The 1153433-nt window shown below is 43.0% G+C and overlaps 9 protein-coding genes and 1 long non-coding RNA gene across 54 annotated transcripts; 3 read left to right on the forward strand and 7 right to left on the reverse strand.

Annotated features, from left to right (window-relative positions):
* Positions 1-391: 391 nt before the first annotated feature.
* On the reverse strand, positions 392-3901 carry ARL4A (ADP ribosylation factor like GTPase 4A). Its single transcript, XM_053262128.1, has 2 exons — positions 3749-3901; positions 392-2942 (listed from the first exon to the last, which is right to left on the reverse strand). The coding sequence occupies exon 2, from the start codon at positions 2850-2852 to the stop codon at positions 2250-2252; it is 603 nt and encodes a 200-aa protein (XP_053118103.1). The 5' UTR covers positions 2853-2942; positions 3749-3901; the 3' UTR covers positions 392-2249.
* A 2254-nt stretch (positions 3902-6155) lies between these two features.
* Positions 6156-113149, reverse strand: SCIN (scinderin). 3 transcript variants are annotated; one of them, XM_053262126.1, is made up of 16 exons: positions 112682-113149; positions 103860-104014; positions 102466-102627; positions 85306-85455; positions 54544-54636; positions 50607-50739; positions 49966-50054; positions 48881-49096; positions 46271-46392; positions 45352-45442; positions 37991-38161; positions 35326-35503; positions 34914-35035; positions 30366-30443; positions 23311-23371; positions 6156-6240 (listed from the first exon to the last, which is right to left on the reverse strand). In XM_053262126.1, the coding sequence occupies exons 1-16, from the start codon at positions 112881-112883 to the stop codon at positions 6164-6166; spliced, it is 2100 nt and encodes a 699-aa protein (XP_053118101.1). In that variant the 5' UTR covers positions 112884-113149; the 3' UTR covers positions 6156-6163. The 3 variants fall into 3 exon arrangements, with proteins under 3 accessions (XP_053118101.1, XP_053118100.1, XP_053118102.1); XM_053262125.1 differs by lacking the exon at positions 6156-6240 and adding an exon at positions 18847-21630 and having other exon boundaries at positions 112682-113148; XM_053262127.1 differs by lacking the exons at positions 6156-6240; positions 85306-85455; positions 102466-102627; positions 103860-104014; positions 112682-113149 and adding exons at positions 18847-21630; positions 57787-57865.
* Positions 113150-129160: 16011 nt separating this feature from the next.
* Positions 129161-164143, reverse strand: LOC128331957 (uncharacterized). 3 transcript variants are annotated; one of them, XM_053266071.1, is made up of 8 exons: positions 164022-164062; positions 161039-161128; positions 153045-153118; positions 149613-150080; positions 143643-143727; positions 139448-139587; positions 136407-136487; positions 129161-133029 (listed from the first exon to the last, which is right to left on the reverse strand). In XM_053266071.1, the coding sequence occupies exons 4-8, from the start codon at positions 150057-150059 to the stop codon at positions 132751-132753; spliced, it is 1032 nt and encodes a 343-aa protein (XP_053122046.1). In that variant the 5' UTR covers positions 150060-150080; positions 153045-153118; positions 161039-161128; positions 164022-164062; the 3' UTR covers positions 129161-132750. The 3 variants fall into 3 exon arrangements, with proteins under 3 accessions (XP_053122046.1, XP_053122045.1, XP_053122047.1); XM_053266070.1 differs by lacking the exon at positions 161039-161128 and having other exon boundaries at positions 164022-164143; XM_053266072.1 differs by lacking the exons at positions 153045-153118; positions 161039-161128 and having other exon boundaries at positions 164022-164127.
* Positions 164144-164229: 86 nt separating this feature from the next.
* On the forward strand, positions 164230-264339 carry VWDE (von Willebrand factor D and EGF domains). 7 transcript variants are annotated; one of them, XM_053265568.1, is made up of 33 exons: positions 164230-164318; positions 168284-168366; positions 202000-202421; positions 206925-207109; positions 207788-208019; positions 212778-212843; positions 214379-214638; positions 216679-216768; positions 218281-218425; positions 220241-220455; positions 222065-222138; positions 225928-226201; positions 227829-228037; positions 232454-233454; positions 235904-236040; positions 239883-240038; positions 241508-241612; positions 242775-242889; positions 244861-245111; positions 245600-245819; positions 246247-246384; positions 248455-248601; positions 250330-251001; positions 251557-251652; positions 251737-251832; positions 253023-253118; positions 255620-255715; positions 256211-256306; positions 258075-258170; positions 258259-258354; positions 260964-261059; positions 262795-262898; positions 262999-264339. In XM_053265568.1, the coding sequence occupies exons 2-33, from the start codon at positions 168344-168346 to the stop codon at positions 263014-263016; spliced, it is 6027 nt and encodes a 2008-aa protein (XP_053121543.1). In that variant the 5' UTR covers positions 164230-164318; positions 168284-168343; the 3' UTR covers positions 263017-264339. The 7 variants fall into 7 exon arrangements, with proteins under 7 accessions (XP_053121543.1, XP_053121544.1, XP_053121545.1 ...); XM_053265569.1 differs by having other exon boundaries at positions 248503-248601; XM_053265570.1 differs by having other exon boundaries at positions 248506-248601.
* On the reverse strand, positions 201422-202377 carry LOC128331756 (uncharacterized). The gene is made up of 2 exons (XR_008310424.1): positions 202194-202377; positions 201422-201868 (listed from the first exon to the last, which is right to left on the reverse strand). It is a non-coding gene; the product is annotated as an uncharacterized LOC128331756 (long non-coding RNA).
* Positions 264340-271229: 6890 nt separating the features above from the next.
* Positions 271230-285800, reverse strand: LOC128328918 (wnt inhibitory factor 1-like). Of its 2 annotated transcripts, XM_053259160.1 has the most exons (5): positions 285393-285800; positions 279089-279184; positions 278274-278378; positions 275770-275865; positions 271230-271631 (listed from the first exon to the last, which is right to left on the reverse strand). In XM_053259160.1, exons 1-5 carry the CDS (start codon positions 285637-285639, stop codon positions 271522-271524), a joined length of 654 nt encoding a protein of 217 aa, XP_053115135.1. In that variant the 5' UTR covers positions 285640-285800; the 3' UTR covers positions 271230-271521. The 2 variants fall into 2 exon arrangements, with proteins under 2 accessions (XP_053115135.1, XP_053115136.1); XM_053259161.1 differs by lacking the exon at positions 279089-279184.
* A 35442-nt stretch (positions 285801-321242) lies between these two features.
* Positions 321243-406760, reverse strand: TMEM106B (transmembrane protein 106B). Of its 3 annotated transcripts, XM_053259808.1 has the most exons (9): positions 406622-406760; positions 404412-404578; positions 337259-337468; positions 332125-332188; positions 330756-330915; positions 330505-330645; positions 330356-330405; positions 329733-329786; positions 321243-327085 (listed from the first exon to the last, which is right to left on the reverse strand). In XM_053259808.1, exons 3-9 carry the CDS (start codon positions 337464-337466, stop codon positions 326947-326949), a joined length of 816 nt encoding a protein of 271 aa, XP_053115783.1. In that variant the 5' UTR covers positions 337467-337468; positions 404412-404578; positions 406622-406760; the 3' UTR covers positions 321243-326946. The 3 variants fall into 3 exon arrangements, with proteins under 3 accessions (XP_053115783.1, XP_053115781.1, XP_053115782.1); XM_053259806.1 differs by lacking the exons at positions 404412-404578; positions 406622-406760 and adding an exon at positions 350433-350587; XM_053259807.1 differs by lacking the exons at positions 404412-404578; positions 406622-406760 and adding an exon at positions 343374-343509.
* Positions 406761-406814: 54 nt separating this feature from the next.
* THSD7A (thrombospondin type 1 domain containing 7A) lies at positions 406815-831604 on the forward strand. Of its 11 annotated transcripts, none has more exons than XM_053259799.1 (30): positions 515512-515959; positions 516768-517311; positions 649781-650618; positions 678396-678644; positions 681303-681484; positions 683686-683754; positions 686731-686886; positions 690595-690798; positions 714586-714777; positions 723352-723586; positions 724775-724890; positions 729752-729884; positions 738823-738926; positions 749868-750062; positions 753264-753527; positions 773108-773286; positions 783646-783779; positions 789472-789625; positions 790581-790722; positions 794416-794531; positions 800003-800120; positions 804540-804685; positions 806238-806412; positions 810597-810770; positions 813178-813273; positions 817633-817715; positions 818743-818953; positions 819778-819865; positions 821259-821369; positions 826573-826695. In XM_053259799.1, exons 2-29 carry the CDS (start codon positions 517152-517154, stop codon positions 821338-821340), a joined length of 4995 nt encoding a protein of 1664 aa, XP_053115774.1. In that variant the 5' UTR covers positions 515512-515959; positions 516768-517151; the 3' UTR covers positions 821341-821369; positions 826573-826695. The 11 variants fall into 11 exon arrangements, with proteins under 11 accessions (XP_053115771.1, XP_053115770.1, XP_053115772.1 ...); XM_053259798.1 differs by lacking the exon at positions 821259-821369 and having other exon boundaries at positions 515514-515959; positions 516768-516970; positions 517119-517311; positions 826573-831604; XM_053259796.1 differs by lacking the exons at positions 515512-515959; positions 821259-821369 and adding an exon at positions 406815-406963 and having other exon boundaries at positions 826573-831604.
* An 80323-nt stretch (positions 831605-911927) lies between these two features.
* PHF14 (PHD finger protein 14) lies at positions 911928-1121686 on the reverse strand. 22 transcript variants are annotated; one of them, XM_053259903.1, is made up of 22 exons: positions 1121404-1121637; positions 1120819-1120929; positions 1113779-1113908; positions 1104483-1105162; positions 1093310-1093454; positions 1077640-1077799; positions 1074217-1074328; positions 1072746-1072883; positions 1071161-1071307; positions 1070066-1070336; positions 1069243-1069349; positions 1067659-1067754; positions 1065079-1065182; positions 1062623-1062754; positions 1056777-1056945; positions 1038779-1038829; positions 1038535-1038656; positions 998073-998190; positions 989305-989337; positions 968549-968662; positions 953853-953899; positions 911928-913092 (listed from the first exon to the last, which is right to left on the reverse strand). In XM_053259903.1, the coding sequence occupies exons 2-22, from the start codon at positions 1120861-1120863 to the stop codon at positions 912915-912917; spliced, it is 3099 nt and encodes a 1032-aa protein (XP_053115878.1). In that variant the 5' UTR covers positions 1120864-1120929; positions 1121404-1121637; the 3' UTR covers positions 911928-912914. The 22 variants fall into 22 exon arrangements, 20 of the variants coding, with proteins under 20 accessions (XP_053115878.1, XP_053115877.1, XP_053115882.1 ...); XM_053259902.1 differs by having other exon boundaries at positions 1121400-1121637; XM_053259909.1 differs by lacking the exon at positions 953853-953899 and adding an exon at positions 961694-961766 and having other exon boundaries at positions 912913-913092; positions 1121400-1121636.
* Positions 1121687-1136250: 14564 nt separating this feature from the next.
* On the forward strand, positions 1136251-1142154 carry NDUFA4 (NDUFA4 mitochondrial complex associated). Its single transcript, XM_053262753.1, has 4 exons — positions 1136251-1136504; positions 1138203-1138291; positions 1138962-1139022; positions 1141917-1142154. Exons 1-4 carry the CDS (start codon positions 1136463-1136465, stop codon positions 1141971-1141973), a joined length of 249 nt encoding a protein of 82 aa, XP_053118728.1. The 5' UTR covers positions 1136251-1136462; the 3' UTR covers positions 1141974-1142154.
* Positions 1142155-1153433: the final 11279 nt, after the last annotated feature.

Consider the following 1153433-nt stretch of genomic DNA (forward strand, 5'->3'; position numbering starts at 1 on the left):
AGTTCTAGGCATTACTTCTCAGAATTAAGTCCCACCAGGTTCAAGGATACTCACTGACAAATTGATGTGCATAAGATTGTAGCCTTATTTATTGTTCTTGAAATGTTTATGCTGCCAGTAAAAGGACTACCACTGGTGGAAGTTTCCTTCACAATATGTATGTGTAGACTGGGCCTTAGACTGCAAGAGTGGTAACAAGAAATGTCACTGAACTGCAGCCATCAAGATATTTTAAGTCTGGCAAGCATTTGACAGTAGTGGATGAAACATTCTGCAACTTGAGAGGTATTTATACCAAAGAAAAATTAACGGCCATCATATCACAAAAAGGTAAACACACATGGCTGTTTTGCTAAGCAGATTGTTATGAACATATAGAACATAATACAAATTGCCATTAAAGTCTTTAATGAGATACCTGTGATTTTTAACATTGTCACATTTACAAATCTCACATGAATAAGAGTTCAGTTTCATGCAGACAGTTCTGATAAAAAGCAAGATCTGCACATAGTAAAGTGTTCTGTCAACTTCTGTCTCTGATGACTCATTTGGAGTTGGATCTATTGAGGTTTAAGAAGTTATCCATGTTTCTATAAATATAGACATTAAGTGACTTTCAAATGTCACTAGTGCAGGTACACATAACCAACATATAAAAGCTCCATTGGAAGCTACTTCAATTCTTTCAAAAAGGACCAGGATTTCATTTTTTTTTCTTTAAAAAAAGGCTGTCACTTTCAGCATTGGAAAACACTAAAGTGCATTTCTAGTTACCTTCCAAGCAGTTTCTGGCTATAAAATTTGATTTTATACAAAGTATCCATAAGTTATGTTTACTGACATCCAGGACTTTTGTTCCTCCCCATATCTCACAAGCAAGCAAAAGAACACATTAACTTTGCTGTGTCAAGAGGAGGAGAAGCCTTGTTGTTCCTTTTAAGCCATTCTCTCTCATTTTACAGTGGAATTATTCTAGTAACATTTCACAGCACCAGTAGAGTAACACAGGCTTTACTTTTTAGCCCTTTAACCTGCTACCCAAATTGTCTAAAGAATTCTTTTAAAAAAACTGTACCAGTAAGAAAAAAGCCTCTCTACCCATCATATGCTGTTCCACCCAGTTAACACTGTTTCCATGACTGTAAACAAGGAAAGCTTAAAGCATAATTAGAGCAGACACAGGCTATCTTTAACCTCTTGTTTTTCCACAGTGTCAAAATGTTTCAAGTGTATAAAGCTTCAATACATTCTAAGAGTACTGCAAGAACAGTAAGACATCTGGCAGCACATCTTTTAACAGCACTGGGCACATAGAACATGCATTTGTTCTGCTGTGTCTACATTTAGTTTTGATCAAATTTTATTGCCGTCAAATTCATTTAAAGGTAATATTGCACTGTAAGAATCCTGAAACCCAAGTCCCTTACGGTAGTAATTTTAGTCTCTAATTGTTCAGGGTTTTCTTGGAGAGCAAACTTTTTAGGACATGTCTCCCTAGGACAAACAAGTATGGTCCAAACCTGATTAGCACTGTATAATGATGCACAGCTATTTCTAAAAAAACCTCTACACACCAAGACATGCTACATTATCAGGAAACTCATCCATGCTCTTACATATTCTGAACCTTTTCCTCTATCAAGCTTCAGATAACATGAACAGTATTTGTCTTCCATGTCACCTGAGCTCAGTGATGTTTCATGAGAACCAGTTAGAAGCACATCATACAGCCAACCTTTCATTAAAAAACCCTCCACATTCACAGCCTCCTTAAATAATGGTTTACTAGCTCCATATATGTTAAAGGATACTATTTTAAAGCTGTATATCTTCATCTAAACACACCACTTATACAAGCAGTAGTTGAAAAACACTGAATGCCTTAACTGCAGTTTTCTTGCAAAGGCACTCTCAAACATATGACTACACCACCAAGCAGAACACTCTTCATTGTTTTATTTGGCTATTTAGATATCCAGGTCACATTTACCCGCCCATCTGTTTCCTGATCATTTTGTACTATGCAACAAGGGAGTTTTTTTGTTTTGTTTATTTTTTTAAAAAGACACCAGAAGTAGTGCCAAAGGACTTGTGGGGAAACCATGGAAAGAGTCTGTGTCTGCAAAGCTTCCCACCAGGATGAGTGTTTGTTAATTAGGCTGTACAGGATCCAAACAAGCAGGCCAGGAGCTGGAAACTGTTTTGAGTCAAATGCCAGGTGTTGCTACCCTTATGGCCATAGCAGCTCATCTCTTCTTTTTTTGCTGCCTCAGCATTTTCCTTCGCTTAATTATCATATCATGCAGTTTCTCAAGTCCCTCTTTGAGCCCATCTCCTATGATAGCACAGGTGGGCTGCAGGTGCCAGGGAGTGGAAGAGCTCAGCTCGCTGGTGGCCAACATCTTTTCCATATCCGACAGCGACAACGAATGTCTCAAGTCCTGCTTGTTGGCCACGATAAGCACAGGCACTCCTTGGTTCTCCGAGATCCGCGTGATTTTGTGCAGTTCCGTTTTGGCTTCCTCCATCCTTTCGATGTCCACGGAATCCACCACGAAGACGATGCCGTCCGTGCAGCGGGTGTAGGACTTCCAGAGGGGCCGCAGCTTCTCCTGGCCCCCGACGTCCCAGAAGTGGAAAGTGACGGTCTTGTGGTTACCCAGCGTCACTTTGATCTTCTCGGTGTTGAAGCCTTTGGTGGGGACGGTGTTGACGAACTCGTTGAACTGCAGCCGGTAGAGCACGGTGGTCTTGCCGGCGCAATCCAGCCCCAGGATCACGATGTGGAAGCACTGGAAGGCAGGCAGGCTCGACAGGATCGGCGTCTGCTCCGACAGCCCATTCCCCATCGCAGGGGAGGGGCTGGAGGCGAGCAGGGGGCACCAGTCGCCCGCCGCCGCTCCTGTTGCGGGTCTCAGGCTCCTGGTCACGCTCCCTTCCTGACAACCAGACAAGCACAAGCTCAGAGCCAGGGGACGGTGGAGCAAAGAAGCAGTAGGCGAAGGGGAAGCCCTGCTGAAGGGCACCCGGAGCCCTCTTGGCGCAGCCTCTCCGCTTCCCCACCACCTCGGCCCGCTCCTCCACTACGATGCAGCAAGGACGCGCTAGCGACTCTGGCCCGGCCGCGCCTCCACCCTCTCCGCCTAACCCCGCGCTCTTCCCGCCCCCTCGCAGCTAGCGCCTCTGATTGGGCGGCGGCAGCTGCGGTGGGAAGGCGCAAGGCGGAGAAAGAGAAATTGGCTCCAAGCCTTCCCTCTGCCTTTATTGGTCCGGGAGCCTGTCCCTCCAGGCGTGAGCTGCTCGGTTCCCCCACCGCATTGGCTACTATGAAGCTGCGGGAAGGCGGGAAGAAGCGAATCTCGCCTCCCTGTGGCCAGTTCGAGGCTGCTCCGCCTCTGCCCAAAGCCGCCATTCATAGCGGCTGGCAACTGAACCTACTGCAGCGCCCGGCCCCTTTAAGCCCCTGGCGGAGGAGAAGGGAGTCGCTTCCCCGCATGGGGAGACACTCGCTACATTTGAGAGAAAAAAATCCCCCGTTTTTTTCCTGGGTTCCCCACCCCTTTTCTGACAGGACACAAAACCTACGTCTGTCTCTGCCGAAGAATCTCAGGGCACAGAGCGACGATCGCCTCTTTTCCTCAGCTCTATCAACACGCCGCCCCTCCCACCTGTAGCCACCGTTAAGGACGGCGTCTGGGAACGCGTCCTTCACGAACCGATGGGAGGGAGAGAGGGGAAAACTCACCGTGTTCGCTCTACCTCGCCAACTGGGGGAAGCCGGCTGGAGTCGTAACGCACCAGCCGTCGGCTCTCGCGCTTGGCGCACGGGTGTGGAATGTCACAATCACTGAAGCGCCAGCGCCTCCCCATTGGCCCCCCGCGCGCACGCGTCTCCTAGCAACGCTGTTCAAATGACGCCCACGAGCACACTCCGTCTCGCACGCCGGCGCGGAACCAACTCCAGCCGGTTCTTTAACGACCAATGAAAGCCGCGCACACACAAGTCCCGCCCCTCGGGACTTGTGAGACGACGCGTCCTGCCCGAATAGCCACGCCTCCCACAAGCGGCCCATGCGCTTGCCGCATGCTCAGCCTTCTCTCGGCCGAGCCCTTCGACCAACGTCCCAAGTCACGCGAGCCGTCAGGCTGCTTGCCGCGTGGCCAATCCCGCCGAAACCGACGCCTTGGCCACGCCTCTTTTAGCGCGGCAGCCTGCCCTTTTAGCATAGCAGCTGCGCTCCGTGGTCCTAGTGCCTGCCGCGCAACTCATCCAGGTTCTTTTTCATCTCTTGTCGCCCTCTTGCGCTTTAGTGGTTGTCATCTTCCCGGTTCAGGACTGCTTCTTGAAGCAGACACAGCTGACCGAGGCGATGGTCATTGCCAGTCGGTCATTTGAGGTGGTCATCCTTCCCCAGCATTTAACCGGGGAAGTTTCTCGTGCCGAGTAAAGACGCACCGGTTGAATTTCTGCCTGTTCGCTGTAGAAAGCACGTGAATCCAGCGAGAAAAGAGTGGCAATGCTAACTCTAGAAAATCGCACTTGGGTCACCGTCCATTGCATTGCAGCCTAAATTTCAGCTTTTGAACAGTCTTTCCAAACAGAAGAAGATTCCATTTAGCCTACTTGCCTGCGTTTGTCTTGCTCTGTCTCCACTACAATATTTGTTTCTATTGAATATTCATTCCTCACAGAAGTGACCTAAATGGCTGAAAGCTTAAGCAATTAAAGGGTCTTTGATGCTTATTTGAGAGGTGTTTTTAAAATGTATATCCCCATCTTTCTTCCACCATAGAACTCAGTATCCTGGCATTGGCCAGACTAAGACCTGTTTCGCTTCAGCAAGATGGTTGCATTGTACACTCAGACCATGACTGGGGACTAATTCTGTATGGCGTCCTGCTCCCCAGCTGTGTAAATGAGAGAGCAACACTTCCTTGGCTCATAGGGGTTGCAATAGGTATGTGTATGCATGCTATGAACACTGGGACTTTGAACTTAACCTGTGGTATAGTTGCCTTAAAAGACGGGCCACTTTTGTTCTAAATATTGGGAACAATTTCTGAAATATGAGACCCTATTTACTGTTAATGTAAAAATCTGATTCAATACGCTGTTTATAGGAATTCTTGCTGTTTACAGCAAAAGATACCACTTGTATGTATCCCAAGGTTCAGATGCAGGAATTCAGGGCTTCACTCTCAACTTCTCATGCCCCGTTTGGGCATTATGGATTCATGCACAGGGCTAACATGGGCACACCAGTTAAATCAATGCCAGCATGTTCCATAGGCACAACCCCTTGGTCTCCCTGAGTACAGTTTGTCTGCGCTTGCAAACACTGTCACTGAGTTGTTTCTCCCCATCAGAGATGCACCTAGGTAATTTTGCACTCTGGACCTAAAGGCCTTTGGAGGGACCCTACCCCCATGGCGATTTAAGCATCATTTCCCTACACACACACACCGTGACACACTATTTTAACACATGAGTTCTTGGCACAAACAGCAATTGAACTTGCAAGAATGTAAGAATATAAACCAGGGATGTTTATGCAACTAGGCATTGGCAGAAACATTTCAACTTGCAACTTAACCCATCCCACATATTTCTTTCCCCACTCCCCGCTCTCTCTAAAGCAGAGCCAGCGTGGTGTAGTGGTTAGAGTGCTGGACAAGGTCCGGGGAGACCCAAGTTCAAATCCCCATTCAGCAGCCTTGCTGGGTGACTCTGGGCCAGTCACTTCTCTCTCAGCCTAACCTACTTCACAGAGTTGTTGTGAGGAGAAACTGAAGTATGTAGTACACCGCTCTGGGCTCCTCAGAGGAAGAGCGGGATATAAAATCTAACAAATAAGAGGTCATGCTCAGCCACCCAGTACAAGTCACAGTCACACTCAGCTGCCTGAAGCAGTGGGTGTGGAGGCCCTGGACCTCTGCCCGGAAGACCAGGAATAAGAGCGCCTCTGCTCCCCATGATCTGGAATGCTGAGTGTCCATATATAATGCTCATACATAATGTCTGAACAGGGCTCATGTCTCTTTTAATACCATACTCTCATTTATTTGGGTATTCAACAACCTTGTGGTCACAATATGACTTGCCCAGAACTACCTATTAAGCTTCTTGTCTTTACAGGAATTTGTTGTTCTGTGTTCCAATTCACATGCTCTTCACTGCATTGCACAGACTTCTAAAGATACTTGGCATAAGTAAGGTATTAGGCCTGCATTTGCACCCTGTGATGGGAAAGGAAAAATGAATGAAGAAGGATACCCATGAAGACGGGGGAGCTTCTTAAGTAGCTCAGAAATCCTGCTGTCTCAAGGATGTCATATGTTACTAGTTTTTATCAGCCTATCTAATTATCTTCATTTAATGTTCGTTGTTCGTAATAGCTTCTCCAGCTTTGGCTATTCTTTATATTGATATAACCGTGAAGGCCAGTTCTTGTCTGGGTGGTACACGACGCCAAAAAATATACACACACAGAGGGAAAAGCTTATGGGATTTTACTGCTAGCAAGTAAGGCTTTTGGGGTTCACCCAAATCGAGAGCGAAGACCCCCAGTTACAGGTAAGTATTTATACACAGAGGGTAGCTTAGTCATCTATCATGGTGTAACAAAAGTCTTAGAAGGAATGCAAAGTCAAAGTCAGTGCAGATCCACCTTTGTTTACATCAGAATGAAACAACTGACCATCCCTTAACTTGTATCAGTTTCCCAACATCCGCCCTTTATAGCCTATTCTATTTCCCCTGCCCCTTCCCTTATCTTCCTAGAGGTGTTAGCGAGTTATATGGGCCCTTGTCAGCAAGTTATATGGGCCCTTTGTCTATGTTTCTCTCAACAGCTGCAGCAGATTTACTCCTTAAGAGGTAAAGGCTACCTCCCTGGGCAGAGAGGGCTGGGGGAATTAACCCCTTAGTTTCCAGTGTGGAAGAGGCATAGAGAGTTATGACTTCATATTAAGATGGCTGTGCTGTGGTTCCCTAGGCCTTAGTTTTAGGTTAGACTGCCCTCCCAACGTGGATGGTTTGCATAGGTATATCACTATCCATTGTATATTAGTCTTTTACAAAAGTGGTGTTAAAAATCATTATTATGGCAGGACTCAACACTTCCTGGCACAGAGGGGAAATGCTGGACTAACAAGCAGAAGGTTGCCGGTTCAAATCCTCACTGGTACTATATCGGGCAGCAGCAATATAAGTAGATGCTGAAAGGCATCATCTCATACTGCGCAGGAGGAGGCAATGGTAAACCCCTCCTGTATTCTACCAAAAGAAAACCACAGGGCTCTGTGGGCACCAGGACTCAAAATTGACTTGATGGCACACTTTACCTTTTACAACACTTCCCAGATGCCAGCATGCTATGGTGCCTGGAAATTTAAGTGTGGCAACTGAGCCAGGCAACAGATGGATATGAGCAGAAGGTGATAAATGGGACCCCATGGAGGGTATTTCTGGGGCAAGTCTGGCCTCTCATGGAGCAGAGAGCAGTCTGGCTTCTAAATGTTTAGCTTGGCTTCTAAAGCCAAAGAAAACTTGTCAGTTGGCTCAGTAGAGACTACTTGCAGTATTGGGTTACCTCAATTATTTTGGAGATGGTTATTTACTGCTTCAACTAGGAATTATACAGTCATATAACCAGGTCTTGTCCTCAAGAGTTCCTATCTAAGGTTGTCTCTGGAAATTGGGGAGAGGGAAGGGCACATAAAAAGGAAGTGGAGGATGGAAAAGTCTTAGAACTAGGGGTGTGCATTTTGGAATTTTCTTGTTTCGATTTGTATCCGAATCGAAACATCCCCGTTTTGTTTTGTACCCAAATTTTCTGAATCCGAATCAGCCCTGTTTTGTTTTGTAGCCAAATTTTCCAAATCCGAATCCGAATCGATTTGGATTTTTAAAAAGGGTCCCAGGGCAAAAAGAGTGGGTGGTGGTGGTAGTGTCCAATGGGTGGAAGCTACCACGCAAATGTCAAAGGAATTAGGCAAAGGGCTGAAATTTTTTGTGATTTTTTTTAAAGTTTACACATCTTTAAGAATTTTCCCATAGGGAATAATGGGGATTCCAGCAAATGTAACACTTCAAATCAAGAGCAAAGGGATGACCCAGAGCATAGTGTGGTGGGTGGTAGTGCCCAATGGGGGCAAGGAAACTTCCAGAATTATTTCAAAGGAATTGGGCAAAGGGCTGATCTTTTGTGGTTTGTTGAAGTTTACGTGTCTTTAAGATTTCTCCCACAGGGAATAATTGAGGTTTCAGCAGCCCCATAATTCCACTTGGGGGGGCGAGGGGTTGTGTAGTGCACATAGGGTGCTAACCACCCCCATACCCACAAGCCTGTGGGGTACTGGGTTTTGTTGTTTCCGAGGTGTTCATTGTAGATTCTCTGGTAGCATATGAGATTTTCAGTGAAAAACAAGAATCCACTCTCATATGCTACCAGAGAATCTACACTCAGAACACCACAGAAACAGCAGAACCCAGCACCCCATGGGTTAGCAACCCTCCCCCTGTCCAATGTGGGGTCAAGTAAAGAGTGGGAAGAAGCAAAAGAGCCAATGGGGAACTAGGAGGGAATTGTCAGCAGGTCAGCCCATGATTTAGGTCACTAATCAGAAGGCTGGAAGGGTGGGAAATTCAAAGAGATGTCAAACACAAAATGGAGACTGACTCAGAGATCACCACAAAATGGAGGTCCGAAACAACAAAACGTTTTGTAGGGGCGTTTTGTTTTGTATACAAAACTTTTGGATCTGGAAAATGGGTGTTTTGTTTTGTCTACAAAACACCCGAAATAGGCTGTTTTGGGTACAAAACTTTTTGTATCCGAAACGTTTTGCACATCCCTAATTAGAACAACATAAGCATTCTGAGGAGCAGCCTTTTCCTGCCACTTTCCTTCAAACCGAATCAGTGTTTCCCAGCCACTGAAAGATCTTAGACCAGATACTGCCATCTTTGTCGTTTATGGAAAAATTCCAATGACTTCAGAGGCCAGACTGAAAATGCTGACTGGATAAGCATGATTTATCATTCCAAGCTCCAATGCTTTTCTTACGTTGCAAAATCGAATCTATAGATATAATTACAATAAGTTTATCTGTTGCATTTATAACTAGTGTTAGCAGACAGCCTGCTTCCCCCCATCGCCGGTCTTTTTCCTCTTCTCTTGGTCACTGCAGGAAACAAAGGCTTGCCATAGGAGCAGGGCCAACAGTGAGACTTGGCGTTTAACAACTGAGAAATCTAATCTCACAATAGGAGTAGAAGTTTAACCAGTGCAAAATCCACCTAGGAAAGGGAGGCTCCCCATTGCTGTGAGTTCCCATGGGACAAAATAAAATGTTAATCCCCTAAATGCATTCAAGTCCACAAGGGCCTCCCTCTATTCAGAATACTTCAAAATGCAATCAGCCTGATGAACTTCTTTTGATTATCCATACAGGAAACAATAGTGCCCTGTTGTTTGGGGTCATCAACTGAATGGGTACCAAAGTACCTACAGTACCTTTTCTAACCCCTGCCACCTGGAATTGTCCCTTTTGTTAAGTAGGGTCCACCCTGGTTGCATCTGAATGGGAGACTATGGTGTACGACAATTGTGAGATATTCCCCTTAGGGGATGGAGTAGAACATCTGCATACTTGCATGCAAAAGGTTAAAAATTCCCTCCCAGGCATCTCCAAGATAGGACTGAGAGAGATTCCTGTCTGCCTGCAACCTTGGAGAAGCTACTGCCAGTCTGTGTAGACAATACTGAGCTAGATGAACCAATGGTCTGACTCAGTATATGGCAGCTTCCTATGTTCCTATGACAGGACAGAACATCACCTTCTCAAGTTTTCTTCATCCTTGGATTTACCTCCAGTCCTAAAGGTAAAGTGTTCTGTCAAGTAGATTTTGACTCCTGGCACCCACAGAGCCCTGTGGTTGTCTTTGGTAGAATACAGGAGAGGGTTTCCCATTACCTCCTCCTGTGCAGTATGAGATGATGCCTTTCAGCATCTTCCTATATCACTGCTGCCCAATATAGGTGTTTCCATAGTAGTTAGAGTGCTGGACTAGGACTGGAGAGGCCCGAGTTCAAATCCCCATTCAGCCATGATTCTAGCTGGGTGATTCTGGGCCAGTCACGTCTCTCTCAGCTTAGCCTACTTCGCAGGGTTGTTGTGAAAGAGAAACTTAAGTATGTAGTACACCGCTCTGGGCTCCTTGGAGAAAGAGCGGGATATAAATGTAATAAATAATAAATAAATAATAATAATAATAATAATAATATATAATATAAAAGGTACTGTTGCCCCTTTGTTGCTGAGCTGAACAGTTGGCTGGTCATTTGGAACTCTGATAAAGCTGCCTGTGGGATACCATTCTCTAAGCCTGCTTCCCTTAGGGGATCAGCGGTGCCTACTGCTTACTACTGCATCAGAACTCCAGCCAGCTACCCCACCCACTCCCACTAGAGCTGAAATCACTGAATTACTAGATTAGATGAGATTTTTTAAAAATGCATGCACACAATTTACAGACACATTGCATTTACAATAGGGGTGTGCAATTCGAGGTTTAATTGATTCAAGTCTAATCAGGGGCAATTCCAGATTCAACCTCAAATCAGATCACCCTCAAAATAGAGGGCCCAATTTGAGGTCAAAGAGAATCACCCCTGATTTCACCTGAATCAATTTGGGTAACTTGAACACCATTTTGAGGCCTGTTTTGCTGGGAAAATGGGCCTCAAAATTGTGCTTTTTTTCTGGGGAGAGCTGGTCTATCACTTGGGGTTGGTGGGTAAACCAGGCCTCCACTCCAGACTTAGCGCATTTTCCCACTTCAGAGGACTGGTCTACTGAGTAGACCAGTTCTATGAGGAGGGCAGACATGTGGCTGCTCTACCCACTGATCCCAATTCGTAGACCAGCTCTCCTGATTTTCCAGGGAGAGCTGGTCTACTCGCCAACCCCAGTCCTCTGAGGCAGGCTGACGCATCAGGTCCAAAGCAGAGGGCTGGTCTACCCACCACCCCAAATTGATAGACCATCTCTCCCTCAAAATGGTGTTTGAATCACCTGAATCGATTTGGGTGATTTGAGGGTGATTCATTGAGACAACTGGCCAAGGCAGATGTTCTTGATGAATCAATTTGTTGTTTCTGAAATTCAATTTTACCTCAAAGCACCTAATTTGATTTGTGCACACCTCAGATTTACCATACAGAGAAATGATAGATAAGAACTCAGGTTTAAACAAGTAACTAGGCTAGTTACTGCCAAAAAGTAACTAGGCTAGTTCACATGACCATTTGGGAATGAGTTGGAGGGCTCCTACCTCATTAGCATGAGAAGAACTTCTGGGTTAGCAAACCTGGGAAACACAATGAAGCTATTCATACGATTGCTCAAAACCGAGCTGGGCTCCCTTAGCCCGGTTTCGCGTAATTGTGAGAACCATCAGGGGAGCCCGGTGGTTCTCTGGTGGCTAGCCCGCCTAACTGCCCCTCACCCTAAATGAGTGCTCCGTTAACCTTGTTTATTTGATCGTGTGTCCGCCATGGCTGTTTGCCAGGGGATTCTGTGTCTGTGCAGGGACCATGTGGTAGCCATGCCACAGCTTGTTGAGATGTTCAAGCCCCGCCCCCATGCCAACAGCGTGCTATTTAAAGGTGGGCTGGATGCCATGCTCCTCAGTTCTTGGATGACCGCTGTGGAGGATGACCATCCAGGTGCAAAGGTGAGTTTATCAATGTTGATGGAAAGAGCAACGGTCTGCAAACAAGTACGTACATAGCAGAGCACTACTGCAGATGGGTGGTTCGGGAGGTTCTTAAGGATGTCAACAGATCTCTTCCAGATCATCAGTTACAGGTGAGCAACCTGTTTATCTGGACTGAGATCCATAAGTATGGATGTTTAGCAAGCTTCCAATGGAGGAGAGCACAGTAGTGATTATTGTAATACCTGTTTAAGAACACTTCTCCCGAAGTTAGCATCGGCAGCAGAGCACACATCTATGGCATAGTGCTTAATAAAGGGTAACTCTTTGGACCATGTAGCTGCTTTGCAGATGTCCGTAAAAGATACCCCTGAGAGGTGTACAACCAACTAAGCGTATGCCCGAGTGGAATGGGCCTTGATAGCTTCTGGAGGGGTGTTGCCTTGCAACTTGTATGTGAACAAGATGAGCTCGACCAACTAGTTCGATAATCTTTGTCTTGAAATGCAGGAGCCCTTGGCCGCACCCTTGTAGGCTATGAAGAGGCGGTTGGAAGACCTGAGGTCCTTAGTCCACTCCAGATAGAATAGGAGCGCTCTGAGCACATCCAGAGAGCACATGGCGTGTTCTAAAGAGGTCATGGGATCTCTGCAGAATGTTCGCAGGACAATGTCCTGATTCAGGTGGAAGTTGGAGACTACTTCAGATCTGTCAAGATCCATAAGTATCGGGACTAGGTTTGGACTTAGGTTTGTAGTGTCCATTGTTGAAATTGGGAGTTACAAACCCCTCCATGGATGGAAAGTCCTCCGAGGCCTTGCATCCCTTTCCAGCATACTCTGTGCTGCCAGCAGATTGGAAAAGCCTCATGACATCAGCAGCTGCCCTCTCCTTGGCCATGAAGGAGGAGGAAGTGGACCCAGCCCTGTTAAAGCTGTTCCAGCTACAAGTTCATAAAGTGTGCTTTACAGAGTGGCACATGTGTGGATAGCAGTCCCGTACCCACAGCTCTCTATTATTTCCATGTGAGGGAGGGCCTTCTGAGTCCTGGTGGTTGGGTAGCAGAGGTGAGTGAGTTCACCCAACCAGAAAATCAAAGTAGGAGAGCTCTCCTCTCTTCTAACAGGAGGTTAACAGGGCAGTCGGTAGGAAAGCTGGGTCACCCTTCCTTGAGCAACTGGGGATAAAGGGATATTTATGAGTTCACACAGTCACGCAAATGTGGTTAGCCTGCCTCCTACCCTGAATTTGATGACTGCATGAACCAGACCATTGTGGCTTAAAATGGCAGAAAACCTTTAGATTACTTAAAATATCTGAGATGATTCATATAACTGGATGGGCAGGCTCACACACACATACACCCGGCCCATGAGCACTGGTCTGTTGCTCCCAGAATATCCGTGCTGCATGCCACAGTGCAGCGCTCCGGAGGCCAGGATGATGTGCGATGCATTGGGGGATTCCCCCAGGAAATGGGCACTCTAGGCGCCAGTTTCTGTGTCCGCTGGGGCTGAACATAGTCCCAGTGAACACACAACACCCGGAGCCTGGATTAAGGGCTCACTCAAGTCCTTAACCCTGGCTAAGGTTTAAAAACTGGTTTAAAAGTGGGGCTTCAAAGCAGGGCTAGGTGGTGCTGCCCTACCAGGATCGGGCCCAGTCTTGCTAGTCTTCACACACAGTCTAACCTGGGCTGGCCTTCCCTAGCCTGGATTAGGCAACGTGTGAGAATGGCCTCTCTACGTGCAAGAGAAGGTATGAGTTAGGGGTGTGTGGTTTGGCTGGCTTGGCTTCAGGCCTGGCCTGGTTCGGCCATTGAAGTGGGCCAAGCAGGTTCATAGGCCTGCTCGGGTATACTTGGAAAGGGTATCCCTAATCATCCTAATCCTCTATATGCATAGAGGCCCGAACGGGACTGCAGCTGGCCCAGACTGTCATACGGGAGGCCGGCAGGGGGCTTGGAGGAGCCCACTCCACCATCCCGCCGCCTCTCCCTTTACAAGTATACCTGAGTTGGCCCGCGAACTGGTTCTTTGAACCAAAGGCCGGGCCAGTTCGAACTCAGACTGGCTCTCCACTTTGGGAAGCCAGTCCAGTTTGAATTCGAACTGCCCGAACTGGGCCGGCTCAGTGTTGAGCCCGGCTTGAAGCAAGCTGGCTCACACATTTCTTGTATGAATCACATTTTAAAGTCAAAGTATATCATTCAGCATTCTCATCCAAAGAGTTATTCAATGTTAATTGAATTTTATCAGCTTGAGTAATGCTTGTGTTGTTTTCATGATACACGTGATGTACAATTTAATGATATTTGCTTATCATATTTTGTCATAACACTGTAATTAATGTTGAACCCAGGCAATTTCAACATTTTAGACTTTCTAATAAAGTGATTCATTAAGGAGAATTATGCTTACAGGATGTGATAAATTGTGGCAAAGCGGTATTTAGCATCAGATTAGAAAAGTGTATATAGTTTCCCTTGGTGACAGAGAAGTATTACATTAATACACATAGACTGCAGATAAATACTACCAGGACATTTCAACAAGGAACCGATGTTAGCAATTCTTAAGTATCAGCTACTGTTGATGTCAGATTCAGTAAATGCAGAGAACAATATTTGTTGCTTATTGATGGTGAGGGGAGGCAGACCTATCACAGTGCATTTGCTTTGTATTTTGCTGACTGTACTATATAAATAAATGGTTAATCAGACAATTTATTCTTATGTTAGAGCAAATAGTAATAAGCATTCTTGCTTTGACCTCCAACATACAATCTGTGCAAGTCCATTATGAGGAAATGAGATGCAGATGCACAAATCTGTGTGTGTTTTGCATATCTGGGGACAAGCGTAAAAAGCAACAGAACCAGAAGGCTTGAAGAGATCTGTGAGCACTGGGTATCTCTTTCCACATGAGGTGTGGTGGCCACAGTGTTAATTCATGGCCACCACATTCTATTCTTCAGAGTTTGAATCTCATGTGGTCTTTCAATCAACCTAGCTGTAATAACTAGGAGAGGGAAGGGAAGTCAAAGGCAGTCAGACTTGAAGCAGCCATGTATTACTTCCATGAGTACTCTCTCTCTAGACCATAAAATATGTGTACAATATCGGGAAGAGGGGCATGATGTAGAACTTTCAATTATCCCCCTATTGAGGGCATGGATTTTAGTAAACATGAAGAATTACTGTCAGGAACAGGGGAATGCCTACATCCTTCTTAAATTCAGTTCTAATCCCAGGGTCAAAACTACATGCAACTTTAAGCATGTGGTAGCCACCTAATGGTGCAGTGGGGAAATGGCTTGCCTAGCAGGCAAGAGGTTGCTGGTTCAAATCCCCACCAGTATGTTTCAATCAGAAAGCAGTGATATAGGAAGGTGCTGAAAGGCATCATCTCACACTACACGGGAGGAGGCAATGGTAAACCCCTCCTGTATTCTATTAAAAAAAAAACCAACCCACATGGCTCTGTGGTTGCCAGGAGTCGACACCGACTCAAGGGCACAACTTTACCTTTACCTTTATTCAGCTGCATGCTTGTTTCTTCTGTGTGCCATAACATGCTCACACCCTAGTCCCCACCATGGTCCCAGGCCAGGCCAGCGGGCGAAGGGGAACACATGCTGTCTGATCTAGGGAGAAAAGTTCTTACTGGTGCTGTGCTGCCTCCACAGCAGCACAGGTTTAGTATGCTTGCAAATAGCAAGCCGTGTTAATATTGTTAGTCTTCCTGTTGGTTTGTGTAACTCCAGGGGGATTGATAAGTCTATGGGGCCATTCACATGACCTACCAGCCAGGCGGACGGGGGAAGGCTTCCCAAACCTTACCATGCCCTGAGACAATTGGTTCCTTGGTGGGAGCATGGAGTGTGTTCCCACACGATCAGCCCTACTCTGTGCAGCGTGGAGCAGGGTGGATTGATCTGAGGCTGGGACTCATCCCAGCCTCCATGAATCCCAGAATGCACTGTGCGACACACGTGATGTATTAGGGGATTCCCCCAGGAGATGGGCGCTCTAGGCACCCCATCTCTGTGTACACTTGGGCTAAACATAACCCCAGTGAACAAAAGAGCAGTTAGCTTGGGTTAAGGGAGCATTTGTCCCTTTAACCTCAGTCAGGTTTGAAAGTGGGGCTAGGCAGCATCGGGCCCGATCCCGGAGGTTCTTACACGCAACCTGACCCAGCCCTAGCCTGGGTTAGGCTACGCATGAGATCAACCTCTTTGTGTCATAGACTGGTCCAGAAGCTACTCTGATCATATAAGCAGCAGATGACTAGTAAGGCCTGCTTAGAATCAACATATAGGGAATAGTTTAGACAGGTCTGTCTTGGTCTGAAAGCCAATGAAAATGCTAGCACTTCTTTTGCCTTTGTATTCACCTTCCCCTGCTTGCCCTACTGGTAGTGGGAAATATGCCCTCTCCAAGAGAATGAGAGCGTGCTTTAATCTCTAGCTAAGCTGAACGATGGTTCTTTTACCTAATGTGTACAACCTCAACTTCTTGTTCTGTCGTCTCGTCGGTGTTGACTCCTGGCGACCACAGAGCCCTGTGGTTGTCTTTGGTAGAAAACAGGAGGGGTTTACCATTGCCTCCTCCCACACAGTATGACTGTGGGCCTTTTTAATTAACTGCCCTCTCTCCAGATAAATTAGCCAATTAAAAACCTACTGTTGGCTCAGATTTTATTTTAAATGAAGAATATTTAGTTGCATGAACTGGTGCACCTATTTGTGCATTTGTGTCAAAGGAAAACAGTTTGCTTCCATTTTTGACAGTGCACATCCTGCTAAGGATCACTGAGAACACTAAACAAAAATCATTAAAAATAGCATTCCACATGCTTTTATAATTTGTACATGAAACATCAGATCTTAGAACATTCAGCTTGCATTAGAAGATAAAAACCAACACTTCTAAATTTAGTCACTTTCTAGAATTAGGTCAGTGGCTGACATCCTGACTAAATGTACTTGAGGCAGTTCCACTGAAATTAAAAGGACTAGTTAGCCATGCCTAACTTGATTTTTTAATTACAAAATGACAAGTTAGTCATGCCTAACTTGTCCTCTTAATTTCAATAGTACTTCCTCAAGTAAATTTAATCAGGATGTCAAACATCTTTTTGCTTATTTTAAAAATATTCTTAGAATTGACACTTGCTGTTTTAAAAAACTATATTCTGAAGCATCCCATATTTCTTATATTTTAAGTTATCCTTTCCCCGACTTTTGTTCCATAATAACAGTTTTTAAAGTAAAGCTGTTTTTCCTTCTTTGATTTAACCATCTCTAAATCCATGTTTGAGTGTGTATGGGATGGGGGGACCTTTATATTCCTTTCAGTCTTCAGGTAAAATTTGATACAAACATTTATTTAATTGTCTTTCTTAGTAGGGATGTGCACAATTGGATTTTTTAAAATTCAATTTGTGGCCGAATCGAATCATCCCTGATCTGTTTTGTGTCTGAGTCTGTCCCCCCAAATCACCCCAGATTCGATTTGGATTTGATTTGATTCAGATTTGGATCAATTCAGACCACTTATTATTATTATTTTACATTTTATATCCCGCTCTTCCTCCAAGGAGCCCAGAGCAGTGCACTGCATACTTAAGTTTCTCCTCACAACAACCCTGTGAAGTAGGTTAGGCTGAGAGAGAAGTGACTGGCCCAGAATCATCCAGCAGGTATCATGGCTGAATGGGGATTTGAACTCGGGTCTCCCCGGTCCTGGTCCAGCACTCTAGCCACACCACCACGCTGGCCGTCTTATAAAGGTCCTAGGGGCACCAAATTTGGGCAGTGGGTGGGTCCCCATGGATCCACCCAAATTTCAAGGCAGTGGGGAACTTGGTTGATTTGTAATGATTTCTTTTTTAGTTTTTACTGATTTTGTATATTTCCTCCATTATAGGAAATAATGAGGATTCAAAGTTCTGCTATCCTAACCCTAACATAGATCCCCAGCTTTAATTAAAAATAAAAACCACAACAACTATGCTCTAGCCCTTGTAGAAGTGGAGTTATGGAGCAAAATGTGCAGTCACTATTTTTCAAGTGTTTGAATTCTTTGGTGTATAATAACTTTGCCTCATAATGAATCTCTGTGAGGATTCATTGCACACCTTCATTTCTTCTGTTCATTTTGTCAGTCATTGGACAGTGACAACTGTCACCCGGCATGTGTCACCTACAGTGCCCCCACCACCACCACACACACATACTGGGACACTCAGTTAATTTTTTAAAGGAATTTTTGAACTGTTTAGATTCTTTGGTGTGTAATCCTTTGCTGATTCTTTGGTGTGTAATCTCATATCTTAAAATATTTTGCCGTGTTTCTTTCATGAAATCAAAAAAGTAAAGAGCTATATAGTTGTCCCTCGCCAACCATGGGTTTGCCAATTGCAGATCTGAGTATTCACGACTGGCAAACTGTTGCCCCCTCGCCAACTGCGACCTGAGTATTCATTGTTGGTGCAATTTTTAAAAGATTTTTGATCTTTTTTTGGCCAATTTCTGGGGTTGCGGGGTTAATCTAAGGATAAGGGAGTCATTTACTGGAGTCTGGGGGGTTGGGGTGATTTTTGTGGGTTTGGGGGAGTCATTTCCAGGGTCATGGGGTCATTTCCGTGGATCGGGGGGAATGTTTACCTTTTTTGTGGATTTTAAGCACTTCGGCATTCACGATTCCCCTAACCCCTGTTTATAATGTAATCTAATGCCTTGCCAACCACAGATTCGCCAACCACGAGGGTTTCCAGGAATGGAACCCTTGCTGTTGGCGAGGGACAACTACATAATTCATTGAGAACAGAAGATGCACAAATTCACATTTCAAAATATGGGGCCCTCTATGGAAACACAGGAATATCCTTATGTACTAATTTAAGAGAGAACTGTTTCGAGTTGGTGACAAAAATAGTATACCAAAATAGTATTGTTCATTATCGTGAGCCGATTTTATGCATGTTTTCTTCAGCCAAATAAGTGAAATACTGGAGAGTATCATCTCTATAGTAAATGAATGGGAAACCCCTATGAAATGTCATCATGTCAAAACTAATTAAAGGATAAAAGAAGAAATGCAACACTGTAATATGTTCAGATTTGAAAAGCATTTATTAATTATTAGCAGAATAAGGTTCATCCATCTACAAATGTGACTCACATTTTTAATTAATAATAATAATAAATCCATTAAGTCATTGTGGGTACTTCACATTCATTGTGATCCATTTTCAATTTTGTGTGTGTGTGGTGGGGTCATGTTTATTATTTATACCCCCCTCTCAAATAATAAAAATTATATATAAAAATTCAAATTAGCACATATTTGGCCATGTCCAGCAGGCTTCTACATTTGGTTTCCTTGCTGGTCCAGGAACCACACATATATATGTAGAATGTGGATATTCACCTGGATACAAATCCAGACTTGTATCCAAATAGTAATGCATATCTGTTGACATACTGAAGGATGTGGAATGTCTGTGCCCATCCATTCCCCCAAGCCACTTGATACCGTGGCTTCACACTACTTTAGAAACGAATTCCTACATTCTCAAGAACAAAATAGACACCCAAATTGCCTAGTAATTGCTATTTGCTGGGGTAGAGAGAAATCAGAGAGGAAGTGAGTCAAGCTCTACCATGCTTGTTTCAGCAATGGCTGTTCACTGCTGCTTAAAGAAGACTAGTTTGAGACCCTTGAGAGATTTACTCACTTTCCATGTGATATGTCTTTGCATGTGATATGACATTGTCTGGGTAATCTACAAATAACCATTTTGGAGGAGAGCTGGTCTTGTGGTAGCAAGCATGACTTGTCCCCTTAGCTAAGCAGGGTCTGCCCTGGTTGCATATGAATGGGAGACTAGCAGTGTGAGCACTGTAAGATATTCCTTAGGGGATGGAGCCACTCTGGGAAGAGCATCTAGGATCCAAGTTTCCTCCCTAGCATCTCCAAGGTAGGGCTGAGAGAGATTCCTGCCTTCAACCTTGGAGAAGCCACTGCCAGTCTGTGTAGACAATACTGAGCTAGATGAACCAATGGTCTGACTCAGTATATGGCTGCTTCCTATGTTCCTAATTTTGCAGGCACTTTTTTCATTTTTCCATGTTACAATTATGCGGATTGATCTGGAGAGTGGGTTGAGGAGTCTGCTCAAGTGTGGATGGTGCCACCTTTGACAGGGCACTGACTTTAATATGGTCCTTTCAAACTCTCTGATCTAATGAAAAGAGTGGAACACCCAAAGTGGTAGCTTGGTGCAATTAGGCTTTGTTGAAATGTGCGTAAAGACCACAGGTTTTGGCACAGATAGGAAAGATACATAGGGCAGCTTCCCACGTGGCGAAGAACCTGAGGTATTCCCCAGCCTGAGATATGGAGAACCTGAAGCTGGTGCTGCGGATGATCACATATCTTGGTTTGTTGGAAGTAGCTGAGTTGAGCCAGAGGTACATCCCCTGGCTGGACCTCCCAGTGAGTCCCGTGATGCTGACCTAGTCTGCCTTGGACCGGCAAGCCTTCCCTACTTCACTGCCTCACAGCCATTGGTCCTGATGGCAAAGGGGGTGGGTTGCCTGGAATGGACCAAAGGATTATGAAGAGTGTGGGTTCAGACATAACACACACTTCAGGGCAAGCAGCCCTTGGTTTGGCAAACCAACTTCAAATCTTGGCTACACATCTCAGTGTGAGGCCTTGAGTGAACCCCAGATTCTTGCTTTGGCGTGGGTTCAGTCACAGACAAGTTGGTTACTGACTATGCAAGTAGGTTTGTGTTATGTCTGAACGCACCTGTACTTTCAGCAACAGATGCACAGTGCTTCATTCTGAATAGTGGTGAAAAAGTTAGAATGCTTCTCTCTTGGGCAAGCTTCTTCACATAAGCTAGGGTTTACAGAGAGTATATAAACAGATTCTGTTCAAGCTTCTGCTTATTCGGGTCAGGAAAGTTTCCCCATCTTGGTCAGACAAGTTCAGGGACTGCACAGCTCTCAAGGCTTGGGAGTCTCCTGAGCTATGTCTTTTCTTAGTAGCTCAGTGACAGTTCCCTGAAGCCTTAAAAAATAGCCTGTGGACACTATTGGAGGCTGTGATTAGTGTCCAGAAGTAGGATGAAAAACAGATCAATTCAGAGGCAGCTGGAAGTGACTGAAATATAGGTGCTTTTCAACAACAACAAAGCAGAACGTAGAAAGACACTGCCAACATTGTGAGGCAGTAGAGATAGAGAACTCTTGGGGAAAGACCAGCTTTTTGTCAACACTCACTGAGAAAGCTCATTATTACTGATCTAATTCCAAATGGAGTTGAGTGGAGTTTGCCCATCATTATTCACAATAGAGTCCAGCACTAAAATAGCATAACTAGCGGCAGGTGAAAGAGAACGTTAAGATTGTGGGAGTTCTGTTGGTCTTTGTCAAACTTGGACTAACTCTGTATTTGAGAGAGATGGGATTTTAAATGGTAGCCAGGAAGACTGCACAGAGGCATAGGATTTACCCCTTCACAACAATCCTTACATTTGGGGAAGAGCTATTTTCAGTAGCATCCAGCAACAGACATGCTTATAAAACGCAAGCTCTAATTTCTAATGTTTCTCTCTCCCTCTCTGTGCTTTATATTATAAACACACAACTGGAACACAGATCACAACTGATTTTCAAGCACTTGCTTAAAGCTGCCGGAGAATGGTTGTGCTCCAATTTCTATTCTTCTGTGGTTGAAATCCTTGTGCCAGTTCAGTTTTTCCATTTGTTGTAATCCCAGCCCAAGAACCAGCCTGTGAATGTTGGGGGTTCATACCCTTGATTCACAATAACAAGCGGAGTCCCTTTATCTCGCCCAGAAGGATCGGTCTCAATGTAGCGTTTGGCTAAAACACAATCACATGCAAGGTGTTAATCTACTGTCAAAGGAAACCCCTAGCTGTAGCTCAGTTGTAAATCACTGCCCTGGAGCCCAAGCTCTCTGTTCCATTCACCACAGTGGAGAGGGCTACAGTCCCAGTGCACGCCTTGTCATGTGTGTCTATTGTATTTACCTGAATTCAAGACCAGTTTTCCCCCAAGTTCCTTGATAGGGGTCATCTTAAATTTCATAGTCTTCTTCCTTTCAGGTAAATACAGTATAAAGTGTGCCATCGAGTCGGTGTCGACTCCTGGTGATCACAAAGCCCTGTGGTTGTCTTTGGTAGAAAACAGGAGGGGTTTACCATTGCCTCCTCCTGTGCAGTATGAGATGATGCCTTTCAGCACCTTCCTATATCACTGCTGCCCAATATAGGTATCAGCGGGGATTCGAACCAGCAACCTCTGGCTTGCTAGTCAAGTCATGTCCCTGCTGCGTTTAACCTGTATTTTTAAAGGGGGTTCATTGTAAATTCAGAGTCATCTTCTATCCGAGTAAACACTGTACATGTTGAATCAGTGCACTTGATTACTAAAATCCATGTCTGGCTGGTCTTGATCCCCTGGTGATCTAGTGGAACACTGCCATATTGGGGGATCGCAGCTCCAGCCACACTGGTGCTGAGAAGGGTGCCACTGTTTGGAGGCATTATGGGGAATGGCAGGTCCAGCTGCAGTGGTGCTGAGAGGAGCTCTGCCACTGCCACATGCCACTGCCTGATCAACCCAACAGGTCCTACTCACGTGGAGGGGCCACCAATATAGGATGGGACCTACTGGAAGTCCAAGGGCCCCATCAGACCTAGAGCTGGCCATGTGATTAGATTATACACTTCAGGCTGGTCCGTCCGTCTGTCTGTCTGTCTGTCTGTCTGTCTATCTATCTATCTATCTATCTCTAGAATAATTTAGGTGGATTATAAGTTAGGTGCATTATAATAGCCTAGAACATTTTAGGTGCATTACACCACCACCACGTATGCATTAAGACAGCATTCTTCTTTGTCAGGCCCAGGGGCCAGTGGTGGCCTCCATCAACTCGAAGTGCAGCCCCCTGATTAATTGTTTATTAGGCTGGTGTGAAGCTTCAGCCAAAGCTGAATACTCTGCACAGTCCCCCTGGCACCATGCAGAGACCACCATCCCCATCATGCAGTGCTGTGCCCTGCCCAGCTCCAGAGGAGGGTTCCTCTGAGGGAAACAGAGCCCTCCTGAGCCCCTGCACCATCTTGGAAGGCGTGCACAGAGTGCTGGGAAGTGTAGCCCTTCCCAGCGCTTTTCTCCTAAAACTCTTACCAGATTCTTAAAGGGCCCTCCCAGCATTGAGAAAAGCACAGTACTGTGTGGAAGTCAGCACAGTCGGAAATGGCTCTCACATTCAGGGATTCTTCTTCTACTTTTTTTTTTTTTAAGCCAAAGTGGCCCCTGCTTGAACAATAGTGAAGATCTCTACATTAAGGCATCCCACATGGACAGAGGCGATCACTGTGCCACAAAAGTAATGTGAGAACAGGCCCAGAGCCAGCAAGTTAACCTACTCTCTCCTCTGTACAGCACAGCTAGTTCTGGGCAACCCCTTCAAAGTTTCTCCTTCATTTTGGGCATCAATTATAATCCGAGCTTAAATAAATTATTTGGTTCCTTACCTGATTTAACAGATTCGGTGCGTTCCATTTCATTAGCATCTTTACCGATCCAGACAAACACCTGATGAAAAGACACAGACTATTGTACTGGTGTTGGTATACCTCTGAAGCAACTCCATGGATGGTAAAAAGATGAGCAGTGGTCCCAAATGAAATACCAGTGCCCTGCTGCCAAAGATTTGGCTTCTAAGTCAATATTTAAAATTCAGCTCTATGAATTTCTCCCCACCCTGTGAGTTCCCTGCTCTGCAGCCTTCAAAATTTACCACCTGTCTCAACCCTATTCCACCACAGGACGTGTTTCTAGGCTGTGTGATACCTTTCCTTCTCCCCCACCCCATGTTCTTACAGGCCACTAACTTAATCCAGTGTCCCGCTTTCCTTTTAAGGTATACCAAAAAGCTAATCTGATAAGGGCCTGGTCAAAACAAAGTTCACAAATTCCCCAAGATCAGGACCAAAATGTGTGCAAAAATATGCTGTATTTACAAAATGTTCATTGAAATCAATGTTTAAATCAATGCAGAGACATATGTTATAGGCGGTATATAAGTATTTTAAATGAATTAAATAATAAACACATGTAAGTACAATCAAACTAAAACATCCTCCAAATTCCACAGATTATTTAAAAATATCCAAAATTATATACAATGAATATTGAAATCACAGATGAGTTTGTAAATCACCTTGAATTATAACAAATGGACGGTATATAAATGTACTAAATAAATAAAATGAGAGCTTGAATTTGCACAATAAGTACAAAATGGTAAATTTTACATTATACATATCAGGGGCATAACGAGGCTGGAGTGGGCCCAGAGACAAAATTTTAAAATGGGCCCCTCGCTGATACACACACACTCACTTCACATGTTACTTGCCTCTAGGGGGCCCCACGAGGCGTGGGGGCCCCCAGGCAGCTGCCTCTCCTTGCCTAATGGTAGTTATGCCCCTGATACACATTTCAGCCTATTTTAGGTCTTCAGTGCCCTAATATATCAGCTCAATACTGTGGAGTGTGGAGGAATATTTTAATTTGACTATATTTGAATTTTTAAACCTTCATCTGAATAAACATTTTGCAAATATATCATATTCTTCAATACGTTTTGGTCCTGGTCTTGGAGGGTTTGTCCACTTTCCTTCAAGCTACATGCTGCTCTTAGACCTTTCCCTCTCAGGAGCAAGGGATTCTGTGATGATATATTGCGGGCAGGGTGGTGATCCTTGGAGAGCCATTGCCAAAATAAGGGAGATCCTTATAGAGACCAGGGGGTGAGGAGTATGCAATTCCTTGATGAATGAGGGCTTGCTTAAAGTAAGGAAGCCTGGAGGTAGTGAAATCGTGCCCCAAGCCCCAGAATGACTGCTGATCATTGCAGGTGGAGAAGTACATCTGGCTGTGTCGCCTAATAAGCATTGCCAGTGTCACAGATTCTCATGTCATGCGTCATACATGATGACCTGCATATGATCCCACCCACCACCCCGCCATATTTCCATGTAGGAAAAAGGTCACATCCAGTTTCTCATCACAGATGAGAACATTAGTAAAACCTGCCATACAAAGATTGCAAAGCACCTGGCAATGGGTTTTGAATTCAGAATTAATTGTAAGTGTGTCTGTATGAATCAAGGAGGGAGAAAAGACAGAACTATGAATATTTATATACTTCTCTTCAACCAAAGTTCTCAAAGCAATTTATATAGAAAAATAAATAATACATAAACAAGATGGTCCCTTGTCGCCAAAGGGCTCACACTCTAAAAAGAAACGTAAGACGAGCAACAACCACTGGAGGGATGCTGTGCTGGGTTGGATAGGGCCAGTTGCTCTCCCCCTGCTAAATAGAAGAGAATTGCCACTTTAAAAGGTGTCTCTTTGCTCAGTTAACAGGGATAAGCCATACACAAGCCATTTATTTCCATGCACACATTCATTTCATGTATGCAGAAAACAAAAACAATAACAAAAAAACCCTGTTCCAAGTCATAGAGAACATGCTGCCCTGGTCAAGGGATTTCCATATACTAGACCTCACCGTGGTTCAACCCTGGAATCTGTTTTCAAGACTAGGACTGACTTCAAGAGCATGCGTACAAAGGTGCTTCTGAGTATGTGCATATAGTTTATCCACTTAGAATTAGGGATACAAGGCACACAGCATGACTTCTGCACAGGCCTGAGCGGCAACATTGCCCCCAGTTCCTTGGCTAGCATAATGTGCAATCAGAGAACCCAGTCCTTGTCCACAAAAGTTTACTCCTGATTTCCCCCATTCCCAGTCCTCCCTGGAGATGCCAGGGGCTGAAGCTGGGACGTGTGTGTGTGTGTGTGTGTGTGTGTGTGTGTGTGTGTGTGTGGTGATTAACACATTACATAATGTATGTGTGTACAAATGAAGTCAACTAAAGGAGTAACGAAACAAACAATATTTTATGGGAGCAAAGAAGTGTTTGTGATCCTCGCCAGAGCTTACAGAAGTGGAAGCTGAAAAGCAGTTAAAGTTGGACTCATTCCTGAGGGGAAGAGATTTGGATTCCATCACTGCTGCTATCCCGACATTTAATAAGTTTTCCATCTTGGACGACGCTCCACCAGAACCCTGGAAATTAAACCCAACCCCCACTCCCCAACCCACCCAGTTTTAAATTATGTGGGAATTACTGCTCCCACCCCCAGTAAAGCCTCCTAAAAGTGGATTTTCCTTCTTCCACAACTGTATTGCTCCACTATAAGCAGCTCTCATTCTTGATCCCCACTTAGGACTACATTTAGACCAGGCTTCCCCAACCTGTGGCCCTCCAGATGTTGCTAAACTATAACTCCCAGCATCCCTAGCCTCAGTTTATTGTGGCTGGGTATGTTGGGGAGTTGTAGTTCAGCACATCTGGAGGGCCACAGGTTGGGGAAGCCTGATTAAGACCAATGCCCAGTCTAGGAATCAGTGTCCAGCACCAGGATTGAATACAGAGAAATACACTTTCTCTCCACCACACAAGCACCCCCCTCCCCACCCCGCACACACCCTCTGGGCTTCTGGCCCACTGCCCATCCCCATCTCCCTATTTTTAAATTGCAATGGCAGCGAAGTGCTCCTAAAACAGATTTCTAAAGAATGGTGGTAGCTGCTTGCTAAGACATTTGGTCATCTGTTTTGTTCTCTCTTGATGGCTGAGTGAGGGAGGGTTGGCAACCGCCCTCAGTTTGTAGGCCAGGGCGGGAAAACAGCTCTGCTGAAGTTAGGAAGCTAGTAAAAGACCAGCAAGTGAGCCGCTAAGGGGTATTTTTTTAAAAGGTGCCCTCTCTGCCTTGCCTAGCACACGCATGCACAGACGCATGCACCCCCCCTCCTTTTCCTCTTCACTTAGTCAACCAATTCATGGGCCGCAAGGGAGCTGCAGCCAGGGATCCACAAATCTGGGATTACCTCACTCGCCAGCCATTATTTGTGGTCGCCACCACTCCACTCTCTTCCTTTTCTGGTAAACAGGCAGAGGGCTCAGGCAAGAAGAAGGTCTTCTGTCATTTGCACTGGGAGGCAGAGATGCTAAGAAACAGGGAAAGCACTCTCCTACTGCTCAGAAAGGATTCCTGCTGTTTCTTACCTTCTCAGAAATCGCAGAGGAAATGAGACCTCTGGGGAAGACATCTGTCTGGTGCTGGATGCTCTGCTCGCCAGCGGGTTGGGGCAACCGTCACTGGTGAGCTGGCAAGCGAATTTCTAGTTGCCTGGCTGCAGCATTGATCTTTCTCCCATCTTTCATAATATGTGTGCTGTTTGTGATGGGGCTTCGCCAACATAAACAGGATACAATGCAAGACAGCCAATTTTTTTGCACGTAGAAAGTTCTCAAAGTCATATCTGAGAAAGTGATGTCAATGACCCATTCAAACAAAGTGTTTCTTGTGGTAGCAAGCATGACTTGTCCCCTTAGCTAAGCAGGGTCCACCCTGGTTGCATATGAATGGGAGACTAGAAGTGTGAGCACTGTAAGATATTCCCCTCGGGATGGAGCCGCTCTGGGAAGAGCAGAAGGTTTCAAGTTCCTGCCCTGGCAGCATCTCCAAGATGGGGCTGAGAGAGATTCCTGCCTGCAACCTTGGAGAAGCTGCAGTCTGAAGAGAATACTGAGCTAGATGGACCAATGGTCTGACTCAGTATATGGCAGCTTCCTATGTTCCTATATGGATGCACCTATGGAAATTGTTCAAGTACCCATGCTAGGGATATGACATGTTATACAGAAGTGAACAAAAGAAAATTAAACATCTGGAGTGTTTCTCTGGCAAAAATACCATGATATCCCATATCAAATGCGTATACAGAAAGCAAATTTCAACATATTTGAAACATATGGCAATTGTTTATAAATATCAAGGGCTCCTTTCCCTGATATTTCCTCTTTGATTGCCATGTTATGTCTTCATTTATTTCTTTTAGAGTGCATTCCAACATATTCATCTTTTGAAACTGTTAACTCCACCACAGCAATTTAATTAAGCTGGGTCTACACATGCATCAGAATGAGGTGGCCGAATGGCCTTCAGACCGCAGGGAAGGCAGTGGTGGTGGCTTTCAGCTGAGTCTGGGAAGGAGGACATTTTGTGGGCTGAGACCCATACCCATGCTGGGCCCTATAGGAAGAAAGGCATACGTCTTCTGCCTGTGTGTTCATACCCTGCCATGTCACCCGCTTGCCAAACACTTCTTGGAATCACAAACTGTCCCTTGGGGTACGTGGACCAAAGAAGGAGGCAGGGTTCGCTTCTCTTAGCCTGCGCGAGCCCAGAGCGGTGTGCTACATACTTAGGTTTCTCCTCACAACAATCCTGTGAAGTAGGCTAGGCTGAGAGAGAAGTGACTGGCCCAAAGTCACCCAGCAAGTCTCATGGCTGAATGGGAATTTGAACTCAGGTCTCCCCAGTCCTAGTCCAGCACTCTAACCACTATACCACACTGGCTCTCATTTTGGGTAAATGCAGAACCCCCAAACAGCCATTCATCTTCCCCCGTCATGTGCAGCTGTGCACACACACACACACACCATGTTCAGAGAGGCTTAAGACACACACACACACGCACATCATGCACTCCAGACAAATTAGCCACGCTGACCTCTTCCTGACAGCCAATGCCCTTATACTAACAATCAGACTGTGTCCATTTCCTTGGGGGCATGAGCAAATTGCCAATTTTAGCTGATGCTTGAGGGGGTTTGAACTAGCAATCCAAGATTTAAATTTCTTTCTTAATACCCACTGAGTTCTTCAAAAGATACTGGATAACTTAGAGGTGAGCTTGGCTCACTCTCTGTCACTCAAACACAAGTTTCTGGGACTCTTTTCTTGGGGAATTCGCATACCATACTGTATGTGCCCAATGGGAAACGTTACACAGCTAAGTTAGGCAACGCAACTTTTGACTGTGGCTGAGAAGGCAGCTTTAAGAGTCATCAGGGAAGGGAAAATGATGAAAGCAAAGTGTACAGAAAAGCAAGATCAAATAATTTTTTTTAAAAAAACCCTCAACACACAGAACCAGGATATGGAGTAAGCCTCCTTGAGCTCAGTTGGGCTTTCGTCTAAGTAAGTATGCTGAGGCTTGCAAGTGCCATATTTACTCAGAGGTAAGCCCCATTAAAGCCAATGGGGCTACTCCTACATAAGTGTGCACAGGCTTTCAGCCTGTGTGGCCACAAAAAAACTGGGCATATGTCAAGTAGGGAAGCGCCTGCTCTTGCTTTTGGGGACAGAGGGGGACTTTCATCCTCTTGGATTGCCACCACGAGGGATCAGGAGTCCTCAGTACTCGCAGATTGAATCACCCTCCCCAAGAGATCAAAAAGGAAGACAGGGCAATGCTGCTCCACAGGTGGTGGTGTTGAACTTTCCAAAGTGCAGCTGCACCCCACCCACCCACGCTCACCTTCTGCCCCTGGATTCTCCTTCCCCGAGTGTACTTTGCACTCACAGGATCCCTGCAAACGGGAGGCTGCCTTACTGGGGAGGAAGGAGAGCACTGGAGGAAACCCAAAGCTGTAATGCTACACAAAGCCAAATGAGAGGTGCATCATCAGGAAAGAAATTCCCCTCAAAATAAATCGCCTTTCCTCCCCTGTTGATTATGCAGCTTCGATCATCTCCTCCCAAAGCAAAATGGAAGTGCTTGCCAAACCACATGGGGCTCTTCTTACGTGTCCAGACAGCCCCCCCCCATCATTTTAATAACCAGTAGCTTCGGTATTTCTCAGCATATTTCTCAGGGAGGAGGGAGTGGATTGCTTCACTGCCTCGTTTCAACAGGCACTACCCACCCCTTCGTTTGCTCTTTCCCCACCTGGGACTCACCTCCTCCCAAACACCGCCACCTCACCACCACATCTACTCAGGATTTGAGTATGACTGACTGATCAGTGACAATGACACCCTCATTCATAAAATACATATATATAAACACATGCACTCTGACTACCTCTGGAGGGTAAAAAAAATATGAACTGGGCAGGCACAAAGCAGTCCAGATGAGGGTGGTAAAGACACCGAACACCCTGGGAGGAGAAAAATCAAATCAATAAGGAGCCAGAGCTCTGCATAGGAAAAGTGGGTGTGTCCTCTCTGTCAGAAGGGCGAGGGGGAGAGAAAGTGCAAGAAAATTGGGGGGGGGAGGAGAAGTGTGTGATTTCTTTGGTGGGGGCTGTGTGTTTGGAGGGAAATGCTGGGAGAAACTAGAGGTTGGGCAGGGCCACTGCTGAGGCAGGGTATACCACTTTTGAATGTCCACCCCTAGTAAAATACTCCTCACAAACAGAAGGCAGAGAGAGAGGTTATAGCCCAGCCTTTTGCCTCCTGTGCTGATTTTCTGTTTGCAGAGAATTTTGACATGGGTGGGGGTTAAAAAGTATGGGATCCTCCACTGCAGTCCAAAATGGTGCAGTCCTTTCTACCGCCTCTGCATTCTGCCATTGCCTTTTGCTGCATGAATGTATAGATAAGGTTATATATTATGTTGCCCCACAACAGTCCTTTAACAAAATATATGCCTTACCTGATCCCAAGCATCTAACAACATGACGTCGTCTTCAGCCAAATCGTCCTGAGTGAATTCTCCAGGAACCTCTTCAATCTATAACATATGATGGAAATATTTACTGTATGGTACATGCCCCTAAAGAGAGGAGCACAGAGGAGTCTAAAATGCTCCCCGATTTACGAGTGAGCTAGTTTAATGCCAAGATACTGAGGAGGAGTGTCAGGTTATGCTACAATTGACAGAAGCCATATAAGTGTTGGTGAGGATGGAATCAGAACAATAAGTATAAATAGGTTAGATTGCAGAAGGCTGAAAGAAATGTCATAACCATGAAAGCAACTGGAGACTGAGTGAGAGCAAAACAAAGTATTCGGAGGTTCAGGTCAAAGTGAAGCTGGAGGGGTAAAGTGAAGCAAAAGGAGAGCTGGTCTTGCAGTAGCAAGTCTGACTTGTCCCCTTTGCTAAGCATGGTCCACCTTGCTTTGCATTTGGATGAGTGACTACATGTGAGCACCAAAAGATAGGGATGGGGCTCATAGCTGAATGGAAGAGTATCTGCATGCTTGCATGCAGAAGATCCCAAGTTCATTCCCTAGCATCTCCAGGTAGGGCTGGGAGAGAATCTGCTGCCTGAAATCTTGGAGAGCTGCTGTCAGTCAGTGTAGACAATACTGAGCTTGATGGACCAATGGTCTGACTCAGTATGTGGCAGCTTCCTAAGTTCCTATGTTTATATGAGCACACACACAAAAAAATCAAGAACAAGAAAGTGAACAAAGAATAGTTTGCAGATATGGAGGTACTGTACAAACTTTGGTTACGAAATATAGGGCTGATTCAGACATCAAATGGAACTTCAGTTAAAACTGGGCTCTGCATGATCTCTCTGCGTCTTATGAGTGCCCCCCCCATGCCTGTGAAAGTGCCCACTTGGACTCTATATTAAAATAATCTGAGATCAGTTGAGACACCTGAACCCATCAAGCTTGGCCAAGATCTGTAACTTACTTCAAACCTTGGGTACAGAGTGACGTCTGAACCCCCTGATCTCTGCTTATTCTATTCTACTTACTTCAAATAAGCAGAGACCAGTGAGTTCAGACATCACAAGAAGTCTTGGTTTATTTTAGCATAGATGGGAAGAGGACACTTGTGCAGGGGAGGGAGGAACACGTGCTCTTGAGGCTCAGAGATGTCGTGTGGAGCCAAGCTGTAAGTGAGCTGTAAGTCTGGGGGCAATGACTGAGAAGGCCCTGTACCACATGCACACAGAGCAGAGCCCCCTCTGATGCACCAAGCGGGCAGAAACCTTTGGGAGCAGGCAGTCCCTCAGATATCCAAGGCCCCAACCGTTAAGGGCTTTAAAGGTCAAAACCAGCATCTTGATTTGGACCAGAAAACAAATTGGCACCCAATGTAGCTCTTTCAAAATGGGTGTAATGTGATCCCAGTGGGCAGCTCCAGATAAAATCCTAGCTGCCGTATTTTGCATTAGCTGCAGTTTTCAAATATTCTTCAAAGGCAGCCCCACGTAGTGCATTACAGTAATCCAGCCATGACATGACTCAAGCGTGGGTAACTGTGGCCAGATCTGCCTTCTTGAGAAAGGGATGCAGCTGGAGCACTAGCCGAAACTCTGCAAAGGCACCCCTGGCTACTGCCTCCACCTGAGCTTCCAAAAGCAGAGCCAAGTTCAGCAATACCTCCAAGCTGAGGACCTGCTCTTTCAAGGGGAGTGCAACACCATCCAGAACAACAGCACCTCCGTCTTGTCTGGATTCAATCTCAATGTATTAGCCCACATCCAACCATCACTGCCTCTAGCCCCCAACTCAGGATATCCCCTGCCTCCCTAGGATCAGATGATAAGAAGAGACAGAGCTGAGTGTCATCTGCATATTGCTGACAACTCAGTCCAAGTTGCCGGATACCCTCTCCCAGCGGTTTCATGTAGATGCTAAAATGGGTGGACAAAACCAAACCCTGGCGGGACCACACAGGCCAATGGCCAAGGAGCTGAGCAGAAGTCCCCCAGCACCACCTTCTTGACCCTCCCCCCTGGGAAAGGACCGAAGTCACTCCAAAACTGTACCTTCAATCCGTATATTCGAGGCAGTCCAGAAGGATACCATGGTCAATGGTCTTGAATGCTGCTGAGAGGTCCAGCAGAACCAACAGGGATGCATTCGCTCTGTCAAGCTCCCAGCATAGGTCATCCACTAGGGCGTCCAAGGCAGTTTCAGTCCCATACCCAGAACGGAAGCCAGATTGAAAGGCCTTCTGTAGATCCGGCCTGCAGGGACTTTTTTTTTTTTTTTTTGCTGGCCCCCAGGTAGGAATATCCTCCAGCAATAGCAGGAGCTATGAAGAGCTCTTGGCCTGTCCTGCTGGTGAGCAGCAGTGGCTCCTTGCAGTCGGCCACTTGAGACCAGATGTCCCCCACCCCTGAGCCGAAGACCCCTGACTTCATCCCTCTTTCCCCTCATCTTCCCCCGATTCCAACCCTCTGCTACCTCACTTTCATCAATCTTTTAAATAATTGATTTTAATGTAATAATGTGCTGAATATTACGTGGGGCTGCCCTCTACATGGGGGCATATCCAGAAACTGCAGCTAGTGCAAAATGCGGCAGCTATGGTTCTATCTGGAGCTGCCCGGTGTAATCTTATCACACCTATTTTGAAAGAGCTGCACTGGTTACCAGTGTGTTTCCAGGTCCAATTCAAGGTGCTGGTTTTGACCTTTAAAGCCCTTAATGGTTTGGGCCCGGAATACCTGAGGGACCACCTGCTCCCAAGGTTGCTGCCCACTTGACGAGATCATCTGAGGGGGCTCTGCTCCGAGTGCCGACAATGAGGGAGGCTTGGTTGTTGTGCATGCAAGACAGGGCCTTCTCTGTTGTTGCCCCGGACTCTGGAATGCTCTCCCAGTGGCCATTCGCTCCTCAGACTCCATCACAGTTTTTAGAAAGCTTGTTAAATCTTATCTTTTTATCCAGGCCTTTACATTATTGTTTCTGTTGCTGCTTCTGTGTCTTTTACCCATGTAGAGTTTTTTATGTATGTATGTTATGTATTTTAAATCAGACTTGCTTCATATGTTTAGCTTAATATTTTAGGCAGTATATAAATTTAACAATCAATCAATCAGTCAGTCAGTCAGTCAATCAATCAAATTAACCTCAGCCCCTGCACACCACGTCATGATTGTTTCTGGCCCACCAGGGCATTTCAGTTGTACACCCTTGCTGTAAATCATTTGACTGGAATCCTGGCCAAACAGCCTTGCTAGGACACTGCCTGTAATTTCTGTGATTCTTGCACATTTCCACACACCAAGCAATGGGGAGCACATTCTGCTTGGCTAATCAGAATCTAAGATTAGCCACAAACGTCTTAGGTGGCATATACCTGCTGATCCACCGCATTAAACATACATTGTGATTCAGCTTTCAGGGAACTCAATCAGACCATGAATGTGAGCCTGGTGATGGTTTAAAAAAAAAAAAAAATAAAATGAACAGTGTACAATATACAAACTGTACATTCACTGCAGAACCAGGTTCAGGAAAAGATTTATTCAAAGAATTAAATGCAGCAAATCTGTTAGATTAACTAGACACCCAGTTACATCAGAAAAATCCTAATTAGCAGATTTTGTTCATGAGAAACAATTCTGGTATAGAACACTGTGTTTTTGAAAATCAGGGCAGATGTGTGTGGGAATTAGCATTGCACCTGCTAGTTGACTAATGAATAAGCTGCCACCATTTGATGAGATACAAAGCTACTAAACTGAGGAAATGGGATAGCCACTGGGAGGAAGTTTATCTCCCTTTCCCTTTAGATCATTTGCATAATATGTTTCAGGAAGCAATAGGACTGCTGCAGAATGATACAACGGAACAGGAGACTTCAGCCCTTCCCATCAACTTTATACAAAATTTAAGCCTCTTGCATATTCCTAACACACTGTAGAAATTAAATACTTCCATCTTCTAATTAATAAAGTCTGCCAGAATTTTCCTTTGTGTTTTTTTTACCAATGTGGCAATTTACTTGGCACTGCTACATTAAGGCTTATTCTGTTAGATTCTTTGCTTATTCTGTTAGATGACTCTGAATTCTCAAATCAATTACACAGGCTGATAGTCCCATTGAATTAAAAGGGCAGGTTAGTCATAACTAATTTGTCCTATTAATTTCAGTGGGATTTCTGTTGAGCAATTTAGTTAAGATGTCAGCCATTGTTCTTAACTGTTCTCAAATTCCCAAAGACCTTTGCTATCTGACATGAAATGTACAGAACTCTAATCAGAAGGAACTATATCCAGCTTGCATGCCGAACTCTGGCATGCTTTGGAACTTGGCACAGCGAGGTACTCAGAATTGCCTGGGTCACACCACTTTGACCAAAGTATACGATGAATAAACACCTATTGCCCGTTTGCTCAATGGGATGGAGAGAAAGAACACTGACCAGAAGAGAAGCAAAGAGACATGACAATGGCAGGGTTGCCAGTAGATGGCAGCAAGAGTAGAAAGTATCCATCTTATACTTACAATAAACCTGCCAGTCTTATTAGAACAGCCATAGAGGCGAGGAGGATGGTCTTCTGATTCAGTCAATAACTGCGCAGATGTCTGGTATTTTTTCTTTCCACCAAGGGTACTCCAAAATTGCTCTGGAAAATGCAACACAACATTTTGATGGTGAAATGTTATTCAAATAAGTGTTCAGGGAACAGTCACCCATTTTTTTGCCATTTGTCTTTGACTCATCTTCTATTCTTCCTTCAAATGATCATCTTTGCATGCGAACACACCCTCAATCCAGCTATAGCAGAGAGAGCAAGAGAGAGAGAGAGAGAGAGAGAGAGAGATTGCACAATGCCAGCTATATCCCATTCCCTCCAAATATTAGGTGGCTGCTTTCCTGATTGCTAAGGACTGTCCAGGTTTCATGTGCACTAACCTGGTTCCTGACCTTCTTCAACCCTTGAGGTTTGGCATTTCAGGACACTGGCTACATACTGAGCCCCTTTTTCTTCTTCTCGACTTGCTCCTTTACCAACCCAGGTATATCCAGAGCTATTTGGCAGTTTCAAAACAAAGACATCGTTGGAATTGAGCGAAGTTGCATCAACATCAACCTGAGACAAGGGTGAGATTGCTTCAGTCTTCTGATTTTTCAACCTCTTATTTTAGCACAGTTTTAGTGTGCAGAATTAATTTAATCCTAGAACAACCACCATTGACTTAAGCGGTGCTACTCTGGAAGTATGCTCAACTTAGAATTTAGAGGCTGCAAGAATTGTCTTCTCCTGCAGAAATCTGAGTATTAAGGTCTTCCTCAGAGGCCACTGCCCATGTCCCCCCAGAACATGCTGGGTGGCGAGAGGAGATGGCACTCTGTCTTTGGAATGCTCTCACCATGAAAGTTTGCCTGGCACCGCATCCAATGCCTTTTCAGTGCTAGGAAAAGAGATTTGTATTTGTCTTTTAACTTTTTGTTCTCTTAGTGTTTTCAGTCTTTTGCTCGGTTTTATACTGAGTCTGCAGCTTTGCTGATTTTAACTAATTTGATTATTCTTAAGTATGTTGATTTGACTGTGATGGTTTTTAAATGTAGCAAGCCACTCTGGGAGCCTTTGAGTTAAAAAGCCGATTATTAAATATCTGTAATCAATCAGTCCAGAGATGTGGTGCTGATTATAATGTTCAAAATAAAGTAGTCATGAAAGAAAGATTTTACTGCATTTTCCCTCCACATTTCTTTGTGTTTGGCAGACCTCCAATTTACTCATAAAAGTCAGATTTAGATAGCACTGGAACGGCACATGAGCTTGAATATAATGCAGTTTCAGTAGGGCAAAAACATAAGCAGCAAATAACCATTAAAGGAAATCTGAAATCCACATACACTTCCCTAATATGATATGCTATGGAGGTTGGTTTGTATGGATGTATGTTTGGGATGTGCACAAACTGGTTCGTGCATTCCTGGGAGGTGTGTGTGTGTATGGGGGGGGTGCCATGCTCCCACTCGAGGACATTGGAGAGCAGTGGGAGGCAGGCGACTTACTAGAAAGTGGGGAGGCGCCTGAGGAGGAGCAAGCCAGTGATGTGGGAGGTAATGGGGAGGTAACTGAGACAGGCCAGGGCGAGTGTTTGGCGCAGGAAGGGCCAGCAGGGCCAGGTGATCTTTGGAGAGAAGGGTCAGGATCTGAGCCAGAGTTTGAACGGCCACTATCTCCTCGAGAATGCAGACGGGGAAAACGTCAGCAGCAGGTGAAGGAATTATGGAGGAGTAGTCGGCTGGTGAGAAGACAGGAGCCGGAGTGAATCTATTGCAGCTGGCGGGGGTGGAGTGTTGATTAAGTACACATGGCTGCCGACTATAAATCGGGCAGCCTGTGCCTTGAACAAACCACTGGAAACAACACCTCAAATCTGCTTGGAGCTTTTGTCGGAGAGATTGTGACTTTGGAATTTGGGCTGCTCACTCCTCACTTCTGTATTCTTGGTGAGACTGTTAAACCTGACTAGCAGTAAAACTGAAACTTGAGCTACTGGCTATTTTGTCATATATTTCTGGCCAGCGTCTTCTGTCAAGTGAGCTCGTGACGGGGGGGGGGTGCTTTAAGAAGCAAGGAGGGTACTCTTACCTGCCCTGCAGCTTCCCCGCCCCCCCCCCCCCCCGCCAGCGATCTCCCCAAAACCAATGGCGCAGGGCTGCAGCATACCTCCTTACAGCCCCGGTCCGCGTCACAGCATGCACATTGGCCACTTTGCAAGGAGGTACACTGCAGCCTCGCACCAGTGGTTTTGGGGAGAACGCTGTTGGGGGGGAAGCAGCGGGGCAGGTAAGAGCACCCTCCCTGCCCCTTAAAGCCTCCCCCCACCTCCGAACCAGCTCGAATGCCAGACTTCCAAACCGGTTCATCGGTCCATAAAAGGACCACCGAACCAGTTCGTGCACATCCCTAGTGGGCTTCAGAAAGAAGAGGAGGTTGACAAAAATGGCCCCAAGTGTTTAGCATGCAGTCAGCGTTGCTACACCAGCACTTTGTTAGTCTGGATGTCAGCTCCTGAACTAGATTAGGATGGGTCTCCTATGCCCACGAAAATGAGCCTTACATCTATCACCTTACGACTCCTCAGTCTCTCTGAGTGTTGAGGTTTTATTCAAAATGGCACACGGTCCATTTTGGACCCATGGTGCTACTGAATAAAACAAGATGGGAATAGTAAAATATATCCAGGATGGTAATAATAAAATATTCATTTTCAACTAGAGTTTCTCAGGTTCAGCCCAGAAGCAAGGTGACAGTACTATATACTTAGACTGACACAGATGTAGAAATAAGTGGTGGGAGCCTGGGTTTAACATCACAAGGGGTCTGCAGATGAGGAATGCAGAATTGCCTCAGCATGGAGAGAGAAACTGCAACTAGGCAAGCAGCAGGTCAGGCAGGGTTCTGCACCCCTTTTGCTGTTAAAAATGGATACCCCAGTTTTTAACACCCAGTTTCTCAATGTGAGTGGGGCAAACCCATAGTTGAAACATATAGCCCTCAGACTGGCACTTGAAGCAATCATGTCTTGTTACTTAGATAAGATGAATATGAATTGGTTACCTCTACAATTCGGGTGGTGATTGCCAGATTTCTACGGATTTGGAACAAACGTGTCGGAGGAGCGGGCACCTGCCCACCTTTCTTGGATGTCCCATCCTTGTAAACAATGAGCGGCTTCTCTTTGAACAAACTCAGCAAGTGTGAGGGTTCCTTGCCTTGAGTGACTCGGATCTGCAGCGGTGTCGAGATGCAACAGCACAAAAGCAAAATGTTAACAGGTCTTGTGGACAGTCAAAGGCTGCCCTGGTCTGATGCTGACAACAGGAGAAGATGCTTTGTAGGGTAAAGGGGTTGGCAAGAACGAAGAGTGACAAGTTGTCTTGAATAATTTAAGCTTCCGTGACTTTAATTATGTCACACAGTAGTGGCACTCTAAAGCTGCTCAACCTCTCACGCTAGCATCAATGGAACATGCTCATTCCTATCGGAAATGCTCCTAATGCAACATTGTGCTCTCCCTCTCTCTCTGTGTTTTTTTCTTTTCAGAGAGATTTACATTTAAATGCAGCAGAAAGCATGATCTCATCATATCTGTTTTCACCCAGCTTGTATAACTGCCTGAAGATGGAAGAAAGCAAGGAGCACGAAGCCATCTGGGAATAGAAATTTACAAACTATGCCAATTCCAAAAAAAGCAGGCAATTAGGAACGAAGTGAGATGAGCTCTTGTGTTAACTTGTACTGGCAGAACCTCAGGGACTTCAGGAGTGAGTTCTGGCCTCATCCAGCCCAGCCCACTCTGTGGCTTCTTTTCCAACAATCTCCACTGGCAACTGGTGCTGCTGCTGGAGAAGGAGCAGTAGCATTCCAGCGAACATCTACCTCCCTCTTGGGCAGAGCTCTAGAGATGCTACCATCACCACCACTACCATACTTGAGACTGAGCCATTTCTTCTTCTTTTAAATGGATTTTCTGTTTACAATACTGCTTTGAGTTCATCTGGCCTCTTTTATTTCTTTTTTTTAAAAAAAAGATTTTAAGCCCTTTAAGAGGCGGAATCATTAACTTTTTGAAAAACAACACTGCTAAGTCACTCAGTGCCCATGGGACAGAGCGGGTTATAATAACCAAATAAATATATAAGGAAATTTCTCTTCCAGCAAAAAGCGCAACTGATCTGTGGAACTTATTGTCACAAGAATGGGGGACAGCCAGCAAATGTCTGGCTTTCAAAATAAAACAAATTCATGGAGAATAGGAATAAAATACCCATCAGGCAACACACCTGGGGCACGAATCCTCAAATTAAAGGTATCCTGATACTCTGGATAATCCAGTGCTATAACAGGGAACTGTAGAACGATTGTTGCCTGCACTAGTGCATGCTTCTGAAGCATGTGCGCTGCTGAGAGTCAGGGTCAAATTACATGTTCTGCAGAAGTCCGTGACAAGAATTTTGTAAAGTTTTCCTTCCAAAAGTGGCTGCAGGTTGGGAGACATTCAGAGTGGGGTTGCAGGGTGAGGGAAGAGGGCCTAACTCATTGACCTCACGCAAATTCCCAGACTTAAATTCTATGCGCATGCACACACACACTTATACTCAAAGCTGCTATGTAGCTTGAGTACCCACAAATTTTCCTGTCAGAGTCATCAGCAGCTTGGTGGGGGGAGGAGGGTGCAGTTCATGTTGGGGAATTAGCATGGATTAAAAGATTTAAAAAACCTTTCCCCATGCCCCATTGCCTTGCCTCATGGTTGGTACTGAAGGGGGAAAAACCTTGTGGAGTTCCAGTAATGGAAGGCTGCATCATATGAAGTTTGGCCCTCAGAGACCTGGCACTAGATTAGAGAGGCCACAACTGAGGGCCAGAAAGGCTCTTCCAATACTAAGTTCTGAGCACACACAGAATCCTCTGGGGCAAGTGAAAATTGGTAATCGCGCAAGGCTGAATGTAGGCCAGAGGATGTTCCTTTTCCTCCTCTGTTACATAACAGTAATGTACTTCAGGTATATTTTTCATCTGGAGGGTGATGAAGGGCAGAAGTAATGGGAGGGAAGGGAGGAAGAAATGTTATGCCATGGTAGAAAGGTCAGATATAAATGCAATAAAAAAGAAGCTAGCTTTTAAAAATGGCCATCCTGTTATACAAAAGGTTGAGACAAGAGGGAAAGATCAGGTGCAATGGAGGAGAACAAGGCAACCTTGAACACATGTGCTTTGAGAATGCTGACATCAAATGATGCATCTTAGAGCCCAACTACATGAGCCATTTAAAATGTTGTTATTACAGGACTTGGGTTTTCTTTCAGGCTCTCTGTGGATCAGAAGCATAGCAGAGAGATTAAGGGGCTTTAGCCTCGGTTCTGATCTGCAGAGGGCCTAATCCAGCTGCTTTTTACTACAGCGGGGGCAGGAACTCCCATTGGTGCCAATATGAGTTAATAGCTGGAGTAAACGGTAACCTGACCAAGGGCTCACTATGGTCAGTGTCAGGACCCATCTGAGCTTGGACCTCAAGGAAGTCCTCTTGAAGGAGAAGGCCCAAGTCACAAGCAAGACCTCCGGCTCTGATGAAAGCCCCCAACTCAGACCCCCGGAGCCTGCGCATCCAAAGGTCCTTGCCAATGGAACCCAGATACACCAAAGACCCCAGTGAAAGCTTGGGCCTATTGCTGGGAACCATCAGCCCTGGAACTTCAGGAACAGAGATGATGCAGGGCCAGGGCAGAATTCCAGAGCAGAGATAGGGATTCCACTTAGTGACACCTCTCTCCCAACAGGCTTAGCAATTCAAGCATTTGCTTTGGATTGGGGCCATTCTGAAGCTCCAGGAAGGGAAGGGAAGAGGCTCCTGGCTCAGACATCATAAGCCTCTCAGTTGAAACCTCCCATTTGCTAACTGCTCTTTGGGATGGGGCTGTGGCTCAGTGCTAGAGCATCTGCTTTTCAGGCAGAAGGCCCCAGGCTCAAACCCTGGCATCTCCAAGTAGGCCTGGGAAAGACTCTTGCCTGAAACACCTTGGAGAGCTGATGCCAGTCAGTGTAGACAGCAGAAACCGGGCGAAGGGAGCCAAGCCTGCTTCCTGCTGCTCATGTGCACCAACCACCTTGTGATTGTTTTTAATGAGAGGCGGTATATCAATTTAACAATAAATAAATAAATAAAAACACGAGCCACGCAGCTCCTGGCGGAGGCTCAGCAACAGGCCCACTTACAGAACCTGCCACTTAACCTGGGTTTTGGGTGCGAGTGTGCCCAGAAAATGGGTTTCCTGATCGTGTGTCTGCCACAGTGCTTGCCACTGTGGCGAGCACACTCAGGGAGGGGGGATCCAAGAACTGCAGCGTGCACTCACGCAGTGCATTACCAGGGCTCTGGGGGGCAGGGTGCTGCGTGGTGGCACTTCCCTTCGCCCGGCCCCCAGAGCTGCAAGGTGAGGCACAGGCAGACAGCAGGAGAGCCGCTGCTCATCTGCGCCTCTGATCCGCCCACCCAGAGCCCTGGCTGTGATCGTCTGTGGGGAGGTAAGCGCTTTCGGGCTCCCTCCCTGCAAAACCGGGTAGCCTTCTTACACAATAGTGAGAATAGCTTCATTGACTAGATGGAACAAGGGTCTGGATTCAGTGCAAGGCAGCTTCCGATGTTCCTAGTTCAAAATTTTCTATGTTCAAGTTCAAAACTCCCTTCTTGACCTCTTCTTGGCTCTGCCTTGGCACTGCATCACCTCTGCTCCAAAAGCTTGCCTGTCTATTCTGTTGCCTGGTTGTCCTTTTCCCTAGTCCAGTCTCCCTTGCACAGCCAATCGGGGCTATGGCAGGGGATAGGCTTAAAGCCCCCTAGTTCCAAGTCCTGATCCTCAGGGGCCTCAGTCTGACTGCTAGAAAAGCCAAGTCCATCAGGGCCAAGTAACACTTAAAGCATCACATGTCATTTGACTCTTACACACATGTCCAAATGAATCAATCTGTTCCTTCTGTACTTTGCATAAGATGTTTATCTCTCTAATGCAGACGTGCTCAAATTATGACCCACCAACTGATCACAGCTTGCCAACCACATTTTAGAGCCAGCATGGTGTAGTGCTTAGAGGACCGGGGAGACCTGAATTCCAATCCCCATTCAGCCATTAAATTCCCTGTGTGACCCTCTCTAATCTCTCATCCAAACCTACCTCACAGGATTGTTGTGAGGATAAACATAATTATGTATACTTCTCTAGTCTCCCTGGAGGAAAAGTGGGATCTAAACGTATACATAAAAAATAAAATAAAATAAGAGTAGCTTCTTGGGGTTTTGAGAAACTCTCAATAGGGATGTGCGAGAGATGCTGCCTCCGTGGAGTGCTGCCACAACCACGGGGGGTATCCAGCAGAGCCTCCTCCTCCTACCGGCCTCCCCCTGGTCTTCTACAGGTCGGTTCGGGCCATTTGGGGGCCATTTCAGTCCTCTCTGTGGTGTAGTGGACATTTTGGAGGCCGCCATGCATGGACAGGGCGCATGGACAGTTGCATGGACAGGGCGCATGTGTGGCAGATTCCAAAATGGCCTCCGTGACCACAGAGAGGGCCAAAATGGCTCAAAAATGGGCTGAACTGGCCCATAGAAGACCCAGGGGAGGGGGAACCACTGGAGACATGAACACTGCCAATGTCTCGGCAGCACCCCCTGGAGGCCACGGGACGGCGGAGGGGGGGGTAATTTCTTTTAAAAATTATTTCCTTACTTATGTATTTATTTATTTCACTTTTAGAACCCCAAACCAGCTCAAATTCGAGCCAAGGCAGGGTTCTAGTTTTGGGGCACAAAGCCAAACATGCCCGATCTGGCTTGAGTCTGGTTCGGACTCAATCCGATTTTGGCACACCCCCTAACTCTCAATTTTTGCTGTCTGCCTAGGACTGCAAAAATGGAAGGGCAAAGTAGTTAGTGTCAGCGAGCCAATTAACTCATCATCTCATTTCCCAATTCAATGCCACTTATTCAAAGTTGGAGTGCAGTATGACCCCTCAGTGCAATGTGGTGATTTTTCAAAGGAAGCAAAACATTCAAATTTTGGTAGGTGCAGAGAGTCTGATTGTTTTTTTTTTCCTAGACAGTACTGAAAAGAGTCCTCCCCTTCCCCCCCACTTTACTGTACTGTAGGTTACTGTAATGAAAGCTGGATGTGTAGGTGTGCTCAGGTAAGAAGAGGGCCAAATGAAACCAACTTCACACACCATGAATCGTGTGTGCAAGAAAGGCCAGCAATTATTTGCAGGTGCAGCCAGCCCTTTCAAAGATTCCCAAGGAAACAAGGTGTTTCCTTTACAAAGAGGTCAATACAGTATGTTAAAATAACATCTCAGTCTCCTTTTTATGGTAATGTAGGCTGCAGTGCCATCTAGTGACTGGAAAAGTGGTAACACCTGAAATACATTGTGATCCAGGTGAACCTCGATATTTGCGGGGGTTCCGTTCCACGCTACAACCGCGGATACAGAAACCATGAATATTAAGTCATTGGGCAATGGGGAATTAGGGGTTAGGTTCCCGGTGACCGGATAAACCTCGCTAAAATGTCTAATTTCAGGAGGGGATGCCGAGGGATGCTGCCTACTGTCTTTGCTGCTACCCATGAGTTGTGCTGTGCCCCCAAATGCAACGAAAGCAGCCAAAAATCGCAGCCCCCCCTTTTAAAAAACAGAGCCATTTTTAAGCTCTGAAAGACAAAATGGTGGCCGGAAATGAGCTCTGCAGTCATTTCCAGCCACCCCCAACCTGCGGATACGTGAGGTCAATGTGTGTCCCCCCGCCCCACGCATGCTGAGGCTGGGTGTCTATTACCCGACCGCAGAAATGTGAATCCGCAGATGTAGAGTCCACAGATATCAAGGTCCTCCTGTACTGTATAGGGCCTTGGCTTGGACTATCCAAAGCCAAATAATGTGCATAACCCCTATGGAACTGCATGGAGGTAGCGACTCCTTGTGCACCTGTCTCCACACAGTATTGTGCACCTTCAGTGTGGAAACAGAGACAGGTGCGCTGGGCATGGCTGTCTCCACATGGTTCCAAAGGGGATGTATTTATTATTCGGCTTCCGATCCAAAACATAGCCGTACCACGTATGCAGATTGCTCTGTATCAAGGAGTCTCAAATCCTGAGAGCAAGTACTACCATATTTACAGTAAAGAAACAGTCCGGGGCTTCTTCAGGTGTAACAAAGCTCTAAAACAAACTGGCATTGCTTACTCCTGTTCTTCGTCAAGGGAGAAGCAAGTCTAAAGAAAAGGCATTACAAGAGGCCAACATGGGATAAAAACATAGTACTAAGGCCCCTGGAAATTGTATTGGGAAAATACAGTAGCAAAAACACAGAGGAAATCAGCTGATAGTTGCTGGAAACAAATTTTCATTTTGTTTAGTTATTTACTTGACTAGTTATTGGCCAAATTTTTGCTTCCTTCCATTCACACTTTCCTTGGTCCATCATTTTTGGCAATCAACTTCCTTCTACTACTGTTCAGCCTTTTTTTTAGTAAAATAAGTGAGCTCCCCATCGGCACGTGAACTGGCTCAAAAATAAGCCAATTTTTAAAAAATCTGGGAAAACAGCTTGGCTTTTTCTAAGTCAATCTAAATTTGCCTCTCAACCCCTTCCCCAGACAGTCCGAAAACTTCCTCCAGCACCCAATCCTGAAACCTGGTCCCTCCTTCTCTTTCAACAGTGCTAAGGCAGCTTGGCCTGAGCAGCAGTGGCAGCAGGGAGAAGGAAGGTGAGAAGCAGCCTTGCTCTCCCTACTTCTTTGGTTTGGGGTATATACTACATCAAGCTATACGGGAAATACAGCAAAAAGGGTTGTCTGTGTGAATCTAGGGTCAAGTTAGAACAAACTTGTGTTAGTAAGAGGTGTGCTTCTTAACAGAAGTACCTTTGTTTCCCCCCCCCAAAAAAATATGTCTGGGGAAGGGGAGAGAATCTGATCAGGACCATGGCATATGAGGGTGAGGACAGTCCTTTCTTACTTCACCATATTTCTGCTGAAAATCACAGCTGAAGCTGCTCTATGCCTTTTTCAGCAGGAAAATGGCACAATGGGAAAGGGCTAACTTTCCCCTCTGTGGACCAATTTGTTCTGATGAAATCACTTCCTCGATGTGTGGTGGGGGGGGAGAGGGAGGGAGGGATAGAGAGAGAGAGAAAGAGAGGGAGGGAGGGAGGGAGGGAGGGGAGCGCAATTCCCATGTATAATTACAAATTCAAATCGGTGTAATTCTATGTTTGGCTCTAAATCATGTTTCGGATTTCCTCCATATCTTGATGTAGTATATACCATGGCCCTTACAGACCATGTAGAAAGTGCAGATCTCAGATTGCTAACATGGTCTCTTGTTTGCCCCATCAATATTTTTTATGTTCATATGGAAGGCACTAACCTGGACAGCCCGTCCCTTGAGTGACCTATCAAGTTGAACAGTCAAGAATGCTGAAGTCGTCAGTTCATCTCTAGTTGCATGAGCCCCTTGCCTGTGGATGAAGAAGACACAAGCAACCCTGAAGCCTTGCTTGAAACATCATTGCATCAGCGTTTCCCAAAGTAGAGCTCCTGGCTATATGGGGCAAACTATGTGAAACAATGGTGGGGGAACCAATTGGGAAAAACTGCAAACTGTGTTGTTTTTATTAGTAGCCAAGCTCATTCCAAAGGCCTGGAGAGACCATCAACTTTAGAAGTATAAGGATGGGACAGGCAATAATAAATATGGGAGATCATGGATAGCTGAGGAGAGTGCATTGCAGCCCCCCCCTCCGCCCCAATCTAAGAACTATCAACTATCCTATCATGTCACTTTCCTCCAAGACTCCATCACAGGATTTGGAAGTGGGTTTCACTCCAGAGACAGAGATAAGGAAGAAAAGTTCCATAGAGGCCCAAGTTCTCAACCCAAAACAGGATTTGGGCATTCTTCTTGTAGATTTTGCTACTTAAAAGACAACAGACAGTCTGATCCTGAAGGCCTGTCTTAATTCTTTTAGAGGAGCTACATTTATCACAGCCACCTAATGGCGCAGTGGGGAAATGACTTGATTAGAAAGCCAGAGGCTGCTGGTTCGAATCCCCACTGGTACCTATATCGGGCAGCAGTGATATAGGAAGATGCTGAAAAGCATCGTCTCATACTGCGTGGGAGATGGCAATGGTAAACCCCTCCTGTATTCTCCCAAAGACAACCACAGGGCTCTGTGGTCACCAAGAGTCAACACCGACTTGACAACACACTTTACTTTACATTTATCACATCAAGGATGCAACAACAATAAACTGAAAGGCAACACAGCTTCAAGTAAACACACCATGTATAGATTATCTGTCCTTTGGGATAGGTGTACAGTATGATGTAGCAATCGCCACCATAAAACTGCCCGTAGCTTTGAGGCTCTATAGGGATTCTGCCATTGCTTTCAACACGCCAGATCTAGGAAAAGAAAGATGGAAACATATAAGAATTCGTGGAATCTCAATCTAGACCTTTTGATAAGGCAACTCATTGCAGAGGGGTATATCCATCTCTTGCAGCAAAAACAGAGACTCTTAAGACACCTTAAAGACTAACAGATTTATTATAATTTAAATGTTCATGAACTATATGCATCACTAGATGCACAGAGTGTTATCCTTAGCTGGCAAAAACATATGAGCATGTGATATTAAAAAAAATTGTAAACAGTGGGGCCAATAGGCTGTTCTCATGACCAAACTGGGGTGGGTTGGAGAGAAGGCAGGATCCTAACTTCCTGCTCCCAGATGACCAGAGATTCCATTCGACTCTGCAGCTCACGGGCCCACATGAATGCTGCAGCAGCATTCTCTAGAGCTGAAATTGAGAGCTGCGACCTCCAGCTATACCACAATCCTTTACTTGAACAGCAAAGAGACCCTTAGTACAGAAACAGCTCCTCTCTGCCTGGCCTTGCAAACTACAGGACTCTATGGTTAACATGGCTGCCTGTTCCCCAGGAACAGTTAAAACTGTGCCAGCGGCACAGACAACCAAAAGGGAAAGGTAGCACAGATCTGTTCTTGTCCTACTTCACTTTTAACCTGGGCAGCGGATCTGGGCTACATAGGTTTGGAGCTGCTGGGTCAGGAGGACTTCTGCTACCCTGGATGACTACCTGGGTTAACCCTCTCCTACCCAAGAATCTGTGGTCATGAGAACAGGCTCCATGAACTGCATTCATGGCTTTTTGGCATTGATTTAACAGTAAATGTGTTTGTCTTAAATGTGTCACAAGGCTGTTGTTTTTGATAAGCTGATGGTTTTAATTGGACCAGTTGCGATAGCAAGTATGTCTTAAGATTTTAGGCTCTCCAGAGCTCTTCCTCAGTAGAAGGGACATTTGGATGCTGTCAGACTTGCACAAGAAAACTGATCCTACTTGAACTACATGAGGAATTGACACCTAGAAATTCAACCATGGTGCCTAGCTAGGATATTCAGAATTAGAGTTATTTAATAACATCTTTAGTTGTGTTTGTTTCCCTTTTTCTGTTCTAAGCATGATAATTGTAAAGGGGATAAAGAGAAGTCCATTTACTCTCCTCCTTCACAATGTCCATCACTAAGTCCAGGAATTTTGTCAAGTGTCCATTGGCTGGCTCCTAAATTTTGGGTCTGGCTCTTAGATCCAAAGAAAAATAGTCAAGGCCTGAACAACATTGAGACTATTCCCACAACCAGCCAAAACTGGGCTAAAGGAGCCCAGCCCTGTTTTGACTGGTCATGTGACACCACAGGAGCTGTGTGGCTCCTGGTCCCCCCTTAAACGAGTTTAGCGGAATGAGCGCTCCACTAACCACGTTTTTGTAACCATGAATCTCCACGGCACAGCTCTGCACTGCAGCGACTCACAAGGAGACCCCCAACCGGGAGGCTAAAACAAGCCTTCCAGTGTTGGAGGGCTCCCCAAAATGCCCTGCACACTCGGGACTTCTGTGGCCCGGATGGCCCCCGATCCCTGCCACTGGAACCAGCTCCGTGACAGAGCAAGCTCCCTGCTCATGTGCGGGGAGAGTGGGTCAAGCCCACTTTCCCCACACAAGCCCTCATGGCACTAAGGCGCTTCACACTGCTTGTGTGAAGCGCCTCACCGTCTCCCATTTTTTGATATACACAAAGAATCCAAGATGTGTTCCAAATGTGATGGAGGTAGGTAAGACAGTTTTCATTAGGAAAGCTATCTTATATTTTCTAACACAAAATTGGCCTTGGATTATTCTATTTCTGTGGCAAGCATTTAGATAATCTAACTGTCAATTGTGTAAGTTCAGACAAAATGAAAAGCATATGTTTGTGTTCATATTCTGCTGTCAACACTCACTGAATTACTTATGTTCATTCATACGGTTTACATGTTATGCATCTCAGAAGACTGATGAGACAAAAGGGAAACCAACACAGAGTCCTGTTGAATCTTAAGGACTAATTTAATGGTTCTTTATAAACCTTTGGCTCATGGAGGCTAGAGATGAACATTCCATCTTCTCCTTCATGGAGGACAGCCGTGGTAACAATGGCTTTTGCGCTAGGACTTCCTAGGCGCAGGTCTAATGCACCACTAACCTCATCTACATACATTGGTGTACAAGGGCTCAGTGTTGAGACTGAAGGGGAAAGTCATGACAGAACCCTTTCCAGACCTTCAGCAGATTCTGGACTCTGAGGAGCCCTCCTCCAATTCATGAACAATGCAGCCCAGAATTCACTGCCAGATTCCAGGCATTTCTGGAATTTAATGGTAACTTGCAAATATGATCTGAGATAATTTCATAGCATTATATGCTGAACTGATTTGTATGTGGTCAGGAGCAGAATAAGACTGAAATGTTGCAAGAATAATTCATCTAAATAATAATAATTCAGGTAGATAAATAGCAATAAGAGAACAAGAGAGCATAAACACCTCCACTTTCCCAGACCCATCATCCACCATGTTGTGCTGGGCTGCCATCTGTGGAGACTCGTGTAACTTGGTAGCATCAAATTCAATCTGCTCTATTCTTGCCACCCTCTCTGTAACATACACTTTTCCAAAGCCATCACTTTGATCTTTATCCTTCCAGTCTCTAAAGAACTGTTTGAAGATTGGCGTTTCACCTCCTTCTGGAAGAACTTGAATCTGAAATCAAACAAGACAAACAGGTGAGAGCTGGGAAACCTCAAACTGACAACTTTACTCCTTTCCTAGAGCACCACTGGGTGCTGATATTGACACGTATATAACAATTTGTGACAACTGCTACATATAACATATAAAACAATACATAAAACTGATGATATGTTTGGAATTCTGGGTGGTGGTTTTTTTTTAAAAGCCCATAAAGGAATATTGTGTGGTCAAGCTAAACTCTCAATACACTCTGTCATACCATGTTTGTCTACTCTGTGTGTGTGCGTGCTCGCACACAGACACACGTGCTTATTTTTGGTCAATGAACACACCATTTAGCTTCCTTCAATATTCACTTTTCTGTTACCAATCTGATTACAATTTTCTACTCTTTGCTAATGCTATTCCTCCCCACCCCCCGCCCCCAGCTCTAAACCCTGGGAAGGAATAAAGAAGTTTGGCTGGAACAAAGTGATGGTGCTTTCAGATTGGCCCTGCCATTCTACACATTAGGAACTCAAGAACACAGAAAGCTGCCTTGTACTGAGTCAGACAATTGGTCCATCTAGCTCAGTATTGCCTTCACTGACTGGCAGTGACTCTCCAAGATTTCAGGCAGGAGTCTTTCCAAGTCCTCCCTGGAGATGCCAGGGATTGAAACTGGGACCTTCTGCATGTCAATCAGATGCTCAACCACTAAGCATCCCCATTACTTATGCCTTCTTCTCCCTCAACCACTAGTCTATACCAGCTGTCCCATCAGGAATTGGCTGAGAGGGGGCATTAAGGTGGCTTTATATCACCTGTCTACAGTCACCATATATTTAAGGGTTACCTGGACTAAAAGAGAATTCTAATTGTCTGTTTCATAGGCATACCTGGGTGTTGGCGGGATAATTCATTTGCTGTATGAATTCTTCAGCTGATTTCATGGCTGCTTTTCTCTCACTTGGATTAGCATCCTTACCTGGTTAAAATAAAGTAGTAGTAAAGGTTATAGTAGTAAAGTAGTTGTGTAGTAGTAAAGGATGAGGAAGCAAATTCCCAGAAACTGTAGAAGAAACTGGCTTGGCAGACACAGAGCTCAGTGTGGCATCCCTGAACACAGCTCATTTCGAACTGCATGATGTAAATGCTTCATGGCACTGTTTAAAAATTCATTTCTTTTAAAACTGTGGAAATCTGCACTTCCGCAGATTTTCACAATGGACAATGTTTGCTTTTGACAAATGTTATGTGCAATTAACCTATGAGTTAAAAGAACCCAGTGCTGACAGCTTGCTACATTTCTGCCCATTCTTACTGACCACTCATTGCCACAGAGTGCACCCCACTTATAGGGAGACACTCACAGAGCACATTCTCTTGAGCGGCTAAATAGCCTGAATGGACTTCCACCTTTGAAGTGAGCATATATACAGCCGCTTCACATGAGACTCTGCGTGCCATCTACCCGTAAAAGATGCTATGGCATTATTAATGTTAATACTAAAAAGAAGCAAAGAGACTTGCCACATACCTTTCCATACAAATATCTTTCTAGCGGCACCATGATCTAGTATAAAACACTCTTCAGACAACAGCATTGCCCTTGAGAAGGGATTTTCTTCTGCCACAACGGACACCTTCATAGATCCACTTGCGTCTGATACCTGATAACACAGGACATTCATGTTCAGTTCAATTCAGAATCCAGATCAACCATTTAAGTGAGCACTTTTGAGCACACTATGCTGCTGTTATTTTAGAAATAGCAGTTAACCTTTGATATAAGTCACATTTTTACAGAAACTGTTGTTCAAGAGCCACTAAATTAACAAGTGTGGAACTCTGAACAATCCATGTTCTGTTGGCTTTTGGACCAACCCTATAGGACTGGAGATTGTAGAAGGGCAGAGATGTGATGGTTTCACTTGATATTTGTGGAAGTAAATGGTACCATTTTAAAGTAATATTTGTTAGTTTTCATTATCAAAATGCCACTTAAAATATGTGCCACCTTCATTTTTTTATTTTTAAAGAGTTTGTTTCTTAAGGAGTCAGATCTCTTGTTTAGAAAGGAGAGGGGTCAGGGCCTGCACCATCAGGCACCAGCTGAAGCCCATGCCTGGCAAGGGGTCTGATATCAACCCCCTGGGCCCCTTTTATTCTCTTTGCTGTCATGTTCACTTGTCCTCTTCGAGCAAGTGAGCAGTGGCAGAAGCAGAAGCAAGGAAAAGGAGCAGCAGTCTCCACTCTCACTTTGCTCTCTCCCCCTGGGTGGTTGTGTGAACTGGACACAGAAGGAGAGGGCAAATACATGAACAGTGGAACAATGGTGAGGAGGGGAGCTCACTCAGGGAAGGATACCCATTGCAGGCACCCTGTCCAAGGGTCCCCAGAGCTGGAGACAATCCAGAGAGGGGGCTGGGTGAGATACCGCTGTATACTATATAGGGATGCAGTTTCCTATTCATGGCAGCTATGAATGGAGCTTCCTTGAAGGAAAATGGGAAGGGAATGGGAGCAGGAATGCGAGTAAGAATGGGAAGGGAGAAAAGCAGGAAGAGGCGGGGAGCTCTGTGGAAGGAGTGTGAGAAAAGCTCAATTGATAGTATTAATCAACTGGAAGGAATTAATTACAGATTGTACTTCAGCCATTAGACAATTCAAAAGCGCCAAAAAAACTGTGTTGCAAAATACCTGTTTAAAAAACCCCAGAAACATGCCTTTTACCTTGAGTAGGACCACAATGTTGGGATGTCTTCCCCAAATGAATTGCACTCTACTGTTTTAGTAATTAAATTTCAGTCTGTATATCTTAATGTGATCAACAAGGACATTTTGTCCACTTAATGTCAGACTGCCTAACAGACTTCTTGCAATGCAATCTCAGTACTCAGAAATATGGCTGCTGTGTTCCAGGGGGCTTACTCCCAGGTACGTGTGCTTGGGATTATAGCCTCAAACTTTGTTGCCTTTTAACTTTGTTGTTCCTTTTTGCAATCTTCACTTAACAGGAAAACAGGTGAATCTACGCTTCATTCCACTTTGTGTCCAAAAGAGGGGGCTGTACTATAATGCTTCATGAATTTGATAGTTCCTGTAGTCATGAGGCACCTATGTAAAATACTGGTTTTCTCCTCTCTATCTCACTATAGGGAGTATAAATGGGGTTTATAATAAAAATAAAGATATGACAATGTCAAAAACAAAGAACTGAAGGAGTTTTTTGGACAGATTGTCCCTTCAGAAGCATATGAGAAACTTTCCTAAGCCGAATAGCCTCTGGACCCGCATTTGGGTGGGGAAATGTATGGGGCACAAAGCAGTAAAGCTGAGGTCTGTCCATTAAAAGCAGATGCAGCTACATCCGAAGACTGCCTGTGATGTAGAGCTGAGGAGTTTGTTTGTTTGACACTACAGATTTTTTAATTAATAATTTTTCAGATAGGATAAACAATTTTAACAAACATATATTCAGATAAAGAAACATAACTGATAAAAATTACATATTTCAGCATAGTATATTTCTCTTTCCTAGCTTTATATAATATATAAATACTCATCCCATTTCTCAAAACCCTCCCCCTTTTAGATGAGCAGAGCAGAACAGAATTCTAATAACAGAATCACTCTGAGCACCAATTTCTACCAAAGTATCTTTCACAATGCATACAGTTCCAAGAACAGATTCCAGATTTCCTGGAATTTGTCAGGAGCTTCTCTCTTATAACAAGCCATATTTTTTCATAAGCACCCAAAAGAAGTAAATCATAAATTCACTGTTCTGTCTCAGTAGTGTCCTTTGCTTTCTATTTCTGTTTTCGCTACAGTCCTGCAATAACCATAGTTTAGGGCAGAGTTTACCGACTGTGTTCTGCTTAGAACTGAGCCAAAAATTCTCAATAAAGCTCCAATTTCAAAGAAGAGGTGGTGAACTTGGGGCTGAAACCTCCCTCTCCATTTATTTTTTTTACTGCCATCACCTATTTTGCAATAGCAGAATGCCTCCCAGCAGCCACAAGATGGAGACTGTCATTTTCCCCAGAAGCCTCCAGGAACAATCTATGTGATGACATAGTGTTGTTCTGACAGGGAATGGGGGGGCACCCCATAGTCACCAAAGGACCATAGTCACCAAAGGAGACTGTTGTTGTCCCAATCCCCATAAAACTACTAAAATGCATCACAGGGCCATGCTAGTGGGGAGAATGGATCAGGCTTCTCTCTTCCTCCCTCATCACATCAACCTGCTAGATATGGACATGGGCCTGGGGAGCAGTATCAGCACAGCAGTGGATTGTTTCTTCTTTGTTTCCTGGGAAAGATCCTGTGCTTTTAACAGCTGTACAACAGCCAAAAACTCAACTGGTGAAACTTGTTCTGGAATGCAGCTGCAGTAATGGGAAAAGCCGTTAGCAGTTGGATTCCTGCCTGCAATGCAGCTATTAAAGGCACAGCAGCCTTGCCAAATCAAAAGATGGAAGCCTTACATTACCGTGAGACACCAGTGTTAGAGCTGAGTCCTTGAACGAACATAAGACGACAGGTTGTCCTTTATGCTACATGGCTTTTACGCACAGCAGGTTTTACCATGAGTTTATGGGGAGGCTTTAAGGATCTTTTTTTTAAAACCCAAGATATAAATCGAGTTACACTCTAATGCACAGTGAAAAACTCGAATTCTGTGTGAACTGCTCCCCGATAACTCGCAGGGACTTCGGGATAAATCTAGCCGATATGTGACCGCACCCCCTCCATTCCGGAGGAGACGCGAGTTAAAGGGCTTCAAAAGCCTCGAGTGAAAAGCTTCCAGGTCTCAAGAGCTGCTGTTTCTGATCAGATTTGGACATCATCTTTCTTTCAACAAGGTTTTCTTTTCAAATGGAGAGCACTCCATCTCAACCCATGTATGCATCACAGCCAAGAACAACGGAAGAACTCCTTCTGAACTATGTTATTGACTAGAGGAGCCAAAAGAGTCCATGGATCAACCAAAAGGTTGCTTCTGCAGGTTTACCATCAGCCAGCCCATGTCCTCCTTCTGCTCTCTCCCTCTGGAAGCAAGAGCTTGGGACATGGACTATATCATTGGCTGCCATCGGCCAAAAGAGACTTCCACCACACACCTAATCCCTAATATTTTATATTATGCCTTTGTGACAGTTGATCAGTCTTGCAAACCACTTCAGAAGCTGATCTCATCTGAAAAGCGGGGGTTTGGGGGACAAGGAGCCTATCTATCTATCTATCTATCTATTTATTTATTTTCTATGTAAACTGCTTTGGGAACTCTTGTTGAAAAGCAGTATATAAATATTTGTCTGACTTCCTGGTTCATGATTCTGTCTCTTAGTCACGGTACTTAAAAAGGTTTTTTTTTAAGCATAAATCCCAGTTGCAGATGATGATACACAGCTTAAATATGTTACATACAAAATAGCCCCCCAGAGAGTCAAGGACCTTATTCTTACCATGTACAGTTTTGCAATTCTCCTGTTGGTAACATCAGCAGCCTCGTCATCATTGTCATTGCCCTCAGAAAGTTCCGGTTTGCGCCCTAGAACCTTCATACAAGACCACAAAAAGAGATGCACAGTCCATAAGAGTTAACTGAATTTCAAAAGTTGATTCAAAAGAAGAATTGCAGCACAAGTTAGGGCCAAACTTGATGGGATACAGAAGGTCTGTGATTGAGTCTCCCCATCTCTAGCTCTCCCGGACATCTCAGCGTTCCCAATCATGGAAAGGATCTTTCCCCAAGAACAACATTTGTCTCCTTAAATAAATGTACTCACGTGCAGCATGGCGGGGGGACCCTACAGAGCTCATCAGTGTAGGAATAGGGTTTGCTGACCCACTCCTGTGGACACTGGGCCTAGATACAGAGTCCACACTTTCTATAAGGCCTGATTAGGGTTTTCTGTAACACCCGAATCATCCCAGTTTTGAAAAGAGAATTCAGGAAAATTTAGCAAGTCACCATTTGGATGCACTCTGACACAGCTTAGCATGCAGCAGAACAAGTAAAATCACTGAAAAAGTCAATACATATTGATTTCGACAAGAAGAAAGCTTTGTGGCAAAGCATTAGCCCTTTGGTTCTCTTTTTCTGCTGCTTGATGCTGGTTACCTACATCTTCAGCTTTTTCAGTCCACTTGCAGAATTGCCCAACTAATGAGCAGCACAACTAAGTTGAGGTACTAGATGAATTCATACCAATGGCTGGTCTGGGCAAGTCACCGTGGGCGGTGCAATCTCACTACTTGTCTGTGATGTCAGAGCACTCACAGAAATGGGTCCTACATCAAACACATCACTCATCAGGGTGTCACTGCTTAAACTGTTCTCCTGCATACACCTACTAACACTGGATGAAAACTGGCATACTAGATATTTGGTAGGCTCATTCACATGACCACCAGCAAAGTAGGAGAAGAGCCCAGCCTAGGTAGGAAAGCCAGGCATGCTCCCCAATTTTTAGTCATGTGCTTGCAAAAATCTAGGTAGGAAGAGGGGAGCATGATCGCGTGCGAGGCGACAGCTGGGTAGGGTGGCTTTTCCTCCTATCTTGGTAAAATGCTGGGGACAGAATCTAGGTAGGGCACACTAATCCTACCCAGATGCCATCTCGCACATGATCATGCTCCCCTCCTCCTACCTAGGTTTCTGCAAGCACATGACCGAAAATGAAAAGCACGTCCGGCTCTCCTATCCAGGCCGGGAATTTCTCCTACCCTGCTGGCAGTTGTGTGAATGAGCATAGTTTCGGGAGATAAAAGGCAGCTTTCACACAAGTCACAACGACCCTGTTGTGCAACAACATCAGGCTGCTTCCACGTTCTGCAGCAGGCTGGGGGGGGGGGCGGTCTGTGACACTGGTGTTCTGCTATGCAGAATTCTGGCCAGAGCTACCATGATTAGGTCCCTTATGGGCAAGCAAATGGGGCTGAGGCAGAGAGGTCTGGATTTTGTTCATATGTACCATTTACTAGAGATTTTAAAGACAACTTATATAGCAAAGCAGAACATAAGATATATATATGCAATAAATATTGTACTATAATGCTGAAATCTGGTCAAGTATGTTTTAAATGATTTTAATTGTAAACCACCCAGAGACGCAGGTTTTGGGCAGTATAGAAACATTTCATATAAATAAATAAATAAATAACTACCGCAATAAGGATATTCATTCATTCATACAATAATAAACAGAAGGAAAGCATTACTATTTCAAAGACTGCAGTGATACTTCTCAGATTTCAGTAGAAACATAAAGAAAATCATTAAATTCATGTCAACACATTTCTAATTCCTGTGTTTTAAAAAAAGCATAACACTTAACACGCTGTGGAAAAATGAAGATTTTATTATTTAGTATGCACAAATCAGGACTGGCAAAACAAACAAACAAACACCAGTTCAGGTGTTTTCCAAGTGGTTATCCTGAGAGCTGACCAAATGACATCAATCCAAGATTTTGGATGACTTCCCTGTGCACTAAGCACAAAATCCTTTTAATGGTCCAAAGTGAAGAATGTTTTTTTGAGTTCTGAACTTTGCAATATCCCTTGGTCAACCTGAGGACTTGACAACTTCTTAATAATAACTCCCAGGGTGTTATCCTTCTCCCTGTGGTGATGGATGTGGGTTAGACAGTACTTAGGGTCAAACTACATAGTATGGGAACCATGTGCTTAGAGTGAACATACTTTCTCTTTAAGAAATCATAAATAGCAGCTGTGGGATCCAGATCAGGGCTGCAGTATGGGCGAGAGGAGAGATCCAGTCTGATTCAACTGGGGGTCTCCACAGCAATTTGCCCTGGAAAGAAAACTCTCATTAGTACCAATGGGGGATTTCTTTCTGAGGCAAATAACAGTCATGGGTGTGCCTGATCTTGTGTGCAGGGCAAAGGATTAAATCCACCCTTCTCCCATGTTGATACTGTCCTGATTTGGGTCTCCATCGAGAATGTGCCCATTGGGATGTTCCAAAACTCTCCTGGAACTTCCCTTTTAATGCAGGTATATATTTATTATTTTACACATTTATATACAGCCCAAAGTTAGTGCACACAATAAAATACCACACAAAAGTTAACACAATTAAAACATTTAAACTCATTTTAAAAAAATACACTAAAAGCTTGATAGAAAATATGCATCAAGTAGCTTTTTAAAGGAAGGATTTATATACAGCCAAGAGGCTGTATATTATATACACAATAAAATGCAACACAAAAGTTAAAACCAAACATTTAAACCCATTAAAAATGTTTTAACTAAAAGCTGGATTGGAAAAGAGGCATTAAGTAATTTTTTTAAACAAAGGTCAAAAAGATGTGCCTTAAATGTCATTATAATGTGGGAGGGCTGTTCATCCAAATGGCCCCTGTACACACTATTTTTATGGGAGGATGTCTCAACAACTGCAGTCTTGATACAGTATGTCCCCTTCATAACTACAAGTGCTTGAGGCTGCATCATCCAAACTGGCCCAATGTTCACACAGCTCAAGTTGGGCTATGCAAAGTTACTGGAGCTCAGCCTCAAGAATAGTGCAAAATGGTCATTAAATATAGCGTTATGCTACATCAATATGGCATAGCTCACTGACTTCACTCCTTATTTACCAAACAAGGGCTAGCTTAATTTGACTTAATATCTAACTAGAAAAGTATTTAAATAAGATAAGCGCAATATAATATCACCTGTGCAGTGTAGATATTCATAGAGCATGGGGTCCCACGTTGACAGTGCAAATATTTGATAAGGCAGAAATATTTGATGAGGCATCTTTGCCTTGGCAGATGGAGGACACCTTTCAAACAGCCAGCAAGCTGCATGGTTTTTTTTGGCTCAGCAAGAGGGTTTCCACCCTATGCTCTTTAACCCTGCTAAGGCATTGCTGACCCGCAATCCACAGGAAGCGTAATTAGAGTGGTGATGCTACATATTTACATAATATAGTTTTATTTTCTCTGGTAAAATCTGCAGTCTCTGACCACACAGAAAAGGGTGGAAATGCGTACTTTCAAAAGGGGAGGGAGAGACCAGTTCCTATGTTGTTTTAAATTTTAATCTTTAGAAGCACAATCCTGTCTAGTGCACCACAAACTCATAGAGGGAGTGGGGCAGAGGGAGGAGAGGGCAAGAGGGAGTGGGGCATGGGAGGGTAGGGTAGGAGGGAGTGGGGCAGGGGGAGGAGAGGGCAAGAGGGAGTGGGGCAGGGGGAGGAGAGGGCAGGAAGGAGTGGGGCAGGGGGAGGAGAGGGCAAGAGGGAGTGGGGCAGGGGGAGGAGAGGGCAAGAGGGAGTGGGGCAGGGGGAGGAGAGGGCAAGAGGGAGTGGGGCAGGGGGAGGAGAGGGCAAGAGGGAGTGGGGCAGGGGGCGGGGAGGGCAAGAGGGAGTGGGGCAGAGGGGATGCAAGAGGGAGTGGGGCAGGGGGAGGGCAGGAGAGAGGAGCAGGGAGGAGGGGAGGGAGGGCAGGAGAGACTGGGGCAGGAGGGTGAGAGGGAGGAGAGGGTGAGAGATCGGGGTTGGAGGGGAGGGAGGGCAAGAGAGTGGGGCGGAAGGGAGGGGGAGGAAGGGAAGAGAGAGTGTGGTGGGAGGGAGGGGAAGAGAGGCAAGAGTGTGGGGCAGAAGGGAGGGAGGAAGAGTGGGGCAGGAGGGAGAAGGGAACAGCCAGCCCCAAAGAGCGCACAGATGCTCTGTGTGGGTTGGCTAGTCACTTTATAATCCTGTTAATAACCTAAACATTGTTGACAAAAAACTTTGCTTATAAAACACTGGTAAGTATCAAACCACACATCACTAACTCTAAAAAGGGTTTCCACCATAATCAATAAAATACAGGAGAACCCATTATTTGCAGGGGTTCCGTTCCATGGGGGCCCCTGCAGACAGCGAATCTGTGAACAATGGGGCATTAGGTTTATGGGAATTGGGGGGGTAGGTTTCCAGACTGCTCAAAATGGCCAAAAATCATGGGTTTTGCCTCCACACACACCCAAAAGTGCCCTACCAGGCTGCAGAGTGGTCCAGGACATCCAGGGGGCAGAAAATCAGTTGAAAATCAACTGAAAATCGCCATTTATGCCCCATTTTTTTTCAACTAAATGAGCCATTAAATGGCTCCCAAACACAAAATGGTGGCCGGAAATCTGGAAATGACCTCTGAAGAAATTTCTGGCCACCCCTGACCTGTGGATATGCGGGCTTAACTTTTTCCTCCCTGACCCCCCCCCCCACATATACCAAGGTCGGATGCATATACCGAGGTTGGGTACTAAGACTGTGGATACATAAAACCACAAGTGCTGGACCCACGATTAATGAGGTCCTCCTGTATATTATGTTCTTATAATGCACTCCTAGTTGAAGGAGTAAGAAAAGCCGACCGATGTAAGCATGGGCAAGATAAAACAAACCAACTGTAGAAGCAGATTATTAGTGGAATTTCCACAGGTATTCGATCTTAAATCTTTGCTTCTAACAGAAGGCTTCCCACTGAAATTAAAGCATCAAGACAAAGGGCATCGGAAAAGTAGAGACTGTTTTTATGCTCCAGCACTTTGGATTTTACTTTTTCTTTCAGGCAAGCAAATCTGCCAAATAGGTTTTATTGAACCAGGGTGCTCAGCCCAAAGTGTTTCTATTTAGGATGGCGCAAAAAAAAAAAAAAAAAAAGAAAAGAAATTTAAATCACCAGGTAACATTTCTTAGGCTATCTCCATTTTCAGCTCCATAAATATTCCCACAATGTACCAGTCTCAGTTTTCTATAGCATGGGGGAATTCACTTTGGCATCAGTCCACTTTGTAAAAAATAAAGAAATTGCTGCTTCCAAACATGCTGTAAAAAACTATTTCAGTGAAATAGTCTTCATGACACTGCTAAACTCCAACTGTAACCCTTGTCTAAAAAATAACTGTATTTGGTTTTGCAAAGAGATGATGAACAAAAGCCACATTTCTGGACCTTTATCAATCAAGATATTTAGCTCTCTTCATTTCAGGGTCCATTCTCATTAACTAATCTGCCACAGTTCTGAGAGCTGAGCTGGTTATATGAAAGCTAATGGCACATCTAGAATTCAGTATAGTCTGGCTGTCTGTGAACTACTGTGGGTGTGGGAAGAGGTACACTTGTGGCAATGTGCAAAAGTCCAGATTAGTATAATCAGTATTTATACAACTGTATCAGCATATGATATCTGACTGGAAATCAACAAAAGGGCTGGTTTGGACAATATTGTCCCAGTTCACACAATTAGGAAATGGATATGTCAAGAACGTGCCCATCTGGATGTCCTCTATGGACATCCCAACACTCTCTCGGCACATTCCTTTATTGCAGGGGCTGGGCAGTCATCCATTTAAACAAGTACTTGGAGCACATGTAGAGGGGCCATTCAGATGAACGGCCTCTACCCATGTGATAATGGGATGTACTGGAAGAGCATTAGGACATTTATTTTTATTTATTTATTTTTGCATTTTTGACATCCATGTTCTCAGTACATTCCCTCCCCAATTGCATGGTTATTGGCAGTATCGTCTAACTTTCAGGCAAAGATTAGCTTGAAACTGCACCTACCACTCACAGAAAGGATCATGAGAAAAATCTTGTGAACAAACCACCACAATGATTCCTCTCACTGCTATGCCAGTGCAGTTTCCCCCCAGATGAACATTAGGCCTTGACAATGAGATTTTTAAAAAGTTATTCTTCCCTAACTAGCCATTTGATCAAAACAAATATTTATGGAAAGCATACTGGACACCACAAGACAATAGACTTCGTATGTGAGTCTGGATATTGACTGTAATAGATAATGGAAAGTGATCATGAGAGGATTAGTTTAAAGTTCTTTGGAATTATTTGCATAACACACACGGAAACAGACAACTGTTTACATTAAGGAAGAGAGCTGTACATTCTAGATGAAGCAGCTATAATAAGGACTGTGAATTGCTTGTGTTACTTAGCACGTCCATGAGGTTTGAGAGATTTCGCGCTAAACAGGAAGCCAGAGACCAGACCTATTCCATTCTGTGGTGTAGAGTGACAAAAATAGTAAAGGACCAGCACTGTGGTATTACCTTCATGAATGCATAAGCTTAATCTACTGCACTTTTTATCCCTTATCAAAAGTTCTCTGTGAATATAGCATCTAAAGACAAAAGATACACCCTTGAATATTCCCGCATCAGATGTACCATCTTCTGCTATATGCCTGTGTGTATTCCAGGATTGTTGTGAGGGAAACGATTGTAAAATACTTTGTGCATTTGAAATGCTATCTAAAATGCTTGCTAAAGAATTTGTTTTGTTTTTTTAAAAAAAAATTACCTTTGCCCAAATGCATAAGAACATCCCCCTGCTAACTGAAGAAAACTGAGAAAATAGTTACTTTTAAAAGAAGTGATTCTCTTATATTTAGCAGGAAGAAAGCAACTGCCCCTATCCAACCCCAGCACAGCATCCTTCCAGTGGTTGTTTCTGGTGTCTAACTTACATTTCTTTTTTTTAAAAAAAAACAAACATTTTTGGAGCTCTTTTGAGACACGGAACTATCTTATTTGGAGTCCCCCTGCCTGATATAAACCACTTTGGGAACTTTTGTTGAAAAGCGGTATATAAATATTCATCATCATTGTCGTCATAGTAGTCGTAAAGGGCATACTACAGCCTCTGTATATCAAGGCCCTTTTGAAGCCTTATGAGAGTTTTAGGCTCTTAAGTCCATGGCTAGCCTGGTAATGGGGGAAGTTGACTGTCTGCAAACAATAAGCTGATTTGAACAATATGTCCAACCAGCCCTGCTCACTATGAGGGACATCAGTAGGCATGTCCTGCTCCCTATATGCCTCCCAGCTTGACTATTGCAATGCGCTCTATGTGGGGCTGCCTTTGTATGTAGTCTGGAAACTTCAGGTAGTTCAGAATGCAGCAGCCAGACTGGTCTCTGCGGCAACCCGGACAGACCATTTTATGACTGTTTTGAAACAGTTACACTGGCTGCCAATGTTTCCGGGCAAAATACAAAGTGCTGGTTATTACTTTTAAAGTCCTGAACGACTTGGGTCCGAGTTATCTTAGAGAGCACCTTCTTCTACATGATCCCCACCACACATTAAGGTCATCTGAGGAGGTCTGTCTCCAGTTACCACAAGTTCGTTTGGTGGTGACTCAGAGGTGGGCCTTCTCTGTAGCTGCTCCTGGGCTGTGGAATGCACTCCCAGCAGAAATCCGCAATCTTAATTCTTTATTGACCTTCAAGAGAGCCCTTAAAACCTATCTGTTTGTCCTGACCTTCCAGGGTTTTTAATTAGTTGTAATTGTTTTAATGCTGTAACCTGGTTTTCAGGGTTTTAATTGTTCTGATTGTTTAATTGTTTTTTATGATGTTTTAATTGTTAATTGATGTTTATATTTATATTTCTGTTTTAACTGTTATTGGTTTTAATGGTTTTGGTTTTAACTGTAAACTGCCCTGAGCCATTTCGGAGGGGTGGTATAAAAATCAAATAAGTAAATAAATAAACAAACAAATAAAGTTTCATCTGAACAGCTGGTGGCACTCCTCTCACTACATCACTAAAAATATTACACAGTTTGACACAGAAGATAATTTGGGACTTCATGGGGGTAAACAAGTGCAATTTGTTGTAAACCACCCTGAGCCATTTTCAGAAGGGCAGTATATAAATCAAATCAACCAATCAATCAACTCAAGGGATTCTAATATTGAAATCTGACAATATATGTACTGAGGACTCGCCAGAGGTGTAAAGAAGCCTTAACACAGACAGGCATGACAAAGTAAGATGACATACTATACCTCACTTCATATTATGCCCACAGTCTTATGATTGTGTGGGAATCTAGTAGGGCAGACACTATTTTTGGTTGGTGCCAAAAATAAAGGCAGTGATAGATGGTTCTAAGGAGGATCAACTACTCCACAGTATGGCAGCCAAGAACCCAATTGTTTCCCATGCAGGCAGTGTGGTGTAATGGTTAGAGTGTTGGGCTAGGACTGAGGAGGGGAGACCCAAGTTCAAATCCCCACTCAGCCATGGAACTCACTGGGTAACTCTGGGCCAGCCCCTTATTTCTCAGCCTAACCTACCTCACAGGCTTGTTGTGGGGCTAAACAAAATTGCATACTCCACTCTGGGCTCCTTGGAGGAAGAATGGGATAGAAATGCAAGTATGCATGTATGTATGTATGTATGTATTTACCGCCCCAAACTTCCATCTCTGAGCAGTTTACAGCAACATTAAGAAAAAGAAGACGAAACCGATATTTGAGGAAAAGAAGATGGAACCGATAACATCATCTGTTTTGCTCCCCTCGAGTGAATTACAACAGCTTGATAATAGCCTGGTGTGTAAAAGAAAGCATTTACTGTTTTGATAATTGTAAGGCAGGGTCTTGAAAGTAATTTATAACTGTCTGAAACTCTAACCTCGTAAGCAGTAAGGATGCCAAGCCGAAGACCACACAGCATGGATGAGTGGGTAGCATGCACGTTTCATACGCTATAATTTAATTGTAAGCACTTCCAAAAAACCTCATAATTACTTTAGAAAGCAATTTAAACACCTAATAAAAGGATGTCTCAGCTTGCCTAAGAAATTAAAGGGCACTTGCAACCTATCATTTTAGAGCCTCTTCCAAACTATAAGATTAATGTCATGCCTTGGAATAATTGTCACTTGAGGAAACATTAAACAAGTCACTTGAATTCATATTTAGGTTCCTGAATAAGTGTGATAGTCTTGTATATCGGGCCCCCCACTTAGAAAATAGCAACCTGAATGCAGTTACACACAAATTAGGTCATAATGGAAGACAACCTCTCCCTTTCATCATTTAGTGCTGTTGTACCAAAGAAAACTACATGGCTCTGTAGTCACCAGGAGTCGACACCAACTTGACGGCACAACTTTTACTTAGCTGCAAGTTCAGAAGTTATCTCAGCTTATAATGAGCTCCTTTTAATATTTCAACAAAGATTCAAGCTTGCCAGCTGGAACTTTAAGGACTTCTCTACATTCAAAATAAGATACACTTTGTAACATCAAAGGCTGTCTAGAAATCACAAAATTATCTCCAAAGAGATTGGCATGATCCACTAATTTAACAGGTTAATTGCTTAATCATCTCCTTTACCGTTGTTCTTGCTGTACATCTGATCTGTAAAGTCTGTTTATTTGTTATTTGGCCCCTGGGACTCTGGCTTGGGATTGTGCAACTTCTCTGCTCTGTTCACTGTAGGTGGAAGTTACCAACTTAATCGGGGAGAGTCGGCATACACAAGGTCTTATGGTGCACTTATCTTCTGCCCATGAGAAAGGAGAGAGAAGCAGAGTGGAGTATGAAGCCTCAAATTCACCCCCTGTCTCATCATGAACAGATGAGCCTGAACAAGGAAGGGAACTGGAAGGGTCATTTTATGTTGAAGTACAGCAGTTAGGTCACCTGATCTGACTCAATCTGTGGTACACAGCAAAGGGGGCTCTGCCTTTCCTCCAGTTTTTGTGAAGAAAATCCCTCATGTCTCAATTTGCTCCTGAAGTAGCTAAACACCAATTCTGTCCTACCCCACAGTTATTGAACTGAGGGCCAAACTAGACAAGACACATGAGATCCATAATCACAAAGCCTTTTCTCTCCCAGCCCCAGTTCAGAGCAGCCAGAAAATCGAGGAAACTGAGTCGAGGAAGTAGTACTTGGGGTGGGTGTTTAAAAAGATGTCAGGGGACCTTTTATCTCATAGTTTGATCTGCTGTCTCATGTAGCTTATATATGTGTATGTTTTAAAATGTTGTTTGCTAAAACTATAATACAGTTATATATTAACTGGGGTGGGGGGAAATCTGCTGGAGAATTTGCATCTCAGATCTCCCATGGCATATTTAGTAAAGCATTAAAAGCCAAACAACACCTTCCATAAAGCATGTGCTTGGTGACTGCAGGGTTTTTTTCAACACAAATAGCAACAGTGGGATGACTGATCCAGATTGGGACCATGCTGTAGAGGTGGGGCATTCTAAAAAATTGCCCATGCTACATGATCAAGATCACCTGCTCCACCCAATATTAGTCCCATTGTCTCACCCAATATTAGTCCCATTAGCCCCAATATTAGTTAAGCACAGAATAGTCAAGCACATGCTTTATGCCTCTGAGTGACATTGTACTGCTTTGGACAACATATCCAGTTGGCCACACCCACCACACAATGAAGGACATCTTGCTCTTCCTCCTGGAAAGCCATTCTGCTTTTCATAACTGCAAAGGATGGTTTGTCTGAATCGTTCCCTCCCATGTGTGGTGTTTTGGGTTAATCCATTCCTTGATCCAGGCCAGCTTTTGAATGGGGCTTGAGTTGCTTGTATTCCAGTCCTGGAGTAGAGGCTGGGCTAACAAAACAGCCAGCAGCAAGAGCAAAAAGAAGCTGTCTGCACTTGCCTCTCTGTACAGAATATCTATTTCATTAAACTATTAATATTCCTGATTCCACTCCTCTGCTTTATCCTTGCAACTCTTTCCTCTGGATTCTACACCATGGATTTAAATCCACTTCTCTTAGGCGTTTGGAGGGTGTATTTCAGACATATTGTTCAAACCAGCCCATTATTTCTTAAAGGTATATACAGGAGAATTGCTTGCTAATCCAATTTAATTTTTGGAGGAGAGCTGGTCTTGTGGTAGCAAACATGACTTGTCTCCTTTGCTAAGCAGGGCCACCCTGGTTGTACATGAATGAGATACTACTTGTGAGCAGGATAAGATAGTCCCCTTAGGGGATGGAGCCACTCTGGGAAGAACACCTGCATGCTTCCATTCAGAAGGTTCCAGGTTCCCTCCCTAGCATTTCCAAGATAGGGCTGAGAGATAACCCTGCCTGCAACCTTGGAGAAGCAACTGCCAGTCTGGGTGGACTGTACTGAGCTAGATGGACCAATGGTCTGACTTGGTAGAAGGCAGCTTCCTATATTCCTATGTTCCTAAACATTACATAGAGGCTATTCACACAATGGGACGAAATCGGGCTAGCCTCCGCTACCCCGATTTCGTCCCACCATGGGAACCATCGGGCTCGGCTGCAAGCCCGGTGGTTCCTGAGCGGGTAACCTGCTCAAGCAGCCCCCCACTTAAACCGGATTTGCGGAGCGAGCGCTCCGCAAACCTGGTTTTTTTAGATCGTGAGTAGCCGTGGCACAGCTCTGTGCCACAGCTACTCATGAGTAGACCCCCAGCGGGAGGCTGAAAAGCAGCCTCCTGGCTTGGGGGTCTCTCCAGTATGCCCTGCATGCTCATGCAGGGCATACTGAACTCCCCAGCCCCTGCTGGCTCCGACATGGAGCCGGCAGTCATGTGGGTGGCTGATCTGCCCGATCATCTGCGGGAAGAGCAGGACCACTCTCCCTGCAAACCCGGACAAAGCGTGTCTCACTGATCATGAGACTCGCCTCACAGAGTTTTTGAGTAGCTCCAAAATGCAGGTCCATATCCAGAAAGACAGGCATTGGTGAATCCTGGCTAACTGGTATTGGCTGTTCAAATCTTCTGTTTACTTACCAGAGACAGCAAACAGAAACCTACAATGGATGTGAGCATAAAGTAAAGGGGTAAATGTTTACAGCTGATTAGCTCAATTGTTATCATATTGAAAAGACTCCAACAAATTAAGAAAATGCCAACAGCCCATTGTGCCAGGCAGGGTGTAATCACCAAGTGTGAGAGGCAAGTCCAAAGTAGCTCTGGCACTGTTAGGAGAAAAGGCCGATTATCCTTGTCAGCTTATTAGCTTTAGGATTTGGACTGGAGACTTACATTAAAAAACTTCTTGATTTCCTTTTGTCTAGTGATCTTGTGCCTCTGAATCAGAGAACACTCCCTCCCCCCCCTCCCCCCAGCCAATATTTGAGGGTTTTTCAAGAAAGAAAATAACCCCAGTTTGGAGAACATTCAGCATACTCTTTCAGATATTTATTCACAGAAGGAAGTTGAAAATTGTCCCCCATGTGAGGTTCAGTGAATCCTTTCTAAAGAATAACAATATTGTGAAATTTGGGGGAGGGAGAGGAGAGCTGGTCTTGTGGTAGCAAGCATGACTTGTCCCTGTTGCTAAGCAGGATCCATCCTAGTTGCATATGATGGGAGACTACATGTGTGAGCACTGTAAGATATTCCCCTTAGGGGACGGGGATGCTCTGGCAAGAGCAGAAGCTTCCAAGTTCCCTCCCTGGCATCTCCAAGATAGGGCTGGGAGAGATTCCTGCCTGCAACCTCAGAGAAGCTGCTGCCAGTCTGTGTAGACAATACTGAGCTAGATGGACCAATGGTCTGATTCTGTATAAGGCAGCTTCCTATGTTCCTATGATTATGTGCCCCTTCCTCAGCATTATAAACTGGGTTGGGAGGTAGATGTTTTTCCCATGATTAATTGTAGAAAACTATCCATGCATCCTATTTCATCTTCCAAGATTGCCTAGAACAAGGGCTCTCAAATTTGGGTCCACAGGTGTTGGACTACAACTCCCATCATCCCTGTGACATAGGGTGAAAGGGTCAAACCCCTGTCCTCCTTGGCATCATGGTCCCAATTCAGTCCAGACGCACTCCAGCTGCTAAAAACAAACACAACGCCTAAAAGACAATCATGTGTTGAATGCCACATCTAGTTTAACTCTATATGTTCTTCTGCCCAGGGTCCCTGGGAGATCAGCAGGTGGAAATGGAGCTGCTGCAGCTCACAAAAATGAGTCCTGAGCACAGCAAACCAAACTGTTCTGACGGCAGGCAATGGCAGAAGGTCAAGCCAGGCCAGTAGCCAGCCTCAAAATTTGTATGTGCGTGGGGGGGGGGCGTTGCAGAAGTCAGGGGAGGCAGGTTATAAAATTATAGCAAGCCTGCCCAATGCAAACATGTCATACTGCCTGCCAGTCACAGGGGACAATATTATATACCCCTTCCATGCCTCAGATAAGTCAAGGTCATTTTCTTGGTTAGGTCCCAGCCTCAGGTTATGAGGTTCCCAGTTCAAGCCCTGGAGTCCATGACACTGTAGCAATTCTTTCGATATCACTTTCTGGATTTCCTGCTATGACTGCCTCATTCTCACATCACACTGTGTTTGTGTGACAGCAGGAGCCATCTTAACCTATTTGTGTACAAACATCTCTCAATGAGGCAGTGATGAATCACTTCTGTTTCTGCATTCAGTTATCACTTTCTAAGGATATATATATATATACTGGCAGTTTTATTATCACAGGAATGCAATCAGAAGAGGCCAAAGTACCCGTTGTTTCAGTTTCAGGTACACCTTGCCAGAATACTCTATCCCTGCGCTTGTGGCTGTACTGCACACTTGTACAATTCTGCTTCATATTTTCTGAACTTTCTGGCCAGTCTCCTTTGGAGAAGGGACCTATATTTCTGCAATGCAAGGAGAAACCAGGGCCAGTGGAGTGTGAGAGAGAGAGTGTGTGTGTGTATTACTAAAACAGAGCAGGGGAAAATCTAAACACATAACATCTAAACACTAAACATCAAAACACATAACTTTTTAAAAAGTCTTTAAAGACACATCTGTTCACCCAGGCTTTTAACCAACACTGTTTTGATTGTTTTTAATGTTGTTTTAGAATATTGTTTTTAAAATATTAAATTGTTGTGTTTTAAATTTCTTGGTTTTGTTTTTAACGAATGTTTTAATGTTGTTTTTATCTTCTTGTAAACCATTCAGTGACGTACATTTTGGGCGGTATACAAATGTATAAAATAAATACATAAAATAAATAACTCCAGCTGCTCTGATCAGCTGGAAGCTCCCCACCGCTCCTGTGCAGCACTTTTTTCTCTCCTTCAAATTAAAGAAAATGCTGGGCAATCGAATCACAGACCTCCTGCATAGTTTGTAGTTTGGCTTTCAGTGCAGGACTAGCATGGGCAGGAGGTCACAGTTCCTAGGACGACCAGCAACCTCCAAACAAGAGCCTGAGAGGGAAAATGTGCTGGAGGGTGGGGTTTGCTCTGCTGTTATTGCCCCAGCAGGGATGACTCTAAGGGACAGAAGTTGCACCCCACAAAATATGTCCCATTCCCCCTTTCACTCCTCCACCCACCAGACTGGAACTTTATAGCAAAGTTTCAGGCAATACGGCCACATTATATTATGGTCCTAAAGCGTGAATTACCGTATTTTACAGACTATAAGACGCACCTTAATTTTAATCCAGTTTTTCAGAGTTTTAACATATTAAACTGTTAAAACATATAAGACGCACCTGAATTTTGGCGGATATTTTTTGAGGAAAAAAGTGAGTCTTATAGTCCATAAAATACGGTATGTTATTTTAAAAGGCCTCTCTGTTGCTGTGCTGCAGTGCAGGACCCCTGTAAGTGTTGGGGGGGGCGGGTTTCCTGGGCGGCTGCCCCTTGTTGTATTCTGTCTAGCAGTCCTTTATGTTTTGTTAATTAAAAGTTTGTCCCAGTGGGGATCCTGTAGAAAGTGTGGGGGGTGGAGTCAGAAAGGAAAGGGAGGGAAAGAATTAGGGGGGAAATGGAGTTGTTTTTGAATAAAGCTTAGTTAAACACAGGATTGTTTTGTATTTAGGAGGGAAACAGCTATAAAACACACTCTAGCCCTGTATAGAAGTGTTACCTTGTCTTGCCCAGTTTGCAGGGATAACCTGACCTCTCTCTTTACAGCCACTGGGAAGACAGCCGTGCTGTGACCTAGAAGACTAACTTGTTCCCTGCTGCACTACAGTTTTGTTATGCTATTCTAAATGCTACCAAAAAATACGTAATTTGCACAGGGAAGGGGGTAATGGCATCGTAACAGCCACTCTAATTGCTCTACAATATCATAGCCCGAAAGGGGGTGTATATTCAGAAATCTCATCTGTTCTGAATAATTTATGCAGAACTGATTATGAAAAAGCATTTAGTTAAGAATGTTGCTAGTGACAAGTTCTGATGTTGAGAAGCGTGTAGATGGTAGATTCCACCTGTCAGGATGCCGTGTTACCTGGTTGCCCTATGGAGTCCGGCAGAGAGCACAGCGTCCCTCCTTTGGGGCTTCTGTCTTCCCCCTTTGAATGAGATGGTTCCAGGCTACTCAGGTCACGGTAGGGTTGAGCAGGTGAGGCAGGGAGAGTGGCAGGGAACAGCTCCAGCACAGCCACCATACTGGGCCTGGCAGGAGGCAGGAAGTGAGTCCAGGGAGGGGGCAGAGCTTGGAGTAGGCTTTAAGCCTTGTCAGCTCTGGACTTGGGAATTTAAAGCCAAGGCAGCCGATGAGGAGAGCTGCTCTTGAGCATAGGAGCTGGAGTTCGCTGGAGAGGGAACCGGCTGGATGCAGCAAGCCAGGAGGAGGACTAAGGTGATGAAGTAACCTCCTCTCCTGGCTTACTCTGAGGCTGACCTTGGCTGTTCCCACCCTGAGATTCTGGAGTCAAAAGAGGCCAGGAACACACCTCCTCCCCCTTGGAGGTGACACAGCCATTAACATATTTTTTTTTAATAAGACACCCTCTGAAATGTATATCAAGATTCAAGAAGACACATGATTCCTGGGGGCCCCCAAAGCAAAACATTGATAGAATATGTTTTAAATTATACTTTTTTCAATCAAGCTCATGGAAATAACTGGGGAAGTCTTACCTATCAGTTAATAATGTACTGTATATATAATTTTCACACATTTCTAAATATGTGTATTTCTAATAAAAAGGTACTTGTTCTGTTTGTTATAAAGAGGTACAGATTAGGTGCATGAACAGGCGCTTGGCCAGTGTGGCGGTGGGGGGAGGTTACCTTTATGGAGCAGGGAGGTTGCTCATCCCCACCCACTGTGTTTCCCCTGCTGGTATTGTCTCCAAAACCAGTGGTGCGAGGCAACAACATACCTCCTTGCAGCCCCAGTCACAGTCGGACTGCCACAGATAACCGCCCCCCCCCGCTGCCGAACCGGCCCGAACTCTAGACCTCCGAACCGGTTCGTGCACATCCCTAGTGCAGATGGACTAAGAAGCCTTAAAAGCAACCTACTTCTTATCTCAGTGCAGAACTGAAATTATAGCATTTTGCAAACGCTGTTGATTTAGAAAAGAAATATTTATTAAAACTTGATATGTGCCTTTTAAAACTCAGTGCCAATCTACACGGATGACCTGTCATCTTATCAGCAAATTAACAAGGGAATGTGCAGATTGATATTTACAGGTCAATGGAGTCTATAAGGAAGTTCCCTCTGACTTTGAAAGCAGGCCAGCATGTATTTTCACAAAGTTGTTTGTTTAAAAGATAAGGATCTGTTTCCAAAGAATAAATGGCAAAGAAAATATCCCACAGGTTAATTAAAAGTGGGCATACATGTGGGCTGCCCACAATGCTTAAAATCCGGCAAAGGATTAAAGGCAGCGGGGTGGGGGGAATACTACAGATTTTGCCCCACTTTGGGGATTCTACTTCTTAGGAAATGACTCAAAGGGGGATAATGCTCTTGTTCAATTATATTCCTACTTGCTACACTGCGGCTGTGAACTGGAGTGTACCTACTGGTGGATTTCTGCCAATATAAAATAGCAAAGTAAAGGGCTTGGAGATCCCTCGTGACAGCATGAATCTTCTTTTAATAGATGAGAATTTTAGAGTTGGGAGGAACTTGAGTGGAATTCTAGAGGGCTTCCAGTCCAATCCCTTGTTCACTGCAGGAACTGCTACAGCATCCCTGGCAGATGGTCTCCAGCCTCTATTTGAAAACCTCTGCTGAGCCTATCACTGCATAAGGCAGACTGTTCTGCTGCTGAACAGCTCTTACAATTCGTACATTCATCTAAATGCCTAGCTAAATTAGGAGTGTGCACTAACTGTTCCGGGTGCTTCAGTTCAAGTCTGAACAGGACTCGAACCGGACCGATTGGTTCACATGCCAGTTCTGCTGAACCAGCCAGTGGTTCAGTTCATCTCTAGAGCTAGGGTTGAACCAGGTCAACCCCGGTTCTATTGCTTGTAAAGGGAAATCTTTTTAAAGGGTGAGCAGGGGGACATGGGGGAGGTTACCTTACCCGCCACCACGGCATGACTTCTCAGAGGCATGGTTCAGATCAAACCGATTTGGCCCAGTTCAACCAGTTCTAGTGCTTGTAAAGGGGAGTCCGGTAAGGATTCCCCTTTACAAGCACCTGGGAGAACCCTATGGGGTTTTAAAAGGGCTATGGGGTTTTAAGATGCCAATGCGGTACAGCTTCTCAGGGCACTAGTTCAAACTGAACCGGTTTAGCCCGTTTCAATTGGCTTTAGTGATTGTAAAAGGGGATTCGGTAAGAATTCCCTTTACATGCACCTGGGAGAACCCTATGGAGTTTTTAAAAGGGTGGGGTGGGTGGGAGGTTATCTTACCCACCGCAGCAGCGGCATGGCTCCTTGGAGGCAGTGGCAGACAAGTGGCAGGTCCCCTGGGCACCACCAGTGCTCTCCCATCATCATTGAGGTTTAGAGTCTTAGCGGCTATACCTCTCTGCAAGGGTGGTGGGCTTATAAAAATGGCCCTCCCCTGGAGGCTGATGGTCTCCGATGGATTCCTGAGAGCTCTGGGGGATTTTCCAGCTGGTACAGCAGTCACTCCTGTTGAAGCTCTAGTTGCTCTCTGGAATGGAGAGGTGGCTCGGGCAGTTGACAAGATCGCTCCCAAGTGCCCTCTCCCGCAAAGCAGAGCCCGTGTAGCACTTTGGTACACACCTGAGCTGAGAGTGATAAAGCAAGCTGGGAAAAGACTGGAACGTAAGTGGAGGAAAACTCGGGGTGAGTCAGAGCGAACACAGGTTAGGGCTCACTATCAAGACTACTCTGTGGCAGTGATAGAACAGAAGAAACACTTTTTTTCATCCACCATTGAATCCTCTCAATTTTGTCCAGCGGGGCTCTTCCAAGTGGTGCAGGGCCTTTTGAAATCTGGCCCTGGGCAGGATGCATTAGAACCCTCGGTAGTACACTGTGACGCATATGCACAGCACTTTGAGGGTAAAGTCTCACATTTGCCATGAGTTGGACACTATGGCTGATGCAGGATCATTGGGATAGGTGCCCACAGTAAAACCTGGTCTAGCTTTCCTGGAGGAGTTTCAATTATTGGTGCCCAAGGATGTGGACAATGTGTTCAGTCGAGTTCAGCCAACAACATGCATCCTTGACCCTAGCCCTTCATGGCTTATTAAATCGAGTAAGGAGGGAATTTGTAGCCGGGTCCAGCAGGTTCTAAATGCCTCATTGAAAGAGGGAGCAGTCCCAGCTTCATTGAAGCAACCTATTATTCAACTGCTCCTAAAGAAATCCAGTCTGGACCCAGAGGATGTAAACAACTATAGGCCTGTGGCCAATATTCCCTTCCTCGGCAAGGTGATTGAGCATGTAGTGGCTGACCAGCTCTAGACACTCTTAGAGGAAATGGACTATCTAGATCCATTTCAATCAGGCTTCAGGCCTGGCTTTGGAACAGAAACTGCTTTGGTCGCCCTGTGGGATAACCTATGCAGAGAAAGAGACAGTGGGAGTGCAACCTTGTTAATTCTCATGGATCTCTCAGCAGCTTTCAATACCATTGACCACAATATTCTTTTGGATAGGCTAGCCAAGTTGGGGGTTGGAGGCACTGTTTGGGGGTGGTTCCACTCCTACCTTGAGGCCCGTTCCCAAAAGGTGGTGCTGGGGGACTACTGCTCAATCCCTTGTGCTATGGGGTTCCCAAGGTTCCATTCTTTCCCCTATGATATTTAACATCTACATGAAACTGCTGGGAGAGGTCATCAAGTGATTTGGCTTGTGGTATCAATATGCAGATGACACTCGGTTGTATCTCTCCTTTTCATCAGATGCAGGTCAAAAGCAGTGACTGTCCTGAATCGGTGCTTGGATGCAGTAATGGACTGTATGAGGGTGAATAAGCTGAAACTCAATCCAGACAAGACAGAAATTCTGTTGGTTGGTGGTTCCTCTGCCCAGGTGAATGATGTTCAGCCTAATCTAGATGGGGTTGCACTCCCCCTGAAGGACCAGGTTTGCAGTTTGGGGGTGCTCATTCATCCAGCACTGCCGCTAGAGGCTCAAGTGGCCTCTGTGGCTCGGAGCACCTTTTATCAGCTTCAGCTGATACACCAACTGCGACCTTACCTGGACAAAGACAGCTTGGCCACAGTTACTTATGCTCTGGTAACCTCTTGCTTATATTACTGCAATGTGTTGTACATGGGGCTGCCTTTGAAAACGGACCAGAAACCGCAGCTAGTACAAAATAGGGCTGCGAGATTATTAATTGGGACTGGACATTTTGATCATATCGCACCAGTGCTTCGTCAGCTGCACTGGCTCCCAGTCCATTTCTGGGCCCAATTCAAAGTGCTGGTTTTAACCTTTAAACGGCTTGGGACTGGGTTACCTGAGAGAGCGCCTTGCCCCATATGTCCCTACCAGATCCTTAAGATCTTCTTCGGAGGCCCTCCTTTGTGTGCCTCTGCCACACGAGGTGAGGCAGGTAGCTACCAGGGAGAGGGCCTTTTCAGTGATTGCTCCCTGTTTATGGAATAGCCTCCCCAGTGAGATTCACCTGGCTTTAACATTTTGTTCTTTTAGATGCCACGTAAAGGCTTTTGTTCACCCAGGCCTTTGAAATTCTGGTTTTCAGATCTGATCTGATTTTTACCTAATTTTAAAATGAGTTTTTAAGCTGCTTTTTATTGTGTTTTGTATTTTCTTTTCTTCTTTTTTGTCTGTTATGATTTAATGTGTTATGTGTTTTTATTGTATGTTTTAATCCTCTGTTGTGAGCCACCCAGAGAACAATTTGTTATGGGGCAGCTAACAAACAACAATACTGTAATAAATTTATTTATTATCATTATCATTATTATTATTATTCACGCAGGCAGTGGCCCGGTTCGTGTCACCACCCCCGCCAGCCCAAGTTGATGTGGGGTATGTCAGCAGAGCTTAGGGGAGCTGCCGCAGGTCCTCAACTGCCCCCGAGGACCCACACCAATGCCGCGGTAGGTAAAGTAGCCTCCCGCCCACCCTTTTAAAACTCCATGAGGGTTCCCCCAGGGATTCCCCCTTACAAACACTAGAACCGGTAAAACTGGGCCAAACTGGTTTGAGCTGAACCGGGCCCAGTCCGGCTTGAGGTTGGACCCCCACCCCCACCACCGTTTTGGAGGGCCACTCTGGTTTGAGCTCAAAACGGTCAAGCCTAAATCTGCTTCCTTTCCACTCATCGGTTCTAGTCCTGCCCTCAGGAGCAACAGAGAACATGTCCAGTGTTCACTCTAACAAAGATTCCCAGATTTTGTTGACTACAACTCCCATAATACCCAAGCAAAAGCCATTACAGCTGGGGATTCTGGGAGTTGTAGTCAACATCTGGAAATCCTTGTTAGAGGGAACACTGAACAAGCCCACCTCTTCCTTCAGATATTTGAAGAAACTAAGGTATCATATCCCACCCACTCTGCCCACTTAGTCTCTTCTTCTCCAAGCTAAACATATCCAGCTCCTTCAACCGCCCCTCATGGGATTTGGTTTCCCAGAGCCTTCACCAGCTTTGTTGCCCTCTTCTGGACCCATTCCAGTTCTCAATGTCCTTCTAATATTAATAAACTGGAACTTTGGCAGACTATTAAAAGCAACAGAGACTTGCACAATATTCAGCTTTCTCTCTACTGTTCCTCCCATGACCCTTGCCTTAAAGGAACTCCTCTTTGTATGGAAAGCTATCCAGACGCCATACTTTAGGATAGCTCTCTAGTTCTTCATGCAGCCACGTATGAACATCCTGGATGCTGAACCTACTGGCTTCCTGCTGTTTCTGTTAGGAACAAAATATAGACCAATGCAGCCATTGCAAGGCTACATTACATAGTTGTTGTATGGAGGAGAGGCCAGTACGGGTGCCTCAGAGCGGGGCGGTGAGAGGCACCTTTAAGCACAAATCAATAGCTCCACTCCGGAAGTAAGTGAAAAGTACCCCAAGCAGCAGCACGCTGCCCGACACTCCCTGCAGCAGTGGAAGTTACTTCAGATGTTATTGCCATTCTTGTGAGCAGCAGGGGGAAGCCCTGCCCCTGCCGTATCACTCATCCCCCACAGGTCCGCCCACCATCACGGAGAGGGCTTTTCCCGCTTCAGGCAAGCCCTGCCCAATCCGTGAGCAGTGGGACGCAGGGATGACGCGGCAGGGGTGTGATTGCCTCCCACTTCACCCCTCTGCTCATGGGTCCAGCAATAACATCTGGAAAGGAAAGGAAAGATTGTGCCGTTGAGTTGGTGTCGACTCCTGGCGACCACAGAACCATGTGGTTCCCTTTGGTAGAATACAGGAGGAGCTTACCATTGCCTCCTCCCGCACAGTATGATATGATGCCTTTTCATTACCTTCCTATATTGCTGCTGCCCGATATAGGAGTTTCCCATATTCTGGGAAACATACCAGCAGGGATTCAAACCAACAGCCTCCTGCTCTCTAGGCAGGTTGCTTCCCCGCTGCAACATCCGAAGGAGCCTCTTTAAATTTCAGCAACGTGGCCAATTACAGACACACACACACACACACACACGTCAGCACAGGTGGATTCAGAATCCATTTCCTTCTGTGGCCTGAAGCAAAGGATAGCAGGTTTTAAAAGAAAAAAGTGTGCTTCATGTGAAGCATCTAGCCCATTACAGAAAATGCTAGCAAGCATTGCCCATATGCTAGACATACTGAAAGGGAATGCTTGCTAGCAAGTACTACCCATCTCCTTGGCATAATGAAACTGGCACATCTGATCAGAACATGAAAATACTGCCTGCTCAGCAGGTAAATTCCAGAAGCGCTCTTGTTCCCATCAGAAAGAGACACGGTCAACCGATGCAGCTTGCTAAAGACAGGCTTGCTTGCTTTGCTTGACAAGGTTGGGGGCCAAATAAGGAGCTTTATGTAACAAAATTGGTAACACAAACAGTATAAACCAAACTCTTAGTCAGCAGGTGAGCATGTAAAGGTGGAGGGCTCATAAAAAGAACTACCCTACTCGGGTAAATGCCAAACCAGAGCCAGGATATCACTAGTTAAAGCGGCATGCGGGCTTTAAAAAAAAAATCCTTTGAATTTTGTCCCTCTTTGAACTCTGCATCCCCAGAGGGTTATGCTGTGCAGAAGTCCCTCCAAATGCTACTTGGCGAACCAGTCTTGGCGGTTATTGGTGTTTCCCTTGGGTTTCTTTTTAGACTGTGAGCCCCTTTTAGGACAGGGAACCATCTTCTCATTCCTTTTGCTGTACAGGATAAACCACTTTGAAAACCTTTTTGTTGAAAAGCATCATCTATATAATTAATTATCTTAGCCGCCATGCATGTCTAGGATTTGGCAGCGGAACTCTCGCGGCACGCTGCAAGAGTTCCGGTGAGAGGCCGGCGGAGTGAGGAGGAGAGGGGGAAGAAAGTGCCGGTGCTGGCCGGCCAGCGGGCAAGCAGGTTGGGGGGGGGGGGAGAAAAAAGCAGCAGTGGCAAGCGGGCCAGCAAGAAAAGCGGCAGCGATGGTGGTGGGCGGGCCAGCGGGCGGGAGAGAAAGACAGCGGCGGGCGGGAGAGAAAAGTGGTGGTGGCGGCGGGCGAGCAAGAGAAAAGCGGCGGCGGGCGGAATGAAAAGCAGCAGCGGCGGGAGGGCGAGGGGAGAAAAAAGCCGCCCGACCGGTGAAGCTCTGTGTGGGGAGAGGAACGGGAGGGGAGGAGGGCTAGAGAGCACGGGGCTGGAGGGAAGGGGAAGAGAGGAGAGATCATGGCAGGAGGAAGAGGGAGGGGAAAACTGCCATCCCCAAAGCGCTGCACAGATGCTCTGTGTGGGGTCAGCTAGTACAAATATATTCTGAATACTGGAATAATATACTGGACAAAGTAAGTGTCTTAGAAAGGCTCTGTTTGTTTGCTCTTTTACCTCCATTATAAAGCATATGTTGGGTTAACTGCATCAACCTCAGTTTCATGTAGATTTAACTTAAAGTAAAGTTCGCCGTCAAGTCGATTTTGACTCCTGGCGCCCACAGAGCCCTGTGGTTTTCTTTTGGTAGAATACAGGAGTGGTTTACCATTGCATCCTCCCGCACAGAATGAGATGATGCCTTTCAGCATCTTCCTATAGCGCTGCTGCCCAATATAGTACCAGCAGGGATTCAAACCAGCAACCTTCTGCTTGTTAGTCAAGCATTTCCCCGCTGTGCCACTTAAGGTGACTACCATTAAATAAATCAGGAGCCCTAAGCATTCAACCAGAAATGCCCCAAGACGGATTGTACATGCCAACTAAGGAAGGGCATCATAGTGGGGCTTTGTCATTAGATAGTGAATGGGGGTGTATTTATTATTTATTTAACATTTGCAGGAGGGAAGGGATCAGAATGACATCAATGTCAATGGGTGAGCCACAGTTGAGCAACTGCATTATACCAAGTCAGATCATTGGTCCATCTAGCTCAGCATTGTCTATACTGACTGGCAGCAGCTCTCCAAGGTTTCAGGCAAGAGTATTTCCCAGCTCTACCCTGGAGATGTCAGGGACTGAACCTGGGACCCGGCATGCAAGCAGGTGTGCTACTGCTGAACTATGGCCTCATCCCCTAAGGAATCTTACAGCAGACAATGTTCACATGTAGTCACCCATCCAAAAGCAATCCAAACATGTTGGAAGTGAAGGGCTTTGTGCTGTCTCATGTCTCAGTGACAGAGGTGGACAGACTAGTGAATTAGAGGGCTAGAGAGGTCAAGACATTGGTCATCCCTTCTCTACTGCTTTGACACTATCCCTTTGGTATGTAGATTGCTATTCTTAGGGACTTCCTGCCTGCCTGCCTGGCCACTTCCTCTTCCTTTCTCTTTCCTTTCTTCTCCCTTGCAATATGCAAGCTCCTCTCTCCTTGCACCATGTGTGCAGAGATGCATCCGTCTGCATCCAGATAGCTAGATAGATTAGAGATCCTATCTCTCCACTTTACTATCTAGAATGGAGTTCACTAATAAATACTCATTATATTGATTTGAAACTATGAACTGGCTCCAAGTTACTGGCTCCAAGTCTGCCTGGGCAGACTCCGCTGTGTTGTGCCTCTGTGCACTCTGCTATATTAGAAGGGTATCTCTTACCAGAGAGAATTCCCAATAAACACATGTACACACTCACACATGTTCTTGTGTAAATGACTGTACCTGTGTTCATTTTAAAAGTGAATGGTACACGGTACAGATAGGAAGGGAGGAGCTGTACCCGTGTTCAGCATAAAGTGTGAATAACTGTACCTGTGTACAGATCTGTACCTGTGAACACTGGACACTTGTTGTACAAATGTCCAATATAATGCCTGAATAGGGCTCTAGATGCTCTTTATTGTGATTTATGGGAACAGCAGTGGGTTCTGGGAGACTGGGAAGACTTCTTTTCAAATAAGAATGGGAGTCATAGATCTGCCCTTATTGTGGACTCTCCTAAGCCATCCCATGAAAAAGAGAGCCCCCTGCCTTGGAAGCAGAACTGCATATAGTGGCACTCTACCAACCGAACCTCTCTAGAAAAGCCCAGAGCTTCTTAATCAGAATCCATAAGACCCTGTGTAGAAGGGGGTGCTCAAATGCTTTAGGTGTGCAGGTGCATAACATTCCCCATTCTAGAATTGGGGACCATGACTAATTAAAACAAGGATCTACTACAAGTGAAGCCAGAAGAATTTTTAAGCCTGCATTCACACAGTCGTTACTATCTGAGCCCTGCAAAAATGATTGTGGGAACTCAGAATTTCCGGGCATTTCCGGGTGGGATCAGATTCTTGTTATCTATTCTGGTTAAATGCAGGATAACCACAGCAGTTTTACCAGGCTTGTCTGGAATTTCTGGGTTCTCACAATCAGCTCTGCCGAACTCAGTTATCTCGGTTAACTCTTTCACCAGGATCACTGTGACTGTGTGAACACAACCTAAGATGTCTAAGCTCTGGATCATACATTCAGGCAGGGGCAGCACTTTTCCACGTTGGAGGGAAAGTGCATGTCCCTCCCCTCCACTTTGTAGATCACCTACAGTGCACACCAAGCCTTGTGCATGAATGACCAATCACACGGAGGCCTGCTTTGCATGATTCTTCATGTGGAAGGCTCAGTTCACACTAGATTAACTGGGTGGTGGGACCTGTGCTGCTCCTCCATTATGCTATGCTAATGCTGCCCGCAGCTGGATGAACAAACCAGGGCTAAAAGAAATGAACTAATTAAGATACCAGCCGCTTCTAAATCCGCAAAAGGGGCTTCCTTTATTCTGCTAAAAGGAGATGCCCTGCTCAGCTGTGGCACCCTCCTTTCCTCCCCCACAGCTCAGGCATCAATGAATCATGTATGACTAGCATGCCCAAAGGCACAACATCTGTCACACTTTGTTGCTTAAGCAATTATGAGGCACAATCGGCATGACAAAAGCAGAGGTGCAAATGTCAATAATAATGCTCTCATGCACACTCCATTAGCACCTTATCATGCAGATAATGTGAAGGAAACCTCTCCATACCAACATTCATATTCCAAGCAGCTGTGAAGCCAACTAACTCCATTTACTTATTCAAAAGTCTTACCATGCATATTTAGTTGCGTGTGTACTTAATTTTCCATTAGAAAGAGAGGGAAAATGCAATCTGAAAACATATGGGAGGGCTGACTATTTGTTTAGAATTTGTGTCAGTTCAGAATGTGACCTGCATCCAGATCACAAGTGGTGGTTATTTATTTATTTATTCATTCATTCTGCAGTGGTAAAAAGGCAGATCAAAACATACTGAACTACTATATGCAACATATCCTTCGCAATCAGTTCCCAAACACTTAGGCAGCTGGCTGAAACCAGCAATATTCCTAAAGTTACTAAAATAGTTCAAAGTCATCCACAATTCCTCATCACTATTTCTGCAGGAATAGTTTTGCAGGAATGTCATGGTATCTATGAAGGTATCTCTTAGATGAATACCTGCATTCACTCAATTATTAGGAAAAATACAGGGGCTGTTGTCAAATTGCTGCATTCTAGTGTTTTCTGTGTTACCTTCCCATTTCCACCCCCACCCCAGACGAGGGTTGTCATATTCTGGCTTTCCAAATCTGGGTGCCTAATTTGCATATTATTTAAATTTGCTTTAAAATATTTTTTGAGCAGAACAGTGATTGCATGTTTTGCTCCATAGCTCTGCTTCTACAAGGGCTAGAGCTCAGCTTTTTTTTTTTTTTTTTTTTTTTTAATGAAAGCTGAAATCCAGGTGAATCTGTGTGGGCTAAGCAAGAACCATGTTGTTGATTTTTTTTTTTTTAAAGCAAACAATGAGATTACAGTTTCTGTTCAGGGAAGGACCAGCATAACACTAGAACCAGGGGTCTATTGATTTTGCCAGGAAATTTAGGACCAGCAAACGGAAGTACTTTTTCACACAACGCATAATCAACTGGTGGAATTCTCTGCCACAAGATGTGGTGACAGCCAACAACCTGGATGGCTTTAAGAGGGGTTTGGATAACTTCATGGAGGAGAGGCCTATTAACAGCTACTCGTAGGAGGGCTATAGGCCACCTCCAGCCTTAAAGGCAGGATGCCTCTGAGTACCAGTTGCAGGGGAGTAACAGCAGGAGAGAGGGCATGTCCTCAACTCCTGCCTGTAGGCTTCCAGTGGCATCTGGGGCACCACTGTGTGAAGCAGGATGCTGGACTAGATAGGCCTTCTTGGGCCTGATCCAGCAGGGCTGTTCAATCTGGGTGGGATGCTTAAAAACCCAGAATTCCTGGGGACATGGCAACTCTACCCCAGACCTGATTTGTAGCAATTCTTATTTGGCACTACAGTTGTAGTATTGGCCTAATTCGAATGGAAAGACACAATTGAAATACCTCATACGATGAGTGCTCGGTGACACAGATTTTTATGCTCTGCCATTACATATCTCCATAATGTGATCCGTTCCATATTGCTTGTAAGTAGATAGATAGATAGATAGATAGATAGATAGATAGATAGATAGATAGATAGATAGATACTAAAGCAGAATGTTGTTTTATATTGTGCTTTTCAACTAAGAATGATCTAAGTGGTTTATATAGCAAACAGAATGGGGGTGGTGGTAGATTCCTGTCCCAAAGGACACATTTTAAAAAAGAAACACAAGAAACACCAGCAACAGCCAGTGGAAATATCCTGTGCTGGGCTGGACAGGGACAGTTGCTCCCCCGCTGCTAAATACTGTTATTTACCTGAATCCAAGACTAGTTTTCCCCCAAGTTTTTTTAATATTAGAAATCAAAAGATCATCTTAAATTCAGAGTTCTGTTCCTTCCGAGTAAAGGCAGGTACAGTATAACCTGTATTTACCCTCTACTTTTTAAGGGAATCATCTTAAATTTAGAGTCATCTTCTATTCGAGTAAATACATTATAAGAGAAGCACCACTTTAGAAGCTGTTTTTTAAATCTGTTGGCAAATTGACTTTTGTTACCCTTCTCATTTTTTAAATTCTCATTTAAGGCAGAAGTACAATAATTTTTTTTTTAAAAGTCCTTAATTTTCATTTTCCCTACGGTCACAAAAGTAGAGCTGATGATCAATTGTTTCTCTGCCTCAGGAGAAAACAGGAAGGCGTGGGCAGCTGGCAATGACCCATGCCTGTCTTCTGCCCATCAACTTTGTCATTTGTGTGTTTGTTGGAAAGTAATAGCCTCATGCAGTGCCCCTCAACTTCCTCATTTCCATTTGGTTTTAAAGTGCAAGAGCATGAATAAGATCTATTTGTGGTTTTTTTTAAGCAAACTATGAGATTACAGTTTCTGTTCAGGGAAGGAATAATTAAAACTGCAACCCTATGCACATTTATGTGGGAGGAAGCCCTACTGAATGCAGTGGGACTTGCTACCAGGTAAAGATGCATGGAAAAATACCAGATCTCTTGCTCAGCTTGAGGCTCCAGAGAAGACTAGCAGGGTGAATCTGAGCCATGCTGAGGTTCAGTCAGGAGTTTAGTCTAGAAGCTGGTAGTAGGAGAGGCTGTGAGCTGAAAGAGCTGAAGGGACAGGAAACCAGTCATTGTGCAAGGACCAATCAGAGATTGCTGACTCTTATCAGGAGATTATCCAGTGCTTTCTAAGATGGAAAGTAACACGCTTACTCAAAGTGTGATTATTTCCTATTGTGAGAAATGTGTATGGCTACCTATTATCCTAAATTACCCCTGCTAACTTGGCAAAGAGGCACCATTTAACGTGATGATTCTCTTTATTTAGCAGGGGGCGAGTAACTGGCCCTATCCACCCCCAGCACAGTACCTCCAGTGACTGTTGCTGGTGTCTATCTTGTGTTTCTCTTTAGATTGTGAGCCCTTTGGGGACAGGGATCCCCCTTATTTATTTATTATTTCTCTGTGTAAACCACTCTGAGCCATTTTTGGAAGGGTGGTATAGAATTTGAATGAATGAATGAAATTATGATATGATGATGTAGTGCTCAGGGCAGAGCCACCACTAAGCGCTAGGGTTCAAAGAACCCAGGCCACCAATGAAAATGGCTACCAGAGCTCTGATTGCATGTGATGTCACGTGCAGAGGGGGCATAGTCCAATTGCCAGAGGGCCCGCCCCAGCCCTCCAATCGCATTTCCAGCCAGTGTTTGCTAGCTGGGTGCATTTATTTCCCTTTCTCTCCTTTGCTAGAGGGAGAGGGAGAGAAATAGACACAGCCAGCCAACAAGCTCTGGCTGGAAATGATCTCTGGAGAGCTTGCATGGGCTCTCTGGAGCCCAAGCCATGGCCCCTTTGCATGTGACGCCATGTGCACAGGCAGTGGAGGTGCCAGCAGGGTGGAACACAGGCCATTTTGCCACTGGCGACATCACGGGCAGTGCTGTTCCCAGGGAACATAGGGGAAATGGAAATGACGACTCTCAGCTGCCCAGAGCAATGCCATAAGTACCTCCGTCTTATCTGGATTCAGTCTCAGATTATCCCACATCCAACCCATCACTGCCTCCAGGCAGGCATTTAGGAAGGTTATGCCTTCTCCTGATGATGCTGACACAGAGACATAGATTTGGGTGTAGCATACTGATAACACCTAGCACCAAATCTCCTGACGATCTCTCCCAGCATTTTCATGTAGATATTAACAATGCACTGGAGACTATATGGAGCCCTGGGGGACACCATATAAAAGTTCAGATTTTGAAGAGCAGCAGTCTCCAAGGGACAACATCTGCAATCTGCCCAAAAGGTAGGAGCGGAACCACTGCAAAGCAGTACTTTCCACCCCCAACCCCTTCAGACGCTCCAGAATGATACTATGGTCGGTAGTATCAAAAGCCACAAAGAGATCCAAAAGGACCAACAGAGTTACAATCCCACCATCAATTCCCAATTGGTGATCATCCATCAGGCTGACCAAGGCAATCTCCACCCCATAGCCCACCCGAAAACCAGTTTGAAATGGGTCTAGATAATAATAATAATTCAATTTCTATACCGCCCTTCCAAAAATGGATCAGGGCGGTTTACACAGAGAAATAACAAACAAATAAGATGGAACCCTGTCCCCAAAGGGCTCACATTCTAAAAAGAAACATAGGACACACACCAGCAACAGTCACTGGAAGTACTGTGCTAGGGGTGGATAGGGCCAGTTACTCTCCCCCTGCTAAATAAAGAGAATCACCACGGTAAAAGGTGCCTCTTTGACCAGTTAGCAGGGGCATGTAATGCAAAGACTATATGCAAACACCCATCTCCCAAACTGGGCTCAAATTCAAGCTGAACCGGGCCCAGTTCAGGTGTGCAAAAACTGAACTGGACCCAATTTGACTCGATTCTGGTTCTACTCTAATCAAACCAGGTTTTCCGGTTTTGTGCACATCCCTAGTGGTGATCCTACACAAGATATTCTATTTTTTAAAAAAAATCTTACAATCAGAAAGCTATATTTATGACAATGTAATATAGACACGTCCCAAGAGTTTATAATTCCTCGGAGCTCTAACAATTCCTGTTTATGCAACAGACAGATCCCATTCTGTCACCTTCAGGCAATTCGGAGCAACAGTTTGAGGCAAGATTACTGTCAGATTAGCTGGATCATCAGTGCAGGTAACAGTTGTGTCAACAGCAAATGAATAAACAATACCTTTAGGAGTTCTCTCGGCTCACTTCCTTCTTCCACAACAATCAGCTGGGCTCTTCCATTCCGTTCATTGTCCCGAATACCAATAGCAACCTGAGTAGCTTTCAGGCGCTCATATTTGTTGCATGTGGAGCCACACCACTGGTAGATCTCCTAGCATGAAACAGAGATATCTCCAGTCAGTTGGATTAATACAGCACAGTTTTGTGGACACAGGAAGGAACATAGGAAACCTGTCTAATGGTCCGAGTCAGACCATTGGTCCATCTAGTTCAGTACTTGTCTATATTGATTGGCAGCAGCTCTCCAAGGTTTCAGGCAGGAGTCTTTCCCAGCCCAACCTGAAGATGCCAGGGACTGAACCTGGAACCTTCTGGATGCTAAGCAGATGGGAACACTTCTCAGAATACCATGTGGAGAACACTTTTGACCTCAGTTGAAACAGAACTTAATAAAACAAATGCAGATGCTAAATTTTGAAATCGTGTGGACTTTTTCTATTGTTTTTACTTTGACATGCCTTACTAAAGTCAGATGACTATATGCAAAGAAAATCTTAGCTACCTATCTAAAAACAAATACAGAAAGAAGTATTTTTCCTTTGGTCTCTTTTGACACAGAAGTAGCTCCCCAGAAAACAATACAGGAGAACCTCAGTGTTTGCGGGGATTCCGTTCTCTGCAATTGCCACAGATATGGAAATGGTGAATACTGAGTCATTGGGGCAATGGGATTGGGGGATAAGGTTCCCAGAGGCCCGAAAATTGCCCCCAAACAGGGGGGGAAACAGGGGGAGATAAAGTGCCCTACTGTGCTCTTTGGGCTTCCAGCGATCCAGCAACGCTCCCCAGAAGTCAGAAAAAGTTCTTTTTTAATCTCATATACTACTTTAATGAAAGTAACATTGATTATTCTATCCCTTATTAACAGCATTCCAAAAATAGTATGTTCTTTGAATACCAAATGTATCCCTTCCTTTCCACACTGGTTTTTAAGCCTAACAAGTCTGAAACTAAAACTTTGAATACAAGTTTTGAAACACAAAGGTATGAAAACAAGATAATAGTGTTCATAGAGAAATGTTACATACTGTGAATCAGATACAATATATATAATTTAAGGGGAGGGAGCACTGACAGTTTTTCCCCAGCTAATTGGAGGGCGAACAGTAAGAAGTTATAAGAAGAATTTAAAAAAAAGAAATTTGTTTTTTACTGTATACATGTAAAAGAGGCAGAAAATAAAAAGAACAATGAACAAGAAAGGGGAGGGAAAGAGACTTTGATAATATTTTTTTTTATAAAAAAGAAGTGTGGCAATTAGGGATCTGCAAACCGGTTCGACATCGAGCCAGCTCAGTGTTGAACCAGCGAGGTTGACGGGGTTCAGGTCGAACCGAACCGGGTTTGGCTTGAACAGGCTTGGAGCATACTGGTAAAGGGGAATCTGGTAAAGATTCCTCTTTACCAGTAAATGAGGGGACCAGGGGGCTTAATTAAAAAGAGTTGGGGCAGGAGGAAATCTGCCACTTTGAGGAAAATTTTTACTTTCCTGCAGAGGTTGTGGGGGTGGTTGGGGTAGCAGCGGGATCTCAATTTTTTTCCCCCTCAGCAGAAGCACGAACTGCTCCCACCCACTGCAGGGAGCCCCTGCTGCTATCCCTTACCATCCCCGCAACCGCCACAGCCCCTGCCACTGGCAGCAACTTTGCCGGACTCCCCTTTACCAGTACTGCCTCAAACACCCATCTCCCAAACTGGGCTCAAATTCAAGCTGAACCGGCCCCAGTTCAGGTGTGCAAAAACTGAACTGGACCCAATTTGACTCGATTCTGGTTCTACTCTAATCAAACCAGGTTTTACGGTTTTGTGCACATCTCTAGTGGTGATCCTACACAAGATATTCTATTTTTTTTAAAAAAATCTTACAATCAGAAAGCTATATTTATGACATGCTCAAGAGGTGTTTACCACACCCCTAGTGCAGTGTTGTGGCTAGACTGTTTGGGCTAGAATCAGGCTCAAACCCTACTGAGCCACAAAGTATACTGGGTGTCCTTGGGTCAGTCACCACCTCTCAACCTAATCTACCTCACAGGGTTGTTATGGAGATAAAAATGGGAAGGGTGATGTGTGCCACCCTGAATTCCTTGAAGGAAGGGTGGGATTCAATTGTAGTAATACATTGAATTGTGCATTATACATATTGGCTATAAAAACTGCACAGTCTTCATTCACAACAATTTTATTATAAGGACAGGGCGAGCAAGTGAGCAAGTGGTGGGGAGGGGGTGAGTGAGAGTGGGGGGGCGAGCGAGTGGCATGCAGAGGGTGAGTGAGTGACAGGGGGTGAATGAGAAAGTGAGCAGGGAGTGAGAGAGCGGCAGGAATGCGGCGAGTGAGTGAGCAGAGGTAGCAGAGCAGAAGAACCATGATGATTGGGCAGTGGGCATTCCATATGCAGATAAGGAAAAGGAGCGAGTAGGGTCGAGTGAGTGGGTGAGCAGCAGGGAGGAGGTGAGCGAGCGGTGGCGAAGGGACGGCTGACACCGAGCAATAGAACAGGGGCTGTGGCGGGGGACAAGGAGAGCAACAAAGTCCTAGCGCACAGATGCTCTGTGTGGGTTCAGCTAGTTTTAATTATATTGTACAGCGCTTTGAGATTATTTTAATGAAATGCAGTACAGAAATTGAATAAAATAAAATAATAATAAATAATGCTGCACATGCTTCATTTGGCTCACTTTGGAATATTTCAGATTGTTTTTTTGAGCAAAATAAATATCTTTCTACAGCTCATGGGAATCCTACGTGGAAATCATAACTGTTGTTAGTAAACAATGCCAGGATCCGCTCATGCTGGAAACTAAGATATACTTTACGATTTATAAAAAGATTAGTAAAGCATATCCTAGATTGTGCCCCATTCCGGCACACAATTACCCAGTAACAACTTATTTAGGCATGAGACTTGTTCTCTTTCGAAATAAGAAAAACAGTTCTCTGTACAAAGAAAACTTTGTCTTCAACTGGTGCCTTCTCCGGCCTAAAACCAGACTTTCCATAAGGTTTTTTCGGTTTAAAAAAAGGAAAGAAGCTCCAATGAATAAACCATAGTCGACTTTTTCATGATCAAAGACATTATGTAGAGATGATAGTTCGCCACTTACTGAAGCTCTGTCCATGGAATATGGACAGACCTGGACCTATCCTGAGGATTCGACCTATAATAGGTTGAGCTGCTACACATACAGAGCCTACAACAGCTCAATTCCAGAAATTCCTTCAAATAAAGTTTCTCGTAGTCTGAAGCTAGAATTAAAAGCAAGCTATGGATTATTTGACAGGGCACCTCATGAAATGAACCTATTCAGGGAATGTGAAAAGCAGAAAGGTGGAACATATAACTCTGAAAGAGCCACAGTTCCTAGTGATGTTCTTTCCCTAAATATATCCTCATTACCAAATGTCATATTCTTCGACTCACAGCCTTCTCAGCAATCAATGCATCCTGAGCATACACCCAAATTAGGTACATGTGGTATTTCTTGCTTGAAACAGAAGAGAGTGCAGATAAGAGTTAGCTGCTGCCCCCGCCCCCCGCTGCCTCTGATGTCTCTGTCGCCACCTCCGCTAAAGGTATGGAAGCTCCTTTCTCTCGCCGCCTGCCACCCTCCACCAAGCACCTTTAAGATAGGGGTTTTGGATGCCCCTTTTACTTGTAAAGGAGAGTCCTCCAGGATTCTCCTTTACAAGTATCTCTGAACTGGCCCACAAACTGGTTCAGCCAAGCCTGAAGCCAGACTGCGCCAGGTCGGTTCGAATCCGATCCAGATTCAAACCTAACTGGCCAGATAGTTGGTTCACACATTCCTAAAGCTAAGTGCCTGAAAAACTATAAAGCCTCAACTCTATTTGGGGGTGGGGGAGGGGAAATCTTAACTTTCAGAGAAGCATGATGAAATAAAATCCCAGGCAAAATAATCAGTTCTTGTTTTGCAATCCTGCAGAGCAATCTCAAATACGTGGCTCTAATATGTGTCTAAAAAGTTAACACAAAACAAAACCAGGAAAATCACAGAAAGAATCTTCATACTGAAAAGTTTCTAAATGCATATAGTTTTAAAACCAGTTTTGAGGGCAAAACTATTAGGGTTGTCACCTTGAGATGCTATAACTTCCTTACAAACTCCAAAATAAAGTACGATACCTATCAAACTTAAATCTATGCATAGATGTTTAAAATAAATATTCCTCTTTGGCGCTCAACACACCTGAGCACTTCAGAACTGGAAGTGAAAGTCATTAGAATGAAAGGAGTAGTTTTCTGTCCAAATGTGACAGCAATATAGAACTGCTAAATATAGAACTGCTAAATATAGAATTGCTAAACAATTTTGCAATTTTCTTTGTCATGAGCCAAATCTGCATATGATCAACGGGTTCTGACTTCCTGGCTAGATTGTGTTGAAACATTCAACTGCAGTGAACAGTTTTACTATTGAGCCTAAGGTCTTCCCACTCGATAGATCTAGAAATACTCATGGGCATTTAATTCCTTAATTGTGATGTAGTTCAATCCCATGTAGGTTTATCAGTAACTCAGTAGGCTCATTCATATGACTCTAAATAGGGTCAAAGGAGCGTTCAACCGGGGTAGGTTGACCAGGGAATTCAACCAATCTGCAGTTGTGAAAAGTCAAAAAGCAAGGTAGGATGACTAGACAGGATCAGTGTTCCCTCGAACTAGAATTCCCAGATGTTGTTGACTACAACTCCCAGAATCCCCAGCTGCAATAGCTTTTGCTTGGGGATTATGGGAGTTGTAGTCAGCAACATCTGGGAATCCCTCTTAGAGGGAACAATAGACAGGAGAGGAATCATGTGGGAGGCAGGAGCTGGGTAGGCTGGCTTTCTGTCTACTCTTAGTAAAATACTGGAGACAGAATGTGGGTAGGGCATGTCCATCTTCCCCAGATCCCACCTTCCACACGATCATTCTCCCATCCCCCTACCTTCCTTTTTGAGTCCACATAACCCTGGATTGGGAGCACAGAGCTCTCCTACCCTGGCTGGGCACTCCTCTGACCCAGTTTAGGGTTGTATGAACACGTTGTGTGAATTTACTGAGTTCAATGCAGCTCACTTCCAAGTATGTATATAAAGAATTAATCAGATTTCTGATAAATCAGATTTCACTTTCCACTTGTTTCCGAATATTAATGAGCTAATAATTAACTAGAAATCTAGCAACTGCTTTTGATTGGCTCGGAACCACAAGGGACAGAACATCTCAGTAGACTAAAATACTCTCTCTTAATAAAGAAATTGTTCTGATTGTTTTGAAGTTTTCAGCTGGGTTGTGCTAAATTATTATTACAGTACACTGGCCACAAACTATGAGGTCATTCACACAATCAAACACTGTGTTCTACCCAGGTTTGGGAGCTATGTGTGCTCCCAATTTTCAGTTGTGTGGAAGCAAGTTAGGAAGAAAACCTGGGTAGCTTTTCCTCCTACCTTGCTTTCTCTGGGGAGCTTTTCCTCCTACCATGCTTCCACACAACTGAAAATTGGGAGCACACACAGCTCCCAAACCTGAGTAGAATACAGTTTTTAATTGTGTAAAAGACTTCTGCGAAGCTATTCTCACAACCACTGGAAAGCAGGCTAAGGGAGCCCAGCCCGCTTTCCAGCGGTCGTGAGAACCACCAGGCTTAACTCCCCCTCCCCTAAAACAAGGTTAGCGGAGCAAATGCTCCCATTAACCCCATTTTCCTGATCGTGAGTCGCCGCAGCGCAGCTCTGTGGCGACTCACGAGGAAACCCCCAACGGGGAGGCAACAACAAGCCTCCCCGCATTGGGGGTCTCCCAAGAATGCCCCACGATCTTGCCCCAGATCCCCACAGCCCTTACCAGCTCTGTGATGGAGCTGATAATTGATGGGGGGGGCAATCCAGCTGCCCAGGGAGGGCAGAGTGTTCGTGTGCGGGGAGAACAGGCCAAGCCTGCTCTCCCTGCCAAACCCTCCTCAGCTCTCCACACTGCTCATGTGGAGAGCCTCTATGAGTGTTTCTACACCCTATCCAGTCTTGGTAATAGAAAAACCAAATTCCTGTCTAAGAAATCATTTGAGGCAAAAAAATATTGTTACTTTCATGATTTAGGTTCTGTTCTTTAACATTCAACATCTACTCTGGGGTATGTGTTAGCTGAAATGTTAATTGATGGCTCTTATTTTGCTATAGGCGTGAATTTATATTCTGGTTTTTTTCCCCAATACATCTTGTTTTGCTCCTGTTTTATTCTGAAGATCTTGCATATTACTTCTCATATTGTAAATTGATAAATCATGCAGTTAGAAAGCCACCTAAATTAATTTTAAAAGGTGTGGACAGACCTTATCAATTTTATTCAACTACCACATGGCAGTGTCTGGGAATAAAGAATAAAATGAGAGGATGGCAATAACTGGATGGTACCAGTGAGAAATCTGATGTCATCATTCATAGGAACACAAAACTATGGGAAGCTGCCTTATTATACCAAGTCACATTACCGGCCCATCTACTCTGATGGGCGGTGGCTCTCAAGATTACAGGCAAGGATCTTTCCCAGTCTTACTTGGAGATGCCAGGGATTGAACCTGGGACTTTCTGCACGCAAGGCAGATGCTCTGCCACTGAGCTAACCCCTGCTAACTGAGCAAGAGGCACCTTTTAAAGTGGTGATTATCTTATGTTTAGCAGAGGGGAAGCAACCTCTACCCTCCGGTACACTAATGATCAGGGCAGTTCAGCTAGTCAGTAAAACTAATGCACTATAAAAACAATATAAAACTGATAACACAGATATCAGTTTTTCTATCTAACCCCAGCAGAGCATCCCTCCAGTGCTCTGTGTTTAAGAACCTAAGAACAGCCCTGCTGGATCAGGCACAAGGCCCATCCAGTCCAGCATCCTGTTTCACACAGTGGCCCACCAGATGCCTCTGGGGAGCCCACAGGCAAGAGGTATGTGCAGGCCCCCTCTCCTGCTGTTGCTCCCCTGCAACTGGTATTGAGAGGCATCGTGCCTCTGAGGCTGGAGATGGCCCACAGCCACCAGACTAGTAGCCATTGATAGACCTCTTCACCACGAATCTGTCTAAGCCCCTTTTAAAGCCACGCAAGCTGGTGGCCATCATCACATCCAATCCCATAGATTAATTATGCTTCTTTTTTTTTAGACTGAGAGCTGTTTGGGGACAGGGAGGCATATTTATTTATTAAGCCCTTTCTCACGATCAGTGAGAAGGGCTTGAGGGCAGGCAGTGGGGAAGGCTGCTTAAATTTACCTTCCCTGCAGACGACCACTCCTCCATTGCGGGTCACTCTCCCCATGTGCCCAGATGATGCTACGCTGGTCCAGGAAGCTCAGAGGGTTAGAGGCCGGGATGCATCATCCTAGCCTCCGGAAATCCCATAATGCACCACACAAGTGCTCGGTGCATTGGGGTCACACACACACACACACACCAGCGCTGGCTGGGAGGCTGCTCCTGTGTCGAGTCTGCACGGATTTGCTACCGCACCACCGCCAGAAGCTGCACAGCTGCCAGCGATTCCCATGCACAGCCAAGACCTGGCTGTGGCCTTGGCTGTGCGTGAGAACAGCCTCATTGGGCTTTCCCCCCTAAAGTAAACCACTTTGAAAACTTGGTTGAGAAGCCGTATATAAATACTCATGGTAGTAGTAGCAGCAGCAGCAGCAGCTAGGGCCCCATTTGTAAGTGTTATAGACAACCCAGAGCAATTTTGAAAAAGATGCACATGTGGGCCAAGAGAACAACCTTTAGATTCATGACCAAGAAGTTAAAAAAAGGAAAGAAGCATTAAGAAGGAACAGGGATCTGGATATTTAAATTGTCTCATTACACAACGTTAAAGGCATTAATTGCACTCCAGAGAAATGCTTTCATTTTTATTGCAGCTGATGTCACTCCTTCCGTAATTTTACAATATGTTCTGCATTCTCATAGCATATTTGTATGTTATTTATTGGTGAGTAGTACAAACAGTTACAGTAAGGAAGCAGAATATTCTCATTTAGCAATACTAGTGTGCATTTGCCAAGGAAGGCTTGCCAGATTAATAACATCGATTGTTTCATAAAGCTTCTGAACTTCCACTGCTTGCTTTTTTGTATAAATTCAAAACAGATTGAATAAACGCAAAATCATATTATGATATGATTAAATCTTGGCATCTCTTGGCTTAGACAAAATACAGTAAGCTATTGACACAGAAATACACTGCAAACCACACAGCAAAATTAAAACGTGCATGTACAAGCACCATTGTTTCATAGGAGGTCTATCTGAAACTCACAGACTTGAGCTGACCACAAAAATGAATCAACAAGATATGAGAGATGCTGGGTATTCCTCTATCACACCTCCAAAATATGTCTACCATTCTCTTAACAATTTGCACCACTACAATCCCTAAATTCCTCAGCATAACACAGAAGACATGAAAGAATTAAATAATTTTTCAGCACAAAGAGCAGCACAGTCTCAATAACGCAAAGAACAAAAACAGTCTGAATAAACAATTAGTTACCACCATCCAAAAGGCTTACACCCATTTTGTTTTCTAAAAAGCAACCAGCCTAAAGAAAAGGGTCAAGGCATTCAAAAACTGGCCAGGTAGAAACGCCAACCTGTCATTGCCAAGTGCAAATCTCTGTCTGCTGCCAAACGTATTAAGCATGACTTTAGATTGCAGATGGGCACCCATCATGGTTAGATTTGGTAATCCTGAAGTTATTCTCTGGCCAGAATCCAGAGACCCATATGAATAACACTACAAGGTCAAGTGGGGCTATTGTCTAGATTCTCCCCAAATAACAGCCCCTCTCACGATACACCAATCTGTTTCTGAAGACAAGGAAATTTCCAAAGCTGTCAGTGCTATAGCATGGGAAGGCAGGGCAGGGAAAGTACTATTCAAAGCACAAACGTCCCACTGGGTGCTGTGGTATTTTGGGTTAATCCATTCCTTGATCCTGGCCAGCTCTTGAATGGTGTTTTAGTTACTTTTAGTCCAGTCCTGGACTAGAGGCGGGGCTAACAAACAACCAGCAGAAAGAACATAGGAAGCAGTCTGCAGTTGCCTATCTGTAAATAATGAGCCCATTCACATGAATGGGCGGCCGGGTAGGCAAGCAGGTGCTGGGTGCGGGGGGAGGCTTCACTCCTCTTACCTTTGCCCAAGACGATCAAGAAGTTGTTGCTGGCAGAGCCATCTACACTCGCACACAATCCATTCCCGGAGAGCAAACACAGCTCGGCCTCTGCGTATCCCATAGTGCACTGGGGGATGAAACATGATGCCGGGAGCTGGGCTAAGGGCACGTTGCACCCTTAACCTCATCTAAGAGCTGGGCTTTGGTGCTGGGTTTGGCACCGCAGCAACGGCCAGGATCCACACAGATCCCAGCAGTTCTCATAAGCAGCCAAAATCAGGCTGCCTACGTTTGGTCTTGGCTGCTCATGAGCACAGCCCCAATATCTATTTCCTTAAACTATTAATATTCCTGATTCTGATCTATTGCCTGGTCCTTGTGCCACAACTCTTTCCTCTGGATTCTACAGGTGCATGCACACACTTCAGCTTACGTGAAGAAGCCTATTCAGATATTATGCCACGTGACTGTACAGACTCTGTACACTCGTACATGTTTTTGTGTGAATGACTGTACCTGCATTCATGTTAAAACAACCTGGATACAGGCCCCTCAAATGCAGGGTACATATATGAAGTGTACTACTATACCTGCATTCAACATAATATGTGAATAACTGTACCAGAGTACAGATCTGTACCTGTGTACACCATACACACTCATACAAGTCTTGAAGGTAATATGTGGATAGGACTAAAGTTCTCTTTGCATTTGCCTGTCTTAAAGACAATAGTAAGACCTAGTTTGCTTTGCTTGAAAGCTCATGCCAGTTTGATTTCTTCAGATCAGTTCCAAAAGATAGAAATCAAATAAATAAATTAATTAATAAATAAATAGAGTGTGTGTGTGTGTGTGTGTGTGTGTGTGTGTGTGTGTGTGTGTATAGGATTCTGTTTTGATCCCTGTCTGAAGCCAGCGTGGTGTAGTGGGAGCCAGCATGGTGTAGTGGTTAGAGTGCTGGACTAGGACCGGGGAGACCCGAGTTCAAATCCCCATTCAGCCATGAAACTAGCTGGGTGACTCTGGGCCAGTCACTTCTCTCTCAGCCTAACCTACTTCACAGGGTTGTTGTGAAAGAGAAATTCAAGTATGTAGTACCCCGCTCTGGGCTCCTTGGAGGAAGAGCGGGATATAAATGTAATAATAATAATAATAATAATAACAACAAAGTTTAGTGCATCTGAGAATGGTAAATTCTGGTCACAACTCTTACAGTTTTTTGCTTTGCTGGTCTAAGACCGTAAATAAAACTTACTTGCTTACTGACCTCATCACAACTCAAAACTAATCCTGTTGGTGAACACAGAGACCCTTTCAGATGTATGATTTGCTAATTCTAGTTCAATGCCCAGCTAACTGATTGGTTATGCTCATATTATCCAATACAGGTGCTCAAAACACAACTTTTCAAGTTTAAAATCCTAAAGAACAAAAGACAATTAGTAATTCCCTCAGTTTTGCTTGTATAAAATAAAACTTCCTTACGTCGCAGAAAATAAGAATGAGACCCTGAAAATACTTTTTCAAATAAGAAGTAAAAATTATATCTGCACTTCTAAGAAAGCAGATAACTGAAAGATTTCTATTAACAATGCCTACAGTATTTTCCAGTATGCAGAACTCTGGAGAAACATTCTGTTCAGCTTGAAATGTTCCACTTAAGTTGTTGAGATACCCATCCCATGCAAGTCTGAACCAGAATCTTTTGAAATACAACTCATATGATCTTGATGAGGGGTTTTTTCCCTTCTATACAAATCAAACCTTCAAAGTAGCCAGAGTACACTCTGAGGAAAGGAAGGAACTTCCTTCCTTTGCTGGCAGACAAAGAGGGAGAAGGATGCAGCCCCTGTCAACTGCACCACAACAACAACTGCACTAGGTGACATCGAGCAGGTCTATCAATGGCTACTTAATTGTAAACCACCCAGAGACGCAAGTTTTGGGTGGTACAGAAATATTTTAAATAAATAAATAAAATACTAGCCTGGTGACTATAGGCCACTTCAAGCCTCAGAGGCAAGATGCCTCTAAATACCAGTTGCGGGAGAGAAACAGCAAGAGAAAGAACATGACCTCACCTCTTGCCTGCGGGCTTCCCAGAGGCATCTGGTGGGCCACTCAGGATGTTGGACTAGATAGGCCTTGGGCCTGATCCAGCAGCCCTGTTCTTATGTTCTCCCCGCCACCCACATTCACCACACACTATGGCATGTGTGGTGACAGCCAACTCCTCTTGGCCTTGCTGATGGCAGCTACTTGGGTATAGGCTCTTTGAAAATACTGCATCCAAACAGCAGGACCTATAACAGATGCTAGGGAACTATCATCATCATCATCATCAAATTATTGCTGAACCAGAAGTTCTCTTCAGAGCTTTTCTGGTTCAAAAGTGGAGTTTGGAGAAGAAGAGACTGAAATCTTTCATGAAACCACCCCACTCACCCTCCCTACTCCCTTCCCCATCACTATTGCTTGTTTTGTGGTCCTGTCTGTAGCAGTAATCAATACTCCCAGCTGCTGGTGGCCACCATTTTTTTTTAACCCACAAAGCTTCAAAGTAAGGGCAAGAAGCACCTCACTCCATCTGGTTTCATGATGATGCTATGCTTCCTGCCCACATCAAGAGCCTTGTAGAGGAAAAATAAATTGTGTTCATCAACAGTCAGTGCTTCAGCTGCCACTTTAGTATGTTTTCCTCCTTTGCATTGTCATCATTGCCAAAACATCCCATAGAAACATAGAAAGCTGCCTTATACTGGATTAAACCATTGGTCCATCTAGTTCAGTATTGAGGCTGTTCCTATGCGCAGCCAAGACCAGGCTAAGGAAGCCAAGTCTGGGCTTGGCTGCGTATGAGAACCGCTGGGATTGTGCCAGATCCCAGTGGCAAACCTGGCTAGGGAGACCGCCTCCTAAACGAGGTTAAGAGAGTAAGTGCTTTCTTACCCCGTTTTCCTGATCATGTGTAGTGCTAGCTGCTTTCAGCTGACACTGCAACACTGATGGGCGCCCACCCATCTCTGGGGGTACCACCACAATGCATCATGCACGCAGTGCATTGTGTGAGTTCCGGGGGCTGGGATGACGCATCCCAACCCCCGCACTGACGGGGGAAGCAGTGGACCGTCTGGGCATGTGGGATTGCACACCCTGATCCTCTCAGACCTGGCAACTGGATCATCTGTGGGGAAGGCGGGCTTCTGCTGCCTTCCCTGTCACCAAGCCCAAAGACCTGTCACACAACCGTGAAAAAGGGCTCATTGTCTACACTGCCTGGCAGTGGCTCTCCAAGGTTTCAGGCAAGAGTCTCTTCTAGCCCTACCTGGAGATACCAGAGAGTCAACCTGGAACCTTCTACATGCAAGTATGCAAATGTTTATCCACTGAGCTACGGCCCCATCACCTAAGGGGAATATCTTACAATGTTCACATCCATGTAGTCTCCTATCCAAACGCAAACCAAGGTGGACCTTGCATGGCATGTGGTAGTGATCAATTCATGATCACTACCACAAGATGAGCTCTCCTCCCAACTATGCTCTCCCCGCAACTATGCATCCTGCCAACATATGATGAACTGAGGAGAGGAGCAATTTCGCTTAGTACTAATAGCCTCTGTGGTTGTATAAACTTACCCTGAACATCTCGTTAGCATCTTACTAGAATCTTAAATGAAGTTAATAATCTAAAACAATAACATCTCCAATTTATCTTGCCATCAAAGAAACAGACTATGCAGTATTAATATTTTTTCCCATGCCCTTTTCTGGGAGGCCATCAAATATGTGAGATGAAACAATGGTTACTCCTAAACCAAAAAATGGATTTACAACTCCAGAAATCACTCCCATTGAACTTCTTACTTCGTGCTCAGTTACTGCAGTATCTTTCATCTGTACCTTCACCAGATCAACAGAAGGAGCATAATTAAACAAGTTAATCATGAGTAGAAGTGGATAATTGTGCAGCTACCCAGGGTTCCCTTCAGTTTATTGTTTTCTCAGAATTCTGTATACATTCGTTTAACCCAAAGTTACATCTTCTGTTTTGAGCTCTACAGGCCCACAGTGAGTTATATGGATGATTTAGGCCCAGCAGTGGGGAAACTTACGAAGCACAGAGGACGATTCTGGAAATGCTTTATGAGCCTAGAAGGGTGCAGCTATTCCAAACATTTTACTTGCGTGTTAACATAATTAGCTAATTATTTTCCTCAACATGGGGATGTACAACTTTAATCATGGACATGCTGTGCTTATTCTACAATTTTCAGAAAAACAGAAATTGTGTACATCCTTGGCATATCTAGATATAGCAACACATGAACACAAAGCTCATGAGAGCTTTATGAAAAGGGGCCAGTGGAAGTAAAGAGTCCTGGGTTCAGTCCCTGGTATCTCCAGAAAGACACCCATCTATCTAGAGAGCTGTTAGCAATCCGTGCGCTAGATGGACCAACACTGGCTAGATGGACCAATGGTCCACCTCAGGATAACGCAGCTTCATATGCTTAGAGAAGTAAAACAATTCTGGAATTTTCTTCCTTGCTTCCTTGTTTATAATGCCATTAATACTACTGCATGTATATAGTACCTTTTCCAAAGCACTCAAAGCATTTCACATACACTGCGCTTGTTCAAATGTCTTGTGTCACCAGGGTAAAATTTTGGTTATATGCAACATCAGGAGTTCTCCATTTCCCTACCCACGTGAGCTTTTGTGGAATTCTACTTCCAACTGCAATTAGAAACAAATCAGAATTGCTCATTACATCCAAACCACCCAATCTTGGTTTATTTTAACCAAACTTAATTAAATAAACATAGATTCAAAACCAAGGCTTGAAGTGGGTTTCAGATCTAGGTTTATTTCATGGAAGTTAGTTAGACTGAACCAAAATCAGTGTGTTTGGATATCACAACTATCTTGGTTTACTTTTAACCTCAATCTGAAGCACAATTATGCTGAGGCTCACACAGGCAGGAGAGGGAGAATGCATGCTCCTTAGGTATAGGGATGTCATGTGAATTTACCCATGGTTGCATGTGATGTCTGAATTGGTCCATAGACTTAGTAATCTCTACAACAGGGTTGCACAACTTGGGCCCTCCAACTGTTGTTGGACGGACTACAACTCCCTTCATCTCCAGCCACAGTGGCCAATAGTCAAGGATTATGGGAGTTGTTGTCAAGCTTATGTAGGAGGGCTGAAGTGCAGCCCTGATCTACAACAAGCCTCGGCAGCAGGGCAGCATTAGGGTGAAACTGCACATGATGCAAGAGCTCCATGATCAGATTTCCCAATATCTTTTTCATATCCTTAAAAGCAGCTGTGGTTTGTGAATGATCTGGATTGGAGAAATGACATGGGGGGTGTATATTTCTTTTTGCCCACACTCATCCTTCAAAGCAAATTCTCCCACTCTGAAATTGTTATTAGTCATAGAGGACGGAAATACAGATAATCATGTAAAAGGGGGGAGTGCTTAGATGGAGAACTGGAAAATTGGCTCACCGGCATTTGAACCTGCATCTTATAACGCATGCAGCAAGTCCCTACACTACGCTGGATAGACCTTTAAACTTGTGCCCTCGAGTTTCATATCTTCCCTTTTTAGCCATTTGGATAATATTTTTTTAAACCAACACCGAAAACTATAATGACCCTATAAGTGCCTAAGAGTCTACACATGTTTCACTGGTGCCATTTTGTCTACCTCAGATATGAAGCTCTTCCAAATGTTAATTTTCCCCCAACATGAAGTTGAATTTCAATCACACAGCCTTGTAACATGGATAGCCGGTACAAATAACATAGTTTTGGCTGCATCTCCACAGACCACAGAACTGACAACTCCCAATCTGCATATCAAAAGCAATCTATACAGATACTTCCATTCCCATGAATAAGTCGCAAAATATTGCTTTCCCACAATATGGAGATTAGTGGAATATTGAAAGAAACCATGAAGGTGAGCTTAAAGTTGTACATTCTATTTCAAACATGAAGCATGTATCCAATATATAACCTACCCTCCATGCTTCTCTTGGGTCAGGGGTGTAACTACCATAAGGCAAGGGGAGGCGGCTTCCTGGGGGCCCCCACACCTCGAGGGCCCCCCCCCAAGGCAAGTCACATGACTCCCCAACACCCGCAGAGCTTTGGTGCTGTGGAAAAGCCAACCCCAAGTTCGGAGCAAAGGCGGCATGCATGCAGCAAAGTCCTTGTCTGCAGAAGCAACTCTGAGCCGGGAGCGCTCTTCCCCATGGGAGGGTGGAGGGACGGGGTTAAAGTGAGGGAGTGGAGTTTTCTAGAGAAGCTGGCATAATGGGAATGTGAGTGTAAGTGCACTATATATTGTGAAGTGTGTGTGTGTGTGTGTGTGTGTGTGTGTGTGTGTGTGTGTATCAGCGAGGGGCCCATTTTAAAATTTTGTCTCTGGGCCCACTCCAGCTTTGTTACGCCCCTGTCTTGGGTCCCTATCAGACAACCAGAAATCTACCCCCCACATTTTTGCCATTGGTAGTCTATACTTCATTAGCCATGTTCAGGCATTAAGCAGAAGGCCAATGGACACACCTACAGAGCTGCAGGATGGTCAGAAGTCCCACTCCCAGCCCATCACTCACCCTCCTAACCCCACTCTCAACCCCAGCCTCCGGATCATGGATCTCTTCAGACGAATGCTGTGCTAAGCAGGAAGAGCAGGGTTGGAAGGGTGAGTGATGGACTGGGGGTGGGATTTCTGACCCACTTGCAGCGGAGTTCTACCGGAGAGAACCGTTTTTCCTGTTTGTCTTTGTTTGCATGCAATAGGAATGAGTGGAAGTCCCCTTGAATGACATGAGTTGCCAACTTCCCATAGGTACTGATGATTCATTCTCACCCTGTGCCTTTTGAATGTGGCTGCACACAGATTCTTGCCTTGGGCAGTGTGTTTGCTTTTGCAGTGGACTACTTGTTCCCTAATAATTCAACAGTTCCATCGTATGCATGTTTATTCCAAATCAGGCCTGCTCAACGTAACCCCCCCCCCCCGCGTTTTTGAACTACAATTTCCCAGCCACAGTGGCCAATAGCTGGAGATTATGGGAGCTGTAGGCCATTTTAAAGTGGGGATTCTCTTTACCGAGCAGAGGGAGAGCAACTGGCCCTATCCATCCCCAGCACAGCATCCCTCCAGTGGCTGTTGCTGGTGTCTGTCTTATGTTTCTTTTTTTAGATTGTATGAGCTCTTTGGGGACATGGAGCTATCTTTCTTTCTCTCTTTCTTTCTATGTAAACCACTTTGGGGACGTTTGTTGAAAAGTGGTATATAAATATTCATCGTATTCGTATTCTTACATAATGGTTTCTGATTTCTAGCCAGAAAGGAATCAACATGGCACCAGTTCAGACAATACAGGTCCCAACAGCCCTCAGCACATGTGAAGGAATATACAGAGGATACACCCACTTTGACATCACTGAAGGATGCCCCCGACAGTGCATCAACATGTCCTTCAGTGATGTCAGGGCGGATGCACTCTTGGTGTGTTTCCACCCTCTTCACATCATGTAGTGTGGGCTGTTGAGGATGGTATAATCTGAACTAGCTCACTGAGATAAAAGCATTCTCTACTTCTTACATAACAATTTTAAAAAATAAAATCTAGCTGATGTTGCAGTCATTTTAGATGTGACTTTTAGTAGTTGTGACAAATATGATTTACCATGGGTCTTTTTAACTCGGTGCATTACTAAGGGGAAGTGGCTAGTAGCAAACCACAAATGCTTGTGGAATACTGAGGTCACCAGGACTCTGTGAGTCTATACAGGAGGAAGGTTAATGTGTAGAAGACTGTTTGGGGGTTTGGACATCATAACCGTTTGATGTTTGTGGGATTTTTTTTTAAAAAAAAATCAGAAAACTTAATTCTGTGGCAACTTACTGTTCCAAGATCAACAATGAAGCAATCTCCTTTGTTGAAGCTGTCCCAGTTAAGAGGAACTTCTGTGGCTCTCACCACTCTCCGGCCTTTGATATGTAGGAGTCTCCGTGCGCTTAAGTCATTTGTGATCACATGTTTAAAACCTGAGGCAACTCCACCTGCCTAAGAGAAGTAAAAGAAAGTTTCTTAGTTGGCTTCTTGGGTGTTGTCCAGTCAAATTTCATCTGGTCAAGCAGGTAAGAATCCAGCTATATATACAAGAACCTCAGTTCAGACATCACAGCAAATCATAACTTGTACTAACCACAGTTTAGAACTCAAATCATGGTTGAGCTTCCAAATGTACAACTATACAAATGTACAACAGGAAAACCATAGTTTATCACTGCTTGCCCACTTTCATTTTCACCCTCAGCATTCAGGTTCCCCCCCCCCGCCCCCTCTCAGAAGGGTTCTCCCCACCATCAACAGCTTATTACGATGTTTCATTATCAATAACAATAGAAATGAAGAAGAATTAGAACAAAAATTAAACTGCTTTGAGAACTTTCTTGTTGAAAAGCAGTATATAAGCATTCTAAATAACAACATTAGAAGACATTTAAAAGTTTTGGAAAACAGATATAGTGCACATCTTTTTTATACTTCAACCTTGTTGCCTCCTGGTCTCACATCCAGGGGATTGATCAGGCCCACATCTGCTTAGCTTAAGTAATATTGCAATCTCAGATTGTCCAAGACCTAGACCATTCAAAGGGCCTTATACTGTATATCTAAAAATAACATACGTTAGTGAGTTCACTCCTGTCTCCATGGTTTAGGGGCCTCCAAAGGGAGAGCGAGAGCTGTAAGTATGAGTCATCATGCCAAACCCTAGTTAGCACAAATCGTCACTTGCAAACCCACTTCAATCATGTTTTCTGATTACAGTTTTCCAGTAATGAACCATGAGTTGTCAATTCCAACACAGGCGCAATCCAGACATCACATGCAACCATGGTTTAAAAACAGCGGTTTGTTGAACTCTCTGCATGAGGCTGCTGTGTATGGTTAGAGCCAGTCACAAACCCTCCTCCTTTTCACTAGTGCCTGGAACAATTTTACAAAAGAGATCACAAACTTGAGGAAGCCAGAGAGATATTTCAAGTTCCCAGTTAAATATGATTACATGCAGGACAAGAGTATTAGGAAGAATATTTACTCTAAATCATAGTCATATTCAGCTGGGAACCAAATGTATAATTACAGCTTCACTGAGTCTGTGACCCCTAATTTACTCAGTTACTTTCATCTGTTATGTAGTTGCAAAACCAAGCTCACTTGTGTGTAGCGGGGGTGAAGAAACTCCTGTTCACAGCTTCAGTGTAACATCACGTATCCTGACTATTGCATACCTTATATTTAATGCCACCTTTGAAATACCCAACAAACTGTGTGGACTCATATCCTTGGATTTCTCGGTGCTGGACAGGTTTTCCTCCAAGGAAATCATCCATCTGAACTGTAAAGATTGCTGCCGCAGTGCTTTCATCCTGAGAGCATTCGTTTCCTGAAATAATATGGAAGGATTCTCTTTAGAGTAGTGAAATATCAAAGCAGGAGACCTACTGAGAATTAATGGCATGCCGACCCAACACAATTAACAGCACAATGTTCTGCAGTGTCACTGAAAAATAAGGCCTGCTATGTTTGGCAGCGCTTACTCTCAAGAAAGTGTGCACAGGATTGCAGATGGGGTCAGTTTCCTCAAAAGGAACTCTGGAATCTTCAGTTTGGTGATGGGGCATGAGAATGATGGGGCATGGTGATAGGGCATAACCTATGCTGTCATCCAGGACTTAGGAGAAGCCCTAGTCAGCAACTTGTTTTTCTGGAAGACAGTTCATTTTATTTTATATACTTACATCTCTACCTCGCTCTTCCTCCCAGGAGCCCAGAGCAGTACACATAGCTATGCGATTCCTCACAACAACCCCGTGAGGTAGATGAGTCACTCAGTGAGTTTCATGGCTGAGGGCAGATCTGAACTTGGGTCTCCCCAGTCCCAGTCCAACACCCTAACCACTACACCATGCTGGCTCTCTTTTGAGATGAGAATTAGGGGTTACATAGGAACAACGGAAATTGCCTTATACGGAGTCATAACCCTGGTTCATCTAGCTCAGTATTGTCTACACCAGGCCTGCTCAACTTATGCCCCCCAGCTGTTTTTGGACTACAACTCCCATAATCCCCAGCCACAGTGGCCACTCCCAGGGATTGTGGAAGGAAGTTGTAGGCCAATATCTGTAGAAGGGCCAAAGTTGAGCAGCCTTGGCCTACACTATTCTCCAAGGTTTCAGGCGGAAGTCCTTCCCAGCTCTACCAGGAGACAGCAGGTATTGAACCTGGGAAATTCTGCATGCAAAGCAGATGCTCTACCACTAAGCTACAAGCCCATTCCTCTGGTTCTTGGCCAAAGTGGCCTGCCAACAAGTTCTTTACCACAGATGCTACCTTCTTCTACTTCTTTCACTTCAAGCTTGGAGAGTAGGGACCCAAGCAGAATCTCTTGGGGGCCTGGATTGGCACAATGGTTTCTAGTTGCTGACCCCTGCTTTCCACATCGGCCAGTCTCTTCAATAATCCTGCTTTGGAAAGTATTTGTGGTACTGACCAGTCTTAAAACACCACAACAAATAGGAACAATGGCACAAGGAACGAGCAAACCAACCAACCACCACCTCTTCCCTCTGTCCACTGAGGGAGCTTTGTGCAAGACCCATGGCAAATGTTTATTTATTTATTTATAAATAGGGAGGCAGAAAATAGGTGCACACTGGTATGCACAATATTTTTAATAGCATGGGTAACACAGTAAGAGAGAGGAAGGACAGAACAGCCTATTCCACATGTGCAACATAATGCATACTGATCAGCATTGATGGTACTGATCTCCTGTTACGATCTTCTGGAGAGGTAGTTATGGTTGCCACTGGCTCGTTTTGTGGCGACTCAGGACTGAGCCTTCTCTGTGGCTGCCCTGAGGCTTTGGAATGCGCTCCATGTTGAAATAAGGGCATCTCCTTCTCTGTTTGCTTTTAGGAAGACCCTCAAGACACACCTGTTTTCACAGGCTTTTAACTGAAATTAATTTTAAACAGTTTAATTTGTTATTTTATCAGACTGTATTAATTGTCTTTTGTGAAATTTTAACTGGTTTTACTCTGTTTTATATTGTGTTTTAAAATTTGTACACCACCTAGGACTTTTACACACAGCAGGCTTTACCACGAGTTGAAGGTAAAGTGTGCCATCAAGTCAATTTTGATTCCTGGTGCCCACAGTGCCCTGTGGTTTTCTTTGGTAGAATACAGGAGGGGTTTACCATTGCCTCCTCGGGCACAATATGAGATGATAACTTTCAGCATCTTCCTATACCGCTGCTGCTCGATATATGTACGAGCGGGGATTCGAACCAGCATCCTTCTGCTTGTTGGTCAAGCATTTCCCTGCTGCGCCACTTAAGGTGACACCGCAAGTTTACTGGTAGGGGAGGCTTTACTGTGAAATAGAAGTTGTCCCAAAAAGCCAACGCAAATAGTGGATTTTTAAAATCCCAGATATGAATCAGGCTACACTCTCACAAGCAGTGAAAAACCCGTATTGTGTGAACTACTCCCTGATATCTCGCAAGGACTTTGGGGTAAATCTGGCCAATATGTGAACACACCCCCTCTATTCCAGAGGAGATGTGAGTTAAAGGGCTTTAAAAGCCCCATGTGAAAAACTTCCTAGTACATATCAGGTGGTATAAAATATGAAAAATAAAATAAAAAATGTCTGAATAGGGCTACTGTGGCGGCCACATTCTATTTTCTTGCACTGTTTTTATCTTCAAAAAAGTTCAAGGTGAACAATACCAACTTTACTTGGGTTACTACTGAACTGACTTCCGTTAACACTCTTCATGTCCGCTTTCCCATGTGAATGGAAAATTATTCACCCTAATCTAGTTCATGGCATCATTAGATGCTTTATTTACGGTCAGGGTACTGATAACAGATCATTTTAATATAATCTTTAATCGCAATGTTAGTATCATTTTCCGCCAGATGAGGCCAAAGCCATGATTTGTAGTGCCTGTGGTGTGCTTCCCTTGTAGAAGAGAAGCTGCATCAAGAGCTTCTGGAAAAAGATGCATGAAATACATTCTTTATTTCAGAAATTAAAAACTGGGTCCAACCACAGTTGGAAATGATAACAGTCAGCAAATATTCAAAGGGGCAGTTTTTCTAAAATTCATGGATATGTGAGTAAGCAAAAAACATAGGAAGCTGCCATATACTGAGTCTATCCAGCTCAGGATTCATTGTCTTTACAGACTGGCAGCAGCTTAAGAACATAACAACAGTCGCGCTGGATCAGGCCCAAGGGCCATCTAGTCCAGCATCCTGTTTCGCACAGTGGCCCATCAGATGCCACTGGAAGCCTACAGGCAGGAGTTGAGGGCATGCCCTCTCTCCTGCTGTTACTCCCCTGCAACTGGCTTCTCCAAGGTTGCAGGCCGGAATCTCTCTCAGCCCTATCTTGGAGAAGCCAGAGAGGGAACCCGAAGCCTTCTGCTCTTCCCAGAGCGGCTCCATCCCCTAAGGGGAATATCTTACAGTGCTCACACATCAAGTCTCCCATCCATATGCAACCAAGCTTGTGCAGTGTCCCAGTGCTCTGTGTGGAGGAGTCCCGCGTGCTTCCCCCTTGCAGCTCAGCAAAGCCGCCACTGCCCCTCCATACACTGGACCCCCTTCCCCGACTGATTGCTTTCAGATTTAAACAACAACAAGAGAGGGGGCTCCCAGCTGCATCCTGCTCCTGTCCCCACCAGTCAAGATCAGCTCCTGTCTTTGGGAGACTGAGCCCCCTTCCATACTTCTTATTTAAACCCCCCTCACCCTGATTCCTTTGGACGCTGCTTCCCCATGGGAATATCTGCTGCTGCTGCCCCCGCTGCCTGTCCAACATCCCTGGTCGGCTTCTTGTAGCCCACGAACATCTGACTCCCTCCAGCAGCCACTGCCTGGCCCCTTGCCACCCTCGGTAGGGATGACCTCCTAGCGGCCTCCTGCTCTTGCTGCTCCAGCGGCTGGCAGCATCGGCCGGGCGGGGGGGGGGGGGGGGCTGAGAAGCCATCGTCAGCCTGCCTGTTGGACCAGCATGCGCTTGCTACTGGAGGGCGGGGGGAGAAGAATGGTGGCTGAGTGGAGCGTGGTTGGGCCTGGCTGCAGGGCCTAGGAGCGTGTGGGGCTGGGGAAGGTTGCCCCACTCATCCCACCTGAATGACAGGCCTGGTCTGCTGATATGATAACCCTCTGGGCAGATTTGTTTCCTGTGTCCTGGAGTCAACTTCTGTCAATTCATTTCTTTCTTTTCTTAATTTTAAAAATTCTTCCTTCCTGAAAAGCTGAACTTATTTTTAGATAGATAGATAGATAGATAGATAGATAGATAGATAGATAGATAGATAGATAGATAGATAGATATTTGCCACGGGTCTTGCACAAGGCTGCCACAAGACTCTGTAAGGTTATTTAAATAACAAGGTTATTTAACACAGAGGTCAATGGAAAATTTTGTACATTGGGAAGGGCTGGCTATGGAGTTCTGAAACCAGGCACAGTTGTAGCACAGGATAGCAACAATGGATGAACAATCCCTGCTTGGGGAAAAAACCCTAAGGAACCGTAGCCAAACTTCACAAGTAAAGGAATATTAGCTGGGCCAGGTGCAGAGCATATGTGCCTCTACTTTTCCCCACTCGCCCCTGCTGATTTCTTTCCCAGCCCATCTGCTGCCATTTTCTCTTCCCGTCCATTTCTGCCCCCTCATTTTCTCCCCCCACCTGTCCCACCGCTGTTTTCTCCTGCCTGCCCCCTCCACCGCCATTTTGTCGTATGTCCCCCCCCACCCCCCGGTCACTGCTGTTTTATTTCCCGCCTCGCCTCTGGCACCGCCACTTTCCTCTTCCCCTCTCAGCAGCTTGCTCGTGAACTCTTGCGAGAGCTGCCGTGCATGGGATTAGCGATGGGTACGCCTGAGAGAAATAGATAGATAGAAAACAGATAGATGAACAGCTTTACTGCAGCCCCAGCTTTCCTCTGAATTATGTCTGAAAACATTTACCTCCATTTATTTCCGCTTTGACTGTAACTAAGTCGTCTGACATTAGACCACTTCCTCCTGCACTAAAGCTGGCAGTCTAGAAAGATTGATGAAGATCCTAAACAAACTGAAGGTCAATGGCCTACTTCAGATAACATATGTGTGCTTTTAAACAGACCATGTACTTAGTCTTAGAAAGCTGTCAAGTGAGTTGGGATCAGTGTCTACTTTCTAAAGAGAGAGCTGCTGGCATTGAGGCCTGTGTAGGAGCTTGACCTCTGCCTTCGAAGAAAGGCTTGTTCCTTAATTTTAAGTATGCGAAGACAAGCTGCATTTGCTCAGTGGTGCACTCTGTACATACTTAGAAAGACTTCTCATTATTACTTTATCATTGTTTCTTTAAAGAAGGAGAATGGCCAAAGATGGGAGGGGGTGTTGCTAAAGGGATGCAATTCAAGGAGAGCTGGTCTTGTGGTAGCAAGCATGACTTGTCCCCTTAGCTAAGCAGGGTCTGCCCTGGTAGCATATGAATGGGAGACTAGAAGTGTGAGCACTGTAAGATATTTTCCTCAGGGGATGGAGCCCCTCTGGGAAGAGCAGAAGGTTTCAAGTTCCCTCCCTGGCATCTCCAAGATAGGGTGAGAGAGATTCCTGCCTGCAACCTTGGAGAAGCTGCAGTCTGAAGACAATACTGAGCAAGATGGACCAATGGTCTGACTCAGTATATGGCAGCTTCCTATGTTCTTAGGGGTGGTACAAGGCAGAGCCAATGAGCTCCAGGGAGGCAACACACATTACAGCAAGTACCCACACAAGCATAAGATGTAACAGGTCTATTGCATCACAATCAGTCTTTAAGGTGCCAACAGTACACATTCAACTTCTAGCTTAAATGTGTAGTCTGGGCTTGCCACATGTTTCCCCTTTTCAGGGGATTCACACGATGTCATCATCCATTCACTGCCAATCTGTACTTTCCCTGTGCTTAAACAGAGAAAATCTGACTTTTTCCAGAACCGCAGCATAGCTGTACAATGGCTCCCCATCATGTGCGTTAGTGCCCTCATTTTTGAGACGTGCATGCCCAGATATAACAGATCATAACGGAATCAGGTAGCGTAAAAGCGGCAGGATGCGCCCCTGTTATGTGCAATATCTATTGCAGTATGAAAGTAGCCATGCAATGCCACTTGCAACTCACCATGGAAAAGCAGCAGTGATGGTGCTACAAGGAGCATATCTGAAAGTGCTTCTTGTTCATGTCTGCTCATGTTCATGTCTGAGGACAAGGGTTCTCAATCTTGGGTCTCCAGATGTTGTTAGACTACAACTTCCATCGATGGGAGCTGAAGTCCGACATCATCTGGTGTCCCAGATGAGTAGACTAACATGGCTCCAAATTTCTGGAATCTATCACTTTGGTGTAACATTGGGAGACACTGAATGAAGCCACATGAAGTGGGAATGTTACAATAAACCTGTTAGTCTTTAAAACTTTGCAAGATTCTTTTTTGTGCTTCCAGCAAGTTCTTCTGCTTACAAAACAGAGAAGGTGGAGAGTTCTGTTTAGTAGGGACATGCACGGACCAGTTGGCATGGTTTGGTCCAAATTTGAACCCAATTCAGACCCAACCATGGGTATTCGAACCGGTTCAGTCAAACTGAATGGCTGTGCCGGCCTGTTTTATGAACCAGCTTGAACCGGTTCACGATTGAACCACTCGAATCAGCCCAATTAGTGGTGGTCTGGTTTGTGATCAAAATGGTCTGTGCAAATCCCTACTAATCCTCTAGGATTAGTAACTCTAATGCTTTGGGACCAATGCAGCAACTTATGCCTGAGCCAAGGTAAGGAGCCCCCTCCACTGCAAATGCCACAGTCTTTGAGCCGCCCCTTTTGTGGAATGCAAGAGGCAGTAGGTGCACCTCAGGTGTTGCAGCCTTGCCTCCTAAGAAAGGTGCTCTAGGCCCCTGATCATCTTGGTTGCCCTCTTCTGCACCTTTTCCAGTTCTACAATGTCCTTCTTTAGATGTGGTGACCAGAGTTGAACGCAGTACCCCAGGTGTGGCCGCATCATGGTTTTCTATAATGGCATTCTAATATTAGCAGTTTTATTTTCACTCCCCTTCCTAATGATCCCTAGCATGGAATTGGCCTTTTTCACAGCTGCCGCACCTTGAGTCATCACTTTCAGACACTTTCAACGGGCTGTCCACCACGACTCCAAGATCCCTCTCCTGATCAGTCACTGACAGCTCAGATCCCTTCAACGTATACTTGAAGTTGCTGTTTTTCATCCCAATGAGCATCACTTTACAATTGCCAACACTGAACCGCATTTGACATTTTGTCGCCCACTCACCCAGTTTGGAGAGATCCTTTTGGAGCGCCTCATAATCTTTTTTGGATTTCAGTACCCTAACTATCATCTGCAAATTTGGCCACCTCGCTGCTTACCCCAACTTCTAGATCATTTATGAATAAATTTAAAAGCCCCCACCCAAGTACAGATCCCTGGGGGACCCCACTTCTTACTTCCCTCCATTGTGAACACTCTCAATTTATCCCTACCCTGTGTTTCCTGTCCTTCAACCAGTTAGCAATCCACACATGTACTTGTCCTCTTATCCCATGACTAAGTGTTTTCAAGAGTCTTTGATGAGGAACTTTGTTGAAAGCTTTTTAGAAACCCAGGAATACTGAAGGGCTGAGGTCTTCCTGACCCAGCTTTGTAACTGGCAGGTCAGACCAGAGGTTAAAAGCACCCGGACCCTGCCATCCAGCTATCTGCACGAACAAAGGCTGTTCTCAAATGCTGCTAATTCAGGGGTGTAGCTATAATTGAGCAGATGGGTTCAAAGAACCTGGGCCCCCAAGCTCCTGAGGGTCCCCTAGCTCCAACTCTCCCTATTTTCTTCATTATCTCTCTCACTCTGAGGGGCCACCAGAGAGAGGGTTGAACATGGGGGCCCCTTTCCCTAGCTACGCCCTGTGCTAATTGTAATATAGTTGTGCCTGGGCGTCTGCCTTGCACCTAATTCCCAATACTTCTGTGTGTTGCCTCTCCTTCCTATCAGCACAAATGAAGACAGACAGACACATATATCACCCTGCCGTTACTGCTTGGTAGCAGCAACATTAAAAAAAAATAAAAATGGGGGTGTGAGGGACAGAAGGGGCAAAGTGCATTTCTGCAAGGTGACAGCTTTGTCCCGCATGTTAGATTTCCAAAGGAGAAACATATTATTAATGGTCCGTCCCATCCTAAATAAGGCAACCTTGCTCTTTATCTATATTGATGCTCTTTATGTATATTGATTGGTGATAAGGAAGAAAAGTACTGCATGTATGTGAAAAGTGCCTTTTCATCAAGTAACCTCCGGGATCCAGCATGGAGGGCGGAGGTAGAGCGAGCTATTTGTTTCTGGCGCCGTCTAGGTTGCTGCTGTATCTTTGAAATCCCGATGTTGCAGAAACCGATTTGCATTTTGCATTGCACCTATTGAGTAAGTACGGTCAGCAGGGGTGCGGGCAGAAGGAAAGCCTGAGAAACAGCTCTTCACTGGGAGGGGCGGGGAGTGGAGGAAAAATGTTTTGGAGAATTGTAGATATGGTTTATTAGTTCTGACCGGGGGGCCGTAAAAAGGGGAAACTCCTCAGATGTTTTAGGGAGTAGCTGCATCCCTGACTGGCAAAACTTTTATTGGCCACAAACTCACATGTGTTTAGCGCTAGTGGAGGGGGGGATCCTTTTTGAATTGCACCGCTCCCAATAAGAGAAAGCTGCACATATTCTTAAGATCGGCGGCTGCCTCTTAAGACGACAGGCTCCTTCCAGCTCCGTCTGGGCGCCCTCTCCCCTAAAGATTCCCCCCGCCCCCCACCGCCGATCAAATCACTTGATCCGGAACAGCCCGCAACTGAACCAGTTCCCGGGACTTTTGCCACACCTCGAGCGTGTCTAGACCGAGCCGAGAAGCTCTGCTCCTCAGCCCCTCCAAGCAAGTGCCCGCTGCGCCGCCGCCCCTAAATCCGCCTGCCCAGCCACCAGCCAGCCGGCCGCGCGGCGCCCCCTACCTAGCCAGTAGTGGAGGTTGTAGAAGGTGGCGTTGCTCCGTTTGAAAGTGTGCAGCACCAGATAGGCGTCCCCCACGTAGAAATTGCCATGCAAGGGCTCCGGCACGGGCACCAGTTCCAGCTTCTCTACCCTCCAGATCTGCAGCCCAGCCTTCTGGCCCGCGTTGGCAAACTCTTTGTGGGACAGCTCCGGCGGGGCCATCGCAAGCCACAGAGAGGGCAAAGAGATCAAGCAGAAAGGGACGCCCGGCCGGGATTCTCACTCCTCACAATACTGAGCCACAGCTGCAAAGAGCAAAACAAACACCTCAGCCCTGGCTTTTATTGATGCAGTGAACTGTGTGTGTTAGCGTAGCGCCACATCGAAGGGGCGAGGCCTCCCTGTCCCAAGAGGGCGGATCTTGCTCAATTGCCCCCGGCTGAGATCTGCGCTCCTCCCAGGACTACACCTAGAGCGGAGGGGCCCTTGCAAAGCTGCTCGTTCGTGCGCTGGGGCGGCGGCGACGCGGCTGGGCGTCCCTGGGAGCTGCTCAAAGGCTCTTCTGTGAGGGAACAGGGGAGACTTTTAGTGGCCTGCCAAGCAGGAAACCTCGGCGCACCCTGCGAAAGTCTCCTCTCAATCCCAGCCTTGTTTTCTTCCCTTTGGATGCGGCTCATTGGCAAGAACTCCTAGGCAACGCCTTCCTTCGAGTCAAAAAGGCACTATTGTGTGATTGCAATATTTGCAGTGGCAGAGGTCACACTTTGGCTTTGTTGAGAAAAAGAGGGTTTCTGAGAAGGTGAAAAGTGCTCTCTGCCCCCTTGGGCTCTTCTGAAATTCTTGGGATTTCTAAGTCGGTTTAAAACTGGGCTATGCTTAAAAAATTTTTTTTTAAAGAAAGAAATTAGCCATTGGGTCAGGGCCAGCTTTATTGTATTTATTATTAATGTGTTAAAATGAATAGCCACCTTTTCTGGTGCTGCATGAGGCAGTTTACAGCAAGAAGTATTTGACCGTTGCCAACATGACAAATACTTATATTCTGCTTTTCAACAACTGTTCCCAAAGCGATTTAAAGGTAAAGTGTGCCATCAAGTCGGTGTCGACTCCAGGCGACCACAGAGCCCCGTGGTTCTCTTTGGTAGAATACAGGAGGGGTTTACCATTGCTTCCTTCCACGCAGTGTGAGATGATGCCTTTCAGCATCTTCCTGTATCACTGCTGCCCTATAGAAGTGTTTCCCATAGTCTGGGAAACCTACCAGCAGGGATTCAAACCAGCAACCTCTGGCTTGCTAGTCAAGTCATTTGCCCACTGTGCCATTAGGTGGCTGCTAAAGTGATTTAGTACATTTGTAGTATGTTGCTACAACAGCAATGAATGCACCATTGAGAGACCTTAAAGGCCACGTTGAAGACAGATCATCCTGGAGAGAATCTATCTATGTAGTTTCAAGAGTCGCCACTAACTTGATGGCACTTAATCAATCAATCAAAATGATTTATATAGCTATAAATAAATAAATCCCTGTCCCCAAAGGGCTCACAATCTAAAAAAGAAACATAAGATAGACACCAGCAACAGTCACTGGAGAGATGCTGTGCTGGGGTTGGATAGGCGAGTATTAACAGAGAATCCAAATGTCATGTATTGATATTTTAATGACATCTTAATAAAACTGTACAATTACATGCATTATAATAATACTGAAATAAAAATAGATCTGTATCTTTCAGTAAAATTTGTATCAAATGGTCATTAAAAATAGTCTCTATATACCATTTAAAATATTGGATCCAATGGTTCATGCTGAAGATGTATTGCTGGTGAAGTGGGAGAAGTAAAGGTGTGTGATTTGTGATAGCAATAGCAATAGCACTTACATTTATATACCGCTCTATAGCTAGAAGCTCTCTAAGCGGTTTACAATGATTTAGCATATTGCCCCCCAACATTCTGGGTACTGATGTGTCCTGTATTATTGCCAAGCACGTTTTAAGTCTTCTTCAGTGGTAGTTTTTTGGGAAATCTCTTTCTACTCGTGGTCTCTACCCACCATGAGGATTGAGCTGTTCACTTCTCCCTTCAGCTCTATCCTCAGCTCATTCTAACAGCTCAGTCCTCATGGAAGGTAGAGACGAGAAAGTAGAGACAACATGAGATGCAACAATAAGTCTGCATGCCTTTAAGGCAGGGCTGGGCAGGGTTCTGCTTTGTCTTTCTCTAGAATCCTTCACCAACCAGCACCAGGTGCAAATTAGTGCAGTGGTTGGTGGCAGAGTCAGATGCAAACTGGTGGCACTGGGGAAAGCTGCTGCTTCTAAAAGGGTTTTGGTGAATCATGCTGCTTTGGCTTTTTGAGTGGATGAAACTTGAGTGTTATGATTCCACAGGCAAAAGTAATTATCCTTACTGTTTCATGTTCTTAGAATACTTTGGAGGGCTTTCTCTACAGAGTTGTGTAAGGAATTGTCTTACCCAATTGCACATTGCATGAGGTCCTAATTAAGAACCTAGGAAGCTGCCTGATTCCGAATCAGACCATGAGTCTATCTAGCTCCATGTTGTCTGCATGGACTGGCAGCGGCTCTCCAGAATTTCAAGGGCCCTATCCCAGCCCTATCTGACGATGCCATGGATTGAACATGGGTCCTTCTGCATGCAAAACATGTGTTCTTTTACTGAATGATAGCCCCATCTCTAACAGACAAACATACCACAGTTACTACAGATTAGGGGTTCTGACATAAAACTCAAAACACTGGAACTCAGAACTGTACAAACACCTGGTCAAAGGGAACCAAATATATCTTGCTGATGATGAACACCAAGGCTGAAAGATAAGTGATCAGCAGAAGGCCAGTCATGGCAGAGATTTTTAATTTTTTTTAACTCACTCTTGTTAAATTATTGGGAATCATCAACTTTCTGTTACCAATCTACCCAGTGTCTGCTTCTTCTTTAATATGCCGCAGGCTCTTATTCTGTTCCTTCTTGTAACACAGCTGCCCCTCTGAAGTTACAAGAAAGAGGAACCTGCGCTATTTTGGGCATCTCGCCCCCACCATGCAAATATGCTTTTCTCAGCAGTTGAATTGGAGACCCTCATCTCCTGGTTCCAACATTAAGAAACGGATGCAGCATTTTCAGCTTGCTAGGAAAGATCTTGGATGCTTTTTGCTGACAAGAGGTCAAACAAGATGCCTTTTTAGCAGTATTAGCTAACAATATTGGTGCAAACCAAGATGCTTCATCAGCTTTCATCAACTTGCAGTAGAATGTTAAGGGGGAGAGCTAATATTCCATAAACAGAACTGTCCAGTTACGATAATGTTGGGCATGGGGCAGGACATCCACAGTTCCAAAGGGGCCAGTGCCAAGGGTCAGCATAATTGGGAGCTGCCAGGGGCCCAAGACAGAAGGGTCCACGGCTAATCCCCCGAGACACCCTGTGTGTCTTTAGCCTTCTTCATGTGCTGGCCACAGAGCAACTATCTGGGGGTCTACCTGGAGGCAAGCAATGAGCAGTTTGCCAAGGGCACTAGAAACCTGGGGCCACTCTCAAGTTCAGAAGACGCCTCATCTTTAAAAAAGTTGAACTCCGCCTATCTTTGAAATATGCACCATGAAGGCCAGAAACAAGGTTATGTTGGACAGATGTTCTCGGAGCCCCTAAAATGGGCCTCACTATCCTGACAGGAGCTTTGGTGGTGCCCAAGATTCATAGCTCAGTCTGCTCTTCTGGGTTTGATAACTAAGTGAACGGGGGAGGAGAGCTGGTCTTGTGGTAACAAGCATCAGTTGTCTCCTTTGCTAAGCAGGACCCACCTTGGTTTGCACTGGATGGGAGCCTACATGTGAGTGCAGTAAGATTAGGGGGTGGGGCCATAGCTCAGTGGAAGAGCATCTAAGTCCCAAGTTCACTCCCTGGCATCTCCAGGGAGGGTTGGGGGAAAGTGAGGTAGATGGACCAATGGTCTGAATTTTGTGATGTTTTTCATTAATCCATTCCTTGATCCAGGCCAGCTTTTGAATGGGGCTTTTGTTACTTGTATTCCAGTAGTCCTGGAGTAGAGGTGGGGCTAATAAACAGCCAGCAGCAAGAGCACTGGAAAGCAGTGTGCACTTGCCTTTCTGTGCATAATATCTATTTCATTAAACTATTGATATTCCTGATTCCACTCCACTGCCTTGACCTTGCATACTACAACTCTTTCCCTTGGATTCTACAAGTATAAGGCAGCTTCCTATGTTCCTATAATGCCTACTACTCTTCCCCACCCTGCAAAAGGAAGGCCAGGGCCAGCAGCAAACTCTTCTAAATGTTGACTGCTCTGTTCTAACACTGCTTCTGATTGGCTCCTGCAGTTCTCACAAACTCCTAAAACATCTGGACACCCCATCTCCAGTTCTGTGATGACTCTGTGATTATACAACAGTTCCTGTGCAACAGAACTATACAGTGCAATACACAGGGAAGAGAGCAGATTTATCAAGCATTGATATGTAGAAATGTTTTAATTCGGCTTGGGAGTTTCGTATGTCCAAATTCTCATATGAGAAAATGCAGAATTGGAGATTAATTTAATATATTCACCGGATTGTCAAAGCCCATGTACTTAAAAAAAAAAACAACTGATAAGGAAGAGATGTGCGGAAAGAGGATATAACTGGTGTGCACTGTGATCCTATTAATCATAGGTCTTATCAGGCCTTTTCTGTTTGCTCATATGATCAAACCAGAAGTACTGGTTATGTAGGCAACTTCTTATCCTCATTCATTGTGTTATTACAGCAGTCTTTTGCTAGGGGACACCCTTTTTTGAAGATGTCTACCTATGTTCCTGAAGGCAAACTATAACTTCCACCCAAACCCCTATAGTCTCTGAACAGTTGGGAAATCCCTTTCCTGAACTACATTTGACCTCTCAGAGCCTACCTAAAAGCTAAAGAATAACATTCTGTCTATAATAGCTCCTTTCTGGGCAAGGGTGGTACTAGGTACTTAAATGTTCCAGAACCCACAATGTCTGGCTCAGGGCCACAGCCTCCCTCACCCCACACACAGACACAATTTTTAATAATTAAGCCTTCTCATGCTGTAAGGAATCCAAAACTCTCTTCCAGTTCTAAAAGCCATTAATCACAAGGAGGCTTTACAGACTGGGCTCCTACCCCGAATCTCCTGCAGACGAGAGTGTGTGCATTCACACACCAGCCAAACTTACCCCAAAGTCCCTTCGAGATCCTTGGGCCCATTCCACACACAATTGTCTTGCAAATTCTAGCTTATCTCGAGTTATTTCCAGCTTTTAAAAATGCTGGTTTAAGCTACTTTTTCTGAAAACACCTGCACAAGAACAATCATTAGCATGATAAGAGGGTAAACTCTCTTTAGAAATGCAGATGTAGCTCTTTAGTAATCTCTCCCTTCGCCCATTGGCTAGAAGGAAAACATGGAAGCATGCCATGTGAACTTGCATCAAAACAAAACCTGAGAGCAGAGGGGAGGGGCTGCTTCCCTCAATGCCGTGAGTGTGATTCGAAGTGGCTTCACTCAACATTTACCCCGCAACATGAAGCCATGTGCAATTAACTCCCTGTACATCCTTGTTGTATCTGGTGTGTTTTGACCAGCCCTGTCTTGGAGATGCCAAGGAGGGAACTTGGGAACTTCTGCATGCAGGCACGCAGATGCTCTTCCCAGAGTGGCCCCATCCCCTGAGGGGAATATCTTACAGTGCTCACACATGTAGTCTCCCATTCAAATGCAAACCAAGATAGACCCTATTTAGCAAATCGGACAATTGATGCTTGTTGCTACAAGACCAGCACTTCTCCTTATATTGCTGGTTCCCTGGTCAACAGCATTTGCTTTCTTTACAAATTGCCCTTCCCTTTGCGATCACTTCTTGGGTGATTGCAAAGAGAAATTGAGTGGGTTTACATTACTCTCTCACCCCTCAAGCTTTGGTGTTGTGGCAGTTTTGCCACCACACAATTCTTTAAAACATACCTTTTTTGAGGTGGGACTTGGGGGGGGGGGGAATTTCCCACCTACTCTTGGGTAATTGCCACTACTTCTTCCATTGAGTCCAGTAGCTGAGTTGCTGCTGGGCACGAGGCCCCCCTGTTGCCCCCTCCACTGAGCCCAGCCACGCAGCCAAGGATGCCATGTGCTGAAAGAGCTGCTCTCAGCACAGAGAAAAGCAGGGAGGGGGAGGTGCTTGGCTCTGTCCTTCCCCCTTGCCATTCCAAGTGTATGTCAGGCTCGCTCACATGCACGTCCCGACCATTCACACGCGCAGCGGCAACTTCCAGTCTAAGGGCTGCCGCCCCACCGGTCCGTTTGAAAAGGTAGCACCGGTGGGAGGAATGTGGCAGGAGGGATAAGAGCACCCTCCCCCACCCTTAAAGAGATTCCCCCCCCCTTCGAACCGGCTGAACTGTCTGCCGGTCTTTCGAACTGGCTCGGAGGCCCATAAAGGGCCTCCAAACCAGTTCCGTGCACATCCCTATCAGGTGTTGCACGAAGCACATTGTGGGAGAAGGCAAGGTGGCGTCAGACAAGCAGGAGGTCAGGAGCCAGAGATCAGTGTCCATTAGGAGCCAGCAGGGTGTTTTTGAAGTGCAGAAGCATTGAGCAAGAGCAGAACACATCCACAACAAAGTTGCTTCAGCAAGTGGTGGAGGCAAACCGAAGCCTTCAATACAGAGCTTACACTGCAGCCGCACCTGAGCCTGGATTATTATAGGGTGGGCAGAACCTAAGGGGTATACTCGTGGGTCAAATGGACCGTAAGCCAGAATTTGGCTTTAAAAAAGCCAAATCTGGCCACCTAGGCCTGGAATGTCTTAAAGGGTCTGCACTCTATTTCTTAAGTGCTGGCTGCGGCATAGCTGGTTAGCTGGTGAGGATTGGGGTTCTTTGGGTTCATCCTTCGACTCAGAGGACACAGGCAAGGGTTTGTTGAAGGGGACAGCTGGTACTGGCATTTCCATTGGTGGGGGTGAGGAAACTTGCCTCACCCTGTGAGTCCTCTTGGTCAGTGTCAGGTTCAGGGGTCCAACCACTTAACTTTGAGAGCCCCAAGTGTCCAGCTCAGGGGTCATGGCCCCTTGATCCTGCGACTCTTCTGTGTCAGACTCGGGGTTCATGGTAGAGGGCAGCTCCCTTTCAAAACCACCCTTGCAAGCTTTGAAAGGAGATGGGGAACAGGAAGGAGAGAAGGTTGCTTTCAGCCTCCTCTTCTCTCCATGTGCGTCTTGCAAGCTTTGTAAGGAGTGTGAGGAGAGGCACTCCTTGTCAAGTCTGTAAGGGTCAGATTGGTCCCAAAGAGCTGATCTGATGGTGATGGTAGGGGACATTTTGCTACCCTGTTGGTGTTGGAGATGGAGTTCCAGTGCATTGACCTTTTGCACCAACTATCCTAATGACCACTAGGGGCATTGGGAACAGAGATAGCTAGTGAGGGTCTCCTTACCTGTCCCTGCTTGCCTCTACTCAATGACCCCTGCCTTGACTCCTCAGGTACTTCCTGTAGTGAGTCAGTCCTCTTCCTTTGCTCCTAGAGAGAAGATAGAAACCTCTCTCTCTTTCCCCCACCTATTCATTATATAGAGGATAGATAGGATAGGTCTTTCCTGTCTCAGATTTCTTCACCAATAAATCAGTTTTGTTAAGACTCTACAGCGATCGCCATGCGAGTTACTTAAATAGCTGCAACAACTGGACTCTGCACTCTGTAGCTGGCGTAGCAGCTTCCTTGGTGCTTTGCTAAATAATCACAAACCCCAACTGTTGGCACCCTAATAATCTGCCACCTGAGACAACTGCCTCACCTTATCTCATGAGAGGGCTGCCCTGGTTTTGGGCAACATAAAATGCTTCTTCCTATGCCGCATAATTAATGTATGGAATTCACTGCTTTGCAATGTGGTAATGACTTAGGTGGCTTAAAAGGGGGTTCGACAAATCCATGGAGTCTAGGTCAATTGATGGCTATCAGTCATGATGGCTAACCTGAAACCCTTATTTTCAGAGGCAGTATACCTCTGAATACCAGTTGCTAGTGGGAGAAGTCTATTGCCCTGCTTATGAGTTCCCCAGAGACATCTGGCTGGGTACTTTGGGAAGCAGGAAGTGGGACTACATGGACCTTGTGTCTGATTCAGCTGGACTCCTTTTATGTTTTTACACTGCCACAGGTTTACTGGTACTTGGCGGTTGCTTGCACATTTCACCTTGCATTGCAAGCTAAGACATATTTACACACCATGTCCAGCACTTGTAGCACAGTCTCCACAGGTAAGGATCTGTCCGCTGGTGCAGTTAATCTCATGTTATGCTGATCACAGATACATCGTTACACTTCCTATCTGTATCCTGCATTTTAGGGAGCCTGTACACAGGTTCACTTTTAAAATAAATGCAGGTACAGTCATTCACACAAATACATGTACGTGTATATAGACATCTCAATGCAGGCACAACATAGTGAGGCTGTTTTCATGAGCAGCCAAGCCTGGGCTTGGCTGCCCGCGAGAACTGTTGCAATCCGTGGATCAACTGCTGGGATCCGCAGATCCCAGCAGTGCCTCAACGCCAAACCCTGTGCCAAAGCCCGGCTCTTAGCTGAGGTTAAGGGCTCAAACGCACCCTTAATCTGGCTGCCGGGATCATGTGCTTGCAGCTCTCACTGTCACTGAGACGGGTGCCTAGAGCGCCTGTCCCCTGGGGTAATCCCCCAGTGGACTGCCTTCGGCACACAGTGTACTATGGGATACCTTCGGAGCAATCTGCACGGCTCCACGCTGCACGGAGCAGCAGGATCGAGTGGGAGCATGCTCCGTGCTCCCACCAGGGAAACAATGATCATCTGGGGGGAAGGCAAGGGTTAGGAAGCTTTCTCCCCGCCCAGTAGGTCATGTGAATGGCCCCGTTGTCTGACCAGGGCTCTAGCTGCATGGTGAACTGATCATCCCATGATTCCTTTAGCATGTGGCAGCAGGGATGCTGTCAGTCCACTTGCTCACCACATCAATGTGGCCATGTTTGTTGGCCCTCTGTTCCATTTGTAACCCCAATGTATCTACTAGGATTACGACAACATATTATGTTTCTTTCTATTTCTCACTTGCATTGCAGAGAGAGCCCCGGGCTAAAAGTCATCCCTGAGCATTAGGCTTAAGACATGTTTGCTCTGAGTTTCTGCTTGGCTTTTACTGCGGCGTTAAACCGGGAAATGCTTTTAAATCTTCACTTAAGGGGCGGGAGTGGGGAGGAATCCCAGGTTCATTGCTTCTCTCTTCTGTATGCATTCTTCTAAGTGCTTTATAATCTAAACACAGGCCAAATACTGCTCACTTTATCCTTTGGAAACATCATAACAGGCTTTGAATCGTCTGAGACACTTTAGACAGATCATTAGTACCCACTGTTTGTATACAGTGGAAAATATTCAAGTCATCGACTAAAGGTAGATTGACCCATTAAAAATCATTTTTCAGGAGTTAATCCTGGCATGCATCTGCACATGTATATCTCCTTCTAGGCTTCCTGCTCTTAATGGGGCAGGGGAAAATATAATTTACTGGTGCAGAAAGTTGGCCTATATACGAGTGGCACAAAGAAAAACTTGCATACTAACAAGCAGACAAGTGGGATTGCAACTTTTTGTCCACTTGTAAAAGAAGGAAGGACAGGAAAAACCTTTGAGGCAATTTCTCACAGGGTTCCCCAAGCGCCTAAAGATAAATCTTTTCTTTCCTACATTACCTGGAACTATATAAAGCCATAGGGAGATGATTCTTAATCTCATTTCTTCTTGCCATTGGGCCGCCATGAAACCCATCTGTGTGGATTAGAATGTGATGACTGGGGACACTTGGCTTTTTTGCTCCGTGAACATTTTTTGGGAAGTTGTGTTTGGCCATGACTCCTCAAACCATGACTATTACATTTACTGGACGAAACCCCATCTGTGTTCTACACATTGCAATCCGCATACAATTGTTGCATGAATTCCTTTTGTGTGCCTTTGATGTAGGTATTTTGTAAACCGTAAAGTGAGGAGAGCTGCTCTTGTGGTAGCAAGCATGAATTGTCCCCTCTGCTAGGCAAAGTCTACCTTTGTTTGCATTTGGATGGGAGACTATATGTGAGCACTTTAAGATCTCCTCCTCAGGGGATGGGGCCATAGCTCAGTGGAAGAGCATCTACTTGCTTGCATGCAGAAGGTCCCCGAGTCACTCCACTCCCCGGCATCTCCAGTTAAGGCTGGGAGAGACTCCTGCCTGAAACCTTAGACAGCAGCTGCCAGTCAGTGTACTGAGCTAGATGGATCAATTGTCTGACTTGGTATAATGCAGCTTCCTAGGTTCATATGTTTCTGTGACAAAAGGTAAAACTAAACATTACTCTAAGCACACGACTGGAGCAAGCATGCTTCTCTTGTATGCACTAAATGGCAGCTGGATTGTGCCCTCTGTGGAACAGAACTGTGGCAAGGGGCAGTTAGCCCTCTGCTCCTGCCATGGCTCCAATCCCTCTCTTTAGCTATTTTATTTAACACATTTTAAGACATTTCTATACCTCCCAAACTTTGCATCTCTGGGCGGTTTACAATTAAAATCATTTAAAACAGTAAATCAATTAAACAATTAAAAACATTTAAACACGAAAATCAATGACATTAAAATCGTTTAAAACCAACATTAAAAATTAAAACCATAAATCTAATTTTAAAATGATGTCACAGCACACAGTTGTTTGTATTGGGCATTGCAAGGAGGAACAGAAAGTAGAAGGCATGGAGTGGTGTTAGCTCTGTGTCTCTTACAATGTTTCGTTTGCCATTAGCAGTAGCATCAGCCAAGGGTCCTATAACTTGCATAAAATGCCACTTGAATTTGAACATGGATACTAAATGAACATGGATTGCAAATATACGGTAGATGAACAAATGAAAGCAGATTGCTAAAAAGACAGCTAGGCTACATCTTCCTCCTAGATGCTAACCACTTGTCCCTGAATCACCAAAAACATATTGAGGCGATTCTCACGAATGCTCCGCTAACCTGGGCTATTGGATAGTGTGTTGCCGTGGTGCGACTCTGCGCCGCAGCAACTCATGAGTAGACCCCCAACCGGGAGGCTAAAAAGCAGCCTCCCAGCTTGGGGGCCTCTCCAGCATGCCCTGCGCACTCACACAGGGCATGCTGGAACTTCCAGTGGCCGTGCGGCCCCCGATCCCCGCAGCCCCCACCGGCTACGTGACAGAGCTGGCAGTCATGTGGGCAGCCAATCCGGCCGCCCAGGGCTCTGTGGACGCTCGTCTGCGGGGAGAGCGGGCTAAGCCCGCTCTCCCCTCTTAAACCCGTCTGGCGGTTTCCACTGAACGTGGGAACCGCCTCATCACATCACTTACCAAAACTTGACACAGTTTGATCATTTCTTAAGACAGTTGTAAAAACCCTAAGAACTCCAGTCCAGTACTACTCTACTAGCCTGAAGCCATATATTAATCCTCATTGGATTAATCCATTTTGTCTCCAATGTTGGGAGAGATCATCAGGAAATCGCTGGGAGAGATCATCAGGGGATTTGGTGCAGGGTGTTATCAGTACGCTGATGACACCCAAATCTACACCTCTAATTCAACATCATCAGGTAATAGCAATTATAGCATAACTTCCCTAGATGCCTGCCTGGAGGCAGTAATGGGCTGGATGATGGATAACAAACTGAGGCTGAATCCAAATTTGCCCTGTGGGGGAAATATCCCATTGGTGGCAATAGAAATCTTTTCCTCCTGATCCTAATTAATCCCTTAAAACGTATTTGTTTGGCCTGGCTTTTCAGGGTTTTTAAATTTTTAAATTTTAACTTGATTTAGGGGTTTTAATTACTTAACTCCCCCCCCCCCGGCCTTGTGCAGAGGGGAGGGAGTTTGTCCCAGCCTTCTCTGAATGAGGCCCAAGAAGGGTTCCGATTGGCACTTTTGGTCAAGGGGCGGGGTTTCGGCCAGGATCGGCCGATCCCCGCCCCATTCTCTTTTCAGTTGGGGCCAGGCAGTCACGGGAGAAGGAGCTCTTTCCTCCCTCCCTCCCTCCCCGGTACAGAGCAGGTCTAGCGACTGGTCGCCTGAAGGGGCCGAGTAGGAATTTTTTGCTCCCAACACATTGGCCACTGTTGCGGTTTTTTTCACCTACTCCGTTCTGTGTTCTGGGTGCGTAGTTAGAGTTAGGTTGGCCACAATGGCAGTAACAGTGCAGGCGGGGTGGTAATTTGAGGGTTAGAATATCGGTGAGCACCCTTGAATATGTAAAAGGGTGATTGGTTAATCGCTCCTTTGTGGCCTGTGCGGCACGGGGAAAATGATTGCCATGAAACCTGCTTCAGGACTTCTCCAACCTTTGGGCTGCACGGTCCGGGGTGGATGAATGCCTAGAAGTATCCAGATCCTCTCTTACAGAAGGGGGGGTTGGCTTTGAAGGAATTGAGTGGGGCGTACCTGCCCATTCCCGAGCCAGGGTGTGCCGCCCAGTAGGGTGATGGCTAGGACTTCAGAGTTCTGACCTGCTTCTATTGGCCCGCACTGTTCTCTAAGGGTGATTAATCACCTGGTGTTCCAGTCTGCCATGCCTGTGTAATAGTTAATAAAGTTGTGGCCCTTTTCATCCATATTAAGTCTGCGTGTCTTCTTGAGCTGGGGTCTGGGGACAATGTTTAATTCTTGTTTTAAAATGTTTTTAAATTGTTAATTGTTGTGTTATTGTTTTTAATTTGTTTTAGGTTTTCATTGTTTTACAACTTTGTTTTAATTGTAAACCGCCCTGAGCCATTTTTGGAAGGGCGGTATATAAATAAAATAAAATAAAATAAAATAAAATAAATAAATAAAATGGATCAGGACCATGCTGAGAAGAGAGGATTAAAGTCTCCATGCCATAGTTTCTGTCTGTGGTTAGGTCCCATCAGGAAGCTATTTCCCAAATAAAACAAGTTCTAGTAATCAGCCTATTCCCTTTCACTGCCTCTACAACTAGACTAAATTTGGTTCAAATCAAGGTACACAAGTTAGATATCTTGCACCTCGAATGTTCATGCATCTGCCATCTTGGATCAGGGTGGCTGACATCATTGCAAAGTACACCATTGAGGTGTCCCTGTGTGTCACTCAATACAAGTGTACCAAATTTGGTTCAAATCGGTTAGACAGTCCTCAAGTTAGTGCACCTGCACCTCAAAAGCTCACACATCCACCATTTTGGGTTGGGGTATATGACATCATTACAAACTAAACCATTGGGGCATCCCTATGTGTCCCTACAGCTGCAGCAAATTTGGTTCAAATCGGTTAAGTGGTTCACAAGTTAGCTCACTTGCGCCTCAAAGGTTTATGGTTCCACCATCTTGAATCAAGGTGGATGACATCATCACAAACACTACAACTGTACCTAATCTGGTTCAAATCAGTTATACAGTCTACAAGCAGGGGTGTAGCTATAATTGAACGAAAGGGTTCAAAGAACATGGGCCCCCAGCTCCAGAGGACCCTCCAGCTGCATCCCTCCCTATTTTCTTCATTATCTCCCTCAGTCTGGGGGGCCGCCAGAAAGAGGGATGAACACGGGCCCCCTCTCCCCTAGCTACGCCCCTGTCTACAAGTTAGCCCTCTTATGCCTCAACCATTCACGTGACTGCCATCTTGGATTGGGGTAAATGACATCATCACAAACTACACCATTGAGGTGTCCCAATGGTGTAGGGACATGTGTTCCTACAGCTGCAGCACATTTGGTTCAAATCAGCTAAGCGGTTCACAAGTTAACCCACTTATGCCTCAAAAATTTATGCATCCGCCATCTTGAATCGAGGTGGATGACATCACCACAAACTACACTGTTGAGGCATCCCTGTATGTCACTCACTGCAACTGTCCCCAATTTGGTTCACATGGGTTTGACAGACCACAAATTAACCCGCTTGCACCTCAGACATTCATGCTTCTGCCTTCTTGGATTGGGGTGGATGACATCATCACAAACTACGCCGTTGAGGTGTTTCTATGTGTCCCTACAGCTGTTGCAGTTTTGGTTCAATTTGGTTAGGCGGTTCACAAGTTAGCCCACTTGTGCCTCAGAAGTTTATGCATCTGCCATCTTGGACTGGGGTGGATGATATCATCACAAACTATGCTATTGAGGTATCCCTGTGTGTCACTCACTGCAACTGTACCCAATTTGGTATAAATGGGTTAGATAGTCCACAAATCAGTTAGGCGGTTCACAAGTTGGCCCACTTGTGCCTCAAAAGTTTACGTGTGCACCATCTTGGATCGGGGAGGATGACATCATCACAAACTATGCCACTGAGGTGTCCCTGTGTATCACTCACTGTAACTGCCCCCAATTAGGTTCAATTTTTTTATAAAAAACTCATATCCTGCTTTTCCTCCGAGGAACTCAGAGTGGTGTACATGCTTATTTTTATCCTCACAACAACCCTGTGAGGTAGGTTAGTCTGAGAGATACATGACTGGCCCAGAGTCACCCAGTGAGTTTCATGTTTGAATGAGGATTCGAACTCGGGTCTTCCCAGTCCTAGTCCAACACTCTAACCACTACACTATGCTGGCTCTCTAATGGGTTAGACAGTCCACAAATTAGCCCACTTGTGCCCCAGATGTTCACGCAGCCTCCACCTTGGAGTGGATGAAATCATCACACCCCATGCCATTAGGGCATCCCTATGTGTCCCTACAGTTGTAGCAATTTATGGTTCAAATCAGTTAGGCGGTTCACAAGTTAGCCCACTTGCACCTCAAAGGTGTATGCGTCCGCCATCTTGGATCTGTGTAGATGACATAATCACAAACTACGCTGTTGAGGCATCTCTTTGTGTCACTCACTGCAACTATGCCTAATTTGGTTTAAATGGGTTAGGCAGTCCACAAATTAGCCTGCTTGCACCTCAAATGTTCACGCGGCTGCCATCTTGAATTGGAGTGGATGGCATCATCACACACCACACCATTTGGACATCCCCATGTGTCCCTACAGCCATAGCAAATGTAGTTCAAATCGATTAGGCAGTTCACAAGTTAGCTCACTTGTCCCTCAGAAGTTTATGTGTCCACCATCTTGGATCAGGATGAATGGCATCATCACAAACTATGCTATTAAGGTGTCCATACAAGTGTACCCAATTTGGTTCATATTGGTCCAGGCATTGCGAAGTTGATGGTGGGGGGGGGGGCGCATACAGACGCACACATGGACACACACAAAGAATGTCGGATGATCTCATAAGCCTACTGGAAATTAAGCTAAAAATGAGCTTGTTGGTTCTAATCACATGCTTAAAGTAATGTCTGGTTTACTCCAATGTGGATCCAAAGTTAACTGAGGTCAGTTTTGCATATTCACAGAATATATAGCAACACATCACTCGGATAGCACTCTCACTGCAGAAATTAATGCCACAAAAAACCTGAGTGGTTTTAAGATGTAATTGACCAGAACATTCTTCTGCAGTGCACAACCCTTAGTGGAGCAAATTGAAGTTGCGTAGAATTCTAGGTTTTGAAGAGCTTTGCTTTACTAAACCTCATCTTCTCTTTGAAACATCTCCCACAGCCTACTTTACCCACATCTTTCTCGCCAAGTACACTAATCTTTATCTTACCATATTTTGTTGATGCCACATGGTTTGCCTTTCACTGAGCAAATATGTGTGAAAGGTGTGTCTTTACTAGCTATAAATAAACACAGGGAGCTTTCTCCTATCCTTTTACCTATTGCCTGAAGGAAACCACACAGGCATGTAGAGCTACTTATGGTGGTAACTGTGGGAAAAAAATTGTCTGTATAAACAAATCAAGGAACCCAATTATCTTCAGTACAACTCCTCATAACTGTAGTGTAATCTGAGGAGAGGGTTATTAGTAGTAGTGTGAATATTTATATACCACTTTTCAACAAAAAAGTTCTCAAAGTGCTTTACATAGAAAAAGAAATAATAAACAACTAAGATGGTTTCCTGTCCCCAAAGGGCTCAGAATCTAAACACAGGCCAGGTTTGAATATACAGGGAAACCGGAGTCTCTTCACCTCCGGTTTCCCACATACGAATTTGGGGAAATGGAGTTTGCAGGAGAAAGGGACCTGCAGTTTCTTTCCCCAAGCTCCCCTCTGAACCTTTGGTCAAAGTGGAGTTTCGCCGCTGCAAACTCCCATTCTGCATTCGAATGCTGGCACCACAATTTGGGCCTGTCGGAGTTGAGGGGGGATCCTCCCTCACTCCAGCCCGATTGGCTGTGCGGGTTGTCCTTCAGTCAAGAAAGAAGCCTGCACACCAAGAGGCAGTTCTCCCCAATGTGGACGGGAAAGCAGGGTTCTGGACCTGCTGTGTTACATATGAACCGGGCCACTAGAAAGATTCCAGCAACAGCCACTGGAAAAAGGCTGCACTGAGGTTGGATAGGGATAATTAATAACAATAATAAACCTTTTATTTGTTAGCTCAACCATAACAAATTATCTGGATGGCTCACCACACATTAAATACTGTAACATTAAAACACACACATACATAAAATATGACAAACAAATCACAACACAAAACAAAAAATACAAAATACAAGACAAAATATTTTTAAAACTTTTTAAAAAATCAATTTTTAAAAGCTTGAGTGAACAAAAAGGTCTTCATCTGGCCTCCAAATGAACAAAGTGATAGCACCAGGCAAACCTCACTGTGGAGCTAGGTGGCCAGATTTGGCTTTTAAAAAGCCAAATTCTGGCTTACGGCCCATTTGACCCACGAGTATACCCCTTAGGTTCTGGTAATGGGAGGCGATTCCATAAATGGAGTGCTAGGACTGCAAAGGCCCTCTTCCTAGTAGCCACCCACCTCACCTTGTATGGCAGGGGTACTTGGAGCAGCCAGGGCTTCCAAAGAAGATCTTGAGGTCCCAGTCGAGACAAATGTGGCAAGGCGTTCTCTCAGGTAACCTGGTCCCAAGCTGTTAAGGGCTTTAAAGGTTAAAACCAGGACTTTGAATTAGGCCCAGGAATGGACAGGGAGCCAGTGAGGTTGTTCTCCCTCTGCTAAATATAAGAACACCACCACTTTCAAAGGTGAAATGATTTCTATGTATACATTCATTAGCAAAAACATTATCAGGAATTGAGACAATTCTCAAAGAACTGGCTTCAGAATACTTCCACTTATTTGTGGTCACATTTCATGTTCTGAATCTGAAGTAATAATCAGCATGAGCGAAGTGGCCAGGAAGAAAATCATGTTTAATATTCTACCACTGGAAACTGGAATAGCTAGAACTGAGTAAATTGCAATTGTGCCAGCTCCACCTAATTTATTCCAATCCTTGTTGTGTAACGTCTTTTCCCCAAAGGATATTTTATGTAATGAATGTTAACAGCCTGTTTAGGCAGGCAAGCACAAAGTGCTTAAACCGTCTTAAGAGAGAACTTCTTGGTAAGAAAGCACCACACACGTTGGATTACTGTTTCCATTTGAAGTGAAGTCCAACATGAGTTTGATTATATAGCTACATCTTGAAAACAAAAGGGCAGATTTACAGTCCATGAAACTCAATGCTAGGTCTTTCTGTTGATTTTTACTGGATCAGGGCCTCATGCAGTCAATCAACACTTAGATAAGAGAGGAACAGTTCTATTTCCAATTGGCTCAAGTGATATTTTCAGGGAATTTGCCTCTGCTCTCTTAGGAATGAGGAGGAATTCAGAGTTTCCTTCCTAACCCAAAACAGTCTAGAGGTGCTGAGAGCAGCTTCAGAAGCAAGTCTTGTTTGGTAGGAAGCAGCCCAAGCAAAATTACTTAAAACGTTATGCAGTGCTGAGGAAGGTCCGTTTTGCATCAAAGCTTTACCCTGATTCCTGTTTCCAGATATTAATAAGCACATTTACTGGAAAATACAATCAAATCTCTATTCCTTTTCTGATTGTGGTTGACTCCAGGGACCAAGCGGAAATGGCCTTGGAAGTTACAAAACTGCTGTTAAAACGGTTGGCTGATTTCATGTTAGGAAAACTGCTGTTAATGAAGTCCACACATATCTAAAGGTCAAACAAGCAGTCCAGTCAAAAATGTAGTGGATGAATTATTGATACAAACAACTGCTTTAGACTTTTTAAATTATTATTTACATTTTATATCCCTCTCTTCCTCCAAGGAGCCCAGAGCAGTCTACGACATACTTACGTTTCTCCTCACAACAACCCTGTGAGGTAGGTCAGGCTGAGAGAGAAGTGACTGGCCCAGAGTCACCCAGCTAGTTTCATGGCTGAATGGAGATTTGAACTCAGGTCTCCCCAGTCCTAGTCCAGCACTCTAACCACTAGGCCACACTGGCTCTGTAATTCTAAACTCTGTAATTCCAAACTGACTTTGTAATTCCAAATGGTAATGGTCAGTAATTGACTTGCTGTTAATGTTCTTGTCTGTATTTTTAAATCCATGCTGATTTAAAACTTGGTCCTAGAGGTGACAAACTATATCAAGTGCTTTGAAAGGGGCAAAAAGAGCACACCATCAGAACCTGTGATGTGCCACTGTCACTAGCTGACAGGACATTTTGTTTATTTGTTTGTTTATTTATTTAACATATTTTTATACTGCTTATACTGTCTCTGGGTGGTTTACAATTAAAAATTCCCCATGCAAAGTTGGAGCAGACCGGTTAAATGCATACAAATGTATAGAAACAATCTCTCTTGTATCATCCCAACAATCCTGACTCATTATGTGCCTATACAGACTCAGCAACACAATTTACTTATTATGTCTGTCTCCACAGCCAACGTGAAAACATTAAAAGGGGATTAAGAAACCGAAAATGGACAATTAGCAGAATATAGGAAAAGCATGCTAGTTGGTCTCAGAGAAGGAAAACTATTTGGGGTGGGGCTGTAATGTTTAAAGTTCACTGAAACTTCTACATGATGAACATCTTCATGGGTGACCCACATTAAGCACTGTGCTGTGAATGGCTGCAGGGAATTCCAGGGCTTAGACACAAACAGCAGTTGCTGACACAGCCTTTCACACGGGTGAGTGCTTTAGGAGCATGTGACTTAGTTTTCCAGGGGAATCACCTCAGATTCACCAATGGGTGCCCTTTATTCAGGAAGCTGTGAGAACTTTTTCATTCTCTGGTGAATGCTATGCATACACAGGTGATCCTGTATCCAAAGGGCAGATACATTAACTGCAGCAGTCTCTCTTTCCTATAAGCACATATCATACAGTTTGGGTGTATGGTGTGCCAGAGTCACCTGACCCAAGCCCAAGTTGTTATATTACACTGTATGTTTATCAGACCCCCTAATGAGCAACACAATCTTCATTGACTGAGATAGCTTGGATGAATAATGCCCATTTTGTTCCAAAAGCCATTAACGACAATTGCAATCATATTGTTCAGAAACCTGCGTGAGAATATTTTGTGAGATTCATTTGCAAATTTACTTTTGCCTCTTTCTAGCTTGCTCCTCCAGTTCATCACACTATATGCTTTTCTTTGTTCACTTTGCTTTATTCAAAGTCTGTAATCTGTCCTAACGATTTCAGGTATGATTTAGCACGTCATGCAGGGCCTTTCCAGATTTTTATTTTCCACACAGTAATTTCAGTTGTTTCTGTGCAGGATTCAGGTGTCTTCTCTCAAGGTAGTGCCTCAATGGTAAGAAAATCCTATTTTCCCCAGTACAGAAAATGCAATTAAAAAAAAACAAAAAACCATCTAGCTACATTTCCACTTTTGAACTTGGTTTGATTTATTTTATTGTATTATTTCAAGCAAATCATTCTGAGTGCCATCTGGTGTTGGACAGTGTTATATAAATAAAGTGATCATTTAATGTACTTGAGTAGGTTCGTAATATTTTTACAGTGGTTATGTTCTCTGAGCCAGTGGGTTAGAAATTAATGCTCCTGCAGTGCTCTGCATGCTGTTGGCCCCAAATGTTTATTCAGGAAGAATAGCAATGGTCACATGATACCTCCAAGGTCTCCTGCATTTTGCAGAATGGTCCTTCGTTACTTATACCTCAGCTCCGCAACACTCTGGGCTATGCCGCTTGGCAGCAGGAAGCCCAATGGCTCTGGCTTGAGATGCAGTCCGAGCTTGGTCTGTTCTGTAACCCCCCATCCAAGCGCTCCACTGGATGCTGACTGAGGAAGCGGTGCCTTCTGCAGACTTTTCCCTTGCTGCCTCCTGGCCTCCTCCATCTCATAGCCCCTCTCGCCTGGAACACCTGGGCTTTTCTGCCTTGTACCACCTGGTTTTCTTCTGCTTCTCGCCTGCCTCTGGTTTGCCTGGAGAGAGAAATGGTACAAACCGTAACATTCCGAGGGAATCCTAATCTCTGGAAAGTCTGTCCAACCACTCAAAGTGAGGGCCAGTGGTGGCCAGTACCAATGAGCTCAGGGGTGGTGGTGGAGAATTAGCAGGAGCCTTATCTCCCGATCTCCCTTCCCTCCCAGCCCTGGTTGGCTAGCTGGTCGTTCACCTGGTTGTGTCCAAAACAAACTGCTAAAGTTTCCTTGAGAGAAGGGAACTTTGGCTGTTTGGTTTGGATGCAACCAGGCGAATGACCAGCCCGTGTGGTTCAGGAAAGGGTTAGCAGCATGCGTGAGAGAGGCAGCCAGGAAGGAAGGAAAAGATATCAGGAAATACAGCTGCTGCTCACTCCCTAACCCTACCCAGCCCATCAGTACCGTTTGCCACCAGTGTTCCCTGTAACAAGGATCTCCAGAAGTTGTTGACTACAACTCCCATAGTCCTCAGCCAAAGACCATTGCAGGTGGGAATCATGGGAGCTGTAGTCAACTGCATCTGGGAATCCCTGTCACAGGGAATACTGGTTGCTACTGGTGAGGATTCATTCACATGATTCATGTGAATCATGAATCATTTGTTCAGGGAAGGGGCTGTAGTTTTGCACACATAAGGTCCCAGATTCAGTCTTTGGAATCTGCAAGTAGGGCATCGAAAGACCCTAACACTATGGAGAGCCACTGTTAGTCAGTGTAAGCAGTACTGAGCTAGTGGGACCTATGGTCTGACTCAATATTATTTATTATTATTATTAACAAATGTGTATATAATGCTTTTCAGCCAAAAAAAAAAGTTCTCAAAGCAGTTTATCACAGCAAAATAAATCAGAAGATGCTTCCTGTCCCTAACAGGCTCACAGGAGAATTACAGCAGCAAACCATTAATGAGAGACACCAGCAAAGCTGCTGAAGAGACACTATTCTGGGTTGAACAGGGTCAGTTGCTCTCCCCCTGCTATATAAAAGGAAACCACCCCTTTAAAAGGTGCTTCTTTGCCAGTTAGCAGGGGTATGTCAATTCATATGCAAACAGTCTCATGCACTAGGCTCATTCACACAACCCTAAATAGGGTTGGAGGAGTGTCCAGCCAGGGTTAGAGAGCTGTACATGCTCCCGATACAAGGTTGTGTAAACTCCAAAATCAAGGTAGGAGGAGTGGAGAGTCATCATGCGAGAGACAAGAGCTGGGTCAGGCAGTTTTTCATCCACCCTTGGCAAAATGCTGGGGACAGAATGTGGGTAGGACATGCCTGTCCTATTTAGCTCCTGCCCCTCACACAAACAATATCTCCTCCTCCTAACTTGGTTTTTGAGTTCACACGACTATGGATCATGAGAACATGATCATGAAGCTTTTGAGTTCACACAACTGTTTAGGATCACGAGAATGAGCCTACTGTCTTCCCGGCCACTTCCAGATCTCATCTGTACGTACCTTCAAAATGTCATATGGCATTGCCCTCCATATCTCCGCCCATGACCTTCACTCCTCCTGCTCTACAATACACAGGGAATCTCCAAAGTTTGCAGGGGCCCCAGGACAAGAATAGTTCACCATTCCCAGTCCTCCTGCTCCCTGAAATGACTTCACTCTTTCTTCCTTCCAGCCCCTTAAGCCTAGCACTAGCTTCCAGAACACATTTATGATGCCACCTCTCTTTCCTCCTTCAAAACCCATCTTTTCTAGAAAGCCTTTGGCATGAACAATAGGCCTCATGATTTACTGATACTGGCCAATATGATGGGCAGCCCTCTGTTGACCTTAGGTTTGCTGGGCGGCTGTGCAACTTTTGAAAGGAAGACCTGATGGTGTAGTATGATGGGGCTACTGCAGAATGACTTGAAATAGCTCCCAGACAGCTGCACGGTGCTTCTTCCTTTGTTTCCAATTGCAAGGAGCTTGCAGACGTGTGAATCAGACCGGGGCGTTGCAGGGAATCAGAGGTGAGGTTTTAAAGAGCTTTGGGTTCTGGGCAACAGCACAATCCAGTTCTGTTCCAAGGAAAGTGAGATTCTCTGCTCAGAATATGCCCAAATTGACTTTGATATGAACGGAGAAGGCAACCCATTAGTGGGAGTGGTGAAGGACGTGAACTAATACACTGGCGCAGCATCTAGGGGCATAACTATAATGGGGAAAGGGGAGAGAGTTGTCTGGGGGCCCACTGCCCTGGGAAACCCCCCAGAAGCAAGTCACATGACTGATTCCCCCAGCTGCGCACCCGCCCGGGCTTCCTTCAGTTGTATTCATCCTCCTAAATTGATGTGAGTGTTAAGACCTGGAGCTACCAGAAGAGCATGTCTCTCTCTAGTACCATTAAATGACTTGCATCGTCCACAGTTTACAAAACCACTATTCAGCCTCATTTAAGATTTCTTTACTTCATGAGCTGAGCTTCGGGGGGGGGCACTTTAAAATCCTGTCTCTGGGCCCACTCCAACCTTGCTACGCCCCTGCATATGGCTTCCCTCCCCCGTGCAGGGATTCCTTTGCATACTTCCTATCAATTCACCCGCAGGGAAAATAACACAACGGCCTACATGAGGGGTCAGCAACCGATGGCTCGGGTTCCAAAAGTGGCACGTGAAATGATTTTGAGTGGCACAGATATGGCTAGTCCAGTTAATGGCAGCAGCACTCAGCTCTGAGGGTGGCTTTGAGGGGGCTGCATGCTGAAACCTGGGGGCAAGAGGAAGAAGGGCAACCCCGTGTGAGGAATCTTCTGACCCTTGTGAGTCCCTGTGGGGCATTGCCTTACTCCCCACTGCCCCTGACTTTCAGCATGCAGACCCTGAAAGCCACCTCCAGAGCCAAGAGAGAATTTTTTCTCTGACTTGGCTACAGCTTTTAATTAGATTTATAGTTTTTAAAAAAATTAATACTGGGTTTTAAATTCTTTAAATGATTTTAATTGTTAATTGATTTGATGTTCTAAATGATTTTAACTGTAAACCGCCCAGAGACGCATGTTTTGGGTGGCATAGAAATATTTTAAGTAATTAATTAAATACATACATACATACATTCCCTGCTACAGGGATGGTTTAAAGGGGCTGCATGCTGGAAATCAGAGGCAAAGGAGAACAAGGCTACTCCTATGTGGGGCCCTTTGTCCCTATGTGGAGGGGGGTTTAGAATCTAAACGTTATATACTTCTGGTATGTGAAAGCTTAAATTAGCGCGAATAAATGAAGATTTGTTACACGACGTCTGAAAGGTTGCCGATCCCTGGCCTACACACTCTCTGTATATACCTGATTCAGGGATGATCCCTAGGAGGACATCAAACCAACTTAGAGCTGCTATTGTTTGCATCAGTGTACTCAATGGAGAGAACGATAGATTATCACCTACCTCTTCCTGCCACAGCTTGCTTAATGTGTCCTCCACACGTTCTATAAAGGCGCTGTGTGCACCTCGCGGACCTCTGTGCCTCTGAGGATGAGATTGTTCAAATTATATGAGAAAACTACTGACATCTGCTGCCTGAGGCTGTGAGGCCGGCACTGTTTTGTCTAAATGGGGATCCACAGCTATCAAAAAATGAAACAAAAGAGTCTTGCTCTGCAGCTAGCCTTTGTAACATCTTCTGAAATCAGAGCCTAAAGGGAAGAGAGACAACTTGCCAGCTTCCACTAAAGGTACTGAGAAGATCATCCATTCCAGGTATCATATATCTGTACCAATATACAAGGGACCATATGTAATAAACCTGTTTTGTAAAGTGAATGCCCAGCTCCGATTTTGGTTGTCTTTAAAATAATGCCAGATTATTCGAGTCTCATTTGGAAAGTCTAGGATTTTAAACAGAAAGCTCCAGAGCAGTTTTTGATCTGATTCCTGGAATGTTCTTTTTGACCTGTAGTATATAGACATTGTGAAATATACAAGGAAACTCTCCACACAAACAGTATGGAAAGCCTGCAGGGCTTGTGCGGCAAGAGAGGACTTGACCTGATTGACTGATTTAACACATTTGTATACTGCCCAAAACGCAAGTCTCTGGGCGGTTTACAACAAAACAATAAAAACAACCGATAAAAAGATTAAAACATTTCAACAATTAAAATTTAAAAAGTTAAAACGATTAAAAACACAATTAAAACAATATCTAATTAAAAGCCTGGGTGAACAAATACGTCTTGTCTGCCTTTTTAAAAGTTGTAAGAGATGGAGAGGCTCTTATTTCAGCAGGAAGTGTCTTCCAAAGTCTCAGGGCAGCAATGGAGAAAGCCCGTCCCCGAGTAGCCACCGGACGACCCCGTGGCAACTGCAGACAGACCTCTCCAGATAATCTCAATGGGTGGTATGGTTCATAGCAAAGAAGATGTTCTCTGAAATACCCAGGGCCCAAGCTGTTTAGGGCTGTATAGGTTATAACCAAAACCTTGTACTTTGCCCAGAAACTTATTGGCAGCCAGTGTAGATAGGAGTGATATGGTCTCTCCGAGATGGCCCAGAGACCAGCCTGGCTGCTGCATTCTGGACTAACTGCAGTTTCCAGACTATGTCCAAAGGCAGCCCCACATAGAGCGCGTTGCTGTAGTCAAGTCTGGAGGTTACCGGCAGATGTGCTACTGTTCTGAGGTCATTTATCTCAAGAAATTGATGCAGCTGGCGTATCAGCCAAAGCTGATAAAAGGCACCTCTGGCCACTGCTTCAACCTGGGACAATAGGGAGAGTTTTGTGTCCAGAAACACCCCCAGACAGTGTACCTGTTCTTCTGGAGAAATGTGACCCCATCCAGAACTGGCAGTTCAAAATCATCTCCTGAGTTCTGACCCTGCACAATAAGTACTTCTGTCTTATCTGGATTCAGCCTCAGCCTGTTACCTCTCATCCAGCCCACCACTGCCTCCAGGCAGGCATTTAGGGAGGTTATGCCTTCTCCTGATGATGTTGACATGAAGAAAAAGATGTGGGTGTCATCAGCATACTGATGACATCAGTATCCCCACACAATTACTGGAGCAGCCACCCACACAATTGCTGGCTCTGTCACGGAGCCAGTAGGGATGGTGGAGATCGGAGGCCATTCAGCCCCTGGAAGTCCCAGCGTGCCCTGCGCTGGGAGGCTTCGTGCAGTCTCCTGCTCAGGGGTCTACTCGTGAGTTGTCGCAGCATTTCAAGATTTAAAAAATGGGGTTAGCGAAACTCTCGCTCCGCTAACTTAGTTTTAGAGGAGGGCTACTTTGGCAATCTAGCCACCATTGAACCACCCAGTGGTTCTCACGATGGGGGGAAACTGGGCTCCCTTAGCCCGGTTTTCCCCCAATGTGAGAGTAGCCTCTCTGTCTTATGGCAGGGGTTCTCAAAATTGGGCCCCCAGATGTTGCTGGACTACAACTCCCATCACCATAGTGGCTGGGGATGATGGGAGTTGTAGTCCAACAACATCTAGGGACCTAAGGTTAGGAACCCCTGGTCTAAGATATCCGTAGATTTGATGATACAAAGCAACACACCATTATGCATTGCACATGCAAGAGAAACCATTACATTGTTCAAACCAGACCCTGGAAGTGTCATTCCTGCTAATGTCCACTTCTATCCGTGAAGATCTCTTCTTTGAAAAATACATTTGATTTTTATTGTAAACTGCCCAGAGATGCAAGTTTTGGGCAATATAGAAATGTTTCAAACAAACAAACAAACAAACAAACAAACAAACAAACAAAAATATGTGAAAACATTGGGGCTATTTTCACAAGCAGCAAAAATCGGGCTAGGAGAGCCTAGCCCGATTTTTGCTGCTCGTGTAAACCACCAGGCTCACAGGCGAGCCCGGTGGCTTACAAGCGGCTAGCCCGCTTTTGTAGCCCACCCCTAAAACCAGGTTTGCGGAGCGAGTGCTCCGCAAACCTGTTTTTACAGATCCTGAGTAGCCACGGCGTGTCTCTGCGCTGCGGTTACTCATAAGTAGACCCCTGGAAAGGAGGCAAAAAGCTGCCTCCCAGCTCCGGGGGGTCTCCCCAATATGCCCTGTGCGCTCGCACAGGGCATACTGGAGCTTCCGGGGGCCACGTGGCCCCCAAGCTCCCCAGCCCCCACCAGCTCCATCACAGAGCCAGCAATCGTGTGGGCGGCCGATCTGGCCGCCCAGGGCTCCCTCCCTGCTTGTGTGCAGGGAGAGTGGGCTTAGCCCGCTCTCCCCGCGCACCCTCAGAAACCAGGTCTCACTGATCGTGAGACCCGGCTCATCCTCTTCTAATTACATCACCTTGGATTAAAATCTGGCAAGTCACCAATTTTGCTGAGGCTCCCCGGTATTCTAGCAAACAGATGCCCTCATTAAGGGCATTCATTCAAAGAGCAACAGGTTGTTTTTAAAAGACAAACTCAGTGTCAGCAAGGACATAAACAGAAACAGCAAGAGACTGTGGGCCACACTAACCGTAAAGGAACCAGGTTTAGCAGGCCAAGGTTCCTTTGGTAGAATCAACCTTGAATCCCATTTGAGTTCTCGAGGCTTGTAGGTAATGAATTTTCCCGTGGGTTCCCTTTTTTCTTCTGTCAGAGGATGAAGTCCATGGACTAAAGAGGGCAGGCGAACATAAGAGTCTGTGCTCAGTATTATAGGGTTATGATTAGTCAACCAGTTAAGTTGACAAACTCTTTTGTTAGACAGTGGCAAAGGAGGCCAGACTATATTTGGCCCCAGGAGCTTTCCCAGACAGCAGTCTTTACCGCGGATTTACTGCGAAGCTTTACCGTGAGTTTGAATTTGCCCAAAAACCTCAGCACAAAAAATGGAATTTTTTACCTTGGACATATATCAAGCTAAGCTCCGATACGCAGGGGGAAACCTGAATCATGTATGGAGCGCTGTCTGATCTATCACATGGACTTCGGGGTAAATCTGGCCACTATGTGAATGCACACCCACCCTCCCAAAGTAAAGTCACCATCTGGGAAAGCTCCAGGAGGCTGAATTCTTCCTACTAGGAATATATTTAACTCAGTGAGACTTATTGGGGTGACCATTAAAAAACAGGGAGTTCATCCTTTTTATTTCCCTTGTCCAAAAAAAGGGGATTAGACAAGTTCATGGAGGATAGGGCTCTCAAAGGCTACGAGCCTAGATAGCTGTATGTTTCCATCAGGGTCAGAGGGGGCCTGCCCCTGAATACCAGGTGCGGGGAAACACCACTGGGAAGGGGAGGTTGCCCTCTTTCCCCCACTTCCAGACTTCCCTGATGTACCTGTTTGGCCACTGCATGAAGCAGGATGCTGGACTAGATGGGCCTTTTTGACCTCATTCAGCAGGGTTTTTCTTATGTTCTTTATGAATAGGTCAGCCCCGATTTGACAGATCCAGCCCCTTTCAAGCCAGACCTGACTCAAAATTGGGCTCATACCACACCTCCACTGCTACTGTGTCCTCTCCCCTGACAAGTACCCTGCCACACTAAGCAAGATAAAGTCCTACCTTGGGGAACGGGGAAGGGTAATAGGTGGCGGAGGGCTCCCGTGGACACAGGAAGGGCCCAATGAGAGCCCTCTGTCACCTGTGACACTCCTCCTTCCCCTAAAGCGAAAGCTTGTGTGGCTTAGGGAAGAGGGGGTGGAGGTTAAACTAGGCTTTTCGAGTGTTCATACTGAATGCTCAAGCGACCCCGCAAGGGCTTTTTAAGCATTCAACTGGAACACTAAAAATGCCTCAGCACAACCCTCCATCCATCCATCCATCCATCCATCCATTCATTTATTTATACATTTATATCCTCTTCCTCTGAGAAGCCCAAAGTGGTGTACATGGTTTTATGTTTATCCTCACAATAACCCTGTGAGGTAGATTAGGCTGAGAGAGAAGTGACTGGAGACTCTCCAGAGTTTCATGGCTGAACGGGGATTTGAACTCGGGTCTCCTTGTTCCTAGTCCAACACCCTAACCACTACACCACGCTGGTTCTTTTGGAGGTGAGTGGAAGGGGTTCACACATCTCTTGTTACTTTGAAGTGAACATTCATAGGACTGGACTGCAAAGCACAGAGAAGTTTGGGAGATGTGACCCAGGAAGATGTATATGCAAAATGTATGCAGTGAGAATACAGTCATCCCTTGCCAACTACGTTTTTACCAACTGCGGTTTTGAGTACAGTATATGCAAACAGGAAATCGTGACAGGTCTTGCCAATCGTGACCTGTTTATCTGTGGTTGGTGAGGTTTTTTTAGTGATTTGGGGAAGGTTTCAGTAATTTGGGCCGGGGGGGAGGTTAAGAGGTTCGACCTGTTCATTCCTCTTGGTGACTCTTGCCAATTTAAAATGCGTTTAAGTGGCTTTTTGTTGGGGGGCGGGGGTCAAAGAATTTCCAGAGGTTCAATCTGCTCATTCTTCTTGGTGATTCTTGGCGATATTACAGGATTTTTTGTGATTTTTAAGCAATTTTTTTGTATTTTTCCTTTATTTTTACTGGCGTGGTTCCCCTAACCTCCTGTTTCCCATAGACCTTAATGCCTTGCCAACTGCAAATTTGCCAATGGTGAGGTTTTGCCAGAACAGAACCCTAGCAATTGGCAAGGGATCACCGTACCATGTGGTGGTGATGATGATGATGTGTCATGTGCTTGTTTTACAGATAGGGCTAATCAGCTGTGTTTATCTGTCATGGGCATTCAGTTATTGTGCTACTAGCTAGTATCCCATGATTACTGTAGCTGGATGCTCAAACTACAAGCACAGTATTTGAACATCAACATAATATACTATAGGCAGGGTCTCTCTTTATTGAAAAAGACACCTAGAGGTCATTCACACAATCAAAAACTGTGTTCTACCCAGGTTTGCGAGCTGTGTGTACTCCCAATTTTTGATTGTGTGGAAGCAAGGTTAGAGGAAAACCTGGGCAGAAGTGCTTGTGTGGAAGCAAGGTTAGAGGAAAACCTGGGTAGCTTTTTTTCCTACCTTGCTTCCACACAATCACTTCTACCCAGGTTTTCCTCTAACATTGCTTCCACACAATCAAAACCGTGAGTACACACAGTTCCCAAACCCAGGTAGAACACAGTTTTCGATTGTGTGAATGACCTCCTAATATATTCAAATGCATGCAGACAATAATTTCTCGGGTGTAGTGATGCCATTTCATTCTCATTTTAGGAAATCACCTGTACCGGCTGTACTCGACAGAAATTGTTCCCAAGCAGATATACCGGTGCTTATTAAACCTTGCAAGAAACGGACAGGTTTCAGTTTGGGCATAAATTGCAGAGGTATGCTTGACTAACAGCCAGAAGGTTGCTGGTTCAAATCCCCACTGTTATGTTTCCCAGTCTATGGAAAACACCTATATTGGGCGGCAGCAATATAGGAAGATGCTGAAAGGCATCATCTCATACTGCACTGGAGGAGGCAATGATAAATCCCTCTTGTATTCTACCAAAAGAAAACCACAGGGCTCTGTGGGCACCTGGAGTCAAAATCGACTTGAAGGCACACTTTACTTTACTATGACAAGTATGTGCATTTGTCTGCTGAGCTTGTATTTTCCTGGATTAGGATCAGCAATAGCAAATTAAGTCCTGAGCACATCCATCAGAGCACCTAGATGCTATACAGCACCTAGCACACTGCAGCATAATCAAATCTGGCTTCTGAAATTCAGTGAGCTGAAGCTTTGCAATCACCTCTGATTGCATTGTAACAGATGTATTGAGGCAGTCACCCCTTTGTAATGAATGTGGAATGTCTATCATAATTCCCTTCAACATTAATTATCAGTCCTACCTCTAAACTGCAAATCATATATTTTAACAATATTTTTGTTCTTATCAAGAGTTAACCTTTACTGCATTTGTTGCCCAAAGAAAGTAATGATGAAGTAATGAATACTTGCAGGGCAGTGAATTTGGGATGCTTAGTTGGTTTGGTTGGCAAACTCTTCTGTTAGGCGATTCACTGGTTGATGGATCAGAGGATGTTGAAAGCTTTGCTCTCACCTTTGAAGTGAGGTGCCATTATGGGTCTTGTAAGATTCACCTCTCACCTGAAGGGACTAAAGGTGACATCATGCTGTCTACTTTCCCTAAGAGGTGTGTTAAGTCATTGTGAACAAACAGCAAGCAAGCCATCCATTCAGAGTGAGTGAGTAGAGATTTTAGGGATTGGAATGAATCCGTCAGGCAGGAGCCACAGCCTGAAGTGCAGGGTCTGGGGGTTTTTTGGAAATGATGTAGCCTATTGATGTTCACACAGAGTAGTGTTGTTGATATCTTTACCCATGCCATGACCCTTGTTACTACTACAAATATTTATATACTGCTCTTCAACCAAATGCAATAAATAATACATAAATAAGATGGTCCCCTGTCCCCAAAGGGCTCACAATCTAAAAAGAAACATAAGGCAGATACCAGCAACAGACACTGGAGGGATGCTGTGCTGGGGTTGGAGAAGGCCAGTTGCTCTCCCCCTGCTAAATATAAGGGAATCACCACTTTAAAAGATGTCTCTTTGCTCAGTTAGCAGGGCTTTAACTTCTTGCCTTCCCTTATTTATTGCCATTAATGTGTGATGCCCAAACTATAATGCTTCAGTTTAAAAACACATAAGAGCTTCCACATGAGAGGTAGAGGTTACACACCTACCTTTGCTTAAACACTGTAATTTGAATTTTATATTCAAAGGGTCTCGCACATAGCTTGTCACAAAGTTTGGTATATCAGATTCATACTGCACAGGGAAAAAAAACATCATAATTTTACGTGGTTATCACATGGGAAACACAAAACTGAAAATAACGTTGCAAACAAAAAAACCGGCAGCCAGCGAGCCAGTAGAAGGTATATGGAGAATTGCTAATGGTCACATTTTAAATATATTATTTCAAACCTGAATCAAAGTAATAGACCATTAGTCTAACCATGTCAGATTTGCAGCCTGATTTACAATCCAGTTAAACTGACAAATGCAGATTTAAGCTGACTGACTAAAATTGCCCCCTGCCAGAGCTATTAGAAGGGAAGCCTTCCATTTGCATCAAGGCTACTAGTATCAAAGGCTACTAGCAGTTTGTGGCAGGACATATTTTCATCAGAAACATGACACAAGGGGAACATTTAAATATGCCCACTTATATCCCACTCTTCCTACAAGGAGCCCAGAGTAGTCTACATGGCTATGTTTAGGCCCATAACAACCTTGTGAAGTAGGTTAGGCCGGGAGATAAGCAACTGGCCCAGAGTCACTCAATGAGGCACTTCACACGATCCGTGTGAAGCCAGGGGCATAGCTAGGGGGAGAAGGGGCCTGTGTTCACCCCTCTCTCTGGCCAGGGGTGTAGCAAGGTTGGAGTGGGCCCAGAGACAAGATTTTAAAATGCCCCCCACCCCACTGAAGCTCAGCTCATGAAGTAAAGAAATCTTAAATGAGTCTGAATAGTGGTAACAAAAAGCATAGTAAAATTGTACACACACACACACACATATATATATACACACACTGTACATATTTTGTGTGTGTGTGTATATATATATATATATATATATATACACGCACACACACACACACATACATATTGTACACACACACACATATATACACACATATTGTACATAAAATTGTACAAAATTGTACATATATATATCCTGTGTGCCACATCATCCTAAATTATTTTTTAAAAGGTTTTGTAAATTGTGGACGACGCAAGTCATTTAATGGTACTAGAGAAAGGCATGCTGTTCTGGTAGCTCCAGGTCTTAACACTCACATCAGTTTCGGAGGATGAATACAACTGAAGGAAGCCCGGGCGGGTGTGCAGCTGGGGGAGCCAGTCATGAGACTTGCCTCGGGGGGGGCAAGGCAGTGGGCCCCCAGACAACTGTCTCCCCTTGCCCTATTATAGTTACGCCCCTGTCTCTGGCGGTCCCTTGGAGTGAGGGAAATAATGAAGAAGATAGGGAGGGGTGGAGCTGGGGGCCCACCTCAGGAGCTTGGGGGCTTGAGGTCTTTGAACCGATCTGCTCAATTACAGCTACAATCCTGTGTGAAGTGCCAGATGGGGTTCGGTGGGGAGAGCGGGCTTAGCCCATCATTGCTGGGTGGCTGGATTGGCCACCGAGATGAGTGGCTGCTCTGGCCAGGCACTCTCATTCCCAGCTACAGCTCCATCAGGAGCTCCAGGGGTCAGGGAAAGGGGAGTGCCGCCATGTGGCCACCAGGCACCCCGAACCTCAGGAAGGCACTGTGAAAGTGTACGGTACCTTCTTGGGGTCCCCTCTCCCCCCACACCCCAAGTGTGCAGCCGCGGCTGACATACGATCCTAAAAACGAGGTTAACGGAGCACTTGCTCCGTTAACCTCATTTAAGGGTGGTCTAGCCGTTAGGTGGGCTAGCAGCCAGAGAACCACCGGGCTCGCCCGCGAGCCCAGTTGTTCCCACAGTTGATCAAAACCGGGTTGGGCTCCATTAGCCCAGTTTCGAACAATTGTGAGAATAGCTTAAGTGAGTTTCATGGCCAAATGGGGATTTGAACTTAAGTCTCCTCAGTCCTAGTCCAATACTTTAACTACTATACCATGCTGACTCTCTCTCACGTTGCAGTTCCAATCCTGAGCCAATATTAAAATATTGGGGGGGGGGCGGTTAATGCAAGGCCAAATCATGCCCTTTTTTGTAGACAGATATAGAACTGGATTTGTAGATTTGAGGAGAAACTGCAGAAGCAAAGAAATGGGTACTGCAGTCCCCCTTCCCAATAAGGAGCCTACAATTAATGTATTGTGAAGGGGGGAGAACATTTGGGGAGGGAGGTGGGAGTGGCACCTGCATTTGCTGGCAAGTGACTTTGTGGGGACGGTTTGGCCATTACTTTCCTGACTTCCTATTCACAGTGGTCTACCAGTAAAACTAGTTGCCAGCCATTAACCTTCATGGCACCAAGCAACCCTGCAAATGGGTAGAGTTTCTTGCCATAACCAGCTGTTGCTAAATTGCTTCGCTAGCAATGTAAACCGTATTTATAAACTTCCATGGTCGGCAAAAGTTACAAAACAAAGGCACTTTCAGATTTCAGGCAGACATAAGTGACCCAATAAATCCAATATCTCTATAGGAACTATCTTTCAAAGCACCAAAGTTCAGCATCTCCGTATAGTTTAGATATAGTATATTTCTTAATTGGCTCTACTTAAGTGATCATAAAGGACAGAAGGAAGAAGCTTCTGCCCTTTGACCATAAGATAAGGCTCATACCTAACTACATAATTAGGGCTGTCCTCCAGTTAAAGACATCTAGTGGCATCTGGTGGGCCACTGTGTGAAACAGGGTGCTAGATTAGATAGGCCTTGGGCCTGATCCAGCAGGGCTGTTCTTATGCATGTTCTTATCTTAGTCAATTAATTGCATGAGCTTTAGCTGATGAATCGACTAGATTTGCATAAAGTTGTGTATGAGTAAAAACAATAGTTCCAGTTAAATTGTAGCATATTTTCTTTGTTTTGAGATTATGCGCATGTAATTTGTAGCAAGCATCATTTTAGAACTGCATTCCCTCTTGATGGTGTGCCTGCCATTTACTGTTTCTAAAAGTGCCTGTCTTTAAAATACTAGCTGACATCCTCCACAACCCTCTCCTGATGGGAGAAGAGGTGTGATTCCACAAGGAGCCTTCAAAGACCCTGAGCTGAAACCTTCCTGAACAGCAGACCAGGCACAGAGGAGGAGGGGAGGGGGGAGCAATTTTTGCATCTCTCCTCTTGCTTCAAAAGCCCTTTCCAGTTGTATAATTTGTTCCCGAGGGCTGCATGACTCTTACGAACATACTTATAGAAGTGGAGGGAGGGGAGTCAGGGGCGTAACTATAATAGGGCAAGGGGAGACAGTTGTCTGGGGGGCCCACTGCCTTGGGGGTCCCCCCAGAGGCAAGTCACATGACTGACTCCCCCAGCCACGCACCCACCTAGGCTTCCTTCAGTTGTATTCATCCTCCAAAACTGATGCGACTGTTAAGACCTGGAGCTACCAGAAGAGCATGGCTTTCTCTAGCACCATTAAATGACTTGCATCATCCACAATTTACAAAATCTTTGAAAAAATAATTTATGATGATGTTCTATTGTGGCACATAGGTTTTATACACACACACACAAACACATAAATTTTACTATGCTTTTTGTTACCACTATTCAGACTCATTTAAGATTTCTTTACTTCATGAGTTGAGCTTCAGGGAGGGGGGGGCATTTTTCTCTGGGCCCACTACAACCTTGCTACGCCCCTGTGGGGAGTGACACAAAGAATAGCTATCCCCACCCCTCATGCCAAGTCCACTGTACAAGAAGGCTTGTGCTTGCTCCAAGAAGCTCAGAGTGGTGTACATAGTTACATTTATCTTCCCAACAGCCCTATAAGGAAGTTTATGCTGAGAGAAAAGTGACTGTCCCAGAGTCACCCAGCGAATTTCATGGCTGCATGGACCCAGTGAACTTACATGGCTGAATGAACTTGGATTTCCCCAGTCTAGTCCAGCACACTAACCACTGTACCACTCTGGCTCAGAGTTTTTTCTTTCTTGTTGTTATTTATTAGTAGCAGTATTCATTTTTGAAATAATCAGGTTGAGCTGCTCCACAGAAGCAGCCTTTTGTAGCTCGTCTGTGCTTTACTTGTGGCTGTACAATTCTTTTTCTGAGTGTGCACGCCTGTGTTTTGATCCTGCCATGTGAGATACAAATCTAACAGATACTACTGTAGTCCTGTTAGACATGATAAAGCAACTGTCCTCCATATTTCTCTGTATCTCTGCTGATGAGCAATTGAGATTTGTTTGCTTGTGTGTGTGTTTGTGCTTGGATCCCACTCGTTAGCTACAAATCTACACTTTGCCAGTTATTGCTAAGACTCCTGCCGCTGCCTAGAATTGGCTCCACCTCTCACTACCTGTGGCTCCACCCACCACCTGCCTTACCTATCCCCCCCTCCCCACCACCAGCCACTTTTCTCAGCCAATCCCGAGTAAACAGCTCTTGCCTTTGTTCTTAATTCAGACTCCCAGGGCTGCCACCATGGGACAGCAGCTCTTTACCATGGGTCCTTGTAGTTAGAGAAAGTAACTTAGGCTTTTATACTTAGAAAAAGCCCACATGTCTTTTCACCTAGCAATCATCTTTCCACAATTAATCCACTTCAAGAATTCATCTCCTGGATTTTGATCTCCATTTGAACTGCAAAAACCCTACAAGCTGACGAATCTATGAGATATGAATTAACTTGCATACTTGGAAGACAAATAAAACCATTATAAACCAGTGGGAATTTGGTTGTTTGAGTGACACTAGTTGGGTCAGAAGACACACTATGAGCCTGCCAAGCTCCTTGAGGGACAAGGATGTAGCATTTTCCCCTATAGGAGTGCTTTTGGCATTAGCCTTGTGGAGAAATGCACATGACAAATGCTACAGAATACAGACAGTCTAATGCTTTCCATGTGTATCCCTCACTGGGAGCCATTTCAAGAACACTCCCATAGAGGAAAGCATGACATTAAAAGAGGCGATTGTCCCAGCTGTGACCTCAACAGTTCACAGCAATAATAGTAATACTATGAATAAAAATGCCACAAGGAGGCCTAATCAGTTAAATCTTGCTGTGACTAAAAGGAAAAAAAAACAATATCATGAAAGAGGAATGGATGAATATAGACATGAACTAGAATGTTTAATAGAATTTGAGACTGGGGCGGGGGGGTGGGGTAGTCAAGGCTCTCCTGTCCCCAATAGAGCATCCGTGACCGAAGACGAATATTCCAATAGCCAAGAACTTTCTGAGAACCCCCGAGGCCTCAAAAACATTTTTCAAAGGCTAATCCAAGCCACATCACCCAGCTGCACTGTAAGGAAAAGTTAAAATACAGCCTGCAGCTCTGAGAATTAATTCAGGCAAAGCTTTTGTTGCAAGAGTGCCACCTAATGGAGAAAGTTAATTCTCTTGAATATTATGTTTTCAATTGACACCAGACTAGTGATCTTCACTATTTTTCAAGTGGGGGCCCACTATGGCATGGCCCTACACCCCGGGCCTTGAATGAATTTGACTACAGTCAATGACCAGCAATCAGTAATTTTCTTTTTAAGTAAATAAAATCAAAACAACAGGACTGGGTAATAGAGCATCAGAACATATACACAGAGGTCTCAATTACAATTAATCAACTGCTCTCATCTCAGTTTACATGCTGTGGCATAGAATCTTGCTACCCCAGCTGTATTTGTTCTATCCCGGTCTGCCGGAAGGAAGTGTAATACTCTTCCTATTGACCTAGAAAGTGGTTCAATCCAGGCAACGCGAACGTCCCTATAATAGAAAAAGTATAAAATAACATGTGAGATGGCCTCGATGCTGCCTGAACCACATGGACATAGCCGGTTTCTGAGCAGTATTCTGTTAAATCTGCCATCCAAAATGGCAGAAGGAATGGCATTAAACCGCGCCGGTGAGAGATCTCTCCTCTGATTTAGAGTGGTCAGATTTGTGAGTGCCCCCGGGCCCTACAATGAAGAACACTGCACCAGAGAGTATATTTCCATTATCTGTGTCCCAGTTCACCCTTGTCTTTACCTGTCTATAGTCATATGGTTTGGGATCTTGGTATTTGCCGCTTTTAAACTTGCCATTCTTCACAAACAATAGTTGGGCTTCATAGGGGCCCACACGAGGAAAACGTGTGATGATCTCACGTGGTGCCTCCTGTTCCATGACTTGGAGAAACAATCTGGACCTGATTCTGTGCAACTCTTCGCACAGTGTACCTGTGGTTGTCTTCTTCTTTTTCTTCAGCTCTTTTGACTTTCCAAGTGGCTTCCTGAGCCGGCTGGGAGAAATATAGAGCCTATAGCTAAAATCAGGAGGCTGCCTTATCCAGCATTCTCTTTCAGGAGGGCTTCGGGGTTGCTGGGATGCATGGACTTGATTTCGTGCTAAGGCTAAATCCAGATTTGTGGTGAACTGTCCCTTTGAGTCAAAAGTACACCTGCATTGGTTGCCAGCATGGATACTAGGAAACATCCTGTGCTTGATCTTCTACGCCTATGCAAAAGAAAAACAAAATGCATGTGTCTGTTACCGGAAATTATTAAGGTGTTTTATTATTATGTTTTTATCTTTTCTACACTTCCTCCAAGAGCTCAAAGCAGTGTATGGCCAGGCCAAACAACCCTGTGAGACAGGTGAGGCTAACTGAGAGGTGGTGATGGCCTTAAGGACAAATCACCACAATGCTGGCCATCATGGTAATTTGACCCTAAGATTTGACCCTAACATGACCATTATTTGTGCTAAAGTAGCCACAGGAGATCTGTGTTGTGTGAGTGTGTGTTGTGTGTTGGGGGTCACCAGGACTGCAACTGCAGTACATGGCATGTGATATTTAACAGCTTCAGAATAGCTGGAAGAATCCAAAACTATGAAGAACTATTTAAGTTAGGCCTGCTCAACTTTGCCCCCCCCACCTGTTTTTGGACTACAACTCCCATAATCCCCAGCCACAGTGGACAGTAGCCGGGAATTATGAGAGTTGTAGTAGGCCAACATCTGCAGGAGGGCTAAAATTGAACAGCCCTGATTTAAGGTTTCTCTGCTTGGTAGCTCAGTGTGTTGCAAAACTTTTGAAATAGCTGCAGAATAGATTTCAAACCAGTAAGTTATCTGCGGCCAAAGCAGCAGTCCTCTCAATTTGTCATCTGCTTCATATACAAAAGAGGCATATGCATGGATGCAACACACACGTGGATGTCCCATTATATGCTGTTTAGCCCTCTGGCACTGCACGTACATGTCCCTGCTAAATGAGCAAAGGGGTATAAGAGAGGCATCACTTTCAAAAGTGGTGATTCTCTTATGTTTAGCAGAGGGAGCGCAGCTGTCTCTAGCCAACTGTCCCTGTCCCTCCATTGCTACAGGTGGTTGCTAGTGTCTACCTTATGTTTCTTTTTAGATTGTGAGTCCTTTTCTCACAGGGAACCAGTTTCTTTCTTTTCTGCCTTAACCATTTTGAGAACTTTTTTTCCCCATTGAAAAGCAGTATATAAATATTCCTGACAACAATAGTGTTCATGGATGTATTTGTTTAATTAAAATATGTATACCCCACCCCTGCAATACACTACCGCTCGAGGCGGCTCACAACATTAATAAAATAGATACAATATACAGCAATAAAAAGTTAATGAAATCAAACAAGTTAAAAGAAAAAGTTAAAACCACATTTAGAAGTTACCAGTTGCAAAAGTTTCAAATTAAAAATTATAAGTTGTAAAAGTTTCAAATTAAAAATTATAAGTAAAAAGCTTAAAATATTAACAAAAAAACCCTACCAGATATAAGCAGTGGATAAAACATTTAAAATCCTCTCTAAAAAGTTGTGTCTTTAATTTTTTTTTTAAAATGGGGGGGGGAGCATGGAGAAGCTCTTCTGGGAGGGCTTTCCAAACCTGAGGGGCCACAACCAACAAGGCCCTGTCTCTAGTACCCGCCAATCAGATTATAGTAATAATAATAATAACGTCCGAAGCCCCTCCTTAGATGGCAAACAGTAATCATCTGTGGAGGCCCACTATGTGGAGTTGCATCCTAGCAATTTCACAATTACCAGTAGATGCATTCAGGTTATCAAGCTATCACTGAATGAATGAATGAGCTATAAGCTAGATAATACTCAGGTGGTGACTTTCTATGCTCTTGGTCATGCACATTACAACAGTTTATTGCTGCGGCACAAAGGGAAAAATCTGGGGGAAAGCAAGCACCTTTTCTCCTAGGTCACCGTGCACAGTGAGTGAGTGAAGACAGCCCAGTGGACAAAACAGACTGGAACACTCCTGCAGCAGCCTGACCAGTCAGATACGAGTGAGTTTTGAAATATGGAATAAGTGGGGATGGAGAGCTGGTCTTGCAGTTGTGAGCATGAAGTCCCCTTTGCTAAGCAGTGTTTGCCATGGTTTTCATTTGGATCAGGGGCCTGGAGCACCTTCCTTACAAGGCAAAGATATGGCATCTGGGGCTTTTTAGTTTGGAAGAGAGGCGACTACGGGGAGACATGATAGAGGTATATACAATTATGCATGGAGATACATTTTTGTACACATGTCAGAGATAAATTTTTCTCCCTCTCTCACAATGCTAGAACCACCCCATGAAATTGAAGACCAGGAAATTTAGCACCAACAAAAGGAAGTAATTTTCCACACAGCACATAACTAATCTATGGAATTCTCTGCCACGGGGTGTGGTGACGGCCACTAGCTTGGATGGCTTTAAAAGGGGCTGGAGGACGGGTCTATCAATGGCTACTAGTCTGGTGATTCAGAGACAAGTTACCTCTAAATACCAGTTGCAGAGCAACAGCAAGAGAGGGAGCATGCCCTCACCTCTTGCTGTGGCTTCTCCGAGGCATCTTTGGGGCCACTATGTGAAACAGGGTGCTGGACTAGATAGGCCTTGGGCCTGATCCAGCAGGGCTGTTCTTATCTTATGTTCTATGTTCTTATGGATGGGTGACTAACTGGGAGCACTGTCTGCTGTAAGATATTCCCTTTAGAGGATTGGTCATTGGTAGAGCATCTGCATGCATGCAGAAGTCCCAAATACAATTCCTGGCATCGCCAGACAGGGCTGGGAAAAACACCTGCCTGGAACCGTGCAGAAGTGCTGCCGGTCAGTGTAGACAAAACTGAGCTATATGGACTAATGGTCTGACTCAGTATAAGGCAGCTTCCTATGTTCCTAGACTGTACGCCCACAAACATATATTACAGGCCAATAAAACTGTATACTAATAAAACTGTGAGGTTTAAAATGCAAATGCCTCTTCAGTGGTTGTGGATGAAACGGTAAAGAAACCTCTAGCGGCATGATTCCCCACCACCACACAGACACACCCTTTGTGAACACTCTTTTTTTCTCTCTTTCTGAAGTTTGGCCATAATTTTTAATAATAGAACTGCAACACTTACAAATAGAAATGTGGCTGAAATGCTAAGAGATTCTACTCACCCTCTTTCAAGTCAAGTCTTTCCCCAAACTTTGTCTGCTGGATTGCAGAGAGCGCTTGTCTTTTCTTCACTTTGCTAGAGGAAAGCAAGCAAAGAGAAGAACTCACAGTGGTGTTTGTTCGGGGAGATGCATGTGCTTTTTATTGTACAAAGAAGCTTGAATGTATAATTGCATTCAGCCCATCTGGGTTGCTAAGAAACAAGGCCAATTCGCCTCAGGACTTCTTTAAAAAATTAAAAAAAGAAGAAAGAAAATAGTGCCTCTGTTGGTTGTATAAAATTAGGTGGAAACCCAGCAACAGGGCCACAAGTTCAAGGCTGTTATTTTAAATGCTGGGAAACAGAAAGGTACGAGAAGGGAAATATTATCTAGGGGAAAGGAACAAGTTCAAAAGAGCCACTGAAAGAGATCGAGATCCAAAGTATTTATTACAGTTATTATTATTTCACATAAACTTTTTTTGCATTTGAACTTCAGTAGTTCTCATATTAAGACCGCCTCATCCACATGAACACATCTCATGTCCAAAATCACCACATAGCATGAGAGAATGCATACTACTGCCTATAAGGATGAGATAAATATGGCAAACACTTGGCCTTTGTCCCTGTTCTCCGCCCCCGCCCCCCTCCATGTCTTGACTAAACCTTGAGCTAGCCTTTTGCATGATGTTCTAGCTTTCCATGTGTAGGAAATTTTTACATGGGGGCAAGCGTTCAAACATGCTATTTTCCCCATCAGCAGTTGGTACAGTCCAGCAAGGACCATTTAACACCAACTGTCTTGTGAAGGAGAAGAAAGAGAAAGAGGCAGGCAGGCAAAGACAACAGATACTTGGACTGTTTGCTCCCTCTGGCACAGGGCCATCTTACACCAATCCCCTCTGAAGAAGAAGAATTGCATTAATTGTGTTTTATTACTGTATCTTTACTTTTATCTGGCTGTATGCCGTCTTGTGAAACCATGGGTTTGAAGGCCAGGATAAAAAAATAAAATATAATAATACATGCATATTTCTATATGTTTCAGTGAACCTTGATTTCATCACCATGAGAAGCTGGCCATTTTTCAAGCCACTGCCAAACCACAGTGGTGGTACACAATCCTAACGGCTTCTAATGTTTGCATATTAATCTGATTCTGATGAACCACAAGTCAGAATTAACGATCTGCCTTGAGCTGAAGAGACAAAGCAGCCCAGAAGTCCAGCAGTTGTATGAATTACACTTAAATATTGTAAATATGTGGTGCTTAGAAAAATAACCCCTTTATAGCAGCTTCCTCCCAAAGTGGTCCTATGAAAAACATATGGATCACTTCCACAGACCGTTTCTGCAAGTTCTGAGTGTATATGGTAGCTCTATTCACATGTTAAGTTCAGTGCATGTACATACTATGTACAGTGCATGCATGTATGCAGGTACAGTTCTGCACATATCATGTTGAATGCATGTACAGTAGTACACTTCCTATATGTACTTTGTGTTTGAGAGGGATTGTGCCCAAGTTCACTTTTTAAATGAAAACATGTACAATCAGTCACACAAACACACATGTGCAGGCATTGTGCATATGCCAGAGATGTAAAATGGTAAATTTCCCCATACTTCATTTTTCTGTGGGAGTATTTTCCATTTCTAAACATGCATTGGCCAACATCCAGACTAGCCTGGGACACATGAAGCAGTGCAATTTCTAGATTACTGGTGTGCTGTCACTTGAGCAAGGGAAGGGGCAGTTTTCTTCAATCTCCCCTTTTCTCTGAAGCCCACTGTGTGTCACCAAAATATGTCCCTGAGGGTAACCCTCAGGAACATATTTTGGTGACACACAGTGGGCTTCAAAGAAAAAAAGAGATTGAAGAAAATCGCCTCTTCTCCTGCTCAAGTGTCAGCCCAGTGATAGTCTGAAATTCACACTGTTGTGTGTGTCGTGCTAGTCTGGATATCGGCAATTGTTTCACAAAATTCATTAGCAACAATGAATGAACATTGTCATGTGATATTAGGCAATCTTGGCAATTTCAAATGTATAATTGTTTGTCAGGTGATTTATTCATAGGAAGTGTGTGAGAAAGTACATATATGTTTTATTGATTGAGTATTCTAATAAAAATTAGGCCCGTATGTGTCTGAATCACCAACTCTGACAGAAATCCACAGTCTCCTTGGTGTTATGCGGAGGCAGGTGTTCCTGGCAAAGTACTTGCTATTTCTTGCTATTTCGGTGGGTGGGGGCTTTTCACCAGAATGGGAGGCTGCAAAGGGAACGCTGGGATGGTGCGAATGGGATACCAGGAGACACAAAGGAAATCACAGGGAGTGTGGGAGTGCAAATGGGATGACAGGAAAAAATGTGGGGACACCTGGGAACAGTAGTTCCTCTCAATACTTTGCCCTTGGGAAAACAGGAGAACAAAGAAATAGAAGGAGAGCTGGTCCTGTGGTAGCAAGCATGAATCCTTTTGCTAAGCAGGGTCCACCCTGGTTTGCATTTTAATAGGAGACTACATGTGTGCACTGTAAGATATTCCCTTCAGAGGATGGGGCCGCCCTGGGAAGAGCATCTGCATGTCTGCAAGCAGAACATTAGAATAAATACAAATCACTGAGCCCTTTCTCATGACTGAGAGAGAAAGCTTGAGGGCAGAAGCTTGCCTTCCTGGCAGACAATCCACATGGAGTTGCTGGGCATGCAAATCGCACACCCAGATGGTCCACGCAGGGGCGTAGCAAGGTTGGAGGGGGCCCAGAGACAAGATTTTAAAATGGGCCCCTCGCGGATACACACACACAAACACACTGCACAATAGATCGTGCACTCACACTCGCATCCCCATTATGAATACGGTGAATATCTAGTTCACATTGAATCTAGTTTTTTTACTCTTTGCTTCTGCCGATCTCCAAGAGACTCAACATAATTCATAGGGGGTGCAACACGGGCGGGTGGGGAGTCATGTGATGTGCCTCTGGGGGGGGCCTCAAGGCAGTGGGGCCCCAAGACGACTGCCTCCCCTTGCCTAATGGTAGTTACGCCCCTGGGTCCACGGCTGCCATGGGCAGCACAGAGGTGTGGGGGAGGGTTCAGGAAGCACCATCCCAGCCCCTGAAAATCCCACAATGCACCAGTGTCTTGTCGTGATGCCCCCAGCAATGGGTGGGCTCCTGTCAGTGTTTCAGCACCGGCAGAAAGCAGCCGGCGCTGACACACAGTCAATTAAATGGGGTTAAGGGAGCCCTTGCTCCCTTAACCTCATTTAAGGGCTTGGCTTCTTAACTGGGTTTGCTGCCAAGGCAATGCCAAAGAGCCACACACAGCTCCCGGTGGTTCCTACAGGCAGACCAGTCCAGGCTTAGCTGCCCTAGACCCCTCTTGGCAGCTTAAAAAAAATTACACAGATCTAACCCAAGAACAAGTAGCACCATCAGAAAAATATTATTTTAAATTTTTATATACCAATATACCTAACTGATAGACCATGGATATGGATCTATATGAGTGACCGTGTGCTATATTAAAACCCAACAAAAAAGACTGCTTTCTGTGTATTAAATATGAAGAGAGTTCATATATCAGGAGTAAAATTGGGATTTCTTTGCCACTAGATGGCAGAGTATTACTTGCTATAGAAATTTTAAAAGAAGGTAGAAAGGCTGATTGATATTTTTTGATATTTTTCTAACCTAAGGCATAATTTATTTACATCTAAATGAGAGTAGATGCCTTGTGAATTTTTTTTAATCAAAAGGCAATAGTATCTAGAAAGATGAAAAAAGGAAAGAGGAAACCAACAAGGGAACCCTAGGAGCACCAGGTGGTTTTTAAGTACTTTTTAAAAGTTGGGGGGGGGGAGGCTAAAGACAAATGATGGAATCAAGTACCAAAATGAGCGCCCCATCACAGATAGAGCTGCCATATCGAAAAGAGGACAGGTGTCCTGTACCTTCCATAGGAGCACAGAAGAGGGAATTTCAGCAGGTACAGCTTTTCTTTCCCCTACAAGACAAATTGTACCTGTTGAAATTTCCTCTTCTGTGCATCTCTTTAAAAATCCCAGAAAACCTATCTTCCTTTCTGTATTTACTTTTACATTTATATCCTACTCTTCCTCCTAGGAGCCCAGAGTTGTGCACACACGGTTATGTTTAGCCTCACAACCACCCTGTGAGGTAGGCTAGGCTGAGAGAAAAGTAACTGGCCTAGAATCACTCAGTGAGTGGCTGAATGGGGATTTGCACTCAGGTCTCCCTGGTCCTAGTCCACACTCTAACCACTACACCACATTGGCTCTCCTAGCACACATGATTATGAAGGGAACTTATCCCAACTGTGACATCCTCCAAGGATGTCCTGTTGTCCTCCTGGTGCATCCCTTTATCGTGGGGATGGCCTGTATACATGCACTCTAAGTACTTAGTTAAGCAAGTACTTGAAGCATATGCATGGGGCCGTATGGATGAAAGGCTTCCCCACTCCAAACATGATAAAGGGATACACTGAGAGGGTGTCAGGTCATCCGTAGAGGATGCCCTGACAGGTACACCCTCGGAACATCCCTTTCCTAATAGTGTGTGCCAAGGGTCTGTCCAAACTGGCCCATGGCTTGTACCACAGGAACACAGGAACATAGGAAGCTGCCATATACTGAGTCAGACCATTGGTCTATCTAGCTCACTATTGTCTTCACAGACTGGCAGCGGCTTCTCCAAGGTTGCAGGCAGGAATCTCTCTCAGCCCTATCTTGGAGAAGCCAGGGAGGGAACTTGAAACCTTCTGCTCTTCCCAGAGCGGTTCCATCCCCTGAGGGGAATATCTTACAGTGCTCACACTTCTAATCTCCCATTCATATGCAACCAGGGCAGACCCTCCTTAGCTAAGGGGACAAGTCATGCTTGCTACCACAAGACCCGATGAATACGAATTGTCTTACAAATTTATATGAATCGTCTTACAAATTAATAGCACAATCCAAACTTCAGGCTGATTTCACATGTGCTACTTTAAGTAATGTCTTTATTAAGATCCACCAAAAAATAGCAAAGTACCGAACAGCCAACTTTCAAATCCTGCAGACCTCTTCATCAGGCTAGATCAGCAGTGTCAAATTGCAGCTTCCTGCAGATGTTGGCCTACAACTCCCATCATCCCCAGCTACTGACCACTACGGCTGTGGATAATTGAGTTGTAGTTCAAAAAACTGCCACAGTTTGATACCCCTAGGCTAGATGGCAAGTAAAAGAGAAAGGGCAGGGAGGGGGGATATTGGAGGTGCTCCAACAGTCTGCAGTTCTTAAATTCCAGTAAATTCCAGTAAGAATTCCAGTAAATCCCATTAAGAATTCCAGTTCTTAAATGCCAGTAAACTATAATTTAGAGAATTTTATGCAGATTTGGATCAGCTTCTGAAAGGTGTGAAATGGTTCCAATACATACACACAGGGATATTTGCTTGGATAAAGAAAGCAATAAAAATGGCTGTGTCCCCATATTTGGAATTATTATTATTATTATTATTATTATTATTATTATTATTATTTTACATTTATATCCCACTCTTCCTCCAAGGAGCCCAGAGCGCTGTACTACATACTTGAGTTTCTCTTTCACAACAACCCTGTGAAGTAGGTTAGGCTGAGAGAGAAGTGACTGGCCCAGAGTCACCCAGCTAGTTTCATGGCTGAATGGGTAATACAGGCACTCCTCAACTTACAACCTCCCAATTTACAAACACCTCATACTTACTAACAAAGCTCCATAACACATTAAATTAATGAATTTAAACTTGTAATCCCAAGTTTACAAACACCAACTCTCACATACAAACAGATCATCCCTCATAGGAACTATATGTGTAATGAATTATGAACATCCAACTTACAAATGAACTTTTGGAACACAGCCCGTCTGTAAGTTGGGGACTTCCTGTATAATGTCTTTGGTTACTCCTAATAAAAGCATTACCTACATCTGATTGTGGGGACGGGGTTGTAGCTCAGTAGTAGGGCATCTGCTTTGATGAAGAAGGTCCCAGGTTCAATACCCGGCATCTCCAGGTAGGGCTGGGAAAACCCTCTGACTGAAACCTTGGAGAGACACTGCCAGTCAGTGTAGCCAGTACTGAGCCTGATGGACCAGTGGTCTGACACAGTATAAGGCAGTTCCTATGTTCTTCTGATTGACCAATGTGGTCGTCTATGATTTTGTGGTTTACAAGGACATTTCAAACTTCTATTGGTTTTTGTGTTATCCTCTCTAATAAAAGCCTTGGTGTCCGTCCGTGGACGGACACCAAGGCGTGTGTTCATGCCTCCCTGGGCTGTTCTGGGCATGCGCGAAGTGCATGCCCAGAACAGACCAAGGAAGACACAACCGCCGACACCAGGCGGCCATGTTGGGCGGCCAGAAGCAGCTGCCCAGAAGAAGCCGGGAAGAGGCGGCGGGGGAAGCTGGCCGAGGTGGTGGCGGAGCCGCCGCCGAGGCCTGGTGTCGCCACTAAAGCCGGGCGGGGGGGAAACTTTGGGGCCCTTGCCCGGCCGGGGAGACCGGCCGCGGCATGGGGAGACCGGCCGCGGCTGAGGGCGGCGGGAGGGGGAATGGCGGCGGGGGCCCGGAGCACTTACTAGCGCCCGTTATTTAACGGGCCTGAAAACACTAGTTTGCAAATAGATGCATTATGTCTGAACTGCTTGTTTAAATCTTCCGCCCTCCATTTCCTTGCATAGAATCAACTGAACACATTTTGGAATGGCTTTTTTTCACATTTTAACTTCTCTCTGGACAGAAGAAGCGAAACCCTCGTGAAGCGAGTGTCACTTATGCAGATTTATTTCCTTGTGCTCATCTCTGGTAATGCTGACAAGGCTGGTCTTGTCACTATAACCATTATTGGAAAAACATTATCATTCAGTTCCAAAGACAGGAGCGGGGTGGGGGGTCGCATTTTTCCCTCTTCAGAAGTGCGTGCATGTACACAGGTATGCTTTATTTAAAAAAGGAAACTGACAACACAGTGGTGAAACCGACAAGGTTGCTGCTATGAAAAATCCATGGGCAGAAGAGGACATACAAGGGCAGAAGAGGACATACAAGAGGACATACCAAACTGTAGTAAGCTGCCCACAAAAAGCAAGCAGGGCAACAATTTTTGTCACAATGGGGAAGCACCATGAAGTTGAAGAAGAGTGCACATGGCAAATAAATTGCAACAACGGAATCTTTAAAATTTGGTACTCACTATACAATGGAATTGGGATTCAAAAGGGCAATTTGTGTAAAAGAGGACATTGCTATTGAATGGTACACCTTCTTACAATTAAAGCCCTTACAGGATACAATCGCCATACAATGATTAGAAATGACTTCCAATTGTTGTTAATACTGTATAAAATTACTTGCCATTACCTACCATTAAATCAATTACACTCTCTTTCCTAAGCTCTGAATATAATAGATTTGGATGTTCATAGGCTGTAGGTTAATTGGAACCTGCAGTGTATAAAGGGCAGAGCACAGCTTTCCGGATATATTTACTGCATTATCATCTTGTGTGTAAATAATTCAGTCCGTTTCCTGTAGGCCCTCATAACTTCATCATCCCACCCCTTATTTTTCCTGCTATTTCTCCCCCTGCTGATTTATACAACCTTCTATATTCAATTTCACATACACAGAATGCTTGACTAAACAGACTTCCTCCCATTTCAACAGCCATATATTTATCTGTTATTTGATGACTGTTAGTCTCCTGAGGCTGTAGGATTGGGAGATTGCGTTACAGATAATTAAACAGGATGTTTGTGTCATTTCCAGCCCCAAATTCTGCATTAATCTCTACAGTCTAAGATTCTTCTGCTTTACTCAGGTGTGAGTAACATCTTCCATGTTAGATTATTTCACAGATGCACAAGTGTCATTGTATTCAATGGGGGGAAAACATACATTAAAGACTAAAAAACAAGGATATGCAAAACAGCAATTTTTGCCCTCAATACCTGGCATCTCTATGTGCAGCAACAAGAGGTAATCAAAGTAGTGATGCTTGCAAAAACGCTTCATTTCTTGAACATCACATTTAGGTTTAGCTAGAATTAAATGCAATCATAGATGAACACTGTACAAGTCTGAAACAGCAGCATTCCAGCATTACCCGGGGAAAGTACCCTGGGACATGTAGTTATTGGGGACACTTGAGTACTCAGTCGGACTGCTAAGCATTCAGTTGAGTTCTAGGCACCTGGAAGATTACCTTCTCTAAAGTGGTTCAACCCACCTTACAAGATCCTCTGGTGGGGAGGATTCTGCTCAGTGTGATGATGACTTTAGAGATGCAGTTGTTTTGCACATGGGAAAGAGCCTTACTGCTTATTGCCCCTCAGAATGAACATAGGAAACTGCCATACACTGAGTCAGACCATTGGACCATCTCGCTCAGTATTGTCTTCACAGACTGGCAGCAGCTTCTCCAAGGTTGCAGGCAGGAACCTCTCTCAGTCCTATCTTGGAGATGCCAGGGAAGGAACTTGGAACCTAGATGCTCTTCCCAGAGTGGCTCCATCCCCTGAGGGGAATATCTTACAGCGCTCACACTTCTAGTCTCCCTTTCATATGCAACCAGGCTGGACCCTGCTTAGCTAAGGGGACAAGTCATGCTTGCTACCATAAGACCAGCTCTCTTCTCTAATGGAATGACTAGCCTAAGCCACATTCATTTCAGAATGACTTAGTCATGACTAGCTTAATCTTGGATGCTGCCCAGTGTTATTACTGATGCTGTAAAATGACTTGAGGACTGCAGACAAGAAGCAACAAGACTGTTCTCACGAGCAGCCTAGCCCAGTGGAGCTAGTGTGGAATGCTAGTGCTCATGTGGCGTGCCAGAATCCATGTGGATCCTGATGCTCCTGCCCAGCCTAACCCTGCTCCTCAGCCTGGCTCTTAGCCAAGGTTAAGGGAGCAAGTACTGGTGCTCATTTGTCTCCTTGCAGGCCTGTAGCCAGCCTCAAAAAGAATTTTTTTTGGGGGGGGGATTGCAGAAGTCAGGGGAGGCAGGTTATAAAATGTTCAGTGAAAACAGTCAGTGAGGCTGGGGAAGAAAGAGAATTTTTTGGTGTGGCAGGTACACACCATGCCACCAGCTGGCTACTGGCCTGTCTCCTTGGGCTCCACAGAGCCCGAGGAGAAGGGCGCCTAGAATGCCTGTCTGACGGGGGAATTCCCCAAGGCACCATGCTCATCATGTGGTGCCTTGTGGGGTATCTGGAGCCTGGGAAAATGAGTCCTGGCCGCTGTGGATCTGTGCTTCTGGGAGCTGTTAAGCTTGTGTGGGCACACGACTCACACACCAAAGAGCCAAAGATCAACCATCTGGGAGAACATAGGTTGAAACCTACCTTCCCCCCACGCAGTCATGTGAATAGCCCCAATATATAAATACAATAAATAAAATAAAGAGGTTGTGCACATTTCCTCGCTAGGGAAGGAGGGAGGGCTGTGGGCAAGGCAGATGAGTGGCCGCCGTTCTCCCCTCCGCCACATCGCGCACACACATGAGTGGCAGTGCAGTGAAGGGAAATGCTGGGAGCAAGAGGACTTCCCTCTCCCACATCCCAGGGTGCCCCTGGGCACGGCAGCTGCTCATTAGTGTAGCCACCACACTCACCGCGGCCACTCCTTCTCCCCCGGCTCACTGCCAGAAATGGTGGTGGGCCAGGGGGAAGCCGCTTAACCCAGGGGCAATCGCCCAGATGATAATTGGCCGAGGTTAAGTGAACCACAGGTTATGCCGGGTTGAAAAGTGGGACTTGGTGTGGGGGCAGCACCGGGAGCAACCTTGATTCTGGCACTTCACACGTACAGCCTAACCCAGGCTGGACTGCCCTAGCCTGGGTTCGGCTGCACGTGTGAATACCCTTAAAGTGTCCCATGTGACAGTAGCCTTTAGAGGTAGTTTCCAGTGTGTCTGATATACCACTCATGCTCCTTGGAAAATTACTTGTCCCAGGGTTCCTTGCTGATCTATGCATACTCAAAAGCTCAGTTTACATTCCAAGCTAGAGAAGGACTTCCTGCAAAATATTTTTTATGCCACCTTAGCTTCTGTTTTAAGAAGGTTACAAGAAGAACAATAATTCCGCTAAAACAGGGGAGTCAAGGGGTAGGGCTTAGGGGTTTTGTTAAGGTCCTTTCTAGCTTTCCCCCCATCATTCAAACACTGGCAATGTGTAGCTACAGACATGTATGCTTTCTCAGACACATCAGTCTCACTGACTGCAAAATGTAACTAGATGCAGGACTAAAACCTGTATTTAGGACAGATCTTTGTATTCCATTCCAAGTTTTACACACACACACACACACACACACACACACACACACACACACACACACACACCCCAAATCAACACATCCATTGTCTATGGACTATGCGGGGTGGGGGGGGGGAGGAATACTGCCTGCATTTTGAATGTGGTATAACACAATGCAAGCAAGCTCATATACATTAAGAAAACATATGGACCTAAAGTTTCAGGAAATATCTGTGACTGAGACATTCGGCTAACCAAACGATCCTCTGCATAATACCTTTTCATGGAATTGGAAGGGAAATTGAGACCATTGGGACGCTGTTGGTCAGAGTTAACCTCCTGTATTAAGTTTATATGGTCTTGCAATCCAGGACACATTGTTTTGGCCACTAGGGAAACTGCTAAGATGAACAAATCTATTTACAACTTACAGTAATCAGTCCTGCACAGACATGCTGCCTGTATTAACAATTAAGGTTGAATATAAGCTATCAGAATTTGGCAATATCTCCTTATGTGTCCTTAACGAGACTGGAATATTCTCTACTATTCCACATTTGAATTCAGGAAATACTAAGAAAGCTTGAAAAGGAAGACCACCACTGGAACCATTTTCTTGGTACCCTCCCCCTGCCTGCTTTCTCCCCATGCACACAAACACCATCTCTACCTTAGTAGACCTCCTATGTAGAGAAAAGAAAGAAATTGTTGTAATTCTCATTCAATGAGGCAGGATGACTCATTCAAACACAGTGCTCATTTCATGGTTCTATTAGATGCTGTAGGATTCCATCCATTGGTGATGCTACAAAGGAACATTCATGACAAGCAGTTCTAAAGAACACTCATGTGAGGCAGCAGTGAGCTCAGAAAGGCCAGTTACATGAAAGCAACATCAGGCATAATATCGGGCTGTGTATGGCATATGAAGATGCCTTATCTTGTGCCAGACCATTGGTCCATCTAGGTCAGTATTGTTTACACTGGTTGACAGTGGCCTGGTTCACACAGTTGCTCAAATCTAAGTCTCCCCCACCCCCATTAACAGTTTTATTCAAAAAAATAAATAAATCCATTATAACAGAGTAATCACAACATAAAAGTGGGGAAATGAGGGGAGGAGGACCAGAAACAGAAAACGGGGGAGGGAAGGGGAGGATGAATGCGTTAACACAGTTATTGATTTGTACTAAACACAGGAAATTGTGCAAAAAACTTTAATAGCCCTTCCAAATCGTGGCACGGGAGTCCTCTTTCATCATATGATGGTAAGTTGTCAGTTCAAAAGCTGCTAGATTATTTATTGATTTGATTTATATACCACCCTTCCAAAACTGGCTCAGGGCGGTTTAAATCAAAATAAAAGCAATTAAAATCAATTAACAATTAAAATCAACACTAAATCAATTAAACAATTAAAATAATTTAAATGTTAAAATCATTAACATTAACATCATTCAAAACCAACATTAAAAATTTAAAACCTAATTAAGGCCCATTCCTGAGTAGCCACTAAACAAGTTGGTGGCAACCGCAGATGAAACTCTCCAGATGATCTTAACAGGTGGTGGGGCTCATGGTGAAGATGACGCTCTTTTAAATACCCAGGGCCCAAGCTGTTTAGGGCTTTAAAGGTAATAACCAGCACCTTGTATTTTGCCCGGAAACATATCAGCAGCCAGTGTAGTTCTTTCAACACAGGAGTAATATGGTCTCTCCTAGATGACCCAGAGACCAACCTGGCCGCCACATTCTGGACCAACTGTAGTTTCCAGACTATGTACAAAGGTAGCCCCACATAGAGCACATTGCAGTAATCCAGTCTAGTGATTACCAGCATACGTACCACCATGTTGAGGTCATTCATCTCAAGAAATGGACGCAGCTGGCATATCAGCTGAAGCTGATAAAAAGCACCTCTGGCCACCACCTCAACCTGGGACACCAGGGAGAGGTTCGGATCCAGAAGCACCCCTAGACGGTGTACCTATTCCTTCTGGGGGAGCGTTACCGCATCCAGAACCAGCAGATAAAAATGTCTCCAACACAATAATTACCTCCGTCTTATCTGGATTCAGCCTCAGTTTGTTATCCCTCATCAAGCCCATTACTGCCGCCAGGCAGGCATTTAGGGAGGTTATGCCTTCCCCTGATGACACTGACATGGAGAAATAGATTTGGGTGTCATCGTATTGATAACACCCTGCACCAAATCTCCTCATAGTCTCTCCCAGCGGTTTCAAACAACATCAGAGACAATATGGATTCCTGAGGGACACCATAGAAAAGTTCCGATTTGGAAGAACCACAGTTTCCAAGGAACACCATCTGCAATCTGCCCATGTGCTAGGAGTGGAACCACTGCAAAGCAATGCCTCCCACCCCCAATCCCCTCAGACGTTCCAGAAGGATACTATGGTCAACAGTATTGAAAGCCGCCAAGAGATCCAAAAGGGCCAACAGAGTCACACTCCCTCTGTCAGTTCCCAGTTGGAGATAATCCATCAGGCTGACCAAGGCAGTGTCTACTCCACAGCCTGCCCAAAAGCCAGTTTGAAATGGGTCTCCAGATAATCAGTTTCCTCCAAGACCACCTGGAACTGGGAGGCCACCACCTTCTCAATCACCTTGCCCAGCCATGGAAGGTTGAAGACAGACCTGTGGTTGCTTAACTCAGGGATCCAAGGCAGGCTTCTTCAGAAGTGGTCTAATGATTGCCTCCTTAAAACAAGGAACATCCTGCCCTCCCTCAGATTAGAGAGGTCTTTCATCCATTGATAAACTGAGAGGCTGAAAAGATCTTTCGAACACTGTAATACACTTGGCAACAATTAGTGCATGGGAGATGCATAATCTGATGTCACAGGAGAGGTTCCAGATAAATAACCACATTGTTTGAAGGATGTTCTGTCACAAAATTTAGAATTGTAATTCAACGCTAGATTGATGTGGTCAATCACTTTTTGAAAAGGGAGCTATTACATTGCAACTCCACATCATATGAATTAGGGAGTCCTTAGCAACACCACAGCACCTACATAAGAGAGAAACAGTGATATGATTATGGAATAAGTGTTTAGGTGTCCAATAGGTAAGGAATATCAATTTTTGCTGGATAAGCCTCAATTTAAAATCTAGGGTAGAAGATTTTATGCTTTCTAGAGCACTGGTCCTCTGGGATGGAAGGATCAGGGTTTCAAATTCCTCATTCCACTTAGCACATAGGAGCAATAAGTCATATTTATTGTAGGACGTGTACCAGCAGTATCAGGATGCGTTGTGTTTAGACAGATCAGCAGTGCAAATGATATGTTCTAAAACACCAGGTACTTCAGAAGCACTTAGAGCAGACAGCCCGAATTTGGAACTTATAGCATGTTTCAGTTACAGATATTGCAATCCACTGAGCTGTCTGGGGTAAAAATACTGTATGTGCAACTGTTCAAAAGGCAGGAAATTATGGTTGGTGTCTAAAATTTGGTCAAGACTTAAAAAATTGGTCTTATCTCTGGCCCAATTATTCCACATAAACACATTGCCAGATATTTTGATTTCAGAGTTGTACCAAAGAGTCATTTTGTCGTGGGTGTAAGTATCAGAACTATTGTGACGGCACAAAGCACACCATGCTTCTCTCGAAGCCTTGATGGTAGGAAGAGAGAGGTACCTCCAGTCTGTGAAAATGTAGAACCTAACATAGGCCAGTACAAGAGTGGTTTTACAAAAGAAGGCTCAAGAGTGGACCATGCTGGAGGGTTGGGAAGAGAGGGTTTTAATTTAAAGACCTGACTAAGCAAGTATGTTCTTGATGTTGTAGGATATCTGGAAAATTATCCCTCACGCCGCCACCCCCACACAGACAGGATTGGTAATTCTTATGAATAAAACTTGATATTGATATAAAATAAATATCAAATATTTATAAATATCATTATATTTTATTTTATCAAATAAAACCTGATATTGATCCCCATTGATAGATGGATCTCCTTACCTAACAGCATTTGGGGTAAAATAAACACAATTAAAGTGAATCTCCAACTCTGTTTAATCTATGTATCTATATCAAAAGGTGCCCCCTTATTCATTCCTAAAAACACCTTTAGGAGTTTCTCAAACTTTGCTTTCTCAGACTTTGCTGCCAGTTTATCTGACATAAAGACAATCCCAGATTTTCCCTTCATAAGTTACAATTACACACCTGTTCAACTACGCATTTGGTTGATTTTAATGGCTTTAATGGTTTAATTGTTTTAGCTGTTGCTGCTGTTTTAATTGTTTTTAGCTGTTTAATTTGTTTTTGCAGTTTATTGTTTTATTATTATCTGTAAACCACCATGAGAGTTCATGAGTGGTGGGACAGAAACATAATAAACAAACAAATAAAGGAAATTAAAGGAGGCAGTAACCAGTTCCTTTCAGTGTGCTTAGTTTAAATCAGTACTTTTTCCATTGCTCATTTCTCTGAAATCTAAAAGAACATTTACATTCAGCTATAACCCCCCCCCCCAAAAAAAAGTCAATGGTACTTCTTGGATTCCAGAAGAACCTTCCCCAGTGGTATTTGTGCTAAGTACCCCATAGGGGAAGAATTTGGATAATGAGGCTAGTAATGTGACATTATTTGTCTTCAAAGTTCTTTGCAAAGGACTTACAAAGTTCCTGTGCACAGGAAGGTTCTTAGAGAATGCTTGAATTTTAAATTGCTTTTTGCATCAAGAACTAAATGGATGGTTAAGCTGCCCATCACTACACTGCACACTGAACTCCAGAAGTTTTTGTATGGGGCGATGTTTGGAATATCTGCCAAATTAAAATCAGTCAAGACAGCAAAACATATCATTGCTTTAAGAGTATTTGTATGAGATTCTGTGTTTGGGTTCCAAAAGTCGAAGGAGCTCATCTTTATGCATTTGGTATCTATCTCTGCAGAGAGATACATCTAAAAGCGTTGCATACATTATAAATGTGATAAATGAGACCACTATTCCCATGACATTGTTCCAAAGGAGAAAGTAAGTATTCATTCCTTTTCCTTCTGTCATATTGCCATGAAAACTGGAAGTTCTAATTTACTGTGGAAATATAGCAGGCATGTGGGCATGTGCTGGGCAGGGAAGAAATCAAACACAAAAGAGCATCAGTCAAGATTTTGAATTCCACCCACAAAAAGATGTTGCATAAAATTAGCAATTTTAGCAAAACAGAAAATGCAGAGGCTTCTAGCAAACAAGAGGATGGGGAGCAAAACAATTCCAGTAATGCTTGTCCAAATGAATCCATACAAATATCCTTTAGACTACATGTGCGCTGCATTAAAATATATGACATGATGACCCAGATTAACGGTAAAGGTAAAGTTGTGCCGTAGAGTCGGTGTTGACTCCTGACGTCCACAGAGCCATGTGGCTTTCTTTGGTAGAATACAGGAGGGGGTTACTTTTGCCATTTCCCACAAAGTATGAGATGATGCCTTTCAGCATCTTCATATACATATAGATAGATAGATAGATAGATAGATAGATAGATAGATAGATAGATAGATAGATAGATAGATAGATAGATAGCTGCCTGATATAAGTGCTTCCCATAGTCTGGGAAACATACCAGTGGGGATTCGAACCAGCAACATCTTGTTCCCTATGCAAGTTACTTCCCCACTGTGCCATTAGGTGACTATGACCCAGATTACACAGGATGAAATACAGGACTTCATTTTTCTATTCTTGATCCAGTCCAGCTGATGACGACAAGAAATCCATTTTTCACAAACCCTTTGATCAGTTCAACTCTCAGAATGCTATTACAGACAATACCAATTAGAAACACCAGTTGACATCCAGAATAAGGTATTCAGTAACTTTAGTAGAGAATGCTTTCCCTGCCAAAAGGCTGAGAATACTACTCAGCAGTTAATCCAAAGCACTACTCAATTTCAATAGGACTTCCTCTAGTCAATTTAGTCAGGATGTCAGCCTCCATATTTGATCATTAGGAGTTCAGTTCTTCAATGCTCTCTTTATGTGCTCCCCTAAAACACCTGGCTCAGAAGATTTTGTCTCATATGGTCACAGTTCTACATAAGATAGTTCTTTCCTGGTCCTTGACTGGTGTTGCTTTTTAATTCCAGGAAGGGTAGCAGGGGAGGAAGTTTTCCCCATTGACTGGTCATGGAAAGGTGAGCTATGTCAATGGGCAGGCAAATTGAAGAGAGATTCAGTTACCAGTTCATCTTCCTACAATTCACGCTTGGGAAAATACAAGCCATGCTAATCAGTGGCAACAAAAGCACAAAGTCCTATGGCACCTGAAAGACTAATATATGAAATAAGGCATAATCGTTCATGGTCTTCATAGGCCCTAGTCTGGAATTCTGTGCCTTGTGACACAAGCTGGTGCAGAGTGGAGGAAGGAATCATTGCAGAACAGGTCAAACATAAAGACTGACAGCACAATATGTTTAAAGTTATGAAATTATAGTAAATAAAATTGTGTGGTGTGTGTATGTGTACGTATGCATGTCAGAGCACAAGAAAGCAGAACTGGTCAATTTTTTTGTGAACAATTAGAATATATTGCTCACATGTTTTTTCTTACATCTGACTTTTTAACAGTGAAAGTTAAACATTTATAGAGGATACCAGAAATATCCATGAAAGGTCCATGCCCCCACAGACCACTGTCTGTGGCAATGTCTAATTTGTCCTTTTAATTTTAATGGGACTACTTTGGGTAGCATTCCTCAGTTTGTCAGCAGTGCTGTGGGAAACCTCTTTTTAACTCTTTGATTGATTGATTGATTGATTGATTAAGTGCCGTCAAGTCGGTGTCGACTCTTAGCGACCACATGGATAGATTCTCTCCAGGATTATCTGTCTTCAACTGGCCTTTAAGGTCTTGCAGTGGTGCATTCATTGCTGTCGTAACCAAGTCCATCCACCTTGCTGCTGGTCATCTTCTTCTCTTTCCTTCAACTTTCCCCAGCATGATGGACTTCTCAAAGGAGCTGAATCTTCGCATAATGTGTCCTAAGTATGATAGTTTGAGCCTGGTCATTTGTCCCTGGAGTGAAAATTCTGGATTTTAACTCTGCTCACAGCTACAGTATATCTTGGAATCTTCACACACAGAAAAACATGTACAATTGTAGAGATATCTGCATGCATGTCCTGCATAATGGCTGAACAGGGGCTAGACTCTCGGGCTTATCAAATCAAATAAATCCTTTCCTGCTTCAGCACATAAGGGTTGCTGAATTGGGTCAATATGTATAATTCCAACAAAAAATATTGCTTTATTATGTTGTCAGATTTGGAACTTCTTGCCAGGAATGCGTGTCCTTTAATCAAGGAAATCAATAGAAATTTCTTGAAAATCTACAAATAGATTTGTGTTATTAATGTGAGAAAATGAGCTCTGGGTTCAATGAGATTTTCTCATTGAAAATTAGCTCTGGGTTCTTATAATATGATATTTTCTCACATGTTGTTTTTTGAGAAGTACTAAAAATGGGAGGGCAAATTGTGAAAACTCAAGGGAATCTAAGAGCTACAAATCCTACGCTGAGAGTACCCAGCAGTGGTGTGCAAGGAACTGTTCTCAGCAGGTTGGTTCAAATTTGAACCGAACTGCCAGTCCACGAGCCAGTTTGTTACAATGGCCAGTGGCTCAGTTCATGCAGTCAAACTGTGTCAAACTGGTTTGGCCCAGTCTGAGGGGCTATGCTTGTAAAGGGGAATACTTTACAAGCAAAGGGGATTCCTACCTCTAAAGCGGTTCAAAGGGCGGGTGGGGGGGGGGAGAGGGCACCTTACTGGTGGAAGCGCAGTGGTTGCTCCTTGGTGGCAGCCTCTCTAAGCCCCACTGGCACTCCCCTGCAGCAGTTTGGGCTGGCAGCAGCCTGGTTCTGGCGTCCGTGAGGTGGCCTCCCCAGATTCCCCTTTACAAGCATAGCCCCTCGGACCAGATCAAACTGGGCCGAACTGGTTCTATCCAAACTGGGCCCAGTTCAATTGAAATTTGGACTGGACCCCTTTTGGGGAGCCAGTCCAGTTTAAGCTTGAACCAGTCTGGTTCAAATTGAACCTGGTTTGATTCGAGCTGGTTCTGCACACCCTAGTGCCCAGCAAGACGGACAATGTGCAATAAGAGCATTTTTAAAATCACTGATCTCCTTCTCCTGGGGTGGCAAAACTGGCACGTTATAGAGGAACAATAATGCTAACTATTGGCTTGATGGATGACAAGAACCACCAGTGACAAGATTCAGTCAACATACCAGATGACAACTGGCTAGAGACAGACAGTTTATCTCCAAGAGAATAAGAATAACCAGACAACTTGAAAGTAATTGAGAAGGATGAACATCAAAGAATTCTAGTGTTCTTGTACAACCTGAAATCACTTTTCAATATTATGATATTATAGTCATCATTTTCTAATCCATAACAATCCCATTTAAATAAGTGAGCATCAACACAAGTTTAAGCCTCCTGACTAAAGCAGATTATACAATTCACCCCAAGCATCCCATAGCTTGAAATAATTTAATCTTTTCTGTGCTCAAGACTTTTAATTAACTTGCATAAGAAAGATATGGTAACCGTGCACTGTATGAAAACAAACTTCAAAGAAAATAAAAACAGAATGGAAAATAATAGGTTCCAATGCAACAATAAGATGGAAATGTAAGTTAGTTCACATGAATATAAAACACAATATAAAACACCAATAAATATAAACACAAATAAATATAAAACAAAATTTACAGGTGATCACTGGTTTCTTTTTGTTATTTTCCAGCCGGACACTTTTGTTCTGAGTGCAGTGTTTTTGGAAGACATATGATGTCTTCTGTGTTTTTATAATCCATCTGTTTTGGGTTTTGCAGCCTGTCATTTGTGTTAGGCAATTTTAAGTTTGTATCTATTGAAATACATTAGCTAATGCAAAGGAGCATCATCAGGCTTTGGTTTTTCTGTGGGAAAGAAAGGTATCAGCCTTTCCAATATCTTAACAGGGGTGTTAAGAACTATTAACACTAAACAAAAAATGCTACATAAGTGCAAGTAAATGAAAGAAATGCATATTCTTCCTCTGTTTACTCCTGCCTCTTTCTTCTCCCCTTCCTCTGTGTCAAATTTTAGACTATAAACTTGAAAGCAATATACATGGGGGTGGGGGGGACCTAAAATGAAGCTGCCATTCTAGCTGGCCTGATCCCAAATCCTTTCCAAGTCTCTGATCCCAAATCCTTTCCTATAATTCTATATTTAGCATAGTGGGCTATGGCAACACAGTGGTAACTTAAGAATGCATTCTGCACATCCCCAGAGGAAACACTGTGTGATTACATATTTAAGAGCCCTAGCATTCAAATCAATCTTTGGAGCTGAGTCCGGCTCAGATTAAACCAACAGGACACATATCGGTAACAGCAGTGTATAGCATCTTGGAACTTGCTCCTCTATACTGTTTTTATCTACCTGCATTGTTTAATCGGCTTGAGACTGAAGATGAAATTCTGAAATGCAGAGAATTAACTTAAGACTAGGATCAGACTTAATGATCAAGCTCAATTCCGGTGGAAGCACGTGGGGAAATTCAGGGTCTCTTTCAATAATGGATCATACCTATCCATCCTGTCCTCAACACTAAGCTTAGTGGGAGATTGGCCTGTCTGGCCCAACTGTCATTAACATCTCTGCTACCCCCACACAGCAACTGGCTGTTGTTGTAGGGCATTTTCAGAGAGCAATTTATTCTAACACGAACACAAATTGTGACAAGATTTTCCAGAGCGTGCAGTTAGCAGGACGTTGCATTATTTCTTAGCGCCATCTGCTGGTCATTTGCTGACAATCCGTTTTTTAAAAAGTCCTGGAAAAATCCATCTCTTTTGAAATAGGATTTTCAAGGGACAGTTCTTTCATGGAGTGACAGGAAATGATCAGCAGATAGTGCTGAGAAATAGCACGCCATCTGGAAATGTCCAAAAGGGGAAGGGTCAGATGGCAGCTGAGACAAGCAAGCTTGTGGGAGAGGTTCTCAGTCTCTCTTTCACACCTTCTGCTAAGCTGCAGAATGGCTGACGACTGATGGAGTGGTCCTAAGAGAGAAGTCCTAATCAGATGTTATTGAAAGGATGCTGTACAAGAGTACAAGCGTCAAAAGTAGATCGGGAAGTCCCGCCCCGGCCCATCAATCATCTCCCCCCTCGCACTACTCATGGTTGCAGCAGCATTTGTCTGAAGAGGCGAATGCTATAACCGTGATGGCAGGTGTGTCCATGGATCAGGAGGCTGGGACCTGCCATCAAGCTTACAGCATTGGCCTCTTCAAACGAACTTCTGCCATAACCATAAGCAGCACAGGGTGGAAGAAGGCAACTGATGGGCCGAGGCAGGACTTCTGGACCCATTTTCTATGCTTGTCGATTGCTGAAAGAGTTCCAGAAGTCCCGGTCATTTGTACTTGTTTATTTTATTTTTTATTTTTAAATTTACATTTATATCCCACTCTTCCTCCAAGGAGCCCAGAGCGGTGTACACCATACTTAAGTTCCTCCTCACAACAACCCTGTGAGGTAGGTTAGGCTGAGAGAGAAGTGACTGGCCCAGAGTCACCCAGCAAGTCTCATGGCTGAATGGGGATTTGAACTCGGGTCTCCCCAGTCCTAGTCCAGCACTCTAACCACTACACCACGCTGGCTGACCAGGTGCCACTCAGTCCCTTTTCTCCTGGTTTCCAACAGCAGCAACCACTCTGCATGAGGAAAAGACCCTTCCATGTTTCAACCTATTTGTACTGTATGTATGTGTGTGCGTGTGTGTGTGTATATATATATATATCTCCTGCACTGAACTTTTCTGTTGAAAAGGAAAAAGAGGATATACATAGAATAAAGAAATAGCTTGATCAAGCCCCTTACTTTTGTTTATTTGTTTTTAAACTTCACCTTATTTTTTGGTTAGATTCTTTTTTTGTCATTCAAAGGATGTTTAAATGCTTTAGAGCCTGTGGGGATCTCTGCTGCATTCTTCCACAGAAGCAGTCAGATGGGCAATAGCAGGAAATGGAAAGAAGCACACACTGAAGTATTGAGGACTGTTATGTGATTCTGAGAGCTTTTGGTATGATTCAATAGGCACTTCCATTGATGCAGACCCATTAGAGGAGTCACTGAAGTGCTCCCTAGTGCGAGATTTGCCAGCTAGTTGCTTTGGATGCTGTGCAGAATATTCAGCATTCAGCATTTTGGCTGGTGGTACACTATGTGTACAGGTTGTCTGGCCACTTTGCTGCTGATGGAAAAGACAACACTCTGATCCCGTAATTTATCTCAGCTCTCAGCAAAAAAAGAGATTTATTTTTAATTTTTTTGCAACTTGTGATTTATAACTTTGCAACATTTAGATTCAAACATGGTCTTTCCTTTCAATCTCATAATTCAAATGCAAAGCCTGCAAGCATTTCTCAATGGTCTCATTTTAAAAAGACAAAAATCCTACTGATGTATCTTAAAGGCTAAACGTTTCCATGAACAGGAAGCATGATCAAAGTTCAGCTTTTCTGAACCACTACCTGGTGTCAACAGATTTCATTCGTTAGTTAATAGCCTCCAACACTGAGAAATAGGAAATTGGGAACAGAATAACTTTTTCAATAGACCAGGACATTTTCTACTTCACCTAGATTTATACTTTTTTTGGAAATTTTTTTTAAAAAAACACCAATGTGATATTTTAACCTTCTTACACTTCTTTAAAATATGAAAGATGAAACTTCCTCACTAAAAAGATGGTAAATATTCTACCCATACCAAGGAACTTAAAATCTATCAACTCTGATCTAAGAGTGCATCTGGGCGAGCTTAAAACAAAACACAACACAAAAAACACAACAATTTGCTAATAATCATGCAATAAAAGTGACAGAGCCCACACTGCATTTTTGTGATTTTTTGCTATAACAAATTTCCATGTGTCCCTCTACCACATGAGAAAATTTGTACCTCACTGAAGAGCAAAAGCTTTCAATCATTAAAGATTTACTGCCAGTACAAGGTTGGCTGAAACACTTAAATCATCCACCAGAATTTTTCTTTTCTTAATCAAATAACTATAGAATGTTTTAGTTCAGACTTCTATGAACCAGATATCCTATCTGACATTTCTAAAAAGTTCCTGGTTTTCAGCTTTAACAAAGCATGTGCTGTGCTCACAGCCCGGAATGTTAAAAAAAAAATCTGAGAATTATGATTGAAAAGTGAACCCTCTGAAATCCCATCACTACAGGAGGTAGAGTGGAAGGAAGCATAATTTTATCAAATATAAATAGAGGCAAAGCCACACAAAAAGGAGGTCTTATTGTATCCCAGAAGTTCACTTAGGATTAGAAAATATGTCAAAGCCTACTTCCACGCAGCTCTTTTAAAGATTCTGATTTCCATGAGCAGCATTTTACTTTGATTATAGTCAACTGGCCTTCTTTCTTACACACTTCATCTAAGTTACATAACTGGTTTTACTCCACACAAACTCTATTCTTCTGTATCAATCCTAGTGTCAGGAGCATAGCAAGGTTGGAGTGGGCCCAGAGACAAGATTTTAAAATGGGCCCCTCACTGATATACACACACATACACACTTCACAATATATAGTGCACTCACACTCACATCCCAATTATGAATAGGGTGATTATCTAGTTCACAGGAGTGGATCCAGCAGGAAATTACAGGGGGTGCAACAAGAATTCCCCCCCATAAATATTGGGGCTTGGATTTTCTCTCTTGCAAATGCAGTATGCCGGGGGTGTCAAACTAAAATTTGGTGGTGGGCCAGATTAGATTCTGATACACTTCTGGTGAGCCACACATAGCCTTGTGCCCATATCACACCACCTATCTTCCTCCTCCTCTCTGCTCTTTCTCTCATTCCTTTTCCTTTACTCCTCCCCCCACCACTTAAATTAGCTGAATTCACTACTTTTTACACTAAAATACACTCAGGGAAAGATTGGGTTTAAAAAAAAAATTTAGAAGAAATTCAGAACATAGCTGCTAATACCAGCTTTTTGCATGGGAAATCCTATCACTCTTCCTCTCTGTTACAAAGGTGTTTCTAGGTACTTAAAAGATCCAGGGGGTCCAACGTGGGCAGGCGGGCAGTCATGTGACATGCCTCGGGGGGGCCCTTGAGGCAGTGGGGCCCCGAGACAACTGTCTCCCCTTGCCTAGTAGTAGTTACGCCCCTGCCTAGTGTATAGATCCAAAGGAATAGTGGCTGAGGCATCCTGACTAAATTTACTTGAGGAAATCCCTTTGAAATTAAAAGGACAAGCTTGGCATTCCTAACTTGTCCTTTCAATGGGACTTCCTCGAGTAAATTTAGTCAGGATGTCAGCCAGTATCTCCAGCAATAAATGCAGCTCCAAGTGCCATTATGGCTAGAAGATGAGCTAGATGGAAAATGGATCAAGTTTGCAAAGATCTCTCCACAAGTTACTTACACATTTTGAGAACTTTAGCTGCATCATTACACATTTTGAGAACTTTAGCTGCATCAGGACATAAGTCCTTAGTATCCTAATCTTAAACATTTGGGCAGCTTTATATTCCCCTGTTGTTGCTTTGATGACAAGCCACTGTAATTACTACACCAAATATTTAAGTACCGATTTTCTACAAAAAATCTCAAAGCAGTGCACACAGAAAATATTAAATAAGATTCTTCCCTGTCCCAAAATGGCTCACAATGTGTGAGAGCTGTCCATCTAACTGGCCCCTAAACACATGCACCAAACCCCTATTTTAACAAGTTTAGGGGCCATTCGGATGAACAGCCCACACACTCAGTTGAAGGACACCCCAACAGTGTGTTGGGATGTACTGCAATGACATCAAGGTGGGTGTACTCTCAGCATGTCCTCCTTGCGGCTCTTCCCATGTTCGGGCTATGTTCATGCGAACTGGCCCAGTGTCAGAACAGACTGGCCCAGTCTCCAGTTTTAAAATGCCATTTGCAAGGATAATCCTAGGTGTCACACACAAAGGTCACTTGTAGTTTTTACTACAAAGGTTTTATATGGAAAACCTTCTTTACATTTCAGATGGATGCAGTCACTCAGACATTCTGCTGACAAAACCAGGTGAGCAGTGCCCAGAATGGAGATTGCCCCACTGAACTTGCATTTTGCAAGTGATTCAGGACTAACAGGATCAGCATGGGAGCCACCCGCAGGCCAAAAGAGCAATGATAACTCTGAACTGCCCACAAGGAGAAACATTTCATGTAGTGCCAGCTAATGTTGTTCACTACACAGGGCTCAGTTTGTGCCAGGGCTTGCCAAGGCTCCATCTTGGCATTTGTTTTCAGTGCCAATGTGCAAACAGGTGTTTAAAAAGGGACCTCTGATCAAGCACAGAGTGCCTTTCTCTCTCCACCGAGTATCTACAGAGTCCCCACATAACAGGAACTAGGAAGACAGGATTCCAGATCAGAGGATGGCCTTTGCAGACAGACTTGCATGCCTTTTGGCACGGTCACCATCACAATGTGTGGAAATGTCCTGTCTTAACACTTCCTAATTTGAGGGCTAAAGTGGCAAAATATGAGCTCCCAATTCATGATTTTTACATCTGAATTCAGACATAAAGCACACCTCTCTCTCTCTCTCTCTCTCTCTCTCTCTCTCTCTCTCTCTCTCTCTCTCTCACACACACACACACACACACGATCCACTTAAATAAGCTTGCTTTGCTATGAATCCTTATTTAAGTGGATCGTGTGTGGGGGGAGGGATGTTTTATGTCTGAATTCAGATGTAAATATCATGCATTGAGAGCTCATGTTTTGCCAGTTTAGCCCTCAAATGGAAGTGTAAGATCGGAAGTTTCCATTTGGTGACTGCACCAAAAGACATGGTAAGGTTCAACAAATCTGTGACAGAAATCAGGAGGTATTAAAGGATCCAGGCTGGGTTTGGGCTATTTGCATAAACCCATCCCTTCACTACTACAGTCTTTCTTTGGTACAAGAAACAAAAATTGCAGAATTGAGCTTTTAAGTTTCCGCTGTGCATTTATAAAATTGCTTTCAGAAGCTACTTCATGGAGGTTTTTGATTTTTCAAAGCTGCTGCCTGCTGTTCCCATCCTTAAACACTAAGGGCTTTAAAGGCATAATTTGTTTTCAAGCTGCTAAGAATTAGACATGCCTGACATAAATTTACCTAGCTGTGTCAAGTTTGTTTAGGCATTGCCAGAGTGACTTGTTCGGAATTCTAACAAGTTCTTCTGGTAAGAACTAATCTGCCTACTTTCGTTTCACTACAATCTTAATTGATAATTGCCACCTTCACAAGTTAGCCAGGGGCGTAGCTAGGGGACAGGGGGCCCGTGTTCATCCCTCTCTCTGGCACCCCCCAGAGTGAAGGAGATAATGAAGAAAATAGGGAGAGATGGATCTGGAGGGCCCTCAGGAGCTGGGGGCCCGTGTTCTTTGAACCCTTTAGCTCAATTATAGCTACGCCCCTGAAGTTAGCCCACTTTAGCCTTAAATGTTCACATGTCTGGCGTCTTGAATTGGGATGGATGATATCATCACAAACAACACTAGTCAAGTCAAGTTTTATTTACAGTCCTAGACCAAACAATCCATAGATGCAAAAGGCAAAACAAATTTATAAAAACTCTATAGGTTCTCATTATACATCTTAAGAGCAATGTAACAAAATTTGGCTACGGAGTTAAAAACATCCTCATCAGAGAGTAAAAATTTAACAAGTTGTTCAGCAGATTGGTCCGGCTGTTTACAAACCAGAGGTAAAATTAAGTGCTCCCTCGATTGCCTATGTATTTTACAGGATAATAGAATATGCTCAATAGATTCTATTTCCCCACTGCCGCATCTACAGTAGTGTTCTTCCAGGGGAACACCATTGTATCTCCCGGCTAGTAATGCAGAGGGAAAAGAATTTGTTCTTGCCCTTGTAAATGCCCACCGGAATTTGCTGAGTGTAATATGGGATTAATAGTTTGCTGGTGAAAGATCCCATCTAGTTCTTACTCCTTTATAGAATTCTGTCAAAGAGGCCCAGTTATTTTGCAATTCAGTATCTGTCAAATGCTGTTTTACTATTCTTTTACCATTTGCCAAGTCTAACTCCAGCAATTGTTCAGGGTCTATTCCTAGAGCAACAAGCTTTTTACTAACTACAGTGGACCACTGCGGTTGTGGAATTAATGATAAAAACTGAGGAATTAGGCCCACTGGACATAGGTGGACTCTCAACCAAAAATAAATGATTAAAAGTCAGGCACGAGATTCGATCTTTATGAGGCCGGCCTCCATGCGCAGTATTACATTTGAGGTGCAACTTGTAGTCCCAAAGATAGCTCTCAAAAAGCCGGATTGAATTCTTTCTAGCGTGTCAAAGTTCGCATAAGGTCCCAGTTGGATCCCGTATAGGAGCTGAGGGATAACCTTTGCTGAATACAGTTTTAAAGCCGCAGGAATGAAACCTGCTCCCTGCGTTCTGAAAAATCTGTTAATTGCCACCACACTGTGTTTTGCTGAGTCAGCTACCATTCTCGTGTGCCATTTTCCCAGCGTTTTGTTGAAAAACCACCCCAAGATATTTTATTTGATTGACCTGTTCTAATTATGTCCATCCAAGGTCCATGTAAATTTCCTTGGTTTATTTTTAAAGCACATAATTTTAGATTTGTTATGGTTGATCTTCAAGTGTTCCTCTTGGCAATATGATGATAGAACATCTAAAGCTCTTTTGAGCCCGACCCTGGTTTGGGATAAAATGATCGCGTCATCCATGTACATCAGGATCGGGATCTTTTTGTTGGCTAATTTAGGTGCGTGGATATCAACATTTTGCAGCCGTTTAATCAGGTTGTTGATATAAAGATTAAATAAGTAAGGGGCCAACACACACCCTTGCCGCACACCTTTCTCAGTTGGAATTGGATTGGTGCAATTGCCAGCAGTGTCTAAATGTACTCTTAAAGAGGAGTTCTCATGGAGCTTAATGAGCAATAATAGAAGCCTTTGATCTATAGATGTACTAGCCAGTTTGGTCCATAGTAAACTCCTTGAGATTGAGTCAAAGGCCATTTTAAGGTCCACAGAAGCGGCAAACAGGGGTCTTTTATGGACCCTAACTTGTTTATCCACAAGTTGTTGTAGAATTAAGCAATGATCCATAACCGATCTATGAGGTCTAAAACCTGCTTGCTCATTGTGGATTATATGCTCCTACTCCATCCAAGAGCAAAGTTTTACACACAGATGTTTGGCGTACAATTTACTTATTATATTCAAGAGGCTAATTGGCCTGTAGTTAAAGGGATCCTCCCTATTGCCTCTTTTATAGATCGGGACCACCATGGCTGAGCTCCACTCCTGAGGGAGTTGTGCAGTTTGATCTATATAGGTGAACAAGATAGCCAATTCTGGAGCCCACCAGTCTATATGTGTCTTTATTAGTTCTGGAGGGATGTAATCGTTCCCGGGTGCTTTTCCACCCTTTAGCTGCATAATTAGTTGTTCCACCTCATAGGTGGAGACTGTAGGCTAGGAAGGTAAACTATCTATATGTAGGTCAATCTGGGGTTTGAATGTGTGGTTGCTGTAAAGTTCCTGAAAGTGTGACTCCCATAATTCAGGGGTAATTGGACAGACCTGTTCAGAGTATACCTTGTTTTGGGATAAAGAAATCAGCCTCCAAAAATTTGTTGAATCATTTTTCCTAGCTGCTTCTATCAGGGATAGCCAATCCTTTTAGGTAGCAATTGTTTTCTTGGTTCTAAGAAGAGCTTTATACTCCTTTTTCTTTTTAGACAGTTCTGAATTTATGTGTGTAGACTGGTAAAGGATAGCATATTTTGAAAGCATGACAAGGTGCTTTTTTTCCTTATGCATTCCTGGTCAAACCACTTTCTGGAGTGGCCAGTTTTCTTTTTAGGTTTGGCATGATGATCTTTAATTAGTAGAGATTTAATTGATCTTGTGAGAACCTCATACTTCTCAAGAATATGGGCGTTTTGGTCTCTTTTGGTCAATGCATCCAAAAGCCCTTCCTTAAGCGATTCTCCATTCTTCGAGTTAAACCATTCGGAGAAAACTTGATTAATTCGGGGATTCCAATCCATTTGATTCTGGGAGTCCCATCAATAGCCTTCAAACGACACTAATGAAGTGTCCCTATGTGTCAGCTAAGAAAGGCCCACTGTGATTATGTTGCCCTCACCACTCAGAGGAGCTCCACTGCCATTCTAAAATGCCTATGGACTAGAGGGGGCCTTTACATACCCGCAGTGCTCAAATTATTTGAGGTCAAGACATTGGTGCAACTCCTCTATGGTGCCCAATCGCCCCTGCCCCTGCCCCCAATCTTGCCACCTTGAAACAGGTGCAGCCCAAATTTCTAAGAGCAGCTCTCCAAGTGCCTCGCTGTGCCTCCAATGCCACACTACTATGCTTGGAAACGCGCATGATAAAGGTTGAGGCCAGAGTCTGGTTATCCATACATAAGAACAGCCCTGCTGGATCAGGCATAAGGCCCATTTAGTCTAGCATCCTATTTCACACAGTGGCCCACCAGATGCCTCTGGGGAGCCCACAGGCAAGAGCATGCCCTCTCTCCTGCTGTTGCTCCCCTGCAGCTGGTATTGAGAGGCATCATGCCTCTGAGGCTGGAGATGACCCACAGCCACCAGACTAGTAGCCATTGATAGACCTGTCCAACATGAAGTTGTCTATGCCCCTTTTAAAGCCATCCAACCTGGTGGCCATCACCACATCCCATGGCAAGGAATTCCATAGATTAATTATGCGCTGTGTGAAAAAGTACTTCTGCTTGTCGGTCCTAAATTTCGTGGTTGTCAGTTAGGTGGGATGAATTCCTGGTCCTAGTGTTGTGAGAGAGGGAGAAAAATTTCTCTCTGTCTACCCTCTCCACTCCATGCATAATTTTATACACTCAGTCATGTCTCCCCTTAGTTGCCTCTTTTCCAAGGTAAAGAGCCCCAGATGCTGTTGCCTAGCCTCATTCTTAACCTCTGGCTTAAATTATCCCTCAACACTCAGAGTTTGGCCCCTCCAACCCTATGGCAATGGTAAACCCCTCCTGTATTCTACCAAAGAAAAACCACAGGGCTCTGTGGTTGCCAGGAGTTGACACTGACTCGACAGCACACTTTACCTTATACTATTAGAGTAGTAATTTTAAAGAAATATAGTTTTATGGTTCCATAATTTGTTTTTATTATTCTATTATTTTGAATCATACTCTACTGTTCTATCTTATGCTGGTCTTGGACTGTAATAAAGATGATTGATTGATTATGTCAGCCACTATAACTGAAACAAATTTGGTTCAAATCACTTAGGCAGTCAACAAGTTAGACCACTTGTGCCTCAACCATTCATGCATCCACCAAATTGAATCAGGGTGGAAAACATCATTACAGACTATGCGCTTGAGCTGTTCCTATGTGTCCCTACACCTGTTGCAAATTTGGTTCAAATTGGTTAGGCAGTTCACACTTGCCCACTTTAGTTAGCTCACTTGCACTTCAAACGTCCACAAGATGCACCCCATCTTCTATTGGGATAGATGACATCACCACAAACTATGTGTTTGAGGTCTTCCTATGTGCCCCTAAAACAGTAGCAATTTTGGTCCAAATTTGTTCCCCGCTGCAACTCAAAACGTTCATGCGTCCACCATATTGAATTGGGGTGGATGACATCATTACAAACTATGCTGTTGAGGTGTCCCTATCAGGGTTCCCTCTAAGGCATGTGCATGTGTGTACGCACGGACACATTTTTAAATGTCTGCTCAGTTTTAGATTCCACTCAGGCTGAATCAGGAAGGCCCCACTCTGAATGCACATGCACACACACTGACTTGATGCTGCTGCCCAGAACAAAACTCATTCCGTGCACAGATGAAAAAAGTTAGAGGGAACACTGGTCCCTATGTGTCCATACAGCTTTACCAAATTTGGTTCAAACTGGTTAGAGGGCCCACAAATTAGCCCACTTGTGCACTTGTGCTCTACACGTCCACCATCTTGAATTGGGGTGGATGACACCAAAAACGACACCATTGAGGTGCCCCTATGTGTCCCTACAACTGTATCCAATTTCTTTCATATTGGTACAACAACAACACATATTTATACACCGATTTTCAACAAAAGTGTCCAAAGCGGTTTACATAGAGAAATAATAAATAAATAAGATGGCTCCCTGTCCCCAAAGGGCTCACAATCTAAAAAGAAACATCAGCAACAGTCACTGGAGGTACTGTGCTGGAGGGGGATAGGGCCAGTTACTCTCCCCCTGCTAAATAAAGATAATCACCATGTTAAAAAGGTGCCTCTGTCAAGTTAGCATTGCAAAGTTGATACGGGGCGGGCAGTGGGGGGACACATACCTGGACACACGGACAGACACATACAACACACACATACTGCCAGATGATCTCATAAGCTTACTTTCCTTAAGGAACGTAGACTAAAAATGGCAGAAGCAAAGTAAGGCTAGGACAAATAGAATGTGGATAGAAGAATGTTTCACATATAATAGGCTTCATTCAACTTTTGGTTAAACGTTAATAGCTTTCCAAATAGATGGAGAAATTGTGCTCTTTGCAGCTGTTATAGATGACAGCACTGCAATTAGAAGGGACATTAACAAAGATTAGGTGGTAATACCTGTGCCCTGTGATGCTAAATCATATAGGTGATCATATAGGGTAATGTCTGAGTCCTGAGTGGTTGAATCATATAGTCAGTTTTTGGAAGCTTATAGGAAAACCATTTTATGCTTCTATAAGGATTTTTTTTTACAATTCCAACAAACACCACATTGGTGTTTCATTTCTAAACAGCTGGGTTTGTTATGGCTGTTTCTTAAAATAAAATGTATGGAGTTGTTTTGTTTTGTTCTTTAAATATCCTTTCTCAGTATTCCCAATAACACAATTATTAATGGATGTTTTGAATATGAAACAGAGGCTTATAGCTTTGCTAATGTTTTTCATTAAAGGGAAAAAAAGATAAACATGCAAATTAAATTGTCTGTCGTTTATTATACAATGTTATGTCTGCAACCACAGAATCTATTGTGCATGAGAGAGATGGGAGGCACATCTTTGGAGATTTATCAGAGTGGTGTCCAATCTGAGTAGGTTTCTTTTCTTTTCTTTTTTTAAGGACTAACATGAAAAGTAATCCTCTATTGAAATATAGACAACATAGAGAAACTGGCTGATTCAGCAGTGGAGCTTAACTGACAGCTGCTGTTTCGGCACGTGTGCATCTACCACTGTCTCTATGGAATGAAACAGAAGGAACATAGGAAGAGCTTTGCTGGCTCAGACCAGGGAGCCATCTAATCCAGCATCCTGTTTCCATAGGAGCTAGTCAGATGCTTCAAGTTCTGGGAAGCTTTAAAACAGGAAATATGCCTAAGAGACTTGTGGCATCTGCAGGCTTTTTTCTAGTGTGTGTGGGTGGGGGGATATACACACACAAAGCATGTAAATAGAAATCAAAACACAAGTAGCAAGGCAATATTGGCTCAGTCTGTGACCCCACCCCCTCCCCACCGCTCTGGATGCTCATGAAAAGAATATGACAAGAAATACATTAGAGTCATTCCACACTACCATGACAGGTGGGGAGGACGCGGGGGAAGCAGAGTCAAACCTACCTTCCCCCCATATGAGCAAGGAGCTCCCCTTTGATGCACCGCCACAAGCCCACACGATCTGCACTGCTATTGCCAGCGCGGATTGCTGGAGGCTGGGAAAACGAGTCCCAACCTCTCGTAATCCCATAATGTACCGCACAGCGAGCGCAGTGCATTGACAGATTCCCCCATGAGCCGGGCGCTCGAGCCACATGCAATTTCAAACCTGGGGTTGATCGCGCACTTGCGCCCTCTAACCCTGGTTAAGGGCCAGGGTTAAAAGCTGGGCTAGCCGGAGCGGAAGCGTCGGGATCGGGAGTGATCCCGGCGCCCCACATGAGAAGCCCAACCAAGGCTGGGCTGTCCTAGCCTGGGCTGGGCTGCTCGTGTGAATAACCTTATTGTTTTGTATTGCATCCTGGTAATGGGCAATTTGGGGCTCCCCAAAGGAATCTGGCTGGCCGCTATGGGCAGCAGGATACCAGTCTAGTTGGATGTGTGATTGGAGCTTTTTACCTTCTGATGGTTGCTCACATGTCATTATTTATTTATTTGTGACCTTATGCAGTATTAATTATGTCTGGGTTGTGAATGCTGGCATCAAACTGAAACACTGGATCACATACCATCTTGCAAAAAATAACTTGTCCATCTGCATCCTGGGTCTCACTCAGGGGGGGTAACTGTCTAGCAATGTCAACTGGGAAATTAGAGTGTAACTGGAGACGAGGATGGCCAATATGGTGTTAGGATTGGATCTGACAGACCTGATTTATATTCTTGGTCAAATCACGATCTCTCGACAAAACGTGATGAGGCCAGTCTCACGATCAGTGAGACTCACCAGAAGGGGTTTGCGGGGAGAGCGAGCTTAGCCCGCTCCCCCCGCAGACGAGCAGGAAAGCAGCCCTGGGTGACCGGATCAGCCAACCACACGACTGCCAGCTCCATGATGGAGCCGGCGGGGGCTGCGGGGATTGGGGGCCATGCGGCCCCCGGAAGTTCCAGGATGCCCCGCGCAAGGGCTAGGCTCCCTTAGCCCGCTTTTGCCGGATCGTGAGAATCCCCTCGATGTTCCTTTAGAGGGTAATTGTAAAGATACTGCTCCATCTCCTTGAAGGCAATGTGAGCGGGACATCAATATAACAAATAAATATATTTATTTCACCTATAGTAATGCACATGACACATTAAAGAAAAACCAGTATGGAGCTTGTTGTATTCTATCTAGTAATCCTTTGTGTTTTGTTGTTTGGAGGTTTGTCCCAGTGGGGATCCTGTAGAGAGTGTGGGGGGTGTAGTTAGGAAGAAAAGGGAGGGAAAGGAGGAGAAAATGGAGTAACATAGATTGCTTCGTGTTTACAAGGGAAGCAGTTATAAAACAGACCTGCAACAAAATGTTGCAGTAAATCCCTGGTGTGCATGTGTTACCTGTGCTTGAGCGCGCTGCCCCTCAGAAACAGAAAGGGTTGTGACTTTCTTGAGAATGTATTCTTTAAGCTGAGAAATTTCTCACTCTTTTTGTTCAAGCCTGCTCCTCACCATTGAGTTCCAACCTGGTTGTCTTTTGACTTCCCCTGAGTCCATTAACATTCCGTGTCATTGAGTTATACCCATCTCTAAAGTTGTGCCATCACGTCGGTGTCAACTCCTGGCGACCACAGAGCCATGTGGCTTTCTTTGGTAGAATACAGGAGGGGTTTACCATTGCCATCTCCCGTGCAGTATGAGATGTTGCCTTTCAGCATCTTCCTAGGAAATATACCAGCAGGGATTTGAACCAGCAACCTCTTGCTCCCTAGGCAAGTTACTTCCCTGCTGTGCCATTAGGTGGCTAGCAGGTTTTAAAAGAGCACTCATGACACATTTATTTCACCAAGCTTTTGACTAGCTGTAAGGTAGTTTTTATCGTTCTGCTGTTTAAAATGGTTTAAAATTTTTTATAACTGTTTTAATTTGGTTTTTTTCTGGTTTCATTGCTAATTTTGTAAGCCACCACAAGACGGTGGTGTATAGAAATGTAATTAAAATAAATAAATCAATTCAATACTGGTCCAGTTTTGAAGTTTTTTCTTCAGATTTTTGTGAAATTGATGTGCCTGCAGCTTCCCCCCGTCTGCTGATACATCCCTCTTGCCCGCAGATTATGCATCCATAAGAATAACAGCATATTTAGCACTTTTGGAAATAGATATAAAATAATGCTATGAGAATAATAATGGGAACAGAAGGTTAAATGAACCTGGAATGTTTAAAGGCGGTTGGGAGTGGAGGAGGAAACAGCCAATGAACCGTGAAAATGTTGACTAGGGCAAGTTAGCGTCTTGAGTGGGCAAAAGATACATTTTGTTGGGATTAAATTGTTTTAATTCTGTTTTGTGGAAAGGATGGGCTTAGTTATTATTATGGAGAGATGGGGTGAATTGGGCAAGATATATTCTACATATTGTATCAAAGACAAAGTCAAACTAAGTCAAAATTGCAAGCAGTCACACTTCAGTCCGAATAATAAAATTTCACCAATGAAATGAGATTCTGCTGAGATTCCTTTTGTTTAATTCAGATCATCAGATCCCCATCTACAAAACCCTTTATTGCAATCCTTCATCAACTTGTTTTTCATTACTACCGGGAACAGAAGCTGCCACTCAGCAAACCTCTCTGTGTGGCAGAACAAGATGACCGAAGAAAGCAGGTCCCCTGAAGCAAAATTCAGCTTTTGTCTTGGTCTGAAGAACACAGTCCCTTCAAAGACTTCACCATTATCCTCTGAAGGCAATCATTATGGTTGTTCTAAATAAATAGCATCCTCCTCTACAAGAAGCAACACACTCTTTAAAAAAAACAAACTTCACCTTCTGAATAATTCCTCACTAGGACTTAGGAGCACTTTTAAAGTGTATCTGAAAAGCTGCTACCAAAGAAAGCATATGGACTAAAGTTAAGGTGGCTGTAAAAATATCCAAGAAAACCTGAATTTTTACAAATAAATTCTTACATCCCTTTGGAAACAGGAAACCTATAGGGTTTTTGTTTACTTTGATCATGGCTCCAACCTTACAAATAAACAATGCAACATAAATGCATACTGTACATATTAAAATGGTTTTAAAATACAGTAATTCAAAGCCAGCTACCAGCTGGCTTCAAGCAAGCCACTCTCTCTCAGCTTTAGCCCTCCATCTGCAATGAGATTATTATTATTATTACATTTATATCCCGCTCTTCCTCCAAGGAGCCCAGAGCGGCGTACTACATACTTGAGTTTCTCTTTCACAACAACCCTGTGAAGTAGGTTAGGCTGAGAGAGAAGTGACTGGCCCAGAGTCACCCAGCTAGTTTCATGGCTAAATGGGGATTTGAACTTGGGTCTCCTCGGTCCTAGTCCAGCACTCTAACCACTATACCACATTGGCTCTGATTATGACAGTGATTATGACAGTGACTCACCTTACAGTGAGTGAGGTGCTTTGAACACTCTCCAGATGCTATATACATGCTAAATATGGTTCCCAAGGAACAGTATAATACTGTATCTGCCAAAGCTAGCCCTCACATTGTATTTCTTTCCCTACAATCACCTGCTACCTTTTCGACAGCTTTTCATATCTTTGCAGCTCATCAGTAGAGGACATCTTTGTACGCATATGGCATGAGGCTCAGTGCCTTGCACAACCCCAGCTAAAGAATATGTACCTGATATCTGAGAGAGCTGCTGAAGATAGTGACTGACATTTGCAGAGCAATGTTATCCGCCCATCCAAGAGGGAGATGTGATCTGTTGTGCCAGCATGGGTGTGTAGCAGGTTGGAGGTGGCACGCTGCTGGGGCAAGGCTTGAGGATGGACCCCAACCACCAGGGGCATAGCAAGGTTGGAGTGGGCCCAGAGACAAGATTTTAAAATGCCCCCCCCCCCCCACTGAAGCTCAGCTCATGAAGTAAAGAAATCTTAAATGACACTGAACAGTGGTAACAAAAAGCATAGTAAAATTTTATCTATATCTATATCTATATCTATATCTATATCTATATCTATATCTCCTGTGTGCCACAATAGCACATCATCCTAAATTATTTTTTAAAAGGTTTTGTAAATTGTGGACGATGCAAGTCATTTAATGGTACTAGAGAAAGGCATGCTGTTCTGGTAGCTCCAGGTCTTGACACTCACATCCATTTCGGAGGATGAATACAACTGAAGGAAGCCCGGGCAGGTGCATGGGTGGGGGAACCAGTCATGTGACTTGCCTCTGAGGGGCCCCCCAAGGCAGTGGGCCCCCGGACAACTGTCTCCCCTGGCCCTATTATAGTTACGCCCCTGCCAACCACCCATCTTTGCAGCCCACTGCCACCAACCAACTGCCTTCACAGCCTGCTGCCATCTCCCACCCACCTGCCTGCCTGCCCCTGCGGCCTTTGTGGGCAGTGCCTACCTGTTGGCCCCACCTCTGTGCTGGCTGCACCACCTGATGGCGTCACAAAGCTGGCATGGCCGCACTGCCCCATGCCAGCAAGAACAGGCCTACCTTAAAGGGAACACCTCTCTTGATGGGATCAGAGCAGCTCTGTGCCGGCTTGATGACTTGTAGAGCAATGGTGCTGCAACAAATATTTATGTAGAAATTGAAATAATAATAATAATATACCACGTTGCCTGAGTGCCCAGCGGTTCTCTTCTGTAGCCCGAAACATCTTTTTTCTCTTTTGTGAAAGAACCAGAAGAGTCTTTTGCTTTTAAAAGAAATAAATGCATTACAACACACCAGAGAGTTAATAATAAGACTGTGGAATACCAACAGGAAACTGCATTTTCATATTATTGGTATGTACCTGTGGAATTTGTGGCTGAACAGGTCCTTTCTTGGCAGTAAAGTTATATTATATTTTTAAAGTCACCTTCTTCTAACCTACATTTATTGGCCTCATCTGCTTTTGCCCATCTCTGAAAGTTTTTTTTTTTTAAATAGGCTCTAACATTTATAGTGAGATTTTTATGCAAGTCTTGTTCTTGGACATTCTCTCGAAACTACCATAGAGATAAACCTTGGCTCAAACTATGGGTGGCCTTGCAGAGTTAGATTAACAGTACAGAAATTCTTCGCAGTGTTCATAGCAACAGATACTAGAAAAAGTATGTTTTTTACAGAGTTGAGGCTGGCAGTATATTTTTTAGTGCTAAACCACTCACAAAAGATGAGGGTCAAACAAGCAATAAAGGCTGTTTTGAGCCATTCCTGGTAGCTAACCTAAAACCCTAAGGGCTACAATTTAGAAGTTAGTGGCTGACATACAGAGCAAGGATGAACCTATGCAGCAAGAGAGCACCCTAACATGCAGTTTCCCAAATGCACTGGGACAGTGGGGAAGGGGCAGTTTTTTACACCTCCCCTTTCCCCAGGAAGCCCACTGTGCCACCTGAAAATATGTCCCTGAGTGTTGCACAGCTCTCAGGGACATATTTTCTGGTGGCACAGGGTACTTCTGGGGGAAGGTGGAATCAGCTAAATTTGCTCCTCCATAAGAGTGCAGAAAGCTGCGGTAGTCAGAAAACCTTGCGTAGCAGTCATTTCTTCCTGCAGCATGCATGCAGTCTTAGTCAGGATGGCTGGCCACTGTTATTACTATTGCTATTTCTACCTTCTTACTAGTATTAAATTCTTATAAGGTACTCATGCAGCCTGATCCCATGCATGTTTACTTCAAAGAAAGTCTCAGGGAGTTTGAAAATGCAATTTTGTTTAAAAGTCCAATTGAGTTCAATGGTGCTTACTCCCCAGATGAGTAATTGCTTAGTACTGCAGCCTTAAAATATCTCCAACAATGGCCACAATGGAACATAGGTGTAACAGTTCATCATCCTTTGATCAAAGCTAATTTTTAATGTTTATAGTTTGGATTTTTTGGTTTAAAATCAACAACTTGGCCACTTAAATCGTTCCAACTAAGAAACAGAAAAGAAAGCAGAGCATCACTGACGATGGCAGACTCCTGTTATCTACGAAGTTGCCAAGTAATTGGACAGCTTATAGGCTCTTGCTTGCAAAGCTTTTTAGACAAAGCATGAGGGACAGTTAACTGCTCGGGGGAAATTGCCCTGGCCAAAGAGGTAACAAGGCCAGATTGACAGAATAATTACTTTAAGTTGTCCAGGAGACTAATATGCATGAATCAGCTCCCCCGAAGCCTGCTGTTCAGATTATACCTTTGGAAGCAGAGATATTGTTGTCGGGTGATTAATGTTGCTCAACTGGTGCCCTGGCCCTGTAATCAACATGCCAGATTTCTCAGAAAGAGACATTCCAACATTTACACAAAGTCTGGTTCTCTCTTTAGAGGGGTATCTTGCTTTGCTACTTTGGTTTAAAAAGAAAAGCAAACAAACATCACCTGCAGCAGTGCTGGATTGAGAATTGGTTTTATTTAGCACAGAGGCAGATGCCATGAAGTCAGCAAGAACAGAGAGAAAAGGGATGCTTCTGAGTGGGAAATAAGGACAGAATAGAAGGGGAAAGACATAGCAACAGAACTGAAGTTGGGTAGACCAAAGTTGGTAAAATTGCCCTGGGGCATTGTGATAATTGCATTTATAACTCATCTAAGGACCTCGGGATGCTATATAAGGTCCTTCTAGCTCAATGGTAGAGCATCTGCTTTGCATGCAGAAGATCCTAGGTTCAATCCTGGCATCTCCAGGTAGGGCTGGGCAAGACTCCTGCCTGAAACCTTGGAGAGTCACTGATGGCAGACGTAGCCTTCATCAGTATCCCCCAGTCTACTGGTCTGTGCCTGCCCCATTCAAGCCAATTGGCAGACCTGCCTCCATCTGACTCTAAGGCAGCTTTTGATGCCCTGCCCCCATCCCCACAAAACCCAATGAGGTAGGCTAGGCTAGGCTGAGAAAGAGTGACTGGCCTATAGGCACCCAGTGAGCTTCTTGACTGAATGGAATTTGACTCTGCATGTCCCCAGTCTTAGTCCAACCACTACATCACACCAGCTAACAGTCAGGTCATTTTCATGACTGCACAGGCAGTGGAGAATGCTTGGTAAACTTACCTTCATCCCCAGACAATGGGGTTCTCCTGTTGGGAGCGCAAAACAAGCTCCCAGATGAACAGCGCTGCATGCCGGCAGCGTGGAGGTCGGAACTACTATGATGACGACAAATATTTATATACCATTCTTCAACCAAAGTTTTCAAAGTAGTTTACATAGAAAAATAAACAAGATGGACGCTGGAAATCCCACAATGCAGCGCATGAGTACGCAATGCATTGTGGTGATCTCCCCAGCGACGGGCAGGCACCTGTCAGTGTCTCAGCAATAGCTGAAAGTAGCTGGTGCTGACACACGGTCAAGGAAACACAGCTAAGGGAGCACTCGCTGCCTTAACCTCGTTTAAGAGGCGAGCTTCCTAGGCCGGTTGGCTCCTGTGGGTTCCCATGGGCAGCCAAGCCCAGGCTTAGCTGCCCTAGCCTGGTCTTGGCTGTTTGTGAGAACAGCCCCAGTGTGTAATCTTCTTGCAGGACAGGTTTGCCATAACAGAGGTGGGGTCATGTCCATTCCATGCTGGGTGATAAAGGAGGAGATTTAGGAGGAGATGTTGAGGTGTAGTTGTAAATTCAGGCTCCACAGGTATTAGTAACTTAAACGATTCATTTACAAGGTTATGCACAGCTCCCTGGCAGGGGTACCTGCAGGCCTAAATAGGGTTCCTTCTGGTCTAAGGAATGAGAGGGAGGAGTAAGCTGGGAGACTGAGCTGCACGTACACAGTTAAATCACAGTTAATCCAGTATAAGTTGAATGGATCCAGACCCAGTCCCTAATGCAGGGAGGGAGCTTGAAGGTACTGTCAGCTGCATAAATCATTACCAAGGGGGTAAAGGTACCACCTACTATCCTGAGAGGCTGTCATTTCATTTTTCATTTTTATGTTGCTAATTCCCAGAAGAACTCCAGATTCCCTAGATTTAGTACTGCAAAGACATGCATGATGAAACACAATCCCACAAAATATTTTATACCACCTTTTTATGATAGGATGTGGAAACAATTGTTGAGCAGTACACTGCATCTTGAAAACCAGGAAATTCATGGGGCAGGTGGGATGATGCCATGATGACACTTCATCCTTGTGAAACTCCAGACACTTGATTGCTCAAGTGTTGGCTCCAGAAAGCAACGTGTTTTCTGGGCTGGACTTCAGGTCAAAGCTGCATCTTGGTGTGGCTCATCTGAGATGGTTTCACAGGCTAGGAAAACCTCTGCGAAAAATGAATGCTCTTTGAAGACAGGAAATGAGGAAAAGAATAAATGGTCCATTCCCAACATTTGTCCTCAAGATCAATCCTCTCCAGCCACCTCAAACGTTACGTACATAAGTACTGTTTTTAGAAAGCTGGTTAAATCCTGGCTTTTTAGCCAGGCCTTTACATGATTGTTTTCTTGCTGCTTCTGTGTGTTTTTATCCATGTTTTTTTGTTTTTTGTATATTATATATTTTAATATCGGATTATTTTTATATTTTTAGCTAAATACTTTTAATTCATTTTTATGTGTTTTAACTTTTGTAAACCGCCTTGGGGTTATTTTTAGCGAAAGGTGGTATATAAATCTAACAATCAATCAATAAATAAAATAAGATCGTACTCCTATCTCAAGTGGTCTAACGAATCCAGAAAAACACCCAGGAACATCCCAGTAGTCTCTATTGTTAGGGATCTACTTCCAGTGTTAGATACTTTGTGAGAAAGAAAGTGCCTCATTTAATTGCGTCCTCCAATTTTGTTTTCCATTTTAGTTTTAGTTCTTCAGTCTTGTTTTGTTTCCCTTGAGAGCCAGCAAGATGTTGCAGTAGTGTTGGACTAGTAATGAGATGTGGGTTCAAATTCCCCTTTAGCTATGAAGCTCACTCAGTGACCCTGGGCCAGTCACTCTCTCCCAGCCTAACCCACCTCACAGGGTTGTTGTAAGGATAAGAGGTTGGGAGATGAACCATGTACACTGCCCTGAATTCTGTTAAATAAATACACTCCAGCGTTCCAGTACTGCTTTCTTTATACAAAAGTAACAAGAGAACTTGGGTCTTCTTTGTCATTTTGACTTTCATTTCTATCACTTCAATTGCAGTTTCTAGAGTTGGGGTTTTGCTCTTGCAACTTTTTTATGGGCAATTCAGTCCTTTGCAGCTTCATGCATCCTGCCCAGCATATTTTACGCTGATTTGAACAGACGGGTTTGACAACGAATTGCTCAAAGCATTCCCTCAATCTATGGGTGGGCTCAGAATTGTTGCTGTACAACGTGTCAAGAGGAATTAAGGGCTATAAAGCAGGAGAAGGAGGGTGAGATGCAGTCTTCCCCACTTTTCTAGAGTGTTGGCAAAGGAACTGGCAACACTGAGTTTGCCAGACACTGAACAAATTATTAATTTGTTCAGCGTCCTCTGTCTGGAATGAGTCTCATAATATTAGAACCTGAGGTCATAGATGGAAGCTAAATGCAGAGAGATTCAGGACAGACCAAAGGAAGCACTTCTTTACACGACATGTAGTTAGACCAGGCCTGCTCAACTTTGGCCCCCCAGCTGTGTTTGCTCCCATAATCCCTTGCCAGAGTGGCCAATAGCCAGGGATTGTGGAAGTTGTAGGCAAACATCTGCAGGGGGCGCAAAGTTGAACAGCCCTGAGTTAAACCATGGAATTTGCTACCATTGGATATGGTGATGGCCACCAATCTAGATTGTTTTAGAAAATGATTATTTATTTGTTTGTTTGTTTAAATTTTCTTGTATACTGCCTCCTCCAAAGACTCTAGGCGGTGAACAACAATGATAACAATAACAATTAATTTATTATTTATTTATTTATTTATTTACACAGTCAGACAGGTGTTATTGACTGGTTTGTTTTATCCAGACATCGAGTCTTTCCCAAGGACCTGGGATGGCTGAATTTTATTATCAATGTTGTTGCTGTTATTATAGATCTAGTCGCAGAATATAGGCTGTTCCCAGTAAAGTTGCTTTCGCTGATGGTGATTGGCTGATGGTGATTTCTGTGGCCCCTATGGTGTTGAGGTGCTCTTCAAGTTGTTTTGGGATTGCACCTAGGGCACCAATTACCATTGGGATTATTTTGGTCTTTTTCTGCCACAGCCTTTCAATTTCCATTTGTAGATCTTTGTATTTGGTGATTTTTTCTATTCCTTTTTCTTCTATTCTGCTATCCCCTGGTATTGCTATGTTGATTATTTTAACTTGTTTTTCTTTCTTCTTGACTACAGATATATCTGGTGTATTGTGTGGCAGATGTTTGTCTGTTTGTAGTTGGAAGTCCCATAATATTTTTGCATCTTCATTTTCTACCACTTTTTCAATTTTATGGTCCCACCAATCTTTGGCTACAGGTAGCTTGTATATTTTGCAGCTGTCCCAGTGTACCATCCCTGCTACCTTGTCATGCCTTTGTTTGTAGTCAGCCTGTGCGATCTTTTTACTACAGCTGATTAGGTGGTCCATGGTTTCATCTGCTTCTTTACAAAGGCGGCACTTGCTGTTTGTTGTTGATTTTTTGACTTTTGCTCTTATTGCATTTGTTCTTAGTGCCTGTTCTTGTGCAGCCAGTATTAAATCCTCAGTTTCTTTCTTCAAGTTGCTATTCTTAAGCCATTGCCAGGTCTTGGTGATGTCTGATGATGATGATGATGATGATTAAAGGGCAAACACCTGGCAAAACTGGTGGGTCTTAAAAAGGGCCTGGATAACTCTGTATTTCTATCAGGATCAGAGGGGGCATGCCCCTGAATGCCAAGTGCTAAAGAACCCCAGTGGGAGGAGGTGGTTGCCCTCTTCTCCCCACTTGCGGGCTTCCCTAATGTACCTGGCTGGTCACTGTGTGAAGCAGGATGCTGGACTAGATGGGCCTTTGGCCTGACCCAGCAGGGCTTTTCTTACGTTCTTGTGAGTATTATTTGTCAGTTACAGAACCAATCCGGCATCTTGTTACAGCTTATCACCCAAGCTTATCACTGGCCTCCCTTTTCCATGTTGCCTGAAAATTCCAGGCTCATTCAGACAGCAGCTTCCTTCCCTTTCCCTGCCTGCTCTCCTCCCCCTCTTGCCCCTTTTTAAAAGTTAGTGGCAGGAGAGTGTTTTGCTGCCTTGCTGGCACCCCAATAGTCTCCTGCCTGAGACAACCACCTCACCTTGCCTCATGGAAGGGCCATCCCTGGTCTGTTATAGCAAAAACAACAGAGTCTTACGTTAGATGACAAATGTATTGTAGAGTGTGGTACAGATGCATGTGACAAAATGGACTGCAGGCCCTGAAAGTTCATGCTACAACAAATGTGTTAGTCCTTAAGGTGCCACAAGACTCTTTTGCTTTTAAGCACTGTGTGGGGGTGGGGGTATGCAAGATCTCAGAGCACAATTCCTGCTATATGGATTGAGTGGGCAAAACTAGGCCCCCAAGAGCCACACAGGCACTGTAGAAGGGCAGGGGACCTGTGTAAGATGAAGTTGCAGGGACATCCTACCCCCTTCAAACTGGCCATGGGATTGCACCCCCTTAAACAAACAGAGCAGTTAAATTGCAAGGAGCATGAGCGATTTCTGAGGGTCTCTGTGATGGCCAAAAGATTAATACTACAAAAAGGAACGTAAAACACCCTATAGAAATACAACAGTGGGTCTACTAGACCACACATCCAAAGAAAACGTTGGAATAGAATGTTTAAGTCTATTTGGGATCTACCAGTTGGTGGGTCTGCCAGGGTAACACTCATCAGCTCAGCAACCGCAAGCCCCCCCCCCCGCTTTCTTTCTCTCTCCCTTCTCATTTTCTCTGAGCTAGTACTATTCTGTGATGGCAATGGGAGTTGAGGGTAGGTGGAAGTGGCACAGATCAGAGCAAAGGGGCCAAGGGTACGGGAAACGTTGGGGTCAACATTGGCGGGGAGGAAGGAAACAAATGGGGGAAAGGTTCTAGAACTGTATGATCAAATTGTGAATATTTTCAATTTGTTCTTTTTTCTTGTGTGTGTTAAAAAACAAATTCCAATGAAAACTGTACATATGATTATTATTATTTTTTTAAAGGAGGGGAATGAGACTCCACCTACTACAATATATTGGGGTTGCTGGAGCTTTTATTGTACCATTAGTTAGAGGGAAGTAGGCTCACCATCTCAGGAAGGATCTATCGCTGACCCACAGATGATTATAAGCAAATTACTAAAGCATATAACGTATTTTCCCCCTCCCAAATGACTTAGTACAACAGAATTCTCCCAGCCTGTTCCCTTTATAGATAACGCCAGCATTTTGCATTCTGAGCACACTTCAGCTGCTATATTTCCGATTTTATGGATTGTTAGCCACATAGGATGCCCTCTCTCAAGCCAGAATGGCAAGGTGTAATTTTTTTAAAATAAATACTGATAAACAATTTTACTAGCTTAGAAGAAACAAGGCTGCAATCTATGCACACTTATCTGGGTTAAGCACAACTGTCACCCAGTTAAAGAAAGCCTATCAGTTAGTCAAATGCCATAATTGATTTACGTATTAAATCTGCAAACACTTTGCTGTGAATAAAAAATCATTTTGAAGAAAACCTATATTGTATTCTTTCCTTTAAAATGGTGTATGTTCCAGATATCTAGCACCTGCACAGCATTCCTTCAGTGGTTGTGGCTGGTGTCTACCTTGTGTTTCTTTAGAATGTGAGCCCTTTGGGGACAGAGAAGCACATCTATCTATCTATCTACTTACTGTGCAGATCACTTTGAGAACTTTGTTTGAAAAACGGTATCTAAATATTCATAGTAGTAGTAGTTTCTGGCAGTTGCTGTATTAGAAGAGGCATTCTCTCCTGTGTGAGAGTGAAGGGAGAATGCCTCTCCTAAGACGTCTGCCATGGAATACAGGAAGCTGCCTTATACTTTAAGAAGTCTTTACAGGTTTCCCCTCAAGCTTTTCAACTAGAGTTGTGGTTTTAAATCGTTTTAAGGTTTTTATATCTGTTTTAATTTGTTTTATGTTTTTGTAAACCGCCCAGAGACAGAAGGTTGGGGCGGTGCACAAATAAAATAAAATAAAATAAAATAAAATAAAATAAAATAAAATAAAATATATAAAAACACTGAGTCAGACCATTGGTCATAGGAACATAGGAAACTGCCATATACTGAGTCAGACCATTGGTCTATCTAGCTCAGTATTGTCTTCACAGACTGGCAGCGGCTTCTCCAAGGTTGCAGGCAGGAATCTCTCTCAGCCCTATCTTGGTAACCTTGTGGGTTTCCAAATCCTTGTGTGTAAATCTTTGTAGAAATATCATGTACAAACAACCACTTTGTATATAATTGTGCTTTGGCAACGTACTGTATGCTTTGGTAGTTTGTTGGTTCAATAAAAAAATCTTGTCCTATAAAAAAATCTTGGGAACTTGAAACCTTCTGCTCTTCCCAGAGGCATAACTAGGGAAAACGGCGCCCGGGGCAAGCATTGAAATGGTGCCCCCCCCACACACCCCCACGCCCCCCCAACATACATTATACTTAGGTTTTTCCTCACAAGCGCCCGCCGCCGCCAAGCCAGGCCACTGACTGGCCGCCAGGCGCCAGCAAAGCAATGGGGGGGGCGCGGGCGGCGTGGAAGGGACCGCTTATGGGGAAGGGGGCGCCAACGCGCTCCCTTGACTGCTGCAGCGCTGCTGCACTGAGCAGGAAACATTTGTATTAACAAAAAATTTTAAAAAAATTGTCATGGCGGCACCCCCCACGTGACCAGAAAAGATGGCGCCCGGGGCACGTGCCCCCCCTGCCCCCCTATGGTTACACCTCTGGCTCTTCCCAGAGTGGCTTCATCCCCTGTGGGGAATATCTTGCAGTGCTCACACATCAAGTCTCCCATTCAGATGCAACCAGAGCAGACCCTGCTTAGCTATGGGGACAAGTCATGCTTGCTAGCACAAGACCAGCTCTCCTCTCCTATAGCTCCTATATCCTATCCTCTCCTATAGGTCCCTCCAGCTCAGTACTGTCAACACTGACTGGCAGCAATTCTTTAAGCTTTCAAGCAGGAGTCTTTCCCAGCCCTACCTGGAAATGCCAGGGACTGAACCTAGGACCTTCTGCGTGCAAAGCAGATGCTCAGATACCACTAAGCTATGACCCCATCATCTGCAGTTTTTTTTTTTAAGTACTTATATTACAAGAATAACCGTTTAAAAATATGTTGCTTAATTAATTGGGCGTGTCGTTTTAGTCCAATAAAAAGAATTTTAATCAATCCATTCAACCAGTTAATCCATCAAAGGTTGCAGAGCAAGCAAACATCACGGAACTCTATCAGACTTTCTTCCAAGTAAAGACGCAACGGATCTGGCTGCACGTGTGTTGCTTATATTTTCCCACAAAACAGAATGTGACACAGCTGTGGAGATTATTTTATTAGGCTAAACATGCCAGACCAAAATGTGCTGAATATGACATTTGTATGCAAACAAAAGTGTATTGATTTTAATATAATCCTTTCTGTCCTTCATTTCCCCCCTTTGGGTAAGAATAATGGTTTTTAATCATTAGGGATTCTGAATATATAAGCTGAAGCCAAGAAGGTTAGCTAAACAAGAAAAGCAGAGTATTCTTCAGTGCTTACTGATGACTTTGTCCAAGACAGCAATGCATCTTGTATTTAGCCAAGAAAAGTGCTGTCTGTACACACAAGTCTTCCTTCAAGTTCAAGTCAATCCAAGAACAATAAATAACTGTATTCTGCCTACAGTACAAACATGACATTCCACCCCCCAGCATTTTCTTGTGTTGTGCAAAGATATCTGCACTCAACGGAGACACACTCAAGTGCCATTAAAACAAAAATGAAAAAAATGACTCTTCCCAATTTGTTCTCCTTCTCTGCTTTATACAGTACGGTATATGCTCATTTCTTGGTTATCTCGTTTCTGTTTGGCAATATTTGGACCACACCCTTTTGTTAATGTTCTACATTAATGTTAAGAAAAGTATTCATTAACAGAACATATCTGTTCATTGTACATAGGGACATAGGAAGCTAGTACCTTCTACTGAGTCAGACCATTGGACTATCTAGCTCGTCTGCACAGACGGGCAGCGGCTTCTCCGACATTGCAGGCAGGAGTCTCTCTCAGCCCTATCTTGGAGATGCCAAGGGAGGGAAATTGGCCCTCCTCTACATTAAACATTGGGAAGTTTTGAGTAGGGAGAATCTTTGGCTATTATATTCTTACGGATGAGGAGGATCTGGTCAATTCTTTCCCTATGGTACAGATAGGTTGTTAAAGGCAGTCCTGCTAATTTGACATGTATTCTCACAGTGGACAGCTATACAAATTCTGGTTATTCTAGAGCAGGCCTGCACAACTTTGGCCCTCCAGCTGTTTTTGGACTCCAACTCCCATAATCCCCAGCCACAGTGGCCAATAGCCAGGGATTATGGGAGTTGTAGGCCAACATCTGCAGGAGGGCCAAAGTTGAGCAGCCCTGTTCTAGAGTATAGAATTATTCTAGAGCAATCGGAGCCATACTTTTGGCACATACTTGGCAGGAGGGGAAGAAGGGCATGGTTGGTTCCTGGTGAAGCCCTGCATTAAGTTACTGTTCTTTTGAATCAGCTGCTGTCGGACAAGAATGATCCCAAGAATGATCCCTAGGGGTGGAGGGGACATAGCTCCATGGTAGAGTACATGAGTTGTATGCAAAAGGTCCCATGTTCAATCCCAGCCATCTCCAGGTAGGATTGGAGAAAGTCTCTGTCTGAAAGCCAAGAGACTGGGAATAAATCCATCTGAAATTCAGAAGAGCTACTGCCAATCCGTGTATATAATAATGAATGAATCCAATGAAATGGACTATGCCAGGGGTTCTCAAACTTTATCCCCAGATGTTGTTGGACTACAACTCCCATCATCCCTAACCGCAATGGCCTGGGATAAAGTTTGAGAACCCCTGGACTATGCCACTTTTAAAGCTCTGTGTTCAAATAAACAAACCTCTCTCCTAGAAAGAGAGGTAGGTCAGCCATTTGTTTGTGTTCATTTTCTGTTTGCAAGGCAGTGTCTGTGTATTTAATGTAGAAAAGCATTTATAAATGTGATCCCCCCACCTGCATTCCCTTCAGAGGCTCTATTGATTCTACCCCTTCTGCTGCACGTGTAGACGAAGCCACAATAGACTGTCCATAAGTTTACTTTATAAGAGTTTTCATAAGAGTTCACAAGAGTTTTCCTTTTTTAATAGAATGTTTTGTCTCATACTAGGTCTTATTGTTCTTATCCTAGAACAGTTGCAATAGTTCAATAACTCTTCGTTCCACGCTTTATTTAGGTCGACCTTTTAAAAAGATAAGATATTTTTCAGCAATGTCTGCATAATTATGGTAACATTGTACTACTATTTCAAGCATTTCTTTCCCCCAAGGGAAGTCGCTTCTGTATAATGGGCACAAACCAGCGTACGTTGGTCTCGATTTTTGTAGGGCTGTGCCCAATGTATCTGGAATCAGGCCATTAAGCATTAATCGCCAAATCCGAGGAGTTGCTGCAATGACCTGACTCTCGTGATTCCTGCGGTTTCCCATTATTCTGCTGCCAGCTTCACTCCTACAAACCGTGTGTGTTGCGGTGTGGGGCTGTTTTGCAAAGGGAGAACCCGACTTCCTGGCCTTCCAGCCCATTGCCCGTGTTAGGGATCTTCCAAATTGTGGGGTTCCTGTCGCAGATCAACGCCAAGCTGGAGGGAACAGCTGTACCTGAAAAACATTTTTGTGCGCGGAAGGACGACGAGATCGGGTCACTGACACACCCAGGAGGGCTAAATTCCGGCCGCACGTGTGCGTTCCGTTCCCGCCCTAGATTCTTCCCTATCCCTTCGCACTCGCAGGACCCGTGGATCTGGACGGAGCCAGCGGCCCAGAGGCTCAGGTTGCTGCTCCCTCCCAGCTCTCCTTCTCCTGCTACAAGGAGCCCGGCCTGCAGGGAGCGGGCGCGCCAGACGGTCCCGGGACCTGCTGGGAAACTACAGCAGGAGCAAGCGCAAAAACTTTGCCGCCGAGCGAGCTCTGCGCGGAGCCCAACCTCGCTCCAAGTGCCGCTTCCAGAGGAGAAACCTGCCGACCGGAGCACAGAGCAAACGAGCCGGCCTGAAGTTGCCTTGCTTTCGGGAGTCGTCGGGGGCGCCACAACCCCGCATCCGGCACCCCCTCCAGGAAAGGGTCGCTATGCGCCTTCTGATGCCGCCGGGGAGCCTCCTCTCCCTTTGGGCGGCCCTGCTGGTGTACCTCAAGGCAGCGCGCTGCCAGCAAGGTAAGGAGAGCGGAGGCGGCTCTTTGCGGGGCTGGGGGCTTGGCGCGTCCTTCGGTTTGCAATAATGGAAAGGGGTGTGTGTTCACCACTCTGTTATTCTTGCTTCATCAAAATGTACAATTCTAATATTCTTTCCCCAGTTTCCCGGTTTTTTAAATGCTTTTTAAAAAAATAATTGATGAACTAAAATCAATGCACACGTTTTAGACTGTTTGTATGCGCTTTAGAGTGCTCTGAGTAGAGCGCTGAAGATACTGGTTTAAATAATAAAAATGCTAGCTCTACCACAACTGATCAGAAGAATAACAATGCTACCCTTTCACACACTTGGACCACTTGGTTGCATTTAAGGAGGGTTAAAAAAAACCCCAAAAAAACCCTTCCCCCACCCCCTTGCTGTATGTGTGAACATTCTAATGTGCATTAATGATGGTAAGTACTTTATTATTTTAGTGTGTTTCGCTGGAGATGTTTTGATGCTCCTTGATCATGTTTGTACTTTTGACTGGCTGATATCCAGACTAATGTTGTGGACCCTGGAAAAAGTTCCGAATGTGCAATAAGGGATGGGCCGTTTTTGCTGCTCTCCCCTTCATTTTGCAGCCACCTGTGCTTCCCCGGAAATATATCCCTGAGGATCCTGAGGGATATATTTTCAGGATATATAGGTGGATGCAAGTGGAAGGGGGGAGCAGCAGAAATGGCCCCTCCCTCCCTCGCACATGCACAACATTCATCTGGATGTCAGCCATAGTTTTTATAGTTGGATTTAATTGTGTATTTTATTGCTTTTTTGGGATGCCACCTTGAACCTTTGGGGGAAACAGGCTAATATTTTTGAAAGTACAGAACCAGGAGGTGATAGTGGCTCTGGATGGATGAACAGGGGATATAAAGATGTAATCATCTGAGGTACAGAAGCAGAACTATGTAAAGAAAGAGGTGCTGCAAAGGGGGATAACGAAAGCATCCTCTTATACTGTCAGATTTTAGAAATGTAACCTGTTGGTCACAGCTCAAGAGACCCCATTCCCACTAAAGTTAGGAATGACTAAGGGTGAAACCGGACCTGACATGATGAGCCTTTTTCAGCAATTCAAAAGCACTTCAAAAGAATGCACCCAGAGGGTGGATCAGGCCTGTAGCCAGCCTCAAAATTTGAGGTGGGGGGGATTGCAGAAGTCAGGGGAAGCAAGTTATAAAATGTTCAGCTAAGAAGCACTGAAAACAGTCATTGAGGCTGGAGAGGAAAGAGAATTTTTTGGTGTGGCACGTACATGCCATACCACCAGCTGTCTACAGGACTGGGGTGGATTCTGCCCTGACCTACATGCATTCATTGGAGTGTCTTCAGAGAGACTCCATGGTCTGTCACCCTTCCCCACACATTCACTGAATGTACATTGGAACAGCTGTAGAAGAACAGTGACTATGGTCTCCTATGGTTTGAAAAAAATATTAATCGCAGATGAGATGGGAGGGGGCTATTTGAATCAGGACCACTGCACCTTTTGGCCATTGCTGTTTCCCTGATCTGAATTTCCCCTTCCCAAGAAACTATTGTTTGTTCCATAAGGGAAAACACAGGTACTTACAATCACCTGTAAGTTTTTCTCTCTGGGGCAAATAGCAGCTTGAGGTGGGTGGGCAATTCAGATTGGGAAAACAATCAGTTTTGGGCATGGGGGGAGCGTTCGCTGAGTACATGTTTCCTTCAGTAGACAAATGCTGTATGTACTTGTGGAGAGACATGACTATGGAGCATGTTGGCATGGTGGGGAGTGTTGTAATTTGTAATTGTTTAGCAAAGCACCAAGAGGAAGCTGCCCACTCCAGTTACGAAGTAGTGCAGAGCCTTATTGTTGCAGTTAGTCAAGAACAAGCATGGAGATTTTAGTGCAGTATAAAGTCAATAAGATTTATTAGGTTAAGTACATTTGAGATAGGAAAGACCTATCCTAACTATTAGCTACATAGTGAATAGGAGCGGGGAGAGAGAGAGATGCTCCCATCTGCTCTCCAAGGAGAAAGGAAGTAGAACTGACTCGCTACAGGAAGTACCTGAGGAGTCAAGGGAGGGGTCATAGAGTAGAGGCAAAGCAGGGACAGGTAAGGGGACCCTCACTAACGACCTCTACTCCCAATGCCCCTAGTGGTCATTAGGATAGTTGGTGGAAAAGATCGGTGGAACTCCATCTCCAACAGGGAGCAGGGTTAGCAGGCTCTCTCACTTGGGAACAATGACTTGGAACAGAGCTTTAGTCTCTCTCCGTTATGAAGCATTCATATTCAATGCCCCTTTCAGCCCCAAGAGTAAGTGATGGGCATACACATGGTTAGAAATTCCATGGGGCTCAGGGCTTATTTTATTTTTATTTTTGTGTTCAGTCTGTGGTAATTGGCAGATCTTGAAGCTGCTGTTGGCCATTCTGGATCAAGGAAGTCACATTAATGAAAAGTTAGACATGCACCTTTGAGCCCACCCATCTTTTTGCTCGTTTGGTGTTCACACTGAAAGCAGGATGGAGTGTGTATACTCCAGTGCCTCAGAGTGACTTTTGGTGTGACTAGGTATTAGTGCTGCTGTGGTTATGATGGGAAACTGAACTGGTTGTAGTTGGGGTTAGCCAGCAAGACACAGAAAATCCAAACAATATAAGTGAGCCAGGCCTTAATATGCTTTGTATAGATGGACTTGGCAACGATAAACCAATTTTAATGTGATAATATTTTTAATATGAAGTAACAGTAGTGACAGTAGTGGCGAAAGTATTTTTTTTAATACAGTCATTAATTTTAGTGGGTACGATGTAAATATGATATGACAGTTTTCAAAAGTTAGACATATTGTACAAACTTGAAAGATTGCACAGTTGCAATCATGCTTTGATCTAATCTCCTCATACTAACCAAGACTGTCTCATTAAGGTATCTTGTGCTTCCTTGTCTCTTTGTTACTTAATTAGTTGTCTCCTTTCAAGGGCATAGGGAGCTTGGCTGTGGCGGGAGGACAAAGTCCTCTGGTGCCTCCCCCCCCCCCCGCCGCCGCTTCCTAAATGCACACTTCACCTGCATGCCCCAAACCACGCCCTCTGCACCTGCCACCAGATGCAAAGAGGTGGGGCCAATGCTGAGGATGGGGCCTGCCAGCCCTGTCAGAGCTTCTCCAGTCAGTGGTTTGTGGAATCACTGGCTGGGAACTCCTTTCCCTGTTTTCTCAAGAAGTCAGGGAAAGGAGCTCCCAGTCAACAATTCCATGAACTGTTGACTGGGGAAGCTCTGCCAGGGGTTATGGGCTTGGTGCTCAACATTGGTCCTACCCCCGGTGTCTGATGTCAGATGCAGGGGCGGGGCCAATGCCTGGGAGAGGGTCCATTTGGTGCTCCCATCCCGCGAGTGCTTCATTCACTGGCTGGGTGCGGGAGGGGGCAAGGCATGCCCTGGCCAAGGGGGTGCCTTGGCAGCTTCCTCAGACCCTGGCGGCCAGAAGATGGTCACCCCCCCCCCCTTCTCCATGATCTCTATACCCCAGCCTCATTGTTTTATACTGCATTTCAGGTTCTAGAGCAGGGCTGCTCAACTTTGGCCCTCCAGTTGTTTTTTGGACTACAACTCCCATAATCCCCAGCCACAGCAGCCAGTAGCCAGGGATTATGGGAACTGTAGGCCAACATCTGCAGGAGGGCCAAAGTTGAGCAGCCCTGTTCTAGAGCCTTGGACAGTTCCAGCCATGGCGTGCTTAATAACGGTTTCAGAGGAAGAAGAAACCAAATATATAATAAATTGACATCTTGATAAGATTATGTTGTGAATCTAGAACAATATTATTCACCATTGCATATGCATTGGTATCTATGGCTGGGTTCAGAGATAATGGTTAACCATGGTTTAGCACTATGCCAGTGAACCTCTGTGAGCTGCCCCTTAAATGCCTCAAATTTAAATAACAGTGGGAGAGGATAGTTGCTTTCAGTTCCTGCTTGTGGACTTCCCAAGCATCTGCTTGGTCACAGAACCAAGATATTGAGCTAGATGGACCATTGGGCTGATTCTTCAAGGCTATTATCATCTTATGAATGGAAGACATTTCCTGCCTCTCTCCTTTTCTGTATTTCTCGGCTTACTTGATTGTAAGCCTCGGGCATGGCTTGTATTTTTCACTTTGTGTACAAGATCTAGTTTATAAAGGCACTAGAGATAAATAACTGCTTTTCCTCCAGCATGTTTACCGAACATGTTGTGAGCACATGTGGATGACCTTGGACACTTGCAGACAAAGCTTTCTAATAAAATACAGGAAGAGAGGAATTTGTAGCAAGGTCCAACTTTTATCAAATGCAATAGAAAGCAATTCTTTAACAGAAGAAATTTAATGGAAATATTTCTATCAAAAGCAAAAATTGTGTTCTGTTTGTACTAATGGTATTGTGGTTTCATGCAGTAAAGTATTTAAAACCAGTGTGGATGGATATTTTAAAAATGTTAATGTCTCTGTTTCTGCAGCTCTAGAATGTCATCCTGATGGTCATCAGATCCTCCATAGTCCATACCGCAGTGTTGATTTTGATTCATCACAGCTTCAGCAATCAGCTATTCAGGACTTAATATGTGACCATTCACTGACATCAGGATGGTACCGATTCCTGATTTTCAATAAACGGGCAGAAATGCCAACCAAGTGCGTGGAGGTATTGGTGCACCCTATTAAATCTACATGAAGTGATATATTTTTATACATCATCAAATTGTATAATGAGACAGACACCTTTAAACAAATTGCTTCTGGATTAGACATTGTCTATCCATGCATATCCTCACCATCAGACCTGTCTTTACATAGAAGGTGGCCTTTTGGGTGCTAAAGCATATTCTTGGTTTGGAACTGTGGTGAACAATTTGGGGTGGGAAAGGCTGCTGCAGAGGGGCAAAGATCTCATTGCAGTGCTGATGTGCATTAAAAAGCATCCATCTCTGTCATGGTCACACACAATCTTTCATTCATTCACTCACTCTTGCACTCATATTTCAGAACACGTTTTCCTTCCTTCCCTCGTCTTTGTAAGAAGCTGTGCAGAGGTAGCTGCTACTATAGGCCTATTCGACTCGTGCACAAGCCAGAATTGCCCACCAGCCATGTATTCTGGCCTACCAGATGCTTGTGCACTCTCCTGTTATTGCACTGCTAGGTAGTGGGCAAAATAAGAGATTTATTGATGGGTTGTGTTCAGCTTTATGTGTCACAGATTGTGCAGGCCTGGAAATATAAGCCCAACATGCTCCTTGCTTCTCATGCTGTGTTGACCTCCATTGTGTGCGTTTTCTGGAAATTGACTCTCTTCTCATGTTTTGTTTTTTGGTACCAAAAGATGAATCACTGTGGAACACAGGCTCCAGTGTGGTTGTCCCTGAGGGAGTCAGAATCCATGCCTCAGCCTGGAGAGCTCAAACACTTAACAGCCTGCGCAACCTGGCAGTTCTTCTTCAGCACTGCAAAAGACTGCTGCCTTTTCCGAATTCCTGTCAGTGTGAGAAATTGTGGCGATTTCTTTGTATACTTACTCCAACCCACACAGGGGTGCATGGGATATTGTGCAGAAGGTAAGAAAGTACCCACTGCTGCATCACTAAATATCACAGCCAACATGCCATGCAGTGAATATGCCAGCATTTGGGCTGTGCCGGGGCTGTTGCACATGTGGAAGGCAGCCCCGGCATTGTGCAACTACTTAAAACAGCTCTGCACAACTGCACACATGCTGTTTTACGTAGTTGCGCACTCTTGTACAGTACCACCAAGGCTGTCTTTCACATGCGCAGCAGCCCTGGAGGGTCCCAATTGCCGGCATTTCACTGTGTGTCATGTTGGCCAGTAGGCCCAGTCATATGATCCTCACTTGGGTAGAAGAGTTGGGTGTGCTCCTAACTCAAAAAGCAAGGCAGGAGTAGGAGAGACTGATGCTGTGGGACATGCAGACAGAACAGTTTTTCATCCACCCTCTAATACTGGGGAGAGAATCTGGGTAGGGCACATCTGTCTAACCCAGCTCCATCCTTAGACACAGTTATCACCCCTCCTCCTAGCTTTTTGAGTTTATGTGACTGTGAATCGGGTTTGTGCCCGGCTCTTCTACCCTGGTTCGTGCTCCTTCTACCCAGCTAAGGATTGTGTGAATAAGCCTTGTGTGACCCAACCCCTGCGCATGTGTGCCTTGAACCATTTGTCCTTTTCTTTTGTTCTGTTTTTTAAAGTCCTTCTACATCTGTGTAAAATTATTGAGGCCTAGTCTACACATCCATTACGATGTGCTGGTAGAATCTTGAGTGGACTTTAGAATGGGGGAGTACCATTTAAAATAGTAATAATATTTTCTCTGGTGAAAGCATCCTGATTGCCAAGAAACTGATTGCCAAGAAATGTAGGACTGACAAAAGGAAGTACTTTTCACACAACATATATTCAGCCCATGGAATTCTCTGCCACAAGATGTGGTCACAGCTAAGAGTCTGGGTGCCTTTAAAAGGTGCTTAGACAAATTCACGGAGGACAGGTCTATCAGTGGCTCCTGATCTGAGGGCTATAGGCCAACCTCAGAGGCAAGATGCCTCTAAATACCAGTTGCAGGGGAACAGCAGCAGGAGAGAGGGCAGCTCAGCTCTTGCCTGTGGGCTTCCCAGAGCATCTGGTGGGCCACTTTGTGAAACAGGATGCTGCAGTAGATCGGCCCTGTGCCTGATCCAGCAGGGCTTTTCTTATGTTGTTAAAGCATCCCTCCAAGTTAAAAAAAAACAAAAAAAACACACCACCTGGCATATGAGGGAGAAAGGTTCTGAATCAGCCTGCTTAGAAGGTTGGGGGCGGGGAGGGAAAATTTGGAATTATAATTTTGCATCTGCAGTCCAAAGTGGTGCAATCTGCCATCTCCTTATGACTCTTCCTTCTCATCCTCCCCACCCCCCCATCCCAATTTGCTGCATGTGTAGGTCTTAATGTGTTATCAAGATGGTCACTCCAGCACAGAAGTCTGTGAACTGTCATCTTTCTTGGTAGCTCTAGCAAGCTACTATAACCAGATTGTTGCATCCAGTAGCGTGTCTTATTCGCAAAATCACATTTTCTATATTGCCCTGTTGAAAATGATCCAAGCAGCAATAACTGAAAAAAGGATTGACAATCAGCATGCCAAACTCCCGTGAGGTTTAAAACAAAAAACTGCTGCCCCATCTACAAGAATCAATTATTTTAGTGAATATATAAGCAGTTGATATGCTAAATTGTATTTTTCCCCCCAAGACCTTGATGAGTACATTAGTAAAATTACATTTGCATCGGATAACTAGACTGAGAAGAAAGAATTGCATAGTAAAGCAGGTTTTAAATGACTGCTGTCTGGTGTTTTAATTAAAAGAATTGAAATAAACTTTTTATCAGCAGGAAGAGGTATTTGTTATTTACCCTGAGCAGTCTGGCATAATTTTTTTTATTACTTTTAAATGTTGGAAGAAATTATAATTATTCCATAGATTTATTTATTCTACCAGAGAAAATAGGCTGAACGATATAAACACTCTTCATGATTCCATGTAACTTATTTACTCAGATGCTAACTGGCTATAGTGTAATACACCATTTGTTTTTATGGTAGAAAGCAATTTAAATATAGAAAACATTTTAATTACTATGTTAAATGAAAAGTTAGTTTGCTTTCTTGAAGCTTAATGCAGTTTAGTGACATTACAGCATACCTAAACAGTTCATGAAGCTTGGTTAGTTTATAAGAAGAACTAAACTTTTAATTATGAGCTTTTTCAGGCATCTACTTGGGGTGAATTTAGATTTTTCACACATAAGACCAAAGACTGAACCAAGTGGGCAAGCTTTCTTAACTCTCCTGGGTGGTCTTTTAACATTTGAAGAAGTAATAAACAGACCAGAGTTGCATACAGATACAATATACAGGAGAGCCTTGTTAATCGTGGCTTTAGCACCTATGGTTTTGCGTATCTGCGGTCGGGTAATGGACACCCAAGCTTGGTATATGCAGGAGGAATGGTTAAACATGTGTATCCACAGGTTGGGAGTGGACAGAAATGACCTTGGAGGTTATTTCTGGCTGCCATTTTGTGTTCGGGAGAAATCGGGAACCATTTTATGGCTCATTTTGTTTAAAATGCCCCCAAAACATGATTTCTAGCCAGTTTTTTGCTCTTGGGGGGCATTGCTAGACAGCTGGGGACCTGTGGAGCATGGTAGGCCACTCCCCCCCCCATTTCTAGGGCCATTTTACCCATTTTTCATACATTTTTCTGACTTCTGGGTATCTAACCCGCAGATTTACATTGCTCCAATTACTCAGTATTCACAGTTTCCGCATCCGCAGTAGTAGCTGAGAATGGAACCCCTACAAATACTGAGGTTCTTCTGTACCTTCAAACAGAATGTGGTATTGGTTTTTCTTATACGGAATGAGCCCTGCTTCCCCCACCCTCACCTTTGCGCCTATAATGATAAATCTCTGAATCCAACACCACACTTACAAACATAGTCCACTTTGGGGCAGTTTCAAGTTCCTGGCACATTTATTTGGCACTGTATTTTTTAAAAAACTTTTTTAACACTGCTTCAAAAAGGTAGGGCAAATACTTCTTGATTGACACAAGGGCCATCAAATCAATGCTGAGCACTGTTATCCTAGTAGAAAGTGGGTGGTGGTGGTGGGGTAATCTTATTATTGACTGGGAAGCCTATTACTGTTATACAAATCCAGCTTCTTCAAACCAGAACAGGTATCCCCTATGTATGTTCTAAGATAAAAAGGATGTATTTTTATCTCAAATGTGAGCGTGCCTCTACAGTGGGCTCACTAGTGCAATTAAATACAACTGTAGGTGCCAATTAACAGAGTCCAAACGGACAACTGAAATTCACTGGGATGGAATCTCTCAACATAGGGTAGCCTGGCAAATGGTAAGGAAGATTTTACCACATATCACATGCAGATATGTAGTAAAATGACTTGGGGCTTAATCCAGCATTTGCTGCTGCCATTTTGATACATATTTATAATCAGCCTGTCTGGACTTGACATGAAATCTGTTTGTCCTCGATTTTTCCTTTCCAGTTTTCCTGTCTCTCTTTTCAAAGTCTAACAGCATGCACTGTACGGTCCAAACAGCATAGTGCAGGCACAAGCAGACTTCAGGGCGCTGAGATCTACTTTGGTTTTTACTATAGTGCTGAAGCCCACCAGTTGGCTCTTGGGGCAAATAGTGGCCTGTAGGTGACACAAGTGATTCTGCCAATTCCCTCCCCCCCCCCCGAGGTGGGACAAGTCCCACCTGAATTTTGTCAACACCTCTCTTGAATTCCTATGATATTTTGGGGCTGCAGGGTAGGGCCTCAGAGCCTCAGCTACTGCCCAACAGACTGCCAAATCACCCCGAAGTTGACTGACCCTGTCTGCCCCACCTGCTCCTGCTGTGACTGCCGATCTTGCTGTATCCCATCCTTCTCTTCTCTGTGTATCCCTCATATTTCAGGCAGTGAGTCATTCAGCAGCCCAGATCCTTCTCCTCTCCAGCCTTTCTGCCTCCTGTGCCTGCTGGCCTGGTGGACAGACACACAATTCCCAGGTGCTGCAGTCAGGAGCTCTGACTGGCTCAGCTTCCAGCTGTCACCTGTTCGTCATCCTCCTTGCTGATCTAAGCCCTCCCTCAGCAAAGCCAGTTACCTCTTGCACCAGTGAGCCATGCGATGGCATAACCTGCATATGCAAGTACAAATCTACACCTGAGTCGCTACAGATTAAGGATTCTAACCATTTAATTTAGAAAAGCATAAGAACATAAAAACAGCCCTTCTGGATTAGACCCAAGGCCTATCTAGTCCAGCACCCTGTTTCAAACAGTAGTCCGCCAGATGCTTTGGGAAGCCACACAGCCAGGAGATGAAGGCATGCCCCCTCTCCTGTCGCTGCTCATGTGCAGCTGATATTTGGTGGTATCCTGCTTCCCAACCTGGAGGTAGCCTATAGCCATCAAGACATTGATAGGCCTGTCCTCCATGAATTTGTCTAAGCCCTGCTTAAAGCTATCCAAGTTGGTGGCCATCACCACATCCCATGGCAGAGAATGCGATAGATTAATTATTTTATAATTATATAATATGCTACCCACAAGACTGTTGCTTTTGCTGTAACATGGCTACTGCCTCTGGAATGTTTCCAGGGCATTTACTAATAAGTCTAAATTGCTGATTCTTTAATTAACGACCACTAACTAGCTCAAAGCGACATGTTAGAGATTCCTGTTGAATGGTCACCTGAGATAGTTCTACTAATGCAAGGTGTATATCTCTAGTTATTTCAGATGCAAAATCACACGTCTGCCAACCTGGGGATACTCAGACTGAAACTGCCTGTAGCAGTAAGTGTTTTGTCCTGATTGTCAATGTGTATGGTGATGATCCAGTGATTTAAGTATGTTTCATATCTTAATCTGATTTTAAGCTTGCTCAAATAAATTAGCTCATCATTCTGCCTGAAAGACATTAAAACAGCCCTCCTTTTATCCAGGTAAGAAAATATGTAAACTGCTAAATAGTAGATTGTCAAAGGAAAAAAGCTGTATTTCTGTTGCATAATTCAACCTTAATTCATGTGCATTGATGGTGTGGGATTTGCACATATTCATCATATGACTAGAATTCCCCAAGTCACTAAATGAGTCACCTGGAGCCCCTGGTGGCACAGTGGTAAAAACTGCCGCCCTGTAACTAGAAGGTTACAAGTTCGATCCTGACCAGGGGCTCAAGGTTGACTCAGCCTTCCATCCTTCTGAGGTCAGTAAAATGAGTACCCAGAATGTTGGGGGCAATATGCTAAAATCATTGTAAACTGCTTAGAGAGCTCCGGCTATAGAGCGGTATATAAATGTAAGTGCTATTGCTAAATAATTCTGAAAATGAATGAAATGAAGCGAGGAATTAGAAGGGAAATGTGTGGAAAAGACGTAAGATGTGAATCAAGCTGTTGAAACTGCAGCTACTTGCCCTTCTTGCAGTACTGCAACCTGGCTGAGAATATCTCGACTGACATGCTGCACCAAGTTCTATATGCATTTTAATGGATCATGCATACAGTTGTGCAAGATCGTTCTTGCACAAGATCGCTCTTGCACAAATGCACAGAATTGTGCAACCAGAGCTGTGTGGTGGATGGCCATTAGAAAGAATGCGTGTCCATCACACAACTCAGTTTGCCCAATTCTGTGCATTTGTATGAGTTGTGAAATGGACGCCAGTTATTTCCAATGGGTGTCTATTGCAAAACTCCCTTTGCACAATTCCTGCACAAGAGCTCACTGGAGCAACTGCATGCATGTTCCATTAAAACTCCCACAGAACTCTGCCCTGTATGCCAGCCATTAATTGGACAAGCAGTGCCAAAACATGGGAGACAAATACTTAAGCAAAATATGATTGGGTGGATAGAATCCTACTAATGCTCTACAGGTAAAGTAAAAGGTAAAGTGTGCCATCAAGCCGATTTCGACTCCTGGTGCCCACAGAGCCCTGTGGTTTTCTTTAGAATACAGGAGGGGTTTACCATTGCCTCCTCCTGTGCAGTATGAGATGATGTCTTTCAGCATCTTCCTATATCGCTGCTGCCCGATATAGTAGCAGCGGAGATTTGAACAGGCAACCTTCTACTTGTTAGTCAAGCATTTCCCCACTTCGCCATTAGGTGGCTCGCTGTACAGGTAGATTTCCATTATCTGGAGTAGATCACTTTCTGCTGGTTTTTATTTTTTGCAGTTCTGGTGCAGACCCCTATGCTGATCAGTGTGCATTCTGATATACAGATGGATCTCTTGTGTGCCTAGGGCTGGCCCCCTTTAAATTGAGGGAGCCAATTTCTTAAATGGCAGTAACTTGGTTTTCCACCTGCTTTTATCGGTAGGTAAATTGCCTCCTTCACCACTGCCACTTCCTTTACCGCCCCATCCAAGCACACCTGAAATTATGGCAGAGTTACTTGAAGGCAGCATTTTCTTAAGGTGCACCTTTGATGTTCGTACCACAAACATTTCAGTGGGCTTTATTGTGGCTTGGTCCAGACTGTCTCCTGAAGGAATCAAAGAAGAACTGAGACAAGAGACAACTGTTCAGGCATTCTCTCTTTTGGAACTGGATGGTATAAACCTCAGACTCGGAGATAGGGTATGTTTAAGTACCATATTACTGTTTTATGTTTCCGCAAACTGATGATGTTCCTCTATGGTTTTCTAACTAAGAGTCCAAAAAGTTAATCCCTATTCAGCAGAGAGTCTTAATCAAATGATAAATAGCTGGCTGCAAACATCTTTGCATGTAATTCTCTTTACATAAGCATCATCATTATCACCCAAGTTTGTATCTATGATTTTAGAATCCAACAAACTAAGCTCTTGTGATGATAGTGTTGAGGTGGGAGTGATTATATTTTTATCTGTCTTGAGTGCAAGGTGTATTTGTTCAAGCTATTGTCTCTGTCTTGGTTATTGGCCCAAGCAATATTTTACCACATCCAGAGCAAATTCATAATCTGGATCTCAGTGCAATTCCCTGAAAGCTGCCCTAGAGTATTTTGCTGTTCCTGCTCTCAAGGATCTGGAGGGTGAGAGTGGAAGTTGATTATAACTGCGTTTGATTTCCCCCCACCTCATAATTTAAAGAATATTTATATACGACTCTTCAGCAAAAGAGTTCACAAAGTGGTTTATATAGCAAAAAAAGAATAACAAGGTGGTTCCTGTCCCAAAGGGTCTCGCAATCCAAAAAGATGCAAGCGAGACACCAGCAATACTGAATAGGGACAGCTACTCTTGCCGTAAATAGAAGAGAGCTGACACTTTAAAATGTGCCTCTTTGCCCCAGTTAGCAGGGGCTGTGCAAGGTGGAAGATAGCATGCTTTCCTTGCAGAAAGAGACAAATTCCATCTCTGGCATCTCTCCAGGAAGGACCTGGGATAGATCCTGTCTGGAACCCTGGAGAACTGCTGCCAATCATTGTAGACAATAATGACCTAGATGGGTCAGTGGACCAACTCGGTATAAGGCAGTTTCTATATCCACCTTTTGAGCCATGATAAAATGGTGGTGGTTTCATCTCTGCTTGGACTCAGCAAGTTCATATCCTAAGTCAGGCCTATACAATTTGTGGCTTATCAAGCTAAATACACTCACCTGTTGTGTATAGTGCCTTAGTAGAAGCTTGATAAGTGTCCTTTTTTACTGCCAGAACTTAAAGAGGAGGGTTGTCAAACACCTTGCAGGCCAAAGCTGGTGGGCTGTGTTAAGCTTGTGGAGGCCTGCCATAAGTGAAGCTTCTTGTATAGTACAGACATGGGATCAGTATCAGGTCAAAATTGCAAATTGATTTTGTTTTCCATTTTTATTCCCTTTGAAATGGCAGCTTGCAAATGAGTCACTCAAATGATGGCATCTTGCATTTTAAGTATTAAGCCATTTTTGGAAGGGTATAGAAATCGGTATAGAAAAGCGGTATAGAAATCAATCAATCAATCAAATAAATAAAATAAAATAAAACAAATAAATTGTGTGGAAGCAAGGTAGGAGGAAAAGCTACCCAGCTCACCAAGCCCAAATTTTTAACCCAGTGTTCAGCCGAGGTTAAGTGAACCTATGGTTTGCTTAAGCTCTGCTGGTGATCATCTGGGTGATCGCTGCCAGGTTAAATGGCTTCCCCTGGCCTACCGCCCTTTTTGGCAGTGAGCCGGGGTTGGGGGGCTAGGAGCGGCTGCGCTGGGTGTGGTGGCTGCTCTAAAGAGAGGAACCATCATACTCATGCCCTGGGGCACCTTGGAATGTGGCTGGAGGGGGGACGTCCTCCTGCTCCCACCATCTCCCATCACTGCGCTGCTGCTTGTGTGGGTGCGAAGTGCAGCAGAGGGGAGGATGGCGGCTGCTCATCTGTCGAGGAAGGCCGGACAGCTCCTGCCTCCCTGCAGCCAGCCCTCCCACCCTCCCCAGCAAGGTCATGTGCACAACCTCATAGCCTTTTGTCCTGTCTTTATTGGATGTGATACCATGGTTTCAAGCTGGCTTGGGTGCAGGGAAAATTAAACCCATGCTTGGAAAAAAGAATATCACCTCTTTTTGCAAGATACGGCTTATTTTCGGTTATTGTCTTGACCCACAAACAATCGCTATATTATTTCATATGGCCTTTAATGCAGTTTTATCTGACTCCTTTCACAGATTTACTGTAGCAGTTCTGCCTTTTTGTTAGAGAAACCAGAAATTCAAAGCTTACTCGTCGAGAGCGTGGAATTTTTTGCAGGAATTAAGGTATGCTGAAAAGAAAACAAGACATTCTGCAATTACGGTACATTGTTTTTCTCCTTATTCTTGTTTATTGCTTATTGCAATAGTGCAAGAATTCTAAAAGGCAGGGTTTTTTGCAATTTTTGCATGTAGTCATATGCTACATGCAAACTAAAACACCCTTTAGCATTTCATGTGCAATCAGATGCCAGGATTGCCTAGGCTCTCAACCTTGCGGTCTCCCTCATCTCCTCCCTACATGCAAGGGGAGGGTGCTGAAAGTTTCCACTGCAGTTCCACAACAGAAAAATCAAGTTTCCACTGCAGAATAAACTGCAGTTTTCCAATATCTTTGAATTTAGGAAACTGGTTTATTCTAACCACAGTTTAAAAACCCGGATCTGAAATTCAAAGTGAGAAAGCGCTTTATTCATGCACATAATACTAATCCATGGTTTTGCATTTGTATTTATTTATTATATTTATAAACCACTTGATATAGACATCTCTGGGTGGTTTACATACAACTTCAAAACAACCAACAATAAAAACCATTAAAAAATAAATAACAATATTTTAAAAATAACTAACAGCCTGAAAAAACAGGTGTGTCTTAAGAGCTTTCTTGAAGGCAGCCAGGAATCCTGTCTGCATTCAGCCTTAGTGAGGTAATTTATATACTGTGTCACGTGAACCTCCCTAAGGGGCTTACAAAAAAGCATTGAAAGGGTAAACACCCTTAAAAACTCTCTAGGCCTTGTTTCTTCGCTTTCCCCCTTAGATCTTAGAAAGCTCTGTGGTGGTAGTTGTGTGGCGGGAGGGGCCACCTCAGCCAGAACATGGGGAGCTGAATGGGAGCTCATGTATCAATCAGGAGCCAGCATGGTGTAGTGGTTAGAGTGCTGGACTAGGACTGGGGAGACCTGAGTTCAAATCCCCATTCAGCCATAATACTTGCTGGGTGACTCTGGGCCAGTCACTTCTCTCTCAGCCTAACCTACCTCACAGGGTTGTTGTGAGGAGAAACGTAAGTATGTAGTACACTGCTCTGGGCTCCTTGGAGGAAGAGCGGGATATAAATGTAATAATAATAGTAATAATAATAATAATTAATAATAATAGACAGTAAAATAAAGACAATGACACAATTACAATCAATGGAGGGCACATGGAAGACTTTTAATTCTTTCTGTAATCTTTCTCCTAATAATTTTGCGTGCATGCAAAAAATCAGATCACATCTGGCCCTTATTTAGGGACTCTGTGTTTCTTCATAAAAGCAAAATGCTTTCTATTCCTTTTCTGTAGATAAATCTGTTTTACAAGGTTTCAGAAATGAATTGCAGGGGAATGTTTGTCCCCATTAGGGCATGTTTTCAGTGGGGGCATTTTATTTGGTGGTCCGTCTATCACTTTTTACAGCTACAATAACAGTTTTCAATCCTAGGTCTTTATGCATTTTTCAGGAAATGTTGTGTAGTGAACTAATTCCATGTAGCTGTCTTGCATTCTTAGCATGCTCTTTTTTGTATGCAGCTGCATCCTGAGGCATTTACTATATCAGAAGATGGAAAGGAATACAGACTGACAATAGAGAGCAAAATTCCCATTCCTTGTCCTCAAGCTAGTCAACTGGAAAATGATTGCAAAATCTCATTAACATTAAACACGATAGAGGAAGGTAATTTCTGCTATGATTTTTAAAAAATATTGGCTTGTACCTTTTTAAATCTGTACTTTTAATCATGGAGGTGGCAAGACTTCATTTAAGAATCATTTAATTATGGAGGTGGCAAGACTTTAGATTTTTATGCTGGTGGTAAAACTTTACATTATTATTTTTGGAAAATTTTATAGATCTGACATACTCTCGAATACATTGGTGCAGTAAGTGAGCAGTTGAGATCATTCTGGTGAGCACAAAAGCATCCGCATAGGAAAACAGAAATAGCGTGGGTTTGTACGGTTGCCTCCAAGTGGCTCAGTGGTAGAGCATCAGCTTTGCATGCAGAAGGTCCCAGGTTCAATCCCTGGCATCTCCAGGTAGGGCTGGGGAAAACTCCTGCCTGAAACCTTGGAGAGCTGTTACCAATCAGCGTAGACAGTACTGAGCTAGATGGATCTCTGGTCTGACTCCATATAAGGCAGCTTCATATTATTATTATTTATTTATTCGATTTCTATACCGCTCTTCCAAAAATGGCTCAGGGCGGTTTACAAAGAGAAATAAAGCAAATAAGATGGCTCCCTGTCCCCAAAGGGCTCACATTCTAAAAAGAAACATAAGACACACACCAGCAACAGTCACTGGAAGTACTGTGCTGGGGATGGATAGGGCCAGTTACTCTCCCCCTGCTAAATAAAGAGAATCACCACGGTAAAAGGTGCCTCTTTGCCCAGTTACCAGGTGCGTAACTATGTTCCCAAGTAAGGAAGCTGGGAAAATGTCAATAACATTTAAGGGGCTCAAAGGCCTCAGTAGCAGCTACAGGTAGTGAAATATCCAGAACTTGATATAAACTATCCAGAAATTTCCATAAATGCACAGAGGCCAACTGAGCAGCGGGGGCAGGGCATCCCACAGGATGCTGTGTCGGGTGCCTCCACCTTGCAGAGCATTCTGGGTACTGGCGACGAGTAGGTTTGTTGGTTATAGTGATATGTTCCCGTCCCTACTGAATCAGTGTACACTGACATATATGAACCAATGACCCAGCTTGGTATAAGGCAGCATTCTTGGAGCTCTTGGCACTGTGTTATTGTTCCTTGCCTACAGACAGTAGTGGTGTTGTGATACTTTTCCCACAGTTGCTTCCTGCTTGTGTGTAATCTGGATAGTCGATTAATCTGTGCATGCTCCTGGGGTTGCCATCAAGGCAAGATAGAAGAAAGTAATATATGGAAAGATCCTTGGCGGGGGGCGTCTTACCCCTGCTAACTTGGCAAAGGAGCACCTTTTTAACATGATGATTATCTTTATTTAGCAGGGGGAGAGTAACTGGCCCTATCCACCCCCAGCACAGTACCTCCAGTGACTGTTGCTGATGTCTATCATATGGTTTATTTTGGCTGATGTATTTTCTTATAGTTCATGTGAGCCCTTTGGGGACAGGGATCCATCCTTCTTTCTTTCTTTCTTTCTTTCTTTCTTTCTTTCTTTCTTTCTTTCTTTCTTTCTTTCTTTCTCATTTCTCTATGTAAACCACTTTGGAAACGTTTGTTGAAAAGCGGTATATAAATAGTTGTTATTGGGGGTAGAACCTGTTACCTTTCTGGTCTCTTGCAAATTTGAGCATTCGATTTTGAACATTCTGGTTTCTTGCAGATTTGAGCATTGAACTCCCTCCCTGCCGCCCGCCTGCAAAAAGCAAAAACAAAACCTGACTTAGTTTTGGCATTCAGTAATAATAAAAACATAAGTCTGATTTTCTTCTTCTTCTTCTTCTTCTTCTTCTTAGAGAGAACCCTTATTAATGGCTTGTTTCCACCGGAACAGGTAAAGATCAGCAGAGTTTAAACTTGGCCCTTTCTTCTTGTCATGTGGACCTTCTTCAGCATCCCTGCCATAATGGAACCTGTGGCCAGGCCACTGTTCGTTTTACTGCTGTGGCCGATTTCACTGACGACGGAGACCAAGTAGTCAAGATTGTAGCAGAACCAATCATTAGCAACAGCTTCCTGTGGGACACTTATATGCCGGAAAGCATTCAGGTGAAAATCCACCCTATTCAGTCTTGATAAATAATTTTTTAAAAATGCAGAGAGATAGCTGCTGTAAACTGGTTGTTCTTCTTCTGGGGAATGAGGCTGTAGCTCAGTGGCAAAGCATTTGCTTTGCATGCAGAAGGTCCCAGGTTCAATCCTTGGCATTAGTGTTCCCTCTAAGGCGTGCACATGTGCGTGTGTGCAAGAGCTTTTTGATGTCCGCTCAGTTAATTTTAGATCCTGCTCAGATTGAATCAGGAAGACCCCATTCTGACTGCATGTGTGTGCACACTGCCTTGATACTGCTGCCCAGAGCACAGATGAAAAAAATTAGAGGGGACATTGCTTGGCATCTCCAGGTAGAGCTGAAAAAGATTCCTACCTGAAACCTGCCTGTTGGTGTAAACCAGGCCTGCTCAACTTAGGCCCCCCAACTATTTTTGGACTACAACTCCCATAATCCCCAGCCACAGTGGCCAATAGCCAAGGATTGTGGGAACTGTAGGCCAACATCTGCAGGACGGCTGAAGCTGAGCAGCCCTGGTGTAAGCAGTGTTGAGCTAGATGACCCATTAGTTCGACTCAGTAGAAGGCAGCTACTTTTTTCCATAGGTTTTTAACAAATCCTTGTACTCGCCATTTGTAGAACACTTCTAATTCACACAGAATACTAGTAACTTGCACAGTGCCTCGCTATTTCTACTATGAGAACACTACAAGAGAAATCACTGTGGTTCTAACTGGAGAACTTAGACTTTGAAAAAGTGACTTGTCCTCAGGTCTCATGATAAGGGACATTTCAGACATTACCAAATATCTATAAAGAACTAGGAAATGTGTATCTTTTATACTCATCTCACTTCAGACAATCATACATGAATATATCCATCTGTCCATCCATTTAAAATCGGTATACCCCACCTACTAGCCAACAGTTCTTGAGGTGACACACAACGTATATAAAATTGGTTCAATAAAAATGCAAACAACTAAATTAAAGAAAGAAGCAGTCCAACTCTTAACCTTAGGAAGCAGTTGTTTTCCCTCAGCTCCTCCAGGTATGTTTGAGAATAGGACTGTGGTTGAATGGTAGAGTATCTGCTTTGCTTGTTGATGTACTGGGTTCAATTCCTGGCATCCCCAGGTATGGATGGGTAAGATCCTTGTCTGAAATCCTAGAGAACTGCTGCCAGTTAGAGTAGACAGTAGTGGTCCAATGGCCTGACTCTGTTTAAGGCAACTCTCTCTATAAAACCTTTTATGGTCTCACCAGCTCATCTGCTGAGAAATATTAATGATGGCTTGATGTGTATTCTTTGATCTAAAGACATCTGTCTTTCATTCTTTTCATATTGGACAGCCCTGTGATCTAACATACCGGCTTTAGATTCAATTTTATTTGCACAAACTTCTAATTTTTAGAATCAGGAGCTTTTAATCAATTGATAATATTTAAGGTTCATTAAAAACATGGTTGATAAATATCTTGAAAGACAGATGGATAATACAGTAACTTCTAAGTTGAGAATCATAATGAGAGAGTGAATATTTGAAGGAATCCTTATCAGTGGATTAAGCATAACGACTTACTGTGAATGTGTCCCTTTTTTCAAAGGTTACTGTGAAGGATCTCCCCTCTGCTTATTGCTACTCTTTTACCGACCCACATATCATTACATTTGATGGCAGGTAATTAAGAGATTTCCTACTGTGTTTTTCAAAGAAGATTTATAGCCACTTGCCAGTACTATTAACCGCACACTATTGCTTGTTTTCCTCTGTTACCTTTCAACTGAATGGCAAACGAGAGAAAGATGCTTTCCTGGCAATATTTGTTCCCACTTAATGATGCTGGTGGTTGCATTTCCGAAGGAAAGCTGTTCTCCTTCTCTGTGTGGCAATGCAGCACAGCCTATGAAGATTCACTCTTTTGAACAGTCCTGTAGAATGTGCCCCTTGCGGAGAGTAATGGCTACACAGAAAGCTCCCTACCCACAATGCGTAGCCAGACACAGCGTGTGCTTATTCAGACCCATATTAGGTGAGCATTGTCTAGGCAAGGGAACAGTGGTGGATTTTATTCAGCACAGTCTTCTAGCAAATACCTGAGACGCACGCAGCTTAGTACAACCTGGCTTAAGTGCATCTGTGCAGCTGTTTTCCCTCCCTTTCTCATACCATCACATCACCTTTGGATTTTTATTATTTTTTTAAATAACTCTGTGGTTGAATTGTCAGTTTTGTAGCCATTATGTTATGCTTGCAACTTGTTTAGGGAGTAGGGGGAGCATCAGCACATCAGTTTGTCTGGGGGGAAGTTATTGGTCGAACAACATCCCTCTTGGTCCTCTTCAGCAGAACAAGAAGGTTAGGATAAATATTGTTTCTACAAGAAGCAAATTCACCTCCGTGTATGCCTTGACTCGTGGGTTTGGTATGGAAGCAGATCCCCTCCTCTGTCTGCAGAAAAAGGGGATACCAGGTTAGGGGAAGTGCCATAGCTCAGTGGAGCAAGTCCCAGATTCACTCCCCGGCATCGCCATTTAAAAGAATGTCAGGTAGCAGGTGCTGGGAAAAGCACCTGCTTGAAACCCTGGAGAGCCACTGCCAGTCAAAGTAGACAACACCAGACCAAGTAGACACAGGGACATAGGAAGCTGCCATATACTGAGTCAGACCCTTGGTCGGTCTAGCTCAGTATTGTCTTCACAGACTGGCGGCAGCTTCTCCAAGGCTACAGACAGGAATCTCTCTCAGCCCTATCTTGGAGATGCCAAGGAGGGAACTTGGAACCTGGAAGTTCTTCCTAGAGCAACTCCATCCCCTCAGGAGAATATCTTACAGTGCTCACACATCAAGTCTTATTTATTTATTTTATTTTACATTTTATATCCTGCTCTTCCTCCAAGGAGCCCAGAGCGTTGCACTACATACTTAGGTTTCTCCTCACAACAACCCTATGAAGTAGGTTAGGCTGAGAGAGAAGTGACTGGCCCAGAGTCACCCAGCTAGTTTCATGGCTGAATCGGGCTTTGAACTCAGGTCTCCCCGGTCCTAGTCCAGCACGCTAACCACTACATCACGCTGGCTCCTCAATATACTGGTTGCATATTATTATTATTATTACATTTATATCCCACTCTTCTTCCAAGGAGCCCAGAGTGGTGTACTACATACTTGAGTTTCTCCTCACAACTACCCTGTTAAGTAGGTTGGGCTGAGAGAGAAGTGACTGGCCCAGAGTCACCCAGCTAGTATCATGGTAGCACTGTGTGGGGATCTCCTGAGGGCCCTTTCCTTGGTGCTTTTGAGCACATGTTAAAGACTGCCTAATTTTGACAAATGTTTTATGCCAGACTTTGAACTCATATTTGAAGGCAGGGTTTCCCAGCCACAGTTTATTGTGGATGGGGATTATACAAGTTGTAGTTCAGCAACATCTGGAGTACCACAGATTGGGAAAACTGTTTTCTGCAAATAATGATCAAGTGTTTAGATTGCTTGCTTATTTTTGTAGGGGCTTTGTATTTTTGCAGGTTTGTTTTTTTTTAAAGCAAAATGTATTTAAAATGAAGCAATATCTGCAGATATTTTAAGCACTACAAAAATGGTACCGTATTTTATGGACTATAAGACTCACTTTTTTCCTCGAAAAATATCCGCCAAAATTCAGGAGCGTCTTATATGTTTTAACAGTTTAATATGTTAAAACTCTGAAAAACTGGATTAAAATTAAGGTGCGTCTTATAGTCCGTAGCGTCTTATAGTCCGTAAAATACGGTACTGAACAAGATAAATGAGTGAACACACTGAGCAACAACGGTTCTGTCATGCTGTCAGTAAATATCCATTTATTGGGCGGGGTGGGGGACGAATCGTTCTCTAGCCCAGGGATCCTCAACATTGGGCCCCCAGATGTTATTGGACTTCAACTCCCATAATCCCCAACCAAAGGCCACTGGGGCTTGGGATTATGGGAGTTGAAGTCCACTAACATCTGGGGGCCCAACGTTGAGGATCCCTGCTTAGCCTATGAAACTCAGGGGCAGAAAAGTTCCAGAAACATCTTCTGATGAAGGCAAAACTACAGCTGATGCTCTGCAGCTGCAGTTTGTTTTTAAAATGGCCAGAGGAGGCAGGGGCGAGAGATCTTATGCAAGGGGTTGTAGCTTGGTGGGGTTGTAGCTTGGTGGTAGAGCATCTGCTTTGCATGCAGAAGGTCCCAGGTTCAATCCATGGCATCTCCAGGTTGGGCAGGCAGACTCCTGCTTAAAACTTGGAAAGCCACTGCCTGTCAGCATGGACAATAATGAGCTAGATGGACCAATGGTCTGAGGAAGCATCCTATGTAATTTGGCTGAGGTATTTTATGGGGGAAGGCTGCAGTCCTGTTCTTACTAACATTGAAGTAGTACTCATTAGGGATGCGCAAACAGGCTTGATGTCTAACGGGTTTGATGTTGAACTGGTTTGGTTCGACAGTAAACTGAACCACCCCCGTTTGGTCCAACCCTGGACCACCACCACCCCCCTGGCCATTTGCGGGGTTCATGAGTCAATTTTTTAAAAAAACTTTTTTATTACTTCCCCCCAGCGGGGCTTCTCCAAGTGTGTGTCTGCGGAGGTCCCCCCCCCCCAGCCTTCCAGGTAGCAAAAATCGCCCAGTTTGGGCATTCTTTGGCCCTTTCCGGGCCTTTCCCCCATCGCAGTGGTCATTTGGAGGTGGCTGCATGTGCACAATGGGCCCCTACGTGGGTTTCATGACCCATGCCATGCAGAAGCCCATTGTGCATGCGCAGCGGCCTCCAAAATGGCTGCCGTGAGGGGGGAAGGCCTGGAAAGGGCCAAAGAATGCCCAAACCGGGTGATCTTTGCAACCTGGAAGGCCGGTGTGGGGCGGGGGGAACCTCCACAGAGACACATACACTCCACTGCCTTGGAGAAGCCCCCTGGAGGGGGTAAGTACTAAAAAAAAATTGACTCATTAACCCCCCTGAACAAAACCGGGGGGGGGTCGATGGGGGGCAAAACCAAACTGGCCTGGCCCTGTTCAGGTTCGGTTCAGACTTGAACCAAACTGGGCCGGCTGGTTTTGTGCACACCTCTAGTACCCATTAAACTCAGTAGAACCTACCCCTGAATAAATATGCATAGGATCAGTTTGTAAAAAAAGAGGCAGGGGCGTAGCAAGGTTGGACCCTGGGACAAAAAGTGAAGATAGGCTCCTGCCCCCACCCCTCCTTTCTTCAGAGAGGTATGAGAGCTGTTATCCAGCTGGTGCCCCCTACTTCCCTCCTTGGGGGCCCAGGGACATCCCACCCTACTGGTACAGTTATGCTTCTGATTACAGGATAGCAAATAAGTTCAAATACTGCAATTATCTGAAACATTAGCATTGTGTTACAACAGTGCCTTTCACAAATACCATGATGGCTTTAAAACAGAAATAATTTCCTATGCTCTTCCTCTTGTTTCTAGGATGTATGACAATTTTAAAACAGGAACATTTGTGCTGTATAGAAGTACTTCCCGTGATTTTGAAGTGCATGTGCGCCAGTGGGACTGTGGAAGCCTTTATTATCCAGCATCATGTAACTGTGGTTTTGTTGCCAGAGAAGGCATGGATATAATAGCATTTGACATGTGCAGTGGCCAGCTACGTGACTCACAGCCGCACTTATCTGTAAAGAGCAGAGACTCCGCAGACAGCCGTGTCAGGATCACTGAATCTTACTTAGGAAGAAAAGTCACAGTGAGTTATCAGTTTTATTTCTGTTGTAGGGTTATTCAATTCAGGAGAGGTGTTCATGGGTTTTTTTTAAACCAATCTATATACATTCTTAGCTTTAAATCTTTATTGCTTTCTATAACAAGAAAAGAAATTCCCCTTTTATCATTTTACAACTTGAAAAATGCTTCAAACAGGACAGTTTGAAACAGGAACTTGGGACAAAAAGGCAGATCACAGTGATAAGGTACTAGTTCTCTTTTGACTGAAAATAGAATAAGGAGCTGCACACTTTACACCTCATCCCATTTCCTGCTATCAGTTTCCCTCCTTAGCATTCCACTTGCTTTTTAGTTTTAACTTGAAACTTGAAGGGACACTAACCACCTCCAATTAGTTTGAGCAGATATTTCATAATGCTCCTCTTCCTGGTCATTATTCCACCAGGTCTCCTTCATGATCGGAGCTGTTTTGTAGAAGTTCATTTTACGCATATCGACTCCTCAGTAGACACCTTGTCAACTTTTTCTGCTAATTTCTTTTGGGAAAGATGCGGGTATTCCTGATGGTTCATCATTCTGAGAGCTTCACAGCCTCATGGGCACACTTGCTACACACGTCACATCAATGTTGTTTGTGTGCACAGTAGGGCACAGGTGTGTTGGGGCTGGGAGGCCAAAAAACAAGCTGCAGGTGTGACTCATGCTCACTCTTTTGCAGGTTTGACTGTGTATATTCAGTAACACTGGGGCAAGAATCGCAGAATGTGGGGCATCATAGGACAACCTCATGTGGTATTGGGTGGTTGTAAAACTTCATCTGTGGGTGCTTTTACTACAGGGAGCTATATCAAACAATGTGATCTGAGCTGAACATTACTGCATTCCGGTAACTACCTAGCTATCTGATTATTGAATACATGGTAATGGCATGCTCCTTCATACTGTTGATGAAGGGTTGATACAGGATCTTTTGTATCAGTCAGGCAGAAGCTTAGAAGGATGGAAAAGGTCATTGGGCTGATGGTTCATGTCTGATAAAGCTGGTTCACAGCTTTGTGCCTGTATCAGATGCTCTCATGTGGACTCCCAGGTCAAATGCTGACAGGAGTTTGTGGGCAATCTCTGGATAAAAGGTTCTTAACATTAATAGAATTTTTTTTTGCATATACTTAAATATACTAAATTGACAATTTACTTATACTAAACTGACAGAGTATACTAAATTGACAATTTTCACTAGCAGTTACAGATAACTTTTATTATTTGTTTGGCCACGTTTATTTGATCCGGGGCTGCAAAACCTGGGTCCTCCAGTTGTTGGACTACAACTCCCATAATTCCCAGCCACAGTAGCCAATAGTGAGGGATGATGGGAGCTGTAATCTAACATCTGCAGGACAGCCAAAGTTGTGCAGCCCTGAACGGATCCCGTGTCCCCTGAGAATATGGTAGTCAACAACAAATTGAGTGGTTGAATAGAGTTGATACCCTTAGAAAGGGTATAAGCACAATGCTAAAAGAAAAAAAGAAAGGTGGGGAATGAAATAGGTCAGGATGCTAATTTCTCTCCTCTCTGGAACAGTCCATAAAATGGAAGTTGTATTCCAAAAATGTTATCTTGTTGGCTGTGTGATGCCATTTGTTTTTAGATCTTATTTTCTTCTGGAGCTTTCATTCGAGCCGATGTGAGTGAATGGGGAATGAGTTTGACGCTCAGAGCCCCCAGTTCAGATTATAAACACACATTGGGACTTTGTGGAACATTTGATGGCAATGCAGAGAATGATTTCCATGATGTGGATGGAACTGAAATTGCCAGGGGAGCTGATGCATATCTGTCTTTCATTAGTGAATGGAGGTAATACATTTACCAGTTCTACCAAAGACCTATTTTTTAAAATCATGTTTTTATTACTTACTGACAAAAGTTGGTGTTAATGCAAGAGAGAGAGTGCTGGGATTGGATTTCGAAGGCATAGGTTTCTCCATTGAATCAAAAAAGTTACCTGGGTAACCCTGGACAATTCAGAGCCTATCTTGCCCAACAGGTCTTGTAAAAATAAATAAGATTCATAAAATAGTTTGCAGAGTGGAATATGCTATAGAAACTATTAATCATACATTGTCAGTTTCGTATCCAAGCAAATTCTACTTCGGAAACAGTTCAGTTTATGCTTGCTTCAGAGTTCAAAATCTTATTTTAAAAAACAAACAAACTGACTGACTTTCACTGAAAGTGAATTATGAGAATAACAACTATTGGGGATGTAACTTGTTTATGAAGAATCCAATTCTTCAGTAAAATTAAAATTCTGCTACATTGCACACATTAACATATATATCCTTGTTATTTCTATTTCCCTTGTCATTGTGAATGAATGTTGTTTTGTAGCTTAAATAGGAGTATCTGAACTTTTTTTGTGGACTAACATGATCCATCAAAACAGCTCTGCTGGATCAGGCCCAAGGCCTATCTAGTCCAGCATTCTGTTTCACACAGTGGCCCACCAGTTGCCTCTGGGAAGCCCACAGGCAAGAGATGAAGGTATGCCCTCTCTCCTGCTGTTGCTCCCCTGCAAATGATATTTAGAGACATCTTGCTTCCTAGGCTGGAGGTGGCCTATTAGCCATTGATAGACGTGTCCTCCGTGAATTTATCTAAACTCTTCTTAAAGCCTTCCAGGCCATTGGTGGTCACCACATCTTGTGGCAGAGAATTCCATAAGTTAATTATGCATTGTGTGAAAAAGTTTAGGACCTTCCATTTGTCGGTGCTAACTTTCAGTTTCATGGGATGACCCCTAGTTCTAGTGTTATGAGATAGAGAGAGAGAGAGAAATTTCTCTTTATCAACTTCCTCCACACCATGCATGATTTTATAGACCTCTATCATGTCTCCCCTCAGTTGTCTTTTTTCTCTCTCTAAACTAAAAAGCCCCAGGTGTTGTAGCCTTGCCTCTTAAGGAAAGTTCTGTAGCCCCCTGATCATCTTGGTTGCCCTCTTCTGCACCTTTTCCAGTTCTACAATGTCCTTTCTGAGGTATGATGACCAGAACTGTACACAGTACTCCAAAGGTGGCCACACCGTAGTTTTGTATAAGGGCATTATAATATTAGCAGTTTTATTTTTAATCCCCTTCCTAATTATTCCAAGCATGAAACTGGCCTTTTACACAGCTGCCACACACTGAGTCGACACTTTGAACCAGCTGTCTACTACAACCGAAAGATCCTTCTCCTGGCAATCATGAACCCCATCAGTGTATATGTGAAGTGGGATTTTTTGCCCCAATATGCATCGCTTTGCTTACATTGAACTGCCATTTTGTTGCCCACTCCCCCAGTTTGGAGAGATCCTTTTGGAGTTCCTCACAATTCATTGTGGATTCCACTACCCTAAATAGTTTGGTGTCATGTGCAAATTTAGCCACCTTGCTGCTTACCCCAACTTCTAAATCATTTGTGAATAAATTAAAAATTACTGGTCCTAGTACAGATCCCTGGGAGATCCAACTTCTTACTTCCCTCCATTTAGAGAACTGCCCATTTATACCTACCTTCTGTTTCTTGTCGTTCAACCAGTTACCAATCCACACATGAACCTGTCCCCTTATCCCTTTACTGCTAAGTTTTCTCAAGACCTTTTTGGTGGGGAACTTTGTCAAAAGCCTTTTGGAAGTCCAAGTATACTATGTCAACTGGATCACCTTTATCTACTCACCTGTTGACACTCTCAAAGAACTCCAAAAGGTTGGTGAGGCAACATTTACCTTTCCAGAAGCCATGCTGGTTCTCCTTCAGCAGGGCAAGTTATTCTACTTAGGTCCTCAGGTGTTATTGGACTTCAACTCCCATAATCCCCAACCAAAGGCCACTGAGGCTGGGGATTATGGGAGTTGAAGTCCAATAACACCTGAGGACCCAAGTTTGAGAATCACTGTTCTACATGCTTAACAATTCTATCGTTGAGAATGCTTTCCATCAATTTGCATGCAACAGACATTAAGGTAACCAGCCTGTAATTTTCTGGGATCCCTCCTGGATCCCTTTTTGAAAATTGGTGTTACATTGGCTACTTCCCAGTTTTCCAGTACAGAGCCTGATTGTAGGGATAAGTTATATATCTTTGCAATGAGGTTGGCAATTTCACATTTGAGTTCTTTAAGGACTTGTGGATGGATGCCAACTGGCCCTGGAGATTTGCTAGTTTTTCCAGACAGTTTAGAAGGTCATCTTTTGTCACCTCTATCTGACTCAGTTCTTTAGCCTCTGTCCTTGAGAAGCTCGGTTTAGCTCTGCTGTCTCCATATCCTCCTTAATAATCCCCTTCACTCCCTCATCATCTAATGGCCCAACCATCTCCCTGGCATCTTCAGATGTATTTAGTATAATAATAATTTAAAGAAATTTTTGTTATTCTCCTTGATGCTTTTGCTAAATGTTCCTCAAACTCTCTTTTCATTTCCCTTATTGTCTCCTTACTTTTTTTTTTTTGCACCAGAGTTTGTGTTCCTTTCTATGCTTTTCATTTAGACAGGCCTTCCAATTTCTGAAGGAAGTCTTTCCCCCCTACAGCAAAAACTGCTTTTCTTCCTTGCCTGATCCACTCTGGAAAGAAGTCTTCAGTGCAAGGATACTGAAGGATTCTTACAGCCCTGCTGTATCAGGCACAAGGCCATTCTAGTCCATCATCCTGTTTCACACAGTGGCCTACCAGATGCCTCTGGGGAGCCCACAGGCAAGAGGTATATGCATGTCCTGCTGTTGCTCCCCTGCAACTGCTATTGAGAGGCATCGTGCCTCTGAGGCTGGAGATGGCCCACAGCCACCAGACTAGTAGCCATTGATAGATCTGTCCTCCATGAGGTTGATAACCATTGATAGATCTGTCTAAGCCCCTTTTAAAGCCATCCAAGCTGGTGGCCATCACCACATTCCATGGCAAGGAATTCCATAGATTAATTATGTGCTGTGTGAAAAAGTACTTCCTCTTATCGGTCCTAAATTTCCCAAACTTTAGTTTCATGGGGTGACCCTCGTTCTAGTGTTGTGAAAGAGGGAGAAAAATTTCTCTCTGTCTACCATCTCCACTCCATGCATAATTTTATACACTATCATGTCTCCCCTTAGTCACCTCTTTTCCAAGGTAAAGAGCCCCAGATGCTGTAGCCTAGCCTCATAAGGAAGGTGCTCCAGGCCCCTGATCATATTGGTTGGCCTCTTCTGCACCTTTTCCAGTTCTACAATATCCTTCTTAAGATATGGTGACCAACGCTGTACGCAGTACTCCAGATGTGGCCTCACCATAGATTTGTATATGGGCATTATAATATTAGCATTTTTATTTTCAATCCCCCTCCTAATGATTCCTAGCATGGAATTAACTTTTTTTCCACAGCTGCCGCACACTGAGACAGCACTTTCAATGAGCTGTCCACCACGACCCCAAGATCTGTCTCCTGGTCAGTCACCAACAGCTCAGATCCCATCAACGTATATGTTGGTGTTGTGGCCCCATTGCTGTATGAGACAGTGTAGACTCTTTTGTGAGTGGTTGTGGTATCCAGAGGTGCGTGTTTGTGCTCTGATTCTATGTTCCGAAGAATCCACCTTTTTGTAAAGTAACATTTGGAAAGATGAAGTTATATATGTATATGAGGAAAAGCCATTAAGAGACAGAACGGTGGAGTAGTTGGCCTGAGGAGACCCAAATTCAATCCCCGCTCTGCTGTGAAACTCCTTGGGTGGCTCTGGCTTGGTCATGGTCTCTCAGCTTTACCCACCTGACAGGACAGTTCTGAGAACAAAATGGGATAATCCCATGTGGGTCACACAAAAATGATCCCTCATAAAATAACCAATAGAGAAAGACCACAATAAGATAGAAGATGAAAATGTCCATAAATCAGTTGTTCTCAAACTTGGGCCCCCAGATATTGTGGAGTACAGTTCCCATCATCCCCAGCCACAATGGGCGAAGTCCAAAGGCCATTGTGGCTGGGGATGATGGGAGTTGTAGTCCAACAACATCTGGGAACCCAAGTTTGAGAACCCCTAAAATAAATAAAGAAACCACATGCCAAGCCAGAGGCTTGTTTGGTGTGTTTACCATAGCAGTTCCTGTTCCCAAATAGACAAGTCATCTTTGTGTTGCAAAGAAGCAAGAAGCTGCAGCTCCAGCTGTGTGAGCAGTTCCCTCCTTCCCCCTGTGTGTGCGTATTATCCCCTTGGATGGCAGCCATACTGAGTATTTTCTCTTATTTTTCTTTGGCAGGATTTCTCCAGGAGAAAGCCTCTTTGACAAAACACCAGCTCCTTCAACTTCAGCCAAGAAAATACTTTTCTGTAGTTGCAATGCTGGTGATGTGGGAGCAGATCAGCCTATGAATAAACTGAACTCTCTTTCAGAGGCACAATCCTCTTTGACTTGCAAAAGAAGTGAACCACATGCTTGGCTTCCTTCTTTGATCCCTGGGCTGGATGTTACTGCTGAGTATATTAGCTCAGTTGATCATATCAGGGGCCTAAGCAAGCGTGCCTCTGTACTTGAAGAGGATTCTTTTGCTCTTCTCTCTGGAGAGAGACACTCTGTGAATCAAACAGCTCTTCAAACAATATCCCCAGGACAGATGGCTATCTTTCCAAACTCAAAAGCAAGCACTACAAGAGATAAACAAGCTGTTGGGATCTTGGGAGCCGACAGTTATGATGATGTGTATGGCAGTCAGCAGCGTCCCAGAAGACATTCTGTCAGAAAGCGTCAAAAGCGCCAACATTATTATGAGTACCTTCCTGTGTATCCATCCCAGGGTCTGAGCCAATTGGATCTGGATGGATTTAGCTATTTTTTCCCAGAAGATCACACAGCTGACCCACACCAGGAGCCTCTATCCTCGTGGCCCACGCCTTCTGGCCTCACTGAGTCCTATGCGTTGGATCTGTGCCAGGAGACAGTAGCAAATTCCAGCATCGGGAGAGCTTGTAAGGACCTCCTTGGCCAACGGGTGGAGGACGCAATACATATGTGTGTGAAAGACCTGCAACTGAAGGACGATGTTGGCTGGGCAAAGGCAGGTTTGGCCTTGTTGGAAAACGAGTGTGAAAAGAGAGTTTCAGAAGAGATTCATGGCAACACTGAAGAAAATGAGGGCTTAATTGAGGACTTGCTCCTAGCATTGAGGTGTCCCAACCTCTGCAGCAGGAAAGGTCAATGTGTGGAATGGGGCTGTGCTTGTTTTCAAGGCTTCAGCTCTTACGACTGCAGTTTGTCATCCGGTGAGTTAGCTGCACTGTTATTAGCATTCTCTCTGTGCTGCTTTTGGCAAAGGGGTCCCACAGTGAGCATTCTCATTAGCCAACAGCCTTGTTCTAATTTAAAACAGTTGTGCTATCTGTTCTGCATCTATCCTGTTTCCTCTAGGTAAGTCGTATGTTGAGTTCCTGACGCATCAGATGTAACCATCGCCCGCCGGATCTGTAGGCTCAACTTCTCTAGCCCTGGAGAATAATACAATTTCACATTGATGGCCTTTCTAATGGGATGCAACCAGATGCCTTATTTCCTTATTTCTGAATTGAATAGAAAACACTTGACTCTTAAAAGAAAGTAGCACAGTTCCCCCCACCCCCTTGGAAGTTGCTCCTTTTTTCTTTGTTTAAAAGAAACATTTCATTTGACACCCTGATCCTAAAAATCTGTGCTGGTATGCAACAGCGTGGCATGGCCAGCAGGCCATGATATTTTTGTGACATAGCACTGATGTCATTATTGTTACACCCTATCCAAAATGCTTATGTGATGGTGTAGCAATTATGGGGTTGATAGTGAGGTACCTGTCTCTTTTTAAAAAAATGCAGGGTATCAGCAGGGCTGTGTCTGTTCTTTGCCAAAAGAGGTTAAAGCTTTTTATGCTCAACATGGTTTAACTCAAACTAACTGACCCAGCGCAGAGCATCTGCGCCCCTAGTTCTTTCTGTCTCTCCCTGCCACTGCAACCGATCTGGCTTCCTGTCCCGTCGTCATTTCATCTCCATCCCTTCAGCCCTGGTTTCACTGCTCGTCCTGCCGCCTGCTTGGCAGTCCTCGTGAGGAGGCAAGTGGTTGGAGCCGACATGCACTCTTCCGCCCGGCTTGCAGTGGCACCGCCGCCTCCTTGGCCTCCCTCCCTCCTCTATAGGCTGGCTCGGAGAGAGGCTCCCCCTGCTGTGCTCTGCTCTGTTTTGCTCTGCCAGGAAATGTTGCGAGGTGTGCCATGTACTACAGGATTTGCTACATGCATCCTAAGGCTTTTAAATATAAAGAAGATGTTTGAGTTTGATTTAAATATCTGAATATTGACAGAATTTCTGATCCGCTGGTGGATCATTTGTTAATGGGAACCATTTCTGAATACACCCTCTTGTGGTGAGAGTTGATATTTTAACATGGCAGAGTGAATCAGAAAAGCTTATCTCTCAGCACACAGTGGCATTTTCAGATAACCTATTTGTTACACAAATTGACATCGTGGCCCATGCTGACTCTTCCATATCAAGGAGAAACCACCATATGGACCCAAAAGTTTCCGACACCGGAAGCCAGTCCCATCCCACAGCACAGAGCCCACCAGATCTGGTGGCTGATGAGGCAAGGCGGAACGTAGACAGAACCATGCGATGTGTTCGCCCAAAACCAGCCGGAGACAGACTGAGCTCTTAAAAACTTCTGAGCTTAGTCTGCCCCCACTGGGCTCCTCCTCCCTGCCTGGAGAACAGCAGCCTTAAAGAGGCAGCCTGCACTCTGGCACTCCTCCTGTCCTTCCACTGATCCTGCCTTGCCTGTTGCTGCACAGGCACCAGGAGCCCCCTTCAGGCATTCAGAAATCCAGCCAGTAAACACATGCAGCAGGTCTGGAAATCTCACCCACCCCAACACGTTAATCATCCTCCCACCCTAGCTCTTCACACTTAAGACATTCTTCTGAAGAGACGAACACCCTAAGCATGATTGCAGGCATTTCCGTGATCAGCAGACTGAGGCCTCCCGAACTTAGGGAATTCGCTCCTTCAGGCAAATGTCTTAAGCATGAAGAGCTAGGGTGGGCAGATGATTGACGTGTCAGGTGGCTTTCCAGACCTGCTTCGGGCTGGCTGTGCATCCTCACTGCCTGTACTTTTTGACTTCCAGACTAGGGAGGGTGGTAGGAAGAACTGGATACCCTGGGGGCTCAGGTTTTGAGGTGGTCACTTTGCGGGGACTCAGGCTCTAGGGCAATGTCTCAAGAGGCTCCGTCTCTGGAGCTCTCTCAGGCTGTGGTCCAGTGTTGGGGCACAGAGCTGGATCTGGGCCTGGCCCTGCCTCTTTAGAGGGTCACACTCTGGAGCTTTCTCAGGCTCCGGTGTGGTGTGATCAGAGCCTGGGGCTGGTCCTGCCGCTTCAGGATCAGACTCTGAGTCGCTGGTGGGAGCTAGGCTCATGACACCCTTGGACTATAAACAACAAGTTATATATTTATTGTTTTTCTCTAGGAACTGCTTTGAGCACTTTTGTTGAAAAGTAGTGTATAAACATTTGTAGTAGTCGTTAGTGTGAAAGAATCTCAGTGTAAATGAGAATAACACAAGAACTTCTTAGGTTGAGTTGTCTAATTCTCATATATTGCAGATTAGGATGTACACTTGACTGTTTTTGGTCCATACAGTTTATTGACTCAATGTGTTACACTTTCTGATTTTTGCTTCAAAGATCAGGTTCCAGAAATTATAGAGCTCGATAATGGAGGATTGTGTGATGTCCGACAGTATGACTGCACAACTGTACGAGCTTTTGGCCACGGATTCAGGGAATTGCCAGATCTCAGATGTGTAATTAACAAATTGCAGGTGACTTCTTTTACCTAATAAAACGTAACACAAAGCTCTGCTCATCGTGGTCAGGTTTCCACCACTTGATGTCTTTCTATACCACATTGAATCCATTTGGCTTCATAGTAAACTGAAGGAATTGCCAGGTCAGAACAGGTGGCAGAGGCTGTGAGATGTACAGATCTGTGGAATTATGTTCAGCGTGGTGCTGTTTTTCTTTGTTGGTGCACTCGACTCTCTTGATTCTGTGCAAATGTGAATACCTAGGACCCCCCATGCTGGCTAGAAATGTACAGAAGAAGTGTACTCTTCTGTCTGGAAGAGTTCTGCTAAGCTGACTTACTCATCCAGATTCCATATACTTCAACATGCAAGATCCATGGGCATTCTGAATGCCTGTTCTGGGCTCTGAAACAGAACCAGGAATGGCCCCCAAAGCTTGCCATGCATACATAGAGCCTTTTCTCACGATCCATGGGAAGGGCTCAAACGGGCGAGGGGAGGAAGCCACGAAAAGCTTACCTCCCATGCAGATGAACCTTTTCTTGTTGCTGGGCAGCCAGATTGACTGCCCAGATGATTGCCGGCTTTTGCTGGTAGCTCCGAGGGCTGTGGTGCCAGGACACGTCTGCCCACCCTATGGAACTCTCATAATGCACTGTGCGAGTATATGGTGCATTATGGAGATCCCCACTCCCCAAAGCCAGCCAGGAGCCCCACAGTCTGCCAGCCCCAGCCAGGGCTGGCAGATGATCAGTAAAATGGGGGTAGGAGAGCAGTCACTCTCCTAACCCTGTTTAAGAGGGTTGCTCTGAAGGCAGACTTGCTGCCGAGGCGCTGCCGGTATTGGACATGATCCCACTGGTACACATGCACAGAAAAAGACGGGCTGGACTTCCTTAGCCCGGTTTTGCCTGCTCATGTGAATAGCTTCATAGAGGCTTCATAGAGCATGTTGTATGGATAGCCATTAAGTCATGTCAGTGATCAACATCTCCATGTCATATGATAGAGGTGTGTATGGATATGAGGGAAGCCCTGGCATGGCCTAGGGATGTCATCGCTCATTGCAACTCATGTTGTGCAGTAAAGGCACCTGCATATGTGTGATGAAGTGTCTGATGAACCTGGTGATACTTTAGAACCTGTCAGATCCATTGACGGAGTGTGGTACACATCACAGGTCTGATTCTATCGTTGTTCCACTATCAGTTCAATTACAACCAGAGTTTGGTTGCAGTTGCATCTTCTTGATCATTTGTACCTCTGAACTAGGGACAGTGTGGCACAGCACTACTTCAGACCCTCTGTGGTACCATTCTGGGCCTTGGAGAGTTATTGCAGGAATCCACATAATTTACCTGTACCACGGTTGTGTGGTGTTTCACAGTTGTGTGGTGTTGTGTGGTGTTTCACAGTTGATTTCAACTGACCCTGAGCACTTTTTCAGATCTTATGAGCAGGCTGGACGTCTCCATACAGCTAATGTTAAGTTGGCTGTAATTAAGTAAGCTAATGTTAGGCCTTTGCCTGATCCAGCAGGGCTGTTCTTATGTTCTTATGTTCTTAAGTCAATCCACAGTCCACCCCAGTCCACATTGAGGTGGTTCAGATGACGCAACAAACCATAGTTTACTGGGGCTTGAACGCAACCCAAAGCCTCCTGAAGGCACATGCTTCCCCCTTCTCCCCCACTTTCTATGCCCAGGAAATCCTAATTTAAACCATATTTTTCCAAACCCAGGAGCTGAGGTTTAACTATGTTGTACAAACCAGGATATGTAACTGGGATTGAATCCCAGCTTTATATCCCATTCTGTAAACTGTAGATAAGCCACAGCTTCCGATGACATGCAGAATGGTGGTCTAAACAAACCAGGATATATGCATCACAGCTCCATGCCAAAGCTGAGGGGGGCGGGAAGGAATGTGCAGTCTTGGTAGTCTTCAGATTGCATTTGCAACCCAGCAAACCATGGCTTAATTCATCTGAAGTGGCCACTATGCACTTTATCCTATTTACAGCATTACCAGTTTTATAGGAAGACTGCAAATGAAATTTACAGGATTTTTGTTGCCAGTAAAGCAATTATTTAAGCTGGAGTTTATCCAATACACTTGATTAATTCTCCAGTATTGGAAAGCCGATGCTCAAATTAGCGTTTGGCCTCTGTCTTTGAAAAAGAACGGTTAATACGACATTTCAGCCCATATGTATAAGAAATTCCATGTCTATTCACTACAGAATATCTTCTTTTTCCAGTAACTCTTTTTACTTGGCTAATTCCAGTAGATGCTAAGGTTATTTTGGTGGGTTCCATTACAAGGCAGGCTATGGATTTTTCCTTGAGCGCAACATGGATCCTCTCATCTGCAAGCCAGTCTGTAATGAGAAAGTCAACAGCACATTTACACTCCATTAAGTTAAAAGCCCTCCCGATCAAACTCCTAGAGAGACAATTATTGTGAGTTCACTTATCACAGTTTGAAACGTCTCACACTTCACTCATTGATAGTTGGTTTTTTTGTTGTTGTCCTTGTTACAACTCTCTCAGCAATAGTAGTCTCAACCCCAAGATTCCAAAAAACAAGTTACTGTAGTTTCAACTAAATTTTATAGAATTTAAAATTTATAGACAAAATTACATGTTATTCAGTCTAAATAATTGCTAGGTTTAATATTTTCCAAGGGAAGCTTCCAGGGACACTAGTGGAAACTTCTGTCTCTCAGGTCAAATAGCAGCCACTGATGGCCCGATCCAAATTGGGGCCGCAGCAGGAGCAAAAAGTTAAAGTCCCCCTAGACTGAAGCCCCAATCCTGATTCTCACCCACCCCATGGCTACAATTTAAGTTGTAAAAATCAAGCACATTGGCCCCAACTGTGGGCTTAATGTAGTTTGGCACTTGGGCATGGCAACCAAAGATAATTTCTCCTTAATCACTCCTTAATCAGGTATGGAACAAAACATGTAAGACCATCCTCCTCTCTCTAACTAGATGTGGCATCCGGAGCTCTGTGATTGGTTGTTGCCCTTTTCTCCAGTGCTGGTTTCCTGACCCAAATTGTACTTTCACTCTAAACTGATCGCTGTATGTTTTGCCCTGCAGATCAAATAGCAGCCAAAAGGTGGTTTGTAGGCCTATGCAAATATTTGGCTTCGAAAGTTCCAAAAAGAATCATGTACATATCACCTCTGGCCCCACACAGAGACAGCCACACCCGCTGCTTATCTCCATACAGAGCAGTCCTGTGCACAGTACCAGGGAGAGCCCTTAAAGAGCAGCAGAGCTGCAGGAAGCCCTAGTAACGTTCTTGGAAGGCGCTCGTAGAATGCTGGGAAATGTAGTCTTTCCCAGAGCTTTCTCTATAGAGTACTATGGGGCAGCTTTGGAAAGGTCTACATTTCACAGCACTCCCTGTGAATCTTCTAAGATGCCATTGGGGCTTCCCACAGCTCTGCTTCCCTTTTCAAGCCCGCCCCCCCCCGCCCCGCCACCACTATGCACAGGACCACTCTGCATGGAGGTAAGCAATGGGAGCAGCCATCTCTCCATGGAGCCATGGACAATGCCTCATGATTCGGCTTTGACTCTTCAAAGCTGAATCTTTGCACAGGCCTAGCAATTAGTATCCGGCGCCTGGGATGAGGGGAAAGGTTCCATTCCCACGTTTCCGCAGCAGTATGGTCCTGATCCAAATTAGCACCCTTCCAACTAGATCCAGAGAGATCCAAGCAATCTGAACGATCCCAGAGTTCAGTCTAGTCAATAAACATTTCCCCGTTTTGTAAATATTGTACTGTGTGGTCTCCTTGTTTGTTATTTAATTAAGCTGGGCTTTTCTGTGCTTTAATTCAGTACAATGATAACAAATGGGTTCTTGGGGAATCTGTATTCATCCATGCTGCCTTCCACAACAGCAAGACTGTTGATTGCCAGCTTCCTACTGAAGGATCCCCGTCAGATGCTATGGATGAGATAGATGACAAACCCATTTCAAGGTGGCAGATCAAGGTAATCTCTACAGGTTTGTTTTATGTACGAGTCCAAAATGGATACATGTATTTGTTTTTAACAAATAAAAATACAGTGAACAGTGAAGCATAAAACCATTTAAAAATGGAAACATAGGCAATCTGAAAAAATTCATATGACCCAATAAAAAGATACACATTTTGGTATGATTATGATAAATTGATACTTAAAAGTTTTCTTTTAAAAAGAAGAATTTTGCAGTCCCTTCTGAAGAAATATAATGTAGGGCTCAATTTGTCCTCTTTTGAGAGATAATCCATGGAATAGGGGCCTCTACAGTAGACTCTCTGTTTTGTTAATACTATTGCTATTCTATGGGGCCTTTCACACGATTGTGCGGCAGGGTTAAGCCTACCTTCCCCACAGATGATCGCGGACTGGCCCCAGCCATGCCATGCTGCCACGCCCACAATGGGTGGCGTTCTGGAGGCCAGAGAAATCCCACAATGCACTGCATGACAAGCCAATGCATTGGGGGATTCCCCTAGTGGATGGGCACTCAAGGCACCTGTCTCTGCGTCAGTGCAAGGAACCCGCACTGACACACAATCCAGGAGCCTGGGTTAATGAAGCACTCGCTCCATTAACCCCGGCTAAAAGCCAGGCTTAAAAGCTGGGGCTTGCACCATGGCAGCACTGGGATCCATGTGGATCCCAGCAGTTCTCACAAGCTCTCACAAGCCTGGGCTTGGCTGCCTGTGAGAACAGCCTCTATGACTCATTTACAATGGAGTTAAATGATGGTACATGAAGTAAGGCCTTATTTGAAGACCTTCATGCAGGGGTCTCAGATTGCAGCTCTCCAGCTGTTGTTGGACACCCATCACCTCCTACCACAATGGCCAGTAGCCAGGGTTGATGGTAGCTGTAAGCCAACATCTGCAGAAGACTACAGCTGAACAACAACAACAATAATAATAATTAATAATGGATCATCAATAATATTTGTTAGCTGCCTCATAGAGAGAACAGGTTCTCTGCCTTAATGGCTGAGGGGACTCAGTAAACGGTGCCTCAAAGAAAGTGCCATAGTTCTCTACCACTGGGTAGAACACATTTTTTCACATGCAGAAGATCTCAGATTCACTCTATAAACTCTCCAGTTGGGATCTTGGAGTGTCAGGTTATGTAAATAATATTGGGCTAGATCAGGGCTGCTCAACTTTGGGCCCCCCAGAGATGTTGGCCTACAGTTCCCATAATCCCTGGCTATTAGCCACCATGGCTGGGGATTATGGGAGCTGTAGTTCAAAAGCAGTGGTGGGGGTGGGGCTAAGTTTAGCAGGCCTGGGCTAGATGAACCATTGGTTTGATGACAGCAGCATTCTATGTTTTAGGATATGCAAGGTCCTGACCCTTATGTGCTAATTTGCATGTAGCCAAATGCTCAATAATCCTGTTTTGGATGCTTGTCTCATTCATGGAACTTTTGCTGTGTATCTAAACAGATTTCTAATGATGGACTGACTTATAGCAACCCTAAAACAGTGACTTTGTTTGATGGAGCTTGTCAGATATGTGATCCACAGTTGGATGGATTATGCAGGTTAAAGGCAAGTGCTTCCTTCCTATTTTTTTTCTTTTGAACATTTGCAGCCTCATAGGTGCCAGAAAATAAATATAGTAGAGTTGTCACTGATTAAAGAAATATTAGCTGATTAATTGTAAACATTTTCACAGAGTAATCAATATATTAGTTGATTAAATCTATATACATTTGCATGTGGGTAATCAATAGTTTTGAAGAAAAACTACGCTTGATGTTGAATGTGTCAGTATGTCCTTAGAGGCTTGACTCATGAGGGGCAGCTGCATAAGGTCAGAGTTCAAATTGGAACTGCAGTGCAGAGGTAGGAGGCATTCAACGATCATACTGCATTCTAACCCAAAATCACTCACCACCCAGCTATTTAGATCCCAAAGTACCATTGTAGCTGCTGCAGGAAGGTGATATTTGGTGGAGCATTTTCAGACATCGGGCTTTACCATGAGTTCACTGCAAGGCTTTACTGTGAGTTTGAAGTTGCCCCAAAAAACCTGATGCCAAAAGTGGATTTTTTTTACCCCGGATAATAATCGGGCTACTTTCTAACACGCAATGAAAAACCCGGATCGTGTGTGGAGTGCTCCCCAATAGCTTTCAGGGACTTGGGGTAGATCTGGCACACCCTCCATTGTGGAGGAGATGCTAGCTAAAAGCCCTGTGTGAAAACGCTCGTGGGAAAACATGGAGGTAAAGTGTTAAATGCTTCTTACCTCAGTGAGTAGTCCCAGTCCGAATCATTGCCTTTTATTGCTGCTGCTACTTGTGAGTAAAGTCAAGCCTGTATCTGCACACTGACACATTTAATGTCAAATGTGGTATGCCCTTACTTTCTTGCTAGATGAGCCATGTACTATCACGGAAGAGGCTTCACTAGTATGGGAGAAAAGAAGGAATGTATACAGGAGAACCCCATTATTTGTGGTGGTTAAATTTCATGGGGGGGCCGCGGAGAGCTTTAGGTCATTTTAATGACTGCTGTCCAGGAAGTTTTTCTGTTGTGCTAACTGATGCTGTGCATTCTCTCTGAAGCATGCGTTCATCAGACAGAAAAAAACAATCATAACTAGCATTTCTTGTTATGATACTTCAGGATACATACATAAATATGTCTTGGGGAATATTTTAAAAAGCACTCTAAAGTCATAATGGATGTTGTTGTTTATGCTAAGGAGAAAACGTGCACCATAGATGGTCTGTGTTACGGCGAAGGCGACACAAATCCTAACAGTCCCTGCTTACTCTGCAGACCTGAGATATCAAAGCTAACTTGGTCAATTGCTCAAAGTAAGTTCTCATTAGATATGAAGCTCATCTGTTCAAATACTCTAAACTGATTAGTTTTTCAGAATGTACAGAGCACACACACTTTCCATATGTACACCAGTGTTTGCAGTCCAAGACTGCAGTCCTAAACACACTTTAGTAAGTGACTCAGTAGACTGAGTTTAGTCTTGGCCTGTTTTTAGAAGGTATTGTGTTGCCCCTGAAAGATCGGTTTCACAGTCTAGGGATGCTCCTAGATCCAGCTCTGTGGATGGAGGCCCAGGTGGTACCAATGGCACAGAGTGCCACTCACCAGCTTAGCCTGGTGTGACCTATCCTGGACAGAGACAGCCTGTCCATGGTTATCCACAGTGGGAACCTTACATATAGACTACTTCAAGGCAGCCTAGAGAAAGAACAAAGAGATGAAACCCTCAGATAATAGCCCTGCTGGCCCATCTAATCCAGCATCCTGTTTCACACAGCGGCCCACCAGATGCCGCTGGAAGCCTACAGGCAGGATTTGAGGGCATGCCCGCTCTCCTGCTGTTACTCCCCTGCAACTGGTACTCGGCGGCATCCTGCCTTTGAGGCTGGAGGTGGCCTATAGTCCTCCAACTAGTAGCCATTGATAGACCTCTCCTCCATGAATTCCATGCCTCATGGAATTCTTTACTGAGCCTGACACATTGCAGTTGATACATCCCTTTTCAAGGAGATTTACACATCCCACAGCGTAATATAGGCAGTGCCAGAGCCGCCCACACCGCTGTGAGACTCTGACATGTGACAGAACTGCTGCGCAAACTTCAGCAACTAGCTGACTCTTGTATGTTCTCAGGTCACAGGTTATTTCCATGGGAATAATGGAAGTAGGGCATGATGGGTGACTGCCCAAGCATCAGCAATGGTAGAACCATTGCAGAATTGCTGATTGTGCAAGCATCAGCAGTCCCAGCATTGTTCTCTTGCAGAGCAGCATTGCTACATGTGTTAGAGCCGCACAGGCAGGTCTGGCACCGCCTGTGTAATGTTGTGAGTATGTAAAATCAGTACATTTTTAAAAGACCCTGAAATGCTTTCCCAACCTGTGGTACTGCAAATGTTGTTGAACTACAGATGTTGCTGAACTCCTATCCTCTCCAGCTGTAACTTATCGTGGCTGAGGTTTATGGGCATTGTAGTTCAACAGCATCTGGAGTACCACAGATTGGGAACCCCTGCCTTAAAACCAAAAAGCTCACCACAGTTCAGCTACTGTTTGGGATACGTGTGACAGTAAGGGAGAGGAGTACCATGTACATTGCCTTGAACTCCTTGGATGAAGAATGAGATAAAAATGTAATAATAATAGTAACCTTCCCCTCAAATGAGGTCCTTCTCACCAGAGTCGGGTTGAGAGGTCAGTTTTGTCTCCCACCCTAATAGTGTCTCTGAGAGCAGGTGAAAAGAACATCATAAGAGCCCTGGTGGATCAGTCTGTCTAGTCCAGCATCTTGTTTCCCACAGTGGCCCGCCAGTTGCCTCTGGGGAGCCCACAGGCAATTGGTGAGGGCATGCCCTCTCTCCTGCTGTTGCTCCCCTGCAACTGGTATTCAGAGGCATCTTGCATCTGAGGTAGCCCATAGCCACCAGACTAGTAGCCATTGATAGGCCTGCCCTCTATGGATTTGTCTAGGTAGCCATATGTGTTCATGTTTTTACAAGTGGGGGCCACTTTGGCAAAAAATCTTCAGCGTGAGATCCTAGGAGACCATTAGTCAGGGAGCCGCCTTAGGTTCATTAGGAACTGCCATTGGCTCCCTGGCCTTGCAATGAAGAACACTGCCACGTGGGATTAAGTCAAGCACTGCAGTCGGAGCCACCTTATGGAGCTGGGCCCCTAATGGTGTCTGAGGCAAACTGAATGAGTGGGAAGGAGCAGCTCAGCAATGTGTTTGATTGCAGGCCTTTTTTCCTGTTCTTTAAGCACAATGCAACTCTTTGTTTCAGACAACCAGCCTCCTATCTTTCCAAACTTGCAAGAAAGGCTGCAAACATTTTACGGGGAGAATTTTGTGTATCAGTTCACAGCAGCAGATCCAGAAGGTTCTGCCATTGCCTTTTCACTGAGTGCTGGTCCCCCTGGTGCCAGCCTCTCTCCTGCTGGACTCCTGATATGGAAGGCAGTGTCCCCAAATACCCAGAAATTTACCTTTTCTGTGATGGATGACTGCAATGCTGAAGTCAAAGTTGTAATAGAGGTAATAACCGTTGTGCTCAAATATCCACACTAAAACCCTGCTAACTTGGCAAAGAGGCACCTTTTTAAAATGGTGATTCTCTTTATTTAACAGGGGGAGAGTAACTGGCCCTATTCACCCCCAGCACAGTACCTCCAGTGACTGTTGCTGGTGTCTATCTTACGTTTCTTTTAGATTGTGAGCCCTTTGGGGTCAGGGATCCATCTTATTTATTTGTTGTTTCTCTGTGTAAACCGCCCTGTACTATTTTTGGAAGGGTGGTATAGAAATTGGATTAATATATAGTATAATATAGTATAGTATAATATAATTGCTGTGATATAGTCAGAAATCCTTATTTTATTTTATTTTATTTTTATTTATTATTTAAAATATTTATACCCTTCCCCTGCAGTACACTACTGCTCGGGTTGGCTCACAATCCTTTACAAATGACATTTCTTGTGTTTGCAAGGAATAACCTGCTGTTCACTGGGTGTGTTTTGTAGGTCAGTGTGAAACCATGTGACTGTTTAAATGGCGGTTCTTGTGTGACAGATATCAATTTCCCACCTGGAAGTGGGAAATACCTCTGTGTCTGCTTGCTAGGATTTGAAGGTGACCTTTGTCAAGTGAACATTGATGACTGCGCATCCAACCCCTGTGGCCTCGGCAGATGCTTTGATGGAATAAGTAGCTTCTACTGTGAATGCACACCTGGGCTGCAGGGTGAATTGTCCCTTATTCCGATTTACATAGCAATAATTCAATTACATGCATGATTTCCGGAGTCAGTTACTGTGAAATGTACTTAAGCAGAACAAATATTTTCTAAGAATTTCTTACTGAGTTTTATCTTCACATACCCCTACCCAAGCCTGTTCAAACCAAAGGGCAAAATTTGGCCTTAAGCAGGTGGCATTTCTACTGGAAGCCAAAGTAAGAAATAAAAACAATGTACCTATAACAGGCCACAAGAAACCCAGATTTTGTTTGCTCCTAGCAAACCCAGGGTTCCACTCTGGGCAGCCATGTCTCTGTTTTCATAGTGTTAAAAAGATATTGGGGGCATGTTTTTCCTCTAAGCTTGTGTGGGGTAAAAATCAAAAATCAGAAAAGGCCTTCAGTGGGCCTGAATGTCTGTGTTTCTGTTTAGGTAGATATTGCCAAGAAGATATTGGTGAATGTAAATCCAGCCCCTGCTTCCCTGGAGTGGTCTGCTTCAATACTGTTGATTCCTATTATTGTGGTCCTTGTCCAGAAGGCTTATATGGAGATGGGAAAATGTGCTATGGTAAAAACTATTTCTTCTCCCCCCTGCCCCCACTTTTTATAAAAATGTAATCATTAATTCAAAGTGCTAATATTTTGTTTGTTGTACTAGGCATGCCCAAGTCCTTGTGCTTAATGTAGCTTTTTGGATACCAACCAGTGACCTAGCATAGCTAAGTCCCAGATGGGAACTTCCCAGCAACAGTTTTATTTTATTTTATTTTATTTATTTAAAAGATTTATTTGCTGCTTTCCCCAAAAGTATCCAAAGCGGCTTAAAACACTTCATTCAGACAATAAAACAATGGCACAACAATTTAGCAGTCACTAAAATGGAAGCTAAAGAGACTCAAGAGAGCGCATAAACACTAACCAAAGAGAGTCCACAAAAACGACTTGAAAAAGACAAGTCTTCCTTTTTTGGTGAGTGAAAAAGAGGAATAGTGAAGAGAAGGCACCACATGATATGGCTACCACATTTCTAGGGCCACTTCAAAGTGCAGGTGCTGACGTTGAGGGCCTTTAAACCCTGTGGAACTAGTATACCTTAAGGACGCCTTCTTTTAGTGCATTGCAATCAACAACAGAAGTCTGATTATCTGTCTCCCATCAGCTGGGAACACAAGATGGAGCTTTTTTGGTTGTGGCACTTAAACTGTGGAATATCCTCTCCAAATAAGCTGATCTAGCCTCTTGTTTACCTTTCTGTAAGCAGCAAGAGACACAGCTTTTTTTTTTTTTTTTACCCCAGGCATTTGGACTGGGGTGACTCATTCAGTTGCTGCTACTACTACTACGAATGTTTATATCCTGCTCTTCAACCAGAGTTCCCAAAGTGGTTTACATAGGACAATATTTAATACATAAATAAGATGGTCCCTCTGTCCCCAAAGGGTTCACAAAAGAAACATAGGGTGATGCTGTGCTGGGGTTGGGTAAGGCAACTGGTATTGTTGACTGCACTTTGTTTTACTCTGCAGTTGATTGTGTGTTTACTCATATTGTTTTTGTTTTATGTGGTTAGCTTAAGCTTCCTTGAGGGTTCCCACTCTGAAATAAACATGATTAAACAAATAAGAGGCACTAAGTAGCACTGGAGCTGAGTGCTACTGTCCTTCGCCTTATTCACGCATTATGGAAGTAGGGGCGCCACATGTAATTCCTGCATCCCTGAGAGCACACCAGCAAGCCCTGCTCATGATGTATGCTAACATCCACATCCTGCTCTCCATCCTTACTGCATTTGTTTGAAGACCCTGAGCTTGATATATCTCAGGGAGGATCTCTTGAGTGCAATGTTTGTCTCTTCAGACAAAATGCTGTAAACATAGGGGACAAGTGAAATTTCAGAGTGCATCATTGCATGTCGGAAGTGGGGTTCCAAAGTCTCAGGGCATGCTTTACTCTGGAACAATGGCTATGAGTAGAGAAATGCCTTAGCAGGGCTCCTGTTTTTGTGTGTGATTAACGCGGTGCCCCTTGCACTGATCCAGCCCAGCAATCAGCACATGGGTTGACACACAGATGACATCAAGCAGACAAAAGGGGTGGTGGCCTAAAGAAATAAGGCCTGTTTTCAGATGTACTGCTTTGTTGTTGGTGACTCCATCAGAGCACAGGTTACCTATGATATATCTAATTGTAGTCCTCACAGTACTACTCCCATGCCAGTTGCAGCCATAACAGCGGCATGGACAGCACAGCCACCACTGCGGTGGTAGCTCTATGTTGCTGCAGTAAGGAATGCCTCTTCATTGGAGACCCCCATGTTGTGATTCCTGGATTGTCGCCAGGAATGATATTTAGATGTTCCCTCAGAGTTAGAGGTATGCCATTGGACAATGTCTGTCTGAAATTGTTTTCTGTTAGGAGCAAATTCTAATTGCAGCCTCGTTTGTGTGGTTCATTCTTTTGCACACTTAGGACAGCAGAAGAATCTTTATGGCAGAAATTGGGATGACATACTGTCTGTAGTCTCTGGAAGGTTGAGCACTATAAAAAAATAAATAGATCCTGGTGGTTTGTATTGAGCACTTCAGTTATCTTTTGCTTGTTAGCCATTTAGCTGGGAGTCCTTTTATTTATGTTACAGCTGAAATGCAATCCACAAGCAAGCGCCCTTATCATCCTTTGTTTCCAGAAGATGACCATGAAGAAAATGGAACAAAAATTGGTGGAATCTTTAATATTGATCAAGGATACAGAATTTCTGATGCCCATACTGATCAAAATGTTTCTGGCAAGTAAAGATCTCAGGTTTATGTCCATATGCCTTTTTTTAGATGAAAGAGCAAAACAATAAATCATTATTATTGGGTTCCTTCCGATTTCTGACCTTCAAAATTCATCGAGTGGGGTCAGGCCTTCTCAGTTGTCACCCCTAGGTTGTGGAATGTGCTCCCCATCAATATAAAAGGCTTATCAAGCCTGGTCATCTTAAACACCCCAGCTGTTTTTGGACTACAAGTCCCACAATCTCCAGCCACAGTGGCCAGTAGCCAGAGATTATGAGAGTTTTGTAGGCCATCTGCAGAAGGGCTGAAGTTTAGCAGCCCTGGGTTTATTATCTTTGGAGGCTTTCAGGAGAGCCATAAAGCTTCATCTTTTTCAGCCTGGCTATTAATAATATTTAAGTGGTTTTAATGGTTTTTAAATGAGTTTTATGTTAATATTTTAACTAGGGTGTGTGTGTGTGTGATCAGCCCTGAACTGTTTTAGGATGGACAGTATACAAATGAAACAAACTAACAGATAAAATACCATAGAGCCCATTCAAAGAAATCTAGGGATGTCACTAGTTGATTAATTATATGATTTTAGTCAGTTAATAAATTTAGTCCTGGTTTGAACACTACATGATTGCAAACAAGGGCATGCATGTCCTACCTCCCATGGGGATGAGCCATAGCTCAGTGGTAGAGCATCTGCTTTGCATGCAGAAGGTCCCCGGTTCACTCCCTGAAATCTCCAGGTAGGGCTGGGAAAGGCTTCTGCCTCAAACCCTGGAGAATCTATGCCAGTCAAAATAGACAGTACTAAGCTAGAAGGACCAATGGTCTCATTTGATATGACAGCTTCCTATGCTCTTGTGTGTACCTGATGCAACATTCTGTGCTGTATACTCATGCAGAGGGGGTAGACCATTCAACTCCCCTTATGTAAAATTAGAACCAAGTTGTTAGGGGCAATTCAAACTTTGTCCTCACCCCCAATCCCCATAAGTATGCAGATTGCAGAACAGGTGGGTGGCATTTACATCTTTGTTCATAACTGTAGCGGGCAGGACCAACAGATGGTATAATCTGAACTGTCCCTCTATAATCTGAACAATCGTTCTATTTTTAAAAGCATGTTTTTGTTGTCTTTAGCTATTGGATGCATGTGTCTCAGTTTTACAATATGAAATCATTGCAAATAATATTTATATGACTGCTAAGGCAATCCTTTCTTGATGCCCATTCCATTGCTGAGGAATAACCAATATCTGTGCTTTGAACATCAAAAACTTCTTCAGACTGCAGTGCATTTAATTGTTGCAACACAAAAATGTATCCTTAATTTAACTGAAATCATCTGACCTAGATCCTTGCTCCTTTCTCAGCCTCTTTGCACCTTCCTTTGTTGCTAAGAGGCCAGAAATATCCCTTAACATAGCAGCTATCGTCCTTTGCCCTCATGCTAGAAATGACTAAATGCATAGTGTCAGAAGTGGAAATGATGTTCGAAATGTTAAGGGAAATTTGAGCATGCGAAAGGAAAATGTTCCTTCCCAACTCTGTTATTGAAATATGTTTGGGAGCTGTTGGCCAGATTTAACTTTAAGCAGTGTATTAGTAGCAGTAATTATGATTTCTGATCAAGAAAGAAGGCAATGGTTTTTACTTAGACTGTTTTTACTTACTTAGAAATAGCCCCTTCACAATGTAAATCTCATCCTAATGTTTTTGCTGGTTTTGTTGTTTGGTAGGTTTCCTACAGCGTTCAACTGCTAAAGTTTCAGACACCACAAGCTTTCCTTCTAGTCCTATAGATGGTCCCAAAGGTGTTATTCATGCAGAAATAGCCAACAGCACTCCATCAACGTCTCCAGCCAAAACAACTGTATCTTCAAAGCTACTCATCTCACAGAGAACAGCTTTTAGAAAACCTATTAGTAGTGGATACCCTGATTACGCATTTGGTGTCAATACTGTAAACATCCATTCTGGTGAGGCAAGGAAGAGCTCTGCAATAAATTCCACACTGGACACATCATTTAAGAATAACACAATATCTCCTGGGAAGACAACTACGATGCATTACCAGACCTATTCTCCCCTAGAGGCCAACATAACACTAAGCAGTAAAACAAACAGAATCAATAGGACACTACTAACAAACGAAGGAAGGGGTGATGGAAAATTTCAGAGCCAATTTGACAAGCGTAAAGATAATGCTTTACAATCTACCTTTGAGAGATTATCTGTGCCAACCAAAGAATTCGGAAAAGATCAAAAATCAGACATAGCAGTCCCACGGCTAGTAACCTGTGCCAATTCACCCTGTTTTTCTGGGGTTCCTTGTGAACCAAATGAAGAGGGAAGCTTCAGGTGCGGTCGTTGTCCTTTTGGTTATTATGGAGATGGTATCATTTGTCGAGGTATGGATACCTACAATAACACATGTCTTAAAATGAACAATTTTGATTAACACGTTTGCCTAACTTTTATGATACAGTACAGAGATGCAGCTTGCAAACTTCATGCAGCTCCTAAAGAAAATTTATGCATCTCTCTGATTCACATAATAACCTTGAGATTTTATTTTTATGAAAACGCAATCCCAAAAATGTTATGGCATTGTGGAGCCCCCTTAAGGTCTGTTATCTGTTGAATGTCTACTGAGGTTCATCTAGCTCAGTATTGTCTACACTGACTGACAACAGCTCTCCAAGGTTTCAGGCAAGGCTTCATGCAAATAAGATACTACTGGGTCCCCCTCCCCGCCCCCGGTTATGTTTAACTAGCTGTACGGCACTGATCAAGTAATTTACTAGAATCCTTATTCTGTGTGCCTTCAAACAATCTTGTGAAATAGGGTTACTGTTGTTTACAACTGGAATGCTGAGAGCAACTGCACAATCTGTTGATTCTGTGCACTTTGTACTGCATATAGACTGGCTGCTGATTTTGGTTTCCCCCTGAGTTTCTTACAGCGATATGCAGGCATACATGTGGTAAAACCATGGAATGTGTGGCACCCAATACCTGTAGATGTAAGCCTGGGTACTCTGGACGGAGCTGTCAGGCTGGTAAGTACCATAAGCTATATCCACCCTCTGCAACTGATCATCCTAAATCATACATCTTAAGAATTTTACGTTGGATTTATACAGCTGTGTGTCGACCAGATTGCAAAAACCATGGGAAATGCATCAGACCTAATGTATGTGAATGTCTCCCAGGATTCAGTGGTTCTATCTGCGATCAAGGTAACTGAACTGCCTCCTTAATATTGAGGAAGACTCCTCCAAATGTGTATTGAATTGCTGTGGATATCTGTCTTCAGGTGTCTGTTCCAGTTTCACATTTCACATGATTCCCATGGAGCGTGTTGTATGAACTCAAATGTTCTTGCCAATCCCAGATCCACACCACAAACACCTGACATTTAACTGGGATTGACAAAATGAGTTCAGAACAAAGATGAATGATCCCAGTAAAATGTCAGCTGCTTGCTGCATGGATCTGAAATAGACAAAAATCCTCCGTTCACACGACAGACTCCATGGGAGCACACGTAGCTCAGAGATCTCAGATTTTCCAGTAAGTGGACATAGTTTTGGTCATAGGAACTGGCCCTCTGTACATTTCTTAGCATGTTCACCCTTGTTTTTGGAGCCGTTGAAAAGTATATAAAAGACGAACATCGTTGATGGGTATTTTCCTCTATTTCTTTCTTGCCTTTGTTCTGCCATGGAACTTAAAGCAGTGTACAGTCCCACACCCAGGAACTGATCAGACACAGACTTGCTTAGTTTCTGCAAGGCTGCTGCATCATGTTACTGAAGGGCACAATATTCAATGGAACATGCTCCCCACCAGTGTTCCCTCTAACAGGGAATCCCAGATGTTTTTGACTACAGCTCCCAGCATCCCCAGCTGTGATGGCCTTTGGCTGGGAATTATGGGAGTTGTAGTCAACAACATCTGGGATTCCCTGTTAGAGGGAATGCTGCTCCCCCATCTCCCCGCTGCACTTTAATTTTGAAGAGCATAAATCGTAAATCTTCCAGCGAACACATTTACTGCCAAGATACTTAAGACATGACCTAAGTTAGTCAGTTTCTAAATTGAACTGAATTTTGTTCTCTGATATAGATCTGTGACTTCAGTGGAAAACCATGGCCTGAGTTCAGTGCTAACATTTTTCGGTGTTGTCACTGTTGCTTTCATCACAGACATGCCCCCACATAACCATGTTTCTGTTTGTTCCATGCTAAGATATAGAATGGAACTTGGTCTTTTCTCTTCTCATTTTTCCAAGGAACAGCTGCCATTATTTTGTTTAAAAGACAGCTGTTTCAAATTGTTTGTGTAGAATAGGCTCTAGAAGCCTTACTTGTTTAAAGCTCTGATTTGAATGGATGTTTGGAGCTCATCTCTAATTTTGCCCCTGCAGTACATTGTGATCCACCTTGCCAACATGGGGGGACGTGTTTGACTAGAAACCTTTGCACTTGTCCATATGGTTTTGTGGGTCCACGGTGTGAAACAAGTAAGTAATTTCAGATGTGAACATTAGATGAAGCATCCCTGTTGTACCAAAATGCACACAGGTAAGTGGTATTCTGCATTTCTGATGTCCGATATCAACTGCTGCAGAAGTTGCCATGTTGTTGTTTTTATTGATGAGCTGAACCTTTTGATGAATCTGCTACAAATAAATGCTAGCAACAAATGACTAGCTTTAGTATTGTTTCTTCTGTGATCAGGCAAAACTAAATTTAGCTGACTAATCTAACTGGCAGTTAGCTTAGTTGTGTTGGTCTTAGATACTTCAAGTATACCCAAGAACTTGAGATTCCTGCTGAAAAGTCCTTTAGTTAAGCTGAGCTATACAACTGGAATATGCTCCATTTCCTTTTCTCTAATGTTCTATCTCTCCTCGTTGCCTTTGGGATTCTTAAGGTACTTTAAACATATGTATATTTATATCTAGCCCCATTTCAGTATTTGTGGCTCATGTGAACCAGTTATCTTCATGACACCGACTGACATACTGTGCAGCAAAATGAACATAAGAAGAGCCTTGCTGCCTCAGACTGAAGGTCTATCTAGTCCAGCACCCTCTTTCACACAGTGGCCCACCAGATGCCTTTGGGAAGCCACACGACCAGGAGCTGAAGGCATGCTCCTTCTTCTGCCACTGCCCCTCTGCAACTGGTATTTAGAGGCACCCTGCCTGTGAACTTGGAGGTAGCCTATAGCCGATTTTCTCCCATCGTGAGAACCACTGGGCTCGGCTGCGAGCCCGGTGGTTCTTTGGGTCACCCGCTTAAGTAGCCCTGCCCTTAACCCAGAAGGATACTATGGTCGATAGTATTGAAAGCTGCTGAGAGATTCAAAAGGACCAACAGTTACACTTCCTCCATTGAGTCCTAATTGGAGACCATCCATCAGGCTGACCAAGGCAGTCTCCACCCTGTAGCCCACTCCAAAACCAGTTTGAAATGGGTCTAGATAATCAGTTTCTTCCAAGACCGCCAGGAGCTGGGAGGCCACCACCTTCTCAATCACCTTAACCAACCATGGGAGGTTGGAGATAGGCCTGTAGTTATTAAACTCTGAGGGATCCAAGATAGGCTTCTTAAGAATATGTCTAATAATTGTCTCTTTTAAGCAAGGGGGTATCCTGCCCTCTCTCAGAGAGGCATTAATATTTGCCACCAGGCCCTCCACAACAACCTCCCTGCCAGATAGTGTAAGCCACGTCGGGGTGATTGTTTCCACTGCTGCTGCTTGTATTTTGTACTGTTTTTATGTGTGTGTGTTAATTTTTTTTTAAATCAGATTTGTTTTTATATTTTTTATCTCAATATTTTAATGTGTCTTTTTTATAATCTTGTTTTTAATTTAATTGTGAGCCGCCTTGGGATTTTCTTAATGAAAGGTGGGGTATAAATTTAACAATAAATAAATAAATAGAGGGAAAATGATGTCCCAGAATAGAATGGTTCACAAATCTTTTCAGACTCCATATAAAAAGCCGATTACTTGTGATGGTGGTAAAGAAATAGCACCAATAGCATATTTCTTTATTGCCTATGTGTGTGGTGTAGTGGTTAGAGTGCTGGACTAGGACTGGGGAGACCCGAGTTCAAATTCCCATTCAGCCATGAAAACTAGCTGGGTGACCTTGGGCCAGTCACTTCTCTCTCAGCCTAACCTACTTCACAGGGTTGTTGTGAAAGAGAAACTCAAGTATGTAGTACACCGCTCTGGGCTCCTTGGAGGAAGAGCAGGATATAAATGTAAAAATAATAAAATAAAATAATAATAAATCACAATTATAAAGGAAGATACTGGCTTAGGATACCATCCAGCATATCAATTGATAAGAAAGGTATTATGCCACCATCACAGTGACTGGTGATGTATATGCCACTCTTCCATCAACACCAGCAGGAAGTAAACATATTTTTGTCATGGCATGTGCTGCAGTAGCTTAACTATTAAACTATCATATGGCTTGGTCATATATGTAAGCCGGGCAGACGTTAACAACACAAAACTACTGCCAGAAACCCATATGTGTCTCAGACCTGCCCACAGTAGTATATGAAATGAGCTTCTCCTGTCCCTAAATTACAGCAGAATTTTGAGAAATGTAAAGGTGGGAAATAAAATTCAGGAATCTTTCAGTCTGGAAGGGACTGTTGTTAGCATGTGATGATTATTTAGCACGATGCGATAATCTGTGTGTCCTTTTTAAAAACTTTCCCTGCTGTAGGAAAGTACCTGAAATGTCGTTCATTTTTTTGAGATAATCTGTTTCCAGGCTCTTTCTTTTAGCACTGAAATCGAATTCATCTTGCATACATGTTGATAACTTGTGAACTAATTCTTGTTTTGGAAATTCATAGGATAAGAGCATACTTGGACAAAAGCTGTGAAATTATTTAGTTGCATTCCATCTGTAAAACATGGCAGCCTCTTTTCTATACTGGCTTTTAAGTGTGTGTGGTTTCCCCCCCCCTCTCTCTCCCCTTTACACAGTGGTTTGCAACAGGCACTGTGAAAATGGCGGTGAATGTCTTACCCCAGATGTTTGCCAGTGCAGAGCTGGCTGGTATGGACCCACATGTAGTACAGGTAAAAAACATCCCCGAGAGGAAATTGCTTTGCAATCGAACCATGTGCACATTGTCACAAAAACAACTTGGGGAAAAATGAAATCAGCAATGGTGAAATTATAATGTCAAGCTTTGACATTCTGAGAAAAAAATGGGAATATTAAGCTTATCAAGAAATTCAGAAATCCTCTGATGGATTTTCTGATCAATAAAGTCTTTCATAAAGTGCTTTACCTTACTGCTAGACTTTGAAGTACCAGAAATCTGATATTAACACAGAGGGTGGGTGGGGTGGAAGGGGCTGACTTCTGTAGGAACTTCATTGGTAGAGCTCTGCTCAGAATTGCTGTGTGAAATACCAGTCATTGGATTTATTGCTTTCAAGGTCACATTTATTGTCTGCTCCTATAACTATATACAAGTGGTTAATTATACTTATGGTACAGTGTAATACATTTTGTTGAATAGTCTTGATGGGTACAAATAGTAATAATATCTTCCTCTTTGTTTTCAGCGGTCTGTGACCCAGTCTGCCTGAATGGTGGATTCTGTATTAAGCCAAATATTTGCCTTTGTCCGAATGGATTTTTTGGTGCTAAATGTCAGAATGGTAAATATTTTAGACTCAGTCTTTAGAAACAAAAACATAGTCACGAAGCGGGTGAGATTCCTTCTATGTTAAGTGGAAAAACATTGATGCTTAGATCATAGAGTGGTTAAGATATAACCCCTATTCAAGCATTATGCTGTATGAGTGTATGGAGGTCTGTACATAGGAACATAGGAATCTGCCATATACTGAGTCAGACCATTGGTCTATCTAGCTCAGAATTGTCTTCACAGACTTGCAGCGGCTTCTCCAAGGTTGCAGGCAGGAATCTCTCTCAGCCCTATCTTGGAGAAGCCAGGGAGGGAACTTGAAACCTTCTGCTCTTCCCAGAGCGGCTTCATCCCCTGAGGGGAATATCTTGCAGTGCTCACACATCAAGTCTCCCATTCATATGCAACCAGGGCAGACCCTGCTTAGCTATGGGGACAAGTCATGCTTGCTACCACAAGACCAGCTCTCCTCTCCTGTATACTTGTCTGTGTGAAGGACAGTACCTGTGTTCATGTTAAAAGTGAATCTGGGTACAGCCTCCCAAATGCATGGTAAAGAGAGGAAGTATACTGCTGTACCCATGTTCAGCATCACATGTGATGACTATACAGTTTTGTATCTGTGTACACTATACACATATACGAGTATTGAATATAGCATGAATAGGGCTTTCATTGTTTAAAGATGCTTTGTCTCTTCTACTCCATCTCAAATTTTTAAAAAAGACAGTGGATACAGTGAGAACTGTGCTTGTTGTAAACAAACTGAGAATCTTGGAATGAAGGACTTGCCAAAGTCCTTTCTAGAAGCTGATAGAAAGTGATTTGGTGCCACTGCTGACTGAACACTTTTCTGCTCTGGCCTGATGGTTGGGGTTGGGTTAGAAGATCTCCCTGCAATGTTGGCACAACCAAACAAGTTGAAGGATCAGTTTGCTAGCCAATGCACCATCACGAGCAGAAAGGACATTTTTCCTAGTGCACCCCAATAAAGGCCAGTCACGGCAGAGTGGATTCCCAGGGCAGGGCCGAATCTGTAAATGGCTTGCATCTATGTTGCTCTCTATTACACATTGGTCTCTTTATGCAGTATGGCTGCCAGCTCCAAGCTACTGTTCTCTTGGCTGTAGCTTAGTGGTATAGCACACACTTTCCAGGTAGAGTGCTCCAGGTTGATCCCTGGCATCTTCAGACCCCTGTCTGGAACTCTGGAGAGCTGCTGCCAGTCAGTGCCGACAGTGCTGAGCTAGATGGACCAATGCTCTGACTCGATATAAGGCAGCTTCCTATGTAAGTTTGTGCTGGAAAGATGGGCATTACATTGCACTTCTAAGACAAGTATCTCTGAAGGTCCTTATGGCAAAATTCACCTGTTTTTGTAGTCTGTGAAGTAAATTTGTGCATGAATATGCCGTACGTGTTATGTATGAATGGAATGCATGTGCCCATGCATATATGTGCATGGACTAACAAGATGAGACACACCACCTCCAAGCCCATTAATTTAAAAAAAGACATTGTGCTGCTATTTCTCTACACATAGATTTTCATTCCCTTGCTGATGGGGGGTTACTATGCTTAAATATCGACAGCCGGTTGTGGAGATTGGAAAGCAGTAGCTCTTCTCAGTAGGAACCTGGACTGAATTGATTAGTCCCGACCCTCAAACTCATCCTTGCATAAAGAACAAATGCTGTTAAAAGGGAAGCAAAACATGATCCACTCCTGTACCGTGTCATGCTTGAGCCTGTACATTATTTCTCTCTCTTTATCTTTAGCCATCTGCAGCCCTCCCTGTAAGAATGGTGGTCACTGTATGAGAAATAATGTTTGTACCTGTCCAGAGGGCTACATCGGCAGAAGATGTGAAAAAAGTAAGGCTTCTTTCAAGATGCTGGCTTAGGAAACCGTGTCTGCTTTATGACACACACTGAGTCATGTCTTAATGCTCACTGCTTTCAGGTATCTGTGACCCAGTGTGCATGAACGGAGGCAGATGCGTGGGCCCAAACGTTTGCTCTTGCTCATCGGGATGGAGAGGGAAAAGATGCAACACTCGTGCGTATTTCTCTCAGCACCTCAAAACATAAAAACGGAAGCCTGTGGCTAAATTGGGTATATAAAAAGCGCTTTGTCGAAGCTACAGCAATAAGCAGCATTTAATTTACATTCAGCTGTAATTAGAGGGCATCTTTCCTGAGCTGCTTAATGTGTGACCCTCAGGGCTTTCCTGTCTAAATGATGGAAGCAGGTCATACCTCCTGTTTCGAAATAGCATTTGTAGAGTTCCTCTTTCATCGCAGTGCTTAAGCATGCAAGCTTTGGACGCTCTGCTCAGTATCTCTCTGGCACAGCAGGCTTCCTTGAGAGCCTTTCTGAACAGCCTGCACAGTTCCGAGACCAGTTTTCATCTTCCATACAAAGAACGTCAGGCTTTATTACACGAATATAAATGAGATCAAAATCAGGCTGTACTGATTTCATAGATAAAGGCCAGCATGCATCTTTTCCAGGGTGGAGGGTAGGGTTGGTAAAAAAATCCCCACAGAAAAATAACAGAGCAACCTTCCTCATCCCTATGCTAGCATGAGCTGAGGAATATCCCTGCCAGCAGAGTGTCTCATTTTATTGACTACATTTATGCCCTGCTCTTCCTCCAAGGAGCCCAGAATGGTGTACATGGTTATATTTATCCTCAGAGCCTAACCTACTGTGAGGTAGGTTAGGCTGAGAGATAAGTGACTGGCCCAGAGTCACCCAGTGAGTTTCATGGCCAAGTAGGGATTTGAACTCGGATCTCTCCAGTCCTAGTCCAGCTTTCTAACCACTACAACACACTGGCTCTCTTGTCCTGGTTGCCGGCAAGGCGAGGCATAGCCTGTCCTCCCAACATTGGAGAGGTCCAAGAGAGCAAGCTGAGTTGCCCCCATTCAGAGGTAGAGTGAGCCCTTAAGTACCCCTGAGCTCAGACTACTGCTCATGGAGAGGCCTCTCTGCCTGGAGAGTGCAAGCCTGAAAGGGGCAGCCTTCTGGATTGGTCCTGGCGCACCCAGGAGAATTGCCCGGCCGCGGCGGGCCCGGCTGTGCCCGCGGGCCAGCTAGAGGCACAGATGCTGTGCCCGGGCCCACTAGTTGTTGTTGTTTGTTAAAAAATTTATACCGCCCTTCCAAAATGCTCAGGGTGGTTTACATTAAAATACCATTAAAATCAGTTAACAAAACAAAAATTATAAACTACATAAAATAATAATTAACAATTAAAACATCATAAAACACCAATTAAATAGCCAAAACCATTTAAAAACAAGTTTTAAAAAGCTGAGAAAGCTTGGTTAAAGAGATGCATTTTCAGTAGTTTCTTAAAAATTGCCAGAGATGGGGAGGATCATATCTCAGCAGGGAGCACATTCCACAATCTCGGGGCAGAAGCTGAGAAGGCCCGTCTCTGTGTAGCCACCAAATGAGTTGGCGGCAACTGGAGACGGACTTCCTCAGATGACCTCAATGGGCGGTGGGGCTTGTACTGAAGAAGACGTTCTCTTAAATACCTAGGGCCTAAGTCGTTTAGGGCTTTGTAAGTTATGACTAGCACTTTGTATTTTGCCCGGAAACCTATTGGCAGCCAGTGTAGCTCCATCAACAGAGGAGTAACGTGGTCTCTCCAAGATGACCCAGAGACCAACCTGGCTGCCGCATTCTGAACCAACTGAAGTTTCCGGACTACGTACAAAGGCAGCCCCACATAGAGCGCATTACAGAAGTCCAGTCTGGAGGTTACCAACAAATGTACCACTGTTTTGAGGTCATTGATCTCAAGAAACAGGTGCAGCTAGCGTTATCAGCCGAAGCTGATAGAAAGCACCCCTGGCCACTGCCTCAACTTGAGAAACCAGGGAGAGGTATTAATCCAGAAGTACTCCAAGACTGCAAACCTGTTCCTTTTGGGGAAGTGTGACCCCATCTAGAACAGGCAGATCAAAATCGTCTCTAGAGTTCTGACCCCGCACAATAAGTACCTCCATCTTATCTGGATTCAGCTTCAGTTTATTCTCCTTCATCCAGCCCATTACTGCTTCCAGGCAGGCATTTAGGGAGGATATGCCAACTCCTGAAGAGGTTGACATGGAGAAATAGATCTGGGTGTCATCAGCATACTGGTAACACCCAGCTCCAAATCCCCTGATGATCTGTCCCAGCGGTTTCATGTAGATGTTAAAAAGCATTGGAGAAAGTTTGGAGCCTTGAGGGACACCATACTTAAGCTCAGATTTTGAAGAACAACAATCTCCAATCGACACCATCTGAAATCTGTCTGAGAGGTAGGAGCGGAACCACTGTAAAACAGTGCCTCCCACCCCAACATTCTCAGACGTTGCAGAAGGATACTATGGTCGATAGTATCGAAAGCTCCCGAGAGATCCAAAAGGACCAACAGAGTCACACTTCCTCTGTCAATTCCCAATGGGAGATTATCCATCAGGCCGACCAAGGCAGTCTCCACCCCATAGCCCGCCCAAAAACCAGTTTGAAATGGGTCTAGATAATCAGTTTCATCCAAGACCGACTGGAGCTGAGAGGCCACCACCCTCTCAATTATCTTGCCCAACCATGGGAGATTGGAAAGTGGGGCATTCATCATTTCCTGAATGTGTGTTTGTCTCACACAGCTATATGCCTTCAGAAGTGCAAGAACGGAGGAGAATGTATTGGACCAAGTACTTGCCATTGTCCTCCAGGGTGGGAAGGAGTCCAGTGTCAAACACGTGAGTCGGACATTATTTATTTATTGTTAAATTTGTATACTGCCTTTCATTAAAACCATCCCAAGGCGGTTTACACAAAAATTAAAACAAGACTATAAAAAAATGACACAATTAAAATATTAAGCTAAAATATAAAACAAATCTGACAAAAGTTTTAAAATACAAGCATAAAAACTGTATAAAATACAAAGAAGCAGAAGTAGATACAATCATATAAAAGCCTGGGTAAAAATCCAAGATTTAACACCCTTTCTAAAAACTGTGATGGAGACTGAGGAGCGAATAGCCACTGGGAAAGCATTCCAGACTCTGGAGGCAGCAACAGAGAAGGCCCTGTCCCGCGTGCATGACAACCAAGCCTCCTTTATTGTCAGCACCTGGAGCAGAGCCCCCTCAGATGCCCCCTCAAGCGGGCAGCAACCCTTGGGAGCAGGTGGTCCCTCAGGTATCCCGGGCCCAAACTGTTAAGGGCTTTAAAGGTCAAAACCAGCACCTTGAATTGGACCCGGAAACAAACTGGTAACCAGTGCAGCTCTTTCAAAATGGGTCTAATGTGATCCCAACAGGCAGCTCCAGATAAAACCCTAGCTGCTACATTTAACAGTTTTAAAAGTTGTATTCATTCAGCATGCGCTGATCAGTGCTGGAGATGTGATAATGTATGATTGGAAAAACTGATGTTTCTGCTAGAGCTTTCATTCCGTCATATCCAGAGACATACATGAAGTGGTCTCTCCTGATAAATGGGCATCCACAAATTCAGGCCTAGTTCACTAGCCAGCCATTCCTTGTGGTTGCCGCCAGTCCCTTCTCTTCCCTCAGATCATTTTCTGCCACAAAGGCAGAGAGAGGACTTAGGAGAGAAACAGGTCTTTTGTCATTTGACACTGGAATGTGAAGAAGATAAGAAACAGGGAGAAGTCTCTCCTACTGCTCAGAAGGGATTCCTGCTGTTTCTTACCTGTCAAAAATGGCATTGGAAATGAGACTTCTGGTGAGAAGATCTGTGTGGTGTCCTGCTCGCCAGAGGGCTGAGTGTACTCGCCACTGGTGAGCTGTCAAGTGGATTTGTAGATGCTAGTTAACATTGAAAAACATTACTGAAGAAGGTTGGGGGGAAATCAAAAGTTGATTTCATACCTATCAGATATGATGCTCTTTTACTCACCTTCCATTCATCCTTGGATAACCAACTATATATGCAAACGTAGCCATGGTGGTTATCTGTTTTAGGCAAAGTTCTCAGTTCCATAAAGAAATCCAGTGACCTATGAATGTCCAAGAAAGTCAGCATAGGGTTTGGCTGAAATACCCAGGAATTGCTTTCCTGTTTAGACAGGACTTTAAAAAAAAAAAATTAGAATAGAGTAACACTTCTTGAATCTTGATGGTTAAACTGGTTTTGATACAGCACTTAAACAACTGAAGTGGAGTGGCCCAGTTTGTGGTGTGTTCTGCGCAGCCACATCACCTTGAAGCTTTTGCTTTATTGCCGTGTAGATGTATCTGTCTTAGGGACCATCTACACAGTTGAAGCAATGCTTTCTGACCTCAAATAATCAGATAGTTCCTTGCACTACTAGGTATATTCCCATGTGGCTTTCTGGGTTGTGGTATGTAAGCATGCACCTGTGCACTTGGAGATTATTACAGAATAATTAGAGCCTCTTTTCTTTAAAGGGAGAGATGTGTTGTTTGTTTGTAAGTCCAACACCTGCACGTTTGTGTGTTTCAGCTCTGTGCAGCCAAAAATGTCTCTATGGAGGTACATGTATACGGCCTAATGTGTGCGCCTGTCGTCCTGGCTACACTGGAGTCATTTGTGGGGGGAAAGTGCAGGTAATGATAGTACAGATGCTCAATGCTTTCAGAAGGTGAGAGAGAGTGGGAAGAATTAGATTGTGTTCTAATCCTCCTGGCTTTCTGCTTTTGTTTCAAGGTACGACGTCGTGCTTGAAGCGCAAATATCTGGACCACATAATTATGCTGCCTGGACTACAAGGTTCTTGGATGTAGAGGGGTTCTCTGAAGGCACCATTACTTAAAGGGCACAATTCCATCCCTTCCGAGTGCAGAGTACAGAGATGCTCCACATAGGCACATATTGCAGTTCTTCCCTTCCCTACCATGCTGGCCGGATATAGGGCACAACCCAGGCATTCTTCAGCCTGCCCAACCATTGACATTAAGCAGAACCTCTCCTGAAGCTCACTTATAAGCATCCAGTGGCTTGTTCCTCCCTAGATTCACGCTACACTGACTCTTTGCAACAGGAGCAGTGTAGCATCACATGCAAGAGTCCAGGGAAACTGAGCTGTTGAATGCTTCTAGGTGAGGTGCAGGTGGGCCTTTAGCTTATTATGAATGGCTGAGTGGGTTGCAGAGTGTACAAGGTCTGACGGGTGGGGAATAGAAGGTCCACAGCAAGTTCTTTTGCAAGGCCTACCACACCCTCACCTCCCCCCAACTCTGGGCCAGCAGAAGGGGGTGGATCACTTCCAGAGTTTGTTACTGTATTTACCCAAATAGAAGTTGACCCAGAATTTAAGATGACACACACACACACCTTTAAAATGGAGGTTAAATACAGGTTATACCTGTATTTACCCAAAAGGAACAGCCCTCTGAATTTTAAGACAACTCCCCAGTTTCCAATATCAAAGAACCAGGAGAAAAACTAGTCTTGGGTTCAGGTAAATACAGTAAAACAAAGGAACCAATAACATCCCAGTGTTATTTAAAAACCAAGGAGATTAATTTTTGCAGAACTGTGGTAGCTGAAATACTAACAACCAAAGCCAAGTACATCACAATATGTCTTTGATTTATTTTTCTTGCTACCTCAGAGCTAGAAACCAAAGCTTTTTAATTTTTAATTTTTATATTGAACTTTCGAGACAGAGGATTCATATTCCTGATCTATATTTAGATGGTGATAAGGGAAGATTTAGAAAAGAAGCCAGCACATGATATGGTTTGGGATCCTTTCTTGTAAGTCGTCAGGTGTCTCTCATAGTTGAAGCATGGAATGTGATACCTGTATGGCTTGCAAATGATGCATTGTTGCCTCTTAACCAATCTGTTTATTATAACAGTTGGGGAAAGCGTTGGATCCTACCCCTCAGTCCAAAAGTCATCTGAATTTCAAACTCTGAAGCAGTTAGGCGTTTACTTATGTATAACATGCCCACATCATAAATCTGCACTGTGAGCAAGTAGAATTCCATAAATGTAAGCAATGGACTTTTTTTGCTGAGGCTGGAAATTAAAGATGAAACAAACCAAACCTGGGTCTCCTGAAGCCTATGTAAATGCTCAAAATTCTGTGGGGCCTTGTGTGCCGTATGAACTGTGACCATTGCAAACTCACATGAGCAAGTTTTGGGGCCTTCCTGGCAAGCTGGGAGGTGCTGGCTGGCTCCCATTAAATTTTTTTGCAGGGATGGCCCTGAGGCAACCAGCCATGATGGAAGGTGAGGTGACTGCCTCAAGCAGCACGTGAGCCATGGGGCAGCAAGTGTGGGCATCCTGCCCCACCCCACATGGTTGTCATCTCACCTGCCTACCACTGCGGCCACCACTTCCTGGCTCCTCACTGCTCCACCAACCTCCCTTCCTGTCCGCCCCCTCTTATGCCCCAGCCTTTGCTCCTACAGTGGAGCAAACAAAGCGCACAAACCTGTTGATGGAAGATGTGGGGAGAAGAGAGAAAGTGATCAAGCTAGTGAAGCAGTGGTAGCAAGAAGGAGCCACCACTCCACACTAGCTCTGTCCTTGTTTCCTCCTCTGCTGCTGACTTGTAGTTTAAAACCCTGGCATGCCCAGAAAGCAAGGCAGCTGGGAGATGAGGAAGGGCAGTGTGAGTGTGGGAGACGTGACCAGCCCTCTCTTAGCCTCACCTCGCATGGCACAAGCCCTCAAACCGGCACTGATCCTTGAGATTTGTACTTTGTGCTTCAGCTGCAGTGGAAGAAGTCTCTGTGCTGCTGCATCTTTTGCAAATTAGGCTGCAAGCAAGTAAATAACTATTGCGGCTTCTTACTATTCCATAACAATTCATCTCCTGCACAAGCAAACCTTTTGTTACATATTTCATATACTGTACATAACTCCAGTGGGTAGCATGGTATTTCTGACTCTTATTACTCCATTTTCCAGACAACCCAGTCAGGTTCTCAAGGGATTTGCTCTTTAGAAAACCTCTAGAAGTATTTCAGTAGCCCTTCTGGATATACGTGTTTCTGTCTTGATTTGCAATCCAGACTCCTCGATTTTTGCGTCTCAAAGCAGGTGCTGACCAGTCCAGACCACCTTACAAAGGAGGAAATTTGAGGTTGGGAGTTAAAAATGTTTTTGTTAGATACTTATTTTAGGACAGCCAGTCTGAGTTCTTGAGTGGAGAATGTGGCACTTTTGCATCTGCTGTGCTATTAACTCATCATCTAGAAAAGCTTCTTACTCTTCAGTAAGATTTAATGCCGTCTCTTTCACATTTTGGCAGCTGTTGTAACCTGTGCCCCAGGAGCTACATCAACCATCTTTTAAGATTGTTTTACGCAATAATAATTTTTAAAAACCCAGTATTAATGTGGCGTTAAAAACCTGTATAACATACCTTTTTCAAGTATTTAATTAGAAGCAGATTTACAGCCTTTAATTACAGTAAGGCTTTGCTAATAAGGGGGGGGGGGCGTACTTCAGCAGTTACAGTGGGTTTGAGGTTACTTTTGACAGCTGAAACTCCCATGCATCTTACTTGAGAACAGCCACAACCACACAATCCACCGCCAAGTTAGGCTTAGCCATGTATAGCTTGGTGCCAGATTGTGGTAACATCTTTGTAAAGTATATTTCAGAGACAATGATCATTGCTTCATTTTCATGAATCCCTCTGCTACCCTGCATTTGCAGAGGCTGCTCATAGTTGCTTGTGCAGTAGGAGATCTGACACTGTGCTTCAAAATCTGCAAGCACACTGGTCAGTCACATGCAGAAGGGCACGTAATCAATCCCCCTAGCATCACCAGGTACAACTGAGAAAGACTCCTGTCTGAAACTTGAGAGGCACTGCTGGTCAGTGGAGACAGTGCTGAGTTAGATAGTTTTGATTCAATATAAAGCAGTTTCATATCGCTTTATTTTATTTATTATTTATTTATTTGTACACCGCCCCAAACTTTCATCTCTGGGCAGCTAACAATAGCATAAAACAAGTCAAAATATATACAAAATATGTGTTTCATGTTATTTATATTACCATGATAACAGCTCTGCTAGATCAGGCCCATCCAGTCTGGCATCCTGTTTCACACACCAGGTACTTCTGAGAAGCCCACAGGCAAGAGGTGAGGGCATGCCCTCTATCCTTCTTCTGTTGCTCCCCTGCAACTGGTATTCAGAGGCATCTTGCCTCTGAGGCTGGAGGTGGCCTATAAGCCATCAGACTACTAGCCATTGATAGACCTGTCCTCTGTGAATTTGTCTAAGCCCCTTTTAAAGCCATCCACATCATATGGCAGAGAATTCCATAGATTAATTATGCACTGTGTGGAAAAATTACTTTCTTTTGCTGGTCCTAAAATTCCTGGCCTTCAGTTTCATGGGATGACCCCTGGTGCTAGTGTTGTGAGCGAGGGACAAAAATGTCTTTCTGTCCACTCTCTCTACTCCATGCATAAATTTATACACCACAGTCATGTCTCCCTATAGTCACCTCTTTTCCACACTAAAAAGTTGCAGATGCTGTAGCCTTGCCTCATAGGGAAGGTGCTCCAATGCAGTGTAAGGAAGGGAGCCTATTTAAACAAAGACTTCCAAAATTATATGGTTATTTAAAAATTTCCTCAAGATCGCAGACGTGCTGTCTTCACATGTCTTCTGCATGCTGTGACTTCCCTGGGAGAGGGGTGCCATCCATCCACCCAAACAATGGTGTTGCAAACCTGGCCACAAGAAGGCCTGAGCAAGCCTTCTGGCAGCAGAATGTCCAAGGATTCCAACCTGCCCAGCACTCCAATGGAGAGCACAAAGTTTCCAATAGACCCATCACTGGAGTCAACAGACATGAGTATGCCTGAGTCTGTATGAGTATGCCATCCCTCACCGCTAGACATAGCTGAGTAATATGCTAAGCCAGGGCTGCTGAACTTTGGCCCTCTTGCAGATGTTTGCCTACGACTCCCATCATTCCTGACTATTGGCCACAGTGGTTGTAGTCCCCAAACAGCTGGAGAACTAGAGGTGAGCAGCCCTGTGCTAAACCCAAGTTCCTTTTAGAAGTGAGAATTCTAAAGCTTTGCTCTTGGCATTGCAGTAAATTTTTCTGGCCGCTAGAGACATAATGAGATGTTCAGGGGCGTAACGAGGCTGGAGTGGGCCCAGAGACAAAATTTTAAAATGGGCCCCTCACTGATACACACAAACACACACACACACTCCACATGTGACTTGCCTCTGGGGGGGCCCTCGAGGCGTGGGGGCCCCCAGGCAGCCGCCTCCCCTTGCCTAATGGTAGTTGCGCCCCTGGAGATGTTAATAGGTCTGTCCTGTACAGCTAAAAGCCAGAATTCTTGAAGCAGTGGCAGAGCCAGGGAATGGAGGCCTGTGTTCTACCCCATTTCCAGCGGCCGCACCATATGCGTGCCAGTGATACCCTTGGCACATAACGTCATGTGGGTTCACCATTTGCTGGCTGGATGCATTTATTTTCATTTTCCTTGCTGGAGGGAGAGAAAGGGAAATAAATGCACCCAGCCAGCAAATGCTGGCTGGGAATGAGCTCTGGAGGGCTTGCATGGCCCTTCCGTGGCTTGCGGCTGGGTTCTTTGAACCCATCCGCTCAGTGGTGGCTCCACCTGTGTTGAAGGCTAGTGCCTGTTTGGGTATGTTCGTTCTCTCTCTCTCTCTCTCTCTCTCTCAGTATGTGATGTTTAGTTTCTTAATAAATCTTTGTTTTCTTTTTTTGAACTCTGCCTGCTGTCTCCAGAATCTCTTGGGCTAAGCATCTTTACTACCAGAGCACACTCTGCTCTGTGAGGACTTTGTTTCTCCTCATACCCCTCAACAGTTCCTGAGGAGGATAAATGCCACAGAGGGCTGGAGCTCAGCTCTAGTAGGCCTAGCAAAACTGGAAGAGTCTGAGTGGAGAGAAGCAGATTACTGCCAGAGGAGCACAGACATTGCCACAAGTGTAAGCAACACAAGTGATGATCTAGGAACAGAAGCTGCCCATGGGACCACTCAAATACAACATAGTGGTCATGTACCAGAGATTAGTCAAAGTCCGACATCAGAGTCCCCCTTTTGGCCATTCTTTTATGGTAGAGATCTGTAGCAGAGGGAAGGGGACCTTGATGAAAATTGCTCCCCACACAAATACCCATGCTTTCTTTAGTCTAGAATGCAGCCTACGTTGTTAGGATTTCAGCCATTTTGTTTTTCAGACCCAAATGGTTATTTACACAGATTATGTTCTTTTATAGACTCATTATTAACTTGATGTCATTTTCAAGCCAAGAATAAATAGGTGGTTGTTTTAACTTGAAAATCTCAGAAGAGCAAGCTTGATGCAAATTTGACATTCTACACACTCCAAAACAGAAAGCCAGGGGCTGTGTTGCCATAAACTGAATATAAAGGTACTTACAGATGTGCAAAAATGCCATGCCTGCAGGATGTCAAAAATAGAGAGTTCCAGATTTTGATACAAAGGTTGGAATGTTGAATTTCTCTTCAATCTTAAAAGGCTAATCCCCTGAGCCACTACTTTTAGATCACAGCTCACAGGATTAGATAGCATCAGTGCTATCCGGGGACATGATGTATTCACACACCTCACTATTGCCTTAGCAGTGCTGTTCTGTTTCTTCTGTACTGCACAAGGGTCTTATGGAAGATGACAGTATAAGCTTTATTTGCCCCAAAACAAAAGAGTGTCACTCTCTGTAGCTTTTTTACAAGAAATGAGGCAGAAGAGGATGACACTTGCAACAGAGAACAACACACACTACAATTTGCACCACAGCAGCCAAAGCCAATTCATATAATTAAGCCTCATTCTTATCTATGCCTTTAAATCAATGTAATTATACCTTAATCTACAACACACACATTTAGATTTCCATGCTGCAGCCAGCCAATTCTGAAAGCAAACTCATCCACCAAGGCAAAAACTTTAATGCAAGAATGCAGTCTAATGTGCAATTTTCTCCACTCCATGCTGACAGTAGTAGTTTGGGTTTGCTGAATTCTAAAAAAATAAAAAGAGAAAGTTACCTACCTGTGTTGTTTACAGCATGATTTAAACTTGGTTATGGCACTAAATGAGGTCATTCACACAATCAAAAACTGTGTTCTACCCGGGTTTGGGACTTGTGTGTGCTCCCAACTTTAGGTTGTGTGGAAACAAGGTAGGAGGAGAACCTGGGCAGAAGTGATTGTGTGGAAGTAAGGTAGGAGGAAAAGCTATCCAGGTTTTCCTAGCACCTTGCTTCCACACAATCACTTTTACCCAGGTTTTCCTCTAATCTAGCTTCCACACAGCCAAACCTGGGAAGAACACAGTTTTTGATCATGTGAATGACCTCCGTGTCTGTTCCAAATGTGAATCCTACTGTGACATAGATGCTGTGTCAAAACTGACACACAGCAGCAAACGCATTCATGGCTTGATCCTGTCAGCTACTGGTTTGGCACAGAAGTAGGCTTCAGTGCTCAAAATGAGTAGTGTAGTAGCAAAGACCTGAGCTTTGAATCAAAACTTCCCCCATTTGCCTCTCATCTCTGCTATGAATTCTAGGGGCCTATTCTTACGGCCACTGACAACCAAGCTGGGCATGCTCCTGCAGAGTGTGATATGAAACCCCAGGCTGTACTGGGAATTGTAGTCCCACCGCCGCAGTTAACTACAGTCAACCACTACAATTTGATCATAGTTCCCAATCTATATATATATATAATCCTCCTGGGTGTGCCTTTAGAATGTGTGTCCCGGCACCCAGCTGATGGGCTGGGTGGCGGAGGCGCCCGATAGGCTGAGGCTGCGAGAGTTTGAGACTGAGGGAAACGTCTGTGGGGGCGGCTAGCAAGGGCAACGAGAGACGAGGAGATGGTGGGTGGCTGAGCTGTGCTGTCAAAGAGGAGCCCAGCTGGGTGGGCGGGCAGCGGTGGTGGGCTCCCGAAAATGGCACAGCAACTCAGGCTGTTGTGGTGGGCATGGATGCTGGGGGCGGGAGCAGTGGACAGCGGGTGAGAAAGAGGCAGCAGCCAGGGGGCAAAAATGACGGGGAATGGACTGGAGCAGAAGGGAGGGGGAAGCGGCGAGGTGAGACTAGCGGCACAGATGCTGTGCGCTGGTTCAACTAGTTGTACTTTTAATTCTAACTAGTGGGCCCAGGCACAGAGCATCTGTTCCGCGGCCGGGCCCGCCGCCTTGCCTCCGCGGCCTCCCAGCCAGGCAATTCTCCTGGGTGCGCCAGGACCAATCAGGCGCCCCCGCAGCCCAGCCAATCAGCTGGGCTGCCGGGACACATTTTTTCCTGGGCACACCCAGGAGAAATATATATATAGATTAGCTGTGGTGGAAAGACTATGGTTGCCAAAAAGGCTTATTGCCAGTAAGCTCATGTCACGCTCTGCAGGAATGTGCCTGCCTGATGAGCAGAGTTGACCCTTTAACTACGATTGTGCCGGTCGTTATAACAGGCCCAAGCTGGCTTTCAGCAAGCTGCTTCCTCTCAGCCCCAACTGTGATATATTGTTGGGATCACAGCAGGTTAATTCTTGTGAAGTGCATACACTGCTTCAAATTCTACACATGTACTATGCAGTATATTAAGAGAACCAATTTATCATGAAGGTCAGTCAAGAAAAAAGGTAAAACCCTTAACAGCCAGCAGATGGTGCTGCATTCAAACAACATTTTTTAAACTGGTGCTAACAGAAATATAGTATACTGACCTATCAAAAATCCAACGTTCAGCTGCGTTTGCAAAGCAACTATGCTTTTAATTAGAGAATTCTCAATTAATATTTGTTCTAGCATGGTGGCAACTTTAGAATTAGATTTCTTACAATTTGAACATTCTGATAACCACCTATTCCTTTTTATATTCATTAATCAGGATAACCATTTCTATTCATGGAAATAATGAGAGATAAGACAGAACCCAATATTTTTTGGGAAATGCTTTATTCAAATAAAATACTTAATATTAAATGTGCTAAAATGAGACCTAAAGTACACACATGCAATCAAATTATCCACATATACTTGGAAAACACTTCTGTTTTAATATCGTTTGGAATATGTAAAACTATATTTGCCCTTTAATATAGGAGTGCTTTCTTTTCTATCATGTTAGATTTTTTTTTTAACTAGTTTAGAATCACACTGGAATTCTCCCTTCCCCAGCATTTATTTATTAAAATAATTGAGTTAATTTTAAGAGAAGGCAATTTCACTTCATTGCTTAATCCTCTTTGTACACTGTAGGCCAGAATATGGTGAACGGCATTTGCACACATCTGGAGCAACACATTTGCCTCCATGACGACAAGGTAGTTTACACAGCGCTGAAAAACAAACAAAAACCAGTTACATGTGCAGCTTCCATATTATTAAACTACTAGCTTAACCTGTGCAGAGTATCTGCGCGCTAGTACTTGATTGCTCCCCTCACCACCTGCCACAGCCACCCTCACCTCAGAGATCTCTCCACCTCATCTGAGCCACACTCCTGCTCCTCAGCCTCCATCTGGTTGCTTCCATCCCCCTCACCCATCTTGGTCACTCCTCCATCCCTTTACTCCATTCCCCTCACTCCTCTTGGTCGCGTCTGCCGCGTTGCGGGCACCTATTGGCCAAGCTGCAGCCCCCTACCCCGCCATAGGAGCAGCAGCAGCAGTTGACAGGGCCCTTCCTTGCTGCTGCCACCATGGCCACTCGTTCCCCTCAGGCTGCTGACAGGCCCGGGCCCATCTCTTGCCTGCCCACCTCCCTACGCTAATGGCCTCAGTAGCCCCAAACAGCAGCAGTGTTTGACTGGGCCCTTCCTTGCTGCCGCTGCCACCATATCCGCACTCGTTCCTCTCAGGCTGCTGACAGGCTTAGGTCCATCCCTCACCCTTTCTTCTTTCTCTCTCCTCTACTTGCTCTTCCCCGTCAGAGACGAGCGCGCGTGCTGAGAGGAGGGTGCATGCGCGCCGCTAGCGCTCGTCTCTTTTCAGCCTTTACAAAGTTTAAAGCCTTTACAAAGTTTTTACAAAGCTCGTCTCTTTGAAGCCTAATACAAATGACGACGGGGGGCAGGGGGGCAGGGAGGAACTCTGCCGCCCCAAGAAGATTTTTCAACGGACCAGCGCCGGAGGGGGAAGAGCGGCGGGGGGGGGTAAATACTACCACCACCACCCGCTTAAAGAAACAGTCCCCTGTCCATCTGGACCGCGGCGGTCTGTTCTATTGTGCCGGACCAAACCGTGCACACTCCTAACCAGAAGTCTCATTTCCACTGCCATTTTTGAGCAGGTAAGAAACAGTATGAAGTTTTTCACATCCAGCTTTTCATTCGCATCTCCCCGACAATGGAGGCTGTGTGTTCACATATCAGCCAAATTTACCCCAAAGCCCCTGCGAGCTATCAGGAAGCACTTCACACACAATTCGGGTTTTTCATTTTGCCCGATTTATATCTGGGGTAAAAATAAAATCAACTTTTTGTGTTGGGTTTTTTGGGCAACTTTGAACTTGCAAGTAAAGCCTTGCAGAAAGCCTACAGTAAAGCCTGCTGTCTGGGAAAGCTCCCGGAATCCTTCTGAGCAATAGGAGAGGGATCCCACTGTTTCATACCATCTCCATATCCCAGTGGAAATGATAGAAGACCTGATTCTCTCCTAAACCCTTTGCCTGTTTACCAGAAAAGGATCTGAGGAAAGAGAAGCAATTGGTGGCAACCAAAACCACTAGCTGGCTGGCTAGTGAGCTAAGCCCAATATCTTCCTAAAAGCAGGGAATGACATTGAGCAGGATGATCTGATTGTAGGAACAGGGTTATATTCATGAGTCTACCTCACCAGGACCATATCCTCAGCAATCAGGATCCTGGTGTACATGTGTGGTGCTTCTCCAATTGCTATACCAGTGGATGTTTGTGCATGTCATAATTTCTTGTCAAGATGCATTCTAAATGTGAAGATGAAAGAAAGCAGTTGCTTTCCCCCCTAAATAATCACTCTGGAGATACTGCAATTCTGCTCAAAACAACATGTAAAGAGTTTGTGCCTTTCTCTCCTCCCTTTTGCAAGAAATTTTAAATATCAAAAGGTTAGGCACAAAGACTTGGGCAGTTGTCCATACAAACTCCATGTGTGCCACTGAACTTTGTAGCAACTTCCTTGTTTCCATCTTTGCTGATCAGAGATCCCAAGACAAGCTATCTGGCCAGGGATGTGATCTGCGGGAATTCTTGCTACAAGGAACTAGATTCTGTTCAGCAATCTTACCGGCCTGAGTGTTTCTGCAGTGCTCTGAATCTATACGACTGGCATTTCAAAACAGTCCTTTCCACTGCTTATTCATTTCAAAAGGGTTGACACAGAGTATTAATCCAGAGACTCAAAGGGAAATAGCTAAGTACTACTTCACAGAGACTTGGTTCAAGGGGAAGCTCTAGAAAGCAAGTCTCTCCCTCTTAAGAGCAGGAGAAGTGGCCATTGATGATTCTGCTGTTCTTTGAGTGGCATCATATCAAAAGAGAATTATGTTGCAGCTGGATTACAATCCTTAAATCTGCTACCCCTACTGTACATATGGTTAACATCCTGAATTGTTTATTACAAGTACAGTTACCATGCTGATCTTAAAGAAAGGTAGAAGGTAGCCAAACTCAATTCAAATGATTTTCTGCCGATGTAACTTGGAAACTTACCTCCCTCTGTACACACACGGTGGGCCACCTCTAAAGTCCAACCCTTGATACAATCAGATGGGGATGGGGTTGTAGCTCAGTGGCAGAACATCTGCTTTGCATGGAGAAGGTCCCATGCAAATTCAATCCCTGGCATCTCCAGGTAGGGCTAGGACAGACTCCTGCCTGAAGCTTTGGAAAGCCGCTGCCAGTCAGCGTGGACAACACTGAGTTGGATGGACCAATGCTCTGACTCGGTATAAAGCAGCTTTCTATATTCCAGATGTAGCTCCAGGCAGAGACATCGTTGACATTCACCTATCTGCTTTTAACTGAAAGCGTTCAGACCCTGTTCTCTAACCCACTTGTGCTTCCTTGTATCCAATACTTACTACTCAGCCTGGTAACTCATCTGCTTGACTCTTATCATCTCTGGAGGACTCTACTCCACCATTTACAAACCACTCCATTAAGAGGTTTGTTTGACTCTGCTTGTATGATTGATTAAGAGGCTTCTGGGTCAGCAGTAGCTATGGAGCTTCTGGCTATCCCCAAGAAAAAACTCTACTTTTTTTGTTGCCCTGAAAAATCCTAAAGATTACTATCTGTCAAAACTCTTGTCTGTAGCAGTAGTAAGATCATTGCTTCCACCCATCATGCCCTTACTTCCTCCAAACCAGCAACTGGGTGGTAATGGACATTAAGGTCCAAGAGCAACGTCCACAGAGAATAGCCTTAATTAGATGCAGGGTGCATTCTACTACAGGCTACTGCCATGTAACCTCCATGCATTTCAGTGGGGTTTCCATGAGGATACAGACAGGCAATCAATCCTGCATAATGGACTCTTCAGTCATCTCCCACTTGACGAGGTCATCTGAGGGGGCTCTGCTCCGAGTGCCTACAATGAGGGAGGCTCAGCTGTCATTCACCTGGGACAGGGCCTTCTCTGTTGCTGCCCCCAGACTTTGGAATGCTCTCCCAGTGGCTATTTGCTCCTCTGTCTCCATCACAGTTTTTAGAATGCGTGTTAAATCTTGGCTTTTTATCCAGGCTTTTATATGATTGTATCTACTGCTGCTGATTTGTATTTTGTACAGGTCTTATGCTTGTATTTTAAATATTTTAAGTCAGATTTGTTTTATATTTTAGCTCAATATTTTAATTGTGTCATTTTTATAGTATTTTTTATTTTTTGTGTGAACCACCTTGGGATTGTCTTGATGAAAGGCAGTATAAAATTTAATAATGATGATGATGTCAATTGATTTTGCTTAGCATACAAGAGCCATTGAGTGGAGGGAGGCAGGTTCCTGATGGCAGCTACCCACCAAAATCACTTGGGAGTATCCATATCCCGCTGCTGCTGCTGCTGCTACTATGAATATTTATATACCGCTTTTCAACAAAAGTTCTCAAAGTAGTCATATAGGAAAATAAATAAATAATAAATAAGACGGTTCCCTGTCAAAAAAGGGCTCAGGATCTAAAAGGAAATAAAAGGTAGGCAGCAGCAACAACCACAGGAGGGATGCAGTGCTGGGATTTTATAGGGTTGCTCTCCCCTTGCTAAATGTAAGAAAAACATCACTTGAAAAGGCACCTCTTTGCTTAGTTAGCAGGATAAATAATAGAATGTGCTCTATCTGTATAAGGTATCCCCCTATTTATCATATCTACATACATGAGAAATGAGAGGAAAAGGTAGATGCAGTTTGTACAGCTACAAGCACCGCAGCTTTGGCAAGTGTTGGTGATTATGTCAATCAAAAGGCCTCAGACTTCCTCCAAAAGTAAATGCAGCTCACCTAAATGACAGGCCCCGCCAACCCATCCAGTTGCACAGCTGCAGATTCCAGGAGCCCAACAAATTCCTCCATTCCAACATCCTTGAGGACAAATTGCTGAAGCAAAAGATCAAACAAAGTTATCTGCCTAGCTTTCTACAGATTATACTGATACTGTGAAGCATTACAAAACTTTCAATGAAAATATTAAGTGTTCCCCTCGGAGACTCTACCATAATTAAAGGCAGCCAAGACATAAAACTGTCAGGTGGGAAGCTGCAGTTTAGCTGTCAGCCCAAAATGCAGTTACTCTTGTTGCTATTGTTGGAGGTTCTGGCCTTACACAGTTCAAAAAAGGACTATCTGGCTCTTGCTCCTCAGATAATGAGGCGATTCTCACGATCACCAGGGTGGGGAAGGCAGGGTAAACCTGACCTTCCCCACATCAAGGGGGAGGTAGTGGGAGCGCTCTTGCACACAGGCTGCCCAGCTCCGTGAAGCATAGAGCAGGGCAGACGGATCCAGGGCCAGAACCTGTTGTTCCGGCCTCCAGGCATCCCACAATGCAATGCTCAGCACACATTGCATTGGGGATTCCTCTGTCAAGACAGGCACTCTATGCGCCTGTCTCTGTGTCTCATCAGTCTGAACTCAGCCTGAGCAGACACACAATACCTGGCAGCTAAGGATGCGAGCGCACCCTAAACATTGTCTAGCAGCCGGGTCTGTTTAGAGGGTTAGGCACGCGGGGAGCGGAGGGATCTGTGAGGATTGCACCACTTCTCACAACTAGCTTAACCCAGGTTGGGTTAGGCTGGTCATGAGAACAGCCTCAATATATTTTGTCATGTGAATTAGCCCTATAAGACACTGACTCACCAACAACCCTAAGAAATCCATTTGGGGGAATTTTTTTTTTTTTAAGAGTAGTTTATATGTGTTATAAATAAACTGAAATCTAGAGATCTCTTGGAGAATCAGCTGTGTGTATTAGAGGCAGGCACAAAACATTTTTCGTTGTAAGTCCCAGAAATAAAATGAGGATCGCTGGCCTTGTGGTAGCAAGAATGAATTATCCTCTTTGCTAAACAGGGTCCACCCTGGTTTGCATGTGCATGGGAGACTGTTTGTGCACACTGTAAGATATTCCCCTTAGGGGATAGAGCTGCTCTGGGAAGAGCACCTGCATGCTTGCATGCAGAAGGTTCCAAGTTCCCTCCCTAGCATTTCCAGACAGGTTAAGAGGGACTCCTGCCTGCAACCTTGGAGAAGCCGCTGCCAGTCTGAGTAGACAATACTGAACTAGATGGACTAATGGTCTGACTCAGTACAAAGCAGCTTCCTATGTTCCTGTTCCAAATGATGTGCACTGCCATGAACTAAGATGTTCTATTGCAATAGGAAGCTACATAAGCACAGACAGAGCTGTTCTTGAGCATCCCCTAACCGCCAAAGAGATAAAAAGCTGTATCACAACACAACAACACAAGAGGTACCACTCGGTGCAATAATCATATAAAAAGAGTTGTCCCTGAAGAAGGGTTCACACCCCAAACACACTGGCAGACATGATGTACAGCATTTCAGTGCTGGCACACGCAGCAGTGGGGCTGCTGCCAACTCGTAGGGCAGCCCCGACACCGTTGAGAAGGAGAAGATGCGCAATCAATGCTATTGCAGAAGTTGTTACTCTAGTAACAACTCTGCATCGGACAAAGTGGGCCGTCACCCACAAAAGCTTATGCTCTATATCAGGGATTCTCAACGTTGGGTCCCCAGATGTTTCTGGACTTCAACTCCCATAATCCCCAGCCGTCTGGGGATTATGGGAGTTGAAGTCCAAAAACATCTGGGGACCCAGTGTTGAGAACCCCTGCTCTATATAATCCTTTTATAATCCTTTCATCTCTGAGTGTCTCCTGTTTCTTTTCAAATGCTACTGCAGTTATTCCCATTACAGCGAATAGCTCTAATAGCGCTGCTTGTACCACCGCTCCATCTCAACAGCGTTGGGGCTGCCTTACAAGTCTGCAGCAGTCCTGCCCAGAGTGTCCCTGTGCCAAAATGCTGCACATCATGTTGGCCACCTGTTTTATAAACTTTCCTAGCACACCTGAGGTACCCTCTTCTCCCTTGATTTTCAGCCACGAGAGCCAGGGTGCCATAGTGGATCAAGGGTTGGATTGGGAAGAGAAGATTGCATTCAAACTATCACTCAGCCATAAGGCTTCACGGGTGACTTTGGACCAGTCATATGCTGTCACTTAATCTACTGCGCAGGCTTGCCGCAACAATAAAATGGAAAAACTCTGTGCATGTCACTCTAAACAAGGGCTGCACAACTTCAGCCCTCCTGCAGTTGTTGGACTACAGCTCCCATCATCCCTGACAGTTAACCAGTGTGGCTGTGGATGATGGGAGTTGTAGTTCAAAAACAGTGGGGGAACTGAAGTTGTGCACCTCTGCCCTAAGCTCCTGGGAGGAAGGTAGGATTCGAATGTAGCAACTGATTAAAGAACCCTTACCTTCTTGGCATCTTGTTCCTGTCCAGCCTGAAGCACAAAGGCATTTCACTACCCCATTGACAGAGATGCATTCTCCACCATTCTGGCATCCTCCTTCGCAGCTAACTGGAGGGAAATCGCAAAGACAAAACATGCCAGGATCAGCCCTCAAGCCAACTGCTTCATTCCAAATATTTTTGCCCCTCCTAAATAGCCATTCCATGATGGAGCTAAGTCATCTAGACAAAAAATATAAGCTTTTTCTACATAGCATGAATCTTGTAACTCAGCATTTCCCAAGTTGTAGCTCCCAGAAGATCCCCAGAACAATTCACAACGAATGATGGGAATGTGAGAAAATGCAATCAAGAGGAGAAACTTTGAGGCCAAGGAATTTAACTAGCTCAGGGCCTTGGAGCTAAGCTATGTATTACACTGGTTACATGATAGCTCTCTCTGACTACACAAAGCAGACTGAATCTCAGTTTCAGATTCATATTGGTTTATATGGGAACTCAGGTTAGATAAGCTAGTATCGCTCAGTTCACACATAGCAAGCAATTCTGGCTTGTTCATAACAGAATCAGAATTGTTCTAACTCTTACACAGACAGAGGAAGGGGAACTCATGTTCCTATAACTTCAGGATGTTGCACAAAGTCCAGACTAAATTCTGGCTTTGCAGAGCATTCAAACGGACCCAATCCAAGCCACAGTGTGCCCCAAAGAAGGCACAGAGAGTAGCAATGAGAAGCCATATGCTAAAGGCTCACAAACACCAGTTAGTTCTTTATTTTATTCTTTCTTTTCGCTGAAAATTGCCGAGAATTAACACACTTTTATGACAATATCTTCCTCCATAACCAGGTTGGCATCTGCATTTTCCAGGTCTGAGACACTTCCCACCATTTTTACATTTGGGATAACAAGTTGCTATGAAACAAAAAAGGAACAGAGAAAGTAGGATGAAATGTTTCTGTTAAGAAAAGGAAGAATAGTCTCTGGTTCTTCAGAAACTGTATCAGTGAATTCATACATTTACCCGAACACTGTAGACTAGCCAACAATTAATATTTTAGGCTTCACATTCAGAAATGGCAAATATAAACAGTTAATTTGATTTATAGAAATAATGAAGATAAACTTTCTCATCATGTGAATGCAATACATATAGTGGTAGGAGGAAGGTGTATAATGTAAAAACTACTATAATCCCTGACTGTATGAATAAGCTATTACTCTCAAATTTAAAAAATGAGAGAACATTCATATATGATAGGATCATAATTAGCAAGGGGAAGCTGCTGAGAGGTGGTGTCAAGTCTTAAGCTGTTAATAGAGATGCAAAAGGTAGGAGCCCTTTGGGGACAGGGATCCATCTTATTTATTTATTATTTCTCTGTGTAAACCACCCTGAGCCATTTCCGGAAGGGTGGTATAGAAATTGAATAAATAATAACTGTATGAAAATAATCTGCAACGACATTCTGTACACACCTTTGCTCACTGGCATCTTTGTAAGCAGCTATTGTCAGGATTATTTTGTCTAGGTGCAAAACATGATGTGATGAAATCCCACCTTATCTTTTGCCCTCACAAAGCAGCCTTGATTTGTAGCCAAAGTGCTCAGGAAGTACTGAACCCTTTCGCCCTGCACCAAGAGCACTGGAGACAGTATAGAGCCCTGGGGGATGCCATATAAGTGTTCACGTTTTGAAGAACAGTCTCCAAGTGACACCATCTGGAATCTGCCTGAGAGGTCGGAGCGGAACCACTGCAAAGCAGTGCTTCTCACTCAACTCACCCACTCAGATGCTCCAGAAGGATACTATGGTCAATAGTATCAAAAAAAGCTGCCAAGAGATCCCAAAGGACTAACAAGAGTCACACTCTCTGTCAATTCCTAATTAGAGATTATCCATCTGGCCAAACAAGGCTTGTCTCCGCCCCATATCCTGCCCGGAAAAGAAACCAGTTTGAAATGGGTCTAGATCAGAGCTGCACAACTTTGGCCCTCCAGCAGGTTTTGGACTCCATCATCCCCAGCCACAGTGACTAGTAGTCAGGAATGATGGGAGTTGTAGTCCAACATCTGCAGGAGGATCAAAGTTGTGCGGCCCTGGTTTAGATAATCAATTTCCTCCAGAAATGCCTGGAGCTGGGAAGCCACCGCCCTCTCAATTGCCTTGCCCAATCATGGAAGATTGGAGATAGGTCTATCATTGTTTAACTCTGAGGGATCCAATGCAGGCTTCTTCAGAAGAGGTCTAGTGATTGCCTCCTTAAGACAGGAAGGCATCCTGCCCTCCCTCAGAGAAGCATTTATAATACTGTATCTACCAGGCCTTCTACAATAACCCCCTTGCCAGATAGCATAAACCATGTTGGACAAGGGTCAAAAGAACAGGTGGTAGGCCACACCGTTCCAAGCAGCTTGTCTACATCATCAGGAGTCACAAACTGAAACTGATCCAACCTAACCACATAAGAGGAGTTGCTGGACACTTCCACATTAGACTCTGCAATCATTGTGGTGTCTTGAGTCTAAGTCAGCCAGAATTACACAAGAGTTGTGTGATGGAGTTCTTTTATCCACAAATAACCCATTAAAAACACAGCGGGTAACTGATGGTTGCAAATTGTGATTAAAGGGAGGAGGGGCATGTACTAGCCCTCTCACAACCCTAGAAAACTCTGCTGGGCAGAAAAGAATCGCTTCTTTGCTGCACATATTGCCTGAGCATAGGTCTTCAAATGCTCTCTATGTTGTAATCTGTTGGATTCGAGTACAGTCTTTCTCCACTTGCGCTCCAGTCATCTACCTTGCTGCTTCAGCTCCCGTAGTTCTTCCGTACACCAAGGAGCCAATTCTGAAGTGGGCCAGAGAGGACACTTAGGAGCGATAATATCTACTACCTTGGTGAGTTTGTTGTTGTTCCAGTTCTCCACCATGGCATCAACAGGATTACCGGCAGAGCCAACACTAAATTTTTCCAAAGATTCTTGGAATTCTATTGGATCGAATAACCAACAAGGGCAGACCATCCTAACAGGTCCCTCACCCCTGTGGAGGTGAGATGTGATTGTGAGTCCAACCTTAACCAGATGGTGGGCTATCCATGACAATGGGGAAATCACAGGAGTCATCACCCATGGGACACCACCTTGATCAGAGTAGAAAAACAGATCAAGCATGTGACACTAATATGCTGTCTGATTCATAGGAAGCCGCCTTATACTGTAAGATCATTAGTCCATCTAACTCTGTATTGTCTGCACTGACCGGCAGCAGCCCTCCAATTTCAGATGGGGTTCTTTCCCAGCTCTACCTGGAGATGCTGAGTTTTAAACCTAGGGACTTCTGCATGCAAAGCATGTCTGTCACTGAGCTACAGAGCCTCTCCTCTGAAGGCCCTATCCAACAAAAGAGCAAGCCCTGTCTCATTCTCCAATTCAAGCTTGCGTACTTCCTTGACTCCGTTTAAATCTATTATTATAGTTTGGAGAATATTATTATTATTATTTTCCTTGTTTACACAGTCAGACAGGTGTTATTGACTGGTTTGTTTTATACAGACATCGAGTCCTTCCCAAGGACCTGGGATGGCTGAATTTTATCATCAATACTGTTGGTTATTATAGATATCGTCGCAAAATATAGGCTGTTCCCAGTAAAGCTGCTTTTTTTAATTGGCTGATGGTGATTTCTGTGGCCCCTATGGTGTTGAGGTGCTCTTCAAGGTATTTTGGGACTGTACCCAGGGTGCCAATTACCACTGGGATTATTTTGGTCTTTTTCTGCCACAGCCTTTCAATTTCCATTTGTAGATCTTTGTATTTGGTGATTTTTTCTATTTCTTTTTCTTCTATACTGCTATCCCCTGGTATTGCTATGTCGATTATTTTGACTTGTATTATTATTATTATTATTATTATTATTATTAATTCGATTTCTATACCGCCCTTCCAAAAATGGCTCAGGGCGGTTTACAAAGAGAGATAACAAACAAATAATATAATGTAATATAATGTATATATATAATATAATTTTATATATAATATAAAATATAATATATAATATAATAATATAATGTATATATATAATGTATTTTCCAAAATGCTTCTGGTTAGCATGCGTTTTCTGTAATAAATCTCATCTTATTAGAGAAGCAAAACAGTCTTATAAAAGGCAGCTTTATTCATTGTTACCTCTGCACTGTTTTGTGGAAGATAAGATTAGCAGGCCTGAAGGGAAATGGGGGGGGGGGCACAAGGTGGACCAGAGGCCTTCATGATGCTAGTAAGCCACTGGGAATAACCCCCGGTTTCTAGGCTACTTGGTTGCAAAGAACAGTTCTGGTGGCAGAGGGCTGCTTTGGAGCGGAGCCGCAGCTCAGTGGTAAAGCACATGTTTTGCATGCCAAAGTCCCAGCTTCAATCTCTAGGCAGGGTTAGAAAAGACTCCGGTCTGTGGCGCAGCGGGGAAATGCTTGACTAACAAGCAGGCGGTTGCCGGTTCCAATCCCCACTGGTAAACACCTACATTGGGCAGCAGCGATTTTGGCAAGATGCTGAAAGGCACCATCTCATACTGCGCAGGAGGAGACAATTGTAAACCCCACCTGTATTCTACCAAACAGGGGCATAACTATAATAGGGCAAGGGGAGACAGTTGTCTGGGCAAGTCACATGACTGACTCCCCCAGCCATGCACTAGCCCAGGCTTCCTTCAGTTGTAGTCATCCTCTGAAACTGATGTGAGTGTTAAGACCTGGAGCTACCAGAACAGCATGTCCTTCTCTGGTACCATTAAATGACTTGCATTGTTCACAATTTACAAAACCTTTTAAAAATTAATTTAGGATGATGTTCTATTGTGGCACATAGTTTATATATATATTTTAAAAACTATGTTTTTTTGTTACCACTATTCAGCCTCATTTAAGTTTTCTTTACTTCATGTGCTGAGCTTCAGTGAGGGGGGGGGGCCCATTTTAAAATCTTGTCTCTGGGCCCACTCCAACCTTGCTACGCCCCTGCTACCAAAAGAAAACCACAGGGCTCTGTGGTCGCCAGGAGTCAAAATCGAAGTCTGAAACTCTAGAGTGCTGCTGCCAGTCATTGTAGACAATAATGACAAGATGACCAATGGTCTGACCAAGAAGAACACATGGCTTTATGGCAACAATGAACCTCCATCAAATCTTTAGCTGGAGACCTTGGGATGGCTTCAATTTAGGGCTGGAAGTCATGTGGAATCACACAACACAGCTGAAAATCCTACTACAGTTAAAACTGATTATGTTCTCAAATGGCATTTCCCCCTCATTTTCCCCCTTTCACTAGCTTCTCCCAGAGATAAATCTGCGTCAGTCTTCTCTCTGTTTTCTCAACAAATAACTTTCCTATAGGCCAAATCACACTTTCTTAGTATTCCTCCATGCCAGATATGGCTCACAATGAAAACTTGCTGAGAAGGCAGAATTCTTCATGGATTCTGAGGGATGCTTTGTGACTAACAGCTAAAAGATGTGCCTGCATAAGGGACAAATAAATAGCTGGAAATTACACAATTTGTAGTACAGCTTTTGCAATGATTTCGTGCAAACAAATTATCTGACAAAGTTGAGCTGCTTCTTGGCTCATAAATCATTCATGAGCCAATCCTGATTTCTATGTATTTGCTATCTGCAAACAATTGTCAATAGGATGTTGGCAAGTTTTCCTCTGGACTTTCATTATGGATTACACTGAGATTCAGGTGGATGTAGCAGCAGCACTCTACAAAAGGTAGAAGTGGTTCTGCTTTTTGAATGCATGAATGAATAAATAAATGGAAAGTTTAAAATGGAGAGAACAGGAACCAATGCATAAACAGACCCATAAGGCAAATTGGGGGAAAGGGCTTAGAAAATCAGTTTCATGGCAAACTCCACACGCCCTGGAGTCTGGGGACTACATAATCTCTGCATTTTATGTAGGATTTTTTAAAAAAAATTAAGTGCCATGGAGGGCAGATACCAAGAGGATGAACGATATGCCTGCAGTTTGAAACAGGTTTAAAAGACAAACTAATATGTTTGAAAAGCTAAGGAACACTATGTAAAGGACGCTACACAGTTTTATTAAGAAGCAAGACCAAAATGCATGTTGTGGAGTTGTTTGTCCATACAGGAAGAGTTGTTTCCAGACTTTCAAGAGGGCAGAAAAGTTGTGCCAAACAAAGCAGAGATTATATTTGCCCCTTCTGTACACTCCCACATAATACTGCGTGCTGTGTTTCCTAGTGCTGCCACTGGACAAGTGGCAGGCTCCATAGCAGAACACCATTGTCCACTGTCCTCAACAGATGAATATCTGGGCTGGGCTCCCCCACAGTCAGATCACAATCACAAAAGCATTCCTGATGTCCCTATGATAACGGAGAAGGAATGCGATGTCAGCTGGGCAAGGTCTTGATTGCAGAGCAGGCTATGAGGCTTCCTGTTAGGAATCCTATGGACACTGCCTTGGGAGGAGGAAGTGCCACCAGTGAAATGAATGGCGACCCATTCCAGAGAGGCAGCTCAGCAAGCACAAAAAACGCGTTTTGTGGTACTTCAAAGACTCATAGCTTCACCATGGCATCGGAAGAAGCGGGCTGTAGCCATCAAAAGCTTATGCCACAATTAGTCTTTAAGCTACTACAAGGCTCTCTCTTTTCTAACAGGACGTCCGAGTAAAGGATGGCCAAGACCGGCTAAGTGAAACCCCACTTTTCCCTTACGCATGCTCATACTCGGTAACAAACTCCACTGTGTTCAATTAGGGTTGCGCCCCCAGGAAAGCATGCATAGGATTGCAGCTCTCCTCCTTACAACCAAAGTTCCCGAAACTGAGTTCGAGTTTTCTTGGAAGTTAAAACACCATCGCAACTTTGCAATGGAGACAAACTATGCAACGTCGCCTGGAGACAGCAGGAGGGGTAACCCCGGTGGAGGGGGCAGAGGGCAGCTCCACGTATCAGCAGGGAAGCCGTGCAGAAAGGACACGGGGCAGGGAAGCGGGTGGGGTTAGCGAGCAACCGCGCTGATTAAGAGGAACGGCAGCCCCTCCCCCTCCCCGCCCGCCCGCCGCGGCGGGGCGTTCTATCGATACCAACCATACTGGCAGAGCTCCCCCTCGTAGCCCTTGGAGCAGAAGCAAGTGCCGTTCCTGATGCACAGGCCCCCGTGCTGGCAAGGCGGGCTGCAGACGGCGCGCGGGTCGAAGACAAAGGGGACCGCGATGCCTCGCGACGTCTTGGAACCAGGCAGCGCGCGCGCCAGCAGCGGCCCCCCTGCCGAGGCTAAGAAGAGCAGCCACAGCGTTGGCGCGCGGCTGCTGCGCTCTGCGACGCGCCACCCCATCGCCTTGGCGCGGCACGCGGTGTCGCCGCTCTTCCTGTCCCAGCAGCAGCCGCAGCTGTGAACTTGGCTTGCCCCCTCGCCCTCTCTGAGCCACGGACTCTGCCTCCGTCTCCCTCAGAGCTCTGCTGCTGTTGCTGCTTCCTCCCACACTCTCCTGTTCCCCTTCTTGCTTTTTTTCTTCCTCCCTCCCTCCTTCCCCTCCTCTTCCATATTTCATTTTCTCCGTTTTCTGCTCCCTTTTTCATTCCACTGTCATATTTTTTTTTGCTAGTAATAATCCCATTTTTTTTTCAATCTCAAGGAACCTAACACCCCTCCACCCGCACCCAGTGTTCCTGATAAGGTGTGCACCCACACGATTTTGTATGTCTGCTCAGTTAATTTTAGATTCAGCTCAGGTTGAATCAGGAAGGCCCCATTCTAAATGCATGTGCACATACACTGTCTTGATACTGCCACCCAGAACAAAATTCGTTCTGCACACAGATGAAAAAAAATTAGAGGTGATGTGGATGGGGCTCGTTCCTGGGTCTGCTTAACCAATCAGTCAGACACAAGGACTGGGAATTATTCATTGAGGCTTTATTGCTCTGCAGATAGCAATAGGTAATCGGTAGGCTCATGCTCTCAAACAGGTGCACGTTACATTTATACAAACAATCTAAATGGTGCTGACACCCTAGACACAGTATGGTGGTCCAAGTATCTAGTACGCATGCAAATGATTCATTGTTCGTCTGGTGATTACTCCGTATTTGGTTAGATCCTGTTTTCTTAACTGTGTCAGCGAGAAACAGTAAGAACCTTGGCTATGTGAACAAGTTTCATAGATACAATTTTGCTGCAGTGAAGTAAATTATGTCCCTGAGCTGGGCTGGGGTTAGAAATGGGGTTTCTAAGTAAAATTGAGTTGCTTTGGTTTTCTAAACACGTCAGAGGGAACACTGCCCCCACCCCAATTCCCATTGCCTCATGGTCTTGTCATCTGTGGTTGTAGGCGAGAATGAAACCCCGCAAAAACAAGGGCCACCTGTACTGTATCCAGCATGCTGAAAGGAAAAATATATGGACATCAGTAACCATAGAAGTGAACAGCTAATGGCCTCTGTAGTGACCCAAGCTCCCCTCCCTCTAAAGAGTTAACCGGAAGTGAACCCCTTCATGGTGAACTCCAGGGCTCAGCTAATCAGCACACCAGGTGAGTGGGACCTAGAAAGCTGTTGCCAGGAGGAGGGAGTTCTTTGTTGGGAGGAAGCTAGGCTGGAGGTGCAGAGCAGGACATGTGCCATAGAGGTTGGCTGCCTGAAGATGACTGAAGCCTGGGAAGACAGGATTACAGGGGGCTTGAAGTCCCATCAGGAGTTTGGTGAGTTCAAGGAAAAGAGAAGTTTAGTCTAGGGGAAAGTTTGTTTAGTCAGACTTTGTGTTAGGGATGTTATATTTCTTTGGTATGTGTGCTCTGCATATTCTGGATACTGTTCTATTATAGTTTACCTGCAATGTAATTTAAATAAGAAACACTAGCCTACCCTCAATAACCTAGGGCATTGTAAGAGCTTCTATAAACATTTACGCATGCACTAAGACAACCTATTTTTGTAATCCTAAGTATTCTTAAAGGTTGTGCTCTCAAGTCAGTGTCGACTCCTGGCAACCACAGAGCCCTGTGGTTTTCTTGCTTAGCTGTATCTAAAAGCTGAGAAAGCCTTAGACGGAAGCAGTCTGTAGTAATTGAATAAAACCTTTTTTAGTTATTTTCTTTTTACAAGTCTCTCCAAGTTGGTTTTTTAACTCAGGACAAGCGGGGGCCGAAGGGGTTGGGTTTTTCTGGTGCAAACATGTCCTCAAATGGTCAGAAGCTATCAGTTTTCTTACCACGTGTAGGCTTGCACATGGAAGATTTTTGTACTTGTCCAAGAGCCAAATTAAGAGAGTTTTTAATGGGTTATCCCACCCCAAGCCCAGTGAGTTTCTGTAGACAAAGGGTGGGGTAGCAGCATTTTGAACCTACCGATAATATAGTATAGTATTGGGAGAAGCCTAGCCAGGCAGCTCAGCAGGGATGATTCAGCATTTCTTTCCCTCATGTGAGCTTGCTCTGAGACAAAGGCTTTAATCCGCTACAGCCTCTTTCTAAGAACTGGTCTGACACCATCAGTATCAGGCTATCATTATGTAGCATGGAAAAGATCTGAAATATCTCCCCTGTGGCAGCATCTAAAACATAATCATGTGACTCAACTCTCCATCTTAACTCTTTTAAAATATTTTTAATGTTTTTGAATAAATAAAATATCTCTCTGTTTACTATATAATAAACCATTGGTCACCATGATGTCCCAGAGATCATATTGAAACTCTCCATACAAGGTAAGATCCATGTGGTGAGTTGTTTATGGTTAAGCCTGGTGCCAACAACAACAACAAAATATTTACATACTGCTTTTCAACAAAAGTTTCCAAAGCGGTTTTACAGAGAGAATTAATTAATTAATTAACAAATAAGATGGCTCCCTGTCCCCAAAGGGCTCACAATCTAGAAAGAAACATAAAATAGACACCACCAGCAACAGCCACTGAAAGTACTATGCTGCGGGTAGATAGGGCCAGTTACTCTCCCCCTGTTCAATAAATAGAATCACCACATTTAAAAGGTGCCTCTTTTGCCCGGTTAGCAGGGGTGTAAAGAAATGACCATACAATTTTTTTGTGGCTTTCATGTGAAAGAGATAAAATATAATTACTAGCTCAGAGGTAATTATATTGTTTTAGCATGTAGTAAATGTAATTTGCAGGATATCATCTTTCTATAACAATGCTTACCCACCTTTTCTTAGAAACATCCAAGAAGTTTAGAAAATCTGCATTTTATTTCATTTGAAATTCTCTTATGGATAGTTTGTTTTTCTTAATCTTTAATCATCTCCCATTCTTTATGTAGCCTAAATCCATCACATCTTGTAATTCAATGGATAAAAGTGAACAGTTTATTATTCTTTTTCATATGTTTTTCTCTAGGCTATATATCCATTCATTAGGTTTACTCTCATATGGCTGTTCTTTTGTCTAGATCTTCTGTCTTCCTCAGATTCTCATGATTCTTACCTTTGCAGTCCTAAGAAGCAAAAGATTATTCATGCATCCAAAACATTATTGAGTGACATGGTGCAAATTTACCTGAGCACTTAATCCTAAATTTTTAGATTTGAGGAAACTGAAATTGATGCCACTAAAGTCAGAGCAAGAATCCTGTATTGATTCTTAAATGTGATAAAACATACACATAAAATATGTCAATATCTTGTGCAGTGGTCAATTTTTAAAAAAATAGAAGCCTAAGATACCATCAGGACTGCTAGCAACCAACCTGTATTGATTATCACCACCCTGTTATAGACTCATATTCAATTCCTTCTCTTTTGTTTTGTCTATCTTGAAACCCAGATTTATTAGGGTGTGATGCAAATCCTAATAATACCAGCAAAGAAGCAGTTTAGACAGAGTGGAACTAGGATCCAATAGGGTGAGTTAGTGCTATTGTACAATCTCTAGATAAAGCATCATATACAGTTGTGATATAGTACAGAACTGGGTTGGATGAGGGATAGCTCACCTGTGTGCTGTCCCCAAGGCATTTCTGTCCCTTTGGAGATGGCTATGCTAATGCAGCCATATATACCTACCTACTGTGTAGCAGTAACCTTTTATAATGTTATATTGCACTTAACAGGCGGGCTATAGATAGCAGGATGGATTTGCATCACACCCGGGTGCAATTATAGCTACATTTGTGCAAGCCACTGTACCACTACAGCTGCATGCATTCAGATTCCCCTCTTTAACTGCTTTTAAGAAAGCTACAAATGAGTTGTTCCTTAAAGCTTTTAATTGATCTGATTTTAATTGGTCCCATGTCTGTTTTCTATCTTGCTTTTGTATCTCTGTTTAAAACTCTTGTATGGTATTTCACTATTGTATTTTTATCTGGTTATAAACTGCCTTGTGAAACTATGGGTATGAAAGGTGGGCTATATATATTTAAATAATAAATAACAGAGCAGACCCTCTGGCAGTATTGTACTGCTGTTATGTATATAAACCCAGCATACTAGTTCTGGTAAGTGATAGAAGTAGAAAAACCACCAAATTTGCCGGGGGGCGGCGGCGCGTTGGTTGGTATAGAAAACATCTGTTTCCCTCAGCTGAATGGTGGCATGTTAATTACATGGGAGTCCTTTTGAACTCTTTCTAAAGAGACGTTAATATTTCTGAAATTTTTTTGGGGGGGAAATGCTTTTTCTTTTGCTCTTGCTTTGGACTTTCATAAACAAAAGGCAATGAATTTAGATTGCAGTTTAGGAATGACAATATTCTGAAACATTTCTTCCAGTCAATATATGTTCTATCTATTCTATTCTTGTTATTATTGTTATTTTATGTATTCTTTTTATCCGTACTTTTCTGTAAAGTTTTAAATTGTATTGCTGATCTTTGATCGATGATAGTAATAAACTAAACTAAACTATGTTAGCTTACTGTAAGACAGTTCCTCCAATCCAGTTAATATGATTCTGTGCATCATAGAAATGGGTGTCTACCGATGTATCTGCTCTGTTGGGGGCACTACAGGCTGCTGTATGTATGGAGCTGGAAGTTCCTGAATCCAAAAAGGTACAGCAGTTGCTAAAGTACAGTCTTGGTGCCCACTCCCATTTCACATCAGCAATGTGAGGAGCTTTTGAATGAAACCTCATGCAACACTAATAGCCTGTTGAGCAGGAAGAGAGCAGGGTTACTTGGGTTAAGCACAAGTGCCCTTTCCCCCTCTGTCAGATCCAAAGGAAGTAATAGGTGCAAGAATATATTGATTAAATCCAACGTGTTTTGAACTAGATGCACTCTTCATATGGATAATTCAGAGAAGGCTTCTTTCCTGGAACATTACTGCACAGCTTTTCCATAAAGACTATCTGCATCTATACTGATTTCCTTTGTGTCCTTCTGGACTGGTTAAGAGCTACCTCTTACTGTGCTACTTTCCCCCTGATGTGATAGGTAACTAGCCCTACTGTGAGAAGCTTCATTCATAAGTCCGATATAGAACCAATCTTATATCTGAGTCTAAACACCATTTCCCCTCTACGTCTGTCCCTTTCGAGTGGAACTGAGAGAAGCTTCTGCTCTGTAGTTCTGATTGCTGTTTGGAACCATGGGGAGAGCTTTCTGCAGCATTTGCAGTTCTTTAGACTGGGCTTTTCTACCACATCTTCCTCTGCAGTTTTCTCCATTTAAAATACTAGGAAGCACCAGTTTTTACTAATAGAAATCTCAGTTTTTATGATTGGTTATAGCTGCTGAACAACTTAATATTAACATGATGTTCTTTCTTGGAACACAGGACATTTACATATTTATTTATTCATGCACAGAGCCCAGATTTTAATATGAGAAGGGATGGAGTATTGGCAGCACTCCATAATGCTCCAGAAGAGGATTTCCAGAGGTCCAGGTTAATAAGCTTTTTTTCTGTGTTCATCTGCACTTCCTTTGAGGGTCTTAAAAGGATTACTATGAAATAAAGTGGGGGGAGGGGTGAAACCTTAGCATGAAATATAGTAACTGTCCCCTTCAATAGAGCTAATTAGATGCAAGGGTGAATTAAATAAGCTTGTCCAGGTGTCTCATTGAATTAAATACATTTGTTTAAACATTATCTCTCCAATATTAGGGATTAGGTTTAGCCTCTATCTTTGTGCACCTAAATTCATCTAAGGGTTTATCATTTTGGTAATCTGCATTTTTAAAGAGCCTGAGTCATGCAGATTGTGCTTCATTTAAAATAGAAGTGTTTGTGTACTCCATAGGCATATATTTTTTCTTTTCAAATCATGGTATTACTTAAAATAGAAATGGACAGATGCCGGGCATGTGGGTTCATGGCTGTGGAGCCACACATCCAAATAAAATATACACATTCAAGAACTAGGACAGCAGCCAGAGGCAGAAGAAACACCAGGGAGTTGAGGAGAGGCTTTAAGCACCATTCATGGGAACATAGGAAGCTGCCTTCTACCAAGTCAGGCCATTGGTCCATCTAGCTCAGTACTGTCTATAGTGAGCAGCAGCTTCTCCAAAGTTTCAGGCAGGACTGCCTCCCAGCCCTACCTGGAGATGTTGCCAGAGGCTGAACCTGGCACCTTCTGCATGTAAGTATGCAGATGCTCCTCCACTGAGCTATGACCCATCCTCTAAGGCAGGCCTGCTCAACTTTGCCCCCATCCCCAGCGGTTTTTGGACTGCAACTCCCATAATCCCTAGCCAGAGTGGCCAATAGCCAGGGATTGTGGGAGTTGTAGGCCTACCTCTGCAGGAAGGCCAAAGCTGAGCAGCCCTGCTCTAAGAGGAATATCTTGGAGTGTTCACAGGTAGTCACCCATCCAAATGCAAACCAGGTCATGCCCTGCTTAGCAGATGGGACAAACCATGCTCACTGTTGCAAGACCTGCTCCCCTTTCCCCCCACACCCATCCCACCTATGTCTAGTGTAGCTGGAGAAGACAAGCCAGGACCAGCATTCCGTCTTGGCCTATGTAAATAGGAGCCCCCAACCCAGTTACATCATCTGGTGCTGCTTAGCAGCATACTCCTCGAGGGGGCTCCTTTTGGGGCTTGCCACGAAAGCAGCTACAGTATCTCTTTTAACTGTCCTAGCAGCATGGTTTTTATTATATTGTATAATTTACTGTAAGCCGCCCTGGGGATCTTTTTGATTTCAAAGGTGGTACATAAATCTTTACAATAAATAAATAAATATTTGCATGTTTTAAAATAAAACAAAATGTACTAACAGTCGAATGGGTTAAACTGCACCAAGTCCTACCTGCGTTTACCAGTAGCAATGCTGGAACTAGAGGGCAATTTGACCTAACCCCAGCCCAAATGCTGTTGAATTTCCTCTGTGCAATGCAGCTATGTCAATCACAGGACTTAAATGGGAAGGGGAGGTGATGGAGGCAGAAGCCTCTTTCATTTTTTATTCTAAGTGATGGGAGTGGTGTTCTGTAGTTTCCACCCAAATCATTTCAGCCCATACTCTAAAACAAAAATGTTTTTTTTTTAATTACATTTCAGAGATGTGTTAGATTCATGCTACAAAAATGGAGAAGTCGCAAAATAACCATATGCAATCCTAGTATTATAAAATGAGCATTTTTATTTGCAGACATTAAAGCACTGAGGATCTCTTTAACGGCACAGTATAATATCAGATCTATAGAAGAGCTAGCTGCACATGGTCATCATTTTATCTATGATTTATTACCAGTCAGTGAAAAATTGCATCGCAGATTAGCAACATTGATCAAGGCGTTTTTTCCTAGTTGAAAAATACATCTCAGATTTCAGATAATGGCAGTTTTGGGTGACACTAGTGTTTAATTCAGTTGGGACAACTGATCTGTCATTTAATCCATCTCAGCAGAGTGGTTTGAAAAATATTGAGAAAACGCTACTGTAATTCTATCATGAAAGAAAATGAGATGAATGAGGACAGAGTGAGGCACAGTACATTTATTGCAGCACAGGCTCAATTTGCCACTGACCTGCTGACGTAGAATAAGTGACAATTGCTCTGGGTGAGCAGCTGAATTTCTGCCTCATCACCTACCTATGCACCCCTCCTCTGACTGCTCCCACTGTTAACACAATCCCTGGCAATTTCACCAGCTAGTTATTCACTATACTAACCCTGCTCTCTGCAGAGGTCAGGTCAGAACAGCAAATTGTCTCTCATCTATAACGTTTACAAGAATGGATCTGTTTAGTTCTGGCAGCTGAATTGCATCAAATTCCTTTACACAATTCTTTTAGCATAAAAGGAAAGATGCATGTGGCAAAGTCATGTATAGGTGCAATTGTTCACATCTATATTCCTTAAGTAATCTTGGTTTTGTTTAAAGTCTGTTTCCAGGTACAATTCAAGGTGCTGATTATAATCTTTAAAGCCCTGGATGAGTTACTTGGACCCCTGCTCCTGGCTGAATCTACTGTACCCACTTGACTAGGTTGGCTAGGAGTGTTGGAGTTAGAGTTCCAGTGCATCGATTTTTGCACTGACTATCCCGATGACCACTAGGGGCATTGGGAGTAGAGATAGTTAGTGAGGGTCTCCCTAGCTGTTCCTAGCTGTCCCTACTCTATGACCCCTGATATGACTCCTCAGGCATTTCCTGTGGTGAGTCAGAATCCCTTCTTTTCCTCTTGGAGAGCAGATGGAAACATATCTCTCTCTCCCTATCTATTCATTATGTAGCCTATAGATAGGATTAGGTCTTTCCTATCCAAAATGTAACGGTAAAGTGTGCCGTCAAGGCAATGTTGACTCCTGGTGACCACAGAGCCCTGTGGTTGTCTTTGATAGAATACAGGAGGGGTTTACCATTGCCATCTTCTGCACAGTATGAGATGATGCCTTTCGGCATCTTCCTATATTGCTACTGCCCGATATAGGTGTTTCCCATAGTCTCGGGAACACACCAGCAGGGATTCAAACCGGCAATCTCTGGCTTGCTGATCAGGTCATTTCCCCACTGCATACTTCACCAATAAATCTCCTTAGTATTTAGCTTTTTACAAGAATATCCATGTGTCTTCTATAAATAGCTGCAACAATTAAGCTCTGCATTCTACTCTGTAACTGGAGTGGGTAGCTTCTTTAGTGCTCTGCTAATTAATCACAAAACCTATCACGGGTAAACTCATCCTCCAACACAGAGGGCTCTGCTCCACTTGCCAACGCCCTCTGAAGCTTGCTTCTTGAGTGTATGTGACAGGGCCTTCTTGGTAATAGCCCCCAGCTTGTGGAACTCACTCTTGGGAAAGATCTGCATGGTTCACTCGCTCCCAGTCTTCCAGAGACAATTAAAGATTACTTTTTCACTCAGGCCTTTGTCCAGAGAGTGGTTGTCCTCTGACTTCCTTTTAGTTTGATTTTTAGCTGTGCTTGTTGGTTTTTAGTGCTTGTGGTTGCTTATGTTTATTAATTTGTTGTTTACCACCATGGGGTGCCAAAACAAAGGGTGGTAAACAAATGTAAATATAAATAATGCATATGTTGCATGAATAGATAGGTGCCAATGTTTGTTTTTTAAAGACGTTTTGGAGGAGACTAAAATGATTGATTTATCTTAGCTTGTCTATAATGGTTTGATAACAGATTCGAATCCCAGAATCCCATCATCCTGCTTAATATGAGACACAGTCTTAAGCATCCATCATGCAGGGAGGATTGAAGAACATGGTGCTACTATTGTTCTTTTGTACTAGAAATATGGGGGTGCCCAGCTGAGCCTAATGGATTATATGATTTTTCTTTGTACACAAGAAATAGACGCAACATTACCAGGAGCTAGATTAGTAATTAAAACTTATATAAATTATGAAGCATTATAGGAAACTCAGAGAAAATAGTTTGGTATCTTGTCATGCTGTTTTGCTTTTAAAAGCTGGGTGGGGGGGAACAACCATGAACATACAGAACCAGACTACAATTGCTTTGATTCATCCATTTGCTTTGATTGTGAAAAGATTAGTGCAAACATTAACTGCAGTAAATAGAAGACAAGCAGTAATTCAGCCATCATGCTGTAATCTTTATTAGGCTCTTATCTTTCTGAAACATTTGGTAACAGCCAAGCGAAGAGCCTTTCAGAATTAGCCAATAGCTGCTCTTCCATTTTTACATGTGGGGGGAAAATGCCCCCCCAGTTCATCCAGAGAGGCTGGATGAAATCCTCTTACTAATGAATTCACAAAGGATGATCATTGATTGCTAAAAATAAAGGGGGAGGGGAGTAGCATCACATGAAGGTCATTGAGGTGAGCAGACACATTTTCCAGTGACAGTTGAATGTAGATCAGTCTAGATTTTCAGTTCCAGAATTTCAACTCTGCTTGGGAAAAGATGGCTATGTTTGCACCAGTTCTGGATGTTCCCTGCAGAATATGTTCCAGAACATACTGTAGAAATTTGCCACAGTGCACTGCATGATAAGCCATGTTCCTCATTAGTGATCCACTTCCAGGGTCCCCTTTCCCCATCCCCACCACAAAAAGGTAATATCCCATCAAAACTTGCTTTTTCACTATGGAGAGGGTCAGTATCCACGTTCTTTCAAGCATCACATTGCTTGAAATAATTGACTACTTGTGAGCAAATTTACTCATAAGTAGCTGCAACAAGCCATTTAGGTTCATAAGAAGCCACATTACTGTACAGTGGTCCCTCGACTTATGAAGAACTCGACATCCGAAGATTTCGACATACGAACGACAAAAAATACCGGAAGTCGTTGCCGGTTTAGATGCGGCTTCCTCGACCTACGAATCTTTAGATGCGGTTTCCTCGACTTACGAGTGTTCCGGACCTCCGTGGATGGGCTTTTCGACTTACGAAAATTCCGACCTACGAACGTGCATTCGGATCGGATTATCTTCGTAAGTCGAGGGACCACTGTATACTGAGTCGGGCCATCTAGCTTAGGATTTTCAGCACTGAGTGTTCCAGACAGGTGTCTTTCCTAACTATACCTTGAGATGAAAAACATTTAACCTGGAACTTTCTATATGCAAAGTGAGTGCTACCATTGAGCTATGCCCCCTTGATTCAGCTATAGCCTCATTTCAAGTGGCAATGTGCTATCATAATCAAGATAATCATTGCAAGCAACCATAGCTAACGTGCTTTTCCAAGCACTAATTTCCTGCATCTGCTTGTAGTTTAACTGAAATACTATCAGTCCACTTTCCTTGTTAAAAATATTTTTAAGACTCAGTGGGCAGCATCCAAACTAATTAGTCATGACTGACTTAAATCCCATTAATTTCAATGTGGCAGTCACCACTAATTCAGTCTGGACGTTGCCCTTTATGTAAATCATTGTCTATATGTTCAATCTTAATTCTTGTTTTGTTTTTAAACAAAATCCTGCTCCTAGTCTTTGTACATATGTAACATATGTGGATGTGTAACAAAATACTTATAGGGCACATAAGGACAGGCCAAAATGATAAGAAATATAAGAAATATTCTGGTATGGCAGAGAGCTGTTGAGCAGGTAAAACCATTCCACGTACTGCAGCCCTGTTACGGGAGAAATCACTCTTATGGAAGCTGTGCTACCTTAAGAATTTTTACAGAGCAGGAACCCTGTTAAGCATGGAATGTTACAAAGTTACCCAACATTCTTTGGAATGTTACCCAAATTCTCTTTTAGAAGCTAAACAAATGGGGCCTGAAACAAAATGTTGCAGCGTATCCTCAGCTCTTAAGAAGAGTACCCTAATTATCAGGGCCCCAGCCTACCTGGAACAGGAGCTTTGTTCAGGAACAGCTTCAGGACTGGGAAGGTGAAATTGACATATTTTTTCTTTCTCACTGTGCTAGAAGTTCAGGTTTGGGACTAGCTACCGGCCAGGAACTTGATAATTTTATTGCTGTATAATGTGTGTTGGGGTTGTCTTCAGAGTACCTAAGGCAAAGGTTTTCTTTTTGCTTTAATTTGTTCCAAATTATCCTGCAGAGTGCATGGAAGAGTGTTTTGTCATCTCACAGAATGTATCCCCCCACAAACCTAACTCTCGCTCTAAGATATTAGGCTTGAGCAAAGCAGTCCTGTGTTGCTTCGGAGGCCACTTTAGAACTCCTGAAGGGTCCTCTATTCACTTCAACCCCCTTTGGCCCCACTTATCACTTTTCTTCAAGTTGAACCCTCCAGTCACTCAAAGCTTTGTACTCCTACTTTAAGCCCAGGGCCGGCCCACCCACTAGGTGAACTAGGTAGTTGCTTAGGGTGCCAAGCGGGGAAAGGCACCGACAGCCTGGGCCACCGGTTGCCCCCACAGGTGGGAGTGAGGCTGCAAGCAAGTAGGTGCTCCCCATCCCCGTTGCCGGCTTGCTCTCCTCACTGCAGCAGGACACCACTCCTGCTGCTGGCCCACCACAGCACATTATAATCATGTCACCATGGCAACATTAAAATATGACGTGGCAGGCCGGAGGTCGGGGCGGCAAGGAGAACAGGCAGGCAACAGGGTCTACTCACTCGTTTTCCTCCCGTTGCAGGCTGCTGTTCCTCCTGGCAGCCTGCCAAGACACATTATAATCACATCACTGTGTCATGCATACACTGCATCATGCATACATCATCCATTTAGAGATTGGGAGAATGAGTGTAACTTACCATGGCATTAAAATCTAATAGGATATAAGTATCTCTGGGGAGAGTATTGCACAACCACCCATGGTTCATTGAGCCCAAGTGACAGAGTTCACATTGGTTAATGAAATATGGAGGGGAGGGGAGATTTGGGAGCCTTCGTATTGGATAATCATATTCTGTGCACAATATACAAAAGAATAGTAATGCTCAGCAGAAGTGCTGCCAGTCCAAAATATCATGACACTGTTTAGCAGCTTAGTTGAGGGAAGGAATTAGAAACAATTTAAATATGGAAGACTATAGTTAGCTGTGATGGAATTCATACAAGATCACAGTGCTGAGACCATTTTTAGGTTCCCCCCACAAAATCAGATTTTTTTTTAATGATTAGAAATAATTTCAACTTCATGACCTGAAACTGACTCCTTAACCTTTACTTTTTGTAATTGGGGGAGCAGGGGGTGGTGGGAGGACAAACTTCTAAATTTGGTTCTGAATCACAGCTTATTTGAATATATACAGCCTGCAACCCACAAGCTATCCTACTTCTAGACTAGAGAACACAGATCTTTTGGGAACATCTCCTATGGAAGACCTACTTACTATAATGAATGGGAGTTGCACAAGTCACAGCTGCAGATGTACGTAGAAGAGCTCTAAGAAGCTATAACAAGAATGGCAATGATGGAAACATCATTGGTAAATATGGTATTAATAAAGGTAAGGTAAAGTGTGCTGTCAAGTCGATTTTGACTCTTGGCGCCCACAGAGCCCTGTGGTTTTCTTTTGGTATAAAACAGGAGGGGTTTACCATTGCCTTACCATTACTTCTCCCTCTCAATATGAGTTGATGCCTTTCAGCATTTTCCTATATCGCTGCTTCCCAATATAGTACCAGCAGGGATTCGAACCGGCCCCCTTCTGCTTGTTAGAAAAGCATTTCCCCACTACGTCACTTAAGGTGACATGGTATTAATACTAATATTAAATATGGTATTAATACTGCATTGCTACAAACGTTACTACTAAAGTAAAACTCACAAATCTGAGAGATCACAACCACCTCCAAATAATGAATTATAAAATATAATCATGTGCATGATCAAAAAGGAGTCAATGCCATATCCAGCCTTAGGGATTTCAACTGACCCTTCTACAGTAGCTTATAAGATCAATGCTTTAAAAATCTAAAACCTTATACACCCATATCTGGTACAATCATTATTTGATTTGTAGTCACAAATCTTATCTAAAAGCCTGTGAATCCTGAGTTATATTAATGAGGGGTAAAAGAAGAATCTCCAAGAAATATGGGAAAGGTCGGGTTTTACTGATAAAATACTTGCAGCAGTGATATTCAGCCTCAATGGTGAGCATAGTTTGAAGTTGCCTGTTATATTTCACATACAATTTCAAACTTTTGCTTCTAACTTTTAACGCCCTCTGCTTTGAATGTACTGACCCTCCTATTCTTTCCTTTGTGCTCTTCATTCTTCCCACAGTCATCTCCTTGTAAGGCCTCTGCTTTTTGTTCTGCTATGCATATCCATCCTTTCCATTTTCTCTCCTCATGCTTGGAATCCTCTTCTTGTTAACATGATACCTGGATTGCTTCCCCACTTTCTTACAATCCAGGAAACACCCTATATCCTGTGTCTCATCACAAAAACGAGAGGCATCATTTTTCACTTCTTGCTTTTAGTGCAAAAAGCCTGCAGTCCTATGCACATGTACTTAGATGTAAGTAACACTGAATTTAGTGGTTCTTTCCAAATAACTATGCATAGAATTGGGATTGATGGCTGGCACCATAAGCATTGCTTACATATGTATCACACATAGGTGTGATCAACAAGGCTTCTGTTTTCCCCCAGACTATGGGAAACTCATATATCAGGCAGCAGCAATATAGGAAGATGCTGAAAGGCATAATCTCATACTGTTAGGGAGATGGCAATGGTAAACCCCTCCTGTATTCTACCAAAGACAAGCACATGGCTTTGTGGTTGCCAGGAGTCGACACTGACTTGACGGCACCTTTACTTTACATTTATTTTTTTAATCATATTTTTATACCTCCTGATATGTACATCTCTGGGAAGTTGTACACAGTTAAAACACAACAAATGTAAAAGAATAAAAACAGTTAAAATGTCATAAGATAAATAAAAACAATCTCATAAGATAAAACAATTTAAATAGTTAAAATTTTTAAGTTAAAAGCCTGAGAAAAGAGGTGCGTCTTGAGGGTCTTCCTAAAAGCAAACAGAGAAGGAGATGTTCTTATTTCAGCATGGAGCATATTCCAAAGTTACATCTATTTTACTAGTTGGCTTTGTATTTTTGGTGAGAATTGACAGATCAGGTGAACATATGCTGTTTCTAGGAACAATTACGAAAAACAAAACAAAATTTTTTTTTACATACAATCAGTGGCTGACATCCAGACTAACACTGCACTTGCATAACAATATTGTACTAGTGCAAGAAAGTTTTAGTTGCACAAAGTAACAGGGGTATTTGAACTTGCGCTCTTTGCAAAAATTCCCTGCAAAAACATGGAGAGGTTTCACAGCAGGAAGCACACCACCTTGTTGCACAATCACAAACATGTACGCACTAGCACAACACTAGCTCGGAATGCAAGCTCGACAGCACATCTGGCTAGCACAACATGATTGCAGAAGCACAAATGTAGTCTGGATGTTGCCCGCTATCTATAGGCTGAGTCCATGTCATCCATGATTCTACATGGCCGAGAAACAGGTTTATTGCAGAGCCTTCTTATGCTCTTAGGTAACGGGAAATTACCCCAAAGGAATACAGTAGATTCTGAGGGGGCAAGCTCTGTGTCACATATTAAACCATTCCAAACATAACTGTCTCCAGCCAGCAACCAAAATAAACAACATGACAGAGAACTGCATTCTGTAATGTGGGGGGAGAGGAAAGGCAGTTAAATCCACTATGACACCACCTTTGCCCTTGTATGTGCAGATGCTTTGATGCCACATGGGTTTCCTATGAGTACAAGGGCTTCTCCAATCCCTGCAACATCAGGGAGAGATCTGTGACAGCCCACATCATGAGGGTGCACACATGGAGATGTCCCTGACACCACACTGAAAGGGGAGCCTGTGGATAGCAAGCACCCACCAAGCTCTGGATAGGGGACTCAGTGCTTGATAGTGTGTATATATATGATTTATTTTCAAAACGACAGGTTATGTAGGAAAACCAAAAGGTCTCATAATGCTAGTTTTGTGGATATAAAAGTCAATAGATTGTGATACCTTAACACCTTTGTGATGAGTGCATTGTAAATGCCTAGCTACAACTTAAGTTTTATAAGATAGCCAGTATTTGGTTTAGGAAGCCATATCAGTTGCAGACAGGCTTGGGAGCAGAGCTGTTGCCCAGAAGTGTATTCCTGGGTTGGTACAAATAACATCATTTATCAAACCTTTCTTCTTTCTCCATTAATTCCTAGCAAATTTATCATTTATATATACTCATACATTTTTCTTTGAAGCTGTTGAAGTAGGTTATATTTTCTCTTCAAAAATTTTATTTCCTGGCTTGAAGTGTTCCACTTCAAGACAATACACAGGAGAACTGTTACAGCGGACTATGTTCAAAGCACATTTTTCTTTATTATCATGACAAGTTTGAAAAGCACCTTCTGATTTGACATCATTTGGGAAGGGGAGAAAGTGCACTTGCCAGTCAGAGGATCCTAGCTTTATGGTCTGAGCAATGAATCTGCTAATAAAAGCCAACTAGATGGCCTTGTTGAAGTAGTCATATCTTTCTCTTTGGCTCCCTGTATATATGTGCATGTGCACATGCATGCACACAGCAGATGCATAGTCTCAAAGATCAATGTTATGTTCTACAGAAGACTTGCAATATTGTAAGCAGGTTAAAAAGCTATTAATCATTTCACATTTAATTGTGTAAGGTGAATCATCAAGAAGTGGCAGCAATCATTAAAGAAATGTTCATTTTCTGTTCCAAATAACATACACCATAGAATGAATTAAAGGGAAAACAACCTTCTTATGGTACATATTAGACCATAGTTGACACAGCAGTTGACTGAAAATGAAAACCATAGACCATAGATGGCTAAAAACTCAGGCACTGATGTACAAGAAATTTTGTTGTTATTGCTCATTTAACTCAGTTATGCTCAGTTCCAGAAGATAGATACCCCAAATGCTATACCAGATGGTGAGTTTTGTAGAAGTTACCTCTTCCTCTCAATAATGCCCCACAATTAAGGAACATTGGCTGACATCCTAGCCAAGACAGCAGCACACTGGGAAGACTTGCCCGCACTGTGGAAGGCTTCCAATGCTCTGCAGCAAGAGTACAGGAGGTGTGGATTTTCACTTATCCTTGCTTCCCCCAGAAGTGCTCTGTACCTTTCAAAAATATGTCCCTGAGGGCTGCACAACCCACAGGGATGTATTTTTGGAGGGTGCAGGGCATTTCCAGTAAAAGCAGAGATGGGCGAAAATGGCTTACCTGCCCATCAGTTGCACTCTGCAGTATGGAGCTTAGAAAATTCCCTGCAGCATGGGCTTGTCTTATTAATTAGTAATATTTATTATCATTCATATCATAATCCTTTTGGATCTTTTATGTATTGTAGATAGTGGTACTGCAAATAAGGATTACAGTGTCCGTTCCATTAGTAGGAGCAGTCAGTGCAGCATTTTCCACTATGCATTCCTCATACAAAGGAATCCCCCCCCCGCCACCTTGCCCTCTTGCTAAAGCTGTGTTGTTTGCAGTAGAACAGCAAGGAATTTTGAACTGCAGCCAGTGCAGAAACACATTTGTTTCATTGAGAGACCTACCAAAGCAAGCTTGGCCTGATTAGTGCTTGGCACCCGACTGATGTAAGACAGGATTTCATCCCATTAGCTGTGCAGGAAAACAGAGGCAAAAAAAGCCATTCCCTTGCACATTTCAGGATGTGATATCTCTGAATTTAAACCTAAAATATGATGCCATGAAAAATGCACATGTCCCATAGCATTTTATAGCTTTTCCATCACTTGGTGAACACCAGGACATCAGAAACATTCTCGATCCATTTACACCTTTGTGGTTTGTTAATGACATTGGCGGGGGCGGAAGGGGGGAGATGGTATAGTTAAGGCTAGAAGCCAGTCATTAGTCTTTTTGTCAGCAGCAGTATCTCTGAACTTTATAAGTAATTCATTTCATCCCTTCGCTCTTACCCCTCAGCATAAAGGGACTATCCATTAATACTATGATTCCGTATGGAGCTTTACCGAGAGCCAGTGGATGACCAATATGGGACAAAAGAGGCTTGTAAGTCTATGATAAATTGAAAAGCTGTTAAATTTTCCAATTAAACTTGAACTGAGGGACAGTGCCATCCTGAAATAAAAAGAGAACATTTAATTCTTGTTTCGAAGACTAATAAATCACTGTTGCTATATACAGATATTCATATAAATGGACATTATGTTCCTAAAGAAACCTTTGCTGAATTCAGCAATTTGTTACACATACATTTCCTTCAATGAACATGGAGAATTTATTTGTATTAAATTGATGCCGACAACAGGTGGTGGCTAGTTTAGTTCCCTTTTAGCATAATAGCTGTCAGCCTGGTATGATCTGTGAATAGGCCTCAGTGAAGGGGATTCCAAGGTGATGCTAAACAGTACAGGAAGCCTTTTGGAGTTTTGGTTCAGAATAATTGTTTTTAACGTGTATGCAAGGAAGACTTGCAAATATAAAACTTTCTGATTTAGAGAAATCCATAGTGGCATACACATTCAGATGGGAAACTATTATACTCTGCATTTCTTATCAATATTTATTATCCTCCCTTTTCATCAAAATGCAGCTCACAAGCTATTTGTGATCAACAATACAAACAAAATAAAACTCTTTTTTAAAATGCAGAAATCAAAACAGCAGAAACAGAATATAATAGATAAATAATGGAGCAGCAGGAATGGTGAACGCAGATCCCCATAGACATTAACAGGTCATCAGATGGCCCAGAGGTATCTGAAAAAATAATAACCTTTTCCCATAACCTAAAGGTTAACACAGAAGAGAAAGCAAGAAGAAACCCCTCACTCCCAGGAGAGAGTTTCAAAGCTTTGGTGCCACTGCCAAAAAAAAGCCCCATCTTGGGTAGCTCTTCAGATGGTGGAGGAACTGAGAGCCAGGCATCTGGTAAGTTAATTTGGAAAAGATGGTACTTAAAGAATCTTGGACCAGAAGCATGAAAGGCTTTAGAAATAGGAAACTTTCCATGGGGCCCAGAAACTAACTGGAAACTAGTGCTGTTATCTCAAAATATACAGCAAGTCTAGGGCAAGACACTGAGTTGTGTGTTCTCAGTTATTAAAGGAGGAGGAGAAAGAGTGCAAGAAAGGTCTTTTAACACAGAAGGGGATAAAAAGAGCAAAAACTGCTGGTTCTTCCATCAAAATCCCCAGCAACCCGTGTGCAATACATCAACCTAAAACAGTAAGGTCCGCTGGAGTGCATTCAAGTGGAAAGTTAGCAAGGCAATTCACTTTATCATCTGCTGCAATATTGCAGTGGTGTTCTGTCAAACATGCCAGCAGAAATGGGTAGAAAAATGTCAATAAATGTGTTTCCACATGGCACCGTTTCCCTGGAACTGTTGCAGAGTGACTTTGCAGCTGTCCCAGGGAAGCCAGACACCATTCCAGCTTGAATGTCATGCAACAGTAGGGAGCCAGATGGCAGTCCAATAGGACACCTACCTGGATAGCACAGTTAATGTTTGCATTGAGCAGGAAATGGTATTGGCACAGGAATTCATCTTGGCCAAATTTGAGAAACAAAGGCTGTTCTACTTCCTGCCAAGTTAGTGGCATTCTAGTTAAGAACAGAAGAACAGTCCTGCTGGATCAGGCCCATGGCCCATCTAGTCCAGCATCCTGTTTCACACAGTGGCCCACCAGATGCCGCTGAGAGCCTACAGGCAGGAGTTGAGGGCATGTCCTCTCTTTTGCTGTTACTCCCCTGTAACTGGTATTTAGAGGCATCCTGCCTCTGAGGCTGGAAGTGGCCTATAGCCCTCCGACTAGTAGCCATTGATAGACCTCTCCTCCATGAAGTTATCCAAACCTCTCTTAAAGCCATCCAGGTTGTTGGCTGTACACCATAGTTTTATACTTCATAGCATGCAGCTTTGTACATCATAGCAGTCTGGGACTCCTGATTTAGGACAAATTTATGAAAGTATCATATCCCATCTTGATAAAGTTGTACACAGCAATTTCCTATAGAAATTTAGGGAATTCTTGTTCCCATTTTGGGTTATTTGGCAAATCTTGGGTCTTCGGACAAGAATAAATCACTTGAGTACAGTTGGGCATTGGGTCTTCTCCCATGGATAATAAAATCACAGAATGTTAAAGCTAGAAGGGACCTTGTCTGGCCCCCTGCGCAATGGAGGAAACTGTTAGGGCATCCCTGCCATATGTCTGCCCAGCCTCTGTTTGAAAATCTCCAGTGAAGGAGAGCCCACCACTGCATAAGGCAGTCTGTTCCACTGTCAAAGAGCTCTTATAGTTAGGAAATTTGTCTTCGTGTCTAGCCTAAACCTCTTTTCTTGTAATTTCAACCCATTGGTTCTAGCCTTGCCTTCAAGAGGAAAAGAGGCGGCTGGGACAGTTGGTACCATTTGTGGAGATGAATGACCATTGTGATCACCCCTACAGATGGAAAATAGGTGATAACATTGCAATACTTTCAGCTTGCAGTGTGCTGTTATGCTTTTTTGTTCTGACCATTCAGACCCCAAATTTGTAATTCTTTTTTTTTTTAAGCTTTAAGGATACTGTTAAATTTTATCGATGTTGTCAGAGGACTGGAAATGGCAATTGGAAGGAATGTCCTCCAGAGATTACTCCTGGAGACAGTACAACAATTGGTTCATTGTTACCCTAACCCTTTCCTCTGTGCAAAAATGACCGTGATATTTGTTTGCCGTAAAATGACCATAATCGTTTGTCAAACATTTCCCTAATTGTTTGGGGATAGAGATAAAGAGGGGGCAAAAGTGCACCGTAAGCTGTAAGTGCAACAATGCTATCACCTATTTCCCATCTTTAGGTGATAGACCTTGCCAGAGATCACTATGAGCATTCGTCCCCAGAGATGGTAACAATGGCGAAAATTTGAGGGCTGCCATGGCTCATGAACTAACAAGTCAATTCCTCCTTTTATGTGACAGCTCTTGAATACAGCTGTCATGTCTCCCCTTAGTATTCCCTTTTCCAGGCTAAACATACATAGCTCCTTCAGCCATTCTTCATGCAAGGCCCCACATTTTAAGAAGAACGTGGTTTCCAGACCTCTTGCCATCTTTGTTGCCCTCCTCTGAACCCATCCCAGTTTATCAATGTCCTTAAAATGCAGGGCCTAGCATTGGACACAGTATTCCAAATGAGGTCCCTCAGCACAGAACCGATTAGTCAAGTCAAGTCAAGTAAGCTTTATTACGGTCAGAGACCAGCATAAAATTACACATTAAATGAAGGTAATACTAGAGAAAAGTTACATGTTGATAGAGGTGATTGCAAATATGATGATAGATATTGTGAAAAGGCTAGAATTAAGAATAAAAAGAAACAAGCTGCAATACTAAGAAACTAAAACCGCTAAGAGTACTATTTCCATAATAAAATGCACAGAAAAGATAAAAAGGGGAATTTAAAATAGTAATATAGCTGAAAGTGATTACATATGTGGTAAAAAGCTAGAATTAAAATTAAGAATAGTTAAAGCTTAAATGGTTACCATAAATTGGAGTATTACTAAAAATGGTAAAGTTATACTACATTAATCTAATAAAATATTATGCACTGCCATAGTGCAATTAGTATAATACATAGAGTATGGAGGTGAGTGTTATCAAGAATAAGATTAGGGAAGCCTATCAGCTATCATCCTTCGCTGGATGCCAAGCACAGCCGCACAGAACTTGGCAACGATCTTTGGGGGGGGGGGGTTAGAGTCAGATAGCAGCAATTGAATATAGAAGTGACTTGTATGACCCAGAAGCTTGTTCAGCAGTGGGGAAATAAGGCCGGCACGAATGTCTCTGTAGAACAGGCAGTATAGAAGGACATGCTCAGTGGTTTCAATTTGTTCTGAGCCGCAGGGGCATAATCGTTCTGCGTACGGGATCTTTCTGTACTGATCCTCTATTACTGCTGAGGGGAGACTATGGCAGCGGGCCAGAGTGAATGCCCTTCTGTGGTTTGGGGCCTCCAGGTGTGTTGCAGGAGAGGCCATATATCTAAGCTCCTCACTTATACAAAATTTTGGGACACTGCTGAGATCCACTTGGCGCTCAATGTCCGTGATGTGCTGTTTGATGATAGCTTTTGCCTGATCATAGCCCGTGTTGATCAGGGACAGAAGGGCGAGGCCCAGGGTAGCTAATTTCATCTCAATTACCTGAGCCATATAGAATGGTAATTGTCATGAAGGGTTAGAGGGGCAAGACCAATTGGACTGAGGGATAGTTTAAGCCAATAGGAGAGAGTGGCCACCCACACCCTAGCCTCAATCTTGATCAGGCCTGTCTCCAGGTGTAATGTAGCATTGGAGACACATCTTGGTACACGCAGCGCTGCCCTGAGGAACTTGGGTTGTACCTGTTCCAAAGTCACAATATTGGGGAAAGGGCCCACTTGAGCACCATAGTGTAGTTGAGCTAATGACTTGGCTTGGAACAGCTCAAGAGCTGCAGGGACATAGTGGCCTCCTCTTGTGCGCATAAATTGAAGAATAGCAGAGGGGCTTCTCTGATCATTTAAGGCCACATGATCTCTGTGGGGTTTTCTGGAGCCACCTGAATGAAAAACTACGCCCAGGTATTTAAAATGAGTCACTTGTTCAATTTTATGTGCCTTGATCCTCCAGGAATGAATCTTGGGTCTCCTAGCAAAGGCCATTATTTTAGTTTTGTTATAGTTGATTTCCAGACCATCTTCCTTGCAGTGCAGCATCAGAGCCCGCAACATTCTTCTAAGGCCAATGGGAGTTCTTGAGAAGATGACCGCGTCATCTGTGTATAGTAGAGTGGCAAGGTGTCTCCCAGCGAGCTTAGGAGGACGGAAGTCAATGTTCCTGAGCTGGTCCACCATTGAGTCGATGTAAAAATTAAATAGGAGTGGGGCCAGAATGCAACCTTGCTTGATGCCCTTCTGCATTAGAACAGCACTTGTATGATGACCTTGTGGGCTACACCACACTTTGAATGAGGTGTTAAGATGCAGGGTTTGAACGAGATGTAGCAGGCGCCGATCAATAGTGGAAGCCGCCAGCTTCTCCCATAATTTTACACATGAGATGGAGTCAAAAGCTGCCTTAAGATCAATGAAGGCAGCATAGAGGGAGGTCGTCCCTCAGGAGGAGGAGTTCCCGATGAAGTGCTGTAGGACTAGGCATTGATCAATAGTGGAACGCCCCTCTGAATACTGCTTGTTCCTCAGCAAGAAGCTTTTCCTGCTCCAGCCATTCCCTATGTTTCCCATGTAGGTGTCTTGCGTAAAGTTTACTGATGGTATTAAGTAGACTGATAGATCTGTAGTTGGCAGGGTCATCCTTCTTGCCCTTTTTGAAGATGGAGACAATAACTGCTACACCCCAGTCCTTGGAGATTTGGCCATTCACGTCAATGAAGGTAAAGAGTGATGCCAAGATGAGGGCCCACCAGTCCAGATTGTTTTTGATAGCCTCCGGGGGAATAAGGTCCTCACCTGGAGCCTACTGATTATTCACTTGAGTTCAGTTGTACTCACATGCAGAACTTCATAGCATGTGTGTGGAATTTCTAAGATAATGTGTCAAACTACATGTTACATTCAATGCATTAATGTGGTTTGCCTGCTTGTTTCATCCCCCACCCTCACACCCAAATAGCAGCCATGGGAGAGATGATGTGAATTGGGACTATGGTAGAGAGAAAGCACTTAATCCCCTCTCCCCCACATTGTAGTTCCAGTCCGGATCCCTCGCTTAGGTGGGGGAAAGCATGCAAGAGCCAATAATGTAAGTAACATAAGATCTTTGGTCCAGTATAAACCAAGCTTTGTTGTATCAGGAATAGACCCATTTGGAGAACAGACTTGCAAGCTAAACCACTATGCCTTCCCTTTTTTATATGTTAGTAGTAATGCATGAACCATAAGTACAGATGCATCTATATAATGTTGAGAGAAGGAGACACACAATACACAGCAGCTGCATTAAGGGTTAGAGTTAGGCTAGCACTTAACCTCTGTTAACAGCTGGGTTGTTTAGGTTAGGCGGGCAGGAAGCGTCAGGATCTATTGGGATCCCACTGCTTCTCACAACCAGCCTAATCCAGGCCGGGCTGCCCCAGACTGGGTTACGTTGGTTGCAAGAACAGTCTCCAAGTATCAGAAATCTCATGGTTGCTTATCCATATACTTTCCAAAACAGCAATAATAATCTGATTCAGTGGGAGAGAGTGCCAAGACTGAAGATTTGACTGCAGAAAGGTGATTAAAACAAGGCAAAAATGGCTCACTTACCAACTCTGCAAGTAAAACCACAGCTTCTAATATGATGAGACAAAAAAAGAAAAGAAAAAACACAACAACATGTAGAGGTCCGTTAAATTCAAGCATATGGCTCTGTAGAAGCATCAGCGGGGATTAGATGTAAAGTGGTAGAATCATTACAGTGCTGAAGAGTGTGCAGGAGAAATGTATTTTGTGAAGACAAACAAAACTGTCTAGACAGCTTTCCTTCTGGAATAAATCTGAAGACGTACATGGAACTTGTTGATGATTAATACCAACACAGGGAACAATTCCATCTAGAATATACCACAGTTACAGAGACCTGTTTGAGCTGCTGCTTCTGAAATGCTCACTTCCTAAGGCCCGATTCTCACCAAGGTAGTAATGCTGTGCCTGGGCAGATGACTAGGGGAGCCTCATGGGACAGAATGCTCTCTCTCTCACACACACAGCAGTGGGAAGTGTAAACAACAGATCTTACAAACCTGAGTGCTTTCTAGACTAGCTGCGCAACAGCAGCAAAATGCCTCCATTCAAGCAAATCACGTTTGAAACATAAACAGCAGGGGGAGCAATCTCGCAGAAAATAACAACCCAAAAAACCAGCAACTTCTTTACGTCGGATATAAGACATCCTAGCTCTATATTGCAACGATTAAATTTGAAAGAAGGCATTGGAAATGTGAATGGCACCCTGCTGTCCACGTAGGGACTGCGGCGTCACAACGCAGGAAGTGTGGAAGCACATTTCCGAGATATGATATTACCCCGTTGCAGAGTCTCATCTGGAAAGCACCCTGGAGGTGTAAGACAGATCTTGCACACCTACTATGGAGGTGCCAACTAATAATGCCCTTCTGGAAAGAAGTTGTGAGGCAGATCGACATGGTTTTAGATGTATCTCTTCAAATAAGGGACACCAGTGGTATAGCAAGGTTGGAGTGGGCCCTCAGGGCCGTAACTACCATTGTGTAAGAGGGGACAAATGTCCCTGGGCCTCTGAGGAAGGCCCCCCTCATCAGCTGGGTGTCCTGGCATGTTGGCAAAAGCCTCCACACGGCCAGGAGCACTCACTCGTGGTTTACCGGTGGGGGTGGGGGTGTGCCGGTGAGGTCACAATGTTGAGGCTGCTGGGGTAGGTCAGGGCAGAGTGAAGGCTTGAGCAGGACTACTGATGAAGGCAGATACCAGGGAGGTGCAGAGTCTGGAGCCTGCTAGTAGGTGGAAACAGGAGCAAGGCTGTAGGAGATGACAGGAAGCACAAGCTAATGCTTGAAGGTTTGTGCTACTGGCTGGGTTCAAAAACAAGGGAGGCTGGGGACAACAAGCAAGAGCTGTTCCAGCAGCGAGCAGGCTAGACTGAGTGGCTTATGGAGTGGACGCTTGGAGAGCTGAGCCTAGAGAGTCATTGGTCGCAGCTGGAGCTGCCTGCCTGCTGGCTTTCAAGGAGGACTGCTCACAAGGAGACCCTTTTCCTTGCTCGTGAGTAGTCAGGGTAGTGCTGGGCTACAGTACCAGTGGTCTGACTCGGTATAAGGCAACTTCCTATGTAAGTGGTGCATCCCAGACATTTTTAAAGTGCTGTGAGGCTCAAGCTAGATGTTACATGGAGTTTTGTCTGTCTTTCCTCTTTAAGAAAACAAAACAAAAACAACAACCCAAAGGAAACCTTAGCAGGTTGCTAATCTGAGCAGAGGAAAGGCAGGCTGCTTTACTCTTTCCCCTTTGAAAAATAATCATTTTTCAACTAATCTGACTACATGGACCTACATGTAAAAGTGGTTTATCTAAATAGGCTATAGATCACATTGCCTTTCTATATTTGATCAATTATTATGATACATGTGTTTGTGAGATTTATTTATTTACTTATTTATTAGTTTGTGACAAAGATGATTGGATACACCAGTGACCACCCCCACCCCAGTAACCAAGTAAATTAAAATAAAATAAGCATAGCAGCCACTATGGAACATAAACTGATTTTTCCTGGCAGCAAGACAAGAAGTATCAAGAAGAACTGGCACACATTTCAGGTGAAAAAGAAGTTACAAAAACAATTCATTTTTATCCTGGGACTATTTTGCTGGAGAACCCTATAGCAATGAGATGTTCCAAGAGGAAACTAGTATTAGGATAACATATTTTTCAAATGTCATTTCCTTTTCTTCGGCTGTAAATGGATTTTTCAGACATTGACCGTTTGCTCAAAGGTTTGGGAAAGTTTTCTAACAGAACAGTCCAGTCCAGTGGGCAAGTTTTGGTCCCCTTGTTCCTCTTTCCATATACAACCCATTCATTTGAGTATGAATGGGCTGAATGCCTAACTAGCTGCCCTCCTACAGCTAGAACATAAGAACAGCCCTGCTGGATCAGGCCCAAGGCCCATCTAGTCCAGCATCCTGTTTCGCACAGTGGCCCTTAATCTAGCCTGGCCCTTAACTGCCATTCTGTAGAATAAGAACTCTAGAGTCCTTCTTCACAGCATTGCTGCATAGTGAATACGTCCCTGGAAAGAACCAGTGTGGTGTAGTGACTGGACTACACTACTAAGACCTGGGAGACCTGGATTCAATCCCCACTCAAGCCCTAGTCAAACATTATGTTGAACACTTGTATGAGTGTACTGTACAGTATACACAGGTACAGTTATTCACACATTATGCTGGGCACAGGTACAGCAGTTATCTTCCTACTTGTACCAAGCATTTAAGGAGCCTGTATCCAAGTTCACTTTCAAAATGAACACAGGTACACCCATTCACACAAAAACATGCATGAGTGTGCGGACATCTGAACGCGTGTACAACATAATATCTGAATAGGACTACTGTTATAAAACTCACTGGGTGATCTTGGGCCAGTCGCCTACTCTCAGCCTAACTTATTTCACAAGATTATTGTTAAGCTGGGAAACCTTGTATGCTACCCTGAGTTCCTTGGAGGAAAGGCAAGAGAATGCTAAAAATGTAATAAGTAAGTTAAGCACTTATGGCAAGCAGTCATGCTGTATTAATACCTGTAGCCAGCCTCTGCTGACTGCATGAGAATTCAAAGAAATGTTTTCAGAATAAAGATGCATGGGATTGTCATATTGCTGGCAGACCAAAGAAGCAACACAGAACGGTCTGCACAATGCCACTGTATAAAACAACTAGAGCTGTTGTCCGACAAAGACATCTTGATGTAGTACTGAAATCAAATTAGTTTTGATCAATCCATTTATTAATTTCACATAATTTTGAATGTGATTAATGTGATGATTCTCTTATATTTAGTAGAGGGAGAGTTACTGCCCCAGTAAAGTGTACCTCCAGTGGCTGAGGCTGTTATTGAGGTGTGTGTATCTGTCTTTTTCAGTTTTTATTATTCTTTTTCAGTTTTTAGTTTCTTGTGCATGATTAGTTACTTGTTTAAGGATTTGTTTGTTGGCTTGATGATCCTACTGAGTTGTAATCCAAGACAGATGCTTACCTTTGGGAATTTCCCCCCAGAATGATGCAACTAAATATAATCCATGTGTGAATGTGATTGTTGGCCGCTTCTCTGCACATACTGCCAATTACTGTAAATTATTAACAGGCTAATTGTGAAGTTTTCTACAAGCATTTTAGGAAGGGGCAAACCAACAGCTGTGTTAATGCAGTATCATGCTGGCCTTATAAACAAACACACTGGTGCAAATGTTTAGAATGCTGGCTAGAAACAAATTCCATTAAAATCAAATAGCAATGGTCCAGCAGTGGTTCTGCTGGGTGTTTTCATTCCAGAAACCTCTTACCTACCTGTCTGGAATACATGTTACTATAGAAAAAAAGTTCTCTGTGCTTGAAATACAAACGTGTGGTACAGGAGGAACTGCACTACCCTTGTATTGTATGCCATTCAAAAGTCAATTGCTGGAATCCTAATGCTGCGCTTACACAAGGACATTGCATTAGTGCAAGGATGTTGGCTAAGTCTGGAGCTTGCATTCCAGACTAGGGTCGCACTAGCTCAGACAGGTTTGTGTTTGTTCAAGGTGTGCAACATGTGACACACCTTGTATGTTTTGCAGGGAACTTTTGTGCAGTAGCACAAGAGCACAGTTTTGAGCATCCCCATATCTTTCTGAATCTATGCAATCTTCTTGCAATAGCACAATTTTTTAAAAAACAAAAACATTTTATATCCCGCTCTTCCTCCAAGGAGCCCAGAGCTGTGTACTACATACTTAGGTTTTTCCTCAAAACAACCCTGTGAAGTAGGTTAACAACCCTGTGAAGTAGCACATTTTTGTTACACAAGTGCAGCATTACTCAGGATGTTGGCCACTATGCCTTCCATAACCCATTTTATGATACAGAAGTAGATCTTCTAGCAAAAATGCAAACTTTTCTGAATTTTGTAGAACTGATTCTCAACGAGATAAATAAGTTACTTAACATAACCAGAATCCACCACAGACCTGTACACCGGATGCATTTTAATTTATAGAAATTGAATGAATGAATGAATGAATGAATGAATGAGCAAGTAAGCTCTATATTGAGGATGCTTGCTGTTCTTTAGAACGGTATCTTCTCTTGGACCCAGTCCTGATGCTGATTCTGAACTTTTGGCATAGACCTAACCACAGTCTGCTACATATGTGGACTGGATTTCATACATCAGGCTGCACCCAAACAAGAATTCACTGTTTCAAGTATATGGGTATGCCAGGCTTAATAGTACAAATTTAGGGCATGCTCCAGGCAAAATAAGTGCATAGCCTCTTTTAAATGTTACAAAATGTAGGCTGTACTCTAGCAGGTCTGTCACGCTCCCCTGCTGGGCAGGTCTGTCACACTTACAGCCTTAGTCTGAAGAGGCAAAGTCTGTAAGTGTGATGGAGGGCGCTTCTGTGAGTGGGAGGCTCGCGTGAGTGTGGGGGCTCCTGCTCACAGAAGCGCCCTCTGTAACAATATGTTGCATTAGAAGCAGCAATAGGGAAGTGGAGTTTAGAGGAGGAACAGGAAGTGAAGAGGCGGAGTGAATAGTTCAGAAGGCTTAGCGAAAGAGCATGCAGTAGCTGTATTAGCTACAGAAGCATTCTATCGATAAAGAGAAAGAATTTAATCTTCAGTAGTTTCTTTCAGTCTGAACTATGGATAGTGCTGCATGAAGCACTCTCCATCACACCATCAAAGGCTGTAAGTGTGATGGACCCACCTGGCACAGAAGAGTGATTGATGCGCCGGGTGGGACTTTTGCCTTTTTTCAGAGGCTGTACTCGAGTTCAGCCTCCAATTTGTAACGTCTGAATGAGGCTCATATGTCCCACTGATTTCAAAACTCAAGCAAGTGGTTATTCTCTGTCATCACTAGGACTGAAAAAGGCCCAACTTCCTCTAGATTGTGCTCTTACTCTTTTAAAGAGGCTTCTATAGTTGGCAGCAGAGGTACGGGACACTGCCAAGACTGCATGAGACATCTGCCAGAATTGCACATACATTTGATGGAATGGACTTTTTTTTTTTAAGGGAAAGGCTAGGAATGAAGTGTTAATATTTCATAGACTATTGCTGAAAAATCTGAGGACTACAAGTGATTTCACTCACCTATTCCATTGCTTCTGGGGAAATGAGCGTGTGAGCAGTTTGTAGACCAGCTGATGCGATTTAAGAGCTGTTTAATGGCTTTCTTTCCTAGTAACAAAATTGGCCATCTCTAGTTTCAGGGTATTGCCCACAGCAGTACATTTCTTCCCTGCCTAAAAGGCAGTACTTTCCAGGGCTGCAGGGATAATTCAGGGCCTGGGGCAAAACACAGTTTTGATGCCTTTCTGCTGTACCTTCCCCCAAAATGCTGCCAGTAGACAACAATAGTAATAGTATGTTGGGGGCCCTCAGCCTTGTGGGGCCCTGGGACAGTTTGTCCTTAGCCCTTCCCACGCCCAGCAGTTCTTCTGACATCTGCCGAACGTGTTGACTAGTCAATGAGGGTAACATACAACACACACACACAGAGACACAATTGTCTATTAAGGCATAGGAACACAAAAAAGAGATCCTGAGAGAGTTGAAATACTTCTCCCAGTAGCTGGCAGAATTTGCCAGTCATGTGGCTCATAGTTGTCAAGGCCACTTGACACATTTCCTGGGTTTCCAGATGGCATTTTCATGTGAGTTTCCATAGGCTTTCAGAATGAACTGCATGGGCAGTCATAACTGGGTGCTATATCCAGCAGCAGAGCCATAGCTAGGGAAGAGGGGGGTCCGTGTTTGCCCTTCACCCCTCTTCCTGGTGGCCCCTCAGAGTGAGAGAGATAATGAAGAAAATAGGGAGGGGTGGATCTGGGGGAGCAGTTTCTTTGAACCCATCCACTCAATTATAGCTACATCTCTGACTAGCAATTCTTTAATGAAGTCTTCCCACTACTTTCTGTCTGTACCAGAGGCAGAGGAATGTGGGACATTGTAGGCTGGAGTCACCTCCCAGTGAAGGTTTTGTGTGTGGGGTTGTTGTTTTTTTAAATTAAATGATGTTGCACACTTCTGGCTTAGTACAATTCTGGCTTAATGAACTTTTGCAGCATTCCCTCCAACCCCACCACACATACTCCTGCCAAGACTCCCGTGAAGCTTGGTTTGGACAAAACCACGTTTGACTGCAGTTTTCAGTTTGAAGCCCTATTCATACGTTTGAAATGAAACTGTGGTACACAATTTCAATTCTGAAAATAGGTCCGAAAGTCCCATCCTTGTGAATCACTCATGCCCTCTACCACACCGCTCATAGTTACTGCAGTATTTGAAGAGGCAAACACCGTAACTGTGCTGGTGGGCACTTCAGTGATCGGCAGCCTGGGGTGATCCAGGCTGCCAATCAAGGAAGTGCCCACCATCACATTTATGGTGTTTGCCTCAAACAAACACCACTGTAACCATGAGCAGGGCTGTGGATCGGGGTGAGTGATGCACCGGAACAGGACTTCCAGATCTGCTTTTGGCACTGAAATCGTGCACAGCAGTTTCATTTCACATCTGAATAGGGTGCTTATTACCCTAATAAATCATTTCCTGAACTCATGCTGAATTGTTCCCCTTTCCTCCTGCACAACGGTCAGAAATGATTTGCTGCAATCCTGTGCACACTTTTTTCGGAAGTAAGTCTTATTTAATGGAATGGGACTTACTTCCAAGTCAACATGTATCTATTCTGCTGTTGAGACAATTTCATCTTTTTGTTGTTGTTGTTGTTGTTGTTGTTGTTTAATGTTAAATTGCTGCTCTTGTGGACTGTTCTGCAGCAAGACAATGATTTATTTGGAGTCAACGAACTAAAGTAGCAGCATAGAACTGAACTGATCTTCCCAAACTTCTAGGAGGAAGTTCTAGAATAAACTCTTATAGAATAAGTTGTCAGTTAACTTATGGTTTAGGAATGTTGGTTGCTGCATATCATTTGTGCAGTGCAAAATATATTTTGAGTGCATTGCTGGTGTAAGAATCTGTTTTAAAAGTTCAGTAATGTTAAATTCTCATGTGTGCACTATAACCTTAGTGGTATGGACAATATAGAAGTACTGTATCTTCAACATTAGGATGTGTAAAGCAGAAACATCATTCGAAGAGGCTAAGTAAGCAACACATGTATGAAAACTTCCACTCATGCGCAGCACAGAATAATCTTATCTTCTATTATGTGTTTTGCATTCTCTCTTTTCAAGGAATGCCTCACTTTTAATCACAGTTTTAACAGCCAAGCTGCCAAATGCCTGAGTATGTATTTTATAACTTGTTCTTGTTTTCTGCAGTGTATTTTATGCAATGCATCATTGCTACAAAATACATTATTTCTTCAATGGTGTTTAACAATGAATAAATATCCAGAATAATACCGTTCCATAGGCTTACAATGCAAGAATGTTCACATCATTATTATGAATGCAGAGTATATGGCACCATCTGTTGAGAGAAATCAACAATACATGCTATTGTCGCAAAGTCTTATACATTATAAAGTTGGAGTCTCAGAGCTGGACACAGTTTCTGAAAGCAGATTGAACAAAAATATAGTTCTAACTGCATAAAAACTGGATCAAAGCAAATTGCACTATTATGCTACAGTACTGATCCCCCACCCCCAACTATTTTCATTGCTTTTTAAAAACCATACACATTAAATTATTGGCCTCAATATGAGTGAAAAAGATGTTACAAATATATTGTTAGGGCCCTGAAAGGGAAAAAAGGTTTTAGACAGGAAAAGGTTCCAAAATATTGCCCTTTATATGGTCGTACAGAGCCCATCCTAGGAAAATATCTAGGAAAATAGCAAAAAGGTGCTGCAGCTTTTCTTTTGGAAAATGCTCTTGCTGCAGTTTCAACTTGACAACTCTTTTTCAAGGGTGCTATAAAGTATGCAATGCACACATTGAGATAGAATAACTGCTCTCATGATCATTTTATACGATAAACACTAGATAATTGGACATCTCTCTACTCACTCTGTTATGAAGAGTCCAGAGAGGTTCAGGCTTCAGGTTTTTTGTGGGGTTTTTTAATTAATGCTACATATATTTGTCAATTTTATAAAACTGATATACAATCTAGAACCATTAATATCAAATGGAAATACCAATCAACATCTGGCTTTTTTTCTTTTCTTTTTTAAATATAAAGGGAATGGAAAATGGACACATTTTTCATATTTATTATTTGTATGTATCAGGAGCTGCCTGGTTTGCGGCTGAACCATAGAATCTGCGAGAAACTGCTGAACTGCAATAAAGCCTTACCATATCCTTCCAGAACAAGGGCTTCTTGGTCCTGGTTTGTATATTTGGTGTCACTTCGACTCTGGCATTTTGCTTGCTTCCTGATCCTGGTTTGTCTGCTGTGCAGGTCCCCAGATGTTACTGGACTTCAACAACCATAATCCCCAGCCCCAGTGGCCTGTGGTTGAGGATTATGGGAGTTGAAGTCCAATAACATCTGGAGACCCAACGTTGAGAATCCCTGCTGTAGACAACCACTTTGAGCCTGCAAGTCACACAGCCACACGACCGGTGCTGCCAGGAGCAGCACTAATCAAGTGCACTAAGCACTTTGATTAGATGACTAATCAAAATGAAGGTTGGAGGCAGCAAACCTAGCTATTACTGCTTATGAAAACTCATGGAAATCCCACCAATGAAGGCCACTTAAATGTGGGTAGCCCAGCTTTTGTACCTGGTTCTTTACTGAGGTAGGACAAAGAGAACATAACAACCTATCTCGTCCAGCAACCTGTTTCCCACAGTGCACCCCAGATGCCTGAGAGGAGCCATCCCCCTCGGTGTTTGCTCATTTGTCGACATTTCTCCTTTTTTAGCCGCTCTCAGCAGCTGGGCAACATGTGTGTGATGGAGAGCTACTCTGCACAGCACTATGGTCTGTTCTTCAAAATGGGTTGCATAGGGCTGGGCCCTCCTCCTGGCCTCATGGCAAATCAGAGGGCAGCACCGACATCATGAGGTTTTCCCTTCTCCTGTCTGAAAAGTTCTCCTATGTGTCAGGCTCACAGCTACCATCCTTGCTGGGCTTGCAAAGACAAATGGGGGCTCTGCTCATCTATCAGGACAAAGGTAGGAGCTCTTTCCCCCTGCAAGCCACCCCCAGCTGCTTGTGTGAAAGGGATCAGTATCTTCTAAGAGGAATCAGATCCATTTTCTCAAAAAAATCTGAAAGTGTTGACAGCTTTATTAAGGTTAAAAAAACACAAAACACTACCTCACCTCTAAGTTATTTAATGGATAGCACAATTCTTTCTACCCCCAACAACATTCTGCCACCCCTTCACTCTCCCAAACTAATTGTTCTAGAGTTGCCCCCTGGAATGTCAGCATCCACGTTCAAGACAATAAAGAAACCTGCAGCATAAACATAAGGAGGCCAGAAACAAATGTGATATCTAAAGCAGTGTCGCTCTCTACCATGAGAGCATCCCACAGGTTCTGCAGTGTTAGTCCAGTGTTTCCAAGCTGCTGCAGACCTCTAAGGAAGCACTAGCGATATTGCAAAAGTGCACAGCTACTTCAAGTGGCACACCCTTGCTTAGGGAGCACAACTTAACATTGTTTCCAAGGCAAGTTGTGTTCATGAAATGTAGGCGTGCAACTTGAGGTACTTGTGCAAGACTGCCAGCACTTCCTTAGATACCTGCAGCAACATGGGCTGATGGAAAGTGCTGCCATGACTGTGTGGAACACATGGGCCAGTGTAAGAACATAAGAACAGCCCTGCTGGATCAGGCCCAAGGCCCATCTAGTCCAGCATCCTGTTTCACACAGTGGCCCACCAAATGCCACTGGAAGCCTACAGGCAGGAGTTGAGGGCATGTCCTCTCTCCTGCTGTTACTCCCCTGCAACTGGTACTCAGAAGCATCCTGCCTTTGAAGCTGGAGGTGGCCTGTAGCCCTCCGATTAGTAGCCAATGATAGACCTCTCCTCCATGAAGTTATCCAAACCCCTCTTAAAGCCACCCAGGTTGTTGGCTGTTACCACATCTCATGGCAGAAAATTCCACAAGTTGATTATGTGTTGTGTGAAAAAGTACTTCTGTTTGTTGGTCCTAGATTTCCTGGCAATCAATTTCATGGGATGACCCCTGGATGAGTTCACACAATGGGACCAAAGACCAAAAACTCATGAAAATACAGCAGTGGGAAAGTCACATTTCTAAAGAAAGCAGAAATCATTCTATAGTTAGCATTTGACTTTTCTCGTGAAATTTTGGTTGCACTAGGTAAGACTGCTCTTCCTTTTACAGCTCTGTACATAGACATCCGCCAGATTACAATGGTGGCATTTAATTGATGCAACAAACGTGTCTGAACACAACCCTAAAAAACTTAGTCATGGCTTAGCACCACTGAAATCAGTAAGTTAGTCCTGACTAAAATGTCCCATTGATTTCAATAGAACTTAAAAACTAACTTGCTTTGGGTACCAGGGATCCACAAACTTTGCTTACAAGCCAGCCTATCTGTGGTTACTATCAATCCGCTTTCCCCCCTTTTCTGGCACACAAGGAAAGAAGCGGGTCTTCTGTCATTTGCACTGGGATATGGAGATTGTAAAAAACAATAGGAGTGCTATCCTACTGCTCAGAATGGGTTCCTGCTCAGTTGTTTACCTGCTCAAAAATGGCAGTGGAAATAAGACCTCTAAGTGAAGAGATCTGTATGGTGCTTGGTGTCCACTCGCCTCTGCTGAGCTGGCAAGTGGATTTGCAGATGCCAGGGTACAACCTGTTCTATACATGTTTTCTTGGAAGTTTCTTGGTCTCACTGTGTTCAATGGAACTTGCTCCCTGGAAAAATGTACAAAGGCCAAGTGTCAGGACTGTGCTTTGGTTAAGACTGAACACAGCTTTAGGAACATAGGGAGCTGCTATATACTGAGTCAGACCATTGGTCTGGCTAGCTCAGTTTTGTCTACACAGACTGGCAGCAGCTTCGCCAAGGGTACAGGCAGGAATCTCTCTCAGCCATATCTTGGAGATGCTATGGAGGGAACTTGGAGCCTTCTGCTCTTCCCAGAGCGGCTCCATCCCCTAAGGGGAATATCTTACAGAGCTCACATTTGTAGAGTTTTCTTCTTCTGGAAGCTAATTAACATGCTTCTCATGAGATCCAAGAACTCCATTTCTAGGAATGCAAATGAATCCTCCATATCAAGTCAGCTTCTGCTGGAATATTTAGCTAGGATTTTTTTTAAAAAAAACTAAATATTACTTTAGTAATTACTTTAGCCATCACAGAATCTCTTAAAGGCATGTCCAGACAGACAACAGCATACAGAAGTTTTATTTATCATGCTTCAAACACTGCACACAGTTTGCCACACACAGTTACAGGAACAATTACAATTCTGAAGTTACAAAAATAGTTATCACCTTTTTAGCATCTCTATACATAAATTATATGCATTTTATACAATGAGAACTAGTAGTGGTTGGTTAGTGGATTTTTTTTATTTTTTAAAAAAACCCCATTGAACAGTAAGTAGGTCATTAAGTTACTTTGTGCTTTATGTAGAAGTTTTGAGGATCCAATAAAATGGTAGGGCCTGCCCTACTTTTGCCAGCTAACAATATGGCAGTAGTGTTATTAGAGGTGCCACAACCTATCCTACACTGGTCAAAGAAGCCAAGCACAAATTCAGGAATATTGACACATACCTATTATTCAAATATGGTTCACTGTATTTCATCCCAAATTGAAGCTGGCTGTCTACATACTGGCACCTGTATTCTATAAGTACAACTTGATTCCATACTCAAAATGTTTATGTCCATTCTTGTGACAGGAATGTTTGAAGCCTACCTAGAGACCACCATTCCCAGAAAAAAAGATGTTCAAGACACACAAGATGGCATGAATAGTGATACTTTGATTCTGCCTCCCCTCACTCCAAATCTAATATACTAGAAATCTTTGCACTATTTTCATAAGTCCTTTTGCTGTTACCCTAAACTAAAGACACCTTTCCAGTCACTCAGCTTGCATATACAAGATTCATAGCAGTAGAATCTGGCATTGTGAGTGTTCCATGTTTTATATAGCACAAAGCTTCGTAATGTGTAGTTTACACAAACCACATCAGAACAGGAGTGCTGGAAGTTACCAAAATAGTTATAAACTGTTGTATAGAAATGTGTATGCTGTAGAGACATCAGAAATGCATGAAAAACTCTCAAAATATAGAATACAAAATTTCATTGTTTTAACAAGCGAGATGGTATACAAGAACAGTGTCGAAAATTACATCTTCCAGAATTAATGCCAGAATGCTGGTGTGCAGGGGTATAAAGCCATCATGACTATGTTTTGATCAAAAGTGAATTCCGCTTCTGTCCTAGTTTGAAAATATTAACTTGGCACTTTTTACACCTTATACTTCTTAGCAGTGGCGGAGGACGCCAGCCAGCCGCCCGTGTTCCTCCCGCCCTGCCCCCAGCGCCTGACATCAGATGCAAGGGGCACGGCTTCACTTGCAAACGGGGCCGTGTTCCCCATTTGAGAGCAAATATCAGCCAGCACTGTGTTCGCAGCATGGCAGGGAGCTCCTCTCCCTGCCTTTAAAGGGAGAGCAGGCCACGTATGCAAGCGAAGCCATGCCCCCTGTATCTGACATCAGATGCAAGGGGTGTGCCTGGGGCACCAGGTGCGGCCCCTAGTTAGCAGCAGCTCGGGTTCTTTGAACCCGTTTGCTCAATGGTGGCTCCGCCCCACTTCTTAGATTTTTCATTTTCTTATTCAGTACACATTTTAAACGGTAACCATGACGGTCTTTGGACTGCCACATTTTATCCAACCGCCTTCCATGTAAAGTGCAATGCGTCTGCTACAGAACGCAAGACTACAACAATTCAAGTAACAAACTGATGAGAGCTTTTTTCCTTTCAGCAATACAAATAGCAGCTCACTAAAGCAAAAAGATCTATTGTGAACATCTCACAAAATATTTTGTTAGCTTAAAAATGGAATTTCTTGAGGACATTCCAGAGCATTTTCTCCAGTACCAACAGCAGGACACAAGCGTTAAATGCAATATGTTATTTCCAAGTAATTTTATAGCAATTCAGATTGAATTTATGATTAATCTTGGAGATATTCAAAAGAGAAAAGGTGTTTATGCACAGACCACGTCCAGTCAAGCAAGTTCATTGTAGATCTTACATGCTGCTTTGTCTCCTGCTGGTTAGGTCCCCCCACCACTCAAAAGAGGCTGACCTTGTCAATAGTCTCTATCCATTGCTACTTCCTGTGTCAAACCCTTAACTTAACCCTTTCTCCTTTGAAATGCTATTCATTTATGAACTTTAAATTATTTCTCTTTTCAGTAAAGATTTCCCTAAAGAGCTTCAACAACATATATAAAAGATACTTGAATAATATGTAGAAACCTGTAGTTAATATAGAAAAGCTATATGTGCCAGCCTTGGCTCATGCATCTTACACTTTTATTCATGTTATTAGCAAACGTCACTGCCTATACAAATCTGAAAATCAAGAAGAGTTCAATATGCTGAAAAATATTTACTCCCCATTGGTATGTTTTCCTTCGCATACAGAATCCGACAAAATTTGTTGTGCTCATTTCAGGAGACAAAAATGAGTATTTTCCCCAAAGTTATTATTGCTGCTATTATTTTTTCAGGTTTCATAGTTTTTCTAAACTATGGAAAAAACCTCCTAGCTTTTATTTGTCACGCCCCCCTCCCTTTTTTTAAGCCTTCTGGCCAAAAATCTGACACATCATCTTTATATTTATTTCTCCAAGGCGTGCCCGTCGCTAATCCCATGCATGGCAGCTCTCACGAGAGTTCATGAGCAGCTAATAGCGTCTGGGACGGGAGAAAATGGCGGTGGTGGCCGGCTGGCGGGCAGGGAGGAAAAGCACAGGCCAGGCAGCGAGGGAGAGTGCTGCCAGCGGGTAGGGAAGGAAAGCGCTGTCCAAACTGGCCAGCGAAGGAAAGCACCACCGGCGGAAGGGGAGAGAAAGTGCTGGCCAGGCTGGCCAGCGAGGGAAAGTGGACTGGGAAGGGGAGAATGGACTGGAGCTGAAGGTGGGGGGAGAAGAGACAGGGAGAACTAGGAGCACAGATGCTCTGCACCAGATCAGCTGGTTTTTGTATTAATACATATTGCTGTTGTTTCTGTATACTAAATAAAACCCTCTTTTAAGTCCTCATTCAGGATTCTACTATGGCCCATTTATTTTATACTGGACTGGGGTGGTCTCATAATTTCAGTATTGCTCTTTATGTAGGATCTGTGGTAAATAGTAGTAATGTTAAAAATTAGTATAGATATTTTCCAATACATTTTGTAAAATCGATTGTGAAACATGTTGCACAACAAAATGCTAACAGATTTTGCTGCATGCCAATCTGACAATGCAGTCCTCTGCACTGCAGAAATCTCAGTAACCAAACTAAAATCTGTAAAGGATTTTTTTGCATCGTGAATGTTGTAAAAAGAGAGCTGTTGGAGAGGAGAGCTGGTCTTGTGGTAGCAAGCATGATTTGTCCACTTAGCTAAGAAGGGTCCACCCTGGTTGCATATGAATGGGAGACTATGTGTGAGCACTGTAAGATATTCTTCTCAGGGGATGGAGCCGCTCTGGGAAGAGCATCTAGGTTTCAAGTTCCCTCCCTGGCTTCTCCAAGATAGGGCTGAGAGAGATTCCTGCCTGCAACCTTGGAGAAGCCGCTGCCAGTCTGTGTAGACAATACTGAGCTAGATGGACCTATGATCTGACTCAGTTTATGGCAGCTCCCTATGTTCCTAGTGTTCATACCAATAACTATTCCCAAGCAAAGCTCAATGTTGGTGTTAAACGTTGATAGTAAACTCTCTGAATTTACAAGCATAGCTGCCCAAATCTCTGCAATATCAAGAGCTGCATATTTATAAAATGATAAACATATAATATGTAAACAAAAGTGGGCATGATCCAGGGGGAAAAAATTAACACACTCTGAAGACCCATTGATTTTTCCCATATATGTGAAAAGTCAAGCTTAATTTTTCATGCTTAATTTTTTAATTAAGTCATGCTTAATTTTTTTAAACAATGCTTAATTTAGTTAAATAAGCACTTTATATTCAATTAAGAGGATAACTACTATGACTAAGGGTGCTTTAATATTTCTTAACTAGTAAAGCAGAACCTATATCACTGAAAGATAGAGAACTGAAAATGTTAAAAATGGCATCTACATAACAAAGAATGCATAGCCTTCTACCAACTGTCTAAGCTGAATGCAACTTCGATCTTATGCATACATAATATGAACAGCACAAAATCTGCTGCAACGCAGTCATTTCCCAGCCGTTCCAATGTCCTTAAAAGAGAAGCAAGCTAGACTGGCCAGTTAATGATGTTCTTTACCACGCCAGAGTTGCTGATGTAAGAACCAATTGCTGCCTATCATCAGAGTTTCCCTTCCAAGACTCCTAGAAGAGCATGGGAGGCAGCAAACAAGAATAATCACCCTTCAGCTCTCACTGATCTTTAGCCAGGGTGGTATACTGGGTTACAGTGTTAGAATACATCTGGGGAGACCCAAGTTCAATTCCTCATTCAGCCATGAAGCTCACTGGGTGATTCTGGGCCAGTCACTTGTCTCTTAGTCTAACCTACCTCACAACATTTTTGTGAGAAGAAACATAACCATGCACACAGCTCTGGGCTCCTCAGAGAAAGAGTGAGCTTCTAAAAAATAAATTAAATAACTGTACGTACATGCGCTCGTTTGGGAAAAGAATGGCTCTCTTCTTGAAGAGCAACTTTCAAGTCTGAGAAGTCAAATCTGAGGGCTGATTTAGACAATAATCTGTCTGTCCAGGCCCACCACACCGTGAATGAGCATGTCCCCCCTCCCCCTCCCAAATGTGGGGCAGAAAATGTGCAGTCATGGCACATGCACATCCTCATCGCATGTGGTTAGCTGGGTGGACAATGTTCATACTGAGCAACAGGTTATTTTAACCAGCACTGAAGTATGAATTAGGCTTTTATATTTTTTATTTGCATTAGGCTGCCCCAAGTCTATAATTTTGTATTGCTTAAATGACAATAAAGTGTCTTTAAACCTAACGCACAAGATACACTTAGAATTCTTACTTATCTGGAGTTATGAATGAAGCATGCAACAGTTTTCCACCAATCAACAAATATGGAAAATATAAGAAGCGTGTGTTTCAGTTTAAGAGAAACTGAAGTTTTAAGTGAGTGTGCCATTTTGGATTTTTTCCTTCTTAAAAAATGCATTACACTTTACGTTTCATTCTGTATATACCACTCTCTAAATATGCAATAAAGCATAAGCCGTACCCTCAACCCACTCACATTTAAGTAAATGAATATATGTTAGGCAAAGGCAGCAGTAACAGGCACTTTACCGTAACAGAACGTTATAAGAACAAAATTCTAATACAGTGAAAATATGAAATGACAGAGGGTTATTAATGCAAATGTACATCCTCTATTGCTGTAGCACAGCCAATTAAGTTTCAATAAAAAATGTGCAAACCTTCATCTGAATGAAGTCATTCGAACTTAAACTAACATTTTGTTATTACCTTATTCTCCACTACATATTTGTTAGTGGCAAGTCATATATATAGCTGGATGGTTGCACACCAACTTTTTAAAGTCAGGTACCCACATTTTCATTTAGGGAAAATACAAGTTCATTGATTTAAGAGTCCACCCTTCCCCCACTCCGCACTACCAAGTAACAGTATGACAGAATACTTACACATTAAAAGGTAGAAAAGAAGAAGTTATCAACTGTGAACATATACAGTTTGCCCCTTTTCTGCTCATGCCTCAAAGCAGAGAAGTCTTCAGGACTGCTCAATTATATACATCCATCCCTAGTACTAGATATGATCAAAAGTTCAATGTAGGTGAAAGAAACCAACAAGCATCTTCTTTCCTCATACAGGCATAATATTCCCCCGTCCCCACCGCCACTGCCTACTGAGGCGGTTGAAGTACATTTAGGTATTCGGACTGTCCCAGCTGGTAAGTCGTATTTCCACCACAGTCTACATACTGGTATCTTTCTTGAGATATTTGTTCTGAGTGGCCAAAGTAAGAGGTGGTCACAGTCACCCTTAGAAGAAGGGAAAAAAGATACATATTTTATAAACCATATAGAAGTGTATAAGAAAGGTCTTCTATACTTCCAAGTTAATATTCATAACATGCTAATTTCAAATGGTTGCTATTGAAAGTACTAGCTATGAAAACTCAAATTACAGATAACAGGTTACACAGAATAAAGCAATGATATGCATTGTTTTGTAACGCAGAGCAAGACTAATCAAAATAGAAACGTGTACCTATTTATCAGGAAGATTTGGAAGGGTGGTGAGAGGCAGGACACACTGCCATGTTTTCCCTGAAACTCTGGCTGAACTGCATGCTACAGGAATGCTGGCAGACCATGGTGGCTCCAGGGGGGAAATGAGGGAGGGGCACAGAAGGAGCAAAGGGTGGGCAAGTTATCTTTCACACTAGATTTCTGAAACAGAAATCGGGGGGGGGGGGCTGGTGGGGCAACTACTTTTCCAAGGGCCACTTGCCCTCCTTGCTCAACCCCCCAAGCCACCCTTCCAGTCAGATGGAGAAATTGAAGCACAGGGCAATACTCATCACTCCGATTCCCAAAAGTCAATAACATTGACACTAGCTCTGGTGCAGGGAAAGGGCTATGAGGGGAAGTAATGGACACCAAGAGAGCTTTTCAGTGTGTGTGTGTGTGGTGGTGGGAGGGGGGGTCCCTTCCTATATGGAAGGGGAGTAAAGAAACACAATTCTACAGCCCCTTCTATATATTTTCCAGAGTTTCAGCTAGATACAACTCTGCCCGAACTCTAGGCTAAGGAGTAGGTTCATCTTTCCATTTTTCCTCCTCCTGCTCCAATATCAGATGAGAAGTTATCAGAGGATTTCACATTGTATCCTGTTTCACCCTGCCTCTTTTCAAGTCTTCTCCAGTGCATATTTGAAATTAAGGAGCTCAAAAGAAGCACACAACTCTGTTTCTGTGTTCCATGACACAAGCAGGGAACGAAAATGGCAGCATGACTTCTCAGGGTGTGCACTGATGGGAGGGAAAAAAGGAGCCAGGCCAAATTTATCCAGCAAGATGACCCTCAGTTTCCCTCTACTCTTCAAGTGACAAATTTGTGTCATTTGTGCAGCCCCTTTCCCCCACGCTTCTGGTGGACGGCACAACTTTTGTGTAAGTGCTGTTTGTGCAGTCAGATGGTGTCTTTATGATCTCTAGTATAAAAATCCAGTCGTTTGCTTTTAAGTTGGAAAACTGCTCTGGTGGAGGAGGGATGATCCGTGATGTCACAGCCAGCCAGGGCTCTGTACAGTTCCTTCCGCTTCTAGTCGGCAAAATTTGTTGAAGAGACTGTTGCAGGCACCATGGCGAGTACACTTTGCAGTGGAGAGTGGCTTCTCTTTTTATGTGCAGGGTTCGCCCATTTGTCAAAGTTCATGGTTATGGACCCACACCAAATATAAGACACACCCTTACGAGCACACTTTCCCTAGCAATACAAAGTCACTGGGCTACACGATGCACAGCCCTCCAAGGATGCTCCGGGGCTACAGTACAACTTCAAAGGTAGCCCTGAGTGTGTGGCACCAGGGCTGCTGTACCATGACTCTGAAGCACTTCCAGAAAGCAGCAAAGTGCTCCTTTTCCCATTGTAGGGCTCGACATCATGCAATCTCCTATTTTCTCAGGGGGAAATAGGGATGATGGTTGATCTAGTGCAGGGCTTCTCATCTTCGGCCCTCCTGCAGATGTTGGCCTATAACTCCCATAACCCCGATTACTGGCCACTATCCAGAGTTCCCTCTAAAGCATGCGCGTGTGCACGCACTCACACATTTTAAAATTTCCACTCAGTTAATTTTAGGGGGGAAATGACTTGATTAGCAAGCCAGAAGTTGCTGGTTTGAATCCCCACGGGTATGTTTCCCAGAGACCTATATCAGGTGTCTGAAAGGCATCTGATGTGGCATTGGGTGTCTGATGATGCTGAAAGGCATCATCTCATACTGCGTGAGAGGAGGCAATGGTAAACCCCTCCTGTATTCTACCAAAGAAAACCACAGGGCTCTGTGGGTGCCAGGAGCCGACACTGACTCGACGGCACACTTTATCTTTACCAGGTTTAATCAGGAAAGCCCCACTCTGAATGCATGTGTGCGCACACTGCCTTGATACTGCCACTCAGAAGAAAACCCATTCTGCACACAGAAGAAGGAAAAATTAGAGAGAACATTGCCACTGTCCCTAAGGATTATGGGAGGAGCTGTAGTCCAAAAACAGCTGGGAGGCCAAAGTTGAGCTATATATATATATCTGGCTAGATAAATAATAAGCTCTTCCATTCCATTTGGCACATTCATCCTACTCCTGACCTTATCAGATATATTTGGTAAATGTTTCTTATATAATTACAGAGTTTTATGAGCTCATTTTTTAAACGTATTTATTACTAGTTCACCAAAGCTATGTAAACAGTTCTTTTTATTTTTTATTTCCTCTCCCAACTCCAGCTCTACACCCAGTGCCAGTATCAATAAAAAGCAGGATAAACAGGACAAGAAAGGATAGAGCCTCAAAGGGTACTACTTTCAGCCTAAAAGATGACACACATATGGTAAATACAGGCAATGTTTAATCACCTGCAAAGTTAATTTTCTGCACAAGTGAAAATATAGTCCATACTTACTGCATCATGACTACAATGTTGTGCACTTTGATAGAGGGTAAGGTACAAAAATCACTGCAAGGAGAAAAAAAGTGAGCATTCCTTATAATGAAAAAGAAACATGCTAAAATGAACACATCCAATTCTGGTTTCTAACTAGTGATGGGAGAACTCTCATCACTTGGATTCAGAATAGACTTATCTAAAATGAGCTATAAGAAACACTGAAGCCCCCACCACCACCATGCTTGTATTCTGAAGTTCAGCTTCCATCACATTCCCAAAGACATCAGCCCTTAAAGGCACATGACATCCACACTAAAGACATAAGGTACCCTAGAGAACAACCTTTCCCAGGGTTCTGGGTGCCTGGGATGCTGTCATTCCAGCATTCAAGGTGGTAGGGAAGAAGCGAGGCTTCTCTGTTGCTGCTGCCAGGTAAGGGGTTGGGAAGGAAGGAGGCAGCTGCAGAAGCTTCTGATGGACGAACGAAACTGAGCTAGGCCTGAACTTCACGGGAGTTTAGATTTGGCTCTCAATTCAGGAAGAAAGAAAACTCTTCCATTTTCCATTACAAACCCTCCCCCATTCCAAGTTTTGGTATTATCACTATTACATATATTCTAATAAATTCAATGACTTACTACATGTAACTCAGTTCCTCTTGTATAACTGTGGGGACCATATAATCAATCTGAAACACACAAGAACATCCAGAATAAGAATCTGACCCAGGGATCACTGCCACAAGAAGGCAGCCACATGTCATGTCATAAAAGTTAGCAACGTTTACCTGTTTCATATCCAGTGGGCCAATTTGGGTACTGTTGTTCAACCGTGCTTTCCCGATAACTGTTTTTGAGAACTGTACCTGGGCTGTAATGTTTTGAACTTCAACAGAATAGTAGTTGTTGTTTGTTATATTCAGTGTATTCTGCAGAAGAGATAGTTTAGAATTCTAGATTAAATAAAGTCATCTTTAAAATCCACATTAAATGCCAAACATGGAAGAAAATAAAGATTTAATTTAGGTAGTGATCTTACCGTGATATTTAAATAGATCATGCGCTTTTGTGCCTCATAATTTACATATACCGACTTTACTCCAATGTATTCCACATCAATAGTTCGAGGAAATAAGAAAAATACTGCCAGCCCAGAAAGTAGTAGGCATGCAGTTACAGAAACAGTTACATAAAGCTTTCTGCAGGAGAGAAACAGAAAAAGAGGTACGTTACCAATAAATACTCCTTCATAATAATCATGCAAATGTGTAGGTCTACAATTTTTCCTCACATTTAGCATTTTTAATCTACTCAACAGCTTCTTGTGAAACTCCATCCAACCACATACTCCTTTTATCCACCCACTGTAAGGCAAGTCACAATTCTGAAGAGAGCATACACATATGTGCAAGTGACTCCACTCCCTCTGAAACTCTGCAAGTATGGTGTTGGGGGGCGGGGGGGGGGGAGGAACAAAGGAATCTAGCATAAGTAAGAAACAAAAGCCCCTTTCAGGCATTCTGTTGCACAAGTGCACAGATACATCCATTTTTGTGAATTACTCTGCCTATTCATTTGAAAGGTGGACCTGGGCACAGGCCTCTTGAGAGCATGTTACAGATAGGAGGTACACTGCTTTACCTGTGTTCAACATAATGGGTGAATAACTCTGTTTACACTCCTCGTCCAAGTGTTAAACAAAATAACAGAATAGGGCTGAAGTCTTCAGAGGCCACAACACCTGAGGCCAGGGACAAGGAAGTGGGCATAGCCTGCTCTTACCCAGTTAGGGCAAAGCACTGGAGTCTATCTGAGCTGTCCCTGAGCGTCAAACAGCTGGACAGGGAAAAGCAGCCAGGTAGAAAGAAGAAAAGTGGGGAAGGATCCAGGGGCACACCTTAAGTGTCAACCTGCCTCAGGTATATCTGTAATATATACATCTTTTCACCCAAGCTTTCTCAGCTTTTTTAAATTGTCTGTTTTAATTTTATGGTTGATTTTAAACTGTTGATTTCTTTTAACTTTTATATGTGTTTTAATTGTTTTATGTTAACAGCCCAAAGATGAAAGTTTGGGCGGTATATAAGTTTGATGAATCATCATCATCATCATCATCTACCTGATGTCACAATATCCTCAGCCATAATATTGCCCTATGCATAGATGCAACAAGTAAGTAAGAGTATCCCTAGCAAAGCAGCCCAGCCCACATCCTGTGCTGATATTTCAGCAAAACATTTTATGCAGATAAGATAAATGGTTCCATGGGAGTAACTCCAAAAGCATTATTGCTAAATCACAAACTATTGCATCAGATTTAAACCTTTTGATACTAGATTTGATTAGGCAAGAATCCAATTCAAAAGAATTCACTGATACCACACATTCAAAATGTTACTGCAGCTTACGTTCTCCTTGGCCGCAGTCTCTGATCACTGTATGGAATTAGGGCGACAAGCTGGTTTTCCTGCCCTGAAAACAGAAGGTAACTATTCAAGATCTTGATTTTATTTTACTGGTTTTTCAGCACTACTGAACAGTTGTAGCAATATCCTATGCAGATAAAACTGCAATATTGGTAGGGTTCCCTCTCTATAAAATTGCTTCTAACTATAGATTTAAATCTAGCATAGACTAGGTGTTAGAAACACTTCCCTCAAGGACATCCAAATGATCAAGAGGCAATTTCTTCAAGAAAGTGACAAGAAAGAAGCCATTTCTTCTGCAACCTCTTTGGTCTGTATTGCTCAAATTTCAAGTAATATTCCAAAAGGGCAAGGGCCCATTCAACCCAGAACAATACCAATACAGGGCAAACGGACTAGACCATCTGCCATTAATACTCTTCAGCTCCCCTGTCACAGACTCAGTCAAGGCAACAAAATTATTCTCTTATCATCCTTTTCAATTAGGGTTCCTGGCTTCTCTCTCTCTCAACAGCACTTGTGTTTTGAACTGCAACGTGATAATCCAACCAGTGCCACTTTTTTTAGCTGTAGCTCCATGACAAGACATTTGTAGTTTGAATCATGCAAGAGAGACAGCAACCTTCTTATTGAAGACAATTGGCTGAGATGCAAAGAAAGGGGAAGTTGTGAAAAATTCCCCTTTCCCCATTATATCAGTGCAGTTAGCTGGGAAGTGCTGTTGTTGGCCTGTCCCTCTCACTGCATCAGTGCTTCCTTACTCTGTATGTCAGTCACCCAACTGAAGTGGGGATTCCAGCTGTGTCAGCAATTGCTATTACAAAACCCAGTTATTCTTGATTAGACTGAGCCACAATGCCTGAAACTGTGTCACGCAGGAAGCTAAGTACTTCCTCTAGGGCACCACATCTGTCTTTGTTGGGGCCGCATAACTAGAAGGAAACACACAGAACAAATAACTATGAAAATAATTTAAACTGGATACTAGCCCTTTCTTGATTTATTTACATGTGAAATACAATGAAAAATGGATAGTGGTATATTTCAGGAACACTGGTGAGACGAAGACAGTATCAGTTGGTTTGGATGTGATGTCACAAGCAATCGTGGCTTGTTTTAAAGGAAAATTAGTAGCAGAATACTAACGAGGCTCGTATGCAGAGGGGAAAGGATGCACTCTCGAGGCTATGAGACAGCATGCAATCCCAAATTTAATCTTGGCTCTGTGTGACATCTGAGCCAGCCAAGTGGATCTTTGCTAATGTGCGCTGAATATTGATTCAGAGTAGCCAGTCAAATCATTGGTGACAGACCTTTAACAGTCTAACATTTTGTTAACTTTGCTAACAAAGCTTTTGGCCAAATATCAAGAAAATAGTCTGTATGATTACACAACTGGAAAGAGAGCCAGGGTGATGCAGAGAGAGAATATTAGATAGGTGGGCTACAAGTAATTGGAGCCTAGAGTTGGGCATGAAAGCAGAATCTTGTCTCTATCCTTGCACCGCATTTTGGAGGTGCAACACAAGGAACAAGGGAGGTGCAGGGTTCCAAGAACCACACATTTCTAGTTGGCCACCATCAAGCCAAGATTTTTTTGACATGTGGTTTTGTTCGGCACCTTGAGCATGCTACTGGAAAGGGAGGATACAAAATAAAAACACATTTTCATCTAACTGCTATACTGGTTAGGACAGAATTAGCTAATCTTTGGCCCCAGGATCACTCCCAATCACATTGTTCCTCCCCTGGGTAGCCCTGATTGGCTACCCAGGTTTAAAGCAAGGTAGAACAAGTACATGCTTCCTACCTTGCTCTCTAGGGCTCTGGGCTGCCAGCAGCCATCTTTAGAATATAGTCGGCAGGAAGGAGCATGCCTGGCAGACCCAGCTTGCTCCCCACTCCTGATCACTGCTGGGCTCACCACCACACCACTCATGTGGGTGGCAGAGCCCTAATGGGCAAATGGATGTCTGGGGTAGGGATCTGCACGAACCAGTTCGGAGGCCCTTTAATGGGCCTCCCAACAGTTTCAAACACTGGCCAGCTCAAAGTTTTGGCGGGGGTGTGTGTGTCTGCCTTTAAGGGCGGGGGAGGATGCACTTACCCCCCACCCCACTTCCCTCGCCAGCACTTGATTTCCTAGAAGTCAGTTGGGGTGTTAGCGTACCTCCCTGCCAGCAGCCCATTGCCCCCTTTACTGGATGTAACCGGAAGTACTTGACACGCTTGTGCATGCGATGTGCATGTGCGCGCCCCCAATATATGCAGGCACGTCCCTGACAGACTTTTAGAAAATTGAGCGTTTGCGGGGAAAATGCGGTGGTGGGGTGGGGGTAAGTGCATCCTCCCCCGCCCTTAAAGGCAGATACCCCCCCCCCGCCATTGACCTGGCCCCTGCCGGTTCCATGCATATCCCTAGTCCGAGGGAAGGCAGGTTGGCTCCAGCCTCCCTCTCCCACCACTGAGCCCACTCCCTTGTGGATGACCTCAAAATTTGGAAAATCAGTTGTGCCCGAGTCAATCTGTCAGGCATGAGCCATTAAAATGCAAAATAATCAACAAGCATCTTTGACGATCTAGTTTTCTCTCTCTTTCTCTCATAATGACCCCCCCAGAAGAGAAGAGTAACGTTCCTATTCTTGGACAGCCAAACTGGGAAACATCACAGTTTCCCAGTTGGGATGTCACAGAAACCATGGCTTAACAAACCAGGAAGCTTTTTATTTAGCAGAGAGCTGGAGGAGAAGGAGGAGTGCACAGACTTGCTCCTTCCTTGCTCATTCACAATCCCACAGACCATCGTTTCTTGGCTCTGACCTGGACCAATGTCTTCTTTTTGTCACTTAGAACTCTAGCTTTCAACAAACATTAAGAACAGACCTATTTTGTTTGGTATATTTGTTATTTTTCTTTACCTTGTTGTAGCAGGAGGGAGATTTAACCCCTGATATTCTTAATTACTGCATAGGTTGCAAAACATTCAAACAAAAGATAGACAGATAGATAGACAGATAGAACGAACAGAATATACTGTTACCTGCTTTCTTGTCAAAAGCCTGTAGTAATTTAAAAGGACTGTGCAGCTATGACTCCAAATAGTCAAAGCTGAGGAATCACCCACACAGCTCCACTGGCACCACAGAGGCAGCCGTTCCCATTGCTCACGTGGAGCCCCACCAAACCAGGCAACATCTAGGAAGGAGTGGTGGGACGTGGGGCCCTTGGCTCTACGAGAGAAGTGCTCGGAAGACCGTGGGGCTTGGCAGGGCTCCACTTGTACAGACACAGCCTAGCCCAGCATGCAGGCAAGCAGTGGGAATGGTCACCGCCACACGCTGCCAGCAGGGCTGCGTGCATTATCCAGCTTCTACTCTTTGGAGACGATTCTTTGGCTTGTGCAAATATTACCTCGCCTCGCTGGCCGAGCGGACACCACCCAGTCAGCGGCCGGGTCTTGCGGAAGTCAAAGCCAAAATATTATCGGCACAAGCCTACAAGTTAGCCTTCTTAATAGCAGAAGAGCTCTCCACCTCAACAACAAGGGGTTCTAAACCTCTATCCAAAGCACCTTTTGCAGGAGGCTTGACATTTAACTTTTTACATTAACACACTTGCATATTTCAAAATACAGAACGACTAGCAGATAGGCAATGTATACTCATGGCAATAAACTGACTCATGCTGCTTCCGAGCCCCTTTAGACCCTACAGCGAAGGCAGGGAGGCTCTGTGGCTACTAAGGAATGCGTCCTTGCACTCTCCCTGTGACTACCATTATTCCCAATGGGAACAGCAGCAGGAGTGTGAGGATTCACTCTTTAGTACACACAGAGCCTCCCGCACCTTCACCAGCCATGCCAGCAGGGCTTAAAGGGCCTCAGAAACAGCAAGCTCTCCTGTCGCTCAGACAGGCAGCTTGCAGCACAGCAGGGTGGATTTGATTTAAATCAAACTGATTTAAATCACGATTTAAATCATGATTTAAATCACTAGCAGGGTGGATAAAAATAAAAAAAATCCAATTTAAATCAAAAAAATCCAATTTAAATCAAAAAAATTGGATTTTTTAAATTTAAATCAGATTTTTTTGATTTAAATCGGGTTTTTTTATTTTTATCCACCCTGCTAGTGATTTAAATCAGTTTGATTTAAATCAAATCCACCCTGCAGCACAGTATGGGAGCCAGGGATCTATTAAGCCATATTTGTTATCCGAGGGGATTCCCAAGGTGCAGTTTTCAGTCTCACAATTATACTTCCTAGCTGAAAGCCAAAGCGAAGCACAGGTCTGCAAAAGCGTCCACAAGTTATGTGGAGTGCAGCGTGATGTTAAATAAAGTTCCAAAATTAATCTTTTTAAAGATTTAAAAACTAGTTTAAAATAAAGGAACATATACAATACCCTGTAGTAGTTAAAATACTGGCTTATAGGTAGTTTTGGTGAGTTAATGTTGGGATCACCCAAATTGGCTCCACTTGCAACAAGAAATGCTGCTATGAAATCCTCCAGAGTACTCACATTAGAATTATCAAAAGCTGCATGCAATCTCTCTACAAATACTGTATCTGGGAAGTAATGCATAAAAATAGAAAACACAAATCCAAGCAGGTTGTGCTAGAAGACTGTCACTATTTTCAGACACAAAAACCAGCACAAAGAAATATCAGTAAGCTCCAATATACATTTTCTACAGTACAACAAATATGCATTCGTCTCTCATTTGAAAACAAAAGGCTCACACCATCATTAATTGGGTAGGACAAGCTTCTTACCCTAGTTTGGGAGTGGTGCGCTCCCGAACATTTTGTTATCACGTGTAAGTAAAAAGCAAGGCGGTGGGGAAGGATGGATTGTGAGGCTCCTGCTGGGTAGGAGGGCTTTCCTCCTACCACCTTGCTGGGTAGGATGGAGCCCTCCTATCCAGCGCAAGCCTTGCACACAATCACTTCCCCCACCTTGCTTTTTACTCTCGCATGATCACAAAACAGAAGTGGGCACAGCTCCCGAACGTGTGTAGGATGCTTGCCCTACGCAATTAATGATCATGAACTAGCCGAAAGACTTAAAGAGTAAACATATTTATCAGCCAGATTATTTTTGCATTTAGACATACCACGAGGGATTCTCCCTGTTCCCTGGCATGTTGGACATGTGACGCTATCTCTTCCTGTAAATTCAACATAGGGAAACTGTGACACATCTCCACTTCTTCCATCTTCACTGTGGGATTCTGACTGAATTAATCTATTTCTTGAGTTGTCAGATGCTGGGATTCCATCTTCTTTAGATGCATGTAAAGGCATGGAAAGAGTTTTCCCCATGTCTAATGACAGAAAAGATTAGAGTAGACTTTAGAACCTCAGACATATTTGATGCAGACTTTGTTTGGACAGCTGTTAACATGGTTTTTGTAGTTCTATCAAAGACAAACTTTCCTCTAAAAGACAATTAAGGGGGCTTAACAGACATTTGTGAAATGGCAATCAGACTCCCAACCATTTCACTGAACAGAAAGGCTACAGAAACCCTGTTTGGAAATGTGCTGGTAGGCATGAGCTGAATTCCAAATCTAGATAGCCCACGAAAGATTCAGAATGTTTAGGATTTCCCTTTTTCACTGAATTGCAGGCCCTCGTTATCCGTGGTTCCAGCAACTGCAGTTTCTCATATCCACTGTGGGGTCCTCCTAGAGACCTGGTTTCCATATCCGTGAGTGCAAAAATAGGCAATTTTTGCCTATCCAGTTTCAGAGCCACTGGAAATGACTTTTGGAGTAATTGCCGGTGTCATTTCCAGTCTGGAGGCAGCGAGGAGCCATTTTGGAATGGTTTTTCTTCTTCTAATTTCCCATGATTTTTTTCTTCTACATTTGGAAGAATTGGGGGTTTGGAGAGGCATTGCTGGAGATCTGGAGAGCAATGTAGAGTACTTTATCTAATATGCCCCTGCTGCCCATTTTTAGCCTGGTGTGTGTGCATGTAGGAACTTAACCCTTAAGATTCCCATAGGGGTAAGTTTTTTTTATTCATAGTTTCCATATCTATGCCTATAGGCGAGAACAGAACCCTCATGAATAACAAGGGCCACCTGTAGTCCAGAATTACTATAACCACAAATCTTTGACCCAAATTTCATTTTAAAAGTGTGAATGTATCTTCCATAAAGAAGCCAAACAATGCAACATGGCCTTCTATCAGACCAAGTTATTCTTTCTTTAGACCAATGAATAAGGAACAAGTGTTTTCCAACCAAACATTTGGCAAGAACATTTCTAAGAAAGTTTTCTAGAACAGTTGGAGAAGAGAGAAAATGAAAAGCAAGTTGCAGAACAAACGCAGACTATTGTACATCAAAACCTAAGCATATTTATCAGGAATTCGCTGAAGCAAGTTCAGCATGACCATACTAAACATGGCCCAGGACAGACATAATGCTTAGCTATAGGCTTTTTTCCTTTCTTCTTTTGGCCTTAAACCTTGTTAGGATTGCAAATACACACGGGCTGACATCCAGAGCAGTCCAGCACAGGCACTTCTAGCATTCCTGTGCTGCTGCATGCCCTCTGCAAAGCTTGGGAAGTATCATGCTCTTGCAGAAGTTGCACAAATAGTTGCTGGAGCTTGCTCACACTCTGGAAGCACTCTTTTTCACCAGAAACACATCGCTAGCAATCAAGCAACGTGTTTCCAGTCTAAAAGAGCACTTATGGAGCACAGGTGAGCTTGGAAACTATCTGCACGCTTGCATAAGAGCACAATACTGCCCCAGCTTCATGGAGAGCATGCAGCAGCATGGGAATGCTAGAAGCATCCACTTTTAGCACTAAAGCCATGCTTCCACTTGCTGACCTAAGCCGTGGCCATGAGGGCATGCATAGAACCACACCGCTGAGCTCTACTTGTATACTTGCTAGCAGAGGGGCTGGAAAGGCAGGGAAACTGCCTATACTACAATTTGATGTACATGAAGATCTAATTCTTAAGTCATTGTTTGTATCAACTCTGGTTAAGAACCCACCACAAACAATGGCTTCACATGCTGGTTTGCAGACAATTTTCAACCACAGTTTACATATTCAAAGGCATCACTTAATCATAGCACACCTACATGTGTTTAAAATCAGTGCCTTGGTTTTGGAAAATAAATTACATTAATTCATTAATTCCTTTCACAAGAACAATATAAAATTTTACCCTGATGTGCAGGATCTTTCGTTTTGGAAAATAAGTTATTCATAGTGCCTGCACCTCTTGATAATCCTTCAGTACTGTCAGTGCTACACAAAGCGGCCCAGTTCTTTTTAAGTTTTGAGAAAGGATAGCCTATGTGCTCACTGTGCAAAACCACATATCTGGACCATACAGTATGCACTAGTTCCACACTTGTCCCACATATTATTCATTTGATTGCACATATCGCATGTGCAATCAGGAACCAAAACAAGCTGAAGTAACCCACTAATCTGGAACTCAGGGTTGAAAACACTCAAACAGTACTGCTCTGCCATCAGCACCCTAAATGTCAGGGCCAGTTCCAGGTTTGCAGAAGCCCTAGGCAAGGTATCCTCTAGCAGGTTCCCTTCTACCTCAATGTGCTCTTGGTCCTGACCACACCCAGTGGTGGAAACATGGGATGCTTTTTCCTGCTGCCACCTCCAGCAATGGCAGACCAGTAGAAGCACTGGTGAACTAGTCAGTGACTGCCAGCTGCCATGTCTCCCACACCCCCAGCATGAAGTACTATGCTCTTTGGGGCACTGCAGGAAAAAACATGGGAAGGAGAGCTGGTCTTGTGGTAGCAAGCATGAATGGTCCCCTTTTCTACGTAGGGTCCACTCTGGTTTGCATGTGAATGGGAGACTTGATGTGTGAAGACTGTAAGACCTTCCCCTTAGGGAACGGGGCCACTCTAGGAAGAGCATCTGCATGCTTGCATGCAGAAGGTTCCAAGTTCCCTCCCTGGAATAATCAGATAGGGCTGAGACTCCTGCCTGCAACCTTGAAGAAGCCGCTGCCAGTCTGTATAGACAATACTGAGCTAGATGGACAAAGGGCCTGATTCAGTATAAGGCAGCTTCCTATGTTCCTAAACAAACATGGCAGCCAGCAGCCAGTGACAACCAGCTAGAGCACTTTTGTTGTAGCTGGGTTTTTGCTGACCACCACGTCACCCACATACCACATCCACCACAACACCCACTGCCAAGAGAAGGCCCATCCAGCTGCCAAACATTGGTTGGGACTGGGACCAATTTACTGAAGGCTCATTGTCCCCACCCCTATTGCCTGGATCTCAACAGCTGCCCAAAGGTGTCATTTGCTGATGCTGAGCCTAAGAAGTGCCATAGGTGTGTAGAATGTCCAACATTTTTTTTGTCAGGGATCACACTCCTTTCAGAGCTATGACAGGCAAATCCAGCAGGTGAACTTTCCCCCACCACTGCATCTTCATGCTAGAAAAACTTCACTGCTGTATTTCTGATGTTAATGCCCTGCTGGGGGTGGGGGGTGGGGGAGGGTAATAATCCTATCACTTTGACAGTTCAAAGATCTGGATGAAAGAATGCCTTAGCTGAATGAGACATCCTCGCATTACTTTTCTCATACTTGCAGAACCTTTGGCTAAGTTTCCTGGGCTTAAGAAATGCACACTAGATCCAAATTTGAAAAGCATGGATTTAAAGACTATGCAAACTACCATCACAGTGGACATCTGGACACTGTGCCAGCCATAAGGGCTCCAGTCAGCACCCTTTCTTATCTTCAAAAACAAATTTACATCCAGGTATCGCTGTTAGATGAATTGAGAAACTAAACAGTTCAAGGGGTGATTTTTTTTTTTTAAGTAGCAGTGAGAGGTTTTAATTTGCTGGGTCATGGCCTGCCATTGGAAATGCCCCCCTGTAGACAATCTATTACTAAATCTATCCTTGCTTGAGTTTTGTTTTTTACCTTTTCTGCACTGGGGTATTGATGTGAGACCAAGTGTGAAACCAAACAGAGATGAACACAAGAGAACAAGTTAAAATCTAAAGCTGTTCTTTTGGCCTGTGCCAGATTTTTAAATATATATTAAAACTAAGCCAAAGCCAGCTATGAACTACAAAATGGTTTGATTTTATGAGACAATTAAGGCTGCATTTCTAGGCACACTTATCTGTAAGGACTCATTTTCCATTCTCAGATTCCAGAATAAACCATTTCAGTGATTTTCACTATTTTTCAAACAGGCAGCCACTTTGGCAAAGAACTTTTAGTGTGAAAACCTTTTCCCACTGTGCTAACCTTTGTAACTGCTGTGCTTTCCCCAGTGCCAGAGGGGGAGTGGTAACAGTAAGGCAAGGAGCTTTAAAAGAAATACAGTGGTCCCTTGACTTACGAACTACTCGACATAAGTATTTTTCGAGTTACAAACGGCAGTTTTAGATCCGGTTTTAGATGCGGTTTTTTCGACTTACAAATTTTTAGATGGGGTTTCCTCGACTTACAAATTTTACATGCGGTTTCCTTGACTTGCCTGCTTGTTTACTGCCTGTTTATTCTTGAAAAGAAATGTTCCTGTGCAGTTTGCAAGCCTTACTGGGGGTCTGGGTCTTTTTTCTAGGCTCCGGAACGCATTAATCCGTTCCCAATGCATTCCTATGGGAAAACGCTTTTCGACTTACGAACTTTTCGACTTACAAATGTGCATTCGGAACGGATTAATTTCGTAAGTAGAGGGACCACTGTACAGCCAAGTCAAGCTCCAATGCCATCTTAGAAGATGGCACAGACTGCTTGGAAGTCCAGTCTTTCCCAGTACCTTCCCCATACAGCAATGTGGGGGACATGCTGGGAAGGACTACGTTTCTCAGTGCTCCATGTGGCTGCCCACCTTCCAAGAAGGTTCAATTTCCTTTAAAGGAGTCTCAGTAGTGCTGGGAAAAGTGGGTATGGTCACCTCTGCACAGCCACAAGACAAATAGCATAAAGGATCTGAAATAAGGAATACAAAACACAATCAAGCAGATCCAATAAACATAACAAAATAAGGAACAAAGAATGAACCTAACAATTGTCATTTTCCTTATTTTGTTATGTTTATTGGATCTGCTCGATTGTGTTTTGTACACCTCTGCATGGTGCCAGAGGAGCTGTGCAAAGTATTTCACTTTGGCTGAAGCTTTGCACAGGCCTAACAATCAGGGGGTCATATTTAGGGTCAATAGGAGCTGCCACTGGTTCCTAAGCCTTGCAGTGAAGAACACTGAATACCAATTGCTATGCAGGAATAAAGGGAGCATTAAATACCCAGTTTTTAGGCACCTGGGATTTTTTGAACTCTTTTTGTGAAGATTATTCCCGATTTGCAAGCAAAAGGGAAGTAACTAGATGTTTTTAAAAAAACTCACCAAGAGGGAAAAGAAGGGGGGGGGGAGAAATATCTACAACACCAAAATTAGAACAGCCATTCTGTCGCACTTCCCTGAACTATCTAATGGCAAGATTAGGAGTACAGATTCTTCTCCAATAAAGATGGAATCATAATCTTAGTGCAAATGTAAAACTTTACCTTGTTTGACGCAAACCCAATTTATCATTCTCTAGTCTGCTGTTAAATTGTGTCTAAGGATAAGCAACATAGATGCTAATCTTCAGGAATCATTTAATAAAACCTAGACTGTCGACATTATCGGTCCTACTCCTGTTCCTCAAAACGACTCCACCTCTTTGAGGCCCCGAACCTAATCCTAATAGAGTAAACGCGAAACGGGCAAAGGTTAGCAAGCAGTCGCCACCCCAAACGCTCAGAAATCTAACTCAAGAAACAATTACGTAGGAAAGAAACTCGGGCGGAAAGGGGACTAAAGCACAAGCAAGGATAGATTTAGTAACCAGTCGCCAACAGGAGGACATTTCCAAAGCCAGATCGCTGACTCGCAAGTTAAACCCCTGCACTGCCACTGAGACTCTTCCATTTCTCAACCCCCACCAAGATCCCCTCTGCGCCCCCGACCCCCACTTTCCATCTCCCTGCCCTGGTCTTCGATTCAGCGACTCCACAAACCAGACCGGCCTAGGCCACACCAGACTCCCTCCTCCCACCAGGGCTAGATCCCCTTGTCCCAAGACTCAGCCCTTCTTCCCACCAACAAGGCCCAGCCACGAGCCCCCTCCTCCAGCAGCCAAGGAAGAAGAAGCGGGCGGTGGTGGGCCGCATATTTGCCCTTGCTCAGCAGCATCCCTCACCTGTGCGCGCCGCCGGCCTCACTCCTGCAAGCCACACCCTCCCGAAGATCCAGGCGCGTCACCTGAAGAACAAGGGCAATAAAACGCGAGAGACGCGAGCGCAGGAGAGACGATGCAAAGCGGCGAGGCCCAGCGGCTCCAGCAAAGCAAGCACCGCGGCCGAATTCCTCGCTCGCCCCCGAGATGCGTTCTTCTGCTCCGTGCGCGTGCGCGGAGGTGGAGCAGAATGCGGGGAGCAAAGAGGGGTCTTGTCCCCTTCCCCGGCACAAATGCTACCAACACACATACGCGCACGCGCTCTAATGCTATTCCTAGCCTCGCTGCATGCCTACCGACGGGAACGTTAAAGTGCTCTCCACTAATAAGAGGCGGCTCTTCGCAGTTTACTCCCTCCCTCCCTCTCCGAACAGCTGGAAGGTAAGTTTCCTATGGGAGAGGACTGCTCCTTGCAAAACGGATGGCTTCATGGGAGTTATAGTAGTAGTAGAGAATGCGGAGAGAGCGCGTGAGAGAAGAAAAGAGGAAGGCTACGTTTCCTGTTCTCTAGACACTACAAACAAAGCAGCACTTCCACATGGGTGGCCGTGTTAGTCGGTTGCAGCAAAAACTAGAAAGAGTATCCTAGCACCTTAAAGACTAACACACTATTTCAGCATCAGCTTTCGTGGACTACAACACCCAGAATGCTTTTTGCTCTTCCCGCCCCTTCTCCCACTTCTTCACATCCTGCACTGAGGATGAAAGCACCACCTTTCTCCACCCCCTGCCCCGTCCTTATACAAACCCTTTGCTATTCTAAGTGAATCATAGCACCAGTTAAGATCCCTATTTGCTGAGGTTTGGGCATATTTTCTCTCATGCACAATAATTTTCTGTGCAGCTGGCTGTTGGGGTAGTAAGGTGGTCGTGTATACATATGTTAATATTTAGGGAAAATATTGTATAGGCTCTCAAGAGTTCCACATATGTTACCCTAATCTCTACAGTCCCCCTGCAAAGATGATCAGTATTATCCCTGTATTGTAGAAAGTGGGGACTAAGGTTGAAAGACTTCTGATTCCCTAAGGCTACCTAGTAATGTTTGTGGCTGTTGGAATTTCAGCATCTCAGCACATAGTTTATAGTCCTAGCTAATTGTAAAATCCTCCTGTATTCTACCAAAGACAACCACAGGGCTCTGGGGTTGCCAGGAGTGGACACCAACTCGACGGGCACACTTTACCTTTACTACTGTACCTCAGCAATCTAAATTAGAGAGAGAGAGAGAGAGAGAGAGAGAGAGAGAGAGAGAGAGAGAGAGAGAGAGAGAACCAGTGTGTGGGACCTTTGTAAAATTAGTTATCTGAGAGACACAACAGCTCTGTGGCACAGTGAAGGCAGCCTATATCTGTATGGTGGAAGGGTCTTCAGTGTACCCTTAATTCACTGCTAGTGCACCTGCTTCAGCACTGAGAGGGGAGCCCCTCAGTATGCTCAGAGAGCCTTACCACCACAAAGCGGTTATGGGCTCAAGGATGGGCAGACTTAAGGCTTCCAGGAGCAGTTACTATCTTTTCAGAGGTCTGGGAGCAACCAACGCAAAAATAGTGGCTTAAAGAGGTGGAGCTAAAACATTATCAACGGCTACTAGTCGGAGGGCTGTGGGCCACCTCCAGCCTCAAAGGCAGGATGCCTCTGAGTACCAGTTGCAGGGGAGTAATGGCATAAGAGAGGGCATGCCCTCAACTCCTGACTGTAGGCTCCCAATGGCATCTGGTGGGCCACTGTGCGAAACAGGATGCTGGACTAGATGGGCCTTGGGCCTGATCCAACAGGGGTGTTCTTATGTTTTTAACACCTTAGGGAGGCAGCACCAGGTGCAAAATGACAGCTTGTACCAAAATTTAAGTTGACAGAATAAGGGATTTTAATAACCAAACTCCTGAATTTCAGGAGAATTTTGCTGCAAGACAGGAAGGGAGCAAGCCAGGCTGCCTTGTGGGAAAAGAAACTGGAGATATTAATGGGAGAGAAAGTAAAAGCAACTAGGATCACTAGAAGAGAGAGAAATTTTTTTAAAAATTAAAAGTTAAGAATATTAATTGATTTAAGATAAAGCAAACTGATGTCAGACTGAGGATTTGGACCCAGTGTCAGTTATGGCCAAGCACTGCAGTAGCCCTTATCCTGAAAGATAAGCATTCCATTCGGATTCTGCTATGAGACTTAATGAACTGTCAACCTTGTAGCACTTTAAAGACAAACAACAAATATTTTATATACTGCTTTTTAACCAAAGTGTCCAAAGCAGCTTATATAGAGAAATAATAAATAACAATGTTATTGTTGCTTGAATTGTGAAACTAAGTGATGGTTACAAAGCAAGTCCGTACGCAAAGCTGTTTACTTGTCATGGGCCAAAATATTTTCTTCCTCCTTTTTCCTATACTGTACTGTAGGTATTTGAAACTACATCCAAGTCAGCTACTAATATGCTTTGGTTTCACAAAACGCTTAAGGTTGCAATCCAATGTTTGTTTACCTAGGAATGAGCCCCACTGAACACAGAATGGTTTACTTCAGAGTAAGCATGCATAGGATTGGGCTGAGTATGTATTACTCTAGCCATCCATTCTAAAAACAGAACTCTGCCTATCAGTTTGGCAGCTAATGGGCCCAATCAAGTAGTGGCTTTTGCATATTCAGGGGACTCAAGATTGCAGAAATATTAGTTTGTAGAGCAAAGGAAAACAAACTCCAGAGCAGCCTGATGAGGACTGAGCAGGCTTGGGGGCCTCCACAAGCTACTGAGAACACTGAGGGTGTCAGGTGAGCAAGGAGGAACTGGCCTGCTTGAGACAGCTTATAATATTCTGGAGATGGTAGTGAGGATCAGGGAAGGCACACAGTAGGAGATCTAAAAACTCCTGTCCTTGCACTCTGTTGGCAAGTCTCGGGAGGAAGGAAAGTCATAGCTGTCCCTGAACGTGAGCCTTTTAGCATTGTATAGCACTGTTCAAAATGGGGAAGGTTTCAGGCAATGTTGGAGAAAAGGTGTCCTTTTTGCCCCTCCTGAACAGTGCTACAAGACTCTGTTTGACTGACTGGAACCCTGAACAGTAGGATTCTTATTAGGGCCTGGGGATACATGCAATATTTTCTTGTGGATCTCCACTTGAAATTGGAGATTTCTAATTATGAACTTGGCAGTCCCATACCTATCAGCATAGCATTGAAACAGGACCATTCAAAGACAAGGCAGGGGGTTCTGCATATGAGAGTCCAGGGGAAGGAAATGTATTGGGCTCCAGAGAAAAATGCTTAATCTCATCCTAATTGGTTCCCACCACATCACCTTGGACTCTTTCAACTGTGCAGGGACCAGAGCATCAAACTTGCTTAAAATATCCCAGAATGAGGTGGGGTTAAAATAGAGCCAGGAGTTTCATGGCATGAGACATCCATCCCTCAACTTCATTCCCCTCCAAGTCTTCAATACAGGATGAGATACAGGATGAGAGCAGGTTACAGGATGAGCAATGCAGGATGAGAGAAGGTTAAAAAATACCTCCACACCCTACTGTACTGCTCAGGTTCAGAACTAAATGAGCACCTTCCAGCTTGCCATGAAGAACTGAGGATGATTATGAAATCCTCCCCCAACCCCCGCACTGCCAAGTGCAATAGCAAGTAGCTGCTAAGCTTCTAGATGAGCCAGCTACCTGAACTTCATCAGTCAGTGCTATAGGACAATTACAACCACACTGTAGGGCTAGATCAGGCCTGCTCAACTTAGGCCCCCCAGCTGTTTTTGGACTGCAGCTCCCATAATCCCCAGCCACAGTGGCCAATAGCCAGGGATTATGGGAGTTGTAGGCCAACATCTGCAGGAGGGCCTAAGTTGAGCAGCCCTGGGCTAGATGGTCAGGAAACTACCCATAGCAGTCATCTACTATTGTATAATGGCAGCAGGGTGTGGGGTAGATTTCATAGTCCTTAGTTTTTCATGGGCCCTCTTCTCATTTGCTAAAGAAGTTGGGACATGGCTTATGCTGATCTACAGAATCTGTCCAAACTATATAGCAGATTAGGTGGGGGGCACAAATATGCAATTACTTGATGGTTAATTACAATTTTAGTATATCTAACATTTAAGAACAATCCTGCTGGATTAGGCCCAAGGCCTATCTAGTCCAGCAGCCTGTTTCCCCACTGCGACTGGTATTTAGAGTCATCTTGCTTCTGAGGCCAGATGTGGTCTATAGCCACCAACTAGAAACCATTGAAAGGCTTGTCCTCCATGAATTTGTCCACGCCCCTTTTAAAGCCATCCAAGCTAGTGGCCATCACCATGTCCCGTGGCAGAGAATCACATAGATTAATTATGGATGAGCCCCTGGTGGCGCAGTGGTAAAACTGCCGCCCTGTAACCAGAAGGTTACAAGTTCGATCCTGACCAGAGGCTCAAGGTTGACTCAGCCTTCCATCCTTCCGAGGTCAGTAAAATGAGTACCCAGAATGTTGGGGGCAATATGCTAAATCATTGTAAACCGCTTAGAGAGCTCCGGCTATAAAGCGGTATATAAATGTAAGTGCTATTGCTATTGCTATGTGCTGTGTGAAAAAGTACTTCCTCTTGTCAGTCCTAAATTTCTTGGCTGTCAGTTTCAGGAGATGATCTCTGGTTTTTTATTGTGAGAGAAGGAGGAAAAAAAATTCTGTCCATTCTTTCTACTCCATGCATAATTTTATACACCTCCATCATGTCTCCCCATAGTCACTTTTCCAAACTAAAAAGCCTCAGATGCTGTAGCCTTGCCTCATAAAAAAGGTGCTCCTGGCCCCTGATCATCTTGGTTGCCCTCTTCTGCACCTTTTCCAGTTCTATAATGTCCTCCTTAAGATATGGTGAATAGAACTGTATGCAGTTCTCTAAATGTGGCTGCACCATAGATTTGTATAAGGGCATTATAATATTAGCAGTTTTATTTCAGTCTTCTTCCTAAGAGCTCTCCTTCCTGAGAGGAGAGCTGGTCTTGTGGTAGCAAGCATGACTTGTCCCCTTAGCTAAGCAGGGTCTGCCTTGGTTGCATATGAATGGGAGACGATGTGTGAGCACTGTAAGATATTCTCCTCAGGGGATGGAGCTGCTCTGAGAAGAGCAGAAGGTTTAAAGTTCCCTCCCTGGCATCTCCAAGATAGAGCTGATAGAGATTCCTGACTGCAACCTTGGAGAAGCCACTGCCAGTCTGTGAAGACAATACTGAGCTAGATAAACCAATGGTCTGACTCAGTATATGGCAGCTTCCTATGTTCCTAATAATGCCTAGCATGGAATTTTCCTTTTTCACAGCTGTTGTGCACTGAGTCAACACTATTATCGAGCTGTCCACCACGACCCCAAGATCCCTGTACTGGTCAGTTACTGACAGCTCAGACCCCATCAGTGTATATGTGGAGTTTTTTTGCCCCAGTATGGATCACTTTACACTTGCTTACATTGAACCTCATTTACCCTTTTGTCGCCCACTCACCCAGTTTGGAGAGATCCTTTTGAAACTCCTCATAATCTGTTTTGGATTTCACTACCCTAAACAGTTTAGTGCCACCTGCAAATTTGGCCACTTGGCTGCTTAACTCAACTTCCAGATCATTTATGAATAAGTTAAAGAGCATTGGTCCCAGTACAGAACCTTGGGGGTCCCCAATTCTTACTTCCCTTCATTGTGACAACTTTCCATTTATTCCTACCCTCATTTACAAGCTGCCTTTCGATAACAACCCTCCAAGGTGGCTCAGATATAAAAACAATACAAAGTCGGAACAACATCTAAAAACCAATAACATCTAGACACAAACCCAGAAATAAGCAACATAAATAATCTCCCAAAGGTCTTAGACTCAGTGTAATTGTACTGTGAGCAAGGCATGAAAACTGTTTCCAGTTCCCGGGTGGCAGAATTAAATATTAAGTGGGAGGGGTGGAAGCATCAAGCACTCAATTTTTGAGCTTGACCTGGAGTCCTTTGAGTTCTGTTTAATTCCTGACTTGGAGGCTTCCCTGTTGCTTATCTAAACTAAAGGCATCATTTATCACTGATGTGGTGATGGGGAAATCCTATGTTTTCTCTGGAAACAAAATTAACATGCTACTGTAAAGAAAGAAAAGAGTGTTGGGGGCCGTGTTCCCTTTAACAGAGATTCCTAGATGTTGTTGACTACAACTCCCATAATCCCCTGGAAAAGCCATTTCAGCTGGGGATGCTGGGAGTTGTAGTCAACAACATCTGGGAATCCTTGTTAGAGGAAACACTGGTGGTGGGGAGGGCAGTAATTATCCACAATGCCCACATTAATACAGCTGATCTGTTGCACTTCCATGCACAGTCTAATAGCTATGGAGTAATTATTAGGGTTACAAATTTTCCCCGCAGAGAAGAAGTAGAGATAAGTCATAACTTGGCATTCTCTAGTCTGCTGGACATGGCCTGCCATGTGTTTAATGGCATACAACGTGAATACTAATCTTACAAAGCCTCAGATTTCAGACGCCCCCTGTGTGTATGAAAGATGCTTCTAGAGATCTTTAAAGGTACAAAACCTGTGACAGCAGTTGATGATAATATACGAATTGGACAACGGTAAATAAACATTAGACACCGGAACGCTCGGCGAGCTCACGAAATAGTTGTGGTGGAGGACAGGAAGGAAAGGAAAGGAGAATAAGATGCAGCCGAGGCAGGCTTTGTCGTATGTTTGTAATAAGGGGACATAAAATGGCAGAGAGCAGCGCCTTCGTTTCTCGCCCCATCATCCCAAAACACCCTCTGCATGGTTTCCATTGCCATCTCCGAAGCCACGTTTGGGGTTCCCAGCCCTGGTGCCCTGCAAGCAGATGATTCACGGAGGCCAAGTCTCCGCAGACAACTACAAGGCACCACCTCCTTATCACCCTTTTTGCGAGGTGCTTGTCCCGATATACAAGTCTTTCCACAAACAACCCCAAGCAAGCGCGCCCGCGCCCACACAGAAACCAGGAGGCCAGCGGCATGAGCCCGCAAACCCACCCCTCGAACTCACCAGGGGCGTGATGGGGCAAACGCTTCCAGGCACAGGGAGGAATGGTGGCTGTTTTCCCTTGCCGTGCTTGCCCAGTTTAGCAACAAAAACACTTGCCCGTCAAATGGTAATGCCGGATGTTACTGAGCATGCTCAGTAGTACATCTCGAAGCCCTCTGCCCTTCTCTGGCCCTCACGTGGAATCGGAGCGGGGGAATATGGTGGGGGGGGGTTGTCACATGATATTTCACACCTAAACAAGCCGCAAACATGTAGAAGTCGCAACGTCGTTGTGATAAAGCTGCCGTGGTGCCGCAGAACTGCTGCCCGTGGTGGCAAGCGTGGAGCATGCAGTCTCTCCCACACTGTCTTCACACTGCCCTTACTGACTGACAAAAATAATTACGTGCAGCCAAACAACAGATGAGCCCGAGTTCACTGATCCCAGTGAGGTAATCATAAGCACTTAAGATGCAACAGCATACAAGGAAAGTGACTGTAATTTCAATTATCTTCCTAAAGAATTTGTTTTTCTTCTTTTTATACGTTTCCACCTTACTGCATGATAGGCACAGAGATCTGAGTCATTACCTAGAACGATAGAATATTATAGCTGAAAGGGCCTTAAATATTTTATTTATTTATTTATTTTACATTTTATATCCTGCTCTTCCTCCAAGGAGCCCAGAGTACTACATACTTGAGTTTCTCCTCACAACGACCCTGTGAAGTAGGTTAGACTGAGAGAGAAGTGACTGGCCCAGAATCACCCAACAAGTATGGCTGAATGGGGATTTGAACTCGGCTCTTCCCAGTCCTAGTCCAGCACTCTAACCACTACACCACGCTGGCTCCATGAGATAGTCCAGCTCTTTGCTCAGTGCAGGAAATGGCTCCAGCATCCCTGACATTCGCTTTATGAAGTTTGTATTCACTTTTTAAAAGAAAAATCATATTTTAATTTCATTTTCAAAAGGAAAAATAAAAAATAGAAACCAACTGTATCACCAAAAACTAACAAATTGTAAGTATCAAAATGCAGAACATTAATCAAACACCTCAGCTCAATAGAGAATACCCTTTGCTTTGCCATGAACTATATTGATTCCAGTTCATAAGAAATCTGTTCAGCTTCCTCCTTCCCTTGTCTACTAATGCTTTAATTTTGTCACTGCAGCTCATTCATATAGCGTAGCTTTCTCTTCCTTCACCGCTGGGGAAAAAGTTGCTTTCCAGGGTTTTGCTTCACACACAGTGTATGTTAACATATAATGAAATAAGATGTTTTCGTTCTGAAACATTGACACGTGACACACTTCATATAATTCAATAAAAATAACTGTTGTAAATTTAATTGTTCTGGGTCATTCCTCTGTCTTCTCTTTTATTCACCTCTAAACACACTCTAGTATGGTCACTGTAGGGAGCCATTCCACTCTGAGACATGCTAATGAGGGGGTGGGGTCTATTCCCAAAACTAGAGAGATTAATAACTTTGTGGACCAAATGAGCTATTTTACAGGGCATGTTTCTTGGCTTGTAGCCTGGGAATGGTAGCTCTCAGGTCAAGTTTAATTTCGGGATTGGAGGAGAACCTCCCTGTGCTTGCCCCTTGATTGCTTTCAGGTGGGGAATGCCAGAGTAGATGTGATTGAATCAAATGCTGCTCTTTCAAAGATTAGCCAAGTATTCTCCCTATGTTGGCACAGCGGATCAGGTTAAGATATCACCTCCTCAGGAAGGAGTGATAAGAAGGTAGCAGGTCATCTCCTCTACTAATGAGCATGTTAATGATTGGCTCAGGGCACAGGAAGCTAACTTGTTAACATTTTTAATTATTCCCAAGTATTCTAAAAAGACCTTAGATAAACCCTGATGCACCCATTGCGTTTTGCCCTACATGGGTCTTTTAGACCTATTCAGCCTCTTTACTGAAAAGAAGCACACCCAACACATTTCATTAGGACGATAGGTCCTGGGTCTTGTCCCTTTTGTCTACCTTTGAAAGGTGCGATCAGCATAATGCCCTCGGGCAAGATTTTTGCTATAAGTAATCAAGACACAATCAATCCATGTGTTTCTGCCTTGGATTCACCAGCTGCCTTTCGCTACGTCTTGGCAGTGGCACCTCCACCTTGCCTTGCCTTGACTCACGCTCCTGTCTTGTTTGTCACCTCCAGACCAGTCCTTTTCCCAAACCCAGTCTGCCCAGCCCTCTTGGCTATGAGATCCTGGTCTCCCAAGATCAGATCCTCCTTGGATTTGTCTTGGTTCACGGACCCCTGCCTGGTCCCTGGGTTTCCGCTCCTGCCCTCATGCCTGCCCCAGGGAGGAGAGGTCCCTCGTATTGACTGAGCTACAAGGGTCCTGACACCCCACTGGATGGATCTAGGTAGTAGCTAACCCCTTTTCTCAAACCTCTCACTCCCATTTTTGTTGCTTCTTCTAAAATCCAAATCTGTTCTCTCCAAAGACCGTTTCTCTGGTCAGCCTTGAGTGAACCTAATTCAGAATTCAAGCCAAATTGCCTCTTTGTGAGCTGTAACATAGTCTTATTGATCTGTTGGTTTTGTTAGTTTTGCTAGTAAATATTATATTGCCTGTTAATCATATTTCTTTTCTGTACCCCTAAACCCTAAAATAAACCTCATTCTATTTTTGAACTTCAACCTCTCTGTTCAGTTCTTCCTGTGACATGTTGGTAGGTATGTTAATGCTGTGGAAGGAAAAGTACTAATGTTCTTGTGACATTTGTCTGCAATGTCACCATTGTGACAAATTTGCAATGGTGCGGCAGAGCCAGCATGGATAGAGCATGCTCACTCTTTCCCATTGTAGCCACTACCCTGTGCTAAAACTGAGCTCCTGGGGCTCAAATTTCCATAGAAGGCTGACCTAAGAGCACTCTGCCCCCTAATCCCAGATCTGTAGGAGTGACTGTGGTTTCTTATATCAGTAATGCAAAGGATGCTTCTGTACAAAGTATGAAGAACTCTCTTTACTATTACTTCACACTTCCCTGCTGGCACTATAAACAAATTCTGCAGCTGCTTCTACTTGCTCAAATAATTTTGTAGAGGGGAGTTTCTGAGAGCATCAGTGCTGACCAATCTAGACAGCTCTTGATTATTATTATTATTATTATTATTACATTTATATCTCACTCTTCCTCCAAGGAGCCCAGAGTGGTTACTACATACTTAAGTTTCTCTTTCACAACAACCCTGTGAAGTAGGCTAGGCTTAGAGAGAAGTGACTGGCCCAGAGTTACCCAGCTAGTATTATGGCTGAATGGGGATTTGAACTCGGGTCTCCCCGGTCCTAGTCCAGCACTCTAACCACTACACCACGCTGGCTCTCATATGATTGAGATGTGTTTATTAGAAAGTAAATCCTGCTTGAATCGTGCATTTTTCCAAATGACTGGAATGTACTTTTATAATGAAGTAGTTTATAATGGAGTTTGGGTGGGGTTTTTTTGGAGGGGGGGATCATTACATTGTTGGTTTTTATTGTACTGCACTTTCTTATTTGTGAGGGCAGGGGCATTCATAGGACCAAAATGTGACCTATAAATGCTGAAGATGGTGTGTGTGTGTGTGTGTATTCATTCATTCCATTCATATATTATTATTATTATTTCGATCTCTATACCGCCCTTCCAAAAATGGCTCAGGGTGGTTTACACAGAGAATAAATAAATAAGATGGCTCCCTGTCCCCAAAGGGCTCACATTCTAAAACAAAACATAAGATATAAGATAGACACCAGCAACAGTCACTGGAAGTACTGTGCTGCGGGTGGATAGGGCCAGTTACTCTCCCCCTGCTAAATAAAGAGATTCACCACGGTAAAAGGTGCCTCTTTGCCCAGTTAGCAGGTATATACAGTGCCAAGAATGTACATTATGCCTGATAAAATGTTATAGGCAAAAATATAGGCCCCTGTTCCCAAGAGCTTAGCATTTAAGTCAGACAATGGGAAAACAACAGTGGGTGGGCGGCGGGAGGAGAAGAGACAAGGACAGAGGGGATGATTGTGGACAAGTGCAGATATGTGTTTTGTAAAAGTATAGGATGCAATTTAAAATGCAAGAATGGGCCATCAGTCTGCGAAAACAGCACACCACCCCATGTTTCTAATCCTTTTGTCAGCGATAATGATAAACCCAGCCGAGGAGCCTAGCAAGTGGCAATTTCCATCAAACAAGTTGTGCAGCCCCAAACAGGCTTTCTGTCAGTTTGCAAACTCTATGCAAGAGAATGAAGTGAGGGGAGGAATATTATGATATGACAAGTAGCCATTTCTTGGTCAGCACATAGCTTTACAACTTTTTAAAAATTGGACTGAAGAAGGTGACTGTATTCCTTGGGAAATCCAAGAGAGAGAGAGAGAGAGAGAGAGAGAGAGAGAGAGAGAGAGAGAGAGAGAGAGAGAGAGAGAGAGAGAGAGAGGTAATCTGAAAAGCAAAAGAAATCCACAGACGTCTTTATCTAGTTTTTCTATGCAATATTGATAGAAGGAGATAATTTTCCAGGCAGATAATTAGTTTGAAAACACACTGTTTCCCCACACGACTATCAAATGGGATGGGAAATCTGGTGTATCACCTGTTTTGCCTAATTATCAAAGAGATCAAGCCCTTGGATTGGCCCACTGAGCAAGGAACCTCTCTGTGTCAGGTTCTGACAGGCTGCCATTGGGAGAAATATACTCCCAACCATAAACATGGTTCCCCGCTGCCCATCCCACTCCTTAAATATCTACAAGTTACATACTCCCACTGAGGGTCACTTCGGGCAAGATGAATTTAGTTCCTCCACTTCTTTGCAGGAAATTGCATCCAATTCATGTGTTAACCACGTTCATCTCTCACACACTGCATATACATATAGTGGGCAGCTAGTTGGTGGTGGTGTACTCCTAATGAGGATTCATGGTGGGACAAAATGGAGCTCTCACTTTTGTACTGGGATGAACAGATACATTGGTAAGAAAAGCTGTATCTATCAGAACCCCACCTGTTGTTCTGTTGTCTGCTGCATGTATGGCCTGCCCTTCGTCCAAGATTCTCAGAGAGGTGTACAGGAAAACCTCGTTAATCGTGGGTCTAGCATTTGTGGTTTTGTGTATCCATGGTTGGGTAATGGATATCTAAACTCGGGATTCACTGGGGGTGGGGGTGGGGAATCCAGCACAAAAAGGGTTAAACCTGTGTATGCCGGAAATGCCAGCGTGGTGTAGTGGTTAGGAGAGCCAGCATGGTGTAGGTTAGAGTGCTGGACTAGGACCGAGGAGACCCGAGTTCAAATCCCCATTCAGCCATAAAACTAGCTGGGTGACTCTGGGCCAATCACTTCTCTCTCAGCCTAACCTACTTCACAGGGTTGTTGTGAAAGAGAAACTCAAGTATGTAGTACACTGCTCTGGGCTCCTTGGAAGAAGAGCGGGATATAAATGTAATAATAATAATAAATAAATAAATAATAAAATGACCGAGGAGGTCATTTCTGGCTGCCATTTTGACTTGGGGAACCATTTTATGGCTCACTTTCACCCATTTTTTTTACTCTTGGGGGCATCTTTGGATTCCTTGTGAGCAGTGGAGCATGGTAGGGCACTTTATTTGACCCCTTTTGTCCATTTTGGGGAGGCAATTTGGGGTGGTGCTGGAACCTAACCCCCCCCCCGATTTACCTTCACTTTAATGCCCTATTAGTCACAGATTCGCTATTTGCCACCACCACCACCCCCGCAGAATGGAACCCCCGTGAATAATGGGGTTCTCCTGTACGTGGTTCTTCCTCCACCTTTATCCACACAACAGTCCAGTGAAGTAGGTTAGGCTGAGAGAAGATAGCAGACTTTGGGTGATCCAGCAAGCTTGATGGTTGAGTGGGCTTTCATTCAACTTCCTCTAAAGAAGTGTGATACATTTCATGTGTTAAGGGTGGTTGTTTCTACTGCATGTTGCTGCACTTGAGTTCATGTATACTTTTTCCCATGGGGTAGGGAACACAGAACTGCTTTGGGAGGGCAGTTCTGAGCTGTAAAATGACCAGAGAGGAAAGAGTTAAGCAGCCTTTCTCTGCCTGTCCTTTGCAGCCGAACATGGATAGGTTTGGGCAGTAATGCAAGTAGTGGTTACAGAACCTGGCCCCAAAGTGGAGTACATCTTGTCTATCAGGTTGCAGAAATAACTAAGACCCTTAGTCTCAAAGTCTGAAGAATTTTTAGAGAATTGATTTTTAAAGAATGATTTTTTGTAGTCGATGATGAACACACCAATCTATTACACAGATGGATTTCTTGGTAGAAAGTCTCATCTCTGTGTGTTCCATGATGATGATATCTGTGCACTAAGCTATTCTTCATGAATAAAGCATACACGTCTTTTGTATTGAATGTAAATTTGATCTGTCATACTGCTATTGACAACTGCCATTGTGTGCTCCTATCTGTGGTCTGAAACGTGCCTATTTCTTTTCAGGAACTGTGGATTGGCTGACAAATGAGTGAGATGATTAAAATCTGTAATAATGAGAGGGGGAGAGAGAAGGATAAAGGGCATAATTTATGCCACTTGCTGTGTGGTACTCTTATTACATATGAGTTATGGCTCACATATAACATGCATTATAGTTTGTGGAAAGGAAAATGCTTCGTTTCTCCATGCTACCCTAATTCTACCTCCTGTGTGCAAAGCCGTATCGCTGCTTACTGGTGAGACGCCCCTCCGCCCCAAAGAGTATACAGTATATCATATATAAAACAATGTTGCAATGTTTCTATTTCTGGACAGCCCAAGATAAAACTATAAGCTGGAAGCATTTAACCACAGCAATTCTAGCTTTCCCAATCACAGAAAAGAAAGTATAGATGGTCATGCTGAGGTCTGATTCATTTTCAAATCAGCCTCATGATGGTTGCTCCATGCAACGAACTGTTCACATGCATCTGCTTGCCACACAAACCTCTGACCTTGAATGCAATGTGGAAATTCCCAGGATGAGGAGCTGCTTCTCATATATATATTGTGTCCAAAGATTAAAGTTATCAGTTGATCACTTTAGATATCCAGGCATTCCATGAGGTTTCTTTCCACAGATGGATCTGTAAACAGAATCCTAAATTTCAGATGTTCTTCCTTACAAAGGTCAATCTGCATCTAGAACACACTGTGCTAACCCAGAAAGGACCAACCTGAGGCTCTCCAGCTGTTGTTGGACCACAATGGTCTGTGCCGCTGGGGATGATGGGAGTTGTTGTCCAACAACAGCAGGAAGGCCCCAGGCTTGCCACCCTTGTGGTAAACAATGAGGTCATTCTCATGACTAGGTCTGTCTGGGCTAGCACAGCTCTACCCAGATAGACCTGGTCATGAGAAGCACTGGGGTTGGTGAAAAGCCTGGGACTGGCACTTCTCAGCTAGGTTTCCTGGATTTGGAACCTGGGCTAAAAATGAGGGAGGAGGGTGCACATGTGCATCCTCCTCCCTCACTGCCGGGTCATGTGGATGCTTGAGCTGCTGGCAGCCCAAACGTCCATAGAGCCAGATGGAAGGAGTGCTTGGCAGAGGGGGAATTCCCCCAGTGCACTGTACTCCTTGTATGGTGCATTGTGGGATGCAGGAGGACCCAGCCTGCCTTTCCCCCTCACTCTTGCCACTTCCAGAGCGTTTGCATGCAGGTTGTGTGAACATCAGAGGCGGATTAACCTCTTTGCCACCCATAGGCAAAGAGGATTTTTGCCGCCATGGGGAGGGCGGGGGCGCAAGGGGCCACACCCCCTTTGTGTGATGATGCAATGTGATGACACAAAGGGGGTATGGCCAGGGCTCTAGAGAGCCTTTGGAGCAAGCTCTCCCCCTCATTTCAGGCAGCTGTTTGCTGCCTGAACGCCGTTTATTTCTCCTTCTCGAGGGAGGGAAAGTGAAATAAACAGTGTTCAGGCAGCCAATGGCTGCCTGAAATTAGTGGAAGAGCTCGCTCACTGGCCACTTGCTCACCCCTCCTTGGGACGGGATGGTTGGATGTTACTGGAGGGGCGGTGAGGGGCTGCTGTGCCGCCACCAGAAAAAATTATGGGCAGAACTTTAAGAAGTAAAGGGGAGTACTCTTCTCTCCTCGCCCTCCTCCATCCTCCCTGCAGTTAGCCGACAGCACACTCCATCCTGCCATTACAGCAGCAATTTTTAGAGACAAAAGGGGGGGGGTCCCCTCGTGCCCCCCCTCTCCATAGCTACTGCAGCCCCCAGAAGTGCCCAGCAACATTTGAGGAGTGCTGCTCCTTAAATTTTGCTGCCATAGGCAGACGCCGCCTCCTGCCTATGCCTTAATCTGCCTATGGTGAGCATGTAGTGCTGCAGAGCCAGGAAGCTGTAGCAGTTGTTTGGGGTAGGCAGGAAGGTTCCTGCCTTCTCCCCAGCCCTTCCTAGCCCCAGGGATTTTGGTCATGTTAACAACTTTAATGGCTAGCAAATGCAATGGTTCAGACTAACACCAACATGGGGGGGGGACCCGATGAAAAGCATTCTAATAGATAAATTGGACATTATGCTGAGTATCCTGGGGTCCTTTTCATGAGAGTTTGCGGATTCGTTTTCTTGATCTTGTTGCCATTCTCTTTGCTTCTACTGGCCTTTTCCACCCTATTATTCTTTTCTTTCTAGCAATTTGAATCTCTCTTTCAACGACGGACATAAATGCTACTGTAGTTGAAAGACACATATCCAAGCTTCCTACCTGAATCATATTGCTGATTGTGCAAATTGTACTAGCCAACCACATATAGAATTTACAAATTTTAGGGGTAGATTTGGGGATAATAGAATATTTATTATGATTAACAGTGTCTTTTCTTTCTCTTTCTTTTTGCCTTAAAATATTTTTTAAACAAACAAATTTCCCTTTCAGAAAGTCTTCAGAAAATCTCATTTTTGGAACATAGAACTATGCAAGAATAAGCAACGTTGCTGCTAATGTAAAATGATTTAGCTTCTCTGTATCAAAGAACCTGGTTCCCATCCAACTCATGATGGGACATAACATGTATCATCATTACCTTGGAGCAAGCTCCAATGTTGCTGACATCATCGCCATTTTTATTCATGAAGTGCATTCTCCTGGCACTTCATTTCTAATAACTGACACCTCAAAGCTGATGTATGACTCCATGTTCTTAAGAAGCCTGGGATCAGTCCTAAGGAGTTAGTTTTAACCTCTGAAATCTACAGTATGCTTTTCTGGCACAAAAATGTGAAAGCTCTTGGGCAAGCAAAAGTGCTGAAGTAAATAAAGACAAATATCCCTTGAGTTTTGATTTAAAGTGTTCAGATTATGTTTACTGTACATCTTTGAATCTATTTCCTCTGAATCTATTCAGTAATAACATAAAGAGGCTTGTTTGGTTAATAATTTAAAGGTAGAAAACCCACAGTTTCATGTGATCGCTCAGACTTATATTATATCCTACAATACAAGTTCTGTATCCTATGTTCTGTTGTGCAGCCAGAGCACATATAATTATGTTTTAGGGATACACTGTTGTCAGAATGCAGGTTATACTGTGCCCACTGCTAGATCTCACCTACTATACTTTTGAGGACCCCACCCTGACACAAACCAGTGGAATGAAGTTAGCAATGGCTACACTCCCTAGTCTCTTGTGGCTCATTGGCTTCCAACCAATGCATTCATTTGCTGGCCATTTCTTGATACTTCCTCCATAGAGCCTGGATGATAAGGTCAGTGTAGCTCCAACAGAGAGTTATTTTCAGCTGCAGGTAATTACTCAGCTGCCATGAACATGGTTGACCTTATTGATAAGCAATAGCAAGTCATCAATAACTGGTAAATAATTAATTGTAAATTCATTGGTTTATTAATGAGTTTGCAAATAACTGTTCCAAAAGAAAAAGAATTACTGGCAGGCAAGAAAGATCATGATGAAAAACGACTCCATATACATTTGCCGTATGCTTCAATGGCTTAAAGAGGATGTTTCAGAATATAGCTAAGCAGTACAACTACACATGATTACTCTCTCTCCCTTTGTGCAGTAGGGTCAGATGAAGATGTAGGTCAGTGGTAGACCTTTGCATTACATGCAAAGGTCCCAGGTTCCATTCCTGGCACTTCTACGTAGAGCTGCAAAAGATCCAAGTCTGAAACCCTGCAAAGTCACAGCTAACCAGTACTGAACTAAATGGACCAGTGGTCTGAGTCAGTTTAAATCTGTTTCATATATTTTATTTTATTTTATTTTATTTTATTATTTATTTAAAATATTTATATACCTCCCAAAACTTGCATCTTTGGGCGGTTTACAATTAAAATCATTTAAAACATTAAATCAATTAACAAAATCATTTAAAAGATTAAAAGCATTTAAAACCCAGTATATTTATATATGTAATGTCATCTACAACAGTGTGTGCCTCATGTTCCACGTTGTTGTTTGCTGCTAGCGGGGATGGGGCAATGCACCATGTTTCTGCTAGCTTAGGTCCACCCATAACATCTAGTTTTTAGGGGCTGGTTTTTCTCTCTGAAAAGGTACAGCAATTTGTGTGCCTCTCAGAGGTAATTGATTCCCCTTAACTTAATTTGAGCTATGGATTACTGTAGTGTCATGCAGATTTTCTGGGCACTGACATGTCCCTAACGTACCCCTTTGATGAATTACGTTTGGCTGCTTGACAGACTATGGCCCCATTTGGACATAATGGCAAATCAGATGTAAACACGCCAGAGTTGGAGTTTGTGATTGTCAGAATGTGTGAAGCCACGGTTTTGTCACCCAACCATGACTCTATTTTCACTTCCAAACCTGAATTTGAACCCTCAGTTGTTTCGCTGCTGAAACTTGAGGTTCCAAGGTACGACGGTGTCATCTGCTGCCACTATAACCTGGATTTTGTATGCAAGCTCCTCCTCCAACCATAGAGAAGTCAGCTAAGAGAAGCCCAGAAATTTGTCTAGGGCAGCTGCGCCATCCTTTGCCATCTCCTTACTCCTGCTGCTTGGCAACAGGGTTGCTGCATCCCTGGAGTTCGTGCATTTAAAAGGACAGAATCACATTGGAGAAAGCCAGCTTTCCCTTGCATGTTTAGGACCTCGCGTGTTCCTCAGCAAAAAAAGGATGGGAGGACAAGATGGAGACAGCAGGAGAAGTCTCAACGATCCATCACTGTAGTGCTTTGTGCACACAAAGCCCTAGTAACACAAAGAACTGAACGTATTTCTGGCCACACACATCTCAATTGCCCCCAGTGCCCCCATCTTTCCATCATAAGAAAGAGGGCTTGTGTGCAGCTTTGTTTTCATGAGGGAGGTTTCCGTCCACATCTATGTCCCAGCTGTATTCCACTTCACTTATGTTACACACTGCAGGACTTTTTGGTTTGAGAGACTTCACCAAAGTGTGCCAATGTACTAGTGTACTATCGAACCACAATCCAAGGGATCTCTCTGATGTGCCAATGCACCCTTGGAATATCAAAATCAGGGAGGGTTTGGCCAGTGGGTGTGTGAGGAGACACAAGGAATCAGAGCAGGGATGTCTTTTGTAGGTTTACTTGAGAAAATAGGATTAAAGAATTACAATGAATGTTGGCTCCTAGCAAGCAAAGACAAATCCTTCTAACCTATCTACAAAGCAAGTCAAACAACTGTTGCTTTCCTTTCCAGGCCCTTTTAGCCATCAAGTCTTTTATTAATACTTTGAAGTGGGGATTTAGTAGGGTAAGGCGAGAGAGGCAAGTTCACAACTAAGGTGTTTTCCCACATAAGACACATATGCCAGGCCTTTTGGAGGAGTGATACAACAGCACATATCAGAAATAACAGTGTTACATATTTGTACTCTTTCTTCCCAAAGCAGAGGCTCTAGTACATACGGGAGAGGCAGAGGCAGTAGTGCCAGGCAGGCACCTGCAGCAAGCCAGCCAGTAAGTGCCTCCTTTGCTTGCCACTGTGTACACACACCCAGACCAACCAGGGAACTACCACCAGACCAGTCCAGTCCAGAGAACAGCAACAGGTAACTGAGTGACTGTTCTTCATCCAGAACAACTGGATTCCAGTAACTGAGATCTCATGCTGTGGGTTGGGGTCCTGGAATGGATGCTGGGGGCGGGGGGCGGGGGGGAGAGAGTTATGTTACAGCTACTTCCCTCATAAACACAAAGTAATCTGATGTAGATTTAAAAGGTAAGGTAAAGTAAAGTGTGCCACCGAGTCAATTTCTACGCCAGGCACCCACAGAGCCCTGTGGTATTCTTTGGTAGAATACAGGAAGGGTTTAGCATTTCCTTCTCCTGCGCAGTATGAGATGATGCCTTTCAGCATCTTCCTATATAAAAACTGAATAAATAAAATAAAAAAATATATCACTGCTGCCCAATATAGTACCAGCAGGGATTCAAACTGGCAACCTTCTGCTTGTTAGTCAAGCATTTCCCCACTGCAGCACTTAAGGTGGCATGTAGATTTAACTAACTTTGAGGCGGTTCCCACGATTAGTGGGAGCCACCTGGGGAGGGTTAGCGGGGAGAGCGGGCTTAGCTCCAGCATGCCCTGCATGAGCGTGCAGGGCATGCTGGAGAGACCCCCGAGCTGGGAGGCTGCTTTTCAGCCTCCCGGTCGTGGGAGTCTACTCTTGAGTTGCCACAGCACGGCTACACACGATTTTAAAAACTGGGTTTACGGAGTACTCACTCCGCACAGCTGGTTTAAAGGCAGGGGTAGTTTACCCGCTTAGTAGTTTACCAGGGGTAGGTTACCCGCTTAGGAACCACCGGGCTCACAGCTGAGCTTGGTGGTTCTCACGATGGGAGAAAATCGGGCTAGCCTCCGCTAGCCCGATTTTCTCCCATTGCGTGAATAGCCTCTAAGACTTTATTCAGAAACAACTCCATTTTCTTCTCCTTTTCCTCCCTTTTCCTTTCTGACTCCACCCCCCACCCACCACTCTCTACAGGATCCCCACTGGGACAGACTTCTAAACAACAAAACATAAAAGACTACTAGATGGAATACAACTAGAGTAGATCTGGTGCTGCCTAAAGTCACAATGAAGAGCTGGGGAGCATGTGTGTGTGTGCCTCTTTCTTACTCTTGAGTGGGGAGTCTTCAGGCAGCAGCTAGAGGAAGGTGCTGGCTGCCCTTGGGGCCACTCACTGTATAGAGAAACTTCTTTAGCCCTGCTGGCAGGCAAGAAAATTGGACTGATGGAGTGCTCCAGCTAAAATAGGGTTTAAGCCAAATAGTCTTTTGTGCAGCCTTTGCACAATAATGTTTCCATTTTTGCCCTCTAACTTCAGAGACTTGATTAGCTACACAGACAGCTCAGCAAGCAACCATGGAGGACAAGTTGTGAAAATGAGCAAGGTGATTTTTACTTGTTGCAATGCAAGCCAGCCAAATTTATTTCATTGGGAGGGAACAACATGAGTGTCTATGTATTATCTATGCATATGCTTTTAATGTTATCAATAAAGCAGCATTGTTAATGCAAGATGTAGTATCTGGTGGTGATGCTGATGTCCCTTTTAATATACCTTTAGTGGGATCAATAGTTGTTGTTTTTTAAATGACTTGGAATAGTTTGCAACTGTTTGAACAAATTCTGCTCAGAAAAGGAGAAGGTGCCCATTTCATCACAAGGGAAGTGCATCTGTGTTTAACACAGCTATTTAAACATTGCCTCTGTTTTCTCTGTAAATCCATAAGAATCCTCTTCCTCCTCTGAGACCTTGCTTGCTACACTTTGTTTATTTTGCAGATGTTTTCATAATGTCTAAGGTTTCAAATCAAAGTGGTGTGTGTGCGCGCATAGGGAGACAATGCTTATCATGCAAGGGATACGGTTGTAATGTCAATAGGTCCACGTTCCAAAATTACCTAGCTTCACCTCTGAGAAGAGTACCATCTACAGCAAGAAGAAATACCTGGTGAGTGCACCTGTTTGCCTAAGCTGAACAAGTTGCAGAGAGAACAGCTCTTATGTCCAAGCATGACTTGTCCCCTTAGCTAAGCAGGGTCTGCCCTGGTTGCATATGTATGGGAGACTAGAAGTGTGATCACTGTAAGATATTCCCCTCAGGAGATGGAGCTGCTCTGGGAAGAGCATCTAGGTTCCAAGTTTCCTCCCTGGCACTGCCAAGATAGGGCTGAGAGAGATTCCTGCCTGCAACCTTGGAGAAGCTGCTGCCAGTCTGTGAAGACAATACTGAGCTAGATAGACCAATGGTCTGACTCAGTATATGGCAGCTTCCTATGTTCCAAGCTGAGACAGCTATGTCCAAACAGTAATCCTAACAGAATACAATGTACAATTAGCAAACCATCCATCTTGGTCACAAACTACTCTGGCATTCATTGCTACAATTAAGAACAGGTACAATTATGTGTGAATTGTAGCTCTTGATACTACCCTGGGACAGGCCTGGGTGCCATTGGCCCAGCAGTAGTAGTTTAAACACAGCTCCCTTCAGCCCTGGCCACAGGTTTTTGAACTTGGGGATGAGGGTAGTTGTGTGCCAGCAACGTTGATAGAGCCCAGTTCTTTCAGGCCTCCCCTTAATGTGCAGGGAACAACTTTTAGAGCAGGGATCTTGAGTTTCAGAGTGATGATTAATGTAAACAACATTTGAAAAACGATTCCAGCTTCCGCTTCAACAAATGGCACCTTTAGGCCATATATGGTTCACAGGACCATGTGAGGCAGAAAGAGGGAGCAGATTTTTTGCAGCTCCTAGAGATTCTTATCTATCTCTTGGGAGTAATCAGGCAGTCTATGGAGTCATCCCTCCAAACATGCTTAGTATGCTGCTTCCAAAGCACTTAAAAACCCTTTCAAGCTATAGCACTTAACAGTCTTCTACTCCTTGTTCATAATTCTCCCTCCAGGTTCTCCAGGTTGTGACTCTCCAGTGCAGAGCGTGCAGCACAACTGAGGAGCAGGAGGCATGTGGATTGCTTGCAACCTGCAAGGGAACTTGTGGCCCAGAATGTGGAGAGTTCACAGGCTACATGTGCCTTCTTCCAAGAAGTAGACCACAACGAAGACCAGAGGTGGGCAGAAGGGAGTAGGATCTTCCAGGTGGTCTCAGAGTATGCAGTGCAAGAAGTGGTCAGGGCCATGGAGTGCTCTGATGTTGCAGCAGAGAGGTGACTTGAACATTACACGGCCTTCCTCAAGAGGATGGCTGAATCAATTACATGACTGGCCGAGGTGGCACCAACTCATCCTCCCCACCAGCATCAACTGTAGCAGCCACAGATGCTCATGCAGGCAATTTACATGCTGGCATATCTGGGGCCTGGCCAAGACACCCCAGCCTTTGGATCCCTGTAGCCACCATTCATGCATCTACAGGCAGGGCAAGGGCCCTCTGGGGTCACACATCAGCAGGCAACCCAGCATGCCCCCCCACCCGGTTCCAGTGCTGCAACAACTGCCACCCCAAACCCAGAGCACAACAGCAAAAGGGACACGCATGTGGCATGCAAAGCATCCTGTCTCCACCTGCACATCCCCCAGGAAGAAACCCACTCTTCAGGGTGTGCAAGGGTTCACACCCACACTCCTGCCTAGATTGCAGGAAGCGGAAAGGACAAAGTTGGCGTGATGATGGTGGCAAGCATCCTCCTGACTCTTCCTCAACATCCGAAGAGGACAAAGGCACACATGCAGAGGATCCGTTTCTGGGGAAATGCTTCCTCAAAGTTATTTGCACCATGACTCTAAGTTTGTTTTTCCCCCCTGCACTAATCCTCTTCTGTTCTCTAACCCACCATTTGTGTGTGGTGATAGAATGGTGGTTATTTATTTGTTTGTTTGTTTATTTTCTATACCTGAATATAGAAATCTCTAGGTTTCACACAAACCTTCAATGGATTTCATAATGTGCATTTTCATTTTCTTTCAGAAATTGCTGGTTTTTTTAGGCACTCCTGTGGCAGAGAGTTCTGCAGCAGGCATGGGGTGTGGGCGGGGGGAGAAGTTGCTTGAACTCCTTTCTGTCAGTAAATGCAACTCTGAAACAGTGCACTGCCTCTGGTTTTCATTACAGAAGGCAGGGGCGGGGCGTGGTGCTGATGTTTTGTCACATGCAAGAAGTGACATATCCTGCTGCACTCTGTAACCCACAGGCTGGCAACGCAAGCAGAAGGGAGCTTGCTGAGAGGCAGCCTGGGCAGACTAGAAAGGAGGAGGGGTTCCTCTGTACACAAGCTGGAGGATGCCAAACCACAGTTGATCAATCGTCTGCAGCATGATTCTCAGATTCACAGATTAACCACCACTTCATCTACCTGAGGTTTCACGCTACGTCTGAATGGGGCCGTCAATCTGAACCATTTGTCATCAGTAACTGAAGCAGCAAAGTGGAGAAGTTGAAAACAATTCAAATACAGATTTGATACAAAATACCATTTTCATGAGGTTCTAGAGGAGGATTAGCAGTAGTGGGAACTTGAAAATAAGCTTCTCGCTTCCTTAAAAATTGATTTAAATACAAAATGCTGACAAACTGCCGGTCATACGGCTCTGTCCTTGGAGCCTGCTCTTTGAGCTAGCTTGCACAGTCAAATTAATGGAGGTGGATGCACAGCCATGTTGAAAAGGCTAACGGGAATGGAGCTGTATGCATGAAGAGCCAATAGCTTCATCCATAACCATCTCTAGACTTGTTATAGCAGTTGCTAATTTAAAAATGACTTTTGGCTTTCCACATATATAGCAGTTTTACTAGCCTCTGCAACAATTCTGTAGGGTTCAGACAGACACTACAGACATCAAGAAGAGGATCAAACCCACTCTGAGCTCACCTTTAGATGTACCTGTGCTTATAGCATTCTGATATATCAAACACTGGTAGGCTACTGGTTTTTGGCTGGCTGTTCCGTTTCTCTTCCTCTTGTGGAAACCAAGCATCCTAGGGCTAATTGTACATGTATGTGTGTATTGTATTGTATTGTATTGTATTTATATCCTGCTTTTCCTCCAAGGAGCCCAGAGCAGGATACATGTTTATGTTTATCCTCACAACAACCCTGTGAGGTAGGTTAAGCGGAGAGATAAGTGACTGGCCCAGAGTAACCCAATGAGTTTGAATGGGGATTTGGTCTTGCCAGTCCTAGTCCAACATTCTAACCACCACAGCAGAGAGATTCTCACATAGAGAGCCCTTCCTACATAGGAAGCTTCCGTCTCCTGAAGATGGACCATTGGTCCATCTAGCTCAGCACTGAGGCTGTTCACATAATGAAAAACTGAGTAGGACATCCTATCCAGGTTTGGGAACTGTGCATGCTCTCAATTTACAGTTCTATGGGAGCAATCAACTAGGTAGGAGGAGGGAGAAGTGATTGTGTGAAAGACAGGAGATGGGTAGGACAGTGCCATCCTACCCAGCCTTCATACCCAGCATTTAACCAAGGCAGCAGAAGAAGCTGCTCTACCTAGCTCCTGTCTCCCACACAATCACTTCTCCCTCCTCCCACATAGCTTTCTTGCACACAAGTAAAAACTGGGAGCACGTACAGCTCCCAAACCTGAGTAGGTGGTAGCAAGCATGACTTGTCCCACAAACTAAGCAGGGTCCACCCTGGTTGCATTTGAATGGGAGACCACATGTGAGCACTCTAAGATATTCCCCTCAGGAGACAGAGCTGCTCTGGGAAGGGCAGAAGGCTTCAAGTTCCCTCCTTGGCATCTCCAAGATAGGGCTGAGAGAGATTCCTGCCTGGAACTGCCTGGAGAAACCGCTGCCAGTCTGTGTAGACTACTGTTTCTCAACCGCTGGTCCGCAGACCGGTGCCGGTCCATGAGGGTACCGGTCCATCACACATAAAGGGGTGGGGCCTGGGATCCATGGAGCCTGGGCGAACTCTAAGGAGCTCATTTCTAGGCAGGCAGCCCTCGCTGCTGGATAACGTTCATTTAGCTTCCTCGAATGAATATTATCCAGCAACGAGGGCTACCTGGAAATGAGCTCCAGAGAGTTCCTGGTGGTGGCCCCTACCGGCCCAAAATTGCTTTGGGGGGCCTGAGGGGGTGACCCCTTTACTAACTGCTTCTCTGAGAAACTGCACATTAAGAATGTACTGGTCCATGACTCCAAAAACTTTCAGAAACACTGGTGTAGACAATACTGAGCTAGATAGACCAATGGTCTGACTCAGTATATGGCAGCTCCCTATGTTCCTTCTACCCAGTTTTTGGCTGTGTGAACAGCCTCATTGTCTACTCTGATTGGCAAAGGCTCTCGAGGGTTTCAGGAAGGAATCTTTCCAAGCCCTTCCTAGAGATGCCGGGGATTGAACCTGGGACTTTATGCAGGATTGAACCTGAGATCTTTTGCTTGCTCAGCAGATGCTCTATCACTGAACAATGGCCCCATCCCTGCTGCTGCTCGGAAAGAAAGCATCCCACAGCCACAATCTTCTCCCAGCTCAGGCAAGCAGCTGCAGGGCATTTCTGGGTAGGGCCTCAAAAGATCTTTGTCTGAAACCCTTTTCCTGATTCCCCAGGAAAAGGAGATGGTCGTGATGCAGCAGCCAGCTGAGTGACTGTAGCATAGTAGCTTTCAATTTGCTTCTATGCTACAGAAAGATGTACATCAACAAGGGAGCTCAAAGTGCATCCAAAGGCCTTTAGCCTCTTTTTGATGTACATCTGTCTTGGCCCTTAGACTCTCTTCCATTTATGCTTGTTACATTATTTATTCCTATGGCGGTCTAGTTCATTTACTCCTCTCTCCGCAAAAGCTCTAGCCACTAAGCTATCCTTTATGACCTACCTCAGGATAGTAGTTTGTTAGCTTACCTGCATAGCTGTATCTTGGGATGTGATTTTGGAGGCAGTGGCAATTGAAAATCAATATATGCCAATTATGTGTGTGTTTTGCCTGCCAGTTGAAATGCACTCAGTATTTATTTATTTATTTTGAGGTTAGCTGCTACCATTTATTTTCACCTTTTATCGGTTTGTGGCAGCCTGTGGTTAACACAATGAAAGGTTATGCAAATACATTGTGCTATTGACTGGCTTGCAGGATTTTACTCCTTGAGAAGGAGAGATAGAATGCATATATATGCAGGGGGGTGGGAAAGACAACAAAGTGATTGCCCAACAATGAACTAACATGGATTGAAGCTTCAGCTTGTAAAGAAGAAATCTTATTAGATAGGCCTCATGAGTATATATATACACACACTGTAGAAATAATATTTCAGTAGTAAAGCTTCTTCTCTGTGGAATAATAAAATGTGAAATAGTATATTGAGTTCCTTGTGAATCTTAGCGATGTAGCTAAACGGTAGCTGCTAATGACAGAAAATTCCAGCACTCAAGTGTATAGTATAAACTGCAGGCAAGTGGGGTTGTATTTGGAGCTCACTATTATTATAATTGATTCGATACCATTCACTCAACTTATTCACTCAACTGCGCCAGCGTGGTGTAGTGGTTAGAGTGCTGGACTAGGACCGGGGAGACCCGAGTTCAAATCCCCATTCAGCCATGATACTTGCTGGGTGACTCTGGGCCAGTCACTTCTCTCTCAGCCTAACCTGCTTCACAGGGTTGTTGTGAGGAGAAACTTAAGTATGGAGTACACCGCTCTGGGCTCCTTGGAGGAAGAGCGGGATCTAAACTGTAAATAATAAAAAATAATAATCTCTAGACCAGGGGTTCCAAACCCGTGGTATTCCAAATGTTGCTGAACTACAGCTCCCATCATGCCCAGCCACAACAGACTGTAGTTGGGATGGCTTCCATAAAATATAAAGCAAGAAAGAAGTCAAAATGCAACCAGAGAAAATTTTAAAAAAGAAACAGAAAACCAGCAATGAAACTCATTGACGGCAGTGGTGCCCTTTGGACTGGACTTCTGGGCAGAAGTCTGGTCCCCTGCAGGCTGGGGGAGGGCAAATGTGGAGCCCGGCTGCCCAAGATAGCTTGCTGCACCATGCTGGGAGGTTGAGTGTGCCTCATGCGAGCGATGGCCAGGCAGGCAGTGAAGGCTGCTGTACCGCCTGCTTGATCCAGCCAGGCTCAGCGCGTGAGGTGATGGTGGGACTAGGCCAGGTGTGAAGGCTGCTGAGCGAGCAGACACTCGAACCGCTTCTGCCCAACCATTCAACCGAGTCTGCACACTGCATGCACACTCACACATGTGACATAGTCTTTGCTGTGTCAGCAAGCTGTGAGCGAGGCAGCGGTAACAACCACCAGCTGCCTTCGAAGAATTGAAGAAAGCAGGGACGGTGGCAGCAGTGGCGGTGGATGGGGGTGGGGAGAAGAAAGGTGGCAGTGTGGGGGGCAGGGACGGAAGAGGGGAGAAGAAACGTGGCGGTGACAGCACCAGCCAGCAGGAGCAGAAAAGCTGCAGTTGCTGCACTAGGGCTGCAGACAGCCTGAGCTGGGATGTGGAAGAAACCAAAATAACCAGAACTGGGAACCTAACAGATCTCTTGGTGCAGGGAATTCTGCATCCCAGGGGCCCCCAAGGAGAAGACCCTCTCATATATCATCACTAACCACACCACTGAAGGTGGTGGGATGTGCAGAAGAACCTCTCTGGTTGATCTTAGCAAGTGGACTACTTCATATATGCAAATAAATGCTCCCTCAGGTTGCCCAGCTTTCCTTTTTTTGGTCTGGTGGAACTGGATTGGTCAGTCAGGTCAGCTGATTTAGTACTTAGTTGGTAGTGGGGCTTGTGTAGTATATACAGCTGATGGTGGCACAGCCACAGGATGTAAGATGCTGGAATTCCTGGTTTCCAAACACACCCACACCTTACAGTAAATGATACAGGGATGGCTTTAATTCTATCATCTTTGCAGGACACAGGGGACCTGAGTGAGATGAAAATGAATCCTCCTGCTGACCTTTTCTCCTTGCTGCGATGCTGGTAATCTTTTTTCACTTATTTCATTTCACCATCTGCCACTTTCTGCTTAATTTGTCTCTTAGGAGGCAGAAGGAATGTTGGGCATGCTATGAATACATCCAGGGCCAACAGTGTTTGGGAAGCCAAGATCAAGTGGCAAATTGCAGAGGTTTTGAACAAAGCATATTGCTTTGCAAATCTCTATCACCAGAGCTAAACAAATTGCTTTCAGCCTCATCAGCTTCACACAGAAAGCTGGCAACTTTGAGGTTGTAGTATATGATTCCCTATTAAACTCAAAAGGGCTTAAAAAATAAATAAGGTCCATCAGTATGGTAGAAGTTGGGTGACTTGAATGCAGTGAAGAAGAGGCTCCTTCATTATCGGTGTAGAAGAGGAAATTTGAGCCCATGTTGCTTTTTTTTTTTTAAACCCTCGTCAAAAGCACCTGCTGAAGCACCTGCTTCTTTTTCCTTACTGTCATGGGGGGGGGGGGGGGGGCAAAAACAGGCTTTCGAGTCTACTAGAAGTTTGATGGATACATCAATAACTTGTACTCATATACGATATCTTGATATTCTTGATTGTATTTAGATTTAAGAAAATCCAATGAGAAGGTATGTTTTGCAAGTCTTCTGTTCTTCTGCCATGTGATTATAACATGGATGATTGCAAACCAATGAATTATGGAGTGGCTAGAATATTACTTTCCCAGATGAAAGTCACTGATAAAGACCTCAAAGTCAAATACATTTGGTGACTGATGACATGAACCTCCTTCTACTGTCTCCACACCTAAGAGCAGGGTTGGACAAACTTGGACCTTCAGCTGTTGTTGAACTACAACTCCCATTATCCCCAGCCACAGGCTGGGAATGATGGGAGTTGTAGTTCAACAACAGTTGGAGGGCCAAGTTTGCCCACCCATGTCAGGCTGTTTGTCATATACTTGGAAATTTGTTTTAGATACACATTATGGATGTTGTTGGTATTTAATTGTACCGTATTTACCTGAATCCAAGGCTAGGTTTTCCCCAAGCTCTTCAATTTTAGAGAACAGGGGATCATTTTAAATTCAGAGTTGACTTCCTTTCAAGTGAATACAGATATAACGTGTATTTAATCTCTCTTCCCCTCGACCCCCAGGGGTTGTCTTAAATTGAGAGTCCTATCTGGGTAAATACGGCATTCATATTTTATTAGTACTTGGTTTTAATAAATTGTGTATTTATGGGACATGAAAATATTTTTCACATTCTTCACCCAGGCCTCCATTTTGTTTGTTTGTTTGTTTGTTTGTTTGTTTGTTTAACATATTTTTATACCGCCCAAAACTTACATCTCTGGGCAGTTTATAACAAAAACAAAAAAGTTAAAACATTACTTAAAACAGATAAATGACAACAAAGAAATTAAAACATTGGTTAAAATAAATGACAGCAAAAAGTTAAAACATTACAACAATTTAAAACCTTAAAACAATATTTTAAAACAATGCTCAAACTATTAAAAAGGTATTTAATTAAAAGTCTGGGTGAACAAATGTCTTTTATTTATTACTGAATAATTTATTAATATTTTATTTATTTAATGTGTCTTTTGTGCCTGATTTGGAGACAAATGCAAAAGGAAGTCTGTCTCATTACATCTAATGCAGGCAGGAGGGAGCTGGCATAATTACAGGTCCTTGAAGGGTCTAAAATCCCAGGCCTTGGCTTGTTGTCCGTGTCACCAATACTTCTTCCAGTATCTCCTCTTCATCTGCCTTAAAACACGGCTGCACAACTTTGGCCCTCCTGCTGTTGCGGGATTACAACCCACAATTACAATCCTCAATCCTCCAGCTGTTGCTCAATTACAATCCAGCCACAGTAGGCAGTAGTGAGGCTTGATGGAGCAGTGTTCCCTGTAACACGGATTCCCAGATGTTGACTACAATTCCCATGATCCCCAGCCAAAGGGCATTGCAGCTGAGGATCATGGGAGTAGTAGTCAACAACATTTGGGGATCCCTATTAGAAGAAATACTGGGTGGGGGTTGGGGTTGGTCCACTAGTGGTGTGCACGGAACCGCGGAGGTGGGGTTCGATGCTGGTGGGGGTGCCTCTTTAAGGGTGGGGGAGAGTGCACTTACCCCTCCTACTGCTTTTCCTCCACCGGCGCTCCATTTTTAGGGAAATCCATGGTGCGGCAGCGTACCTCCCTGCCTCCTCTTCCCTCATTCTTGGCTGGAAGTGGCCGGAAGTATCGCCATTGTGTGCACGCGCACCACACACATCATGCATGTGATGGGTGCCTGCGTGTGCGTGGCATGCACAGGCGATACTTCCGGCCAAGAACGGGGGAAGGGGCAACAGGGAGGTATGCTGCTGCCCCATGGATTTCCCTAAAAATGGAGCGCCGGCAGGGGGAAAGCAGCGAGAGGGGTAAGTGCACCCTCCCCTGCCCTTAAAGAGCCAACCTCCCAGTGTCGAATGTTTGAGCCGGTGCCACCTTCAAACCAGTTCGGAGGGCTTTAGAATGGCCTCCGGACCGGTTCGTGCCCATCCCTATGGTCCACCATCTGCTGAAGTACTTGCGAGAATGGTCTGCATTCTCTATATAGATCTGAAGACCTGTCACATATTTCTCTGTGTGGGCCATGACTTAAATGCTGTTCTGTGAACTCTTGTGCCAATGCTAGCTGAAGAATTGTTGCACTGCAGAAATATTTCTGTATACTCATGCACACAACTTTTAATATTAACTACTCATGGCTAGAGATGTGAAGGCCTGGAAAACCCCAAGAGAAAACAGTTTTTTCCTTCCCCCCCCGAAACCCCCAGGTGGGGGGTTGTTCTGGGGGGAAAGCGGGGGCAAACAGGGTTCTCCCCCCCCGGGTTTTTACTCCAGGCTTTCACATCTCTAGTCAGGATTAAGCTCTGCTGTATTCCACAGAACTGATTACAACATTAATTTATATAAAATTTCCCTTTTCTCTAAATAGGAAAAAAAATCTAATTTAATTAAGGTTGAACTTATCAATATGTTTATAAAACACTGTGTGACAAATATCGTATAGCAATCCAGCAATCTGTCAGCTAGCCAGACAAATATTGGCCAGAACATAGTAGTTCCTGCTAAGAATTCATTCATTTATTTATCAAAATTAAATGTGAAAGATTATAAGAAACAGTTTCTTCCTCAAGTGCCCCCTGGTGTACAAAAGTTAAATAGCTGCAGTTGCAACCCTTGAAAATATGACTATAATATTTCAGGGCTCCATTACAAATAGTAATAATTCTAACTAGCTGGCCCAGGCATAGAGCATCTGTGCCTCTAGTTTGCCCCTTGTTCTCAGCCCCCTCCCTCGGCTCTTCCCCTCATTCTCGGCCCATTTCAGGCTGCCTGCCTGCCTGCTGCTTCCCCCGCCCCGCCACCACTTCCCCCCATTTCTTCCCCTCTGCCACCTCTTTTTCTCACCCATCCATCCACATTTGGCCCCAGTGCATGCCTTCTTTACATTTGGCCAGCAGGCAGGGTGGAGAGGGAGGCTGCTCTGTCTCTTGGCCGTTCGCCTGGGCAGCAGTTTCTTTTCCCCCACCCATCCGTCTCTGCCATGGTCCGCCTGTCCCCACCACTATCCAGCAGTTGCTTGTGAACTCACGTGAGAGCTGCCACGCATAGGATTAGTGACGGGTACATCTTAGATATAGATAGATAGATAGATATAGATATAAACCTTTACGTCGGATATTAATTTCAGAGCAGTTTTCTTCTTAACTTCAGTGGGGTCATCATTTCCCCTCTGACTTAAAGCAATAACTACTATTTATTTGGGTGTGTGTGTGTGTGTATGTACACACACACACACACACACACACACACACACACTACTTGGGCCTGACTCACTAACATGAAACTCCCAGACCAAACCACAAAAGAAAGAAATTTGTTCACAGGCAGGTTCCAGAACTTGCCCAGACTACCCAAAACAAAACAAAAACCTCAAACCCCGGGGGGAAAAGAATCATTATTTGAATCTGAGGAAATTCTCCCATTGGAAGGCATGGGGAATGATACTTTACAGAAATAGTAAAAGACTAGAGTCAGAGAACTAAGACATTCATATGCTTGAAAACTGTAAGCCCTCACTGACTCACTCAGTGACTGTCATGAAACTCCCAGACCAATCCATGAAAGGTAGAAACATACCATTTTTGCAGATAGGTTCCAGACTTCACCCAAACTACCAAAAAATCCCAACTCCCGGAAGAATTCATTAATGTCCCAGAAAATGCGGAAAAACTCTCCCATTGAAATGCATGGGGAATGAGATCTAATAGAGCTAGAAAAAGATAAGAGTCATAGCAAGATGAGACATTCATATGCTTGCAAACTGCAGACTTTCACAGACTCACACTGCCTGCCAGCTATGAAATTCCCAGACCAAACCATGAGAGCTAGAAACATGCCATTTTCACAGGTAGGGCTCAGACCTTGCCCACACTACTACAAAAATTCAAAACCCTACAAAAACATTAATGTCCTGGAAAATGTGGGAAAATTCTCCCCCTGGAAAGCATGTGGTATGATACCTCAAAGTCAGAGGAAACAATTGAATAAGACGTACATATGCTTGCAAATTACAAGCGTGTGTGTCTGTGTGTGTATAAGTATAATATGAGAGTGAGAGAGCTATTTTAAGCCTGTTATTCAACCTATAGACGGATCAGCTGAAAATATTGGCATAATTGTATGCTGTCCAATTACATCAAGGCAAATTCATTAGGTGTAAATTAAGTAAATGTGACTGGGTGTTTGCTTTTGGGGGCACAAGCCTCATCTAGGGGTGCTAGACCATTAATTGATGAGTGGTGCAGACCCTACAAGATGGTTAGGAACACAGAGTTGTTCCTCATTGAAGATAGTGGCATAGTCTGTTTTGATGGCTGCATTGGTCATAGGTTTGGATCCAAGAAAACCCATGATCAGAAGGAAGACATGACTTAGCACTCTTCTGTGAACTCTTGTGCAAATGCTAGCTGCACAAATATAACAACTCCTGAATTTGAGATTCTTTTTCTCAGGCAGAGCTCTTCTGTGTGTTAGAAGTGAAAATTCTAAAACATTGCTCTTAGCACCACAGTACCCTCTTTTGGCCACTAGAGGCATGGTGAGTTATGTTAATAGGTCTCTCTTGGTCAGTTAAGAGTCAATGAGAATTGTTTAGTTGTTGAAGGCTAGTGCCTGTTTGTGTATGTTGTTCAATGACTCTCTCTCAGTATGTGATGCTTTAGTTTTCTAATAAATTTTTATTTGCCTTTTAAAATTCAACCTAGTGTCTCCATATAATCTCTTGAGCTGAACTTCTTTACCATCAGAGCACACTCTGCTGTGTGAGAGTTTTAATATTTCTTCTCACATCCCTCAGCACTGCCAATTCTAATATAAGCTCTTCTTCTGTGAGCAGAAAAGGCTTTTTTTCTAGAGGAAGACCAGCATTGGCCAAAGTTCTCAGTTACCATGGTGGTTATGGAATAGCAGGAGCCTGCACCAACTGCAAGGAAGGTTCAGAAGTGGTAAGGAGAACCCAAACACCATTGACAGTTAGGCCCTAGCAAGGGACAGGAAGCCAAAAGTAGAGTAAAGCTTTCAGAATCAGGCATGCCTTGTCTCAACAATGCAGAATAACTACGCTAGTAATGAAGACATACCCCTTTCTTTCTACCTGCTGTCAACTTTTGGAGGGCTTAGACATATTGGCCTGTTGTCCATGGCAAATTTGCTTCATGCATATCTAATGAATGGTTCTATACCATACTTCAAGGAAGCCTGACCATCTGTGGGCAGTAGCAAATAGGACAAGGGGTCACTTACTTACCCAGGGGCATAATTATAATAGAACAAAAGGGACACTTGTCCCAGGGCCTCCAATGGAGAGAGGCCACTCTTCAATCTTCATGTCTCCACCTCACTGGCACACACTGATGGCTCCTGATCAGAAGACTCAAGATGAGTACTCTCCAGGAGAGGAAGGGGAAGAGTGTCAGGCAGCATCCCCCCTCCTTCTCTTCTTGTGATTAGCTAGGTGCTCAGACTCAGCCCACCCCTCCTTCAGATTGATTGACAGGCTCAGCAGCCAGGAAGGGCTGGTTGATGCCAAGCGACAGCATTGCCTTGACTTCTGAGCCTGTCAGTTAATCTGAAGGAGGGGAGGGCTGAGCCTGGGCACCTAGCCAGCCAGTCACAAGGAGAAGAGGAGGAAGGGGCGTGACCAGGCCAGGGGTGTGCTGTGGAGCATTGGCCATGAGGCTCCAGTGGGCAGGATACCACCAGGGGGCTTGCAACATCTATTCCAATTGCGCAGGCACGCTGGAGTGCCTCGCAGTTCTCAAGGGCCTCTGGCCTGGATGGACAGGCCCAGTGACCACTCCGCCCACCACTACCATGGGGGGGGGTAGCCTGCTCAGTTCAACCCCCACCCCCAGCCGTGCACATGGCAGCTAAAATTAGGCACAGTGGGGTGGGTGTGGGGTGGTGGCAGGAGGCCTCCCTGGACATTTGGAGCCCCTCCTGGACCTTGGAGGCCATGGACTGGGGCCCCAAGCTCCGAGGGTAAGAGCGCCTCTGGATACCACAGTGTACAGTTGGGGGAGTTTGGGCTGATTTCAGGGCAGATTAACTTGGCATGTTTTTTCTTGCCAGCAACTTGGGAAAGATTTACTGATAGATGTCACAGTTCTCAGTTGCTGCATATTAAAGACATGGGAGTTAAAGTAAGAGAGGGAAATGGGGGCATCTTCACTTCTCGTCCCAGGGGCCAGGCCAATCCCAGCCTTGCTGCAGCCATGTTCTTACCCCTGCCCATTTATTGTTCATGAAGGCAGGAGCTCAGATGCATACATGACATTCCGCAGCTTGCAAAAGCTTTCCTATTCATTTAAATAGAGGGACCTGATGTTCACACCCAAAGGAATGCATTGAACCCCTTGCTTAAAGCAACCAGAGCACATCTTAGTGCAGGCGGATCTTGATTAGGGCAAAGGATGCCACTTACAGAAGCATGTTGTGTGCCTTCAAAACGACCATCTTTGTACTCTTGGCATGCATTTTAGCCCTATGCACTTGGATACTAAGTTCTCAAATGCAGCCAAATCAAGAGAAAGATTTCCCCCCCTATTTTAATTGAAACAAAATTGGCAGGCTCTGTTTCCTCCTCTTCGCTTCTAATGGATCTTGAGGATAATCCCAATTCTAGCTTCTTTTAGATACTTGCAAAATAGGACTTAATTTCAGGTGTAGGGAAATAATTGATGTACCCCCTTCCTCTTCCACTCCCATTGTGGTTGTTTTCTTTCTTAACTGTGGATGGATTGCCAGTTCCAGAGCCCTGCCTGTAATAGATTCTGGGCAATTGGTCATATGACTGTGTAGCAGCTGTGGAAGCACAAAGGCTCGCTTGTCGAAACGGCTTGGTTCTTTCAGTGTGGATACCCTTTTTCCATGGCAGCCATTTCTCAGTGCAGCGGTTGGCAGCCTCTTAGAGAAATTTGTTTGCTCAACAAATTTGTGAGGGAGTTGCAGAAATAATGAGCAGTAAGTGGTATAACAAGCAATTTACTGAACCAAAATACCGAAGCAAATTTATGCATTCATCCGTGGGATTTCCCTTATTTTCTTAGCATGTTGTGCCAGTGGACACAGTAAAATAAGCGCCAAGTAGTCAAATTATGTAGGAAGAGTCCAAGACAAAGACTGCACCTACATTGGCAAATACCTGTGGTCTAAAGTTACAGTGAAAAATAAATTGCCCAAGATCCAAATAAAACAAAATGGAACTGAAATTCTAAGGGGGGTAATTTATGAGATTAGTGCACTTTACAAAGCTTGGCTTCTGATATACCCAGCATCCCCAAATTTTATTTTTTATTCTAGTGAGCATGTGAAGGTCTAAAATAGACTGGCCAACATACTGCGCAGCATTGCGTGGGCATTATATACACCATAGGAACTGCTGCGTGCTCATAAAACCTCACTGATGCAGTATAGCAAGAGTGCTCTTGAACAAACATACTAAATGGTTTAATTGAGTTGCTGATGGACAGCCAATGGAAATAATGGCTGTCTGTTGTGCAATTTTGTGTGTTTGTGCAAGAGCACTTGTATGCAACTGCGCCAATGCAGTTTCACAAGCATGCATCAGTCCTTCTTGTGCTCACAGTGCCTGCAGGATGCTGCACACTGTGCTGGCCACTATCAGAGGATGCTCAAAGTATCACACACACACATCATTATACAAATTGCATTATTTTCACCCTGCTGGAAGGCCAGAACAAATGTTAGGCCTCTTCTAGGAGCAGTCTGCTCTCTGGAACAGAGTCATGGCATTACACGCTAAATAAGCCCAGCCTGTGTGTGCAGCTAGATATGATGGTGGCACAACCTCACCCAGCCAGGATCTGTGCAGAATCCTTGCCACCAGATTCTGTGATGACCCAATCCTGACAAATGAGTCTGCTGCAATAAGATCTGTTTTGACTCTTACTCTGGCAAGTGAGAAATTTCTGGCTTTCCAATATATTACTTAGCTTCCAGCTCTGGAAATTAAGTTCGTATTATATAAAAATCGTCTTTGTGTGATTTGTTTCATTCACTTTGACACAAGAAAAAGAGTCGGAGTTCCAGAACATAGAGAAGAAGAAATAAGAGAGAAAACAAGAAAACAACACTGAAGGTAAGGGAATGTGAAAGAAGGATATATAAAGCAACAGCCATTATTTGATCAATGCAGTAAAATTTTACTATCTCTTCTACTGGCTGTGTAGATGCTAGTTTTCATGATTAGCTTTCTGCATTTAGAATTTGTCAGGAACCTCTCTTCCCTTGTTACTGTTAAGATAACTATGCAAATTAAGATGTTTTAAAAATGCTGCTTAACAGATAAGGCTTACTCTGCATGTTAATAAAATCTCCTAAGATATGTTTATTTCTATTAGATGCTAAGCCTTTATTGAAATCATTTGCCATGTGAACATCTTATTGGAGGCAATTTCTTCCCTGATCTCTGGGACTTTAATGGCCCTTATGCAGTGCTTTGTTTGTCTTTTTGTCTTATACATGTTTATGCTTCCCTTCAACAAATATTTCCCGGCTACTTTGCTAGACAAAAACAAGAAGATCATAAAAATGCAACAGTAATAAACAGAACAGCAGGATAAAACAGCAGAAGCAGGAGTCTAATATTAAAAGATCACCAGATATTAAAAATAACCACCTAATGGCACAGCGGGGAAGTAACTTGCCTAGTAAGCAAGAGGTTGCTGGTTTGAATCCCCGCTGGTATGTTTCCCAGACTATGGGAAACACCTATATCGGGCAGCAGCTATATAGGAAGATGCTGAAAGGCATCATCTCATATTGCGCAGGAGGATGCAATGGTAAAGCCCTCCTGTATTCTACTAAAGAAAACCACTGGATTTTCACTGACTCTGACTCGATGGCACAAGTAGATATTAAACGCCTGGGGAAATGACAGGGTCTATGCCAGTTGAGCCTTCCTAGGAAGAAAATTCTATATATCGGGGGGCTAAAACTGAAGAGGCCCTGTCTGCAGTTGCCACTGGGCTTGCCTCAGATAGAGGAGGTCCTTGTAGAAAGGCCTCCAAGAATGATCTGAATGCACAGGCAAGTTGATAAGAGTACATTGCCTAAACATAATTCCTTTGGGAAAGATCACATGGCATTGTTGCAGCTCTATGGACACTTTCAAACAGCTTTCAGAACAGTCAAGTGGGGACCTGTCAGATGAAACCGTATAAATACAGCACTGCAACTCTTACTCCATAAGTGAATGGTAACAAATAAAAACAAATGTATACAATAGTACATTTGAGTTGAGCTGTGGAGCTAGGTGGCCAGATTTGGCTTTAAAAAAGCCAAATTCTGGCTTACGGCCCATTTGACCCATGAGTATACCCCTTAGGTTCTGGCAACCTTGCTGTGGAGGGGAGTTGAGCTGAGTAGAATACTATATTTTATGTTGGTTTTTAACCAGCAAAAGTATAATAGTTAGCACTGTTGTTCAAATGAATCTCCTTTCCTCTCTCCATTCATATCAACAAGGTTTCAGTTTGGTTTGGTATAATCCACATTACAAAGAATAGAAGATGTTATGCAACCTATTTTGTTGGATTCAGTAATACTCCTTCCTGGGAGTTATTCGCACTTGGCTTCAAGCTTCAAGGGTAAATGTTGAGCGAAGCCACTTCAAACTACATTCATGGCATTGAGGGAAGCAGCCCCGCCCCTCTGCTCTAGGTTTTCTTTTGGAACAAGTCCACATGCAGGCATCAATTTTCCTTCTAGCCAATGGGAGGGGGCAGGGAGAGAGCTCCCTACAGAGATAGATCTGCATTTGTAAAGAGAGCATGCCTCTTATCATGCTAATGATTCTACGTCAGTGCCTCTGCCTGTTTGCTCTGGCGTTTTCAGAAATAGTAGCTTAAAACCAGCATTTTAAAAATCCAGAATTACCTCGAGATAAGCTAGAATTCGCAAGACAAAGCTCAACTTGTGTGTGAGTGGGTCCAAGAATCTCGACGGCACTTAGGGGTAAGTTTGGCTTGTGTGTGAATGCACACTCTCTCTCCCAAAGGAGATTAGGAGCAGAAGCCTTGTGTGTAAAACCTCCTGCTAGTTTTTCTTCCTAACAGCCCACTGTTCCTGCATCTCCCATTGTCTCAGCAAGGAGGAGATCAGGGCCACACATTGGTCTAGAAATGTTGAGTTTGGTCCCTCTGTGGTCTATGAAGTATCCACTAACTGCATTTAACATTGCCACAGGGAGAGAACAATTCTAGCATTTTTAGAAACACTGGTGGTAACTTGCTGGTAAAGATGCGGTGGTGACCCAATAGGAAGGAGAAACTGATGGTGAAAGTTCCAAATTGGTGAACATTGTTGAAAGCAAACACTTTCTGTGTGTACAAAGGTATCCTCGTATGTGCACCATGGGAGGGTGAAGACAGCCAAGGCTGATCTACACATGGGCCCTCTTGACTTCTGCCTAAACACTCCCCTTCCCAACACAGGGCATAATGTGTGACATGTGTTCCTATCAGTAGCGGCTCATCCTAAGGCGCCAGAAGGGCCCCAAAGGAGATGCAGCTTGCCGCCCTCTAGTTCCCAGCAGCAGCTCGGGTTGTCCCACTCTCTCTCCCACCTGGCCCAAGAGTCACGCAGGCTAGCCGTTCATCAGGTAGAGCTGTGCGGTTACCATAGAGCTCTACCCGATGAATGGCTAGCCTGCAGGCAGTGCAGGAGAGAGAATGAAGCAACCTGAGCTACTGCTGGGAACTAGAGGCAACAGTGCTTCCTTTGCTGCCCCCCTGACTCTTTGAGACATGCCGCCCCTGGCTCCTCTGTGCATCGTCCCTGTCATGCATCTGATCACTTGGCAAGGCCAACATTTGTGAGCTCCACATCAGGGGCATGGCTAGGTACTTAAGTGGTCAGTGACCTTTATCCACAGTCCTCTCCCATGCCCCCCAGGAATAAATGTTTATTAAGCATCTTGAAATTCTCATTTTTTAAAAAAAAATTATTCAGTAATAAATAATAATGAGCATGGGTTATTATTCCCCTCCATATCTTAACCCCATAGGAGGTGGTGGCAGTGGTGCTGGAGGGGACACTGAAGCTTGTCCCTTCTACCTTGTGGGTATTGATCTCCCCTTCTCTTGCCACCCAATATACCTGGAGCTCCCTCCCTGAACAAGTATAGGTGTCTCTCCCTTGCTTTGGATTTATCCCCCTTAGAAGATATTTCTGTGACATCTTTGATCACATCATTCATTGTGCTCTGTGTCGTGGTAGTGGTGGTATTAGCAGTTATAACAGGGGCACAGCAGGGTTGGAGTGGACCCTGGGACAAGATGGACCTCTGCCCCCTCCCAGCTGCTTTGCAGGGATATAAAGGGGAGAGAGCAAAGAGCAAACCTTCACCAGATAGCAGGAGGCGTGGCGGCGGGGGGTGGGGGTGGCGGGTTCTCATGGCCAGGGATATTTCCCCCACCTTGATAAATTGTAGCTACACCCCTGGGTCATAAGCTGGGCTTTTCTTTTCCACTTCACCACACTTTGGGTTATGATGCTAATGCCATGTGTGAACTGGTTCTCCACCTAGTTATGGAATATATGGTTGTGCTGCAGCATTGTGTGTGTGTGCGTGTTTGTCTGTTTAAAGAGAAATGGAGCCAATGTGACAGCTCACAGCTAGATCCAATTAGTGTGTGAAGAGACAAATCCAATGAAACCCACTGGAAGTCACAGGACTGAAGCTGGATCTACTTCTTGGGTTCATTTATTGCTTTATTCAACACCGATGTGCAGGTGTAAAGAAGATATTCTAAATTAATATTTACAAGCAAATATGAGCCAATAACATCAACTTTACCTGAACAGTTGCCCTCATACCATAGGTTTCATTGCAAATTGCCACCAAAAAGTCCTTATGCTGCAAAAGCAATTGGCAAAAAGTCCGTATATTGCATTTTGACAGCAGCAAGACACCGATTTACATAGAAAAACCTTGTACTAGCAAAAAAAAGAAAGGAAAAAGGAAAGTCTAGTCTCCTTCCGCCCTCCCCTTACAGGAAATGCAATGCATTACATTTCAATTATTATGACCAGAATCTGAAAGCACTGGGTCATTTTATGCGTGAGCAAGCAGTTTCAGCCTTTGTCCAGACCTTGTCAAAAACATTTCTTGGTCAAACACATAATATAACTTGATGGGTATGTGGTTTTGGAAGAAAACAGAGCCATTAAATAGTTTACCATTGCAAAATAAGAACTCAGTTGTGTATCATTGCATTCACTGGGACAGTAAAGATACAACTTCTGGAAGCGCAAACTGGAAGAAGGCTTCCTTTCTCTTCCTCTGTACAAGACTCTGCCCTTGCTGCTCACCCTCCTCCCCTGAACTCAGAAATGGTCTGCATTTCAGTACTTGCTACAGACTGTAGAGAAGGAGAGCAGGAGGGGCATGGCAAACAGGATGATGTTGTACGCAGCTGAGATTTCAGAAGACCAGCTTCTCAGAAGAAATGTTTTCAGTATCACTCTATTTTTTTCTAGTAACAAATGGCATTCACAATTGTCTTTGAGCTTGGAGGAATCTATGTAGGCATTCAAAAACTTGTTGTCAGACTTATGGAAATATCCATATGCTAATGTACTCATATGATGCTCCACAAATCATGGGCTTCTGGAGGATATGCCCTGAATGTTTTGATGGGTGCCCCAGAACTCTGTCTACTCCAGAAAGTGACTTGGAAAGAGGAGGTGGGGTTGGTAGGGTTGTCGGCTTTCTTGAGGCAGCACCCTGGTGGTCCTGTGACACTTTGGGGGCTTTCTCCTGGGATGGTGGCCCTGGCCCCAGTGACCTGTGGATGCTTGTGGTGAGTCTGGAAGAAGGATGCAGAGCTGTTGGGGCTGTGCTCTCTTTGGTGCTCTGGTGGGCCTGCAGTTTGTGTCTACCATGTTTCCCCGAAAATAAGACAGTGTCTTATATTAATTTTAGCCCCCCCAAATGCACTAGGGCAATTAGCGATACATCAGAAATTACTGCTAGGTCTTTTGGGGTAGGTCTTACTTTTGGGGAAACAGGGTAGCAGCAACACATGAGACCGGTTCATACATAACACAAAACCGGAGGTCGGCAAACCTGCAGTTTCAATTCAGAAATGTAAATCACGCTGTAAACATTTGGCCCCCCAAATATACAACTATGGCCAACCAAACTCCAGTTCCAGGAGAGGGTAGCCCCTCCCTGCTGCCAAGGGTTGGCTGTCAAGGCCAGTCGTAGCAAGCTCCACAGTTAGACTGTGGGCAAAGTGTCAGCAGATCAGTGGAGTGGCCGTGATTGGCCATGATCTTGAAGGGGGTGTGCCGAGCACAATCATGCATTTTTGGAGTGCACCACCCACCCTTGGCAGGGAAAGGGCAATTAAATCCCTTTAAATGCCATGCCATGGCAGAGCTTCTTTGTTTTTGTATTTGTGGTGGGTCTGTGGGTCCAGGGGCATATTCCCCTGTTACTCGGGGAGGAGAGGGGAACATTGAGACTTCCTAGGAGGGGATATGTTGATGAGGGACGGCAAAGGATGCTTGGGGGGGGGGGTCTGTCCCACTGTGACCTAGGATGATGTTGCAAGGGGGTCCGCCCACCAAAGCAGTCCATCCAGACCCAATTAACACCCTGCTCCACCAGCAGCTTGCTGCCAGCAGGCTTGCCCTCTCATGGGAGGGCCAGTCTTCTGGGGAGACTAATGCGACTGGAAGGGCATTGGACACCGGACCAGGCCCTTGAATTCTGAATGGGTTTTAAGGTCCATCCCAGTGTCTCCTCCATCCACACATGCAGCCAGGCTATGGCACATGGAGCATCTAGATCTCCTTTGGGTGCATGCAAGTCTTCACAGGGAATGAGGGTGGGGAAGTTGCAGAGATTCTATTCTATCTTTTACCATGGAGAGAAGGGGGGCCCACACGTGGGGGCCCCCATGGGTGGGTGGGGTGGCTCAGCTCGTGAGCTCACAGTCCATGGGTTGTCAGCACAATTGCCTGTGTGTTTCTCAGAGGCACCAGGTGGGTGTCTCCAACAGGATGCTGGACTGGATGGGCCTTGGGTCTGATCTAGAAAGACTGTTCTTATGTTAGGTGGGGAGAAAAGGAGTTCAGGTGTTGTTGGACTACAACTCTCATCATCCCTATTGGCCACTGTGTCTGGTGATGATGCAGGTTGTAGTGCAGCACCAAATGAAGTTGTGCAGCCCTACACTTGTTAGTACGTCAGGATATCCAGCTACAATTTAATCCTAGTTTGACATCCTGCTCTGTTCTAACTCCAATTAGTTAAAAAGTTGCAGTTTCTTAAATGTGTATGTAATGTGGAACTGAGGTTTGCCCTTAAAGTGAAAGCACAAGCTTTCACTCTTCTCTTGCACAAGAACAAAATGGATAAGGTTAAGGCTCATTCATGTATTATTATTAATAATACTAATACTAATAATAATAAGAAGAAGAACAAGTCAAGAACCGAGCAGAAAAATGGAAAAATAAGCCACTGCATGGTCAATATTCGCACAATATAAGTGGAAAATCAGACATCACCAAGACCTGGCAATGGCTTAAGAATGGCAACTTGAAGAAAGAAACAGAGGGTTTAATACTGGCTGCGCAAGAACAGGCACTAAGAACAAATGCAATAAGAGCAAAAGTCGAAAAATCCACCACAAATAGCAAGTGCCGCCTTTGTAAAGAAGCAGATGAAACCATGGACCACCTAATCAGCTGTTGTAAAAAGATCGCACAGACTGACTACAAACAAAGGCATGAAAAGTAGCAGGGATGATACATGGGAACATCTACAAAAAATACAAGTTACCTGTAGCCAAAAACTGGTGGGACCATAAAATTGAAAAAGTTGAAGAAAATGAAGATGTAAAAATATTATGGGACTTCCGACTACAAACAGACAAACATCTGCCACACAATACACCAGATATATCTGTAGTCAAGAAGAAAGAAAAACAAGTGAAAATAATCGACATAGCAATACCAGGGGATAGCAGAATAGAAGAAAAAGAAATAGAAAAAATCACCAAATACAAAGATCTACAAATGGAAATTGAAAGGCTGTGGCAGAAAAAGACCCAAATAATCCCAGTGGTAACTGGCGCTCTGGGTGCAGTTCCGAAAGACCTTGAAGAGCACCTCAACACCATAGGGGCCACAGAAATCACCATCAGCCAATTACAAAAAGCAGCTTTACTGGGAACAGCCTATATTCTGCGATGATATCTGTAACAATTGACAATAAAATTCAGCCATCCCAGGTCCTTGGGAAGGACTCGATATCTGGATTAAACAAACCAGTCAATAACACCTGTCTGACTGTGTAAACAAGAAATAATATAATACATTTATATCCCACTCTTCCTCCAAGGAGCAGTGTACCTCCAGAGCAGTGCACTACATACTTCCTCCAGAGCAGTGTACTACATACTTAAGTTTCTCCTCACAACAACTCTGTGATGTAGGTTAGGCTGAGAGAGAAGTGACTGTAGCAATAAACCATGGCTTAGAGCAGGGGTAGGTAACTGTAGCTTTCCAGCTGTTGTTGAACTACAACTTCCATGATCCCCAGCTACAATAAATTATGACTAGAGATGATGGCAGTTGTGGTTCCAAGGTTGTCTACCCCTAGCTTAGAATTGTGTATGAACCAGAACCAGATCAATGTCTATAATGTTTTTCAGTCTGGCTGAGAAATTGAACCTTATATTCCAGAATCTGGTTTTAGTCCTCAGGGAATTTCATGATTGCAGTTTGGTGCATGTTTACTTATAATAAGAATTTATTAGGTGTGTAGAGCCAAAACCATTTTAATGAAATGAATGTAATATTTTAAAAGGTAAAGTTGTATGTTGGGGATTCAAACCAGCCACCTCTTGCTCCCTAGGCAAGTTACTTCCCCTGCACCACTAAAGTAAAGTGTGCTGTCAAGTCAATTCCGACTCCTGGCGCCCACAGAGCCCTGTAGTTTTCTTTGGTAGAATACAGGAGGGTTTTACCATTGCCTCCTCCCGCATAGTGTGAGATGATGCTTTTCAGCATCTTCCTATATCACTGCTGCCTGATATAGTGCCAGCAGGGATTCAAACCGGCAACCTTCTGCTTGTTAGTCAAGCATTTCTCTGCTGCACAGCTTAAGGTGACTGGCTTAATAATATGTTTACTTACTGCTTAATATACATTTTAAACCTATCTGCCTCAATGCAGTGCAGAATTGGGTCTGGTGCATTTTGGTATTTTTTAGGATTTTTTAAAAATCCACAATGGAGGAGATGAATCTCTGTTTAATGCAAGAGACTATCCAATTGTTATGAATCAACTAACAAAAGTCTGCATGTGTTTGTCAGAATAAGAGGATGAGAAAGAGGTGTTAAGTGAAAGCTTGCCAAGTTCATTAGTGCCTTTTATAACTGCACATTTGGATTCATTAGTACATAAGGAGAAGTACAACTAGCATAATGACAGACATACAATTTCATCTCAAGCATGATAAACTGAAACAAAAGAGCAAAGGGATCAGTGAGGGCAAGAAATCAAGAAAGCATATGTGCCAGTACATCAATTACATGGATATTTTAGATTCCAATTTTAAGATGCCTTTTACATTAAGAATATGGAATGTTGGCTCTTTCAGCTGTGTTTATGGAGAGGGACTACAAAATCACAATTTCTAAAATAAAGCATTTGATTATGAGAGATTATATTCTAGATTACATGTCTAGAACTCTTATACCTTCCTTAAATTTACACACCACTAGAAAGTAGTGTTTATTTATTTATTTGATTTATATATAAATTATATAATGTTATATAACATTATGTCACCTTAAGTGGTGCAGCGGGGAAATGCTTGATTAACAAGCAGAAGGTTGCCAGTTCAAATCCCCACTACTACTATATTGGGCAGCAGCGATATAGGAAGATGCTGAAAGGCATCATCTCATATTGCGCGGGAGGAGGCAATGGTAAACTCCTCCTGTATTCTACCAAAGGGCTCTGTGGGCGCCAGGAGTCGAAATCGACTTGAGGGCACACTTTACTTTATATAACATTAAATATAATGTTAATTATAACACTAGAAGTATGGGGAGTCCATTTTGTACACTGTAAACAGTGTTCCTATTTTATTTTTACATTTCTATCTCACTCTTTCTTCAAGGAGCCTAGCTTATGGTTTATGTTTATCCTCACAACAACCCTGCCAGGTAGGTTAGGCTGAGAGATAAGTGACTGGCTCAGAGTCTCACCCAGTGAGTTTCATGGCTGAACAGGGATTTGAATTCAGGTCTCCCTAGCTACTCTAATCACTACATCACATTAGCTCTTCTATTAGAATCTTGAAGAAAAGTAAGATTCTCCAGGGCTTAGCAGGAGGATGGTTACTGCACAAGTGTGAAGAGAAGGTAAGCATATGTGCGCACACAAAATGTCAGGCCCAGCTAATATTGGAATGCATATACAGGCAAATCTCATTACTCGCGGGGGTTCTGTTCCTCATCTACTACCACAAGTAATGAAATTCGAGTAATGAGGCATTATGTCTATGAGGAAAGCGGGGTTAGGTTCCAGAATAGACCCAAAAGGTGGAAAAATGTTGGGAGACAGTGAAAAAACATGAAAATAATCAAAACAGTTTGCTGTACCATGCTCCCATGTGCTCGGAAGTGCCCCCCCATCTGTAAAATGCCTCAAAATGCCCCCCAAACCATTAAAAATCATGGTGTTTTTTTAAAAAAAGAAATGAGCCACAAAATGGCTCCTCCTAACGCCTTCAGTCAAAATGGCGGACGGAAGTGACCTCTGCAGTCACTTCCCGCCCTCTAGGAACCACAGATATGTGGGTTTTAACCCTTTCATCTCTGTGGATAATGAACCCAGGTGTCAATTAGACACCCGCATAGACATGAAACTGCAAATATAGAGTCTGCAAGTCATGAGGTTTGCCTGTATATAATATTTATAAACAATTTTGTGCCACTTCATGTATAAACAAAAAGTGTAAACAGAGTACAACTTCAGCATAGCAAGAAATAAACAACCAATGATAAACAACAACAACAAAACCCAGTCAAAACAATCAGCAAGGAAATCACCAGATGTAAACATATCAAATATTTAACAGTTGTGTATTAAATATTAAATGTTGAGTCCATCTGCCATAATTCATTGTAGAATTCTAGCAATCGGACTCAAAAGTGGGTCCTGGTCTTTTTGGTTACTATAGTCAAGGAAAAGCTTCCTCATACATTCATTCACAAACTTTCCTGCTGTCTGCACCCCTGCTGGTCCTGGCACAACTTTCTCTCTTGGTGAGATGTCAGGGACAGACTGTACTTGCCTCTCTGTACATAAGATCTATTTCATCAAACCGTTCATATTCCTGATTCAACTGCTCTGCTTTGTCCTTACATACCACATCTGGATTCTACATGGTCTTCACAGGGAATGGTTGGTACCAGGCCCAGAGAAATTACACTTGGGCGCTGCCCCTGACATCTCACCAAGAGAGAAAGTTTTGCCAGGACCAGCAGGGGTGCAGACAGCAGGAAAGTTTGAGGAGCGAGCAACTCCTCACTTAAATTTGGATGAGGAAAGTCACTTTTGGAGGCAGGAGATATGGGTTATTAGGATTGGCAGGGGAGATTTAGTAAATTGAGGAGAGAGCTCCTCAAATACTTAGGGATGAGATCTCCACCCCTGAAAACCAACACTGCCATCTTTCCTGCTTCACTTTGATTTGGCTACCTCAGAGGCCTGGGAGCAGCCTCTAAGTATTGTATTTACCTGAATCCAAGGCTAGATCCCCCACCCCCATGTTCTTCACTGTTAGAAATTGGGGCTAGGTGGTGGTGGGGCAATAGTCTTAAATTCAGACAACCCTGTATTTAACCTCTCTCTCTTTTTTAAAGGCAATTGTCTTACAGAGAAGTCTTCTATTGGGTAAATGAGATTTAAGTTGTTGGATTCAGCGGACTTATGTCAAATGTATTGAATCTGACAAATGAATGTTAAATTTTATAAGCCACAACAACAAATTATTATTTTTGGTAGATTACATATTTATCTTGGTCTGAAAGCAGAAAGCAAACCTTAACCAAATCTGAGCAGTCAAAATAGACCTCTAACAACTCAGTCTGACTGAGCTCATCACGTGTGTTATTTAGAGAAGCAGTTAGAAAATCTTTAACGACAGGAGTGACTAATGGGAGTCATATTGTGTATTGGAAACTTAATTTGAGAAGCAAGCACTATGGAAAACAGTGTTTCAGTAACTCTCTCTATAAGATAATCAAATTTTCTGAATTTTCTGCCAATTCATACTTTATGAGCATGGAAATAATAAGAGATTCATATTATATAGTGAACTCTCATAGACCAATTTTGAGACTGCTTACAGTTATTTAAGACTCGTGCTCCAGAGCAATCTGTTTAAGTTGAATGGGCTGAACAAAAAACAGCTGTTTTCAGTATTGTGCTCAAACCTCTAAATAGGTGTGCATTTCATACTAATGTCATATTCATTCATATTGCACTAACCCTGCTCAGACCAATCTTTCTCCAGCCCTCCAGGTGGTGTTAATAATATGGGGGGGGGGAGGATCAACGGAATGCAGGCACATAAAGATGCATTATTGAACATGGTATTGAGTAGACGGTCTGTTCCCTGTGGCACTATATCTGCAGCTTGGAAAATAAGAACTTATGAGGGATGTCAGCTTCAGCCTCTTTTGTGGGAGAATCTGTGGAATAAAATGGGGCCATTGCTTCATAACTCAGAGACAAACTAGATGCCACACAATACTCACATGCACAACTCCTCTGATTTCCATTTTTAAGGGAAAGCAGCTGTGGGATGAAGTTTTGTTGTGGGGAGAGCCCCTTTTGGTCATTTCCCCCCTCAGTCCTCTCCAGCTGACCCCCCCATGTGGAGTGGGCGGTGGAATATGTGCCTATTTTCCTCGAGGGGCAAAGATATAGGAACAATTTTGAGTAGAAAAAATGGCCTGAGGAAAGTGTTAAGCAGACCCCCTTCTGTCAGTAGGCTGGCAGAAGACTATAGTCTCCTGTTCCAGTGTGTTTGCTTAATAAGAGAAAATGTGGCAGGGAAAGTGGCACCCATAACATGATATTTGGCCCTCTTACATCTATGGAGACCAACACAGGGGTTCCCAACCTGTGGTACTCCAGATATTGCCGAACTACAACTCCCATCACCCCCAGCTACAATTTATTGTGGCTGGGTATGATGGGAGTTGTAGTTTAGCAATAGAGATGTGCACGAAACTGATTTTGTGGTTTGTTTCAAGCTCGAAACAAAATGCAGATGGCCTGGTAGACAAGTCCTCCAAGCTGATGCACTAAGTCTGGAGTGGAGGTGTGGTCTACCCACCTCATGCAGCAGACTGACCAGTCAGAGGCCTGGTCTACCCGCATCATGTGGCAGGTAGCTCAGTCCTCCGAGGTGGGCCAAAGTGCCAAGTCCAAAGAGGAGGCCTGGTCAACCTGCTGACCCCCAATTTGTAGACCAACTCTCTCCGGAAAAACAGGCCTCCAAAATGGCCCTTGAAAAACTCATAACATTTAGTCTAGAAATAGGGTTGTTGTGTTTCTAGCTTGAAACAGACCCTTAATTTTAAGGGTGTTTTGTTTTGAGCCCAGAACACTCGAAATAGCCATTTTGAGCTCATTTTGCATATCCCTAACATCTGTACACATCTACAATGTGATGTCTGAATAGGGCTAATTTATGATGCCCTTCTGTATTTACAGGTGGCAAACATAGGAATGCAATGTGAGAACAAGGTGCACTGGAGTCCAGTAGGACTGAATTGCTTGGTTTTCCCAAGCCTTTCAATGATTTAATTAATGCTATTTCCAGCTTGCTGTCATACATGTTGCCATACTGACATCAAATTATCCAGCTCCTTTAGAACAGAGTTACAATAAAAATATATAAAGGCAGTAGACAATGTAAGAAGATAAATAATTGAAACAGGTTAGTGCAAGCATGAGGTATAAGCATAATGAGCCTTTATTTTCGTAACCACAGGGATCCAAAAGATAGAAGCTCTTTCTGTATACCTCAGTTATTCTCAACTTTCCTAATAGTGTTCTTGCTAATGGATCTGACTCATCTGATGACGAACATGTTTCCAATCATTTATGATATGTAACTGTTTAATTTTCACCAAAAAATTCTTTTTGCATCTATTTTATTAATTTTAACAAAAAACAAAACAAAAACCCCTTCCCTGGATCACCTTGACCTCACCTTTTCTGCATTTACTGCTTCCAGGTAGGACCAAACTATTGATGGCATTAGATTTATGTATGTTAGAATTGGTCTGTCACTTAATCTCTATGGGGAGTTGGGCAATTTAAAGTGTCATAGGGGTGGGAGAAGAAGGCTTAAACCGTTTCCCATCCATGCTATTTATTGATTAATGGATGAGCCTTCTCCATTGCTGCCCCAAGGCTTTGGAACATGCTCCCGGCTGAAATAAGAGCCTCCCCATCTCTTACAACTTTCAAAAAGGCAGTCAAGACACATTTGTTCACCCAGGCTTTTAATTAGATACTGAGGTGGGTCTCACAATCAGTGAGATCTGCTCTTGCTGCTATTGCGGGGAGAGCGAGCTAAGCCCGTTCTCCCTGCAGATGATCAGCCGCCCACACAATTGCTGGCTCCATGATGGAGCCGGCAGGGGCTGGGGAGTTCGGGGGCCACACAGCCCCCGGAAGCTCCAGTATGCCCTGCGCAAGCGCACAGGGCATACTGGGGAGACCCCTGGAGCTGGGAGGCGAATTTTTGCCTCCCCTCCCGGGGTCCACTCGTGAGTAGCCGCAGCACAGAGCCACACCACGGCTACTCATGATCAGATAGCCCGGGTTTGTGGAGCGCTCGCTCCGCAAACCCGGGCTAAGGGAAGGACTACAGAAGTGGGTGACCAGCTTGTAAACCACTGGGCTCGCCTGCAAGCCAGGAGGTTTACACGATGGGCAAAAATCAGGCTAGGCTCTCCTAGCCCGATGTTTACTGATCGTGAGAATAGCCCCACTGTTTTAATAGTTTGATGATGTTTTAATCGTTTTAACATTTTAAATTGTTGTAATGTGTTAACCTTTTTATTTGTTTTGTTTTTTATTGTTTTGTAAACTGCCCAGAGACTTGCATTTTGGGCAGTATACAAATATGTTAAATAATAAATAAATAAATAAATAAATAAATAAATAAATAAATAACTTACTAACTATATACTGCCTTTCTGCCAATGCACTCAAAGCAGTTCATTAAAAATAATGGCTAACAATTTAATACACAGTATAAAAGGGACAGGAAAGGAAGAGGAAAATAGGCAGGCACCTCTCGTTGGAAGGGCGAGTCGTCCCCATTGCCTGCCCAGCTGCCCACTTGTAGCTGGCAGCAGTGGGCAGGCAACAGGGATGGGAACATAGGAAGCTGCCATATACTGAGTCAGACCATTGGTTTATCTAGCTCCGTATTGTCTTCACAGACTGGCAGCGGCTTCTCCAAGGTTGCAGGCAGGAATCTCTCTCAGCCCTATCTTGGAGAAGCCAGGGAGGGAACTTGGAACCTTCTGCTCTTCCCAGAGCGGCTCCACTCCCTGAGGGGAATATCTTACAGTGCTCACACTTCAAGTCTCCCCCATTCATATGCAACCAGGACAGATCCTGCTTAGCTAAGGGGACAAGTTATGCTTGCTACCACAAGATCAGCTTTCCTGCCCCGTGCAGGTGGCACATGACTGAGGCCATCGACATCCCTGCCCGCTTGGTACCCTTAGGTGACCACCTAGTTTGTCTAGTGGATGGGCAGGTCCTGACTGCCTGAGGGGACCACCTCACTTTGCCTTGTGGAAGGACTACCCTTGGCAGTAAGCCACTGAATACCAGCTGCTGGGGAGCAACAGCAGGAGAAGGCTTTTGCTTGTGGGCTTCCCAAAGGCATGTGGTTCATCACGATATGAAGCAGGGTACTGGACTAGATGGACTTTGTGTCAATAGGGCTCTTCTAGTGCTTTTATAAGTTGCAGGTAGGCATGTGAAATGGTTTGTGGGCTAGTAAAGTCTGTGTACCTATCACTGTTGGAGACTGAAAATTACTAAATTGTTAAATAGTAGTAATCTTTGCAGTAAAGTCTACATCTCAGTTTAGCAAAATAAATCATCCAGAGCCCAGCGTGCCTCATACATTTCCCCTCCGCTTCATTGCACACCACATTAAATGACAGGAGCAGGGAAAAAACACATAAACGACCCTTCACTTAGAATAAATGGTGCCTGTTGTAGTGAAGTGAGGAGATAAGCAATGAGTGGTGGCCATCTGTTCTAATCTTTACAATAGCTGAACAGCAGTAAATCAATAGTATGTGCCAACCAGTAAAAGAAGCCGTGCATTTTGTGGACTTGTTCAGATTAGAAAAGAAAGTGGGATATGAAGGTATGAACTGCCTGAGTAAGGAGGAGGGAAACTTGCCTAAGGAAAGGGAAAACCAAGTTTTTGCCCTGCATTTAGCCTTGTGTTCTAAGTGGGATGGTTTTGCCAACTTGGAGATGATGCCATAAACTCCTCCTTCATAGAGGGGAAGTGATCTATGGCCATAAGACTAGAAGCCAGTCATGCATCATCATCATCATCATCATCATCATCATCATCATCAAAACAATAAAATTATATACAGATTTTAACTAAAAAAGTTCACAAGGCAGTTTATATACATACATTACATACAATGGCTGACATTCTGACTTACAAAGCATATATGTAAGGAGTCTCTGTGGGATGCACGCTGGGAGCCCTTGTACAACTCCCCAATGTCCTCTTGCATGCACACTTTTGTGCCACAGGGGATTTTGTGCTAACAGGGGATGGGGCTATAGATCAGTGGAAGAGCATCTCCTTTGTATGCAGAAGGCCTGCAGGTTCAGTCCCTGGCATCTCCAGGTAGGCCTGAGAAAGACTCCTGCCCAAAATAATGGAGAGCTGCTGCTAGTTGTTGTGGACAATATGGAGCTAGATGGATCAATGGTCTGACTCGGTATGAGGCAGCTTCCTGTGTCCCACTTCCAAACACTACTCTTGCCCTGGGAGCACTGAGAGTCCATGACGTGTTTCTGAGCTTGCACAGAACTTCCAGGGTGTGAGCAGCACACAGAAATGTTAGCCCTGTGGCATAATAGTGTGCATGCAAATGGTCTGGGGGAAATTGCATGAGGGCTTCTGGTGCATTCCCACAGAGCATCCTAACAGGTAGGGATGTGCAAACAGGTTTGATGTTGATCAGCAGTTCGGGGGTCAAACCAAACCACCCTGTTCAGTCCAATCCTGGACCAAATTCGCGTGGCTGTTCAGGGGGTTCGCAAACCAATTTTTTGTTGTTTTTTAGTACTTACCCCCTCCGGGGGGCTTCTCCAAGGCCACTGGGTGTGTGTCTGTGGAGGTTCCCCCTCCCCCTGCCGGCCTTCCTCATGCCAAAAATTGCCTGGTTCAGGTGTGTTTTGGCCCTTTCTGGGCCTTTCCCCGATCACCGTGGCCATTTTGGAGGCCACCACACATGTGTAATGGGCCCCTGCCTGGCCAGATCATGACTCAGGCCAAGCAGAGGCCCATTGAGCATGCACGGCAGCCTCCAAAATGGCCACCATGAGGGGGAAAGTCCCAGAAAGGACAGAACAACACCCAACCGGGTGATTTTTTTTGCATGAGGAAGGCTAGCGGTGGGAGGGGGAACCTCCGCAGACACGCACCCAGTGGCCTTGGAGAAGCCCCCCCTGGAGGGGGTAAGTACTAAACAAACAAACAAACAAACAAACAAACGACTCATGAACCTGGCTGAACCAAATCAAACCGGGGGGGGCGTTTTGATGAGGGGCAAAACCAATCTGGCCTGGTCAAATTTGGGTCTGGTTAGGACTCGAACCAAACCGGTCCAACCGGTTTTGTGCACATCCCTACTTTCAGGCGTGCTTCGTTGGTCAAGATGTCAGCCAATGTATTTCTATATATATTCACATTCAGAAATATCCCTTGAAGGACTGAAGTTAACCAGTATAGATGCTTAACAAAGTTAAGCATACGTATAATTTCTGGAAGGTTTAAAAAAAAAAATTATGGGTGGGTTCAGATGTAGCACGGAACCTTGGCTGAAGCCGAGCTCCGCACATCCCTCAGCCCCAGGAGCATGTGCTCCTCCCTCCCATCCCTACAGGAGGAGCCTCGGTTTCCTTAGTAGGTTAGGATATGCTGAGATGGTTGTGATCACACGTCGCAACCAATCTCTGCATATCCTAATCTATTTGCTTCAAAGAACCTGAGATCTGAAGCTTCAACTTTCATGTTCACATCTTGGGTTCTTTGAGACAAAAGGGTTATCATATCCTGGGATTGCCTGTCGGCCTATCTCGGCCTGTCCTAACCTACAAAGGATGTAGAGGCTTGCATGGGGATGGGAGTGGGGAGTGTACATTCCTGCGGCTGTGGGAAGTCACGAGGAGCTGCAGTTTTGTACTCACAGACAGTATGATATTTATATTCTGCTTCCAATTGGCTCCCATCAGTCTTGCATCCAAGTTTCCAGTCAGGTCCACACCTGCTCAGCTTCAGTAATGGTGCAGCCTTGGGTGCTTCCAGACAATTCAGTGAGATCCCTGTTTCCAGATACTGTATTGTTATCCTTAGAATGGACAATGCAAATGTTCTAACAATTTCCTTGTACCCTCAGAGCAGCAAGATCACAGGGAATGGAAGATTTAGTCTTGACAGCATCTCAGCAATACAAATGTGGCTTAAAACAACAATTTGTCAAATAAAAATGTTAGGAACAAAAATCTTGATGCCAATCCTTTCATTTCATTCCATCTTAAAAATACCTACAGTATTATACTAGTTGGGCTCCAAAGATGTCTGTGCAAGATGCAAAGAACTTCAGTGCATGCACAGTTTGGGCTTTGTTGATATGCTGATTTTTCCTCCTAGCAACAGCTCCTCGTGGGGGTTGCTTCAAAGTATGGGGGAAATGGGTACTCTAGATTTCATTAGTTTAATTTAAGCAACAATTTTAATTTTTCCACCCAATGTCACTATTTGAGATCTGTAGACGTATATCTGACACTGCAGTAAATAGTGCACTAAAAACATTGCAGTTTTGGGGTAACAATTTGTGAACTATTTGGTTGATTTGTTTGGTATTTCTCACCTTGTAATATTAGTATTTACTAGGAAGATTTCTACTTATGATCAGAATGTATGTGGAAACATGGCCCAAAAGATGAATGATAGCTGAGTGGGTGGGAATGTGTCACCCCAACTTCCCCTCCTTTCCCTGGATCCCAGGTGGCTTTGTACATGAGATACTATCGCTAAGTCCAGAGCGAGGGTATCTGAACAGGACCGGACTGGGGGCACTGAGAGGGCGGTGGAATGTATGTGGGGAGGGCGCCAGGTTTTGAGCAGAATAGGTAATTAAAGGTGGGAGTTGGGGCGCAAGGGCACTGCGCGGGTAAGGGCGCACTGGGAATATGCTCTGTTGCCCTGTGGGCCAGTCTGAGCCTGTATCTGAATAGCTTGAGATTATTCCCTCATATGCCTCACAAACTGCCCCCCTTGAATGCTTCTTTTCTTCTCACATGTCAAGCAGGCTTTATTGGTTGCTAGGCCTCTTGATGCAGCAGCACTGTAATGCTTGTCAGGTAGTGATGCAGGATAGAATGATGCAAATGGATGCGAGAAGAGGAACTGATTGGTGTACTGGGTGGCAGTGTCACAGTAGCACTCGATGCTCCCTTCTTGGGCTGATCTGAAGTGGCCTTCCCTTATGCAGTTCCTAGGGGAAAATCTGAGGTGCTGCCTCCCAGGTGAAAGGTCACAGATCCTTCAGACACAGTCTGTTACTTTCTCCTCTCTCTCAGCTTTCAAAAAAAAAAAAATACCTTTCCCACCTCTACCAGCAAAACATTCCAGAAGAGGGAAATGGACAGATTTGCTCATCTGCTCCCAGGTGTGAAGAGCATTATTACAGAAAATTACATCTTCATCCATCACATTAGTAGAAAAGAGAATCCCTGACTCTTTGGCATCTGTACTGTTCATTGCGCTGAAGATCAAGTAATATGAGAAAGGTACATTCACTAAAGCAATGGCAGTGGTTCTGTAGAAAATAGACTTATTTGACCATCTGCTCCTGGAGAAACAAGATTAGAATCGATCTAGAATGAGAATGCATTATATTCGTAATGCAAGAGAGACATCATTAGTGCCTGAAGTTGTAGGAAGCACTCTGTCTGCTCCTCGCTAATTAACAGAGCATCTGTGTTCCTACCTGTTTTGACACAATGGTACTTTTAAGGAGCTTGCATTTCTTGTCAGCAGATTTGCATAATGTATATATAACTTTTAAGAAAAGAATGGTCAACATAACAGATGTTTCCTGCTTACATTCTAAGTGGAATGTAAATCCATAATAATGAGAGAAGGGATCTAGTAGCCAAAAAGCTTTAATTCAAGTTGAAGCAACACTGTGTTTTGAGAAGGGATAATTTTACAGAGCCAGCTGTTTTGATACTGCCTTAAGAAATATTTCCAAGGTATTCAAACGCCACCACTGCAAAAATATTGTGTTTCATGAATTTAGCTGCATTGCTCTCTTGGCATCTTATAGTTCAATGAGCTGTATTGCAAGTTGTTTTCTATCAGTAATAAAGAGATGCTGAAACCCCTTCACATCCAGATAAGTTCACTACTCTTGCACTTTCTTTGTTCTTACTGTCAAATGGCAACCCCTTTGGTTCTGAATATGTTTATGGAGAGAGAAGTCTCTTGCTCATGTGTATCTTCCATGAACTTCTAACAACCTGAGCTTTTTACTTGCTGGTAGTGGAGCTCCCATATCAAATTGGACAGCTGTAACCTTCTAATTTGTGATATTAGAATTAGACAAGACTAGAGTGCTTGCTTATCACATCCAATTAGTGCCCTGTATCAAGTCTGGTCTCAAATTTCAGGAGCATCTCAGCAAACTGCCCTTCATGAGGCTCCCTCTTAGCTGGGCGAGCCCCCAAGAGTCACTCTGTCACCATCATATGGAGGCTGTGAGCACAGAGGTGGTTTCAATGCTGATCTTTGACACCAGCCTTGCTATACATCCATAGCCTTTGTGAAAGGAAAAACCATATGCAAAGGATAATGGTGGTTGTAGTAAAAGGATTAACCTCCTGTCTAGCTGGATGATGGTCTCAGGAAGAGACAACTTTGTGAGTCAGTTATAATAAAAACACTTGGAATAGCCTGATCTTCCACAGCTCTGCTACAGATTCAGTAGTTGGTGCCATAAATTACTTTTACAATGCTAAAGTTGGCAGATTTCTTGTTTATTTTAATTGCAATGTGCATTAAGTAATTGAGTTCTGCAGACCTATAAAGTACATGCCAAATACTTGGTACAAGACTGAATGAAAGACAGCTTTCATATCAGTTCCTCCAGAAAACTGTGATAAAGCCCCATACTTTCAGTACTCTAAATAGGAAAGTTTTAATAGATTTTAGTATGAATTCTAATTTATTGTGTCCTGTCTGCATATAAAATTGAATGGACACATCTCAGCTAAAGAGGTTAAGTGATAGATAAAAGTTCTGTTAACAGTGATCTCATTCAACCACTTCAGTATCTCTCCCCTCTCATTTCCGTGCAATCTCTACACATTTCTCAGTCTTTCTGGTTCAGCCTCAGTATTACACTGGAAGCTCTTTGGCTCAATTGGTTTAGGTGGAGATGAACTGTTAGCTGTGCAGCCGAATTCTATGTATGTTTACTTGGAAGTAAGGCACTATGTGCCTTAGCACAGCATACCACACTACCGATTTAAACTGTCAATGGGCCAGTTAAGATTATATATCCAAGTTGGCCATACCCACCATCCATGGGCATCTGCAGGACTTTTTCTGGTGCAGTGTGTGCGCAGTGGCTACAATCCTATGCCCACATATCTGAGAATAAGCCCCATTTAATTCAATGGGATGGGCTCAATCCGGGTTGTATGAGTAAGCTCCCCATCTTGCCCAGGCCCTCCGGATTCCCATGGATGTGCACAAGATTGTCCTGTTCCTCCTCCATGCATGTCTTTCTCCTTCCCTTAAGCGTGTGTGTGTGTGTGTGTGCGTGTGTGTGTGTGAACTGCATCTTTTCACACTAATTATAGTCTAATAATGGGAATCATAACATCCTCATACACATCTGTAGCAAATTACAGCCTTTGTCTCAGAGCAGCTCATGTGAGGGGGGAAAATGCTGCATTATCCCTGGTGAGCTGCCTGGCTGGGCTTCTCCTAAAACTATTCTGTATTACCAGTAGTTTCAAAATGCTGCCACCAGGCAGCAGAGAACTGGACCAGTGCATTGGGTGCTGTAATCCAAGGTCCCTCTGTAACTGGGTATTGGGCAAATTTTTACACACTTCCATGTGTAAGCTTACATAGTATGAGAAAGCTGATAACTGCTGAGTACTTAAGGATGCTTTTGCACCAGAGAAATCCCCCTTCCACGCCGCCCTTTCCCTAGTTAAAAACCAACTCCGAAAGGCTTATAAAAAGAAAAGAACAACCTCCCCAGTTTTATTCAATTACTACAGGCTGCTTCTGTCTGAGGCTTCTAGCTTTCTTAGATACACTCAAAAATACTTAGTAGGTTACAAAAACAGGTTGTCATAGGCACGCTTAAATGTTTATAGAGTCTTTTACAATGACCTAGGTAGGGCTAATGTTTCTTATTTTAATTATGTTACAGGTAAACAATAATAGAACAGTATCAGGAATATGCAAAAGCACACACAAAGAAATAGAAGTTCCTAACACAGAGAAATATAAGTTCCTAATGCACAGTCTGACTAAACAAACTGTTCCCTATGCTGAATCCCCTTTTACTTGAATTGGGTCCTGATAAGAATCAAGCTTCATGCAATCCTTTCTTTTAAGGATCTACAGAGTTATTCCATGAGAGAAACCTCCATGCTGGTTTTGACCACGAGGGAGCAAAACTCCATTGCCCCTCACTAAGCCTTTCCACACGTGCTTATCTCCAACAAAGACCATCCTTCTTGTTCCCAGAATTACCAACAACTGCTCTCTAGGTCCCACCTACCTGGAGTACTGTTTGGCTGCCATGGAGTTTACCAGCCTGTCAGTAGAGACAAGAGTTCAATCCTTGTTAACTCTTTAGAGGGGAGACTAATCTCTACAAGATCTCTAACTGTGTGGTGGGCAGGGCCATCTCAGACATATAATCCAAAATGGCCCATTGCTCTTTCCAGAAAGTCTCTTAACAGAATACTCAGTACCTCATTAAACTACAGTTCCCACAATTATTGGCACAAGACCAATATGAACTTATTTAAAATATCAATAATCCAACTTTCAGTTTAAAAACTTTCCAGGCAGCTAACAAAAAGACATGGAAAATCAATTGATAGCAATAAAATCAATATTTGGTAATAGAAAAGCATTAATTTGCATTAATACTGGTGATGTGCCATATCAGTCAAAGTTTCAAAGTAGTCTTCAAAGGCAGCCCCACATATGATGCACTGCAGTAATCTAAACTGGGCGTTAGCAGGGCATTAATAACTGTGGCTAGGCTATGTCTATCCAGGAGGTGCTGCAGCTGGAACACCAATTTAAGCTGCTGAAAGCTGACATGGCTTCTTGCCACAGTTGTCACATGGACATTTAAGGTAAAAGATGTAATAGCATCCTCAGGGTGTGAACTAGACCCTTAAGGACGAGCACCTCTTCTCCAATCAGCAGAATCATGCCACAAAAGTATCTTCAGGATTTTTGGACTGATCTTCAGATAGCCCTCATCTAGTCTGCAATGTAGAGGAAGCCTCACAGATACTTGATCTACAGCAATAATATTGTCTTCAGAAAGAAATTTCAAAAAAGGATTTATTAAAGACCTTCAGATGCTGCTTTGCTGCTGACTAAATAGGTTATGCTGATGTTGAAAATAAAATCCTTGCTGGAATTATCTTCTTTATATATATTTAGCTAAGGCATACCCGTGGCTAATCTCGTGCGTGGCAGCTCTCATGAGAGTTTGTGAGCAGAAGCACCTGATTGGGCAATGGGGATTCCATATGCAGATAGGGAGGAGGAGCCTGTGATAGTGAAAGTCAGTTGGAATGTTAGTGGGCAGGGATTTGCGAAGAGAGGGGTTGTGAGGGAGGAAAGAGCCCCTTCAGGAGAAGGAGGCTGCCACTGTGCAAATTAGATGAAGAAACAAGATGAACAAGACCTGTTAAATCAGGAAGGGAGAGGGAAAGAAAGAGAGAAGGGAAGAGCAAGTGGAGGAGAGAGAAAAAGAAAAGAGAGGAAGAGTTAAAGAAGGATGAGTGAGGGATGGGCCCGGGCCTGTCAGAAATGAGCAGCCATGGCGGTGGCAGTGAGGAAGGGCCTGGTCAGCCACTGCTGCTGCAGGGAAGAGCAGGAGCGGGGTGAGGGTGGGGAGGTCTCTGGAGTTAGGGAGCTGCGGCTTGGCCAATCAGCACTGGCAATGCCGCAGCTGTGACCAATATATAAAAAGAAGATCTGCATTTTTTTGTTCAGTCTTAAATATGAGTTTCCCCTCCCCACAAAAGACCAAGTTTCAAGGTGAGACAGCTTAATAAAGCAAATTCTAAGAACTTTCTCAGTTTTTATTTGTGACTGAGGGCTACTCTCTTTCTCAGCCATCCTACTTGGCTTCTCAAGCTTCAACATAGCTTCCTTCCTTCCTTCCTTCAGTTGCAGCTCCTTGCAGTCATGTGCCATCCTTTCATCCCCATTGATTTGCACAACAGAGGCCCAAACTATGGTCCTGATCTGGATTGAACCCCACTCATGTGGTTCCAATGGAAATTTTCTTCCAGGGAAAGAATGGAAGAGCCAAGGGAAGTTTTCTTCCAGGGCAGAAAGCATGCAGGGGGACCCCTGTATGATCCGTATCAGCACTATCACATAGAAGAGGGAGCAGAATTGTTCTCTGTTGCTCCCAAGGGCGGGACTATAACCAATGGTTTGAAATTACAAAGAGGCAGATTAAGATTTGAGATTAAGAAGAATTTCCTAACTGTATGAGTTATTTGACAGTGGAACAGTCTGCCTTATACATGCAGGCTCTCTGTCAGGAGGCTTTCAAATAGTTGACAGGAATGCTGTAGCAGTTTCCTCCTGCAGGGAGCAGGGGATTAGACTAGAGGACCTTCCAAGGTCCCTTCCAAGTCTATGATTCTAGGAATGTGTACTATTTGCAGGAGTTGGGGTGGAGAGAAAGAGCAAGAGCCCATGACGTGATTACAGTTGGAACTAGTTTTGCTCTTGAGAGCTAGTTTTCTCCTGCTAGACTTACTGGCTTTACCACCCATCTATGTTCCCAGTTAACCTTCTCTTATAAACTGCTGTTCACCCATTCACACTTCCCATTTACCTTGAATTTACTGTGCTCCTTCCTTTTTGGTTACTGTGTGGGAAACAGGATGCTAGGCAGATGGACTTTGGTTTGATCCAGCAGGACTCTCTTTATATTTATCCCTTAAAATGTGGAAAGTGAAGTTTTCCCCAAATGGTTAAAGTACTTCGAGATTTGTCCAAAAGCTGGAGTGTGATACACAAAAAAGTCAAAACATACTGATTAATAGGATTGTAATAACTGGACATTTTTACACTTGATGATCAAAACCAGTAATTTCCCCAGAATTTAAAAATGTGTGTATGGTGTGTGTGTGTATTTCAATTTCCAGGATGTGTTAAGTGAGATCTGAGGGGTAAGGCACTGAAAGCACCATAATCAAAAGTAGTTGGAAGTGAAGGACTATACACTGTCTCTTGTCTCAATGACATAGGAGGACAGACTAGTGAGTCAGAGGGTCAAGACATTGGTCATCTATTCTCTACTACTCTGACACTATCCCTTTAATATGTAGATTGCTAATCTCAGGGACTTACTTCCTTCCTCTTCCCTTCCTTCTACCTTGCAACATGCAAACTCCTCTCTCCCTGCACCATGTGTGCAGAGATGCAGAATCCATCTGCATCCTGCTAGCTAGCTAGATTAGAGATCCTATCTCTTCACTTTACCATCTAGAATGGAGTTCTATAATAAATACTCCTAAACTGATTTGAAACTATGAACTGGCTCCAAATTATTTTACTCTCAGCATACACGCATGCCTAACTAAATTCTGCTGTGTTGTGCCTCTGTGCACTCTGCTATAATGAAAAAGGGTTTCTCTTACCAGAGAAAATTCCCAACAAAAGTAAGATTGTTTCATTACTCTTTCAGTTGACTTGCATGCACACACACAAATTAAGTTTGCACACATTAATTTAATGTTTTAAATTAATTACCCCTCCCCCCTGCTCCCCACACACTAGTCTCAGGTTCAACCCTTGGCATCTCTCCATCACACCTAGATGTAAACTCACAACTGCAGTACAGTTGTACAGTCCAAGGCAAGCAGCAGGTGAAATGGAAAGCTGGAATACAGGACTTCCTCTACCTCTGCACACTTGATTTAGGCAGGCTTGTGGGAGATGTAGGGGGGAGTTTCCAGTAAGGGCCAGGTTGTTTTTTCTTTTTTCTTCTTTAATGTTTGCAAAATGCAAGTTTTATTTACCAGTAATAATTATTTACTAGGAACTGGCTTAAATGCCAAAACATGACTCTTTGATGTGTTAAAGAAAGAACAGAGTGTCGGGGCACGTGACGACCCCTTCACCGCAACTAGTGTACGTAGTGACATTACCGCCCGCATCCCATCTGGGATCGCAGGATGGACAGAAGCACAAACGAGTGTCGAGTTTTAAGGCCAAGCGGTGTGCAAAATTAAGCACTGGGGTTCTGTAGAAATGGCAGATGTCGCTGTCCAGAAAATACAGCGTTCCTTAGGAAGGGAAGCCCAACTTCCTAGAATTCAGAGCAGCTTCCCAGATTCACTACCACATCCTGGAACCGACTAGTTTCCTCGAAGCGTAGTTCGGGAAAAAGTTCACTCCGCATTTGGAAGCCCACTGCGCAAGCGCATGAGGTCTGCGCTCCGGAGAGGGCGCAGAGAAGTTGGCTCGGACTGTGGGCGGCACAAGCTCGTAAACAAGCTGTCAGTGAAGGGCAGGAGTGCTCCGAAAGGAGGGAATAAAGAGCCATTTCAGGAAGAGGCAGGGGGCTGCAAGACATATAGCCAAGTAGTAGGGCAACCAGTCCCTCCTTCTCCCTCGCCATCTGAAGAGCAGCTCCCCCCACCAGTGACGGCCGGGCTGGGCGCGCAACATTCTCAGCCTTGGCGACCCCTTGTTCCCCTGCCGACTCCGGCCGGGTCAGGGTGTGTGGGGGTTGCTGCTGGAAAGGGAGGCGTCAAGCACGCAGCGCCGGGCAGGCAGGTTGCCGCCTGCGGAGCAAGCCCCCGAGCCTCCCCGTGCCCGGGACCTGCTGCGGGAAGGTGGGAAGCGGACGCAGCTGCATTGCGGCTGGAGAGCGCGAGCGCGCGCGGCTCTGGAGAGAAGCGAAGCTAGGAGAACGGGGAGGAAAGTGGGCGCGCGGCTGGCGTGGGAATTGCTGGCGACACGACGCCAGGTTGGCGGCTCGAAGCGCCTGAGAAGGAGCGAGCGAGCATTGCGAGGCAGCGAGCAAGCAACGCTCACCCAGCTGCGGAGGTCGCTGGAGCCAAGTCGTGTTCAGCCCGCCCCGCAAAGAAAGAGAGACCCCGTGAGGACCGTCCGCCGCCGCACTCACGGAAGGCTGAGCCAGGCTGAAGAAGCGGACTAGGAGGAGGAAGCAGCCGTTCGGGGGCCTGTGCCGCGACGTCGGGAGAGGGAGGCGTGGCTTCAACCCGCCCCTTGTCCTTGGGCAAGTCTCTTAAAACCGGGCAACCTGGTGTTTGTTTTCGTTTTGGCAGTGCCTTGAAGAGCACGTGCGTGGTAGCGCCTTCTCTTGGTTTGCTCGTGCCTGCAATGAAGAGAACTTTAATTTCTAAAAGGAGAGAGGTAAGGCACGGTCCCAGACTGTCTGCGAATTCGTGCACTGCTCACTGCTTTAGGCTCTTAGTCTATGACGGACAGGCACTCTTATTCTGAAGGCTTTTGCTTTTCCCTGTTGTGGTTCACCAGGTAGGCAGCGCGAGAGATTTTTTATATAATATTGGTTTAGAAAAGTGTACCGTCGATTCGATGTCGACCCCTGGCAACCACAGAGCTCCCTGTGGCTGTCTTTGGTAGAATACAGGAGGGGTTTATCATTGCCATCTCTTGCACAATATGAGATGATGCCTTTCAGCATCTTCCTATATCGCTGCTTCCCAGTATAGGTACCAGCGGGAATTTGAACTGGCAACCTCTGGCTTGCTAATCACGTCATTTCCTCACTGTGCCATTAGGTGGCTTGATTTAGTAGTAGGTCCCAATGGTTCAGTGGTGCTTATTCCTAAGTAAATGTGAGTAGCATCGGAGTCCTGCACATTCATCTTTCCTCGGATGTAAATACCATTGCATATGTGTGTACATGATTGTCGCCGGATCTGGTCTTGTGGTAGCAAGCATGAATTGTCCCCTTTGCTAAACAGGGTCAACTCTGGTTCGCATTTGAATGGGAGACTACATACGAGCACTGTAAGATATTCCCCTTGGGGGATGGGGCTGCCCTTGAAAGAGCATCTTCATGCTTGCATGCAAAAGCTTCCAAGTTCCCTCTCTGGCATCTCTAAGGAGAGCTGAGAGAGAGACTCCTGCCTGTAACCTTGGAGAAACCGCTGCCAGTTTGTGTAGACAACACTGAGCTAGATGGACCAGTGGTCTAACTCAGTATATGATAGATTCCTATGTTTCTATAATAATGAAAAATTATTAGTACATAAACAAAAATGCAGAGGCTAATACACAGTATTTGACAAATCCCAGGTACCAGGGAGCCGTGACATTTAGAAATTTAGCCATGGTACCTAGACGAGGATATTTATTTGTCTCAGGCAGGCCTGTTTCTGTACTAATTATGTTACTTTTAAAGAGGATAAAAAGATGATCATTTATTCTCCCTCGCTACAATGTCAGTCACTAAGTCCAGCAACTTTGTCAAGTGTTCATTGTCTGGCTTCTAAACTTTTTGGCTGCTTCCTAGATCCAAAGAAAGATTGTCAGATTCTGTAATAACAGCATACTGGCCAAAAGAGCTATGCCAACATATCAGAAAGACTTGTTTCATTGTGTACAAATGCATACATGGACCACTGCATTCCGTGTGCACATAGAGTTAACATAATATGTAGGGTGATTCCTATTCATATAAGAGGGATTCCATAGGAACATAGGAAACTGCCATATACTGAGTCAGACCATTGGTCTATCTAGCTCAGTATTGTCTTCACAGACTGGCAGCGGCTTCTCCAAGGTTGCAGGCAGGGATCTCTCTCAGCCCTATCTTGGAGAAGCCAGGGAGGGAACTTGAAACCTTCTGCTCTTCCCAGAGCGGCTTCATCCCCTGATGGGAATATCTTGCAGTGCTCACACATCAAGTCTTCCATTCATATGCAACCAGGGCAGACCCTGCTTAGCTATGGGGACGAGTCATGCTTGCTACCACAAGACCAGCTCTCCTCTTGCTTCCACAAGACCAGCTCTCCTCTTGCTACCACAAGACCAGCTCCATCCATGCACACATTCCTTTGTACAAGCACTCCCCAAGTTACAAACATCTGACTTACAAAAAGTTCCATAACATAGTACATTACGGAAGTCTTCAACTTACATATGCCAATCTGTGCATACAGACAAGTAATTTCCTCTTGGGAATTGTTTGTGTTCCAAGTTGTGAATATCCAGCTTATAAACAAACTTTTGGAAACCAACCCATTTGTAAGTTGGGGACTTCCTGTATGTACAGATCAGGTCCAGGAAAGCTCTTGCTTGCAGGGAACACAATGGCCAGGTAATAGCTTTAGGTGTGCCCAAGGGTTTGGGCATGTCCTCTGTGCATGCCTTTTCCTCATTTGAACTACAAGGCCCCAAACAACATCACAGCCTACACTTAAAAATTCTTTTACTTTCAAAAGTGGTTTGCCATGGGGGCTTGCTGTTTGACAAGTGTAAGCCCAAAGTCCCCTTGGGCATGCTGAACTGATTGTGTTTGGATTGTGGCCACAAGAGCTGCCTCTCTTTTTTCTGGCAGTGGCCAAGTATTCTTGATAGCTGTCTGACAAGATGCACAAGAAGCTTTCTCCTTCTTCAGATGCAGTGATGGAGAACTTCAGCTGTTGGACTTCTGCCTTCACACAGCTATTAAAGATGTAGGAGTCCTGGTATTAAAAAATATTGCAATGTTATAGCTACAGAAATTAGGAGGAAAACACAAAGAATATTTGCACTGCAACCCTAGGTATGTTTACTCAAAAATCCCACTGAATCTGAGGAGTTCTACTACCTAGAAAATACACTTAGAACTGGAGCCTTATAAATGTTTGCTGGGACATGGTCCCCTTTCCAAAATCTAGATGTGGGGAAACCAGAAGCATGCCCTAGATTTGAATTCTAAACCTTACTTAAGACGTTTTTCAAATAAATAGTTTTCATTTCTCTGAGAATATTTGTTTGCCACATTTATCTACTATATAAATACTATATAAACTCTCAGGGCAGTTTACAATCCAAACAACCACCAAAACCTAAAACTCAGATTAAAATTACCATAAATAAAACTTGAAAACATCATAAATTAAAAGTCTGAAAAAACAGGCATATTTTCAAAAGTCATTGAAAAAGAACCAGATTGGGAGATTAAGATTTCATTTGGGAGTTGTTCCAGCGCTCTGGGACAACCCTCGAGAAGGCTTAGTTTTGGGTTGCCACCAAACAAGCCGGCGGCAACTGCAACTGGACCCCTCTGATTATCTTAATAGGCAGCAGGGTTCATGAAGAAGGAGGCACTCTTTTAAATACCCAGGGCCCAAGCCATTCAGGGCTTTATAGGTAATACCAGTGCTTTGTATTTTGTCTGGAAACTAATTGGCAGCCAGTGTAGTTGTTTTAAGATAGGACTAATGTGGTCTCTATGGGTAGTCCTGGATACCAACCTGGCTGCCACATTCTGGACCAGTTGAAGTTTATGAACTATGTACTAAGACAGCCCAATGAAGAGCGTATTGCAGTAATGAAGCCTGCATGTTCCTAGCATATGCACCCAGTGTGTTCTCTAATTTTTTTCATCTGTGTGTGGGATGGTTTTTTTTTCTGGGCAGCAGTATCAAAGCAGTGTGTGTGCACTTGCATTCAGAGTGGGACCTTCCTGATTCAGCCTGAGTGGGATCTAAAAAACTGAATGGACATTTAAAAACGTGAGCATGCACATTTGTGCACGCCTTAGAGGGGACATTGTATGCACCACTGTTTTAAGGACATTTGTCTTGAGAAATTGAAGTAGCTGGTGTATCAGTCGAAGCTGATAAAAAGCACTCAACTTGAAATATCAGGGAGAGGTTGGGGTCCAGAAGTACTCCCATACTATGTACCTGATATTGCAGGGATTGGAATGTAACCTCATCCAGAACAGGCAGATCTAAACCACTTCTTAAGTTCTGGCCTCTTTCTTGTTTGGATTCAACTTCAGTTTGTTCTCCCTCATCCAGCCCATTACCGATTTCAAGCAAGCATTTAGATAAATTAAGCCATCTCTGATGAAGTTGATTCATCACTGATGAAGCTGATATGGAGAAATAGATCTGGGGTCATCAGCATATTGATAGCACCCTGCACCAAATCTCCTGATGATCTCTCGCAGCGGTTTCATGTAGATGTTAAAAAGCATTAGAGATAGAATGAAGTCTTATGGAACTCCATACAATAGCTCTCATTTTGAAGAGCAACAATCTTCAAGTGACACCATCTGGAATCTACCTGAGAGATATGAGTGGAACCACTGCAAAGCAGTGCCTCCACCCCCTCAGGCGGTTCAGAAGGATACCATGCTCATTGTCAATGGGGCCTGCAAATCTATGCTTAGTCATGCAAGGTGTTGTATTACTTTTGCTGTCAGTAGAACGTACCATTGACCATAAGGTATTTTTTGTCCTTGGCTTGTTAGTTTGTCATTGATCCAGGACAAATCCCAGAAGTTAGTGACCAGTAACAGTTTAAAATTCTAGACAATAACTTGAAAGGAGTGTCCCCCCCCCCGCCACTTGTCACCCTTATGTACTCTGCTGAATAATAGGTTGCTGTACATATCCTAAAAACCAAGCGTGTTCCTTTGCATGTGGAATGCTTGTGTAAGGCTTACATTTTGGTTGGTATTATTTGCTTTTGTATTTGGCTGACTGAATGAGTTTTATTGGTGTTGCTAAATCAGAGGAGCATAATTGCTATGAAAAAAATTATTTGTTCTTATGGATTATGCTGCAGGTGATAATTTAGTAGAGGCCATAATCACACCCCCACCCACCCCCCAGTTTTTCTACCGTCTCTAAATAAATGAAATGAGATTTCTTTACTTCAGGAAGATGTGATAAAGTTCCTTCTTCCATTATGTGATAGAGTATTCATCTGTTAATGACTTTCAGATTATTTTTCACATTTGTTGTAATTGCTTAATAAAAGGAGGCATTGACATAATAATTCCAAGTATGGAAATAATAATAATTTTGGCTGAACAAAGAAACTAAGGCTTTCTTTGGGACTTTTAGAGAGGTGAAAAACTGTCCCTAGCATCCTGATCCTATATATCTACCCAGAAGTAAATACTACTGAGTCCATAGTGCTTGCTCACAAGTATATGTGCAGTTTGATTGCAGCTGGGTAGCACAATCCTATGCATGCTTATTTGGAAATAAGTTCCACTTTTCATGGGCTTACCCTTTCACCCTAATACATCCCTAGTAAGTCCTATTGAATTTAGTCAAGATGCCTAAGATTGGTCTGTTGTCATAGCAGTACAAGACTGGTGTATTATCATTAAGGTGCAGAATGAGATCATGTTGTCCATGTCAGGTTTGTGATTTTTAGTTTTAGATATCTGTCCTGTGAGGTATCTGGCAAGACTTGAGGCTGTCTTTCTCTCAGGAAGCTTATACAATAATGTTAATTACATAGTATAAGTAGCTCAAGGATAGCACAACAATAAGTAATCAGTTTGTCTTGGTAATGTGGAGTATAGAAAGAGGTTCTCAGACATGGTCAGATAATTGTCCCTGTGTCAGACTGCAAATGGCCTGAACCTTCTTAATGGTCACTGAGATAAAACTACGATAATGTAGTCGGAAGAAATCCTTGTTGCCTTATATGAGGTGGCGGGTAGATCAGTGGGACAGGGATGGTGTCATGGGAGTGTTAAGGGTCTGTTTCATGGGCATGGATACACAACACAGTTAGATGTTGGCATGTTTATTTAGGGGGGGTGGCCATTTTGAAAGCTGTTCACAGTACTTTTCTAAATTGATGGGATGCAAAGTGGCAGCTGCAACAGATATAGGTAACGGAGATGGCAGAGGAAAATGGCGCACTGCCTCCAAATGGATCCTACCTATTCTGGTAGGTTCAAGACTCAAAAGTGACCAGATTTGGACTCCTTTGGGTCTTACCTTTTGTCATGTGTGCAACCTTAGAACAGAGGTTGTCTTGCAGTCGTGCTTAGTGAATAACTCCATTGGGAGGTGCATTGGTATTTGCAGGCTTGATACATCCTTATACATAATCTTTAAATTGTTTCTTTACTAAGGAGAATGGACACTTAAAAAAAAAAGAGCTTTAGGGAGCCAAAATTGGACCTTAATAGCTTGATTGAAATATAATGTGCTATTTTTCTGGCTAGATAGATGTAATGTGGCAGAAAACACATCTGCTTTAAAATAATAGAGGTGGGGTCAAGAGTATTTTGAAAAATCTTTATAGAGATAGTGCAATTATGGGAATTAGATTTAGCTTTGGAGATAATAAATGGCCATTTTACATCTAATTGTTAGGGGGGGAAACCCAAACATTTATTTGTCTCTAATTAAATATATGCTGTGGTGTTTTACTCATATGTATGCAGTGACTTTTGCTGAGGTCAACGTTAGGACTAATTTATCACACAGATTAGTATTGATCAAGGTAAATCTAAGATCAATACTAAATTTTGAGGGTCAGTAAATTTGTAAATGGGATGATATATTGAAGGCAATGTATCCATCAGGTCTAATGTTTAAAACAATGATAGTAAAGGGAAAAGGGGTTAGTTTAAAGATGTAATGCTATTAATTAAAAGCATACTTAACCGAACATTTAAATAGCTCAGTGAAGCTAAACATAACTGCCATGCTGCTGTGTCAGAATTGATGGGAGAAAGTGTTCCATCTGGTCTGTGTAAAGTGTGTCTCCTGGGTGATTTCCAAATGTCCATAGGTATACAATTTCCACCTGCAGTCTGCAGCTGGTAGTGAAATGTTTTTGCACTAAGCTCCTGCCGTAGTCTAGCAATGGGGATGCAGTGGGGTGAATGGGGATATGTGTTGATGCAACCAGCACGCTCTGATCTCCCGCAACCACATAAAGCATATTGTGCAGAAGGGCTCTTTAGATCATCTGTCAAGCTGTGACATTCAAATAAGGTTATTGTCTGGTCCCTATTCCCTTGGATGAAAATGCAAATTGGAACATTTTGCTCTATTAGATAAGGCCTAATTTCTCAAGAAATAGGTTGTTAAAAATATTTGGTACTCTATGCAGAGTGGAAACCTAATTTTCAGTTATGTATGAGTTTGGTTTCTTTGGAAAAAGGTTGTCTGGTTTGAAACACAAACCTCCTTTTCCCCAAAATTCTGGAATTTTTGACAATATCAATTTAGTTGTTGCTTTTTTGCCATCATGCATGGAAAGTGGTAGTTAAAATAACTAAATGTCAGATGTTTTCTCAGTCATAAAACTGATAGAAGGAAACAATGGCAGCACCACAAAAAGTATTGGGGATCAAGAACGGGCAAAGTGCATTTATTGGGGAGCAGGAAGCTTTGTCACATGTGTTAGATTTCTGAAAGAGGAATAATGGTATTTTTCACATTAATGCCCACATCCTAAACATTTTCTCTGAAGTAAGGCCTATTGGTTTTGATGGTAGAACATTCAGGTAGGCATTTTAGGATTGCACTCTTAACAAAAATAATTATTTTTCAGTTGATAATTCAGTTTATAAATTTTCAGTTTATAATAGGCAGATTCCAGATGGTGGAGCTTTGTAACAGTTCCTCTTCAAAACTGGAGCTATTATATGGAGTTCCTCAGGGCTCCATTCTGTCACCAATGCTTTTTAACACTTACATGACACTGCTGGGTGAGGTCATCAGGAGATTTGGTGCAGGGTGTTATCAGTATGCTGATGGCACCCACATCTATATCTCCCTATCCTCCTCCTCCTCCTCCTCCTCCTCCTCCTCTTCCTCCTCCTCCGGAAATGGCATTCACTCTCTAAATGTCTGCCTGTAGCACTAATGGGCTGAATGAGTGATAACAAATTAAAGCTGAATCCAAGCAAGATGGTGGTGCTCATTGTGTGGGATTTGAATTTGAGGGGTGAGTTAGATCCTCCTGTGCTGGATGGGTTTACACTCCTCCAGAAGGAACAGGTATGCATCTTGGGAGTGTGCTTGGATCCAGGCCTCACCCTGGTATCTCAGGTGGAGGCTATGGCCAGGAGTGCTTTCTATCAACTTTGGCTGATTTGACAGCTGCATCCATTCCTTGAAGAGAACGATCTCAAAACAGTGGTGCATCTGCTGGTAACCTCCAGGCTCAGTTATTGCAATATGCTCTACGTGGGGCTGCCTTTGTATGTTGTTTGGAAACTTCAGTTAGTTCAAAATGCGGCAGCCAGACTGGTGTCTGGGGTAACCCTTAGAGACCATATTATGCCTGTTTTAAAACAGTTGCACTGGCTGCCGATATGTTTCCAGGCAAAATACAAAGTGCTGGTTAAAACCTTTAAAGCTCTGAATGGTGCCTTCTGTATGATCTCCATCACATGTTGAGGTCATCTGGAGAGGTCCATCTCCAGTTATCACCAGTGCGTCTGGTGGCAACTTGGAACTGGGCCTTTTCTGTAGCTGCTCCTGGCGTATAGAATGCACTCCTGGCAGATTATCCGCAGTTTAGGCTCGCTGTCAACCTTTAAGAAAGCCCTAAAAACTTACTTGTTTGGCCTGGCCTTCCAAGGTTTTTAAATGGTTTTAAAAGTATTTTAATTGGTTTTAAATGTTTTTTAAATTGTTTTGTTTTTAGCACTGTGTCTTAAATGGTGTGTGTTTTTATGTTTTTTAAATTTGTTGTGCACTGCCCAGAGCCTCTGGATGGGGTGGTTTATAAATGTGATAAATAATAAAATAATAATAATATTAATTCGGCAACGGGAGGAGTGCTCTCCACCCCGGCATCACATATTAAAGGAAATGGCTTGGATTTAGAATATTTTGAATTAGGGGTTATCTCACAGTGCACATTATTAAGGATCGAAGTAGATGTAACATTAACAACAACGGAAATTTATATACCGCTTTTCAACAACAGTTCCCAAAGTGGTTTACAAAGAGAAATAAAAATAAAAATTAAGTGGTTCATGATCTTCTCTTTTTCTCGAGAAGAAATCTCTGAGTATGTGTAAGGCCCACAAAGCTGCTTTGTGCTGCAGGAGAGAAGCCGCTATGTTCAACCATAGATGCTTACCTTCCAGGGCAAAAAACAGTCCTCCATCTAATCTGGGGCTGTGGAATGGGGAGACTGAGGGAAAGACGAATGCCCCTAAATTATATGCATTGGAAGGCCCTGTTGCTGCTATCAAAGAAGTTTTAAAAGTGGAGACTAACATTTCACATCACGTCTAATTGCATGCCTAAAAACGTAAGACTTAAGTCTTAAGCACTTTTACTTATGCTTTTACTAAACACGAATGAGACTTACTCTCATTGAACTTGGTGACTGACATCCTGACTAACAAAGTGTGCATGCTTTGAGGGGCTCAGGGGGTGTGACAGGAACCTTTGTGCATCTCCCCCACCCCATGCATGCTGTTATAAAAGAGCCCTTAGATCTCTGAGCATTGCTTGCACTCCAAAGTGGCTCAGCAAGAATAGAAATATGCTGCTCAGTGTCAGCACCATGTTTCCGATTTCTCAGAGCCCTTCTGAAGCAGAAGCAGTGCTCAGAAATCTAAGGGCTCTTATGCAACAGTGTGCACTCAGGGGAAAAGGAAGAGATGCCCAAGAGTGCTTGTCATGCCCTTGCAGCCTCTCGAAGTGTGTACAGTTTGTTAGGCTGTTAGCCAGTGGCACTAACTTCTGAGTAAACATTTATTGGTTTGGGATGCAAGGCTCTGATTTGTGCAAGGGAAACTCTTGGACTGTAGCTCAGTGGTAGAATGCATGCTTTGCATGTAGAAGATGCCAGGATCAATCCTTGGCATCTCCCGGAGGCTTTACACACATGATTTTTGGTTCCAATCTCCTTCGGGATGGAGAGTGTGAGTCCACATATCAGCTGCCTTTACTTTGAAGTCCCTTTGGGCTATCAGGGACCAGTACAGACAGAACTCTATTTCCCCCCAAATCAAGGCTACGCATTCTGGCTTAGCCCGAAATTATGTCCGCCTTAAAATAATCTTCTATTTCCAGCGGGTTTTGAAAAAAGTCTGTTATGCCCCTCCGCTTTCCCTTGATGTGTGGAGCGGCGTTTTTAAAAACTCGGCGTTTTAAAAAACTCAATGGAGGGGAGTTTGACAGCTGTTGGGTATGGTATGCTCTGAGTATTTGCAATTGCAAGCACTGGGGGTTGGGGGGGGGAGGGTTTTTAGCAGATTGGTGAAATTCTGTGGAGAGAGTCCAGGGGAGGGGGAGGGAGAAATTCCTGAGTTAAATGCAAGCACAAACTGCAAAATGTGGGACGTAACATAGTCTTTAGATATTCAGAATGGAGACTACAGCCTGCTGTAACCTGAGCCCCCCCACTTTTGAGCTGATTTGCCTGCATTTTTCTTCATGACAGAGAATGCAATGATTTCTACTTTAAACTTCCCTGCCTCTGGGCTGTTGGGCAGGGGGACATGAGGTGATGAAGGCATTCACTCACGAAGGCAAGTTCATTCTAAAAATCAGCAAAGATTTGGGTTAGATTTGGCAGGCTTGGGTTAAGCGTTCTGCTGTGTGATCCCTTGGCAACCCATCATGCTGTTCTTCTGCAAGGCTGTCAAACTAACAAAACAAAACAAAAGGTCTCTCACCTCCTCGTCTGCGAGGATTGGTTGGAGGAAAAACCTGGAACCAGCGGGTGCTAATGCACAGGAAAAAGATCTGCCAGGGATTGCGGAGAGGAGCCAACACTATATGAACCGTCCGTTTAATGCCCCGAATTAAACATCTTGCAAATATGCTGCGAAGCAGATTCGCTCTTCAGATACCCTGAGGCATAAAGCCATGTGTGAATAACCTCCAGGTAGGACTGGAGAATAACCCCCATCTGAAACTCTGGAGAGCTGCTGCCAGTAAGTGTACACAATTCTGAACTGGGTGGATCAATGGTCTGACTCAGTGGAAGGCAGCTTCGTATGTTTGCAAAATGGAATACAAGACTCAAAACTGAGTACAGTATGAGACTTTAATAGTATGTCAAGCTTGCTGCTTAAGGCTGCCACCAATCCCTTAGGAAAGAGAAAGGGTCACATTATATTTGCACTTAAATTAAGTGTATGCATGCGAATTACATATTACTCATGGACCATTGATATTGCAAGTGTTCTAGGGAAAAAAAAGTCCCAGCCAAGTTATAGAGAAGTCAGAGTAGGACAGGTTTAAATCAGCCAGGTAACACTTTCCTTTCTGCTACTGTATATACACACGTGGACAAATGTGTTGGTACCCCTCCACGAAAGAAAAAGTACCCACAATTGACTCTGAAATAACTTGAAACAGACAAACATAATTGGCACCCACCATTGTTTATTCTGCTTTTGACAAAAATCAGACTTTGCTTTAGAGTTTTGATGCAACAGAAATTTTAAAATAATAACACACATGAAAATGGCATGGACAAAAATGATGGGACCCTTAACCTAATATTTTGTTGCACAACCTTTAGAGGCAATCACTACAAACAAGCAATTCCTGTAGCACTCAATAAGACTTCTGTACCTGTCAACAGGTAGTTTGGCCCACTCTTCCTGAGCAAACTGCTCCAGCTATGTCAGGTTTGAAGGGTGCCTTCTCCAGACTGCATGTTTCAGTTCTTTCCATAGATGTTCAATAGGATTCAAATCAGGGCTCATAGAAGGCCGCTTCAGATTAGTCCAATGTTTTGTCCTTAGCCATTCTTGGGTGCTTTTAGCTGTGTGTTTTGGGTCATTATCCATGACCTGCGACTGAGACAGAGCTTTCTGACACTGGGCAGTACGTTTTGCTCCAGAGAATGTCTTGATAGTCTTGAGATTTCATCGTCCCCTTCACAGACTCAAGGCACCCTGTGCCAGACACAGCAAAGCAGCCCCAAAACATCACCAAGCCTCCTCCATGTTTCACAGTAGGTATGGTGTGCTTTTCTTTGAAAGCTTCATTTTTCCGTCTGTGGACATAGAGCTGATGTGACTTTCAGAAGCATTTGTGGGTTCTTCTCTTTTCGTGGAGGGGTACCAACACATTCGTCCATGTGTGTACATTGTTAGTCACTCCTTTCAGTGCCTAATTTTTCATTTTAAAGATCAAAAAACAGAAACTCATAATAGAGTTCAAATTCAGGTCAGGTAATTCACAGTCAAAGATGAAATGAGGGATAGTCATAAAGCTTTTTGTAGATAATGGGAGTAATTTTCCAAGAGTCAAGCATCAAAACTTGACCCTTGTCAACATTTGTCTGACTAATGAGAGTCTCCTGTATTCAGAAAACAACTAAATACAGGAGACTCTCATTATCTGCGGTTTCAACAACTGTGATTTCATATATCCGCAGACGGGTCTTAGAGACTTGGTTTCTTTATCTGCATTATAAAAACAGGCAAAATTGACCTATTAATGGTTCCTGAGTGGACAGAAATGACTTCCGGTGTCATTTCTGGCCACTGTTTTGCAGCGTGGAGCCATTTTGTGGCTCTTCTTTTTTCAAAATTTGTCCAATTTAGAGGCTTGGGGGGGAATTCCTGGAGGACCTGAAGAGCAAGTGCTTTTCTCATCTTATTTCAACCCCCACCTTTAGGAACATAGGAATTGGGTTTAAATTTCTAATCATTCTTAAATTTAGGAACATAGAAAGCTGCCAGATACTGAGTCAGACCATTGGTCTATCTAGCTCAATATTGTCTTTACAGACTGGCAGCGGCTTCTCCAAGGCTGCAGGCAGGATTCTCTCTCAGTCCTATCTTGGAGATGCCAGGGAGGGAACTTGGAGCCTTCTGCTCTTCTCAGAGCGGCTCCATCCCTTGAGGGGAATCTCTTACAGTCCTCACACTTCTAGCCTCTCATTCGTATGCAATGAGGGTGGACCCTGCTTAGCCAAGGGGACAAGTCATCAGAGGCGTATTTAGGGAAAATAGCTCCTAGGGCAAGCACTGAAATTGCAACGCCCCCCCCCCCCCGTCCAAATATCTGACATTTTTGTGATATCTATTATATTTACAAATATAAGCATGGAGTAGAAGCCAGACACTCAGGCAGGCAGTGATGGTCTTTCAAGCAGCATAAAACCCCTTTCTATTCCAAACCCAGCAGTGCGTATTAACAACTCCCCCCACCCCCGCCAGCTGCTATCTGCAAGCAAGCAGTAACATTCACACTTTTAAAAATTTATCTGTTTATTTTATTTTATTTTATATTTTTAATATCCCACTCTTCCTCCTCCTCCAAGGAGCCCAGAGCGGTGTACTGCACACTTAAGTTTCTCCTAACAACAACCCTGTGAAGTAGGTTAGGCTGAGAGAGAAGTGACTGGCCCAGAGTCACCCAGCAAGTATTATGGCTGAATGGGGATTTGAACTCGGGTCTTCCCGGGCCTAGTCCAGCACTGCTTCACATTACATGGGATATATACAATCATTCTGGTATGTTTGCCAGGAAATCTAGATTGGACCCTGCTCCCCCCCTGTGCTTACTGCTGTGTAAAGCCAGAAGCTGCCCTCTGCCATGGTTTCCTTATCTGATTGATAATAACGATCTTTTCTTTTTTTTTTTTTTTGATAAAGCTATTACTGTAGAGGTACCTTGTATATGAGAAGCAAGTTGCTTAAATTCACATGGATAAGTAACTACTTCAGAAGAAACAAGCCGGTCCTGTAGCACCTTGGAGACTAACATGGCAATTGTAGCCTAACCTTTTTGTGGACTTGAGCTCACTTCATCTAGTCCATGAAAGCCTGTACTACAACAGATGAGCTAATCTTTAAAGTGCCACAAGACTTCTTGTGTTCTTACTGCATCAGACAGCATGGCCCCTCTGGAAATTGTTACTATAGAAGAGCAGCAGCCCAACTTTTTAAAGTGTGATCATCTTGATTGCAAACACAAAATCAATTAAATTGTTAAGTCAAGATAAGAGACTTCTTAATCTTGACTGCAATCAAGATGATCACACCTGTCTCTTCCCCATAGAAGAGAGTTGATGATTCTATAATATTCTGTAACTCAAAAATACAAAAAACAAAGACTTAAAAAAAAAAGGTTCAGTTTTATTTTTAGATAAGTCTACAGATAATTGAAAGAGAACATGTCTGGAAATTTAAAATACCTCTCTCATCCACTCACTTTTAAGAAGAGCTTGTCTTTTGCCTATCAGCTAACCCTTGTATCCCTAGGGTTTAAGTAATTAATATTCTGATGACCACATCTTTACAGTTCACACACAGAGATCTGTTTCATATTTTGTCTAATAGAAATATAGGTGGAATTATGTTTTGCCAAGATTAATTTCTCCTTTTGCTGTTCTGCATCGTGTAAATTCATGCTCCCCTCTCCCTTTCACCTTAACCTTATGCAAAATTTACAGTTTTGAAAGCACTCAGCTATGAAGGTGTAACTCAAGCTCCTGTGCACGTTTCAGATGTGAAAACACACTGTTTTTGACAACCCTGTAGAGATTTATTTGAATGTATTTACTGAAGTCTCAGCATTTTTAAGAAGCCCCGCTGTAGAAATGTGCTGTGTGGTTCTGTTGAAGGAGAGATCTCTACAGCTGCTCAGCCCAATGAAGAATGCTGTGTAACATGCAAACTTACATACCTTACTACTTTCATCTACATAAGAAATTGCTCATTTTCTGGGACCAACTTGGGAATCACTGTTGGGAGTATACAAATAAAGGTTAGCCAGATCTCCTTTAGGCTATTGTGTTCATATGGGGGCAGGGTGTTTTTTGTTTTTGATGAAACTTCAAACAGTAAGAATAACTTCCTAGTACCACATGTCCCAATCCTCATTTAAATCATGCATCATTTATATGTCACTTCTTGTATCTTCTCCTAAGACTCCTATCATTTCATTGATTAATAAAATGCAAAAAAGACGTTAGCGTATTTGGGGACAAAGGTTCTTTTTTTAGCATCACCACTTTTATCTTTATAGAAGCTGAACATTCAAATATTTGCTCTCCTCTCCCAATAAGATCCAGCCACATACACCTAGCATTTGATTCTAGAAGGAGCCCCTTCTTTCTGGTGGACCCAGATCTGTGCACCCTCACCACTTTTTTCCCAATGGCAATTGAAAAAATGTTTAGAGGCAAATGTTTGTCTCTAAAAAAACAAATCTTCAGCTCATTCTGTTTTAAGTCAATGCTGTGTTTGTATGGTACACGTCCCTTATTTTCCTCTCACCCTCATGAAGTTAATACATCCTCCCCACACTTTCCTCCTCATGTCAGACCTTGGAGCTACTTCTTACAAGTTATTACTCTGCTAAGCCTGCAAGTAGAGGGAAGAGAAAGGGAAACCCTCAGCAGCCCCGTGGGTCTCCAAAAGTCCAGCAATGACCTCCCCACTCCCAAATCCAATGGGTGTTTTTGCAAAAAATCATGGTTAAACTTTCTTTTAACCAAATGAGCCACAAAATGGCTCCTTTTCAGAACATGGCTGCCGAAAATGACCTCGCAAGTCATTTCCATCCACCCTGAACCCACAGATAAACAGAATTAATCCTTTGTGAACCTCCTCCCCTTATGCCGAGGTTGGGTGTCAATTACCCAACCACGGATACCTGAAACTGAGGATGTTGGATCCACGAATGGAGAGGCTTGCCTGTATATATTTTATTGATTTTTCTTAGCACTTTGAAATAGTGAAATGCTCTAAAGAAATATTTCTATTAAAATGTAATGCTTTTAATTATCCGTTCATTATCACTGGGCTAAAAGAGTATAATTTAAATTGTTGCACCTCAGCAATAAAGTTTCTACTGTGCTTAATTTTAGGAAGTGCCAACAACTCCCAAGTCCTTATAGGCTTTCATTTGCCTGTCTGAGAACTTCTAGTACTGTTTGAAGGTTTCCAGATAATGAGCTGCAGAAAAACTATAGATTCTAGCTGGGCCGGGCGCAGAGCATCTGCGCCTCTAGTTACCTCTGCCTTCCTGCCTCCCGCCCACTGCCACCGCCTTCTTCCCCCTCCCACTCGCTGTTGCTGTTTTCTTCCACCTGCCATTTTTTCCCCTGCTGCCATTTTGTTTCCTGCCTCATTTCTGGAGCTGGCACTTTCCTCTTCCCCTGCTGGAAACTTGCTTGCGAAATCTTGTGAGAGCTGCCATGCATGGGATTAGCCACGGGTATGCCAGAGAGAGAGAGAGAGAGAGAGAGAGAGAGATTCTATCCTCATTAGCTTATTTTGAAATAAAGGTAAAGTGTGCCATCGAGTCGGTGTCAACTCCTGGCAACCACAGAGCCTTGTGATTGTCTTTGGTAGAATACAGGAGTGGTTTACCATTGCCTCCTCCTGCTTAGTATGAGATGATGCCTTTCAGCATCTTCCTATATTGCTGCTGCCTGATATAGGTATCAGCGGGGATTTGAACCGGCAACCTCTGGCTTGGTAATCAAGCCATTTTCCTGCTGCGCCATCAGGTATTAGCATTCTTTTGAAATAGGTAGCATTTAACCTTAATGTGTTACAGTGTGGCAACCAAGAACTATTGATCCTCCCTGCCCCCCGCAGTGGAATTTAATGAAGAGCAGCAAGTACTGTATTGAGGGTTGCTGTCCCACAGTAACTTATTGCAGCCATCTCTGCCAGACCATCTTTTGCTCTCACCCTATGGACATAACCTGAATGTGTTTGCATGTGTGGTACTGAGATTGTTCCCACTGTCCCTATTTCTGATCTCCACATTTTCAGCAGATCTTATTTACAAAGCATATGTGTGGGTAGAATTTACACTTGAAGATACTTTCCTCATGGAATCTAGAAGTCTCCAAAATGCAGGGCTGGATCATGTGAGGAGGGCTTATGAGTATTGCATTATGCAGAAGTTTGACTGAACGTAGAGAGATTGAGGACAATGGACCCAATCCCCCTTCAATAAAAAGCTACTGAATTTTATCTTGAAACGGCCAAGGCATCCTGCAGCAAGCACCATTGTCCTGTGATATCAGGGGTGAGTCATGGGTTTATGACTATGATTGGTTTATTGGGATCTAGGCCTAACAGATAGGCTTAGAGAGGTTGAACAAGAATATGGAACCCTGACAGAGAACTCTAGAGAACTGGGATGCTGCTCAGTGTAACTGGGATGGCTCAATAGAATTGTTCTTGTTAGTTAGGACCCTGGGGTGAGCCAGGATAGGGCTCAAGGCAGTCAGTCAGGGTGTGATGACTGTTTCTTACTTTTAAAGTGCATTTTACATCTGCTTATTTATAAGCAAATAATAAAGTTATAATTATAGTGATAACATGAGTTATAATTATCACATGAGTTTATCACAATTGTATATACAGCTGAATAAAAAAGCAAATCTAAGAAGTAGTAATTGATCAAAGTGAAAATTACAGAATACTTATGGAATCCGGTTAGGGAACACTTTTAAGTGCAGCCTGTGTACACTTACCTGGGAGTAAGCCCCACGGAACTTAGTGGTATTTTATTTCTGAGCAAATGTGCATAGAATTGAGCAGTTGGATTATATGCCTACTCAATTTCAAGAGGGGAGAGCAGGTTGTAAATTAGTTCAATATTAAGTATTTAAATTTCATCCATCCATAAAACTGGAATAATTGTGACTAACTTCTAGGGCCTGCTGTATAGGGGGCTAGAACCCCTTCTAGGATTGGCTAGCTGGGCGATGTCCTTCCAGGGACGATCAAGAAAGACTGCTGTTGTAGGCAAGGCTGACTGATAAAGCAAAAGGAGAGGGGCGACAGCCCATTAACCTAGCAGCCAATTACAGAACATTGGTTACTCTATCTTGGAAACAATTTTACTTGTGGAGGGAGGAGCAGAGCTGAAAAGAGCTAATGCATGGGGGAGAGAGTTAGTTGAGGTTCGAAGTGGAGACACTAACTCCTGAACAGTGAGCTTTTACCACTTCCACATCCAGTCGTATTAATAAACCGTGTATTTTCAGCTGGATCTCATTTAAATTCAATATTGAACTAATTTACAACCTGCTTGCCCCTCTTGAAATTGAGCAGGCATATAATCCAACTGCTCAATTCTATGCACGTTTGCTCAGAAATAAATCCTACTAAGTGGCTTTTGTGGCTGACTCCTGGCCAGATCCCTACATGCTATGCTATAGATGACACTGGCTCAATTTTGATTCAATAATCAGAAAATGATTTTGCCCGGAGTAGACATTTGTGGCCCCGTTTTGACTGTAGAGTCGCACAAGATGATGCTAGTGACAAGCGTAGGGAATGGCGAACAGTCTAAGCCTAACAAAGACCTTTTTCAACCATTGCAACTGAAAACTTGCAGAATGTTCTTGAACAACTAGAATTGATTCTATGACCGATAACACAATGTTCTTGATCTTCTTAAATCCACTCCCAATAAAAGATGTTCTTTTGCTGATTGGTGAATAGACCTTGATTCATTTTGTTTTTAGTGTGTACAGGGGTATTCTTTGGCCAGTTTAATTCTTGTTTTTAGAAGGTCTTATTCTTACACTTCTGCTTAAAAATGTCTTTGTGATTAATCTTATATGACTAGGCAGTTTTGTAAACAGGAGAAGAACCAATTAGGTCCTTAATCTCTTACAAACTTTCTGCTAGTTTTTGGGGATGGGGCTTTAGCTCAGTGGTGGAGCATCTGCTTTGCATGCAGAAGGTCGCAGGTTCAATACCTGGTATCTTCTGGTAGACTGGGAAAGACCCCGGAATGAAACCTTGGAGAGTCTCTGCCAGTGAGAACAGACAAAACTGAGCTAGACAGAACAACAGTCTGACTCGATATAAGACAACTTCCTATGTTTGCTTTCTATTAACGAACTGTGTGGGCTGATCCTGTGCATGTTTATATGGAAGTAAGACCAATTAACTTCAGTGGCAACCTTACAGCATGAGCCTGTGTACATTTTCTCAGAAGTAGGTGTCATTATATTCAGTAGGATTATAAGTATGCATAGGATTGCAGCTTTAGAGCAGGAAGTTGCTTAAATAAATAGCCATGACAGGGTTAGTTCAGATGGAGGGTTTTTTTCCCCCCTGTGCTTGAGTTCTGCTCATGCTAACCCTGACTCTATAATGGATTTTGGTTTTCTGAATAGACCTGTAATTTAAATTTTGTTTGTTCAGAAAGCTGCTTCCATTGGTAAATTATATTTGGAATGGAAGTGGGAGTTGAGACAGTATTCTACTCCTGAAGTGATACAGAAGCTACTCTGAGAACCCACTTTAAGTTGATGGATGAAGCAGACAGTTTGTTCTGTAGAAAATAACATTATTGCAAGGAGTGGCTTACGTTGCCAAGAAACATCACTGCAATGCAAATGTCCCCTTTATGAAGAGGATTAGCACTCTTTAAGGTTACCAATGGCAATTAGAAGAGGGGGCCGGGAAAACGATGAAATGTTAGAAGACTCTTGTGTTCTTTGGTATCAAAAATGGTGTTGAAACAAATGCAGTCATCTTTTCATAAGAGGAGAAATATGTGGAAATTAAAATTAGTGCACTGTTCTGTTTTTTATGAACACAGTCAAGCACTGCATACAGAAGTGTAAGAAGTACAATTTATTGCATAATTATGTTCATTTTGCTGTGCAACATGCTGACTTCAGGACTGCTCTTTTATGGCTGTTCCCATTATCTGGACTAGTAAGTTATATATACTATAAATTATTAAAATGTGAATGTCGTCCTGCTGGAACATATTATATTCGATATGGTACTCAATCAATCCTTGTAATAAGTCTTTTTTATTGCTATCTCTGTTATATGTCTATTAGATTCTGCCCTTCGGCTGAAATCCTGCTTACTTTCCTTTCACAAATATTCCCTTGAAATATGACATCATTAGTTATGTAATTAACAAGATACTATCAGATAATAATTTTTTTATGATTGAAAGAGTTCTACTTTGGTGATAGTTCATCTTTTTAAACACTCAGATTTTTCCAGCCCTTTAGGAGACAAAAGATAAATTATACTATGTTCACTTAAAAAATTCAGTTAATTGTAATTAATCATTAAAAAAAAACTAGACTCCAACCCTATGTACACTTGCTTGGGAGTAATTCCCATTCAGCTTTGTGGGAGATGTGTCACAGTAAACATGTATAGGATCAGACTGGACGAAGTAGGATTTTAGTTAAATCTAAATAGCAGATTTGCTGAATTTGTCAACCATTGGTTAGTGCTATGTAGTAAAACAACACACAGCCATAGGACTGTGGGCACATGTATAGATGCAAATGTTCAAAGCATGAGTACCTATTACAGGGATACTGCATCTCTTCATTATATTTAATATAAGAAAACCTTTTTTTGATATTCTTTCTTTTAAACTCTAGATGTCTTCTTTCTCAGACTCTGTTCTTAAAGTTCACGTGATATTAATCGACAGTCTACTAATAAACCACATGACTCACTTAGAGAGTGATACCAATGTAAGTAAGTTAGTGAAAACACCTCTTAGTGCTGTTGCAGTCACCTGAGCTGTGGCCAAGGGAATCTTGGCAATGATGATGGACTGTATCATGAGCAGCAGGGATGTAGTCGAGGGGGGACGTGCCGGGATGGTACTTCACGGCTTCTCTGGCTGTTGGGGTGGGCATGGCCGTGTGGGCTGTCATGGAGAGTGCCTGCACTTCTGAATTTGCAACTACATCACTGGTGAGGAGAGGGTACAGAATCCAGAAACTGGGTGAAGGACACTCACTAGTGGAGCTCTACCTGGTTTCTGGACTCTCCCCCTTCCCTTGCGGTCATTTGAGAACACAGCCTATGTTGGGTTGTGGGCTGTTGCAGTGCTGAGAGTTTCTTGTGGTAACTCGTACATGGGTGATGTGTTTAGTAGGAGCCATTCACTTTCCATTACAGAGACAAACTATTGCAACAAAACAGTGAAGCTTAAGCTGGATAATTTCATTCCTCCATCTTGGTTCTAAGTACTCTTACATAGAAATTTAAATTTGTTGGCTAAGATTAAAAGAGCTACTTTATATCCACCTATTGTTTACACATACCCATTTTTGACCTTTTGTCTTTGACTCCTCAGCCCACTCTGACTTGGGAAGAGCTGCTGATCTTTTAAAATTATGTTACCCAGTATGTGGTTTTAAGAGGGGTTAAAAGTGTCCTGCTCTAATGCCAGTGCTAGTGTTCCATATCTCACATCCTTGTATGCAGCAGCAAGCAGGGGCGTAGCAAGGTTGGAGTGGGCCTGGGGATGAGATTTTAAAATGGGCCCCTTGCTACAGATTAACAAAGGAGATTTTGTATGTTTGCCTATGTATGTTTTCTCAGAAATCCTGAAAAATTCAGTAAAGCTTGCTTCCAGGAAGTTTTCCACATGGGGCTTTAAAAACCCTTTAACATATATAACCTCTAGAATGGAGGGGGTGCGTTCACATATCAGCCAGATTTACCCCAAAGTCCCTGCAAGATATCGGGGAGCAGTTCACACACACTATGGGTTTTTCACTGCTCGTTATAGAGTGTTGTCCGATTTATATCTGGGGTAAAAAAATCCACTATTTGTGTTGGTTTTTGGGTTTTTTTATAACTTCGATTTTGCAGTAAAGCTGCCCAGTAAACTCACAGTAAAGTCTGCTGTGTGTGAAAGTCCCAGGTAAGTGTGTGTGTGTGTGTGTGTGTGTGTGTGTGTGTGTGTGAAGAACTGCAGCCTCAGGTAGCAAATCTAACCACATTTAGCTGGAAGTACATTTAACTGAAACCTAAAGGACTCACTAAGCAGGGGCGTAATTAAGGGGGGGGCAGGCAGGGCATGTGCCCTGGGCGCCATTGCAGGGGGGCACCCAAAGTGCCTGCCATGCCCCGCCCCTCGCCCCAACCACCATTATTTTTTATCCCCCCGCCGCCCCCCCAATTCAATCCCACCACTGCTGCAAGGGTGGCTGGCTTGCCCGCACCCCCACCCTTCGCACAGGCGCCACTCAAGTCCGGGCACCGGCGGAAGGGTGGGCGCACTCTCATGGGCGGCAGTCCTTCTGGGAGTGCCGCGCCCCTCCTCCACTGGGAGCCCTCCGAGCACTTGCCATTTATTTCAAGCAGCGTTTGCTGCCTGAAAGCGTCTATTCCCCTTTCTCTCCCTCCAGAGGAAGAATAGATGCTTTCAGGCAGCAAGCCTGCCTGAAATGAGAGACTGAAGCACTCGCTCCAGCTCTTTGGAGCTCGAAGCCACGCCCCCTTTGTGCAGATGTCACATGTAAAGGGGACGTGGCCTCAAGCTCCAGTGACCCGGAGTGAGGTCTTCCGCGTCAGGCAGTGGTGGTGCTTTGGAGGGCTGAAGCTGAGCTGAGGAGGACACAGCCAGGACTGGTGAGAGACATGGAGGAGTCCTCAGTCTGAAGTAATCCCATCCTGGTGCCTCCTTCTGCACTCCCCCACCCACCCTTTGCTGGGAAGCCCCACCACAGCCAGCCCTGCTGGAATAGTCAGTGCCTCCCCCCACCAGCTGCCCCTTGATGCCTTCCCCATACACTCCCTTCTCAGAACAGAACAGTTCAAGTTCCTCTTGAACTTAGGCAAAGCCCCAACGTTCGCTCCTCCCTCCCTTTTTCTTCTGCCTTCCTTCTGCTGCTCAGGGATGGGCAGGTGGGTTTCTTTTGTGTTTCTTCGGTGGCGAGATAAGCAAGCATGAAGTGGTGACTTGCCTAGGAGCTAAACTGCTGCTGCTGACTATTGTGCTTTTGGAGAAGAGCCTTGCTGGGGAGGGGGACAATAGTTGTTTGTTTGCATGAATGAAGCTGAGGAATTCTCAAAGTTGTGACTTGATTAGGAGCTAAACTTTGCTGCTATTTGCTTTTGGTTGCTGCCAGCTGTTTGCAAACGTCCCCACTCTGCTTTTTGGTACTGTATGCTTGCCACTTTTAAAATCAGCTCTGCTCCTGCACCTTTAATAGCAGCCCAACTCCCAGTAATGAAGCAGGTGACACTTCCACCCCCTGCATTTTCATTCTAGGAAAGGCTTCAGTTGCTAACTTTCTGTTTCTCACAGACTGCTGTTCAAGGCACAGGAACACTGGTAAAAGAAAGGTGGCAAACCTATAGACCAGGGATGAGGAACCCTGGCACTCCTGCAGATGTTGGCCTACAATTCCCATAATCCCTAGCTATTGGCCTCTGTGGCTGGGGATTATGGAGTTGTAGTCCAAAAACAGCTGGAGTGCCAAGGTTCCCCACCTGTGCTATAGACTGTCGTGTGTATTGTTCTCCATTTCTCTGCTTCTGGAATCAGAGTCAGGATTCTTCAAATAGAAGGGTAGGCTGCTTCTAGGTTGCACTTATTTGTGAAATGGGAAAGAAAATGCCTTGTGTTCTGGCCTCCTGCTATATACATTAATTACTGTGTGGGTTTACCAACCATCTAAGAAATAATGGTCTGCTCTGACAGATGTTTGGACAGGGGCACAATTTCAGTGCTTGCCCTAGGCGCTGTTTTCCCTAGATACGCCTCTGACTCACTAGCAAGGAAAGCATGTCTACTTAAAAATAAACTCCATTGCATTCAACTGTCTGAGATCCTTCCCTGGAAAGTGCATATAGGATTGCACATGCTCAGGGATGTAAATCAAACCAAACTAATTTGTGCTTCTATCATATTTTGCTCCCTTTAGGAGACCAGTAAGTCCCACTGAAGCAAGGTGGGGGTGAAAAGAGCAAGAATTAGCACGGTTCTTCAGGAGAAAAGGAGAGGGGGAGAATGAGGAATCTGCCTCTTCTTGGTAAAATTTTAAGATAGATTAAACATGCCGGGCTCAAGGAGCTCCCAAAGTTATGCCCTCTGTCCTAAAAGCCATTCTTCCTGATTCCTGACGTGGAAGGAGGGCTGGATGTGGTTTCTCACAGTACTGAGATAAAAACCACTCTCTGCAGGTGCTCAGAAGCAGGGCCGTCCCTAGCGGGGTGCGGGGCTGGGGGTTAATCAGCATGTAGAGGGCCTCCTTAACATTTCATATCATTACAGAATCATACTATTGATGACATACAGTGTAAATAGTGTGAGTGAGGTTTTTGGACATGTCCAACCAGCTTGGACATATAGTACATTTCTAAAGAAAAAATAAAATAAAAGCATAACACATGCTTCACAATTCCCACTCAGACCTTCTGGGTTGAAAACCAAGTTGAACATAGTGCATTCATAAATATATATAATATTGATTGATTGATCCAGAAGTTCTTGTAATTTTCTGCCATGAAACAAGTCACTTATAGGACTTTTTTGCTGCTTAACATTTTTTAAAAAAAATAAAAACCAATAATTTGTCCAATGCACTTCAATTTAAATATACATATTCCTCCCACCCTGTCCTACATCTATGCTCAATACCAAAGCCCTATGTCAAGTCATTCCAGGTGATCAATGGCTGGGGCAGAAAGGGAGGTGTTTAACCCTTTTTTAAAATGAGAGCAAAGGACAGATTCTTCCATATGGGGGTGGAATGATGGTCTAAGGTGTGTGTGGGGGGAGAGGCTTAGTTCCAGATGTTTTTGTAATGTTCTGTCATGAAACAAGCCACTTATAGGACTTTTTTGAACGTTTTTTAAATTAAAAATTTTTTAAACCCAGCAAATTCCCTAATCTGTTTTAAATTAAATATTCAGGGTCTTCTCAATCTGCTCTACCCCCCACAATATCAAAGCCTTATGGCAAGTCGATCCCTAAATATCGGGGGAGAATGACCAGTGTGGTGTAGTGGTTAGAGTGCTGGACTAGGACTGGGGATACCCGAGTTCAAATCCCCATTCAGCCATGAAACTAGCTGGGTGACTCTGGGCCAGTCACTTCTCTCTCAGCCTAACCTACTTCACAGGGTTGTTGTGAAAGAGAAACTCAAGTATGTAGTACACCGCTCTGGGCTCCTTGGAGGAAGAGCGGGATATAAATGTTAATAATAATAATAATAATTAATAAAAAGGAAATCACATTCTACCTACATTAGCAGGCAAAGGCTGAGTTGGTCAGAGGGCCTGCAGAGAGTTGTGGTGGACAAGGGCAGCCAGCGCTGGCCACTCTGCCTCCTTCCTTCCTTGCTGCCTGGAGAGCTTCAGGCTTCAGAGATGCCTACTCAGAGACCTCTGTGGAAGTCCCTGAACAGCTGAGAGGAGGAGAGGGAAGTTGCTGTAGCAGCTTGAAGGCTGCTTCGCTTGCCCAGCCATCAAGCAGAAGGATGAGCAGGGCAAGGGGGTTTGGTCGAGGGGCCCCCCTTGTCCAATGGACCCTATGCCCCTAGCAGCAAGCTCTGGATACGTAGAACTGTATGAAAGGATATCTGCTTGTTCAGCTGTAGAACAATTGGTCACTACTGGGTCAGAGAACTAACTTTAGAAAAGGAGCCCAAGTTAAAAAACTTTAAGGAACACTACATTAATAGTTAATTATATTGGCTTTGATTCAAAGATGCTCTTCTGTGAGTGGAAGATGGTTTCTGATTGTGGAAGGGCTGTTTCCAGAGAATGCTGCAAGAGAAAATTGACAACAAATCTAGAGGAGTTATTGGATTTGTACAAATCGTTGCTCAAGTCTTTATATAAACAAGATACTTTTATGACCACTAGACTTTGTGTGCTACAGCCTGTATGTTATTCATTATTTTTCTCATACCGCAACACAACCTGTTACCCATGTGGCACCAAAGAGTCTTAGCACTTTCACAAGGATTCACAGAACAGAACTAATACACTCTCCTTCCACTTACAGGTCCGTATTCAGTGAATGACTAAGCCCCATTGAAATTAATGGGGACCTAAGCTATTTATTTTCATTTATTTATTTGATTTCTATACCGCCCTTCCAAAAATGGCTCAGGGCAGTTTACACAGAGAAATAATAAATAAATAAGATGGAACCCTGTCCCCAAAGGGTTCACAATCTAAAAAGAAACATAAGCCTCTGCCTTATGAGGCTTTAGCTGTTGTATAAATGAGCCCCTGGTGGCGCAGTGGTAAACTGCCACCCTGTAACCAGAAGGTTGCAAGTTCAATCCCGACCAAGGGCTCAAGGTTGACTCAGCCTTCCATCCTTCCGAGGTCAGTAAAATGAGTGCCCAGAATGTTGGGGGGCAATATGCTAAATCATTGTTAACCGCTTAGAGAGCTTCCAGCTATAGAGCAGTATATAAATGTAAGTGCTATTGCTATTATGACGTTGTGATTCTCTTGATTTAGCAGGGGGAGAGTAACTGGCCCTCCAGTGACTGTTGCTAGTGTCTATTGCATGTTTCTTTTTAGATTGTGAGCCCTTTGGGGACAGGGATCCATCTTATTTATTTGTTATTTCTCTGTGTAAACCACCCTGAGCTATTTTTGGAAAGGCAGTGTAGAAATCAAATCAAATAAATAAATAAATAAATAAGATAAGATAGACACCAGCAACAGTCACTGGAGGTACTGTGCTGGAGGTGGATAAGGCCAGTTACTCTCCCCCTGCTAAATCAAGAGAATTACCATGTTAAAAGATGCCTCTTTGCCAAGTTAGCAGCTAGTCAAAACTAACTTAGGCTGGATCTTGCTTGTGTTTGCTTTTTAATACTGGTTTATTGTAAATGTTTGCTGGTCAATGACTGAATAAACTTATCTCTAATCCAAGCCATTGCACATGATTGAAATGCAACTAAGAATTTTAGTTCAGTTTCTTCTTTGCTCTCAGAATTGGAGTCCAAAATGCACCCGCAGTGCTGAGACTCAGAGCAAAATGTTTTAAACTGGGGGCTCTCAAACTTGAGTTCCCAGCTGTTGTTGGATGATATCTCCTATCATCATCAGCAACAATGGCCGAAGGCCATTGCTGTAGTGGGAGTTCTAGTCCAGCAACATCTGGGGACCCAAGTTTGAGAACCCCTGTTTTAAACAGAAGGGGAATGGGAAAAACCTTTATAGTCTTTATGGCACTACTTCTAATAAAACAATTCTACACATTACTTTGGAATAAAAGCTTTCCAAAATATCTCTGTGTTGAAAAACTTACTTTTGAAAGGGAAATTATGGCACCAACCTTTCTGGAAGGATTCCATATAGGACAGCTTTTTAGAGAGACTTGTTTACTTGGCATTGTAAAAGGGGGGGGAAAGGATGATGGAGTAATGTTTTGGCATAAAATTAGTGTTTCTTTTGCCAACATGGACATTTGTCAGATCTCCCTTCACCCCCAAGAACAGCTTAAACATGCTGACTTTACTTTTTTCCATTAAAAAAATTAGACCATCATTTATTTTAATTGTGGTGCATAGCAATGATAGCTTCCAAAAGAAAGCTGTAGAAATGTATGATTTACATCTTAGAAATCATACTATTTTTCTTTATGAAAAAGCTTTTAAAGATATAACTGCTTAGTGTAAATCTCTTACTGACTCTAAAAAAGTACACTTGCTTAACTAGATTAACTTCACTCCATTGACTTCCTGAAGGGTTTTGGATTTGGAAGAACTCACAAGACATTTCAAATATGTCTGGATGTGGCAGTATTGTGCTTATAATTTAATACCATTTTATCTGTCAAAATGTAGATTTTAAAGATACTATTCTTGAGTGTTATTAACAGTCCACTCAAAAGTAACTTGATATTCATGAGTTGTGAGGTATGTTTGGACTGTTGGGAAAAGAAATGATCCTGGGGAGCAGATTGTGAGTCTGTGGATATGGATGTGGAATAGGCAGCTGTTGTCTAAATCCATAACTAAGGTCTCATCATAACAGCCCCCAGTTCTAGTCCTTACCACATAGTGTAGAAGACAATATAAACAGGGCTTCTGAAAAAGTCTAGTCTGGGGGGGGGGCAGGTTCACGAGCTTCATTTTGTAAAAAAAAACCCCAACCTTTTACTCCCCTCAGGGGAGTTCCTGGAGGTGGTGGTGGTGGGGTTGTGTGTTCCATGGAGGTTCCCCCTCCCCCCGCCGGCCTTCCTCAACACACACCCCTCAGCCGGTTTGGCCACTCTTCGTCCTTCCCCACCTACCTTAAGGCCCCTTCAACTCCAGACACCTACCTACAAATGGTTCATACCAGTTGATGTCCCTGCCATTTTGTGTATGAGTCCAATGAAGGAAAAAAAGGTTATTTGTTCCCTTGGGTTGCTGCATGCGCATAAATATATTTTTGCTAAATGTTGAACATAGTGACAGTACAAAAACATGTAAACGAAGAAATTTCTAGCTATGAATGCCATCCAGGATTTTGTATAGAAATCAAATGAATGAATGAATATTAGGATATAGCTTGTTGATTCTGAAAGTGTCCACAGTGTCTTACAAAACTGTGGTTGTGACTGCTGCTGCACTCTAGTGAATAATTTGGGATTATTCATGTGGAAATTCCTGACAAAAACTGGCTTTTTGGACTGACCTATAAATGTATCTTTAATCATAACATTGTACTGTTCTCTTTGAAAGCAACTATATCATAAGGAAAAAATAACAATTCAAGGATTTCAAAGGGAGCATCGTGAAAGGAATACAAAACATAGGCTAGGTAATGTAGATGTACATAAAATACATTATAGAATAAAAAAAGTGATTATCTGGTGGAATGCTGATTAAACTTGTAAAGGAACAACAACAAAGATTAAATTTCTTGTCAATTGTAAGATGTATTTTCCCCTACAAAAGCCATGATTGATGTCATGTTTGATTCCCCCCACCCGCCTCGGTGGATCTTAACTCAGCAGGGAATGAGAAAAACAACTATGTAGAATGTTTTAATCATAATGACCTTCACTACTGACTTTCTCTAGTTTGTACAGCATGCACTTAAGTGTAAAAAAAAGAGGCTAACAAGTTTTCGGTACAATGGAGCATGAAAACCAAAATGTTTGATGTACATTGAATTACTCTTGAAAAGTAGTAATAGTGGAACAAAGAAGATTTTAACATATTCTCCCAACTAAAAACAAGTTCTGGTAAGAACTAATCTGCCTACCTTCCTTTTACTATAATCTTAATTGATAATTACCATCCACAAGTTAGCCCACTTCAGCCTTAAACATTCACACAACCACCATCTTTAATTGGGGGTGGATGACATCATCACAAACAATGCTGTTGAGTTCTTCCTATGTGTCACTCACTACAACTGTACCAAACTTAGTTCAAGTCTGTTAGGCAGTCCACAAGTTAGCCCACTTGTGCCTCAATCATTGATGTGGCTGCCATCTTGAATCAGGGTAGATGACAGCATTAGAAACTACGTCATTGAGGTACCCCATGTGTCACTACAGCTGGAGCCAATTTGGTTCAAATCAGTTAAGCGGTTCACAAGTTAGCCCACTTGAGGCTCAAACCAGCCTTTTGAATTCGCTTGGATGACTGAACTGACAGAGTCGGTTCTACCCAGCAAAAGACCATTGCATTTCAAGGAGTGGAAAGTTCTAATGTCTGTCTCAGAATTTTTTCTTTTATTAAAATACCATCTATTTCATCTTCCAGCTGTGTGTGTGTTTCTCTGTCTTGGCATCAGTGTGCTCCTGGCACAACAATGACATCAACAGAAACTACACCATTGAGGTGTCCCTACAAATGTTCCAAATGTGATTCAAATCAGTTAGGTGGTTCATGTTAGCCCACTTGCACCTCAAATGTTCATACATCCGCCAGCTTAAATCAGAGTAGATGACATCATAACACTATGCCATTGAGGCATCCCTATGTGTCCCTACAGCTGTAGCAAATATTCCACTAACATGGTTATCGTAGCACAAGTTAAGTTTGTCCATCCCTGGGTGTTGCACCTGCTGCTGCTAATTCTACTGCCATCTGTGGGAAGAAAAGAAAATGACCCCAAAAGAAAACAATTAGTGTTATTACACAGTAGTTGACCCCCACTACAGTTTTTACACCCAAGAGCTCTGGATAGTTGCTAACAATTATCCAGCAACCATCTCATTTTTTCATGTTACCTGAAACAGGGCTTTAAAAAAATGCATGTAAGCATTCTGCAAGAATGAATACTTTTTCCTTTATGTGAAGAGATAAAGGAGCTCTACAACCCCACATTCTGTCTTGTGGGGTTGCAGCTTGATTTGAGCCCAGAGGCGTAACTAGGGAAAACGGCGCCCGGGGCAAGCACTGAAATTGCGCCCTCCCTGCTGCCACCCCCGCCACCCCCCCCCATACATCTGACTGACACACATGTTTCAGAAAACTTTTATTTTAAAAATTAAAAAAATTACCAAAATTACCAAAAATTTCAAAATGTACTACATACTTAGGTTTTTCCTCACAACAACCCTGTGAAGTTGGCTTGTATCTCAAACATCAGAATTATGATGCAATGATGATTATTATGATTATGATGCCCCCTCCCTCACGCCCTGGTTCTGTTCCTGACTTTCCCTTGTGAGTGACTGTATTTTAACAAAACGAAAACCAAGGACTCCAAAGTAATTCGAGGGACTAGGGTGATAGTGCTAAAGACTCTTTATTCTCCCGCTGTTAAAGAAAGACTCCCCTTTCCCAAAACCGCGCACTATTTACACCAGAAAAGGTTTCAAATGGAGGGGGAAGCATTTATGCATTTATGCTTTGTTTTATGTTACGATTTCAAAGTTAGAAAAACTATAAAAGGGCCATTTTAGAGAAGATATGCACTGCCTTAGTTGCAAATCCTGCTTTTTTGAGATTCCCTGCAATTGAATAAAGCGATAATATACACCTTTGCTATTTAAATTGGTTGGAGAGTATTTATGACAATAAAAAATGAAATGGCATTTCAGATGCAACATTGGTTGCCTAAGACCACTCAGATTTAACTAATCTTCATCACATTGACAAAAAGAGCAATTAAAATTAAAATCCATGACTAAAACCAAACCACTTTGGGGTTGTTTTTAATGAAAGGTGGTATATAAATTTAACAATAAATGTTTAGAAGTATATACTTTTACCCCCTGCCCAACCTACAATTAATTCCAGCTTATTTTCAAAGGGCTTCTAGTTTTATTTACAAATTGCTTGGCATCACCAATGTTTAAGTAATCGCTAATTGCTCCTAATGATAGTTTTACTTATTGTTAAATTTATATAGCACCTTTCATTAAAACATTCTCTGTTCATCTGATTTTCAGTCTGGTTAATTAAATCGGTGGAGGTTTAGACTTTCCTGATGGGCTGAAACAGCTAATCCATTTTGATGATGACATATAATTAAATTAGCTTGCATTACATAGTGAAAAAGTCCAGGAAGGGAGAGATGGGGGGATGTGGAACCCAAGGTTCCACATCCCTCCATCTCCCCCTCCCTGAACCTTTTCAGTTAAAACGTGGTTAGATTATAGGGGAGGAAGGACTTGAATGAGCAAAAAGGGGAACTGGTTCGGGCGTTCAGGAAGTTGTTCAGAAGAGGGAGTTGTTCAGGAAGTTTGCTCTGGTGCGTGTCCTCCTCTTGACGCATGCGCGACTGGTGGCGGGGCGCGCCGGGGAGTGAGAGTCAGAGACTTGGACTACGAAGACGCCGCGGCACCCAGTGCTGGATGAGCAATGCCAATGGGGGGGGTGCCGGGACCGGGGGGGGGGACTGCTCTGCAAAAAAAAAAAATCCCCAAAAAATCCCCCCCCCCAAATTTTTTTCCTGGAAAATCGGCGGGGGCACTTTTTGGCGCCCCCTGCCAAGTGGCGCCCGGGGCACATGCCCCCCTGCCCCCCCTATAGTTACGCCTATGTTTGAGCCCTCTTGTATTCCAGTCACTTGTAGATTGACTGCGAGTGTGCACTGCCCTTGCTCCTGATCTCCATATGTTCGGTCAAAAGAGAGGTCAAGCTCTTTGTGTATATAGTTGTACTTGTAGGTGGGAATCCTGGACACACCTGGGTTCCCAACTGATGTACAGGTTTTGCATGCATGAAGTGATATGATGCAGAGTGTACTCTCTCCTTCCACCAAAGTTGTGGAGGTTGAGGGCAACACCAGCAAGTTCACAAAGGTTCAGTGCAAACCCAGCTGCTGCAATATTCTCTGCATTCATATGGTGGATGGATTGTCCAATTAATTTCATTTATTACAGTCTCCAACCAGCCAACTCTCTCTCTCTCTCTCTCTCTCTCTCTCTCTCTCCACCATAACGTATAACTGCCCAGAGACTGAAGTTTGAGATGGTCTACAAATTTGATAAATAGACAAGACACTCATAAAATATAGTTGTTAACTAATACTATACAATAACCCCAAACTCTTACTATAGCTTCTGCATGCAGTTAATAAAAGAGTTGAACTATGGCACAGAAATTTGCTACCTTAGGAACATAGGAAGCTGCCTTATACTGAGTCAAAGCCTTGGTCCATCTAGTTCAGTACTGACTACCCAGATTGGCAACAGCTTCTCCAAGAGTCTGTCTCAGCCCTATCTTGGAGATGCCAGGGAGGGAACTTGGAACCTTCTGCATGCATGCGGTCTTCCCAGAGTGGCCCCATCCCCTATGGGGAAAATCTTACAGTGCTTGCATGTAGTCTCCCATTCAGAAGCAAACCAGGGTGGACTCTGCTTAGCTAAGGGGACAACTCATGCTTGCTACCACAAGACCAGAGTTAATGTAAAAAAGGAGGTTGTGTATATAAAAATCATCTGTCCTATCTGGTAAATCAAGGAGTATAAGCAGGGAGCATACATGTTTATTAAATAAACAATACATCAGCTCATGTTCAACCGATTCCACCATACCTGAATGGCAGGGGCACAAACATGGAGAGTAAGGTATACCCAAATATCTCCCTTCCAACAAAGCAGAGGGCAACTTGTTAAGGCATGCTAAAGTAAATGCTTTTCGAAGTTTTGGGGATGTCAGATTATAGAGGTATTTAGCTGGGGCAAAGGTTTTATTAAAATTTCCTACAACAGGGCTGCTCATGCTTCATGCTCTACCCTCTTGTAAAGCCACATCCCAAATGCATTGTCTAATGAATTCCCTTGCCTTTTAAAACACTTAGGAAGATCAGCACTGATGGAAGCAAACCATACTTCCTAAGTTCTTCCTAAGACCTCATGAAGGGGGCCAGTCTGATAGGATTACAGTTTATTTTCAACCCATAAATAATTATGAGTATTCAGACATGGGACTCAATTGGGACTAGCCCTACTTCCCTTCTGAGTGTTGCATTAGAGGTATATCTAGGTACCCTGAGGATTTTTCTAACAAACTGGGATTGTGAGAACAGGGCTTTTGTCTATGCTGGATTGTTGAGCTCTGTTACAAAGTAAACATCATGCACTGTTTTAATCACTGGATGCCAGAATCTCAATTTTTAAATCCTTCTAACATGAGAATAGGAAGCTTCCACATCTCTCCATTGCCTGACATGCATAGCTTGTCTCACTTTCAGACTTGCATTCCTCTTGGTTGATACTTCAAATCTTTCCTCCCTCAGTATAAAACTGATTCAGGTATGTCAAGGAGAAACAGAACTCCTACAGCCTAATACCCTATTTTGTATCGCTTGCTCTGTGCTGGAGTGCTCGCCTCAGTTATGAGATAAAACTAATGCCCTGAGTTTTGAACATTAGGCATAAAGCTGCCTTGTTTTCAGGTTGTTCACAACTACACAGGGTGTCAGAGAGAGGCCGCATTCCAGCTTTCAAGCTACTGGGGAATTGTGCCAAGTTTTGGAGTTCCCTGGTGTTAGTCTTCAGTTTGCCAGAATGGTTGCTCGTTACACTGCAGGCAATAAATGGCAGTATTTTATGGCAAATGTATTTTTAGATTAATTTGGTTGTGAGTATGTCATACTGTTGTCTTAAGTACTATTGAAAGAGCTCATCTTGACCTTTTGCTGTGGAATGTTATTAAGCAGTTATAAATCTCTCATTGTCTTTTGAAAATGTTATGAAATAAGTCATGACATTCCTAGTAGACTTTATTAGCTTATTTGTGTTGAATGGTAGTCCTAAAAGCAGAAGGAGAAGGGGTTTTAAATGTCATTAGAATTAATTACCATATATTTGTTAAAAATATATTGTAGTCTGGGTCCTCAGTGAATTTCAAATAGCAGTGTAATGACTGGCATTTTGTCAAAGACAAATCCAGGGGTATTTTCCATCCCTGATTTGTTCAGATTCCCCCCAGGACAGTATGGAATAAAGAGCTAGTAGCTGAATTCCCTCTGGAGTTTTTATTGCTCTTTCCTGGAGCTGCTCATTAAATGGCATCAAAATGAGACACAAAACAGGCTGGATGACAATCTGTGAACTGCACTGGTGTCAGGAAATGAAAAGGTATCAAAATTTAAATATTTTTCATGACATTCAAGCATATGCAGAGCTTAAGAAAATATATTAGTATAAGGTTCCATATAAAAGTTGAACCAATATTAGGACTGTCACCGCCTTCTTTAATTGTAACTGTATAAATTTTAATACCAGTGTTGTCAGTCATGACATTTCTGTCTGCCCACAGTAAACAGATCCCAGACTTGAGGATGTTTAAACCATTCCAATGTGAGAATGGGAAACCCCCACATCTCTCCATTCTATGTCATGTATAGCTTGTCTCATTTTCGTGTTCTGTATTTCAAAAAAGCTTTAATTTTCTTCATATACTAACCCTGTACATTTGGTCACATTTCTGACTTTACACATTTTTACTAAAGACATTGGCTGACATAAACAGCATGACCAGAGGGAGAAGAGAGTTAACACAAGCAACTCTCAGTGCTGCTGAAGCCTCCTGAACCTGCCCCAAAAAACCACCCAAACACAAAATTGATGGGGTTATAAGGAGCTGCCTTATACCAAGTCGGACCATTGGTCCATCTAGCTTAGTATTGTCTAATCTTGATAGGCAGTGGCTCTGCAGAGTTTCAGATGGGTATCTCTCAGCCTTACATGAAAGTATCGGCATCTGAACCTGGGACCTTCTGCAAAGCAGGTGCGCTTACATTGAATATGACCTTTCCCTGAGGGCCAAAGCATTCTCGAAAACAATGTAGGCTGCAGGGGTAGGGGAAGAGCCTAACCAGGTGGAGCTTTGCTGATGGGAAGGTGTTCTCGATCTGGTTTTTGAGCTCTTCTCCGCAGCCTGTCCACAAGGTGGCCAACATCATTGCTGAGCGTCCCTCAGCAGGGCCTTTTCAGCAGGCTTAGGAGGTTGTAGTGCAGGGCTGCACAGCTTCCCCCCTCCTGCAGATGCTGATCTACACCTCTCATAATCCTTGGTTATTGGCCACTGTGCCTGGGGATGCTGGGAGCTGTAGTTAAAAACCAGCTGGAAGGCCCAAGTTGTGCAGCCTGGCAGTAGTGGCTCTGTAGGTCTGCTACCATTGGCCTTCTCATAATAAATTAAATTGGGATTTGAGGAAGTTCTGTGATTTTTTTTAACCCATTTGTGCAAATTGAGGCACATGCTTAATTCATTTAACCATGTGGAGTTTTTCCATTCCATGCTTTTTCACATCTAAACCTACAAAAGGATTTGGGATCAGTGTAAGGGCAGACTTGCAGATATTGAGAATAAAACTAATCAATGTATATTACCAAGCAATACGTCCATGCAAATCTGTCTTGCAAAATAGGATTAAGTGCCAGGAATTAAGGAATGAGTCCATGATTTGACTTCCTGCTTGGAATTCAGTTTAATCCTATTAAGAATTTTATATATATTTTTGAAGCTCATTAGAGATATCTTCACATATTAAGTTGTTCTTTTGTATTAATACAGATGGATTAACATTGCTTTCTTCATTATCTAGCATATTCCACAGATTAGTTTTATAAATTACTGCTCATACTGATTTCATTTTCTTCTAATCGGCATGTTTCAGAGCACAGCCTGAACTTCAGTTTACATCAAGGATAAGTAAATTCTAAGGCTTGAAGGCTGCAGTCAAAATGTACCAGACAGCAAGTCGCATTGTAGTCAGTTCAACTAATTCAGCTATGCTGCTGGCTCAGTAGTGGGGGCAAATTTCAACTGCCTCCTCTTCCCCAGGAAGTACTGTGTGCCACCCCAAAATATGTCTCTGAAGTTTGCACAGCCTGCAGTGACATATTTTCATGAGACATTGTGGGCTTCTGGAGGGAAGGGGAGATTGTTGAAACTCTCCACATACACACTAGCAGTGGTGCAGCATTAGTCTGGTACTCTTCAGAAGCTCTGGGGCAAAACTGGTGCTTCTCCCATTGGACTGGTGCTTGGTTAATCAGGCTTCCAGCCAGTGGTACTTACTTCTGAATCAACATGTTCAGGATCATGCTGCATACATATTATGACAGATCTTGTATGAATACAGTGCTAAGTTTACTCTTAACAAATTCTAAATTCCTTTAAAATGTTACTTTTCAGTTGATTGACTGAGAGCTCCTATGATTTGCAGTCCTGTCTTTGTGCTTGGGTCATGCAGCTACCCACAATGCATGTCATGGGAAATTTGACACGAAGGTTGATAGCAGGGAGCATCATTTAGTACAGGGCAAAATGCTGAATTCTGCAACCCAGAAAGGCAATTCTGCAAGTGTGCCATGCACATGCTAAGGTGCACACTTGTTGCTTGATTATTTGATAAAATAAATGATTTATTAGACACAGCTTGATACTGTTCAGCATCAGCAGAAGTGATAAAAACTGATCCAAGACAATGCTACACATAATAGATTGCTTTAATGGCATAATAGCCCCGTACTGGCCGGAATAGTAAAGGAGGATAATGTGATGTAAATGGACTATAGGCTGAAGTGGGTCTGGGTCTTGGTTACCTAGGAAGTGTCAGTGAGCTGTTACAAGTAAAATAGTTTCTAATCCTAGTTAGTTGAAGTTTTATAGAATTTATATGGTAGCCTGGCTTAAGAGCTGGCTGTCTTTTACTTTTGAAATTGACATTTATGTCCGTTTCATTTATTTTATATCACAAAATGTTCAGGAATAGTTTAACTGTTGAGTAGGAAATGTGAGTCATGGAATGGTGATCATCAGTCTTGCTGTTGCCAGGAAAGTACGTTTCATTTTGCTGGCAGAAAAGAGCAAACTGGGCCTATAGAATGAAGGGGTTAGTGCTGGGGTGTGTGTGTGTGTGTGTGTGTGTGTGTGTGTGAGAGAGAGAGAGAGAGAGAGAGAGAGAGAGAGAGAGAGAGAGATGTGTTTGTGTACAGAGGTGCACCTCGGTAATGTTGGAGCCTGGACCTAAAGGCCTTTATACACACACACACACACACACACACACACACACACACACACACACACACACAGTTTTTTAACAAATGGGTTCCTGAGGGCAAAAATAGCAACTGAACTCACAAGAATGCAAGAATATAAAACAGATATATTTATGCAAATATGCATTAGCAGAAACATTTCAACACATAACTTAACATATTCCCATCCCACTCCCTCCTCTGTCTCTAAAACAACTGGCACAGATCGTAATCATACTCGGTTGCCCGGTGCAGTGCAGGCCAAAGGCGAACAAACCACCCAGGACAGCCTAAAGAGGGTATGGGGCCCAGGGGGTATGGAGGCCCTGGACCTCTGCCCAGAAGTCCAGGGGTAAGAGTGCCACTGAGTAAGTAGATAAATAACACTGGGGCCAGGAACCTGAGAACGCATAACCATGGATGCAGGGCAGAAGCTGAATTTAGCTAATTGGTTAAAACAATAACTTAACCTTTGGCTGGACATCCTTGTTATCTATTTTGTTATATTATTATTTGAAATGCTTAACATACCTATGCTTTTCTGTTTCACACATCAGTGTTTAGTCATAATAAATTCATGCTCCACAATAACAGGGGAAACCTGGGTTGTTGCTTCAGGATACCTTTTGGCACTGGTATGACAAAATTGGAGGCTGAACACTGGACACCATTTTATAGATTGTTTCTGCATCATCAGGAGTGTATGGAATATAAAATAGAGTGTTTGGATATCTATTGATTTTCAGAGTGCTATTTATCTCCATCTAATAAGTGGCTCAACGTATGAGGAGTCTAATTTTTAATGCCTTGACATGATGGCAATTTATTATAAGTTTTCACTCTTCATGGCATATGTATGTAAGTTGTATAACTTTCTTCAGGTTGCACCTGGGCATGTGCAGTGTTATTTATAACACTGTGCAGTGTTACTTAATATAAGTTTGCTTCCTCAAAATGTCTTTAAACTGAGTGCAAACAAAAATTATAATTTCTCATTTTGTCAACTTTTAAATACCAGTTTATTTACAATATACCTTTCTTTTGTATTTATTTACTAGAATGAGTGATATAATAATGTACCAAATCTGGATGCTATACTGAAAAAGTGGTCTGTGAAAGAATTGCAGGCTAGCTATTGTATAGTTTTACTGAGCTCTGTAATATTTAGGGATTGTTTTGAAATTGTAATGATCTGTCAAACTAGTACTGTCAGTTGTCATAACAAAAGGAAGAGTCTAGAAGCAACAGGGCCATGATCCAGTAAACTATGTGATTAATTCTTTGCACCAGAAATACCTTGGAGAAGGGAAGGGACAAAAGGAGGGAAGGAGTGCTTAATTTTTCTGTGTACCACTTTTAGGAACATACACTGAACCTTACACTGAACCAGATTCATCTAGCTCTGTATTGTCTACACCAAGGCTACTCAATTGCAGCCCTCCAGCTGTTTTTGAATGACAGCTCCCAGCATCCCCAGGGACAGTAGCCAATAGTCAGAGATGATGGGAATTGTAGGTCAACATCTGTAGGAAGGCCAAAGTTGAGTAGCCTCAGTATACCCTCAGTGGCAGAGGCTCTCCAAGGTTTCAGGCAAGAGGATCTCCCAGCCCTGCCAGGAGATGCCAGGGAGTGAGCCCAGAGTCTTGTGCATGCAAGCATACAAATGCTCTTCCATTGAGCCTTGGCCCCAACCCCATACGGGAAATTTGTTACAGCACTCTGTCATGGCTCAGACTTCTGACTCAGAAGAATCAGAGCAGGAACAGGAGGATTCGCCTGCTAGTGAGGGCTCAGAGGCACAACAACAGGATTTGGCAGGGAGGCCAGACTCTGGAGCTGAGGATTCGGAACAGCTGCCAGACATGATTCCTGATGAGGAGGAGGCTGGGATTTCACTTGTCTTGAGAAGACGTCTCAAGAGGAAAGCTCAGTGGGAGTCATGCAGGTGCAGGAGATCACAAGAGAGGAAGCAAAAGTGCTGACTCAGGGAAGCCTGATTGGCTGCTGGTTCTCTTGAGCCATATATATTTAGCAATCTGTCAATTGCTCAGATGGTGTTAGCAACTTTCGCTGACTGCAGACCGTGTGCTATTTTGAATTCCAAACTTTTCTGAGTTCCAGTTTGCCCTTGTTTGTGCTTTCCTGCTTTGCTCCATTAATTCCTTCTTCTGGTGTTGTCCATTCTTTTCCCATTCCTTGCTCTGTGTTTTCTTTTCAGTTATTACTCAGTTATTGTTAGAAGGGGGTACCTAATTCAGTTCAGGGGACTTAATTTATTTACTATTTTCTTTGTGAGCCTTTTATTTTCCTTCGTGTTGCTTCGCTGCTACTTTCTGTTAACTCACAGGGGGAGTACTGAAGGGGGTTGTAAATCTTGTTGGGTTAGCCGAGCTAACAGATTTATGACACACTCACACATAGAGGTCATTCTCACAACCAGCCCTACCTGGGTAGGGCAACACTAGCCCGGGTAGAGCTGGTTCTGAGAACTGCTGGGGTTCGGTACCCATTCTGGTGGTCCTCCACCAGGTAGCCCAGGTTTTCTAAAAGTGAGGTAGGAGGGCACACATATGCCGTTCTATCTCATTGCCTGGTTGTGTGGATGCTTGGGATGCCAGAAGCCCAAGCATCTATAGAGCTGGGTGGAAGGAGTACCTGGTAACGTGGAACTCACTCAATTCACTGCACTCCTCTCACAGTGCATTGCGGGATACTAGAAGACTTTCTCCTCCAGATCCCAGCTTTGCCACCATGTTGCTCATGTGGGTATGCAATTGGCAGAGCAGAGTTTTGTTTTAGAATGTGGGCCCTTTAGGGACAGGGAGCCATCTTATTTATTTATTCTCTGTGTAAACCGCCCTGAGCCATTTTTGAAAGGGCGGTATAGAAATTGAATTAATAATAATAATAATAGCAAGGAAAAGTCACCGGTCATCTGGAAGGAGGCAGGTGGGAGCCTGCCTCCCGCCAGCCTACCAGTTTGGTTGTGTGAATGACCTTGTAGTATCCCATCCAAATGCAAACCAAAGCAGACCCTGCTTAGCAAAAGGGACAGTTCATACTATCTACCACAAGACCAGCTCTCCTCCACAGTTCCAGCCTAGTGGCTTTTTCCTGCTTAAGTAGAAAACTTACTTTCAGAACCAGATTGGGAGTACAGTAGCCATGTTAGTGAGGTCGGTTTGCAGAGGAAATACACCAGGCAAGAGGAACAAGAGCAAGAGAAATGGTATGCCCTCACCTCTTGCCTGTGGGCTTCTCAGAGGCATCTGGTGGGCCACTGTGTGAAACAAATGCTGGACTGGATGGGTCTTGGGCCTGATCCAGCAGGGCTGTTCTTATGAGGTCAACTTAGCATTCTTTCCCATCTGTTACTTTCCCCCTGCAGATGCTCTGTCCCTGCTTTGCACATCATGGGTAAGCATGGGGCTGGGAATCTCGTGTCTACTGTTGAGATCATCTAGCCAGAGTGAATACTCAGAATGTCAAACTACTTTCCCCCACCCTCATTGATCTAGGAGTGGACAAACTCTAATTTTAGAAAGTTTTAGAAACTTTGAGGACAGTAATATCACACTTAGGCATAGTCTCATTGCATTAGCTCCATATTGGCATGGGTTTATGCTACTATTGATGAACTCCTGTTACTCCAAATTTACATTTAGGAAGGAACTTGCAAAAGACTGTTACAAGTTCTTGGGTTTTTAAAATTAAGAAGAAGTATTTTGAACTAGGCTATTTATAAATCAGAGAAAGGCAGACTTTTTTTTTTTTTTTTTAAGAACAAGGACAGACCAAACTGTGAAAGCAGTTTAAGTATGTGTGTTGAAAAAAATAAGAGGTCAGATGAGGACATGAGCTAGAGATGTCAACTTAAATTAGAACTTTTGGGCAAATATAGATAACGTGCTCAGATGGCGTAAGTGAAAATGAAAGGAAAAAAGCAGGTTTAAGGCAGATGTCCAGAGGTGTGTGTGGGTGTTTCTACACAAACTATGAAAAATGTGTGGCATGTCCTTGTGGGCATGATTATTCTGAGCAAGCTCAGCTATGAGGTCATTCAGGAAAAATCAGATAGTCTGCCTAGATACTTAAAGGAAAGAAAAATGGACTATAGACAGGGATCAGAAGATTTAGCCTCTTGGCTTTTAAAATGTGCTTATGCACATATGTCCTTAGATATAGTGGAAATGTCAATGTTAAAGGGTGATGTGCTATAGAACTGTGTATAATTTAACACAAATCTCCAGTAGTTGTATGTCCAATGCATTATTAAGTGGTCAAGAACAATTGTTTCATACATTACAGATTAAAAGAGTGTATCACACGTACCCATGGTGTTGTACATCATGACCGAATCAGCTACAGACTGTCATCGTTGTTAATATTATTATTTATTACATTGATGTCCTTGGATATCAATCCAAGGAATTCAGGGTGGCGTGCAGGGGCATAACTATAATAGGGCAAGTGGAGACAGTTGTCTGGGGGCCCACTACCTTGGGGGCCCCCCCAGAGGCAAGCCACATGACTGGCTCCCCCAGCCACGCACCTGCCTGGGCTTCATTCAGTTGTATCCATCCTCCGAAATTGATGTGAGTGTTAAGACCTGGAGCTTCCAGAATGGCATGACTTTCTCTAGTACCATTAAATGACTTGAATCGTCCACAATTTACAAAACACACACACACACACACACTGCTTTTTGCACTATTCAGCCTCATTTAAGATTTCTTTACTTCATGAGCTGAGCTTCAGTCGGGGGGGGGCACTTTAAAATCTTGTCTCTGGGCCCACTCCAACCTTGCTATGCCCCTGGTGGCGTGCATGATTCTCCTCCACCATCTGACCCTTGCAACAACATTGTGGGGTTAGTTAAATTGAGAAATAGCAACTGGCCCAAAGTCACCCAGCAGGGCCAATGCTAGATATTGGGAGGCAATAGGGACAAAGCCCAGTGGTTGGCTCCCCATGGTGCACTGGGCCTCTGCATCTCCCCAAACCTACTGGTGGATGGTGGAGAGAGACATCACCCACCCTCCCCATTTGATGAAAAGGGGGAATTTTCAACAGCTAATTCTCCTCAGTAGGAGAAAGAAGAGCCTTCTGTGGCCTATCCCCATTTGTTAATAGGAGCAGGTGAGTTGAAGAGGAACTGCCACCTTCTCAAAGTCCCTCAGTAGCAGTGACAATTCCTGCTTCTCCCATCCTTCCCATTGGCCAGTGGCCTTTGCAACTACATCCCCATCTCTTTCACTGCACACTGTGGAATCAAGGCCATGCATGGCTCCTAGCCATGCGGTGGTATGGAACCCTGTAAACATTTCAGATGTGATGATGTACACTTTCAGTCTGTAATGCTGAAGCAACTCCAACGTTTTCACATAGTTTATCATTATAGTTGTACTTAATATCCAGATGACTACTGAGATGCGCCGAAATCAAGGTTTCAGTGATGCCGTGAAATAAAGGTTATGTGGGCCTCATATATACCACATCTCATTACTCAATCACTTTATCATATTATTTTAATCATATCACATAAGGGGCTTCTATGCTTTTAATCAAGAAAGACTTTGGTTCAAGTCTGGTCCCCATAGGAACATAGGAACATAGGAAACTGCCATATACTGAGTCAGACCATTGGTCTATCTAGCTCAGTATTGTCTTCACAGACTGGCAGCGGCTCCTCCAAGGTTGCAGGCAGGAATCTCTCTCAGCCCTATCTTGGAGAAGCCAGGGAGGGAACTTGAAACCTTCTGCTCTTCCCAGAGCGGCTCCATCCCCTGAGGGGAATATCTTCCAGTGCTCACACATCAAGTCTCCCATTCATATGCAACCAAGGCAGACCCTGCTTAGCTATGGGGACAAGTCATGCTTGCTACCACAAGACCAGCTCTCCTCTCCTCCCCATCCTCCCCCCTTCGCCCCCAAGAGTCTGCTCTTCTGACTTGGTGAGGTCACCTAATTCACATTTTTTTGCAAATGATGCAACAGTCAGCAATTCACCATTTTTGCAAGCAAGGTAATCATAATCAATTTTTAATTATATTCTGAAATGTCATCTGTCTGATTAAGATGGGTAGTATCTTCTAATTATAAATAGCCTATCAAAACTTAACAAGCACCCCAAAACCATCCCCTTGGGAGGCTAGGACCTTCCCCTGAGACAAGGGATTATAAAAGCTTAGGTAATGGATTTGAACTTTTTGAACTTTCACCCTCTTTTTGAACTATCCCCCTAGCTTTGGGCTTCAAGCTCTAGCTATAGGTTTTGAGATTTTGATTTTGATTTTTCATCTGGTCTCCTGTTTTGAGGTTCTTTCCTTTGTGTTTCTGAGACTGATTTGCAGACTCATTCAGCAGGAGTGGTGAAATGCCTACTGAATTCTTTAATATGGTTAGACTTTTTAATATTAACTATTCTAACCTATCCTAAATGTAACCCAAATAAAATGTTAACTTGATTTCTGGAGAATGTGCTTAATTTTCTGGGCAGTGGGCAAGTAGCTGGTCAGGACCCAATAACCCCTTAGCTAAAATATGGCTACTGGAGAATATTGGTAATCAATAATTCTAACAATGGGAGACTTGTCTGAAAATCATTCTAAATGAAAAGATGTGATGAACTATTTTATGCTTGGATGCTTTCAGGTTAAAAATAGTAAATAAATCCATCTCAGGAGAGATTCCTGTTTTTTAGATACCCATGAGAACCTAGCAAGTAAATGTGTACAAGAACATAAAGCCCACATTTTGTTTCCATTAATTATAAACTAAATTAAGGTGGGGAGAAACTACTGAGGATTTAATTCCTGATGTAACTGAAGTAGGGCAACAAGCATGCTTTTAAGGACTCAGTATCCTGTTCTGGGCTGAACTGCACTGGGATCTTTCCTGAGGATGGGGTTCAGGAGCACCGAGAGTAAGAATTTCTGTTTGCAATGAGTGGGATCACAGGAGCTGGGTAGGGCAAGTTCTCATAGCAGACTGCAAGCTTTACAGGCTGCTGCCAAGGCAGAATGTCTTTGATTTATTTTGTTAGATTTCTATACCGCTTTCCATAAAATTATCCTAAGCTGGTTTACAAAAGTTAATACAATAAAATTCCATAAAATCACGTGATGCTATTCACCAAGAACAGCTATAAAAACAAAACAGAGCAGTTGGAAAGGAGAGACTGGCAACCCCTCAGGGGTAAAAGCTTGTACAAATTAAAGCATTTTCAGTTGTTTTTTCAAAGTAGCCATAGACACCAGAGAATGAACATTCACTGGGAGAGCATTCCAGAGCCTGGGGAAAACAACAAAGAAGGCCCTGTTCCACGTATACAACAGTTGAGCTTCCCTCAATGTCAGCACATGGAGCAGAGCCCCCCCCCCCGATGACCTTGTTGGGCGGACAGAAACCCTTGGGAGCAGGTGGTCTTCCAGATATCTAGGGCCCAAACAATTAAGGGCTTTAAAGGTAATAATAACTAGCACCTTGAATTGGATTAGGAAACAAATTGGCAGCCAGTGCAACTCTTTCAAAATAGTTGTAATATGTTCCAAATGAAGAGTTCCAGATAGAACCCTAGCCACTGCATTCTGCTCCAAAGTTTCCAAATATTCTTCAGTGGTAGTCCCACGTAAAGCTCATTGCTGTAATCCAGCCATGACATGACTAAGACATGGGTAACTGTGGCCAGATCTGCCTTCTCGAGAAAGGGATGCAGCTGGCACATTAGCCGAAGCTGTGCAAAGGTACCCCTGGCTGCTGCCTCCACTTGAGCATCCACAAGCAGTCTTAGCTCTGGAGAGAAGCAGATATTCTCTCTCTCTCTCTCTCTCTCTCTCCTGACTTCATAGTATTCAGGTTCCCTTTGGTATTTAACATTGCAATGGGTTACAGACTGTAAGCTTTCAAGCAACTTGGATACTAGCTATTCTGTATTCTATCCTATTTTGTGAGGTCATTGGTTTTTTCTGTTTCAGATCTAGGCAGCTTCTTCAGACATGTGTGATGACTGTTTCCTTTGTTTTTATTAGTAGTTTTAAAATAAATGTATTACCAGAAAAATAAATGCATTCTCATTTTTAAAATCACATTTTTCTAAGGCAATGCTAAGATATGAGATATTTCATGTTTTATTGCCCTTCGTCATATTTTTTTAAACGAGTATCCTAAACAATAACAATGCAATTATAGTTGTATGGCAGTTATTGACAATGTAACAACATAACATTACTTTATCATGAGAAAAAGAGAACGATCGTTCCTTTTTGATTGATTCATTTTATAAAATAATTGGTTCATTATAATTATATTCCTATTTAAAACAGCAAGGTCTATTAGCATAAGAGGCATGTCAACAAACAAGTGCTATTTAATATATCAGTTGAAAAAATAAGAGCTTTTGCTGTATTTTATGGTAAAGAAAATAACGGCTTAAAAGAGAGGTGAATATCAAGCCCGAAGAGCCATTCGCTTCCCATTTTGTTCTATAGAGTTCTATTCCCCCCCCCCAAGACTAAAGGAGTGGCTCACATGGTACACCTTCCATAGAGATGATAAAAATAGACCTAGAACAGCCTTCCCATAGTAAATACCCTGTACATAGTATTTAGAACTGCTTTCCTCACCATTCAGTGTTACAATGAGTTTCTACCTACTGTTGCTGCTGATGGGAGTCATGGAAACTCTCAATCTAGTGACTGCCATCTACATTAAATAGTTCTAAATGTTGCAGCTAGGAAGGGGATCAATTGTTGTCATAAGGAGGTTGTTTTCAATGGCATACCTGTTGTGAGTGTAATGTATAGATCAACTCTGACAACCATTTGTGATTTTGTTGGTGGGGAAAGAGAGGCTGATTCCTGCCCCCAGAACTATTACAAGTATCATGTAATATATTGTTGAGTTGTAACACAGAGATGCAGTAATTATCAGTAGGGACAATTATCTGCGCGTTACAAGGTTGTCTCTGTCAGGCACTCAGACCTGAGTGCAGGGGACTACATTGAGTGGCAAGCTGCTAGTCGGGTGGAGTAGGGGAAGAATCTAGTGGCCTTCCTCAGTGAAAGGTTGCCCAGGTTGAGGGAAGGCAGCAGATCTGAGAGTCCTTACATCAACTAGTGGCAGAGCAGTGGCCCTCTGTCACCTTACTTCCCAGATGATTTGGGGCTGCTGTGTAAATATGTCAGTTAGAACTGGGTGACATTTCCTATTGAGGAACAGTAGTTCTGGTGGTGTAGAATGCAGGGGCTGATCCATAGGGCTCATGGTCTGAGTACAGCATTTCCTTTCCATAGGTGATTTTTTTTTTTTTGGCCTTAGCTCTACTTTCTCTTTATTTCCTCCCTTGCCTCAGCTCTGAATTTCCACCACACTTTTTCTCATGACCCCTTGTCAGCCCACTCTGCCTCACTTCCTTTAGCCACTCTGTCTCTTGGTCAGCTTCCCTCCACATGAACAGCATGCAGGCCATTCTGACCTTAAGAGTTATGAGGTGATCATATCAAGCTTCTTATATTGAATTAAACCATTGGTTTACCTAGCTCAGTATTGTCTGCTCTGATTGGCTGAGGCTTTCTAGGGTGCCAGGCAAAGGTCTCTTACAGGCCACCTACTTGAGATCCTTTTAAATTGAGATGACAGGGATTGAACCGGGGACTTATTGAAAGCAAAGCATATGCTCCGAGCTGTTGTCTTCCTCACAACTCATATGACCATATGTCTTCACGCTCCCGGTTCCTTAGTTATTGCATCTCTTCTTGGGATCACTTCATAGTCCTCAATCTGCCTGCAAAAGCTACTCCTATTCCTAGAATCTGTGCAGCGTTTAAATCCCAGCCAAACAACGTTTTCTTGATTCACATAAACTGAACTGCAAATATTCTGAAGCTTTCCCTTGTTCAGCATGGAAAGTTCACGAACAATTTGTGCCTTCAAACAAGCTCAGCCCATCCCAGGCACAGGCTTCATGACCAAAACCACAAAATAATATAACCTTAGCTTCTGTTGCATGTGGCATTGTGTGAAGCCATACTCCAGAACGGTAATGCCTGTTTTCTAAAATAATGCCCTTATTAAATTAAAACTTAAATTCTAAATTCCAAGCTATAATAATTACCTATGCCCAATATTCTCTAGGCATTGGGACTGCCTCAGTTTCTCATATAAAATTAAATCAGCCAATTATTGGTAGTATCTAGCAAGATGCTGGACTGATTCAGATTATACTGTCTGCTGACCCTGCTCACTACATAAGGGGCGTGAGCAGGGTGCATGTCTGGTCTGCCAATCCACTCCACATAATTGGGGTAGAATGTCTGGCCCATTCCTCATTGTGCAATTTAGGTATTACTTTAAATTACTATTTAAATTGTGCAATGGAGTGATTTGGATGTTCTGTCCCCCAGTGTGATTATGTGGCAGCAGTAGAGCATGCCAGGTGGGACATGCATGCTCTTGCCTCTCATTGCATAATTTGATGGGGCTGGTGTACATTGTTGTCCAAACTGGCCCAATGTGTTTAAGAATTGGCTATGTTGAGAGGCTGGTACAGTAAATAACAAGTAGTTCTAGTAAGAAATAATCAGCCTACTTTCCTTTCACTGTCTCCACAACTGGGCTATAACTGGTTCAAATTGAGGTCCACAAGTTAGACCTCACATGTTCATGCGTCTGCCATCTTGGATCGTGGTGGATGACATCATTAAAACCTACACCATTGAGGTCTCCCTGTGTATCACTCAGTATAACTGTACCAAATTTGGTTCAGATCGGTTAGACAATCCTCAAGTTAGTGCACTTGGACCTCAAACATTCAGACACCCACCATCTTGGATCGGGATGGATGACATAATCACAAACAACACCATTGGGGCATCCCTATGTGTCCATACAACTGTATCAAATTTGGTTCATTGGTTAAGCAGTTCACAAGTTAGTGCACTTGCACCTCAAAAGTTTACATGTCCACCATCTTGAACTGGGGTAGATGACATCATCACAACCTACGCTTTTGAGGTGTCCCTATGTGTCCCTACAGCCGTAGCAAATTTGGTTCAGATCGATTAAGTGGTTCACAAGCTAGCCCACTTGTGCCTCAAAAGTTTACTCATCCACCACCTTGAATCAGTGAGGATGACATAATCACAAACTATGCCACTTAGGTGTCTCTGTGTGCCACTCACTGCAACTGTACCCAATTTGGTTCAAATGGGTTAGACTGTCAATTAAATGGTTCACAAATTAGCCAGCTTGTGCCTCAGATGTTCACATGACCACCATCTTGGATTGGGGTGGATGACATCTTCACAAACTACACCATTGAGATGTCCCTGAGTGTCACTCACTGCCACTGTACCTAATTTATTTCAAATTGGTTACAGTCCACAAATTAGCTCATTTGCACCTCAGATGTTCACACAGCCACCATCTTGAATTGGAGTGGTTGTTACCATCACACACCACACCATTTGGGCATCCCTATGTGTCCCTATAGCTGTAGTAAATTTGGTTCAAATCTATTAGGCAGTTCACAAGTTAGCCCACTTGTGCCTCAAAAGTTTACATGTCTTCCATCTTGGATTGTGGTGGATGACATCATCACAAACTATGCCATTGAGATGTCCCTACAACTGTACCTGATTTAGTTCATAATCGTCCAGGCATTGCAAAGTTGATAGTGGGGGTTGGGGACACACATACGAACACATGGACAGACACACACAAACAATGTCAGGTGATCTCATAAGCATACTGGAAAGTAGCTAAAATGATTTATTATGAGAAAAACTAGATCACTTGGAATGACATCATCAAAAACTACACCATTGAGGTGTCCCTATGTGTTCCTACAATTGTACCCGATTTGGTTCATATTGGTCCAGGCATTGTAAAGTCGATAGTGGGGGACACACGGACACATTAACAGAATGCTGGGCGACCTCATAAGCCTAGCTTACCACCACCACCACCAAGTAAGCATTTTACCCTATGGCAGCAAACTACAACTGAAACTGGATTGTAATCTAAAATCTGTATCTCCCAGGAACTATAGTTCTAATCTTTGAGGGAAAACCTCAGGATTGAGCAAAAGGGAATCTGCTGGAGATGTGCAGCAATAGTTCTGGAGCCTCTAATTCGAGGCACCTCTAATTCGAATTCCTGCAAGGCAAAAGTAAGTATTAAGCAGTGCATTAGACACTGAGCGCCAAACGGACCTCAGTAGTGTCTCAAAATTTTATATAGCAATAGCAATAGCACTTACATTTATATACCGCTCTATAGCCGGAGCTCTCTAAGCGGTTTCCAATGATTTAGCATATTGCCCCCCAACATTCTGGGTACTCAGTGAGGAACTTAGATATCAGTGAGGAGCTTAGATATACTGCCTCTCCTGCAGCATATCTTACTCATTTGGAGGTCCCAAACCACAGAACGGCGTTCACTTTGGCTCGCTGCCATGGTCTCCCTTCAGCATTGCTAGAGGGCCATTACAGAAAGATCCCACTTGCAGAACGATTATGTCCCTGTGGCTCAGAACAGATCGAAACTATTGAGCATGTCCTTCTATACTGCCTGTTTTATAGAGACATTGTGTCACCCTTATTCTCCCATTGCTAAGCAAGTTCCTGGGATGTTGAAGACAATTCTACAGTTTTCTGTTGCTTTCTGACTCTGACCCTGCCATTACACATAGCGTTGCCAAGTTCTGTGCGGCTGCAATCGGCATCTGAAGGATGATAGGCTGTGAGCCCCCTTAATACGATTCTTGATGACTCTGGATTGACCTTGCATTTGCCCATGCCTCCATACCTACTGTTTTATTGCATTGTACTGCATTTTATTGCATTTTGTTACATTTCATTTTTTCCTCCCCCCTCCCCTTTTATTACTTTTTATAATTTTAAATCCGGAATTTGACAATTTTATACTCCCCTTTTTATTTTTTCTGGGCATTTCTACAATAGAAACGGTATCATTATATTATCATTTTCTTATCTCTTTTAGCTTTAGTAATTGTAGGTTTTTAGCTTATTTATTTTTAACGAGTATATTCTGTCTGTTTTACTTTTTATACTGCAATCATTCTTAGTTTTAACCTTTTGATATATGTACCAATATGTATTTTAACTTGCCTTTTGAAATTGCAATCATCCTTAGTTTTAGATTTGTCAAGTTATGTACCATCAAATCATCATAACAACATCACATAACATGTAATTTTTAACCTGTATCAATTTTATGCTGGTCTCTGACCATAATAAAGGATTGATTGATTGATTGATTGAGCTGATTGCAGCTTTCAGTGGAGGGGCCGCTTTAATGGGAGGGAGGCAGGTCTTACCTGCCACTCCGTTGCTGTTGCATTGCCCGAGCATGACACTGTCTCTGTTAAGCAGCTGTGGGCTGTCTGTTCTTACAAGCTACACCACATTGGGGGCTTCCTGCTTGGGAACAGTAAGTTCCCTGTTTCCAGCATCCCTTGGCCATTGTTGTCATGTAAATGGCATCTGCACAGGCACCATCTTGAATGGTCAGCAACGCTGCATGTGTGCCAGTATGGTGTCCGTGTTTGTCACGATGCCCATGGGATGCTGGGAACAGGGAACTTTCTGTTCCCAAGCAAGCAACCCCCATGCAGTGTGGCTTGTAAGAACAGAAAGCCCGCAGTTGCTTAATAGAGACAATGCCATGCTGGGGCAGTGGGGGCCAGCGGTGCAGCAATGGAGGGGTAAGTAAGACCTGCCTCCTTCCAATTAAAGTGATGGCTGTCGGCCCTCCCAGATGTGCACAAAGTGCTTCGTGCACATCTCTAGTATCTGCCCCACCTATGGGAAAGAAAGGTAAAGTGTGCCGTCAAGTTGATTTCCACTCCTGATGCCCACAGTGCCCTGTGGTTTTCTTTGGTAGGATAAAGGAGGGGTTTACCATTGCCTCCTCCCACGCAGTGTGAGATGATGTCTTTCTGCATCTTCCTATATCGCTGCTGCCTGATATAGTACCAGCGGGGATTCGAACCGGCAACCTTCTGCTTGTTAGGCAAACATTCCCCTGCTGTGCCACTATACAAAATTGTACTTGAAGGCATGAAAAGCCAATCAGAAAAGGTTATGCTTATAAAAGTTGTCCATTCTTCATAGTAATGAAGTACTGAGTTGGATAGTTAGTTTCTGCCTAGTATCAAACCAATTAGCATTTATATGGAGAACCATCAGGGCAGCAGGCAGGTGGACAGTATGCAAACACTTCCTGGAAGCCCTGATCAGAGAAAAGGGTCCTTCACTGTGTGTGACAGACAGGGAAACAAAGGAAATGAAATCTTTGCTCATTTGTGAGCATTGCTGATTGCCCAAAATGGAACACTGTTCTTTTCAAAATGGAAGCTAGTCATGTCAAGATGACCAGCAAAAGCCCAGATCATCACATCATGTTTGAATAGTTGTGAATTAGGTAGCACCTGTGTGTTTGCAGAATATACATCTCATGCTGTTAAGGTCTATTAACTGAAGAGGTATGGATCGTACTAAATGTTCCCCTCTCATTACGTGTGGAAGAACATTTGTTTCAAATGTCAGATTGTTTCAGAGAAAATGCATTTAGTGTTACAAACACCTGACAAGCATGTCCAATTTTTAATAGTCCATGAGCTTCTCTCCAGTATGGATTCTGATGCAGTAAATAATCCAGCAAAAAATTAGGTAGCATTGCTCAACCCAAAGTAAAACAAAACAACCTCCCACTTTTCTCAGCTGTAATTTATTTTTGTACGAAGTTAATATGTTTGGTGACAAAGACAGCTTGTTCTCTGTCCTCTAGGCAAACAATACCAATATTGTTTTTACCATTCAATATTCCTATAATGTATAGAACAGAATACAGAAAATCTGTGATCGAAGCCTGTGATTGAGAAGTCGGGGCCCTGGTGATGGATTGTATTGCAGTTGATTTGAACAAGTTTTGGTGTACATGTTATACTTTCAGTTGCTTTGTTGGTTTGGAGAAAATCGCTCCAACTGTATGATGAACTACTATACAGGGACAGTTTTTGTGATGATAGTATTTAAAAAGCCCTGCTAGATTGGACCAAAAGTCCACCTAGTCAACAACCTGTTTCCAGGGGTGGTCACTTTTGGGAAGCCTGCATTATGGGGTGAAGACAAAAGTGCTCATCTCTCTTCCTCTCCAGTGCCACCCCACAGCAACTGGTATTCATAGAAGCGCCAACTCTGAACCTGGGACAAATGCCCGATTGACTCATTTAGACTTGCACTTGTTAGTTGTAATGAATGAACCTTATGCAAGATTGTATGGTCTTCATTATCGTCTGTCCTCAAAATAATATGCTTTAATAAGGTTTCATTTTTTTAAAAAGGAGCTGGTTACATGTGTTAATCCTCCCCCCTTCTTCATTCATTTGCCCTGCAGCTTTGAAGCAGCTGCTTTTTGCATAAGTTCAAAATCCCAACTCACTTAACAGATCAATTCAAGAAGATGGGGGACAAATAGAGAAATGTATGGAAGAAATTTATTACCAACTGTAGAATAACTTAAAGCTCTGCCAGATAGCTCCCTTAAGCTGCACAATTACCTCCCAGGGATGAATATTCTTCTCCAAATAATCTTTGGAATATATTTTTTTTAACTCACTGGTTGCCTGCTTGGTATCTTAAAATATTCATGTAAGGAAGAGACTAGAAAATTATCATGGTGTTTCAGTTTCATAATGTGACATGAGTGTGAGACATTGGCTGGGTTCAGACATAACTCAAAATTATGGTTTGTGTTAACCATAGCACAGTCAATGCAGCTTCATTCCCCCAGGGCCAACAGAAGCTTTGGGGAGGAGAGGATATTTTTGTCAGGACCCCTTCTTTTGTTTCCCAATCCAGTCCTTCCCTGGCTGGTTTTTTTTTTAAGTGTTTACCGTCACCTCTAGTTTGATCTTAAAGACAGGCACAGAAAAATAAAATATGTCAATAGCAAAAGCTTGACTTTCAGCCCCGACGTTACATTTGAAAAAGAGAACTACCTAAGAGGAATTAATCGGTGGAGGAACCTTTCGGGGCAGGAGTGGACATTCATTTATTGGTCCTTTCTTACTCTGTGATTCTAGAGCAGGGGTGGGGAACATTGGCCCTCCAGCTGTTTTTGAACTACAACTCCCATCATCCCCAGCCACAATTATTGTTCAAAAGCAGCTGGAGGGCCAGGCCAAGGTTCCCCACCCCTGTTCTAGAGCATCATTCAGATGCTATAAAATCGCCTTATTGTAGCTGTGTACAGCAGTGTGAAGGGAGAGGAAATCCCACCCCCACTGTGTCAATCACCAGTGTGCCCCACAGCTCACGCTTTCAGCTGGGGTTGTCTGAAGAGCTGAAAGCATGGGTGGGATTTCTATGATTGTGAGACTGGATCCAGTCCTGCAATCACGGAAGTGCCCACCATCATGCTTTCTGCTCTTTCATCTATAGACAAAACCCACTGTAAGCATGAGCAGTGGGGTATGCTGCTGATTGATGCTGTGGGGCAGGACTCCTTCTCCCCGCTGTACATGGCTACAGGAGGGTGGTTTTGTAACATCATTCAGATGTTACATTTGGCTTAGGACTTATAACATGATTTAGACCATCTTTTACTCAGAACTAATTTCAATGGGGCATGCTTTTACATAAGTATGTTTGGATATTTTTTATACCAAGATTTATTATGGAAAGTGAAAGAAAAGAGTCTTTGAGTGTCAATATTACAAATGGTCTTCTTTTCAAACCAAAACCACAATGTTATAAACTTAAAGGATGCATTAGGATGTTCAAGAGGAAACTTGGCATTAATTTGCATTAGGTGGTTTTTAATAACTATTTCCTTCCTTTTTCATTTCTGTCCATTTGGTAAAATGTTTTTGATAGTCATGAATCATCAATGCATTATGGGCTGTCCATCTTAAATTCCCAGCAATATGTTTCTGACCTTAGGAAATTAGTATTGATTGATGGGATTAAAAGGAGAGGTCTAGCTGAGATGAGTGTGTGAGACAGTGAAGATTTTGTGTTAAAATGAGCCAAAGTGACAGCACATGATTGGGCTAAGCATGATACTAAAGCAAGCTTTGATTCCTTCTAATCCAATAAACTAACTGTAGTGCCTGTGGTAAAAATTGAACCAATCTTTACATAGTATCACAGCTACCAGTGTTTATCTTGTTCTGCTTGAATCTGGGGCCTCTGCCAAGGCAGGGAAGGACACACATCTTGGTCAGTTCCAGAGAAAAAGGGGGCCACCTGGGCCAGGACCTCAGATAGCACCGATTAAGTGATAAAAGAGCTGGATACAACTGGTATGAGACTTAAGTTGTTCCAGCAGATGCTTAGAGTTGACTGCTGGTTTTTTCAGTTGCAGCCCTGGTAGAATAGATTGACTCCACCCCTTCTCAGGGAAAAGCTCTGTCCTTTAAAAGGCCCCTGCCTGATTTCCTAAGCATTGGCTGTGGTAATGCTGGAGCTCTGCCTGGGCCGGCAGGTCCTTGAGAAACTGCTCTGTCAGAGGATTGGGTCATGCTGGGGGTATTGCCCTAGTTCTCCTTCTCTCTCTCTCTCTCTCTCTCTCTCTCTCTCTCTCTCTCTCTCTCTCTCTCTCTATATGAGCCCCAATGATGTAGGGCCATTTAGGGTCTGTGTCATAGGGTCTTTCCATCCTGATTCATTCCCTGAACTGTCTGCTCCAAGACTGTAGAAAGTGTCAGATATGTGCTAATGATATTATTTTAATAATATCATGTGTATAAATACTCGTCGTATTCGTATTTGTCATATGGTCTTATTTTAAACATGTGACATGCATTGCCAGATATGTTTTGGGATGCATGCCAGGGAGCTAAATCCAATTATGGCTCTCTGGTTTATGTCCCTAAGTGTTTGAGGTCTCCCCTTTGCACTTTACCATAATTATCAAGCTCTGGTGTCACTGAGGTGTCATGTACCATTGCTCATAAACTGATATGAAACTTGGTTCTCGGGGCAGATTAAAATGCAAATTAGCATGATTAATATTTTATAATTTGAGTATTGTGAATCTCTGTTTCTCAGAATTAATCAGGCAGCCCAGAATCCCAGTTTTGTGCAAAATGGACTCCAAGGACTAATCTGTTAGGTACTTTGAGGGGAAAGGGGATGATTAGAGGGTCTCATGTTCCTTAAACTTTCTGAAGATTTTTGTCTCGGTTTTAAAACTTTGTGAGCCTTCTTGATCGGTTTTGCAAGGCAAAATAGATGGTATTCCTTGCTCCTTGGATAAGGCTCAAGGCTGAGAGATAGTGGGTGGGTTCACATGAGCCAGCAAATTGTGGTTTGATGGACACCAGTGCAAGGAGCTCTGAGGGCATGCACTCCTCAGGGGTGTAGCAAGATTGGAGTGGGCCCCCTGGGATAAAAAGTAAAGATGGGTTCCTGCCACCACACCTCCCTGCCTTCTTCGTTGGAGAGAGGGGAGAGCAAAAAGCAAGCTGTTAATCACCTGGCAGGCCTTGCATGTCGGGGACCAAGGGACATTTCCCCCCACTCTTGTTCAATTATAGCTATACCTTTCCTCCTCTCAAACAGTGCTCTCTAATATTTTTCATCTGTGTACGGAATGAGTTTTGTTCTGGGTGGCAGTATCAAGGCAGTGTTTGTGTGCATGATTGTGCATTCAGAGTGGGGCCTTCCTGATTCAATCTGAGCGGGTTCTAGAATTAACTGAATGGACATCAAAAGCGTGTGAGTGGACATCAAACATGTGAGTGGACATCGAAAACATAGAGGGAACACTGCTCCCATAGCTTTTTCTTCAGCTCCAGCATGGGGCACAATACAACCATTCTCATTTATTAAACTATATTAATTAAACTGTAACTCCACATGTTGCCTGTACTTGGGTGCTGTGGCTTAACTATGGTTTACAAACCAGGTTATGAAACTCTAATCCCAATTTCATGCCCTAGTTTGCAAACCATAGTTAAGGATTTGAAAGAGGAAGTTTGGGATTTCTGTTTAGCTGTGCAAACATGGAGAAGTGCTTTCATTAGATAGTGAGTGCAGACATGCGAGAAAGCACAGACTTGCTTACTGGTACAAGTTGTCCCCCCTTCTGGTTAATTAGGCTTAACGAATGAAGGGCAGAAGTGTACATTTGACTTTTGTTCCTTCTTGTTCTTTGTCCTCTGACAGCAGTGACATGATTAGCACTGTGAGTTTCAAGAAATTGTCAACAATAATCAAGTTGGCAATTATAATTCTTAATCTTCCTGAATTATGATGATGTACATGACAGATCAAAGAAACAACTGACATTTATGATCAGCTAATGAAGATTCCATTTTGGTAATGCTTTGTGATAGTTGTAGTCTCAGATAATATATGTATTTAGACCTGTCTGCATAACTTATGGAGCAGGAGTCAATCCCTCAAGCTCAGCATTTGTGTTGAGACGCATGTTGGTGTGTGTGTGTGTGTGGTGGGGGGGCAGTCAGGCTGGCTGGCTGGCCTCATTGCTATAGAGGTCACGGGGTGATGGTGGCAGAAAAACGAGTGGGCTGATCTGCAGTAACCCTGGCAACCAAGATAGCCAGATGTCATTTAATTCTGGTTGCATTGGTTGCTGTGGCCACTGCAACCTCGCTTTCCTCCCTCCCTCATCATCCTGTAGACTCAAGGACATAATTATATTCTCCTTGACTCTCATTGATTTCTAGTGTCTATATGGGTCTGTATGGAGCCATTCACTCTCCCCTATACTTGTTGAAAGCAGAATTGTGTCCTTAGTTATTTTCTGTATAATACAGGGCAGCACAGTTTTGTCCCTTCAGCTACTGTTGAACTACAGCTCCTGTCGTCCTTCATCACAGTGTTCAGTGGACAGGGGTGATGGGAGTTGTAGTCCAACATCTGCAGGAGGGCCAAAGTTGGACAGCCCTGCTGTAATGTGTTATAGCAAATGAAGCCTTTTATTTTCCTTTACACCTGTAGTTCTTTACATCAGGGGCTCTCAGACTTGGGTCCCCAGATGTTGTTGGGCTACAACTCCCAGAATCTCCAGACATGGCCTTTGTGGCTGGGGATTCTGGGAGTTGTAGTCCAACAACATCTGGTGGCCCAAGGTTAAGCAACCCTGGGCTACAGCATCCCTAGGCACAATTGCCAATTTTATTATAGTTCAGTGGAAATCTGATCATACATCTGCATTTAGGAACTGATCCTGTTTGCAGGGAAATGACTTGATTAGCAAGCCAAAGGTTGCTGGTTCGAATCCCCACTGGTATGTTTCCCAGACTATGGGAAACACCTATACTGGGCAACAGCGATATAGGAAGATGCTGAAAGGCATAATCTCGTACTGCGCAGGAGATGGCAATGGTAAACCCCTCCTGTATTCTACCAAAGACAACCACAGGGCTCTGTGGTCGCCAGGAGTCAACACCGACTCAATGGCACACTTTACCTTTTACTGTTTGTACCTCTTTACAAGGACCCTTAAATGAATTGTTTTGAAGCCAGGTAGGTTTAAGTATTATTAGTTTGGTTCTAAATTAGGAGATAGAAAATTATATGATTAGAGTTGATATTTCCTCCTTAGTCTGTGCTGCTGGGCCTTCTCTGCTAATTCTAGTTTTCTTGCCACAAGTCTCATAATCTCCCAAGTGTCATAACAATGTTGCAGTGTTCACAGTGGGTAGCAAAACAGCTAATTATCTAAAAGCCTGTTTGGAGCCCACAAGCCATATTTCCCAACCCTGCTCCAATCTAGTCAAGAATTCCTTTCTTCTGAAGGGTGGTTTTTTCCCTTCTTTTTCTTCTTTTTCTTTTTTGACATGTTATGCACTGTTGAGCAATTATGAGTAAGGCTATGAATCTGCCTACTAACAATCATGACTTCTGTGAACCTATAGAGACTTCACTCATTCAGAATGACAGTTTTTAATAAACACTGAGTGGCTTAAAGAACAGTCAGTGTATTCCTCTGTGGTCATGCTTTCAGCAATTTAAATACTTGCAGTTTGCCCCACATCCAATGACTATGGAGTCAATTTTTCTGTGTATCCCTTCTAAGAACTTTGTTACAATGGATTCTCACCCTGCAGAGACTGGGGAAACTTGCTTCATTATGGAGGGGGAGGGAATTCCAAAACAATATGGACAGCTTTATTTTCTGAAGAGGTGGCAGTAGAGAAGAGTTTCTGTTTGCTTTGGAGAGCATGAAGACTATGGACATATATGTGAAAGTACCATAAGTGTAGGTTGCCTATGAAAGAGATGTGCATATGTAAACAAAGTGGGAATGAGTGAATGAAGCAACATTATTTAGGAGCCATATTATTTTGCCCTGTATTTTATGCAAGAACCCACAGCATTTCACAGAAGGCAAGGTGGGGCAAGACAAGGCTGTCAGAGGTTCAGAACCCTGGAGAGTTCAGAGTTATCAACTTGTTCCAGCAAAGGTAAGAGGTTTTTTAAAATAATAAACCTCCAGGTCACCTTAAGTAGTGCAGCAGGGAAATGCTTGACTAACAAGCATAAGGTTGCTGGTTCGAATCCCCATTGGCACTATATTGGGAAGCAGCGATATAGGAAGATGCTGAAAGGTATCATCCCATACTGTGCGGGAGGAGGCAATGGTAAACCCCTCCTGTATTCTACCAAAGAGAACCACAGGGCTCTGTGGGCGCCAGGAGTTGAAATTGACTTGACGGCACAAATTACTTTTTACCTACAGGCTGGGTAATGATATGGCACAGCGGGGAAATGACTTGAGAGGTTGCCGGTTGCCAGAGGTTGCCAGAGGTTGCCGGTTTGAATCCCCGCTGGTATGTTTCTCAGAATGGGAAACACCTATATCAGGCAGCAGCAATATAGGAAGAGGCTGAAAGGCATCATCTCATACTGTGTGGGAGATGGCAATGGTAAATCCCTCCTACCAATGACAACCACAGAGCTCTGTGGTCACCAGGAGTCAACACCGACTCGACGGCACACTTTACTTTTACCTCCAGGCCAGATTGCCTATCCTAGGCTCTACCTCGGCCTGGAGAGCAGAGCAATATGAAGGGATAGCTCTCTGGCCTACAGTCTTGCACTCTGTCTTTGCTCCATCACATCCCTCCTCACCCATTGTTGGCACACTGTGCAGGCTTGGAGAAATGTGAAGTATTTGGGGTGGAAGGGGCCACTATGTCAGGCACTTGCATTCGGTGCTGAGTCCAAGGTCTCCAATTCTGGGGTTTCTGGCTCTGGAGTCAGGGACTGGGTTCAACTCTGACTCTTCTAGCCTGATGGCTACCCCTCCTCAGAGTCGGGCTCTGAGCTACTTCTGAGGGTAATGGCACTTGTAGATTTCAAGCTGTGGGCCTAGGAAGAGTAAAATGTTAAACTGCAGATTGTAAACATTGTGCCAGTATCAAGCTCAAGTTTGCTTTTATGGCATCCTCTCTCAGTTATAAAATAAATGTCTCAGAAAAGAGTTCTGTAAAAAGTGGCTGACTTCCGGACTTACTCAATAGTACTAGGCAGCAGTTACTCTAAAGGACTACTTAATTTCAACAGGAGTTCTGTCAAGTAATGTAGTCAGGATGTCAGCCAGCATATATTAGTTGTACATTTTAATTAATGAAAAACATAACTAGGGTTATTTTTTTATGAAAAAACAAAAACCTGTCCATTTAAACATTTGTAAATTCATTGCACACATTTCAGGAGAAGAGTTAGTGTTATCTTTTTTGCACAATTTCAAAAGAAGCCTGTGTTGTATGGTAGAGGCTACAGGTTGATTTCCTTAATAACCTTTTCAAGTTTCTAGTTTTCCATTCTATTATAACAACTTAAACTTAATAATAAATGCCACGTTAAAGTGTTTTGCTATCTTTGTATTTTCAGCCCCTATATCAGTCCTATAACCTTCCCCACCCTCATTTCCCATCTTTTAAAAATATTACTGATGAATACTATTTTAGTATTTCACACTCAGACACTGACAGACACACTTTCATATATCATGAAAGCTGAGCTATGTAAATAACAGCCTGCAAATAACTGGGGACTGGTGGTTCTGTTCTCACACTTGTTTGGCTCTGTCTTTTTTTACATATGTTCACCTAGTTGCATGTCTGGGACTGGGTCATCTAAATTGATTCTGGGTGATCAGTCTTAAAGAAGGAGAATTTCTTGGATGCCAGAAGTAGCGATGTGCCCAGACTGGTTCGATGTCTCCTTAGGGAAGTGACGAACCAGTTACGCAAGGCAGAGATTAGTTCCTTTAATAACCAGGTAAGCAGGTCCTTACCTTCTTCTCCACTGCCCCACTGCTTTTCTGGGTGCAGTGTTCACTTTTTAAAAGGCCGCGCACGACTGCAGCACTGCTCCCAGCAGCATGTACACAGCTGTGGCTGCTGGGAGCAGTGCCGCAGCTGCACACATCCTTTTGTAAAGCAAGCGCTGCACCTGGAAAAGCGGTGCAGTGGTGCAGCAGAAGGTAAGGTCCTGCTTACATGGTTTTTAAAGGACCCGATCCCTGCTCCACCCCACCCGCAGCTGCCCAAGCCTGTTTGGGCACATTGCTAGCTAGAGGAACTGTTTGCAGCGTGCGTGTGACGTAGGCGGCGCGTGCGCGCACGGTGGCGACAGGCACGCGCGTGCCACCACGCGCGCGTGCTTCTACTACAAAGGCTTCCAGGTGACGACGGGGGCAGGGGCGGCAGTGAGGAACGCTGCCGCCCCAAAAACTTCGCTATAAACTACAGCACCGGAGGGGGAAGAGCGGCGGGAGGGGTAAGTTCTACCCCCCCCACCCTTAAAGGTAGACCCCCCCTCGGTGCCGGTCTGGACCGGTCCAGACCATGCACATCCCTAGAACCAACAGGGATGCACTCCCCCTGTCCAGTTCCCAGCATAGGTCATCCACTAGAGCGACCAAGGCAGTCTTAGTCCCATATCCGGGACGGAAGCCAGATTGAAAAGGGTCCAGATAATCCGTATCATCCAAGACCCTCTGCAGCTGGGACGCCACCACACGCTCTATCACCTTGTCCAAAAAGGGAAGGTCTATACAGGTCTATAGTTGTCCAGGTTGGAGGGTTCAAGGGAGGGCTTTTTTAATAGTGGTCTTACCACCGCCTCCTTGAGGCACGATGGCATTATGCCCTCCCTCAATGAAGCATTAATGATCACCTCCAACCATCTGCCTTTACCCTCCCTGGCAGCTTTTATTAGCCATGAAGGGCAAGGTCAAAAGCGCATGATGTTGCTCGCACACTGCACAGGATCTTGTCCACATCCTCAGGCTGCACCAACTGAAAAGAATCCAACACAACAGGACCAGATGGTACCAAAGGCAAGTCTGCCAGAACTGCCAAAACTCTGGAGTCCAGGTCAGCACGGATGCAAGTGACTTTATCAGCAAAGTGGCAGGCAAACTGATCACAGTGAGCTGTAGATTATTCCTCCCCCATTACCTGGGGGGGATGTGTGGAGCAATGTTTTTACCACATGAAACAGCTCTGTTTGTCTGCACTGAGCAGATGCAGCGGAGGCGAAGAAAAAGCATTTCTTTGCCGTCCCCACTGCCATGGAGTAGTCCCTAAAATGGGCTGTAGCCCGTGTTCGGTCAGATTCGTCACGACTCTTCCTCCAGCGTCGTTCCAGCTGTCACCCGAGTTGCTTCATTGCCCTAAGCTCTGAGAAGAACCAAGGAGTAGATCAGGCTCCACCAAGCTGGAGAGGGCGTTTAGGAGCAACCGTGTCAACAGCCCGGGCCGTCTCTCCATACCAGAGATCGACCAGGGCCTCGACAGGGTCACCAGCTCTGGAAACTGGAAACTTCCCGAGGGCCGTCTGGAATCCAAGCGGATCCCTAAGCCTCCGGAGGCGGACCATCCTAATCAGTCCACCACCCCTGCAGAGGGCAGATGGAGCAGTCAAACTAAACCCCACCAGATGATGATCTGTTCATGACAAGGGAGTCATCTCAAATTCCCCCACCTCCAGACCATTTATTTCCCGGTCGGCAAAAGCCAGACCCAGAGTATGTCCCGCCATGTGGGTAGGGCCCGATACCAACTCAGATAGGCCCATGGTTGCAATGGAGGCCATGAAATCCTGAGCCGCACTCACTAGGGGGGCCTCAGTGTGGACATTGAAATCCCCCCAAACAATAAGCTTGGGGGAACCCAAGGCCACCTCCGAGACCACCCCCTCCAGCTCAGGTAGGAAGACTGAAGTGCAGCAGGGTGGTTGGTACACCAGCAGAATCCCCAGCCTATTTCGGAGGCCCACCCTCAAGGACAAACACTCAAAATTCTGAGAATGCCTGACGGGGCACCTGGAAACATCTCTCGAAAGATGACTGCAACGCCCCCTCCCCAACCCTCAGGGTGGGGCTGTTGCACGATCTGGAAACCTGGAGGACAGAGCTGAGAGAGAACAACCCCGCCCAGCTCATCCAACCAGGTCTCCGTCACACATACCAGGTCTGCATGCTCATCCACAATCAAATCATAGTTGAGAGAGGTTTTTGCATTAACTGACCTGGCATTCAGCAGCAGCACCCTAATCCTCAAGGGAGTGCTCTCAGAGCTCCCTGGGTTCAGATGGTTGGGAGAAGAGCTGGAAAAAGGAGAGGGCCAATACACCAAAGAGTGAAATGTTGGAGTGAAAGGGCAGCTGGAATATAATGAAAAGGAATAGCTGGCAAGGATTATTGCCAGAGGGATTGGCAGGTTAAGGAGATAGTGCAGAATTTAGCAAGCCAACCAGAAAGTCCATACACTAAGAACAAGGGATGAGACTTGTTGGTGGAATGTAGGAAACTGCCTTATATCAAGTCAGCTTATTGGTTCATTTAATTCAGTGATTGGAGCTACACTGCCTGGGAGTGGCTCTTCAAGGTTTCAGGCAGGAATCTCTCTTAGTCTTTCCTGGAGATGCCGGGGATTGAACCTGGACCTTCACATTAGGGATGTGCAAATCGATTTGAATTCAAATAGATTTAACTCCAATCTGCATTATTCAGGTGATTCAAATTAGAATCAAATCATCCCTTAAATGGGTGATTCGATTCACAATGAATTTTCAAAATTTTATTTGAATTTGATTTGAGTGCTGTTTGGAACCTTTAAAAAAACCATCCAGGCCCCTTGATTGATTACAAAAGACACCAAAACAGTGTTGAATTGATGCAAATTTGATTCAAAATCAAATTGAATTTTTAGACTGAATTCAAATCCAATTCTAATTGAAACAAATTTTCAGAATTTGATTTGAATTAAAAACAAATAGAAAAATTAGTTTCATGCGCATCTCTACTTCATATGCAAACAGATGCTTTACCCCTGAGTTACAGCCCCATCACCTGAGGGGAATACCTTACAGCAGATGTTGCTCACATGTATTCACCCATCCAAATTTAAACCAAGGAGGACCCTGTTTAGCAAAGATGATAATTCATGCTCACTACTGCAAGACCAGCGCTCCTCAACACTTTCCACAGTTGGTGGAAGGATGAAGTAGTAGTAGAGCCTGAACTGGGAATAAATAGGGTACCGAATCATGGCTGAGATCATGCTTGGTCACTAAGGAGAAAGTGTGTGGTTAGACAGGGTTATAGTGTAGTAGACCTGAAGACAATTTTGCCAAATTCCTGCTTGAAAGATTATTTCCAGATCATCACAGCATCCTAATATATGTACATGCTCTAATATATGTGGGCTGGTCTCATATAGTTTTTAACATATGTCTAGTAGGCGTGTGCATTTTGATTCGGGTACAAAACGTTTTGTGCATGAAAATGGCAATTTTGGAGGTTTTGTAACCAAAACAAAATCAAGAATTAAAAAACAGATTTTTGTTTCCAAATCGAAATGACTGTATTTCGGACAGAATGCTTTGTTCTTTGGAAAAACATTGCAATTCAAATTGACTTCTCTGATTCTCTCCACTCCAGCTGAGGCACTGGGTGATTAGTAGAAGATAAGATATGCAAAAAGCTGTTGAATGGTTTAGTTAAGTATGTATTGTATTCAGTGTGATTGAAATGCAAACTGACCTTGGGAAGGGATTTGGAAGACAGCATTTTGAGACAGAAGTACCCAAATATCTTTGGGAGCTCAATGCGATTCCAAAGCTCTTGCTAAAAGCCATGGTATAAATTGTGTGGAGAAGCTTTTCAAGAAGCTGGTTAGGAAAGTTCTGAAATTACACAGATTTTTCTTTCCAAAGGTTTAGAAAGACTCTCTTGACTTGTTCAGGGCTCTTTTGAAGAGCTATTTTGTTTTTCTTCTGATTTTTATGAGTTATAGTTGTTGCCCAAGTTGAGCAGTCTAATGTAATTTAGGCCACAATGTAATTTGGTGGGACATGATGTCTAAGCCAGTGGTTCACAACTTTTGCCATTGCAGGGACAGGTCATCCACATGGGACTACAGAAGACAAGAGTGGGGTGGGGAATACCCCTGTCAATCTATTGACATCCCCAGGAATCTTAGTTGCTTCTCTCTTTCTTGTAACCATGATCCATGGTTTTGCATTTTCTTAAAATGATAAATCTCAACAATTCTGAACAGTAGGCTGATTTGTTTGGGCTATGGCTCACTCCAGTTAAAAACATTTGAAGCTGTTCCATAGTACCAAAGCAGTTCATTGGTCTATCTTGCTATCTCAAGTGACCTGTGGTCACTGTTCCATGGGAAGGGAGTGTTTTTATTGAAAGATTGCTTGAATCCACAAATGGGTTTTGCTGCTGTGCTAGTGCCACATGGACAGGCTCCCGCCTGCTGCAAAATTCTCAAGTAACTGTGCAGGAAAATTAAGTGTCGTTGTTGTTCATCATTCTCTTCACTCTTTCAACTTGTTTATGTGGGGCTTCAGGAGCAAAACAGTGGGTTGGGTGGCAGTGCCCCAAGGGTGGTGCACCCAGGTTCCAAATAGAGCAAAGGGCTGGTTTCTTAGGAATTTTTGAGGTTTACGCGTCTTTAAGATTTTTTCCCCTTAGGGAATAATGGAGGTTTCAGCAGCCCCATAACTCCACCTGGGGGGCACTGGGATGGCCCAAAGTGAGTGGTGGTGTAGTGCACAGAGGGTGCCAACCAACCCCCTGGATTGCTTACCCATTGGGGTAATGGGCTTTGTTGTTTCTGAGGTGTTGAGTTTAGATTCTCTGATAGCAAATGAGATTTTTAACGAAAAACCATGAATCCTCTCTCATATGGTACTAGAGAATCTACTCTCAGAACACCTCTAGAACAACAAAACCCTGTACTTCATGGGTTGGCAACCCATGTGGGTGGTTGGCACCCTATGTGCACTACACCGTCACTTGCTCTGGGCCACTCCAGTGCCACTCAAGTGGAGTTATGGGACTGCAGAAACCTCCATTATACCCTATGAGGAAAATCTGAAAGACGCATAACTTCATTAATTCTTTAAAAATCAGCCCTTTGCCAAATTCCTCTGAAAAAAATGTGGTAGCTTCCTTGTACCAACTGGGCACTACCACCAACCACACTCCACTCTGGACCACCCCTCCTCCCCCCCACTGCATGAAGCTATACTCTTCCTGAAATCTCCATCACACCCTATGGGGAAAATCTGAAAGACGTGCAAACTTCAATAATTCACCAAAAATCAGCAGTTTGCCCAATTCCTTTGAAATTTTTGTGGTAGCTTCCACTCAATGGGCACTACTATAACCCCCACCCACTCTTTTGACCATGTGACCCATTTTTAAATCTGGATTATTTTGGATTCGGATACAAAACAAAACTGGGGTGATTCGGAAGGCTTAATTTCGGACAAAATACAAAATGGGGTTGATTTGAATTTGGTACAAATTGAAACAGAAAAAATACAAAACGCGTAACCCTAATGTCTAGCACTTGAATTCCTACACAGACTTTAAAGATATCTGACAGCTGGCAAGATCCTTATGTTAAGTAATTGCCTTTCAATCCATTTTGGATTCCATCTTCATTATCCCAGGCAGTTTCCCCACCAACATCACAATATTATATGGGGAATTCTGTCATTGTTAAAAAATTAAAAGCAGGAGCTGAAGCTAGTGACTTGCTTGCATAATCGGGCATACCTCAAGATTGTTTCAGAAGTTTACAGATCATTGCTTAAAGTTATGATTCTAAATCAACAAGCCTTGTTTACACAAGTAGAGATTTCTGTAGTGGTATGCTATAACACCAGTCATCAGAACTTTGATGAGCTAAACTTAAAAATATGTTTAACATCTTCTTTCAGAGTTTTTCCTGAAGACTTTGCCTTTCAAGGAAATATATATCATAACGGCATATACAACTGTCTGTGTTCAGTCCTTTCATAACGCTACTAAACAAAAAATGTAATTAAAAGTAGAATAATAGATGTATTGAGTTGGAAGGCACTTCATGGGTCATCAAGTCCAACCCCCTGCCAGAAGTGTAAAATCTCAAGGAAAGAAATTGACAGAATGTGATGGTTTATTCATCACATTAAAAGACATAGCATGAACAACCTGCTTGTTGCCATGGAATGCTAAGCAATAAACTGGGATTCCACTGATGGGAACTGTTTTTAATGCATCCTTTCCAGGCAACACTGTGGGCAGTAGTTCTGTTGATTCATTTCCTGAGATTCTGATGCTACTTAGTGATATTTCTGATGCTACTTAGTGATATTTCTCTTAATCATGGCTCATGTCCTTCATTCATCCTAATCTCATCCCTATTTCATGCTCTGCTTCCTTTTTTGGCATGTGCTTATTTTTAATGTGGTCTTCAGTTACAAAAATTACTCTTATTCACAAACTTGCTATTTATTTATTAATTAACTTTCTGTCCAGCTTGTACTGAAACATGGATTCCCGCTTATGACAATGTTACTCCTGTCACTCTTTCTTTTGTCCTGTTTTCTCCCAGCATGGCAGTATTTACCTTTTTTTTTTTTTTTTGCCTGTAATGACCAGCTTTCTTTCTATTCTTCTTCCTTTTTCTCTTTTTACAGCAGATTGGTAAAACCTCTACTGGAAGGGTGTTACCAGTTGGAGTAGACAATACTGGGATAGATTGACCAATACTATGATCTGGTTTAAACAACTTCATATATCTTATATCTGGATCGTATATCTGGATTCCATTCTGTTTTAATCTTTGTCTCACAGTTAATTACTGCTTAACTGGTCATAGTTCCTTTTTTATCAATTTGTAACAAGTAATACAACAATACAACAGTAATAAAACATAAATAAATTACTCCTTCATAAGATAAGACAGAAGTACCAATCTACAACTATAACAAACAACTATAATAAATAATATTACAAGAATGTCAAGTTTAGTATTACCAAAGAAGTTCACAACAGATACACTTCTAAATCATCTAAATTATTATGTATCATTAAATACTGGATATAAGGGTCCCATATTGATTAATAATTTTATTTTTGTGAATTATTTTTTCCAAGTTCTAGTTCTTTCTTAGTGTAAATTTGAATCCTTGCTATCTCTTCTTCCCCGTTGCTATTATGTATACTTTACATATTCGTTCCTCTTAACTGTTCTGAAAGCAATTTCCCTCTCCTTTCATGTCTTTTGTTCTTTTGCTCCGTCCTCCTCTTGCTCACTGCAGTGGTCACACTTCTCCTTCTTTTGTTGATCTTTTTGTTTCCTTTTCTCTTCAATTGACTATCAACCTCTTCCTTTAATCATTCCAACCTCTCCTTTTCTTTCTGACCTAGTTTAGGCAGCATTTTTTTGTGAGCCAGATAACAGTTTGTTATGGGGTGGCTAACAAATAAAGTTTATTATGATCATTATTATTATTTTCCCTATGTGCAGTAGGGAAGTGGGATTGCACTTTCCTGTCTCCCTGACACTGCCTATGTCTGCCCTACCTCCAGCACTGCTGGCTATCCGCATGTGGATGTTGCATTTTAATAGGATGTAAGTGGGTAAAATCTAGAATGTGTATGTCCTGTTAATCAGTTGATTCCCTCTCCCCACCCCTTGTTCTAAGAATTGACTGTGCAGTTTGGGCTTGTATGTATTGGGTTTTGTGCATGTGTACTCTGTTCAAACATTATACCTATATGTGGATGTTTATGGATGTCAGGGAAAGAACTGGTGTGTCTGCCCAACTGGCGGGGTAATGTCCTGTCCCACAATGAGGAATAATAATAATAATAATAAATTCAATTTCTATACCGCCCTTCCAAAAATGGCTCAGGGCGGTTTACACAGAGAAATAATAAATAAATAAGATGGATCTCTGTCCCCAAAGGGCTCACATTCTAAAAACAAAAAACAAGATAGACACCAGCAACAGTCACTGGAGGTACTGTGCAGGGGGTGGATAGGGCCAGTTACTCTCCCCCTACTAAATAAATGAGACAAAGTAAGGTGAGGCAAGGCAAGGCAAGGCAATCAGGATTACAGAACCCTGGACAGCTCCAAGTGAGCAACTTGTGAACAACAGCTGGAGGTAGAATAAAGATTTAAATGCCTCCATGCTGAGATTACCCTCTCAGGCCGTCTCTCTGAATGGAGAGTAGAGCAATTTAAAGGGGCTGTCCTAGAGTTTAGCACTTGTCTGCTCCATCAAGTCCCTCCCAGCCCATTACTAGCACTAGTGTGCAAGCTTAGGGGAGCATGAGGTACTTGACGTGAAAGAGTACAGTTTATTGGGGGGCTCGGATTTGGGCTCGGATTCAGGCTCAATGAATGCTGGTTCTGAATTTCCTGGTTCTCAGGTTTCCAGTTGGCAGGCTTAGGTTCCACCCTGATGTCAGGGTTTGGGGCTGGGAGTGGATCTTCTGGCCTAGCTGTTCCCTCCTCTTCAAGGTGGGACTCTGTCCTATTACTACTGGGCCATAAAAGGTAGGAATTTATGCTCTCATTTCCCTACTGCATGTAGGGAGATGTTTGGTGGGACTATTATCTGAGCCAGTTTTCTTTTTTTGTCCTCTTGTGCATTGCATGCTCACTTGACTACATGTGTCCCTATACCAGTGCTGCTCAACTTCCATCCTCCTGCAGATGTTGGCCTACAACTCCCCTAATCCCTGGCTATTGGTTACTGTAACTGGGGATTATGGGCATTGTGGTCCAAAAACAGCTGGTGGGGGGGGCTAGGTTGAGCAGGCCTGCCCTATACTTAAATAATGACTACAGATGTAATTCTTCAATCAAGCCTTTTCTTCATGATCATCTCCTCCATTCACCTCTTCTTTTTAGATCATGTTTCCCTCTCCCCATCTTTTGTCTGTCTCTCTATTTATTTAAGATTATGAGCCTGTGACTAAGGCATATTCTTCATTTAACCTTATACAAAATATTTGGGGGGTTTTGGTCAGTGCTTTAACAACAACAACAAGAAGAAGAAGTTGTTGTTGTTGTTGTTGTTGTTGTTGTTGTTATTATTATTATTATTGCAACACAAATGGTAAAATAGATAATTCCTGGTTTCTTTAAAAGTGCAAAGATACTACTTACAATGTTTTTTTTCTGTTCATTTTCAGACCAGAATAAAATAATTTAGTCCCAATTGGTTTGGTACTAATTGAATTAGTTTACTTGTGAAGTACTTCTTAGAGTATAAAGTGGGCTTGTTGTGTTATGAATTTCAATAATTGGGTTGAGGTTGGAAATGTAGCTTTATGTTGGATGGAAGCAAGTATTTTTATAACACCCCGTTGTGCTATGAATTTTGCACAAGCAGTCCCTGTGGATTCAGTAGAAAGCTTTGCTTTAAAACTCAGGGCAGACTCTCAGTGATATTCATTAGCTTAATTTATGCTTGATAGAAATTGAATACATATTTTACAAGAATACAGGGATTATTTTTGCTTATCTCAAGACTATATTTTGTTAACATAATGGTTCATTTATTATAACAATTGTTTTAAGTTTATGGGTTTAAAAACCAGCCATTTGCTCCTAATTTTGAAGAGAACATGATTTCTTGACCTACTCACATGTAAGCCTCACTGATACAGAAGAAGAAAGAAACCCGCTCTGGAACAATGCCTCATGGATTGCAACCCAGAAATCCTGGACATAGGGATCTCTCCATTGAATGGATGGTTGGTTCTGTCAGCGGTGCAGAGGAGAGTGAAAAGGGAATCATCCACTCAGAGGAGGTACTGGGGTAAATGTGTAAGTCTTTTGCATATATGGGATTTGATCCAGAAGGGTGTGTGTCTAGGGATACACATATACATTGAGAGCTAAAGTGCTGCTTATGTTCATGCACTCATCCCATGGAATTTTGTACTTTTTGCTTTGAACAACGGAACTTCTTAAAAGCAGAATACTCTGCTTTTAAAATTCCCCTCAGTTTCAAAAGAGATTTGCCATGTGTTGCCATATTGTTGTTTGGGAAAAAGTCTAATGCTTATTTGGGCTAACAGAACTAGTTTTATGGCTCTTTGTATTCAGGCCATAATCAATATAAAACACTGAATTGTACATAGCAAATATTTATATGCTAAAACCTGTACGGGTTTCACAAACACCACATTTCATATGTCATAGCCATTGGCCATAACAAAAGGCGCAGACAAATACAAAACACCACAGGTAAAATCAAATATCATTGATCCAATATGTCAGTGAAGCAATCAATCACATTTGTTTTTATGTACTCTTGCTTTTAACTTGGCAGTTTGAAAGGCAAAATGAACTTACATCATGTGTGTGATTCATCTTCCCTTTCCACTAAGGAGACATTAGTTGGCAAGGCAGGAAGGAATCCTGTATTAAACAAGTGGAGCATTCGGGACACACAGAAGTTACTGGTGCATGTCATTAAACCCTGATTTCTAAATATCACACAAAAATACAAAGGCATTCTGAATTAACTGCCCTTTCCCAAACTTCTAGCAACCTTTTACATTCTGGTATGGTCATGAGAACAAATATAAACATATCAAAGCTCTGACTAGAGTGGTTTATTACAAGGTTGACTATTGATTTTGTGAGTTCAGCTGACAGTTTACTAACCATGACAGAATACTACAGATTAATTAAGAGGTGTTCTGGCAGATGGATTCCAGACAAGTCCATGCAAAGCACTTTTTTCATGACAAGCTGCATTTTGCATGAAAAGCCAAATGGCATAGTGTACTACTTTGGAAGTACTTCAGAAGGGAATAATTAAGATAAGTATATCTTTTCCGCTGTTAATCAGAGCCCATCCTTTACCATAGGGTTGTGTACCCACCATGCCTCAGGAACAGACAGGAAGTTATCACAGCAGAACTTTTGGTTGGCAGTAGGTGGAGCCTCAAAGCCTCAGTTCCTTTCCTGTCTTGCTTCAGAGAACAGCATGCAGAGAGCTCTTCAAATTGAATGCCCATTTCAGGCCTGTTTACTTCTATCAAATTCTAAACACCCTTTTCGTTCCTAATTTGACCTTTGGATATTCTATTTGTGTTCTTTCCTTAATTTTATTTGGGCATCACTCTTTAGTTTTTATGGATCCTATGCAAATGACAGAAGCTCTCACAGGCTCATTATCAGAAGGGCCCCGCTATCATCTCTTCGCTTTTCATACTTTATGTTCAGTAAAAGCAATATATAGCCCTGTCTTCCTTTGTAAGGGCAATGAGGGACAGTGAAGCCATGGTTTTTGTATCGCAGAACTCTCACTGACTGTTTTCCCCCCATGATTCCTAGCATGCCTGCATGTCCACATGTTAATTCATACTCAGGCAACCTCTGTCTACCACAGAAAGTATGACTGACCTTCTATGGCTGTGGCTACCCATACAGAAAGTATTAGTGTGAAGAGGAGGAGAGCTGGTCTTGTGATAGCAAGCATGACTGGTCCCCTTAGCTAAGCAGGTTCTGCCCTGGTTGCATATGAAAGGGAGACTAGAAGTGTGAGCACTGTAAGATATTCCCCTCAGAGGATGGAGCCACTCTGGGAAGAGCAGAAGGTTTCAAGTTCCCTCCCTGGCTCCTCCAAGATAGGGCTGAGAGAGATTCCTGCCTGCAACCTTGGAGAAGCTGCTGCCAGTCTGTGAAGACAATATTGAGCTAGATAGACCAGTGGTCTGACTCAATATATGGCAGCTTCCTATGTTCCTAAGTCAGATGTAATATAAAAAGAAAACTAATATTGGGTTATTCTCTCACATTCTGAGCCCAGCTTCCTCCCAGCATTGCAATTTTGTATGACTGACAGACAGACATACCATCTAACTGAATTCAGAAATCAGTTTTGTCCTCCGTCTTAGAGGCAGGATTCTCTACCAAGCAGCCAGTCTCCCTCCCTCTCTCCCAAAGGGCTTACATTCCATTCAAAGCAAAACCTCTCAAATGTGTAATTATTTATTTTATGTGTTTGTATGCTTGTTGATTTGACCCAAGTTCAGATCGTATGTTGCTGTTCAGGTTATAGCTCCCATCAAGTCTTGCAACCAAACCCTCAATCTAGTCCAGTGGTCTTTAAAGATCCTCCTCTTCTCACAGGCTGTGAGGATCCTGAACTTGCTCACCATCCAGTGGGATCAGTCACCCCATGTGGCCACTCTTTCTGCTGCTCTGTCGCCTTGGGCCTCTGCATTGCATTGGCACATGATGGTCAGGAGATTGATCAGCTGTAGCACTCAATCTGGGGCATGCCAGCATAGTTTTTCATGTAGCTGTGTACAGGCTGCTGTGCCCTCTCTAGACTTGTGGTGTTGCTGCGGTCTGTCCAGAGTGTGAATAGGGCATGACTCAGGAGTCACCCTGTACACTGCTGCCTCTCAGCTGGAAGCTAAATTCTCCCAGGTTTGTCCACTTGGCCCTGGTGCCAATTCTGGCCAGTTTAGCATTCTGGCTATAGTGCGTCTGGTCCTCACAGCCCCGGGGCATTCCATGAGGAAATGTTGTACTGTCTCCTCTGGTGTTTTGGTGTTTGCCCATGCCTCATCCTGGCACACCGAGAGCTGGTCTTGTGGTAGGAAGCATGACTTGTCCTCTTAGCTAAGTATGGTCCACCCTGGTTGCATATAAAGGGGAGACTTGATGTGTGAGCACCATAAGACATTCCTTTTAAGGGAAGGAGCCACTCTGGGAAGAGCAGAAGGTTCCAAGTTCCCTCCCTGGCATCTCCAAGATAGGGATGAGAGAGATTCCTGCCTGCAACCTTGGAGAAGCCACTGCCAGTCTGTGTAGACAATACTGAGCAAGATGGACCTGTGGTCTGACTCAGTATATGGCAGCTTCCTATGTTCCACCTCTTGGGGGGAGGCCTGTGCTGCCTGTGGGAGCCACAGCTTCTTCCCATTGATACATGGCACTCGGTGGTAGAATCACCGCCACAGCTCCCACAAGCGAAAGGGCACGGCTGTCTAGGTCGTCTTAGGTTGTGTGAATGCTGCCTGGGTGCTTTCCAGATAGCGAGCTTTACACCAGCAGAAAGTGGTGTAAGCTGCGACAACTTGTGGTGCCGTATTTAAACCACAGTGAAAATCATGTTAATGGTCCGTGGTAAGCTGGCAGCCATTCATGTATTGCCAGCCATTGCAATGTGTTTTCTCAGGAGGGACTGTTCATATATTCCATTTAAAACATGTTATCTGCTCCCTTCTCCTGCCCTGTTTTGGCAAATGGGATCGTAGAGGGGGATGACATGATGAGGTTAAATGATGATGATGATGATGAGAAGAAAAACAAACCTAAGTGTTGCATGGATTGACTACAAGACGGCCTTCGGCTCACTGCCTCACATATGAATACTAAAATGTTTAGAAACAACTGGTGTCAGCAAAAACATTCAGATATTTATTTAAAAAGCAATGAGCATGTGGAGTACACAGTTAACAATCAGTGGTGAGACACTTGAACAGGTTAGCATTAGAAGAGTATTTTCCAAGGGGACTCACTATCCCCTCTGTTGTTTGTAATCGCTATGACTCCACCTTCACAAATACTAAACAGAACAAGCCTCAGATACCAAACATCTAAAACATCAAGTCAAATCAACCGTCAGCTGTACATGGACGTTCTGAAGTTGTATGGAAAGTCTCAGTCAGAAATCAAATCACTTCTAAACACTGTCTGTATATTCAGTAGCGATATAGCAATGGAGTTTGGACTAGACAAGTGTGCTGCATTAATAATGAACAGAGGAAAGTCCAAACTCAATGGCGGGAACACCATACAAGCCATAAACACCTGGGCTGTACCTATTATCAGATACAGTGCAGGAATAATAGACTGGACCCAGGCAGAGCTAGAGACGCTAGATTGTAAGACCAGGAAAATCATGACCATCAATCATGCTCTGCACCCCCGCAGTGATGTAGATAGGCTATACCTCCCTCGCAGCTCAGGTGGAAGAGGAATACTGCAAGTCCATCAAACAGTAGAGGAGGAGAAAAGAGGCCTTGAAGAATATATCAAGGACAGTGAAGAAGATGCACTTCAGATGGTCAATAACGAGAAACTATTCAACACCAATTAAACAAAGCAGACCTACAAGAAAGAACAAGTCAAGAACTGAGCACAAAAATCAGACATCACCAAGACCTGGCAGTGGCTTAAGAATGGCAACTTGAAGAAAGAAACAGAGGGTTTAATACTGGCTGCACAAGAACAGGCACTAAGAACAAATGCAATAAGAGCAAAAGTCAAAAAATCAACCACAAACAGCAAGTGCCGCCTTTGTAAAGAAGCAGATGAAACCGTGGACCACCTAATCAGCTGTTGTAAAAAGATCGCACAGACTGACTACAAACAAAGGCATGACAAGGTAGCAGGGATGATACACTGGAACATCTGCAAAAAATACAAGCTACCCGTAGCCAAGAATTGGTGGGACCATAAAATTGAAAAAGTTGTCGAAAATGAAGATGCAAAAATATTATGGGACTTCCGACTACAAACAAACATCTGCCACACAATACACCAGATATAACTGTAGTTGAGAAGAAAGAAAAACAAGTCAAAATAATCGACATAGCAATACCAGGGGATAGCAGAATAGAAGAAAAAGAAATAGAAAAAATCACCAAATACAAAGATCTACAAATTGAAATTGAAAGCTGTGGCAGAAAAAGACCAAAATAATCCCAGTGGTAATTGGCACCCTGGGTGCAGTTCCAAAAGACCTTGAAGAGCACCTCAACACCATAGGGGCCACAGAAATCACCATCAGCCAATTACAAAAAACAGCTTTACTGGGAACAGCCTATATTCTGCGACCATATCTATAACAACAGCAACAACAGTGACAATAAAATTCTGGCATCCCAGGTCCTTGGGAAGGACTCGATGTCTGGATAAAACAAACCAGTCAATAACACCTGTCTGACTGTGTAATATAATAATAATAATTATTATTATTATTCTCTAGGCAGTTTTGTGCAAAACTGCCACTAGGGGGAGCACCATGGCACAAATTGCAATTCCTTGATAGCTTCTCTATATTTAGGAAATAGAAAGGGGATTGTGCCATTGCACAAGAACCCGAGCAAAAATTTAAAAAAAAATCATATACGGAGAGGGGCTTTAGATATCAACAAACCCTCGAGCTGCGGAATGAGCCCTCCACATCACATCGCATTGAGAACTGTTTGCAGGCTTACTGGTAAATGATTCAGTTCACTGGGCTCCTTGCAGTAAACAAGAGGTGGAGGAGTCCATTGCCTTGCAGTAAACAAATGGCATTGCACAGAAATAAATGATTCAGTTCAATGGGCTTCCTCTTCAGTGAAAGAGAAAGGGTGAAGGTCTCTCTGCCATTGCTTGAATTGGTTGTCTTGTGTCCTTTAAGGTTGCTATTGTTGTTGTACTTGCTCTGTCCATGGCTATATCACAGTCTGGGCTTACTGCTAGTGGGGGTGCTGTTCCTGTTGCTACTCTTGGTGTTGCTCTTGTTGCTGCTGTTGGGGGGTGTTGTTTTTAGGGCTGCTGCTGCTGTTTGAGATGCTATTTTTGTTGGGGGTGCTACTGTTAAGGGTGGTAGTCCTTCTGCACCTTGGTTACTGTGCTTGCTGTGCCCTGTTTGAGGTTGAGTTCCTTTCAGGACCAGGAAGAAGGCAGGGCTTATGCCCCACTGCTGTAGTGCCTGTATGAGTGCTGAAAAGTAATATAGTTGCACTCAGAGTGCCGTGGAGACCCATGCACCAGCCGGGTTGCCTTCTTCCCACCATACCTTTCCCCATAGTGTCTGACGCCATGATTCCCCCAAAGAGCTCGTCCACCAGTCTGTTTGCACTGTAGCAAACTACCATTTCCTATGCTCTGGTGGTGGCATTGTTGTCACTTCGGTTACTGCTGGTGGTGGCGGTGGCAGCGACGTTGTTGTTGGTGGTGGTGGCATTTCTGTCACACTCCCATGCCCATGCTCCCAGGTTGTTGGCTATGAAGTTGGCCATATAGATGATGTGCAGTCCTGGGAGGCCCAGGCTGCCCTACGTGAATGGTAAGTATGCCATTGCTCTTGGCAGGGGGAACTGCTGCATGCCCCAAAGGAACTGGAACACTTGGGCCTCCACGCTGGCTAGGATGTCCTGTGGAGGGGATACTAAGCTGTTGGCTGCCAGCTGGATATAGGACTTTACAAAGAAAGCTCATTGGCATACGTTCAAGTGCCATTCTCCCCAGCATGCAAGTTACCCTGTGGTTTTCTCTCACCAGTGGGTGCTGGCCCAAAGTCCATGCACAGGATGTACACTGTGGGTTCTGCTGGCTCCGTGTCAGCTGCCACCATTGCTGTTTCACTCTCCATTGTCTCCACTGCTTTCTGCCTTGCAATGACTTTCTCTACATCAGGTATTATGTGATGACTCGTCTTGAGGTTGACTTGCGAGCTGAATACGGCACCGAATTCCTTGAAGAGGTTGATGGTTAACTGCAGCTCATGCTCTGAGATCAGGAGTCGCGTGACATCATCAGCGTGGGCCAGACAGCATACTTGCTGGATTTGTGTGCTGGTATAGATGTAAATGGGTCATGGTGCTGTTGCTGCCATTGCTTGCAGGCTGATCTTGGGTCATTGCTGTTGTTGCCATGTGGCAGCAGTGGCAGCACTGCTCACACTATTGGTGTGTCTGTCTTCATTTTCATGGCTGAGGGTGAGGGCGAGGATGGGGATGATTGCTCTACTGAAAGGTCTGCAGTTGTTGTTGAGTCTGGTTATGGTTGCCATTGTTGCTGCTGCTGTGGTGGTGGTGATGTTGCTGTCTGTCTGAAGTGCTTTCAATCGAGACTGATGTAGACTGGGAAGCCTTGTAGTTGTGGTTCCCTCTGGACCTTCCGGAGGACAGAGTCTAGCATAAGTATGTACAACAGGGGGCTGAGTGGGCACGCCTGCTGCATGCCAGTGTGCACTGGTATTTCGCATCCCAGTTGCCCATTCACCATGGGGATGACACGGGCATCATGGTACAATGTCATTAGCCAGTGGACAAAAACCTTTGGCACTCCTCGCTCGTGTAGCATTGTCCACAATTACTTGTGGTGCACTCTATCGAATGTGCATGTTGGTTGAGGACGAGGAATTCTCCTGTCCAGTCTCATCTGCCCTAGTGCCTCAAATATGCCATGCAGCAGCACTACTGAGTCCATCAGGCAGCAGCCCAAGACAATGGTGGGCTGTAGCACAAAGACCAGTTGAGGGGTGACCTGCACTGCCAAGCGTTGGTTGAGCTCATTGGCCAGGATTCTGTAATCAGTGTTCATCAGCATGATGAGAATGTCCTGGCCCATCATTTGATTTGGCGCTTGGTGGCCTCCCACCAGCGTGGTGTGAGGTTGACTTGGGTGTTGCTGTTGTTGGTAGTATCCATGCTCAGTGTTACTGTTTCTGCCTGTTCCTCCTCGCCCTTGTCTCTGTTGTCCCTTGTCCCCTCATCGACTTCTATTTGGGCTGCTTTGAGGAGGCCGAAGTTCTTGCTTGAGCCATTAGCAGAAGACTTTATACTGCAGCCACCTTGGTTTCAAGGGCTAACACAAGGAGTACTCAAGGGCCAGCTTGGCCATGGTGCCCAGCGACAGGAGGGCATTGTTGGGCCAGGGGGTCAGGACCAATCAACACCAGAATGCTCCCAACTGGGAGGGGGGTGCCAAGTTCCAGGTGATCCTGCCCATTCTGATCGACAAAAAGTGTGTGTGAACTTTTCCTCTTGGGCGTCTGGCACTACACCTCCTCCTCCTGCTGCACTCCACCTGAAGATTTTCCTGAAGAGTGCTGCACTTTTAACTGGTGGACCTCCACCTCATTGTAGATCTTTAGGGTCTTATCTTCAAGCTGCAGCCTTGTAGTTAAGAGGTATTGGAGCTCTCTCTCCTCTACGGTGAGCTGACATGGGGGATCCTGTGGCTCAGTGGTTGGTATGGGTCTCGCCGCTGCCACATCTTGTCCTTGGTGGTGTTGCTGTTGCCAGGGCCTAGGTGCAATTATGTAGTGATCTTCTGGTCATGCTTGGATATTGAAGTCACCTAGGAGGACTAGGCTGTAGAGCGGTATCAATTTATGATCTTTGAGTCATGCTCATAGGATTCTCCTTGCGGCTGCTTCATGTGGGGTAAGATGGCTCAGATGTATAGCCTTTTGTCTTGGACTGTTGTCATGACTTTTCTGCTGCTTGTTAATCTCCTTCTCCTCTCGCTCCTCCTTCTCTTGCCGCTATAACCACCAGGGGTCTTGTCTGGCTGCCGCTGCCACTGATACTGCGAGTTCTAGTGTTGCTGCTGTTGTGACTGCTTTTAGTGTCAAGTCGATAATCAAGAGATGCCCAGGCTCGGCTTAGGGTATGCCATCAATCTCCAGTCCTGGACAGGCACACAGGAGCATGGCGATTCTGGCCCTGCCCGCATTGGTCTCAGGACCAATAGGAGGGGCTGTGTGTGGACCAGGCCTGTCTGGTTGCATTGACCTGCTGCTGCTCGTTAAAATGTGTCTCTTATACAATGACATTGTACAGGAGGGTCACAAGGAAGGGCAAGATCTCCCGGTGCCTCTTGATGCTGTGGAGGCCTCCCATGTTCCACAAGGTACTGTTCAGCGGTAGGCTTGTGTGTTCTCTTGGATGGTGTGCAGCTGCTGCTGTTGAGTTGGACTTGCTCATTTTTAATGTTGTTATGGTCTCTCCGTTATCGTTCTCTTCTGCTTCCATTAGTTTTGCTCTATCAGTTCCATCACTGCCATCAACTATGATGGTGTCACTTATCTGGTTGGATTTCTCATTGGTTCTGGTTGTTGGCCTTTAGCTTTTTACTGATAACTTTTATTTTCAGTTTTAAAACTTAATTTAATTGTTGTTTTAGCTTGGTCTTTGAACTTTTTAACCTTTAAAAAAAATCCTATATTGCATATATTATATTAATGTTGTAAGCTGTCCTGAGCAGTAGTGCACTGAAGGGGCAGGATATTTAGTCTGGATGTAAACCAATGTGAATATCATTTTTCATGCACACATGCAGCCAATTTAGTATACAAAACAACACCTCAAGCATAAGAATAGAGATCAAGGTCTCTTTGTAACCAGTTCACACAAAACATGTTGTCCTGTAATGCAAACTCTCCTCTGTGTCCTTGAAAGTGTGCACAAGTGCGATCGGCAAATGATCTGAGCACTTGGAGATACAGTGGGCAGTAGATTCCATAACCAGCTGAATTATGATCACCTGGTTCATGTGTTATACGAATGTGTACCCGAAGACAGTGGGGACTAATGTTCATATGTACAGGAAAACATATGTGTGAACCTAGCTCTCTAATAATCAGCTGATTATTAGACTGAATGAATACTGAGGCTTAAAATGGGAGTACCGAAAATGTGCATCACAAACAGTTTGTGAAATGTACATCCTAAAAGCATTTGTTTTCAAAAATTCAGTGGCAAACATGGACTGTCTTTTGAAACAAAGCACAAGACATTGTTTCTATGAATGTAGTTACTTGACTATAGCTACTGAGAAACTGATTTTTCCTGATGATTTATTTTGACGATGCTATAGACCCCAGAATGTGTACTTGCCATTGTGCTCTGCGGGTGAATTACTGGAGCTTGCAGACAACATGCTATTCCATAGATGATTCCACACAAAACCCTGGCTTCTCTTTTCCCCCATGATGCATCACAGATGGAGTAAATGGGGCTTTAACTCTCAGGGGTTTTTAAAAATTCACTGTCTTGGCTCAGAAAATGTGGCTGCATCATTGCCTCACTACTAGAACCATCTGATTTTGTCTGACATTCTGGATGTAAAGCCTTGCTAGATTAAACTGATAGCTTTGCTTAAAATCTCTTTATGGATTGTTAATCACCAAAGCAGAGATTATAATGTATTGCAAATATTTACTAGGCAAGAGGTTCCTTTTGTACAGCTGTGACTGGATAATCTGATCAAGATTTGAAAGGCAATTTCTTGAGCAAAGCTTTGCTGCATTAAAATAAGATTAAAAAACACCATCAAGAAATATAATAATTTTTTATTTAACATTATTTAATAAATCCCCGTATCCTGAATCTTTTTAAAATGTGCATCTCATTTTTGTCAGCTTTCCCCACTTTTCAAAAACCTAAAACATTTATTTTTGATGTGGTGAGAAGCAATGTCGTCTGCCTCCATATGAATGTTCATTGAGTAATTCCCATGGGACAACATTAGTGTGACAATTTTTAAATGAAGTGAATGAAACCTTCACCTCGAGGTGTCACATTGCAGTTGACAATACTGTCTTTTATTAATGTACAGAACATGTTTTCAGAGTATACATACAATTTGATTTGGATCACATTAACATAAACATACTGATTGAACCAGCTGTCCCCCTGAGCCTGCTTGCTCTTCTTTTACAGACTGAAACAGCCGGCTGTATGTAGTCTTTGGAAAGAGAATATGTTTTAAAACATTATATATACTGATTAAATTACTCAGCGGAACCTCCGTTGAAATTAAGTAACTCTTTCATAATCTTTATTTCAATCTCTGACCAGCTTCACAATCTTACACACGTGAACACCATAAATTACAAATACAGTAAAAAGCATACAGTCTTTGTCCAATAAAATTATTATCTTTCCTTAATTAACTCACATCGTCATTTGCATACTGCAGCACAGAATTCTGAAGCATTATATTAGACTCCTGGAGTAACCGATTCAAGTAGTAGTAGTGTTCTTAGTCTGGATCGATTTCTCTCTCTCTGTCTCTCTGTCTCTCTGTCACACACACACACACACACACACACACACACACACACACACACACACTCTTTCAACAAAAGTTCTCAAAGCAGTTGACATAACAAAAAAAAAAAAAAGAATAAAAAGATGGTCCCCTGTACCAAAAGGGCTGACAATCTAAAAGGTAGAAACCAGAAATAGTAACTCGAGAAATTCTGGGCTGGAGTTGGATAGGGATGGTGGCCCTCCCACTGTAAAAAGTGCTTGTTTAAGAGTGTTCTTTTAAAATAAATAAATGTAGTGACCCCTGCTAACTTGGCAAAGAGGCACCTTTTAATGTGGCGATTCTCTTTATTTAGCAGGGGGAGAGTAACTGGCCATATCCACCCCCAGCACAGTACCTCCAGTGTCTGTTGCTGGTGTCTTATCGTATGTTTCTTTTTAGATTGTGAGCCCTTTGGGGACAGGGATCCATCTTATTTATTTATTATTTCTCTGTGTAATCCGCCCTGAGCCATTTTTGGAAGGGTGGTATAGAAACTGAATTAATCATCATCATCATCATCATCATCATCATCATCATCATCATCATAATGATCGCACAGACTGACTACAAACAAAGGCATGACAAGGTAGCAGGGATGATACACTGGAACATCTGCAAAAAATACAAGCTACCCGTAGCCAAGAATTGGTGGGACCATAAAATTGAAAAAGTTGAAGAAAATGAAGATGTAAAAATATTATGGGACTTCCGACTACAAACAGACAAACATCTGCCACACAATACACCAGATATAACTGTAGTTGAGAAGAAAGAAAAACAAGTCAAAATAATCGACATAGCAATACCAGGGGATAGCAGAATAGAAGAAAAAGAAATAGAAAAAATCACCAAATACAAAGATCTACAAATTGAAATTGAAAGGCTGTGGCAGAAAAAGACCAAAATAATCCCAGTGGTAATTGGCGCCCTGGGTGCAGTTCCAAAAGACCTTGAAGAGCACCCCAACACCATAGGGGCCACAGAAATCGCCATCAGCCAATTACAAAAAGCAGCTTTACTGGGAACAGCCTATATTTTGCGATGATATCTATAATAACCAACAGTATTGATGATAAAATTCAGCCATCCCAGGTCCTTGGGAAGGACTCGATGTCTGGATAAAACAAACCAGTCAATAACACCTGTCTGACTGTGTAAACAAGAAATAATAATAATAAAATAAATAAATTAAAGCTTGGGAGTTCAATAACATTCAAATAACCTATGTTTTAATATTGGTGTGCACTAAAGGTTTGTTTAGCTCTCCAACTTGCTTCCAAATGGATTTCAGTCTAAGTTCTACTCTATTCAGTTGGGCTTCCTCCCTGATAAGTGGGTATAGGATTGTAGCCTAAGACATGTGAGCATTTATTCTCAAGGTAACATCATCATCATCATCATCATCATCATTATTATTATTATTATTATTATTTAAAGGAACAAAGCTATATTCCAGGAGAAGCATGTATGAATATGGTGTGGGCCAGCCTATTATACAGAGGCTCTTCTCACGATTAATGAGAAGAACCTCTAGGGGGTTTGTAGGGAGAGTGGGCTTGGCCTGCTCTCCCTGCAGACGATCAGAAGTCTGCTTTGGGTGGCCACAGTGGCTGCCCACACAACTACTGGCTCCGTCACGGAGCCGGCCGGGGCTGGGGAGTTCGGGGGCCACACAGCCCCCAGAAGCTCCAGCATGCCCTGCTGCTTTTCAGCCTCCTGGGTGGTTGTCTACTCGTGAGTAGCCATGGCCCGGAGCCACACCACAGCAACTCATGAGCAAAAAACCTGGGTTTGTGGAGCGCTCACTCTGCAAACCCGGTTTAAGGGGAGGGTTACTTTGGCGGGTTAACCGCCTGGAGGCCACCGGGCTCACCTGCGAGCCCAGTGGTTCACACGGTCAGGCGAAATCAGGCTAGGCTCTCCTAGCCCGATTTTGCCTGATCGTCAGAATAGCCTCACTGTATTGCTGTTGTTGCTGACATATGCTTTTCTTTGATGGTGTTGGCCATACTATACTGTTTGACTGAATCAGTGTTTTGAGATTTTGTAGTAGAAACCCCAGGCTACAGATAGGCACCCATTTACAAGTATCATTGAAATTGATGTAGTATTTTAGTCCTCCTTACTTAGGAACATAGGAAGCTACTTACTTTATGCTGAATCAGACATTGGTCCATTCAGATCAGTATTGTTTTTACACTGTCTGCTTCAGGGTCTGTATATGACTTCAGAATTTCTGACAGGGGGCGAATTTCAGTCCCCAACCCTACCTGGAGATGCCAGGGATTTAACTTGAGTCCTTCTTCATGTAAATCATGCGCTCTTCTACTGAGCTAAGAGACATTTTACTCTCTCACCATACATGAGAACTGTTTATAGAGACAGAGTCCTTTTATAAGTTTTAATGGATTATGAAACATTGTCATCTCTAAAGCCTTAAATAATGGGGTTCTGCCTCTCTGAAGAACCACCTTTGCCTGAATGAGCCCTGCTAAACATTGAATGTGTTGGAGAAGCTCTTCTCCAGATTTCCAAAGCACAAGAGGTATCATCTGTAGAAGCTGGGAGCCGGGTGAAGCCTACAGATGTCAAGTCATACAAAATTTTAGAAAAGTGGACAATGACTGACATCCGGAAAATTACTCAAAGAAATCCTATTGAAATTAAAAGTAGGCCTTGCCTAAGTTGCCTTTTAATTTCAATGGGACTGGTTTGAGTAATTTTCCTCTTCATGTCAGCCGTTCTTATTTTAGAAAGCCTTAAATAGTGCATACATTCCTCACTGCATCTTTAGTGTGCTATTTTAACCGATGCTCTGATGCACAAAACCTCCATTGCTGTAGACCCCCAGTCACAACACTTCCTAGGCATGTCTAGGATTTGGATACAACACAGCCCACTTGAGCTGTGAAAAAGCCCTAAGACTGCTGTGATGGTGAACTGTGTGGTATCCGGACCCCAGATATGCCCTGGGTTTTGTTTTTGTCCACTGCCTGTACAGCTGCTGAATAGTGTGTTATCTTCATAGCACAGCAGGCTTGTGGGTTGCACCCTTAAATAGTAATGTTATATTGAGCAAAATCTAGCTGCCAGTTGTGGTATAAAACAAACTATCTGTTTTTGAAACTTTAAAATTTGTAACCTACTGTGAGTTTATTTTGAAGAAAAGTGTCTTAAATTTACATAAGAAATTAAATATTGATTAGATTGTATTGGTGTATTTATTAGCAATAAAAATGGTCGGTTGTATTAAATGTAGGAGCATTTTCCTGTACTAATATTTGAGTAGGTCCTTACAATGCTGTTAATTTTTTAAAATATTGGAGTACATCTCATTTATTCCTTATTAGAGTATATTAGTATGTTTCCCAGTATTTTGCCAATATTGGTTTCTCAGATTTGTGTGGAATTTTGTAGTAGAATGGTTTTAGTCTAGCACAATGTGGTCAATTTAGGAAGAATTTTTTTTTAAAAGATACATTATTGCAGAGATCCTTGTTTGCGTTTGAAAGTGTGAGTGCCAACTTCTGAAACTTTATACTGATAGCACAATCCAGTCCAAGAATAACAGGGATAAATGAGAAGTACCTTTGGGAGGAATAGTACAATGTACGTCTAAGGAATTTGGTTATTTATCCCTGTTATTCTTGGACTGGATTTTGCTGTCAGTAGTGTCAGCAATCTGGTCACCCAGAAGGGAAGCCCAGGAAGATAGTCCACAATACAAACTGGGCTGCAAAAACGAAACAAGGCTCGGAATAGTTCTTTATATCAGGCTCGGGCTGAAATCTGTCGACATGAGGCTTGATAAATGTTGTCTTCCAGCAACTAACAGAAAGCTGCTGATGTGCTTTATAGTTCAAGCTGATAACTCTCAGCTGGCAGGGATTCAAGGCTTATCAGCCCTCTGCAAGAGGCGTTTACTCCTCCTGATAGTTTCCAGCTGTGCTCTCCACCTTATGACATGCCGTTGCTGTGGAGTCAGTGGGGGTTGTCTGCACAGCTCATCTTCTAGTCTGTCCGTCGCTGTCTCTGCTGCCTCAGACTGCTGTGCCTGCTCTGACTGCTGTGCCTTATCTGAAACATCAGCCGGACCTTCCTCAGCCATCTCTTGGGAACTGACAGCTGGGCTCTGCCCCTCAGGCACCCCTGCATTGGCTGAAAGGCTGTCAGCTTCCCCTTCCTCCTTGCTATCTGAGATGGAGGGTGTGACAAGTAGAAAGTTTCAGAAGTTGGCCCTAAGGATAATAAACTTATCCGTAGCTAAATTTCCATAAGAGGTGCATCAAAACCCGTGAGGTTTTTGTATCAATCTCAAGAGAAAAAAGAAAGAGTTTTGGAGAATTCTCGATTCAAATTTAGTCTCCTTGAGATTCTCCCCCCCCCCCAGTCTTCAAACGCTACACAGTGTTGATCCAGATCACTTAAGTTGCTCTGATTTCTCCCAATGGTTTTGGGATCTTCTTTTTTACAAAGTCATCTAATGAATTCCTGTTTTGGATATTATTTGTTTCTGTATGCAAAACCAAATAATTGTATTCTGTATTTCTTAACTTTGGTCACACTTCAGTGTTCTAATGCAGTACCTCTGGGGAACAGGCTGTTGCTAAGTAATACATTGCCAGCAATACTGCCTTCATCAGCTGAGATTTTTTTCCATTTTCTTCAATGTAATATTAATGCATTTTGATATACATGACATTTGTACGTTTTTGCTGTTAAAAGATATACAGCTTGATGGAGGTGATGTGCTGCTTGGCCAGACAAGAGCTCGGGGGCAGATATAGAAGCTTGGGTACACAAGGGCTTCCATATTCACTGCAGTGTCAAGGACAGCTCTGCATGTATATTACTCTTGAGTGGGTAAAACTCCTTACATTGTGGGGAAACCCATGCTCAACACTGATTTTCATGTATGAACTTGAGCACTCACAGAACTCCTGACTGGGGTTATACCTTGACTCTAATTGTTCATTGACTCTTAAGGCCAATTTGAAAATTAAAAGCATGATTCATAATGAGCTCAGGTGTCTCCTAACAGAAGTGAACAGATGAGCAGCACTCTTGAAGATAATCTGAAGTTTTACTTTGTAATATAAATATGGTGAACTGACATCCAGCACAGAATGTCATCTAGCACAGAAGGTGGTACTGTTCCACCTGTGCTGTTGTGGCTTGTAGTCAAGTGTCAGCACTTTTGTGCAAAAATGCAAAGGCTTCAAGTAGCACATCTACACTCTGCAAGCACTAGTTAGATCGGAAAGATTTTGCTGATGGTCAGATGGCATCTTTCTGATCCAACTAGCGCTTCTGGATTGTTGCTGTGCTGCTTGATGCCAAAGTGCGAGACCGCCAGCACTTTGCAGTGAGCCTGCAGCTGTGTGGATGAATCAGCAGTGCCTGTGTTAGGCTGTGCTGTATGTTGGCCATTTTCGCCAGCATAATAGCAAAAATACTGTATTTAAGGAATGCAGAATTGGAACGTACATTGAAATTTATCTGATTTCCCTTTTTTGTATAGTTCCAAGAACTTATATTTCTGAATTACAAAGTGATAAAAGGTTAGTGTAATCCTACGGTCCTGCAATACTGATGGACCACTAATGTAAGTGTTTTATCATTGTAGATGTAGTAGAACTATAGCATAGATCCACACAGCTCTCATATTTTCAGACTCCACTGGTGCTAGTAACAGAACAATAGAATCATAGAGTTGAATTCTGTTCAACCCCCAGGACACGTTTTTCCACTGGCACAGAGGGCTTCTTGGGGAAGGAGAGGGCACCAAAAATTTCTGCTTTCCCTGCAGTTAGTTAGGAGGTTCTGGTAGGCTGCTCTCTTACTGCACTGGTGCTTCCTTGCTCTGAAGGTCAGCTTCTGTCCCGTTCTGGACACTGTGTTTTAAGGATATTGATAAACTGAACCCTTTCTGGGTTCAGAGAAGGGCAACAAAGAAAGCAAGGGGGCCTGAAAGCCAAGTCTTATGAGGAATGGCTTGAGAAGCTGGATATATGATTCTGGAAAGGGGAAGACTAAGGGGAGATGTGATAGCTGTCTTTATATATCTGAAGGAGCAGATCTTTCACATAAAAGGAGAAGACTTCTTCTCTTCGCTCCTGAGGAAAGGACTAGAACCAGTAGATTGAAATTACAAGGAAACAGATTTAGACTAGACATTTGAAAGATTTTCCTAACTAAGAGCTGTTTGATAGTGGAACAGCTTGCGTAGTGTAGTGGTGGGTTCTACTTCTCTGGAGATTTTCAGACAGAGATAATGTAGTGTCAGAGATACTGTAGCAGTTTCAGTTTCCTGCATTGATCAAGGGGTTGAACTAGAACAGTGGTTCTTGACCAGTGATACGTCTACCACAGGTGGGATGCAGAAGTAGTCTCAGTGGATGCAGGGTTTTCATAAGAATTACTAAAGCCTCCTTCAGATGCTATAAAATGGAGGTTGCACTTGAATACAGCCTCCAAAACTGAGGTGGAAGTCCTGCCCGGCTGTCAATCACTCTCTCCTTCCAGGTGGTTGCTTCTCATACTTGCAGCCTTCATTTGATGAAGCTGAGCCCAAGCCTCCTGCTCAAGGAAACACCCTCCAACATGCTTACAGCCTTCACATCTTCAGATGAAGACTGTCAGTATGAGGTGACTGCCTGGCAGGGGAGAGTGATTGACAGCCAAGCGGGACTTCTGCCTCTTTTTCGGCGACTGTACTCAAACACAGCCTCTGTTTTGTAACATATGAAGGAGGGTATTGTAACATCTGTGGAATTCACTGCTATGGGACGAAATGATAACCACTAGCTTAGATGGCCTTAAAAGAGGATTAGACAAATTCATGGAGGATAAGTCAATCAATGGCAGTTACCCATTATGGCTATATGGGATTTAAAGTACCAGATTTAGAGTACCCGTTGCTAGGAAATAACAGCAGAAGCGGAGAATGCTTCATCTCCTGCTTGTGGACTTTCCAGAAGCATTTGATTTTGCATTGGGAGGAACAACATGCTGGACTAGATAGGCCTGTGGAATGATCCAGCATTGTTCCTCTTGTGTTCTTAAAGCTAGTGTAGTGCAATGGCTAGAATTTTAGACCAGCAAGAGCCACATTCAAATCTTGCTTAGCCACCAAGTGTATGTCCAGTCCCTATTTTTCAGCCTGCCATATAAATTTTGTGAGAGGTTAAAGAGGAGGCAACATGTGCTCTACCCTGAGATTATTTGGACAAAAGAGCACTGTGAATATGTAAGAGATAAATAAAATACTAATGCTCTGGGCTCAGAGCATCCGCGCCTCCCTCTGTTTCGCCATCATTGCTCCCCTGCCTGCTGCTTCCCTTGCACGCCACCGCCATTATATTCTTCTCACCCAGCCTCCACCTCCTTCCTCCCGCCTTCCTCCGTCGCCCCCCCTCCATTTTCTCTGCCCACCCACTTGCCGACCTACTGGCCAGCTTGCCCTCTGCCATCATTTGCCATCACCTTCCCCCCACTGCCATTTTCTTCCCTTCTTCCCATCCCTGTCACTGTCCAGCAGCTGCTCACGAAGTCTCGTGAGAGCATGGGATTAGTGATGGGTACGCCTAAGAGAAATATGTATATATATAGATAATATGTTTAGAAATGGGCTCATTTAAATTTATAAGGCCCTGAACCTGCAAAATGGAATGATGCAATTGGTTTACTACACCTAAAGAATTCTTGGTTCTAAGGTACAATTTGCTCCTTTCATAGAGTATTTTGAAAATCATACTTCAGAATCTTCTAATTGTCTGAGGACAGAGTTCCCAGTAAATCTGTCTTCTATAAGTTATCTTACACTTCATATGCAATTTCTTTCAGAGAAAGTAGGTATTGTACCAATTCACTGATCCCATGATCATATATTAGTTAACCAGTTGTGAGTGCTTAGACTTATAATTTTCTTTTTAAATAGTAAGCTACAGTTCTTATATATTTTTCTTCGTAGCTTTTTAAAGTAATCAATTAATGGTTTTTCATGGGGGAAAGAGAAAGAGAGGGAGAAGTATGAAGTTGCAAGTGAACAATAGTTAGGATCAAACCTGGTGAGTGTGAAGATGAACAATGGAGGCATGTTTTCATTAGATTAGAAATATTATTCCTTAGAACTCAAGGTGCAAATTATGCTGTGCCATAATGTTTCTTTCAAGCACATAAGATAAAATTTGCATATCTAAATTGGATCAGCCTGAATGGGTTTCCATACTGTCTCATCCTCTCAGCTGCAGTCAGGCTGAAAAGGCCTGCAGGTGGATCCAAATAGTGATTTCAAGTCCATTTTCAAGAGTCTTACTCCAATAAATAATTAGAGTAGCTTTATATTGATTTCTTGGTGTGAACGTCAGCAAAAATGTTTCCCCATATGCCACATCCCAAGCTAATTTGAATGATAATTGGAAATTTAAACAGTTTTCATGGATTTTGTTCTTTGGAAGACTATTTCAACTACCTTAATGCTTTTTTTAAAGCACATTACAGTGGTTACAAAATAGTGGTTACAAAATAATAGGCTTCTGATCACACATTGAAAATGCATCTCCAGGACCTCCCTGTTTATCTAATATTAAATGTTTATCTAATATTAAAACAGAAGTATTCTAATAAATGTTCACTTCTTATCTCATTTGAAAACTCAGTGAATCTCTAGAGAAACATCTCATGGAGTTGTGTTGAAACACATTAGAATTAGCCACTGGGTGTTGGTGATCAACATCAAAGTGTGGATATCACCATCAACCCCTGCAGATATCACTTTGGCATGTCTGGATGCTCCACCAATGAATGGTGAGGATTTTTAGCTCTGTTTAGGCATTATCAAAACAGCCCTGTCCATATGCTGATGTGCTCTGAAGCTCTGCTGTCTCACTGTCCATGGTTAGAGCATTTGTCTGCAGAGGGAAACCCTGTACTCATGACCACATTCTTTCTGTGATCAGAATCCTCAGGCATCCTGGTGTTTAAGTCACAGGAAGAATTTTTCCCTGAGTACAGTGTTTGTCTCAGGTTCAGTGCACATCAGTGTGGGACAGGGCTTGCAAGCACACTCTTGGGCATGCTGTAATATGAGTACAGTGCCCCCAGTTTTGATAATGCCCAGGTAGGTTTCTTGTCCATAGCTCATCAGGGTGTTGGCATTTTCAGGATGAGAGTCCAAAGTATAGCTGGATCTTCCCCCTTCCCCCTGTTTTCTTATAACTAAAAGCTCAAGTAGGGTACTTCCTTTCTTAGGACCAACTAACCTGTTATAAAGTTGATAGCAAGCTTTCAGTTTTTCCAGAAACTCTTCTTCAGGCTGGAGTACTCAAAAGCTTGCTAGCAATGTTGTTGTGATATTTTCATTGGTCCTAAGAAAGTTGTTATCCTACTTCGGCTTTTGGATTTTTTGTCTAATGGTTCAGCACAACGAGCTGTGATTTTACTATAATTGATCCACTCAACATAGTACAGCATGAAGCTTCTAGGAGTTGGGCAAACTGAGTGTGTGTTTTGGACAAAGTGAGAGGCAATGGAAGGAAGGAAAGTGTAACACTGTATATATAAATTGGGCATTGAGGAACCTATAGATGTTTAAACTTTTAAAAAGCTGGATTTGTGATATAATATGCCAAGTTGTTTGCTGCCTGCCTAAGTGTCTGATTCTCTGTCACCTTTCTTCCATTGTACTCAAGGCACTGTCCATAGACTGGTTTCCAGTTTTTCATCCAGGCACTAATTAGACCTTGACCTGCTTAGCTACAGCATGGTTGCTACATCATGTGCCTTCAGGCCATGCATAAAGAAGAAGAGGGAGTTACTATGGCTCAGGGGCTCACTGGAATTCCAGGCAAATGAGACATTATAGCAAGCAGAAATGCAAGGAAGATGGATGCAAGAAACAAGGTGTAGAGATTTCAGAGGAGGGCCAAGGGCAAGGGAGATGAGGTTTAGCAGTAGATCTGGAATGCTCAACACACTGGGAGGCATCAGGAGCAGAGCGGGGAGTGGCATTGTGATGTTTTGGTGTTCATTTGCTCTACACTGCCATAGAATGTGCTACCAAAGAAAATACAACATTCCTCTTGTGTTTCTCTGTGCAATCCAAGTGCTTACTTGAGGAAACTAATAGCTTTCTTTTTACAAAAATAGCTCCCCAGGGCTTTAGAGATGGTAATACCTGAAGCATCAGGAGATGTAAAGTATGCTATACTTCTGAAACTTACAAAGCTCTGAAAAGTAATGAGATATTAGAATTATAGTAACAATGGTGGTTTAGCTGTTTTTAATGATGCATACTCGTGCAGTTAAACTATCAGTTTAACTGCACAAGTATGCAGTTAAACCATCCATGTTATTTAAACATAACAAAGTATACCTAGAGTTAAGTTACAAAACTGTCACTCACAGTGAAAATACACTGTCCATGGTGCTGATTCCAGAATACTAACAAAGAACAGAGCTTTGTATTTCTCTAGGGCAAGGTTTTAAAAACACATTATCATAACCTACTGAGCCTACCTAATCCAAGAAAAAGAGTTCAAGTGATCACAAGTGGAATTAAATCAAATCAAAGCCATACATGGCAGGTGTCAGAAATTCAAAGGTACTATGGAAGTAAGTGTGTGTGTGTGTGTGTGTGTGTGCGCGCGCACACACACACACACACACACACACACACACAGGAAAGAGAGATTTGGCAGAATTACAATATATCATTACTCAATGTCTAGAGTATTTTTTGATTGGGGGGAGATAATATCTGGTTAACTTTTATAAAATCAGATTTATTGTACATACTTGTATTAGCAGAAATTCACTCTAATTCAAAGGCTCAGATACAAATTTTGGACTCCCATTTTCAGAGAGTTCCACATGACAAATGCCTTTGTGTTCCCTTCACTATTGGGAAGGCTTTACTTATACAGCACATGGAACATTTGCATAATTCAGTATAAATGGAAAGCCTCTGCTCATACAAACCATCTTCACATGGGAATCTTGTGAAGTTTTGGATCACAGCAACAATGTGTATGATGTTAATGGAACTGCCCCAGGGTGATTGGTGAACACCCCAAAATTGTGTTTGGGTTTTGTGTGGGGAAATTAGTTCAGAGTGGAGCAGTTCCACATCACAATACATTTTAATGCAAAGTGTTGGTTACAGGAAAATGACAGGCTGAGAGAGAGATGTTCAAAATCAGAGAAGGATTTATTTGAAGGTAAGGGCTACAATGCAGTAAGAGAGTTACTAAATCAATATTATTACTAAAAATATGTTACAAGATTAACCATACAACTGCTAAGAAGAAATTTAGCTTAGTGTCCAAATTAGAGTAGCTTCCTAGGCTGGCCAGAGAATGGAGGTTTTGAGAAACAGGCTCTTGGATTTAAGAGGGAAGAGATAAGGATAGAGGAAGCCCAGATTGGATTACAGTGGTTATAATCCAACTTTGTTTCTTCCTTTAGTAGCTGGTGGATCCTCGTAACTCAGGAGCAACCAAAGGACCTCTTTCCTTGGGGATGGACTGGGGATCAGCAAGCAGCAGCAAAGAATCAAGGAAGAATCAAGGGGGTTAAGAGGCAGGGATAGATCCAAAGGGTGTATGTTCTCATGAAGCCAGCTCCATTTGGTAGAAAGGAAGGCTGTGCAGATCAGATCCAGCAAGAGAGCCGATCTAGGACCTGGAAGCAAGGGTTGCTCACAGAGCAAAACACAGCCAAGTGGTATGGCAAGTGTCCACTGTAGCGTCCAAGTAATGGGTGATTCCAAAATGTGGAAACCAAGTGAGGAGCACTGGAGACCAAGGGGAGCACAATGGCTCAAGAAACCAGGGGGATTTATTTATTTATTTATTTATTGATCAATCGGTTGATTGAATCTATATGCCACCTAATATCAACATCTCTAGGTGGTTTACAGAATTAAAACATAATATACAAAATAAAACATTTAAAATACATAAAAAGATAAAATAGATAAAAACACATTAAAATTTAAAAATTTGGTATCAGTTGAAGGCCTGAGAATATTATTAGTTAAAGCCCAAATTGTCCTGAGGGGACATTTCAGTTGCTCTTCTTTCCTGAATAGGGCAGTTCTGGGGAATCTCAAAATATCCCATTGTTTGTCTGTTGTGCCGTGCTGCAACACAATAGGTCAATGCAAATGGAGTGATTGGAGGTGCAAACACAATTTTTTTCTACATTGGAAACGCCTAGTAAACTAATCAGTGTTTTAATGGGTACATCTCTGGGTTCCTATTGTCCACTTTAGCCTTCTTTTGATAAGTCAGAGCCTTATCTGACTTCCCTGTTGAGGTAATTGGTTTTTAGCTTATTTGAGGCATCTGTGGAGGGGAGGTAACCCAAAGGAGGGTCAATCATGCAGAAAGACCTTGAATGGAGAATTTACTTTTGTGAGTTAACTTCGGGAGTCTTTTTGGTATCCCAGCATGGGGAAAGCATGAGGTTAATTTCCTTGCAATTTGGCTTTGGCAGGTGCTAAATCTGGGGGTCACTGTCCCACTGCCTACTAAATGATTGTTCCCCAATATGCCAGCAAATGGAGGACTCACGATGCTGTGAGACTGCAGAAAAGCAGTGCTAGCAACAATGGTGATGTTTGTAACTTTTTAGAATAGGCTGGAGAAGTCCAGGTCATTGACAGTGATGTATTGGGATACAACAGCAGAGAGATTAGGAAGGCAAGGTTATGGAAGATGCGGGTGGTCAGTTCACTAGTCAGCTGATGATATTTACACAGTCAATTTACTGATGTGCCAACCCTAGCAATTAACAATCAAGGAAAGATCTCTAAAAGTGGCCTGTTGTATTTACCCGAATCCAAGATGATCTCTCCCCCACCACCATTCTTTCCTGTTAAGTATATTTTGGGGGTTATCTTGAATTCAGAGTCCTCTTTCTTCTGGGAAAATACAGATATAACCTGTATTTATGCTATACAAGTATAACCTGTATTTAACCTCTGTCTTTTAAGGCAGTGTCTTAAATTCAGAGTTGTCTTCTATTCTGGTAAATGCAGTATTTGTCAACAACAATAAAATGGGTTGGATTTTCTTAATAAAACAGATAATATATGCCTTTTCCAACACAAAATGTTTTTATCTGTTAAAAAGAATTTCATTATCAGATAGTACTTAGGTCATTATGGTAATTAAGTTAATCAGTATACAAAAAGTTCATTAAAATGGAAATAATTGCTTCAGTATGAAACATGAAATGTTTTGGAAGTTGTATAATTACCTTTGTGAAAAAGGAATGTGTATATGTATGCATGCTTAGAGAAATCATTTGTTGTGTTCTAGCAGTGCTAATTATTCTCAGCATGCACTGGCTCTGTCAAATTGAAAAAGCCTAACAGAAATAGCTGCATGTTTCAATAATTAAAATACAGTCAGCTGAAAAATGAAGTACGTATGATGAACATAATCGTGTTTTTTAATGTGGTAAAGTGAAAAACACTTAAAGGAATGCTACAAAACCCATAGTTTAGCAGGAGGGAAAACAACACATAATATATTTCATATTTTACTCTTATTTGCAGCTTGCATGTATACAATTGAGATTACTAAACATTTGTATTCAACCTCTTCTCTCTTAAGGGTTTAGAAAAAAGTAGGTAATGATCCATTCTCAACTAAATGAAAATTTTAGCCTATGTTGAAAGTAGCAGAACTAGTCTCCATTAGTTCCACTCAGAACTTATTTCATGTAAGGCCAAGAAAGAATCCCAGTTTAAGTCAATAACATAAAAATCTGTGTATGGGAAGGGCTGAGGAAGACAAGAAGGAAGTTGCAAAATTAATTTTGAAAGACTGTGCCCTCCAGCGCTAGTGTTTGTCCTTCTAGTACAGGTTGCTCAACCCATTCCAGGATCACCTCTTAGGTAGCCAAGGAGTCTGAATTGTCTCCTGTCTCTTGCTTTCATTCCAGGCCTGGGCAACAATCTTTCCTCCTTTTTCACTGACCCAAAAAGCTATTGCTCTTTCTCTGTCTTACAGTCTTGACAAGATTTTAAAGGCATCTTGTAATGTGTAAGTAAAAACAAATAAAACCAAGGGCTTAGAACTCGAGCAAACACGTTTCAGTGCTAAAACATCATTACCCATGCTCTACCTTAAACAGCTATACAATCTTCTCAAGAGTAAGGGAGAGTGTGTATATCATCACCATTATACTGTCTGTCTTATAGTCAAGAGAATCCACCCTCTTTAGGTACATTATCAATTTCTAAGAAGAAAGCATTGCTAGAGGAGATTCACATGAGCAAAGTGAAGTGCCTCAAGATGATTTCTGGGGAGAGCGGGCTTAGCCCACTCTCTCCGTGCATGAGCAGGGAGCCAACCCTTGGTGGCCAGATCAGCCACCCACATGATTACTGGTTCTGTCACAGAGCCGGTAGGGGTGGTGGGGATTGGGGGCTGCCTGCCCCCTGCAAGTTCCAGGATGCCCCACAATAGTGCGCAGGGCATCCTGGGGAGACCCCCTAAGGTCGGGAGACTTGTTGGAACCTTCTGGTCGGAGGTCTCCTCATGAGTCGCTGTGGTGTCTCACAATCAGATGAACGGGGTTAGCAGAGCGCTCACTCCGCTAACCTCGTTTAACGGCAGGGGTATTTTTGAAGGTTTGCTGCCGGGAGCTGCACGGCTTCCATTGCAGCACACAACAGTGTGGAACCGGGCTGGCCTCCCTTAGCCTGGTTTTGTGCGGTTGTGAGAATAGCTTCCTAGTGTTTAAATGTGTAAATTACTTAGGCTTATGGTAGAATCATTAGAAAGCCTGAAGAGGTAAATGTTGGATGTACTATAGCAAACATAACTTTGCATTTTCACATAGTCTTTAAAAGTTAATTTTAAAAAGAGTTGTTGTTGTTGTTGTTATTTTTACATTTATATCCCGCTCTTCCTCCAAGGAAGAGTTAAAATATCCAGAAGCACACATAACCAAAGTGGGACAAATAACATCTAAGTTGTAACCTATTTCATTGCATTTATCAAGAAGATTTTTCAAAAGTGCAGAATGCAGGGGTGGCCCATGTTCTAAGATGCAGTCAGCATTAGTTAGCTTTGATTGATATTTATACCACGGTATAAATATAATGTTTTCTCTAGTATTTTATACTTTATATTCATATATCAGTACTGATGACAAGTTATCTACTTACCCGTTCATATTTATGTTCCTTTCCTTCGCCATTCATTTTCTTAGCTAGATAGTGATGATAGGTTTGTGGCCAGCATATTCTGCTGTTGCTACTCAGCAAATTCTAGCATTACACGAGCAGTGCAGCAATCATAATGAACATTCATCACCCTTTTACTCATATCATCGCTATGTAGTGAAGAAGGCATCTTGCTTCACTGACTGCCTCAGCAAAGGAAAGAATTTATGGTCTCCAGAAAATGTTCAGAAGCAACTGTGACATGATGTTTCGACCCAGGTTATCTTCTGTATCTCATGGAATGAACTGTCTGCATTAGCAAAGCTGCCACTAGCAATTCATTAGTAAATTTCCCTCACTTTTTGCCGTAAGAGAAGTATAACAGTGCTGTGTTAAAATCTTTTATGATGGCTAAGACACTATGCAAGTATTGTGCTATGATTGCACTAATAGTATTAAGTTGCAGAACTGTCACATCTTAAGGTGAATTAGATCTAAGATGGGGTATTGTCATTTAATATTGCGATACTCTGCTCAAGATATTTATTAGAGTATACAGATTTCCGTATTCAGTGACTTACATTCTATGCAGCACCCCACCTTTCCAAGAACAGGGTGCACATGCTGGTCCCGTGCAACCCAGCAGCCATCATTGCTGCAAATGAAGGTGGAGAGGTTCTGTGGCTACTAAGGATTGCGACATTACTGTAGTGGCCCTTCTTCCATTGGGAATGATGGCAGAATCATCACCACAGCAAGGATGCAATACTTAGTAGCCGCAAAGCCTCCCCGCCTTTGCTAGCTAGCGGTGAGGACAGATTGTTGTGCACAGAACTAGTGTACATGCCCTGTTCTTGGATTGGCAGGGCACTGTGCAGAAGGAAAGCCAGCATATAATAGTGATATTATAAACATATCCTAACATTATATTAGTTAATAGCATCCCACAGAGGTTTGTGCGTGGTTCTTGTAGTTCTTGCTGCTGTATTGCGGATTTAAAAAAGGAAACCTGACAGCCAGGCAGTGCTCTGATGGTACGAGGAGAGATGAAGAATATAGTCTCTAGATACAACTCAAGATGCTATGTTGGAATAAGGGATAAAAACAAAAATGATATTTTTTTTCTTGCTCACAGAATTGCTTTTGAGGAGTTAAAACATGGAAAGTGAAGGCTGTAAACCACTGAAAGCAAAACAAATAAAGCTGAACATCTCCTTTCATAATTTTAAAAAAGAAATAACCTGGCCAGTTTCCTCCAGCTTTTCCCCACTGAAGTTTGATCATCTTGTAATGATGCAGGGTACAGAGTGAGGAGCAAAAGAAAGGCAAACCATTGAGGAGCTTGGGCAAGGAAGTGTGTGAAGCAGAGAAATCAGGTAGAGGTTGGAAGGAGAAGTTGGATGGGATTTAGAAGGGTAAATCAGAACTGAGACAGGGATGAGTGAGGGTGGGGGGAAGAAGGATCTCTGTGACAGGAATGATCAAACTGTGGTGCCTGATAATGCAATTACTAGCAGCGGCAAGCATCATTTGTCTGATTCCTCCTCCTCTGCCCAGCTTCAATATAAATTCTTAATTCCAGAAGTCCCAGTACTTAATTGGATGCCATCCCTTAGAGAGTTAGCACAGAGGACTCTCTGCAGTTTCTCAGCAGAAACAAATGAAGAGGACAACAGCATGACCTCCAAAATGTTCAATTAGCAGACAAGAAACACAGCAAAAAGGGGACTCAGGAGCTGTAGCCAACCCAGACTGGTGACCTCTTATTATGACACATTATAGACATACAAAGATAGTTATTTGAACCATAATTGTGCTGACACTGAATTGTCCTATCTGTTGGAATCTACAGTTTTCTGAAATTTCTGCATTCATATCCTGCTCTTCCTCCAAGGAGCTCAGAGCGGTGTACATGGTTATTTTTATCCTCACAAGAGATATCCTGTTTGTGTGGACTACATATGAATAGTTAACTGTCCTGGTGAATATTTTATAATCTCTGGTTTGGTCTGGTCTCTGATCAAGGGAATCCAAGACCAAAACAACAACAGTCCACTGTCTACTTCTACTTTATTAGTGTGGGCAGAATTTATTTATGAATATTCTATTAATGCAGGAGGGATTTATCTCCTGGACTACCAGAGTATAGGAAATTCAAAGTGCTTCACATCTTCATGGAATAATGTTCATGTGAGGAAAAATAATAATAAAAGGTTTCATTGAATGATATGTACTGGCCTATAAATGTGGTCAAGTATGACACCTAGAGGCCACATGCACTGTATATTTAAAAGTGTTCCTTCTGTCATTTTTGGCAAAAGTCCATTTATTAAGCCCCTTTTACTGGACAATTTAATCTGTATAGCATTCTAACTTTGATTATAAAAAACCCCTGATAAGATTATTTTCAGGTTTAAAGTGCAATGACAATATTGCATTCCAAAATATATATTTATTCTCCTTTACCTTTCCTTTTCTGTTGAATAGTATTGATATTAAATATGTAAAATGCATACCCTAGCATCTCTTGGAAATAATAATGCTCAGAATTCTGAGTCTTCCTTAGTGAACCTACAGGCTGTGAAATTAAGCAAGCAATCATAAATATACTTGGAAGTAAATCAGTGGGGAAAGTGGATCTTCTTAGTAAACATGCTTGGGATCAGACTGTAAATCTTCAGTGTCTCACAGACTGATCCTGTGTATGTTCACACAAAAGTAAGTTCCACTGAGTTAAACAGGATTTACTCCAAGTAGGTGTACATAGATTGCCACCTTAACTATTCAGTGACAGAAAAAAATATATTGGGGAATCAGGGAACTATGCTGTGTTGGTAAATTAAGGCAGGACGTTAATTAAGTCAGGAAAAGAATGGCAATGACAGGACCACAGAAAATTCTCCTGTTTCAATATTTTGTTTGAAAATAATGCTTTCGGAGAGGCATAATTCCAGAAAAATGCTTTAATAATGGAAACATTTGGTATTTCCCCCCCAGTTCTTTTTGATGCCATTGTTCCTCCTCTCTGTAGCTGATTCAGCATCTTTCCTTCTTTTTCTCTGGATTAGTCACAGAAGTCGTCTCAGCCAGCTGAGGATCATGTAGTACAAAGTCACTTGAGCTAGTGTTGGCTCTTCAGCCTCAGCACAGTACAAAGCAAATCTTCTCACAAAGCAAATTGTGAGGATGAGGCTGCTCATTGTCTAGTGAGGTTAAAAGATATTTGTGATGTCATAGTGGGATGTTGGGAACAGGTCAGTTCAAGGTTCTATCACTCCTCTTAGTCTGAGAGAAAAGATATAATGATTTGTCTTGCCTAGTATTTCTTTGTCCTAATTTATGTCTGCAATCTATTTTGTGGACATTTCCAAAGAAGGCATATTGGCTCATTAGTCAAGCTGGAAGCAACAGGGAGATATGAATGCATAGCTTTGCATATATGCCTGAATATATGCGACTGAGAGGGGATTGAAAGTGTAAGTGTTTACCCCCCCACACACCCTTTTTTCTTATGACACTGTTGTAAATACTAGGCATGTGTGAAGCCTCCTGAAGCGGTTTATTTTTCCATCTCCTAAACTTAAGCCATGTGTTTATGCGGCCTAATAGTTTTGAGTGTTGGCACATTTATGTTATGCAGCAATTCATTCAATATAATCAATTCCTTGTGTTAAACACATGCACCAGGCATCTTTATGTAGATTAGTGTTACACAGCATCATATAGTGTATAGTATTATGAATGTCTAAGCTCTGACCTGATTCAGATAGTGCAGAAATGTATTATTTATTTATTTATTTATTTTATTATTAAAACTTTTATACCGCCCTTCCAAAAGGCTCAGGGTGGTTTACATTAAAATACCATTAAAATCAGTTAATAAGTAAAACAAAAATGATAAAGCATAAAAACAATGATTAACAATTAAAAACATCATAAAACACCAATTAAATAATCAGAACAATTTAAAAACAAGTTTTTAAAAGCTGAGAAAGCCTGGTTGAAGAGATGTGTTTTCAGGTGTTTTTTGAAAATTGCCAGAGATGGGGAGGATCGTATCTCAGCAGGGAGCGCATTCCACAATCTCGGGGCAGCAGCCGAGAAGGCCCATCTCTGTGTAGCCACCAAACGAGTTGGCGGCAACTGGAGACGGACTTCCTCAAGTGATTGGTTATGTAACCATGACTTGGAAGCCAGTTGGTCGGGGGGCGGGGAATGATTTGGTAATGGCTGCTAGAACTTCATGTTAAAATTTTCAGTATTTAAACCAAACTGAATGTAATGTTCTCTAGTTTCAATAACACGTCTAGTTAAAATTAACTACAGAATATGATGTTTCTTAATCGGAGGATAGTGGTATGTAATTTGGCTCTCTCTCTCTTTCCCCCCCAAGAACACTAGAAAAAGGCACTCATTTACCATAATAGGCCCAAACATGTTTGGCACTTCCAAGATACTTTCCCAAATAGCAGTTATAAGCTCTGTGACTTGGAAGCCTGCTTTCCCTTACCTAGTTCTGTCATGATGAGTAGGAAAAGCCAACAACTTCTCCATGGATTACTTCTAGCAACTGGTACCCAAAGAGCAACATTCCAAGATGGAACTTATAGAGAAAGATGAAAAGAAAGATGTGGAATTATGATCCTGTGCATGTTTACTTGGAATACTTGCTTCCAGCTCCACATTTCAGGTGGATTGTGTTTACAATTCTCTATAAGTTCCAAAAGGACCTTTTTATTGCTACCACCATCATTTTTACTACTTTTGTGGCCTAATCTGAGGCTCCTTTGAGTTTGGTTGTGCCACTGAGTTTGTTCTGTATTTTGCTTTTATTTAATGAATGTTGTTTTTATTGTGTTTTATTAATTTGACTTTATTGTGGCTGTATACTTTTATTTTATCTTTATTGTGTACTATCTTGGATGCTATGCAGAAAGGGGGGCATGTAAGCTGGTTAATAAATAATTGCATCCTATGGAGTGCAGTAGGGTTTACTTCTAAGTGCACATATGATTGCAGATGTAGGGGAGCAAGACCATGGTGGCATTTGAAAGTAAGTGCAAAAAACTTAAAATAGAAGGAGAAAGCCAGTGAATAAAGTCAATGGTATCCTCCTTGGAGTGGAATAATTTGATGTGAAATTTGAAGAAAAATAACAAGTGGTGGTAGCATTTAAGATGAACACTTCTACCCATTAAAATTAGTTCTACCCATTAAAATTGGAGCTCACATTGGATGCAACCTTTTTGCTTTATTCCAAAGAAAGCAACAATATACACAATAATAACTCTTACTGAACTAACTACTGTTCATGGGTGTGCATGCATTCAGTTACTAGAGGTTGGTACATAACTAGATTTGTACCTATTCTCAGATGTTCACTCAGCTATAGATTCAGTGATAGTTTGTTTTCTCTCAGCCAAAGTCCCCATTAAATAAAAAAGAATCACATTATGTCTAGTTAACAGATAGTGAGAAACCAAAAAAGATCAAGATTTTAAGCCACATGTAAATATAAAATGCAAAGCCACATGCAAAGGCACATGCTGTATAAATTGATAATATGAGAGCTTTTTCTGATATTACCATTGTAGTGTGAAATCCACTGCAGTATGTACAGTATGTATGTATGTAGGTATGTAAAATAGTCCTATTCCTGTCTTTTTGAGGAAGAAACACAAGGCGGTTCACAGAATAGCACAAAAGAACAAAATCCAATAGTATTTCTGCGCTGGTCTGTGACTGTAATAAAATGTATCTATCAATAATATTCAAGCTATTGTCCAAGGCAAATGAGAGACAGCAGCGGCAATATACACAAGATATCTCCTGGGACAGTATAACCTGGGCACTGTTGGGGAGAAGGCCCTCTCATGTGTGACTATCAAGCTACCCACTGACAAAGGGGGATGATGCATAATGACCTCCCCAGATGACTTCAGAGCATGGTCATGTTCGTATGGGGGAGGGAAGTATTCCTTCCTGTGGCGTTTTGGGAATGTCAGAGCTCTGAGGTAATATGGATGGGCCAACAGTAGGGAAAGTAGGGCTTTCTCCTATACATCATCATGAGAATGTGAGAACAGCCCTGCTGGATCAGGCCCAAGGCCTGATCTAGTCCAGCATCCTGTTTCACACAGTGGCCCACCAGATGACTCTGAGAAGCCCACAGGCAAGAGGTGAGGGCATACCCTCTCTCTTGCTGTTGCTCACCTCCAACTGGTATTGAGAGACATACTGCCTCTGAGGCTGGAAGGTTGTGGGCTTCCTTGTTTGTGGGCTTTCCTGATGTATCCAGTTGGCCACTGTGTGAAGCAGGATCCTGGGCTAGATGAGTCCTCGGCCTGATCCAACAGAGCTTTTCTTAAGTTCTTATAATTCTTCAGAGAAATAGAGGGAATTATGCTGTGGCAAGGAGCCACAATGTGACCCCCCCCTTGCAGTTCTTTTGACATTACATAAGAACAGCCCTGATGGATCAGGCGAGAGGCCTATCTAGTCCAGCATCCTGTTTCCCATAGTGACCCCCACACATGCCTCTGAGAAACCCACAGGCAAGAGATGAGGGTATGCCCTCCTGCTGTTGCTCCCCTGCATCTAGTGTTCAGAGATATCTTGCCTCTGAGGCTGGAGGTAGACTCTAGCCACCAAGATTAGTCGCCATTGATGAACCTGTTCTCCATGAATTGGTATAAGTCCCCTTTAAAGCCATTCAAGCTGGTGGCAATCACCACTAGGGATGTGTGAACCGGTTCGAATTTGAACTGGTTTGAATTTGAACCACGGTGGTTTGAAGGTTCGAATTCGAACTGAACCAGCCATTAGGTTCGAGCTGCAGATTCAAATTTGAACCGAACCAGGGGGTGGTTCGATTCGAACCAGTTTGAAAATGTTTGATCTGGTTTGGACATCCAAAAAATGGTAGGTTGGTAGCTGGCACCCAGGGGTACCTGCCACCCAAACCCCAAAGCAATCGGACACTTGTACGATTTTTAATGAATTTTTTGAAATTATTTTTATTTTTTTCTCATAGGGTATAATGGGACTCGAACCAGGCCATTATACCTTATTGTGGAGCATCCATGGGTGCCAACAACCAACCAAACCCTGAAGGAATTGGACAGTACTATGATTTTTTATGAATATTTGAAATATTTTTGATTATTTTTCTCATAGAGTATAATGGGACAAGAACTAGTCCATATCCCCTATTGTGGAGCACCTAGGGGCACAAAAGCAGGGTGGGTGGTAGACAGACAGGGGTGCCTACCACCCACAAAACCCCAAGGCAATTGGACACTCCTCTGATTATTGCTGAATTGTTAAAGTATTTTTGAATTCCTCATAGGGAATAATTAGGATTGCAGCAAATGTATAGCTTCACGTCAGAGGGAAAGGGGTGTCGTAGAGTGGAGTGTGGTGGGTGGTAGTTCCTAGGGTGGGCAAGGAAGCTATCAGAATTATTTGAAAGGAATTGGGCAACGGGCTGATTTTTAAGTGATTTTTGAAGTTTATGTGTCTTTAAGGTTAGCAATGAGAGTGGATTCATGGTTTGTCATTGAAAATCTTATATGCTACCAAATAATCTACACTCAGAACACTTCAGAAACAACAAAGCCCAGTACCCCATGGGTTAGCAACCCATAGGGGTGGTTGGCACCCTCTTTGCACTAGACCACCACTCACTCTGGGCCACCCCAGCACTCCACACGTGGCTTTAAGGTTTTTCTCCATAGGGAAGAATGGAGGTTTCAGCAGCCCCATAACTGCACTTGGGGGGTGCTGGGGTGGCCCAGAGCGAGGGTGCCAACCACCTCCATGGGTTGCTAACCCATGGGGTACTGGGTTTTGTTGTTTCTGAAGTGTTCTGAGTGTACATTCTTTGGTAGCATATAGGATTTTCAATGACAAACCATGAATCCACTCTCATTGCTAACCTTAAAGACACATAAACTTCAAAAATCACTTAAAAATCAGCCCGTTGCCCAATTCCTTTCAAATAATTCTGATAGCTTCCTTGCCCACCCTAGGAACTACCACCCACCACACTCCACTCTACGACACCCCTTTCCCTCTGACGTGAAGCTATACATTTGCTGCAATCCTAATTATTCCCTATGAGGAATTCAAAAATACTTTAACAATTCAGCAATAATCAGAGGAGTGTCCAATTGCCTTGGGGTTTTGTGGGTGGTAGGCACCCCTGTCTGTCTACCACCCACCCTGCTTTTGTGCCCCTAGGTGCTCCACAATAGGGGATATGGACTGGTTCTGGTCTCATTATGCTCTATGAGAAAAATAATTGAAAATATTTCAAATATTCATAAAAAATCATAGTACTGTCTGATTGCTTCAGGGTTTGGGTGGTTGTTGGCACCCATGGGTGCTCCACAATAAGGTATAATGGCCTGGTTCGAGTCCCATTATACCCTATGAGAAAAAAATAAAAATAATTTCCAAAAATTCATAAAAAATCGTACAAGTGTCCGATTGCTTTGGGGTTTGGGTGGCAGGTACCCCTGGGTGCCAGCTACCATCCTACCAATTTTTGGGTGTCTTAACCAGTTCAAACCAGTTTGAATCGGTTCAAACTGGTTCGAATTCGAACCAAACCAGGGGGAGGTTCGAGCAAAACCAAAACCGAACCACCCCCTCCTGGTTCGAACCTGGTTCAAATTTGAACCAAACCGGGCAAACCGGTTTTGTCCACATCCCTAATCACCATACCCCCTGGCAAAGAACTGTTTGAAAAAGTACTTCCTTTTGTTGGTCCTAAATTTCCTGGCAATCAGTTTCATGGGATAACCCCTGGTTCTAGTGTTGTGGGAGAAGAGGAGAAATGTCACTCTCTCCACTCTCTCTACTTCATGCATCATTTTATAAACTTCTACCATGTCTCCCTGTAGTCGCCTCTTCTCCAAACTAAAAAGCCCCAGATGCTGTAGCCTTGCTTATAAAGAAGGTACTCTAGGCCCCTGATCATCTTGGTTGCCCTCTTCTGCACTTCCGTGGATTTGTAGCTGACACACAGAGGTGCTATTCGCACGATCTGCAAAAATCAGGCTAGGAGAGCCTAGCCCGATTTTTGCAGATCATAAGAACCACCGGGCTCGGCTGCAAGGCCGGTGGTTCTAGAGCAGGTAACCCGCTCAAGAACCCCTGCCGTAAAACCTGGTTTTGTAGATCGTGAGTAGCCATGGCGCAGCTTCGCACCATGCCTACTCATGAGGAGACCCCCAGAGGGGAGGTGAAAAGCTGCCTCCTGGCTCTGGGGGTCTCGCCAGCATGCCCTGCATGCTCAGTCAGGGCATGCTGGAGCGTATGGGAGCCAATCAGCCCCCGCTCTGTTTGAGTATTGCTTGTTTACTTTTTTGGTTTCATACAATATCATCATAGGTATTTTATTCATAAGGGAAAACAGTTCTAAAGTCACCTACATCAGCTTTGTAGCCAGCGTATCAACCAGTTGATTTAGACTAGGTTTCTATATATGTGCTCATATGAATATGTAGTATATGCACTTTTTTCTTTCTTTTAATTTACAATTTTTATTGGCATTATGTGGTTCCCCCTCCCATCCCCATTGTGCTTATTTTTCAAGTTGAGGTAATAATACACTCTGGAAGAGTCCCTTAGTTGATGGCATTGTCTTTACATGATCCTTAGCATGATGCTTTTCCAAACAAACCAGGTAGAATCCAATTTAGTAATTCAGATAGAATTTACTGAGGGCCAGGCTAACTCACCTGGTGCGCTCCTGATTTTCACTCATCTGTGAGCAGAAATCCTGGTTAAATCCTCTGAAAAAGGTTGTGTGTTGTGCAGAAGGTAGGCCAGATCTGAGCCTAGACTAGAAATCATAGTTTAGCCCGCATCAATCACCACAGCACACAGTAGTTTTTGGAGAATTTAACTGGGATTTCCACTCACAGACAAGTGAAAAATGGGAGCATGTCATATGAGTTATCCTGGATAAGCAGCTAGTTAGCCCAGTTCTTGGTCATGTGAATCAGTCCTGAAATGGCTAAAACAAATGCTTCTGTAGGCTCCTTTTAAAAGTAAAGATGCCTGTTTGGATGCCTTTTTTTTAAAAAAATGGAGTATTTTCTAGTTGTGGAACTCATCTACAGTTCTTTCAATCAAGTACATGAAATGTATATAGCATCTGTAGAAGTATCAATTCATGTGTTTTTTACAGTTGTTATTTTTTTTAAATTCTGCCTCTCCACCCCCTGTAACTCTCAAAACTCCTTGAACATTAACAACTGGTTCCTTGTTCAGAAATCCTGCTGAGACATTTCCTTGCTTTTAAGTTCGAAAGCTCACTCTGACTCAAAACAGTGTTAGAGGCACAACACAAAGTCAGAATTAATTGTCGCAGCAAACTTCAGCTTCCCCTGTTTAGGTATACAGGTGTTTTATTGAAGGGACTGGGCATTCAAATTGAGCTGTGAATTCAAAATAGAGTTGTTGTTTTTTTAATCTGAGCTCAGAATATTTTAAAAGTTCAAAATTGCCTTTTGAATGTAGTGGGTTTTATTCATTCAGATGGTACAAAGGCACTGATAGCTCCAAGGGATAGTGGGTGCTTCTTCCCAAAATATTTCCCACTCCCCCATCTACCGGAATAGAACTTCACAGCAAATTGTCAGACAATATAGTCATAGATATATTATGGCCCGATAGCTTGAATTTTAATTACTTTAAAAGGTCTCAGTTGTTTAAAGAAGCCTCATTCACTCTACCCTAGAACAAGCAGCAGAAGGCAGGGCTGCCAGGTAGGTAAGAGACTCCTCCAGCCTCTCAGGAGCCAGGCCAATCCCTTAACTTCCTTCCTTGCCAGGATTTGGGCTGGGTGAGACTACATGACTATTCCCACGATCAACTAATTCGGGAGCCATGTGCACTTCCAATTGGCCATTGTGAGAATTCTACAAGCAAGGTATGAAGAGGGGGAAATGCCCGTTTGAAAGCTGGGCTCAGTTAGGGAGGTGCAGGGAGTGCTTTCTCTCCACCTTTACTCTAGAGTTGGGTACAAATTCTGGGTTCACTGCTCCCACCTGCCTCTATACCCCACTCACCTCATCAATACTGATTGATCATGAGAACAGTCCTTGTGTGCACGGTCATCTCCCCAGCAGATTTCAGTTACTCTGTTACTGGTCCCTCGCACCCACTCTAGTCTTTCTTCCTGCATGGCCTTGAAGAGAAAATTAGCCTAGAAAGTAGACTGGAAGGTTTGACTAATCGAAAAAGACAGTGGGTCTGTTCACATGAGCAGCCCTACCTGGGCCTGCACAGCCCTACTCAGGGCACGAGTGTGCTATTCTACTATTCTACCTCAGTCCCTGGTCATGGGTCTGCTTGGACTGCCAGCAGCCCAAGCAGCCACAGATCCAGATGGCTAGAGTGCCCACCCCATTGGTGCATTGTGAGATGCGGGAGGCCACAGCCTGCTTTTCTCCACCCCCTCACTACTCAATGATCACTTATACCCAAGTCATGTGGGCATGTGATGTGAGTGATCACAGAGCACTGCAGATCATGGGGGGGAAGGAAGGTTATGTCCTGCGTCTCCCGCCCTCCCCAATCCTACCTGGCATGGTTGTGAGAATGACTTTAGTATTTAGTTGAGGAATCTGGCTCATTTCTGAAGAAACTTGAAAATGTTAAGCAAGCTTCATTAATAAGTTAAACATTTGTCTGGTCAATGACCAAAATAGAGACTCCATTCCAATAAGTTAAACTAGTGGTGAGAGTGTTGGGCTAGGACTGGGAAGACCCAAGTTCGACTACCCATTCAACCATGAAACTCACTGGGTGACTCTGGGCCAGTCATGTATCTCTCAGCCTAACCTACCTTACAGGGTTGTTGTGAGGATAAAGATAAGCATGTACTCCTTGAAGGAAGAGCAGGATATAAATGTAAAACATAATAAATAAAATTAATAATATAAGCACTGAACATATAGCAAAATCCTTTCTCTCCAATAATGTTCTTTGCCACTTTTTGTGCTCCCTGAAACGAGTGGTCTAGAGTTGCCCCTGTACAGATGGCTACCTTTTCAGCCAAATAAGTGTTTGCATTCAGTTTCTGAATTTTTCAAGTTCTGTTCAGGATGCTGCGTTTTACTAGCTGTGAAATCAACAGAGCACTAGATGAAAGAACAAAATGTTTGAAGTGCCCCTACTTTGTTCTGTACCTTAGCTGGTGTTATGAGTCCTCAGTGAGGATGCTATAAATTTGTTAGGCTCATGGCTTTCCATGTATCCCTTATCAACCTATAATCTCCTGATTGTTGCCTCTTTTTCAACAGCTGAGGAACAGTAATCCACACTTGCTTATCTCTCTTAATCACAGCCTCACAGTGCTAGGGCTTCCTGAGCCTTTAATTCCCTCTTAGAGGCATAACAGAGTGGAAAGTAAACAAAGACAAATTTGCAACCTTCAACATTGCTAATTTGCTCTGATGTCAGAATATTTAAACAGATGAGGGCTTGGGAATTATTTGATCAAGGCTGCTTTTAAACCCAGAGCATGGGGAAGAGGCTGAGTCTGGGAAGGTTGTGCAAAATGACAGCTTTCCCAAGAGAGGCTTGCTGAAGGTTTTCTCTTTCAACAACAGTAGCTTCATCATTTAAAACTCTCTCCAGTTGCTGTGCTGCTAAAGTGCATTTTTTATTGGATTTTTAAAAAAACTATCTTAAAACAGCACTTCTGAGAACACTTCTTTTCTGCCTTTGCATTTCTGGATACATTGAAACATATACTAGCATTGCCTTTTGTTCCAGTTAATTGGGGTGACGTTAAAATAACACTTTTGACACTTTTTGCTCTCTCTTTTTGGTGCTTTTTTTTTTTTTTTTGGCCTTGTACAGCTTGTTAACACATGGAGAAAAAAGCTATTCAGTTCGTCCTTGTTTCATGTTTACAAACACACTCAGTGGTAATTGTACCTCAAAATCTCTTTGAATTGACTTTCAGTTTTTATTTTGTGAACATGTAAATTATTCAGGCTGGCTGTATAGGTGGGAATGCTGGCTGTATTCATAGATGATCGGTGCCATGAAAACAATTTTGATAGTGGAAATTTTAGAACTCCTGCCTGTATTAGATATGCAATTACAGAATTAATTAACTTGCGTGTAATTTTTTGTGATGATATACTTTCCCCCTTTCATTCCTTCTCTGCACCCACTTACAAGAGCAACGGGTAAATAAGAATCTAAAATCACTGGGTAGTTTTTTAAAAGCCATGTTGCTATATTTCTCCCATTACTCGGCTACTTAGAGGAGATTTAATCAAATGTATATCTGCGGGCCCCCCATTAATGTTTACTGTGTGTTCAGTTTATGCATCAGCATTTGGATTGTCCATAAATAGGCTTAATTCACCATGTTTGCTGTTGTTAAAGTCAGGATTCTCTTCAGTAATACATTTTGGACTGCATCAGTGTCAGCTCAAGTAAGTGGGAATTACGTGCTGGCAACTTGCTTTAAAAGAAAAGGGAAATAATTGGTCTTGAATGGTTGCAACATGCCTGTCTGAAACATGCACAAAGATGACAAAGAACGGTGGTTTTTTAAAATAGTGAATATGTATGCCTTTTGCACATTCTTGGTAGAGATGTGCAGAAAGTAGCGTTTTGCACTTGGTTGTATGCATGTGATGACAGCATTTGATTATTTGTGTTTCTTCTCACTCCACCTCTCCTCTCTCCTCCCCTTTCTCTCTCTCTCTCCTCTCTCTCCAGCTGGTGTAAATGACTGCTGCTGCCTCCCAGACCAAGATAACCTGCTCAGTCAGCTGGAGCCCCCTGTGGACAGCTGTCTCTCTTTCAGCTGATGGAAACTGCTACTAACCACTGAATGGGGGAGAGTGGAGTATCACCCACAGTACCAGCAGCCGCCGAAACAGCAACGGCTGCAGCAGCAGCAGCAGTGACGGCAGCAAGCAGTAAGGGCTCTATTGTTCCCTGGTGTTAAACAGTTTTTCCTTTTCAACTACACAATAGCTGGAAAGCCATTTCCATCCTGCCCTCCCTGTGAAGAAATTCTGAAGGGGAGAAAAATTACTCACGCAAGGGTTATCCATTGTGCTGCAGATTTTGACACGGAAGCAGGCTTCTCTGGAAGGCATGGGGCTGGGAGAGAAGAGCACAGCTTCAGTCGGTGGTCCAGGGGCTCCTGTTCTTTCACTCAAATGTATTGGAGTGCTGATGGTTCTTCTGCTTGGAATCTGGGAAGCTAAGACGCAAAGTGAATTTGAAACTTCATCTGTGTATTTATGGAAGACTGGTAAGTGAAAGCGAGAGGCATATTACTGTATTGCCTTTGAGTTGAATCTTGAACATTGGCTATTGATGCTCCTCTCTCATACATGTCCCCTGGATTATTTTATTGGAGAATTTCAATCTGTGCCATTTAATGACAGATGGCTTTCTAGGCTCTACTTTGATTATTTAACCTTTCTGTTGTTTTCTAATCACTCAATAACCTATGTTTACAAAGTGCATGCTAAGTTATTAGAAGGGGCAAACAAAAAAATAATAATAGCAGTGCTTGCTAATGTGCTAAAATGTTAAGAAATTCACAAAGAAAAGATGAGATCCTGTGTATGTTTCCTTTTACACTGGCATAAAATGCATTCAGAGCAATAAGGTATGGGGAGTTGGGCTGTTAAAATTTAGGTTTGTTGTATGGTGTATGTGGGACACGCAAAAGCTAATGATGGATTAGGAGAAATAATCCAAGGGTTGTTAGATCTCATAGCCAAAGAGCCCATGGCAAATGGACTGTATGGAATCAGCATCATACCAGACAGATTATTTCCCTGACTCTGGTACTAAGGAGTAATGTGTCTGATTTCAAAGACTGTACTGTCACTGCTGCATTCATTCCTAACTTTTCCAGTAAAAAACAGTGCTTTATCTATGTGAATTTACTGCATTGATCTCTAGCTTTTAATGATAATTAGTGACACTGGTATATTTCTTCAAACACCTACTTTCTGTTTCAAAGAAACTCCAGTCTTTTTGAGAGCAAAACCTTATATTTAAACGATCAGTTGACTTGCAGTGTTTCAGAAAGAAGTATTGCCAGTAGAAGTGTTAGGAATAAATCAGTAAGATAAGTGTTATTATTTGAGAATGTTACTTATTGATGGAGACTTAGGGGGGGAAAGTCTATTAAGTGTTACATACTGGGGTGGGGGAAGCAGGTCTGGGTCTCATTGCTGGCTGAAGGACACTCTTGGCCTTTTTCCAAAGAGACAGATCAATTTACAATTACCCTGATATCCTGAATTTTTAAAGACTGCATCCATCCAGCAGCTCAAGAAGGAGATTAAAGAGGAATTCAATGCAACTAGAAGGCAGGCTCTCCTAATAATACTAGAAGAAGAGATATTTGAAAGGGGGAGGAGAACCCTCTACATCATTGCCTTGATTCTGAAAGATCAATGATATAGTGAGAGTGGTACAGACTGACCCTGTGTTGTTTCCTTTCATTGAACTATAGGAAAATTTATGACATTGTCTCCTATCCAATTGACACCAATGGACAGTTTAGAATTGCAGAAAATGCATAAAGCAAGTGATTCAACTTCAAGGTTTCTTGCTCTTGTTAGAAAGCCATATTATTAAACTTAAGTGTGTTAACAGAGTGGTGACTCTTAAACTAACCCAAAAGCAATCTATAGAATAGTTCAACACCTTTTCACTCTTCCCGCCATTTACTGAGTATTTATTTATTTATTTATTTATTGCATTTATAAACCTCCCCATCCAAAGGCTCTAATAGCCTTTAATAGCTGGTATATAATACTTTAAACAAAACACAAATAACTTTGTAGTCTTGAGTTGGTAATGAATGCATTTAAGAATTTAGTGATGAGATTGTGTAATCCAGAAGGGCAGCCAAGTGCAATAAATCCAGTATATTCCATACCTATGCATAATGCTGTCTCATAGAGATAGTTGAGAGTCATTTTGGGGAAGGGAAGGATAAATATTCAGCACGTGGCTGTAAATGGTATCATTTGTCCTGTGTGACACCTGCCACTTTGTGATTTGCACTTTATGTAGACTCAATTTTTTTCATAGTGGATCTTTTGATACCTTTCCTTTTTGTGCTTAGCTAATAGGATAGTGGCAGGTTGCCAATTCTGAACCACATGTACTTCTCCCATTGACTCTAATGTTCCTTGGATTTTTGATAACATTCACTCTTGGAAGTGTAGTTTCTCAGCAAGGACTGACCGTCTTGAGGTCAGACAACTAAAGAAACCATTGAATCTCCTTGGAAAAGACATTGATGTCCTGCATGTGCTCATTATGAGATTAGCAGGGAAAAGCTAAGCAAAAAACAAAACATTTCCCCACTTTCCAAGCTGGTCAAGCTATCTGGGGCCATCACCCAGGGTTAAAGCTCTTTTCCTCTAGCAGCCATCAAGTCCAAGACAGACCTTTATTTTCACCTGCCCTACAGAGGCATATCTAGGGAAAATAGAGCCTAGGGCAAGCACTGAAATTGCTCCCCCTGTCCAAACATCTGACACCCATCTTTCAGATAACTTTACCATAATATCAGCTGAAAAATACAAGTCAAGCTTGTTAAATAGTTTTTGAAAGATTAAAAGATTAGCAGTGGATGTAGCCAGACCAAAAAATGCTGGGAAACTACAAATTTCAGTATGCTGGGGCTCATGCAATACCCAAATACTATGTGGAGGTGTACTTGGAAAACTAAACAGAAGTGCCTGTCTAATTCTCTACTATGCATTGTAGCATCACTATTACATAAGTTTTAAAAATAAATGGAGAATTTGACTTTTCCCAGATACTCTGAAAATAATTCAAGGATATGCAGAGTAAACTGTGTCACTGCTTGGAATATATTCTAGTCTTTCAGAAAGACAGTTAAAATGAGAGAAAGAGAGCAAGAAATTCCCAGTGGGCCTTAATCCTAAGGATTTCACACTGATTCAAAGACAAACTCACCATTAATAGCCATATTATTAAGACATCACATTTAACTCATTTATCACAAGAAGCAAAATAAGAGCAAATGAATACAATCCTAGCTCATAAGCTTCAGCTCAGTATTCACAAACCTAGATTTTCTGTACATAGTGCCAGTCTGAATATGTGCACAGTGACTTATATTTTTTTTAAAAATTTTTTTTAACCTGTAGCCCCTTTGGGGGGCTTCCTAAGGGCTGTGAGGAGTCTGCAAAGGTTCCCCCTCCCCCCCCTCTAGGGCCTCACAGCGACCATTTGAGCATGTGCGGTGGCCATTTTTAAAAATGACTTTTAAAAAATGGCTGCTGAAAACAAGATGGCCGCCACACATGCTCAAATGGCCTCTGTGAATCCTGGCATGGCCTAGGGCCTCACAGAGGCCATTTGAGCATGCGTGGTGGCCATTTTGTTTTTGGTGGCCGTTTTTAAAATCTTTTTAAAAAATTTTAATTTTCAAAAATGGCGCCCCCCTTCAAGTGGCGCCCGGGGCACGTGCCCTGCCTGCCCTACCCTAGATACGCCCCTGCTGCCCTAACAGGTGAAAATTAGAAAATATTTAAGATTGAACATTGTACATTTACTTTCATCTGCCCTAACAGATCTATCATCCATTAGCTTACTGTGAAGGACAATGCATACTCAATTCTTTGGAAGGCGAAAGCATACTCAGTAAAACCTCAGTGCTACCAGGCTTCCAAAATATTGTACTGCTTTGCAAACCACCAGTCCTCTGTAGGCAGTGTTGGCAAGGAACATTAGGGATATGCTAAAATCCTCAGTATTGTAGACATGTTTTTGTATTTTCAAAAGGTTGAAGATGTAGTTTACAGCTTCTCATTTGGTGGAGATCATGTTTGGTGTAGAACAAATTTTGGATGCATTGTTGATCCCCCTGCCCTGTCCACTGTGTACTGGTTTATGTGTTTAGTGTCCTCTGAGTGCAAGTACTGCCCTGGACCAGACCTGTGTTGGGCTTTTTGCTAACCCAGAAGTTGTTTGAGCAATAATTTGTCAGTAATGACTTAATATTTCAGTGATTAAAAACAGATAACTGCATCAAACACAAAACTAATAGAAAAGAGAAGTTGTGTTAGACTAATAGTTCTTATAAAATGTCTCTCTAAAGAGAAATAAGTTATATTTTTTGCTTTGTTTTGTTATGCAGTTGTAGTAAATTCACTCACAGTTTTGATATCATTCTGCTCTACAATACAACTATAATATTTGTTGGCATGGGGGAAGCATTGGATGAAATATGTTAACGCCTAACTAAAAGACATTCAGCAGCTCCATAGCTTGTATGGAGAGCTCTGCACACTTAGGGATTTCCCTGGTCTCACCTATGAGAGTAAGGGAATGCTTTGTGTAAGTAATCCTCTTACATATGTGGAACCTTTTGCTTTATGCACAGACTAAAAGGTGTTTCCTGGAAAGTAATGGGCAGTGGTGGTTGGAGAAGCAGCTTCCTCGTGGGAGCTCTCTGCTGTTGGTGGGCAATTGAGAGATAACAGAATTTCCACCCTTATGAAATAGTGGAAGCAGCTTGTGCTGACTTCCTAGCAGTACCTGATACAGGTGCAGGTTAGGGATACAGTATGTGAACCAGTTCTGGTTCGAAGTGAGTTCTACTCGAATCAAGGTGGTCCAAGTGGTCCAAAAGCGGGTGCCGGTCTGAGTTTGAATTGGACCAGCCCCGGTTGGAGCCAAACCAGTTCAGGGTTCTGCTTGTAAAGGGGAATCTGGTAAGGATTCCCCTTTATGAACAAAGGGACAGGGGGCTTCCCTAAGGTTAAAATAAAGAAATAGGGGAGTCAAGACCTTACCCCAAGCAGGTGATGGCGGTGGCAGCTCCCCTCAACTCCCTTCTGGCCTCCTCTAGGACAGTTTGGGCCGTCTGCAGCCCAGTTTGGGCCGTCTGCAGCCCAGTTTGGGCCGTCTGCAGCCCAGTTTGGGCCGTCTGCAGCCCAGTTTGGGCCGTCTGCAGCCCAGTTTGGGCCGTCTGCAGCCCAGTTTGGGCCGTCTGCAGCCCAGTTTGGGCCGTCTGCAGCCCAGTTTGGGCCGTCTGCAGCCCAGTTTGGGCCGTCTGCAGCCCAGTTTGGGCCGTCTGCAGCCCAGTTTGGGCCGTCTGCAGCCCAGTTTGGGCCGTCTGCAGCCCAGTTTGGGCCGTCTGCAGCCCAGTTTGGGCCGTCTGCAGCCCAGTTTGGGCCGTCTGCAGCCCAGTTTGGGCCGTCTGCAGCCCAGTTTGGGCCGTCTGCAGCCCAGTTTGGGCCGTCTGCAGCCCAGTTTGGGCCGTCTGCAGCCCAGTTTGGGCCGTCTGCAGCCCAGTTTGGGCCGTCTGCAGCCCAGTTTGGGCCGTCTGCAGCCCAGTTTGGGCCGTCTGCAGCCCAGTTTGGGCCGTCTGCAGCCCAGTTTGGGCCGTCTGCAGCCCAGTTTGGGCCGTCTGCAGCCCAGTTTGGGCCGTCTGCAGCCCAGTTTGGGCCGTCTGCAGCCCAGTTTGGGCCGTCTGCAGCCCAGTTTGGGCCGTCTGCAGCCCAGTTTGGGCCGTCTGCAGCCCAGTTTGGGCCGTCTGCAGCCCAGTTTGGGCCGTCTGCAGCCCAGTTTGGGCCGTCTGCAGCCCAGTTTGGGCCGTCTGCAGCCCAGTTTGGGCCGTCTGCAGCCCAGTTTGGGCCGTCTGCAGCCCAGTTTGGGCCGTCTGCAGCCCAGTTTGGGCCGTCTGCAGCCCAGTTTGGGCCGTCTGCAGCCCAGTTTGGGCCGTCTGCAGCCCAGTTTGGGCCGTCTGCAGCCCAGTTTGGGCCGTCTGCAGCCCAGTTTGGGCCGTCTGCAGCCCAGTTTGGGCCGTCTGCAGCCCAGTTTGGGCCGTCTGCAGCCCAGTTTGGGCCGTCTGCAGCCCAGTTTGGGCCGTCTGCAGCCCAGTTTGGGCCGTCTGCAGCCCAGTTTGGGCCGTCTGCAGCCCAGTTTGGGCCGTCTGCAGCCCAGTTTGGGCCGTCTGCAGCCCAGTTTGGGCCGTCTGCAGCCCAGTTCGGGCCGTCTGCAGCCCAGTTCGGGCCGTCTGCAGCCCAGTTCGGGCCGTCTGCAGCCCAGTTCGGGCCCGGGTGCATGTGTGGAGACCCAAACCAGGCTGCAGCCAGCTTGGTTTGTTGCAGGGAAGGTCAGCGGAGGTTGAGGGGAGCCACTGCCATCTACTCTGCTGCCACTTGCTCAGGGTAAGGTCCCCTGACTCCCCTATCTCTTCGTTTTAACCTTAGGGAAGCCCCCTGCCACTTTGCTCATAAAGGAGAATCCTTACCAGATTCCCCTTTACAAGCAGAACCCTGAACCAGTCCGATGGTCAAACTGGGCCTGATTTAGCAGGACTGAGTCGGGTTGGAATTGACCTGGTCGGTTCTGTGCACATCCCTAGTGCTGGCTGCTGACATCTGTGAGGGTGGTTAACCAGACAAAAACCAACTTCCACAGTTCAGAGACACTCCCTGGACCCATCATGAGTTAAGCTCAGTCATCCTCTGAAGATTAGATCCAGCTCTTAATAGGCTCCCCAACCAGTGTTCCCCCTAACAGGGATTCCCAAATGTTGACTACAACTCCCAGAATCCCCATCTGCAATAGCTTTTGCTTGAGGATTCTGGGAGTTGTTGTCAACAACAGCTGGGAATCCCTGTTAGAGGGAACACTGTTCCCAACACAGCTGATTTCTTTCTTTTCTTATCTAAACTTCCAAGGTGGCTACAGTTGGGTCTCTGGTAGACCTTCAGCACTGCTACAGCAGCATTGTGGACACAAGGATCCCTGGAAAATTTGGCTTCCTTGGATCATGACATCCAATTAGGGGCATCAAGAGCGATGAGAACTACATCACACATGGATTATTGTGCTTAGGACATCATTGCTGTGCTTACCACAGTCTCTTAGCTGTAGGGATACATGATGTCAGGAGCTATAGGAATGGCATTTTCATGGATCAATGTGAATGGAATACTGCTGAAGACATGAAGTTCTAAGGGAGGTCCTGCAATGAGACTGTCTAATTAGGAGGCCTCACTACTGCCAGATAAGTTAAGTTTTTTTCTGTTCTGTAGGTCTGGCTACCTCCATGAACCAGGCCCACAAATTTTGGCCATCAGTACCATATCAGGGGATGAATGCTCATAGTGATTTTTGGCAATATCTACCTACCTAGAGATGGGAAATAGGTGATAGTGCCACAGTGCTTACAGCTTTCTATGTATTATGACCCCTTCTTTATTCCTACCCCCAAACAATTAGAGTAAAATTGCAGAGGGAAGGGATAGGGTAGAATCAGGGTAACAATGAACAAATCCTTATACTCTCCATGGAGTAAGCTTTGGAGGACATTCCTGCCACTTTTCATTTCTATCCCTCTCACAACATTGATGAAATTTTACAGTAGTTCTTGTGTTTTTACATTTTTAAAACATATCATTGCAAATTTGACTGCTGCAGGCCCAATGGTCAGGACACTGAAAGCATGATACCACACTGAAAGTATTTATTTATTTATTTAGCATATTTTTATACCACCCAAAACTTACGTCTCTGGATGGTTTACAACAAAATAAAAACAGAAAAAGTACAACATCAGTTAAAACAAAAACAAAAAGTTTAAAACATTACAACAATTTAAAAATTTTAAAACAATATTTTAAAACAGCATTAAAACCATTAAAGCAATATTAATTAAAAGCCTGGGTGAACAGATGGGTCTTTAAAGACTTTTTAAAAGCTGTCAGAGATGGGGAGGCTCTTATTTAACTAGGGAGTGCATTCCAAAGCCTTGGGGCAGCAGCAGAGAAGCAGACGAGCCGGTGGCAACTGCAGACGGACCTCTCCTGATGATCTCAATGGGGGGCAGGGTTCATGACGAAGAAGACGCTCTCTTAAATACCCAGGGTCCAAGCTGTTTAGGGCCTTATAGGTTATATATAACCAACACCTTGTATTTTGCCCGGACATATATCGGCAACCTGTGTAGCTCCTTCAATACGAGAGTAATATGGTCTCTCCAAAATGACCCAGAGACCAACCTGGGTCATCTTGGTCTGCATTCTGGACCAACTGTAGTTTCTGGACTACATACAAGGGCAGCCCCACATAGAGTGCATTGCAACAATCCAGTCTGGAGGTTACCAGCAGTTGTACCACTGTTTTGAGGTCGTTTATCTCAAGAAACAGATGCAGTTGGCGTCTCAGCCGAAGCTGATAGAAGGCACTTCTGGCCACCGCCTCAACCTGGGACACCAGGAGGAGACTTGGATCCAGAAGCACCCCTAGACTGCATACCTGTTCCTTCTGGGGAAGTGTGACCCCATCCAGAACAGGCAGATCAAAATTGTGTCTCAAGTTTCAACCACGCACAATGAGTACCTCTGTCTTATCTGGATTCAGTCTCAGTTTGTTATCCCTCATCCAGCCCATCACCGACTCCGGGAAGGCATTTAGGGAGGTTATTCTCTCTCCTGATGTTGCTGACATAAAGAAATAGATTTGAGTATCATCAGCATACTGATTGTACCCTGCACCAAATCTCCTGATGATCTCTCTCAGCGGTTTCATGTAGATGTTAAACAACATCGGAGACAATATGGAGCCCTGAGGCATACAAAACCATACAAAAGTTTAGATTTTGAAGAACAACAATCTCCAAGGGACACCCTCTGGAAACTGCCCTAGAGGTAGGAGCGGAACCACCTCAAAGCAGTCCCTCCCATTCCCAACCTCCTCAGATGCTCCAGAAGGATCCTGTGGTCAATAGTATCGAAAGTATTGTCAATAGTATTGCAGGTTGATAGTATTGCAGTTCTATCACTGCTTTTTCATCTCTAGCGGTGTAGACCTTGTCAAAAAACACAATGACCATTTGTTGCCCCAGAGGGCTCATGTACTAAAAGGAAGTAGTGGGGGAAAGGTTGAGAGTGGGGAGACGTCCAGGCCACATTGTGCTCCTGATTGTATTAGGAACATAGGAAACTGCCATATACTGAGCCAGGTCTATCTAGCTCTAGGGATGTGCATGGTCTGGACCGGCACCGAGGGGGGGGTCTACCTTTAAGGGCGGGGGGGTAGAACTTACCCCTCCCGCCGCTCTTCCCCCTCCGGCACAGTAGTTTAAAGCGAAGTTTTTGGGGCGGCAGCGTTCCTCGCTGCCGCCCTGCCCCTGTTGTCGCTTGTTAATCTCCGTAATAGTAGCACGCATGCGTGCGTGCCGCCACTCATGCAAGCGTGCTGCTATTACGGAGACTAACAAGCAACGTCAGGGGCAGGGGCGGCAGCGAGGAACGCTGCCGCCCCAAAAACTTCGCTTTAAACTACAGCGCCGGAGGGGGAAGAGCGGCAGAAGGGGTAAGTTCTACCCCCCCGCCCTTAAAGGTAGACCCCCCCTCGGTGCCGGACCGCCGGAACGGTCTGGCTCCGAACCGGTTCAGAGGCCTCCAACATGGCCTCTGGACTGGTTCGTGCACACCCCTATCTAGCTCAGTATTATCTTCACAGACTGGCAGCGGTTTCTCCAAGGTTGTAGGCAGGAATCTCTCTCAGCCCTATCTTGGAGGAGCCAGGGAGGGAACTTGGGAACTTTCTGCTCTTCCCAGAGCGGCTCCTTCTCCTGAGGGGAGATCTTCCGGTGCTCACACTTCTAGTCTCCCTTTCAGATGCAACCAGGGCAGACCCTGCTTAGCTAAAGGGACAAGTCATGCTTGCTACCACAAGACCAGCTCTCCTCTCCTTTGCCTTGGCTCTGAATAGCACCATGCTTCAATGAGCTTAACTGAGGTCTGAATTAGTTATGTTCATGGAACCAGTGGAGGGGGGCATGCCTTTAAGTGCGGGGGAGGGTGGCCTTACCCCTTCTCCTCCCCACTCCCGCTGCGTTTTCCCCACTGGGATTCCATTTTTAAAATTGTCTGAGGTGGCAGTGTATCTCCCTGCTGCCCCGTGTCCTCTTTGGCCAGAAGTAACAGGAAGTACCCGGCGTGCAACGCACACACGGCATGCACACATGCCGGGTACTTCCTGTTACTTCCAGCCAAAGAGGACACGGGGCGGCAGGGAGGTGCCCTGACAGACACTTTTAAAATGGAGTGCCAGTGGGGGAAACGTGACTGGAGGGGTAAGGGCACCCTCCCCCGCCATTAAAGGTATGCCGCCCCGCCTTCAAACTGGCTGAACAGCCGGTTGTTTGAACTGTTTCGGAGGCCCTTAAAAGGGCCTCTAACAGGTTTGTGCACATCCTTAGTCTGAATCACATTGAGCCCTGAATTAACTTGTTTGAGTAGAGCCTATTCTGAACTGAGTCTGGGGGTACTCCTCCAGCCCTTTGCCTGTGATGCTCAAACTGCATGGGAAGTTGGCAGGCTATGTGTGTACAAACTCTTCAGACTTTACAAGGATATTTAAGATGGGAAAGTGCATTTTTCTCCATTTACAAATTGCATTAACTGGTGTTTCAAGCAGCCCTAAGTACATCTAGAAAAGTATTCATAGTAGGCCAACAAATAATTCAGTAGTAAAACCTGTGACTTGATCTTGTAATTGATCGAGGTGGATTTTGGAACCAGAATTTAGGGATTATGGACTGAAACCCGCAATACTTCTGCATGCTCTTGGGGCACTCTGAGCTGTATTTCCAATTCTGGATGGATGTTAGGTAGGAACCAGACGCAGAGTCTGAATTTCAAAATTGAATTGCAATAAAAATTGTAGAAACAGTTCTCCTGGGATTGGTGATAATTACAGCACTAGCATTTGTATCAGCTGCTCCCTAAGCAACAAGGAAAGGAAGACAGGAAGGATTTCAGGCAAGCTGGGACCCTTGGATGTAAGTGAATGAGGGTTTAACTCCAGGAGCACAGGACAATCAGAACAAAGAATGAAGCACGTGGGTGGCATTGTTTTGGCAAGAGGGGCAAAGCCCAGCTGTGAGATTGTTGAAAGCAGCAGCTGTTCCTGTACTCCTCAGCCAGGCCATATTACACTCCTCTGTGTATTACCTCTCTGGAGAAATATCTGATATTGTGGCTCTCTAGAGTCCCCTTCACACATCCAGGAGTGTGGGAACTATTTCAAAGTGGTTGATCACTTGGCATACATATGCCACCAGGAGGGAGGGTGCTGATTGGGTGGGAAAGAGCTATTCAGTTGGCCCTGCACATTTGGTTACAATGTTCATATATGCTCTCCAGGTTATGGGACTGGCTATACTAGAAGGAAGTGGTCACCATGAACTTGTAAGGAGACCACATACATGCAAGAATGGGAGGAAGTTTAGGCTTCAGCTGCATGATCAACTACCACCCATGTTATTTTTTTATTCCTTCTTTTCTAATCATCATCCAAAGCAGAAATGAGGACAATAATGACTCTGACTATAGTATGTTTATCACCAATGATAGTAGAAGAAACTGGTTTTGGATAGGGTCCCTTAGGGTCTCCAGAGTTAACTCTGGAGGCGGTGGTCCAACAGTAGAACCAATAAGGTGTAGTAGTTAGAGTGCTGAACTAGGAACAGGGAACACCAGATTCAAATGTATTATTTATTTACTTAAAATACTTATATTGGACCCCTGCAGTGCAATGCTGCTTGGGGCAGCTCAGAGAAGTAATAAATCACAACAAAACAACATGGAAATGAGAACAGGCAGGCAGCAGAGCTGTTTAATGTTTATAAAAACACTAAAATCTGGAACCAAGTTAAAACAAATGAGAAAACCCCACTGGATAAAAATAGCAGTTAAAAACATAAACATTCTCTCTGAAGAGGAGGGTTTTCACAAGAGGAAGTTCTTTTAAAAACTTAGAGAGGGAATGCAACAAAGCTCCTCTGAGGGGGCATTTCTAAGATGAGAGGCTACAACCCAAAAGGCCCTGTTCCTCTTCCCTGCCAACCAAATATCAGTCAGTGGTGGGACCATAAGCAGGACTTGTGATGCAGAATGGAGGGCCCTGGCAGATTAATATGGGTGAATGTGGTCTGACAGAAATCCCTGAGCTCCAAGCTATGTAGGGCTTTAAATATCAAAACCAGCACTTTTGGCAACCAGTGAAACTGCTGCAGGATGGATGTAATGCTCGTGAAGCGCTTAGCACCCACAGGCATCCTTGTGGTCACATTGTGGACCAGCTATAGCTCCTAAGCTGTCTTCAAGGGCAGCCCATGAAGAGTGCATTGCAGTAATTCAGTTTAGATGTCACCAGTGCATGACTGACTGATGTCACATCCAACTTTTCCAGGTAAGGTTGCAGCTGATATACCAACTGTCACTAGTAAAAGATATTCTTGGACACTGTTGCCACGTGTGTCTCCAAGGACAGTGTTGGGTCCAGGAGAACCCCCAAGTTGTGAAGGAGTAACACGACCTCATCAAAGACCAGATTTACCTCATTGCTTGAAAAATAAGTTTTACTTACCCTGAGCACTTCTGTCTTATTAGATTAAGTTTCAGCTTGTTTGCCCCCATCCAGCCCAGAACAGAAATCCCCACTCACAGGATGATCTTAGGCTGAGAGTACATGATTGGCCCAATTGATCAATCAAAATTTTATTGATTTTGACCACCAACTCATCAGCCTAATCCTCCTCACAGGATTGTTATGAGGATAAACCAGTGGGAGAATAAGCTGTCCTAAGTTCTTTGGAGAAGGAGTGGAATAGAAATGTCAAAAATAATAAAAACTTGTAAATAATTGGTTGCATATTTGAGGCTGTTCCTTTTGGCATTAAGAGTTTAATGCTCAACCATGGGTCATAGCTGCTAGTAATTACTATTTTGATGGTAAGCTCTTTGAGGTAGGGAACTGTCTCTCTCTTTTACTTTACCAGCATGGTGTAGTGGTTGGAGTGTTGGACTAGGTTTGGGGAAACCCAAGTTCAATTCCCCATTCAGCCACGAAACTAATTGGGTGACATTGAACCAGTCACTTACTGAGGCTATTCACATGATGGGAGGAAATAGGGCTAGCAGAGGCTAGCCCGATTTCCTCCCATCGTGAGAACCACCGGGCTCGGCTGTGAACCCGGTGGTTCTTAAGCAGGTCACTCGCTTAAGTAGCCTGGCAGTTAAACCGGGTTTGCAGAGCGAGCACTCCACAAACCTGGTTTTTCTGATCATGAGTTGCTGCGGCATGGCTCTGCGCCACGGCTACTCACGCAGAGACCCCTGAATGAGAGGCTGAAAAGCCGCCTCCCGGCTCAGGGGTCTCTCCAGCATGCCCTGCGTGCCCGCCACACAGCCCCCGAACTCTCCAGCCCCCGCTGGCTCCATGATGGAGTGGCCACTGTGGCCACCCAGAGCAGACTGACTGCTCGTCTGTGGGGAGAGTGGGCTTAGCCTGCTCTCCTCGCAAACCCCCTCATGACTCTTCTCACCAATCATAAGAAGAGCCTCATCGTATTGCTCAGCCTAACCCACCTCACAGGTTTGTTGTGAGGATACATACAACCATGTACTCTGCCCTGGACTCCATGGAGGAAGAGTGGGCTATAAATGTAAATAAATAATAAGTAGATATCCTTCACTCCTGCAACTCTGCTGTCTTCAGCCACTGAATGCCCTAAAATATTTAATGCACTCTCTTGTGCTTTCCTTTATACTTAGAACTCCCTCCATGGAGAGAGAGGGGGAACCTTCCTGGCCTTTACCTTAACACCTTATTCCACTGTTTTTCCTTGCAAGACCTGGAAGCCAGTGACGGCTCCCATCAACCCTACCTGTGGCTCCCTGACTAATTCTTTATTAGTTTCTGTGTGAAACTTTGACCAAAGTTCAGTTCTCCACACAAAAATCCTCCCTCTGCACTACATGGAGACAACTGTTTCTACCTCACAGTGCTGTCCTTTGCCCAGTGCCAGTGGGGCTACTTTAAGGGAAATGGAGCCATCTAGGAAGACAATATAGTCTTCTTCCAGGGCTTTTTCCCCACAGGGTTTTACGGGGAAAGCACGTGGAAAGACTACAGATCTTGCTGCTCCATGTGCACCTTCCAAAATGTGCTGGAGCTTGACAAGGCTTTCTCTGAAACAGAAAAGCACAGCACTGTATGGAGGTCCTTGTGGTGGGAAATGGGTCTCCTATTGAAAGTTTGTTTTTCCATAGTTGGCCTCCACTTGAAAAATGGTCATGATCCCTGCCTTACTAATCACTGTACTTAATGATAACCAATCTTAAATACTGGCCTTGTCACATATTAAAAATGATGCAGAATGAACACACAGAGGGTAGGAACAGCAATTCTTCTGTTTCCTCCATGCAATCATTCTGTTTGGTTCTTGAGTTATTGTGAAGGGCTATGCGTGTACTGTATATTTGGTCGTATTTATTTATTGCTCTCCACGTACATGATCCATGCTGTCTGTGTATAGGATGAGGCTGTAACTCAGAGTCAGAACATCTGCTTTGCATGTTGAAAGTCCCATGTTCAATTCCTGGCATCTCCAGGTAGGGATGGGAAAGAATCCTGACTGAAACCTTGGAGAAACCACTGCTGGTCACTGTAGGCAGTACTGGGCTAGATAGACCAATGGTCTGACTCGGTATAAGGCAACTTCCTATATTACTGTTTCTTGCCGTCCTCTGTCTTACCTTACAGTTCTCTACTATGAGGTTCCTAAGCACAGAGATCTGCTTTTTGGGGGTTTTGAAACTATGTCAAGTGCCCTGTCCAGAGATGATTCTGTATTTGTGTGTTAGTGAACAATAACATGCCATATATAATGGGAAGCTCCTATATCAGGCAATTTAGGAAGGTGCTGAAAGGCATCTTCTCAGACTTCGCTGCAGAAGGCAATGGTAAACTCCTCCTGTATTATACAGAAAAAATCCTCTGTGGTCGCCAGGAGTCAACATCAACTTGAGGGCACAACCAAAGCATTGATAGTATTATGTAGATAAAAGTAATAATTGTGGTGGTTTGTTGTCTTGCACTCTAGTTAGACATTAACACCACCAGTGTGTTAATTATGGTTGCATATGGAGTGATAGATAGCCTTGGTGAACGTGTGGTGATCTCTCCACTTTCACCAACTGTTAAATTCTGCTAAGTGGCAGCTTCATTGACCATGCTGCTTGAGTTTTCTTGCACTGAAGGGATATTATCCTTTCATGATGTTCAAGAAGTGTTTTTAATGGATGCAATTTAGTTCCTCCTCTAGGCATGTCTCTGGATGTCATGTTGTGGAGAAGTGACATATCAAAATAGTTGCCCCTTCATTATCCCTTGTGAATCGTCTTTTATTGCAGCAATATTTCCATTACACAGCAGCTACATGGGGCTAGGCTTAAGCAGCTGAGTAGTAGATAGAGATGTAAGCCATATGGGGAAATCCAGGGTGCTTGTGAAACTGAATGCAAATTTGCAAAAAGATTCAAAACGGTGGTGGTATTTCAAAATGATTTAAAATTGTTGGAATGAAAAGGATTGTCAGCACTGGGAAACTGGCCAATATCAAAGTGATTAGTTTACAAAACCAAAAGCTGCCATATGTAAACGCACTGGTCTGCAGCATAGCCATTGTTGCCAAACATGGACTGTGTTTGCTGCAGGGCTGGGTTGTATGTGAAAACAGCAGACTTGCTACCACTTGGAAATTCCAAATCTGTACCCCTTCACCAGTCCTTGATATTGAGGTCCCCACCTTCTTACCTTGATTCAAGATTCTTGCATATTTGCATGCACTCAGGAAACACTGCTAAAGATATACTAGAATCAAAATCGTTTGTTTACAACTTAGTCTAATTATTTGGAGCTGGTGGATGTAGTGGCTGTTTTTCCTCAGTGCTTTGGTTCTCTTCTCTCTCTAGCGGAACCCTTGCAAAGCATATGTTGCTTGGCTTGGTTATATTAGGAACATAGGAATGTAGGAAACTGCCATATACTGAGTCAGACCATTGGTCTATCTAGCTCAGTATTGTCTTCACAGATTGTCAGTGGCTTCTCCAAGATTGCAGGCAGGAATCTCTCTCAGCCCTACCTTGGAGAAGCCAGGGAGGGAACTTGAAACCCTATATTCCTAAGGCAGTCAGGTTGTTGGAATGAGAGGAGTCATGACCTCTGGGAGAAGGAGTGTATTTCTCCACTAAATAGTCCAAAAGCACAACAAAGAGGGGACTAGTATCCAGTCTCCTTTCGTGGCGCAGAGCCCAGGACAGCTGGCAGCTGACGCAGCACATTTTGGGATAGTACCATGGACAGGGGCATGGGACATATTGACCCAACAGTCAGAGGCACACTTAACTCTTAATTGCCTCTGAGTTCCTGCTGGACTCTTCCTCCTGCCTGGAGAACAACAGTCTTAAAGGGGCAGCCCTCTGGCCTGGAGTCTGACACCCCTTCTCTGCTGCTGATCCTGCCTCACCTGATGCTGGTAGTAACATGCAGATATAGGGGACTGTGTGGAAGAGGAGGAGCTGACTTGGCTTGGGTTTTGAGAATGCCACTTTGGGAGTTTCAGGTTCTACGGATGTTGTTTTGAGGGGTTCCATCTCTGGTGTTTCCCCACCTCAGATGAGGTCTGGTGAGGGAACCTAGTTGCCGTTTAAATGATTCCTTCAGAAAATCTAAAATCTGCCCTCCAACTTTGGATCTTGCAGTTTCATCGCCTGCTTGGAAGCTTCTATAAATATAAATATAAATCTCCTCATTACCAGTAGTGGTGTTTATGAAACACAAAGGTTGGAAAAATTGCTTTATTTCCCCCCTCATATTCTGTACAACTTCCACTGAAAAAAATGGTAGATAGCTGAAAGTTAATCAGCCATAGTGCCAGTGACTCAGTTCAGATGATCCTTCAACCCATGATTTGGGAGACTGGAAATGAACTGGAGGGTATGTACACTCTTTCTTCCCCTCTCCTGTGCAGCTCGCAGTCTAGCATGATATCCAGACTGGCAAAACATGGTTTGTACTTGCTCTTCAAACCAGAATCAAAAGCCACGGTTTGATGTGGATTCTGTTTGGAGTGCAAGCCTGCTGATTTAGATGTTGTAGTAGTATGGTCAGTGCTAAACAGGAAACTAGAAGTGAAGTCAAATGCAAGAGAAAAAAATGAGACCATTGGTGGCCTATATCTCTTCCCCATCTTCTAGGGGTCTGCTGTCCACAACACTGTCAGATCCGACCTAGGATTTTAATTCTGTTGAAATCAATGATTAGTTGCACACCTGTAACCAAATACAGGTGTTGAGGAAAACGCTGTCCTGAGGTAATTAGCATTCCTTGAAGGAAGTGCTAGTATTTGGGTCACTTCACACAACATACATGGGAAGTACAGCTGCAGTGAACCACTAGTTATCAGTAAGTGTGCTGTCCTAGTGTTAGCCACAAGTTCTGGTATCAGTGTGTCGTGTCAGGTTGCTGAGCTACACTTTCCTCTGTCACCCAACATCTGTCATCAAAATTTGAAGTTGAGTGGCTCCGGAACCCAACATTGGTGGTTCACCCAAAATGCTGGGGCCAGAACTGGCAGCTCTTGCCAGATGTGTATACTTACTGGGAACCAGCAGTTTGCAGCAGCTATACTTGTCATGTGAAGCCACCCATTGAAAGTAGCCAGAGCAGTGAATCATACAGTAGGCAGCCTCTTCTATGGCTGGGCACTTTGGGTTCACAGGAGACCAATGACCAAATTACATGAGATGTGTTAAAGGAGTACTTCTTCTAAACAGCTACAGTGTGTGTGGCGGGTGTGTGTGTGTGTTCCAATTCGGGACCCCAGTGGGGAAGACTGTAATTTTCCCCCCTCTTGAGCTGTAATCCTGACCAAAAAAAATCATCCTATGCAAAGGCTACTATTTGCTCTAGGTGGGAAGCAGCTATTCTTTGGAAGCAAGCAGGAGGTTTGAAGGGATTTATGTTGGGACTGTGGTGCAGGAGGAATACTGTGGTCCCAGTTCAGACTGGATTCCTATGAAGGTGTTTTTTTTTAAAGCAGAAGCTCTATGATGCTTTTAGCATCACATGTCATTTGGCCCTTAAATGTTGAAATTAATCACTTTCTTACAACACACTAGAATTACCCTTGTGCACATTGTTTAGAAATTATTGGGCTAAGCAAAGGCATGCAGTGTCTCAACATAAAATGAAGTACGTGAAGACAAAATGCTTCGTTGTAGCATGAAGTCATCCACAGTAAAGAAAAGGAGCCCATTGTGTTTGTTTTTTCATATGCTGTGGAGTGATCTAAATGTGAAAATTGTTGGCTTCCAAGGAGAGAGAGAGCTACACATAGTTATCACCAATTTCAATGCAGCATAGAAAATTGTCTGGGTCTGTCGATGTTTTCTCTTGCTCAAAACTGTCATTTCATAACAATGCACTCCTACGTGCCACGTTCATGTGCAGCTGATTGAGCCAGAGGCATTCCCTGCCAGGAGCAGAATTCTGCTTTACTCCTCCTCACCTTTTGCTTCATTAGGTTTTGTTAGCCAGCTGACATGGTGAACTGGGATGAGCTGTCAGTAATGGGTCTGATGGCTGCTTGGGAGTTACTAGTATAATTATGGCAGCAAAGCTTCATGAATAGTGACATCCCAACATACTTGGAGAGGGCAAACCAGGTGCCTCAAATGGGAGAATTATAGAATTGTCCTCTGAAGCTAGAAGCTTAGAAACTGGTAGTTATTTCCATTTTCTTTATAGTCTGTACAGGCAGCCAATTCAGACGATAGGGTGCAGCATGCCCATGTGTGCATATTATTTTACTATTTATTTTTGAAACTTGTATGCTACTTTTTGATTCATGTACCCCCAAAACTTAGTTTCTCAATAACAATTATCAGGAACTCATAAAAGAGCAGCACATCACAAATGTGTCAGTCAACACCAGCGGGAACGAAATAAGGTCAGATATACAGGGCTCAATCATTAGTCCAAAAAGAATGGCCATCTAGAGAGAATGGTCTTGAGTAACCTACAAAAGGTCAGGGAGGGAGAAGTTAGGTAATCTCCCAGGGGAGGGGGATTTCAAACTCCAGGTGCCATGACTGAGAAGGCCCTGTCCTACATGCTTGCCAACCAGATGGATGGGACATGGAACAGGACCTCCACAGCTGATCTCAGAGGGCAAGAAGGATCATGTGGAGTCATGTGCATTGTATTTTCAAATATACGAATGCTCTACAAGTATATCTCAATAGAAAGGTGAGAGCAAATTAGGTTATATGAGCTCTCGAATACAATAACTGATTGCATGTCAGAAATGTGAGAGGTTTAACTACTGGAGGTTGAATATTCACTATTACTGCTATGAATAGTCTCCCTGGGACTGTTGTTAGAGCAAAGGACTTCAGTGTGATGGGTTCAAGACATTTAAAAAGATTTTGATTGTGATCCTTTGGCTCAGCCTACTGCTGCCTCCCCCACTGATTTTTTTATTTCATAGCAGAAAAGCTGAGTCCTTGGCTTGTTAGTAAGTTGGCGGTGGTGGCAGAGACAAGTACCTTGCGAGCACCTTTGAACCTTTGCAGGCATTTTAATCAAATGCCCAGAAAGGTTTGAAATCTTGCAGGCATTTGACATTAATGTGAGCAAAGGTTCAATACTTTTTCATGAAGAATTTGCTCTGGGAAATAGTACAAGGGGAATGGAGACATAACAGCTTACCTGAGTGAGTAGAGTGAAGGTACTAGTGGTGTGAACACAGTTTCACATATGTATGTATTTATTTCTTAAAATACTTATATACTGTTAGTCATGCATTCAAGGTGGCTCACGGTTTAAAGCCATGAAAACTTGCTTGACATGTCCTGAAAGAAAAAAGGTTTTCTCATCAATAATAATTGGGAAGTAAGTTTTGAGAGAGCAATTTTTATGAAATACAATATAAATAGAATAGTTAAGTGTTCATGTGTACTCATCTGTATGTAAAAAGGAGTGCCAGAATAGCTATTTTTGGAAGTGATAATTCTTCTCTCTCTTTTTGCTTCATCGAATCAATAAGAAATAGGATGTACTTAATTTGTGAATTCATTCTAGAAAGACTTACAAGATATTTAGTATAAAAAAAGAAATGCATATACTGAATTCAGAGTTTGATAAAAATGTGTTTCAGTGCAATGAAGGTGGTATTTTGCATAAATTAGAAGGAAAAGAAGGAAAAAAAACCCAAACTTCCTACCAGTGTCTCTCAAAAAAGAAAAATCTGATGAAGTGAAGCCCATAGCTAGACTATATGCCACTTGTGCTCTGTTAGAGCTTTGCTTTGTTTAAGGGCCATATTTCATCTATGTACTGCTAGAGAAAGGCTTCAGTCCAGCAAATGAATGATGAAAGTACAGGTAAGACATCGCCCAGCTAAGGACCCATTAGAACATGCTGTTTACCTTGGACTGGCGCTGTATGCTTTGAGCCAAAGCTCTGTGTGGGAGCTGATGTGCATATGGAGGGCTCTGCTCACTACAGACAGCTCTGAGTGATTGGCAGGAATACCTGCGTGAGGCTGTCCCCAAAATTGAGGAGAACGGGAGCTCTGCATGTGCACCTGTGCTTGATTTTTCAATGAAAGCTGGATGAGAACCGAAAGAAAATGGTCCATCTCCCAATGGTGTCAGTGCAAAATTCTGAATTCATTGGAACTGGAATTTAATGAATTGACTTTGTTCCAAAACTATAGTGTGACTAAAACCGCTAAAGCAGGGGTAGGCGATCTGTGGCTCTTCAGATGTTGCTGAACGAGAACTCCCATAATCCCCAGCTGTAATAAATTGTGGGTTGGGGTGAGGGCGTTGTCATTCATCAATATCTGGAAAGCCACACAATGCCTACCCCTGCCCTAAAGTGTCCTGATGTTCACTGACCTAATTCAGTGTGGTTCATATGTATTCTTAGAGGCTATTCTCACATGCAGTGAAAACTGGGCTAGTGTTTTTGCTGCATGTGTGAACTTCTTGGAGCCATGTGGCTCCCTGCAGTGGCGCGGCGGTGAGCCCTTTTAAGTAGCTAATCAGTTAGCATGCACACACCAAAAAACTGGGCTAATTGATTTGTGTTGGTGCTGTGTGGCTTCATGTGGCACCGACACACATGCAGCCTCCCTACCAGCATCGGGAGGCTCCCCATAATGCACCGCGCACTCGCGTAGTGCATTATGAGACTTTGGGTACTGGGAGGCCCCCAAACCCCACCGCTCCTTACCGGCTCCATGATGGAGCCAGCAGTTGTCTGGGCAGCCAATCTGGACAGAGCTATGGGATCATTTGCAAGGAGAGCGGGTCAAACCCGCTTTGGGAGCTTCACAGTGTTCGTGTGAAGCACCTCCTAGATATGCTTTTCAAACTGCCTTTGATAAAAGTTGTTTTAACTCCTGCTAACTCTGCAAAAGGCAGCTTTTAACATGGTGTCTTGGGGAGAGCCACTGTCCCTATTCATTGCAGTGGAGCCTCCCTGCCATTGGCTGACATCCAGAGCAATGAACCACATGAAGAACAAGTAAAGTTGTGCTTGTGCAAGAGGGTGGCTTAGTTGTACTAAAAAGGGGTATTTGCTGATTGCCCTATAGAACTCTTGTACAAAGGTTCCCATTAAAACAAATGGTCTGCCACAGTTGTGCAGAAAATTACAGGGAGGGTTGTGGTTGCGCAACACGAGGCTGGAATGCATAGCATAAGAGCTTTGCACTCATACATCATCCTCCGGTATGCACTTTGTTGCTTTGGATATCATCAGTAGCTCAATTAAGACATTATGCTGTACAAGTATACAGAGGTCCCTGTGCTCGTTTTAAAAATGGACCTGTATACAGGCCCTTCAAATGCATGGTACAGTTAAGAAGTGTACTTTTGTATCTGTGCTCAACGTACCTTGTGAATGACAGTATACAGATCTTTACCTATGTACATTTATATTCATTGTATGAGTATTGAACATAATGTGCGAATGGGCCTAGTGTCGTGTGTGTGTGTGTGTGTGTGTGTGTGTGTGTGTGTGTGTGTGTGTAGATGTAAGCACATTTGGGATGGGGAACTAGATTATTCCTTTGCTATGTAAACTTCTTGGAGAACTTTTTTTTTCTGTTGAAAAGTGGTACGCAAATATGCTAGATAACAAATTCACATAATGCCTTAGATGGAATTGTCATTTTCTGTTCTCGTATTCCATCATTAAAGGGCATGATAGTAATTAAATTCTCTGTTTTTGGAGCTGGTCTACATTGCATATTCACACTAACCATGGACATTCCTGTGGCTGTATTTTTCACTTACCTCCAGTATAAAGATGGAGTTGTGTTGTCGAGTCGGTGTCGACTCCTAGCGATCAGAGTCATGTGATTTTCTTTTGGTAGAATACAGGAGGGGTTTACTATTATAGCATCTACTATATAAACTAGAGCTCTAATGTAGTAAGTTGGGGTAGGATAATGTGTGATAGCTCTTACTCATGCATTCATTTCTATGAGACAACATAATTAAGAAGTAGAAAATTCATTACACATATGTCAATCCTCATATTGGGTGTAATGTCTGACGCTCTTTAAATCACAGTTTTGAAATGTTTATTATCAAGAGGGAAAAATAAGCAATAATAAAACTTGTTCTTTAACTCTACAATTTCTGAACATGTTTCGGATTTCCACCATCCCCCAAAATGGGACTGAACCGGGGTGGGGGGTATAACTTGGGATAGATCAGACACTGACATTAATGTCAAAAAGATGTTCAGATCTTTGCATTTCTTGCATCATACAAGAGCAAATCAGTTCTTGAGAGTCCTTCAGATCATGATGAAATTCAGTAGAATGTAATGTTCCCTCAGGGTGCATTTTCCATATTAAAGCTAAAAATGGTAAGGTCACATTTTACACGAGCATTTTAGAATATATTTGATTAGCATGGCATATGTAATAGTGTCTTTTGACAGATATTATATTGTAGCTATAGGTTCATTGCTTGTAGGTCAGTACTAGAGCTTAAAATAAAGGAATTCCTTGGCTTCTTCCAGAGGGCTGTGTTTGGCCTTTTCTTTGAAATAAGAGATGGTGCATGCATTACATATACAAATGGTATTATTCTGAATAGCTTTTGAAAACAAAAGCTGCCTGCCATTTTTCTAATATTTATATCTCTTAGATTTGCAACTGCTGCTTCTCTGTTATGAGGGTAACACTTTTCAAGGTGTCTTATTGTCACAAATAATAATAGAAGACTACATTGCATTTCTGTAATATGTGAAGAATGTATTTAGTCTTCAGGTAGTTCTTGGGAGGACGGACCCTAAAAAGCCTTCATTTGGTAAATTCACACTCCATATCTACATACCAAACCCCTTCTCCAGCTCTCACTAAGCCTCCTAACCATCCAGTATTGCTCCTCCCTTGAGTATCTGAGTGAGGCAATTCATACATCTTGTCAATTGTTGTAGACCAGCCCAGGTGCCACGCAAATATAGAACAAGAACTTAAATGACAAAACTCTTAGGAGAGTGATTGGTAAAATCTGGAGTCAAAGTGCTTGTGTCATTCAGGACATGGCTACTGAGATTCCCAAGTCTCTTGATTTGTTGCTCTACATAAAGTCGGCTCATGAGCTGTGGTGGAAAAGCCAGCTGCTCAATCAGAGTTGCCCTCACTAAACCTCCTAAAAAGTTGATATCTGGCTCTAGAAGTTTCGCCAGCTGTTGAATGCCTTCGGTTACTCTTTCATGTCAAAAATATAGCAGATTTGCTTACTTGCCCAGACTGTTTGGTTCAGGAACAAAGGATACAGCATTTGGCTTTCCAGCACTACAGTAAGAAGCTGGCCAGGAACTGCAGCTTGTCCTGGTACAGTGCCAAGTTGATGCAGCAGTTAGTGGCTGACGACACCATCCGCTGTCCAGACAGTCCCCCCCGCCCCCAAATGTATAGTTTGACACCATCAATGCAAGAATGCCACAATCCAGGCTCGAAGGAAGTATAAAGGAATGATTGAACTGACTTGCTGAACTGATTAAACCAGCTGAACCGTAACTGAAATGAATGAACTTCAGTGTTATGCATTTGACAAATCAACATTTGATCTCCTCTCTACCGCAGGCAATCCTGTGTTTTTTCCCCCTCAGTGCATGTAAATGAAATGTCAGGGTTACCTGAGAACTTACTCCAATACCTTTGTACTGACTGAATGATCTTCTCTAAACCTGAGTCATAGATGCCAAGCAAAAATAGGCATGGCTTAATCCCATGTACTTTGAAATGGGTGCTTTATAGACTCAATAACATGTATAGTAAGAATAATCTGAAGTTTAACTGGTTTCTTTTGTCTCTGCAGGCATAGCTTTTAGTGACTACATATGAAATTTATTCATGCATTATCTTACCAGAATTATCTTTAATTCTCTTAAATGTACCCGTCGCTAATCCCATGCGTGGCAGCTCTTGCGAGAGTTTGGAAAGCTGCCAGATAGCAATGGGGACAGGTGGGAGAGAAAATGGCGGCAGCCAGCTGGCGGGCCCAGGAGTTAACACACCGGCCAGCCAGGAAAACGACGGCATTGGCGGACGGAGAAGGCAGGAGCGCGGGTGGCTGGCTGGAAAGCGGAAAGCCCAGGCAGCAGCGGGGGTGGGGGGAGAAGAAGCGTGGCCTGCCAACAAGAAAGCACTGGGGGGGGGGAGTGGGGGGGCAATGAAGAAGCGGGCCAGCTGGAAAGTGGGGTGGGGGCGGGGGAGAAGAAGCCGGCCAGCCTGAAAGCCACCAGGGGCGGGGGTAGAGGCAGTGTCAGGTGGGTGGGTGGGCCGGCCGGAGGCGCAGATGGTCTGCGCCCGGACCAGCTAGTTTCTATATACTATATATATAAAAATATGCATACTTGGCTAGCAACTGTATGAGCTCAGCACTTCAGCTGAGGACATGTGTTTTCAAAACATTGCTGCAATGACAAAACACAAACCTAGAAGCATGATGCTTGAAATTTGAATGCAGTAGAGCAGAAGTTCCCAACAGGGGGTACTGTGGATTTGTTTCCCATCTGAAGACTGCTGACTTGAAGCCAGTGTGTCCTCAGTATCTACACTGCAGGTGGGAGGAGAGTGGAGACCACTCTCTTCTGCTTCTGAATGATTGGTTTATGTGCTGACAGCATACCCCCCCCCCCAGCCTTCAAAAAAATTAGCATTGAGTACTCCCATTGAAATTTAATGGGACAAATGTACTTGTCCCATTAATTTCCGTAAGACTGCTTATGATTAACTTAGTATGGATGTTAGCCAGTGGTTGTAGTAGCCTATCTGCCTAATTGTAATACTGAAATTTTATATAGGAATATATATATATATAATTTATTATAAATAATAAATACTATTTGTGCTTTTATAGAGTGAAATGGTTTGCAGTTTGCAAGCCTGTTTAATGTCTTAGCTCACTGTGACTCTAGTCTTTTCATAGCTCTATGAGGTCTCATTCCCCATGCTTTCCAATGGGAGAGTTTTTCTGGACATTAATGATCCCCACCCCCTCCGGGGTTTGGATGTTTTTGGTTGGCAAAGTCTGGAAACTATCTTTAAAAATGACATGTTGCCATCTTTTGTGATTTGGTTTGTGAGTTTCATGTCAATCAGTGAGTGAGGCCCAAGCAGCTTTATATTATAGATGCGTATAGAGTTGGCCCTCGTTATTTGTGTAGGTTCCATTCTCAGCTTTTAGGCATGAATATGGAAACAGTGGATAATGAAACCTTGAGTCAATGGGAATGGAGTGTGTGTGTTTTAGGTTCCTAACCCCCCCCCCCCAAAGCAAATAAAGCAAGAGGGGGCAGAAATAAAAGTACTCAAGTAATCTCCCCAAGCCCCCCCAAATGGTCAAATATTCTCCAAAAATAAAATTTTTTATATCCACCAAATGGCTCCCTGCAGGACATTTCTGGGCACACAAAAACATGGATAGGTGAATTGCACCTATTTTTATACCCACGAATAATGAAGCTGGATCTCTAAGACTCAGTCGTGGATATGTTAAACCATGGATATGGAGTCTGCGAATAACGGGGGCCACCTATATATACAGACATACAAATTAAGATGTAACTGTTGTGAGACAGACTACTCCAGTCACTGGCTTACATCCATATTGAAATACTCATAAGTAGGATTACTGAAATTAATGGGATGTTTACTTGTCACTGGGACTACTCATGAGGAACTTGGGATATAAGCCAGTGACAGGAATAGCCTGACTCACAACTGTAACTTGTGTGTACACTTCTCCCCCCCCCCTCCTGGGGTACTTGATCTGAAAGTTTGTGACAGAAGGAATACACTTATTAAAATAGGTTGTGAATCCCTGCAATATAATTGCAGAAGGTAAATAATAACATTATTATGACGATACACTGGTACTCTGAATGCACTGAAGCATGTAAGAAGCCCTTTCATTTTGCAACATCCATGGCCTTTAATCAAGCTCAAACTGCATAAGCCCCAACAGTTTAGGTGGCACAATATTTTGCTAGCCATGGGGGAGCAATTGCCCCTGTATAGAATAATTGGTTGTGGTCTGGAATCCAAAGAGCAGCTAACACTCTTAAAAGGAGCTTCTTTTGTTTTATGACACAATGATCAGCTGCTCTGTCACAAACTGTTTTTAAAATTCCTCTCTGTTTTCAAAAGCAATTTGCCATGGCCCAGAGGGAAAACAAGAGTGCATAGTGTGAAGCTCTATTGGGCTCAAAGAACTAGTTTCACAGTTCTTTGGATCATTATGGCCATAAAGCTGTGGCTGACATACTGGAAAAAGCAAGGGCTGCATTGATGTCCAGCACCTTTTCAGTTCAGGCATTACTCTTCTTTCTGTGCTGCGGTTCATGCAGTTTACTGACAGACCAAGGTCACCCACTGACAGCCCAAGCTCATCCAGTAAGCTAGATCTTCTCAATCCAAGTCGGCACTTTAACTACTACACCAGCTCTGTTGCAATAAAATTTAGAAATGTGCACCAAGCAAATTATCAGTAGTGGTTCAGATCCAATACCAATTAATTTGCATCATGTTGTGTGGACAGGATCTTGCACAGCAAATCAAGCCAATATATTGGATCAGTTCTATGCATCAGATTGCTGGTAGGGGGCTTACCTGAATCCAAGAAGCAGGCTTCCTTCTATCTTCTAATTGGAAATTGGCTACTTTCTGGGCAGCTGTGGCAGTGGCACTTTAAAATGCCCCCCCCCCCACCAATTGCCCCACAATGTCCCAGGGAAGGAAGCAGTTTCATGACATTGTGCCCTTTCCCTGGGAGAATGGTTCCCTCTGTCCCAAAAGGATGCACAGTCTAGATATATTTCTCACTCAGCAGGGATAACCAGAAGAAATGTTTGCTAGCTTCCACCAACCTCTCCATATTGAGATCAGGAGGATCAAGGCTCTCATTCCTGACTCTGATATGTCTGGAGGAGATTTTTTTTTTTTTTAAACAAAACAAGTGGTGGAGGACAAGCCCTGAGGAAATCATTCTCATTATCCTGCCCTCTCCTGGGAGCCAATGCTTAGCTGAGACAAAGCAGGAAACTCTCAGGACTCTAAGCCTGTTTTCAGTGTTCTCGTGCTGTCAGTCTGGCAGTGCTGACCTGGGTCTTGGAGCCGCAAGGCCTTAATAGTCTATGAGGTCATTCACACAATCAAAAACTGTGTTCTACCCAGGTTTGGAAGCTGCATGTGCTCCCAATCTTTGGTTGTATGGAAGCAAGGTAGGATGAAAACCTGGGTAGCTCTTCCTCCTACCTTGCTTCTACACAATCACTTCTACCCAGGGTTTCCTCCTGCCTTGCTTCCACACAATCACTTCTACCCAGGTTTTCCTTTTACCTTGTCCCCACACAACATATAATTGGGAGCGCACGCAGCGCTCTACCTGGGTAGAATACAATTTTTGATTGTGTGAATGACCTCTATGACCACTAAATTCTTGCTATTAAATCATAGCTGCACCTACATTTGGTATAAGTTTAGGATTCCCTGAACTAAATGTTTGTGCCAGTGCTTGTACCTGCCATGTCATGTCCTGACCTCATCATTTTGTCCTGTAGTGTGTTGATCTGTTGTGGTAACAGGAGACTCCCTCCTGTTGTTGAAAAGTGGTACGTAAACATTTTACATCATTGTATTATTGGCGGGGGCTGCTGGTTTTTCCTTGGAAAGCAGCCATGTTTAAAGTTCTAATCCCAGCTCCACTTGCTCAAACTCTTCTTGTCTTCAACATCATCCAACATTCTTTTAATCTTTATATACATACATCATTTGTACCTGTACCCTTTTCTATAGGTGTTTGAGCTGTTGACTCTGGTCTGTGGATTCAGTCAACTGTAATTAGGGAATCTCTTTTTGTTGATATTCCCTAGTAGCTGTGACAAGAAGAAGTGCTACTGTCTATATTGTGGTTGTCTGACTTGATTCATGCAAGTAAGTAGAGTAATCCCTCACCAGCTGTGGGTTTACCAACCACGGTTTGAAGTATCCACAAATGGGAACCTGCCAACCTCGACCCAAGTAAGCATGGTTGGCGAGATGTTTTAGTGTTTTTAGTGTCAATCTGCTGATTCCTCTTGGTGACCCTTGCGGATTTAAAGTGCATTTGTGTGATTTGGGGGCGGGTTCAAAAATTTTCCAGAGGTTCAATCTACTTATTACTCTTGGTGACTCTTGGCGATATTAAGGGATTTTTTGGTGATTTTTGCTGATTTTAAAAAGCATTTCCCCCTTTATTTTTAGGTGTTTTTACAATCACAGTTCCCCATACCCCTTGTTTCCATTCATTTCAATGCCTCACCAACCACGTATTTGCCAACTGAGGGGTTTTGCCAAAACGGAACTGTTGCGGTTGGTGAAGGACTACTTGGTGGTACTTGGAACTGTTTGCATAAACAGAAAAAATGTATTGCCTGAAGTAGTGCTAAGGCACCAGGTACAGTGCAAGATGGGTCTTTGAGGGAGAGCAATGCATCCTATACAGGATACGTTGCAAGAAGAGGGGATACTTTTCTGTACTCCTAAAATGTCCCTCCATCTCCTGTGGATAAAAAATGCAGAAGCAAACAGATTTTTTTTTTAAAAAAAAATACTGCAACCTTTTTGAATGCAAGGTACAATTCTGAGGGTAAATGAAATACCAGAAATATATACATAGTTGCCCACCTCGGCACTGGTTTGTTTCCCATCCTAAATGCATGGACAATGTTCTTTCATAGACAGAGTCAGCAGGTACACAGGTGCCCAGTATCTCATTGCTTAATCCATAAATAATAGATCCATGACTTAAACTCATTGACGGCATGTTTATTGATCTGTGATAGAGATAAACGCAAGGATGTTTCAGAAAGCAGTGGCAGTTTTCAACGTACAAAATGGTTTCTTTTACAAAATAGCAATGTTGAGAGGCTGCCGCTTGCTCTCCCACTGTAGCCTTTGATAATATCCCAAAGGTTGAAGAGAGGAAATTATGGTCAGCTGGATCCCACATATGGTTATTCATGGAGATTCATTAGCAACCACTCCAGACAGAATAATTGATTACAAGCCAGGAGAATCTTCAGATTTTGATCTGCAGCTGTATCATTCTTTAAATACATTGTGTATTTCTTTGTTGTTGTTGTTGTTGTTGTTTTGTAAAGTATACAGTGAAGGAGAAGGTTGTAAGCCAATTACAAGCCAAACTATTCTAAATGAAATGCATCTCAGTGAGCAAATGCTTTTCTCCTCTTGCCTCCAATGTAGCATCCATATTCACTGTTATGAGTGACAGTCTTCCAGCTCCTTGTTCCCCAGAAGAGCTGTTAACTTTGAGGATAGCTAGTTGTTAAAACGCTCATTTGATAAGCTACTCCATGTGAGCTCTGAAGGACAACTTTTTAAATATATTTATTCAGGTTGATAGCCTGCCTTTTCTCATCAGTGGGATCTGTGGTATAGGTTCTACCATTTCCTTATGTTTAAATATTTTCATAATTATGTATATATTTCACCAAGATAAAAGTCTTCTGTAGGTGAAATCTCTTGCTGAAATGAAGATTCACGATTTACACACATTGCAGTGAAAATAAAGGCAGCTATAATGAGCTTCACGGTGATTCGGGGGGAAAATTCTTTTGATTGGGATATAAGCATTTAGAAAAGGAATAAGTTACCAGCTAAAGTTTTTCAACCCTCAGTAGACCTTCTGATGTAGTTTGACCTAGATAGATATGTTTGTTTGTTCAAACCACTTTTCCGAAGAAGAATGCTATACACACAATTTTGCACTTTATTTATTTATTTAAATTATTTATACCCCCCGCCACTCTAGTACACTACTGCTTGGGGCAGCTCACAACATTGATAAAATAGATACAATGTAAAATAAAAGATTAATACAGTTAAACAAATTAAAAGACCAGCCTGGAACCACTTTTACAGTTACCATTTTACAATTAAAAAGTTTCAAATTAACAGTTATTAATAAAAAAGCTTAAAAAAAACCCTGAGAACTATAAAAACTAAGGAATCGACTATATATATATGTGTGTGTGTGTGTGTGTGTGTAAAACACCGTCCCGAACTTTTATCTCTGGACGGTTAACAATAGCATAAAACAAGTTAAAGTATATACAAAAACTTAAAACAATTTAACAATTTAAAAATCACCTACAAATTAAAACCTTAAAATTTTAAAGAACTGAAAAAGCTTGGGTGAAGAGGTGGGTTTTCAAATGCTTTTTTAAAATTATCAGAGATGGGGAGGATTTTATCTCAGTAGGGAACACATTCCACAGTCTCAGGGCAGCAACCGAGAAAGCCCGTCCTGGTATGGCCACCAGCCGAGCTGGAGGCAACTGGAGATGGATCTCTCTGGACAACCTCAATGGACGGTGGGGCTCATAATGAAGAAGACGTTTTCTTAGATACCCAGGGTCTAAGCCATTTAGGGCTTTATAAGTTATAAGCACTTTGTATTTTGCCCGGAAACCTACTGGTAGCCAGTGTAACTCTATCAACAAAGGAGTGATGTGGTCTCTCCAAGATGACCCAGAGACCAACCTGGCCGCCACATTTTGTACCAACTGAAGCTTCTGGACTACGTACAAAAGCAGCCCCACATAGAGCGCATTGCAGAAGTCAAGTCTGGAGGTTACCAACATATGTACCACTGTTCTGACGTCGTTCATCTCAAGAAACAGACGCAGCTGGCGTATCAGCCGAAGCTGATAGAAAGCCCCTCTAGCCACCGCCTCAACCTGAGATACCAAGGAGAGGTGTGGATCCAGAAGTACTCCCAGACTGCAAACCTGTTCCTTTTGGGGAAGTGTGACCCCATCTAGAACAGGCAGATCAAAATCGTCTCTAGAGTTCTGACCCCGCACAATAAGTATCTCCATCTTATCTGGATTCAGTCTCAGTTTATTCTCCCTCATCCAGCCCATTACTGCTTCCAGGAAAGCATTTAGGGAAGTTATGCCATCTCCTGAAGAGGTTGACATGGAGAAATAGATCTGGGTGTCATCAGCATACTGATAACACCCCGCTCCAAATCCCCTGATGACCTCTCCCAGCGTTTTCATGTAGATGTTAAAGAGCACTGGAGAAAGTATGGAGCCTTGGGGGACACCATACTTAAGCTCAGATTTTGAAGAGCAACAATCTCCAATCGACACCATCTGGAATCTGTCCAAGAGGTAGGAGCGGACCCACTGTAAAACAGTGCTTCCCACCCCCACAACACTCTCAGGCGTTCCAGAAGGATGCTATGGTAGATAGTATCAAAAGCTGCCGAGAGATCCAAAAGGACCAACAGAGTCACACTTCCTCTGTCAATTCCCAATGGGAGATCATCCATCAGGCCAACCAAGGCAGTCTCCACCCCATAGCCCACCTGAAAGCCAGTTTGAAATGGGTCTGGATAATCAGTTTCCTCCAAGACTGCCTGGAGCTAAGAGGCCACCACTCTCTCAATTACCTTGCCCAGCCATGGGAGGTTGGAAAAAGGCCTATAGTTGCTCAACTCTGAGGGATCTAATGCAGGCTTCTTAAGAAGAGGTCTGATAACTGCCTCCTTAGGACAAGGAGGCATCCTGTCTTCCCTCAGAGAAGCATTTATGATTTCTACCAGGCCTCCTATAACAACCTCCCTGCTAGATAGAACAAGCCATGTGGGGCAAGGGTCAAGAGGGCAGGTGGTAGGCCTCACCATTCCGAGCAGCTTGTCCACATCCTCAGGAGTCACAAAATGAAACTGATCCAGTCGAACCACAAAAGAGGTGTTGCTGGACACCTCCAGTTCAAACATAGAATTAATTGTGGAGTCTAAGTCAGCCTGAATCCGAGAGATTTTATCTGCAAAAAATTATTTAAGTACATCACAGCAGGTAACTGATGGCTCCAAATTCTGATTCAAGGAAGTGGGGAACTAACCCCCACACAACCCTGAACAACTCCGCTGGATGTGAACTCACAGATGCAATATGGGCAGAAAAGAACCACTTCTTTGCTGCCCGTATTGCCTGAGCATAAATCTTTAAATGTGCTCTATGTCTTAATCTGTCGGATTCGAGTCAAGTCTTTCTCCACTTGCGCTCCAGTCACCTACTTTGCCGCTTCAGCCCCCGTAGATCTTCCATATACCAAGGGGCCAGTTTTGAAGCGGGTTGGAGGGGACACTTTGGAGCAATCATGTCTACTGCCCTGGTGAGCATGTTATTCCAATTTTGCACTAGGGCGTTAACGGGATCACCGGCAAAGCCAACATTAAATTCCTCCAAGGCTTCTTGGAATCCTGTTGGAACCAATAACCTCTTCGGGCGGACCATTCTAATAAGCCTCTCGCCCCTGCAAAGATGGAAAGTGGTTGTAAGCCTAACCTTAACCAGATGATTGTCTGTCCATGACAATGGGGAAATCACAGGCATCCCCACCCATGGAACACCACCCTGATTAGAGTAAAAGACCAAATCAAGAGTGTGACCTGCAATGTGCGTTGGACCGGAGACAACTTGGGATAGGCCCATAGTTGTCATGGCTGCTATGAACTCCTGAGCTGCCCTGGACAAATGGTTCTCGAAATGAACATTGAAGTACCCCAGCACCAAAAGTCTGGGAGACTCCAACATGAGTCCGTGAGCTCAGTAAGGGATTTGGTTAGGCAGCAGGACGATTGGTATACCAACAGAAGTCCCAATCTATCCCTGGTCCCCAAACTTAGGTACACACATTCAGTATGGTCAGATACCTCGACAGGGACCCTGGTAAGGGAGATGTCATCCTTATAGACCACAGCCACTCCGCCTCCCCACCCACATCCCCTCACCTGCTCCTCTACAGAATATCCTGGAGGAAGAAGCTGGGACCAGACTGGGACACCAGCCTCCCGCAACCAAGTCTCGGTGATACACACCAGGTCAGCACCTTCATCCATGATCAAATCATGGATGAGCTCAGGTTTATTTTGGACTGACCTGGCATTGCAGAGGAACAAGGTAAGGCTATGTGGGTTGTTGGCAGTGCTCCCCGAGGTCACAGACCTGGCAGGACAGCTGGAAGGGGAGACAACTATTAAATTTCTGACTACCCTTCCCCTGGAACGGCCTGCTGACCTGCCAATGCTGCTTCTTCTATTCCCCACCACCACCGGAATAGCTGCCCCACATTCAACAAAGGCGTCCCCTGTCTCCCCACCTCTAGACGAACCCAGACACATTACAACTACTTTGACCCAATCTCACCAACAGTGAAGTGAGCAAGAATCTTCTCTAGCCGTTCAATTTAGTATGCCGGCCCCAGTCCTCAGTCCCACCTCCAAAGGCTGACCCCATTTGGCGGCTGCCTGCTGGTGGCCTGCACCTGTGGCTGTGCCTCTGGCTGCAGCCCACTCTAATAAAGGCCAAGATCTCAGAAGCCCGTTGGGTGTGTCTCACACCCACACCAATCAGAGAGTTTGGCCAGGTGCAGAATATATCAAACACAGTTAGAGTGAATTCAGCCCCTGATAACAAACAGACTACAGCAAGGAGGACAAGAGCAAAGAAAAAGCCTTGGCTAGACTCTTACCCACCCAGAGGAGAGTGGAACGTAGAAGGCAGAGAAGAACTCCTTACTTCCACTGCCGTCAGCAGGACCCATTTACTGTAACAGTCAAAAGACATGAGAAATTAGATCGGAGGCAAGGTGTGCCTGGCTGTGTGGAAGCCATGGACCCCAACCCATCTTCCAGTTACCCAGTCACCCTTTATAAACAGCCAATAAAACATTAAAAAGCTTATTTTAAAAGATGTGTTTTCAGTTGTTTTTTTAAAACACAGAGTGGGGGGATGGAGCACGGGGAGCATGGCAAAGCTCTTCTGGGAGGGTGTTCCAAAGCCAAGGGGCCACAACCGAAAAGGCCCTGTCTCTAGTCCCTGCCAACCAGATCTCTGTTAGTGGTGGGGCTATGAGCTCGATAAGACTACTGGAAACTAATGAGAGTGTTTCTGTTAAATGGGTAACCTTGTGTATCTGACACTGAGTTAAATTATGCTTTACTTTATTATACTTGGCTGTGTGCTTTGAATTTAGCAATTGGACAGGCCTTGTAGTTATGAATTTTTAAGAACAAGATGGACAAGGCTGTCTGAAGATAAGAAAATGAGTTCATTAAGGAAGCTTTTTGGAGAGTGCTTTCTGTTAATTTTATTTCATTTTGTATGCCATGAAAATCAACTGCTGCTTTTAATGAAATAATAATGCAATTCGTTAATCCAAAAGAACTTCTGGAAGTAGCTATGTATCCCACAGTATTCTGGGAATTAGTCTGAGCCTAATTGGTTGGATGTCAGTAATAAAATGCATACTAATGAAAAAAAGAAATATTCAGACCATGGTACTCTCCTTTTCATGATATACAGTTTAATAAAGCTGCATAATTTACTTTATGTCTTGCCTTCTGTTCTGCATATAGGGTCTGGCTTTAGTATTGAGCATTAGTATTTCCATACAGGGCCATTTTCTGAGAAAGGGTTTATCCCTGACTACAGATTTCTTTTTCAGAAAGGTTTGTATTAATTTGTATTTGTTAATTTCTCTCTTGCATGCACACAAATATATTATTGTTTTTATTCTCATGTTATTTTCATCTAGCCCTCCCCTTCACCTTCCCCATCATGTTCTAACACCCCTAATTTTTTGGTAGTTTTTTCAGTGGGCGGTCACCAGTTTCCATTGAGTCCTTTAAAAGCATTAAATCAATTGTATGATAATGAGAATCCACACAAAATAAACCCAAACAGATCATGCAGAATAATCATATCAATTACAGTGAGGCACTGTAAGCTAAGTACTTGGACAACCTTTCCCCTTTACTTTCTTTAAAAAGTGAACTTTGTTTTTCACTGACAGCAGTTCACAGGTCAAATGTGATTTCTGAGTTGAGAACTTTCCTCTCATACTGTAGATTCATGGACCAATTCAAAATACTGTTTTGACTCTTTTTCAAAAAACATTGTGTATTGCTTTCAGTGAGCGAATCAGAAGAACCTATTGTAAATATGTCTGGTTTACTTTTCAGAGACTAAGTGAGCCGCAGCCAATGGGGTTTTCTTCCACAGTTGAATTTGTTTTTTATTTTATGACAGCTGGCTCTTATTCCTTGTTTCATTTTAAAACACTGCCAATGCATCCCTTCCTTTCCTCTCTCGGGAGATTCTTACTGCCTATGACTCACTCTTCTGTCCTCTCCCGGGACTGGAGAGCTTCAACAGTACAAAGGGCCCACCAAATTAGAATAGTTTGGACCAGAGCCTTCTGCAGTTAGGAAATTGGGTCTTTACGCTTTCCTTTCTTTCTAATTACACTGACACATTTGCTTGTGGTTCTTTTTCTTAAATCATAGTGTCATGGTGAAATTGTTGCCTTTAGCAGCAAAATATTGTGTGTGGCACACAGACTATTAAAAGGGACTAAATCAGTGCAGCTTGTTATGAAAATAATTCATTCTAAGGAAATCATGCCTCCTTATCATTTTAGGCTAGTATAATTTCAGTGTTAAGATTGGATTGTTCCTCACTTAAAACTTGTTAAGGGTGACGATGCCTGCCACTGCATTCTGAGCAGAGCTGGTGGACTTATCTATATCATCCCTCCTCAAGGGGCAATGTACAAGGCTCTTTGTCTTTATTTTATCCTCCAAGCAACCCTGTGAGGAGACCTAGGCTGAGACAGAGAGCGCAGAGGGTCCAAGGTCACTCGGCATGGGCTTATTTGTAATTGGGTGAGCCTGTTCTGAGGACATGAGCTGCCCCCAGCCCCCTGCCATCTCCAAGGCAGTCCTACTAAGCCCACAGTCCCCACACAGTGCACAGCCCAGCCTGCTAAGGCTTTGCTGGCCATGGTATTGTATAATGATGTCACAGCCTGGTGAGAGGTGCTGGGCCATGATGTCATTGTACCGCGCTGTGGCTGGAAAAGCTTAGCAAGCTGTGTGGGGACTGTGGGCTGAGTGAGGCAACTGCAAAGGCCAGCCCAGGTGGCAAGTGGGCAGCCGGAGGAGGCTGCAGATGAGGGGGGAGTGACAGGTGATCAGGGGGCTTGGTGAGAACAAAGCCCGACATCCAGACTAACATGCAGGGCCTACATGAGAAACACTGGTGCTGCTGATGGGTTTGACTTAATGCAACTCTGGCGCTCAAGCGGAGTGTGAGTGTGAGAATTTCATTGACCTTCCCTTCCCACAGAAGTGCTCTTTGCCACCTGAAAATATGTCCCTGAAGGTCATGAAGTCTTCCAGAATATGTTTTCAGGTTGTACAGATTGCTTCCATGGGAAGGGAAGGTCATCAAAAACTCTCATGCAAGCCTTGGTGCTGCTTTGGTCTGGGACTCAGCAGGAGCATCAGTGCTTCATTACTCTGGAAGTCAGGTAAAGTCCGTAACAATCTTATCTGTGTGTTTTTATGTAAATATCATAGCTGGAAATGTAAAGGAGGCTGCATTTAATCACTTCCAGCAGCTAGGTACCAGGGAAGGAAGCGAATAACTGGAAAATGCATAAACAGTTTATCTGTTTTATCTGTTCAAAATGGTTTTCGGATGGGTTATGAGGTGGAGACTGCCTTAGTCGTCCTGTTGGATGATCTTCAATTGGGAATTGATGGAGGGAGTGGGTGACCCTTTGGATCTCTTGGTGACTTTCAATATCATCAACCATGGTATGCTTCTGGATCATCTGAGGGATTTGAGAGTGGGAGGCAGTGCTTTGCAGTGGTCTTCGCCTACCTCTTGGGCAGATTCCAGATGGTGTCTCTTGGAGATTGTTGTTCTTCAAAACAAGAGCTTTTGTATGGAGTCTCTCAGGGCTCCATACTGTCTGCAATGCTTTTTAATATCTACATGAACCCACTGGGAAAGATCATTGGGAGATTTGGTGCTAGGTGATATCCGCATACCGATGACACCCAGATCTATTTCTTCATGTCGGCTTCATCAGGAAAAGGCATAATCTCCCTAAATGCTAGCCTGGATGGGTTAATGGACTGGATGAGAGATAAATTGAAGCTGAAGCCAAATATTTTTGGTATCTTTTGGGTGGGGTTGGAACTCCAGAGACAATTTTGATCTGCCTGTTCTGGATGGAGTTACACGCCCCCAGAAGGAACAGGTGTACAGTCTGGGAGTATTTCTGGATTTAAACCTCTCTCTGGTGTCTCAGGTTGAGGCAGTGGCCTGGAGTGGTTTCAATCAACTTTGGCTGATATGCCAGTTGCATCCATTTCTGTAGGTAAGTGACTTTAAAACAGTCTTGCAAATGCTGGAAACCTCTAGACTCAACTATTGCATTGTGATTTATGTGGGGCTGGGTTTGTACGTAGTCCAGAAACTGAAACTGGTGCAAAATGAGGCCACCAGGTTAGTCTCTGGGTTATCTCAAATAGACCATATTACACCAGCTACCCGTAAGTTTCTGGGCAAAATACAAAGTTCTGGTTATAACTTATAAAGCCATTAACAGTTTAGGTCTAGGATATGTAAGAGAGCATCTTCTTTATTAACTCCGCTGCCTATTGAGATAATCTGGGGGGTGGGGTCCGCCTACAGTTGCCAACAGCTTGTGTGGAGGCTGCTTGGGGCTGGGCCTTCTCTGTTGCCATCCAGAGGTTTTGGAATGAGCTCCCTGTTCCCATATCTGGCAGTTTTTAAGAAGTTGCTTATTTACCTAAGCTTTTAATGTGATTCACCCAAGCTTCCCCACCCCCCTTTTTAAAATATCCCCCTCTTCCTCCAAGGAGCCCAGAGCGGTGTACTACATACTTAAGTTTCTCCTCACAACAACCCTGTGAAGTAGGTTAGGCTGAGAGAGAAGTGACTGGCCCAGAGCCAACCAGCAAGTATCATGGCTGAATGGGGATTTGAACTCGGGTCTCCCCAGTCCTAGTCCAGCACTCTAACCACTACACCACACTAGCTCCATTATTTAATGTAAACTGCCCAGAGATTCAAGTTTGGGGTGGTACAGAAATACATTATGTAAAATAAACAGAAAACTCCTGGAATTTATCGCGAGGAAGATTTTTTGAGCTTTTTATTAGACTTTCTGTGCGGGTGGGGGTGTTGTGGTACCTATTGTCTTAAGCAATAATACTCAGACCTACTTAAAACAAAGTGCAAGCCCTAATCTTGGCATGAGCTCCTTCTGGGTAATGTAATTTCTTAGCTAATAGATCAGCTAAGTTGAAGAATTACTTTTAACCTCTTGAACCCAAGGAGACTCTTAAGAATATGGTGAGGTTAACAAAACCAGGTCATGCTGTTCTCTGTTGCTTGCATTGCTGCACACTTTAAGAAGCCTGCTTGGTATCATTCTCTGGCACTGCGGTTCAAATGAGTACAAATACATTCCTTATCCTAATCACATCTAGGTTTTTGTAAGTGAGCTGCTTGAGGTACAGTCAGATCTTGAAAACAGCAGATACCTCAGCAGCTGCAACTTAATTTTGGATATCTTATTTATTTTTTAATACTGCTTCCAAATTTACAATTTGAATAAGTTAAATGTGGACACATTTTCTGGAAAAGGTTACATTTCAGCTCAGGCTATTATTTATTCAGAACTGTATCTACTAAAGTTAAATAGGGCCAAAAGAAAGGAGGATGTGAAATCCCAACAAATAACATGACAATAAGTTGAGTTAGGTATGTAGAAAGCTACCACATACTGAATTGGAACACTGGTCTTTCTAGCTCAGATTGCCTACGCTGATCTGCAGCAGTTTCAGACATGGCATTTTCTTCTCCGTACTTGGAGATGCTTGAGATTGAACTTGGAAGCTTATCCATGTAAAAGCATGTGCTGCACTACTGAGCTATGGCACTCTGTGTTTAATAATATATTAAATCTAAATATTCTCAAAATTTTCCATAGACTTCTCCCTGTTTTTAATTTCACACTGTAGCACATTGGTGCCAATGATGATTTTCTGTAGCAGTTGTGTGACACTTATTGAGCCTCTTCTCACGACCAGCGAGAAGGGCTGGAGGGCAGGCTATGGGGAAGGCTGGTTAAACCTACCTTCCCTGCAGATGAGCAGTCCTTCTGTGAGTGGGCGGATCACCCACCCAGATGAGCATCGGCAGCCGCAGGTAGCTCCAAGGGTTGGGGTGCCAGGATGCATCGGCCCACATCGCCCCGCCCCTCAGAGCTCCAATAATGCACTTTGTGAGTGCGTGGCACATTATTTGGCTCCCCCTCCCCCTGTCTGCCAGCCATAGTTGCAAGTAGCCACGGTTGACACACGACGGGCCAAATGGGCTTAGGAGAGCACTCACTCTCCTAACCCAATTTTGAGGGCAGGCTCCACAAGCAGGTTTGCCACCGGGATCGAACACGATCCCGGTGGTTCACACATGCGTGCAAAACTGGACTGGGCTCCCTTAGCCCGATTGTGCATGTGCATGTTAATAGCCTCATTATTAGGATAGGAACCAGTAGCTTCATTGATGGAAAGATTGTCTTCCTCAAATTTGGATAGATGGCTCACTTTTAACATTCAAACGATCCCTTGTTTTGTACATCTTCCTTGGGAGTAAGTAATGGAGGAAGGTCTTCCTCTGGAGGAAGGTAGCCTTTGGATACAAGCCAGTGCCTCTAATACCAGTTCCGTACTGTGTCTTCAGACTGCTGGTGAAAAGTGAAGGTGATTACATATAGGGCAAACTGAGAGGGTGCTGCTTCCCTACAGGCACTATGGAGATAAATGGAAGAGTGTTGGTCTTATCATGGATTGCTTGATGGAGTTATTGACATCATGGAAGTAGGATTTATGCTTTTAAAACTGGGACTCAGGTGCTACAAGAACATGTTTGAGTTTTGCTTATATTGTTCTGCTTATTAAACTAAGTTGCTATCATTTAAATACTGATTTTCAGCAAAAAAAAATTGTCAAAGTGTATATAGCAAAAGATGTGAGAAAATGGTTCCATGTTCCCAATAATAATAATAATTTTAAAACTATATCAGAAAAATAGAGGAAATAGATAGAAATATGACTTCAAAATCCTGATTCCTTGATTCCAGCTGAGGCCCTTCATAGGCTGCCTTAGATGCCACAATATACAAATGTAAAATTGGATGTAAAAAGGGAATGCCAGTGTTTAATTTCCTGTCCACTATACTAGGGACAGCCAACCTGTGGCTCTCTAGCTGTGTTTGGACTACAGTGCCCATCATCCCCAGCAGCAGTTTATTGCAGCTGGGTATTATGGGAGATGTAGTCCAACGTAGCCAGTGTGGTATAGTGGTTAGAGTGTTGGAATAAGACAGGGAGACCTGAGTTAAAATTTCTATTCAGCCATGAAACTCACTGGGTGACTCTGGGCCAGTCATGTATCTCTCAGTCTAACCTACTTCACAGGGTTTTTCTGGGCTCCTTGGAGGAAGAGCGGGATAGAAAATGTAATTAATTAATTAATTAATTAATAGATAAACAATAAATAAATAAATAAATAAATAAAATAATCATGTATACTGTTCTGGGCTCCCTAGAGGAAGAGCGGGATATACATGCAAATAATAATAATAATTAATAACTGCACTAAACCATATTAAATGTATTGAAAATACTTTGCTTATCCAGTTATCCCCACTTTTCCATCTGTTAGGAAGATTGTACTTGGTTCCCCTGATCCAAAGGAGCGTGATGATCAGCTGTTTGCCTCAGGAGTGGGGAGGAGAGAAAGGAGACTGAATCTGACTTCTCCTTTGTGAAAGTTAAACCATTTAATTTTAGCAGTGTTCCATATACTTCAGTTAGTTGTTGGATCTGTAAGGGCATTACAGACAATACTTGGTCATACATAGAAACATGCACAAAACCTTATTTTGTGTGCTCCAAGTTACATTGATAGAACAGTGCCTAATCTAATCAAATGGTGGCCCTCCAAATGTTGTTGGCCTACAACTCCCATCATCCCCAGTCATAGTGGCCAGTAGCCAGGGTTGATGGGAGTTGTAGGCCGCAGCTGGAGGGCCACATTTGACACCCCTGGCCTAATCAGTCAGACAGTGAAGCCCATAATAAATCCCATTTCCAAATGTTTCACATATCCCACCTTCCTTTAACAGAACTCAAGTTGACTTCCGTAGTCCCCTATGCAGGCACTGACCAGGGCGATTTCCAGATTGCATGGTAATGCAGCTGTAGTTTACTTCGACTTGGCAGAATCATATTGAAACCGTAAATAAAGGATGTTGCGCAAAGCCACCAGCAGGGAATCAGCCTTTTCTAGTTTGTGGGAATCATCCTACAATGGAAAAATACAGCTATTCTTTTACAACATTGTAGGACTGTAATGCAGCAATAAAACCCGAAAAAAGACATTGGAAATGTGAAGGCACCTTGCGGACAGCATAGGGACTACGATGTCAATACATAGGCAATATGGAAGCACACTTAACAGACACGTAGTGACACTTGTAGTGTCCAATCTGGAAAGTGTCCAGGCCTAGAACTGCTTACCTTCAGAGTGCTTGTTTCATCATGTCCTTTCATATCATTGTCCCAATTCCACTGAAGAGGCAAAACTTTGAGAATAGCTGTCATCAGGCTCGATTGTTGGATAGACTATTCTAAAGCACCCTGAAATACAGGTGGTATGAAAATTTAAGAAAATCAAATATTCCATACTGGGTGACCTAATCTAGTAATTATTAAAACATCAAAGTGTTGAGTTCTGATAAAAATGGTTACTCCAGGCAGCATAAATGCACCACCCATTCTAATCTAAAAGGCTAAGAAAATGATTAATTTCTAGCAATTTTCATTAGGCTTCTCTCCAGCCTGTTGCCAGCTCTAAGCTGAAATATCAGGTTTGTATTTCCATTTCCATTTAGCATTTTGTTCATATTTAAGGAGCTCAAAGTTATTTTCACCAGCTACTGAGATGGAGGACCATATCAATTTGCAGACAAATGTCTGACCTTTCAGCATTATCTATGGCTTGCATTTAGAAAGCTTCACAGATAACGAATACAATATCACTTAGCTAATTTCTTACAAATGTGCGCACAGACAAATGAGTCAAAGCAGAGCCATTGTATGCATTTATAATAATGTATGCATGTATAATAATACATTTATGATGTATAGGCCACCAGTTAGTTTAATGGAAAATCCTGTTTTTTAAAACCTTGCCATAATGTCTTCATTATCTTCCATAGCATAATGAAACCATACATTTCAAAGGTTAGAATAGTGGTGTTACATCTTACTGTTTTTCAGTAATGTGCTATAGTCTCTTGGAAAGAACCAAGTCAGCTGTCATGACAGTAAAGAATTATTTTATACCAGTTTAATAATTGAAAGATCTCTGCTGTCCATTTCTTTCCCCATCTTGCTAATTACACATGACAGTTTGACAGATTATTGGTTGCTCAGCAGATGGACAGACCGTCAATAATCAAATGCGCTGGCTTCTTGCTTTGTTTTGTTTTTGGTCTCTTTTGTTTTTAGGTACTGCACTGAAGTAGGACAGATGGATTTACTCCTACTGACAAAATGGCGTTTATTGCTCCATCCTCATCTTTTGGTGCCATAAAAGCTGCTATACATATGGATAATCAGCAAGCTAGTGTAGGAGTATAGGAGTAAATGAAAACTAACAGGACGGGGGGGAAGTTGTATATATTAACTTCTGGTATTCCTCAACCTCCATCTACAGTCAGGCTTGTTTATGCAAAAACTGAGAGGCTTTCCATGAAGAAAGGAAGGAGAAGATTTCCTCCCCCCCTCCAATAAATAGATGGGCCACAGTGTTCCCTATAAGTGGGAATCCCAGATGATGTTGACTACAGCTCCCAGAATCCCTAGCTGCAGTGGGCTTTGGCTGAGGTTGCTGGGAGTTGTAGTCAATATCATCTGGGATTTTCTGTTAGAGGGAACACTGATGGGCCATGATTCAAAATGTTTAGCATTTAAAATGGCATAGTGGAGCTGATTTTTTAAAATACAATCCATAGTACTTTCCAAGTGTACTTCCAAATGGCAATAAACCTCTGCAGTTCAAAGTGCCATCTTAGTGACCATACACATACTCCTGTGGGCTTTTGCACTCCTTTCTATTGGGATCTTACTGTATGGCCACACGCTGATAAGAGAACCTTGCATGATTTTCACAGCTCCACCTGCCTGCTAGTGTTTGCATCTTGAGAAGAACCAGCAGATGCCACAAAAGTAGTATTGAAAAGACTTTTGTCAGAATGCAAGCTCTGGCCAGCAGGTGGTACTGCGAAAATTGCTCATGGTCTCTGATCTGTGTGTGGCCAGAGAGTAAGATTGTGCTAATAGGAAGGAGTGCAGAATAGGAAGGAGTGCAGAAATCTACAGGAGCTTGTGTATGGTCAGTAAGACAGTGCTTTGAACTTGGCACAGAAGCTTTCAGCATCATGCAATTTATTGCTATCTGGAAGGACCCCAAATCACTTTCTCAGCACATTGTACCTATATAAATCTGAGAAGATTTCTGCTATCAGCTACTTCACAGTATTAGATGATGTAGTCTTGTCATTGCATCCCCCAGAGAAGGATATATGATAGTGCACTCAGTTTCTAATAAAAAGCTTTCTACATTGTTGTCAGATCAGTTTGTTTCTCTACTCTAAGACTGTTGTCCTTTTAGTTTGCTTTCAGACAAGTTATTTTATCTTCTCTGCATCGTGCAGTTGAAACATATTGACTGATTTTGTCTTGGAATTCCTGTAAGAGAGCAATAACCATGTTTTTCTTATGTTTGAATATCCGTTAGTGTCATGGCAACCAGTTGTAGAGTAAGGATCTAAAGACATTGTAGAGTATAGCTGTGATCCTGTCACCGCTCTAGGTTTATGTCATGAATATGCTGTTACAAATGAAGTGAGGCTGTTGAAAATCAGGGACACCTGGGTGGCCCCATAATGAGGCTTTGTGAGGCAGTCACCTCAGGCAGAGAATTATTGGTGTCGGCAGCTGCCACCCCATACCCCTTGCCCTGGCTGCCTCACCACAATTGCCCTCAGGAGTCTGCTCATTACCTGCCTTACCTCCCTTGCACTGCCTGAGTGACCCTTTCCTCATCTACATTGAAGCAAGCCTCTTGGACTCCATCCTTCCTCCTCATTGTATGTATCATATTGATAGAATGGAAATGCAAAGGACGGGAGAGTATTGATCTCTGGGGAGTGGCTCACTGCCAAGGAGCAGAGGGGACAGGCATGTGCACAGCACAAGGGAGTCAAGACTGCTCAGGAAGAGAAGGTCAGCAGGGTGAGAGTGGTGAGGAAGCTGGCAATTTGTGATCAGATCTCCCAACTGTGGTGTTTAGGGCTCACCCATTCCTTGATCCAGGCCAGCTTTTGAATAGGGCTTTAGTTACTTGTATTCCAGAGTAGAGGTGAGGCTAACAAACAGCCAGCAGCAAGAGCATTGAAGGCAGACTGCACTTGCCTCTATGTACATAATATTTATTTCATTGGACTATTAATATTCTTGATTCTGCTCCACTGCCTTGTGCTTGCATACCACAACTCTTTCCCTTGGATTCTATACCAACATCTTTCAAAAAAATTAAAAACAGTTTAAGGAAAGTGATGGGATTTATTTGACATAGCATCAGTGGGGGAAGTGTTTAATTCTTTTTCTTTGCCATTTTCCAAATTGCGATTGCCCTCAAACCTACTTAGAAGAAAGACAGATACTTGTATTGTACCCCTCCGCCTCCTCTTCCTAGGGGCAACTTTTATTGGAAAGAACAGGGAGTGGAGTCCAGTAAATTGGCCTAATGTCAATCTGGACTCCTAGAAGCTACTTTTGGACATCTAAACACAGATCTCCTATGCTGTGATTTTTAGGCTCTGTTCCTAAAATCGCAATTGTTCTCAAGCTTCTGTAATTTTAAAAAATGCTTTTAGTCTTTCTATAAGTGTCCTTCACACTTAGACTATCTCAGCTAATTTCCACTCTTATCACCGTGTTTCTGCCATGCCTTCTGTCTGCTTTTTATGTCCGTGCACATTATCTGTGTAAGAGTTATTCAGAAGAAGAATCAGACTGAGTCAATTTGTCATTGCATAGGGAGTAAGAAGCTGCCAGCATACACATCACCATAGGTTATCAAATCATCTGGTCTGGTTGCAAAATAGAGCCTGAAAAGTTTGCCTTAAATTTTCTACATATTTTGAGATTGCAGGTTTTTAAAAAAAGAGAAGAGAAATTCTAGGTTTCAGTTCTGCTCACATTACAATGTGCAATAAAATGTTATGTTGATAACTGTAGGCAAAATTCCAGCTCTGATATATTAACAAGTGACAGATGTGTATAGTTGCCAATAGAGGAATATATTTTTTTCCTTTCAGGGCATAAAGTGAACAACCAACTTTTCTTTTCAGGCATTTCAATCACAGGAGCACAATATGTGCAATTATTGAGTGTGATTGCTCCTGTGCAGGTTCATTCCCATGGGTCACGTTTCATTTGGGAGATCTGTTTCAGTTTCTCCTAACAATATGTCAAATGGCCTGGAGGAGGAAACTGAAACTTACCCCTTGGGTTTCATCCTTCTGTTCCTTTAAAACATCCTTTTAGAAAGGAAAGCTCCACAGAGAACCAATTCACTTTCCCCTCTCTGTCTGTATTAGATCTCCTGGTTTTACATAAAACTAGCCTAGAATCACTGTCGAATAACAGAACAAATGTGATTTCAAGCACAAAGATAAAATCAAACCCACACGCTCTCTGTAAATCCAATCTGGAGCTCAATTTCCATTAACATTTGCATGCAGATTTCTTGTAGCTAATCTATGTACACAAAGATGTACAAAGATGTGTATGGCTTATCGCTTTCCATTGAAATGAATGCCGATGCTCTTGTCTTGGAGAAGAAACTATAATTCTGCTTTTAAATCTTCATTCATCATTGATTTTTAGCAGAATTTACTTGAAAATGGTAAAAACAGAAATGATATAATCCTTCCTGTGAGATGTTGTATTGGCAGTGACTTGACCAGTCTGTTTTTCAAGAAATTGGGTTTGGCTCAGTTATGCAGTTATACTTGTAAAGGCAGTACTTTGTGATAGCTGTAAAAGGTCAGATCACTGAAGATATCTCATACCAACAAATAATCCAATAATGTTATCCCAAGCATTATTTCCAGGTCATGGCATGAGCTAAATAACTATGTGAAACAGGTATGGTAGCCGTTTACTTTAGCCACTTTCAGGAGCAAGGAATAGAAAAACTCTATAGCTGCTGGTGAACAAGTTTACCCAGGGATAGATTTGCATGCAAAATGAAACTGTCTGTGTGGACCCTTGATGCATGGCCAAAGTTGTCGGTGCATAAAGAGCACCTGGACTGAGCTAAAGATCTTTAAACATTGGCACTAAAAAACAAAAACAGACAGATCTAGAAGTAGCTAGGTCAGTGCTGATGTGCTCAGAAGTCACACATGCAAAAAGAAAAAAGAAACAGTTGACATCTCGCTTTAAAGATTAACATCTGTGTGTGTTTTTTCTTACTTGCAGTTTGACTAGATGGCCAGTTTTTATGGTCCAGCACCCCAGTCACTAAATTAAAATCATCAAGAATTGTTTTGATGGAATGGTCAGCGCTATATATTTATCAATTTTTGCTAAGCCTTTTCTCATTAGATTCAAATTATTGCCGCGAGCCCCCTATTAATTCAGAATGGTGACGCTTTGCAACATGAAATCTGTAATATTCTCATGAAAGGCCCTGGCATTCTCATCCACATGTTAATGGTCAGTTTTAAAGCAGAGATATAATGCCAACATGTAATGCTGCTTGCCAAGGCAAATATATTGTGATGATATTCCAGTAGAATATCAGTCTTGAGGAAAATGTCCCTCTGCCCTTTCCACATGTAACCAATAGGGACTTGTCTGGCTATGCAAAGTTTTGCCTATGTTTCATTTAAAACAGAAAGCTTCAGATGCAAAACATAGCTCAAGGATGACATTTATGTGCAGAAGACTATAAAACAATCTAAGCTATAAACCAATGAATAGACTACATAATCTATGAATATGTTTGTTCCATCTGTGACAGGGATAATATTGACAATATTCATTTGATTTTATTGGTCCAGGGCTGCTCCAGATCATCTAGCACAGATGGAACTGGAAGGATGGGGCATGGGGGTTAGTATCATTTGGTGCATCTCCATAGGAAGCCAAAAGCTTGTCACCTGTTAGCTGTTAGGCTGTCAAGGCACTGCCAATTTGTGATCTTAGAAACTGTACTGACATGTCTGTGCACATGAATTAAATGCATCTTAGCATGCAAATGTTGAATAAGGAGCTTTGACTTTGTTACAGTGTATATATTTCATCAAGTGATCTCAATGAATCAACAGCGTATAAACAAAAGCATTTTCAGGTGCTATCACTCATGAATCCATGCCCATTGTGTGCAGGTGGAGAAGTGATCCTCTCCCACTCATATATCCTAGTAAACCAGTGACAAATCTTGCATCCCCACATTGGACTATGATAGGTATAATATTTGTTCATAGTTGAATACAATTTTAAAAGATATAGCACCACACTTTTCAAGGTGTGAAACGGGCTTATCTCAGGAGGTGCAGAAGCAATTGCCAAAAGAGATGTGGATTTCTTTAGTTGGTGCATGTTTCCACTGTTCCACTGAATGCCACCTTATTGCATTATTTGCTAAAGTGCAGATTTATATCTTTATGAATGAATGCAAAACTGGTAACTGTTGTAACTTGCAATAATTCAGCTCTCTTGTGAGATTCCAGGATCATTGTATGTTTTTCAGGTAGGTTTCAGAATAAATTTTCCATTTCCATAAGAACTGGGATTCATAGTGTGGAGATGTGGGCTGATTGTCTGGGTGGAGAAACTCTTTTTTGGCCTTAGGGGTTTGGCCTCAATGATGCAGGAGGGGGTTGTCAGAACACCTTTCCTCCTCCTGCCCAAACGTATTCCTCACTGTGGCTGGCTTCTCTCTATGAGCACCAACCACTCTCTGGCAACACTCTGCCTCATCCTCAGCACCACCCTCTTCTAAGGCATCCAGCCTTGCCCCCACCCATGGGCACCTTTATTAATCCACACCCATTTAATTCCCCTTCTCTCCCGGTCATGCCTGTCCACTCCCTGGAGCTCCATTATCCCTCCCAGCTCCTCCCCCACCCATCTGGCCCTTTCCTTTCCTATCAGTCAGCTTGCAGGCACCAGCTGATCAATGTCATCAGTTGCTGATGCTGGCGTCCAGGAGTTCCCATGCTGGGGCTTCCTAGTGCAGCTGGTCGCTGCCTCCATGTCTGCTTCTGGAGGAGCCCAGCCCCATGCGTCTGCTGGAAGACTTTGTCATGGCTCCGCTGGCATTTTCCCGACTCCTCCAGCTGCTATGGTGGGTGGTGAGGTGGCAGCAGACAGACATATAGCCTTGTGTCTAAAGAATGCAAGTGACCTGAAGAAGCTTCTTTTACTGACTGAGAGTAGGCCTGCACTACACCTGGACCATATTCATACAGTAGCCATCTATTATGACTCCCAGAGTCCTTGATAAACTACCAGGTCCCTGAGAAACAATTATTGTACTATCAGGTGGGCCTGTAGGCTGTGAGTTGTGCAGACCTTAGGCTACAACATTTGCCAGATACATCAGAAGCTTGTTCTTCTCAAGCCTGATGACAGTAACACTAATGTGCTACAGAGTTGTATGAATTCAATTGATGCTCGATGTATCTGTAGGATAGTTAGTTTTTGGAATTTGAAGCCATTCTAGTTGGATGGATTATTGATGAAATTACTGTTCAGATTTGATGACAGTTTAATACAGTACGTGGTAACTGGACTGGATGACCTTTGCTACAATTGATGTTGGCCTTTCTCAGTGTTAAGTGACCACTCAATTTATCTAACTTATAGGAAATATTGTGATTGCTAAATGAACTGTCCAAGGCAAAAGTATCTACCATTCATCATGAAAAGGTTCAGTGGACACAAGTAATAAAGAAAGGTCGAAGAGCATGACTTTGTGGACTTTGGGGCGGGAGGATCTAGTGCATTTTCAAAATTAAAAGTGAATTTGAAACTGCAGTTTAAATGGTGCATTGGCAGTTTGATATATATAACTGTGAAAATGTTCATAAAGCACAAGTCACTGGTAAGTTTCAATTTAATATCAGTAAAACAAATTTCCTCTCCTACTTTCTTTTTTAGCTTTTAAATCAAATGCAAACCTGCTGAGTATGATTATGAAGTTGTGCCACATATAAACCAACACAAGTTAAATCTTCCTATATAAAAAGGACTGTGTACTTATGGAACTTTTTTGACAGTCTTATACAAAATTAAATATACCTTTATTTAGATATTGATATGCTTTTGCTGATTAAAAAAAATCTGTTATCAAAATAGTATCACAGACAGGCATATGGTTAAAGAGCAAGGCCTCATTCTCACAGATGAACAGGTACACCTGTTTCAGGGCTGTGCCACTTCTGTCTGCAGGTGAGGGCTCATGTAATTGAATGCTGCCTCATATTAAAAAAAAAAATTAATGCTAGGAAGAAGGGTGTAAATCCTTCTCCCTAACAACTGGTTTTCTGTGAACTTTTGTGTGTGAAGTAACATGCAGTCATTTGTGATCCCAACAGTAGTCTGAAGTGATACCACCAAGAAGCAGGTTTAACACCTTATCTGCTCTTTCAGAAAACTAGGCCTTTAAATTATTGGATAAAACTGTCCCATGTTGATTCTTGAAGGAGATACTTGATTAATTTGTGTGATTAGTTGTTATAAGTGAATTTTCAGGTCAATGGACTGGTATTTTTATCCTTTGCAGATGGATACTTTTTAGATAATAAACTTAATCACATCTTTTCATTTAGGGCAGATGGTCCTTAAATAATAAGATACGAAATGTCACAGGGCTTTTTCTGACATTTAATTGTATATTAGTAATCTACAAAGTTGTGCTAGAATGTTTAAAGCCCAGGATAACAATTTTCTAATTAGGAATTCTCTGGTAGAATTCTCTTTGATAGAAAATGTGCTCAGATTATCATACCAAAATTTGGTAGGTGTTGGGCCTAATCAGCATTATCCTCCATGTGTGAAAGAGGCCCTTTTTAAATTTCACCTTGAGCCTTAATGATCAATTTGAGCCTTAATTATACAGCCCTCCTGCCATCTTTCATTGAAATCAATTCCCTTCCTTTTGTTTTGTTGATTCAGCAAAAATAAAATCTGACATTGTGTAACTAAAGGACTGATCCATCTTGGCCCTCTGGGAGAGAGCTGCTGATGGACAGAGTGTCACACATGGAAGAAAGGATGGAGTGAGAGACTAAATCAGCTCCTAAGTAAACTAGAAGCCTTGGTTTTGATATAAGCACACAAAACAGGCCAGATGGATAATGTTCAAAGAAAAGCTATATGTGTGATTTGTGAGGTTATCTTTAAAACAGCAGTTAGGCCCCAGACCTGAACACACTGTTCCTCCTAATTTTTTTCATCTGTGTGTGGAACAAGTTTTGTTCTGGGCAGCAGTATCAAGGCAGTGTTTGTGTGAATGTGCATTCAGAGTGGGGCCTTCCTGATTCAACCTGAGCGGGATCTAAAATTAAGATATCAAAAAATGTGTGAGCACATGCTCACACACCTTAGAGGGAACACGCTGACTCTGACCTTGAAATAGACCCACAGTTTTAGTGGAACACTTCAAGGTGTGTGGTACTTGTATTTTGGGCCACTAAGCTGCTTCACAATAGTACTAAAAATTGCATTTACAACTTGACATTGGTAAATATGTGTAGGCATAATTATTTACTAATATCTTTGAAAACAGGTATGATCCTGCATACATCTAGCTGTACGCTGACCTCGGATTCAATGATAGGGCAGCATACCACTATCGGTGCAAAAACATTCTAGTTGCCTTTCTTTTGCCCAATTTTTTAATAAATATATTTAACACAAGTAATTTGCACCTCATTTTAAATAATTTAAAAAATGTGTTGCATTGTCCACAGGTTACATTCCTATATTTACAAAGCTAGAGCAATAACCTGAATTATTGTTTTCCCACACACACACATTGTAGTTTGATTGAAATTTCATTATGGGCTTGTTAACACTGTCAAGTGAAAGGGATAGGGGACATTGTCTGGTTGTTAATTAGGTCCCATAGCAAAATTATTAGCACAGTAGGCCAGAATTACTCCTGCAAAATGAAAGGAGTAATAATCAGTACTGTATGTAGGTCAAACAGAAGAGCAGGCCGATTATGAGGGCCTGGAGGGTGCAATGCTCACCATGAAGCTGGAGATTTGGAAGAGTTCCTGAATCCTTTTTATAACACTCAAATTGGAATTCAGCATTATCTGCAGTTTAACACCATCAGAAGCTGCTAATGTCCAAACTGTGATCAAGGACAATTCAACATTTTGCAGAATTCTTTTTGAATTGTTAAAAAAAATAAAAAAGAGAGAGGGGGTGGAGAGAATGTGTGCCCTTGTTTGGAAAATATGGAACATAAAAAATGATTGTTTGCAATATTTACATTGCAATGTAGAGTAGACTGATTCTGAGGTTTACAGCTTGATTCATGAAGGCAGCTGGATAACTGATCTAGAACTTCATATTGCAAAACTGCAATGTGAAGAAACAGGTGTTCAGGTTGTTAATATTTGCGTTATAAAACCATGTTCATTTATAGTGTAGGTGGAGTGAGGCATTTTATTGCTCAATATACATTGCATCACAATGAATTCTTGAAACGCTGGGTAACTAATAGTTGGAGACTGTACTGCAGGCAAAATATTAGAATGCTTTTATTTATTTTATTTCATCCTGTCTATCTATCTATCAAATTTCTACACCGCCCAAAACTTTCATCTCTCTGGCACATTTTTAAGATGAGCAAGACTTGAGGTTATTATTTTTTCTCTGAAGCATCATCATAAAATTTTCCTGGTCTTCATTACACATGAAACATTATAGTCTTGTGTTTTGACAATCTGATTTATACTGAGCTTAATTTTGATAATGAGGTTTTCTGGCCTCTTCTGTACCTAGATGCTACTCACCCCATTCACACAACCAGTGGGTATACTGTATATATTGAGGGTAGTCTCTGTTCTGAAGAGAGAAGGGACATGTGGAGGTTGGAGCAAGACCTACATCACAATCTTGCGCTTTTGCAAGTTCAACATAATCACATGAACAGGCTGCTGTGTCTGTGAATCCAAGTCTGTTTGCCCACATAGGACAAAAAATGCACCTATGAAAAGACAGACGATGCTACTACCTCAGAACTCTACCTCTGCTGAAAGTCCAGCCATCAGTGTTGTTAGATCCAAATCACCTTGAACATAGATCAACCCTTTGGCATGCGATCTACTCTAATGTTTAAGTTGTTACAAACTTGATAGGTTGCTGTAGATTTAACCCTGGGAGATATGTTCAAAAAGTCCCTGATGCTCAGACTTAATCATCTGAATCTTTTCTTCATGACCATCCAGAACTGATTTGGGTCTAACGGATTCTCAGCAGTACTGGTAGAAGACATGGGCTTTACCCACACACCTCTTCATAGCCCCAGCAACCCTTCTCTCTCTAGCTCCAGTTTGTTCTTTTGGACTTTTGAAACCTTATTACTTCACCCCAGTGGATGCAGGCACCCTTCATCATGATGGGTCTGTCCAAAACATTCCTTTTAAAATCCAGGAGTTTTATGATCCTAAAAGGTGAAGGGGATGATAGAGATGCCACCCAGGATTGGCTCATGAGTATCCCAGCTCCAAAAGCTTAACTTTTTAGCTTGTTTTGAATTGGAGCAACTTTCATACTGCTACTTATTTTCCCTCTGCAAAGGCTTCCCTTGCTGCTGTATTCTTCCTAGTTCTTTTCTTTCATGCTTTATTCTGGCCTGTGCAAAATTTCTGTTTTCAGGCTACAATTATAAATGTGTATCTATACCAACAGAACTGTGCACAATGTAGCTTTGTTGTTCTGTATTCTAAATCTCTGTTCTTCTGTGCAGTACCTCCTTATATCATTCCAATTAACTCTGTGTTCTTGCTTTTTGCTTCCATCCCTTTTCTTTTCCTGACTTTCTTATGATATTTGCAGCCTAAACATTTCATTAGAGCAGATTTTTGCATTTAATTGCTTATTTGTGGCACTGGGTGTGAGGATAAAGAAGGGGCTCCTGAATTATTCATAGGCTCTCTTCACACTAGAAGTGTTAGCTAATGCTGAACTAGAGTTAGAAGACTGAGTGTAAAAGGGGGAAATAACATTATTTTATTTTCTATATGATTGCAGGATGGCAAATCTAGCTCTTAAAATTAAGCTTCAAAGACATTATTGCAGTGTGTGTGTGATATGTATATATCTACACATATATACATAAGCGCACACACACGTGCACGGTTACTCCAATATATCAAAAGATATAAATCAAAATACAAACATCCAATAAATATATAGTCAGATAGATTAGAAATAACTTGGGGCATGAATCAGGCACCCATACTTGTGGGAGAAGATCAGCATAGAGTTAGTAGGCAAAGCTCTGTTGGGTCAATTGTTGCATTATATGTTTTGTATTAGTGAAGTGATTTTGAACTAATTGGCATTGCACCAATTATATCTAAGCAGTTTGTCCCACACATCTTTGAAGTTAAACATTTCAGCAATTAATGCAAAGTCATTGACTGTAATACATTAAGAGGCAGTAAACCGCTTCTCATGGTTGAGTGTGAGGGCTTAAGTGTGGCTGGTGGGGAAGGCAGCAGAAGCTCACCTTCCCCACAGACGGTCCTCCTGTTGTTGCCGGGTCCGCAAATCTGCTGTTGCCCAAGGGGGTCGGGATGCGTCGAGTGCACAGTGCATTGTAGGGATCAACGGCCGGGGGCCGGTGCCCTTAGCAATAGCAATAGCAATAGCACTTACATTTATATACCACTTTATAGCCGGAGCTCTCTAAGCGGTTTACAATGATTTAGCATATTGCCCCCAACATTCTGGGTACTCATTTTACCGACCTCGGAAGGATGGAAGGCTGAGTCAACCTTGAGCCCCTGTTCAGGATCGAACTTGTAACCTTCTGGTTACAGGGCGGCAGTTTTACCACTGCGCCACCAGGGGCTCATTTAACCTTAACCTTGGCTAACTGATGGGCCCCCTAGGCAGGTTTGCTGATGAGGCACGGCTGGGATCCATTCAGCTCCTGGTGGTTCTCATGGGCAACCAAGCCCGGGCTTGGCTGTCTTCGCCCGATCTTGGCTGCTGGTGAGAACAGCCTCAGTGAGTGACAAACACTCTTCAAAGATAAATATATGTTTGAAATATCAAATAGAAACTGCCAGCCGCTGTTCTTTTAGAGAAACTCCCAGATAGAGATTTAATGAGCCTGAATACTGAAATAATCTACTGCTTTCAATACAAGCTGTTATAGAGGAAATTTCAGTTACTTGATGGGAACATGGAAGTGTCCTTGTTCTTTCCTATAATGTAGATAATTAGTTTTATTTTCAGTGACACTTTTGACAGCATTATGTTTGCCTTCAGTGGTCTGTGTAGTATTTTATTGGTAACTCCCCAGTGTGTGCGATTTCATTCTTTATGGAAATGCTGCCAGTATAAAAAAAGAAATAAAGGGAATAGAACAGAAAATGGGTCATATGTAAGTAATTCAGTCCCTCAATGACTTTCCAGTGTAGTTTAATAAAACATGTAAGAAAAGTTGGCAAAAGTAGGCCTTGTGTCTCTAACTCTTCTGCCTCTTTTCCCCTGTTTCATAACTTTGGTACAATAAAGTGGGATCTCATGCTAGGCAGCTAGGACAAATCCATACACCTCTGCCCTGCTGCCCCATTTGTGAGAGCTGCGAGGCTCCGATTCTTTCTTTCAACCAGGCAGGGGAGCTGTCCAGCAGGGCAAGGAGCCTGATTCAAGGCAAGACTATAAAATGAGCAGTGGAGCTGTCCAGCCAGGTAGCTAGAGTTGGAGTATAGAGACAGGGTCAGGGTGCTAGTAGGAAACTGCTGCATCATCATCATCCAGGCAATCAGTGAAAAGCTTTGTGGCCCCGGCTACCCCACCCATTCATGCAGCATTAGTGCAGCTCTGATGCTGAGGCGACTAGAATCTGTGATTCCTTCTGCTGCATAGGGCCATAGGATGGAAGGCCTTGTATTGCCATTTGTGCACGGCATGTTCTGCTCTGGGTTTCACCTGAGACTCATCACCATCTCTACTCCTGGGGTCCTGAAGGTGATTGGAGCAGGAGACCAGGAGCTAATGTGGGTGACAATTGTGCGCACAGATCTCTATGATCACCTGTTGCCACCAATAGGCCTCAGTCCTTCTCTTATGCCCCCCACTTATTGGGCCTGAGACTCGGAAAAGAGAAGGAAAAGTTGAAGACCTACCCTGTTCGTTCTCTCCCGTTCCCTTGGATGGTTTAATTGGTTCACCATGTTCAGTGTAAGGTCCACCAGTCATCCTCTGCCTCCTCTTTGGCCTACCTATGAATTCTCTCAAATAATTGTTGTCAGCACTGGCATCTGCATGCCTGCACAAGTGATGTCGCCATTTCTGGGTTGAGTTTTTGCAAGACCACGAACTGCATCTCCAGTGGCCTTGCCCTGGTAATAGCTCTCACCCATCCCGACCCATGCCATAAACAATGGTGGTTTTGCTGACTCTGCTCTATGTTCCCTGACCTAGGTCCCATGGAGTTGGGGACCCCAAATATCTCTCAGCTGTGCACACTCCCTTGCGACATGTCTCCTAGGGCTGTTATCCTAGGGAGAGGATGGCAGATGCCTCATGGAAGGGATGCCCGCGCATGAGATCATAAGGTGGTGATAGCCTTGAGTCTTGGGATCTGGCAGGGCCACCCAGACATGTTACTCACTACACAGCTGGGACTGTCCCATCCTGCAAAGAAGAACCCACAAGGTTGGCAAGGCTATTTGGGTTGCAGTACCATGAATATCTCCAAGTGACAAGTTGCTCTGATACCAGTCAGAAGTAGATAGAACTATCTCTGAGGTCAGGCTACCCCTCTAGGCTCAATCTCCTTGCCTGGATACTTAAAGCCTTAACCTTCTGGTCTGTAATCTGGCACTTCTCCTCCTTATCCAACCTTGCCTAACCTATTGTGGATACTAACATGAATATACTGGGAGTACAAAGGTGCATGCAGAGTTCCTCTTTGGAAGCTTTGGGCTCTGAGGATGCTGTTTCTGGGGGCTCCAGTTTCAGGATTCCTTGGGGTTCTGGCCCAGTAGTAGGATCTGGGACTGGATTTCTGGTCCTGCCTCAGAGCGGGGATCATGATAGGGATAGCTTATTGAGTGGAGGGACTGACTGACCTGAGCCTTGTTGAGCCTAGCTGACCTGAACCACAGCATACCCTTGACAATGCCAGTTCAGCCAGCCCACCCCAGAAGAACCAGGTAACCTGGGAGTCAGTAGGGCCCTTGCTGGTGCTATATAATAACTCTCCTAGCCTTGGCTTTCCAATCTGGGTAACTCATTTGTGGAATAAGGTGTTAAACCAAGTTGCCCCACCCTGCCCCCTTGTCTCCCTGCTCTGGAACCTGACCACCAGCCTGTCTTCAACCACAGACATGCCTTTGACCTTTACATCCTTGCTGGCCCACTCCTGAACCTGACTGCCAGCTTGAAAGAGATCTGCATCTGACCCTCTGGATTCTGCTCTCCCTGCACTGTAGTCTCACAATTTTTCAATCACATTTTTCAGTGCTTCTTTATGGCTAAGTCTCCTTGATTGCAAGCAAAAGGGGAGCAGGTGAGGAAAGTACCTTTCTTTCTGTTTGCTTTTTTAATTTGCAAGGAGCAATTATATGGGAGAGCATTCAGAAATAACACCACACCTGCAGTTTTGAAGTGGCACAGTCTGCTCTACTACCTCAAGATTATTCCACTTTCTGCATGGGTGCAGGCCTTTGTCTGAGAAGTCCGAAGTTCAAATCCCTGCTTACCCACAAGCTCACTGAGTTATCTTGGGCCAATTGCTCTATTTCAGACTAAATTTTCTCACAGGGTTGTTGTGAGAATAAAATGTGAGGTGAACCATGTACGTCACCTTGATCTCCTTGGAAGAAGGGCAGAATTTTAAAAAGTTTAAAATAAACTAGAGTGTTGGAATTTGATTTTTATAGTCTGACAGCTGAGTTGATTTTTATAGCTTTGCATTGCATATGGTGCTAAATAATTTTCTGATAAACTCATGCTCTATGGCTTATGCAAATGAGTGGCAGTGATAAAGATTTTAATACAGACCAATTTTTAAATGTTGCTTGATTAAATATGCTCGATTTTTTGCTCCATGTAATAGTGAAAACATTTTTCATGGGTCTTTTTTGAGCTCTTTAAAAAAATAATGACTTGGTTGTGGTCACCTATATATAGCTATTTTCCATTAAAACATCAGCTGCACATATGTGAAAAATGACCTTATTCTGCAAGTAGCATTTGTAAATAATAAACAAACCTGGCATATGTGACAAATACAGCTATTAAAACTGAGTGGGATTTCCTTATATCCCCTTTTAGAAGAATGATGTAGCATGTAAACTATTGTCCCCCACAGATGATGAGGGGGGAAATCACACTTGGCTGGGCATTGACCTCAATATAACATGAAGAAATGCTGTAATAAATCTGCTAATCTGAAAGGGAAGTGTGAGGGTTTAGCATTTGCCAGCAAAGACTGCTAATAAAGTCCTGATCTTCTTAATTGTTATGTATATCAAATATGATCTTATTCATCTGAAAAACTATATACAGTGTTTCTTATAACTGTAGGGTGCTAATAGGTGATCCACTCCCAACCCAGTTGCAGATTTCAATAAGGAATCTGTTTTTTCTATGAACTACTTTCTCCACAGTGAAAGTGCAGGCAAAGGTTCTTCCATTCCTTCCCCCTAGTGTGAGAAGCAACAGGCATTCTGGCAGAATGCTTCTGTTATCACATCTAAACTGCTCACTCCCAGGCCCAAGTGAAGACAAGGCAATGCCAAATGCAAGTGGGCAACAGGGTCAAACTACGCATGGAAGTTTTTCACACCCAGCTTTTTAGTTCCCATCTCCTCCAGAATGGAGATCTGCATTCACATATTGGTCAGATTTACCTTGCGAGCTATTGGGGAACACTACACACACAATTTGGGTTTTTCATTGCATATTAGAGAATAGCTCAATTTATATCTGGGATAAAATAATTCCACTTTTTAGCTCATGGTGTTAAATGTGACAGTGTAGGTCTGTTTTTCTTCTTAAAAAAATAGCTTGGGGGTAGAGAGGAATCTGAATCAGGGCCATGATGCAAAGAGGACGAATTCCATGCCATTTCCCCGGGTGGGGGGGGAAGCCTCCCTCAGAATGAAAAACTTGTATTGGTATTCACAGGGGTGGATTAAGCTATTTGCCGCCCATAGAACTGTTCCCTCTAAGGCATGTGCATGTGTGTACTTACAAGTTTTTGGATGTCTATTCAGTTCGTTTTAGATCCCGCTCAGGCTGAATCAAGAAGGCCCCATGCTGAATGCAGGTGTGCACACACTGCCTTGATACTGCTGCCCAGAACAAAACTCATTCCTCACAGAGATGAAAAAAATTAGACGGACCACTGGCCCATAGGTGACCAGAAATTTGCCGCTCCAGCAAGGATTCCTCTTTACAAACAAAAGGTTTGCGGGGTACAGAGGCCCAAAAATCCAACCTGTCATTTGGGAGGCTGTCTCTGCCACCATCCCACCACATGCACCTGCAGGGCGCCCCTGCAGCAGTGAATACTCCCTCCCTTAAGTACTCATTCTGCGCAAAACCCGGTGCCTTCCCCACATACATTCCACCACCCTCTCAGTGCCCCCAGTCCGGCCCTGCTTTGGAGGTGCCTCTCACCCAAACACACAGTATTTTAAACACATTTTTAAATGCAACCACATCACCTGGGACAGACTAAAAAGGAATTGGAGGCCCCTAGGGGGTGTGGAGACCCTGGACTTCAGCCTGGAAGTCCAGGGGTAAGAGCGCCTCTGAGCAGTCGTGTCACACTGGAAGTGTGCCTAGCCTGTGGACCATTCCCTGTGTGTTTCACAGGGTTGTAAGGGCTTCTTAAAAAAAAAATTAGTGTGTAAGTTTTCATACTTCTACAAACCTCAGATCTAACACTATTGGGATTCCATACTGAGGATGTCTTCCTTAACGAGTCAAAATGTGTTGGTTTACATGATGTGCAGCATTATGGTGATGTAATGCTGTGCCCTGGGGCTGCTGCAGACTTGGAAGGTAACCTCGATGCTGTTCAGAAGCCACAGTTGCGCAAGCAATGCTGCCACCCTCTTCCCCATTGTGGTAAATGGAGATAACTGCTGTAGCACTGCTGGCACAGCTGCTAGTTCTGAACAGTGTGGAGGCTGCTGGAGGAGTCTGCAGCAGCCCTCAGGTGAAGCATTTGGTCTCCATAATGCTGTGCATCGTGTAAGTCAGTTTTCCTAGTTTCAGGAATACATATACACATTTTTGCTGGCCAGAGGCCCTACTTAACATATACACGTTCCTTCGCTTTAATTTTGCAGCATCTAAATGGGGAAAGAAATAATGGGAAGTTTGTTCATTTTATATTGTTTTTTTTCTTCCTTTGGGCCAGAATATTGGAAACTGCTGTTAAGGCTCTTGAACAGTTTTATTATTTATAAGGCTCTTGAACAGTTTTAACAGAGAGGAGAGCTGGTCTTGTGGTAGCAAGCATGACTTGTCCCCATAGCTAAGCAGGGTCTGCCCCGGTTGCATATGAATGGGAGACTTTGATGTGTGAGCACTGCAAGATATTTCCCTCAGGGGATGAAGCCGCTCTGGGAAGAGCAGAAGGTTTCAAGTTCCCTCCCTGGCTTCTCCAAGATAGGGCTGAGAGAGATTCCTGCCTGCAGCCTTGGAGAAGCCGCTGCCAGTCTGTGAAGGCAATACTGAGCTAGATAGACCAATGGTCTGACTCAGTATATGGCAGCTTCCTATGTTCCTATGTTTGTTCCTATTGATCTTTTGGTGGACTCCAGTGAATGAATGGAGGAGGAGGAGGAGGAGGAGGAGGAGGAGGAGGATAAATAAACTGTGTTTGTTAGCTGCCCCATAAGAAATTGTTCTCTGTGAGATTCACAACAGAGGATTAAAACATACAATAAAAAGACATAACACATTAAATCATAACAGGCAAAAAAAAAAAGGAATGAAGATTGGAAGACTCCAAAAAGCTTCAATGGCCTTGTACAACTATTCCCGTCTCACCCCTCAAAACTCTTAAAAGCACTGCTGATCATACTACAAGAGATGTACCTGAAACAGTTGGTTCATCTCTTAAACACTGTAGTCTTTGCTAACAAGCAGCAGGGGTACAATGCATAGCTTTATGTCTGCATCTCTTTTCCTGCTGATGCCATGCTATTAATAGTGGAGAGTATTTTAGTAAAGAATCCCTGAAATTGGCAGCAACTGTATAGCTTTGTCAAGCCATATTATGAAGATATGTGCTTTTGAATTCTAGTCTTTTTTTGACAATCAGACTAATGCTGCACTAGTACAAATATTGCTCATTAGTGCAAGGATGTTGCACTAGCTAGTTCTTCGAAGTTGGGAACTTGCATTCCAGACTTGTGTTGTATCAGAGCAACAGAGTGTACTTGTGCAGCCTGTGACATTCCTTCTGCTGTGAACCTCTTCCTCAGTCCATATATGTTGCAGGGAATGAGACAAAACTATTCACTATCCTTGTTGTGCAAGTGCAAAACTTGTGCAAGCAGATCAGGAGCTCAAGAGATTGAGCCGCTTTGAGCATCCACTCAGCTCCATGACCTTGGGTGGGTGCATTGTTGCACCAGTGCAGGGTTAGTTTGGATGTCAACCTCTGTTTTTGATCTCTTGGGGCTGCTTAAGGAATTTCTGTTTACAGAAAAATAATAATGTGAATACTGTATGTGAATACTGAACCATCTAATGGCATGTTACTTGAAGTGATTTGCATATCTCTTGTTTTAAACTGTTTAATTGTATATCCTTTGAAACATGAAATTGCCAATACATTTTTGAATGAACACATTAAAAAGCTTAATTTTACAAGGAGGTTTGGACACACACACACACATGGACCACATTATCTGTGGGGGGTTCTGTTATGCCCAGATTACTGCAGGTAACAAAACTGTGGATAATAAGTAATGGAGACTATGGGAATGCGGGAGTTAGGTACCCAGACTAAAAAACAACCCCAATTCCCCCCAAATTGCAAAAATGAGCCAAATAAAGTGCCATACCATGCTCTGCGGTTCTCCTGGCATCCAGCAATGCCTCCCAAATGGTCCAAAAACCCATGGATTTTTTCTAAAAATATTTTGGCCAAAGTGAGCCACGAAATGGCTCCCATGGACAAAATGGTGGTCGGAAATGGCTTGTTAATAGCCCAGGGTGATTGGCTGATGTTTCCAGCAGTGGGAGCTAATAATAGAAGATGTTCACCTAACCACTGGGATTCTCTCTTCATGAGTTTGGGAAGGTAACACCATCCAGATAGTATGAGGGAGCAGAGAAACAGTTTGGAGCCAATTTGCACTTTAGAGACAGGAAAAAATGAAGAGATGTTAGTGGGCTGAAAGACCATGAGCGGGGAAGGGACATTGTCTCTGGGAAATGGATGCAGGGTTATCAAATGCTGCAGAAGTGTCTGTAGTCTGCTTAGAGCCCCTGGTGGCGCAGTGGTAAAACTGCCGCCCTGTAACCAAAAGGTTACAAGTTCGATCCTGACCAGGGGCTCAAGGTTGACTCAGCCTTCCATCCTTCCGAGGTCGGTAAAATGAGTACCCAGAATGTTGGGGGCAATATGCTAAATCATTGTAAACGGCTTAGAGAGCTTCGGCTATAGAGCGGTATATAAATGTAAGTGCTATTGCTATTGCTATATATTTGTAAATAAAGTAAATATTGCAAAGACACCATAAGTCATCAGTGTTATGTTTAACTCCATAGAATTGTCCTTGGCACTTCTTGCTGTTCAGAGGAAAACTTGACAATTTTGTTTCTAGTATATACTGCCATTTTTGATTGTATGTTTGATAAAGAATGGGTGCTCGGAAGACATAGAGGTTGATCTTAAAGTTGGAGAATAAATATCTTTGTTTCTACAGCTTTCTCCTTTGTTGTCTTCACTTTATGCAGTAATGGTGGGTGTGGGATGAAAACTCATGCTTTTGTTGGCAAAATTTGTATTGTTGTATGCCTTCCTAATCTTTGTATCTCATACTTGGTGATGGCTAAGACATAATTTAACTTGGCGCAGCTTTCCCAGAGTTCATTTGCTTTGCTATGGGTCTTGTGTGTCCTTGAGCTCCAGCAAGCAACCCAGCTCAAATAAAACCTGAGGCATTAGCCTTCAGACCACAAGCAGCCAGTTTTCCACATTTCCTAACTTGCTCATGATTCTGTGTTAATTAAACCTCCATTAGGAAACTGGGTGCAGATGCAGCCTTAGAGGGATTCAGAAAAAGATGGAATACTTCCATTACATTACACTAAAAAAAACATATAAAACTGGGCTCAATCCATCCAAAGCTAATCCAATTTCAAAATCCTGTTGGTTTTAATGGGAGAATGAAGCACATGCTCCATTAACTTCCATTGAAATAAATGGAATTAACTTCTCTGGATTGTGCCCCTTTGGTAGGATTCAAGGCATTGCAGGCAGGGTTCTACTTGCTCACAGGAGCTTTTCAGATCCCTCTTCCTGCAGTAGACTCTTTCACCCCCAAAAGTGCCCCAATATCAGGGGGCTCTTTGGAGCAACTCTCCATTAGGTATAAAAATCCATTCCCCATGAGCACACAAAAGCTCCCTCCATTTACTTACATGGTGGTGGGGGGTGATCTAGCCACTGCCTTTCTTTATTCACAACACAATTTTTCTCCCTGTGCATTTTGCAAAATTGATTAATGTCACAGAGAAAAAATATCATAGAATTGGACGTGCAGATTTGTACTTCTGTGAACTTGCCATTGTTTGGGACATCCAGAATCATCTTCATTTTTCACATTTGAAAATGTATTATTTTTGCAAATGAACTCTTGAAATTGCCTTTTGAGTATCTCAGTTATTCACATCATAGCTGCTTTGTACAAAGTCCAGATAGCACCATGTCATAATAAATCAAATGTGAAAAATATGAGATTTCTTAACAGCCCTGGGGGAAAAAAGATTCTGCCATATCTCTTTTGAATCTAGGATTGAAATAACCTATTTGTAGGTGTACTCTAAAAAGTGAAAGTCCATAATCCTTCACAATGGCATAAGGTTAGTTGTGGAATTCCAATTTCGAGTCCTAGTGGGGTCAGCAATGGGGAGAAGGACTGTGATTGCTAAATTGATATATATATTAGATCAAATTGTCATAACACTATACAAATTTTGCTTGAAAGCAGCAGTTTTTATTGTGTACCTGAATGAACAAGATCATAAACACCACTATGGTTTATCATTAATTAGGTATGAATTACTATTTTTTTCCTAAGTGTCGTCCATGGAAGGAGAAATGCCATCTTGAATGAATAATTTCCTCTCTCCAATCTGACCTCCTCCCATTTAGATGGGAAAGTGATAAATCATTGACTGAAGCAACAGCAGGGATTCTTATTAATAATAGCAACCTTCAATTCTCCCTGCAGTCACTCCAAGCGCAAATGACGCTACAGAAAGATTTTATTTCCCTTCCTCCCTCCATGGAAAAAGATGAGATTTTTCTGCTGGTTGTTCTTGGCAATTTCAGATGTAGAATTTTATAAACCTTTCTGTGAAACCTCATTTATCGTTCATTTCAGAGACTCTCCATGCTCTTTTGTATAGAGATGGCCAAGGTTGTGTAGTAACTGAGGCTAAGTTGTAATCTTGCAAATAAAGAACAGTTCATAGATTTTGGCTGCAAACTTGCACATGGTTAAGTTGCTTATACTGACATCCTAACAAGGTGCAGGATTGTAGCCTTTGTAACTTATGGGGAGAATTAGTGCATGCATGCTTAGTACATTTTATAAAGGAAAGCTTAGTTAAAGTCTCAGCATGGTGCCTATTGTAAGGCCTACTTTAACTACTTGGATACTTTGCCCATAGATGGACACACATCACCAAGATCTTCAAGATGCTCGCTCCAAAGGATATGGTAGAACCGTGTTTCATGTTGTTCTAATGCATAGGTGCACCTATCTGTTACTCACCCTCTACAGAGAAGAAGAGTTTTGTGTGTTTTTAAAATACAAATATTCATTTTTGAGAAAAATCTGCCTCTTGCTTCTCACAGGGTCTTAGAAATTATTATTACACCTCTCACATTTTGCCCTTTCTCTGTATTACTGGTGAATGTCAAGACTGATTTCATACACTGGGTTACCTTTTAATATATTTCTAGATTGTAGTCTAGATTTACTTTCCTCCCATAATCTTCATCGGTGTTGATGTTTGGTCTCAGCTCAGATGCTTGATTGTGATGTCAGTTCTGAAAGCAGCACTTGCCAGAGAACTGGATGCTTGTTTGTTCTCTGAGCTGCATTCTCCTTGCTGTTGACCTCTGCAGTAAACAGGAGTTTGACATTTCAAGGTATCAACATTGCTGATCTTTAATGCATCTTTAATGGCTTAAAGTTGCCTAGAACAAAAAAAAACCCCACCCTGAACTTGTACAATAGGAACTGAAGATCTTGGGAGGTTTCTTCACAGGAGAATGTGAGTAACTCTAGGGTCTTGTAAACACTTCATATTTCTATTGCCGGGAGATTTTCCCCATATGAGAAGAACATCCTTCATATTCTATTCTGTCTGCATTAATTTGGCAGGTGTTTCATTTTTGGGTGTGGCCAAAGAAATCCAATCACTTGCATAGTGCAATTCCCTTCTTGCTTCTAACCCTCCTCATCACCATGTGTCATCCATACCTATTGTACTGGCCTTCAGTACAGCAAGAATTAGCACATGCTGATGTGAGCTAATGTATCACTTAGTAATGCTTATGCAGATTAGAGAATCTAGCGGCTAGTGCAATGGGGTGACATTTCTTTCTTTCTCATATTTATATACCACCTTGGCTCTGTGTGTGTGTGTGTGTGTGTGTGTGTGTGTGTGTGTGTGTGTTTCCAGGCGGTCTACATACAAATTTAAAACTATTTAAAATTTAACTAAAAACCTGATTAAACAGGTGTGTCTTAAGGGTTTTTTTTTTTTAAGGTAGCCAAAGATGGGGAAACTCTTATTCTGACAGGGAACACATTCCAGAGTTCTGGGACAGCTATAGAGAAGATTCAATTCCGAGTTATCACCAAACGAGTTGGTGGCAACTTTAAATGGATCTCTCCTGATGATCTCATTAGGCGGTGGGGTTCATGACAAAGGTGCTCTCTTACATGGCATGCAGGTGCTATTTATTTATTTATTTATTTATTTATTCATATGTAAACTGCTTTGAGAAGTTTTGTTAAAAGGCTGTATATAAATATCTGTCGTATTTGTATTGAGAGAATGTCTGCTTCGCCATGAGCCCCATCGCCAGCTGAGATCTTCTGGAGAGGTACGTCTACAGTTGCCACCAGCTCGTCTGGTGGCTGCTCGGGGATGGGCCTTCTCCGTTGCTGCCCCTGGGCTTTGGAATTCATTCCCTGTTCGGATAAGACCCTCTTCGATCTCTGGAAACTTTTAAAAAGATACATCTATTCACCCAGGCTTTTAATCAGGCTTTTAATTAGATTTATAGTTTTAATACTTTTAATGTTGGGTTTTAAATTATTTTAATGTTTATATGATTTTAATTGTAAACTGCCCAGAGACGCAAGTTTGGGGTGGTATAGAAATATGTTAAATAAATAAAATAAACTGCTGTGCTGAAACATACCAGTGGCCTTGAAAATGGCATTGTTCTTTTGTAAGCCCCTATTGGAACTACTATTTCCAATGATAATGTCATCTGTAAACGTTTTGAAAGGATGGATTGAACATTAACTGTTTGCTTGTGGTTTAGTTTTCTACAACCCTGAAGTCCCCACATGGGACTACAACATGCCTTGACAAACATTGAGGCTCTTCCCACGATCTGTGAGAAGAGCCTCTAGGGGCTTTGCGGGGAGAGCAGTCTTAGCCCGCTCCACTCTCCCTGCAGACAAGGAGCAGTCTGCTCTGGGTGGCCACAGTGGCTGCCCAAACGACTGCCGGCTCCGTCATGGAGCTGGCCAGGGCTGGGGAGTTCGGGGGCCACACGGGGTTTGTGGTGGACTTATTTGGTGTTTCAGTAGGCTTGTAAAAGGGAATCTGATGAGGGTAAAGGAGAACATACTTCCTCATGAAATTAGAGAGTCCCCTGCTCTGAATGTTTTTAAGGAGGACCTAAAAACATACCTGTTTAGTCAGGCTTTTAGTTTATAGTTTTAAGCTTTGGTTTTTAGAGTTTTATTGTATTTAAATTGTTTTAATTATGTTAATATTTTAATGGTTTTATATTGTGAACCACCAAGGACTTTTTGTATGGGGCAGTATACAAATGTACTAAATAAATCTTGATAACCACTGTCCAGTCTGTCCAGAAGAGATTTAATCAAACCGTTTCCCCAAATATGACTCGTTCTTAATTTCATTTAAAAGATGTAGAATGATCATGTGTAAGGAGGGATAGCAACCCGGATCTACCATTCATCTTGCCTCTTTGTTAACATCATCTGAAGTGATCCTACATGCCTACCTGATATAGTGTATAATTTACTGTATAATTGGAGCCTCTTTTACACTCTTCCAGCACACTGAATATTGCATGCGGAAGTAAAAATGCTGTCTGTCTCTTTTCACTGAAAGATTCTGAAATAACTCAAAACTACCTGCACTAACAAGATGTCAACTGAAAGACTGTGGTATGGAGGAAACTGCTGAGTAGTTTAAGAAAAGTTGCCCATGAATTTTACATGTCTAGCCCCAGGCTGCCCAACAGCCTTGTGATTCAGAGCAGCTAAGCCAATGGGAGCCAGAGGGGCTGTGACATCTCTGCCCTCCATTGCCAGCTGTGACATCAGAGGAGGTCTTGCAGTTGCATCAGAGAGGCAAGGCAGGCAGAGAGGTTGCTTGGAAGTTGAGGGGAGAAGTATAAAAGTGTCAGGGTTACCCTTGGGCTGTGAAGATGCTAGTTCTTAAAGATTCATCCAGGGTGGTGATCATTAATGTCATGCCATAGGCATGTAGAAATATTTTATATTCAAAATCTCTCAGTTTAATTCTTTACAATACCTTCATTTTATCTGAAAACCACTATTAGGGCCTTGAGATCTGTAGCAGATAGTAAAAAAAATTACAGCTTCTAAAAGGTTTGTAGAGTGAGGAGGGCTCCCCGCCCCCGTTTTGTGCGAGTGCCTAAGAGGCGTTATGCTTTATGCATGATGACTCCAGGCACTTCTGCCTAAACAGTTTAACTTGTCTCCTTTCCCCTCTGTGCCTCACTTGCACATCACACATGATTTAGTTTAAATCCTCTACAATTAAATTATGTATATGCATGGGGGGGGCAGAGTTATGATATACTAGTTGGATTCACACACCATTTGTCCAGTTACACAGGCAACACAATGTATTTTTGTTTGTTCTCACTTTGGTCTCTGATCAAATGCATTATCTGGATCATGTGCAATGAAATCAAGCTATGAAAAGCCCTGCGAACTGGGCAAAGAAACACTCTATTAAAGTGGTGACTCTGTAATACTTAGCAGGCGGATAGCAACTGCCCTTGTTCAACCCCGACATAATGTCCATCGTAGTAGCTGCTGCCACTGTGTTCCCCTTGTGTTCCTTTTTTAGATTGTGAGCTCTTTTGGGACAGGGAATCATCTTCTACATCTTCTAGCTAGTGGCGGCTGGTGGCTCCTGAAACTTGGAGGGCACTAGGCAGGGCAGGCGATGGGAAGGGCCAGTGAGAAGTGGAGCCAGTTGTGAACTTCTCTCTCTTCACCAAGCCTTGCCATGCCCCCCCTTTTATCTTGTTCTCTGTCTCTCTCACAGAACTCCTCTCTCTCACCAGTCCCCACTCTTCAACCAAGCTTGTCTTTCTGTCTGAGCATTTGACTGACACCCCCACACACCGACACTTCAAGTGCACCATCACCAAACCCCTCTTCTCTCTCTCTCTCACACACACACACACACACACACACACACACACACACACACACACACACCAAGCCCCCTCTCTCTCAACACTATCCCCCACCACCAAGCCTCTTCTCGCTCTCACCAAGCCTTGCCATCAACCCCCCCCCCCACTTCTCTCTTTCTCTCTCTCACCCCACCCCAAACAAACACAGGAAGATCAGACTTGCAACAGCCAGTGAACTCTCCTGAGCAGAGAAGTTCCTTCAACTCTCCCCCCCCGCCCCCTGCCAACTTTCTGTTCTGCTTCAGCCAGTCTGATTGCTAGGGGGTGCTGGCCTGGCCCCACCCCCCAATACAGTAAAAATGGGTGAAAAAATACAGTTGCTTTAGGGGCTGTATTTTCAATCCAATTTTTACTTCCTGGAGTGGGCGATGCCAAGAGCCGCCCACTGGGGAGCAGAAGCTGGAGCGGCATGATTTGCAGCCGTTGAAGCCTGGAAGCCACTGGGCGGAGGGGTTGGAGAAAGCTCACGGCTTGAGACAGTTTTCTGGCTGCTGCTAAGTCTGATATTCTGCTGGATCCTCTGTTGGACTTTTGTTTGTGGCGTCATAGCTCCTCCTCCTCACCCTTACTGGCCGGCCAGCCTTGCTTCTTGCTCCTTTTGCTATTAAATTGTTTGAGAAACTTTTGTTGTTGTTGTTGAACAGAGGAATTTAAATTTATTTTTAAATCATGGGCCAACATTCTGCACAGCCCTCTGTTGGCATTACTGGCAGGCCAGGACTCCTGCTCAAGTTGAAAGCAGGCTTGATGGTGTAGCGTAATGGGCTGCTGCAGGATGCCGTAAAACTGCTTCCAGGCAGCTGCACAGCCTTCCTTCCATGTTTCCAATGGATGGAGCACTGGGCAAAAACAGTTTTATGTCATGCTGCAGCAGACCGCCACGCTGCACTATCAGATATGAACATCTGTACATCTGTACATGTTTTTGTGTAAATTACTGCATCTGCATTCATTTAAAAACTGAACCTGAGTACAGGGCCCTCAAATGCCTGGTACAGACGTATAGAAGAGCCAGCGTGGTGTAGTAGTTAGAGTGCTGGACTAGGACTGGGGAGACCTGAGTTCAAATTCCCATTCAGCCATGATACTAGCTGGGTGACTCTGGGCCAGTCACTTCTCTCTCAGCCTAACCTACTTCACAGGGTTGTTGTGAGGAGAAACTCAAGTATGTAGTACACCGCTCTGGGCTCCTTGGAGGAAGAGCGGGATATAAATGTTAAAAAATAAATAAATACAGACAGGACATGTTCTGCTGCACCTGTGTCCAACATAACATGTGAATAACTAGCACTATTATTTACTGCTTTTCAATAGAAGTTCTCAAAGCAGTTTACATAGAAAAATTAAGTATATAAATCAGATGTCCCTAAAAGGCTCACAGTCTAAAAAGAAACCTAAGATAACCACCAGCAACAACACTGGAGGGATGCTGGGTGGTGGTTAGATGGGGCCAGTTGTCCCCCTACTGTCCCACTACTGCTTTGCAAGGCACCTCTTTGTCCAGTTAGCAGGGAAAACCTGTGTGCCTGTGAATTGATCTGTACCTGTGTAAACTCATTTGAGTTTTCACCATAATATCTGAATAGGGCTTATTTCTCCCCTAGAACACGAGAATCCAGCCATTTGAATTGCTAACATACATCTGGATTATGCTTATTTTAAACTATTTGCCCAGAGAATAAATTTTCACGTCTTCTGTTAGAGGTGTTGAATCTAGTCACAATAAGAAATAGCTTCTTAACAGACAAAGTGTGTAAATAGCACGGAGACTTAGATGCTTCTGTGAAGCAGAAGCACCAAAGAAATGGGGCTTGTTTCTAGCTACCAGCCCTGTATGCTGTGTTTTGAAAACACCGCGTCGTCAGTCACTGTTAAAGTACATTGCATGCGCCATAGGGAAGAAAGGAGAGGCTCAGAAAGAAAGTGCTGATGGCAAGAGGAAGGGGGAAAGAAATATTTGTAGTAATAGAAAATGTGAGAGGAATTGACAGACAGATTAAAATAAATGAGCAATATTGTAATCCAGAAATTATTAGGTTTTACAGATTATACCCCATTGTGAGGTAGGTATGTGTGTGTGTCTGTGTGTGTGTGTTTTGCGGGCAGCATTGGTAGTAGAGGAAGCAAAGCGAATTCATTAGTCGCATTTAATTGACACTTTTATGTATATTGCCTGGGGATGTGGACAGTATTATAAATTCTACTGTGGGCAAAAATGATCTCGCCTAAGAGAGTCTTCTAAATTTATAAAAAAGATAACACCACTCTTGCCAGGTGCAAAGTTGAAAATTGCCTCTTTGCCTCTGAGAGATGGAGTCCAAATGGAAAAATGGTTCTGTTTATTTTGTTTCAAAATGGGTTTTTTTGAGTGAAAGGTTTATTATGACTAGAGTGATTCCTTTCATGAGATATGGGGCATGAAGCAAACAGAAAACATAATTGCCAACCAACTCTTGCTGTCAAATGCTTTTTGTATAGATCAATTTATGTCATTATTTCCTTATAGTGTGGAATGATTTGTCATTGAGGAACTTGCAGTCTTATTCTTTCTTATTCCCATTAGATCACGTAAACATAATGCTCTTGCCTTCTGTATAGATCTTTTATTTCTCAGGATGTCTTTTAAATGTTTTTGTGGCCTACATTTTGATCATTGCAGCTAATTACCTTAGATTGTAGAAGATCATACTGAGTACCATTGATCACATTAGGCTTATTAAACCTTAAAGGGACTTTTTATTTTATTTTTAAATTTATTTAAAAATGTAGATACCACTTTTTTCCCTGAAGGGAATTCAAAGTAGCTATCAATATATAGGTTCAAAACAATCATGCATTAATTTAAATAAAATGGCTGACATCCAAAATAATGTAACATTGTGCACATGCTATTTTGGGGTCGGAGCAATTTTTGTTCTCCCTTTCCCTCTGAAGCTTGCTGTGACTGCTTCAGTGAAATATGTCACTGAGGGTTGTGCAGCCCTCAGGGACATTTTTTTCAGGAGCCATGGTGGGCTTTAGAAGGAAGGGGAGATCTAAAATCATTCCTCCTTCTAGAGCGGAGGTGTACAACTTTGGCCCTCAAGTTGCTTTTGAACTACAACTCCCATCATCCCCAGCCTCATGGTCAATAGTCAGGGATGATGGAAGTTGTAGGCCAATATCTCCTGGAGGGCCAAAGTTGTGCAGCCCTGCCCTAGGGCCAGTGCAGTTTGAGCAGCACGAATGCAGTGTTAGTCTGGATGTCAGCCACTAGGAGTAAAAGCAGAATAGCAGAATAACCTCAAACAGAATAAGAAGATACCAATAGAGAGAAAATGCAACATGCTATCAGTACAACTAAATACGCAGTTGAAGTGATCAGGGAATATTTGAAAGAGTTTGTTTAAACGTAAGTGTCCAGTCTGCACTTAAAAATAGTCAGAGAGGGTGCCAAACACATCTCAGGGATGGGGGATTCCACAAGGTAGGGACACAAAGAGGCTCCTGCATCATCATCACCAACCCCATCTCTGAAGGCAGAAAGTGTCTTCTTAAAATATCTTATGGCTGGGCAAACTCATGTGTGATGAGACTGACCTTCAGCTATCTTGATCCTAAACTGTTCTGGGGCTTTAAAGGTAACAACCAGCACCTTGAATTTATTTATTTATTTATTTATTTTACACATATACCGCTCCATATGCAAATCTCTGGGTGGTGTACAGTCTAAAACACAATTAAAAACAATTTAAAATATAAATAAAAACTCTAAAACATAAAACTATGAATTAAAATTCTGATTAAACAGCTTTGTTTTCAGATTTTTAAAAAGACATCCAGAAAAGGGAAGGCTCTAATTTGATTAGGAAGTACATTCTAAAGACCTGGGGCAACCCTAGAAAAGGCTCGGTTTTGAGTTGCCACCAACCGAGTTGGTGGCAACCACAACCGGACCTCCCCAATTATCTTAATAGTGGCAAGGTTCATGAAAAAGAAGGTGTTCTCTTAAGTACCTTGGACCCAAGCCATTCAGGGCTTTATAGATAATAACCAGCACTTTGTATTTCTCCTGGAACCTTATTGGCAGCCAGTGTAACTCTTTCAAAATGGGTGTAATATGATCTCTTTGGGAATCTTGCCCAGAAACCTACTGAGAACCAGTGCAGTTGATACAGCAGAGGTGTTACATGCGCCATGTGTTTATTACTACTATGATGAATAATAATAATTTTTATATACTGCCCTTCAACCAAATTTCTCAAAGCAATTGCTCTTCAACCAAAGTTCTCAAAGCAGTTTACATAGAAAAATAAATAATACATAAATAAGATGGCCCCCTGTCCCCAAAGGGCTCACAGTCTAAACATAAACATAAGGCAGATACCAGCAACAGCCACTGGAGGGATGCTGTGCTGGGGTTGGATAGGGCCAGTTGCTCTCCCCCTGCTAAATATAAGAGAATCACCACTTTAAAAGGTGTCACTTTGCTCAGTTAGCAAGTTTACTGCTGATCAAAGCACTTGCAGCTGCATTTTCTACCAGTTGTAGTCTTCAGGCAACTCACAACTCACTCTCTGCCTTTACCTGTCTTAAAACTGCAAATAAGTGATATTTCTTCAATCTCTCTTTTACTGGTATGCACAGACACACACCTCTGTCACCTCCCCTTAGCTGGAGGGGGAGGGTGTTAGCTTCCCACACTGATGGCTATTTTCATGGCTATTGCCTTCAAAACATTAGAGAGAGCTCTCCAGGTATCAGGAGTCTCTCTTTTAGCAATTAGCCAGGGCCTGCCTCAGCTTTCAGGTGCCTGAGACAGTGTGGTATGCCCTTGCCCACCACTCTCATGCTGTGCAGAACATCACCCAGCTTCCCCCAATCCAATCTCTCCAGCCCTCGCCCAGTCTTGCCCCCTACATCTTCTTTTATCTGTCTACCACTTCTCCAGGCTCTGCCTTTTCCAAGGGCACAGGGTGAGGAATAGAGTGGAAAGAAGTGTGGAGCTCCATTCCCCAACCTCTGCCTTTTGAAAAAGCAGACCATGGAATGAGGAGGAGGAGAGGCAGTGGTGCTACTGCCACCAAGTACAGTAAGGGTGAGATGGCAAGCAAATGGAGTGGTGAGCTGGCCAACGGAGGCAGACATGGATGCCCCCACCACCACCTCCAACATCCATTGCACCTCATTACTGGGCTGGTCTTACAATTAGTTATCCTAGAGATACCTTCACTGATCATTCTGGACCAATAACCAGCCATCTCTCTAACAAAGGCAAAAGCAGTATATTTCCTGCAGAATTCACATCAAGGGAACTGCTAAAAGCAAAATCCCCAGGATTCATTCTGGATCGCTCCAGTGCAACACACTCTAATTCCGAAAATCTAAAAATAGTACAAGTAGCTTTGTAAATGGTCTGTGTCTGCCTTTACTGTTTTTTGGTTTTCTGGAGGGGTCAAAGTTTAGGGCCGTCTGCACTGGACAGATGAAAGCCTCTTGGCAAGCAGTAAGCTGAATTCAATTTGGCAGCCAGCTCTATATACTGTCAACGTTTCTGACTGGTTTAACTATTCTTCTTTAGCTCACAGAACAGAATAACACCTTTAAATGGAAGAGGCGGGGGTATTGGTGCTTGGTCTCCTTGTTTAGTGTTTTTTGTCACACAGCTTTTTCTCCTTCCCAGCTTCTTGTGCTATATAATGGCTTTTGGCATTTTGTTCATTAGTCTGTAATGGTAAACTGACAACACTTGCCTCAGAAAGCTCTGGAGAACTCCTCTTGGTTTGTAACATGGCGCATTTCTCATACTGGAGACAGTAAAACTGTGTTTTTACTAGTGGCCTTGAAGGTACATGGACATAACATGTACATATCCTCGGAGAAGAAGTACGCTTTCATACTTTAGTATTCAAAGTAGATTTCTTGCAGACCAATATATTTGACTCGATGTACAATGAAGTATTATGCGGTCTTTACACCATAATTTTTTTTTTGTCTACAGTTAATCAATAAGGGATAGTTTGAAATACATTCATGAGCAGAAATCTGTCAACTCGAGGAAACTTTCATTAAGCAGTTGTTGATTTTATTATGAAACTGCATTGTGAATTCACCCCCCCCCCCATTAAACATATAAACCATAAACCTTCTTTTTTGGTTCTGAAGCTTACATAGGAACAGAATTGGCTGTATACTTTCATACGGAATAAATAAACATGTCCTAAATCTAATAGACAGTTTTACAGTTTTGTATCCCTGTTGGCAATGAGCTTTATTAGGCTACTAATTTTTGAGGAATGGGGAAGGAGACGTGAGCTACCACACCCTGCCTCTGAACTGGCCTGCTAGCAGTTCCCATTACCTTCTCTTTCTCTAACAATGGGCCGGTTCACACATCGCATGGAACCAACTTTCAATCTCAGTTACCCAGTTGCCTGCAATCATGTGATCCCACCCTATAGCAGGAAGCACATGTTCCCTTGAGGAGAAAACCTAGATGTGTAACCAGATATTGTATTTTGAAATTGGCTTGTCATGCCTAGTAATGCTTCACCTTAGACTTGTGCTGCATCTGAACCCATGCTCTTCATGAACCTCTGGTTCACTGCAGGCAAGCCAGCCCCCTTTGCAATTGGGACCAATGGCTGTGAAGTGAATGATGTAGGGAAGGCTTGCCAGTTGAAGGGAAGTACATGGCAGGCTGACATAGCATCCAGGGCTTTGCTGGGAGATGCAGACAGGGGACATACCTCTGACTCAACTGCACAGCAACTCAACTACTTGACCTTTGGAGTTGTTGTTGATATTATTATTTAAAGCATGTATATCCTGCACTTTGTCTCCAGTTCATAAAACCTAGACCACAGCCACCAAAATCCTAACAGCAAGAGGAAATAAAAATTAAGAACAGACTAAATACTTGGAGGAACACAGGGGAAATATCTCAGTGGTAGAGCATCTGCCTTGTGTGCAAAAGGTCCCAGGTTTAATCCCTGACATTTCTAGGTAGGGCTGGGAAACACACATTTCTGAAACCCTGGAAAACCACTGCCAGTCAATGTAGACAACACTGAGCTCCCAAGGAAGGGAGTTCCACAGTCTGGGTGCTGTGACAGTAAAGGCCATATTGCATGTTCTAGCCAAATGGACCTCTGATGGCAATAGGATGCAAAGGAGGCTTCCAGTGATGAGCACCTATAGTCATTAAGTTCTTCAGCTCAATTCTGCCTTCCACCCTTAAGATGCTTTGGTGCTAGTAGAGGCATGAGTTGCAATAGCTAAAGCAGCAACCCATCACTTGCAAGTGGGACAGTCATATAGTCATACACACATCAGCCATGTGGTGCAATAAATTATCTTGCCAGTGTGATGAGCCTACTGCAATACAGTACAACAGACTGCTGGTGGGCAGCCCTCCCTCCCTGTTTTGAAAAATGCTTTTTCACATAATAGCTTTGCTATAGGAGGCAGCTTCCTTCAATTACTAGTACAAGGTGGTTAGTTGCTTGATCACCTATATGCCACACCTCCCTGTAAGGACCTTGAGGTTCCCCTTCAAGGACCTGATATTTGCTGCCAACCAAAGACCATGGTAAAATGTGACCTACCTTTAATACCTGAAATGCTAAGTTCCATTTTGTATGCCATGAAGCTTGTTCAGCCTTTGGAAATTCCCAGGACTCATTCTTGTGATGTGTAAAGCTAACAAATGTGTAATCGGGAAGATGGGTGTGTTTTCCTCAAAAGAACCCAGTGTTGCTCTGATAGTAGCCCAGTACATGATGTCTGCCTGTTCTATCACTCTTTTGTGGATAAAGGTGTGTATAAGCAAGCATTTGAAAACATTCCTAGATATTAGTAAGTAAATTTAATTAGTTTGGCTATAAGCAATAAAAACAATACTAGCATATATCTATCCTAAAATAGTTTTTGTTTAGGCACATCTTATTGATGTTGCTTTACATACAGTGCATTGCCTTGCTGACCCAAGATCAAGGGATCCATGCTAGTTCTATCCATCTGAAAACTGCCGGCATGCTGCTGGAGATCCTCAATGGCTCCTAAGAATAGCATCAGCGCTTAGCAAAGTTCCCCCTATTATTCCTAATGGAAAGGTGTTGCTGAGCGCTGACACGATTCCCAGGAGCCTTGGAACCTCTCCGGCTGCATGCCTTTGGTTTTCAAATGGATGGAACTAGCACGGGCATCTCACTCTTGGGTCACCACACTGTATATAGGTCATTTGTTTAAACCCGAGGTCATGATGGAAACCATAACCTGACTGTGTTGTCTATTGAATCTTGGCTATAGAGTTCAGGCTCCACTCGTATGCTGGTAACTTAATTGGTTTATTAGAAGGGTTTATAAAGCTCCCTGGCATGGCTCTCCACACAGACCTGCAGGAGGGTTTTTAACTAGGCCTAGTAAAAGGATGGAGGGATTCTAAGGCTGGGTTGTTTTGAAGAGGGCAGCACACAGTTAAATCACTGTGTTTGATACAATACACCAGCTATTTGGGCAGCAACATTTCTTGCATTTAAATTTCAAAGAAAGTGAGTGTAATGCATTTAATGAAGTTATAAAATATTATAGTAGCAGCTTCTTGAACTTTTAGCACTAGAACCTGTTTTCCAGAGATTGATGTTTCACTGTTGCTGACGGTTGAGGGACCCTAATGGGACTTAGTAAACAAAACATAAAGAAGTGTTTTGCAACGTACAAGGAGAATGACTAATGAAGCACAGAGGAATAAATTAATACTTTAGTAACTCAAGCAAGTCATACAAGCTGAAATGTACATGAATTGTGTGATTACTCATATAAGTCGGTTCTTTAGGTTCTATTCTGATCCACATCATTTAGCTCAGCTGTGCAATCATCTTGCACCAGCACAACTTTCTTTGTTGCTCTTGAGCAGCGTTAATCCCTTCCAACTCTAAAATAAAATTTTAGAGTTGGGAGGGACCTTGGGAGTTCTTCTAGTCCAACCCCTGGCTCAGTGCAAGAAACCTATACAGCATCTCTGACGGATGGCCATTGAAACTCTTTGAAAAAAGAGAAGGAGATCCCACAACAGGACGAAGCAGACTGTTCTGCTGTCAAAGAGCTCTTAAAATCTTCTGCGTGATCCCACCGCATGTTAAGCTCATCTGAGGAGGGCTGTCTCTAGTTACCACTGGTACATCTGGTGGCAACTCAGAGGCAGGCCTTCTCTGTAGCTGCTCCTGGGCTGTGGAATGCACTTCTGGCAGAAATCCATAATCTGAGTTCATTATTGGCTTCAGGAGAGCCCTCTGTTTGGCCCTGGCCTTCCAGGGTTTTTAAACTGTGTTGAATGTTTTCATTGTTAATTGTTTTATGGTATTTTATAGTCTCTGTTTTTGACTGTTCCTTGATTTTAATATCGGACCTCCGAAAAGTATACAGTGTAAGTACACAGTGTACTGTGCTTGATTGGCCAGCAAACTCGCCTGACCTGACCCCATAGAGAATCTATGGGGCATTGCCAAGAGAAAGATGAGAGACATGAGACCAAACAATGCAGAATTGCTGAAGGCCGCTAATGAAGCATCCTGGTCTTCCATAATACCTCATCAGTGCCACAGGCTGATAGCATCCATGCCACGCCGCATTGAGGCAGTAATTGCTGCAAAAGGGGCCCAAACCAAGTACTGAATACATATGCATGCTTATACTTTTCAGAGGTCCGATATTGTTCTATTCTTCAATCCTAGTCTTCTTGGTTCCATGTAATATTCTAATTTTCTGAGATTGTGGATTTGGGGTTTTCATGAGCTGTATGCCATGATCATCACAATTATAACAAATTAAGGTTTGACTTATCTCGCTTTGCATGTAATGCATCTGTCTCATATATCAGTTTCACCTTTTAATTTGCATTACTGAAATTAATGGACTTTTGCACGATATTCTAATTTTCCGAGTTTCACCTGTATGTGGAGGAGGTTAATGGAGCAAGCGCTCCAGCAACCTCGTTTTTTTGCTTGTGTGCCACTGTGGTGTGCGGCAACACACGAGTAGACCCCTGACTGGGAGGCTGCAATCAGCCTCCTGACCTTGGGGTTCTCTCCAGAATGCTCCATGCTCTAGTGCGGGGCATCCTGGAACTTCCAGGGCCATGCGTCCCCCAATCCCTGCAGCCCCCACCAGCTCCGTGATTGAGCTGGTAGTTGTGTGGGTGGCCGATTTGGCCACCCAGGGCTGAAGGCATGATAGTCTCTGGAGAGAGAGGGCTTAGCCTGCTCTTGCCTCAGAGCCCGGTAAGGCGCTTCACGTGAATCGTGTTAATTGCCTCACCTCCTACATAGGACCTGGTTTCCAGAGGGCACAGTGCTTTCCCATGACCAACATTTGCTCAGATCTGCTCTACAAATGTCTGTTACTTTGATATCCACATAACAGGCATGATTTTCCCTCCTTCCCCCACAAAAAAAAATTATGGGAAGAGGGTGCTGATAATTCTCAGTTAGCCTTGTTGTGCTTGGAGAAGTTGTGAACAGCAAGGGAAAATTAAAGCTGTCCCATGACCACAACTGATATTTAGTGGCTAATAGCAGGTTCAAGTGGTACATTTTGGATTAGACCCCAGCATCATGGTAGTAAGCTAAATTGCTCCCCATGACTCCTTCTTAAAAGGAGTTCCAGTGACAGAACTTCTGATTTGGCCTCTGTTTGTCCATCATGTATGCCTTCTTATTAAATTTAATGCCATTTTCTGTGTAAGTTGTTGAGGCGCTACACATGATCCGTGTGTAGAGCCTAACCGGGCTCTGCAAGGAGAGAGGGCTTAGTCGCTCTCTCCACAGATGAGCAGGGAGCTCTCCCTGGGTGGCCCGATAAGCTACATACATAATTATCGGCTCCGTCATGGAGGCAGTAGGGACAGCGAGGATCGGGGGGGGCAGCCTTGCCCCTGGAAGTCCCAGGATGCCTCATGCAAGTGCACAGGCATTCTGGGCAGAACCCCCGAGGCTGGGTGGCTTACTTCAGCCTCCCGATCGGAGGTCTCTTTGCGAGTCGCCGCGATGCAGAGTGACTCACAATCAGAAGATTGAGAGTTGCTCTGCAGGACGACTCACAACCAGAAGGCAACTCACAATCAGGAGCACTTGCTCTGCTAACCTCATTTAAAGGGAAGGGTACTTTGGGGGTTTGCTGCTGGGAGCCACGCAGCTCCAATTGCAGCACAAGGGCTCCCTAAAGTGGGCTGGGCTCCCTTAGCCCGCTTTTGGGAGGTCGTGAGAATAGCCTCATTGTTGTTAAAGAGAATGGGTATGGGTCCATAGCTCAGTGGTAGATCTTTCCATGCAGAAGATCCCAGGTTCAGTCCATGACATTTCCTGTCTGAAACTTTGGAAAGCCACTCACTTGGTATAAGGCAGCTTCCTGTGTTTTTATGAGGTTTTCTCTAAAGCTAGTTTTTGTAAGGGCAAACATGCATTTGAAATGCCTCAGGATGGAAAAGCAACAGAACCTTTTGATTTGGAGTTGAAAAACATGGAACAAAGAACTAAGTATCCCACTATTTCCCAACTGTTAGGATACCACTTTAGTAAAAGGTATAGTTTAGATCTGAAAAAGGTTTGAGAGAGAAAAATTCAAGGGCATTTCTATATTATGGATTTACCAATTGAAGGTGATTTAATTAGCAGGTTACATGCAACTAAGAATCTTTTAGGACAGGGTGTGTTCCATTCGAAGGTGTGTTTAAGAAGTCAAATCACCCTCTTCTCAGACAGAAGTTAATAGCCCTATTGTGACAAGTTACAAGAATGCATTCAGACCAGTGTCCTCTCTAATTTTTTTAATCTGTGTGCGGAATAAATTTTGTTCTGAGTGGCAGTATCAAGGCAGTGTGTGTGCACATGCATTCAGAGTGGGGCCTTCCTGATTCAACGTGAGTGGGATCTAAAACTGACTGAGCAGACATGAAAAAATGTGTGAGCGTGTGCACCCATGCACGTCTTAGAAGGAACACTGATTCAGACCATGGACGTAGTGAGTGGAGAGTGGGTCTGTGTTCACATAATGAACACCCACCTAGCTTTCACTGCCACTAGCCGCTGCTGCTTCTGCCTCCTGCCACCCAGATCCTATGCCTGCTCTCCTTCCATTGGCCCATCGAGAGTACATGTGTTCTCTCCTTCCATCAGCAAGGATGGAAGGAGCTCAGCTGATGGAAGGAGGATAGGCCTGGAAACTGGGCAAGAGGCCAAAAAAGGTGGCTGGTGGTGGCAGCAAGTGGATGATGGTGGTAGCGGAGGGAACCCTGGGCAGAGGGAGTGAGACCGTTTCCTCCTGGACGCTCAGCAGCTCCTGGACACAGGGAACGATGGGTTATTTAAACTCATCAGTTCTACTATAGCTCCGCCCTGATTTAGACAGACAGGTGCTTCATACATGGTCATGATCGGTGCCATGTATTAGTATATATGGTCTCTGTGATCTCCTTACTGCCTTTGTTGATGTCACCAAGAGGATTAATTTTATGAGTAACAGACACACACGTTTCTATCATTTTATTTGTTTGTTTGTTTGTTTGTTTGTTTGTTTGTTTGTTGAATTTATATACTGCCTTTCATTAAAATAATCCCAAGGCAGTTTACACAGAATTAAAAGCAAAATTATAAAAATGACACAATTAAAATATTACACTAAAAATATAAAACAAATCTGATTTAAAAATTTAAAACACAAGCATAAAAACAGTACAAAATACAAAGAAGCAGCAGCAGAGACAATCATATAAAAGCCTGGGTAAAAAGCCAAGATTTAATATCTTGTTGCAGGAAGAAATTTCTTGGGAGTTGCAGGAAGAAATCAGAGAGGCAGGGTCAAGGAGAGGCAGGGCTGTAATTATGGGTGACTTCAATTACCCACACATAGACTGGGTAAATTCACAGTCAGGTCAGGACAAAGAGGTCAGATTTCTAGATACACTAAATGACTGTGCCCTAGAACAGTTAGTCATGGAACCAACCAGAGAGAAGGTGACCTTGGACTTAATCCTGAGTGACACCCAGGACCTGGTGCGTGACATCAGTGTCATCGACCCTTTAGGGAATAGTGACCACAGTGCCATCAAATTCAACATACATGCGGGGAGAGAATCACCAAGGATGTCTAACACGGACATTTTGAATTTCAGAAGAGGAAACTTCTCCAAAATGAGGAGTATGGTGAAAAGAAAGCTGAAAGGGAAATCCAGGAGAGTCACTTCGCTCCAGAGTGCATGGAGTTTACTCAAAACCACTATACTAGAAGCTCAGTTAGATTGTATACCCAAAAGGAGGAAAGATACCACTATGTCCAGGAGGATGCCAGCATGGCTCACGGGTGCTGTCAAAGAAGCCATAAAAGGGAAGAAGACTTCCTTCCGAAATTGGAAGAGAAGTTCCAGAGAAGTTCATCTCTGTCCAAATGAAGAGAACAGAATGGAACACAAACTCTGGCAAAAGAAATTCAAGGTGACAATAAGGGAGGCAAAAAGAGAGTTTGAGAAACATTTAGTATCAAGGGGAATAACAAAAACTTCAAGTACATCAGAAGCAGGAAACCTGCCAGGGAGGCGGTTGGGCCATTAGACAATGCGGGAGTGAAAGGGATTATTAAGGAGGATATGGAGATTGCAGAGACGTTAAATGAGTTCTTTGCATCTGTCTTCACGGCAGAGGATACTGAGCATATACCTGTTCCTGAACCGGGCTTTTTAGGGATGGAGGCTAGAGAGCTGAGTCAGATAGTAGTGACAAGAGATGATGTACTAAACTGTCTGGAAAAACGGAAAGCTAACAAATCACCAGGGCCAGATGGCATCCATCCAAGAGTCCTCAAAGAACTCAAACGTGAAATTGCCGACCTCCTTGCTAAAATTTTCAGCTTATCCCTGAAATCGGGCTATGTACCAGAGGACTGGAGAGTTGAAAATGTCACACCGATTTTCAAAAAGGGACCCAGGGGTGATCCAGGAAATTACAGGCCAGTTAGCCTATTGTCCGTTCCAGGCAAATTGATGGAAAGCATCCTCAAGGATAAAATTGTAAAGCACCTAGAAGAACAGGCCCTGCTGGGAGTGAGCCAGCATGGCTTCCGCAAAGGTAAATCTTGCCTCACCAACCTTTTGGACTTCTTTGAGGGTGTCAACGAGTGTGTGGATCATGGTGATCCAGTTGACATAGTATACTTGGACTTCCAAAAAGCTTTTGACAAAGTTCCTCATCAAAGACTCCCGAGGAAACTTAGCTGTCATGGGATAAGGAGACAGGTACATGTGTGGATTGCTAACTGGTTGAAAGACAGAAAACAGAGGGTAGGTATAAATGGAGAGTTTTCACAATGGAGGGAAGTAAGAAGTGGGGTCCCCCAGGGATCTGTACTGGGACTGGTGCTTTTTAATTTATTCATAAATGATCTAGAAGCAGGGGTAAGTAGCGAGGTGGCCATATTTGCAGATGATACCAAACTCTTCCGGGTAGTGAAATCCAAAACGGATTGTGAGCAGCTCCAAAAAGATAAGAACATAAGAACTGCCCTGCTGGATCAGGCCCAAGGCCCATCTAGTCCAGCATCCAGTTTCGCACAGTGGCCCACCAGATACCGCTGGAAGCCACAGACAGGAGTTGAGGGCGTGCCCTCTCTCCTGCCATTACTCCCCTGCAACTGGTACTCAGAGGCACCCTGCCCTTGATGCTGGAGGTGGCCCACAGCCCTCCAGCTAGTAGCCATTGATAGACCTCTCCTCCATGAAGTCATCCAAACCCCTCTTAAAGCCATCCAGGTTGTTGGCTGTCATCACGTCTCCAAACTGGGGGAGTGGGTAACAAAATGGCAAATGCAGTTCAATGTTAGCAAGTGTAAAGTGATGCACATTGGGACAAAAAACCCCAACCAAGTATATGCTGATGGGATCCGAGCTGTCGGTGACTGCCCAGAAGAGGGATCTTGGGGCCGTGGTGGACAGCTCTTTGAAAGTGTCGACTCACTTTCAACTGTGGCAGCTGTGAAAAAGGCAATTTCAATGCTAGGGATCATTAGAAGGGGGATTGAAAATAAAACGGCTAATATTATAATGCCCTTATACAAAACTATGGTGCGACCACACTTGGAGTACTGCATACAATTCTGGTCACCACATCTTAAAAAGGACATTGTTGAACTGGAAAAGGTGCAGAAGAGGGCAACCAAGATGATCAGGGGCCTAGAGCACCTTTCTTATGAGGTAAGACTACAACACCTGGGGCTTTTTAGCTTAGAAAAAAGACAACTGCGGGGAGACCTGATAGAGGTCTACAAAATCATGCATGGTTTGGAAAATTTGGAGAGAGAGAAATTCTTTTCCCTCTAACACAACACTAGAACCAGGGGTCACTCCATGAAATTGATTGCCAGGAGTTATAGGACCAACAAATGGAAGTACGTTTTCACACAACGTGTGATCCACTTGTGGAACTCTCTGCCACAGGACGTAGTGACAGCCAACAATCTGGATGGCTTTAAGAGGAGTTTGGATAACTTCATGGAGGAGAGGTCCATCAATGGTTACTAGTCGGAGGGCTGTGGGCCATCTCCAGTCTCAAAAGGCAGGATGGCTCTGAGAACCAGTTGCAGGGGAGAAATGGCAGGAGAGAGGGCACTCCCTCAATTCCTGCTTGTGGCTTCCAGCAGCATCTGGTGGGTCACTGTGAGAAACAGAATGCTGGACTAGATGGGCCTTGGGCCTGATCCAGCAGGGCTGTTCTTATGTTCTTAACATGCTTTTAAAAAAACTGTAATGGAGACGGAGGAGCGGATAGCCACTGGGAGAGCATTTCAGAGTCTGGTGACAGCAACAGAGAATGCCCTGTCTTGCGTGTACGACAACCAAGCCTCCCTCATTGTCATCAGAGCCCCCTCAGATAACCTGCTCAAGCGGGCAGCAACCCATGGAAGCAGGTGGTCCCTCAGGTATCCCGGGCCCAAACCATTAAGGGCTTTAAAGGTCAAAACCAGCACCTTGAATTGGACTCTGAAACAAATTGGTAGCCAGTGCAGCTCTTTCAAAATGGGTGTGATGTGCTCCCACCAGGCAGATCTAGATAAAACCCTAGTTGCCGCATTTTTCACTAGCTGCGGTTTCCGGATATTATTCAAGGGCAGCCCCACGTAGAGTGCGTTACAGGAATCCAGCCGTGACGTGACTAAGGCATAGGTAACTGTGGCCTTTTTAGTTTCCTTCTCTTTTCATTTAATGTTTTATGCAGTTATAATCACACTTTTTCTTTTAAAAAGGTCTTTTGAAGTTTACTTAGAGAAATCAAAACTTTGGGGAATTGCATATGACATTCTTAAACATTTTTAGCCTATTTCCCAATAGGCTTATGAAATCACCCGGCATTCCATGTGTGTCTGTATGTGTGTCTGTCTCCCTGCCCCACTGCCCCCACCGCACTATCAACTTTGCGATGCCTGTACCAATATGAACCAAATTGGATACAATTGTAGGGAAACCTTGATGGCATAGTTTGTGATGACGGCAGTTTGTGACCCCAATTCAAGCTGGCAGTCACATGAACATTTGAGGCATATGTGGGCTAACTTATGAACTGCGTAACCAATTTGAACAAAATTTGCTACAGATTTAGGACACATAGGCACACCTCAATGGTGTAGTTTGTGATGATGTAATCCACCCTGTTCAAGATGATGTCATCCACCCTGTTCAAGATGGTGGACGTGTAAATGTTTGAGGTGCAAGTGGGTTAACTTGTGGACCGTCTAACCGATTTGAACCAAATTTGGTACAGTAGTAGTGAGTGACACATAGGGACACCTCAATGGCATGTTTTGTGATGATGTCATCCACCCCTATTCAAGATGGCAGGCACGTGAACATTTGAGGCACCTAACTTGTGAACTGCCTAACCAGTTTCAATCAGATTTGCTACAGGTGCAGGGAAACATAGGGCGTAGTTTGTAATGATGTCATCCACCCAAATTCAAGATGGAGGATACATGAACATTTGAGGTGCAAGTGGCAACCGATTTGGACCAAATTTTGTACCGTTGCAGGGACACATAAGAACACCTCAAACACATAGTTTGTGATGATGTCACCCACCCCAATTCAAGATGGTGGATGCATGAATGTTTGAGGCATAAATGGGCTAACTTGTGAACCGCATAACCAATCTGGACCAAATTTAGTCCAGTTGTAGGGATAGTGAAAGGAAAGTAGGTAGATTAGTTCTTACTAGAACAACTTGCTGTTTCTGAGTTTCATACTTCAGTTTACCAACCCTATGTGTGTTTAGACTGAGCAATATTTGACTAGGACCCTTGTGGCGTAATCTCCCACTCATGATTCCTACCATGCTGTACTGGTTGCAAATTTGTTTTAGAGCTCAAACAGCAGAAACCAAACTCAATGTTCTTTCATTTTCTATTGTTAGAGAATAATTTAAAATTGAGCTTCACTGGACCTGAGTGTATATGTGTGAAGTTCTTTCAAGCAGATTCCTTAATGCAAAATAAATTATGGATTATTGGATAATATATTCAAGAATATCTAGAATTTGGGGGTTTGTTGCATATCTTTTGGCAAATGAAGTAATCCCACTGGCTAGAAAGGTTGGCTTTGATTACACTGCTTAACAGATTCACGGCAAGTTCTTTGTCATCTTTGATATGAGTTGTTTTCCCTGCTATAATAAAACAAAGTATCTCCGATCATATCACCACAGGAGGTATATTTTTGTTCACTACCTCATTGGATAATGCATTTTTCTGTCCATCATTCAAAACTTTTCTGATTTCAAATGTCCTTTAAAGTGAGATCTGAAGCCTTCATTGCTTTGTCTGACAGAAATATTTAAAGCCACAGTTCTGTGAAGCTGAGTATATGAAGCTCACTGAAACAGACTTCATAATATGTTATAAATGATATATTCCTGCTACATTTATTCCAGATAGTCTGCCACAGAGCGAACAAACATAATAATGTGGCAGTGAAAGAAAGAAGATGAGGGAAAGAACAGCTGCTTCTCCCCTGCTAACTAAGCAACGAAGCACCTTTTAAAAGTGGTGATTCTCTTCATTGAGCAGGGGGAGAGCAACTGGCCCTATCCACCCCTATTGCAGCATCCCTCCAGTGGCTGTTGCTGGTGTCTATCTTATTTTTCTTTTTTAGATTGTGAGCCCTTTGGGGAGAGGGAGCCTCCCCCCCCACTCAACCGCTTTGGGAACTTTGGTTGAAAAGCAGTATATAAATATTCATCGCTGCTGCTTCTGAAAGCACATATATGTTGAAATGTTCCAGGAACAGGGCTGGATAAAGAAACACTAAAAGGTCTTCTACCACCACGCATTACCTTGGATTATCCCATGTTACCAGGAGTGCTTAAAGAAATGCTTTTGGAGATCTGAACTGGCCTAACCTGTGAGTTCCATCCTGCTGGATTTCAGGACTGGGCCAGACCATACCAAACCAGGGCAGCATGATCTGAGACTTGGGGCCCCTGAGATTAATAGCTTGAGCTCGTCGCAGTGGTACTTTCTGCTTCCTTTATATCAGGGTAGAGCAACCCAGTGGCCACACTCCCCAGCCAAAGCAGTCCCCTTGCGTCTAAACTTTGAAGATAAAATAATTTCTTTTGGTCCACTTCTGTATTAAACATGTCGTCTAAAGATGCATTTAATGCCATGCATAGTTTGGCCCTTGGATAATAAAACTGTAGCTAATTCCCAGTTTCCCATTGGAGGAAATGTCTGACCCCCCAGTTTTCTATTGGAGAAAACAGCCATATCCCACTGTTTTGGAGAAGAAAATGAGTCCTTTTCATGTCCCCCTATGAGAGAGGTATTGTCTCCATCGCCTGTCTAATGCAGGGATACTTGCTCTTCAGCAGAGTCCGGGTGTTATGACATACCTTATCAGAATTTTATTTGGGATAAAAAGTATAGCTGCTAAACAGTGTAGTCGAACGCTGATCACACTTGTGGGAGAAAATAAATTCCTAAGACACATTAAATTGCACCCTGAGCTGTACTTTAAGCAAAAGCGCTGCTGTTGTGCAAGCTGCTAAAGCGAGGAGGCTAGAATCATAAGGATGTAATGGCCTTCAGTCATGCTTACTTTAAATTAGTTTTTAAAATCTCATGGCTGAGGAAAGCATTTAATTCTGCATTAAATCCAGGCATTCCTAGATATGCAGTTAAAGGACTGAAGGATTGGAGTCTGGAGAATAATTCTCTCCAGAGTGGGAAGAGAAAATGAATGCAAAACTCTAGAGGGAAAATAAAATCACCAGAGAGGAGGCTGGATTTGCTTGGCTAGAAAACACCTCCATGGGTGGCTGATCTATATTTGAGAGCAAAGAGGTTCATAGCTCACAGTTTTACAATTTGCATACTTGAAAAATAATTATTGACAGGGCCAGATGTTTGGGGCAGACATAACACCAGCTCACTGCAGCGGTCTCTAAATCAGAAGCCAGAGTCAGGAACACCTCCCTCCTGTGCTCTTAGAATCAGATTCCCCCTTCCTTCCCTTGTTTTTGATAGCCACCATTTACCATTAAACAAGCACAGATCCTAACCAGGTTTTCTATTAACCCAGAGGTTCTCAGTCTTGGGGCTGCAGATTTCTTGAGCGACAATTCCCATCATCTCCACCGCAGTGGCTGAACATCTGGGGACCTAGGATTGACAACCTCTGTCTTAACATTTCCCTTTTGATTAAGAGGGAAATCATAGCTGGCATCACTGTACAAGCAACACTCAAGTATAATTCAAGCAAAGGAAGGAAGACAGGATTGTGCTCAGGGTGGGGGGGCATGTGCTTCTGAGGCTGGCTCTAGATATTAAACTCGTGGTTTGCATGGAGCTAGTAATGCTTTTATACTGGATGAGTGCAATGCAGTTTAGTCACAGGAGATCCATTGGGCTAGATGGCCCAAGGATCTACCTCAGGTGACTGGTTTGTATCTTAATATCTGTAGGCTTAATAAGAACACTATGAGGCTGTCATCACACACAGCCGAGACCCGGCAAAGGCAGCCAAGTCCGGGTGTGGCTTCGCATGAGAACTGCCAGCAGCTGGGCAGCTCCCGCCGGCTGCTCAGCAGCAAACCTGCCAAAGAGGCCCACCTGTTAGCTGAAGTTTAGGGTAGGGATGTGTACGGAACTGGTTGGCCCGGTTTGGTTCGAGTCCAGACCGGACTCAAACCTGACCGGGCCGGTTCGGTCTGACACTGTGAATTTTTTTTTAATTTTTAAATTTAATTTTTTTTTTAATTTTTAAAGTGTTTTTTTTGCTGTATCCCCTTCAGGGGAGTTCCTTGAGGTGGCAGGTGTATGTGTCCGTGTCCACGGAGGTTCCCTCTCCCCCCACTGGACTCCATTATCACTACCAGCAGCCCGTTGGGCCAGTTTTTTGGCCTTCAAACTTTGGCCTGGTGACCATTTTGGACGCCACCACGCCTGTGCAATTGGCCTCTGAGAGGCCTGGTGCGCTGCCCAGCACAGACTCAATGATCATTTGTGGGGGAGGTAAATTCCAGTAGCTCTTCTCACTGATCGTGGGGAAGGGCCCTTTGTTTTTGAGCCTCTTTTAAAGGGGTATGTAGGCAAGGGATTTGGTATTCCAGAGAAGGGATTTGGTATTCCAGCAGACACATGTTTTTGGTTTGTGTGTGAATTCATATGCATGTCTCTTAAAAAACTGTTTTGGCTAACAGTATGACAAAATATTTTATAGCATGGGCTAGTTTTCTTCATCCTGTATGACAGTGAGCAATGGCTTGTACGTGAACAAGGAAAGATGCCAACAGTCATTGCAAATATATATGTATCAGGAATCAAAAAAAAACTACTGCTGGAATCAGGGTGATCTGTTTGCTGATACATCTTCAGTATTTGGGTCATAACAGAGTCCTGATGAAAGCCAAATAGTAAGGTGGCAGTGAGAAGTCCAATCACTTCTCTAAATACAATTGGAAATAAGGCTTAGATGCAAGCTACTGGTGTTACAGTTCTCTAGTTAAATGCATGGCGCTCATTTTTTAATTTATTATCCTAGGCTTAATCTGTTAATGGTCTTCTCAGCAGGTGATTACTTTTTAGCTTGGTAGAGATTTGATTGGACTCATGTAACAACTGCACTGGGTGAATCAAATTGCAGAAGCTGGTGGCGGGCGGGGGGAGAATACCAGTAGTATCCCCCCTCCCTTCCTTTCCTTTTTAAAAAAATAAATAAAGGCAGGCAAATGACCCAACATCAAGAGTTACATTAGAAATGCATCTATAAATGACTACTGTATGTATGAACATATATTTGAGGTGGAGTGATGGTTCCTGTGATTAAAATCAAATGAAAAGCTCCAGGTGTGCATACTTTGTCACAGTATGCAAATATGCAAATGTGCTGGTTTAAGTTATTTGTGGAATATGTTTCAGGCTACAACGCAGTGGGACTTGCTTCCAGGTAAACATGCTCAGAGTGAAGCTGTAAGCATCCTAATTCCAGCAGGAAAACTGATCTTCCCTCCAGTCTTCTGTAGGCTTCCCTAAATCAATGGAACAGCCTCATGCAGTTTGGAGCATGTATTACAAATCCACCATCACTTAAAGCAATTGCACAGGGTGGTATAAGGAAGCAGAAACAGCACCTGCAATATGCTCAAGCATACACTAACACTTTTCTGTTGGATCAATTTTATCTACATATTTTCTTTAAATAATTTCATTCACTCACATAGTTTCAGCTACCAGCTTTCACCTGGGAACTCACAAAGATCTGAACTTTTATTTGATCTTTTATCTCCACATCTAATTCAGTATTTGACTGAGTCTTCATTTCCTGCATGTTTCATCATTAACTTGCTATTATCATCCCAAGTCCTTTCTTTGGTTTCCTGTTTCTTATTTCCCTTTTCTAGTAATGGTAAATGCAAAAGCATGCACCTCAGGACTCAACCTTCAAGTGACATAAGAACAGGTGAAATTACTTCTGAATAGGTGTAGAGTTCATTTCCTTCACCCCTGAATACCTAGAAAATCACCATTCAACAGAGATTATGGGGGGAAAGCCTCTAGATTAAAGGTGTTTCCAGGGAGATTAACCCCAGCATCTCTTCTAGGAATTAATCCTCCTCTGTTTGAGGTTTGCAGTGTAGTTGTTGCACCTTACGTGAAGATTACCTTCCACAGCCCTTACAGCTAAAATAGACGTGGTGTGGGAGTTTGTGTTTGTAGCTTGATATGGAAGATTCGTGTCTTTCTTTTAAAGAGTAGCTGTTCGGGGACCTGATTGGGCTGTGGCACGGGGTGGTGGGGTTTCACCCATTCTCCTTGTACTATTCCCTCTTTTACATGGCTTCCTTCAAGCTGCTATTAACCATGGAGGGGGAACTTATGGGTACAATTTTTGTGCCCAAAGGTTTCCCCTCCACAACTAATAGCATATGGGTGGGATTTGGATAGCGGGGAAGGATTAACCCTCTATGCCTTGCTGCACAACTTTGGCCTTCCTGCAGATGTTTAACCACAACTCCCATCATCCCTGACTGTTAGCCACTGTGACTGGGGATGATGGGAGTTATAGTCGAAAAAGAGCTGGAAGGCTGAAGTTATACAGCTCTGCTCTATACTCTATGTGATGACCCAGTCAAAACTGGGCCCCTCTGCAGCGGCCTTCTGAAGTGGAAAAAATAAACCAGGAGCTCCAGATATGGCACACTTGCATGGCATCTTATTTGGCCTTTACTGCACTGCAGTTGCTATACCAGCTTTCAGTGTTTCCATACATCCATATTCAACATACATAACACATCCCTCTATAATTCCTTTACTACATAGGGTTGAGTCAAGTGTGGCTTCCTGAAGAAGTCCATGACCATATTCTGTCCCCTTTAGCCTCTTTTCCTACCCCATTCCCGAGGTAAAAGATAACTGGGCTGTTCACATGACTGTGAACTCGGGCAGGTGGGGGGAGAAGGCAGGGTTCAGCCTACCTTCCCCCAGATGACCACTCACAGCCTGGGCAGCATGCAAGCCACACACCCACATGGCCAGCACTGCCAAGAGTATTATTTATTTTATTTATTTATTCGATTTCTATACCACCCTTCCAAAAATGGCTCAGGGCAGATTACACAGAGAAATAATAAATAAATAAGGTGGATCCCTGTCCCCAAAGGGCTCACAATCTAAAAAGAAACACAAGATAGACACCAGCAACAGTCACTGGAGGTACTGTGCTGGGGGTGGATAGGACCAGTTACTCCCCCCCTGCTAAATAAAGAGAATCACCACATTAAAAGGTGCCTCTTTGCCCAGTTAGCAGATTGGTAACACATTGGATGCAGCTCGTGGAATGAGTTTGGTAATTCAGCCTTAAAAATGTAAGGAGAAATTCAGATTAGAACTTCATAAGAATCCCTTATTTGCTTAACATAAACAAATGTCCTGCTTGCTAGTACATATCTCTTCTGATACATTAATTGAATAATGGTAGTGGCTGATGGTAGTGAGTAAGAGACCTTTTGTCAGAGCATCAGTTTTCTGTTTGCAAAATTTCTGTTACAAGTCTGAATGAGGCAAGAGTCTCCTTGAAAAGAAAAGTACATAATCATGTAATTGAAACAGTGATTGAGGCGATTCTCACGATCGCCAAAAAGCGGGCTAAGGGAGCCTAGCCCGCTTTTTGGCGATTGTGTGCTGCCACGGAAGCCGTGCAAACGCCAAAAGTAAACCGCCAAAACTACCCCTTCACTTAGCTGAGGTTAATGAAGCGAGTGCTCCGTTAACCTCAGTGTTCTGCTCACGTGTCACCGCGGAGGGTGGCGACACGCAAGTAGACCCCTGACCGGGAGGCTGCAAGCAGCCTCCCAGGCTCGGGGGTCTCTCCAGGATGCCCCGCGCACTTACGCAGGGCATCCTGGAGCTTCTGGCGGCCATGTGGCCCCTACAGCCCCCGCAAGCTCCGTGACGGAGCTGCAGTCAGGTAGGCGGCTGATCTGGCCACCCAGGGCTGCAGGCTTGCTTGACTGCGGGGAGAGTGGGCTAAGCCTGCTCTCTCCACCTAACCCCATCTGGCGAGTCTCACTGATCATGAGACTTGCCTCATTGTCTAACTGAGAGCTTGTGATGGAGTAAGCACATTTTTGGAGCAGGACATTGTAAAACCCAATTTCATTAAGATGACCCCCTGATTTCTAACATCAAAGAACTTTGGAAAATCCTAGTCTTGGGTTCAGGTAATTTCAGTACTCTGAGCTCCTTGGAGAAGGGGTGGGATACAAATATGTCACATAAATAACTGAGGACCATCTTGTTACACACACACACACACACACACACACACACACACAACCTGAAACAACTTTAATTTGGTCCAAAGAGCTTATCCACTGCAAAACCAGCTGACTAGCAACACTAGAGACATGGGATCGGCCCAAATCCCACCCCAAAGTCTTGCGAGAGTCTCTGATACTCTCTTTATCCCTGGTCTCCCGTGTGATTGCGCCACTGTGGCCATCACATGCCTGGCCAGGGCCAAAGGGGCCGACAGGAGAGACCCACGTACTTTTGGTAGAGCTCACCCAGCCTTGGGAGGGGGGTAAGTGCCTCCTGATTCGCCTCACACCCGCCCGTTGTGCATTACACTGTGCGCAAACTGTGCATTACACAGTTTGTACTGCCAGATTAAATTGAGAAAGTGCTTTATGGTTCAGAGTTGTGCCCTGACATCTAATCATCTAAGAAATTGTAGTAGATAACATTCACTGAAGAAGAGCTATTTGCTCTAAACATGTTGAGAGTCATACTACTTGGATTAATAAACCTTATCTTGCACCTGAATATCTGTTTCTGCTTCATGGTGTTCTCCTTTTGCCATAATCCAAATATTATAGTCTAGATTGGGTCTAAAGAAACGTGGCTACTGCAGTCATGAGTTTGAGCAATGTTGTAATATTAGAAATAGCTTCTTTGTCTTTTGTCCTTGGTATGTGGGAGTTATATTGAGTTTAACTACTGGTTTCTCTGTAGTCCACTTGTGCTGGTCACTGTAGAAAAACACAGTAGGTTTGGCTAGGGGTTCCCAATCTGTGGTCCTCCAGTTGTTGCTGAACCACATGGAAGCTGTAGTCAAGCGACATCTGGAGGGCCACCGTTGGGGGAAACCCTGGATTAGACTGTTTTGTCAAGCCATGCAAATAACCAAGCAACAAAAGCGCAACCCCTATCTGAAAAACAACTTGATATCTGAAAGGTTTAAGACTACTAACACACTTAATTAGGAAATTACTGTTCAGGGTGTTTAATAGCAAAAGTACTGAAAGCATTAGGGAATCATTACGGTTAAAAAGAAAAAAAGTTTCACAGCCCAGCCTAGAATAAGAACCAGTTCAATTGTTACAAAATGATAGGTGGCTTATTATACCTGACCTGCCCTCTATTTGGGTGCCAGCAAAGATAACTTTTTGCGACATTTCTTTTAGTAGCATTTTGTCATTCAGTTCTTCTCTCAGTTCAGTAGCATTTTAGTTTCAATTTCATTTCCATTCATATGTGTACTGTTTTGGTGCATTATAAATCAAGTTGTGTAACTGTGGGGGGAAAATGCTATTCCATTCGCCTCTCTATACAACTCCTGTCATTTTCAAATCATACGCCAATCTCATGAAAGGTTTTGTGGACAAAGGTCTTGTTTTGTATAAGCAGGCTTAAGGAGTTTACAGGGAAACAGGAGCTTCTACAAACCCTGTGCATTACACAATTTGTACTGCCAGATTAAATGGTGGAAGTGCTTTATGGTTCAGAGTTACTAATTAAGTGAGAAGGGGCATACTCTGCATTGTCTCTCCCTGTCTTCACTGTTGCCAATTATAGTCCGATTCGTTTTTTGTTTCCTCTGTCATAAGCTCTTCTAGGTTTGTTCATTTTTTCCTTCAAAAGGGCAGAAATGACATATTCAAGGGGGTTGTTTCTAACCTTCCAGAGACAAAGCAGTGTTAGCTTATCTCTTGTTTTTCATTCAAGCATTGTTACTTGCCTTTATCTGCCTGGTACCTGCAAGTCTGTCTAAGTTGGCTTTGAATTCCTAACCTAAAGAGAAAAAATAAAGATATATTTAGGCCACAGTGATGTAATTCCTGCTTTTAATAGATTGTTAACCACTTAGTGAAGTGTGATGCAAACTAGTGTGGATGTGTGTCTGTTGAAATGGTGGCATTAGGGCCCCGGCAAATTTAGCAGGACAAATGAGTGTAGTTGGAATGATGAGGACATTCTAAGGAAGTAGCATTTGGTGCTGCAAATCGTGCATTGTATTTTATCAGAGTGCCACCACAGTTTGTTTATGTATACTCCATAGGAGTGGAGAGCTGGCTTTGAAGTAGCAAGCATTAATTGTCCCCTTTGCTAAGCAGAGTCTGCCTTGGTTTGCATTTGGCCAGGTAAAACTACATGCGAGAACTGTCTGCTGTAAGATAACCCCTCATGGGGCCATAGCTCTGTGGTAGATCATCTGCTTGCATGCAGAAGGTCCCAAGTTAAATCCTTGGCATCTCCAGGCAGGGCTGGGAAAAGCTCCTGCCTGCAATCTTGGAGAGCTGGTCAGTGTAGACAATAGTGAGCTAGATGGGCCAATGATCTGACGCTGTATAAGGCAGCTTCCGACCTTCCTAAACCAAAGCACTTGGTAATTAAAAGTACTTTCATATGCAGAACTCATATGGTGGCTAACATTTGATAACCTCCTGTTCCTTGGATGGGTGAATGACTTTTGCCCAAAATACACCACATCTGGCATTAGCTTCATTAGCAGAGAATAATATTGCACTAAGGACAGCAGTTCTAGCAAGACTGTCTGCAGTGCATGCATCATCTGGCACCATCTTAGAAGTATTTCTGTACCATTGGAAGAAGCCGAACAGGTGTGCAAAGGAAGTTGAATGGCAAGGCAGGTTCTTAGCTTTTTTGTAAAGGGAAAGGGAAAGTGTGCCGTCAAGTCGATTCTGACTCCTGGCGCCCACAGAGCCCTGTGGCTTTCTTTGGTAGAATACAGGAGGGGTTTACCATTCCCTCCTCCCATGCAGTATGAGATGATGCCTTTCAGCATCCTCCTATATCGCTGCTGCTCGATATAGTACTAGCAGGGATTTGAACCAGCAACCTTCTGCTTCTAAGTCAAGCATTTCCCATTGCACCACTACATTTTTGCAGCTGGTGACAAAACAAAAAGTCTACGGTCTGCACTGTGCTGACCTTTCCTTTTCTGATACTGATTTTTTTATTGTAAATCTACCCAAATTTGATGTGGTATGTGATTGCAGTTCTGCTTTTTTTTATTACTGCTCCCAGCAATCAGTTCAGAAAATCAATGTATAAATGTACATGACTCATAAAGAATGCAGCCTTGGAAGAGCAGCCTGTGCTATTCCATTTCACAATTCCCTCAGAATATTGGTCGCAGCTGCACCATAAGTGCCTTTCATAACTGTTGTCTGTTATGGAATCTTTATGGAATTCAGGATCCACACAAGTGTTGGTATATTTAGCTCTTCGGCAGTGCTTTTAATACAGATCTCCAAGAGGGATTCTTCTAGGCCCGGGGAAGAGAGGGAGGGTGAGGGAGTTGGTTGGGTTGTGCTTAAAGGGACAGTAGGGAGTTTATTCACGGCTTCTTGGTTTTATTTGCAGTTGGAAGAATTGAAGGGTAGTGCAGTTCTCTAACTTGATTTGGGAGTGGCTTGGAGACAGCCTTTCCTTGTTTCTGTGATTGTTGCCTGATAGAATTTAAACTTGGATACCCCTCTCAGTTTCAGACTTGGCGCATAACGACTTAGCCTTGACAGAAAAATTAGGCATTTTTCCTATATCCTCCATGCTGAATGAGAAATGCAATGCAGTTGTACAATTACTACGTTTGCATACATACAACTATATTTGTATACATGCAGATTCCATGGCAATCAGCAGCTCAAGTGGCATGTAAGGTAAAGTGTGCTGTCGAGTCAGGGTCAAGTCCTAGCAACCACAGAGCCCTGTGGTTGTCTTTGGTAGAATACAGGAGGGGTTTACCATTGCCTCCTCCCATGCAGTATGAGATGATGCCTTTCAGCATCTTCCTATATTGCTGCTGCCCGATATAGTACCAGTGGGGATTCGAACCAGCAACCTTCTGCTTGTTAGTCAAGCATTTCCCCACTGTGCTACTTGATTGTAACCTCTGCCCTTGCAATAAATGCAGCTAGGAATTAAAATAGGGCTGCAGTGGTCTGAGACGGTTTCCTATCCCTCTTTCCTATCACACTCTTCAATTGTATTGTACTTTATTGTATTGAATATAATTGTAGTTACTCTTCGCCCAGGAGAAATATCAGATAAGATTCGTGAAGCACTTTGAACACTACACAGAGGTGTTGTACAAATACTGTTTTTATTTGTCATCTGAGAAGCATATCATAGGTGCAAAGTGAGATAGGGAGGGGGAGAGGCATATCTTTGACTAATGCCAAATTAACTGAGATCTTCTTGGTGGTCTTAAGATAAAACTGTATGGAGATGTGAATATAATGTTGATGAGATCATAAAAGTTCAGATGCTGTTAGAGTCTTCTGAGTAAAGCAATATTATATAGAGGGGAGTAAATGCTTCAGCATAATCCCCTTAAACAATCCTTCAAATTACTCTAATCCTCAAAGTAACTTTTTGAATCTGTACAAGAATGAGAAAAACTAGGGCAAAAAGTTATTAAGTTAAATGCTTCCATGATGAAATAATATTGGCTAAAGCACTGTAAATCAGCTTAAATAATCCAGTCTTGATTTGCAAGCCTATCTTTAGAAATATGTGTATAAATTATACAAAATAAGATTTTGCCAAATAAATACTTGTGCAAACCATAATCAACTCTTTCTGTCATTTAGCTTGTATAATTAAATGGAGAAGTGAGCATGAGTATGCAAAGAGAAAAAGGTCTCACCAATAGGGCCTAAGAGTATCCAAAACTGCCTACAATTTTGATATGAATGGCCTTCAACCATTTTGGCTGGGGATGGTGGGAGTTGTAGTCCAACAGCATCTGGAGCCACAGGGTTGGGAACCTTTGCTCTGGGCCACAATGATCTTGGGAAGACTCAGCTAAACTTTCCTGTTACTAAATGCCCCTTTTCATCATCATAAAATTGACTGTGTGCTCCAGTGTAGCAATGTTAAGATTACATTCAGGTAGTCCTACAAGTGAAAATAATCCTATTGTCTTGCTCTTTTCCTTCTCTCATAATACAGTCGTCCCTTGCCAACGGTGGGTTTCCCAATCATGGATTTGAGTATCCACGGCTGGGAAATTGTGGCAGGTCTTGCCAACTGTTACCCGAGTATTTGAGGTTTTGTGTGATTTTTTTAAAAAAAATTGGGGGCTTGGGGGGAATTTTGTGAGTCAGGAGGTAATTTCTGGGCTTTGGGGATGATTTCTGAGGGTCAGAGGGTCATTTCCAGAGGTCAGAGGGTGATTTTGGGGGGTCAGGGCAGGAGGCGATTTTTTCTATTTTTAGCTGTGTGTTTTTTCCGGTCTTTTTGCAACTGCAATTCCTTTAGCCCCCTGTTTTCAATGCTTTCCAATTGTTTACCAACTGTGAATTCGCCAACCTTGAAGTTTTCCAGGAACGGAACCCTTGTTGTTGGTGAGGGACGACTGTACTAACAGACATTCTTTGTGCAGGCATGTGTGGGAGAGGTTGTGACATCATAGCAGCAGCAGCCTTCTCCTGAACTCTGTACAGTCTTATTAGAACATATGTGGAGATTTGCATACAGCTGTATACAGGGAGGACTCTCCATAGAACTCCTAATTATCAAGAGGAGGTCAGGGGCTGAGCCTGCCCTCATGATGTTGCACTTCATATGAACATTTATTTAGTGCACAAAGAACATATGTAAAGGGCTCGTGCCATTATACTTCCCCTACATGCCTCCATACAGTGGTGCACATGTGATTATAATAATGGGGGAAAGGAGGGGTGAGTTCTTGGTTCAGAGTGAGTTCAGAGGGGACCTAATGTTCACTTCATCCCTCACTTCAACACCTGTTCATTTGCTTGTGTGTGGGGACAGTCCTCTTTAGAAGGTTGCTTCACACAGGGAAGAATACCCAAACTCTAGGTTATTATTAACCCCATTGCAAGTTAACTTGTTTTAAGTTAATATGTGTTTTATTAGTGGCCCTATTTTAATCCATTCGTGTGAGTCTTGTCTTATTTGGGGTTTTGGATGCAATGTGGCACGAATGTTCTAATGACAATGGATTGGAATCACTTTTAAGCACAGAATAGTTCCATAAATAGTAACAGTAACTGGGAACTGACTTATGTGATAATCTTGCTATCACATGCAATGCCAAGCATGAAATGAAAGGCTTGGACATTTGTGCCACCAGACTGGTTCCCTTTTTCTTTTCTGTAAAATTAAGCGGCATGTTTTTCTCAAAGGTAAAAATAATGTGGAGTTTCTTTTAAGAAGAAAATGGTATTAATAGATCTATTAGAGTTCTTATCAGGTGCTCTAGAAATCTTACTTTAGTTTAATCTTTTTTAACCAAACATATTTATTAAAAAACATAGTAAATTCGAAGGGTTTAGGCTTCAAGTCAAACTTCAGCAGTTATACAATGTAAGACTGAAAGCTAACTTCCTTGTAACCAGTAAAATCTTTAAAGGAGTCATCCTGACAAATATCTCCCAGGACAGAGACTAAAGGCCTAACTCCTGGATTCATGCAAAAGTGTGGAACAGAGTCCTGATCTAATTTTTTAAGAACAAACCAAGAAAAATGCTTTGGTAAAAGGAAATTTAGAGCAGATATGGAGCTGGCGGTGGGGTGTGTGAGAGAGATGAGATGGTACTTACCCCTTTCCCTGCCCACTATTTCTTCACTCCAACTTGCTCTTCTTGCAACTCCCCCACTGCAGAGTAACAGTTCCGCTTGGTGGGTGGGGTAAAACATTCCCTTCCCTCTCTTCCTCCGGCTGCTGCATTCTAAATTTCCCTCTCCTGAAGCGGCTTTTCTTTTTAGATAACATCATGACTCTGTTACATGCTTATAATGTATACCTAACCCTTAATATATGAATGAATTCCCAAATCATGGGATTGTTTTATTCCTCTTTGTTATCCATAAAATATTAAAGGTAGATCTACAAGCCTATGAGCAGCTTTAGACATCACATAGAATCTCTGTTAAAGCCAAACTCCACACACTCTCCCTCAGCCTCAGGGGCATGCACTCCCCTCTCCCACCCATGCACGAGCGTCTACTTCCTTTCTAGGTTAGGGAAAGTCAAGATAGGTTGTGATGTTTGAATCTACAGGCCTTAGCTTGTTCTAACCTATTTGCTTCAGAAAACCCGAGCTCTGAGCTCAAGGTTGCAATGAGTTTCAGAGATCAGGTTTTCTGAAGCAAGTAGGTTAGAATAAGCTGAGATCAGTGGGTGTGGACATTGTGACCAATCTCGACTTTTTCTAACCTAGAAAGAAAGTGGCTACTTGTGGTGATGGAGGGAGTATGCGTTACCGAGGCTTAGGGATGGATGGAGCTCAGTGTTCACAGAAGTTCTGTGTGACGTCTGAAGCCGCCCATAGTCAACACAGTCATGTCTACTTTGCCCCATTTGATTGTCTGGATTTAATACACGTAATTGTGCATTGTTTTGTGACCATGTTCTTATCTTCATGAACCACAGACACTGCAATTGCCTTTACTTATTTATATCCAAATCCCAGAGTCCCCTCCTAAACTAATTATACCAATTTGGCTTTCACACCTTTGGGTCCCTTTTTGTAGACATTTTTGAGAAATATAAGCTTCTCTTGCTGTTTACTTGCTCATTATCCTTTGAAAGTATTTCACTGGAAGCATTATTTTATTTATAAGCTGTTACAGAACTACCAAAGAGGTGCCAGGAGATAAAATTAAGGAGCAGAGAGAATTGCAAAGGAACATGGGATGGAAAGAGAGCAATAAAGACAAGCAAAAGAGTTCATTTCCTGGCAGACCTAATTTTTTAAATAAATCATTTATTTTTGAAAAGATATACGTACATACATTATACATATAACAAACAGACAAACAATAAGAACAAAAAAACCCAGGCAGGCCTAACCTGCTGGAAAGAGGGCAACTGATTTGCATTATTTATTTCTGTTATTTAATTTCTTCCTAATGGAATTACTAACTTTTTCATTCTGATTCCTCCTTTTTTATTTTTTTCTTGCTTTATATATATATTTATTTTCGCATTGTTTTCTGTTTTGTTACAGTCCTGGCGAATGGCGGAATGCTAGCTGATCTGGGCTAAACCATTTAATTAATACTGAAGCACCTAGAGTTGCGTTTTCCCCAGAGAAACTACGTTCATTTCTGACATCATCCCCAATAAGAGAGTCCTTTAGCACAGCTGGGTTGGCAAGTGAAACCAAGGTCTTGAAGACATCAGGAGAATAATGAAATCACTACCCAAGCTATACTCCCACAAGGTCTTAGTTGTTGCTCCTTTCATTACTGTGAAAATGGAAGGCAAGCAACCCTCTCCTCTGTTTTCAAATGGAACACTAATTCGTGTAAATGATCCTGCATTCACTTAAATGTTAATTTCCCCCACCCCCATGCTGCGAAGAATCACATGCATTCAGCTTTGATTATAACCAGAGACTATGCTTTAACACCATTAAACTCTTTATTGGTGAGAAACCATTATTCTGGGACAACTTTGCTTATGAACACAGAACAACAAAAAGTGATGTTGAACCATTTCATCTTTTTGTGGATGGAGATCTTATTGTATGATGGTTTCCTTTTGATTATGGGCTAAACATTTAGCCTCTCCTGGTAGCAGCATAATAATGGTTGTCTTCTATTAATAGGCCAGGTGCACAGAAAACCTGCAGCCTGGTATATGGTTATATACCAATTATGCAGGATCTGCTTTTCAGTGGTATTGCTTGCATCTTGAAAACAACTGAGCATGTACAAGTGCATACTCTGCCTTATAAAAGTGTGTATATAATGACACAGTTGAGATGACAGTCAGTTTATCCTTTAATTTGACTGTTTGAATCTAAGATGTGAATGCAGATTGTTATATCTAGCACTTTTCACAGCCAACTTTGTAATGTGACACATAATTGCTTTCTTAACAGATATTGGCATGGAGGATTTGCTAATATTTTGAAACATGTTTTCTTTGCTGAGAGCAACATCATCTTGCAATGCGCACAGAAAATCTGGCAGCTAGCATTCAGTCGCTTTTATTCCTGCAAGACCTCCTGCTCTGGCACAGTGTTCTAGGCTTTTAAAATTGGACTTTAAAGGGCAAATTCTGAGATGTATTGCTTAGGCTAAAAACCAGTGGTGTATATATAATGAATTTGTGGACATTTCTGAGATTACATTTGATTGGATTATTGTAAAAATTCCACTTTACCTGATCTTCTGAAAGGGGGCGGGTGTCAAGCAAACTCTAGGCAGCTCACAGAAATACTAATTATAACAAAATGTAGTTTGAAATGTGACATATGCTAAACTATGCAAGGCACATACATTTGTGAAATCATACATTGTCAGAGCTCCGCTCTTATCTATCAGCTGAAACCCCATCTGAACAACAACAGAAGGCTTTCAAGGTGGGGTTTGGGTGGGTTTTACATGGTAGTTGGTTGCTTCCTTGCAGTAGGGTCAACATGGAAAAGAGCTTGCTTTCTTCCCACCGGTTTCGACTTCCAGATCCAAAACCACAGGAACGGGTGGGCTTTTATGGGAAAGGCATTTCTCAGGCATGCTGAATTCAAGCGGTTGTATATTTTATTTTCGCATTGTGTTTATTTACTTGCTGAGCCACAAGTTTTTTCTGGAGCATCACTTTGAGAATCAATAGCAATATAGCAATAGCACTTACATTTATATACCGCTCTATAGCTGGCAGCTCTCTAAGCGGTTTACAATGATTTTAGCATATTGCCCCCAACATTCTGGGTACTCATTTTACCGACCTCGGAAGGATGGAAGGCTGAGTCAACCTTGAGCCCCTTGGTCAGGATCAAACTTGTAACCTTCTGGTTCCAGGGCGGCAGTTTTACCACTGCGCCACCAGGGGCTCAATAAAGAAAGATAGAGGTGCAGCTAGGCCATTTTGGACCCTGGAACTAACAAAGGAGCTCTTCTCACGATCAATGAGAAGAGCTCCGTGGAGATCTGTGGGGGGAACAGGTTTGACTCACCGTCCCTGCAGACGATCTCATGCGTGGTGCATTATTGGGATCCCCCTTCCCCTGAGTGTGCCAGCCATGGCTGTTGACACACGATCGAAAAAATGAGTTCAAGGGAGCACTCCCTCCCTTAACCTCATTTAAGAGGGAGGCTTCACACAGGCAGGTTTGCCGCCGTGTAGTTGACGGGATCGGGCCCAATCCTAGTGGTTCACACCAGCGTGCAAAACTGAGCTGGGCTCCCTTAGCCCCGTTTTGCACACTCGTGTGAATAGCCTCAAAGTGTAGCAAGCAAGGTCTCAGAGGACATTTGTTTCCTGCGTTCCCACCTGCTACATAGTCTTTTGAGCACCTTATAATAACTCATTAAATAAGCAGATAACAATAGAAATCAATGATGTATGTAGCCATGCTAGCTGGGGATCAGCAAGAATGTTTTATTCCCTTCTGTCTTTAGCCCCTTTTTACGCTGTTATCCAAACTTAATTGTGGCCTTGGAACTTATACAATATCATCCCATTGTATCGTTGTATGATACCATTATATCATACCACAGGCACCATGAAAATTGCAATCCTCAGGTTTTTGTGAAAACAGAAGCATTTACCATCATTGTTTTTGCCAGCATTTAAACAGCAGTGACAAGCAGATATTCAATCCTGCCTACTTTTTACACCAGAACATGCTTAGGGAAAGGGTGAGGGGGTGGGGTTTTTTTTGGGGGGGGGTGATTTTCAGAAGAAATTCTGAATAAGATACTTCCCACTGATCTGCAGATACAGGAGAACCTCAGTATTCTTGGGGGTTCTGTTCTCCACAATTACCATGGATAAGGAAACTGTGCATACTGACTAATTGTGTCTATGAGATCAGGGGGGTTAGGTTCCTAGAGGTCAAAAATAGGTAAAATTATCATGGGGCAAAGTGCTGTCCCCAGCACTGTCCTCAACTGTCCAGCAATGCCCCCAAATGCTTCAATTTGCATGTTTTTATTATCTGTAATGGGCATTTTATGCATCTTTAATGGGCAAAGGGGAAGAAACGTGGCCATGGGGGAAACCAGTGAATCTCCTCCCATCTCCCTCAGCAGCCTTTCTGCTGCAGCCTTTGCATTTCTTTTCCACCTGCCTTGCATTTCCACCCACCTGAATGCAGTGGCATTCCTCCCTCACTCCCTCACCCCATGTTTTTACCCCTACCCCACTGCCCATGCCTGCTGATGGGGGAAAGAAATGTGGTGGCAACTGGAAGCAGCTCCAGTGTGATTGGAATTGCCACCGCTTCAGTGTGCAGCCAGGGAGAGAAACGTGGCAGCGGTAGCAGGACGTCCAGATGACTGCAGCCCCAGCATGCCTACAAACATCTCTATGCATCCCTGCCTTGCTATCCCCACATTTCTTCCCCTGCCACCAGCACCCACCGAAGCAGCAGCATGGGAGAGAGGTTGAGTGTGCTTGGCCACCAGCGGAAGGGCGGAGGGGGAATCCTTCCAGGCAGGCACAGTGGCAGCTGGGAGACAGTCTGGGAAGCATTTCTGGGGGGGCCCCAGAGACAATGGAGGCTGCAGGAGCCTAGACTTCTGCTCTGCAGTCTGGTCATAATGATGCCTCTGGAGCAAGTTGTGTTGCTGTGAAGAGCTGTTGGGGTTAGAACCAGGGGTCCATGGATCTTCAGTCTGCCCTGTTTGTTGAACCATCAGGACTACTGGTTGGAATGTTTCCTGGGAAGTAAAAGCTAGATTCCTAGGCTCTAGAGTGATTCTACCAACCCAGGCTTTCAATTGTTTCTGGATCAGACTGAGGTGTTTGTTACCTGAGCAACAGCAGTATCTGGTGTGCTGACTGTGTCCATATGTGGGTCTAGCAAGACAAGCTTAAAAAAAGGAGCTGTTGAACCAGGAAAGGTTGGCTTCAAGTTGAGGGTCCCACCTACTTCCTGGAAATCATGCTGGTCCTTATCCAAGGCATATACTTGAGGCTCCCCCATCCTCCCGAGTAGGCCTATTGGAAGGGAAGCCCTGAGTAGCCAGGTGAGCGCTTTACCTCCAGTGTGGAGTTCAACTCTGGAACAGCATTGTTTCTGCTCCTGGGGTCCCAAAGCAATGGAGGGGGTTCCAGGGACAGACAGGACTGGATCTTCAGAGCTCCAGGCTGCTCTCAAGGGCTAACAAGCTCCAGCTGCTCAGTGTCTGTTGGATCTAGGGGGCTTATATTAGGGCTGGGGGTTTCTGTTGGGGTATGCTCATCTTCCGCTGAGAGATCTCCTTTGGGTCGGAGTCAGGGCACAGGGTCCTGGCGGCCTGGCTCCCAAGCTCGTGATTCTTGGCTCCAAGCAATTACTCTGCTACCTGCAGTCTACAGTTCCCAAAACGTTACTTTCCCAATGCCTCTTTTGCCTTTAGGTTAGCCGTCAAAGTGGGGAGGCAATCAGCATCCCTCAGGGTGGGGGTCAGTTTTGGCTTAGGTTCATTCAAATGCTGACCCATATTTTAGAGCCTTCCTTATTTCTAAGGCAACAGCTGAGTATCTCTAAGCAGGCAGGCTTCTAAGTAATGAAGTAACAGCTCTGCTCTATTCTTCTCTAAATAGAAATGTCTTTGCACCTACTAAGGAACAAATATCACTGCATGTTTCCTCCCTGCTGATGTCAGACTATTTTCATGTTTATTTTTAAATGTCTAGAATTTTTTTTTTCCAGTACACCTTCTCCATCCCACAGAGGAGTGCTTTGAAACAAGGTGACCTTTCCGGTTTTTTTGTAGGCTTTCTTGTTAAGATGAAGGTTTTCACTACAATTCAAGCTGATATGAATCTTAAGTTCACCCCTTTGGCAAGAGGTCCTGTGTTTCTTTGTCCCAAGCTAACCTTCCCTCTCTACTCATTATCCACGGTGAGGGCTGTTTTAATTGAACTTGTTTCTTCTGAAACTTATCTTTAACCCAATTCATTATTGATTTTGGAGGACTTGACCTCTTATAGTTTTTCCTGGTAATGAGTTAACCTTCTTGCCTGTAGGAGAATTGAAATACAGAGTGACATTTCTAATACCTCAGAAGTATTCAAAGAAAGAGCCTCTAAATGGTCATTGGACTAGCTTTTGTCTTTTGTTAAAGGGCAGCCTTCTAGTTGTTGAGAGCAAAATCCCACCTTTTGCCCTACATTGGGGAATGAGGAGTGAAGGCTCTTCTCTCATTTTATAGTTGGCTTTCTAAATTCTTTCCTCAAGTGTATGGGATATGGTAGTCAAGATGACATACTTAGATTTGTTTCTCATTGATCTAGTTGTTCTGTGAAGTTAAAATTGTATCCAAACTAGATAAATTAGTGGCCATGAAGTATTTCTAGTGCTGTATTCCTTGAGAAGCTATTTTAGCCAGCCAGAGTTGTTTGACTTGGTATCGCATTTGTCACATCCACCTCTTGATCCTAATTGAGTGCAGACAGGTCATATTAATCACAGGACTGTACCCTGCCCTTTTTTTCTGCGGTGTCAATGGTAATCAATGATTATATTTCCTGTTCAATGGCTCTATATTTCTGCTAGCAGACATTTCTCACTTTGAAATTAAGAGTGCATAAAATAACCATGCCCAATGGATTTAGCAAACCAGTATGACATGTATAAAAAAAAAATTACAGAAAGCTTCTGCTTTCTTTTAGGATTTTGAGTACATCCCCTTTGCCTGATTTTTAGACTATGATAGACTAGCTCTTCAGATAAAATGAAACTTGATAGTCACATGACAGGATTAAAAAAGAAGTCTTACAAAGCTAATTTATCATGATAATTTATCAGTTGCCCTAATGGTAGTCATTGGTTTGAACGATGTTTTATGGAAATCAAACCTCTGATTAACATATGATATCTGCTGAAGTGGATTTAATCACCAATATGTTGCTTTATGATATGTTAAATAATGCAACAGAAACAAACAAACCAGAAACTTGATAAGCAGCCCTGTGCTGGACATGACCCTTTGGAAGTAAATCCCATTTGTTCATTGATACTTATTTCCTGGCAAATATGTGTAGGATTAATGTCCTAGAACAGGGGTAGGCAACCTTGGTTCTTCTCCAGCTGCTGTTGAACTACAGCTTCCATCATGCCCAGCCACAATTTATTGTGACTGGGGATGACAGGAGTTGTAGTTCAACAACAGCTGGAGAGCCAAGGTTGCCTGCCCTTACCCTAGAGATTTAATTTAAGAAATATCAAAATTAATTTTTTGGAGTTAGGAATCTCAGCTATCAAACAGAAAAGACTCTGATGAATTTAAATTGCTGTCTCCCCCCCCCCCAGTGCAATTCTTGATTTTGGGCAGAACAGTCTTATTTCTCCATCTTCTTTTATTCCAAACTAGTAAAAGGCCCATCATCAGAAAAGCCTGCTTTTCTGAACTTTCCCTGTTCAGAAGAGCAACTGTCACCAAGCACCGCCATCTGAAATCTACCCAAGATGTAGGAGAGGAACCACTGTAAAACAGTGCCTCCTATCCCCAAATCCCACAGGTGATCCAGAAGAATACCGTGGTTGATGATACCAAAAGCAGCTGAGAGATCCAAAAGAATCAGCAGGGTCACGCTCCCTCTGTCAGTTTCCTGGCAAAGATGACCATCGGGCTGACCAAGGGCACCTCAACCCCATAGCCCACAGTAAAGCCAGTTTGAAATGGGTCTAGATAATCAGTTTCCTCCAAGACCACTTGGAGCTGGTCAGCCACCACTCTCTCAGTCACCTTACCTCAGTCATGAGAGCTTGGAGACTGGCCTATAATTATCTATCACCAGAGGATCCAGAGTGGGCTTCTTAAGAAGGGGTCTAACCACTGCCTTCTTTAAACAAGATGGCATCCTGCCCTCCCTCAGTGAGGTATTAATGATATCAATTAGGCCAGCTCCAACAACCTCCCTCCAAGATGATATCAGCCATGTTGGGCAAGGATCCCAAGAACAGGTGTTAGGCTGTGCTGTTCCAAGCAGCTTGAACACATCCCCAGGAGTCACAAACTGAAACTTATCCAATCTAATCTTGCAAGAGGGATTGCTGGACACCTCCCTAACTGGCCCTGCAGAAATATTGGAATCCAAATCAGTCAAAATATTGGAGTCCAGATCAGCCTGATATAATGAAAAATTGGGAAAATTGGATGTCAATGAAGAATTTCCTCCAAAAAATCTAAGATCTAGTCTAGCTCATCAAGTGGGCAAGCTGTTCCTGTACTCTACACTTGGATGGCACAATATTTGGATACCTACCAACATGTACAATACCTACCTATAGAAAACTAGTGTGTGAGGGAGAGCTATTATCCTTTTCACTGACATCTAATTTTCTCTGCATAGAATTTTTAATATGGGGAGCATTCTGTCACAAAATCACTCACATACAATTTTAAGTGATACATTCCCGGCACAGTTTTAGCATGGGGTTTTCCAATAGTGTGGACCAGTTCTAGGAGCCAAAGAGATTAGCAGAAGCTCTGTGTAAAGTATCTGTGGCTGGTCCGTAGCATTTCAAATGGCAGGCAGTGGATTTGTATACTCCCATACATAAAATACTGTCTTGACATACAAAGCTTGCATGTTAGGGCAGAATACCTCTAACTGTGTGCATACGTATCATGGATTGTAGAAAAAACAGATTATCTCCCATAACATATTCTTCCACTGGATTTAAATGAATTTTCATGCTTGTTAACGAGGGCTGGACAAAGTAACACTTATGCTTGCTGAGTCTGATTATGAATATTACAATAATCTTGGCTGTTCATGAGAAGGGGAAAAAGGCGGTGTGATTCAAATTTTATTGAGCTAATTTCTTATCTTGTTATTTATGGATTAGAATAAAGCCCCACATGAAGCTCTTAGAAATCAAGGCATATTTTCCATGCCAATAAAATGAAATATTTTTTTCTGTTGTGGCAGTGAGCTCATGTCATTAATGCAAATCTGTTCTCTCTTGTGCTGTGATGCCCCTCCCCTCTAAGAATATCTTTAGCATGGCCATACAGTGAAAAAAATAATATTGGAATGGCAGTGTCTGCCTGCAGGCTCACAGAAGGAGGGAGAATCACAATTCCCAAGCTGAAAGTGTATTGGTTGAAATTTAGTGCTGAAGGTAAATAAGGAGAGTAGGTGAAGTTTACAACAAGGGGCAGTGGACTAGCGAAGTTTATAGTTCTGCATCATTTATGTGCTTTGAATATTGCAGCACGTTCTACTGACATGTGCTTCACTTGTACTTTGTGTGCTAGCTATACCTTTGCTGTTGCCTGCTTTTCATTCTGCCACATGACTTGTTCAGCTACTAGAGGCTGCAGGGTATCCTTTGAACTGGATCTTTTCACACTTCCAAAAAACTTTCTGATCTGTAGATCTGTGGCCGCCTTTCATCTCCATGAGATATGTTTGTGCAGCACAGAAACTGGAGCCACCAACTATTTTTAATCCCAGATTCTTTGTCCTCTTCCCCCCCCCCAGGTCACTCTAAACTTGAGGACAATATGATCTTCATAATCTGCCTTCCAGTGGATCATCAAATACAGTTCTCTCTCTGAATGTTGAGCATTTAGTCATTTTAAAGCTCGTGGCTGTGTTGCTCAGTTTAAATCATGCCCTCTGATATTTCTCTTCTATAAAATGAAATGGATAAAAAGCATTCCTAGCTCCAGCTGTCAGCTGCAATTCCAGAAACAAGGCAGACTCCAGGAGCACCTTCATATGACAAACCTACTATTTTTAGGTTAGAATTACACATTGGATAGGTTCAGCCATAATTTGAAAACATGGTTCGTGCTAACCATAGCTAAGAATCAAAAACATAGTTTGAGCTTCCAGATGTGCACAGACAAACTATGGTTTAGAGCTGCTTGTTGTTCCCATTTGCTGAGGATTCAGCTTCATCAGTTCACTCCATCTTCATGGAATGGCACCTTCTGGTGGCAGAGATCTTAGCTTATTTAATCTAAAGGGGGGAGTGGACACTTACATGGGGATGGGATGGGGGACTGCAAGCTCCCAAGACTCAGAGATGTTACAGGAAGCCTGGCTTTAATCAAGGTTCTGCATGATGTCTAAACCAATCCTATGTACATAGACATTAAGCTTGGGATCAGACACAATATGAAGCCCTGGAGGCTATTCTCACGGGCAGCAGGAACTGGACTAAATGCCTCCTCCCTCCATGAGGTTAGCAGAGCGCTAACCCCATTTACCTGATCATGAGTTGCCACAGCGCGGCCCCGCACCATGGTGACTCACAATAAGCCTCCTGGAATGGGGATCTTCCCCAGAATGCCCTGTGCAGTTGCGTGGGGCATGGTGGGACTTCTGGGGTCGGGTGGCCCCCGATTCCCTCCTCCCCTATTGGCTCTCTGATGGAGCCAGTAATTGTGTGGGTGGCTGATCCGGCTGCCCAGGGCAGGCTAGTCACCTGGGTTCAGAGAGAACAGGCTTGTCCCTGCCAAGCCCCTTACGGCTCGTGTGGAGAGCCTCCTGGTCTAGTTAAACAAATCATGGTTTTCTGAGTTACATCTAAGCCCAGCCATTATATGTTTTTTTTTTTAAAAAATTGACTTAGAGGCTGTTCTCATGTGCAGCCAAAACCAGATAAAGGCAGCCAAGCCCGGTCTTGGATGCACACGAGAAGTAGCGAGAGGTGAGTGGTTGCCGACAGTGCCATGATGGCAAACCCTCCTGCAGAGCCTGCCTCTTAAATGGGGTTAAGGGAGTGAGCGCTCCCTTAGCCCCATGTTTGTGATCATATCTGTCAGCACTAGCTGCTTGCAGCTGGCACTGTGGGGCCAGGGGCAGGCAGCCAGCTATCGTCCGGGTAGGCGATTCGCCCGCCCAAGAAGGATGGAGGAATCATCTACGGGGAAGGTAAGTTTGAGTAGCCTTCCCCACCTCCTGCTGCCAAGCCCTTCTCACTGATTGTGAGAAAGTGCTCATAGTATTTATGTTCCTGACCTATTGATTTTTATTGTTTTTGTAAATTTACTTTGGGACATTTTTACCTGAAAGACATGGTAAAAATGTTATAAATTTTAAAAAGGTGGTCACTTCATGCACTAAAACCCTGACACAAAGTTCGTCTGTCTGGAACACCAGGTGGAAGAAGGCTTGCAGAGGGAGAGTGGTGGATAGGTAAGGGTTAACCCTTCACTGCCCACAGCCACTCCTCTTCCTCCTCATAAGAACAGCCCTGCTGGATCAGGCCCAAGGACCATCTAGTCCAGCATCCTGTTTTGCACAGTGGCCCACCAGATGCCGCTGGAAGCCACAGGCAGGAGTTGAGGACATGCCCTCTCTCCTGCTGTTACTCCCCTGCAGCTGGTACTCAGAGGCATCCTGCCTTTGAGGCTGGAGGTGGCCTATAGCCCTCTGACTAGTAGCTGTTGATAGACCTCTCCTCCATGAAGATATCCAGACTCCTCTTAAAGCCATCCAGGTTGTTGGCTGTCACCACATCTTGTGGCAGAAAATTCCACAAGTTGATCATGTGTTGTGTGAAAAAGTACTTCAATTTGTTGGTCCTGAATTTCCTGGCAATCAATTTCATGGGATGATCCCTGGTTCTAACGTTATGTGAGAGGGAGAAGAATTTCTCTCTATCCACTTTCTCCACACCATGCATGATTTTATAGACCTCTATCATGTCTCCCCACAGTCGTCTTTTTTTCTAAACTAAAACGCCCCAGGTGTTGTAGCCTTGTCTCATAAGTAAGGTGCTCAAGGCCCCTGATCATCTTAGCTGCCCTCTTCTGCACCTTTTCCAGTTCTACATTGTCCTTTTTTAGATGTGGTGACCAGAATTGTATGCAGTACTCCAGGTGTGGCCGCACCATAGTTGTGTATAAGGGCATTATAATATAATATTTTCAGTCCCCTTCCTAATGATCCCTAGAACTGAATTGGCCTTTTTCAAAGCTGCTGCACATTGAGTCGACACTTTCAACGAGCTGTACACCACAACCCCAAGATCCCTCTCTTGGTCAGTCACCAACAGCTGAGATCCCATCAGCGTATACTTGAATTTGGGGGTTTTCATCCCAGTGTGCATCACTTTACACTTGCCAACACTGAACTGCATTTGCCACTTTGTTGCCCACTCACCCAATTTGGAGAGATCCTTTTGGAGCTCCTCACAATCTGTTTTGGATTTCACTATCCAAAAGAGTTTGGTGTAATCTGGAAATCTGGCCACCTCACTGCTTACCCCTACTTCTAGATCATTTGTGAATAAATTAAAAGGCACCAGTCCCAGTACAGATCCCTCCATTGTGAAAACTCTCCATTTATACCTACCCTCTGTCTTTCAACCAGTTAGCAATCCTCACATGGACTTGTCCCCTTATCCCATGACCACTAAGTTTCCTCAGGAGTCTTTGATGAGGAACTTTGTCAAAGGCTGCTGCTGCTGCTCCTCCTCCTCCTCTCAAATCATTACTGCCACTAAGCAGAGGAGAAGCAGCCATTGGGCTTTTAGTACATGAGGTAGCTGTGTAAAGTGTGGTTCTTCCAGTACTAGGAAGAAGGTGATCCCATCAAGAACAGGCAATCCCCACCCCAAAACAGACCATCTACAACTATAAGGATTTAAAAAAACAACCCCAAAACACTTATTATTATTTGTTGCTCAACATATTCAGAATTTTTGCCATTGTGTGATATTATCTTTTTGTATTATCTTTTCTGCCTATGTCAACAGGAAAAAGTTCTTTAGCCTTTGTAACACTCTAAACTTAAACCTGTTACTTGGTATTGAGCCCTGTTGCTTTCAATGGAACTTCTTTCCAGTTAAATACTAGCCTCACAACCTAAAGTATCAGTGGTATTAACCTCTTGTTTAAAATAACATCCCCTCATATAATATTGCACTGTTTGCAGCTTATATCGTAGTTAACATATCTTTATTTTAATAATTTGAATTTTCTTTGTAATCATAATAAATATTCTTTGGAAATGAACAAATTGTTAGTTATATGGGAGAAAAGCTGGTCTTGTGGTAGCAAGCATGAATTGTCCTCAGGGTCTGCCCTGGTTTGCATTTGAATGGGAGACTACATTTAAGCACTGTGAAATATTCCCTTGGGGATGAGGCTGCTCTGGAAAGAGCTAGGGATGTGCATGGAACCAGCTTGGGGGCCCTTTATGGACCTCCAAACCATTTGCAGGTGGTGGGGGTGCCCCTTTAAGAGTGGGGGAGGGTGCACTTACCCCTCCTTCTGCTTTCCCCCTGCCGGCATCTGTTTCTCTAACATCATGGGTGCACATGCGTTGTCTGTGTGTGCACCCATGTCAGCAAGAGCATCTGGAACTTCTGGCCATATCTGGCCAATGGAGGCAATGGGGCGGCAGGGAGGTATGCTGCTGCCCCAATTAGCTGTTAGGGAAATGGACGCCGGCAGGGGGGAAAGCAGCAGGAGGGTAAGTGCACCCTCCCCATCTCTTAAAGCGGCATCCCCACCTCCTTCGAGCCTCCCTGCTGTGGTTCCGTGCACATCCCTAGAAAGAGCACCTGCATGCTCACATGATGAAGGCTCCAAGTTTCCTCCCTGGTATCTCCAGGATAGGGCTGAGAGAGAACTCTGCCTTCAACCTTGAAGAAGCTGCAGCCAGTCTGTGTAGACAATAATGAGCTAGATGGACAAATGATCTGATTTCGTATAAGGCAGCTTCCTACGTTCCTATTAGCCATCTTAAAACCAGGGGGAAAGCATGCATTACTAAATTCTTCTTTCAACCCTCCTGACTGCCTCTGCTAGATTTCCAATCTAGAATTGTTTGCTGAATAAATGATGCGGACTTCTTGGTGCTTGAAAATTGTGGGTTTAAAAAAAGGGTTTATGGTTTTCTTCAACAAATGCATCTGTGTTTGACTTACAATGAAGCTTTTTTCCACAATACAAGAGTTGCATTCTTCAGTGTTTTGCACATGCCACCCTCATAATCTTGATTGGTATCAGTGTGTTCACAGTGTCTGCATAATTGTGTGTTATGACAGAGGAGGTCAGGATACACAGCCTTTGTGGGAGACTACTTCTGATGGAACAACATTGGTAATGCCCAATATCCCAGGAGAAATTGACACAGGTTTGGGCAGGAGCCACAGTGCAAGATCCTCTCATGTGACCCAGAGGTTCTCATGTCAACTTTGTAGTGTGGGTAGGACATGCTAGAATTCCAAACTGAATACCAACTCATGGAGATCATTCCATTTTCAGCCAACTCTCTGAAGGGAAGAAGGATTACGGGATCACCATATCTGTGTGTCTCCTTGTGTATACATGTTTCCCTCTAATAACGTCTGCATTATGGAGTCTGCTAAAAACCAAATTCACAGTACATGGACGGGGGTTTGAGAGAACCCCACTGGAGAAGGGTTTTTGGGGTTTTTTTGGCCAATCTGCCATGTTGATTCAAGTTGATGACCACTCAAAAGTATAGAAAACACCCCTTTGTAACCCATGTGCTGACAGTTGGATACGAACCAAAGTCACAGCACATGTTAGGAGGTCCTAGATAACAGTCACTATCTTAAAAGAAGCAGAATGTATCTCTATTGATTCTACAAAGGGCACCTTCTCACAGGGACCTGGGCTGGCAGGAAAGTGAAAACCCTAGATCCAAGCCTCATGCATATTCCTGATTTTGTGTTGTGAGAACTCAGAAATGTGAGGCTTGCAATCACACTCAGCCCACATCAACCCCAGAGCAGCTACCTCAGATCAAATCCTAGATCACCTAGTCTGGGGTCAATGTGGGCTTGGGGGAAAAGCGGGGAAAAACTCCCTAAGGTGCTGATGAATTTCAGTAGTTTTATTCAGTATACATTTTTGTTGGTATGTTTTCAGTTGGTTTATTCAGCATTGCCTTATGCGTTTCGAGCCAGAAATGATCTTCCTCAGAGGCAGTTCTTGGGTAAATGAGTCTCATGTTTGTTTCTCTGGTGTGGGCTGCAGGGCTGGTCTGTCCACTGGGTAGTTGTGTTGGAGATGGAGTTCCAGTGCATTGACCTTTTGCACCAAGTATCCTTTTTTAAAAAAAAGAAAAGAATTTTTGCTTTTATTAATAATAGGAATAGAACAGGTACATCTCTGAGATGCACCAAGTATCCTAATGACCACTAGGGGCATTGGGAGCAGAGGTAATTAGCAAGGGTCTCTTTACCCATCCCTGCTTTACCTCTACTCTATGGCCCCTGCCTTGACTCCTCAAGTATTTCCTGTGGGGAGTCAGTCCACTTCCTTTCCTCTTGGAGAGTTAGATGGAAACATTGCTCTCTCCCTCTCCCTTTCCCTTTCCCTCTCCCTCTCCCTCTCTAGGGCTAGGTCTTTGCTATGCAGAATGTACATCACCAATAAATTTATTTAGTTTAGATTGTATTACATGCGAGTTCTTTAGATGACTGCAGCAACAAAAACTTACACTCTGCTCTGTAACTGGAGTGGGTAGCTTCCTTTGTTGGCACTTTGAAAAATAATTACAAACCCTACCAGCTTGCACCAAGCGGGGAAGGGTGCCAATAGCCTGGGTCACATGCCACCCGTCTGGGCACCCCACACCCCTACAGATGGACAGGCACACCTCCCATCATTGGCATGGGCGGGCAACCAAGCAGGCGCTCCCCATCCCTGTCACCCACAGGGCCACTCACTTGCTCTCCTTGCTGCTTCCACCCACTGCTGCTGGCAGTCAGCAGCATTATAGTCATGTTGCTGCATCACTTGATGATATCATTATGTGCTGCGGCAGGAGCAGCGGTGGCAAGGAGAGCAAGTGAGTGGCTGGGCAAGTGATGGGGACCATCCACTCAGCTGACGGGAGGTGCCTGCCTCCCATCAATCCATTGGCCAGCACGGGTGGGCTGGGTGAGATTGTAAGACCTACATTTTTGGGTTCTTATGACACAAAATCAGGAACGTGTGCACTGTTTGGATTGAAGATGCCTGCTTTTCTGCCAGCCTGGGTCATTGTGAGAACTACTTGTTTTATTTGATGTTAATGGATTGCGTCCAAAACACGCACAAGGGGGGCTCCAAATTCTGTTGATGCCTCCCCATGCTGCATCATACACCATTCTAGTGGATCCCCCAACCCCCCAGAAGCAGCTTTTCAATGGTTGCAAAGGGAAGGAAGGGAAAGTGGATGGAAGTTCAAACATTGTGCAGATGGAAGTTGAACAAAGTTCAACCATTGTTCTTAGTATTCATGCCAAAGACTGAAGAGCTAATGTTATGTTTATGGACACTTTCATTATCTGCATTATTTTATTACACTTCTTCATCTGCTTTTAAGCAACTGTTTTCCTTTGTTCTCGTCAAACTTTATTTTTAATTTGCAGAGTTATATTTGTCCTCAGAGCTATAGTGCAGTGTAATTTTACTGGCAGCCATTTAACATTTCACTTAGAAGTTATGGATTCGTTTCTCAAGAGGTCCAACGACAATGTGTAAACTGGAATGATTGCATACAGTTTATATATAAAATCAGTGATTTTTTTAACCCTCTTCTGCTTGTTATATTTGGTATTTATTTATTGTCTGTTTTATAGTATGCCACAGTGAGAGCTGCAGTTGAAAAGCAGCAGATAAATGTTATAAATAAATAAATAAATAGTCAATTACAGGAGGATCGCATTACTTGCGGATTACTGGCTGCCATGTTGTGCTTGGAAGCCATTTTGTGGCTTCTTTCCCAAAGAAAAAGGGGGAAACAGTGATTTTTAAGCAAACAACAACACAACCGTGGAATTGAGTCTCTTGCAGGGGGCATTGGTGGACCTGTGGAGCATGGTAGGACACTTTCCCTGCCTTTATTTTGTGTTTTTGGCTGTTTTTTGCTCCTTCAGAACCTAACTCCTGGTTTTGCATTGCTCCAGTGCCTTGGTATTAGTGGTTTCGGTATTCTCAGCAGTAGCTGAGAACAGAACCCCTGAAAATACAGAGGTTTTCCTGTACATACAAATAATTATGTCCTGACAGAGATCAAACTGCCTTGGGTTTTGGGATTTGTAGCTGACGTAATCTCCACGGCCACACTAACCCTTAGCTAAACACAGTTTTTGTAAATTTTATCCATCTGTACTAGTATTAAGTGAGTTTCCCAGTTTGGACTGTGATTTGCATGAAGTCTGATCCTGTGGGTGTCAGCCCAGAAATACATCTCACTGAGTTCAAATACATTCTTCCCCTCCCATTTCTGTCCCTAGTGATGACATCTAGACTGTCAGCCCCATAGGGCAGGGACCCATTCTCTCATTCTTTGTAAAGCACCGTGTACCATACATACAGCCCCTGGTGGCGCAGTGGATGAGCCCCTGGTGGCGCAGTGGTAAAACTGCCGCCCTGTAACCAGAAGGTTACAAGTTCGATCCTGACCAAGGGCTCAAGGTTGACTCAGCCTTCCATCCTTCCAAGGTCGGTAAAATGAGTACCCAGAATGTTGGGGGCAATATGCTAAATCATTGTAAACCGCTTAGAGAGCTTCCAGCTATAGAGCGGTATATAAATGTAAGTGCTATTGCTTTTGCTATATAAATAATGAGGATGGGACCATAGCTGGAACCCATGCTTTGCGGGTACATGACCTCTGGTTCTGTCCCAGGAAGGACTAGGAAAGACCCCTGTCTGAAACCCTGGAAACTTTCTGCCAACACTGGAGATGATACCAAGCTAGATGGATCAATGGTCTGAGCAGTGGCATAGCATGGATGGGGGGCGGCCTGGGGGCAAAATCCAAAGTGCAGCCCCTCACTTGCCACTTGACTTCTTTTTTCACTGCTGCCTGCCTGCCCACCAAGTCATGTTCACCCCAATTGCCAGAAAGAACATGGCTGTTTAAAGAGGCCACCTGTTCTTGCTGGGGTTGAGACCCCACTGGTGCAGAGTTGGGGTGTGTGTAGCCTATTGGTGGCACATTAGCTGCAGGGGCAATGAAGTCGGGGGCAAGTACCATAGAGGGGAGGGTGTGGGGGGGGCAGAAAGTGTGATATCTTATGGGCACCCACAGCCACACACAGTCCAAGTGAATTGCACACCCTGGTGCAATGGTGGCTATGCCACTGGGTGTGGATCAATATAAGACAGCTTTGTCTGTTCATGTATATTTCCCGGTAAGCAGACCACAGGATCTTCCTTTACTCTGTAGTCATTCTTCAGAGCTTTAAGCTTTAAATCAGTTGCATACAGTATGCATCACTATTTCCTTTGCTTGTGATTAAAATAAAAAGCTTTTCATAAGTAATATTTTTGAGTTATTCTGCATCTGAGGTTAATTCATAATCTGTGCCAAATCCTCTTTATCTCCTGCTCCCATGTAAAACGCATTATGTATCAACAGAGCTTGCTGGTCCATCATGTGGCAAAATGCTATCACTTCTACATTAGTTTGCTTATCTTCATATTCAGAAGGATAAGGAAAAATAAATGAAAAAGAGGTTTCAAACTAACACAGTTTTCCTGTGTATTTTCTTATAAAGCCAATAGATACTTTTAATTATATTTAGACACATGTCATTTTTTTATCTGCCAAAAAACCTTATGTCCTCCTTTACAAAAGAAGGTTGTTTTGGAATTGATTAATAGTCCAGTTATTAAGAGGCTCCTTTAGAAATACAGAAAATCCCAGCTCATCAAACACAGTAAATCTATTCCAGAAATCTACTACTAAAGACGGTAACTGTGGAACTGCATGATTCAGTGAGGCTCTTCACACATGTGTGCAAAACGGGGCTAAGGGAGCCCAGCCCGGTTTTGAACACACGTGTGAACCGCTGGTATCATGCCCCGATCCCGGCGGCACCACTGCGGCAAACCCACCTACGGAGCCTCCCTTGAAAATGAAGTTAATGGAGTGAACTCTACCTTAACCCTGTTTTCTGGATCGTCTGTCAGCCGTGGCTCAAAGCAGTGCATTACTGGAGCTTGGTGGAGGCGGGGGGCATGGTGACACAGGGCAGCATGTCCTGGCCCCCTGACCCTTGGAGCTGCCAGCAGGAGCCAGTGCTTGTCTGGGTGGGTGATCCACCCACTCAGGGACATTGCGAGGATCGTCAATGGGGAGGTAAGTGCTTTCGAGCTTCCTCCCCACAAAAACAGGTAGCCCTTTCTCACTGCATCTGAGAAAGGGCTTAGTGGGTCCCCATAATAAACATGTCCTGCGTTTAGAAAACTGGATATCGTAGAGAAGGGTTCTAGCCCAGGGATTCTCAGCTTTGGGTCCCCAGATGTTATTGGACTTCGGCTCCCATCATTCCCAGCCCCAGTGGCCTTTGGTTGGGGATTATCGGAGTTGAAGTCTATTAACATCTGGGGACCCCACGCTGAGAATCCCTGTAATCTAGCCTAGATAGAGAAGGGTTCTTTTCAGTGTGCAGGATTTTGTGCATGTGGTGAGGGGTACATTTAGTTGTGGGGAAGGATCATAGCTCATCTGCTTTGCTTGCTGTGCCTAGCGTCTTCAGGTAGAACTGGTAGATATCTGTTTGAGATCTGCTGCCAGTCAGAATAGACAGTATTGAGCAAAATGGACAATGGTCTTATTCAGCAGCTTCTTATGTAACCTGTGTGCAAACCCCTCCCTGCAGCTAGAAGTGGTACTATGCACTTCTACAGTATCACCTAATGAGCCATTTCTCTAAGGAGGCCAGATCTCTTTGTCATCCTCATAGGCAGCCGTCCAAGCAGCTGTAACATGCACAATCCTTCACTTTGGAGAAAGGCTGGCATATATGTTTAGGGCAGCAGATTCCCAAGGAGAAGGTCATTGCAGCTCCTTGCTATGGTAACTTGCTCTGCTACACAGAATGCTTACCTTCATCTCTTTTTGTGACGGGTAACCATGTGTTACTGGTGTACTCCTTCCATGCTCTGTCTTCATGAATGCAAAGCGGGGATACTGCCAGCCCAAACACTGAGGCGGTCTGGAGGTCAAGGAGAGATCCCTGGCTGTTCATGCAGTGTCACCACGGGGAAATGTATGTAAGACCTAATGCTTCATCTTCAAAGCCAGAACATTTCATAGCTAAAATTTTCTCTCTGGTTATCCCAAGAGCAGTAGGCTTGCTAACAAAGCATACATCATACGGTCTATTACCATGCAATGCATGTAAATCTGTAGCCGGGCTGTCAGGTGGGTAACGTCTGTTCTTTCTGCAGCTGTGTTTACTGCCTCCAAGGTTCCTAAAAAAAAAACCCTCCCATCTTTTTGCAGCCTACATAAAACTAGGTATTTGTGGCACCCTTTGTGGAGCACAGTAGTGGCAGATGTGTGAAATGTGGCCTGAAGGATATGGCTTACTTTAGAAGAATCTACAGAGTTTCTTGTGTGCATGTATTCATTGAAGTTGCCCCCCAAAACCAGTGCAAGAAGTGGATTTTTTTTACCCTGGATATAAATCGGGCTACACTTTTAACACACAGTTAAAAACCTGAATGGTGTGTGAAGTGCTTCCCAATAGCTCGCAGGGACTTTGGGGGTAAATTTGGCTGATAGGTGAACACACACCCTCCATTCTGAAGGAGATGTGAACTAAAAGCCAGGTGTGGAAAACTTCTAGTGGAATTTATCCTACAAAATCCAGCACAAAGAATCAAGCTACTCATTTTATGGAGCTGCCCCTTTCTGGGGCAGGTTTCATCTGAGCAGGAGGAGGGCATAAAAAGAGATGCTGTGTAAAACTTCCCCCTCCAGTTGTGTTTCAGCTCAAAGACATCCTCCCCAAGCTGCTTTTTCACCCATGGCTGACCTTCCTCCATTCAAACTTGCACCTGACTCCAGGCTAAACAATTGCATAGGAAGAATCACAAAAAACCACTGAATTTATAATCTGAGGTCCAGTTTGTTTGTTTGATGTAATGACAGAACTATTGGTCGCACATGTGAAATAGCCATCACACAGAGAGAGCCTTCATATCACCTGACATCACTTCAAGCACAAGCTTTTAATTAGAGAAAGCTTACACATACAGATGTGAGTCATGGAGTGGTAGGTCACTGAGTAATGTCCATTCATATGTGAATCAACCATAAGGCCTTGGGCTCTCCAGAGCTAGCATTGTGCTATAGAAGAATTGTTATAGAAGAATTGTAATATACTGTCCTCAGAATAACTTTTGCCTCTGATTTACTTTCATTTGATTATATTGCACTACTTAGAAGAGGAGAGCTGGTCTTGTGGTAGCAAGCATGACTTGTCCCCTTAGCTAAGCAGGGTCAGCCCTGGTTACAAATGAAAGGGAGAGCACTGTAAGATATTCCCCTTAAGGGGTGGAGCTGCTCTGGGAAGAGCAACTAAGTTCCAAGTTCCCTCCCTGGCATCTCCAAGAGAGAGATTCCTGCCTGCAACCCTGGAGAAGCCACTGCCAGTCTGTGTAGACAATATTGAGCTAGATGGACCTATGGTCTGACTCAGTATATGGCAGCTTCCTATGTTCCTAGAATAAGTGCTGAAGCACTGGTCACAGTGAAGTTTACTTGAACCTCTATTTTTCAGATAAGACTATAGGAAACTGCTTTATATCCGGTCAGGTCATTGGTCCATCTAGCTCAGTATTGTGTGCACTGACTAGCAGCAGCACTCCAAGGTTTCAGATGGGTCTTTTCCTGCCTTACCTGGAGATTCCAGGGATTATCTTGGGACCTTCTGCATGCAAAGCAGATGCTCTTCCACTGAGCAATGGCCCTGTACTTGCTTTTAAAAGAAATTTCAAGATCAGTTGCTTCCTTTAAGCCATGTCAAGTTACTGCTCTTTGGTGCAGAGTTTTTCCAGAGCATTTGCTTTTCTTTTTGTTTGGGACAGTTGTTGCTTTCAGAACTAGAGTCTCATCCAGTGTTTGCATCAGGTGGGGTTTTTACTGGGGAGTCTTTGACAACTGAAGGATGGGTGTAGGTCTGAGATTTCTTTGGCAAGAATTGCACAGTTTTGCCTTTTGCATGCTGCAAAAAACTGCAAAAATATATCGTGAATTAGGCAGGTGGGTTGGGAAAATGATGGTGGGACAGAAGTGTTCAAAGCTTGGTGAGATCACATTTGTGAACTGAAAAAGTTTTCAGAATATAGCCTAAGAGAGCAGGACTTTGGCAAAAGAGTGAGTTGGCGATACAGGGACTCAATTTGCAACTCCCAAAATAATTTGGGTTAGCCTTTGAACACTTCCTGCTAGCACCTCTTCACCCCACCCCACCCCCAGCTAATCTCTTCCTGTTTTATATTTTTAAACTCTTCATTTGAGTAATTTTTTAGGCTGGCAGATCTTCAGACTAGGGATGTGCACAAAATGGATTTTGTGATTCGTTTCGAGATTGAAATGAATTGCAAAATCCTTGAATAAATTTATTTAAACAGTGGTCAAAGCTGGCTGTTTTGATGAATCAACCTCAAAACATTGTGATTGCCATATTTATTTGTTTGTTTATTTGATTTCTATACTGCCCTTCCTAATGTGGCTCAGGGCGGTTTTTGATGCCTGTTTTTCCAAGGAGAGCTGGTCTGCCAGTTGGGGTGAGCAGGTAGACCAGTCCTCCAAGGCGGGCTGATGAGCTGTCTGGGGTGGAGGGCTGGTCTACCCACTGACCCCAATCAATGGTAGACCAGGAGCCGGGTCTCATGATCAGTGAGACCCGGTTTGTGAAGCTAAGCTGGGAGAGCAGGCTAAGCCCACTCTCCTCGCAGACGATCAGGGCAGGAGCCCTGGGCGGCCGGATCGGCTGCCCACACAATTGCTGGCTCCATGATGGAGCCGGTGGAGGCTGGGGAGTTCAGGGGCCACGCGGCCCCCAGAAGCCCCAGTATGCCCTGCATGAGCACGCAGGGCATACCGGAAAGACCCCCGGAGCTGGGAGGCAGCTTTTTGCCTCCCCTCCGGAGGCCTACTCATGAGTAGCCATGGCGCAGCGCTGCGCCACGGCTACTCATGATCGGGAAGCCCGGGTTAGCAGAGCACTTGCTCCGCTAACCTGGGCTTAGGGGAGGGCTACAAAAGCGGGTGACTCGCTTTGACTGAACCGGGCTCGGCTGCGAGCCCAGTGAGTCTTACGATCGGTGGAAAGCAGGCTAAGCACCCTTAGCCTGCTTCCCACTGATCGCCAGAACAGCTCCCAGCTCTCCCCAGAAAAACATAGTGGTTGGGTTTTCCCCCCCCCGAATCAGGGTTTTCCAGGTGTAGTGGGCAGCCAGACAGCAATTATGGGGTTAATGCACCCTAGGTCATGACCCAATGGGTTAACAAGTTGGGTGGTACTAAAGGGCTCTTGAGGGTCTTCTGGGGAAAAGAAGGGTGTGCCCAGGTGAGGGGAGAGCAATGGAGTCTTGTCAACTTTTCTAAGGGTGAGAGAAGTTGCAAGTCCCTGGGGATCAGGGGTTGCAGGGTTGGTCTCACCTAAGTTCTGGTGAGGTCCAAGGGAAGGAAGCCAAGGCATGTGGCTTCAGGAGGGTAGACTCAGAAACAGTATTTTAGTAAGAGTTGCGTTAGAAGTTATTTTCTTTTGTGTATGTGTCCTTGCAAATACCCTCTATCTACTTTAAATGTACCTCACTGCCACAACAGCCTAGTGACAATTAAGTCAAATACCGCCTATAGACATCTGGTGATAGAAAAAAACTATTGTAATCACTGAGAAGCTAATCTTGTTTGCAACAGCTATAACTGAACTCCTGAACCAGCATGTTGTTGTTGTTGTTGTTGTTGTTGTTGTTGTTGTTGTTGTTGTTCTTCTTCTTCTTCTTCTTCTTCTTCTTCTTCTTCTTCTTCTTCTGTAGTAAATCAATAAATTGTTTACAAGCCCTCTCAGAGTGTTTGACTGACTCTGGGAGAACAGGAAAAGCCTCTAGTTCACATGGCCCCCAAAAGAAGTGCAAAGCCTGCTCTTTCCCCATTTAAACATACATAAGGGGAACCACGTGTTATATTTGCCTGCTAGCAGTAAAGAGGGACTGGAAGTTTTATCGCTCTCTTCCTGTCAGGGAAAACTCTGCTAACTAAGGAGTGGTTGGTGGCAGCGATACAATCTTCCAGTCTTGAGATTCTTTTTAATTAATTTAAACCCAGTCAGGCCATGAGGCTCAGAGAGGGGCGTGACTAAGCTGCAGCCTTCTCTCAGGTGGGCTAGGCTGGATTTGGGTTTGTTACACTGGGGAAAGGTGGTCTAATGATTGTGGTCAGTGGATAGACCAGCCCTCTACTCCAGACTTAGCATGTCAGCACTGCTCAGAGGACTCGTCTACCCGCCAACCCCAAATGGTAGGCCAGCTCTTCCTAGAAAACCAGCCTTCAAAATGGCTCTCCAAACACTCAAAATGTTTCAACTTGAAATGGGGCAGTTTCATTTTGAGCTCAAAACAGGCCCTTTATTTTAAGGGTGTTTTGTTTTGAGCTTGAAACACTCAAAATGACCCATTTTGTGCTCTAATCAATTCAAGCTCGAATTGATTTGCATGTCTCTACTCCAAACATACTCATGACTTGCTTTGTTGATTCCCATATACTTGGTGCAGATAAATGAAATCTTGGAAATGTTCATTTGAAAAAGGAAGCTATTTGTGCGAAACATCCTGTTTCACCCCCACCCTCCCATTATTTTGCTGTGTTTGCATGCTGTGTTTCAGACAGAACTATCCCCAGAAAGCTGGTCACCACTTTCCAGCCTTTCCTTTCCTTTCCTTTTTTGTACACCACCAGCCATTTTTTCTGGTAAAACCCTCACAGTTTACCATGCAAAGGGAACAGAAGGCTCTGTCAAAATTGGCACAGCGCATGTATCACATCACGGGAGGGGAAAACATTGGTACAGTAGCAACAAACTCAGCCAGCTGCACCAGGGCTGGGGTGGAGAGTCCTCAAATAACCATGGTGTGTGGCCCTTTAAATTGCAGAAGGAAGGAATACGTGAGCACTATAAGTGTTTGGTGGGTTTTTCATTGTTTGGAGGGCTTTCTTGCTTCCTTTTGCTTTGCAGCGGTTACTGATAGACTTCCATGCCTGGCTTGGAAGGACTGTTTGAAGACCTGCTTGTTTATTTATTTAAAACCCAGAACTGCTTGGCTCTGAGTTTCTCTTCGACATTCTACTCTCCCCGCCCCCTTGCTATTGCCTTGAGGAGAAGGAACAGTCTTTTCACATTTCCCATGCTGAGAATGTGGAGAGAGACAATATCAATCCTAACGCCAGTTGCAAGGATGCTACTATTATTGGAGCACATCCCAGATGAACACTGCACCAGTTGAACTAAGTCAGAAGCTTGGCTTGCATAACCTGTGACATGCCTCCTGCTGTGAAATCTCTTCCTCGACCCATATATATGTTGCAGGGAATAATGTAAAGCTATCCACTATTCTCAGGGCCTTTCATAAAGAGACAATTGCCCCAGGCCCCACAGATGGGGGGAGGGGCATCCAAAGTATTGGGGGCTATTACATTGTCACAGTATGCAGTGGCTTACATACTGTGCATGTTGCACAAATGCAAAAGTTGTACAAATGAAAGTCCACAATAGTGCATGTGCTCATATCTATCTATCTATATCTATCTATCTATCTATCTATGGCTGCACTGTTGTGAAACTCAGCTTGCACAATTTTTGTGCTTGTGCAACAGTGCGCTTGCACAGCTGTGCAGGCTTTATGTTCCATGTGCATAATGTTGCACAATATGTCAGCTAGAAAGTAGGGGGCAGCGGGAGGGTACTTAATGGAATCTTGTGTCCCTAGGACTCTCAGAGACTTAAAAAGGCCCTGGCTATCCTTGCTGTGCAAGCGGTCTAAAACCTCGAGTTACTGTATGACTTTGAGCATCTGCTCAGCTATACAAGCTGCTTACATCTGTGTATCCTCGTTCACTCTACTAGTGTAGCATCAGTCTGGATGTCAGCCACTATTTCTAAATGTTTAATTCAAGAATAGTTCAGCAGTGAAACCTTTTGGAATTTGCCAGAGATATTCTATTTTGTATTTCTGTTTTATGTACCTGCAAAGCAAAGCTTTACAACTTTTACTTCTGCAGATATTGTACTACAATTCCCATCATCCCTAACTATTGGGCACTGTGGCTGAGGACGATGGGGGTTGTAGTCCAACAACAATTGAAGAGCCAGATTGTGTAGCCCTGCTGTAAAGAGATCTTGAGATCATGAGAGTCTTATTAATTAACTATTGGTAATACTATCAAGGTATGCCTCAGTATTAGTCCCTGTAGCTTGGATCCTGGCAGAAAGAAAAATAAGGTTACACTCACATTAGCATCAGTTGTTGAGTTTCCTCATGCTGCTTCTGAGTTTCTGCAACATCTACTACTACTATGGATATTTATATACTGCTTTCCAACAAAATTTCCCAAAGTGGTTTACATAGAAAAATAAATAATAAATAAGTTGGTTCCTTGACCTCAAAGGGCTCGCAGTCTAATAGAGAAACATAAGGTAGACACCAACAACACAGGAGGGATGCTGTGCTGGGGTTGGATAGGGCCAGTTGCTTTCTTCCTGCTAAATAAAGAGAATCGCCTTTAAAAAAAATGCTTCTGCTCTGTTAACAGGGGTTAGTCTGGATCTGATGGACTTCAGCAACTCAAGATTGGGATGTGAAATGCTTAATGAAAAAAATATCCTCGCTTAGACTTCAGTGCCATCAGAGCAAATAAGATACAGCTAAACTGTGCTGTCATTTATCATCGTTTCCCAGTTCAACACTTGGAAAGCATTTTTCTCATTTGAATTGCTTCAGGGTCTCACATCATTCTGTAATAATGTACGTTTATTTGCTTAGCATTTGCAGTTGCAGGAATAGATTGGTTTTGGACTGACAAGTTTTAGGCCATCAACAGTGTTTGATACGAGGCACTCTGCTTTGAATGCTGGCCTGCTTCAGGACTCTGGAGCATGAAAGTGGCAGCCCTTCATCTAGAGTAGACTAGCAACACTTCTCCGATCTGTTAAAGGAGGTCTGGTTAATTGGACACAGACAGAATATGCAAGGTGTGGTGATGTGATAAGACAGAGCCTTGCAGGATTGTAGGTGAAGGCGTTTGCTTTGTGTTTGGCTGTGATTATGTTGCATTACATGGTGACTTTGTGCATTTTTATTTCTTCTCTAAATTTGGGAAGGACTCTGTGCAGTTTCTCCCCAGCCACCCTGCCAGCGCAGTTCCTTTGCAATCTCTCTGTACATAATATAAAATATACTTGGGGTTAAAAAAAAAAACCACAGCAATGATCATGTCATTTGTGGAAGGCTGGTTAGAGATAAACTAGGGTAATCTTGCTGAAATGTATTTGTGCTTAAAACATACATTTATGTTGCTGGCTATCTAGCTAAACCTTGGAAACCCTAATTCAAACTTAATCTACCAAAAACAGCGCTGGAGTTTTTATGTGCTGAATCTATCTCTGCCAGCTGGCATTGCTATCAAGGATGTAGTGCTTAAAGTTTTAGAATCTGTGAGCAAAATGCTTGACTACAGTCTTCCTTCTGTAGCACACTCTGATGAAGTGTTTTGCTTCAAAGCTACTACATACAAGCCCGAGCCTGTGTGTCTACAATCTTGACTCCAGATTTGCATTAAAATCTGTGTCAGTCCACTTCCCACATTCAGTTATTGAAGACCAGTGAATGCTTTTAAGAAAACAAGAGCTAGCAGTTGGATAAGACTCCCTATCAGAACTGGAGGCCCATGTACTCTATAGGCTTGGCAGGAAAGTGACACGTCAATCCTCTAAACAATCTAAATAGTGGTTATTTTTTTAAAAATGGAGAAAGGTGCACCATTCAATTATCAGCACTACCACTTTAAGTGTCGCAGCGGGGAAATGCTTGACTAACAAGCAGAAAGTTGTCGGTTCGAATCCCTGCTGCTATGTTTCCCAGACTGTGGGGAACACCTATACTGAGCAGCAGTGGTATAGGAAGATGCTGAAAGGCATCATCTCACAGTGTGCAGGAGGAGGCAATGGTAAACCCCTCCTGTATTCGTCCAAAGACAACCACAGGGCTCTGTGGTCACTAGGAGCTGACACTGACTCGATGATACACCTTACCTTTACCTTTAAAGCAGCACTAGAACAGTGATTTGATTCATTCTATAGCTGTTTAGACAATAATGCATAGAATTATCAACTTGCTCTGTTTTTATTGTTCTTTGAAGGACAGGAGAGTAATGGGCTAGTATATAGTGGCAGGCATGGTGTGCAATGCAACACCAGTGTTGTTCATCCGCTGGAGCTGCTGAGCACATGCTGGGCCTTCCCAACAGTGTTGCGCAAACAGGCAGTTAGAAACATAGGTAACTTTTCTACTGAGTCAAACCCTTGGTCCATCTAGCTCAGTACTGTCTGCATTGACTGCCATCGGCTCTCCAAGCTTTCGGGCAGGAGATGCTAGGGACTGAGCCTGCAACCTTCTGCATGCAAAGCTGATGCTCTATCACTGAGCTACAGCCCCATCCCCAAACTGTTGTCGGCATTTTCCAGTGGAAATAGTGCTACACAACTGTGGGTGTGCACTGCAGTTTTAAGTAGTGGCTCAGCTACCCACTTGCACAACACTGCCAGGGTTGCCTGGCATGTGGACAGCAGTGCCAGCTGATGAGCAACCTCAGTGTTGTGTTGCATAGCATGTTGATGATTGTTCTTTATTGTTATTATTATTATTATTATTATTATTTATTCAGAAGTTGGAAAAATTGTTCTCTTATATTGCCTTTATCTTAATGTTGTAGGTTGCCCTTAAAGCATTATGTGCTGAAGGGCGGGATGTACCATTAAATAAATAAATAGAAGTGAATGAGTGGAGACAAGGAGGGAGCTCATGCCTTTTGTCCCCTGAAGGGCCTGCAGCTTTCAAGTTGCTGCCTGAGTGTGCCTGCCTTATTTCAGATATTCAGGTCTGAGAACAGACACATGATTATGCTAGAGTTTTCTAAAATGGACTAACACTTTATAAGGAGCCCTTTCTTACGATCTGTGAGAAGGGCTCGGTGGGCAGGCGGGGAGGAAGATTTTGTCACCTTATCTTCTTCCCCGCAGATGATCCACAGAGGGCGCTGGGTGCATAGATCATGCACCCAGAAGATCCTCCACTACTTCCAGCAGCACAGAGGGTCTGAGGCAGACTCAGGTTTGTTGTGGTCAAGAAATGGTTAATAGGGTCTGCAAGCTGCTCTAACTGCAAACTTGCAAACAGCACAATAACTCTTGTTCACTGTGGAATGCAGGCTGGGGCCCCTCTGATATCTCTAGATAACAGGGCGCTAGCTAACAACACCTTCAAGGCCACATCTGGAAAGGGGAGTGAAATAGTTTTAACTGTGTGCAGAGAAAAGAAGGAGGAGAAATGCTTAATTATAGTTAGCAGAGAGAATGTTTGATTGGTATAACTGTAAAATGATGCTGCTTATTAATGAGGATTGTATCTACAATATGTAAATTGCTATGTATACAAAAGGCGAAGTCACGATGTAAACGGGACTCAGCCTTTGGAATTTATTCCTCTGAGTCTTAAATTGCTAGCAATGAATTCTGCTTTCTCTCAAACTGCTGGTGACAATCTCTGTCTCGAGAACCCGGGGGGAATTTCTGCTACAGGTCGGGGGCTTGAATGTGTTTCCCCCCCACTCCCAGGAACTCCCATAATGCACTGTGCAAGTGCACGATACATTGTGGGTATCCCCTGGGGGGAGACAGCCCCGACAAGCAGCCAGGGCTGGCAGATGATCAAAGAAACATGGCTAAGGTACCTCTTGCTCCCTGAACCACGTTTAAGCTGTGGGTTCTGCAGGCGGGTTTGCTGTGGTGGCAGCCGCTCACCTCCTGCTGCTTCCGACAAGCAACCAAGAGCAGGCTTGGCTGCCTTAGCTCGTTCTTGGCTGCTCATGAGAACAGCTTCAAGGTGTGGCAGAGTATGGATGTAAAAGTGTGTGTGTGTGCCTGCCTGCCTGCCTGTATGTATGTATTTATGTATGTGTATGTAGGAGATATCAAAGTCCCATTTGGATGTATTGTACCTTTGAGAGCTTCTCACAACATGATTGAAGCATAGAGAAGAAAGAGATGGCAGCAAAACAAATAAGAAGCAGGAAACGTTAGTGAGAAGCAGGGAACCTTACCTTTGAACGGGTAGGCAGAGTTTCTTGTACAATGTGATGGTGAGTTTCCATCTGTTCAGTAAAACCTAGAGCAGATAAAGGCAGGAATACTGAATCAAGGCTTGAACAAAGAGCATTTTGGAACCTCAGTGTTATCTTGTAAGGATTGCTTGCTTTATCTGGTGGTTTTAGAAGTATCTTGACTGTGGAGTTAGAAATCTATGCATACCTTAGAAGGTACTTCCTTCCTACATGGGTGGGTAGTGCCTTACTAGTAATAAATGGTATGTTCAAGACAACTGAAGCATTCCTTGTTAATGGAAATTGCTTTCTGCCAATGACCATAGCCATCTTGAGCCAGAGTTTCGGTAGAAGCATCCCAACTAGCTTTAATTTTTTAAAAATGCAAGAATCATATTGTCTTCTTTACACATAGCCTGCAACAGGATCTGCAGTGGCATTGCTTCAATGACTAGCAATCTCTTGAAGCATTCTTTGGAAGCACATCAAGGCCTTTGCAAATTCTGATTCGTTATTCATCCATGCTATCCTATTTAAAGATATCCTATTATGTGACTGTTTTCATACATTCAAGATGCACAGAAAATCCACACATTTGGGCATGCCACACACTGCATTAAGTATGTTTTGGATGGTCATGCAGGTCGGTGTTTCTCAGATTAGTTATTTTTGAAGCCTTATGTGGTGTGTGTGTGTGTGTGTGTTTTTTTTTCATGGCTGGCTGCACAGACAGAAGTACCACCAAAGCCTTGCTCCCACCCTCGAGCACCACAAAACACCCTGCTATTCTAGCTTAGTGTGATTAGTTTGCATTCTCTGTTGTGCCAGAAGCAAAGACATTGCCTGAGCATTCACTAGAAGGTTTTCATCTTGCCGGGTCCAAGAATAGTTCCTAGTCCGAGAGCTGGTCTTGTGGTAGCAAGCATGACTTGTCGCCTTAGCTAAGCAGGGTCTGCCCTTGTTGCATATGAAAGGGAGACTAGAAGTGTGAGCACTGTAAGATAATTCCCCTCAGGGGATGGAGCTGCTCTGGGAAGAGCAGAAGGTTTCAAGTTCCCTCCCTGGTATCTCCAAGATAGGACAAGATTTTTTTTAAAAAAAAATAGGACAAGATTTTTTTTATTGAACCAACAAACTACCAAAGTATACAGTACGTTACCAAAGCACAATTATATACAAAGTGGTTGTTTGTACATCATATATCTACAAAGATTTACAAACAAGGATTTGGTAACCCACAGCTGAGAGAGATTCCTGCCAGCAAGCTTGGAGAAGCTGCTGCCAGTCTGTGAAGACAATACTGAGCTAGATAGACCAATGGTCTGACTCAGTATATGGCAGCTTCCTATGTTCCTATGTTCTCCACAAGGACACAAACTTGGGGCCAGCCTTTTTCACACACAGAGGAAGGCTTCAAGGCTTCCATTTGCCCCTCAAGCACTGAAGAGCCAGCACTAGATATGGTGAACCAGAGATTCAGCACCACTCCCAAATACAGACCCTCCAGGCAGTTAGACATTTGTAGCACACAACCAAGTGAGCCATGTGCTTTCCTTTCACCTGTTTCTTTCTATTGCACTTGATGTCCTGTTCTCCTGTAGTATTCCTTAGGACTTTAGTTTCCATACTGTGTCCATATATTCCCTTCCCTTCCCTTCCTTCCTACTGTATGTGAATATTCTTGTACAGCCCTGAAGCCCAGTCTATCTGTTGGCTTCTTCATTCCTATTTCTTCTTGCTTAATCTCTGCTGCATTCATTCTCAACCAAATTTCCATCTTTGCTTTCTTCCTTTCTATCAGAAATTTTAATGGAAAATTATTCTTATTAATTGCATTTGTAGACTACCCTTCCACCAAGATGCTCAGGGTGTTGAACATAGTTCTTCCAATTTTATCCTCACAACCACCCTGCAAGGTAGGCAAGATCGAAAGGAAGCATTATTGGCTCAAGGTCATGCCATGAGCTTCGTGGGTGAGTGAGGACAGACCTTGTCCCAAACTCTTAACTATTCACCCCAGGCTTTGGTTCTGTGTTTCTGTACTCCCTTATACACACCCATGTGCACACACAAACACACAGCATTATTGCTTAAACCATAGGCAATAGAATACAGTAGTGATTGTCTTGTAGTATATTATAAAACATATCTCTTCTCCAGCTTCAGTATATGCAGGCTTGTGATCTCTGTATAATCAGCTACACTGACTGTATTCCTTTTGTCCTATCTAATTCTTGTCTTAATGCTCCTTCTTCTGCTATATCATTTGGCCAACAGCAGAAGAATCACAAAGGGAGGGACAACATGATAGGGAATTTATGCAAAATCCCACCTACAGATGGGAAACTTGAAAGCTGAAATCACTAATGCCCTCTTAGAAACTTTCTGCCTTCAGAAAATATTTTAATTCCGACAACATGACCAATCCCAGATGATTGCCAGGAGTGCAAATGTTTTATTTATCCAACATAAAAGGAAGCCAAAATCAAATATATCCTTAATCCACGGAAAGATGAGAAAACAGATGGACAGAGCTATGGTTGCATGCTATTACGTAGTCTGTGTGTGGAATGAAGAGAGTACAAAGTTACATCAAGAACTTTTCACCATTAATATTAATCATGTAGAGATTCTGGGAAATATTCAGCTCCGTTTCATCTTTCTGCCCATGTCTTAATGAGGAAACTGTAATTACTGGGATGTCAGAAGTTTCAGTCTTCATGTTTTTCTCTCGTGTTTCTAGGTCCATGGGGCAGATGTATGGGAGATGAATGTGGCCCAGGAGGCATCCAGACGCGGGCAATCTGGTGCGCCCATGTGGAAGGCTGGACCACGCTGCTCACAAACTGCAAGCAGGCAGAGAGGCCTGACAACCAGCAAAACTGCTTCAGGGTTTGTGACTGGCACAAGGAACTGTATGACTGGCAACTGGGCAACTGGAATCAGTGCCAGCCAGTCCTTTCAAAGAGCATTGAAAAACCAGCGGAGTGCGTCAGAGGGGAGGAAGGGATTCAGACGCGGGATGTAATGTGTGTCCAGAAATCCAATGGGGTTGTAGCCGAGGACACTATATGTGAGTACTTTGAGCCGAAGCCTCAGCTGGAACAGGGGTGCCTCATCCCCTGCCGGCAGGATTGCATTGTGGCCGAGTTCTCGGCCTGGTCTGAGTGCTCCAAGAGCTGTGGGAAAGGGCTGAAGCATCGTTCTCGCCACATTGTTGCCCCACCTCAGTATGGGGGCTCTGCCTGTCCTAACCTGACTGAATTTCAGGTGTGCAGCTCTTCGCCATGTACCACTGAAGAAAGCCTGTATAGTTTGAATGTGGGGCCATGGAGTGCGTGTTCAGTACCCCACTCACGGCACATAAGGCAGGCGAGGAAACGTGGGAAGAACAAAGAGAAAGACAAGGACAAGGACAAAGAGAAAACAATAAGGGATCCAGAGGCCCGTGAGCTTATCAAGAAAAAGAGGAATCGCAACAGACAGAACAGGCAAGAGAACAAATATTGGGACATACAAATTGGATACCAGACGAGGCAGGTGATGTGCACTCACAGGAACGGGAAAACTGTGGCCTTAAGGTAATGCGGTTTTTTCTCAATTTAAGCATCTGTTTATCTCTTTCTAATCCATTGGGTCTTGAAGAAAATCAGGCACAAATCCCCAGCATTATACTGTCATGTGGTTCTGTTGTGTAGCATGGCTCAGTTTCTTTCTTTCTATTTGTCTCTGTCAAGCTCAAGGTTTGCACACAGTATTTGAACATGACCACGGCTGATCATACTAAATAGGTCTTAGCTGTGTCTTGCTAAACAAGCTGAACGCCATAGATCTTGTTTGTGTAAATACTATCTTAGGAAGCAAAACATTATTCATCAAAACACATACTCTCTTCCTGGAGGATTCTGGCATGTTGATATCTTCTGTACCAAGCAAAGTACATGGAAGAAAGCAAGGGATAAGCTGAAATGTGTGTTTATATATCTCACTGTTTAGAGAGAGAGTATATAAATTAGGTGGATGGATGGATAGATGGATAGATAGGCGGTATATACATATGATAGGTAGCATTGCCCTCACTCATTGGTTCATGAGAGAACCATGTGGTGTTGTCATGAAATCCAATCAGATTGATGGCATGCTTCCTGCCGTCAACCTGAAGCCTTGTGGGTGAAAATCAAATCTGTGCCCACCAGCAGCAGACTCCCAGGAGGCCAGTCACCATCACCACTACAACCCAGAACACAATTAGGTGGTGGCAATGAAAAAAGTGAGAGGGACAGCACCATGAAACCTTTTACTACTCCGCTGACTATGACTGCAAATATTTACATTTGTAGTGGTAGTAGTATGAAACCTTTTACCTACCTGCATCCCCTACTCGTGAGTGGAAAAATCCTGCAAAGATCTTTGAGCTCAGCTCCAGAAAAGTTGTTGCTGTCCACTGTTTTTAAAGTGCAGTGAGAATGGCTGCACTTTGGGGGTGATGCACTCTGTGCTGGTTTTAAGGCCCCATTTAATATCCTACCTTGCCATCTTCTGAAGCTGGCCCTACAAGTACATGAATAACTCTTATCTTTCCCTATTCTGATATTTTCCTTCATGGCTACTGCTGTTGCAGGCTGCTACTATGTTCCTGTCATTATGATTGCGGACTTCAGACTCCATGATCAACCCCTTGTTCATATCTATGATGTGTGCATGAGAATGGAGTTATCTTGTCCATTCTCACAATAAAACTGAGCATTATTAATGCTCGGAATTATTATTCTCACAATGATGCAAATAATTTCACAGAAGAGGAACTGGAGCTAACCGGTAGGTAGTTTCCAAAACCACACAAACTCTCTGGGCCAAACCAGATGTAACATTACATTTGTGGTCATTTGTCCATTTGTGTGAGAGAGTTTTAAAACAGCAGCAACAGGTTAGCACTTTCTTCTTGCATTGTTGTCCCAGTCCTGCCTCCCCCATCCTGAAAGCTGATATTTGCTCTGGGAGGGAAGCAACATGTGGGTGAGGGAACATAGGAAGCTGCCATATACTGAGTCAGACCATTGGTCTGTCTAGCTCGGTATTGTTTACACTGACTGGCAGCGGCTTCTGCAAGGTTGCAGGCAGGAATCTCTCTGAGCCCTATCTTGGAGATGCCAGGAAGGGAACTTGGAACCTTCTGCTCTTCCCAGAGCTGTCCAATCCCCTAAAGCAAATATCTTACAGTGCTCACACATCAAGGAGGAGAGTTGGTCTTGTGGTAGCAAGCATGACTTGTCCCCTTAGCTAAGCAGGGTCCTCCCTGATTGCAGTTGAATGGGAGACCACATATGAGCACTGTAAGATATTCCCCTTGGACTGGCTCCCCTCGATTCAGTTTGAGGATGGGACTTCGAGCTGAGCTAGCTCGCATATCTCTAGTCCTAGAGAGAATTGCTAAAGCAGAATGGAGATATGTTTCTCTGCTAGCTTGGTGTGAGTGTGTGGTGGGGGAGTGGTGGTGTTGAAAATCCAGGTAGTTTAAATGGCTTACTATGGTGTTTATGTAGAAGTTAAACAGGAGTGGGGCACATGTGCAACCTTGTTTGATAGGGATGTGCTCGAAATGCGATTCAGTGTCAGAATCGCAGCACAATCCCTTTAAAACCAAGGGCTTGCACAGTCCCTTTAACACGTGGGAGAGCAGATCCACATCCTCTGCTTGACTCCTCTTCTGTAATCACAGTGCTCTCCCCAGCTATGATTGTGCGCCAGAGGGGTGTCTCCCAGCGGTCCCTGCACAATGCTGGAAATGCATGGTCTTGGTCAACATAGTTGCTGACCATGCAAATGGCCACCACGCATGTATATAGGCCATGTGTGTGCCAGCATTGCGTAGGGGCATCTGGGAGAAACCCCGCCAGTGTACAGTCATAGCTGAGGGGAGCGCTACAATTACAGAAATGGCAGTGAGTGGAGGAGGAGCAGGTACGAACCTGCTCTCCTCTGTGTTAAAAGGGCTGAGTAAGTCCCTGGTTTTCAAGGGATTGTGCTGCAATTCGGACACAGAATCATGTTTCAAGCACATACCTGTTGTCTTATGCCCTTACAGGTTTGAATGGTGCAGGGTAAGTGACCTTGAGGACTGCATCTGACTTTCAGGGACGTGTCATCATTCAGGGTACAAATGAGAAATAGCAAGCGCCGATTGATAAAGGAGGCACCCAGTTTCCCATACAATATGACTCGAGAGATGGGGTAAAACGCAGGCTTGAGGTCTATGCAGGCTGTATACAGGGAGACTGTAGTGCGTTTGGAGTATTTCTCAATTAGATGCTGAAGAACTAGGCACTGTTCAATGGTTGATCATCCCTCTGTGAAGCCTGTCTGTTCCTCCGCTAGGAGGTTTTCTTGTTCCAGCCAGTTTCCAACACAGATGTCTCGCTTAGAGCTTGCTAACTGTGCGGAGCAAGCTGATGGGTCTATCGTTGACTGGGACATCCCCCCCTGCCTTTTTTAAAAAATGGGAACAATAACTGCTAGCTCCTAGTCCCTAGGGATACAACTGTGCTTATCAATAAATGTAAACAATGAAGGCAAGATGGGAGTCCACTATGCTGAATTTTTTTTTTAGCTCAAGGAGGATTACCAGGCTCAGGGAGGCTCATCACCAGGAGCCTTTCCAGGTCTTAGTTGAGAGAACAGGTCCATGACCTCTGTAGCTGTCACTGGCAGCCAGGCAGGCTGGTCCTCTACATCATGGTGAGGGCATCCATGGTCAATTACTTCATCTTTGTACAGTTCGCTGAAGTACCTTTCCCATACCTCTGGTGGGATACAGCTGTCAAAATGCATCAAGCTGTAACTGGGATACAGGGCCAAGTCATTGGCTCTGACTGCTTGGATGAGACATGACCAGGTGTCTTTCATAGCATTTCTTTTCTTGTATTTGAGTAGTTATGTGTATTGCCTCTTCTGCTTCAGGAGGTCCTTCAGAGTTGTTGGTTTTATGTTACCTTTATGGCCATTGTAGTTAGCAATGAGCATTTTCTTCTTCTTCAACACATTCAGAGTCAAACCATAGTTTGGAATGGTGGGGTTGCTGTTTGGGGCAAGCAGTATTTCCATGGGTTGGATGCCTTTGCAATTCCTGCACTAGGTTGCTGTAGCTCTCTAGGATTGAGTTGGAGGAATCTGCTGTGAGCAGGGAGAGGCAGATGCATTGGAAGTGGAGTCTGAGCTCATTTCCTTAGGAACGTTATCTACAAGATCATTTTCAGAAGGAAGAGTTTTGCTCCTAACTCTCTACTAATAATGGCCAAATTGTGCAATCCTTGAACACTCTGATAGTTCTTATATTGACATTATGGAAAAGATGCCCCCCATCCGAATGAGCATAAGATGAAAAGTGGCATGATTAAAGGTGAACAAAATCCTCTTAGTCTCTAGGTGACTAAATCTGGACAGAAATTGGATCAAGTCCAGGTCTATCAACCGGCAATTTAAAAATAGGCTCAGAGAGTTTATTATTGGCTATTTCTGTATATTATTGTGGTTCATTGCAATTTGGAGCAGTACCTGAGAGGTTTGAAGTATATGTGGTGAATTAGCTGGGTGGGTTGTTTTTGGCAGCCCTATGTGTGTCTTGTGTGGAGTTTTGGCAGAGGTCCCATCTGGAGCTGAGAAAGGAGCTGCCTGGATATTGCTGGGAGCTATTTTTTGGGTTTTAGTTGGGCTTTTCTCTCCTCTGTTACCATGTGTTACGAACACATCAAAGGCATGCCTGAGCTTATCTACTTTTGCTCTTATGGTATTTAAACGTTCCAAAATTTGGATGATGGTTTCTATGGTTAATAAGTATGTGTTGCCTAGGTATTCCGATAGGAGTTTGCAGGTGGCAGGGGACATGTCTGGCTCTCTTAGGTCTCATAGATCTCCTGTCTCTCTGTCCCAGGGGTTTCTCAGGCCAGAATTCTTAAATAGTGAAGGAGATACCTAGTGTAATGCAGTCTCCCTTGTAGCAGACTCCTTAGGGGGTGAGGGAGGGTTCTCCATGCCTAGGGCCATAAATCTGTTCTCAGGAGGGAGAACTCATGGCTCTGCATTTAAACCAAACTACAATTTTCGGTATGTGCATGCCTGTAGTCATTTGGGCTGTTCCTGTTTCTTTTCTTGCTTTTGTTTGTCATGGTTGAGATTTGTGTTGCGAATTGTGGTCACCATCTGGGCCATTGCAGGTGGAAAGCTGATAAGTGTAATGTCTAGTTTGGCCTTTGGAACTAGTAATTTGTGAATGCTCAGATGTGTATATGAAACATTTCTGAACACAGACATCCCCATTCATGGACATAGAAATGAGCAGAATTGAATGTGCAGAGGAATGCACATCTGAATCTGTTTCCTGGATTTGAACTGAATGAAGAAGCATTCACAGTCTGTGGAAAATCTGGGGGTGTGTTGGTTGTCATGTAAGACTTCATGAGATCAGGACAAAGGAGCCCCAAAGGAAGGACAGATTTAAACATAGGCCTCCTGTGGCCCACATATACTCATTTTCTATTTGCAAAGTATCCCATACATTTAACCCATATTTGAAATTTCATGTCCTCCTTCAGTTACTTTCATTTGCTCCTTCAGTTCTGTTAGCTATGAATTTAGCGCTCCTTTCTTCCTCAAGTACTGCAGTAACTAAATCATTTTACTCCCTGCTGCTCGCTGAATGAGCCTTCTGGCAGAGTTCTCTTTTTGCCCAGCTGGCTTTGGGTTAATTTTTGTTGTTCATTTTCTTGGATTGTGACTTTTGTCATATAACTTCTTACTCAGTTGGGGTTGGAGAAATTGTGTTAATGCTCTTTTAATTAAACATGGCACATGATTCTGTGAAAAAGCTGCCTGTGCAGCAATCAAGGCAAGGCAGCTGAAACCCAATAGCTGAAGCATACGATAAGGTAGAAATTCTCAGACTTGGGTCTCCATATGTTGATGGACTTCAACTCCTGCCCATCAATGGTCAAAGGCAATGGCGTTTGACCATTGTAACTTGGTAGGTTTGCAAACATAATCCAACACATCTGGAGAACCCCTGATATAAGGGGATAGCATGGGTTGTATGCATATGTCTCATGGAATTGAGTAGTCAGTTTTTCTGACCTTCAGCTCTTCCTCAATTAAAAAAAGTGCATAGTAAAACTATGAGGTGGTCTCATGGGAGTGAGTCAGTGGGTAAAGCCAGTGTTGCTAACCCAGGGTTTAGCAAGGCTGTAGTTGGCCCAGAGACAAGATTTTTAAATGCCTCCCCCCTCACTGAAGCTCAGCTCATGAAGTAAAGAAATCTTAAATGAGGCTGAATACTGGTAACAAAAAGCATATGTGTGTGTATGTATGTCTGTATGTATATATATATGTGTGTGTGTGTGTGTGTGTATAAATAACATCATCCTAAATTATTTTTAAAAAGGTTTTGTAAATTGTGAACGATGCAAGTCATTTAATGATACTAAAGAAAGAGATGCTGTTCTGGTAGCTCCAGGTCTTAACACTCACATCAATTTCGGAGGATGAATACAACTGAAGGAAGCCCGGGCGGGTGCGCAGCTGGGGGAGTCAGTCATGTGACTTGCCTCTGGAGGCCCCCCCAAGACAGTGGCCCCCAGACAACTGTCTCCCCTTGCCCTATTATAGTTATGCCCCTGCCTCAACCCTTTCTTAATTTAAAATGTGGCTCCAATTATTTATTGTCCAGGGTTTAGAAGGATTAACAGGTCAGTGATGGCAGAGTTATTTTTTAAATTTGTTTCCAGTATTTGTATGGTATTTGTCAAATACCAAAGGTTGCAAACAGAAATACAAAAATTAAAATAATATATCCAAAGAGATCACATTCACTTCTAAGCTGAAGCTGCAATTAAAAGATCAGAATCAATATAAAAGAAAGAGCAGCAGTCTAAAACCCATGACAATATTTTTAAATGCTACTAGAAAAGACAGGCTGACACATAGTTAGGGGAGAGGGGGCTCCCTCGGAGCTTATGAAGAATGAAGAAGGCAGGAAGGGGCAAGGGGTGAACCAAGCAGCTCTCCGGAGTTGGGCAGCTCAGGTTCTTTGAAGCCATCTGCCCAATCATAGCTCCTCCCCAGGTCTTCGGTGTCTGCTAAAAGGCAAGCAGGGAAGGGTACGAGTGAACTTCTTTCAGGAAATGTTCCTCTCTCTCAGTTCTGCTGTGGAGAAGGTCCTGTACCTTGTCTGTGCTTCAGATGTTGGCAGCAGCCTGGAATGGGACCTCACTAAACTATCTCAAGGATCAGACAGATTCATAAGAACAGCCCTGCTGGATCAGGCCCATGGCCTATCTAGTCCAGCATCCTGTTTCCCACAGTGGCCCACCAGATGTCTTTGGGAAGCCCCCAAGCAGGAGATGATGGAACATAGGAAACTGCCTTATACTGAGTCAGACTGTTGGTCCATCTAGCTCAATGTTTTAAACACAGACTAGCAGCAGCCTCTTCAAAGTTGTAGGCACTCTCAGCCTTATCTTCGAAATGCCAGGGAGGGAACTTGGAATCTTCTGCATGCAAGCATGCAGGTGCTTTTCCCAGAGCAGCCCTATCCCCTAAGGGGAATATCTTACAGTGCTCACATGTAGTCTCCCATTCAAATGTAAAGCAGGGCAGACCCAGCTTAGCAAAGGGGACAATTCATGCTTGCTGCCACTCAGCTATCCTCCCATTATTTCTTGTTTACACAGTCAGACAGGTGTTATTGACTGGTTTGTTTTATCCAGATATTGAGTCCTTCTCAAGGACCTGGGATGGCTGAATTTTATTATCAATGTTGTTGCTGTTATTATAGATATTGTCGCAGAATATAGGCTGTTCCCAGTAAAGTTGCTTTTTGTAATTGGCTGATGGTGATTTCTGTGGCCCCTATGGTGTTGAGGTGCTCTTCAAGTTGTTTTGGAATTGCACCTAGGGTGCACCTAGGAATTGCACCTAGGGTGCAAATTACCACTGGGATTACGTTGGTCTTTTTCTGCCACAGCTTTTCAATTTCAATTTTTAGATCTTTGTATTTGGTGATTTTTTCTATTTGTTTTTCTTCTATTCTGCTATCCCCTGGTATTGCTATGTCGATTATTTTAACTTGTTTTTCTTTCTTCTCGACTACAGTGATATCTGGTGTATTGTGTGGCAGATGTTTGTCTGTTTGTAGTCAGAAGTCCCATAATATTTTTGCATCTTCGTTTTCTTCAACTTTTTCAGTTTTATGGTCCCACCAATGTTTGGCTACAGGTAGCTTGTATATTTTGCAGATGTCCCAGTGTATCATCCCTGCTACTTGTCTGTAGTCTGTGCGATCTTTTTACAACAGCTGATTAGGTGGTCCACGGTTTCATCTGCTTCTTTACAAAGGCGGCACTTGCTGTTTGTTGTTGGTTTTTCGACTTTTGCTCTTATTGCATTTGTTCTTAGTGCCTGTTCTTGTGCAGCCAGTATTAAACCCTCTGTTTCTTTCTTCAAGTTGCCATTCTTAAGCCATTGCCAGGTCTTGGTGATGTCTGATTTTCCACTTATATTGTGCAAATATTGACCATGCAGGGGCTTCTTTTTCCATTTTTCTGCTCGGTTCTTGACTTGTTCTTTCTTGTAGGCCTGCTTTGTTTCATTAGTGTTGAATAGTTTCTCATTATTGACCATTTTAAGTGCATCTTCTTTACTGTCCTTGATATATTCTTCAAGGCCTCTTTTCTTCTCCTCTACTGTTTGATGGACTTGCAGCATTCCTCTTCCACCTGAGCTGCGAGGGAGGTATAACTTATCTACATCACTGCGGGGGTGCAGAGCATGATTGATGGTCATTATTAAGCTGGTCTTACGATCTAGCGTCTCTAGCTCTGCCTGGGTCCAGTCTGTTATTCCTGCAGTGTATAGCCCAGGTGTTTATGGCTTGTATGGTGTTCCCGCCATTGAGTTTGGACTTTCCTCTGTTCATTATTAATGCAGCACACTTGTCTAGTACAAACTCCATTGCTATATCACTACTGAATATACGGACAGTGTTTAGCAGTGATTCGATTTCTGACTGGGACTTTCCATACAACTTCAGATCGTCCATGTACAGCAGATGGTTTATTTTACTTGATGTTTTAGATGTTTGGTATCTGAGGCCTGTTTTGTTTAGTATTTGTGAAAGTGGGGTCATGGCGATTACAAACAAGAGAGGGGATAGTGAGTCCCCTTGGAAAATACCTCTTCTAATGCTAAGCTGTCCAAATGTCTCACCATTGATTGTTAACTGTGTACTCCACATGCTCATTGCTTTTTAAAATAAATATCTGAATGTTTTTGCTGACACCAGTTGTTTCTAAACATTTTAGTATCCATGTGTGAGGCAATGAGTCGAAGGCTTTCTTGCAGTCAATCCATGCAACACTTAGATTTGTTTTTCTTCTCTTGCAATTTTCTAAAATCATGTTGTCAATTAGCAGCTGGTCTTTTGTGCCTCTGGTGTTTGGGCAATTTCCTTTCTGTTCCACTGGAAGCTGTTTGTTAGTTAATAAGTGCTGCATTACTTCATCTGCTATTATTCCAGTTAATAATTTGAACATGGTTGGCAGGCAGGTTATCGGTCTATAATTACTTGGAACTGCACCTTTTGCTGGGTCTTTCATTATGAGATGAATTTTCCCAGTTGTTAGCCATTGTTCAATATCACCTCCTTGCAAAATGTGATTGAACTGCTTTGATAGTTGTTTATGAAGGCTTGTTAGGTTTAAGCCAAAATCCATTCAGTTGATCGTTGCCTGGTGCAGTCCAATTTTTAATTTTCATTGGTCTTTCACTTATTAATTCTGGTGTTATTATTAAATCTTGCATTTGTTGGTTACATTTTTCGTCCTCTTTCACCCAGCCTGCTTTTTTATTATAATCTATTGGATTGTCCCATAATTTCCCCCAGAATCGCACTGTTTCTTCTTTATTTGGTGTTTTTAGGTTTCTTGCAGTTTCTCCTTCTTTGCTATTATTATTATTATTATTATTATTATTATTATTATTATTATTATTATTATTATTTCTTGTTTACACAGTCAGACAGGTGTTATTGACTGGTTTGTTTTATCTAGACATCGAGTCCTTCCCAAGGACCTGGGATGGTTAAATTTTATCATCAATACTGTTGGTTATTATAGATCTCGTCGCAAAATATAGGCTGTTCCCAGTAAAGTTGCTTTTCGTAATTGGCTGATGGTGATTTCTGTGGCCCCTATGGTGTTGGGGTGCTCTTCAAGTTGTTTTGGAATTGCACCTAGGGCGCCAATTACCACTGGGATTATTTTGGTCTTTTTCTGCCACAGCCTTTCAGTTTCAGTTTGTAGATCTTTGTATTTTGTGATTTTTTCTGTTTGTTTTTCTTCTATTCTGCTATCCCCTGGTATTGCTATGTTGATTATTTTAACTTGTTTTTCTTTCTTCTTGACTACAGTTATATCTGGTGTATTGTGTGGCAGATGTTTGTCTGTTTGTAGTCGAATAATAATAATAATAATAATAATAATAATAATTAACAACATTTATATACCACTCTTCTTCCAAGGAGCCCAGAGCGGTGTACTACATACGTAAGTTTCTCTTTCACAACAACCCTGTGCAGTAGGCTAGGCTGAGAGAGAAGTGACTGGCCCAGAGTCACCCAGCTAGTATTATGGCTGAATGGGGATTTGAACTCGGGTCTCCCCAGTCCTAGTCTAACTCTAACCACTACACCACGCTGGCTCTCTCTCCTATTGTTGTTATAATGCCCTCTCTCCTATTGTTGTTCCCCTGTAATGGGTATACAGAAACATCCTCCCTCTGGCCCTGTAGGTAGCCTATAGTATCAGGACTAGTAGCCATTGATAGACCTGTCCTCCATGAATCTATCTAAGCCCCTTTTAAAGCCATCCAACTTGGTGACCATCATCACATATACACATTTATGTGTGTAGAGGTGATTATTAAGATACTTGGGCTTAAAACCAGCTCTTGGTTCTGATCTTAAAAGTCCTAAGGATGGGAACTAGAGTATCTTAAGAATTGTCTCACAGACAATCGGCCTGTAGACAAATGAGTAGCCAGTACAGCTCAGTACAGCACAGTATACATGACATCAGAGTTATATGTTTTGTACTGTACTGATGTGTACTGATTACCCATTTGTTTCTGGGCCCAATGTGTGTGAAGTGATTCTTAAGATAAATTCTATACTGTCTGTAAAGGCAGAATGCAGTATTGTAATCCAATGTGGAATAGTCTGTGAGCTGCTAAATAAAAATCCACAAAAGGTATACCTGGCAACATATACAGAAGAGTTTACAGGTGTTTGTTCTTTTAATATATAGAAAAATGAGCTAATTGTGCCTATAGAGGAAAGCAATATTTTGAAATATAATTAAAAAACTGATACAAACTCAAAATTTAAAAGGAGAAAATATTCTTGAAGGCCATCAGCAAAACTCCACATGACTCTATTATCTGGACAAATTGCACACCAATGCACAGTAAAGAGATTGTAGAACACGTAAATCAAAGTGTCCCTTATGCCTTTATTACGGAATGAATAGAATCCCCTGTGAAAGCTGAAACATTGGACTTGGTAATGTTCACTATGCAATAAAGTGTACAGGTTACACACACACACACACACACCAGTTTTTGGTGTGTGTGAGAGAGAGTATTTGGAAGAGTCAGGTGACCTAGAGTCAGCTGCACCTAGACTTGTTGAAAATTGACACTTCAGAAAATCTAATGTTCTGATTCTGAAATTATATTTTCTTACTGTCCTTGGTTTTATTACTGTTACTGTACTTGGTTTCTTACTGTATTTGGTTTTATATGCTGTTAACTTTTTCAGGATTTTTTTTAAAATTAATTTGAGTAAAACAATTAATAACTAGCTTAACCTGTGCAGAGCATCTGCGTATTAGTACTTGATTGCTCCAACCAGTAACAGTTGCATTCCAACTGACCTTAACCATCACAGGCCCCTCCTCCCTATCTGCATATGGAATCCCCACTACCCAATCACCATGGTGCATCTGCTCTCACAGGCTCCTCCTCCCTGTCTCCATATGGAATCCCCACTGGCCAATCACCACGGTGCTTCTGCTTGCGCACTCTTGTGAGAGCTGCCATGCACAGGATTAGCCACGGGTACGATATAGAGAATGATAGATAGATAGATAGATAGATAGATAGATAGATAGATAGATAGATAATTTAAAATGGAAGCATGGTTAATCTTCCATTATACATGAAAATACTGAGTTCCTGTGATAGCAAGAAGTCAGTTATCCAGGGAAAACATTTTACATGCCAGTTTGAGTTGGCATTTTCATTCAAATGACTGCCCCGTTAATTTGTTTTGGGGATTTGTATTGAGGATTTGCCTATGTACATGCCCTGTTTTCTCTTTCTGTAATGCTTATCTCTAAATCTTAAGCACATTTTCTTAGAAGTAACTCCAGCATTCAGGCAAACATTTAAATAAGAGTTTAGGATCACAGCTTTAAGTCTTTGCACAGTATGAGGCACACCTAGGTAATTTTGGAGCCCGGACCTGAAGGGCTTTGGATCCCCCGCCCCACACTTGAAGGCTGGGGGGTGGGGGTCAGGGACCAGTTAAATTTTTTTCTTACTTTTTCCAACCACCGCTGCGCATGAGCAAAAACCCCTGGAATGGGCCAGAAATGGCCCGACTTCTCATTTGGGAGCCAGGTGGGCTCAAGGAAGGAACTCTTGCTGCCACCATCTCCCCCACCTTGGTCTCTCCTTGAACGGGTGCCCACACACCCCACTGGCTGTCCCTATTCTCACCACCCAGTGGCAGCTGAAAAGGTTTTTTAAAAAAAGACTTAACTTGCGTGGTGGCGCAGGACAGTGGCGGCCCTCTTGGGAGGCCCCCCAGAACATTTGGAGCCCCCCCCCCCCCAAGGCAGGAGGCCACAGTCCAAATCCCCAAGGTCTGTGGCTAAGTCCACCTCTGCACTGTTACGCATGTTAAAATATTTCTTTCCCATCCTCTGTTACTTCTACTTGGTATTTCTCTAGATTAATTTAGCTTGCATCTAGTGTCAGTGGAAGGCATTTTTAAAAAGTGGTTATTCAGTCTGTTCTTGAATTGTGAATGAATAACAGTGTTTTTTCTGCTATGCTGTTCTGCGAAAACAACCCATTATACTCTAGAGTTGCTTAATAACAATGTACAATATGAATGATGGCAAACAGTCCAAATAAATTACTCATGTTCATCTCTTTGTGAGTACTGTGACACTTGTTATTGAGGGAATACAAATAGGCTTTCACAATCCTCCCTCAATACAATGCATATATGACATCATAGAGCTTAAAGGAACATACAGAGCCCTTTCCACCATCACTTTTAAAAGCAGAATTATTCACCCATAGAGGGCTGAATTGGAAATTACAAGAAACATGGAATTGCCCCTGCGCTGTGTATCTGTTCCTCTCTTCTTTGTAATCCCTAGGTAAACACAAAACATAATGTGTCCAGTGTTCCCTCTAACAGGGGTTCCTAGATGTTGGTGACTACAACTCCCAGCATACCCAGCTGCAATGGCCTTTGGCTGGGGATTCTGGGAGCCATAGTCAACAACATCTGGGAATCCCTGTTAGAGGGAACACTGTATGTGACTTCATTGCCCTGTGCATTACTTCTCTCCTCTCTCATATCATTGGCTGTCGGTCGGGTAGGTGAGCAGTGCACAGTACTGCGGTCACATTATGAGTTGTGCTTCTTAGATATTATAGGAAGAGGAAAGAAAGAGACCTGGAATGTCCACACCTCCTTAAGCTTCATAAGATCTAGTCAAACCTAGCCCTCGATGCAGACTAACTTGCATTATCTGGAAGATAATGAACCAGAAGAAGACTATAGACTGATACAGAAAAAGCCCAGTGCTCTGAAAGGTGCATGTGCTGGAGCGGTGGGAAGGCACAGCTATGCTTCTTGCTTGTGCACACTAATGCTGAATCCTAAAATGACCAGGCTACTGCTCCCAAACATAGAGCAGATCGGTTTGTATTTTTTAAATCAATAGCAAAATATTCCTAACTGAACGATAAGACTTAGAATAAGACTTGCCCTTTGTTGACTATACACAACAAGATAAAAAATAGTAGATAGAAAACAAAATAATGTTTATAAGTGCTCAGGTTTAATGGGACACTATATAGAGGACAATTAGGCAGAAAGCCTCTCAGCAGTAAGTGACTACACTGCCTTGAATAGTTTCTCAGACAGTTGCAAAATACAAAGCCCCAAAAGCCTCTGAAATGTGGAACCCCTCCCTGCTTCATGTAGAGTTAATGGTCTATAGCTGAACATGCTTAGATTGTTAGGGTACCAGGCTTTCTTATTGATTTAATCCAGAATTATTGTGCTCTTACTATGTAGGAGGCTTTCTTTCTTTCTTTCCCCCCCAATTTAAAGCTGGAAATAACATCTCGGCATTCAATTGTTTTTATTTCTGACATGTACCCAGAGATTATGTTGGCAGCCTTCTCCCTGCTGAATTGAGTCACGTTATTCATTCCAGAACAATGGAAGAGTCAGTATGTAATCAAAAGGGAAATCAAGTTGGGAAAAATAAATGTTAACAGTTCTAGTGCACTGGGAATAAAAACTGGGAGAAATGAGGGAAATGCCATAAAAGGTAAAATATTGACAAGGAACTTGAGCATAAAAAAGCAGTGACGGAAAAGAACAGAAAAAAGGACGCATGGCAAGGGAGCACTACACAAAATGAAAGGCTGATTAAAGACCAGTACTCACGTTGCCCTTGTAGGGAAGGGAAGGGAAGAGCAGCAGCATCGCTTCATGTGAAAAGGTGGCTGTACTTTCGCTCCTCAATAAACCACTGCTAATGAATGATCAGGAAACCACGGGTTAACGCTGATGCAGAAAAGATCATAGCATGGGCTTCTCATGTTACCTAGCATTGTTGCAGAGTAATTTAAGAACCCCCACATTAGACTGGCACGATATCAAGATATATTGCATATCATGGGTACAGCAATTTTCAGTTTTGATTCTAAATGTCTTCTCAATGACAGAACTAAGCGATGCGGTAACTGGACAGAGAAGCACCTTTTAAAGTCGTGTCTCTCCGATATTTATCCGTGCCCCTGTTCAGCCCAGCATAATGTTTGACTGTCGGTTGTTGCTGGTGTCCCTCTCAGGGGACGGGATGCGTCCTTCCAGCCCTTGGAACTCCCATAATTCACCATGCGAGTGCGTAGTGCATTATGGGTATCCCAACAACGATGGGTGGGCGCCTGTTGCTGCCGCAGCACTGGCTAAAAGCAGCCAGTGTGACACAGGAGCAGGGGAATGGGGTGAAGGGAGTGAGTGATCCCTTAACCTCATTTAAGAGGGTGGCTGTGGAGGTGGGTTCGGCACCGAGGTGCCACCAGCAGCCATTTGGCTGGCACGGCTTCACACCAAGTGCAGGCTTGGCTGCCTTCGCCCGCTCTTGGCTGCACCTGTGAACAGTCTCATAATGTTGAATAATAATTTGTGAACCAACCTATAATAGTGCTGGTGGCCTTTTTTTTTTGGTGCCGCTATAGATTCAGAATTACTTACACAGGGACCTATTGATTTTTATTGGTGTTCATAAAACTGCTGGATTATTTATTTTCCCTATTGATCTGCTTGCATATTGTACTTAATTTGCACTTTAAAATGTTACAAAGTGATTTTTCCTTGGTGAACAAAGGAAAACATAGTGGTGTGTTATTTTGCCATGAAGTCTTGATTTCTTCCCAAGAGCTCTTCATCAAACCAAGCAATGTGATCTAGTGGCTACAGGGTTGGATCTGCGCCGGGCCAGGAGAACCTAGTCAATTCCCCACTTAACCATAGAGTTCATTAGGCCAGGGCTTCTCACTTGGGTCCCCAGATGTCATTGGACTATATCTCCCATAATACCTTCAGCCAGTGTGGTTGGGAATGATGGGAGTTGTAGCCCAACAACATCTGGTGACCCAGGTTTGGGAACCCCTACATTAGGCAATTTTGGGCCAGTTGCTATTAGGGATGTGCATGAATGGATTTTTTTCAATTTAATTTGTGCCCAAATTAAATCACCCCTGATTTGTTTTGTGTCCAAATCTGTCCCCCAGAATCACCTCAGATTCAATTTGAATTTGTTTCAATTTAATTTGGATCACTTATTAAGGTTCTTGGGGCACCAAATTTGGGTGGCAGGTAGGGCCCCATGGGTGCCACCTATCATCCAAATTTCAAGTTAGTGGGGCACTTGGTTGATTTTTAATGATTTTTTTAGGTTTTTAATTATGTTCTATTTTTCCACCATAGGAAATAATGGGGATTCTAATCGCCCTATCCTAACCCTAACATGGATCCCCAGCTTTCTTTAAAAAATATTTTTAAAAAGCTAAGCTCTAGTCCTTGAAGAAGTGCACTTATGGAGCAAAATGTGTGGTCACCATTTTTCAAGTGTTTGGATTCTTTAGTGTATAATAACTTTTCCTCATAATGAATCCCTCTGAGGATTAATTGCACACTTTCATTTCTTATGTTCATTTTTACTGTCATTGGACAGTGCCAACTGTCAGCTGCCATGTGCCAACTACATCCCACTGCAAGGCAGTGGGGTACTCAGTTTATTATTTTTTTTTTAGGAATATTGAAGTATTTCGATTCTTTGGTGTCTAATAACTTTTCCTCATAATGAATCCCTATGAGGATTCATTATACACCTTCATTTCTTCTGTTCGTTTTGACTGTCATTGGACAGTGCCAACTGTCAGCTGCCATGTGAACCACACACACACACACACACACACACGTACTCAGTTTATTTTTTAGGAATTTTTAAAGTGTTTAGATTCTTTGGTGTCTTCATTACATACCTTCATTTCTTCTGTTCATTTTGACCCCACTGCTTTGCAGGTGGGGGTGGGGAATTAGTGGCATCCCATATGCCAACTAACACCCAACCCGCAAGCCACTGGGTATATAATTTAGGAATTTTTGAGGTGTTTGGAGTATAATGGATCCTCATAGGGATTCATTAAGGAAAAGTTATTACACACTAAAGAATCCAAACACTTTAAAAATAGTAACCACACATTTTTCTTCATAACTCCACTTCTAGAAAGGCTGGAGCTTAGCTTTTTTTTAAAAAAAATGAAAGCTGGGAATGTGGGAGAATTAATAGGAGAAATCTGAATCTAAATTCAATTCAAATCAAATCAGGCATGATTCGATTTGGACCCATATCTAGCCAATTGACCCCATGGGCAATTTGTTCTATCTCCAAATCACCCAAATCAGTTAGATTCGGGTACAAATTGATTTGTACCCAAATTGATTCACGCATCTCTTGTTGCTATCTCTCAGGTCACCCTGCTCCATGAGTCATCTACTCAGATCATTCCACATTTACTTAATGGGGGAAAGAGAATAGGATAGTGCCTACTGGCCTGCTCACTGACATTTCTTGTGGGCATGGACCCAGTAGCTGGCAATCAAAAAGTGTTAGGAAGGGGAAAAACCTCCCCAGTTCTCACAGGCGTTCTGTATATGGCAACTTCTCCTTGCTCATGAATGCCATGTTCATGGTTCCTGAGGATGTGGCTAGTGGTAACACTGGCAGTAGGGTGTGGGGCCAGCACAGATGGTCTCAGTCCCCTCATTCAGTGAACATGGAGATAACTTTCTTGTGAAGAGTGTTACTGTTGATTGAGAGGGTAACTGTTGGAGATCCTGCTCCAGATGGCATCAACCTTTTGCACCAGTAACCCTTATGACTACTAGGGGCATTGGGAGCAGAGATAGTCGGTTAGGGTCTCCCTCTCTTTCCTGTTTATTTCTGCCTCTATGACCTCTCAATTGATAGTGTTCTCAGGAGCTTCTTGGGAGTGACTTCCTTCTTCTTCTACCCAGAATGCTTCTAGCTCTCTCTTTGAGCACCATGCTTCTATAGGTCTCTCTCTGACCACCATGTAGCAAGCAGTTAGATTTAGTTCTTTCCTGTCATCATGTACTACTGAATAAAGTAGATGAGTTTAACCTTACATGAATCACCATGCTTATCATTTACAAGCTGTTGCCCCTGAGAACCTGTTAACTTCTTCTGTAATTGGACTGAGTTAGCTCCTGAAATACTCTGCTATACAGTGATCTCTTGCCAACCGCTAGAGTTATGTTCCTGCAAAACCCCGTGGTTGGCAACTTCATGGTTGGCAAGACATAGGAGTGAACAGAAAATGGGGTTAGGGGAACTGTGATTGCAAAAACACCTCAAAATAAGGGGGGAAATGCTCAAAAAGCACTAAAAAGCACCCAAAACTCTCTTAATATCTACAAGAGGAATGAGCAGATTGAACCTATGGACATTGTTTGAACCCCCAAGCATCACTCAAATGCACTTTAAATCACTAAGAGTCACCTGGAGTCAGCAAGGGTCACCAAATGGAAAGAGCAGATTGAAACTCTGAACCTCCCCTCCCCATCAATAAAATGCTCCCCCCCATTACTAACTTTGCCAACCGTGGATACTCGGATCATGTTTAGCAAGACCAGTCACAATATCTCATTTGTGGATACTTAAAACTGTGGTTGGTGATTACACCCAACAGTAACGTGTGAAAGTCACATTCTAACACTTTCGAAGGAAGGGTTGGATACTAATGTGATTTCATAAAAACAAAGCTTGCTAATTTTATATTTGTTTGTTTGTTTGATTGATTGATCAATACATTTATTGTATATACTTCCCACTACAGAAGTCTCAAAGTGGTTCACAAACAAATAAGAACAGTCAGGAATTTAAAACAAACATTAAAACCTCTTTGACCTTGGAGAGCAGTGCCAATTACCCACAGAACCTCATCTTATTACTCTGTAATGCCAGGTCGGTCCAAAATAAGCCTGCGATAATCCATGACTTGATTATGGGTGAAGGAGCTGAGTTGGTATGCATTACAGTGACCTGGTTGGGAGAGGCTAGTGCTCCAGTTTGGTACCAGCTTCTTCTGGTGGGTTATTCCATAGTGGAGCAGGTGAGAGGATGTTGGCAGGGAGATGGGGTGGCTGTGGTCTATAGCAGGGTTTCTTAACCTTGGGCCCCCAGATGATGTTGGACTACAACTCCCATCATCCTCAGACATGGCCTTTGTGGCTGAGGATGATGGGAGTTGTAGTCCTAAAACATCTGAGGGCCCAAGGTTAAGAAACCCTGGTCTATAAGAATATCATCTCCTTTATCAGGATCCCTGTTAGGGAATTGGCCTATACTGAACATGTGTACCACCTTAAGTGGCACAGCGGGGAAATGCTTGACTAACAAGCAGAAGGTTGCCAGTTTGAATCTCCGCTGCAACTATATCGGGCAACAGCGATATAGGAAGATGCTGAAAGGCATCATCTCATACCGCACGGGAGGAGGCGATGGGAAACCGCTCCTGTACTCTACCAAAGAAAACCACAGGACTCTCTGGGCGCCAGGAATCGAAATCGACTTGATGGCACAGTTTACCTTTACCTATCACTAGGTACTATGGGACTTCTGTTAGTGTCCCGATTATGGGATTTCTGTTGATGTACTGATCACCCTGCTGCCCAACAGAGTCCCTAATGGAGTTAGCATTGTCCAGGCTGTTGTGGTTGGTGGACTTCAATGTTCATTTCAGGACTGGGTTGTCAGGAGTGGTTCAGGAGTTCATAGCAGCCATGAAGACTATGGGCCTATCCCAATTGGTCTCTGGACTGATGCATGATGCTGGTCACATGCTTGATTTGGTCTTTTGCTCCGATCAGGGTGGTGTTCTGTGAGCAAGGACTCCTGTCTTCTCCCCTTTGTCATGGGTGGATCACCATCTGGTTAAGGTAGAACTTACTTCCACAGCCCACCTCTGTAGGGGTGAAGGACCTATTAGGTTGATCCACCTGAGAAGATTACTGGATCCAGTAGAATTCCATGAAGCCTTGGAAGGGTTTAGGGTTGGCTCTGCTAGTGAATCTGTCGATGTTCTGGTGCAAAAATGGAATAATGAACTCACTAGAGCAGTAGACACAATCGCTCCTAAGCATCCTCTCCAACCTGCTTTAAAGACAGCCCCATGGTATTCGAATGAACTACAGGAGCTGAAGCAGGGAGGTAGACTACTAGAGCGCAAGTGAAGGGAGACTTGGCATGCATCTGAACATAGAGTACATTTGAGGATCTATGCTCTGGCAGTGTGGGCGGCAAAGAAGCAGTTATTTTCTGCCTGTGTTGCTTGCACGAATTCACATCCAGCTGAGTTGTCCAGGGTTGTGAGGGGGCTGGTATGTACCCCCTCCCCCTTGAATTTAAACTTGGAACCATCAGGCACCCACTGTGACGTTTTTAATGACTTTTTGTGGATAAAATCTCTCATATCTGGGCTGAGCTGGATTCCACAGTTACTACAGAGTTTACTGTGGAAGTGTCTAGCAACTCCTCTTATGAGATTAGATTGGATCATTTTCAGTTTGTGACTCCTAAGGAAGTGGACAAACTGCTTCGGATTGTGAGTCCTACAACCTATTCTCTTGACCCTTGCACTCTTCTCTTGACCCTTGCCTTATCTCATCTGGTAATCATTATCAGAGAGGGTCTGGTAAATAGTATTAGTACTTGTTGTATACTAGTAGTATTATAATAATATTATAAATGCTTCTCTGAGGGAGGACAGGATGCCTCCTTGTCTTAAGGAGGCTATTATTAGATCTTATTTTAAGAAACCTGCATTGGATCTCTTGAAGTTAGCTAATTAAAGACCTGCTTCTAATTTTCCATGGTTGGGCAGAGTGATTGAGTGGGTGGTGGCCTTTCAGCTCCAGGAAGTTTTGAATGATGCAGATTATCTAGACCCATTTCAAACTGGTTTTCGTGTAGGCTATGGGGTTGAATCAGCCTGATGGATGATCTCCAGTTGGCTATCGACAGAGAGAGTGTGACTCTGCTGATCCTTCTGGATCTCTCTGTGGCTTTCGATTCCATCAACCATGGTATCCTTCTGGGCGCCTGAGGGAGGTGGGGTTGGGTGGCACTGTTTTACAGTGGTTCCATTCCTAGCTCTCTGGTAGATTCCAGATGGTGTTGCTTGGAGACTGTAGTTCTGGAAAGCAAGAACTAAAGTATGGAGTTCCACGAGGCTCCATACTGTGTCCTATGCTCTTTAACATCTACATGAAACCATTGGGAGAGATCATCAGGAGGTTTGGGGTAGGGTGCTATCAATATGCTGATAACACCCAGATCTATTTCTCCATGTCAACCTCATCAAGAAATGGCATATCTTCCCTTAATTCCTGCCTGTAGACAGTAATTTATTTATTTATCTATCATATTTTATACTGCTTGATATGTACATCTCTAGGTGGTAATGGGCTGGATGTGGGATAACAAACTGAAGTTGAATCAAAATTAGACGGAGGTACTGACGGGGGGGGGAATCGGGACCCGAGAGATGGTTTAGATCTTCCTGTCCTGGATGGGGTTACACTCCCCCTGAAAGATCAGGTACGTAGCTTGGGAGTGCTCCTGGACCCAAAGCTCTCCCTGGTTTCTCAGGTTGAGCAGTGGCCAGGAGCACTTTTTATCAGCTTTGGCTGATACGTCAGCTATGTCCATTTCTGGAGATAAATGACCTTAAATCAGTGGTACATATGCTGGTAATCTCCAGGCTTGACTACTGTAGTACACTCAGTGTAGGGCTGCCTTTGTATGTAGTCCAGAAACTATAATTAGTATAGAATGTGGCCAGATTGGTCTCTGGGACAACATGAAGGGACCATATAACACCTATTTAAAAAAGAACTGCACTGGCTGCCGATATGTTTCTGGGCAAAATATAAAGTGCTGGTTATTACCTATAAAGCCCTTAACGGCTTGGGCCCAGGGTTTTTAAGAGAGTGCCTTCTTTGTCACGAACCCTGTTACAATCTTCTGGAGAGGTCTGATTATGATTGCCACCAGCTTGTCTGGTGGTGACCTGGGACTGGGTTTTCTCTGTAGCTGACCCGAGGCTTTGGAATATGCTACCCACTGAAATAAGAGCATCTCCTCTGTTTTATATTTGTTGTGTTAAATTGTGTACACTGCCTAGAGATACACATATTAGGCAATATATAAATATGATAAATAAACGAACATATACCAAATTAAGTTTAAAACAAGATCAGTAAAACTGATCTCCAAAAATGAGATCAAGAACAAGGCATAGTAGTCAGAGTTGATCTATACATACAGGAAAAAAGTGGTATTATATTTCCTGGATTGCACCACTCCAGCCTATTAGTGGGTGGTGGCATATCTGCACATTGTATTGCAAAAATAAGTCTTGGCTAGAACCCTTATCATTGGCTAGCTTTCTATGGGCAAAGTGATTTTAAAATGGGGGTACATACATTCATTCCTGAAACTTCAATTTACTTTCTTAAGTGAGGCAGTTTTGGGAACACTATTTTTTTCTGAAGGTGTATATTGGTCTCCCTCTCAGCTACATTAATTTCTGAAGCAGGCTTGATATAATACTCTCCTTCTCTACAGGGTAACAATATTTAACTATTACCCTATCCAGAAGGGAGCTATCTTTTGCATGCTGGCTTGGTGTTCACCAACAAAGGTGTCTCTCTTCCCCCATAGTCTCCCCTTGTGCCCTCCATTGACTCCTATGGAAGTGCATTAACTTATAACAGCTATAATTTTACACTGACTGGGGACCTAGCCTTGGGGGACGATATGAAAAGCTGACCTGTCCTCCGCACACATTCTGTGCTCTGCTCCTCCTCCCCTTGAGCAATTATACTTAAAACATTGTAGCATTCTGCTGATGAAAGGTTATGACAGCATATCAACACCGTTCTGCTGTTCTGCCTTTTGCCGAGGGAGAGGCTCATTACATTCATCGGAGGGAATTCCTGGGCACAGCCATCAAGCGGCAGGCACAGATTTTAAAACCCTCCTTTTTTGACTGGGATTGGAAAGAGTGCTTGACACTCCTGGCGGCAGCTTTGCATTTTTGGAGTTTGGTGGCTGTTTTGCATTCTCCCCTTTGTGCAGAAGTGAGTGAGGAGCGTTTCATCTCAATAAACTCTCAGTAACTCTAGAGATGATCCAGAATGGAGGGGAAGCAGTTTTCTGAGCCATATAGAGAGAGCCAGACTCGTCAGTCAGAAGCACTGGTTCCAGAGAAAGGATAAGAATATGGGGCTCTTCAACACTGACACCATGTAGTTAAAATGCCTTCTCTACAGAGAAGCACCCGAAAAATGGGTAAAAATTGTTAAAACCATCTCCCCCCTCAAATTCCTGGACATTTTGTATCTAGGATTACACTTTCCCCACATTCAGCACAGGATGTCTGATTCCTGGCCTGTCCAGCCAATCTTGGACGTGTGGCAACCCTAGGGGATTTAGTTACAGTCATTGCCTTGTCCAGCCACTGTAACCGGAGTGCAGGATTGCACCATTAGTCTTGTTCAAAGAACTGTACAACATCACACATTTCTTTAGGCAGCTCCATTAGCTCCTGCTTGGATTGTGATCCCATTCTACGGTGCCTTGGTCTTGAAAATCCTGTCTTTTGCTGAATGGAAGCAAATTCTTTGTAATGACCGCTTGCAATTAGCTCCAATAGCCCATATAATTTGCTTTAAATTAAAGCAAATGATGGAACAAGACACAGCCATTATTGTGCTTTAGGCTTCCTTAATTCTAATTACTACATGTTTGGGTGCTTTACAAAAGGAAAAGGTTAAAACATGTTTTTGTTAGCGATTTGTGATCCTCCCAGATATATGTCTGCATATAGACAGTGTGGAATGCTGGCATGTAAACAGTAGAAAGTAAGCTTACTTCTGTCCCTTCTATTTCAATAACAGCAACCTTTGCAAATGTGACAGTGCTTTCCATCGGTGTATGCTTCAAATAAAATGGGAGCGTATTCTTGTTAGAATATATCATGGTTTCTAGACTGCTTGCATAATTATTCTCTTGCAAATTAGTCTCAGCAATTTTTTTCACCTCTTTCTGTCCTCAGAATCATAAATACTACAGCAGCACAGCTTCATTTTACTTGGAGTTAGTCATGTTTTATTCCTGTTTTCATTTTCACCTTGTTTACCTGTTTTGTTGTCCGTTGTTCATCTCTATCGGTGTGTGTGTGTGTGTATATACGCAACACCTTACCAGTCCACTTTGTGGATCTGTGAAAGCAAGCTGTTGGCTATGCAAGCAAGCTCATGAATGATCCACAATCCAGATAGTCTCTAAGGCACCACAGTATATTTCTATAAATATCTATAGGTTCTGGCTCCTATATCATTTTGTATGAGATTATATGCTTATCAGAAGTGATTCCTCTAGTCCTAAGTGCACGAGGAAGCTGTCACTGCAGTTCTTGGTAACCTGAACTATGGAATATGTTTGCTTATGTGTGATAAAGGCAAATCCATCTCTCTCTCATATGATGGAGACTGTACTATATGTGGATATGTGTCTCTTACTACAACCTCTATCATAGTTACTTCTGAACAGAATAATTTCCCATCTCATATGAAGTGAATAGATTTTAACAGCTAATGTTTTGTGCCATTCTAGTGATAGGCTGGAACATCAGCTACACACATAACAATGAAGTGTAATTGGGCTGGCAGCAGAGAATTGAGGGCAAGAGGGAGGGATGAGCTGGGATGAAGCATGCAGAAAATGAGCATTGCAAGAAATTTATTTCATTTTTTTCATGTCTATCCCATCCTCTTTCTGGCATGAAAACTCATGTTGTTTATAGGGATTCTCTGGCCATGTCCAGACCAAGCAGTGGCGAGACCAGACCTGCTTAGCCTCATCAAGATTGCTTGATCATGTGCCCTCAGCTCATGCCCTGGGACCACAGCTTATCTCTGGGCTGCACAACTTTGACCTCCTGCAGATGCTGGATTACAACTCCCATCATCCCCTAACTATTGGCCACTGTGGCTGAAGATGATGGGAGTTGTGGTCCAAAAACTGCTGGAGGGCCGATGTTGTGCAGCCCTGGGTTGTCTGTCTGTCTGGGTAGTTCACAATCAAATTATGCCACAATAGTACATAGACCCATCTGGAGTTATGCAGTTTCTGTGTGGTTTGCCGTACAGTGGGCAGGGGCATTGTGATGATGCAGGGGTTGCAACAGCTCAAACTGTTGACAGGGAAAACATAGTTAGCCTGTGTTAAGGGACATGTCCCCTTTTGAGGTGGATTTGGTAGGCGTTTGCTCTCAGTTGACTAAAAGGTGAACTTGAGAGGAGCTATTTTCTGCAGGCTTTGTGTGAGTCCCTATTTTTGCTGAGAGCAGCACCAGTTGTTTTACCTTTGTCCATGGCCTTCACTTCTTTCCTCCCAGTCAAAACAATTGGATCACTGGCATGTGACTTGCTGTTTTGAATTGGGAGGAGGGCTTGAGGGAACGAAACCCTTTCACTGAGGCCTGAAACAGTGTGTCAGGGCAGAAGGGAGAGATCTAGGGTGGACAATGAAGCAGTTTGGAGACATCTAGGATGGAAAAGTCAACTGTGCATGTTTTTCTTTAGCAAGATCTCAGAGAGAAAGAGCAACAGCTTCATAATTTTTACCTTGCTTCTTTTGCATCCTGCTGTAGTTACTGCTGTGAAACTGAAAACCTCTAATGAAGGTTTGTACCTTGACATCATATGAGTGTTTGAGCTTTGACATCATAAGTGTTTGAGCTTTGATTTTTGATAACTGGCAATAAAGAGACATTAGAGGGGTGACAAATTGCACTTCTTTTTAAATTTGTCTGAATAATCCCTGGGTTAGCATAGCCTAATACCACAGGCATTCATTTTGCTGGAGAGGAAAAGCCTAAGTTGAGATAAAATATACGTTCTTGGCAGACACGTATATCTTCTTATCAAAAGCATCATTTCTGTGATGCCTGCCTGCTGGATAACTTAAGGAAGATGAGAGACCTAAGACAGCAAATGGCATGAGCCACTTGCTGCCCATAGCCACCATCCTAACAGTGTGGCTGGAAGCCAGTCCCTCTGACTGACTGGCCTTTGTGCCCAATGCACAGACCCCCAGTGGATTTTTTTGCAGAATGTCCACCCCTGCATACCTCCCTGAGCTGTGGCCTTTCCTCAATGCCCAGGTGCTAAAGGTGGCATTAAGAAAGGAACAGCCACAGTTACCTGAAGCCACCGGCCCATGTAGAGATAAGAAGGATCATGTTAAGAAGAAGGCAAACATTTGCCAATCAGGAGATTTTTATGCTCTGTCAACTGGCAGCCGAATGATGTCTCCAGGAAGGGAAAGATAGTAATGTCTTCTGGAGGTGATGAACCTTTAAATGGGCAAATAAGCAAATAAATAAATAAATAAATAAATACACACACATTCTGTGTGTTGTCTGGATTGCACCCCCTTATTAAACTTCAAGCACAAGCCCTATTCAGATATTATGCTATATGAATGTACAGATGTCTGTAGATTTGCACCTGTTTTTGTGTGAATGACTGTACCAACATTAATGTTGAAAGTGAACCTGGGTACAGGTCCTTCAAATTCATGGTAGAGATAGGAAATGCACTGTTGTAACTGGGTTCAACATAACATGTGAGTAACTGTATCTCGGTACAGATCTACACCTGTGTACACCATACACTCATTATACAAGTCTTCAACATAATGTCTGAATAGGGCTACAGACTGCAGCAGAATAGTCTCCACTCCAGTCTGTCCTAATAATCCATCTCCCCCACCAGTGCTGAGCTAGTTGGCCAGAGGATGGGTCTGGTGCCACTTTTTTTTAGTGGGTGATTTAGCTAGCATCAAGCTGCTACATCAGAATCCTCAAGGCCAGACAACCCACCATTATCCTCTTCTTCCCCTTCCATCTTGGGCACAAATAGATTCCACTGCTGTAGAATGGAGAACACATGCTTATGCATCTACTTACTTAAGTGGGATGGGCTGGATATATCAGAATATTACCACTTGCTGTCCTCAGTATTTTATACCAGTAGTGAACGTGTTAACTAGATTTTTAAGAACATTATTAAATCAGAGCTGGGCCAGATGCAAGGACAAGGCTAATGGAATTTACACCCTCTGTATACATTAGGTAGTGCACTAGGATGTTTTCCCCAATTGTAAATTATTTGCCCAAAATAGCTAATTAAAACATATTGGTGTAGTTAAATATATACTCTGCCTATTCCCTATAGTGGAATGCTATACTGAACTGTTTGAATTGGTTAATTTTTCAAATCCATAATTAACAATCCTCTGGCTGACAGCCTTGATTGTATAAATGAGTACACTCAGGTTTGCCATTTAACTAAGCGTGTGTTGGAGACAACCTTCCCTACTGGAGCCAAACTTTGTAATCCAAAGTATCAGCAAATTTGCTGTTGCCAAGAATCCAATGATCCAGAAACAGCCATTTCCTATTTTCATCGAGAAGATCATTACAGATATGTGCTCCTCCTTGTGCATGAAATTTGCAGATGTTACTACTGCAGAATGTCTAGTTGCTGAGAGAGCCAGCTGGTGTCTGGGAGCCCAATCTACTCTAGAAGCAGCCCATTGACTTGAATGAGATGTCACTGTTCCGTATGTTAATGTTATGCTATGTTTGGTCATATACATTGTTGTATCCACTATACAAAGAATATATTGCAACAAAAGCTATGCTGCTCAGGGGTGTAATAAGGTTGAAGTGGCCCTGGGACGTACAGCAAAGATGGGTTCCTCCCCCACCTGCTGCCTTCTCCCCTGCTGTTTGCTGCAGAAGAACGGTATGGCTGTAGCGAAAAACAAAACATTCTCGGCAAGCTCTTTCTCTCAGTCCTATGCAAATAATAATGACACACTCTCCAGCAAGCAGACATTTCCACACCCTGGCTCAGAAACATTTTTTTAACTTATATACCTACTATAGTAACCTCATATATTCATACATCAACAGTGAAGAATGAAGAGTGAGCTGTCACTAATCAGCAGCCCCCTGTCCCGCTCAGGAGCCCAGGGACATTTGTCCTTCCACCCCCCTTCTTCAATTTTAGCTACGCCTCTGATGCTGTACATTACCAGTTTCATAAAGCAGCCTCTTCTTACTATGGATACGTGAACAAATTCGTATTATCTGACTTTGAGTGTAGATTGGACCAGAATAAAGTGTGGAAATGTCAGCTTAACAAAGTAATCTCCAGTTCCCAGAAGATATAGGTAGTTACTAGGCATGCAAGTTTTATGGTGCAATGGATATAATACACTCATAGGAATTCATAAGTGAATGCAGTTTCTGAGAATCTTAATGCTCTCTTACAGCTTTTGCCAACAAGAGAAATTGCCAATTACCTTCCAGTCGTGTGTGATCACTAAGGAATGCCAGGTGTCAGAATGGTCTGAATGGAGCCCGTGTTCCAAAACATGTTTTGATATGACATCCCCCAAAGGCAATCGAACAAGAGCACGGACCATTAAGCAATTTCCTATTGGCAATGAAAATGAGTGCCCAGAACTAGAAGAAATGGAGCAGTGTGTGTCTCAAGGTGATGGTGTGGCTCCATGTATCACGTAAGTATGAACACATCCATGCATTTCCAGCATCTTAAACACCCCAAACCCGCATTGTCTGGGCAGTATAGGCGCTGCTGTGTTGACATTGTTTCTTCCCATATCATTAGGGCAATATGAGATGCCCAGGGCCACATGGGAAGAATCCTCCACTGTGGCTGCTCCCCATGCCAGTGCCCTTGGAAAACTGGGTTAACATTGGCATGCACAATCAACAGTAAAGCAAATGAAAGTAGAATAATTGATTACAGCTTAAGCACACTTAAAACATATATCTAGGCAAATAAGAAAAGCCTTCAGTTAGCATAAAAAGATACTAAGGCAGTGGCAGCTGGTACTGCTGGTGCTTGAAATAGTTTCGAGCTCAAAACACTCGAAACAGTGTGTTTCGAGTCAAAACATTGGAGTGGACGGGCAGGCAGAGGGCAGGGCAGGTGGGTATGGAATGGGCTACAGATTTGGCTCACTCTCCACCCACCCTGCTCTGGCTGCCTCTCTTTCTCTCTGCTCTGGCTCCGTCCCAGTGTTAACTTGAGCTGCATGGGCTGGTCATTCGTCGGGTTGAGCCATGTGGGCTGGTCATTCACTAAGGATCCCAGTGTGGTAAATTTCCAGCCAGTGTGGCTCAAACCAATGAATGTCCAGCCCGAGCATCTCAAGTTAAAGCTGGGGTGAGACAAGAGAGACAGAGGCAGCTAGGGTGGGAACAAAACAACCCCATTTTGATTTGAAACATTTTGAGCACCATTTTGGAAGCCTGTTTTCCCCTGGCTGGTTGGTTTTCTGGCACTGGCTTGTGATCCTGTGGGGGTTTGGGGGAAAGGTTAAACATTTGTTAAAAATCACCTGCTTTCACATTTCTTTTGTAGGTTAGGTGCCAAGTAGCACCCATCGTGCCCTACTACCTAACCCACTTTGGTGTCCTTAGGAGCTACCCATGGGGAACAATGGGGTGTTTCAAGTTTCCCCATTGCTCCCTATGGCCAAAACACTCGAAACGTTTTGAGTTTTATTCTGTCAAAACAGCTGGATTGACTGCTGTTTCGCTGAAACGTTTCAGTTGTCTGTATTTTGTTTTGAGCTCAAAACAAAACGCAAAATCCATTTCATGCTCATCCCTAGGCAACATGAAAATTCATAGGCTGAACAAAAGAATGATGTCCATACTCTGACATTACAACAGCTCAATTGGTGGCAAGCAGGGGCTCCCAGGTATCAAGTCACATCTAGTATTATTAGGAAATAAGTATAACAGGAGTGAGATCCGACTTAAAATATGAGAGAGAGAGAGAGAGAGAGAGAGAGAGAGAGAGAGAGAGAGAGAGCTCTCTGATTTTCAGCGTTTTGCAAGCTGGTATTCAGGCCAAAAAAATGGTGTCTAGTTCCATTGTGAGAACACACCAATACAATTATTAGATGAGGGCAGTATTTTCCACAGAACATTTCACAACAGAATCTCAGTCTTTGAAGTACTCCACACACACAGGGATAAAAGAGCTGATCTGTGTGCAAGGCTGATAAATATTCCTTAAGCATCCTGATGTCTTCAGAAACTGGTCAGTGGGGGAAGTATCTAAAAGTTGCAGTAAATAAATTAGTTCAGCTTAGAGTGTAGAAAATATGGCTGTAAGTAGTTTAGATTCAAGTGATGGCTTTCATCTGTAGCCTCTAATTGAGATTAATATTAACACAAAAATTCAAGAAACTGTCTGGGTGTTGTTGTTTTTAACCTTTTTATTGCCCTCAAAGGAAATGTGTATTATAGAAGTGGGTTTTTTATGTCTTGTCATTTTGCTACTCTGTCTTTGATTGTGGGACATTGTCATTTTTCTTGAAAGAAAAGAAATATCATTCCCCCTCTCCTGTGGCCTGTGGAAATTGTTCCCTTGATATTTGCTTAAAGCACTCGTTGAGTAGAGCATCCTGTGACATTTCTTTTACTTCATAAGGCTGATTGAGATTTTAACTTGGTATCGCAGATCTTCTTTTTTCGTGCACTAGCTGATTGGAAAGCTCACAGCTTCTCATCATTCATCATGGCTCAGCAGGGAGGCCAGAGCGGTGCTCAGAGGAACCACCATCATCTTGACAGTTAAAAGGAACTCAGATATATTTTATTGAAGGAAGGAGGGGTACATAGGGAATAAAACTAATTTTTGCACTGATGTGCAAAGATAAACTTTCATGTTTCTGGTTCTGAAATAGGAAAATTCAATTCTCCCCCCCTCCCCGAAACTTGTAACATTTTCAATGCACACATACCTTAGATTTCTTTGTGTTTTCGATATATGGTTTTAGTTGTGTTTCAATTTACAGCTAAGGATTAGGGAACCTAGAGTTCATTTATTTAGATAGAAAACTTTGATTTCTTCTAGGCATCATTGTTCCTGATGTTTCCAACCCCCCCACCCAAACCTTTATTCTTGGGAAATAATTATCTCTCATTTAGTGTATTAACACTTTCCCAAAAAATGGAAGAACTGGTTTTTCTTTTAAAATTGTTGAGTTGTATCCCAGCTAATAATTAACACAGACATATTGCTTTTGATTTTTTTTTTTTTTTGCTTAAGAATTTTGCTTATGAAGTTAATTGTGTAAATATGGCTTTACTGTGTGTTTAAATTTCTAAGTTGTCGCTTGACAATTTCTTTGGTTCAGGTATGGGTGGAGAACCACAGAGTGGACAGAATGCCACATTGACCCTTTACTTAGCCAGCAGGATAAACGACGAGGAAACCAAACCGCTCTCTGTGGAGGTGGGATTCAGACTCGGGAGATATATTGTGTGCAAGCTAATGAAAATCTCCTCTCCTATTTAAATACGCTAAAGGAAAAAGAAGGTATGTCTAAATCACTAATGAGTTAGCATGAAAGTTGAACATATAATATTTTTAACTCTTCTTCTAAAATTATGTTTAATTTATAAAATACAAGGTGATTCTGAATTGTGGCATTCATGGATCCATGTTAATCTTGAAGTGAGGAAGGTGAACCCTAGTTTCTTAACTTGAGAAATAATCCCTAATTCCCCTCTGCTTCATGTATTCAGTGTGTTAAGATATGTGCTCAGTGCTCCTAGGGTCTTGGGCAGAGATTTTCACAGCATCTGATACCGGAAATCTTTTTACTGGCACTGAATGATGGTCTCCGCCCTTGTTCATTTGGCCTCAAGCCACTTAAGCAAGAATAAAGGGTCTTGGTATTGCTCTTGTAGACTTGTGTCAGAACACAGTGTCAATTTGGAGGATTCAGGCACAACCTGGAATAATCTGCAGTGTATTTATACCACTGTCACCTATATGGGAACCAAAATGATGCTAGCTCCTTGAGATGTCTAAGAGCAGCCAGATGATCATTTGCAGCAGGAAGAAAACCAGTTTTCTATTTCAAGAGAGTCATGAGAAATGTTTCAGTAGCTCAGTTTGTGTTACAACAAAACAAGCATTCCCTTATTGTACTACCTGGAAATCTCTCTTCTCCAACCAGAGGAAGCTCTACCTCTTTTCTTCCCAGTAATCTATGGGCAGTCATCCTACTTAACCATGTGTGATTACCACATGCTTCTTTGCCTCCTGCACCTTCAGGTTACAAACACATTTGATCAAATCAGACAACAGGGCAATGGTAAGGGCAGAGATGTTACATCCATGGCGATTGCCAAGGAAGAAGCATCTACAGGCCATTCTGTTATTAAACCAATATATTTAAGTTAATCTCTCTAAACACATTTCAAATGAAGAGAGACTTCCTTCTTTGTACATAGCCCATTGAAATGGAAACTGTACAAGAGCAAAGATTTTGACAATTTGCTTTTGTACAATGCCCGTTAATTTCAATGTGGATTGTACAGGAGAATTTCTAAGTGGATTGGAAATCCACAGTGTAACACTAGCAGTTCCAAGCTGCCCTTGCTGCTGTGGACTCCTAAGAAACTGCTGGCGCTATTGCACTTTTGTGCAAGAGCGCAAATATTTAGCATGGCTTGGAACCACCTGCATTATGCTGCAGAACTTGTGGGCCACTGAAATGGCTAAATATGAAGCAATCATATGGCATATCAGAACTGACGTTTTTCTATAAAACTTTAAAATGATTAATAAACAGCAAATAAACTTTAATAAATTTATCCAGCCTACAGTGTGCAATGACCTCAACCCCTCCCCACAATGTACTTCAGAATTAGACTGTGCATATAGACCTCTTCCAAAGAAATACAGCATGTACTCCAGGAAAAGAGGGGTCTTAGACTTGTTTCACCTTAAAATGAATGTACCTCAGACACCTACAGTGCAGCATTTGCACATGTTAATTTTTATACATGGAACTGTAACTTGTGAAGACTATGTAGCTAAGTGCCAGTTCCAAGATAGTTACTTAGATCCAAACAATGTACTACTTTCAAAGGGTGCACATTTCTACCCAATAAGGATGGAGTTTTGATAATAAACTACTTTAGATCCCATTTTTTCTTGGCCAGTCACCTCAGTGAATGAAACAGAAATGCTCCTGCCATTGAGATGGTGACAGTTAGCTCTTGCCTAAAAGTGGTAATACAGATATTTATGCTTGTTTTCAGCCTAATGAAGCCAGTAACAGCCCCGTATTTCCACTGAGCACTCAGGATTTTGATAGTTTTTACTTGGTATAAATTAGTATGGAATCTGTCTCGAAATGTGATAGGATAGGATACAGAATCATAAACACAAAAACATTTTATTTCCCAAGACCACTGACTAGAAATTGAGATTGAACTGGAGTGTACAATGTCTTTGGAGACAGTAGGCCATCACAGCAGAGAACGATAGTGGAATTTCTGTGCATTAATGGAAGAAACATGAATCTACAGATTGTGATTAAACCTAGGAAGTGACACAAAGATGAAAAGGGAGCATCTACCACTGTAGCAACAGGGAATCCTAGGTTGTTGTTGTTTTCCGCCCAGCAGCATATGCTGTATATTCATAACAGCTAATTTTGTCAGGCTGTGGTAGAATCCCCTGCTCTCTGGTATTTATGGCAGTCTTTATCCCTGTTATTTCAGAAAGTCAGTCACAGAGCACATCGAAGGCTAGTGCTGCGCCACTTCTATCAATCACTTTTGAAATAACAGGTATGTAATGAAGGCCTCCAACATAAAGTCTCAGTGCACTGTGTCTAAGGACCCCTTCCTCATTTGAGAGAACTATGTTGGCCGTAGAGAGTAAATAGCTCTATAAAATAGCTTCTGTGCTTCTGACCCTGTGGGCTCTTAAAGAATAAAGATATTAAAATAAGATTTTAAAAAGAATAATAAAAGAGCATAATATTTACACATCGACATGGATCACTTGACACAGATAAACTAGGAACTTAGCTGTATCAATATAGATAAATTAGGAATTCCTTACCCATATTCCACTGCATGTTTTACAGGTAGACTTGGGTCACCTAGTTGTGAGGAATACTTTGTGAAGTACATTAGGGAAATGGTTGTGCCTTGCTTGTTCTACAACTTCAAAAAGCTTTCTAGGCATTCAAGTTATACAAGTTGTATCAAAGAATATCTGTGGGAAATGGAAGAGATGCTAGCGAAGCTTCCTGGGCCCTGGCTTAAGTATAAAGGGACTCATCATGCTTACATTGGAAAAAGGGAAAGCGTTATGAGGTCCCTTGATTTACCTCCAGCTTGGTTTAAAATCTGGAGAAGAATTTCCAGTTTACCCAGCTAGCCAGCTCCCAAACCACCTCCTGCCCAGTGAGAAACCAGTGCACCAGAGATGGGAGAGAATGGGGACATCCAATAAATTCCTCTTTCTGCAGGCAAAGTCCTGTTGCCGCTACTCTAACAAGATGAATGATGCTTAAAAAGCAAGGCAGCTTGTGGGTCTGAGATAGCTGGGTGGGCGATTCCCAAAGTGGGATTGGCTTAGAAAATGAGCCAAGCTACTTCCACTTTTTTTTAAGTAGCTCCGCACTTTCCCCCCAAGCCCATCTGAATTAGCCAAGGGGAAGTCGCCATCAGTATGAAACGGTCTTCTTCCAGGAGGCCAGGAAATGCTTTCATTTGAATGGATGAAAATTCTGGTTATGCAATTTCTTTGCCATCTTGGTTCCTAAAGTGGTTTTCTTAGCAGCCTGCCCTCTTCAGGTAAATCTTCCTCTTTCTCCATAAATGTGATTTGAGGGAAGTATGACAGTGCAAGAAGCTTTTTGCTGGTTTCGGACTAGAAACAATGTGAACCTGATTCAGTGTTCAGAAGCAGTATACCTCTGATTTTACCAAATAATGAAGACAAACAACAGTGGGATATTAATGTTATGTGCTATTTATGAGTTTCCCAAGGGCATATGGCGAACCATCGGGGGGGACAGATTATTAGACTACATGGTTGAATGGAATGATCCAGCCAGGGGATTCTTATGTTCTTAAATGTCTCTGGTCTGGTGTATGTAATGGGCTTCCTTCGTTCAGGAGTCTAAAGAAGACACTCTCTCCACTCCCACACCTGGGACCATATTGTGTATGTATCGAGAAGGGGATTCTCATATGCCATCTGCTGCCGCCACTGTCTCTCAGTTCAATTGCGTATGACACTAATTAAGTTTCCGTACTTTTAGGAAAGGTGGAGCTGCAGAAATTGTGCAGCATCAAAGGATCCATTAAAGTCCTCTCTACTTTAGGTGGTCTGAACTAGGCTTTTGTAAGTTGTATCACCCTTTATGTGATGACCTGGACATTTGTCTTTTCTTGGTTGAAATTCAGGTAACATTGATTGATCTGCTATGCAGAGGACAGTGCGAAGAGCTAGAAATATGTGCAAAAATATAATCCAGTGTGTAGAAATATAATCCATTCATAAGAGCAAATGAAATAACTGGATTCTAGAAAATACTACAATATTTGCAGATAATTTTTAATTCCCTGTATTCTGGTTTTAATTTGATATATTTCTGGAGATACAGAATTTACTAACTTTCCCCCTCCTGTTCCAAGACAATTTCTTTACTTCCACTTCATCAGGTTAAAGAGATGAGAAGGCACTTTCTGATGTGTTGTAGTGAAAGGGTTAAAAACATATTATAGGACAAAGATGACTTTGAGAGCTGGTCACATAATGGCCGTGCTTCTGCCCTTTAGGTTAAAGATGACATAGAAATATTTGCAACTAGCATTAAAACTGCAAAACTAGAAAAATAGGCTGGCAATATGAATGTTGAGACTATAAGTTAAGAACATAAGAACAGCCCTGCTGGACCAGACCCAAGGCCTATCTAGTCCAGCATCCTGTTTCAGCCCACCAGATGAGAAGCCCACAGGCAAGAGGTGAGGGCATACCCTCTCTCCTGCTATTGCTTCCCTGCAACTGGTATTTAGAGAGAGCTTGCCTCTGAGGCTGGCCTATAGCCACCAGACTAGTTCCCATTGATAGACCTGTCCTCCATGAATTTGTCTAAGCCCCTTTTAAAGCCATCCAAGTTAGTGGCCATCACCACATCCCGTGGTAGAGAATTCCATATATTAATTTGTACTGTGTGAAAAAGTACTTCCTTTTGTTGGTCCTAAATTTCCTGGCCATCAGTTTCATGGGATGACCCCTGGTTCTAGTGTTGTGAGAGAGGGAGAAAATTTTCTCTCTGTCCACTCTTTCTACTCCATGCATAATTTTATACACTCCTATCATGTCTCCCCATAGTTGCCTCTTTTCCAAACTAAAAAAAGCCCCAGATGCTGTAGCCTTGCCTCATAAGGAAGGTTCTCCAGACCCCTGATCATCTTAGCTGTCCTCTTCTGCACCTTGTCCAGTTCTAGCATGTCCTCTTTAAGATATGGTGACCAGAACTGTCACCTGGAAAACTGTGAGTTTCATTCAAGATAGGGAACTGGTGGCCATGTACTCTGTTAAATTGTGACATTTTACTTATTTGGCTTTACTGAACAAATCTAAAGATAAAGCTTTATGAGTTCATTTGACTCACTGAACATTTAGGTTGACATTCTTCCCGAATTTAAAGAAAAGTGGATTTTGTTTCAGCCTTACTGACTTGCAGCAGACAGTGAGCTTTATTCACATGTAAGAAGAATATGCTGTCTTTTTCCTCCCTACAGCATCCAAACCTGTGGATTGGAAGCTGTGCACAGGCCCTACACCTAGCACTACTCAGTTGTGCAATATCCCATGTCCCATCGAATGTGAGGTATCAGTCTGGTCAGCGTGGGGACCATGTACATTTGAAAGCTGTGATGACCAACAAGCCAAAAAGGGTATGTACATTTTCTGAATGCAGTTTGCTTCTTTTGTTATATATATGCACACACACACACACACCTCGCTTTTCTTCTCCCCTGCAAAAAGAGATGTTCAAGGTGTAAATAGTACACATAAATAGTAGTAGTAGTAGTAGTAGTAGTAGTAGTAGTAGTAGTAGTAGTAGTAAGGCCATTCCAAGAAGGGTGGCTAATATCTGGAATAATGTTGTGCTGACAGGAGAATGTTTGCGCAAACAGGAGAGTGTGCAAATTTTCAGCGATCTTCCCATTCCCTTGAAGCTGGCCGTGCCTCCCAAAAGTATCCTAAAGAGTAGTCGGAACTTCAGGGACATATTTCTGGAGTCACAGGCTGCTGGGAGGAGGGGAAGGATGAGCTGAAAAATCTCCCCTCTGCCCTTGTGGAATGAAGAATACTTTTCCATCAGTGCATGCTTGTCTGGATGACAGCCAGTATGTGCAGCCACAAAGGAATATCATGCCAACCTGGGAGAGATGCTGCCAGTCAATACTGAACTCAATGGATCAATCGTTTGATTCACTCTAAGACAGCATGCTATGTACCTATGTGATTGATTGATTGATTGATTGATTGAAGTGCCGTCAAGTCGTTGTCGACTCTTAGTGACCACATAGATAGATTCTCTCCAGGATGATCTGTCTTCAGTTTGGCCTTTAAGGTCTCTCAGTCCATCCACCTTGCTGCTGGTCATCCTCTTCTTCTCTTTCCTTCAACGTTTCCCAGCATTATGGACTTCTCAAGGAAGCTGGGTTTTCGTATAATGTGTCCGAAGTATGATAGTTTGAGCCTGGTCATTTGTGCCTTGATGCAAAATTCTGGATTGATTTGTTCTGTGAGCCATTTGTTTGTTTTCCTGGCTATTCATGGTATCCTCAAACGTTTTCTCCAGCACCAAAGTTCAAAAGCATCAATACCTTTTCTGTCTTGCTTCTTCAAAGTCCAGCTTTCGCATCCATAGCATGTTATGGGGGAAAACTTTGTCCGAACAAGTCTAACTTTTGTAGGTATAGACATGTCATAGCATCTAGATATTAGGGATGTGTAAAATGATTCGGGTACAAAATGATTTGTACCTGAATCTGGCTGATTCAGGTGATCTGTAGACAAAATAAATCACCCCTGTCCTCTACTGCCCAGATTCGGGTACAAAACAAATCATCCCAGATATGGACCAAAAAAATTGGCATTTCAGGCCTCCATTTTGTGGCCAAAGTAGGTTTGGTGGTAGTGTCCAATGGGTGGAAGCTACCACCCAAATTTAAAAGAAATTGGTTAAAGGGGTGATTTTTAAAGAATTTTTGAAGTTGGTGTGTCTTTAAGCTTTTCCCCATAGGGAATAATGGGGATTTCAGCAGCCTTATAGCTCCAAGTGGGGAGCACCAGGGTGGCTCAGAGTGAGTTGTGATGGGTGGTGGTGCCCAATGGGTTCAAAGAAGCTACCACCAGCTTTCAAATTAATTGGGCAAAGGAGTGATTTTTAAGTGATTTTTGAAGTTGGCATGTCTTTTAGGCAGATTCGGTTAAGAAAGGGGATTTCGGGGGCAGAAGAGTGGGTCAGGTGGTAGTGCCCAATGGATGCCTGCTACCATTGAGATTTCAAAGACATTGGTGAAACGGGTGATTTTTAAAGAATTTCTGAACTTTGCGTGTCTTTAAGCTTTTCCCCCATGGGGAATAATGAGGCATTTCAGCAACCCCATAACTCCACTTGGGGGGGGGCACCAGGGTGGCCCAGAGCAGGGTGTGGTGTAGTACACATAGGGTGCCAACCAACCCCCAAACAACAAGCCCATGGGGCACTGGGTTTTGTTGTTTCTGAGGTGTTCTTCTGAGAGTAGATTCTCTGGTAGGAAATGAGAATAGATTCAATGATAAACATGCCAAACTTCAAAAATCATTTAAAAATCATCCCTTTGCCAAATTAATTTGAAAACCGGCTCTGGGCCACCCTGGTGCTTCCCACGTAGAGCTATAAGGCTGCTCAAATGCACATTATTCCCTATGGAAAATAGCTTAAAGATACACCAACTTCAAAAATTCTTTAAAAATCACCCCTTTGCCCAATTTCTTTGAAATTTGGTTGGTCGCTTCCACCCATTGGGCACTACCACCTACCCCACTCCCCCCTGGGATCCCTATTTTGCCCCAAATTTATTCAGGTTTGGAAAATTCTGGTACAAATAGAATCTGGGGTGATTTGGGGGGGGGCAGATTTGGACCCAATACAAATCGAGGGTGATTCAATTTGGGTACAAATCAAAACAAAAAAAATTGATTTGTGCACACCCCTACTAAATATCTTTTCTAAGGCCTTCATTGCAGCCCTACCAAGTGCTATTCTGCGGCGTATTTCTTAACTGCTGGATCCTTCACTGTTGATGATCGATCCTAAAAGACAGAAGCTACCCACCACTTCAGTGTCTTCATTATAAATTCTGAGGCTGGTTGCTGTACCTGTTGTCATTAGTTTAATATTCTTTACATTTAGCCGTAGTCCCATTTTTTTCACTGTGCTCCTTGACTTTCACCTATGTAATAAAGGTAAAGTGTGCCATTGAGTCAATTTTGACTCCTGACACCCACAGAGCCCTGTGGTAGGATACAGGAGAGGTTTACCGTTGCCTCCTCCCGCGCAGTATGAGATGATGCCTTTCAGCATCTTTCTCTATTGCTGCTGTCCGATATAGGTGTCTGGGAAATATCCCAGTGGGGATTCGAACTGGCAACCTTCTGCTTGTTAGTCAAGCATTTCCCCGCTACGCCACTTAGATGCTAAATTACATTATGCTATTCTGTGCCTATGTGTACAAAGAAACATTGAATGTTTAAAATATGCTTCTAGTTGATAATTCTTCTCATCAGACATTTAAGTTGTACCATTCTTGGGTTATTTCGCTCTTTTTGTACACCAGAAGCAGACTCCTGTATGTGCCCAAATGATTTCGGCGCCTCCATAGAGAGGCAGCAAAATGATTTGGGCTGCCGCAGCCAAAACATTTCGGTGGGGGGCGAGTGGCGGCTTTAAAAGGAGGCACACAGGTCCCTATCCACAGCCCTATCCACACTGTTCGAAACATAAAAAATCGTGGCTAGCACCCAGACTAAGTTAGTCATGACTAAGTCTCATTGAAATTAATGGTAATTGTTACAATGACTGATGTCTCATTGGTTTCAGTGCTGCTTAGTCATGATTAACTTAAGCCCTATTCAGATATTATGTTGTACAAGTGTACAGATCTCTGTACACTCAAACATATTTTTGTGTCAATACAACAAATATGTATATATCGCTTTTTAAAAAAGTTCCCCAAACAGCCACTGGAGGGATGCTATGCTGGAGCTGGATAGGGCCAGTTGCTCTCCCCTTGCTAAATAAAGAGAATCACCACTTTTAAAAAGTGCCTCTTTGCTCAGTTAGCAGGGGAATGACTGTACCCGCAGTTTTTTAAAAAGCTAACCTGGGTACAGGCCCTCAAATGTACAGTAGAGATAGGAAGTGGATGGCTGTACCTAATGTGCAAATAACTGTTTCTATGTACAGATCTGTACCTGTACTCAATGTACACTTGTTGTACAGACATTCAACATGATGTCTGAATAAGCCTTAGTCAAGATGCTCTCCAGTTATTTGATCTCATATATGGAAATCGCTGTGGGTTTTTTTCTGGTTTCTCAAACTTCAGGTTTTAAACTAAGAAAACGGCGCATCACAAATGAGCCCACAGGAGGTACTGGCAACTGCCCTCATCTGCTTGAAGCCATCCCGTGTGAAGAGCCTTCCTGCTATGACTGGAGAATAGTAAGACTGGAAGAATGCATTCCTGACAACGAGAAGGAGTGTGGCCCTGGTACCCAGGTTCCACAGGTGGTCTGCATCAACAGTGATGGTAGGTTGATCTGCCAAGTTTCTATAGCTTGGTATCTGTTTTATCTGTGGAGCAGGAAATATCCAGGAAAATGGAGGATTGGCCCTAATCCATTGAGTTTCTGCCACATGCACTAGGGGCTGATTGTCCACTGTTATTTCATTTTGTTTTTATTTGACTCCAGTGATCCTCTGTTCTTCAACAGAATGAACAAAAGCTATGTTTTGAATTACCTGATGTTTAAATACAATTCATGTTGGACCAAAGAAGAGAGAATACATTTTAGGAAAAGTTAAAACTAAAGCTAGCAGCTATACAAATGGACCTGTGGATCATGGCCATTGTATCATTCAGACTACACAGTACTTCAAACGATGGCAGTAGATTAAAAACGTATTGTACATTCACAATGTAGAATCTACAGCCAGATAAGTCATGGTCAACCTGTGGCTGACTAATATGGTTTTATGTACAGCAAACATGACAATGTTGTGTTGATGGTGATGTGGTGATAGAGCTGGGCAAGGTGGGTGGAGAGACATGAGTTTGGCAGGATGGTTGGGAGTTCTCAGAAATACGGCATGAACCTCCGTGAACATTTGCAGTCCGATTTGCCCTCGTCTGTGTGCATTTTGTCATTCTGATGGGGAAGGGGTTTGAAAAGAAGCTGGGACTGAGTACCAACCATGACCCACCACCACCATCACCACAAAAGCACCCAGAAAACAGACAATAACTGTTGAAGAACTAGATCCCTCTTGGAGTCCCAGCACACACACACACACACACACACTCCCACTCCCACTCCCTCTCTCACTCCGTCACCCCCCCCACTCCCTTGCCCACTCCCAGACCCAACCCACAGCATACCATGAGAACTCAGTACTGCTGCCTGCAATTCACTCTGACCCAGTGCACACAGCACTCACTTTACCTGTTGTTGTTCTCACTTACATTGGTGGTGTGCGTGCGTGCGTGTCACAAGCGGGCAATGCACCAAGGGAGGCATGTGCTTGCTGGGTGGCTCACTGCAGGCATGCCTGCTCAGCTGCCGGCACTGCTGCCTCTCCTCTCACTCCACATGCAGCTTCCTTCCCTGTGATCACTGCTGCGTGGTGCACTTGGCCTGGGCTGGGAGCTCTGGAACCTCCGAGTGGGATAGTCAGTGGCTGCCTGCCTCTTGCCTGCTCTGGGGACCCCCGGCCTCACTGTAGCTCTGGCGCACACAGCTATGGCTGGGCGGAAGTGGCTCAGCAGGCTGCTCACTTGGCCAGTCCCTTCCCCACTGCTACAGCCACACATGGGACTGGAGAAGGTTGGGTGGGCTGGCCACACTCAGCCCTCGGCCCCTGGCTGCCCCTGGGAGGAGATCAGGTGGGCCACAGGCTGGCAGCACTCAGCCCTCACAGCCCAGTCATGCTCATTTGCCTGGCATGGTATGGGCCAGTTGCAGGACATAATTCAGAAGTTTTGGGGGCGCCAGGAGCTGTGGGGGACCAAATGTCCACGTGGAAGTCTGGGAGGAAAGCGCTGCTTCCTAACATTTTCTGTAAAGCTGGTTTGACAGACTATGATCTGTCAAATATTGTTGTTTCCGGTGCCACCATTGACTCTTATCCAGAAGTTCCTCCAAAGGAATAGAAAAAAGAGGATGGGTAGAGAGGAGAAATGACGTTCATAAATCTAGGCTCAGAGTAAATACAATTAGATATATACTTAGTATTGCTTAGTTATTTTCATGCATGCATCAACCTTGTTTTTAACTCAATAGGGAGAATTTCTGTTAGCATTACTGTAGTGCGCTCAGAACTGTCTTTAAAATGAAAATGACAGGGCAAGTTGGACAGCAGAGCTAGGAGTCTTGTAAATGCCTCAGACAGATTGAAGCAAGAGGTCACCTGGTATGCATTTAGCCATTGCACCAAATGTTGTTTTGTAATTAAATTGGGCAGGGGGAATTGGAGTTGATTACTTGTGCACACAGAGCTGTATCTAGTTTTGCACTGTGGCTCCAGATTTTGCTTTATAATTGACTTGGAGCTCAACTGGGAAAACTAAGAATTAGAGTGTAAGCTTTATTTTCATGTAGCTAGCTAAGCGCATCATATATCCTTTCCTTAACAGTACTTACTCCCCAAGGTGAGTTTTGCCATGCAAGATGATACAGTCATTCAGATCATATCCATTCCTTATGCAGAAGTGGCGACATACCAGCTCTGCATTCCTTTTTCTATCTCGTATTAAAACGAGTCATTTGAAGGAACAAAAATGTTAATCTTTGGAAGCATGACTGGGAATGCACCAAACATTTTGGAATCTTCAGTGCAAAACTTTTAGACTTTTTGTTATGCCTTAGAAATTACAGATTCTCATTGTGCTGAATTAAATGGTCACCTGACATCAACTTGCTTAGAAAACTGTACCTGTCTTTTGAAAAATCAGCGAATACAGCATGGAACAGCCAGTGAGAGGTCTCTCTTTTTACAGGTCACCTGAAAAACATCCATTTTCTCTGTATCCAAATGAACTTGTGTTGTCATGTGTGCAGTTTATTTGAGCTCGCGAAATGCTGATGACACCATGCAAACGCAAAAAATATTAGGCAGTATGCAACACTAAGGCAGTATGCAAAAGATCATTGCCTTAGTGGTATTATATGTAAATGGGAATTGGAACCACTGGTTGGGAGGATAACATGGCTTCATTCTCCACAATGAGTTGTCATGTGGTGCTCCCCGCAAATGCAATTTCCATGCTTTTAAGAGTGTGTGTGAAAATTGTGAGTGCCTTAACTCATCTTAAACCAAATGGTTTTTGAGAATATAATGTAATACAATACAGACTGGCCTGAAAATTCTCCTTTAAAAATGTTTTTGTTTGTTCATTTAGTATATTTGTATACTGCCCCAAATTTGTATCTCTGGGTGGACAAATATGACATAAATACAACATTAAATTATGTAAATTTATTTACGACATAAATTAATTCATTAAAACTGTTTAAAACAAATGCAGATTTCTAAACTAGATTTTAAAATAAAGTTAAGATTTTGAGTGAGCAAGTGTGTTTTAAGCGTCATCTTAAAAACTGCCAGAGATAGGGAGGCTCTTACTTCAGCAGAGTGCATTCCATAGTCTTGGGACAGCAATGGAGAAGGGCCAACCCTGAGTAGCCACCAGATGAGTCAGTGGCAACTGTACTTAAGAACATAAAACAGCCCTGCTGGATCGGGCCCAAGGCCCATCTAGTCCAGCATCCTGCTTCACACAGTGGCCCACCAGATGCCACTGGAAGCCTACAGGCAGGAGTTGAGGGCATGCCCTCCCTCCTGCTGTTACTCCCTTGCAACTGGTACTCAGAGGCATCCTGCCTTTGAAGCTGGAGGTGGCCCACAGCCCTCCAACTAGTACCTTTCCTCCATGAAGTTATCCAAACTCCTCTTAAAGCCATCCAGGTTGTTGGCTGTCACCACATCTTGTTGGAGAGAATTCCACAAGTTGATTATGCATTGTGTGAAAAAGTAATTCCATTTGTTGGACCTGAATTTCTTGGCAGTCAAATTCATAGGTTGATCCTTGGTTCGAGTGTTATGTGAGAGGGAGAAAATTTTCTCTCTATCCTCTTTCTCCACACTATGCATTATTTTATAGACCTCTATCATCTCTCCCCATAGTCTTCTTTTTTCTAAACTAAAAAGCCCCAGGTGTTGTAGCCTTGCCTCATAAAGAAGGTGCTCTAGGCCCCTGATCATCTTGGTTGTCCTCTTCTGCACCTTTTCCAGTTCTACAATGTCCTTTTTTAGATGTGGTGACCAGGATTGTACTCAGTACTCTTAAGTGTGGCCGCACCATAGTTTTTTATAAGGGCAATATAATATTAGCAGTTTTATTTTCAGTCCCATTCCTAATGATGCCTAGCATGGAATTGGCCTTTTTCACAGCTGTCACACATTGAGTCGACACTTTCAAGGAGCTGTCCACCACAACCCCAAGATCCCTCTCCTGGTCAGTCACTGACAGCTCAGATCCCATCAATCACTGACAAGGATTAACATAGACTTCTTGCAGGATGAAATGGAGCTCAGCTCCTCACCACAGTCATTATCTGATAGTAAGAAAATTTTTAGCATTTGGATAGCCCCAGCCTGGCCTTTGTGTTTCTTTTGAGTACCCATTTCACAATACAATGCTAGATTGCCTCTTCCTTCACAGAGCAGTTAGCAGAGGCAGTCATGAGACCTGGGTGTCAGTTCACCTTGAGTTCAGGCATTAATTGATTCCTTAGTAAAATGGAATCAGACACATGCCTGAATTCCATATAATTCTGGGTTGGTACCTCTGGGTTTAATGTTGGGGTCAGGGTGTCCCCAACAGTCCAAACAACAGCTGGAGGGCCAAAGTTCTGCAGCCCTGCTCTAGATGTTTCTGAGTAGTAATTTTTCAGAAACAGTGGTCTGAGCAGACGTCAGAGTCACAATGTATTGTACTCTGATTAGTGTCTAAATTTGGCAGGAGTGGAGATAGTTACTTAATTGTGCAGCCACATAACTGCACTATGAGGTGGTGACCAGAACTGTCAAGTATTGTGTATCTTGAAGAACACTCATAGGCATGCCAACCCTTTAAGTCATATCTTGTCTTGCAATTCCCTGGGCTTTCTTAATGGTGATGCTCAAAACAAATTACACAGTCTCTAGCTTTCATTATTAAAGAGGGCATTTTTAGCCCTTGAGGTTTCCAAGGGAAGGGCACAGCAGCTGATGAAGACGGCTGCTAAAGCATTGCCCTTTTGCATATGAGTCCTGTTCATATAAGAGAGTTAACAGCCCTTCTCTTTCCCACCAACTTGCATGTACAACCTTCCCTGACCTCTACTGCTGTGGAAAACCCTGCATTTCTGAGCATGGGTGGCCACAGGTACAGTATCAAAGAAGAGCAGGATAGATATTTTGGGACACTGGAACTTGGTGAAAGGAAAGATGGTGGCGCAAAAGTTACCTCTTTTGCTTCTTTCACTGTGTGTATGTGTGGTTTGTGTTTTCCTCCTCTTTCAATAATCTGGAGGATCAGATTGCTTACAGAGCAAAGAGACACCTCGTAAAGTGGTGACTCTCTCATATTTAGCAGGGGGAGAGCAACTGGCCCTATCCAGCCCCAGCACAGCATCCCTCCAGTGGTTGTTGCTGGTATCTGCCTTATGTTTCTTTTTAGAATGTGAGCCCTTTGGGAACAGGAACCCATCTTATTTGTGTATTATTTATTTTTCTGTGTAAACCGTTTTGAGAACTTTTGTTGTAAAGTGGTATATAAATATTCATAGTAGTAGCAGTCGGAGGAGGATCACTGAAGAAGCCCAGCTGGTGTGGCCATCATCAGAGGAAGAGGGAAGGTGGGGCAGTTGCATATCCCTCCCCTGCCCCATGCTGCCCCCAGCACTTCAGCACTGTTTACAACTTCCCATCTGCTGTAATAATCTCTAGTGGCTTCAGGTGACAGGCAATATGAAGCCTGTGACTATTTGCAAATGATCTGCTTAGATGTTCATTAAAGTTTGCATAATTGTCCCATGCCAAGCTGCACAGAACATGGCAGCCGTGAATGATATCGTAAAGGGAGACAGGTACAAGATACACGCTCAAGCACTGAGTTTGCATAAAGCAAAGGATCTTTGCTTAAGACTTCTTTATCTCAAGTGATTCCTGTTCAGCTGTCCATATCCGCAGCCTGTACTGTCTGTGACTTAACTCAGATTAAACAGCCAGAGTTTAAAACCAAAACCTCAAATAACACATGATCAAAGAGGCATAAGCACTTTAAGTGTCAATGTATGTCTTGGCTTCTTTTTGTGCCCTGGGGTTCTTCACTGCATGTGGAAAGAATCTAGCATTTTAAATCTCAGGATGGGTGCTGCTGTATGGTCGCTTCATTGTTTTACCACAAACTAAGCCTATAAAACAGATCAGTATCTCCTTTCTCCTGCTCCCTGCATCATTTAATGTGTTTGGAATATAATTAGCTGGGATATTATGTTTAAACCTGAGGTCTCTTATTTTACAATTAGGCTCAAATAGCAGTGTCTGTGGGGGGTGTTGTGTATAATTAGGGATGAGCATGTCTATTCAATTTGTCGTAGAGATAGGAGCCATTACAGCCATTCAGACAATACTGAGATAATAGATTTATTCTCCAGAGTTACTGCTGGAGGCCTTTCCACAGTACATGACGGTAATCAGAATTTTAATTCAGGCTGGGGTTGGCAGGGAGAAGCCCTTGACAGTTGGTATCCTAAGTTGTCATCGTAAGGATTATAATATACTTTCATGCATGTTATTACTGTTAAAAATGGGACTTCACCCTTCTTTGGTGACAAGGAACAGTTCAGACAATTTTAACTTCTCAGCCTTGGTATTCAGAGCTGCTTCTGTTAAAAAAACAACAACAAACTGTTGTTTTTTCTTGGCAAAGGCTGAAAAAAAAGGCTGCAAAAGCTGATCATAATTCCTATCTCATGGATTAGTATGCTAAAGTTCTCAGGTGATGGGCAAATAATTTCCCATGCTATAGATCAGGGATTCTCAACATTGGGTCCCCAGATGTTATTGGACTTCAACTCCCATAATCCCTAGCCCCAGTGGCCTTTGGTTGGGGATTATGGGAGTTGAAGTCCAAAAACAGCTGGGGACCCAACGCTGAGAATCTCTGCTATAGATCAACCTTTGTGAGGAGGGAACATACAGTGAATGTGAAATGTGCATGCAAAGCTTAAATGGCATTATTATGGGGATCCTTTTTGCCCTGAAATATTTTAGGTATTTCATTTTGAGAGGATTTATTGGCAGGGAAAGAAGCTGGTTTGACTGCTGTAATAAGTGAAATCTGTGTGTCTGTGTATCTGTGTGTCCTGTTCAGAAACTTTACCAAGAGAGCAACTTTCCCCATAGGTGCCTTGCTGCTTGACTGTTATCTGCAGACTAGAATGGTTGTGCAAATGCTTTTTGTGTCAACCATCCGGTATGCAAACATGATTCGCATATAAAGCATAAAATCAGGGGAATTAGCACAATATTATTTTAAACAGAAAGGACAGAGGGAAAGGAGGAGTAAGCAATTCAAGACCATCAGAAGAGATATTTGATGATACCCATGGCTCACTTTTTATGATGGACCTTTTGCTAACACAGGAGATATAAATATTATTGTACCTAGAAACAATGTTGTTTCTGTGCTGATAGATGGAAGAAATAACAAAACCACTTCATTAACCTGGTGGGAACCCCCACCCCCTGCAGGCTGGTCATGTTATTTTCTTCCATTCTTTTTTGCTGATGGTATGACATTTCTTTCTTCAGGATCACAATTTTTGTTGAGTTCTGATTAGTGTGAAATCATTCTTTATCTGCCATGAAACAAGAGAACATCAGTAACAGCAAGAATAAAGGCCCTGATATGTCATTTCGTTATAATGTTCTTGTAGCTCCAGCTGATGGACAGTGCAAGATCTGAGGACCTTAGAGTCTGAGGCATAGTTCCGCATGCTAATTTTCCAAACCATGGAAAAAACCGGGACGAGAAGCTGTAGATGAGCTATTTTATAAATTCGTGTAAACAGGACAGGGGTTACAGGAAATCTGCTCAATAATTTGTACAAACTGTTTTCAGATGAGCAGTTTGTGAAACATAGCCCCGTAATTGGTTCTTTTCGCCATAATGAAAAGAGGGGAAAGGGGTGGAACATCTAGATCAGGAACCAGGTAGAGAAGGGAGCTTCTCCTTTGTGTAGCTCTCAGAAGGGTAGAAGGAGCAGTATTGGATCCAGTGTTCAGGCACAGTACAGTTCCAGTGTCGATCAGATCCAAACAAATATCTGGCTATCTGGCTATGCACATTTTTGTGAATTGGTAAGACTGCTTTAAACTCAGTAACACTCTTCTACAGCTTCTTAAGTCTGCCATCCAAATGATTTGGGAGATTTAGGACATAACTGCAGAAAAAGAAAATATATGAAATGTTTCACCTGGGCAATAGCTTCAGTGCAAAGACATTCAGAAGCTTTGATTGTGCGAACATCTGCTCTGATTTCTGGCTCTTCATGGCTTTAAAATCTGGGCAAATACCCAGTTTTGTAAATATATATATATGGCTGTCACATCCGCAGTACATTAAAAGGGGGAAAAATTAGTCTCACTTTTTTATTTTCCCCGCTTTATCATCTTTCCTCTTCCTTGCTGTTCCTTTAACAAGTTATCAGCCCCAGAATGCTGGAATAGGTACCCAGTACCAAATTATGGTGTACAATTACAGAACATATATACACTTGACAGTAGGAAGTCAAAGGTGCATTGACACTAGAGAGTGCAATGCAAAGATGTATCAGCACATACAGATAATCAATGTGGTGTAGTGGCTAGCATATTGGAATATTGACGAGGGAGATTGGGGTTCAGATCTCTACTTTGCCTTAAAGCTCACTAGGTAACCTTGTACCCGTCATGGTCTCTCAATATAATCTAACTTCCAGGGTTGTTGTGAGGATAAAAGAGGGGAAATAATGTGTTCCATCATTAGCTCCTTGATAGAAGGGCAGAATCAAAATGTAATAAATACATTAAAATGCATAGGGAGAATATACAGTTCTAGGATTAGATTCCTCAGTAGTAGTGCAAATAATTGTTCTTTGAGACACTGGGCCAGTTTGTATGAGATGCCTGCTGGTACACATGATAAAGAAGATGTTTCACCAAGAAAGTGCCCATCATAGTGTCAGCAGAGGGTGCACCTGATGTGCTCTTGGAGCATCCTTTTATTGCGTGAGGGGGGTGTTCATCCGAATGGCTTCTCTACATGTGTTCCGAATGTTTGCACTTTCAGCACAATCCCTTCTTTATCACTTGTGCCAGTGGCTGTTTCTTCGAACTGGCCGTTTTTGTGTTCTTCTCTTAGAGGGAAGTTCAAGATACATTAGCAACTGGCTAACATACAGAGCAAGGATGCACCAGTGCAGTGAGAGAACAGCCTAACAGAAGTTCCCAGCTAACTGCACTGATGCAGCAGGGAAGTGGCTTTTAAAAAATGCCTTCCCCTTCCCCAGGAAGCCATATGTGCCGCCCAGAAATATGTCGCTGAAGGCTGCACAACCCTAAGGCACATTTTTTCAAGTGGCACAGAGGGCTTCCTAGGGAAGGGGAGGGCATTAAAAAAATGCTGCTTCCCTGCTGTACTGGTGCAGGTAGTTGGGAAGTTCTGTTAAGCTGCTCTTTCACTGCACCGATGTATCAGTGCTCAGTATCTCAGCCAGTGATTTAGATGGACTCTTGGTCTGTCATGGTATAATTCTATCTATCTGTCTGTCTATCTATCTATCTATCTATCTATCTATCTATCTATCTATCTATCTATCAATTTATACCTCGCCCAAACTTACGTCTCTGGGCGGCCAACAACAATTAAAACACATATAAAAGTTAAAACAGTTATATAAAAGTTAAAACAATACAATAATTTAAAAACCATAAAATTAAACTAACAGTAATTTTTTAATTAAAAACCTGAGAAAGCTTGGGTAAAAAAGATGGTTTTCAAATGTTTTTTAAAATTATAGCAGCAGTTTAAATAAAAATAATGCAGCAGTTTGTCCTCAACGTTAATATATTTAGCATATCTCATTTTGTGTAGGTAAATAACCATGATAAGTGATACTGTAACAAATCTTTGGTCAGTAATAGAGATTATATGGATACACGTTGATTAGTGTATGCTACCCTGCCCACTCCCACACAGTGCAGCTAGAAGCACACTAATGTACGTGCAATGTAATCTTCTAGATTAGCACTATCAGCATTTTTACGTTCCCCTCGCTCTGTTCTGTTTAAATGTGGCCTATTGGTCTGATAGATTGATCTGTTTTGGTCCCATGACTCGGATTGATTTTCTTCCCCATAGAGCCCATGCCTGTCTTCAAACTTACTTTCTCTCCCCCCACTTCATTTTTATCGAAATGACACTTGATTGACTCAGACAAAGGGAGTAGCATGCTGTGCTTGGTTATGATCAATACGCTGGTGTTCACTGGTCCTTATCATTCTCAGTATGGCTGCATTAACCAATGAACCCTTAAAATGTTTCAAGTAGTCACCAAACCATATAAGAGAAGCCTACTGATATTGGACACAATGGTGTGCTGTTTCAGTACATGCCAGCTATATCAGAAACCACTGACCATTGACATAAACATCATGCTGTTTATGTGAATTAAGATTTAGGCTATGCTGATAAGTAGCAGCAGTTTCTCTAGAACAGCTTTGGCTTCTAGGAAACTCAGTGATGCTAGATTTTTGCTGCTCAGAAAATGCTTCCTATAAACACAAAGCTCCTCTCGGGTAAGGACTGCCCCATTCAGTTAAGTGTTGGGGGTACAGCACATGCATTCTTCCTGATGGTTAGATGAAAAGTCCTGAAGAACTCAAAAGCTGGACGTTCACAACTTTGTGTCATTCCAGTTGGTCCTAAAGAAGATATTAAGAGAAAGGAAAGACTGTGCTGTCGAGTCGTTGTCAACTGCTAGCGATCACATTCCATGTGATTTTCTTGGTAGAATGCAGGAGTGGTTTACCGGTGCCTCCTCCCACACAATTAGCCACCTAATGGAGCAGTGGGGAAGCAAACTTGCCTAGAGAGCAGGAAGCTGTTGGTTTGAATCCCTATTGGTGTGTTTCCCAGAATATGGGAAACGCCTATATTGAGCAGCAGCAATATAGGAAGGTGCTGAAAGGCATCAGACTGTGTGGGAGAAGGCAATGGTAAACCACTCCTGTTTTCTACCAAGAAAACCACATGGCTCTGTGGTTGCCAGGAGTTGACACTGACTCAGCAGCTCAACGTTTCCTTTTCTTCCCACACAGTATGAGATGATACCTTTTCCAGCACCTCCCTATATAACTGCTGCCCAACATAGGTGGCTACAAATGTATTGACTAGGCGCAGTCTAGGTGGGAAGCACACCAGTGGGGATTTGAACTAACAGCCTCTTTCACTCTTGGCATACTGCTTCCCTGCTGCGCCACCACAGCTGATATTACCAGACTAATAAAGTTAACTGTGTTCAGTGGTGGCTCAACCCCTCTGTGTGCCCAAGGCAGGGCACCATATACTCTCCTTGAATGCAACCTCCTCCCCCTCTATCCCTTTGTTCTTTAGTGTGTGTATGTGGGAGCCGGGGGCAGAATGGCATCTTGCTGCATCCATAGGCATAACTATAGGGGGGGCAGGGGGGGCATGTGCCCCGGGCACCACTTGGCAGGGGGCGCCAAAAAGTGCCCCCGCCGATTTGCCGGGGAAAATTTTTTTTTTAAATTTTTTTTAAATTATTTTTTGCAGAGCAGTCCCCCCCCGGTCCCGGCACCCCCCCCATTGGCATTGCTCATCCAGCACTGGGCGCTGCGGCGTCTTCGTAGTCCAAGTCTCTTACTCTCACTCCCCAGCACGCCCCGCCACCAGTCGCGCATGCATTGAGAGGAGGACACGCACCAGAGCAAACTTCCTGAACAACTCCCTCTTCTGAACAACTTCCTGAATGCCCGAACCAGTTCCCCTTTTTGTTCATTCAAGTCCTTCCTCCCCTATAATCTAACTACGTTTTAACTGAAATGGTTCAGGGAGGGGGAGATGGAGGGATGTGGAACCTTGGGTTCCACATCCCCCCATCTCTCCCTTCCTGGACTTTTTCACTATGTAATGCAAGCTAATTTAATTATATGTCATCATCAAAATGGATTAGCTGTTTCAGCCCATCAGGAAAGTCTAAACCTCCACCGATTTAATTAACCAGACTGAAAATCAGATGAACAGAGAATGTTTTAATGAAAGGTGGTATATAAATTTAACAATAAGTAAAACTATCATTAGGAGCAATTAGCGATTACTTAAACATTGGTGCTGCCAAGCAATTTGTAAATAAAACTAGAAGCCCTTTGAAAATAAGCTGGAATTAATTGTAGGTTGGGCAGGGGGTGAAAGTATATACTTCTAAACATTTATTGTTAAATTTATATACCACCTTTCATTAAAAACAACCCCAAAGTGGTTTTGTTTTAGTCATGGATTTTAATTTTAATTGCTCTTTTTGTCAGTGTGATGAAGATTAGTTAAATCTGAGTGGTCTTAGGCAACCAATGTTGCATCTGAAATGCCATTTCATTTTTTATTGTCATAAATACTCTCCAACCAATTTAAATAGCAAAGGTGTATATTATCGCTTTATTCAATTGCAGGGAATCTCAAAAAAGCAGGATTTGCAACTAAGGCAGTGCATATCTTCTCTAAAATGGCCCTTTTATGGTTTTTCTAACTTTGAAATCGTAACATAAAACAAAGCATAAATGCATAAATGCTTTCCCCTCCTTTTGAAACCTTTTCTGGTGTAAATAGCGCGTGGTTTTGGAAAAGGTGTGTCTTTCTTTAACAGCGGGAGAATAAGGAGTCTTTAGCACTATCACCCTAGTCCCTCGAATTACTTTGGAGTCCTTGGTTTTCGTTTTGTTAAAATACAGTCACTCACAAGGGAAAGTCAAGAACAGAACCAGGGCGCGAGGGAGGGGCATCATAATCATAATCATCATCACTGCATCATAATTCTGATGTTTGAGATACAAGACAACTTCACAGGGTTGTTGTGAGGAAAAACCTAAGTATGTAGTGCATTTTGAAATTTTTGGTAATTTTGGTAATTTTTAAAATAAAAGTTTTCTGAAACATGTGTGTCAGTCAGATGTAGGGGGGGGCGGCAGGGGGGGCGCAATTTCAGTGCTTGCCCCGGGCGCCGTTTTCCCTAGTTACGCCTCTGGCTGCATCACAGATGCCCCAGTAATGTGCTCCCTGAGGTGACTGCTTCGCCTCACCTCATATAAGGGCCATCCTTAACTATGTGGATTCTGGGTGCTAGTAGGGGTGTGCATGGAACCGTCTGGCTCAGTTCGGTTTGAGTCCGGACCGGCATCGAACGGAACTGGGCCAGTTCGGTCCGGCCCCTCATTGAACCCCCAATCCTGGCCCGGTCCGTGAAATTTTTGTTTTTGTTTTTAAAATTAAATTACATCTTAATTACCTTTAGCCCCTTCGGGGGGCTTGCTGAAGCTATGGGTGTGTGTGTGTCCGCGCGGTTTCCCTCTCCCCCCACCGGCCTTCTTCATCATCTCCGTGGCCCGCCATGATGCCTCTGAGTGCCAGTTGCAGGGGAGAAATGGCAGGTGAGAGGGCACGCCCTCAACTCCTGTCTGTGGCTTCCAGCAGCATCTGGTGGGCCACTGTGCGAAACAGGATGCTGGACTAGATGGGCCTTGGGCCTGATCCATCAGGGCTGTTCTTATGTTCAGGTAAAACTGAACATTTTTGGCCCTTTCGGGCCTCTGTACGAGCGTGTGGCCACCATTTTGGCAGCCACCGTGCGTGGGCCAATGCTCTCTGCGAGGCCGTGGCATGCGCGTCAGCTGCATGCTCGACGTGCATGCGCATCAGCTGCATACTCGAACGGAGGCCCGAAAGGGCCAAAAATGTTCAGTTTTACCCGGCCGCGGCGGGCCGCGGCAGTGATGAAGAAGGCCAGCGGGGGGAGAGGGAACCCACATGGGAACCCCTCCCCCATGGCTTCAGCAAGCCCCCCAAAGGGGCTAAAGGTAATTAAAATGTAATTTAATTTTTTAAAAAAACAAAAAAATTGCGGACCAGCCGGACTAGACCCGGCGGTTTGGTTCCAGTCTGACAGAACCGGGGGGATGGTTTGGTTCAACCCCGAACCCCCGGACCAGACTGCTGGACTGTTCCGCACATCCCTAGCTGCTCGACCTCTTCATCCTCTTTCTTGGGACTACAGTACTAACAGGGGTGATGGAGCTGTTTTGTAAACAACAATTAAAAGCACCACATATCTCTCATGTCATATTGTGCTAAAGACAGCCAAATTGACTGTAGTTGCAGTATTTCTCAAAAAGAAAGGCAGTTACTTTTTCTCCCACTCTATTGTTCTTTTTTCCTGCACTTCCCCTGCAGAACTTTCAGATAGAACACATTATGAAGGCAGGAAAAAATGGGTTATCCCAGCTTGAATGCTGGAGGATATTACATTTTAAAATATATTTTCCGAGGTAACACGGTTATGGAAAGTATTTGTTTCATTCACTTGCTTAATATATCCTGCTTCTATGTCTGGCAGATGGTGCAGTATTTTACAACTAAAAATAATTTTTTTTTAGACTGAGAAACACTATTCCATTCCCTGCTTTTACAAAAAATCTGTTTGTCAAATTTAGACTGTGTCTACATAATCATAATCCTGATGGATGATGGTAATATAAAGGGAGATACATATGCTTTCCCATTAAGATACCTGACAGTGGGATTTGAGAAGATATTAATATATGGAATCCAAAATATGTATCCATTATCTTTGCTAGGATTATATTGTGTTTGTATAAGCTCAATCACATGAATTGATTTTATGGGAAAATACAGCTTTACATTTTAATTTTTATTACATTATTCTTTTTAATAAACCAAACCTATTATGTATTAAAAACTAAAAATGCAAACAATTATATTGAGTGTTGTTGATGCACCACATATGAGGAAACAAAACTCTACCAAATATGCACTTGTTCCATTAATTGTATATATTGGTGGGGAGAAGAGTCCTGATGTTGCTGGAAGACTTTCCATTTCTGGTGACAAAGGAGGCAGAAAGCAAGACTTGAACCAGTAGTACAATAGTAGTAATACAGTAGAGGCACCATGGCTGACATTCTTACTAAAGTACGTCTTATTGAAATTTAGTAATCCTTCAGTAACTCATTCAGAGTAAGTCATGAATAGTTTAGTCACTGGATGTGAGCCAGTGTCTAGACTAGAGCATGGCTAAAAGTAGTCAGTGGGGATGGAGACCAATAATGTTATTAGCCGACACTGGGCTGTGTTATTTACTCTTTAGGTGTTCCTGCCCTGCTTCTGCCAATGCAAAGAGATGCCCCCTAATAACAGCAGGCTCCCATCACTTCAACCACCAAATCAGTTCTGCTTTTAGCAGTCCTTGCCTTTACTCCTGGCCACACAGACACTGCCACTGTCCATGAATGTCCAGCACTCTGTGGAAATACCCATACATGAATTCCTCACACTCCTTGAATATCCTATTCTCTGCAAGAAGTGTGGTACACAATCTGCAAAAGAACAAATATAATCTTGTCCACTGGTACTTAACATGCAGCCAGCTAATCCCTGCATCCGTTGTGTACAGGGCTGGGAAAATCTGTGTTGACTCTTGGTCCTCATTACCAGTGAAAACATACTTTCCCTTCCAAAGTCATTTTTGCCTATATATGGCTTGTGTATAGGAGCAGAACGTGTGTGGTTTTTTTCAATTTTGATAGCCAGGAACAGTATTTCTTCGAGCAATAGATCTCTTTCGAGTTGAATGTATATCTCACAATTGCTAGTAATTATCCTTCTCCCCTGTATTCTATTCTCCTAGGTGAAATATTTAAAGTAGTAGGGGACTTTTATACAGTTAATTATGCTTAGTACTGTATGTGAAGTTATCCTGATTCTGCACATTAACTGAAGTCTATAATTGCATGAATGTGGGCCAATTTGCAGCATTCTTAATGATGGGTTCTAAACTGTAACGTCGACATGTGATGGACATGCATGAGGAATCTATGGCCATTTATATCTCTGTCATGTGCCCATTATATCTTTTTTGGGACACTCCCCCCCTCCTCATATTTTATGGTGCTCATTGGGAGGAGGTACCAGTATACATGCAGCCGAAACACTGCTATGTAAAGTGTGACTTTGCCTTCTGTGTTTTAGAGTAGCAGTCTTTGAAATTTACAGTTGCACTGATTGTGCTCAGAAGTGAAGTTGGAACAAAATCTGGTTATGTCGTTGTGATTTTCTGCATTAAGTTATTCTTAAATCTATAGAGTTAATTTTTTCCTTGCACAGAAATACAATTTTATTCTATTGCAATTACTTAATGCTATTGAAAACAGTAGTGCTTTGAAAACTAACTGATCAGTGTCCTGAAAATAGCTTAGATTCTCATCTGAAATCATTCAGCACAAGGGTACACAAATAAAATGTAATATGTGGTTGATTTTAAAACAGATGCATTTATTGTATTTAACCTTCTAGAGGAACATTTTTAGACATCACCAGCAGATGTAAAACACCCTTGATTTCTTAATTGAAATCAATGCCATTTTTACTTAGTCTTCGTAACAGGAAATGACTTAAGAATATTAACTATCAACTAATTAAGACACTTAATTAAATGCAGATGCTACTTAACAAGTAATTGAGTGGAAGAATATGAATAGGGAATCAGCAATTCATTAAACACATACAACTAACAGAGATGCTTAGCTTGGAATGCATCCTTTTTTCAAAAATGCCTTAGCTAGTAAAAAAGAAAGAAAAAGTGTTTACACTCCACACATTTGTTGAGAAAACATCCTGTAAGGGCTAGTTCACATTTTAAATGTCTTAGATCAATATTTCAAGTGTATACCTAACAGTCTTTGAATGGGACAACCCTACTTTGAAGAAAATATTTTTTTTCATTTTGACAAGTTTTTATCTTTACTGCTGTGCTGAAAACTTTGCAATATTTTGGCTTGTTTTACTTAATCATTTTTGAACTGTCTGAAATCTTCCCTATGTCGTCATTTTTAGAGTTGCCTAATAAAATATTCATCAGCAGAATGCTTATGCCATTATAAGCATTTCCATTTCCAAATGCTTCAGTATTCCTGAGACTCCCATCTTTTAGGATAGAAAAGTATCAGTTCTTTTCTGTCCAGCAGCAAAGTTGGAACAAAATCATTTAATACATCTTATGAGATTTAAAAACATCTTGCCATTCCCAGCAAAGGGCAGCCAATTCTCAAATCAGCATCTAAACCTGTCCTTGGCCTGCAGATATGGAGGGCTTCCAGAGTCTCAGGTATGGTGGCTTTCACCAGCAGTAATATCTGGTGAATCTATTTTGCATTTAGAATAGGCTGTTACTATTACAGTGCATGCAAATGAGATGCAAATATGCAGTAATTTCATGGAAATTGGCATAATGTTTTACATTGAGTTACATAAACATTGGCAGCTATGACCCTCAACTCAAGAGGCCTTCTGGGAGCCAGTATACTTGGAGTTTGCTACACTCCATCAATCACTTACTGCTACTCTATTGGCCGTGGAGCATAGCTTGAAGGTATCTATAAACTAAAATAGCTTTATGGGTTTCCTAGAAAACATAGGAGGAGGATGTCCCACCCATAATTTGGTACTCTGCTAATTGCATCCCCAGTCCCAATGAAGACACGCTTAGTTGTAATAAAATAGGGCTACTTTATTAATGTACAGTGGAATAAGACTTGCAACAAGACACCTTACTAACCAGAGTGCGGGTACTCCTCCCAAGTGGGACCGCCTCTTAGGGAGGGCTGTCCCAGACCAGGGCGAAGGGCGGGGTACTGATTTGATCAGGCGCCAGGTCGTGACTTCCTCTCACCATGATGCTTTACCCCACTGATGGGGCGGGGGGAGCAAGCTAACTCACCCCCAACTCAAGCCACCACACTCTGAGCTGGTGAGTCAAGCCATCCCCCGAGTGGATTGGGGGCCCTTCCCAGCCCTCTAGGCCTCAAAAACCCTGAAGGGCTGGTCCTTGCCCCCCCTCACCCCAAATGGCCCTCCAGCCGATCACCTTTAATCAATCTACCTACCCAACACCCGCACTCTCCTGCCACAAAAGTGGGACAAATCTGCCTCATCCCGTGCCTGCTTCATGTGACAGGGGCATAACCCTGCCCTCTGCCTCATTGTGCTGGTGCGGCAGTAGGAACCGGCAATACACGAGTTAACCGTATCCAAAGTTCAGAGGTTTTATATAGTGGCTCAGCTCAACTTTGCAGCTTGAAATGTATGCAATTAATATAAGTAGAAAAAAAATAATGTTTTAAAAGTTAGGATATTACATTTCTGTTTGGGTAGGTTCAAAAGCTGCTTATGGCTTGTAAATTTCTGCTCCCACATTTTTATCCCAGCCCTGCCCCCTTTTGGGCTGCTTTGATGTCATTTCATAATGTATAAATAAATCAGTATGTCATATGGTCATATTTTTGTTTAGAAAGGATTTTAAGACTTTGCATTAAAAAACCAATCTTCTTTTGTCCACTAAATAAAATATTATTGTCTCCTGGAGAAGCAAATTCTAGGTTGTATTAAAAATGTAAGAGAACAATAGAGCTTGGCATAGAGCCACCTACCCATCTTTTCACCAAAAAACCCAAACATGCTAATTTCTCCTCAAACTATTTCTACTGGACCAGCTTAAGGGCCAAACTAGAGGTGCCATGAATCACATTGTTTGTCCTTGCACTTTCATTGTCATATTTTTCTTTGTTCACTCCATTTCTAAATGCTTCAGTAATGCTGAGGCACCCATCTTTTAGAATAGACAAGTATCAGCTCTTCTCTGCCCAGCAGCAAAGTTGCTAGGATCAGGAACATCAGGATCAGCTCAGCTTGGGAGTACTCCTGGACCCAGGCCTCACCCTGGTATCTCAGGTGGAGGCCATGGCCAGGAGTGCTTTCTATCAGCTTCGGCTGATTCGACAGCTGTGCCCATTCCTCGAAGAGGATGACCTCAAAACAGTGGTGCATCAGCAGGTAACCTCCCGGCTTGACTATTGCAACGCGCTCTACGTGGGGCTGCCTTTGTACGTAGTCCGGAAACTTCAGTTAGTTCAGAATGCGGCAGCCAGATTGGTCTCTGGGGCAACCCGGAGAGACCATATGATGCCTGTTTTGAAACAGTTACACTGGCTGCCAATATGTTTCCGGGCAAAATACAAAGTGCTGGTTATTACCTTTAAAGCCCTGAACGGCTTGGGTCCAAGATATCTTAGAGAGCGCCTTCTTTTACATGATCCCCACCGCACATTAAGGTCATCTGGGGAGGTCCGTCTCCAGTTGTAACCGGTTCGTTTGGTGACGACTCAGAGGCGGGCCTTCTCTGTCTCCTGGACTGTGGAATGCACTCCCAGCAAAAATTCGTAATCTTGATTCTTTACTGTCCTTCAGGAGAGCCCTTAAAACCTATATGTTTGGCCTGGCCCTTCAGGGTTTTTAATCAGTTTTTAATTGTTTTAATGTTAACCTGGTTTCCAGGGTTTTAATTGTTTTGATAGTTTAATTGTTTTTTAAGTTGTTTTAAATTGGTATTTATATTTGTATCTCTGTTTTAATTGTTTTTAATGTTTTCTGTTTTAATTGTAAACCGCCCTGAGCCATTTTGGAATGGCGGTATAAAAATCAAACTCAAATAAATAAATAAATAGATAGATAGATAGATAGATAGATAGAGAAGGCTTCAGCCTTTTCCCATCCTGTAGTACCAATCTGGATTGAGAGGCTCATGGCTGTCCCAGGAGGGAAGCTTCCATTGGCATCGACGGCAGCTTCCCACACAGGGCAAATAGCTTCCATGCTAGCTCTGCTGTAGTCTATAGCAAAGCGGGAGGCGGGGAGGAGGAAGGAGCTAAGCTCGCCACTGTGAGCGGTGGGCTTTTAAAGGTAAAAGGGGCTGCCACCGCGCCCCATCCTGCCACCAGCAGTGGCAGCCTTTTAGGGGACAAAAGGGAGAACTTTCCCCTCACCTAGTCACTCCCCCTCCCTGCGGCAGCTACTGCCACCACAAAAAAAGGAGGGGGGCTTTCCTCTCTCCCCCTTGCCCACAGCTATTGCTGCTGCTGCGGCCTAAAAAAAAAAATGAAGTAAAGGAGGCAGGAGAGGAACTTTCCTCTTGCCCCCTGCCGCTTCCAACAGAGGCAGAGACATGGCAAAATTTGAGGAGCTGCTGCTCCTCAAATTTTGCCAACGTAGGCAGATGCCTCCTCTGCCTCCTCTGCCACTGAAGTCATGTCTATGAGAAAGGAAAGTTATACAAATTTAAAGCTTAATGAACTTGTTAGCTGCCTGAGTACCATTAATGGGAGAAAGGCAGCATGCTAATGTTGCAAGAAATAAAACAATGTATCTTATTTCTATCCCATTATTCCTTTCAAGAATTCAGGGCAGTGTACACAATCCATCTCTTCATACTCGCAACAATCCTGTGAGTCCGGTTAGGCTGAGAGAGTGTGACTGGTCCAAAGTCTCTGATGATCTTAATGACTGAGTGGGAATTTGAACACGGGTCCCTCCTGTGTTCTACCAAAGTCAACCACAGGGTGCTGTGGTTACCAGGAGTCGATGTTGGCACGCTTTACCTTTACCTCCTTGTTCAAAGTCCAACACTCTAATCACTGTATCAGACACTAGCTTGAGAGTACACCTCTGGATGCACTCCAGAGACATAAGTTTGGGGTGGTATATAAATGTGCTAAATAAATAAATAATAAACAAATAAACTGTTCTTACCAATGGGATTTTTCTTGAAACAGGGATAGGGCTTTTAGCAGGAAAATGATGTTGATTTCTCGGGGTACTGCATAATAGTTATTTGCCACAGCAGAAACTTAGCTGCCATATACAGACGCATTACGCATGGCACCCCTAATTAGTCAAATGAGCATAAATATACATAAGCTCAGTTTTCAGCATGATACATCACCAACAACTGCGTTTATTCCATTTACACTGGTACCATCCTTGTGCCTTGAGCTCCTCCCATCCCCTTCCTATTTATCAAATAGCTATATCTTGTGCCACATCTCCCACCCCATGAGCAGTTCACCTTCAACTAAAAATGGATGGCATATCTCTCCGCTGGAGGTAAGCGGCAAGTGGCAGAAGTCAGCAGTCTTTTAAAAAGGCAATAAAGACGATTAAATTCAATATTATAGCAGCAGACATGATTCCAAAGGGGAAGTAGGATTGGGGGATATTTGGTTGACATTTTAACATGTGTGCACAGTGTTGTTGTGCCTTTTATGTTTAACCATATTATAATAACACTATTGGAAGTGGCTGGCTTATGCTGGGATTCCTGCCAAAGGGTGTGATCTTTGTGCTGGAATTACTTTCCCAGCACATAGTTGATTGGTTCCTGGTAGCATTTTACATTATGAGATAAAGTATGGGGCCCACAAAGGTCAAGTTGTTCATAAAATCATTAGCAAAATATTAGAAACAATTCAATCTAAACAGCATTTACCCCCCAAGAGATGAAGTTACTGTTATAAATTATTGCCTTGTTCCGTTCTGTTGCCTGCAGTCAGATAAGACTTATGTATGGGTAATCTGGATTTTAATATATCACTTCAGTATGCAGTCAGTGACAGTATTTCATTGCCTTTAGGCAGTTTTTTGTTTTTAAAGAAGCTATGATTACAAACCACTGTATTTTCCATATGCCAATCAAACGCCTATCCTAGGAGAAAAGATTTGGGAGATTCTATAAGCTCTGGTGTGAGTCTTGATACCGAAGCAGTCTATCTGTCTGTTTCTATCAAACCCAGTCTCTAAGATTTCATCACATTCTAGTGTGACAAAGAAATAAAATACCTTCCCACAAACACACTCCTACACATGTTTGTTCAGATGACATTTGTATTTTCAAAGGAATGACAGGAAGGCCAGATGTTTTATAGAAAGCAAATATTACATTTAGCTCACTTGGTTTGTTGGATTTCCTGTGCTCCACAACTTATTGACTAAACCTCTGGCAAATAAGCAGTTATTTATCAGTATTGACTCCTGCTTGAATGTGTTAGTTGCAAACTGTATTTTGTTTTACAAAATCAATTTTTTATTGTATCATGGCCTTATATTTTATTGAACATTTCAGTGTCAAATGATTTCTCTGACATTAGCTATTATGATAGAATGATTGACTTGATGGACCACATCACAATGTAATAAACTGTCTCTTTCAGTTCCTGTTGTTTGTATTGAGACTCTATGAGTTGGAAAAAAGACTCAAAGAATAGTAAGCCATACATAATGCTATCAAAATTTTCCGCCACCCATATAAGCCAACTACATGTTGAAACCGAAACTTAACAGGAACAATTAATTTTCTCAGCATTTGTAAGTGGGTTTATAGCTGCTTGCTGATGAAACTTGACTGAAATCTTTTTTTATTTGAGTTTTAAAATGTAACAAAGTGACTTTTGCTATCCTCACAGAAGGTCAACTCCTAAGAGCTTGTGGGAAATGTACTTTGCCAGTGACTCCCCTGAGGTCCAATATTTCTCTTGAGAGGTTTGCTTTAGGATCTTCAGTCAGATGCAATAAGTTACACATCTTCTGGCTTCAGCTTGGTTAACATTACTTCTTGGTCGTCTTTATCAGTATGTTGAGTTTTTCCTTAGGGCAGACCTGTATGTTTGCTCCTTTCTCACAGTTATATCCAGAGCTCGTCAACAGAGTTTCAGATATTGATAGAAGAACAGAATGGCCTAACCCTCATCTTTGAAAATGTGTTTGGTGTTATACATGGAGAGCTAGTTGTCCTACAAGATGGATATCCTGAGCCTAGACAAATTCTGGGGAAGAACATCCCATTGATTTTGGTGGAACTTACATGTTATGCAAACCTCACTTTTGTGCAATGTACAGTTTGTGAAGTGCCTACACATTTCACAGACCTCAGTGATCCTACTAAAAATGCTCAGATTCCTCACCTATTTTGTGACTGCTATTGGTGGGGGCAGGGAAGCTTAAAATCATCATGGCATGGGTTAAATGTTCCTACACATTACTCAACATAAAGTGCAGGCCTTGGTGACATGCTCCTGGCATGCTTAATGTGAAGCTCCAGACTTGTTTCCACAAAAGCTAGGATCAGGCTGCCAATGAAACAAAACAGAGTAGTTTATTTTTAGGTTTTAATATACAAAAACTTAAACTACTTACACAAAGTCAACTGCTTGTGCATAATTAATCTGTGGACTTCTCTCATGGGATGGGGTGAAGGCCACCTGCTTGGATGTCTTTAAGTGGGACTTAGACAAATTCACAGAGGACAGGTCTATCATTGGCTGCTAGTCTTGATGGCTATAGGCTACCTCCAGGCTCAGAAGTAGGATACTTCTAAATACCAGTTGCAGAGGAACAGCAACCAGAGAAAGGACATGCTTTGATCTCTTGTTTGTGGGTTTCCTAGAGAAATCTAGTGCACCACTGTGGGAAGCACGTTGCTGGACTAAATAGGCCTTGGGCCTGATTCAGCAGGCCTGTTCTTATGTTTTTACTGCAAACCATTAAGTTTGCAATCTAGGAGGCAGGTTCTTGTAGCTAGTGAAATCCAAATTAATATGTAAAGTCAGTGAAACCTTCCAATTAAGGACTTCACAAGATGTTCCAGTGACTTTCATGTAAGATGCAGTTTGAGGGACCTCGTTTTGTTGAAGAATTTCACTAAACAAAGCTGTCTTTGTTTTTAATAGCTCAAAGATTTTTACAGTGAAATAATTCCCATGGGGACATTTAGCACTTTTAAAAATAGGTTCATGTCTTCTGTTGGTTTAATCCAAACTTTCTTTGCTAATTCTTGGACTAATATTTTTAAAGGATAAGTATGACTCTGTCCTACATTCCCACTTCAGCACAACTTTAAATGCATGAGCGCCTCCAAGTACTGTAACATGTACTTCTAGCATCAAGCCCTGAAAGCCACAATCACTTTGATAACTAATCGGTTTACTTGTTTTTACAAAACAACAGAATCAAATTTATTTGTGTCCCCATCTGGGCTAAGACTGTTCAGTTTAAGTTAAATTAGCAATGATAGACTGCTGCTGGTCTTTTCTTTCCCAGGAGAAGAGGTTGATAGACAGCTGTGTAGAGATGCTATCTATCCTGTTCCCATCGTCTGCGAAGTTCCATGCCCAAAGGATTGTGTTCTCAGCACATGGTCTGGATGGTCCTCCTGCTCCCACACCTGCTCAGGCAAAAACACTGAAGGAAAACAGATGCGTGCCCGCTCTGTCTTGGCATATGCCGGTGAAGGTAAGGGCATCTCCTTCAGCAGTCTTGATATATGATTATGAATATTTTATTTTCTCTTTTGAACATTAGCGGGAATAGAGGAAAACAATTGCCTTAATATTACCTTCTTATATGCCACTGTACTGTTTCTGGTTTCTAAAAAATATTCAACTATTGCTGCTAATAATATTTCATGAGTAATCCCTTCTTATTGCATGATTATTTTGAAATTGACGTGAAAGTTGTGGCTGCTGGGGGGCACTGCCAGAATGTGGCTGCCAAAAGGGGCTACTACAGGGGCACTGCCAGAAATTACCTTGAATGTGGGGAGGATTTCATGAGAAGAGACCTTTTGTATCCTGAGGTTGTAGATGGCTCCCACCTTAGGCCATTTCAGTTGCAATTCATATGCTTAACTTTTCATGGATTAGGCTTACTGAACATGCAACCAGACATGGTAATAGGGACATTGTTTAGAAGTACATCCAGAGCCTGACCCCAAGTAAAGAGAAGCTAAGGAAAGGAATCTTATTAGATTATCTCTGGCGGAAAAAGATAGGAAAGAATTGGAAGCACGTCTAAATGGGGCTTACAGTGCTTTTGTAGTTCTGAATTCTTCCTGGGGACTGATTTTATACTTGCCTGCCTTGGTTGTGGTAATGGTAAAATGGGAAGCGCTGCGACTTCTAGCATGCATGTAGCGATTTATGAAAACAAAGGTTCAGAGCACTTGGGGAGAAGTGGTGCTTTAGATTTTGGGTTTCAAGGGACAACTTTGCTCATGCGCCTGAGCCCAGAAAATGATCTGGGAGCACTAGGAGTTAAGCAGGTTTGAATATGATCTGTAACCTGGATGGAAGGCTAGTGGGAGCGCCAGGTAAGAGCAGGCTATACATATAATAGATAAATAAAAGCAGTTACACATACTTTTACTAAACTTGGGCCTTAGAGACTGCAGGGCATTTATGAATAAAAGATTGCCTTCCAGAACTGTAATATCATTTTGAAGTAGCTGACATATCACTTTAGCCTCTTAGATTACATTCTGAAATCAAACCATATCAGTTTGGATTATAACATTGGCTTCACTTCAATCAAATTTGTTGTCGTCTTTGTGCCAGTAAATCCATTATGCAGTTTTGTCATGTTCTGTCTGACAAATAATGGTGTCTCTTCACCTTCAGCAGTGCATGGCAATGTTTTAGCCATTCTAGCAGGACGTATCATGTCATTGTTCCTACAGGCAGCAATCTACTGGAGGTCATTACCAGACTTTGATTCACATTACAGGTTATTGCTCTTCCTATCCACACCCTGGTTAGCAAAAATATGTGTCAGTACAAACTCTTCACTTTGAAGGGCCTTTATGGGGCGGGGTGGGGAATTTCTACAGAGGTTTGAAAGACAATAGCCCTATTCACATGTGCATGTGTTCAATTCACATATTGAACCCTTTTTCACAATCAGTGAGAAGGACTTGGTAGAGGAAGGTGGTGAAGGCTGCTCAAACTTTCCTTTCCTGCGGATGATCCCTCGTTGCTCCCTGGGTGGGCAGATTGCCCACCCAGACGATTGCCAACAGCCACCCAGCAGCATGGAGGGTCAGGGGACAGGCTGTGTCCTCCTGGCCCTTGGAACTCCCACAATGCACTGTGAGAGTGTGTGGTGCATTATGGGTACCCCAGCAGCGTCAGCTAAAAGCAGCCGTCGCTGCCCATGAACAGGGAAAAGGGGTTAAGGGAGCAAATACATTTAAGAGGGTGTCTGTGCAGGCAGGTTTGCCTCTTGGCAGCTGCAGCTTCATGCGCTTGGCTGCCTTAGCCTGCTCGTGTGTGCATGCCCTCACATGGTTTTTTAATGTCCTCCGTTAATTTTAGATCCTGCTCAGGCTGAATCAGGAAGGCTCCAGTCTGAATGCATATGTGCACACACTGCCTTGATACTGCCGCCCAGAACAGAATTCGTTCCACACACAGTTGAAAAAAATTAGAAAGAACACTAGTGAACAGCCCCATTGTATGTGTTCAATGCACATACAATCTGTGTGCAGTGTACTCATGCACAGATCTGTATTCACATACAATTATTCACCTGTTATGTTGAACACACATACAGCAGTATACTATCTGTTCCTGTGTTTGAAAAGGTCTGTACCCAGGTTACTACTGCTGCTGCTGCTACTACTTAGTAGAACAAAAATTTCTCAAAGCAGTTTACATAGAAAGTGAATAATAAGAAAAAGATTCTCTGTCCCCAAAGGGCTCACCGTTCAAAAACACAAAGGTAGTCATCAGCAGCGGCCATCGGAGGGATGCTGTGCTGGGGTTTAATCGGGCCAGTTGCTCTCCCCCTGCTAAATGTAATGGAAATCACCACTTTGAAAGGTGCCTGAATGCACACACAATGTAATGTCTGAATAGGGCTAGTGTTGAAGGGGAGAGGAGAAGGAATGATGAACAGAGTCAAGACTGAGATCCTGTTCCAGATGGACTGTGTCTGCCCTGATTCCGCCTGCAGTCGTTTGAGCATGCATACTTCCCCCTCTCTAGTTTACAGTCTACATTAGGTGGAGAACACACGGACAGCAGGAGAAGGCAAACAAAATTTGTGAGTAGTAGGAATGGGGTAGTCAGTGGTTGAAGGAAGCAGGCACACAGGGGAGAGTGGGGTCATGTTCGCCCCTTTCCCTAGCGGCCCCTTCTGCACATCAGCCATGCCCCCTGTGTGTGATGTCACATGCAGGAGGTGTGGCCAGCAGCTGGAAGGGCCTGTGCAACCCTCCAGAACTAATTTCCCAGCCAGCTTCAGTGACAGCTGAGTGTTTTCTTCATTCTCTCCCCCACTGAGGGCGAGCGCGGAGAAAACGCTCAACCAACATTCAAGTCAGCAGTGAATGAGGCCAGAGCTTGCGGAAGGGGCAAGCCAGGCCACTCCCAGTAGTTCTTTGAATCTGTCCGCCCAATTATAGCTCTGCCCCAGAAAGAACAAGGAAGTCAAGTTAAAAGGTAGTTCAAGGGGTGTTTGATTAAACAGAGGTAATTGAAGTAGATGAATGCTGGAAAGGGAGGTAAGCAAAGACCACATTCACTCTCTTTACTCTTCCTGCCATCTTCTTCTATGCATATTTAGCAGGAACTATTGTTCTCCATATATGAATTTCTTTGCTGATGTCACTGTTTTCAGTTCTATTTTGTCTCTGTCCCCTTCTTCTCCATTTATCAGGTCTTTCTAAAAGCCTAGTGAGAGACATGGGCCCACTTCTGTACTTCAAAACGTCTGTTATCCAGTCCTTGGATAAAACTCCACCTTCAAGCCCTTGGCGTCTGACAGAACATTCATTTTTAAAAAGCTTTTTGGAACAGAAAGTGGGAGTCTGTTCCAGGCATAGGTTCAGTGCCTCTGATTTACGAAGCACAAATGAGTCTGAGATGTTCTGTTCTAGTTGCTTAATTTTACATGATGTTAAGGGCTTGGGAGACATACACAAGCTTTATAAAAAGTAAAGTTGGGCATTAAAATCTTTTCATGTTATAATTAGGGCTCTGGACATACATTGCATGCCTTTTTTGTCCCAATTTGGAACCCTTGAGGTGTCAAAAAATATTGCTGATTCTGGAGTTCAGCAGCAAAAGGGCAAATTTAAATTAGAAAAGCTTTTGGGAGATATTTTAAAAACGGGAGAGGCTAAGGGGTAACAGATTTTTTTTGAGTCAGTGGAATCATGCCAGAATATAGTGACTGCTATGAGAGGAAACACAAATCCCTCATCCCTATCTTTTAGACAATTAGAAACCCTTTTAGACAATTGGAATCAATTCCATTTTGAATGTGTGAGCCACTCTGGCTGTGTAAAGTGGTAGTCAGGTTATGTTTCAATCTAATAAGTGGAAAAAAGATGATCATCCTTTCCTAAGGCCAAAGGTTTATGCGTAGTTTGGCTAGAATTCTCAAGGCAGAATAATTTGGTGGTTCAGTAGCATACTTGCATCTTTTCTGTGCTCAATCTCTTTGCTTGTTTTGAAGAATGTAAATAATTTATTACAAATGCTTTTTGTGAGTATCTGAGCTCCTCACAAGTGTCACTGTCAAGCTAATTTATGTCACACAATAAGATAATAATTGCCTGAAAACCTAAAAAGACAGCAAACAGTAGTAATCTTATTACTGTTGAGCACAGCAGATATCAAATATGTACAAGCCTGCCCACTAAAACATGCATATACTCTGGCATTTGGTCATCCATTAAGAATGTTCAGACTGTTTTCCCCCACCCCACTTTTGACTACTTCATTGGCCATATTCCCTATATCAGTCACGTTTTAAGGCTTCTTTGCATGCGCACCTTTGTTGCAAGCTAAAAATTCTTTTTCCACATATGCTGACCAATCAATTATCTGTGTATTTTTGTGTACTATCAGTTCCTTTCCCCCTTTCTTTCTTTGATTGTAATGTGTATGACCCTTGCCAATTATCTTACTGTCTGTACTGAATGTAATTCAGTGGGTTTATACCACCAGTTTTGGCGAACTGTTCCTTTAGAGCTTGTAGGTTTGAAAGGATAGTGCTTTCCTTTCATACCTTAGGAGTTCATACCAGGAGTTCCATGACTGAACTCTTTATGGTTTTTCTAAACACAGCTATAGCATAAGCGATCAGAGAAGTGACATGGAGGCACCCTTTCATCCTACAATATTTTCTCAATCTAAATTGTTCTTTTCAAGCCACTATTAGGCTAGGGCAGGCATCCTCAAACTACGGCCCTCCAGATGTTGCTGAACTACAACTCCCAGCATCCCTAGACACAATTTTTTGTGGCTGGGTATGGTGGAAGTTGTAGTTCAGCAACATCTGGAGGGCTGCAGTTTGGGGATGCCTGGGCTAGGGGATACAGGCCCGTATATCATGCCTATTTCGCCACTCTCCACTTGCAATGGAGCATAAGGTGCCTGCGGGTGTGATTTGGATTAGGAAACGTGATCTGCAGGAGTGCCCAAGACATTTTGCTGCCTGAGGCAAAGGAGAATATGAACCTCCCCACATCTGTGGATGCATGCTCAGCAGGCCATGCTGCTGAAATAGCGGCAATTATGCCACCAAGACAAGCAGTGGTGACAGGGGCAGTCCTCGCTCAAGTTGGTGGGGTGAGAAGAGGTACGCCCCAGTAGAGTGAGGAGGGGGAAAATGAACAGTGTGCCTGAGCGGAGAGAGGAAGGTTGGCAGCAGTGGAGAGGAAGGTGGTGTACATGGTGCTGGAAGCCTGGCACCTTGTGCCCTTGAGCCCTTCCCCATGCTTGCACCCAAGGTGACTGCCTCACTCTGCCTCATTAAAGAGCCACTCCTGGCCAACCTCAGTCAATCTCAGATTTCTCAGTCAAATTAGCACCTCCTCTCCCCATTATTCCATTTGGTTTTAAAAACAAAACAAAAAGGTCAACCACTGATTTCCCCATGTAACATGCAGTTTGGCCATATCAGTTTACCTTTGTTATTGGAATCCAGTTGTACTGCAGACCAGAAACAGAATTGGGCTCACCAATCTGATGTTATATTTTGTGTTTATATTTCCATCTTAAATCCCATTTTTGGCATGCTTATTTGTACACCATAAAGTCTCTCTATTGTCTTGCCTGTGCCTGCCTGGAACATGCATTTTGTGAAGAAAGCTTTTCTATAGCCTTATCACCAAACCAATTTTAGGCCTGAAAGCGTTTAGCTGATTAACCACTTTAATGAATCAATTCATGCTTTGATAGCAGATTAGCTACATAGTTCCAATTAATATTCTGGACTCTTGTATGGGTGTGTGCCTTCAGCTGTTAAAGGGTGTTAAAATTGATTAATTTTAATTAATTAAATACAAAACTAACTGATTGAGATCCCCTAGATGGAAAACTCTGCTATCTACTGGGATAGTTGAATATAAGACATTAAATTCCCTGGCTTACATCTCTAGAGACCTTTTGACTAGGCAGCTTCTGACCTAGGTTGCAGTTCTAAACAGTTTGGCCCAGTTCAGATGATCCAATCACTTGTTTGTTGGGCTATGAATGTGAGCCTCAAGAGCTCTGAAGCTCATTCACCCCGACCCTTTCCTCCTCCCCTCATGAACCCAGCTGTGAAGGAGGAATCCTTGTGAGTCAAATCACAGTTCTGTGTGTCATCGGAACCAGAGAGCTGTGGTTTAACTATGGGTGGCTTCATACATAACACAGCAGCTGTGGTTGCAGCCAGCCACCATAGCCCTGAGAGAATGCTGGAGCCCTGTGTCCTGTCTTGGCCCCAATCTCTGCATATTCTGCCCTACTTACAGGATAGGAACTGACACCTGCACCTTACAGATTTGGCTTCTGTACCATACACTACAGATTTGAAGTACAGGACAGATGTTGGAAACAGGGGAGATGTTGCAAACAGAGAAGGATATGACATGACTGATGTGTTCATATTATTATTATTTTATTATTTTACATTTTATATCCCAATCCCGCTCTTCCTCCAAGGAGCTCAGAGCGGTGTACTCCATACTTAGGTTTCTCCTCACAACAGCCCTGTGAAGTAGGTTAGGCTGAGAGAGAAGTGACTGGCCCAGAGTCACCCAGCTAGTTTCATGGCTGAATGGGGATTTGAACTTGGGTCTCCCCGGTCCTAGTCCAGCACTCTAACCACTACACCACGCTGGTGTATGATGTGCCCAATCTCACATGTCATTGCAAGAAAGTATGGCTCCTGCATATTTTCAAGGTTGCAGTAGTTCACTGCACCCTTGGCTGCTGTGTTTCGTGTGAAACCGTCCTATGATTTATGAGCCAGGATATTAAACTGGGATCAGATGAAGACTGCTCAGAATTAGTTCTCTGCCATTAATTCAAAATACAGTCCCTAGGCTGCTAACTGGAAATGGTTGTTGAGAACCTATCTGTCTCTGCAGTGCTGAAAGAGCTCCACTGGCTCCAATTCCCTTTCCAAGTACAGATAGTGCGTTCAAGATTAGCCGCTCAACAGCGGCAAAATGCTTCCGTTCAGGCAAATCGCATTCAAAACGCAAATAGCAAAGCACCCAGCAGGTGGAGTAGTCTCACGAAAACTAACAACCCAAAAAAACAGCAACTTCTTTACGCTGGATATATGACATCATAGCACTATATACCCTAGCAGTGATTAAATTCAAAACAAGGCATTGGAAATATGAACGGCACCCTGCTGTCAGTGTAGGGACTGCGGTGTCACAATACAGGAAGTGTGGAAGCACACTTCAGAGATTCGTTGTAATCTGTTGCAGGGTCTAATTTGGAGAGCACCCAGGTGAACTTAAATCTTTTTAGCACCAGGCAAAGGCCATCTTGATTTTTCCAGGCCTTTTAATGTGTGTTATGTTTTTATGCTGCTTTTAACTTTCACTTGCTCTGATTTTTTTTATGCTACTGATGTGGTTTTTAACATTATTTTGATTTTTATTTAATTTTAAGTTTTGCAAGCCTCTTTGCAAATACATGCATTGAAGGACAGGAAAGATAAGTATATGAATGAATGAATGAATGAATGTACTGACTAAAATCAGGTATAATGTATGCCTCCCATTATTGCTAATTAGCTCACTGCACATTGCTTTTGACTTCTGACATGCTCTGATATACTTTAACTTAAAGATTATTACTATTCAGAATTATTTGAACATTCAATATGGTCAAGAGTTTAAGGCCCTCTATCTATGTAAGACCTCTATCTGTATAAAATACCTTCATATCCATGAGCATAAAAACACATCATTTATGCTACCTGTAGCTTTGGCTTCCACAAAAGTATGATTTAATGCTTTGTTTTTATTGTAGCTAACTATACTTCTGCATCAATTTGTGGCTTCTTCTAGATAAAATAAAAAAATCCAATGTGAAATGTGACATATTCAATGTTTTTCTTAAGTACTCCAGTGGTCTGGGCTGTCCTTCATGCAGGTGAAGGACTGATATGATTTAATTAAAAAAAAATTCTGCAGAGAAAACAAAATGTCTGGGTTAAGACCATAACAGACCCCTTCTCCCTGATGTCTAGCTCTTTATACCCATATTCTCACAACCTGCGTGATTGTAGTTGAAGGGTTAGCTACAGTCGGCAAGCTGCCACAGAGTTAACTAGGATTAAGGTATGATCTGATTGTAGTTGCTGATTATAGCTTAATTCTTGTTTACTGTGGTGGCGGGACTACAATCAGTGCTAAAGCGCGGTTTCTTACATCACGCTCTGAAGGAAAGCAGGTGGCTCACTGATTGTAGTCGGCCCTTTTCACTATGACTGTGCGGGTTGTGAGAACATAGACTATGCGAAGGAATCTTTTAAAACTGGAAAACATTCAGTCATGTCAGCCCCCACCTGTAGCCCAAAGTGGTATAGCCCGGACCATACATTTACCTCAGTGAGAGCTAGGTTAAGTGCTCTAAATACTTTATTTCACTTGTTTTGAAAGTCCATGTTTTAGGAGCACACAATGGAATACCCAGCTTATTCATTTAGCCTGATTTTTCTCTGACTACAGCTGCAATACTTCTGTGTGTCTGTGTGTGTGTCACCATGTCCTTCTGCACTGGTTGATTCTTCTAGGAGGACTTCAGTGCCCCAATAGCAGCATGTTGCAAGAAACGAGAAACTGCAATGAACATCCTTGCACAGTGTACCACTGGCAGACAGGATCTTGGGGCCAGTGTATAGAGGATGTCTCTGTGTCAGCATTCAACTCTTCTGCTGGCTGGAATGGGGAGGCCACCTGTGCCGTTGGGATGCAGACAAGGAAAGTCATCTGTGTGAGGGTCAACGTGGGACAAGTGGGACCCAAAAAGTAAATATAATAGTTGTTCTGTTACCCAAAGCTTGGTTGTCCAAAACACTTAATTCTTTGCATTTGTCTTTTCTCTCCATTTAGTTTATTACAATGTAGCTCTATCGAAGTCTACACTTATAGGAATCCAAGTTATATTATTGTGGCGAATGAAATTCCAGAATCTCTTAATTTGCTCTTTCCTTCCATATTTACCTAGATGGTCATTGTTTGCTTTTTGGATTATAATGTTTTGCTTTTTGATTAGTGCAGATAGTAAGCTAAGGACAATGTGAAGAGATACAGTTTATGAAACAATAATAGAAAGATGTTGGTTCGTCTCTTGACGTTAATGTCACTTAATACATTTTTAAAGAGTAGAAGATGTACATTAATGTAAATGAGAACCATGTTTTAAACTACCCTTAATAGAAAGGATTTCGGGGATATGACAAAATCAATATTATTGGCCTTATTTTCCAAGTAACAGAATTCAGGTTATATTACTTCAGTTTAATTTGACCTTGAAATAAGGTTGGAGGCAAAAAAAGAAAAGAAAAGGCAATAACTTGGTGTAAAACACAGCAACAGTATAACCAATTGGTGGAATTTGGTGCAGACCAGCTGCATTCTGGGTGGAGAGCTGGTCTCGCAGTAGCAAGCATAAATTCTCCCCTTTGCTAAGCAAAGTCCACCTTGGTTTGCATTTTGATGAGTGACTACATGCAAGCACTGTCTGCTGTAAGATATTCCTCTTAGGGGACGGGTCCATAGCTCAGTGGGAGAGCATCTGCTTGCAGGTAGATGATGTTGGGTTAACTCCTTGGCATCTCCAGATATTTTAATTGATTGATTAATTGATTGATTGATTAAACATATTTGTATATTGCCCTCTACCGAAGTCTCTACGTGGTTTACAGGTAGGACTGGGAGAGACTCCTGCCTGAAACCTTGGAGAGCCACTGCCTGTCAGTGTAGATGGTCCTAAGCTAGATGGACCAATGATCTGACTCAGTGTAAGGCAGTTTCCTATATTCCTCTGTTACTGAAGGATCACAGAAAGATGGGTTCAGATGAACAACTGAGGTAGTGAGTAAGATGGGAGGCCCATCACCTGGTGACAATTTTGTCGGACTGTTTTGGTATGTCAGTGACCTATCATTTAAATTTCATTCTGTGTTTTTGTGTGTGGTTATTGCTTGGTTTTAGGTGTCCTGAAAGCCTTCGTCCTGAGACAGTTAGACCTTGCTTGCTTCCCTGTAGAAAAGATTGCATTGTGACTCCTTACAGTGATTGGACATCATGCCCTTCATCTTGTCAAGAAGGTACTCTTGAGTGTTTATTGGTAGTTGGAATTTTTCCATGTCCACACCATGACTGTTGTCACAAATCTTCAAAATCTCCGTTTGGAGATTCAGTGGGATTTAATCATACTTAATTAATGCTGCAGTAAACTGCCCAGAGGCAGAGGTTTGTGGCAGTGTACAAATAAGAATACAATATAATGATATAATTAACATAATATCTATATATATTTCTCTTAAATGTACCCGTCGCTAATCCCATGCATGGCAGCTCTCATAAGAATCTGTGTGCGAGCTGCCCGGGTGCGGGGGGAGCAAATGGGCAGAAATGGATGGATGGGCAAGAGAGCAGCACCAAGGAAAGCGGGAAGGTGGCGACGGGGTGAAGAAGGTGGTGGGTTGTATGTGAAGAAAGCAGCACTAGGGAAAGTGATGGAGTGTATGTGAAAAAAGTCATGGCTGGTGGGTGAAGAAAGTACTGGCAGCTGGCAGGGGAAGAAAACGGGTGGGGGGAGGGGGCTAGGGCCAGAAAAAGCTGTTGGCCAGGCAGCCGGCCAGAGAAAAAAAACATTGGAGGGGAGAGGGCTGAGAACAAAGGGCTGAGAACTAGAGGCGCAGATGCTCTGCACTCGGCCCAGCTAGTATATAATAATTGGCCTGAGTTGTGCCCAGTAGTCATTACAGTGTAATTTTTTTAAAAAATCTGTTTCGGTGTATATCTGTGTATATCTGGAGTAATACCTGTTGTTGGTTCTTCTGACTTTTGGCCTATCAGCGAGAATTTAGTCATCCAAAGGATATGAATTCCTTCCTTTAGTAGACTCTTAATAATAATAATAATAATAATAATAATAATAATTGAAAGGCTGTGGCAGAAAAAGACCAAAATAATCCCAGTGGTAATTGGCGCCCTGGGTGCAATTCCAAAACAACTTGAAGAGCACCTTAACACCATAGGGGCCACAGAAATCACCATCAGCCAATTACAAAAAGCAACTTTACTGGGAACAGCCTATATTCTGTGACGATATCTATCATAACAGCAACAGCATTGATAATAAAATTCAGCCATCCCAGGTCCTTGGGAAGGACTCGATGTCTGTATAAAACAAACCAGTCAATAACACCTGTCTGACTGTGTAAATAAATAAACAAATAAACAAATAAATAATAGTTTAAGACAGTGTTCCACATCTTCTGCAGCACTAAGAAGGTGGAAGAAGGGCAGTGCGCTTGCAGAGCCACAGGGGAATCGTTGCATGGAGGGCTTCTTCCAAAGGCCAGCACGGGCAGAGGGGGAAGCGATGTTGGCTGCTCTCCTCTCCCTCCAGAAGCCCTTTTTGCTTGCAGAAATATGCCCCTGGAAGTGGAAGTTAGGGTTCTGCATGAATTGAAGTTGCTCACCGCAGGGAAGGGAGCAGAAAGCAGAGAGCGGGAGCTTTTAAAAAGAGGAGAGCAGGTCCTTACCTGCTCGCTGCCGCCTCATGCAGCTTCCTGCTGCTGTGGTGCTCGCCCCAAGAACCCGTGTGTAGTGCCGGCACACACATGGCCTCCACAGACCTTGATTCGTGCACATCCCTAGTAAAAATGGAATATTCCTGGAAGTAAAAAGGGCTTTGGGGGGCAGGAGGGAGGGAAGCAACAAGAGAGGAGAGCTGGTCTTGTGGTAGCAAGCATGACTTGTCCCCTTAGCCCAGCAGGGTCTGCCCTGGTTGCATTTGAATGGGAATCCACATGTAAGCACTGTAAGATATTCCCCTCAGGGGATGGAGCTGCTCTGGGAAGAGCAGAAGGTTCCAATTTCCCTCTCTGGCTTCTTCAAGATAGGGCTGAGAGAGATTCCTGTCTGCAACCTTGGAGAAGCTGCTGCCAGTCTGTGTGTAGACAATACTGAGCTAGATAAACAAATGGTCTGACTCAGTATATGGAAGGTTCCTATGTTCCTCTTGTCCCTCCCTCTCTGCCCGTGCTAAGCTGTGAAAGAAGCCACCACACAGCTGTTCCCCAGCTGCCTTGCAAGTGCATGGCCCTTCTTACCCCCTCCTAGAACTACACAACATGTGGACCAGTGACGTGAATCCAAAGGTGTCATTCCATTCACAGAAGTGCAGTTTCTGACTTAGCAAAGAAGTGTTGTATGAGAAATAGGATGTTGTGATATTACAATTCTTGGTAGATTGCATTTGAGGGACACAGTCCAGAGGTGCAGATACCTTATGTTTATTTTACAAGCTTAATTAGCTAAGACATATTTTTCTTAAATGGGGGTGTGTGTTGTTTTTTCTCCTCCTTTTGCATATTTTCTTGGGGGAGATCAAAAGAGATGAAATTCTTTTCTTAAAAACCAAACATTCAATTAAAGTTAAGTATCTTATCTAAGGACATACTGCCAGATGTTTCATGCTACTGCTTTCTGTAGCATTACAACACCCTACATTTCTTTCCATTTTCTTCTTCTGCATTGTAATTATAGTTGCAGAACGCTGGTTTTTTTAACTGACCTACTGTTGCCCAAATATTTCTATCTTATCCCTTTTTTCTCTTTTGAGCGTAGCAGGAGGCATTCATCTTAATATGCACGATCATAACTGCAGTCAATAATATAATTCCTTGTTCCTGTGTGTTAATCCACCTGTGGTGTTTGGTGATTGCTTATTGCCACCTATTTCAAAAGGCATGGGATTGTTGTGCTGCAAAGATACCCTTTGTAGTTCACAGTTAATGCTCCATGTTGTAATATTTGAGACAAATAACAAGTCGCTTTTACAGCCATTCTGGTTCCTGATTAGAGTATTCTCTTAAATAATAAAGGATTAGACAGACTGAACTTGTAACCTTTTGAGAAACTGAAGAGCATGTGGAGCCTGGAAGGTTTAACGTAGAGCCTGGAAGGTTTAATGCGATGGCAGGGGGAAATTGAGCCTGTTCCTTCCAACATGGCAAACACAATGAAATACACAGTATGGTGACACTAGTGGCATCTGGTTCTGTTTTTCTCTACAAGCATTGTTGCATTCTCTTTTGTGTTTTTTTTAATATGCATATATTCATTGCACACACAAGAACATGTAGAAATTATGGAAATGTCCCTTCACATGTTGTATAACAAGATGGCACGTTTGCTAAATAAGAACAGCCCTGCTGGATCAGGCCCAAGGCCCATCTAGTCCAGCATCCTGTTTCGCACAGTGGTCCACCAGATGCTGTTGGAAGCCACAGGCAGGCGTTGGGGGCGTGTCCTCTCTCCTGCCATTACTCCCCTGCAACTGCAAATGAACCTTCTATCTTCTGTTTATTGTCAAGTAATATTAATGTTGCAATACAGGTGAAACTCGGAAAATTAGAATATCATGCAAAAGTCCATTAATTTCAGTAATGCAAATTAAAAGGTGAAACTGATATATGAGACAGACGCATTACATGCAAAGCGAGAGAAGTCAAGCCTTAATTTGTTATAATTGTGATGATCATGGCGTACAGCTCATGAAAACCCCAAATCTACAATCCCAGAAAATTAGAATATTACATGGAACCAAGAAGACAAGGATTGAAGAATAGAACAATATCGGACCTCTGAAAAGTATAAGCATGCATATGTATTCAGTACTTGGTTTGGGCCCCTTTTGCAGCAATTACTGCCTCAGTGCAGCGTGGCATGGATGCTATCAGCCTGTGGCACTGATGAGGTATTATGGAAGACCAGGATGCTTCATTAACGGCCTTCAGCAATTCTGCATTGTTTGGTCTCATGTCTCTCATCCTTCTCTTGGCAATGCCCCATAGATTCTCTATGGGGTCAGGTCAGGCGAGTTTGCTGGCCAATCAAGCACAGTACACTGTATACTTTTCAGAGGTCCGATATTGTTCTGTTCTTCAATCCTTGTCTTCTTGGTTCCATGTAATATTCTAATTTTCTGAGATTGTGGATTTGGGGTTTTCATGAGCTGTACGCCATGATCATCACAATTATAACAAATTAAGGCTTGACTTATCTGGCTTTGCATGTAATGCGTCTGTCTCATATATCAGTTTCACCTTTTAATTTGCATTACTGAAATTAATGGACTTTTGCACGATATTCTAATTTTCCGAGTTTCACCTGTATTTCCCTATTCTGAGAAGAAGCCCTGAGGATGTTTTCTATCTTTACCTTTCACCAATGCGGCACAACATGTACAGTGCATTTCAAGATGGTGGGTTAAAAAACTTCAGATGCCCTATCACAAATTCTGTAGGTAAGCAAGATTTCAGATGCACTTGGAGAAGTTCTAGACCAGGGATTCTCAAACTTGGGTCCTCAGGTGTTGTTGGACTTCAACTCCCATAATCCCCAGCCTCAGTGGCCTTTGGTTGGGGAATATGGGAGTTGAAGTCCAATAACACCTGAGGACCCAAGTTTGAGAATCACTGATCTAGACTATGGGTTTAGTGCAGCTAATTCAACTATTTTATACAATGGATGATGTCCTGACCAATCGAATGCCTGTGCTACATAACAAGCACCAGTGCTGCTGCTGAGTGCCTGACTAAAGCAGAACTGGTGCTTGCACTGTGGGGTGGGAGGAGTTCCACCAAAATCCCCTTCCCCTAGAAGGATGGAAATATGTCCTTGAGGTCTGCATGACCCTCAGGGACTTATTTTAGGGTGACAGAAAGTGCTTCTGGGGGAAAGAGGAGATTGACAAAATTCATCCCCTTCTGCACAAGTGTTGGTGCTGCATTAGTCAGGAATCCATCAGCAACATTAGTTAGGAATCCATCAGCAACTTCCTTAGGATGTCAGCCAAGGTATTTTTGCCACTAGTTACTATGATCACAGTATGATAGCCCAACTTCTAGGGAAAATGTGGAGAGTAAAATGTATTTTTGCCTTTATTTGCAGGAGATGTCACTGTAACAAAACAATCTCGGCATCGAGTCATCTTGCAGCTCCCAGCAAATGGTGGCCGTGACTGCCCGGATACTTTGTATGAAGAAAAGGATTGTGAACCTCCTCCTGTTTGTTCATTTTACAGGTGATGCTATTCATGGAAGAAAGTTCTTTCAACTTCTGACACCATAGAGTTTCTAGATATATATATATATATTTAAATCTAGAATGTATGTGATTTGGTCATTCTCCAAAATGTTCACAATCTAGTTTTAGTGAAGTGGGTTTCATCATTAAAGCCTTATTATCTTGTGGGGAGGAGGAACTATCTTTGCCACCTTTGGAGAATAAAGCAGCTGCAGCATTAGCTTTATAATCTTCTTTCCTCAGTCAGTACAAAGAATATGCAGTTATTCTGTGTGTACGGAAGGCTGCCACTTCCTAAAAAAATATTTAAAATCAGATAATTGATCATAACTGCTGCACAATTTAATGCAATGATACCAGTCCTTTTTAAAACATGAATTTCTGTTCCATAAATTGCCAGGATTCTTAGTTCTTTTGGTGGATGAGGCAGCTTTGTTAAGATTTATTTTTTTATATCAAAATATATAAGCTGCATTTCCAACCCAAAGGGCCTTCAAACTGGTAAACAACAGTTAAAAAGAAAACAGTCAAAATAATTCAACCAAATTAAAAAAAAAAACAGCAACGGTAAATAATAAAAATATCTGAGCAACAGATGGATAGGAGTATAAACATCCGGAAAACCAAACGGATACATCAGGGAAAACAGTCACCACTGAAGGCATGTCAAAATAAGAAGTCTTCACTAATTGACAGGGTTGGTAAGGAAGGATCAAATAGGCCTCTAAGGGTAGGGAGTTCCATTATCTGGGCAATACAATGGGAAGGACCCTGTCCTGCATTCCCACCCACTGCAGTTCTGGTGGTGGTAGTACACAGAGCAAGGTTTCCCCCAAGCCTGAATCTCCCCGTGGCTTGGAAGGATCACATGGGGAAAGGCCGTTCTTTCTTGATCGGAAGGCTAGAAATCCCTGATTTTAAAACCTTAGTTCATCCTTAACATAGCAACATAGGAAGCTGCCATATACTGAGTCAGACCATTGGTCTATCTAGCTCAGTATTGTCTTTACAGACTGGCAGCGGCTTCTCCAAGGTTGCAGGCAGGAATCTCTCTCAGCCCGATCTTGGAGATGCCCAGGAGGGGACTTGGAACCTTCTGCTCTTCCCAGAGCGGCTCCATCCCCTAAGGGGGAATGTCTTACAGTGCTCATACATCAAGTCTCCCATTCATATGCAGACAGGGCAGACCCTGCTTAGCTAAGGGGACAAGTCATGCTTGCTACCACAAGACCAGCTCTCCTCTCTTGATTCTTTTGGGTGGTTGGCTGGCTTTCTGGTTGCCAAATTGTTACTGACCTCTGTTCTTAACAGCTGGCTGATCTGCAAACACTGGCAGGTGATGCTTCTGTCTGCAGCATCAAACTAACATGGCCACCTACTGACGTCTACAGATCAAGCTGCTGTTAAGAGGCACAGAGCTGGCAATCCTAGATATCCTTAGTATACTGGCAGTTCACTATCTCTTTTGTAATAGGAGTTATTTGATGTTGCCCTAGTTTTCATAGATGTCATAAAGGTTACTAAATGCGCTAAAAAGTATTATTAGTATAGCTAATAACATGAATCAAAGAGAGATTCTGCAGGACCACCTTAACAACTCTGTGTCATCTTAAGACCCTTGTGGGCATAGTTCATGGCAGGCTCAGAATGAGTGTTTTTATAAGAGCAGGAGAAAGCCGTATAGTGACAAAGAAGCTTTCTGAGTCCTGATGTTAATTCCATCTCCTCATAATGGGATGTAGCCTGCATTTCACAGGCAATTTGTCATCTTAATTTAGCAATATAAAAATGGCTTGTTCAGACAATAACATGCTATGACTGCTTTCAAATGTCATGATTATCTCATGGCAAAGCGTTGGTGAATTCATCTCAATGTGTCCGGTAACATCAATCATAGAATATAGATGGTAGGCCGGATATTCTTTTAATCTAGTGTTAATATCATGATGGCTGATCTTCAGGGACATTTTCATTTTGGGGACTGGAAACAGGAAGTGTGGCAAAAATCAGGTGTGGATATTACAGGAGGCGCCTTGAATATGGTGGGGGGTTACATTCTATGATGATGTCTTGAATAATGAAACTGCCATAATCAAACCTTGGGCTTCCTTGATTGAGGGGGTTAGGTTTTTTGGTTGGAGAAAAAAGGCCCTGGAGATGTAGACAAACAGTGCTGTCAACCTTTTAAAAGAAGCTGGTGATGTTGGATTGCTTTCCTTTCCTTTTAAAATCCCCATAGGTTTCTTTATAGAGTTCCAATACAGCCTGTAATAGCATTCTGTGAATGGATCAGTTTCAAAGACCTTGCCAGCGGTCATAACCTCTGCAAGCACTTTAAAGTAGTGGTGTTGGTACCACCATCTCCTCCTCTTTCTTCTGTCCATCATCAATCTCAGCAATTTACTTTATGAGCTCTTCCAGTGCCTCCTTTATAAACTCATCTTAGAGTGATTGAAGGAGCTCCTCCACCTCATTTGCCTAGATATCATCCAAACCAACCCCAATGCTATGTGCAAGGTTCACAATCCTTGCCACTTCTTTGTCTGCTGAGGGAACAGCCTCAGCTGATGAAGAAGTGACCACTTAATGCCATAACTTCCTCCAGCATGCATTCCAGGTTCTTGGTTGTATCTCATCAAGGGATGCCTTTATGTTCTCTATGCAATCAGCTGTGTTGTAACTCTTCCAACAATCAGTGACTATCAAAAAGAACTCACTTTCTGTCAGATCCAGAATCCTCTTGAATGTATTGCAGTTGTGATAAGACTTGAGAATGTAGCAATGAGACCTTGGTCCATTGGCTGACTTAAGGAAGTGGTGTTGGTCAGTAGGATAGTAACTTCCACATTTGAGTGGACAAACCGCAGTCTTTCATGGTGTACAGGGGCATTATCCAGAAGCAGTAGAACTCTAAATGCAAGGTCCTTTGCTGTCAGATATCTTTCAACCTCGTGTATGAAGCAATTGCTGACCCAGTGCAGCAGTCACCCATGCACTCCTGTTGGATCATCAGAATACTGGGAGTTGGTGCTTGTTTTTCCATTTGAAGGCACGTGGGTTGCATGCTTAGTAAAGCAGTATTGGTTTCACAACACAGTCTCCTGCACCATTGCCACATAGTAAAAGAGTTGTTCGATCCTTGGCTACCTTAAGACCCAAAACAGTTTTTTCTTGCTTCAAAAAGAAGGTTCAGGATTGCATCCTCTTCCAAAATAGGCCTATCTCATCTGTATTGAAGAGCTGCTCAGGTCTGTATCCCTTAGCTTCAACAAGCTGCTGAAATTGTGCCAGGAATCTTTCCACTGCTTCATGGTCTGCTGGTGCTACTTTCCCTGCTACCTTTATGTTATGGAGGCTGTAATGGTATTTGAACTTTTCAAACCAGCCCGTGGTTGCCTGAAAACTGAGCCCTGGACTGACAGATGTTGCTTTTTGATCTTCTTCAAGCATCCGTGCTTCTTGCCTTACCATCGGTCCACTCAGTGTAACTTTTTTGTGTGCTTGGTCTTTGATCCAAATATTTAGGGCCTTTTCCATGCATTCTGCATGGGGGTCACAAGAATGCAATGCCACTTTAGCACTTTCAGAAGTGCTTGTCGTCACACTAGCACGGAGATTGTTTTCATTTTCGTGGATGTACTGTACAGTGGATTCATTGATGTCATAATGGCATCTAACAGATGCTACATTGTCCCCATGAACCAACATATCCAACAACTCCACTTTTTCACTCAAGCACATTGCTTTCTGCTGCCTTTTAGCACTCCCCTCATCAGTGTTCCCTGCTTTATGCTTGCCCAGCATGACTGTTGAGAAAAGAAAATTGTGAAGTTGCTGTGCAGAACAATTCTGAGCCCAGAGGACAGCATAACAAAATGTACACAACATTACTGCACAGTACAGAAAGCGGGGAGGGGCTATAATACATTGTCCACTGCATGTCTCTCTCTCAAAAAAAGCCTCCATGTTACACTCAATGCCCAGATCCTGAAAAAATTACAGAAAAAAAGTTTATCACTTTACAATACAAAAAGCAAAGACTATAGATTCTTTAAAAATCACTCTACAGTACAATAGGCAAATGCTACAGAAGAACAACACATACAGAGCCTGCCTCCTCCAAATAAATCTAGAAATAAAAGAGAGACAGAGAGTGTGCAGCACTGTACCTTGGCCACTGTAACTCCAGTGCACATCCTGTCTTCTCCCAAAATGGCTCCGCATTTCTTCCAAGCACCAACTACAGCACAATAAAGGAAAATGCAGGACAGAAAGACCACAGCAATGCTGCAGTACAGTACAGGGTGGGGGGCATCCTGGAAAAAGAGAGGAGTACACTGTTCCTTGTCCACTCCAGCTCCTACAGTAATGCCTCTAAAAACCTCCAAAATTGCTCCCAACTCTTTCCATACTGCCTCCACAACATCCCTGCCTCCTCCAAAAATGGCTCCAAATGGCATCAAACTTCTTCCAAACTCCTTCCACAACTCTCTCCTCTGAGGAAATGGACATAATGCAAACCAGTAGTATAGGATATGCCCACATAGGATATGCCCACAGCAACCACGAATGAGTGAAACTCCACCCTGCAATAATGGAAATCAGGTAATGATAGGTTGACCGTGAATAAGTGAAATCATGAATGTGGAACCCATGATAACCAAGGGCCCTCCTGATAGTTTCTTTCTCACACTGATGCCCAGTTCAGAAAATGATTTTCCCCATCATTTCCTTGCCAATGCAATATAAATACAAATTATTACTTATGTGTTACCTTGATCCTGATACTTATCACTTAAAATCTATTTGGAGATTACAACATAACTAGTTGATGGCTCTCTGAGGATGTAATAATCCTAGGGCTTGAAGCTGCCTAAAACGCTGCGCTCCAACTATTCAGGAGAGTCATAAGTCTTTTTCTTTGCTTCTTATACATACCGTCTCAAATATCAGTAATTTACATCAGTAGTAAAGTGCTTGGTTTCATTAAGAACAATAGTAATTTATTTCCCACTATTTGGCAGTGCAAAGCAGTATGCAAAAGATAAATACTTTACTGCTGGAGGTCCTGCTGGAATAAAATACTATTATGAGAGTAGATGCATGCACCCTTAGATGCAATGCTGAGGTACCCCTATGTGCTTAACACTTAGAACATAAGAAAAGCCCTGCTGGATCAGGCCCAGGGCCTGTCTAGTCCAGAATTCTGTTTCACACAATGGCCAACCAGATGCCACTAGGAGCCTACAGGGACCACATCCCATGGCAGAGAAGTCCGCAGATGAATTATGCACAAACAGTTGACTTTTTGTAAGTAGTTTAAGTTTTTGTATTCTAAAACCTAAAAATAAACTACTCTATTTTGTTTCATTGGCAGCCTGATCCTAGCTTTTGTGGAAACAAGGCTGGAGCTTCACATTAAGCATGCCAGGAGCATGTCACCAAGGCCTGCACTCTATGTTGAATAATGTGTAGGAACATTTAACCCATGCCATTTCCCCTTTCAGTTTCCCCCCCCCCCACCAAACTCCTCATTTTGGAAAAGTTTCCTTTTCTGAAATTCAAAATGTCTGTGTTAGACTTCCTTGGTGATTCACTCCTCACATGTATGCTGAATTTGATTGATTTATAAGACTGCTGTAATGACGACTTGGTAGTGCTCCAATCACTTCTGTGATATCTGTTTTCTGTCATAGTAATCTTTGTAATTTTTGTATTTATAAAATTTCTGATTGCACTATGGTCACTGTGCCCTAAGGGGTCCATGACACTGATATCATGCACCAGGTCCTGGGTGCCACTCAGGATTAAGTCCAAGGTCACCTTCTCTCTGCTTGGTTCCAAGACCAACTGTTCTAGGGCACATCTAGAAATGTGACCTCTTTGTCGTTACCTGACTGTGAATTTACCCAGTCTATGTGTGTGTAATTGAAGTCACCCATTATTACAGCCCTGCCTCTCCTTGACGCCTCCCTGATTTCCTGCTGCAACTCCTAGACACTGTCAGCGTTTTGATCAGGAGGACGATAGCATGTCCTCAGTAGCACGTTTCCTTTCAGGCCTTGTATTGTCACTCTCAGGGTTTCTGTGGAGGACTCCGGTCCTCCTAGGTTTTCTAGCTTGTTAGATACTATCATTTCTTTAACATACAGTGCTACTCCACCTCCAAGGTGCCCCTCCCTGCCCTTTCTATAGCGTTTCTATCCAGGGATAACAGTGCCCCACTGGTTTACACTCTACCACCATATTTCTGTTATGCCCACTATATCTATTATTTTGTTAGCAACCAATAACTCGAGCTTGCCCATCTTGGTTCAGAGGCTTCTGGCATTGGCATATAAGCACCTATATGCTGAATCTCTTACCTGGTGTATGCTATCTTTCTTTTGATTCTTTGATTTCTTTGACCAGCTGGCACAGCCTCCTGTCTACTCTTTATGTGGTTCTGCTCTGTCCCCTTCTGTTTTATCTGAATCTTTTACACCCTCACACCTTAAAGGATGGCATTTCCCAAACTGGATACTGCCCAGCTCCTGTTGGCTATTCCCCAGGTGTCATTTTAAAAGCTGTTCCACAATCTTTTTGATATTAAGCGCCAGCAGTGTATGTATGTATGTATGTATTGGTTTATTTCGGCCCAAGGCCAGCATAACCAGCAGTGTGGTTCCATCTTGGTTCAAGTGCAACCTGTCTAAGATGAACGGTAGGTAGTAGCCATTAGGTAGGTAGTAGCCATATGGTTACTTAGGTTTCTTGAGAATATGCATCAGTATTCTGGGGAGGGGGGGTGTCTGGGTTTTGGGAGTACAGTGGGGGCAGGGGGGAGCTAGGACTGAAAACCTTCCTGCTTTACCTAGAATACTCTTTGCTGTTTTTGCCTGCCTCCTGCATCAGTTCAGAAACAAGCAGTGGCAAATAGCATGTTTATATTCCTCAGAGAGAGTGTTGTACATCCATGGAGTTATATCTCACCAGACCATCTATGCTTTTTGCTGAAGCCACCAAATTATAACAGCTATGGCCACAGTAATTCTTCTTCATCCAAAACAAGTCTGTCAGAAAGACTGAAGTAACAAGTAGGAGAAAAGAAACCATGTTATCTAGATATTGCATTGTGAAAAGCCCTGTGTATTGTTTTCTAAATTGGATGCAAAATTATGTTATACATGACAGACAGCAGTTGGGGGGGGAAATAAGATACATTTTAAAAATGAAAACTTGGATAGATAATTCATAATCTTTTTTTGTTAAAGCTGTGGAGCAACACAGAGCATGTAGATACGAGCAGCCTTTTGTGTGAAAATGTTTATGTATGGGGCAAATATCCATAGGTATTTGTATAAATATATATAAAGCAATAAATAATTGAGTGCAATAGGTGTCTGAATAATTCTGTAAGCTCTTATTTTGTTAATTTAAATGTTGGTCTTATGCAAGCTCCCACCAGTTTGTTGTTTCTTCAGACTGACGTAAAATTTGATTTTGTGCTGGGCCTGCATTTTCCAGATTGAATATGCTGAAGAACCTTTTAAAAAAATACATCAGTAAAATGACCTCCACAGGGAAGCACAAAAGGGCTCTTTCCCTACTGCATGTTTAAAACTTAACTCAGTTGAATATATGCACATATTTCTATGATGAGTTTTGCATAACCAAATTGGAGGTGAAATTCCAAGTGGACTATGTAGCACACATCCTGGCAGTACAATAACTAGTGGTTACCATATGCTTACTAGCTTACATCCAGAGCAAGGAAGAGCTGGTGCAGTGAGAGGAGCTGACTTACATGTATTGGTGCACCAGGGATTGGGCAATTTTTGATTACCCTCCCTTTCACAGGAAGCCCTCTACCTGAAAATATATCTCTGAGAGCTATGCAGCCCTCAGAAACATATTTTCAGATGTCACAGAGGGCTTCCTGGGAAGGGAGGGTTGTCAAAAATCGCCCCTCCCCTAGTATACTGGTACAGTTAGTCTGGCAGTGCTGTTAGTCTGCTTCTCTTGCTGTACCAGGGCTTCTTTGCTCTAGATGTCAGCCATTGTTTATATAGCACTGAGTGTATGCTGATGAAAGACATGGTCCCTTTCCCAAGAGTCTTGGGTTCAGTCTCAATGAAGAGGGAAGCCTCTGGGGCTATACCACTTCAGGCTGAAGGTGGGGACTTGCATGCTTGAATTTCTTGAATAAAGGAATTCCCTGCACGTAGAAAACCTAAGAAGCTAAACTTCCCCCTACATCTTTTTTAAAAAATGTGTGAAGGAATTTGTTTTATATGGAAAAATATTCAATCATGTGAGTTCTCATTTGCAGTCTGAATTGATACAGACCAGATTGATATAGCCTCACCATCTCACTGAAAACCTGGATCCTAGAACTGGTTTGTACATTGTACTTTTATGGGTTTATGCAAAATGTTATGTGTGTAGCCGTAACATATGCTCATGGCAGATGCATTTTTGCTCACTGTATCTCCCAGATGGATGCAACAGGGTTGATTGTGGCTCCCTCTTTTAGTATACACCCAGGGACAAATACACAGTTGGCCTACAAGCAGGCAGCCCTTAAGGTTTTTGTACAGGTGCAATGCTTTTTCATCTCATGTGCATCACTTATGAATAGTCTTAATGCAACATATAAAGCATTGCACCTCTACAAAATATATTAAGTTGAAAAGCAAAACTGCAGAAAAATATCATTTGCAAAAATGGCCTTTTGAGCCATCTTTTTTCAGATATGCATACTATTACCATTGAATAAAATGTGCAGATTACCCTCAACTTTGAGTTCAATGGAATTTAATTGAGGAAAGAAAGGGGTGGAAGATGGCAAGAAGGAGGACAGATAAACCATATTAATATTTTATTTGCACATCTGCTCAGATTGAGCTCTGACAAATAACATAGGTTTTGTTCATGTGATCCTTGTCCTGCTGCAGGTGGAAGACTCACAAATGGCGCAAGTGTCAGTTAGTACCATGGTATGTTCGTCAAGACAGTCCAGGTGCCCAAGAGACATGTGGCCCTGGTCTACAAGCAAGAGGTGAGAACCATTATTAACAGCTCTTTGCACTACCAATCAATATTGCAGTGGTCGCAGTGAGGAGTCATTGCATCCCACCATATCATAAAGATTTTTTTTTCCCCTCAGGTGTTAATTCTTTCACATTTTATAAAATCTGTCAAAGATAACAAAGAAAAATGTTAGCACAAAGCAATCCAATCACAAGGAGGTCGCCTGTTCATAGTTTTGTGGAGCTGGAACTATTCAAATAATAGTTTCTTTTTTTGGCTTATTGTTGTGTCTGATATAACTGTGAATATATATATATATATATATATATATATATATATATATATATATATATAAAGTTTATTTGGTCACTGACCAGGAAACATTTACAATAAACCAGTACGAATTTCACAAATAATATAACAAAACCTGGCTATAACAGAAATAATATCAGTGTCCACATTAGTTAAAAGATAATTTAAATAAAATTCATCAAATTATGTAACACAGGAGATATAAGTCTTAAACGGGGTTCACTATAAAAATTACAATAAAGAATAACATGCGAGGTGGATTCTATAACCCCTTTGCCACATGGGCAAAATCGTAAAAATAGCAGAACTCCCTTAAACCTGCCATCCAGTACTGCTGTAGGAAGAACATTTAAACGTGCTAAAGTGAGGGCTCTTCTAAATTTAGGGACAAGCACCACATCAAAGTACTTAGCTGGTTTAAGATTAATAGCTTGACTCCCTAAGTATAAACCCTGTTTGATCCATGCACCTTCTTGTTGAACTTCTATATCCAGGACACGTTGCTTAACTAACTTCCTGGCTTGCTCAATTCCTACATATAGGAAACATATAGATTCATACTCAACTGTTCTCTTCATCCTTGCTCCACCTAGCAAGGAGGTGGGTCATCCATATTGCCTGAGGCATTGCAAGACACACTTAATGCATATGGGGGAAAGGCGGGGGGGGGGGGGCGAGGAAGTGACTATTTTTTCCAAGGGAGCTGATCTCTACACAATTCATAAAAATTACACAAATGTGAATAGTCTAACCCCCCCCCCCAATAATTTATTCTGCTTCTGCTGGTTGTGGTGAAGGGAAAACTTGCTTTTAAAAAGGAAGCTAGTCATAGTAGATGGGACATAGTAGCTTTAATGTTTGAATGGGGAAATAGGCACTGAGTTTCTGAGTGTGGGCCCAGCCTGTCTTGTCTCCCCCTGCCACAAGTATATTTATTTATTTAACACATTTGTATACCAGCCAAAACGCAAGTCTCAGGGCAGTTTACAACAAAACACTAAAAACAAATTTAAAAGGTTAACACAACAATTTAAAATTTAAAACATCAAAACTATTTTAAAAACACACAATTAAAACAGTATCTAATGAAAAGCCTGGATGAACAAATGTGTTGACTGCCTTGTTAAAAGTTGTAAGAGATGGGGAAGCTCTTATTTCAGCAGGAAGTGTGTTCCAAAGCCTCGGGGCATATGGCCTTTCTGATCTCTTCATCCAGTCTCATCTCACTTGTCAGATCATATGGGAATACAGTGACCTCTGAACTCTGGGATTCAGAAAGGTGGACATTTAGCTTCCACTTTGACATAGTCAGTAAGGAACTTTGTCAGTCAAAAACTGCTTTGATGTCTCTTTCACGCACAAAAATAGACTAACATTTTCATTCATATATATGTGTGTGTGTGTGTGTGTGTGTGTGTGTGTGTGTGTGTGTGTGTGTGTTATTTTTGAGGATTAATAAATTCAGTGTGGAAACCATAATTGCTGTTTCTACTTAACTACTTCATCCTAATGGAATAGCTGTGATCTATCTATCAAATCTGAACTTTAAGAGATATTTGTCTGGGAGGGAAATTCCTGGTTATAATAAAAGTCAGAAAATGTAGAAAAGCCTGCAGGAAAAGAGATATTGCAAATTCTGCTTAGACTGAGTTCTAGGTGTTTGCACAGTCTTTAGGTGTTTGCTAGTCTTTAGGTTCTTCTTTGGTGTAATCTTAATCCAACATCTTCTCCAGAGACACTGAATTCTCAGTTTTGCAGCTCTCTCCTGTCTTTCATTAAATTATCCTAACTTTATGCTTTAATTTGGTGCTTAATGGATCCTTTTGCTACTGAATACATGTATGATATTTCCTGTCAGTGCACATGTTAATGGAGATGTCATGATAAATAGTTGTCATTATCTGATAATTCCTGATTGAATCACACAAGATCATGCATTTCATCTCTTGAATTGATGGCCAATTATGTTTTCACTGGGAGGCATGATTCTACATATCTAGTATCTGAGGTACTGTGTTCACTTGAGACTAACTTCTGTTTTGAAACTTTGCATTTCTCTTCAGTAGCTCATATTTTAATCTTTACCTTTTTAATTTTAATCTTTACCTTAGATTTTATGATGAGCATGTAGGAAAATTCTTGAGTTCCACCCTTCAATAAATGGGGTGTATAACTTCTTCCAGAAATGCCTTTTTACAGTTGCACTTGGCAGCAGTCCATCAGCACCATAATATCATAACATTAGTGGTGACAAGGTATATGACATAATAGACGTAACTCAGGCAGGCATATTTGTTGGCAGTTTGTCTTCCATATGTGGCTGTGGTGTCATTTGTCCTGAACTAGTTGGAAATTAAGTAAAGATGGAAAGAGACATAAATCAGTTAAACACATGTGGAGGACCGGCTGCTTTTCTCAGATCACAGACATAATTAGAAGAAACTCATGCCTTGCTTTTATAATTAAAGAGTAATGTTTTTGCATTTTCCAGCATTTTTTAAAAAATCATGTTGAGCTTGTGTGACTGCAAAGCGTGAATCAGAAAAGTAGCAGAATGATTCATCCTCCAAGACAGCTCTGATTCTAGCTGTCTTCTGTAATGGAGTTCTTACTGCAAATCATGTCAGTATAAATGAACATGTCACGACTTTAGACTGAAGCAAAATGAAGTAAATTTCTTTTTGTTTTATCAGCAAGCATCTTCCTTCCAACGTTTTCTGCCCCCCCCAACCACAACACATGTGTTGTTCATATAGATATACATGCATACAAAATAAGACCATATTCCATGCAGAAGACTAAAAACAAGCACCGTACCATGGGAGGGAAAGATGTTCATTGGGGGAAAGGAGTTTTTAAAAAAATACTGAGTGATGGAGGGTCAAGAGGTACAGTTAAGAAATGTAGGGCACAAATATGAACTAAAAATGCAATGGCAAAAGCATCTCAGTACAGATTTTGATCTCTGTTCAAAAGGCTTAGCTGACAACTTCTAAATCCTAAGCCGAAGAACTTCATATAGCCAGCCACGCATATTCTCAAGAAGAAGAAAGAATATACGACATCTAATGATCTTGTAAGAGATGGCCTGAAACTCTTGGCTGAAATGAAGCAAAGTTCCATGCAATGTAGTTTTAGTTCTCCCTTGACATAGCCACTCCACAGCTTTTCATGCCTGACCTGTAAAAGCCTTGCTGTTTTGATCAAGAACTTCTTTGGAGCTGAGGTTGTCAATTATGCCAGAGTCTGACTATGACTTAAATAACCACCCAACAGGGATTTCAGCACAAAGGTGATTTCACTTGAGTAAAGTGCTTTCCTGTCCTGGAGTTGTGAAAAGTAGTGGATATATGTGTTAACTCCCATCCTAACGGAATGATAGAACAAGTGATATAACATTAAAGGCGGGCATTGTTTTTTATTTCACAATTTTATCCTAACTTTGCTAGAGCATCTTTTGTTTAGTATCCCAAAAGAACTCAATTCAAGATTTTCAAAAAGTAGCTGGACACATCTCATTTAAAAGGCCCCATATATAAATACATGATTTTCTGTCCCTGTTTCCCAAGATGTCTAATGTTTCCCAATGTCTAATTTGCAGACATTTCTCAATGTGCCAGATAGTTTCTGGATATATCCAGGATTTAGGATTAGTTTGTAACATGTAAACCGTCAGATTTAGCAAGATCAATGTTTATCATTAGAACTCGAGTAAACCTACCTACTTTGGGTTTATTTTTCTGTCCTTGTCAAGGAGGAGCATGTTGAAATAACAAGAAGAACAATAGCTCCTAGAATGAATAAACTAATCTTATAAATACATGATAATTAACTGCAAAATCTATAATCAGGACAAACATTAAAAAGACATTTAAAATAAACCAACCATGGACATGAAGCTAAAATATTACACAAATCTAAAGAAGCAGCTTGGGATGTAGCGACAAAATGTGATAGTAATGGTTCTTCAAGTAGAAATTCAGGATAAAGTTTGTCGTCTTGTCCTTTACAACTGAATTGTTGAATAAGTAAGAGTTTGTCATACATCTGTATGTGATATTTTGTTATTATTTAGGATCAGGAAGGATACAAATGTTTTTCAGTCATTTTTTGATACAAAATATTGGGTTCATTCTCATGAACAAAACCAAGGTAGAAGGAGTGTCCAGCCAAGGTGGTAGAGCTGTGTGTACTCTTTGTGTTTGCAAAGATCAAGGTAGGAGAGGGGATAGTGATAATGTGGGAGCTGGATGTGACAGCTTTTTGTTCAGCCTTGATAAAATGTTGGGGACAGAATGTGAGTTGTCCACACACGTCCTTCCCAGCTTCCACACAATCAATCTACCCTCATCCTACCTTGATCTTTGCAAACACACGACCAACTATTGAGAGTGGGCGATGCTCCCCTACCCTGATTGGACACTCCTGCAATATTTCATCATACAGTATCCTGCATGCTTAAAGATCTCTCAAAGATTGGTGTATGAATTGATGGAAACAATGGACTCATAAAATAATGCCTTTGAACCTAAGGAAGAACAACATATAATATAAATTTATTTATTTATTTATTTATTTATTTATTTATTTATTTAATTTCTATACCACCCTTCCAAGAATGGCTCAGGGCAGTTTACACAGAGAATAATAAATAAATAAGATAAGATGGATCCCTGTCCCCAAAGAGCTCACAATCTAAAAAGAAACATAAGATAGATACCAGCAACAGTCACTGAAAGTACTGTGCTGAGTGAGGGGTGGATACGGCCAGTTACTCTCCCCCTTTCTAAATAAAGAGAATCCCCATGTTAAAAGGTGCCTCTTTGCCAAGTTAGCAGGGACTATAATAGTGAACTGAATTATTTATGTCTGGCTAAAATCACATCGTGTGCCCCATCAAAAATACTTAAAGCAATAAAATAACTTGAGTTCACTGTATGAAAGAAAGAACCTTCTTTTAGAAGTGGTGTAATTTGCAGTATTTAACCTATGCACTTTAAGTATTTATTGTATGAAAAGGCAGCATAAATGGTACTTATTTGCATACCTTGAACAGATTTTGTGTTTAATTAACCCCACAATGATAATATATCAGCTTATGGCCCCTTGTGGTATAGTTCAAGCTATGCTATCAGCTCTAATTATATCAAGTCTTTTGTCTACAAAATCTGAAGTGTGCAGTTTATTTCATACCACTCTTCTGGGAGATCCCCAAATGTTAAATAGGGGAAACACTGTGTTAAGTGAACCAAAACCATGTTAAATTTGGTTGTACTGGCAGCTCTATTATGTTTTATAAAACATTTCAGTTATTTGTCTTTGATCCAGAATAAGCATATTTGTTCTTACTGCTATTATCTGTGACCAGTTTAATATCTATATGAGCAAGATTAATTATGAGTCTAATCCTGTGTGATAAGAAATTGATTTCCAGTCTCAGATTCCATTTGTACCATGTAAATAAATGTCATATAAATTGAATTCCCATGTATTCCCCGGTCTGTAAATAAAGAATTAGTGGGGAGAACATGGGCTGCTCCTTAGGAACATAGGAAACTGCCATATACTGAGTCAGACCATTGGTCTATCTAGCTCAGTATTGTCTTCACAGACTGGCAGTCTGTGAAGCCTCCTTAAGCAAAAGACCTCTTCTCAAGCAGCACCTTCTGCCCTACTCTCTATGAAAATGTCAACCACAAAGATGGCTTTTCATTTTAGCACCCTTATGAGAGTGTTCTGCATGAAAACTGTTCTTACTGTGAAACTATGTTCCTGCTGTACTAACCAGAATAGCTGTAGATGTGATTGATGTGTATTATTCAAGAAAAATGGAGCAGAAGCAGGTCTGTGTTTTCTCAGTGCTTTATTTCAACTCACTAAAAAAGCAGGCCCCTCCCTCTTTTGGTGATATCATCCTGTGTCTATACTTGGTCTGGGAGTTAACTCTTTCTGCTACATGATGGACCCCATTTACTGAATGAGCTTCTTGTGCTTCTCTACCTTTGCATGCCAATAAGTTACCATTTAATTAAATAAATTACATGTCAGTCGACCTTGAGAGCTCTTCAAAGCTCCCCATATTCCAGAGTCAGGTTGGAAAACCTGACTGTTCCAACATCACACTACTTTGTTCTCACCTTCAGAACAAATGTTCACTGAACATGTTCGGTGGGGCTGAGCAGGATTGTGCCACAGTTTCAATAGAAAGCAAGAGTGGGGCAATACTTGCAATTCTCACTTTCCACTGAACTTGTGGAAGCTGGTGGCAGAGCCAGTGATCACAATCGTGGTCCCCCTCTGTACGTACGGTCGGTATATATACTAAAGGTGAGAACAGGGTGAAAGACTTTAGGGACGTGCATGAACTGAGGTTTGTGCGCAGGTTTGGAGCCACAGGGAGGGTAGCGGGGTTTTATTTTAAAAGGAGAGCAGGTCCTTACCTGCTCTCTGCTGCTGCATGCAGATTCCTGCTGCTGTGGTGGCACTTGGCCCATGTGTAGCGCAGGGGCACACACAGCATCTTCACACAGGTGGGCACCATTTGCATGGTAGCGAAGTTGCCAGAACTACCCTGCTGACTAGCACTGGCTAGATGCTCCAGCTGTGCTTTTGGCCAAAAGTGGGGAAATTAGCTTGGCTTGTGGAATAATTCAGTTCCAGTATCAATTTGAGCAAGTTTTGGCATATTCGGTCACCTTAAGTGGCACAGCAGGGAAATGCTTGACTAGCAAGCAGAAGGTTGCCGGTCTGAATCTCCACTGGTACTATATTGGGCAGCGGTGATATAGGAAGATGCTGAAAGGCTTCACCTCGTACTGAGTGGGAGGAGGCAATGGTAAACCCCTCCTGTAGTCTACCAAAGACAACCACAGGGCTCTGTGGGTGCCAAGAGTCAAAATTGACTTGACGACACACTTTATCTTTTTTTACCATTGGCATATTGGAAATAACGAGGAAACAGAAATACAGTTTTAAAGCTTTATAGAGGATGACATGGGGGTGCAGAAGGTAAAATGAGTTTGATTAGGTAAATGAAATGAAAAGTGAAAGTGCCTGGAAGGTAGAGAGAGAAGCAGAGAAAGGAGAAAAGCAGTGAGGAGGCTTAGAAGGGCTAGATGTTAGTTTACCTGTCCTTCCTAAGTAAGTTGGTGCATTAGATGCACTTAGGATGGAGAGTAATCAGGCAGGAAAACAGGGAAGAAAGAAGATTGAGGAACGAAAGGCTACAACTCGCATGTCTGAGAGCCGTAGGATTGACTTTTATTAGAGAATGTTTAGCATAAGGTTTACAAAATCCATAGTGAATAGAATTTCCCTATAAAACACAGCCGCGTACTAACGAATGTGTGGTTGCAATGGTAGAGAGAATATAGCACTGTACGCAAGTTCCTACGGGTTTGGGTAGAGTCTGGTTAAAAGAGTTCAGTGAGAGGAGTGTCCAAAAGGTCCAAGGGAGGGTCAGATCCCAGCCTCACCTTGTGTGTGGCCAGCAGGGCCGTGCCAGTCTTCTTCTGCCAATTGCAGCCTCTGGGCGTGGGTCCTTGACGGTGGAGGGTCTTCTCCAGGTCCAGGGGGTCCTCCAGGGGTGTTGTCAGCAGGAGTTCCTGGTGTGGTCAGCCGCTATGCTGGCATGGTTCGTTTAGCATGCAGACATGTTATAGATCACGTTCTTGAGGCGGGAGTTTACATACATACATACATGCAGGTCAGGACAGCCATAAGAAAATAAGTGTCCATCTGACTTAGTCGCGAGCTGCAAGGCATCGCCAGTGTATGTAAGTCCTCCTTCGGTTCCATGTGTATGTGAATCTGGACAGAGTCCAGGGTAGAGTCCAAGTCAGGAGAGCGGGGGAACCTGGTCTCAGCTTGTGGGTGGGGGGTGGCACATCGTCCGGGGTGTCCTCTGGGGGTTTCCAGGTGGTGTGGCATCCTCCTGCAGGGAAAAAATAAACCTCGCTGGGCTTGTCCGCAGCTCTGGTGGAGCTCCTCCCTACCAGGGTAGGGTGGAGTGTGTGGTGGCTCCCCCCCCCCCGTGATCCAAACAGATTCCAAGGCCATGTGCTTTGGCCAGGGGTAAATATACCTCTGAAATATGCCCGGAGGCCAGGGGGAGGGGGGAAACTCATGCAAAACAAAGATATTCATTGCTACATTAACTTAGTTAATCTTGAGTGTAACTTGCCAGACAAAAGGGCAAGAGTAAACTATTCAGATGTGCATGTGTGGTAAATAGTTGTACTTGAGTGCTTATCTCAGAACTGAGATGTTTTCCAAGTGCAAAAAGATACACATCCATGGTTTTTAATGAGCTGCTCTCTTATAGGTCCTTGTCAGCCCTTTATTACCTTATAACAAGATGGGAAATAGACTGTTATCTGTGCTCCTCCTAAAGAGTGCTTCCAACTGTTATCTTGGCAAAAGGGGAAGATTTCTTCCCTCAATGGTTTACCTTTGGCAACTAGGGTCTGCTTTCAAGCTGATGACAGGTTCTGTTTCAGTCCTGTCATACACATAACCTAAACACACATTACTCAGTTCTAGCTTGTACTGAATGACTGGTTGTGAACCTTTACCAGCTCTGGGCAGGGTGAAAAGTTCATAATGGGGACTATGATCCCGTAGTCTGACTGTGTAGTGCAATCCAGTATAATATAAGGGGGTGCTTTCTCTGCTACCCCAAAATAAGCTAACTGGGAGCACCAGTTCAGCACCGAACCTGTGCACAGACACAAAAGACTTGTGGTTTGGGCCTATTTTCTTGTTTCTTCCATTCTCCTAAAGCATCAAAGGCATGAATGGGGAAAATACCTAGGTCTCAGTAGCCCTGTTCATGTACTCTGTTCCTTCATTCACTGAATGCAGAGAGCAGGGAGTTTGGAGCATGCCAGCCAGCCACACGCTGCTGCCCATGTTCAATGCTTGCCTCTGCAGAGAAGCATTGCACATGAGGATGCGCTGAGTGTGCTGGCATGGGCATGTGGCTACCTAGTGTGTTTCTTCCTGCACCTTTCACCCCCACATTTAGTGATGAATGCTTGATACAGATAGCAAATCCAGGTAGTCTTTTGTAGCATTCAAAATTAATTTTTGATACCTCCAATTTGGCTGCGTGGGCTTGTTTGCAACAACTGTTCCAAGACTTTATTTACTAGGAGTTGTAAATGCTTATTGAGAGACTGGCTCTATTTCTGAGTGAAGAGTGCACAGTGCTGCAATACAGATTCTGTTGTCACTCTTGGAATTCCTTGTGGTCCTTTTCATACTACACCATTTCAGATTGTGCCTTGGAGGCAAAACTGTATATTTGAGTTATAAATGTAGAAAGAGCAAAAACCACAGATGACCCTCCATTCATATTGGTCCTTAAAGGGTCCTCTGTGTACCACTAAAAGCCTTGCACATTTGAGGGTCCACATTTATTATATTGCTTTCTTGGTTATTCTACTATATTGGTACATTTATGGCTGTCATTTGGCCATTTAGAAATACACAGTTTGTATCTTCAGATATAGGAAATGAAGGCTGTGGCACCACACAGAACAAATTAATTTCAAGACAATTAATTGGGTTTGGTGATCGCTTCTCGGCCTTTGGGCTAAGATCAGGTGTAGTATTTACTGTTCTGACAACTGTGAGGGTCAAGCGTAGGACCTGGCCATGGTATCCAGTAATGAGAGAGAAGCAAAATTGTCACTAATCATTGTTTTAGCCATGCAACTTACAATTGAAAATTCTGTAAGTTGCAAAGACATACTTTTTAATTGTTTGTTGTTAGCAGGGATCAAGTCTTATGGAACTCGATGAGACTTACTCCTGAGTAAACAGGCATGGGATTGGGCTGTATAGCTATCAAGCAAAAGCAGGATATAGTTTAAAGTTGTATTCAAGTTTTTGTTTTGAGTTATTTAATTTAGAGCCTTAAAAACACATAGAATTTGCAGATCAGAAACAGTTTTCTTTTATGGCATTAAAGAAATGATAAATCTTGGAGAGAATTTTCTCTACAATTCAAAGCCTAAAGTAGTTCTATAGGTATGCATTTTTATTTTAAAATACAGTCTTTGGTGCCCTTCATTATCGCTCCCTTATTACGTTATGGTTGGAACAAAGAACCTTTATGTTGTTCTGTGTGGGTTTAATATAATTTTCAGTCTCCAAATTGTTCCCAAATATACACATTTTCCTATTTTCCCATGGAGTAAATATACTTCTCAGGGGGAGTTTTGTCGTCTTTTCAAATTTTAAAACCGGGCATGCATGTAATTATAGTATATTTAAAATTAGTTTTTGTTCAATTCCTATCCTAGAAAATCTATTATTTGAAATACAAGGCAGTTAAATTATGCAGTAAAATAGAGTATAATAAGAGATTCCTTCCATCCTTCTTCCTCCCTTCCTTTCCCTTCCCTTTTCACAGAATGGTTGGCATTATATTTCTATGCTGTATTGTCTGTGTCAATTGCTGATTCAAATTACATGTGTTTTCTAAATTTGAAAATAAATCCATAGCACCAATAGAGCTCCCCACAGTAGCAATATTATTCACAAATATTGCCTGATGTGCAAGATCAAATGTGGGTGAGCACGGTTAGCTGCTACATTATCTAACAAGAGACCTATCGACTAGTTATAATTTCTTCTGCTTTTCTGCTTCCAGCAATTACTTGTCGCAGGCAAGATGGTGGACAGGCTGACATCAGTGAGTGCCTTAAATATGCAGGCTCTTTACCACCCTTAACACAACTCTGCCAAATCCCTTGCCAAGATGACTGTCAGTTCACAAGCTGGTCGAAGTTCTCTTCTTGCAATGGGGACTGTGGAGCAGTGAGGACAAGAAAGCGCTCTCTTATAGGTAAGAGTTGAGAGGATACCAAGAGAAACAGCCTCACTGGCATTGCTGTTCTTAACTGGATTATTTTATTTCTTGTGTAGGTATAATCCCTAAAGTGACTGAAATTGCAGACACTATATATGCTGTCAGCATGCACTGAGTACAGGAGAACCTCATTATACGCGGATTCTATGTCCGTGGTTTCACATATTCATGGGTGTCTAATTGATACCCAGTTTCATTATCTGTGGATAGGAAAGTGTTAAAAGCCATGAATCCGTGTTTCCTAGAGGACCAGAAGTGACTGCGGTGGTCATTTCTGGCTGCCATTTTGTCAGCGGAAGCCATTTTGTGATTCAGTTAAGCCAAAAAGAAAAAAAACTATTTTGGAAAAAAAACTATGATTCTTGGGACCATTTGAGGGACATTGCTGGATGCCAGGAGACCCACAGAGCACGGTAGGGCACTTTATTTGGCCAATTTTGGGGGGGGGGGGTTATGGGTTTTTTGGTGTTTTTTTAGTTTGGGAACCTAACCCCCATGTTCCCATAGATTCAATGACTCATTATCCGTGGTAATATGCGGGAAGGGAACCCCTGCAGATAATGAGGTCCACCTGTAATAGCAGAGAGCTAGCTGTCACTAGACACAGACTGACTAAATAAGCTTCTCTTGGATGCAAACCAAATAAGCTTGTGTTGTCCAAGGTCACCGAGCTCACTAAATGTTTTGAGCTTTTATACTTTATGCTTCAGAATATTTTAATGTCTATTGCAAACCTACACTGCCAGTGACTGCAGTTAATTGAGGAGTTGCATGGAACTTCCTTATAACCTCTTCCAAGCACCATGGAAGAAAATCTGCACATTTGGCACTAGGCATCAGTGAATTTGCAGATAGTCTCTGCTTCATCCTTTTCAGTCAAAATGTAGATGATAAACATGATTTGGATGTTCTTTTTATCTCCCTGGGCTAAACGTCAAAGGACCTTGGAGGACATCCTTTGGAGGTCTTCCGTTATCGTTTATGATTGATATTGCTTTAGTTCCCACAGATCCTAGGAAGAGTTGATGCTCCATCTGCCATATACACGTAGATGATAGAAACTATATAGTAATCTGCTAGGCTCCATCAACAGAAGAGCTGTCTATAACTGTTACAGTAGATTGCAAGATGTTTTTCATAACATAGCGTTGGACTGCATTTTAACATTTGTTTTAACGTTTGTGTGAAGCTTCACAGATACTGTCCAGCAGTTCAATAGGTATTGTATACACTGGCTTCAGAAACAAGTTTAAATAGCTTTAGCTCCAGTTCTGTGAACAGTTTGTCTCTCTGTCTAATTGGTCAATGAAGTATTAGCCCCCTGTGTGCAGAATTGCTACATAAATGAACTACTGAACATCTTAGCTTTGATCCACTAACTAGCATTTTCTTGTTGAATGGGCCCATTTTGGGTTTCGGACACAGTGGACATTTCATTATTAAAAATCAGAATTTATATGCACATGCATAATTTTGATGAATTGCAGCCGGACTAAATTCCATCTAGGAAAGCTCTATATAATTCAAATTCCAGAGCTTAAAAGGAAAAATTAAATATTTCTGTCTAACAGGAAATGTTCTATATCTCAAAATCTAACTTAGTCCTATCTAAATAGAAGTTGGTCCAGTAAAAGCAATCCATTGTTTGCTTCGTGTCTCTTACTCTTTGGGGCATAGTAATTATTCATGAGAAATGGAGAGAGCTCCCAATTTAATCAAAACAAAGTATTACCAATGCAATGTAGACTGTCTCTGTTCTGTGCTGGTAAACATTTTAATGACCCAATGTCTTTCCGAGACACATCTTTTAACATCTCATAAAAATTTATATTTCTTAGCAAAGGGAAACAGTGGAGCATCAATTTATGTTGCCACTTAAATGGCAGTGAGGTAGATACTGATTTCAAATTTAGATTTAGGCAATAAAGAGTTCATATAATTATGCATTTTAAAGAAAGCTTTTTGCCAAGCCTACTTCAAGCTATTAAAATGATGAAAACTAATACTAACTAGCAGGACAGAGAACAACAAACTCTAATTACGTTTCTGTATTTATGAGAGTTCTGGTGATTTATATGAGACCTGCACACAGGTAACTATGCAAAAAATCGCAGGTAAAAAGACAAAGCTGAATCTCGAGTGAAGTAAAAAATACCATATTTACCTGAATAGAAGATGACCCTGAATTTAAGACAACCCCCTAAAATAAAAAAAAGTTAAAACCAGAAGGAACAGGACTCTGAATGTAAGATGACTCCCTAATTTCTAACAGAACTTGGAAAAAGCCTAGTCTTGGATTCAAGTAAATAAGTATTTGAGGGAAATGAAGTGAGACATTTTAAAAACTGAAGAAATACAAAAGTATAGCACCATGAACTGTGAAAGAAAGTTTGCTATAGCAACTGAGAAATAAACTTGAAAATAAGGAATGTGATACAATTTTGAGATTGATAACTGTAACTAATTCAGAGGAATCACTAGGGTTGTGCACAAATTGATTTGGTGTGTCAAGATGTGCTGAATCATTTTGGCAGGGCGAGGAGCAATATCTTTAAGCACGAGTAAAGCAGGTCCTTACCTGCTCCTTTGCCGCCCTACCACATTTCCTGGTGTACCACTCGGAAGTCCACACGGGGCGGCCATGTGCGTGGTCAGCAACACCATACAGACTATGCATGGTGGCCATGTGCATCCCGATGCTGCACACAGGCCTCCTGACCTAGCATCTCTGAACCCGTGTAGCCCAGATAAGCTATCCAGGTTATAAGTTAGCATGAAAATGGAACCTGCCCTACCTTCTTTTGTGGTTGTTTGTGCTGTCATGCACCTTTAAAGTGCTCCTGGACAGCCGGTGGCAATTTTAATCATAGTCCAGTGCCTTGTGGGGCCAGGGAGAGGAGAGCTGCTACATAACTGAGGGCTGCCTTTCCACTGCTCCCTCATTGCATTATGGTATATGTGGAGGCCCAAGCTCCCATTTTCAGTGATGGAGAATGCCACTGCTCTGGCCATCTGGGAGGTGCAGGGTAATAGTGTGTCTTCCCTCCAACCCACTCCCATATATGATCATGAGAACAAGCCCTTGGTGTTCTAGAAAGTAAATGTGTTAGATTATATTACTGCTTTTGAGCTAGGAAACAACAAGCACTTTCTGATACAGTTCCAATTGTTTTCCAGGAAAAAGTAAGAAGAGGGAGAAATGTAAAAATTCCCAGCTTTATCCACTAATGGAGACCCAGTTCTGTCCATGTGACAAGTATAATGCCCAGCCTGTGGGGAACTGGTCTGACTGTATTTTACCAGAAGGCAAAGTGGATTTACTGTTGGGAATGAAAGTACAAGGAGACATCAAAGAATGTGGGCAAGGCTACCGTTACCAAGCCATGGCTTGCTACGACCAAAATAGTAGACTTGTTGAAACATCTCGATGCAACAGTCATGGTATTTAATTTCTTCTTCTTTTGGGGGGTGGGAATGGCCTTCATGGATGTTGGTTCATTTTTATATATCATGAAAACAAAGTTATATAGAGATTTTTGGAAAAGAAACTCAGCTGAGATCTTTGCTTTGAAAAAACTCATTGTAGCTTCAGGAACATGTTCTAAGCAAGTGCATTTAAGAAAGTATTCTTTGCAAGCTCAAAGAATGCTTTATCTAATTAGGTTGTTTTTTACAGTTGGGTTTGTGTGTGAGGCGTCAGTGCATATATATTAATAGATCCACAGACTAAATGAAAAATTTCACTCCTCCTGTTCATCCCTCATGACCAAAACAGTCACCGTAGCAATTTTCCATAGAAGGCAACAAGTATTAACTTTTTTGAAATTCACTGTTGTGTCCAGAGAAAGTGACTCTTGCCTGCCACTTTGAAATTAAATGGATTTAAGTAGTCACAACCAACTTATCTCTGTTACTGTGCTTAGACATCATAATGTAACAACAGCCCAAGACCTATCTAGTCCAGCATCCTGTTTCCCACAGTGGCCCACAGATGCCTTTGAGAAGCCCACAGGCAAGAGATGAGGGCATACCCTCTCTTCTGCTCCTGCTCCCCTGCAACTGGTATTTAGAGGCATCTTGCTTCTGAGACTGGTGGTGGCCTATAGCCATCAAACTAGTAGCCATTGATAGACCTGTCCTCCATGAATTTGGCTTGATGGTTCGTAGACAGCATTTATATCCTTTGGACATAACCCACTGTATTTCAGTAGATCTAATATATTCATATCAATAATGTATTTGTACATTAGCATATTGGTTCATCTGTTCTGAATTGTAAGGAACTGTGTATTGCTTTCATATCACATGCAGATCTAAAAGTTTTGTTATTGCAAATATTGCTTGCCAGCTGTCACCTGAGTTCAACTCAGAATTCAACAGATGACTGCCAATGGCTGATATCTGGACTAATGTTGCACGCGCCAAATAACATTTTGTTTGCATAATGGGAGGGATTATTTTCATGCTTCCTCCCCTTCCCTCTACAACCTTCTCTGCTTCCCAAAAATATGTCCCTATAGGAGAACAGGGACATATTTTGGGGAGATACAGAGGTCTGCAAAAGGAACAGAGATTTGCCAAAAATTGTCAGTCCCCTATTTGTGTGTGTGAAGCCTGTGTGGGCTTCCCAGTGGCATCTAGTGGGCCACTGTGTGAAACAGGATGCTGGACTAGATGGGCCTTGGGCCTGGTCCAGCAGGGCTGTTCTTATGTTCTTCTTAACCTTAGTCTGGATATTAACTAGTGTCTTGTTCATATGCTGTGGACTAGCTTGTTCATAACATATATTATACGTTTTATCATTATCATTCTAAGCTTGTTTCATTGTGCTGCCAAATATAATATTTATTTATTATTTATTTTTGGGCTGGATAAAAGTATACTTATTCTACATAATTAATTAGTTTCCAGATGTTTTAAAGTTTCATGTTGTAAGCAAAGGGACTGTGTTACTTCTGCATTTGTATAGTTCCTAGTAATAAAGTTGTTGTTGGTGGTGGTAGTAACAGTGGTAGAGAGGAACAGCTGTTATCTCCCTGCAAAATATCATAGGTCATAAAATGGAGTGCATTGCAGGTTTTTGTAACATTTTCTGCTGCTTTCGCAATAGCTATACATCAGCTGTGATGTGTTCTTCTGTCTATTTCTGCACAGAAGAACCCTATTCACTTGCTCATTTAGATTTTGAACTCATGCAAGGGGCTGCTTGGGGGGTCACATGCATTGACCCTGCCTCGAAGCTCAACACATCAGATGTACTGTTGTATGGAATCTATGCATGTAGGCTGCTCTACACAGGACTGTTTTCCAGGAAATTATACACACAGGAAACTATGTGTGTTTGAGTACACATGCATAGGAATGGTACATCATGGAAATGGTATATTTGAATGCATAGAGGTTGGGGATGGGACCGGTAGGCTTTACCCTGATCAGTCCCTTCCACATGCTAATATGTAGCCAAATAAGGGAGAAAATAGGGCTTATGTCTACCTTCTTATACTGCTAGAATGTCTTGAGTTGCATTTTTAAGGTGTACATAATAAATCAACCATGCATGCCATTATTACTGTTAGACATAGAAGTCATTGTCTGTGAGCCTCCAAATAATTTTCACAGATCTGTGCATGTTTATCAAGTGGGGGGGGGGGGACAAAAAAAAAAAAAAGCACCCAGCCATCTCTTAATTAGAGTTATATGACCTTGAAAAATCTTACGTAGGAAATAATGTGCTTCCAAACACATACAAAGCTGTGAGATGCGAAACCTTAAACCATGGGAAATCTAAAACAAAACAAAACAAAACAGGCCTTGAGTTGAACAGAAGCAAAAGGGGCCCAGTGCCAGTCACCACAGCTTTGAAGGATGGCTCTTTGTGTGGACTGCTGTGAAAATGCTGGGAAACCAGAAGTCATCTATTCAACAACCCAGAGTCTCCAAAGCATGGGCGGTGGGCTGATGGAATTGCTCTGTTGCCATGTCAGAAGGGAAATCTCATTATGTCAGAGGGGGGTTCAAATTGCTTGTCATCAGAACATAACACAATATAGGTAAAATGAATCTTTGTCACTTTCCCCCCTTGTACAGGCTCTGAGGTTAGCAAGTCTTGAGTCACAGATGGGTTATAAACTGTATTATGGCAGTGACTGGGTTTCCTATAGCTCTGCCTGACCTTGTTAGGATATGATCTGTTTTGATAATAAATGGAGGCCTACAAAAGATTTAATTCTGAATACTTTCAGAGAACACTGACAAGAGCTGGATTTGGGATACTAGCTAAAGATGGCCACTTTTTCATTGGCTTAATTATAGAACATTACCTTGGATGGTTGTTTTATGTAATGCCAGCCCTGCTCTCACAGTAAGATTCAGAGCTGCTTCCATACATCACGTTTTTAGTATGTGTAATAGACTATAAACATAATGGCTGACATCCTGCCTAATGAAGTACTTGCAGAAAGATGCTGTACTAACACAAAGCTGTTGTGCTAGCTGTTTGTTCTAAGTCCGGAGCTTGCTTTCCAGTCTAGTGTTCTGCTACCACTGGCATGCTTCCGCATGCGCAATAGTGCACAATTTTTGCATGCCTCATTTGTTTTTTAGATTGTGAGCCTTTTGGGGACAGGGATCCATCTTATTTTCATTCATTCATTCATTCATTCATTCTCTATGTAAACTGCTTTGGAAACTTTTGTTGAAAAGTGGTCTGTAAATATTTGTTGTTTTAAATGGATTTTTGCACAGTTACTCAGTTGTGCAATTGTGCAAATCCCTTTTTTCAGTGCAACTGTGAAATCTTTTTGCACTACTGCAACTGTGTGTGTTACATTAACACTTCATTAGGATGGCAGCCAATGTGTGACCCCTTCAAAGCATGTTTTGAATATGGGTGCACACCTCGGCAAGATCCCAAATGACTGTGGCTTTGGGCAGCTTCGAATGTGAATACAGCAAGTGAATACAGGAGAGCTGCTGGTTCCCACTAGCTGTGTGTTCCCGTTGTTATTTTTGTAGCGTATGAACTCAACCTTTGATGGAGCATGTAGGTAACCCACCTTCAGCCTGACTTTGTCAAGCCAACTTCAGGGGTCTGGTCCTGAATGTCAAGCTGAGGTGGGTTACCAACATTCTCCACTTGACATTGGCAGCTTCAGACATCATTATAATGGCAGTGGCAGTGGGATTGCATGGCTGGCAAGAACAAGCAGTTTTTCCATATTTTCTTGTCACTATTATGTGTGAAGCTGCCCTTTCTGTCACATCTTTGGGATTTGGGCTCTACCAATTCAAGTACAGTCATCCCTTGCAACCACAAGGGTTCTGTTCCTGGAAACCCCTTCAGTTGCAAAATTCACGGTTGACAAGGCATTGAAATGAATGGGAAATGGGGTTAGGGGAATCGCGATTGGGAAAGTATGTAAAAATATAGAAAAAAATCCCCCCTGACCCCTGGAAATTACCCCCCCCCGAACCCATCAAAATTGCCCCCTGACCCCAGAAATCCTCCCCCCAAAACCACCCAATTTTTTTTAAGGCAGCAAACTGCAGATACTTGGTGAGGGTGGTGGCAATTTCCCAGTCGCAGATACTCAAATCCATGATTGGGAAACTTTTGATTGACAAGGTTTGACTGTAGTATGAATATATTACATTCCTGCAGCTTCATGATTGGTAGACAACTTCATATGCTTATTGTGCCTTGAATTACTGTTGAATGTCTCTGTTGCAGTGATAATTTATACAGCAGTGTTTTGACCTAACTTCCCCTGGGCCAACTAGATGGTGTTTTTTCATGGCAAATGCTAATTTTGTTTCCTTGTGTACAGCTGTCCATCATGCTATTTTCTTGCCTCCATGGTATTCCTTTCCTTTCAGAACATCATGGTTTTTATCTTTTTATTTTCCCATGCATGGAGGCAGGCACTAAATAAAATAAAATCTAACAATGATCCTGGGTATCCCAAAAGAGATAACCCACCAACTCAGTATATAGTTCAACTTTTCATCAATCTTTGTTTATATGCCTTCAACAGGATTTGTATGTTTGCCCATCTGAGTACTTATCCAAGCCTGTTTTTGAATTTTTTAACAAATGTGAAACTGAATTCTAGAGATAATATATCTCCTGCATTCTCTCAATCATTTAATTTTGCAATAGTCAAAATACATCATTTTACAACATAATTTGTCATTCCGTTTGTTAAGAAAAGTGTATTTGTGAGTATATTATTTTTAAAAAACACATATGATAATGTGACAGTTTGGGAAGGCAATGCTGGGATTCAAGAGAGATTTTAATTCTACTAAATTGATCTTTTTTCAGATGACATGCTGTAAGTCTCTTAACCTCCACTTATAACAGCAATCCAACCTGTAAAATCAAAATAATGAATGCTGGTGTGCTACTAAAAATGCTGTGAGCTGTGTGAATGCAGAACATAACAGAAAAGTTAAATTGTCTTCTGTAAGTGCATAACAATTAGAATAACCTGGCTTACTAGTAAATTAGCCGTTATCTCTACCACAATAGTGTGCTAATGAGACAGGAAACGGAGGCAGAGAAATCTAAGTGCATTTTGCTTAGGTCTATGTTAAAGAGGGCATTTCTGAGCTGGGGACTATAAAGTGTTAATTTCCCATTCCCTCTATACTTTTCAGCCACGGTATGTTATGTAAGATAGACTGTAAACTTAAAATTAAGCCACCATATTGGATGTGTCCACTGCGCTCTGCCCACTGGAAAGGGAATGTTCCCTAAGGGAAGGAGTAGAGGAACACTGAGATTCCCATCAGAGCCACTTCTGCAGCTGACAGGCATGGGGATGATCTCTGAAGTATCAACATTGCCTAGAAAGCATGGTCTTATTCCAGAACCCTGCCGGAGAAGGTCACAGGCAGAATGGGATGCTAAGACACTTACCCATTGTCCTGGGAGCTAAGCAAGAAATTTATATGTCTCTTTTTTAGTATAGCAGTGAAATGTGCATCAGATTTTAATCCAGAAAATGAAGAATCCTGTGCCTCACTGTCAAACATTTGAGTAACAGCGGGATGGATGATCAGAGAACCAGCACACTGGCAGCAGTTTCCCCCTCTTTTGCTATGTTCCCAGTAAAGGAAAGGAAAGATTGTGCCATTGAGTCGGTGTCAACTCCTGGTGACCACAGAGCCATGTGGTTTTCTTGGTAGAATACAGGAGTGGTTTACCATTGCCTTCCTCCTGTGCAGTATGAGATAATGCCTTTTGCCATTGTCACTGAAGTGAGTATCCGCCTCCAGCACCTCCCTATATCACTGCTGCCCAATATAGGTGACTACAAATATATATTTACTAGGCACAGTCTGGGAAGCACACCGGCGGGGATTTGAACTAACAGCCTCTTGCTCCCTAGGCAAGCTGCTTCCCAATTGCGCCACCATAGCTGATATGTTCCCAGTACCACCTAGGAAAGAATTTGAATATATACTCTGAACTTCTGCAGCATATTATCTTGGTATAATAGTTGAGCCCTTTTTGGAACATAGGAAGCTGCCTTATATCAAGTCAGATCAATGGTCCATCTGGCTCAGTATCATCTGCTCTGAATGGCAGCAGCTCTCCAAGGTTTTCAAGCAAGTCCTACCTGGAGATGCCAGGGAGTGAATCTGGGGCCTTCTGCATGCAAGCAGATGCTCTACCATTGAGCTATGGACCTATCCCCTAAGTGGAATTTCTTACAGCAGACTGTGCTTACCATGTAGTCACCCATCCAAATACAACCCAAGGGAGACCTTGCTTAGCAAATGGGACAGTTCATGCTTGCTACCATCAGACCAGCAAAACACCCTGCTGCCACTGCCGTTTTTTGGAGCTAATGATGGCAGAACCTTCTTTGCCACTGTAATTCAGAACAGTGCTATATAATGGGGCCATTGAGAATTATGACCATCTCCTCTTCTCTTGGTCAGCGTTGCAATGCAGCCGAGCAATTGAACATTTTTATATAGGTCGTAATGCACTTCTTAATTCATGCCGGTTTATTTTTAAGACCTCAGGCACAGTCAACCAGTCCAGGATGGCTTGTCTGCTGCCTTATTAGTGTGAGATTATTTCCCCCTTTAGCATTAATTAAATGAGATACATTGATTTGTGCTGACTCTACAAAGCTCTGTATGGTCGCAAGGCTTAGGCAGGAGATTAGAGGGGTATATCTGTGCATCAGTGAATGTTTCTAGAACAGCTGTTAAGAGTATCCATGTAAAGTGCAGAATTTCTTATTTAATTGCTTGTGTGCCCGATAGTAAACTCTCAGATGCTATAAAAGCGTCTGTGTGGTTGCAGACATTGCTTTATTATTTACTAGGTACACTTTTATCATTTTAAAACTCTTTTTACATACTCCACCCTGCAGCTATGTGTGAGGAATGCAAAGTGGAATAGAAATTCAGAAAAGAAGCTTTTTAGCTTTGTTTTACCTTCCACCATAATATATGCAATACATTATTTCCACTGATGTATCAAATTATATTAATTTTTATCATTAGCTACTTCAAACATTTAGAAAAACAGGCTATAAATATGTAAGAAAAGAAGAAAAACAAGAAGCACCCAGTCAAGATGCAAAAAAGGGGAGACCAAAGTCCTACGGTGCTGTGAAATTGTTTATTGCAACTCAATGCGTATCGGCCGAAACCGCCTTCAGGGGCAAAATGTTTTCCAATGAAATAGCTCATAGCTATCCAGTGGTAGCTCATAGCAGGAAAATAGTTCATGGGAGGAAGATAGCAGCAAGTCTGCTTAAGGAGTTTTGGCTAGTGGCGCAGAGCCTCTGGTGGCGCAGTGGTAAAACTGCTGCCCTGTAACCAGAAGGTTACAAGTTCGATCCTGACCAGGGGCTCAAGGTTGACTCAGCCTTCCATCCTTCCGAGGTCGGTAAAATGAGTACCCAGAATGTTGGGGGCAATATGCTAAATCATTGTAAACTGCTTAGAGAGCTCCGGCTATAAAGCGGTATATAAATGTAAGTGCTATTGCTATTGCTAGTCTAAGCATGCTTTTACCTGTTTGTGGAGAAGTTGGTTTTGTATGACAGGATTTCATTGGAAAATATTTTGCCCCTGAAGAAGGCTTCAGCCAATACACGTTGGGCCGCAGTAAACAATTTCATAGCACCATGGGACTTTGGTCTCCCCTTTTTTGCGTCTATAAGTATATGTAAACAAGTAAAACCAATCTAGTCCAAGCTGTGCCAGTATAGATTGATTCTCAGCATCACTACTGAAGAGACTGTTGAGAACTTCTGTGTTTCCATGACCTATACAGGTCCTGAGCACTTGACTCAGTGATCATCTTCACTGGAATAAACTAGAGAATATTCCTAGGAAATGCATGGTTAGAGAAAGGATCACATTTAATGTCTGGGATCATCTTATCTCTGGAGTTGTAACATTTTGAAATACAGCCATAATTGCTTTTCTTCCACCATGAACCATATTGGCAACAGTAGTCAGCCTAATAAGCCAGGGGCTGCCAAATGAGGTGCAGCTGTCTCTGGCTCCCAGCAACCTTGGTTGCGCCTCTCTCTCCCATCTTGCCCCAGCATTATCAGGAGCTGCACTGCCAGCTGATCACTGAATATGTCTTTAGGCAAATGTATTATAATCCTGCCCATATTCATTGGCAAGTAGTTTGAAACCAGATGTTTCCCAATGATAACGTGGGGGGTGGGGAATATGTCGCTACCCTAAATTTGTTTTCTTGAGTTATTTCTATGCAACAATAGATCTTGCTTCCAAATAAATGTGCTTAGAATTGGTGTGCTAGAATCAAGTAGTATCCTTCATAGGCTGGAAGGTATTGTGATGTTTGATAATAAAAAATGTTGATAAGCACATTCAGCAGCGGTTTAGTTAACAGATGCTGTATTTGCTCATTCTGGTCTGGTTGATGCATCATCTTAACATGTTGGTGCACAAGGAGGACTCTGCTGCCATTTTAACTAGTGTCACCATTTCTAATCTCACAATGAGCCATGACCCCATGAGGTGTCCATTAGCATGAAAAACTAGGGAAGCCTCTCTTCAGCAAAGAAGAGGCTGAACTGCTGATGCAGAAGATCAATTGTTGTGTGCCACTGAAGCCTTGGAGGCTAATCCTGAAAACAAGATAAAAGACATGCTGTAGTTCAATTCATCATTCTATGGGCTCTGGTGACATAGCCATGAATACAAATACTGTCAGATAGACTGTAAATACCTTTGAAAGTCAAGGTAAATTCTAGAAGTGGTGTCCTTCACTAAAGCCTGGGAGATCAGTTCTATAGAAACTCAAATCACACAGAGTAAAACTTAAAGGTATCAGAGACACTGTTCTGTGTAATAGTTGGATGCAATGTTGCAGGCTGATGTTTCTACAAATGTAAGGCTGTGGGTGATGATTGTGCCCATTCTCTGAGGCAATTTCCTCTTCTGAAAATGTGCCCAAATTTATAAATGTTGTCAGATTATGTATGAATCATGACAAATATTTTTGGTTTTACCCATGAAAACCTAAAGTTCATGCTCTCAATGTCATGCTCTTAATTATTTGAAGATGTGCTCATTTGATGATCTGCTTGCACAATTATTATCCCTATTTGCCCCTTATTAATTTGTGTAGGAGCCACCTAATGGCGCAGTGGGGAAATGACTTGATTATCAAGCCAGAGGTTGCTGGTTTGAATCCCCATGGGAAACGCCTATATTGGGCAGCAGCGATATAGGAAGATGCTGGAAGGCATCATCTCACACTGTGCAGGAGATGGCAATGGTAAACCCCTCCTGTATTCTACCAAAGACAACCACAGGGCTCTGTGGTCACCAGGAGTCGACACTGACTTGATGATAAACTTTACTTTTGCCTAATTTGTAGAGGAGTCTATGCAGGTGACACCCACTGCAGTGGGGCAGTTAGCCCATCTCCTTCAGATTTTGATACAACCCAGGTTAAGTTGTCAGGGAGAATTATGACTAGATGTCAATAAGCAATGCATACATACACTTATCAGTCAGTCTTGATTTCAATCTTTGATCAGTACCAGAACACCTAAAATGTATAATTGAACACATCCATATTAATAACATATCTATACATTGGTTCTAACCATTAGCAAGCAGAGTACTTTGCTCTTGTATTGCAGAACAATAGAATTTCATGAATGCATTTGTAATTGATAAATTAGTGTCTATTAGCAAATATTTGACATAAAATTCGCCGGATCGCTCTGGCAGGTTTTGTAAAACAGGGATAATTCATCTTCACTTAAGACCTATGTAAAAGACACATCGCAGGAGCATGTGTGCAACCAACTTGACCTCATCAGAGTTAAAGGTGCAATATCTCTGCTCAGTTGGAATTCTACTGTATCTACCAGCTAATAGTTCCAAAGGGAGGGCATTCAAATGGGTCATTGAGAAGGCCTATCTGTGTTTAGGGAAGGTAAGGAAGAATAGATAATCTACTGGGCGAGTTCTCATCACACCACTAAGCAGATGAAACACCCTAGATGTCCTTGACACATCATTCTGAAACTCAATATCCCAAATCCTTTGTTTAATCAGTTCTTTGGCCCTGTCCAATCCCACAGAGAGGATTGCTTCTGGCAAAAGCAAAGACACATGATAGAAATAGAAGCTGCCTTCTACTGAGTCAGACATTGGTCCATCTAGCTCAGTATTGTCTACAGTGACTGATAGAGGCTCTCCAAGGTTTCAAGCAGGAGTCATTTCCAGCCCTAGCTGGAGATACCAGGGACTGAACCTGGGACCTTCTGCACTCAGAACAAATGCTTTTCCACTGACCTATGGCCCCATCCCCTACCAGAGATGAAGACTGGAGCCAGTGTGGTGTAGTGGTTAGAGTGCTGGACTTGGACCAGGGAGACCTGAGTTCAAATCCCCATTCAGCCATGAAACTTGCTGGGTGACTCTGGGCCAGTCACTTCTCTCTCAGCCTAACCTACATCACAGGGTTGTTGTGAAAGAGAAACTAAAGTATGTAGTACATCGCTCTGGGCTCCTTGGAGGAAGAGCGGGATAAAAATGTAAAAATAAATAAAAAATAAAAATAAAATTATTCATTCTGACCTAGTGTCGTGGAATTCAGTGGGACTTACTTCTGAATAAGCATGCATAGGACTGTGCTCCACATTATATGGAAATATATTTTGGGATGTTATTTTTTTAGGAACTTACATGTATAGATCCTGTTGACCCTGTGTGTCTGACATCCCTGACTCACTCCTTTTTAATAGGTTACAGCATGGCTCATGTTTACAAGAGTGAGCCATTGAAGATAAGCTCCTACATAAAATGGTTGACTTAGAGATATCATGGATCTTTTGTTCAATACCAACCATGGTGTACATACTTTCCCATTTTGTTTCCTTTCTCATCTCACCCATTTTCCTCTTCTATATTGTCTTTAGTTTGTACCTCTTTTAGTGATTGCTGTTTCATGACTGGGAAACATCTCTGGGGGATGTAACTAACTAGACTACATGCTTGCCCATAAATCTCTCTCCATGCACCTGTTCCATGCACCACTGCATGTGCCTCTCTCTGCTCTCTGGATACTTCTCCATCCCTCTGGGTGCTGCTAATTTTGCTCTGTTGGAAAGGTTGCTGTCTGTCTTCTGCATCTGTCTTTTTGCTATTTTTCTCTGTGTGAAAGAGGTGAATCCACTTGTGTTTGCCTGTGTCTTGTTGAGCAGAGATATGAAAGGATATTTGACCTAAACAAGAGATAGATGATGAATGTCTTGGCTAAGTGTTGGGGACATTGGGTTAAAAGGTTAGAGTTAAGTGTACCATCCATTGCAATTAAGATTTAACCAATATTGCAGCCTTCTAGTTTCATGGGTCAAATTACATTGGTTATAAACACAGTAACATAACATTTTGTTTATGATTGGATGGCAATGATTATCCTATTTGGCCATAGATAGTAGTCTTTGTTTGTTACTGTGTGGGATTATAGAAAGGCTTCATTCTAAAAATCTTGTCATATAGGCATAGCAGATGGAAATACTACAATGGTTAGGGATGGCCTGGCCATTCTGCTAGGAAGGCAAGAATGGGAAATAAGTGTGATCTTGTGCCTTTCTAAGAGTAGAGGAAACTGTACTCTCTATTTAAGGAGAGAATACAAAATTATGGACATTTCTCAGATAAGATTGATGTTTTTACCATCAATCCAGGTTTTTATTTTTAAATCTAGGAATATTGTTGCTCCAATATTTAATGTATATACAGAAATATTTCATGCAGAGTATAGTCCATTGATATGCAACTAATTTGCCAAAAGCAGAACAGTAACATGCTCTTAATGTAAATACGCACATTGGTTGCTGACACCCATAAAGAAACATCACAACTAAGTTTTTCTCTTGGTGGGTAATCGGGTATGGCCTTTCTTATAATACAAAGTGGCAAGACTGCTATTCCTATCAGCACGGAAATATATGAGAGTAGCTGTGGAAGTTATTATTATGGCAACATAAAGAGTAGCTAAAGATGTACACACGTGCCTTCCTAAAGAGACATTGGGGCTATTCTCATGAGCAGCAAAAATCGGGCTAGGAGAACCTAGCCTGATTTTTGCTGCTCGTGTAAACCACTGGGCTCTGGTGGCTTACAAGCGGCTAGCCCGCTTTTGTAGCCCTCCCCTAAGCGCTCGCTCCACAAACCCAGGCTTCCCGATCGTGTGTAGCCATGGCATGGCTCTGCACCATGGCTACTCACGAGTAGACACCCGGAGGGGAGGCGAAAAGCCGCCTCCTGGCTCCAGGGGTCTCCCCAGTATGCCCTGCACGCTCGCGCAGGGCATACTGGAGCTTCCAGGGGCCACGCGGCCCCCAAGCTCCCCAGCCCCCACTGGCTCTGTCATGGAGCCGGCAATCATGTGAGTGGCCGATCCGGCCACCCAGGGCTCCCTCCCTGCTCACTCTCCGAAACCGGGTCTCACTGATTGTGAGACCTGGCTCATAATCATACACTCGTATGGTGCCAGAACAGTGATATTGTATTGACTAATGCAGCAGCAAACCTGTGCATTTCTCAACAAACAAGCAGCACAGAGGAAAAACTAGGTGGAAAACAGACCATTACCTCCCCACATTCACTATGGGGGGAACAGGAGTAGGAGATGCTAGGCAGCCACACCCCTATGCCGACCAGACTATTCTAGCCATTCCCCCAAACATCTCGGTGCTCAGAGTTTGCCTCTGGAGACAAACTGGGGAGAACATCAGCACAGGGGCTGTGATTAGTGAGCCTATTCCCACTATATTCTGAAGAGGGCTCCTGTGCACCAAGTAAACAAACCCAGTGCAAGCAGTGTACCAGGAAAAGAAAAACCAGATTTGTTGATTCACATTGAACATGGGCTATGAACATCAACTGTGAAAGTTGACAAAGCAACCCTTTAACCTGAACTGTAGCTCTTTAGTTTGAGGCAGTTTTATGCATTTTATGGACACCAGTTCTGGAATATCTGCTGTGCAAATGCCACTTGTCGATGTGTTGAATTCATGTTAACCAGTGCAATAATCAGTCAGCGCAACCAAGGGCAAAGAGGTAGCTGGCACGTACTAAGCTGCCAACCTTCAAAGAGTACATGGCTTTCATCTCCAGCCTCCTGTAGTTTTTACATAGTGGATAGAATGCCCATCTGCTTGCTAAATACTCCCATGAAGCTTGTTCAAGCAGTCATTTAATGTATTAAAGGATGTATTGCAATTATATAGTTGATATAAAAGACTGCAAGTACTAAGTACTACGTATGGGTGCATACATTAGACTGTGGTTTTAAAACTTCTTGAATTGAATGGTGAATGCCTGTTTGCCTTTAAAAAAAAATACAGCTCATATGACAGGAGATTGCTGTGGTGTATGCTCATTTACTCTTTCATTGGATATTTGCCTGTTCTAAATGCTTCTGAAATGTACTGGCTGAGCGTATTTCTTGCCTTATGCCAGCTCCCTAACTGCTTCTCAGATTTCATTTGGCAGTAGCTGATTCATTCATTAACATTGCAGCATGGTGTCCACTGCTATCCGTATCTCCTGTGGCTGTCTTCTGCAGTACCCATGAATCATTTCTCTGGGCTCAATGGAGCCTTCTGACATGGACCCGTTTCCCTTTTGAAAGGCCTTGTCTGTGTTTTTGGGGGGAGGGGATGGAGGAATGATTGGCATCCTCATTATTGCTTTAGTTCCATTTCTTTAAGTGCCTTACATTTTGAAGTGATATCTGCCAGCGTGAGGAAGATTGTGCATACAGCATGCCATTCCATCGCTTTAACAGCTACATGGGAGACAGACCATCTCGACCCAACCCTCAATGCGCGATTTAACATATGTGACTATGTTAGTCCTCTGGTCTTCAGAAGCACAGCCGAACTTATATTGGCTGACATTCCGAGCAACCTTAGGTGCATGTCGCAATGGAACGTTCATGCAGTCATACAAGAGTGCTTTTGCACTAAACACCAAGAAATGCATGAGTGCAGTTGCACAATTGATGTGCATTAGAAATAATTTTGCACAACTGAACAAACATTTCATTGCAGCACACATAATGTTGTGCAGTATGTTAGCCTCTGTATTCTAGGGACAGGGAGCAGGATCTCATGGGCATTTGTCACTAATGCATAGTTGATATGCATGAGGTGGGTTCAGACAATATGCTTTGGTCACTGCATCAGGGAGAGAGAGAGAGAGAGAGAGAGAGAGAGAGAGAGAGAGAGAGAGCATATTTCTTTCCCCCCTGCCATGTTGAGGGGCACTTCAGCTGTTCCTCCTCCCCCCGCACCTGCCATAACTATACAGGGATAGAATGGTGTGCCAGATAGGGGGAGACATACATGCACATGCTCCTTGTGTGACAGCCAGCCCACATAGTCTTGAACTGTCCCCACATTTGTGAACTCCAGGAACAGAACTTTTGAACTCCCAGCCCTAGCTGGCTGGCTGAAAGCTCAGGCCTGCGTTCTGCTTTCTGCCTGCAGTGACATTCCAGTTTCAGGGCAGGTAGAATGGGGTTTGTTTTGACCCACACACACTGTGATGGGAGGGGAGAGTTGGTCTTGTGGTAGCAAGCATGAATTGTCTTCTTTGCTAAGGAGGGTTCACTTTGGTTTGCATTTTGATGGGCGAGTACATGTAAGCGCCCTAAGATAGGAGCTCCCCTTAGGAGATGGGGCTATAGCTCAGTGGTAGAATGTCTGCATTCTTTACAAGCAGGAACTCCCAGGTTCCCTCCCTGGCATCTCCAGGTGGGGCTGGGAGAGACTCCTGCCTGTAACCTTGGAGAGCTGCTGCCAGCCAGTGTAGACAATACTGAGCTAGAAGGACCAGTGATCTGATTTGGTATAAGACACTTTCTATGTTCCTGTGTGATGTAACCTTCCCTTAGTTAGGTATAAAAGGTCTTTTTATACTTGCGAAACACAGAAAGGAGTCGGTTTCTATTAGTTTTGCTACCACCACTCACCTATGTTTCACCTATGGTTCTGGGTCTGGGAAGGAGCACCTTTTCAGTCAGCGATCAATAAAAAAATGAACGTGGTTGAATGAAAGGTGTTGCAGGGCAGTAGTTGGAGAGAAATCCTCACTTAGTGAACAAGCCAGAGTTTTTTCTAACATACTGTACAATGGGGTTTTGTTTAGCTACTCAAGTGTTACAGCATAAAGTAAAGGGAAACACATAGGAACACACAGAGCAGGCTAACCCAAAAGCACCTGTCTTACTATCAGCTATTTATAACATAACTCATATTCTCTTTCCTCAGTGAGGATTATAACTAGAGATGAACAAGGGCTCAGGGCTCATCCCAAACACTGCTGGCACCTCTCAGAAAAACCTTTCTCTCCTCCGAGTATACTGTGTGAGGACCACCTCAGGAAGAAAATTGCCAGAAAGCAAAGGAATGTGGATTCCTGTGGTGGAAAGCAGGGGCTTCAACTTGCTTCCTCCATGTGGTATAATGAATGATCAATAACATCGTAGAAAGACCAGAAATCACGACTTAATGTTACATCTCCATTAACTTGATGTCTTCTCATAATCAGAAAATACGATTAACTAAAGTTTGGTTTCAAGGAAGCAGGTTCAGCCTTGCCAGATAATTTTCTAGCAGCCCTTAGATGATAGTTTATGAAAAGCTGCCAAGGCACTTTAGAACAGATGCACATGCTTATTTTTGCCAACTGTATTCTTTTTGTATTAGAATATCTTCATTTTATAAACTGGAACTTGAGCGGGAAGCCTGCAGAGCCATTTCCTGCAGTCACCTATCCCAGGGTTTCTTAATCTTGGGCCCTCAGATGATGTTGTCCTACAATCCCCATCATCCCCAGACATGGTCTTTGTGGCTGAGGATGATGGTAGATGTAGTCCAACAACATCTGGGGGCCCATGGTTAAGAAACCCTGACCTATCCCATTTCTGAAATAATCCATTGTTGGCTGGGAAACTAGATGATCTCTGTGGGAATCCTTGGGAACCCAAGAACTGGTCTTGTGCTAGCAAGCATGAATTGTCCCCTTTGCTACACAGGGTCCACCTTGATTTGCATTTGATAGGGAGATGTGTGAGTAGGGATGTGCTCCTTAAGTAGGGACTGTAAGTAGGGATGTGTGTGGACTGAGATTTGTGCACTGGTTTCGCACCACAGGGAGGGGAGCAGCGAGCAGGATCTTTAAGAGTTAACGCCCGTCCCAAGTACCTGTGTGCAGTGCCGTGCACATGTGCAGATGCCATGTGCATGCTGGTGCTGCACACAGGTACTTGGGATTAGTGCCGCCACAGCAGGAAACTGCATGTGGTGGCAGAGAACTGGTAAGAACCTGCTGTCCTCTTATTTAAAAATCTCGCTTGCCGCTCCCTTCACCATGGTGCCGAACCAGTGCACAAAACTCGGTTCGTGCACATCCCTAGCTGTAAGATATTTCCCTCAGGGGATGGGGCTGCTGTGGGAAGAGCATCTGCATGCTTGGATGCAGAAGGTTCCACATTCCCTCCCTGGCATCTCCAAAACATGGCTGAGAGAGATTCCTGCCTGCAACCTTGGAGAAGTCGCTGCCAGTCTGTACTGAGCTAGATGGACCAATGTTCTGACTCGGTATAAGGCAGCTTCCTGTGTTCCGTGATGACCTCTGTTTGCATTCTGCTGGCATGCACCACCACCTACCAGCTGCGCAACCCATGAACTAATCGATATTACCCTGCTTTGATCTGAGCAAAGTAGTTGTCAGTCACTCTCTATATGTCAGTGGTTATTATAGCTGTTTGCAGCTCAGATGCTTGAATCACATATGGCCTAACTACCATGCAGGAATGAATGGCAAACGTGGTTGTTATCTAAAATATTTATTACTTAGAATATTTATATCTTGCTTTTCATCAATAAAGTTTATAAAGTGGTTTACATAAGAAAATCTATCCCCAAGGGACTCACAGTCTAAAATGAAACACAAGGGAGACCCCAGCAATAGCTCCTGGAGGGATGTTACGCCGGGCTGGATAAGGATAGTTGCTATCCCTCTGTGAATATAAGAGGTCCACCACTTAAAAGGTGCCTTTTTGCCCCATTAGGAGGGGTTTAGCAGGGATAGGTTGGCATATCTGGCGACAGCTGTGTGTGGTTGATAGAGAAAGTAACTATTTTGCATATTTTATATACCAAACATGTGCAAAGCATATATGTGTGGCATAGTCTTCTGAAAAACATTGTCTTCTGAGGATTCAGTTCTTCTGAGGATTGCGGGGACTGCCGATTGCCTAACTAGTAGCACCACCATCATCTTTTAACCCTGGTTTATCATAACAAAGCATCTGCATTTTCTTCAGAGCAATTACTCTGTGCACTTCTGAGGGCAGATGGTGGTTAATCTGCAGATCACTGATGTGGCAGATCATGCTCTCCTTTTAGCCTCAGTGGCATGCAAAGTGTTAAGTTCAGTGGTTTCAAGAGGATCATGAACATTTGGTCTAGCTAGTAACTGTGAACATATGTTACTATCACAGACAGCCCTTGACTCAAGAGTGAAAGGGTACATTGGCAGACTGGTCTGCAAGAGATTTTATTTAATGTATTTTTGTGGAGTGAGAGTGATCTAGCAAGGGATTGGGTGGTGTCAGTTACACTGTCAGGAATGTAGCTGTCTGAGGATCATGAATCCTAAACAGGTACCATGAGATTTGCTCAGATGCTACTTCAGCACAATTTCAAGGTACATGTATCAATTTTCCAAGTGAGTTGCAACATGGTCCTAACGATGAAGCATTGTCTTCATTAACATTGGACTGTGTAGGCAAACCTTAGTGGGGAAGGAGGACATCATGTACAGAAACATACATTACTCTCATATACCATGTAAAGAAGCATGCGTATACTAGAACCATGGGCCATCCGATGACACTGACTGGCAATAGATGCAGGGGAGACAAAATTTATTTTATTTATTTTATTTATTTGGCATATTTAAAATAAAATACTTCTTCACATAATGCATAATGAATTTATGGAATCTGCTGCTACTAACTTACTTGGCTTCCGGGGAAGTAGACAAAGAGGCTCTCCACACGAGCAGTGTGGAGAATCTTACCGGGCTCTGCGGGAAGAGCAGGCTTACCTTGTTTTAAGGGGGGGATTTAAGCGGGCTAACCGCAGGGAGCTGCGTGGCTCCTGGTGGTTCCCACAACTGCAGGAAAGCGGGCTGGGCTTCCTTAACCTGCTTTCCTGCGGTCGTGAGCATAACCACAAAATCTTAGGAACATAGGAAGCTGCCTTATAACAAGTCAGACCATTGGTCCATCTAGCTCGGTATTGCCTGCACTGACTGGCAACACCTCCTCCAAAATTTCAGACAGGGGTTCTTTCTATACTTGAAGATGCCAGGGATTGAATCTGGGACCTCCTGCACACAAAGCAGATACTCTGCCCCTGAGCTACAGCCCGAACATAAGAATAGCCCAGCTGGATCAGGCCCAAGGCCCATCTAGTCCAACATCCTGTTTCACACAGTGGCCCACCAGATGCCTCTTGGAAGCTCACAGGCAAGAGGCAAGGGCATGCGTTCTCTCTTGCTGTTTCTCCCCTGCAACCGGTATTTAAAGGCATCGTCCCTTTGAGGCTGGAGGTGGCCCATAGCCACCAGACTAGTAGCCATTGATAGACCTGTCCTCCATGAATTTGTCTAAGCCCCTTTTAAAGCAATCCAGGCTGGTGGCTGTCAACACATCTTGTGGCAGAGAATTTCATAGATTAACTATGCACTGTGTGGAAAAAAAACCTTCCTTTTGTTGGTCCTAAATTTCCCAACCTTCCGTTTCATGGGGTGACCCCTGGTTCTAGTGTTGTGAGAGAGGGAGAAAAATTTCTCTCTGTCCACTCTCTCTATTCTGTGCATAGTTTTATACCCCTCAATCATGTCTCTGCATAGTTGCCGCTTTTCTAAACTAAAGAGCACCAGATGCAGTAGACATGCCTCATAAGAAAGGTGCTACAGGCCCCTTGTCATCTTGGTTGTCCTCCTTTGCACCTTTTCCAGGTCTTAAGATATGGTGACCACAACTGAACACAGTACTCCAAATGTGACCACACCATAGATTTGTATAAGGGCATTATAACACTAGCATTCTTATTTTCAGTCCCCTTCCTAATGATCCCTAGCATGGAATTGGCCTATTTCACAGCAGCTGTGTGCTAAATTGACACGACCCCACCAAGACCTATCATGAGAGGATAGGTCTTTCAATGGTTATTAGCCACAACAACTGTATAGGGTTTGCATGCTCAGAATCAGGATGCCACTAAATAATATTTCTGGGGAGCCACAGAATAAGGCAGTTGCCATCATGCCTTGCCTGTGGGCTTCTCAAAGGCATATGGTTGGCCACTGTGGGAAGCAGGATCCTAGACTAATAGATGGACCTTTGATCTGATCCAGCAAGCCTCATCTTACATTCTTCCATTGTGCTTTTATTTCTCTTCACTCAGGATATATTGAAGAAGCCTGCATCATTCCATGTCCCTCAGATTGCAAGCTCAGTGAGTGGTCCAACTGGTCTCGCTGTAGTAAATCCTGTGGCAGCGGAGTAAAAGTTAGATCTAAATGGCTCAGAGAGAAGCCCTACAATGGTGGACGGCCCTGTCCCAAGTTGGATCATGTCAATCAGGTAATTTCCTATTTTCTGCTTTTCAGTATCAATATTCATTTTGCACTCCAAAGCCTGATTGAGAATGAGAGAGTTCAACTCCTTCGAAAGATTTCACAAGCTTCAAAATACACGTAGCATCCAATAGAGGACAAAATATTTTTCTAAGTCGGCCTATGGTGTCTGTATCTCACTTTGATCCTCTCTAATAAAACGCTTGGTGTCCGTCCGTGGACGGACACCAAGTGTGTGTCCGTGCCTCCCTGGCCTGTTCTGGGCATGCGCGGAGCGCATGCCCAGAACAGAGCCAGGGAGACACAACTGCCAGCACCCGGCGGCCATCTTCGGCCGCCCCGAAGAAGCTGGGTAAGCAGTGGCGGGGGACACTGGCCGAGGCGGTGGCGAAGCCATGGCCGAGGCCTGGCCGCGCTGCCGCTTACCCGGCTTCTTTGGGGTGGCTGCTTCTGGCCGCCCAAGATGGCTGCCGGATGAGGCGGCGGAGGAAACGATGCGGCGGTGGGCCCGGGCAGCGGTGGGCCCGGCCAGAGCTGCGGGCGGCGGTGGGTGTCAGGCCCGGCGGAGCCGCGGGCGGTGCTGGGTGGCGGGAGGGGGAATGGTGGCGGCGGTCTGGAGCGCACAGCTCCACTAGCGCCCATTATCCAACGGGCTAAAAAACACTAGTAACTTAATAATTTGCTTATTTTTCAAATTATTCAGGAGAAAGCTCGAAGGTCTCTTCACCTTTTCCCTTTGGGATTATGAGCTTTTAAATAAAAGGGATTCCTAATTTATTGTTTGCAATACATGTTTGTAAAGAATATTAATTGTTTTTAATATGTGTCTATAAAAATTGCAGATGGCTATACATTGTCTTAGATGAGATAATCACTCTCACTCAGAAGGGAATGCTAAGATCCCCCTCCTATGACATATACTATCTAAAAACAAACAGAATGGCTGACATATTGACTAATGCAGTGTGGACATGCCAGGAATATCACTCCATGCTGCAGAGAGCCTCCCCACTGCCACTGTATCCACATGTGCAGTGGCGGGGGGAGCGAACGTTGGGGAGTTTCTTGCCTCTGGAAGTGCCCTGTTTCACCTGAAAACATGTCCTTGTGGGTTGCGTTACCCTCAGGGACAGATTTTCAGGTGACACAGGGTGCTTCTGGAGGCAGAGGAGATTGCCAAAATTTGTTCCCCCCACTGCACATGTGGGTGCAGCGGTAGTCGGGAAACTCTCTGCAGCACAGACTCATCTTCCTGGCATAACCACACTGTGTTAGTCAAGATGTCAGCCAGAACACTTTTCTTTCTCAAAACTATTATTTTTATCCTATGCAGACTTAAGCAGATTTGATGAATTGAATAATCAATCAAAATTCATTTGACAAATCAAACAAGATTATCTGAGTGATACCCTAGTATATTGGTCTTGTGTGGTAATTTGCTTTTATATGTTTGGACAAATAGTGGAGATGAGGGCATTTCCTCATACAGGTCCGTAAAGATGCCTAGTGGTAGTGAAACACAGAGTGTAGATGAAACATCATACTTGGATGGTTCAACCTCCAATTAAAGCTTTAGACTTGCAATGAACATTGGGCCTCCTTATTCAAAGCTATTAAATAGATAGAAACCGTGTTTGTGGCTCTTCTCATATGTTTTATGTCCATCTTATATTTTTATTTAATCTGCATTTTAATCTGCGTTTTAAATTAAATGGCTCCCATTTTCATTTCCATAAATTTCCTGTGGCATGGGAGGAAAGAGAAGCAAAGGGGAGAAATGTTGGCCATTCTCGTCCAAATAAGATGTACACTTTCTAAAAGCGATCATGTTGACATTTTGCAGACACAGAAGGAAATGGTCTGCTGATTTGATTTTCCACTTAAGAGGATGTAATTAGTTCTAGTTTAGAACATAATAAGTGTTAAACTAAAGCTAATAAACCAAGTTTGTAATCCAATTTAACACCAAGCACAAGTGAGCATGAAGGGTAATTTTGCTGAGGAAAGGCGTTGAAATCTGGGGGAAACGATACTTTAATAGGAGGAGCTGATACCAAATCTTCTGCTTTCAGACTAATTCACAGTGCTTCATAATAAATTCCCATTTTTCAGATATAAAGAACAGTGGATGACTTGAAAAGAAATGTCTGTACTGTATTCAACTGTGAAGTTTCTTTTCTGCAACATTGCTGCCCTCCTGTGGTAGCTAGTGTTCTCTGTGTTACAGTTTTAGATGTAAAGGTAAAAGTTGGTGTCGACTAGGGGTGTGCAATTCGGATTTTCTGTGTTTCGATTTATAACCTAATCAAAACAACCCTGATTCGATTTGGATCCGAATCTGACCCATCCGAATCACCCCAAATTCGATTCGGATCCAAATTGTGGCCGAATCGAATCGATTCGGGTTTTGGATCTGTCCTATTAATTCCCCCAGATTCCCAGCTTTCATTTTTTTAAAAAAGCTAAGCTCTAGCCCTTATAGAAGTGGAGTTATGGAGCAAAATGTGTGGTCACTATCTTTTAAGTGTTTGGATTCTTTGGTGTATAATAACTTTCACTCAATGAATCCTTATGAGGATTCATTACACACCTTCATTTCTTCTATTCATTTTGACTGTCTTTTAGACAGTGCCAGTTGTCAACTGCCGTGTGCTAACTACACCCCACTCCCACCCACAAGGCAGTGAGGTACTATTCAGTTTAAGTAAAGTGCCTAATGGGTGGAGGCTACCACCCAAATTGCAGAGGAATTGGACAAAGGGCTGATTTTTGGTGAATTGTTGGTTTAGTGTCTTTGAGGCAGATTTGAGGCATAAACTGGGATCTGGGGTGGAAGAGTGTGGTGAGGTGGTAGTGCCTAATGGGTGGAGGCTACCACCCAAATTGCAGAGGGATTGGGCAAAGGGCTGTTTTTTTGGTGAATAGTTGAAGTTTACTCATCTTTAAGGTTTTTCCCTATAAGGTATTATGGAGGTTTCAGCAGCCCCATAAGTGCACTTGGAGGGCGCTGGGGTGGCCCAGAGTGAGTGGTTGTGTAGTGCACATAGGGTGCCAGCCACTCCCATGGGGTTGCTAACCCATGGGATACAGGGTTCTGTTGTTTCTGAGGTGGTCTGAGTGTAGATTCTATGGTAGCAAATAAGAGTGGATTCATAGTTTGTACTGAAAATCTCATTTGCTACCAGAGAATCTACACTCAGAACACCTCAGAAACAACAGAACCCTGAACCCCATGGGCTAGATACCCATGTGGGTGGCTGGCACCCTCTGTTCACTACACCACCACTCACTCTGGGCCACCCCAGCACCCCCCAAGTGCACTTGTGGGGCTGCTGAAACCTACATGATTTCCTATGGAAAACTTCAACAATTCACCAAAAACCAGCCCTTTGCCCAATCCCTCTGCAATTTGGGTGGTAGCTTCTACCCATTAGGCACTTAACTTAAACTGAGTAGTACCTCACTACCTTGCGGGTGGGAGTGGGGTGTAGTTGGCACATGGCAGTTGACAATTGGCACTGTCTAAAAGACAGTCAAAATGAATAGAAGAAATGAAGGTGTGTAATGAATCCTCATAAGGATTCATTGAGTGAAAGTTATTATACACCAAAGAATCCGAACACTTGAAAAATAGTGACCACACATTTTGCTCCATAACTCCACTTCTATAAGGGCTAGAGCTTAGCTTAGTTTTCTTTTTTAAATGAAAGCTGGGAATCGGGCGGAATTAAAAGGACAGATCCGAAACCTGAATCGATTTGAATCGAATCAGCCGCGATTCGATTTGTACCCGAATCTAGCCAATGGACCACAGGGGTGATTCATTTTGTCTCCAAATCACCCGAATCAGCTAGATTCGGGTACAAATCGATTTGTATCCGAATCGATTCGCACATCCCTAGTGTCAACTCCTATTGACCACAAAGCCATGTGGTCTTCCTTGGTAGCATACAGGAGGGGGTTTAGCATTGCCTCCTCCCACGCAGTGTGAGATGATGCCTTTCAGCACCTTCCTATATCGCTGCTACCCGATATAGGAGTTTGGGAAATACACCAGCAGGGATTCGAACCAGCAACCTCTGGCTTGCTAGTCAAGTCAAGCCCGCTGTACCATTAGGTGGCTCAGTTTTAGATGTACCTTTTCATTATAAGGGTTCATCAAGACCAGCACCTTTTTGTCTCTTCTTGTTATACTATTAGTCTTCAAATATTTCCCATACATCATATTCATAATGATGATGATGGTGATGATGACGACAACGACAATACATTCCTCCTCCTTCTAGAATAGCAGTCTGGGTTTTTAGGGTGGTGGGGGTGGGTGGTGGTACATTTGCACAGTTGCATACATATACCCATGCTGACAAATGTGATATAGTTTGTTGAAAGGAATGAGGTTATGCAGCTCCCTGCAGGGGCAGAGCTTGAAACAGATTTTGCTGTGGTCAGGTGGTAAAATAGTACAAGTGGTAAAATAGCAGGTGGTAAAATAGCACAATAACAAGTAGTGAGTCTATCAGGCAAGAGTCTTAAGTCAGTGGCTGAAGCAAGACTCAAGCAGAACTCAAGTTGGTGGAAGAATTTGGAAGCTGGATCCAAAGATGCAGACAAAACATTTAAGAGAATTTTCTTTAGATTTTGTTGAAGAGCAATTTAAGCTATGGCCCTAGCTGGATCTAGGAGGAGCTTCCAAAGTGGAGCCGTTGCACCAGCAAAGGTCAGGCTGCAGGTGCTGGATATATATGTAGAACTGGAGTTTCACCTCTTCCTAAACTTGAGATGAGGCCAGATTAGTGGCAAGTTCCTGAGCTGGTCTCTCTTCCTCCTAAGTAGGTGTAGTGGGAGAGACAACCCGAGCTGCCAGGTTGGCACTTTGCCATTGATGCTGGAACTTAGCCTTGGCTGGAGATCTTGTTGAGTCCTGGGCAATATGATGGGAGTTCCAGAAGTAGATCAGAGGGCCAGCCATGGGGCGCTGGATCCCCCATGTTTCAGGATCTTTCTGAAGGGGCTCCAGTGGGAGGGGTGAGCTCCCGAAGTTCAGGGCAATGATTCCTGGGGAGTCCATCCTCAGTGCAAGGGGCCCCAGCTGGGGTTTATTTCTCCCCTTCCCCCACTACTACCACTATTATCTATCTATCTATCTATCTGTCTATCTATCTGACAATTTTTATACTGCCTAAAACTTATGTCTCTGGATGGTTTACAATAAAAATACAATTAAAAATAAATCATTAAAACAATTTAAAACTTAAGACATATTAAAAGTGTTAAAAACTAATAAAATTGTAAATCTAATAAAAAGCCTGGGTGAACAGATGTGTCTTGACTGACCGTTTAAAAGTTGTCAGAGATGGGGAGGCTCTTATTTCAACTGGAGCGCATTCCAAAGCCTCCTAAGTAGGTCTAAAGTTGAAGTGTGTGCCGTCCAGTCGGTTTCGACTCCTGGCGACCACAGAGCCCTGTCTTTGTCTTTGGTAGAATATAGGACGGATTTACCATTGCCTCCTCCTGTGCAGTATGAGACGATGCCTTTTAGCATCTTCCTATATTGCTGCTGCCCAATACAGGTGTTTCCCATAGGCTGGGAAATAGTGGGAATTCGAACCGGCAACCTCTGGCTTGATAATCAAGTCATTTCCCCACTGCGCCATTAGTTGGATCCTAAGTAGGTTTAGTGGGTATTTATATACTGCTTTTCAACAAAAAGTTTGCAAAGCGGTTTCCATAGAATATGAATAATGAGATGGCTCCCTGTCTGCAAAGGTCAGGGAAATACAAGGGAGAGACCACCAACAGCCACTGGAGAGCTGCAGTGTTGGGGCTGAAAAGGACTAGTTTCCCCCTGCCCCGCCCCCCACCGCTTAATATAATGGAAATCAAAAATCAAAAGCAAATCAGCACTTTGAAAGATGCCTCTGTGCCCAGTTAGCTGTGTAACTTCCCCGGAGGAGGCCTTATCCACCTCCAAGTCTGGGAGACTCCTGATGCAAGTCACAAAATGCAGTATATGCTATACCATCTCCCCAAGTAATGATCTGTAGCATACAGCAGAATTAAACTGCCAGTCTGGATGCAGCAATGAATTAATAACAAATGCCAACCTGTCCCTTGCATGGAGAGAGGGGTGTGCTGAAGGGCTGAAGGGAAAGCTTAGGGACTGTATCCTTTAATATTAAATACACTTTACTTTAAATCTGCAAGCATGGAAATCCAACACATGCAGCCTGTGCCAATGGCCAGACAGCTGCCTACGGCTGTGTAATTAATCTACACCTTATCTCCAGCTTAAAGGAAATCAAGACGCTGAATATGAGCCCGTGTTTGCAATAAAAGCAGCCCACACAAAGTATTTATGAAACATAAATGTAAGGATTAGAAGGTTAAGCTGGCATGGGGTGTAATTTTAATTTATATATTAATTGGGCATTCTTTTTTATTGTGTTTTTTTCTTAAATACTTGTTTCCTGCCCCAAGCAACCAGGGAGGAGTGGAACATGAATGTAATGCATAATATTGCCAATTTCTACATTGTACAGGCTCAAAAGAAGCTCTTTGGGTGTTCTCTTGTGTCCTCTAAACTTGCACACCAGGTCCCCTCAATAATAGATTAGTAACTTGTAAAAAACAAATGCAATCATTTGGGGGGGAGATAATTCACAATTTGAATACTTTGTTAATTATTGCTTTTGTATTAATTTTTGCTGGAGGAGGAAATGTAGACCAGAAGCCAAAGCACCATGCATGGGGGATTTTCTCCCTCTCCCTGCAGCCCCCCTGCACTTCCCAACAAGCTGGGCTCAAAAATCAGGGAACCTTCTGGAGCAACATTCCATTAGGCACCAAGGACTGCTGCTGAGAGGGGAAATCGGTCACCTCTACCCCCAGCCACTGCATGCATATCGGATTGTTTGAATCCCAGCCATAGCCTTTGATGTACATTTAATACTCTTATCGACTACGCACCACACGAGAACTAGTGTGTTCGACCAGAACCAAGAAGGCCAGAGTTCATAGGAACATAGGAAGCTGCCTGCTACCAAGTCAGACCATTGCTCCTTCTAGTGCAGTATTGTCTATAATGACTGGCAGCAGCTCTCCAAGGTTACAGGCAAGAGTTTTGGACCAGAGATGTCAGGGTTTGAACCTGGGGCTTTCTCCATGCAGAACGGATGCTCTGCCACTAATCCACAGCTTCAACTCATTACTCAACCATTAAGTCCCTCTTCCTTTCCAAAACAACGCGGAAACCAGGGGTATTGATTGGTACATAAAGCTCTGGGGCCTGGACACACAGGGTGCTCAGGACCATAGCGCCCCCTCCCCCCGCCTTCATAATTAAATCTTTTTATGCTCTCTAAAGGAATCCAGCATGCTTCCAGTTTTCTAAGCCAAATATTCCCAGGGAGAGCAAACGGATAATACTGAAATTGTCTTTTAGAGCAGCCAGATCCTCACTCCATCGTCCTCCACAAAGGGTTGCCTTTGCTCTCCCTTGCCCCCCCCCCACAAAAACCTCCACTTGTGTCAGTGACAGCAAGCTCAGCATTCTGTCTTCAAGCTACCACTTTTCTCATGGTGAGAGGGAGTGGAAGAAGGAAGGTGCTGCTTCCTGCCATTGAGCGTCACATGCAGGGATTGCAGAAAGTTCCAGCCTAAGCTGGGAGCCCACGTACAACGCAGTCAGCAGGAGGAGGATGCCCGCTGCCATTGCACTGTGGGGTGGGGTGGTGCCTGCAGAGAATGCTGGTGCTGTGCAGTGTGCAGGGTAGGGGGCTGTTAAGAGTAATCGGGTGACACCACCCTGAGGCTGTTACTGTAACAGCACGCCCAGCTTTTCAGGCAGTTTGGAGCAGGGATTCTCAACACTGGGTCCCCAGATGTTATTGGACTTCAACTCCCATAATCCCCAACCAAAGGCCACTGGGGCTGGGGATTTTGGGAGTTGAAGTCCAATAGCATCTGGGGACCCAACGTTGAGAACCCCTGGTGTGGAGGATATCCAAGGCATTAAAGTGATTCTGGGCACAAGCCCAAATGGCCCAGTGGCTTTCTTTCTATTGCCTTTATCCATTCTTCCTTGACACAAGAAGTATGAGTGTATCCAACAGTCAAGGGTGGCTCCAAAGGGGGTGGCATGGGAGGGCAAGCCCCCCCCCCAAGTGGCTCCCCCCATCAATCCCCCATTTCTATTTTAGAAATCTAATATGTGGGAACCAGTTCACCCACCCATAAATGCACTTTGCCCCTTCTGTGCCCCCCTCATTTTTTCCCCTGGTGCCACCATTGCCAAGAGTGCCTCTTTCTGCCTGGTTTTGGCGAGGAGGGCAGGGTTTTTTGGTTTACTTCTTCTGTTTCAAGCACAGTTTGAAAGATTTCTTTTAATACATACATCCAGACTTTAAGCATTAAGCACCTAACTTCTCATTTGCAATCAGCCCAGCATATCTGCACAAGGTCTTCACCAGGTTGCTCCAGGACCTAGTTTCCTGCCGTGTAAGGAACAGGTGGAAACCAAATCTTTACCTTGAACTTTGCTCTTAGGAGTATCACTTTAATCCTTTGAATCAGCACAGCAAATTCATGCCTACTTTTGAGTGACTGTTTGCTTCCTAACTCATGTTTTTGTCTACCTTTGCTTGTTCCCTTGCATTCATGGCCAACACCTGTCCCAGGCCCAGGTAAGAGTCTGTGAATCAGATGCACAGCATTCACGCATGCTTCCAGATCAAATTCCCTAATGTATGCCTTGTTTGTTTGCCCTTTCCTTGAGATTGTGCATGTGCTACATGCAGTGCTTTTGCACATATAACCATCGCCGGCTATACAGTATATAATGCTTCGTTTGTGTCTGCATTGGGAGAGGGCAGGGAAGAGTGATGCATGCTTGGAATCGGAATGAAAAACAGGTCACAATTTTATTACAACCAGTCATTACAAAGTTTGGCACCTAGATGGGAGTCAGCCATAAATTAACCCAGTGGGAGTTTGGAACAGTGACTCTCAGTCTTACGGGCCACCTGGATGTGTAGTCCCTGAGGCCAAATAAGGAGCCACTCCAAAGTGCCAGGTTTTGGAGGACTCTCAGCATGTTGCCTTTGGTGGGCCCCCATCCAAGCAGCTCAAAGCCTCACTCCTGACCAGAAGAAAAGCACATTAGAGTGAGCAGTGACCAAAAGGGCAGACAAATGGGTGGTAATGAAGGGCAGCAGAAGCAGTGGGTCAGGGGTGGGGGGATGTGATGCTCAATGCTGGGGCAGCTGACCAAGGAGGCCCACACCAGCCATGAGCCTCCCACCCCCCGCAATGGAATTTACATCCATATGCCAGTGGGAGTAGACCTTGGGGTGGCTTCCCAGAGGCAGTTTAGGCTGGCCAAAAGTTTATCAAGCAGGTTGTCTCAGCCTAGATGTCAAGCACAGCCATTATCAGATGCCAAAATGTCATTCACACAATCAAAAACTGTGTTCTACCTGGATTGGGGAGCTGTGTGTACTCCCAATTTTCAGTTGTGTGGAGGCGAGGTAGGAGGAAAACCTGGGTAGAAGTGATTAAGGCTCTCCACACGAGCAGCACAGAGAGCCTGCAGGGCTTCTGCAGGGAGAGTGGGCTTGACCTGCTCTCCCTGCAGATGATCCTGAGCCTAGCCCTGGGCGGCCAGATTGGCCAACCACACGATAACCAGCTCTTTCACGGAGCTGATTGGGGGATCAGGGGCTGTGTAGCCCCCAGAAGTCCAAGCATTCTGGGGAGACCCCCGTGCCAGGAGACTCACAATCAGGGAAATGGAGTTAGTGGAGCGCTTGCTCCGCTAACCTTGATTAATGAGGGGTGGGGGTATTTGGTGCAGTTTACTGCCAGGAGCTGTGTGACCTCTGTTGCAGCACACGACTACTGGAGTTGTGGGAATAGCCTCATTGTGTGGAAGCAAAGTAGGAGGAAAAACTGTGTAGCTTTTCCTCCTACCTTGCTTCCAGACAATCACTTCTACTCAAGTTTTCCTCTTACCTTGCTTCCCCACACAACCAAAAATTGGGAGCACACACAGTTCCCAAACCTAAGTAGAACACAGTCTTCTGCTGGAAGACTAGAAATCATGTGTTAATGGGGGCAAAGTTGTCAGCCAGAAGGAGGAGTGAATAAAGATAGACGTTGCTAAATGGGTTAACCTTTTCTTATTCTTTTGCTTGCCCATGCTGATTCCAAATGCATGCCTCCTAACGTTGACCTAAACTTATTTTTTCCACACTTGCAGCTTGTGTTTTAAGCAATATTACTGTAAATAAAAGTTGTGGTGTTGTGGATTCCAAATTACAGTTGTGCAGATGTGTGTGAAACAAGCTAATCCTGTGTATGCGCGTTCCAGGTCTACGAGGTAGTCCCATGCCACAGTGACTGCAGCCAGTATATAGGTGTCACCGAACCATGGAGTGTGTGCAAAGTGACTAATGTGGACTTAAAGGTGAACTGCGGAGAGGGTGTGCAAACCAGAAAAGTGAGGTGAGTTGAACTTTAAAACTGTCACTTCCTGAGGATGGAACCCCACCTACATCCCTATATCAAAGCAATCTACTTTGGAACAAATAGTATGAGAAAAGGAATGAAACTGATTGCGAAGAAATTTAGGACCAACAAAAGGGAGTACTTTTGCACACAGTGTATAATCAACCTATGGAATTCTCTGCCACAAAGTATTGTGACCGCCAGCAGCCTGGGTGGTTTTAAGATAAATTCATGGAGGACAGGTCTATCCATGGCTACTAGTCTGAGGGCTATAGGCTACCTCCAACCTTAGAGGCAAGATGCCTCTTAATACCAGTTGCAGGGGAGTTGCAGTAGGAGAAAGGACATGCCCTCAGCTCTTGCCTGTCAGCTTCCCAGAGGCATCTGGTGGACCACTGTGTGAAGCAGGATGCTGGACTAGATAGGCCTTGGGTCTCTTCCAGCAGGGTTGTTCTTATGTTCTTATGAATTCACAGTTGTGTCTAAAACAGGAGTGGCCAGCCTGAGACACTCCAGCTGTTGTTGGACAGCAGCTCCCATCATCTCCAGCTGCAAATTACTGTGACTGAGAGTGGTAGTACAGCAACATCTGGAGAGGCCCAGGTTGACCACCCTATTCTACAAAATGTTGAACCAAGAAGAAGTCAGCTCATAGGGATGGTTTGTGGGCCTGATACTTTCATGAAAATCCATGTGGGTTTAGCATGCTGAAAGTCATAAAAGTTTTTTGAACATACCAAACACATCTCCCTGTAGAGCCATGGACTGTTGTTTGGTGAGGCCAAAGCTCTGCTCCAGTTTGTGTGCACTTTGAATGTACAACACTGATGGCTGTGTGCCCTTTCCTGTTCCCATTGCCGTGTTGACAGACAGCTCTGGCAGTCATTGAGGCAATCCTTTATTCTCAGATACTTTCTGATACTATTGGGCTATACAATTTAGCAAAATTCCCAGCAACATTAAAGATACTGAACCAAACAAAGAAACATGCTGTTGAATAACAAGCTGCAGCAGAAGAATACAGTCTGTGCTTAGTACCACATTACATCTTGAGTTTTTCACAATGAAATGGTGTTGTGCTAATGCTTATAGACCAAGATTCACTTTGTTTTACTTCTAACATTAGCACAGATGTTTGTATATGAGAAAGGATCCAGATTAATGGAGTTCGCATTTAAAGCTCTTAGAGACTGATTTCAGTGAGTTCCCAGTGCATAATGAACATAAAGGGGAAAGTGTTGTTTCCTAGTTTCCCTGAATAGCAATAGATGCTTGGGTAATTTCCAGCTATAATTCCTAGGAGCTACTGACACAGATATTAACTCATTAATGAGCAACTCCCTATTGTGCACCATTAACCTTCAGGTGCAACAATGGCCCTACATCCATGTTGAACCTGCTGGTTCATGCAGCCTACTAGCATTTGGCATGAGGATTGCTCCTGTTCCTCCTTCACATGATTGTATGGTGTGCAGGTGGTCAGTGCTCCGATTAAGAGTTGAGTTGAATTCAATAAAGCATGAAACCTGATCTGCACCGTTTGCACTGAAGACACAACTGAATAACTACTGGTGTGTTACTAGTAATACATTAAGGATCACCATCCGGTTTTCTGAGATGCAACTTGGATAAAATATAGAACATGTGCCCAGATATAGTCTTCCAGTGATTTGAACATGTGTCCAGATATAAACCCAACATCAACCTTGGGACTTAGCCATCATTATAGCCATTGGTAGGCAGAGAGAAGGGCTTTGTGCCCCTGCCACGTGTTCTTGCTGCTGCCTTTATCCATTCTTTCTTGGCACAAAAAGTAATGAATGTATTCAGCTGTTCCTCTTTCTGCCAGGTTCTGTGGGGCAGTGTGTGTGTGTGTGTGTGTTTGGTATGCTTCTGCTGTTTCATGCACAGTTGGAAAGATTTGCGGCATGGCTTTCAAGTCATGGTGTTTTGGTATGTTAGGGGACCCAATTATGACAAGAGGCAAGTGCCCTAATGAGGACTTTACTAATGGGACCATTTGCACATGTGCCAAAAGTTCATTTCAATCTGCCACAGGTATATTATTCAGCTGTGAAAGTCTCACAAGGTTATGTTTAAAACAGTGCAGCTCTTTGATAGCTCTTTAATAGGAATTGACATTATAAAGGTTTATTTGAGGAAGGTAATATTCTAGCTTCAAATTGTCACCAATGGAAATTAGGTGCAATTTATTTGAGTAGCAATCAAATCAGGTACAGGTGGACTTCGTCTTCCGTGGTTTTGCATATACATGGTCAGGCAATGGAGACCCAACCTTGGTATATACAGGGAACAATTGTTTTAAATCAGTGTGACCATGGTTCCTAGGTGGCCAGAAATGGCCTCCAAGATCATTTCTGGACACTGTTTTGTTGAAAGGAGCCATTTTGTGGCTTGTTTGTTATGTATATACTTATATATTCCTCCCCCCCGAGATTTTTTTGTGGTAAATTGTAGAAATTGGGGGGTTGGGGGACAATGCTGGACAGCTGGAGACCTGCAGAGCATGGTACAACATCTTATTTCTATTATTTGTGCCCTTTTCAGCCCTTTACCCCATTTTTTTTAACCTTCAGGAACCTAACCACTCAGTTTCCATTCACTCAATGAGGCTATTCACAGGCACATGCAAAACCGGGCTAAGGGAGCCCAGCCCGGTTTTGCACGGTGTGTGAACTACCGGGATTGAGCCCAATCTCAGTGGCTACACACCGGCAAACCTGCCTAAGTAGCCACCCTCTTAAATGAGATTAAGGGAGCGAGCGCTCCCTTAACTTCATTTATTTGGTTGTGTAGCAGCCACAGCTGCTTGCAACTGTGGCTGCCACACTGTGGGAACCCCAGAGAGGGGGGCTTCCCATAATGCACCGCGTACTTGCATGGTGCATTAACAGCACCACGCATTAACAGCACCACTCTGGGGGCGGAGCGGGGCGACACGCAGTGGCATGTCCCTGCACCCTAACCCCCGGAGCTGTCAGGAGCACAGTCTGTCATCTGGACAGGTGATGCCCACCAGGGAAAGGAGGCTGATCGTCTTCAGGGCGGGTAAGTGAAACCCGCTCTCCCCACAGACCTCCCCTGAGCCTTTCTCACTGATCATGAGAAGAGCTCCGATATCTCATTATCTGTGGTTCTGTTATCCACGGTTCCAGTTGAAAATGGAACCGCCATGGATAATGAGGTCCATCTGTATTCTTTTTCCCACTAATAATTTAGTCTCCCTATAGCTCTGCTCCAGCTCATGGAAAACGGAGTATTGCTTGACATGGTAGCCTAAAAGGGAAATGGATTCTTGCTCTACCATCAAAGCTTTAGAACAAAATCTATTATTTATTCCAAAGATTGGAATTTCAGTCCACTGGGATTAAACGATAGACACACCTTTACCTGCTGAATACTAAATTACTTTGTAAAGATCATTCTTCTAACTCAGTTTGCGGAGGCAGAGTTTCTCCATGTCCTGTTTTCATAGACCAATCTCATTAAAAAAAAATACTTTCAACCTTGATAGTTTAAAATTTTGAGGTTAGTGATAATTGGTAATACAATAGATTGAAAACATTGGAGTAGGAATAAATGACTTTTAAGTCCCTTCTAGGTGTAGAATCAAATTTGGCCATAATGCAAGTGTGTCATGGGAAGAATGAAATGGAGGAATTTGCATTCTGATTTCTCTTTGGATGGCTCTATATTTTCTATTTTGTCCAAGTTGCATCTCAGATAATTGGATGGTGATCCTTAATGTATTACTAGCAATTAATATCATTGTTGCTAGTGTTCATAATAGCAGTTCAAAACGAAATATGTGCGCCAGCCTTCAGTCAGTGCTCAACCTGGCTTATCCCTAAGATTGTTCCTGGGAAGGAGAGAAGTACCACTGAAAGTCATTCCTAATCTTAGTCCTATTAATTTCAGTAGGTCTTGGTCAGGATTCATTCTCTAGGGATACAACCCTCTGTGTTAGCATGACAACAGACATGCTCTATTTTTTAATATGTAGGGATATAGACAAACAACATGTGCAACTCCCAGATGCACCTCATTTGGCAATTCTCACATAAGGTCCCCCCAACTTTGTACACACATGCATGAATCCTTTTAGAGGGGCCCTAACTTCATACCTGCCCCCAGACCCATAAATCCTCTGAAAAGACATGGCGTCACTAGTCTGGAATTCAAAGTCCCAACCTAGAGGATGTAGCTAGCACAATATCCATGCTTGAGTGCAGCATGTTTGCCGTAGTGCAGCTCAGTCTGGATGTCAGCCAGTGAGGCTATTCACATGATTGAAGAAAATCGAGCTAGCCTCCGCTAGCCCAATTTTCTTCAGTCATGAGAACCACCGGGCTCGGCTGCGAGCCTGGTGGTTCTTGAACGGGTAACCTGCTCAAGTAGCCCGCCCCTTAGCCCTGGTTTGCAAGTGCTCCACAAAGCCAGGCTATCGGATCGTGAGTAGCCACAGCTCAGCTTCGCGCTGTGCCTACTCACAAGGAGACCCCTGGAGGGGAGGTGAAAAGCCGCCTCCCGGCTCCGGAGGTCTCGCCAGCATGCCCTGTGTTTGTGCAGGGCATGCTGCAGCTTGCGGGAGCCAATCGGCCCCCACTCCTCCCAGCCCCCACCAGCTCCACCACAGAGCCAGCAATCGTGTGGGCGGCCGGATCGCCCAGGGCTACTGCCCCAATCGTGAGCGGGGAGAGTGGGCTTAGCCCACTCTCCCCACTCACTCAAAGAAACCGGGTCTCACCGATCGTGAGAACCGGCTCAGTGTCTTTTTATTATCAATTATCACATGTAGTAGCAGGTAAATGACACAATCTGTTGAAACATTCTCCTGCACAGGTTTCATTGAAATGGCTTTACCGTGGGATCTGAGCCAGACAAGAAAGTGAGGGTGACACAAATGAAGGAAAGTAGGAGAAACAATCCTGCTAAAATCATTGTTAATATTCCTTTGACACTGATACACACATTATTACAGCCAGCAGCAGGTTGCATACTACTTGTGCAAGAATTACTGCTCATTCATGTGGCAAATATATAGCTGAAGCTGTGTTTGGGGTTTGGATCAGAGATAGTAGACAAAATGTACCAGCTCTTTGGCTTTGACATATCCAGGGTTCATGCAGGGTCTGGGGAGAAGAGTAAACAAAAGGTGCCAAATGAATAGGTGGGCACGTGCAGAATTAATGTATTTAAAATAAAAGAGGCTTAACATATTTGGAGGAAGAGAGGCAAGAAAATGGATTCTGCATCTGTATAACTGTTGTTTCTAGGTTGTTAAGTTATGAGTTTGCTTTGTCAAATTTTAGAATAATTATGTGGATTGCTTTCTTGCATCCCCAGCCTCAAGAAGTCTAAATTTGTGCAACTGCATTTTCTCACATTTATATAGTGTCATCCTTGCCTCTTCCGTCACTTTCTCCTCATCACCCCGCCCCCGCCCACCAACTAGACTTTAAAATGTAGGTTCCTTAGACAGAGACCTGTATTTTTGGTTGGGCTGTGAAATTATGTTTATATTGATTGATATACACTGCTGTATAAATCATACACAAATGTCAATGTTTCTAGTGATACGTCTGCTATACTTATCCTCTGCATCCTGCTCTAAAAAGCCTAAGAAAATCTAGAGCACATATATGAAGACATGGCCTTACTTTTCCAGATGCATGCAAAACACCGTGGATGGTCCTTCCGACATTGTTGAAGACTACCTCTGTGACCAAGAGGAGATGCCTCTCGGTGCTAGACAGTGCACGTTGCCATGCCCAGAAGACTGTGTGATGTCTGAATGGGGCCAGTGGTCTAGGTGTTCCTTGGTAAGACAACAGTTAGTTTTAAAAAAACATAGTCACTGTTTAAGGACTTGAAAATTGCCCTGCTTGAAAATCAGCTTGAGAATATGATTTGAAAATCAGCCCTAAGTTCCACTTTGTCCAGCAGTCTTTTTCCAACAAATGTTTAGTCAGACCGTTGAAGCTGTCAAAGAGGTGATGGTGGTGTTTATGCCTAACACCAGGTAATCAGTTGTAATGATGGATAAAAGGAATCAATTCAGATTTCAATCAAGATTTCAGCAAGCAATGCCAGAGACTGCTTCAGAAAAGGTCTATCTTTTTCTCCATGAAATTTCCAGATGTACTTGCCATTTTCACCACATGAGCTCTAAACTTTGCCCTCGCGCGCAAACACACCTGTGGGTCCCCCAAACCCTTTATCTGTCACCTGCATTTGGCGGTGGGGTAAGTGACAGAAGGGAGGGAAGGAGACCTCCCTCTTTTTTTCTTTCCTTCCCTCCCACCTTTCCACACTCCTCATGGAAGAAGATGTTAGGAGAAGAAGAAGAGAAATGCCATGGGGAAACTAATATTTCAGAGTTGCTGGTGCTTGGACTGCATCTATAGGGAAGATGCATTGCCCAGGAGGGAAGGAGAGGCATTAGGAACAACAGATTCCAGGTCACAGGGCATGACCTTCAGATAGGCTTAACTGTAATACTAAAATTACACAACAGGATGAAAGTGTTGTTTTTCATGCATCTGTTCAATACAAAGAATTAATAAAATGTGCTTTAAAGCAGGGCTGTCCTTAGGGCATGGCAAGCAGGGTGACTGCCCTGGGCTCTGCTTTTTTTAACCCCCCCATTAGAATTAACTGGAAGGGGGCCCTGCACTGGCGGATTTGCCCCGGGCCTCACGCCCCATCTGAGGATAGCCCTGCTTTAAAGACTATTGTGTGTATCACAGTGAAGTAATCTGTGGTTTGCTCTCTTAGCCGTGCAATGGAAGCAATGTGAGGGAGCGCTCAGCAGAACTCATGAGGCGGCCTCAAGAAGGAAAGGCCTGTCCTCCCGCCATGCAGACAGAACCCTGCAGCCTGAACAAAAACTGCTACCACTATGACTACAATGTGACAGGTACTGGGGATAGATAAGAACTCTAGTAGATGGTAAGCCACACACTTCTCCATTTTCTTCACATTTCTGCTCTTTTCAATATGGAAACATTAAGACATTTTCTTGTTGGCTATAGTTCCCAAGCAGTGCCCTCCTAGGTTGCCATGGGAAGTCCAAAGGCACATTAGGAACCCTAACCCCTGCTAACTGAGCTTTTAAAGTGGTGCTTCTCTTACACTGAGCAGGAGAGAGCACTTTCCTTCTCCATCCCCAGCACAGCATTGCTGATGTCTCCTTTGTATTTCTCTTTAGATTGTGAGCCCTACTGGGACAGGGAAACATCTGTTTCTTTTTCTATGTAAACCACTTTGAGAACTTTTTTTGTTGAAAGGTATTATTGATTGATTGATTCATTGATTTATTACATCTCTGTACTGCCCAAAACTTGCGTGTCTCGGTGGTTTACAATTAAAATAGATTAAAACATCAAATCACTTAACAATTAAAATCATTTAAAACATTAAAAATTTTAAAACATTTAAAACCCAGTATTTTTATTTTATATTTTAAAAAAATTTAGAACCATATATCTAATTAAAAGCCAGGGTGAATAAATGTGTCTTCAGTGCCTTTTTAAAAGTTGCAAGAGATGGGAAGGCTCTTATCTCAACAGGGAGCACATTCCAAAGTCCAGGGGCTGCAACAGAGAAGGCCCATTCCCAAGTAGCTGCCAGACGAGTTGGCCGCACCTGCAGGCGAACCCCTCCAGATGATCTTAACAGGCGGTGGGGATCATGGCAAAGAACACATCCTCTTAAATACCCAGGGCCTAAGCTTTTTAGGGCTTTATAGGTAATAGCCAGCACCTTGTATTTTGCCCGGAAATGTATCGGCAGCCAGTGTAGTTCTTTTAACACAAGAGTAATATGGTCTCTCCTAGATGACCCAGAGACCAAACTGGCTGCTGCATTCTGAACCAACTGCAGTTTCTGGACTGCATACAAAGGCAGCCCCACAGAAAGTGCATTACAGTAATCCAGCCTAGAGGTTACCAGCATATGTACTACCATTTTGAGATCGTTCATCTCAAGAAACGGACACAGGTGGCGTATAAGCTGAAGCTGATAAAAACTACCTCTGGCCACCACCTCCACTTGGGATACTAGGGAGATATTTGGATCCAAAAGCACCCCCAGACTGTGTACCTGTTCCTTCCGGAGGAGCATGACCCCATCCAGAACCAGCAGATCAAAATCATCTCCCGAGTTCTGACCCCGCACAATAAGTACCTCCATTTTACCTGGATTCAGCCTCAGTTTGTTATCCCTCATCCAGCCCATTACTACCTCCAAGCAGGAATTTAGGGAGATTGTGCTTTCTCCTGATGATGATGTTGACATAGAGAAATAGATTTGGGTGTCATCAGTATATTGATAACACCCTGCACCAAATCTCCTGATGATCTCTCCCAGCAGTTTCATGTAGATATTAAACAACATCGGAGACAATATGGACCCCTGAGGGACACCATACGAAAGTTCAGATTTTGAAGAACAACAGTCTCCAAGAGACACCATCTAGAATCTGCCCGTGAGGTAGGAGCGGAACCACTGCAAAGTAGTGCCTCCCACCCCCAGTCCCCTCAGAAATTCCAGAAGGATACTATGGTCAATAGTATTGAAAGGTGCCAAGAGATCCAAAAGGACCAACAGAGTCACATTCCCTCTGTCAGTTCCCAATTGGAGATCATCCATCAGGCCGACCAATGCAGTCTCTATCCCATAGCCTGCCTGAAAGCCAGTTTGAAATGGGTCTAGATAATCATTTTCCTCCGAGACCGCCTGGAGCTGGGAGGCCACTACCTTCTCAATCACCTTGCCCAGCCATGGAAGATTGGAGACAGGCCTGTAATCGCTTAGGGATCCAAGGCAGGCTTCTTCAGAAGTGGTCTAATGATTGCCTCCTTAAAGCAAGCATTTGTTTGAGAAATGTTTGAGAAGCATTTATAATCTCTACCAAAACCTCAACAACAGCTTCCTTGCCAGATTTTATAAGCCATGTCGGGCAAGGATCAAGAGGGCAGGTGGTAGGCCGCACCATTCCATGCAACTTGTCCACATCCTCAGGGGGTCACAAACTGAAATCATCACCTTATATGATGATCCAGGGTCTCTGTAATACATACCAGATCAGCCCCTTCATCCAGAATCAGATCATGGATGATTTCAGGTTTATTCTGGGCCAACCTGGCGTTACAAAGGAGCAAGATGAGGCACTGTGGGTCTAGGTGGCCAGATTTGGCTTTTAAAAAACCAAATTCTGGTTTATGGCCCATTTGACCCACGAGTATACCCCTTAGGTTCTGGCAACCCTGCTGTGGGTTGCTTTCCAAGGTCAAAGAGCTGGCAGGACAGCCACAAGGGGAAACAGCAATTAAGTTTCTGATCTCCCATCCCCTACAATGGCCTGTTGACCTGTCAACGTTACTTCTTCTATTCCCCACCACCACTGAAATAGCTGCCCCATAGTCAGTGGATATATCCCCTGTCTCCACATCTTCAGATAGACCCAGACACACTAAACTCATCCAGGATTTTAGACAGAAGCCAAATTAAAATACCCACCCACCTTCACACACCACAAGGGCTCCTGAGCCAAACAGCCTGGCCTTTGCCCTCGTTATTCCCACAAAGTGGCGATCCCGCTGGTGGCGGCTCACCGCCACAGGCAGCGTTCCTCTACAGCCCAGAGCTAGGCAGCTGACCCCAGGAACTGCTGAGTCACCCACCCCTGGCCCTAGTCCTGCACACACTCCCCAGATGTTACCCAGAGGCAGCAGGCTGCAGTCTCACAGGGGGAAGCTGAAGCAGGCAGGTTGTCGCAGAAGGAGCCAACAGCACACACTCAGTCTCTCACCCCAAGCAGCACTGAAGGGGAAGCAGATGATGGTCTTCTCACTCCTCTGCTGGGCTTCTAGGGGACTGAGTCACAGGCAGCATTCCTATAAAGCCCAGAGCTAGGCAGCTGACCCCAGGAACTGCCGAGTCACCCACCCACCGAGTCACATAATAATAATTATTATTATTATTTCTTGTTTGCACAAACAGGTGTTATTGACTGGTTTGTTTTATCCAGACATCGAGTCCTTCCCAAGGTCCTGGGATGCCAGAATTTTGTTATCAATATTGTTGTTGTTATAGGTATCGCCACAAAATGTAGGCTGTTTCCAGTAAAGTTGTTTTTTGTAGTTGGCTGATGGTGATTTCTGTGGCCCCTATGGTGTTGAGGTGCTCTTCATAGTGTTTTGGAATTGCACCTAGGGTGCCAATTACTGCTGGGATTATTTTGGTCTTCTTCTGCCACAGCCTTTCAATTTCAATTTGTAGATCTTTGTATTTTGTCTCCCCCCCCCCCATTTCTTTTTCTTCTATTCTGCTGTCACCTGGTATTGCTATGTCAATTACTTTGACTTGTTTTTCTTTCTTCTCGACTACAGTTATATCTGGTGTATTGTGTGACAGATGTTTGTCTGTAGTCGGAAGTCCCATATTATTATTATTATTATTATTATTATTATTATTATTATTATTATTAATCTGAATTATGAGTGAAACAGAAAAAATATTTAAGTGGAGAAAATAATATTTAGTCCATCTGATGCAGTGAAAAAGCTCTTTTTTCACTTGCCACCTGTCCTGTCTCTTTCGTTTCTAGATTGGAGTACATGTCAGCTAAGTGAGAAAGCTGTCTGCGGTAATGGGATCAAAACGAGAATGCTTGATTGTGTCCGCAGTGATGGCAAGTCAGTTGACCTGAAGTACTGTGAAGAGGTGGGTGAATGCTTTCCCCTTCTTCTCTCCGTTCCCTGGCTTTGTAAATGCATCCATCCTTAAATGCTTTCATTCAGACTGAATCAACGAATGCTGAGGTGCATGTGGCCCAATGCTCTGACAGATGTTTCCCCATGCAATTCAAGGACTGTTAAGTGGCTCTTAAATGAGCCTGTGCCATAATCAGTGGCTTTGTCATTTAATTTTCTCTGTTTGCTTAAATGTGCAACCACAAAGGTATGCTAATTTTTTTAATCTCCTGAAAGTAATGGTTTGGGAACAATAAGCAATTAAGGTGAATAAGTATAATAAATCTTAATCAGAATGGTAATCATCATTCTAATTTGAAGTGATTCCTTTGTAATGCTTTGGACATCTGCCAGTATCAATATATTCAGTGAGTTGTTTTTGTCTTTGTCATCATCATCATCTTTACTTGCTTGGTATACAGGGTTAGTACCAGCTTTTCAGGCCTACCTAGATGTGTAAGGCAAAAAATCTTTTTGATAATTTTGAAAAACCTGTAGCATTTAACAAAGAAGTGCAGCTTCTTAGAGAAGCATGCTTGAAAAAGTAACCACTGGCTGGCAGCAATCTATTTGAACTGTATGGGCGAGTTCAGATGACCGCCAGAAAGTAAGTTGGCATGGACTGCCAGTTCCCAGTGAGTGTGCGCTCCTGACGCAAGTTGGTACTACCATCCATTTCTGTGTTGTCTCAAACTGCCTATGTCGGGTTCCTGAGCTGTTCTTCCCTCTGGCATCCTGGCATCTGTAACCTACTTCATATCTTGCCCAAGGGGATTGCCCAAGCCTGCTGCTCATGGAAGTGCCAGCCATCACAGTTCCCCCTTCAGACAAATGGAGCCATAACTTTGAGTGGCTGGCCAGAGAGGATGAGTGAGAGAGCCAGGGCGGGACTTCCTTCCCACCTTTGGCACTGTAAGCATGAGCGCCACTTTGCCAATTAATGTCTGAAGAGGGCTTTTGGGGTTGCAGGATCTTCTTTCTTTTTTTAAACTACAATAGGAAGGTCCATCAACTGGAGCTAGGATCAAAATAGTGGCTTAGTGAGTGGAGCCAGATGTAAAATGTTTGTTCAGGAGGGTGGAGTCAATTACCTATTGCACCCCAGGAGCCATATACAAGGATGGTTTGCATATATAAGTACACATCTACACTAATATGTAGAGATGTTTTAGAGCCTGATTTAGAAAAAGAAGCCTTTTTGTTGGTGCTGTAGTTGAGCAGTATGAAGGCATAAACTCCTGCCAATCTACTATAAATCATCCATTGATCAACCAGTAGATCCTGATCTGTTTTTTACTTGTTTCTCATGACTACTATTCAATGCATTCTCGGTACAGAAGATGCTATAGGTTATATTATGAGTATTATTATTCCATGCATTTGTCAATGAATAACAGAATACCGAGTGATCTTGAAAATTTGCAATGTGTTTATTTATTTATCTTTGTAAAGCGCTTTGGGAACCTTTGTTGAAAAGCAAAAGTATATAAATATTTGTCATATCTGTCATAGTCATTGTATACCATTAGGAACATAGGAAGCTGCCATATATGGAGTCAGGCCATAGGTCCATCTAGCTCAGTATTGTCTACACAAACTGGCAGCGGCTTCTCCAAGGCTGTAGGCTGGAATCTCTCTCAGCCCTATCTTGGAGAAGCCAGGGAGGGAACTTGGAACCTTCTGCTCTTCCCAGAGCAGCTCCATCCCCTAAGCGGAATATCTTACAGTGCTCACACTTCTAGTCTCCCATTCATATGCAACCAGGACAGACCCTGCTTAAGCTAAGGGGGCAAGTGATGTTGCTACCAGAAGACCAGCTCTCCTCTCCAGACCAGCTCTCCTCTCCAGTTAGGGAGTGTACTTCTGTTTACAGTAAGGGAGTGTACTTCTGTATTGCATTCAACATCTGTACCTATGTACACTGTACACACGTATGACTGTTGAACATAATGTGCGAGTGGACCTTCCTTATTAACTGAATGTAGGGGTGAACAGGATCATGCCTGCTAACCCTACCTCACCCCACCCCATCCACATGTTTGGTGGAAGCTCTGAAAGGGGCTTCTATGTCCATATAGCTGTGTGCACATAGGGTCTTGTACACAATTGGGAATCCTGATTACACAAGATTCCTGTTTCCATGGAATATCCTATGCATGTGCATGTCTGTTGATGTCTGCTGGACCTTTTTGGCCAATTTGCTGAACATGCAAAGGTTGGGATGAGGCCAACAGGTGCAGTCCTGTTCCCCACCTTCTGTGCATTCACTGAACACATGGAATCATAATCTGAAAAGAACATAGGACAAGGAGGGATCTATAATTGCCCGTTAGAGTGTGGCACAAAGGCATCCAGAGCTGGGAGGGCAAGGGAGGCATTTCCCCCCTCCTGGATTGAGCCAGTCCCATTGAATTAAATGGGGCTTACTCCCGGTTAAGGGGGTATAAGATTGTGATCTTTGTCCCTGGCTGCCTTCTACCAAGTCAAACCATTGGTCCATCTAGCTCAGTATCATCTACACAGACTAGCAGTAGCTTCCTGAAGGTTGTAGGCAGGAATCTCTCTCAGCCCTCCCTTGGGGATGCCAGGGAGGGAATTGGAACCTTCTGCATGCAAGCATACTGGTGCTCTTCCCAGACCGGCCTCATCCCGTAAGGGGAATGTCTTACAGTGCTCACATACAGTGCTCACATGTAGTGCTCACTGTGAGGAATATCTCACAGTACTCACTTTTTGCTGTTCAGGTGCCCAGAAGCTTATTTTTTGCTCACTTACCCACAATTACAAGTTGAAAGACTTAAAAATCTCTCATTCTAAACCTCTGTTATAAGCAGTGTATCAGCAGATAAGCTTCAGTTTTTGATGGTGTGGATATCCTCCTGGCCTGCCCATAGCAGCTATTGAGCCTAGACAAGACAAGTCAACCCTTGACGCATTCCAGGCATAGACGTGGGCTAAGATGATGCTCAGTGTTCCAAAGCTGGAATGCTCCTCCTTGGGGCTGCTGTGGGCTTGTAAGACAGCCCCAGTCCTGTTGAGAACGAATGGTTGTGCAAGGACTGCTAGCACAGTTATTCCCATTGCAGCGCACAGGAATAACTGCAGTCGCACTGCTTGTGCAATTGCACGCTCTTAGGGCCGCCTTATGAGTCTGCAGCAGCCCTGGCATGGATCATTCCAGTGCCGGAATGCTGTGCATTATTTGGCCATTGTTCCTAGGGTGGATTCACATGGTCCTGCTAGGAGGTGACTCTCCTTTAGCTTTGTGTTGGTAGAGAGCTTTCAGTCTTGTGCCCAATTCAAAACAAAGCTGTCTCAGCTAAGCAGCATTATAGGTCTAGTTCTCACAAGCAGCAGATGAGTTTGTTTCTGGACTGTACTTCTTCAGGCTGGAAGATGACACAATTGACTGTTCCTCCGTATGAGAGAAAATAATCCTTGCACATAGAAAAGTAAAAAGTCATAGAAAAGTAACAAGTCAGGTAACTAGCCATAGGACCCTTCTTCCTGGCATCTAGTACCATTTTCAATATGCAGGACATTGTTTGGCAAGGAGAAGCATTCAGTCAATTGAGGCTTCTTAAGTGAATTTTAATTTTAATTTTAAATTGTTGTGTTTTAAATTATTTGTTTTTGTTTTTAATTAATGTTTTAATGTATTATGTAATACATTAAATATCTGGGCGGTTTACTATGTTGTAAACCGCCCAGATGAAAGTTTTGGGCGGTATAAAAATATGTTAAATAAAATAATACATACATAAATAAATAATAAAAGGTAAAGTGTGCCGTCAAGTTGATTTCGACTCCTGGCACCCACAGAGATACAACCAAGAAAAACTGTGAAAACGAGACCAACATCTTGGCGTAGCCAATCGGCTTATTCTCTGCCTGTGTCCATCATATTTTGCTTCATTGCCCTTTGGGTCTATTTGTACAGCTGCTTGTTCTGCAAAATAGTCTCATGCTGGGAACAATGTCTAGGCTTGCTTCAGGATGAAGCATTGAAGTGTACTGCCAAAAAACGCCTGAGGACAGGTTCACATGTTACAATTGCTCCAGATGTTACATATAACATGTGGCTACACATCATCTTTAAGCATCTGTGTATGTGTGTCAGGGAAACGTAGCTCAATTAGATTTCCCAGAAATACAGCTCTTTCAAGATTTCTGTACACTTGCATGTGAGCTCTACGCCTTACATGTTTGCCGTAGGAAACATGGTGTAACACTCCTCTCTGGAGCTGCGCTGAGTCTAGTTTCTTGGTTATCCAGGGATTTCAGCAACAAAGAGCAAGTGATTTAATCTGTGGAACAGGAGAGAGGTCTCCAGCCTCATTTGCAGCAGTTAATGATGCTGCAAATGTACAACTCTGAATGTGTGGTAGATTTTATACTGCTGGACGTTAAGTACTGTGTATATTATGCCTGCATAATGTAGCTGGCAGCTTGTAACAGCTGAGCTGAGTGTTTTTACACCTTCTTTTTTTATTTTCAGCCAGCACAGATCATATTCTATCACTGATCTCCAGTTCTGGATATTAAGATAATAATCGAAGGCTGTTTAAAGAACTATTTTTTAAACAGTTAAGAATTTAAAATATGTTGTATGAATTAGGGCAAGTCTAAGAAAACATAGAGGTGCTTCATACAATCTGTGTGAAGTGCCAGATAGGGTTCAGCGGGCAAAGCGGGATTAGCCCGCTCTTCCCACAGACAGGCGGTTGCCTGCCCACCCAGACAAGCGGCTGCTCCAGTCAGGTGCTCCTGTGCCCAGCTGCAGCTCCGTCGGGGGCTTCAGGGGAAGGGGAGCACCACCGTGCGGCGCCCCGGCCCCCTCAACCCCAGGAAGGCACCACGTGAGTGCAATGTGCCTTCCTGGGGTCCCTTCCCCTCTCCCCCCCCCACCCCGAGTGTGCCAGCCGCGGCTGCAAGCAGCCATGGCTGACGCATGAACCAAAAAACAAGCTCCGTTAACCTCGTTTAAAGGGAGGGGTTAACCTTGCTCTTTAACCTCATTTAAGGGGAGGGGTTGTTAGGCGGGCTAGCTGCCAGAGAACTACTGGGCCCACCCCCAGGCCTGGTAGTTCCAACGATTGCTCAAAACCGGGCTGGGCTCCATTAGCCTGGTTTTGGTCAATCGCGAGAATAGCTTCTTATACTAATACAGGGTTAGGCGACCTTGGCTCTCTATGTGATGCTGAACTACAACTCCCATCATCCCCAGCCACAATAAATTGTCTGGGGATGACGAGAGGTATAGTTCAATCTAGAGAACCAAGGCTGCCTACTCCTGAACTAATATATATCACTTCCTCCTTCACAGTTACTACCTTTTAATTTTTTAAAAAGCAGTCACTTCTTGTTCACTGTTTTGTTTTGTTTTTGGTGATATGGTCTTTGTGTGATTTACATGCTGATTACTGTTTAATTCTTTTTTAGCTTGGCTTGGAAAAGACCTGGCATATGAATATGTCCTGTGTGGTGGAATGCCCAGTGAACTGTCAGCTCTCGGACTGGTCTTCATGGTCGGAGTGTTCTCAGACCTGTGGCCTTGCTGGTTAGTGCCGAAACGTTCCTTTGAATGGCATTTAAACACCTTAAGAATGAGCCCCAGCTCATATCAGCCCACCAAGAAACAGAAGGGGCCGTTGCTCAGATAAAGAGATTGGGAGGCCAGGGAGGTTTGCTTTGGCTGCATGCAAGCTTCCCCTGATGCCCTGCTTGTGCTAAGAGGATCAGGATTGTCAAAATCCCTTCCTGACTCAGATAAGAGAAATGAGACTAGGCAAATGCTACATGGATCTACTACAGGAGGCTGTCTGTGCCTGCCATATCAAATGAATAAGATGCATGCTTCATAACTTACTATGGCCAATGAGGGAGAACACCCAAAGATGTTATTTTTTGCAAATTTAGATCACACCAGTATTTGGGAAGATGTTAATCATGATGGTGTCAGCCTGCATGACATTGCTACCTTGTTGAAGCTAAATGGGTCTACTGCTGGTCAGAATCTGGAAGTGTGCCTGCTTGTGAATCCTAGATATGCCACCTTGAGTTTCATGAAGGAATAAAGGCAGGATATAAATAAAATCAATAAAGCAGTTGTATTAGGAAGCTGTGTTATATCGAATCAGACCATTGGTCCATCTAGATCAGTACTATATACACTAACAGGTTTCACAGTCTCTCCCAGCCCTACCTGGAGATGCCAGGGAATGAACCTGGGACCTTCTGCAGACAAGAACGCAGATGCTCTTCCATTGAGATACATCCACATCCCCTAAGGGATGTCTTACAGAACTATATATCCTACAGAACTCACATGTAGTCTCCCATCCAAATGCAAACCAATGTGGACCCTGTTTAGCAAAGGGGACAATTTATGCTTGCTACCACAAGACCAGCTCTCCTCCCCCTTTGGGGGCTGAAATGATCTCTCTTCCATTTGTGCTCAGAATTAAATTATGCAGAACAATTTATAAATATTTGTAAGAGGAAATATTAACAATGGAGCCAGTCTGAGGAGTGCATATTCTTTTCTTGGATCCTCTGAACCAAATTCCTTGCTTCCCCCTTAAGCAGTTTGTTGACACCATAATTAAGAGCTGTTAAGGTTCATCAGGGTATGGTTTAACCAGTATTTGAAAGTGGTTGGTGCTTTATAGCTACTATGGCATACAGCCAGTAGCAAAACCAGTACCCAAGAGGCATTGATAATCAGTAGGTGGAATTTGGGTCACCTCTATGGAGTCATCACTCCTTAAGCATCCAAGAATATCGTTCATGCTGTGCTCTCAGAGTGAAAGAGGCAGCACCACCCCAAGAACACTGTGTACTGTATATTCTGGATTCATGGCTGTAAGCAAACTGAACCAGACATCTTGCTTAGAGACAAAGGAACCAAGGCTTCCAGTGCAGCTCTGCTGCCACTCAGTGGAGTTTAAAGAGAAACTTGCTGATAATTTATCTTGAATACTATTCAGTTACTTTGGGAACAGAATTTAATGCAGGGGTTCTGACAGCTGCAAAATAACAAATGGAATTAAAATTAAGATTAAATTAGTGATCATAATTTTGTTGCTCATTGTTAACTAGGGATGTGCACGGATCGATTTTTTGATTTGATTTGTGCCTGAATTGAATCACCCCTGATTTCTTTTGTGTCCGAATCTGCCCCCCGAATCACCCCAGATTCTATTTGGATTTAAATTCAGTTTGGATCAATTCAGACCACTTATAAAGATCCTAGGGACACCAGATTTGGGTGGTGGGGCACTTGGTTAATTTTTAATGATTTATATTAGTTTTTACTGATTTTGTATATTTTGTATATAATGAATCCCTATGAGGATTTATAATATGCCTTCATTTCTTCTGTTCATTTTGACTGTCATTGGACAGAGCCAACTGTCAACTCCCATGTGTCAACGACACCAACACCACCAACACCAACACCCCCATACACTGGAGTACTCAGTTTATTTTTTAGGAATTTTTGAAGTGTTTAGATTCTTTGGTGTATTCATTACACACCTTCATTTCCTCTGTTCATTTTGACCCCACTGCTTTCTGGGTGGGGGTGGGGAATTAGTGGCATCCCATGTGCCAACTGCCCCTCAAGACACAGGGTACTCAGTTTATATTTTAGGAATTTTTGAGGTGTTTAGATTCTTTGATGTTTAATGAATCCTCATAGGGATTCATTATGAGGAAAGTATATTAGACACCAAAAAATTCCTAGAACATAAACTGAGTAGTACCCCACTGCCTTGAGGGTGGGAGCAGGGTGTAGTTGGCACATGGCAGTTGACAGTTTGCACTATTCAAAAGGAGTCAAAATGAAAGTGAAGGTATGTAATGAATCCTCATAGGGATTCATTGAGGAAATGTTATTATACACCAAAGAATCCACACTTGAAAAATAGTGACCACACATTTTGCTGCATAACTGCACTTCTACAAGGGCTAGCTAGAGCTTAGCCCCCCCCCCTTTTTTTAAAAAAAATGAAAACTGGGAATCTGGGGGAAATGATAGGAGGAATCCGAATCTCGAAGCGATTCAAATTGAATCTGGCGTGATTTGAATTGGACCCCAAATCTAGCCAATGGACCACAGGGGCAATTTGTTCTGTCTCCAAATCAGCTAGATTCGGGTACAAACCAATTTGTACCTGAATCAGTTTGCACATCCCTATTGTTAACACTCTCAAAGCTTTGAAGCCGGATCTTGTCTGCTTGCAGTGAGAGTACTTGATACATTTTGGTTCAGACAATGCATTAAAAGGAAGGGCTTCTTGGGACTCTGGGCAGAGCAATCACTGGTGAGGGAGCGATTAAGTGCTCCTTCATTTAACAAGCACATGGGAGGAAAGCCCTTGGGGCAGCACAGGACCATCTGCCTCAGTAGTGAAATTTAATACTCTAGTAGAAATGTCTACTTCTGAAAGAAATCAGCCAAAGGGATCACAAAAGGGAGAGAAAGCCTTCTGAGATTACTTAACAATATGAAATAGAGCCTAGTCCTCAAGCAGGGCTGGGTAGTGTGTCAGCCTTAGATGGCCAGAAGATTAATGACAGCTAAACCCCATTCTATTTTAATTTTCTTTAAGTCTCCGTGAAATATCCTCTCTTCTTGGCAAATTCTCTGTTTATAATAATCAGAGAGAAAGAGAGGATAAAACCTCAAGATCCCTCTACTTTCTGATTTTTAACTACCATATCTTCTAGGCTTCTGTATTTCTCTCCAAGAATGATGATATGAAAGTGTCACCTTTTTCTCAGACTCAGTTTTGGAAATGGAAGTAAGATCTTGTTGTGAATAAAGCACCCATTACCAGGTTCCCTTTTAAGATACCCATTATTTATATCATAATTAGAGATGTTGCTGAAGTTCATAATCCTCAGGCTCTGATTTGAACTCTCATTGTTTGCAGAGCTTGCCTTCGATATGAGATGGGTCTTACAAGCCTTCTCAAAGTTTAATTCAAGCTTTAGAAGAATTCAGCTCTTCCTTCTGCCTCCACTTCTAAGCCTCCTCCTCCCAACCACCTGCCTGCTCACTTTACTGCTGCCTCTGCTCCAGCAGCTAGAGGAGAAAGGGAGGGAGGTCTCTCTTTCTCTCTCCCTCCCCCTTCACTTGATATTCCTATAGCAGCAAGTCAGACACTAGGAGTACTGGAAAATATAGTTTTCTTATCACTCCTGATGAAAGTCAGAAACATTGGGAAAACTATATTCTTCTACATCGTTACAAGTATGTAATGCCCAACAGTGTTGTTGTTGTTTTATCACAACATATGGTGCTTTGCAGAGTTTTCTAAACAAAATATAAAGAGGTCCCAGTAATATAAATATGGCTCTTTGCTATGGAATCTGAAGCGGGGGTGGGAGAGAGAGAGAACAATTATCTGGCCATTCCCTAGTTTGTCTAGGCCAGGTTCCCCAGATGTTGCTGGACTACAACTCCCATCATCCCCATCTATGATGGCCAAATGTGATTGAGGATGATAAGAGTTGTAGTTCAACAACATCTGGAGAAACCCAAGATTGGTAACACGTGACCTAGATAAATTATAGAATAGTGTGTGTGTGTGTGTGTGTGTGTGAGAGAGAGAGAGAGAGAGACAGAGAAATGTTCCCATAAGCATGATTTTTGTGGTACAAAATCTCCCTTCTCATAAGAACAGCCCGGCTGGATCAGGCCCATCTAGTCCAGCATCCTGTTTCTCACAGTGGCTCACCAGATGCCGCCGGAAGCCACAGGCAGGCTTCCCCCCATACCCCAGTTGAGGCTGATTTTAAGGCTGTGTGAAAAGATACATACATTCACAACCTAACCTGTAGAGCCTTTTAGCCCAAGTGTGGAGAAGGATAACCATTCCTGGGTAAAGCAAGTCTCAGGCTGAAACAGATGCTGAGGTGTGTGTGACAGATACTGATGCTACATTCTTGCTTCTCTTTCTCTGCTTTGAAGGGAAGATGATACGAAGGAGAACTATTATCCAACCCTTCCAAGGTGACGGGAGACCTTGTCCTTCACAAATGGAGCAATTCAAACCCTGCCCAGTAAAACCTTGTTATCGATGGCAATATAGTCAATGGGCTGAATGCAAGGTTGAGGTAAAACAGCAGTTTGGAGTCTTTCCCTCTGTTTCATCCACAGATATTTATAATACACACACACATGCACCATACTACACTGTTTATTGAGTACCTCTAAACTACAGGCTTCATTGTAATGAAGTTTCCAAAGGTGAGCTGGACATACTCTGATTATGTCCCTCCTCCCGCCCCCCAGCCGAAACCCCCCCAAAACAAAGCCATATTGTTTAACATGACTCACTGTTTTGAGTGCAGCTGCTTACCAAGTACATGTAGTGCAGTCCCTTGAGGACTGAACCACCTCAAGATGTATGGGTAGAAATGCATTGCACTTTTGAATGAGCCATGTTGAAATCTCCCTGTGACTGCTCAGCTGTCATGTCAGGGAGAAGACTTCTAGCTTGGTCTTATCTCTTATATGCTGAGTTAGCTTATGCAAGGATACCTTGACCCAGGGCTACAGTACATTCAAACCTTCAGCCATGAAGATGCATTTCTGACACATTTGTGGTGACATTTAGCCATGGCTCAAGGCTGACACATTAAAAGGGTGGGAAGAAGCTGAAATGAAGCCGTGTCATGCTTGAAGATACTTGTGGGGGGGTGGGGGAGACATAAAAGGAGGTTGAATCCTGGGGAAACATTAAGGAAAGTGTGTCTCAATGAACCCACAGTCCAATCAACAAATATAATGGAGAGGGAGATGGGATAGGGTTTTGTTTGCTCGCGAATCCTACCAACATCCAGAGGGGGGTAGGATCTGGCTTCCGCTTTGCTCCCTAAACCAAAAAGCAAAATTCCAGAGAACAATTATCTCTTGTTGAGTAAGTAAAGATCACTCTCAGTTATTTGTCCATCTGATAAATACATTGTGATATCAACTCTTCCCTTCTATGACCTGAAACCCTGATTCAAATCCCCACTCAGCAATGACACTCACTTGGTGTTCCTGGGCCAGTTACGTCTTTCCATTCTAATCTTCTTTACAGGTGGTTTAAAATGGCGGCTGGGCAGGGGCAGCTTTGTATGCCATCTGAGGTGGTTGGAAGAAGAATGGTATAAAATGTAAACAATGAAATAAGCATATGAATAGAAAACACACAGAACTTGATTTCCCCCCAATTAATTTCTATGATAGGCCCATTCAGGGATTCCCAGCTTTGTTCCTCAGTTGTTGTTTGATAACAAGTTCCATCATTCTCAACCACAGTGGTCGAGGCTATGGTGTCTGGGGGTGATGGGAGTTGTAGTCCAACAACATCTGGGGACCCAAGGTAGGGTCTCAGGAGATGGCATAATTCTAAGAAGTGAATTTCTAAGCAAATAAAATGGGCTTTAATGGGACATGGAACAGGACCACTTGCTTTAGTTGTGAATAGGATTTATAATAGACTTGGGAAAGAATATACACCAATGCATCAAGTTTAATTTAAGACAATATTTCAGAGATTATAAGGCAGCTGCCCATCCTTGGAAAGTCTCATTAACCTTCTGTAGGACTGTTTCCTTGAGCTAATAGGAATGTTTGCTTTCCCCTTTTCTAACATGTTGGATGTTTTTCCTTTTCCAGGATGCCCAGTGTGGAGAAGGGACCAGAGTAAGGAATATTTCCTGTATGGTCTATGATGGATCCAAGGATGACAGTGGCAAAATAGTGGATGAAGAATTCTGTGGGGAAATTGAACCTGTTTTTGATGGCAATAAGAAAGTAGTGCTTGAAGAAACGTGCACCCTACCTTGTCCAGGTAACCAGCTTGAATAATGACTTGATAAGCTTCTGTTGCAGTCTCATTGCTGCTTGAGTTATTGAAAGTGTGAGTTCTATAATTTTTCCATTGCATTGATGGCACAGCAAGTTGGAGGAGTTATGTGTCCTTCAAAAACCAATCAGAATGTGATCCATCGTTGTAACTTTAATACTGCACGATGGTATGATTCTAAAATTATTTATCTCCTCCATTAGTAAAGTGAGTTTCCCATGGAGAGAAGGGCTGGGAACCCAAACAGGTGATGACAAGGCAGGTTGTCTATAGGTGTTTGTGGGGAAATGCCCAAGATATGCAGGGAGAGCCTACATTTTGACAGACCTCCATTTCACCTGCCAACTCCCAAAAGCCCGAGGCCACGGGCTGTACAAACATGTTGCCCCTATGCCGCCAACAAACACTGACTGCAGAGAGAGATCTTAGCCAGCTGAACCTCAAGGTTAGGCTGAAGAAAAGGAGGGGATATGAGGCTTTCTGCCACTCAGCTTGGGACCTAAAGCTGGAAAGGGCTAAATTTACATTTAACCAGGATAGGTCTGAACTCTGTCAGTTGATTCCAGCAAAATGTTGGATGGTCATGGCACCAACTGGGATCAGGAGGCTTTTTGCAGAGCACACAACACGCTCTGTGGGACCATGTGCACCATGGGAATCTCTAGATTCCCATTAAAAGGTAAAGTTGTGCTGTGAAGTCAGTGCTGACTCCTGGCGACCACAGAACCATGTGGTTTTCTTTGGTAAAATACAGGAGGAGTTTACCATTGCCATCTCCTATGCAGTATGAGATGATGCTTTTCAGCATTTTCCTATATCGCTGCTGTCCGATATAGGTGTTTCCCAAAGTCTGGGATACATACCTGTGGGAGAGGAGAGGAGAGCTGGTCTTGTGGTAGCAAGCATGACTTGTCCCCATAGCTAAGCAGGGTCTGCCCTGGTTGCATATGAATGGGAGACTTGATGTGTGAGCACTGTAAGATATTCCCCTCAGAGGATGAAGCTGGCCTGGGAAGAGCAGAAGGTTTCAAGTTCCCTTCCTGGCTTCTCCAAGATAGGGCTGAGAGAGATTCCTGCCTGCAACCTTGGAGAAGCCGCTGCCAGTCTGTGAAGACAATACTGAGCTAGATAGACCAATGGTCTGACTCAGTATATGGCAGTTTCCTATGTTCCTATGATTCAAACCAGCAACTTCTTCCTCCCTAGGCAAATTACTTCCCTGCTGCTCCATTAGGTATTCATACAGATTCACATTAAACTGACATTTAAATGATCATGTGCACTGGCCCACAGATCTCCTGTTTCTTTTAATGTATTTAAAAAGTAGTCATAGGGGTGAATTGAATAAGGAGCATGATGTGAAACCAGCAGAGGAGGGTACCAGTGTATTTTGCCCAACAAACAAATAGCAGCTAGAAGGGGGTGATTTAGATTATGAAAATGACATGGAGGGATTTATCTGCCCCCTCCCCACCCCCTAACTTCATGATCTCAAATCAAATCGCTCCTCCACACCACTTTTTGACAGAAATTAAAGGAGACTGGAGACTAATAATGGACATCCATCTCATTTAATTTGGACCTAATTCAGCATGATATTTCCCTTTTTTAATATAATTTTTTGTAAGTAGTCAGGTTCTGGTTTATAATTAATTTTCATTTTCATGGAGCTGAATTTTCAGGTTGAAGGTAGTGATATTACACACATATGCACACTGGAAAAATAATTCTGTCTTTCTCACAATTGTTCATAACTGATTGCAGCCACTGTTGTGCTTTTTTGCTACTGCCAGTGTGGTATTGTGGCTAGAGTGCTGGACTAGGACTGGGGAGACCTGAGTTCAAATCCCCATTCAGCCATGAGACTAGCTGGGTGACTCTGGGCCAGTCACTTCTCTCTCAGCCTAACCTAAAACACAGGGTTGTTGTGAGGAGAAACTTAAGGATGTAGCACACCGCTCTAGGCTCCTTCGAGGAAGAGCGGGATATAAAATGAAACAAACAAACAAACAAACAAATAAATTTCACTTCTTCTCAAGTGATCTCAGCCAAGCATGGGTTGCGCAGTGAGCACTATGATGTCACAACATTAAATTTAAACTGTTTAATTTGTTTTTATCTTATGAGATGGTTTTAACTTTATTTTGTGAAATTTTAACTGTTTTACTCTGTTTTATATTGTGTTTTAAATTTTGTACAGCACCTAGAGATGTACATATCAGGCGGTATAAAAATATGATAGATAAATAAATAATGTCGCCAGTCAGATTTAGTTATGTGCTGAGGTCACCAAGGGGAAATGAAGTCAATTAGAATGAAATCACTGTTGCCTTAATTGATCATATGCGTGATCTTAGGCATACAGAGATCACTCTAAGAACTATATAGTTTCTCAAGTTTTTGCAGCAATCCCTAAAAAGAAAAGAAAAATGAAAGGGAGAGGGGTGGCTTTAGATTCCGACAAGGTTTTTCATAAAACCTGTTCACCTTCACTTCAGCTCTGGTTTCTAATACCAAATCAGAACAAATGCTGCAATAATTTAATCTCCAATTTATTACCCCTTTCAAAGATAAATTTGAAATATACAGCTTTTTATTTTGTTCATGCCAAAATTTTGCAGAGGAAATGACCTTTGCTTGAATGGCCCCACAATTCACCAAAGAGAAGATTAACTACCCTCTGGGGATGGGTAATGATGCACTCTAGTTAATGTTTCCAAAGATCACTACATGCGCTCCTATTATACATACATCGTTTGTTCAATAATTCATTTCTTTACACAATTTCTTAATGTTGGCAAATAAAACTCCCTCATTAACGCCTCCAGTTAACATGGAGCTGATCTTATTTGTTGTCAACAAAATGTAAAGCAACATGAATCTTTAATAGTCCTTTTGCTGAAATAATTAAAGCTCTAGGCTCATTTGCAAGGCTGGATGACTTTTTTTAGCTTTATAGTCTCCTTACACAGGACACTATAAGCAAAACTGACTTCCCAGCAAAGCCCGCATTTTCTTAACATGTTTTGTTTGTGTGGACATTATTTTCCAATCTCAAGCCACAAGGAAACACTGTGGATTTTTAGTCTACTTTCCAAAGGGAAGAAGACCTATGAGATTAACATGTCTATCCATTTGTGTCTATGCATTTGTGTCTCCTTCTAAAAACTGTTGTGTTCACAGTCCAATACAAACCCAAATTCACAGCACATGATGGGAATTCTATGGATCCCTAAGTGGGGTGTTTTTTAATCCTGATCTGCTGTGTTGGCTCAAGATGGCAGCCACTCAAAATATATGGAACATCCCTTTGCAGCCCACATGAATTGAGATGAAATTCACAGTACATAAGAGGGTTCCTAGAGATAGGGAGGCGTTTCCCCCCTGATTTTCTTTTCTTTTGCTAATCTGCTAACTTGTTTCAGGATGGTGGCCATTCACAGTATAGCCCCCACTCTTCATTACTCATGTGCTGACTGTAGGAGTGTGCATGGAACTGGAATGGACAGTTTGATTCAAGTTCAATTAGTTCTACTTGGAACGAGTTGTCACCAGTGTAGAAGTTGCTTGGCAAGGAAGGTATATCAGATTAGTCAAAAATATGATGTGCCTTTCAGGTCATTAAAGCCAAAATATCAGTAGCTCTAGAAAGCAAACTCTCACTTTCTAACACCTCCACTTTTCCACACCTCCAATACAAGAGCCTCAGCTCTTGTACGCCGGCACATAAGGCTTGGATAGGGTACATCAGAAACCTAGTTAGGAAAATATATCAACATTTTATGTCAACATTGTGACCAAATAATCATTTATACATCCATTTTCTCCTTAAGTGGCACAGCGGGGAAATGCTTGACTAGCAAAGAGAAGGTTGCCGGTTCGAATTCCTGCTGGTGTGTTTCCCAGACTGTCGGAAACACCTATATCAGGCAGCAGCAATATAGAAAGATGCTGAAAGGCATCATCTCATACTATGTGGGAGGAGGCAATGGTAAACCCCTCCTGTATTCTACCAAAGACAACCACAGGGCTCTGTGGGGCGCCAGGAGTTGACACCGACTTGACGGCACACTTTACTTTACATCCATTTAGGATGAGGCTTTGTGGCAGGTACTGTGAATACCTCTTGTTTCTAGCACCTTCAGTAATGTTTTATCATTATTGGGCAGGTGATTGTTATTTAAAAGAGTGGTCAGAATGGAGCCTTTGTCAGTTGACCTGTGTGAATGGTGAAGATCTTGGCTTTGGAGGAATACAAGTTCGATCACGCGCAGTGATAATTCAGGACCTGGACAATCAACACCTCTGTCCAGAGCAGGCTTTGGAAACAAGACAATGCAATGGTGAGTGCCAAAATCTAGCCTAGATGGTCTCGTCTTAATATCACCTGATCGTAAAGTGATTCCATGACCACTTGATTCCGTAACCATTTTATGGCAACAAAAGCCTGATAGCTGTTTTTCTCTCCCTGCTACTGACTGCCCTACCACTATCTGATGGTGGCAGTGCATTGCCATCACCGCTGCAGTTTCACCTTCTCCTCCTTCCTGCTTATCCCACCCTGTCTTTTCAAAAGGCAGCTCACAGAAAGAGCACGAAGCAGTTTTGCACACTTTCTGCTACATGTGCCACCATCCCCTGCCCTCTGCTTTTTGAGAAGGCAGGGTGGAATAAACCAGGAAAGGAGTGACTGCAGTGGATACTGCCACCATTGCGACTACTAAGAAGTATGGGAAGCTGTGTATGGGGCGGTTAGGTGTGGTGGTGGTGGGGGGTTGGCTTGGGACATGCTCTGTGTGCTGCAGGGGTAGGGCGAGGATGGGAAGAGTGGGGATACTGAACCGGAGGTAATTGGCATGCAGCATGCTCTGTGGGGGTGGAGTGGGTAGGAAGGGCAGGTTGAGGGGGAGTTGATGGGTGCATGGTGTGCTCTGTGGGACTGGGGCTGCCTCATGCTTTGCGGGGCCTTGGGCCAGCCTGCATTTACAAATTATTTGGAACCAAAAAAGAGAAAGATCTTCCTTTAACAAGACCATAGTTGCATATCAGATAAGCTAAGCTGGCTTCTTGGGGGGCTGGGTTTTGATAACCATTCTCAGGCCTCTTACTTCCTGTGTTGCATCCTTTTATAACTAACTGTGAAATGGCTGAAATACCGCACAGTGTTACATGCATGTTGCAGCATGATGTTCTCGCAGTTGTGCAAGAGCGCTATTGTGCTAAATGCAATTGCCCAACTCACTCGTGCAAGTGGTGGCCATTATTTCTGATGGTCATCAATTTTGCAACTGTATTGCACACTCTTGTGAGCAACATGCATGTAACATTGCACTGTATGTCAGCCCTACATCTTAAAATGAGTTTTGTTTAATAACAGGGTTACCATTCTCTGCATGTACGTCTTAAAAATTCAGGGTGTGCATACAGGCTCCGTTAGGACAATGCTCATGTGGCTTAATAAAACTGTATACAATATGTACGCTTTGCTAATTTATAGAAGAGCATGAGAAAGATAATAGGAGTGTGTCTCAGCAGATATTAAAACAGCATGCAGATTCTGTTTCAATTACCCATCCCAAGGTGTGGCTCCAAAATTCAGTGGTAGAGCACATTCTTTGTAAACAGAAGGATTTTGGTTCAGTCACTCGTACCATTAGCTTAAAAAAAAAATAGGCCTGGTCTTGAGAACTTAAGAGAGCTGATGCAAGTCATATGTTCATATGACTAAGATGCAATATATTCTAATCCAAAGCAGTAGAAGACCAACGTGTTAATCCAGGTTCTAATACAGTGGTCCCTCGACTTACGAACTACTCGACATAAGTATTTTTCAAGTTACAAACGGCAGTTTTAGATCCGGTTTTAGATGCGGTTTTTTCGACTTACAAATTTTTAGATGGGGTTTCCTCGACTTACGAATTTTACATGCGGTTTCCTTGACTTGCCTGCCTGTTTACTGCCTGTTTATTCTTGAAAAGAAATGTTCCTGTGCAGTTTGCAAGCCTTACTGGGGGTCTGGGTCTTTTTTCTAGGCTCCGGAACGCATTAATCCGTTCCCAATGCATTCCTATGGGAAACCGCTTTTCGACTTACGAACTTTTCGACTTACAAATGTGCATTCGGAACGGATTAATTTCATAAGTAGAGGGACCACTGTACAGTCTGTACTTATATGTTGCCTTAAGCCAAGGTCAAATGCATCTATGACCAATGAAACTAAAGAAGCTGCACATGAAGCTAGATCAATAATTAAAATAGTTATAGATGCTAAATATAGATGCTAAGCATATATGGAGCAATAAGGATTCCAGGACGCTACTGCATAAAGTGCATGTTTCATGTTTGGAGAGCCTGTGTTGGGGAAGTGGTTAGTCTAAGAGTGGGAAGGCCCAGGTTCAAATCCCCAGTATATCATGCAGCTCATGATCTCCCAGCCTAACCTATTTCACAGGGCTCTTATGAGGATTGAATGGAGAACAGAAACATGTATGGTACCTTCAGCTCCCTGGAGGAAAGACAGGATAGAAATAATTTTTTAAAAAAGTTTCCCTAAGTAGGAACACACAGAAAACTTTTGCCAAGTTTTATAATGTTGTATAAGTCTTCCTTAATATTAAGGATTAATATCCACATGGTGAGGTTGATTAATGAAAGTGAAAACAAAACAGAAAAGAAAAACACAGCTGTTGTTATAAAATACATTTTCCTCAAACTGAATGTTCCTGATAGCTTTAACTGTTTTCAATTTAGATGGCCAGTGTTATGAATACAAATGGATGGCCAGCCCATGGAAAGGGTCTTCTCGGACAGTATGGTGCCAAAGGTCAGATGGTTTGAACGTTACAGGTAATTGTTGTTGTTCTTCCTTTTTAATTTTCTTCAAGAGACTCAGTCATATTCAGAAAAAGTAGAAATATCTGGTCTAGATAAAACACCAATGCTGAGAGTAGCACTGAAATTCTGACAGCGAGCTGGACAGCTAGACTGATTACAGTAATTACATTTAGGCTTTATTCGCACACTTGGTTTGTGTGAATTAGCTCAAACCTGAAAAATGTAGAAGTTACCATGTCAAAGAAATGAAGAGTGGGGCTTTTTCACATAGACATCTCCATGTTCAACACCTAACGGAGCTGACATATAGCTAATGGACAGAATGGTATATAATTTTTAGCTTGTGATGTAACCCTCATAATAAATTAAAGAAAGTTCTCATGACTGCACAGGGCTTCCTGACTTTAGAATTGCAGTGCAAATGTACATTTCTAAAAGTCAGTGGCTGACATAATGCACAGCAGTTGTTTGGCATAAGAAGGGTCCACAGGGAGCCTCCAGCATCTCAGCAGTGATGGCTCATTGTGCAGCCAAGTGGGCTTGCAGGGGAGGCAGGAGTGATTTTCACTTTTCTCCCCTCTATTTCCACTTGTAGGAAAATGTTCCTGAGGGCCGCACAACCCTTAGGTCATGATCTAATCAAAGTGACCATTCTTGTGTCCCATTGATTTCAGTGGAAGACATAACGTATCTGTTTCCCACTGAAATCAGTGGGATTATAGTAATGCTTCTCTGAAATGTATCCTTAGAGATTTATAACCTGCTTCTCAAATAGCATCTTTGAAGCAGTTTATTATACAAATAAGGATAATAAATATCCTTCTTTATGGACATGAAAACATGAAAAATGTTAAAAACACAATATCCTCATCATGATCACCATAAAATAAGATACAACCTTTAAAACAGCAACTACCCCTTGGCTTTCCATTAGATAGCCCAGAGGCCTATCTAAACAGAAACACTGATCAAAAGATGCCTCAGCAGTGATGTTAGGGTAGGTGCTCTCTTATTGTGACTTCATCTGATCACATGCTATGGTAAGTGCTCATCCAATCTGACCCCTTGATATTCTTCCAAGATTACCCAAAGACTCCATAGCCTGAGCATCTTAACACCAAGTAGGATGCATTATTATAAAATGTGTGTTTAAACTTACAGCCATGTCTTTATTCAGATCCAGTAACGTATTGTTAGGGAAATGCTTGCATTTTGTCACTGAGTGAGGATACTGCCTGACATAAAAGAATAATTTTGTTCGGTTTTGTCTTGGATTAGCGATTTGTTTAGTAAAAACTGGTCTCTCTTCCTTATAAACAATACTCTTCATCCCATGGAAGGGTTTTCCAATGATTTTCAGCAGATATTACAGCTCTATTCAGGCATCCACCATCCACAAACAGCGAATGAATGTGTGGGCACATGGGAGTGTGCCAATTACCTCTTGCACAGTGATCCTTGGCTAAATTCCTACTATCCCTGCATTCAGTGCTTGTCTGCGAGAGGCAACTGCTGAACATATGTATAAATCCTGGGTAGCCTCGGCTTTTTAATAATGAGGAGGATCTTTCCCTGAGTTTAGTGCTTGTTCTGCGGTGACAAGCGCTGAACCCAGGCACAACAAGGTGACCATGAAGCATGTTGGTGAAAGGATTTGTGGCTAGCCAGCATGCTTCCATTCATCCCAATCACACATTTGCCATCCACAAAGAGCGAATGTCCAAATAGGGATGTGCTCTCCTGAAAGCATTTGGCCCTGGGTTGAAATTCTTGCATTGGTGCTGTTGTGATTGGCGGTGCTATCATAGTGTCAAAATGTCAGTGGCTGACCTACTGTGCAAGAGTACGCCAGCCTAGTAATGTTGCATTTGCACACATTGTGCAGACACATTTGCTCAGATTGTGTTACACGAGACTAAGTCTGATGTTTCCAATTGACTTGCTCTTGTGTAACACAATCTGAGCAAAGTCAACATGACTAGGCTGATGTACTCTTACACAGTATGCCAGCTTTCTGTCTGTCTCAACACAAATATGGTAAGCTTCATTTATAGTTGTCCACTTTTTAAAACTCTGTTTACAATATCATTGTTCTGAGTGACCTTTTTATACCCAGGTGTTACTTTTGCAGATACATTAATGCAAACCGAAACGAGCGATGAAGCAGCTCTTTCCTCCTGCAGCTCCCATGATGGCTGACATTTTGTAACCTGGGTGCTTACAGGCATGTGCGTCCTATGCCAGGACATACAGACTTTATCTCATTTCGTATGTCAGCTATCAAGACTGATTTGAATCGCTCTCAAGCCTTTGGTTAACATAACAGTTTCCTAACTGCATCTAATTGCATCTGCTATGATCAGGATTTCATCATCCTTTCTCACCAGAACATTGGCACAATAATTACTTCAGGATACTTGGCATGCCGGCAAGGCTACAATAGCTAGCTTATGTATTCTGCTCAGTTTTGCTGCTAAAGATGTTTACTCGTTTGTACAGGCAAAATAAGAGAACTGAGTACTTCTCAGTTGTTGGGTGACCCTTCCCACTACCACAGAATGATGGCAAAAACTGTTCTGGCTGAAAGCGATGATGAAAGCCTGTATTTTCTTCTTGGTTTAAAAATAATAACTGTCCTGCATTCATAACATTGTTGCCACCACTAAGATCAGGAAACTGAGATAATCTCCCCTCTTTAGAATCAAGTATTTGCTTTCAGTATTTGCCTCCCTCTCATTAGGGACATTTCGCCCCCTTACACAACATATTATGCAACAGCTTTTAGAGGTATCATCATCAACATTTATTACAATCTCAGATCAAACACAGAGCTATACTATCATAAACAAGGGGTATTGTTCACTTGTCCCCACACTCCATTCCCAAGAAATACGCAGATGCCACACGCTTGGGTAAAAGGGGCCAAAACCGTATTGATGTGGTACAATCAGCAAACTGTGTGAAGCATACTCCATTCCCTGCAGTGCGGGCCTGACTAAGTTCAGTTTAGGACATTTCTGTCCTTGCCCGTGCCCCCAAATGGGTGACACACCCTGACTCAAGATAGAAGCAGGATCAGCCCACTTCATCCCCCTCATTGTCAACCCCTCAGGGTCAGGACAACTCCTAGGGCTTCACACCCCCAAGCCACGCAGCCTTTATGGTGTATGAAGCAATGGAGCAGGTTTCCTGGCGAATCTAAGTGCCTGAGCCACCAAGCCTCTAGGGACCAATCCCCCTTTCTCAAACTGTCCAAGGGTGCTCACTGATCTCAACCCATCTACACCACCACCCAGCCCACACTGTACCTGCCAAGGCAGAGGAAGCACAGCACGAGGTCCCCGCTCTCTGCCCAGCCCTGAACTTGGGTCTGGGGTGGGAGGGACAAGGGCTCTCCTTGGGTCTGGGGTGGGAGGGACAAGGGCCCATCCCCCAGCACAAGGCTGCAGGATGAGATCATTCTGCCAAATAAGAATTCTGAGCAAGGCACTCCTACTAAATGTCACATGGTTGCAGCGCTACTTCCATTATTCCCAGTGGAAGTAGCATCACAAATGCAGTTGTGCAATGTGTAGTAGGACAGAACCGCCTGCCACCACAGCAGTGCCGATGTGCTCTGTAGAGCTTTGGAGCATGGTGTGTGAGCATGTTTTTGTTTTATTACATCTCTGAATCCCATTTTTCCTCCAAGGAGCTCCAAGTGGTTCTTTCCCACATTTTATTCTCACAATGATCCTTTGAGGTAATTTAGGCCGAGAGATGACGATTGCTGCAAGGCCCACCCAGTGATATCCATAACAGAGCAAAGGCCTGATTCTACTTCTAAACATTACACAACACTTCTAAGACTACCAGGATGGAAACTGGCCCTTAATTACATCACAAATTTTAAAAGTGAAAAGGTTGCCTGATAATCTGTCGCATTCTTTTCTGTGGGGCTCGCAAATTCACTTAGTGTGAATTTGCAGGCCCCTAAGTCTGCTGAGGATCAAGAGGAGGGATAATGTAGGGCAAAATGTTTTCTACCATGTTATCACCCTTGACAATAGGTCAAGAATGCTAGTGGTTGTCAGCAATAGGGCCATCCTGCCAAGAATACCTCTCAAAGTACAAAACTAATTATTCCCTCTCTGCACATTTTCATAGACAATTACCAGTTTGAGTCATAAAAGTTAAAAGGCATCTGGCATGCCCAACATTTTAATGAGCCTTAGAGTGATACAGATACCGCCCTCAATTACTGTATTTTTTCTCAGATAAACTGTGAAGGATCCTCTTCCATTATGGGGTGGCCTTTTCCTGGCTGCAGCAGATAGCTTCATTGGTGGCGAGGTGCAGTTGTGTCAAAATATGATTTGTTTTGTTCTGCAGGAGGCTGTTTAGTGATGCACCAACCAGATGTTGACAGGTCATGTAAGCCACCATGCAGCCAGCCCCATTCTTACTGTAGTGAGGTATGTGCTACTGTGTCATACAAACCAGCCAACTACCAGGAGGCTACAATAATTATTGTTGTTGTTTTTTTTAAATATTGTGTTGGAATATTAGTGAAGGAAACATTTTTACATTGGCTGATATCCAGACTAGCCATGTGCCAATGTGCCAGGGTTTTCTGTTGTGCAAGTGGAAAGGGGAGATTTTCAGTGACCCCTTCTCTTCACACTGCAGCCACATGTGCATCCCGAAACTATGGCTTTGAGGGTTGGGAGACCTCAGGGACATAGCTTTGGGAGGCCCAGGCAGCTACAGAGGGAAGTGGGTGGCGGAGCCTCTGAAAATTGCTCCTCCTGCTCCTGTGAAGGAAAAGCCTGGCATATCAGCCCAGGACTAGTCTGAATGTCAGTTAATGTTTTATTGCGAGTAAATTCGCAATAGGGGATTGCAGTAGCGGAGAGTCTTACCAAAAACATGTTCATTATTTTGAATTTGTTTTGGAGTTCTTATTCTTTAGTCTTGGTTTTATTTTATTTAAAACATTTACATACCATCATTCTTCATGTATGAATTCACGGCGGCTTACAACAAAATTATTTTTAAAAGCACAGTAGAACACCATATATCAGCCTCTAAAACCATAAACATGCTGGATAAAAGACAACAATTAAAACAGGGCAGTCAGAAAGAAATCTGTGAATAGTTAAGGGAAGTCCTGCTAAAATAAAGTCTTCAACTTTCATTTGAAATTGAACAGGGAAAGGCCAGCCTAAGATCAAAGGGGCAGGGACTTCCTGTGGGCTGGGGTCACCATTAAGAACGTCCATCCACATGTCACCAAAAATTGTACTTCAGGAGGTGGCGGGACGTGTAGGATCTGCATCTTCTCACAGGCTGGGAAGACCTATAATGGGAGAACCCTGACTCAGATACATGAACTTGGAGGAAGCATTCATTGGGCCTTCTTTCGTATTGATCTGTGACATATTGTGCAGCACTTCAAGTTGTATGGTTGTGCTAGTTTGTAAAATGCTTGTCCCCCTACAGATTAGAACATGTGCTTGTGAAGAAGGGTACACAGAAGTAACATCCTCTAATGGCACACTTGAGCAATGCACTCTCATCCCGGTGGTAGCCATCCCCACAGTGGAGGACAAAAAGGGAGATGTAAAAACCAGTAGAGCTGTGAACCCTACGCAGCCAGCCACTACCCAGTCAGGACGAGGAAGGACTTGGTTTCTGCAACCAATGGGACCAGGTGAAGTCTCACGAGGATAGTTAGTGCTGCTAAGAACTATCTTTGACTGTAGTTGATTTTCTAGCATTTTCAACAGTACTGCATAATATCCACTAGAGGCAGTGATAGAGATGATGCATGAAAAGCTGACCCCTGATCCCCGCCGTTAATGGTGTATTTTAAAAGGGTGTGATGTATTTCATTATGTTTTGAGCTCTCCCTGTATCCTGGTATGTTCAGCTACTTCCATATTGATACTTCTTTAACTTAGAATGCTGACTGGCATCCACAATTCTGCACATGCAACAGAGGCAGTTAATTTTTGCCATTCTCCCTTTGCCTCTGCAGTCACCTGTGCCTCCCGAAAATATGTCTCTGGGGATTGCAGGGCTCCCAAGAACATATTTTCTGGAAGCACAGGCAGCTGTAGAATGGAGGGGAAATCAGCTAAAATTGTCCTTCCCACCCCACCTAGTGCATGCAGTTCATTTTTCAGCATATGCAATATTAGTCTAGATGTCAGCTGTAAAAGAATTAACAATGAAAATGTAAGCATCACAGGTCTTGTCTTCTGTTATACTTATGGCAGCTTATCAGTTAAGGCTTTGTTCTTCGCTCTCTGGCCTATTTTGTTTTGACAGACTTGTCAAAAGCAAAGATGTTGCAAGCAAAGCATGTCCCCTTAACTTATCAGCTGAGCAATTTCACATAGCATCAAGGATGCATTAATGTGCAATATCATTAACTGTACCCCTGCAAGCCTTTTAATACAACATCCTTTCTTGGGGTTTAATTTCTGTGCAATACTAACTTGCAGACTAATGACTAACGTTCATTCCTTTTAGATGGGAAGCTGAAGACCTGGGTTTATGGTGTAGCCGCTGGTGCATTTGTTTTGCTCATCTTTATTTTTTCTATGATCTATCTAGCCTGGTGAGTTTTCAGTAATTCATTCTCTTTTAGACCACTCCTATAGAAGTAATGGAGGCACAGTGGGGAAACAACCTGCCTAGAGAGCAGGAGGCTGTTGGTTCAAATCCCCACTGGTGTGTTTCCCAGAATATGGGAAACTCCTATATCGGGCAGCAGCAATATAGGAAGGTGCTGAAAGGCATTATCTCATACTGAGCCATAGAAGGTAATGGTAAACCAATCCTGTAGTCTACCAAAGAAAACCACATGGCTCTGTGGTCCCCAGGAGTCGACACTGACTCAATGGCACAACCTTTCCTTTCATAGAAGTAATGAGCATGAGATTCATTCACAAATATTCTTATGCTTTTGCCTAAAGTTAATTTATTCTATCCATCTGTTTATTTTTATTGTCTATTACTGTCTATTACAGAATTACAATTCTATTACAGAATTACAATTCTATTACAATTCTGTCTATTACAGAATGACTGTCTATTTGTACTGGCAACAGCTCTCCAGCATCTCAGGCAAAGACCTTTGCCAGCTCTCCTACCTGAAATCCTTTAGCTGGAGATATCAGGGGATGAATCTGGCTCCTTCTGCATGCAAAGCATATGCTCAGCCACTGAGCTAGTCCAGACTGCAGTAGATAATAAAAACAAAATGTGCCCCATTAAAGGCCTTGTAAAGCAGAGAGCTGCAGCTTATCCAAGCAGAATAAAGTAGCTACATGCTAGCAGGGAAGCAAATAACCCCCACACAAAACACACAAGACTACGACCCTCCAACTCCTGCTGGGGTTGGAGTAAGGTATTCCTTCCTAAACCAAATAATGAGAACTCAGCATGAAGAAAAACCAGCCTACTGCATTGCTCCCAAAGAACATTTTACAGGGATTCAAGTCCCACCCTGTATGAGGGTGAAACTAGACATGACTTTAACCGCATCATCATCTATTCCAGGGATAGCAACCTGTGGCATATGTGTTGAAAGTGGCATGCAAAATGGTTTTGAAAATGGAGAAAGCATTGAGATGGACTTCACTTCCCACTGTTCCATGTCAGCCTTCCAAGATGGCACTGGGGCTTGACAGGGCTTTGTTTCACTTAGAGCATCCTCCGCCTATCCAGTGCTGGCAAGAGCAGAGCATTGCACAGGCATTCGCACAGTGGGAAATGATTCTCACACTGGAGATTTCTAGCCAAAATGACCCCTACTTTAAAAAAAAAAAGTGAACATCACTGGCCTATGGCATTCTCCTACTGTAAAAACAACAACACCCCCACCCCAGGGTCTAGGAGTCAGGAGAGAGAAGCTACAGAGATGGGAATGTTTGGATAGGATTTTGTGAATAAACAGTAAATAGGTTAAACTATGCTGAGATTACCTCAGTGTTTTTTTCATAAATTAGGTGTAAAGTGGCCCAGCCCATTGAAGTCAATGGGAACTTCTTATCACAGAAATCAAGCACAGTTCTCCTGTCAGCGTTCTGACAATGGGGGATTGGCAGCAAGACACTGAGGTAATTTTTGAGGGCGGGGCGGGGGGCGGGGATTCTCTCTCTGCCTAACAAACAGTTTATTGATAGTAAGAGGATTGGTGGAGGCGGGAAATCCTCCAGTCCTGGGCAGGCTTACTAAGAAATAAGCCCTTCTGAACAGAGGGACATGAGCTACTATAGCCTTTTCATTTGTAAAAATCTGCATAGCTAACAACTTGTGTGTATTTGCGTGTTTGCATTTGCTTCTGTTTGTGTGAGTTCGTATGTATGCATGTATGTGTCTTTGTGTTGTATATGTGTGCTTGTGTTTCTGTGTTTGTTTCTATATGCATGCATCTCTCTCTCTGTTGTTTAAGTGCGTGTGTTTGTTACTGTGCTCATATGCTTGAGTTTGTGTTGTGTGTGTGTGTTGTGTGCATGTGTTTTTGTGTTCATATATGTGTGTGTGTGTTTCTGTGTGTATACATGAGCAGGTGTGTGTTTGTGTGCACATGTGTTGTGGGCAGGTACCTCTGTTGTGTGCATTTGCATGTATATGTATTGTATGCATGTTTTTTTGTGTGCACATGTATCTTTGTGCCTGTGTTTGTGTGATGTGTGCATGTGTATTTATGTGCATGCGGATGTGTATGCATTTTGTCATGTTTGAGCATGTGTTTCTCTGTGAGTGCATTTGTATGTGTGCATGCTGTGTGCGCGCTTGCATGTGTTTATGCGTATGTGTGTGTTGTGTGTGTGCACGTTTGTGTAGGTTTATGTATTTCTGTTGCATACATGTGTTCGTGTGTTCACATGCATGTATCTCTCTGTGTGTTGCATGCACATTCATGTGTTTGTTTTTTTGCGTGTGAGTGAGTATGTGTGTGTTTCTGTGTGCATGCACTTTCAGATGTATTCCATGCATCCACCACAGCACCACTGTTTCTCCCCCACAGTGCTCTAATTGCCCACATGACTTTCCCCACCTTTCCATTCCATGTCTCCCTCTCCCAATTCCTTGAGAGTTCACATTCAATCACTGAAAGAACAGGCATTGTACTTGCAATAGAATCCATTAGCTTGCTCCCCCTGCCAACGTCAGAATACTGGCAAATGTGTCAGCATTTTTCCTTCATTGTCAAATCAGCCACACTCTGTATAACTTCGCCAGCACTTGCTAGCCAAAGCCTTTAATGGGGCAGAAAAACCTTAATAATATTTGAACTGCTGCTCAAAACTTCATCAAACCAGTAAAGGATTGCCTTCCTAGACATGCCTGAACAGATTACATCAGTCATTTTCATCAAAATTTGAAATAAATATATGATACAACTGTGTAAAAGGCAACTCCTATAAGAGCACTTGTGTTCAGCCACTCCTCATATGGGATCAGATTGGATCACTTTCAGTTTGTGACTCCTGATGATAAGCTGCTTTGCACTGTGTGTCCTGCCACCTTTTATCTTGACCCTTGCCCAACTTGGCTAACTTCATCTGCCAATAGTACTGTAAGAGAGGGTCTGGTACATATTATAAATGCTTCTCTGAGGGAGAGCAGGATGCCTCCTTGCCTTAAGGCTATTATTAGACCTTGAAAAAACCTGTACTAGATCCCTCAGAGTTATAAAATTATAGACCTGTTTCCAATATTCCATGGTTGGGCAAGGTAATTGAGAGGGTGGTGACCTCTCAGCTCCAGGCAGTCTTGGAGGAAACAGGTTATCTAGACCCATTTCAAACTGGCTTTTGGGTAAGCTATGCGGTGGAGACAGTCGGCTTGATGGATGATCTCCAATTGGGTATTGACAGGGAGTGATCCATTTGGACCTCTCTGTTGATCCATTTGGATCTCTCAGTGGCTTTCAACACCATCAACTATGGTATCATTCTGGATCACCTGAGGAAGTTGGGATTGGGTGGCACTGTTTTACAGTGGCTCCGTTCCTACTCTTTGGCAGATTGCAGATAGTGTCACTTGGAGACTGTTGCTTTGCAAAGCGGGAGTTAATGTATGGAGTTCCACAAGGCTCCATACTTTCTCCAATGCTTTTTAACATCTATATGAAACTGCTGGGAGAGATCATCAGGAAATTTGTTGCAGGGTGTTATCAATATGCTAAAGACACCCAAATCTATTTTTCCATATGAACTTCATCAGGTAATGGCATAAAATGACTGCCTGGAGGCAGTAATGGGCTGGATAAGGGATAACAAACTGAAATTGAATCCAAACAAGATGGAGGTACTAACTGTGGGGGGTCAGAACAGAAGAGATTATTTAGATCTGCCTGTTCTAGTGGGGGCTACATTCCATTTTGAACATTCCAGAACGCTGGCTGGGAAGGTTTCCTAGTGGCCACTCCCTCTGCGTCCATGTCAGATGCAGGGAGCATGGTCAGTGCCTGAGCAGGGCTATTCAGCCCCATTGCAGATCTTCCCCATACCAGTCAGCAGTTCATTGAATCGCTGACTGGGAGTTCCTCTCTCTGCGAGGCAGAGGGAAACTTTGAGGAGGGAAAACTTTGAAAGGAGGGGAAATTTTGAAATGGGGCTCAATAGCCCCATTCTGACACAGACCATTTCCCCTGTAATGGGAATGGATGCAGGAGCATAGTAATCAAGGCAGAAGGGAGCCGCCAGCAGGAGCTTATTGCATGGCCACCAGCAAGCTCCCTACATGCCTGGTACACTGTCTAGGGCTGCACATGTCAGGTATAGAAATATGATCTATCTAGATAAAAGATGGAGGTACTAACTGTGCCACTACGGGATATATGGCAAAATGTGATGGACCATCAGGAAAAAGAGGGGCAGAGGAAACACTATATCACTACAGAATGGTGTGCAAGATTAGTCTTTGTACTTTTATGCATAAAATTCTTACCCCCAAAGCCTCCTTTGTCAGGAACCCTCTCACCTATTAAGATAATCTGGGGAGGTCTGGTTATGGCTACCACTGGCTCATTTGATGGCTACTCAGGACTGGGCCTTCTCTGTGGCTGCCCTGGGGCTCTGGAATGCACTCACTGTTAAAATTAGAGTTTCTCCATCTCTGGCTGTTTTTTAAACAACCCTTAAGACGCACCTATTTTCTCAGGCTTTTAATTAATTTTAATTGGTTTTATAAATCATTTTATCCTGTTTTTAGATTTGTAGTATTTTAACTTATGTACACTACAGGGGCATGGGGACAATGGAGCGGGGGGGGGGTGCGGCAGGGGGACAAGCATCCCTTAGCTACCAGGGTCTGGGGAAGCCACCAAGGCATCCCCACACCCAGAGCACCCCCTGCTCCCAACCCTCCCGCACCTAGCCGGAAAGTTTGCCAGCTGGGAGTGTGAGGCGTACCTCTCTCCTTCCCATCCAGCGTTTCATTGAAACACTGCCTGGTTTAGGGCTTTTGCCGCTGCCCCGCCTTGCTCCTAGCAAAGCAGATCAGAAATGATAACGCTGGCTGGGAAGGTTTCCTAGTGGCCACTCCCTCTGCGTCCACGTCAGATGCAGGGGGCATGGTCAGTGCCTGAGCAGGGCTATTCAGCCCCATTGCAGATCTTCCCCATACCAGTCAGCAGTTCATTGAATCGCTGACTGGGAGTTCTGCTGACTGGGAGTTCTGCCCCGAGGAGGGAAAACTTTGAAAGGAGGGGAAATTTTGAAATGGGGCTCAATAGCCCCATTCTGACACAGACCATTTCCCCTGTATCTGGCATGGATGCAGGAGCATAGTAATCAAGGCAGAAGGGAGCCGCCAGCGGGAGCTTATTGCATGGCCACCAGCAAGCTCCCTACATGCCTGGTACACTGTCTAGGGCTGCACATGTCAGGTATAGAAATATGATCAATCTAGATAAATAAATAAAAAGCTGACCAAAGGGTGCATGTGTCAGTTTTCAGCACTTCTTAACTTGCTATACCTGTGCCAATTTTTTGAGATAACTTTGAAATTAAGCACATTTGTAGATGCTGTCTAGCAGACCAAACATGTCAAGTTTCCAGTTATTAGCTCAATGGATGACATATTTATAAGCAACACATTTTTGAGGCTTACAATGGCAGAACCCCCCACCCTCGTGTTGATGAATGGGGCATGTCTGTGTCCCCTTAATGAAGCCAGGAAATAGCTTTCTTGGAAGACCCCATGGATGACACCATCTTATAAGGTCTTGTTGTGGCTGATGCAAAGTGGAGGAATACTTGGGAACCAAAAGTAACAACCAACTGAATCAGCCTGAAAATTAGAAATTTGGAACTCAAGCAATACTTCTTGGAGTGGTGTCACGTCATTTGCAAACAGCATCAAATTGCTGCACCCCTGTTTAATGATATATTTATTATTAAAATATTTTGGTTTCCTTTTGCCCATTCAGTAGGCTAGTTAAAATAATTTTTGCTAGCCTTAATTGTATTTTAATTTAAAATACAGTAGCACCTCATTAATCACAGACTCACCATCCGCAGTTTTGTGTAGCCGCGGTCGGGTAATAGACACCTGATCTTGGTATACCCAGTGATGGGGAGGCAAAGCAAGGATTAGATCCACGTATCTGCACGTCAGGGGTGGCTGGATATGACTTCAGAGGTCATTTCTGGCCTCCATTTTGACATCGGGATCCATTTTATGGCTCACTTCCACACAAAAATGGACCTAAAATGGTGATTTTCAGCCAATTATCGGCCGATTTTATACACTTGGGGGGCTTTTCTGGACTACCGGGGAACCTTGGAGCATGGTAGCCCCCCCCCGCATTTCTAGGGCCTTTTATAGCTTTTTTTTAAAAATGGATCTAAAATGTTGGGTTTTGGCCAGTTTTCGGACAATTTCTCTCCCTTAGAACCTAACCCCCATTATCCCATAGTGGTTTCTGTATCCACAATAGTAGTGGAGAATGGAACCCACATGAATACTGAGGTTCTCTGGTACAACCTTTTCTTGCTCTTTCATTCCACCCAAAACTTTGCCCCCAAGTAAGAAAAGATCATTAAAAAATGAGGACATTTCTGGAGGGAAATTTAAGCTTTCCATCTCGCTTGTACAAGCAAATTTTAAATATTTTTGAAGTTTAACAAATTTCTGATAAAACATGACCTGAATCAGAAGTTTATTAAGTACTACTAAATAATTAATGCCATTATTTGACATTATCAGTGCCATTACCATGGCTGCCACTTACGTACATGCTATCTTTTAAAATATTACTTCTTGTTGACATCTGAATTTTTAACAGTTTGGTTTTACTTATTACAGCAAAAAGCCAAAGAAGCCACAGAGAAGACAGAACAACCGTCTGAAACCTTTAACACTGGCTTACGATGGAGATGCGGACATGTAAAATATGACTTCCCATTGACCTTAGTCTCTTGAAACTGTAGTGTTCAAAAACAGCATGTACATTACAGAGCAGATGTTACACCACAAGACAAAAACAAAACAAAAACCCTCATAATGGCCAAGGATATTCCAAGAAACATGCTTTGTTCTAGACCATCAATCAGTACAGCAGATTCTGGTGACAAATTTCTATTGTAAGCACAGCAGCTGGAAATGTTAACAAGGCCTTCTTTGAAACTTATGAATGGTATAGCCACTTGGGTCTCCAGCCTACTGTATATGACCTAGTATTGACATCTGAAAGTTGTGATTCCAGAACTATCTGCTGCATTAACCTAGTGTACTCAGTAAGCATGAAGAGATCATACCACGATGTCTATAATGCTTTATATCCAACTTATATACTCAGTTACACCACATATATTAATCTGTCAACTGGTATACTGACTAAAGAGCATTTTAGTGCTTCACAGCTTGTAAACATTAACTGAGAGCAACAACATTTTGAGCAAGTCTGGCATTTTGGCAATTGAAGGCAGCTTTTCTTAACCTGCTTTTCAAATGGTGACAACTTGCAAGACTCTATTCTACCACCAGTTCCAGGTACTAAAGCGCCATACACAATTATCAAGGAAAGAAGCATTTTCAAGTTCAATATTTTATAGAGGATGTCTGGAAATTTAATATCCATATGTAATGAGTTTTTACTTTCTCTAACTCTCAAAACTGTTGCCTGCAACTTTTTTGCTACATGTAAGGCAATTTTTGCACTATATTAGTGCAGCATGATATGCACTTATTAACTAGTATTGCCATAGAAACTGCCTCTTTTCAAAAAAGGATATTGGTGAGGTTGATGCATCTTTTGCAAACAGCATCAAATAGACATTTACCAGTATGTTCTTGAGTCTGATGAGAGTAGAGATCAGTTTCTGGACTGTGACTGGATCAGACCAGCTAATACAAGTACTGTTTATACCATTTCTTGTAAAAGCAGCTGTTTTGTAGTCAAAACCATGGCAGTATTGCAAGTGTCTACTTTCTGATTCTGTCCTAATTCTACAGATAATAGATTTTTCAAGTTGATTTCTAATTACTTTGAAGGTTGTTTATGACTAGATTTTTATATTGCTAACTTTGTAAAAAAAAAAAGAAAAGAAAAAAGTGGTTGTCCTTTAATCTTGGGGGAAATGCTCATTTAAGCAATGTTCCAAAATGCTCAGTGGAAAGAATGCAAAATAACTGTGTTTCTCCCACAAATGGAAAGTGTTTCATTGCTACAGAATTTATAGCCCTCTTCTGTTTCTACTTAAGAGAATCCAGATGCATTCCTGATTTAAATTTTTCAACGAGACTCTTCAGGATAATGGTTAATATGGAAGATACACACACTCATACACACACATCATCATTCAGCAATCTAAACTACATAAGGGAACTTTAATGCACTCAGTTTTCCCCACCTAGAATGGTTCCGCCATTAATTTCAGTGGACTGAGTGGATCCATTCAGTAATTCCTTCCAATGGGACTCCATGCATCACTCCTTGAGTACACTCAGACCACTAGATTTGTGTGACTGTGTGCAGCAATATAATACAACTAGTTAGAGCTGTCTGCATTCCTAATGATGAAGCATTCCATTCCAATGGGTTTTCAGCAATTTCTTTCCAGATGAAAGCTTGTTTGGTGCTAGCAGTCCACAACCTTGCCAAGATAGGATGCAAATGACTTAGAGGTCACTCTTTGGCAAGGCTTTTATATCCATCCAGATCAAGATTTCAACAGAGGAATAAGCAATATAATAAATTGACCTTATCAGGCATTCTTTACCTAACATGTTTAGTTCTGTACTGATTTCTCAGGAATGTATCAATAAAATAAAGCATTCTTTATCCAGCTAAACACATTTATTTGGGAAGCATCAGATTTTAGCACAAGCAACTCTGTCTGTTCATATGTGCACTGAAATCAATAGCATTAACTGTAGTTAACTGTAGTGGAAATAAGTAAGTGCTTGATAAGGGGTCACTATTAATCAAAATAAACAAGGCATTAACCTGGTTGCAATTGCAGGTTAGCCCCCCTCCACAGCAACATCTACAATTCTTAATAGAGTCAAATTACCTGATTGTCTAGTGCAGGGATTCTCAAACTTGGGTCCTCAGGTGTTATTGGACTTCAACTCCCATAATCCCCAGCCTCAGTGGCCTTTGGTTGGGGATTATGGGAGTTGAAGTCCAATAACACCTGAGGACCCAAGTTTGAGAATCACTGCTCTAGTGTCTACTTTGGGATACCAGAGGTGCAAGCAGAATCCTTCCCAGAAGCAAAGGCAGCACACACACTAATGCAAGCAGAAGAATAGGTTCATTGTGTTCCTGTAGCACCATTGGCCAGGGAGGACCAGAAGCAGGTGGAAGTGTAGTACTGCAGTTCTCCTACAATTAACAAAATCAATTGTATTAGTGTTGAAAATGAGAGTTTTTACACATGACTAATCACAATACAGATCATTATTCCATTTCATACATTATCCTAAGACTTTTAGTTGGTCTTGTGCATAAGCTTGGAAAGTTACTTACAAGCAGCTTTCATTTTCTGAATGAGAACTTTCTGATAAGAAAGATTAATGGAAGCCAGAATCTACCAAGGAACAATTATTCCCAAAACAAGAATGTTTATGGTATGGGAGTTACCATGAAAAACTCTTGCTGCCTAGCTTGTCAAAATCATGTTAGAGTCATGGCCCTAATCCAATGTCTTAAGATTCCCAATGTCAGTAGCTGGACATTCCCAAGCCTGAACAGGCAACCATCACAACAAGCCTAAATAAATGAATGAAAACTTCCAATGACCTACTCATACCCAGTATGAGATGAATGGGTCAGAATTCTCTAAAAGTAGCAAACAAAAATAGAAGATAGCCTTTTTGTCTTTATAATATTGGGGTTTGGGGGACAACATGTGGACTAGAACCACATACACAAATTGGTGCTGTGTATGCATATCTTAACCCCCTCTAATATGGGAGCTGAACATACTTTGCATCAGTCAAATAATTTTAGTTCCAAACACAGGTATCTTCTGCTTGAATAGCTAACTGGTATAATCACAGGTCACCTGTCTAGGGCTACAAATCTGCTGTATCCCAATGCAAGACGTGGTTGGATCAGGGTTGCTGTATGCATAGAGCTAAGTTTCCATAGGAAGTTGTCTCTGTGTACAGAAATTGGTGTGTGCAACCTTCTATATAAATTATTGAAGAAATTATAGAGGACCTTCCTTTTAAAGAAGGGCTGCATTAGTACACCCTTTTCATAAACCTGCAGCTTAGTGCTTACAGCACCGTATGCAGCACACATATACTCACACTGGCCTATGTGAGTAATGACATTTGTACAGGTTAGGTGCTGGGATGCCACACACACACCACCCAACTATATGAGATTTCTGCACATAGGAAGATCTTCTTTCCATAGAATTTTAAGAAAGTGAAGCAGGTCTACTCACATGCAACATAAAGTGCCAGAGCAATTGTAAGTATAGTAAAATAGAAATTTGATTTTGTGCCCCAGTGAGGAGCCTGAATGAGAACATTCAAGGTCTGAATTCTTATCAGTAAGAAATTTTATTTTTTACATTTACTGGCAAATTATTAAAGGCAAAATGATGAGTAATTTTGCCCTATTTGAACTTTTCACTAGAATGGCTTCATATGGTTGAAGAGGGGCAGACACACCCCTTGTGGGTGCTTCATGTGGAGGCCTGTACACAAAAACAAAAACAAGAAGAATTGGACCTGTGACTATTGTCTACTATTAGTAGCACAAATTATAGGGAAAAGGGGGATTATTCTAAGCAGCCTTGAGCAGAAGTTCTTTGCAAAGATGCCTAATAAGTGTAAACATAATACATATAAAAGACAGCTAATTTGCTATTAGACACTGACAGAACTGATGGAGTAGTTAGTTGACCTCCAGTACATTAAAACATATGCATCTTAATGCAATGTACATTATGGGGTGTAAGAACTTAGATGCAAAAAAGGTAGAGCCGGAAGGATTTTCTTTCATTGTAAAGAAAGAATTATTTTAAATATTTTTGGGATATGAAGAGGGCTACAGTTGCAGTCTGCATTATGTTAAATCTAGAACTCAAAAAAGTAGTTTCGAAACTGTAATTTAAAAACTATCTGTATAAAATTATGTTGCTTTGAACATGTGTTTCTACAAATCCAGTGCCTAAAGCAGCCACTACTGTAGATTGTTTGTTTGTGAAAATGTTTTTCAGTGATCAACTATGTTTAACCCATTCCCAAAATAGCAAACTAGGCATTTTCTTCTTACTGTGGAAGTTGGTAATTTTCTGTTTTAAAATGGTGGATTCTTAAAGATTACTATGTCTGCTTTGAGTCCTGGAATCATTTTTCCTCAACATATGGTTCTGCACATGCCTGACTATGTTTGTTACAGTCATCAGCTTTAAATTCCCCACCCCATTACAGAAATTTTATGCATCTTTTTCAAATGCAACACTATTCAATTACTCATTTCAATAACCCTTGTAAACAGCACTGTTAAAAAAAAAAAATCTCTGGAAGAAACAGATCTGTCTTTTTTTCTCTCACCCAAAGTTAAAGAATTTATTTTGCCTAAATTTATTTACTTGAATTTTTTTGTTTGTTTGTTAGAACATGGAGGCGGCTGTCTGGGGAATGTTTACCTTTTTGTTAATTTGTACATGGTGTAATTCATTTTTATTTTTAAAATTATGTATATTTCTTTTTAATGCACAAAATGTTTACGTACAACTACAAATTTGTGTATATTGTCACTGAGCTTTATTCAGTTAATACAGATCACATGTGAAAATGTAAACATTCTTACGTTTTCATATGGAATATTTGTACATAACTGAGGTAATGCAGACAATAAATATTAACACAACTTTTGGTGTATGGATCTGTATTATAAGTGATTCTGTCATGGAGTAAAACATGCACCCCATTCCTTCAGTATTGGCACCCAAAAGTGCCAGCATATTGCTCATCATTGTGTATGTTAAAGAGAACAAGTGCCATCTTGTCCTTAAAATTAAGTGCATAATAGTAGTGACGGGAATTGTGGGACTTGGACCACACACAAAGATAGAGCAGAGCTGCTTTCTACTGTCATCTTATCTTTTAAGCATGTTATGCAACACTTGGAAGGCACAGAGTGAACAGTCATTATAGTGCATTGTAGACTGATCAATTTAATTACAGAGGCACAGGAATGCCTGTGTATTATTGGTGGAGAGGTAAAACAATATTCCATCATGTTTTTTCAACTGACAACCAGTACCCCACAAACTTCTGTGGCTTCTCAAAGCTTACTGTTTGCTCTATTTGTGCTAGAAGGGGCACTTCTAAACTCAGAACCACCTGCTCAACAACTGTGACGTTTTTTAATTGAATACATGGGAAAATGGCTAAGATATAAGATAATATGAGAACCAGTGTAGTGTAGTGGTTAGAGTGTTCAACTAGAACCAGGGAGACCTCAGTTCAAATCCTCATTCAGCCATGAATCTCACTGGGTGACTCTGGGCCAGTCATGTATCTCTTAGTCTAACCTACCTCACAGGGTTGTTGTGAGGATAAACATAAACTCGGCTCCTTGGAGGAAGAGCAGGACAGAAATTTTTAATTAATTAAAGGTGAAAAACAGACATGAAACCTCAAGACCATAGTTGAGTCATTTTTCCTCCTCTCTTTAGAAGGTGGTTTTTTTTAGCCTCGGGGCCTTGGGGTTGTCTTTTAACGAAAGGCGGTATAGAAATGCAACAATAAATTAATAAATAAATAAACTAGCACAGATTGACTCAATTGCTTCAGGAAAGGTCTCTTTAGATGGTCCTGCATCTGTACAACACACTTTCATGCGTTAGTCAAAATACAAATTTTCTGCATTTCTACAAAATAGAAAGAGCAGCCCATAATGTAAACTGGAGCATGCTCTGATCAGTTGGAATGCTTGTGAAGAGAAAAGGAGAGAGAGAAAGGAGGGAGTGGGCAGAGAAATGAGTGGGGGGGGAGTACACAGCTTCTGCCTTGGTTTTCCTGGAAACAGTTGTTGCGGGGTGGGGAGAAACCAATTGTTTTGAATTGCCTTGCTTTTTAAAAATGGAACATGACATAGTGGCATAAAAAGGTCAGAGTCTTTTCTGGTGTAGCCTGAGTGCTTTGGAATGCCTTCCCTCATGCCCTCTTTTCAACAGCGGGCCCAAACTTCCCTCTTCTGATGAACCTTTGGATTGACATTTTGACTGATGGCGCTGCCGATTTCTTCTATACTGGAGCTTTTAATTGTTTGCTTTAATTGTTAGTTTTGTATTTGTACATCACTTTAGAAGTTTTCCCCCAAAACAGTATAAATTAACTAGTGTATCAAAAGATGCATCTAGGCAGCTCAATGGGGCCCAGGTGAGCATGTCAATGCAAAAAAGGACGTGCATTCAGATGCACATCTGCACACATGGAATTCTGCTTCTGTGCACAAATCACCCTTCCTAGATCAGGGCAAAGGTGTTGCATAAAGGGGGTGATATTCAGTTGGGTCATAACAGAAAAACTTAGAACGATTTCATCTGGCTTTTTTTTTCTCATCCTAAAATGGTGACTTATTGTAGACATTACAGTAAATGTGCAATCACTGTATTACCAGACCCATTTTTTTCATATTTTAATACAGTCTGATATGTACATCTTTTCATTCCATGCAGAGGCCCTTAGGTTCTGCAACCTCTAGATCCAAACTGCTTCCACACATATGTGTACTTTGAAATAGAGCTTTCAAAATATTGGTATGGTTTACAGTGGTGGAGAAAATATTAACATTGTGACAAGAAAATAAAGCAAAGGTGACACATGCCATATTGTTCAGCACCCCCTCCCTCTGCTACCCCGCCTCCTGGATCACTTTTCTTCACATATTTCCATCAAACTGAAGTGATGGGAACAGATGGCCCTTTCCCCCTCAGCTGGATGTTTGCTTCACTTTTATTGATTGCTCTGACAGCCTTAATTCACTTCAGAGGTGACAACTCAGCTTTAATTGGCTTTAATGTTATCAGAGTGGTGTTCATATGACAGCTTTTAAAAAGCATCAAGCCAAAAGGTCATCAAGCATAGAAATAGCCTTGAAACATCGTCTTTCCGTGGCTTCAGGTGACTAATTTTTTTTTCTAGCCACATGCTGATTTCTTTCAGATGAATGTGTGGCAGGATTTTTGCAAACCAACAGTGTCTAAAGGGATACACTGAGGCTGTTCTAACATGCAGCCTAACCCAGGCTAGGAAAGCCCAACCTGGGGTTAGACTACATGTAAAAACCATCAGGATCAGGCCCAACACTGGGGGAGGGGGGGTAGTGCCACCTAGCCCTGTTTTAAAACCTGGCTCTTAAGGCTCGAGCAAACCCTTAACTCAGGCTCCGGGACCGTATGTTTACCGGGGCTACGTTTAGCCCGAGCAGACACAGAGACAGGCACCTAGAGCACCGGTCTCCTGGGGGGACTCCCTCAACGCATCACACATGTTGTGTGGTGTGTTGTGGGATCTCCAGAGGCTAGGACGCATCATCCTGGCCTCTGAAGCTGTGCACTGCAGGCACGCAGCGCTGCTTGTCTAGGAGTGTGGTCTGCACTCCTAGAAACAAGCCATCACTCCTCTGTGGGGGGGGGGGAGGTAAACTTAATCAGCCTTCCCCCTCCCATCCACTCACCTGCCGCACCGCCCACCCGGCCGGTTGTGTGAAAGACTTCACTGTGTAATAACTCTGCTGCCACAATGTAACAACCAAATTGCAAAGACTACCATTTCAGAAGCAACAGAGTTCGCTTTCCACATCCCATGTTTGACAATTGTTATCTCTCAAAAATAGACCTAAGGGAAGGGTTAAGGCTAAGGCAAGGACTGATAATGTAATCTACGACAATATCCTTTTATTTCAGTCATGAAGTCACCTGGCTTGGTAAAAACAGTACTGGGGGAAAGAACATAGCTCTAACATGTGTGGTAAGAGAACAGGCTTTGCAGGAGGTCCCCGGTTCAGTTCCTGGCTTCTCCGGATAGGCCTGTGAATCATCTGTGCCTCAAAATCAGGAGACCCTCTGCCAGTTGCATATGTGATGCTGATCTAGATTGACCAAAGCAAAATAAAAGTCTAGATCAGGAAAAGGCAGCTTGATATACATGTTCATAGTAGCAGAAGCCGTTTGGGCATTCCACTCTTTGAACAGAAATATTTGCATGATTTAGCACACTGGATCATAGCACTGCCAAAGACCAACAAAATACATGTCAGATTATTCTCTATTTTATTTGCTTACATTCTGCAGAGCAAGCTGTGCTTGCTGCTTCCACACTAGTCAATAGCCTGTCTGTACTGCTAGTGGAGTCAGGGGCTGCACCATGCCTTCTAAAATACACATCAGTCGCAACCTATGCCCATCACATTCCCAATCAGTCAGTCACAACTGTGTCGATGTACACCTTAGTAGGCATGGAGGTCGTTCACATGACTGAGCAGGCAGGGTGGCGGGGTTTGTGTGTGTATGGTTAAGCTTACCTCCCCGCCACCCAGATGAGTGTTGGCTTGTTTCTGGGACCACGGACCATGCTCCCAAATGAGCAGCACTGTGTGCCTGCAGCGCACAGCTCTGGAGGCCAGGATGACGCATCCTGGCCTCCAGGGATCCCACAATACACCGCACAACATGCACGATGCATTGGGGGATTCCCCCAGGAGATGGGAGCTCTAGGTGGGGGCCCGTCTCTGTGTCCGCTGAGGCTAAACATAGCCCCAGTGAATATATGGTCCCAGAGCCCAGGTTAAGGGCTCGCTTGTGCCCTTAACCCTGGCTAAGAGCTGGGTTTTTAAACAGGATTAGGTGGCGTTGCCCTGCTGGGATTGGGCCTGATCCTGACAGTTCTCACACACAGCCTAACCCAGGTTAGGCTTCCCTAGCCTGGGTTAGGCTGTGCATGAGAACAGCCTTCAAGAATCCACCTTCGCCAGCTGCACAGTCAGGCTGTTGGCTGTCCTGGAAGCAGCAAACAAGCCTCTCTCTTTGAACATTGGCTTGCTGCACAGAATGACCTTTTTTTTTTTTTTTTTTTGTATCCTACCCTTTGTCCAAGGAGCTCAGGACAACTGGCACTGTTCTCCCCTTTTATCCTCAATGTGAGAAACACTTGTAGTCTCAATAAGAGCAGCACACATTGCAACACCATTTGATATCAAAGTAAATGTGTTCCTCTTCTCCAACCACAGCAGACTTCTAAATGCTACTCCAGAAGTGCTTTCCTATTGTTTCTGGAGGCATACATCTGTTTCTTCCTGAACAGCCCCCACCCTCTCTCTCTCACACACACACAAACAAACACACACTTCAAGAACCATTCTTTTTCATTTGTTTTCTTTCTAGTATCTCCTAAAAGAAGATAAGAAAATGAAGGTAACATGATTTAAAAACAAACACCAATCTAGAGGGAGTTCTGAAAGTAAAGAACCAATCTTCTCCCAGCACTGCAGGAAGGAGGTTGTCAAACTTCTTCTTCTGCTTTGCTTTTGATGCAATCCAATTAATTAAACAAAGACCTACTGCTGAACAAAGGGAAACTCAAGTCACTTCGAAACCCCAGTCAGGAAAACCTCCAACAGATATTTATAGTAAGGTTTATGTGAATTAAAGCAAAGCCAAGATTTAAAGGTGTCTTATGAGGAACAAAGTACGTTAACTGTGTGTGGGGAACCAATAAAGGAATCTGCAAAGCCAACAAGCTGATATAAAAGAAAAGTAAATGAAGTTAGGCTGCAAATGAAAACACATTTCTATCAGAATTTAATGAAGCTTATGTAGCACAGAGGACAAAGGAATTTTCATCGGAAAACTTTATTAAAAATAACTATTAAACATATGATTAGGAAGTCTTCAGAGATGCCAAAAAGGAAATATACATATTTGAATAACTCTTATTTAATTTACATTTAAATGTATATTCTATACATTAAATTGATAATTAAATGTTTCTAATTATACATTTTTAAAATAGATATATATTTTGAACTAGATTTCTAAATTTTGGCCAGCTTTGACATTGCAACAGAGGACCCAAGCTGATGGAATAAAATTTGTGCAAAGGCACCTCTTTTTAAGTCATAGGAATAGAGGAAGCTGCCTTATACTGAGTCATACCATTGGTCCATCTAGTTTAGTACTGTCTACACAGACTGGCAGCAGCTTTCCAAGGATACAGGCAGGAGTCTTTCCCAGCCCTACCTGGATAAAACAGGGAGTGAACCTGGAACCTTCTACAGGCAAGCATTCAGACGATTCTTCACTGAGCTATGGCCTCATCCCCTAAGGGGAATATTTTACAGTGCTCACATGTAGTCTCTCATCCAAATGCAAAGCAAGGCAGATCCTGCTTAGCAAAGGAGTCAATTCTCACTTGCTACCACAAGTCCAGATTACCTCCCCCTGCCCCCACACCCCAATTCTGGCGTCAGTGATAATTGGAAAAAGGTTTCTTTCAGTATCACTGAGGACTTCCCCACACAATCAGGTCAAGAGTGCTTAATCTCTTGTCACCTCTGTTTGACTCAGTTCCTTGGGCTGTGAGAAGGTTAGTATTAGAAAATACTGAATACGGTACTAAATACAATACAAATCTGAATTTAAGTTGAGCCCCTTAAAAATAGAGGTTAAATGCAGGTTATAGCCTTATTTATCCAAAAATTAGAGGATACTGAATTTAAGACAACCTCAAATTCTAACATCAAAAATTGGAAAAAACCTAGTCTTGGATTCAGTTAAATACAAGTCTTATTGATTGATTGATTGATATACTGCCCTTTCTAAAGTGGTTCAGGGCAGGTTTACAATAAAACAAAACACACATAAAACAATTAAAATAAAAACAAACATTTAAACCAGATTAAAATAAAAAAATAAAAATGAGATATTAAAAGTCAGGCTAATAAGAGGGGTCTTTAAGTCTCCCCTGAAAGCCTCCAAGGAAGATAAGCCTTTCATATCCACAGAGAGTCTGCTCATTAATTATCCTACTAATGTACTTACAAATTTTAACAAAGTCTTGGTAAAGAGACCGTGGTGGAGCATATAGCATTTGGACTGGAGCCTGTAGGTACAGTTTGCAGTGCAGCTCCACATAGTAAGGCCACAGAATTGTACATGAAATGCACATCTGTGCATTTGCACAATTTCCCCATCCAGCTAGGGTTTACTTCATCCAGAGTAACATGAGCTAGCCTTGAATCTAGTGAAGGGTTCTGTACCTACCGCCTTAAGAGACTAAAGGCCTAGTTTAGCTGAGGCTAAAAACCTGAAGAATAAACCACATATCTTTAGGAATCATCCTGGGAAACTGTATGCCTCTTTCTCTGTAAAAGGATGAGCAGTCATTCTGTGAAGAATTAGAGAGCAAAGGGAAGCTGAGTGTGAGATCAAACTGTGTCATGGGAATTCTCTTCCAATTCTCTGCTACAGGCCCCATTTGCTCTTCATATAACTATTACAGAAAAACAGCTCTGGTGGGAACAGCACAATTAAATTACTGCTGTATTACTGACCAACTGTAGAAGAACTGCCAGATAACCAAAGCACCTCCTGCCTTCTTCAGAAGTACAGAAAATGTGTTCAAAATCCACTTTAGAAAACTATGTCCAACAATTCAGCTTTCGATACTATCGACCATAGTATCCTTCTGGAACGTCTGAGGGTGTTGCGGGTGGGAGGCACTGTTTTACAGTGGTTCTGCTCCTACCTCTCGGACAGATTCCAGATGGTGTCGATTGGAGATTGTTGCTCTTCAAAATCTGAGCTTGTATGGTGTTTCTCAAGGCTCCATACTCTCTCCAATGCTTTTTAACATCTACATGAAACCACTGGGAGAGATCATCGGGGGATTTAGAGCTGGGTGTTACCAGTATGCTGATGACACCCAGATCTACTTCTCCATGTCAACTTCTTCAGGAGTTGGCATATCCTCCCTAAATGCCTGCCTGGAAGCAGTAATGGGCTGGATGAGGGAGAATAAACTGAAGCTGAATCCAGATAAGACGGAGGTACTTATTGTGCGGGGTCAGAACTCTAGAGATGATTTTGATCTGCCTGTTCTAGATGGGGTCACACTTCCCCAAAAGGAACAGGTTCGCAGTCTGGGAGTACTTCTGGATCAACGTCTCTCCTTGGTTTCTCAGGTTGAGGCGGTGGCCAGGGGTGCTTTCTATCAGCTCCAGCTGATATGCCAGCTGCGCCCATTTCTCAAGATCAATGACCTCAAAACAGTGGTACATTTGTTGGTAACCTCCAGACTGGACTTCTGTAATGCGCTCTACGTGGGGCTGCCTTTGTACGTAGTCCGGAAACTTCCGTTGGTTCAGAATGCGGCAGCCAGGTTGGTCTCTGGGTCATCTCGGAGAGACCACATTACTCCTTTGTTGATGGAGTTACACTGGCTGCCAATAGGTTTCCGGGCAAAATACAAAGTGCTAGTTATAACTTATAAAGCCCTAAACGGCTTAGGCCCTGGGTATTTAAGATAGCGTCTTCTTCACTATGAGCCCCACCAGCTGTTGAGATCACTTGAGGAGGTCCGTCTCCAGTTGCCACCAACCTGTTTGGTGGCTACACAGAGACGGGCCTTCTCAGCTGTTGCCCCGAGATTGTGGAATGTGCTCCCTGCTGAGATACGAGCCTCCCCATCTCTGAAAATTTTCAGAAAACACATCTCTTCAACCGGGCTTTCTCAGCTTTTTAAAACTTGTTTTTAAATTGTTCTGATTATTTAATTGTTGTTTTATGATGTTTTTAATTGTTAATCATTGTTTTATGCTTTATAATTTTTGTTTTAATTATTAACTGATTTTAATGGTGTTTTAATGTAAACCGCCCTGAGCCTTTTGGAAGGGTGGTATAAAAGTTTTAATAATAAATAAATAAATTCTGTTAGTGAAGTGATCTATGCAACTGGGATCCATGAGATGGCTCACCCATAAGGAAGTTCAAACTGAAATTCCTGGGTATTAGGAAGATATGTGCTGGCATTCATCAGAGAGGATTCACAGGTAACCTTCAGAGAGGCATCCTTCAGAGAGGATTCACAGAGAGGATTCACAGTTTGGATGAGGCAATAATACATGGTTTGTTCCCACCTGAACATGGTGGGAAGGAATGTCTTGCCCATGAGTTCTATTCTCCCCCTGTCCCTCCCTGCAGCATTCACAATCCAGCAAAGCATAATTTGTTGCATCATTCAAACTCTGAGAAAATCCTGAGAACAATAAGCCACCCCACTCCTTATCCACAGTTCAAAAAAGCCATTGGCGGACATCCTGACTAATGCTGCATGCTTGCTTTATAGGAGCATAAGAAGCTGCCTCATACTGAGTCAGACCTTTGGTCCATCTAGCTCAGTATTGTCTGCACTGACTGTCAGCAGCTTTCCAAAATTTCAGGCAGGAATCTTTCCTCGCCCTACCTGGTGATGTCAGGGATTGAATCCGAGACCTTCTGTAAGCAAAGCAGCTATTCTTCCACTGAGCTACAGCCCCATTCACTAAGGGGAATATCTTATAGCAAACAGTGGTCACATGTAGTCACCCATACAAATGCAAACCAGGGCAGATCCTCTTGAGCAAAAGGCACAATTCATGTTCACTACTGCAAGACCAGCTCTCCACCCCTTCTAATAGCAGCACACATACAGCACTAGCCCCTGTACCGGTCTCCGTGCTTCTTAAGCATGAGCATTTTTCTGCACGAGCATAATTATTTTCAGCGCATTCCCTGAATTTCAGAAGTGGACATCCCTGAGGCTGGAGGTGGCATATAGCTCTTAGACTAGTAGCCACTGATAGACCTGTCCTCCATGAATTTGTCTAAGCCCCTTTTAAAGCCATCCAAGCTACTGGCTGTCACCACATCCCATGGCAGAGAAGTCCATAGATTAATTATGCATTGTGTGAAAAAGTACTTCCTTTTGTCGGTCCTAAATTTCCTGGCTGTTAGGTGGGATGACTCCTGGTTCTAGTGTTGTGAAGGGGGGGGGGATTATCTCTGTCCACTCTTTCTACTCCATGCATAATTTTATACACCTCTATCATGTCTCCCTGTAGTTGCCTCTTTTCCAAACTAACCCCCACTCCCTATGCTGGATCCTTGCCTCATAAGAAAGGTGCTCCAGGCCCCTGATCATCCTGGTTGCCTTCTTCTTCTGCACCTTTTCCAGTTCTACAATGACCTTCTCAAGTGACCACAACTGCATGCAGTACTCTAAATGTGGCCACACCATAGATTTGTATAAGGGCATTATAATACTAGCATTCTTATTTTCAATCCCCTGGGCACCAAACAAAAGTTTACACATAAATATCATGTGCTGCCTTTTCAATATGTTGTGGTTGGTGTTTCCTCCTAAAAAAGAATTTTATTTTGAAGAAACAAGAAATTACTAGCAATTCAGTTTGTGTTGGCAATTAAGTACTACAACAACAGAAGTTATCACAAAGATGGGTTTGTAATCCTGAGCAATAATATATATTTACAACAACCTGCAAGTCTCTCCTAGGTATCCTTCAGCAGAAAAATAAATTATATTGAGATATATTATTTCCACAAGGTGGCAAGCTTGCAAATTTCATTGGGATATATTTTATGGCCATTATTTTTACAGGAAGCTTAAAGTACACAAATATATATCCAGATAAGTATAAAAGAACCAGTTCTTGTACGTAACAGGATGCTGTGCCTACAAAGCCTTTCTCCGCTTGGTATCACTTATGATAGCAGTGTCTCATTCCCAAAATATGATACACATTCAAAATTTCAAAATTCAGTAGAGGCTAAAAAGTTAACTCTAAGGTGATTGCATTGGTATTTTAAAATGTCATGTTATCTTTACTCTATAAATCCTGTCCCTTTTGCAAAGGAATCGGGGGATCAGGCTGCGTTTAAGGGAAGGTCTATGCAGGCATAAATGAAGTGAGAGAAAACAGGGGTGCAGAGATAGGGAAAGCTTGAGGAGCAACTCCTCAATTTTTATTTTTATTTTGCAGGGGAGAAAATATGTTTTGGTGATTGAAAATATGGATTATTTGGTTTGGCAGGGGAGTTCATTAAAGTATGGGGGGAGGAACCCTCAAATGCTTAGAGGGGATACTGACTGATGCCTTAAATTAATGAAGCACTTACACTTTTAAGGGCTGCAAGGGTGTAACCTGTATGTAGTCCTTATGCCACTCACACACACACACACACACACACACCAAGCACAGTGTGTCCATGCACAGTTGCACAAGAGCCTTTAGACTTCAAAGCATCCCCCACACTTCAGAAGGGTTCTGCAGGAGTGGAAACATGTTGCTGATCCTCAGTGATGTGTTTCCATTCTTTCAGATCCCTTCTAGAGTGTGGGGAGCATTCCAGGCTCTAAAGGTACCTGCGCAGCTGCCAGGGACATAACTCTAATTGGGTGACCTGTTTGAAGCAATGGCGGATTACCGCATAGGCAGCATAGGCAGCCACCTATGGTGGCAAATTGTGTGGAGCGGCATCTTGGAGGGAAACTTTATATATTTTTTCTTTTTTAAAACCTTTATAAATACCACTGTGTAGCAGTGGAGGCTCCGCCCGCCTCCTAAACCATCACAGGAGGTGAGGTTGGACACTGGAGGATGGTGTGTGCAGATGTCCGAAATCGCCTGCTCTGTCTCATTTGCAAGTAAGCCAGGCTTGAGGGAGGACATCTTTTGCCACCGTCCTCCAGTGCCCAACCTCTACCACTACACAGTGGCATTTTTAAAGGTAAAAGACAGAAATAAGTTTCCCTCCTCCCCCAAGCCCCCTTACTCTTGTCTCTGGGGCAGCAAATCTTTGGCTGCCTATGGGCAGCCAAAAGATTAAACTGCCCCTTGTTCAGAGAACACGGGCCACCCTAGGTCAAGGGCTGTTGAGGGCCTCTCACCTGCCACTCGCTCTCCCCACTTGCTGCCACCAATTGTCATTCAGTGATACTAATGTAGCAAAGTTGCAGTGATTTTTTAAAACCATTTCTTAGAGATTCCCTGTACAGAAGAAATAACCATGTACACGAGATGCCAGATGATTTCCACAAGAGAGCAGCAGAGGCCTGCTTTTGGAAGAGTGTGAAACAAACCAGTTCATTATCATTATGTTCTTTGTTTCCTCTCACTGCCCTCCTGCTTCATTATAATTTCATTGAAAACAACTAATAAACGCAAACAAACACTGACAGTGAGTAAACAGCAATGCTTAAATTGTCTTTTGAAATCACAGACTGGCATAAAATAGCAGGCAGGTTAAATGAAAAGGAGAACACCATGCAGAGGGGATAAATGCCCATTTAACTGGTGTTCATTAAAGCATAAGTATATTTTGTATCCTGAATTCTTCCAGTGCAAGGGAGAAAGCATTGCATCTATTGATTGCAAATACACTATTTAACCTTTTTAAAAATGAGAAAATGCAGTAAAATATATTTCAGATCAAACAATGGTTCCCACATTCACTTTTGGAGTGGCAAAATAATTAAAAACATCAAGACCACCTCGTGGATATTTATGAATGCACCCTCCCAACAACTAGTGAGAGGTGCCATTTCTGGCTGAAGGTGGAGATGGAATGCATTCTTGAATCATTTCCCATGGATAAAAACTTCTCTCCTGAAGAAAAAGAACCAGAACTGTTCTGTTTAGCCTTCTCTAGGCTGATGTGATAATTTTCTGTGTGCACAGAATTCAACACACCCCACCATGGAAAAATATTCAAACATGCAACCTCCCACTCCAGAATCGTGTAGTGGTACCATCCTGACAAAAGTGTTATAGTACTACTTGATTTTGCAAGGAAGGATTTTTTGAAACATATGTACTCGGCCAATGCTAACCCAAATCCATCTGAAGGCCATATTTACATTTTGATTAATTCAAGAGGACTGCACTGTTAACCAACCATGGAGAAGCATTTTTATCACTGTTTTCTTTTTAGCTCTCTCTGATAACCCTGCTTTTCTCTCTGCATTCTCCATCACAGTTAGCTCTCCCTCTTTTGTCCTTCCCACTTAAGGTTGCCATATTCAAGCTCTCCAAATCTGAGCACCCTAATTTGCATGTTATACAAATTAGCATGCAAATAATTTGCATGTTATGCAAATTAACTGATGAACTGTCCAGTTGACTTGTATTTGTTCTGATATCTACGAACAATGGTGCGGCCACATCTATGGTGTGGCCGCATCTGGAGTACTGAGTACAGCTTTGGTCACTGTATATTAAGAAGGATATTGTAGAACTGGAAAAGGTGCAGAAGAGGGCAACCAAAATGATCAGGAGACTGGTGCACCTTCCTTATGAGGTTAGGCTACAGCATCTGGGGCTCTTTACCTTGGAAAAGAGGCGACTAAGGGGAGACATGATCAAAATGTATAAAATTATGCATGGAGTGAAGAGGGTGGACACAGAGAAATTTTTCTCCCTCTCACACAACACTAGATCCAGGGGTAACCCCATGAAACTGAAGGTTGGGAAATTTCAGACCGACAAGAGGAAGTACTTTTTCACACAGCACATAATCTATGGAATTCTTTGCCATGGGATGTGGTGATGACCACCAGTTTGGATGGCTTTAAAAGGGGATTAGACAGATTCATGGTGGAAAGGTCTATAAATGGCTACTAGTATGGTGACTGTGGGCCATCTCCAGCCTCAGAGGCACAATGCCTCTCAATGCCAGTTGCAGGGGAGCAAGAGAAGGAGAGAGGGCCTGCAAATACCTCTTGCCTGTGGGCTCCCCAGAGGCAGGGCCATCCTTAGGGTGGGGCAACTGGGGCAGTTCCCCCATGCCCGCGCTGGCACAGGACCCACTCTGGGCATACTGCACTTCAGCCTGCTCTCTTCTCTCCCCCAGTCCCAACCACTTATCTTTCCCCGCAGCCCAGCCGGAGTCAATCTTTTGTGTCTGTGTACAGCTCGAAAGGCTCCCAGGCAAGCTACTAGAGCGCCGCCTCTCCCACCTCTCAGCTGTCCGGTGGGTGGGGCTTCCAGAGAGGCCTCCCTGCAGGCCTCCCTGAAACCTGAAGCTCAGGAAAGAAGCAACCAAGCAGGCAGGAGGCAGGTAGAAGAGTGTCCAGCACCAGAGCTCTCTGCAGACCCTCTGCCTAGACCAGACCAGCCTTAGTAATGGAGATATGATGTGATTTCCTTTTTGTGGTTATCTCCCCGCACTTGAATATTTAGGGATTGGCTTGCCATAGGGCTTTGGTATTGAGCAGAGATGTAGGGCAGGGTGGGGGGGGAATATGCATATTTAAATTGAAGTGGATTGGACAAATTGTTGGTTTTTTAGGGTTTTTTTAAATTAAAAAAACCCCATCCAAAAGTCCTATAAGTGGCTTGCTTCATGGCAGAAAATTACAAAAATGTCCAGAACTGAAGCCCCTCCCTTAGACCATCATTCCACCCCCATATGGAAGAATCTGCCCTTTGCCTTCATTAAAAAGGGTAAAATGCCCCCCTTTCTGCCCCAGCCTTTAGATCACCTGTCCTGGGATGACTTGGCATAGGGCTTTGGTATTGAGCAGAGATGTAGGGCAGGGTGGGAGGAATATATATATTTAAATTGGAGTGGATTAGACAAATGGTTGGTTTAAAAACAACAACAACAACCCTCCAAAAAGTCCTATAAGTGGCTTATTGCATGGCAGAAAACTACAAAAACTTCTGCAATGAACAATATATAGTTTGTTTGTTTATGAATGCACTATGCTCAAGTTGATTTGCAACCCAGAAGGTCTGAGAACTGTGAAGCATGTGTTGTGCTTTTTTATTTTTATTTCTTTAGAAATGCATTATATGTCCAAAACCTCACTCACACTATTTACACTGTATGTCATCAATCAGTATGATTCTGTAATAATATGAAATGTGAAGGAGGCCTCGCACATGCTGATTTGCCCCCAGCCCCGCACCCCACTAAGGACGGCCCTGCCCAGAGGCATCTGTTGGGCCACGGAGTGAAACAGGATGCTGGGCTAGATGGGCTTTGTGCCTGATCCAGCAGGGCTGGTCTTATATTCTTAATACCTGGGGAGGATCTCTTTACCTGACCCTTTACCTGAGCATTAAACTCCTAGATTTTATATCCCAGCACTTTCTAATATACAAATTCCATTTTTAACCTTTTCTAACTAGCTGTGTCTGTCTGCAGACTACCACCTCTCTCCATTTTCCAGTACCTGTATATGCTATTTATTGGTGAAAAAATATGCTATTTTGGGGTTGAAATATGCTAATTTAAATATGCTATTTATTGGTGAAGGTGAAGACACCAGATAAAATAAGTGAAAATACCAAATTAAAGCTCATGCTGAGAAGCAGTGCTGAGTGCATTTTCATCACCACTAAATTCTACAATTGGCCCTACAAAACTGGCACAAAGGATTATGGCTTTCATGCTTAAGCCTTGCTACCTGAGCAAAGAGACACCTTTTAAAGTGGTGATTTTCTTATATTTAGCAGTGGGGAGAGCAACTGGCCCTACCCAACCCCAGCACAGCATCCCTCCAGTGGCTGTTGCTGGTATCTGCTTTATGTTTCTTTTTAGAATGTGAGTCCTTTGGGTACAGGGGGCCATCTTATTTATGTATTTATTTTTCTATGTAAACCACTTTGAGAACTTTGGTTTAAGAGTGATATATAAATATCAGTAGTAGTAGTAGTAGTAGTAGTAGTAGTAGTAGTAGTAGTAGAAGAAAAGCCTTGTTATGGTCACCATCTGAATCCTGAGATAAGTACATAAAATGTAACATCAAAATGACTATAAGCTGGAAAAGAGGAGGACAAGGAGAATTCATGGTGGCTTAAAGCAAAATTAAAAACCACACAAAAATAAAATAATATCTATAGAAAATAAATGAAGAGTACAAAAAGTTTGAGATATTAATTGCAGCAATAGAACAAAAATACACTGAGCTTTTCAATGACGGCTGCAAACCTATACACACTTACTTGGGAGAAAGTCTGATTGAAACCAATAGTACTTACTTCTAAGTAGGCATGCATAGAATGGTTTGCAGTATAAAGCCAAAAATCTTAAACATTACAACAAACAGATAGGCAGTGATATACATCAAAATCAAGCTATCCTCTCAACTGTCCTCTAGGGATCCCATGCTGACAAAAAACAAAGGCAGCCTTTCTTAGGGGAATACTTATTGTGAACCTCTCCTAGCCAGACTCCTGTACTTTACCCACCTTACTCAAAATCTAGAGGTTGAGCGGAACAGTGTCCTCACGTTTTGCTCCCTAACACAACTTCTACAAGCTTAGCTTTTTTTTTAAAAGGAAGTTGGGGATCAAAGCAAGCTGGGTGGTGGGGCGGGGCGGGGGGTGGCGTTCCTTAAAATTCAGGCACTGCTTGGAAACATGGGGAAGATGGCAACCTTATTCCCACCACACCATTCTCTTTCTCACTATCTCATGGCATGTTTTCTATGTTCAATCCTCCACCTTCCATCAAAATTTGGGGTTTTGTGCTTCTCTGCCTCACAGGCTTCTAGGGGTGTGTATTGGTTTTGGAATACATAGAAAATGAACCACATGGAGCCCATTTGGTTCACTTTTCACTTGCTCTGAAACACATGCTGATGAAAACAAATTAGTAAATAAACCATGCACCTTTTTGTTACCCGTTCATTTTCAGTTTTGTTCTATTTTTATTATTTTTATTATTATTATTATTATTATTATTATTATTGCAGCACCCTACAGTAGCAGCAACAGTACATGTAATCTTGGTGGCCATGTTCTGGCAGCAGCCATCCTCCCCCCTCACCGAATGCCAACGTGTTGCACCATTGGTGGGGGAGGGGGGAGCAGGTGGCAGATGCCAAGAGGCTACTGATTCAATGAACTCTGCTACTACCACCAGGGGCGTAGCTAGGGGAGAGGGGGCCATTTTCATCTCTCTCTCTGTCAGCCCCCCAGAGTGAGGGAGATAATGAAGAAAATAGGGAGGGGTGGAGCTGAAGGGCCCTCAGGAGCTGGAGGCCCCGTGTTCTTTGAACCCTTTCACTCAATTATAGCGACGCCCCTGAGTACCACCAAGGCAAACTGTGGCAAAAAGCATAGTAAAAAAGACCGGGTATGGTCCAGTTCAGCCATCAAGCTGGGCCAAGCCAGCTTGTGAGCCAGTTCCAGGGATATGGTTCTAAAGGGGAATCCGACAAGGATTCCCCTTTACAAGTAAAGGGAATTATCTACACTAAATGGGGAGGGGATGAGGAAAGTCGTATTTACCTTAACAATTAAGGCAGAAAGGATCACAGGGGCAGCACCCGGGACAGAGGAGGTGGCAGAGGCAGTGGTGGTAACATCAAAGTTCCCCACGGACTCTAACATGACCAAGGGGGCAGGGTTTACCTTGCAGTATCTTCTGCTGGAGTCTGTCCAGGTGCTGCTCTCAGAGGCACTCGAGCCGAGCAGACACAGGGACTCAACACCTGGGGTAAGGGAAGGTGACCATCAGGCAAGCACCCACCTACCCCAAAAAGAAAAGAAGAAAAATCAGGGGAGGGGTCCCAAAAACACCAGAGAAACAGAGAAAGGCTGCCAGGTTGGGCACCAGACAGAAGTAACAGAACACACCAGCCTACAAAAGCAAAAAAAATGAAGTCCAATCCAGGCACACAGCATCAGCAAAGGTGCAGCTTGGGGCTGCAAAAGGTGGGGGGGGGGAGTCAGCACAACACCCCAGTTAGTTGTGTGCACGGAACCACGGGGCGCGGTCCAGCACTGAGGGGGGATCTACCTTTAAGGGCGGGGGGGTAGAACTTACCCCTCCCGCCGCTCTTCCCCCTCCGGCGCTGCGTTTTAAATTGAAGTTTTCGGGGCGGCAGCGTTCCTCCCTGCAGCCCCTGCCCCTGTCATTGCCCGGAAGAAGGAGTAAGACGAGCACGCATGCGCGCGTCACATCGTGCACACCTGTCGCCACCATGCACGCACGCGCCGCATGCAGCATGCGTGTGATGAATGTGGCGCGCGCGCACAGTGGCGACAGGCGCGTGCCGCGACCCGCGCATGCGTGCTTGTCTTACTCCTTCTTCCGGGCAATGACAGGGGCAGGGGCTGCAGGGAGGAACGCTGCCGCCCCCCAAACTTCAATTTAAAATGCAGCGCCGGAGGGGGAAGAGCGGCGGGAGGGGTAAGTTCTACCCCCCCGCCCTTAAAGGTAGACCCCTCCCTCAGTGCCGGACCGGTCCGTTTCCGAACTGGTTCGGAGGCCTCCAACATGGCCTCCGAACCGGTTCGTGCACATCCCTAACCCCAGTTACTAAAGCCACTGGGGGCTGTCGACAAGAAGAAAGAAATTGTTCTGGTAAGCACTAATCTGCCTAATTTCCTTTCACTATAATCTTAATTGATCATTACTATCTTCACAAGTTAACCCACTTCTGCCTCAAACATTCTCATGTCTGCCATCTTGAACAGAGGTGGATTACATCATAACAAACTATGCCTTTAAGGTGTCCCAACAACTGTACCAAATTTGTTCCTAATTGGTTCCCACTTGCACCTCAAATGTTCACATGTCCACCATCTGGAATCGGGGTGAATGACATCATCCACCTTAAGTATGCCATTAAAGTGTCCCTATGTGTACTTAAAGCTGTAGCAAATTTAGTTCAAATCAGTTAGGTGGTTCACAAGTTGGCCACTTGTGCCTCAAACATTTACACATCCTCTATCTTGAATTGGGGTGGATGACATCAACACAAACTATGCTGTTGAAGCGTCCCTACAACTGTACCCAGTTTGGTTCATATTGGTCCAGGCACTGTGAAATTGATAGTGGGGGACACAGACACACACACACAGAATGCCAGGTGATCTCATAAACTTACTTCCCTTAAGGAAAGTAGGCTAGAATAAAATCCACAGCAGCACCCAGTTAAAGCCACTGGGGCTGCTGCTACAATTAAAAACAAACAAATGGGAGGAGGAGACTGGTTGTTTGGCTCTCTCTCTCATGAGCCAGGTAGGCCCCAGGCCACTATCACCAGTCTGCTTTAGGAAGCTGCTATATACTGAGTGAGACCATTGGTCCATCTAGCTCAATATTGTCTATACAGACTGGCTGCGGCTTCTCCAAGGTTGCAGGCAGCAATCATTCTCAGCCCTATCTTGGAGATGCTGCCAGGACTAGAAGTATGAGCTCTGTAACGTATTCCCCTCAGGGGATGGAGCTGCTCTGGGAAGAGCAGGTGGTTCAAAGTTCCCTCCCTGGCTTCTCCAGGATAGGGCTGAGAGAGATTCCTGAATGCAATCTTGGAGAAGCCAAGTGAGCAACATGATGCTCATTATACAATGTGCATCATATATGTTGTGGCATATATATGATGCCCATCACAACATGATGTCCATTGCCAGAGGGAGGGGTGAGTGTTTTTTCACATCTCTCTCCTCCCTGCTAAAACCCTTTCAACGGGTATAAATCTGTTGCTGAGGATTGTGCAGCTCTCAGGAACAGCCCTCAACAGCCCACTTACAATTGCTAAAGGGCTGCAGATCATGTCAGCCAATTTTTCTAGCCTGCCATGTTGCACAGCCTGCCTGAGTCAAATACTTAGGAGTATTCCTAAGAGGGGTATTTAATGTTCACACATTGAACTTTTAGGTATACAACTAAGTTTCTTTTTTTAAGTGTGTATCTAAAAACAAAGGAGCATAGGAAGCTGCCGTATACTGAGTCAGACCCTTGGTCTGTCTAGCTCAGGATTGTCTTCACAGACTGGCAGTGGCTTCTCCAAGGTTGCAGGCAGGAATCTCTCTCAGCCCTATAATTGTGCTTTGGCAATGTACTGTATGCTTTGGTAGTTTGTTGGTTCAATAAAAAAATCTTGTCCTATAAAAATAAATAAATAAAATAAATCTTGTCCTATCTTGGAGAAGCCAGGGAGGGAACTTGGAAGCTTCTGCTCTTCCCAGAGCAGCTCCATCCCCTGAGGGGAATATCTTACAATGCTCACACATGCAGTCTCCCATTCAAGTGCAAATGAAGGTGGACCCTGCTTAGCAAAGGAGACAGTTAATGATCCTTTGTCTGGTTTTAGCTGCAGTTTTATGTATTGTCTCCCACTGTTCTGATCTGCTTTTAATTATTATTTTCTCTGTTGGTTATTTTATTAAAGCCCATTGGAGCACTACTAATGACCTTTAATTAAAGGTCATCGGAGGGGGCTCTGCTCTGCTTGGCAAAAATGAGGGAGGCTCAGCTGTTGTGCATGGAGGACAGGGCCTTCTCAGTTATTGCCCCCAGACTTTGGAGTGCACCCCTGTTGGGCATCTGCTCATGAGTCTCCATCACAGATTTTAGAAATCAAGTGAAATCTTGGCTTTTTACCCAGGCTTTTATTTTGAGTGTTGGTTCCGTTGCCAAGTCGCACATCCCTAGTGTGCACACATATATCCAGAATGGGGCCTTCCTGGTTCAACCTGAGTAGGATATAAAACCAACTGAGGAGACATTAAAAAAGCCTGTGTGAGTATGCCCATGTGCATGCCTTAGAGGAAACACTGGTGAGGATCCCTCTCTATTTGGCTGGGGACCACTGAAATGCCAACCTGGGTTTGTCATGGAAAGTTATAAAAACATTTTGACAATTAGTTCATGGTTGCTAAATTGAGATCATATAAAATGCCTACATTACAAGAATATGAGCCACTAGAGTCTCGTTTCTACTTGCCATAGAAGAAATTACCTGTTCTAAAAATGCAAGCAGCCATTTGCTATGAGCTTACTTAGAAACAAGCCCAGACTGGCATCTCAATGGGTAGTACAAATTTCATTTGTAAAATCATCAGGAACGTCAAGCACAAAAAACGTAGCGGGTATGATGGAAATGCATTGATGTTGTATGGCAGGGGGCCAATAGTCTTTTGTAACTTTTTCTTGTCAGCCAGTGCCTTCATTTCATTATACGAAATGTCCTTTTGGAGAGCCTCCCTTTATCAGATTTCACTTTTAAAGACACCGTGGTTTAAATTCTCTCCATGGTTCCATGCTGAACTTTACAGAGCAGTGAGAATTATGGCCAAATCATCTCTTTAAAGTCAGTATGTTGGCTTTCATATTGGCCAGCTTCTGCTCAAAGCTTCTTTGTGAATCATAAATCAAATGAATAGCATAATAAAATCACAGTTTCTTTAAAAGTAGCTGTACAATGCATTCACTTTCGGAAGAGGGGCAAAAACCCTTTCCCTCTGTGAAACAGCTGAAATAAAATACAAATACTTGATATTTATCCTAAAGTGCACACACAGTTTTTATATGCGGTTATTTATTCCTTTAAAAATGCATTCACTGTAATGGCCCCATGAGACTCTGCATCCTGTGTTACAGTAACTCTCATTTCAGAGGAAGGGAGGTATTGCCCATCACAACTGGGACTCAAAACAAAAGCTCTTGATTTTTATAGGGGCACAAATTAGTAGTTGTTAAAGAAGGAGTGTAATGACAACAGCTGCTCCGTGTTCGCCTCCATTGTGTTTTGAAGGACTGGTAGTGGAGAAAGGTCAAAGACACTATCAAGATGTAATTCTTGTTTCTGGGAATAGATTACTCTTTGTAACAGATTATACTCACTGCAGATTCTTCTGAGAACAGAGGGGGGAAATGAGATACTACAAATATGTCAAACAAGAATGTCATAAAATAAAAATAGGTCTACATGATCAGGAAAAACATATGATAGAATCCACTAAGGACTGCTCCACTTCAGACTGTAGGTAGACGAGTGCATGACTGAATGCTAGCCACATCAAACATGTAATATTTCTTATTACAGTAAAACATATGGTGAATAAAGAAGATACATGTTGAAACATATAAACAATAAAAGTCATTAAAAGGTATTGAAAAGACTTGTGCAAACAGAGGAACAGGGATGACTCCAAGGGATAGCAGGGGGGAACAGGTGCTCCCCCCCAAATATTGCTTGCTACCCAGACTAGAACTTCACAGCAAGGTGTCAGATGATACAGTCATAATATGTTATGCTCCTATAGCTTGAATTAATTACTTTAAAAGATCTCCGTTATTTAAAGAAGTCTCATTCACTTGACCTCAGAACAGGCAGCAGAAGCCAGTGCAGTCAAGCAGATAGGAGACTACTCTCCACGGAGCCAGGCCAACCTCTTGTCTTCCTTCCTAGCCAGGGACTGAGTGAGATCGTACTGTATTGCAGTACGTCATCTGTCCTGATACTGACCTCTTTCTCCATCCAGTTTTTCCTGTCAGAGATCGTACTGTATTTCCGAAGAGGAATATGGCCCTTTGTTCTGAATTTTTGAAAATGTCAAGCTAGCTTCATTGACAAAGGAAATAACCTAACAACATTAATTACCTTACCTCTATTAGGGGTGTGCACAAACCGGTTCAGGCTGAATCAGTTCACCACAAACCGGGTCAGTTTGACCAGTCTGATCATGGACCTGACTGTCCTTCAAGACTAGCCAGTCTGCGATTGGACCAGACCGAGCATGGTTCATGGTGGACCAGTTCAGCGGTCTGGTAAGGAGGAATCCAGTGAGGATTCCCACTTACAAGCAAAGGAGAAATCTTCACAAAAGGCTTCTATAGGGTGGCCGGGGGCGGGGGGAGAGGAGTGTGGCAAGACTCACCTAAAAATAGATAAGGCCCAAGCAGCAGCACTCCTTCCCTTCAGCAATCCATGTGTGGTGGCACAGCTCTGGCAATGACCTGGCCTCCATACACACATGGAGGCCATTTGTGTGGTCAGCATATCAATGCACTAATCATGCAAATGGCCTCCACACGTGTGTGGAGGCCAGGGCATTGCCTGAAGCCATGCAGGTGCTGCTGAAGGGAGGAAGCACCGCTGCTCCACGGTGGGCCAGGAGCGGTAAGGAGAGGACCTTATCATTTATTTTTAGGTCCTTCTCGCCACACATACACTCCTGGCCAACCTTTAGAAGCCTTTTGTGAAGGCTTCCGTTTTGCTTGTAAGTATTTAATGTATAGCAAAATCCTTGCTCTCCTAATAATGTTTTTGCTGCTTCTTTGCTTCCCCCAAACTACCATAGTTGTTCTAGAGTTGCCCCTGCAGAGAAACATCCCTGGATTTGGGGTCACTTCTCTCATGCAGTGCTCTTCCACAAAGTGAGAAACAGCCCTTCTGTGAATGGAAGAGGTTTTTCTGCTAGAAGAAGGACACCTGTGAATCCATGCCAATGTTAATATTTTTTTCCAATTTTGAACCGGACAGCGATTCTGCAATCTGGTTTGGCCGAACCGGGCGGTCCATTCTGTTTGGCTGAACCAGGTCGAACTGGTTTGGTGGGCTGGTCAAGGGGAATCTGGTGAGAATTCTGCTTTACAAGCAAAGGGGAAGCTTTCACAAAAACATTTTTACAAGCTGCAGGTGTTGGATACCACTGGAGGCATTTCCCTTGGTTTCACCCAGAGGGAATGGCTCTTGTAGCATGCTGTGACATATATGTATCAGCTAAAGACAAAGTCTGCCTTTTCAAATGCAAGTTTGTCTTGAGTTAGTTTGTTGCTCTTCCAGACAATTCTTCTTCAAAGGCTTTGCTCTTTAGTACTAAACACCTTTGACCATAGTTTTTTTTTTAAAAAAAACAACAACTATTAGTAATTTAGCAGACAATTCATATAACTGCATTTCAACAAACATGAGGTGCCAGGACTGTGGTCTTGTGCATCTTGAACACAGCCATCTCTATTTCACACATGTACAACATAAGAAAAGACTTGCTGGATCAGTCCCAAGGCCTGTCTTAGGACTGCACAACTTCAACCCTCTAGCTATCTTGAGACTACAACCCTCATCATTCCTGACTACTAGCCACTGTGCCTGGGTATGATGGGAGCTGTAATCCAACAACAGCTGAAGGGCCAAAGTTATGCGACCCCAGTCCAGCACCCTGTTTCCCACAGTGGCCCAATAGATGCCTTGGGAAGCCTACAACCAGGAGATTAAAGCATGTCCCCTCTCCTGACATAGATCCCCTGCAACTGGTATTTGGAGATACCCCATAACAAACCACCATTAAGGAAGTTTCAAAAGCAGTTTGGGATATGGCATGGAAGTTAGGAGGGATGCATGGATGGGGTTTGTTTAAAGGGAAAGAAGTAAAGTGTTCAACTGAACCTTGGGTAGGAAAGTGTACCCAAGTGCTCTCAGTGGTAGAGCATTTGATGCATGCAGAAAGAGTCCCAGATTCAACTCCTGGAATCTCCTGGTAGGGCTGGAAAAGACCCCTGTCTGAAACCCTGGATAGTAACTGCCAGTCATGGTCTGACTCAGTATAAAACAGTTTCACGAGTGCTGAAATGTTCAGGTATACCTAAAATAGTTATGGATATATATATTAACAAAAGAAGTATAGAAGGTTAAAAACATGATTGTAAACATCAGACCTCCTCAGGGCATACAAAGTGCCCCTTGGATTCTCTTGGTTAAGATGGAAGAGCTATTATTAGAATACTGAAGTGCTCAGCGGTTCCATGTGGCAGATGGCATGGAGAAGCAAGTAGTGTGCAATTTACAGTAAACAAATTCATTATCTTTGATGGGTCATGGGGAGAACAAAAATGGGCTCCAATTCAATAAGGGAGGGCTCTGGAAAATGTCAAGAAATTAAAAATCAAACTGGTAGGATCGTCTCTATTGAAGATATTGGAAAGGGGGCTTTAGGTGTATAGTGGTGCAACTATAGTGGTGCAACTGCCCAGAGACGAAGGTTTGGGCGGTATATAAATGTGATTAAATAAATAAATAAATAAATAAATAAATAAATAAATAAAATAAAAACTTGCAAACATGCAATTTCCAGGGTGCAACTGGTTGTCCACTGCTTGCTTGATGGAATTTCTTCCAGGCTTAGGAACCACCAAAATGGACAGGCACCCATTGCTAACAGACATTTTGTACCTAAACCAGAAGTAAGAAAAAGGCAAATCAAAATGTTACAAAGACAGAGTTTGTAGCCATGGTGGTTTGGAATCTGCTTCTGATATGGTTAAACTGGCTGGACTTCACCAGACTGATGTTCTGTGGCAGATGGCACTCAGCAGTGCGGATAGTGTGGGCATGTGGCAGCGAACTGAAGAGGATGTCGGTGATTGTCTGGGGGGGGAAAGGTAGTTTCCACCCTGCCTTGCTGTCCCCCGCCCATGTGTGCACCCAGTAGTGAGCATAGGCTCATTTTTTGAGAGAGGAGAGCTTGTCTTGTGGTAGCAAGCATGACTTGTCCCCTTAGCTAAGCAGGGTCTGCCCTGGTTGCATATGAATGGGAGACTTGATGTGTGAGCACTGCAAGATATTCCCCTCAGGGGATGAAGCCGCTCAGGGAAGAGCAGAAGGTTTCAAGTTCCCTCCCTGGCTTCTCCAAGATCGGGCTGAGAGAGATTCTTGCCCGTAACCTTGGAGAAACCGCTGCCAGTCTGTGAAGACAATAGTGAGCTAGATAGACCAGGGTCTCACTCAGTATATGGCAGCTTCCTATGTTCGCTTGTTCACGGAATGCATGTGGGACCATTCATTGTTAAGGTCTGAAAAGAACCGAGTCTTTTCTTTAAGAATGTCAGCAATGTAGAGACCAAAAACTTAGGGGAAACACTTTAAATACCTTAGTAGAGTTAACAGGCACTGGGGATATTCTACAGTTGTAAGTGGACAAACCACAACTTTAGGTGTCTCTTCTTTGTCATTAGTTTTGATGCAATGTTCAGTAGGAAGACATATTGTATTTCTATACCAATCATTTGGCAAGAGCATGATCTTCCAGTGTTGAATGGTCCAGCTGTCCTTACTGAATCCTCTTTCCCTCTTCAGTTCATATGACATCTATCAAGATTCAAAGCCTTCCGCCATAAGCTGGAAGGCATCATTTCAGGAACAATTAATATAAATAGCTGATCACAAGCACTTAGAATGTATGTCTAAATGTGTAGGCAAGGAAAAATTTAAAAAAAATATGATGACATTCTACAAATGCAACCATTTTTTACTGAGATGAAGTTATATCATAATGGACTGTGCATGTTCCTAAACATAGTTACAATGAATTAAAACCTGAAATAACTGAAGTTGAGACTTATTCCAAGATACTGATCAAAGAACTTTTAATGGAGCAGCATGAAAAATGAATGTCCTTTATTCCATAAGCAGACATTACCACTTTCCACTCAGTTGGGGTATGATTTATCAGATACTGTTGCATATCACTCAAGTAACATCTCTAAATGGAAGCAATGTGAGGTTACTGGATGATTTGGATATTTCCCGTGCCTACGCTGCTGGCCCAGCCCAGGGAGGACCTGCCTGTGAGGCATAACTGTTTGAAGTCATAGTTTCACAATGTGGGAGCTCATTCCACACCATAACCATAAAGTGTACGCAACGTCTCTGACAGCTGAGATCAGCTATTAAATAGCCAGATTAGCTGTTTCTCCTCAATCTCAGACGTGTCAGTGCTGATCAGCATAAACGAGATGCCGATTTCAGGACTCAGAAGGCATGTAAATAAGGCATGTACACAACAGGGGCTGGGTGTGCAGTTGCCCTTTGCACACATGGGATTAGGTCCAATGAGACGGTTTTATACTTTCATTTCTCCCATTAGAGCAAGGTACATTTATTCAGATGCGGTTAAAAGAGTGTAACTCATGACAATTGGTCTACTTCCTCCTTGCCACACTACATTGTATTAAAATAAGAAAAATACTTTTCTGAATAGACTCTTATCTGAAGTTATCAGACTAATGTATTATCCGTATTTATAATTGCTGTGCTGTTCCCCAAGGTGCAAGCTAGCAAGAGAACCATTACAGTCACTTATTTTTACTTTTGTAGTGTAAGCTTTGTTTTTTTAAAAAAAACTTTTAGAAAGAAAGCTTAAACTCTGTTCTTCTAATCCACCTACAAGAAAAGCTGAACTAGGCAGAATAAACATGACTTATCTGATGTGTCTGGCAAAATATTCTTCCAAGTGGAAGCTTGAAGTAGCTCTAACTTCCATTTATTTCAACTTCTCAGGCTAAGCATTGCATACAGCAGTGCCCTGGGGGGTGGGGGGGAATCTCAGGTTCCAGTACACTATTGAGTGCTAATCTAACCAGCATATTCTACATTCTCAGGACTCTGCTTACTAAACAGAGTGTGCTTTCCACACAGAACAGTGGACTGTAAAAACTTGGTCTATAGAATCCCATCTCCTGAAGTAGGACCAAGGACAGCTCCCCTATGTAGGATCCTAAAGGTGGTCTTTAACAATTTTTTTGCTGATTTCCCTTTTTTATATTTATAACAATACAAACAATGAAACAGATAATAGGAAAGGAAAGGGGATGAGACATGGTAGTGGAAGGGGATAAACAGAGCACAGAATTTAAGAGATGTATGTGTAAATAAAGCTGTAGATGCAGAAATGCAGTTATTTATTTATTTATTTATTTATTTATTTATTTATTTATTTGATTTATATACTGCCCTTCTGATATGGCTCAGGGCGGTTCACAACATGATAAAAACAATTAAAGCAAATTAACAATTAAAATCAAACTATTAAAACACAATAAAACCAATAAAACAGCTAAAAGCCCTGGTTATCTATCTATCTATCTATCTATCTATCTATCGGTATCTATATAAATGATGGCTTTCAAATTTCTTGATAATCCTCCAGCATCTTTTGCAACCCCCCCTACCACCAACACCACCTTTCCTGACCTTAAATTTTTATATGGTCTGCCCAGTAGTGCCAGCCAGTGATACATTCACTTAAAGCATATTACTACTTCTAAATTTGAACCAGCCATGCCCATTACATCCCAAACAGTTTCTGTTTTGAAGGATTCTAGGCCTGGCTAGACCCACTATTTTTCTGGCTGATGGTAGAGGTATTCAACCTCTAACAAGTATTCAACACATACACAGTTTAGGGTGAGTGGCATAAAGAACTTGAGCGCCATGTTCATTTGGCTCAGTAGAAAGCAGTGCTTTCTTTCATAGCATACTCCACACCAGCCTTGAGGCTTCACTTGATCCAGCAGAAGCTTCACTTCCACACTTACTGAACACCATTGCACCTATTCTACACAAAACTGGTCAGTATACCTTACCATTAGTGATACAGGCATGTAGTAGGCTTTTTTAACACATATGATGTGGACATGCTCTATTGTCTCTCCATTCTGGGCAAGCCTTTGCACCCAAATCAGCCTGGTCCTAGAGATGAACCCACAACTTACATACATGTCTATTCTGATGGGATATCTCCCTGCAAACTGGAATCTTATGCCAATTCAGAGGAGGTGAACAGAAAGAGTCAAATTCTCAAATGTATCAAAGGGATTTTAATTTACATGAAGTCAACTATGGTGGTGCAACCTAACACATCTGGTATTTCATAGTAAACTTTTAAAATGGGACTAAAAAAACTCAACCAGCCACATAGCTGGATTGATTTTCTTCAGCATCTAAATCAGTACAAATCACTGAGGTTTATTGTAGCTACTCTTAACAGAGTACAATATGATGCCCAAGTGAAGAGAAGGGCTCCAAATTAGTAATAGTGCATGTCAGGACTTAATAACAATATACACTGCAAGGAGGAAAGGATTTACATTTAAGCTTAATTTAAATTCTGGTCACTTCAGAAATACTGCTGAATTCTTGATTCTGGTTCTATCCGAGCTGCTAAATTGCTTCAGCATGAGATACTGTCGTTGCTTTTTGAGTCTTCAGAAATCAATATTTAGATGTAAAGGTGTTTCTTACCCTTCTTCAAATGATTTGATAACATAAATTTGTTCCTTGTGACTGAAGAACTTAAAAAGAAATCCCTCTTTGCATTTCAAACTTCTATGCCTCTAATGTCTGTTCAAACTCTTTCCCCCCTTTTATTAACTCATCCAAACTGAAATGCCATTAAAAAAAGACATCATCTGTCCTTCATAAGACAAATGTTAAATACTCTTAGCTCTTCTCAGAATCATCCCTTTAAACACCATAACTATGATCTCTTATATCTCTCAGCCAGATGTTTCCCAGTTGGAGAGTAGAGTTTTGATGCAGAGTTTCATGCTCTTAATCAATCTTTAAGGAAGTTTCTGGAGCTTTCCAGGATACCGTGAATAATGTTTCCACTAATTTCAAAACTGCAGTCTTCTCCCTACTTCATAATGTGCGTTGTGTGCAAATATTTTCAAAATTTCTCTTTGATTTGTTTTGTTTGATTTGTTTGTGTTGTGAGACATGCTATCATACTGTTCGCAAAGCAGTAAAGAGTAACATTTGGCAGGTGGCTGGGAAGGACCACAGCTCAGTAAAAAAACATCTGCTTCGCAAACAGAAGGTCCCAGTTCACTTCCTGCAAGCATCTCCAGGTAGGGCTGAGAAAGAGCCCCTGGAACCCTGGAGAGATGCTGCCAGTCAGTGAGGCGAGTCTCACAATCAGTGAGACTCGCCGAAATGAGGTCTGTGGGGAGAGTGGGCTTAGCCCGCTTTCCCCTCAGATGATCACCCACAGAGCCCTGGGCGTCCGGATCGGCCACCCACATGACTATCAGCTCCGTCACAGAGCCGGTGAGGGCTGCGGGGATCAGGGGCCATGTGGCCCCTGGAAGCAAGTGCACAGGGCATCCTGGTGAGACCCCCAGGGTTGGGAGGCAAGTTTCAGCCTCCCGCGGGGGCCGTCTCATGTGTTGCCACGGCGCAGAGCCACGGCATGGCAATACACGATTTAAAAAATGGGGTTAGCGGAGTGCTTGCTCCACTAACCCCATTTTAAAGGGAGGAGTATTCTAGCGGGTTACACGCTTTGGGGAAACCGGGCTCCCCTGCAAGCCCAGACGTTCCCACGATCCGTGGAAAGCGGGCTAAGCTCCCTTAGCCCGCTTTCCACTGATCGTGAGAAGACCATCAGTATGTAGACAGTACTGAGCCCAAGGGACCAATGGTTTCAATCAATAGAAGGCAGCTTCATATGTTTTGGGGGATGAGAAGGTTCCAGGTTCAATTCCTGGCATCTCTAGGTAGAGCTGACAGATATTCCTGCCTGAAACCTTGGAGAGCTGTTGCTAGTTTGTGTAGATAATAGTGAGTTAAATGGACCAATGGTCTAACTTGGTATAAGCCAGCTTCCTATGCTCCATGTATAATTCAAATCTATCCATTCCTGTTTCAGCAACGGGCTGTTTCTCATATTTATTCCAACGTGTTTTGATAATCTTTTCCAAGGAATATTTTCACTTGACTGCCTGAGAGAGATGGAATAAATATTTTTTTCATCAGCTGCTCTTGTACTGTTGTTGAAACCATCTCAGCTGATAATGACCTTCTATTTCATTTCTCTGTTTCTCATAACCATGTTTTAAAAGTCACTGATAGATTTCTGAAAGTCACATTCATGCCTTGTGCATTCACTGAGCAGGAATCACAGAGGGCTTTCTCAATAGTGGTGCCCCATTATGGAATTCCCTCCCCTGAGAAGCCTGCTGGCCACTGGTGGAGGAAGCCAGCCGGTGGTCCATGTTCCTCTTGCCAGCGGCCCCCTCCCCCACCATGCCCCCTGCATCTGATGTCAGATGCAGGGTGTGTGGCTTTGTTCCCAAACAGGGCTGTGCAGCCCTGTTTGGGAGCATATTCCAGCCAGCGCCACATTCACAGCACGGCCAGGAATGTTCTCCCTGCCTTTAAAGGACAGGAGAGCAGCTCTCAGCCACACTGTGAATGCAGCGCTGGCTGGTATTTGCTCTCAAATGGGGCCATGGGGCCCCATTCAGGAGATAAGCCATGCTACCTGCATCTGACGTCAGTGGCAGGGGGTGTGCCTGGAGCACCAGGCTTGGCCCCTGATTGGCAGTGGCCCAGGTTCTTTGAACCCGTCCGCTCAATGGTGGTTCCGCCCCTGCTGCTGGCATCTTTTTCAGCACCAGGCAAAAACTTTCCGGCATGTGGTATGGCTGATTTTAAAGGATTGGTTTTGGTTCTGTTAGATGTTAATGCTTTATTCTGTTTTGCATTGCAGTTTTAATTATTTTATTGTGATTTTTAATATTTTTGTCCTTTTGTTGTTTTATGCTTTTATTACATATACTGCCCTGAGATTTGTGAATGAAGGTTTACAAATACAAATGTTTTAAATAAATTCATAATATTTGGAAGACATATGCCCACAAATTCAATAGTTTCCTGCAGTGAAAGGACCGCTGCTTCCTACATCCAATGAAAGGGCTGCTGCATTTACCTAAAAGGATGGAACAGTTTCTTTTAGGTAAAAGGACATTCACAACAGGATCCTGCCCCTCCACTGAAGTGTGTGGGGCCTCCTGAAAGCTCTGGAGCTGTGTGTATGCACATGGGACTTCGGGCTGAAGCAACAGATGCCTGAATTGCTTCCAGAATCTTGTCATAAACAGGTCTTTATCACTAAAAACTTGACACACATACTTTTCATAACACAAACATTTTATGGATGAGCATGAAATTGACTTTGCTCTTCATTTCAAGGTCAAAATGAAACTAAAAACAACCCATTGTTCTCCTAGGGGCACTAAAATGGGTGGTATGGCAGGGAACAATTTTAAACAATTTTTTAACCTTTCCACCAAACCCCCATAGGATCCTATGGGGGTTCTGGGGAAAGGTTAAAAAAATTATTTAAAGATGTCTGCTTGTCTATTTCTTTTGTGGGTTGGGTGGTATGTAGCACGCATCATGCCCTAAAACAAAACCCACTTTGGTGTCCCTACCCATGGGGAACAATGGGGTGTTTTGATATTCCATATGGCCAAAACAAGCTGCACTCACAGAGTGCGATGTATTTTGTGACCCTGCCTTAATAATAATAAACTTTATTTGTTAACTGCCCCATAACAAATTGTTCTCTGGGAGGCTCACAATACAGGATTAAAAAACAAACACCTAACACTTTAAATCATAACAGACAAAAAGGGAGAAAAGAAAATACCAAATACAATACAAAGCTGTTTAAAAACTCATTTTAAAATGAGATAAAAATCAAATCAGATCTGAAAACCAGAATTTAAAAGGTCTGAGAGAACAAACCTGATGTCTAAAAGAACAAAGTGATAAAGCCAGGCAAACGTCATTGGGGAGGCTATTCCGTAAATGGGGTGCAACCACCAAAAAGGCCCTCTCCCTAGTAGCCACCTGCAAAACACTGTTGTTTGGAAGCACACATAAAAGGGAATCTGTCCCTCCCAACAAAGAACACAAAATTGATTTGTCCGAATCTAACTGATTCAGGTGATTTGGAGACAAAACAAATCACTCCTGTGGTCCATTGGCTAGATTTGGGTACAAATCGAATCACGCCTGATTCAATTTGAATAGATTTGAGATTCAGATCCCTCCTATTAATTCCCCCAGATTTCCAGATTTCATTTATGGGTTATGAGGCCCAGAAGCCTGTAAATAAAAGAGAAAAACCTAGAGAGTTAAATAGAAAGCAAAGCAAAGAGAAAAACTTTGAAAATGGTTCACGGATGCTCCAAATGGCTGGGGCGGAGGGGTCCAGTGCGGGGTCGGACTGAACAGGGGGTGGTTCAGTTCAGCCTCGAACTGTTGAACCAAACCAGTTCAGCATCACACCCGTTTGATGTCAAACCTTTTTGCACATCCCTACTGCTAATGGGAGTTGAACTGCCATTCTTCTCCTACAAATTCATCTTGTTAATTAGTAGAGCACCATACAGGTAGAAGTGGAGCAGCAACTTATGCCCATTCACCTCATCCTACATTCTCAGAGTCACAAATACTATTGGAACTAATCGCTTTGGATACCATCTACTAAGCACACATCTCCTGCAACTTCCATTCTTAGAGGCATGTCACAATGGCTTGCATCCAAAGGCTCCCTTCCACTGGAGAACTCTGTTGCATTCATTTTCTGTTATCCAAGAGTGAAACACACTCAGGAAAGAACACTTGCTATTGGCAGTACTGTACTGTTTTTGTTTTCTTTCTTTCCACTTTGAAAAAGGTTTTAGCCTTATGATCAAACAAAAAACTGAAGGCTCAACTGAGTTGAACAGCAGTCAGTATATGTACATAAGCATATAAACTCAAGTGCATAAACCCTCTACACAGTAAACATTTCCAGAGAAGTAGCCATCCTAGTTGGCAGAGGGTCTTGTGGCACCTCAAAGACTAGCAAATGTATTAAAGGAAGCATAAGGTTTTGTGGACTACAGGCCACATAATCAGATATATGAGATGTTAACCTCAGTTGGCAGAGGTGTGTGTATATGTATGTATGCGTACCCACAAAGAAACACCTGCCAACTGAGTTAACAACCCATGCAGCTGACAGAGTGAGTTCTTGTCCACCAAGCTTACGCTTCAATATATCTGTTAGTATTTTAGGAGCTGCAAAACTCTTCAATGTTTTTTTTTTTAAGTAATTACTGTATAGGAATTTTTTTTCTTCTGAATTATTGACATCAGTATGACTGTAACTACTATATGCTTTTAAAATTCAAAACCAGCAAAACTATTCGGTGGATTAATTAATGCACATTTTCACTTACAGAAATGCCCAGATTGCCTGAAAATGGTTTGTTGCTCAACAGTTTCACACAACTCTTTCCAATGTGCCAACTGTTCAGCCTGGATTAAAGTTATGGTTCCACTGAGATATCACGCACAGAGGAGCCTTTAGTATTTCACTGGCTTGTTTGCAGGAACCATCTGAAAGGGGAAAATTTCTTATTTAATTGCAAACTTCTCAATCAGTATTTCAAACAACAGGGAAAGGAAACCTTTATAATGATATAGTATTCATTTTCTTTTTCTAGCAGTGATTCCTTTGCTCCCTAGATCCTCTGCTTCTCCCCTTTCTCTCAATTAAACAGCTTAAACAATCCTAAACAGCTTGGGCCCTGGGTATTTGAAAGAACGTCTTCTTCATTATGAACCCCGCCGCCCATTGAGATCATCAGGAGAGGTCTGTCTGCATTTGCCACCGGCTCATCTGGTGGCTACTCAGGGACGGGCCTTCTCCATTGCTGCCCCGAGGCTTTGGAATGTGCTCCCTAGTGAAATAAGAGCCTCCCCATCTCTGTCAATTTTTAAAAAGTCTTTAAAGATGCATCTTTTCACCCAGGCTTTTAACTGATACTGTTTTGATTGTTCTTAATGTTGTTTTAGAATATTGTTTAAAAATTTTAAAATTGTTGTGTTTTAAGTTTCTTATTTTTGTTTTTAACTAATGTTTAAATATTTTTAGCTTGTTGTAAACTAAACAACAAGAGAAGTAAGTTGTGGGTGGTATAAAAATATGATAAATAAATAAATAAATAAATAACCTTTTTTGTTTGGTTTCTTCTTCTGTACTTTTCCTTCTTTCTTACTTGATTGTCTCACCCCACTACTTAGTATTGCTGAACTGAATGCTGAGGAAGGAAGGGGAAAGAAATACAGTCACTGCTGGGAGTAATATACCAGAGTTCATCAATGCTGAGATGGACGTATTACTCAGCTATCCCACAAAGCAAAGAATGAAAAAGGAGTTTTTCCAGACATCTTTGTTTTCATACTGGAATTGTACAACAATTATGAAGTTATTGCGGAAGATCCAGGTGATGTTCCCCGTAACACTCATTTCTTGAGTGAGGGAATTGCAGTTTCCCAGCACTCCCCTGCTAGATTGAAACACAGAGGGAAAACATTTCACAAAAACCACATCCCCACAGTGTTTGTGAGTGCTCTGCATTTGTGGTAACTCAAGTGCCACAGGTACCTAATGGCTAGTGCCTGTACCCATTATTAGTAAGTGAACTCTCCATCTCCTCACAAGCCTGAGAGAGAGGGAGATCATTTAAGCACAGCATTTTCTTTTTCTTTTTCTTTAAAAACTTTAAAGGTTTATGTCACTGCCTCCTTTTTGGAGTAAATCGCAGCAAGGCAACCCCATCCTCCCTCTCTAGGTGCCATGATAACCCCTTTTGCTTTCTTCATTCTATGCACTTGAGCCATGGCATTCAACACTACATTACGCATCTCTCTGAGTGGAGGCAGCTCATACATTTGGCTTTGGGCCATCAAGTCTCAGGGCACTGTGTGAAATACATGCAAAGGTGAATTAGCCCCAAGCTTTTTAGAAAGTCTGCAACCTGCAGGATGAGCCAATAGATGCAGAAATTAGAAGTGACCCTTTCCATATCTTTTATCTCCTGCTGCTGTGCAGAATTTTACAGGAATCACATTTCCTGCAGCTCCTCTTTGCCAACTTGGCCCATTTGCATACTTGCTAGCATATTATGATGGTTGAGAAATGGCATAATTTGAATGCTATATCAACAGATGATAGATCTTTCAGGGGGGGAAATAAAGCCTTTAGCTTGATTACAGTGACCTAACAGTTTCCCTAATCTTAATTCTTGCATAAAAATGTAATTTTGCAAGATCAGTCCTGCTGGGTCTTAATGAATGCATATATTTTATTTTAGCTTTTTAAAAATCCTCAGTTGTGGGCATAAAGCCCTGATGGAGAAATTTGAATGTTATGAAAATGAATCCATAAGCTAAGGCTGCCTACCACAGTGCTTGAGCTAAACACTGCTATGGATGATGAGACTCGGTGGGTTGCCAACCAAAATTGCCTTTTGAATTAAGGCAGGAGGGGTATCAAGGAATAAGAGGAGAGTGTGATTATGTCTGACATCTACTTAATGATCATTTAGTTGTGCGTTACAGTCTATGGTCAAGAATTCAAATCTGGAATCATATAAATACACAGCTTTGTAAAAGATGTTTTAAAATAAATAAAAAGGGATTAGCAATTGCTGATCTGTGAACATGTGTTTTTATTTATTTATTACATTTTATATCTCGCTCTTCCTCCAAGGAGCCCAGAGTGGTGTACTACATACTTAAGTTTCTCCTCACAACAAGCCTGTGAAGTAGCTTAGGTTTTTTAAAAAAGAGTCTCTTGTGCTCCCTTTTATATATAACAGTCTACATAGTTTCCCTAGCCAACAAGTATCCACATGAGACATCAGATGTATGGAATAATTGTGACCTGAATGTATGGTGAGCTTCACATGACTACCGGAAAGTGTAGGTGGGAAGTAGCAGTTCCCGATGAATGTGCACTCCTGGCTCTCAACGGTAGGGATGTTCACGCAACCGCGGCGGGGAGGCTCGAAGGTGGCGGGAGGTGCCGCTTTAAGAGCGGGAGAGGGTGCACTTAACCCTCCCGCTGCTTTCCCCCCGCCAGAGTCCGCTTTCATAAACGCTTATCAGCAGCAGCCTACTTCCCTGCTACCCCCATTGTCCAGATATAACTGGAAGTCCCTGACACACCTGCATGCGCCAGCACGTGAGCAGACACACACGCTATGTGCAGGTGCGTCAAGGACTTCCAGTTATTTCCGGACAATGGGGCGGCAGGGAGGTATGCTGCCACACTGATGAGCTTTTGAGAAAACGGGGGGGGGGAGTGGGGGGGAAGCGGAGGGGGGGGTATGTGCACCCTCCCCCACTCTTAAAGTGAGAGACCCCCTGACCAGTTCTTTGAACTGGTTCAGAGGCCCATAAAGGGCCTCCAAACCGGTTCCGTGCACTTCCCTACTCAACAGTACTTCTGGCCCTTTCTGTGCTGTAGACAATGTCAGTTGCCCTCCTGCACCCAATATTTGCAACCAACATTTGAAACTGGATGGAGCATGGTGAAGGTGGACTGATATTATCCACCCAACATTTCCAGGTCCGCTCAACACAGAAATGGGTGGAAGTACCAGCGAGCGCTGGGAGTAAATGTTCACAGGGAACCACCCCGCTTCCTCCTACTTACTTTCCAGCAATCATGTGAAGCCAGCCTTTGTCTGAACCACCTAAAAGACAAACAAATATATTGAAGCATAAGCTTTTGTGGACCTAAGTTCACTCCATCAGATGCATTGTGTAACATTTCATGTATGATGATGTGGACTTTTGACCACGGAAGCTTGTGTTTCTTCAGGACATTTGTTAGTCTCTGAGGTGCCACAAGACTCTGCATTGTGTTTATTGTAGCAGACCAGCATGGCTACTTCTCTGGAAGTTTTTACTCTCTAGAGAATTTAGGTATTAGATCACCTATTCTGGCTGCTGTTTAGCTTAGTTTAGCCTTGAACTTGTTTATTCAATCAAACCTTTTTCAAAGTGAAAAAAAGTAGTGCCAACATCAAGTGTGCCTTCCATAGGATAACAAATGCAATGGGACAGTGAGGCTATTCACACGACCGCTCGAAAGTGGGCTAAGGGAGCCCAGCTCGCTTTCGAGTGGCCGTGAGAATCGCCAGGAGCTGTGCGGCTCCTGGCAGTTAGCCTGCTTAATTACACCCCCCCCTTAAATGAGGTTAATGGAGTGAGTGCTCTGCTAACCCCATTTTGGCAATCATGAGTCACCATGGCGTGGCTCTGCACCACAGCAACTCACAAGGAGACTCCCAACCGGGAAGCTCCAACAAGCCTTCCGGCCTCATGGGTCTCCCCAGAATGCCCCACACACTTGCACAGGGTGCTCTGGAACTCCTGTGGGCCGGGCGGCTGCCAATCCCTGCTGCCCTTACTGGCTCCATGACGATAAGCCTGCTCTCCCCACAGAGCCTGGTTAGGCTCTACATATGGATCATGTGTAGAGCCTCATTAGGTTGAAACTGAAGGTTCCCTTTCTCCAGAGGAAGGAAACTTCTGGATGCAAACTATTGTGATGCATCTGTAAGAACGAGGAATGCAAGAGATCTGTTCTTGGTGGATTGTATTCGTAGTATTAACAATACTATTGGATCAATAGTGCCAACCAATCTTAATGAGTTGGCTGAGTGAAGAGTGAGCTTTAGCTGCTTCGGTAGTGGCAGCCCGCTCTCTCACTGTCTTCTGGCCCCTCCCTGGCTGTAACTGAGCTGTGCAGGCTGCTCATTCACTTGGTTGGGGAGGGAAATCCCCAACCTTGTGAATGACCAGGAGCAGCCTGCACAGCTCAGTTACAGCCAGGGAGGGGCCAGAAGACAGTGAGAGAGTGGGCTGCTGATACCAAAGCAGTGCAGCTCATTTTCCACCCTCAAGATCATTAAGACGGACCGCTTCCAGTACCAGTAGACCACGGACATGTAGAATGAGGTGAATGTGTGTGAGTTGCTGTTCCTGTCTGTATAGTAGTCAAGGAATCAGCAGATAATGGTGTTGGTATTTCTATGACTGGTTTTTCTTTCACACACACAAAAACAAAGGCCTACAAAAATATGTACATTAAAACAATTTAGCAGAAACACGTTCCTACAAATCCCAAGTGTGTGTGTGTGTGTGTATGAAAGCAGTAGACATACACATGGGTGCCATTATAAATGTTGACTGGCTGGCTCAAATAAACCATGATTTATTTGGCCAAGAACATGACCCAAGCCCATATACTCCTCCTCCCCTTATGTCAATTATACATCAGAGAATTTTGGCTTGTTAAACCACTGTTGGAGCTACAGCTACAGAAGGCATCGACTCTCAGCACCAGCAACCCTATTGACCACTGGGGCATTGAGATAATATGGGAAGCCCCCTGACCACTCTCTATCCTGATTCCCTTTTGTTAGACTGGTGATCTCAGGTTTTGTTCTCTCACCTGATATACAGACTTCTGTCTTCTTCCTTCCCCCCACTCCTCATGTAGGCAGCACCTAGGCATGTAGGCTGGCTCTCTATCAGATGTATTTCCTAAATTAATCTCTTTTCTATGAACCTTAACTCCATGTCTCCAGCTGCTCTTAAGTAGCAGTGCTCTTCTCACCTATGCACTTCCAATGCAGGTGAGGCTGATAAGGAATCTAGCCCCTCCAAACTCCAACAACCACAACTCTGTAGCTCACCCAGACTTATGCTTTGAATTCAGTTTTCAAACCACAATTAAACCAGCACTTGAGAAACAAAGAACAAACTCTGATTTCAAATGTGTTTAATTGTGGTTTGTAAAGCACGTTGAATCACAGGTTCAGACAAGCCACAGAGCTGTGCTTTAACCAAACCTTAATGCCATCATCATGGCTCAGTGACGGAGCTGAAGAGGAAAGGAGAGGGAGAATCCGGGATCCTGTACTGTTAGAATCCACAATAGGATACAAAGATCACTGGTTGACTTCAGACCAGGTTGGCAATCTCAGCCTAACCTGCCCCTTGGAAGAAAAGGTAGGACAGCAGCATACAAAAATGAAATGTCACACTCATATCTATTCCCCAGCCTTCCTACATGCATCTTGTGTTTTAGGGGTTAGGAGAGGTTTGAGGCAAAAGAGAACCACCAGCTTTTAGTCTATGCCTAGGATTTCTTAAACATTCAAAGTTAAGGTCATATAAAGTTTTACTAAATTGAGATTCCTTGTATCCTGACAGAAGTTATCCATTCTCAAGTTTTTAAAAGTCACTATGCTCAAGCTTTGCTTGTTAGAGAGATCAAATACTTTAATTTCTTCTGCATAGGCTATCCTTAAAGAAAGGTCCTGGGAAGACCAATTTAGTTAAAGAGCCTTGTATGAAGGGCAGGGAAGAGCTTATTAAAAGATGCATGGACTGATGCAGTACTCAATAAGTCTTGCCTTTTCCCCTTGAAAACAAAGGAAGCCCATTTTTGTTTGACCTTTCAACATTTGAAATGATTAATATACAGTATTTTTTTCTTTAATCAGGTCTTTAAAGCTAATCACAGAAAATGACTCCCCAACTTTTCGAAGCTTAATTTGGAACAATTCAATGTTTCTGCTTCCAAGACTTCTTTTTAACACATAGACTTTAAAAGTACAGTTCATTTCTACTGGGGGCATACTTCTAGAAGGTCAAAAAATAAACTTGTGCTATTTCTACTCACCTTCTATTAGAAGATGCATCAAACTACCCATGAACACTCATGCTATATATCGTTGAACATGAATGGATCCAATGACCTGTAGAGGACAAGGTTATTGAACAACCTATTAGACAAGCTGACAAAAATACAGTATTTGGGTCATATTATACAACATAAAAACAATTACTTTAAACATGTTTTACCAGGATAGTTTAAAGACACAGCTCAACAAAACAAATGAACTTAGAAAAGAAGACCGCTGTATTCATTACATTTGGAGGTGACACAATTGGATAGTGTATATATTTTAAGGGCAACGAAAATAAGTCATAGCATGCCTTTACATTCTAAATGTTATTTAAGTTTACTCAGGGTGCATTATACAGACAGACACACACACAGTGGATTCACATGTGGAACCAGTTGCAAAGACTTGTCTCAGACTGTGGGCTTGAACACCTCACACTAGACTAACCACAGTTTTTGAGGATAGCTGTACAAACTGGAGAAAACCCAGGAAATATCATTCAACCCACAAATAAGTTTCAAGCAAGTACAATAAGGTGATGCGCACGACCAAACACGATCAAAGTGGGGCAGAGGGCTGCCAAGGAAGCAGGCTCCTGCCCTAGGTGGCCAGATTTGGCTTTTTAAAAGCCAAATTCTGGCTTACAGCCCATTTGACCCACGAGTATACCCCTTAGGTTCTGGCCACCTTGCTCCTGCCTGCCTCCGTGTGAATGAGTGACTGCCATTTAAAGGCTCTGCTGCTCACTGTAGCAAGTGGCAGAGCAGAGAGCCAGAGGAGGAAGTCCTCCAAGAGCATGGTGCATTGAGGCATCCTCCCTCAGCCGGGTGCTCTTGCCACCTGGCTCTGTGTGTGCACGGGCTACCTACAGTCAGTCAGTCAGTCCTTTATTACGGTCATGGACCAGTGCATAGCTAAAACATACATACTTACATGCTTACATGCTTACATATAAGAAAAGAGACTCAGCATAATAAAACGGACAGATTATAACACAATAGTACCAAGTTAAAATTAGAACAGTTATGGTAAACTCCAAATAGGTCTGACTGAAAACCGCAGAGCACCCTCCATTGCAATCATGAAACAGGAATCACAGGGGAAGGAAAGAAAAGAACATAACATTATTGAAAACCTGAGCAGATGGTGCAAATGATATGACAATACCTTGCCATTTTGATGATTAGGTTGTCATCAGAACTGGACAATAAGTACTTCAAATAGAAGTCATCCAAGTGCCCGGGAAAACGTTGCAACAAAGGGGACACTAATCTTAAGCGGGTGTCCCTATAAAAGTTACAATAAAGTATGGCATGTGCAATTGTCTCCACTTGACCAGACCCGCAAGGACAAAGTCGAGCAGAAAAAGGGGTACCTTTAAATCTTCCCTCCATGACGGCAGATGGAAGCGCATTAAGATGGGCGAGTGTCAGAGCACGTCTAAATTTGGGGATGGTAACTAGACTTAGATAGCTAGCTGGTTTAGTGTTGAAGATTTGATCCCCTAGAAAGATATTCTTAGGCAGAGAAGCGACTTCTTCCTGCAGTTCCATGTTCATGATACGTTGTTTAATCTCAATCCTGGCACGATCATATCCCAATTTTATAATCTCATCCTGAGAGAAACCATAGTGAGCCAATTTGTCAGCAATTTGGGTCTGCCACTTAAATCGGAAACAATCAGTCTTAATAAGGCGGGCCAGTCCTACGTAAGAGAAGACAAATTTTAACCAAAATAATATGATAGTCCTCCAATTGCAAGTTTCCAATCTAATCATACCCACCTCTCGTCTAAGTGCAGCATTGGGCACGCATCAGGGGACTACCAATATAGATCTCAGAAATTTAGACTGCAGGGTTTCTAAAGCCATAAAGTTGCTGACAGGTCCTATTTGGGCTCCATACAGCACTTGGGAGTGGACTTTAGATACAAACAGTTTAACTGCAGCGGGGATGTAAGAAGCCCCCCTCGAAAAGTGAAAAGAGGTAATAAGGTTCGTGTTTGACTGTGCCGTCAGCAATGTGGATTTGAGGTGGGCATTGTGTGAACCTGATGACTGAAAAACCACTCCTAGATATTTGAAGGAGTTGACCTGTGCAATCCTGTGGCCATTGATGGACCAACAATATTGCCTAGGTCATTTGGCAAAGACTAGGACTTTGGTTTTTCCATAATTAATCTCAATGGACTCTTGGGAGCAAAATTTTGAGAGGAGACCCAAAGCACGTCTCAAACCAATTGGGGTTTGGGACATGATTGCCATATCATCTGCATATAAAAGAATAGATACATGTTTATTTGCTATTTTGGGAGGATGCGTGGAAGGTATAGATACAAAGGAGACCACCGAATTAATATATAGATTAAATAGTAAGGGAGCTAAAATGCAGCCCTGCCTCACGCCCCTACAGTCTGTGTACACACGACCCCAAACTTGGGGTGAAGTGCCCTTAAACGCAGGTTAAAGCCTGGCATAAATTTCCTGGCTTGGGGCTGAGGCAGCGCTGGGATCGGGATAGATCCCAGCACTTCACATGGGCAGCCAAACCCAGTCTGGACTGCCCAAGCCTGTGCTTGGCGGCCCGCGAGAACAGCCTAACTATGGGAAACACCTGTATCAGGCAGCAGTGATATAAGAAGATGCTGAAAAGCGCCATCATCTCATACTGTGTGGGAGATGGCAATGGTAAACCCCTCCTATATTTTACCAAAGAAAACCACAGGGCTCTGTGGGTGCCAGGAGTTGTTGAGAATCTCTGCTCTAGAAGATATTCCCTACTTGCAAGAATCTCTAGTATGGGAAGATGAAGTTAGATCAGCACTCCAGTCATTACCAGGTCGGAAGGCTACAGGAACTGATGGAATAGCTACAGAAATATGGCAGGCAACAGAAGAAGAATCAGCAGTCAAGGCTCTAACCAAACTATGCCAGCACATTTGGAGAATGACACAGTGGCCAACAGATTGGAAGAGGTCAGTTTACATACCCATGCCAAAGAAAGGAGACTTAACAGATTGTGCAAACCATTGCACAATATCCTTAATTTCACTTGCTAGCAAAATAATGCTCAGGATCATCCAACACAGATTAGAGCCCTACTTGGAAAAGGAAATGCCAGATGTTCAAGCTGGTTTCAGAAAAGGCCGAGGAACAAGAAACATCATTTCTGATGCATGCTGGATAATTGAGAAAGCCAAAGAATACCAGAAAGAAGTTGATATGTGCTTTATTGACGACAGAAAAGCCTTTGATTGCATCGACCATATCAAGTTGTGGAATAATGGGCATCCCAGAATATCTCATTGTTCTCATGAGAAACCTATACACAGGACAGGAAGCCACAATCCAGCCAGAACTGGTTCCAGATTGGCAAAGGAGTAAGACAAGGCTGTATACTTTCTCCTTCTTTATTCAATTTATATGTGGAACATATACTGATTCTGAGAGAAGCTGGATTGGAAGAAAATGAGCATGTTTTTAAAATTGGAGGAAGAAACATCAATAACCTGTGCTACGCTGATGACACCACTCTGATAGCTGAGAATGCAGATGATCGGCAACCTCTAGTAATGAAAGTCAAGGAGCACAGTGAAAAAATGGGACTACAATTAAATGTAAAGCAGACTAAACTAATGACAATGGGTACAGCAACCAGCCTCAGAATTGATAATGAAGACACTGAAGTGGTGGATAGCTTCTGCCTTTTAGCATCGACCGTCAACAGTAAAGGATCCAGCAGTCAAGAAATATGCTGCAGACTGGCACTTGGTAGGGTTGCAATGAAGGCCGTGGAAAGGATATTTAGATGCCGTGACGTATCTACACCTACAAAGATTAGAATCGTTCGGACAATGGTTTTCCCCATGACACTCTATGGATGCGAAAGCTGGACTTTGAAGAAGCAAGACAGAAAAAGCATTGATGCTTTTGAACTCTGGTGCTGGAGAAGACTTTTGAGGATATCATGGACAGCCAGGAAAACAAACAAATAGATCCTAGAACAAATCAATCCAGAATTTTCACTCGAGGCACAAATGACCAGGCTCAAACTATCATTCTTTGGACACATTATGTGAAGACCTAGCTCCCTTGAGCAGTCTATAATTCTGGGGAAAGTTGAAGGAAAGAGAAGAAGAGGATGACCAGCAGCAAGCTGGATGGTCACTCAGCTATAATTGAGTGAGTGGGTTCTAAGAACCTGGGGCCCCCAACTCCTCAAGGCCCGCTAGCTCTACCCTTCCCTATTTTCTTCATTATCTCCCTCACTCCAAGGAGCTGCTGGTGTGAGAGGCAAACACAGGCCCCCTCTCCGCTAGCTATGCCCCTGGAGGTTGGATTATTTTGCTGTGCAAAAGAACTAAAAGAGATTTTATTAAATTCTTAATGGTGTTATTTCTACTACACCTCTTGATCTTTGTGTATTACCTTTCGCTTGCTGGGTTCTGTAGTGGTAACTGGTTCAAAATAAGTGTTTTAATCATGCTATATTTTCCCTATTTTTAAAAATGTTGTATGAATCTTATTTTAAAAAATAATATTTTTGGTACGTTAAATAGTTATTACTGTATTCATTTTATAGAGTTACACTTCAAGCAAGTTTAACATGAGTCTACATGAGAAATGTTTAAACTGGTTCAAGCTATCTAATATATGAATATGTTTTCAAACACATTTTTAATGTTAATATCAGAATGGAATTGAACTGGAGTTTTTTAAAAATGCAGTTTTGTGATGGTTCAACTCCCTATTTTAACCCATCCTGCCCTCTGATTCTGTAAAAGTGCCTCCCCCTTTCTGCCCCATATACCATTTTCCAAACGTGCATGCTAAGAGCACAGTAATAAAAGTCTGGTCTATTATTTTCAACCAATCAATATCTTTAAATCAAAATCAATATCTTTATTTTGGTCTTTGACCAGCATATGGTAGAAAGAACATAGAAGCTATAAAGTAATGTTCAAATTCTCTCTCCACAAATGTTTTTCTCCTTCCTCCCCTCCTATTTATTTCCTTTTGTGCTTTCCTTTATATTCTCATTTTCTCTCAGAAACTTTAGACTTTAGTTAAGATAAGCTTTAGGGAAATGGTAACACTAATTAGCACGTACAAGAGCAAGTTCCTGGGGGGATTCTGAAATGAGAACTTTCCCTACCGAGATAAATAGTGGCAATGTTGAAATCAAAATGTTTTGGTAGCACTTGATAGAACCACAAAGACTCTCCTGTGAATTTTATCACATGCCAATGTATTCTTGTTCAGTGCTCAGCATAATAAAGAAATGTCTAATGTCAAAACAGCGGCCCCAGAAACCTGACTTAGAGAAGTCCTTTTGAAAAGTGTAAAATCCTAGCACAAAAGAAAAACCTGCTGTTTCTCTAACTGCCTAAACAAATTGAAATAGGCAAGTTTTAAAAATATTTTTTCTCTCTTTTTCTGATAAGTTAATTTCTTAAGTGGGGTCCTAAATGTGTGCTCTTGAACAACAGTGGAAAACAAGGAATGGCAGATAACATTTTGCATATTTATTTTCCCAGTCCTTTGCCTTTTAACTATTACACTGTTCTATTTCCCTTTCAATCATTTTGGGAACAGTTTAAGTACAGCTTGCCCTCCCCTCTCATGGCAGTGACCTTATTATTCTATTATACAAATGTGGTATGGAGTAATAAAAGAGACACCCACAATCGTTAATGCACGCCAATACATTCTCCCTCTAATCTTCGGGCATCTCTTTGCCTCTGTATGTGTAATTAGTACACGGAGATAAACTGCTTTTTGGTTATGTTTGATTTATTCAGTGTGGTGTAATTATAAATAAATTGAATCAACGAATACTGAATAAATCAGTTTCTGCTGAGAGAAAATTGAAACGGGTGGCCTTTTGTACAATAGAATCACTCTCTTGTTTGTCCTTTGATAGCTGTTAAAATTTCACTTTGTAAATATTTCTTTATAAATTAGCTGATAATATGGAAATGTTCTTTATTCTCTGTAAAATATACAAGAATTGTTGTCCCCCTGCATGCACATAGTTAGCAAACATTAATAACTACACAATAAGCCTGTTGGGGTTTGCTGCTCTGCTAAATTGAATTAATTGCAGTATTTTTTAGAATGGTATCAGTGTGGAGGCTTCATCGAGTTTGCTGATAGTAACTGTAAAGCAAGCACAGATTTTACAAAACATTTTGTAACATGTTATGTTTCATAAAGACCATATTATTAAAAGGCACCGGTCAGATCAATATTTTATTTTATTTATTTATTTTCTACATTTCTATACCGCCCCAAACCAAAGTCTCGGGGCGGTTCACAATAATATGTCACCACACCTGAATTTACCAGATCTAACAATGGTCCAGTATGGCCAGTCCTCTGTACTGGATCCAAAGGTACCCTCCTGCTAATGAAAGGGCTGTTTCCAACATTGTGGAAGTATGCTGCATGAGAAAAGTGACCCCAAATCCAGAAAAGTTCCGAATTTTGCACAGTCTCTTAGGCAAGACAAGCTCTTTTCCAGAGTTTTATAGCCCACTAAAGCTTATATGCTCATCTTCTACATCTTATTTCTCATACTGAAAATATGCTCATCTTCTACATATTTCTCATACTGAAATGCAACTCGCAGTACATTGTGGCTCTGCAGCGTGAAAAGTGCTTGAGGAAAGTTTCATGGAGCAGTACTAAGTCCTATTTGCCCCGCTTCCATTCTCTGGATCTAAGCCATGATTTCTAGAAAGCAGAATGCCAGGGCTCAAGTCTGTCAAGAAATAATCCCTTCAAAGTGGAAGGAAACACACTAAGCCCTGCTTAGAATATTGGACAAGGGCCTGGAAGATCTGCATTAAAGTCACCTCTCTGCCATGGACTCACAGAGTCAGCCATCTGGCATAGTCCCAGAGTCCTATCATGCATTAACATCTCATCAGAGCTATTGAGTGGTGTATTATGCCATGCTTTAAGACATGGTAGGACTGGCCAGAGTAACTCGGCAGCATCCATATCCACCCTCAACAGCCGATAACCTCATTTTCTCTCTCACTTCTACTTACATTACTGATCGTAAAGCCGTTTGCAACTGAGAGTCCAACTCCTGTTGGCCCAGCTCCAGTTTTCAAGAATGCAGCACTAAATTCCCAGGCATTATACCTCACATTTACATCTAGAAACAAGGAAATTGATGTTACAATTTAATTTAACTAGTGAAAATAAAGCCTCGGTACCTAAGGATGCAACTGCCCTTCTTCATTGAGATTAAAGAGGAGCTTTGCTAGCCGAAGCCAGCCACAAGACATACGACCCCACAGTTCCTTAGAACTGCTTTGCCTCGGTGATACACTTGCAGTGTCAATAAATCTGCTTGCTCACAAGAATAATTTAGAAAGGCAAAACAGGATCATCATATAATAATCTATCACAGGAACTGGCCTGGTGCTTACTGTGCCAAAGTAGGTCATTGCTTGATGAGTGCCTGGTTGCTCTGATTTTGCGGCCTTAAAAACACACACACACCCACAGAGCTTCTCCAGCCATCTAGTGCTAGTTGTAAGTTATTTCATTTGAGGGCTCCTCTTTCCCCCACACCAACACTCACTTCTATTACCTGTCCTGACATAAATCACCTTGCTCTGGGCACAGGGGTAAGAATATACAGCCTCCTCTTCATGAGGTAATCAATACCACTCCAAAGATAAGCTAGCCATCCAATGGTGGCAGGAAAGTGTCAGCTCTCTCCCTCTCTCCTCAGGAGCACCACATATGTTACTCTTCATTCCAATTTACCTGGCCCAGGAGAAAGAAACGAAGAAGCCCCTGCTGAATGAGAGTTCAAGAGGTTACAACTGAAGATTGCTACAGAAAACCTTCCACTGATGAATTACGGTCGGCTTTACCGTTTCACAAGGAAGCTCTTTGTGGTTATGTTACTGTGTGCTTCTGATATGAAAGCCTGACTAGGAAGGCTAAACCTGTTACCACTGCAAACAATACCATTGCACACCCATTTCCCACCTCCCTTGGTGGTAAAAGTTCCAGGGATATAGTGCCACGTGGATTCTGGCTTCCTCTGGAGGCCGAGATCATTGGAGACTTATGGTGTCATGTTGGGTTTATTTACAAATATACAAGCTGAGCATTTGATAGGGTTGAAATAGTAGAATTTGCTTGTTCAACTGCTATTCAGCATACAAATGACACTCAGTTGTATCTCTCTTTTTCATCAGCCGCAGGTGAAGCAGTGACTGTCCTGAATCGGTGCTTGGAATCAGTAATGGACTGGATGAGAGTAAATAAGCTGAGACTCAGTCCAGACAAGATAGAAGTACTGTTGGTCAGTGATTCCTCTGCCCGTTTGAATGATGTCTGTTCTAGATGGGGGTTGCAGTCCCCTGAAGGAGAGGACCAGGTTCACAGTTTAGGGATGCTCATCAATCCAGTGCTGTCACTGGTGACTCAAGTGGCTTCTGTGGCTTGGAGCGCCTTTTATCAGCTTTGGCCGATACGCCAATTGCGACCTTACCTGGACAGAGATAGCTTGGCCACAGTTATTCATGCTCTGGTAACCTCTCGCTTAGATTACTGCAATGCATTGTACACGGGGCTGCCTTTTAAAATTATCCAGAAATTGCAGCTAATACAAAATAGGGCTGCAAGATTATTAACTGGGACTGGACGTTTTGATCATATTATGCCAGTTGCACTTCATCAGCTGCACTGGATCCCAGTCTGTTTCCAGGCCCAATTCAAAGTGCTGGTTTTAACTTTTAAAGCCCTAAGTGGCTTGGAACTGGGTTACCTGAGAGAGTGTCTTGCCCCATATGTCCTTACCCATACCTTAAGATCTTCCTTGGAAGCCCTCCTCCGGGTGCCCCTGCCCACGAGGTGAGGTGGGTGGCTACCAGGGAGAAGGCCTTTTCGGTGGTTGTACCCTGTTTATGGAATAGCCTCCCTAGTGAAGTTCACCTGGCTTCATCACTTCTCATACTTTTAGGCACCAGGTAAATTTACCTTTTTGTTCACCCAGGCCTTTTAGATTCAGGTTTTCAGACTTGATCCAATTTTTAACTAATTTAAAAATGAGTTTTTAAGCTACTTTGTATTGTATTTTGTATTTTCTTTTCACCTTTTTGTCTGTCATGATTTAATGTTTTATGTGTTTTATTGTATGTTTTAATCTTCTGTTCTGAGTCGCTCAGAGAACAATTTGTTATGGGGAGGCTAACAAATAAAGTTAATTAATTTATTATTATTATCATCATCATCATCTCGTGTTTACACAGTCAGACAGGTGTTATTGACTGGTTTGTTTTACCCAGACATCGAGTCCTTCCCAAGGACCTGGGATGGCTGAATTTTATTATCAATATCATTGTTGTTATTATTATAGATATCATCGCAGAATATAGGCTGTTCCCAGTAAAGTAGCTTTTTGTAATTGGCTGATGGTGATTTCTGTGGCCCCTATGGTGTTGAGGTGCTCTTCAAGGTCTTTTGGGATTGTACCCAGGGCGCCAATTACCACTGGGATTATTTTGGTCTTCTTCTGTCACAGCCTTTCAATTTCAATTTGTAGATCTTTTATTCTGTGATTTTTTTCTATTTCTTTTTCTTCTATTCTGCTATCCCCTGGTATTGCTATGTCAATTATTTTGACTTGTTTTTCTTTCTTCTCGACTACAGTTATATCTGGTGTATTGTGTGGCAGATGTTTGTCTGTTTGTAGTCAAAAGTCCCATAATATTTTTGCATCTTCATTTTCTACCACTTTTTCAATTTTATGGTCCCACCAATTTTTGGCTACAGGTAGCTTGTATTTTTTGCAGATCTTCCAGTGTATCATCCCTGCTACCTTGTCATGCCTTTCTTTGTAGTCCCTCTGTGCGATCTTTTTACAACAGCTGATTAGTTGGTCCACTCTTTCATCTGCGTCTTTACAAAGGCAGCACTTGTTGTTTGTTGTTGACTTTTCGACTTTTGCTCTTATTGCATTTGTTCTTAGTGCCTGTTCTTGTGCAGCCAGTATTAAACCCTCTGTTTCTTTCTTCAAATCACATAAGAACATAAGAACAGCCCTGCTGGATCAGGCCCAAGGCCCATCTAGTCCAGCATCCTGTTTCGCACAGTGGCCCACCACATGCCCCTGGAAGCCACAGACAGGAGTTGAGGGCGTGCCCTCTCTCCTGCCATTACTCCCCTGCAACTGATACTCAGATGCACCCTGCCCTTGATGCTGGAGGTGGCCCACAGCCCTCCGACTAGTAGCCATTGATAGACCTCTCCTCCCTGAAGTCATCCAAACCCCTCTTAAAGCCATCCAGGCCGTTGGCCGCCACCACATCCTGTGGCAGAGAGTTCCACAAGTAGATCACGCGTTGTGTGGAAAAGTACTTCCGTTTGTTGGTCCTAGACCTCCTGGCAATCAATTTCATGGAGTGACCCCTGGTTCTAGTGTTGTGTGAGAGGGAAAAGAATCTCTCTCTCTCTCCACTTTCTCCATGCCATGCATGACCTTATAGACCTCTATCATGTCTCCCCGCAGTCGTCTTTTTTCTAAACTAAAAAGCCCCAGGTGTTGTAGTCTTCCCTCATAAGAAAGGTGCTCTAGGCCCCTGGTCATCTTGGTTGCCCTCTTCTGTACCTTCTCCAGTTCAACAATGTCCTTTTTAAGATGTGGTGACCAGAATTGTACGCAGTACTCCAAGTGTGGTCGCACCATAGTTTTGTATAAGCGCATTATAATGTTAGCCGTTTTATTTTCAATCCCCTTTCTAATGATCCCTAGCATGGAATTTGCCTTTTTCACAGCTGCCTCACATTGAGTCGACACTTTCAACGAGCTGTCCACCACAACCCCAAGATCCCTCTCCTGGTCCATCACCGACAGCTCGGATCCCATCAGCATATACTTGAAGTTGGGGTTTTTCGTCCCAATGTGCATCACTTTACACTTGCTAACACTGAACCGCATTTGCCATTTTGTCGCCCACTCCCCCAGTTTGAAGAGATCCTTTTGGAGCTGCTCACAATCCGTTTTGGATTTCACTACCCAGAAGAGTTTGGTATCATCTGCAAATTTGGCCACCTCGCTGCTCACCCCTGCTTCTAGATCATTTATGAATAAATTAAAAAGCATCGTTCCCAGTACAGATCCCTGGGGGACCCCACTTCTTACTTCCCTCCATTGTGAAAACTCTCCATTTATACCTACCCTCTGTTTCCTGTCTTTCAACCAATTAGTAATCCACACATGTATTTGTCCCTTTATCCCATGACAGCTAAGTTTCCTCAGGAGTCTTTGATGAAAAACTTTGTCAAAAGCTTTTTGGAAGTCCAGGTAGACTATGTCAACTGGATCACCTTGATCCACACACTCATTGACACTCTCAAAGAAGTCCAAAAGGTTGGTGAGGCAAGATTTACCTTTGCGGAAGCCATGCTGGCTCACTCCCAGCAGGGCCTGTTCTTCTAGGTGCTTTACAATTTTATCCTTGAGGATGCTTTCCATCAATTTGCCTGTCTGGAACGGACGTTAGGCTAACTGGCCTGTAATTTCCCGGATCCCCCCTGGATCCCTTTTTGAAAAGTGGTGTTACACTTGCTACTGTCCAGTCCTCTGGTACAGAGCCCGATTTCAGGGATAAGTTAAATATTTTAGCAAGGAGGTCGGCAATTTCACATTTGAGTTCTTTGAGGACTCTTGGATGGATGATGGATCCCTTATTGTCACTCCAGCTCACCCATCTTGGCTCGGAGGCTTCTGGCATTGGCATACAAACACCTATACACTGAATCTCTCCCCTGATGTATGCTATTCTTTTGACTCTTTGACCTCCTGGCACAGGATCCCATCTGCTCTTTATGTGGTTCTGCTCTGTCCCCTTCTGTTTTATTTGAATTCTTTGCAGCCTCACACTTTAAAGGATGGCTTTTGCCAAACGGGATACTACCCAGCTCCTGGCTGTTTCCCAGGTGTCATTTTAAAAGCTGCTCTGCAACCTTTTTTATTTTAAGCGCCAGCAGTCTGGTTCCATCTTGGTTCAAGTGCAGCCCGTCCCTTTTGTACAGGCCTTGCTTGCCCCAAAATGTGTCCCAGTGCCTAACAAATCTAAACCCCTCCTCCCGGCACCAACGTCTCATCCACGCATTGAAACCCCTCCGCTCTGCCTGTCTCACTGTACTTGTGCGTGGAACAGGTAGCATTTCTGAGAATGCTACCTTGGGGGTCCTGGACTTCAAAATGCTACCTATCAGCCTAAATTTGGCTTCCAGGACCTCCCGACTGCATTTCCCCACATCGTTGGTGCCGACGTGCACCACGACAGCTGTCTCCTCCCCAGCACTGCCTAGGAGCCTGTCTAGACGCTGCGTAATGCCCGCAACCTTCGCACCAGGCAGGCAAGTCACCGTGCTGTCAACATGCGGGTCACAAACCCATCTCTCTATCCCTCTAATGATCGAATCACCAACTACAAGAAGGCCCCCACCCCCCAGAGGAGTATCCCCTGTGCGAGAGGATATGGGCTCATCATCCACGGAAGGGGTCCCTTCTAAAGGAGCATTTCCCTCTTCCTCAGACTGATGTCTTCCTTGCCCAAGACCTTCATTCTCCCTGACAGCAGAGGAGCTACCAGCCCTGGAGTGGGATGCCTCTATCACATCCCTGTAGGTCCCATCCGCATGCCTCTCTGTCTCTCTGAGATTCTCCAGATCCGCCACCTTGGTCTTTAGGGAACAGATTTGTTCCCTGAGAGCCAGGAGCTCCTTGCACCGAGCACACACCCATGACTTCTGCCCATGGGGCAAATAGTCATACATGTGGCACTCTGTGCAATACACTGGAAAGTGCCCCTTCCCCTGCTGACCTTCTATCTTCATACTGTTTTAGTTGGCTGTTTACAGTATTTAGGGAGCTTATTGTTATTTAGCTTATTGTTATAATTGAGCTTATTGTTATTTAGGGAGCTTATTGTCCATTTATTAGATAGTTTATTAGGATAGGTCTCAGCTGTAATGGTCAACTATTTAACTGTCCAAACAGTCTTTCCCAAGAATATGAGGGATAAGAGGGAGGGATATGTACTTACTTACTCCACCAGGCTCCTTGTGATCCTTGTGATCGCAGGGGCTTGTTCCAGGCTCCCCTGCACACTTCCTGCTAAACTCCTGCAAAACTCCTATGTCCTGTTTGCTATCCCTGTCTGCTATGCTCTGTTCGCTATGCTCTCGGACCTTCACCTCATATGTAGAGTAGCCTTCCAACTGTCACACAGGATGTGAGTCAAAGGAAAGGAATGTGGGGCCTCTCCCAGCCCTAGCTGACTCCACCCCCACCAAGCAGCCACTAAGTAAACACTGCCTTTAGGTAACCCTAAGAACTCCTAGCCCTGTGATATCTTAACCCTAACAAGTAACACACACAAGTAACACACACAGAGATAGAGAGACTAAGACCTACCCCTTAAAGAGAAACAGCCCCTGCAAAACTCCCCTCTTCCTGTTAGTTTGTTTGAAGGGGAAAAGGCTAGATGTTTAGAAAGGCTTGCTCACCTTCTCAGCTGTGTCTGCTCTTCCCAGAGTAGCCTTCCAACTTGTCACCATTCTTAAGTCACTGCCAAGTCTTGGTGATGTCTGATTTTCCAGTTATATTGTGCAAATATTGACCATGCAGTGGCTTATTTTTCCATTTTTCTACTCAGTTCTTGACTTTTTCTTTCTTGTTGGCCTGCTTTGTTTCATTGATGTTGAATAGTTTCTCGTTATTGACCATTTTAAGTGCATCTTCTTCACTGTCCTTGATATATTTTTCAAGGCCTCTTTTCTCCTCCTCTACTATTTGATGGACTTGCAGCATTCCTCTTCCACCTGATCTGAGAGGGAGGTATAGCCATCACTGTGGGGGTGCAGAGCATGATTGATGGTCATTATTTTCCTGGTCTTACCATGTAGCGTCTCTAGCTTTGCCTGGGTTCAGTCTATTATTCCTGCAGTGTATCTAATAATAGGTATAGCCCAGGTGTTTGGACTTGAGAATTTTTCTAACTCTCTTGATGTATTTACTTCCAATTTTTCTTTTAACTTCAGTGTGTGCGATGTTATTAGCCTGGAGAATGCCCAAGTATTTGTAATGTTCTTTCTCTTCCAGGTTCTTGATCTTGCTTCCATTGGGCAGTTCTATTCCTTCTGTTTTTGTTATTTTTCCTCTGTTCATTATTAATGCAGCACACTTGTCTAGTCCAAACTCCATTGCTATATCACTACTGAATATACGGACAGTGTTTAGCAGTTATTTGATTTCTGATTGGGACTTTCCATACAACTTCAAATCGTCCATGTACAGCAGATGGTTGATTTTACTTGATGTTGTAGATGTTTCGTATCCAAGGCCTGATTTGTTTAGTATTTGTGAAAGTGGAGTCACGGTGATTACAAACAACAGAGGGGATAGTGAGTCCCCTTGGAAAATGCCTCTTCTAATGCTAACCTGTCCAAGTGTCTCGCCATTGATTGTTAACTGTGTACTCCACATGCTCATTGCTTTTAAAATAAATATCTGAATGTTTCTGCTGACACCAGTTGTTTCTAAACATTTTAGTATCCATGTATGAGGCAATGAGTCAAAGGCCTTCTTGTAGTCAATCCATTCAACACTTAGATTGGTTTTTCTTCTCTTGCAATTTTCTAAAATCATTTTGTCAGTCAGCAGCTGGTCTTTTGTGCCTCTGGTGTTCGGGCAATTTCCTTTCTGTTCAACTGGAAGCTGCTTGTTAGTTAATAAGTGTTGCATCACTTCATCTGCTATTATTCCAGTTAATAATTTGAACATGGTTGGCAGGCAGGTTATCAGTCTATAATTACTTGGAACTGCACCTTTTGCTGAGTCTTTCATTATGAGATGAGTTTTCCCAGTTGTTAGCCATTGTTCAATATCACCTCCTTGCAAAATGTGATTGAACTGTTTTGACAGTTGTTTATGAATGCTTGTTAGGTGTTTAAGACAAAAGCGATGCAGTTCGTCACCTGGTGCAGTCTAATTTTTAATTTTCTTTGCTCTTTCACTTATTAATTCTGGTGTTATTATTAGATCTTGCATTTGTTGGTTACATTTTTTGATCTCTTTTACCCAGCCTGTTTTTTTTTATTATAATCTATTGGATTGTCCCATAATTTTCCCCAGAATTGCACTGTTTCTTCTTTATTTGGTGTTTCTATGTTTCTTGCAGTTTCGCCTTCTATGCTTTGGTAGAAACATTTCTGATTCAACTGATGTAAAATCTGATTCAAAGCTATTAATTTCAGGCCTGTCTACTGCTGTAAACCATGACAGCTGAATTATTATTCATAATAATTATTATTTATTTGGTTTCTATACCACCCTTCCTTGATCCCTCCAACCTGGACAACTATAGACCGGTCTGTAACCTGCCCTTTTTGGGCAAGGTGATCAAGCGTGTGGTGGTGTCCCAGCTGCAGAGGGTCTTGGATGATACGGATTATCTGGACCCTTTTCAATCTGGCTTCCGCCCCGGGCATGGGACTGAAACTGCCTTGGTCACTCTAGTGGATGACCTACGTCAGGAACTAGACAGGGGCAGTGTGTCCCTATTGGTTCTGCTGGACCTCTCGGCAGCTTTCGATACCATCGACCATGGTATCCTTCTGGGCCGCCTCTCGAGTATGGGAGTCGGAGGTACTGCGTTGCAGTGGTTCCGGTCCTTTCTTGGGGGGAGGGTCCAGAAGGTGGTGCTGGGGGACTACTGCTCGGCTCCGTGACCACTGGCCTGTGGGGTCCTGCAGGGTTCCATCTTGTCCCCCATGCTGTTTAACATCTACATGAAACTGCTGGGAGAGGTCATCTGGGGACTTGGACTGAGTTATCAGAAATATGCGGATGACACTCAGCTCTATCTCTCCTTGTCATCTGATCCTAGGGAGGCGGTGGATGTCCTGAATCGGTGGCTGGAGGCTGTGATGGGTTGGATGTGGGCTAATAAACTGAAGTTGAATCTGGACAAGACGGAGGTACTGTTGGTCAGCAGGAGAGCCAATAAGGATGAGGAGATTTTACCGGTTCTGGATGGGGTTGCACTCCCCTTGAAGGAGCAAGTATGCAGCTTGGGGGTACTACTGGACCCGGCTCTGCTTTTGGAAGCTCAGGTGGAGGCCGTGGCCAGGGGTGCCTTTGCACGGCCTCGGCTAGTGCGCCAGCTGCGTCTCTTTCTTGAGAAGGCAGATCTGGCCATGGTTACCCATGCCTTAGTCATGTCATGGCTGGATTACTAGAGCATTAGAGCGTTAGCGCTCTACATGGGGCTGCCCTTGAAGAATATCTGGAAACTGCAGCTAGTGCAAAACACGGTAGCTAGGGTTTTATCCGGAGCTGCCCAATGGGAGCACATCATACCCATTCTGAAAGAGTTGCACTGGCTGCCAGTTCGTTTCCGGGTCCAATTCAAGGTACTGGTTTTGACCTTTAAAGCCCTTAATGGTTTGGGCCCAGGGTACCTGAGGGACCGTCTGCTCCCAAGGGTTGCTGCCCACTTGACGAGGTCATCTGAGAATGCTGACAATGAGGGAGGCTTGGCTGTCGTGCACTCGGGACAGGGCCTTCTCTGTTGCTGCCCCCAGACTCTGGAATGTTCTCCCAGTGGCCATTCGCTCCTCAGACTACATCAGTTTTTAGAAAGCTTGTTAAATCTTGGCTTTTTATTCGGGCTTTTACATGATTGTTTTTATTGCTGCTTCTATGTGTTTTTACCTGTTTATAGTTTTTATGCTTGTATTTTATAGATTTTAAATTTGGTTTGTTTTTATATTTTTAGCTTAATATTCTTATTGTCATTTTATTTTATGTTTTTTAACTTTTGTAAACCACCTTGAGATTGTTTTTAATGAAAGGCGGTATATAAATTCAATAATAAACAAACAAACAAACAAACAAACAAACTGGAATTGGAGATTCTGCGTGTGCTGTGTAATTCTGGCTTCATATCTGCTAATCTTCTTTGACACTGCTGTTATTTGCTGCTTTATTATTTCCAGGACTTCTCTAATTTTCCTTGAATCTAGATGGTATTTTTGGATCAGATACTGTTTGGTGTTTTCCTTCGTCTGCTTGTTGTCTTTCATATATTTCAGTTTACTAGCATCTGATCTAAGCCTGGCGATTTTATTTTCTAATCTCATCTTCCATTTAGGTGATGTACTACTTTCTTTTTTAACAGGTCTACTGATCTTATATCCGAGCTCTTGTGTTGTCATTGTTGCTGCACTGTACATTAGTTCGTTTGTTTCTTGCAAATTATTGGTTGTTATTTCTGCAAGTGCAGCATTGACATCTTTTAATGCCTAAGCAAGTTGGTTTTTGGCAACTGTTTTTAGAGCTGGAAGTTGAACCCTGGTGGTTGTTTGGTTCATGTGCTCAGTTATTTTTTGCTTTAGTTCCTGTTGCTTTTCTGTTAAATGACATTTGGGTTTTTGAGGTGAAGGCAAAGGGGAAGTTGCCTGGTTTGATTTTGAAACAGTGGCATCCTCTATTGCCGACACCTCCTCCACCTGCGCCTGAGCAAGTTCTTCAGTTGGTGGTAATTCTTCTTCCATATCTTGAGCCTGTGTTGCTCTTTGCAGTTATTCCAGCTCAACTTCTGTGAATACTTTATTTCTTATTATGAATCTTCTATGGTCTGCTAGTCTTTGTTCTGTTATTTATGTATCTGGATGCTTCTCTTTCCAAATCTGGTACATTCTTTTTAAATAACCTCTTCCGGTTGGACTAGACTTGTAATAGCAAATCATTATTTCCTCGTTGGTTTTTTTCATATATTTTTCCCAGTTAAGCGACGTTTCTTCCAGTAACCCTGCAATCTCCAGCCCTGGTTGCTCAACTGAAGATCCTGAGTCCTGTAGCCCACTTGCCACCAGATATCCAGGGACTCCAGCACCTGGCACAGTCCTTGTTGACCTGAGTGACGACCAATCCAGTATAGATTTGTTAAAGTTACGTCTCACCATATTGTTTATGGGAGAGGCACTCTTCATCTGGCTCCTCTGATGAGGCCTGTCCAGTATGGTTGAACCTCTGGCATAGCTCTCACCTTCCTCAGAGCACGCAAGCCCCACAACCATGCCAAGGTAGTGCCTCAGTGGGGGTTGTTGTTGTTGTTGTTGTTGTTGTTGTTGTTCAGCCAAGGCATCCCAGGTTGCCACAGCTGAGTGACAGCCAAGGACACCTACCCCCACACCTTTCTTCCCTACTTTGGAACATCAAAATAATAATAATAATAATAATAATAATAATAATAATAATAATAATAATAATAATTCGATTTCTATACCGCCCTTCCAAAAATGGCTCAGGGTGGTTTACAAAGAGAAATAACAAACAAATAAGATGGCTCTTATCAACAAACAAATAACAAACAAATAATATGGCTCTTAAAAGGAGGTGGAGTCTCTGCTGCTCAGACAGGGTGTGTTGGGTACTGGGCCAAGTGTTAGCCAGGGACTCCCCTGCCTTCCTTTCTTGCTCCACAATAAGAAAGGGTGATGGTGGTTTTGGCAGTTTGGTCCCAAGTGTCAAGCCTACAAAGTGGCCAAACAACCCCCAGTCCTCCTATGAACCCCAGAGCTGGGAAGGGGCTGTGGATTACCATGCAAATCCTAACAGCATCCAACCCACATTTTCAGCTCAGAGACTGAGAGGAAGACTGGAATTCCTCATTCTCACCAAATGATGCTGGTTCACTCACCACAGCGAGCAAAACTGTGGGCACCTGAGGCTCATATATAGTTAACTGGCACCATTAATTAATAAATGAGACTGGGGTGTTTTTGTTTCATTCATTGTATGTTTGTTTCTACAGGAGGAAGTCCGGGATCCTAATTTCTCAGCAAAATGAGATGGGAATGAGGTAAGTGTATCCTGAGGTGATGATCTATAGCACAACAAAGGAGGAGGAGTATGACCATTCTGCTGCAGGTTTAGGGTAAACCTACATAAAGCAGCTTCTCCAAGTTCCTCCTTTGGAAACATGCATACAAGGAATGAAGCAAGAACACTTGTTATTTACTTGTGGTTGGGCTTTTTTGTTTACATGGGAAATATTCAAGAAAGGCATCCCACCCACACACAGTCTGAAATGGTGCAAGTCCATTCCTCCTCCTCCAGGTTTCAGGCCTTCAAGCAAACTGTTCTTTGTGGGGCAATCCTACCTGGATGAGCCTCCCTCCTATGATTTGTGGTGGGAATACGACAAATATTTATATACCGCTCTTCAGTCAAAGTCCTCAAAGAGGTTTACATAGACAGATAGACAGATATTAAATCAGATACAGGCTCCCTGTCCCCAAAGGGCTCACAGTCTAAAAAAGAAACATAAGGCAGATACCAGCACCAGCCACTGGAGGAATGCTGTGCTGTGGGTGGATAGGGCCAGTTGTTCCCTCTCCGCTAAGTAAAGAGAACCACCACTTTTAAAAATGTGCCTCTTTTCTCAGTCAGCAGGGGACAGCTTAGTTAGCAGGGGACATCATGGTAGATGGGATGAGATGGGAGAAAGAAGGTACAAAGGCTGTGAACAATGAATTGATGAGGAAAACTAAAGACAAACAGTCAGGGAACAGGCAACAAATTATGAAGAGACACTCAGGGAGTCAAGGCAGACCAAAGCAAAGCAAGAGAAAGAAACACTTGCAAAGGGAAGGTACAGATGAGAAGCTCTTGTTAGGAGTAGTTGACCAACCTGACAGAAACCTCCTCCTGCTTCCCTGCATGAGGATTGCTCAGGGAACACCAAGACAAACAGCTCAAGTGGTCAGATTCCTTGTATTCCAAGATAGCATCGAAAAGTGATTCAGAAAGGCTCTTCTGCACTTCAAATAATATCAACAATGGTAAAAGAAAATGGTGCAGGAAAGGAGAGAGGGGCAGGAAGAACCCACTCTCTAACACAGAGGTGCTCCACTTTGGTCCTCCTGCACATGTTGGCCTACAATTCCCATAATCCCTGGCTATTGGCCACTGTGGCTGGGGATTATGGGAGTTATAGTTCAAAAGCAGCTGTGGGGGCCTAAGTTGAGCAGGCCTGCTCTAATGGCATGTATATAGTTAATTCCATCATGCAAATATACCACAAGTCAACTGTCCAGTAACCAATTTAATCCACCCCATCACTGCTCTCATATACACATTACACAGAGAGTTTTGGGAATTTATAGCTCTCTCACCCTTTAACAGTTTAGTATACAAGTCATTAAATCTATAGTGTTAATTAATTGATAAATACCATTAGGGAAATAGCTGGACATGCATTCCGATGAGTTTGGATTTAACGTGTCAGGAGATAAAGCTCTCAAATGAGAAGCTTTACTAAAATTAGAAGTGGTTGTACCAGAGGCAGATAAAGGTCAGCTCTGTTTTTCTGTAGTGTAGATAAAGTGATGCTGTTAGGAAAGCAACTGGGACGCAACTCATAAGGGAACCATAAGTCACAGTAGTTAAATTAATTTGTCTTTCTGATGGCTTTGTGTTCATGATGAGAAAATAAATTTTAAAATCGAGATATTCTGAAAGCAACAGTCTATAATGCCTCTCCTGCAAGGCCATCTAGGTGGGCAGCAATGCATGGCAACCTAAAGTGCTAATTAAAGTATCCAAGCAACTCTCCATTGTCAGCCCTTTTAAGCTAAGTTAACCATTTAATTTCTAGAACTAATGAGCATGAAGAGCAGTGACATTTTTGTTACTCTGATAGCCAGGATTTGCTGATCTTTTCCAGTACATTGTAATTTACAGAAAAGCTTATATCCAGCCAAAGTGCACCCCTGAAGCAGAAATTGCCCCAGCTTATCAAACAAATATTAACGGCACCTCAGCCATCATTGAAATTATCTGTAAATAGGACATGGTGTAATGCAGTAAGAACAGTTGCCCCAGCAGAGTGATTCTTCATAAATAAAGTGACTTTCATACCAGATAAGGGGAAACACCATGCAATTTGGGGTATATAAGTCTAAGGCAGCTTTTGTAGCTTCTCTTTGGCTGCTTCCTTTCAAAGGCTTAAGTAAGGTTCTGTTCTAATAATGTAATTTTGAAAGTTATTTTTTCTAGAGTATGGCCATCTGGTGAGAAAGCAGAAAAAGCTCCACAGAATTCTAAAGCTGCATAAGGAGGATAAATCATAGGATGGTATAAGTAAAATGCATGTTATATCTTGAAATATAGCCCACTCCACAGGAACTGATTGCAGTAATTATTGATAGACAAGACAGGTTTGGGTACTACTTAGACACTACCCAACAAGTGCACACAGCAGAATTTATGTAGCAAATAAGCCTAGCAATATCCTTATTCTCTTCAGTGTCAGATTTACCAATGGGCAAACCAAAGACATGCCTAAGTAGTCAAAGTTGTGTATTCTACAACGTCTCTGGGGCGGGCGGGCGGGACACAGCTGAAGCAACCTCCTTTAATAAATACATTTTTAAAATACAAGAGAAGCCCATGTGGCTGGTTAGGTTTTTCAACTCAGATCTTCAGCATGGTATCAAAATAATTCAAGCCAAGTTAGGAAGGATGTAAGCGGTCCCCTTCTGATTTGTGCACACAGCTAAGGGTGTAGCTATAATTGAGCAGATGGGTTCAAAGAACCCAGGCCTCACAGCTCCTGAGAGCACCCCAGCTCCACACCTCCCTATTTTCTTCATTATCTCCCTCACTCTGAGGGTCTGCCGTAGAGAGGGGCAAACATATGCTCCCTCTCCCCTAGTTACACCCCTGCACACAGCTGCAGCCTTCCCATACCACACTGCATGCTGTTCTGCATTGGAAAGGTCCCCCAACCCTCAGGAACAGGGGTATAGCTACAATTGAACAAAGGTGCGGGACAAATATCTCTGATCCCTTGAGGAAGGGGTGCCCACCGGCTGGGTTACAGCTTGGTCTTTGCTCTCCCTCTCATACATGCCTAAATAAGACAGTGGGGAGACAGGGAGACATCTTCACCTTCAACCTTGCTATGCCCCTGCTCAGAAATAGCTTTTTGGAAGGCACAAAGAAGTGGGAAGGAGACAAGAGAACCTGGCTGCACAAGCAGAATTTGGCTTGAGGTTCTTTGGACAGGAGCCTATAGACCTCTTCACATGGTCTGTTCAACACAAATACAATCTGTGTAGAGTGTATGCATGTACAGATCTGTACACCTCTACAGTTAGTCATATGTTATGTTCAATGCAGCTACATCAGAACACTTCCTCTCTTTACCTTGCATTTAAGGGGGCCTTTACAGAGCTTCACTTTAAAAATGTACACAGATACAATTATTCACTCGAAAACATGTACATGCACACGTGTACAGATAGCTGGACGTATAGACAACGTTATGTCTGAATAGGGCTTATATCGTTAATTAAACTGCTACCATAGATAAAACCCTCCATTAGTAAATAGATAAGCCTCCATAAATATACATTTAGGCTGGATTCTCCTTCCCACCCACCTCAGCCATCATTCACTCTCACATACACAGTTTGTGGATTATTTCTGTGCCTGTGAGTGATGCAGTTATCTGTTCCACTGTAGATTTATTCAGTTATTAGCCCTCATACATTATCAAAAGAAGCACTGAACATGTTTACAAGCACTGAATGGGTTGGAAGTCCTATCCCAGTGTGTCAGTTACATGGTTACGGTGGCATTCCTCTGAAAAGGGAAACATTTTAACCATGATGGGGGATGCTTCCACAATCCACAGTCTGGGGCAATCCAGGCTGCCAATCATGGAAGCGCCTGCCATCATGGTTACAGTGTTTCTCTCTTCAGATGAATGCCACCATAACAATGAGCAGCAGAGTGCCGGGGCGAGTGGGCAGGACTTCCAATCTGCTATCGGTGCTTGGAAATGTGTTCAGTGGTTTTTGGTATAACATCCAAATAGAGCTATTCTGCTGTATACTCATACATATTTTTATGTGAATGACTGTACTTGCATTCATTTAAAAAGTGAAACTGGGTACAGGCCCCTCAAGTACATAGTACAGATATAAAGTGCACTTCCAGTGGCAAATACAGTTCAGTGTAAGCAAGTGTAAAGTGAAGCATATTGGGGCAACACAACAACCACCACCACCCAGTTTCACATATACACTGGTGGGGTCTGTTGGAGCTGTTGGAGACTGACCAGGAAAGAGATCTTGTGGTCATAGTGGACAGCTCGTTGAAAGTGTCGACTGCTGTGAAAAAGGCAAATTCCATGCCAGGGATCATTAGGAAGGGGATTGAAAATAAAAATGCTAATATTATAATGCCCTTAAACAAATCTATGGTGCGGCCACATTTAGAATACTGTGTACAGTATCTTAAGAAGCACATTGCAGAACTGGAAAAGGTCCAGAAGAGGGCAACCAAGATGTTCAGGGAGCTGCAGCACCTTCCGTATGAGGCAAGGCAACAGCATCTGGGGATTTTTAGTTTGGAAGAGGCAACTAGAGGAAGGCAACTAGAGGTGTATAAAATTATGCACAGAGTACAGAGAGTGGACAAAGAGAAATTTTTCTCCCTCTCTCACAACACTAGAACCAGGGGTCATCCCATAAAACTGAAGGCCCGGAAATTTAGGATGGACAAAAGGAAGTACATTTTCCACACAACATATAATTAATCTATGAAATTCTCTACCATGGGATGTAGTGATGTCCACCAACTTAGATGGCTTAAAAGGGGCTTGGACAAATTCATGGAGGACAGGTCTATCAATGGCTACTAGTCTGGTGGCTATAGGCCAGGAACAAAGAGAGTGTGGGCAAGAACAAGTAGCAGGCCATCTCCAGCCTCAGAGACAAGATGCCTCTAAATAACAGTTGCAGGGAAGCAACAGCAGGAGAGAGGGTATGCCCTCACCTTTTGCCTGTAGGCTTCTCAGAGGCATCTTCTCAGGGCTACTGTGGGAAACAGGATGCTGGACTAGATGGGCCTTGTGCCTGATCCAGCAGGGCTGTTCTTATGTTCTTACTGCTGTAGCTGTGCTCAGCACATTGGCCGCCTTCAGACATAACATACCTGCACTCTCTCGTATGCATGTGGGCATTACGGAGAGCATCCTTTCTGCAGTCATCAAGACTGCAGAGGTGGGGGAGCTGGCTGTGCGGGCTTCCTTCTTTCCTGGACAGCCTGCACAGCCAATAGCAGTCGGAGCGAGGGAGGAGCTTTCTCCCTCAGCTCCGGTTGTGCAGAAAGCTAACAGTGGTGCCAGTGCTCAGATGTAATGCTAGCACTGCCAAACTGGAGGTTGAGATAATGAAACCAAGAGATAACCGAAGGTGACAAATGGAGTTTGGGGAGGGAAACTGCGGGTCCATATCTTTAACTTTAGTTTGCTGGATTCTGATTTTCGGTTAGTGAAACCGGAGGTGAAAATACCTCTGGTTCCTTGTTATATGTGAGTGCGGCCCTTATGTGAATAACTGTACCTGTTTACAAATCTGTACTGGTGTACACTGTACAGTCATATGTGTTGAACACAACATGTGAATAGGGCTTGTAAGAATGCACAAAATGTATTAGCACAGCTGAAACGTGTATATTATTTTATTTACCTGTATCCAGGACTAGTCCCCCGCCCCTCCCACCCCAAGTTCTTTGATGTTAGAAATCAGGGGATTGCCTTAAATTCAGAATCCTCTTTCTTTTGGGTAAATACAGGTATAATCTAAATTTGACCTCTACTTTTTAAGGGGGTCATCTTACATTCAGAGTCATCGTCTATTTGGGTAAATATTGTAAAAACATACACAGCTGAAATGTTTGTATAGGTTTTTCTCCCTTTCTTCTCAGTCATTCATAATCTAAAACATTTATCAGATGTACAGTAAGGGGTAGGAAGAGATACAGCATAAGAGATAAATAGATAACTTCTCTTAATTAAACTGTGTGGAGCTTGCTCATAGATATAAAGTAAACAGATGAAACCCAGCTGAAGTTAACACTTACATTCTATTAACTTCAGTAAGAGAGATTTAAGCACTTGCTTAACTCCCTTATGAAAATAAATGTGGTTTGGAAGTGTTTAGATTTGGATGGATTGGATTGTACCTGAAATTAATAATATTTTCTGATGCTTTTTCAAATATAGATCAAAACCATATCAGTGTTATTTTGAGTGGGGTGGATGGGGGAAGAAGGAGAGGAGTCAATATGGATTTTAAGGAAAAATTGCATGGCACTGATGTAACAAACCAGTGTTACAATCCATAGCTATGTCATTCTAAAATTCTAGAGATTTACATATCAGGTGGTATAAAAATATGATTGATAAAATAAATAACTAAATAAATAAAAACAACAAAACAGCTTTCTTGGCTGCAATGACTATTTTCAAGTCACTTGTTTGTGATATGCAACTACTATTGTTTTGGTTCAACTTTCCATCTGTTAACTGGAATCTGTTAAATGGAATGGAGCCTTCTGAGGCACGCTGGTATAAGTCTTAAGAATATTGTATGTCATAAATTTAAAAACTATATTCAAATATTAGGAATAATATGAATACAATACTGAGTGGTTTGTTGTTTTTTTATTACGCAGCTTGGAAAATTGACTAGGATTTTTTGTTGTTGTTACTTCTACCTTCTCTCATTGATGCTATTATTTAAATCCCCTAATACTAATTTATTTTCTTCTTATGTGGCTGTTTTTGTGTTTTCTATTTTTAATTTATTTTCTTAAAAATAGTCCCTCTCTCTACTAGGTTTCTGCACATTTCATTTTCTTCATTCCCCCCACACTCGCCAAATGGCTGTTCTGCAGATGAAAGTAGAAAGACAAATTATTCTCAAGTTTCTCTGTCAGCAATTTGTGCAGTGAATCCTGCTTACAACTCCTTGTGATTAATGTTAAATGCAGACATGGCATTATTAAATAAATAAATAAATAAATAAATAAATAAATAAATAAATAAATAAGGAATAATTACCAGAAGCAGTCCTTGGAGATACAAAGACTACATTTGAATTTCTGTACATTTAACGGCCTGGACTGAGCATTTTATCACATTTAGTTCATACCCTTAAACCAATGTCACAGTTAATGCATATTCAGCCCAAACGCTCAGTGGGAAGCAGTGGGTTTGGAGGCATGAACTAATATGGGCAATTTATTAATTATTATTTTTTAAAAGCTCAGCTTCAAATATGATTTATTTGTTCATAATAAGCAATACAGAATAATTCATTTTCAAAGGTGCCAAATGCCCTACAGAATACAATCTACTCTGGATCATGCCAAAGCCTTAAAAACTCTTTCATGCATTAATAAAATTGTTGGAAATTCTCTGTGGTGAGAGAATCCCGTTCTCATTATAGCAGAGTGCACAGAGGCACAACACAGCGGTAGTTTAGTTAGGCATGCATGTATGCTGAGAATAAAGGAACTTGGAGCCAATTCATAGTTTCAAATCAATATATAAGGCATTTATTAAGGAACTCCATTCTAGATAGGAAAGTGAGGAGTTAGGATCTCTAATCTATCTATCTAGCTGGATGCAGATGGATTCTGCATCCTCTCTGCACACATGGTGCAGGGAGAGAGGAGCTTGCCATGTTGCAAGGTAGAAGGGCAGGTAGGGAAGAGAGAGAGGAAGGAAGTTAATCCCTGAGAGTAGCAATCTACATTCCAAAGGGATAGTGCCAGAGCAGTGGAGAAGGGATGACCAATGTCTTGACCCTCTAGCCCTCTGACTTACTAGTCTGTCCTCCACTGTCTGAGACAAGAGACAGCACAAAGTCCTTTAACTTCCAACAAAAATAAGGGCAGATTTCAGAGGGTTTCAAAGCATAAAGGCTTCTTTTTGTCCTCTATCATTACTGGTCAGAGTGTAGCTTCAGAGCCTGTTTTCAGTGCCACTTTTAGCCCCCACAACCAATGAAGTAAAAATACAGATGGATACCTTGACTTGAGCCTGTGCAGTATCTTTTGTTTCTCACTGAGCAAATATAGTCAAATACCTTTAGGATCAGGGATAGAATGACTTTGATAAAAAGTTCAGCCCTGGGATTTCTATTTTGTCCCCCCCCCCCCCGGCCCACTGCAACTAAGCACAGTTGGTGCTTAATGCAATGTCATACTTGCTATGAAGAAGTGACATAGATAGGCAGCTAAGAGAAGAGGAAGGATAGCAAAGGTAAAGGGGAAAGGAAAATCCCCAAGGAATCAAGTAAGGCCTCATAATTCAGGGCAAGACAGAGAAAGAATGAAAAGATAAGACTAGACCCCTGCTAACTGGGCAAAGAGGCACCTTTTTAACATGGCGATTCTGTTTATTTAGCAGGGGGAGAGTAACTGGCCATATCCAGCCCCAGCACAGTACCTCCAGTGTCTGTTGCTGGTGTCTGTCTTATATTTCTTTTTAGATGGTGAGTGCTTTTGGGACAGGGAACCATCTTAATTAATTAATTATTTATTTGTCTCTGTAAACTGCTTTGGAAAAATTTTGTTGTTGAAAAGCGGTATATAAATATCTGTTTTTGTTGTGGATCCAGCTCATACTCTAGCTCATTATTGGGGTAAGACAAAAGCCCTGATAACGGTGCCACTAAAAAACTTAAAACTGGATGTTGATGGCAGCATGACCAGGTCAAGAATCCCAAAATAGAGAGATGACTTGCTTTCCTATTGGAAAGGTAGCTGGTCACTTTTCAACTGTTCATATTTAATAGGTATAGTACAGGATCTGCTTTCTGTGTGAAAAGATTGCAGGCCCATATCTCCTTGCTCTTTGAGATCAAGTTCAAAATTATTTTTTTGATTCCATCACCCATCAAATTGGTAGTCATTCCAGCAATGGTATTTTCTATAGCAGCCCTTAAATCATGAAGTCAACTGCCTATCAATGTGTCCAGATCCCATCGTTTGGCCCTTTCAGACAGTCTGGAAGACTTGACTTTTCAGTCAACCCCTTTGCAGTTAATGTCTCCTTTTGATTTTTATTGGGTTTTACTGGCTGCTAAATAGTTTTCTGGTTACCATTTTCTCTAATGGTTTTATTGATTTTCTGGATTGTATTTTGTGGTTTTAATTGTAGATCTCCACCTTGCGAATGATTGTATCGAGGTGTGTTATAGATCTTCCCAATACATACATAAAAGTATTAAATTTGAACCTTATACTAAGAATTCTGTGGAACGTTAAACATTAGCAAATTTATTATGGCATGAACATTTGTAGGCTGTGGAAGTTCATGCAGTAATAAACTCAGTGTTTTAAATTGCCAGAAGATTCTTTGGTCATTTTTAGCCTACTTTCTGAAGGGAAGAAGGTTGATGAGATCACCATGTCTGTGTGCATATGCGTATATGTCTAATAAATTATGCATTTACAATCCAATTGAAGCCAAATTCACAGCACATGGGCAGAGGGCCTCGGGGATCCCAATGGGTTTTTTGTTTGCTGATCTGCCATGTTGGTTCAAGATGGCAGCCACTCAAAATATAGACAACACCTCTTTGTAACCTATGTGCTGACAGACAGACACGAACCAAATTCACAGAACATGGGGTGGGGGGAATGCCAAGGAAGCGTCACCATGCTGAAAGAAGCTAAAATATGCTACATTAGTTCTACTTAGAACCACTTGTTACCTAATAGTAAACTTACTCACAAAAGTTATATGAATATGACTGGTCATGGTGCAGTAACAGGAACATTTATTGCAAATTATATTCAATGTCAAATTCTAATATTTTTGTATGAATATTTAATGACAGGCAGGACAATTGAATCTTAAGATGTGCCTTCTCTATGGTACAGAAGTTAAAATTTGAAAAATATTTTGGTGAGGAATGCACCAGATCTCTTGGAAGTAGCTTACACATTTGGTTAATTTCCATGTACCAAAATCATAAGCATACCTATTTTCTTCTCAGATGTGTTGGAGAATATATTAACTCAGTTCTGCCCCCTGCGATATATTATCAGATCTAGGATATCCCCTGGGAGCGTCATTAAACATCAGAATGAATTACTTTGCAAATATATATCACACACTGGGGCAATTCACACTACCTACCAGGTGGGCGGGCGGAGGGAAGGCTTCACGATCCTTGCCTCCCCCCACCCGACGATCATGCTGTGCTCAGTGGGAGCATGGAGCATGCTCCCACCTAAGTGCTAGTCTGTGCAGCATAGAGCAGGGCAGATTGCTTTGAGGCTGGGACTTGTCTCTGCCTCTGGGTATTCCACAATTCACCACATGCCAAGCACAGTGCACTGGGGGATTCCCCCAGGGGATGGGTGCTCTAGGATTCCCCAGGGGATGGATGCTCCAGACTCTTTTGCCCTTAGCCTGGGCGAAGAGTCAGGCTTCAGCGCTAGGTTTGCAACCTCTGGGATCCACGTAGATCCCAGCTGTTCGCATGGGCAGCCAAGCCCAGGCTTGGCTGCTTGTGAGAACAGCCTCATTACATCTGTCAGAATCCAGCCTACTGTGATTGGTAATCATTCAGAATTATTTTTAAATATGGCAACAACAAATAACCAGGACATTATGACAAACTTTTAAAGATGGTATTTGCTAAAGGTATGAACAATGCTGACGTACATAGGGCATGTTTATTTACCCCGAAGCTAGATTTTATTTGCACTGCTCCATAAGGTGAATAACAACAAAAGTCCAACCCCATCTAAAGAAAAGGAGGACTTGTTTTGTTTAGGATGACAAAAGCCATGGGGAACAATTGCATCCATGCAGTGTGCTCTTACTTATCATTGCTAATTCTAAAGCCAGTTGTTAAGTAAAACTAACATATTTGAATGGCATACACTGAAATTTGATTAAGTAACTGCCTTCAGTAACTTTCCATCCCTTGATGCTTTTAATTATCTCTTCTTCGTATTAGCAGGACCAAAAAACCCCAACAAAAAACCATTGAATTGCCCTCAGTAGAGTTATCTGTGGGAGGGCAAATGTGGTGCTTTCTGTCCAGCTAATATGGAGACAAGATCATTAAAAGCATCAAGGAATGGAAAATTACTTAAGGCAGCTACTTAACCAAATTTCAGCATATGCCATTCAAATATGTGAGTTTTACTTAAAGTTGTCAAGATTAGCACTAAGTAATCATTCGTTTCATAAATGCATTCATTCCTAACAACCTGTGTAATCTGATTAGTATCGTGTCACAAATAAATCCTGGAATTCTCTCCCCATGTGCATTGAGTATGCACATATTAAGATGCACAGAGACTGCCCCTTGGATCCAGGAGTGATAAAAAGAAAATAAGAACAGGCCTGCTGAATTGGGCCCAAGGCCCATCTAGTCCAGCATCCTGTTTCACACAGTGGCCCACCAGATGCCACTGGAAACCTACAGAAGGAGTTGAGGGCATGCCCTCTCTCCTGCTGTTACTCCCCTGCAACTGGTACTCAGAGGCATCCTACCTTTGAGGCTGGAGGGGCCCTCCAACTAGTAGCGGTTGATAGACCTCTCCTCCATGAGGTTATCCAAGCCCCTCTTAAAGCCATCTTGTGGCAGAGAATTCCACAAATTGATTATGCATAGTGTGAAAAAATACTTCCGTTTGCTGGCAGGGCATAACTATAGGGGGGCAGGGGGGGCACATGCCATGGGCGCCACCCCAGCGGGTCACGTGGGGGGCAACAAAAAGTGGCTTCACCCCCCCGCACCCCCCTGGATCACCCGCCGAGTGTGGCGGCGGGCGTGCGGCGGCGTTGGCGATGGCCTGTAGCGGGCCGAGCTGTGGCGCGGTGGGTCGCCCGCGGCGTTGGCGATGGCCTGGAGCCTGGCGTGCCTGCGCAGTTGGAAAGCAGTGCCGGGCCAGCAGGCAGGCTCGGCACCACTCTGCAGTAGTCCTCGGCGGGCGATCTGCCGCGCCGCCACTCGGCCCGCTACAGGCCATGCCAATGGCGCGGGCGACCTGCCGTGCCGCCACTCGGCCCACTACAGGCCATCGCCAATGCTGCGGGCGAGCCGCCGCGCTGCTGCTCGGCCCGTTACAGGCCATCGCCAAGGCCGCCGCATGCACACCGCCAAATCGCTGCCACCGCCGGCGATCTGCCGCCTGGGGGGTGCCGCGCCGCCACAAGGTATGTGGGGGCCGAGGGAGCGGCGGGGGGGGCGCCATTTCAGGGCCGGCCAGCCCTGGGCACCATTTCCCCCCGATACGCCACTGTTTGCTGGTCCTAAATTTCCCAGCAATAAGTTTCATGGGATAACCCCTGGTTCTAGTGTTATGTGAGAGGGAGAAGAATTTCTCTCTATCCACTTTTTCCACACCATGCAGGATTTTATAGATCTCTATCATGTCTCCCTGCAGTCGCCTTTTTTCTGAACTAAATAGCCCCAGGTGTTGTAGCCTTGCCTCATATGAAAGGTGCTCTAGGCCCTTGATCATCTTGGTTGCCCTCTTCTGCACCTTTTCCAGTTTTACAATGTTCTTTTGTAGATGTGGTGACCAAAATTGTACACAGTACTCCAGGTGTGGCCGCACCATCGTTTTGTATAAGGGCATTATAATGTTAGCAGTTTTATTTTCAGTCCCCTTCCTAATGATCCCTAGCATGGAATTGACCTTTTTCACAGCTGCTGCACATTGAGTCGATACTTTCAATGAGCTGTCCACCACGACCCCAAGATCTCTTTCCTGGTCAGTCACCGACAGCTCAGATCCCATCAATGTATACTTGAAGTTGGTTTTTTTTGTCCCAATGTGCATCACTTAACACTTGCCAACACTGAACCGCATTTGCCACTTTGTTGCCCACTCACCCAGTCTGGAGAGATCCTTTTTGAGCTCTTCACAATCCGTTTTGGATTTCACCCGAAAGAGTTTGGTATCATCTGCAAATCTGGCCACCTCACTGCTCACCCCTGCTTCTAGATCATTTATGAATACATTATCGGTCCCAGTACAGATCCCTGGGGGAGCCCATTCCTTACTTCCCTCCATTGTGAAAACATTTATACCTACCCTCTGTTTTCTGTCTGTCAACCAGTTAGCAATCTACATATGTACTTGTCCCCTTATCCCATAAATGCTAAGTTTTCTCAGGAGACTTTGATGAGGAACTTTGTCAAAAGCTTTTTAGAAGTCCAGGTATACTATGTCAACTGGATCACCCTTACCCACACACTTGTTGACACTCTCAAAGAACTCCAAAAGGTTTGTAAGGCAAGATTTACCTTTGCAGAAGCCATGCTAGTTCTCTCCCAGCAGGGCCTGTTCTTCTATGTGCTTTACAATTTTATCCTTGAGAAGTTTTTATTATCCCCCTTGATTCTTTTGGCTAAATGTTCCTCAAACTCTCTTTTTGCCTCCCTTATTGTCACCTTGTATTTCTTTTGCCAGAGTTTGTGTTCCTTTCTGTTCTCTTCATTTGGACAGTCCTTCCAATTTCGGAAGGAAGTCTTCTTTCCTTTTATGGCTTCCTTGACTTTACCAGTTATCCATGCTGGCATCCTCCTGGACTTAGTGGTACCTTTCCTCCTTTTGGGTATACAATCTAACTGGGCTTCTAGTATTGTGGTTTTGAGTAAACTCCATGCACTCTGGAGCAAAGTGACTCACCTGATTTTCCCTTTCAGCTTTCTTTTCACCATACTCCTCATTTTGGAGATGTTTCCGCTTCTGGAAGCAAATTTTGCATTCTTCTCCTCCAAAAGTGCTGTCCACTTGTATAAATATGTTCCCGAGGGCTGTGTGACCCTCAGCAATGTATTTATAAAAGTGGAAAGAGCTTTTGGAGGAAGAGGAGAGAAATGAAATCACCCACCACCCTGAGCCCAGTCCACTGCACAAGAAGCTTCCAGCACAGGAATCCTGATGGCTCCTTGTACACCTGCAGACCTCCTCCTGTTGCTGGAGGGCTGCAGAGAATGTCAGCCACTGATTAAATCCAAGGGAGGGCTGCAGAAAGGTATCCCTTTGCAGCAATTGCAGATAGCAAAATCTAGCAAGCTATGAATTTTGGACTGCTGTCTCATGCATGAGCAGCATAAAACCACTCCATATATATATATATATATATATATGAGAAAAACGGGATACCTTTTATGCCCCTATTCAAACAGCCACTATAGTGATACTGAACACAACATATATACTTGAAATTGACATGACATCACAATGGTTAGAATATGCCCATGATGGACACCACTGCTATTATGCGCCACTCAAACTGAACTGTTTTCACTGTGTTGCAACTAATGTATTCAAAGTGTCCTCTTCATTGATTCATTGCATATTTACTGTGGTAATTTTGTGAAAAGCCTGTGATGAGACAAAACAGGGCAGAACCTAGATTAAGCATTAATCCTATTGTACTTTTAGCCAAATTGCATTGCCTTTTATGTATACTATGTGCCATCTTTTAAAAAACCCAACTGCTTAGTATGCTGAAGGTGTAAATAGGAGTTTTAAACTAAGTATCAAACATGAACCTTCTCAGACATTTTGTGGTGATAGCTGTGTTATTATGAGCCTAATGATATCTACTGCACACAAGAATACATAGGTGTCGTGCTGAGAAACCAATGATCTTGCTCTCATTTTGACTGCAGGCAAAGAATATCTCATCAAAGCTATAAATTTCATGAGTCTGTTCCCAAATTTAAAACCCTTAAGGAAATGGCTTTTATGGTTCAATGGTTTTAAAGGGTTGTTCATACTTGGCTTTGTAACAAGGAAATTAATAGTTCTAAAACAATTCAGAATTATGCCATAGCTGCGTGCATTTCCATGCTGTTGCCTTTAGCATTTTGCTTCCTTTCCCAGAGAACATCACTGCAGAACCCACACTGAACTCACCATGGGGAAATATTTATTACATTCTATGATGGCACAGCAGAGCCATTTGGATAGGTAACAGAACTTGCTCATTGATTGCTATGTAAAAATTGTTTTCTTTAAGTCATATGAAATGGAGTCAGTTTCTAATCAACCTTCACAATTCACACCATGAAAACTATACAGAATAGCATCAGGGAGTTAGGATCCTTTAGCATGATGTAAAAGCATACTAATACAGCAGGAATGATATAAGATAGATTTTGCCAGGAGTCTAGAATAAAGATAAAGATCACAGTAACCAATTCAGATCTTTCCTTCTCTCTTGGGTGACTGGTATTTTTTTTAAAAAGTGTGAATAAACTCAGATTTGCCTGTGAATGCTGTTGGGGTAAATGTTCTGTTTTGCTGATATATATTTTTTAAATGTTCTAATTTGCAACATCTAAATATCCATTGTGTTGATGTTGACATGAAGAATCCTAAAACAAATGTTACTATTTTCTATTTTAGGTATCCACATAAGTCTGAAAGCCATGTGTCCAGGGATAAACAATTGAGTAAAAATGGTAATGGGCCTATCAACTGAAGCTCAGTCTAGAAAAGATGACGGTATTGTTGGTTCTCAGTGATCTTCTAGCTGTTTGAGATAAGTTGTACTTTTCCTGAAGGAACATGTTCATAGCTTGGATATCTTGTTTGATTTACTCCCTGTACTGGCCTGTGACTGTAAACGTATTGATTGAATGATTTGATCGGCCCCCTTACTTTGTGCCATAGACATTACTTGAGTATCCAAAGTGCCTTCCAGCAGCTTAGGCTTCTGTATCAGCTGCAACTCTTAGGAACACAGGAGGCTGCCATATACTGAGTCAGACCATTGGTCTATCTAGCTCAGTATTGTCTTTACAGACCAGCAGCAGCTTCTCCAAGGTTGCAGGCAGGAGTTACTCTCAGATCAGCTAGCTGGCTCGATAGACTCTGGGCTCCCCCTTCTTTTGAAGTCTACAGGTGTAAACTAGTACTTACCCCATGGTCAGACCATGCGGCTGTGGGATTTATTTGTAATCTCTCTGAGGTAATTCCACATGGTAAGCCCTTGTGGCGATTACACCCCAAAATGTTAAGTGATGAGTATCTCAAAGGTGTCCTTTTATCAGAACTGAGGCTACAGATCCCTTGGCTATTAGAGGCAGAAGATGATCTTTTGGGAGCCTGGGAGACACTTTAAAAGAGGGTGGGTTGCCGTACTAGGGCAGTGACCAGCCGGACATATAAGATAGGGGTCAAAAATTATCAGAAAGCGATCACCCAACATCTGAGGATTGTTGATAAGATGAACAGGGGAGAAGCCTTCAACGTGGAATCATGCCGCCGCTACAAAAAGACAATTGGGACATTTCAAAATGAGCTGCGGCACAGGCATTTAGAAAATAAGCGGTATCGCTTCAAAGGGTCTGTAGTTGAAAAAGGGGAGTGGGCAAAGGACAAGATGCATGCATCTAGTTTGACATTCCAAGGCCTGCAATTGGATGGAAGTAGCCCACTAATGGCTGACCCCCACGATATGTTAAAGATCATGGCCCAGTTTTATACAAACTTGTATGCATTGAAGGATATTTCTGTAAAGGACATTCAATCCTATCTAGATAGGTTCTGCAGTCTGAATGAATATGATCTCGACTATTCCCTTACTGAGGGGGGAAAAAGCTCTTTGACCCATCCTGTAACGACAGAAGAGGTCAGAGCAGTTATCTCAGCGGGAAAGAACACATCGGCCCCAGGGCCTGATGGTCTGACATGGCCTTTCTATAAGATTTACGCAGACCAGCTACTACCAGTTTTAGTAAAATTATTTTTGTCCTAGACTACAGGTGAAACTCGGAAAATTAGAATATTGTGCAAAAGTCCATTAATTTCAGTAATGCAAATTAAAAGGTGAAACTGATATATGAGACAGACGCATTACATGCAAAGCGAGAGAAGTCAAGCCTTAATTTGTTATAATTGTGATGATCATGGCGTACAGCTCATGAAAACCCCAAATCCACAATCCCAGAAAATTAGAATATTACATGGAACCAAGAAGACAAGGATTGTAGAATAGAACAATATCGGACCTCTGAAAAGTATACAGTGTACTGTGCTTGATTGGCCAGCAAACTCGCCTGACCTGACCCCATAGAGAATCTATGGGGCATTGCCAAGAGAAGGATGAGAGACATGAGACCAAACAATGCAGAATTGCTGAAGGCCGCTAATGAAGCATCCTGGTCTTCCATAATACCTCATCAGTGCCACAGGCTGATAGCATCCATGCCACGCCGCATTGAGGCAGTAATTGCTGCAAAAGGGGCCCAAACCAAGTACTGAATACATATGCATGCTTATACTTTTCAGAGGTCCGATATTGTTCTATTCTACAATCCTTGTCTTCTTGGTTCCATGTAATATTCTAATTTTCTGGGATTGTGGATTTGGGGTTTTCATGAGCTGTATGCCATGATCATCACAATTATAACAAATTAAGGCTTGACTTATCTCGCTTTGCATGTAATGCATCTGTCTCATATATAGCAATAGCAATAGCACTTACATTTATATACCACTCTATAGCTGGAAGCTCTCTAAGCGGTTTACAATGATTTAGCATATTGCCCCCAACATTCTGGGTACTCATTTTACCGACCTCAGAAGGATGGAAGGCTGAGTCAACCTTGAGCCCCTGGTCAGGATCGAACTTGTAAGCTTCTGGTTACAGGGCAGCAGTTTTACCACTGCGTCACCAGGGGCTCATATATCAGTTTCACTTTTTAATTTGCATTACTGAAATTAATGGACTTTTGCACAATATTCTAATTTTCCGAGTTTCACCTGTATGGGCGTTTAAATAGGTCCTTTGGGGACGGCCTCTTAATTCCCCCCCCCAAGAAAGGTGACACCACTATACCACAAAACTGGAGACCGATAACCCTCACAAATATCGATTACAGAATCTTTGCCAAAATCCTAAATAATCGATTGGCGAAACTGGCCCCTAAATTGGTCCACAGCTTGCAGACAAGCGCTATCTCGGGAAGAAAGATGACAGACTCATTGTATCTGCTGAGAGAACTTTTTTACTCTATACAGAATGAAAGTTGGAAAGGTCACCTCCTCTTATTGGATCAACTTAAGGCCTTTGACAAAGTGAACCACAATTATCTGTGGACATTGTTGAAAGCTAAAGGTATACCACCCCTATTTGTTACTTGGATACAGCTGCTCTATACGAATGCAAAGGTGACACCACAGATTAATGGATGGCGGGGCGACCTGATCATTTTGCATTCGGGTGTCCGCCAAGGATGCCCACTGAGCCCATTACTTTATGTTTTTGCCCTGGATCCGATCCTGATCAGGATTCAGAGAGAACCCCATCTGCAAGGACACTTGGTCTCTATCCCTCCGCCCTGTGGGATCTTCCCGGGAGGGAGAAGGAGGGAGAGTGATGGGATAGCCAAACCACCTGTCCACTCAGAACTGCATTCTGAGTTTAGGGTAAAATTTGTAGCTCATACTAATGATGTTACATTACTGTTATCGAATGAAAATGAAATACTTTGTAATATGTAATTCCTCTTCTGGGAATATGGCAAGATCTCGGGCTCAGAATTAAATGCTGACAAAAGTGTATTTGTTAAAATGGACCCCGGACGCCAGCAACTCTCGTGCCTACCCATCTCTGAATGTAAAAGCAAAGGGGCCCCAGAGTCCAAACTGAAGTGGGTAGATGCAGTAAACATTTTGGGGATTGAATATGGGATTAAGGAAAAAGTCTGGGGGGGGGATGGACATATTGGGAAGAGAAAGTAATGCTTAAAATCACCATATGGAAAAATGGAGCCTTGCCATGTACCAGAAAGCGGTTTACATCCAGACTTACCTGATACCCCCGGTGCATAACCTGGCGGTAGTCTATCCTCCCCCGCTCGATCTCCTTCGGAGAGTTGAAAGCCAGATCTTCCGTCTAGTATGTCACACAGCGTCCTTCCTTTTGGCCCGTGCGGTAGCATTAAAGAAGGTTGAGCGGGGAGGCCTAGCCCTACCTGCCCTGCAACCCTATTTTGTAACTGAATTCATGTCCTACAATTTTGGAAACTGGATTTTCGTGAATGTCCATAATATGTCCAACCTCCCGCAAAAAACCTGGGTCTCGCTTTTCGCTCTGCGTTGGCGCAAGTCAGCATGGGGCATAGCATGGTGGGGGAAAGGATCTTTCAATGGCAATATCACACAAGTATTAAAAAGAGAACACCCGGACTACTTGAGAGATTTGTTATTCACACTTAAAAAATGGAAGGTTGAACCGGATCTATTTAAAGGATCCTCCTCAGTTAAGCAGCTAAGGAAAACAATTTATGGAGAGATTCTAGAAGTGGGTTTCTTAAAACCTGATTTAGAACGTAAACGCTACAAACACCGCACTTCACAGTACTTGTTGCAACCCGATCACCCTATCGCTCTTTAAGGAGAAATAAGTCCCTTTCCATTTATGGGAAACAAGGTGGCGCTTATACCACCAAGTACTACCACTTAATGCGGCTAAGCCATGGCTCCCAGAGGACGAGCAAGAGTGTCCTAAAATCACCTGCAAACAGAAAGCTAGTGAGCTAGGTAAAACATTCAGGGAAACCCACTCACATTTCTTAAAAGAGTGTGTGGTAGCCAAAAGAGTGTGGCAGGGAGTAAGCAAGCTGTTAGAGTGGCCTGATTTGGAAAAACAGACTTGGGAAGAACTAACCTCGGGTTTGAGCGATAGAACCTCTTTTCGAGGTCCCAGAAAGAAACCTTCAAGGAAACGGGACGGAACGGGTGCCCTCATACTAGGGAATTGGAACGTTCCCCTTCTCGTAATCAGGTTAGTAAACCTGTATGTCATTTATGCAATGCTCCTGCATAGGAATAGGGAGGGAAGACGCGACCAAGAGATTCACGCAGATGAGACAGTAAATCTCTTCTGGAAAAGTTTGTATGGTTATGTGCAAAAAGACAAGAGTATCTCTTCTAAACAGCAATGGGACAAATTTTGGAAATGGACGTTGGACGTAACTCCCCCCCGATTACCTGATGTGCCTTGTAATCCCCCACCCCTGAGTTACAGTACTACTGTACCTGCATATACTTCATAACCTTGTGGGTTTCCAAATCCTTGTGTGTAAATCTTTGTAGATATATCATGTACAAATAACCACTTCGTATATAATTGTGCTTTGGCAACGTACTGTATGCTTTGGTAGTTTGTTGGTTCAATAAAAAATCTTGTCCTATATTGGAGAACCCAGGGAAGGAACTTGAAACCCTCTGCTCTTCCCAGAGCGGCTCCATCCCCTGAGGGGAATATCTTACAGTGCTCACACTTCTAGTCTCCCATTCATATGCAATCAGGGTTGATTGACCCTGCTTAGCTAAGGGGACAAGTCATGCTTGCTAGCACAAGACCAGCTCTCCTAGACAAATAGCCTGGCCACAATTATCCATGCACTGGTAACATCCAGACTACTGCAATGCACTTTACATGGGATGTTTTTGAAGACTGTTTGGATATCTAAAATGGCTCAAAACAGAGAAGTTAATTTTTAGCTGGAATGGCGTAGCAGGGAAATCACTTGACTAGCAAACCAGAGGTTGCCGGTTTTAATCTCCACTGGTATGTTTCCCAGACTATGGGAAACACCTATATCGGGCAGCAGCGATATAGGAAGGTGCTGAAAGGCATCATCTCATACTGCGCAAGAGATGGCAATGGTAAACCCCACCTGTACTCTTCCAAAAGACAACCACAGGGCTCTGTGGTCACCAGGAGTCGACACCGACTCAACGACACACTTTACCTTTACTTTGGAGGTTTGAACATCTCTCACCATGAAAATAAATACATTGGCTATTAGATTTTGTTGTTTGTGGTATTGTTTTGGTTTGCTCCTTAGGGCCTTTAAAACCTTAAATTGGCTGGGACTAGGATACCTAAAGGACTAGTTCCTTCCATGTGCACGTGCCTATTTAAAATTGCCTGTCTATTTAAGAGTTGCATCAGACGGGTGCACCTGCCTTCAGAGTCAAGGCAAGTGGCAAATGCAAAAAGAGCTTTTCAGGGGTAACAGTCTGCCTTTGGAATGCCCTCTCAAAACAGATAAATGAGATGCCTTCATTATTGTTATTGGATACATTCTTTTAAAAAATCAAATAACTACAAAATGTAATAGGGAAGGAGTCCAAAATAATATTGTTATTCGTGGTAATATCATCATTAAAATGTATTACAGCAAATTGGCCCACAATATATTAATGGTAATAGACCTCTCTGTGGGGTCCACGTGCAAGCTGTATCCTGGAGAAGTATTATCACATCGTTCACATAATACTTGCCAATTGAGAATTATGAAAGTATCTTGCAGTACAGGAACTAGAGTATGTGATTATTGAGATTGCTAAAGCTGCACCTTCCAGAAAATGGAGAGCGAGGGCTATTGCTAATGGTAGAGCATATATGCATGCAGAAGGCTCCAGATGCAATACCTGAGATCTCCAGTTAAAAGAACACAAACCTGTACCTGAGGCCCCCGGAGAGCTATTTCAGTCAGACGAGACTATTTAGGGCTAGATGAACAAATGTCCCAATTAAGTACAAGGCAGCTTTAAGTATACAGTGGGAAAGTTCAGCAGTATGTGTCGCTTAAAACTCACTACATTCCCAGTCGTCAGTCTCTGGCTTCTATCAGAAGTGTGACCAAGGAAAAGTAAGGGGATATGTTCTGCACACAGGCTTCTGTGATAGAAATACACTGTGCATGGATGCAGCCTGCAGAGTGGTAGAACAGTTCACCTTTTTCTGTTGCCATTGAAGTCATCAATGGCAACAGAGTGGTAAGCAGGGAACACCTTGCTGGCTCATACCTGGTCCTGCTCTTTACTCGGCTGATGCTTGCCCTTTCAAAATTGTTCTAAAATTCTCTTCCTAAATTAGATTTCAGATACAAAATATCATAATGCTATTTTGAGAACCAGCGTGGTGTAGTGGTTAGAGTGCTGGACTAGGACTGGGGAGACCCGAGTTCAAATCCCCATTCAGCCATGAAATTAGCTGGGTAACTCTGGGCCAGTCACTTCTCTCTCAGCCTAACCTACTTCACAGGTTTGTTGTGAAAGAGAAACTCAAGTATGTAGTACACCGCTCTGGGCTCCTTGGAGGAAGAGCGGGATATAAATGTAATAATAATAATAATAATAATAATAATATTTTGCTACATAACAAAATTTTAAATACAACCTACTTCAGACATGGGGGTGGTGGGGATGAGTCAGTGTTCACTTACAATGCAGCAATACCATTGAGTTCTATGTACAACTAAGTATATTTACATAATGCAACAAGAGCAGTGTCATTAAATGCAAATTTAAGGGTCTCACCAAACATCCCCTTTGAACCATCAGTATAGTTAGAAGAAAAATGGACAACAGTTGTTTTATTTTGAAGTGGCATAAACATTCAGAACAAAGATTAGGGCACCATGCATCTGTGAAGCCATTCAATGGAAAAAGAGCCAACACGGACACATATTTGCTTGCCCATTATTCCAAGACTGATGCTTGAAAGTGTAGGTAAGAGACATCATTCTTGGTAGATGCATTTTGATGTCAGATAATTTAAAACATGCCAATAGTCCAACCCAGAATTCAGTAAAAAAGAAAAGTAAAGGTCAACATGATGAATAAATTTTCTGCAATATGTGATAGATTTAGTTCTGCTCCTGTTAGGTTCTTAACTGCAGTACTCTAGGTTGCTATGAAGATAAATCAGATTATTTTTGGTTTTGGAGAAACTACACAAAGCAGCCTTAGAGAGAATTAAAAACCTCAAAACTACACAAAGCAGTCTTAGTGTGATCTATACATTTGCTTTCCTAGGGAAGTGGTAGCAAGGCTAGATCAAATGAAAAAAATTCTAGCTAAAAGGACAAATAAATGCTAAAAAATAAAATTAAAAAACAGGAATTAGGGAAGCTGCAACTTTCTATGTAAGATTGATCACAGAAGATCATGTTAAGAAAATGTGATGAATTGTTCAAAAGACAAGTAGATTTTGCAGAGTTTTTCTGCAAAAGCAAAAGAGTGTGATTACCCTCCCTAATTATTACTTTTATTTTAGGTAACAATATTGTACAGTTAAAGATTTATTTAAATGTGTAGTAATCTGAAATAGATGCTGAGTGGTGTTTGGTCTTTCAGGATTTATATTAAATGATGGAATGAAGAATCCCCAAAACTGTCCATAGTAAAAATTATGAAATGAGGACCACACTGCCCTTCTGCCCATACCACTCAAATGTTTAGACACTGGACAGCTTTTCTTTTGAACTTTGAAAATTCATATTTTCATATCATAAATGTCACCAAGAGCCAGTTAAACAATTCCCAAATGCAACATACATTTTAATTTCCAATGTTGTTTATTGACAATGTTCTGTACTTTTTACAATGAGACACATCAATCAGAGTGGCACTACTTGAAAATATTCCAAGATGACAGTAATTTCTATTTTTTTGAATTTTTGTGTTCCAGGCTTGGCTCTTGAGGAGGGTCTTCCCCTTCAGCTTCATTTTCGTCTTCCTGTAAAATAAAAATGTAAACTGTTTTAGGGATCTTTAGAAGCATGCATGTGACTTCTTGCCTGTGTGTGAAAATATACCTTCCCGAACAACTGTTTGAATGACCTATCAATTTATTAGTTCAGTTTATAGGATACTTTTCAACTTCACAGTTCTCAAAGCAGCATACAAGCAAAGTTAAAACAATAAAATGAATTTAAAAAACCAGCAATAAAATAATAACAGCAAAACCAAACAGGACACAGCATAAAATAAGTACAGTTAAAATAACCAAAAACACCCAACAGCATAAAAGCTTAAAGGTCGCAGAAAAATAAAAACATTTTTACTGAATTTGAAAAGAACAAAGGGTGCAGATCTGTTGAGTTACATGCAGGAGGAATCTCTACAGAACTGTGGCCATAATCATGAATATACTTTTCCTAGAAGGTGAAAATTTGATTTTCCTATGGAAGCCAATAACTGGGCATCATCACAATATCTTAATTTTCCAGGGGTTAGGGGGATATTTATAATCTATTAAATATCCTGGACCCAGACAATATAGGGCTTTAAAGGCTGAATTTGGGCCAGACACTAGCTAGAAGCCTGTGGGGCTCTTTTAGAGGTGAGCAATTCAGTTCAACCTCAAATCAATTCGGGTCAAATTGGGGGTAATTTGCAGATGCAACCCAACTCACCCTCAAAATAGAGGGCGAGTCTTCCCCCGATTAGGGGAAGAAGAAAATCACCCTCAATTTTACCCGAATCAATTTGGGTGATTCAAATGCCATTTTGAGGCCCATTTCCTCAGCAAAACAGTCCTCAAAATGGTATCCCCCCACAAGAGACTTAGCACATCAGCTCGCCTTGGAGGACTGGTCTATCCAGGCAGACCAGTCCTCCAAGGTGGGCTGATGCACCAGATCCGGAGCAGAGGCAGCCAGCCAAGCTGGCTCTTTTCGACGAATCAGTTCAAGGGCTCTGTGATTAGATTCGACCTTGCAGACAACACTACCAGAGTGACCAAAGCACTTAGACCTGGAACCTGGTTGAAAGAAATCCAGAAAATCCATTTAATCCCAGAAAGCCTGAAACTACCACACCACCCTTTGTCTACCATTTTGTCTAAAAAGGAATGTTTGAAACTAATCTGTAATTATTTTAATTCAGGATCCAGAAAAGTTTTTAAAGAACAAGAAACGCCAAGGGCAGTACAACATCTTTTCTCAGTACTATAAACATTTTCCTTTGCTCAAGGAGGCATTCATTGTATCAGCTGATGTATCTATGATAGTGTATCGGCTGATACACCAGCTGCATCCATTTCTTGAAACAGATGACCTTAGAACAGTAGTACATCTGCTGGTCACCTCCAGACGTGATTATTGCAATGGGCTCTATGAGGGGCTGCCTTTGTACATAGTCTGGAAACTGCAGTTGGTCCAGAATGCGGCAGCCAGAGGTTGGTCTCTGAGTCATTTCAGAGAGCCCATATCGCTCCTACCATAAAAGATCTACACTGGTTGCCAATAAGTTTTCAGGCAAAATACAAGGTCTTGGTTATAACCTATAAAGCTCTAAACAGCTTGGGCCCTGGGTATTTAAGAGAATGTCTTCTTTGCTATGAGCCACACTGCCCATTGAGATCATCAGGAGAGGTCCGTCTGCAGTTGCCACCGGCTCGTCTGGTGGCTACTCAGGGATGGGCCTTCTCCATTGCTGCTCTGGGGGCTTGAAACACTCTCCCTGCTGAAATAAGAGCCTCCCCATCTCTTACAATGTTTAAGAAGGCAGTCAAGACACATTTGTTCACCCAGGCTTTTAATTAGATACTGTTTTAATAGTTTGATTTTTAGTAGTTTTAATGTTTTAACCTTTTTGTTTGTTGTTTTGTTGTGAACTGCCCAGAGACTTGCGTTTTGGGCGGTATACAAATATGTTAAATAAATAAATAATGCATAAATAAATTAGTTGACCAAGGCCACCCTCCTGGCAAACTATTATTAGCTAGGGTGCATTGGATGGTTGAGCAGACATGAACTCCTTAGCAAATTTATAATACTAGCTGACCCCGCACAGAACATCTGTGCAGTTGTGTACTGAGCCTGTGACATCCCCCCGGAGCTCGCTCACCCTCCCTCCCGCAGCTTGCTCACTCGCCCTCCCCCTGCAGCTCTCTCGCCCTTCCCCTGCAGCTCGCTCGCTCTCCCCCGCGGCTCGCTCTCCCCCGCAGCTTGCTTGCTCGCTCTCCCCCCCTCAGCTTGCTCGTTCGCTCTCCCCCCGCAGCTCGCTCACCCTCCCCCGCAGCTCGTTCGCTCGCCCTCCCCCCTGCAGCTCGCTCTCTCGCCCTCCCCCCACAGCTCTCGATCTCGCTCTCCCCCCCCGCAGCTCTCCCCATTGGGCCGGCTAGGGCCAGGCCATCCCACCACTGCCTCCCACCTTCTACTCCCAGCTGGTAGGGCTTTGCCCACCATCTGCCCACCTCCTCACCACTGCCATCATTTCTCCCCACCACCGCCTCCTCTTCCTGGCTGACGGGGCTTCACCCGCTGTCCACCCACCTCTTTTGGACGGAGGGGCTTTGCCTGCCAGCCCTCCACCTCTGCATCCTGACCGCAGCCATAATTTCTCTCCGCTTCAATGCTGGAACTCTTGCACACTCTAGAGCATCTGCGCGTTAGTACTTGATTGCTCCCCTCACCTCAGAGATCTTCCCACCCTCACCTCAGAGATCTTCCCACCCTCACCTGGTCTGCACTCCTGCTCCTCCTCCATCCCGTTGCTTCCATCCTCCTCACCCTTCTTGGTCATGGCTGCAGCACTGCTGCTGCCTATTGGCGAAGCTGCAGCCCCCTATCCCCAGAGACCTCCCTACCCTCACCCGAGCCCCACTCCTGCTCCTCCCCCCAGGAGCAGCAGCAGTGGTTGACCGGGTAGTTCCTCGCTGCTGCCACCACCATAGCCGCTCGTTCCCCTCAGGCTGCTGACAGGCCCAGGCCCATCCCTTGCCTGCCTGCCTCCCTTTGACAATGGCCTCGGTAGCCCCAAACAGCAGCAGTGGTTGCCTGGACCATTCCTTGCTGCCAGTGCCGCCATGGCCACTCATTCCCCTCAAGCTGCTGACAGGCTCAGGCCCATCCCTTGCCCTTCCTTCTGTCTCTCTTCCCCCTCCCTTCTTTTTCTCTCTCTCTCTCCTCCACTTTTTCCCCTCCCTTCATGTTTTTTCTCCCTCCCTCCCTGAGTTAAAAGATTTTGTTCATTTACACAACTGCATCCTCCTTCTCCTGAAGGGGCTCTTTCCTCCCTCAAGACCTGTCTTTTTGCAGCCCCCTGCCTGCTCTCCTTTTATATCCAGAACATCTTCTGACCAGTAACAGCTGCATTCCAACTGACCTTAACCATCACAGGCCCCTCCTCCTTATCTGCATAGGGGATCCCCACTGCCCAATCACCATGGTGCTTCTGCTTTCATAGGCTCCTTCTCCCTATCTGCTTATGGAATCCCCACTGCCCAATCAGGTGCTTCTGCTTGCAAACTCAGCCAATCACCTCCTTCCCACCACGTCGCCACTCATGGCCCGTCTTGCTCCTTCTTCCTATCTGCATATGGAATCCCCACTGCCCAATCAGGGTGCTTCTGCTTGCAAATTCTGCATATGGAATCCCCACTGCCCAATCAGGTGCTTCTGCTTGCAAACTCAGCCAATCGCCTCCTTCCTACCACGTCACCACGCATGGCCCGTCTTGGAGAAATAATAATATAGATATTCATAATTTTCCTTCCTAAAAGAAAATGTAAATGCTAACACTGAAGACAGGCATGCCAATCTCCTATCTAATCCAGTTGCTGCACTTAATAGGAAGCCAGTGTTATGGTTATGATTGACTCATTTATTAGCTGCTCTGAGAAATTCCATAGACGGTGGAATGGGAAAATATTAAAAGAAAAGGACATTTGGCATATCTTCCCAGATCATGGCCAGAGGTTTTCAGTGAATAGTTTTTAAAATGCAAGAACTACCCTTGTACTTAAAAATTACTTTTGAACAGCATCTGCCACTGGGAAAGAAGAGTTTCATTTTTGGAGACCAGATATGTTTTCTTCACTATTTGATAAAAGACAATAAATTTAACTTCAGAGACACTTTATGTGCTGCAGCATCGTATTTTTGTCCCATCTAGCAAGGTTTCTTGACAGGTCTGCCAATTTTCCAATTACTTGTACCGCCATATGTTATCTGAAGATCAGTCAGGTCTAAAATAGGAAACATGAGCATGTCAGGCAACAGCATGCTTACAATATTCTACAGCTTCAGCTTTAGGATTTAGGCTCATAATTCATGGCAAGCTTCTTTGGAGCACCCTGAATAAATGAAGTGACATCACAATGCCAACTTCCATAGGAATAAATAGTACCTTGGGTCCAATGCTAAATGGTGACCTCTAAAGAATTAATTATGGAAGCTGGAACACAAAATTCAGGGAGGTCCTCAAAAACGATTCTTATAATAAATAGGCCTTGACTGCATTAATTGTGTGGTGGTCCCATTTGATATTTTAAACATTGTTGCAGGCTATTAAAAATACAGATTTGAGTGCAACAATCAGATCTAAATGAAAACTGGTTATTATGAGCCAAGAGAAAATAAGGAATAATTCAAGCTGTTATATTGTGTCACTTCACCATACCCAAGATTACCATAAAACTCCATTAAGATGTTTGCAAAATAATCTAGGTACCTACCTACTTGAAAACATCTGCAATCAAAAGTTTAGTAATGTTTTAATATTTTAAACAGAGAATCCCAGAAGCTAGAAATATTCCGTATATCACCAGTCGGTAACTCTTTCCTTAACCTGAAATCTTGTGCACACTTTCTCATGTGTGTCTTATTTAAATAAATGTGATATATCTGCAGTGGTGGAGGAAGCCGGCCGGCAGCCCGTGCTCCTCCTGCCACAGCAGCCCTCCCGCCACAATGTCAGACGCAGGGGGCACAGCTTCACTTGCAAATGGGGAGCTGGCCAGGAGCTGCTCTCCCTGCCTTTAAAGGCAGGGAAAGTGTTCCTGGCTGCGCTGTGAACGCGGTGCAGCCCTGTTTGCAAGCGAAGCCATGCCCCCTGCGTCTGACATCAGACACAGGGGATGTGGCCGGGGCGCCAGGCGCGGCCTGATTGGCAGCAGCCTGAGTTATTTGAACCGGTTCGCTCAATGGTGGCTCCGCCCCTGTGTATCTGAAATCTGCTTAACAGGACTGCAACTAAGACTCTCTGTGCAGTTTTGGATAACCTCCCCCCTCCCCTTTGCACTTTAGGAAGCATTTGTTCCTTGTATACAGCATATTTAACTGGCACTGTTTCTAAAGTCATTAGCAATGTTTGAACTTTCAGCTAAATGGACTATTTAGGCTAATTATCAAGGAATGATGCTGAACAGACTGAAGATTAAACATGTTTAATGTATTTGCTTTACTAATTACCATCTACATTCAATATAGCTTTGCATCCTAAAGGAACTCACATGATCAGGAGTTAATGTGTAGGATTTGTTCACTCTCACACTTGCATTATATACAAATGAGATTTCACCAGGATAGAACACTACCCTTAATGTGTTTAAACAGCAGTAGAATCATTAATAGAGAGAAATAAGCTACAAATAGTACAGTTTATTTCAAGTTGAGTCAAATTCAGATGAGGCTGACTCGAACATGGTTTTTTTGGTTAAAGTTTAATTTGACACCCTTTAGCTGGTAATGCTTCCTTGGAGTCAATTGACACAATTTGAGCATGTGAATGTGAGACATGTGGGTGTGAGTATATTTTATGTGTACATATACATACACACAGTGTTGCCAGACAGCCTCTTCCTCCTCGCTAGAGAAACTCCAGCTTCGGATGGAAGCAAGGCTCAGCAAGGCAAGGACAAGCGCTTGATGCCAGGAGGAAAGCTGGGCCCTGTTGGCTCATACAGCTGTGTCATGCAAATCCTGAACAAGTACAAAAACACTGGAAAAGAGGACACACCCACCTGGAATTCCATACATTCCTAATGAAGTCAGATTTCCTCATTCCGCAAACAGTTTTAAAAAGACAAGAGACTACCCCTTTGAGGCAGGAAAAACACATTCCAGAATGCAAATAAGGTCACAATTCTGTTATGTAGTGTCAGCACAATAGGACCCCTTTTTTTGTATGTCCATCTGAATATTAACTACCACACCTCCAGGATCCTGCACTGGAACCTTCCCTTTGTCCCCTACACATTTCCAAGTTTTCCTACCTTTGTAAGGTTTAGAAGACAAAATCCTATAAAAAGCCTCTGCCCTCAGTTGCAGAAGTCTTCGTTGTGGGAGCTTGTTGGCACATGCTGCCTTCTGCTGCTCAGAGGTCTGTACAGCTAAGCATTCACCTGGGTACTCAAACCTTTAGTCTTAAGTTAACTGGACTGCTGAGTTGGAATGCTGGACTGCACAGTCCAGAACCTCTGAGCTGAACTAAAATCACCACCCTTCAGCATTTGTTGTGTAGGCCTGTTGTGGGAAGACCTGCACAAGACTTCTCTGATCACTCTTGGGTTCCAATCTACATAGGCCTGTCATGGGCTAGTCTCTGTGCTTGACTGCCTAAGAGTCCCCTGGACTTTGGAGTGACATCTTTGAGCTACTGAGGCTGGGATTGTTGTTTGTGTGATTGCTTCTTGCTGCTAATTCATGTGTCTGACTGCCTAGTGATCCCCTTTGCCAGCTGTGGCCATGCAGAATGTCACAGACCTTGGAATTTGGTGCCAAGCTGGCATTGTGCCACTTCTCCATGCCTGCCACATTATCAAAACCTTTGCGTCCGAGACCCACCGCACTGTGTATAAAACAGAAGATTAAGAACAGGTCTCTCTTTTTGCTGTCATTCCAATGCCTGCCAATCACTATGATATAAGAGCCTTCACTCCCTGCACAACTGTGATGGTATCAAAGTTGCCAATGACCAAGTTTTATGTTGTGCCTCCCCATTTTATATATTTTTTAAACAAATAAATGTGTTTGCAAAAGCCTCGCTTGAGTCTGAGGCTCCTCTGGGGTTGTCTCAGTGTTCTCCTGCCTCTGTTTATATTGTCATTTGTTATTCATGCTTGCAAATTCAGTTTTGAGCAAATTCCCTCAAGCTGGTCCAAAAGTATAGATACACTCATAAATGTATATATGTATCACCAACCACAGTAACCAGAAACACTAAAAATTATTGTATGTGAACCAGCAGATCACCAATATAAGCTCAGTAATTTCCATAATTGTTGCTGCTAGGATATTATTTAATTTTTAAATTTAGAAGCCACCCTTTAAAAAGAATGCTTTTTAATAGCACCATAATAATCAGAATTGCTGTATCTTTGATCTGCTGGTTCACACATTATGTTTTTCTATTCAAGTGCATAGCTGGAGAAGGTCAACAGTGCTCACTTGGATGAAAAATGTATGTGTCAACTGGTCTTGATTGTATGCTTCTCCTTATCCTCACTAATACAGGCTCTGGCAGAAACAGATTCAAGCTAGTGACAACCCAGTAAAGGAATCCTAAGCCTGCTTAGATGGCTGAGAGTGCTGATCCCTGTCAACTGTGCATCTTTTTTTTTTTTTTTTTGGTAGTGCAGAATTCTTTGGCAAGGGAGCCATAGCTGGATGGCTCTGCTCTACCTGACAAATGCAGAGTTCTGCTTCAGGTAATACAATGCATATGTCTGCTAAAAAGGGTTTATATGGTCAAGTCATAAAACAACACAATTCAAACACAAGTATAGTAAGTATTATAGAGTTTTATCAAGGCTCATATTTGAAAGATTTTCAAGCTAATGATGTGCTCTTATTTTCATAAAAGTAACAGCAATGTCAAAATATCCTTCACTGCTAGGGTATCTTAGAGCAGGGATTCCCAATGGTACCAAAGGCCATTGTGGTCGGGGAGGATGGGAGTTGTCATCCAACATCTTGGGAACCCCTGCTTTAGAGAGTCTGAGGACCAATATTGGTGATGGGGTGGGATATCCATTGTATCACTTGACTGTTAAAGAATAGTCAAGAAACACAACAATGGTCCACAAAAATGATGGGATGGGCCAATGCCTGTACCAGCTATCTTCTGGTTTCTGAGTTTTCAGGTTTATCCTGGTCCTGGAACAGCACAAATTGCTTTCAGTTATTGTTTGGCTTGTATTTGCAGAATTTGTACAGCTTTTACAACAGTGACACACATAGATGGTCTGACTGATTTGGGGTTTTGTTTTGAAAGTTCTTTTATCATGTCTCCTGACATCTTATTGCAGAGATGTTTTGCTTTAATTAAAATACTATTTTCCACACTTGCACTAGGGATGTGCGGTTCGGATCCGGACCGGTTCGTCCGAACCGGTCCGGATCCGGCGGCTCGATCCCGGACCGAATCGGGCCCTTCCGGGGACCGAGCCGGACCGAATTCGAGCCGGTTTGGTACCGAACCGGCTCGGGTTTCCCGAACCGGTTCGGGAATGAAATTGAGTCTCTGGAGTGTCTCTTTAAAGTTCCAAGTGTGTCCTCCATTTTGTGTCTCCTTCCCGAAACTTTTGCTCCTCCTTGCATCCATTTTGTGATGCTATTTCCAGGCATTGTATTGGCTGCGCTATTGATCCTTGATTGGCCAGAATGAGTCCTTTGGTCTGGTAGGCTGCTTGGCTGTTGCACTGTTGAGAGCTGGCACCCTGTTGGCCGTGGGGGGAGTGCAAAGGTGGGGGCTCCCAAAGGAGGGAATTTCAAACCTATATAAACCCAAGCCTCTTCTCTGGAAACTTCTCTTGGCTGCAGTTGTGGGATCATCTCTGAGACCTGCTTGCCCTTTGCTGGCTGCTCTGGTGTCTCTGTGAGTCCTGACTGTGTCCTGTGTCTCTCTGTGTGTGCTCTGTCTAATCCTTTGTCCACCTGCCCTTTGTGACTCTCTGTGTGTCTCCTCTCTCTGTCTGTCTCTTGTCTGTATACTGTGTGTTACTTCACTTTACTTTCTTCTTAATTTCCCCCAATTTTCCCTGTTCCTTGTCTGTCTGCTTTTCTCCCCCCTCCCCCCCTTTCCCTTCTCATCCTTTGGGCCTACCCTCCCCCTCCCCCACTCCCACCCACTGCATCCTCATTGCTTTAAATCTTCTTCCATTAATTATTGCTCTTTGTCCTGCCTTGTTTTTGTCCAACTTTTTGATTTTCACATTGCATTCCATTGGTTTCATTTATATATTGCTTGCTGGTTTTGCTTAAATTGTACCATTTTGTTTGTTTCTGCTGACTGCTGCTGCCCTGCGAGTTGGTTCCCTGAATCCCTCCCCCCCACCCCCAGAGGATTCTGTTGTTGTTTCTTGTTGTCCCATATAATCAGTTTTGGTTCCCTGCTCCAAACTTGCCCCTCCAAGTCCAACCACACCCCACCCCAACCCCACCCCATCCAGCCTTCTCCCAAGTTTGCTGCTGCCAAACAGAGTCCAGTTTTCTTTGCTTGGTTCCACTTATTCATTTGCTATTATTAATTTGCAGCAATTGTGGTTTCATTGTCTCTGTTCACTTAGTGGCCCCCCTCAGAGTCTGTGTTTGGTTCCCCCTCCCCACACCCCCACCCCCAAGTTTTTTCTGCTGGTTATAGTCTTTCTTTTCATTTTTTTTAAACTTCTGGCTTGTGTTCTCTTGATATATATTGCTTTATATATTTTGCTACCCTCCTCCTCCTCCTCCCCCCCCTGCCTGCCCCCCCACCCTCCCTCCTCCCAGACCCTAGCCCAGGCCCAGCTCCTCCCCCAACCACCCCATCCAGCCTAATCGCTGCTGCTGCCCGAGTTGTTCCAGTTTCTCCTTTGCTGTTTGTTGTTGCCCCCTCCCCTTCCCCCCAACACCCCTCTGCCACACACTAGCCCCCAACCACACACACCCTCTCTGCTCCCCCCACCCCACCTCTTTTCCTCCTTGCCCCTGACTCTCTCCACTTACCCCAGGCCCCCTGCCACACACTAGCCCCCAACCACACACACCCTCTCTGCTCCCCCCACCCCACCTCTTTTCCTCCTTGCCCCTGACTCTCTCCACTTACCCCAGGCCCCCTGCCACACACTAGCCCCAACCACACACACCCTCTCTGCTCCCCCCACCCCACCTCTTTTTCTCCTTGCCCCCGACTCTCTCCACTTACCCCAGGCCCCCTGCCACACACTAGCCCCAACCACACACACCCTCTCTGCTCCCCCCACCCCACCTCTTTTTCTCCTTGCCCCCGACTCTCTCCACTTACCCCAGGCCCCCTGCCACACACTAGCCCCCAACCACACACACCCTCTCTGCTCCCCCCACCCCACCTCTTTTCCTCCTTGCCCCCGACTCTCTCCACTTACCCCAGGCCCCCTGCCACACACTAGCCCCCAACCACACACACCCTCTCTGCTCCCCCCACCCCACCTCTTTTCCTCCTTGCCCCCGACTCTCTCCACTTACCCCAGGCCCCCTGCCACACACTAGCCCCAACCACACACACCCTCTCTGCTCCCCCCACCCCACCTCTTTTTCTCCTTGCCCCCGACTCTCTCCACTTACCCCAGGCCCCCTGCCACACACTAGCCCCAACCACACACACCCTCTCTGCTCCCCCCACCCCACCTCTTTTTCTCCTTGCCCCCGACTCTCTCCACTTACCCCAGGCCCCCTGCCACACACTAGCCCCAACCACACACACCCTCTCTGCTCCCCCCACCCCACCTCTTTTCCTCCTTGCCCCTGACTCTCTCCACTTACCCCAGGCCCCCTACCACACACTAGCCCCAACCACACACACCCTCTCTGCTCCCCCCACCCCACCTCTTTTTCTCCTTGCCCCCGACTCTCTCCACTTACCCCAGGCCCCCTGCCACACACTAGCCCCCAACCACACACACCCTCTCTGCTCCCCCCACCTCTTTGGACCGCTGCTACTGCTGTGTCCTCCCCCCACACCTGAATCCCCCCTCCCTGCTGCGCTGCGCTTCTCCTCTCTCCTCTTTCTCTCTATCATCTCTCTTTCTCCTCTCTCTCTCTTTCTTTTCTCTCTCTCTCCTCTCTTTCTCTTTGTCCCTGCCCCCCCTCTCTTTTCTCTCTCTCTTAGTCTTTTCTCTCTCTGCTCCCCTTCACTTTCCACCTCCTCTCCCACAGCTGCAGCCGCACACAGTAGCCTACCCACCTGGCGGCTGCCATCGGTTTTTTTTTTCTTTTTATAGTTTTTGGTTGATTTTGTCTCTGCTTGGGGGTGAGTTGAGCGACACAAATAGTGTTGTCTCCTCACTTCTGCCCCTCCATCGTTGTTGAACTACCCCGGTTGCCTGTGTGCCTCGTGCGGCCGCCCTGCTGTGTCTCAGCCCAGGGTGGCTGGCTGGCGGCGGCGAATCCGTGACCAGCAGTGAGCGGCAGGAGAAGGACCGGAAGAAGAGGGGTTAGTGCGTGTGCGATTGTGCACCTTTTGTTGCCCCTTTCTCTCCCTAGCTGGCGGTTTTAAATAGGGACACCCCTATTCTGAAATGCATTTGGGTGTGGGGAGGAGGGAGGGAACCTTGGAGAGGAGATGTACTGTTGTAAAACTTGTGTCTTCATGCCCATGCCCAGTAAAGAAATTGCTGCTGTGTGTTGCGTTGCATTGCATGCGTCTTGCAGGTGGTTTTTGAACAGGTGCCTTCCAGAGTGCTTCCTTGCCTCTGGGGCAGTCTGAGTGGGGTCCAGGGTTCTGATGCGATGCTGCCACTACATGCTGGGCCCATGCCATGCCAGAGTGCTTCCTTGCCTCTGGGGCAGTCTGAGTGGGGTCCTGGCTGGGCTCTGATGCTGCCACTACATGCTGGGCCCATGCCATGCCAGAGTGCTTCCTTGCCTCTGGGGCAGTCTGAGTGGGGTCCTGGCTGGGCTCTGATGCTGCCACTACATGCTGGGCCAATACACACGTATGATGATGATCATGATGTTCAATCCATGAGGCTGCCATCAAGTGTTTGCTGCTGCTTGCTTGCCATGGCATTGGGCAGGCAGAATCACAGAGTGGGTGGGTTCAACCTCTGTGTTGGTGTGACTGGGTTCTGGTTTTGGTTGTGTGCAATTTAGAGTCACTAAATAGGCTGCATTGAGTTTGATGCTCCCCCCACAGGAGCATTACTTGAGAACCACCCCCCAGAACCCACACTTTGTGTTCCAGTTCACTAAATAAGGGTTTCCTCCTTTGATCTGCAGGTTCCCAAGCGTTGACTGCATCCCTCCCCCACCCCCGGTAGGTGCTGTGCCCTCCCCCCATCCACTCTCCCCCCCCAAAAAAGCTAAAAACTTGCCACCCACACCACAACTACTCCACCCAACTGCCCGTGCCACCCTCCCACACCGGGGTTCCACCCTTTAACCCCCTATTTTTCTTAAAAAAAACCCTCCCAGACCCATCTCCCCAATTGGCTTGGTGGTTGACTCCCAAATTCAAAAAGGACACCCTCCCCCTCACTTCGATTGGCTTCCCCCCCATATCAAAAAGTCTTCCTTTCCCCCCAATTGGCTTCCTTTTTTGAAAACAAACTTCCCCCCCGCCGCCTCCAAATCAGCTGCCTTTTTTTTGGCCCCTAAGCCCCTCCAAATTATTTTTCTGACCCTGTCTGGCCTTCCTCCTAAAGTCTCCCTCCTTCTGACCTAGCAGCATGTCTGAGCGCCGTGTGGCGGGCAGGGCTCGCTCAAGGCTGGCAGGCAGAGGTGGGAGAGGCCAGGTGCGGGGTGCGCCTGCGGCACGGGGAGGGAGAGGACGCGGGGAGCCTGAGGACACCCCAGTTCTCCCCATTGGAGAATTCTTTGCTCCAGCCCCATCTTTGGTGCGCAGGATTCAGTTCCCCACGCCTGCTGCCGCCAATCGCGGCAGAGGCAGAGGCACCGTTAGGGCTGTGGCGGGTCCCTCCTCGCCGGCGGCACCAGGTGCTGCTGAGCTACCGCCAGTTGTTGAGGTGGAGGAGACTGTGGAGTTGGAAGAGCAGGTAGAGGGCGGTGAGGACCGTGCGGCTGGCAGCGATGCAGCCAGGTTCTCCCTCCCTCTGGGGCCCCTTCCCCCTATCCTTTCGCCGCTCAGTGGGCCCCCCCCTCGTGAAGCCCGACACTCTGGTGGGGAGCGGTCTGGCGAGGTGGTGGAGGAGAGGCCTGCCTCTCCGATGCCAGTTCAGCCGGGCCGTTCCTCCGCTGTGGAGGGCGGAAGGGGCGGGTTGGGTGGCAGCAGCTGACAGGCAGCGGCGGCCGCCCCCCCCCTAGGACTGCAGCCACCCTGCGAGAAACGGCCTAGGACGGCGCCCAGGGCGCAGGAGGCCAAGGGCAGTGGTGCATGGGTGCATTTTGAGGTCCCTCAAGATGACCCATTCCACGCCCGCTGTGTCCACTGCAGGATGCTTGTCAGCCGTGGAAGGGACCCTGCGCACCTGGGTACGACGCCTATGTGGAGACACCTAGAGCGTCACCACCCAGGTCTCAGGGGACAGGCTGGCAGCGCTAGTACGCCTTGTGCATCTGCCACTAGGGCGGGCAGCGGCAGTGTGCCAGCCAGCAGGCAGGCTACACTGCCCGTCCAGCGGTGGACGCAGTCCTCGGGCAGCCAGCGTATTGTTCGCGTGGACCATCATCACCTCACCCGCCTCATAGGGGAGATGATTTCCACCGATGACCAGCCGTTTCAGGTGGTCGAGAACAACGGCTTCCGCCGTATTCTCCAATACCTGGCTCCCGAATACGTCATCCCCTCAAGGACGACGTTCAGCCGGAACGTGGTCCCCTCCCTGTACCGCCGGTGCAGGGAGCTCGTGTCGGCCGAGCTGCGTGCAGCTCCGGCCGGGACAAGCGTGCATTTCACGACTGACCTCTGGACCAGTGTCAGTGGGATGCACGCTTCATTCCTGGCCCTCACTGCCCACTGGTGGGGACCGGAGAGTGAGGGGACCTCCGCGGGCGATGCTTCCGGGTCCGGCGCGGCTCCCGCTGCACTACGGCACAGGTGGGCCGTCCTGCACGTGGAGACGATGGACACGAGGCACACCGCGGAGGAGGTGGCGGCCGTACTCGACCGCCAGATAGAGGAGTGGATTGGCGGGTGTCCACACCTCTCCCGCGGCTTCATTGTCACCGACAATGGAGCCAACGTTACCGCCGCTGTCGAGACAGTCATGGACTGTGTGAACATACGGTGTATGGCACACACGCTCCATCTGACCGTCAGGGACGCCCTTGGCCTTAAGGAGCTGAAGGCGTCCCAGGAGAAGGGGGCCCGCCCCATCGCAGCTGCTGTTGCTGCCACGGCCACGCTTGTGGATAAGTCCCGCAAGCTGGCCGCCCACTTCCACCGCAGCGAGAAGTCCAGGAGACTGCTTCGCCAGAAGCAGGATGACCTTGGCCTTCCTCGCCATCTCATCCCTACGGATGTGGAGACGCGGTGGAACTCCACCTTCCTCCTGTTCCAGCGCCTGTTGGAGCAGGAGAGAGCCCTTGTCGCCCTGGCGAGGGACGAGTCCTTGGATGTCTGCGACTTCTCGAACGCAGAGTGGAAGCAGATGTCCGAGGCGGTGTCGGCACTCGAGCCCTTCCAGCTTGCCACGAAGGGCTTGTGTGGCGACACCACTCCCTTGAGCCAGGCGCTGCCCACAGCTGTTGGTCTCGAGAAGCTGATGGGTGGACTCCATATCTCTTTGACCACGCCAGAGGGTCGTGCTCTGGCTGGGAGGCTGAGGTCTGGGGTTGACAAGCGGCTCGTTGATGTGCTGTGAGACAGGGAGGAGTATGTCCTCGCTTGTCTCTGTCACCCAGCCCTCAAGGGCAATGCCGTGAGTGCCGACGACTTGCCCAGGTGGAAGGGCATCCTGGTCGAGAAGGTTAGGGAGGAGGAGGCCGCTAGGGCCCGCAGAGACCAGGGTGTTGGTAGTGGTGCGGGGGCAGCCCTCGCGGCCCAACCCGCACCCAGCAGCAGCATGGGCGGCCAGCCGGCGTTAGCTTCCCCTTCCCCTCCCTCTTCCCAATCCAGCAGCGCGGCATCCCAGGCGGCGCCATCGCAGCAGCCATTTGCTACCGACTCGAGATCCGCCCAGTGGTTTCAGCGGTTCTGCTATGGCGCCATGCCTGGTATGCGGGAGGCTCGACCTGCCAGGCCCCCCTCCAGTGCTGAGCAATGCGTTGCGCAGTACTTGGAGGAGCCTGTGGAGGGAGACGGCGTGGACTGCGCACAGTTCTGGGCGAGCCGCCGCCAAGTCTGGCCGGACCTGGCGGTGGTGGCTGTGCGCCTCCTCTCCTGCCCCCCAACCAGTGTCCAGAGCGAGTGGGTGTTTTCACGTGCCGGGGACGTGGTGACACCCTCTCGCTCCCGCTTGGACCCTGGTCTGGTGGAGCAGCTGGTCTTCCTTAAGGTGAACCTCCCCCTGTTGGGCTACCCCAAGCTGCAGTTTGAGACGGGCGAGTGATTACCGTGGGTTGCCCCATGGTTGGTCACCTGCCTGGCTCGACCTCTGCTTATCCCTACCCTCCCCCCTTCCACCTCTAGCTGAGCTGACGTGACAGATGCTGAGCCGTGCCAGCCAGTCGCAGCGTGTAGTGTGCCCACACAGAGATGCAGTTGTAGTAGTAGTTTTAGTGCTGCGACTGGCCAGATGTTTACAATGCCCACGCCCACCTAAAAAGAAACCCAATGCTGACCAGCACAGGCCCTTTATCTATCCACCTGTCAGCATTTGGGGACCTGGCGTGGGCACGGCACACCCCCCCAAAGTAGCACAGCCCACGGAGTACTAGACTTAGCGGCAGCGGCGGGTATACGTTCAAAAATGCAGTGTAGATATGTAAATACTAGTAAATAAACATGTAAATAATTTTTTCTTTAAAAACCCCATGTCAAAATCAAGCCTCAAAATTATGCAAAAGAAAGAAAAAAAGGTGACAAAGGGAGAACAAAATGATGAATGCCAAATGAATTGATTTTATTGAAAATGTCACCAGAAATCATGTGTGGGGGGCTTGGTTTACATGGAGAAAATGATTGGGTGATTTTTTGAAATGAAACGAATGAATTATTATCATCTTATGTTCATCTTGATTGTGGTCACTGTTGATGTTGGCTGATGGCAAAAAACCCAAAACCATCAGAATAGCAATGAACTGGCTGCCAACACAACATATTGATTGATAACTGTGCAGGGGGGGAATTGGGTCTGTGTGTGTGTGTGTGGTGCAGGCTCAGTCTGTCTCTTCCTGTTGTGTGTCTGTCTGTCTGTCTGTCTGTGTGAATGGATGCCTAGCACTGTCTCTGTGTGTGGATGCTTTCTGTGTGTAGTGTGGTGTGTGTCTGTCTACATGTTTTTTTTCCTCCCCCCCATGCCTCCCTCCATCCTTCCCCTCTCATCCTCTCCCCTTCCTCTTCACCACCTTCCATCCTCCCTCCCTTCCAGCCCACCACCGCCTCACCTGCCCCCAACCCCGGTCTGGCAGATGATGAGAGTCTGGTCTCTCCCACCGAAGCACACACGTGAGCACGTGTGTGCACAAATATGTGGCTGACCAACTCTGAGCCGGACCCTCCCCCCTTCAATCCCCTCTACATCCCTCTCCCCCTCCCCTTTCCTCCCCCCTGCCTCCCTGCCTCCCTCCCTGCCTCCCTCCCCCCTCCTAGCTAGCAGCGCACACATACACACACAAAACACCTGTGGTGGCAAACACCACCAGCACACATGCACTCACACTGGTGCCACCACCACCTCTGCCTTGGGCCTCTGTGTCCTTGAGCAGATATGTGGTGGTGGACCAGAGAAGCATTTCTTTCCAGCAAGGCAAAAGGCATGCACTCACTGCACACACACACACACACACACGAAGAGGTGAAGACGAGAAGAGGCAACTTCTAGGACCAGCAGCAGCAGGTGAGTGTCGTGTAATTGTGTTGCTTCCCAAGGCCACTGCCCATGCTCAATGCTCAGTCTGCTGAAACTAAAGAACTAGCTACAATCACCCTTCCTCACATGCAGCTCAGCTCAGCTCAGCTCAGCTGCACAGCACACTGACTAACTAGACACTACAGCTGGTGGTAGAAAAAACAGAAGTCTAGATTCTAGAAGATGTCCTGGTGGATTTTAAACTTTCAAATCTGTGCTAGGATTGCCTTGCCTCCTCCTCCTCCTCCTGCCTGTAATTGTGCCCTCTCCCCTTGCAGTTGCGCCGTCGTGATGGGTTGGTGATGTGCGTGCGCCGTCTACTTGTTAGCTCTCTCCTCCTCATGTTGGCTGGGCTTGCCAGGCACTGGCTGGCAGCAGCTGTTGGCTGTGTGCTAGGCTCAGGCTGTGGCGCGCGTGACTGGACTGGGAATGTTATTGTAGCGGCAACACTGGTTGTGGTGGTAGCAGTAGTAGCTGTTGTTGTTTCTGGGCTGGTGGCTGCTGGCCTGTGCTGACTCTGCGCACTTGGTCTGGTCTGGTCTGGTCATTGGGATGCAGATGTAGGGTGTGTGTGCATCATCCATGGGGAGCATCAGAGCAGAGCAGAGCAGGTTGGCTGGCTTCTGTCTGTCGGGCCTAGTCAGTGGCAGGCACTGAGTGAGGCGGTGGTTTCTTTGGGCATCACGTCACCCATCATGCAGAGCGGCAGGTCTGCTGCTCTGCTGCTCCGCCTCCTGCTTCTTCTCTGTGTGTGCTGCTCTTGTGCTTAGTGTGCTGCTCCGCTGCTGCTGCTGTGCTGGCAGGCAGCACAGCAGTGGCCTTTTTGTTAGATCAGAGAGTGGGTGTTGTCTCTCTGAGTGTCCTCCTCTTACTTGCTTGGATAGGAGTGGTGGTAGTAGGTAGGCATTAAGATGGACTGACTAGGTGTTACGTGTTAGGGCGCCCAGAGAGAGGGGCCAAAAAGATGGGGTGGCAATTGTTGGGTTGCTCCTAGTATTATTGGTGAATTTCTGAAGAAAATTTTTTTTCCATTGGCTAGAATGGGGGTTCGGGGCTGCCCCAGACCCGCCTCTGTGGGGTGGCAGCACCGCCAAAGTGGGTCCGGGGCCATGGCAAAAATGCCCTCAGTCCCTCCCAGCAATCCCCGTAGAGATAGGAGTGATGGTTCTGTTGTTTTTCTGAGGTGTTCTGAGTGAGTGTGGATTCTGTGATAGCAAATGAGAGTGGATTCATGGTATCTCATTGGAAATCTCATTAGCTATCATAGAATCTACACTCAGAACACCTCAGAAAAACAACAGAACCATCACTCCTATCTCTACGGGGATTGCAGGGAGGGACTGAGGGCATTTTTGCCATGGCCCCGGACCCACTTTGGGGGTGCTGCCACCCCACAGAGGCGGGTCTGGGGCAGCCCCAAACCCCCATTCTAGGCAATGGAAAAAAAATTTTCTTCAAAAATTCACCAATAATACTAGGAGCAACCAATTGCCTTGGGATTTTTGGGGTGGAGGACACCCATGGGTGGCTACCACCCACCCCAGCTTTTTTGCCCCTAAGGGCTCCACATTGTGAGTTATGGGCAAGAATTAATTTTTTAAAAAAAAAATTGTAAAAAATCAGAGGAAGGTCCAATCGACTTGAAATTTGGGTGGCAGGTAGAACACAATGTCCCCTTCAAAACCAGCCACTTTTTGTGATCCGAACCGGTTCGGTTCAGATCCGAACCGGTTCGAAACCGAACCGGACCGGGGGGGTGGTCCGGCAAAACCAGAACCGAACCTCCCCGGTCCGGTCCGGACCACCCGAACCGAACCGGGAGAACCGGTTTTATGCACATCCCTAACTTGCACTAGTGTGCATACAGTGTATGTCCTTCTACTTTAAAAAAGCTGCCCTTTTGCCTTGGCCAGCTGGGGAAGGGAGGTGACCAGCTCCTAGTAGCATGGATTGGGATCATTAACTCGCCTAAATCAGAACATATCCCTCTTTTGACTAGTGATACAAACTTGCTGAAATCCTTTGGATGAGTATGATGCTATGGCTACAACATTGTTTCCTGCCATACACCTCACACTATCATACAGAAGAATATGTTATTTTAGCTTTCATATACATACAATAATAATTAGTATTCTATTTCCAGGAATTTTCCATAAATCTTAAAGAAAGCTTAAGTAAAATAATATTGAAGAATTAAAAGTTTCTAAAATAAAATTACTTTGCACCCCCATGCTGAGAAAACTCACAGGGAGGGAAAAGAGAAAGATAAGAGAGATTGACCTGAACAAAACAGATGCCTTTGTTCACTTTCAACTTCCTGTTGTAAAGCAGAAGACAAAGTTTGCCCTTTATATCAGATGACTACGTGTAGTCTTGAAGAAAGAAGTGCCAGACAATTATTATTTCTATAGGAACTAAGAGAGAATTCTATACATAGATCATACATCATCAGTCAATTCATAATGCTAGTAAGAACCCAACTGTAGAGATATGTGAAATAAACCATACCTATAATTTGCCCTTCTGTGTAAGTCAGGTACAAGACACATATCACAGATTGTGTATGATCAAGTATAATAAGTGCAAGTAACGTTACCAGATATGCAGTAGAAGAAAAAGGTACAATTTTACCTATTCTGCATCCACATAACTAGAGACAGAGAGTCTTAATAGAAAGTTTTAACAGAAAAAAAAACAAAACTAAAACTAAAACTGAAGAGCTAGACTACTGAGATAGCAACAGCCAAATGTTTTAAGATGCAACAGTTCCTTTCTTTACATGGAACTGGGTAAAATGCAGCCCAGAGAATGACAGAATAATTGAACACAGCAGGTCAGTAGGCCACAAATGGCTAATCACCCTCATTTATTTGCTAGCTTGTGCAATCCAACATAGATGCATATATAATTCACAATCTATTCTACCTTAAAGGATAATATAATGATAGAAGCTTGCGCTTGTAGAATCATAACTGCTTTTCTTACGTACAAGAAACTAGAAGTTGGAAGGCTAACAGCTCAGCAAAAGAGACAAACCGAGTAATAAAATTTCAACAGCTAAATGACTGAATGAACAACTGGAAAAGGATGTATATATCAAAACCCAGGATCAAAATTATTGTTCTACATTCTCACTCAGAACTTACATCCATGTTTATTTAATGTTCCAATAGCTATTTTATGGTTCTTCCTAGACCAAGGGGAGGATTACTACACCATGCCTTGTCTTTAAAAGAAGAAAGAAAGATCAAAGGACTTTCATAGTGTTTTATGATTATAAGAGATAAAATCCAGTTCACAACTTAATTTGGTATGATTCAGGTTAACCCAACAAGAGATAAATTTAACCTGCAGCATAAGTGACAGTTTCTTAGGGCAACCAATTAGCTGATATTGTTTTGATTGTTTTAATGTTGTTTTTAGAATATTGTTTTAAAAAAATTAAATTCTTGTGTTTTAAATTTCTTGTTTTGTTTTTAATTAATGTTTTACTTAATTAAAGATACTTTTACTTAACAAGATACTTGTTTTTATCTTGTTGTAAACCGCCCAGAGACGTAAAATAAACTAATTCAGCAACAGGTAGGGATACAGGGAATCTATAATAAATTCTGAATGACCCAACTCCTGTGTGAAGGGCTTTCTACATGGTCTCAGGAAGCATATTTCACATGCATGTTTCAGAGTTTGTGGGATACACCAATCTTATCTTTGGAAAATACTATAGCAAAATGGCACATCTGTGTGCTATAAACTGAGACAGGAGATGGTGTGAGAGTGTGTATGTGTATGTGTGTTTGGTGGGCGATGGTAATGAAAACCTTGCTACACGGCTCATCTCTCAAGTTGTTTTTAGCTTCATGAAAACAGTGCAAGTATTACTGTGTGGAATAGAATTGCTGCTTCTGGCTGTTTGACCAATAAATAAAGAAATGGCTAGAGAATTGTTTCCATGTAGGAACTGGAGGCTGCATGGAATTATACAAGTGAATATTCAGCTCCAAGAGAATGATTTTAAGAAGAAGGCCCAAACATAACCTGTGTGAGTCGCAGCATGGTGCGAAATTGGGGGAGATTTGTATCAGAAACACTTGGTGCCTGTGAAACCATATTTCACACAGCAATTGCAATAACAAAAAATACATGTCTAGGGAGTACCCCCAAACTGCCAGAGTTTTTAAAAAAAAGATATTCCAGGTTGAATCTTTGACAAATACAATATCTTTCTGGCAAGAACACTGCCCAGAAGAAGTTATGTGAACAAAGTATAATGAATAGGAAACAATTTGTGACAACCTCCGCCCCACAAACACCCAGATAGCCAGAGGTCATAAGTTAGGAGAAAAGGTGACAAAAGGAGGGAAATGATAATATTTAAATTATGTGTGAATAGTACAAAAATTTAAAAAACAAACATGTTTTGATCATGTTGAGAAGTATGTACATTGTTGTGAAGAACTCTAGCCTCAAAAGAGCTATTAATCCATGGGAAAATCCCCTTCAGAAATGCATCAGCAGTATTAAGTATTAAGAATGTAGTATTTGAACATCAAAATAACTTATGAACAGAGAAATATAATTTCTCTTCCCATTCTAACTTCCCCCACTGGGGGAAAGACTGGAGAGTAGCCAATGTAACATCGATTTTCAAAAAGGGATCTAGGGGGATCCAAGACATTACAAGCGGGTTAGCTTAACTTCTGTGCAGGGCAAATTGATGGAAAGCATTCTCAAAGATAAAACTGTTAAGCATATAGAAGAACTGGCCCTGCTGAAGGAGAACCAGCATGGCTTCTGCAAAAGTAAATGTTGCCCTACCAAGCTTTTGGAGTTCTTTGAGAATAAAATCCAAAACAGATTGCAAGGAGCTTCAAAACAGATTGCAAGGAGCTTCAAAACAGATTGCAAGGAGCTCCAAACTGGGAGTGGGCAATAAAATGGCAGATGTGGTTCAATGTTCAGTGTGAAGTGATGCATATTGGGGCAAAACACTCCAACTTCACATATAGGCTGATGGGGTTTGAGCTTTTGGTGACTGACCAGGAGAGAGCTCTTGGGGTTGTGGCGGGCAGCTCGTTGAAAGTGTCGACTCAGTGTGCAGCAGCTGTGAAAAAGGCCAATTCTGTGCTTGGAATAATTAGGAAGGGGGTTGAAAATAAAACTGCTAGTATCATAATGCCCTCATACAAATCTATAGTGCGGCCACATTTGGAGTACTGCCTCCGTACAGTTCTGGCCACCGTATCTTAAGAAGGATACTGCAGAACTAGAGAAGGCTACAACACCTGGGGCTTTTTAGTTTAGAAAAAAGACAACTGAAGGGCGACATGATAGAGGTCTATAAAATTATGCATGGTGTGACAGCGTGGATAAAGAGAATTTTTTCTCCCTCTCTCATAACACTAGAACCAGGGGTCACCCCATGAAACTGAAGGTCGGGAAATTTAGGACTGACAAGAGGACAAATTAGAACCGACAAGAGGACTTTTCCACACAGTGCATAATTAATCTATGGAATTCTTTGTCATGGGATGTGGTGATGGCTTGGAAGGCTTTAAAAAGGGTTTAGACAAATTCATGGTGGACAGGCCTGTCAATGGCTACTAGTCTGGTGGCTGTAGGCCACCTTCAGCCTCAGAGGAACGATGCCGCTCAATATCAGTTGCAGGGGAGCAACCACAGGAGAGAAGGCATGAACATACCTCTTGCCTGTGGGCTTCCCAGAGGCATCTGGTAGGCCACTGCGCGAAACAAGATGCTGGACTAGATAGGCTTTTGGCCTGATCCAGCAGGGATGTTCATTAAACATTTCAAGGGTCTCAATGAGAGGGCAAGGATTTTGCATGCTGTTTTGGGTTCTTCTTGCGTGTTTGTTGATTTCTTACCTGTTTCCCATTAACATGCCAAGTTTGAAGGAAAATCTGCTCAGAGGGCAATGGATTCAGTCATAGACCAATCTCACAGTCAAATCAGCACAGAGAGCACCACTGAACTCTCTAGAGCACAAAGGTTTTTTTTTCTATTGTGTGTTGTCTCCTTCAAAACATGCCACTGACAGACCTTATAATGAAGCATGGGATGGGACTATGGAGTATGACTGGAACAGTTCTTCAGTACTGGATTTTACAATTTCTTATGAGAGATGGCAGGTTCCTGTCACTGCATCTATTTAGCGATAAGGCAGCTGTTTGTTTCCCAAGGAAAGGAGACCCTCGCTACATGGATCATTTTCATAGTGACAAGCTTGACAAGTTTGACATTTACTTCATGAAATATTCTGAACCAGCCATCAAGAAAATGCACCCTCTGGGGCCACTGGGAAGCTGACAATCCTACCTTTCAGTATGCATCTCCATTAATTCTCACTGTCAAAACCCCAGCAATTTCCTAACAACAACTCTTTCCAGACCTGATGCTTTTAAAATGAAGACTATGAGCTAAATAACCTTTTAATGTAAGCAATAATTGACCCCAATTAACGGATTGCAGCCACACACCCTCATTTGTTCAGCACAAAGAGCTAGCTGAAACGGAGGGAAAAGAAAGCAAAAGGAGGATTAACCTGATGTAGTACCAATACGGTACTCTAGATGGCAACGCAAGACCACATTAGATTATTTAACCAACTGTTTTAAAACCAACAAAGAACCTTTTCAGGGTCTATAAACACCTGCATGTTTATCTCAAAGCAAACTCCTTTAATTTGTACTGATAGGAAAACTTCAAGGATTAAAAAAATGGTCTGCCAGATTCTGTATTTTCCATTTACTTGCTTCTAATTCTGATAAAAGCGACGTGTGCACCATTGTAGACTCCTCAAAGCCAAAATTCATTTATTGCTCACTACAGTACTAGGATTTTATGCCAGCTCTTGAAGTCTCCATCTGTTTCTCCTCCTCCTCAGCTTCGGAGGAAGCCTCTCCATAGAGTGGCCCTTTTGGCTAGATGCCACTGCAGTTGTGGTTTTTCAGTTGGCCAGGTGGTGTTTGGAATCAAGGACAAGTTCTCTCTTATGAGTACAGCCAATTCTGCTCCACAGAAGGCAAAAAGACCCTTTTTTTTAGGTATTTGGAAAATTTTGTTTGCTCACTTTCTGAAGGTATTTTTAGATAGGCATATTTCAAAAGAATTTGCTGTAGGTCCATCTGGCTCAGTATTGTCTACACAGACTGGCAGTGGTTTCTCCAAGGCTGCAGGCAGGAGTCTCTCTAAGCATATGTGGAAATGCCAGGGAGGGGACATGGAACCTTTTGAATGCAAGCATGAAGATGTTCTTCCCAGAGTGGACCCATCCCCTAAGGGAAATACAGGTGAAACTCGGAAAATTAGAATATCGTGCAAAAGTCCATTAATTTCAGTAATGCAAATTAAAAGGTGAAACTGATATATGAGACAGACGCGTTACATGCAAAGCGAGAGAAGTCAAGCCTTAATTTGTTATAATTGTGATGATCATGGCGTACAGCTCATGAAAACCCCAAATCCACAATCCCAGAAAATTAGAATATTACATGGAACCAATAAGACAAGGATTGAAGAATAGAACAATATCGGACCTCTAAAAAGTATAAGCATGCATATGTATTCAGTACTTGGTTTGGGCCCCTTTTGCAGCAATTACTGCCTCAATGCGGCGTGGCATGGATGCTATCAGCCTGTGGCACTGATGAGGTATTATGGAAGACCAGGATGCTTCAATAGCGGCCTTCAGCTCTTCTGCATTGTTTGGTCTCATGTCTCTCATCCTTCTCTTGGCAATGCCCCATAGATTCTCTATGGGGTCAGGTCAGGCGAGTTTGCTGGCCAATCAAGCACAGTACACTGTATACTTTTCAGAGGTCCGATATTGTTCTATTCTACAATCCTTGTCTTCTTGGTTCCATGTAATATTCTAATTTTCTGGGATTGTGGATTTGGGGTTTTCATGAGCTGTACACCATGATCATCACAATTATAACAAATTAAGGCTTGACTTTTCTCGCTTTGCATGTAATGCGTCTGTTCATATATCAGTTTCACCTTTTAATTTGCATTACTGAAATTAATGGACTTTTGCACGATATTCTAATTTTCCGAGGTTCACCTGTATCTTACAGTGCTCACATGTAATCTCCCATTCAAATCCAAACCGGGGTGGATCCTGCTAGCAAAGGGGACAACTTATGCTTGCTATCACAAAACGAGCTCTCCTCTCTAAGGAAGAATCAAGGCATGCCATGATGGAAGTATAAAATATATTTAATTTAAGTCATATTCAGATGGAACAATGCATGATAAACATCTAAAGTCTCATGAACCCATGAAATATGCATTAAACAGAAAACAACATAAGCATTGACCCATATGTATTTGAATGTTACTATAATTTTTATTGAAACTAAAGCCCCACCTCATTTCACTGCCAAAATATTGGATTTCCCGTGGCACACAAATTATGTTCTCTGCTTATTTCTCCCTTTTCTCCGAAGGCTGGCATACATAGTTCTTCCATATAGCAGCAACCTTGTGAGATATGCTAGGCTAAGATGGTGAAATGGGAAACAGACATTAAACTGTGTCTTTTGGATGATGTCAATTTTTGCTGCATTTTACATATGCAGGGGCGTATCTAGGGGTAGGGCAGGCGGGGCGTATCTAGGGGTAGGGCAGGCAGGGCACGTGCCCTGGGCGCCACTTGAAGGGGGGCGCCATATTGTAAAATTAATTTTTTTTAAAAAATGGCTACCAAAAACAAAATGGCCACCGTGCATGCTCAAATGGCCTCTGTGAGGCCCTAGGTCATGCCAGGCCTTGCAGAGGCCATTTGAGCATGCATGGTGGCCATTTTGTTTTCAGTGGCCATTAAAAAAAAAGATTTTTAAAAATGGCCACTGCACATGCTCAAATGGTCCCTGCGAGGCCCTAGAGGCCAGTGGGGGGAGGAGGAACCTTTGCAAACCCCCCAGCCTTTAGGAAGCCCACCGAAGGGGCTACAGGTAGAATAATAATAATAATATATAATATAAGTCACTGTACACATATTCAGATTGGCACTATGTACAGAGAATCAGGGCTTGTGAATACTGAGCTGATGCTTATGAGCTAGGATTGTATTCATTTGCTCTTACTTTGCTTCTTGTGATAAGTGAGTCAAATGTGATGTCTTGTTAATATGGCTATTAATGGTGAATTTGTCTTTGAATCAGTGTGAAATCCTTAATATTAAGGCCCACTGGGAGTTTCTTGCTCTCTTTCTCTCATTTTAACTGTCTTTCTGAAAGACTAGAATATATTCCAAGCAGTGACACAGTTTACTCTGCATATCCTTTAATTATTTACAGAGTAACTGGGAAAAGTCAAATTCTCCATTTATTTTTAAAACTTATGTAATGGTGATGCTACAATACATAGTAGAGAATTAGACAGGCACTTCTGTTTAGTTTTCCAAGGACACATCCACATAGTATTTGGGTATTTCATGAGCCCCAGCATACTGAAATTTGTAGTTTTCCAGCATTTTTTGGTCTGGCTAAGTCCACTGCTAAAGTAGTTTTTTAAATATTAAAAGATTAACGAGCCTGACTTGTATTTTTCATCTGATATTATGGTAAAGTTATCTGAAAGATGGGTGTCAGACGCTTGGACAGGGGGCGCAATTTCAGTGCCCTAGGCGCTATTTTCCCTAGATACGCCTCTGTAAATATGGCAAAGATCAGAAATGGTGAGAAGGGGATTCTCCCCGCATTAAAGAAGGCAAAGTGATACACTTATCTTAGCTAAACTAAAACTAAAACTAAAACTAAACCAAAACTGAACTAAAACTAAAACCCTTGGTGGCCTTAATCTGCCAGCCACCCAATCCCTCTGGCCCATCTGCAATAGAGCAATTGTTTACTGAACTTCAGTTCTGGGGTGTAAGGGCATGAGAGGCACTTTGAGCTTGGAGAAGGAGAAGGAGAAGGAAAAAGACGACAATGGGGAAAAAAGAAAAATTCCATACTGATCATAAATGTCCATGTTTAACAAAGCCAAAGCCAGCATACATGAAAGCAAACAGCCACATTTATAGCCTACTGTCTTACAAAGCAATAGGTTTAATTTTAGTTAGTATTAGAACCTGTTTTGAATGCCATGGCTCAGTCATAAAAGTAAGAGCTCTGAGCATGAGCTAAATATATTCCTTTCACCACCAAGAGACCACAAACAGCTTCCATAGTTTGCGAGTCAGGGAGAAGATCTGGTGTGTATGCACGTGTGTGTGTGTGTGCGGAGGAGGCACAGTGCTTAGGATGCATGGAACTTCCCCTGCCATCCACAGGAGCGTCCACATGCTGGTGAGTGCTGAAGAGCCAGTGAGCCCAGATTCCTCTCGGCTGTGCAGTTGGCGGTGCAGATTATAAGCCATGATGCCTACATTTCCTCAAGTGCTCTCAAAGATGTTCTACAACTTTTCACACACAACAAAACAGCATCATACAGCACCACACTGAAACGTCCATTTCAAGCTATAAAAGTTCTCAGCATTGCAAGACAAGGATGAGTTTATCTCAGTTATTGAAAACACTAGTCATGTTGGTGGGGGGGAAACCATTTTAAGTAAAATGTGCACAATGCATGGTTCTGACCAATATTAATTAGAATTTTAATGTTTTACAATTCCATCATAATTCTTGAAATGGTGCATTTATTTCATAGTAATAAACACTCAGATCATTAAGTAAAGTTCAAAATCTGTGTTATGCGCTACATTTAGCAACCTTTGGCCGCTTCCTTCCGTCTTTCTTGATTCAGGTTTCCAATGCATTGAATAAGCAATTGAGGAACACAATTAAATTTCCTGATGCTGCATATTTGGAATTCTTATTTCATTTAGTATAAAGGACAATTAATTTACAATTCTATATTGAATTCCCACTTTGGTGGGCAATGATAGATACTGAAATGAACTTAACAAGAAATGCTTCATTAAATTTACTGTAAAAAGAATTGAAGGTTTTTTTCTACATCAGGAAAAATTCATATTTAATGAGATAAAGGTTAAAGCTGTATAATAAATTTAGCAAATCCATGCATCTGAAAGCACATGAACTAATCATAAGATATTCAATATTGCACCGATTCAGACCCCCTTTACACTATGACCTTAAAAAAAAATCAACAATTTCAAAATGTTATTTAAATGTATTGCTGCCCTCATTAAAAGGGCAGAAAGCAGATGAAAGAGAGCATCACAACAGTATAAAATTCAAACGTTGAAATGAAACCCACAACCCTCTGCAAGATTAAGTCCTAACCTCCAAAAGCCTGTCTTAAACACTTCAAAAATGAACACAAAAATATTAAGAAGTAATTGCTGGACAACATGAAGCTGCTTTCTGCTGAATCAGACCACTGGGCAATCTACCTCAATGTTGTCTGTACAGTCCGGCAGGAGCTCCCCAAGGTTCCAAATAGAAGCCTTTCCCAGTCCTACTTAGGGATGCCAGGATTGAATGAAGGACATAGGAACATAGGAAGCTCCATGGCTCCATCTGAGGGGTCAGGATGGCAATCCTGCTGATTCCTTCAAATGGGGTCTTGCCTGCTGACCCTCAAATGGTGCCAGTGGAGTTGGGGAATTGAGATGGCAGTGGTGGGGAGGGCGTGAAAGTGGGGGCAAGCACTATAGGGAGCGGGGAAAGCAGCAAGCAGGGTGCTACATGGCCCTGGGCAGCTCCTATGCAATGCATGTGCTTACACAACGATGATACAACGATGATACAACATCCCTAGGGACATAGGGACATAGGAAGCTGCCATATACTGAGTCAGACCATTGGTCCATCTAGCTCAGTATTGTCTTGACAGACTGGCAGCGGCTTCTGCAAGGTTGCAGGCAGGAATCTTTCTCAGCCCTATCTTGGAGATGCCAGGGAGGGAACTTGGAACCTTCTGCTCTTCCCAGAGTGGCTCCATCACCTAAGGGGAATATCTTCCAGTGCTCACACATCAAGTCTCCCATTCATATGCAACCAGGGCGGACCCTGTTTAGCTAAGTGGACACGTCATGCTTGCCACCACAAGACCAGCTCTCCTCTGGACCTTCCGCATGAAGCGCAGATATTCCATTCCTGAACTACGACCTCCCAATTGGCTTCTTTACAAATTGCAATTTTTGTTAACTGCTCCTTCCCTACTGTAAGAAAGTAAGTAAATCTACTGTTGTAACCACAGGTCTCAATACACATATTAAAGCATAATAAAACAACATAAAACATAATAGCTAATACATCCTGCTTAAAGAAAAACAGATGACATAATAAGACAGTAAACAACATCGTAACTAGCTAAACAACATGCATGGAAATAAAGAGATATAAACCAGAATACCTAACTGTAGTTACAACTTTGATGGGTAGAACTTGAATAACAGAGCTAGTCCTGGAACTACAACTTAGCCAGATGTGTAGAATTTTAAAAAACAATAAAGCAAAAATGTCCACTTGGATAACTAGCAGAAGAAAACACATCCACCAGCAAGTAATTAACACATTCTGTTTCAGAACCCATGAATTTATCAATAATCTGATGCAGTGTTTTTCTCTTATTGTTTCATAAAAGGAACTGCATAGGACATAATGTTTAATGTCCTCCACTTGCCTCTAGCCACAGGAGCTGATACGCTGTTTCACGGGAACTTTGTGAAATCTACCCTTAAGATATGCTGAGAGCATGGTTTGAAAACATAAACTGCTAAATGCCTTCCTTAGTGGTATGCTGGTGAGGTTGAGTAGGTACTGCAAAGTGGATCTGCTTTTTCTTGAAGTGAGTATACCATAGAGAGATCTTTGAATGTTGGACCAAACCAACGTCTCGGCGGCCATCCCGCTCAAAGAGCCAATTGCGGATTTTTCCCTTTACACCAGAATTAGTTGCTCTAGTGAAGACAGAGAGTACGTTTGTAGAATATGGGATTGCATATCTGCCCATGGATTCCCCTCTTGGTAGTGCCAATAGCATGATTTAACTAGATGGTCTTCTGGAAGGTTGTCAAGTAATATTTTAGCAGAATCAGATGGACTCTAACCGAGATTAAGGACAGCCTCGTCTCCGTTCTTCGATGCATAGCAGGGGTGCCTGGGGGAAGGCAATTTTCCGCAGGAAATTATTCTGGACTATTTCTAATGTCTAACTAATTTTCATCCCCAAATTTCTGCCCCATGCAAAAGATGCAGAAATATTTTGAATACAGGAGCTATTAACTGACCTCCACTTCCCAAAGAAGAATTTTAAAATGATCCCCATTAAAATGGACTGACCAAGATAAAGATTTCTGAAAGGATACATCCAAATATTTAAAGGAGAGGCATTGCTCTATTTGAGAAGTGTTAATTGTCCATCTGTGTTTGATTCTACTGGTACCAAAAACTACCATTTCGTTTTATTGTGGTTGATCCTCAACTTCTGAGACTCCATGGCCTGTACTATATCATTGATATAAAAATTAAATAAAAAGGGAACAAAAACACAGCCCTGTTTGACTCCTCTGTTTAATAAAATGGGGGTCAGATAGTGATCCTTGTTGGCCCACTCTCATCCAGTGGCACTCTTACCCCTGGAATTTGGGGCCAAAGTCCAGGGCCTCCACACCCCCTGGGGGCAGATGTGCACCTAGGTAATTTTGGAGCCTGGACCTAAAAGTCTTTGGAGGGCCCCTTCCCCCACAAATTAAGCATCATCATGCTCTGCCAGGCGACCACACCACCCAGGACAGACTAACGAGGATTTGGTGGGCCCTAGGGGCTGTGGAGGCCCTGGACTTTGGCCCCGAAGTCCAGGGTTAAGAGCACCTCTGCCCAGGGGCCCCCAAATCCTCTTTAGACTGTCCTGGGTGGTGTGGTTGCTGCTGGCCTGCACTGTGCCGGGTGGCTGAGTGTGATTATGACCTGTGCCGGGTGCTTTAGCAACAGAGTTGGGAGTGGCGAAAGAAAAATGTGGGATGCAAAATAAGTTGCATGTTGAAATGTTTCTAATACTGCATATTTACATAAATTTACCTGTGTTAAAAATACTGTGTTTTTCACAGGGCGTGTGTGTGCGCGCGTGGGGGGAGGGCTCTCCAAAGGCCTTTAGGTCCAGGCTCCAAAATGCACCTCTGCTCTCACCCTGGCTGTGAGATTAGAGTGCAATTCAATCAGTAACCTGAGAAGCCCTCTGTCAGTGTCTGTCCTCTTAAGCTTTTCCTAAAATCTAGATCTATCAATGGAGTCAAAAGCTGACAAAAGGTCAATAAGCGCAACATAAAGGTGTTCTTTATGACCGTTAACATATTTCTAGATCAAGGCCTTCAAGGTGATACAGTGATCTATTGTACTGTGAGCACCTGTGGCAGCCTGCCGGCTCTGGGTGAAACAATTTCGTCATTATCTGTCAAAATAATGAGCCCGTGAAAGGAATGTCAGAGATACCAAAATGTAATCTATGAAACAGGCACCATTAGCACTTTAAAAGGTGTAGAATCGAGTCATCTAAACTAGTCTGTGTCTTTTTAATAAAGCTATTTATATTCTGGCCGGCATTTTTCTAACACTGAAATCCCCAAGTGGTAGAATATTAGGGATGTGCACAAATCTCAGTTCGTGCAGTGGTTCAGAATTGAACTGGTTCGTGGTTCTGCATACCGGTTTGTTCCAGTTCAGCCCAACCACAAACTGGTTTGGCTATATGAATTGTCTGTATATACTCACTATCAGACCAATCCCTTTAGTTAACATCTCCCTCAAGCTCCACCGAGATTAAGGTTAATAGCTCTTTACTTGCTCTCCCATGGGGACCCTGTTTGATGGTTGGTAGAGCAGAACTGCAGAACCCCTGCAAATATAATAAAGAAGTATCCTTGCACCGTGTCTCTTGTAAAAAGATGACATCAAGGTTTTTCAGATATTGTTCAAAATTATTAACCTCAAACTAATGGATAACTAAAGGACTTAGAGATGGGAACATCTGAAAACTATTATCCCTATTGAAAAAAGTATGGGCTGACATCACTGCCTCATATTTCTTCTATCCCTGTTATTAATGCAGGGTTGTTGTCATAAAAGTGATGGAAGTCTTTGGGACAAGAATGTGTATAATGGATAGGTATAACAGTAAGCAACTAAATGTAAAAATTATGTTCAGTGAGCTTTTAAACAAAGGATTTTGCACTGGCAAGATGAACAAGACAGGGATTCCTGCTTTTCTCATAAGAACAGCCCTGCTGGATCAGACCCAAGGCCTATCTAGTCCAGCATCCTGTTTCACACAGTGGTCCACCAGATGCCTCTGAGAGGCCCACAGGCTAGAGGTGAGGGCCTGCCCTCTCTCTTGCTGTTGATCCCCTGCAACTGGTATTTAGAGGCAACTTGCCTCCGAGGTAGCCTGCTACTTGCTCTTGCACTCTTCACAACAAAATGATGTAGTCACAGACAGAAAACAATGTTATAGGGCTGGCACCAGACTTATTCTGGTGAAACAATGCAAGCACAAGGGATCTTTTCTACCTCTTCTGTGGGAATGGGGTAAGACACACACAGCATGGAGGCTGAAATGGGAGAGGGGAATCAGGTGCTTAAGCTCAGTTTCCAGGGGTTTCCCCATCCCGTGAAAGTCTCTCAATCCTCAGAAGTCATTTTTTCTGGACAAAAAATACTCAGGAGTCAGGATATTAAACTAATAAGGATAAACCAATTTCGCTATGGCTGAATTTGTATGAGGAAATGAAGCCTGAGATACACAGAACAACATACTCTGGGTGTCTTGTAAAATATTTAGAGATACCTTGAACTGAAGATCATACATGATCATTTGCTATATAGAGAGAGCACAAGCCAGCATGCAGAAAAATATAAAAGACTTAGCGATGGGAACATCTGAAACACTTTGGTCTGGCCAAATAGCTGCTGCAGTTAAAATGAATAGTGGTTCAATATTATAATACATCAAATTGATATACTGTAAGAAGTTCTGTTAAACAAAAAGCAATTTTGCTGATCTTTTTCCTCTACAAGAATGCATTTCCTCCCCAGATCTGCTCCTGAGGGTCCCCTAACTTTAATTAATTCTTGAGCAAGTACTATCTAAGTGGGAAAAATATAGACAAATTTTAAGTCCAGAAGTACCATCGATTCAAACAAAATACATGATGAAATGTATTTAATTTATTAATATTCAATTATATGTGGGAAGAGCACTTGTATATCTCATACAGTAAGATAATGTTTAAACACTGATGTCAGTAACACTATTCTATGTCTGTGGTTGAGCTACTTGATGGTATGATTCAAGGTACACTGCCACTGATGTGAAAGAAGCTTTTAGCAACAGAATAATATGGCTGAGAGATAGAATAAAAACTCACAGCAACTGAAAAATGAGAATGCTAAGCAATCAAGAGAGAGCCCCTTTACAATGTTACCACCGTTATGATTCTACTGCAGCTGCTCTAAGGAAAAGCAGTCCACATATTGCTTAGGAGGGAGGACTGATTCATCCACATTGTTGTGGGCTCTCAGCAGGTCTACTCACACTCTTGCGGGCTCACAGTAAAGTCCTAGCCATTTCGGAAATGTGTGCCAGAGCACAAATACTTCTAATAGCCTAACTGCGCTCCAGAAGTGCTAGTTAGATTGGGAAAATGTCACTTGACTGTCAGTGCCTAACTAGTGGTTGCAGAGCATGGGCAAGCTATTTGAAGTATTTGCATATTTGCACAAATACAACCTAAAGGCTCAGTATTGTGAGCTCACAGAAGCACAGGTGGATTGGCTCTGCCCTCCTAAAGCTGCTCAACATATGGGCAGAATTTTTTTCCCTTTTAAAAATTAGACAACTGATTTCCTTTATATGAGCAGTGAGTTGAGGAAATTTACATAAATAAAATTCAAACCATGTTTGGTCTATGCCAAGTGCCATTCTTTGAGAGCATAAAGACATCATGCGGAACCATGGTTTATTTCTAACTATGGTTCATCTGTAGGTCTGGATTCATCCCAGTCAACAAAACACAGTTTATTTGGGGGAGTCAAGCCAAGATCTAAAGACCCAAAGTTTGAAGTTGGTTGGTTTGTCCTAACCATGCTCTTGTGTGATGTCTGAACCCACAATCATGATTTCATTTTTGTTTCAGTTGTTCCACTGTAGCAGGGCCCTTTCATACAGAGGGGCAAGCCAAAATCATGGGAAGGAAGGGAGAAGGAGTGGGACCAAACAAACCAATATTGGTGATCGTTTGTGTCATTCTAACCTCAGTTAGAATAACCCATTATTCTCCATGATAATGTCTGAACTCATCTATTATTTCTTTCCTGCCTCTTGGGTTTCAATAGGCTACTTTTTAGAATAGTGTGGTAAAACTTGGTTAAGTCCCAGAAGAACAAAAGTAGGTCTATGTCAGTTTAATGAAAGGTAATCAAGAGAAGGAATGAGCTCTTGTGAACATTTTGATAAGTGGTTTCTTCAACAAAAACCAAAAGGATCATTTTTGTGTCAACAGATAAACGAACAAGATAAGATAGTAAAGAAGTTGCATTTGCTGAATGAGAAGAAAAAAGACAAGGATAACACCTCTGTCACAGAGAATATATAAGAAAATGCTCTTCCTGTCTGATAAATATGCATTAACTTCACCTTCAGATTCACAAATAATGGCTGTCGTTCCATTTGAAAATGACATGAACAATTCAGCTGGTCTTTACTCTTCTGGCTATGATGTTCTCAGAGACTTCAACAAAAATGAAGCGTTGTTATATATTGTGCAAATTGGATGTATTTCATGTCATTACTAGTGGCTGAGTCAAGACCGTAAGATAAATACCACATGTACTATATACTGCAGCCACCTAATGGCGCAGCAAGAAACGACTTGACTAGCAAGCCAGAGGTTGCCAGTTTGAATCCCCGCTGGTATGTTTCCCAGACGAGGGGAAACACCTATATCAGGCAGCAGCGATACAGGAAGATGCTGAAAGGCATCATCTCAAAATGCGCGAGAGATGGGAATGGTAAACCCCTCCTGTATTCTACCAAAGACAACCACAGGGCTCTGTGGTCGCCAGGAGTCGTAACCGACTCGACAGCACATTTTACCTTTACTATATACTGCAAAGAACAGCCCCCAGGTTGGGGATCCCACCTGACACTTCATCTGTGACATCAGTTCTCAGGGTCTACTGAAACAACCCCCCACCCAATGTATTATTATTAGAGTTTTAGTTTTATTTCTGTCTTATATTCAAGAAGAAGCTTTATTTGTATAGGACTTCCTGACTTGTCTTGTGACAATAGGTTGAATTTGCAAAGTTTATTTTCAACTATGTGAATAATTTGTTTATGGTCAACTGTTCTACAAAATAACATTGTCATGTCAAAAATAACTCATATTTAGGTTGATTCCATTCATTTGATTCTCTCTTGCCTCCCACTCGGTCGCTCCATCATTCAAGCCTCCCAAAAACACCATACTACAGAGGCTGGCAGAAACTGAGTAAACAAATACCTCCCCTTCCCAAGAGAACTCTCCAGAATTGTAACTTGCCAGCAGTTTGACATAAGAGTTGACTTACAAGCGATGCAAATGTAGCTCCAAAGTAATAAATGTACAGAGTAGGCCCATGCAAAGATTCAGCTTTGAAACACTGAAGTCGAATCAACTGCACATCTCTCCTAGCCCAGCAGAGAGATGGCCACTCCTACCATTCACCTCTGTGCAAATCAGTTCATTGCACAACATCAGGGAGGGGCTGTTAACAGGATTCAGAGATACCAGAAGCTCCAGTGACATCTTGAAAGATATATGGCAATACGTTTATGGGGAAAGCACTGGGAAGACTACATTTCCCAGTGCTCTACACATGATTTGCTGCACACTTCCCAAGATGTCACGGGGCTTCCCACAGTTCTGAATATCTTTAATGGTCCTCTCCAGTACTATGCTCAAGATTGCGCTACACAGAGGAAAGTATCGGGAGTGGCTGTCTCCCTGTGGGATCAGGGGCTACATGATTTGGCTTCAATGTTTCAAAGCCGAATCTTTGCACAAACCTACTGTGAAGTGTTAAGACTATTGAGGTTGCATTGTGCAGGTGATCTGAAGCTGAATCTTTGCACAGGTCTATTATAAGTAGCTACTGCCATGCCTAGTTGGAAGAGAGAAAGAAGTCCACCAATAAGGAAGTACAAGTTCTGGATCACTTCCAGGGAGAAAAGAGGCTTCCTTATATGTAGACTGACTCATGAATAAGCATCCCAGATTTTTGTTCTTCATGGCATGCTACGAAGGTCCACTGTGAGCAGATCAACACATGAAGGAGCCTACTGTGCTGCCTGAAAGCTTCTCCTCTAGCAAATGTACTCATGAAGGCATAAGACACATGATTGTTTGCATGCGCATTATGATTAGTGTATATGTGCAGCACATGCATGACATTATTAGAGTTGTGGAAACATAATGCCTAACCTGAGAAAATCACAAAAGCTATAAACCTCTAAATGTTCTGTGCTTACTTTCAGAAAAAATCCACCCAAGTGCTATCTGTGATTTAACTTGCAAGACAAGATGCCTGCCAAAGTGTCAACTTTAAAACCAAAGAGCAGGCACTGGTCTAGTCTAAGACACTGGCTGTGATTCAACAAGTGAACACTGCCAAGCACAGTCAGTGCTTTCTAGGGTTGTGCACAAAGTCCACCCACCACAAATTGGGCCGGTTCATGTGGCTCGATTGTTAACTGAACCAACCTTCAGGAAGGCCAGCTGATCCGCGATCGAACTGGGGCTACGTAGGGGCTTGTAAAGGGGAATCCGGTGAGGATTCCCCTTTACAAGCAAAGGAGAAACCTTCACAAAAGGCTTCTAAAGGGCAACCTCCCTTTAGAAAGGGCCTCTACAGAGGCCAGGTCAGCCCTGGAGCTGTGCCACCACGCATGGGCTGCTGGGGAGCACCACTGCGGTTAAGCACCTTGTCACTTACTTTTAAAGGTGCCTTGGTTCTCTCTGCGGCCACTCCCCACCCCCACTGGCTGCCCTTTAGAAGCCTTTTGTGAAGGCTTCACTGCATTCCCCTTTACAAGCCACTACATAGCCCCTCAAACTGCTGAATAGGTTTGAGGTGGTTTGGTCGAATGGACCGGCCCAGCCGTTGGACGGACCAGCCTTCCCAACTGAACCCGTTTGTGGACCCACAGTTCGATGCAAATTCAGTCCGAACTGCCAAGTGCACACCCCAGTGCTTTCCCACTATTTGCTATTCAGTGGCTTGCAAATGCATTCTTGAGCATAGGAACATAGGAAGCTGCCATATTCTGAGTCAGACCATTGTTCCATCTAGCTCAGTATTGTATACACAGACTGGCAGTGGCTTCTCCAAGGTTGCAGGCAGGAATCTCTCTCGGAGATGCCAGGGAGGGAACTTGGAACCTTCTTCATGCAAGCACGCAGATGCTCTTACCAGAGCGGCTCCATCCCTTAAGGTGAGTATCTTACAATACCCACACATGTAGTCCCCCTAAAAACCAATGTGGTCTTTAAATTATCCTGGCCCCAGACAAATTCATGCAGGACAAGTCTTTCACTGGCTACATTGAGCAGGGGGAGAGTAACTGGCCCTCTCTACAACCAGCACAGCACAACTCCAGTGACTGTTGTTGGTATCTCTTATGCTTCTTTTAGATTGTGAGCCCTTTGGGGACAGGGGTCCATCTTATTTATTTATTTGTTGTTTCTCTGTGTAAACCGCCCTGAGCCATTTTTGGAAGGGCGGTATAGAAATGAAATGAAATGAAATGAAATGAAATGAAATGAAATCAAATAAATAAATAAATAAATAAATAAATAAATACAGGTCTTGATAGCTATACACTACCTCCATGCTCAAAGGGAAGACGATTCTGAGTACCAGTTGCGGGGAGCAACAGCAGGAGAGGGGAAACGCCTTCATCTCTTGTCTGTGGGCTTCCCAGAGCTGTCTGATGGGGCAGTGTGGGAAACAGGAGGCTGTACGAGATCAGCCTTGGGCCTAATCCAGCAGGGCTGTTATTAAGTTTATTATCAGCTTTAAAAAGCCAAAACTAGCACTTTAAACTGGGCCCAGAAGCCAGTGAAGCTGACACTGAATCAGAATAACATGCTCCACAGGGCATGTCTCAGATTATATTCTTGCCCACATTCTGGACCAACTGCCATTTCCAATTTGGTATTGCTTAACGTGTCATTACTATAATAATCCAAAGCATTCATTCATAATGTGCCCTGATCCTTTGAGGGTATAGAGTGCACTTTACGTCTACATGCAGTTCTTTCCACTTGGTCTTCATGTTTTATGGGCTCCTCTCACTCTGTATATACACACATGATAGCAATATAGCAATAGAAATAGCACTTACATTTATATACCGCTTTATAGCCGGAGCTCTCTAAGCAGTTTACAATGATTTTTAGCATATTGCCCCCAACATTCTGGGTACTCATTTTACCAACCTCGGAAGGATGAAAGGCTGAGTCAACCTTGAGCCCCTGGTCAGGATCAAACTTGTAACCTTCTGGTTACAGGGCGGCAGTTTTACCACTGCACCACCAGGGGCTCTTGATGATGAAAGAGAAAGTTTTTAACAAATGAAAGGTTTGCACTTTATTTTTTAAAAATCTTTTGCTCTTTACTGCAAATTAAATTTCTTGACAGAAGTCCCACTGAAATTAATAGGACGTTAGTTATGACTAAATTATCCTATTAATTTAAATACTTCCATTGTGTGATTCAGTCAGGATGTCAGCCATTGTAAGAAACAATCCCCAAAGCTGAAAGAGATGGACTTCTGATAAGCAAGATCTGCATTTTGCTTTGACAGCTTTGTTGTGCTGCCTCACTCACTTATTAATACAGATGGCTGCCCTACTTGAATGCTGCTAGTTTTTGTGGTGTTCTTACAGATTTGTGTTCTTCTTATTCATTCCGTATGATAAAGAAGCAAAGAGCATCACCTGTCTCTAGACTACAAGTGCCCCAATTAAATATCGAAAAATAAAGTTGCTGCTGAACTGTATACTAATAGAACAGTAATTCAAACATCTGACTACTAAGGACAATAGCAAATGCTGCAATTTGGTTCTACTCACATTATACAGTATTTCAAGTTGACATTCCCCCTCCCTGCCATAGATCTTAGTAGCTTACTAGATAAGCGTAGGTTGTACCACACTAATTGCTTCTGACTAAAGATTTGAAGTGTACATAATTTCAAGAGCCTAAACTATTTAGTATGAAATCTGTTAATCTGTAGTTGTTTAAACTGTGTTTGTATTTAAATGTGTGGTGTGATTGTAAGCTTTAATTGTTAGAAAGTAGCATTATTATTCCACTAAGCTCCACTTTGTGGAACAAAGTCAATACATGAATCTTAGGGCCTATTAAAATAATAATGGTTGTGACATGGCACAGCCCTCTAATATTGCTGGACCACCTGAGGTCTCAAATGGAAGGTTTGCTGGTTTGAAAGTGACTTCATCTCAGAAATGCACCCTTGTGTAAAGTTTTCACATGCAAAAGTGGCTGCATTTTCTTTAAAGTGTACACTTTACATGTGGGGTGCAACATTTATATTGGATGCTTTAGAAGAAATGAATGCCCTCTTAAAACCTCAGGTAGTACAGTTATGAGTGGGTTACATCAGAAAACTATAAGTTGGCTCCCAATTATTGCCCCCGCCAGCATGAGCAGTATTTCTTATAGAAAAAGTAACCAACCAACTGAATTCACTACTGCTTATAGATTAAAAAGTGTACTTTGTGTTCAAAGAAAGAATTAGATACATCCATGGGAATATGTCCACCAACAGAGCTTTCTCATAAGGTATGGAATACACCCTTCATTCATACAATGATCTTAAATTCCTACTGTTGGAAGAGTGAGCAAATAAAATATCTGCCAACTCTATGCCAGCCTCTGGCAAATGGGAAAGCACACCAAGTTAGCTTACAAATGATCACAGTCTAGGGCGATAGTGATGATGACAGTTCCCCATAAGATAAAGAAGGTGGATCTGCTGAGAGTGGATCTGCATCCTCCTGGTGCATTTCTTTATTACAGTGTACATATGTGTGTAGTTTGTCTGAAATGCCACTCTATATGTAACTCAAATCGCATACAGAGTGACAGTTTTCATGAGCTGCTCCCCATGTGATAAAGGAAAGAACTGAGAGGGTATCAGGATGGGCACATTCGGGTGTATCCCCTTTCTTATTTGTATGGGTCAGTTCTGGAGGGGAAGTATTGTCTGAACCGCCTGTAGTGGCAGTTTTTGCTTTAACATAAGCAGTCAAATCTTAGGACTAAAATTCCTAAGAACGACACAATTGTAGCTACTGAAAACAAATATCCTACTCCTACCTACCTTCAAGAAAAAGCCGCAATGTATGAATGGAGGTTCAAATAAGTGCAACTATTTTTTGCTCAGTAAGGAAGGGTATCTCTACTTGGGTGCCGTTCATATATTGCCTTAAAACATATTTATTCAAAGTTAAACAGGCACTGACACAACCCTCTTTTAGCCTGAGGAATAAAAATGTGTGCTGAAAACATAAGCTACTGATTACGCTCTATTAAACAAGTTTCATTGCCTTATCATAGTAATTAATTTTTCTGCATCACATTAATAATATTCTTATCATTACTGAATTGCTAATGCAATTTGAAAACAGAAACTACCACATGATTCATTATATTATTCTTGTCACCAGAGCCATAGAACTCAATTTTCTAAGACTATGGTAGGATTGGGGTCAATGCATTTGGATCACTGCTGGTTACTTGCATAGAATACTGTACCTTGCAGGTACACAACATTTGTAAACTGACCTGCATGAATATTCTGCAGTACCTGAATATTCTACTAGCAGCAGGACCTTTGGAAAGAAAAGAAGTGTCCTATAAGAAATGTACAGGATTAAAAAACTTAGGAATTTACATTTTTATCTATGCAAAACTATAAAATGTCATTTATTTCTAAAAACAGCTACTCTTATGATAATTGATGTAAAGAAATTGGACCTATAGAAAGTACATGGCATTTTTTGATTATCAAAATACTAATTTCTCAGAAGCAAGTGATCTAAAATACCTTATCATATTTTAAAAACTAATTAAGATATTACCACCTTCCTAGGCAAACAAATCATAACCAGCCCAAGAATGTTAATTGCACTGGTAAATTTCACTAGGAGCAGGAAAGATGCTTTTGATGGCAAATTAAGGCTGAGAGGGAGCCTAGACAGACAGCTTTAATTTTATTAAACAAACCATTAATATCTCTAAAATATACAGGAATGATGAAGAAGGTGGAAGTTCATGAAACTTAAAGGCCATCCCAGTTCCTGCAGAAAACGTGCTGCAGTCTTATTATAATGAGTGACTAGCACAGCCCATAATGCTATGAATTAATAATCAATCCACACCATGAATGTAGCAACCAAGTCTGGTAGTTAGCATCTAGCTCTTGGGTGTGTTTGATGTAGCTCTTTGGACCCCAGTCATTGAAATATAAGAATTCCAGAATTAAATCAGGATGGAGAATTAACAGATTACTCCATCCCAGTCTCTGGAAACATATTCTCAAGATAAAATAATGATGATGCTATGGCAATTTATGAGGCTACCTTGAAAAATAAGGGTTCACTAAGGTTCAGAAGCAGTATTATTATTATTTTATTATTTATTTAATTTCTATACCGCCCTTCCAAAATTGGCTCAGGGCGGTTTACAGATAAAACAAAAACAGTTAAAATCAACCAACATTTTAAAATTATAAAATACCATAAAACAACAGTTAAACAACAAACAGTTTAAAAACCCTGAAAAACAGGTACATTAAAACCCTTTACAACAATTAAAAAACCCTGGAAGGCCAGGCCAAACAGATAGGTCTTAAGGGCTCTCCTAAAAGCCGATAAAGAGTTCAAATTACAGATATCTGCAGGGAGTGCATTCCACAGTCCAGGAGCGGCTATAGAGAAGGCCCGTCTCTGAGTCGCCAGCAGACGTACCAGTGGTAACTGGAGATGGACCTCCTCAGATGACCTTAACATGCGGTGGGGATCATACAGAAGCGTATGCAGCTGAATAACAGATGCTGGGAAGAAGCAGCAGATGAGCTTCCTAAAGGCTTCAGGGTGGATTTTGTAGGAACCAAGATGCTGGACTGGTTAACTGTGGTTTAATCCAGCAGTCTCTCTTAACCTTTGGTGCTTAATTGCTGTTTGGGCCCATCAATTTGGGGTCAGGAGACATAAGCCCCGCATAACAATGTCCTACCCAGAACTGCAGGATAAAGGAAATGGGAACTGTCAACATGAGCAAGAGACCTACCCCACTTTCATTAATGAATAGCCTATCATAGTTTTTATGTTAGTATTTTATATATTTTAAATCAGATTTGTTGTCATATTTTTAGCTTTTAACTGTCATTTTAATATGTTTTTTAACTTTTGTAAACCGCCTTGGGATTGTTTTTAATGAAAGGTGGTATATAAATTTAACAATAAACAAAAAATAAATAAAATAAATATCATCCTTCAGACATCCATGAATCGGAGGCAGGGCTCTCCGGTCTGATGCCCTAATTTCTAGTTAAGACTTGAATACCAAGTTTGAATATCCGGACAATACACAAAATTCAAGCCAAGATCTAGGCAAGTTTGTGTCCTACATAGTTGCAGTCAGAAGGATCATACATTTCCAATGTGTGATTAAGAAAACAAGTTGTATTTCATTTTATTCTGCAAATCCAAATTCTAAATGGATTTCGTGTATGTTTTAACAGAGCGACCTGAAATCCCACTACAAATCCACTGTAACTTTCATCTGTCCTTTCTTTTAAAGCAACACTCACATTCCTTGCTACTGCACACATATACGGCAATGGCAGGGTTAAACTTGTCACAGACATTTTAATACTGAAGATTTCCTTTAATTTATGGCAGATATATTTTCAAGGAGGAAAATGCTGATGCTATCTTGGTTATAAGCTTGCCACTGAAATGATTTAGATAGTTTTTTTTCTTTCTACCCAGTATCAGAATAAGACCATTCTTTGCAAGCAATGAATTATAACTGACACTTCAAACCTATTTTGTCTGTATCTTCTACTTCAGAAAAATGAGAAAACATAAATATTTATTCTATATATATGGAAGAGACATAAGACTCTGATAAAAATGATTCATTACAGGAAGATGAATAATTGTTACCTATGCCATTGGTAGATCAGCAAAAGGGCAGGAAACATTTGCCAATTTTTAATTAGAGGGTACCAAGAGCAACACAATGGCAATAATTTTCTAATCCTCAAATAGTAAATATTTTAGCCCATTGAAACTCAGCTCAAGAAAGCAGGGTATAAAGTTATATCATGCAAATGTTAAACTAGAAACCAAGGAGGCAACACTTTACGGAGAGGAAGCATACGAAAATACAAGGACCAGTGGCTGGACACTAGCTTTTAGCACAGTTATTTACTATTAAATTATCGAAGGTGTAAAAGTTCTGGAATACTGTTCCTGGAATGGTTATTTATTTTATTTATTTTATTAAATTTGGCTCTGGGAGGTTTACAACATAGAACAGATTAAAAGAAAAATTAAATCATTAAAACAATTTAAAGCCATAATTCTATTTAAAAAGCTTGAGTGAATAAATGCATCTTTAGAATTTTTTTTAAGTTGTCAGAGGTGGGGAGGCTCTTATTTCAGCAGGGAGTGCATTCCAAAGTCTTGGGGTGGCAACAGAGAAGGCCCGTCCCTGAGTAGCCACCAGACAAACTTGCAGCAACTACAGATGGACCTCTCCGGATGATCTCAAAGTTATGGCAAGAAAGAACCTCACCAAGTTCATGATGGCCTTTTCTACCCCACATTTTAGTTTGGGATCCCCACATTTCTTTAGGAGTCAGTAACTGCCAAACTAGAGATCCCCACATTCCTAGATTTCGGATAGCACAGAGTTGCACTCTCGTTCGCACTTCATCCCCTCCAACTTCCCTTCATAGGCTTCAAAAGATGTATTTTGCTATGACTGATCACATTACTCCAACAGGCAGGATAAATTTAAGAGAGAGAGAGAGAGAGGAGGGTGGGAAGGATTGGGAATTTTCCTTTCACTGTCTCCACAACTGGTTCAAATCAATGCCCACAAATTAGATCTCTTGCACCTCAAATATTCATGCATCCACCATCTTGGATTGGGGTGGATGACATCATTACAAACCATACCACTGAGCTGTCCCTGTGTGTCACTCACTGCAACTGTACCTAATTTGGTTCAAATCAGTCAGTCCTCAACTTAGTGCACTTGCGCCTCAAATGTTCACACATCCACCTTGGCTCAGGGTGGATGACATCATCACAAACGACACCACTGGGTTGTTTGGACTACTATGTGTCCATACAGCTGAAGCAAATTTGGTTCAAATCTGTTAGACTGTCCACAAGTTAGTGCACTTGTACCTCAAATGTTTACGGGTCTACCACCTTGAATTGGGTTGGATAACATCATCACAATCTATGCCATTGAGGTGTCCCTATGTGTCCCTACAGCTGTAGCAAATTTGGTTCAAATTGGTTAAGCAGTTCACAAGTTCGCCCACTTGCGCCTCAAAAGTTTAGGCGTCTGCCATCTTGGATCGGTGTGAATGACATCATCACAAACTACACCGCTGAGGTGTTCCTGTGTGTCACCCACTGCAAGTGTACCTAATTTGGTTTAAATTGGTTAGACAGTCCACAGATTAGCCTGATTGTGCCTCAGATGTTCATGTGGCCGACATCTTGAATTGGAGTGGATGACATTATCACACACCATGCCATTACGGCATCCTTATGTGTCCCTACAGCTGTAGCAAATTTGGTTCAAATTGGTTAGGTAGTTCACAAGTTAGCCCACTTGCGTCTCAAAAGTTTACGCGTCCGCCATCATGGACTGGGGCGGATGACATAATCACAAACTACACCATTGAGGTGTCTCTACAACTGTGCCTGATTTGATTCATATTGGTCCAGGCAGGGCTGTCCTTAGAGCTGGGGCGTATCTAGGATGGGGCAGGCAGGGCACGTGCCCTGGGCGCCACTTGAAGGGGGACGCCATTTTTAAAAAATTAAAAAATGGCCACAGAAAACAAAATGGCCACCGCACATGTTCAAATGGCCTCTGTGAGGCCCTAGGCCATGCCAGGCCTCGCAGAGGCCATTTGAGCATGTGTGGTGGCCATTTTGTTTTCAGCGGCCATTTTTTTAAAAAAGAATTATTTTAAAAAATGGCCACTGCACATGCTAAAATGGTCCTGGCAAGGCCCTAGAGGCCAGCGGGGGAAGGGGGAACCTTTGCAGACCCCCCTATGGCCTTTAGGAAGCCCCCTGAAGAGGCTACAGGTAATTTTTTTTTAAAAAAAAATTAATATACGTCACTGTACACATATTCAGATTGGCACTATGTACAGAGAATCAGGGCTTGTGAATACTGAGCTGAAGCTTTTGAGCTAGGATTCTATTCATTTGCTCTTACTTTGCTTCTTGTGATAAGTGAGTTAAATGTGATGTCTTAATAATATGGCTATTAATGGTGAATTTGTATTTGAATCAGTGTGAAAACCTTAGTATTAAGGACCACTGGGAGTTTGCTGCTATCTTTCTCTCATTTTAACTGTCTTTCCGAAATACTAGAATATATTCCAAGCTGTGACACAGTTTACTCTGCATATCCTTTAATTATTTTCAGAGTAACTGGGAAAAGTCAAATTCTCCATTTATTTTTAAAACTTATGTAATAATGATGCTACAATGCACAGTAGAGAATTAGACAGGCACTTCTGTTTAATCTCCCAAGTACACCTCCACATAGTATTTGGATATTTATTTAGCATACTGAAATTTGTAGTTTTCCAGCATTTTCTGGTCTGGCTATGTCCACTGCTAAATAGTTTTTGAAATATTAAAAGATTAATGAGCTTGCCTTGTATTTTTCAGCTGATATTATGGTAAAGTTATCTGAAAGATGGGTGTCAGATGTTTGGACAGGGGGACAATTTCAGTGCTTGCCCTAGGCGCTATTTTCCCAAGATACACCTCTGCCTTAGAGAGCCCTGGTGGGGTGTGGGGCCTCGGACAAATCTGTCAGTGGAGGCCCCCTTCCACTTAATTTTAATGGGGGTTAAATGAGCAGGGCCCGGTGTAGTCTCCCTGTTTGCCATGCCCTAAGGACAGCCCTGGGTCCAGGCATTGCAGAGTTGATGGTGGGGGGTGGGACATACACGGACGGACACACACACAGAATGCAGAGTGATCTCATAAGCCTATTGGAAAGTAGGCTAAAAACACATATTTATGAACACCACTCATGCATATTAAGGATTACCTTTCCTGGCAAAATGTATAAGTAGGGGTCTATTCCACAGTTTGTGGAGCTACAAGCTCAACTCTTCTACCAAAGGCTGGTAGAATGTAACGGAGAGTGGCACACTAATATCTAAGATGCTCCTCCAAGGACTGTGCTGACCACTCAAATAGCCTCCGCACATGTGTGGTGGCTAGCTGCATGCTGGGGTCAGGGCAATGTCCCCATGGAGTGTTGGGTGAGCCACCACCAGTGCCCAAGGTGGCAAACAGTGCCATTTTTAAAAAAAGAATCTCATGCTATCCTTGCTGCCATGCTGGAGCCAGCTTCACCGTCAGACTACAAGGATAAAACAATGTTGCACCACCTATGGCTCTAAGGTAAAAAACAGTCTGTGCCCCAGACCCAAATTCTTTGGGGGCATAGAAATGCCCCTACTGAAAATACCCCCTTCTCCTCCTCCTCCCCTATTTAATTATTAATTTTATTAGTAGTATTGTTTATTACATTTATATCCCGCTCTTCCTCTAGGGAGCCCAGAGCGACGTACATAGTTATAGTTACCCTCACAATAACCCTGTGCGGTAGGTTAGGCTGAGAGATACATGACTGGCTCAAAGTCACCCAGTGAGTCCCATGGCTGAATGGGGATTTGAACTCAGGTCTCCCCAGTCCTAGTCCAACACTCTAACCACTACAACACACTGGCTCTAAACTATTTTTTAAATGGGTTTCAATTATACGTCACTTTTAGACCCAATCTTAACGGAGCAGCAGAGTTTTAAAGTACTAAAAGCAAACATATTTGAAATTTGCGCCAAGTTCTTGAGAGTACACCTTCAAGAACAGAAATGGAATAGGGATTTAACTTTGAATTTAGGCTCATAATGCAAGTTCTTCAGTTTGCAAACATGCCTATATTACTGACTACTATGCAAATTTACCATAAAACAAAACTGTTGCTTACTATAACTAAAATCCCATGTTTAGCAGTGTGACTGGGTGTGTCTAAATTTTTCTGGGGAAAATATATATTAGGCAAAGTATCCACACACAGTTCAGAAATTAACCAAGCAAGTACTGCCTTAGTAAATGAAGGTAACAAAGCTGAAATGAACATGTGCAATGCAACAGAAAAACCAACGTCATGGCTCACAAGACCATTCTAAAATGCATTTTTGGCATCATTTATATGAGAGTAAAAGAGTATCTAATTGACACTAACATGTGAAATTGCATAAAGGAAGTAGACAGTCAATATATCAACATGCTACCCCAAATTGAATATTCTGAAACCAATTTCGAGCACAATCCTACGGATTTCCCTTGGAAGTAAATCGCATTGTGTTCAGTGACGTACTTAAGTGAGCAGCCTTAAAGCGGGCAATTTTTCAATATCTGCAAGTCATTACTAGTCACATGGAAAACTTAGATTGAAAGATAGTGACTTGCTCACAGGCAATGGGTTAAAATGGGTCCTTGCTTACCAGTTACCTTGCCAAATAAACAACCTAGCTGAGGTATGTGATAGGGCAAGGAATTCTCCCTAAGAAATGGAATCAAGGTAACTAGCTGGCCTGGCGCAGAGCATCTCTGTGTTAGTTCGCCCTGCCCCCCCGACTCCTTGCACCCCAGCCACCCCGCCATCTGGGATGGCAGTGGAGGCAGTGAAACCTCCTTCCTGCCCGCCCTGCCCCCATGGGCCAATTTGGCCCCCGCCCCACCTCCCCCTGCCTTAAGCCGCCCCATGGCAGTGGAGAAGACAGGCGATGATGGGACACTGGCAGCAGAGATGGCAGCCAAAGCTCCTTCCGTGGGCCCACCTGCTGCCCAAATGACAGGTCGGGCCATTTACGGCCCATTTCAGGGCTCTCTCAGAGAGCCCCAAAATGTGGACCCACGGAAAGAGTTTTCGCCGCTGTCTCTGCTGCCAGCGCCGCACCCTGTCCTCACTGTCTCTGCCATCATTCCAGCCTTGGTCTAAAGTTGTACGTGAAAGCCCCGCCCCCACATTTTAATTGGTCATGGCTGCAGTGAGGCAGGGCTTGCCATGTATGACCTTAGCAAATCATTCATAGATAGATAGATAGATAGATAGATAGATAGATAGATAGATAGATAGATAGTGCTGTGAATGTAACCTGGATTCCCCTCCACACACACATTACTCAGAAATTGCTTGCATGCTGTAGTTGCTCTATTCACAGGCATTGCAATCTTCTGGAGCAAATGCGAAGTTGTCAGCATCAGAAGCATCTCACTGCCTTTGCTGTTTGAGGTGAGGCACCTGCCTCCTGATTGGTGTGCGTTATGCTCACCTGCCATCTCTGGCTTTGCCTCGCTGCTCCCTTTCTTGGTGCCACTGTTGCTCCAGTTTGGCTGCTCACCTGTCTGTCACACATAAAGAGAGATCTTGGCTTGTTCTTAACCAGAATTGGAAGCAGAATTCTTCCAATTCTCATGCAGGCAGGTGAGAGGGAACATGCACTTCTGGGGCTTAAGGACACTGTGCATTGCCAGGATTTTGGGGATGGAGAGAGTCAGTTAGTATCATGATCTTTGATCCATATCAAAACATCTAAAACAAATGTAAAGTTCAAACATAGCCATATTGATAACGTATCTGTACAGTGAATCTAAACATACGTGAGCAGAGCATGTCGAACTTTTATTGCAGAACAGATTTTTGCAACTCTGTGTGTGATAGACAGCTTTGCATCTGTCAACAAATATTTGACATAGAATTCGTCTTAGCATCCTGGCAGGTTATGTAAAACAGGGTCAATTAACCTTCACCTAAAACCTATATAAAAGAAGGGATGGGGAGACAGTCTTGCAGTATCCAGTATGATTTGTCCCCTTTGCTAAGCAGGGTTAATACTGGTTTGCATTTGGATGGGTAATTATATGTGATCACTGCCAGCTGATGGGTACATGTGAGCACTGTCTGCTGTAAGATATTCCCTTTAGGGGTTGAGGCCGTAGAAGGTCCCAAGTTCAATCCCTGGCATTTCAGCTAGGGCAGGGAAAGAATCATGCCTAAAACCTTGGAGTGATGCTGCCAGTCAGTGCAGATAATACTGAGGTAGATGGACAAATGGTCTGACTCAGTGTAAGGCAGCTTCATATGTTCCTACGGTTTCATCCTGGCTCCACATTACATCCCAATTGACCCACTGCCTAATCTTGGATCTTGACAAACTATTAGCCAGAAATAATACTCTAAAAATTCTTAGCTTTTCACATTCTTAATTGCCTGTATTCTAGTTTTTATACAATAGTTGGCACTACCTACATAGAATATGTTATAACATTCTATAAAATATTATTTCTAACCAATGAATGCCTATTTCTATTTGCCTTTAATTTCTTCTCAATACTAAGTTCATCAGAGTGTGACAATTAATTAACTTAATTAAGCTAACAATTATGCTCTTTCATAGGTCAATATGTAGAGCTACTCAGATTAATAGCACAGCTTGTAAAGTTAATCTTCTTGTAAAATGCAAATAACACTAAGTCATGTATTAGATACCTTCTTGAGTAATAGAAGAAATGGGACCAAGTGTACTTTAAAGAAAAGCAGAGACTGTGAAAAGGTTAAATAAAGACAAATGCCCTGGAAGTGTGAAAATGTTTTAACTGAACTAATTCATATTTAAACTAGCTCTTCTAATTCAGCTACCTCAGCTTAAACACACATAATGCATTTGCTTCCAAGGCAATATTGTTTTACTTGTTGTCTCATAAATTTTGCCATTAAGAAGATTGTTATGAAACGATTTTGAGGGTTTTTTTTAATCGTCTTGAAAAAAGAGCACAACAGCATAATAAATGGGGAAGAGTTAAATTGAATTTTTAGAGAAAAGATACATCACTAACCTTTCAAAAAAGCAAAAATTAAAAAACAAAACAAAACCTCACACCAGGCAACCCACAATACATATCTCATTGCTTGCAAGTGGAGAGTTGAGATGAGACTTGAACATAGGAAGCTGCCATATACTGAGTCAGACCTTTGGTCCATCTCACTCAGGATTGTCTACACAGTCTGGCAGAGGCTTCTCCAAGGTTGCAGGCAGGAAACTCTCTCAGCCCTATCTTGGAGAAGCCAGGGAGGGAACTTGGAACCTTCTGCTCTTCCCAGAGTGGCTCCATCCCCTGAGGGGAATATCTTCCAGTGCTCACACTTTTAGTCTCCCATTCATATGCAGTCAGGGCAAACCCTGCTTAGCTTAGGGGACAAGTCATGCTTGCTACCACAAGACCAGCTCTCCTCTCCACAAGAAGAGAAATCAGAGGGTCAGAAAGCATTCTGCTAAGATTGTGCCACCATGGTTCATCCGAAGTCCCACCCTTACTGCACCAGCACACCAAGAAAAGAAGCCACAGTCTTGGCAGAAAATGCGTTGGCGAGTGGAAGAAAACAAATGTTAAATGAATGTCATTATGTATCAGTTTTACTATTCATGTTTATGTACTGTCATTAAATAAATTTTAAAAAAATGATTTAGAACAACAACAAATGTTAAATGACCAAATGCAGAAAGTAATTATACATTAAAAAATCCAACTCTTATTTATTCATAAAACAAATGATATTTCTGTTCAGGTTATTTCCTTAGTGATTAATTTAGGCTACTAGTTATTTCTGTAGAGTTTATACTTTAACTCTTATCTACCATGCAGCTTAGAATTTATTTTTGATTGTTTTCCTTCTCTTCTGATCACATATTCCCCTTTTTGTTCCTGTACCCCATTATCCTTAATAAAGAGCCAAGGGCAGAAGAGAAAAGAAGAAAAAGTCTTGACAAACATTGATTCAATTAAGGATCAAATGTGGCATGTAGTAAAAAAACAAAATGTAACATTAGCTGCCATTTGTGGACATACATATGAAATATTTGTTCACATTTGCCATAATGTAATAAAGGCTCCAGTCCTCTTTCAAAGGCTAACATAATTAATTTAATATTTCACAAAAATTTATTGATGTCTGTTAATTCTTCTAATGCTTCAGTCCCGTTAGGTGCACCTCAACCTGTTGATTTCAGTGGGCTGACATGCACTTAGCTTTGCATAAGATTATGCCGTAAGCTGCTTTCAGAGTACAAGTTAATACTAGTTGACTTGGAAAGATGCCACATCATCACCCATAAAAACGGGCAATGGAATATTGCTGTGAATTACTTAAGAGAAGAATCTGTAGTCCCAACAAGCAATGAATGCAAACAATTCTAGTATTTGGTTGCCTGTGGAAAGCCATACCAAACAACACACCAGCATTCTAATGTACAAAAATTTTCTATTTCACATAGCAGTTAAAGAAACATAGCTTTTTGCATGTTAGCTAAAGATTATGCATCAACATCTAGTATTAAAGAAAATGGCAAAATAAAAGGAATATTTGTACTTTACTTAAAATAACAACCTTCTATTGCTTATGAAATCTGATTTCCCCCTCTTCACTTCTGGAGCGCTGAGTCCACGAAGCAAATGTCTGTATACCATTATCAGTGGTTCTCAATGCAGGGACCGCCAGATGTTGCTGAACTACAACTGCCGGCATCACCAGCCACAATTGATTGGGGCTTTGGATGCTGGGAGCTGCAGTTCAGGAACTTCTGGCAGACCCCATATTAAGAACCACTGATTTAGATGCAGCCATGGAACGAGGCTGGCGGCGGCCTGTGTTCAGCCACCGCCATGGGCCCTGGCCCCACCCCCGCATCTGACATCAGATGCAGGGGCCTGGCTAGCCGCACCCCCAAGTCTGATGTCAGGTGCGGGGGCGTGGTCTCCCTCCCAAACGGAGCCATGCGGCCCCGTTTGGAAGGCAGATCGGCCCGTGCTGTGTTGGGCAGTGTGGGCCGGAGCGACATTCCCTGCATTTAAAGGCAGGGAGAGCCTTTCCAGCCACGCTGCCAGCGCAGCATGGGCTGCTCTCCCTCCCAAACTGGGCCGCACGGCTCTGTTTGGGAAGGAGATATTATTATTATTATTATTATTATTATTATTATTATTATTATTATTATTAATTCAATTTCTATACCGCCCTTCCAACAATGGCTCAGGGTGGTTTACACAGAGCAATAATAAAGAATTAAGATAAGATGGCTCCCTGTCCCCAAAGGGCTCACAATCTAAAAAGAAACATAAGATAGACACCAGCAACAGTCACTGGGGGTACTGTGCTGGGGGTGGATAGGGCCAGTTACTCTCCCCCGCTCAATAAAGAGAATCACCACATTAAAAGGTACCTCTTTGTCAAGTTAGCAGGGGCAATAGATAGGCTCCGCTGCGTTGGCAGCGAGGCCAGGAGCAGCTCTCCCTGCCTTTAAAGGCAGGGAGAGTCGCTCTAGCCTGTGCTGCCAATGCAGCGTGGGCCAATTTTGTTCCCAGATGGGGCCGTGTGGCCCCGTTTGGGTGAAATAACGCCTCCCATGTCTGATGTCAGATGCCGGGGGCCTGTTGGAAGCCGCAAGGCACAACCCCTGATTGGCGGCAGCCCGGGTTCTTTGAACCTGTTTGCCCAGTGGTGGCTCCGCCCCTGTTTAGATGATTCTGCATAGCAATGGTTTGGGTCCAAAGAACAGTGGTTGTCACCCCGACTAAGGAAGCATGCATGTAAGGAGACTCTGCAGGGAGGCACCGGGAGCTCCTGTGCTACTCCCTCAATCCTGCTGTGCCACAAGACTAAAAAACAAGCCGCAGCACAGATCTTCTGACTGCTTTTAGTGGCTAAGCTAAACAACAGTGTAAGTCCAAAGACACATATATGTCCCTTTCCTAACCTTTTCCCTTCTTTTTGTAGCCCCAACCTTTTTGTTAATGGGATAAGTTAGTGTAAGTAAAAGTGGAGCTATTGTCACTGTGAGGGATAGAGTAAATGTGATCTGTTTTGGGATACATAATTGATGTTTAATTGTAGTGCTAATATGAAAATTGATAAACTTTGCAACCAGAAAAAATGATTCTGCCTTGAGAAATAACCAGCTGTTATGTAGTCTTAGACTATTTTCAAATGTGGGTTGTAACACTTATCCCTCAATTTCTCCTGTCTATAACGTTAAAGAAAAGGAAACACACTGTAGTGTGTTTACTAAGCAACAGGAAAGAAGGACTGCCAACCGTGATACGGACATTTTGTAAGCCTCCCAGAAGGTGGAGTGGAGAATCTGAATAGGAAATGTTTTAGTCACTGTCTTGGGCAGAAACAAGGAAATGTAAGAAAGTCAAATCACAAGGCCAAGGAATGACAGACAGCAACTGCTAGTTCCACTGTTACAAACTCTCCACACAAGGAACGCAAGGCACTGTGACATTAGAATGCTTTCCCTTGGGGAAAGACAGACCAGCAGAGAGCAGTTAACAGTATACCAGTGGCTTAAAGTTGTGTTTAAAGGGAACAGCCTTCAGGAGAAGCACTGTAGCTAAGTGGAAGAGCATCTGCTTTGCATGCAGAAGGTCCCAGGTTCAAACCGTGACATCTCCAGGTTGGTTGGTTGGTTGTGCCATTGAGTCGGTGTCAGCTCCTGGCGACCACAGTGCCATGTGGTTTTCTTGGTAGAATACAGGAGGGGTTTAACATTGCCATTTCCCACACAGTATGAGATGATGCCTTTCAGCACCTTCCTATATCACTGCTGCCCGATATAGGTGTTTCCCAAGTACGGCTGGGAAATACCTGTCAGAAATCCTGGAGAGCTGCTTCTTGTCCGTGTATATGGACCAATGGTGCAACTCAGCCCCCACAGAACTCTAACAGCAGCAGAAAGAGATCAAGAATGGAGTGAAAAGGTCAGTTACCAAGGTCAACTATGCCCAGAGGTATAGAGGAAGCTTCTTTAGGGGAGGTGAGAATGCTTGCACACACTGGTCCTTGCCCAGGAAGCAGGAACCAAGCTTTGAGTGAGTCAGTGGACAACAAAAATATCTACGGTTTTCAGAATTATTTGGTAATCCAAATGCTGATTTCCAACAGGGACACAGCCAGTTAATCCACCCCAGTCTATAAACACACAACCCCGCCCCACAAATACAAATTATAAAAAAACCTTTGTATTCCATACACATTGTTGACAAACTACAGATAGTTTCCATGAGCATTATAATGCAGATATTAGCAGGAAAATATTGCAATGAGTCAGGAATATTTATCTCCACAATTTCTTCTACTGTGTTCTTCCACATCTTCTAACCTCCATTCTTGCTAATTCTCTTAAACGGACAACAAGCATAGTTAATTTATATTACTAGTCCTGCAATTCTATACAGATTTATCTGAGAATAAGCTTCACTCTATATAGGACTTACTTCTGAATAAGCACACACCAGATTGTGCTGCAAGGTTCTTTAACTTTGTTTCACCTCTTCTTCTAAGCATTGGCAGCCGGTGAGGATTGTTCTGGGGGCAGCAGCGAGAGGCACCTTTAAAAGTAAATTAGACGGTGCTTAACCAGAGGTACTGCTGCCCATGTAAGCCGCCTTGAGCAGCGGCGCTCTGTCTAGCATTCCGTGTGGTGGCAGCACAGCTCCAGCACTCACCTGACCTCTGCGCATGCATGGAGGCCATTTGCATGGTCAGCACGCGCAGGGGTCAGGTGAGTGCCGGAACCGTGCCGCCGCTGTGCAGGATGCCAGGTGGAGCACCACTGCTTGAAGCAGCTTGCAGGTGCGGCAGCACAGCTGATAAGCACCTTCTAATTTCCTTTTATAGGTGCCTCTTGCAGCCGCCACCCACAGCGCCGTTCTCACCAGCTGCTACTGCTTCCAAGACTTCTCCGCTTAACAATTCCTCTGCCTCTTAATTTGTTTTTGAATTCTTGCACGTAATAGCTCCAAATCTTCCAAAATTCATTGCCAGGTTTATCTTTCTTCAGAACCCTGAGATCTGTGCTGATAGATTTATTGGGTTTTGGTTATCTAATAACCCAAATTTCTATCACATGGAATTTTAAAATAGCCTTGCTAAAGGACAGTATCCAAATACTGGTAACTGGTATCTTAAGAGGAAAGGAAATTTTCTGGTAAACCTGACACAAGGTTTAGCTTCATTGCCTTCTTCAGTGGAAACAAACCGACACCAAATACAAATTTTGCGAGGGAGGCGAGAGAGAAATCTAAGAGCCCAACGATCAGTTTAGTAACAGTATAGACACAGAATGGCCTACCTCTTCTGGATGTTTCTGTGCCACCGATACCAGCTGCTCAGAGCTACTTCTTGAGGTAGAGGGTACAACATTAGTTGGGGCCTCTGAGACCATCTCAATTGACGGTTCGGAGTCCTGAGGGCAACAGAGACAGATAGACCCCTCAGTAGTGTGCTGAAGTGGTACTTCACATTAGAGCTTTAGCAAGGCAGAGTGCTCAAGGCATGAAACAAGGCAGAGTGGTCTGACCCAAGGCACTGAAACAAAGGACCTCTGTATTCGTAAACTATATCTTTTCATTTTCCTCTGTTGTCTAATTGTGAAGCCATGTTGCCTCTGTATGTCTTTTTTACATGTAAAACATGAAAGTCGCACATTCCACAAAGCAGCACTGCAAACATGAATAACATTGCTTTACAATATAAATACTAATCTAATAGGTATTTTCTTTTTGCACTTGACTCATTTGAAAAGGGGAAAAATATTTCTGCTCTTGAATCAACCAAAGACATAAGTAAGCTTGAACAAGAACTGAAAAACACAAGATTTTACTTAAAATTTCCACCTCCTCTCAAGAAAACATTAATGTTTATCTAAATAATACACTGAAATAAAAATGTCAAAATTGGGTGCATTACCAGCTAAAATTGCCACAGAAATACAATTAAACTTGACAGCAACTTAAACTTGAAAGTTTGGATAACATTCTACTTTTAGACTGCAATTTGAACTATAAAGAGAAAAGCACAGTAAGAACCTGGAAGGCGGTGGCGGGGAACCTTCAGTACTATGCAAATTTATTGCTATAAGATCCAGGACTGTAAAGGAGTTGGAAACTTCTGAGATTTACTACTCAAAAGCCTAATATAACTTCAAGTTACCATTATAATAGACTTTTAATAGCCTCCTGATACTTTCTGTATTTATTAACTGACCTGAATAACTTCATGCATAGTCTGCAATACCTGTATATTCTACTAGCAGCAGGACCTTTGGAAAGAAAAGAAGTGTCCTATAAGAAATGTACAAGACTTAAGCACTTAGGGATTTACATTTTTATCTATGCAAATGTACACGGAAACTTTTTCTTAAACACAAGCAGAACTGAAAGGCCTTTTTGCCAGAGAGCAGAAAAGTGTTTCTGTCTTGTACTTGAAGGACAATAGTTCAGTACACAGAGACTAAAAGAGTATTATAGTGTACTACGTACTGTGCCACTATTCTAATTTCTGGACCAATTTCTAGAGCAAATTCACTCCTGCTCTCTGCCCTGAAGTGTATGGATGAAACATAAAGGGTGAAGGTAATCTCTAAGGGCACTGCATGCAAAGCTCAGTTTCCCCAGAAAACAACATATGTTCATGTGCACCAATAGACTGTCTTCAGCATGCACCATTAATCTAAATGTCCTAAAATCCTATAACTTGTATGGACTTATGCACATACAACTGTTTATAGCAGGGGTTCCCAAGCTGTGGTACTCCAGATGTTGCCGAACTACAACTCCCACCATCTCCAGCTACAATATATTCTTGCTGTGGATGATGGAAGTTGTAGTTCTGCAACATCTGGAGTACCAGCGTTTGGGAACCCCTGGTTTAAAGAGTCACACCGCAGTGCAAGCAACATTCATATCCGTTGACTAGTCTGCCTCTCTCGCCTGTGCAGGTGCAGTGTTGTTCCTGAGCCCCACAGCAGGCATAGCGGGTACCATCAGAGTAGCAAGGTTGGAATGGGCCCTAGGGCAATTTAAAAAAAAATTACCTTATAATAGGAGATCTTCTCTTGCCAGTGGGTACATATAATATCCACTTGAAAGTTTGCTTATGGCTACAGTCATTGAAAAAGTGGAAACGTGCCTGATTCCATTACTATCGGGATCGGCCGTAAGTCACTAAGAGAGTATTGTAATTTCTGACCAGCGTATAGAAGGCAATATATCTGTAACCTGAACCTATCAAGTATCTTTTTAATGGACCATACTGTTCATTAAGCTACTGAATATTTTGAGGGGGGTGGAAAGGCACTGTTAAAGAACTAGAGTGTTAAGTTTTACATAGCATCTCTATTGTCTTTATGGGAATCACAGGAGACATAAAACACAAATAGAGTATATGTCTTGTTGGTAATAAAACCATATGGAATAGTATTTATCTATAGACTATGGCCTGGAAAATGTTGCTTGATAGAAATGATCCCGTTAATATAAATGACCTTTTAAAAGCTACTGAATACATACACACATGGTGGATACACCGATGGCTACTACAAGTAAGAGTTGAAACCATGTTTAGATAGGGTGGCTGACATTTCCTGCCGTGAATTGGCAGTGTCAGGGACCCGCTGGGGCTGCTGTGGAACATGAAAGGGAGGCCCAGAGGTCTTGCTCAAAACAGCAGCTGCAGAATGACTTAAAACAGCTTTCCAACGGAAGTGCAACCGCCCAGAAGCTGTTCTATGTCATTCTGCAGCCACCCTGTTCAACACTGTCAGGGCTGCCTTTCCCTAATGACAGCATTCCGTTGTGTGGATGTCAGACAGTGACTAGGAACTGAAAAGCCCTCTGTGCATATGTGCCTCTTTGCACGTGAGCCAAGAATGCCCATTTCCCCTTTTGGGAGTATCTGCTACCACCACATCATATTGCACTCTTTGGTACACCCTAACCTTGAAGAGCAACTTTTCAAGGGGCGCAATCAATGGGAAGATGCCTGGGAAAAACCCAGTTTACATGTCACCCTTTGGATCCTGGTGTGTATAACAGCCAGATTCTGGGGAACAGGAGCAGGAGAGGATCATCATTACGACAAGAAAACAGTAGAACAGGACTAGAGTTCTCTCTAATTTTTTCATCTGTGTGCAGAATGAATTTTGTTCTGGGTGGCAGTATCAAGGCAGTGTGCGCGCACATGCATTCAGAGTGGAGCCTTCCTGATTCAACCTGAGTGGGATCTAAAATAAACTGAGCAGACAAAAAATACTTGCGAGCGCATGCACGCTTGCACGTCTTAGGGGGAACACTGAACAGGACTATAGGTGGAGAATATGGACCATGCCTCTGATCAAACCCATCTAACTTGTAGATAAAAAGAAATCACTGCTGAGCTGAAAGTGGGCAGGTGCTGCATTCGGCAAAAACTAGAGAACCTTCCTTATGAAGTAAGGCTACAATACTCGGGGCTTTTTAGTTTTTTTTAAAAGATGACTGAGAGGTGACATGATAGAGGTCTATACAATTATGCATGGTGTGGAGTGAGCGGAGAGAGAGAAAATTTTCTCCCTCTCACAGAACATTAGAATTAGGGGTCATCACGTGAAATGGATTGCCAAGAAATAGGAAGTACTTTTTCACACAATGCATAATTAACCTATGTAATTCTCTGCCACAATATGTGATGACTGCCACCAGCCTGGATGGCTTTAAGAAGGGCTTAGAAAAATTCATGGATAACAAGTCTATCAATGGTGACTAGTCCACCTCTAGCCTGAGAAGCAAAATGCCTCTAAATACCAGTTGCAGGGGAGCAACAGCAGGAGCGAGGGCATGCCTTTATCTCTTGCCTGTGGGCTTCCCAGAACAGGATGGAACAGGATGCTGAACTAGATAGGTCTTGGGCCTGATCCAGCAGGGCAGTTTTTATGTTCCGTTCTCCTCCCCTGACCTCCCCTGAAAATAACCTCCCTTTCAGCAATCTTTTTGCAGAGACACTGCAAAACTTAGCAAAAATGTTTATGGATAGGAAAAAGTCCAGCATTACCAAGGCTATTAGTCTAATCTCCATTGTCTTGCTTCACTACACTAGTGATGAAGGGTGAGGATACCCAAATGATTTCTGTGCAGTACAGCAAAACAGGAAGTGTCTGTCAAGTTGCCTCAGCAATCAAGATGCATTTCCTCCTCCCACTCACTCATTGTGAGGGCAATGCCTTTGGACTTTATTTACCCGTAGTAGTATCACATCGCTAATCAAATATGACTGGCATCACCGTGTCATTATTCTTATTTGTATTTATATTACTTTTCCACCCTTCCTCCAAATACCAAAGGAAGGCATCCAAGGTATTCTCCCTCCATTTTATCCTCACAACAACCCTGTGTGCAGTAGGTTAGGCTGAGAGATGGTGACTGGCCCAGGATCACCCTGAGTTCAATGGCTGAGTGAGGATGTGAACCTGGGTTTCCCCACTTCTAGTCTGATATTCTTAATCATTATACCACACTGGCTCTTGGTTATAAGGAATGAGTGCCCCTGACTGGCTGGAATCACTCCAGGAAGATTTGGAGGGTGGGGCGGGAAATGGTACGAAAGCAACATCAGATCTTGGAAGCAAACAGGGAGCCAAAATCAAACTGAACTGGAGCACATTTATGAGCTTGAGGGTTAGTTTTGTTTGTTTGGTGCCCTTGAAAGCCCACTTTTCATTACCATTATTCAGTACAGCACCAAAAACCAAACACAAAATCCACCTAACACTCATAAGAATTTGGTCATTCTTAATGTAATGACTTCAAACATTTTGAAGTAATACTAAGCAACTGAAACAAGTAAGGCATCCTCATACACAGTAAAACACTGAGACAAACACACCTGAGTGGTCACTGATTGGGGCAGGGGGGAAGTCACACACTTGGCCCTGGTCAGATGACTGCAATATTAAACAAGCACAGTCACATGGCCAAATGAAACTTTTGTTTGACATGAAATATAAAGTATTTGATTAAAAAACCCACAATATTTGTCATAGAAGTGTGCTAATACTCAATGTAAATAACAAAGGTGTACATTAAAATTAATCTTGAATAATGTTCCTATGTAAAATTAAAATCCAAAACTAAGTAAAATATGAATTTCTGAGTAATATTAAATCACAAAGTTATCAAAGGAGAATATTTTTGCTAATTGCCGTCAGCACAGCCCACAAGAATTGCCTTGGAAGAGAGTCTTAGTAGCCAGAAGAGCCCCATCACTTCCACTTATGTTTACGATAGCTATTAAAATATATAAAAGAAAGCCTAAACATTGCACAGATTTGATGATGATGATGAGGAGGAGGAGGAGGATGGAATAATGATTCTTCAAAACATGACAATGTATAGTCACACTAAAGATCACTCATACAAATAACATACAGGTAAAGCATCTGAAACAAAATACTGGGAGGTTTCAATACTAATTTACATTCATATTTAACTTCACACCAAATACAGAGCTTTTTTTAAAAAAAAGCCACTGCTACTCAAAAAGAAAAAAAGCTCTCTCTCCAGCGTGACATATTTGAATATATTATGGTAACTCTATCAGTTTTCATACATTATCCTTTACTTTGGATTCAGATGAAAATTACGCAAGCCATAAATTAGCTTTAAACAAGCTTTGAATCAGGCTGAAGCTAGTTTTCAAATTAAAGAGCCGTCAGTATTTTACAAGGTGCTGTCATTTTATTACCCCAATCAATTCTGTGTGGCCCGAGGTGTAAGGAAAATGGATGCTGTCTTCATTTGCAAAGGGTTTATCTCCTGCACCAGGCTCTGAACTACTTGACTGCAGTAATGAATTGGGAACCAAAGTTACTAACAAAGACTTTTTAAAAACAGCAAAGCCAAAGACAGTAGTTCCTTTTTAGAGCTGCATAATGGAAACAATCCTTTCTTGAAAGAAAAGGCATGAAACCATTTCTCATAAAATGGAAGGATAATGGGAAAAGAGCTATCTCCTTCTGCTAGTTATCAGCATCGAAAAGATTTTAAAGTTCCAGTTTACTTTCTATTCTAATGCTATTGGTTACTGAAGTATTCTTGAAGGACATCGGTGAAAATCCTATTCTGTCATACACCATTACAAAACTCTTCCTATCGAAATAAGAAAGCGTTGTTCAATTTTGATTTTCTTATATTAAGAAATATGGAACAACAACAAAAGCATGCTTCTAATTACTGCTACTCAATTTCACTAGACAGAGGGCAGCTTCTGCTGTTGCAAGAAGTGCCAAAGAGTGGATGCACAAATGCCTTGTGTTTATACTGGCTAACATGCCATGCAGGAGCCTGCTGATCTAGAAGCAGGGTGCCCATGATGCCTCCATCCATCTCCCATTAAGAATCAGCGTTTCAGTGCTGATGCTCTTTTAAGTAACCGTGCAGCCTCTCCAACAGCATGCAAGCAGGTTTGAGATGCATGGAGGCAGCGTGGGCACTACGCTGTTAGATCAGCAGGGCCCTCACCCCTGTGATGAAATGGTACAGGACTACTTTTATGCAAATAGTCTTAGAACTCTTGGGAGCTGTCAATCATAAGAGGCAGTTAGAAAGTGACAGAAGTTGGAAGGGAAGTTCTGTTAGAGTAGGGATTTGGGTCTGGGTAGGAACAGTTTCAAAAAGGAGTTGTTCTGAGACTCGAAGGATAAGACAGTCTAAAAATAAAGTACAGCTTTGGGAAGGAACTGGGTGAAAAGCCTTATACAGGAGGACCTCGTTATCCACAGATTCATCATCCGCGGATCATGTATCCGCAGTCGGGTAAAAGACGCCCAACCTCGGCATACGCCGGGGCGGGGGGGGATGACCCACATTGACCTCACATATTTGTGGGTCAGAGGTGGCCAGAAATGACTGTGGAGGACATTTCTGGCCACCATTTTGTTTCTTGGAGCCATAAAATGGCTCCCATTTTAAAAATAAAAACAAAAAATGGCAAATTTTGGCTGATTTTTGGGCATTCTGGGGGCACAGCATGATGGGGGGGGAGACACCAAAGTGTGGTAAGGAGCTTCCCTCATGTCCCCCTTCCATAATTTGGCTGAAAATCCACATTTTTTTTCTCATTTTCCCGCGACTGCAAACCTAATCCCCAATTCCCCATTAACTTGATGCCTCAGTATTCACGGTTTCCATATCTGCGGTACAACCATGAAACGGAACCCCAGCGAATATCGAGGTCCTCCTGTATATTGTGTGTAAAGTAACTAAGTGCTGTGAGAAGTTCAAATCATCAATTATGTAACCAAGCAAGATTTCAGTCCTACTAATCAGTCAAACAAACTTCAGATAATGTCTTTAAATAAATATTCTTCTTGTTTTGTTTTAAAATACATCTGAGAGCGATTTCTAACAAACCCTCCTCACATATGCAAAGCCATGTTATCAGGGTAAAGAAACTAACAGAGTTACAGAGGCTTCATTGTATAATTGGTGGCAGTAGAAATATAAGTACACTTATATATCTAAGGTGAAAAACAACTGAAAATTAACTTTACACACATCCCTGACTCAGACTAAATCCACACCCTGCGGGATGTAAGCCACTGTTTCTAATTTGACAGCAGTGTCCAAAGAAGAACTTACATATGGAGGCATTGTATTCTGTTTACATTTTCCTGAATACATTCCATTGTCACAATGCAAAGAATATGAGCCTCAATATCCACTAGTTGTGCTAGTACTCAAAACATCTGCTTTCTTGCTGTAGCTCAAGTCAATTTTCCACCTTGATCCTCAAACAAATTTACTCGAAAGTACCAGGAATTTCAAAGAGACCTGGAATATATGTTTAGGTGCACAGCTTACAGTGCAATCTTATGCATGTTTACACAGAAGTAAGTCCTTCTGAATGTGGCTCACAACCTAGTAAACGTGTTTAGGACTGCAGACCTAGTGTGACTTTAGTCTAGGTAGAAAGTACATCATTTATAAAATCTAAGAGTTGAATACAAACTCTTAGAAAGTGGACCAATTATTTTAATTGTTCTCTCATTGCCAAACATCAACCTATATCCCTTTTAAAAAGAAATCTGTAGAATATGCATTTATTTACTACATTTACATCCAGCTCTTCCTCCTCGGAGCTCAGAACGGTGTGCATGGTTATGTTTATCTTCACAACCACTCTGTGGGGTAGGTTACGCTGAGAGATAAGTGACTGGCTCAGAGTCACACAGTGAGTTTCATGGCTGGATGGGAGACTTGAACTCATGTCTTCTTTGTCCTAGTCCAACATTCTAACTACTACACCACACTTGATTAAATCTTCTACAAAACAGGACTTAGAATGGTTGCACTGCTGAAGTTGGTCAAATATTAAAGTAATTTTTACTTCAATATTTTCATTTTATAAAAATATTTACTTCAATTTTTATTTTCAATCCCTTCCCTAATTATTCCTAGCATGGAATTAACCTTTTTCACAGCTGCCATGCACTGAATCAACACTTTCAATGAGCTGTCCACCACGACCCCAAGATCTCTCTACTGGTCAATCACCAACAGCTCAGATCCCATCAGCGTATAGTGAAGCTGGGGTGTTGTTTTTTGTACCAATACGCATCACTTTACACTTGCTTACATCGAACTGTATTTGCCATTTTGTCGCCCACTCACCCAGTTCAGAGAGATCCTTTTGCAGCTCCTCACAATCTGCTATGGATTTCACTACCCTAAATTGTTTAGTGTCATCTGCAAATTTTGCCACTTCGCTGCTTACCCCAGCTTCTAGATCATTTATGAACAAGTTGAAAGAGCACTGGTCTCAGTACTGATCCCTGGGGGGACCCCACTTCCTACATGCCTCCATTGTGAAAATTGTCAATTTATTCCTGCCCTCCGTTTCCTGTCCTTCAACCAGTTACCTAGCCCTGCTAAATGAGCAAAGAGACACCTTTTAAAGTGGTGATACGCATATTTAGCCGGGGGAGAGCAACTGGCCCTATCCAACCCCAGCACAGCATCCCTCCAATGGCTGTTGCCGGTGTCTACCCTATGTTTCTTTTTAGTCTGTGAGCCCTTTGTGGTAGGGGGCCATCTTGTTTATTTCTGTATTATTTATTTTTCTATGTAAACCGCTTTGAGAATTTTGTTGAAGAGCAGTATATAAATATTCATAGTAAGTAACTGCTCTAAGGCACAGTCATTTAGCACATCTAGAAATTTGGCCTCGCTCTCATTACCTGAATGTGAATTTACCTGGTGTATGTGTGGGTAGTTGAAGTCACCCATTATAAATTATGCATGGAGTGGAGAGGGTGGACAGAGAAATTTTTCTCCCTCTCTCACAACACTAGAACCAGGGGTCACCCCATGAAACTGAAGATTGAGAAATTTAGGGCCAACAAGTGGAAGCACTTTTTTCAGAAATTAATCCATGGAATTCATGGAATCACAGTGCATAATTAATCCATGGAATTTTTTGCCATAGGATGTGGTGATGACCACCAGCTTGGATGGCTTTAAAAGGGGCTTAGACAAATTAAGGGAAGACAGATCTATCAATGGCTACTAGTCTGATGACTGTGGGCACGATGCCTCTCAATACCAGCTGCAGGGGTACAACAGCAGGAGGGAAGGCATGCACATAACTCTTGCATCTGTGGGCTTCCCAGAGGCATCTGGTGGGCCACTGTGTGAAACAGGGTGCTGGACTAGAAAGGCCTCTTTGAGCCTGATCCAGCAGGGTTGATCTTATATTCTTATGTACTATGTCCCTGCCTCTCTTGAATTCTGATTGGCTGTGAATGACCGGTAACTATTGCTTCACTATGTTGCTAGGCACAACAAATGACCAGATTCCCACAAGGCTCTATGTAAAGCATGGCACATGTACAGGTGGTGCCACGCTAGAGAGAATGTCCAATGTAACAGAGTTGGATCTACCTCCAACTAAACATGTTCAGAATCGTGCTGTAAGGCTGCAAGTCTAAGCATGCACATTTGGGAGTAAGTCCCATTGAACTATTTGTTCCCAAACATGCTAACACTTAGATAACTGAGAACCGGATTTCAGTTTATACATTTCAGCCACTGCTGGTAATTCTGAAATCTGTCACTTAGCTTAAATTTGTACATCCTGACTCATTTAAAACTTCAGTTCAGCCTCATATTATCTCCTTTTCCACATCCAACTTTTACCCGATTCTATGGTTGTCACATTTAATTGTGATATTGAGAACAAGTGTTTGGAGTAAATCCTCTCTTTGTGTGAAGGTCCTGCAGAACATGTTCAATCCTCACACCCTTTGTTCGAAGCTTATTTAGAAATAGGTTTGCCCTATAAGGTTGGAAAGTATCAGGTATCCGACAGACAAAGCAGCCCTGCTATAAAATTGATTTAATGCAAGCTCGTTGACGGTTCCAATGTCATTTAGTTGTAAACTGCTAATACAGATCCTATTATTAATACACTGGAAGCCTAACACAAAGAATATTTTATTACATCTAAGTCAGCAGCATTAAAATTGGGCCTGTTTATTAAAAAGGAATGAACAGCCCAGCTACCACAGTTTAAGGGGCAAAATTAATCAGCAACCTTTTGCTGAGCTCACACTAACTGAAAGGTCAAAAACAGTGCCGCTTCACAAGCCGGGAAATTCTTCAGTCTTCATAAGTTAAAGGCACTGAATATTATGCACAGGGTTATTCTGCTAAAGTCACTGGAAATGCTTTAAGATGGGCTCCCCCGACAGTTGCCTTCTATACAACATAGGGCTATATCTATCAAATTAAACTGTGTACTCAGTTCTTCCTCCTTGTTTTTGACTACTCCCCAGTACCCATTACCACAACCTCCAATACATTTCTTTTGCACTCCATTGTTCAAAAACATATTTGTATTCCAGTCAAAAATGAGAAATGGCCTTTCCATAAATATTTCTGTGATAATGGCCCAATCCTATGAGCTGCTGTGCTTAGGCATTTGAGGGTCCATCCCCCAGTATAATGGAATACATGATTCTAGAACAGAGCATGCCATTCTGTTTTCAAAGTAGGGCATTTTGTCCCTCTGTTGAGCATATTATGGATCCTTTTGACTCACAGGAGACACACCACTAGCCTGACATTTGCACATAGAGCAAAAACTTACTCGCTGAAGAGAGAGACAGGAATGCCTTTTTATCTTTGCTAGAGTTCAAGAAGGTTCCACACTGTGGCCTATACATAAAGCTAACAAAGAAGAAGTGGTCGTACATCTAACAATTACTAACTTATGACATTTTTATTTTACCCACATCCCACCATTCCTTACTCTTCTATCACTGATGGTATCAACTTTGCTCTGTAACCATTTTCTGATTTTAACTTGGTGTGTTTCTGTAAGCATTCAATTTTTGCATAAGGTGATTTTCCTAAGACTGCATACTCAGATGTTCTCTTATTTTTCAAAACTCAGACCCAAACATTTATGCATATATCCTGTTCTTGTTTGCAGTGACCCTGCAACATTTTCTATTACATGAGTGTACTTCTCTGCTATTTAACAACACTGGCCAACATCCTGTTCCAGGGGAACATGCCTGCGCTGTAGAAGGCTTCCCAATTACCACAGTGCAGGCACTCATGTGGGGTCGGGGGAGAAAATTTCACCGATCTCTTCTTCCCCCCCAAGTGTCATGTGTGTCACAAAAATATGTCCCTGTGGTTTGCAATGTCTCTCAGAGACATATTTTTGGGATGCAAAGGGTGATTCGGGGGGGGGGGCAGATCAGCAAAATCCACAGACACACAGACGCCTGATGTTGCGCAAAGTGCTCCACAGTGCAGGCACATGCTTAGTTAGGAAGTCAGGAACTGTTCTTTAGCCTCCACACCAAATATAAGAGAGGAGAGCTGGTCTTGTGGTAGCAAGCATGACTTGTCCCCTAAGCTAAGCAGGGTCTGCCCTGACTGCATATGAATGGGAGTCTAAAAGTGTGAGCACTGGAAGATATTCCCCTCAGGGGATGGAGCCGCTCTGGGGAAGAACAGAAGGTTTCAAGTTCCCTCTCTGGCATCTCCAAGATAGGGCTGAGAGAGATTCCTGCCTGCAGCCTTGGAGAAGCTGCTGCCAGCCTGTGTAGACAATACTGAGCCAGATAGACCAATAGTCTGTCTCAGTATACGGCAGCTTCCTATGCTCCTATAAACCACTTTCCTATACTTTGAAGGCTCTATACTTTTTCTATTTGCCTTTTTAACCTATTGCAATTATGACCTTCCCTGCTCTTATCACCAGTAACTCAGCTTGTTTGCTGCATGAAACATATTTAATGCTTCTAAAGCAGTAAAGCTGAATTCTCTTCAGAGGTGTTGCATTACTTCAATTATTTTCTGCTACATTTCATGTTATTTTTAGGCCTTTCCCAGCATGTAACGATAAGACTGAACATTTACGATGGTTACGGTGTACAATGACAATAATAAACTTAAAACAACAACAACCTGGGCAGCCCATACTCAGAGAAAACTCTAATATTTACAACTTATTTTAAAGTTTTGAGGCTGAGAGGGACTATCCCAAATTAGTCAAAAGCAATTGACTGTGGTTTTGCTCTAGTTACACTAAAATAGTTTACATATATTCAGCAAAATTAACTCATGTTCTCTTTTATTATATTCAGTTTACAAACATCTTATTGCTGATGCTCTTGATGCTTCAATCTGCTACTCAAGCTACTTTTTTGTAAGAAGCTGCTAAGCTAGAAACTTTTGGTTGCTAAGAATTACAAGGCTTCCCCACCTAATGCAGTTTTGATACTATTTGGTGCATATAAACTTTTCAAGGCAAAGATGCAAATATGCAAGACTCTCCAAACATACCCAAAGGAGTTTTCAAACCACTGAACCACATAATCACTTTCATCCTTTACCAAAGATATTTTAGTGAAAAGCTAGAGATAAACTTAATTGCTGCCAGAATTTAACAATGCAATGTACGTCTTCAGGATTTAGAGAAGATATTTTTAAAGCCAGTTACAAAAATCACAAAATATTTGTGCAATCTCTTGGGAAAGTTAATTATAACACACTTAAAACTACATTCACATGTTAACTCTTTGTAGAACCAAGTCTTCAAAACGAAGAAACTTTTAGAGAGGAGAAAAAGTCATAACATTCAAGTAATTAGGACTCTCTTTCCTTCTACTTGCTGATAGTACAAACCAGAAATCTGCAGCTGTCTTTTACAAGGGAGATATTAAATGGGGTTCAACCTTATTTTTCATTTTTAAATGCAACTCTCAAACTTCAGTACTACTAACATGGCTGTGGAAAGTCAAATCATAGGCAGATAAACCAATGACATTACACTTGATCTTAGCCAAAAGGCTGAGAAGCGATAAACCAATGACATTTTCAAAGCTATATTTAAAAGCTTTTACATAAAAAGCAGTTTATTGCCCCTCCCCCTTGCACTCAATGAGATGGACATTTTAAATGTGCATTTGTAAATGGCAGACTATTAAGCACTAAGAATTTTATATTTAATTTTAAAATAAAATAATTTTAAGATAAAAAATTAAGAGTCTAAAATCAACAATGGCATCAGTTTCATGAATTGACATATATGGCCTGTTTCACAAAGGGGTAATAAATAATAATAATAATAATAATAATAATAATAATAATAATAATAATAAGCAGCATTTTCATAGTGTTTTCAAATGGTTCAAGATGCCTCACATGCATTATGCACCAGGAGCCCCTGGTGGCGCAGTGGTAAAACTGCCGCCCTGTAACCAGAAGGTAACAAGTTCGATCCTGACCAGGGGCTCAAGGTTGACTCAGCCTTCCATCCTTCCGAGGTCGGTAAAATGAGTACCCAGAATGTTGGGGGCAATATGCTAAATCATTGTAAACCACTTAGAGAGCTCCGGCTATAGAGCGGTATATAAATGTAAGTGCTATTGCTATTGCTATTATCTTGTTTCAATCCTTTAAAAAAACTCACTATAGTAATTATTACTATCTTCATATTGCAGCTGAGGATGCCAGTGCTTAAGGCCACCTAGAACAGAGGTGGCCAGTCTGAGCACACCAGCACAATTTATTGCAGCTTGTAGTCCAACAATAGCTAGAAAGCCTCAGATTGGCCACCCCTACCCTAGTGAGTTCATGGCAAAGTGGAGATTCGAACCGAGGAAGTTCTGATTTGCAGCTCAGTCTGTGAGCCACTATACTACAACCAGTTCTCTGATATCTCTCAATTCACACAGCTGTGCTGTTCCACCATACAATGACACAGTCTACAGAAAGAGACTAACATGCATTAGGACACCTAGTCTTGCAAAGGAAAATAAAAATGAAAGGCCTTGCCATTTTCTTGGCAACCACAAGTCCAAAAGGAACCCTTTCCCAAAGCAAGCCATGCCATCACACTGTGTGTCAAGAAAAAGCTATTCTGTGAAATAACTAAATAAATGTGATACAGTCCACAACATTTTGGAATATGGCAACCAAGAGGCAACATATTTTCTATATACAAGAGATCTTTCTATTTTTCTAACAGTTCAGAACATATATCTACACATTAACATATTTCTATATCACCAAGCTTCTTGAAGTGTATTTAAACATACACCTTTTATTTGGCTATATAACCCATTTTTATTTATTTTATTTATTATATTTGTAGACCGCCACAAACTTCTGTTTCTGGGCAGATTACAACAACATGACATTTACACCTGGACAAATAAAGCAAGGCTCATCCATTTTTATTGTCAATACTGGAGTCTCTTGATACTTCTTGCATCTATCCCCTGGATAATCCAGAAAAACAACTGGTGGTGAAACAAGTATACACACTAGGGATGTGCATGAAACAGATTTTGCATTTCATTTCGAGTTTGAAATGAAACATTAAATGCTCAAAATGTAAACAGTGGCCAAGACAGCTGTTTCAATGAAACTTTAAACATTTCATGTGTTTCAGCCATAGGGAACAATGGGAAACTCAAAACACTTCATTGTTCCCCGTGGGTAGCTCCTAGATACATCAAAGTGGGCTGTGTTATAGGGAATGATGAGTGCTACCTACCTTCAAACCACAAGAGAAATGGGCAAGTGGGCAATTTTAAAATTATTTTTTATCTTTCCCCATAGGAACCTATGGGGTTTGTGGGAAAAGGTTAAAAAATTGTCAAAAATTGCCTGCTTGCCCATTTTGGGGGGGGGGGGGGTTGGATAGTAGGTAGTACCCATCATGCCCTCCCAAACAACCCATTTTGGTGTTCCTAGGAGCTACCCACAGGGAACAATGGAGTGTTTTGAGTTCCCCATTGTTCCCTATGGCCAAAACAAACTGAGCTCACAGAGGGCACACAAGTTTTGCACTGCAATTTGCAATGCATTTTGTGACTCTGCCTTGCAAAACACTGCTGATAAGAAGCACACAATAAAAGCAAACCTGTCCCTCCTGACACATAACACACAGTTTTTCCGAACAGTCCAAAAAAGACTAAAAAAGAATCACTGACCCAGAATCCAGTCCACTGTCAGCCATAGTGTCTGAATTGCAGTAACATCATTGGCACAAGTTGCTCTCTCACAGTCAATCTCCTTACTTCAGCATTACAACACGGTGCCACAGCAGCACCTTTAGCAGCCAGCAAGCATAGCCATATGCTCAACTAGAGTAACGCCTTCAGCCACATTTTGACTGAGTACACTTTGCAATGCAGATTGCAGAGCAGACCAGAGCAATGAGTGAAGCACAAGTTAGTGTCAAGGCCAGAAATGGAACTCATCTTACAGTAATCACTAAGAAAATATTACACACACATACATACATAGTGCGCTGAGCTGCCACTGTCCATTTCTCACCACATCACTATCTCACAAATAAAACAAATCAGAATTCAAGGAAGACAGGCAAGCAAGCACCCAAGTTCTGCCTTTGTTAATCTGAGACCCAGCAAAACCAGATAGTTAATACAGCAGCAATAGCACAGCATATTACACATTGAGCTGAGAAAATAAAATCACAAAATGAAACTTTCCTTGACTCCTTTCTTCCTCCACTCTTGATGTATCCTCTTCAAGGGCACACGAAGGGATAAACTGTAATGACACAGTAGGGAAAGATCCCCCTTGCGTAAGACCATTGTATCACAAGGAGGGAGGGTTTAGTGTCTGTGTTAGGATCTCGGCCATGAAATGTAGTGTAATGAATGTGCCAGTCCCTGTGTAGAAGGCATAGGACAGCCATCTTGCTTGAGAGTTAGTGGCTTGTGTAAAGCATCTTATTTATTTATGTGTTGTTCCTCTGTGTAAACTGCCCTGAACCATTTTTGGAAGGGCTGTATAGAAATCAATCAATCAATCAATTAATTAATTTCTGGCTTAAGTTTTATTTTACTCCTGTAGGACTGCCATCCTTAATACTGATGGATAATTTCCAGTCTGCTTGGCAGAGGAGTATAGAGAATAGGTTTTTTCCTATTCTAAACTGGAATAGGTTTCCAGACAAATACAAAGTGCTAGTTATAACTTATAAAGCCCTAAATGGCTTAGGCCCTGGGTATTTAAGAGAGCATCTTCCTCACTACGAGCCCCACCACCCATTGAGGTAATCTGAGATGGTCCATCTCCAGTTACCACCAACTCGTTTGGTGGCTACACAGAAATGGACCTACTTGGTCACTTCCCCAAGACTATGGAATGTGCTCCCTACTGAGATACAATCCTTCCCATCTCTGGCAATTTTCAAAAACCATCTGAAAACCCACCTTTTCGCCCAAGCTTTCTCAGCTTCCTAAATTTTTTAGTTTTAATCTCTGGTTTACTTTTAAATTGTTAAATTGTTTTAAGTTTTTTTGTATATGTTTTTAACTTGTTTTATGCTATTGTTAACTGCCCAGAGATGAAAGTTTGGGGTGGTGTACAAATTTGATAAAATAAATCAATAAATTGTCTTTCTGCTGATTTTCTACTTTCCTTGGGTCAAAGGAAATCATTCAACTACATATAAAGGACACTGAACAACAGAATTATATAAGTCTGCTGCCTAGCTCCTATAAGATAGTGAGGGAATCCTCTGTAATTGCACGAGCACCGAATCATTCATCTCTGATATACTCCAAATATCGCTGGACATTTTCTAGGGCTTGTTTCAGTGCCCTCCCTTAGGCATTACTGGAAGGTAGATTTCACTGTATACCTGTTTCACAGTGACAATGCCCATGTGGCACTGGTGAGACTGAAACAATAACTCATGTTCTTTTGTGTTGTTGTTTCTATTGAGATTTGATAATGGATTGGATTTCATTATTAGTGAAATTCCCAGGACATTTGGATGATTTTAGGTTTCTTTTAGAGATTCCTATGTCACCTATAAAGTAGCTAAAATTTGCTTTTTAGCATCATGGGCATGTCATATGCTTGTCTAGTCAATATGAGTAACAATTATATAATCAAAAATGGTAAGTGATGTATGTATGATTTGTATAAATGCTTTTGTTGTTTTGTCTTGTTGGTCAGTGACCGTAATAAAGATTTATTTGACTAGGGGATCTCTCTGCCTCCAGGGCCCTTTGAATAAATTTTGAAATTTCCTTCTTTTTTGTTCCCCCTCCCCTTCCAGAGCCAATGGGGGCACAGTTACCCATGACAACACTTGATTTGTATGATAACAAGCCAACCAAAAAGCAAGGAGAGCTCAAGCCAATTGGAAGCTCGTGCCACAAAACCAATCAGCAAGGGGAAAACAGCCTACCACAATGGTGGACAAAACTTGAAATGTTTTGAGCTCGAAACAGGGTCATTTTATTTCAAGTTCAAAACAGGCAGTTTATTTTAAGAGTGTTTTTTTTCAAACTCAAAACACTCGAAAAAGCCTGTTTCGAGCTCGAAACATTTTGCACATCCCTAATACTCACAGCAGAAGCAACCTGATAATCCTGGAACAATGGGATCCAAACTGTGTAGTTCTGAATGTAAACAGGACAGCAGTTTGGATGCAAGGGACCAATACAAACCTAGTTTTGATCTGCAACAATCTCTTTCCTGACATGCCTTACAAAAATGACCATACCTGCAAAATGGCATTAAAAAAAAAAGAGAAATTAAATATTTTCTCCATAAAAGAAACATTGTGACCACAAAGGATGAGGAACCAGCTATGTGGTACACCTTCTAAACACTCAACTGCTCATTTTTAAATGGCTATAAGATCCCTCTACTTTCAACATCAATTTGTCACTTCCAGATTTATTTATTTATTGATTTGATTTCTATACTGCCCTTCCAAAAATGGCTCAGATATCTTGTCACAAGTTCCAGTTTCATTCCTTCTGCTGGGATTATTAGCACAAGATATATTGCTGTTCTAATTCCTCTCTCCTTTCAAATGATCCCTTGCTGATGATGTCCAGACTTTCTCTTCTCACTCAGTCATTATGTTTCTGCTTCAGATACTAAACACAAGGAAGTGAACCATCATCATCAGAGCATGACTAATGTCTTTAAAGGGTGGGGTGGGGGTGGGGAATCAGCCAGAATTTCAGTATTTCAGTATCGATCCCGAGGAGAAGAGAGCTGGTCTTGTGGTAGCAAGCATGACTTGTCCCCATAGCTAAGCAGGGTCTGCCCTGGTTGCATCTGAATGGGAGACTTGATGTGTGAGCACTGCAAGATATTCCCCTCAGGGGATGAAGCTGCTCTGGGAAGAACAGAAGGTTTCAAGTTCCCTCCCTGGCTTTTCCAAGACAGGGCTGAAAGAGATTCCTACCTGTAACCTTGGAGAAGCCACTGCCAGTCTGTGAAGACAATACTGAGCTAGATAGACCAATGGTCTGACTCAGTATATGGCAGTTTCCTACGTTCCTATGTTCCTAGTATTGATACATTTAAAAATACATGGCTGCAAATGCTATAGGGTGGGGATCATGTAAATTAAGTATGTAGAACATTTTAATATACAATTTTCCAGAGCATGAAAAATAATTGTTCACAAACTAAAATGATCTAAATGTTGGAAACGCTTCAAATGAAGCATCTCACATACTTTACTCTTACTAGTTTTTGCCCAAACACTCTACCTCTATAAACCTCTATCTACATTTGAAAACATTGTTAACTTTGTATACATTTTTGAAAGTTCACATTTTGTACCAATTAACAGCTTATGAGGCAGCTTCTAAACAAAAGAACCATATCTATTTTTCCAATAGTCTTATTCTATTAAAAGTCAATATGTACTCTTGCAATTAAGTAAATAATAACCAAACTTTGCAATCACAGACTCTTAATAGAAAGTAGTAATGCTGAACCACTATTGGTTGGCAAATTTCTTTATCATTCTATTACCAGCATGGGACCTTAATTATTAGTATACTAATTTAAAAGCATGTAGTCTAAAGAATCTCCCAAGCTAGTCAATTAGATTAAAGGAGTGCATCTGAATGCATTTTCTGGTTTATCTATTAAACTTGGTGAATTAATGGCTATTTTAATTGTTGTTAGCCGCCCAGAGATGTAAGGTTGGGCGGGGCATAAATTTGATAAATAAAATAAAATAAAATAAAATAAAATATGCAGGTGTTGCAAACATGAGAGAACCAGCTTCTATAACTAAAGAAACATGATGAGGAGGACTACTGACCACATATCTTATGAAGCAACCCAAGAAGGAAAGCCATATTGTCAACAACAATTTCTGTCAGAAAGACACACACGTCCTATGGCAAGTACCAAGGTTGAAGACTTATATGAAGAGACTGGAACCAGCAAGTCTAGACCACTGAGTCTAGTTTTAAATATGTTAGTAAGAGGCAAAATAAAAAATAAATAAAAAATTACACGCTTAAACACAAGTCCATTTGAGATATGTGAACTACATGTAGAATCCCCCATGGGCACATTTGTGAATGTGTCAGCTGGGCACCAGCGACAGAGGTTCATATGCCACACCACAATAATTAATGATTGTAGATTGTAAAAATGTCCTAAGAGTACAGGTGCTGTACCTGAATGACTACAAAGGATTCTCCATTTGTCAAAAAGAGTCTCCCCTGACGTGAAGATGTATTTGGTTATCCATTTGTCAATGGAAAAGGAGAAGAGACAGCTTTGCTTCCACCACCCCCACCCTCCGCCCACACCCCAGGAGATACTAGTATGCGGAAAAGCTGCCAGGAGCTTGGACTGAGTCATTGTTATGAAATAATTTTAAATTGGTTTCGCTTTGTCATGGTAAATTCTCCAATAAGAGAGCCCATTTCTGGTGGCCCTTGAAAAACCCAGTGATGCTATATGGTAGCTATTGAGAACCTCCAGCTTTTCTTAAACATGGTCCTTCCTTTCTGGTTAGGGATTGCCACCATAGTAAGAGCCCTTGGGATGTTTTAAATGTGTTAATAAGAGGCAAAAATAAAAAAAATACACATAACAATTTGTTATGGGGTAGCTAATAAAGTTTATTAATAAAATAAAAATAATAATAATATTTTATTATTAATAAAAATAATAATACCAGATCATTCATGAATCTCAAGGAAGGCCTACCTAAATGGCCTATGGGTCACTTTGTGAGGACCAACAGGATCCTATGGCCAGAAAGGTTTTAAGCCACAAATCTGAAGTGGCCTAAATGTAGCAGTCATGAACCTGTGGTAACCTCTGCCTTGGGTTAGTTCCCTCTTATTTTATTCCCTGGGATTTAGGCTGATGGGGGTAAGGATTGATCTCACACAAGTTCCCACCTTTCTACTGCGATATGTAGCTATCTGTGCTGATAATAAAAGTGCAGTTTGTTCTAATCCACTTCAATGCAATTGTCTCTTGGCTCCACACTCTGCTGCATGCGCAATGGATTTGTGCTCTTACACAGCGCACAGACACACACACACACTCTCTCTCTCTCTCTCTCTCTCTCTACCATAATGCAAACTTATGCTTAGACTAATGTCCATTAGCATTGTTTTAGAACTGTGTAGGTATTCATGCTGAAGTCAATGTATACTGTATCTCTTTGCCAACAATCACTATCAATGATATTGCATAATAGATATCTAATTTTACATGTTTTAACAGTTACCTGATACTTGTTTTTCATTCCATCCACTTCACCCTATATTTAACACATAAGGTATTTTGCAGTTAGTAGAAATGAAAAGCACAGGGCAAGATCCAGTTAAGCACTTTTAAGCTGCATTGATTTCAGTGGGAGATTGTTAAACACGCACTTCGTTAACTCTGAGCAAAACATCCAAGATCCTAAAATTGTAACGCACTATTTGACGGAATAATAGGAAGAGAATGAATGCGCCATCCTAATATACCATAACAACCTTTACTATTTTGTCATGAAAGAACATGACAAATGATCATGAATGTCAGTTGTCAGCCGACATGATGAGAAAGTAGCCACCACCGGAGAGAAAGTTTTTTATTTTTGGAAAAGGAAAGGAAAAAACCTAGGGAAGAACTAAAACAAATAGTTATATGCTGCTGAAGGCAAGTAGATGCTGAGTCAGAGTGTCTAGAGGCAACAACAGATCTCTACTGGTCAGGTATGTGGAATATGGCAAGGAGTAAACAAAAGCTCTTCATTGCTTGGGAGAGAAGCCAGTTTCCTTATTCTGGAGACCAATACAGTCCATGGGCTTGAATACCCATATACCCTCATTACCACAGTAATTAACGAATCAGTCCTGAACAGGAATGCAGAAGAGAAGAACAGGTTGGATATAGTACTACCTTTGTGCTACCTACACAGAAAGCCAATACTGCATGACTAAGCTGGCCATATCTATTCTGTATGCAGAAAAGGTTGTCCTCTCAAAAAGTTTTATCAGTTGAGTTTCTGATATTTGCAGAGTTCCTACCATCATGCATCGTTGCCTGCAAGGCAAAATAGGTTCCAATTAATCTCAAAGGATGAGTCAAGGATGTTCTTTATTCCCTTTGCTCTGGTGCTCCAGCCTTTGAGTGGTTGCTATTTGCCAGGATCTAGACATCTGTAGTATTAAGGTAAATGGGAAAGAATTTGGAATTCTTCTTTATGCAAATGCCCCATTTGTTATGCTGGCAATCCAAAATACTGATATATGCTGATTCTTTTCTTGGGTATCCCATTAATTGGAGCAAATTAAAAACACTAGGTTTTTGTGTAACTTGCTCATGCTGCGTTTTTGATCTCTCAGACAATCTTCTAGGATACCAAGTTCAAAGGCAGACATCTCATTGGATCAAATTGGTTTGGTTAAAAGAGTGTCAGCCCTGTTGACACATACTACTTTGTACAGCTCACATCATGTGTAGCTTTGTGTGCAACATGGTGGCTAGTCAGGATGCTGGAATCTGATCACACACCAATTCCAAAACATCTGTTTTTCATGGCCCAGCCCTACTGGGTGGCCACTTTAGTGGGAACAACAGCAATACATGAACAGTCCTGACAAATTTTTGCCTACTTCAACTGAAACAATTTTTCCATATAGAATGTATGGCAGTTATATTGACAGTATAATTTCACTACTGTTTGTTTATACAACTCAAGTCACCTTTCCACAAGGCACCAGAGGCAATATATAAAAACTAAAGATGTGCAAATCGATTTGGGTAAAAATCAATTTGTGCACAAATCTAGCTGATTTGGGTGATCTGGAGACAGAACAAATCACCCCTGTGGTCCATTGACTAGATTCAGGTCCAAATCGAATCATGCCAGATTCGATTCAAATTGATTTGAGATTCAGATTCCTTCTATTAATCGCCACAGATTCCCAGCTTTCATTTTTTTAAAAAGCTAAGCTCTAGCCCTTGTAGAAGTGGAGTTATGGAGCAAAATGTGTAGTCACTATTTTTCAAGTGTTAGGATTCTTTGGTGTATAACAACCTTTTCTCAGTGAATCCCTATCAGGATTTATTACACTCCTTTATTTCTTCTATTCATTTTGACTGTCTTTGGACAGTGCCAACAGTCAACTGCCATGTGCCAACTACATCCCCCTCCCATCTGCAAGGCAATGGGGTACTAATCAGTTTATGTTCTAGGATTTTTTTCAAGTTTAGACTCTTTGGTGTCTAATATCCTTTCCTCATAATGAATCCCTATGAGGATTCATTACACACCAAAGTGTCTAAACACCTCAAAAATTCCTAAAATATAAACTGAGTACTCAGTGGCTTGCAGGTTGGAGGGTGAGTTGGCACATGGGATGCCACTAATTCCCCACCCGAAAAGCAGTGGGGTCAAAATGAACAGAAGAAATGAAGGTGTGTAATGAAGGCATCAAAGAATCTAAACACTTAAAAATTCCTAAAAAATAAACTGAGTACCCCAGTGTGTGGGGGGTGGGGTGGGGGTGGGGGTGGGGTGTAGTTGACACATGACAGCTGACACTGTCCAATGACAGTCAAAATGAACAGAAGAAATGAAGGCGTATAATGAATCCTCATAGGGATTAATTATGAGGAAAAGTTATTAGACACCAAAGAATATAAACACTTCAATATTCCTAAAAAATAAACTGAGTATCCCACCACCTTACAGGTGTGAGTTTGGGTGTGTGTGGGTTTAGTTGGCACATGGCAGCTGACAGTGGGCACTGTCCAATGACAGTCAAAATGAACAGGAGAAATGAAGGTGTGCAATGAATCCTCATAGGGATTAATTATGAGGAAAAGCTATTAGACACCAAAGAATCTAAACACTTGACTGCACATTTGTTCCATAGCTCCACTTCTACAAGGGCTAGAGCTTAGGTTGTTGTTGTTTTTAATGAAAGCTGGGGATTCATGTTAGGGTTAGGATAGGGTGACTTCGAATCCCCATTATTTATTATAGCAGAAACATACAAAATCAGTAAGAACTAAAAAAATCATTAAAAATCAACCAAGTAGCCCCCCTGCCTTGAACTCATAGGGACCTACCCACCACCCAAAATTAGCGCCCCTAGGACCTTTATAAGTGGTCCAAATAGATCCAAACTGAATTGAATCAAGTCCAAATCGAATCTGGGGTGATTCGGGGGAACAGATTTGGACACAAAAGAGATCAGGGGTGATTTGATTTTGGCACAAATCGAATTGAAAAAACTGATTCATGCACATCCCTAATAAAAACTAGACAGTATCACAATAATAATAATGTACAGTGCATTATTATATCAGACATAACAACATAACCTTGGGGATCAAGGATATGGTTTCAGCATGGTATACTGAGTATTTCATCACCTGATGATTCTCAGTGATATACAGTACCTGGCTGGTAGGAGCCAACATGGACTGGGCAGGCCACAGAGCTGACTTTCTACCTTTAATGTGAGCGTGTTCAAGATAAAATCCCAAACCATAGTTGCCATTCTTCAAAAAATGTCCTAAGAACCTGATTGTGCACTTTAGCACCTACCCTGTAGCTAAGGAATCACTTCTCTGGGCACTGTCAGGGTTAATCAGAGCTTGGCCTGAAGGTGTCTCAACTCATTCCATCTCTGAAGCAGATTCGGCTTCACTAATAGCTTTAATGTTCTACTACCTCAGGATCCAGAAAGAGTAGGATAAAAGAGCTGACAACCAACTGTTAAAGAACCGTCACTTATTCAAAAACATTCCAGTATTAATATCCATCACTGGTTATTCTCTTCCAGACTTGGCCTCAGGGCTTACTCCATCTAAGCTAACTGAAAATTGTTTTTCTCCTGCAAGTTTTAAAAATTTGTGAATGACCTAAGGAAGACTTACTTAATTCAATTTTAAAATAATGGGCACAAGTTTAGACAATTGTATCCGGCTTTAATAGGCCACACAGGAGAGCCTACATTTCAAGCAATGAGAAGACTTATTTTCCAACTCTATATAAGTTGGAAATCTTTCTAGCAAAAATTATCATCTTTCTAGCAAAAAGAATACTTCATACTGCCCATGAATGGGCAGTCCACAGGAAATGGATATGATATTGCTCTGAAACAATATGGATTTGATATTGCTCTGAAACAATATGGCACCTTTTCTTGGAATGCCTAAGTTCTGGAGCGCCACTGGAGTGCCGACTTCTCTGCTGCAGTCTGCCTCTGGTGTGTATAAGAGGTCTCAATTCAAGTAAAGGGTCACTATTCATTTTGCCTCCCTTCCCCCATACTTGTTACTTTCAGTTTGAAAGGATGTTGCTAGTACCCTTTGACATAGACTTTGTTGGCTGCTGGTTGATTGGTTCAGGAAAGAGGTTCAACAGCCTTTCAGATAGCAAAAATGGCAGTCTGTGTTTTTACCTTATTGAGAGCAAAAATACAGATTTGTATGTGAATTTGTTGTTATTTGATGGTTTCAGTTGTCTGTTTCACACTGTCACAACTGGCACTTGAGTATCAGGCAAAGATTATAGGACGAATGGGGGCAGTGGCAGAGTCACCACTGAATGAGGAGGTACAATAGCCCTCCTGCACTCTCCACTTGCCAACTAGTGGCTGCACAACCCATCTGGCGTGGAGCTGCCTTATCCCAGCAAGAACAGGAGACCCCTTTAAGGTAGGCCTGCTTTTGTGCTGACATGGGGCAGCGTGCTGATGTGGTGATGTCATCAGTGCATTAATGCAAAGTTGGACAACCAGCAGGTGCCGCCCAGCAAAGGCAGGTCAGCAGCAGGGAGCAGCCACCGGTGGCAGTGGCAGGCAGTGTGTGACACAAAGGCAGGTGGTGGCAGTGGGCCATTGACTCAAATCCTGTTCCAGGGCTGCCTTCAACCACCCTGTGCCCCTGGTAGTGGTGGTAGGAAGGAATGGGCTTCTTGCAAAACACCCCCTAAGAGGCCTCATGAGTTAGAAATAAAAGTGACACCCCCAAGTTGGAGGATTCATCTCATCCAGTGTTATGTTACTTTTTCTTCCCATATTACATAGCAGAAGAACTGGGTTGGGTTCCCCCGTCATCAGTTGGGCTCCCAGTTATATCACAATGTCCCCATCTGGTTTAAACGAAATACAAGGAACATGTAAGCAATATTTGTAGTCTATACTACATCATTCAAATTCCCTGATCTTTTCCTTCTCCCCTACTCCATACTGTGAACACAAACTATTTCACAGCAGATTTAGATGTGAATTATATGCATTGCATCCTCAAATTAAAGCATTTCAAAAGTGTTGCATCTGTAGACAAATAGAAGTGAACAACAAGCATGTTCCAACTGAGACCACATCTAACATCTAATAGTGATCTGTTACGTACCCTCTGCAAAGAACAGCTCTTAGACAAGGGTGAACAGATGAGAATGTTCAATGCAATTCAGGTGACTTACATAATTCATATTTCAAGCCTCTTATTACAATGATCCTTTGTGTCAAAACTTGATGGGGAAGAGATTTTTCAAAAAAATTCTTTCCTACAATTTGTATGAATTAATTTTTTCCAAGTGCTTTAAGCCAATAATTATGAATGAAGCAAAGTTGCTTACCTGCAATGGTTGATTTCTGGAAGTTGTCCATTCATAGCTACACATATAGATGGTGAACTGGACTGGCCAATTAGCGGGAGAGACTTTTAAAGAATGCTCAGGCACTGGAGAGAGAGATCCTCTCCTACATACAGCCTTACCCTAGGCTGCTGATAGGTCTGCACATAGGGGATTTCTTTTCAGTTCTTGACACAGCTTGAAGACTTTTTGGTGAAGTGGCCAGTCTATCTTGGAACCCGTATGGCTAGCACTATGCGGCATCACTCAAAGAAATCCTGTTACTTTCATAGACTGAAATTGCAATCCTTTTCATGCTTACTTGGGAGTAAATTTGATTGAAATCAGTAGGATTTACTTCTGAATAAACAAATAGCTGCAATCCTACACACTTACTTGCGAATACACCCTGTAAGTGCATATTTGGAACACTGTAAGATTTACTTCCAACTAAACATGTACAGGGTTGAGCTGTAACATACAAACATCTGACAATTACTGCTTATGAAGTCAAAAGAATTTCCTCTTACAGTGAAGCAAATCTGTCATCCATTTGTTATCATGATTCCAAAATCTGTCACACGTTTCCAATTTAGAACACTGAAAAGTTAGCAACTCTGAAAAAAACAGAGTCATTGTTTTTCTTCTTTAAAGAAAGGAGGCAAGGTTATAGAAATAGCTGTATTTGGTTTTCATGTGATATTAAGAAGAACACAATTTTTCCAGTGTGGTTGAGATGCAAAAGCTTGTCAGACCTTTGTAGCAAGTATCACCCATCCCATAAAAGTGACACTATTACTTGCTGAGAAGATGCTGCCCTTATGCCCTGAAGCAAAGTCACTGTCATCATTTGACAGTCAGGGTAATATGGGAATATGTTACACTGGTGGGGAAATAACTTGACAAGATTGCAGGAGAGTTGCATGGCATATTATAAACAAAATGTAAGTAGTCTGTATCAATGAGACACACAACATTTTAATCGTGATTACTGCATCTGTATAAAAGCATTTCCCTCATCTGAAATAAATTACATTATGTGTAAAGTTTCTCAAGAAGCAATCAACAATAAATGATCCACTAAAATTGAACATTTGCATTATGAAGGCAGATTATACAAGGACTGCTATTGGTCTTAGAGAAAAACAAATTACCCTTTTTGGTTATCTGCATCTCAAAAGTGTGGGGTTTTCCAGAATGGACACTTTTCTGTAAAATGTTTCAATACTTTATTTTTCTGTGGAAAAAATTCCAGCTCTAAAAATCCATTGTTTCATAAAATGCCTACGCAATATTGTGCAAGCCTTGAGGGGAACGTTTTCCAGGGAGAAAAATGGATTATCCAGAAAACCCACAGCTCTGATGCTTTTGTGGAAAAGGTTAATAGCAGAACAGTCTTGGGTAATTGTCTATATTGACTCACTTTTTATTGGATGAATAAACACAACATAAACTTAAATTAAAAAGTAGGGGATAACACGGTTCAAACATTATAACTGCTAATATTAGTTAGTTTATATTAATGTTAGGCTAGTGCGCTGAAATGAAGAGAATACATTAATTTTGCCTTTTTAATTTGCCTTTGGAAATTGTACTTTCCAAATCTGATTTTTCTTCTGGAAAGGAGAATGGCATTTTGGCAAGAAGCAAGAACATAATACTATTTCACTGCTTGGGCGTGTAAATGAAATTGTGGCATACTCAACACTGGATTCAATGGTTGGAATAAACTGAAAGTGTTGGCAATTTAATTCTACAATTTATAAGTCAGTGAAAATGTGGTTATGCTGTTCCCAACAGACATCAGTTTGGATCATTCAATTCATTTCGCATGTGAACAATTTTTACTAAGGCCACAATCCAGAGAAGTGCAAGAGTAGCAAAATGCTGCCTGCAAGATCTATACTCACATGTTTACAGTGTCATTTCTCATTTCTATCTTGAAAGCAGGCGTATTAGCACTGATCAGGAGTTAGATGGGGGAAGCACTGTTTCTCCTACTAAAAACTGAGCTGGATTGTTGCAAAGAGAGTCCCCTTCCCTGTACACACGTGTCTATTATTCACTCAGTACAATTCACGTGCCTGTGATAACAGCATTCTTTGGATTGAGCCCAAAGTCTTTCCAAAACTCAGAGACACCCAGGAGGAATTAATGCACACTATGCCGAAATATTCCAAAAGTCTGGATTTTGAAACAAAGAAATCACTACATTCTTGTAAAACAACTTTCACTTAACACAAAGTGTTATTCAGCAGGATGGATTCCAATAATACAAAACAGCATTAAAGGTTTTCAAAGTGTCTAAACATTAAAATGACAAACAGCGATGTAACTAGATAGAGCCACAAGGAGTCCTCATAAGACCATTTTTCTGGTTACTATTTGCTCATTCAAATAACCTGGCCTACATGGACCAGTCTAAGATTTTGTCATACCAAAGATTTGCAGTTTTCAAGAAGTAATGCTGCTGGTAAGAGAGTCTCAGTGACTAACAGATCATTCTAATTCATACTACAGAAAATCTGGTTTAGTGGAAAGGGCTGCCCAGAATTCAAGATCAGTTTTAATTCACTCAAAGTCTGAACACGGCTCTGAAGAGATATTTTAAAGATTGAGATGCCAAGGCTATAATGGACACTTAATTATTCTGTGCCCATTTTTGCATCTTCTTAAGGAAGACCAAGTTGATGAATAACAGACTTGGCAACACACAACATACTCCTCAGCTTATAAAACAAGATTTCAACTTAAAACTCAACTTATTGTGAATTTTTAGGCTCACTTAGCTATTGATCTAACGTTTAGAAAATAAAAAATTTAAACAGCATATTGGTCAATTTGCCTTCTGGCTTTCAACACCTTGTATACAAACAGTAATAGGACCAAGAAACCAAGTTTATATAAATAAATGCAAGCATTAAAAGATCACCAATATACACCATATTTTTCAGTTAAATGACCAGTCTTTTTAAATGCCTTTTACAGATTACTGGAGAACAGATTAATTGTAAACTAAAATTTGCCCAAAACGTGCTTTTTATAGCAGCTTAGAATTATCATATGATTCAGACTATATTCCACAAAAACTCATCATGAAACTTTTAAAAGTTTAAAAGATTCTGCAGTTAAATGGGCCATAGTACAACAAAATTTTCAAAAGAACATAAGAAGAAAATACGCTCAAGAATATTAAACTACTGTTTACAAAGTCAATTAACAGAAAGGCTTATTGTTAGCACAGTAAGATAAAACCAATCTGATATAACCTTTAGCAGCAATAGAATTAAGTAAGTACTTAAAAGAAAAACTGTATTATATTCACATACAAGCTAAAGAAGAACCATGATGAAATATTTTCTAATCTCATAGTCACTTCTTTTGCATTTTCACAAGTCTCGTTAACTTACTTTGGAGGATGTAGAATCACACTCTTGACAAATCCACCCATAGCCTGTTTGTTTGGGAGATTTTTTCAGTGGAGGATCCAAGCAACCAAAATGATAGCAGAGTCTGCATTCATCACACCTGCATCAGAAACATATTTGTTTCTTTAATACTCAAGATTTAATGTATATACAGCATTTCCATAATCCTTTAGTAATTTCCATTTTTTAAAAAAAGGATATATACAACACAACATGAGAATACACCCCACAAATATAACTCTGTATTATTAATGTAAGGAGAAGAAAAATAAAAGGAAAAATTGCAATTTGTCCTCTAAAAGGCAAATATAATCAGTGGTATATATTGATAATACTGAATTTCCAAAAAACCAATAAATACATTCTGATGTTCATAATACAGGTATAGTTGTTAAAGATACAGTAGCAGAATTAAGAAGATTGTAGTAGCAAGAATGTTGAATACAACTGTGCATTTTTTGTGTATTAAGAGTCTTCCAACAAGAGCTGCACCATTTTAAGCACTGCTGAGTATGCAGAAAGGATGCCCAAGCAGCTTAAAGTGCTTCAGGTGCATAATTGAGCATCTTCATTAAACTCCAGGAGACAAGAGAAGTGTTATTTATTAATTAAGCTTTAATAAATGCCAGCCTTGCTGGAAGATGGGAAACTGCAAGTACTTTGGGGTAATAAATTTTAAATTTAGTTACAGCAGGCAGCCTTGGAGCATGTGTGGATTGCATGCAAAGAATTGAATTGAATTCCCCTCCACTGAATCAGATAAGGAAACCTAAGTCTTTTCTGTGCATATCATAGTTCATACAAGACTGTGGATAAGAAAACATGCAGCATTTTCCTTATGTAGCTGGTAAGTGTGTTTTATCTCATATTTATTTTCCAGTCAAACATACTAGAATATCTGAACTTTAAAAACAAACAACATATAAGCAGAAACATAATTCGTCTGTTTAAAACTTGCTGTTTTTAAATTTTCAAGCCAGACTATTGATCTTCCTTATGCTCCCTACAACAAAAAGAAAATCAAACCAATAACATGTTGATCCTGGATATTCTTTTACAGGCAAGTCTTGCTGTCACTGGAAAAGCACTGCCTGCAGTTTTAGTTATTTGTACGTCAAAGACTGGAATCCCATGCTCATTTGCCTGAGAGTAAATCCCACTGAACTCACACGGAATCACTGCTGAGTAAACATGCATGGATCAATCCAAAAGGATATTTACATTATACAATAATACAGTATAATCATATGCCCAACGGGAAGAAAAGTAATTTTACATTAAACTGATCGACATGTTTCTTGCAAGCAGCTGTCTTCACTTCATTTGCATATATCCTATTTTTATGAATTAATAGCCATGCATTTCAAAACAAATTTAGTCAAGAATTCTGAACATAAAGAACCAGTGAAGAAAACTGAAAGCTTAATCCTGTAAGCAAGAAGGGATTTTAAATGTGAATTTGATTTTATACTATTAGCATAGATAGCTTCTATAAACCACATTACTATAGATATTATACCTTTATATATATAAATAAAATATATATTGTGATACATAAAGTATGGCAGAGACAGAAATGAACTGCTTTCTTTGAAGAAAATAACTGATCTTCCTCTTCAAGTTTTCCCTAAGGTGAAAAACAGCAGGAGTAACATTTGCTTATCCTAAATGAGAATAGTTCTAAAGTTGTTGAACAAGGGGACATGAAGTGCAGTTCTACCCTAAAGGGAATAGTAGTCAGTCAGAATGGGTATAATCCAAGAGGTATGAGTCAGTGTTTGAGTTTGAGTTTATTTGCTTTTTGTTTCTTTGTTTTTACAAATATTTATGAGATGATTCTGATTATTGTTCACTTGGAGGTGAACAATTCTTGGACTATTCTAGCAAAAAGGTGCTATTAAAAAGTGTGCAGAAAGCTGACTAAGGAGTCAGGTAAATCAAGCCACATGGTGTGTGCTTGGCGATAGAAACACTTTAGATTGTAGACTATTTCTAGAGAGGGATCACTAGTGAATCTGACCTAAGGGGAAATGTCTTTTCAAATCCAAACATAGCAACTACTCAGACCTTATACATGATCAAACCTCCCCGATTAAGGTTCAAAGAACATTTTTTCTCAAGGTGTAACTCTATGCCATAACACATCTTATTTCTGGTTGTGGTGATTATCTAAGTCACCACAGAGAAAGGGGAAGGAGACCCAGCCAACACTTGCAGTAACCTTTTACCCTGCCTAAACCCTCCCAAGGGAGTCTGTGTTCTAGAATATCCTGTCTGGCATCCAGATTAACACTGCTCTCATCTCCTGGTTATGTGACATTTCAAAGCATCTGGTGGATCACTGTGTGAAACTTGACTAGATAGGCCTTAGGTATGATCTAGCAAGGCTGTTATTACTGCATGTGCCAAAAAGCATTTCACATGTGCAACTGAGGAGAGGTGATATTTGGCAATCCCCTCCTTTCCTCTGCAGCCTCTGTGCCTCCCAAGAAATTTGGCCCTGGAGGTTGTGGGGCCCTCAGAGATATATTGTTAGGAGACACAGAGGGCTGCAGATGGAAGCGGGGGGATAGGTGCTCATCATTCCATCACTATTGTGCATGTGAAACATTTTCTGGCATGTGCAAAGTCAGTCTGGATGTCCACCATTGTCAGTATTTGTGTGCTTATGTCTGTAGAACAAATCCAGCAACAAATATATGTGTGCAACCCTAAGATTGGATGAAGAAGAAAGATCATGCAAATGAGATGCCTATCCATAGGGGCTTACATTCAGTGCAGTGAACAGCAATCCAAGAGTGGGCTGCGCTAACTCATCCCATTCCTCTCCAAACCACGTCCATGCTGCTAACATGGTGACTAAGAATTCCATCATCACAGAAGTGACAAGCTTCCCATTACTCCCAATGGAAGGCTGGTGCTACAGAGATGATGCAATTGTTAGTAGCAACAGAGCCTCTGTGAACTCCTTAACAGCATGGCCACCGTTTGGAGAGGCATGGAATGAGTGTGTGCGCCCTGCTCTTGGATTAGTGGGGTGCTGCACTGTATGTAAGATAATGCTTTTACCACATGAGGAAAAAGAGGGAGTACAGCTGCTCCAATTGCCACCTTAAGAGGCGCAGAAGGGAAATGCTTGCCTAACAAGCAGAAGATTGCCGGTTCGAATCCCCGCTAGTATGTTTCCCAGACTATGGGAAACACCTATATATAGGTGATATATATAGGAAGCGATATAGGAAGATGCTGAAAGGCATCATCTCATACTGCGCAGGAGGAGGCAATGGTAAACCCCTCCTGTATTCTACCAAAGAAAACTACAGGGCTCTGTGGGCGCCAGGAGTCAAAATCGACTCAACGGCATGCTTTACCTTTTACAGCTGTTCCAAGACTTTTGCCAGCCTCATAAATGTTTGCACCAGGCCACTGTGTCCAGTCTAATTTCAAATACTTTCGTGACTGCATTTGACTGCAGTGCCAGCAGCACAATGGAACATGGTATTTGACACTAGGCTAGCATAGAAATTGGCAGGTCCAGTCCTAAACAAATTTAGCTGATGTAGCAAGTACTGCAAGATTTAAGCCCTCTTTATTTCTATTCATAAAAATGGAGATTAAAGTAATGCATATCTAAAAAGTCCAAATGTTAAAAAATATAGTGAAATCTGTATTAACATCTAAATGGCATTTTAACTAAATCAGTTCTCCTTCCTGAGGCCACACAGGCAAATAAGTAATTAAATTCCAGTTTTTAACAGTGTAAATAGGAAAGACAAAAGGAAGGGGAACAGCAGAAAACCATCCACTATTTGTCATAGTCAGATCAAGAGGTTAGATAATAATTTAAAAAAATTAGGAGCTGATAGAAAATACTTTCTGCAAATAAAAAAACAGAATTGAGGTCAAGTATCTCTGCACAGCAAGAGAAGTTGATTAGACACTTCCAAACCTGAAACACGTCTGCTTTGTTCTTTAATAAAGTGATCTCCATCTGCTCATGCCCTTGGAAATCTTTCAGTAGCTCAGCCTGCTGTGTCCAAACCCCACATAACTCTGTATTTTCCTGTTCATAATTAGCTAATTATGCTCTAATCAATACTGTAGATCCTGATTTTACAATGTAAATCAGATAAATGAGATAATGGCTGGGGGTCAATCTTGTTCTATTTACAAAGCCTAGCACACACGTCCAATTTCATTACATCACGCCTACCTGCACGGGAGGGAGTCTTATCAGCTGGCCTGCAGAAATCCTACCATGAATATCGGGTGGTGGGCTTGTTAAAATGAAGAGCTGGAGAAAAATGTGGCTACGGTTTGTACATATGTAAGTCACTGCAGTTCTTTGTAAAACTCAACGTTCCAAAGAGTTAAAAATGAATTTTGCATTCATAGACAGACTCAACCATTTTTGACTGCAGAAGCAATTACCTAAAACAGTTTATTAATAAATATTTGCACACACGCGCGGACACGCACCCCCTCTCTTGCTTATGTACTACTGAACACTGCCCATGGTGTCATTCACTAAAGGTGTGATTTTTAAAAAGTAAATCTTATAACTTTTGAATACATTCTGGAGTGCTACACATTATTATGACTGTGCAATAAGATATACAACATTGCCACAGCGTGAAGAAAGCTATTGCAGTTACCGGCATTATAATATCTTACTGAGAATCCTTTTAAAATTCCAATCAACCAAATATAGAAGTTTGTACGATCATGTTACAGACAAGACTAGCCTTAAAATAAAACAAGAAGCAGATACTTTAGGCAGCCAGGTCCCAGAAGGTGGGGTCATTTCATGACCCATTCCCCGCATTTGTTTTTTTGTTTTGTTTTAAGAAGAACTCTAGTCCGATGATGGTGGCAGGACATGTATACTTAAGATTTTTTACTTTTTGGTTCAGATCCAAAGCTCACTCTCCTGCAAAAGGCTCTAAGCTACCACTCTTCTACTCCACACTTACTCTTCTGCTTTGCTCCTCTTTCGGGGGCCACGAGAAAGAGCAGCAGCAATGGTGGCAAATGTGGCATTGTGTGTATATGTGTGTGTGTGTGTGTGTGTGTGTGTGGCGGGGGGACTGGTTAGATGCAAGTCAAAGTGGCTAGCAGGCACAGCGTACTCCAGTCAATCTGCTGCTTGAGGCAACTGCCACAGTCTCATGGATGAGCCGACTATTGCAGCCACTCAACTGTTAGCAGTGTTACACAACAAAAACCGTGGGACATCATGCGATCTTTGTGTTAGCGCTTATTGTGCTGTAGACTCTACCCTAACCTGCAAATTGAAGAAGCACTTTATTTCATCACCAAGGACAGCTGTTTTAAATTAGATAGCCTACAACACAGACCAAGTACAGGAGATCCTAGTTTTTCATGGCACCGTTTTTCATTTTTTCTATCGCGGTTTCTGTTATTTGCAGGTGGGTCATAGAGATCTGGTTTCTTTGTCCACGGACCAAAAATAGCCCTATTTCCAGCTATTCACAGTATAGAGTCCCTAGTCTTTGTGTGCTCATCAAAACTAGGGTTATTTTCAGCTATTTGTGGCTAAGTGCCACCCGGAAATGACTTCTGGTGTCATTTCCAGCGGACATTTTTTGGCTTTTCCACACACACAAAAAGCCCCCAAATCAGAGGATTTGTGGGTTGGAGACACTGCTGGAGAGCTTTACTACTTTTATTTCTGCTCCTCCACTTTATGAGATTTATGAGAGGAACCTCACCCCCCAATCCCCATAGGGTAAAGTTTTCATTTTTCGCTTTTTTTGCTGCTCATAGCAATAGGCCAGAACAGAACCCCCGTGAAAAAAAGAGGGATGCCTGTATATAAATATTTCCATGCATGATTGAAATTCCCTCATTTTGTAATGCACATTACATGGAAATAGGCATGAAAACGCTTGATGTTTTATGTCTGATATTAGGGATAACATTAGTATATATACTTCGATATTTAAGAGTCTGTTTTTATAAGTGCTCTGATATTCCATATTCCTGAAGGTCAAATTATTTCACAAAGCAGACATTCCACTGGAAGCATCTTCCCAAATAAAGAAGAGCTGTAAGTGAAAGAGAGTGTATCTTCTCTTTGCAATTTATCAATATATTGCTGCTCATTTACTGTTAACCTCCCACACTTCTTCAAAAAGGTTGTAATCATAATGTTACAGTTTTTTCAGTCTGACCTCTTAATGTATGCAACTGCTTTAAGTGTTAGATACAAAGCTTATTGAGAAACTGTTAAGCAACTCCTCAGAACTGTTTCCTTATATAAAATATCTATCATCTCATGTGAAGCTTCATACCTGTTACCTAATTTAAAGTAACACATTTTCAGAGCAACGACACAACTCCAACAAAATATGCACTTTCAGAGAAGTATAAATAATACTTCTCAAACAGAAAACCAGAGACATTTCATGAAATAGCAGAAGCAATCCACGATTAATATAAAGTCTGAAAGATGGGCCATTAAAAATAAGCACTGGCACTAGCATCAGATGCACAGCAATCAAAAAACAAAGTTAATCTGCACGCAGGCCTGTTATGGTTCTCCCAACAGTTGCCCAAAATGAAGAATTCTTCATGCATTTTGACACATATAAGGGATTCTTCTACAAATATATTCCACTCTTTATTTTATCCCTTTTTAAGGCATGCAGTCATCATCTACCCCAAGTAACTTTATTTTTAAAAAAATTATCAACTGCTTTCCCATGTACACAATGAAAAGGCCCTCTCCATTTACATTTACATAAGATTGGTTTACATTCATAACTCAGAATGCATTTGTTTTCTAGTGGTTAGCTCCCCCCGCCAAGTAATGTCCAGTGATTACCAACCAGATGTTTATTAACAACTTGTCTATTAAAAAGTAATTTCTACTCTGGTGAAGTGTAAATTTATAGAGTAGAAATGCATGAATTCTGCTTCTCTCTTTTTTGTGTGAAAAAAATGTTCAACAATAAGCAAGCATGTAAAAATATACATTTCTAAAATGCAAGATTATCTTTATTTTTACACCAGTCTTGCCTTTAACCACTCAACTAGTCACCACTGGCGACCTGGAATTTCATTTTTGGTGAGTGGAACTGGAGGGTATGATATCCTTTTTTTAAAAAACAACTTTTCCACAATGCCTTTGGTATCAGTGGGAACTGAAAGCACTGATAGGGAGCTGGTGGCTGGGTGCTGCTGTTCCTTTTGCTCTGATACCGGAAATGACCTCCTGGCCTCAGGATCCCTTCTTACCTCATTCTAGAGTACAAAAATCTGTGACTGGCAGCAGATGGCCACCAGGAACACTATCACTGCTGAAGCCGCCACTGCCTCCAGAGGTGGTGCTAAAAATAAAAGTTTTTAATAAATAAATAAATAAATAAATAAATTAAATAACCCACCCACCAACACCCCCTGAAGCAGACAAATACAACAATTTGTGGGTAGGTAAGTTTGGGGATTTAGATACAAGGCCAGTTTATATTTAGAAATGTTTATATTTATATCTGTGCTACCATTTATATTAAATCACAGCCAAACCATGAATGCATCTAGCCTTTTCCAACTCAACCTAAAATAGGTAGTTAAATCCCAAAGTCATCTTAATAGTATCAGTCTTGACAAAATATTTATCTGAAACAGCATAACTGATGAGATAAAAGTTATTTTATTGAACATATCCAAATATAATACAGCCTACAGCCACATCCATTAGCATACACTAATTGATCACTTCCTGGTGTTTTTTAATACAGCTCTCATTTATTCTAGTTTGCATTTCTTCAGCTTTGGTTATAAAACATATTTTAACAGGAGATAGATATATTTTCCTCCAAGATGCCACCTTACTAGCATATAGCAAGAGTTTCCGATACCATGGCTGTGATCCAACAAAGCAAAAAGTGCACAGAACACCACCACCTTGCAGGAGGATTCTTGACAATTTATTGCACTAATGACAAGTCATACCAAGATTCACTTTAAAATGCAGCTTGCCTCTTCAGCAATGAAAACTACTACTACTACTACTACTATCCGCAAATATTCATATACCACTCTCAAGGTCTCAAAGTGGTTTACACAGAAAAATAAATAATAATTAAGCAGACGCAGAGATTACTTAAAAAAAAAAATCCCACTTACGGTTCTTCCCAAAATGTATATACCTTTGTTGGATCCCAACACATACACTGCAGTGTCACAGATACAAATGAACTTAAACAGCTTTTTCAAGACAAAGGCAAAATTAAATAATTATTTAATCTGCGGTTGAATTAATTGTTTGAAAAATACACAAATTTAGGTTGCAGCACAATTGGGCACTTCCCACCAAGTGAAACAGGAAGTGTTACTTGGAAGGAAATGTCATTATGGTCAACTGGTTAATGAGGTGAAATGAGGCAGTCACCTCAAGTGGCGGATTGGCAGAGATGGCTGATTAGCTTTCTCTATTGGCCTGCTTCTTCTGGATGCCAGCCAAATAGATAACACCACCATTAGCAGGGAAGTGGGTGGCTGTTCCGATCTGGCAGCAGCAGTAGCAGTAGCAATGCTCTGTCATGCCTCTTTTCCTCAGCTTGCAGTTGTTTGTCCACCCCCTACCAAGCAGGGGGAAGAGAATGAAACAAAAAGAAGTGTGGGGTAGAGGAGGGAGGAGGCAAAGAGCAGTAATGGCTGCCACTGCCAACTGAAGAAACATGGTGGTATGGAGGTCAGGCTTGGTGGGAGCGGGGACTGAAGTTGGGAAGAGATCAGGGTCAGTTAGGAGGTGGCACGTGGCACACTTTGCACACCACAGGACAGAAAGCTGCATCTGGTCATACCACCTCAGGCAGACATGGGCCAGGGCTGAGCACCACCAACAGCCAGAAACAAAAATCTAGTGAGACAATCTCAGAAGGTTTTGTGAGACTGTCATCTGCCACAACAGCGATTCAGAGGAAAAATATGAATAGGGGTTTCTCTTTGTTTTCAATGAACTTTTGAGATGAAATCAATTAGCTCAGACTAATAAGCACAAGATCAATTCTTCTGTAGCAATACTGTTATTTCATAATGAGAACATGTCAAATGTTTTACAGATCTCATTGCCACGGTACTCAACATTTTACAGAAAACCATCCTTTTACATTTAGCTCCACATATTGTTTTATATAATAATTTGCTTTTTAAGAGGCACAGAAAGCAGAGCAGCCACAAATGACAAAGCATTCCTTTTTCTCTCTCCATTCAATAACATCACATAAAGTATTTAAGTCCCATAGGCTCCTGTCACTCTTCAGTGAGTCCAAGTACTGTACATCATCATTTGCCAAGGAATCGCAACGGGAGACAAAATTACTTAATAGAACAATTTTGACAAGACATTTATCCAGTATTTTCCAGCAATGCACATATCAAATGTGCCTGATTAGTGCAAAGAAAAAATATCAAGTAAATTAACTGCCTTGTCAGTCCAAGTAACATACCAATTGGTTACATACTACAAGACCTGGCAAGCAAACCCAACTCTTTGACTAGGAATATGGTAGGGATAATATACTGCTTTTCTTTAGTCTGTGTCCTATTGAAAGTCTTATCCACAGCCCAAAATCACATTTATAAAAGAAGTTTCCAGGACTGCCTCCGAGGATGAGTTGTGGCAGAGCAGTGTCTCATGAAGAGTATCTATACAGTAAAGTGATAAGAAAAAAGTGATTAACATTTACCAGTCTTCACAGTTCTATTGTCTCATGAAACATTTCAACATCATAGCAGATTTAGATGGAAAAGAGACAAGTTAGGATTAGTGTCACCCTTCTAAGTACACATGGAGGTGAATTAGCTATTAAGTGTCATCCATTTTTCCTCATTCACTCTGCTTCAAAAAAGGAACCACCATATAGGTACTGAAAATTGGGAGTGTTGACCTTTTGGCCACATAAAAGGTTTAAATTAAAAGAGACATGATTATACAAAAAGAGAGCCATCTTGTCATAAGCAGAATTTAATTCTATGGCATGCTGATATACCAGATTAACTTCGCTTCTTGTGACTAATCAGGGAGTGCAGGCATTCATTGACAACAAAATATCACCACTTTTTTTTTTGGTCAAGCAATCTTTTAAAAGCATTTAACAGGCCCTCTGGCTTCTGCTATTTACCCATTCTTGTTGTGGTTTTTTTTCCTTTTTTTTTTTGGTATTGATTTGTACTACATCACTAGAAAATATGGTAAATCAAGTTCAATGTGCCTTTTATGAGGATTCATTATTATGTGGCAAAATTGTATTTGCCAATGATTCTATTTTCATTTAATTCCATACTCATGCTACTAGTTGTATCTGGTGCTTTAACACAGAAATGTCTAACAAAAAATTTAAAAAGCCACTTACATATTTTACTTCTGACCTAGCAAATCAAAAATGTAAAGAGAGTCTGACAGTAGGCATCATACTTCAGAGAAAAAGAAAACATGAAAGATATTGCCACAGGTTTCAATGAATGATAGCATGAAACGATTTGTATAGGCAAATCCAGTGGCGTAACTAGGGAAAATGGCGCCCAGGGCAAGCACTGAAATTGCGCCCCCCCCGCCGCGCCCCCCCTGCCGCCCCCCAAACATACATCTGACTGACACACATGTTTCAGAAAACTTTTATTTTAAAAATTTAAAAAATTACAAAAATTACCAATATCATACATGTGGTCAAGCTCCTATCTACCACTTCAGATTTATTTTTTAAAACTATCCAAATTGTGGGGCTATCATTAATTTGTTTGGATAGCTCAGGTTAAAATGCTGGAAAATGACAAATTTCAGTATGCTGGGGCTCATGAAATACCCAAATATTATGCGGAGTTGTACTTGGAAAAACTAAAAGAAGTGCCTGTCTAATTCTCTGCTATGCATTGTAGCATCACGATTACATAAGTTTTAAAAATAAATGGAGAATTTGACTTTTCCCAGATACTCTGAAAATAATTAAACGATATGCAGAGTAAACTGTGTCACTGCTTGGAATATATTCTAGTATTTCAGAAAGACAGTAAAAATGAGAGAAAGAGCAAGAAACTCCCAGTGGGCCTTAATACTAAGGACTTCACATTGATTCAAAGACAAACTGACCATTAATAGCCATATTATTAAGACATCACATTTAACTCACTTATCACAAGAAGCAAAGTAAGAGCAAATGGATACAATCTTAGTTCATAAACTTCAGTTCAGTATTCACAAGCCCTTATTCTCTGTACATAGTGCCAATCTGAATATGTGTACAGTGACGTATTATATTAATTAAAAAAAAATTACCTGTTGCCCCTTCGGGGGACATCTTAAAGGCTGTGGGGGATCTGCAAAGTTTTCCCCTCCTCACACTGGCCTCTAGGGCCTCACAGGCACCATTTGAGCATGTGTGGTGGTCATTTTTAAAAATATTTTTTTTAAAAAAATGGCCGCTGAAAACAAAATGGCCACTGTGCATGCTCAAATGGCCTCTGTGAGGCGTGGCATGCCCTAGGGCCTCACAGAGGCCATTTGAGCATGCCCAGTGGCCATTTTGTTTTTAGTGGCCATTTTTTAAAATTATTTAATTTTAAGAAATTGCACCCCCCTTCAAGTTGCGCCCGGGGCACGTGCCCCCCTGCCCCCCTATAGATACGCCCCTGGGCAAATCAGATGAATTCTTATCCTATCTCCACTTTGGAAAGCTTATGTGAACAGACTCCTAAATTATATATACTGAATAATGACGTTTACATTTATTAAGTTAAGAAATAAGGAGCTATATATGACACGTTACCAAAAAAAGAAGAAGAAGGAAAAAAGGAAAGACTGGTCAAAGATTACTGATCTTCAACCAAAAAGCATATTTATTGATTGATTAAAAATTCCATGTATACCACCTCCTCCAAAGACTCTAGGCGGTGAACAACAACAATAGCAATTTTTTAAATAAAAAAAAATCATAGGGCAAAAGCCTGGTGAAAAAGGCTGAATGAATCTGGGGTGGGGTGGGGAAGAGAGTTCCAAAGAAGAGGAGCAGCCACAGAGAAGGCCCTCCTATGGGCCCAGGCACCACACACTACACCAGGGCCAAGGACACTAAGGAGGACCAATTGAGAAGACCTCACAGGACAGGATACAGCTGGCTGAGAAAGGCGATCCTGGAAATATACAGGCACTAAGGCCATAAGAGTTTTGTAGGTGAGAACCAGCACTTTAAATTGGACCCAGAAGCAATCAGGCAACCAGTGCAGTAACCGTAAAAGAGGTGTAACGCTATCAAATCTATGGCCACCCATGAGGAAGTGGGCCACTGCATTCTGGACTAGTTGAAGCTTCCGAATTGTTTTCAAAGGCAACCCTAGATAGACCGTGTTACAGTAATCCAAGCAAGAGGTAACAAAGGCATGTGTTAATTCAAGCCAGCTATCCTCAGATGGAAAACTAACAGTGCAGCTGCAGTGTGGGGAGGCAGGAACACTCCAAGTACCCCTAGGGTTACTAGTACCTCCTATTAGGAACCCTTGATCTATGGAGAAGAACCTGTTTCTTCTTTTACATATGGATACAATGTTGATAAAATGTATGTACATCTTATGTTCACTTTTTATTCAAGATCTGCATTTTTAAAGTGCAGCAAACACAATGCCACAATTGCTATAATTTTAGATGACTCCTACCATCACCTCTCCTGGATTCCTCCTTTCATTCCTACTTGCATAATTTCTTCTACTTTATATCCACCTTTAGACATAAGGAGGCGCACCTCTCTGGTTGTTTTCTGTAAAGGCTATAGATTTTATTTCAGCAGACATTTGATTGAGTAGTACTTCCAGCTGTTTTTTCTAATTAGATTTTGCTGTTTTAAAAAAAACAAAACAAAAAACCAATCATGTTGTGCTGTTTTAAATATTGTACACTGCTTTGAATGTTGGAAAATAGTCTAGAGATCAAGGGCATAACTATAATAGGGCAAGAGGAGATGTCTACAATGTCTGGGGGCTCACTGCCTTGGGGGGCCCCCAGAGGCATGTCACATGACTGACTCGCCCAGCCACGCACCCGCCCGGGCTTCCTTCTGTTGTATTTATCCTCCAAAATTGATGTGAGTGTTAAGACCTGGAGCTACCAGAACAGCACGTCTTTCTCTAGTACCATTAAATGACTTGCTTCGTCCACAATTTACAAAACCTTTAAAAAAATAATTTAGGATGATGTTCTATTGTGGCACATAGGAGATATATATATATCCTATGTATATATATATATATCTCCTATATATCTCCATAGTATAAATTTTATTATGCTTTTTGTTACCACTATTCAGCCTCATTTAAGATTTCTTTACTTCATGAGCCGAGCTTTGGGGGGGGACGACGCATTTTAAAATTTTGTCTCTGGGCCCACTACAACCTTGCTACGCCCCTGCTAGCAAACACCAGGCAGTTTTGGGTGCTTGGAAAAGCCTCTTTCATATCTTTCACCATCGGCGTTAGGGACTTGCTGTGATTGCTGCTCTTGTGCAATACCCATTGGAGTTGCCTTTAACATGCGCAGCAATGCTGACAGAAGACTGAACTAAATGTCAGCCCATGTCTCAACCATAAATTAATGCACATAAGGGCAGCAGCAAGAAAACATCTTCATGTTTCTCAAAATAATATTTATACCTGTGATTCCCATACACATGAGAAATTCTTCCAAAAGGATTGTTATTTTTCAGCTTGCATTTTGAATTTTCAGATACTTTTAACGTTCTATTTACAATGTTCAACAAAACACCATTCACAGCTGTTCAAAAACTCTAAATACAGTCCTTTATGGTTTTGTCACTACGTGGCTAGCAAAATTAACGTATGCTTTATTGTCAAGTCATAATCCATCCATCTGCTAGCAAAGGAATGGTTTGAAACCTTTTCCTATTAGCTCATTTTATTTAAAATAATTCTTAAACAGTACGATCTACCTTTAGTGTGTATGAATCCTTTTAACTGATGAAAGCATTAACAACTATAGAGCTGGAAAGGACCAAAAGGCCATCCCAGCTACTAACAAATCATTCTATTGAATTCAGATTACAAATTGTCACAAGTAAAAAGCAGATGCACTATAATAGGTGCTTAGAGAGCACTATCTTCAGATATCTCATGCCAGTAAGCAAGATCACATGCTGCAGAATTCCTAAGCAGTTGACGCCAACACCACAGAAGTAATTTAGTCGCAGAAAACAAATTGGTAACCTTACCACAATTGTTTAGGAAATTTCCTTCATTAACCATGTAAAGATAGAACTACTGTTTATTCTCAAACAAGCACAAATATTCATGTTGATATTCAATAAAATGTGTTAGGCACATTACATTTCTTGTTAATTTTCTCCACAAACCTAATAAAAACAGAGGCAGTTGATAAAGGGGACCAACACGTTTCCCATACTCTGTCCCCAATTTAGAAGTTGCCTTGGGGAGAGATAAGTGGAGGCAATTTCGCCCCAACTGCCAGTTCTTGGGTTGTGCTCAGAGCGTGGGAAACAAAAATAATGTCTTCCACAAATCTAGAATTGCCTTCAGAAGAGAGAGGAGGGAGACCCTAACTCTTGGTCCTTTGTCTCAACCAGAAGGTGGCATGAGGAAAAAAGGGAAGGTTGCTTTTTCGTTATCTTAATCCTTCTAATCTCAGTCATAATTATGGTTGGTGGAGCCGAAACTGCTAAATATGTCTCCCCACCTTGGCCACCTAATAGCTGCCTTGGAGATAAAGACGAAGTTAGTGATGGTGACTAGTTTAAATGGCTTTAAAAGCTGAATAGACAAATTCATGAAGTGTATCCAGAAGTTTCACTTGAGGCACAAATGACCAGGCTCTAACTATCATACTCTGGATACATTATGCGAAAACCCAGGTCCCTTGAGAAGTCCACAATGCCGGGGAAAGTTGAAGGAAAGAGAAGAGGACGACCAGCAGCAAGGTGGATGGACTCGATTACTACAACAATGAATGCACCATCGACCTGATGGCACTTAGGACCAGGGAGACCTGAGTTCAAATCTCCATTTAGCCATGATACTTGCTGGGTGACTCTGCGCCAGTCACTTCTCTCTCAGCCTAACCTACTTCACAGGGTTGTTGTGAGGAGAAACAGAAGTATGTAGTACACTGCTCTGGGCTCCTTGGAGGAAGAATGGGATATAAAATGTAAATAAATAAATAAATAAATAAATAAATAAATAAATAAATAAATAAATATTAGTCAATCAATAGCTATTAGTCATTATGGTTCAATGGATCCCCCCGAGTTAGTATGCCACTGAATACTATTAGAAAGCAAAAATGAGAGGTGGCTAACATCTTCATGATCTGTTTGTAGGTTTCCTGAAAACATCTAATAAGCCACTATGGGAAACAGGGAGCTATACTAGATGGGACCAGTGATGATATCCATGTGGACCCTTAGCCAAGTGCCATTGTGGGTTTTCCTTTAATAGAATGGTGGGGCAGCCATGCTGGCAGCCACCATATTTTATCCCTGTTACTTTATCTAGTGATGCAACAACATGGATATTGCTTTACCAGTTAACAAAGATGGGAAGCGCTAGCAACACAGCTGCCAGAGAGCACTCTGGGTTACAGATGCCAAGAAGGCTCAATTTCGTGGTAAGACAACCTTTGGTGATAGTGGTACGGAGCTCTCTTTAGTAGACTGCTGTTGCATCACTAAATGTGGCTATGGAGGTGAATGCATTGCATTATAGGTAAACAAAGATATCAGGCGTCAGTTGCTGAAGAGTGCTCCACTATTAATACCAATAATTCCACTATTTCTAACTAAGGTCAACAGGGGTTTGTGAGAGGCTTCTTTGGTGGTAGGGATAGGAGCTTGGGGTACTTCTTGGCAACTGCACTGGCAGCTACCATCTTAAAAAAAACACACACACAAAAACAAAACTAGGGCCTCAGAGGTCATGAAGAGACAATATGTCCCCTTCCAAGCTCTTACTCATGGTTAAGAATTTGACATCATTATGTTCTGCACCAAACCAATGCAATTTAGTGAAGGACATTCATGAGGAGATGCCCCTTTTTCCAAGTACTTAGTTGATATATTAGATCTTAAATTAAATATGTTTTTTTTAAACATACTTCCATCCTGAAAAGTCTTTGCTTTCCATTTTTTGGTATGAGTACAGTAAAATCCATATTTAACGAAGAACCAGAATATAGCCTAAGACCCACAATCACCTCAGCATGATTTCTGATCCTCCCTAGCATGTGTAGAGCTGGAAACTCAACATGCACTCCACATCCCTCTCCATTGCAAAAGGGACTGAAATTTAAAATGCAAACGTATGTGAACAATTCTTCACAGTGGAAGTATTCACAATATATCTGCAATAAGCTGAATTGCTTTCTGCCTCCTCCTCTGGTTTGAGCCTTATCTTGCCTATGAATGTATTTTGCTTGCCCTTAGAGATGCCATGTAGTGTTGCATATAGCTCAGATATGTCCAAGTATATGAATGTTTCAACCTCTGAACAAGTTGTTTTTCTTCAGTAGACTGTTTTACAGTTGACTCTGCATAGTTTTCTCTAGTGCTGACATCTTGGCTGCTGGACTGAAGGAATGGGAGTTTATTCTTGCCTTCATTTCAGACATTCTGAACTTAATCCATCTTCTATGACTGCCATCAAAGTTCATATATTTAAGTTCTAATATTTTAGATTCACTGGTTAATCCAATGCTAGCCTCTTGTAAGGGGAAAAAAACCAAACTCTTTTCTGACATCTTCATCAATAAGATGTAGCAGTGGGGAAGGTGGAAATTTATCCTGACAAGTGTCAGACATGCTTTCTTTCGCTCTATAGCTTTGTCATGGAAATGTCTTTTTCTCATTTCTTAGAATTGTTCAGATCAATTTCTGACAGCTCCCACATGGGCACTGTGACTTTTGGTGGTCTGTGGCTTTTCTCCTAAACTGTCATCTGTCACATATGGGGACCAGCAGCCATGAAACTATCTTTCCTGCAGCATTTTTATTAGAATGGATGTTTTTCACATTTCTTGGCTGGTTTGCTGCTCCCACGACACATGCAGCAGTTGCTTCCACACTATTGTTAGGCATCCGCTTTTCCCCCTCTTGGCTTCTAACTTTGTTGTTGTTGGATGTTAAGCTCATGTGCATTTGTTTCCCTCCCCATCCACCCAATTTCACTTCAGCTAGAGAATATATTAATCATATTGTACCAATACTGAAACCAAATTTTACCAGTTTATTCTATTTTTTTACAAGCATCCACTATGGAATGATGAGTCACAGTCATCAAACACAGCACTTAAAAGACGCCAAGCTCAGAGAAATGCAAGATGGAAATAAGGACCAAAAAAGGATCATCTGAACACATTTATTTTATATCTCAGGACACTTAAAGCAAACATTTAAAGTGATGGAACACAAGCTCACCATAAAAAAAAATGGTTCCAGTGAATACAGGTCTATCAAGAAAACAAATCTTCATTGATAACCATAGTCAGCAATGATCAAGCAATGATCAGCAATGATCATTAGAAATAGAAGATATTAAGTTACCTTGACATTTTTTAAACATAATCTCTTCTGATAGTTATGTAGATGGAAACTGCATCAGGTCTCTCTCTGTCAAATGAAAGAAATGGACCTCTCTACCTTGAGAAGGGTTTCTAAGATGGGAGAGGGAAGTCTGTGTGAAATCCATCCACATGGCATAGATGGAGCACAATTATTTGAGGTAAGGAAACAATACAGACAGTAGTTACTACCGTGTTTCCCCGAAAATAAGACAGTGTCTTATATTAATTTTAGCGCCCAAAAATGCACTAGGGCAATTAGCAGTACATCAGAAATTACGGCTAGGTCTTACTTTCGGGGGAGGTCTTACTTTCGGGGAAACAGGGTATGGCACCAACATCATCATCATCATGACATTATCATCATCATAACTTTCAACATGTCATCTAACAACAGATTTTATGAATTTGAGTAAAGGGGAAACAAGGCCATAGTTCACTGAATGTATACTGTAATTTTTCTAGACATACCAAATACTATATCATCTTATTATTTGCTCATTGTACTCCATGTACTCTTAATGTCAATTCACCTCCCATTTTTGATCTAAACTATACTTACCCTACACTTAGGAATGAATGAGTAAACTGAAACAATTTAACATAGATATTTACAGAACCTGTCAAATGAGAATATGTCTGACAATTTTATACAGAAGATTCAAAGCTCAGCCACCAAGAAATATTGCTAGCTAAACAGAATGCAGTTACAGGAATACAAGGATAAAACCTCCCTCTACAGTATGAATGACTATGTTTCCATAATTTAGCAACCTCAGTATTACTACTATCCCCTTTACATCCATTAATTTATCTAAGCCATCCAGGCTGGTGGCTGTCACCACATCTTGTGGCAGAGAATCCGATAGGTTAATTATGTGCTGTGTGAAAAAGTATTTCCATTTGTCAGTCCTAAATTTCTTTGCAATCAATTTCATGGGGTGAACCCTGGTTCTACTTTTATGCGAGAGGGAGAAATTTTTCTCTCTATCCACTCTTTCCACACCATGCGTAATGTTATATACATCATATCATGTCGCTTTTCAGTCGTCTTTTTTCTAAACTAAAAAGCCCCAGGTGTTGTAGCCTTACCTCATAAGGAAAGTGCTCTAGACTTCATTATCTGTGGGAGTTCCGTTCCCCCCGATTACCATGGGTAACGAAACCACAGATGAGTAATTAACTCTATGGGAACTCAGGGGTTAGGTTCCCAGTCTAAGAAAAAGACACCCCCCTCACACAAACAGGCCAAATAAAGTGTCCTATCAGCTCTGTGGATCTCCTGGTGTCCAGCAACACCCCCCCAAAATTAAAAAATGGCAGACATTTTCCTCTTTTTTTCCTGCTAAAATGAGCCACAAAATGTCTCCTGAGGACAAAATGGGTGACTGGAAATTACCTCTGCAGTTATTTTCACCCCTCTAGGAACCATAGATATGTGGGTGTTAACCCTTTTGTATCTGCAGATAAGATCAGGTGTCTATTTGACACCCACGGATACGCAAAACCGCAAATAGAGGTTCTGCATATTAGGTTTGCCTGTACTTTTTCACACAATGCATAATTAACCTATGGAATTATTTCACAAAAGAAGCCAACATGTCCATCCTTCTAACATGTCATCTGTGAAGAAGTGACTCCTTCCCTTCTATGTTTTGTAAATTATTTTCTTTGTATTTGTTTTTTAAATGTTCCCTCTAGTTCTGTAAAGCTCATCAGGGGTTAAAAGGTTGCAGTCTCTGAAAGCTAAGTCTGAAATAAAAAGTTGTGTTGCTGTTGGGTTTTGGAGGAAATATATCTAAATGGTCTGACTGGTTATCTCCAGTCAGAGACAGAAGGTTCTGGTTGACTGAGGTAAGAATCACCGAGATTGTTTTGTGCACACTTTTTTTTGGGGGGGGGGGACATGAATAAAAAAGAGAGGGTGAAGAGAGGACAGCTGCAGACTGCTGTGTGAGCTGAGAGGCTGGAAAGGCCTTTTTGGTGGTTGCACCCCGTTTATGGAATAGCCTCCCCAGTAAGGTTCACCTGGCTTCATCACTTTTTTTAGATGCCAGGTAGACCTTTTTGTTCACACAGGACTTTTAAATTTGGGGGTTCTTTAATCCGGGTTTTCAGATTTGTTCTGATTTTTAACTAATTTTAAAATGAGTTTTTAAGCTGCTTTGTACTGTATTTTGTATTTTCTTTTTACCTATTTTTGTGTCTTATGATTTAATATATAATGTGTTTTAATTGGTTTTTAATCCTCCCTTGTAAGCCAACTAGAGAACAAATTTTGTTATAGGGCGGCTAACAAAGTTTATTATCTATCTATCTATATATTTAATTCTCTAAGACGTACCCGTGGCTAGTCCCATGCATGGCAGCTCTTGCAAGAGTTCGGAAAGCTGCTGAATAGCCACAGGGACAGGGAAGAAAACAGCCATAGCGGCTGGCGGAGGCAGCCAGCCAGTGGAGCTGTGGCAGTGGGCTGAGCCACCAGGACGAGGAGGCGGAACTGTGCTGGGAGGAAGAGGAGGTTGGCTGTGCTGCGCCGGGGGGGGGGGGGGGCCGCACTGGTGGGATGAGGCGGCCGGTTGATGGGAGTAGCTGCGCCAGCGGTAGATGGCAGCTGGCTGGCAGAGCCGCGTGGCAGGAGGAGGAGACTGGTCAGCCAACAGGAAGAGGTGGCGGTGGGCCAGCAGGGCGGAGGCAGCTGGTGGGCGGGTAGGAAAGTAAGTACTGGCTGGGAGCCGGCAAGAAGACAATGGTGGTGGCGGGCAGAAGAAAACGGCTGGGCCAAACTAGAGGCGCAGATGCTCTGCACCCAGTCCAGCTAGCTATTATCATTAAGGCTGGAAGACTGAGTAGAAGCGAGCTGAAGCTGCTGGAAAATTAGCAGTGAGAGAGCTGGGCGTACTGGAACCTGCTAAGCCTTAGTTTAGAAGGTTAGTAAGTTTGTTCTATAGCTTTAAATTGTACTCTCGCCTAACTTAATTTTTACCTCTTTCTGTACTGTTTTGGGGATTTTTGAAGACTTTATTATTGTAAACATATTCTTGTTTCTGTACTATTTTGCCATTGTCTCTGTTTTGTTCCCACCTCACACCTACTTGCCCAATTGATTTACCACACTACTGTGTTTTTGTTATTTTTGAGAGACAGATTTCAGTGCCTGGGAGTGGAACCAGTCAAAAAAGGCTAAAAACTGTAAACGTGTGGCTGTGGGTATTTAGACTGAGGGCCAGCTGAGGCCAAGCCCCCACATCATCCAACAAAGCAGTTAAGTGTGCTACATTGTCTACTGTCCTCCAATCTGTGGCATGTGACTTAATAGAAGGAGCACCAATATGCAGATTACAAGACTTGTAGTTCTAGTCCTGGCTGATTCCAATAATTATATTGTTAGAATATATCACACACATGCACATTATAAAATATTGTATGATTCAAATAGGGAAAATGGCTGAATTCAGAAGCAACAACCAACCATGCTTTTCATGTCTCCTCCTTTGTGCTCAAGGGGAGGAAATTTAAAGGCTTTTGACCATGGTAAGAGACACTGAAATCTTTTTGTCCAAATGTGGAAAACTGTGGTTTGCAAAAACTGTAATTAGTTAACAAATCAGGATAAGATCATATTAACATTTATATTTATATTCCATCTGTCTGCCAATTCACTCAGTTTAAAATAAAGTCTCACATTTTGATAGGAGAAGAAGGAATGGTAAAGCAATTTCCCCCAAAAAAGGTCCCAACACATTTTTAGGGGAAACCTTTTCTTCAGGTGAAAATATACAAGAATAAAAATAGAAAATTCTTGCTAGCATATTTTCCTCTGAAGAAGAGTCTTTCCCTTGAAACGTGTTGAGACTTTTTTTGGAAATAAACTGCTAAACTCTTCCCCTTCTCCTATTGGTATTTCTGGTATGGTGCCATCCATTCTGTCCATTTCTTTTTAAAAAGACACTTAAGACACACTTGTTTTTTCAGGCTTTTAATTAGAACTAATTTTAAACTGTTTAATTGTTGTATTCTGTGAAAATATTTGAATCGTTATTTTATTTTCATATTGTAATTTGGATTATGTACACCGCCTAGAGATATACATACAGGCAGTTTAGAAATATGATGATAAATAAATACATTTAATAGACATACAAAAGGGAAACAAGCAAATCTAGGTATCATGATCATTACCTGAGGCAGCTGTGAGAGAACAGGCACCAAATGGTGGCTGCTTCTAGCAAGGCCAATGGAGGAGGCCTTGCTGTCTAACTTCTTAGCTGAAAAGGCTGCTGCTACTAAAGTCAGTCCCATGGTTCTTACAGAAGAGCTACTGAATAACTATCCTACCGCAAAGGCCTGATTTAGGTTGGAGATTTAATCCATCACTTATCTGTCATTTTGGCTAATTGAATTGCTCCAAACCATTCAAGACAGGGATAGACGGAATGAAAAGTTATCTGGGCTCAAATATACTCACCAAAATAGACGAACACATTTTCTCCAATGACAGGTCACAAAGACCACCATGAAATAAACTAGGAAAGTGCTATCAGTTTTTAGAGAAGAAAACCCAAGGGACATATGCATGACATTGTAGGAAGGAGGTACCTTTTCCTATCTCCACACTTAGATGGTATGATTTTGGATGCAGATAACCTTCTGTGCTTTATTAGATTTATGCCCTTACTCTGAAGAGAAAAAAAGCTTATTTCGGGGGGATGGGTAGTGATCCTTTGGAATACAACACAGAATAATTTACACAAAATATTCTCCAATGCATTTAATAGAATAGGTCTCTGAAATATTCTCTTCGATTCTAATTAATGCATTGGTGAATATTATTTCCAAGACTATGGAAAATACAATCAATTAATCAATCAAATCAAAGTGTGTGAAATTTACAAAGTTTCAAAAAATAACAGTAAAAATTAACCTTAAAAAACTAAGACTGTTGAGATCATCACAGGAGACAGGTACTTATCAAAAAAGTATAAAATAAAACTCATTACCAGTGTGGCTGCAGGAAAAACCTTACATATAACACTTTTATAAATTAGGATTTCCTGTAGCAGAATTCAGAATGCCTGGCCACTCATTCCTTCCCTAACCCAACTTTTGTTTCTTTTTAATGAGAAAAAAGGAGAGTCAGCAAAACAAAATGTCACCATTAAATCATTTGGCAGCATTTTGTGTCAAAAATGTAATGGAAAAGGCACACATCATAGGAAAGGTTACTGTTTTTGAGAACATCTTTTCACTTGGTTCAGGGCTCATCCCTCTCCACAGCAGTGCAGGCACTACAGCTGCCTGCTCTCCCTGGGCTTAATGTGGCAGATGAAGGATGATGGCATTTTCAGCAGACCACAGTGCAGTGATTTTAGTGGTTATCTGACTGAAACCAATGCTATGATTTAGAATAACTGCTCTGTTTATGTGCAGTGGTAAAAAGTCACTTACTACACAATCTTGCAATGTCAACTCATTGCTTCCATTATACATTCCTTTAGCATGGCTTCATCGCAGAAACGAAAGTCAGCTGGAATTAGAGAAATGGCTTGCTGCTGCTGCACTCGAGATAAAAACATGGCATGTTCATAAGTTTGTGAAATGATTCCAAACATAAAAGCCTCTGGATAAAGTAAACTAGGGTGCCCTTAGTCCAGATGCACCACAATTATTAGCTATGTCAGATACTGGCCCTTAAAAAAGGTCAATATTGCATAAGCATTCTATATTTCGTAAGCACTCCCTATTAATATTTTAACTAGCCGACCCGTGCAGAGAATCTGTGCACTCTTTGGGGCCGGCTGTTCTCCCCTCCCTCCCGCCCCACTCTCTTGCCCTCCCTCCTCCTCCCGGCCAACTCTGCAGCCAGGCTCGCCACTGCCTCAACTCTGTGGCTGGGCCCGCTGCCTGGCCTCCACAGCTGGTCCCGCCGCCTCAACTCTGCGGCCAGGTGTGCCGCCGCTTGCATCTGCAGCTGGGCTGGGCCTGCCCCTGCTTGCATCCGCAGCTGGGCCTGCTGCCACCTCTGGCCTCTGCGGCTGGGCCCACCGCCGCCTCTGGCCTCTGCGGCTGGGCCCACCGCCGCCTCTGGCCTTTGCGGCCAGGCCCGCCACTGCCTCTGGTCTCCGTGGCCAAGCCAGGCCCGCCACCACCTCTGGCCTCCGCGGCCAGGCCGGGCCCACTACCACGGTGACCAATCCTCCTGGGTGCGCCTCAGCCAGTCAGGTGCTTCCACCGCCCAGGCAATCAGCTGGGCGACAGGACACACATTCTAAGGCGCACCCAGGAGAATTAATAATACAGATGTTGCTCAGTAGAACTGAACAGAATGTTCTCACAAGCAACATGCCCTAGTTAAAACAGGGCATGTTGGTGTTTTGTTTTTTTTAAATTTAATTTACATAGTGCCTGACTCCAAAGACTCTAGGTAGTTCACAAAAACAAATAATAGAAACAGAATAAAACCAACTATTAAACAATCATTTAAAAAAAAAAACATTCAGAGATTACAGCAATCAATACATGTAAACAATTAAAAATTGAAAACATTCAGAGGTCTTGTCTTGGTATTGCCAGTACCAAGACTAATACTGCTAGCATTAACACGACATCAAGATGTGCTTTCAGGCAATGGCCAACATACTAACGCAGCACTCGTGCAGCAAAGGAAGCATGCTTGCAGCTGCTGCATTCCAAAATAAAGCATTGTGCCCCTTGCATACAGAGATTTTCAGCAATCTCCCCTCCCATCTAAAATGCTCTGTGCCACCTGAAAATATGTCCCAAACAGGTCAGCCACTATTTCTTAACTGCTTTTATTCTGATCCTTATTACTTATTTCCAAATTATTCATACCTATTTTGGTATAGTATAGGAATTTAATGATTAAATAATGAATTAATAGCTGCTGATATGTTTCTGGGCAAAGTACAAAGTGTTGCTTATTACCTTTAAATCCCTGAATGGCTTAGGTCCAGGTTAGCTGAGGGAGCGCCTTTCTCTACAATATCCCCACCACTCATTAAGATCATCAGGAGAGGTCTGTCTTCTGGTGCCACCAGTTCATCTGGTGGTGACCTGGGATTGGGCCATGTCAGTTGTCACCCCTAGGTTGAGGAAAGTGCTCTTTGTGGATATAAGAGGATTATCTTCGTTGGAGGCCTTCAGGAGAGCCTTAAAGACCCATCTTTTTAGCCTGGCTCATTAAATTTTAATTTCAATGAGTTTCAATCTGGTTCAAACATTTTTATTTTTATTGTTTTATTATGTGTTTTTGATTTTAATATAAACCACCCTGAGCCACTTTAGGAAGGGTGGTATATAAATTGAACAAACAAAAACATGGCAGCACACCTCTCAGGCACATATTTTTGGTGGCACAGCACTGTAGAGGGAAAGAGCGACTGGTGAAGATAACTCAACCTGCGTGTGCATGAGCAGCTAGCCTGTCTTGTTCTGGAATGTGGAAATGTATGTGTGCTTCCTTTCCTGCACAAGTACTGCATTAGTCAGAATGTCAGCCACTATTTTTTAACTGCCTTTATTTTGAGCCTTATTACGTATTTCCAAATTATTCATACCGATTTTGGTGTAGTACAGGAATTTAATTCACATCATGAAAACTAGGGTTACATAGACCCTTTGAGATTAATACATAAATGTTGCACGTTTTTCCAATTCAAATCCATGGTTCAAATACATTACTAAAACATCGAGGTGATGTATTTTATTGTTTGTAAATAATAATATAAATACAACAACTTATTATTTCATGTTTATTGTGGTTTCAATTTAAAAACTACTAATTTGACTCTTGGAACATTTTATTAAATGGACTAGGGTATCAAGAGCTTGGTGGACATTCAATATGTTGCTAACTATCAACACTTGCAGATTCATAAATCTCCATCCTCCATCTACTAATTTTATAGCAAGAATTAGACCTACAGTCACCAATACATAATTTTTTGTGCTACATGATAGGGTTCAAATCCCACTATCCCACATCCATGGGGCCAGCGAAAGCCTGTGCTATAAAATTACTGTTCTTTATATTTATTAATGTTAAGCAACACATTCTCAGGATCAAGAGACACCTGTATATTCTAGTTTCCTGATAGGCAGAGATATACCTAATATAGACCAAAGGATTTATACTCATCAACTCAGAAATGAGTTCACGTTCTATGGTCGAAAATTACTTCTACAAGTTTTGTTGGCAAACTAATACTCAATAGCAAAATAAAAATAAATCAGTCAAAGAAGCAAGAGAGTAAATGTCACATCTAAGAGCAGGATACAAGCTGTAGGATAGAGGCTTCTCAATAAGTAAATGCACCAAAAAATGATCCATCTATAAATTTTGACAGCAGTAATAAATAATGACTTGAAGTACCTGGGTGTTATATACACCTTCAGAGCAATGCTCATAAGTCTATTAAAATGGATATCCTTGCATCACAAAAATGTTATCTCAGCAAGGCTATTCATTTAAAATAACTCTCTGATGTTTTTGACATTGCTCCCTAAGTTTATTTCCTTAGGTATTCTTTATTCAATTTACTATCATGAGTTTCCTGTTAGCACATTATAGTGTAATCCTCTGCAATTCTGTAGCACCTTCAGATCAGAGAACATAAGAAACATTTAATACGTTTATTTAAAAGACTTGCACCTTTTCAGATAGGTGGAAAAATCAGACATATAACAGATAGCTCATATCATCGCCTAAAGCCATATTGTCAGAGAGCTGGAAAGATAATCTCAGAAAGCAGTATTCAACTACTGTGATACTGATCGGTAAACAACATTTTGTATAAAACATTTTTAAAATTCAAATGAAAAATCAGATAAGATTGTGTCCAGGCTGTAATGAATCAAGCAATTGGTTATGTGCACCTAAGGGGCCTCTGGACGGATATTTCTCACATGGGAAACTAGCAATGACCATGCCACATGGCAAATTACTTTTGACACTGAGAGATTTTTGAAAGCAGAATATGTGGGGAGTGTAGGAAAATATGTATTGGAAACAGAGGGAAAAGTTTACAATTCCACTAAGAGTGTGCAAGCCCTTGGGATTGCCTAACGACTGCCGACCAGCTCCAGGCAGTATTGGAGGAAACTGATTATCTAGACCCATTTCAAATTGGCTTTAGAGCTGGCTATGGGGTTAAGACAGCCTTGGTCGGCCTGACGGATGACCTTTACTGGGGAATCGACAGAGGGAGTGTGACTCTGCTGGTTCTTCTGGATCTCTTGGCAGTATTCGATACCATCAACCATGGTATCCTTCTGGATCGCCTGCGGGAGTTGGAGATAAGGGGCACTGCTTTGCAGTGGTTCCGCTCCTATATATCGGGTAGATTCCAGATGGTGGAGCTTGGTGATAGTTACTCCTCAAAATGGGAGCTGTTATATGGAGTCCCTCAAGGCTCCATTCTGTCACCAATGCTTTTCAATATCTACATGAAACCGCTGGGTGAGGTCATCAGGAGGTTTGGTGTTATGCTGATGACACCCAAATCGACTTCTCCTTTTCATCTTCAGGAAATGGCACTCATTCTCTAAATGCCTGCCTACAGGCAGTAATGGGCTGGATGAGGGATAACAGATTGAAGCTGAATCCAAGCAAGACGGAGGTCCTTATTGTGGGGGCTCTGAATCTGAGGGGTGAGTAAGATCTTCCTGTGCTGGATGGAGTTACACTGCCCCAGAAGGAGCAGGTGCGCAGCTTGAGAGTACTCCTGGACCCAGGCCTCACCCTGGTATCTCAGGTGGAGGCCATGGCCAGGAGTGCTTTCTATCAGCTCCAGCTGATTTGAAAGCTGCTCCCATTCCTTGAAGAGGACGACCTCAAAACAGTGGTGCATGAGCTGGTAACCTCCCGGCTTGACTATTGCAGTGTGCTGTACATGGGGCTGCCTTTGTACATAGTTCGGAAACTTCAGTTAGTTCAGAATGTGGCAGCCAGATTGGTCTCTGGGGCAACCCAGACAGACCATATTATGCTTGTTTTGAAACAGTTACACTGGCTGCCAATATGTTTCTGGGCAAAATACGAAGTGCTGGTCATTACATTTAAAGCCTTGAACGGTTTAGGCCTGAGTTATCTTAGAGAGTGCCTTCTTTCTGCATGATCCGCACTGCACATTAAGGTCATATGAAGAGGTCCATCTCCACTTACCACCGGTTCGTCTGGTGGCGACTCAGTGGCACGCCTTCTCTGTAGCTGCTCCTGTGCTGTGGAATGCACTCCCGGCAGAAATCCACAATTTGAATTGAATTGTTTGGCCTGGCCTTCCAGGATTTTTAAATAGTTGTAATTGGTTTTAATGTTGTAACCTGGTTTTCAATGTTTTTTTAATTGTTGTGATTGTTTAATTACGGTTTTATGATGTTTTAATTGTTAATTATTGTTTTATAATTTTTGTTTTAATTGTTAACTGATTTTAATGGTTTTGTTTTAATTCTAAACCACCCTGAGCCATTTTGGAAGGGCGGTATAAAAATCAAATCAAATCAAATCAATCAATCAAGTAGATTTTGTAATTTCAGTTTTCTTTGCTAAAGGAAGAGAAATTTGAAGCACTAGCTTCTGTGTTTTGTTTTGTTTTTAAGTCACAGCAACACAGGAAGTTGCCTTATACAAAGTCAGACCACTGGTCCATCCAGCTCAGTATAGTCTACACTGACTGGCAGCAGCTCTCCCAAAACTACCTGGAGATGCCAGGGAGTGAAACCATGATCTTCTACATGCAATAATGCAGATGCTTTTCCACTGAGCTGTTGCCCCATCCCCTAACCTAAAGGAAATATCTTCCACTGCTCACATATATAGTAGTCTCCCATTCAAATGCAAACCAAGGTGGACCTTGCTTAGCATAGGGTACAATTCATGCTTGCTACCACAGATATAAACACTTATATTTTAACAATTTTGGTTAATACAGTTTAGCCACCTACTAAAAGGTAAAGTGTGCTGTTAAGTCGATTTCGACTCCTGGCACCCACAGAGCCCTGTGGTTTTATTCGGTAGAATACAGGAGGGGTTTACTGTTGCCTCCTCCCATGCAGTACTACTACTCTCTAAACTCAATAATTTAATTGTACAGTGTTAACAGCCAGTATTGAATTACATAAACACTTCCCCTACACTATCCATGCTACACTTATTCCTTATCTGTAAGGAAAGGTAATATAAGTTAGATTTTTCAAATCTGTAAAGACAAAGTAAACTTTAAAATTGACATATATTAAAAGAATAAATTAAAATACAACCATCTACTATATTAAAATTTCAGCAACATACATATACTAATAAAAACTTAATCACTAAAATCCACCCAAACAAGAACATCTTTCAGAGGTATAGAATATGCTCCCAACTGGCAATTCTTTAGAGAGAGAGAGAAATTCAGAACTGTGGGGAAATAAAAAATTAATGCCCTCTTGTGTCTTCATTCACAGTTTCACTTATGGTTTGGGATGATCACAGAGATTACATCAAGTTACAGCAGAAAAGGGCAGTTTCATGAGAATTAAGGTCCAAATATCTCAGACAGCATCTTAAATTGTGAAAGCCGTGGAGGGAGTTATTGAAGACCTGAATCATAATTGTAGCATGCTCAGGAGACAGATACTGCATGCTCCAGTTGTAGTTTCAGAACAGAGCAAGTGATGGGTTTTGTTATGTCACAAATGGTGTGTAGCTTTCCATGAGAACTTCCTACCACAATCATTTCATGCCCTATTTGGATTCAGCTGCAATTACCTCATTCATATGAAGTCCCCAACTGTATGTAAGCAAGAAGCATGTGCTAATAAATAGCTTTTTACAGAAACTTTTCAAAGAATTATATGGACAGAACCAACAAATGAAGATATTACATTACAGTACAACAGAAACATGATGTGGTATTTTACACAAATGCAAACAAACCCCTTTATAAGCGGAAATACTATTTGCAGTTTCAAGTACACGCAGGTGTCAAATAGACACCCAACATGGATACAATAGGGCTGAAACCCATGTATCCATGGTTCCTAGAAGGCAGGAAATGACCACAGAGGTCATTTCCAGCATTTTGGTCGTGGGAACCAACCAATCAATCTTTATTATGGTCACAGACCAGCATAACCATGGGAACCATTTTGTGGCTCATGGTGGGGGGGTAGTTTGAAAAAAACCAGTGACTTTTGGGAACCATTTGGAATGGGGTGGGGGGGTATTGCTGGATGCCAGGAGAGCCGTGGAGGACGGTAGGGCACTTTATTTGGCATGTTTTCATGATCTGGGGGCACTTTTTCCGGGGAGCTGAGTCTGGGAACCTAACCTCCACATTTCCATAGACTCAATTACTCATTATCTGTGGTTTCGTTACCCACGGTAATCTGTGGGTAAGAAAACCCCGTGGATAATCAGGTCCACCTGTATCTAGTAGTCAAGTCATTCTAGATGTTAACAAATTTCATTTGGGGAAAACAAATCCTATTTGAGGACGAGGTCATCAACAGCATTTATGTTTGTTTGTCTGTCTGTTTATTTGTTTACATTTACATCCTGCTCTTTTTCTGAGGAGCTCAGAGCGGTGTACATGATTATTTTTATCCTCACAATAACCCAATTTGGTAGGTTAGGTTGAGATATACATGACTGGCCCAGAGTCACCCAATGAGTTTCATGGTTGAATGGGGATTCAAACTCAGGTCTTCCCGGTCCTAGTCCAACACTCTAACTACTACGCTATGCAAGTCATCTACAGATCCTTGGCGGGGGGCGGGGAATAAGACATGAGCGTCAATAATGTAAATTGTTAATGTTAGCTAGGAGGTCTCTTAAGGGGAAAGGACTCAATTGATCATATACATCCTCTTAAATACAGACTTTGAGAAACAAAATCAATTTAAATCAATAATACTTCTAGTCATTGTTGAAAGGCAGAACAGAGGTTGTTTTGGGGACCTGTTTTATTTATTTTTATTTTTAAAACAGTGCATTCTTAAAACAAAGGCACACTACTGACAGACGATGGAATCTGAAACCACATTGGTTGCAAGACAAAGAAATATATTTAATAATAGGTCATTGGTTGAGGGACTTCTCAGGCTTAACAGTCATTGTCAACAGATATGTCTCTAACTTCCTCAAACCCTATTCCTTAAATACTCCTTAAAGCCCTGACCCACTTTAGGAAGGGTGGTATATCAATCAATCAATCAAATAAATAATATATTGCTGATTCACAGCTTCCACAAATAAAAGCTAAAGGGAGAGTTTCAAAGACCTCCAGAGAAGAGTTTTGAAAAAGGGAAAAAATCATTTTAAAAAAAATTGTATTTGCTAGTTTTTAAACAAACTATGCATGGCAACTACATCTTAAATAAAATTATTAACAGACAAACTTACTAACAACCTAGTCCTTGATACATTTGCAAATAAATTCAAATCAGCACACTGTCACAAGCCAAAGGTTTTACGGACAATGCATCACTGCTGCAGGCAAGTATCTTAGCATAAGTTTTTAGGCTTACACTATGCCAAAAGTATGTAGTCCAATATCAGAAAGGCAATATAGTATGTGTGTGTAAAGCTTACACAAATCTCAAGAATTTCTCAGGGCAACATCAATAATTTATTTAAACACTTGTTTCTGACTCTGTTCATTCAGGGATCCTTTTGCTACAGTTTCACATACATACGCACATAGAATGACCAGGTAGGGAACTACAGGTTGCTTATCTGTAACTTTGGTTTTTCTAGTGGTCATCTGTCCTTTTACACAAATGGGCTATGCGCCTGCGCAGAGACCTCATTGGAACCGAACAAACTCAATTCTCCTGCTTTGGGCGGGAACCCAGCCCCCAGCTGCTATATGCAGCTATGCCACTCCTCATCCCCTCAGTCATGGACTCAAGCTTCAGTAGACCCCATAGAGAGAACAGGAGGGCATGTAAAAGGACAGATGATCACTAGAAGAACCCAAGTTACAGGTAAGCAACCTGTAGTTCTTTGACATAGTCTCTGTCTTTTACACAAATGGGTGCATAACAAGCCAGCACCCAAGGAGGAGGGAAGAACAGAAATAATATATAAATTGCCAGAAGTATTTATTTCAAAAACAAGTACATCAATTGAAAATTGACTGCAGGACACTCCTGCCAAATACAGCATCATTCAGTGCCCTGGCATCAATAGCATAATGATGGAAAAACAAGTGAGGCGAAGCCCAGGTTGCTGCCTGACAGATAGCATCCAACAGGACCACACAATCAAAGGTGACAGAGGCTGCTACAGACCTAACAGGCAACTGCTTATAAGCCAATTGATAGCACAGCTCAATTGTAGAGACTATCGATCTAGACATGGATTGGGCAGACACTTGGAGACCTTTACGTGACCCATCATAAAGAACAAACAGGGAAGTGCTTTTTCTCCATTCAGCTGACCTGAACATAGAAGGATAATGCCCTTCTAACCTCCAAACGATGCAACCTTCTCTCTGCATCCAAGGAAGGGTTCTGGAAAAATACAGGTAAAGTGAGTAGGGACAAGCGGTGAAACACAGAGACCACTTTAGGGAGAAATTGGACATCTGGCCTGAGCACAACCTTGTCCTTGTGAAACTGAAGGTATGATTGATCAACCCTCAGGGCCCGCAACTCACTCACCCTCCTAGCGGAGCTAACTGCCAGCAGAAAGGTGACCTTCCAGGTCAGGAGGCAAGGTTCAATTGAAGCCAAAGGCTCAAAGCTGCCACAGTGGCAGCCAAATGTACCTTAAGGGATGAAAGCTTTAAACCAGACTCCTTAAGGGCCAGCAGATATGTACATATATTTTGTACAGAAGGATTAAACGCATCAAATTCATGCAAAGAAGCAAACGAACAGAAATGAGTCCACTTGTGATCATAGGACTTCTGTGTGGACTGCTTTCTAGCTGTGACCAAAACTTCCTTCAGTCTCAGCAGGAAGTTGGCAGGACCCTCCAGGCAGTCAGATGGAGAGATTGAACATCTGAGTGGAGCACCCGTTCACCTTCCCATGACAGCAGGTCCGGGAAGGCGCACCTAGTTCTCCGTCAGCTGCCTCAGGGCCAGAAACCAAGACCTCCTGGGCCACCACGGGGCTATCAGGATGGCCCTGGCCCGATCCACCCACAGTTTGCACAGCACTCTTGGAATGGGAGGAAATGGTAGAAACACATACAGTACAGGGCCTGTCCAAGATAGGATGAAGGCATCACCTAAAGAGCTCTCCCCTTCCCCTCCCCTGGAGCAATAGAGGGCATATTGAGCATTGTCCCGGGAAGCTAAAATGTCCAGAGTTGGGACTCCACATTGTACAAATATGTCCTTGAGAACACATTGGTCCAAAGCCCACTCGTGGGAGACCACCATCATCTTGCTCAAGGTGTCCACCTGGTCATTCAGGGAACCTTCTATACAGACCTCTTGAGGAGACACCGCATGTGCCACACACCAATGCCAAAGGTCCAGAGACAGGAACAGAAGGCTCCTTGAAGACGTGTCGCCCTGTCAATTGATGTAGGCCTTTGCCGTCAAATTGTCCGTTTGGATCATCACCGAGCAACCCCCAACCACAGGCAAGAACCCTTTGAGAGCATTGAAAATGACCAATAGCTCCAAATAACTGATGTGGTGGGTCGTCTCCCTGGGGGTCCAATGTCTGCTCAGGCGAAACCCTTCCAGGTTCACCCCCCAACCGAGCTCCAACGCGTTGGTCATAATCACCCACCAAGATCAAGGAGTCTGGTTGAAGGCACTGATGTTCAGATGTCGAATGTCAGCCCACCATGCCGCAGTTGCCCTCACCCAGTGAGGGGCCTGCGTTCCAAATGGCCAGGATCCCGAAGAGGATCAAATACATCCAGGAATCACCTTTGGATAATGCACATTCTAAGGCATGTTTGAGGCAGCATGTAAATTGTGGCTGCCATATGCCCCAATAGGCGCTGTACTGAGTGCATAGTCTGTGGGCCTTCGGCTAAGAAAGTGATGGCCAGCCTCCTGAGAGTATGTATGCAGGTGTCCGGAAGGAAGACCTTTTCCAAGGTCTTCTAGAATATCAGCCCTATGAACTGTATCCTGTGGGTCAGTTCCAACTGAGATTTCTTGAAATTCATTTGGAAAGCCCAGACCTGCAGAGTATCCACAACCAACTTGAGGGCATCCAGAACCGCCCATCTGGTGCTTGCCAGGATGAGCCAATCATCCAAATATGGCAGGACCTGCAACCCTTGCTCCTGCAGGCAAGCCACCACCAGGGCCAGACATTTGGTAAAAACCCTTGGCACCGTTGTATATATGTATATATACCTATGTGCCACAATAGAACATCATCCTAAATTATTTTTTAAAAGATTTTGTAAATTGTGAGTGATGCAAGTCATTTAATGGTACTAGGGAAAGGCATGCTGTTCTAGTAGCTCCAGGTCTTAACACTCACATCATTTTCGGAGGATGAATACAACTGAAAGAAGCTCAGGTGGGTGCGTGGCTGGGAGAGTCAGTCGTGTGACTTGCCTCTGCCCACCCACCCCAAGACAGTGGGCCCCCAGACAACTGTCTCCCCTTGCCCTATTATAGTTACGCCCCTGCCAAAAGCATCCAGAAACGCTTGTACACCAGGTGCCTGTTCAGGGCCCTCAGGTCCAGGATAGGACGCCGACCTCTGACGATTTCGACACAATGAAATACTGGAAATAAAAACTGGGACTCTCTGGATTGGCGACTCTCTCGATCGCATCCTTTGACAGGAGAGCGGCAACCTCCTGGTCCAACTCTGAAGTGCACTGAGTAATCACAACCTCGGACATGGGCAGAGTCCTGCAGAATTTGAGGGCATAGCTCAAACGTATGATTGTAAGGACCCACTGGTCCGTAGTCACTCTGTCCCAGCTCGCCAAAAATGAGGCCAGGTGAATCCGGAAGTGCTCCAAGTCATTGCTTCTTTTGAAAAGTGTTCGGGTCCTGTTTCCGAAATGCAGGCTTACTAGGCTGGGGGCCCAACTTGTATCTCGACTGGAGTTTGTTGCCATGAAAGGAACGCTCGGACGGAGATTGGTGTTGAGAAGGGGTCTTCTGTGGTTGATAAGGGGACCACCTGGAAGTTTGATCGTTGTGCGAGAATATGACATGGATCATGCCGTGCTCCTCAGCTTCTGAACATTTTGGAGCATGTCATCACTTTGCTCCACAAAAAGGCTAGAGCCTTCAAAGGGCAAGTCCTTGACCCTAGCATAGGCCTCGTAGTTCAGTTCAGACTAACGCAGCCAAGCATGTCAGACGAGTGGCATGGACGTGGCCATGACTTTGGCTGCGCACTTCACTAAGTGCCTAGCCGAGCAGAGCTCCTGTCTGGCTACCTCAACAGCCTCCCGTAGGAACGCCTTAGCTTGATCCCGCTTGTCCTGTGGCAGGAGGTCCAAAAATGGGCCCACTTTCTCCTACAGAAATTGGTTATAGCAGGCGTTATAGGCTTGATAGTTGGCCACACTCAAGTATAGAGCTGAGGATGAGTAAAGCCTTCTCCCAAAGGAGTCCAATTTTCTGCCCTCCTTGTCACTCAGTGTCGACTGGCTGTGGCCCCTGGTCCTTTGCAAAGACACCTCTTCTACGATTGAATTAGGGGTGGGATGATGCTTTAGGAAGGCCATATCATCTTGAAGTTGCACCCTATAAAAATTCTCCAAGCGCCTATTAGGCTGAGAAAGAGTTGCTGGCTTTTTCCAATGACCCCGCATGACCCCCAACAATGCCGGGTTGAGGGCTAAAGCGGCCAGTACCTTGGCCTCCGAATCGATAAGGCTGAACAATGGGTCCAGCTCCCCTTTCTGTTGCATACTGAGGCTCACGCCTAGTGCCAAAGCCATGCGGCTCACATACGCAGAGTACCGTTTAAGGTCCTTGAACGGGGAAATGGGCTTCGAGTCCGACTGCACGTCGAGCGGAGACAACCCTTAGAAAACACCCTCAGATTCCTGATAGCTAGCATCGCTCTCATAGTCCGACTCGGGAGGAGCCAAAGAGTCCTGGGCAAAGCGAGTCGAATCTGTAGGGGAACCTAGTTTGATTGCCAGGTCGTCCAGTACCGAAGCGGGAGGTTCTGCTGGCAGGTCCTGGACAGGCAAAGCAGCCTGTTGTAGCACAGGAGCTGAAGAGGGTGGTTTGTGTCACTCAGTTCGATCCCAAGGGGAGCGCTGTGGTGAGCAGGAACATTGCCTCCCTTCTGAGTGCGAAGACAGCTCACACCAACCACGCACAGCTCCAGGTTTCCCATATGCAGTACCTTCTGGGTAACGAGAGCTATATCGGGGCCTAACATAGTCAGAATAGTCCGATTGATAGTTCATTTGATATCGGCCACATGACCCAGAGTCCTGGCACCAAGCACCATAAGAGGGTTCAACCTCACTCAAGGGAGAACGGCACTCCGACGCGTGTTATCGATCCGAATATGCGGGCTCACGACGGTCCAGGCCCAATCATGTCTATAAGAGGAGCGCTCTTCTGAGTCCCAACAGGCACTTCGGTCCCTAAGAGAGACGTGCTCCTGGAACTTTTGAGGGGGCAAACGACAGCTAGGCAGCCATGATGCATCTTCTGCGGGCTTGGCAGGGAGTAGGCCTCTTCTTCCGAAGAAGCGTACCCAGGCTCATCCAACGCTACTGAGAGTTCTCTACCCGAGCAAGCCCAATCAGGAGCCAAGTCCAACAAATGCTCAGCCAAGGGCGAACTAGGTTGAACCAAACCCGACAACTTCAGTGCAGGATGATCTAAATCCACTTTAGGCTTCTTGGTCACTGGGGCCTTCAATGCAGGAACCAAAGCAACTTTCTTCTTCTTTGGTATGCGAGGAAGGTGTTGACCTGCCGGCAAATCACGAGGCAACTTCGACTTCTTCTTCTTCCTCTTCGATATCAACACCGAGGGAATTGGGGAAGATTTCGGTACCATGGGTGTTGAAAGCTTAGGGAAATCTTCTGAGCACACCGGCTCACTAGAAGACATCAAAGGATTAGGACTAGGAGGCGCTGAAACAGGTATTGGGGCCAGGTTTTCTGCCTTCACAGGAGCAGATACCAAACACTCTGACTGTACTGATGAAGCCATTTTTATGGATCACTTCAACATAAGGTTTCCGAAGAATGGAGAGCCAGATCCCACAGGGCTGCGCGCAGACGAGAAGCCCTATTCTTGGGAGCCTACTTCGTAAACTTCTGAAAATGAAGACAGGTCTCGACAATGTAGGATTCCCGCAGGCACAAGAGACACTTGGTATGAGTATAGGGGAAAGGATCTTAGATCTGCAACGAACACATTTTTTGAAGTTCGTCATGCCTGGCATAAACACCGTAGGCCAGCCAGCCACCATGCTCTGTCCTGGGTGGAATCAGAGCTCCGAAGAAGGGAAAACCCGCAAAAAAACCCAAAAACCCGCCAAGAAAAAACTGCTACTACGTGGAAGAAATAAAGAAGAAAACCGAAAAGCAGGGAGAAAAACAAGGGCATATATAGATCCTACTCGTTGTTGAGCTACAGACTCCACGATGCTTACTGAGGTGCAGACTACGAAAGATTGAGGGAATGAGGAGTGGCGCAGCCGCATATAGCGGCTGGGGTCGGGGTTCCTGCCCAAAGCAGGAGAATTGAGCTTGTTTGGATCCGATGTAGGATGTAGTACTTTTGTACATTTCATATTTGAAACTAAACATTAAATCTATCTGGGGCATGGGGGTCAAGACTGGAGTTTTGTAATACATTTACTTTAGATGTTAAATTCCCAAAGGTTCTCTTTAGTAAGATCAGTACACAGGAATAGTCCCTCAAATCCTCCCTGCTGGCTTTCAGTGGAGCTCAATTGGGAATAAATTGTCCCAAGTATCATTTATCAGCCTGTTCTCTACTTGCCTTCCTTTCCTTCACCCACTCACCTACTATGCACCAATCCATCTACACCATGTATGCCGCAATAACACTCTGATCATCAAACAGTTTAATAAAAATTCAATAATTGTTCCCGAGAAAATTAAGATCTTCTGCATTTCCTTACAAAGAAGGTGGAAAGTAATTCAAATTTCTATTTTACCACAAGAAAAATTAATACAAGTTCTCTTGATTGAAGATGAAATTGATAGTTGCTATATATTTTTTTTCTTCCTAAAGCAAGTCAGGCTTTCTTCAATCATTCCATTTGTTCAAGACAAACAAAGGATCAATTACGAAATCAAAGACAAGGTACTTTACTGGGTATAAGTTGTTAACAGCTACAGTCCACTGAATCACCAAAAATCATTGGTTTAAACTATGAATCACAAAAGTATGCCATTTAAAATTATCACTGCTGTTAATAAAAAGGAAGGCATACCATCATGAAGCATTTATTAGCTTGCAATAGAATAATGCAACTGGGCATTTTTAAAAAAAGTTTACTAAGCCTCTTACTGGAAAGTTAAAGCTAACTTTATGAGTTGCTTTTTTTTTTTTTAAAGAAGAGCAGTAGTTGATATTGTAATATACTGTCAAAATGGCGAGTCTGTTTATCTTTATGACCTGTTGTAAATATGGGCAACTCAATCCTAACACAAAAACTAATTCTTTTTTATTGGAAAAACTTTATTGATTGTTCAATTTTTATACCGCCTTTCATAAGGTATCCCAAGGTGGTTTACAAAAGTTAAAATACAATAAAACTCCATAAAAATCATGTTTAAAAAATCACATTAAAAACCTTAAAATCAGTTAAACTGTAAAAACCATGAACACACCAAAAAACACCATAAAAAAGACAAACAGAAGCAGAAGACCCAGCAGCCCCTAAAAGGTAAAAGCCTGAAGAAATAAAAAGGTATTTCATTGTTTTTGTAAAAGCATCCACAGATGTCAAAGAGCAGACGTTCAATGGAAGAGCATTCCAGAGCCTGGGGGCATCAACAGAGAAACCCTGTCCTGTTTACACGCTCATTTAGCCTCTCTCAAAGTCAACACATGGAGCAAAGGCCTCTCTGATGACCCTGTTGGGAGGGCAGAAACCTTTGGGAGCATGCAGTCCTTCAGGTATCCACAACCCAAACTGTTAAGGTCTTTAAAGGTAATAACCAGCACCTTGAATTGGATCAGGAAACAAATTAGCAGCCAGTGCAGATGTTTCAAAATAGGCGTATATAGGAACATAGGAAGCTGCCATATACTGAGTCAGACCATAGGTCCATCTAGCTCAGTATTGTCTACACAGACTGGCAGTGGCTTCTCCAAGGTTGCAGGCAGGAATCTCTCTCAGCTCTATCTTGGAGATGCCAGGGAGGGAACTTGGAATGTAGATGCTCTTCCCAGAGCAGCTCCATCCCCTAAGGGGAATATCTTACAGTGCAAACACTTCTAGTCTCCCTTTCATATTCAAGCAGGGTGGACCCGGCTTAGCTTAAGGGGACAAGTCATGCTTGCTACCACAAGACCAGCTCTCCTCTCCAATAATATGCTCCAAGCGAGCAGTTCCAAATGTAATATGCTCCAAGTGTAATATGCTCCAAGCGAGCAGTTCCAGAGAGAACCCTGGCAGCTGCATTCTGCACCAACTAAAATTTCCTAATATTCTTCAAAGGGAGCCCCACATAAAACGCACTGCAGTAATTCATCCGTGGTGTGACTATGGCATGGGTAAACATGGCCAGATTTTCCTTCTTGAGAAAGCACCCCTGGCCACCGCCTCCACCTGAGCATCCAAAAGCAGAGTTGGGTCCAGCAACACCCCCAAGCTGTGCACTTGCGAGTACAACCCCATCCAAAGCTGGCTGAATCACCCAATTCCAATTAGCTTTTCTACTGACCAGCAGCACCTCCATCTTGTCTGGATTTAACCTGTTTGAAAGCCCACATCCAGCCCATAACCGCTTCCAGTCCCCAGTTTAAAACATCCACTGCTCCATGAGGATCTGATGTCAGAGAAAGGTAGAGCCAAGTGTCATCTAAATATTGATGACACTTCAGTCAAAACCTCCTGACAACCTCTCCCAGCAGTTTCATGTAGATGTTAAACAGCATGGGGGAAAATACTGAGCCTTGGGGGACCCCAAAGGCCATAGCCCAAGGAACCTAGCAGAAGTCCCCCAGCACCACCTTCTGGAACCTTCCCCCAAGAAAGGACTGGAACCACTCCAATGCACCACCCCCAATCCCTATACCTGAGAGGTGGTCCAGAAGGATACTGTGGTCAGTGGTATAGAATGCCACTGAAAGATCCAGCAGAATCAAGAGGATGCATCCCCCCGTCTAGTTCCTGGCGTAGGTCATCCACCAGGGTGACCAAGGCAGTTTCAGTTCTAAACCCAGGGTGAAACCCAGATTGAAAAGGGTCTAGATAATCCATATCATCCAAGACTCTTTGCAGTTCTACAGATACCACACGCTCTAAAGATACCACACGCTCAACTTAAAAGGGGAAGATTTGTAATAGGCTGATAGTTATCAAGGTTGGTGGAATCAAGGGAGGGCTTTTTAAAATAGTGGTCTTACCACCTCCTGCTTGAGGCTCGATGGCATCTCACCCTCTCTTAGTGAAGCATTAATAATTGGCTCCAACCACTTACCTGATTGGATTAAATGATTACTAAGCATTACTCAACTTAGTTAAATCTAAATCCAAAGGGTAAAGCATATGTGGCAGGTCAGTAAGTGGATCAAATCAATTTTTCCAAAGTAACATTTCCCCCGAAATCAGATTTTTTTTAAAAAAGCGTTCTCTATTAAGAGTTCATTCATTATATCCATGATGAGAAAGTGATAAAGTTGGAACTTTAATCCCCTCTGGAAAAGGTCACAACATCAAACCTACCGGACTAGATTTTCATTGTCTCCAGTTCCCTTACACGTGGCACATTCTGTTCTTAAATCCTCCGATTTTGGCTTCTTTTGTACTACTGACTGCCTTTGTCTTCTTTCTCTAGGAATACGTTCCTATCAATAGGGGGAAACAAGAAAGGCAGGAGGAGGAAAGCAAATGTTTTAGTTATAACAGCATTATCCAGTTCAACATTTTCATCAATATGATTTAATTACTATAAACACAATATTCCAACCTCAGGTTTTTCTTCTTCAGGGACATAGCTTCGTTTTCGTCCTCTGGTTCTCTAAAAGTAAAAACATTTTATAATTAAGGCTATGCAAACTGGGGAAAAATAAGACCAAGCTCCACAACTGCAAGAGCTGCACATTCTCCTCTATCCAGAAAGGCAGTCCACATGCACATGTGCAGACATTTCACTTCCCTGAACCTCCAGAAACGGAAGTTTGGGGCGGTGTACAAATTTGATAAATTAATTTAATTAATTAATTAATTAATTAATTAATTAAATCTTTCAGATCTGAGATTCTGAAGACTGAAACTACTAGTTGTGACTAAGAGGAGTCAATCAACTATCACAGATCTTAACAGAGGGCAATATTCACAAGCCCTTTTCTGTTTTACAGAATGAATATCAATTGCCACCAGCATCTGCATGGTAGTACATGCAACTCAAACATAGCATCTCAGCTAAATTTGGACCAGATGCTCTTGCAACTCCAGAGCCCCCAAGTATTCTTCAACAGGCTATTAGAGACAACTCTTTACTTAAATTTAATTAACATTTGTATATCATAGTGTGCGATGCTCTTATTCCAAATTTAGATATAATCTAGAACTCTGTAGTAAGCTAGAACCAATGCACTGGTGGGAAATTATTCTTGTGTTAAACTGTGCATTGGAAATGACGCTATGTGTTATACAGCAAAAGATAATTCTTAGGGCATACTGGACCCCAGATCACCTTAAATGATTAAAACTTATCCCAAACAGTGAATGTTGGAGATGCTGCAGTACACATGCAGACTTGGTCCACATGTTCTCGGATTGCCCCATTAAACAACGTTTCTAGAAAGATATCATCAGAACATACTTAACACTGAACACAAATTTGGAACTGAAGGACAAAAATGCAAAAGTGGGGTATATCCCAAATACATGGAAGTTAGATTTGCGTTGCAGAGTGGCTATTGAGGGGTTTATTAGTGGCAAACAGTTAATATTGCAGTGCTGGAAGTCCTAAAGTGGAGGGCTGGGTATAAGATTTACTTGATCTAGCTTCACCCATAAAATGGGCCTTCACCAAGGATGATAAATCAGAAAAGTGGTTAAGGACTTGGCACAACTTCCTAGAACTATATGTACACCAAAAGACAAAAAAAGTTGCTTACCTGTAACTGGTGATCCAGGATCATTCCCAACATGCATAATGCGCCTGCACCGTAGCCTCTGTGAAGGCTACTGGGCAGGTGCATTACCCATGTTGGGAACGATCCTGGATCTCCTCAAAGATCCATACATTTTCTAATCTCCTTATTGCTAATCCACCAAGACACCAATATGTTACAGTAATTTCTTTTCTTCTCATTCTTTTTCTGCTTTCCTCTTCTTTCCTTTCCTTTCTCTTTCTTTCATTGGATGAATATTTATTTATTTATTGATTTGATTTGATTTCTATACCGCCTTTCCAAAAATGGCTCAGGGCGGTTTACACAGAGAAATAATAAATAAGTAAGATGGATCCCTGTCCCCAGAGGGCTCACAATCTAAAAAGAAACATAAGATAGACACCAGCAACATTCACTTGAAGTACTGTGCTGGGGGATGGATAGGGAATATGGGAGTGGGAGGAGGGTAAGAGGGTGGGATACAATGATCATGGGGAATTTAATATATTGTAAATGAGAAAAATGTTAAATAAACTATTAACAAAAGCAAACTACTATTTGTGGGAAATCATCAACACAATTAATTTAGTCTTTCATTTTGAAAACTGCAAGCTGGATTTTTGCCAAAGAGACAATTGAGAGATAATGTCAGAACAGTCCTGAATGTACTGGAGTACTATGAAAAACATAATGATAAACAGATGGCGATGATTTTTTTGGATGCAGAGAAAGCTTTTGACAATATTTCGTGGCAATTTTTGTGGAGATTACTAGAGGTAATGACTGCTGGCAATAATTTTATTAGGGCAATTAAGACAATTTATTTGGAGCAATATGCTAAGATTGTTGTAAATGGGGAATTATCAGACAACTGTGTAATACAAAAAGGGACTAGACAAGGATGTCCACTTTCCCCATTGCTTTTTATATTGGTTCTAGAAGTGCTTTGTAGAACTATCAGAGAAGATGATAAATTACACGGTCCCAAAATTGGGAAACAGGATTATAAGCTGAGAGCCTTTGCAGATGATGTTGTGCTGTTTCTAGAGAATCCAATGGATAAGATTGAAAAACTCTTGGATAAAATACAACAATTTGGTCAGCTGGCTGGATTCTATATAAATAAGACCAAGACTAAGGTTTTAACTAAAAATATGGATCAGAAAGCTAAAGACAGATTCTCTGAAATAAGTGAGTTGAAAGTGGAGAAGAAAGTTAAATATTTGGGGGTCTGGTTATCAAATAACAACTCCTTGTTGTTTATAAATAATTAAGTTAAAATATGGAATTCAGTGAAAATTGATCTACAAAGATGGTCTAAAATGAATTTGTCTTTAATGGGAAGAATTTCAGTGGTGAAAATGAATGTCTTGCCTAAAATGTTATTTCTCTTGCAGACTATTGCCATAATTAACACTCTAACTTCTTTTAAGCAATGGCAGAAGGACATAACTAAGTTTGTTTGGCAGGGGAAAAGACCAAGAATTAATTTTAAGAATCTAACAGGTGCAAAGGAAAGAGGTGGTCTTACCTTGCCAGACTTAAGGTTGTATTTTGATGCTGTTTGTTTGACATGGTTAAAAGAATGGATAACACTAAGAAACCCTAGAATTCTTGATTTGGAAGGATTTGACAGAAGGTTTGGTTGGCATGAGTATTTGTGGTATGAAAAAAGTAAAATACATAAAGATTTTTTGAACCACTATGTGAGAAGGAGTTTAATGAGGGTGTGGTTAAAATACAAAAATGGGTTTGAACCTAAAACTCCGTTATGGGTATCTCCGATTGAAGCCTTATCACGTAAAGAAGTAAATATGCAAATGTGTTGGGGTACCTATAGGGATTTGTTACATTTTCAGGAAAAGGATTGTGAGTTTAAAAGCTTAACTGAAATACAAGATTTGGTTAGAGATTGGTTTCAATACCATCAGCTAAATGAGATGTATAAGAAAGACCTTAAAGTCGGATTTGAGGACCAGACTTCAAGTTTTGAGAAGGAATTATGTCAAAACGATGAAAAATTAGTTTCTAAAATGTATAAATTGTTGCTTTTGGAGGAGACAAGAGAGGAAGTGGTTAAAACGACTATGATAAAGTGGGCTCAAGATGTGGGGCGTAATATAGAAATGGCAGCCTGGGAAAAGTTATGGAAAAATGATTTAAAATTTACTGCATGTTATGCTATAAAAGAAAACTATTATAAAATGATGTATAGATGGTATCTGACACCAAAAAAATTGGCATTAATGTATAAAAATGTTTCAAACAAATGCTGGAAGTGTGGACATTTTGAAGGCACATTCTTTCATATGTGGTGGACCTGTGGGAAGGCTAAAGCCTATTGGGATATGATATATAATGAATTAAAGAAAATATTTAAAATGACATTTCCTAAGAAGCCAGAATCCTTCCTGCTGGGAATAACACAAGGTGCAATTTCTACAACTAATTTAACATTTTTTATGTATGCCTCTACGGAGGCTAGAATTATATATGCACGGAAATGGAAGACCAGTGAACTGCCTTCAAAAGAAGACTGGCTGATAAAAATTTTGGAATATGCGGAGATGGCAAAACTTACAGCACTATTAAGAGATCAAAACTTGGAATGTTTTAAAGAAGATTGGAAACCATTTTTGTTGTATCTAAAGAATTATTTTCCTACTATGCACTTGACAGCAGGGTTTGAAATTTAGTAAAAATCGCAGGTTGGTTAGATTAATTATGTTTGTAAGGGTTTGAATTTATGTTTTGAATTATTATTATAGCAAGGGTAAATTTTATAGTTGATGATTCATGAAGAAATGTGAGCGGGAAGTCCACCTTTTTTGTGTGTATTTGTAATGAATGATAATATTACGGTTGTTAAAATTAATAAAAAATGAATTTGGCGGGGGAAAAGAAAACTGCAGCAGAGTGAAATTTGTGTGAGTTTTGTTTATGTTGAAATTAGCATGTTTGAGGAGGGAAACTGCTCTTCTAACAGATAAGCAAATCATATGAAAATATTGTGTTTCTCTGCTTTTAATCTAAATTCTGGGAACTACTCACAATTCAGAGATGTGCTGAAGCCCCCAATGGCTGACTGTAAGGCTCAGATGAACCGTGAAGTCTCTGAGTCAGCTCAAACCACAGGGTGCCCAGAGAAGCTCATGAGCCTTGGGAGCTGTGCAGTTCCTGAGCTCATCTGACCAAGCTTTGCAAAGCTCTCCCATAAAGTGAAGCTGGTGGATTTAGCAATAGCAATAGCAATAGCACTTACATTTATATACCGCTCTATAGCTGGAGCTCTCTAAGCGGTTTACAATGATTTAGCATATTGCCCCCAACATTCTGGGTACTCATTTTACCGACCTCAGAAGGATGGAAGGCTGAGTCAACCTTGAGCCCCTGGTCGGGATTGAACTTGTAACCTTCTGGTTACAGGGCAGCAGTTTTACCACTGTGCCACCAGGGGCTCTGCTTGACAGCTTGGCTTTTTGGTTATGGTGGTATGCAGAGTTCTATCTTAGCCCCCATGTTGTTTAACATCTAGATGAAACAGCCTGCAGAGGTCCGGAGGTTTGGGGTGGGTTGTCATAGTGTGCAGATGACACCCAGCTTTACATCTCACCGCCATCCCCAGCCAGAGAGGCTGTGACGGTCCTGAATCGGTGTCTGACGGCAGTTTTGAATTGGGTGAGGGCTAATAAGCTGAAATTAAAATTTGAAGAAGACAGAGATTCTCCTGGTTAGGAGATCTGTTGAACTGGGTCATCAACCTGCTTTAGATGGGGATGCAGGGGAGCAACAGCAAGAGAGAGGGAATGCCCTCACCTCTTATCTGTGGGCTTCTCAGAGGCATCTGGTGAGGCCACTGTGTGAAACAGGATGCTGGACTAGATGGGCCTGATCCAGTAGGGCTGTTCTTATGTTCGTATGGGGTTGCCTTTGAAAGAGCAGCTTGGAAGTGCTGCAGGATTGAGCTTTGCTCTTGAATACCCAAGTGGTGATAGTGGCCAGGGCTGCTTTTGCCCAGTTTCAGCTTGCGTGGCAGCTGTGTCCCTTCCAGAGCCAAAATTGACTTTGCCATGGCGATCTATGCCCTTGTCACTTCTCAGTTAGACTACTAACTGTTGCACACCACCCACAGCCTTTGGATGGGGTGGTTTATAAACAAGCAAGCAAGCAAATAAATACTGTAACATGCTTTCTGTGGAGCTGCCCTTGAAGATCCTCTGGAAATAACAGCCGGTGCAGAATGCAGCAGCAAGTGTTCTGGAAGGGGCCAAATACTCCGCTCATATCACTCTGCTGCTGCACCAGCTATATTGATTGCCAGTGTTTTTCTGGGTGCAATTCAAGGTGTTGGTTTTGACCTTTAAAGCCCTTAAGGGCCAAGATACCTGAAGGACCGTCTACTCCCACATAACTCTGCCTGGCCAGTGAGATCATGCAAGGAGGCTCTCCTGTGCATTCCGTCACTTTCTGATGTGTGGTGATGCATGGGCGAGCCTTCTCAGTTGTGGTCTCAGCTCTCTGGAACTCCCTGCCCATGCTGCCCCTTGATCTTAGGCCCCCACGCCCCCAACTCTATTTAATTTTAAACAAAAGTTGGCTTTTTTAATTTCAGAAGGCCTTCCCCCAACTTAGTGATTGCCTTGTTTTAATGACGGTCTTATCCTGCATGTCTCTGATTTTAGAGACTCTGTTGTTTTACTCAAAATTAATTAATTTTGTTGTAAGCCCCCATGAGTTCATTTATGAAGAATGTGGCATATAAATATCTTAAATAAATTAATCAATAAATGATGCTTAAAAAGATATAATGCCCATTCACACAACCATTTGGGAGGGAGGGAGGCTGCATAGCCTTAGCCTCCCTGCAGATGATTACTAAGACGTTGCTGGGCATGTGCACGCCCAGATGATCTACTGCTGCCCCAGACAACACAGAGGTGCAGGAGTCGGGATGCACTGTCCCGGCCCCTGGAAATCCCACAATGCAACGTGTAAGTGCATCATGGATCCCCCCGTAAGTGCTTCTCCAGTCCATGTTATTTCAGGCAGGATTGTGGGTGGTGCTGATATCACTCACATGGCCCAAGAGAGAGGGCTTATAGAGCTTTGGATCAAAAGAATTGTAAGCAGAATTAGATTATATATCATATGCTGCACATTCTTGTGCAAAGTCAAAATCTGCATTGCAGTATAGGAAGTCCCCAATTCACAAACAGGTTGTTTTCCAAACACTCGTTTGTAGGTCAGATGTTCATAACTTGGAACGCAGATAGTTCCCAAGGACAACTTGTTTGTATATGCGGGTTGGCATGGTAAGTTGGGAGACTTCTTTGGCCTAATATGTTTTGGAGCTTTGTTTGTATGTACAGATATTTGTAAGTTGGATGTTTGTAACTTGAGAAGTGCCTGTACTAGAAACATGGTAAACAATGATATTGCAGGCTCTTGTGGGCTATAATTCTTGAAGAGAGTTTACAGGAGACCTATTATGTAGCATGTGCACACAGGTGTCACTACACATATACAGGTTTATGATTGTATATGCATTCATTCTCAGAGTGAACCATGGTATAAAGGTAAAGTTGTACTGTTGAATCGGTGTAGACTCCTGGCGACCACAGAGCCATCTAGTTGTCTTTGGCAGAATACAGGAGAGGTTTACCATTGCCTCCTCCTGTGCAGTATGAGATGATGCCTTTCAGCATCTTCCTATATCGCTGCTGCCCGATATAGGTGTTTCCCATAGTCTGGGAAACATACCAGCGGAGATTCGAGCAGGATATAAAATGTTAAAAAACCAACCAACCCCCCAAAAACCTTCTTGCTCCCTAGGCAAGTTACTTCCCCGCTGCGCCATTAGGTGGCTATTGAACCATGGTTTTGGTCTCCCCAAATGCAGGGTATAGCTAGGAAGCAATGTATGAATACTTGTAGGTGTGTACAGATCTGTACTTGCACAGACTGTACGTGTGTTTCACACAGGGCCACACAACTCTGGCCTTCTTGAAGATGTTGGAATACAACTCCCATCTTCCTTGATTGTTGAGCACTGTGGCTGGGGGTGATGGGAGTTGTAGTCAAAAAATAGCTGGAGGGTCAAGTTTGTGCAGCCCTAGTTTAAATGTAGCATGTTAACAGGGCTAAAATCTTGTGCAAAGAACATATCTAGATTTGGGGGCACCTTTCTCATGTAATACTTTCTCATGTGACATCTTTACTCTGAGCGGAAGAAGAGGAGCACGTTCCGGTCAGAAAATATATAACAAGAGACGGTCTAAGGTTTACCTCAGCCTCGGGAATTGCCTAGCTCCCTTACTCCCAAGGCTTGGGATTCTCCCTGCACTCTACCCCTAGCTAGCTCAGGGATTGTACAGCTCCTTGGAAAAAATCAGCATTTGGGGACTTTTGCACACTTCCTTCTAGTGCCCAGAAGTTGAATGAAAACAGAGGAAATTCTGAAGGGACAGTCTAAAGCATGCTGAGAAGCAGGATACCTTTTGACAATAATGAATGTGAAAATGAAACTATGAGGATTCTAGGTTCAAATTAAGATATTATTAATTTATTACAATAATATATATATTTCAGAAACTGTACACAGGGTGGTTACAATGGTTTAATATACTCACAATTTAAAACACAACATTCATTAAAAGCAAACTGGATTAAACCAGTCTCCACTGCTCACTGCCAAGCATTCTTCCCTGGGCAGGCTGTTCCATTATCTGCTTGCCACAATTGAGAAAACCCTTTTTATTGTGCCTATCGATTGTATCTTAACAAGGAACTATGGAGGGGTACCTCCAAAGTCCAGCAGAGTTCTCAGGCAGATTCACATATAGACCAAATAAAACTGCCCACTGTTGTGAAATGAATTGAATTTCAGGGATTTTTCGAGTGACCAAAAACTGGAATGTTTACCAATTGACTCTTCCTAATGATGTGGACAATTCATGTTTGCAAGGATTTGGGGCTATGGCTGAGCATTCCTAGTGCCTACAGAAACAGCACATAGAAAGAAAGAAAGAAAGAAAGAAAGAAAGAAAGAAAGAAAGAAAGAAAGAAAGAAAGGACACTTAAACACTTTTAAAACACACTATGCCAATAAACTGTTAATGCTTGCACAATGCCATATACAGCACATCATCAGGAGCCTGTTTGATATATGACACCTCTTCCTCAAACTCAAGCACACACTGCTCTCTGTTCCCTGCCTGCAATCTTTACTTGTCCAGCTCCCTCACAGTCAGCCACCCAAAAGGTATCTCACTCCTTTAAAGCATGCCACCCTTTCTGTCTGGAATTGCCTCCCAGAACACCTCCACTATGCCATCTTTTTTATTTACTGTAACCCTCATCTAGATTTTGGGGTGGATTTTCAGCTCCAGTTGCCTAAAGTTACGTAAAACAAGCAAACCACTACACTCCCAGCTATGCTCTTGTTTTCAAACTCCTACCTGCCCTCTGGTACATGATATATCTACAAGTATGGCCCCTCACCAGTTATATTTGTGTTATTAATAAAAATATGACACAGTGTAGAAAACTACCCCAGAATGAATGGGCTTTCTATGGTGGGGTGGTTTCTACCGCATTCCGATGTTAAGCCCTTTGGGGTGGGGGAGAACACCCTGTTTCTCTTTGGAAACTTCAGTCTTGTTTCCCTTGATGATGACAGTATTTCAAAACCGGTCTTAAGCACTGCAAAGTACTGTGCTCTCGAGTTACGGCAGATGAATTCAATCCCTCCCATAGTGTCAGATCTAGTGTTTGGAACAAGTAAAGCATTTGGAAGCATCTGATCTCGCAAAAGCAGGGATTTTAGCCTCTAGAACAAAGACCAAAGATCCACAACGGCAGCAACCACAACAACATGTCAGCTTCAGTAAGCCTGACATCAACAGATCAACCACCCATCTCTGGTCTTTTCCTAGCAGGATACAGCCCGGGGGTGGTGGTGCTGTTTCCAGGTGGAGAGAGCAAGGAGATGTAGAGGAGGGATGTGTGGCACTGAATAGAATGCTGAACCTCATTCACCTGCCAGTGAACGTACTGAGATAATGGATTACATGAGACACAAACATGAGAAAAGGTGGTCTACAAGCAGTCTATCACTTGCCCACTGCGCAGTGGTGAGGTGGGGTCGGGGTACTCTGGTGGAAGGCCAGACCAAGAGAAGTTTAGTCCAGCAGGAGCAGGCAGTGAGTGAAGCAACTCCCTCCCCTACAATATGGGGTGGGGGGAAACCATCATCATGAACCCTGAGGGAGGAATCCAAAAACTGCCTGAAGTCACCAGTCAGAGTAGACAATGCTGCTCTAAATGGATCAATGGTCTGATTCAGTAGGCAGCAGCTTCCTATGTTCCGATGGAAACACCTTGACCTAACAGATCCGAAAGTGTATCTTAGCCTGCTAGTCCTGGCTGGTGTGTTTCATGCCAAACATGAAGCTCTGCAGGGACTACTGGCAGTGCATTTGGGGTCCCTCTATTTCTGTGCCACAATGCAGCTGAGATTATTTGAAGACATTACAAGTACAGTCATCCTTTGCCAACTGCTAGGGTTCCGTTCTGGCAAAACCTCACAGTTGGCAAATTTGCAGTTGGCGAGACATTAAAGTCTATGAGAAACAGGAGTTAGGGGAACCACAACCATAAAAAGACCTAAAAATAAAGGACACCCCCCCCAAGCTTTTTAAAAAAGCACAAAAAGTCCTGTAATATTGCCAAGAATCACCAAGAAGAATGAGCAGATCAAACCTCTGGAAATATTTTGACCACCCCCCCCCCAAAAAAAATTAGTCAAAGGCATTTCAAATTGGCAAGGGACAGCAAGGTCAGCAAGGGTCATGAAGAGGAATGAGCAGATAGAGCTCTGAATCCCCCTAAACTGCTGAACAACCCCCCATCACTAAAAAACTTCATCAACCGTGGATACTCGTGTCGCAGTTGACAAGACCTGTTTCAATTTCTTATTCGCATATACTCAAAACTGTGGTTGGCAAGGGATGACTGTAATTTAAGATTCAAAAAACCACATGACAGGAAAGAAGAGTGATTGCCAAGCTCGCAACCATTAGAGGAATCTGGACCTTGTTTGTGTGGGAGCTGCAGCACAGCTCCATTCCCGGGTCTGCAATGTGTACAACCATGAAATAACTCTTGGGGCTGCTTCTGGTGAATCACCCCTCCTCATGCACTCCAAAACTTTGTTGAAATTCATGTAGAGGGGTGATTCAGATGAGCATCCCTCTCAACTAAAGGTTGGGAAATCTAGAACTGACAAGCGGAAGTACTTTTTCACACAGCACATTATTAATCTATGGAATTCCTTGTCATGGGATGTGGTGATAGCCACCAGCTTGGATGGCTTTAAAAGGAGCTTAGACAGATTCATGAGGGACAGGTCTATCAATGGCTACTAGTTTGATGGCTGTGGGCCATCTCCAGCCTCAGAGGCACAATGCCTCTCCATATCAGCTGCAGGGGAGCAACAGCAGGAGAGAGGGCAAGCACATACCTCTTGCCTGTGGCTCCCCTGAGGCAGCTGGTGGGCCACTGTGTAAAACAGGATGCTGGACTAGATGGGCCTTGTGCCTGATCCAGCAGGACTGTTCTTATGTACTTCATTAAAGGGTGTGTTAAGAGTGCAATGGCACATCCACCAGTGACATCAGAGCAGGTGTTTTCTTGCTACAGACCTGATGTTCTCACATGTGCAGGGCAATGTTCATCGGAACCTGCTCTCAGAGAATTGTTGTAAGGGATAACTTTTTCTGATTGTATAGCTGGCAGAGGCTCTCCTGAGCAAGGAGTTGACCTGTGTGGGCACTATGAGACACAACAAGTCAGACATGCCCCCAGAGATGCAACCACATTCACAAAGGGGAATACTATCATCTGTGTTTGGCTTGGATGGACAGAAGACTTTGGTATTGTATGTTCCCAGGAGCTTTATGCCCAGGATAGCTGAGAAAAAACCAAGCAGAAGATTTGTTGATTGTGGGTGACTGGCCAGTAGAATATACTTTACCAGCTCCCAGATTGCCTTTATGTCAGTCACAGTGTGTCCTTTCAGCTGAAATACTGAGAACTGAGCTGCTGAAGTCAATGGCTTTAGATTGGTTTTCAACTGGTGATAACCTACCTCAAAGGAGTAGCATTGGGATCAGAGCAATCTCTCTGCTGAGGGTAGATCCTAGGAAAGCACAGAATAACCCCCCTGGTCCATCACAGTATGTTTATACAACAGATGTGCAACAACCTAACAAGGCCAGCTGATGGCAATCTATGTACACATTAACTCCAATCAAGACGTCCAAGTTGCAACAAGTGATATTACACTTGTTTGTTTGGTTGCCTTCCCACAGGTAGGATACAAAAGCAACATGTAACTGAACCCTTTTGAATTGTAAAAACTTACAATGATATTATGGAAATAGGCTTAGCTTGCTAAAGTAAAGTACCATTTCACTTTAAGGAGCTTATACTACTATTAAACAACAAACAAACAAACCATGAACTAACTTCCTCTCATCCTATTTAAACACAAGTAGTGTGTGTTAGAATTGACAGTGGCTCTTTAAAGTCTTATGGATTTAATAAGGGCTTTTTAGTTTAGAAAAAGGCAACTAAGGAGAGGACATGATCAATACATACAAAGTTATGCATGAGGCGAAAGAGGTTTTTCTCTCTCCCATAAAACTAGCATCCACGGCCATCCAATGAAACTGACTGGCATAAAATCCAGGACAGACAAAAGGAAGTGCTTCTTCACACAATAGATAATTAATTTGTGGAATTTGCTACCACAGAATGTGGTGATAGCCAGTAAGCTCAGATGACTTTAAAAGTGGGTTCAAAGAATTCATGGACGACAAGGTAATCAGTGGCTACCTCTTGTGATGGTAATATGCTACCTACAGGTTCCGAGGCATCTGAATATTAGCTGTTGAGGAGAAAGGTATTGCCTTCGTTTCTTGCTTGTGGGCTTCTGGTGGGCTCTGAGGGGATATTGGGCTAGATGAATATTATGAGCTGCTGAGATTTGTATTTTCAAGTCAGAAAACACAAAACCCGAGGCATTGCTAACAGAAAGGGAAGAGCATCTGCATCCCCGATCCCACATACGTTTCAGATGCCTATGATTCACATAGGTATTACATAGGCAGTTTATAAACACTTTGTAAATGTTTCCAACATCAAATGGTACAAAAGGATGTGCCCTGGTCTCATGGGATCATGTATATTTCACAAATAAAAATATTGCCAATATATTGCTATTATAATTACTATATATTGGTTAAACATGTACTCATATACAACATCAATTCACAATGATATACATAAATGGCAGATCTATACTGTCTGTTGGTTGCATACCCCCCAAATTCAATCATATGTGAGTGGAAGAAATGTTTTTGAACTTACAAAATTCCAAGAGTTCAATGTTAACTAGGGCAATTAAGTCAAATTATACACCTTTAGATTAATGTGGGCTGAAATGCATGAAAAGGCTGATGCCAAGAGCTGCTGGCAGACTTTCCTGAAGCTACAGTGCTAATGATACATCCGCATTCACAGACATATGGAAATACCAAAACTTTTTTTACACTACGAAACAAGCAAGCATGAAAAACAAATTGTAGACTCAAGAACTCAGTTTATTTTTTAAAAAAAATCTGCAGCATATTTCAACAAAGTGCAACACCATCTGCTTTCATTGGCTACTAGCACATAGCAGATGGAATGGTTATCACACCAGAAGTGGCAACCATTTCAGCACTGCCAATTGATGGTGCAACATAATTTAATTTAGTTTACACTCACAATGTCAAGGAAAGGAAACCTACTAAAAAGCATGAAAGGGCTCAGTGAACCACAACAGCAGCCTTTAAATTTTCAGCTCAAGCAAGCAAGTCACATCCAGAAGTCCAGATTGAGATAAATGAGGGTTCTTTTTACATGGCAATATTAATTGCTAATTTAGGTTAACAATAAACTGATCACAAGACATAATAAAAATCCTAATTAAATCTGGTCAGTAGTCCATCTCCTCCAGTATCTTGTCTGACAGTGGCCATTTGGATGTTAACGAAAACACAGGGGCACTATTATGGTACTCCAATCCTTGTTAATCACTTTCAAAGATCAAGAAGTTTATTGGTTAGGGATGCCCTCCGCAAGAAATTGTAAATCCTGATAATTCTTTGCCACTAAGCTGGCTAGCCCTTTCTTGAACCTAGTTATTTGCTAGTTATTATCAGAGTCCATACCAGATCGTTCAACACTGCATTGTTGTTAAAAAGGGTATTTGGGTTTAAATCAGGGGCATGCTAACTGGGTATTCTCTAATAGGAAATATAGGAGACTGGAACATTTTTGATCAATGTTCCCCCAGAACCTTTAACTTCCTTTTATCCTTGTAATAACTCTGTGAGATTGGTTAGGATAAGAGATAGTGACTGATCCAAGATCATTCAGTGAGCTTCATGGTGAGTGGGGATTTGAACCTCGGTCTTCCGGGTCAAACGCTAATGCTCTAAACACACCGGCTATCTTGATCTTTACCTTCTCCTGGGACCTCTTCCCAGTCTCCTACTTCCCAGCATTTTAGGGCCTTTCACCAAACTGATCTTTCACTTCCTCACCGAAGCTGCACTGTTTGTCAATGCACTTGTTGACAAGACTTTCTTATTAACGATATGTACAAACATTAGCTGTTACTGTTTCACAGAAGCTTTCTTTACTGAAGAAAACGTGGTTATTTTCAGATGTATCTGTATAAAATTCAGAGGTTTGGATTGTACCCAAGGCTCTGTTATACACTCGAGTTTCTTCTGGTTTGCATTCCCCTCACCTCCCAGCTCAAAATGACCCTTTAAGGAGTTCAACCTTACTTGTAACATGGAAACAACATCAATCTTCAATAAAATGTCACAAAACCTAGTACTGTAGATGCTATCTTTAGGATGTCATCCCAAGGGCAATGGGAGATGAAATGATGGTCCACAGATGGTCAAACTTTTCATGATGCAAGTCTGAATTAATTATATCTGGTTTTAATTAAAAAAGAAATATAAGAGTACCAGATGCTGAAACTATGGCCCTAGAGCTAAAATCTAGAGTGAGTGAGTGTGTGTGTGTGTTAGAGTGGAAATCAGGTTGATGAGTTTTATCAGGAATCTGAATAGAAGAAAATAGCTGCGGCTGGCACGTATGTGTGCTATGGAGTAAATGTAACAATACCTGAGAAGTATGCTTAATAAGCAGAAGTGCGCTTAATAAGCAGAAGTGCCCAGAATGTGTATGCTAGGAATCTTTAGGTGATCTGATTGACTGCCTAGTCAAAATCCTAGTTGACTCTTGGAATACAGAGCTATCTTGAGTGGTTAACATAAGGCTTCCCTCTTTAGCCCTCATCATGGTTTAATGAAGGATATGTGGCAATGAGGCAGCAGGAGCGGCACTGAGTGCAGGTGTAGGAAAACTAGTAGTGGTTCTGATCAAACACAGCTTGGAGCTCACGTAAATGCCTATACTGTGGTGGTAACAGCAAAGAAGTCTTACTACTCTACCACCATTGTGTCCATACAATCTTGTCCACCTGTTTTTTGCATATAATTAATGGGTTTTTACATTCAGAACTGTTGGTTCACCAACTGGTCCAATATTGCAAGGTGCTCACCAGTGTGCCCTCTAACAGAGATTCCCAGATGATGTCGCTGCTGGAGATTCTGGGACTTGTAGTCAACAACATCTGGGAATCCCTATTAGAGGGAACATTGGTGCTCACCTTGCATCTCTATGGAAATAACAAATTCTCCATACATTTCTTGTATTAATGATTGCATTCTTCTTAAGTATATCAATTCAACTAAGAAATATGTCAGCAAATCAGGAATATAAGACAGCTAGCCACACTTTCCAAGCATTTATATGTTCTTCATACAATGCTGTCTTAGAACGTATTAAATCCTATAACGTCTACACATCAGAATTAGTTACTGCAACAGATGCAAGCCAAATACATTCTCCTCTGATACCATATGTCATACCATGTAATCCACAATTTCTCTAGTTCTGTTTTTATGTTTGTCTTAAGACTGTCTTAAAATCAAACAAAATAAAAGCAAACAAAAAGGAAAAGCTTGCTTTTAAATCTCCACTATCAATGAAAATACAGATATCCAATGATACCACTAAAGAGCAAAAACATGTTGGATCAAACAGGATCAGGAAAGAAGATGGACAGTAGGTGGCACACTTGATCAGCTCTATTAAGAGCAGAATGTCATTTTTCTTGAGCAATTTACCCAGATCAAAACCAATTCAAAGTTTTAGAACTTTTATTTTTATTTTGAGAGAACCAGCCTGAGAAATTCTTACTCCCTTACCTGGCCCTTACTAAGCTGACAAGTCACAGCTGGTAAGATTATAATGACTTCTAATTCAAACTTAAATAAGGTTACATGATAAAACCGATAATATATTGAAGGGAGAATTTAAAAAATGGTTAAGATGAAACCAAGTAAAATAACTGACTGCAATGCTATTTATGTAATGAATTGCAGGCTGAATGAATAAATGGAATGGAAATGAAAAGATAAGCAGTAATTCTGTTCCAGTGGATTGCCAACACCTAGAGTTTAAGATTAAATCAGATATGCAGATTGCCTACTAATATGAACGCAGTTGTCCTAGGTGAGCAGCTGATGACTTACTGAATCTCCCCACACTCCATGCTACCACAGGGCTGGAAGTGGCTGCAGGGCTTTATGGGCCTTTAGAGACCAGAGAAAGCACAAGACAATCTGCCACACACTGTTGTTCTGGGGTAACCAGGGGAGCGACAGCGTATCTACACCCTCATTTCTCACATTAGCGGCAGGAGGAGAGATGGGCAGCTGCCATAACAAACTAAGGACCCACAGTTTTTAACAATAACTATTTCAGCAAACATGCTTTGGACTGGAGTGAGACATTGGTTAATACTCCAGTGTGTACACTCCACTTGGGGTTGATCCTCTAACTCTTATGTCCAGCTAGAACCAGAACAAAATGTAACTGAATGATGCAGTGGCAGATTTTATTATTTATGAAATAAAATTTGTAAATATTATTACTCCTTACGCATAGGAGGTTTTAAAGAACGTTTTAAGAGGCAGACAAAAGAGAACATAGCATAGCACTGTAATATCTAGCATATTATTCCCGCTTACCTCACTGTAATACAGAATGCTGTCATGCATTAATAAAGGCAATATAAGGAAAGACTACACAGAGCAGATTTTCTATAAAACATCACCCACAGCAGGCCACAATCTACACAGAGGAGGTTAATCTTCTCAAGGCAGCAAACCACATACATGTCCCAGAACGAGGGATTTAAGTGACTTGAGTTTATTGTCTAACTTTGACAAGCAACTGCAGCAAGACCTCATTAAAAATAGATTAGTTACAATGTACATAAATGTACTGCCACAAGACAAAATTACTGGATAAATAAAAATTAAAAAATATCTAATACCTCACCTCTAAGGATCAAAACATGTTTTAGAAGTGCCAAATAATTTAGCATCACCTTTATGGAGATAAGCAAATACGCTCTTCCAAAATTAAATGGTTCAATCTAATAGGTCAGCTTTAGCTGGGTATGGTGGGAACAACGTCCTAAGGGCATTTCTATAAATATGTTCCCATCTACTGCCCTGAGATAAGCTGCTTCTTCAAGAAATAACTTGGTGAATTCAACTGAATTTTAATAAAATAATAAAAGGTGTTATATGCATCTTAACAATAAAACGCAGTAGATAAATCTAAAAATAAACTAACAAACAAACATCAACAAAATGACATGTGGTCATTCAAGAAGAGATTTGAAAGCTCTCTATGTTCACAGGAGCATTTTAGCAGTTTTTCAGTATATATGCAGATGTTCACATGGCACAGTTCTCACAACTGAATGTCTCTGAACATGAGGGATCTTTCTTTGAAAATGGTCTTACATCCAAAAAAATCTATTGCCACATGGGTACAGGACCACACTATGTAACAGAAAAATAAGACAGTGTATTCAAACCCCATTATCCGTGGGGTTCTCCGCTACAACCGTGGAGAATGGAACCACAGATAACGAGTCATTGAGTCAATGGGACTTGGGCAGTTAAATTCCTGGAAGCTCCAAAAATGATGGGAAAGGGTCCTCAAAACTGATAAAAGGGGCCCTACCGTGCTTCCAGGTCTCCAGATGACCAGCAACAGTCCCAAATCTGGCATTTTTATGTGAAAAATCACATTTTTAAAAAACAAATGAGCCACAAAATGGCTCCTCTCCTCAAAATGGTGGCTGGAAATGACCTTGGAGGTTATTTCCAGCCACCTGCAGATACATGAAATTAACCCTGTTCACCACCACCACTCATATGCCGAGGTCAGGTGTCAATTACCTGACCACAGATATGTGGAACCATGGATGTCGGATCCACAAATGGAGAGATTTGCCTGTAAATTGTTTTGTAACTTTCAATCGTTAAAATTCTCACCTGCTTATTTTGGTATATAGCTTTTGACTGCAAAAAAAGAAACTGCCACAGAATACTCAAAATTATATGTAATAAGCTCAAGAAAAGACTCTGTAGTTTAACCAAATTTGCATTGTGGCTATGCATTCCTTCTGATGTTTAGAACCTTCAATGTTTCTCAGCAAAAACTAGAATGTATTACATTATAGTCATTGTTTAAATAATGATAAATCTTTAACATTGAGGCTTCTGGTGCTTTTAAAATGTTGGATTTAAAGCAGAAGACAGTGCTGTGCGTAGATCTGACTGAGTTGTCATTTACCGTGCTTCTGACAGGCATCTTCTTTGGTTCTGGTGGTACATCTTGGGGAACAAATTTCACCGGCTCCTTAATTTGTCTCCTTGATCGCTTAGTTCCATCTGGTAAAGTTTCCATGGCAATGTCTGTTTCCATGTCACTGCTACCTGCTTGGTCGCACTCGGAACACTGCCTGGGAGGACAAAAAAATTCAAGCTGAAGACAGCAGCTACCAAAGCAAAATAAGAGCATACTGGATGCAAAACATAAGCCAAGGGCTGAGGAAGGAAATTTGTAGAATGGAATACCAACCCCCCACTCTGCAAAATACAAAGAGATGTACACAACAAAGCATTTTGCTCCCCCCACCCGCCATAAACAGCACACTCCCATGTTTTGCCACATCACAAGCTACTTCTTAAACTCTGGGTTTAAAATACAGCTTGCAAAGCAGCGGGGGAGGGGCACCATTTGGAATCATTGTTTAACCCTGCGCATTTGGCTACTAGGCCTGTATGTGTATAAGGAGATAAAGATAGTGGTAGCTCAATGTTGTTCCCACTCCACCCGCTTTACGCCATTCCAGAATTCATTAATGTAATTCAGAATTCAGAATGTATTGAAATGCAATTCTGTCTATAGGATATGTGCTCCACCATTTCATTAGCTGCTTTTCTTTTAATCCTTGCCAATGACTACCCCATGCTGAATCTGGTTTTAGGATAAATTAAATGACAAGGTAAGAGTTCCTTGTGGTTGGGGGGCAATTTATCACTTCAAAAAGACAGTAGGCCCACTTTAAAAACAAACCAACAAACCGATAACAGGACATTTATTATAAATCCAGAGCTTGCTAAAAGAAAACGGGGGGACAGTGATTATTGGCTGCACTTCAGTCACACATAAAAATATACTGCTATAAGAAAAACCAACAATTTGTGCTGATACGTATTAGGAACTAACTTTGTAAGAATTACCATGCTAGCTTATCAAGTCTAATCAATTAAAATTTCTCAGCAAGCTACGCAGGGTCTGCCCTGGTTGCTTACAAATGGGAGACTTGATGTGTGAGCACGGTAAGATATTCCCATCAGAGGATGGAGCCGCTCTGGGAAGAGCAGAATGTTTCCAGTTCCCTCCCTGGCTTCTCCAAGATAAGACTGAGAGAGATTCCTGCCTGAAACCTTGAAGAAGCCGCTGCCAGTCTGTGTAGACAATACTGAATGAGATGGACCTATGGTCTGACTCAGTATATGGCAGCTTCCTATGTTCCTATGACACTGAAAATTCTGCCTAAACGAGTCATCTCTTAGAGTCAACAGCCAAAGTACTGCACAGTCTAACCTTGTGTTAGAAAGCCATGGAGGCTGTTGCACACATAAAGGCAGTCCCAAGGCTGTTCTGGAGGTGAGTTGTTGAGAACCTCCTTCAAAGAGTGTGTGGGCACTTGCTGCATGCTACTTCCATTGTTTCCAATGAACTGGAATCAGAGCCCATGCTCTGATTTAAAGAGATTCATAACCCTTCTGCCTCCACAACAACTCCGAGGTTGCCTTTTATAGGTGCAGCAGCCCTTACAGCTTCCCAACACCAAGGTTAGACTGTGCAGAATGACAGCCAATATCTACCACATTGCATGCTAACAGTTAGACAAAAGGAAAAGTCTGCAATATCTTAACGACAAATTGCCTCAGCCATAGCTCTCTGATTATGAATCCACAAATACAATTTCTAAAGAAAAATATTTATTTAAATGCTGAAAAGGAAATGCTATTTAGCTACATTTATGCAACTACTATTCACCCTCCACGACAATGGATGACCTTCCTCAGTGAACCAGATCTAAAACGGGTAGTACACATGAATGAAAAACACCACACATTAATGAGAAATATGTGGCGGAGTTTAATTATTGCATACCGCAATGCTAAATAGAATTACAAAAATTCCCACAGCAGACCTTAACAATACCCAATATACTGATAAAAATGGTTGGATTTCTAAAGCAGAGCCCATCTCAGACACAGAGGCAATTAATGCCTATGCTGGACATTAACTTGTGACCCTAAGCACTACAATAATCAAAATGGTCTGTTAAAATGGCAAGACAGAATACAGTGAAAATGGACACAGGTTGCATCTGCAATGCAAAAATATCTCAGTCATATTGTGTAATAATATTGTTTCTATTACTTAAAGAGCATTCGTCTTGTACTGCTTCCATCTTTCCAGACACACATATCTAAAGAGTATTTTCTTTTCCCCATGCCTTCATTCCTTAGGTCTGGGTAAGCAGGCTGTTGATTAAGATATGTGAGCAGGATTCAGTTGACTGTGACCCTTCTAAATTAACCTTTAAACAAAAATAAACCCCAAACCTCAGACATTTACAAGAACAGTGATACCAACTGCTCACACGATACAGTACTTGTGAAATGCAAGGATGAGGTGAATAAATAAGATTATATCTGTGAACAAGAAAAGGGAATAATACATATGGATAGTTGATTTCTCCCACTTATGACAACCATGACAAAATCTGTGTTAACACAAGCTTTCTGCCTGCGTCCATTTGGTTATGTTGTTACGTTTCCATTCTTTTTCAATACAAGACAGTTTAAAATCACAGGTGGGTCAAGCTAGGGCGGTTCCACTGCAGTCACACAGCATCCTATTGGCCTTCCACTCCACAAATTGAATTAGGCAATGAACTCTACAACTTGAGTTTTGCAAACTAACTCCACCAGTATTATCAACTTCAAACCAAATTCCATCAGTACTTAAAAAATAAAATAGTTATAGCCAACAAAGCTGACTTGTTCTAAGGGTTAATGGGACAGACATCTGAAACGGCAAGCAGACTAGAAGCAGCAGGGGAAACGTTCTGTTGAACTTAAATTTATAATAAGGGTCTTATTCTATATCCTTTCTCCTGATCTTGAAAAGAATATACAAAGACACATCTAAAGATGAAAAGGATATAATCAATAAGGCTCTATTTCACAGTTATAATCTTTTCTTGCCGAATATACCCTAGTTAAATTAAAAGTGAAAGGTAAGTTTGTGATTAGAAATGTAGCTGAAGCATGAAATTCATGGTAAAGACAAGCCAGCTTCTTGAAAGAAAAGTCTGACTACCACTTTGACCTACTACCACTGAGAAGTTCTGTTTAAAGCCAAGATCAAGAGGGCATAAATGAACTTTTTAAATATGATTCAAAGGCAAAATAAAACTAGTGCATTATTACAAAATTTAATTTGGTGATTAAAAGTCAGCTTTGCTGTCACATAAAGAACATAATTACATTGTCCCCTCTACAAATTCACCCAGGAAGTCCAAGAAATTATCAGACATTTAGAAATACAATTCAAGACTCTAAACAAGCAATGTAGTTAAAGGGAGCTAGCTCAAGATGAAGAGATCATTTTTTAAATGATCCCTCCTGTCATTTCTAACCTCTATGCAGAAAAAAAAATTGGGAGAGGAACATCCACGAATAAAAGGTACGCCACGTATTTGTGGGAGGGAGACAGACACAGAAAATAATCGGGTATGTTCTGTTGTCCCTACCCCCAATCCCACCCCCAAGATCTTTTCTGAAAATAAAGCCTAACATATACAGGTGGCTCTCATTATCTGCGGGGGTTCTGTTCTCAGCTATAACTGCGAGTATGGAACCATAAATAAAGGAACCTTACCCCTATGAGAATCTAGGGATTAGGTGTGTGTGTTTGTGTGTGTGTGTGTGTGTGTGTGTGTGTACGCACATGCACGCGCACACACACACACACACACACACACATATACACACATGCACACACACACACACATATGCCAAAAAAGTGGGAAGGGGGTTGAAATAAGAACAGAAATGAACAGCACCTTGCTCTCTATGGCTCCAGAAATGCTGCTGAAACCCCCTAAATTGGCCAAATTTTTGGCAAATATTTGCCCTTTAAAAAAAAAATTAAACAGAAAGAGCCTCAAAATGGCTCTGTGTTGTAAAATGGTATCTGGAAATGACTCTGGGTCATTTCCGGTCACTCAGCAACCACAAATAGGCGAATTTAGCCTATTTTTGTACCACAGATAAAGAAACCATGTCTCTAAGACCTGTACGTGGATATGTGAAACTGTGGGTGCCAAGATCACGGATAATGAGGGCCACCTGTACTTTGAAAGAATAAACTCAAGATTCTTTGAATTCAAGCATGTATCCATCAGCTAACTGGCTGAATGCTATACGCAGTTTACTGAGCTATTTGCAAATTTGCAGATATGTTATTTGGTGGCTTGTTCATTTCATAAAACCACTACAATTTTCTTATAGTAACAGCAACAATGGCTCAAAGATGTACTCACTAAGAAATGAGTTTCTTATAATGAAGTTAAGAGACTGTACACATAGATTTTAATTCTTTATTATTCATTAAAATCATTTGTTAGCTGTCTTTCCAGAATAAAAGACAGCATACAACAATTAAAACCAACGAAACCAGCAATGGGTTTCATCCAAGGGTTTTCTTCCTCTAGAGGAAGCTCCTTCCATTGGAGAAAATAAATCTTTGGATGCAATTCAATTTAAAAAATTCAATAGGCAATAAAAGAAAGGACAGGACTGGAAAAACAGTCAAACTAGCCAGGCAAACTAGAGGCCAAAAGCAAATTGCTTGTGGAAGCAGGTATTGTATTATGTGGCAAAGGTATAGAGAGGAAGGTGTGTTAACTGCACATATGCATCCTGTACTCCCCACTTCCCACAAGATGGAAATCATGTCACTCGCTATTAGAGCTGAGGAAAAGACTTTGTCCACACTACTAGGAATGTGGACAAATCGATTCGGCGCAGCCCACCAAATTGTTTTGGCAGGGTGGGGAGCAGTACCTTTAAACATGAGTAAAGGTGGTACTTAACTGCTGCTCCGCAGCCTCACCACATTTCCTGGTGTGGCAGTGTGCCACTCAGAAGTCCACGCATGGCTGCAGCGCTGCACCCAGCAGCCTGCGCACAGCAGCAGGATGCACGTAGACACAGCCAAGCACAGACTTCTGAGCAGTGCAGCACTGCACCAGGAAATGTGTTGGGGTGGCAGAGGAGCAGGCTTTACACGTGCTTAAAGATACTATTCCCCACCCCACCGAAATGATTCTTGCAAATCCCTACTCACTACAATAAAAATCTCAAGTGTAGAATCTACTTCACAAAAACTACTACTACTGTGAAAATCTACTTCCGTGAAAAGCTGCCATTAATTTCTGCGCATGGATATCATTGAGTCTATACTTTCTCCTAACTGCTGGAGAGTGACCTCGGGTGACAGACAGGTTTTGTGCCCTCTCAGCTATGTCCCGACTACACTTTGTTCCATAAATTTGACAGCTAAGCTAAGCTCAAGGAAAAGGCACTCTAACTAAACACACTCAATTCAACAAACTATTCAAAACATCTGAGCCACAAGAATATTCATGCAGCAATGCTGGCAGCTATTGCTACAACAGCCCTGCTGGCAAAACTAAGTTGGCTCTTTGCACTGGTGCTAGGATCTTTATTCTAGTTCATACATGTAAATGGGGTTGGAAGTTGTACAAAGCTTCACTAACTCATTTTTGGTCTTTGCATATTTTTATTGTACCACTTCAAGGTACATGGAAATCTCAAAATTTAAAAAGGGACACAGTGACCAAAGCAAGTGTCATTCATATATATAACTTCTTGAGGAACCCAGGCTGATACAAGACACAGAACAAAATCCTTTAGAAGAAAAAAGAGGGGGAAAGTGATAGTTTAAAGTCTTCTTATTTGTAGGCTTATTCTCTTATAAAAAAACAATGCACTAGTAAGTAGTACAATGCATTTACATGTTCTTACCAGTAACTGTTTTTAGTCTTCCTTGGCATCCTTGAAAGTGGAGGATCCAGACATCCAAGATGGTAATGGAGTTTACAAGTATCACACAGCAAAAGGAGATGTTGATCATGGTTCTTCTTGCAAATCCCACAACTTGGAAATGCAGGAGAAAAGTTTCATTTGAGATAATGCATATACTTTACTGAATCATCTCAATGTTTACAAGGGGAAGAATCTAGAAAGCCTCCTGCATGAGCGGAAGCTACTTCCGCTCGTGCAAAAGTGCATCCCTAAGTGCTACAGATTTCCCTCTCCAGCCACAGCCCTCTACATAATATACCACACACTTCTGGAGGGTTCTTCAACCCTCAGGAGCAGCTTTGGGGGTGGAAGTCCAGGAGGAGGAAGTCCAACAGGGAGGAGGAGGTAGGAAGTCCTGTTGCATCAACAGAACTCTGCTTACTCTTCTCTGGAACAAAGCTATGGTGAACATTTCCCTACATGGCCACTGAGTGTCTGTGACCTCTGATACATTGATTTACATCTAACATTTTCTTTAAATTTCCATTAAAGGCATTTTGGACCAGTAGACAGAGTGCTGACCTGAGACATGGGAGACCTGAATGTACAGGCCTCATCAGCCTTTAAGTACTCACACAGGGCAGTGAATAAAGTCTCAACAACTTAGGTCCTTGTGTGTAAAATAATACTTCTTGGTTTACTTTGACCAGTTGCTGTGAAAATGAATGCAATTAAAGGTATTTTCCTATTATCAGGGATATAAAATGATGAATCCTATTGTTCTTTTCCAGGATTGCAAATAATCATTTCATATCATGAATGCCATGATCTGTTTTTGGATATGAATCATATCAAAAAATTTCTACAACCAAGCTATATATTATATATATGTGTGTGTGTTTGTGTATTTAAAATCCACAACAGTGGTGAAGGAAAACATGCTCATTCTTGGACACAGCCATTATATAAAAATTTCAACAGCAGCATTTTAGATCATTTAAATAGCAAGAATGGACAAACGGTTATCAAGTGATACAACTTCTGTTTTTTTTACAGACACTGTATCAGAACAAATGAACATTCAACAGAGGTATTTTAGCAAAAATTATTAAGAGTGTGGTAGGTATGGATCATATATTGAAACGAACAGCCACTAGATTCAGGACAAACAAAAAAAGTATGCATAATCAACATGTGGAATTCATTATTGCAGGACATGGTGCTAGCCACTCATGTAGGCGGCTTTTAAAATGAATTCAAAAAATCTATGGTGGATAGATACATCAATGGCTATTAGCCATGACAGCTAAATAATACCTCCATGTCCAGAAGCTTTGTTTATACTTCTGATTATCAGATGCTAGGCATAAACAACAAGATGGCTATTGCTATCATACCCTGGACAAGAGCTTCCCAGAAGTATTTGGCAAGCCACGGTTGGGGACAGAATGCTGGAATAAAATTACTTTTAGCCTGAAGAAGCTAGAACAATTTTATGTTCTTAGGAACATGATGACAAATGGTTAAAAGAACCATGCAGCTATAATAATAAACACAAAAGGAATAGGGAAAAGTGAGAGCCTGGTCCATTATTAATCTAGAAAATATTTTGTATGTTCAGCCTCTATGTTCCTTTTCCACAAGACATGGAAGAAACAGGTCTAAACATCTATAGATAAAGAGCAGTTACATAATTACAACAGCATTCAATGGGGTCTTGTTGACCCCTGGCACCACAAGTGCATAGTATTTTAGTTTCCCACACAGTATAATAAGTGTTGGCAATACCCCAGTATCTGTATTAGTATAGAATGCAGTTTTAAACAATATTTCAAGGGGGTGGTGGATGAAGCACCACAGGGCACTTAACCTTATTAAGGTTGAGCCTGTCTTAGAACACAGATATGCAAAAAAACTGGAAACAAAGTGTTATGACTTTTTCCTTTTCAAATGGAGTACCTTGGTTCCTTCCAAGGGTTAAGAGTCAAATATTCTGTATATTGTGTCCCAATATACGGACCATGAGTCTAGGTGGCCAGATTTGGCTTTTTTAAAGCCAAATTCTGGCTTACGGCCCATTTGACCCACGAGTATACCCCTTAGGTTCTGGCCACCCTGCCATGAGTCCACAGTAATTGTTCAGCCTTTTCTGAACTATCTAAAATGCAAAAATTTAATGATCAAAAGATTTCAATTTTTTAATCACATAACAGATTTTAGACATGAAGGAGCTCTCTTTTGAAGTGCTGCCACTGGATGAAGAAAACCCCAGGATTCATGTTGTTACTCTGGAGGTAATTGTATTATTAAAAATAGGTTTAAAATGTTAGCACACTGCAGTGGTATCAAGGAGTAAAAAGGAAGAGTTGAATAAAGTTTATCCAGTTATTTGAAATTAGATTGTCATTATACATATACCTCATTTAATTTAATCAGTGTCTATTGCTGCTACTTGCCTATAAAGTACAGCAGGAAGTGTTGTTGCCTTCTGAGTCCCACCTTCTTTTTTACTTGGCTTTCTTTCCTTGGGTGCTCGCAAAATTGCTGGTATATTCAATTTCTATGGGGTTTGAAGAAATACAGAATAATTTGCGAGAGACATATGTAATGTAACATTTCCCTTCATTTGCTGCTCGGCAGTCATGAAATTTGAACTGTGCCCAATATGCTAAAAATTATGAGAGAAAACCGCTTAGTCAGGCCACAAAAAATGACTACACTATATATTTTGTCCCCAAGCTAGTCCTATGAGGAATGAAATTGCATTCACATATTTTTCAATGTGAGGAAAGAGAGAAATGGCAAAGACATTACACCCTGGCTTTTTAACTTTTTCCCCCTTTTAACAGAGGAAGCTTTAACAGAGACAGACAAGGACAAGCCAGTTTAGAAGGTTAAAAGGAAAAAGAAAAAAGAAAAATCCACTACACTTCACAAAAGAATATTGAGGCAGTTTATTTTCCTCAGCATCCCTGCTACAGTGGTGCTCCATAGGTTAATTAGAAAAATTATCTTATTGGACCAAACTCTCCACAAAGCAGGAGAGATTCTCTTCGGGTTTCTACTAATCTGCAGTATGCTAGCTTCACAGACAGCAACCATCTATCAAAGTCATTTCTCAGTGGCCCTGTGGGCCTGCATCTGTTCAGCCAACTGGAAAAAAGTGTCATGCAAGCTGTGCAAATGAAACTACTACTTTTTATTATTATTATTAAATGATGGCACCAGGAAACACATTTGTGAATTTTCAAATCTATTTTTTTAAGGTAGAAAGTTACTATTACCAAGCTTCTGTTCATAAACGCAAATTGTCATGCATATGACAGGCCTATAAACAAAGCCAGATTAAACATCCTGGCCAGTTTAACAGAACCTATCAAGGACTTTTGTAGATATTATTAATCCAACAGTTAACATAAACCTAGGATCTACGGTCCAATTTCTCAAGATATCATTTCATTTTTTATCATTTTAAAAGTAAGGATTCTACACAAAAGCTAAGAGCAGCTTTATGTTGGAAATGACACATAGAAAGGCTATTCACGCAATCTTCTACTGAATCCTTGGCACTCCTCCACGTAGCCAGATGATCTTACTGGATAGGGAGGAGAGTTGGTCTTGTGGTAGCAAGCATGACTTGTCCCCTTCGCTAGGCAGGGTCCGCCCTGGTTGCATATGAATGAGAGACTACATGTGTGAGCACTGTAAGATATTCTCCTTATCAGGATGGAGGCGCTCTGGGTAGAGCAGCTAGGTTCCAAGTTCCCTTTCCTGGCAACTCCAAGATAGGGCTGAGAGAGATTCCTGCCTGCAAACTTGGAGAAGCCACTGCCAATTTGTGTAGAAAATACTGAGCTAGATAGACTAATGGTCTGAATCAGTATGTGCCAGCTTCCTATGTTCCTATGATCTGTGCACACATACGAACCTGGCGGCGGGGTTAAGGGCACGCCTTAACCTCTGCTAAAGGCTAAAGGCCAGGGTAAAAAGCTGGGCTGGGCGGGCAGCACCAGGATTTGTATGGATCCTGGTGCTTCACACACACACACCCTAACCCACACTAGGCTGCCCTAGCCTGGATTGAGTTGTGCATGTGAATACCCTTTGTATGCATCCACATACTTGAGAAATCTGCTAACCATGCTGACATATAAAAGCCTTTGCTCAAATCTGAAATAGAAATTCTAAGAGAAAAGGCCAGTGAAATTCATTAAAGTTTCAAAAACAGCCAGCAATATATTGGCATTCATAACTTCCACAAGGTGGACAGGAAGGTGGGCAGGAAACAATAATCAATGACTTCCACAAGGTGGACAAGAAGGTGGGCAGGAAACAAGCATCAAATTTGTTCCATTCACTCTTAAAATATAGATGAAAATACAACCAAATAAAAATATTAGATTCCACCCATCTATGAATGAAATGCTCTGATTATAATTCAATAAGTTTGATAATTGAAAGACAGTTTTTACCTATCACAATTGCCAAAGTGGTACTCTACTATCAAGAAATAACCAAATAGCTGTACCTGAGGATCCTTTCTAACTTTAAAAAGGAAAGACCTTTTAATATGCATCGTTAATTTAAAACGACAGCAAATTATATAGCTTTTCAGCACCAAGCAAGCAAGTTAGGGGGCTCAAGAAAGCCACACACCACGTTATAAAACTTGCTCTCTGAAAGCTACAATTGCTAGAGCAAGAGGGGGAAAATAGCAAGGAATGTGGGTAGATTAACTCATGCTTCAAGTTTAGCTTCATCACAAATGGCAGGTCAATCAGTTACAGCAAATGAAAGAATTTTGCAAACAAGATAGCTAATACAAAAACAAAATTAAGCTACAGGTTCCCAGTAGGTAGCTTGCAGTGCCCAGATACATTTCAATCAGAAATCATTATCCCCCGAGTAAAGGCCAGGACTTTATCAAATATATCTTTTCAGCCATCAAAAGTGACAGAAACAAACACAAAAGTCTATTCTTGGGAATCATGTAGCTAGCAAGACGTAAAGGAAGAGGGGGAAAGGTCAAAACCAACCTGCCCCATTATTCTACCCAGGACCGCCCATATTCCTTGGCCTTCATTTCGTAGTTTTGCATTCATATTCTGAAGCTCTTCTAAAGACTCACACAACTGAAAAAGAAAGCAGTGGAAAACATTACTGAAGTTATTTAGCACCTTTTATCCGGGAGGCGGCATTCTTTACTTACAATGCCTTTTAGAAAATAGGTAATTAAATAATAAAATTGTTCACTCATGTCAATGCAATTGAAATCAGTAAAGTTAATCAGCCATTCAGTAACAGCAGAAAGCAAACATGGGCATCCATCTGGTTAGTAAAGAGGGAACCTAAAGTAATTTTGTCTGACAATAAGGCTATAATAGCAGTCAAGGAACATCACAACAGTTCCACTCTGTTATTTCCATCTGTAAAGATGTGCCAAGTATCTCTACACAGGGAATCAAGATTTCAGCACTACGCACCTGCACACTTGAAATAAGACAAGAAAATATAAAACCATGTTGCATTTTGCAGATTTACTGGGAATGATATTGTCTCCTCCTGACTACTTCTTATTCTTTGACAACAGCTAGAGTCACCAAGGGGTGTGAGTGTGTGTGTTTGAATGCTAGTAAGCATGGCTACTGCAGTATTTAAATCTTCATAGTTAGGCTTGCTATTCACCATGATTGGATACACATTGTGTTTTACCACCATTATATACAGGAGACTGTGAAAAAAATGTTTTTCGCAGGTTCTCCATTTGCAGTTTCAGCTATTCGCAATTTGGCTATATATACCCAGTTTCTATTATCTTGGAGGAGTGAATGCTGAAACGGTGATAATTGAAACCTTGCACCAACGTGAATAGTGAAGTTAGGTTCCTCAGTAGGTCCTCAACATTTCAATTATCATGGTTTTCAGCGTTCACGGTAGTATCTGAGAACGTAATCACCGTGATAATCGAAGGCCTTCTGTAATCTACTGCTCCCCAAATCTACCCACAAAAGCAAGTAGGATACTTTCAACCAAAGATTTCTTCTAAGCAAAATTGCTAACAGGAAAAAAAATCTGTCAGCTACCTAGGGCAGGTTCAGACAACTACCAGAAAGTAAATCAGAGAGAAATTAAGGTTCCTGGGAAGTGTGAACTCCTGGTGCAACTCACAAGTTCAACTCATTTTATATGTGAACCTGCCAATGTCATATTCCTGCAGCGGCCTGACATTTGACACCCAAATTCAAACCTTGGTTACAAATGTTGATGCAGGAATGGGGTGGCAATTCTCTTCCTTGACTCGATCGTCACACAGTGGACACTGACAGTTTACCTCACTGGCCACCACAGCTTATCCACACACACACACACAAATAGTAAGTGCAGTGAAAGCAAGACAGGCTCCAATAACAGACTAAGTGGGTGTTCAGAAGAGGACATCTTAATCCCTGTCTGTGTGGTGGGTGAAAACTACTGAATGATCAAGGCCTAAATTTGATTTTAAGATTTAATCTAAGTTAGATTTTAGGGATGGGCAGGGTCAATGATTGTTTATGCAATCACACTTCAATTCTATTATTTAAAATTCATTTAACACAGCATATAATTTGTGTATTTTTTACCTTGTTATATTCTACATGAAGCTTTTCTTGTTCATTCTCCAGCTTATCCTTAATTTTCTTCTGTTCTGCCATATTCTCTTGGATTTGGATCATGCGCGTGTTCCTTTCTGAAATAAAATTCCAGTGCTCTCAATATTTATTTTCTGGGTGTATGAAGTAACAGACTGAAGTGAGTCTCAATATCATCATGCATATAACAATATTTTTGTACATTCAAATGCACACACAACACTCTCTGTGAGCTTCAACCAACTATGAGCTGAAAAAAATGTATAGGATTTCTACAACATCCACCAAGCCATGCAGATTAATATCAAAAGTGCACACACAGAAGCATACTGGTAAATAATACAATCCTTGCAGAGCAGGAAAGGAAGAGCGACAAGGGAGAGCAACACCTGAAAAAATTACTACAAGGTTTTAGGGTATTTTGGTTACACCTATCCTCAGGAGCAGAAGGTGGCAAAATAGCAGCATTATGGCTACTATGTCAGAGTACATCCACAACTTTAAATATAAGAAGATGAACCCCATGCTATCCATAGTCAGAAAAGAGTGAGATACCTCTAACGCCAACCATATACTTGTATATATGAACAATTCCTTCAAGCTTAGAGGAATATCCGTTTGCTGACTGCCTAGAACAGGGCTGCACAACTTTGGCCTGCCAGCTCTTCTTGGACTACAACTCTCATCATCCCCATGCATGGTGGCCAATAGCCAGAGATGATGGGAGCTGTAGCCCAACATCTGCAGGAGGGCTGAAGTTGTGCAGCCCTGGCCTAGAACTTCTTATTAAAAGCATTTATATGTTCACCCTTACCAAGATAATAATTTACAAAATCAGCAGTCAGCGCTGGTTGCTTGTGTTTTCTTCTTCCGTCCACACTGGAACTGGTATCTGAAGTATCCACTGGGAAGATATCTGTACTAATTCCCATTAGTTCAGCTTTGCGCATCAGCTTACGTATTGCTGAAGCACTGCTAGTAAGTGGTCGTGGCAGTTTCTCCCTTGGTACCCAAGCCTGAGGCCTGGTGGTACGTGCGATTTCTGCCTTGGCACGATACTGCTGCAGTCTGGCATTAATTCGGGCCTATAGATTTTAAAAGGCACATAAAAATCAGAAGTGAACCTCAAACATTTCTGCCAATAAACCTAGTCTCAGTTTTTAATACTGCACTCACAAATGACAAAAAATTGCTTTTAATGCTGCAAAACAATTGTTTCTTTAAAAAAAAAAAGTCTGCTTTGGTGACCAACATATTCTGTCACTAAAGCAATAAAGTGTGAAACAATCCTCAGAAATGTAAAAGGGCAAGGTTTGTATTTGGGAAAAGATACTCAAGGAAACTCTGGTAATGGTATCCCCTATCACCCTGGTTTTCAATAGTGATACTTCTGAATCCTCATAAACCCACAACTTCCATGTAGTATAAGTATTCTGTTTGTATTTTCCCTGCAAGGAGGCCACTTCTCCTAGCTGCCCGGTTACATTCCACTAGAAGTAGTTAAGACTCATGACAAGAACAAGGGCATGTGGAGGCAAAGAACTTTGACAATCAAGGGACTGTGGCAATGGTAACTAGATAGACATGTTGGGAATGACACAATAGCTAAGACTGCAGGAGTTACCCAACGACTGGCATTTGGAGGAGTTCGATTTCTTAAAATGAGAGAAGCACGGGTTCATGAGAAAGACCATGGCGCTGAGATGGGGCAGTACACTTGTTCATATGAGTGGAGGATACATGTTAGGTTAGCTTGTTTGCAAGCAGGAAAACAGGCTAAATATGTTCCAGAATCACTGCAGCCCGGCTTCATTTGCAACCAAAGCAATTCAAGCCTTCTCCTCGCCACACCACTCTCATTTAGCAAACTTGATTAAACATAAATGTAGCCTTGGTGTGGGTACAGTACCTGAGCTTCGGGAGAGAGCTGCTTCTCTCTCTCTTGCAAAGACATTTTGCAATAAGACTGTAAAGCCAAGTAGTTCTTCCGTTTCCATTTTCTATCCATCCTGTCTGCATGTTGCTTACAATAAGCAAAAAAAGGATCTGCAATATCCTGCATCAATTTCAAAAAGCAAACAAAAAAAGAATGGAAACTGTTCACTGACAGTACTCTGAAATACATTCCACACATTCATATTGATGGGTTTTGAAAAGAATAATTCTGAAGATTTAAAAGTATTTAAATTAATCAGCACTAAAATCTGTATAACCAAATCTGAAAGCCTTTTGCTTTGATTTAGCTTCTCTAATTCAGTCAAAGTTGACACATTAAGTAGTTCTAAATGCTTATCTACACATAAACTGGTTTTATTGCCTTTACTTCCCATTAAACTAGCTATCCTAAAACTAGACAATCTATATAAAGGCTAGCTTCTAAGTGAACAGACATACATAGCAATACATGCCATATATGAGTACCATATATAGTGGAGATAAAACTATTGACTTTATGCACATGTCAGAGAGCACAATTGTATCTCTCCATCGGCTTACGAACAGCACAATCAAACAGCAGTGCCTGGGTCGATTAACTCTCAAAAACGTATCAGACAAAACTGGTGAATTGCTAGTGGAGCTGAACAGGATATTTGATCAGAAAATCATTGGTGGAGGCAAGTGAAAGATTGTAATCACTCCCGCCCCTGCGTGCACATGCCTCTTTTTAGAAGAGTGTGTGTGCAAACAAGATGCTTCCTGTCAAGGATGTCCATGTGATTAAAAGAAAGGCAGAGAAGGTGCTACAAAAATGACCCCTACACCAAGAATGGGAAAGTATACCCCAATCAACAGCCAATATGATAATCAATTAGATTCTGATGAAGGAACATAGGAAGCTGCCATATACTGAGTCAGACCACTGGTCTATCTAGCTCAGTATTGTCTTCACAGACTGGCAGCGGCTTCTCCAAGGTTGCAGGCAGGAAGCTCTCTCAGCCCTATCTTGGAGAAGCCAGGGAGGGAACATGAAACCTTCTCCTCTTCCCAGAGCAGATCCATCCCCTGAGGGGAATATCTTATAGTGCCCACATGTGGTCTCCTATTCAAATGCAACCAGGGCAGACCCTGCTTAGCTAATGGGACAAATCATGCTTGCTACCACAAGACCAGCTCTCCTCTGTCTCCACAAAACTGCTAATCCCCTCTCTTTCATCCAAGTCTATCCTTTCCTTTCCTTGTGCTCAAGTTCAAGCAGTGTACTTGAGTATAGAAATGTAAGTGTTTTAACAAATTCAAGGTTTTAACAAATTCAACTACAATAAGATGCTATGTAAAACACGTCAATTTGTGTGGTATTTTTCGTTTGCCAGAACCTGAGGGGTATATTTGTGGGTCAAATGGGCCGTAACCCAAAATTTGACTTTAAAAAAGCCAATCTGGCAATCAAGCAAAGTTTAGCATGCCAGATCAGTGTTTTAGTGGTAACACATACTACCCGAGATGAAATCACCATCTAAGTTCTCTTTGGCTAAGAAATAATTTTGTATACCTACCTCCTCTGCTGCTGCTTCTGACAACAGGCCTTCCTTCTGAGCACAGGTCACATGGAAATAAGCTCGACACATTCCAGCATCACAGCTAATGCAAACACCCGTCCTCGCAAAACGAGGATCTTCACAGAAACTGCATTCCTGTAAGGGATGAATGAGAGAGGCAGCTACAGAGCAGAGAATACAAAAGGGGTCCCAAATATTGAGATTCTTGTGAGGTGCTTAAAAATACAATAGATGTTTTTATGAAAAGATAACAGTCCCCTGCCCAAAAGCACAATCAAGAAACAAAATGGAGCTGATGACAGAGCTGTAGCTCCAAGGTAGAGCACGCTCTTTGCATGAAGATGGTCTCAGGTTTAACACCAGGCATCTTCAGGTAGGGCTGGGAAACCCTACCTGGATTCCAGGAGAGTTGCTGACAGTCAGTGTAGACAACATTGACCAAGGTGGACCTATATGGTCTGATTTAATATAAGGCAGCTTTGTGTGTTCAAAAAGAATGAGAAAATGGAGAAGAAAGGGGTACCAAGAACATACAAATCAGGTACATTAAAAAAATAACTACATAATATTTTTTTCATATAAAAAGTAGAAATAGAGCCACCACAAAATCTGGTTAGTGTTGGTTATTAGCTAGAATATTTCTATTGCACCTTTTTATTTTTTTTATTTTTTTTAAGGCAAGGCAGTACTCAGGGCTTCAAGCCATGGAGGACCAGAATAGGCCCAAGCCCACCACCCAGATTTTAAGGGTTGGGGAAACTACATCCAGGTGGTGTCATGAGGTAGGCTTCCAATGGTCCCCCAAAGGGTATTTTAGATTTTATGGCCTGACAACGTGTCACAAACTCAATAAACAATGTTGTTATTAAATGATACACACAATATGACAGATACAGGGAAAACTACAAATAATTTTCCCTGACATTTCCTTCTAGAGAATTTGATATCCTGTCCCATTTAAAAATTCAATGTCAAGCTAAAAACATGATAGAGGCTTTTCAGTGAGTCACATGTGGTCTCGTTTTCTCTGGTCAAGAAGCTGAGAGAAGACCTCTCAAGAATTCACTCAAGGAGTAACCATCTTAAATCTCAAACTGACATTGCTATGGTCTTTAATGGATTAATGAAGCATTAATTGAGCTGCCTTGAATTTAATTTAGACTGCCTTGTATTGCTAGCATAATAAGTAAAGCCCAGAATGTGAACACAAGCACAGTCTTCTTCAGCATGTGGAATTAGCAGCATATTTCCAACGAGAGTTTAAAAAGGAAAGGCGGGTGTGTGTGTGGTCTATTTCTTCCTTCACTACTGTTTAAATCTTAAGCTACAATGAAATGCAAAGGAAATCAAAAGTGTGCGGGGGGAGTGAATAAAAATAACAGTTAAATATTTCAAATAAATAAATAAAGTAAAATATAAAATAAAGTAAATAAATATAAAATACACAACACAACTCTTTTAATCCTACCTTAGCACCATACTTGGAATAGTTCATTTCTGTCAGTGTTACTGGTCTCAGTTTGTCAATGTCTCCAAATGCTACTCCTGGAACATAGAGTGCACAAACAATGTGGACCCATCTATAACAAAAATGAAAATTATTTACTGTATTTTCAGCACAATAAAAATACAGAGCATTTCCATAAAGGACAGAGATATATCACATTGGCTAATATTTTAAGTCTGAAAAGAATGGCTGAGAAGAACATTTTCCAGCATTTCAGCCAAGTTAGAACATAGATACTGTATACAGGTTAGGTGTGATCCACTATGCACACAAAAGGCGTCTTCCACGTGGTATCTCCGCCTGGACGGGGAACTGTATATGCCTCCCCCGTATGAATACTCACAGATCAACAGTTGGGGCTGTACTTGTAGAACCCTTTCTAAAATATTAAAATTCTGCTGCTCAGCTTTTTGAGATAGAGAGCTCAGTTCAGTTCTCCCCACCCCTCTACCCACCAGAAATTTTAGCTTTCACCAAAAGGAATTCATATGCACAGCGCCAGGTACTTTGGATCAGCAAACCACTGTAAGGAGAATACCTCTCAACACAAAAACCTATAATGGGCAGATTACATACATGTTATTTTCTGTTTTGTTTTCTACTGTACAGCATCCACTTAAAGGACCAGCTTGCTCAAGCATATCATTTATGCCATTCTTTTTTGTTAGTGCTTTTTTGTTTTGTTTTAGATGACCTTGTTAATTATTTATTATATTTATACACCATCTTTCTTCCATGGAATTTCATGAAGTCCTGGAGTTTCATGACTTCCATGGGGTCCCAAGGTGGTTAAGGATGGGCTTATCCTCAGCATAATGGTTGAATCCTGTGACTTCAGACCATGCCTTGGGGCTATAAACCATATTACAGTTTGTTCTGAAGTTGTAAAAATTGTCCATTTGATCTCGGTACACTTCTAACACTTCCTCTACAGTCTACATGAAGGTCTTATATCTTCTTCATTTGAAGTGTCACACTTCTATCTTTTTTTTACATAAGATTTTGCGTTTTTATTTTCAGCATCACACACTGAAATACCAAGCAATACATCAGTCTATTCAGAGTGCGTCTACAAGACCAACAAATTAGGCCCATAACCTTGAGAGCCTGTGGGTTATTGGAATGCTAGTAGAGTTTCTCTTTTCAAGAAATACCACTGATGAGTCACACCAAGAACAATTTTGCCAGAGAAATGGGAGAAAATAGGTGCCCATCTTCACATTATCTTCTGTATTTTCTTTTTAAAAGCCAAGGTTTTGGCTGGAGATTTTTGATAGCAAGTTTTAATACATCCTCCCCATTGCACCCTGCAGAGTTCAATATAAAGATACACATCTTCAACAAGCAGCTGCTTCTCAATTTAATTTGCACAGTTTTTTCATGCTCCACTGGTGTATTAAATGCTGTTGCACTCTGTAGGAGTTTATCTATGATAAACCCAACAGCTGGCTGCTTGCTTCATACTGACCTTCTCAAAATGTTTTAGTACATGTCACACAAGTACTGTAGTATTACAGATTTAAGCTGCCATTTCCGTATGATTGGCACAGAAGTGTCTCATTTCCTTAGCCACCTATGTGCGAACTCCATCCTGAATCTTTATTAAAATACACAGAAGTCAGTCAAGTTCACAGCTGAGGCAGCTTCAGCTGCTTTTAATACCGGGGCCTAAATGTTTTCCTGCTCATTTGTTTAGCTGCACATGTTTGAGAACCTTGTAATTAAGACAAATTGGGTAATCAAAGAAGAATAATCTTTCTTGTTACTTTCCCATCCATTTTGCTTCGAGCAAAGATGACAGATGGTGTTGGGGGGTGCGTGGGGGGAGGGAATCCAACAAAATAAAGACCATAGCCTTTTTCTGGGTTGTATCCTACTCTCTAGCAAGAGAGGAGGTTTCATTATATCCATACTGTGAAATATATGCTCAAATTAACCATCTCGTTACTTGTTCACTATCAAAGATAAGAAGATTGGACAAATTGCTCCTCATTACAGAGGGAGATTTCGCGTGCTTTCAGTGCAATCCTAAGCATGGTTACTCAGCAGTAAATTCCACTATGTTCAATTGGCACGCACAGGATTTCAGCCTCAGTTTAACATTCGGACCATTGTAAATCGGATAACTATGTAATTATGACTCTTAAGACAGATTTTAGTGCTCACAGTAGATCTAATAGCACTTTGCAGAACTCCCTGTTGGTATCATAAATATAAGCAGAGACCTGAAACAAAACATTGTGGCATATCTCCAGTCCCAAATAGAATTGCTCCTTTTCCGGGGGTTTGAGCCAGCCTGGAAGATGAGCTTTGCAGCATTGTTCAAGGTTTGTGGGGAGAAGGGGCGCAGCTTGGGAGGGGAGAAAGGAAAAAGGGGCACCATGCTGTGCTATAATTATTTATTTATCAAATTTGTATACCACCCTAAACTTTCATCTCTAAGCGGTTTACAACCCAGATATAGCCTTGGATTTTGTATTTTACTGCTATACTGCAATATATAGCATTGGGTGGAGTTCCTGGAGAGTGTCCCTTGGTTCTTTGCCCCCTTCTAATAGGAGCCTATATATTGGGTGTCAAGATTGTTAATGCCTGGTCTAGAAAAATGTTCTTATGTTTTGAATAGCTGGATAGCAGTCTATACCTCCTGCAACAGCTTCCAAAATTTAGAAAGTATTTTAATTGCTTTTAAACAAATGGTAATAGGCGGAATGTTCTGATGTGGGATATGATGGTCCCATGCAGATATTTTCAAACCAGCAACAAACTTAAAATATGGATGCTTGCTGAGATGAAGGTCCTTCTTTCACAACTAGCCATATATGCAAATCTGTAGGAATTGAGTCATAACTAGGAGTGCCCAAATTGTTTGGGGAAAGAACCTGAAGCATCTGAAAATGATTTTAGGCAGGGGAAAGGAAAATAGTTTACAATGATATAGCTCACCCCCTTCCAAAAGGAGATGAATTTCTTGATTTTCAACTAGAATTCCAACATGTAAGCTGAGGTCCATGAGAAGGCTATAAAATGTCACAAAGCAAAAAAGTTAATCATCCCATAGATAGAGTGTTCAGGACAGTATCTTTATATATTTCTCTGAGACTCTAATTGCTATGGAGCTGTTCAGAGTCCTGTGAACACACTATCAGTTCACAGATCCACAGTTATCCTAAGGCAGCTTTGGTATAGACATAACAGCAGAGCTGTGCTTTCTCCTCTAGGCATCGGGCAGCTTTTTTACACTGCTACTCAAAAGATGATCGGGGTGAAGTGTTACATTCGATTCTCCCAAATGGTCTTTGTAAAGAAAATACACAAATGGAATGTACTGGAGGGTGTGACTTTCAGAAAAGTAAGTTGCTGGCAGCAGCTCCCTTAACTAACCTGCCAGCATCGGTCTCTTTGAAGATTCCATCTTGGTTGGGGCACAGTTCACAGCTTGGAGAGACACCACATTTGCAGGCATCACAGAACCACGGTTCAGTGGAATTTTCCGAAGCGGAGCTCATAATAGAATCACTTTCTCCATCAACACCATAACAACCTAGAGAAACATACGAAAAGGAACCACTGAAGAAAGGAATACACACACACACACGAACCTTTTAAGCAGGGAAAGCATTGGTTCGCTCCAGAGAATTCCATGAGCGAACAATGGGCAAAGGACACTAACACAGCTCTTGGAAGGGAAGAAAGCAGCTGGTCAGATGCATCTATCCTTGTGGCGTCAAAGTGGAGAGGAGCTGCAATAATATCCATTCCTTACTTTCCTCGGTGGCAAACCAGAGCAGAGCAAGTAAAGGAGGGTGTTGCTTTTTCTCAGTGAAGATCACTGTGCCCAGTCATTATTAGGTGCAAAATGAACAACTTGCCTGCAGCAAGTGAATCTGCTGCATGGAGCAGATGGTGTTTGTATGTCGTGTGTGTGTAAGTGGTGTAAAATACTATGGTGTGGGTCTATGGCAGGGCTGTACAACTTCAGCCCTCCAGCTACTGCTGGACTATAACTCCCATCATCCCCACCCACAGTGGGGTTTTATTTTAATTTAAGTTAGGGCTGATGGGAGTTGTAGTCCAACATCTGCAGAAGGGCTGAAGTTGTGCAGCCCTAGTCTAGGAGAATGAATGCTGTGTGTCAGCAGAAAGGACATGCTCAAGGCAGCTCCAGGATATCTGCAGCTCCTTCTTTCCTCTGTGTCATCAACTGCCAGGGAACAGAAAACTATCTGTCACACACAAACACACCCCAACATATCCCTAACTGTCATGCTTTTGTGCGAATGTTATCTATAAGCCATTTAGGAAGCCAAACTTTATTGAAAGATGGCGTATAAACAAATGTCTCTCTTCTTCCCCATCTTTGTCACCATATGACAGGCATCAGATTTGCAAAAGTTCTATTTATCTAGGTGCTAAAGCATCAAATGATATTCTAAAGCCTAATTCTAGTGTATATTATATTTCTACATTCCCAGTATTTCAGGATTACCAACTTCCAATATTCAAAATACATTGTCTTCTTGGGAGGAAGACTAAAATTAACTTTAAATACATATCTCTTTGGAAAGTGCACTTCTTAAAACAACAATAAAAAGAAGTTCACAAGCTTCTGAACACTCTATGATTGCATTCAGTTTATGAATATTTGTTTTGAATTTTTTTTTAAAAAAGTAAAGGGGGGGGAGAGAGAGATAACCAGAGAACTCTAAATTTTACAGCAGGGACAAAATGGTTTCTTGTTTCTATTTCTCTTGAAATGCATTATTCCCTTCCAATAGGAATGCTTGCTGAGATTATGGTCCTTCTTCCACAACTAGCTATATATGAGAATCGACAGAAATTGAGTCGTTTATGGAAGTGCCTCAGTTTTTTGGGAAAAGAACCTATAGCATCTGAAAGTGATTTAGCAATGAAAAGGAAGATTGTTAATGTCATCGCAAAACAAGAAGGGCCATATTCTTGATTTTCCACCAGAATTTCAAAATAATCCAAACTAAAATGTGTAATCTCACTGAAAATAGTTCTCTCAAATAAATAAACTTAAAAAAAAAAAGATTATGACAAATTCACAAAAAGAAAATGTTTTATAAAACAGCTGCACACTTAGTAAAATTCTATTTTATATGAATGTCACTTAGTTTCTGTGACTGTTTTTAAGTGCCTAACACAGCCTTGAGAATAATGGAAGAGACCTTGTCTGTATACCCTACCACAGCCAACCCTTGCCACCATCCTCCCTCATGCTTCAGCACTTTGCACACAGCTGTAAGGAACTACAGCCCTATTCAGATATTATAGTTAAAGAAAGAAAGAAAGGCTGTACTTGCATACGCCTGTCGGGTGGGTGGGGGGAGAACTCTGCCACCTACTGCTCCCTCTAAGATGCACGGCTGCATGCACACACCCCCCCCAAGCCCTCTGTGCAGCTTTCCCAGACTGCCGCTCACTTCCTCTGCAGCTGTGGTTACTGCTCTCCTCCCCCCACCTTTCCCCATTGCCGCTGGGGCACTTGTGAAAGAGCGAGTTGTCTCCGTCCAAGAGTCCAGTTTGCATAAGTTTAATCTGTTCTGGAAGAGTGACGAATTTATTGAGTCAAGATGCCCACAATTCCACTCTCTAGTGGTGCGTCCCTAGCACCGTTCCCTCTAAGGATGCCACTCTAAATCTCACGGGGCAGTGCATCAAACAAGGTAGTTGGCACTGGAAATCTCACGTTAAACTCATCATTATTTCCTGTAATGGTTGAGGCCGAAACAAGCTGAAGCAGCAGCAAATGGTGCCTTGCGCATGTCTGTCTCTCCCCCGCCTTCCTCCTTTGCAGCAGCAACAGGAACAGCAGCAAAACCTTGGACTCACCAACCCTCTCTTGGCCCCCCCCCTCTCCCCTATGGATCCCCGCACCTCATCTGACATGTCACCATAGAAGACTGATTGTTTTATATCAGTGATCTTTTTCCCCCAGACAGAAATTAATATATACTTCTGTAAGTTGAATTATTAGTTGAATATTAGCTGAACTAGTTCATTTTTTAAAAGACATGCTTTAAAAAAACCTTAACACATAAGAGAAAAACCCCATGCAACCCCAAATCTAACTTCCCTCCCCTGCAATACTTTATTTTATTTTTATATTATATACTATGTTATAGATCGTGTGTGTCTGTGTGTGTATGTATTTATATATGTATGTATGTATGTATGTGTGTGCGTGTGTGTGTATATATATATATATATATATATATATATATATATATATATATATACACACTAAATACATCTTTTCAGCCAAGCTTTTTAGCTATTTAGTAGTTTTATGGGTACTGTAATTTGAACGTTTTATATGTTTTTAAGTTAAATTACAAATAATTTGTTTCTTTTTAAATTATGTGTGATCTTTCAACAGGTTACAAAATGTTTTACTGCTTGATGAGGTTGCACTCGATCGATACACATATCATGGAGAATATGGTTTTGCTTTCTGCTGGTTTTAGCACTATCCTGTGGCATATTTGACTGTTTTGGTTAATATACCTTTCATGCAAAATATTTAATATTTAAAATATTTTCATGTTTCCAGTCAGTGTATGTACACTTTTAGTTCTTGCTCTGTGCTTGCTGTGTGACATCATCATTATTTATTAGCATTGTATATCACTTTTCAATGGCCTCTGTGGGCTTCCCAGAAGCAACTGGTGGGCCACTGTGTGAAACAGGATGCTGGACTAGATAGGCCTTGGGCCTGATCCAGCAGGGCTATTCTTATGTTCTAAAATGTTCTGAAAGTGGTTTACATTAGACAGATAAAATAAAATAGATTCCCTGTCCTCAAAGCCAACTATCTTTACAGGATAAGAACAAGAAAGTAAGGATCAATTCAAATTAAATAAAACTTAAGATAATAGGGAGTTAATTATTTATTTTATTTAATAAAAGAAAACTTAAATTTATATTATTTTATTTTATTACTTAACACAAAAATACTATTTTGTTGTTATAGGCCCCTTTTAACCACCAATTACTATTTTTTTTTTAAGGAGAGAAAGGAAATTTTGAGAGCTAAATGGACCTATGGTATGTCAGATGGCAGATTCCTATGTTCCTGTGTTCCACCTTAAAAATGGAAGCAAAAAGAAGTGTATTATATATCTGATATGGTATTAAAAGCTGCTGCTGGCCAATTTCATAGGAACATAGGAAGATGCTGTATACTGAATCAGACCATTGGTCCATCTAGCTCAGTATTGTCTATACAGCCTGTAAGTGGCTTCTCTAAGGGTGCAGGCAGGAATCTCTCTCAGCCCTATCTTGGAGAAGCCAGGGAGGGAAACTTGAAACCTTCTGCTCTTCCCAGAGCAGCTCCATCCCCTAAGGGGAATATCTTACCATGCTCACACATCAAGTCTCCCATTCAAATGCAACCAGGACAGATCCTGCTTAGCTAGGGGAACATGTCATGATTGCTACCACCAGACCAGCTCTGCTAAGCATATTTATGGTGCTTGGTAATGAATAAATAGTTCCAGAGTTTATTAATAAGATGCAGAAGAAGGGAGGTCTGGGTTTTTGTTTTGTTTTTTAAGTAAGTGTGTGTGTGTGTGTGTGTGTGTGTGTGTGTGTGTGTGTGTGTGTGAGATAGAGAGAGAGGGGGGCGGGGGGGGAGGTGTGCACACTGCCTTGAAACTGCCGCCAAAAACTGTTTCCACTCACAGATGATAAAAATTAGAGGGAACACTGCCCCCACCCCATGCACTGAACAGCCTCCCTTACTCCCTCTCCCACAACGCTCACGGTTACCATGGGCGTATGAAGAGGACCATCTTTATTTAGTTGGGGGAGAGTAACTGGCCCTATCCACTTCCAGCACAGTACCTCGAGTGACTGTTGCTGGTGTTGATCTTATGTTTCTTTTTAGAATGTGAGCCCTTCAGGGAAAAGGATCCATCTTATTTATTTCTTATTTCTCTATGTAAATCACTTTGGAAACTTTTGTTGAAAAGTGGTATATAAATATTTGTTGTTGTTTTATAATCTATTACTAACATTTGAGAACAGATTAACAAATAACGTCTTTTCTATGTGTATCAAGGCAATTTTATTGGAGCAAAGTACAAAACCATTATTTTATTATGCTGGCATATTACACTAACGTGATGTGACATGGGATGCGACATGGATATTGATGGTGATGGGTGGGGAGTGTGCAGCAGCAAACAAGGACTCAAAGGACCAACATGCATTTTTTTTTAAAAAATGCCTTATCCTATAACCTGCCCCTACAGGTTCTGCCCAGGGAAAGAACCGAACACTCAACAGAATCAACGGAACTTGGGCCAGCATTTGACAGATCTGTACTTGAGACTAGTTCGGTGTGAATTCAAAAGCATCAACAAATGGTTATTTTCTGCTTTTAAAAGTCCATTTTATGGATTATTTTGAACTAGTATTGAAGCAGAACCTGAAAATAAGTAGGCCTGCTTCAGACAACGCAGAGTCTTGAAAAAAGGACAACATAAACGTTTATGAAGATGGGATCTAAAAGACTGGAGAGTGTGACTACAATACCATAAGTAAAAATCCGACTTGATGCAGCTTCTGAAAGCATGACTACTCCAGTGTGTACAATGTGGATATCAGTGTAAACAAATCTCAAAATATTTTAAGAAAACTCTAGTATGTCTTTAGTTTATAGCAAGAATCCAAGGGCAATTACCAGCAAGCAAATTATCTACATATGCCATATGCAATGATATGTACCAGATATCTTTCTTTTGACACACTACAATCAGTACATCAGGAGAGCTGACACCACAGTCAGGGGTGCTCTGCTATTATAAGCCAGCCAGAAAATCTTAACACAAAAGCAGTTATCCAAAGTGACAGAATGGAGCATAAAGATTTTATTTTTTTTAATGGGATTTATCTATCAAAGGACAAGTCTATCCAGAAAGGAACACTTTAAAAATTAATTACACTTTTTTTTTCAAATTTAGTGAACAGCATCCTCCCCAAGTGCTCTTAGAATATCAAGTAATCCAAAAACTTTAGGTTTAAAATGGGAGTTAAGCTGCTTTACATTTTCACTCGTGCCCTAAAAAGAATGGAAATTGCAAGTTAAGGTGCCCACCTTAACTCCCGCACTATATAAGCTGTAAAGACTTTGTACAGTCTGGTATATGATGATGGCTTTATAAATGAGCCTCCATGCAGCTACACTCTGCCTTGGTCTTTCAGTTGGACTTTGGGCTGGGGAGGAATGCATCCACGCAGACATTTAACAGGTGCAGCTTCCCTAATCACTTCCTAAAGATGCCCCTGATGAATTTCTGCCTGATGCATCTCTGATCAAGGCAAAGTGTGGGTGCATGGAGCCTCATTTATAAAGCCATCATCATATACCAGACTGTACAAAGTCTTTACAGATTATATGGCGCAGAAGTTAAGATGGGCACCTTAACTTCCAATTTCCATTCTTTCTAAGGCATGAGTGAAAATGTAAACCAGTTTAACTCTCATTTAAACCGAAGGGTTTTTTTAAAAAAATTATTCAATTCCCAGGTGTTTTAATGAAGGAAATCTGATTAGACACTATGGAGAACAGCTTACTCAACCATAAGATAGAATTTCCTGATGCTGAACACCAAAAACTTGGCAAAACCTTCAACTCAGATAAAGTCATACTCCCTCCTCCATGCTGCCTGAAATAACACAAGTAAATGAACTTAGTGGATTCAGTAATAGTGACAGTGTATTCCCACCTCATGATTATTCAGCAGTGAATAATCAGCAGTGATTATAATCTGAATAATCAGATTATTCAGCAGTGAATAATCAGCAGATTATTCAGGACTTCTGAATAATCAGATTATTCAGCAGTGAATAATAAACAAACAAGAAAAAGGTAATTTCTGTTCACTTTAAATCTGTACTTCATGTTTTCCTTTTTGTCACACGCACACGCACGCACACACACACACACACACACACACACACACACACACCATGCTTTAACTACAGATAATCTTCCCAGAAATTTCCCATAAACCTCACAGTTCTCCTGCTTTATTTAATTCCCTTCAGGTGTTATCGGCAAAATGGTGTAATAGCTGTACACAAGTGACGTAGCCATTCACACACATACACACACACCAAACACAAACACACCCTCACGTGTCCCAGAGTGCTCCTCCTCAGCCTGGGTCCCTGCAAGCTGCCCCACCCCCAGGCTTCAGATGGTCTCCGCGCATGTGCAGAGTCTGCACAATGTGTGGAAGCCATCTGAGCCCTGGTGGCGGAGGCTGGGGCAGCTGGAAGGGAACCCTGGCTTGCCAGGGTGAGGCACACGCCTGGGTGAGGGGTATGTGCCGGACCGGAGCAGTGAGCTGGGGCAGCAGGGTTGGGGCAGCTGGGTCAGGCCAGCTGAAGGGGCAGAGCAATGTGTCAGCCACCATGTTTATTGTGGGCAGAGCTGTGGGCACTGTAACCTCAAACATGCTCAGTGTGGATGGTATAAAGAGGCGGGCTGGACGCCCTTCGCCGGTTCCAGGATGACTGCTGTGCAGACAATCATCCTCAGCATGATGAGTAAAGGTGAGTTCCAAGGTGGGGTTTTTTTTGTTTATTTTTTTAAAGTAACAACTGAAGGCTATTGGAGCAAAGATGGTTGGAAGGGTCTTATGGATTGCAATGGATCAGTGGTTATGGGTAAGCAACCTGTTTATCTGGATCGTGATTTGTTGGAATCCATAAGAATGGGTGTTTAGCCAGTTGCTTGAGGTGGAGGGTGCAGTACCAACATCTTTTTCAACACACTTCTCCAGAAGTTAGCCTCCGTTGCAGAGCAAAGGTCAATAGCATAATATCTCACAAAGGGTAACTCTGAAGACAAGGTAGCCACTTTGCAGATGTCATGAAAGGTAATTCCCGACAAGTGAGCCGCTGAAGCAGCATAGGCCCTTGTAGAGTGATCCCTGATGCACTTTGAGGGCTCTACCTTTTGGATTTTGTAGGCTAATAATATCAGCTCTACTAGCCAGTGGGAGAGGCATTGCCTAGAAACACATTAGCCCCTGGTGGCGCAGTGGTAAAACTGCTGCCCTGTAACCAGAAGGTTACAAGTTCATTCCTGACCAGGGGCTCAAGGTTGACTCAGCCTTCCATCCTTCCGAGGTCGGTAAAATGAGTACCCAGAATGTTGGGGGCAATATGCTAAAAATCATTGTAAACCGCTTAGAGAAGTCCGGCTATAGAGCGGTATATAAATGTAAGTGCTATCGCTATTGCTAGAAACACATTACCCCTTTGTCTGTCCTTTGTAGGATACAAACAGACATTTAGTAAGTCTGAATGGCTTAGTACATTCCAAATAATATAAGAGAGATCTTCTGATGTCTAATGTGTGCATAGAGGAGTGGAGGGGCCTCTGAAAAAGGTGGGTAGGATAATGAATTGGTTTAAGTGGAAGTCTAAATTCAGGAACCCGTGGTCCATAGGCAGGACCACCTTGTCTGGGTAAAATTTAATAATTGATATATCTATCCTTAGTGCAGTTAACACACCCACCCTTCAAGATGTGGTGATAGCCACAAGAAAAGCAGCTTTTAAAGTTATCATTTTTAGAGATGCTGAGTTCATGGGTTCAAAGGGCTCTAGTGTCAAGGCCAAAAGCACCAGTGATATATTCCACTGGGAGACCGGTTGTCTAATTGGCGGGTACAGATTGTTCAGGCCTTTCAGAAATCCCTTGCAACTTGGGTGAGTGATCAGGGTGTTCCCATCCCAACCTGAGTGTTCTGAAGATAAGGCAGCCAGATGGACTTTAATGGACACATTAGCCAAACCTCCAGATTTCAGTGAGGTTAAGTAAAGTAGGATTTGTCATATGGAGGCGTCTTTAGGTCTAAACCCCTTGTCTGCTGCATATATTCTGACCGTCTCCACTTGCTGGCATAGTTTGACCTAGTGGATGGTTTTCTTTTGTTTAACAACATTATATTCAGAAGTCTATCAGGCACAGGGACGGAGTGGCCACGTCTGGATGGAGCACTAGACCTTGGTCTCAAGACAAGAGATCTGGGAGCTGTGGCAGCTGTTGGTACCTGTGGCGAGACAGTTTTAGTACCGATAGAAACAAAGATTGGCAGGGCCACCACAGTGTTATGAGGATGCCCGACAACGATTTCACTAACAATCTAGCCACGACTCTGCCAATTAATGGTTGCAATGGAAACATGTAGGGTGTTTCCCTGGTCCAGTCTAGCTGAAACGGGTTGCCCACCCTGGAACAAAACCGATTGCATTTGGTATTCCTCGCCATTGCAAAGAGGTCTATTGTAGGGTGAGCCAAAGCTCTGAATTGTGGTTGCAAAACTTTCTCGTGGATCTCCCACTTATGTTGTTGATGTCAAGGAAATGACTTGCTGAGGTTGTCCGCAAGAACATTGACCGTTCCCTTTTATGGATAGCAATTGGATGTATCTGGTTGCAGATGCACCAGTGCCAGAATTCAAGGCTCAGTGCACAGAGAGACATTGAGACTGCCCCGCCCCGTCAATTTATATAAGCAATGGCTGTGGTATTGTCGAGTTGTATTTGGACCACTTGACCTTTTAACAGGGGTAGGAAGGCCTTCACTCCCAAGAATACTGCTAGGCATTCTAAGAAATTTATATGTAACTTCCCTTTCTGCGGGGTCCAGTGGCCCTGCACTGTGTGGGCATTGCAATATGCCCCCATCGGGTTAGTGAGGCATCTGCCATGACCCATATCTTTTGTACTGGTAAGGGTACACTGGAAGGGCACACCATGTAGGATGTGGTGTTGCTTTGTCCACCAATCGAGTGAACGCAGAATCTGGAAGGGCACTCTGAGCAGACGATTCTGAATGTCCATGTTGTGTTCAAAGACCAAAAGGAACCACAATTACAGTTTCCTCATCTTTAATCTTGTGTATGGAACTGCTGATTTGCAGGATGACATGAGTCCCAGAAGACGTTGGATATGATGAGCTCGTTGTTCTGGATGATCCTGGAAATCCAATACCAGCTCCTTGATGGCATTGTAACAGTCTATTGGTAAGTAAACCATCTCATTTCCATGTCTAATATTGCCCCAATGTATTCTATGGACCTCTCTGGTTCCAAGCGCAACTTTTCCCAATTTATTTGGATGCCCAGCTTCTGTAGGAGAGATAGTATGCACAATGTTTGAGAATGTAACTCTTCTTGGGTTTCTGAAGCCATGGGAAAACTGTTGTCCCCATAGTCCTCAGGTGTGCTGCTATTACGGCCATGCACTTTGTAAATACTCACAGTGCGGTAGACAGTCTGAAGGGTAATACCGTATATTGGTACACAGACTCTACTACTGTAAAGTGTAGGTACTTCCAATGGTCTTCCCTGATACTGATGTGGAAGTATGCATCTTTTAGATCCAGCATTGTAAGCCATCACTCCTGGTAAAGGAGTGGCAGTATATCTTGCAACACTATAATTCTGAACTTTTTTGTACATGCAAACTTGTTCAAGTGACGCAAGTCCATGATCGGGCAGATCCCCCTCATCCCTCTTGGGGATTTGAAAGTATCTGAATCTGTCCCTTCTCCATATCCACTGCACAAGACCTATCACCCTTTTCCCAGCAGCTCCTTGATTTCTTCTTCCAATGGAGGTGTCACCTTTGTGAAGTGCACACCTGTGAAGGACAGCAAAGTCTTGAATTCTATTGCATACCCCACCAAGATGATCTTGAGGACCCATCGGTCCACTGTTATGTGGTGCCATAACAGTGGCATGCCAGTTTGATGGTACTGGCATATGATGATGGTTGGTACACTTGATGGTCGGAATCTACAAGAAGGCGATCGTGTTGGTGCAGTGGACTTACATGGACTCAAAAGATGCTGGTTTTGAGTGTCAGCTTGTTTCCTTTGGCTTTGGTTGCTCTTGTTCTTTTGATGGAATGGGCGTTTGTTGTAGGGGTGATATTTTTCGAAGTCCCTAGGTTCTTGTTGGAAATATGGTCTTTGTTTCTGGTAGGACTTAAACCTCGTATGTGTACAAGTAGAGGTGGGTGGGGCAGTGAAGGTCTTAGTGTATTCTGTTTTTTTAAAAAAAATTTCCATGGTTTGGTCTGTATCCTCACAAAATAAGCCTTTCCCATCAAAGGGCAGACCTTCGATTTTGTCTTTCATATCGTCTTGAAGAAGAGATGGCTGCTGTCATAGCCCTGGATTCTGTTTCTGCAAGATGCTTGGCAGTGCTAACCTGTTATCGTAGTATCTGAAAAGAGCTGACTGAATTCCTCTGAGGAGAGCTTGTCTATTTCTTAGTGTAAGATTTCCCACAGCGAGTGGTTGTATTTTGCCATGCAGGTGGAGTAGTTGGCAATCTTTATTGATAGACAAGCAGTCATGTACACCTTCCTACCCATCACATCCAATTTTCTTCCTTCCTTATCTGCAGGGGTGGTGTGCCTACATGCGGATTTGGACAATGTTGTGCAGTCAATGAATAGCGAATTTGGAAGAGGATGTTTTAGCAGGTAAGCAGTGTCTTCCTCCTGGACCTGGTACAATCCTTCTAAATACTTAGATGTGGGCGTAGATGTAATGATGACCACACAAGCCATCTTAGAAGCTCTAGAGATGATTGGTAGCAAAGGGAGGGCCGTTCTTCCCTCAGGCAAGCTTTCATTGCATCCCAATTAATCGCTTTGACAGTATCCCATTATGTCTATAATATTGCACCATGGAATTATTGAGTCTCATTACAATACTGGGTTTGTCCAGAATTACTGGGCTTAACCGCCAAAATGGCGAGAATTTTTGAGCCTTCATGAGCTTGAATGATGCCTAAAGATGCCTGGGCATGATCTGATAGTCCTATAAATCCATTATCACCAGAGATTATTGAAAATTTTGAGATATCAGTAATTAAGATATTATCAATTCTTGTATAATTTTTGAATCTAGAGGGAAAGTACGTATAATTCCTGGCTGAGGGATTAATCTTCCTCCAAACATCTACAAATGAAAATTTGTTTAACAGTGTTCCTAACGAGGAGACTTGCCTCCCCCCATATAATCTGGAGACTGTACTTTTATCCCGTCTATAGTCAACAATCAGATTCAAGTCTCCACCCACAATGGCATAGCCGCCACAGATATTCCTCAATTTAGATAACATATTATGGAGAAAGTTGAGTTGCTTTTGGTCTGGACTGTAAATTGATGCAACCGTGAACATCCTGTTATTAAATCTGCCCTTAATGAAAACAAACCGCCCCTTCGGATCTTTCTTAATTTTAACCTGCTGTAGCTTGAAAGAGCTAGCTAATAAGATGGCTACTCCCCTGGCTCTAGCTTAATCAATAGAAACAAATTTTTGCCCTAATAAAGGGTGGGTAAAAGTATCCTCCTTGTTATGTTCCCATCCGTGAGTCTCCTGCAGCATAGTGATTGTTGGATTTTCTTTAAGGATTGCATTTAATACTCTCTTTCTTTTAATTGGGTCACCCTTAGCCCTGACATTATAGGTTGAACCAATTCAACAAGGAGCTGGAGCAACCAGAGGTGTGATCGCTACTGTGGTCGAAAAGAACTGACGAAAGGTGTCCAGTCTGCCTTTTTATACCATCCACACTGAACACGCGAGGTGGAGTCTGGAAGCTGAGAGGAGCTAGAGCACTCAGCCGCAAGGTCCCTGTGCAGGACCCGGCCCCATTCTTATGGATTCCAACGGATCATGATCCAAATCCCTAGTATTATTGATCCTGAAGGAGCCCAGAAAGAGGGTTAATGCACTGCAGAGAGGGGCCCATTTGCTGAAGGCTGAACCACACAATATCAGAACAAGTGCAGCCACCATGACAGCGGTCCACATGTTGTGCAGCGTAATGCAGATGGTGCCGATCTGCCTGTTCTACTGTGGGCTCCTAATGAAGTGCTGGCAATCAAGAATACTTAAAGCAGCGTGCTTGCAATCTGGAAGTACTACTTAGATTGGAAACACTTCATTGAAAGTCAAGGGGAAATAATTTCCAGGCACACCAACCATCCACATATGGAAGAAAGTAAGGAATGAACTATGAAAGTCTCCCAAGCAAGGGCTAAATCTGTTTCTGGCAGTTTCTTGGAAGAATCTGTTTTGCTCCTCCTCCTCGAGCACTTTTGCCAACTGCTAACTTGGCAAAGAGGCACCTTTCAATGTGGTGATTCTATTTATTTAGTAGTGGGAGAGTAACTGGCCCTATCCACCCCCAGCATAGTACTTCCAGTGACTGTTGCTGGTGTTTATCTTATGTTTCTTTTTAGATTGTGAGCACTTTGGGGACAGGGGTCCATCTTATCTTATTTATTTATTATTTCTCTGTAAACTGCCTTGAGCCATTTTTGGAAGGGCGGCATAGAACTCAAATAAATACATACATACATACATACATACATACATACATACATACATACATACTGCAGTCTGCTTATTTTGTCCCCTAGAACTTAATGAAAGTCACTGGGAAGGGACACTGCTTCTACCAGAAGAGTCCAACCCCACATTCCATTTCTTGGTAACAGTTTGACCATTTGAAGCAGAACCATGGAAGAGGTCTAGATAGAATAGCAATAAATCCACAATAAATGGTTTTCTTCCATTATACTTAAGTTCTAAGCATTATGTTACTAGTTTTCTTATGGAAATATCATGGAATTAAAATGAAAAAGATATTTTTGCCTTCTCACTAACTACACTGGCATTATACCTTAAAGCAGCAGGATAATCTAGATGGATTGCAGTCCTCAATTTAAATTTTAGTGCTGATGGAGATAATCTGAACCACAGCTGTACAAACATAAAAACCAGTCAGCTCCAATAAAACAATATAATAAAAGCCTCCCTTAAGGTCTTGATTAGCCTTGTAAACAGACAAGGGGACACGTCTTTGAATCAGGAAAGAGAGGCCGAGGGGCTTTCTTGGTTGTGAATCTTGGAGAGCCACAGCAAAACAACAGGCAAATGGACAAGCTCCATGCCTCTCTTTCTGCTCAGGGGGTCTCTCACAATCATCATTCAGCCAAGGCACGCAGAGTGTCTTGTACAAACCAGTAAGGAAAGACCCAGAGCAATCACAATTTTGGTTTGGCAACCAAGGCCAGCCAAAAGTTGGGACCTCACCCATGGAGCAAAGTAGCGGTCTTCCAGGACCATGTTTTGAATCCTGCTCAACAGGTAGGTGCAAAACCACTCTAAAACGCTGTACCCTGTTCCCAAACCTGACAAGTTGTTCAAAAGGATACCATGCTCAATAGTGCTAAATGCCACCAACAGACGCAAGAGAACTAGGAACACAACCACTACTGATCTGTTGGCCAAGGTTGTCAACCAGCACAGCCCAGTCATTTTCTATCCTGAGCCTGGGCCCCAAGTTTGAAGTGTTCAGAAAAATCAGCTTCACTACAACCCGCTTTTCCACCTTGCCTGCAGTGGGCTATTTGAACGGAACTATAGCTTTCCAGATTAGATTAATTATACAGTACTTTGAAGCAGCAGGATTCTTAACTCTGAGATACCCTTTCTCATTGTCATCGTTTTAGCCATTGGGGTCAGTTTTCTATTCCAGAATCCAACTAGGGTTTTAACACCATGGCTGTCAACAAAACCTGAAGAATCTCCAAGGGCATTCTGAAAACTATTTTGGCTGAATACATTCCCCAGTCACTCATACTGGAAGGCACCAAGACCCTAAGCTTCACCACGCAGCAGCTTGCAATGACAAATCGACAATTATGAGCCCCTCCACATCACACCGAGCAGTTCTATTCAATCTAAGTAGATCAAATCAAAACTATTCCCTCCTATATGTGCAGGTTCCAAAATGCACTGGCCCCAAGAACTCTTATTTCTTCGAAAAGATCAGCTTTGAGATGGATGTTGACATTTCCTATGGTCAAAAGTATAGAAGACTACAATGCTATGACTACCCCAGTAGCTGAATTAGGGAATCAACTAGGCAACGGGGGTTGGCGGCACACGGTATGATTCTCAGTTTATCCAAAGTGCCCAACACCCCCCACCCACATACACACGGTATGACAGATACCTGTAGAAAGAAAGGGAACTTCCTTCAAATCCACCACCCATTCACTCACTGTGGGCACGACAGAATCCAGACAGACTCTGAACTGGCAGCAAACACAACAAACTATTTTCTAAATTGGGGAGGAATAGCTAGCTCTTTTGAGCCCCAGATTCAAGCCTCACTAAGCAGGTCTCACCCATCACTAACAATTAACAGTACTCGTCTATCAGTTATAATTAATTATGAAGTTTTGAATACAGGCAAGTTCATGGTAGTTTATTTAATCTTATTTTAAAGTTAAGGATTAGCAACCAAGCAGTTGTAGAAGACTCCTTGCCTGAGGGCATCTAGACATGCACCTAAACACACTTTTAAGAGGCCTGTTTAGCACCAGTAGCACTTTTTTCATTAAAAGAAGGGGGAGGCGGCCCTGATCCAGACTGTGGCATGCAGGGAAGGGAAAGTTAGTTACTTCCCTCATGCCATTTTCTTGTTGAAAATCCATTCTAAGCAGCTATTTGCCCCCCAAAACAATTATCTGCAGCAGTCATGATATTGGGGGACGATATAGCTTCCCTCTTCCTGCGGTCTCAGACAGAACTGGTTCCCCTGCAGCTGTTTTTATTGGAAAAGAGAGATTATTTCAGCAGTAAACTCATTTCTTCAAAGCACATTTAGACATGTGTTGATCTTGACATTGAGACAATTGGGCTAAAAACATGCTGCCAGCTATACCGTACCTGTATAGATAATTAGATTACCCATTGGACCAGATCACGATAGGGCAACTCATGATGCCCATCTATATCCTTTTTAACTCAAAAAACACCAGCATCACTGCACACAAACACAAACCACCGTTGTGTAATATTAACTGACAATAATAAGATGCATCCATTTAAATTGTGAATGAACAAATTAGTCCCATTTTGTTAAGAAAAAAGTAAAACTTCTTACTTTTTAAATATGCAAACAATAACATTACCTTCATGTACTGTTATTCCGCAGTTGTCACACTGGATTATTTCATCAGCGTCTTCACTATTATCCCCAAGACAAACACAGCAAATCATAATATGATCCATTTTCTGGGAGCTCCAATTTTGAGACTTCTCAAGAATCAGCGAGTCCTATCATTGAAAAGTTAAAGAGCACTAGTTATATTGGAAGAGGCATTACAAGGGCTTAGATTTGTTTTGTGTATGCAACCTATCTTATATGCAACAGTAAACCTATTGAACTAGCTTTGTTCTTCAGTCATTTTACTTATCAATCTATTCTACAAAAATCATAATGCGTCTTCTCACAAAAATAATGTGCTTCTACAAATGTTAATTTACTTAAAACAAAATGTTCACTCACTCAAATCAGCATAAAGTGACTGATGCTTTAACTCATTTCATTATACTCCTTTAAGACCTTCAGATTTATTAAGTACACAAGGTATCTGTTTTTATGTAATACATTTGAAGCTTTTAAAGGAATACTTGGGAATCACCTTAAATATGCATATTGCATCGCCAGCTTATCATTCCCTTATTTTATTTTATTTTATTTTATTTATATTCTAAGGCCATTCCTCCCATGCTCAAACTGTTCCTTGGCAACTGAACCCTTTATTTAGCACTGCAAGACTGCAAAGTCCTTCCTAACAATGTTTGATCTGGGAAACCATCCAGGGAACCTTCCAAATCTTGGGGCACAGTAGACACAACACTGGCTCTTTAAAGCAGTATGTTTGGAGTGAGGTTTGTAAAAGAAATGTGGAACAGAACCCACCCACTGTCCATCGCTCCAGCCATTTCTCTCCATTCCTGGCCCACAGAAGAATGCTCAGAGAATCCAAATGAGAAGAGATAGGGAATGGGCAGGTTCAGCATCTCTCTCCCATGCATTCTTATGCTGTTAAAGTAAAACCCACCTCCTACTATATATCTTCAAAGGATGGATATGTGAACGATGGTCATAGGAACACAGGAAGCACTTGCCTACTGAGTCAAACTACTGAACCATCTAGCTCCCTATTGTCTACTCTGACTGGAAGCAGCTCTCCAGGACTTCAGGTAGGACCTTTTCTCATTCCTAATTGGGGATGCCAGGGATTGAACCTGGGACCTTCTGTTTGCTAGGCAGATGCTCTACCACTGAGTTTATGGCTCCATTCAGGTTTGGTCCTAAACATGCTCACAACAGACTGACATACCCATCCTTTTTGTTTCTGCCATCACCCTTCTTCACCCCTTTATCCCCAAGATCCTACTCCATATCCTGTATGCTAAACACATTATGAAGCACCTTAAAGCAGATGTGCAACAAATGATCTCATCTCTTTCAGTCTCAGACCTCTATACCAATCCAAAATCTGTGGTGCTGCGCTGAACTCCTCATCACAATTGCCTTTTTAGCCACATTTTCAAATCTCACTGGGTGACCCTAGGCATGTCATTATCTCTCACTTCAACCTTTCTCTCTCCCAGGGCAGTTGTGAAGCTAAAATCAAGAACTCCTTGGAGCAAAAAAAGGATACACGTGTAATAAATATGGCACTCTCATCAGACAATATTGCAATATTGAACCAATCAAAAGTGACATCACATTGCTGAAGGTTTAAATTTTCAATCTAAAATTTGTATTTGTTCTAGCAAAACAATCTAGCAATAAATTGATTCAAAATATTATGGCCAGAAGCATGGGACTAGACTCATGAGTCAAAGGGGCTTTTAGACCAATTTCTTTCTCCCCCTCCAAACAGTAGACCCCATGCCACATTGCAATTTCTCTGCAAGCAGAGGGAAATGAATATGGTTTGCACTACTATAGACGTTGAAAGAAAAAAGTCAAAAATAGCAGCTGTAGCAAAAATGCAAAAGTCTAAACACAGTTTTCCAAGTGTCTGATGCATGAAATTAAAATTCTACTAGTAGACCCGGGCACAGAGCAGCTGCACCTCTAGTTGGGCTCAGCCATCCCCCCACTCCCATGCCGCCACCGCTGCCTCACCCCGAGGGGCCAGGGCCAGGCCATCCCGCCGCTGCAGCCTTCTGCTGCCACAGCCTCCTCCACCTCGCCATCCTCCTCCTTGGGGCTTCGCCCACCACCCATCCTCCTCCCACCGACCATCATCCTCTCACCCTCTTCCTCAGGGCAGCAGAGCTTTGCCCACTGCCCCAGCTCCTGGAGCGCGTTCCTCCCTCCCGCCCTTGCACATGTCACTCCCTCTGGGGCCGCCATTGGTCGCGGCTGCCGTGGAGGCGAAGCTTGCCACATCCCTACACATCCCCTCTACAGGAATTAGATAGATAGATAGATAGATAGATAGATAGAAGGCATTTTCAGTGCTTGCAGAATTCTATTGATAGATTCATGATGTCTTCAGTTTCCTAACTGAAATATTAAGGTTTCCCTTGGTTTCAGCTACTGTACAGTTCTTATTAACTGTACTTAACTGTTTCCTTAGGGATTATTCCCATTCCCCACAAACATCAGCAAAATGTCATTGCCACCAATACGGAAGCAATGGCGATGACACAATATACTGAGGGGTTGGGTAATCAACTTTGCCATGTATAACTCCTGGTTCTTGGAGTAATCCAATTCAGATAATCTCTTCTTCCATGTTATACCCTCATACAACCATGACACAAAGAATACAATCATATACACTTAAGTAAATACAAAGTGAAAGTAGGGAATTTTTTAAACTAACAATTTAAGCTGACTTTTCAGTTTGAGAGAAGACATTTAATTTAATTTAATGTCATTACTATTATTCTTATTGTACATTGGTGCGTCTTAGTTTGGAAGACAAGAGGAGAAGGAAGAACTGTTCCAGAAACAAAAAAATAATCTCACACCAAGAAGTCTTTATCAGCAACTTAAAAAGTAGATCAATCCTGCCCATCTGATTTGTTATTCCAATAATCAGATACTAACCAGAGGATTTCACGTATCAGACTTATCACATATGCAGTTGAGTATAGTGGGTTTATTTCCATGTGAATGACTAGTTTGTTAATGGGTCACCTAAATCCACCCTTAGATTGATTTTGCCACATTATAAAAATGTTCCACAGCCTACTGAAAGAATCAATAGCACTGGTAGAGATATAGGGGCTTTCATTACCCCTCCAGTCTGTTGCTTTGGGGTGATTAAAAAACATCTTTTCTAAGAGCTGACTGTAGTTGCTAGAGTGAAAGGATTAGCAGTTGTTAAAGACTGGGATATTTCATTGCCATTTCCAAGAAAGGTAGCACCAGTGGAGAGGAAGAAATATCAATAGCAAATGCATCTGGTAGTTTCTATGAGAAAGCTTGAAACTGGAGAAATTAAGTGGAGGCATTTGATGACCACCACTACAACTATGAATGGGATGAGAGTCAAAAGTGCCAAAGAATGAAATATTGCTGCTGCTAAAAGCAAGAAGAAATAGAGCTGTGTTTTCCACTGTAAGGTCTGGAGGCCAGTGGTGGCCTCCATCAACCCTAAGTGCAGCTCCTCAATTGTTCGTTTGGCCTTTGGGACGCTTCGGCCAAAGCTGAATGTTCTGTACAGTTCATCTGGCACCATGTGAAGATGACCATTCAAAGTGCTGTACTTGTCAAGAACTGAGGGGGGGGGGGCTCCTTTAATGGAAAACAGAGCCCTCATGAGCCCCTGCACCATCTTGAAAGGTGTGCGGAGAATACTGCGAAGTGTAGCCCTTTCCAGTGCTTTCCTCCTGGAGTGCTAAAGAGAGAGCACCATCTCTCTTAAAGGGTCCTCCCAGCATTGAGAAAAGTACAGTCCTATGTGGAGGTCAGCACAGTGGGAAATGGCTCCTGCATAGAAGTTTTTCGCCAAAGTGGCCCCCAAATAATGAAGACCACTGAAATGGAGACAAGACAAAGATACAACTGCCAAGCACTACTCCGGAGTGAGCAGTTTATGATACAGTACATTCAAACAACAACGCCAAGAATTCTGCTGGGCTAATGTGAGCCCCTTGTATGAGCCTGGACCCGGCCATTGACTTTAAGATGCCAGACAGCACCTAGGTTTTAATAGGGACTATATTTTCAACTGAACATGAGCTGGAGGGCCATCACCATTGGCTCTGTACATTCAAGTCACAGGCAAAGAAATAAAATAAATGGCTCTTTAACTTCTGCTCCTTGCTGTGAACACTAAAGAGGCTTTAGCAGGATCCCTTACTTCAGATACCACACCTACTCACTACTCTCTCCCTGTATTTCACACTGCACACACTATAAAGGAGATTCATCAAAACCAAAAGACTTTCGGGGCCCCATTTGGCTCTCATGCATTCAGTTGCCAACTCTAAAAATGATTATTCAACGATTATTTACATTGTTGTAGTCCACTAAGGTAACCATTCTAAGTGAATGAAACCCCCGTGAAAAGCTTTGAACTACCTTTCTCTCTGGCATATCCAACGTTGGGGATTTAAAGCAAAACATATGTATAATTTTTATTTATTTATTTATTTATTTTTATTAGAGAAGTGACTGGCCCAGCAAGTATCATGGCTGAATGGGGATTTAAACTTGGGTCCTAGTGCAGCACTCTAAATGAGCAGTACATTACTTCTAGGCCCAAAATGAAGATGCAAGAAACTCAGCTTCCCTATGCCAGAATAAGATATTACCAATCAGGCTCAGAGACTAGCCTTATTGTATCTGCCACAGCAGGGTTGGCCTTGTTGCATTTCTCCATTTGACTTCTGTTAATTACTTTGACACTGCTTCAGATACAATTTTTACTGTATGTTATTGAAAACTGAGAGAAGATATAGTGTTATTGAAGATACAGTGTTATATAGTGTCAAGTGTCATTGAGAGAAGATATAGTGTTATTGTTATTGAAAACTGAGAGAAGATATAGTGAGGATATATCAAGTAGAACATCTAAAGTGTCATTATAAGAACAGCCAACCAGTGTTCCCTCCAACAGAAAATCCCAGATGTTGTTGACTACAACTCCCAGAATCCTCAGCAAAAGCCCACTGCAACTTGGGATTCTGGAAGCTGTAGTTAACATCTGAGATTCCCTCTTACAGGGAACACTGGAGTCCACAGTATATACAAATTCCTAATATGCACTACAATGTTCAAAGATTTAGCCATTAGAACACTACAATAACTTATAATATATATTGTGATTAGCACCACACACACACACACACACACACACACACACACACACACACACACACACACAGAGGTTTCTACATTGCTGAGGGATTAATAAGACTTTCACAATACAGTACAGTACTAGCAAAATGCTATAGAAGCCTTTACACTGATAGGCACTAAAATCATTACAAAAATTGCTCACAAATTATCATTTTATGCAAAGGTCCTGATCCAGAGAAAGTTAATCACATGATATTCCAAACATTTTAATGAAAATGAGTAGAGCAGGTAGAAAAATAATGATATAATTATAATATTAACTAGGTAATGCTGTGCATAGTGGGATAGTTTTTATTTACCTCTAGCACTTCATTTTATTTGATAGGGCAACTGGGCCTATCCACCCCCAGCACAGCATCCCTCCAGTGGCTGTTGCTGGTGTCTCAAGTTTCTTTTTTAGATTGTGAGCCCTTTGGAGGACAGGGAGCCATTTAATTAATTTGTTTATATCTATGTAAACCGCTTTGGGAACTTTTGTTGAAAAGCAGTATATACATATTCATCATATGTGTCATATTCAATATTCAAAAGATTAAAATAAAAATAAAACTTTATAAAAATCTTTATAAAATAAAGATTAAAATAAAACATACAACAAATGTATGTCACCAAGACACATTAAACATCTAGTTATTGGTTACAAAGAATTGTTTTAAGTTACATTCCATTCTCTCTATCAGTGCCTTCAAATGGAACATCATTATTTTTAGACAGATAGATCTTTATTATGGTGAAAGTTCACAACAATTACAGTTCATAGCATACAGTCAGTATAGTCAATGAAACTAACCACATTTAGTTAAAGAACAGTTCACCTAATAAGGTAAATGTCTTTGCCTAACCAACTGTGGGAGACTTAACCATTACTTGATGGATTTCATATGCAATAGTGCACAATTTAGCAACACAGAAAGTAACAGAAGCACTCTTATCAGCAAAAAGATATGTTACATAAAATTCAAAGGATCTTCCCGGTAAACCTGTTAAAAGGGGTAAAACCAATTTACTGCATGGAGTACTATATGTGAAGTAAAATATGCGCCACATCTTCCACTTCTCCTGAATCGCAGGAGTGCCTGCAGAGATAAGGTATCTTTTTATATATCTGCTCTCCAGCTATGCCAATGGAAAAAACAGTGAGACAGGCCAGGGTAAAAACTCTTCGATGTGTTGGGCATGTCAAGTTTGTAAGATAACTTGCTGGGGACAGAGAAGAGGATACCCACCAATTCTTAATGCAAGCGGGGAGTTTATTTCTCTCCTCCTGCATTTCAACATCTAAAATACACTGCTCCAATATTCTTTTTGTTCCCCTAGGAATTAAGAATTCAGAGGTGAGTCCAAGCGTCAGAAGTTTTCCCTTCAGCTTTAACAACACATTGAGTGGGACTGGTCCTCCAAAACTAGAGGAGCCACTTGGATCAAAATTTTGATCCAGTCTTAACCAGTATTTAAATACTGCCATCCACACTCTGGACTCCACCTTGCTTACTCCTGCCTCCAGCCTAAGGGTATAATTCAGGGGTGTAGGTATAATTGAGCAAAAGGGTTCAAAGAACCTGGGCCCCCAGCTCCTGAGGGGCCCCATAGCTCCTGGTACAATTAGATACGCCTGTGGATTCTTGGAGAAATTAGATATTTAGTTGGAATAACTTCTAAGGGGCAAAATTTGAATAAGGTCCCAACTGAACTCCAAAAAAACAACTGAGCCAAAGATTTAGCCTGAAACAACCAAACAGCTGCTGAAACAGTGTCCCCCACCCCTCCCCAGACCAATAAAATCTCAGAATCGCAGTGGTACTTCGCTCCAGTTTATAATACAGATGCACTTCTCTATATAATACAGATGCACTTTTCTCCCCTCAGAAGGTTGAAACACCACTTCCATGTACTTAAAGCACTTAACCTGTTCAATTGCATTTCCATTAATTTTACACTTTTGTAAATTTACACTTATGTAATTTTGCACTTATGTCAGTTAGGTCCCTTAGCGAAAGCCATTACTTTGGTTTTCTGATAATTTATTGATAAACTATCTTCTAAACAAAACTGGGTATACACTTTTAATGCTCCCCTAAGACCTATAGATGATAAAGAAAAATTACTGCTTCACCTGCATAGAGAAGTATAGACACTGATCTTCTTACTAACTTAGGAGTGTGCATGTCTGCCCTGTTCAAATATTTATTTTTATTTATTTATTTTTGCATTTTTATACCGCCTTTCATTAAAAGATAGGCCCAAGGCGGTTTACAAAAGTTAAAAACATACAATAAAAACATCATGCTAAAAGTATAAAAACATATAAAAACAGGCATAAAACAATACAAAAATACTGAACAAGTGAATATAAAAATTAAATAACGGGAGCTAAAACACAAAATTTGACACTGATACCTGTGGAGATTGAATTTGAAAGGTCACCAATGGGATTACATCTCACACAGAGAGAAATATTACTATGTAATTTATAGATCAATAGTAATAAGTGCTTATCAATCGAGGTTGCCCTATGCTTTGCCCATAACAGACCTCTTGAGATAGAATCGAAGGTGAATTTAAAATCAATAATGGCAGCATATAATGATGAACCAGGTTTACTGCCATATTTTTCTACAAGATGCTAAAATACTAAACTTTGATCTATCAGAGCAGCCAGCAATAAAGCCAGCCTGCTCTTTGACGAGAACTGATTTAGGTATTTACCTTCCTAGGTGAGAAAATAATAATCAGTCAGGGTTGGGCATTTGACTAGTAAAAAAAGAAACCCTGGTCAATTGAATATTTTAAAAACAATGCTCAAGCATTGTGATAATGACTACAGGTAAAGTGTGCCGTTAAGCCGATTTCAACTCCTAGAGCCCACAGAGCCTTGTGGTTTTCTTTGGTAGTATACAGGATGGGTTTACCATTGCCTCCTCCCATGCAATATGAGATGATGCCTTTCAGTATCTTCCTATATCATTATTCTATATACCCGCGCAGTATGAGATGATGCCTTTCAGTATCTTCCTATATCATACTAGCGGGGATTTGAACCAGCAACTTTCTGCTTGTTAGCAAGCATTTCCCCACTGCACCTAAATGACTAAGACTGAGTAAATAACTTTGATGAACAGGTTTGATACTTGTGCTAATTACTAATACAAATTCATGGCCTCTTATTGTAGAACAATGAATGACTTCAAAACTTTCTAAACTGGAGTCCAATTCCTCACAGCAGCTTTAGAGATCAGCCAAATCACATGGAAGGGGATAGTCCCTGGTTCCAGCAGCAAGCAAGATGGAATCACGAAACGAACACTCCTAGGCAGTGACCTTTCCCACTGATGACCGCTTGTGTTCCAGCTGGGAGATTATAGTAAAAGGCTAACAGAAGCTTTGCTATGCTGCTAGGATTGCCCCCGACTGCTGCAGGGCTAGAGGTGAGGGTACCCTCAGTTCTGCTTTTGCTAACAAATGATACGTTGACGAGATTTTAAAAGTAGGCTGCCACCACAGTGATATTCTCAGCATCATGGCATATCTGATTATTGTCAAACAACAAGTGGTCAATTGACAATATCTGATTGGTTAACTGATTAGCATGCCAACCCTACATTTAGTGCCCCTTCTGACATGGCACTTTTCTACTTGTAGATTGTCTCTACTTCTAGGGGAGCAGGCATTAAAATGGCTACACATGTATGTCTAGTGCATACATCTAATGGTCTTAGCTGAGATCATATCAGAGTGAATGGGACCAAGTTTCAATTTCTGAGATCTATTTTAACCCAAATAAGTTCTCCTTCAAGTTCGGGGAAGAGTAGTTTGTGTCAGGAAAATATGAAACACCTAAATCACTCCATTCTGGAAGAAAAGGAACAGTATCTATGATACATTACTAAAAGTGAGAATTAGGAGAATTGCATTGCAGTGGACTCTGAGGACTGAACTAGCAAGATTCAGTACCAACAGTCATTTGCAGAATGAAAACACCTTAGAATTGTGATGAATTCAGTGCAATTAATCTCTCTGGTCTTCATTTTCATCATTCCTTTAAGCAGAACAGAGATATAGTTTACAATCCAAAGCAATAATATACATGCCCAGCCAGAATTATCTGTGAATGTTTCATTGAAGCAGTCCCCATAGAAACAATAGAAGGCTGCAGCTCCATTTTTAAAACCAGCTTCTGAGCTCAGTAGCAAGAAATGCTGCCATGAAAAATTCAAAGCCAGTTTCAGCTGGATGAATAGCTCTCACCTATATGCATATACATAGCTGCTCTCTCTTTTTGGACTGCAGCCAGAATATATGCCCGTCATGTTGAGGGCAAACTCTGTAAAGCTCAGCTTATTAATACCTGTAAGATGTATTGCAACAGCTAGGAGAGTTGCTTAAAGGCAAAGAAACTTTATAAAAATTGCACTGATGAAAGATCAAAGGATTCAACTATAAAAGAGTTAGCTTCTTGCATACTGTGTCTGATCAGATTATAAAATTCGTTAAGTATGCATTCTGCATGCCAGGATATTCAGCAATGGATGTGTCTCACTGCAGACCTGAACACACTTATTTGAATGTAAGACACGTTGATTCCAAGTAAGGACACTATGCATTTCAGTATTCATCACTGTTAAGTACTATTTTAGCATTTCCTTCATCTGTCCATCAGAATCTCCATAGTATTTATACCACTGGCCCCTGATCCTGAATGTTTGCATGGTGCATGTTCAGGAAAGACTGCATTCTCTATAATTCATTTATTTAATTTATATACTTGTATACGGCCTCCCCAAACTCGCATTTCAGGGTGGTTTACACAATAAAATACAGCATAAATATTAAAACAATTAATTTTGTTGATGCTAACGCATCATCATCATCATCATGTATTGAAAGTTGTGATGCTGCACTGAAGTACCATTAATTAAGCTCAATTCTATAATATTGTTTACTAGGACAGCAGTCATAAAGGAATAAACCATGTAGTGTCTCCATTATGTTGTAAAACAATGCTAGTATGTCCAATTTTGAACAGGAATGGGTGTCAGATGAAAAATAAAAAGCTGAAAATTTCAAATAAGAGTTTGGCATTTTCTAAAGTACGAACAGCTCAAACATCATGAGACTGATCTCACACATTAAGCTTAAATAAGCAGATAATTTTTTTAAGCTTCTCACTGAACTTTAAAGCAAAAAAAAAAAAAGTATCCTCATTATTCAGAAATATCCAGCTTCTATCAATAAAGCTTGAATTCTTATATAAAAACCTGTTATACATTACTCAAAAGTTCTAAGCTAAAGATATGATATCCCACAAAGAAACTTGCTAATGAATACAAAATATATGCTACTGTACTACACAAGTTGAATACTACTACTCAATGCAAGGATTGTGCAACTAAAAAGATTCAACAATAAGCCCCTCTTTAATTATACTTATTAGCTCACAACTTTAGACAGCCCATAGTGTAAACACACGGTTGTGTTTTAACCCACACAAGAAATCTACACGTTATAACTGAACCTGATCCTCTTTAACAGATTCTGTGACAGCGAGAATGTACTGTTCTTGGGAGTAGTTAAAGGCTTAGCCTACAAAGCCATGTTCCCTTACCTTTAATTAGCACTTTGATGCATTTACTGCAGTACAACCTAACTGTAGTCTTGATTTGCATTCAGTATGGTGTCTGTGATTACCAAAGGTTAACTTCTTGTAAGAGTTTGCAATTTCACCTAAAATCACAATCCAAAAGACACTGAAGCCAATGGAAGTGTCCCACAGGTCTTCAATGGGTGTTGGATTCAGACACGAGGCTGATGCAGTTATCTTAGCGAGCATTCAGCACAACTCTGCAGCTCATTAATGCAATCACTATCCAGTAACTCTGCCTAGCTATAGGGAGTAACTTCAAAACAATCACACTGCAGAGTATTTTCCATTTTTCATCAGGGGTATTATAGAAAGTTGGCTGTTCTACCTCATTGCTCTTGCTCTGAGAAAGGGCCAGGCTATCATTTGTCAGCTCCTCATCATCAGCACTATTCCTGCTTAGCGATTTCGCTTTTTTCTTCTTGGATCCACCATCACTAGCAGCACTGCTGTTATCATCATCCTCATTGCCTTCCTCTTCGTTGTCATCCTCATCACTTCCACTCCCATCATCTTCATCATCCTCATTATCTCCATCACTACCCTCTCTCTGCAATGTATTTTTCCCCTTCTTCTTCCCAGCAGTTGGGCGCCAGTCATTGTCATCCTCGCTGTCATAATCATCTATGTCATTGAGCTCTTCCATGGATACAAAATCTAGTAGAGGGCGGTTTCTTCGCAAATTCCACTTTTTGGGTTCATTTGTCTGCTCATCAATGCTGGCATCTGCTTCAGAAGGTTTCTCTCTTTCTTTTTCTTTCTCCCTTTTCTTTCTTGGCTTCTCTTCTCCATCTCCATCTTCATCCTCATCATCCTTTTTTCCAGTTTTAATCTCTTCTTTCTCCATTATTGGCAGCTCTTCTCCACCTGAGCTTTTAGGCTGTTCTTCCTCTATTTTTTCTTCTCCTGCCAGCTCTTCCTCCAAGATATTTTCCTCTGATTCACTACAGGATCCTTCTCCGCTATCCTTTGAGCCATCTTCACTGCCATGTCCACTGCCTTCAGAATCTGTTGAGCATATGAAAATTTAAAAGAGGTGTTCCAAAACAAAATGAACCAAAAAGAAAAATAAATTAAAAGGCTTGAGCCAACCAACTTAGTCAAAATAAATAATCTTCCCTTTTAGCTTAAGCTGAACACTTAGCTTATTTTTCATCTGGCCCAATATTTTCACTAAGCCGTTTTAGTATTGTAAACCTACTGATGGAGAATCCTTTTTTTTTTTTTTAAATTTGATAGAACAGTGAGAAGCTCTGTCTTGATCATACTTGTCATTTGAATAAGAGGGAATATTTTTAGACTGCTCCACTGAATCATGCAGCACTAAACTTGATAGCTGATTTAAATAAACAAACAAACAAACAAACAAAGCCATTTAATCTACAGTGTACTGCCCAAAATGTAGTTTCAGAATTAAACAAATTGTGCTGTAATATAGAAGACAGAAATGTTACCCAGGTGCATACAATTTTGATTCTGATTTTTTAATGAATATTTTACAGCCTTGCATAGGCCTAGCAACTAAAATTAAGAGTTATCTGAAATATTTTTCAACTCTGGCACCGAATGTACTTTATGGAAACCTTAATGAAAACCTTTTGTCAAGTGTTATAATTATGTGTCATTTCTATAACATTCTCTTTGATGTAATAACATGGATATTTGACACAAACACAATAATTAAAAGAATTTTAAAATAAGCTGCCAGCACTTCAAAATTATGAAATAGCACCAATGCAAGCTTTATTCTTAGACACGCTTAACAGTGCAATTTTGGGTACATGATGCAAATGGTATACTTCTTACCATGAGTCTATATTTTACTTTCCTGAAAAAATGAGTTAGTACAAGTGATTATTACATTTTCTTCAAAACATCTAACAGCACAATCGTATGCATAACAACACAGTCTTACGCATATTTAACCAGAAGTCCCTAAAAGTTATCATAGACAGCTACACAATGGTTGAAACAGCATCAATTAAAGCAGCATTGGTTCTTCATGACCCAATGAAACCTCCCGGAAATATTAAAATTTTAGCCATCAAGAAGTGATACATTGCCTTGTTCTAGATAATAGAAATACAGCATAATGTTGTTTAATTGTAATACATTAAGTATGTTCAATAAACATGTTCAGTTGTATTTTGTTGTTTTATATTAGCTGTCTTGGAGGTCCCTTTGATTAGAACAAGGAACAAACAAACAAACAATGCTGCACTAACCCTGCTGTGTGGTTTATTGTTCTTTCACATTTGTCAAAAATCACTAGTAGCAAATGTAAATCATTTTCAACAAGTTTCATACAATGTAAATGGCCAGGTTTGGTTTCAGCACTTTTTAAAAATGACATCTACCCTTGCAATTTAGGCCAGTACAGTCTTCAAAACCTTCTCCATTCAATCAGCAGAATCATCCTGGGATTTCATTTACATGGCAAGCCTAATATGCAATCTGGTACCTCCAAAGCAACTTCTGAGACCGTAGATTGAAAACTGTGCTGCTGCAAATGATGAACATCACTTCCAAGAAGCCATGGATGCATCCATAGAGGGTCTGGTTACATACACCACCACACAAATGCAACATTAGGCACTGCTGGGACATATTACATGGAGAAAATTCTAACCATATTAACTGGCTTTCACTTATGCAACAACAACAAAACACCCAATTAATCAGAAATATATCTAGATGTATATGAAGGGTCCGCAGAGCCATAGCATGTTATCTAATAAGGGAGAAAACAGCCTAGAAAATACTCCCTTGGTAGATGGCATGGCACTACACCATTTACAATTTATTAATTTAAGAGATTTATACAAGTATTTCCAGAGTGGCTGGAAATTCATCTTATCCTTACTGTCATGGACAGAAGTCACGAGATTCCCAATGACCTGCATCACCTCAATCAGCTGTGTACAAGAGAGACTAATAAGAAGCAACTGCTGGATTCCTTTCTCATTCTGGTCTCTTTATGCCACTATACTTTAGAGGACAGAATTTTAGCTAGGTAATAATAAAGACAAATTCATTCCATTGGCTTGTTTTCCATGTGTGCACTATCCTCCCTCCCCCGCCCCCCCGCTTTTTAAAATCCTGATTTAATCTGGATGTAACAGGCAACTATTCTTCCATCAGGCCTCTACAAATCCACTTGTCAGCTCACCACTGGAGAGGATTCCTTACTCAGCACTACAAGAGACATTCCCTCCACTTTCCCAAGTTCACAGGCACTGTGCCAGTTCAAAAGTCTAGCATGATATAAAAGGCCCTTCTCCCAGGTCAGGGGAAGTGATGTTCTAAAGTAACCCTGAGGTTTGGCACAAACAGAAATCAGAGTGTTGGACCAGGTAGAAGCAGAGCTACTCTCTAACACTGCTTCTACCTACTCCAAAGGCCAGCACAATGTGAGAGACACTCCTGCCCTCACCTGAACTTTCTAACAAGTGCTAAAAGTCTGGATATGGGAAGGAAGATTGTGTGTCTCTTTGGAGTAGGCATAAAGTAGGTACGGGTAGAGAGTAACTCTTTTTCTACCTTGTCCAAAGCTCAACAGCATTTAAAAGACACCTCTCTTCCCTGACACATAAAGTTGAGGGACAGGAGAGGTTGTGACAACAAATTATGTCTGGACAGTAAGCCAAACTTTGTGGACTTAAAATCAAAAAGGTCACAGATCAGCTTTTAAAATGACACCTGAGGGATTGCCGACAGGAACGGGGAGGTATCTAGCTCGCCCAGCAAAATCCCCTAAGGTGCGGGGGTGTACATGTTTCGGATAAACCAGAAGGGGACAGAGTAGAGCCAGGAGTTGAGCAGAAGGAAACACAGGACAGCTTGCCAAATAGGTCAAGGGCTGGTAAGGGGGAGAGCACACACCAACACCAGGTGAGGGACTTGGCGTATAGGTTCTATATACCAATACCAGAAGCCTCCGAGCAAAGATGGGTGAGCTGGAGTGCTTGGTTACTAATGAAAACATATAGTGGGTGTAAAGGAAACCTGGTGGAATGGTGAGAACCAGTGGGACACAGTTATTCCTGGATATAAACTCTACAGAAGGAACAGGAAGGGGAGGATTGGGGGAGTAGCAGCACTCTATCAAAGATTCCAACAAGCTAGAAAATTTAGGTGCACCAGAGTCCTCCACAGAATCATTATGGGTAACATTATGAGTAGTGAAAGGAAATATGTTAATAGGGATGTGCTATCGCCCTCCAGATCGCAACACTAAGAGTGACCTGGAGTCAGAGAACCAAATAAGAGAGGCATCAAAAAGAGAGAGGGCAGTAATAATGGGTGAATTGGGTAAATAATGGGTGACTGGGTAAATTCACATGCAGGTAATGAAAGAGGCCAAATTTCTAGACATGCTAAATGACTGTGCCTTAGAATAGTTAGTCACAGAACCAACCAGAAAAATGGCAACCTTGGACTTAATCCTGAGTGGTGTCCAGGACCTGGTGCAAGATGTCAGAATTGCAGAACCATTGGGTAGCAGTGACCATAGTGTGATCCAATTCACAGCAACAACTCAGCCCTGCAGGGGTGGAGGGTCCGCCCGAGACAGCTGCTGGATCCAGTAGGATTCCAAAAAGCCTTGGAGGGTTTTAATGTTGGTCCTGCCAGAGGTTCTATTGATGCCCTGGTGGGAACCTGGAATAGGGAACTCACCAGGGCAGTAGACACAATTGCTACTGAGGATCCTTTCTGGCCTGCTTTAAAAGTGGCCCCTTGGTATACAGAGGAGTTGCGGGGTCTGAAGCAGCAAGGAAGGCGACTGGAGTGCAAGCTGAGGAGAACTCAGCTTGAAATTGACAGGACACAGAGTAGGGTCCATTTGAAGGTTTATGCAGAGGCAGTGTGTGCAGCAAAAAAACAATTCTGGTCTGCACGCATTATTTCTGCAGGTCACACTCCCTCTGTCGGTTCCCCAGTAAAGGTCCATCAGGCCGAACAAGGCTGTCTCAACCCCAACGCCAGCTCTAAAGCCAGTTTGAAATGGGTCTAGATCAGGGGTTCTAAGTGTTGCGTCTCCAGATGTTACTGGACTTCAGCTTCCATAATCCCCTGCCCCAGTGGCCTTTGGTTGGGAATTATGAGAGTTGAAGTCCAATAACATCTGGGGACCCAACATTGAGAATCCCTGGTCTAGATAATCAGTTTCCCCCAAAACTGCCTGGAGCTGCTTGGCCACCACCCTCTCAATCATCCTGCCCAACCAAGGGAGATTGACCGGCAACTATCCATCGCTATCCATAAATATACCCCACATATTAAAAATCCTGTGTTTGTCAGTGTGGGGGGGGGGGATGGTGCTTAACATTCAGCGGGAGGGGGACCTCCAGCATTGGGGGGCCAGGCTCCAAAATTACCTAAGTGTACCTCTGTCAGGTAGCCACCTAATGGTGCAGCTGGGAAGCAACCTGCCTAGAGAACAGGAGGCTGCTGGTTCAAATCCCCACTGGTGTATTTCCCAGAATATGGGAAACTCCTATATTGAGCAGCAGCAATATAGGAAGGTGCTGAAAGGCATCATCTCATGCTGCGCGGGAGAAGACAATGGTAAATTACTCCTATTTTCTTCCAAGAAAACAACATGGCTCTGTGGTCACCAGGAGTTGACACTTACTCAATGGCAGAAGCTTTCTTTCTTTCTTTACCTCTGTCAGGAGGACACCAGCATGGCTAACAAATAGAGTCAGGGAAATTATAAAAAGGAAGAAGACTTCCTTCAAAAAATAGAAGTCCTGCCCAAATGAAGAGAACAGAAAAGAACATAACCTCTGGCAAAAGAAATGCAAGGAGACAATAAGGGATGCAAAAAGAGTTTGAGGAGTATCTAGTTAGAAGTGTCAAGCAGAATAACAAAAACTTCTTTAAATATATCAGAAGTAGAAAACTTGCCAGGGAGGCAGCTGGCCCCTTAAATGATGAGGCCAAGAAATGGATTATTAAGGAGGATAAGGAGATTGCAGATAAGCTGAATGAGTTCTTTGCATCTGAATTCATGGAGGAGGATACTGACCATATACCCATTCCAGAATTGAGCTTATCAGGTTTAGCGGCTGAAGAACTGGGCCAGTTTCAGGTGACAAGGGAATATGTTCTAAACTGTCTTGAAAAACTAAAAATTAATAAATCACCAGGGCCAATGACATCCACCCAAGAGTTCTGAAGGAACTCAAATGTGGAATTGCCAATCTCCTAGCAAATATATGTAACTTGCCCCATCATCAGGCTCTGTAGCAGTGGACTGGAAAGTAGCCAATGTGACCATAACTTTCAAAAAGGTATCGGCGGGGGTGGTGTGTGTGTGGGGGGGGGGGTTGCGGGTGTCCAGAAAATTACAAGCTGATTAGCTTAACTTTGGTGCCAGGTAAATTGATGGCAAAATTGATTCCTTAACTTAAGGAAAAAATGGTTAAACATATAGAAGAAAAGGTCTTGCTGAAGGAGAACCAGCATGGCTTCTGTAACCTTCAAGTCCTGCCTCGCTAACCTTTTGGAGTTCTTTGAGAGCATCAACAGGCATGTGGACAAAGGTGATCCAGTTGACATAGTATACTTGGACCTCCAAAAAGCCTTTGATAATGTTCCCAACCAAATGCTCTTAAGTAAACTTAGCAATCATGGAATAAGGGGATAGGTTCTTGTGTGGATCAGTAACTTGAAACAGAGGGTAGGAATAAATGGACAGTTTTCACAATGGAACGAAGTAGGAAGTGGGGCCCCCTAGGATCGGTACTGGAACCAGTGCTCTTTAACTTGTTCATAAATGATCTAGAAGTGGCCAAATTTGCAGATGACACTAAACTATTAGTGAAATCCACAACAGATTGTGAGGAGCTGCAAAAAGATCTCTCCAAACTGGGTGAGTGGGCGACAAAATGGTAAATGTGGTTCAATGGAAGCAAGTGATAAAGTGATGCATATTGAGGCAAAAAACAAAACAAAACCCAACTTCACACATACGCTGATGGGTCTGAGCTGTCAGTGACTGACCAGGAGAGAGATCTTGGTGTTGTGGTGGACAGCTCATTGAAAGTGTCGACTCAGTGTGCAGCAGCTGTGAAAAAAGCTAATTCCATGCTAGGAGTCATTAGGAAGGGGACTGAAAATAAAACTCCTAATGTTAGAATGCCCTTATACAAATCTATGGTGTGGCCACATCTGGAGTACTGAGTACAGCTTTGGTCACCATATCTAAAGAAGGATATTGTAGAACTAGAAAAGGTGCAGAAGAGGGCAACCAAACTGATCAGAGGCCTGGAGCTCATGAGGCTAGGCTACAGCACCTAGGGCTGTCTACCTTGGAAAAGAGGCGACTAAGGGGAGAGATGATCGAGGTGTGTATATTATGCATGAACTGGATAGGGTGTATAGAGAAATTTTTCTCCTCTCACAACACTAGAACCAGGGATCATCCCATGAAACTGAAGATTGGGAAATTTAGGACTGACAAGACTTTTTCAGATAGCACATAATTAATCTATGGAATTCTTTGCCATGGGATGTGGTGATGGCCACTAGCTTGAATGGCTTTAAAAGGGGCTTCATGGAGGACAGGTCTATCAATGGCTACTAGTCTGGTGGCTGTGGGCCACCTCCAGCTCAGAGGCACGATGCCTCTAAATAGCAGTTGCAAGGGAGCAACAGTAGGAGAGAGGGCCTGCACATACCTCTTGCCTGTGGGCTCCCCAGAGGCATCTGTTGGTTCACTGTGTGAAATAGGGTACTGGACTTTATAGGCCTTGGGCCTGATCCAGCAGGGCTGTTCTTATGACACCCATTTGTGTTCAACAGGAGTCAAACTGGAATGAAAGGAAATAGTAAGCAGGAGTCCACAAGTCAAATGAGAAGAGTTCAAGTGAATATGAACAGGGCTGTTTGTTCCGAGATTCAAGCAATAGTGGTGGTCTGCAAACTTTTTCACAATCATATGTAAATAACCTGAAGAGAGTAACAAAAGAAAAAGGCTGGAAGACACAGGGAATTTGATTCAGGGACAACCTTCACAATAATCTCAGGTAACTGTGGTTGCATAAAGAAGTCTCAAATACTGGTATCTGCTTTGATCAGTCTCATCCAAGATTTCAGTAAAATACAAGCCAATACTTCATGTCAAACTACAAGCAAGTCTGTCACAAAGTTATGAGCATCAGCATTTTTATTCACCATTTTGAAGAATTAAAATGCTTGCTCAACGACAGTCAACATTTTGATACAACATTTGCAAACTTTAACATCCATTATCTCTGAACATTAAAATGACAGTTTCATTATTCTCAAACTACAACGGATGAAAAAAGAGGCAATGCTACATTTCAGTAACTTTTTAAAATTAATTGAAATAATAATTAAAAAGATATAAAGAAGATAGCACTTAACCAATGTGGAATGAGAAGCTAGTGATGACTTTCTCCAAAGAGAAACATGAAATGTTAATACCAAGTTCTTGCATTGGGAACTTTAGTTTCAATAAATGTTGTATTACTATATCATTTACCTCGCAAAAATGCTACAACTGAGTAGAGATGTGCACAGAACTGGGGGGGGGGGCTCAAAGGCACAGGAGAGGGTGCCCTTACCCCTCCCGCCGCATATCCCCCCACTGGCGCTCCATTTTAAAAGTATCTGTCAGGGAGGCAACATACCTACCTGCCACCTCGTGTCCTCTTCAACTGGAAATAACAGAAAGTACTCCGTGCGCCCACCGGTCACATACAAGAGTGCAACGTGCATGCGCACCTGGTGTGCGCATGCACACTGGGTGCTTCCTGTTACTTCTGGCCGAAGAGGACATGGGGCGGTAGGGAAGTATGCATTTAAAATGGAGCGCCGGCGGGGGAAACGCAGTGGGAGGGGTAAGGGCACCCTCTCCTGCCCTTAAAGGTATGACCCCCTGCCTTCGAACCAGTGGTTCGAACCGGTTTAGAGGCCCTTCAAAGGGCCTCCAAACAGGTTCATGCACATCCATACAGGAGAGATCATCAGATAGATAGTTACTTGCTCAAACTCACCCAAAAAGCTTAATAGTTTAGCGGGAGTTTGGGTATCACATTCTATCCACAAACGTGATAATTCATCATTAGTATAAGAATTTAGGAACTGCATATCTTTTTTAAAATTTTATTTCATTTAGTTAAAGAGTGAATGAAGATGAACAGCTGTCACAAGTGATCTTAAAACTGGTCCACCAGGTGTGGGCAGGTACTTGCAACCCTTTTTGGGGAAATCACCCATTCCTGAGCAACTTCCTGCACTCAATTTCACCTCATTCCCAATGAATCCTCGCAACCCTTCCGAGTTTTGAGGGGGTTGCTGCAGGGAGGAGGGACGCATAAACCTTCTCCTGTACTTGGTAGTTAGGATACAATGCAACATGTTAAAATTAACTTAACCTCCTATAGGAAAAACTACAATGGTTTCCAGAGTATTTACCACTAATACTCTTTCAAACACTAAACAAAAGCAGCAACAGCAGCAGCAGCAGCAACAACTACTCAGTAGGGATCACAGAAAAATCCAGGTGGATTTGTTAGATAACCAGGCTGGTCAGTTAAGGCACCATGTCTCCTATCCCCACATAACTATCCATATTTCTATGCTTATACAGACCTTTTCCCACAGGGAGCCATACAGACTGGATCTGCTGGTTAAACATCCAGCAGCAGCTACCAGAACATCTGAGCTGATGTGGAGACTGCTGCCTTCTTGTCCCCACAACCCTTCCTGTCCACTGGAACTGCTGAAGAGGAGAAGAGGCAGGAACCAGTTTTAGATCTGTGGCCCAGTAAAAAAAAGTCCACACCCCTGAAACAGCCTTCAAACTACTAAGTTTTGCTGGCAGAGGATATCAAATGAGATCTGGTAGTCATATTTGGAAGAGCCTTCAGTGAAAGGGATGGCTAATTAATACTACTCATTAGTTTTGTCTTGAAGGCCCCTATCAGTGGAAAAGCAGGATACCACACACACACACACACACACACACACACACACACACACACACACTTCTTTCCCCTACAAGCAATCTTCCAAACACACACCTAAGCAATTTAGGTCTATGCTTGAAGGCTTTAACACAGTACAGGAAGACAAAGCAACTAAATCTGAATCTTCAGTATAGAGCTGAGTTAGGTCAGTTGTGCACAAACACACAAAAGCCAAAAAAAGGCCAGGCACACTGCCACAGCCAAAGCAATCCTCTCACTCCCCCAACAGAAATCCAAATGAAGCTCTTTGGAATATCACTTCCAACAAGCTTCCATTGTGTTGAGTTGTAGAGTAAAGTGTGTCATCGAGTCAGTTTCGACTCCAGGCAACCACAGAGCCCTGTGGTTGTCTTTGGTAGAATACAGGAGGGGTTTACCATTGCCTCCTCCCATGCAGTATGAGATAATCCCTTTCAGCATCTTCCTATATCGCTGCTGCCCAATATAGGTGTTTCCCGTCGTCTTGGAAACATACCAGCGGGGATTTGAACTGGCAACCTCTGGCCTGATAATCAAATCATTTCCCCGCTGCGCCATTGGGTGGCTGTGTAGCCCTCTCAAAAGATGGGCACATAAAAACATGTTTAAACTAACTTGTTTTAATATAGTATGTGCAAAAAGTACAGATCACTGATTTCAAATAAAAATCTGAAACCAATTTAGCCACTCTTTTTCCCCTCCCTCTAGGAAAGATGCATCATTGTTTGAACATATTGACTGAATTATTTCCAGCAAAACATAATCAATGAACTAAAGATGGCTATTTCTTTATATCAACCAGAAGTCAAATACACAGCTCACCAATAACTTTTTATTCAAATTTAACTCTGGTTTGGGGTTTTATTTTTTGTTTGGTTAGCAAAATACTTTATATACTTGCTATTACCTTTACTTTTTTTTCTACCACCAAATGATTAACTGTAAACGATCATACTGATAGGTGCCTTGATTCTACATGAAAGTCAAATACAAGCAACTGATTATTCACAATCATAGCTACAGGTATCTGTTGTAGCTCAGGCCTATAAAATATTAAACCAGCTCATGCTCACAGTGCAGCACACCGTAAAAAAATGCTACTTTCAATAAAATTACTCTAAGCACGTAACTGCTAATCATACAGCTGCTTGTCAAAGTGTGGACTGGCTCAAGCAACCCAACCGTTAGTATTTTGTTTCATCATGAATGCAGCCCAAAGCCAGCTGAGCACTGCCATTTCTTCCTCTTACCTACTCTGCTCACACACCTGGGGAATTCTGCTTTGTTTAAATTCTGATTTTTGTGCTTTAAAAAGGCAGGATTAACAAAATATCACAGAGGTATGAGTAGAGGGCAGGGGGGAGTGCACAGGCACAGCAGACTTTAAGTCATGTTCACAACTCAACCAACCCAGGTCTGCTGGGTCATATAAACTGGCCTGGTGCCTTCAGACTGAAAATATAGAGATGCTTAATGTAAGAGAGCTTCAGGTACAGATGAAACTCGGAAAATTAGAATATCGTGCAAAAGTCCATTAATTTCAGTAATGCAAATTAAAAGGTGAAACTGATATATGAGACAGACGCATTACATGCAAAGCGAGATAAGTCAAGCCTTAATTTGTTATAATTGTGATGATCGTGGCGTACAGCTCATGAAAACCCCAAATCCACAATCTCAGAAAATTAGAATATTACATGGAACCAAGAAGACAAGGATTGTAGAATAGAACAATATCGGACCTCCGAAAAGTATACAGTGTACTGTGCTTGATTGGCCAGCAAACTCGCCTGACCTGACCCCATAGAGAATCTATGGGGCATTGCCAAGAGAAGGATGAGAGACATGAGACCAAACAATGCAGAATTGCTGAAGGCCGCTATTGAAGCATCCTGGTCTTCCATAATACCTCATCAGTCCCACAGGCTGATAGCATCCATGCCACGCCGCATTGAGGCAGTAATTGCTGCAAAAGGGGCCCAAACCAAGTACTGAATACATATGCATGCTTATACTTTTCAGAAGTCCGATATTGTTCTATTCTTCAATCCTTGTCTTCTTGGTTCCATGTAATATTCTAATTTTCTGAGATTGTGGATTTGGGGTTTTCATGAGCTGTACGCCATGATCATCACAATTATAACAAATTAAGGCTTGACTTATCTGGCTTTGCATGTAATGCGTCTGTCTCATATATTAGTTTCACCTTTTAATTTGCATTACTGAAATTAATGGACTTTTGCACGATATTCTAATTTTCCGAGTTTCACCTGTATGCATCTACCATGTCAGAGTTGGCCTTTTAAAAATATAAAAAAAAAGCATAGTGGTCTCCACCACACATAAAAAGGCATGTACAAATAAAAAATTGCTTTCATTTCCAATGGCACACTGTTGTCAAATCTCCTACTGGAAATGCATGCTTTGAGTGTTTGTTTCTATGTATAGTAGAGTGCACAACTCACAGCCAAGCAAGCAGATCTTGATATAATAAATACCCACCCAAATGGCCTGACTTGGTATATGCCAGCTTCCTATGTTCCTATGTTCCACTCCCACCAGCTATCATTACTTGCACTATTATCTAGACTGCTTTGAAACTTTAGCCAAGTGTCAGTAGCTACAAATAAGGCCAAGTCTGAAGGCCTGGGACAAGAAAATAAAACTAGTTGGAGGTATGAACATAAGAACAGCCCGGCTGGATCAAGCCGAAGGCCTATCTAGTACAGGATCCTGTTTCACATAGTGGCCCACCAGATGCCCTCGAGGTGAGAAAAGAGAAAAGAGGTGAGGGCATGCCCTCTCTCTCTTGCTGTTGATCCCCTGCAACTGGTATTTAGAGGCATCTTTCCTCTGAGGCTGGAGGTAGCCTATAGCCTCCATGAATTTGTGGAGGCCCTTTTAAAGCCATCCAAGCTAATGGCCATCACCACATCCCACGGCAGAAAATTCCATAGATTAATTATATGCTGTAGAAAACATACTTTCTTTTGTTAGTCCTAATTTCCTGGTCTTCAGTTTCATGGGATGACTCCTGGTTCTAGTGTTGTGAAAGAGGGAGGTGGAAAAAACCTTTCTGTCCACTCTCTCTATTCCACACTGTTCTGAGCTCCTCAGAGGAAGAACGGGATATAAGTGTAAAAATAAAAATAAAAATAAATAAATAAATATACAACACTATCTGGTCTCCCTGAAGGTGCCTTTTTTCCAAACTAAAAAGCCCCAGATGCTGTAGCCTTGCCTCATAAGGAAGATGCAACAGTTAAAATGGATTGGTCCCAGTACAAATCCCTGGAGGACCCCACTTCTTACTTCCCTCCATTGTGGAAACTGTCAATTTATTCCTACCCTCTGTTTCCTGTCCTTCAACTAGTTACCAATCCACAACTGAACCTGTCCTCTTATCCCATGACTGCTACGTTTACTCAAGAGCCTTTGGTGGGGAACTTTGTCAAATGTTTTTTGAAAGTCCAAATATATTATGTCAACTGGATCACCTTTATCCACATGCCTGTTGACACTCTCAAAGAACTCCAAAAGATTTGTGAGGTAAGAATTGCCCTTGAGAAGCCATGCTGGTTCTCCTTCAGCAAGGCCTGTTTTTCCATAAGCTTAACAATTTTGTCCTTAAGTATGCTTTTGATCAACCTATCCAGCACAGAAGTTAAGCTGACTGGCCTGTAGTTTCCCAGATACCCCTGGATCCATTATTGAAAATTGGAGTTATATTATCTATTTTCTAGTCCTTTGGTACAGAGCCTTATCACAGGAAAAAAGTTACATATTTTTGCTAGGAGATCAGCAATTCCACATTTGAATTCCTTCAGAACTCTTGGGTTAATGTCATATTGCCCTGGTGATTTGTTAATTTTTAGTTTTTCAAGACAGTTTAGAACATCCTCTCTTGTCACATCAAATTGGCCCAGTTCTTCAGCCGCTAACCCGGAAAAGCTCAATTCTGGCGAGGGTACATGGTCAGTATGCTCCTCCGTGAAGACAGATGCAAAGAACTCATTCAGCTTCTCTGCAATCTCCTTATCCTCCTTAATAATCCCCTTCATGCCCTCATCATCTAAGGGTCCAACCACCTCCCTGTCAGGTTTTCTGCTGTTGATACATGTAAAGAAGTTTTTGTTATTCCCCTTGACACTTCTAGCTAGATGCTCCTCAAACTCTCTTTTTGCATCTCTTATTGTCTTCTTGCATTCTTTTGTTTATGTTCCTTTCTGTTCTCTTCATTTGGGCAGGACTTCCATTTTCTGAAGGAAGTCTTCTTCCCTCTTATAGTTTCCCTGACTCTACTTATTAGCCATGCTGATGTCCTCCTGAACTTGGTGGAATCTTTCCTCCTTCTTGTTATACATTCCAACTGAGATTCTATTACTGTGCTTTTAAATAAGTTCCATGCTTTCTGGAATGATTTGACCTTCCTAACATTCTCTTTCAGCTTCCTTTTTACCAGTCCCCTCATTTTTGAGAAGTTTCTTCTTCTGAAGACCAATGCATCTGTGTTAGGACTTCCTTGGCAATGCTGAATTATATAATTCAGCTTATATAATTCACATATAAGCTGAATTAGATCCAGCTATGGTCACAGTTCCCCAATGGTTCTGAAACTTTGACATCTCGCACTCAGGATTAGGTCCAAGGTCGACCTCTCTCTGATTGGTTCCATGACCAACTGTTCCAAGGCACAGTCATTTGACATGTCTAGAAATCTGCCTCTCTGTCAATACCTGCACATGGATTTTCCCAGTCTATGTGAGGGTAACTGAAGTCACCCATTATTCTAGCTCTCTCTCTCTCTCTCATGCGCTCTCTCCTCAATGCTTCTCTAATTTGCTTCTCCATCTCCAGGTCACTCTTAGCATTTTAATCCAGAAGGCGATAGCACATCCCTGGTAATGCTTGCCTCAAAACATATCCCAGTGCCTAACAAATCTAAACCCCTCCTCCTGATACCACCATCTCATCCATGCATTGAGAGCCCTCAGCTCCACCTGTCTCACTGGCCCTGCATGTGGAACAGGAAGCACTTCAGAAAACACTATCCTGGGGGTTCAGGACTTCACTCTGCCACCTAGCAGCTTAAATTTGGCTTCCAGGACCTCCCAACTGCATTTCCCAACATCACTGGTGCCAACATGCACCACAAAAGTTGACTCCTCCCCAGCACTGCCTAACAGCCTATCCAGATGCTGCGTGATGTCCACAACCTTCACACCCAGCAGACAAGTAACCGTGCAGTCTACACGCAGGTCACAAACCCATCTCTCTATGCCCCTAATGACTGAATTGCCCACTACTAGGAGGTCCCCCACCCCTCCAGAGGATTATCCTCTGTGTGTGATAGGAGATGGGTGCATCACCCAAGGAAGTGGTCCCTGTTAAGGGAGAATTCACTTCTTCCTCTGAATGATGCCCTCCTTTCCAGAGATCTTCATTCTCCATGACAACAGCGCTTTGCACCGAGTGCACACCTACAACTTCTGCCCCATAGGCAGTCAGCCATACATGCAACACTCCATGCAGTACACTGGGAAGCAGCCCCTCCCCTGCTGGCATTCTACCATCATAACCAGTTTTATTGGCTATTTAGAATATAGAGCTTGTTTACTTGAAAACTAGGTCTTAGCTGCAGCTGTCAGCTAATTAAAAGTTTTAAGCTCTGTCCTCCAAGAAAGTTACAAAAGTAGGGCAGTACTCACCTTCTCCTCACACTGGGTGTCTCCTGTGTAACAAAAAGGGGGACTGCTTTTGCACCTCCCCACACACTTCCCCACTAAACTCCATGCAAAACTCCTTTGATATATATTAGTAGACTCCTGATCACAAAGCTCTGGGTAGCAAAGCGCCCCTGGTCTAGAGATGTGCATGGAACCGGTGGTCTGGCAGTTACCTTTAAGGAGCAGGGAGGGTGCTCTTACCCCCCAGCCACTCGTGTTTCACCCGCCGGTGCTGTGTATAAAAACAGTCCCGCGAAGCAGCAGCGTACCTCCTTGCTGCCCCAGTGCGCATCAGACCAGAAGTGCCCAGTGCCTGAGGACCAGAAGTGGCCTCAGGAATGTGGCCCCTTCCACAAGCTGTGTGACTCACCTGCAGCTAATGTAAGCTAAGGTGATGGGAACATTTTTAAAAAGCTAGAAGAGAGAGGGGAAGACTGAAATAGAATGGGTCAGTGTGATCTTGGATAGTGACGGCTTGCAAGAAAAGAGAAAGTGAGGCATAATGGAGCAGAAGATTGAAATTAGTGGGATGGCACCGAGATGGTAACCTAGCTGGAGAAAATGATGCACAGAATCTTGAGGTCAGATTCAGGGGTCAAAGGGAACTAAATACTAATAAAATTAATAAGTGATCTCTGACTGACCATTTTTACCTTGATTCCCCCCATCTCTTGTAGTTCTCCAACCCACAACTTCTTGCTGTCCCACAGTGGGACTCCCACCCTGTCTAGTCATTCCCCTATCGTCCTGTATTCTCCCAATGGCTGCTAGGTTCAACTACACTTGAAATTTCACTTCTGTAAAACAAAAAACAAAAAATGCTTGTACCATCTATATACCTGGGTTCTTGTCTTTTCAATTAACTGGGAAAAGAAAAACTTAACATTCTTAGAAGTGATTAAAAAAAGAAAACAAACCTCCAAATTAATTTTCGAAGGAGAAGGGGGAAATCATTTACCTGAAGCATCTCCAACCTTAAAGTCACTGTCATCAGAACTGTCATAATCTAAAGCCTCCAGCAGGGAAGCTGCCAAAGGCTTCACCTGCCTCCTCTTCGAACTACGATCCACTGCGGAAAAGAAGAGAGAAACGAGTTTCTTTGTTACCAGTTGCAATACAATTTGGGGAGGGGGCGTGAGAAGAGAGATGGGCGGGGGGACGACTGCAGAACCGTTACACGTGTCGCCCTACTTTATTTGCAGAGGGTGGTCGTGGGAAAGGATTGGGCTGCGTTTCTTTGGGTGGGCTCAAAACAGAAGGTAGGAGGGGGATTGGGGGGAGAGTAAGGACTCGGCGACAATCAAGATCCACCCACCCACCCCCCGCTTTGTACAAGCCCACTCCCGGCACAAAAAGAGGGAGAGAGAAGGCAGCCCACAGTTCTCACGAGCCAAGCTTGAGGAACCGGCTGCGAGTGCCGCGGAGGAGAAACGGGGGTGTCATCGGCCCAGAGAAGAGCCTCCCTGACAGTGCCGGCTCTGGGGGCGAAGAAGAGGGGGCCAGGGATGGGTCCCCCAGGGGCGCTGCTGCTGGACTTACTCACTGGAGCCGAGCAGCCGCTCCCGGGCACATAGGAAAGTCGCCTGAGCCCGGCAGGGAGCTCCGCTCCCCTTCAGACTGCACCGCGCAAGGGAGCCCGCGGCGTCCTCCGGGCCAGCCCCGTAACCCAGACAATGGGCGAAGCCACGATCCGGATGCACTTCCCTGCTCCCAACACCAAGCGCAGGAACGACCCGACACGACTCCTCAGGAGTTTCCGCTGGGGGGCACCTTTGCGCATGTGCAGAAGCTTCACGCAAGCGCCCTGAGTCCGGGCGAAGGCTTGCCCGCCCTTGGATTGTGCTGGCATCGGAACGGGCTGTCCTGTTCAGCACCCAAACCCAAAGAAGCCCACCGTAGGGAAGGGATCCCAGAACGGAGATGCGAGCTCGGTCGGCAGGCAGCCGCTAAGGGCTTCCTCTTCTGCATCAGTTTCCTTGTCCAGTCTATACCTCTGAATCTGAAATACATTTTCTATCTCACAATGTATTACGGCCACTGGAAATATAATGTAGCCGTCGTGATTTGGAAACATACTTTAGCAAACGGTCTGGTCTGTAGCCGATCATTGTCAATCTTCCACTCTTGTATAAGTGAATAAAAGGAACTGGGTAGATGGAGAAAGAGAGTTTCTTGAGTTTTATTGTTCCAGAGAACTGATGTTGTTCATTAAAAGTGCTTTGTAAAAGAGGGTTGCTGTTGTTTAAAGAACAATCTTGTGTGCATCACTTTAAAGACTGATACAGTGGTCCCTCTACTTACGAAATTAATCCGTTCCGAATGCACATTTGTAAGTCGAAAAGTTCGTAAGTCGAAAAGCGGTTTCCCATAGGAATGCATTGGGAACGGATTAATGCGTTCCGGAGCCTAGAAAAAAGACCCAGACCCCCAGTAAGGCTTGCAAACTGCACAGGAACATTTCTTTTCAAGAATAAACAGGCAGTAAACAGGCAGGCAAGTCAAGGAAACCACATGTAAAATTCGTAAGTCGAGGAAACCCCATCTAAAAATTTGTAAGTCGAAAAAACCGCATCTAAAACCAGATCTAAAACTGCCGTTTGTAACTCGAAAAATACTTATGTCGAGTAGTTCGTAAGTCGAGGGACCACTGTACATTTATTGTAGCATAGCCTTTCATGGGCTGCAACTCATTTCATCAGATGCAAACAAACAAACAAAACCCCACTTTATTTTGCATCTGATGAAGTAGACTGTAAGTCCACGAGATCTTGTTCTCAGAGTGCTGAGAACTGAGTTCAAATCCCCATTCAGCCATGAGACTTGCTGGGTGACTCTGGGCCAGTCACTTCTCTCTCAGCCTAACCTGCTTCACAGGGTTGTGAGGAGAAACTTAAGTATGTAGCACACCGCTCTGGGCTCCTTGGAGGAAGAGCAGAATATAAATGTAAAATAATAATAATAAAAGAAACCTGTTAGTCTTTGAGCTGCCACAAGACTTTCTTGTTGAGTTTGCTGCCACAGACTGACATGCTCTGGAAGTCTATATAAGATCATAACAGCTTTTGCACCGACTAAACGTAATCTGCATGTTCAGAGGCAATGGCTTTTACAAACAGGAACCAAACTGCAGAGAGTAATAGCTTTCAATTCCTGCCCACTAGGCTTCCCAGAAGTATCTGGCTAGCTCCTATAAGAACTTGGTTTGGACTTTTGGTCCAGTTTGGCTGGACTCTTCTGAAGTTTGAAAGAGCTGCCCTTGGATTTTAAACTTAAATAAGCATCCTCAAGATTCAAAAACTCAAGCATCAACATGAAAATACAGGCAGCAATAACCTTTTATTAAATTAAGTTCTGGAGGTATAGGAGCATGCAAGCCTTTAGAACTCACAAAATTCAGGCGCTTTCAGACTCTCACCTAACTACAGAGGCTGATCAAAATAATGATCACCTTAGGTATATATTTCATTAGCTCAAATATGGAAACCATTCTCTCCAACAGGTATCAAATATGTATAACAGGGGTGGCCAATTCATGAGGGAAAATGGGGAGATTATTGGGTGTCTGCAGGGCGGCAAGGTGTCCCACAACATCGCCATCACTTCAGCAGTTTGGAACTGATCTGCCCCTTGCAAACCAGGAGTGCCTTTTCTCACACACATTGCAAAGCTTGAAGCATGAGGAGAGCAGAAGAGATTGGTTTTGCATGGAGCTGGCCCCCACCAGGGGCGTGGGGCAAGGCAGCATTTTGTGCTTCCTCTCAGGTGCCACAATAGGAGACCCTTGCCTAACAAGCTGTAGTTGAGAGCAGCCAGAACATCTCTTTTCAAACATGTGGGTCAAGAATGGGTCAAGAATGGAACTCTTCAGAGCCTTATTCCCCAGATGATACAGTGCTCCTTGAGTGGGAAAGGCAGCCCATATGTCTTCGCAAATCAAACACAACAACAAATATTTATATACTACTTTTCAACAAAAGTTTCTAAAGTGGTTTACAAACAGAAAAAAATAACTAAATAAAATGGATCCCTGTCCCCAAAGGACTCACAATCTAAAAAGAAACATAAGATAGACACCAGCAACAATCACTGGAGGTACTGTGCCGGGGGTGGATAGGGCCAGTTACTCTCCCCCTGCTAAATAAGAATCACCATGTTTAAAAGGTGCCTCTTTGCCCAGTTAGTGGAGGTTAACTGGGCAAAACACATCATTTTTTCAGGACAAAAAAAAGAATATACACAGAGGCCAGAAATGCTCCATATCCCCATGGGTACAACAATGTGTGCAATTCTGGATAAACCATGATGTTTAAGGTCTAGGTTATAATGCATGAAGAGAAAGGCAGATTTTTAAAAAGCCTCTTCCACCCTCCCTTCACAATCCGCAGGTCTTTAAGAAGGGCCTGGGAAGATGAGGAAAGGGCCATCCTCAGATCCACTGAAACCATTGATGGTGTTTTCAAGAGTGGATGGCATGAACCCCCTGACATAAAATTATCTGCTTCTGAAGTCGTATTCTTAGCCAACTTTTGCTAAATACCATATAATTTAAGGGTCTCTTTGTCACATGTTCTTCATGGAGCTGTTCTTCAAGGTTTTGGAAGCTTCAGCTGGTCTAGAACACCTTGGCCTATCTTCTTATGACAGCAGGTCCTTGGGAACATATAAACCCAATCTTACATAAACACTAGTGAGCTTGTAGATCAATTGTACGATGCTGGATTGGCCTTTAAAGCCTTCAGCCTACTTGAGGAAGTCCCTCTTGCTATACGAGCCTTCCTGTCTTATGAGATTTTCAGGGAAGCAATTTTCCTGAACTATGAGAAATGCCTTCTGAAGAATTGAGAGGTAGGGCCTTCCCTGTTGTGTCCAGATGCTTTTCTTTTATGATGGTTACTGCCATAGCTCCTACCAGAGCCAGAGGAGATGGGGGAAGTTCACTGGGGTGAATCCTTGACTGTGTGAGGGATTCATGGTAGGTTGTCACAATACACTTCATCTTAATGTGGGAAAACCCACTCCCCATATAAGATTCCTGGGGGAAGTTAAAGTAGCAAAGCCCTCCCTTAAAGGGCTGAGCAGTCCTAGGCCTCCAAAGGCATGTGATTTAGGCAGACCCAAAATGAAAAGTAGCACACTTCACTAACAAGAGTTTATTATTAGATTTTTTTAAAAAAAGAGTATGCAATAAGAACAATTGTCTCTTCATAAAGCAGATCGTAAGAGAGAGAGTTTTCATTAACTTGGCAACTCAGATTCAAGCAATACAATAAAGGAGAATACCTTCCCTCATGCATCTAACTGAACTGGTCCCTAACTTATTGCTCACAAACAGGGGCCTTCCTGCTATCTCCAGCCTCTCGGCTGGGGCCTTCCCATTTCCCCAGCAGCTTCTCAGCCAGCGTTTCCTCAGGGGCACTCATGGGACAGAATAAACTAAATAAAAGGCTTTCTCTAGGTGGCTGTGAGTGTAGTTCCATTACCACTACCAATATCTATATATACTGCTTTTCAACAAAGGTTTGCAATATACAGAAATATAAATAAATAATTCATACAGAAATATAAATAAATAAATAATAAGATGATTCCCTGGCCTAAAAGGCTCCACTGAAGGGATGCTGTGCTGGGGTTGGATAGGGCCAGTTGCTCTCCCCCTGCTAAATATAAGAGAATCACCACTTTGAAAGGCCCCTCTTTGCTCATTTAGCAGGGGTCCCACCAATTTCCTACCCAGTCCTCTGGACTGGTCCTTCTGTTTTCATTTTCCCCTTATTAGGAAAGGCCCACCTCCCAGCGTTTGCTCTAAGTAAGGCCAAGTACTCCCCCAAATCCTCCCCATCACTGCTGTTACAAAAGGAATAGAGGACATATTATTTGTAAGCAGGGATAACTCCAAAGGGTAGTGGGCACTCCCCACAAAATAGTTCCTGCCTGCTCCCCCTTTTGATCCCTATCCACCAGACCGGAACTTTACAGCAAAGTGTCAGAATATACTGTCATAGGACATTATGGTTCCATAGCTTGAATTAATTTTTATGGTGTTTAAAGAAGCCTCATTCACTCACTCCTCTATACCAGAACAGCCAGCAGAAGCCAGTGCAGCCAGCTACATAGGAGACTGAGACTCCTCCAGCTTCCCAGGACCCAGGTCAACCCCTTTGCTTCCTTCCTGGCCTGGCTGGATGAAACTGTGTATGTAGGGTCCTTTCTCCTGAAGATTCTCCTGCCTAACCCCAAAAGACAGTATTTTCTAAGAGGAACCTGACTCATTTTCTGAATAAGTTTGTCAAGCAAGCTTCATGAATAAGGTAAATAAATGGGTGGAGCCACCATTATGGGGACAGGTTCAAAGAACCCCAGCTGGCTGCCCCTCAGGGGCTGCCCAAGGCAGCCCCAACACCCTCCCCATGCCTTACATCAGACATGGGGGGGGGCATGATTTAGCTCTCAAATGGGGCCGTGCGGCCCAGCGCGGCTTTTAAAAACAGACAGCTGCTCCTGGCCAATTTAGCTCCCAAACAGAGCCATGCGGCCCCATTTGGGAGCTAAAACCACGCCCCTGCATCTGACCTCAGATGCAGTGGGCGTGGCGAAATGCTCCCTGCATCTGACCTCACTGCTGGCCTCCCTCTGCTCCTGTAAATAAAATAACAGCAATTACCTTATATTTGTAACTATTTAATGTATAGCAAAATTCTCACCCCTAATAATGTTCTTTGCCACTCCTGTGCTTCCCCAAACTAAATGTTCTAGAGTTGTCCCTGTTCAGTTAACAAGATACTTGGAAAATAACATACTTGATGAGATAATTCTTTACATTATTGAGAAGGGTACAATTAGCATTTGTTGTGCTTTCTTTTCTTTTCTTTTTTCTTTGTAGAAAATGGGTACATAAGCCTTACCTGGCAACAGGTCCCTATTTTCCCATTCAGGTGAATAGGAAAATAGGGCCATTTTGGCAGGTACGCATAAGCCACTTAGAAATGCCATGGATCTTTAGTAAAAGGATCTTTCAATAGATGGGGGAGGCTGTTTTGATCATGTCTAAGTGAATAGAGAATGGCAGCCTGTAGGAGTTGTTTCTTAAGGGGCAGGTCCCAGAGTGGCAAAACAGATGGGCAGAGACAGCATCAGTAGAGCAACATACAGGCTGGTGAGTTGTTCAGATAACTTTTGTGAAAGACAGGAGGTCTCTTGCTGTCAACTTCAAGGCTGAAAAGACTTCGAACAAGTAAACAATCTGTTTTCTCTCTTCTTTATTTTGCTGCAAAACCGAAGTCTATTCTTTCACACAGTGACACCTAAATATTTTATTAATCTTTTTTTTTTAAAGTGAGCTAGCTTGTGTGATGAGCCCATGCTCAAAGGCACTTTTTGATGTCTTTGCTCCATGCAGGAAAATGCAGAATCAAAATATGCTGTATTTCCCTTATCACATAATTTTCACCTCAATCTAGGCTCCTCTGATCAAGTAAAGGAAGATAAGAATGTCTATCTCTGAAGTCTTATCACAGCTATATATTACACACAATCATACAATGCGAGTTTTGCAGGCATATTGTATATATGCTTCAAAGAAGGCAGACAGGCCTCAGTGCTCACATCAAAACATCTCATTATCCATTCCTCAAAAACGTACTAATGCAGTCTTCCACATTTAAATGGAAATGTCTTAAGAACAAAGATATTATGCTAAGAAAAAGGAATATTTCCCCACAGTAATTGGCAAAGCACACAAAACAGAGAAGGTTCCTTAAGCTGCAATCCAAAATGAAGATTGTAACCCTGGCAATTCCTTTCAATTTCTCCCCCAAAACCACCCTAACACAAGGCCTTTATCAGCGAAACCATAAAGCTATCAGATCATATGAACCGACCACCTGGTTTTGCACACATTATTACATCTAGCTGTATTGCTGAATAATTTTGGCACACTGAAGCTGCGTTCCTAAAACACACATTTATTCATATGTAAATTCTTTTAATTTTAGTGGAACTCCTTCACTCCTTCGCTTCGCATCAGAGGCACTGTTATTCACACAAGAGTCTCATCCTTTCTGCAAACATGCAATGGACTGTCTGTGTGCTTAGCTTAAAATGTGCTCAGGAGGGTTGCTATAAGGGAAGCACTAAGCAAAGTAGTCAATGACCACAGCAGTAGGCCTGATTATGCAGTTGCTCTGTGTGATTGGAAATTTTGTGCCAGTCTGAAGATTGCAGGGCCAATAACGCAAATAATTGCTTGGGGCAATATTGTAGGAGTTCTAGTGAAGCGTGTGCAGCAGGGGCGTAACTATAATAGGGCAAGGAGAGACAGTTGTCTGGGGGCCCACTGCCTTGCCCCCCCCACAAGGCAAGTCACATGACTGACTCCCCCAGCCACGCACCCGCCCAGGCTTCCTTCTGTATTCATCCTCCGAAATTGATGTGAGTGTTAAGACCTGGAGCTACCAGAACAGCATGTCTTTCTCTAGTACCATTCAATGACTTGCATCATCCACAATTTACAAAACCTTTTAAAAAATAATTTAGGATGATGTTCTATTGTGGCACATAGGGGAGATATGTGTATGTGTGTGTGTGTGTGTGTATATATATATATATATATATATATATTCGGGGGGGGCGCATTTTAAAATCTTGTCTCTGGGCCCACTCCAAACTTGCTATGCCCCTGGTGTGCAGTCTAAGAAGCAGGCTTGGGTAACTTGTTGATTTTGTGCTACAACTCCCAACCTTCCCTGCCACAATGGCAGAAGGCTGGGGATGATGGGAGTTTTAATCCAAAACCAACAATTTAACCAAGACTTTTAAGAAGCGTGACTCAAGAGACTCCGTACAACATCACAGAGGGTACTAGGCTGGGGCACATATGTTGGGTTGCATGCAACCGACCACAGTTCTTAGATTTTGCAGTGTAACTACCTGAAATTACAAAGTGTGCTGTGCCAGACCTATAAGTTTCCCCAGAGTAACTGGGATTTTCTATGTGCCCAGATATTTACAGACTATGAAGACATAACTCTTTCCCTTGCTTCTTTTCCAGGGGTGGCTTCTAAAGGTGAAGGTACTACAATTTCCATCTACCAGTCCATGCCACTCCCATCACCTCTTCTCTCAGTTCCAGCCACCCAAAGCTCTTTTTATCTATTTCATCTACAGTAGCCCTCCCAATAAGCTATGAGTATGAGAACAAATTGAACCTCCATGCTCCAAGGCACATATTTGTGAATACCAGGTGCCGGAAACAAACATCAGGGAATCTTGCAAACTTCTCAGAGGTATTTGGCTGGACACTGTTGGAAACAGAATGCTGAACTAGAGGGAGACAATTCACATGTGTCTAGTGTAGATGGGCAGCACATAATAGACCAGTTCAGATGATACAGGACCCCTGCTAACTGAGCAAAGAGGCACCTTTCAGTGTATTGATTCTCTTCTATTTAGCAGGGGGAGAGCAACTGGCCCTATCAGAGGCGTAACTAGGGAAAACGACGCCTGGGGCAAGCACTGAAATGGCGCCCCCCCACGCGCCCCCGCCCCCCAACATACTACATTATACATAGGTTTTTCCTCACAAGCGCCCACCGCCACCACCAAGCCAGGCCACTGACTGGCCACCAGGCACCAGCAAAGCAATGGGGGGGGGGGCGCGGGCAGCGCGGAAGGGACCGCTCGTGGGGGAGGGGGCGTCGATGCGCTCCCTTGACTGCTGCAGCGCTGCTGCACTGAGCAGGAAACATTTGTATTAACAAAAAAAATTTAAAATTTTTTTAAAAAATTTTTTGGTCATGGCGGCGCCCCCCATGTGACCAGAAAAGATGGCGCCCAGGGCACGTGCCCCCCCTGCCCCCCCTATAGTTACGCCTCTGGGCCCTATCCAGCCCCAGCACAGCATCCCTCCAGTGGCTGTTGCTGGTGTCTACCTTCTCTTTTTCAGATTGTGAACCTTTTGGGACAAGAAGAACCTTTTTGATCTTCTTGTCTATTATTTATTAATTTTTCTATGTAAACCGCTTTGCAAACTTTTGTTGAAAAGCGGTATATAAATAATAGTAGTAGTAGTAGATTATACTTTTAAATGCACAATTAGTATATCAGTGGTTTTTAAATACTGACTTTATTTATTTATTCATTCATTCATTCATTCATCCAGTTTTTATACTGCTCTTCCAAAAATGGCTCAGGGAGGTTTATACAGAGAAATAATAAATAAATAAGATGGCTCCCTGTCCCCAAAGGGCTCACAATCGAAAAAGAAACATAAGATCAGCAACAGTCACTGGAGGTACTATGCTGGTGGTGGATAGGGCCAGTTACTACCCCCCACCCCCACTAAATAAAGAGAATCACCATGTTAAAAAGGTGCCTCTTTGCCAAGTTAGCAGGACTTGGAAAACAAATCCAGACAAACAAACCGATGTAGAGTGAATGATCATATCCTGGACTCTGTTTTTATAATGTGAACTCAATGATTAGGGGGAAATAAACACCACTTAACTATCCAAACGTCAGTCACATGATAGTAACTAACGCACTTCAAATCCTACATTATAGCTAGTATTTAAATCCTGGGTGGTGAATTTATGTTTGGTTTTTTTTTTCATTTTGATGACCATTTCTATACACATAGATAAACTGAAAGTATTGTCTGAACTGGCCCTATTATAAATTATTAGGGGTGATATACCTTTAACGAGCAGCTTCCTATTTGCAACTTCAACTCACTTATTACAATCAATCAACCAACCATCTTTATTACAGTCCAAGACCTGCATAAGATAGAACAGCAGAGACTCACTTATTACTTCTGTTATGCAGGCGTGAGAGGGAGGTGACTACTGTTAATTGCCCATTGAAATGTCTTTCTTACTTGCTCCTCATTGTCAGCTTCTGTTCCTGCAAAATGTGGGGAAGGGGGAAACATTGTGTACTGCCAAGGCTGCTTCCACATTAGAGCCGAGGCATGAGGGGCAGGGGTGGCGGGTCTGGCAGTTTAGCTGGAAGTCGAATAAAAATAGTGATGGTTCCACAGCAATGGCATAATAAGCTCTGAAGGGGCCTGTGTGCAACTTTGGCCCAATCAGATAATTTCCCCATAGGAATCAATGTGAAACACACAAATATCAATAACTCTGAAAATTTTCAGCACTCTCTCCAGAATTCCCAGGTTAGGGCTGGTATAAAACACATATTCATTCATTCGATTTCTATACCGCCCTTCCAAAAATGGCTCAGGGCGGTTTACACAGAGAAATAACAAACAAATAAATATGATGGATCCCTGTCCCCAAAGGGTTCACAATCTAAAAAGAAACATACGATAGACAGCAGCAACTGTCACTGGAGGTACTGTGCTGGGGGTGGATAGGGCCAGTTACTCTCCCCCTGCTAAATAAAAAGAATCACCACATTAAAAGGTGCCTCTTTGCCAAGTTAGCAAGTTAGTCAAACATATATATTTGTCATGTAGACAGGTGCCCACCAGCTACATCTCTCCCCAGTGTTGAAGGATGACACTTTGGCCCCACCTCTGCAGGTGGCAGTTATGACATCACCTGTGGTTTCTCTGTTATGATGTGCTCAGTGTCTCCTTGGTGATGGCTAATGCTCAGGTCAGGTGCAGTTGTGTGGATGATGCAGAGGAAGAAGTAGCTTGGTTCTCCTCCTATCCCAAGAATAGATGGCGTAACCATGGCAAAGCAATTGTGCTCCTTTTAAATATACACATGCGTAGTAAGGCTGCCGGCCACCTTAAATGGTGCAGCAAGGAAATGCTTGACTGACAAGCAGAAGGTTGCCAGTTTGAATCCCTGCTGGTACTCTATCAGGCAGCAGTGGTATAGGAAGATGCTGAAAGGCATCATCTCATACTTTGCAGGAGGAGGCAATGGTAAACTCCTCCTGTATTCTTCTAAAGAAAATCACAGGGCTCTGTGGGCGCCAGGAGTTGAAATCAACTTGACAGCACACTTTACCTTAGTAAGGCGGCTGCCAGGTAAGAAACATCTTTCTGCTCTAGAACAGGAATTTGTAATGGCTGGAGGCAGTTTGAAACCAAGCGATGAAACTCAACCACAGATGAAGGAAGTATTTCAGCATCTCTAAAAGCCAAATCATTCACTCCCCCCCCCCCGCTGTGGCTCTAAATAACCTTTGCCAAGGCTTAGTTCTAGAGAGTTCTAGAGGAGGAAATATATATTGCATGGAGAAGAATCTTCACCCTGGAAATAGACCATCTTGAATAGGAAACTACAGACAAATGGACAACAAGACAACCTTGGTTTGGGGAATCATCTGGAAAAGTTAAAAAAATAATAATTATAGATTCCACTAAGTTAAAAAAATAAACTTATAGCAAAATTGTGACCAAAGGTAAGGAATGATGCAGGGTAAGGAACATAATTTGTTACACTCTTTCAGAAAAAAGGAAATGAAAAACTTAAGATATCACTAACACAGAGGCAAGTGCTTTATTACTAAAGAAAGCAGCCATTTGGTTTCTTTCCTAGAGAATAACACCATCACAATGTGCTTAATCAGCAGGAAACCAGGGGCGGAGCCACCATCGGACCAACAGGTTCAAAGAACCCGGGCTGCTGCCAAATCAGGGGCCGCGTCTCACAGCCCCGTCATGCCCCCTGTGTCTGACATCAGACATAGGGGTGCTAGTTTAGCTCCTGAGTGGGGGCCACGCGGCCCCTTCAGGAGTTAAAGCAGCGCAGCCCAGGAGCAGCTCTTCCTTGCCTTTTGCAGGGGAGAGCTGCACCTGGGCTGCGCTGAGAAAGCAGTGCCAGCCTTAATTTGACTACTGAAGGAGCTACTGCCGAAGAAGCTTTAGGAGTTAAACTACAGCTCTCCCGGACTGGTCCCAAATGGAGCTTCAAGGCTCTGTTCAGCTAGACCATGCCCCACGTCTGATGTCAGACGCAGGGGCGAGGCTAGCTCCAGCGTCTGATGTCAAATGTGGGGGTGGGGTCAGCGGGCCCACGCCAGCGGCCACACACAGGCCACCAGAGGTCTCGCTCCGCCAGTGCAGGAAACATTATGGCTTGAAATGCACAGTTTTCAGTTAAGTTTATGAAAGCAACAAACTCATACCAAAAAATCTGATGTTACACATAGTTGCATTGTTTCAGGAAGTGTAAAAGATCACAAGTGGCCAACATGGAGGTAAGTTCTTAAGAGGCAAGTCCTTTCTTGCCAAAGCAATTTGGTTTCTTTTCTGGCCCACTGGCCTTTTCAAACCAATCACAGAAGACATTAATCATGGTTAAACATTGACCGGACCATTTTGATAACTGTTTTGCACACTGAAAGTTAATTTTCTAACTTAAAAGGCACTGCTATCTATCTGTTCTCTCAAGAGAAAAAGAGATACTTTCCCAAGGTAAGTAAAAATACTCCTTTGTCTTGAATGGGAACAGACTTGTGCAGAGAACTAGATGGGGGACAATCTTTATGTGTCTATGCAGGAAATGGTTTGGCTTGAAAAACATAAAGCAATTCATGGTTTCCCACAAGCTTAAGAAAGCAACAAACTCATAACAAAAAGTCTGGAGTGAGTTAAGGAACAACAACATTGTTGATTTCCTTCAGGACATGTGAAACATCAAGTGTAGACTTTAAAGGATATTGGTTTACTTATTGATTTTTAATGAGTTGGTTTAAAAAAAAAACCCTCTCTAAAACAGTTTAGAAGTGTCCTAACTGCATTGTTTCATGGCAGAAAGTTACGAAACATTTTGGAATGTAATCCTCCACTTTGTCAATCATTCAAGCCTCATTTTCAGGAAAAACTTCTCCTTGCCTTAGTGTATATGTAGTACTACCCCAATTGTTGCACCCCACATTATAACTCCAGAAAGGCTGGGCAGAACATTCTCAAAATTCATATGGGGGTAGCACATGATGACTGCATTAAATGTGTCAGTGTTCAACAAGATCAGTGAGATAATTTTTAATGAAATTGTTTTTAAAAACATTTTTTTAAATTAAAAATTGAAAGGTCCTCTTGAACGTCCACACATTTAATCCTACAATGATGTAGGAACACCATGTGAAATACCAGTGCTTTCTGTCCAGCCATTCAGGAGTTAATATTTTTGAGTTTCCCATTGATTCCTATGGAGAGTCATTTGTTGGAAATTTGGGCACAGCTCTGCCTAGTGGTGGCCCTTATTTATTGCACATGTTTGCTCTCTTGTTGATCCGCTCCTGACACAGCACTTAATGCAGTGTTATATTATTGACTTGAGCAATGACTTTCCCCATGGACAAGGTCCTTCCATAATGTTTATGCAGGAGTAAGCTCCATACAGCAGAGGTCCCTTCCAATATTAAAATATTAGTGTAAATGGCCCTGTGCCACTTTAGGAAGGGTGGTATATAATTTGAATAAATAAATAAATTCCTGTTTACAAGTTAAATCCAATCTGTTTTCTACTGAGCATGGCTGCAGGGATTACATTTCAATAGCCTCCTAAATGCCTCTTGAACATCCTTTTTTAATCCCTCTATTGTCTGTTTCTGTTCCTGTGAGGTGGGAAGGGGGCTCTGCAAACAAGATGCTTTTTATTAAAAGTACAGTAGCCCTTCATAGGATTGGGGAAGACCACCCTGATTCAGAAAATGGGATCATCCATTTAGCACTGAGATATCTGCTCTCCCCCAGTAATGTATAACTGGGTGACTCTGGGCCAGTTACTTCTCTCTCAGCCCAACCTACTTCACAGGGTTGTTGTGAGGAGAAACTCAAGTATGTAGTACACCGCTCTGGGCTCCTTGGAGGAAGAGCGGGATATAAATGTAACAACAACAACAATAATAACAACAACAACAAAAATATGAAAAGATGAACTGAGCACAAATGAGTATTTATTGTACAAACACAACTGCAACAGCAATTTACCACACAAAAACAACAGCTAGGCATGTTGATCTACCAAAGTAAAATGCCTTTATTAGGATCAACTAAAATATTGCACCGGTTCATTGAGAAGAGGCACCTTGTAAAGTGGTAGCTTTCTTATATTTAGCAGGGGGGAGCAACTGTCCATACTGAGCACATCAGAGCATCTCTCTGATCTTGTGTGTGTGCGCGCGCACATGTTTTAGATTGCGAGCACCACAGGGACAGAACCATTTTCTTATACTTTTTCCTATGTAAACAGCTTGAGAAAGTTCTGCTGGGGGAAAAACAATATATAATAATGTATGCATGTGTTTATTTACTTCAGTCCCATTCTTCCACCCCATATTTCACTATCCAGATTCCTGAATGTGTTTTTCTCAGTGTGAACATTGAATAGTTTCAGCCACACTATTCTATAACTGCATTAAGATCCACCGGGAGATTAAAATCATATTACAACCCTTACATTTTAAAGAGAGAAATCTGTTGTGGTCCATTTACTAACACATTTACTTCAAGTGATTTGATTCTATACTTTTTTAAAAATCCAATTTGAGTAGCATAGGATCTAGTCTAAACCCCCTTCCACCAGGAGAACTCACGATACACCTCTGTCATCTGCTACACTGACACAACTGTGCCCTATGCTAGTGCAATGCTACCCCCGTAGGTCCGCACAGTGTAACTCTGGCCAGTGGAGGCCTCAAAACAGTGCAGGGATATGGGTGTATTGTGGGTGGGAGAAAAGGAGCTGATTTGGCATTTCTTTTTTAAAGTTATAGAATGTATTAATCACCTTCCATGCCATTCAAAGGTGATGTACACAGTATCCACAATATACAGTAAAAGAGCAAGAATAAAAGCAGAACTTCTTGTTAGTTTCTGCCTAATTTTTAATTCTGTCAAGGTCATTTTGAATGTTACTTTGCCTTCTGAAGCAGTAGCTATGCTTCCCAGTTTGCTTTCAACTGCAGATCTGATTATTAAGATCCCTTCTACTCTAAGTAACTGATACAAAATGTTGAAGGAAGACATAGCCCTGCAGCGAGCCACTGATAAGCTCTCTTTTGAGTACAGTCTTCCAACCAGTTGTGAATCCAACTTGGGAATGCGCCTATCTGCCTCTATCAAACACTGACAGCAATGCACGTATCACACAAAATCTATCTTCAGCAATCGTCCATACCTCGCATTGTACAGTGCAAGCAAGGTACCACCATCTCCACTGAGACAAACTGGAGCCAATCGCAATGCAGAGGGTGTGGCTAGCATAAATACTACGCCCCCTTTGTATCTGTGTGTCTTCTTTCAAACTCTCCGTCCGGGCGCTCTTCTACGTCTGACGTCACCGCCTTCCTTTACAGTTGTCCTACCGACTGCCTGTTGGCATGGCGCGGCGGGAGCGGAATTATTTCGCACTAACGCCCAACGAGGAGCCATCCCGTCCGGTTATTTTATTTCATGTTTAATAAAATAAAATAATAACGTGTATAGAAAGCGCTTTTTTACAAGCTACGCATAGATAAAGGCGCTCGCAAAGACAGCCCTAACTGGGCCTCGCAAGGATTAGAGGGGTCCCCGAGTGACATTGGACTCCGTCAAGTGGCGTCGTACTAGGCGAGCAGCCGGAGAAGAAGCGGAGGTTGTTTCTTTGGCGTGTGCCCTGTTTGTCCGCTCACTCCGCCGCCATGTTCCGTCTTATGATGCAACAGGCTAAACGGCACCCAAGCGTGAGTGTTCGGGGGCGGGGGGATAGTGGGGCCCGCCACGGTCGCTCTCGTCCTCCGCTATTCCCCTCCGCCCATTTTCTCCGCAGGTAGAAAAGACCAGCCATAAACTCCCTTCTACCCCCAGTCCCCGTTTGAAGCGGGGGAGACCGCGACATGCGGAGTTGTAGCCCCGGTGTGGTCTAGTTTGCCTTCCGCTTCTCTGCTGGGGGGCAGGCCGAGGCGTCATCGCAGTCCCCCTTCCGCAGCGCGGGCTCCCTGCCATCGCCTCCTAACGCAGCGGGGAGCCTTGTGGCATCGCAATGAAAGACTCCCAGATCTAGCCTGTAAAATCGCCCTTCGGATAAGCCAGGTGGCGAGTCCTTCGTTGCAGGGGCGTGGCTGGGCTCCCTGCGAGGCGCGGTCGTGGTGCTTTGCAGAACAAGGAGCCTGTCGAGGATTAGAGGTCACTTCATCACACGCACGAGGCGTTATCTTTGGCTACTACGGTAGTTCCAACGAACGGTGCATGTCGATGCAGAGGCGAGCTGTAAATAGAGCAAAAAAGCCAATAAGGGGTGACTGATTAAAAAGCAGAAAGCTATTCCTTAAACTGGAAGCACATTCGGAAAGCACTGGCTCTCATCCTTGTAGCAGAGAATGCTGCATGTACTCTTCTCCCCCCCGCCCCGTGGGTGGTTGCTATGTCTGAAGTTCCACTTGGTTTGGGCATTTGGCCTTTTCTTTCTCTCTCTCTCACATACACACACACCACTGCTGTAGGAAGATGTTGTCACAGTATCCTCCCAAGGATTATCTTGGGTCCTTCTGCATTGCCTTTAATTTATCTCTTTAACTGAACTTTGTGGAAGAAAGAGTTGGCTTTCATTTGCTGCGCTCTTTATGCTCCTGGAGTCCCATGGTCATAACTTGTTGTGAGACTTCTCCTAGAGTGTTCTGTACTACAAATGCAAGCTAGTTTTACTGCCGTGACTTGTTTGTTGTCACAAAAGAACTCTAGGAATTGTGGTTTGTTGAGAGCACTGGGAGAATTCAACACCACCTCTTACAGAATCCTCAGGGTCGCTATTCCCATCTGAAACTTTATTTTAAGAATGTGGTTGAGATAAGGCCATTTTCTTTTTGGTGACTTGCTGACCTCTGGGTGTGCCTCTTTTTTAGAATAGCATGTAGTTAGCTGATGGCATCTTCAAGATTTGGCATTGCCAAGGTTGAAGGGCTTCTGATGAGAATAGTGGATTCTCACATAAGAATGTAGATCAGAAGGAAGATTCAGCATCTGAGTTCCTTTCCTTCAATTCTCTTTTTGTTAAGTTTCCTACTAGAGATGTGGGACTCTCCTATATCCAGGGGAAGGTGGAAGATTCACTCTCCCTACTGCACATTGTTCCCTTGTTCATCTTGTGCTTTAACTATTTTGTTTCCCATCAGGTTGTTCTAGCCATAAGGTATTACTGTGCTGTTAGCTGACCTTCAGTTAATAGGCTATCAGTTAACAATCTTCTTACAATCTTTGTGTTCTGCATGCCCATCCCCACTTCTCTTTCATACCCCCAGGCCTTTATCTACTGAAATAACTTGCCCACTCTAGGGAAACCAATTGTGTATCTGAGCTATTAATGTATCATTTAAATACACAAGGATGAGACCACCATAGCTTAAGGGCTGTTGTTTAATGTATACATATTCTGTTTTTCATAGTTGATTCCTCTCTTCTTGTTTATTGGAACTGGAGGAACTGGTGCAGCTTTGTATATCATGCGTCTTGCTCTTCGCAATCCTGATGTCTGGTAAGTGCCACTGCTGACGTGTATTGCCACTTTAGTAGTACCCCTTGAATAAAAGGTGAGCTGATACATCTATTTGGTGTCTTTATGCATTTGAAACTAAGAGCGGCAGGGTCTTGGTTATCATCGTTCATAGTAAACAACAACATAACTGAAAGGATCTTAAGTCTCTTTCAGAAGAGAGTGTAAACTGCCCAGACATAAATTTTGGGCAATATATACATTCATTTAAAAACATTGTTTACAGTAGATTAACCTAGTGTGAAAAGCACAGAGTTTAACGGAGCTTGGAACCAGTTTGCTAATTATGGAGAGAGTGCAGGATTGAGTTCTATCATGTTTCACTGAGCACCACCACCTCTGAAACTACCACTGTCTTTATAGAATGGCAGTGAAAAGCACTGGGACTTGCAAAATAATGCAGTACTGGCTTTGCAGACATTTAAAAACAAGGTTGTCCTTATGATGAACTGTCCTGCCTAATCCAGAGTATAAACCATATTTACTTATGCATTACAAGCTAATGATGTGTTGTTGAGCATAGTTGTTGAGCATAGTTGGTGAGAAGCTTGAGGGAGCATATGTAACTATATTGATTATGCTGTATGTTAATTTCACTCTCTGAAGATGTAGTGATTACTATATACCTATTTTGTTGCATTTCTCTGCATAGCTGGGACAAAACGAATAACCCAGAGCCTTGGAACAAGCTGGCACCCAATGACCAGTACAAGGTATAGTGCAAAATACCTACAAAGCTTATGAAGTTAGACTACCATATAGGCCTTTGACAATTGTGGGCTGGTAATCAAAATAAAGAATGGTCCTGGGGGACTGCTTCCTCTCTATTAATTCTTCTAGAGCTTCTTGGTGACTGAGTAAACATGGGAAAATGTCTTCGTGTCTCACTTTTTCTTCTCCAAGGCAATAATTCCCAGATACACTGAATCTTCTTTTGTCATGTAGCCTGTGCCAACTAGCCTTGCAAAACATCATACTATTTAAGGCATTTCTGGCTTGACTGCCAAGGGAAGCAGTGTGCCTTTTTCCCTCCCATATTTGGTTTTGTATAAAAGATGTTAACCAGCTGTGTTTCTAGAAGACCACAGACGCTTGTGAAAACAAATATGTAGTACTAGGGACTTAAATAACACCACATGGTTTATAATGCATTTTAGATCTCACAAAAAAAGCAATCAAAGAGCTATAGACTGTTGAGACTAACATTCACTGTGGTAGGGTTAGCATTCATCCTTGGGGCTACAGCTTTTTTGTTGATCAGTCATGGGACACCTTTTTCATAGATTAATTGGGCAATCTGTTGTTGAATCTTTTTAAGAAAAGTATTCTAACTGCAGGTGGCAAGCACATTTTAGAGGTATTCTTGCTATATGAGAGAAGAGGGAATGCCTCTTCTAAGACGATATCTGCTGCAATTCAGACTTGCATAATTTAGGAAGCGTGCTATGGAAGATGTTAACTTGCGCAGATTTTACTTTTTGATTAGAACTCCTACCTTAACTAAAATTTCTTCAATTGAGTGGTAGTTCTTGGGTTTTTTTTACTCTAGCTTGTCTTAATAATTCCATGTGAAAGTACTTTAGGATGGATAAAAAAGGTTCTGCAATCTGGAGAGCAGATTCTCTTGTGTTTCCTAACTGCACTCTTGGAAAAGGCTTTTCTCTGTGCCTCTGCTTAGAAAAAGGAAATCGACTTTTGCTTTCAAACTGGCCTGTGTTTTGCAGAGCTATAGAGATCTATATTGCATGGAATCTTCTGTCTCCTGCACATGTGGCAAATTGTCAAAGAACACATTATTCTAATAGCATGCTTCATTTTTATATCCTTAGTTTTCCTGAAGTGAATAGCAGGCGGGATTCAGATTGGGATCAAGCAGGGGAGGGGAAATCCTCTGGCCCTGCTGCATTCCTGATCCAGATCTCTGTCTCTTTCTCTCCTATGAATTGTAATTTGGTCCTCATTGTTGCAATAGGGAGTCTTCCTCCCAGTCCTGTTAGCAGCTGCTGAGGGCAGGGGAGAATCTGAGTTGGAACTACATTCTCCCTCCCGCTGCTGCATTCCCAGTCTGGACTTCTTTCCCTCTCATGCAGCTGCTGTTTAGCTAAGAAAAAATTAAGCATGTTTAACATACCATGTAGTTTGCCCCAAAGACACAAGGAAATCAAGCAGAAGACTGCAGTAGTTGCATCATTTAGCATTACTGTTCATAAATTGCTATGTTGACTCTTGCCAGTTCTTTTTAGCTTTCAGCAGTTCTGGGAACCTGTAATACATGGAATGGTTAAAGAGATGAATGTGCCTGGGAACATAACATTCAGGGTTATCCCTAGGTGGGTGCAGGGCCCCTAAACAGGCCTCTCTACCCCCCCCCCCCAACAACAACAACAAACCCTCAGTTTTAAAAGTCAAAGTGACAGCAGTGTAGAGATTCCTGCCTGGACCATCCCCACCACTGCCAGCCTTGGAGCATGGCTCCCACTGTAGCAGCTGCACTTTGAACCAGATTGGGCCCCATGGCGTGCTCTACTTGGCTGTGCATGGTGGCAGCTCTGGCTGGTCTGTGCTCCCCTCTGGTTTGCCCAGAGAGGAACATGGCCCAGTCGGAGGTGCCACTGCAATCAGCCAAGCAGAACATGCTACAGGGGCTGGCTGGCTGGAAGCACAGCTTCTGCAGAAGGAAAAGGGAGATACTCCAGGCAGGAAGCTCCTCAATTCCCCTTTTGCCTCGCCATGGCTAGGGGCACTCTAGGTGGGGGAGGGGTGGTGGCAAGGGGGACTGCCCTGATTCTCCCCCTCCCCCCCCTGCTTGGATGGGGTTGTTAACACTCATAACCTTGTTGTGTAGATCTGATTGAACAGTCTTTGTTCATACAAAAGCATATCACCCCAGTTGTTTGAATGTATTGTATGATATTCTTGGGTTTAAAAGCCAATCTCAGAAAACTTAACTATATCAGAGCTCATGGAAATGTTTCATTCTGGAGCTCTCGCAAAACACCCTTTCAGTGTTTCATGATCCACAACTTTAAAACTACTTAGGAACATAAGAAGCTGCCATATACTGAGTCAGACCATTGGTCTGTCTAGCTCAGTATTGTCTCCACAGACTGGCAGCGGCTTCTTCAAGGTTGCAGGCAGGAATCTCTCTCAGCCCTATCTTGGAGAAGCCAGGGAGGGAACTTGAAACCTTCTGCTCTTCCCAGAGCGGGTTCATCCCCTGAGGGGAATATCTTGCAGTGCTCACACATCAAGTCTCCCATTCAGATGCAACCAGGGCAGACCCTGCTTAGCTACGGGGACAAGTCATGCTTGCTACCACAAGACCAGCTCTCCTAAGACCAGCTCTCCTCTCCTAACTTGGAACTCAAGAGCAACTGAAGTTCATTTCAAGCTTTGATATTACATGCTGAATGTCATCTTCAAAATAAATGGAAAGAAATGGGAGATTGCCCTAGGCAAATGATGATGAAATCATAGCTCTGTAGTGGTGGGTTTAACTTCTCGAGAAAATACATAAGAGCACACATTGCACCATTTTTCTGTACCTAGTGAATATTTCATTTTGAAAAAGCATGATTCTCATTTCAGTAACTTTTCTCTCTTCTAGTTCTTTGCAGTTAATGTGGACTACAGCAAGAAGAAGAAGGAAGGTCCAGACTTCTGAAGAAAAAGCTTTCACCCTCTACAAGCTGCACAACATGAAGGTCTTTAGGTCTTCCAGAAGCCATCCGCACAAATCATAATTTAATCATCCAGGAAATACAAACTTCAGTTGCACATCGCACTTAAATCATGTTTTGGAAAAGAGCTTGTTGGAACTTAATAAAGATCTAATCTTAATACTGTTTTCTGTGTGAAGCACAAACTTCCTGATACAGGCGGCTATGTAAACGAAAAGTTGCGTCACACTCAAAATACATCTAATGGTTTATGCAAACCATTGCAAAAATAACATTTCTCAGTAGATGAAATAACAGTACTTCTAGCCTTTATTTTTGTCCCCAGTTGTGTTTTTGAAATGTTTTATGTAGATAGCTGGAAACCCTCTAAAATGTATCCATAGTTCAAGTGCAGCTTGTATTAAAAGTAGCAGAACCATCCGCAGTCTGTACAAATTGTTCATCTAAAATGTACTCTAGGAAAACAGATTGACAAATGGCAATTTAAACAGTTGTGTTTGCACAGCGTAACCATCTGTTCCCATGTGGCAAGAACAGCATGACACCCAAATGTAACTTACCAGGTTAAGTCAAGTGCTGCAAAATAAAGCTGTAGCCAGTCTTTAGTGCTCTGCTGTTGTAGCCATTCTCCTTTCCTCTAGAATGGCCAGCATTATGAAAGCTGTAGATCAGGGTTTCTTAACCTTGGGCCCCCAGATGTGTTTGGACTACAATTCCCATCATCCTCAGCCACAAATGCCATGTCTGGGGATGATGGGAGTTGTAGTCAAACAACATCTGGGTGCCTAAGATTAAGAAACCCTGATGTAGATCATCGTTCATCTCAAGTTTTATTTTATTTCTAAAAAGGTCAACCCTGTTGTTTAAGCTTCAAGACTTACAAGAATTGATACATAAACCACTGTGTGGATACATTGTATAGGGGTGGTTGTGTCCTGTGCATTGGAGGTTATGAGTCAGAAATATTGACCCTGTTAAGCTAACTTGCATTGAGTCAGGCCCTGGTCCAGTTAGTTCAGTATAGTCTGTACTGACTAGCAGTGTCTCTTCAGGTTTTCACATAAGGCTCTTTCCAACCCCTGCTTAAATATGCCAAGAATTGAACCTAGGCCCCCTTCTGCATGCAATGTGTATATTTCACCATTGGCTTATGGCCCTTCCCTAGTAAAAATAAATTGTGTCTAATATCCTCTTTTGCTGTTGAGATATGCTGTAAAATATACATAACTAGCTGGCCCGCACAGAGCATCTGTGCACTCTTTGAGGTCGGCTGTTGCCCCCTCCCTCCCTCCTGCCCCACTCTCTCTTGTCCTCCCGCCCCCTCCCACCCAACTCTCTCTCTCATCCCCTTCCCCTCTCCTGCCCCCTCCCTCCTGCCCTCCCCCCACACTGAGCATTTTACAGTGGTGGGTGGCCTTTTTCGGCCGGACCTCACTGCCACCACAGGCCCTCCTTACCGGGTGGCGGCCGGCCAAAAAGGGCCCCGCTGCTGCCTGGGCGGCGAACAGGGAAGTCCCGCTGCTCATTTCCCTCCTGCCCCAGCCTCCAATGGGCGCCCGGCCTGTGCGGCCGGGCCCGCAGGTGACCAATCATGGGTGCGCCTCAGCCAATCAGGTGCCTCCGCCACCCAGCCAATCAGCTGGGAGCTGGGACGCACATTCCAAGGCACACCCAGGAGAATTATCTATAGAGAGAGATACCTGTGTTAGGGTCCTAGGATTTGGCTTTTTTGAAGTTTTGTTCCAGAGACTTGGCAGCCTCCAAGTTGAGGCCAGTAATTCAAACTTCTGCTAATGTAACCTGGGACAAAAATGAGACTAAACTGGCTAACAGAACAAACTATAGCAGGAATGGGGGACAGAGATACTATGGGAAATATGTTTTAACTTCTCTAAGGTACTTGATGAAAGGGTAGAGTAAGCACCAATGTAAAGAAGGTAAACCACTTGATCCATAATACATTTGGTGTCAACGAATCTGGAAGCTCACAGTTCCTTGTATTGTTTTGATTTTCTCCTATCGTCACTGGGAGCAATAGCTTGCATAATAAGACTGCTACAGACCCTTCCCTGAGGAATAAAGTAGACAGAGAGCACTCCTTATAGTAAGATCTTCATTTCCCAGCCTAGCTTCTGATCTGGAAGTTACTGACAATGGGCCCAGGCTCTTGCAGGCAACTCTCCTGTGTTTTGGTGGTAGAAACTGCAAATGTAACTTGTAAAAGGCAGAATTACAGCTTGGTAATACACTGTGAACAAAAGTCCTGGAAATCTTGCCTGCATGGGAAATTCATGTTTGCAGGCAGTCTCAATATACTATCTAATTGGCTCTTGGCTCATCTCTTTATTGTGTGTGGGGGCGGGGGAGGGGAGTCTGTTCATCCAAATGACCCCTCTACAAGCGCTCCAAATGCTTATCTTAGAATTATTCAGCTGAACAGTCCCTCCATGCAATAAAAAACATGCTAGTAAAAAACATGCTAGATCCTCCGTAGAATTCTCAGTGTGCAGTCTCAGCACATCCCCTTCCTAATCACATGGGGAGGAATGGTATCATCCAAATCAGCCCTTTGTTGAGCTGGGACAATTGAAAATTAAAAGAGCCCCTGGTGGCGCAGTGATAAAATTGAAAGAGCCCCTGGTGGTGCAGTGATAAAACTGCCGCCCTGTAACCAGAAGGTTACATGTTCAATCCTGACCAGGGGCTCAAGGTTGACTCAGCCTTCCATCCTTCCAAGGTCGGTAAAATGAGTACCCAGAATGTTGGGGGGCAATATGCTAAATCATTGTAAACCGCTTAGAGAGCTTCCAGCTATAGAGCGGTATATAAATGTAAGTGCTATTGCTATTGCTAAAATAACAATTCCCAGTGTTCCCGATAGTAATGTATACACTACTGGGCATGCTGGAGAACCTTTATTGCTGTTGGAGTATGGCATTTGGCAGCCGACCTCAAGATACAGAGCTTTCTTGAATGTGGCATTCTCACTGTAGAGCTCCCTTGACCTACTCCTTTTTGGCATTTACAAAAGACCTTATTCTGCAAAGCTTTTAACCAAGTTAGCTTTAAACGGGAGGTTTCCTATTTTAGTCTTTGCCATGCTTATTTTTGGATTTTTATCACTGTATTTAAAAAATAAAAATAAAAATCAATGATTAAAAATAAAAACCTGAACTGCTTAGAGAACTTTTGCTATGAGCCACACATACGTTTACACAGAATTATCTCTTTAGAATGGCTGGCCTTTAGGATTTGCTAACAAGCTGCAGAGGCAATCTATCTGTGTTATTCTTCCAGCAAAAAGTACCTATTGGGAGTTAGTTAAAAGGACAATTCTTTACCTCCTGTTTCACTAATCTTAAAATAAGAAAGTGATAAGGGGAATATTTAATTCTGTTGATTTAGGATCGAGCCAATACATCGTTTCTGAGCGATCGCATCTGAAACAATGTAACAAATGGTATGCTATAATGTGTCGTGTATTTATAGAATTGCACAAAAGAGTGGGCATAAAATTCTATCATGAAGTCAGATGATAGGAAGTTAAAACGAATTAATCTGTCCCTAGTATTGAATGAAATCACTTTAAATTTGCATAGGTTCCTTTGTCGAATATAATCTCAGAAGTGATATCACAGATATGTTTCCTAACTCTGTCTTGTCTTAAAAGGCGACTTGGAAGAATGGCGATATAATGACCTATAAAACTGAGTAATCACCCTATTGGAGCTGGATTGAACTGTCATATTTCTCAGAAGTCAAAGGTGAGGGGTTCTAAAAGCAGCCAGCATTCTTCAACAAGGTATGAATAATTTCAAATGGGCAGAGAAGTCAACCCCGTTTATCCTCTCAGTATTCTAACCATTACTTTGAATTCAACTGACTGAGACAGAGACACTTCCTCTGAGACAATGAGAACTAATGGATATTACTTGAAGGATAATTTGAAAAAGGGAAGCCATTACTTTCCCCACAATGTAGTAGGCCATTGGTTGTTCATCCCTTCCTTTAAAACAAAACACACAAAATCCCACCACACTCTCCCCCCACCCTCTAGTGTCTATTTTGAAATCCAGTCAAGTCCTTGTATTGCCTTTTGCATAAACCTTGCTAATTTACATTTCTTTACAAAGTAGTGCTCGCATCGTTGTTCCGTATCCTGCAAAATCTTACAGATAAAAACAGGGACACTCTTGTGATCTTGTGACACTTCTATTTTCAGGTGTGGTTAGAGGTGAATAAAATAGCGGTTGAGTCTAAAGTTGAAGGCTGCTTCTAAGCTGTGGCTGCAGACATGAATGCTGGTAAGCGTAGATTTGATTCTTACTGGCTCACACACCAGGAAGTAAGCCACACACCCAAGAGCTGGTTTGGTGGCACTCACCACTCCGGTGGGAGAGGCTCTGTGCCAATGGTGCTGTGTCTCAGATCAGCTGTGTCCAATGCCCGCTATTCCCAGTGAGAGTTGGGCACAGGTGCTCTGATGTTCATTCACTGGCATGGAGCCTCTTCTACCTTCACTAGGAGCAGCAATGGAGTGGTGAGTGCTGCTGAGGCAGTGAGCCCGCATTTCTCTTGAGTGTGTGCCGCATTGTGTAATATGTGAGCCACCGACCCATTGACTAGAATGAATAAACAAATGGACATTTCCTGAGTTCCTGTAGACAAGGGGATAGGATCTGAGTAAGCTGAAAGGCCTTAATTACAGACAGCTAGAAACTTAGGGAGAACATTGACTTTTGCTCATGTTCTTGGCTGCCATTTTGCCTTTGTCTGCCCTCCACAGCTTGTAAAATGGGAAATGAAGGAAAAGTGAAACTGGCAGATGAGAAAGCTGTGAAGGAGCTTCCCCAGGCTGGGTCTCTCCCTGCAGAAAAATCCTTCCCCCACCCTGCCCCCACATTCCCTGCCTTGAGAATCTTGGAAAGGGGTTTGGAAAGACCAGGTTTTGCCCACTGCTACTTCAAATTAATGCAGAATCCACTGGATGATACGGTTTTCCAAAATGCAGCATATTTCTTCTGCTACAACAAACCTAAATGAGGACATTCAGCTGCATGATTGATAATGTAAACATTTCCTGAAGTATGATCAGCATAAATAGAAAAATGGGTGCTTCATCTGCGTCAAACCTGGTCATTCCAATTATGGGGGGCTGGGTGTGGGGGGGAGAGAAGAAAAACAAGTAAAATTGATGATGATTTAAGCAAAAAAATATTTTGTCACAAGCAAAACTATAAATGAGCCAACATGTCTTGCCATTTGATTTCATCTTTAAAATATTTACAACCAATGCAGAGTTTTGAAATCCAGACTATTTCAAAGATGCAGTTGTGAATAGGAAAAGATGCACAGAATTCCAAGTATCATTTATGTTTCTATGGGGCAGGTTTAAAAGTTACAGCCCTGTGGGTAGGAGGCCAAAATGCCTTCTCCAAGGCAGTGGGTATAACTCTGAGAAGCTTCTTCCTGCATTTGGCTTTCCAAAAAGTTCTCACTGTGGTTGCAGGTACCAATGATTAGGTCCAAATGTCCTGAAGTTCAACAATGCTACATCATTATGTGCTCCCAGATGAATCAATACAGGGGTAGTATTAACTACTTGTTACTGACATTATAGTAATAATAATTCAAACTATTGTTTGTAACTACTTTGAACTAGTTACAAGTGCCTTTTGATATATACTTACCCCCGGCTTGAAAATTTCATTCATTCATTCATTCATTTGATTTTTATACCGCCCTTCCAAAAATGGCTCATGGCAGTTTACACAAAGAATTAACAAACAAATAAGATGGAACCCTGTCCCCAAAGGGCTCACAATCTAAAAAGAAACATTAAAAAATGTTAAATGGATCAAGCAGAATAGTTGTGAACTGCCTATCCTATCTATTACAGTGGTCCCTCGACTTACGAACTACTCGACGTAAGTATTTTTCGAGTTACAAACGGCAGTTTTAGATCCGGTTTTAGATGCGGTTTTTTCGACTTACAAATTTTTAGATGGGGTTTCCTCGACGTACGAACTTTACATGCGGTTTCCTTGACTTGCCTGCCTGTTTACTGCCTGTTTATTCTTGAAAAGAAATGTTCCTGTGCAGTTTGCAAGCCTTACTGGGGGTCTGGGTCTTTTTTCTAGGCTCCGGAACGCATTAATCCATTCCCAATGCATTCCTATGGGAAACCGCTTTTCGACTTACGAACTTTTCGACTTACAAATGTGCATTCGGAACGGATTAATTTTGTAAGTAGAGGGACCACTGTATATTAATTCTCCTGGTGTGCCTTGGAATATGCGTCCCTGCACCCAGCTGATTGGCTGGGTGGTGGAGGCGCCTGATTGGCTGAGGCGCACCCAGGAGGATTGGTCGCCGTGGCAGTGGCAGGCCTGGCCACAGAGGCCAGAGGCAGTGGCGGGCTCAGCCCAGCCGCAGAGGCAAGGCCCGGGGGGGGGAGAAAGGGGGGGCAGAAGTGGAGGTGGGGAGGAGAGGCAGCTGGGCCTGGAAGTGGAGACTGGGGGGAGGGGAGAGGTAACCGCTGGCCCCAAAGAGCGCACAGATGCTCTGTGTGGGGTCGGCTAGTTTGAATCAAATTTGCTAGAGGTGTAGGGACACATAAGGGTGGCACAAGGCATAGTTTGCACTGATGTCATCCACCCTGATTCAAGATGGTGGATGTGTAAATGGTTGAGGCACAAGTGGGCTAACTTGTGGACTGCCTAACCGATTTGAACCAAATTTGGTACAGTTGTAGTGAATGACACACAGGAACAACTTGATGTCACAGTTGATGATATTATCCACCCCAGTTCAAGATGGTAGACATGTGAATGTTTAAAGCTGAAGTGGGCTAACTTTTGAGGATGGTAATTATCAATTAAGATTATAGTGAAAGAAAAGTAGGCAGATTAGTTCTTACCAGAACAACTTGTCTCACTGAGATTTTCTTTTGTTGAAATGTGGTAGAAAAGTATTCTGAATAATAAATAAATAATATGCCACATGTAGGTTAAAAAAAATCTTCTGAGAAATAGCTTTCAGGTCTCACTAAAGGGAAACACATTCAGATGAAATGAAATACATATCCTGTGAAAATGATAGGTATAAATACAGCATGGAGACGTTAACATATCATGAACAAATGTGAGAATTGGATACGGATGGTCTCGTATATGCCTTCATTAGACTCTGTGCACACTTTTTATTTCTTCTCTTTGTATTTTTGGCTCACTGAATAATCCTTTCACCCCAAAGGGAACATGAATGTGCTGCTGTGATTGCTCTAGGTGAGGCTGAGTGAGAACCAAAGAATTTCTGAAAGTCAAGGCCTGAACAATACCATCAAGGCACCTGACTGTTTGATAGCTACATCTGTCTCAGATCCCAACACAAAAAAAATTAGGCATTGAACACTCATCATGTGCTCAAAAGTGCAGAAAGAAATATCAGTGTAACAGTCTGAAGCATAGCTGCTTTTTCTTAGAAGGCCTTAGTAAGTACACATTACAAAGTCAAATTGTAATGTAATTCTATAGGAAGAATTGCTAAGTACTGGCAGTAGTTTTACCATTCTGCTACCTCCCCTAATATTTCAAGGTTCATTAGTTTGAATTTTCTCCGCAAAATAGTACACTACCATTTACAGATAACCATGGTAGGCTTTAAAGACTTTTAAATTAAGACTGCAATTCAGAGACAAATCTAGAGGCCTGTTTTTCATATGGAGTGCAAACTATGGAAATGGAGCAGATCAACCTTGGCTGGTTCTTAGTGATGTGCAAACAGGCTCGATGTCAAATGTATTCGACATCAAACCGGTTCAGTTTGACTGTCTGGGGTCGAACTGAACCACCCCTGTTGAGTCCGACCCCAGACAGAAACCCTTCCTCACCGGCCATTCAGATTTTTTTTTAGAACTTGCTCCCTCCGGGGGACTTGCTCTAGGTGGCGTGGCAGCTGATTGTGCAGAGGCCGATTGTGCAGGCATGGTGGCCTCCAAAATGGCTGTGGTGCCAGGGGGAAAGGCCTGAACGGGCCGGTTTGGGAGGCAAGGAGGCTGGCCGGGGGGAGGGGAACCCCCGCGGACCACCACCACCACCTAGAGCAAGTCCCCCAGAGGGGTAAGTTCTAAAATAAAATAAAATAAAATAAATTCATGCACCCCCAACCAAACCAAACCGGGGCGGGGAGGGTTCAAGGGGGTGCCAGACTGAACTGGTTCAGACTCAAACTGAATCGGTCCAGCCGGTTCCATGCACACCCATAGTGGTTCTTACTTAAAGCAAGGGATAGATAAGCCCTATCATGCCTCATTGCTAGCTACATAGAGGAAGGGGCCAGAAGTCTCTCTCTCAGGTGAGAGAATGAAACTTGAGACTATGAGTCTAACAAAGGGGAATCAGAGTAGAGAAAATATGGCCAGAGGGGGAATGTCCTCACTAGCCATCTCTACTCCTAATGCCCTAGTGGTCAATAGGGTTGCTAGTGCTAAGAGTCGAGGCCATCGGGAGCTGCATCTCCAACAACATCCTTCTGCAAGCATTTTCTAAATCAGGATGTCAGCCACTCAAAGAGGCGCTTCACACAATTGGTGTAAAGTGCCGTCCAGGGTAGTGCAGGGAGCTGTCCCTGGCTGGCCGGATCGGCCGCCCATATGACTGCTGGCTGCATCATGGAGCCAGCAGGGGCAGTGGGGATCGGGGGCCAGCTGGCCCCTGGAAGTTCCAGGGAAGCTTGTTTCAGCCTCCTGGCAGGGGTCTCCTTGTGTGTTGCCACGGTGCGGAGCCACAGTGCAGCAGCACACGAACAACAAAATGGGGTTAGAGGAGCACTCGCTCCGCTGACCTCATTTAAGTGGAGGGGTAGTTTTTGATGTTTGCTGCCGGAAGCCGTGCAGCTCCCATGGCAGCAGACAACCAGAGAAAATTGGGCTAGGCTCCCTTAGCCCAATTCCCTCTGGTCGTGAGAATAGCTTCATTGTCCGTGTGGGGGAGTGGTTAGAGTGCTGGACTAGAACTCTTAAGACCTGGATTCAGACCGCTGTTCAGCCATGAAACTCACTAGGTGATCTTGGACCAGTTGCTGTCTCTCAGCTTAAACCAGGCTGTTATAAGGATAAACATGTAATTTAAACAGAAATAATTTACAGCAAATCCTATGCAAGTTTACTCAGAGGTCTTTTAGGGTGGTTCATATGAACATGGCCCAAACATGCAAAGAAGGGCAGGGACGCCTCAAGAGTGTGCCTGTGCTGGCATCCTCCAATCATGTGTGAGGGCTGTTCATTCAAATGCGTTCCAAAACCCTGGTTAAACAGAGGTTTGTGGAGCATGTAGAGGAGTAATTCAGATGATTGCACCTCTCATGCGACTGAAGGACGCCACAACAAGTATATTAGGATGTCCTTCAGTGAGATCACAGCGGGCATGCTCTCAGGGCATACCTGCCCCTCTTCACATGTTTGGGCCATGTTTGTGTGAACCAGTCCTCTATGCAGGGATCCTCAACGTTGGGCCTCCAGATGTTAGTGGACTTCAACTCCCATAATCCCAAGCCCCAGTGGCCTTTGGTTGGGGATTATGGGAGTTGAAGTCCAATAACATCTGGAGGCCCAACGCTGAGGATCCCTGCTCTATGGGGCTTACTTCCTAGTAATCCTGAAAGTAGCATATATTTGGGAAAGTAAGCCCTTACCAGAGCTTCTCAGCTTTTTGTTGTTGTTGCTGCAAGTACTACTTTTCTGAGTTATCAAGAGCATCTGTTATGTATAACTTTTGTAAGTACTACTGACCCAAAGATGGTGATGTACACAGAACTGGACAGCTGGCCCCACAGTTGACCCAAGATTTCTATGGCTGCTGCTGTGCGTTGATCTGTCTTCCACTCTGCATTCTCCTACCCTCCTTCCTCAACCTATGCCTCTTGAAGGGCAGGGTCACTGCATAGCCACACCTTGAAGTCCATACACTACCCTCCCACCTTCTCTAGTTTGGGAGGGATTGAGTTTGTGCTCATTGTTGTCTTAAAACTATGTCTGAATGAGAAATTAAGACAGTAGCACAAACAAGCAAAACTCCCAGACCAAAGCTCAAGTTTCAGTTTCCTTCATTTGCAGAAAGAAAGAAAGAAAGAAAGAAAGTGGGGGGGGGAGAGAGGTGCCTATATTGAGGAAAAGGTGAAGGGAGTTTTCTGAAGCGTGTCCTTGTGCGCTCATAGATGGGAAATGCAAATTCTGGCTCAGTACGTGCACAATAATTAGATAGAAATGTGATTCATTTTACTTTTGTACTATTAGGATGCAGTGTGAATTAGGTCATGAAAAAAGGAAGAATGAATCTGCCAACAGTTTTAAATTACTTCTTGGCGGCCGTGGGGGTAGGGGGAAGAAAATGGAGTTGAAGTTTGTATAATCCGAAGGACCAATTTAGGGCCAAAGTAAATGTTACAGTAGCAGACTTGCATGTAAGGGGGCTATTTAAAGGTCAAGATGGAGGAACAGTGCTGAGTCCCTCCACTTGGATTTTTCCCACCTGAATTGCTTCATTTCAGCTACTTTGATTCTGAGAATATAAATAACTCTTCTTTGAGGGGAAATGGCTGAAGAGAAACAGATTTTGAGGGGACCCAAGCAGACTTAAGGACAGGAGGGTCCTGCTCACCCATGAAGTGCTTTAAATCCCCCCTCACTGTTGGACCATGCCACCCAGAATCATCACCCAGAATGATCATGCCACTCTGATCTAGTAACTAAACAGCTTAAGCAGAGGGGAAAGATAAATGGCTAAAACATATCTAGGGACATAGGAAACTTCCTTATCCTGAGTCAGACCATTAGTCCATTTAGCTCAGTATTGTCTACACCAGGGATTCTCAAGGTTGGGTCCCCAGATGTTGTGACCAAAGGCCACAGGGGCTGGGGATTATGGGAGTTGAAATCCAGTAACATCTGGGGATCCAACCTTGAGAATCCCTGGTCAACACTGACTGCTAGTGGCTCTCCAAGGTTTCAGGCAGGAGTCTTTCCCATCCCTACCCTGGAGATGTCAGGCATTGAACCTGGGATCTTCTGCATGCAAAGCAGATGCTCTGCTACTGAGCCTCATCACATCAACTGCAGAACTGCTAATTTGGCATTTTACGCAAAAATATTTAGCTACAAATAGGAATTGGAAATGCCCCCTAAGCAGTATAGCTAAGCTGCAGTTTGCTGTACCATAACACTTTGAAAAAGAGCAAATTAGATGCTCTTCAAATTTCCTTTGCGGTTAAGCTCTAAATGTACATAGCAGTGTGCTGTCGAGTCAGTGCCAGCTTCTGGCAACCACAGAGCCCAGTGGTTGTCTTTGGTAGAATACGGGAGGAGTTTACCATTAGTAGTGTGCATGGAGCTGGTCCGGGGCCATGTAAGAGGCCTCCGGACCGGTTTGGAATTCGGCCAGTCTGGC

The sequence above is a fragment of the Hemicordylus capensis genome, chromosome 6 (genome assembly GCF_027244095.1).
Source record: "Hemicordylus capensis ecotype Gifberg chromosome 6, rHemCap1.1.pri, whole genome shotgun sequence".
In the NCBI taxonomy this organism is placed as follows: Eukaryota; Metazoa; Chordata; class Lepidosauria; order Squamata; family Cordylidae; genus Hemicordylus; species Hemicordylus capensis.

Bases quoted from the DNA above. Each gene is read 5' to 3' on its own strand.
- ARL4A (XM_053262128.1), bottom strand. From the start codon at position 2,852: ATGGGGAATGGGCTGTCGGAGCAGACGCCGATCCTGTCGAGCCTGCCT.
- SCIN (XM_053262125.1), bottom strand. From the start codon at position 112,883: ATGGCCCCGCCGGAGCTGTCCCACAAAGAGTTTGCCAACGCGGGCCAG. The intron at 45,443-46,270 runs GTGTGTTTACTT...CTTCATCCACAG, and splicing joins GGACAGATAATCTATACATG to GCAAGGGGCTCATGCAACTA. The intron at 30,444-34,913 runs GTAAGTATAAGA...CATATGTTATAG, and splicing joins ATAAGACTGGCAGGTTTATT to ATTGAAGAGGTTCCTGGAGA.
- LOC128331957 (XM_053266070.1), bottom strand. From the start codon at position 150,059: ATGTTTCCTAGTATCCATGCTGGCAACCAATGCAGGTGTACTTTTGAC. The intron at 136,488-139,447 runs GTTAGTGTGGCC...TCTCATCCTCAG, and splicing joins CTAAACCTGGTTCCTTTACG to AGGCACAGAGGTCCGCGAGG. The intron at 133,030-136,406 runs GTAGGTGATAAT...TTCTCTCTCCAG, and splicing joins GCAAGCTGTGGCAGGAAGAG to GCAAACCAGAGGCAGGCGAG.
- VWDE (XM_053265568.1), top strand. From the start codon at position 168,344: ATGACATTGTTCCAAAGGAGAAA. The intron at 218,426-220,240 runs GTAATTTCTGCT...CCACCGGAACAG, and splicing joins ATTAAACACGATAGAGGAAG to GTAAAGATCAGCAGAGTTTA. The intron at 220,456-222,064 runs GTGAAAATCCAC...CTTTTTTCAAAG, and splicing joins ATATGCCGGAAAGCATTCAG to GTTACTGTGAAGGATCTCCC.
- LOC128328918 (XM_053259160.1), bottom strand. From the start codon at position 285,639: ATGGGGTGGCGCGTCGCAGAGCGCAGCAGCCGCGCGCCAACGCTGTGG. The intron at 279,185-285,392 runs GTTGGTATCGAT...TTTGTTTCATAG, and splicing joins GGGGGAGCTCTGCCAGTATG to CAACTTGTTATCCCAAATGT. The intron at 278,379-279,088 runs GTGTGTTAATTC...ATTTCCCTCCAG, and splicing joins AGGAAGATATTGTCATAAAA to TTAGCTGCGAAGGAGGATGC.
- TMEM106B (XM_053259808.1), bottom strand. From the start codon at position 337,466: ATGGGGAAAACTCTTTCCATGCCTTTACATGCATCTAAAGAAGATGGA. The intron at 332,189-337,258 runs GTATGTCTAAAT...TTCTGTTTTCAG, and splicing joins AACAGGGAGAATCCCTCGTG to GGCAGGAAAACCAGCTTGTC. The intron at 330,646-330,755 runs GTAAGATCACTA...TCTCTTCTGCAG, and splicing joins TGATCTATTTAAATATCACG to AATACACTGAATATAACAAA.
- THSD7A (XM_053259796.1), top strand. From the start codon at position 517,152: ATGGGGCTGGGAGAGAAGAGCACAGCTTCAGTCGGTGGTCCAGGGGCT. The intron at 517,312-649,780 runs GTAAGTGAAAGC...TCGTGTTTCTAG, and splicing joins TGTGTATTTATGGAAGACTG to GTCCATGGGGCAGATGTATG. The intron at 681,485-683,685 runs GTATGTCTAAAT...CTGTTATTTCAG, and splicing joins TACGCTAAAGGAAAAAGAAG to AAAGTCAGTCACAGAGCACA.
- PHF14 (XM_053259903.1), bottom strand. From the start codon at position 1,120,863: ATGACAGTTCTGATGACAGTGACTTTAAGGTTGGAGATGCTTCAG. The intron at 1,069,350-1,070,065 runs GTAAGGGTGAAC...ATTTTATTTCAG, and splicing joins TTTTGTAAATTATTATCTTG to AAAGGAACACGCGCATGATC. The intron at 998,191-1,038,534 runs GTAGGTTTGATG...TTTCTGATGCAG, and splicing joins GACAATGAAAATCTAGTCCG to GTGTGATGAATGCAGACTCT.
- NDUFA4 (XM_053262753.1), top strand. From the start codon at position 1,136,463: ATGTTCCGTCTTATGATGCAACAGGCTAAACGGCACCCAAGC. The intron at 1,136,505-1,138,202 runs GTGAGTGTTCGG...TGTTTTTCATAG, and splicing joins AGGCTAAACGGCACCCAAGC to TTGATTCCTCTCTTCTTGTT. The intron at 1,139,023-1,141,916 runs GTATAGTGCAAA...TCTCTCTTCTAG, and splicing joins CACCCAATGACCAGTACAAG to TTCTTTGCAGTTAATGTGGA.